This window comes from Thalassophryne amazonica, chromosome 12, assembly GCF_902500255.1.
Source record: "Thalassophryne amazonica chromosome 12, fThaAma1.1, whole genome shotgun sequence".
Classification (NCBI taxonomy): Eukaryota; Metazoa; Chordata; class Actinopteri; order Batrachoidiformes; family Batrachoididae; genus Thalassophryne; species Thalassophryne amazonica.
Window position 1 is genome coordinate 47381870 of NC_047114.1, and position 915140 is coordinate 48297009.

The window sequence follows — 915140 nt, forward strand, 5'->3', positions numbered from 1 at the left end:
GTATTTGGCCAGTGGCACATTTTTAATAATTTTGCCTCTGTACCACACTGGAGATGAAATTAAAGATGTTTGTAGTGTTGATTTTCATCTTTAATTTAAGGGGTTTAATAAAAATATTACATTAACCTTTCTGGAATTAGTCATTTTTATACACAGACCCTTTGATGTAACTGCACAGTATTATGGACAATGTCTCTCAGTCCCTGCACCCCACACTGGAGTCATATCAGAGCACCTGCAACTGACCATCAAGGTCCTTCATAAAGTGTCACAGGAGGGACTACCACAGAAATCTTTTTGCTTCTGTCTCCACCCTTTTGGGTGCATGTGTGCATTGTTGGATTGTTTTTTCTTCTTTGGTATGTTTCGTTGTTCTGGCTTTGTGCATGTGCTGAATAAAAATTCAATAAAAAAAAAAAATTCAATTCAAGCATGTGTCACATTGACACTTTTCAGTACATTATCATCTGCATCCTTTACCGCCCTAATCTGATTAGGGATTAGGGATTAGATAGAACCCCCTGGGAAGACTCCCTCAGAGAAAGTGAGGTTCCAACAGCATTGTAAAGCAGCACACAGGGTAAAAAGCACACAGAGTGAAAGTAAAAAAGGCACCCAGAGTAAAAAAAAAGTAAGTCCCTTCGACTGCTTCCTGTTTTTGCACTTGGGGTCGCCACAGCAAATCCAAGGTTGTTCTGCATGTTGAATTGGCACAGGTTTTACGCCGGATGCCCTTCCTGACACAACTCCACAGTTTATAAATATAAATACACAATATAAATACCAGACATACTGATCAATACTGGCTTACTGGCTACTACTGTTCCTCATTCTGTATTCCTGTTACTCCCCAAACCCCGTGAGTGAGGAGAAGCACAGCCTGATGGCCTGAGGGACAAAGGAGTTTTTCAGTCTGTTAGTCCTGCACTTGGGAGGGAGCAGTCTGTGTCTGAAGAGGCTCCTCTGGTTGCTGATGATGGCATCGTCAGTGTTCTCTTCTCTGCCACCATCACCAGAGAATCCACCTTCATACCAGCCACAGAGCCAACTCGCCTGATCAGTTTGTCCAGTCTGGATGTGTCTTTCTTGGATTTGCACCCCGTCCCCCGACCACCCCAGCACACCATAGTGTAAAAGAGGACACTGGCTACTACAGACTGGTAGAACATCCACAGGAGTTTCCTGCAGATGTTAGCGGACCATAACCTTCTCAGAAAGTACAGCCTGCTCTGTCCCTTCCTATACAGGTGGTTGGTGTGAGTTGTCCAGTCCAGGTGCTGTCCAGCCACAGCTGGAGGTATTTTTAGGAATTCATAGCCTTCACCTCAGCTCACTCTATCAGAACTAGTTGCGGACTTGGTCTGGACTTCCTAAAGTCAAAGTCCAGCTCCTTTGTCTTTGAGGTGTTGAGCTGTAGATGTTTTTTGTGGCTCTAGGCAGCAAAGTCCTTCACTAAGTGGCTGCACTCCTCCTCTCTGTCATCCCTGATGGATCCAACAGCTCAGCGTTGTAGCAGAAGTCAGAGGTGTACAGGGTGAAGAGAAGAGGGGCCAGCACCGTGCCCTGGGGTGCTCCGGTGCTGCTGATCAGTATCAGACGTGGTGTCCCTCAGCCTGACCTACTGCGGCCTGTCACAGTCTCTCTGCTGCACATCTTTTTCAGCTCTGTCCCTTTGTCTGGCCAATCGGTAACTTCATGTACAGCTTGCTTCAGGTCTTTTCCTTCGCTTTTGCCACTTCTCTTTTTGCCAAACGCTGCATCTCCTTGTACTCCTGTCTTACTTTTTCATCTCTCTGACAATCCCAATTCTTTCTTGCCAACCTCTTTCTCCTTATGCTTTCCTGAACATATTTGTTCCACCACCAAGTCTCCTTTTCTTCCTTCCACTGTCCAGATGTTACACTCAGTACCTTCCTTGCTGTCTCCCTCACCACATCTGCAGTACTTTTCCAGTTGTCCGAAATTGCTTCCCTTCCATCCAGTGCCTCTCTCACTTCCTCTCTGAATTTCAAACAGTAGTCTTCCTCCTTCAATTTCCACCATCTGATCCTTTGTTGAGCTCTCACTCTCCTTCTTCTTCTTTACTTCTAAAGTCATCCTACAAACCATCATCCGATGCTGTCTAACTGCACCCCCCTCTGCCACCACCCTACAGTCCCCCAATTTCTTTTAGGTTGCATCTTCTACAAAGAATGCCGTCCACCTGTGTGCACCTTCCTCCACTCATATGTCACAGCCATTTCCATCCTTTTTGCAAAATCTACTGTCATCTGCCCTTCCACATTCCTGTCCTTGATACCATATCTATCTGTTACTTCTTCATCACCTCTGTTCCCTTCAGCCACATGCCCACTGAAATCTACTCCAATCACCACTCTTTCGTGCTTGGCTACATTCTCCACCACCTCATCTAACTCACTCCAGAAATCTTCTGAGGCATATGCACTGATGCCATTGCCCCATTAATTTCTGACTTCACACTCATCACCCTGTCAGACACTCACTTAACCTCCATTGCACTCTTAACATACACTTCCTTTTAAAATGACCCCAACACCAGTTCTCTTCTTATCCACCACATGATACAACAACTTGAACCCAGCACCAATGCTCCTGGCCTTACTTCCCTTCCACTTGGGTTCTTGTATACACATTATGTCTACCTTTCTCCTCTCCATCACATCAGCCAGCTCTCTCCCTTTACAAGTCGTACTGCCAACATTCAAAGTTCTGACTTTCACTTCCCCACTTCTAGTTTTCCTCCTCTCCTTTTATGTCTGGACACATTCTGCTGATGTCCTTCCTGACACAACCCTACTCATTTATCTGGACTTGGGACCAGCACTCAGAAGGCACTGGCTGCACACCCCACATGCGTGAATATTATTTTACATTGTGTAATTTCAATAAATGTTTGCTATTCTATGCATTAGTTTGTGTTGTGGTCGAAACACATTTTTGTTGATTTCAAAAAGGTGAGAATTTGTTTGAATTCATGAATAATCAGACTAAAAAGTAAGCCCCTTCAGCTGCTCCACTGTTTTTCACTTAGGTTTGCCACAGCAGATCAGAGCTGGATCTGCTTGTTGAGTTTGGCACAGGTTTGGCACCGGATGCCCTTCCTGATGCAACTCCACATTACTTGGAGAAATAGTCAGGGGGTAGTGTTTGAACTGGGAACCTTCAGCACTGAAACTAAGTGCAGTAGCCACTTGGCCACCACCCTTCTGTCATGAATAATCAGACTATTGTTTTTTTTATTATAGTACTGTTAAAAAAAATCATGTACACCTTCTTGGCTATTTCTGCCGATGTTGGTGCCAAAGGTTTCTGTGATATTTCAGCTGCATTTTGCAATATTAAATTGAATCCTGAGAATGATTTATCATGCCTGTTGATATAAACCAACCTGCTGTTAGATTGAATTATTACTTCCCTAATATGCCCAACTTCTGCCATTTTCACCCTGGTATTAATTACTTTGGCGCTGGGGCAGTGATACATTTGTGTGTGTGTGTGTGTGTGTGTGTGTGTGTGTGTGTGTGTGTGTGTGTGTGTGTGTGTGTTATTTGACAGAAATTACAACAATTTATCAGGAAACATACACAAGCTCTTCTGCAGTTGCATTAGAAGGAATTGTAAAACTCTGACCAAATTGGTGAAATGTTTTAAAATACTGCTTGGATGAGTTATCAGAAGAGACAAGAGTATAGGAACTGTGAGTGAAATATTAATAGTAGTAATAATTATAATAATTGATCATAATTTGATTTGTATAGCGCTTTTAACAATGCTCAAAGATGCTTTACAGGGTTAAAAGCAAAGCAAAAAATAATACTAATACAAATAAATCGCAAATTAAAAGCAGATCTAAAAAGTTGGGTTTTAACTTGAGTCTTGAAGGTGGACAGATTGGTACAGTCACAAATCTGTTTGAGGAGAGAGTTCCAGAGGAAGGGAGCAGCTATGGAAAAGGCTCTGTACCCCCAGGTCGGGTGCTTGGTCCTGAGTGGTACTGACAGGAGGTTGGCATCAGAGGAGCAGCGGCAACGGGAAGGAGTATGGTAGTGAAACATGCTAGTAAGATAGGAGGGAGCCTGATTGTGGAAGGTTTTATATGTGAGGAGAAGTATTTTGAAATGGATGCTCTGTGGGACAGGAAGCCAATGAAGGTTCCTAAGAATAGGGGTGATGTTTTCATGGGAACGGGTGTAGGTGAGCAAATGAGCAGCTGAGTTTTGAATGTACTGGAGTTTGAGGACTTTTAAAGATGTATCATAAAAGATGCTGTTACAGTAAAGTCGTGGATCAGGGTTTCTGCAGCAGGAAAGGAGAGTGACGGACAGAGATGGACAGTGTTCTTGAGATGAAAAAAAGCAGTTCTAGTGATGTGATTGATGTGGTGTTCAAAAGACAGGTTGGTATCAAAGATGACTCCAAGATTGTGGATGTGAGGAGAGGGACACAGAGTGGAGTTATCATTGTTGAGGCAGAAATTGTGGGTGGTGTGAGTGAATGTTTTGGGACTGATGATGCTTATTTCAGACTTGTCACAGTTGAGTTTGAGAAAGTTAATTTGCATCCAAGACTTGATCTCATTGAGGCAGTACGTGAGAGTGGAGTTTAATTTAATTTAATTAGCTTATAATGCGCCAAATCACAGCAAAAGCCATCTCAAGGCGCCTTACATAAAACAAGTCAACATAAAATTGAATAAATAATTAAAAATGAATAAAAAATTAAAATACATAAATAAAAACAGAAGTAAAAGAATAAAACAAATAAAAATAAAACCTATCCATAAGAAAGAGAATAAAAATAGGTTTTGAGTCTTAACTTAAAAATGTCCACAGACTCAGACTGCCTCACGGCCGCAGGAAGCCTGTTCCACAGGGTGGGTGCACCCTGTGGAAGTTTGACCTGCTGACTTCTTCTTCACCCTGGGAACACAGAGAAGTCCCGCATCCTGCGACCGCAAAGTCAGTTAGGACTTTGCATTAGTTAGGACAGGAGTTAGTTGAAGTGGCGATAGATTTGGTGGAAATGTAGAGTTGGACATCGTCAGCATTACAGTGAAAATGAAGACCATGCTGACGTATGATTTTACCGAGGGGAAGCATGTAAAGGATAAGAAGGAGAGGACCCAACCCCGAGCCCTGGGAAACCCTTGGGACAAAGGGGCGATGGAGGAGGTGCAGTAATTTATCCTGATGAATTGCTGTCTGTTAGTGACATAGGACCATAGCCGGTAGAGGTGGGCGGATCGATCCTAATATTGATAATATCGATACCAACGCTGGTATTGATATTGAACGATCCTCATGTAAAAAGGTCGATACTCAAGCTTTTTTTCTCTCCTGCAAGCACTGACTGCAGCACACGCAGATTCATCAAAGTCTACTCTCTGTTTGTAAGAGCAGCGCTGCGCTGTGTCACACAACACAGAGCAGCACCCCCCCGCCCCCGGTCTTTTGTTGTTGCGTCGTCACGTGGCTCAGCGGCGCCAGCCAACAGACATGCAGGTAGGTGTTTAAAGCCAGAAGTGCACTGAAGGGAGGAAATTCCTTATTCTTTGTATTATTTTCGTATATTGTTTGACTTGAAAAAAAAAGAACAAGTTTGAAACTGTTTACAATATTTGTTGTGGTGTGTTAGTTTTCTCTATTGTGGTTTGTCAGCTCTCTAACCTCAAAAGATTGTTTTAATTTGCTTTAAGTTCTATTTTTTACACTCTTTATTTAAGAAACAATGTAGAGAAGTGCACTGAATGGAAGAAATTCCTTATTTTTTGTATTATTTTATTGTATTGTTTGACCTAAAAAACAGAATAAGTTTGAAACTGTTTACAGTATTTGTTGTGGTATGTTAATTTTGTTGTATTGTGGTTTGTCAGCCCTCTACCTCAGGAGATTTTGTTTTAAGTTGTGTTGAGTGATATTTTTTTAAACAAAAATGTTGATTGTGATAATATTTTGTTGTCACGTACAATGTTTGGCGAAATTCTATCCTAGGATCCTTTGGATCTATGAAGCTTAAATATGAAAAAAATATCGGTATCGGTATCGATATCGGCGATACTGGGCTTGTATTTACTTGGTATTGGATCAGTACCAAAATTCCCGGTATCGCCCACCTCTAGTACCCAGGTAAGAGCTGTATGGGTGATGTTAAGGGTAGTTTCGAGGCAGGAAAGAAGAATAGTATGATTAATAGTGTCGAATGCTGTGGCAAGGTTGAGGAGGACAAGAATGCTGAGTTTACCAGAGTCTGAGGAAAGGAGGAGGTCATTGGAGCCTTTGAGAAGGGCTGTTTCAGTACTGTGTTGGGAGCAAAAACCAGATTGAAAAGGTTCAAACAGATCATTGGAAATGAGGTGGGCTTCATGAATTGTTTAATCCATAAAACATTTTTTCAAAATGTCTAACACAAAGCTACAGATCCCAAAGACACAGTTTCACATTTCTTCTCCAAAATCCAGTCAAAACCAGTTTTTCAGTGCTGTCAGTTTAAACCAGCATTCTATTGGTGTAAAACAGTTTTCTGGTAAAAATTGATTTATAGTAAATATCTAAAAATGCGGTGTGTACAGGTACAGTGTTGGTGCATTGGCATTTCCTTGCACCACCACAAGACATTTGCAGTTGAATTTGGGCTGAACTGTTTTTAACTGTCCTTAAATTGTACTGCAGGCAACATGTCTCAGACGTTACATTCAGTCAGTAATTTGTATGTGGGTCACTCTCGGGGTGGTCACCATTGCTGATTTTTGGCTTTAATTTGCACCCTGATTCCAAAATTGACCTTGGAATCAGGGTGCAAATGCAAACCCAATTTATGAAAATAGCAGAAAAAAAAAAGACATTTCCTATGATTATATGACCATTTACATATTAGTGTAACCTATGAATGATGAGTATTGATGGTCATTGCTTAATACATAAATCATTTGAGTCCCATTACAAGAGTGTTTGTGCCCATGCACTGGTGTGCTTTACAATGGTTATTCTCACATTTTTCCACAAAGCTAAAATGTATTGGTATCTGTATCAGATCTCAAACTGTCTTCTGTTGAAGAAAGCGATATGCTGTTCATGGGATTTACAGTGGGTAAAACAAGTACTGAACATTTCACCATTTTTCTCAGTAAATATATTTCTAAAGGTGGTATTGACATGAAATTTTCACCAGATGTTTTAGGGCTGATGTGCAGTACCATTTATGGTGTTTATTATGGCATCCAAAGAGTTCAATTTTGGTCTCATTTGTCCAGACTGTATTGTCCCAGTATTTCACAAGCTTGTGTAAATGTTGTGCAGCAAACTGTAAATGAGCTTCAAAATGCTTTTGTTTTAGAAATGGAGTCTGTGTGAAGATGGGCAGCATGGTGGCTTGGTGATTAGCACTGTTGCCTCACAGCGAGAAGGTCATGGGATCAATTCCCGCCTGTGGCCTTTCTGTGTGGAGTTTGCATGTTCTCCCCGTGTTTGCGTGGGTTTCCTCCGGGTGCTCCGGTTTCCTCCCACATCCAAAGATATGCGGGTTAGGTGGAATGGAATCTTTGAATTGTCCGTAGGTGTGCGAGTGGGTGTGGTGATGTTTGTTTGTCTGTTTGTGGCCCTGTGACAGACTGGCGTCCTGTCCTGGGTGTACCCTGCCTCACACTCTGACTGCTGGGATAGGCTCCAGCCCCCCGTGACCCTTGATTGGACTAAGCTGTTGAAGATGAGTGTGTGTGAGTGAGTGAGGTTGTGAAGATCTTGAAAGAGCTCTTTGGTTTTACCCATCCTGAGATGTTTCTTGTGTGACACCTTTGTCATGAGACACCTTTTACAGGCCATCAGTTGGGACTAAACCAGCTGATATTAATTTGCAATGACAAGGGGCAGGATTCCTTTCTAATTACTGAGAGATTTCAGATGGTGTCTTGGCTTTCTATGCCTTTTTGCTCCTCCCTTTCTTCAAGTGATCAATACTTTGCTCCTGTGTAATTCCACATTATTGCACATAATTTATGGACGTTTATGGTTTGATTTCTTTGTACGGTGGAGTAAAAAAGTATTTAGTCAGCCCCTGATTGTGCAATTTCTCCTACTTAGAAAGATGAGAGAGGTCTGTAATTGTCAACATAGGTACACTTCAACTATGAGAGACAAAATGAGAAACAAAAATCCAGAAAATCACATTGTAGGATTTTTAAAGAATTTAATTGTAAACCATGGTGGAAAATAAGTATTTGGTCACCCACAAACAAGCAAGATTTCTGGCTCTCACAGACCTGTAACTTCTTCTTTAAGAAGCTCTTCTGTCCTCCACCTGTTACCTGTATTAATGGCACCTGTTGGAACTCCTTATCTGTATAAAAGACACCTGTCCACAGCCTCAAACAGTCAGACTCCAAACTCATGGAAAGACATACAACCCCTGGCAAAAATTATGGAATCACCGGCCTCAGAGGATGTTCATTCAGTTGTTTAATTTTGTAGAAAAAAAGCAGATCACAGACATGACACAAAACTAAAGTCATTTCAAATGGCAACTTTCTGGCTTTAAGAAACACTATATAAGAAATCAAGAAAAAAAGATTGTGGCAGTCAGTAACGGTTACTTTTTTAGACCAAGCAGAGGAAAAAAATATGGAATCACTCAATTCTGAGGAAAAAATTATGGAATCACCCTGTAAATTTTCATCCCCCAAATTAACACCTGCATCAAATCAGATCTGCTCATTGACAAAGACCCTATGCCATGACATTGACCCTATGTGTCTTTTTGCAAGGAATGTTTTTGCAGTTTTTGCTCTATGGCAAGATGCATTATCATCTTGAAAAATGATTTCATCATCCCCAAACATCCTTTCTGTTGTCCAAAATATCAACATAAACTTGTGCATTTATTGATGATGTAATGACAGCCATCTCCCCAGTGCCTTTACCTGACATGCAGCCCCATATCATCAATGACTGTGGAAATTTACATGTTCTCTTCAGGCAGTCATCTTTATAAATCTCATTGGAAAGGCACCAAACAAAAGTTCCAGCATCATCACCTTGCCCAATGCAGATTCGAGATTCATCACTGAATATGACTTTCATCCAGTCATCCACAGTCCACAATTGCTTTTCCTTAGCCCATTGTAACCTTGTTTTTTTCTGTTTAGGTGTTAATGATGCCTTTCGTTTAGCTTTTCTGTATGTAAATCCCATTTCCTTTAGGCGGTTTCTTACAGTTCGGTCACAGACGTTGACTCTAGTTTCCTCCATTCGTTCCTCATTTGTTTTGTTGTACATTTTTCGATTTTTGAGACATATTGCTTTAAGTTTTCTGTCTTGACGCTTTGATGTCTTCCTTGGTCTACCAGTATGTTTGCCTTTAACAACCTTCCCATGTTGTTTGTATTTGGTCCAGAGTTTAGACACAGCTGACTGTAAACAACCAACATCTTTTGCAACATTGCGTGATGATTTACTCTGTTTTAAAAGTTTGATAATCCTCTCCTTTGTTTCAACTGACATCTCTCGTGTTGGAGCCATGATTCATGTCAGTCCACTTGGTGCAACAGCTCTCCAAGGTGTGTTCACTCCTTTTTAGATGCAGACTAACGAGCAGATCTGATATGATGCAGGTGTTAGTTTTGGGGATGAAAATTTACAGGGTGATTCCATAATTTTTTTCCTCAGAATTGAGTGATTCCATATTTTTTTCCTCTGCTTGGTCTAAAAAAGTAACCGTTACTGACTGCCACAATCTTTTTTTCTTGATTTCTTATAGTGTTTCTTAAAGCCAGAAAGTTGCCATTTGAAATGACTTTAGTTTTGTGTCATGTCTGTGATCTGCTTTTTTTCTACAAAATTAAACAACTGAATGAACATCCTCTGAGGCCGGTGATTCCATAATTTTTGCCAGGGGTTGTACAAGACCACTGATAATCTCCCTCGATCTGGGACTCCATGCATGATGTCATCCCGTGGGGTCAAAATGATCATGAGAACGGTGAACAACAATTCCAGAACAGGCGTGTCCCCTGCCCGTCTGAAGTTTGCCAGAGAGCATATGGATGATCCAGAAGAGGATTGGGACAATATCATGTGGTCAGATGAAACCAAAATAGAACTTTTTGTAAAAACTCAACTCGTCATTTTTGGAGGAAGAAGAATGCTGAGTTGCATTCCAAGAACACCATATCTACTGTGAAGCATGGGGGTGGAAAAATCATGCTTTGGGGCTGTTTCTCTGCAAAGGGGACAGGACGACTGCTCTGTGTTAAGGGAAGAATGAACGTGGCCAAGTATTGTGAGATTTTAATCCAAAACCTCCTTCCATCAGTGAGAGCATTGGAGAAGCAACGTGGCTGGGTCTTCCAGCATGACAATGATCCCAAACACATCGCTCGGGCAACGAAGGAGTAGCTCCGTAAAAAGCATTTCAAGGTCCTGGAGTGGTCAAGCCAGTCTCCAGACCTCAAACCCATTGAAAATGTGTTGAGGGAGATGAAAGTCCATGTTGCCCAGCGACAGCCCCAGAAATCACTGCTCTAGAGGAGATTTGCATGGAGGAATGGGCCAAAATACCAGCTACAGTGTGTGCAAACTGGGTGAAGACTTACAGGAAACATTTGACCTCTGTCATTGCCAACAAAGATTATGTTACAAAATATTGAGTTGAACTTTTATTATTGACCAAATAATTATTTTCCACCATAATTTACAAATAAATTCTTTAAAAATCCTACAATGTGATTTCCTGGATTTTTTTCTCATTTTGTTTCTCATAGTTGAAAGTTGAAGTGTACCTATGTTGAAAATTACAGACCTCTCTCATCTTTCTAAGTAGGAGAACTTGCACAATCAGGGACTGACTAAATACTTTTTTGCCCCACTGTTTGTGTGGAGTGGGGAGGTTATTACCACACCAAAATTTCATGTCAATAGCAATTTTAGAATTATATTTACTGAGAAAAATGGTGATGTGTTCACCCTTATTTTACCCCCTGTATGTTGCAGAGGAGAATCAGAGAGGGACTTTTGCTCAGAAAATGGTAGGCCCTGATTACTGCATATTGTACCTGGATGTCCACCCTCCCCTACGTTTGCAAGGTATTACCCCCGTTCTGCACAAATTACATACATTCACTCTTTTGCATAGTAATGTATCGAGATGTCACAATTTTTTTTTAAATGTTCAAAAATTCCCCAATCACTCCCAATATTCTGCAGCACTACTTTTACAGGTCTTTACAGACCTTTACAGGTCTTTACAGGTTTTACAGGTTAAAAATCATACATTGTGATTTTCGGATTTCTTTTTTAGTTTATGTCTCTCACAATGGACATGCACCTAAGATGAAAATTTTAGAGCCCTCCATGATTTCTAAGTGGGAGAACTTGCAAAATCGCAGGGTGTTCAAATACTTATTTTCCTCATTGTAAGTGAACAATAATCACATACGAGGGCTGTCCATAAAGTATAGGTCCTTTTTATTTTTTCAAAAAGTATATGGATTTCATTCATATGTTTTTACATCAGACATGCTTGAATCCTTGTGCACATGCGTGAGTTTTTCCACGCCTGTCGGTGACATCATTCGCCTGTGAGCACTCCTTGTGGGAGGAGTCGTCCAGCCCCTCGTCGGAATTCCTTTGTCTGATTAGTTGCTGAGAGACTGGCGCTTTGTTTGATCAAAATTTTTTCTAAACCTTTGAGACACATCGAAGTGGACACGGTTCGAAAAATTATGTTGTGTGGGCCGCCAGAAGAGGAGGTACTGCTGGCCCACCACCAGAGGGCGCCCTGCCTGAAGTGCGGGCTTCAGGCACGAGAGAGCGCTGCCGCCACAGACACAGCCGGGAGTGACAGCTGTCATTCATTAACTCCTGACAGCTGTCACTCATTCTTCATCATCGCACTCCATAAAACCCAGACGTCATCTCCACCTCATCGCCGAGATATCGTACTTCATTGGAGGTAATATCCTCAGCCTTTGTGGTATTTTCTGAATCTGTCTATTGTGAGTGTTTGCAGGAGTACCGGTCCTTCGTTTGTGGAGGCTGTGCAGGACGGCACTCTTTTTCCTCTGAGGGACCGCTGCAACACATATTGAGTGAGAGGTGGAGGTGGCATTCCCACCGTTGTTGTTACTGGGTGTGCACACACCAACACTTGACTGTCTTTGTTCTCGCCAGCAGTACCAGATCCGACAGTCGGGGACGGTGATCACCTGGGAATTCGGGACTTGGCGGCTCCAGTATTCACCAGGTTCAGTGGCGGCGGAAATCGTGTGGTTCCGGCTCTTCTCAGGACAGACGTCTTCTATCCTCGAGCCTGCCCACACGTCACCTTTATGGATTGACTGTAATTATATTCTGAGATTGTCTGTATTTCGTTGTGCACATTTCACAACATTAAATTGTTACTTTTTGGCTCATCTATTGGCCGTTCATTTGCGCCCCCTGTTGTGGGTCCGTGTCACTACACTTTCACAACAGGATATCTCGGCCAGCGTCATGGACTTTGAGGGGCGTCACCCGGCTGTTGAACGACCAATGGGAGAGCAGGGAGTGCAGGCGTCTGCAGGAGGCGTGATTGGTGAGCTGCAGCACATTCTCACCGCCTTTACGGCTCGGTTGGATCAAATGACCGAGCAAAACATCCTCCTGAACCGCAGGATGGAGGCTCTCTCCGCGCAGGTGGCGGCGAGCGCTCAGGGCGCTGCTGCAGCTCCTCCTCCTGCCGACCCTGTGCAGGATATGAACGTTCCAGTGGTGGTTCAACAACCCCTCCCACCATCCCCTGAAGCATACATAAGCCCTCCTGAGCCGTACGGAGGTTGTGTGGAGACGTGCGTGGACTTTCTCATGCAGTGTTCGCTCGTCTTCGCACAACGTCCCGTCATGTACGCGTCAGATGCTAGTAAAATAGCTTATGTGATTGCTCTGCTTCGGGGTAAGGCACACGCCTGGGCTACGGCGCTCTGGGAACAAAACTCACGGTTGTTATCAGCATACACTGGGTTTGTGGGGGAGTTCAGAACAGTGTTTGATCACCCTAACAGAGGAGAGACCGCTTCAACAATGCTGCTGTCAATGCGACAGGGGCGCCGGTGTGCAGTCGAATATGCAGTCGACTTCCGCATTGCGGCTGCGAGGTCCGGCTGGAATAACGTTGCGCCCCACGCCGCCTTCATAAACGGACTGTAGTTGGTCCTGAAGGAGCATCTGGTAGCTAATGAGGAACCGCGGGATTTAGATGGCCTTATCGATCTCGTTATACGGTTAGACAATCGGTTGGAGGAACGCCGTCGGGAGCGAGGCGAAAGACGTGGCCGGATACGCACCGCCCCTCTCCCTTCCGGGTTCGAAAAGGGGCCGCCCTCCTGTGGGGCAACAGCTCCCCCTGCTGACGTTGTTTGGGAAACGCACAGGGCCAAAATGAGGAGGCTGATCCTGTTTTCTCTGCAGCTCAAAGGAGCACACACAGAAAAACTGCCCCAAACGGCCACAACAACAACCGCCCTCAGAGACTGGGCTAAGGGGGGGTCAAAACATTCACGTGAGACACACACAGATTGCCACACGACTCCCAGTTACAATCCTGAGCGGGGATTTAACCCTTCAAGCCCCAGCACTGGTGGACACGGGGTCAGAAGGGAATCTGCTAGACAGCAGATGGGCAAGGGAGGTAGGGCTCCCTCTGGTGGTGCTTCCTTCGCCATTGCAGGTGCAGGCACTAGATGGCACCCTCCTCCCTTTAATCACACACAAGACACAACCAGTAACTCTGGTGGTGTCTGGAAACCATCGGGAGGAGATTGAGTTTTTTGTAACTCCTTCTACCTCCCGCGTGATTTTGGGCTTCCCATGGATGTTGAAGCACAATCCCCGGATTGACTGGCCGTCTGGGGTGGTGGTTCAGTGGAGCGAAACCTGCCATCGGGTGTGTTTAGGATCCTCGGTTCCTCCCTGTTTACAGGCTAAGGAGGAGGTCAAAGTCCCTCCCAATCTGACGGCAGTGCCGGTTGAGTACCACGATCTTGCTGACGTCTTCAGCAAGGATCTGGCACTCACCCTTCCCCCGCACCGTCCGTACGATTGTGCCATTGATTTGTTTCCAGGCGCTGAGTTCCCGTCCAGCAGGCTGTACAACCTCTCACGACCTGAGCGCGAATCAATGGAGACCTACATCCGGGACTCGTTAGCTGCCAGGCTGATCCGGAACTTCACCTCCCCGATGGGGGCAGGTTTCTTTTTTGTGGGCAAGAAAGATGGCGGACTCCGTCCATGCATTGATTACAAGGGGCTGAATGAGATTACGGTTCGCAACCGATACCCGTTGCCATTGTTGGATTCCGTGTTCACCCCCCTGCATGGAGCCAAAATCTTTACTAAGCTGGATCTTAGAAATGTGTATCACCTGGTTCGGATCCGGAAGGGAGACGAATGGAAGACGGCATTTAACACCCCGTTAGGTCACTTTGAGTACCTGGTCATGCCGTTCGGTGCTACATAAATTTCATTTGAAACCCAAAATATATCATTTTAGGAAATACATTTTTATATACAAATAGTCCTTACTTGGGATTGGATCAGTTGCCATAAGAACCATCCAGGAAGAACCAAGATAACATTAATGCAAACTTTATACTTGCCTGTCGGTTGCGAGTGACGCAACCGACAGGCGTGAAAAAACTCACGCATGCGCACGAAGGTTCAGCTTGGCTGATGCAAGCGCACATGATTCAAATCCATATAGTTTTTGCAAAAAATAAAAAGGGCGGATAGTTTTCTAACAGACCTCGTATTTAGCGGTATTAATATTCGCGTTTACATTATGAATATGTACGTATATGTACGTTATGTATTAAAATAGCAGTATTTAATTTGGCGACCTTGTTTAACTCGCGAAATTCGCATAATAAATCCCACGCGAATATTTGCACCTTTACAGTATTTGCAACAGGAAGGAGAAGCTCCCTTTATTTCTCAGCTTATACATACAAACATGTTTTTACAAACCAAGTGTAATTGTGTGTCTACATGGGTATTTACAAGCCTACTAATCTGTTTGATATCAGAGGAGGATAGGGACCAGGGAGCAAAAATTCTCAACCCCCATGCGAAAAGTTTATCTAGCAGTTTCCCCTTTCATCACTTAAGGGATTACTCTGGCAGAGGAAATTGAAACTTGAGGGTGTGTGATAATAGCTGTGTAACAGTTAGTGCTTGTTGCTTATTATCAATGAAAAGAAAATACATAACGTTGATATCCAGATCAGAAAAAAATCAGCAGAAGAAAATCAACAGAATTCTCGGGGGGGAGTTCAGTTGAACCCCCTGAATCTGTCGTGGTTAGATGCCATATGTCCAGATTTTGCTGCTGTTGTAATTCCGTTACCTTAGAATTGCCCTTCTGCTGCCTGGTCGCCTGACGCTGACTGCCAAACACATGTACAGCAAAGCAGTCTCTCCTCCAGCAATCGTTCGCCCAGGGTAGAGCAAAACGATAAATAAAACACATTAAAAGCTGCACTCACAAAGATGCAGACACATGCACTTTATTAATGTTTGCACTCACTCCATCACAATGCTAATAAAAGAGACAACACAAACAACTGCTCCCTCATCTTTCTTCTTTTTTTTTCTGTTTCTCTCTCACAGGAGAACCACGTCTCTCCCTGATGGATAAATCAGCCTTTTCATGCTGTGTCGTCTGGTCGGTTCTGTTCCCTGCTCTTTCTATAACAGACAAAGAGCAGTCCCTCACTTTACTATTCTAATGGTCACACATACATCTCTCTCTCTCTCTTTCTCTGTTCTTCAAAGGGTGGTGGAGTCACTGTTCAAGTACATTGCAGAGTGAACAGCGGAGACCTACAGCATATGTAATGACTGAGGAGAATGTATCAGTCTAATGAAATGTGTGCACATGAAAATGACGGAGTATGATTTACTTTGAAGTGATAAGGATAGAGGTAATAGATTTTTTAAATGAGACACGAACAACGATGACGCTTTGATTAATACAATTATAACAGTGTTATCACTGGCCTGTAATCAGATGATTGGTTAGTGTTGATAATACTGGCTGATGATGATGATTATGAAGATGACGGAGCCTCTCGTTGAAAACAATCTGTCAAAATATTAATCAAATTGTTCCACAGTACAAACAATAAATCATTCTATCCCCACAAAAATAGGCCCATTGATAGAATCTGGGAGCATGTGCTGCTGCTGCTGCACTTTGTCGCATCCATGACACTATGGAACTGCATTGGGTCCTGGATGGCAACCACCCAGGCAGACAATGATCCATTCCTACATATCTCTAAAACTGCCATCTGTCTTTCGTGACCAGGTGAAGTGTAGCTGTCCCATTTGCCTTCTCCAGCTATTGGGGTTCTCAACACTCATGCACTTACATGCTGGATCACACAGAGAGAAACATGCCACATGAACACAATGTTGAAGTTGATGCACCCTCACAATGTGAGTGATACTTCCCATCTTAGTCTCTCTTAGTAGCTGCATGTTTGTAATAAAGTCATTCCAGTGAAACCCAAAGATCCTTTGAAGAGACCTAGTACCAAAGACACCCAGTCATTGCCTTAGGTCACTGGTTAGCATCTCAGAACTGTATTCATACAGTAAGACAGGTAGCACCAGGACCCGAAAGACTTGGAACTTCATTTGCCTGCAAAAATATCAGCATCACCAAACACCTCTGTCCAGCAACCTCATGACTCCATAAGTTCTTCCCATGTGCTAGATCTCAAAGGCTGAGGACCCAAAGACATGAATATCACTACCAAGATAAATGAATGTCTCCACAAGTTAAACCCTTTCACCAAAACAATAAAAAAAGCTGCTGATGTTGAAGAATGCAGAACTGCCGATGGTGCACCACACACTGAGATAAATTACCATGTTGACCTTTGACCAGAATGAGCTTTACTTATGCCAAAACAAAACCCTTAAAGGAAATTGTGAGGTCAACCTACATGCTCACAGCAAATTTGGTGGAAATTGGCCAAAGCACATGAGTGGAACAAACACACACAAACAATAATCATTTCTCATATTATAGTTTGATGTTGTGTTTATTGTAACAGAAAACATGGCCAGAAGAACCTACTGATGTGTATTTGGTAACCTGAGTTGGTACATATGAAGAACTGTTTCTGTGCCTTTCAAAATAAAATGGTTCTTTTAAAAAAATTAAATTTCCCTTTTCTATTTTCTGTTCTCGTCCTATTAAGAATCTACAGAGGGGTAAACCTGATTAGCCGCAGCACGAAGTTATGCAAATCAGTAGTGGGACATATAGGCTGAGAAGATAGGTGAAGATCTGTGAGCAGCAATATGGTTTAATGCCACCAAAGAACAAGACAGATGCAATGTTTGAGATTCAGGTCAGGTCTGAGAGCATGTGCTGGTGCTGTGCATCACCGTATCCACCACACTACAGAACTGCCAACAGTCCTCATTGGCAACCAGCCAGCCAGACAGCCTTTGAGTCTGTTTATAGAGAAAGAAAGGAGGACTGTTGGTAGGGTGGTGCAGAATATGTATGAGGACAGTGTAGTGGTGGCGAGGTGTGCAACAGGAATGAATTATGGATTTGAGGTGGAGGTGGGATTCCATCAAGGATGGGCTATGAACCCTTTCTTGTTTGCAATGGTGATGGCCGGGGAGATGGACAAGAGCAGACAGATGTCTCTATGGATGTTGATGTTTGTGGATGCTTGCGGTGAGAGTAGGCAGCAAGTCCAGGCTCACCCTGGAGAGGTGGAGGTATGCTGTGGATAGAAAGGTTATGAAAGTCCATCAGAGTAAGATGGAGTATATGTGCACAAATACTATGGTTTTGAGTGGCAGAGGTGGTGAAGGTAGACGAGTTGAAATACTTGGGGTTAACTGTTCAAAGCAGGGGTGCCCAACCTTTTCTGAACAAAGATCTACTTTTAAAGTTAAAAGTGTATTGAGATCTACCAAACTATATCGAAAGCCATAGCGTAGCCACAATTTATTGTGCACCAATGTAATAACACAATTTTCTGGCACAAAGATGAAAGTTTTAACAATAATAATACACTATTGAAGTAAATGTGCATGGTGCAAAGAATAAGCACAAGTAGCCCTAGGACTGGCCCATAACAACACAACAACAAACGGCCCAAATAATACAATGCCTAATTCAAGTTGGAAAAGTTGTTCCTAACCTTAGCTGGACTTCTGGCCCTGAAAGGATGCAGCATGTTCTTCCAGCTGTGCACAGAATGAACTCTTCTGCAGATTCCTGGCCTGAACAGAACACACAATCTTGTTGGCAAGAAGGTCATGGGATTGATTCCTACCTGTGGCCTTTCTGTGTAGAGTTTACATGTTATTCTCGTGTTTATGTGGGTTCCCAGTTTCGTCCCACATCTGAAGACGTGCAGGTTATGTAAATTGGAAACTTAAAAACTGTCCGGGTCTCCCTTGTAAAAGAGATCTCAATATCAATAGGACTAACCTGATTAAATAATGATAATAATAAAAAATAATATAAAAAAAATCACACATTCCATAATTACGGACCAATTCTCTGCTAGCCAATTTTTCAATTCCTGGATTTTTCAGGCTTGCAGAGGTGATTTAGCTGCGAAGTTTTTGGCTCGTCTTGAAATTCTGCCCCAAATTCCCTTTCTTTTGATTTTTTTTTAGCATTAGCTTGCTCATCTTCTATGGTGTTTCTTCTTCTTTGCCATTTAACGGCAGCCGGCATTCTTATTGGTGCATTGCTGCCACCTTCTGCATCAGTCTGTTATAGCAGCACTAAATCCAATTGCTGAGTTCAGATTTTTTTTTTTCATGTGATCGACTGGAACTCAACCCGTGATCGGACTGGGTTGGGCACGCCAGGTTCAAAGTAATGGAGAGTGCTGTAGAGAGGTGATGATGAGAGAACCATCAGGGTGGAGAAGGCTGGCAGGAGTAATCTGTGATAGAAAAGTATCTGAGAGTGTGAAAGAGAAAGTTTATAAGATGGTAATGAGACCTGCTACAGTATGCTGTACGGCTTAAAATGGTGGCACTGGCAAAAACAGACATAAGGAGGAGCTGGAGCTGGCAGAGCTGAACACGCTGAGTTTCCACAGATTTGATGAGAATGGACAGGATTCAGAATGATCTTATGAGACAGGCTGTGCAGGTAGGACAGTTTGGGGGTATATCGGGAAAAGAATGCTGAAGATGGAGCCGCCAGGCAGGAAGAACACAGGAAGGCCAAAGAAGAGGTTTACAGATGTAGTGTGGGAGGACATGCAGGTGGATGTTGTGACAAAGGAAGATGTAGAAACAGAATCTGCGGTGGCAACCCTGAATGACAGCAACAGAGAAGATGATGATGATGATGATGATGATGAAGGAGCAATGTACTTGCTGTATTCCTTTGACGGTTGTTTCATTTGTGAGAAATCCTTTTTTGAAAACTTAATTTAGGATGTTAAGTCATAAGAGCGAACACAGCAGCTGTCCCTGGTGTTAAAATCCATTTCATGCTCAGGAAAGCAATGAATATTAAAAATCAAATTTAAAAAGCCAGCTTGATGTATTTTTTTAGTATAACATTGTGAATCAATCCTGTGCCGTGTTAGAACATCTCTTTGTGCAAAGTGCGCTGTGTAGTTGAACGATGCACAGAGACACTATCTACATGTTGTAAGTCTTTGAAGCAGGTCTGAGGGTTGACTATGACTGTTCTCACCATCCTTCGCTTCAGCTTATCTGATATTTTTCTTGGCCTGTCACTTCAGGCCTTAACTAGTACTGTGCCTGTGGTCTTCCACTTCCTTACTATGTTCCTTAGAGTGGAAAATGACAGCTCAAATTCCTGATATAGCTTTTTGTATCCTTCCCCTAAACCATGATGTTGAACAGTCTTTGTTTTCAGGTCATTTGAGAGTTGTTTAGAGGCTCCCATGTTGCCACTTATTAGAAGAGATGGAAAGAGGAGAAACATGTGCAAATGGCCACCTTAAATACCCTTTTTCATGATCGGATTCACCTGTGTAAGGAGGTCAAGGGTCAGTGATCTTACCAAATCAATTTTGTGTTACAATAATTAGTGTTAAATGTATTCAAATCAATAAAATGACAAGGGTGTCCAAATTTATGCATCTGTCTAATTTTGTTTAAATATTTAATGCACTTCATTTCACTTCTCAAATATCAGTGTGTTAACCTGCTATATGATATATATTTAACTGAAATTTCTAATCCAGCTAACCAGTGGTTGATAAAGGAAAATCATGAAAATTATCAGGGGTGCCCAAACTTTTGCATACAACTGTATTCACATCCTTTACTCAATACTTTGTTGATGCACCTTTGATAGCAATTACAGCCTCAAGACTTGAATATGATGACACAAGCTTGGTGCACCTATCCTTGGGCAGTTTTGACCATTCCTCTTTGCAGCACCTCTCAAGCTCCATCAGGTTGGATGGCGAGCATCAGTGTGCAGCCATTTCCATATCTCTCAAGAGATGTTCAATCAGATTCAGGTCTGGGCTCTGGCTGGACCACTCAAGGACATTCACAGAGTTGTCCTGAAGCCACTTCTTTGGTATCTTGGCTGTGTGCTTAGGGTTATTGTCATACTGAAACATGAACCATCTCCTCAGTCTGAGGTCAAGGGCGCTCCGGAGCAGATTTTCATCCAGGATGTCTCTGTACATTGCTGCATCCCAGCTCCTGCTGCTGAAAAACATCCCCACAGCATGATGCTGCCACCACGCTTCACTGTAGAGATGGTGCCTGGTTTCCTTCAGGTGGTGAGGGGAGGTGATGGTCTAATGGTTAAGCGTTGGGCTTGAGAACAGAGGATCCTTGGTTCAAATCCCAGCCTGACTGGAAAATCACTATGGGCAAGGTCGTTAATCCCCTATTTGCTCCTGTTGTGTAGTGGGCGCCTTGTATGGCAGCACTCTCACATTGGGGTGAATGTGAGGCATTACTTGTAAAGCGCTTTGAGCGTCTGATGCAGATAGAAAAGTGCTATATAAATGCAGTCCAAATACAGTCCAAACATGATGCTGGGCATTAACGCCAAAGAGTTCAATCTTTATTTCATCAGACCAGAGAATTTTGTTTCTGATGGTCTGAGAGTCCTTCAGGTGCCTTGTGGGAAACTCCAGGTGGGCTGCCACATGCCTTTTACTAAGGAGGGGCTTTCGTCTGACCACTCTACCATACAGGCCTGATTGGTGGATTTCTGCAGAGGTTGTCCTTCAAAAAGGTTCTCCTCTCTCCACAGAGGAATGCTAGAGCTCTGAGAGAGTGACCATTGGTTTCTTGGTCACCTGCCTGACTAAGGCCCTTCTCCCCTGATCACTCAGTTTAGACATGCGGCCAGCTCTATGAAGAGTCCTGGTGGATCCGAACGTCTTCCATTGACAAACGATGGAGGTTACTGTGCTCAGTAGAACTTTCAAACCAGCAGAAATGTTTCTATACCCTTCCTCAGATTTGTGTCTCGAGACAATTCTGTCTCAGAGGTCTACAGATAGTTCCTTTAACTTCATGCTTGCTTTGTGTTCTGACATGCACTGTCAACGGTGAGACCTTGTATGTAGACAGGTGTGTGCCTTTACAAATCATGTCCAATCAACTGTATTTACCCCAGGTGGACTCAAATCAAGCTGTAGAAACACCTCAAGGAGGATCAGTGGAAATAGGATGCACCTGAGTTCAATTTTGAGCTTCATGGCAAAGGCTGTGAATACTTGTACATGTGATTTCTTTGTTTTTTTTATTATTATTATTTTTAATACATTGACAAAAATCTCAAACATTTTTCATATTGTCATTATGGGGTATTGTGTGTAGAAATTTGGCGGAAAAAATTAATTTAATCGATTTTGGAATAAAGTTACAAAATAACAAAATGGAAAAAGTGAAGCGCTGTGAATACTTTCCAAATACACCATATGTTGTAAGTATATATGTTTTAATAATTACACAATGCAATTTTAAGGTTTGAAATCTATGGATTGACTTAATTAAGAACTACTCTGTATGTGTGCTATTATACAAATAATGAATGTTCATGAGTACGGTGCTTGAGTTTGCATCATTGAATGGAACATTCAATCTTTCAACAAATTAAATCAGTCTTTTATATATATATATATATATATATATATATATATATATATATATATATATATGAATGACACCTAAATAGATCAATGGGGCAGACATTGCTCTGTGTCCACACGGCAGTTCACTCCACCTGCAGGCGAGCCGATGATACACAGCTGAGCAGAGTGAGTGCTCCTGTATACATGTGCTTTCCTCAATCCAGTGAAAAATCGCGATAGGAACTTGTCCAGTTCTTCCTCCTCCGTAATAATAGTACCCATGCTAGTACCCCTCCTCCACCTTGTTGACATCTGAATTAAAGTGTGATGAATTGCGGAAGTGTATGACTAATGGATATGAACTTTTGATGTCCGTTTGTGTCTGTTTGTGCTCTGGTCAAATCCTTTTCTCTTTCATTGAATGCGTTCCTTGTCAGCTGATGTCTGGTGAGTCCATTGGAAAGTTTTATGCATGATCAAAATTTTGAGCGGACATCAGACGGAGACTTTCCCCGGTGGTTACATGATTGTTTACTGTTTTGTCCTGTACTTGTTTGTTGGCTTACCAGTGGACGTACGGTAGATGTTAATTTTGTCTGTGTGTTAACTGTTTGTCTTCTGTTCACGTCCTGAAGCGCTGCACACCTGCATTTGGTGTTTGTTCGCTCATTCCATCAGAGCCCCCAATCCACCGGAGATGAGGGATTAGGTGATATTTTCCACCTGGCAAATTGTTTCAGTCTGTTAAGGTGTAGTCACACTGTGAAGGACTGACTAAACTGATTAGTTACAGATTGACATAATCTTTCTGGTATCAGAAATCACCTAATCCCCCATCTCCAGTGGATTTGGGGCTCTGATGGAATGAGTAGACAAAGTGCGTAGCACTTCAGGACGTGAACAGAAGAAGAACAGGTAACACACAGATAAAACCAGTGTCTACCAGAGAACCACTGTCAAACTGCGAACAAGTACAGGACAAAACAGCAAGCATCTGTGCAGCCACTGGGTAAATTCTCCATGTGATGTCTGTTGGAAAGTTTTGAGCAGGCGCAAAACATTTCACCGGACATCAGCTGACAAGGAATACATTCAACAAATGAGAAAAAGACTTTCACAGGACAAAAACTGGCACATGCGAATATAAAAATTTCAGGTGCATTATAATTACATTTCTTCCGTCCATCACAGTATAACAGACTTTACTAATCGGGTTACTCAATCCATCACAGTGTGACTACACCTTTAAGTGTAGCCACACTGTGTAGTTTGGGGGAGGTGATGGTCTAGTAGAGGTTAAGGTGTTGGGCTTGAGTCCAGAAGATCATGGGTTCAAATTCCTGCCTGACTGGAAAATCACTAAGGGCCCTTGGGCAAGGTCTTTAATCCCCTATTTCTCCCGGTGTGTAGTGAGCACCTTGTATGGCAGCACCCTGACATCGGGGTGAATATGAGGCATAATTGTAAAGAGCTTTGAGTGTCTGATGCAGATGGAAAAGTGCTATATAAATGCAGTCCATTTATTTCCATTTAAGTGAGGAAGGGTTTGGGAACCACTGATATAAGGTGTTAATCAGTTTTAGGCCACACCCTCCCTCATTATACAAATACATATCACATACAGGTTTATGTAGCTGGGGGTTGGAAAATATTCATAGAAATGAGGTCAGAATATTTGCCTAATAATGGCAGGTTGTGTGTGTTTTGATCCCAAATTTGGTGCTTTTACCTGCTTTGAGTGGTGTCCAAATCTTATCTGGGGGAAGGGGACCACATAAAAATTAATTAATTAATTAATTAATTAATTAAATACCATTACCATGATTTTATCCATCCATGATCATTCGTGGCTTGAAATCAGAAAATATTTATAAAATCTCCTGTACCTCAGGAATGACTAAACTAATATTTATTTTTTATTTTATTTATTTTTTATTTTTTGGAGATGATGATGACGATGGTCGTGATGCTGATGATTATGACTGATTATGGTGTCATTAATCATTTCAGGGCGGGATGATCAAGAATAAAGATGATATAACATGAGAGAGAGAGAGAGAGAGAGAGAATAACTGTGTGTATGTGTGTCCTTCTCAGTTTTGTTGTCGGCACATCGCGCTGAACGAGCGTCAGAAGCAGCAGAAACTTGAGTCCATCTCACGGAGGTCGACACGGAGGTAAAAACTCACCGACACATCAGCTCCTGTCTGTCTGCTTTCCTTTATTTCTTTATTTCTCCGACCATCACTTCGTCCCGCCGCTCAGAATTTGGTGATTTGCTCTGTCTGTGCATGTGTGTGTGAGATCTGCTCTGACATATTTTAAAACCATATTTTAAAGTACCCTGCCAATTTAAAAATAATCATTTAATCATTTTTGTAGTGTTTATTTGTTTGTGTCCGATAAACGCAGGTGGTTTCGTCCTCGCGGTGTTATTTACGTGACTCTGAGGGATTCAACTAGATTTGTTATTATTATTATTATTTAAGTCTTCCTTTGTGCAGCGTCATGTCAAATCACGCATGAATGACACTTACAGTTAAAGGTCACAGATGGCGACAATCGCGCAGCTGGAAACGCTCTGGTGTGTCACTCGGGAGCCCGTCGGTCTGTCCGGTGGCGCACCGTGTGGAGGATTTTAGCGCACGTTTGTTCTCTGTCTTTGCTGCTTATATCTTCTTTACCACACAAGCTGGGCTTGAAGGAGGAGAAAAAGGACTGTCACTTTGCGCGCAAATCGCACGGGCGCACTGTTTTTACGCGTGCGAGCCGATTCTCAGCCAGACGGCGTGTGCGCTCTTGTGTCTGGATGCGCACACGTGTTTGTGTGCGCGCCGATCGGCGGGGCAGTGACTGACAGACCGTCACGTACCGAGCGGCGCGCACTCTCCGGGACAAATTTTCTACTCGTGCGCGTTGGCTGCGCGGGTCAGCGCGTCCTTAATGAGGCCGATCGGCACACAGTGTACCCCCCCCCCCCCCCCATAAACCCCAAAACAGTTTAATTGCGTTCATTTATTACATGAAGCTGTAAAGTCGCAGATCGTTCGGCTGCCTAAACCAGAGGCAGTGGTGTTGCGCTCGTGCACAGGCAAAGGGTGCAAAGATGCTGTTTGTTATTTTTATTGCGTGTGCAAATGGAGCGCTGTGTTTGCACGGGACCTTCAGCATCAACTCTCCTGGGCATGAAAAATACTTGCTGAGATTTCTAACCTCCTTTTCACATTAAATCAATTACTGCTGCCCGTGCGTAAAATGTTTTGTCAATGCAAGAAATATCTATCTATCTATCTATCTGTCTGTCTGTCTGTCCAGTCAGAAATCTCTGATGGGTGTTGTTGGGTATAGAGGCGCAGTGTGGGAGGTGTGACTTTCCAAAGTATTTCACACCTAGTGATGGCAGAAATTAGGCTTTTTTTTAAAACTTCAAAACAAATGAAGCAATTGTTTGAGAAAGTGATTCACTCTTTGGCCCATTCTCACTTTGGCAGATATGGATCCCAGAAAGTCACAGTCTAATGGTGACAAACCAGTGTGTGCAGTGTGACGCTGTATCGCTATGTGGGGAAAACTAACTGTAGTATAACTGTAGATAGAAACCGTAGCATCCCTGTAGTATAACTTTAGAACAAATGTGGCTCTTCACCAGAAATCCCCCCAGTGATGTTATGGCGTTTATTATAATGTCACGTGTTGCATGGCAGTGGTGTATTCAGACTAATTTGACTTGGGTGGCACTAGGGGCACTCATTGGTAACAAGAGATCTCAGCCTGGCAGGAGAACTGGGTCTTTCATCATCACATTACACCTATTGTAGACTGTATTTCTGTATTTCACTCAAGGAAGCAAAATATCAATTTCAGCAATCTGCAATGGCATTTCACATCATGTTCAGCATGACTGAAATAAGGAAAATCTGTGACTTCTGTAGAAATGCCAAAGGAAAAAAAGAACTTGTATTTCACTTGAGGAAGCAAAATACTGATTTCAGCAAAGATATTTCACATTGGGAGTTTTTTTTTTTTTTTTTAATAGGCAGAGCAGCTGTTTTTTTTCCCGCTCAAACTGTGCAATTGACATGGCGTAGGAGCCAAGTTCTCCCCAGGGCTAACTACTCCCTTGGTTCGAGATAGCCCCGGGCCAAGTTCACACCTGGGGCCGAGTTTGCACCAGGCAGTTTTCTTGTATCTCACTCATTTATACAGGCGGGGCAGTGAAGAATGAGCACACACAAACAAATCTGGTTGTGCCTCCAAAGTCCACCCCCTGGACCCACCCATAGAGACTGGAAATACAATGGATTTCCAAAGCATGTCAAAGATTGTGACTATTTTCAGTGTCTTCAAGATTCAACCACAGTTTAAAATGAATGACAGACTATCCTGGTTCACAACAGACACCCTCCTGGAACAATCGACAAGGTTTCAAGCCACGGGTTTCCAGGATGAGTGTCCACGAAAGTGAGAAGGGGGCTTTCGTCAGAGCACTACCAGCTGCTTCACATAACGACTGTCTGTTTCAAAACATTTGAAACAGAAATGAACTAACTGCTTCAGAAAATGATTCATGACTTCAAAATGCGTGAACTCCAAAAAGAATCAACTACGCCAGGAAGGAATTCAGTTTTAAAATAGTCAAAACGCTATGATGGGCACTTCTAGTGGACAGCAGTGGTTATCCCCCCGATATATACAGTTGTGCTCAAAGGTTTACATACCCTGGCAGAATTTTTTTTTTGGCCATTTTTCAGAGAATTTGAATGATAACACACACACAAAAAAAACTTTTGTCTCACTCATGGTTAGTGGTTGGGTGAAGCCATTTATTGTCAAACAATGCAAAGCTTGCACTGTGCACAATTTCTCCAATCACTTCTTCTGGGCTGTCTGGGTGTCTTGGTGGCTTTCCTCACTCTTCTCCTTCTTGCACAGTCACCCAGTTTTTTTGAGAACTGTCTACTCCATGCAGATTTACCAAAGAATGCCATACTGTTTGTATTTCTTCATTGATGTCAATAAAGTCCAATACATATTCAGGGTTGGTTTTACCATCAGAGAGCCTCGTCCACAACCACCACAAAAGACTCCAAGCTATCAATGATGTTAAAGGGGGCAACACACGGTATTAAGAATTGGGGTATGTAAACTTTTCAACAGGGCCATTTGGATCGTTTCTGTTGTCATTATGGTTTAAACACGAGTAAACATTTGTGTAACAATAAGTGGCTTCACCCAACCACTAACCGTGAGTGAAAAAAAGTTTCTTTGTGTTATCATTTATATTCTCTGAAAAATGGCCAGCAAAACCAAAGATTTTGCCAGGGTATGTAAAATATTGAGCACAACTGTATTTCTAGCTACACCCCTGGGGCTTTGGGAGGGCAGCGATCTGCGAATGCTCATCGCGTGCACGAGTGCAGAACAATTACAAAAATAGCTCATTATCATTAGAATATCAAAAATTATTCATTTAATTATTAAGGTTTGCAAATTTCCTTGTGCACAAACTTCCCTGTAGCAGAGCCAACCCAGTGTCACGTTTTTTTTTTGTCGTGCTCCCGTCACGAAATTATTCAAATTTTTGTGACAGGTTTTTTTTTTTTAACTCGCTATTACTAATCCTGCTCCTCCCCCCAACCGTAACCTTAACCACCCGACCTCTCCCTTCACTTTTAAAATCGTGCAGCCGTCATGGAATGTATTAGAATGAATTTTTACTCCTGTTATGAAAATGTGGTGCTTTTCGTGACAGTATCATGAACCAATAGATTAATGTATATTTCGTGCTGCTGAATCACGACATGCCGTGAGATATGGTAGAACACAGCACGATAGTAAAAAAAAAAAAAAAAAAAAATCATACGAAATCTTAGCTGCTTGTAGAGAAAAAAAAAATCACGTATCAGTTATAAGAATTATTTAACGGGGTTCAAGCAGTACCGGACTGCACCAGAACATTGTTGCAGATGTTTTCTAACAAGCCTTTTCAGGCCTAAACTTTGCATGTATACTTGGTAGTTTCTCACTACGTTTACATGCAGCCAATAACCCTTTCATAACCCTTTCATAACCCTTTCATAACCGGAATATTAGCAATAACCTGGTTGCACACTTCCATGTAAACACCCGCAAAAACCTGAATATGCTCATATTCCGGTTTTTAAAAACCCGAATATGATGCCTGGGTTTCTCCTTTTCTAATCCGAATATCAGGTCATATAAACGCGCATCGGGATATCCCCATAGAAAGGAACATTATTTTGTGTTCTGCGCATGTCCTATCCGCAAGGAATCTTGGTCTTTTGAGTACGGCAACTACTTGTATGTGGCGCACGCAACCCACCGGACACCACAGAAGCAGAGGTAAACAAGCATGGGGAAATCCAGACGCGGCAGCACAGCATGACACTTTTGGAGCGAGGAGGAAACCGAGTACTTCATTAGTATCGTGAAAGACATGAATATAATGTCTTTTATTGACGGTAGAAAGTACTGAGATAGAGACATTTACAAGAAGGTGGCTGAAAAGTTCCGCAAAGCAGGATTTGCACGAACGCCAGACCAAATCAAGCACCGGTGGAAGACGTGCAATGACCATGTATAGAGGAGTAACTCTGTCTGCTTAAGCATGTATACAGGTTATTCCTAATGATTCAGAAACCAGAATATTGACCTTATCCTGAATATTAACGGCATGTAAACGTAGCCACTGTATACTCATAGACCTGTGAGACTTTGAGGATGTTTAACAAGATACCTAAACTACATTTCACTGTAAATGCCAGATAAAAATTAGTTTGCACAATATGATCCCTTTAATTTGAGTCCAGACGCCTCTGTAATCCAATAGTGCTTCAGTGGTGGTCTTTGTTTGTTTGATTGGGGCGGGTTGAGGCATTCATCACACACACACACACACACACACACACACACACACACACACACACACACACACACACACACACCCACACACACACACACACACACACACACACACACACACACACACACACACACACACACACGACGGACCTGAAGCGGCTGTAATGGCTGTGATCAGTGTGTGGAAGGCTCATGTATTATACATCAGTGTAATTTTGCAACAGGCTCCACGTTGGCACAGTCAGCTCATATATGTGAACGCTGCGACTGTGTGTTTACCGTGCGGATAGCATGTTTTTTTTTTTACCCTGTTTCGGTTTTATTCACTGCTTGGATCAGCGTCTTTGATTGGATGAGCACTTTCCTGCAATTTTCTCTGGATCGGCCGTATAGAATTGCAAGATTTTTTCATTTTTTAGGTGCAGCAGAAAATGTGATGAAGGAAATTTGTGATTGGACACACATCCTCCTTCCCCCTCTAATGTGGGTAAAGAGATGGAGAGAGTGAGTGCAGCAATCTGCATGTCAGCATTCAGTCAGAAACTGTTTACACCAGATATGTCTTGCTATCTTTGCTCATGCAGATGGGGACCAAAGAGCAATGAGGAGATGTAAGGAGGGCATAGGAGAAAGACGAGGGGAGATTAAGGGAAGGGAGGAAGGTTCGTCAGGTGGAGAAAAGGGAATAAGTGACAGGTGGACAGAGTTAAGGATGGGCAGAAAATAAGATTAGAAGTCTAGAACACAAAAAAAGCATTAAGGACAGGAGGAAAAGTTGGGGGAGGCGTGTCCAACTTGTTCATTCACGGTAAGATAGATATGTTTTCAATGTCTATGTTGATGGTAGGAGGACAGGGAAGGTGTCCTCCACATAGGTCCAGAGATGCACCTTGAAATGGCAATGTACTGGGGGTTGGGGTGCAGCTATTTTATTGAGGTGCTTTTTATGGTTTGACTTTGGGTAAGTTCATGCTGGTCAGCAGCAGTTATATTTCAGATCTTTATGGTCAAAGGTCATCATGTGAAGAGTCAGCGATCTTTTCTTTGTATTATATTTAACTGAAAGAAGCTCTTCTCCATGATGAAGCACAGCTGTCCTGAATTTTTAAATTTTTTACATGTCTATTTTCTAAGCAAGATTCAATCAATCAATCAATCAATCAACCAATCAACCAGTCGATGTGAGTGAGCTTCACACAAGCTAGATCTAACCTTCCCAGCCGCCACCCCCCCCCCCCCCCAACACCCCACACAAGCAAGCACACAGGCGACAGTGGTAACGAAAAACTCCTTCTGACAATAATGAGGAAGAAACCTAAAGCAGACCAGACCCAGAGGGGTGAACCACTGCTTAAGCCATTCTAACAGTTCCGTTTTTACAAAATTTATAAGAATTTCTTAACAGAAGAAACAAACAAACCAACAACAACAACAACAAAAAAGAAGAGCAACAAAAACAGAGTTCTTAATTGAAATTAAAAGGCAGTCTATCTTGGGTCTTTAATCTCCATCCCTTCAAGTCCAAAACAGGTAGATCTTGAACAAGTAGGGCTTCCTGAGATCAGTCTGATGCTCTGGGCTGCAGGGCCAGCATCCATTTAAGGTCTCATCAGTGCCTTGGACAGAGAGGAAAAAGAGCAGTCACCAGTAGTAAAACAACAGGGAAGCAGTGATTACCAATAGTGGGCACAGTTCCGCTAATTGCTAATTAGCAAAGTTAACTTTTTTGTTAGTGGATTAGCTTTTCAGCTAATTCTGAAAACCACCAGCGGACCACTTAGCTTCCGCTAAATTTAGTTCTGCTAACTTTCAGTCTGCTAACTTTTTTTTGCTGGCATAGTGAATAAAACTTAATTGTCAAAATCATACATGTTAGTACCTACCTGTTGCATGTTTTGCAATAGTTAGATGGCTGTGAGCTCAATCCTCCACCAGCAGAAGAGAGTGAAATGGACCACCTGAAGCCTCGGCAGTGCTTAAATTCAAAACTGGCTTATCAGTAGCTGATAGTACTAAAAGTTAGTGGTTAGCTGTAACTTCTGCTAAATTTTTTACTGTTTATTGGTTTAGCATTATAAAAGTGAACTTTTCTATTAGCGGATTAGCGGTTATCAAAGCTAACTTTTTGGTTAGCTGTGCCCACCACTGGAGATTACTAAGATGGTCGCCAGCAGCTAGCCCTGTGCTTCACTAACAGACCCAGATGTAATGAGGCTGAGATCAATCAATCAATCAACCATTCAATCAATCAAAAAACACCCTCGATCAATCAATCAATCAATCAATCAATCAATCAATCAATCAATCAATCAATCAATTTTTTTTTTTTAATATAGTGCCAAATCACTCCAGAATGCTTCATTACTATGTAGTAGAGCCAATCAAGTTATGTTCTGAAAATTCCTGTATTTTTCCACATTTCAGTATATTCTGTAACCGCTCCTGGGCGAGTGTCAGCCCACCCCCTTTTTTGAAGAACACTGGTTAAATGCCCACCTGAAATTAAATTATGTTTTATTAAAGTTATTAAAGGGCATATCACACTCCAATCAACACTATCTTTTAAAAAGTTATATACCAGATTATGAATCATTACTTCCAACTCTTTAACTTGCATGAGTCCTGATGTAGCTGATAAAAATAAAATTGGCCATATAGCATCTGAAAAATGCACACAGAGCTATTTTTAGCCATAAACGTGACATAACCTCAGATGCTGCCTGAAGGTCACTCCACCTGTGTCCACTTGATGACTTACTCCAGTATACACAGTCAATCTGGGCTGTTTTTTGTCTCCAAATTTAATAAGGCTTTAATATGGTTTTAATATGGCTCTAATTTAGTTTTCAAATTAAATCCTTGTATTTTATGATCAACATTAGTGTGTCTCTGCCTCTTTGGAACTCGTGCTGCATTCAGAAAAAACATTGTATTCCTCTCAGTAAAACTGAATAATAACGGTCACATACCTTGAAAGTGGTCTCTGATGTCACTTCTATGGTGTTCACACACAGAGCCACGTAGAACTCCACTGTGTGGTACTGTGTTTTGTCCACAGGAAAACAGCGTTCCTTTACAGCCTTCTTTGAATATCTTTCAGTAATTTCGCTTATCTTAGCCATCAGTTTAGCTCAGCTTATCCAGTAACACAATGTCTGGAAGCTGAGCCACGTCACAGTTCTGCTGTTAACAGCGATCACTCGTATGATTGTCCGACTCGTGATCACAGAAGTGGGTTCTTCAGCGAGACTCCCATATGTAGCATCTTGGCTTGGCTTAGCTTACTGCGATGCCATGGCACAGACCACAAACACAGCCATTCCACGCTTTCGGGAGAGGAAATGCGCTTTGTTAGGGTTCACAAAGGGAACAGGTTGGGGCGGGTTGGAACAGGGAACAAAGGGGATAAAATCAATGATTAGATCCATCTTTGAAGACCATTCTCATGTTGTGGTTGGCTTCACTTCTGCAGTCTGTCCCAGAGGGACTCCTTTAAAAAAAAAAAAAAAAAAAACCTCTCTCCTTCTCAAAATAATAACTTTGGAAAATCTGTTTACCTAATAAGCAACAATTGTTGCGTGACTCCATCCATGCAAAACACACATTTTACAAATTTTGATGTATTCAATGTACATACAAACACTGATTTCACACTGTAAAAAATTATATTTTTCCCCCATTCATTTTAAGGGTGTGACCTGAGATGATGTCACCAAAATTCGTATTCCTGACAGCTGGAGGTTTCTGAGCATTCATCAGTGGCAGGTGAAATCAAGCTAATTTTTATGACTGTTTATGACTTAATTTCTCTGGGCGTATGGCACCAAAAATACAACGAATGCATCAATATTTTTATAATTCTTTATTTAGAATAGCCAGATCATTTGACATTTTATTTACTAGTGATATACACTTTGAGTTATTAAGTTAGAAATTATGTTTTGTTAAAGTTTATTACATGCCCACCATAAAATAAATAAATTTTATGACCCCAACAAAAAGCAAAAAATAATGAGTTTTCACAATGTTTTTCTCACCTGTTTCTGTGACGGCATCATCTGGTAGCGGAATCAAAGTTTATGTTGAAGCGTGCTCTTATTTTGACTTGAGCAAGAAAACAGGAAAAGTTCTGGGACAATGGCTAACTTTGTGAAGGTTAAGATGGAATTCTGCTGTGACAGTTTTTATGCTGCCAACATGAGAAAGCAGCTTATTGTCGACTGGATGTCCACTGGCAGTCTATGACCAAGCACAGGACGAAACAGCCATTGGGAAAGTTCTCTGTCTGATGTCCACTCAAACTTTTCAACATGTACAAAACTTTCCGATGGACTCACCAGACATTAGCTGACAAGGAACACATTTAATAAAAGAGAAAAGGATTTGTACGGACAACACTGGACATAAACTGGTGATTTATTTTTTATTCGTGATGAAGTGGGCAGTACGACAAACATTATTATGGTCCATGCTTATGTGCCCCCCCTTTACAGACGGAATTTTGTGTGGTATGCCCTGGGCACTCAGACACATGAATATGATAGAAGTGGTTAATGTATAAAAACACACAGCACCTGTGCTTGTTCCCAGACCTGACCTGAGTGGACTGCACTGGCTTTGCTGCCAGTGGTGGGACAGCAAGCGCTTGCACTGCCCTGGGTGAGCCAGTTGGCAACAGCCACACTGAACTTGAGATGGTGTTTGCAGATACAAGCAAAGTTGGCAGTGGGTTACATCGAGAAAAGTCACACCTCTGTTCTTTCACACAGCATCACAGTGACTGAGTACTTTGTACTGTGTAGGTGATTGTGCATTTTAGCTAGATATTGCTGCATGGTGTGATGTGAGTGGTGGATGAAACTGTCTGTCCTTCTACTGCTTACTCCTACATCCACATTAGGACCACTAGATCATGATAATCACTGTGGTGACTTTGTCTGGGAGAAAACACACACCGATGCCGCCTAAAGAATAAAAGCTGAAAGAGAGCTGTTACTGTTGTGATAAGAGGAGCACACTGGCTCTCATTAGGGAATTTAACTTTATATTACAGAAGAGAGGTCACGATAGATGGTAGGAGAGTACGTGATCCAGAGAGAAAATAGCGAATAACACCACCAGCCTCAGACAAAAACACCAAGGACAAAAAACAAAACAAAACAAAAAAAACACAAGCTGTATGTATGTGAAGGCAAGAAAGTGAAGGATGCACTTGAGAAAAGCCTATGAATTCAGGTCTTGAATGAAAATTTTCTTAAATTGTTTTTCTTCTTTTATAACCTTGTTGCCACTCCTGTTCAGAGTGCCATGTAATGCTGTGCCAAGAAGAGCGAGTGCTTGCCCATGCTTTTCAAACAACTCCAGTGGCCGTCCGTCTTCTCTAAACCCTCCATCAAACCTTGAGCCCACTGAAGATGTTTGAGACACTCTTAAACATGCTCATCACCCCCCTGATCCTTTGGGGACACATAACAGCTTCAGAGGCACAAAGCCCATCAATAACAAACACACACAGGAAACAAGGTAACTGATCAGTGAGGCTGTGTTTCCTTTTGATTCCCTCATAGTCAGAATGGGAGAAGTCCCAAGACGAGCACCCGTGGGGGATTTTGTCTTCCGATAGAGGCTTCCGACAGTCGACGGATGTGTACCGTTCATTAGCTGACAATTCAGTGAAATGAATCACACAACATGGCCTCCCAGGGAAGCTGCTGGAGAACAAGGAAGTAAATACTTAGTACTCAAGACTTGAATATTCGCTAGGGCCCTTGCACCGGGACATAATGTAATGGCAGAATTCCCTTTCTGATCCTTCCACACAGGAAAGGAAACAAGGGAGTTTCCAGAATTTAACGTCTCCTTAGAGTCTTGTACTCGCTCTCCTTGCTTTCCAAGCACGGGAAGAAAATGGAATGAGCTGCATAAAAGTTTTGGCGGGATATTTTCCCTCTGGTGTTGGTCCTTTTGTAAGGAAAGTTAAAAGCTTGCATCTCTGCAGTGAGTTTGCGATGAATCTTAAACTACATCATCTCCAATTACCTGCTCAAGGCCAGCAACTGACGAGCAATTTTTCATCTGTGCGCGATGCTCCCTTTGACTCCAGATAGATGTTAAGGATGATGTACTGTACCGTCCCCCAGTGCCCTTTCATGTTGACAATACATCAGAGGACTCCGCTGAAGTGACAACATATCACAGCTAGTGCTAACTTTGCAAAAGAGGGAATTTTCCAGCCGAGAGGTCACCAAGATTTCCCAGAGAACATTTCCCAGGAAAGTGTCCGGTTGAGCTTGAGCATCCTTCATGCTTTATCCGCCGTCCCTGATGTAGCGCTGTGTCCCCAACTGAGATTAGTCTAGGACGCACTGACCTCAGCTGGAACGGTGTAACAGAGAGATACGGAGCCATTCCATTCCTGCTGGGAGGGTGGGGTGGGGGGATGGGGGGGGGGGGGATGGTGGTCTTTAAGAGGGAATGGCTATACATCTAGCGGTGCGGCGGTTTCCCCCTGTAGAAGCCTGCAGGATGGTGCTGCAGCCTGTCATGGTCTGATTGTTGTCATCATTATCGCTGTTTACTTTCACGCATGGGGCAAAGTCAGGACGCGCATGCATGTGAGTGCACGGATAGATGTATGTGGGAAAGGATGCATCTCGTCTGCGATGTAGCAATGGAAAGCAGAGTGTAGAAAGTGTGCAGCCTTACATGCGCACCCGCATGTGCGCACATGCACACATGCATTTATGCTATTGAGTTTTCTGGCAATTTTCTTCCTTCAATAAGAATTGAAAGTATGGAGGCATACGCTGTGTCTGCTGCCAGCAGGGGGTCTGTATTACTGCCAGAGGTGACTGAATTTCAGAGAAGGTTGTTAGATTGGTGGAGGCAACTTCGGGCGCAGTGGTGGATGGCTGTATAGCTGGCTAGGATGAAGGCGGGCTCTCGTGAATGAAGTACAGCAGCTCGCTCCACTGGAGACGTTATTATACAGAAAGACGTGAGGCCGCTCCAGGCCGAAAGCATGTGCTTTCTGTGTATTTACATTTATACAGTGTATGCAGACAGAAGTAGTGGTGGTAGAGTGAAGCAGTGACAGAGAGAGCTTTTGAATGTGGGATATATGTGTGTGTGTGTGTGTGTGTGTGCACGCTGCCTATGGACGCTCTGCCACTGGCTGAACAGCAGTCTAAGATGAATCCTTTTTTTTTTTTTACTTATTTCTGATGGTGTGTTGGGTTTGAAGCAGGAATCGAGGGCTCGATAATGATTCTGTGAATTTAAGAGTCCAGCGCTTACACATATCACATACACAATCACACAGCTATGTATCTTAAACATGGAGCAAAGCACTGCATAGTGCAGAGCAAGTATCACTACTAATTTCCAGCTGGTCTTATTTTAAAGTAGGTGTGAGCTATAAATCTGTGTAATAGAGCGCCATGATATAGATATTGCAATGCGGTCAGCACTGAGGGAAACATACCAGCGGCTGTGTTGTGTGTTGATTTTTACTTTGGTTGTCCACTGCCTGCATCTCTGACATGTGTCTCACATCGCGGCCGACACACCACTCTAGAAAACAGAGCTCGTGTAACCTGCCTTCTGCCCCTCACTGGGCTAAAAATCACAGTCACGGCACTACAGGCAGGCAGCCTAACTATGAGCTAACACCCAAGAGCCCTAGTGGGTGTTGCTAGAACATCTTTTGGCATTGGGGAGTGAGGTGAGATTTACACATTGCACCGCACCTTCTGCTGGCCACCGTTACACTTGTACCTATGTTTCATGTGTGATTTTCATGGCGCATGTTTTTGGCTGTCAAATCTTCCACGAATGTCATGCACCACCCTCATTTCGCCTCATGTCGTGGAGGTCACAACTGAGCGTGGTGATCCGTCTTGATTAGTGGTGATCCTTAATAGAGCGTGACAGCGTTCTTCTCTGACGTGCGTACAATTAAACCCTGCTGCACCGCATTCAGTTTCATTTCTGCAGTATGCTGAAGAAGGACAGTGACGCCAAGTCGACTAAAAGACTCGTTTTAATGCTCCTCAGTGTGCTCCTACAGGTGTTCTACCTGCTGTGCCTGATGTTTGGGAAAATGAGCGAGACGAGAGCCGCGTGGAGCCACACATCTGGCTCTCTCTGTCTCCTCCTCCTTTTTGCGCCACTCCATGGCACAGAGCCCAACTAAGCATGCAATCACAAAGTTCTTCTGCTGTGGATTAATCTAGATTCTGAAGAGCAAACTGGAGTGATCTGAATTGTTCAGCAGCTGACGGTAGGATGAATATGGGTGTGTGTGGAGACAAGTCGCCTCATTCACAATGTGACAGAATGTAACGATACGCTGTTTTGCACTATTGCGCGTGACAGCATGTAACATTATTCTTGACCATGCGTAATGGTTCCTGATAATTCTCCAGCAACACGTGCCATTAATCGTAACGCGTGGTAACAGGTTGCAGCAGTTTGTGAGGACACCTGACGCCCCTGTCCCGAATCATCACATTCGTGATCATTGGCCAAGAATGTATACTCCCTCGTAGCATTCGTGACTTGCCGTCGTTATGTGTATCACAGCTTAATGTGGACTTGTGTCAGGAAGGGCATCTGGCATAAAACCTGTGCCAATTCAACATGCAGATCCACCTTGGATTTGCTGTGGCGCCCCCCCCAGTGCAAACAGGGACTTACCTACTTATTTACTTACTTACTTACTAGTATCAGACTGATAATGATACAAAATATTGGATTGGTGCACCCCAAGTACCCTCTGTCACTAGGTACTGCCCAGTTTCAAATTAAACAAGCAAGTCAGTACTGAAATAAAATCTCATTAAAAATTTCTGAACGTCTCAGTTACCCTAAAATAGATTAAATGATGGAAGCTTTTGCTTCAGCATAATTTTGACATCGGGTTTGTTTTAGTATTATGATCAATAAAAACTTATAAAATTAACATTTTCTTCGAAATTGAAGATTTTTCATCTCCCAAAGACGGACTTGAAGAAGGAACAGTGAACCTTTTTCAATGCATATATGCACTCGCTTGTGGGATTGACTTTAAAGAAAAAATGTTAATTTGGTCAGATTATTGCATTTAAATCAAATCTGCTAATTAGCATGCTCGCATGTTCACTTTTAAAAATCCGGAGTCAGGCTGGTGTTGAGATGAAGTACGAGTACATCTGAAGAACTAGATCAAAGTGGGAGGATATCAGCCACACAGCAGATCTCACACACTTACACATAGAGCAGAAATCAGACCAAATTCAGAATGAGGATCAAAGTTGTGCTCAAATGGATGAGGCGACATTTAGTAAGGAGTATCTGTAATTACAGCATTCAATATTATGTTGCATTTTGTCACTGAGGTGCTCATGCTGAAGTCATTAGCTTTGGTGCAAATGTGGAATAGTCATTTTCATTGAATCTCATTGTTTACTCAGTTCTTAAGCACACATGAAACTGAAGGCACAGCTACTTTATTAATTCCATCATGATTGAACATCATTTTGGATGACTTTAATAAGCTTTTCAGCAAAAGGTGCCAGTGAGTGGAACTGCGTTGTGGAATTAAATTTATCGTACTCGTGAAATTAACTATTTTCTGAACAATTGCCTTTGAAGAGAGAAACATAATTTGCTTAGTATCCTTGAAGAGAGTGGTTCATTTTGTGCTATTTATCACTTCTGAGCTTCAGCTCATCTTTATTAAGACTGCCATAAATTTTGGGTGCGCTCGGGGATTGTGTAGGTATTTGCTTCAGCTGGAGGCTTCAGTATATCAGATGCAGGCGAGCTTGTGTGCCTGTACGTTTGTGTACGGGGCCATGACAGGAAGAGACCTACAGTATGAACTGCCACCGCTAACATGGGAATCCCGTAGGAATTTCATTAATCCTTTTGTAAATTTGCCAACTCGATGAAACTAATTGGTTTATTCAAGCGTTACATAGCCCGTCCATCAGGACAATGATTGGGCTTAGTGTGTTCTGTGTAGACTAGGCATGTGGAGATTAATTGTTACGAATTGGTATCTAGATAGAAACGTGCGTGATCCGAGTGCATCGATTCATTCAGTGTGCATTGATTTATTTGATGGGTTGAATCATGTTGCATCACTCGCTGCCTGTTTGCATTGATTTTTTTCTGATGCACATTGAATGCACCACAGACAAAAACCAGAAAGCTTAACGATTTTCCTTATCAGTCCTTCAGTTCGGGACTCCAGGGAAGCCTTTATTTTTGAGGGTGTTTATCAAAAAATGATCATTTCTCTACGTTGATTGCAGACTGCGGCGGGTCTGCTTGAAGCAATGAAGCAGTGCTTCAACCCGCTGTTTGCTGGTTCTCTGCTTCGCTTCTAGCGGCAGGTCCGCAATGTCTTCATTAACCCCTCTCAAAGTCATTTAAAGATGTCAATCGTGAGTCAGCTTTGTGTGGATTAAAGTCACAAACTGGGACTCTTATCCTCTTGTGGGTAGGAAACAGAATCGTCCTACGTTCCACATTGGAGTTTTACGCGATGCTTCTCTGGTGTAGTAGTAATAATAATAATATCCTCTGTTTTGTGGGAGTAAGTGCACAGCTCCAAAGAGCCACACAGATTTCGGTCTGAATTAATAACTTCAGAGAGAATCGCTGTTTTAAATCAAATGACACCTCTTTCCAAACGTTATAATACAAACTACAACCGACCAAAACCGTTTTTTTTCTCTAAATAAGATGTCCTCCGTTTTTTTTTTTTTTTAATGAATTGCATGTTTTTATGAATTACATCCTGACATGCAGCAGTCGGCTGAAGAGCTCAGCTCAGATTCTGTGGAGTTACATTTGTGCCATTAATATCTGAAAAGAATTGCTTTTGACAAAAACTACAGATTTTGTTTATTTCTATTTCTGATTTGGCATATGTTTTATTCCAGATGCAACCGCAGTTCTACATGGAGAAACACACACACACATTCCATAGTGTTCCCAAGTGGTCTTGCAGCCAAGTACTGAACAGGCTCCACTCTGCCTTAATACTGAAATTTGATGGGATCAGGTGCATACAAATTAGAATAGCTGTCTTTTTGTACCAGGCTGGACACATTTTTATTTCTACTGTGAAGTTGGATTGTTTAATATGCAGATCTTTGGGGACTGACTCACTTTTGGCCATTCAGAAACTGCAGTGTGTGGCAGTTCTCGCAGAGGATCACCCCCCACCACCCCATTCCCACTGGAGCTTGCTGCTTCGTTGTAACCTGCATTACTCTGTAACGATGACTACACCAGAACATCTAAACAGGGACTGACATGCAACAAGTCTGAATGCGTGAGTTTGATTCGCACAATGTACCGTATGTGTTGTGTGTTGGGGGGTTTGGCTGGATGTTTTTGTGTTGTTTTCTTTTCTTTGCTCTCCAGGTGGTATGCAAACTGGTTTTTGTCTGTGGAGACGGTGCTGGCAGAAGAGTCCTTCACCCTCATCAGCATTATTAGCTGCACCTGTGGATGATGCTCACGTGTAAACTTAAAGACTTTCAGCTGAAGCAGATAATGAGATGGCGTTCTGCATTTAAGCCATGAGTGGTTCAAGCAGAATTGCCGGGAACTCGACCTTGTGACGTTCGTTTGTGAGACGCTGAGGACCGCGCCTGGGTTTGACACATCGTGCCTGTGAAGGAGGACGGGTGAGGGACACATGCTGTCAGCACACATCAGAGGTGATGATTGTCTGAATAAGTGTTAACAGTAATTTGGTATTTTGTTACGCAGTATATTTGAACATTGATGAGAATTGTGCAGCTCGCTTCTCACTGCCGTGGCGTACGGAATGATGATCCTCCACCTGTTGTGAGAAGCTGCTCATTTACATAAAGCTTAAATTCAGACCTGAATGTGTTGCTGATAGTGTGTACCTTTGAAGGATATTTGTTGTAGCTGTTGACTTACCTCACCTTTTCCATCCTTCATAGAGTCAGTTTGTCGTGTCCACCTGGGGGGTGTTCGGCGGTGAGTCTGGGTCCAGAAGCGTCGGGCTTCGATCCATTTGGGCGCTGGAGAGCGCGCCGTCCTTCACCTCGCCAGACAACCACATATTTATGTTGTACACAATTATTGCACTGAAGGGAAATAAATTTGTTTTGTTTTTGGAACCGCTTTCTGGTTATTTAGCGCTGGGTTCAGTCTGTCGCTGGTCCGCTCCTCAACTCGCGTCTGCACATAACAGTATGTTGCTTTTTGATGTCGGCAAACGACACACGCTTCAAACACCCTCCGTTTCTTGTTTCATTGGTTTGTATGTAAGAGTTATTACAACAGTTCGGGGCTTCCACTGAGCGCGGATGTGGAGAAAGTGCTGCATAGCCTCACCTAAATTATTATCCACACATCAAACACTGTCTGAGTTTGACTCTGCTACTTTGAAGATTCCTTCCTCATCAGTCCATGCGCCTAAAGGAAACACCACAGATTAATGTGTGCGAGTGCACAGGCGTATGCAAAGTAGCTTACATCTGCCTCTTTTTATGCTGGTGTTAACTCATAGATCCTGAGTAACCACTTTAACGGCGGTTGCCTCGCTGTTTCTTGCCTCCTGGGCAACCGGCAGCTCGGCCCCATATGATCCAGTGCTGGTGCTCAAACCAGAAAATGAGAGATTCAGAGATGGATGAATTGTCAAATGTGCAGCTGTTCGTTTCCGCGTGCGCATGTGTGTATATGTGTATAGCTAGAGCACGAGCACACATAACTTTGGAACATGACCGTAAACTGTCTAGTTAGAATGCATCAGGAAATGGATGAAAGAGAGAATTCCCTGCACATGGCGAGAGACTGAGTTCGTCTGCGTGTGTCCTGATGGCTGCTACGTTGAGCAAAGACAACTGCAAGAGAGTGCATACGACGTCTTTTCATTCTGGTCTCTGTGTGAACGCGGTGGACACGCTGTGATGGGAAATGGTTGAAAGCGTCTTTGTACAGGTTGAGTGATAATATTGAACTGATGAAATGGCAGCACCTCGGGGTGTTTTTTTGTAGCTAAAAATACCGGCAGGAAAAAGAGAAGAATGTTTTTTTCAGATTGGCATCTGTGTCAAATTGAATTAAAAAAATACAGTGATTCATAGATTGGAGTGAATTTTGTGTGCATTTGTGTGTGCTCAAATCTTGTCTCTCGAATCACAATAGCTAGAGAGTGCGAGTTTTGTAATTAACGGAGTGTGCTTCAGTTGTCATACATGATATTTCAGCACTGTGATCTACTTGAGATGGCTTTTTGATGAATGGCCAATTAGAAGCATACTCCTCATGCCTGTTGGCTGACTGATCTCTTTTTAATGGCACTCCTGTTTCTTTGATAAAACTCAACAGTGTCACTCAACAGTGACACTGCGGTGGCTTAAATACCTGTCTGACAGTGAAGACGTGTTGACCTTTTAGACACATTCACTCATCTTGTCAGTGACAGTCATATCTCTGGATCCTCAGCCTCTGAGATCGAGAGATGCCTCAGAAGAGCATTTGGAGTCTTAAGGTTACTGGACAGAGGTGTTTAACGATGCTGATACCTTTTCTAGTATAATGAATGTCCAAGTGCTTCTTTTAGGGCCCCTTCACACATAGTACGAATGTGGTCGAATTGTGCATGAACTGCACATGAAGCAGGAATCAAATGTAATATGTGTAAAATCGAAGCTGCCTCCAACGCCTCGCACACCTGTTGCTACAGCTACTTGCACACACCAGCGGCCAAAAGACAGAGTGTGCAATGTGAGAGCCCATCGATCCCTCTCGTGGCATGTGTTGGCCAAATGCCAGGTGACACATACGAACATCTAACTTAGAAAATGTGTGGCCATTTGCGCTGTTAGCACGAAAACAGACTGCAGAGGATCACTTTTGAGCTGGATGTGAAATTTGTCTAAATGGATCCATGACTGTGGAGTTGCCGAGTACACATGTGGCGTACCAGAGTGTCAGCTCCCCCCACAACATGTATGCGTTTCGCACACCCCCCAACATGTGCGTACATGTGGTTCTTGCCCTCCCCCAGCAGGCAAGGTGCCTCTCATCTGATCACAGAACTAGATCTCTTTGGAGGATCCTTTGGTGCTGCTGGAATGACTTTGTGTCAAACAAGTGGTTACTGAGGGAGAGTAAGATGAGGAGTATCACTTGCATTGTGAGAAAGCGTCAGCTATGGCATTTTGGCCATGTGGTCCATGTCTCTGAACATGATCCAGCACTTACGTAGGTGTTAAGGTACCTAGTGGCTGGTGAAGGGCAAATGAACACCCACCCTGGCTGTGTCAGATATAGGGTTAGCATCAAGAAGGTGGGTATGGACCAGTTGTCTGAATGGGTGGTTGTCATACAAGACCCAAGGTGGTGGTGTGGTGAATGTGGTGCTGCATGGCACCAGAGCATGCACACAGACCTGAATTACAGTGAACATGGTCATCTTTGAGAAGAGAAGTTATGTTCTATGTGTGTCCATGTGCATGAACTGAAATGGTTGCTGATATCAAACAGTGGTTATCATCAAACACCTTACACTGAAATGAAGAAAAAAACTCCATGCATTTTGTTTGGGGATTGGGAAAAGTCTGGTTATTGTATAGTGCCCTCTGATTTTAAAGCTACCATCAAGAATCTTGGGCTAACATTTGACAGTGTTTTTAAATTTTTACTGACAAATTGACACAGTAGTCAAATCTATCTTTTTTCATTTTTTTTCTGTTAACAAAGGTCAAACCTTTTCTTGACCGTTCGGACCTTGAAAAAGCTATTCAAACTTTCATCAGCTCAAGACTCCACTACTGTAATGCACTTTATATTGGTGCTTCTCAGTTCGCGATTAATCGCCTGCAGCTGGTGCTAAACGCTGTAGCCCGCCTTTTACCTAACACCCCCAGACGTGAGCACATTACTCCCATCCTCTACTCTCTGCACTGGCTTCCCATCCACTGTCAAATTATTATTAAAATTGGAATATTTGTTTTCAAAGCTCTTAATAGTCCTGCGCCATCGTATTTGAGTGAGTTATTGCTGCTACATGACCAAAGCAGGGTTCTGAGGTCATCCAATGTCCATCTGCTGGAGGTCCCCAGATCAAACTTGAAAGATTGGGGTGACTGGCCTCTCTCGTTTGCTGGGCCCAGACTTTGGAACAAGAGTCTTTTTAATACTAAAGCCTTTTTGGTAACACTTTATATTAACTGCATGCTATAAAGCATTAGTAAAGCGTTTATCAAGTGTAAGTAAATGCTTAAATAACTACTTGTAAAACATTTACAAAGCATTCTTTTCTATTAGCTACTCATTGGTAAGAACATAAATAGATGGCTTAATAATTATTAATAACAAAATATGTAATGTCTTTATAAAACATTTATAAATGATTTTTTTAATTCTCTGTAAACCATTTAAGAACAGTTGATCATTAATAGTTCATCATTTACAAACGTAAAGTCAGACACAAATTTGCATCACAGATAGGTATTAGGGCATGGAAGACTCCACTAAATTTTGGAGTTGATCCAGATCCAAATCCAGATTCTGGATCAAGATTTCCCTATATTTTAGGCTTTTGAAGGATTATTTCAAAACGACTTCATGGTTTCTCACCAAATTTGCATTACAAATAGGTATTAGGGCATGGAAGACTCCACTAAATTTTGGAGTTGATCCAGATCTGAATCCAGATTCTGGATCAAGATTTCCCTATATTTTAGGCTTTTGAAGGATTATTTCAAAACGACTTCATGGTTTCTCACCAAATTTGCATTACAAATAGGTATTAGGGCATGGAAGACTCCACTAAATTTTGGAGTTGATCCAGATCTGAATCCAGATTCTGGATCAAGATTTCCCTTTGTATAGGCTTTGAAGGATTACTTCAAAACTACTTCACGGATTCTCACCAAATTTGCATCACAGATAGATATTAGGCCATGGAAGACTCCACAAATTTTGGAGGTGATCCAGATCTTAATCCAAATTCTAGCTCAAGATTTCCTTTTATATAGGCTTTTGAAGAATTATTTCAAAACGACTTCACAGATTCTCACCAAATTTGCTTCACAGATAGGTTTTAGGGCATGGAAGACTTCACTGAATTTTGGAGGTGATCCCGATCCAGTTCTGGATTCTGGATCAAGATTTCACTTTGTATAGGCTTTGAAGGATTACTTCAAAACTACTTCGCGGATTCTCACCAAATTTGCATCACAGAGGTATTAGGACATGAAAGACTTCACTGAATTTTGGAGGTGAGCCCGATCCAGTTCTGGATTCTGGATCAAGATTTCACTTTGTATGGGCTTTGAAGGATTACTTCAAAACTACTTCACGGATTCTCACCAAATTTGCATCACAGAGGTATTAGGACATGAAAGACTTCACTGAATTTTCGAGGTGATCCTGATCCAGTTCTGGATTCTGGATCAAGATTTCACTTTGTATAGGCTTTGAAGGATTACTTCAAAATAACTTCATGGATTCTCACCAAATCTGCATCACAAATAGATATTAGGGCATGGAGGACTCCACTAAATTTTGGATGTGATCCAGATCTGGATTGGCGGACATCAGAAATCTCTGATTGCTCTTGTTTTATTTTGTTGTTGTATGTTGTCCTTGTGTGGTCTATTTTTAGTTTTACTGGAAAGCACTTCTGTCACCTTTTGGGTGCTGTCGAGGGCTATAGGAATAAAGGTTGATTGATTGATTACTTGATTGAACATAGGTCCGGCTTTTCCCAGATGGGGAGTCCTTTGAGCTCCTACAGGGCTCCAACTTGGAGGAGGGCTGGATTACTGTATGCAATAGACATAACTAGAAACAGAAATATCAATATTTTGGACACCATTTGTTTCAGTCACCTGATCTGTACTTGTAATTTTATTGTGAGGTACCAATTACAAACTAAAATTTCACCTTAATGAGTATATCCGAGTGATTCTACTGATTGTGGTGAATTACAATCAAACAGTAATTTGAATGTGCGACCAGTGCAGCTGGCTACATAATCTGCAGTGACCTCCGCAATGTGCACTTCGCGCACACCGTATAATGCACATAATATGATAAGCAGCTGCATAAATGCTGACATCAACACCAATCAAGTCTCATTGTTACTGATTTTATTTTTTGTTTGATTGCTATTTAAGCGCACTTCAGTTAGCGTGGGCAAGTTTCCCCTCTTAACAAAAAAGAAGAAAAAAAATCAACTCACAAACAAGCAAACAAACCCCCCCACCCGCATTGCTTTGTGTTTGATGCTGTAACCAAAAAGATGTATATTTAATGCTGTAGAAATGAACAGACAGCCTTAAAAAAACGTTCAAAGAAACACAATCTTTTTTGTCATCTTCATTTGACAGTCGCACCGGAGGAGGGGGCATGATGTGTTTGCTGTCTCTCTGAGGGGGTGTGGCGGCGGCGTGGCAGGGAACGGCGCTGTTTGAACTGAAACTGTGAAAACACACAGTTGAACAATTTGAGCAAGCAGCTCGCATTGAACCAAAGGGCACAACGGGAGTTTGTGGACCACCCAACGGGCAGCACAGATCGTTGCTGCGCCTTTTGTTCTGCTGCTGTGTTTTCTTGGGTATCACCAGCTAGAGATTTCTCTGCAATTTCTGCTGTCAAAACTGTCGGCGCATCCCCAACTGATGTCAGAAGACTGGAACAATAATCTAATAATTTAACGCCTGAAACGGGTTGGAATTTTTTCATTTCTTGTCACTGTCTACCTGCAAATGGCACACACGAGCCCTCACATTCTTAGATGAGGCATGCGTCCCCGCGGCCTCTTTCCTCGGCGCTGCTGCACAATATGACAGAACTTCAAGCTGAAATTGCGAATAAGACCTCTCACACTCAGCCACAATAGACTTGTTGGCAGGTAGGCACTTGGGGACATACAAGAGTCTTATTTTGTGGATTTAGACTTTATAGACATCATTATCATCTCCCTGACCTCGTGTTGCTGCACTATTCAGAAGCCTTGAATGGTGATGTATGCCACCTCTTGGCCACAAGATCATTCCAGTCCACAAAAACAGGATTTGTTTTTTATGTTTTCTTTTTCTTTTTTTGCAAGTGTGATGGTGCATCTCGTCTGTGTACGTGCGCTGACTCTGTAATCGTCCTCTTCTCTTGCCTGGATCCGTCAGCATCTTTCTTCCAAATAAAGTTTTTGACTATGCCTCTGCCAGATTTAAACTGTGTAGCACATTAGTGCAACAGCCAGCACACTTGGAATACAGATTTGTTCTTGAGTGCACGCCAAATGGCCTCTATATTTTATGAGCCTTCTCTCTACTAACATACCATCTTGAGACTAATTATCACGGTCGCACTCGAACACAAAGCTCGTTTATTATTGCATTGACATCACATTTGTTTTGGCTTGGCCTACATGGCAGCGACTTCATAGTGCTGCAATGCTGGAATCGTGTTTGGAGCTTGATGGAGCATGCTTTGGAGGGTGAATGTGTCCCTCGGTGGTCTGTACACCGTGTACACCAGAAAGGTTGGTTGTTCTTTACAGTCTTGTCACTTGTACCTCTTGAAGTGGACGGTGCTTTTTTTTTTTTTTTAAGTTTAAGTTTTCCTCTCTTGGTCCTGGCCTAGAAATGCCTTGATACTTTTTTTTATTATCATAATAGTTTTCCCCAGCACATTGTATCTCTGCACTGATTCCAGCTATTTTTGTGTATACTGCAAGACTATTAATAAAAGCATGAGCAATGTTGGTCTAAAAACTGGAAATAGAACATGAAAGAGCCCCCACATTTTCTGGTAATAGATATTTAATTCATATTATTAATTTTGTTGATTGGTTGAAGTGATTGTTGTAATCAGGTCTGTGTGCCTGTGTCTATGTTTACCCAATATCAGAATTAAATTATAATTTTTTGCCATTCTATGAATTTGGAGGATCCTTGGGGGCCGATGGATTGACTTTGTGTCAAAAGAACAGGAATATTACTTGTGATGGAACATCAGCTGCAATATTTTGGTCATTTGGTGCTTTTCTCTGTGTATGTTCCAGCATGTAGGTGTCTCAGTGGTGAGACCCCACCAAGTGGAAAAGTCCACAGGGACGTTCACTTTTCACCTGGGTGCAATGCGACCGATACAGTTGTGGTCAGACGTTTACATACACTCATCCTGGGCATGAATGTCACAGTAATTTTAGGCTTTTAATTATGTCTTTGTACTGTTCTTTTGCCAGGGTGGAATGATTGTACAGCATACATCATGAATGAAATTAAAAAACAAGAATTGGGTGCACAAGTTTGAATTCATTTCGATCTTCTCTAATCCACACAGGGTCAAAATTATACATACAGACTATGTCCTCAAGGGTAGCATTTCACTGGCCTGAAACAGAGTGTGCACGGAATTTGCGATGGAATTGGCAAATTTTCGCAAAATGTGCGTGGGTTTTTGCATTCTCGTCATATGAGTTGCAGGGTATTACTTCCATTTTGGTTGAATTTTGTACAGTTCAAAAAATTCTATGTGACACATTTTCTCTCTAAATAGTCACAGAGTACTCCCGAGTATCTGAAACTCCTCTAAATTTAGTTTCTCTGAGTCAGAAAGTGTGCAACATATGAGATAACTTGTGAGGGATTGACAGCACACACATTTCCTTTTATATGATTGTAGAGGAGCAGTGCTTCTGAAAGAGGCTGAGTGAGTCCAGCAGCAGGCAGTGCCAGTGGGCTGCAGGACACCTGTCCACCTTATCCCCAGGTGGAGGGTAAGGACAAGGACTTTGATCCGGATTTATTCTATTATTTTTATTTTTTGAGGACCACAATGGATATAAGTTTAATGCTGCCACCTGGCTATGACCAGGCAGGGTCAGTGGGCTGCAGGACACCTGTCTGGCAGTGAAGGAGGCATGCAATCCACATTTATTCTTTTATTGCTCTTTTTTTCTTGAGGATCACGATGGAAATAAGTTTAATGCTTTATTGTATTTTCCTTGGCAATTTTCTTTATTATATTGTCGAGATGCAGCGGGCTGTCACTTTGCACAACATTCAGCAGTTCAGTGAGTGTGGTGGTATCTGCATGTTTATTCTTTTTTCCTTCTCTGGACCCAGATGATTCAACCATTTATACATCAGCATGCTCACACAATGATTTAGAAGCTGTTTTAAATTTTGAACTGTACAAGGTAGTTGACTGGGTAACATCAAATAAGCTAGTGTTAAATACAGTAAAGACTAACTGCATAATTATTGGCCCCAGTCGTGTTATTCTGAAAAACCCAGCATTAAACATTAAAATTAATAATATGAGAATAAATCAAATGCATGAGACTAAGCTGCTGGGTGTAATGGTAGAATCAAAATTATCATGGAAAAAACATATAAATAATATTTATGTAAAAATGGGTAGGGGTATATCGATTATGAGAAGACATGCAAGGTTTTTAAGTTGTACAACATTGAATTATGCTATTATAGCATTATTATTAGTATACCTGGACTACTGCCCAGCAGTTTGGACAAATGCCTCCGGAGAAATGATAAATAACTTACAGATTATTCAAAATAGGGCTGCTCGTATAGCACTTAAGTGCAGTTATAGGACTAACGTCATTGCAATGCATAAAAATTTAAACTGGCTGTTAGTTAAAGACAGACTTTTATATTCACTGATTATTTTTACCAGAAAGATTATTGTCACTAAGTTACCTTGTATTTTGTTTAGGAGTTTTTCTTTCAGTTCAGAAAATCATAGATGCATAAGTAGCCATGCTGTGGTGGGAAATGTTACGCTACCTGTAGCCAGGACTAATGCCATAAAAAACAGTGTCATATTCAGGGGTATGAATGAATGGAATTTATTACCGGATAGCAATAAAATCACTTCAAATCAGTGTTTTTTTTAAAGAATGTCTAAGGCTGCATCAGTTGGTATGACAAGCATTCTGGGTTTGACCTTTGATTATGTATAGACATGTTTTTTTGTGTATATAGACTGACCATGTGTGATGATTAATTTAATTTGATTGGATTTTTTTTCCTCTTTTTTTATCTTTTATATATATTTTGGAATGCATTTTGATTTGTGTTTGTAATCTTGTGTGGACCCCAGGAAGAGTAGCTGCAGCTTTGCTACAGCTAATGGGGATCCAAATAAATAAACTAAACTAACTAAACTAAGCCCATTCTAGGCTTTTTAAAAATTATTACTATTTGCCGGGCTCTGCCTTCCACGGCTACAGTTTGGGGTATTTCCACAGCCTCTTTTCACATAGCAACATAATAGCAGCCTACAGCTATCCTGAGCACTTTGTTCGCAAACGTAATCAGTTCAGTCGCACGAGAGTCATGCGTGATTCACACAAAAGTCAGCAAGATGCAGCTGTGAATGCCGGTGCGAGTGGCGATTGACATTCGCAAGAGTGTCATGCAGCATTTGAGTGGCTCTCATGAGATACACATGTGAAATACTTCCCAATCTTGAACCTATTTTCACCGCCAATCTTTGCAGCATTCGGGCGACATGCTAACGTGTTGTAAGTACCAATTCAGTAAAATTCCAATGAAAAGACTGTCGCTAATTTGCATGTTTTGTTGCAGATTTGTGTCTCCAACTCCCCAACAGTTGCAACCCAATGAAATACTACCCTTAGCAAGCTGCACCTCAACCAGATGCTTTTGGTTGCATCAACAAGCTTCTGGCATAATTCTGGCTGGATATTTGGCCACTCTTCTTGGCAGAATTGGTTAGTTTCCTGGCATGGACCCGGTGTCGCAGACCGAATGGTCCCCCTAAAAATCGGTCCCCCCTGATGACGCGGTTCACGGATTGACACCTCGTTTCTGCTTCAAACTGCACTCCAGTCATCATCTATCTCAGCGACAGATATCTGAAGCTTTTGTACAACAATCATTTCCACATAAATTCAGCATTATTTCATCATAAAAGGCGGCAGAAGAGATCAAAGCGCTGCAGCTAAACGAGCTGCTAGCTGATGCGTTCAAAACCCTGGCCCGCTTTCCAGTTGATTGCAGGGTGAGAACATGCAGTCGCAAATACGTTCTGGTAGGCAGGAGGCTTTGATCTGCGGTGCCTTCATGGCTGTGATGGAGGCAGCATTTTTCACACATAAGAGCCAGTGATGTTCACATACAGAAAATAATGCCTGGCATTAACCAGAGAAGAGCTGGTTTCAGAAGAAACCGCTTTATTCTCTGCAGTTAGAGGAGAACTGGTCATAAGATCATTTCTTTTGACACCATACTAACTTAATGGCAATATCACCCAAGTCATTCAGAGGCATACAGTTTTAACTTATGGTTAAAATTTTATCCATCCATCCCATCCATCCATTTTCTTTCGCTTTATCCGGAGTCGGGTCGCGGCGTACCCAAGCCAGCCGAGAGGTGTACAACCCCTGGCAAAAATTATGGAATCACCGGCCTCGGAGGATGTTCATTCAGTTGTTTAATTTTGTAGAAAAAAAGTAGATCACAGACATGACACAAAACTAAAGTCATTTCAAATGGCAACTTTCTGGCTTTAAGAAACACTATAAGAAATCAACAAAAAAAATTGTGGCAGTCAGTAACGGTTACTTTTTTAGACCAAGCAGAGGGAAAAAAATATGGACTCACTCAATTCTGAGGAATAAATTATGGAATCACCCTGTAAATTTTCATCCCCAAAACTAACATCTGCATCAAATCAGATCTGCTCGTTAGTCTGCATCTAAAAAGGAGTGATCACACCTTGGAGAGCTGTTGCACCAAGTGGACAGACATGAATCATGGCTCCAACATGAGAGATGTCAATTGAAACAAAGGAGAGGATTATCAAAACAGGGTAAATCATCACGCAATGTTGCAAAAGATGTTGGTTGTTCACAGTCAGCTGTGTCTAAACTCTGGACCAAATACAAACAACATGGGAAGGTTGTTAAAGGCAAACATACTGGTAGACCAAGGAAGACATCAAAGCATCAAGACAGAAAACTTAAAGCAATGTCTCAAAAATCGAAAATGCACAACAAAACAAATGAGGAACGAATGGGAGGAAACTGGAGTAAGAAACCGCCTAAAGGAAATGGGATTTACATACAGAAAAGCTAAACGAAAGCCATCATTAACACCTAAACAGAAAAAAACAAGGTTACAATGGGCTAAGAAAAAGCAATCGTGGACTGTGGATGACTGGATGAAAGTCATATTCAGTGATGAATCTCGAATCTGCATTGGGCAAGGTGATGATGCTGGAACTTTTGTTTGGTGCCGTTCCAATGAGATTTATAAAGATGACTGCCTGAAGAGAACATGTAAATTTCCACAGTCATTGATGATATGAAGCTGCATGTCAGGTAAAGGCACTGGGGAGGTGGCTGTCATTACATCATCAATAAGTGCACAAGTTTACGTTGATATTTTGGACACACTTCTTATCTCATCAATTGAAAGGATGTTTGGGGATGATGAAATCATTTTTCAAGATGATAATGCATCTTGCCATAGAGCAAAAGCTGTGAAAACATTCCTTGCAAAAAGACACATAGGGTCAATGTCATGGCCTGCAAATAGTCCGGATCTTAATCCAATTGAAAATCTTTGGTGGAAGTTGAAGAAAATGGTCCATGACAAGGCTCCAACCTGCAAAGTTGATCTGGCAACAGCAATCAGAGAAAGTTGGAGCCAGATTGATGAAGAGTACTGTTTGTCACTCATTAAGTCCATGCCTCAGAGACTGCAAGCTGTTATAAAAGCCAGAGGTGAGGCAACAAAATACTAGTGATGTGTTGGAGCGTTCTTTTGTTTTTCATGATTCCATAATTTTTTCCTCAGAATTGAGTGATTCCATATTTTTTTCCCTCTGCTTGGTCTAAAAAAGTAACCATTACTGACTGCCACAATTTTTTCTTATAGTGTTTCTTAAAGCCAGAAAGTTGCCATTTGAAATGACTTTAGTTTTGTGTCAAGTCTGTGATCTGCTTTTTTCTACAAAATTAAACAACTGAATGAACATCCTCCGAGGCCGGTGATTCCATAATTTTTGCCAGGGGTTGTAGTCCCTCCAGCGTGTCCTGGGTCTTCCCTGGGGCCTCCTCCCAATGGGACGTGCCCGGAACACCTCTCCAGCGAGGCGTCCAGGGAGCATCCGGAAAAGATGCCCGAGCCACCTCATCTGACTCCTTTCGATGTGGAGAAGCAGTGGCTCGACTCCAGGCTCCTCCCGAGTGACCGAGCTCCTCACCCTATCTCTAAGGGAGCGCCCAGCCACCCTGCGGAGGAAACTCATCTCGGCCACTTGTACTCACGATCTCGTTCTTTCGGTCATGAGCCAAATCTCATGACCATAGGTGAGGATCGGAATGTAGATCGATCGGTAAATCGAGAGCTTTGCCCCCCTAAAAGTAAGTCCCTTCGGCTGCTCCCTTGTTTGCACTCGGGGTCGCCACAGCAAATCCAAGGTGGATCTGCATGTTGAATTGGCACAGGTTTTACGCCGGATGCCCTTCCTGACGCAACTCCACATTACATGGAGAAATGTGGCAGGGGTGGGATTTGAACCCGGAACCTTCTGAACTGAAACCAAGCGCATTAACCACTTGGCCACCACCCCTGCACTCAGAATTAAATTACTCAAAGTTAAAATTTTAACCAAACTAATTTCGGACATGTTATTTAAATTAACGTCAATTCTGAAGTTTTATAAAGTAAAAATATCAGATGTATGTTTTAGTTTTAAATTAGTTAGTTTAAATTTAGTTTAAATTATTGCACTAATTTTGAAGGTTTTAGTGTGGACATGCCTCAGCAGTGCCAGTGCATTATGGGTAAAAGTTCACGACAGGAGAAATGCATTTGAGATGCTTTGATCAAGCTCCACACAACAACAGCATTAAACTCTTTGTATATTGTGCCTAAAACTCTCATGAATATATTCTCTGGGTTTATAGATGTTATTGTGTTTTATGTAAAAATGCCAGAAGAAGCTCAGGTTGCTTCTCAATTATTTTCAGTTGGAATCACTGTGAGCTGCAATTGCTTCCTCTTTGCTGTTTAATGTCCGCCTTATTGTCCTTTACCCTGTTTGTCATCTTTGTTCCATAGTAATATATATATATGATGTCTGAAATTCGGTTTGCGTTTATTAAATTCCACGCTGATTAAACATAGCAGACATGGATTATTTATTTGGAATATTTGTTTTGGCAAGTTTTCACGGTCTCTACTGCCATCTACTGGCCAGTAGAGTTCATGGCAGTATTCCCCCTATCCCATAATCCTTTGCACGCTAGAGAGTTGTTGCAGCCTCTTTCTGCAGCTGATGAAAAGAAATAAAAATGAACATTTTGGTTGTATAATGTTCATTTACAATTGTCGTTGTGGATTCTCCCTGTACTGTTTAAACTGCAGCAACTCTCTGGCGTGTAAAAAAAAAAAACTCTCTGGCACACAAAGGATTATGGGTTAGGGTCTGAGCATCTGGGCGCCAGTAGATGGCAGTGTTCTATGCATTTTGACCTTGGTTATATGACACGGTTGTCTAATCACAGCTTGACCTTTGGCTTTTGCAAATGGCTTTTTTAACATATGATTAAAATGCCATATTTTACAAAAGCACATTTATATGTAAACATCAACACACATGTCACATCACATTAACATGTTGATTTTTACATAGAATGAATGAGTCAACCAGTCAGTGTTAGCGGACGCTCATTTTACACATAATCCCTTTGGCATCTGTGTGTGTTTGTTACAAAACTTCAGAATTAGTGCATTATGTAAAATTAAAAGATATGTGTTATATTTTAACTTTGTCCAAATGACAGAATTGTCATTAATGGAGTTATTCTACCCGGATTAACTTGATTTCTAAATCAAAACCATAAGTCAAAAATGCTTTATTTTCCAAGACTTCTGTTTCACGGGTGGGGACTGCTGCTGCATCTTGTTAAGAAATAAAGACTTTTTTGTGGTAATCTGGCGGTTAGGCTTCTTTTGCTGCAGTAGAATTGAGCTTAATGCCTCTCAACTGCTTCAATACTGCAACATATATAACAAACAGGACCTTCCCGCAGTGGGCAGGGTGCATGGTGGTGACCCATTGTTTGGGTTTATGATTGTGGTGTTAAAACTCAAAATCGACTTATTAGTAGCTGAGAGTGTAAAGGAGACAATACTGAAAGTTACTGGTTAGCTGTAGCTTCTGATAAGTTTTTGGCTGGTTTATCGGTTTAACTCTATAAATGATAACTTTTCAGTTAGCTGATTAGCTGTTATCTAAGCTAAAGTTTGGGTAGCTGTGCCCACCACTGTCAGACACAGCCTTTCCTAGGGAACTTCAATTTCTTTTTTTTGTGTTTTGACTTACTTCAGCAGCACAACATAACTCTGGACACTGCGATCGTTGGATTATCACATGGGATTTATTTTTGCTGTGGTTGATTCCAGCACACAGCAGCTGGGTGAGAGGTTTTTAACCACAGGTTGCAGTCCCAGCTCCACATCCACACTGCGCTCCTGGACCGCTGTTGGAGGTGAGATTTGAATCATGTTTATTAATGCTGTTATGGCCTGGCACAATTAGTTCCACATCATAGCTCATGCAGAGTTAGAAGGTGATCATATATTGCAGCGGTCAGATCCGTTCATCTCCGAGCCTGACGCGCACAATAACATGTTACTGTGCACCATGGAGAGGTGCAGCTGCCCATGTTATATAAAGATATGATGGAGGAAATTTATTTATGTTGCCCATGGGAAGGAATGGAGAAATATCTGTACTGTATAGTTTATTGTGGATATAACTGTTCAGATTTGCAGCTGCGTGCGCACAGTAGCGCACGGTGCTTTTGGTTTGATAGTTGCTGTTCACATTCACTGTACATGATAATAATTCATTATTATTATCGTGATGAAGCATGCCACATACATTTCAATAGTTCCTTTGTGCTCCGGGGTGTGGACATTATTATACGTGGCATGTGCAGGTCATACTGGCAGGCTTTGCTGTGCCAGATCCATCTCAAGGTTCCCTCGTATGCACTCAAATCGTTTTGGATTCCGTTTTGCCGCCATCAGAATATGTAAATTGCGGTCAGATGGTCCCCAGATTGCACATGGACCACCGTCAGATAAGTGTCCCATCTCAACGCCGCCCGGATGGTTTTGAACATATGCATCACACTCGGGACGGCCAGCCGATTTTGACCAACTTTGTGGACTCTCGCAAATGCCTGTCAGAACTGTTCCTGTTTTGGAACTGAACCCTGACATTTTTTTGGATGTGCACCGATTCGCCATTCTGACTCCATTCTGCGTGATTCTGGCTATGTGTGACGGGGGTATATGGCTTCAGAAAAATATAGGTTCTTAGAGTTATGTGAGTGCATGCACACCCATGCTGGCCCATGGACTATTTTGTGAGCCTTTTCATTTCATGACAGATCTCAGGGGTGATTAGTTGCTGTACCAACTGTGGTAATCAAGTGATTCCCATCTCCTGAGAAAATGAATGAATGTGAGTGAAAACAAACATGATGGCTCTGGTTTTAGCCTGAGGACTGTGGGCGTGGGGACACCACTCGATTGACATTTCCCTGACCCTCCTAATAGTTTTATTGCAGGATGTCCTTCTAAAAGTCTTAATCATTTGGCCACAGGTTATACTTCAGTAAACCTGCAATATATCTCCAGGTGTTTCACATTTCTGTTATTTCTTTATTCCTCACTCGTCAGATTACCTTCAAAATGAGCCTTTATGCCACAACTGACATTACAGTTGTCTTAACTGTGAGAATGTTTTGAGTAGGTGTTCTAATAAATGAAGAAATACTTTATGATTGTTGGAAAACACCAGTACTTTTCTAGAAATCTCAGTGCTTAGATACTGCAGTGGCTTTGAAAAGGCATCAACACAACAGTTTGTCAAATCGCCTGAACAAACTAAAGTAAGAAATGAGTTTGTTCGCATATTAATCCCAATTTACAGTATTTAACTGAAATTGCGGATCCAAACAACCAATGATTTATAAAGGAAAATCATGGAAATCATCAGGGCTGCCCAAACTTTTACATACCGCTGTATTTATTATTTTTGATTTACTGTCTGAATAATTTTGAAGGCAAGGCAAGTGCAAGTCAGTGCACAATGGCGCATAATGGTGCGCACAAGCAATGGTATTTATATCATTGCTAGTTTCTACGCAACAAAGCTGTCTTTTTCACTCTCAGCACCCAGACATATATTCTCATGATGCATATCATATTTCATGCATCTTCCTGTGAATGTCCACACATGTGTACAACACGCATTTAACATTCAGAAATGTGTATTTGTGTTTTGGTTAAGGTTTGGATTATTGTTTGGTGTAGGGTTAGAATAACAACAAGTATAAGATGAGTTGTTGTCATTAACGTCATCCCCACCTCCAGATAGAGAAATACATAACATATGTATGAATATGTGGGAGAAAAAAAACTTATTTGAATATATGTGAATTTTTCTGCATTACTTCTTTGTAGATGTTCTGCTCTGTGTCAGCCTGATCCCGTCAGATCTCAGAAGCTAAGCAGTGCGGGACCTGGTTAGTGCTTGGATGGGAGACCTCTTTGGAACACCAGCGGCTGTGTGTGTTTCTCCAGGTTACACTGGAGTTGCGTCAGGAAGGGCATCCGGTGTAAAACTTGTGCCAAATACCAGTGCGGATCTGGCTGTGTCCGCTGTGGCGACCCCGAGCAAATACGGCTTGTTGTGCGGTGAAACACCCTAACGGATCAGCTAAAATGTCCCTCTTGCAATATTGACTCTGAGTGAAACTCTGGTCTTATTTAATGTTGTATGCTAACGGTATTAGCACTTTTAGCAGCTGTCGGTAGGTCCACTTAATGCATGAATACTGAGGAAATATGAACAGATAACTTTTACTGTCCACACCAAAGTAAACCGCTATGAGAACCATCTTACAGTCCCCAAAAATATGAATTAATAAACACCCAAACCGAGGTTAGCTGTTAGCTTGTGCTTCAGACTCAGGAGGGGGGCGTGTTCAGGCTTTTTCCATCACACATGGAGCCACCCATGCTCCGCCCCTTTATGCATGAATGAGTTCACTGTGAATCAGTGTGGGTGGGGCTCTTAACATGGTGACACCCAGACAAACGGGTCGTTTCAGCTGTTTCGGGCCTCTATAGAAAACCAGTATGTGACCTCACGCAGGCTCTGTCCCGTATCTACACAGTCATATGAGAAAAACACAAAACTTGAATAACTCTAGTTTGTACCATGTTGTTAAACTGTTTTCTTCCTCCTGAGATGGGGCTGGCAGCAAAATGGTGCAGATGTGTAGGGGTGCATTCTGTCTGCACCTGGTGGCATGTAGGAGAAGGTCTAGGTGCTGTACCTCAGGGAGCTGTAAGATAACTGCTGCTCCTGCTTGCTCCCTTTGTGCACAGAAAACTTTCCTTGCCAGAAATCCTCTCACTTCATCATCTACATAGCAGCGTGTTAGTTGCTGGTGCGGCTGTCGTTTAAAGGTAATGACTGGTTTATTATTGGTTTGTTTTATCTTTCACCCAAAACACACTGTTCATCTATCATTTGTTGTGTGATTTAAGTTGGCCAAGTGGTTAATGCGCTTGGTTTCAGTGCAGAAGGTTCTAGGTTCAAATCCCATCGCTGCCACATTTCTCCATGTAATGTGGAGTTGCGTCAGGAAGGGCATCCTGCGTAAAACCTGTGCCAATTCAACATGCAGATCCACCTTGGATTTGCTGTGGCGACCCCAAGTGCAAACAAGGGAGCAGCCGAAGGGACTTACTAGGCTTCAGTTTCTGTGACTGTAGTTGAATGAAGTTATGAAATTCAGAAGTGAATCATAAAATGGCAATCACAGTTTTTTTCCAGTAGAAGTAGCTTATTTGCATTACAGGTAGTTGGCCTGTTTTTTTAAAGATTGAAGTTATGAAAAAAAAATTCTTTGACATCACTGTAATATTATTTATTAGCCTTTAAATAGGGGAGTCATAATACCATATTGCCAATATAATATAACGACCCATACAGTCTATGATAGCGAACATAGCAACATTATAGTTCATGTGGGGGCATCCCCCAACTTGCGAGGGATAGTGGGAGAAGCACATGGTGACAGCCAATCAGAGTAGAGAGGCATGGTAACGTTGGCTGCTCGTCTGAACAAAATAAACCAAAATGTCAGAAAAAACATTGAAACAGCTTATTTCTACATAAATCTAATATAATTGTCATACATTTTGTAAAGGTTAGTGAGAAATAAACACTTCTATATTTAAAAACGCTGTTTTGAAACCAGATAACACCCCTCTGAAGTGATTTGGAAGACATCTTGCAGATGTTAGTGTGCACACCCTAGGAACTCGCATCTCAAAACCTCATGCTTGCACACGCGGGCTTGCTTGCTCCAGCAGATGGTGATAAAAGGAAAATAAAATATTTGTTATGGAATTGCCCCCAGGTAAATATGTTCTCTCCATTAAAATGAATGCAACACGTTTCAAAAATAAACACTTGGATTTCAGTAGAAAGTAAATTTTGTTTTACATTTGTGAAATTTGAAAGGCCGCACAGCATCTGAGTAATATTGCTGAAATGATTGGTCAACAATTAATTATTCAAAAGTCAGTACCCACTATGTCATTCACACGATTAACATACCAATGCACACGCGCTGAAAGGTGAACAATCACTGGTCACCACTTAAAATTGCGCCAGTGCAATGCATTCTGGGTAAAATGTAAATGTCCTTATTCTGCAGATTGTAATGGTTTATGCTACTACTGTGGTGAACACGTTGAAGTTTCTTAGAGCCATGTCCATAGGTGCTTTTGATGTCTAAATTACGAAATTATGATGTCTGAATTAAGTGACTGATTGGGTTGTACTATGTGCTTCAAAATGCTGAGCTTCATGCTGTTGGAGTGCATAGCAATGTTGGAACAATCCCAGAAATTTAGCAATTGGAACTTTTTTCTGGAGTCTGACTTGTTCTGCGTTTCAATCTTTAAACTAACGTATTCATTAGTTCAAATAACTTTAAACTAATTTAAAGTTATTTAAACTAATGTATCACTCCATAAAAGAAATTGAAACTTTTTTATGGAGTGGTATGTTAGTTTATATAATGTATCACTCCATAAAAACACTATGAAAACACAGAGTTATTTAAACTAAGGTATGGAGTGATACGCTAGTTTAAATAAGGTATCACCCCATAAACACACTATGAAAACACAAAGTTATTTAAACTAATGTATGGAGTGATACATTAGTTTAAATAAGGTATCACTCTATAAAACACTATGAAAAGACAGTTATTTAAACTAACGTATTGAGTGATACGCTAGTTTAACCAATGTATCACTCCATAAAAACACTATGAAAACACAAAGTTATTTCAATTAACGTATAGAGTGATAAGCTAGTTTAAATAACGCATCACTCCATAAAACACTATGAAAACACAGTTATTTAAACTAATGTATGGAGTGATGCATTAGTTTAAATAAGGTATCACTCTATAAAACACTATGAAAAAACAGTTATTTAAACTAACGTATTGAGTGATACGCTAGTTTAAATAAGGTATCACTCCATAAAAACACTATGAAAACACAAAGTTATTTAAACTAACGTATGGAGTGATATGCTAGTTTAAATCACGCACCACTCCATAAAACACTATGAAAACACAGTTATTTAAACTAACATATGGAGTGATACGCTAGTTTAAATAAGGTATCACTCCATAAAAACACTATGAAAACACAAAGTTATTTAAACTAATGTATAGAGTGATGCGTTAGTTTAAAAAAGGTATCACTCCATAAAAACACTATGAAAACACAAAGTTATTTCAATTAACGTACAGAGTGATAAGCTAGTTTAAATAACGCATCACTCCATAAAACACTATGAAAACACAAAGTTATTTAAACTAACATATGGAGTGATACACTAGTTTAAATAAGGTATCACTCCATAAAAACACTATGAAAATGCAAAGTTATTTAAACTAACATATGGAGTGATACGTTAGTTTAAATAATGTATCACTCCATAAAAACACTATGAAAACACAGTTATTTAAACTAATGTATGGAGTGATACGTTAGTTTAAATAATGTGTCACTCCATAAAAATACTATGAAAACACAGTTATTTAAACTAACGTATGGAGTTATACGTTAGTTTAAACAATGTATCACTGCATAAAAACACTATGAAAACACAAAGTTATTTCAATTAACGTATAGAGTGATAAGCTAGTTTAAATATCGCATCACTCCATAAAACACTATGAAAATACAAAGTTATTTAAACTAACATATGGAGTGATACGCTAGTTTAAATAAGGTATCACTCCATAAAAACACTATGAAAACACAAAGTTATTTAAACTAACATATGGAGTGATACGTTAGTTTAAATAATGTATCACTCCATAAAAACACTATGAAAACACAGTTATTTAAACTAACGTATGGAGTGATAAGCTAGTTTAAATATCGCATCACTCCATAAAACACTATGAAAATACAAAGTTATTTAAACTAACATATGGAGTGATACGCTAGTTTAAATAAGGTATCACTCCATAAAAACACTATGAAAACACAAAGTTATTTAAACTAACATATGGAGTGATACGTTAGTTTAAATAATGTATCACTCCATAAAAACACTATGAAAACACAGTTATTTAAACTAACGTATGGAGTGATACGTTAGTTTAAACAATGTATCACTGCATAAAAACACTATGAAAACACAAAGTTATTTCAATTAACGTATAGAGTGATAAGCTAGTTTAAATATCGCATCACTCCATAAAACACTATGAAAATACAAAGTTATTTAAACTAACATATGGAGTGATACGCTAGTTTAAATAAGGTATCACTCCATAAAAACACTATGAAAACACAAAGTTATTTAAACTAATGTATGGAGTGATGCATTAGTTTAAATAAGGTATCACTCTATAAAACACTATGAAAAAACAGTTATTTAAACTAACGTATTGAGTGATACGCTAGTTTAAATAAGGTATCACTCCATAAAAACACTATGAAAACACAAAGTTATTTCAATTAACGTATAGAGTGATAAGCTAGTTTAAATATCGCATCACTCCATAAAACACTATGAAAATACAAAGTTATTTAAACTAACATATGGAGTGATACGCTAGTTTAAATAAGGTATCACTCCATAAAAACACTATGAAAACACAAAGTTATTTAAACTAATGTATGGAGTGATGCATTAGTTTAAATAAGGTATCACTCTATAAAACACTATGAAAAAACAGTTATTTAAACTAACGTATTGAGTGATACGCTAGTTTAAATAAGGTATCACTCCATAAAAACACTATGAAAACACAAAGTTATTTAAACTAACGTATGGAGTGATACGCTAGTTTAAATCACGCACCACTCCATAAAACACTATGAAAACACAGTTATTTAAACTAACATATGGAGTGATACGCTAGTTTAAATAAGGTATCACTCCATAAAAACACTATGAAAACACAAAGTTATTTAAACTAATGTATAGAGTGATGCGTTAGTTTAAAAAAGGTATCACTCCATAAAAACACTATGAAAACACAAAGTTATTTCAATTAACGTACAGAGTGATAAGCTAGTTTAAATAACGCATCACTCCATAAAACACTATGAAAACACAAAGTTATTTAAACTAACATATGGAGTGATACACTAGTTTAAATAAGGTATCACTCCATAAAAACACTATGAAAATGCAAAGTTATTTAAACTAACATATGGAGTGATACGTTAGTTTAAATAATGTATCACTCCATAAAAACACTATGAAAACACAGTTATTTAAACTAACGTATGGAGTGATACGTTAGTTTAAATAATGTGTCACTCCATAAAAACACTATGAAAACACAGTTATTTAAACTAACGTATGGAGTGATACGTTAGTTTAAACAATGTATCACTGCATAAAAACACTATGAAAACACAAAGTTATTTCAATTAACGTATAGAGTGATAAGCTAGTTTAAATAACGCATCACTCCATAAAACACTATGAAAACACAAAGTTATTTAAACTAACATATGGAGTGATACACTAGTTTAAATAAGGTATCACTCCATAAAAACACTATGAAAATGCAAAGTTATTTAAACTAACATATGGAGTGATACGTTAGTTTAAATAATGTATCACTCCATAAAAACACTATGAAAACACAGTTATTTAAACTAATGTATGGAGTGATACGTTAGTTTAAATAATGTGTCACTCCATAAAAATACTATGAAAACACAGTTATTTAAACTAACGTATGGAGTTATACGTTAGTTTAAACAATGTATCACTGCATAAAAACACTATGAAAACACAAAGTTATTTCAATTAACGTATAGAGTGATAAGCTAGTTTAAATATCGCATCACTCCATAAAACACTATGAAAATACAAAGTTATTTAAACTAACATATGGAGTGATACGCTAGTTTAAATAAGGTATCACTCCATAAAAACACTATGAAAACACAAAGTTATTTAAACTAACATATGGAGTGATACGTTAGTTTAAATAATGTATCACTCCATAAAAACACTATGAAAAGACAGTTATTTAAACTAACGTATGGAGTGATACGTTAGTTTAAACAATGTTTCACTGCATAAAAACACTATGAAAACACAAAGTTATTTCAATTAACGTATAGAGTGATAAGCTAGTTTAAATATCGCATCACTCCATAAAACACTATGAAAATACAAAGTTATTTAAACTAACATATGGAGTGATACGCTAGTTTAAATAAGGTATCACTCCATAAAAACACTATGAAAACACAAAGTTATTTAAACTAACATATGGAGTGATACGTTAGTTTAAATAATGTATCACTCCATAAAAACACTATGAAAACACAGTTATTTAAACTAACGTATGGAGTGATACGTTAGTTTAAACAATGTATCACTGCATAAAAACACTATGAAAACACAAAGTTATTTCAATTAACGTATAGAGTGATAAGCTAGTTTAAATATCGCATCACTCCATAAAACACTATGAAAATACAAAGTTATTTAAACTAACATATGGAGTGATACGCTAGTTTAAATAAGGTATCACTCCATAAAAACACTATGAAAACACAAAGTTATTTAAACTAACATATGGAGTGATACGTTAGTTTAAATAATGTATCACTCCATAAAAACACTATGAAAACACAGTTATTTAAACTAACGTATGGCGTGATACGTTAGTTTAAACAATGTTTCACTGCATAAAAACACTATGAAAACACAAAGTTATTTCAATTAACGTATAGAGTGATAAGCTAGTTTAAATATCGCATCACTCCATAAAACACTATGAAAATACAAAGTTATTTAAACTAACATATGGAGTGATACGCTAGTTTAAATAAGGTATCACTCCATAAAAACACTATGAAAACACAAAGTTATTTAAACTAATGTATGGAGTGATGCATTAGTTTAAATAAGGTATCACTCTATAAAACACTATGAAAAAACAGTTATTTAAACTAACGTATTGAGTGATACGCTAGTTTAAATAAGGTATCACTCCATAAAAACACTATGAAAACACAAAGTTATTTAAACTAACGTATGGAGTGATACGCTAGTTTAAATCACGCACCACTCCATAAAACACTATGAAAACACAGTTATTTAAACTAACATATGGAGTGATACGCTAGTTTAAATAAGGTATCACTCCATAAAAACACTATGAAAACACAAAGTTATTTAAACTAATGTATAGAGTGATGCGTTAGTTTAAAAAAGGTATCACTCCATAAAAACACTATGAAAACACAAAGTTATTTCAATTAACGTACAGAGTGATAAGCTAGTTTAAATAACGCATCACTCCATAAAACACTATGAAAACACAAAGTTATTTAAACTAACATATGGAGTGATACACTAGTTTAAATAAGGTATCACTCCATAAAAACACTATGAAAATGCAAAGTTATTTAAACTAACATATGGAGTGATACGTTAGTTTAAATAATGTATCACTCCATAAAAACACTATGAAAACACAGTTATTTAAACTAACGTATGGAGTGATACGTTAGTTTAAATAATGTGTCACTCCATAAAAACACTATGAAAACACAGTTATTTAAACTAACGTATGGAGTGATACCTTAGTTTAAACAATGTATCACTGCATAAAAACACTATGAAAACACAAAGTTATTTCAATTAACGTATAGAGTGATAAGCTAGTTTAAATATCGCATCACTCCATAAAACACTATGAAAATACAAAGTTATTTAAACTAACATATGGAGTGATACGCTAGTTTAAATAAGGTATCACTCCATAAAAACACTATGAAAACACAAAGTTATTTAAACTAACGTATGGAGTGATACGTTAGTTTAAATAATGTATCACTCCATAAAAACACTATGAAAACACAGTTATTTAAACTAACGTATGGAGTGATACTTTAGTTTAAATAATGTGTCACTCCATAAAAACACTATGAAAACACAGTTATTTAAACTACCGTATGGAGTGATACTTTAGTTTAAATAATGTGTCACTCCATAAAAACACTATGAAAACACAGTTATTTAAACTAACGTATGGAGTGATACATTAGTTTAAACAATGTGTCACTCCATAAAAACACTATGAAAACACAGTTATTTAAACTAACGTATGGAGTGATACGTTAGTTTAAATAATGTGTCACTCCATAAAAACACTATGAAAACACAAAGTTATTTAAACTAACCTATGTAGTGATACATTAGTCTAAAGATTGAAACACACAACAAGTCAGACTCCAGAAACTTGCTAAATTGTCTGCTGCATGTGAGCAAGCAGGAGAAATTTCTGGAATTGCTACACTCTAGCAGCACGAAGCTTGGCATTTTTAAGCACATAATACAACTCAATCACTCAGTTATGGTGTCATGTTGTTTCATAATTTAGACATCAAAAGCACATATGGTCATAATTTTAACAAGCTCTAAGAAACTTCAACATGTTCACCACAGCAGTAGCTTAAAGCATTACAATCTGCAAAATAAGGCCACATTTATTTCAGTATATTTTACCCAGAATGCATTGTATTGGCGCAACTTGAAGTGGTGGCCAGTGATTGTTCACCTTTTGGGATGTGTACATTGGTATGCTAATCATATGATAATCATGTGAATGATGGAGTGGGTCCTGACTTTCTGATTGGCTAAGAATTTACATACTACCAGAAGTATTCCACGAATAATTTTCTTGCGTTCTGTCCATGGTGTGCCCCACCTCATGCCCTATGACTGCTGGGACAGGCTCTAGCTCCCTGATCCTTAAATGGAGGAAGCAGGTATGGAAAATGGATGGAAAAGATGGACAATTAATAATTTAACAGCAAATGTGCCACATTGTGAACACCTGATCCCTTTAGCTCTCAGAAGTGAAGCAGAGTGGGTCTTGAGTCGTACTTGGGGAGACACGGATTGGGAAGACCAGGGGCTGTGTGTGTTTCTCTATATACAACTGGAATTGTGTCAAGAAAGGCATCCGGTGTAAAACTTGCACCATATCCCAATGTGGATCTGTACTGGTTCTGCTGTGGTGACCCAGAGAAACTGGGAGCAGTTGAAAGAAGTAGAACAACAATTAATCATTTGTCAAAACTATTAATTTGGTGAGAGACCTGCATCACTGAAGCACAACCTTGGAGAACTTTTATGTTATGATGAGAAGTGTGAAGGCATTTCAAGCTCATTATGAAACTGTGGCCAGACAAATTAGACTATGGCAGGAAGCCGCAGTTGAGGTGTTAATGGGAAACACTGGCATACGTATCTCTAAAACCAAAACAATCCTGCCTTACACTGATAAAGTCACTTAAAATTTCCTGCTGCTGTTCTTTATGCAGATGCAATGCATAATTTACATGACTCTAATCCAGGGTACTCCAAATCCACAATTCAAAACAACTGATTCATTAGTTTTTGATTAATGATGTTTGCAATCCAACAATCAAATGTTTTTGCAGTTAGTCAAACACTAACAGCTGATCTAGGTGTGGTATCACCAGCATGACCAAGTGTCAGATATTGCCTGTTTAAAAAAAGGTCTTATTTGCTTCAGATAATTTCTCATTCTGTGGTTTCTTCTGATCTCTTCGACTTTCGGTGGGAGAAACTGAGAGATGGGAAAACGATGCAGGTGTGGGAAACGAGGGTGCAGCTTAGAGGGTTAAGAAGCTTTAGTGCAACTTCAACCTGAGTACTATACACTCTCTGAAATCTGGCTTTCTCACGAGCATGGAGGACCCTCGTTTGATGCAAAAAAAAAAAAAAAAAAAATTGAACAAATCAATCACAGGAGCAGTGGGTGGTGCTTGAGGAATGGTTGATTTGCAGCTGTGGTTTTCAGTCAGGGAACAGAACATGTTCAGTTTAGCCAACCCAACAAAAGAAGAAGTAAGTCCGATATAGGCCCCGAGACCCATCAACGCTGGTGCTTATCCCCAGATTGCATAACTTGAAAAGCTGAGCGATGAGTCAGAGTGTCTGGGTTTTTACGATCTTCCTGGATCAAGACTAAGATCCAGGCTTTCAATGATTTCTGGACTCTCACTGAATACAGTTACAATTCTGATTGCAAAGTGTCAGAATTGTACAATTACTTAATTACTTATCTCAAATCAGGTATTTATGTGTCCTCCCTTTGAGATTCAGAGGCATCTGAGAAGAATTTATGGAGCCATAAGGTCAGAAGTGTTTGTCGATGTTGACACCTTGGCGGGAGAATGAAGGTCTAAGTCTTTAGGGTCTTACTGCATGAATGTAAGCAGCCTTGGATGCTAACCAATATGTTGACTAGATGTATTTGGTACTAGGTCTGTCTGCAGGATTTTTGGTACTACTGGAATAACTGTGTCAAGCGAATAGTTCCTCAGAGACTTAGTTGAGGAGTATCACTTGCACTGTGCGGGAACATCAGCTATGTCATTTTGGCCATGAGAGACATTTCTCTGAGTATGATCCAGCACGTAAATGCAAAAGGCCAAGGGAACAGCGATTTATTAACCTAGGCGCAACAGATAGATGGCTGATTTTCAGAAGTAGGGATGGACCAGGACCCAAATTGGTTCTGTAGTGGTGTAGATAAGCCCGATGCATGGCAGCACCCTGTACTACCAGACCTGACTGGGAATGCAGGTCTTTATAGTAGATATCACCTTTGATAGGTTTTCCTGTATTGTACACGTCATTTACTCTTCAACAAGCCTAACTTCATGTGTAGCACTGTGTTTAACAGAGGACAGCTATGACTGTTTGACATCTCTCCACTGCCTAAAGAAATCATAGGTGTTCTCCACACATAGTAATTACATGTTACTCTGTCAAATGGCAAATGTCATTGTGTGTGAGAAGCTTTCTGTCTCAGGTGTTTCATCAGTGATCACAAGCTGATATCAAAATGGCACCTTCAATGTCCGACTGAAGATATAACATAACAGCATTCCTGCTACAAATAAGTTATTACTTCTCGCGGGTTATTTTATTGGAAACATTTTCTGATTGAAAATGGCTTTCAGTCAGGCACCTGCAGGCCTGAATTTTTCTCTTCTCTCCACGATCGACTGGAAGCACCGTAATATTACAGTCAAAGCATGGCACAGCATATGCAGCCCCATTGCGAGGACAAGCTGGATGGCTATCAGTGTGAACTTTTACACTTCAATCACTCACATTCATAAAATTTGTTATGGGAAGAAGGCTTGAAAATGTGAACTCACTGGATGGAAGGCAATCTTCTCAGCGATTTATAAAATAGAGGAAAATGATGTCACGCGGGTGCAAAGTAACATAAAACATGACTGAGTACGGGATTTATACCATCTTTTTTTCTTTACACCTGCCTGAAATTGTATTTTCTGCCCTATGAGCTGTTCAGTCGATTGCCTTCCATCTAGCGAGTTCACGTTATTAACATTCTTCCCATGACAAATTTCATGAACACTCCTTAGATACCCTGCAATCAACATGCTGCCTGTCCAGGGTGTACCCTGTCTTTTGCCCATTGACTGCTTGTCAATTGCTACAGCTCGAGTCCTCCCCGTCCTCCGTACCCCCACAGTTGGAATAAGCAGGTTCAGAAAATGGATGGATGCCTTCGATAATTACCCGTGTTCCCTTGATGTGCAGTATTGTGGATAATGCAGTACACTATGTTGGGTTTTTAAGCATTAACATTTTCATTTTCTCACTGAGGTTGACAGGGACATGCTCCACACTCCTCCACAACTATTCTTATTCTTGTACTTTGGATTAATACATAAAGAAACTACTCTTCAGCTTCAGACCACGTGAGCTTCTGTTCATTATGGTATAGTGTAGTTCATGGTCCTGACTGTACTCAACAAAAACCAACATGGGTGTTGTTGGTTTTTATGTTACATGAACGTAAATCTAACATGTAGCTTCTACGATATAGAATCAAGTTTTATGGGTGAACACATTCAAATCATGTAGTTTTAACATAACATGCAACAACTTAAAATTGAAATTGCTAAGTGAACATAATAAAATTATGTAAAGTATTTCCTCCCAAGTAAAATGCCTTAACGTAGCCAGAAACAATTTTGCTCAGTGACCTAAATGTAAATTTGTTGGGTCAACATGATGAATTTGCGTTACTGTTACTTAATTACCATGGGCCAGGCCAATTAGAATTGTACTGGTAAACATAACAAAAAAAACAAAAAAAACAAACAAACAACAACAACAACAACAAAAACCAGTAAGTTCCTTTGGCTGCTTGCTTGTTTGCGCTTGGGATCACCACAGCCAATGCAAAGTGGATCTGCATGTTGAATTGGCACAGGTTTTACGCCGGATGCCCTTCCTGATGCAACTCCATGTTACATGGAGAAATTGTTATGTGTCGGACGCAGCTCGGAGAACCGACCAGCGTTTGAAGGACCCAGTATGAAATAATCAGAGCACGGTACAAAGGCTAACTGAATTTAATACATAACAGTGATACAAAAAATAACAAAAGAAAGTGCGGTCTGGCGTGGTGCGCTCCCAGCAGCGCTAACGGTCCGGAGCCAGAAGCTGTTCGGACCCAAGGACCCCGCCGACACCCCCCAGGTGGCCGCAACAAACCGAGTCTGTGAAAGAAGGAACCATTATGTGAGTCCACACTCTACACACAGAGAGAACACTTAAAGGTGTACAAACAGCAAACACTTCCTGGCTTGATTACTGATCAGCTTCCCACCCTGCAGGCATGGAACATCCAGTTCACAAAACTCCACTGCAGTGGAAGCCGGTACATGACTAACATACAGCTCAATATAAAAAGGTGTGAGGGACACCACATTTACTGACTGTATAAATGTTAGTCACAAAATCTAACATACCTCAGGAAGTGTGCTGACGAGCGTGAGACCTCACCCCCTCCTCTTTCACAGACCGTGCATCAAACCCTGGACGTTCTCTGCATCCACTGATGATGAGATGGCTCCCGAGACGACGATCTCACCCGTCTGGTCACAAGGTCGAGTCTCTGGCAAATACACACTGTATACTCCAGTCTTAAATGCCACCATGTTCCAATCCATATAGATGCACCTCAGCTGTGAGTCCTGACGAGCCGCAGGTGATCAGGGTGAGGTCCTGATAACCTCAGCAACACAGCCACTCAGTCCCAAATGCAAGCCACCTGGAAGGAAAAACAAAAGACAGAAACAAAAAGGCAGCCAGGCCCCCCAGCCATACAACAGTACCCCACCCTCACGGGAAGCCTCCCGGCGACCACACAAACCTGGCCCAGGAGAAACACCCCCCTCCAGGGACCATGGCTGGAAACCGCATCTGCATTCGTCTTCCAATAGAATGGTTGATGTTCTCTCCTCTGGCTGCATCCTTGCCTTTGTTTCAGTCAGTCACTTAGCACAGGTGTGGCCAGGAGTTCTTAAACCTGTGCAGTCAGCCTTTATCCAACCATGTGCGGTCATTAGTCATAAAACAAAAAAGACAAACACAAACAACCAAACCACCCCCCCCCCCTCCCCAGGGGACCATCCTATCAAACCCCGGGATGAGGAGAAAAGAAAAACCCCAAACTTAAGCTTACAAATAAAAGCGCTAAAACACCCCCCATCCCCCCCCAAACGACATGTAGGGACCAACACCCCCCAGAGGACTTCCCGCCAGCTCCAGGAGTAATAACCACAGCCGAGGTCCCTCTGGGATCCAACGTCACCCACGGGGACTCCCAGCGCCTCCCAGAGGACCACTCGTCAACCCCAGGAGACGCCCCCCCTCACAACCAACGGACCCAGCCCCGGCCGTCTATGGCTAGATGGACCCACAGCCCTTTCCCCCCCAGAGGACACCACAGTCAAACCCTGAGGGCGGAAACTGGGGGGAAAACACCCCCCCCCCCCGGTGCAGAGGTTACCTGGGAAACGCCCAGCATAACCACACTGCACCACTCCAGCAACGCCGACACTACGGCTCACACGGCTGGAGCCAGAGGAGAAGAGAGGGAACAAAAAGAAAATACCCCAAACCCCCCCCTCCCCTCCCGGGTGCAGAGGTTACCTGGGAAACGCCCAGCACAACCTAACTGCACCACTCCAGCAACGCCGACACTACGGCTCACACGGCTGGAGTCAGAGGAGAAGAGAGGGCATAACAAAAAACAAAACAAAAAAAAAAAGAAAGAAAAAACAACAACCCAAATACCCCCCCCATGACCCCCCAGGGGACCGTCCCATCAAACCCTGGGAGGTGAAACTGAAAAAAAAATAAAATAAAAAGAAAGACTAACAGACTGACATAAGGTTGCTCGGGTCCTTTTTTTTTTTTTTTTTTTTTTTTGGCAGAACTGCAAGGTCACGCCCCCAGACACTAAATAGTGTAAAACAAAAAATAAAACCCCACACAAAAACCAACTCAAAAAACACCCACACAAAATGAACTAACACAAAACAAATAAGTGATTTATACCGTCAAGCTCAAACAAATGGAACACACCTGTTCCAACTTAAGAGCTTGACGGTAATGTGACTCAGTCACCAACAGAGGGAGCCAGAGTGCTAAAAAATAAAAAAAACCCCTTTGGTGACAGAGAAAACAAACGAGCTGCTTTTCTGTGCGCAGCTGTGAGCAACACACAACCAAAAATGTGATTCAACTAAATAACACCGGAGCTGACACAACAGACGCAGTAGCTATCATTACCCGGGGAAACGGGGCTACGACTGTAACACAGGAAGCACCGCGACCCGTGCCACAGAGCTCCGCCGTGCGCGTTCACCCATTACAGACTCACTCCTGCAGCTCCCGTTCAAACCTCTTATCCGGTCGAAGTGTGACGCGAAGCCGTCGCCAGTCACACTCCACCACGACCCACGGATAAGGCACAAACACAGGAACACGGCTGCAAGAGAGCACAAATCAGTATTCAGTAATGGGTCTCAAACACGCACCATCCGGGCGGAGAGCACCCGCAACTGATCCGGATAACTACTGAACGTCTGCTGCCGCCTTCCCGGCGCGTTACCGTCTCTGCTACCGCTGGGTCCGTGATGTTTGGCCAGAGACTACTGTTATGTGTTGGACGCAGCTCGGAGAACCGACCAGCGTTTGAAGGACCCAGTATGAAATAAGCAGAGCACGGTACAAAGGCTAACTGAATTTAATACATAACAGTGATACAAAAAATAACAAAAGAAAGTGCGGTCTGGCGTGGTGCGCTCCCAGCAGCGCTAACGGTCCGGAGCCAGAAGCTGTTCGGACCCAAGGACCCCGCCGACACCCCCCAGGTGGCCGCAACAAACCGAGTCTGTGAAAGAAGGAACCATTATGTGAGTCCACACTCTACACACAGAGAGAACACTTAAAGGTGTACAAACAGCAAACACTTCCTGGCTTGATTACTGATCAGCTTCCCACCCTGCAGGCATGGAACATCCAGTTCACAAAACTCCACTGCAGTGGAAGCCGATACATGACTAACATACAGCTCAATATAAAAAGGTGTGAGGGACACCACATTTACTGACTGTATAAATGTTAGTCACAAAATCTAACGTACCTCAGGAAGTGTGCTGACGAGCGTGAGACCTCACCCCCTCCTCTTTCACAGACCGTGCATCAAACTCTGGACGTTCTCTGCATCCACTGATGATGAGATGGCTCCCGAGACGACGATCTCACCCGTCTGGTCACAAGGTCGAGTCTCTGGCAAATACACACTGTATACTCCAGTCTTAAATGCCACCATGTTCCAATCCATATAGATGCACCTCAGCTGAGTCCTGACGAGCCGCAGGTGATCAGGGTGAGGTCCTGATAACCTCAGCAACACAGCCACTCAGTCCCAAATGCAAGCCACCTGGAAGGAAAAACAAAAGACAGAAACAAAAAGGCAGCCAGGCCCCCCAGCCATACAACAGAAATGTGGCAGGGGTGGGATTTGAACCCGGAGCCTTCTGAACTGAAACCAAGCACATTAACCACTTGGTCACCACCTCTGCAGTTGACATGTAACTGTACTATTTTAAAAGTAGTTGTAACTACTTACAGAGCAGGGGTGGTGGCCAAGTGGTTTAGTGAACTTGGTTTCAGTATGAAAGGTTCCTGGTGCAAACCCCACCCCTGCCACATTTCTCCATGTAATGTGGCGTTGCGTCAGGAAGGGCATCTGGTATAAAACCTGTGCCATTTCAACATGCAGATCCACCTCAGATTTGCTTTGGTGACCCTGAGCGCAAACAAGGGAGCAGCTGAAGGGATTTACTTTTAATTTTTGTTACATTTACCCTTACAAATCTAGTTGGCCTAAACCATGGAAATTGAGTAACAGTAACGCAAATTCATCATGTTGACCGAACAAATTTATATTTAGGTCTACTTTTACCTTTTCAAATCTAGTTGGCCCGAACCATGGTAATTAGGTAAGAGTAACACAAATTCATCATATTGACCCAAAAAATTTACACTTAGGTCTGGCTAAGTTGGCTTTGTGTCAGCGCTATGCCAAGTCTATGAAAAAGTTCAACTTTCCACTCATCTGTTCAGAGCACATTATTCCAAAGGCCCCCCTTAAAATACGAGTCTAGCCTTCTGGGTAAGTGGCTTTCACTCTTTAACTCTTGTCAAGGGTTTTCTGGAGTCCCAGAGCCTTAAGCTGTGTTTGCATTACTGGGGTAAAATGTATTTCATGCATCTACACCATTATTGTGTGTGTGGTGGTTTGCAATGGTTTTGCATGGAGGAATGTAATGCAGAAGTTAATACTAATCCTGTTTGTGTCAGAAGTAACAGACTTGTGCAGCAATTCTGTTTCCTATTGAGATAAAAGTAAAAGGACACACACACACACACACAAATGTACATGGGAATGGCCTGCTAACAATTTTTTTGTTGTACTCTGCAATGACAATAAAGTCATTGTGGTTCTGAAATGTCTACTTGTAAATGTACCTGTCTGGTTTAATGTAAAAATACTTGAAGTTGTAAATAAGTGCAGGTAATGTATTCAAGGTAATGACATGACTCATGTTATCAGTGCAAATGCAAAATAAACATGTAGCGCCATCCATAGTCTTTAGCAGTAAGGACACGCGAGAATTAATGTGGCTTGTAGATCACAAGAAAGTGATGGTGTAAATACATAATTAAAAATATTTTGTAACCACTTCCAGACTGATATTTCACATCCTACTTGTTGAAATCTTTTATGAGAACTCACATTACTGTAAAAGTAATGATGCTGAGAAGATGCAGTTATCAAGTCTGGGTGTGTCTCATCAAACTGAAACTTGCTTATCAATTAAATTAAATTGTTGAGTGAGAATGTAACCCAGGTGGTCTATTGGTTGTATTTCATTGTGACATTAATCAGCATAATGTCAGTGTCACTCCAACGTCAATCTCCCGGTGTTGTTAAAATACGATATTGATAGGACGCCAAAATGGGATTCAGTTCCTGACCTGTATTTTCAACGGTTTTTAAATTCAGTCAGAAATCTGTGGAAAGTGTATCTATTTATTTACGCAAAGCAGAAGTTGTGTTACTTGTTGAGTTTAACATTTATTATATGTTGAATATTATAATTAATTTTTACGATGTTCGAGTTTTCAAATACAACCTATTTTTGATCAACCATGGATCAATGCCACTTGCCTCCTAGGAAGGGCAGTTACTTTTTCCTTAATATATTCCATTTTTCTTTATTATTTGACTTGTCTGCCCAAAAGACAAAAAAGTATAAATAGGCTTTTAATTTTTTTTTAAATTTCTGCTTTGTTATTCTATATTTCTTTATTTATTTATACAACCCCAATGCCATTGAAGTTGGGATGTTGTGTAAAATGTACATAAAACAGAATACAGTGATTTGCAAATCCTCTTCAACCTATATTGAATTGAATACACCACAAAGACAAGATATTTAATGTTCAAACTGATAAACTTTATTGTTTTTGTGCAAATATTTGCTCATTTTGAAATGGATCCCTGCCACACACTTCAAAAAAGCTGGGACAGTGGTATGTTTACCACTGTGTTACATCACCTTTCCTTCTGACAACACTCAATAAGAGTTTGGAAACTGAGGACACTAATTGTGAGTGTCATGATTGGGTATAAAAGGAGCATCCCCAAAAGGCTCAGCCATTCACAAGCAAAGATTGGGTGAGGATCACCACTTTGTGAACAACTACGTGAAAAAAAATCGCCCAGCCCTAGTATCATGCTAGAAATGACTGGCAGAAATTGTTAAAAATGGGATTTACTTCTGAAAATTGTTCACATTCCACACAAAATAACCGACAAATAATGCATGATGGCAGTGCACTCCAATTAAAAAATTTTGGGAAAACATTGTTGAATCTTTGTGTTGATGTGATGTCACACCCCAGTGTCCTCGCCCCTCTGTCTATTCGGAGATATACCCACAATCATTAAAAAAAAAATACAAACAGTAAATTACTTCTTGTTCTGTTGGTGATCACCAAGAAAACTCTTCTCATGAATTGGAAATCAAGAAGTACTATACACAGTCCATCTATGAAAAATCTATTCATTTCAGATTATAGATTGTACATAGATTATATCTTTTATGGAAGAGCTGCCAATGTCTGTCCAGGATGTCACATTGGATTCAGACTCCTCTTAATCATCTTTCATAATCTTCATAGAGTCATGCTTCTTTTGATTATCTTCACTTGAAATAAAGAGGCGTCTCAGGAACTGGCTTGCGCAGTTGCCAAAGTGGTATCCGAGGCCGCTTTTGACAACAATTTACAACTGTTGTTATTGATATTTTTTCCATCCTTCAACCTCTATTATTCTTGATTGCTTTATTTGTTATAAATCTTTAGTATCCACTCCTGCACCTTGATACACATTAAGTGCACTCACACACATGCATAAACAGACAAGAGTCATCAGAATAGATGTCAGTGCCCTTTTTTCTTCTCTATTTGTTTGTATGCATATTTTTTATTTGTGTTTTGATTAATATTCCTTTTTTTGGTAACTAAAGAGAAAAATCTCCAAAAAAGATGAATGACTCAATATTGTGGTTGATGATGGGATTCAAGGCAGGTGTGGCGGTCATGTGACTTAAAAGGTGGGAAGATGAGCATGGCTGTGACAGATTGTCTCTTGAAGAAATCCTTATCAAGAAAGATCACATTCCTTAAATTTTCCAAAATATTTTCCAGAATTTCATGATTAACTTAATACACTAATACAATTTATTACTGTTTTTGTTTGCACACATTGTCCCTTGTTTTCCTTTAAATTTTCTCTGAATATCTGACAGAAGTGTGCGAAATGCACATTTTCATCACACTGTAAATATCTGTCGACTCTCAATTTTCCCAGTCATGTGTTTCTCAAAATCATGCGTATTTCACTTTTCTGCTTTTGTCACCTCATCACACAGAGCCACGCAGACACCATGTGACGCTCACAATGGAGAAAATGTCAACTAAGACAAAAGTGAGCAAATAGGATCTGATCTGTAGGCGTGTGGCTGCTCTGTCACAGTGCGCCCCCCCACTCCCCCCCCCATACATACATTTTTAGGGTGAACAGCTGGAGATAAACCAAATGTGTCGGGCATTTGGGGAAAGCGATGTGAGGGGGGTTCTGACAGACGTGGGTTGAGCGAGAGTCGGTTCACGTTGCGCTTTGTCACGCTGAGGCTTCCTCCACATGCCTGATTTCCTGCTAGCTGTTAGGTAACTAGTGCGGGTGTGCGCGCGCATGCATCGACATTCTCACACCTACAGGGTCCAAATCCTCAGCGTTTGCATGTTGGTGCAATGAAAACATGTGCATGGCATTGTGTTGAATCCCCTGAGAAAAGCACTTCAAAGAGTGATGCTTTATGTGCAAACGATGGTTGAGTGTCATTTCAGTGCTCGCACTCGTGACCATGACGATGGCATTGAACGACTAAGTGCACTTCAACTGTCCTATTCAGGTGTAAATTCAACTCCTTTGTTTTCCTAGCTGTTATGAGCTTCAAGGTTAGCGAATAAGTAATGGCGTGCACATTGGAATCTTTGCTCAGAGGTGATATTTGTGTGGTTTATAATATAAGCATGCACGTGCAGGTGTGCGGGCTCCCTGTGGGGATTGTATTTCAGTTGGTCAAGTCTGACAGATAACAGCTCGCTGTGCTAATCACATCTATTATTGAGGGGACGGGAAATTGATCAGCTCTAACAGTGAACAACCTTCCTCATCTCGTCTTTCTTTTCTTTCTGCCGCTGTGTTATTTGTCCTCCATCCATCCCTTCTCACTAGCGGCCTCCCTGCTGCCTGTATCTTCTGTCATCCGGTTACTTTTACCTTCCGTCCTCTTTTCCATGTCTTCCTTCCCATTTTCGCCTCCTTTCCTGTCCCAGTTGCACCTTCTCATCTCCCTTATTTTCACTTTAGATGTCTCCATCTTTGACAGATTGTAGAGCAGGTAATTAAGGATAAGGAGTTAGGCTAGTACTAATAAGTAGACCCTGGTTTGATTCCTGATCGTGCTACTTGTCTGTGTCCTGGAACAAGATGCCGCCCACCGTGACCCTTAATTGAAGTAAGCAAGTCTAAAAAATGGATGAATGGATGGTCAAACCCTCCATGACATCATCCATCGGTTTTCTGAAGAGCAGGTTTGAAGCTCAAATGGACATTGACTTTGTATGAATCTGCCTAATTCCCAGCCAACCCATAAATGGGGAAAGAGGTAGAGCATGGGCAAGACTGGCATGACCTGGGCAGGATGAATGAAGCCTGTACCTCTCCTCCCCCCATGGCCCCCCTCCGGGTTCTCAAAAAAGCTAAGGCTAACAGGCTAACTTTGGTTTTGGTGTTTTACATATTTTTGTGGACTGGGCATTGACTTGGGGCAGGTATAATGATGATTAGTGTATTGCCTCAGTAGGACTTGTATCATCAGTAGACCTAATGTCATCAAGATGCCTGCTAGTTAGTGCTAACAGTGCTCACAGTGCTAGCATACATATATCAAATTTCTATACCTGTTTACTCCAATTAAGGGCTACATGGGTGGGGTGGAGCCTATCCCAGCAATCATAGGGTGAAATGTAGGGTACACCCTGGACAGGATGCCAGTCTATCACAGGGTTACTCATAGACAGGCACGCACATTCACACCAGCATGCACTCCTGCAGTCAATTAAATTTACCAGTTCACCTAACCTGCATGTCTTTGGATGTGGGAGGAAGCTGGAGCACCCATAGGAAACCCATACAAACACAGGGAGAACATGCAAACTCCATACAACAAGACTGCAGGTGGGAAGCAATCCCACAACCTTCTTGCTGTGAGGCAACAGTGCTAACCACTAAGCCACCGTGCAGCCCTACTAACATACAAATTAAATAAAATTAAAATTTCACTAAATGGAAATACAGACTTTCTAGATGGTCTATAAGTACAATTAACCACACAACAAACCATGTTATTGCAGAAATTTGCTTGGACTCGTCTCACTGCTCTCGTTACCCCATCGCTGTCACTCAAATTGACCACGCCCCTAGTTATAATAAAAAAAAATCACCTCCCCCTACCATCCAGTTGTCATGAACAAGGAAATATTTTTGTGTAACCTGCTGCAAAACATGCTTATTTCTGCTGTAAAGATGAAGATTTTAACATGGGCTTCTATGGGGACTGACTTGCTTTTGGAACCACCCTTCACTGGCCATTCATGGAAGCGCAAGTTTTGGCACTTCCTCATTGGCTTCATTTTCGAATACTAGACGTTGAGGCTGGGAAGTAACCTGTCTCAGACTGATCCAGAGAGAGTCGTGAGCTGTAGTCTGCTTGACGCTATGAAATAAACAGGGTCTGGGGGCTTATACAGCTCTGACAAATTCTACTGGGGCTCCTCTGCCTTTAAGGAACCCCCTCTTCAGTGTTTTTTTTTTTTTTTTTTGTTAATCGAAACGTTTGGGTTTAGAGGACTATGCTATCTAAATTTTTTAAAATGCCTGCATGATTTGACTTGTAGCATCCTGGAAAGCTCATTTTTTGAAGTTGTTGTTCCATGTTGCATCATCCTATCTTTTCCTCCCTCCGGCATCTGTAAGTGAATTAAAAAAAATGTTCTTACTCCCTTCTTATGCCATCACTCCTCCTCCCCCCTCGCTCATGATCGGCTATAAATCGCCGCTCTGATCGCTCTCCTCGGGAACTCTTCACTTTGTCACAGAAGTCAAGTGTTTTATCTTTGTTGCCTGACACTGAATCCAGGGAGGACCACGTGCTGCAGGCCAACACGGCAGTTTGCACAGAATATTGTGGCGGGGACGAGAAGAAAGGCTAATTTGAGCTCCATTCATCACCGCAAAATTGCCCTGCGTTTATTGATAATTGCTTTTTTCCGTTTAAAGGGGCGGCGTAAAAAAAACAAAACAAGTGTTGTAAACATGAGAGATGCAGCTGTTGCCGCAATTCACTTCTCATTTTCCCTAATGAAAGGATTAATCCGCCACCAAATCTCTCGGCTTCCTTTCAAATGTCAAGCCTCCATTCAGCTCGCTGCCAGTGGAAGAAAGGCGGCCCGTGTCGAGCTAAATGGGACTATCTATAACCAGAGCCAAACGTCACATTCATCAGCTCTGCCTGGTGTCCCATCATCAGGGCCCCTGACTGCTGAGGAACAAGAGGGACCCTTAACCAACCGCTGCATGACGGCTTCCGAAGCACGTATGCAAGCGTGTGGTTTCGCCCTCAGCAGGCCCCTGTGAGACGCCACCTCCATCCTTTTTGTTGCTTCTTTTGTTTTTTGATCGAGACCTCAGCCCTAAAAACACACACACACCATCGCCTCTCGCCAAAATCTTTCAAATACAGTCGATGGGGGAGCGCTTCTGCCTTCAGAACACCACTGAAGGGGAGAAAGTGACTAGCTGTCTCCTGCTGGAATAAGACACGTCAGGGCGTCTGATGGTGACTGACAGACCGTTAAGAAGTGTGCAGAGGCTGGTCGAAATCTTTCAGGCTATGAATTGATGGATATCGATCACACAGAGACAGGTGAAGAGGTGAGCACATAGATCAAATCCATGACAAATGCCAGTCATTCTTACTCTTGTGGTCTGACCATCGATCGGAGGAGAGAATCGCGTTTGTGTTTCAGGACAATATTTAGTCTTGTATTATTTTTGGAGCGGCAGTCTAATATTACCTCCCTCACAGTTATGAGCAGTATTTCAATCAATCAATCAATCAGTTTTTTTATATAGCGCCAAATCACAACAAACAGTTGCCCCAAGGCGCTTTATATTGTAAGGCAAGGCCATAGATCAGAAAGATCAGATCAGAGATCAAAGATCAGATGAAGCTGCAAAAACTGTGACAACTAGAAGCCACTCAGAGAAAGTGTACCTCTGCCAGTCCCACACACGTCTGGATCAAAAATAAGATTAGGATCAAAATCAAAATAAAATCCCTCATTTTCTGAGTCATTATCCATCAAATGTCATCAACATCCTCTCACAATGTTTTGAATTAAATATTGCTTTGTGCCAAATATTATCAGTTATCATATACCTATAAATGATACGCCAATATGATTGGATAAAACACTAAAGAATAAATAGCAATACACCCTTTTCGCGGCCGGGTAATATTTTTCATACCACCCGAGTAATCAGCCAATCCGGACAGCGATTAATGATTTCTTACGTGTCCAACCTCGTAGGTTGATCGTTAAAATTAAATTTGTTATTTCAATGTTCAATTTTTTTCTACTATAGTTTGAACTTTGAGTGTTTACACAGGAGAGAAAAGTGAGAAAATGTTAATGCCTGTTTGAGAAAAGTGTATAAAGTGTGTAGTGAGGGGTTTTACAGCCTTAAAACATCTATAATAAGTGTAAAAAATAACACTGACTACTTCACGGATTTCGCCTATCGGGGGTTATTTTTAGAACGTAACTCCTGCGATAAATGAGGGACCACTGTATATGATAAAATCGTTATCAAGTTGTTCACCAATGAATATGGCTTTTTACACCATTCAGAAAACCATACAACATTTATCATTTATAGGTATGTGATAAAATTGTTATCAAGTTGTTTTACCAATGAATATGGCTTTATACACCCTTCAGAAAACCATACATTCATTGGTGAACAACTTGATATCAGTTATCAAGTTGTTCTTCAGAAAACCATACACCCTGAGGCCAAATGGTTTTCTGAAGAACAACTTGATAACTGATATTATCAAGTTGTTCACCAATGAATGTATGGTTTTCTGAAGGGTGTAAAAAGCCATATTCATTGGTGAACAACTTGATAACGATTTTATCATATACATGTACACTAAAGGCAATAGTAATAAATGCTGTGTCAATTGTAATCAGAATTTTATTAAATAGAACATTTCTAAACAGTTGTAATAAGACAATGAAAATATCTACGACAAACACATTCAATTGATAATGTCATTGAATAGAACAGAAACAGGTGTATTAAATTACACATTGACAATATCTAGGATCGCACGTGCCGTGACGTCACAACATATGTATGGATTGGCTGATTACCAAGGCGACATTCATTTTGTGGGTTTTACTCAGGTGGTATGAAAAATATTACCGGTCCACGAAAAATATCACAAGGGTGTATTGCTATTTATTCTTTAGTGTTTTATCCAATCATATTGGTGTATCATTAATAGGTATATGATAATATTCTGTATCTCAGTTCCAGAATATATTCCAGATCATCTCCAAAATCTTAAGTACTTATTTCTCTGAAGATTATGTATCCTCTCACAAAATTTGATTAAAATCCATTCATTATTTATTGAGTTATCTTGCTAAAAGACAAACAAACAGACAAATACCTGGGAAAACATGCTGTTGGTGGAGGTAATAAAATAAAAACATCATGTCATCATGTCAAGAGGTGCTTAATATTCCACCAACACCTTACAGGTGCAGTTAAGTGGCTTGTGTGTGCGCGCATGCCTGTGTTTGGCTTCGATCATGCAAAAACTGGGGAGAGCTGACATTTACCGTTTGGTATGCTTATGTATTTTGGATCAATGATGAATGCTGCAAAAACAGAAAGTTGATAGGACTTATATTTTTGGAGGAATTAGCAACCTAGCTAACCAGTAAATAATAGATACATCGTGCATGCCAAATTGACTTAAGAAGAAAAAAAAATTAATACAAGCAAATATTGGATTCCAGGCTTGTAGCTATAATTGTATTAATGTAACTATCAACCTACATATTTGTGAATATTTTTCAAATGGGTATATAAAATTGAAAATTATAAACACATTTTTTCCTATAAGCTCTCAAGTGTTTTTTTTTCACCTGTCACTTCAAAGTCAGTTTTCATTTATGTGAATATTTAACTCAAGTGAAAATACAAACATCTAACTTCACATTTTTGTTCAAGCTCTCCATGGGTGGACACTTGCAGTGACACCTCTTTCAGTTTAGTAAAATATCGAGTCCGATATGTTTTAAAGATTTTGCTTCTTACTTTTAAGGCCGCTCATGGCCGACCTCCTTTGTATCTTTGAGTGTCTTCTCATCTTCCTGTACTCTCAGACCCTCCTCTGCCATTCTCCTCGCTACACCCCATGCCCACTCAACTGCCATGGGGCTTAGAGCCTTCAGCTGTTCTGCTCCTTGACTCAGGAACTTTCTCCCGTAAGATTTCCATAACATCGACTTTATCTCCCTTCAAATACTCATAACACATTTTTATAAAAGGCTGTAGTCTGATTCTAACTCTAATGGCAATACTTAGTTTTTGCACTGATGATAATTTTATGCATTTATTATACTGACTTCTTGCATATTTCTGTTTGCTTGATTACTGATATTAATATATTGATGATTGATTTTCATTCTATTATTATAGCATAATTACAACTCCATCCTTTAAAAATATTGTGCATTTTTTTTTTTTGAGTTATTTTCAACTTCATCCTCAATAATATGCAGAGTTTAGATGTAAAACACTGTCATTTTTCTCAGTTTGGAAAAATACAATTGAAACTGTGATTTCACAGTAAAAACACTTGAAAATACACAGATTTACATAAATAAAATGAAAATAGAGTGTTCCAATTCTTTAATAATTTACAAACTGATTGTGACCAAAGCAGCCAAATACATGTCGTACTCAATGAAAAACTTGTGGTTGTGCTTTTATAACATTGTTCAGCCATACTCTTCGTATGTGTGGACAGAAACTTGCTGAGAATGTAATCAGCTCACCTACTCTCTCCTCACTTAAGGAGAGGAGGGGTAACAGGAAGACAGAGGACGGGAAGGAGAGGAATCGTAGTAGCAAGTAAACCAGTAGCGATCAGTATGTCTGGTATTTATACTTGCATATTTATATATATTTGTGATTTTTTTTTTTTTTTTAACTTTCAGTTTTAATGCTCTGTGTGCTGCTGTTGGGACCCCAATTTCCCTGAGGGTGTCTTCCCAAGGGATTAATACATTTCTATGTGATCAAATCTACTCCCCGCGGTGTACCTATGTTTTAAATGTGTACTGTATATTGGGCAACATGGTGGCTTAGGGCCAATTCACACTGTGACGTGAAGTGGTTGACGCTGCCTGACGTAGCAGATTCTCAAAAATCTTCTACATAGGTCAATGTAGCTCAGCCGAGGACGACATCGTACTGGAGGAGCTTGACGTTTGATGACTGTCCACTGACTTACTATAGGATGTAGTTCAACCTTAGGAGTGCAGGTGTGTTGGTAGTGCACTCTGTGGGGGAGTGGTGTAGCTTGGTAAAGTTGATTGTCAATTGAACAGTTGTTATGCCAAGTGATGTAGCCTATATAAAAATGTAACTCTGTGATTGCGTCACTTGCTACTGCCTTCAGAACACCACTGAAGGAGAGAAAGTGACTAGCGGAGTCCCAAGCTGTTCAAAAAGACAGCTTTGGGACTCCGGCAAGGACGGTCGCATTCCTCCTTCTCTCTTCTCCTCCTCCCTCCCTCCATCCCTACCCCCTCACCCTGGCTTCCTCCCTGCCACCTCGAAGGCAGCGCGGTTTTTACTGCTGCAACCTTCAACCCCCAACCTGGGCAGCACAGGCCCCTCCTGCTGTGGCCTTCACCCACTTTGCCTCAATTCAGATGACGGCCTGCTTCAAGTTTAGAGCACATAGACAATGTCAAATGTATATGTGTTGTCTTTAATTTTGATGTGTGCCATTATTACTGTAAACAAGTAATAATTGTGGATTAATTGCTGCATTTTGTCTGAGGTAACTGGAGTGTAAACATAATTGCCCTTTTAGGGATCAATAAAGTCTGACATCTGGTGCCTTGTTGAGACAGGGTCTACATATTCTTTCACATTTCTACATATTTCTTCATGCTCATGAGATCCAGTGGAGGTGGGGCACCCAATCAAGCCTCTGACATTGGCCAGGGGACTCCAACAGAGGGAAACAGAGCAGTAGCGTGTACTAGTGGAAGTAACGTAGCATTAGCAGAGCTCAACTCTTACTGCTGTTTTAGCATGAACATTGAAGATTTTAAGCATGTTGACATTTTTCCAGGACCACGACAAACGTCAGCCTCGTCTGATTGATGACGACTTAGCTCCTGCGGAATCTGTCGGATCTCAGCGCTGGTCACCATTACAACATTAATCAAATTTTTGCTCTCTGTCAGCAAATGTCGGGTTAATCATCAGAGTGTGAATGCACCATTAGTGGTTAGGATTGCTGTCTCACAGTGAGAAGGTCCAAGGATCACTTCCAACCTGGTCATTTCTCTGTGGAGGTTGCCTGTTCTCCCCGTGTTCATGTGGGGTCCCCATAGGTGCTTCACCTTCCTCCCACCTTCCAAAAACATGCAGGTTAGGTGAATTGGTGACTCTAAATTGACTGTGAGTGTGAATGGGTTTGTCTGTCTATATATCTTGGCCCTGCGATAGAAGGGTGGCCTGTCCAGAGTGTACTCTGTGTCTCACTCTGTGATCGCTAGGGAAGGCTCCAGCCCCCCATTACCCTTAACGGGAATAAGTGGATTTAGAAAACTGATGGATGGACACACCCTATATTGTTAATCAAGGTACCATAGTCACAGTGAATTTGTTGCCTTTGGGCTACTTATGGTGTAAATATGAAGTGTATATCATGCATTGTGATTGATTATATTCACTTTGTTCTCATTTATTTACAACTTTATGCATGGAATTCCCCCAAATTCTAATCAGCTTACCTACTTTCTAGGGTGCACCTGTGTTGTAAATATGAACTCTGTATCATGTATTGGTATTGGGTTTTCGTGGACACAAGAAAGTATCTGCACACAGAGAATCAGAATAGCCTTTATTCGCCAAGTATACGCAAGAATACAAGGGATTTGACCTCGGTTTGAGCTGCACTCTATCTGTACTGGCATGTAGGAATATACACTAAACACTAAATAATTCACAGTAAAAATGTGCAAATAAGATGTGCAAGTAAAATAAAAATGTGTAATAATAAAAAAAAAAACGTGATAGACAAACAGATTGAAGTGTATGAATTAGTGAGTTTTTTAGCAGGTTAAGTTGTTCATCAGTGTGATGGCCTGTGGAAAGAAACTGTTCCTGTGCTTCTTTGTTCTGACGTACAGAGCTCTGACACGTCGACCAGAGGGGACAAGTTTAAACAGTGTGTGTCCAGGGTGTGAGGGGTCTGCAGAGATGTTACACTACCAGCTCGCTTCCTGGTCCTGGACCGGTATAAGTCCTGGATGGAGGGCAGGCTGTCTCTGATGATTTTTTTCTGCAGACCTGACAGTTTGTTGAAGTCTGTGCCTGCATGTTTGGAGGCAGAGGGAAACCAAACAGAGGTGGAGATGCACAGGACAGACTGGATGATGGATATGTAAAAGATGATGAGCACTTCATGGGGCAAGTTGAAGTTCCTGAGCTGTCTGAGGAAGTACATCCTCTGCTGTGCCTTTTTCCTAATGGAGTCATGTGAGAGGTCCACTTCAAATCCTGGGAGACGGTGAATCCCAGGAATCGGAAAGTGTCCACCGTAGACAGTGTTGTTGAGGATGGAAGGGCGGGGATGATGGGGGTTTCTCCTGAAGTCCACTGTCATCTCCACAGTCTTGAGTGGGTTCAGCTTCAGGTTGTTCTGACCACACCAGAAGACCAACTGTTCCACCTCCTGTCTACATGCAGCCTCATCACCATCCTGGATGAGTCCAATGATGGTAGTGTCGTCCGCAAACTTCATGAGATTAACAGAGGGGTTCCCTGAGGTGCATTCGTTTGTATAGAGGGAAAAGAGCAGTGGGGAGAGCACACACCCGTGAGGAGCACCAGTGCTGATTGTCCGTGTGTTGGCTGTGTTGCTCACCAGCCTCACCTGCTGTGTGCTGTCCGTCAGGAAGTTGGAGATCCACTGACAGGTGGGAGCTGGCACAGAGAGGTTGTAGATTTTTTTGAGGAGAATGTCTGGGATATTGATGTTGAACACCGAACTGAAGTCCATGAACAGCATCCTCATGTACGTCTCTGCAGAGTCCAGGTGCTGCAGGATGTAATGCAGTCCCATATTGACTGCATCCTCAACTGACCTGTTTGTCTGGTAGGCAAAGTGCAGGGGGTCCAGCAGGTGTCCGGTGATGTCTTTCATGTGGCTCAACACCAGCTGTTCAGAAGACCTCATGACTACAGATGTCAGGGCGACGGGCCTGTAGTCATTTAGTCCTGTTATAGAGGGTTTCTTTGGGACTGGGATAATAATGGATCATTTGAAGCAGGAGGGGACCTCGCACAGACCCAGAGATCTGTTGAAGATTTGGGTGAAGATGGGGGCCAGCTGATCAGCACATGTTCTCAGACATGAGGGGGAGACACCATCAGGTCCTGGAGCAGTTTTGATCTTTTGTTTGCGAAATTGCTGGCATACTTCATCTTCACAGATCATTAGCACGGGTGGTGTTGCAGAGGGGAGGGGGAAAGAAGTGTCAAGAGGAGCAGGTAGTCCATTGTTTTTAAGGTGGGTGAGGGCAGCCATTTGGGGGTTCCCCACAGGTAGGGAGGATGGTCTCCTACAGTTGGTGGCATGCTGAAGATTTCCCCACACTGTTGCAGGATCGTTGGCTGAGAAAGAGTGAAGTGCGCATCTCGAGCCACGTGGTGCATTATGGGTAGGCTACATTTTTCGACTACCAATCCACATGCTATGGCAGCGGAAAGCAGCGAGGAGTGCTATGATTTGGATCATTTCAACCGCTGGAAAGTTGACGATTTAAAGCGTTTTTGTCAGCGCCGCGGATTGCCTGTTACAACCAGGACTACGTACGGCAGTGGACAGAAATGGAAAGAAGAGCTGGCTGTGCTTGCGTGTGCTGCATCTGTACAGAAACTACCGTTAGTGCCGATGAAGGAGGAAGCGCGCACTGCTGTCGATAATGACCGGTCCTTGTTGATAATGGAGACAAACAAATTTCTGACCCCTTGAAGGCAACTGACGGATGGCTAGACGAAGTCCAGAGACTGAAACTGTGGCTATTGCAGAATATTTGCTAAGCAGGGATGAGAAATCGCTACTTCACCGGCTTGAAGCAATGAAGGTGGGTCTCACATATAACCTCTTTGGTGTCACACTTGTTTTGATAAGTTGACAGACATACAATGATATGCGCATGCATGCAGTTCGTTTATAGAACATGTCAATTTTACAATATTACGCGCCACGTTATTCATGGCGCGACATTACAGTCATAAGCCGATGCACGAAAACCGCGTCATCAGCCACATTATAATTCGGCACGGTTTCAGGATATTGACAAAATAAACGTGTGCAAGAAACTTACAATTTTAGTCCATCTTTTACGTCCGTCTGGATCTTTCTTTTATGTGGGGAAATTGTATAGAATGAACGGCGGTTTACAACCACATTTCTTCTTCTTTGTCTTTGTGTGGACTCGGTTGAGTCTTGCAATCATGTGTTTTCAGCCAACTTTCAAGTATATAAATTCCGTTCGAGCATTTGAAAACAGCACAATGCGCTCCTGTCATTATAGTATGCGTCGCTTAAGGCTTAAAGCCTTTGAAACAATCCCTGTAAAAGCCTTAACTTTTATAGTCCGTTAGTGCTACTGTATAAGAAATTCAATGGGAGCGGTGTGAGTTTGGTAGTTGGGATTTTTTCCCCTGTTTGACTAACGCATGCGCAGATGCGTTGCGCACTTCGCTTATTTGTTTCTTTAGCCTGTCAGAGTAGCAAAGCAGAGACAGATACACCATCATGTTCTACCACATTTTTATAGTGGCTGTACTTTAACAATTTTACTTTTTCTTTGCAAAACACATCGATGTTAGATATGATTTCAGCAGCCCAGAATGCTCAGTCACCTCTGCCCTTCAAAAAATACACAAGAAAACTCATTTAAGAGAGTTTACTCAACTCTATATCCATCGTTATTAGTCTATCGATTCTTTGTTAGAACTCTGCTGAAAAACATTACTGGTCAGACCTAAGCTGCTCAGAGTTAAGTGGCTGCTCTTTTGTTTAAATAATTGTCTTTGTGGCCATTTAAATTCATTATTCTGTCTTGTTTGTTTTGCTATTTTGGGATCTGTAACCTATTTTCCTCATTGCAATTCAATTTGCATACATCATGAAAATGGTGTGCGTCCTGTGTGCAGTTATACTGAGGTATGATTTATAGCTTACAAGGTACAACTGTGACTGCTGAAGGAAGCAAATGCCTTTTATCAGTGTTTTTATTTATGGTTTTCTCTGATTTATATCCTGTGTGTGTTTTGTTCTGCTGCAGCTAAATGAAGTGATATTTGAAGGAGGATTAAGTAGCAGCCAGTGTACAGAATCATAAACAGTTATCATATTGATCCTCTGTGTCTGAAGCCCTTCGTCATTATTCATGTCTCCATATCACTATCTGTTTTTCGTGCAATCCGTCTCTTATAATCTCACTTTAGCGATGCTCCTCTGACCATAGCAGTAGCCAACTCATCTAAATTGGGATGGTACGGAAAATCCAAAATAAGCAAGCAAAGCAAACAAACACAATGATTTGATATTTAATTTTTGGGTGGTTGACTTCATTCAGTTTGTTAATATACATTTGTTCCTGTCTTTCAGGCCTGCAACACATCCCCCAAAAAAGGTTTATTTATTTATACCAAGTAATGAGGTATAAATGAATAAATAATTTATCATCAAATGTATGAGACAATTATTGAAATGTTTTAAAACAATGTACCAGAAAGAAAGACTGGAAGGAATTTGCGTATTTCTCCCTTTACAGTGCACAATATCATTAAACAATTCAAGGAATCTGGAGGAAATTCAGTGCGTAAAGGGTGAGGGTGCAGGCCAACGATGAACACCTGTGATCTCGCATTGGGGAGGTGATGGTCTAGTGGTTAAGCGTTAGGCTTGAGACCAGAGGATCCTCTATTCAAATCCCAGCCTGATTGGAAAATCACTAAGGGGCCTTGGGCAAGGTCCTTAATCTCCTAGGTGCTCCCGGTGTGTAGTGAACACCTTGCATGGCAGCAGCCTGACATCGGGGTGAATGTGATGCATTATTGTAAAGTGCTTTGAGCATCTGATGCAGATGGAAAAGCGCTATATAAATGCAGTCCATTTACCATTTATCTCCAATCCTTCAGACGGTACTGCTTCAAGAGCTGTTATTCATCAATAGCTGATATAACCACATGGTGTCACGTGTGCATTTGTGCCTGTGATCATGTATTGGTTTTGTTTCTCTGGCCGAATCTGTTTCTGTCCTTTGTTGGCTGTGGAGTCTTCTCCATGTCTGTTTCCGCATTCTTTTGTTTATGTTTCACTTTCCATCATTATCTCTCCCCATGCACCTGTTCCTCCTGTGCTGTCTCTCTCCCCACATGCTCTTTGTGTCCCCATTCTTCTGCCATTAATTGCTTGCTGTTCTTTTTAAGCCACATTCTCACATTCTTCTCCAGATTGTACCTATCTCGCATTCTGTTTCTTCCGTGTATTCTCTCTGTGTGTGGTCTTGCTGCCACTCTTGACCTTGGAGGTTGTCTGCTGGACTGGACATGTTTGCATGGCAGGACTGAACTTTGTTCCTGGCCTGTGCTCGATCACTGGATGAACCTTGCTGTTCCCCTCTGAAAGACTGTCACCTGTTGGAGTGTTTTCCTGTATACTGACCTTAGCTGGCTTCAATGACCCTGATCTGACTAGGTAGAACTGATAACTGAGAACTGCAATTGTGGCAGCCGGACGTTTGTATCTGACTCAACTTATTGTGCAGTAAAGCAGATGTTTGTCTCTCTGTCTTTTGGGGTCCGAGCCTGGTGTCACATATGGGCAAGTGATTATTTTGGGAAACCTTTGTTAAGCATTGACAAATATTACTTAAAAATTTACTGTGCAAAAAAAAAAGAAAAAAAAGAAAGAAAAAAAAACACGGAAAAAAGAAGCCTTGGTAACCTTTTCCAGATGTGACGTCGACTTCTCTGGGCTCAGAGAACATCACACTGTGGAAGTGTGTATTGTCTTCAGATGAGTCTGTATTACAGATATTTTTCAGAAGAAATGGACAGCGTGTGCTCAGTGTGTGTGTGTGTTTTTATATATATATATGTATATATATATATATATATATATATATATATATACACACACATACGTATATACAGTGGTCCCTCGTTTATCGCGGGAGTTACGTTCTAAAAATAACCCGCGATAGGTGAAATCCGCGAAGTAGTCAGCGTTATTTTTTACAATTATTATAGATGTTTTAAGGCTGTAAAACCCCTCACTACACACTTTATACACTTTTCTCAAACAGGCATTAACATTTTCTCACTTTTCTCTCCTGTGTAAACACTCTCAAAGTTCAAATCTTAGTAGAAAAATAAGTCCAGTATTATAGAATGAAACCAAAGATCAAAACCTGTTTTCAGGCCCAAACATTTGTTTGAGAAATAAATATAGAACGTTTTCCTATAAATAATTATGATGGCTTTTAGAACTAATGAATTTAATTTTAACGATCAACCTACGAGGTTGGACACATAAGAAATTATTAATAGTGACTGACCAGTATTTCACAGTTCCTCTGATCGCGCCTCTTCGTCCTGGCGCCGCTCCGCTGTAGCGTCTTTTTCCACTGAGTGACACCTCGGTGCAGGTGTCTTTTTCCGAGTGAAGAACACAGTTATGGGTAGTTGTTGGTGCTCTTTTTTCTTCTGGGTGAGAAGATTATAAACAGGCACACGCAGAACACAATGCGCATGCTCTTTTTTCGCTCACTGCCTGCGGTGTTACCACTGCGAGACAGATGTGGGACCCACAAAGAATCCAAGTCATTCTCAGTGGCCACAGAGCTCTGCGGCTGTGGTTACCGAGACCATGCAGCGCTGCGGATTTTTCCGCAAGAATTCTATCCTTGCGGGCTGCTGGAGCGCTCTGCATCAAAACAGCGAGCGTACTCTCTGGACCTGTTGCCAGATTTTGGCCGCAACTCTGCACAGCAGACAGTGGGGCAGTGTGAGTGGCCTGCTGCGGTGCTTACTGAGCCCGCAGACTCAGTAAGCGCATCGAGGCAGTGAGAGAAATCGTGGTGATTCCGACCGGTGCCGCAACCGGCCCGCCTGATAAGGACGCAGAACACAATGCGCTGTTAAAAAAAAAGAAGACGCATGCAAAATTGCACAAAAAAAAAATCTGCGAAACTGCGAGGCCGCGAAAGGTGAACTGCGTTATAGCGAGGGACCACTGTATATATATATATATATATGTGTGTGTGTGTGTGTGTAGTCTATGTGGCCAGTCCATCTTAAAACCTAGGATTATACAGCTGCCCTTCTCCCAACATCCACTTTTCAACTCTTCCTTTCTTCCATAATCCAACATCCAATTTCTCTCTCAGCTGAGTGTCTCCAAAATATCCACTTAATTCCTTCTCTTCCCGTTTGTCTGCACTTGCATTTCCCTTCTCTTTGTTTACTTTTGTAACTCCCCGCCTCTATGTCTTTTCGTATTTAGGGTTTCAGACCATGTTTATTGGTACGACAAGCGGTGATCAGCAGAAGCCCAAAAAGCCTAATGGGTGAGCGCACGCTTGCGTACGTGCACATCCATTTCAGCATAAAGGCATGCGAGCGGCAAGTGGGCGCACACATACTCTTTCACGGCCGAATGAACATCCTCTGCTCTGTCTGTAAGAGAAGAAAAGTGGCCAATTGGACCTCAGCAGATAGAAACTAATGACTGTCTGATTAAATCATTAGTCTGACACTTTGCTTGGCTGGTGGAATCATAGCTGTTTACTTTTTATTATAGACCTACACTCAACTCTCATGTTGCTGTCTTTCTTCCCTGTCTGTCTTTGTTCTCTTTGTCTTCACTGTGTGAAAAGAACCAGAAATGATGTTTTTTTTTGAGGAAGCCAAATCAAATGCTGAAGCACTGTTTGGTTGGGTCTCCTGAGTTTAGGTTTGTTTTTTGTTTGTTTGTTTGTTTCCCATCTTCTTCCAATTTTTGTTCTTCCTGACAATCTTTGGTCTCAGCTGACCCACTGCTGTGGAGAGTATTTTATTTATTATTATTTTTTGCCTGACTTATTTGTCTGAGGAAAAGCAAAACCTTGCCTCTCCCTCTTGAATTCAGATTGATGAACTTGTTGATTGGTGAATATTTGGCCACTTGATTCTCTCAGGAAATCAGTACAAAGAAATCAAGTTGGCCAATGAATTTCAAACAGCACCACTGGCCAGGTGGGGTTTCCTTCTTGAGATTAGTTGTTGCAGGTTGGTGACCAAATTATCTAGTGCAAATGAAACAAATGAAATGATATAGAGATTTCAATTTAATTTAATTTATAAAGCACCAACTCACGACAGCGTCACCCCGAGGCGCTTAACACGGAACAATTCAAAAACAATTTAAAATGAATTAAAAACAAAAAATTAAAAAGCACAATTAAAAGATACAAAAATAAAAAAAATAAAAAAGATGCTAACACATTATGCTAACCATCGTACTGAGAAAAGAAATGTCTTAAGTCTCGCCTTGAATGTCTCTACAGAATCTGACTGTCTTATCGAAGCTCGAAGATCATTCCATAAGACAGGGGTGCGATAGGAGAAGGCTTTTTGACCCACAGACTTTTTTCACCCTCGGGACACAAAGTAGTCCTGCATCTTGTGAGCGCAAAGCCTGGGCCGGTACGTAGGGTTTAATTAAATCAGCTAGGTAGGTTGGTGCCAGTCCAACAATTTTATAGGCTAATTACAGAACCTTAAAACCTGATCTCACAGAGACAGGTAGCAATGAAGAGATGCTGGAACAGGTGTAATGTGGTCAAACATTCTGCTTCTGAGATGAATAGAATCTAGTTTTATTTCACCTTTCCATCAAAGAACAGATGCTTAAAGTGCTTCACAGTAGAGCACAGTGGTTTCACACAGCAACCTATACACAAGGAAGGAACAGCACTTATCAAGAGTTCTTATCATGGCCAATTCAGCAAACAGACAGGCGAAGTGTCAGAACCAAATAAAAGCATATTGGAACAGCTTTTTAATGATTGGGAAAATTTAAAGCTTTGGATCTGTTTAAGAGCTGTGATAATGGTTAACCCTTTATATTACCTATACACATACACATATATAAGTATATGCATATGTATATGTGTATGTGTATAGGTATATGTATGTGTATGTATATGTATGTATATATATATATATATTATATACAGATTTTATCCCAAAATATCGGTCTCATATTATTTCTAGCAATTGTCATCGTCCCAGTGTGTTATTTCAGACTATAAACTCAGTTGTAAATCCACACACCTCTGTTTTGATGGAGGCTATAACCACAACCTGTGAGGAGTTTCTTCAGTTTTTTTATTGACAAGGTTTCATCAGTCAGACAGAACGCTGATCAGAACTGTAATGTTGAGTTGTCTGCTCCTCGTGCACATTCTGCTGTGCTCGAGCAGTTTGAGCCCATTTCTTTTGCATCTCTTGCTGATGTTGTCAAACACATAAAATCTACAAGTTGTCCTTTAGATGTTGTTCCAGCTAAGGTGCTGAAGGAGGTTTTTAATACTGTTGGGGAGGGTCTCCTAACTTTTATCAATGCTTGTCTTAGATCAGGGTCTGTTCCAGCTGCTTTTAAACATGCTGTGGTTCGACCTCTTCTTAAAAAACCTCACCTGGACTCATCAGTTTTATTCAATTTTAGACCTGTGTCTCATCTGCCATTTCTGTCTAAGGTTTTAGAAAAGGTTGTCTTTTTACAGTTACAATCATTTTTAGAAGACAATCTCATCCTTGAAAAATTCCAATCTGGGTTTAGATCGCGACACAGCACTGAGTCAGCACTTTTAAAAGTTCATAATGACATTACTTTGTCAGTGGATGCAGGGAATCCTGCTGTGCTGGTTCTGTTGGACCTCACAGCAGCCTTGATACTGTGGATCACAGAGTACGTGTTTCCCGGTTAGAACATTTTATTGGCTTTCATGGTACTGCACTTAAGTGGTTTAGATCATATTTGGTTGAAAGGAGCTTTTCTGTCATGATTGGGGACCTCTCCTCATCAACTGCTCATCTGTCTTGTGGTGTGCCGCAGGGTTCTGTCCTTGGGCCGATTCTGTTTTCTTTGTACATTCTGCCATTGGGGTCAATTATAACCCAGCACAACCTGTCCTTTCATTGTTATGCAGATGATCTGCAAATCTATCTGCCTTTGAGGAATAATGGGAGTGATGCTTTGTCATCATTATTTAATTGTATTTGCGATGTAAAGCAGTGGCTGTCCCAAAACTTCCTTTACCTGAATAATGGTAAAACAGAGATCATGGTGTTTGAGTGCTCTGGCATACCAAATGTGGTAACACCAAATTTTGGTGCTTTGGCTAACTATGTAAAACCAGCTGTCAAGTATTTGGGAGTGATATTTGACAGCTGTTTGAGGTTTGATCAACAGATAAACTCTGTTGTCAAAGCTAGTTTTTTCCAACCTTGCCTTTTGGCTAAAATAAAGCACTTTCTCAGTAGACGTGATCTTGAGATAGCCATTCATGCTTTCATCAGCTCCAGACTTGATTATTGTAATGCACTTTATTCGAGCATTAATCAGTCGTCTCTTGCACATCTCCAATTGGTGCAGAATGCTGCTGCTCATCTCTTAACAAACACTTTTAGACGTGAGCATATTACGCCCATCCTGTACTCACTCCACTGGCTTCCAGTTCGTTTTAGAATTGATTTTAAAATTTTAATGTTTGTTTTTAAAGCTATTTATGGCCTTGCACCTCCCTACTTGTCTGAAATTTTAACTTTGCGCACCTACAGTAGGACATTATGGGCGTCTGGCCAGCTTTACTTAGATGTTCCAAGGTCAAGATATAAACGCTGGGGTGATCATGCTTTCACGGTAGCTGGCCCCAGACTGTGGAACGAGCTACCTCTTGAGTTACGTACTATTCCTGACCTAGCACTTTTTAAATCTAAGTTAAAGACTTATTTATTTAAACTGGCTTTTAACACTTTGTGGGGACGTGACATGTTCTGTTTTTTTATGTGCTGTTTTAACATTTTATTCTATATGTGCTTTTTTGTGTGAATTTGTGTTTTTAATGTTAAGCACTTTGGACACCAGTCGGTGCTGTAAAGCGCTTTATAAATAAATGTTTATATATATATATATATATATATATATATATATATATATATATATATATATATATATATATATATATATATATATATATATATATATATATATATATATGCATGTATGTGTGTGTGTGTGTGTATATATATATACATACATATTCTATTTCTATCCCATTTTCTTATGTCTTGTACTGTTACAAGTATTAGTATTATTGGTTATCCTTGCACACGCTGCTTGGTGATCATTTTCCTGTACTTGCACCCATCTTGTGTGTTTTTTAAGAGCTAACGTAACATGTGAATTTCTCCTCTGTGAGATCAATAAAGTTTTATCTTATCTTATCTTATATTAGCCACATACACTCACTGGCCACTGGACCCCCTTTTGCCTTCAGAACTGCCTTAATTATTCATGGCATAGATTCAACAAGGTTTTGGAAACATTCCTCAGAGATGTTGGTCCATATTGACCTGATAACATCACGCAGTCACCCACTCAACTAGTCTGCCCGTTGTCCTCTGACATCTGACATCGATGAGGCATTTTCATCCACACAACTGCCGCTACTGGATATCTTCTCTTTTTTGGCCCATTCTCTGTAAACTTTAGAGATGGTTGTGTGTGAAAATCCCAGTAGATAAGCACTTTTTGAAACACTCAGACCAGCCCCTCTAGCACCACCAAACATGCCATGTTCAAAGTCAATTAAATCCCCTTTTTTCTCCATTCTGATGCATGGTAAGTTGTCTTCACCATGTCTGGATGCCTAAATGTATTGAGTTGCTTCCACGTGATTAGCTGACAAGCTATTTGTGTTAACAAGCAATTGAACAGATGTACCTAATAAAGTGTCTGGTGAGTGTTATGAAGATCATAATCAAAATGAACTAAATCCCAATTTGGCCTTCTATACTCAACAAAAATATAAACGCAACACTTTTGGTTTTGCTCCCATTTTGTATGAGATGAACTCAAAGATCTAAAACTTTTTCCACATATACAATATCACCATTTCTCTCAAATATTGTTCACAAACCAGTCTAAATGTGTGATAGTGAGCACTTCTCCTTTGCTGAGATAACCCATCCCACCTCACAGGTGTGCCATATCAAGATGCTGATTAGACACCATGATTAGTGCACAGGTGTGCCTTAGACTGCCCACAATAAAAGGCCACTCTGAAAGGTGCAGTTTTATCACGCAGCACAATGCCACAGATGTCGCAAGATTTGAGGGAGCGTGCAATTGGCATGCTGACAGCAGGAATGTCAACCAGAGCTGTTGCTCATGTATTGAATGTTCATTTCTCTACCATAAGCCGTCTCCAAAGGCGTTTCAGAGAATTTGGCAGTACATCCAACCAGCCTCACAACCGCAGACCACGTGTAACCACACCAGCCCAGGACCTCCAGATCCAGCATGTTCACCTCCAAGATCGTCTGGAACAATCGGTTTGCATAACCAAAGAACCAAAGAATTTCTGCACAAACTGTCAGAAACTGTCTCAGGGAAGCTCATCTGCATGCTCGTCGTCCTCATCTGGGTCTCGACCTGACTCCAGTTCGTCGTTGTAACCGATTTGAGTGGGCAAATGCTCACATTCGCTGCCGTTTGGCATGTTGGAGAGGTGTTCTCTTCACGGATGATGCGAAGGAGATGTGTTGCACTGCATGAGGCAAATGGTGGTCACACCAGATACTGACTGGTATCCCCCCCCCAGTAAAACAAAACTGCACCTTTCAGAGTGGCCTTTTATTGTGGGCAGTCTAAGGCACACCTGTGCACTAATCATGGTGTCTAATCAGCATCTTGATATGGCACACCTGTGAGGTGGGATGGATTATCTCAGCAAAGGAGAAGTGCTCACTATCACAGATTTAGACTGGTTTGTGAACAATATTTGAGGGAAATGGTGATATTGTGTATGTGGAAAAAGTTTTAGATCTTTGAGTTAATCTCATGCAAAATGGAAGCAAAACCAAAAGTGTTGCGTTTATATTTTTGTTGAGTATTGGTGCAGCGGGGAAATCTCATATTTAGGATCGTAACTAAGCAGCAACCTCCAACGCTGAAAATTCAAACCAATGGCAGACGTGTCAAAAGTTGGAGTTTGTTGAATAACAACTTGAGAGTGGCTATAAAAGCAAGTTACGCATGCTAAAATTCACAACTTTTCAGCAGAAATAAATATTTTCACAGTCTGGATACAAAACAACTCACCAGTTTGTTATTTTAAGCCAAAAACCTATGAATAATTGTGGGCATGGTTGTTTTAAGTGACAGTTGTGTGCCAGAGTTGAGGCCTCGCTAGCAGTGGCTCCTAGCTGCTGGGTACTCAACTTTGTCAACTCAACTGTTAATTTTTCTAATCCTTTTCATACAAATAGCTGAGATAACATGGTTTGCTGTGTGCTTAACTGTACTAATGGAACTATCAAAGAAGTCAATGTTTCAGTATTTCCAGTGAGTGAAATTTTCACATTATTTAACGTATATATGTTAGCAAGTAGCTTGATGACATTAAGTCCACTGATGGTGCAACCGCTAATAAGGCAGTATACTACAAAAATAGTTCCAAAAATACACATTAAGCAAGCTTAACCTGTTAACCTTAACTTTGCTTGTCTGGTAACTGCAAAATGGGAGGCATGTTTGGCCTCCATTTGTCCCACCCAGATCATGCTGGTCTTGCCCATGCACCACCTCTTTACCCATTTATGAGTTGGCCAGGAGTTGGATGGAATAAAGCACAATCCTGTTGGTGATATTTGGAGCATCCCTATAGCCCCTTGTACACCAGGCCAACGTAGAGTAACGTAATGCGGCGTATCGACTACGCTGAGCTTATACAGCTTATAATTGCTTATGTGGCAATTCGCTGAGGGACGCAAAGGGGTCAGCGAAATGGATGCAAAAAATTAAACATGTTTAATTTTTTTCATGGACTTTCGGCGTAGAGGACTGGACGCAGTGCTCTATGCAGGTCTACACAACATTCCGCTACTATATGTAAATCTACGCAACACTGCACTACTGTACACCATGCCTCCGCAACTGTACGCTACCCTACGTCCCCCTGTACTCTGCTTAACATTGTTGGCAGTGAAGCTTCAAAACCACAGAAGAAGAGGCGGGTCAAGCTTCCCCCTGCACACAACATGCACAGCCATTCCTGCATACTAGATACGCAGCACAATGCAACTAACTCTACGCAGGCCCGGTGTGAAAGGGGCTTATGCAATGCACCGCAGTACCACTTTTGAGAAAACCTATGCTGACGTCACACAAGGACTGTCAAGAATAATGTCAAGACAACCATGCAGGTAGATAGTGGTTGGTAGTAGGTATTATATTTAATGCTTACTTCCCCAGCTAAGGGTGGTGGTACCCGTTTACAGGTGGGTGGACTGGGAAAATGTAGGTTAAGTGTTTTGTCCAAGGACACAGACAGATAGCGTGACTGGGAATCAAACCCTGGTCTACATATTGATAAATCAATTCCTTATCCCACTGATCCACCTGTTCTTCTTGTAAAGAGGAAGAGGCATCCCAAATGCCAACAGTAACCTGTGGGGAGTGATAAGAGCTGGCAGATGGATCGAGCAATAAATAGACAGATGGGTAGTTTAGATAGAAGGCAGAGGCTGATTTGCTGAGATGGAGAGGTTGGGAAGATGATGGGCAGATGGAGTAAAGAGATACAGTGGAAGAGTGGTGAACAATTCTGCCTCTGCAAGCACTTTTAGGCTCACTGTTGTCTTTTGCATTTGTTTCACCAGTCAGTCTCTTTCTGTCTCCCATTTGGCCTCCGTCCTCCTCTGTCACTCACTCTCTCTCTCTCTCTCCTCCCAGCGATTCTCGCCGGCTTTGACTCGGCCACTGCTGCACACGCAGGATGTTTTTAATAGAATTAGGCTGCACTTGTTATCAGTGGAGCGGGTAGCCACAGAGTGAGGCGAGATTGAAACAGCGATTTCCAATTTGAGATTGTGTCACACACATCTCCCTGCGCCCAGATAGCATCTACGAATCACCACCGCCATCTCGCACTTTGTCTCTCTTAGCCTCCCTTTCAGACGGGGCTATTTTAGCCTCACTCGCTGCTTCCTTCCTTCCTTCAGCACATGCAGGACTAACATCTAAATGCATACATGCTCTCTTTCTGTGTCGTTCGGGATTGGCTGGCTTCTCTTGACAGTTTGTCTCCTCGGCTCTCGCTCAGCATGCACACAGATCGCTCTTTCTCCTCGCAGCCTTGTCCGTGGAGTTACTTAGTAGCTGCAAAAGCAGCTTGGCGTTCGTTCTTCCTTTTTTATACTTTGCATCCTTATCTTTCCCACTCCTCCTCCCACACTTGTTCCTTCCTCATACTTCCACCGCTTCTCGCCTGTTCACATCTCCCACACCGCCTCACTCCTCCTCCGATTCCTTCACCCGCATTCGCCAATTTCCGCCTCTCCTTCTCTTTTCATCTCATCCGGTGTCACTCTCTCTCTATCCCCATGAATATTTCTACTCCCTTCATCCCATCCTAACCCCTCCTCGTGCTCTCTCTCGGCTGCCTCAAGGCGTTGGATCCCTTTGACTTGTCTTGTCAGGCCCGTGGATTTCTGTCTTACCTCTGGAGAGATTCTGCATGTGTGTAGATGCATCGCCATCCTCCTTGCTTGTGGCTGTGCACTTTGTGTTTCAGAGGCAGGATCCACACTGTGGGTGAGTGTGGGTGTTGGTCTGGTCCTTTTGCTGGTTCTTGTGGCCGGAGGGCCTTTTTCTCTTCACCGCAGTGTCACAACTCCACCTTTTCAAAAACCCTGACAGAAGTGCTGCTTGAACACACAGCCCTGGTTTGATATCCTTTACCAATAACCCTCGCGAGCTGAGCAACCTTGATTCTCCCACTCCATTTTTCCTCTTCGCAATGACAAATCCACATAGTGTGGATGTACCGCCTCAGCTTCTTCACAATGACAAACGTAGAAAAATAAGTGGTAACCACTCCACAAAGAAGATGAAGGTCAGCATTTTGTCATTGACCTCCTTTTCACTCACTTGTAAGCTAAAGCTACAAGAGCTGAACTGTAATTCATAACCTTTTAATTCAGAACCAACCTTATTTTTCTTCATTTTGTAAATGTAACTCCAGAAAAAGGAAGCCTCAGTGAAAAAGCAGAAGGCCAGCTCACTAACCAGGAGTGGAGGACAATCAGAGTAATGCTTTTTACAGAGCCCCTCAAGCCCCCAAAATGTTTTTTTACCCTCTACACACAAGATATTATCTTATGGAAATACGTTATCTTGTGTGAATAATTCAACTCAGTTTATATAGCCCCAAACTACACTGAAAAACGTCCAAATGTGTCCAAATAATATTTTCTTCTGTATCGTATCTCGATTAGATTCGATTTTTGCTTCCTTTTTTACATCATTGCAAAGTACTGTATTCAAGCAATGATTATCTTGCCATCATTATCTTGTGCACCCAATTCAGTTAAGTTTAGTCACAAATTGTCACCTCAAAACATTATTCATGAGTAAGAACTGAACGATGCACAAAATGATTACCTTCATCAAGTTATCTTGTTGGAAAAATATAATTATCTCATGCATTCAGGATAATATCTTGGTCTCATGAGATTGAACACTTGCACACAAGATAATACTTGTTCCTCCAAGATCATTATCTTATGCCCACACCTACACCCAGTAAGCATCTATTGTGCACAATATTATAAGATATTCTCACAAAATATTCATCTCAGTGCCCACAGAATAACAACTCCCTTCCACAAGATCATTATCTTGTGTGCACAATTCAATCTGTATAGTGCCAAGTTATGTCACCTCAAAACACGATACACAACTAAGAACTGAAGGTACATAAGGTACTTATCTTGAACAAGTTATCATGTGGCATATGCATACAGGATAAGAACTTGTTCCCATCTTTCAATTGCAAGATAATTACCTTATGACCACAAGATCATAACTTTCCCATAAAATAATTGTCTTGTGCACAATTCAATATGCATTATGTTCAGTGCAGAATTTATCCCTGCTCAGGTGTCATTGCTAGCTTCCACCCAAGACATCATGATACAACTTGCGTTTGTGTTGGTCTAAAAATGAGGTGTGATCAGGCCACACAGAGGGTGATTTGATATCGTCCGTCACCAGAAAGCTTTGCGCTTAGACTAGCACGCAACACTCAGACATGCCTTACAAAACGTGGTTCAGAGTGCATGTTTGCTGTACTTCCCCATACATATTGTCACCATGCAGCCACCTCCAGTGGTCTGTTAGTATAATGACATATTTTGGTAACTGGAAGTGGGACAAGAACAACAGAGTGGAAGGAGGGAGAAAAAAGAGAGCTGTCTGTCTCTCCGACTATCAGTCATACGCATACAAATCTAGATGTTCAGGTTCCGTATTCAGGTAACATGCTTACATTTACTGAGTTAAATGTGCACATGTATCCCTGTAGAGATCCTCTGTATACTACAAGGCACGTCCAATGACATTATCTCTTATTCAGTGGCAGAAGCGGTTTACTTTGAGGTCTTTAGTTTGCACCATAGGCTGACATTGTACAACCATTTAGCCCTTGATGGTGGTAGCATTAAAACAAATAATTAATTGATTGTCATCGTTTTGTCTTTCGTGAAAAGTAAAAATTGGAGCTCACATTGAAAAATCAGAGTTCGCCTTGAACAGAATCTCTGAAAATACTTGACTCTGAGATATTAATGGTCTGGTTTTTGCTGTGTAGAAAGTCCACTGAGAGAACACATATTGTACCTCTGCCAGGATGTTAATGGACAGCCATGATTACCCCACCAACTGACAGGAGAGGTTTGTTCAATTTTGGGTCCAGGGGTCATTGTGCCATCCTAAGCCAAGCTTGTTCTCTGTAAAGCCTTACCAGGAAATGTGTGAGATAAAAGGTTTTACATCACATCTGGATCTACTTCAGTATGTAATCAATTCTTCCTTGACACAAGGAACATCTTATTACCAAATTATGTCAAAATTTCTCTGCTGCTGTTTGAGGTATTGAGCATCAGAATTATAATTTTCTTGCATCAGCTCATTGCAATTTTACAAAGTAAAATATATTAAAATGAAGAGATAAAACCTGTCTCTCAACATCCAAGAAATTACATAATGGGATCAAAGGAAAAACATGGTGTATCTCCTCTCACTACCAAAATTTAATCAACTCTACCTGAAACCAAAGACCAACTCCCCAAAGGATTTTGTTAAAATCGTACAAATATGAAGCTGTATAACTGGGGATACAAAATGCAAAACATATCTATGTACCATTTCTCCAATCACAGCCACAGAAGCCTGTAACTTTGTCTGGGTTGTCAGGATGTCTTGGTGGCTTTCCTCACCCTTTTCCTTCTTGCGCAGTCACTCAGTTTTTGAGAACTGTCTACTCTACACAGATTTACCAGAGAATACCATAATGTTTGTATTTCTTCATAACCAATGTAAATAAAGTTCAAGACATATTCAGTGACTTGGAAATGTTCATGTATCCATCCCCTGACTTGTTTGAAAAATACTGGTAATAAAACTGATTATTTACATGTATTATACCAAAGGGGCTGATTACTTATGCAACACATCATCTTGGCTTTTAATTTTTGTTTAATTTATATCGAGTTGTAGAGATTTGCTTTGAGTTTAAGGAAGATAATTTTAGAAATTTTTATATTGAGAAGCCTAATTTACTTTTTGTATGTGAAATGGCGTAAACAAGTTAAAATGTGTGAAATATCAAGGGGCTAAATACTTTTGCAAGCCACTGTATGTACTTTATTTTGCATTCTGTAATAAATAATTAAAATGCAAAAAAAAACAAAAAACAAAAAACAAATCTGTTGAAGATGGTAAACATATTGTAATTGATGCATGTTATCGTCACAAAACCTGCTCAGGCTTTTGGCTTATTCAAATTTGGAATGCATATGGGTTCATAGTTCGCTGACACCTGTAGCAGCATCTTGACCAGCTTATATAGTGTAGGCAGAGATGTGCTGCATATTGCACCCACCTGCATGCAAAGATGTACTGTGTAGATGCAAGCGCAGTAAGAAATTGGCTTTCCTTCTTTCTTTTTTGCACTGCATTACACTGCTTTCGCAAAACTGTCTAAAGTGCACAGTCTGAGATCTGTAATAGAAGACTTACCTGATACTAAGAGTTGAAACATCATTTTAAAGTCAGCTGTCAGGTTGCTCAGGAGAATCTGTATTTACGAATACATTCTATATGACTCATGTTTTTAACACAGACGAAACCTCAGATTTTAACACTGAGCTGGTTTACATTTTGAGAACACAAACAGCATTTCAATATCTCTGCACTTTCAGTATGAAGGTGGAGAAACCAAATCAGTAAATGTTGAGGCCACTGGAAACAGCAACCATGTAGTAACATCAGCATTACATCAATGCAACATGAATATTTGGGATCCTGGAGGAAATCTTTGATATTGTAGCCAAAATTGTGCAATTTCATACACTGTAAGAAGAGAATGTGTGTTTCCCACTAATAGTTTCTCCTGAGTTTTCTGTTGTTGGATATATTATAAATACTTTATCTAAAATTAACCCCAACACTATTTCTCCTCCCATTCCACAACAACTTGAACCCACCGCTAATGCTGTTGGTCCTACTTCCCTTCCACTTGGTTTCTTGTACACGCAATATGTCTAGCATTATCCTTTCCATCATATCACCCAATTCTTTCCCTTTATCAGATATACTGCCACCATTCAAAGTTCCAACTCTCACTTCCACCTTGCTAACTTTCCACCTCAGCTGCTGCCTCCGGACACGTTCTCCTTCTCTCCTTTTCTTCTTTGTCCACCAGTAGCCCAATTTTCGCTAGCAGGCTGTTGGCCAACAGCACCAATGGTGGTCAGTGTTAACCTGGACCTCGATCAATCCAGAATGGAAATTTGATTTGTGATCTGCATGGCTACTGTGGCACATTTTTCATCTGATGCCTTTCCTGATGTGTCCCTACTCATTTATCCAGGCTTGCAGCCAACTCTCAGAATGTACTGGCTGCACACCTCATTTGGCTGAGTTGTGAAACCCCTACCATTAAACCATTAAAAAAAAAGAAAAACAAAATCAGAAGCAACCTACACTAAGGTCAGGTCTGGGAGCATGCACTCATGCCACGTGACACTGTATTCACCACACTATGTAACTACCTGGGGTCATTTATTGTAACCACCCAGGCAAACAACCAGTCCATCCCCACCGACAGAAAGTCAGAATCTATCTGTGTAGCCAGGTGAAACGTAGGCATCCCCTGGCCTTTTTTTTTTCTCTAATTGGTGGGGTCCTCAACACTCTTTCTACACGTTTCATGCTTTCACTATGTACAGATACACTTCTGATAGTTGAGTATAAAGATTCCTTCAAAGTCTGGATTTTAGTCTAGATCCTGAATAAGTGCTACATTCATAGATCCAACAAAGATCACAGCATTGTCTATGAAGTCAACATCAGTAAACCTTTCCTTCCTGACAGAGGTACCTCTGTTACTGTTCTCCACAACCCTATCCACGACACAGTGTGCATGTATTGGACCATATAGTTGCGACATTGGGTGACAACTGGGGGGTGTGCTGTGAGGCTCTCGAGTGTCTTCCAGTTACCTGTGGTGCAAGGACTTTGGCATTGAGGGGTGCAGTCGTGCTCAGGGACATTTTCATCTCTTGCCTCAATGGGTGGTCTCACATGAGGCATTGGCCCACTTTGATTGTGGCATTTTTGAGCCTGTCTGTGATTAGGACAGCACGCCTGAGTCCTGTATCTCTTGCTCACACAGCTGGTTTACTTCTTTGCTCACGTGTGTGGGCTGGGTAGGTGCCCCCTCTTATTAGTGGGGGCTCTTCAACCTATTGGTTACTGGTTACTAGGGTACTGGTCCCATTGCTGTGCATGTCCTGTCCTAAGGGGGCAGGAGTGCTCTGCTTGTGGTGCTCGCTGTGGCTGTAGGGTTTTTTATGGCACAGATGCAACGCCTAACAGTCATTCAAATCATCAAATATGTTATTTTATATATCACAGTCTACATTCTGCATATGTACATTCAAGTAGCTCAAATTTCTTTCTTTCTCAATATTCCCTCTTACTCTTACTATCTCTGTTAGTTTGTCGTTACAAAAATGTATTGTGTTGCTTTTATTACTGTGTCTCTTCTTGTTATGGTCTTTTGTGGTTTTTATTGTATCTCCTTAAAAGCAGTAAATCTCTGCTTCAAAATGAATAATTGTGTATATTCTTAATTGTGTAATCCAACTGTTACTCATACTAGAGTTGTATCTACAGACAAAGAGGAAAAAGAAGAATAAGGAATAAAGAAACTCCTTTGTCTCATTTCTCCCTCAAATCTTGGCCAAGATAAAAATGATAACTTACCATGTTGGCCTGAATATAAGACAGTGTGTCCCCCCCGTCATACATCTGAAAAATCTGGAGTTGTCGAGGTCTACACTTTGACATGTCATATACATACACAAGAGTAGGTGGTGACAGAAATAAATAGTAAATGGACTGCATTTATATAGCGCTTTTCCATCTGCATCAGACGCTCAAAGCGCTTTACAATTATGCCTCACATTCACCGCAATGTCAGGGACAAGGCGCTCACTACACACCGGGAGCAATAGGGGATTAAAGGCCTTGCCCAAGGGCCCTTAGTGATTTTCCAGTCAAGTGGAGATTTGAACCCATGATCTTCTGGACTCAAGCCCAACACCTTAACCACTAGACCATCACCTCCCCTTGAAAAGCGTGAGAACAGGCAAAATGTTGCTTCTTTGTATTTTAACATTTCAATCACTTATCTACACAACTTTAACAAGAGCACCACAAAGACAAGCATAAAGTAGTTACAAATATAACAATTAATCACCAGTATTTACCTGCACACCTTTTCCCATGTTAAGCCCCTTTCACATGGGCCACCGTAGAGTTGCATAATGTGGTATACCATCTATGCCAAGCTTATGCAGCCCTACCTCAAGCTTATGTAGCCCTACATGGCAGTACGCTGAAGGACGCAAAGGGGTCCACGAAATAGATGCAAAAAAATTAAACGTTTAATTTTTTTCGCTGACTTTCAGTGTAGACCACTGGATGCAGTGCTCTACGCATGTCTACACAACACTCCGCTACTGTATGTAAGTCTATGCAACACTGCGATACTGTACACCATGCCTCTGAAATTGTACGCAGCCCTACGCCAGTCCAGTGAAAAATCCTTTTAGGTTTTTAACAGTACATACCAGCATTGCTAGATTTTATTAATCCCACTGAACTCTTTTGAACTTTGCTGGCAGTGAAGCTTCCAAACCACAGAAAAAGAAAAGGTGGGCCAAGCTTCCCCCTGCTCGCAACCTACACAGCCATTCCTGTGTACTAGAGATGCAGCACAATGCAACTCTATACAGGCCCATTGTGAAAGGGGCTTTAGAGTGACTTGCTACTCAAACTGCACCACGAGAGATTGGATCTAAGGGCCCTGTCCCACTGGCGTTTAGGAGGATTTGCGGATGAAATGCGCACAAAAGTGGCCCACATCCACCAAACAACCGCAATAACTGTGTAACATTCCTGTATGAGTCGGCCGCCATCCGAACACATCCGTGATCATCCGCAGAGGCATGCATGTCCGCAGCCAGGATTTTTGAGCGGCTCAAAAATCCTGCTGCGGATGAGATCCGCATCACTGCCTGAACACATACTGAAGACATACGCAGGACATACACAACCAACGTGCCGCATATCCCCTGTCATCTAGCTGATATCCGCAACCGACGTGTTGGCGTGGCTTGGCGGCTGACCGGGACAGCGTGCAAAACAGATATGACGCGTGCCCAGCACGGCCACATCACGGTCGCAAATGGTATGTCGCGCATGAAGACAGAGTGGGCACGGATGGAGCGAGTGCATCACGGCCGCTGTGCCCCTCATGGGGGCGCCTCCGCTTCTGTTCCCTGTTATATCCGCTTTTCTTCCTCATGTATGCCCTGATCCACCCCGGGACATTTGTCATTTCCGCCCACCTTTGTTGCGGACGCTCAGCTTTTGTCTCCTCATTTCATGTGCAAATCCTCCTAAACACCAGTGGGACAGGGCCCTTAGTAACGATAGCAGCAGAATCATACCACACAGTAAATTTTGCAGAGTAAAGCCCTGGTCACAACCCACTGTGCGTTTTTTTTACTGTACGTTTTCTGCGGATGCCACGGCCACTACATTTTTGTGAAAACGTACGGAGGCAGTAGCAAGAGGAGGGAGGGAGTATGTTCAACGCATGTCTCTAGGAGTGTAACGATAAAGAGAGTTGACAATAAAGCAGTGTGTGTGTGGGGTCGCTTTTCTTTTTTATGAGTGGGACCAGAGCGGCAGGTGTTTTTCGGCGTCGGTGATGCATGAGCATGTCCAGCCTGCAGCGTTCAGTTGTATGAGTGTTTACTTGCCTCGAAAAGTTACAGCTAGTTATCAGACTGAAGCTGTGGAGTGTGTGTTTGGAAATAAAGTCCAAGTTCAAGTGAGAAGCTGTGTCATGCATGCAAGTCTGTTGGCCTCCATAGTATGTGGTGAGTGCCGTAATCCGTACTGCCTACATATGGATTTGGTTAATTCAATAGTAACTGAATGAAAATGTGCTGCTTTGAATCCGTACTGAGGCAGTACTCACAACATGCGTCATCTGTACTGCTGGTGAATCCGCAGCCTGACCGCAGCGAAAGTTCTGCATGCACTAAAACCTCTACGGTGTGTCTGCGTGCTCCTAAATTCGTACTGAGGCAGTACTTACGACATACAGATCTCCAAATTTAGCCCACGTTTTTGCAAGTAGACTGCACGCACGTGCAAGTACGGCGGGTTGTGACCACGGCTTAAATTATACCTTGCTGGGATAACATTTCATCCCAGTCCAAATAGAGTAAAATACACTCTATTATAGAGTGAAATCAGCTCTACCGTCTTGTCAAATCAAGTTTTTCAACTTTAATAAGTCATTCATGGCATGATAGTGTTGATTTTACACTGTGATAGAGTTGATTTAGCACTGTGATAGAGTATATTCAACTCTATTTGGATTGGGACCAAATGTAGCCCTGGCAGAGTATATTTTACTCTGCAAAATTAACTGTGCACGTCGAACCTTGTATTCGTCCACCTCCTGCCTTTATCGTCCTTACAACTCTGCAGCAGTCCTCATTACTAACATCAACTCATTAAGGTTCTCAGCAGGTGGATATAGTGTAGAAAGTTTTCTGCCTCTGGAGAACAGATTGACTGACATGATCTCAGGAGACAAGGTTGATCTGATTGCATTGTGTATTATCTTACTTCTTTATGCAATCCAGACTGTTATTATTATTAGTTATTAGTTGTTATTATTATTATTAGTATTATTTTCAATCAAAGGCATTTTGTTTTTCAAAAATAAGGTTTTATATTTAAATGTGCCCTAAAAAGGGGTTGTAAGACATATTGTTGGAAAAACGCAATTATAAAAATACCAAATATGACTTTATAATCAGGGTTGTCTTATATTCAAATCAATACTATGAGATTTTAACACTGTGTGTTCGCTAGGAGCTTATTGCTCACCACGTGGCCTCACAGATTGCTTAAATCTTTGAAGCAAATAATGGGAAGGTTATGAAAAACACAAGATAGGACTGTGGTTTGAAAAGAAGTGTCATTCTTTGTTTAAAAAAAGAAAGCAACCCTGAACTACTAAAAAATCTTCTAGAAAAGTTAATTCTAAAGAGATTAAATCCTTATATATTTTCTGTTTGATGTTTGCATAGTTTGGAAGTACAGGCTCGAACAACAAACCTGTGTACACGCTAATATACTCAGGGAGCTATTGAGATTCTGATGTAAGTGATTTGCTCAGTCATTTGTCTCGGGATACCTTAGCGTTCACCTCCCACTGCAACAATCCATTTCTTCCTGAAAGTGACACTTTAAAAGGTTGATAGGTTTTCGGCCAAATCTGAATGCATCAGATCGATGATTGGCAGTGTACACCATCGAGGAATATCACGTGCATCTTCCCACTACAGACACAATTCATGTCACAACACTCCAGGTGAAGATGCTTTTTGATTTGTTGCCACCACATGATCCTCTGGTCCCCATAGAGAGGAAATGGAAAAGCGTGGACATTTTTTAACTTTTTCTGTGAGTGTCCAACCCCAGCTGGGATGTGAGTTTTTGTGTTGGAACAGAGAAAGGTCAGAGTTCAGAGTGTTAAATTGACAGCAACAACAAAGCTCTGTGAAAGCTCAGTTCATGTCATACGTACCCAATGTTGCTGTTCGACGTCACAATACAAAAATGTGCTTTTGTTTAGTTTCTTTGCCAGAATTCTAATTCTGCAATCAAAGTGTCTATTTTGGCTCCTGTAATTAGTCTACCTCTCTGAGCAAAGTTGCAGTAAAAGCTGAGCTTTTTTATTTTAACAATGGCTGCTGAGGTATAAAGCTGATTGCAACAAGCTGGAAATGAGGACGACATGCAGAGACGTCTATCTGTTTCAGCCCTGTGGCGCCCGATGATCTATCCGCACCACCTGGCTGTAGATCACCTCCTGCTGCGCTCCCCAGAGGAGACCCTCCAGCTCTGCTGTTTCTGATCTCGATACATCTTTAGTTTGGCCCAGCGTGGCACCAGCTGGGCATTGGGGGGGTGGGTTGGGGGGGGAGCCAAGAGGTGTGCGGAGCATTGACAGATCGGGGTAAAGCCCACCCAGAGAAGCACCGAGAGGTGCCCCTAGAGGTGTGGAGAAGGAAGTGGAGCCACAGCAGCCAGCCAAGCCAGTTTCCACGCTGACTCTGTCCACCCCAGGGCCCGTCACACATTCACACTGTGGAATCACGGACATAAAATTAGGAAAAAAAAACATAAGTTTACCCCCGCTGCCAACACAATGTCCCCAAATTTGCAACTTTGTTCTCATATTCACGCCACCAGCGTAAAATGGCAGAGCAGAGAAAACAGTGTTACAGTGTGTACAGTATAAATATTCATCAGTCAGTTTGTGGGAGTGTGGAGCAGAAGCAGCAAAGAATCTCACACAAACTGTGATTTTCCTTTTTCAAATTGTCAGCGCTATGAAGCTGGGATTTAGTACGGGACAGTGATTGTTACATTTTCTTCGAATGAGTATAGGTTAAATCTGTGCACATCTTGTCATGAGCAGTAGTTCTCTGAGCCCGTGTGTAGTCCACTGTGCCAACAGTTACAGCTCCTACAGTATAAGCTCTTAGCAGACATGCAAGCTGGAGCACTGCAGATATCATCTTGCAGCTGAACTGAAAACAGTTTGAGTTTCAAAAATATACTCATTTTGGGGAAAAATCCTTCCCAACTCTATTCAAATATGGATGGTTGTATCCAGAATGAGGAATGTTTGCCATCTGGTTGATGCCACTTGCCCAGACGGAATAACATACAATATATGAAACATCTCTCATGGGTATATTCAGCTGCTTATCTTGTCTTCACCATGCACGGAGAACATTGAAGTAGATCTCGAAGATAAAGGCCAGTTTTACTTCAAACTGGCACAGATTTTGCTTTGGCTGTTCATATAGTTGTTGGAGGTTTGATGAATATAGTACTGCAGTTATTTAGAGGATAAATCTGCAAATCTTTTAAGTTACTCACTTATTTTAAATTAGATTTTGAACTGTTTTGTTTGAGGTGCCTTGAGGCAACTTTTGTTGGATTTGGCGCATTATAAATTGATTAAATTATAGCAGCCGATCTGTTCTGATCTGATCCTGTCAGATCTCAGAAGCTAAGCAGTGCAGGGCCTGGTTAGTACTTGGATGGGAGACCTCTTTGGAACACCAGTGGCTGTGTGTGTTTCTCCAGGTTACACTTGAGTTGCGTCAGGAAGGGCATCCGGCTTAAAACTTGTGCCAAATGCCAATGCTGATCTAGCTGTATCCGCTGTGGCGACCCCGAACAAAACGGGAACAGCTGAATGGACAACATGAATTGATTAAATTATATTAAATTAAGGTGTTTCCAATGAACTTGGCTGATAAAGGCAACATAAAAAGTGGTTGTCCTTCCTGGATGCCTTCCAGCACATCCCTCACATGGTTAAAGTCAGCATTTCTCAAATGTTTTCAGACCAAGGACCACTTAATCAATTAAAAAAAAATCTTGCAGACCACCTAACTCCCCAAATATCCCAAAACTATAGGCCTGCTTCCCACTCCAGCCATGTATAACAACAGTATATTGCTATCTATTAGACTTTGGATTCATTTAAACAGTTTGAGAAACACCTTTACATTAGAATACAATAGTAATTTTAAATGTGATATTTTACCAATATACTCACGGACCACTAGGGGTTGCTCACTCTTTGAGAAAGGCTGGTTTTAGTCAAGGGCCAGGCCCCCTTCTGGGGTGAAATAATTGATTATGCCCCGTTTACACTGGACTGAGACCCATATAAGACCTACAAAACCCTGACATGTTGTCAACTCCCACACGTCTTGGCTGGTGTCCAGTTTGTTATTTGTGTTTACATCAAGCATGCATTGTGACTGAATTCTGAGGGTGAAATATATGTTAATATCCGTGATCAGTGATGTATCCCCATGCAGAGTCAATTGAACATCTGTTATGACCAATAGGATCAGGTTGGGAGTGGGTTAGGACCTGTGAGAGCTAATGAGACAGATTATGAGACCCATGTATCTTTTAACTGGACAAGTGTTTTAAATAGTTCAGTACACTTGTGCACCTGGGGTGTGATGGCAACCAGGAGGGATCTTTGCTCCGACCATGGAGACCCCACTGTGATCAGCCTGCAACCCCGGTGAGAGCCAGTGAGAGTGACTGTGAGCAGAGGCCATATTTCAGCTGCACATCTGTCATGGACTCGGGGTGTTAGTGGGCACACGGGCCTTTTTATTTATTTATTTTTTTAACCTGCTAAAATCAGTAAATGCAATAATAGATGTAAGCAGGCACGCTGTATGTAATTTGTACACCTTCTTTGTGGACTGTAATAAACAACTTACTGAGGCAATTACCACTCTGCAAGATGTTCCTTGTCCTCTTTTGTTCAGTGTCCAACTTACAAGTATCTTCTTGGATGGTATAATTCTAAGTTTCACTTAATAACCATGGTTAGTGAATGTTTATTTTTAGAATACAATTGCCTTTAGTCAGTCCATCATTGTGTGCCACACTTCCTCTTGCTTTTTAATTACAGCGGGTGTGTTTCCTTTTTACATATTATATGCTTTGCTTTCTTTTATGCTTCCATTAGTAGTTCATGCTAACTGGGTTTAATGTACGCTGCACTCGTCTTCTTCATTTCAGCATCACTAAATCTGTGGTCAACCACATAATGTATTGTTGAACGTGTTTTTATCTACTTAACTGGACCTGACTCCACCACGTCTTCCTTCCTCAGGCTGGCTTGGCCAATGTGAAATGTATACTGCCAGGATGCACTGACTAGACTATGTCAAGGTTTTTCTGTTATTCTGCATTTCTGAATTCTATCTCTGTGAAATAGCCATTAGTTTTCATTCATGGTGACCGCAAGCTTCATCTCTCTAAAGCCCTCATCACACATAGCAAGAATGTGCAGGAACCAGGCCGAAATGGCAGAAATTGCCATAATAAGCCTTTTCACACTCTGGGAGTGCGCATGCATAACTTGGTTGGTTCAAAGGGTCGAGAGGTGTAAAAACGTGAACAGACACTTGGTCGGTTAGTGAGAGCGTCAGCAAACAACTGTCTAAATCCATAATAAACATAATTTTACAGATACTTATAAGAATGAGTAAAAATGCAATTGTTTTACCAAGACATTACAATATAAATATTATAAATAATTACCTTTGAGATTATCCCAAATGCTTTCTCCACCCCATGAAGCACACAAGAAAAGCTACTGGAGAAAATTCCTCTGTGATCCGGAGTGATTAAAGATGGTTTTATCAGCCAATCTCCGAGAGTAAATTATTAAACCGCTACGAAATAATTATTTTATATAATGCAGAGTCCAGCAGCACACAGCACAGCATCCAGTGGGTCACGTTGGCTAGGCGAATTGCGCGGCAGTGCACGGGTTAAATGCGCAGTAGTACCATCGAGTCATGCTGCTCTTATCGTGCAGCCAGCTGGAGTCGAGTTCGGATATCGGGTCAGCGTCATCTTTTAAAAGGGCAGCGTAATCTGTCACCTTGCTGTGTTGTGATACAAATCAGTATGTTTTATCCCACCTGTGTTCATTATTCATTGATCCAAATCACAGGCACATGTGCCTATAAGCCTAATAAATGACACAGAACATGCAGGGAAATGGACCAGGCAGTTACTTCATGATTATTTACTGCAGACACCATTCAGCTGCCATTCACCAAGCAGATCATAATTAATTTTATTCTTCACAAATTTATTTCAGTCTGGGAAATATAAACGTTGTGCACAAGATTTATAGAGGTCCGCAAAGTGAAACAGTGATCAATTGGTTCTATGTTTACAAATAGTCTGGGTTGGCAGTGGGTCGAGTCGGCAAAACCTGAATTTTCAGTTCGTGTGCAGCATAAGCTTCAGTTTTTCTTCCTTGGATACCAGTACCACGTTTTCACACAAATCTTTCAAGGAATCAACACTCCAACAGGAAAAATAATCAAAGTCTCTGTCATTCTTGCTGCCCACACAGTGAGTCATACCATCCCTGGTTCTCAAGACCAGGCACCTAAGTGGCTCTACTCTACTCTTGTTTTTTTAGATATATACTCAACAAAAATATAAACGCAACACTTTTGGTTTTGCTCCCATTTTGTATGAGATGAACTCAAAGACCTAAAACTTTCTCCACATACACAATATCACCATTTCCCTCAAATATTGTTCACAAACCAGTCTAAATCTGTGATAGTGAGCACTTCTCCTTTGCTGAGATAATCCATCACACCTCACAGGTGTGCCATACCAAGATGCTGATTAGACACCATGATTAGTGCACAGGTGTGCCTTAGACTGCCCACAATAAAAGGCCACTCTGAAAGGTGCAGTTTTATCACACAGCACAATGCCACAGATGTCGCAAGATTTGAGGGAGCGTGCAATTGGCATGCTGACAGCAGGAATGTCAACCAGAGCTGTTGCTCGTGTATTGAATGTTCATTTCTCTACCATAATCCGTCTCCAAAGGTGTTTCAGAGAATTTGGCAGTACATCCAACCAGCCTCACAACCGCAGACCACGTGTAACCACACCAGCCCAGGACCTCCACATCCAGCATGTTCACCTCCAAGATCGTCTGAGACCAGCCACTCAGACAGCTGCTGAAACAATCGGTTTGCATAACCAAAGAATTTCTGAACAAACTGTCAGAAACCGTCTCAGGGAAGCTCATCTGCATGCTCGTCATCCTCATCGGGGTCTCGACCTGACTCCAGTTCGTCGTCGCAACTTCGCACAGCCATTGAAGAGGAGTGGACCAACATTCCACAGGCCACAATTGACAACTTGATCAACTCTATGCGAAGGAGATGTGTTGCACTGCATGAGGCAGATGGTGGTCACACCAGATACTGACTGGTATCCCCCCCAATAAAACAAAACTGCACCTTTCAGCGTGGCCTTTTATTGTGGGCAGTCTAAGGCATACCTGTGCACTAATCATGGTGTCTAATCAGCATCTTGGTATGGCACACCTGTGAGGTGGGATGGATTATCTCAGCAAAGGAGAAGTGCTCACTATCACAGATTTAGACTGGTTTGTGACCAATATTTGAGGGAAATGGTGATATTGTGTATGTGGAAAAAGTTTTAGATCTTTGAGTTCATCTCATACAAAATGGGAGCAAAACCAAAAGTGTTGCGTTTATATTTTTGTTGAGTATATTTTAGTATACACTAGTAGAGTTCTACCTTAGAATTGGAATGTATTATAGAAGACATACCTTACTGAATTTTCATGATGACTCGAGACTGCAGTTTACACTTCTTGCTCTTTGACTTCGCACGCGAGACCCGGAAGAGAGTGAGAATGTGAAACGGCTTATCGGGCGCAGTTGGGAGGGAAAGAGGTGTGGTTAGCCATGTCAGAACGCTTTGTTCCTCCCTTTGCACAGTCCCTGCAGTACTATAAATATATATAGTATAAATGGACTACATTTATGCAGCTGTTATGGACATGCACACAGCTAAGTGACAATTCCTGCCCGTGCCACTGGACACCTTTGCTGAAAGTTGCAGCAGTGTCACACCATGTGTCAGACGCAGACTTTCCAGCGAACTTTCTTTTTTATTTTTTACTCACTTCAGGAGCACAATGCAGGTCTGTACATTGTGATGTCGGTTGGATTATCACATGGGATTTAATTTTTGCGTGGTTATTTGCAGCAGACAGCAGCCGGGTGAGAGGCTTTTCACTACAGGCTGTGATTTGGATCCTGTGCACGCTGCGCTGTCCTGGTTCTGTGCTGGAGGTGAGTTTCATGTTTAATAATCTTGTCAAAGCCTGGCAAGACAGTTCCATGTCATGCCTCCTACCGAGTTTAGATGGTGATCATGTAATAATATGTATATTACAGCAGATCCATTTAGCTCCATGCCTGATGTACGCTATGATGCATTACTGCACATTAGGCCACAGAGAGGCGTAGCGGCGCATGGTACTTTTGGTTTGATTGTGTGCTGTTCACACCCACTGTACATGATGAATGTGTGCCACATGTTGTTGCATATCAACATTTCCTTTGCCCTCCCTGGCCGGGGTCCAGTGGAGGTGGACAAATGTGGCACAACATGCCGGCAGGCTGTGAGGTAACCGATCGATCTCAGAGCTCAATCAACAGTGATCAGATCATTTCAGATGCTGTTTTGATGCCTTCAGAATATGTAGATTGTCATCAGATGACGCAATAATGGCATATAGACCACCGTCAGATGTGTGTCACATCTCGATGGTGCCAAGAGTGCTCTGAACATGTGCAACACACTCAGGACAGCTGAGCAAATGGTACCAAATATGTAGATGTTCACAGACTGCCATCTGTTGGTCTTCAGACTGCACCTCAATATTTCCCGATTGTGGCCGGATGTGTCATTCTGAAGCAATTTGGCCTCAATCAGCGTATGTGTGATGGGGTATAAAGAATCTTCATATCCACTTTGTTCTCCTTCACTTCTTAAGACCAATCCACAATTTAAGTACATTTGCATCATTTGTTGCCATCCATTATGTTTTCAGAGTTGTATATCATAAACCCTATAGGAGCTGCCCCCAAATGTGGCAGCCTTTTCCTGCTGTGTTGGCCCAAATTGCCCCAGCACTCACAAGCACATATGCATGTGTCTGAAGCAAAAACAAGTTTTAAAAAATGTTTCAGTCATTTGGGAATGGGTTACACCACTATATCAATACACAGACCCTCTAAATGTACTATGAACTGGTTTATGGTTTGATTTTAATATATTAAATTTGTTAAGCTTGTTTCCCTCTTACTTCCACATCTTCAAACTCTCATAAAACTTCAGTGGTTGGTGCAAGGTGAGACTGGTCACAGGTATGTTCTATAGCGTGTCCTATAGTGGTTGGCGGTATAACGGATCTGTCCATTTGAACTTTACATTTGGCTCATAGATTCTTGATATTATCACAACCGAAAGTTGTGCTATTCTATTTTTGCTATAGTATGCTAGCCACAGCTGTCTTCCTCTATGCTGCCATTTCTGCTAGTCTAAGTGGTGCTGCCCCCAATGGTGAACAATGACTGTAGTGTAGCAGCAAAATCCTGAAGATATTAGTTGTTTTTTGTTTTTTTTAATGAAATATCTATTTGAAGGTAAGCAATACCACTTTTGGCTTATTTGAATTCATCGTGGAGAATGAATGTCTGCATTACACAAGGAATTGTATCAGATTTCATCTTATCACATCAAATCATATTCTATGAAATTATTTCATATTAAAAATGCATCATTCCTGAAACATATCACAGCCCGTGTATATACATTTTTAAGGGAGAGATACCTGAGTGTTTATGTGGATGTAAATTGTGAAGGACGTTGAAGGTTGCCAGGCCAAGAAAAATTGGACACGTCACCTCGACAGGAAACAAACTTGTGGTCTTTTCCAATATGATACCAGTGAGTCAAATTGGGAACAGATATATGGCACACAGTGTATGTCTGAAAGCGATTTTATAAATCAGGCTTTTGGCTTGGTGAGGCTCCTCTGTGCTCCCTTTCCCCCAGGCCTGCAGAGGTAAAATGCTAGCTTTTAGTCCAATCACCGAGGGCTACAACACTTTGCTTTCTGCCGTTGACCCCCTGCAGGCACTGGATTGCAACCCAGCACTCTGGGCCTTTGAGTCTTTCTTCTCCTTCATATATGCACGCTTGCGTCATATCTCCCATCTCTCAGACTCTTTATCACAAAAACACAGCACTCTACATTTTAATCATGCCCTCTAATAGAAGACACTTTTCCAATTAATGGAACTGGTAGAGTGAGGCACAACGAGTCGACAAAGCTGCAATGTGTAATTGGCCCAATAAGCCTCTGCTGCTTCTTTATGTATGACCATCTCACAGGTTTTGAATACGAGGAAAATTGGTTTGAAATGTAGAAATTGATAGTGGATGAAAGGCTACTGGTAAGGCAGCAAGGCAAGGAAAGTGGCAAAGATGCTGAGTGGCCAACGGTACTGGGCATCAACCAGACAGGAATATATGAACTGTATGAATGTGAAGCAGGATGCCACTGCACAGGAGTGTGCTGGCTCAGCAAAAAGCAAGCCCATATAAATTAGAAAGGGTCCAAACCTGTTGTTATGATTCTCCTGTTTATTACATAAAGTCAGAATCTATTGAGAAGTCAAGCAACAAGTGTTCCTGTTAGCCTTGCCAAGTCTTGTTTATATACTGGACAAACCCTTTTTGACATCACCCATAGTTTTTCTGAACCGTGGCGTTGAAGCCCAAACAGGGCAGCTCTAAATGTCCCCAAGTTGGCAATGCCTGACTCCACCTAACTCCTGGCCAATCTGTAAATGGGTAAATATGTCAGTATTGGCAAGAAAGGCGTAACATACGTGGGTCTAATGAAGGCCAAACAATGGCTAATTTTGATTCAGGTGTTGTGTTAACACACACTTTTATGGACTGGGTGGTGGTGGGTTTTCATAACAGATGTCTTGGGTGTGGGTATAATAAAGTATGACTAGCATATTGCCTCAGTAACAGTTGCACATCAGTGTTCCTAATGTTACCAAGCTGCCTAATTAATGCCAGCAGTGCTAACATAGTGTAACTTGATTAATACTAAAATTTCACTCAACATAAATAATGGAGCATCGGCTTCTTTGTGGTTGCATAGCACTATTCACCGTAGAGCAAGTAACCAAATGCTCAGAAAGGATAGTTGTCTTGACCAACTTGAGTGCAAAGCAACTACCAGCCACCAGCCTATTCTCATGAAAAACTCATAATTAAACATATTAAAGACAAACACAAAAAACATTTCAGCCAAATTCATACATATCCCACATATTCCTCTCCTGGGAGGTAGTGATGACATAACCAAGAACAAAATGGCGGACCATCCATTTAATGTTTGGCATTAAATGTTTAGAAATGCACATTGCGCACGTGCATGGACATTCATGCACCGATTATCACACTTAACTTTGGGCATGATATCATAAGAAACATGTCATGAAAATATATTACAGCCTTTGCTAGCGGAGCCCTGGCTCTGGCAAACACCTTTCACTCACAATGAACATGACCCTAAACATTCACAACTTTATGTCTTAAAATAGCTTAAACTAATGAGCTATTGAAAAAAAAATCACCCCCATAATGTTGTCATGAAGGGAGAAACAAGCTACAGAGAACAAAAGCCTTTTTTTTGTACAAAGCTGTGAATATGATTATTTCTGCTGTAAAGATGGATATTTTAACATGGGGGTCTATGGGGGAGTGACTTGCTTTTGGAACCACCCTCAAGTGGCCATTCAAGTAATAGCCATCTCCTCTAACCTGGTACCTGGTGTATTTATTAGGAGCACTGGGTAAGAATTTATCCTTTTTATACTTTTGCACTATTTATATTTATTTACTCGAGAGCTCTGCACAAGAATTCCTATGTACCCAAACCTTGCATGCAATTACAAATGGCAAGTAAAGTCTCTAATCTAATCTAATCTAATTAACTGTAAGATTTGACCATTCCGAGCTGGCTTCGTTATTCTGGAGCAGGGGTTGGGGCTTGGTATCGGCTTACTTTGAGTGAATTTAAAGAGGATTTTTAGTTCCTGCGCTGGCATCATAAACAGAAGTGGTGTGGAATCTTGCTCGCTTCAGTATTAGTGCTTTATTCCAGGGATATATTTCATAGTGCATATTTATAACTCCAGGTTCATTCCAGCTTCGATGAGGACCTATCAATTTCCCTGCAAACACAACCTGCAAACACACAGCGGATGGGGAGACATTATGTTGTGTGAGCGTGGGTATTTGGGTGAGAAGACACAGTATACGCTCTGACTCATTTGTCCTCGCGCACACTGTTGTAAAGCAAGGAATTCAATGTAATCTGCACGTGCGCGCTCGCTCACAAGAGCAACAGCAAACCGCCTTACACCGCGGCTTTTTATGCAACTCGTGCACTTGACAGCTTCCGTTCTTGTGGCCTCCTCACACATTAACTCGCTCTCCCGGTCCTTCAGTCATTTCGACACCAATCAGCACAAATCCACTGTGCGTAACGTGTTTATGAAAATAAATAATTTTCTATTGCACCACTCTGCTGAGAAATATGTTGAGCATTTTATACCTGCTTCACCGCAAAGACGCGGCCTCTCAAACAGAATTAAGAGGGGAAATCGCTCCTCTGCAGCACTGACAGAGGAGGTTGAATGAGCGTATTAACCACAGGTAATTGATTGTGAAAGTAACAGTGCACAATTTGGGGCAGGGATTAACCCTTGCACCTCTGCTCTCTCACGACAAAGCTCTTGTAAAGAGGCTGCTGAAGTTTGGCTGCAGTATGTGTGTCCCATGAGAAAAGAAGTCGTGATGTCAGAAAATATCGGGAGAGACCACCACAGTTCAGCTCAGTTAAGTGATATTTATCACGAGTGATGACTTCAGAATAAAAAAATAAATTATTTTATTTTAATTTTTTTTTATGACAGGATGCCAACTGCCGGCTTTCAAACTTCTGAAAAAGACTGAAATGACATCAGGCAATTTATCTTTTCAGACTTCTGGGGAGATTTTATCATTCCCTTTGAATCAGAGAGCAGCAGAGATGTGAAATTAATTAAACTGGAATGGCAGTCATTGTGGTGCATACAGACAGGTACATAATTATTTGGAGAGCATCACTATTCCTGTAAATGTGTGTCTGTACACCGTCACAGTGGAGTAGAAACGGTGCATTTTTATACACAGTCGCTCCATTTTACCAGCCCAGTCTCACATTTTTTTTTTCGTGCTCCCGTCATGAAATGAGTAAAATTTTCGTGACGGGGTTTTTTTAAACTCACTATTACTAACTCTGCTCCTACTCCCAACCCTAACCATAACCACCCGACTCCCCCGCTTCACTTTTAATTTCATGCAGCCATCACAGAATGAATTACTATGAATTTGTGCTGCCGTGACGAATATGAGGTGCTTTTCATCACAACATCACAAACCAATAGATTAATGTATATTTCTTGCTGCTGAATCATGACTTGCTGTGAGACCAGGTTGCCGTTTTCAGAGACAAAAGTAATTGAACACTACTAACATAACTAACATGAATGTGAACTTCATTCCTAATACTTGGGTGAAATTCCTTTGCAGGCTGTTTGAAGTCTGGAGCCCGTGAACCATCAAATACTGAGTTTCCAACCTTGTGATGCTTTTCCAGGCTGTAACTGTATCTTCCTTCAGTTTCTGCTTGTTTGATGTTTTTTTTTTTTTGCCTTTGGTTTTGGGTTCAGTTATAGTCCATGGGCCAAGCAGATTTTTGGTACCACTTTTAAAATTTAAAAATACTCCAATCATATTGAGAATATACTTCATTATCTGATCATAACAATTCCAAAAAAAGGTGTAGTTTGGACTATCTTTGACTGATTTCTATGAAGTTATGGGGTAAAAACAGCAAGAAATGGTGACAAAGGTTTCAGTTTGTACAGGGGTCAAAAGTTAAAGTTGCTCCAATTTTGGTAAGATGTGATGCAAATTATTGGTTGAGTTAATAAGTTTTATAAAGAAATAGTTTTCACCATTTGTCATGATTAGTTATTGCGTTACAGGGTAACATATGTTATAACGTCATGGAATCCAATGTAAATCAACCTTATTTGACCTTTATTTTGGAGACTAAGCATTCAACATGGTCAGAACTGTTCCATTTATCCATCCTTTTATTTCAACCAATAATTTTACTGAAATTGGAGTAACTTTAAATTTTGACCCCTTTACAAACAAAAACTGACCTTTCTCACAATTTTTGCTGTTTTTAACCCATAACTCCATAACATTCAGTCATAGAAAGTCCAAACTATACCTTTTTGGAATCGTTATGATCCAAATAATGTGATATATTTTTCAACAGGGTTGGAGCATTTTAAAATTTTGACCTCTGTGTAACCCTTCATTGACTCCTACCTGGCTATAGCTACCACCCTGAGATGGCTATCATACATTTTTGGGTAGGCCATGATATGCCAAGATTAGATTGTAAGTGTCATGTTCTCCCCTTAAATGGTACCAATTAGGTCAAAATTGATGATTGGCTCATGGACTAGTAGTGAAGTGAAATAAGTAAATTGCCCATATGGGCAAGGGACACAACTAAAGTTGATTTTTGGCTGTCAGCCCATCTTAATTTTTTTTTTTGCCAAAAGTTAACTTTTCACATGAATAAACAGCTGAGACCTTGCCGCACATTTGAGCAGCGTTTGTTGCCATCCAGCAGGTGATGTGAGCATTTCAGGGTGTCTGTTACATTTCCTATGTGAAACCCAAAATTCAGTAAAAAAAGAAAAAAAAAGGCTTTTATAAATGTCAGAAAAAGATAGGCAGATTTTTTGTCCTCATATAATTTTTTGTCCATATATAAAAATTTCAATTTTGAGAGTTTTACAGTTAATGAGTTTTAGGACACAATGTTTTGCTGGATGGAAGGACACTAATTTCTCTTGACAAGCTGTCAGGCTTACTGGTACAGCGTGGCTGGACAGAAATGCAGGATTCAGATGTAGATAAAACAGGGCTAAATAAATGTTCAGGCAGGGTTCGGTACAGAGGGAGGCAGGCCAAGATAAACAGGATCTGTTGCAACAGGCAGAGACAAAGTCAAAAACAGGCAGACAGGTAAAAAAAAACCAGCTCAACTAGGGAAAAATGCTCGGAAGAAAAGTGCTCAAATGCGGCTCAAGGCTCAACAATCTCGTAACCAGGTAGAGTGAAAGATGTGTCTTAAATAGAGAGAGGGATTAGCAGAAAATGCAGGACAGGTGTGTGTGTGGAAAGATCTGAAAAGGGGTGTGGCAAGCAGGAGAGAGGACCAAATGGAAATGCCCATCACCAAGCAGAAGACAGCAGACAAGAAAAGTCCCTCCATCAAAACCCCAAGCAAACATAACAGTGACAGAAAATTGGCAGAGACAAAATAAAGAAAACAAAAGACACTCCTTACAGACCCCAATCATGACACAAGCACAACTTGCAGTTGTGAAAAACATGCTGTTTTAGGTTGAGATCAGGTGACTAACTTGGCCATTGGAGAATATTCTATTTCTTTGCCTTGAGAAGTTATTGGGTTTATTTTAGCGGTATATTTTAGGCCATTACACAGTACATCTGCACTGTGAAGCTCCATCCCATCAGTTTGGCATGGTTTACTTGAATCTGAAGAGAGTACAGCCCTGTCCACTTTGAAATTCATTGTGTTACTTCCAACAGTAGTCATATAATTAATAAACATCAGTGACCCAGTTCCACTGGCAGCCATACATGCCCATGCTGGAACACCGCCTCCACCGTATCTGACAGATGACATGGTTTACTTCAGGTCATGAGCCATTCCTTTCCTTCTCCATATTCTTTCCATCATTCTTGAACAAGTTCATTTTGTCCAAAGTATCCAAACTGGACAAGTTTTTTGTTTTGAAGATGTTTTCTAGCAAAGTTTGATCAATCGATACACAATGTATGCTCACCTCTAAAAATGTGTATTTACTGTAAACCCACCTAAAATAGCGAGACATGCACATCTGTCAGAGTAGAAGTGTTGAGTATTGACAGATTTATGATATGCAGCATTCATGCTTTTTGTTCCCTGATTAAGTCTTTAAGGTATTACTTTTTTCCAATCTAAAGCTCTACCTTAAGAAGTCGCTCGGGGAATAGAAGTACCAACACTTCTGTCACAGGTTTTTTTGAGGCATCTCAAAAGGGCAGTTAAAACACAGGAATTGAATTTATCATGAATAGCGGTAACTTAAAAACTGACGGCAACATAGTGAGTTTTTTAAAATTGTGTTTAATTTAGTTGTCTCTGTAGGTCTGCAGAGGTACAGGGAAGAATTTTCTGACAAAGTTCACCTGAAAGAAATTATACATGTTCATATTCTTAAATATAAGCTCATTACCACCACCTTTCAAAACATTTGGACAGAGGAAATACGCCACAAGCTTTTGCTATCATTAGCAAGTTGTCAGGCATGAAAGGTGCCAAAATGAGAACAGTTTAGTTGTTATTTATTTGATGTAACACCTGTTCACACCAGCACTTTTTGTTAATGAATGGCTGTTCTAATTTCTTAAACCAGGCACAGTTAATGAATAATTCATTATTGCTAATTACCTGTTTTACAGCATTTCGTTTTGTGCATAATTCAACTGAAAGATTTGTACAGATTGTTCCTTGTGTTCCCCAAATCTCCTCCACCTTATCTAAACATTCAGTCTACTTTAAAGCTGCAGTGTGTAGGATTTAGGGATGTTTGTTCATGAGCACAAATGGATTACAGCATTCGTAACCATCTGTTCATTAGTGTGCAATTACCTGCAACAACCATTTGATGTGTTTTCATAAGCTTGGAATGACTCCATCATAGCTACATGGGTGTCGGACCCTTTATGGAGGTCGCTATGTTGGACCACCCATGTTGACACAGTAACCAAAACGGACATACTTACTCCATCCTTCATTTTGAGTGTGGCTGGAAGACTGATGAAAAAAGAAAAGGAATCAGCAGATGTCTCTGTCTCTGGGTATTTGCAGGACCCAGAGACATTGACCTGCAAAGACATCTGCATGGCCATATGGTCATGCAGATGTCTTTGCAGGTTAATGAAGGTCCACATTTTTGCGGGTCCTGGTGCTGCCTGTCTGACTATATTGTAGTCAGACATGGATGCTAACCAGTGGCCTAGGGTGGTGAGTGGATGTCTTTGGTATTAGGTGTCTTCAGAGGATTCATGTGTACCATTGGAATGCCTTTGTGTCAAACGAGTGGTTACTGAGGGAAACTGAGATGAGGAGAATCACTTGGATTGTGAGAGAGTGTCAGCTTTGGCATTTTTGGTAATGTGGTGTGTTTTTCTGTGCATGATCCACCGTGCAGGTGCCTGAGTGTTGAGGACCCCAAAGACATCTAAGGGGACACCCATTTTTCATCTGGCTGTGGCAGTTAGATGGTTATTTTTGAAATGTGTGGATAGACACTTTGTCTGCCTGGGTGGTTGCTATTAAGGCCCAGGGCCACTACGTGGTGTTGTGGAGGTGGTGAAGTGCAGTACCAGCTCATTCTCCCAGAGGTAACGTGACTTGATGCCTTCAGTGTTCATTAACATTTAGACTTTACAGGACTGTCTGTGTACAAGTATCACAGTTCCTCCACAAGTCTACACCATATGAACTATTTATCCTTTTCCTATCCATTTTTTTTTTACTTTTCCTGTTTTTCTTTTTTCATCCTTTCTTTCCCTTTTATTTTTTTGAGCCCCCTCAGACCCAACCCAGCTACGGCCCCATGTAAGGTTTTGTAACCATACTTAACTGTAAAAGGCAGGTTAAAAACAAAGCTCTTTTGTACAGTTTGACTACTTTAATGTTGTCTAATACGTGATGATACATCATGCTGACATTTGGCACAGTCCTGACGTGGAGCCTATTTGATTATTATTATTTGCTATATAATTGAATGTGACAGTGAAAGGCTGATATGACCTGTAATGCCGCGTTCACACCGGGCGCGACCGAGCGACAGCGGCGACAGGTTGCCATGTAATACCTATGGAAGGACACGTTGTGGCACCAAGCCACGCAACGTAACGCAATGGACGCGAATGAAGTGACACGAATGAAGCGATTTTGAGTTATTGGCATGTTTGTGGTGCGATATCGCGTCGCGTTGCCCTCCCCCCCCAAGTTGAAAAACTTTTTCGTCTTGTAGTGCTGCAATGACCAATCAGGGACTGGATATGTAGTGAAGTGGAGATATCTGGAGTTTGACTGAGTTGGATGTGAACATGTCCTGTCTCTGGTAGCCAGCCTGTGAGCAGGACTTATGTCCCTTTTGTCCTTTATTTCACAATTATGACAGAGTTTTTGGGAGAAGAGCGAGCAGCAGCCACGCAGCAGTGGACATTTTTTTTTCACTTGCGGCACGAGCGAATCGTCCGTGAAGATTATTTTATTTATTAACTATACAGATGCATAATAAAACAAATGGTGACTGTTTTATAGACACAATTATGACAGAGTTTGGGGGAAGAGCGAGCAGCAGCACAGCAGCAGCGGTGGCTGCAGACAGTTCTTTTTTCATGTGCGCGTGCGAGCGAATCATCCGTGAAGATTATTTTATTTATTAACTACACAGATGTGTAATAAAACAAATGGTGACTGGTTTATAAACACAATTATGACAGAGAGCGAGCAGCAGCACCGCAGGAGCGACAGCGGACAGTTGTTTTAAAAAAATTATTTACATGTGCGCGCGTGAACGGGACAGGAGGTCCTCAAACTGGGTCCTGCAGAGGCAGAAGGACTGCTGAAAGTGGCCGTCATCCAGACGCAGCTCCTGCAGCAAATAATGAAACTCCCCGTGAGGATGTTGTAAACCCAGGGACGGCGCCGCTGGCGACGTTTGTCAGCTTTCCACAACAATTAAGAGCACAGCAACTCGCTCCGTGTGATTAAGGTCCGCCATGCTAACTTGACTGACAACTGGAGCCGGTGAGCGGAATGTAAGCTCCTCCTATTTGATGATGCATTGGGGCGAATTTTTGCAGCGAAAGCAGAGCGACACACCGGGCAATGGTGGCATATCCATTGCCATGCGACGCCACAAATTTGCATCTGTCGCGTGGCGACGGACGCGAATTTGTGGCGTTGCGTCGCGCCCAGTGTGAACGCGGCTTAATAATGCTGAGGTCAGGATCTTTCCAGTTTTCTGCCCGCATTCCTGGATTTCCCTTTGCTTCTTCACTGTCCAAAAGTGTGACCGTTTATGGTGCCATGTGGACCTTCAGACACTCATGCAGGGAGACATGTGACAAACCGTCCTGGTGGAGAAGGCAGAGATGCCCGTACTTTCAGCCAGTTTCTGGAGTATAATAAAAATGAAATTTGAGAATGCGTGAGCCGTGGTTAACTAGCGGAAGGACGAGTGCATGCATACTGGGCCAAGGTCAAGGGAAACGTATGAGAATTTACTTTTACCCACTGCGAAACTACACAAATACTCAACATGATGCAAACAGAAATAGAGAAGAAAGTGGGGAGGGTGGGGGTGAGGCGGAAAAGGAGAGGAGGTAAGGCTGTGAATGAGAACTGGAAGAGAAGTGAAAAGTACTTTAATTGCTCCAACGGGAATTTCTCTTACACATGAGTAGGTACAGCAACGCATAAAGTGAAATCAACAAGACGAAAAAGTGGGAGGAGGAGCGAGTGTAAGGAGCCAGAAAATGATGGGGGGGGGGGGGGGGGGTGATGTGGGTGGATAAAGAGAGGCAAAGTAAGAGAGACAAGCAGAGAGAGAGAGTAAATGAGGACTACTACGCCTCTATTTCCACAGTACCACAATCCGAGCTAGTTCCCACCAATTACATTCATGTCGGTGTGCGTCCTGGATTCCAAATGCAACAACTGCCTCGAGGGTCTTCACTCTCCTGGTACACAGTCATCTCTCTCTGACTGCCACTCCGGCTTTCTCCAACACACAGATCCATTATCCACGTCTGTGGCTACACACATCTTCTCCTCCACCACTCCCCTCCGCTGTCTTCTATTTCCATCTCTTCCAGTGCCTTTTCCTCAGGCTCTCCATCCATCCATCCACCTCCTGCTTGTCTAATTCTGTCAGCGCATGCACCCGTGGCCTCCAAATGTGTGTGGCCCCGTCTCCTCTCAGATGATAGTAATAATGCCGGTGATTGCCGGAGATGGAGAGGAGGGATGGCGCCTATTGATGATCGTGCCTCTTGACAGCCTGGCAGCGAGCTAGACGAAGGGCCGGAATTATTAGCGGTAACAATAATGCAATACTCAAGCCTTAATTGAATTAAAAAAGCTGCTAGCAGCTAGTGCTGTGATCTGGAGGTTGGTGGGAGAGTTGGAAAAATGATGGACGGAGAGTGGGAGCGATGGTGAGCCGGCAAGAAAGAAAGATGATGATAAAGAAGCAGAAGGAGCAGCTGGAAGCACTACAAAAGCTGGAAAGAAGATGAGAGGAAGATCAGGCTGATGCGCACAGAAAGTTGGTGCAGATGTAGAAAGACAGAGACAGGACTCCCCCCAAATCACCAGGTGGAAGGCAAACTAACCCAGATGGGAGAACAATGGAATTTAGCTTTAATTTGTAATGTTATTTGTGAGCAGCTTGAATCCTGAACAAACTGTTGAAGACAAGCTTTGTTTGGAGCTAAATTAAGTGCTGAGTTACAGTCAGGTACATGGTTAATGTGATATTTTTCTTAAACCCCTCAAATTAAAGCTCAAAGTCAATGCTACAAGCACATCTTCATTGTTTTATTCTAACTCCATTGTTGTGGGGTACAGAGGTGAAATTACAAAAGTTGTTACTGTTCAAGTACTTATGCACTTGACCACACAAAGTAACTTGTGGTGGACTACTAGCCCATTTAGCGGGACCTGTATAGTCCCATCTGCTTCATGGCATGATAAGCACCTGCCTGATGGGCCTCAGGGGCTGGATAGGGTTTACAGTGCATCCAGAAAGTATTCACAGTGCTTCACTTTCTCCATATTTTGTTATTTTACAGCCTTATTCCAAAATTGAGTAAATTCATTTTTTTCCGCAAAATTCTGCCCACCACACCCCATAATGACAGCATGAAAATTTTTTTTGGATTTTGGAAATTTTAATTTACTCTGTTGTTATGAATTGTATGTTATGTGAAGCGCCTTGGGGCGACTCTGTCGTGAGATGGCGCTATATAAATTAATAAATTGAAATTGAAAATTGAGAGTCCTTCAGGTGCCTTTTTGCAAACTCCAGGCAGGCTGCCATGTGCCTTTTACTAAGGAGTGGTTTCCGTCTGGCCACTCTACCATACAGGCCTGATCGGTGGATTGCTACACAGGTTGTCCTTCTGGAAAGATCTCCTCTCTTCAAAGAAGAATGCTAGAGCTCTGAGAGAGTGACCATCAGGTTCTTGGTCACCTCCCAGTCTAAGGCCCTTCTCCCCCGATCGGAGATCTACAGACAATTCCTTTGACTTCATGCTTGGTTTGTGCTCTGACATGCACTGTCAACTGTGGGACCTTACTGTATATGTAGACAGGTGTGTGCCTTTACAAATCATGTGCAGTCAACTGAATTTACTCCGGGTGGACTCCAGTTAAACTGTAGAAACATCAAGAATGATCAGTGGAAGCAGGATGCACCTGAGCTCAATTTTGAGTTTCGTGGCAAAGGCTGTGGATACTTGTGATACATGTGATTTCTTAGTATTGTTTTTAATAAATTTGCAAAAATCTAAAAAAAAAACCAAAAAAAAAAAAAAACCTTTTTTTTCCTCATTGTCATTATGAGGTACTGTGTGTACAATTTTGAGGGGTAAAAATCATTTCATCCATTTTGGAATAAGACTGTAACATACAAAAAGGTGGAAAAAGTGCAGTGCTCTGTATACTTTCTGGATGCACTGTACGTCTTTGTAGTTAAAAACCTACTTTTGGACAGTAAGATTATCCAAATTAGGGATTCTGTGCAATTCAATAAGCCAGAATGGCGGCTATTTTTTTTTTTAATTCCACTTGTAAAATTTGAGTGGCCTATGGGCTTTTTCAAGAGTCATATGTAAGGAGTATTCTATAAAACCAGATTTAATGCTTGTACCACATTTTGAAAGCAATTACTTGCTGCTTTATTGTGAATGATGTCTTGCTATTTTGTTTGTGTGCTCACGCTCAAAATAAGCACTGGGCTGTCGCAAACACAAATTTTGTTGCGTGCAAATGTCAAGGCAAAATGTTTAATCTGCATATTTGTGCCACAGCTGTTTGTGGATTTTACAGAATCTCAAACTGAGATGAGGTTGTTAAAGAAAAACAAAGGAACAAAAATCATGCATGGGGTGAAACAAAGTGTGAAAAGCAGCGACCCACAGAGTACTCTGTGATGGAGTGTGCCAGGGCACGAGGGAGCGACACAGACAATTAGAACATTTTTGTTGAGTGGAGAGACGAATAAATAATTGACAACATTCTGTTTGAGTGGGAGAAGTAATAGATATAAAGGAGAGAAGAGCCTGCCAACGAGGAAGACACAAAGGCAGAGTTTCTGTTTTGCTTGAAGAGGATTTTATAAAGAATACAGCAAAATCTATATACTACATCTATATGCATTTTTATGATGAAGAGCTCTTATTATTTGTTACAAGCAAAATCAATAAAACACATTTGTGCACAGTGTGCAGTTATTTAGTGTCTCCACACATGGATTTGCATGTGCAAGGCTGTTTGTTTTTTGTTAAATCACTTAAAGGGTCTTTGTAAAATTGCCTTTTGCTGACTCCTTACAGAAAAATATGAGCAAAGTGTTGCGCAGCGATGCGAAACTCACTCATGGTGCAGTGCGTCTATCCTGGATTGACAGACGAGATCCCATGGAATCTCACGGAAACTCAGTGGGAAGCTCACACTCAAACAGGAAGTGCTGAATCCTCAGTCACAGTGAAACAGGAAATGTCAAATGTTGAACACTTCCTGGCATGGGTGGAGCTAGAGCGGGGGCCGGGGTTTTACTGGACTCCCCTGAAATCTGATTGGACACAGATGATTGACATGTCATGGCACCACACATCTGAAAGAGCTGCATTTTCAAATCAGTGAGTCACATTGACTGCTAGGTTCCTCCTGTCTAGTAGTTGGCGCTGTGTACAACAAAAGTTCTAATCCACCTTAGAAGAAGAAAAATGTTTGCTTCAGATTTGAACTGAACACGTTGTTTGAACTATGGACTTCTAATCACACCAAACTTATATTGGTGAGTAAACGACCGTATTTTATGCCAGGTTGTTAAAAGCAGCATTTCTCCTTTATTTCAGGTTGCCTTATATACATATCTTTAAACTAACAGACAACAGCTTTTTCATTCTCTGTTGGCTTATTAGTGCAGCAGATAACTGAAACAATAATTCAAAAGGTGACACAAGCATCAAATTCAGCACAAATACAGCTGGAGCAAAATTAATGAAGCAACTTTAACTTTTGACCCCTGTACAAACTGAAACTGACCTTTGTCACCATTCTTGCTGCTTTTACCTCATAACTCCATAACATTCAGTCACAGATTGTCCAAACTATACCTTATTGGAATCTTCATGATCAGGTAAATAATGTGGTGTAGTTTTCTATATGATTGGAGCATCTTTTAATTTTAACCCCTGTGTAATTCTTCAATTGACCCCTACCAGGCTGCCTATTGAAAATTCAAGTGGCCAATTAGTTTTTTCAAAAGAGTTCATGTCTATGGATTATTTGTGCCGAATTTGATGCTTGTATCACCATTTGCAGGATTCCGCTCTAAATATTCTCTTATCTGCTGCACTATATATGAGCAGTGGTGGGCACAGATAACCAAAAAATTAACTTCGATAACAGATCATCAGGTAACTGAAAAGTTATCTTTGATAAAGATAAAACAATAAACCACCCAAAAATGTATTGGAAGTTACAGATAACCGATAAATTCCAGTATTGGAACACCATGCAGTATTGGTACACCGTGCGGTTCTGTGGTACAGTTTGAACTGAAACCGAGTACAGTGATTAAAAATATCATACAGTGTCTGCCCAGCTTCAGGACGAATACTGCCATGAACTGCCATGAACAATACTGGCCAGTAGATGGCAGTAGAGACCGTGAAAACTTGCCAAAACAAAATTCCAGATAATCTGTGTCTGCTACATTTAAGATGCATGGAATTTAACAAATGCAAATACAATAACAACGTCTATAAACCCAGAGAATATATTCACAAGAGTTTAGGCACTAGAGTTTAATGCTGTTGTCCGTGGAGCCTGAACAGAGTGTCTGAAATGCATTTGTCCTGTCGTGAACGTACTGAGATTACGCTATCCTACCCATAATGCACTGCTGGGCACAGCATGTGCTCACTAAAACCTTAAAAATTAGCACATTACTTTAAAACTAAAACATATATCTGATATTTTCACTTTATGAAACTCAGACGTGACAGTAATTTTAAAAAACTCGTCCGAAATTAGTTTGGTTAAAATTTGAACCATAAGTTCAAAATGTATGCCTCTGGATGACTTGGGTGATATTGCCAGTGTATTAGTATGGTGTTAAAGGAAATGATTTTTTTTTGTGTGTGTGACCAGTTCTCCTTTGTTTGCAGAGGATTAAGCAGTTTCTCATAGAAGCGGCTCTCTTCTGTTTGCAGAGAATAGAACTATACATCTGTTATGAAATTTTTAACAGGTAGGTGCTCAACTGATTTCAAATTTTAGAAATGTTTGTCGCTGTTCAGCTTTGTTTACTACATTAAAAGTTATCGGACAAAAACGTATCGGAAGATAATTAGTCCGATAATGGTTTTTAAAGTTATCTAAAAAGATAATTTTGTCCGATAACGGTTTTTAAAGTTATCTAAAAAGATAATCCGATAATGAAAACATTATCTTCAATAATTATCTGTTATCGGATTATCGGAACTGTGCCCACCACTGTATTGAGAAGTAAGATGCTGCTCCTCAGTGTTTCTCAATTGCCCTCAAAAGTATTGGAACACTTGATATTGGTGAAAGAAACTTTTGTATTTCTTCATAATTGATGTAAATAAAGTCCAAGACATATTCCGTGACTTGGAAATGTTCATGTTTCCATCCCCTGACTTGTCTTAAGAAAACTGGCAAAAAAACTTATTATTATTTACAGGTTTTATCATGTTTTAGAGATTTGCTTTCAGTTTGAGTTTGAGGAAGATCATTTTAGAAATTTTTGTTTATCTTTTTGCATTTCTTGTATTTAAAGTGGCATAAACAAATTAAAATATGTGAAATTCCAAGTGTTCCAATGCTTTTGGAGGTCACAGTATCCTAACCTTATGATGAGTGCAAAATGAGTGTAGTATTATTACTGTTTTGTTTAAGAATATTTAATTTTCACTTGTTGCTGTACTTTGTGTCAAATCATAGTCATATCATATATCATACTGATATGAAAATTCAGTAATGTATATCTTCTATTATACATTCCAAATCTAAGGTGGAACACTACTAGTGTTTACTAAGGTACACCTAAATATCTTTAAAAAAAGAAAAAAAAAAAAAAAAACATGAGTAGAGCCACTTAGGTGCCTGGTCTTGAGAACCAGGGATGGTAGGTTGAAAAGCTTTTTTATCCCATGGGAACTCTCCCTACCCACCTAAGCAGCTCAAGAATATGGGCAGCATGTATATAAGTGACATTTACATGACAATATTGAGATACGATAATTTGGCCAATTGTACAGCCCTACTGTCAACTAGCTGAAAACTTTGAATATTAATTTACATCTACATTTAAAAAAAATGCTTAAAGTGGCAGGGGGTTAAGAGGGCTGTCATTAGGGGGGGGGGGGGGGGGGGGGGGGTCAGCTGAAAAGCAAAAAAAGCAAAATGCTTAAAACGGTGGGGAGTATGGGGAGCAGAGCTCCTCCAGAAGTTGAAAGGCAAAATAAGGAAAATGCTTAAAAAGGTGGGAGGTCTGGGGGAGCTATGCCCCCCAGAAGCTGAAAGGTTTTAGTCAAGCTCATGCTCCCAAGAACCATTTTACTGAAAAAAGTCTGAAGGACCTAAAGGACATGGTTAGATGACGAGGAGCTTTTCCAGGCATGTGAGAGGCAAATAAAGAAAAATGCTTAAAAAGGTGGAGCTCCCCCCGCCCCCCAGAATGTTTTTGCAATGCTAATGCTCCCCTGAAGCATTTACTCAGAATAACGTCTAAAGGACCTAAATGACATGGTGAGATGCTGATGAGCTTCACTCATTCATGTTCACGATATATGCATATTATAATTGAGGTTTCATATTAAAATAAAACAATCATCAAATTCCCATAATTGTGTGCAAATGTATGTTGGAACAATGGTGCAATATGCCTCAGGTGGGTGGATTGAAACCCAAGCTAACACGTAACATTATTATACAAATAATGAATGTTTATGAGTTCAATGGTACAAATATTTCATGAGGTGAAAGCTGGAACAAACCATTCAATGAAGCGATGCCGAGTTGAACGGTATGTTCCAGCTTTCACCGAATTAAATATTCATTCCATTGAAAGAATGTCAAAACATTCATTATTTTTTTTATATAATGACTAAAATAGATCCTTGTCATTTGATATTTTATTAATTTATAAACAACAGAAAGGGGACTTACATTTTGGTGGTTCACTGCTGCTTAAGTCCAACACGAACTTTAAATAGGAGTCCAAATTGTGATGTGTAGCTCTTCATGTCTCCAGACCGCTTACAGTGGAGTGGACGTTTTTGTGTGAGTGCGTGTGTGTGTGTTAGAAGAAATCTTCGTCTGTCAAGAACACATACTCCGCCATGTTTTTTAAAGGTAAGCGCGTCCTGCTTCTGTGAGCATGCACACTAACTTCCTCTAACAGCTCTACAGCAGCAGTGGATTTGTGTTTTGTGTGTGTGAGTGTGTGTGTGTCCGTGCACGCGCATGTATGTGCACAGAGTGCAATGGTACCAAACCTATGGAACCAAATTTGCATGCTAAATGGAACCAAATTGCACTCTAAATGTAATGCAACACAAATGGGATGCATAATCCACATCACATGACACACTTGTACAATGCATCAATCAAATGACAAGGATCCACTCAGCCGTTATATAAATGTTGGTTATATTTAGGTTATGGTTATCAGAAATGTTTCTAGAATGCTTTCCTAATGGTATTACTTCCTTTTATATGTGGACAAGTGATGTTTATAGTTGACGGAAATTTGACAACTATATTAATTCTAGTCTCACCGTGTTTCTTACTCCAAATTTCTTTCAATGACAAGACTGGGATGCTTTGTAACGTTACCAGAAGGGAACCAAACAGAAATTTTCCTTAAAAATGTTCACACATTCTTAAAACGTTTCTGCTAACCTAACTGCCATGTCTTGGATGACAATATTACATATTATTGGATGTCTTTATCTGTCCTGTGTGTGACACCCCCACACAATCTGTGGGAGAAAACAGAAAGGAGGATGTGGCAAGTATCAACTTCTTTCTATTTAAAGCAACTGGTACAGAAATGTGTTATTTTTAGTGATGTGATATTTTGTTGTTGTTGGGGATTACATTACTCATTTTGGCACCAAATTTAAACAGTATTTTAAAGACATCTTGGGCCCTATATTTCTGTAATAATGGTAATCATAACATGTATTAATAATAACAATAATAGCAAAAAGCCTGAGGGATTTTTTTCTTATCACTGTTGCCAATGCCCTTGCTCATGGGTTGGGAAAGTTTTAAATCCTGGTCACAAGCAGTGCTTTGTGATACCTTGTGTTCTGATTTGATGTTGTAGAAATAAATTGAATGAAAATAATAACTTGATTATTGATAATGTATAGCACACAGTCTTAGGTGGCGATCACAAGTGCATGTGGGACGTGCCCATCTCCACTCTTTTTTTTCAAGCTGCAGATAATCAGAGTGCAAAGGGGTTTATTTAATCACTTAACTACCCATTGTATTTTTTTTTTTTTTTGGCAAAACAGGAATTACAGCGATTGCCAATAGAAATTTGTCATTGCATTTAACAGTAGTCTGCACTTGAATCAGACACTTTGCTATTTACATGGCAGATTTAATAAGTGACAGAAGTGAGAGGTTTTCTGGCCAGGAAATGGATCTGCTTGCAAAGTGTCAAAGTCTGCAAACAGATAATTTACCTATGGGAGCAACAGCGCTTGTCTTACCTGTAGAGGAACTGACATCATGTAGTATTAGTATCAACAGAGTACTTGTAGTAGCAGCTCCCTGAGATGAAGTAGTGGAGCACCTTATACCTGCACCACCTCCTCCTCCCTCCATCTCCATCTGACGATCTCTGGTACATTCCAGTTAGTAAATTTTGTGTTTTTCCATTACATTTTCAAGGAGGTAATGTTTTCTGTGATACGTGTCTGACTTTTAGCAGGCTTATGCAAAAATTACAAAACTGATTTTCTTAATACTTGTTAAAAGTGTGGGGCATGGACTATGAAAGAAATCATTAACTTTTGTAGTGGCTCCAATTAAAGGTTCCATTCACATTTTCTTCACTTCAATATTTTGAAATAAAGCATTTTTCATAACCCCACTCCTGCCACATTTCTCCGTATAGTGTGGAATTGTGTAAGGAAGGGCATCCGGGAATCCGGCATAAAGCTTGTGCTAATTCAACATGCAGGTCCTCACGGATCTGCTGTGGTGACTCTGAGTGAAAACAAGGGAGCAGCTGAAGCACCTGAATATTGGGCACTGTAGTCTTGTTTGAGGGTGGGTGGGTAAAATATGTCGCAGTACTGGGGACAGCCCTCATTTGTCCCCATCAGAAACATGGCACATGAAACATGTCAAGGCAGTTGTGCAGGCACAAGACCGCAGCTACTCTGTCAAGGTGTGTAGGCTAAAACTTACCAACAATGGGAACTGAAAAAAAAAACTGCACTTAACATGACTGCTTGGGTGATTGCAGCCGAAAACAAAACAATACACCATTTCCATTAGAAGTAATGCTGTGTTTGTGCAGGCTGTCCCCAAAAGTGGTGAAGTCCCACAATATCATGCAGGGGTTCAAACAAGACTGCGGTTTCCTATTGCACCCACAGTATATTGGAAAAACTTTGCCCTTGACTTTAGAGCAGGTTTTTGGTGTTCTATGGCACAATATCTTTCTGCTCCCTCACAATTGCAATTATTTTAACACCAGCATGCCCATGGATGCATGGTTAAGCACAAACAATGTGGGCACTCAGTTTGAAACTGAGCCACGATTGGAAGCTAGCAATAATATTTGTGCTGCTTTGCCCCAGGTGTGAAATCCCCCTCGAGGAACCAGTATTAGCTTTCTGATAAGGTGTGTAATATGACCCCTTTAAATTCTTGACAGACCTGAATTAGCACTGTAATGGCACCACATCCAAAGCTGCTAATCATATTGTCACTGCGTGCTACAAACACGCTAACCATGCGACGAGACGGGCCCAGAGATCACGCTAACGATATCATCAGTCATGTTAATAACACAGCGTGGTTCCTGGTGCCTTTTCTTCTTCAGCTGGCATAAAGAAGAAAAAACATGACTGAGGGGGAAAAATACATTTTTTTCATCTGCACCTTGTTTCCGCTCTGTTGTGAGGGAAAGGATACATTAATCAGGGTCAAATCACACTGCGCCTGATGGGAAAAAAGGAAGAAATGGAAATGAAGGCGGAAAGAGTGAGGATAATAGTGCACTGATGAAGCAATGACTTCACACAGTATGAGGGAACTTGGAAATGAGGAGATATTGGTGTCGCAGACCAAACGGTCCGCCCTATAGGAATTGGTCTGCCCTGCCTCCACTGCACACACGTCATTTCAGAGCTGAGCACCTTATCTGAGACAGAGTCTCTTCACCCAACGTGATCAAATGGTTTAATGTGATTATTAACCAACAGATAACAAGGTAAAACCTATTAAATCATTCTAAAGTCAGTTTTAAGCAGAAATGAGGCGATAAACGGTGACGCTTTGAAATGCCAAACGTGCAGTGAACGCATCAGCTAGCAGCTTGTATAGTTGCGGCGCTCTGATCACTTCCTCCGTCTTTTATGATGAAATAATGCTGAATTTATGTGGAAATGATTGTTGTAGAAAAGCTTCAGATATCTTTTGCTGAGACAGATGACTGGAGTGCAGTTTGAAGCAGAAATGAGGCGATTAACGGTGAACCACGGCTAATGACACATGCGCAGTGAAGGCAGGGCGGAACAATTCTTGGGGGGCTATTTGGTCTGCGACACTGGCTGTACAGTGGCGAATATTGATAAGATTGTGAAGCAGTGGATGGCAAAAAAATGAAAAAAAGATGGTGAAAGATGGACAGGTGGAGTCGTGTTGGGCTGCGGCTGAGGTGACCGACTGACAGAGGGAAGCTGTCTGGCGGCAACAGCGGCAACCGCCCTGAATTTTTATCGCAGGCTGCGTGGCGAGACGGCTGAGGGACACTGTGATATGTCTCACCCATGTTCCTCTGAGAGCAGGCTTTCATTAGCCATCCCCAGACCTGAGCTGAGAGTAGCGGAGAGGTGAAGTCAGCAGGAAATAAAAGTCTAAATTGTTTTGAGAAAGGGGGCTAAAAGAAAGTTAATATTGAGGAAGTTGTGAGTGTATTTATGGTCGTCTGAAAAATAAAAGCATGAGCTCTTTGTTTTTGGGAGCTGTTATGATTGATCTTTGGTAATAGAGTTTTGATGGATGAGGTCTGGCCGGTGCAGGGGTCTGAGCGGAGGGTGGGCACAACGGACGCAGCGCAGCACAAATTACAGCATCTGCTCCCTTTTTTCTTTAACGCTCTGCCCAACGCATTTAATTCTCTATCGCTAAATTGTGTAGGTATGCAATATTGAATATCTCATAACCTTTTATAAGTGCTGCAAACCCTCCAAGACAAAACCACAGAGGAGCTGCTGAAATCTACTTTCTCTGTGATCTCACATCAACAAATTCCCCTTTGGCCCCCACTATTTTAAAGACTGCAATTAGGAGAGGTGAAATGATAATGTTTTCGTCTTTAACGTCCCATCGGTAAACATTGCCGTTAGGATCAATTATCCAGCAGCTAATGAGCAAAGTTGGGGCCTGCCTCAATATTGCAGTATTGTTCATTGGTGATTTGCAATGAATGGGTTTTGAAGTAAAAATGGCAAAAGTTTTTAATTGTTTTTCTTTTTTTTGCGAGTGGAGGGAGACCACGATCAGAGTGTTAATTATAAAGTGGGGGCTTTAAAGTGAGGGGGATTTAGACTTTTAATTAAGAATTTGATGCGACCAACACCCTGATTAAGTTGCGCCACAATCCGCTGTAATTCCTGTGTGAGGGTTGATTTACTTCAGCAGACATGCAGCAAAACCTTTACGTGAAACTGATCCAGATTTTATCTGAAGTTCTTCCCAACAGCATGTCTAGCTACCTGTACTTATGAGCGGCGCCTGTTGCTTCCTTTGTTTCCACTTTATCTAGGTTTTCTTTCTATATTTCAGCAAAAACTGAAAGTCTACCATGATGTTAAAACTAGCAGGGTCATTTAGTCCTCAAACACCATGTTGGCAAACTAAGTTTGAGTGTGTCATTGGTCTTGTCATTGTATTTTAAAATCTGTTTTAGTGCAGCAGATAAGTGAAACAATCATGCAAATGGTGATAAAAGCATCACATTCGGCAGAAATACTTCTTAGCCACTCCTCTTCTGAAAAAAACGATTGACCACTTTACTTTTCAATCGGTGGTCAGGTAGGGATCAATTGAAGAATTACACAGAGGTCAAAATTAAAAGATGCTCCAATCATATTAAAAAATATTCCACATTATTTGCCTGATCATAAAGATTCTAAAAAGGTATAGTTTGGATGATCTGTGACTGAATTCTATGGAGTTACGGGATAAAAACAGCAAGAATGGTGACAAAGGTCAGTGTCATTTTGTGCAGGGGTCCAAAGTTAAAGTTGCTCCAATTTTGGTAAAAAGTGATGCAAATTATTGGTTGAGCTAATAGGATTAATAAATGGAATAGTGTTGACAGTGTTGAATGCTTAGTCTCCAAAGTAAAGGTCAAACAAGGTCGACGTCTATTGGATTCTATGACATGTGACATATGTTACCCCATAATGTGATAAGTAAGGATGATACATGGGCCAAACTATTCCTTTTTAAAACCGTGTTAACTCAACTAGTAATTTGCATCACTTTTTTACCAAAATTGGAAATTTTGACCCCTGTACAAAATGAAAGTGACCTTTGTCACCATTGTCACATGCTGTTTTTATCCTGTAACTCCATAGAATTCAGTCACAGATAGTCCAAACTATACCTTTTTGGAATCTTTATGATCGGGCAAATAATGTGGAATATTTTTCAATATGATTGGAGCATCTTTTAATTTTGACCTCTGTGTAATTCTTCAATTGACCCATACCTGACCACCGATTGAAAATTCAAGTGGCCAATCGGTTGTTTCAAAAGAGGATTGTCTGAGGAGTATTTCTGCTGAATTTGATGCTTTTATCACCATTTGCAGGATTCCCCTCTAAATATTCTCTTATTCACTGCACTATTTGTCAAGTCTGGGAGCATGCAATGGTGCCACATATCACCATGCATGAATGCATCCATCACTCCATGGAACTGGCCTGAATCCTGGTTTGAAACTACCCTGGCAGACAACCAGTCCACCCCCCCCCGCAAGATTAACTATCTATCTGACATGGGTGTCCTCTTGGCTGTCTCCAGCCATTGGACCCTCATCATTAAGGCACCTTTGTGCTGGATCCTCTACAGAAAAACATACTTCATGGTCAAAATATTGTAGCTGACATTCCCAAACAATACAAGTGATACTCCTTATCTTAGACTCCCTCAGTAACCACTCAGTTGACACAAATTCATTCCAGCGGTACCCAGTGATCGTCCAAAGTGACTGAGTATTGAAGAAACCCAGTCGTCACTTTCGCTCACTGGAAGTCTTACAATCATATTGATGCCTTTACGGTGTCAAATTTCACACGTAATCACGTTCTCGCTGGGGAGGCCGAGATTTCGTCGTCAGTGTAAACAAGCATTTGCGAGTGATGGAGTGGACAAGCAACTAACATTGCGTCGTTATGGAGGTGAGTTCAACCAAAATATGTATTTAGGTGTTTAACTAAGATAATTGTAAGTCTTTAATGTGAGTTTTATGAAAAAAAAAAAAAAGTGTTTTGCTGTTAGGGTTGCACGTCGGGAACCGGTTCTTTTCAGGTATCTTTAAGAAATGATTCGATCCATCAACATCAATAGCTTTTTTACTTAACAATTCTCTTATCGGTCCTTTAGAGTGGCCGTTTTTAGGGGTGTTTATCAGGAAAATGATAATTTCTCTACATTGATTACCGACCCTGCAGCAGGTCTGTATAATCAACCGTTTCTGCAGCGCGGCCTTGCTTTGAACCTTGAACCAATAAAGCAGTGCTTCGATCTTTGATCTGATGCTTCGTTGGTTCTTTGTTTTATTTTGCTTTATCTTAATTTTCCCCCCCTAAACCTTAAACAGCATATGTCTGTGAGTAATATTTACCTTTTTTATGTTAAACCGACCTTTTATGGTCTTCTGAAACAGTTGATAGATGTATTTTATAACTTAAAAACAGGGCCGATGCTAACGCGAGTAGTAAAATCTATTTGCTAATCTGAGACGAAATGCTACAGCTAGTTTCAATCTGCGCTGGTTGAGAAAAGGTTTTCACAGATGACAAATAGCTGATTCTATGTTGCCCACAGAGAATGATGTTGCACCCCTCCCAAGAATACAATGTAGCATATGTTTCTCCAAAATGTACTCTGTTCTGAAGGCATCTATTGACCCATGTTAGCTTGCTGAAAAGGTGTACAATATCAACCCTTTAACTCTCTCCCCCTCCCTGCCTCTCTCTCTCCCTCTCCAATCCTCCGCTCACATCTCTTCACAGCACATAAGACTGTTTTCATACCAATCATAAATGAGGCTGAAGTGATTAGCGGGCTGTGAAACGTGATTACATACTGTAGCTTTGCTGATTTGTTGAACAGATGCCCTCTACCAGCTCATCGTTGGTAGGTTACAGCAGTAAGCCGAGTCTCCCCCGTAGCTGAAAATCCCAGCAGACGTATACAGGTTAATTGCCTTGATTGTGGATATGGGTCCACCATACCGTCGGGACCTGCAACCCACAGTCCATTTGTTTGTTGTGGTAGCTGTTAGCAATCGCATAACATTCTGGCCTGTGCTCACGAATGCATACAAGCATATTTTCAATCCACATCTTAGCTAAATAAGAGATGGCTGTAAAATAACACCGGTAATGACATTTTATGTTGGTGTTGGCTTTGAAATGTGACATTAAAGTTATTAAAATGACAATAAAAGCGCATTATACGATTGCCAAATTATCTACGTTAACGGGCAAGTGGCGTAACTGCCACGAGCAGCACGTGCGACAAAGCGCTGTCATCTGTTGCCACAGCAGTAGGGGTGGAATAACACGAAAGAATAATAACTGGAGAAATGGCTGACCTCCTGTTGTCTCACCGCTTCCACTTGTGTTGCTGTGATTATGCCAATCACTGTCATTAGCATTTCCCGCGATTAATGTGATTTCTCATGCTTTGTTGCTTGCATGCTAATGAGTAACACTGATCTGCTACCGGTTTTAGCGGTGCAGACGATCGGCGCCACTCATCTGGTGTCGAATTAACCCAGCTCCTCCAGCTGTACAGTATTAATACGCACAGTTCAGGCAGCAAATCCACTTCTGATTAAGCCAACAACCTGACCCGGCGTTCATCCACGCACTTATCAGCGTTATCAATTTTAGCATGGCACGATTCTCATCTCCCATCTGTCTTTTTCCTCCCCTGAACTCATCTCATTTCCTCCTTTTCTCCAATAAAGGGCAGAGAATAAAGCAAAGAGGAGAAGGAAGTGCTTGGATTACCAAATGTCAATCTTTCGCCTCATTCCTCTATCTTTTTAACTTAATTGCTTCTCATCATGTGTGTACTCTCCTTATCTGTTCATCCCTCTTTCGCTAATCTTCATTTTTTTTTTCCACTGGCTACCATCCCTTTCTCTTCGTACTAATGCTTTTTGTTGCTTTTCATTTTGATTTCCCACTGTTGTGTACTTGGCTTTGCTCAAGATTTCTCTTCATTTGAGCGTTAAGTTTGTTCCTTACAGAGCATGCTGAGTACATCGAAACCGAGAGTCGCATTTTGGCAGCCGCTACTTCTGGCAGCATTTGCACGAAGGTCTCTCAGGACAATTTACAGCAAGAACACAATTTGGCATGTTTATCTGAAGCACATGATCACGTGCCATTATTGTGAAGAGATTGGAATATTCTTTCAAAATTAGTACTGCATGTACTGGCTCATCACCGTGGTACTGTAGAACAAACCCTCCCCTGCACGTGTTGCACTTTATGAAAGTGCCCCCGCGCACAGTTCAGCACTGTATGCTCATATATAGGCCCAGTCAGGGTTCAGTTCAGGGCATACGCAAACCTAGAAATTTGAAGTACCCCCACCACCCCATGTCCACTAGGACTTACTTTGTGCTGTGCTAGCAGTCTGCGCTGCTGCCTTTATTTTTTAGATCTTGAAGGCTTACTTGATGCTCCTCAGCATTAATCATGATTATGCTGGCCTGATAATGAGAGGGAGTCAAATTAATATTCATTTGTCACTTTACAACCGCTGGGATTCAGAAATGTAAATTGGCTAATTCTAGTGTGCACTGGATTATGTATATGAGGGAAATCAAACAGTGATTTAAGCAGCTCCAGAAGGCTAGCAGGAGGAGCCGGTGCCACCTGTGAAAACTGATAGGCCATCCTTAAATTTCTCATGGGTTAAGACAAACATGTTTCAAAGAGCTATGCTATGTTTTCAAAGAGATGTGATGGAATATTTTTTCAATTGTGTGCAGCTTGTGCACTGCTGTAGTAGCCAGCCTTAGCCTAGCTTTAGCTAAGTGCTCCCACAATAAGTGAATGGCCATGTATCATCCTTTTTAAAAACAAACAAACAATCAAACAAACGAAAAAAAAACAAAAAAAAACAAATGTCACGACTGTGTACTGATACAACTACGGGAGAAATGTTGCTCTTCAAAGTAAGTTAGTAATTCATTCAAAGTAATTTACAGACCGAATAAGTGTATTTCTTATAGAGGTTTTGGTGAAAGCATATCTTGATTTGTGCATTTATCATTAACATAATTTTGTAAGTCTTTTTTTTTTTTTTTTAGAGTATTGGGCTTCTTTTGAACTTTCTCTGTGCTTTAAATCTGAAAGTAATGCGTTTGAGTACAACCAATGAAGTTGGGACGTTGTGTAAAATGTAAATAAAAACAGAATACAATGATTTGCAAATCATCTTCAACCTATATTGAATTGACTACACCACAAAGACAAGATATTTAATGTTCAAACTGATAAACTGTATTGTTTTTGTGCAAATATTTGCTCATTTTGAAATTGATGCCTGCAACATGTTTCAAAAAAGCTGGGACAGTGGTATGTTTACCACTGTGTTACATCACCTTTCCTTCTAACAACACTCAATAAGTGTTTGGGAACCGATGACACTAATTGTTGAAGTTTTGTAGGAGGAATTCTTTCCCATTCTTGCTTGATGTACAAATTCAACTGTTCAACAGTCCAGGGTCTCTGTTGTCTTATTTTGCGCTTCATAATGCACTACACATTTTCAATGGGTGACAGGTCTGGACTGCAACAGGCCAGTCTAGTACCTGCACTCTTTTACTACAAAGCCATGCTGTTGTAACACGTGCAGAATGTGGCTTGGCATTGTCTTGCTGAAATAAGCAGGGACGTCCCTGAAAAAGACATTGCTTGAATGGCAGCATGTGTTTCTCCAAAACCTGGATGTACCTTTCAGCATTGATGGTGCCATCACAGATGTGTAAGTTGTCCATGCCATGGGCACTAACACACCCAGTGGTGGGCACACTTCCCATAATCCGATAACAGATAATTATCGAAGATAATGTTTTCATTATCGGATTATCTTTTTAGATAAATTTAAAAATCATCATCGGACTAATTATCTTCCGATGAATTACCGTCCGATAACTTTTAGACCGATAACGTACTAAACTAAGCTGAACAGTGAAAAACATTTTTAAAACTGTTAAAGCTGTTGAGACCTACCTGTTAAAAGTTTCCTAATAGGCATGTTGTTCTATCCTCTGCAATCAGAAACCACTCTATCGTCTGTAAGCAAAGGAGAAATGGTGACCAAAAAAAAAGTCATTTCTTTTAACACCATACTAATATAATCGCAATGTCACCAAGTCATCCAGAGGCATACATGTTTAACTTATGGTTCAAATTTTAAGTTATTTAAAATTATTGTCATGTCTGAAGTTTATAAAGTGAAAATATCAGATATATGTTTTCGTTTTAAAGTAATGTGCTAATTTTTAAGGTTTTGTGAGCACATGCTGTGCCAGGCAGCAATGCATTATGGGTAGCATAAAGTAATCTCAGACGTTCACGACAGGACAAATGCATTTCAGACACTCTGTTCAGGGTCCACAGATAACAGCATTAAACTCTAGTGTCTAAAACTCTCGTGAATATATTCTCTGGGTTTATAGACGTTAGTGTATTTGCGTTTGTTAAATTCCACGCATCTTAAATGTACAACCCATGGCAATAATTATGGAATCACTGGCCTCGGAGGATGTTCATTCAGTTGTTTAATTTTTTAGAAAAAAAGCAGATCACAGACATGACACAAAACTAAAGTCATTTCAAATGGCAACTTTCTGGCTTTAAGAAACACTATAAGAAACCAAGAAAAAAAATTGTGGCAGTCAGTAACGGTTACTTTTGTAGACCAAGCAGAGGGAAAAAAATATGGACTCACTCAATTCTGAGGAATAAATTATGGAATCACCCTGTAAATTTTCATCCCCAAAACTAACACCTGCATCAAATCAGATCTGCTCGTTAGTCTGCATCTAAAAAGGAGTGATCACACCTTGGAGAGCTGTTGCACCAAGTGGACTGACATGAATCATGGCTCCAACACGAGAGATGTCAGTTGAAACAAAGGAGAGGATTATCAAACTCTTAAAAGAGGGTAAATCATCATGCAATGTTGCAAAAGATGTTGGTTGTTCACAGTCAGCTGTGTCTAAACTCTGGACTAAATACAAACAACATGGGAAGGTTGTTAAAGGCAAACATACTGGTAGACCAAGGAAGACATCAAAGCGTCAAGACAGAAAACTTAAAGCAATATGTCTCAAAAATCAAAAATGCACAACAAAACAAATGAGGAACGAATGGGAGGAAACTGGAGTCAACGTCTGTGACCGAACTGTAAGAAACCGCCTAAAGGAAATGGGATTTCCATACAGAAAAGCTAAATGAAAGCCATCATTAGCACCTAAACAGAAAAAAACATGGTTACAATGGGCTAAGGAAAAGCAATCGTAGACTGTGGATGACTGGATGAAAGTCATATTCAGTGATGAACCTCGAATCTGCATTGGGCAAGGTGATGATGCTGGAAGTTTTGTTTGGTGCCGTTCCAATGAGATTTATAAAGATGACTGCCTGAAGAGAACATGTAAATTTCCACAGTCATTGATGATATGGGGCTGCATGTCAGGTAAAGGCACTGGGGAGATGGCTGTCATTACATCATCAATAAATGCACAAGTTTACGTTGATATTTTGGACACTTTTCTTATCCCATCAATTGAAAAGATGTTTGGGGATGATGAAATCATTTTTCAAGATGATAATGCATCTTGCCATAGAGCAAAAACTGTGAAAACATTCCCTGAAAAAGACACATAGGGTCAATGTCATGGCCTGCAAATAGTCCGGATCTTAATCCAATTGAAAATCTTTGGTGGAAGTTGAAGAAAATGGTCCATGACAAGGCTCCAACCTGCAAAGCTGATCTGGCAACAGCAATGAGAGAAAGTTGGAGCCAGATTGATGAAGAGTACTGTTTGTCACTCATTAAGTCCATGCCTCAGAGACTGCAAGCTGTTATAAAAGCCAGAGGTGGTGCAACAAAATACTAGTGATGTGTTGGAGCGTTCTTTTGTTTTTCATGATTCCATAATTTTTTCCTCAGAACTGAGTGAGTCCATATTTTTTTCCCTCTGCTTGGTCTACAAAAGTAACCGTTACTGACTGCCACAATTTTTTTTCCTGATTTCTTATAGTGTTTCTTAAAGCCAGAAAGTTGCCATTTGAAATGACTATAGTTTTGTGTCATGTCTGTGATCTGCTTTTTTTCTACAAAATTAAACAACTGAATGAACATCCTCCGAGGCCGGTGATTCCATCATTTTTGCCAGGGGTTGTAGCAGACACGGATTATCTGGAATTTTGTTTGACATTTTTTCAAGGCCGCTACTGCCATCTACTGGCCAGGAGTGTTCATGGCAATATTAAACGTCTGGGTACATGGCTGCTCTCAAAGTGTTGGTATTGTCCATTGTCCAGGCACTTTTTGTGTGCATATATTTGTTAACTTTGTGTTCTAAAACTACGGTTAGAAGTAATTCCGACTCCTTATCGGTCCACACGAACGAGGTTGGCGCCATGTTTTTAGTTTTTGTGGAAGTGATGACAAGAGAATAAGGCTCCTGATTGGATAGAATTTTAATCAGTACCGCCACCCAAAGGTTTGGCAGACTAATTACAACACATTTATACGGTTCGATGTGGATGGATTTTTTTTTTTAAATGACGTAGTGTGGATGAAGTTTTTTCCCCAAACTGAAAGGGTAAGATATTCGGTTTTATAAATACCCGACAACGTGTGTACATAGCCTTATGTCTGTGAAAGGCACTATATAAATAAATTTACTTACTTACTTACTAAGATTGAGTGCACGTCTTACAACATCATAAAAGTTTTAAAACATGCAACTGCGATGACACTTCCAGGGCTCCGTAAAAATGCCTGTTTTTACAAAAAAAAATGGAATATTTTACAAAAGCACATTTATCTTTAAACCAACACACGACACACGTCACATTAACGTGTTGGTTTACATAATGGATTACTGAACCAATCACTGTTTAGCACTTTTACCCAGAATGCTTTGCGGTCTGTGTTTGTTACAAAACCTCAGAATTAGTGCCTTATTCAACATTAAAAGATATATGTTATATTTTAACTTTGTACAAATGACAGAATTGACATTAATGGAGTTATTCTATCAGTATTTTCAAAAAACCATAAGTTAGTATGACTTTATTTTTCAAGACCTCCGCCTGACCGGAGTGTTGAAATTGATAGGGAGATGGAATTATGGCTGCTCTTGGTGTGAGCGTTGTTGCAAACAAGAGCTTCCAGCAGGGGCAGAATGTTGAAAGAAAAATGATTATGATTAGTAAAGAGATGATTACGTGGGTGCTCTCAGGATTTGTCTGTGCTGCTTCCTGTAGGGAGCAGCATGGTCTAACATTCACTGCTTATTCTTCAGGTCTTTTACCGCTTTTGATGCTTTCAAAAGCGGCCATGTTAAAAATCAATTTCAGCTCTTTAGTAACTGCAAATGTCCCATAGACAACACCGGAATTTATCGGTTATCGATTATCTGTAACTTCCGATACATTTTTGGGTGGTTTATCGGTTTATCTTTATCAAAGATAACTTTTCAGTTATCTTATTATCTGTTATCGAAGTTAATTTTTTGGTTATCTGTGCCCACCACTGAACACACCCCCATACCATCACAGATGCTGGCTTTTGAACTTTGTGCTGCTAACAATCTAGATCAGGGGTGGCCAAGTTCGGTCCTCGAGAGCCACCTTCCTGACACTCTTAGTTGTCTCCCTGCTCCCACACACCTGAATCCAGTGAAAGGCTCATTAAAAGTCTGCTAACGAGTCTTTCATTGGATTCAGGTGTGTTGGAGCAGGGAGACAACTAAGAGTGTCAGGAAGGTGGCTCTCGAGGACCGAACTTGGCCACCCCTGATCTAGATTGTCTTTTTCCTATTTTGTCCAGAGGACAAGATGTCCATGATTTCCAAAAACAATTTGAAATGTGGAGTCATCAGACCACAGCACACTTTTCCACTTTATGTCTGTCCATTTCAAATGACCTTGGGCCCAGAGAAGGCGGTGGCATTTCTGGATGTTGTTGATGTATGGCTTCCGTGTTGCATGGTAGAGTTTTAACTTGCACTTGTAGATGTAGCGACAAACTGTGTTAACTGACAATGGTTTTCTGATGTGTTCCTGAGCCCACGTGGTAAGATTCTTTACACAATGATGTCGGTTTTTAATGCAGTGCCGCCTGAGGGATCAAAGGTCACGGGCATTCAATGTTGGTTTTTCGGCCTTGCCGCTTACGTGTAGAAAGTTCTCCAGATTCTCTGAATCTTCTGATTATATTATGGACTGTAGATGATGATGGAATCCCTAAATTCCTTGCAAGTGAATGTTGAGAAACATTGTTCTTAAACTGTTGGACTATTATTTCACGCAATTGTTCACAAAGTGGTGATCCTCGCCCCATCTTTGCTTGTTAACGGCTGAGCCTTTTGGGGATGCTCCTTTTAAACCTAATCATGACACTCACCTGTTTCCAATTAACCTGTTCACCTGTGGAATGTTCCAAACATGTTTTTTGAGCATTCATCAACTTTTCCAGTATTTTGTTGCCCCTGTCCCAGCTTTTTTGAAACGTTTTACAGGCATCCATTTCAAAATAGGAAAATATTTGCACAAAAACAAAAAAGTTTATCAGTTTGAACACTAAATATCTTGTCTTTGTGGTGTATTAAATTGAATATAGGTCAAAGAGGATTTGCAAATCATTCTATTCTGTATTTATTTACATTTCACATAACGTCCCAACTTCATTGGAGTTGGGGTTGTAATTTACAAACTGAATAAAGTGCATTTCTGATACAGGTTTTGGTGAAGACACATCTTGATTTGTGCATTTATCATTAACATAATTTTGTAAGTATTTTTTTTACAGTAATGGGCTTCTCTTGAACTTTCTCTGCAGTTTAAATGTGAAAGTAATGTGAGGTGCAGGAAATGGCGTTTGAGTATAATCAGGCATGGCGGGTGCCACCTATAATATCGAACATCCTTTATTTTGGTGTGCTTCCATGGAGAAAACCTTTTCCATTTCAGTCACTCAGACACCTCAGCATCTTGACGGGACACCTCATGCGCTTCCTATTTTTAGTTTTTCATACATATTTGGACAAGTATTTCCTGCTGTGCTCACTGGGAGGCTATGCATAAAGGCAACTCTGCACATGTTAAATGTGCATAAACATGAACTCACTCCTTGTGGAAGAAAAATGCCTTTGGGGCCTATTCTGGTCCCCTCCTCCAATCGTACATCCATTCAGTTCTGTTATAATTACATAACAGTTGTGGCAGTGACTGATCGTAATAGACTCCTGCCATACAAACTGTTCCAGAGGAGCTGGATTACTGAAACAGAACTCGTAAAATCATACTGTGCACAATGTCAGTGGTCCTTGATGGCTTCAGAATTTGGATCACTTTTGTGCACAGCAGATGCACCAAGTGACTGTTAGTGGTGTCTTTTCTAAGCACAAATATTTTGTCCATGTCTGTATGCATTGTGGGCAGCACGGTGGCTTTGTGATTAGTACTGTTGCCTCACAGCAAGAAGGTTGTGGGTTCGCTTCCCATCTGGGGCCTTTCTGTGTGGGGTTTGCATGCTTTCCCTGTGGGTTCCTTCCGGGTGCTCCGGCTTTCTCTCACTTCCAAAGACATGCATATTAGGTGAATCTGAAACTTTAAATTGACCCTAGGTGTACATCCAGGTGTACATCCAGACATCTTGTCCAGGTGTACCCTGCCACATGCCCTATGACTGCTGGTATAGTCTCCAGCATTGTTGAATTAAATCCTTGTATAATTGTGTGCACAGTGCCCTCACACACAGCCTTAACCCCTTATTACTGCTAGAAAATGTGGACGTGCTAAAGAGGACAGAATCTATTCTTGGCCTTTAATGTGTATTATTACTGGAAAGACTTAGTGTCAAATGAACAGTTAGTGAATGCTAAAGAGTGTCACTTGTACTGTCACAGAATGTCAGCTATGAAATTTTAGCCATATTTCTCTGGTCATGATTTAGGACACAAGTAATGTTGAGGACTCCATCAGCAGGACAAGGCCAAGGTGATGCCCACATTTCACCTGGCTACAGCAGATAAATGATTACTTTTGAGAGGTGGAATGGATCTGTTGTCTGCCTGGATTGTTGTCATCCAAGAGTTAAAGGTAGTTCTCCGGTGTGGTGGACGCAGCAATGAAAGGCACCAGTGTCTGCTCCTTGATATGACCAAATGTCCCTTCTAGTTTGGTGCATATTTTCAGACACCCCCGTGTGTGCCATCACTGTGTATAGAATTTTTTGGGGGGCTTAGACGCATTGTCCAACAATGCACTCTGTACTCTGAAGGATACATTTGTCAAGCAACAAAACCCTGAAACAGTTTAAATATAACACAATGCGAAAATACCCTCGGCCGTATGAGCATTGTGTTCTTTATAATTTGAAGTTTAATTAATTATTAATTATTAACATCCTTGTTGTGTGTTGGGGGGTGTGGCTGGATATTTTGGTGTTCTTTTCTTTTCTTTGCTCTTCAGGTGGCATGGAAACTGATTTGTCTGTGGAGAAGGTGCTGGCTGAAGAGTCCTCACCCTCATCAACATCATGTGTTGCACCTGTGACTGGTGCTCACATGCAACCTTAAAGACTTTCAGCTGAAGCAGATAATTGGATGGCGTTCTGCATTTAAGTCATGTGTGATTCAAGCAGAACTGCCGGGAACTCGACCTTGTGATGTTCGTTTGTGAGACGCTGAGGACCGCGCCTGGGTTTGACACATCGAGCCCGTGAAGCAAGGAAGGGTGAGGACACATGCTGTCAGCACACGTTAAAGGTAATTAAGTGTTTGATTAATTGTTGATAGTAACTTGGTGTTTTGTTACACAGTATACTTGAATTGTGATGAGAATTGTGCAGCTTGCTTCTCACTGCTGTGGCGCGCGGATAAGTGATCCTCCACCTGTTGTGAGAAGCTGCTCATTTGCATAAAGTTAAAAAAGATACAGACCTGAATGTGTTGCTGATAGCGTGTGTCTTTTGAAAGATATTGTTGTATCTGCTGACTTACCTCACCTCTTCTTTGCTTCACAGAGAATCAGTTTGTCGTGTCCACCTCGGGGGTGTTTGTCTGGTGGTAGTGGGTCCAGGAACGCCGGGCTTCTATCCTTTTGGGCGCTTAAGAGCGTGCCAACAGTCACTCCACCAGAAGGACATTGTTTCAGTTTTGTACACATTATTATGCACAGGTGAAAAATAAATTGTTTCTGTTGTTGGAACCGCTTTCTGGTTATTTTTAGCGCTGGGTTCTGTCTGACGCAGGTCCGCTCCTCAACCCGCGTCGACACATAACAGTAGTTCCCGGCCATTCCATAATGGACCCAGCGGCAGAAGCGGTTCCTTTTGCCGAAAAAGTTCAAGAACACTTGGAGAAAATATGGGAGCAATTACAGCATCTCGCAAACCAAATTAAACAAATAGACGCCCGTGTTACGGAGCTTGCAGCGCAAGCCGTTCCGCTTCCTGCTGCTCCAGCTGCGGCATCATCGATACTAGTGCAGATAACTCCGTCACCCAGAGATTCGGCGTCCGAACTGATTGTTTGTCGTCCGGAGCCTTGTGCGGTGATGCAATGTTCTCTGGTTTCTGCTCAGTCAGGTTGGAGTGCCGCAGCTTTACGAGGAATGTTTGTAGATGGGATAAATGAGTCATTAAAAGACGAGCCGGCAGTCCGTGACGAGCCAAACGATTTAGATGAGCTAATATCGTTGGTGATTCGTCTAGATGATCGGATGAAGGAGCGTGGACGCGAGAGAGGACGCCCATCAGAGCGGGTTTTTTCGTCTCGGGGCTTTCCCCGACACAAATCTGGCCCGCCTCTTCTTCGCCCCACTGAGGCTCCTCCGACGGGACCTCTGGCTCCTCCTGTTGACGAGCCCATGCAGCTCGGACGAGCAGAGATTACTGTATTGCCCCGACATGTAAGGGTCAAGAGAAATAATGGTGACGTATCTCCAAGTGTTCTGGAACAGGCAAAATAACACACATAAAAAAAAAAAAAAAAAAAATCTAGCACGAGTAAATGTTTTGTTTTCTTTAAATAGGGGTTATAATTGTATGGGGAGTCAGAGGCGTATCTGGTGGAGTGATTGTTATGCGGTTAGAAGTCCGCCTGGGCTCACTTAATCGTTAATTTTTTATGTGTTTTTAGGTATTTTCTGTTTGGGTTGTTGGGTCGTTTTATTTTGTTGTTTTTTATTTCTCTACATCCCTAACCCCAACCTCACTTGCCCCAAGACCGTTTGTCTTGTGGGTTGTGGGGTGGTGCAGGTTGGTCACGCTGAGCATTCTCAGAAGACCGCTGCACCTAGGGGGGGGGGGGGGGGGGGTGTTAGAGGCGTTTTTCTTGGTTTGGTTAGGGCCCGGTTCCACTCCAGCCTCGGTGAGCCTTTGTACCATTCGTCATTGGTGTTGCCGGGGTGTGGTGCAGCGGAGACTTACCTCGGTCGGAGGGGTGGGCCGATCTGTTGCCGTTCGCCATTTCGGTAGTTCCACCCCTCCCGAGAGGCTGGGGTATGGTCGAGTTGGGGCACCGGACGTATTTCCGGTTCTCTGCTGCGCCTTGGGGTTGGAGCTGGGTTAGTTTTTTCCTGTTCCCTTCTCCGGCTTAATGTTTTGAGCCGTTCGCCAAAGTTGAGCCGACGAGGGGCTCTGGGAGGGACCTGGGGTCTTTCGGGGTGCCGGGGAGGGTAACAGGGTTTACGGTCGTTTTATATCCCCCCGGGGTTGTTTTTGGTAGTCCTCCGGGGGTTGATTTTTGGTTTTGTTCTGTTTCCTTCCGGGTTCCACCTCCAGGGTTGATGGGACGGTCCTCTGGGGGGGAATTGGCTTGGGGCCAACTAGCCAAGTGTGACCGGGTCTGGGGTTCCGGGGTTGTGGGGAGGGTACCTCCTGGGGTTGATGGTACGGTCCCCTGGGGGGCGCCGTTTTGCTCCATGTACACCTGGGGACCTTTGTGGGATTATGGTTCTGGCTGTTCCTCCTGGAACTGGCGATGAAGGCCTTCTGGGGGGGGTTGGGCTCTGCAGGTCATTCTGGGGGGGTTGTTTGTTGTTTTTCTTTTATGCATTTACGTTTGTATTGTGTTTGTGGGGCTGTGTTGGGTTTTTGCGTTTGGGAGTTTTTCTTTTCTTCCCGGGGTTTGATGGGACGGTCCCCTGGGGAGGTTTTGGGTGGGTTTTATGTTTTTTTCTGTGTGTTGAATTGTACTCGGGAATGTTTTGGGGCTTTTGTTGATGCCAGCCGGCCTTCCAGCTGCGGTGCCTGTCCTGCTGTCTGTGGTGGACCTTAGAAGCGTGGTGCTGTCTGCTTCCTGACGTGGACCCCGGAGGGAGGTGCTGTTCTCGGGCCTGGTCTGTTCGGTCGTCAGGAGGCTTCCCGTTGATGGGGGGGGGTACTGTTGTGTGTTGGGGGGTGTGGCTGGATATTTTGGTGTTCTTTTCTTTTCTTTGCTCTTCAGGTGGCATGGAAACTGATTTGTCTGTGGAGAAGGTGCTGGCTGAAGAGTCCTCACCCTCATCAACATCATGTGTTGCACCTGTGACTGGTGCTCACATGCAACCTTAAAGACTTTCAGCTGAAGCAGATAATTGGATGGCGTTCTGCATTTAAGTCATGTGTGATTCAAGCAGAACTGCCGGGAACTCGACCTTGTGATGTTCGTTTGTGAGACGCTGAGGACCGCGCCTGGGTTTGACACATCGAGCCCGTGAAGCAAGGAAGGGTGAGGACACATGCTGTCAGCACACGTTAAAGGTAATTGTTTGATTAATTGTTGATAGTAACTTGGTGTTTTGTTACACAGTATACTTGAATTGTGATGAGAATTGTGCAGCTTGCTTCTCACTGCTGTGGCGCGCAGATAAGTGATCCTCCACCTGTTGTGAGAAGCTGCTCATTTGCATAAAGTTAAAAAAGATACAGACCTGAATGTGTTGCTGATAGCGTGTGTCTTTTGAAAGATATTGTTGTAACTGCTGACTTACCTCACCTCTTCTTTGCTTCACAGAGAGTCAGTTTGTCGTGTCCACCTCGGGGGTGTTTGTCTGGTGGTAGTGGGTCCAGGAACGCCGGGCTTCTATCCTTTTGGGCGCTTAAGAGCGTGCCAACAGTCACTCCACCAGAAGGACATTGTTTCAGTTTTGTACACATTATTATGCACAGGTGAAAAATAAATTGTTTCTGTTGTTGGAACCGCTTTCTGGTTATTTTTAGCGCTGGGTTCTGTCTGACGCAGGTCCGCTCCTCAACCCGCGTCGACACATAACAATCCTGTTGTGTTACATACAATTTTTACATGTTTAAATCAAATCATCATTTGTTCATGTTGTGCAAATCAAGGAATATTTGTAGGTCACCCTCTGTGCATTTGCAGTTATTAATGAGACGAATTTAACTCCATAGCTTTGATTTAGCAACAGTTAGCGTGCAAGCTAATGTAGCACATATGTATGATATATGCAAGCTGTATATGTGTCTATATATATATATATATATATGGGCTAGTGGACCAGAAGATCTATGAACGACTCTGGGAGAGAGTTGACAGAGACTGGAAGTTTAGCTTGGTTGGTACCATATATTTTTCTTTTAAATGCAACGACAACAAACAAGAAGACAAACAGAACATATAACAAACACTTAAATTCGAATGGCCATTCACAAGCACACACGACAGAAATAATTAAATTCTCGGCAGATCTGTAACTGTAATTCAGAAATGGTGGATAACAACAACAACAAAATCCATATAAAGAGATAAAGTTCCAACAGAATAAAATTTCCCACCCACTCCAAGTTCATCAAACCCACTCTGGGGTTGTAGTGAGCAGGGAAAAACATATCCAGAGGAGTTCAGTGCAAAAGTCTGTAGGGCAAATGATGTGAAGTGGAGCAGTGGGCTCGATGCTCATAGAGTGTGTGGAACGAATTTGTGGGCTGCAAGGAGCTCCCTACCGGACTGGCAGGAGTAGCTCTATCTTCACACTTGAAAAGTGCAGTCTTTAGGCTCGTGGCCTGCTTCTTCTTTGGCTCGCCATCAAAAATCGTGGCCTGCTTAAAACAGGACCCATGTCTTAAGCCCCGTTTACACATAGACGGTAAGATCTCCTGGAAGCGTCCTGGAAGAGATTTTGGCCCCTCCGGGCCGTATTAGGGATCAAACGCCGTTGTTAACGCCGGCGCACGGGGGCGTGGTTTGGTTCTGGCTTCACCGGGAATCGTCGAAAAAATTAAAAGTCAAACGTTGTCCAAATTAGTCAAAATCAAATAATACTAGTATTTCTAATGTTCAAGTCTATCCGGTGTACACACAATCAGCAAAATAGCATCATAAATATACTCAAATACAATGCAAATACGAGGTCTGTCCAAAAAGTAACGGACCTTTTAATTTTTTTCAAAAACTATATGGATTTGAATCATGTGCACTTGCATCAGCCAAGCTTGAACCTTCGTGCGCATGTGTGAGTTTTTTCACGCCTGTTGGTTGCGTCATTCGCCTGTGGGCAGGCTTTGAGTGAGCACTGGTCCAGCCCCCTCGTCGGATTTGGGAAATGGCTGTGCGACTGCCACTTTGCTCCATGAAAATTTTTTCAGAAACTGTGACAGACAGCCAGGTGGAAACCATTCGGAAAATTCAGATGGCTTTCGGTGAAGATTCTATCGGCGTCACACAGATTAAGGACCATTACAACCAGATTAAAGACGGCCCACACTGGCGGAGGGCGCGCCGCGCTCCGAGTGGCCATCGACAGGCTGAACCGACCAGATCATTTCCAAAGTGAAGGCTGTGTTGATCCGGCACGTCGTGTGACTACCAGAGAAATCGCAGAAAATGTGGACATCAGCACTTTTGCGGCACATTCCACTGTTACAGGAGATTTTGTAATGAAAGACGTGCAGAGGAATTCGTGCGTCGGGACGGAGCCGCTCATGGCGCACAACAAATACCTCCGTGTTGGAAGTCTCACAGGACATGTTGTGGCATGCCCAGCTGTTACACAATTTCTCGGATACTCACTCGACTGAAAAGCCACCGAAAGCCATCTGAATCTTCCGAATGGTTTCCAACACGGAGGTGTTTGTTGTGTGCCATGAGCAGCTCCGTCCCGACGCGCGAATTCCTCCGCACATCTTTCATTACAAAATCTCCTGTAACAGTGGAATGTGCCGCAAAAGTGCTGATGTCCACATTTTCTGCGATTTCTTTGGTAGTCACACGACGTGCCAGATCAACACAGCCTTCACTTTGGAAATGATCTGGTCGTTTCAGCCTGTCGATGGCCGCTCGGAGTGCAGCGCACCCTCCGCCGGTGTGAGCCGTCTTTAGTCCGGTTGTAATGGTCCTTAATCTGTGTGACGCCGATAGAATCTTCACCGAAAGCCATCTGAATTTTCCGAATGGTTTCCACCTGGCTGTCTGTCACAGTTTCTGAAAAAAGTTTCATGGAGCAAAGCGGCAGTTGCTCAGCCATTTCCCTGACAATGAAAATCCGATGAGGGGGCTGGACCAGTGCTCACTCAAAGCCTGCCCACAGGCGAATGACGCAACCGACAGGTGTGAAAAAACTCATGCATGCGCACGAAGGTTCAAGTTTGGCTGAATCAAGCGCACGTGATTCAAATCCACATAGTTTTTGAAAAAAAATAAAAAGGTCCGTTACTTTTTGGACAGACCTCGTATGACTCATAATTTATCAAATACATTTATACATTTACAATAAATATTAGTTACATAAATTAGCTTAAATGCAGTGAAACTTTTCCTAATAATCAAAAGTCAATTTAATTCAATGACAAAAATCGCATTCAAAGTCAAATATAAAGTGCTTAGTGCCTAAAATAATTTAAACAAGATGTACAAGTAAATACATTTTGGCACAGATGGGTCAATACTTGAATAAATAACACGCAGCCTCCCGACTGCTGGCTACTCATGCTCCATACAAATGAATGGGGTAGCGGCTAGGCTAATGTTAGCAAAACACTCATAGCTGGAGAATAGCACTCACCCCTTTGGCAGTTTATACTTCACGCAGACATTTTGTAAGCCAGCATACGTCGCGGTAGAAGGCTCCTAATGTTACAACATGAGTTCAATGAGTTTCATGATGCAATTTCAAAGATTAGATAATTAAAATAACCGAGACTAACCTGCTGCTCTGCTCCCTCCGGTATCCCCACAGCGTTTCCCCATTCACTCTACCCGCGAGTAAATAAGCACTCTCAATTGGCCACAGCTGCGTACGTGGCCCTGTGATGTTACTGGAACAGTGATCCCTGATTGGTCAGAGAGACATATCTCCAAACCCCATGAGACTGACTACTACTATTATTATTATTATTATTATTATTATAAATAACATGAGATTACCAAATGGAATGGAGAATGTAGACAGAGAGAGGGAGAGAGATAGATAAAGGCAGAGGAGAAATAGACAGGATTTGGAACCTGGGTTACACCCTCCCCCTCTAAATCCCTGCAACTCCGGTGCAGATCAAACTACATGAACGTGAGGACATACATGATTGGATGCAGGCCCGGTGAAAGCTTCACCAAAAGCATTTGCTAACCCGTGGTAAAGAGCTTGCATGGCCGAAATCAAGGGTTTTCCTAAGGTGGCATACTGGAGACGCGAGGGCGGTTGGCGCTGCTGCACAGACCGACAAACAACCTCTTCAGGCCCTATACCAACCTCAGACTCCGGAATGATTATAGGTATCTCAGCAGAATGAAGGGATTAGACAATTGGGTCAGGAGATGTGTCTGCTGGGCCACCTAGCTCAGAATCCTCAGATGGCCTCATCTCAGGAGCAGAGCCCTGTTCCACTTCATCTTCCTGTTCCAGAAGAACTTTTTCCATGGCCATTGATTGATCCACAACTTCAGACGACAGAGACACTTTCCCTTCAACAGGTAAGTGACATGATGATTCAGATTCTTCAACAGGAACAGTGCTGGGTATCGACTGTGCAGGAAGAGTTCCTTCGACGCTAAACTTCACAGTTGGTAGAGCCGGAAGTTGCAAAGGACCCCATGCTGCTTCTTCCTCATCCTGACTCTCTTCCGGGTCCTCAACCAGTTTCTGCAGACCTCTGGTTTGAGGTCTACGTGCAGTTGTAGTGACTGGCAGGTCAGATTCTTTGCTTTCATGGAGAAAGCCACACAGAAGAAGAAAGTCACGATGCAGGGTGCACACTTTCCTAGATGGATCAGTTTCAGGCCTCACAGAGTAAACAGGAAGATCACCAACATGATTAACCACAATGTAGATGTCCCTCTCCCATTTATCTTCCAACTTATGCTTGCCCCTCAGCTTTACATTTTGGACAAGTTTTTGATCTCCTTCTTGCAGACTAGCTGGCTTTACTCTTTGGTCGAACCGAGACTTATTTCTTTCTGCCGACTTTGCTGAATTTCTAACCGCCACCTGGTAACTTTCCTCTAACCGAGAACATAAATTCCGCACATACTGAGAGTGTGAGCAGGATGGTAAATCTCGGACAGGTAAGTGGAAAGCAATGTCAACAAGAAGTCTCAGACAGCAGCCAAACATCAGCTCATATGGAGTGTAGCCCGTAGTCTCATTTCGTGTACAATTATAAGCATGAATGAGCTGCTTAACATACTCCTTCCACCTGGCCTTCTGCTCTGGTTCCAAGGTACCCAGCATCCCAAGGAGCATCCTGTTGAACCTCTCAACAGGGTTGCCACGAGGGTGATATGGCGTAGTGTGGGACTTTTTAATGCCAGAGATGGTGCAATGTTCTTTGATCAGGTGGGACTCGAAGTCAGGCCCTTGATCTGTATGCAGGCGATCAGGGAACCCATAATGTACAATAAAATTCTCCCACAGACATTTCGCAACAGTCTTTGCCTTTTGATTGGCAGTTGGAAAAGCCATGGCATATTTAGTGAAATGGTCTGTGAGGACCAGAATATCTTTGGTATTGCTCTTATCGGGTTCCAGTGATAGATAATCCATGCACAACAGTTCCAGTGGTCGACTCGTCTGGATGTTCACCAGTGGTGCAGCTCGCTCTGGTAGGGCTTTTCTCCGTATGCAGCGATTACAGGTTTTGATCTTTGTTTTGACATCAGCAGACGTGGGGCCAGAAAAACCAAGATCAGACGAGGTCAAGCATTCGCTCTACTCCCATATGGCCCATGTCGTCATGCAAGGTGGAAAGAACCACTGGTCGTAGCGCTTCAGGCAGCACAAGCTGGAACGTCTGCTGTTCGCTATACTGCCTCCTTCTGTACAAAATACTGTCTTGGAGCTCAAGGCGGTTGTATTCACGCAACAGAAGAGGAAGGTCTGGAAGTGTAGTTCTGACTGTGGGAGGAACTTTCTCACCAGTTTCAAGTTGGTGAATAACTTCTCTCAAAACCAGGTCAGATCTTTGCTTCTCCCTGATGTCAGACAAGGACAGTGATGGGACAACTGGCAACCCTTGTGACTCATTGGCATAGGAGTCTGGTATAGCTGTAGCAGACATGCTCATTGTTTCCACCAAAGTAATGCAGTCTGTGGGTGAGCTATCAGGACTTTGAGTTCTCAGCATACTACTGTGGCAAATAGCCGCTACCACATCTGGAGCGAGTTCAATGGTGGCGTTGCCCATCTCATCCACATGCTCTTTAGTAAACTGTTGCACTGTATCCCACCCCTTCTGGGAGTGATTGGGTGACTCAGGATGTAGGCGTCTGGAAAGAGCATCAGCATCTCTATTCTGACTACCAGCCCTGTACTGCAGTTTGAAATTGTAAGTGGACAGTGCAGCAAGCCACCTGTGACTAGCAGCGTCAAGCTTGGCAAAAGTCAATATGTAGGTCAATCAATCAATCAATCAATCAATTTTTTTATATAGCGCCAAATCACAACAAACAGTTGCCCCAAGGCGCTTTATATTGTAAGGCAAGGCCATACAATAATTATGTAAAACCCCAACGGTCAAAACGACCCCCTGTGAGCAAGCACTTGGCTACAGTGGGAAGGAAAAACTTCCTTTTAACAGGAAGAAACCTCCAGCAGAACCAGGCTCAGGGAGGGGCAGTCTTCTGCTGGGACTGGTTGGGGCTGAGGGAGAGAACCAGGAAAAAGACATGCTGTGGAGGGGAGCAGAGATCGATCACTAATGATTAAATGCAGAGTGGTGCATACAGAGCAAAAAGAGAAAGAAACAGTGCATCATGGGAACCCCCCAGCAGTCTACGTCTATAGCAGCATAACTAAGGGATGGTTCAGGGTCACCTGATCCAGCCCTAACTATAAGCTTTAGCAAAAAGGAAAGTTTTAAGCCTAATCTTAAAAGTAGAGAGGGTGTCTGTCTCCCTGATCTGAATTGGGAGCTGGTTCCACAGGAGAGGAGCCTGAAAGCTGAAGGCTCTGCCTCCCATTCTACTCTTACAAACCCTAGGAACTACAAGTAAGCCTGCAGTCTGAGAGCGAAGCGCTCTATTGGGGTGATATGGTACTACGAGGTCCCTAAGATAAGATGGGACCTGATTATTCAAAACCTTATAAGTAAGAAGAAGAATTTTAAATTCTATTCTAGAATTAACAGGAAGCCAATGAAGAGAGGCCAATATGGGTGAGATATGCTCTCTCCTTCTAGTCCCCGTCAGTACTCTAGCTGCAGCATTTTGAATTAACTGAAGGCTTTTTAGGGAACTTTTAGGACAACCTGATAATAATGAATTACAATAGTCCAGCCTAGAGGAAATAAATGCATGAATTAGTTTTTCAGCATCACTCTGAGACAAGACCTTTCTGATTTTAGAGATATTGCGTAAATGCAAAAAAGCAGTCCTACATATTTGTTTAATATGCGCTTTGAATGACATATCCTGATCAAAAATGACTCCAAGATTTCTCACAGTATTACTAGAGGTCAGGGTAATGCCATCCAGAGTAAGGATCTGGTTAGACACCATGTTTCTAAGATTTGTGGGGCCAAGTACAATAACTTCAGTTTTATCTGAGTTTAAAAGCAGGAAATTAGAGGTCATCCATGTCTTTATGTCTGTAAGACAATCCTGCAGTTTAGCTAATTGGTGTGTGTCCTCTGGTTTCATGGATAGATAAAGCTGGGTATCATCTGCGTAACAATGAAAATTTAAGCAATACCGTCTAATAATACTGCCTAAGGGAAGCATGTATAAAGTGAATAAAATTGGTCCTAGCACAGAACCTTGTGGAACTCCATAATTAACTTTAGTCTGTGAAGAAGATTCCCCATTTACATGAACAAATTGTAATCTATTAGACAAATATGATTCAAACCACCGCAGCGCAGTGCCTTTAATACCTATGGCATGCTCTAATCTCTGTAATAAAATTTTATGGTCAACAGTATCAAAAGCAGCACTGAGGTCTAACAGAACAAGCACAGAGATGAGTCCACTGTCCGAGGCCATAAGAAGATCATTTGTAACCTTCACTAATGCTGTTTCTGTACTATGATGAATTCTAAAACCTGACTGAAACTCTTCAAATAGACCATTCCTCTGCAGATGATCAGTTAGCTGTTTTACAACTACCCTTTCAAGAATTTTTGAGAGAAAAGGAAGGTTGGAGTTTGTCCTATAATTAGCTAAGATAGCTGGGTCAAGTGATGGCTTTTTAAGTAATGGTTTAATTACTGCCACCTTAAAAGCCTGTGGTACATAGCCAACTAACAAAGATAGATTGATCATATTTAAGATCGAAGCATTAAATAATGGTAGGGCTTCCTTGAGCAGCCTGGTAGGAATGGGGTCTAATAAACATGTTGATGGTTTGGATGAAGTAACTAATGAAAATAACTCAGACAGAACAATCGGAGAGAAAGAGTCTAACCAAATACCGGCATCACTGAAAGCAGCCAAAGATAACGATATGTCTTTAGGATGGTTATGAGTAATTTTTTCTCTAATAGTTAAAATTTTGTTAGCAAAGAAAGTCATGAAGTCATTACTAGTTAAAGTTAATGGAATACTCAGCTCAATAGAGCTCTGACTCTTTGTCAGCCTGGCTACAGTGCTGAAAAGAAACCTGGGGTTGTTCTTATTTTCTTCAATTAGTGATGAGTAGAAAGATGTCCTAGCTTTACGGAGGGCTTTTTTTTAATAGAGCAACAGACTCTTTTTCCAGGCTAAGTGAAGATCTTCTAAATTAGTGAGACGCCATTTCCCCTCCAACTTACGGGTTATCTGCTTTAAGCTACGAGTTTGTGAGTTATACCACGGAGTCAGACACTTCTGATTTAAAGCTCTCTTTTTCAGAGGAGCTACAGCATCCAAAGTTGTCTTCAATGAGGATGTAAAACTATTGACGAGATACTCTATCTCCCTTACAGAGTTTAGGTAGCTACTCTGCACTGTGTTGGTATATGGCATTAGAGAACATAAAGAAGGAATCATATCCTTAAACCTAGTTACAGCGCTTTCTGAAAGACTTCTAGTGTAATGAAACTTATTCCCCACTGCTGGGTAGTCCATCAGAGTAAATGTAAATGTTATTAAGAAATGATCAGACAGAAGGGAGTTTTCAGGGAATACTGTTAAGTCTTCTATTTCCATACCATAAGTCAGAACAAGATCTAAGATATGATTAAAGTGGTGGGTGGACTCATTTACTTTTTGAGCAAAGCCAATTGAGTCTAATAATAGATTGAATGCAGTGTTGAGGCTGTCATTCTCAGCATCTGTGTGGATGTTAAAATCGCCCACTATAATTATCTTATCTGAGCTAAGCACTAAGTCAGACAAAAGGTCTGAAAATTCACAGAGAAACTCACAGTAACGACCAGGTGGACGATAGATAATAACAAATAAAACTGGTTTTTGGGACTTCCAATTTGGATGGACAAGACTAAGAGACAAGCTTTCAAATGAATTAAAGCTCTGTCTGGGTTTTTGATTAATTAATAAGCTGGAATGGAAGATTGCTGCTAATCCTCCGCCCCGGCCCGTGCTACGAGCATTCTGACAGTTAGTGTGACTCGGGGGTGTTGACTCATTTAAACTAACATATTCATCCTGCTGTAACCAGGTTTCTGTTAGGCAGAATAAATCAATATGTTGATCAATTATTATATAATTTACCAACAGGGACTTAGAAGAGAGAGACCTAATGTTTAATAGACCACATTTAACTGTTTTAGTCTGTGGTGCAGTTGAAGGTGCTATATTATTTTTTCTTCTTGAATTTTTATGCTTAAATAGATTTTTGCTGGTTATTGGTGGTCTGGGAGCAGGCACCGTCTCTACGGGGATGGGGTAATGAGGGGATGGCAGGGGGAGAGAAGCTGCAGAGAGGTGTGTAAGACTACAACTCTGCTTCCTGGTCCCAACCCTGGATAGTCACGGTTTGGAGGATTTAAGAAAATTGGCCAGATTTCTAGAAATGAGAGCTGCTCCATCCAAAGTGGGATGGATGCCGTCTCTCCTAACAAGACCAGGTTTTCCCCAGAAGCTTTGCCAATTATCTATGAAGCCCACCTCATTTTTTGGACACCACTCAGACAGCCAGCAATTCAAGGAGAACATGCGGCTAAACATGTCACTCCCGGTCAAAGGGTTATTGTCCGTGACCACAATGAAACTGGAGCCATACAAATTATCATGGAACTTTTCAGTTACGCTCCATTTCAAAGCCAAAAACTGGAGCTTATGGGCTGGATATCTTGCTTCACTACTGGACAACCCTCTGCTTGCATAAGCAATGACACAGAGTTTCACCTCCTGCTCCTGATAGAGAGCAGCGCCGAGGCCGATAGTACTCACGTCAGTATGCAAGATGTAAGTTTGGCTAGGATTAGCAAAGCCAAGCACCGGTGCTGTTGTTAGTTTGGCAATCAAGGTGTCAAAAGCAGATTGACACTGCTCCGTCCATCTCCCCTTAAAGGGCTGTTTCACCTCCAGTCTTTTTACCGCAGTTTGATTCTTACGGCCACTACGACGAATAGGGGGTAACCCTTTGTCAAATCATTTAAAGGCTTAGCGATAGCAGAATAACCGTTAATGAACCTGCGATAGTAACCCGCAAAGCCAAGAAATGACCACAATTCTTTCAATGTCTGCGGAACAGGCCATGATTTTAGGGTTGAAATCTTCTCTGGATCAGTTTCAACTCCATGTTCGGAGACAACATGGCCGAGGTAGCGCACGGAGGATTGGAAAAACTTGCATTTCTCCGGCGACAACTTCAGGCCATAGTCTCTGAGTCGATGGAGCACCCTCAACAAGCGACTTTTGTGTTCTTCTAGAGTGTTGGAGAAGATGATCAAGTCATCCAGAAATACCAGGACCTCCTTTAGATGTAAATCACCCATGCACTTCTCCATGAGGCGCTGGTAGGTACTAGGGGCATTTGTCACACCTTGGGGCATCCTGTTGAATTCCCAAAAGCCAAGCGGGGTCACAAATGCAGTTTTGGGTTTGTCTGACTCTTCCACTTCAGTCTGATAGTATCCAGACTTCAGATCAAGGACGCTGAACCATCGTGACCCAGTGAGTGCTGAAAATGACTCCTCTAGGTTTGGTAGAGCGTAGGCATCCTTGACTGTTTGAATGTTCAGGTTTCTATAATCAATGCAAAGACGGACCTCACCATTCTTTTTCCGAAATACAACAATCGGAGATGCGAAAGGTGACTCTGATTCCCTTATTACTCCTGCCTCCAGAAGACCTCGGAAGTGTTTGCAGACAGCTTCGATATCATTTGGATGGATGGGACGTGCACGATGTTTAAATGGCGTCTCATCATGAAGACGGATATGATGTTTAACTCTATCGGTGCGGCCAAAGTCTAGATCATGATGAGAAAACACTTGTGATACTTCTATGAGTTTGGTGATGACTCGATCCTTCCACTCAGGAGGAATGGGAGAATTCCCAAATTCAAAGTGGAGTGTGGCTTTGTCTATGGTTTTGAGATTTGTAGGATTGGAAGACATACTGTGGGAGAGTATCTGTGGTGTGGCAGTGACAACAGAAATAACACTGAGTGGAGGGAGTGGTACGTGTTGCTCTGACTCATTAGATACAATGATTGGAAGCTTGTGGGGTGCATGATTTGACAGAGACACAAGACAACTTTGCATGCATAGGCCTCCGGGCAGTGGGTTGGATGGCTGTTCCACTAAAGCCCAATCACCAAAGAGTGACATGCTGGTACCCCAGCATGGACCAAGCCCCTTCAAGGACCAAGGTATGGCCAGCTGGAATGACAGCAGGTGACTTAGAGGCCAATCTCACAATTGCATCACTGGATCCTTGGGTCTGTTGGTGCCTCATTTGGAGCAAATTAAGAACTGCTCGGTAGCCATGCTTGGTGAGGTTAAAACTGGCACAGTCACTTTTTAAATGTTCATCATACAGCGGCTCAAGAGTGTTCATTCCTATAAGCACTTGAGACTGGAATCCACTCTGAACATCCGGAACAACGAGTGCCAGAGTACATACATCAATGTCAGTGCCAAGGAAGTCTTCAGGAAAGGTGATTATCATTTCATTGTAACCCAAATACGGGACAGCTTGACCGGCGGCTCCCTCTACTTGTAGCAGTTCATTCAGTGACTTAACAGGTTGATGAGAAAAGTGTCAATTGTAAAGGAAAATTGGTAATATTGTAACTTGTGATCGTGTGTCTAGAAGACAGGGCATGTCTTGACCAGTTATTTTAACTTGACCCGTACATCTCGAACCAATTAACCCGTGTGGCCATCGGGTACATTTAGCAGAGGATGCATGTGACAAGACAATACATTTCTCTATTGAGTGCGTAGCGGGACTATGTTGGTCCTCTGCAGTTCCTGTTCGACCCTCAACGAGAACCCGATCTAGTTTAACGACTGAGAACCATGAGGGTTTATTCTCTGCCATTTCTTCTGCTTATCATTGAACTGCTTCTTCTTTGCAGCAACAAGCGATGGATTAGGATTATTGTCACAGTTCAATTTTATATGCCCATCTTCGCCACAGTTGTAACAATATCCCGGCCTGGGTCCTGAAGATGGGGTTCGCTGAGAGGGTCGTGATGCAGATCGACTGGGGTCGGAGTGCTGACTGGATTTGCTGGCTTTAACTGGAACAGACTGGGTTTGCCTGGACTGGGAAGCGGTGAGGGCATTCAACTGCTCCTGCATGTCGGCCAGTTGACGTGTGAGCTGTTGAGTAATTGTAGTCAATTTATCACAGCTGCTTTTCTCTTCTGCAGATTCATATGCATACCGAGCATGTGTGCCGGCTCAAGTTTTGCTAGAGCCAAGATGTTGCTTCATTCGCTGGACTTTAGTGGCCTCTCGATCTTCCTCTGTTCTAAGTAACAGCAGTAGCTCTGCAAAGGATGGTGGTTGGGACTTGCACTGTTTAAGTTGGAGATCAGCTATTAGGGCATTATCCCAACAGCCCCGGCAGAATTGATTTACCAGGTGGTTTTCAAAGTCTTTGGTCAAAACACCACCCCTCTTCACAGCCATATTCAGGGCCACTTGCAGACGCTGTAGATAAGTGGACAGCTTTTCCCCAGCATCTTGGAACATTTCAACAAATTTTGCATAAAGTTCATTGCCGTCTTGGACTGTTCCATAGGCAGAGTTGAGAATTTGGAGGTAGTCCGAAGAGAGTACATCTGGTCGGAGATGTTTCACCATGTCAGCAGCTGGGGGCAACAGGCTGTCAAATATTCTCCTGGAGCGCTGGAGATCTAATACAGCAGGATCTTTCATCAGGAGATTGACACCAGAGCACCAGGTTTCATAATCTGTCTCATGTTGGGGTCTAGAGATTCGGCCAGAAAATGTTCTGAGTCTTTGGGAAGATGTATGCATTACAGCATCGTCACTTTTCATAATATGCTCGACCACATGCCATTGCACTTGAGGTGGGTTGATGTCGGGCATGGGTATGACTGGCAGTGAACGTTGTGGTATATTGTGGACAGCAGGATCAGGACAGGCCTGGGGCAGCTCCTCCCCTTTGTCTTGCAGGTCAGTGGTTACTCTATGTTCAATAGGAACGGTAGCGGCAGGTGATGTCACAGCTGCGGTTTCCTCACCAACCTCAATGGAAGGAGTCTTCATTTGTAAGGGTCCTGGCTCGGGCTCACCAACAGACTGGCCCAACAGAGACATCACACTTTTAAGAACGTCCGAAAAATTCTGACCCGTAAGTTTAGCCACGGTTTTCAAATCACTGAGATAACTTTGCGTTTTAGATTCAGTTTCCAAATTCGAACAAACAGTTGACAATTCTTCAATCTCATATATTACCATTCCTGTTTGACAAATATATTCGTATGGTAAAATTTTACACAATTCAACCAACGCACTTCCGGATTGAAATTCAACAACAATGCAATTGTGGAAAACACTATCAGAGTCCTTAACAACTTCAAATTTCATCATAATCACTGCGTCAAAAAAATCAATGACTTCTTTGTCCATATCTGTATTCATTGAGTATTTAACCAAAACACCATTAGGTATTTTAATCCCATCCTTTGCCAAAATTTCCATTTTTAAAATGATAAATTGAAAATCACAATCAAACTACTTCAGCTCTGTTCAAATCTTGCTCCTGGCTGGCTCACCAAGATTTATGTAGCACATATGTATGATATATGCAAGCTGTGTATATATATATATATATATATATATATATATATATATATATATATATATATATATATATATATATATATATATATATATATATATATATATGGGCTAGTGGACCAGAAGATCTATGAACTACTCTGGGAGAGATTTGACAGAGACTGGAAGTTTAGCTTGGTTGGTACCATATATTTTTCTTTTAAATGCAACGACAACAAACAAGAAGACAAACAGAACATATAACAAACACTTAAATTCAAATGGCCATTTACCATTCACCATTCACATTTTTTTCTTTTTTTTTTGCCTCCTTGCTCTCGGCCGAGACGGATGCATTTTTCCTCTCTCCCTCCCTCCCTATCTTTCCTGCTTCTGTGGCGTGTTGTTTGTGAGGCTGCCAGCTTTGCTCTTCTGGAAAATGGCAAAAATGGATCTGTTAAAGTGGTCTCTGGACGCAATTGACACTATTTTTTCTACAAGACACTCGGGGGCAGAGGACCTGACCTGTCCTGCCGGGACGCATGTGATGGGCTACGTGATGGACAGTTGGAGGAAATGGCAGGTCATGTGCCTTTACACGCTGTCTGTGGAGGACATCGAAGATGTGTATATATTTGGCTCGGTGGTGACCGGCTTTCTGCTGTGTGGAGCGGGCATAGCGCTGGTTTACCGGAAAATTAAGAAGGTGGAAGCGGCAATAATTGGCCCGTCCAGGCTGCCCCACATGACTGATTCGATTGGAAGGGCAGTGTCAGCTCAGTCGGCGGGTGTTAACTGCACATTGGAAACCATCTCTGGGAGGATGGCTGCACTGGAAAACCGCTTTGATCGTCAGTAATGACCACATCTCCTCTCCTATATTCAGATGTATTGAAAGCCACTCTGTTTCAGACTGTGGAATCTTTCAGGCGTCTGCTAATCTGGATATTCATTCAGCTTCCCAAAACACAGCTGCACTTCAAGGCCGCTGTGATAAAAACCTCCTGAAGAAGAACAACACTTAAGCCTCACTCCCTGGTCTCCCCCCGCCCTTACCTTCTCCAGCTCTGACATTGACTGTGTACAGTGGACTGTTCAGGGCTGGGCCCCTTTTCCCTCCAGGATGGACAAACAAGGCTGTTGACGGCGCCTAAAGGCTGCCTCCAGAGTGTTCTGTCTGATAACTGGACTTTTCAAATCTCGGTCGTCGTCTCGTCGTCTCTCGTCTGTGTGTGTGATCATTGTTTTTTTGTGCTGATGGTTTTTTTTTCCTTCATTGCTGCTGTGTGGTTTAACACAGCAGCTATGAAGGTTTTTCTCTCCCTAGTTTTACCTTGTGTGTGCTTTTTATATGTGTTCATGTACCAGGCCGGCTTATGTGTGTTGTGTGTTATGTGTGTGTCGTCTGTTGTCATGAGGCCGGTCATGGTTTGCTCAGCCCTGCTGTTGACCTAGGCAGGGATGTACATCTGGAGCTGGTCCCCGGGTGCCTAAAGGCGACCTCTGCTCCTAACTGGCAATTAGCATGGGTTAAATGCAGTAGACACAATTCATTGTGCAGGGAACATGTTCCTATGTGCATATGACAATAAAATTCTTTTGAATCCTTGAATCCTTCAACAAGCGCACAAGACAGAAATAATTAAATTCTCAACAGATCTGTAACTGTAATTCAGAAATGGTGGATAACAACAACAACAAAATCCATATAAAGAGATAAAGTCCCAACAGAATAAAATTTCCCACCCACTCCAAGTTCATCAAACCCACTCTGGGGTTGTAGTGAGCAGGGAATAAAATATCCAGAGGAGTTCAGTGCAAAAGTCTGTAGGGCAAATGATATGAGGTGGAGCAGTGGGCTCGATGCTCATAGAGTGTGTGGAATGAATTTGTGGGCTGCAAGGAGCCCCCTACCGGACTGGCAGGAGTGGCTCTATCTTCACACTTGAAAAGTGCAGTCTTTAGACTCGTGGCCTGCTTCTTCTTTGGCTCGCCATCAAAAATCGTGGCCTGCTTAAAACAGGACCCATGTCTTAGTCAAACGTTCTCTAAATAAGTCAAAATCAAATAATACTAGTATTTCTAATGTTCAAGTCTATCCGGTGTACACACAATCAGCAAAATAGTAGGGATGTCCCGATCAGGTTTTTTTTGGCTGTGATCCGATTCCGAGTCATCTGATTTTGAGTATCTGCCGATACCAAGTCCCGATCCGATACTTTAAAAAACTGAATGAACAATGAACAAATGCTAAATAAATAATAATTTCATTTTAATCACCTTATTTTATTATTCATCAATTAAACAGTGCACTTCTCCTTGAGGTAGCTTCAACAATCAAGTAATAATCTACCAGACTTAAAAAATGTACAAATTTCCAAGTTATTTTGTCTTTAAATGATCTAATCTGAAATAACACGTGGTTTTAATTTATAGATGAAAGGTTTTTAAAGAACCATTTATTGATTTAGCTATTTTAATTAGTGTGTTCTAAACTTTTTTAAACAGTAATCAGAAATTTTGAGGTAACAAACAACAACAAAAAACATTTCCAAGGATTTTTCTTCTGACACGTGGTTTCTGCAGTGATTTGTGGTTCAAATCCCCACCTGACTGGAAAATCACTAAGGGCCCTTGGGCAAGGTCTTTAATCCCCTATTGCTCCCAGTGTGGAGTGAGCGCCTTGTATGGAAGCACCCTGAAATCGGGGTGAATGTGTGTCTGATGCAGATGGAAAAGCGCTATATAAATGGAGTCCATTTACCATTTGTACAGATCAGTGGTTTCTGCCACTAGTCTTCTGTGTTTTGGCCTGACGCGTCATTCCTATTGGACAACACGAAGCTACGTCACAGCTCAGAGCGTCGAAAGTTCAAAAGTCAACTTGAAAAGTAAAAGGAAAAAAAAAACAACTTACATTTGCGTCCTGACAGTCCTCAGTGTACCCCTCTGATGCTTTATCAGTGTTCAACAAGTTCAGAGCAGCGCAGTGAACGTGAATGAAGATGGAAGCTCTTTAAGACGCGCTCCTAAATGTGATGAGTGTGCACGTCGCTCGTGCACACACCATCTTTCGCTCCGTTTTGCAGACAAACGATCACAGGACAATTTGTTTTTTCTTTTTGTTAATCAGATGACAGATCGTCGTCCTGAGGACTTGGTCAGCACCGGGTCCTGCTGCACATGGAAGGATGACTGAGTAAGAGTTTCGGTGGGAAAGTGTCCATCATCCTCTTGTCATTCCATCGAGGTGTCAGGCTGAGCGCGTAAACACACCAACAGCAGTTCTGCGAAAGATACTTTGCGCGCGTAACTCCCCCCACCTCTGTCCGGTTGAACTTATGTTTTTTCTTTTGTTCAATTAAAAAAAAAAAAGATTGGGTTGAACTTTGACTGCATCAGCCTGCCGACAAGCAGCAATGCGCACTCCCGTCAGAAGCGTCACGTCAAAAGCCGAGCTAAAGCGACGCTGATGCCTCTAAAAAGCAACGCGTCTCACGCTTCTGACACATGAAAGGCCCATTAATCTTCAATAATGAGCCTGAAATAGCGCTGATCAAAATAATGAGGATAAAATCTATATCGGATTCCTGATCGGGATGCACCGTCCGATTTCGATCAAGTCTGAAACCACGTGATCGGGCCCAATTTCCGATCACGTGATTGGATCGGGACATCCCTACAAAATAGCAGTATAAATATCACCCCAATAGAGCGCTTCGCTCTCAGACTGCAGGCTTACTTGTAGTTCCTAGGGTTTGTAAGAGTAGAATGGGAGGCAGAGCCTTCAGCTTTCAGGCTCCTCTCCTGTGGAACCAGCTCCCAATTCAGATCAGGGAGACAGACACCCTCTCTACTTTTAAGATTAGGCTTAAAACTTTCCTTTTTGCTAAAGCTTATAGTTAGGGCTGGATCAGGTGACCCTGAACCATCCCTTAGTTATGCTGCTATAGACGTAGACTGCTGGGGGGTTCCCATGATGCACTGTTTCTTTCTCTTTTTGCTCTGTATGCACCACTCTGCATTTAATCATTAGTGATCGATCTCTGCTCCCCTCCACAGCATGTCTTTTTCCTGGTTCTCTCCCTCAGCCCCAACCAGTCCCAGCAGAAGACTGCCCCTCCCTGAGCCTGGTTCTGCTGGAGGTTTCTTCCTGTTAAAAGGGAGTTTTTCCTTCCCACTGTAGCCAAGTGCTTGCTCACAAGGGGTCGTTTTGACCGTTGGGGTTTTACATAATTATTGTATGGCCTTGCCTTACAATATAAAGCGCCTTGGGGCAACTGTTTGTTGTGATTTGGTGCTATATAAAAAAATTGATTGATTGATTAAATATACTCAAATACAATGCAAATATGACCCATAATTTATCAAATACATTTTAAGATCCAATAAATATTAGTTACATATGGTTCTCGACCAGAAAAAGGTGCTTTGCCCTCTTCAGGTCAGTGGAGTGTCCTTGCCTCAAGTGGAGGAGTTTAAGTATCTCGGGGTCTTGTTCACGAGTGAGGGACGGATGGAGCGTGAGATTGATAGACAGATCGGTGCAGCATCTGCAGTGATGCGGTCACTGTATCGGACTGTCGTGGTGAAGAGAGAGCTGAGTAGGGGTGCAAAGCTCTCGATTTACCGATGGATCTACGTTCCGATCCTCACCTATGGTCATGAGATTTGGCTCATGACCAAAAGAACGAGATCACGAGTACAAGGAGCCGAGATGAGTTTCCTCCGCAGGGTGGCTGGGCGCTCCCTTAGAGATAGGGTGAAGAGCTCGGTCACTCAGGAGGAGCTCGGAGTCGAGCCGCTGCTCCTCCACGTCGAAAGGAGTCAGTTGAGGTGGCTCGGGCATCTTTTCCGGATGCCCCCTGGACGCCTCGCTGGAGAGGTGTTCCAGGCACGTCCCATTGGGAGGAGGCCCCGGGGAAGACCCAGGACACGCTGGAGGGACTACATCTCTCGGCTGGCTTGGGAACGCCTTGGGGTTCCCCCGGAGGAGCTGGGGGAGATGTGTGTGGATCGGGAGGTCTGGGTGGCTTTGCTTGAGCTGCTGCCCCCGCGACCCGACTCCGGATAAAGCGGAAGAAAATGGATGGATGGATGGATGGATGGATAGTTACATAAATTAGCTTAAATGCAGTGAAACCTTTCCTAATAAACAAAAGTCAGTTTAATTCAACGACAAAAATCACATTCAAAGTCAAATATAAAGTGCTTAGTGCCTAAAATAATTTAAACAAGACGTACAAGTAAATACATTTTGGCACAGACGGGTCAATACATGAATAAATAACATGCAGCCTCCCAACTGCTGGCTACTCATGCCCCATACAAATGAATGGGGTAGCGGCTAGGCTAACGTTAGCAAAACACTCATAGCTGGAGAATAGCACTCATCCCTTTGGCAGTTTATACTTCTCGCAGACATTTTGTAACCCAGCGTAGGTCGCGGTAGAAGGCTCCTAAAGTTACAACATGAGTTCAGTGAGTTTCACAACGCAATTTCAAAGATTAGATAATTAAAATAACCGACTAACCTGCAGCTCTGCTCCCTCCGGTATCCCCACAGCGTTTCCCCATTCACTCTACCCACGAGTAAATAAGCATTCTCAATTGGCCACAGCTGCGTACGTGGCCCTGTGATGTCACTGGAACAGTGGTCCCCGATTGGTCAGAGAGACATATCTCCAAACCCCATGAGACTGACTACTACTATTATTATTATTATTATAATTAACACAAGATTACCAAATGGAATGGAGAATGTAGACAGAGAGAGGGAGAGAGATAGATAAAGGCAGAGGAGAAATAGACAGGATTTGGAACCTGGGTTACACTAACGTCTGCAAAATTGTAAAGCACTCCAAAGGTGTTATCAGGTTACAAAAAGGGGAGGTAATTGTCTTTAGGGGAGGTGATGGTCTAGTGAGGGGAGGTGATGGTCTAGTGGTTAAGGTGTTGGGCTTGAGTCCAGAAGATCATGGGTTCAAATCCCCACCTGACTGGAAAATCACTAAGGGCCCTTGGGCAAGGCCTTTAATCCCCTATTGCCCCTGGTGTGTAGTGAGTGCCTTGTATGGCAGCACCCTGACATCGGGGTGAATGTGAGGCATAATTGTAAAGTGCTTTGAGTGTCTGATGTAGATGGAAAAGCACTATATAAATGCAGTCCATTTACCATTTACAAAAACAGCATTTTCAGTTTATTTCTTGCTAGCTTGTACATACTATACCAGAAACAAACCTGTTAGCAAGTAGCTACACCAGGAAGTGAAGTCACCATGCTAACTTCGGCGAAATGTTTTAAAAGTGTTTATTTCTTGCTAGCTTTTACATAATATATCAGAAACATGCATATGAGGTCTGTTAGAAAAGTATTGGACCTTTTTATTTTTTATTTGAATCACATGTGCTTGCATGAGCCAACCTTGAATCTTCGTGCGCATGCGTGAACTTTTCACGCCTGTCGATTGCATAATTTTCTGGTAAGCAGTCTTTGTGTGAGGACATATGCAGTGCGATCAGCGGTTTTTGATTTCAAGGAAAAAGACGAAACGACTGGAGCAGCGCAGCATCAAATTTTGCCAGAAACTGGGCGACAGCCAGGTGGAAACCATTCGGAAGATTCAGACGGCTTTCGGTGACTTTTCAGTCGTGTGACTATCCGAGAAATTGTGGAAGAGGTGGGCATGTCACAGCATGTCCTGTGAGACTTCAACACGGAGGCGCTTTTGCTCCGCCGTCAGCAGCAGCAGCATGAATTTCACCACCACTCTTTTCATGGCCAAATCTTCTGTCACAGTGGAATGTGCCGAAAAAGTGCTGATGTCCACCTCTTCCGCAATTTCTCGGATAGTCACACGATGGTCCCGCATCACCACAGCATTCACTTTGGAAATTACCTGGTCATTTCAGCATGTTGATGGCCGACTGGTGCGCGGCTTGCTCTTCACCACTGTGCGGACATCTTTAAACCGGTTGTACCGCTCCTTAATCTGTGTGATGCCCAAAGCATCATCACCGAAAGCCGTCTGAATCATCTGAATGGTTTCCACCTGGCTGTCGCCCAGTTTCTGGCAAAATTTGGTGGTCTAGTGAGGGGAGGTGATGGTCTAGTGGTTAAGGTGTTGGGCCTGAGTCCAGAAGATCATGGGTTCAAATTCCCACCTGACTGGAAAATCACTAAAATTTCCAGTCCAAAATTTACAAAATCGCCGCATCAAATTTCCAAAATTTGATGCGGCACTGCTCCAGTCGTTCCGAAGGTTCAAAGTTGGCTCATGCAAGCACACGTGATTCAAATTCATCAGGTTTTTGCAAAAAATAAAAAGGTCCGATACTTTTGTAACAGACCTCGTATAAACACACAAAACAAAGCAGTTTTGAAGAGACTAGCGACTGACATCACGGTGCAGCTCTATGCTGACTGGCTGTCACCCGCGTCACTCAAAAACGAAACGGATTACATTGAAACATAATGTAACTTTTTAACTGCTTAAAATACATCAAGGTTAGCAATCACTGAACTTGTCCAAGGTCTCTGTCCCAAGAATGTTCCCTGTGAATTTCAAGAGTCTGGCAGTAATCAGACTGGACTTATGCTGAGCACAGACGGACAGACGGACGGACAAAAAGCCTTTGCAATACCCAATGGCCATATATGATGGCCTCTGGCAAAATTGAAAAGATTTTGTTGCTGAACTGAAGAACCTTTGATGAGTCTGACATTTGTACATCTGTTGTTTGTGCTTTCTTGCTTTGTGCAACATCTGCTGTCCAACAAACTCTGTTCTTGCCGAGGACAGTGCACAGGTACGGACTCAGCTCAGTGTTAACAGGCAGAGCCACATGAAGAAGTCAAGAGTGACAATCTAAAGCATTGTTGGAAACAGAATGAGAAGACACAATGGTAAAACAGGAATGACCTCCGCAGTTTGATAGCAGCATGAGGCAGAATCTGAGAAGAGAGCAGAGAGAAAGTGTGCGAGAAGATTGAGACAAACTGAGCAAGAAGGAGGATTAAGAAAGCAGCTGGTAAGAATGAACCAGAGGAGAAAGATCGAGCGAGAGAGACAGTGAGAGAGACAAGGTGCTAGAGAGATGTAGAAGGGGAGGCGAATGAGATTGATGAGGGAGAGTGAAAAACTAATTCTCACTTCACTCTGGGCTGGAAGATTAAGGAAGATTAGAGAGGTAGAGTAAAGGAAGGAAAGCGAGAGAAAGATGGGGTGATAACTTGTACCACATGGCACAGAAAGATCTTTTAATGTCTAATACCCCGAGAGAGAGAGAAACACGAGTGGGGAGACTATGAAAGAGTTGGAGTGACAAGAGGATGGATAGATAAGGACAGAAGAAAATCAGGCTCTGAGGGGTCCTAATATTAGTGATCCGTGAGTGTGTAAATGTCCTTTATATTAGACACTATTTCTACCAGCGTGCAGTAATCCATGCCAAGAGAGCGGATACCAAATCCAGGTCATCTATATACCTCTCCAGCGCTTGCTTTCACCGAGACTTCCATTGGGATTCAATCCCTTGTGCCTTGTGCGTCTGTGTGACGGCTTTTTTTTTTTACATTGTGTTCCTTCCCTGGGAAAAAAAAATGATTTTCCATTCTGCGCCATTGACATGTATTTATTCACTCCTTGACTGTTGGAGAAACATTTCACCAGACGTCGCTATAGGCAGCCGTGCACTTATTTAATGAGAACAAGCAAGCATACGTATGTATGCGTATTATGTGATCGATGACAAATGTGGGTGCGCACACCATGAGCGCACTGGCTGTCGCAGAAGTTTTTATAGGAAATGAACAGGGGAAAAGAAAGTGAGAGAAAAAGAAAAAAGAGAGACCGCTGCGGTGGTAGACTCAATCCGTCATGCAGGATTATAGTGTAAGCTTCTGCACGGCCATGGATGTGGTTTTGATGGGAGAAACACAGGGCTTTTCAAAAACACAGCGGCCCCTACTATCCCCCCACCATATTAGAGAGAAAGACGGAGGACCGACGGTGGTGGATTACTCTCCGTTTGGGGTCTTTACTGTCTGTTACCATCTCCATCTCAGAGGTTTTCCAGAGGACAGGTTAGAGGGCGACCTCGGCTTCCATCTCCCTGGCCGCGTAGTCTGGAGGTGAAATCATTACTTGTTGTGTGTTGGGGGGGCGTGGCTGGCTGTGTTGGTGTTCTTTTCTTTTCTTTGCTCTCCAGGTGGCATGAGGGCTGATTTGTCTGTGGAGAAAGTGCTGGCTGAAGAGTCCTCACCCTTATTAGCGTCATGTGGAACACCTGTGGCAGGGGCTCACGTGCGGCCTTGAAGACTTGCAGCTGAAGCAGATAATTGGATGGCGTTCTGCATATAAGTCGTGTGATTTGAGCAGAACTGCCGGGAACTCGACCTTGTGATGTTCGTTTGTGAGACGCTGAGGACCGCGCCTGGGTTTGACATATCGAGCCCGTGAAGCAGGGAAGGGTGAGGACACATGCTGTCAGCACACGCTAAAGGTAATTAAGTGATTAAGTAAGTGTTGATAGTATCTTGGTGTTTTGTTACACAGTAAACTGAGATTGTGAAGAGAATTGTGCAGCTTGCTTCTCACTGCGGTGGCGTGCAGGATAAGTGATCCTCCACCTGTTGTGAGAGGCTGCTCATTTGCATAAAGTTAAAAAGAAACATTGACCTGAGTGTGTTGCTGATAGCGTGTGTTATGCGAAAGATAGAGTTGTATCTGCTGACTCACCTCACCTTCTCTTTGCTCCACAGAGAATCGGTTCGTCGTGTCCACCTGGGGGGTGTTTGGTGGTGGTAGTGAGTCCAGGAGCGCCGGGCTTTAATCTTTGCGGGCGCTGGTGAACGTGCCACTCCACCAGAGGGACGCTTTTATGTTTTACATTTGTAAGCACAGGTGAAAAATAAATTGTTTCTGTTGGGAACCGCCTTCTGGTTATTTTTACCGCTGGGTTCTGTCAGACGCAGGTCCGCTCCTCAACCCGCGTCGACGCATAACATTACTGTCCAGATGCCAAGGAAGAAGTCACCTTGGAAGGTGACAAGAGGCTCAAAGCCGTGCGTGTTGATTCCTCTTTTATGCTGTGATCGGTGCGAGGCATTTCAATGCCTATCAGAGAGTCTTTAACAGCATTTATAGTCCCAGTGCCGGAGCAGTGCCAGCACATCCCGAGTATTACGCAGCATGAACACACCCCATAGGAGTAAACCCGCCCTGAAAATGCAACCCTGCCAAACTTTGATCTCCTACATTGCCTCGCGGCACACCATCATAACGGGAAAAACACTGCTTTAAATTATTTCCTCAGCATACACCCACGGCTTTTCTGTTTTCAGAAGGTGCAAATGGAAACAATGCTGCCACAAATAATGTTGGAAAGTGGGGGGCGGGGTGGGTTGCATGCAGAGGCTTTCGATTAAGCCGATGCAGCGGTGCTTTGCTGAACGTTGCGCAACGTCGTGCGTCCGTTTTTAATTTTCACATCCTTTATCCAACCCTCACCCAAGGTGGCCCCTGTCGCTATAACCTGCCAGAGATAGCGACTTAAACAGGCCACAATCTGGTGCCTCGCTGAGCTGCTGGAAAGTAAACAACAAAGCAAAAAGGAAATGACCCAAATAGAGAGAGACAAATGCGAAATGAATCTGAGATTGGGGTGCCGGCATTAGAATTACACAAAAATATATACTGTCAGCTACGGTGCAGAAGCAGGCAAAAACCTATGGAGCATGAAAGTCAAACAGAGGAGGGAGATACGTATATGCTAATAAGACTGGGGTTTAGTGACTTCAGTACGGTGGATTAAAAACTGTGACAGTACTGGCTTCTAAACCTACATGTTCTCACAATGTTGAAACAGCACGCAAAGGTGTGAACGCAGCTGACAAAACACTCATAATGAGTCGCTGTTAAAAACGGGGCAAGCCACGACAGTTAGTTGTTTAGTTTTGATTTGGTAGCACAATGCCTCTTCCAAAATAGCCCCCAGGAGTCCCACAGAAAACATCACCAGAGACAGTTTAATCTAATCAGTTTATTCTAATCTGATGTTTGCCACTGTTTTTGATGAAAACAATGTAAACCAGGCATTTCTGCCTTTGTCCTCAAGGTGGCAACATAGAATCACATGTCTGAGTGCCAATAGGGTGGCAAATGTTACTCAATAATGTATCAATATTGTGTGATTGAGAACAATCAGGGACACTGCATTCTAAATAGTAATATTCACCTACATGCAAAGTTATACATTGGGGGGTAAAAAAAAACCCCAAAACAAACAAAAAACAACAACAACCCCAAAAACACTCAAATTTAAAGCAGTGTATATGTCGTCATCAGAACCAAACTTGGCCTTCTGGCTATCTGGATCCAGGGCAAGACATAGTCAAGACACTGGGAAAGACAAGAGGTTGTGACAAAGATGCGCCATCAGGGAGATCCTCTGCCACACCTGGGTCTCGGCATTGATCAGGGATCCACCCCTATCCACTTGATATTGAAAAGGATCTATACCACAGTGGTAGCAGTATTGTATCCTTGACATGGGAGGCTCAAGTGTGATACAGTTTGCCCAAGGGTGCCCCAGTACAGTGGTGACTAGGGAGTCTATCTCTAGGGGGTGTAACACTTGCACCATGGCCTCACCATTGGATGCAACTTAAAGTCTTACCCAGGATGTAGCTGTCTATAAAGCATTGAGTGAGTTGAGTTCAAGAGTTTAATCATTCTGTATGCTTTCACATAAAACAAACAAATAAATCATGAAATAAATGGAATCTATGGATCCCCAAAATTTCCTGTATATTTGTATTGTTAAGTATGTTGGTAGAATGGCCCAAGCACATGGTTACCCCTTTGAGTCTGGTCTGCTTGAGGTTTCTTCCTCAAATCATCAGCGGGAGTTGTTCCTTACCACTGTCACCTGTGTGCTTGCTCTAGGGGTTGGTAAGGTTAGACTTTACTTGTGTGAAGCGCCTTGAAGCAGCTTTGTCATGCTCTGGCATTATATAAATACATTAAAATAAAATGAAACCAACAAACAAAGTGAAGCTAGTTCCGAGCTGTCGCCATATTAGGATTTTCTCACATTTTCTTAGCCACTACATCTTTTGAAGTAGTGTTGGCAAATTTATCGAGCAATCCTCACAGTGACTTCATGACATATTTTTTTTTTTTAGCTTTTGTCAGCACTTGACAAAATTGGCCACGCCTCCATGCAGCCATTGTTTCCCCATCTTCTCCTAGATACAATAAGTTCTTAGATTTATTATTTTATTTTATTTTTTTAATTTGGCGGCTGTGCAAAATGGAAACGACACACAGGAATTGAATTTGCAAATCCTGTTTAGTCAACAACAGTCATAAAAAACAAACAAAAAACAAAATGCCCGATTGTGAGCCAAGCATGAACCCTTATGATGCAAGAATCCTCATGCAGTTGCACTTTCTGCATGGCTCATGCGACGGTCATGATTATGATTCTGTGGTTGCAGATAGTAAAACCGTGGAATATTTGTTCAATCCAAAGACCTTGAACTCCTGAGGAGAAAACATTCACTGAAAGTTTTCAGTGAACTCCAGAAGTGCACCGGTTCTATCAAACGGACATTAAAAGTAAGTCCTGGCTTTTTTCTCTCTCTCTTGCTGTCTGCACGGCTGAAGATAAAGATGAAAATGATGCTTAAATTCAAACTGAAAGTGAGACTGGGCCCGATTAAGGGGAAATATTCAGCCCATTATTCACTCTGTTGCTTGGCCAACAGTCTCCACAAAGCACCATCTCCCCCTGGCAAGGCATCATATATTATCACTCCAGCCTTGGTTGTGTTTATTAATCTCTCAAATGACCCTCCCTCACCTCGCATGTCCTCTTCACCAGCCTCATGTCCAGCCTCTCTAAAGAACACCCTTGAAACGTAAACAGCAGAGGTGGTTGCAATTAAATCCACAGACAAAACAAATTCAAGTGCTGTGCCATGAAGCACTTGCTCCAATAAAGGACTAACTTTATTAAATTGATCTATGATGCTTTATGGTTTTTGGAGATGATAGGTGAGCATATACTGAGCCCATACAAATGAGCTCTTTTAGTGGGTAATTTCTCCCAAACTTTATGCGTCAGAGTGAAAAATTCCTCCTCTTTGTGTTGCATATCTTATGCGTGCTTGTGTATAGTACATGAACATTCTGTGGCACACACAACCTTGGGGAGAGGAAGAGCACGTCTATAATTCCGAGGACTTTTACAGTGAAATGTCAGCTGGTGAGCTGAAAGAATCTGATATGTTTTTGATGCTGTACACGCAGCCAGGTGGAAGAACAGAGACAGTTTTGATGGGCATCAGGTGTAATTTTCGTAACTGCTCTGGCAGCTGATGACTCACCCTTCAGAAAGCACATGACGAACTACCCAGAAAGATACCGACTTCTACCAGATGAGCTGCATGACACAAAAGACATCCTTTGACCTTTGTGCGGGAAGATCAGTAGAGCCTGTCAGCTTAGAAACTGAAGCGCAAGAGCCCAAAGGTGGCAAGGTGGAGAGATGACAGATATTCTGTGTGTGTGTGTGTGTGTGTATATATATATATATATATATATACTGTCCAGGATCTACCACTGGGATGGACTCCAGCCCCCCGTAACTGAACTGGAAGTGTGTTTCAAAAAGATGGTTGGATATATCAGATGATTCATGAAAAGGGCCAAGTGAGGGGGCGTGACTTTAAAGGAGTCGTATTGTACAAATGTAATTTTTCTTTTACCTAATTGTCCGGTTTCATGTTCAACGCCCACAGTGTCCTCTCCAATGTGGCAGCGCTCAGTCCGGCTGCAATGGCAAGGATAAGCAGGGCTGAATGCTATCCAGCTAGAAAGTGATCCAGACTGAATCCAGCTCAAAAGAATAGAATAGAATATATTAGTTTTGTGAATTGTTCTGTAATTTATGTCTGTAGCATGGGCCAAGCAGAGGGTCACCCCTTTGAGTCTGGTCTGCTTGAAGTTTCTTCCTCAGAGGGAGTTTTTCCTTACCACTGTTGCTCTGGTGGTTGGTAAGGTTAGACCTAGGGATGTCCCGATCAGGTTTTTTTGGCCCCGATCGGATTCCGAGTCATCTGATTTTGAATATCTGCCGATACCGAGTCCCGATCCTATACTTTAAAAAAAATGAATGAACAATGAACAAATGCTAAATATATAATAATTTCATTTTAACCACCTTATTTTATTATTTATCACTTAAACAGTGCACTTCTCCTTGAGGTAGCTTGAACAATCTACCAGACTTAAAAAATGTACAAATTTCCATGTTATTTTATTTGTCTAAAAATAAATGTCAAAGGTTCCTTATGTTAAAGAAGAAATTATCTAATCTGAAATAACAGGTGGTTTTAATTTACAGATGAAAGGTTTTTAAAGAACCATTTATTGATTTAGCTATTTTAATTACAAGTGTTCTAAACTTTTTTAAACAGTAATCAGAAATTTTGAGGTAACAAACAACAACAACAAAAAACATTTCCAAGGATTTTTCTTCAGACACGCAATTTCTGCACTGATCTGTGGTTCAAATCCCCGCCTGACTGGAAAATCACTTAGGGCCCTTGGGCAAGGTCTTTAATCCCCTATTGCTCCCGGTGTGTAGTGAGTGCCTTGTATGGCAGCACCCTGACATCAGGGTGAATGTGAGGCATTATTGTAAAGCGCTTTGAGCGTTGGATGCAGATGGAAAAGCGCTATATAAATGCAGTCCATTTACCATTTGTACAGATCAGTGGTTTCTGCCACTTGGTCCGACGCGTCGTTCCTTTTGGACAGCGAAGCTACGTCACAGCTCAGAGCGTCGAAAGTTCAAAAGTCAACTTGAAAAGTAAAAGGAAAAAAAACAACTTACATTTGCATCCTGACAGTCCTCAGTGTACCCCTCTGATGCTTTATCAGTGTTCAACAAGTTCAGAGCAGCGCAGTGAACATGAATGAAGACCGAAGCTCTTTAAGATGCGCTCCTAAATGCGATGAGTGTGCACGTCGTTCGTGCACACACCATCTCTCGCTCCGTTTTGCAGACAAACGATCACAGGACAATTTGTTTTTTTTCTTTTTGTTAATCAGATGACAGATCGTCGTCCTGAGGACTTGGTCAGCACCGGGTCCTGCTGCGCACGGAAAGATGACTGAGCAAGAGTTTCGGTGGGAAAGTGGCCATCATCCTCTTGTCATTCCATCGAGGCGTCAGGCTGAGCGCGTAAACACACAAACAGCAGTTCTGTGAAAGGATCTTTGCGCACGTAACTCCCCCCACCTCTGTCCGGTTGAACTCATGTTTTTTTTCTTTTGTTCAATTAAAAAAAAAAAAAAGGATTGGGTTGAACTTTGACTGCGTCAGCCTGCCGACAAGCTGCAATGCACGCTCCCGTCAGAAGCGTCACGTCAAAAGCCGAGCTAAAGCGACGCTTCTGGCGCCTCCAAAAAGCAACGCGTCTCATGCCTATGACGCTTACAACGCGTGAAAGGCCCATTAATCTGCAATAATGAGCCTGAAATAGCGCTGATCAAAAAATCTATATCAGATTCCTGATCGGGATGCAACGTCTGATTTCGATCAAGTCTGAAACCACGCGATCGGGCCCGATTTCTGATCATGTGATCGGATCGGGACATCCCTAGTTAGACCTTACTTGTGTGAAGCGCCTTGAGGCAACTCTGTTCTGATTTAGTGTTATATAAATGAAAATAAATTGAAATTGAAAATTGAAATAGAAATTGAAATAGAATAGAGCCTTCATTGTCATTGTACATATACATACTGTACATACAATGAAATTTGTCCTCTGCATTTAACCCATCCTACTTACCGTTAGACACAATCCAACCACTAGGAGCAGTGGGCAGCCACAATCCGTGGCCCGAGGGACCAACTCCAGATGTAGAGACGCTCCCTGGGTCAGGGGCAGAGAAAGGAGAAGACCCTAAACAAGCATGTTTTTTCATTGTGGGAGGAAACCGGAGTACCTGGAGGAAACCCACGCAATAATAATAAATGTAATAATGAAATACACAATGTAGCCGGAAACCCTGTGAGACAGCATGTCATTTGCATAGAGTTCACTTTGGCAGTTACAGGTAACAGCTTTGCATGAGCAGAACAAAGGACCAGTGATCGTTCAATGTGTGAATCAGCTGGTCAGGAAATGGCGTTGTCGACTGGCACACAGGCCAAGCCGGATTGTCAACCCCTGTCTGAACAGGGTTTTTGATCCAACAAACAAATGCACAATATAGCCTCCAGTCTAAAATGTTTTTCTCTTACTTCCTGATGATGTCACTTCTGGGAGGGCTTTAAATTTTAAAGTCCTTAACTGCAGTTTGACATTAGACTAGCAGAGGATTTGATTGAATAGTGAGTGTCTGTATCTGCTGATGTTTAGCGATGGCACAGGCATAAAATATTTGTCACCATGGGTTCCTCCATGGGACAAACACCTTTGTAAAATGAGGAAAAGGTAAAACTGATGAAAGAGTAGCCTGTTTATGATTTTTTTTTGTTTATTTGTTTTAGTAATGGTGCCAAATATGAATATTTTTTTGAGTTTCTTCTTAATTCCAATTGCATATTTAGCTGCATTGCATCATTCTGGCTTGAGGAATTCCTGAAATAATATTATTAAAAAAAATCTATAGTGTGAAGCAAAATTCTCTGTTTGCCAAAATATTTTGGTGTTTTTTTCATAACTATGGAGGCTGTTCACAGTTAGCTGTAAAGCTCCAAATGTCAGTGAGACTGCAAAAGGGTCAAAACAGCTGAAGACAGATACGGACAGGTGAAAATGCTGTTCCCCTCTTTTTTTCAAAAGGTTGCTTCCATTTAGGAGACAAATATCATCCCAGCAGATTCAAAGAAAAAAAAATTGCTGTCCCTATCTGGGAAGGAGAGGGTGAATAGAACAATTACATACTGCTCTCTGTGCCAGGCAAGGTACTCATAAGTCATTTTTTTTTACCTGGATACACTGTTACTTGGTGCTCAGTGACTGGAGCAGTCTGACACCATAAAGCAGAAGTCAACAATTGATCACGTCTGAGCTCTGCAAGTGCTCATTGAACACAGGCATTAATTTTGGGAGTGCTTCTTTGCAGCCAATGCTGATTTTCACACTGCATGATTGATTTGGTTTTTTGGACTGCTCTGCGGGGCATCCTGAGAACTTGTAGGATGCCCAATAAGTTGTTGGACATCATAGCTGGCTTACACATAATGCTTTGTGAAACAGAGGCAGAGTCTCTTGACCGTGGCACAGAGGTAGGTGTTTGGTGAAAATACAATTCATTTGTTTTTGAGGCAGATAAGGTGGATCTAGGATAATTTGTAATTCATATTTTTATAATTATTCCTATTGATTTCCATGTTTTTTTGTGCTTTGGTAAAACACTGGCCTCAATTTGCATGCCACCTCTGTTATAGATAAACAGTCTGTGGGCTTGGAAGACTTAGGCACTGATTTGATTTAATTTAATTTATTTCATTTATATAGCACCAAATCACAACAAAGTTGCCTCAAGGCGCTTCACACAAATAAGGTCTAACCTTACCAACCCCCAGAGTAAGCACACAGGTGACAGTGGTAAGGAAAAACTCCCTCTGAGGAAGAAACCTCAAGCAGACCAGATTCAAAGGGGTGACCCTCTGCTTGGGCCATGCTACAGACACAAATTACAAAATAAATTACAAAACAATTCACAAAACGAATATACAGGAGATGTTGCCGGTGCACACTACAGGAGGGTTTCAGAAACAGACATGACACCCATCGCTGGATGGAGCCGCAACTCAAACAGAGAGAAACAAACAGAATCAGGCATCAGAAAGACAACAAATACAGTATAATTTGTCAGAATTAAGCAACAAGAAGAACAAAAGAAATACTAAGGTGATCGCCGGACACTAGCCCTAAGCTTCACTAAAAGACGGCCCATTCCGTTTCCTAATAAAATGAATTTAAAAAGAGTAAAAACTGGCATAGTAACATACTATGCCAGTATGCTAGCCATAAGAAAGAGAAAATAAATGCGTCTTAAGTCTGGACTTAAGTCTGGACTTGAGATCATTCCACAGAACCGGGGCACGATAAGAGAAAGCTGTGACCCACAGACTTTTTAGTCACCCTAGGGACACAAAGTAGTCCTGCACCCTGAGAAAGCAAAGCCCAGGCTGGTTTAATTAGATCAGCTAAGTAGGGAGGTGCCACTTCGTGGACAATTTTATAGGCTAGTAGCGGAACCTTGAAATCTAGGTAATACCTCAGTAATGGCACCCTTATATATCAGCATGCTTATAGTCTAAGATAGCATCACGCCATGCAAGGTGGACTATTTCTAATTTTGAATTACACCATTTCTGTTCTAGACCTCTAGCCTTATGCTTGAGGTTATGCAAGTAATCATTGAACCAAGGTGACGCAATCTTATCGAGTGTAGTTTTGAGCGCTGAGTTTAAACTATCCACAAGAAGGTCTACTGATTGGGCATTTTCCAAACGTGAAGCTAAGATATCGGGCAGCCTAGCCTCGAGTTCAGTTGTAGTTGAGGAATTGATGCATCACCACAATGATAACTAAGGTTGTTGTTACACTAAACATGACAGCGAAACTGTAAACCTAATAAGCGATGCACAAGGCATGATGTCAATATTCGTAACAGCAATACCACGAGTGAGTATCAGGATCTACTGGGAAAGCAGGTTGGACACAATTGCAGGACGCGGATGAACAGCTCTGTACAATTGAGGCGTTTACATGATTCGTAAGCAGGGGTAGGTACACAAAGAGGCAGTCCAAAAAGAGCAACAGTAACACAATCATCAGGCAGGTACGAGGTCCAAAAACACAGGCAAGCAGTCAAAAACACGATGAGGCAGTCAGGCAAGAAACACAAGGAACAGAGCTAGAAAGAGGCACAGGGCACAACAATCAGGCGAGTAATGCAGGCACACAGTGCGGTATATATAGCCTCAGGTGATGAACAGATAATCAGGAACAGGTGTGAGAACCTTCCAGAGACAGGGCATGTCCAGCACAGAGGGAAACGCCCCCCATGTTGAACCAAGAGAAGAAGGGGAGCAAGAGAAAGCAGGACAGGGAAAACACAAGCAGACAAACAGTGCCAAAGAGACAGATACAAAAGCAACAAGCCAACCCACACACAAAGTCCAAATCCTGACAGTGAGAATCAAATCCAGGGTATTTCCACTAATGTGTGTCGAGTCCTGAATGCATTGCTGAAATCCTAATGCATCCACAATTTCCATAAATGATTTGTAGAGGGGATCAGAAGGCTTATTTATATGAATGTTGAAGTCACCAATAATCAGAATGTTATCTGCACTAGTTGACAAGTTAGAGATGATTGCACCAAATTCATCTAAGAATTCAGAGTATGGGCCAGGGGGCCTATATTCTTCTGTCTTTGGCAATACATAGTATCGTGGGCAGAGCAGAGGATCATAAAAGTGATATGTTAGAAAACAAAATATAGAAATTAATTTGTTTTTATAAATAAATTGTTGTGTGGGCCGCTGAAGAGGAGGTACTGCTGGCCCACCACCACCAGAGGGCGCCCTGCCTGGAGTGCGGGCTCCAGGCACCAGAGGGCGCTGCCGCATCATGGGAGTAATCTGGGTGACAGCTGTCACCCATCACCAAACACAGCTGTTTCCACTCAGCACCGAGGTATATCAGGAGGACGGCGTCTCCACCTCAGTGCCGAGATATCACCTAAGACCAAGGTAGTATTCTCTGCAGGTATACTTTGCATTATTACTTAAGACTGTCAAAACTGTTTTTCAGGACTGGTGACTACTAAGAACCTTATTCCTTGGATAAGTACTCACCTTCCTGCTGAACTTTGTCAAGAGGTGGAGGCGGCTTCTCCCCTCTCTGTAACTGGGTGCGTTCATCCACTCCTGTGTGTTGTTGCTCTCTCCTGCCAGCAGTACCGGATCCGACGAGCGGAGGCAGTGGCCACCTGGGAAGTCGGGACTTGGCGGTTCCAGTATTTCCAGGGTTCGGTGGCAGAGGAGATCTGGGTGGTTCCGGTTCGACTGAGACGGACGTCTCCTACCTTCGAGCCTGCCCACACGACACCAGCGGATTCGACCCTAAATTGTGTTTGTTGTATTACTCTTGCTTGTTCAGTAGTAAATCTTGTTATTTACTTTCTCCATTGTCCGTTCATTGCGCCCCCTGTTGTGGGTCCGTGTTCCAACACTTTCACAACATAAATTGTTAAATTATTAATAAAAGACAGATTTTCAGACCCACAGCACCAGTTTTTTAGGCATATACTTGGTGCTGAAATTCAAGTTAACTTTTCTTTCACATTTACAGTATTTTTTTATCACAGTCTATTACTTTATTTCTTTGTCCTAGTTCTCCAAGTTCTTTTTTGTCCTCACCCATAGTCATGAACCTTTGGTAATGACAAGAAAGAACTCGGTCACAAGTGGTGGAAATCAGGTGCCTTCATTGGGTGTCTGTGGTTACAGTCTGTGAGAGGGTGAGAAGCTTGACTATCTGGGAGGGACTTTGAGTAGACGCTGTTTCTTCACATCAACAGGAGCCAACTAGTGACATTATCAGGTTTGGACACAATTGCAGGACTCTACACAGCAGCTCTGGTTAGTAAAAACATTTACTGAAGGATTCAGTGGGGTCTGGTACACAGCAAGGCAGTCAAAGATGAGCAAACATATCCAAAACATCAGGTGTAAGGCGTGGTTGGTACAAACGGGCAGGTGGTTGAAACACAACGTGGTAGCAGTACTTGGAAACATAGAACACAGAGCTGGAAGCGAAGGCACAAGGCACAATGATTTGGCAGAGAACTAATGCAGCCATTGGAACTTAAATACACCCAGGTGATGAGCTACAGATTAGAAACAGGTGTCTTCCAGAACAGGGTGTGGCCCAGACAGCGTGCAACGCCCACTTCCAAGCACCAAGAGAGATGGACAAATGGTAAATGGACTGCATTTATATATATTTATAGACTAGTTTGAGGACTTAGCTAAGGATAGGGAAATGTGGATTGAGCTGCTTGGTCTTCTGCGGCAGAAAATGAATGAATTAATGTTTGTCCCATTTGTACACATTCTATCCTGTCAGGGTATTTAATCTAAGTACTGGTTTCTTCAACAAATGCAGTAGTTGTCATGCTCAAGCTTTTGTCTGGGTCTTTTTGGATTTTACTGCTACATTTGTTTGTAAGCAAGTTCTGGTATGGATCTGTATATGGATTTGAAGATTTATGCCAGATGCCCTTCCTGATGCAACCCGACTTTACATGGAGAATGGTCTTCAACCAGGATCCTTCTGGTTTCGAAGAAAGCCCACTGACCACTTGTCCAAAACACACCCACTGCTGCATTTTTCAGTAAAAATGTGATTTACAGACTGATTATTTTCCTGGTAATCTGATCGAGTTATGGTTGGGATTTAGAAATCAGAGATGTGTGACACAGAGCTGCAGTGGCTATCTCAGCTAATTCACTTTTAATGCGGCAATTTTTTAAGAAAACTGTTTTCATTGTAATGTCAGCTGAGAGTAAAAAAATGGAATATTCACAAAGGTTGGCCAGCAGGTACATACTAACTTCTTGATTCTGGTTGCTGTACTGCAAGTTTGTCATGAGTTATTATACTCACACACGTGTTTCACCCTCACACACAGCAGAAATATTAGAAGATTAAGTGGCATACAGGAACCTTCTGTCTTGCAGAAGGTTGGATTTGGGTTTACTTAACAGCTGTTCATGTTAAACTGCCCAACTTTACACCACAAATAAACATTTTACAGCCTGGTACAAAAAAAAAAAAAACCTGTTGGTTTCTATAGGTAGTTTCCCCTCTTTATGAGAAATGTATGGGTGGTAAATGCATGAAAAACACCTCACCAGTTTAAGTTACTGTAAGACACAAATGTGAGAATATTCAGAGGCATAATCGGCTTGACAGCTGTATGCTCTTGGTCCCGCTAACAGAGGCTGATCAGTGCTGTGGACTTTGCGCAGTGGAGTCGACTTTTTTTTTTCTGAGCATCTATATTATTATAATAGCCAAGTGGCCTGTGTGTGTGTGTGTTTGGCCCTCGATCACACAAAAACTGGGGAGAGCTGACATTTGCTATTTGGCATGTTTATGTATTTTGGGTCAAAGTTGAACGCTGCGAAAACATAAAGTTGATAGGACAAATATTTTTGGAGAAATGAACAATTTTAGCTAACCAATAAACAATGGATGCTGTGCTGTAATGCACCATGGGAGTTTGGGGTTTTGAGTTTTCAATGTTGTTATTGTGGTTTATGTTACTTTAACAGTATTGTTAGTGTTATTGATTTCTTGCGTTTGCTAGCTCAATTGGTTTTATCAGTTTAGATAAGTCTCATGTTGTTATTACCATGAGTGACTTACGTTTCATGTTGGTACCATGAGTGAAATGTTTAGTGGTTTTAATGTGTTCTGCCACTGTCTTTGTTTGCCAAATTAAAACCACTTGCTTACAGCAGCTGTGCATGTGTGCGGCTTCGATCGGGGACAAATGGAGCACAGCTGACATTTGCCATTTGGTATGCTTATGTATTTTGGGTCAAGGATGAATGGCGCCAAAATGGAACACTAATAGGACTAATAGGTTTGGAGAAGCTATGAATATTAGCTCACATTGCTAATTATAATTATTATAATAATATTATGTATATGATGACAACAACTTAATTTCTAAACACATTAAGACAGTTGTAAAAATTGTTGCGATCTAAGGTTCTAAAAACCATTCCAACTCATTGTTTAATTTGTTACCACCCTTGAAAAATGTCAGCTACCTATTTTATAAACATGAGCCATGACCCAATCTAGAGCCTGTGGATCTCCACGGGCAACATAGTAGTTTTATTTAATTTCTAAGATAATATAGCTTGGACTGTGGTTAATTGTACAAGTAGACCATCAAAGAAGTTTGTGCTCCAGTATTTCCAATGAGTGCCATTTTAGTGTTACTTAATTTACATGTTAGCATGGGTAACACCAGGCTGGTACTAATGTGCAGCTGGCTTGAAGAAATTAGGTCCATTGTTGGTGTGATAGTTACTAAAGTAATCAATTAGATTAGATAGAACTTTATTGATCCCTTGGGAAATTGAAATTCCAGCAGCACTGCATAGCAGCACACAGGGTAAGAAGCACACAGAGTATCAAAGTGAAAGTTAAAAAAGAAACAGTTTGCAAATATAAATACACAATATAAGTACCAGACATACTGATCAATACTGGTTTACTAGCTACTACTGTTCCTGTCATTCTCATTCCCGACCTCTGTCTTCTTGTTACTCCTCCTCCCCCCAAGTCCTTTATCAAGATCCTTTATCAATTCCAACGACCAGAAAAAAATGTTAATCAAACACCCATACCAAAATTTACCTGTTCGCCATAGCTTTGCTTGTTTTGGAAATCCTGTTGGGGGTGATTCTGGCTTCAAGCCTCTTTCCCCATTCATGGGGTGACTGGGAGTTAAGCAGATTTAAGCACTAACAAGACAGTGACCTCCAAAGGCATCCATTTGAGCTTCAAAACTGCTCTTAAGAAAACCTGTGGGTGATGTCACAGACGGTTTGTCCAGTAGATACACTGTGTATGAGCATAACTGTGTTTTTATTGTGACATTTTAGCTTGTTCCATACTCTTACATTGTCCTGAGGGAAAAGTTAAATCCAAAACCATCTATAAATAAGCCCCAGGTCGAGAAACTCCAGATTGTTCTTTTAATCACTGCTCCACATCTCTCCTATTTTTGATTTTCTAAGCCACTTGTAAGCTCATTCAATGATAGCATCTAATATCAATAACTTTCTTTGGCTCACAACTGTTACAGTTTCCATGTCTGCGCGCTCTTAGCAAGCACTTGCCTCACGACCAGACAAATCAGAGTGAGAGGTACTTGAGCACCTGCCAAGGCAGTAAAATACAAACCACAAATGTTGTCCCTGTCATGACCTACTGGCACATCTCTTGGCATTGTGATTCTCAGGACTGTCTCCTGTCGAGATTTATTTGATCTTTATGGCACCACTCAGAGTTTATATACTGTAGCGTGAGATAAAGCAGCGGCACAGGCAGCTAACAGGCCCGAACTATCTCATCTTTTGTGGTTGCCATTTTCTGTGGGTATATTTCAGAATGCACTGCTATTCCTGGATGTTTTACAAGCTTCTCCCTATTGCCATTTAATGTAACTCTATTGATCGAACTGAAAGCCAAGCAAATCCAAAGCCCCGTATTGCTGTTGTGTTACACTGAGTCTTTCTAATCTTAATCTCATAAATAGGCAAAAAGCCACCCTTAAGTGGACTGAATTTTACAGCTGTAATGCTGTGCAAAACTCCAAAATCATTTCAAACCCTCTTATTTTACTGTTGCTCGACTGTCACACTGTCATATTATTTACTCTGCTCTTGTCTCATCAGAAACTTACATCTTCTAGGGCATTATCGTGTCTGCAGTTTTGTCCCAGGCAAGGTTGGCATCCAGTGTCAGTTTATCCGTAAGGTTGAGCAAGGATGGGAATGAAGGTGAAGAAGGTATTCAGACATAAAGAGCTGAAAACTCACGCTGCATTTTACCTCCTCACACACTGACAGGTTTGCTTTTATCTATCAAGGTTCAAGGTGAGGCCAGAGTTGCTTTACAGCACTTTACACTTAAAACTACCCCCTCCGTCTCCCAAGGAGGACCTGGCTCCCCTTTTCTTCTGCTCTTTGACACCTCCCACCCTCCTTCTTTCACTCTATAGTTCCACAAAACTTCCTTGCTTTACTCATTTCTTTGTTACTTCATGCATAAATTATTTTGGGTTCTCCTTTTATTCTTGCCTGCTGGTGTGTGGAAAGGCTCGCTTTCTGCTTTACTTGTTTTTTCTTTTGTTTTTTAACTGTACCAAATCCAGAGATGCTTGTCTTCAGAGGTTTCTTTACTTTTCTGACCACCTTAGATACATACATAAGTGGTAAAAAGAAAGGTGCTGCATGCTTTTTTTTATTTTTAGTTTAGTATGCTCGAGGTGTTAGGTTTTGCGAATGTTCATAGGTTTGCATTTAAGAGCGAAGATGAATGTGACTCTGGAAGCCAATGACTCCAGGGCGTGTGTGCAAATAAATAAATAAATAAATGGGTTTCTCAGAGGTCACAAAGTATGCTAGTGTTTGTTCCTTTTACAGAGAAGGCTGCTGTTGCACATCTTTTCCCTGAGTTTGCCTGATCAAGGGCAGGGTTACCAAGAGAAATAAATGAAAACAGACAACATGCAAGGTGGTGAATTATGGCATCTATCCAGAGTGTACCCTGCCTCTTGCCCTGTAAATGCTGGGATAAACTTCAGCTACCCCGTGACCTTTAATTGGAAGAACCATGTATCAAAAATAAATGATTGAATAAAGATTTAGTACTTCAATGGCATCTTGTGCACAGAATGAAGCTGCACTCCCTCTGTGCTCTGAGCCTTGCTGTCCCAACTTTAAATTCTTGGTTTGGTCATACATGCACATTTAGTGAGAGATATTTCTGCAAATCAAGTCAAGTATGGAAGTACCCGCTAGTACCACACATCACTGCATCCACTACACCATAGAACCGTCCTGGCTCCTGGATGGCAACCAAGTAACAAGACAAGTAACTAGACAGACAAGTAATCCATCCCCATGTCTTGAAAGTAACCATCTATCGGCCAGAGACAGGAGAAATGTGGGCATCCTCTTGGCTTTCTCAAGACACTGGTTTCCTCAACTTTGAGGCACTTGCATACTGGATCATGCACAGAGAAATACCACAAAGCCAAAATGTCAAAGCTTGTTGTGTGGGCCGCCAGAAGAGGAGGTACTGCTGGCCCACCACCAGAGGGCGCCCTGTGTGAAGTGCGGGCTTCAGGCACAGGAGGGCGCTGCCACCTTCCAAGAGCGGCCGGGTTCACAGCTGTCACTCATCGGCTATGACAGCTGTCACCAATCATCTGCGCCTCACCCCGCATAAAAGCAGGACAACACCTCCACCACGTCGCCGAGATATCGTTCTTCCAAGGAGGTAATATTCTCTGCTGTATTTAACACTGACAAATAATCTGAGCTCTTTTTGCAGCCGTTTTCCTGTGGTGTTTCCTTATCTGCTGGATTGGCGTTTGGTGTGATTAGCGACGGCTTCGCCTCACACCCCAACCAGATAAGTGGTTAAACAGGAGCTGCACGAGCGTGTGATTAGAGGTGGAGGTGAAATAACCACCATCCTTGTTACGAGGTGCACACACACCCACACCTGACTGTTTGTGCTCTTCGCCAGCAGTACCAGATCCGACACGTGGAGACGGTGGCCACCTGGGGAACTCGGGACCTGGCGGCTCCAGTATCCTCCTGGTTCGGTGGCGGAGGAAATCGTGTGGTTCGGGTTCTTCTCCAGACGGACGTCTCCTATCGTTGAGCCTGCCCACACGACACCTTTATTAATTGACCTTGTATTCATTCTATAATCTGCTGTGTGTAGTTGTGGCATTCACAACAGTAAAGTGTTTAGATTTAACTTCTCCTATTGTCCGTTCATTTGCGCCCCCTGTTGTGGGTCCGTGTCACTACACTTTCACAACAGGATATCTCGGCCAGCGTCATGGACTCCGAGGGGCGTCACCCAGCAGTTGAACGGCCAATGGGAGAGCAGAGTGCACAGGCGTCTGCAGGAGGCGTGATTGGTGAGTTGCAGCACATCCTCACCGCCTTTACTGCTCGGTTGGATCAGATGACCGAGCAAAACATCCTCCTGAACCGCAGGGTGGAGGCTCTCTCCGCCCAGGTGGCAGTGAGCGCTCAGGGCGCTGCTGCAGCTCCTCCTCCTGCCGACCCTGTGCAGGATATAGAAGTTCCACTGGTCGTTCAACGACCCCTCCCACCATCCCCTGAAGCATACATAAGCCCCCCAGAGCCGTATGGAGGTTGTGTGGAGACGTGCGCGGACTTTCTTATGCAGTGTTCGCTCGTCTTTGCACAACGTCCCGTCATGTACGCGTCTGATGCTAGTAAAGTAGCTTATGTGATTCATCTGCTTCGAGGAGGGGCACGCGCTTGGGCTACGGCGCTTTGGGAGCAAAATTCACGGCTCCTTCATACATACACTGGGTTTGTGAGGGAGTTCAAAACCGTGTTTGATCACAGGGGAGAGACCGCTTCAACTGTGCTGCTGTCAATGAGACAGGGACGCCGGAGCGCAGTCGCTTATGCAGTCGACTTCTGCATTGCGGCTGCGACGTCTGGCTGGAATGACGCTGCGCTCCGCTCCGCCTTCGTAAACGGACTGTTGTCGGTCCTGAAGGAGCACCTGGTGGCTAAGGACGAACCGCGGAAATTAGATGGGCTTATCGACCTCGTTATACGGTTAGACAACCGGTTGGAGGAATGCCGTCGGGAGCGAGACGAAGGACGTGGCCAGGTATGCGCCGTCCCTCTCCCATCCGGGTTCGAAAAGGTTCCACAGCCGCAGCGCTCCGTGGGGCAACAGCTCCCCCTGCTGACGTTGCTAGGGAAACGCACAGGGCCAAAATGAGAACAGATGACAGAATGAGGAGGCTGGTCCGCGGGGAGTGTTTTATCTGCAGCTCAAAAGAGCACATACAGAAAAACTGCCCCAAACGGCCACAACGACAACACCCGCCCTTAGAGACTGGGCTAAGGGGGGGTCATAACATTCACGTGGGACACACACATATTGCCACATGACTCCCAGTTACAATCCTGAGCGGGGATTTAACCCTTCAAGCCCCAGCACTGGTGGACACGGGGTCAGAAGGGAATCTGCTAGACAGCAGATGGGCAACGGAGGTAGGGCTCCCTCTGGTGGCGCTTCCTTCGCCATTGCAGGTGCGGGCACTAGATGGCACCCTTCTCCCTTTAATCACGCACAAGACACGACCTGTAACTCTGGTGGTGTCTGGAAATCATCGGGAGGAGATCGAGTTTTTTGTGACTCCTTCTACCTCCCGTGTGATTTTGGGTTTCCCGTGGATGATTAAACACAATCCCCGGCTTGATTGGCCGACTGGGGTAGTGGTTCAGTGGAGCGAAACCTGCCATCGGGTGTGTTTAGGATCCTCGGTTCCTCCCGGTTTACATGCTAAGGAGGAGGTCAAAGTCCCTCTCAATCTGACGGCGGTGCCAGTTGAGTACCACGATCTTGCTGAAGTCTTCAGCAAGGATCTGGCACTCACCCTTCCCCCGCACCGTCCGTACGATTGTGCCATTGATTTGGTTCCAGGCATTGAGTTCCCGTCCAGCAGGCTGTACAACCTCTCACGACCTGAGCGCGAATCAATGGAGACCTACATCCGGGACTCATTAGCTGCCGGGCTGATCCGGAACTCCACCTCCCCGACGGGTGCAGGTTTCTTTTTTGTGGGCAAGAAAGATGGCGGACTCTGTCCATGCATTGATTACAGGGGGCTGAATGAAATCACGGTTCGCAACCGATACCCGTTGCCGTTGTTAGATTCCGTGTTCACCCTCCTGCATGGAGCCAAAATCTTTACTAAGCTGGATCTTAGGAATGCGTATCACCTGGTTCGGATCCGGAAGGGAGACGAATGGATGACGGCATTTAACACCCCGTTAGGTCACTTTGAGTACCTGGTCATGCCGTTCGGCCTCACCAGCGCCCCGCGACGTTCCAAGCCTTGGTTAACGACGTCTTGCGGGACTTCCTGCACCGGTTCGTCTTTGTATATCTGGACGATATTCTCATCTTTTCTCCGGATCCTGAGACCCATGTCCAGCATGTACGTCAGGTCCTGCAGCGGTTGTTAGAGAACCGACTGTTTGTGAAGGGCGAGAAGTGCGAGTTTCACCGCACTTCTTTGTCCTTCCTGGGGTTTATCATCTCCTCCAACTCCGTCGCCCCGGATCCGGCCAAGGTCGCAGCGGTGAGAGACTGGCCCCAACCTACGAGCCGTAGGAAGCTGCAACAGTTCCTCGGCTTTGCAAATTTTTACAGGAGGTTCATTAAGGGCTATAGTCAGGTAGTTAGCCCCCTGACAGCCCTGACCTCACCAAAGGTTCCCTTCACCTGGTCGGATCGGTGCGATGCCGCGTTCAGGGAGTTGAAACAGCGCTTCTCGTCTGCACCAGTTCTGGTGCAGCTCGATCCCAGTCGCCAGTTTGTGGTTGAAGTGGACGCCTCTGACTCAGGGATAGGAGCCGTGCTATCCCAGAGCGGAGAGAACGATAAGGTTCTTCACCCGTGTGCCTATTTTTCCCGCAGGTTGACCCCAGCAGAACGGAACTATGACGTGGGCAATCGAGAACTCCTAGCGGTGAAAGAGGCTCTTGAGGAGTGGAGACATCTGTTGGAGGGAGCATCAGTGCCATTCACGGTTTTTACTGACCACCGGAACCTGGAGTATATCAGGACCGCCAGGCGGCTGAATCCCAGGCAAGCCCGTTGGTCACTGTTCTTCGGCCGTTTTGACTTCCGGTTTACCTACCGCCCCGGGACCAAGAACCAGAGGTCGGATGCCTTGTCCCGGGTGCATGAGAATGAAGTCAAAACCGAGCTGTTGGATCCACCGGAACCCATCGTACCGGAGTCCACTATAGTGGCCACCCTTACCTGGGACGTGGAGAAGACCGTCCGGGAGGCCCTGGCACGGAGCCCGGACCCTGGAACAGGGCCAAAGAACAGACTGTACGTCCCACCAGAGGCCAGGGCTGCTGTCCTGGACTTCTGTCACGGGTCCAAGCTCTCCTGCCACCCAGGGGTGCGTAGGACCGTGGCAGTGGTCCGGCAGCGCTTCTGGTGGGCGTCCCTGGAGGCTGACGTCCGGGCATACATCCAGGCCTGCACCACCTGCGCCAGGGGCAAGGCGGACCACCAAAAGGCACAGGGACTCCTTCAGCCGCTTCCTGTGCCTCATTGCCCCTGGTCCCACATCGGTCTGGATTTCGTCACGGGCCTCCCGCCGTCCCGGGGGCACACCACCATCCTCACGATAGTGGACCGGTTCTCCAAGACGGCCCACTTCGTGGCCCTCCCGAAGCTCCCGTCGGCCCAGGAGACAGCGGATCTCCTGGTCCACCATGTCGTACGTCTGCTTGGGATACCAATAGACATCGTCTCAGATCGTGGTCCCCAGTTTTCCTCGCAGGTTTGGAGAAGTTTCTGCTGGGAGCTGGGGGCCACCATGAGCCTCTCGACTGGGTATCACCCACAGACCAATGGCCAGGCTGAACGGGCTAATCAAGAGCTGGAGCAGGCCCTGCGCTGTACCACATCCACACACCCGACGGCTTGGAGTGAACACCTGGCCTGGATCGAGTATGCGCATAACAGCCAAGTGTCCTCTGCCACCGGCCTCTCCCCGTTCGAGGTGTGTCTGGGGTACCAGCCCCCTTTGTTTCCTGTGGTGGAGGGAGAGGTCGGTGTGCCCTTGGTCCAGGCCCACCTGCGGAGATGCCGTCGGGTGTGGCGCACCGCCTGTTCGGCCTTGTTGAGGGCCCGGACGAGGGCAAAGACCCATGCAGACCGTCGACGGTCCCCGGCCCCCGCATATCGGCCCGGGTAGGAGGTGTGGCTATCTACAAGGGACATCCCCCTCCAGGTCGATTCCCCCAAACTTAAGGACCAGTACATAGGGCCCTACAAGATCCTCAAGGTCCTCAGTCCCACCGCAGTGAGGCTCCAACTCCCGGCCTCACTGCGGATCCATCTGGTATTCCATGTGTTGCGACTGAAACCACATCACACCTCACCCCTCTGTACACCCGGTCCGGCGCCGCCTCCTGCCCGTATCATCGACGGGGAGCCGGCTTGGACAGTGCGCCGGCTCCTGGACGTCCCTCGAATGGGCCGGGGTTTCCAGTATTTGGTGGACTGGGAGGGGTATGGACCTGAAGAACGCTCCTGGGTGAAGAGGAGCTTCATCCTGGACCCAGCCCTCCTGGCCGATTTTTACCGTCGCCACCCGGACAAGCCTGGTCGGGCGCCAGGAGGCGCCCGTTGAGGGGGGGGTCCTGTTGTGTGGGCCGCCAGAAGAGGAGGTACTGCTGGCCCACCACCAGAGGGCGCCCTGTCTGAAGTGCGGGCTTCAGGCACAGGAGGGCGCTGCCACCTTCCAAGAGCGGCCGGGTTCACAGCTGTCACTCATTGGCTATGACAGCTGTCACCAATCATCTGCGCCTCACCCCGCATAAAAGCAGGACAACACCTCCACCACGTCGCCGAGATATCGTTCTTCCAAGGAGGTAATACTCTGCTGTATTTAACACTGACAAATAATATGAGCTCTTTTTGCAGCCGTTTTCCTGTGGTGTTTCCTTATCTGCTGGATTGGCATTTGGTGTGATTAGCGACGGCTTCGCGTCACACCCCAACCAGATAAGTGGTTAAACAGGAGCTGCACGAGCGTGTGATTAGAGGTGGAAGTGGAATAACCACCATCCTTGTTACGGGGTGCACACACACAACACACCCACACCTGACTGTTTGTGCTCTTCGCCAGCAGTACCAGATCCGACACGCGGAGACGGTGGCCACATGGGGAACTCGGGACCTGGCGACTCCAGTATCCTCCTGGTTCGGTGGCGGAGGAAATCGTGTGGTTCCGGTTCTTCTTCAGACGGACGTCTCCTATCGTCGAGCCTGCCCACACGACACCTTTATTAATTGACCTTGTATTCATTCTATAATCTGCTGTGTGTAGTTGTGGCATTCACAACAGTAAAGTGTTTAGATTTAACTTCTCCTATTGTCCGTTCATTTGCGCCCCCTGTTGTGGGTCCGTGTCACTACACTTTCACAACAAAAGCTGATGTTACTTCACAGTGCAAGTGAAACTCTTCATCCGAATCCCTGAACTCTTTGTTTGAAGCATGGTCTTATCAGTGGTACCCAATGATCATCAGAAGAGACGGAGTTTCAAAGACTCCCAGTCGTCATCTTAAGGCCCTTTCCATTATACAGATCTAGCACTACTCTGCTTGGCTCGACTCTACTCAAGTTGGTACCAGGCATATCGTTTTCCATTACAATTAAGAACCTCCTCAATGTGGGTGGGGTCGTCAGATCACGGCTGCACTAAACTGCCATAACTTCAAATTATACGCGGCACAAATGCGTATAAATCAAGGACATCGAGGTGATGGTGTGCTTGCGTCTGTGGGTTTTTAAGAGAAAGCTGCAGACAGTGAAATGAAACACGCTTGAAAAGTACAGGAGAATTTGGGAAAGCTGAAGACGAGAGGATAAAAACTAAGAGACGACGCATGAGGGTAAGGTAATTGTAGCTATCGCTAACTTCCTAGGTAGCTTGTAAACAATAAGTCCAGTGTACAGTGCTGTAATGACTGCAAGCTGTCGCTATGAAGTATTAAATTTGTGGCTGTTAAAATAAAGCGTTAATTTTGATTAATTATTTACAGCACCTGTAACACCTTTAGTCACACTTTGCTCCATTTTTTGATGTCAGTGATTTGGTCTGTAAATAACGACATGTTTTTGAGAGCAGTAAGTGGGTTAGATTTCAATACTTTTCATACTAAAGTAACTTGCTTTGATAACTGTCATTGCTAAATCTGAAATGTGGGAGTTTGTGCGTTTAGCGATGCTCACACAAAAAATGTTGGTTTCGCTTTAACGATCGTTAAGTAACATCGTCACGGAACTCGAACAATCTTAAAACAGATTAATCATGTTTAATTCATGGTGTTTTTCATCTGGATTTTAATGTTCAATGGACAGGCTTAAATATGAAATAGTCTTGGATCCAATAAGATAATTATTAAAGGAGTCAAATTTGCAAAATCACCTTTAACATCTGCAAACTGCCACAATTTTTTTAATTTTCATTTATTTATATAGCGCCAAATCACAATAGAGTTGCCTCAAGGCACTTCACACAAGTAAGGTCTAACCTTACTAACCCCAGAGCAGAAGTGGTAAGGAAAAATTCCCTCTGAGGAAGAAACCCCAAGCAGACCAGACTCAAAGGGGTGACCCTCTGCTTGAGCCATGCTCATAAATTACAGAATTCACAAAACATATATACAGGAAATGCTGTTGGTGCACAAGACAGGAGGGCCTCCAGCACAAATACCACACCCATCTCTGGATGGAGCTGCACCTTAAGCAGAGAGAAAAAACAGAATCAGGCATCAGAAAGACAAGAAAGTATAATTTGTAAAACCACAATTCTATGTGTTTTTACAGACATTCTCCTGATTTAAGATCAATTTATGTCACAGCTCGTTTAATACCTCCTTGACAAATGTAAAAGAAATAACACAGATTATCTGAAAATTTGCGGTGCGGTGTCATAACAACGCATCAATCAGTCGCTCCGTGAGGCGTCATAACATCCGATCGGTTAGTCGCTCCATGCGGGATCAATCAGTCACTCTGTGCGGTGTCATAACATCCGATCGGTTAGCAGCTCCATGCGGTGTCATAACAACGAATCAATCAGTCGCTCCGTGAGGTGTCAAAGCAACGGATCAATCAGTTGCTCCATTAGGCGTCATAACATGGATCTGTTAAATTGCGATTTAGGTGAACATCACTGTGATTTAGCCGGTTGCCAGTAGATGGCAGTGTTCTATGCATTTTGACACTGGTTATATCACATGGTTGTTGACCTGAATCACAATGCAAATTCCTTTTTTTACACAAATGAAAAAAATGACATATTTTACAAAAGCACATCTATTTGTAAACACCAACACACACGTTACATTGATTCACTTGTGTTTGTTTTTACATAAAATGAATTAGTCAACCAATCAGTATGAGCGGAGGCTAAGATTCAAGGGCGCAATTTAGAATTAGAAATTGGGGAGGGGGGAAACGTGCGAGGTCTGCTGGGGGTCTGGGGGCTGCTTTAGGCCCCCAGAAGCCAAAAGTTTATAGATAAGCTCAGATGCATTCTGAGCATCCAGAACAGTAATTTTAATGTTTTAAGAAGACCATAAAGTGGACACCATTTGACTTATACAATTTGAAACTGTGGATATAAGTACTTTATTTTGAGAATAGCCAGCATTGATTTTATTAACATCCTGGTGTAAATAAGGTATCACCACATGTGTAGAACTCATAAAGAATGATAGGTTGAGTTCTCATTAAAAAAAACAACTGCAATGTGGTAAAATGTATTCCTAAATATGAAAGAACAGGCTCTTAATAATTATTAACTATCACATACTGTATTTTTTTTTCTCAAGATTTGTTTTTGCATAACTTTGAAAAAACAACAGATCATAAGTTTAGGATAAATTACTTATCATGAATTTAATTTTTGAAGTGGCACTAATGACAACACTCCATACTGAGTCTGCTTGAAGCTTGAATCCACGAAGCAGTGCTTCGACCCGCTGTTCCCTTGTGCAGCAGGTCCACAATGTCTTCATTAACCCCTCTCATAGCCATTTAAAGATGTCAGTCGTGAGTCAGCTTTGAGTGGATTAAAGTCACGAACTGGGACTCTTGTCCTGTTGCAGGCAAGAAATGTCCTCCGTTCCACACTGGAGTTTTATGTGATGGTTCTCTGCCATGAGCACTTGTCGGTGCATAAACTGAAGTTGTCCATCAGGTAAAGGAAATAATAATAATAATAATGATAATATCCTCTGTTTTGTGGGACTAAGTGCACAGCTCCAAAGAGCCATGCAGATTTCAGTCTGAATTAATTAACTTCAGAGTGAATCGCCATTTTAAATCAAATGACACCTCTTTCCAAACTTTATAATACAAGCTATTAACTACAACCGACCAAAACAGGTTTTTTTCCCCCAAAATGAGACATCCTCTGTTCTTTATGAAACCTTGATCTTGACATGCAGCGCAGCTGGCTGAAGAGCTCACCTCAGATTCTATGGAGTTACATTTGTCATTAATATCTGAAAGGAAATGCTTTTGTCAAAAACTACAGATTGTTTATTTCTATTTCTGTCCAGAGATCAAGGATCCATCATGTACATCAAGGATCCAGTGACCATGTACAGATTTTATTGATTTTATTTATGTACAGAAATCAAGGATCGAGTGACCAATTTCATATTTATTTACTTTAAAATTCAGTAAAATGCTATTGACATAGAAAACCTGTAAAGCCTACTTTTAGTACACAGAAAATACACAAGAGGTATTGATAAGGGAATTGATAAAGAATCAGATCGATAAGCGGAATCGATAATGGCATCGATATTGATAAAAGATTATCAATACCATCATTAATCGTATTGCACCAAATGGCATTGTATTGCATTGTGAGGAATTGAATCGCCATCAAATAAATATCAAATCGCATCGAATCCAGAACAGGGGTGAATCATATTGCATTGTATCAGTATCATCATTTATCGCTATATGTATCGTATCGCTGGTAGTGTATCGAGGTGCGTATCGAATCGTTGTCAGTGATGAGATTCACATGCCTAGTTTGCAGTAATACCCTCGTCACATTAGAGGTAGAATGAGCCCGAATGCCAACTGAATGAGAATTCGACTTCCATTCGGGCAAAGTCAAGGCGCATTCGAAAACCTACAACAGCTATCTGAGTGCACTCCAAACAGTCAGGCCCCTTTGTGCGGCCAGTCCAAATGTGGAGCCCATGCACCCAAATCTCGAGGTGCGTTTGAGGTGGAAAAAGCTCAAAAGAAGGTCAAAGTGCAGTCTGACCGCAATCTGACTGCATTCTAAGCATTCAAAATGGCAACTTGACAGCATTCAGAGCATTCTGATCGCATTCAAAGGAACCTCAAAATGGCCCAGGCACAACAAATCCTGCTGGCATGTTCCACTTGTGCTCCAGATGAGCTTCACCCTGGTTTATCCTGTTCGGGGTGCACAAAGGAAATATAGCAATATGCAAACTCTGTAGAACAGATTGTGTGCACCAGATGTGAACATTGTGCAATCACACTGAAAACACTTGTGTGACACTGCGAGTCAGTGTGTGTTCAGCTGCGTGTGCTCATATCAGCTGATCGCTTTCCTGCACATGCGTGAGGCTGGATTAAGTGATCACTCAGCTGCATGTGTGGGTGCTCTCATAACGGCTCAATGACCCATTGTGCATGTGTGAGGCTGGATCCAATGATCACTCAGCTGCATGTGTGTGATCATATCAGCTGATTGCTTTGCTGCACATGTGTGAGGCTCAATCAAATGATTGCTCAGCTGTGTGTGTGCTCATAATGGCTGAATGATCCACTGCTCGTGTGTGAGGCTGGATCAAATGATCGCTCACCTGTGTCTGTGTGTGCTCATATCAGCTGATTGCTTTGCTGCACGTGTGTGAGCCTGTCTGTCCCGCTGCCCACTGAACAGCTGATTTCCTGGTGGGTAAGAAAGAGAGAAAGGGCCCACATGCAACGGGGTGGGGGTGGTGGCTGCTGTGTGATGTGGTAATGTCAGGACCTGCCTTACCTTTCCTCTGGTTTCCGTATTTTATACAATATATGGACTGGTGTATGTAATACAGGGTCCCCTGATCATGGGTTTACTGCACTGCACCACAGATTGGTGGCTATTACCGGTAATAACGGCTGTGGGTGTGCACGTCAGTGATGTATTGTCTGTAATAATTTGATCACACGCATCACATGCACTACAGTGATGCGGTAGTCAGGGGACCCTGGTTTACATGTAATCATTCCGTGGGATGGATGTCATTCCAAATATGGCAGGTCTTCAAAAGAGCAGACCATAGCGCCCGCTCTGTGATGCCCCTCTCCTTGCTTGCCTTCCACCCTGACCTCGGGTCATGATTGGACTGCACACGTACTGCTGGACCGCTGAAAATGAGTGTGACAAGCTTCAATGCTTCATTCTGTTGCTAAAACATAAAAAACTAAATTTTTGGTGGAATGGTAGAACTAAATGGAATGGACTAATTTAGTTATTTATGGCTCTCCTCTCTTCTTGTGCATCTTGCTGAAGGTGTACAGAACCAAGAAACACGGCAGCACCAGGTGCTCATTTTATAAGACTCTAATTAGGAGTTTTATTGAAAACAACTACTATCTTTATTTATACTGTTCGAAACCGTGGTATTGTATGCACTCTGTGCCACAAGTGAAATCCCCATTCTGCTTCGTGCTGGTTACACAAAGATGAAAACATGTTCGTCATATTGCATTATATAAAACTAATGAGAAAATATGAGCTCCCTTGTGCTTCAAAGCGTAGCTTCCAATTATCTTCACTTACTCGCGTGCAGGCCGATGCACCCGGGCTAATGGCATTACAGTATCTTTCCCTAAAGGTGGCCAGGTAGAAAGTGTCTGTGACACAGATCAATATGCTAGAGAAAGTCCTCGACACACTGAGCTGCGCTCTGAGTGAAACTGGAGTCTTACAACAGTACCAAAAAAAAAAAAAAGGAGCAGAATAAAAAGTAAAGGCAGTTCTATAGCTGTTTTGTGCCACAAAGGAAACTTCAAAGTGGCAGAACATTACAGAAACACTTCATGGTTAGAAATCTGTGGTCATCTGGTAACACTGCCATGTTGATATTCTGCCCTGTGTCTCACCACCTGCCCCGGGCTTGTTAACAAGGTGCCTGTGGCAATGATTGCCTGGCCATCAAACCCCCAGCTGATAAGTTCCTTTGGGAGAGACGGGAGGTCTGTCATTGAATTCACCTCCATCCGCGCCTCACGCTGTATGCTGGAGATAACGCACAGGCTTGCACACGCTGCAGACACTGCTTTCATGTCGGTCTTATTTAAGCATTTTTTTAAAAGTTACTAGACTCACTGTATTTCATTGTTGGATGACTTGATTTATAATGCAGAGTTATCCTGTTGTCACTTGTCGCCAAGATGGTAACCAATGCGACACCTGTCACTTCAAATGCTGTAAGGCCGAGAAAGGAGAGTGGCTGATTGATTGAAGCTTCAGAGTGCAGGGAGGGTGAGGGACACAGTGACAGATCAGTGATTGATGCAGATGAGACAAAGGAAAAGAGGATAGGAGTAAACAGGAGCGAGGGCAGGATACTAAAACAATATCGAGTTAAAGAGGAGGGATAGAAGGAGATTTAAGGAGATATACAGGCATGGAAAGAGACAGGTGGTGAGTGGGAGAGGTGGTAAAAAAGAATGCGTGGGAGGGGTGTTTACTCTTTATTTCTATTTGGTAAAAGGGTTTGCATGGAGACAGAATGAAGCGAGATCATTGAGGACTAGGCGAACAAAGAAAGGTGTGAAAGAATGTTCCAGGAGAAGTGTCCCGACTTCAGTCATGCCCCAGTGAATGTGCTGACAGGGTCTATGGGGCAAGTGTCCTACACCCAGACAAACCACACTGGACAGGACAAGATAAAACTGGTGCTACCTAGATAATAAACCGACCCTTTTATTTTTTTTTTGTAACTATATGGATTTGAATGACATGCGATTACACCAATCATGCTTGAACCCTCGTGCGCATGCGTGAGTTTTTTCACGCGTGTCGGTGACGTCATTTCCCTGTGGGCAGGCCTTGAGTGAGATGTGGTCCCGCCCTCTCGGCTGAATTCCTTTGTTTCACACGCTGCTCGAGACGGCGCGCGTTGCTTTATCAAAATTTTTTCTGGACCTGTGAGGAATATCCGAGTGGACACTATTCGAGAAATTAAGATGGTTTTCTGTGAAAAGTTTAACGGCTGATGAGAGATTATGGGGTGTTTCTGTCGGTGTAAGGACTTCCCACGGAGCGGGACGTCCTGCAGCGCTTCCAGGCGCTGTCGTCGGCCTGTTTCGAGCTTAAAACATCCTAATTTAAGGCTTAATTCACCCAGGACATCGTGAGAGAACAGAGAAGATTCAGAAGAGGCCGGCATGAGGAATTTATGCGGACATTCCACTGTTTAAGGACATTTTTTAATGAAAGACGTACGCGCAAATTCGCCGAGTCGTTTCCGTGACGACTCGGCAAATCTGTGTGCGCCGCGACAGGAAAAACACCTCCGTGTTGAAAACCATTTGTAGAATTCAGGCGGCTTTTAATGGCTTTCAACAAGTGAGTAACTGAGAAATTGTTTAACAGCTTGGGCATGTTCCAACTTGCCCGTTAAGATTTCCAACGGAGGTGTTTTTCCTGCTGCGACCCCCCGCGGTCGGGTCCAGCCCGACATGCGACTCTGCCCGCACGTTCTTTCATTACAAAATGACCGTTAACAATGGAATGTCCGAATAAACTCCTCATGCCGACTTCTTCTGAAAGTTCTCTGTTCTCTGACGACTTACTGCGTCAACAGAGCCTGAAATGTGGAAGTTTTCAACTTGAAACGGTGAGACGCTGCCGCCTCGAAGCGCAGATCGCCGTCAGGCGCCGTGGACCGTCCTTAAAGCGACACTACCAGACCAAAATCTCTCATCAGCCGTTAAAATTTTTACCGAAAACCAGCTGAATTTATTGAATGGTGTCCACTCAGTTGTGCCTTACAGTTTTGAAAAAATTTTTATCAAACAAAGCAACAGTCTCTGAGCCATTCCTAAACAATGAAAAAAATCGACGAGCGGGTGGACGACTCCTCACTCAAAGACTGCCCACAGGCGAATGACGTAACCGACAGGCGTGAAAAAACTCTCGCATGCCCACGAGGGTTCAAGCATGTCTGATGTAATCACACGTGATTCAAATCCATATGGTTTTTGAAAAAATAATAAGGTCGGATACTTTTCTAATAGACCTCGTATGTGTGTGTGTGTGTGTACAGTGAGGAAAATAAGTATTTGAACACCCTGCGATTTTGTAAGTTCTCCCACTTAGAAATCATGGAGGGGTCTGAAATTTTCATCTTAGGTGCATGTCCACTGTGAGAGACATAATCTAAAAAAAAAATCTGGAAATCACTATGCATGATTTTTTAATAATTTATTTGTATATTACTGCTGCAAATAAGTGTTTGAACACCTATGAAAATCAATGTTAATATTTGCTACAGTAGCTGTTGTTTGTAATTACAGAGGTCAAACGATTCCTGTAGTTTTTCACCAGGTTTGCACACACTGCAGCAGGGATTTTGGCCCATTCCTCCACTTAGATCTTCTCCAGATCTTTCAGGTTTGGAGTTTCAGCTCCCTCCAAAGATTTTCTATTGAGTTCAGGTCTGGACACTGGCCAGGCCACTCCAGGACCTTGAAATGCTTCTTACGGAGCCCCTCCTTAGTTGCACTGGCTGTGTGTTTGTTTGGGGTCATTGTCATGCTGGAAGACCCAGCCATGACCCATCTTCAATGCTCTTACTGAGGGAAGGAGGTTGTTTGCCAAAATCACGCCATACACAACCCCATCCATCCTCCCCTTCAATACAGTGCAGTCATCCTCTGCCCTTTGCAGAAGAGCACCCTCAGAGTATGATATTTCTACCCCATGCTTCACGGTTGGGATGGTTTTCTTGGGTTTCTTGGTTTTCTATATTGCGGCGTTTTGGGATTCCCTTTCATTGCTATGCTGATGACACTCAATTGTATATGCCAATAACTGCTGGTAATCTTACTCACATAAAGTCCTTGGAGGATTGTCTTGCATCAGTGAGAAGTTGGATGTCTAGTAACTTCCTACTTTTAAATTCTCATAAGACTGAGGTTATGGTTTTTGGTCCAGCGAGATATCGGCATCAATTTGATCAGCTAGCATTTAGCTTAGGTCCGTGTGTTATACATCATACGGATAAAGTGAGGAACCTTGGAGTAATTTTTGATCCTGCATTGTCCTTTGATCTCCACATTAGAGACATTACAAGGACTGCCTTTTTTCATTTGCGAAATATAGCGAGGATTCGTCCTGTTCTGTCTATGGCTGATGCTGAGACTTTGATTCATGCGTTTGTCTCTTCTAGATTAGACTATTGTAATGCTCTATTCTCTGGCTTACCGCAGTCCAGGATCAGGGGTCTTCAATTGGTTCAGAATGCTGCTGCCAGACTTTTGACACGGAGCAGAAAGTTTGACCACATTACGCCAATCTTGGCGTCCCTGCACTGGCTTCCTGTTTCTGCAAGATCGGATTTTAAAGTATTGATTTTAGTTTATAAAATTGTTCATGGACTTGCACTTCCCTATCTGGCTGACTTGATAAGCCCCTATGTACCAGCTCGGGCCCTGCGTTCTCAGGGTGCAGGACCTCTGTGTGTTCCCAGGGTGAATAAGAAGTCTGCCGGTCACAGAGCTTTCTCCTATCGTGCCCCAGATCTGTGGAACGATCTGCCGGCACACATTCGGCAGTCGGACACTGTGGAGACCTTTAAATCACGTTTAAAGACTCATTTATTTTCCCTGTTTTATCATTAGTGTTATGATGTGTTTTTAATCTTGTACTTTTTACTGCTGTTTTTTTTCTTATGGTTGTTTTTATTGTGTTTTACATTTTTAACTGTTTTTATGTTGTGAAGCGCCTTGAGACGATTTTGTCGTGAATTGGCGCTATATAATTAATAAATTTGAATTTGAAAATTTGGGGTTGTTCTCATCCTCTAAACATGGTAAGTGGAGTTGATTCCAGAAAGCTCTATTCTGGTGTCATCTCACCACATGACCTTCTCCCATGCCTCGTCTGGATCATCCAAATGGTCACTGGTGAACTTCAAATGGGCCTGGACATGTGCTGGCTTGAGCAGGGGGACCTTGCTGCCCTGCAGGATTTTAAACCAATCATGTGTTACTAATGTAATCTTTGTGACTGTGGTCCCAGCTCTCTTCAGGTCATTGACCAGGTCCTCCTGTGTAGTTCTGAGCTTTCTCAGAATCATCCTTACCCCACAAAGTGAGATCTTGCATGGAATCCCAGACCGAGGGAGATTGACAGTCATCTTGTGTTTCTTCCATTTTCTAATAAATACGAGGTCTGTTAGAAAAGTATCGGACATTTTTATTTTTTGCAAAAACCTGATGGATTTGAATCACGTGTGCTTGCATCAGCCAACCTTGAACCTTCGTGCGCATGCGTGAATTTTTTCACGCCTGTCGATTGCGTCATTTGCTGGTAAGCAGCCTTTGTGTGAGGACATGTGTAGTGCGCTTGGTGGGTTTTCATTGCAAGTAAAAAGACGGAACGACTGGAGCAGCGCCACATCAAATTTTGCCAGAAACTGGGCGACAGCCAGGTGGAAACCATTCGGATGATTCAGACGGCTTTCGGTGACTTTTCAGTTGTGTGGCTATCCGAGAAATTGTGTAAGAGGTGGGCATGTCACAGCATGTCCTGTGAGACTTCAACACGAAGGTGCTTTTGCTCCGCCGTTAGCAGCTTCGGCACAAATTTCACCGCCACTCTTTTCGTGGCCAAATCTTCTGTCACAGTGGAATGTGCCGAAAAAGTGCTGATGTCCACCTCTTCCGCAATTTCTCGGATACGCACACGACGGTTCCGCATCACCACAGCGTTCATTTTGGAAATTACCTGGTCATTTCAACATGTTGATGGCCGACCGGAGCGTGGCTCGCTCTCCACCGTTGTGCAGACGTCTTTAAACCGGTTGTACCACTCCTTAATCTGTGTGATGCCCATAGTATCGTCACCGAAAGCCGTCTGAATCTTCCGAATGGTTTCCACCTGGCTGTCGCCCAGTTTCTGGCAAAATTTGTCGTTCCGTCTTTTTCCTTGCAATGAAAATCCGCCGAGTGCACTACACATGTCCTCACACAAAGGCTGCTTACCAGCAAATGACACAATCGACGGGCGTGAAAAAATTCATGCATGCGCAAGGTTCAAGGTTGGCTGATGCAAGCACACGTGATTCAAATCCATCAGGTTTTTGCAAAAAATAAAAAGGTCCGTTGTCTTCTACCAAGCTGCTTGCCTGTTGTCCTGTAGTCCATCCCATCCTTGTGCAGGTCTACAGTTTTGTCCTTGGTGTCCTCAGACAGCTCTTTTGTCTTGGCTATGGTGGACAGGTTGGAGTGTGATTGATTGAGTGTGTGAACAGGTGTCTTTTATACAGGTAACAAGTTCAAACAGGCGCAATTAATACAGGTAAAGAGTGCAGAATAAGAGGGCTTCTTAAAGAAAAATTAAGAGGTCTGTGAGAGCCAGAATTCTTGCTGGTTGGTAGGTGTTCAAATGCTTATTTGCAGCAGTAACAGATTTTTTTTTTTTAGATTATGTCTCTGACAGTGGACATGCACCTAAGATGAAAATTTCAGACCCCTCCATGATTTCTAAGTGGGAGAACTTGCAAAATCGTAGGGTGTTCAAATACTTATTTTCCTCACTGTGTGTGTGTGTGTGTGTATATATATATATATATATATATATATTAAACAGATTAAGGGGTGTTACTGCCCCTTTATGGACGGCACACAACTGCTGAGAGCGCAGCGCGCTCCCAGCGCTGATGGACAGGCTGACACCCCACACAAACAACCAGATCATTTCCAACGTGAAAGCTTTGTTGATCCGGGACCTCGTCTGACTTTCACAAAAAGGCAGAAGATGTGGACATCAGCACTTTTTCAGCACATTCTACCGTTACAGGAGTTTTTTTTTTCATGGAAAAAGAAGCCGAGGGACGCGCCACCGTGCCGCTCTTGACGCGGCACAAAACCACCTCGGTGTTGGTCTCTCAGGACGGCTTTCAGGTGGCTTTCAGACGGATTCCGGTTGCTTTTCTGTCGTGTGAATATCCGAGAAATTGAGCTTGAGCTGGACAAGCCCCAACATGTCCTGTGAGGCTTCATCACGGCGTTTCTTTGCGCCGAGCGGCTGCACCACAACGCGCCGAACTCCTCCGCACGTCTGTCTTAATGTGCCGAAAAAGTGCTGATGTCCACGTCTTTTCACAATTCCTGTGCTAGTCAGAGGACATACCGGATCAAGACAGCGTCCAGTTTAGAAATGAATGGCACATTTCACTGTTACAGGAGTTTTTGTCATGGAAAGAGGCGCTCGGCGCAAAGAAACGCCGTGATGAAGCCTTCCAGGACATGTTGGGGCATGTCCAGCTCATGCACAATCACAATCGGATATTCACACAACTGGAAAGCAAACGGAATCCGTCTGAAATCCACCTGAAAGCTGTCCTGAGAGACCAACACCGAGGTGGTTTTGTGCCGCGCCATGAGCGGCACGGTGGCGCGTCCCTCCGCTTCTTTTTCCATTAAATAAACTCCTGTAACGGTGGAATGTGCCGATAAAGTGCTGATGTCCACATCTTCTGCCTTTTTGTGAAAGACAGATGAGGTTCCGGATCAACAAAGCTTTCACGTTGGAAATGATCTGGTTGTTCCAGCGGGGTGTCAGCCTGTCGATGGGGGCTGGGAGCGCGCCGCGCTCTCAGGAGTTGTGGGCAGTCTTTAAACCGTCTGGATCACTCCTTAATCTGTTTAATCCCCATAAAATCGTCCCTGAAAGCCATATTAATTTTTTGAACGGTGTCCACCTGGAGGTCTCTCACAGTTTCTGGAAAAAAAATTGATGCAGCAAAGCTCCAAATCTTTCAGACATTTATTCGCAATAAAAAAATAGACGAGAGGGGTGGACCACACCTCACTCAAAGCCTGCTCACAGGCGAATAACGCAACCGACAGTCATGAAAAAACTCACGCATGCGCACGAGGGTTCAAGCTTGTCTGACGCAATCACATGTGATTCAAATCCATATGGTTTTTTAAAAAAATAATGTCGGATACTTTTCTAATAGACCTCGTGTATATATATATATATATATATATATATATAAGACTTTATTGATCTCACAGTGGAGAAATTCACGTTACTTCAGCTCTTAAAAAAACCCACACAAGATGGGTGCGAGTGGAGGAAAATGTGCATCAAACAGCGTGTGCAAGGGTAGGCAATAATAATGATACTTGTAATAATACAATATATATATATATATATATAATGTGGGTGTGGGTGTGTGTATAACGTATGTCAGCAAGGTACAGTATCAGTGATCAAGGCCAGGGGTCAAAGTCAAATTTGCGGACCCATACTCGTACGTTGTCATTGAAATCCTTTGTTGGCGAGGAAGATGGTCTCTTAGTCAATTTCTGGATGGGGACTTGGACCTGGAGGTGACTGAACATGCCAAGTCTGTTTCTGACAGGTGCTGAATGTGTTTGCTGTGGGTAATTTTTGCCGGTCAGGATCTTCCTCTTTCTCCTCTTCTCCTTGGTGCTGTTAATTTGCATTTTTCAAAGACTTCCACTCCCATGTGGATAATTGTTTGTTTGCCCATCATGTTGTGGGGCTGTGTGGCCAGTGCAGATACTGGGAATCTTGTTAAAGTTAAGAGTCACATGGATTCCAGTCAATATCAACAGATTCTTGAGAACAATGTTCATGAATCAGTGACAAAGTTGAAGTTGCGCCACAGGGCTGGATCTTTCAACAAGACAACCACTCTAAACACTGCTCAAAATCTACTAAGGCATTCATGCAGAGGAACAAGTACAGCGTTCTGGAATGGCCATCACAGTCCCCAGACCTGAATATTATTGAAAATCTGTGGTGTGATTTTAAGCGGGCTGTCCATGCTTGGAAACCAACAAACCTGAGATTTTTTGTAAATAATGGAATGGTCCAAAATACCTTCAACCAGAATCCAGACTCTCATTCATAGGAAGCGTTTCAAGGCTGTTATTTCTGCAAAAGGAGGATCTACTAAACATTGATGTATTTTTTCTGTTGGGGTGCCCAAATTTATGCAATTTATGCATTTTGTCTGCTATATGATATATTTAAAGGAGACCTGCATTGAAATAAATGTGGTCAGATTTCAGAAAGAAATAGCTGATATGTATTTATAAGACCCTTATGAATGCAGTAAAGTAAATCTGTAAGCCCAAATTTGTAATTCAGCGGAGAAATCTTTGTTTAAAAATGACAAATTTGCAGCTAAAATTTAGCCCTCTGTGAAAGTTTGTACATCCGGATCATTTCCATGATGTCAGGGACGAGACGACGCGCTCCCGCCTTCAGTCCAATCCCGCATTGAAATTGATTTTATCTGTTAGTAATGTTACTGTTATACACATCCTGGTTTCAACATCCAAAAGTAAGCTGCAATGAATGTGAGATACAGCTCTGATACATGATACATGCTCAGATCAGCGGCGACATCGACAGCGGGCGACGTTCTTCCCCCACGCCTCTCTCTCTCTGCCTCCGCTGCGCTTAACGAGTGCATGCGCTCGTTAAATGCCGCCGCGGGCCACTCACACCCCCGTGTCTGCTGTGCAGCCGCAGACACAGCTCTTTCTACTGAATGGTGCAGCCTTGGCACAAGTCCAGAGACTACGCTCGCCGTTTTAATGCGAAGCAGCCGGTGATCGGAGCCGCAGAGCTCCGTGGCCGCTGAGAGAGGTTTATGTAGTTTTAATGACTTGAATTCTTTGCGGGTCTCACAGAGGCCTTGGCAGGTTTAAAACTTTTAAGATCTTTTGTTATTTAAAGCTTTAAAGGTACATGTCATACAGAGTACAGGTATGAAGACAAATACCCAGAACATAAGCATAAGACAGTCTCAGAGTCTGTTCCTGCTCCTTCATCATGCACTGATTAAAGAATATCTCACCTCATCAATCTTATCTGTGCTCTTTTCACACTTCCCTCTTCCATGCCATTGTTGTCCTTTTGTTCTTTGGATGATGACCTAATGCTATCAAGGATAAAAGTGTTATTATAATACAACATTTGACACAAAGCATTTCAATACAGAGTGTTAAATGCTATCACAGCAAACTTAGTAGTACAGCAACAATAAATGGCAACCTATTACTCACAATCAATTAAGACGGGGAGATGGGGGTCTAGTGGTTAAGGCATTGGGCTTGAGACCAGAAGATCCTCGGTTCAAATCCCCGCCTGACTGGAAAATCACTAAGGGCCCTTGGGCAAGGTCTTTAATCCCCTATTGCTCCCGGTGTGTAGTGAGCGCCTTGTATGGCAGCACCCTGACATCAGGGTGAATGTGAGGCATAGTTTGGAAAAGCGCTATATAAATGCAGTCCATTTACCATGACAATTATAATGGTAAATATATGAGAGTATTAACAACATTAACTTTTCACACCACCGCCACCAGATTTGAATTCCAGGTCAATGCAACATACCTATGGGGTGTAGCAATATCTGTTAGCCTTCTGTGCATGTGCGGACACTGCTGTATCGAGGATGAGTAAGTCTCTGAAAACACGTGACCTACAGTCATTTGCAAAAGTTTAATGCCACCCATGCAAACTAGAGTTTTCCCCCACAAAATGGACCAATAGTATACAACAAACAAAATTATTTTGGAAATCATTTTTTATAGAAATTCACGATGACCTGTACAGTTTTCTTTTGTATGGAGTGAAAATGGTCCATTCCTTTAGCATTTAGTGTGTCTGCCTTTGCTTTGGATCATGGCTTGGATGCGGCGAGGCATGCTGTCTATCAGGGAAGCACAATATTCTGGAGTCATTTCCTTCGTCCAAACCTTCTTAATTGCTGTCCTCAATGCTTCAGCATTAGCTGGCTGCTTTTCTGCAACTTTATCTTTCATGCAGGTCCAAAGATTTTCTACAGGATTAAGATCCAGGCTGTTTCCTGGCCATTCCAATGTCTGCACCCCATTTTTTCTGAGGAAGTCTGAAATGATCTTGGATCTGTGGCAAGGTGCACTGTCATGCATGAAAATTTCAGTCTGATGCACTTCTAAATGAAGTTTTAATTTCCCTTTTAGCAGCGCTTTGTACCTGGGTCCATTCATTGTGGTGCCTGGGTCAAGAAAATGAAGTCCAGCTGTTTTTTGCTCATTGCACCCTAAATCATTTGACTTGGAGGGTGTTTCATGGTAGATTTTGTGTACCTTCCACTGAACCTTTGTCCTACTAGTCTTTGCACACGTCGCTTTCAGACAACAAACTGCCGCAGCAGCGATTCATCAGAAAATAGGACTTTAGCCCAATCTTCTACTGTCCAATCTTTGTGTTTCTTTACAAACGTAAGTCTTTTCTTTTTCATGGTCATAAATGAGTTCAACTCCAGAGTGCAAAAAAACAGGTAAATACTCACTACAAAGTGGCAACAGGAATCACACCACCAACCAACTCAATGCAAACATGCACTAATGCAATGGGTCCCCAACTCAAGATGGGCCAAGCCCCTTTAAATACACAAACAAATCAGAGAACGGCTGTAGATATAGCAGGTGGAAATGATAAGACCTAATTACATGTATGGACCACAAATAAACACTAGATGGAGGTAAAAACCAAGACAGGACCCTAACTGGACAGGACCACAACAGATAAGCTGCCGTCACGCATGTCAGCCCTCATACCAAATTTGGGGTGTGATCTGCTTCCCTCGGTGGGCAGAATGGTCATCCATGAAATGCAGTGATGACTCAACAGAAAGTAGGGGAAAAATGCTTGTGAACACCCAAAGTGATGCCATAGAAACGAGTCACTCACTGGTCATGCAACAAAACAGACGGACATGGACAAGCCAATTTCATCGTCCAACCACAAGTATATGTTCCAATCAAAACAGACATTATGTTACGGTCAGGTTCAGAGTTAGGCTGACCCGGGATTTGAACTGGACCCAAACACAAGGAAGCAGATAACGCTGCTTTTAAAGTAGAATACCTTTGTGAAGAGGTCTTTCTACATGTCTGAAATCCAGCAGCTGAGGGACATGTTGAAACTACAGCAAATACCTGCTGATGAAGGAATGATCGCAAACCAGGAAGAAGAAATGTGTCATTTAAAAGAAGAGAACAAAAGAGACATGCAGTCTTTGTTGGTGATTAAAGAGGAAACTCTCCCTGAACACCAGGAATGGAATCTGAGTATTGACCAGGAGGACATTAAAGAAGAAGAGAAGCTGTGGATAAGTCAGCAGGGAGAGCAGCTTCAGCAAATGGAGGAGGCAGATCTCACCAAGTTTGGTTTTACTGTCATCACTGTGAAGAGTGAAAATCAAATCAAATCAAATCAATTTTATTTATATAGCACCAAATCACAACAACAGTTGCCCCAAGGCACTTTATATTGCAAGGCAAAAGCCATACAATAATTACAGAAAAACCCCAATGCTCAAAACGACCCCCTATGAGCAAGCAGTTGGCGACAGTGGGAAGGAAAAACTCCCTTTTAACAGGAAGAAACCTCCAGCAGAATCAGGCTCAGGGAGGGGCAGTCTTCTGCTGGGACTGGTTGGGGCTGAGGGGAGAGAATCAGGAAAAAGACATGCTGTGGAAGACAGCAGAGATCAATCACTAATGATTAAATGCAGAGTGGTGCATACAGAGCAAAAAGAGAAAGAAACACTCAGTGCATCATGGGAACCCCCCAGCAGTCTCAGTCTATAGTAGCATAACTAAGGGATGGTTCAGGGTCACCTGATCCAGCCCAAACTATAACCTTTAGCAAAAAAGAAAGTTTTAAGCCTAATCTTAAAAGTAGAGAGGGTGTCTGTCTCCCTGATCTGAATTGGGAGCTGGTTCCAGAGGAGAGGAGCCTGAAAGCTGAAGGCTCTGCCTCCCATTCTAGGAACTACAAGTAAGCCTAGGAACTAGGAACTACAAGTAAGCCTGCAGTCTGAGAGCGAAGCGCTCCATTGGGGTGATATGGTACTAAGAGGTCCCTAAGATAAGATGGGACCTGATTATTCAAAACCTTATAAGTAAGAAGAATAATTTTAAATTCTATTCTAGAATTAACAGGAAGCCAATGAAGAGAGGCCAATATGGGTGAAATATGCTCTCTCCTTCTAGTCCCCGTCAGTACTCTAGCTGCAGCATTTTGAATTAACTGAAGGCTTTTCAGGGAACTTTTAGGACAACCTGATAATAATGAATTACAATAGTCCAGCCTAGAGGAAATAAATGCATGAATTAGTTTTTCAGCATCACTCTGAGACAAGACCTTTCTAATTTTAGAGACAGCAGACTTTCAACGCAACACCACTCAATCAAACGGGCATATGAAAAAGTCCCCCAAAATAATTTTCAAGCACAAATAAAAGAAATGTCTACTCACCAAGCATACCCCAAGACAATATGAAGTTTAAAAAAAGTAGATCCTTCCACGAAAAAGACATAAGACAAGAAAAAGGTGCAGATGAAACCTGACGTAAATCCACAAATTACAGTTGGCGCGCGCAATGCATGCTGGGAGAGGGTCTTCTCCGTGAAGTCTCGGCAGCGTCCATGATGAGAGGGACAGTTTTGCGGAGGGCTAAATGTTAGCTGTAAATTTGTTATTTTTAAATGAAGATTTCTCCGTTGAATGACAGATCTGGGCTTGCAGATTTACTTTACTACATTTAGAAGGATCTTATGTGTAAATATAAGTCATTTTTTGGTCCAAAGATCTGACTGCATTTATTTCAATGCAGGTCTACTTTAACTGAAATTGCTGATCTAAACAACCAATGATTAATAAAGGAAAATCATGGAAATCATGTACATTTGTTGTTATTTACATTAATTATTATGATCCTATTGTCTTACAATTTGTACATTTTCAATAAAGCCTATCTATCTATCTATCTATCTATCTATCTATCTATCTATCTATCTATCTATCTATCTATCTATCTATCTATCTATCTATCTATCTATCATAAACAATAGTTACGTTTATGAACTTTTCACAAGAGCAGAAGTTAAGGTGCATGCTGACATCGCGAAATGTCATTTAATTCACTCCAGAGATGTTATCAGTTTACATAAACAGAATTTTCAGTTTTAGAAGTGTTTATTTCTCGCTAGCTTTTGCATAATATATGACAAAGAGGTTATATTTACACATAAACAGAATGGGGTTTGCATCTAGCTACCAGCCTATAACGTCACCATGCTAACATCTGCTAAATGTCTTGTAAATGATTTCATAAGTGTTATTAGGTTTCAAAAAGAGCATTTTCAGTTTTAGAAGTGTTTTATTTCTCGCTAGCTTTTACAGAATATATAAGAAACATGTTATATAAACACATAAATTAAGCGATTTAGAAGGACCTACCACTGACATTGTGATGCTGCTCTACTCTGATTGGCTGTCACCTCCACCACTAAAAAAACAAGAAATGGAACAGACTGAAACAGAATGTGACTTTTTAACCTCTTAAATTACAATGTTTAGCCATCTTTGAACTTGTCCAAGGTCTGTGTCTCAAGAATGTTCCCTGTGAATTTGAAGACTCTGGCAGTAATAGGTCTGGACTTATGCTGAGCACGGATGGACAGACACAAAATCTTTGCAATACCTGTTGGAAATATTTCATGGCCTCGGGTAAAAATATATTACAGTTTTTATTGATTGCTTTGACGCAACTGTCAACTCGAAATCCACATTTTCAAAACAGTTAAAACAGCGGCCTAAACAGTGCCCCAATGGTCAAAATGACACATTTTGTTTGCAAAAGGCTCTAACTGTGCCAAAACATTTAAAATAAGGAACAAAAGCAAATTTTGCCTTCAAACAGCACAACTTGCCCACAAGTGTATGAGAACATACAATCAATCACAACACAATGGACAACAAAATATAGCACTCAGTGTGAATCAGTGCACCATTGGTTGACATTGTAGCCCATAACTGTTACATGCCAGTGCCGTTTGCTGCCTTCTTGCAAAAAATGGTTCCAGAATCAGATATGCTTTGATGCAAATGTTATTGATTCCATTACATTTTTTTTCAGGCTTTTTCATGGCTGACAACTGAAATATTCCAACAGATAGTATGTAAATCAAAATACGTAAAATCCATTACTGTAGGCCTATAAGAAATGAGGAAAAAAAAATCAATCTTTTACAGTAAAGAACAAAAATCTTTAGTAGGCCTATACTATAAGAGTATAGAGTACAGTAAGAGCAGGCCCGGATCCAGACCGGTTTGGACCGATGCAGTTGCATCGGTCAAATTTTTTTAGGCATCGTTCGTCATCGGTTAAAAAAAAACAAAAAAAACTTGAATAATCCCGAATAGTGCTGAACGTGCCCCCACGGTGAACAAAGCTTTGGTTTTCATGTCAACCTATAGTCCGGAAATTATACGGAGTTTCAGAGTCATATGGACGTACAAATAAAGTCGGATATTCAGGGTTTGGTCTGCAGCGGCTCTGTAATCAACCATTTCTGCAGCGCAACTCCACTTTGAAGCCGTGAACCATTGAAGTAATGCTTCGCTTCAATGGTTCGTGGCTCTTTGATTCGCTGCTCTTCAGAAGCAGTAAGTCCGCTTCTTAACCCCTCTCAAAGCCATTAAAATATTATGAGTCACTTTTGTGTGTATTAAAGTCACTAACTAGGACTCTTGTCTTGTTGAAGTCAAAAAACAAGAATCGTCCTCCGTTCCATTCACACAGCTCGAAACACTGCGCAGCTCTCTGCCGAGACAGAGTCCGGTCGGAATTAATAACTTCAAAATTAATTGCCGCTTTAAATAAAATGACACCTCTTACAAATGTTGTAATACAGACAAGAAACTACAATCAACTAAAACATTTTTTTCCTCTCAAAATGAAACGTGCTGTATTTCTTCACAAATTACATCCTGAAGTGAAGCACAGGAGCTGCAAGAGCTCAGCTCAGATATATGAAAAGACATTCATGCCAATAATGTCTGAAAGGAAATGCTTTTGAGAAAACTACAGATTTTGTTTATTTCTATTTATGTCCAGAGATCAAGGGTCCACCATGTAGAGTTTATTATGTCCAAAGTTTAAGGATCCAGTGACCAATTTCTTATTTATTTATTTTAAGACTCAATAAAATGTTCAATTTCAATTCATTTTCAATTTAATCAGCTTATAAAGTGCCAAATCACAACAAAATCTAAATATACTAAAGCAAATACATCACAATTGTACACATATCACAACTGTGATATGTGTACAATTGTGATGTATTTGTTTTAGTATATTTAGTCAAGGACATGATGAATATTGTTACCTGCTGAACTGTTTCTAATTTTGATTGGTATCAATGGAAAATGTCTTCTGTGAACTGTTTGTATCTCAATATATTATTATTATATGCATTATATTATATACATTATTATATGCATATTATATATATTAAGAATATATGCAGTCATATTTTTATTGATTTTATCAATTGGAAAAAAACATATATAGATTCAGGTATAACTGAAAGATTTTGGCAATAAATTTGATCCTGTTTACAGTGAATTTTTGTTATAGTGGTAGTATATTTTTAGGACATCATATTTATACAAATAAGTGTCCATGAAGTATAATAAATATATTAAAAGAAGCGTGACAGTGTATGTTGCACACGAATAAAAGAATGAAGATTACTGAATAACAAGACACATATGATTTTTATTTTTATCATTGGGCAAAAATGCATCTGTCAGATTTTCACTCTGGATCCAGCCCTGAAGAGTAGTCTCTTCTCTCAGTCTCTTCTGTCTTGACGAATGGGCCACATGGCCTCATCCACATCGCATTCAATGTTCTCTCTGGCAATGCAGCGATGGAAAAACCTTCTGGCATGCCTGATCCAGCCTTGGCATGCCTCTGCATCAATATCTTGGGCTGCAGCAGTCATTGCATTGAGCAAGGGCATCCGATCATTGGGGCGATGATCATAAACCTTCCATCTCCAAGCACTAAAGAGTTCCTCTATCGGATTCAAAAAAGGGGAATATGGTGGAAGGAATTGCACCATCCGAGGGTGGACTGTAAACCACTCATTTACAATACGAGAGTGGTAGAATGCCACATTGTCCCATATGATGACAAATAGTGGCAAGCCAGGCCTCAACAGCCCTCTCTCCTGAGGCGGGATCAGCATGTCATGAAGAGCATTCAGGAATGCTATGAGGCGCTCGGTGTTGTAGGGGCCAGTGGTGGGGATATGGCACAGGACGCCATCATTGGAGATGGCAGCACACATATGCTGTTATGCTGGCGCCCCTCTGCCCTGGACCTGAAATAGTGGCCCTATGCCCAGTGAGGTTCCTGCCTCGTCTCCTGACTTTACACAGATTGAAGCCGGCCTCATCTACATAAATGAAGATGTGATGTGCCCCCTCGGCTTCAAGCTCCATTATTCTCTAAAGAAAACAAAAGTCAAAATTACAATTACGTACAAGTGGCTCTAGTTGACTCTACAGTAACTGCATGATATGACAGGGCAGACAGTAACAGTATAGTAATGTTTCCTTACCTCCACATATTGGCATCTGGCCTCCTTCACAGCATCAGAGTTCCTTTGAAAAGGAACTCTGTAGAGCTGTTTCATTGCCATATGGTTCCTCCTGAGGATGCAGTCTATGGTGGTCTCGCTCACAGTATTTATATTTCTAAATACTCCCTGATCTGCAATTACTGCAGCCCTGATTTCTCGCAGCCTAATGGCATTATTTGCCACAACCATGTTGACAACGGCTGCCTCCTGCTCAGCATGAAAAATTCTTCTTCTTCCACCAGTGACTGGTAGCCTTTCGATTTTATAAAAATACATGAAATGGGAATGTGGAAGAAATTACATGAAGTACTGTATATTACTGAACTGCAGATATTTCTGTATATATTGTAGGCTTATAACAACATCACCTGTTCTCCTGTTGAAAAAAAAGGTTGGACTCTTTGTCCAGCCTCTCCTAAGTGAAAGGCCATGATTTATAACATGATCAATTATACAACCCCTGGCAAAAATTATGGAATCACCGGCCTCGGAGGATGTCCATTCAGTTGTTTAATTTTGTAGAAAAAAAAGCAGATCACAGACATGACACAAAACTAAAGTCATTTCAAATGGCAACTTTCTGGCTTTAAGAAACACTATAAGAAATCAGGAAAAAAAATTGTGTCAGTCAGTAACGGTTACTTTTTTAGACCAAGCAGAGGGAAAAAAATATGGAATCACTCAATTCTGAGGAAAAAATTATGGAATCATGAAAAACAAAAGAACGCTCCAACACATCACTAGTATTTTGTTGCACCACCTCTGGCTTTTATAACAGTTTACAGTCTCTGAGGCATGGACTTAATGAGTGACAAACAGTACTCTTCATCAATCTGGCTCCACCTTTCTCTGCTTGCTGTTGCCAGATCAGCTTTGCAGGTTGGAGCCTTGTCATGGACCATTTTCTTCAACTTCCACCAAAGATTTTCAATTGGATTAAGATCCGGACTATTTGCAGGCCATGACATTGACCCTATGTGTCTTTTTGCAAGGAATGTTTTCATAGTTTTTGCTCTATGGCAAGATGCATTATCATCTTGAAAAATGATTTCATCATCCCCAAACATCCTTTCAATTGATGGGATAAGAAAAGTGTCCAAAATATCAACTTAAACTTGTGCATTTATTGATGATGTAATGACAGCCATCTCCCCAGTGCCTTTACCTGACATACAGCCCCATATCATCAATGACTGTGGAAATTTACATGTTCTCTGCAGGCAGTCATCTTTATAAATCTCATTGGAACGGCACCAAACAAAAGTTCCAGCATCATCACATTGCCCAATGCAGATTCGAGATTCATCACTGAATATGACTTTCATCCAGTCATCCACAGTCCACGATTGCTTTTCCTTAGCACATTGTAACCTTGTTTTTTTCTGTTTAGGTGTTAATGATGGCTTTCGTTTAGCTTTTCTGTATGTAAATCCCATTTCCTTTAGGCGGTTTCTTACAGTTCGGTCACAGACGTTGACTCCAGTTTCCTCCCATTCCTTCCTCATTTGTTTTGTTGTGCATTTTTGATTTTTGAGACATATTGCTTTAAGTTTTCTGTCCTGACGCTTTGATGTCTTCCTTGGTCTACCAGTATGTTTGCCTTTAACAACCTTCCCATGTTGTTTGTATTTGGTCCAGAGTTTAGATACAGCTGTGAACAACCAACATCTTTTGCAACATTGCGTGATGATTTACCCTCTTTTAAGAGTTTGATAATCCTCTCCTTTGTTTCAATTGACATCTCTCGTGTTGGAGCCATGATTCATGTCAGTCCACTTGGTGCAACAGCTCTCCAAGGTGTGATCACTCCTTCTTAGATGCAGACTAACAAGCAGATCTGATTTGATGCAGGTGTTAGTTTTGGGAATGAAAATTTACAGGGTGATTCCATAATTTATTCCTCAGAATTGAGTGAGTCCATATTTTTTTTCCCTCTGCTTGGTCTAAAAAAGTAACCCTTACTGACTGCCACAATTATTTTTCCTGATTTCTTATAGTGTTTCTTAAAGCCAGAAAGTTGTCATTTGAAATGACTTTAGTTTTGTGTCATGTCTGTGATCTGCTTTTTTTCTACAAAATTAAACAACTGAATGAACATCCTCCGAGGCCGGTGATTCCATAATTATTGCCAGGGGTTGTAGTTGCCCGAATTTCATCAGTAACTTGAGCCCTTCAAACGATACCTCCACCTCGCACACAGACTCCTCTTCCTCGGACTCCTCTACCTCTTACTCTCACTCTCATCTGCCTTAGACCTCCTTGATCCATGCTTGCAAAGAACAACACAGGCAGGGCACCTTTTAAGGCCTACTACAGACTGATTGCAAATTGAAGATTTGTGTGAAGAAGTGTCAAACAGGTGATTCAGTGACTGTATACTTATCAGATAGTTTCTAATAGCTGGGAACATATGGTTTCTGTTAGGATACCGTAGCTAAAACAATGGAGTTTTGACTGCTTGAATGACATCTGTGTTAACTGTTTTGAAAAAAGGGTGAGGGACATGTGTCAATCCAATGAGAATTGGTTAACACATTTGCAAGAGGTGTCTTTTGCTCTGCTGAGATGGTGATGATGAAAGCCGAGAGGTTCCCAGTTTCTTCAAACAGGTCAAAGCAATTAATAAAAACTGTACTTTAAGATGACCTTGCATCTTCATCTAGCTTGAATATATAATTAACTCTTCTCAAGATACATGACTGTAGAAAACTTCAACAAAATCCACTGAAGCCTTTTGGAGTCCATTCATCTGGTTTAAAATGGAATTTAAACAGCATAAGGAGCCACACGAACCCATTGGCTGCACACTTAGTGATCAAAAGATTATTTTCATAGTGTCTTGCAAACACCTTTACAGTTGACGTGACAGATGTGTAGAATGATGTAACGGAAATACTAGCAACTAGTGAAGTGTGTCTGATCTTATCTTAAAGCAACAGCGCCAATTGATATGTGACATTTTGATTTGGCGTAGGATTTCTATTTGAGGCTGGAGAGCATGAGAGGCGTGTTGTGAGTGAGTCGGATGTGTGAGAGCCGAGGAACCTTTTAAATCGCTCAAGGCACCTTGTAAAACAAATCTGCATTGAGAGCTTGAGTTTGTATTGACATTCTAACTGAATGATCAAAGCTCAACAGCAATCCAGCTAATTAATCATGCATGAAAATAAAATGAAGCTAAATATCAGTTTATTTTTATATTTCATTTCCATCGATTCATGCTCAGGGGATTTTTTTTTAATTCCTTTTATCCCGTTGAGGATAATATGCTGATGATATCATCAGCAGATTTGAGAACAAACACCTTTGTAGACATTAATGCGTGTGTGTTCTTGGTATAAAATGCTCCCTGTGTTTATGAAAATGAATGGTCTGGTCTGCCTGCTTGTATGCGAGTTCTTCTACCTGTCTATGTTGCTCCACTTTTAATTAACGCAGCGTAATGATTAAAGTTTTGCCTTAATTATCTTTACCTTTTCTCTCAGGGTGTTCTGCTCTCCGTGGGAAACTGAATGAGGCGCTTCGCAAGAGGAGCAGGAAAAAAAAACTGTCTGATTGGTGAGATAGAGGAAGACAGGCACTGTGAACAAAAAAAAAAAAAACAGAAAGGAGTGACTGACATCTACCCTCTGGCTCAGTGTGAAGGACGCGGAATGAAAGAGTGAGAAATTAAGGAAAACAGATGAGAGAATGAAGACAACCAGAAAACAAGTCCCGTCTCACAGCAAAACCTCCTCAAATTAGGTCAATCTCACCACAAGACATGATGGTTACAAGACATCTGCTCCTATTGGTTTTCCTGATCCATTGGGAGGGGTTTACAGGAGTTTCTGCCATTAGTAAGAATGGGCGAAGGAGAGGAGGGGGCGGATTGCATGTGATGAAGCTCGGGGAGAGTAGAGCGGCAGACCAACAGGATGCGAGTGTAGAAGTAAATTCGATGCCAGTTGTGACTCTTCGAAATGTGATTAATCATGAATATGGAGACAGCGAGTCTTTGTCTTATTCCAAAATGTTGCAGAATCGCGCCGGGCCATCAGTAGTCAATAAGGACAGGCTGGTCTTCAAACCCAAGCATGAGGTTGATTCTGTCAACAAAAAAGACACAATTCCGCACTTATCGGCTAATAATAAAGAGCTAAATCAGGAAATTAAAAAAGTTAAGAACAACACCAAGACAGTTGAGACTTCGGCCAAAATGGGGAGGTCTGAGAAATTATTCCCAGTCCATCATAAGGCTGAGCTACATGCCAATAAAACCAGGCTCAAGTCAAGTTCTAGATCTCATACCAGAGCAGATTTTAATGTTCTTACCACAGGCGTGCCGGGGAAAGGTCCAAGCAATGATTCAAACCGAAAACTCAACCTCACTGGCAGTTATGGGGTTCTGAAACTGCTGTCAAAGGAGAATTTAGTCAGGATTGTCAACTCCCAAATGCAAAGTGTTCCTAGCCTCACTTTTCCAAGCAAGGGTAGTCGGAGCAGGAAGAGAGATTTGATTGACGTTAATCACGGACAGTTAGAGGCTCTGAAAGTGCAGAGGCAAGATTTGGCTGTCACTCAGCCTCACAGTGGATTTGATAATCAGACCGCATTTCCTTATGCAAGCCCAGTTACTACAACAGATCTTAATCAAGATCAGAGTGCAGGAACTCCTATTAATCCACTGAGCGAAGCCAGCCGAGCTTCAAGGCAAGACAACCTGGGGATGCCGGGTTTGGATAGCGCCGATAGCAAAAGCAGACACCTTGTCCGTTTGCTGTCGACACCTTGGAGTGAGGTTAGTCTCAGCCCCGAGAAAAAAGTAATGAGCAGCCAAACTGAGCCTCCATTTACGTGGATGAAACAGCCGCCGCTGTATGGGCCTCCTGAAACAAATGATTCTCCTCCCAACATACTGACAGTGCAACCCCTGGGCGTTAAACCGGGGAGCAGAGCAACAGATTCCCTTAGAGACCCATTAACGGAGACGGTTCACACTACTCAAACAGATCTAAGCACAGCACAGTACGCCACATATGAAGACAACAAACTTGTAAATAGCAGTCACGTCCTCAGGCTCCACCCAGCTCTCAAATGGAGCCACGAAACGAAAGATAACGGGATGCTGGCTGTTGAACCGGAGACAGAGAACGGGAAGGGCCTTGTGTTTGAAGAGACAGAAGAAGAGGTGGAAGAAGAAGTGCAAGAGCGTATGGAAAGGGGAGGTTCACGCTCTCGCAGTAGGAGGAGCTGGATCTGGAACCAGTTCTTTGTGATTGAGGAGTACGCTGGGCCTGAACCAGTGCTCATCGGTCGGGTAAGAGAACTTTTCATTCATCATTTAAATGTGATGTTAGCTGTTTTGTGAATGTTTTTTGAGTATTTAAGGTACAATTACAAGTCTCGTACACAATTTACCCTCCACAAAGAAAATCGTGTGTGTGTGTGTATGCATGTGTGCGGTGGGGGTTGGGGTGGATGGGTGTATAAGAATCATCATTTGGTGGATTTCGATGAAATGGCACACATCGATAGTACACCATATGAAGACATGCATATAACTGCAATCCAACACCTTTAAGCGGAGATGATTGAAATTTTTTGTTTAATTGATGCATCACATGATACTGATCTTGTAAGGGCAACTCCTCCTAAACCACATGGTGGGTTTAAAGGAAACTTCACTTCATCATAACACACGATATTAAGATGTGCAAAAAGATAAATAATTCAAATCTGACATCCAGAAGGAGAGACAATTGGACATTTGTGTTGCATTGCTGTGTCATACTGTCTACAATATTGACCTCTACTACACCACTTCACAGATTTCAATGAAACTTCACACTTCAAACTTCAAAATAATTTGATCTAACACTTTTTTATTTGTTTGTTTAAAATTCATTACGTTCAGTGTTTGGGAGTAACACATTACAAAAGAAATACAATTATAGTAATGTATTAGTTTTTGTTGTCAGGCAGTAATTTAAGGCATTACTAATAAATTTTCAGTAATATTATAATCATTACATATTTCAGGAACATGTGTTACAACACATTTTTAAACCAAAAGCAGCCTTGTGTGTGGCTGTGGAGTGTGGCTTTTCCACACTGACTTCCTCAAAAGCCGCATTGATAAGTCCACTGTGCACCTTGTTGATGAATAGACCAAAACTTTGAATGAATCCAGTAAGAATCAGTCCAATAAAGGCATTGTTTGATTATTTAGTTAAACTTGATTCACTAAAAATGTGTGCTTCCTCTCGCTTTCATCTGTGAGGTGGAGTGAGCAGCGACTGTTTGCTTCAGGGATCAACACACAGCACTGTGTGAAAAATTAGACAAACACACAGTTTTGCTTTAAATACACAATTTGTCTCTTTTTGATCGTAAACAGTAGCCATCTGTCTGTCTAGCGTAGACTTGCGAAGCCCATAACAGTGATTAATAAACAACTAAACACAAACATGTCTTCATGTCTGTTTGTACACAGACCATGCGACCCCCCCCCCCCCCACACACACACAAAATAACCCTTAAAGGTCCACTTTTGAAGACATTTTAAAGATAGTTTTTGAACCTTAAAAACCCAACACATTTAATATATTATTCTTGTTATTTTCAATATTTAAGAAAAATAATGCAATTTGAACCATGTTGACTTTGAAACCAGTATTGGTTTTGATGATTTTGTCTGATTCCACTGAATTGAGAAGTGCACAGCCGAGCTGGCTGAAACCCCACTACTATGGCCTGCAGACTTTGTGCAATATTACTGGCAGAGAGAGAGAGAGAGTCATATAGGCCTAGTAAGGCTTCTCTGTTTTGCCTGTGCTTTATTTCTTGGCAATTGCAGGCTATGTTTAGACAATATATTAATTTTTGTGAAGTTAGACTAAATAGCTGAGCTATATCCCTTGAAGCTGAGGGCTAATCCTCCAACTGCACTTTGTAATCCATGATAAAGCACAAGATGCCCATTATGCCAGTTTTGTGCTGTGAACCTGTTGAATTGAAAGCGAATACAAGAATGGAAATGAAAAGAAAAAAAAAAAATCACATTTCTTGTCATGTCATTGGGATATAGGTTACATTATACTGAGCTCTATAGCTCTATTGTGTTGGACCAGACTTCAAATATTCACACCATTTCTATCATAATTTTACATTGATCCTTTGGAATTTTGGCTATGCTTGTTACTTGTATTACGCTTTGAGCCTTCACTGCACCCATGATATTACAGTAGGGCTGAAACAATTCATCGAGTAATTCAAATAATTTGATTACAAAAAATGTTCGAGGCAAATTCTTTGCCTCGAGGCTTCGTTTAAAGCTGTAGTACATACGCCAGGCATGTATGTGGCGCTGTAGCACTCCCAGAAAGAATACAGAAGACCATAGCGTTAATCAATGTAGCAGGTGATGCTACAAGTTTGCAAAGCCACACTCTGAGTAAAATAAAGCCTCTTAAGAGAAAGGGTCAACGCGGATCGTCTGAAATGGACTTATTGCACATTTAAAGTGAAGCAGTGTGTTTGTTTTTATTCTTAAAAAAAAACAAAACACATTTTGCTCCACTGGCCGTTCTCCACCTTTGCAGATGAAGCGAAAGGACATGCACTTTAAATTAATCATGTTTAATGATTAAAAAAAGCTTTAATTCAGATTTAGTAAGAGTTTTTATCAACAGGCAGCTTTTGTGGAAACGCTGCAATCCACCGCCATTTTTCAAAGGCTGTGTTATTCGCCAAGCATCCACAGAAAACAAAGAATTTGACTTTAGTTTGAGCTACACTCTGTACGGCATGTATAAATGTATACTAAACACTGAATAAATCACAGTAATAAAAAGTGCAAATGAAATATGCAATAAGAAGAAAATAATGCACACTGAAGATTTCACAGACTGCCTGGGCTTATGTTTTGGCAAAGCTCTAAAACTCTTAATATGAAAAAATTAATAACCTGGCAAAACAGAGAGGGAACACCCTAAATCTGCATGATGGCACAGCAACATTGTGCCACTGCTTAGGGAGAGCCCTGCCACTACTGATATTGTTTAAAACACAAAGGTACTTTTTATCCATTACTCGATTAATCGATAAAATAATCAATTTCAGTTTCAATTTATTTTCATTTATATATAGCTAAATCACAACAGAGTTGCCTCAAAGCGCTTCACACAGGTAAGGTCTAACCTTACCAACCCCCAGAGCAACAGTGGTAAGGAAAAACTCCCTCTGAGGAAGAAACCTCAAGCAGACCAGACTCAAAGGGGTTGGCCATGCTACAAACATAAATTACAGAACAATTCACAGAACAATTCACAGACAAATATACAAGAAATGCTATTGGCGCACAGGACAGGAGGATCGCCAACACGAATACAACTCCCATCTCTGGATGGAGCTGCACCTTAAACAGAGAGAAAAAAACAGAATCAGGCATCATAAAGACAAAAAATACTGTATAATTTGCCAGCATTAAACAACAAGAAAAACAGAGAAATACTAAGGTGATCGCCGGCCACTAGCCCTAAACTTCACTAAAAGACCCAGAATTTAGGTGAAGTTGAGGCCGCAGCCCGCTCCAATTACTAATAAATGAATTAAGAGTAAAAAGCGTAAAACAAAACTGTACCAGTATGCTAGCCATATGAAAGGGAAAATAATCAATAGAATATTAGATTCCAAAAATAATCCATAGCTGCAGTCCTATATTATAGTAAAACCTACATATAATGGGTTCATGTCTGGTCCCTGTGCCCAAGAAGAAGAACCCCAACACACTTAATGACTACAGATCTGTGGCCCTAACATCACATGTTATGAAGTCACTTGAGAGGCTCATCCTGAGACACCGCCGCACAGTCGCTGAATCATCGCTGGACTCAGTGGCGGCTCCAGAGATATTTTTCTGCAGGTGCTATGGGGGTCCTTGGCATTTTTATGAGTGTGCTATGGGCTCATGTGTCGTGATGGCTCTCTGCTAAACCTCTGCCACATTCACGGGCATGTGTACAGATAGCCACATTCTCGTCTGCGACAGTCACTAATGACATACAGAATGACCAAAATCACACACACAAACCTAGGCTACTGTTCAATACACATATTCACAGACCTCCACATGTAGCCTGCAGGCTGTAGCCTAAAGGAAAAAAATGCCAACAGCGGGCAGAGAGAAAATCTTTCACCTACCAATGATGTCTTCATAACAGTACAATGTGCCTGTTGTTTTGGTTAAGAGCAAAAGCATCAATGATTTGGTTGCTGTCCAGAGGCCGTGTTCTCTGAGGGGTAATTGCCAGGACTTACACTGGGTCACTGGTTTATCTGTGCCTACTGCTGTTCCTCAGGTAGTTCTTTAGGTCACACAGACTTCACTTCATTTCAGTTCCACTCATGGATATTTGGGCACCATTTCAACAACTTGAAACTACACTCACTGCAGTACAACATCATCATTGATGCTGAAAAACTCGTCCATGCCTTTGTCTCCTCTAGGCTTGACTACTGTAACTCCCTGCTCTTTGGGATCTCTGGAAAAACTTTCAAAGGCTCCAATACATTCAAAACAGTGCAGCTAGAATTCTGATGAGAGTATGTAAACAGGAGCCTCATCGCCTGCCAATGCATCCACGGCAATGCCCCCCGCTCACCTCAAAGACCTCATCACTCCCCATACACCCTCCCGTTACACTAATCACAACACTAATCTTCTCCCTCTCCCCTCCCACCAAACCTCACACCGTTCTGTTCAGCTGCCCCTCATATTTGGAACTCCCTCCCTGACCATGTGAGGGCTCCACAAACTGTGGAAGCTTTTAAAAAAGCCTAAAGACATACCTGTTTAGAGAGGCCTATCACAGGTCTTAATAATTTGAATCTGTTGCATCTTAGTCTTTTTATTCTATTTTATTATTTTATTTTGGTTTTATTACATACTGGTGACTGTTTTATCTTAAGATTTTATGTTTTTATTCACTTATTTATCCTTGGTTTTATTTTTTCCTGTAGCACTTTAAGATTTTTATTAATGAAAGGTGCCTTTATTATTATTATTATGACATTGTTGAACGTGATGCCATTGAACGTCATGTTAGACTCACTTTGTGTAAAACAACCAGTTCTGTTGATGAAAGTTTATTTTCTTTTATGAGTTGAATATTTATCTAATCACATAAATCTGGAAATGTCAGAAGTGTCTTACTGTGGAAAAGTGAAAGGATGATGTCATCGCCCTGCCTCTGTAACATGTTGTTAACAGCGTCATTTAACAGTCTTAATTAACGCATTTCCATACGTCATCTTCCAAAACAAGGGTGTCATGTGCACAACAGTTTTCATCTGTGATGATGAATTCTGGCAACAGGTCAGATTAAAAGACTTAAGTGTTAGCTTTCATTGCTACATTAGCCCCACGTCTTCTTCTCCATTTTTTGTAGAAGCGTTACAGTGCCACATACAGGCCTGGCATATATACTACAGCATTTTCATGCAGTTTCACTGGATCTGCAACAATGGAGATATTTGTTGAAGGGAACATTTTTTGAAAATGACAAAGAAAAATATTGTATAGCAGAAGTTCAGTTTCTGTGTAGACAAGGCCTTAAAAACATGGGATGAAATTAAAATAATAAATGAGAAATTATTTTCTTGGGGCTTGAGTGGAGGATGTCATCATCTTCATGCTGCACAGAGCTTACTCTCACCTGGAGGAGGCAGGCAGCACTATGAAAGCTGTTAACCCCCAAAACGCTGCAAATCATGAGCTGTCTGCAATCCGTTAATTGCAAAATGTGAATACTGAAGAAATATCTCCCAAACGTGAACGCAGGTCTCACAAAATGAGCTCACAGGTCTCTCAAAATGTGAATATCATTCATAACATCCAAGGTCTGTTAGAAAAGTATCCGACCTTTTTATTTTTTGCAAAAACCTGATGGATTTGAATCACGTGTGCTTGCATGAGCCAACCTTGAACCTTCGTGCGCATGCGTGATTTTTTTCACGCCTGTCGGTTGCGTCATTTGCTTGTAAGCAGCCTTTGTGTGAGGACGTGTGTCGTGCTCTTGTCGGATTTTCATTGCAAGGAAAATGGCGGAATGACTGGAGCAGCACTACTACATCAAATTTTGCCAGAAACTGGGCGACAGCCAGGTGGAAACCATTCGGAAGATTCACACGGCTTTCGGTGATGATCCTATGGGCATCACACAGATTAAGGAGTGGTACAACTGGTTTAAAGACCTCCGCACAACGGTGGAAAGCGAGCCACACTCCGGTCAGCCATCAACATGCTGAAATGACCAGATCATTTCCAAAGTGAACTGTGGTGATGCGAGACCATCATTTGACTATCCAAGAAATTGCGGAAAAGGTGGACATCAGCACTTTTTCGGCACATTCCACTGTGACAGAAGATTTGGCCATGAAAAGAGTGACGGCGAAATTCGTGCCAAAGCTGCTAACGGCGGAGCAAAAGCACCTTCGTGTTGAAGTCTCACAGGACATGCTGGACTCCGAAAAATGATGCCCACCTCTTCCACAATTTCTCGGATAGTCACACAACTGAAAAGTCACTGAAAGCCATCTGAATCTTCCGAATGGTTTCCACCTGGCTGCCGCCCAGTTTCTGGCAAAATTTGATGTGGCGCTGCTCTAGTTGTTACGTCTTATTCCTTGCAATGAAAATCCGACAAGAGCACTACACATGACCTCACACAAATGCTGCTTGCCAGCAAATGACGCAATCGACAGGCGTGAAAAAATTCACACATGCGCACGAAGGTTCAAGGTTGGCTCATGCAAGCACATGTGATTCAAAAAATCCATCAGGTTTTGCAAAAAATGAAAAGGTCGGATACTTTTCTAACAGACCTCGTATATATTTTTTTCAGTTTAAGTAGTTTATGGATTTCAGTTTACACATCAATTATCAATTATGAAATCTTGATTGCAAAACCTATCACTGAAAAAATGATTTTTTTGGGGGGGGTGGGGGGCAGGGTTCACTATAGCTGATGAGGTGGGGAGCCAAACCTCGAGCAGCTCTCGCTTCTGGTGACAAGTGTGGAGTTTGACTTGGACGGTACACCTGTCAAACGCTAATGTAGGTGTCAGACTCAGGGAGAACAGAAATTTCCGCTGGAGACTGACGTAAGAAAGATATTCACAGATTCAAAGTACACGGCTCAACAATCTTTAGAGAAACATTGTGGAAAAATAAACAACGCTAGTTTCTAACCTCAGGAAGGTAGACAACAAGCTACAACCTTATTTTTATCCATATGCGCCGTCCTCTGAGCTGGAAAAATAACATTGAGGTGAACGAACAGGCAGCTGAGTAACGGAAGCATAGGGACTGTCTACAAAGTGCACAAATGAAAAGAGACACCAGAAAAATATTCAATAAATTCAGGTATAGTGTCACCAGATTCACTGAACACATCGGTGGTCTCCTGCTGGTTATACTACAGCACTCAGTTTGGAAAACTGTAATTGTGAAAAACTTTGGAGTATTTTTCATTGTTTAAATTTTCAATAACATCAATGTTATATGGTGTATTGACTAATTTTAGTGATTTTTTTTTTATCTTTAAAATAAGTAATAAAATGAGCAATAAAATTCACATATTCACTAAAATTCCATTTTTGCACATTTTCCCAGAGTGCTGTAGTACAACCAACAGGAGACCACTGATGTGTGCAGTAAATTTTGTGTCACTATAACAATGATGTGATTGAAAATTTAAACAATGAAAAATTCCCTTAAATTTTTAAAAATGTATTTTTCCAAACTGAGTACTGTAGTATAACCAGCAGGAGATCATTGATGTGTTCATTGAATTTGGTGACACCACACCTGAGTTTACTGAAAATTGTTATGGTGTCTTTTCATTTTTGCACTTTGTAGACGGTCCCTCCACTTCCATTTCTCAGCCACCTGCTTGTTCAGATCAATTTGTTGTCTACCTTCCTGAGGTTAGAAACTAGTGTTGTTTGTTTGTCTACAATGTTTCTCTTAAGATTGTTGAACCTTGAACTTTGAATCTGTGAATATCTTTCTAACTTGAGTCTCCAGCTGAGGTTTCTGTCCTCCCTGAGTTTGACACATACGTTTGACAAGTGTACCATCAAAGTCAAACTCCACACTTGTCACCGTCTCTGGAGCGGGGCACATCCACCGAGACTGGGCGGGTTACACCAGAAGTGAGAGCTGCTCGGGGTTCAGCTCCCCAATTCACTGGCTGTAATGAACCCCACACCTGCCAGTAAGATGAATGTTATTCACGTTTTGTGAGACCTGCTTTCATGTTTTGGGAGATATTTTTTCAGTATTCATGTTTTGCAATTAACGGTTTGTGGATAATTCAGGATTTGCAGCTGATTTACATTTTGGAGGCTAACAGAGTCATGTTCTTTGACTTCCACCATCCAGCCTGACTTGCTCACCAATAAGCTACATGACATGAAAGTGGAGGCTCCACTGGTGGCCTGGATTACCAACTACCCCACATGCCATCCACAGTATGTGAGGCTTCAGACATTACATCTGACACAATCAGGAGCAGCACGGGGCACCACAGGGGATGGTCCTGTCTGACCTGCTGTTCACACTCTACATCTCAGACTTCATGTTCTGGTCACAGTCCTGCCACCTGCAGAAGTTCTCAGATGACTCTGCCATTGTGGGCTCCATTGGCAGTGACCAGGAGGCTGAGTACAGGAGTGTGGTGCACAGGTTTGTGGAGTGGTGTGGACTCAACCACCTGCAGCTCAATGTATCTAAGATGAAGGAGCTGGTGGTGGGCTTCAGAAGACGGAAGACCTGTCCAAACCCAGTTGCCATCAATGGAACTGAATTGTGGACTACTACAAGTACCTGAGTGTCCACATAGACAACAAACTGGACTGGACTGTGTATACTGTATAAAAGAAAGGTCAGAGCCAACTGTGCTTCTTCAGAGGCTCAGATCTTTCAATGTCTGCAGAAATATGTTGCATATGTTTTATCACTCGGTGGTCTCCAGCATCATCTTTTAATGCTGTAGTGTGCTGGGGCAGCAGGCTGAAGGCAGCTGACACAAACAGACTCAACAAGCTCTTCAGGAGAGCTGGCTCTGTCCTGGGGGTTGAGCTGGAGTCTGTGGTGGAGGTGTCAGAGAGGAGGATGTTGAGGAAACTGCTCAGCATCCTGGACAACCCCTCCCACCCCCTGCATGCAACACTGACGTTCTGTCAGAGCACCTTCAGCCATAGAGTGAGACCTTAAGTTCTTTCCTATCTGTGCCAATCAAACTGTATAATTCCTCCCGCTACAGCAGGATGAATACATAATGAACAGTTATTCAGTTATTCAGAGCTGTGTGCAATTTTTTTCCCCCGAACATCTTGTGCAAATGTCTTCCAGTCATGTTGTATAAATTAGTTGTACTTATTAAAAAAAAAAGTTCACTATTTACTATGACAAAATAATTTCTTTTGGAAAAATAAAGTTGATCTTATCTCATTCAGGCAGACCAGCGAATTTTGTCCATTGTAATCGAAATACATTATGTATCAAATAAACCAAATCAGTTTTTCTAAATCCACTGCAGAGTGGTACCTTTAAATCCTAATGTTATGCTTTTGCAGCTCTGTGGCCATGCAATGATGTTGACATGCATGTGACACTTTAAAGTTCTCCATCACGTCTTTATGCAGTTTGCCGCAGGAACAGCGTCTTTTCCCGATTAATTTGTCCCTCTATGAGCTCCACTTCTTTATGCAATCATCAGCGTCCAAACCAACCACATGGTACATACAATTTGCCTCCATGAATTGCGGGTCATTTGAATGCCTTTTTTGGACTCCTTGTTGTTAAGGTTGTCATGTTTGCGATCTTTTCTGCAAATGTATTTGATCCTTGATCAAAATGTAATAAGTGAACGTGCTGTAAAAACTTTTAAAATATGATGGGAGAGGAAGGAGTGAAAATGTAAAAGTGACCAATCATAGCCCTTGTGCTGTTTAGCAGGTGAGCGTCAGGCTCCGGAGAGGGTTCACAGCCAGGCACAGGGCTGTGATCTAAAACGGTTTGGTTCGTCACGCCCAGGGATATGTGTGAACCTTAACACCATATTACAGTGCAGGCAACAAGTAGCATTTTGTTAATAATCACTGGCCTTGAATTACACCCTGCCTCATTTAAGTGCCATGTTGTATGGTTTAAGTGGAAAACCATACAAAAGCATTGGGACTTTTGCTGTTGTTCAGTGAGTGCGATTATCCAGTTTATGTGATGACGATTTAGGTGAGTTTTGTAATGATATTGTTGTTAGAAGACTTAACGGCCTAGAGTCTTCATACTATACCACATCACTCTCCAGTGGATGTAAAATGAGCTGCAGTAAACTACATTTTACTATTTTAGAACACCAAGTCCTACTTCCACAGTTATTTTGGTGAAAGTACCTCAAAAGTAATGCAGAAGTCATGTAGCACATTAAAATTGTAATATAACGAATTTCTTTGAAATAACAGTAACTATTAGTCTATAATGTCTTACATTTTGGAAGTAACTTTCCCAACACTGATCATCTTGGTGAATTCCATGTAAAAAAAAGAAAAAAAAAGGACCAGTTTGTTAGTTCAGGTGGTTCATCAGTACTGCTGATATAATACTTGCCAACAACTAGTGTGGCGGAGTGGGGGTGGTGGTACGGGGATGGATATCCTTTTTTTTTTAGCTTGCTTGCAGATCTGAAGTTAATTTTCAGTGCTCGGCTTACGTACACGTCTTATACATGTCACTGTCAACAGTTAAATTAACCTCACACTAATCCGCCATCCGTTTTCGTACTTTGTGGTAAAGCGGCAACTGAAATTGATTTATATTTCCCCAGTGCAGTCTTGTACCTTCCAGGTGCCTATAAAACCTCCAATGAATCAATGGTGTACTGAGGCACAACAGAAGCCTAGGTTCCTGTCCGTCCAAGGGGAAAGTCGTGATCACTACCAATCTGCACTGGCCAATAGGCATCAACATACCCAAAAGAATCAATAGCTTTACTTTTTCCTTCCACGATTGATCTTCCTCTCAGGGCACAAAGCAAGAATACTCTGCATGTTCACTGTATTTCTCTCTAGGTCTGTCAGAGCTGTCACCTCTCCCGCCCAGCGGTCAGAGGTCTGCAAGGTCCCACTAACACTCTTTCATTTGTGTTGATTTACACTTGCTGTGACAGGATTTATCAAAGTATTCTCCTCTCAGCGCAACACGCCATTCCTCTCCTCTGTAATTTATTATAATCATCGACCGGGCATGTCGCACCTCACCGCCCGTCTCACTCCCTCCAATTTAAAAGAGTGAGCAGATGAATGTTGAGGAGGTCACGTCGACCGGACAGAAGCCGTCTCGGAGCTGCTCACTGTAAAGAGGCGTCTCTCAGCCCTCAGCGTGTGCCAGCTGACTTGGTACCCAGCTGCTGTAGATGAGCTAATTTATACGCCAGTTTGCTGAGCAAATGAATAGTAATGATCCCCGAGTGACTGCTGTGGGAAGCCACAGACATAGAAGCTGGCATGCACGTATGTATGTGTGTGTATACCCTTAGATTTGCCACTTTAATGTTCCAACTGAGCTGGAGTTGTCACATACTTGAAAGACAAAAGGCCCAAATTGCTTTGTGTTGTTACATATTAATATCCAGACCCACACAGATGGGTTGGATCTTGCAGCCTTTTTTTGCACAGGTTCCCTGAGTGTACTGATGATTAGGCAATATTAAATTTAGCTTTTTTTTGCCTGTGCACTATGACAGATGATGGCCTGAACTGAAAAGCGTAAAGCACTGCATGAAGATGCGCGAGCAAACGGTCCAGCTTACAGATGGCGCTACGTGTAAAACCATTAGTGCCAGTCTGCTGTGTCAAGCAGGTATTTATGCCAGCACATTGTATGCCACTCAATAAGGGCACACAGCCAGACTGTGTGTGCGCGCGCACGCAAGTAAGGGTGGAAATGTGAATGATTAGTACCCTTCTGTATTAGTCAGTGACAGCACACGCATCAGTAATGCTCTTATAGATCTTAATACGCTTATGAATTTTTAATCTCCCATTCTGCTCTGGCATAGGCTGGCGCTATAGGTAAAGACAGAGATCAATGTGGACACGCTGCCTTGATTTTCCCTCTAAGGGACCTGATTGGGTTTTAATGGAGAGAGAGCTGTGACGGAGAGCTTTAAGAAATTGACTGCACAGACCAGAGCAGCTCTACTGGCCAGATCCACACAGTCCAAAAACAGGCTCAAACAGATGGGTACTTATGAGAGTGCATAACTCAACCAAGCCCCAACTCGCCCAAGGTGCTGTCTTAGAAGTGGGACTAAGTCCAGTATAGTCACAGTGCCGCATCCAAAGAAACAGGTAGATGAGAGTCTATGACTTTTTTTTATTATAGGAAGAAACCTCAAGCAGACCAGACTCAGAGGGGTGACCATCTACTTTGTTCACAATGGCAAAAACAAACAAAAAACTAAAAGCACAACACAGGATTGTCAGAACTTTGCAGTGACAGAAATGATGTTAAGAAACCATATACATAAAGAATATGGTGATCACACTGAGAGCTGGCTCAAAAGACATTCAGATAGTCAAATAGGGTAGTTTCGGTCAACGTTATGATTTAAAAACAGTAAACTTATCATTCATATGGCCAAAAAAAATCAAAAATTCTGCCAGGATATGTAAACTTTTGAGAAGAACTGTAATACATCATATCTGAGTTTTCTGCACTGAGACATGTGAAGTCTGTATTGGAACATTCAAAGTCCAAAACATACATGAGGGATGTGGGGACAGCTTGTCAGGGGTTGGAGATACATCAAGGTTGGAGTGAGAGTTGGACAGTGTCCTGTTTGAATGACTGATCTGATGTCAATGCCATCACTGAATGGAATCTGTTTTCCTGGAGTGTTGATCTTCATGGTTTGGCTGTCTTGTCAACTGTCTTTCATTATGAACATTGGACTGTATATGGTGTATTTGCTGCAGTTTGTCTGTCACAGCATGTTCTGATAATTCTTTGTTGTGCATTTGCTCTATTTTGTCAGTGTGGTCATAGCAGACAGTCCGCCCACTGAGTCTGGTCTGCTTGATGTTTCTTCCTGGAATTAAAAAAAAAAAAAAAAACACCTTAGTTTTCCCTTACCATTGGTTGAGCAAGGTTGAAACCTTACTTATATCCAGCACCTGAACTTGACTTATGCTGTCATTTTATGCTGTGTAAATGAATTGAATTGAACTGAGCAGAATTATCCCTCATCCAAAGAATCTTGAGATCATCCATGTCAACTCTGACTTATGGCTGAGTAACAGCACTGATTATAGATTTGTTTTTCAGGGATGTGAAATTTCTATGGAACTTTAGATTTCCACTATTTAAAATCAAAATATATGTTCTCAGAGATCAATGCAGATCCACTGAGATCTTAAACTGACAAATATAGGGGGATTTAGTCACCTCTCTCTGCTGATTTCTGAACCCAAAGCATTCAATCTGAGCCTGTAAGATGGCCACCATTTGACATTTCTGTGCATGCACAGCTCAGGTCTTCTTCCATTTGCTCACTCGATAGGTCTTTCATACACATCAAATTGGTAAAAAAAAAAAAAAAAAAAAAAAAAATCAACTCAGCCACATATACAACATTGTGCCAGCCCCATTCACTTCAGTGCTAAAGCTATGATGATGCAGAAAAGGTGGGAAATAGTACTTTTAGAAAGGACACGAACAGAGGTAAGTATAAGCTGATTGCAGATAAGTATAATTCAAATACTTTTTCTGCGGTGCACAGAACAGGCCTATTGTTGGAGACAGATGTATATCATTCATTATATAATGGCTGAGTGGATCCTTGTCATTTGATTGGTGCTTTGTATGTCACATGACATGGATTATTCATCCCATTTGTGTTGCATTGCATTTAGAGTGCGATTTGGTTCCATTTAGAATGCAAATTTGCTTCCATACATTTGGTACCATTGCACTCTGCACGTGGACACACAAGCATGCGCGCACGCACTCGTGCAGGCACCCACACACACACACACACACACACACACACACACACACACAATGCGTGCGCACACACACAATGCGTGCGCACACACACGCACAAAAGCCGTAAGCCGTCTGGAGGCTGTTAGCAGGAAGTTAGAATGAAAAGCTGGACTAATTTCTCTGATTTTTTTTATTTTATTTTATTTTATTTATTTTTTTGCTGCACTGAGGAAATGCACAGTCCTTTTTTTGGTAGTACACGTGCGCACAAGCGCATCCCTTTTGTGTGAGCACGCGCACACTGCGCACACGCGGGACAAAAACACAAGCAATGACGATTTGATGGAGCTAACTGATGGTGCTAGTTCTTTCAACACACACGCACACAAAAATCCACTTCACTGTAAGCCGTGTTGAAGCATGAAAAGCTGAAAAGCTAATGTGATTTTTGGCTGGACTGAGGAACTACACAGTCTTTTTTTTATGGAAGTCCAAAGTCAGTGCACAGCATCACTGGACTACACATCACAATTTGGACTTTAGCAGCAGTGGAAGACCAAAATGTAAGTCCCTTTAATGGTGTTTATAAATTAATAAAATATCAAATAACAAGGATCTATTTTAGCCGTTATATAAAACAAATAATGAATGTTTTTAAATTATTTCAATGGAACGAATATTTAATTCTTCCCATTGAACTCATAAACATTCATTATTTGTGTACTGGATTATCAGGAGGTAACTTTGTGATTGTTAATAAATACTCTGTACAGTGCTGTATTTTGCAAAATTTTGTCAAATCTTCTTTCTTCACATTAATTTGCTCTAAAATCCAGGACATTACATTTCAGAGCATCAGAGCATTTAGAACCATACAGAAACACATTTGACATCAAGCCAGAGATGTAATTTTTTTCTTGTTTAATATGAAGATTTTTTTTTCTCTGTTATGCAGTTGTGCATGAAATATTGTTATGTTTTGGGCTGGTTAATCTGATGTGCTTTTGGGCTGTGTGAAAGTATAATTAGCATTCTTTTAAAAACTATTTTTGACGTATAAACTGAATGATGTAACCTGTGCACACACAGCAGTGCCGTTTTGTGTTGAATGTATTTTGCCATTAACAATCACTTTTTCTGCTATTTATTTCTTGTGTGGCACCCGGAAACTGAAATCTGTTGGCAATTACCCAAAACACCACATACAAATACAACATCCTAGATGTAACAAGCTTGCAAGATGGGGACTTCAAAGCAGGGTTAGGGTCTATTGATCCAGGACGTCATGAGAGAACAGAGAAGTTTCAGAAGAAGTCGGTTTCAGCATTTTATCCGGATATTCCACGGTTAAAGGAGATTTTTTTAATGAAAGACGGGACACAGCCGACGCGGTGCGGCGGCACAGGAAAAACACCTCCGTGTTGATAACCATTTGTAAAATCCAGGTGGCTTTTGATGGCTTTCAGTGGAGTGAGTATATGAGAAATTGTTTAACAGCTGGACATGTTCCAACTTGTCCTTAAGGCTTCCAACTGAGGTGTTTTTCCTGTGGCGGAGCGTTGCGGCGGCTGTGAGCCGACGCTGCAATCCGTCCGCACGTCTTTCATTAAAAAAATCTCCTTTAACAGTGGAATATCCGGATAAAATGCTGAAACCGACTTCTGAAACTTCTCTGTTCTCTCACGTCCTGGATCAACAGAGCCTGAAATGTGGAGGTTTTCAGCTTGAAACAGGCTGACGACGGCGCCTGAGAGCGCTGCGCGACATCTCGCACCGTGGGAAGTCCTTAAAGCGACAGTTTCACCTCAAAATCTCTCATCAGCCGTTAAAATTTTCACCGAAAACCAGCTTAATTTTTCGAACCGTGTCCACTTCGATGTGTCTCACAGGTTTAGAAAAGATTTTGATCAAACAAAGCGCCAGTCTCTCAGCAACTTCTCAGACAAAGGAATTCCGACGAGGGGCTGGACGACTCCTCCCACAAGGAGTGCTCACAGGCGAATGACGTCACCGACAGGCGTGGAAAAACTCACGCATGCGCACGAGGGTTCAAGCATGTCTGACGTAAAAACATATGAATGAAATCCATATAGTTTTTGAAAAAAATAAAAAGGACCTATACTTTATTGACAGACCTCGTATACTGGTTAAGAACTTTAGGACACAATTTTGGAAATTGTTTCCATAGCAATAATAAACCTGGCCTTTATTTTCACAATCTTACATTCACTTAAATAAAGGACAATTTTTAAAAACTCATTTCATGGGCACAGTGGCATAATATGATTATAGATGAGGCAAGTCACACTAAGGTCAAAATCCATCCACACAGGATTATACTATACACATTATGACATTGAGTAGCATGATGATTTCTCATGGTATTCTGAGAATAATGCTTCCTTTCTTTTGGTGCTTTGGGGATTCCACAAAGTTGCATTGGGATTTGCCACATATTTTACTTTGAATGGCCTTCCTGACACCTCCACCTCTATACAGAAAAGCAACTCTACGATTTATAAAATTTCTAACTATTTCGAGAAAACAATATTGAGTCAGGAGCCAGCTTTTTTCTAAAAAAAAAAAATCATCAAACACGGATTATTGAATTTACATATACTTTATACTTTATTGATCTCACAGTGGAGAAATTATGTTTACATACAAGTATTTAATTTACATTGAGTAGTTTTGAGCCTGACCCAGAAAAAGTAGGACATGGTTCTCCATCTTTACATTCTGAGAAACCACCATTTCTCAACATTGTACCTATTGAGTAGTAACTTCATACATTCTTGAGAAATGTTGGTTTCTCACAATGCAAAAGATGGAGAAACAAAACATTTGCTTGATTTCAAACACGAAGAAGAAAATGCTAACCTGTTTTGTACCTGGACTGCAATGTATGTCCCAGGCCTATTTCCATCTATTCCAATCACTCATTTGGAAACTCAAATATTTTCCTCCAACTTGTCTCTGAAAATACATTTACTTTATCATTTTCCTTGCTGGTAACTGTGTGTACCACATGCTCTATGGATCAGAAGTGACAAAAATTGCTTAAATTACAACTGAAGTCTGACAGACATGCCCTCCCTGGTTGTCAAGTTGAGTTTTCTGAAATATTTTTTAGCTTTCATTGGCTGAGCGGGCATTCCAATGCCAGCACACTGCATTATGAGAAAATACACGCTGCAATGCATTTTAATTGCTTATTTTTCCATATTTTTCCAATTAATGCCAGGAATTCATGGCCCCCAACAAGCAAACATGGATTCAGCATGTCAAAAAATGATATACAGCAATAGTTTTTTTTTTAATTCTCAGAGGTGTACAGTGAAATTAATTTCCTGTGTAAGAAAATTGCAAACATTTCCTCACCTACTTGGTTTAATAAAGAGTGACTGATGTAGATCCCGGATAATTTTATGAATATTTAAAAAATGTCTTTTATTTTTATTCATTTCTATTTTATTTTAATTTTGGCAAAACAAAGATGGGCAGCATGGTGTATTAGTGGTTAGCACTGTTGCCTCACAGAGAGACGGTCAAGGGACTGCTTCCCTCCTGTTCTCTCCAGCTTTGTGTGGGTTCCCTCTGGGTGCTCCACCTGAGTGAGAGTGTGAATGTGTTTATTTGCCCATATGTGTCCCTGTGGTTAAGGATAAGGTCCTTGTGTTAAGGATAAGGGTAGCACATTATGTTAGTGATGTTATTCTGTCTCAAAATCAAGACCCTGAACCGATTCATGGAACAAAAACAAAAAACAGCTTTAGATTTTTTTTTATGTTCCGGAACAGAACTGTTTTTACCTATGTGCCCGCAAAAATGTTAGCGGCCAATAACTGTGGGTTATACTGACCAGCCAACCACTGATGTTGGGAAACTAATGTACCCATAACGTAATGCGGCATGTGAGTCTAAACACTAAAACCTTCAGAATTAGTGCATTACTTTAAAACTAAAACATATAGCTGATAATTTCACTTTGCAAAATGACAGACGTGATGTTAATTTCAATAACTTATCCGGAATTAGTTTCTTTAAAATTATAACCATAAGTCAAAACTGTCTGCCTGTGCAAGACTCCAGTTAAATGACCGGCAGGTCTGTATGGGGTGAAGAGAAATTATCTTTTTTTTCCTCTCTCTCCTTTCTCTCTGCTCACCAGGTCTCTTTTGCTGAGAGAAGGCCGATCTGAGACAGAAGCGCTTACTCGTTGTTGCATCAGTAGCTGCCGTGTACTGAATTCAATACTGAAAGTTATCAATTTAGCTTTTATCTATAACTTCTGCTAATTTTTTTTAGGGATTTATCAGTTTAGCTTTATAAAATTTTACTTTTCATTTAGCAGATTAACAGTTATTGAAGCTAACATTTTGGTTAGCTGTGCCCACGACTGCATTTCCAATGACCTGGACGTTGATGTAAGGACATCAGACTCCATTAATGCTCTACACCCAAACTATTGGTGGTGGTAATGCACCATGTCAGTTTGGAAACTGGCAATAAACTTGACAGAAGAAGAAGACCCAGTGAGGTTAATTTCTGCCTGCCGTTCACTTTGGATGTTGTTTGCAGGACAAAGCACTATCATCCCATGTTTCACTCTGAGAAATGCACCCGGAACAGACAAACATTGAGGGACTTCTTTAAAAACAGTGCATTTTTTTTGGTTATAATTATGCTTTTTTGTCTTGGTGGATCAAATGGTATTTATGTTCTTCATGAGTAGAATGCTGAAGATACGTAAGATGGCTCAACACTGGCAGGAATATAATAACATATTTTTCTTGTTGTTGATGGGAGAAAGCGCTGGAGTTCTCTGGTCCCGGCTGACAACCACATCCGGAGCAGACAAACTTTGAGGGACTTCTTTAAAAAGGCTGAATTTCTTCAGTAATTTCCATGAAAAGGAATTAAAGTATTTTCCAGACATCATCTTCCAAAACTAGAACATCTTCTCATCAGGCTGTGATGATGAATCTGACTTAAACAACATAACAGGTCAGATTAAGACTTCATATTTACTCAGTGTGTGAATGGTTTTAAGAGGTGGCTATTCGTACGTAGCTGTATTAACATTAATAATGACATTCATACATAGCGCAGCTATGGTAGTGTGAGAACTGTAGTTTTTGCTGCTGAGCCAATCAATGGGCAGCAGTGGGTTTGTGTAGGCTTCTCTATAAGGCGGACAGCAACACAGCATTGTGTCTTTTAAATATAAAAATAACACACTGCTTCTCTTTAGATACACAATAAGTCTATTTCAAGTGATCAGCACGAACCCTCTTTCTCTTAAAAATGTTTATTTTACTCAGTGTCCCATTTTGAAAAGTTCTAGCTTCTGCTGCATGGTACAGTACACTATATATTGTCTTCTCCATTTTTCATGAGGGCGTTACAGCGCCACATACAGTTCTGGAATACACAGTGTTTTCAGTGCCCCACAGCTTACATGAAACATTATTAACTGGTTCATATTTTTTTTTTTGTTCTAACCGGTTTAGTAACATCAATTTTGTGGTGCAACCCAAAACAAGAAACTTTAAAATACGGTTTCTGACCAGAATGAAACAGTTCTGACCAAAAATTCCAGTTCAAAATCCTGCTCAAAATTGATTGTTTTACCTTCTTCAAGTTATATAAGCTAAAATTGATCCTGAGCTCCTTGTTTAGCATTCTCACCCTATGCCATCACAAACATGATACTAGATACTAAGATTGCAGTACTTCACAGTGACCCTGAAGGGGCACTGAATTTTTTTTAAATAATGAAACAGACTAATCTATTTGCATGGATTAGAAATAGAAATAGTTACACCAACATAGCTGCTAACACTTTACAATGTTGTTGTCCTTTTGGCTGCTCCCATTAGTGTGGGGTTGCCACAGCGGATACAATCAAATCCACAATGGCATTTGGCACAGGTTTTATGTCTGATGCCCTACCTGACGCAACTCCAGTTTTACCTGGAGAAACACACACAGCCCCTGGTGTTCTGAAGAGGCCTGCCATCCTAGTACTAACCATGATCCACTGATTAGCTTCTGAGATCTGCCATGATCAGGCTTTACAATAAGGTGCATTAATTGACATTAGTTAATGCAGTAGAAAGCAACAGCAAAGAGTGAATTAAGCGTTGTGTGTTTCGTAATCATTTGGTAATGGTGTTCATTATCTTTATAAATTATTGATTAATATATAGATTTCTACTTTAATGAACATGAACCCCATTCATACATGATTGCTAAACACAGTCAAGTCTTAATTCACTGATATACAAATAATGAATGTTTATGAGTTCAGTGGTAGGAATATTTGCTTCACCTCGTTGAATGGTATGTTCCAGCTCACTGAATTAAATATTCATTCCATTGAAAGAATGTAAAACATTCATTATTTGTTTTATATAACGGCTAAAATAGATCCTTGTCATTTGATATTTTATTCATTTGTAAACATCAGAAAAGGGACTTACATTTTGGTGTTCCACTGCTGCTAAAATCCAAATTGTGACATGTAGTCCAGTGATGCTGTGCACTGACTTCGGACTTTCATTAAAAAAAAGAAAAATAAAAAGACTTTGTGTAGTTCCTCAGTCCAGCCAAAAATCACGTCAGCTTTTCATCTGAACAGCTCTTCATGCATCCAGACAGCTTACAGTGGGGTGGACTTTTTGCACATGTGTGTGTGTTACAAAAATTAGTAGCGTCAGTTAGCTCAATCAAATCATGTCTCGGTAGAGTCGTTGTCCCCCCGCGCACGCGCACACGCAACCTGGTCGGCGCTTGTGTGCGCATGTACTACCAAAAAAATTAGTCCAGCTTTTCATTCTTTATTCCTGCTAATAGCCTCTATTTGTTCATATGGATTTGTTTTGTGTGTGCGTGTTGTGTGTATGTGTGTGCGCGCCCGCACATGCGCATGTATGGGCGCGGGTGCATGTGCGAGCATGTGTGCGCGTTGCATGCATGTGTGTGCATCAGAGGTGTCAAGTAACGAAGTACAAATACTTCGTTACTGTACTTAAGTACACTTTTTAGGTATCTATACTTTACTCCATTACTTATTTTTCTACCTACTTCTGACTTCTACTCATTACATTTTCACACAAGTATCTGTACTTTCTATTCCTTACATTTTTAAAACAAACAGCCTCGTTACTCTTGGTTTCAGTTTAATGTTTATATATATATATACATATATATATATATATATATATATATATATATATATATATATATTTCACGTCATGTGCGCCTGTAATCAACTTTTCTGCAGCACGGCTTTGCTTTGAACCGTGAACCAATCGAAGCAGTGATTCGCAGATTGAAGCAATGCTTCGACCTATTGCTTAGTTTATTCTTTCTTTCTTTCGCTTAATTTTCCCCCGCTAAAACCCTAAAGAGCATACTTCTGTGAGTATTATTTACCTTTTCTATGTTAAACCGACCTGTTATGGTCTTCTGAAACAGTTGATAGATGTATTTTATAACTTAAAAACGGGAGCGACGCTAACGCGTTAGCATGTCTAAGGCATTTTCAATGTTAAAACTTAGCATTAAGCAATTGTAGCTGTCAGCACGTTCGGGTAGATTTGTTTTCAAATTGTAATATTTCTTAAATTTATTTTTGTTTATATATTAATAATCTAATTATTATTATATACAATTTTAGAGAAAGAGGCAAAAAGAACCTGAACAGAAACACAACAGAAAATATAAAAGCAACTAACAATGAACATACATAAATACATACATAAATAAATAAGTGTTTCCTGTGAACACCTAGTGACTCTGACACCTCCACTTCATCCCTGTCTTATTTAATGACAGTTTGTTTTGGTCAAACCATATTTTCAGTTTGTTCATTTCTTCAGTGATTTCCTCCAGAACTATCTGCCAAGCTAGAAAACTGCTGCATCCTAGTAAGAACAGAATACTACTGGAATGAATTTGAATAAGGAAAGTTGTGTTTTTTGTTTTTTTTTCTTCACTAAATGGATGCTGCACTCACTGCAGTTTATTGTCTGGAATAGTCCCAGATTGCATTTCAGAGCTTCTAGAATTGAAACATTTTCGTGCAGGTGGTGTTGGGGGGTAAATTTGGGTTATGGGTCTTGGGCCACATGTAGAACAAATCAGTTTTTAAATTAAGCTTTCAATTCATATAGTGGCATCTACCTTTTTTTTTATTTTTTTTAAAGGTTATTTTATACTTTTATACTTTAAGTAGGTTTTGGAGCACATACTTTTTCACTTTTACTTGAGTAAAGAGGTCAAGTTGATACTTCAATTTTTACCAGAGTGTTTTTAAACTGCAGTATCTATACTTCTACTTAAGTAACAAATGTGTGTACTTTTGACACCACTGGTGTGCATGAGCACGTGTGAGCATGTGTAGGTGTGCGTGTGTGCACACGTGTGCAGAGTTCAATGGTGCCAAAAGTATGGAATCAAATTTGCACTCTAAATGGAACCAAACTGCACTCTAAATGCAATGCAACACAAATGGGATGGATTAGTCCATGTCATGTGACATACAAAGCACCAATCAAATGACAAGGATCCACTCAGCCGTTATATAATAATTAATCTATATTACTTTGTTAATTAATGCACTCTTATAAAATGTTACCAAACAACTCAGAAATATGGATTACATTTAACAGTTTGGTGAACAAATTATCACTTGTAAGGAAGAAACTAAACCTATTGTGTTGTCTGACAACTGACTGAAAATTATATCAGTCTATTTTTGAGAACACTTGCGCATGTTGACAAGGCATGAATTTTCCTTCCTGCTGGTTACCCATGGGACAGCTATCCTACAGGAAATGCATGTGTGTGTCTGTGGAGGTATGCAGGGGGTAGTTGGCAAATCAAAAGATTCCAGCAGGTGGTTTTTGGGTAATGAATGCTCGAAACATTTCTAATTTTTGATGATGACAACGGAACTACAATATCACTGCGGATGAAGGATTAATTTGATGAATGTTAAATTTGCCTGTTGTTGCGATAAAAAGACTCAATAGTGCGCAATGATTGAGTGTCTGGTCTGGTTCAGATGCTGTTTTTAAGTGATAAATTGGGTCTCATTATTAAAATCCATCTCTTAAATATTCCTTGGAATCACATTTATTGTGCCCCAAAATGGTGTGGCGCCTGGACTTGGCAAAACTAAAGGTTTACACCAAGATTTGTTATGCTTTGATCATTTGTTATACAGCTACTCAATGTTATTTATTTTTAATATCCTAGCTTGGCACAGTTTTATTCAAAGCAAGAGGCATAATCGCATCCATTCCAGATTTGACCTGACTTTTTCTATAGGTTTTGTGGAAATCACTTATATTTGAACAACTACAGTACCCCATAACTGGATACCTTCTATTATAGGTCACACATCTATCCACCCATTTACACATCCCTCCTGTGTTCTGGGTCTGTCACCAAGTTGGACATGCCTGGAAAATACCCAATCTGATTCTTGCCTTTCAATACAAAAGACTCAGCTGTCAGAGTGCTTTCATCTGTGCCAAAAGGTAAATCCAGCTACCCTATGAAGGAAAGTCGTTTGATTGCTTGTTTGTGAGATTGTAGAGTTCTGGTCATTACCATGACCATTGTGGAAGGTAAGAGTGTAAATTGCAAGCTTTGCTCCATGTATAAGGTCTCAGCATTGCAGGGTCGATGTTCCAGCCTGTTGGTCTCACATTTCATTTTTTACCCTCACTTTGGACGAAATTGCAAGGATTCTTTAAGTCCATCACATGGACAACCATATACCTCTCAACTCAAAAGAAACTCCAAGACTTTCTAACAGAGTATGATCACCTGAGATTTGAAATTACTTAATTTCATATCAACCCTTCCAAATTTGTCTGCAAAATAATCTGTGTGCAAAAGAATCATATTTTGAAAAAGCTAACAGATCTACAACATCTACAAAAAAGCAACAACATCCTGAGGTGGCCACCTCAACACCATCAACTTTGTAACTTCCAAAGAAGAACAAGAACATCTAAGTTATTCATAGGTCCTGGGATCTATTTATGCTTATCTTTAATTACCTCCGCCAAGGAGGTTATGTTTTCGGTTGCGTCCGTTTGTTTGTTGGTTGGTTGGATTGTTAGCAGGAATACTCAAAAAATCATCAACGGATTTCAATGAAATTTTTACCAGGGGTGTATCTTGGCCTAACTTAGAAGTCATTAAATTTTGGTAATGATCCAGAACACGACCTAGATCCATTAATTTTTTAAAGGATTCTTTATCATTGCAGGATAGGGCCAATTTCAACATTTTTGCATGAAACTTCATGAAGACAGGTCACAAAGGCTGAACAAAAATTACGTTATGACACAATAATTTAGCATTTGTTTCTCCTCATTGAATAAACTTATTAGAAAATTAAAAAAAAAACTTTTGTAGTTCATGCAGTTTCTCTTTATAAATACATCTGCTGAAGATTTAAGGGTTTAACCCTCTGGGGCCGACGTCGTCCTATACGACGGCTGAGACCAAGCTTTACTAAATTATAAATAACTTTTTAATATGAGATAGTAACTTACTTTTTTGTTGCTGAAAAGTTAACTCCGCACTTTCAAGCCACCATCCATCATCTTTGTACTCCTCATAATAGCTGTGTGATGATGTGAGCAATGTGAGTGTCCAATCGGAATTGGTTCACCGTCACATGGTTTTCCAAAATCCAATCATAGGGCAGATTCACCTCACATGACACATCAAAGATTGTTTTTAGGAGTGATGTGTTAACAGTTTATTATAGTTTGCTGTGTGTTTTGCATAAATGTGTGTGGAAAATTATTTCCCCTTTACTTTTTACTTTTTTATTTCTGATTGTAAACCTTTATTACACTTATAAAACACAACTATAGTATATATATTTTGAAAGTACCTGTGCAGGTTGTCCTGAAAAAAAAAAGAGACATAAAACTTGACTGTGGGATGCAGGGAGAGCTGTTATCAGCAATAATAAAACATTTATGCCAGGTAAGTGAACTGTCCAAAAAATGCTCTCGGACCCCAGAGGGTTAACCACTGAATCTGAAACATGATGGTAGATGTGTGAAATGATGTGGATTAAGTCTCTCTTTGCCAAAGGGTATTCCATGTGACGTCAGTGACCCTATGGCCTTGGCGGAGGTTGGCGCTCTCCAAGTGCTTCTAGTTACGTAATGTGAAGCGGATAAGAGTCTATGGGCCTGAGTAACCTGACCCTGAACATTTGCCTGCTGGAGTGGACACAGTTTTGCGAGAGATTTTTTAAGACTAAATGCACAATTGATAATAGGTGGTAATGTGATGCAGACAGCAGTCTGTAAATGTGGATTTTTTTCTCTAAGTGCAACATGAGATGAAATCTGCCACTTATGTTACTGGATGCAGGTGCATGGTACCTCATGCAGGTGCATGCACCTACTGTGCACTCTGTGCACACAATAGAAAGCACATGCACCAAAATGTACTCTGGCAGCTGTTACATATGGAGACCTTTATTCTTAAAGAAATAAACACAAAGTAAACCCTTAACATCTTTAAATATCCTCTCAATAAATTAACGTCAAGGTTTCAAACTCCCAAAATACAGAAGCAATCAGCACCCATGGAATTTCCTTTTTGACCTTGATAAATCATGTTGCATGCGCAGACCTCACCTATTTGCTTTCCCCTGCTGGGAATTTTGTGCACTCATGTGGACAAATCTCAAATTGCATATTCATAAAGGCAAATATGCTGAATTGACAACACATGCTTTTTTTTTTTACATTTGACAGATGCTCTCCTAGTTGCATATTGCTAGCAAATCAACATGCACGTGTATTTGCCAGTGCAATTATGTTTTTGCACAATTTTACATGCATAAACCTTCAATTAATCGGGCCCCATGACTCTCCCTGGATGGGAGGTTATTTCCCCACCCAAAAAAGGTACACATTTACAGCTGGGTGGACTAAGACAATGTAGATTTTGTTTTGTCCAAGGACACAGACAGGTAGATGGAAAACCAAACAAGGTCTATAAAATGGGAGTCCATATATACTGAACTACCTGCTCTCGATCTCTTGCAAAAAAGACATGTCAGTGAGATTTCGGAGTTCATGAAAATGCTTGAGGTCAGAAGGTGTCTTTGTCCATCTGAAAACAGCATGGGTGAAGCCTCTTCCCAAGGCCACACAGATGTTTCTGAAAAACAACAACAAAAAAATGACAAATGAAGCTATGATAAATTGTTATATTTCTGCTAACCAGCCAGTTAACAAACAGACAGGCAGAGACATTACTTATTTGACAGCGACAGTCATTCCTACAGCCGTGTTCTCCTTCGCTAGGCTATGATGAATGTCCCGACAGAAGCACACAATTTGCACATTCACACATACATCTGAAAAAGGGATTCATTGAAGTGTGGATTCTCTTTAAAAATGTGCTCCCTGTCAATGATTTATGTTGTTTTTTGTGTGATTTCAAATGGTTCAGTGCAGATAAAAATGTGCTAAAGCTAAAAACAAGGGTCAATACTCTAATGTCAACTGGAGACAATGTCTCTGCTGCTGAGATGATAATGAATTTGAGAACCACTTTACAGGCACATTATGTTTTGAGGATATTTATAAGCGCATACATAAGAAAACATAATAAAAAAATAATGGAATTCTAAAATACCCTCGGCCATATGTGTTATATGTCGACGCGGGTTGAGGAGTGGACCTGCGTCTGACAGAACCCAGCGCTACAAATAACCAGAAAAGCGGTTCCAAAAACAATATATTTATTACACCCGCTGTGCATAAAAAGTGTAAAAACAAAAATAGCGTCCTTCTGGTGGAGTGAAGGCTGGCACGCTCTCCAGCGCCCGCAAGGATCAAAGCCCGGCGCTCCTGGACTCACTACCACCGCCAAACACCCCCCAGGTGGACACGACAAACTGACTCTCTGTGAAGCAAAGAAGAGGTGAGGTAAGTCAGCAGTTACAATATCTTTCAAAAGACACACGCTATCAGCAACACATTCAGGTCTGTATCTTTTTTAACTTTATGCAAATGAGCAGCTTCTCACAACAGGTGGAGGATCACTTATACGCACGCCACAGCAGTGAGAAGCAAGCTGCACAATTCTCATCACAATTCAAGTATACTGTGTAACAAAACACCAAGTTACTATCAACAATTAATCAAACACTTAATTACCTTTAATGTGTGCTGACAGCATGTGTCCTCACCCTTCCCTGCTTCACGGGCTCGATGTGTCAAACCCAGGCGCGGTCCTCAGCGTCTCACAAACGAACATCACAAGGTCGAGTTCCCGGCAGTTCTGCTTGAAACACACATGCCTTAAATGCAGAACGCCATCCAATTATCTGCTTCAGCTGAAAGTCTTTAAGGTTGCATGTGAGCACCAGTCACAGGTGCTTCACATGATGTTGATGAGGGTGAGGACTCTTCAGCCAGCACCTTCTCCACAGACAAATCAGTTTCCATGCCACCTGAAGAGCAAAGAAAAGAAAAGAACACCAAAACATCCAGCCACACCCCCCAACACACAACAATATGAGCATTGTCTTCTTTGTAATTTGCAGTTGTTTAATTGGTATCCCAGTGCAAAGTACACACACACACATATATATATATATATATATATATATATATATATATATATATACACACACATGCATTTATTGTTATTTACATTAATTATTAAAATCCTGTTGTCTTGTTACAATTTATACATGTTCAGTAAAGCCCCCTATCAATCAATCAATCAATGACAAACGACATTTATGTTCATAAGGATCTGGCAAGAGCGCAATTTAGCTTTGAGTTAGCGTCCATGCTGACATCCACAAAATGTCTTGAAAATCACTCCAGAGGTGTTATCCGGTTACAAAATCAGCATTTTCAGTTTTTTGAAGTGTTTATTTCTCACTAGCTTTTACAGAATATATGACAAAGAGACTATATTTACAAACAAGTGAAACGGTTTGCAGCTAGCCTGTGACATCACCATGCTAACATCAGTGAAATGTCTTGTCACTCCTGAGGTGTTATTAGGTTACAAAAGCAGTGTTTTCAGTTTTAGAAGTGTTTATTTCTCGCTAGCTTTTACAGAATATATGACAAAGAGGTTATATTTACACACAAATGAAATGGTTTGCGGCTAACCTGTGAAGTCACCACGCTAACATCAGTGAAATGACATAAATCACTCCTGAGATGTTATTAGGTTCCAAAAACAGTGTTTTCAGTTTTAGAAGTGTTTATTTCTCACTAGCTTTTGCAGAATATATGACAAAGAGCTATATTTAGAAACAAATGAAACGATTTGCGGCTAGCCTGTGACATCACCACGCTAACATCAGTGAAATGTCTTGTAAATCACACCTGAGGTGTTATTAGGTTACAAAAACAGTTTTCAGTTTTAAAAGTGTTTATTTCTCACTAACCTTTGCAGAATATATGAGAAACATGCTATATAAACACATAAATGAAGCAGTTTGACAAAGACTTGCCACTGACGTCACGGTGCCACTCTACTGTGATTGGTTGTCACCTCCACCACTCCAAAAAAAAAAAAAAAAAAAAAAAGGAACATGTGAATGAGACAGAATGTGACTTTTTAACGTTTTAAAAATATATCAAGGTTAGCCATTTTTGAACTTGTCCAAGGTCTGTGTCCCAAGAATGTTCCCTGTGAAGGACTGGACTTATGAACACAGACAGACGGACGGACAGATAGACACAAAGTCTTCACAATACCTCATGGCCTTATTTGATGGCCTCGGGTAATAAAAAATAAAATCAGCACATTTGTCAGGAGTCACCAGCTACCCATGTGCCAGAGCTGGATGACCTCTTGAAACATGTTTATCTCCAAAGATCTGAGTATTTGTTGATCTGGCGTCTTGTTTGGAGAGAATTGTTGAGGATGATGGGCTTGGAATAAAGCAGTAATAAACATTGTGAGGACTGTCTGACTCATTCACTGCGCGCCCACACGTTCAGGCAGTGGTGGGCACAGATAACCTAAAAGTTAACTTCGATAACAGATAATCAGATAACTGAGAAGTTATCTTCGATAAAGATAAACCGATAAACGGATAAAGGGATTATCGGAAGATACAGATAACCGACAACTTGTAGTGTTGACTAGGGGGCGCACGCCGCACGGCCACATTGGATTACACTAACGGCTTAATACTTTTTGAATCTCAGCACTGCAGGCTCTGCTGCTGGGTAAAGGTTAAGTGACAAGCACAAAAGGATGCACAAAAAATAAATAAAACCCCAAACACTGTCACTATCTTCATCAAAAGCAGTAAATCACAGTATTAGAAGTCAGCTTATATTAAACCGTTTGTGGAGCTATGGCTCATATTACGTTCACAAAACAAATGCACAAAAATAGACTTTTGCGCTGCTTAGTTACATACCGTTTTTGTCCACAGTGTAACTTCTTTCAGCTTGTTCTCCACCGAGTGTTGCAACAGCGCTTCTGCTTTGACCTGTGAACTGGAAGCTATCTCTTTTTTTTTTTCCCCTAAGTGTGCACTGACCCCTGCTGGCTTATCGTTGTCACACCAGCCGGCGTTGCTAAGCAGTTGCTATGTAAGACCTCGGCTGTCCGGATTACGTGAACATAGTGAATTTAGCTTAATTTTCTCCCTCTAAAACCCTAAAAAACAGACCTAGAAAGCTGAAATTTTAATATGTTGTACACACGGAGCTTTCCAAAAAGGTGCAGCATACCAAGATCAGATGATGATCAAGATCAACATGCACATAATAACATGAACAAATGAAATTAAGGAGTACAACATACTGTTTATTAAACACAGTTTATTAAACAGATATATCCTCAATTAAGTTCTATGTAACCCAAAATAAATATTAAACAAATTAATCAACTGCAAATAGTGAATTATCCACAAGCCTTTAACTGCAAAATATGAATACTGAAAATATCTCCCTAAACATGAATGTGAGTCTCACAAAATGTGAATATCATTCATAATATATATTTTTTCAGTTTAAGGATTTCAGTTTATGCATCAATTACTGCAACTGCGTTCACATTTAGGGAGATATTCCAGTAATCACACATCTGTTACACATTTTGCTGCTTCTCCATCTCCTCGAGGTGATGCTTGTTGCCGTTCATGAAAACCAACCTCTCAAATTTGGCATCTGAGAGGGTGGCTCTCTTGGCCCTCAAAATGTCCTTGCCTATTGAAAATAGGCGCTCAACCGCAGCACTGGATGGGATGGCTGTGTTATATTTAATGAAGAGGTCCACCAGCACCTTCTCACCCAAGAAGGCAGCATCTGTCAAGACATCCTTTGAGCTGGTCTCCAGCCAGATCTTAACCAGGTTCTGTGCCTTTAACTTCAGTGACCTGTGGTTCGTGCACTCCTGGGGCTGAGTGATGCTGCTGAAGAAGTCATCTGCCCCTTCCTCTTCATTGCTGGTGCTGCTGCTGCCCTCCACCACGGTATCCCTCAGGGATGTCTCCACGGCGGTCTCCATGGCCTTCTTGACCCTGCTGACCTGGCTATGGTCGTGTTTCTCCAGCCAGAACAGACGACACTTGGGGTGGAAGGCAGCTGCCAGCTGGCACTCCTGGTCTTCTAGGAGGGGCCCAAACCTTTTTGTGATGCCTGCCAGTATTGCATCTACCAAAGGACTGCAGTATAGGAGGCCTGTGGACTTGGCCTCCTTCAGCTTCATTATGGTAGCTGCAACAGTTGGCAGAAGGCTCCCAAGATAGGCTTGATCCTCTACCTGAATTTTGTCCAAGGCCCTGGCAACATTGGACATTACCTGGGCATACTCTTTCAGGAAGCTGACCTCGGAATCAGTGAAGCTCTGTAGCTTCAGCTGCGCCATTCCCGGTGGACAGCTCCCCTTTTATGATGCAGCAGGTCATTGAGGACAACAACTGAGTCATAGGTGGAGTTCCATCTGGTACTGGTGGGGACCGTGTCAGCAATGGTGTCTGCTGACACGGTGCTGCAACACTGCTGGTTCCACAGCACCTGTGCCTTAGACATGGCCTTTCTGTAGGTAGACTTAAATTGCGCACAGGCAAGCACCTTGTCAGCATCCACGCTGGCTACCAAGTTGAAGGTGTGGGCTGCACACCTCATGTGGACTGGAAGGTTGTGGCCCAGGCCACTGGACTCCTCAAGGGCAGCCTCAACAGAGATGTACTCCACCTCACCCATGGTTCCAGCCTCAGGATCCCCCTCAATGTCCTCCATGTCCGAATCGGCAGCAGGCTCAGGAATGTCTGGCAAGAGCTCAGGTTCTGTGCCAAACTGAACAAATGCCTTGAAAAAGTTGCTGCCATTGTCTGTCGTGGTCCTGGTCACCTTTTCCTGCAGGTGGAATTTATAGTGGGTGTCCACCATGGCCTCGGCGAGAACATCAAAGGTGTGGTGCCCTTTGAGCCGAGAGCAGGCCAGGACTGCGTGCTGTCTGGTGCGGGTCTTGGGGTCCAGCCAGTGTGCAGTCATCCCCATGTAGGACCTGTTGTGGGCTGACCAACAGTCCGCAGTGGTCGCCACCCAGGGGACATCCTCGAACAATCTGTAATTAAAAATTATAAATCATAAATAAACAAACTGTAAAATTTAAAATGTAATAATGACTATCTGTATCAATTATTTTTAATAATTGAAACAAGAAATTAAGCATTAGACATTACAACGAATTTGCCCTACTGACGTATCCCATAATCCCTTGCATGCCAGAGAGTCGCTGCAGTCAAATATAGAGAATCAACACGATGACAGTTGTAAATAATATTATACTACAAAAATTTATTTTTTTTATGCTTTTGTTTTCATCATGTCTATAATAAGCGACTGCTGCATGCTACCCTAAAAACTTGCTAAAACAATTATAACAAATAATCGGTGTCTGTTACGTTTAATCTGCGTGGAATTTAATAAACACAAACCAAATTTCAGACATATTATATATATTAGTCTGGAACAAAGAGGACAAACAGTGCTGTAAAGAACAATAATCAAGACAAAGAGCAAACTTCACTTTCCCCCAGAACGACATGATCAGGAAGCGATTGTAGCTCACAGCAGCTCCCATTGAAAATAACGGAGAGACAGACTGATTCTCACGTTTACATAAAACAAACAATAACAACGTCTATAAACACAAAGAATATATTCACGAGAGTTTTAGACACAATATAAAAATAGTTTTATATTGCCATGTTAATGGTGTTGTCCATGTGCAGCGGTTAAAGTGGAGCGTGATCAGAGCATGTCAATGCAGTTCTCAATGTTACTGAGATCTCACAGTGCGGTGACCTCTCAGAGGTTTTGCAGGATTTGAAACGTCAATAAGGTGAATAGCAATAATAAAACAATCATACAAAATTATTTTGGGATTATTATTGTAGTACTATGCAAATCAAGTGTGCAAATCAACCTAAGTGTAATGAAATTGCATTTCTAAATGTGGAAAATCTGGATAAAAAGGAAGATTAGGAAAACATGATAATATTAAAAAAATATATAATAAATTAATACACAAAACTGATTTCTCAGTTGAACTAATTAACCGAATGGGCAGCAAAAGCTTATACACACATACTACCCATTTTACCTCAGTAAATTTTACCAGCTATACTAAAATAATAGTACCCAATGGAGCAAAATGGGGGCTGATCACGAAATGGAGCAGACTGACCCAGTGGCTGAAGTTTTATCTCTTGAACACCAGATGGCGCTGCTGCCTCGAATACATTAGACTGACAACCGCCCCAGAATTGGGCCACATACTTGCCCAAAGTGAGGCCCACTAACGCTGACGTCAGCGTCTCAACCACCAACCAATCACAGGCTAGGAGAGAGAGAGAGAGAGAGAGAGAGAGAGAGAGAGAGAGAGAGAGAGAGAGAGACTGACTGACCAGTATCTGGCCCAATTTATAGTGGGCGCAAAACAAAGACCAAACAATTGAATAAAAGTGCTTATTTGGACTCAGTCTGCTCAGTTTCGTTACATTTTATCCCATTTTGTGATTTTCACTTTTCAGTCCCCATTTTGCATTTTACCCCTCACAACAGAAGCAAAAAGAGAACAGAACAAGCAAAACACAAACATTTGAAGATATTAATAAACTTAAATGTCTCATCTTAATAAGTAGTGCACATCTCGCTTTGTACACAATTGCAATGGAATTTCACATTTTGGATTTAACATAATTTGTGTGTTTTCAAAATTAATTTAACATCAATAACTCCCAAGAAATTTAGTATCTTTTACAATTTCAATTTCATCATCAGGTACTGTTAAGCAAGCTTCTACTTGAATTTCAAAATACAATACACTTTGTTTTGCAAAAAATACCTTATAAGATACTCCTCCAGCTGTTTGTGGCTGGTCGAGATCTTCCTCCCCAGGGTGCGGCGGGACATCGACGTTTTGCTGGGGTTCAAGGTCTTGACCAAACTGATGAATGTGGGGGACTCCACAACATGCAGCGGCAGCATGTTGCATACGAAGAGGTCCATGATCTTCGAGTCCACCACAGACTGACGGACGCCAGCGCCAGCAGCCGACTGAGCAAAGGCCCCTCGAATAGTAGGCTGGGACAGCTGACTTTTTCTTGCGGGTGGCTGCCCACCAAATGAAGACTGGCTGCTGCTGCTGCTGCTAGCTGACGAACGCCTGTGTTTCCCACGTGAAGAACCGGCCTTGATCCTTTCTTCAAATTGGATTGCATGGCCTGGGTGGTTCCTCTTCACATGGGACTTTAAATTACAAAGGCTGGTTGTGTGCCCTTTAATTGTTGTCTCCTTTGGGTGACACAGGACACACTGGAAAAAAAGGATGCTAGCGTTCTTCTTGTCCACCGATTGGAAAACAAAGAAATCCTCCAGGTGAGGCCACGGGTTCTGGACCTCGTGGCAGGCCTGGGCCTCAGCTGCTCCAGACACCTCCCCACTCGATCCAGGCTCCTCTTGGACGTCATCCTCAGGCCGTGGAACACAAACAATGTTTTCCTCACTCATTTTCCCCCCAAAAAACCACCGTAAGCTCAGAAAAAAAAAAATAATGCTCGCTCGCTCACTCGCTGCTAGTCATGTTCGAAACGCACAAAGACTAACTACTAAACACAAGGCTGTCGACGTCATCAGCCAGCAACAGCCAGTCAGAGCATGCGCAGAGCGCAGTGAAGTTTTTATTTTGTAATTTTGTTTTTAATCTATCGAGATATATATATATATATATATATGTAACTTAAAGACCATTTCTATAAAAAAAAAACAGTAAATCACAGGAGTCACAGTTTATCTCTGTATAACGTCACCCATGTTGCATTCAATGTGAATGGTAAAATTTATAACACTCAGCCTCTGAGAGTGCTCACGTCTGTTATTATGAATTTATGGGGAAGTGATTGTTGTACAAAAGCTTCAGATAACTGTCACTGAGATAGATGATGACTGGAGCGCTGTTTTAAGCAGAAACAAGGCAATAACCTTGTTGCTGAAGAACTGAAAAGACCCACGTGCAGTGAAGGCACAGTGAGCGTGCCCTCCCCCTTCTGAGCTCCGACAGAGGCCTGAGGAGCCAGGAACGATTTTAGTTGTTTACAAACATTTTTGACTGTTAAACCTTACTCACTTCACCACCAAAAAAAATGTTATCGGACTGAACGTTATCGGAACTTAATGTATCGGAAGATAATTGGTCCGATAATGGTTTTAAAATTTATCTGAAAAGATAATCCGATGATGAAAACGTTATCTTCGATAATTATCTGTTATTGGATTATCGGAACTGTGCCCACCACTGCGTTCACTGCGTTCAGGCACTGACTTTCAAGCATGCTCACATAGGTGTGGTGGCCAAGTGGTTAATGCGCTTGGTTTCAGTTCAGAAGGTTCCGGGTTCAAATCCCACCCCTGCCACATTTCTCCATGTAATGTGGAGTTGCGTCAGGAAGGGCATCCGGCGTAAAACTTGTGCCAATTCAAACATGCAGATTGGATTTGCTTGGCGACCCCAAGTGCAAACAAGGGAGCAGCCGAAGGGACTTACTTACTGGAGTGCATCTATCCCATGATAATTGTGAATTTAATTGATCCTGTCACATGTTCTGGAATTGGCGTTTCGAGTGATTGCAGAGGCTGTGAAAGAAACAGACTTTTCTTGGGGAGAAAAAGCACCTCAGCAGTGCTGGGATTAAGAAAAAAAAAACTTTTCTGATTAGCTTTTTTTCCCCCTTCCCGTCTTGAAATGCAAACTCATGTGGGAAGACAACGTGATGTATTTTAAAGCATTTTATTCCTTTTAATGAAGAAATTTCAACATCTCCAACTTCAACATTGCCCCATTTCACCTTTCTAATAACGTAAGTGGTTGTGCTGCAGCAGGCTCGTGAGCGTGCATGTGAAATTCACCCGTGCAACAGGAAATGGACCGAGGCTATCATCATTAGCATATCATTAAAATCAGCAGGAACACAAATTATTCATCATTCCTGAAATATGCCTTTTTTATACATCGTTTTCAACACACCTGACACCGATGACAAAACAACATAAATATCCATGTATAAATATCCAATTTTCTCATAAAGCCCAGAATTAACCAAGCTATTTAGTTATAAATATAGTATAATTAAATAATATAAGAAAGCCATGGGATTGAAGTTGTTATTCATCTATCTGGCTTAGTTTAAAGGACACGTCAGATGTTTTTTAACATGGCGTTCAACTGCACAACATCAAAATATTTGTAATTGTAAATCTATCCACGTACATGTAGTCCCAATCAGTGGTCACTGTCGTACTTATTGCTAATTAAACCTCTCGCTTGGCAAGTCAGCAGATGCATTTCCAGAAAACATTTTATTTGGTATTTCTTTGCATTTCTCAGTGGGTGATGTCAGTCCGAGCAAATGCAGAAACAGTGCGATATTGAACCGAAAGAGTGAAACAAATGTTGCAACATCAGATCATGAAACTACTGACCACCCATATGAATGCGATGCTCAGCATTCGTTCAGATCAGTCGACCTTCTGCTTGGAAAAAGTTGGGAATACATTCCTTTCATGAGCGTCAGGACTTTCTACCAGCAGGCAGATGTGCATGAGCAATGTGCGCGCCGCTCATTTCATTCATTTAATTTTTGAGAGTCTGTTGGATTTCTGAAGGCCACGTCTGTATTATGGATTTGTTTTACTAAGGTGGAAGTCCATAAGACGCTCTCTGAGTGTCTAAGATCAGAAGACTTTGTTTATATGTTTGCGTGCATGTCCATTGGGAGTCTCCTCCAGATATTTCTGTCAATGTGCTTCAAATGCAATTAAATCTCTCTGCATCGTACATATGATACTTATATAATGGCTGAGTGGATCCTTGTCATTTGATTGGTGTTTTGTATGTCACATGACGTGGATTATTAATTCTTCTGCTTTACTTCTGTTTTATTTAATTTTATTAGATCTTATTTTACCTTTTATTTATTTTACTAGGTCTTATTCTACTTTTTCTTTTATTTCTATGTATTTTATGTATCTTATCTTTGTTTAATAATTTTATATTTTATAAATAAAATTGAATTGATGATGTTTTATTCGTGTGTTTGTATGACTATGTTTGTATTTTAGTGTTGTTTTTTTTGTGCTGGTGAGCCGAAGACAATTTTCCACATCGGTGGACAATAAAGAATTATTCTATTCTATTCTATTCTAACCCATTTGTGTCACATTGCATTTAGAGTGCAGTTTGGTTTCATTTAGAGTGCAAATTTGGTTCCATCCATTTGGTGCCATTGCACTCTGCCCATGTACACCCCTACACATGCGCATATGCAAGCACACATGCACACACAAAACAAATCCACTGTGCTGTCTGGAGGTTGTTAGCAGGAAGAAAGAATGAAAAGCTGGACTAATTTCTGACGCGATTTTTTTTTTTTTTTTTTTTTTTTTTTGCTGCACTGAGGATGTACATAGTTTTTTTTGGTAGTACACATGCGCACAAGCGCCGACCTGGTTGCGTGTGTGTGCGCATGGAGGACAGCAGCACGACGATTTGATTGAGCTAACTGACACTGCTAATTCTTGTAACACACACACACACACACAATCCACTCCGCTGTAAGCCGTCTGGATGCATGAAGAACTGTTCAGCTGAAAAGCTGATGTGATTTTTTGCTGGACTGAGGAACAACACAAAGTCTTTTTTAAAATTTTTTTAATGGAAGTCTGAAGTCAGTGCACAGCATCACTGGACTACATGTCACAATTTGGACTTTAGCAGCAGTGGATCACCAAAATCTACCGTATTTTCCGGACTATAAGTCGCACCGGAGTATAAGTCGCACCAGCCACTTTATCCATTATAAAGAAAAATAAACCATAAATAAGTCGCACCGGAGTATAAGTCGCACCAGCCACTTTATCCATTATAAAGAAAAATAAACCATAAATAAGTTGCACTGGACTATAAGTCCCATGGACATACAGGTATGTTAACATGAAAAGTTCAGATGATAATATTGTGATGGCTACCGTTTTCGGATGCATATTTAACCAGTCTTAACTTGTAATCTGCAGAGTATGATTTTCTTTTTGGTGGCATTTTTTCGGGCCTTCTCCGTTGTCTTGTTAAGTTATCAGTAACGTTGAAATTTTTATTTTTCTATGGTAGTCAGAAGTCGCAGGAACAGTCACACAAGCCTCGAGTGCCCTCTCGTGAGCTGCATTTTACCTACGGATATGTTTGTATTTTGCGGACCACATTGTGAGCCAAACCATGCAGCGCCTACCTGCGCAGCTCATGACCTCCCAGCGGTGTCGATACAGCTCCTTCCAAGTGGAGACGCTAATCCTCCGCCGTCGCTCAGTGCTCCCATGCAGCTCTCAGCGTCAACTCTGCTCACACTGATATCCAAGGGTTGAAGCTGTTTTGTTAGCTGTCCCGGAATAAACACCATGTTCGTCTGCTTCAAACGCTTTTCACAATCATCAACGCCAGCTCCTTCCAAGTGCACACGCTAATCCTCCACCGTCGCTCACCCAATGCTCCCACGCAGCTCTCAGCGTCAACTTAAACACTCTGCTCACAAGCTGTTTTGTTCACCATGCTGGAATAACAGCAAGCACCGTGTTCGTCAGCTTCTCACGCTGTGGGTGAGGTGAGGAATACGCATCCAACGTTCTGTTCTCTGATTGGTTATCGCGACCAGCATAACCTATAGGACGGCCACCATACTACAGTGCCCATGATGCATTGCATTTCCTTTTCTGGTGGCCATTTTAAAACATAGATTGACTCTGTCACGTAAAATTGTTTTGTTACAGTAAATTAATTGAGATCCTACCGGTATATTTTTCATTTATAAGTCGCACCGGAGTATAGGTCGCACCCCAGGCCAAAACATGTAAAAAAGTGCGACTTATAGTCCGGAAAATACGGTAAGTCCCTTTTCTGTTGTTTATAAATTAATAAAATATCAAATGACAAGGATCTATTTTAGCTGCTATATACAAGTAATGAATGTTTTTACATTCTTTCAATGGAACGAATACTTAATTCTGTTCTGAAAGCTGGAACATACCAGCCTTCAGAACTGAAAGCTGGTATGTTCCAGCTTCGCCTCGTTGAATGGTATGTTCCAGGTTTCACCTCATGGAATATTCGTACCATTGAACTCATAAACATTCATTATTTGTATACTGGTGGTCCTTGCTCGTCGGTCTCATTTCTTGCTGACATCATCCAAAAAATTCCACACTGTCTGTACCGGAGGATGACGCTGTTTTAATGGTGTTATAATTGCCGCTGTGCATATGCATGTGGAACTCTCCATGATATTTTTTTTTAATCCCAGCTGTATGTACATGTGTATGTCTGAAACTCCGCCACAATCATGTTTTTGCAGGCTGCCTGAAAATGCAACTATTTCTTACATTGAAAAAAGTTGGGAATATATTATTTTCAGAAGATATGGACTTTCTTTCAGCTCACGGATGTGCACAAGTGCTGCGCTTTGCCGGTTCAGTGCTCCATACAGAGCGGAGACGACACACTACACCCCCAGATTTTAAATTTTTTTTATTGTGACCGCATTCAAATTAACACTGTTATCAATTTACAATTAGTCTTCGTGACACAACGTCACTTATGTAAGCTTTGCAATTACTCTGCGGCTCCGTTCTTAATGTTAGCAGCAGTTTGTCTGCACTCCATTTCACAACATGCTGGGACGTTTGCTCAGAGTGACATAAAGACTGCTGGAAACACTTGAAAAATGAGTACCAACGGGTACTTTGTTTTCATCAGTCTCCGTAGCTGTTTGTTTTGATTGGCGTATGCTTACAGACTGTTCACAGAAGTGCACAAATTAATACAGATATATTCTAATAGCCAAAATCAGAGTTGTTATGAATTCTGTGCAACATGTCCTTTAACAAAATACAACCCCTGGCAAAAATTATGGAATCACCGGCCTCGGAGGATGTTCATTCTGTTGTTTAATTTTGTAGAAAAAAAGCAGATCACAGACATGACACAAAACTAAAGTCATTTCAAATGGCAACTTTCTGGCTTTAAGAAACACTATAAGAAATCAAGAAAAAAAGATTGTGGCAGTCAGTAACGGTTACTTTTTTAGACCAAGCAGAGGAAAAAAATATGGACTCACTCAATTCTGAGGAATAAATTATGGAATCACCCTGTAAATTTCCATCCCCAAAACTAACACCTGTATCAGATCACATCTGCTCGTTGACATTAACCCTATGTCATGAAATTGACCCTATGTGTCTTTTTGCAAGGAATGTTTTCACAGTTTTTGCTCTATGGCAAGATGCATTATCTTCTTGAAAAATGATTTCATCATCCTTAAACATCAGAAAAGTGTCAAAAATATCAACGTAAACTTGTGCATTTATTGATGATGTAATGACAGCCATCTCCCCAGTGCCTTTACATGACATGCAGCCCCATATCATCAATGACTGTGGAAATTTACATGTTGTCTTCAGGCAGTCATCTTTATAAATCTCATTGGAACGGCACCAAACAAAAGTTCCAGCATCATCACCTTGCCCAATGCAGATTCGAGATTCATCACTGAATATGACTTTCATCCAGTCATCCACAGTCCACGATTGCTTTTCTTTAGCCCATTGTAACCTTGTTTTTTTCTGTTTAGGTGTTAATGATGGCTTTCGTTTAGCTTTTCTGTATGTAAATCCCACTTCCTTTAGGCGGTTTCTTACAGTTCGGTCACAGACGTTGACTCCAGTTTCCTCCCATTCGTTCCTCATTTGTTTTTTTGTGCATTTTCGATTTTTGAGACATATTGCTTTAAGTTTTCTGTCTTGACGCTTTGATGTCTTCCTTGGTCTACCAGTATGTTTGCCTTTAACAACCTTCCCATGTTGTTTGTATTTGGTCCAGAGTTTAGACAAAGCTGACTGTGAACAACCAACATCTTTTGCAACATTGTGTGATGATTTACCCTCTTTTAAGAGTTTGATAATCCTCTCCTTTGTTTCAACTGACATCTCTCGTGTTGGAGCCATGATTCATGTCAGTCCACTTGGTGCAACAGCTCTCCAAGGTGTGATCACTCCTTTTTAGATGCAGACTAACAAGCAGATGTGATTTGATGCAGGTGTTAGTTTTGGGGATGAAAATTTACAGGGTGATTCCATAATTTATTCCTCAGAATTGAGTGAGTCCATATTTTTTTCCTCTGCTTGGTCTAAAAAAGTAACTGTTACTGACTGCCACAATCTTTTTTTCTTGATTTCTTATAGTGTTTCTTAAAGCCAGAAAGTTGCCATTTGAAATGACTTTAGTTTTGTGTCATGTCTGTGATCTACTTTTTTTCTACAAAATTAAACAACTGAATGAACATCCTCCGAGGCCGGTGATTCCATAATTTTTGCCAGGGGTTGTATATTAATGGAAATACTTAATTTTAGCCCTAGCCCACACTGCCATGACAATCCACAATGCAATGGGATGAGACGAGACAGTCAGAGAAATTTGCAGTGGGTTGAAGGTCCCACAAATATGATCAAATTATATTTTTTTCTATTGTGTTGTTACACATGTTCAGTTGTAGTTCTACAAAGTTGGTACTTGCTGCATCTTGTGGACAGTCATATGCAGGGTCAGACTGGGAACAAATTTCAGCCCTGGCCCTGGCATTTTTCCTCTGGACCAGCCCACTATTGGCCCCAGTGAACAAATACTATACACCTAAACACCATGAACACACACCTAAACACACACTTTCACTGTCATTTCACCTTGATCATAGTACAAAACGCGGACCCGGCGCCACGAGGGGGCATCCTGATAACATTAAAGGAAATTACATATTTTGACGAAATTACAAGTTTAAATGACTATATATATATATATATATATATATATATATATATATATATATATATATATATATATATATATATATATAAACATCATGAGGTTTATGTCACAGAAATCCTACTTTACAATCACACTGCAGTCATTGTTAAATTATTTCCTTTTGCATTTATAATAAACATTTGTATTTATTTAGTGTATGTTTTTCTGGTTGAAATAATATATAAATAATCTACTAGACTTCAAAAAATATACAAGTTTCCATGTTATTTTATTTGTCTAAAAATAAATGTCTGAGGTTCCTTATGTTAAACAAGAAATTATCTAATCTGAAATAACAGGTGGTTTTAATACAGATGAAAGGTTTCTAAAGAACCATTTATTGATTTATTTACATGTTTTAATAACTAGTGTTCTAAACTTTTTTTTAACAGTAATCAGAAATTTTGAGGTAACAACAAGAAAAAAACATTTCCAATGATTTTTCTTCAGAAAACTGCTCTCTAAATGAGCAGTCCTGTCACACGTTAATGTTTTGTACAGATCAGTGGTTTCTGCACCAATCGGATTGGTCCAATCCATTTTGTAGAGATCAGTGGTTTCTGCCACGAGTCCTCCGTGTCTATACGTTCAAATAATAATTAAGAACAATACTGTCATCACTCTTCACTCTAAGTTAGTCTCTTACAACGATGCAGCGTAAATACACGAGTTTTCCAGGAGCGCACGTCTCCTCCGGTGCACACTATTTTTTTGGGGGGGGGGAGACCCTGTGATTTTTTTTTTTCTGGCGCCGGGTCTGACAAAATGGAAGCAAAAGAACACAAGCGGAAAAAAAGTTTTTGTGTCTCCAAAGTGTGTGTGTGTGTGTGTGTGTGTGTGTGTGAGAGAGAGAGAGAGAGAGAGAGAGAGGTAATGTGTAACCACTGCTAGGATTCACACAGCAGCAAATTAAGGAGCTGAAATCCGTAGCTGTTGCATTTAAAGATTAACAAAAGTAAAGCACAGTTAATTAAGATAAAAGAAACGATTCCAACCTTGTATCAGTAGAAGAGCGGAGAGAAGTCCAGGCGCCGAGGACTCAATCAATTCACAGGGGCGGGAGCGGCCGCCTGCTCTTCCTGCAATCTGATTGGCCACCCTGTATGCTTCTCCATTGTCATTGGCTGTTGGTCATGTCAATCATTGTGCTCGATGTAAGTCTCCGTTGTGTGATCAAACGGAAACAAAACTGAAACCTAGAATAAGACTGCGCCGTGTATGAAACACTACAGAACTTTTATTTTGACACATTCAGGAAGTGGCTCTGCAGCTGCGCCGATTAAATGCTGTAGCTTCACCGATCACAGATTTTCGTGTTGACAGCAGCGTGTGGTTCGAGAACACTGTATATTTCCATAATCTCTATAAATATGGGAGGGCCGGCCCACGCACGTCTAAACGTGCAGCGGCCCACCGGGCAAATGCCCAAAATCACAGATTACCAGTCCGAGCCTGGTCATATGACAGGATTGGCTTGAGGTTATATAGCATATCATAATCATGTGATGATATAATCATGTGACTCTTGGATACAGCACATTTCTTTATTGGAGTTAACTGTTGAGACATTTTATGTGATTTTTCAGTTGTTGATTTCAACTTTCACATTCTGTTCTGTACAAAAATTGCTTCAATTTCAATTTATTTTCATTTATATAGCACCAAATCACAACAAAGTTGCCTCATGGCGTTTTACACAAGTAAGGTCTAACCTTACCAACCCCCAGAGCAAGCACACAGGTGACAGTGGTAAGGAGAAACTCCCTTTGAGGAAGAAACCTCAAGCAGACCAGACTCAAAGGAGTGACCCTCTGCTTGTTGTGTGGGCCGCTGAAGAGGAGGTACTGCTGGCCCACCACCACAAGATGGCGCCCTGCTTGGAGTGCGGGCTCCAAGCACGAGAGGGCGTCGGCTTTGCTGGAGGTGACAGCTGTCATCAATCAACACAAGCTGTCACCCATCATCACCACTACAAAGACCGGACTGCAACTCCACCTCCTCGCCGAGAAATCAACTACCATTCAGGTAATTTCTCTGCTGACTGACACTGTGTGTGTTTAACCTGCACTTCTATTGCAGCCGTTTTCCTGGAGTGTTTCCTTATCTGGAGGATTGGCGTTTGGTGTGACAGCGACGGCTTCGCCTCACACCCCAACTCAGATAAGTGGTTGACCAGGAGCTGCACGAGTGTGTGTGACTGTCTCTGTTTTCTGCCAGCAGTACCGGGTCTGACTGCTAAAGACAGCGGCCACCTGGGGCGCAGGGCTTGGCGGCTCCGGTGTTCTTCAGCTCCGTTGGTGGTGGAAGCTGTGTGGGGATCCAGCTCTTCTCTCTCCAGGCGTCTTCTATCGTTGAGCCTGCCCACACGTCACCTGATGTATGACTGACAGTCCACCATATTGTTATTGTCTGTACGTTGTTGTGCGATTCACAACATTAAATTGTTACTTTTTGGCTTATCCATTGTCCGTTCATTAACGCCCCCTGTTGTGGGTCCGTGTCACGTCACTTTCACAACACTGCTTGCACCATGCTAATGACACAAATTACAAAACAGTTCACAATACAATATCCAGGAAATGTTGCTGGTGCACAGGAAATCAGGTTTTCCAAAGCAGACACCACATCCATCTCTTGATGGAGCTGCACCACAAACAGAGAGAAGAAAAACAGAATCAGGCATCAGAAAGACAAGAAATACAGTATAATTTGTCAACATTAAGTAAACAAGAAAAACAAAATAAATACTAAGGTGATCGCCGACCACTAGCCCTAAGCTTCAGTAAAAGACCAAACTTCACTAAAAGACCCAGAATTTAGATAAAGTTGAGGCCGGAGCACACTCCATTTCCTAATAAAATTAAAAGAAAATCATATTCTACTTGATAGGCTGGAGAATCATTTTGGGATTACTGGGAGTACCCTTGCATGGCTGACGTCATACTTGACCAGTCGTTCTCACTGTGTTTTGTACAGTAACACTACCTCTAACCTTAGTGACATGATATTTGGGGTTCCACAAGGGTCTGTCTTAGGCCCCCTGCTTTTCTCCCTTTATATAGCACCCCTTGGGCACATATTGTGGTGTCAGGTGCCAGTCCGTGAACAGTTTTATAGACTAGTAGCAGAACCTTAAAATATGATCTCACTGGGACAGGAAGCCAGTGAAGGGATGCCCAAATGGGTGTAATGTGGTCAAACGTTCTGCTTCGTGTCAAAAGTCTGGCAGCAGCATTTTGAACCAATTGGAGACCCCTAATGCTGGACTGCGGTAAACCAGAAAATAGAACATTGCAGTAGTCCAATCTAGTAGAGACAAATGCATGAATCAGGGTCTCAGCATCAGCCATATACAGGATGAAGTCTGAAAGCTGGACTGGTGTGGGCTGTCAATGTAAGTTTTTTCAGCTTCTCCCTATTTCATTTGGGGTCGCCACAGCAGATGGCACCTCAGGTGGCAAATTCTCTTTGTACTGATACATCATCAAAAAACAAACTTGGAAGTAGAGAGACAACGAACTTTGCGGACGTGCTCACATTTCCCCCAAACAAAGATGTTGTCTACAAATGACGTCATATGTGACGTCACACCGACTGCGAGAATGAACCTGAGAACCTTTTGCTCTGAATAAATGTATGCTCGTGTCTTTTGTAAATGACAAGCACAATTTCTTCATGACTGCTCCAAAATGTTGTCTTTGTTGCATCTTTAGTAGTCGCGGTGGTGTGAATATATATTTCTCTTGCATGGTACATGTAATTTTTAACTTCTTATGGAGCGGTTTACACAAAACTAAACAATTTTATCCTTGTGTGGGTTTTCTTCCACCTCACAAACTGTCACAGCCTGTGACATGGACGTAGGCAGAGTGGGCGAGAGACAGGAACGGCTCCCCCAACCCCATAGAGTTAAGATCCACTTTTGAAGACATTTAAAGACATATTTGCACAGTTCTACTACTACCGATGATGATGATGATGATAGCGACGATAATAATAATAATAATAATAATAATAATGATGATTCCAACAATTAATATATTTTAACAATCAAAACATTCAGTCAGTGTTACTCTATTTTTACTCCTACAATTCTGCATTAAGTGGAATTGAGAAGCAACATAAAAAGTCTGTTGATTTAACTTTTAATAACCTAAATAAAACATAAAGAGGCAGCTTTAATTGAAGGTGATTTTATTTTTCTTAATGCATGGCACAGCTGTTAAATTGTCAAGCATACACACTGCATCAATTTTAATGTGTTTCGAGTGTGTTCTGTGCAAGTACAGTATCTAGGAAAATGCAAGTATCAGATCAGGACTCTGAATCAGCATAAAGTACAATTGTGGTCAGACGTGCATACATTCACCATGGTCATGAATGTAATTTTTGGCTTTTAATGATTTCTTTGAATGGTTCTTTTGTCATAGTGGAATGATTGCACAACATACATCATTGAGTGTAAAAAACAAGAATTGGGTGCACAAGGCTGAACTTATTTTCAATTCTCTCTTATCCACACTGGGCCAAAATTATACATACAGGCTCAAATATATACATACACCCCCAGTCATCCCTTAGTGGGCTGCACCTTGATCAGACACTTTTGGTAGCCATAAACAAGCTTCTGGCATAATTCTGGCTGGCTATGTGACCACTCTTCTTGGCAAAATTGGTAGAGTTCATTTAAATGGGTTGGTTTCCTGACATAGACAGCTTTTAAGTGTAGTACACCATTTTGGGTTGAGGTTGGGGCTTTGGGAAGGCCATTCCAGAAGCTTAATGTTACCCTGCTTTATCCAACATACAACCATTTTTGAGGTATTTTTGGTATCATTGTTCTGTTGGAACACCCCAAAGTTCAAGCCTAGCTATTGATTTGAGGTGATGAAGAATTTGAAGGTAGTCGTCTTTCTTCATTATTCCATCCACTTTGTTCAATACACCAACACAACTGGCAGCAAAATAGCCCCAGGGCATGATACCACCACCATGCTTAACAGGTGGTACACTGGCTTTATATTGGAAAGCCTCACCTTTAGTCCTCCAAGTATACCTCTTGTCTTTGTTGCCAGATAGCTCAATCTTTGTCTTTCTCCAGAAGGCATTTGGCTTGTCCCTATGGGCAACTGCAAATTTCAGTCTAGCATGAAGGTGACTAGTTTGGAGCAACGGCTATTTCTTGGCCATCACCCTCTCAGTACATGGTGATGTCAGACTTCAGTGTGGTCCGTGACACTGGTATTCCAGCAGTTTAATGTTCATGACAGGCCTGAGCCTGGGTTGTTCCTAAACATCCTAACCAATTTCCTCTCATCTAAAGGTGACAGTTTGGGTCTTCTTCTAGACCTTGGTAAAGAGGTGACACATCGGACTAACATGTACTTGCATACAATTGTTTGAACTGATGTTTAGGGCCCCTTCACACATAGTGCAAATTTGGTCAAACTGCACATGAAGCAGCAGTTGTATGCAATACGTGTAAAATCGTAGCTGCCTCCAACGCCTTGTTCACCTGTTGCTATAACTATTTGCACACACCAGCAGCTGAAAGACAAAGTATGTGCTGTGAGAGCCCATTGAACCCTCGCAGCAGGTGTCGGCCAAATTCCAGGTGACACGCATGAGCATCTAATACCGCTGACATGGCACTTAGAAAATGTCTGGCCATTCACACTGTTAACACAATAACAGTCAGCAGATGATCTCTGTCAAGCTGGATGTGAAATCTGTCTAAGTGCCCCACGAGTGTGACTTTGCAAACAGACACACTGACACGTTGGTGTGTGCGCTGAACTGACAGGGGGTGTGGCCACCGACAAGAGCAGCTGCAGATATCTGTGGTTCTGGATGCCTTGGCTGGGAAACACGGCGTAACTGTCCACTGTGATGCGCGTGTGTCTGCTTGCTGTCATCACGTAGACATACATAAAAACATATATCGGTGTTGCAGTGGGCTGCAGCGAGTGTTTGCAAGGCATGCACATTGACAGGCTACCCCATGTGATCCAGACTGTCTGATGATAGCAAGCAGTGGGCGATCAGTGGGTGTCAGTCCTGCAGCGCGCCGTCCGCAAGACACGGGTGTCGGGCAGGACATGCCGCCAGCATATGTGGACCTGATAAGAGCGCCCTGCTTCATCATTCATGTCATTTCATGACTGTACATCTGTGACCATGGGTCATCTACATAGGTCATCAGGAGTGGGGTCATAAACCCCACTCAGACACATATTGACCCCAGGCATATTTTTTTTGCACAATTTTTCAAATTTTAATCGGAAAAAAGTTTCCTACCAAGAATTTGTCAGTCTATTTGTCTTCCATTTCTTCATAGTATTTTGCAAGGATCGGCAATCTGTATGGCAAGTATAATCCAAATTTGTGCGGGGTCACTTATGACCCCCCCCCCCCCCGGGAAGATCTATGAGATTTTTGACGTTATAGCTTCAGATTATTTTACTGTTTTGCAGAGAAACATGGACAACAGACCTAGAATAGCAAGATTTACAGACGCACAAGCATTGAGACTGATTCTTGATGCCCAGAGTGAAAGATGAAAATTGCTCATGAAGAACAACTGATGGGTTCATTGAGATTTGTATTAAAGTATTGGCATATTTGATAGTCACCAGTTCTTCTCTCTCTCTCTCTCTCTCGCTCTCTCTCTTATATATATATATATATATATATATATATATATATATATATATATATATATATATATATATATATATGTTAAATTTGTTTGAGCTAGAATTTTTAAAGAAAGAGATCAAGGGAAATATTTTGATGCAGATACAGATATCAAAACAATGTCAATGCTTCCTTGACCCCAAGACCATGTTATTGCAAAATTGCTTCTTCATCCATCATTTACTTTTTAAAATAGCTTAAAGTGATTGAAATAAAAGGGTGGTCACATAACCTCAACCCGCTTTGTTGTTTAGCTATCCAGTCCAGTCTCTCAAGAAAAAGAATAAATTGCTTAATTGCGCCTCATACCACAAGGTGCAGTGACAACAGAGCAACTATTTATATAATCAAAAGGCTCATTTATTCACAAGTTCATCATAACTGTAAACTTTAACCAACAGTGTGCCTGTCTTTAAAATACACAATCATCAAATGTCAGAATTGTTTATTACACTCATCCTCATGTGTTTGGAAATGAAGAACAATGTGAAAATTACCTGAATAGTATAAAAAAAATTAAAGACTCAAAGAAAAAATAAGTAAGAATAATACTGAACAAACAGCAGTTAGTAAAAGAAAGGCTGTTCATATTGCAGTTGTAGGTAATGCAGTAATAATAAGCATGAATTTACAGAGAATGAAGCATTAACTGTGTTGAGGAGTCATCTATTGAGTGTGTGTAGTATCTTTAATAATTAATAAAGAATGTAGAAATTCATACCTTAGTGAACATGAACACCCTAAATAAATTATTATTAAACACAGTTAAGTCTTAACTCGCTGTTAGTTGATGCTTTTCATGACGTTAATTAATTATTAAAGTCAAGTCAGGTTTAAGAGTGTGTGGTGGCGTTACACGTCACCACATCCACCACACCACATAACTGCCTCAGGTCCTGGATGGCAGAGAGAAAACCTGTCTAGATTAGATTACATCGAACTTTACTGATCCCTTGGAAAGACTCCCTCAGTGAAACTGAAGTTCCAGCAGCATTGTATAGCAGCACAAAGGGTAAGACGCACACAGAGCATCAAAAGTGAAAGTAAAAAAAAAAAAAAAAAAGCAAATATAAATATAAATACACAAATATAAATACCAGACATACTGATCACTACTGGTTTACTGCCTACTACTGTTCCTCTCCTTCCTGTCCTCTGCCTCTGTCTTCCTGTTACTCCTCCTCCCTCTGAGTGAGGAGTTGTACAGTCTGATGGCCTGATGGACAAAGGAGTTTCTCAGTCTGTTGGTCCTGCACTTGGGAAGGAGCAGTCTGTGGCTGAAGATGCTCCTCTGGTTTCTGATGACGGTGTGCAGAGGGTGACTGACATTGTCCATAATGTCCAACAGTTTGTCCAGTGTTTGTCCAGTGTCTTCTCTGCCACCATCACCAGAGAGTCCATCTTCATACCAATCACGGAGTCAGCCCACCTGATCAGACTGTCCAGCCTGGATGTGTCCTTCTTGGATGTGCTGCCCCACCACATATCTATCCCCACTTCTTGAATGTACACATCAATCTGCCACAGGCAGGTGAAGTATGGGCATCCCCCTGACCTTCTCCAGCTACTGAGATCCTCAATACTGAGGCACAGAAACATGCAACATGATCAACATATCACCGCTGACCTTTCCTTTTAATGCGTGCAATGCTCCTCATCTCAGTCTCTCTTAGTAGTTGTTTGTTTGACAAACAGCATCTTCTGAACAGACTGAACACCACAGACATTTAGTTCTTACCTAAGGTCACTGGTTAGTCTCTCATAACCATAGAATCAGGGAGGAAGCACCAGGATCATTAAGACTTGAACCTGATAACTACATAAATGGATCTCCACCCCCCCCCCCCCCCCAAAAAAAAAAAAACAACAACAATAAAACTGATTTTATACATCTGTCACTCAAGAGGTCTTTATTTGCTGCAAGGGGTGTTTAATAGACCTATTCATAATGTCAAATGTTACAACATCTTTTGGGCCACATGTTGTTCTATTTTCACTAATAAAATAAAACATTTATTGTAATTGGACATTGTTTAGGGGTCCCCCACAAAGCAACAATTTTCCCCAAACAAGCAATGTAGTAATCCAGCAATTCCAGTAATGTTCTCCTCTGGGTGACCAGTCAACCACCACTTTTTGGGATTCTAAGCCATCACATGTACCTGTAAAAGAAAATAATGTCATCAGAGTCTTGCCAGCGGAGGGAGAGGAAAATATGTCAGTCTGGAGGACCTCTAAGTCTTATCTGATTGAGTTCAAATTTGGTCTGCACCTATAAAACCCCAAGTGGAACAAAAACAACATGTGGCCCGAAGTCTCTCACAACTTTAATTTTTTTCACTATATATCGTGAGCAGCCCTACTGTATAATGCTGAGATTTTTTTTTTTTTTTTTTATAAAGCTGTTAGTCAAATTAAAAAGTAATGAAAAGAAAAACAGAAACTAAGTCCATTGGTCTTCATCACAGATAATATTCTATAAAATTTATTTCACTTTGATGTGGACAAACACTAAAGTGAGTCCCACTTATTCTTCGTTATGGGACATAGTCAGGCATAAACGCACCTCTTGAGTGTAATTTGTAAATTTGCTGCATCAGGATTAAAGTTTAAGAGCTCTGAATGTGTTGGGTAGTTTGAGGTACAATAAAATATTAACATGCATTTTACATGAACAGCAATAAAAATGTGACTGGATAAATGATGTGTTCCAGCCGTCTTTTACGTAAACATGCACAGAGCCTGAAGCAGAAAGCCCTGGGTTAACAAATCAAGCTAATAACCACCGTTGTGCATTGAGATAGGTTTAGAGTTAGAATACCAAAAATAATACGAAAAAGACGACTGACCCTGTTTTATTTTCATGCCATTGATTTTCCATCTCATTTACAGTCACATCATCACTGCTTCCCCGTGAAACATATGCAGGATATGTACAATTTCTGGCTTAAACATATGTGTGAGTATGTACAAATTTTTGTGTATTACTTTTTATGTGTTACTGTAATTCTTATGTGTGTGTGTATGTGTGAAAGACGTCTAAATAGTTCTGAACATGAGGATTTGTTAATCCCATTTGTGCAAGGAAAGCCTGGGTATGTTCATTTGGTTTCGTAGTACAGCCTGGCTACTTGTCCTGTTTGTCAGTTGAGATTGCAGCAGTTGCAGTTCCAGTGAAAACACTGTGAAAGTGTCATGAATATAAAATACGTCATAATGAACCAGTGTGCTGTGAATGTGATAATTGCCCACAGTGTCTTCAACCATTTACATATTCCCATTATCGTGACAATGATTAACCAATTGATTAATTGTTTGATTGAAAAAAAAAATCTACTTTGACAAATGATTAACTTCCAGCTTCTTCTACAAATTCTGAATTTGTATTCCCCCTTGTTGTGTTCTAAACTGAAAGTCTTTGGATTGTTTGTGGACTTCTTACTTTCTGAGGAATTGTAATTTGCATTTTCTATTATTTTAAAACATAAAAAAACAAACAAACAAAAAAACCAAAATTAGCTGCAGCCACATTTTTGATTCAAATAAAGTATTTACATCAAAGAGCAACATCAAATCAGAATTTTGGAAACATTCAACTTTGGCTCTATTTTTTAGATGTTTTGGAGGGTCAGCTTCTCACTCAGTGCAATAATTAATTTAATTGGGTCAAACCCTGCGTGACGTCACCCATACGTTTTGTATAGAGACCTGAAAGGCCATTTTGAAGCTCAAAAGTTCACCAATGCACAAGCTGCCACTTAAAATGGCCACACCCATAATTATACAGACCAAAACCATTGTTTTTGTATACCAGACTGTAAACATGTTTATGCTTTAAAGTTGGACATTTTAACATGGGCTTCAGTGGGAACCTACTCCTATCTGGACAACAGATTCACACTCCCAATCAGTCACATTTTTATTGCTTCATTCTGTGACAGATGGGGAGTTGAATTTTTTGACAGCTGCGTCATTTCTCTCTTACAGTGCACTGAGCTATCTGCATTACTGCCACATAATCAGGAAACATTCATCTATGTTTTGTTTATGGTTAAGATTATGGTCAGGGAAAGGGTTGGTGTTTCCTCATGTGGCCCACAGTGACGTAATGTGGGTACTCAACTCATAACGTATTGACTTTCCATAATGCTGCGTTCACACCGCATGTGACGCAACACCACAAATTTGCTTCCTTTGCCTAGCGATGAACGCGCCACCATCGCCCGGTGTGTCGCTCTGCTTGGGCGGAAACTTTCGCTCCGAAACTTCGCCTACATCATCAAATAGGAGGAGCTTCCATTCCGCTCGCCGTCGAGTCAACATGGTGGACCTTGATCACACATAGCGAGTTGCTGTGCTGTATTTGTTGTGGAAAGCCGACAAACGTCGCCAGCGGCACCGTCGCTGGTTTCACAATATCCTCATGAGACGTTCCCAATTCGGGGAGTTTCATCATTTGCTGCAGGAGCTGTCTGGATGACAGCCACTTTCAGCGGTACTTCTGCCTCTCCACGACCCAGTTTGAGGACCTCCTGTCCCGTTCGCGCATGCACATATGAACAAAGAAAAAAAAGTTGGCTGCTGCTGTGGTTCCTTACTCTCTCTCCCCTCAAACTCTGTCATCATTATGTTATAAACCAGTCACCATTTGTTTTATCATACATCTGTGTAGTTAATAAAATGATCTTCACGGATGATTTGTTCACGCGCACGTGAAAAAAAAAAACCGAGCTGCTGCTGCTGCGGTGCTGGTGCTCGCTGTCCCCTCAAACTCTCATCATTGTGTTATAAACCAGTCACCATTTGTTTTATTACATATCTGTGTAGTTAATAAAATGATCTTCATGGACGATTCGTTCATGTGCGCACGTGAAAAAAAAAACTAGCTGCTGGTGTGGTGCTGCTCGCTCTCCTCTCATCAAACTCTGTCATAAGTCCTGCTTACATGTCCACATCAAGTATAAACTCCAGACATCTTCAAGTCACTACATATCCAGTCCCTGATTGGTCATCGCGGCACAACAAGACGAAAAAGTTCAGATTTTTCAGGGGGCGACGCGATGAGATATTGCGCCACAAACGCGCCAATCGCTCAAAATCGCTTCATTCGCGTCCATTGCATCACGTGGCTTGAACTTTTCTGGTGCCACAATGCGTCCTTCCATAAGCCCCTTTCACACTGGCGTATTCATAGAGCATTGCAGCGTTGTGTTTCATTTAAATACGCCCGAAATGCACGCGTACTCAGTCTTTTTCAGTGTTCATTTCATACTTGCAGCTGTGTGTGTTCACGTTTTAATGTGTGCACACAGTTGCGTGTACCATGCCACTATTAAACCAGTTCTGTGCTATTTTCTGCCTCTGTGGAAGTGCGCTCTGTTCTCTACTGCATGGTGTGGTGCGGCTCAGCGGAGTCATTTAACATTATTATTATTGTTATTATTTTATTTTATTTTTTTGTCTTGGTGGATCACTTTCATTGTGTCCAGATGCTGCTGAGTCTGGCTGTGGTAAAGGCTGCCCTGAACAAAATGCTGTGACTCGTTAAACTTTTAAAGCTCCAGTTGCTCCGATCAGGTCCGCTGATTTGATCAGACTGATCGATCAGGTCATCTGATGAGCGCACCGACATGCAGCGAGTGCGTGTTTATTTTAAAGAGTCACAGCTCTTTTCAGCTTTGATCAGACTGATCGATCAGGTCGTCGGATGATCGCACCAACATGCAGCGAGTGCGCGTTTATTTTAAAGAGTCACAGCTCTTTTCAGCTTTGATCAGACTGATCGATCAGGGCGTTTGATGAGCGCACCGACATGCAGCGAGTGCGCGTTTATTTTAAAGAGTCACAGCTCTTTTCAGCTTTGATCAGACTGATCAATCAGGTCGTCTGATGAGCGCACCGACATTCAGCGAGTGCGCGTTTATTTTAAAGAGTCACAGCTCTTTTCAGCTTTGATCAGACTGATCGGCCAGGGCGTTTGATGAGCGCACCAACATGCAGCGAGTGCGCGTTTATTTTAAAGAGTCACAGCTCTTTTCAGCTTTGATCAAACGGATCGATCAGGGCGTTTGATGAGCACACCGACATGCTGCGAGTGTGCGTTTATTTTAAAGAGTCACAGCTCTTTTCAGCTTTGATCAGACTGATCGATCAGGTCGTCTGATGAGCGCACCGACATGCAGCGAGTGCGCGTTTATTTTAAAGAGTCACAGCTCTTTTCAGCTTTGATCAGACTGATCGGCCAGGGCGTTTGATGAGCGCACCAACATGCAGCGAGTGCGCGTTTATTTTAAAGAGTCACAGCTCTTTTCAGCTTTGATCAAACGGATCGATCAGGGCGTTTGATGAGCACACCGACATGCTGCGAGTGTGCGTTTATTTTAAAGAGTCACAGCTCTTTTCAGCTTTGATCAGACTGATCGATCAGGGAATTTGATGATCGCACTGACATGCAGCGAGTGCGCTTTTATTTTAAAGTCACAGGTTCGATCAGACACACAGAGAGAGAGAGAGCGTGAGAGAGAGAGAGAGAGAGGGAGAGACAGAGTGAGAGTGAGGGAGAGTGCTCGCGCTCGCCAAAGAGTGATCAACTGACCTGCTGTTTCTGGATTTTTGAGTTGAGGTTCGATTCCCTGTTCTGAACACACAGGTGCTGTGGGCTGTGTGATCATGTTCTCCAGCTGACATACTCAGTTTTTGGTTGAGTACAGAAGCGCAGTGTTGCACAGACTTGCCTGCAGTAATGCTGTGATGCGCAGACCTGCTTCAAACTGTGTCCAGCGCTCTACGCCAAAGAAAATTAAACATGTTTAATTTCTTCCATCCTACGCGCGTAGCCCTCAACATACTGCTGCGCAGGGAGAAAAACTCAACAGTGAGCTGCTAAAAGTGGGCGTAGAACTGCTCAACTCAGCGTAGACGATACGCTGCAATGAGTAGCTCTACGAATAAGCCACTGTGAAAGGGGCAATAGGGATTACATGGCAACGTGTCACCGCCGTTGCTTGCGTCGCGTGCGGTGTGAACGCGGCTTAAGACTTTTGTGTCGTTCTGGAGTCAGCCTCAAGTGGCCAGTTAAGGAAATACAACTTCTTCTGGTGTACCTCATTTGGGAATATCAAAGCTTACCACTTGGTTTTACAGAACGAGGAGCTTGTAATTCCTCAGTAAACGGCTGCAACAGAGGATGGCTAGGCAAAGGTAAGCGGCAGTGTAACTGGTTGTTTTCAAAGGATTATTTACATTTAGCGAGGTAAACATGCACATTTCACTCCACACTAATGCAGTCTGTGCAGCCTAACACTTCTAATGACATTTTCACATGTTCCTTGGCAAGAGGAAGTGGTTTACTCTGAGGTGTTAGTGCCCTGTCCATTAGCATTAATTAGCAAGTCACTTCTGCTGTGGTGTTTGCATTGCAAACACATAATGTGATGATTAAATTCATTTTTGTGCAAAATGAAAAGGTGACCTCCAACACATTTAGTAATAAAGCCTAGGTTTTAATTTTCTAGAATTCTGTGAGGCTTCCAATTCTCACAGTATCATGTAATTAAGGATCAGTTTTTGATATTATTACATGCATTTTGACTTGTCACAATGAAAAGTGGAGTCATGTCACTGCATTCCAAATGCATAGGCTAACACTTTTGATACTTTATTTGTCTTAATCTATCTGCTTTGTAAATACTGAAATTCATACCATTTTCAACCCAATTGTCTTCTTTGTACCCTTAGTCGTTACTGAGCTCTGAGTTGTGAGTGAAATTTGTTGTTTTTGGGCATTATCACGATAGTACAGAAGCTTGAATCTTGGACTGGACTGGGTTGCTTGACGCGAGGACGTTTCGCTTCAAATCGCAGAAGCTTCCTCAGCTAAAATTCTTGCTCTGGTGGTCTGACTTCTGTCTTGACTCGTGTAGAGAACCACTAGAGCAAGAATTGTGAGAGTGGTTTGTGAGAGAGTGAATTGCAACAAACAGCTTGCAATTCACACAAAGCAACACTGTCATACCTGCAAATGCACAGAGGGCGATTTACGAATATTCCTTGATTTGTACACGTATTTTGTGATCCACAAACACAAAAACATTTGCAAAACTCAAAATTCTGTTTGTGAAGTGTGATTCAGCATTTGTAGATCACTGATTACATGCTTTCATCATGTTGCTCACTGACGCAACATTGAGATATTCTCAGCGCAAAACTGCTAAGAGTTGTAAATCACAAGTTTGTGTAGATCACAAGTTTCATGATGATATTACATTGATTCTTTTGTCAACAATATAATATTAATACAATAACATGCTTTTGGACAGCGGTTTGCATTTTCAGAGGCCCGACTTTCATGCCCAGTTGTCCAAAATGACAGATATTCACCCGAGTTAGATGGACAGTTCTTGGGCTACGTGCTATGACGTCATTTGTTTATGCACAGCAGGCGGGTATAGCCAGGTAGCGTCAACATAAACCTACGATACTGGCCTAGCAATGCCTCGGTAAAGTGATAATAATTACTAATATCACAAAGTCTGATGCAATTTGATTCAATTTATCGGCCTGTGATCAACAATAAAGGATTATTAACTGAACATTAGGTCTGTACGGACATTACGGACCGAGCGTTGGCGAAGTCCGTGTGAAAAACAGAGGTCTAATATTCCTGGATATTTATGGAGTATGTTCATGTCCGACTTGACTTCAGACAACTTTATTGATCCCAAAAAAGGGCAATTACATTTACACTCCAATTACCTCAGACAAGATACAGCAATTAATCCACAATTATTACTTATTTACCGTAATAATGACACACATCAAAATTAAAGACAACACATATACATTTGACATTGTTTATGTACACTAAACTTGAAGCAGTCCATCATCCGAATTGAGGCAAAGTGGGTGAAGGCTGCTGCAACTAGAGTCACGCCCCCGCTAGCTTGGGGGGAAAACAGTCGGGCAATTTGTCCTTCAGGCTTGATAAGCCTGGTGTGTTGTGGTTTGAGCAGTGAAAAACACTTTTTACAGCTTCACTAGAACAACCAAATCCCAATTATGAATTAAAAATTTTCTCCATTGTAAATTAAGACTATTCCCTGGCCTCTGAAATCTTCAACTTCATCTGCAAGGCATTCATCTGCTCCAAGATGTCATCCAATTTGCCTCAAGAGTCATCGCAGTCTGAGAATGCACTACCTTGCCAACCTCGTTAATCATGACAGACAAGCGAGGGGCTGTGGTTCTTGATGCCGCTGTCTTGCCAATTTTCCGGTAGATTAGGGCAGCACATAAGCCAAAGAGTACTAGCCCTGCTACCATAAGACCAAAAATGAATAAATCCTTGACGTCCTCAATGGAGAAAGGCGCCAAGCATGCAACACGCCAGCACCCCCAGGAGTCGAGAACATAGCCCGCAGGATACGTTCCATCTGGGCAGGTAGGATCCCCCAGTCCTGACCTTCTTGTAGAAAAAATGGTGTCAATAGCGTTCAGAGACCAGCCGAATTGAGGCAAGTGGGTGAAGGTCCATGGTAAATCCAATAGTAGTTCAATAGATCCAGTATCTAATATAATTTGAGGAATTCACAGTTTGGTGAAGTAGGGACTTGAAGGTTAAAGCAAAAGCAGAGATAAGGGAGAGTAGAGGAGATGCGACCGCCCTCGTCGGAGTCCCGAGCTGTGTGGTTTTTGGTTTGTCTATTTGGTTTTTCTAATTGTGTTTTTAGTTTTCTCGTTTGTAATGAATATGATACGCGTTCCGCACTGATAGTCATGGTAATGGTCTGGTATGGGAAAATATTAGACTGGAAATCAGCTAATCAGAGTGTGTGTAGAATTGCAGCCATATAATAAGAGGAGTTATTATATGGTATGGGATTTTGCCAACTTTGGATTGGCCCATTCACCACTTTCTGAGCTGTACCACATGCCGAGTTGACCGCTGGTGGAGCCAAGTAGACCACGCGTGCGAAACGAGTACACCTCGCGTACAGCGTAGCGCTAGCTAATTGAGCGTCGCCTTCTATCGATAACGACCAATCAGGTAACACGATACAATGACTACTTTGGCTGTCAGTTTGTTGACAAGATGGCAGAAGACAGGTTTGTGTCTGTTAGCGATGCTGACTTAAAGCAAATTTTACACAAAAAAGACACGAAGAACACCCGTAGAAATACACAGTCAGCAGCCAACCTGTTTTGCAAGTACATCACAGAAAAGGGACATGCGCCCAACTTTGAAACTTATGACTGATGGATGCTTGACGGAGTACTTGGTTGACTTTACGCGGAAGCTAGACAGGTGACTGGTGAACTTTATAAGAAAACAAGCCTGATGACTCTTCGTCACGGACTTAACAGGCATCTCCAGTCGATCAATGGGATGTTAGTTGGTGCAGTATGACAGTAATAATAAAGAGTTGTAACTTGAGATTGATTTTTCAGTTTTAGTATGTTTGACAAACTCCCAGTTTTCTTGTTTACCGTATAATAAAGCAGTTATAGACTTTTGATAATTTATAATATCTTACACCTGTTATCTGCCTAGTAGGTCATAGTCACAGTCATAATTTTTAAGAAAGAGGCATATATTAACAAAAATGTGACATGGGAATTTCAAAATAAAGCATGATGATATGGATCAAGGTTTTCATTTTGCCAAGATTATATTGAATTCTTCATTTTTTAATTGATGCATTGATCCAGATTGATGCTTTGTTAAACCACTTCTATCTATTCACTCACTGCATATTGGACGGTACAGAGCTACGATTTTCCAAACCCAGGGAATATGACACAGCATCCAATGGTGTGTGGATGTACAGACAAATGGGCAGAATGCAGTTTTTGTGCAGTTACATTCTTCACGTTTGAAAGGGTAATTTCTACTAACCAGAATTAAATCAGACATATTTTCAATTTAAAATTTTGATTAGTCAAGCTGTAATTAAAGGTCCAATAATTGGGTCTTATGAGATATTAATTGTGGATATATAGTATTTGAGTCATGTATTTCTAGTAAATAATAAAACAATGAAGGTGAGGCTGTGACAGGAACACATTCTCTGTAGCCGAGCCTGTTCCTCTGTGGTTGGAAGCACATGATTAATTTCCTGACGTGAATGGAGGAGAACATTTTGGTCTATGGCTGATTTTGTGTGCACGCGTTCACTTGTAGATTGTGGGGGAAAAACAAAATCAACACTTTTTTATAATAAAAAATGTGTGGGCATGCAACTAAATGCTTCACTGAAACCACCAACAGCCCGTAAGCTCTGCTTCAAAGTGGCAAACAATAGCTCTCAGATACAAGAGGCCTTCATGAAACAGATAAACTAAAAGAAGGAGGGTGACAGACTTACACAATCAATAAAATAAATAAAAATGGGGTGTGACGGTGCCAGTGCTGCACCAATGGCAAACACGCACACCAACTGGCAGGGGAACCTGTCAATAATAATAATAATAATAAATGTGATGATGCAAACAGCGCTGTGATTTCTTGTGTTTGCTGTCATCCTTCAGAAATCATTTAGCCTGCGAGTCCGAGCACAGCAGGGGTGCCACAGCAATTACAGAGTGACTGCAAAGTGTGTGTGTGTGTGTGTGTGTGTGTGTGTGTCTGTGCGTCGTGGTGGTGGGTGGGGATAACAAGACAGAGCAGAACAAGATTATCACGGACAAAAAAAGAGAGAAAACTGTGGAAAAAAGAGCCGATCTTAAAAAAAGAAGAGGGAATGTACTGTACCGTCAGGGCAGCATTAATGGCATGTGGACACACTGTGCGGGGAAAAAAGTAAAAATGTGAGGAAAGGTTAATAGCTTACAACCAGCAGAGGGGAAGAAAGCATGAGGCAGTTATGAAAAAGAGAGGAGAAGGGAAGAAATGAGAGATCACACGCATTTCTAAGGCTGACCTCACAGCCCGTCAGGCCTGAAGCGAGCCAATGAAAGACGGACCTGAAAGAGGGAGAGGGCCAAAAGGTGATGAAAATAGGCAGCCGAGAAACCAGGGCATCAGTGGATGTGGACGGGCGGGGATTACACAGAGGAAATACAGAAGAGGACTGAGAGAGAGAGAGAGCAGATAAATACCATTTTATTGCAGTCCCCCGTGGACACCACATTCAATTGAATCTGTGTGCTGATTGCAGCGCAGGATCACTTCCAGAAAATAATGTCTGGGAGAACAAAGCTATGAGGGGGAAAAAGAGGAGGAACTATGGAGTTGATTAAAGGCAGAATTCAAAGCCCAACGTTCAATTTTGCTCCTCTCTTTGTGACCCACATTTCATCACAGGATAATACATACAAATCACCAAAATAACCTTCCGAATGTAGGGTATTGTTCCACATGAGTATTGGCTTTAAGAAAAAGAAAGAAACAGCATGTCAACCTGCATAAATGGACACATTGAATTTGAATTGTAATTTCAATTAAAATAATATGTTCCAAAATATTACTAATATTTGACAAATGTCAAAATGTTTCTTTGGGAACTGAAGCACTACATTGCCAAAAAAAAAAAAAAAAAGTTATTACTCTGAGGTCAGCATTTCTGACCTCAGAGATGGAACAATAAAATAAAACCTGCCTTCCAGTCACAATTCCTTGTCTGGAGCTTGGGTAGGTTTTGTAAAGCCACACTACAGGATCTGACACCACAATCAATATGACTGTGTACAGTGAATGTAAGAACTCTTTTAACCTGTAAGTGTATTATCTGCGTGAAAATGTTTGCATAAATCAAATGTTGTTTCAGTGACCTACCTCCTTCTATACCTCCTTCTTGGATCCAGAGTAGCTTTTTGTATTCCAGGGCTGTGTATTCTCCTGTCACCACCTTAAATTGGATTTTGGCTGGTGACCAGGCTGCTGACAGCCAGTCATTGGTACTTGACATGGTGTGAGGCCACGCCAAGGAGATAGTTGCTCCAGGGTCCTCAAAGACATTACATGTTTCTCCATGAAGTCAGCAGCTCACATACAGCCCCTTGTAGTATCCAGGTTAGCTCACAAATGTTTGTCATCCTTGTGATGAACATTTGCAAAGTGGCAACAACAATGAGAGAGGAGGCCACTCCTCTCTCATTGTTGTTGCCACTGTTGGATGATGTGGGGTTTTGGTGCCGGTATGGGGCAGTCACAGGCTATGTGGACTGGTGAAGTGTGGTGAGCTGCTGTGTAGCAACTGTGGTGGAAGTTGTGCCCTTCATGCTTCCTCCTTCTTGTCATTGTCCGTTTTGACATATGGATGGAAGAGGGAAGTCTTTGAACAGGGTGGGTGGAGAGAACACCGCTGTGGGAGGTAGCAAGGTATTGTCCAAAGTCATCTTCCCAGCTGCCAGAGGACAGTCAAAAGTGGCATGCAGCATCTTGGCCATGCTTCTTATCAGGGTTCTAGCTAGGACCATTTTAGTGCCGGGCAAATTATGTGATTGCGGCTCATAGCTTCGAGGGGCCGCATGCCCCTGGATCCTTAACTCCCTAAAGCTATGTGGTTTGTACCCAGTGGTGGGCACAGCTAACCAAACAGTTAGCTTCGATAACCATTAATCCGGTAACCGAAAAGTTATCTTTTATGACAGTAAACAGATAAACTACTAAAAAATTCTTTTTTACAGATAACTGATAACTTTTAGTATTGATTCGGACGGGGCCACAACAGATTACACTGTCGGCTTATGATAAACCAGTTTCACTTTCACTTTTCGCTGCTGGGTAAATTCAAGGATCACAAACACACAAGAACGCATGAAAAAAGAAAGAATAAAAAAATAAAACCAGTTTCACTTTCACTTTTCGCTGCTGGGTAAATTCAAGGATCACAAACACACAAGAACGCATGAAAAAAGAAAGAATAAAAAAATAAAACCCCAAACACTGTCATCATCTTTCAAAAGCAGTAAAACACAGTATTAGAAGTACGAACTAAAAAGCTGCTGCTTTTTTCACATGCTTTGAACCCTGATTGGCAGAGTAAAAGACACATAGTAAATATAAATTCTTACCTGTTAGTTTCAGTGCGATTCATCTGAAGAAATATTCCACATAAAGTGTCCTTTTTTTAATCCAAAACAGTGTCTAAAGGTGAAGAAAAGTCCCTCTGTACACAGCTGTCCTGTGAGAGCTCATCTCCCCCACCGAGTCTTGACGATTAAATTATACCGTCAGCCACAAAGAAATAAAATGTTGTTGTTGGTCATTCGGCTGCTCCCGATTTCGTTCAGGGTCACCACAGCAGATACAGCCAGATCTGCATCGGTAATTGGCACAAGTTTTACGCCGGATGCCCTTCCTGACGCAACTCCAGTTTTACCCGGAGAAACACACACAGCCACTGGTGTTCCAAAGAGGTCTCCCATCCAAGTACTAACCAGATCCTGCTCATTTTGTTTTTGTGTCGAGCGAATAGCACTCACTGTAATATTCAAAGTAACCCTGAAATACACTACCCACAATGCTCCCTGTGTCGACCTGCCAATCACGATTTGCGCTTAATGATGATGTCATCAGCAAGCGACAGACAGCCAGTCTGCCACAAACACACAACAGATGAACTAAAATGTTTGATTTTTGGGTTTACAATCTTTTTTGACCGTTAAACTTTGCTCACTTTACCAGCAAAAAAAAAAAAAAAAAGTTATTGGACTGAAAGTTATCAGAACTAAATTTATCGGAAGATAATTGGTCCAATGATGGTTTTAAAACTTATCTGAAAAGCTAATCTGCTAGCAAAAACATTAGCTTCGATAATTATTTGTTATCGGATTAGCTGAACTGTGCCCACCACTTGTTTTATACCACTAAAACATTCTTGGCAAGCCTTATTTGAACTAATTTTCAGTGGTTTTAGATGCATTGAGTGCAAGAATAATAAACAAAAAAAAATTATATTCATGTTGTAATATATGTAAGATCAAAGTCATTTTTGCATGTTTTTGTCAAAGTCAAAGTTAATAAATTAAATAACATTGAAAATGTTAAAAACACATTAATATTTAATGGACATAGCACTTACTCTCTTCAAAAATGACACACAGTAGTTTTTAATCCAGTGAAGCAGGCAGTTTTTCTGTCATCCTGAACAGTTTTTTTTAAACAATTTGAGTGGGATTGCATTACTTTTTCTTTTTAAACAATATAACACCTAATTGCCTTGTTTGAACAAGACCTGAACCTTGACTCATTTGTCAAACCTACTCTTTTAAATGAAAAACTTATGCATGAATTTCACTTTCCTCTTTCACTGACGCTGTGCCACCCCTCCGCTCCACCCCTCCTCCTCTGCTCTCTCTCTCCCTCCCCTCCACCTTTCTGATCACTCAGGATTCTGCTGTTTTTCAAATTCTGAGCTTTTTGGAAGCACAAAGCCTTTCAGCTGTAAAATAAACCAAATTTCTGAATGTATCTTCAGATACATATACAGAAGTACCTCTGGATTAATGCCGGTTTTTCATGTCGGCTTTTTTTTCTTCAGTTCAGAGTAGAGACACTGTTTCCAGCTGCGGCACTTCACGGCATGCCGCTGTGGCCACAGAATGCGCTGACTCTCTGATCTCTGCTGTTTGTGATTTGATACGAAGAAAATGAGAAATATATTTCTTATTACTTTAATTATTGGTTTAAATGGCAAAACTATGACTCTATAAGCTTGAAATACGATTGAATTGTTACATTTTCAGCAAAAGTTCAGTTCCATTTTTCAGAAATTCTGTGCTGGGCGGCACAGCCAATTTGAACCCAAGAGCCAGGCGGAAATTTGCAGTACTGGGCAACTGGCCCCGCCTGTCGTGGCTAGAACCCGGCTCCTTATAGCCTTGTGGAGGCACTGGGGTAGTGGTGTGGCAGTCTTTTTGGACATTGGGGCCCTGAATCTGTAGTGTGCTTCAGCCATCTGGGTGGTCTGGGAGGTGAAGCTCTCAGTCACCTTGAAGCAATCTGACTTGCTCCAGTGCTACAATTTCTTTTTCCAACTTGTTGAAGAGATGCTGAATCCCACTTCTGACACCAACTTTGTTATGCTCACCACAAGAACAACACATTGATTGTCCATTTACTTCATGGTAAATGGATAATGAACTGCATTTATATAATGCTTTTCCATCTGCGTCAGACACTCAAAGCACTTTACACATCAATGCCTTACATTCACCCTGATGTGAGGCTGCTGCCATGCAAGGTGCCCACTACACACCGGGAGCAACTCGGGGATTAAAGACCTTGCCCAAGGGCCCTTAGTGATTTTCCATTCAGGCTGGGATTTGAACTGAGGATCCTCTGGTCTCAAGCCCAATGCTTTAATCACTAGACCATCACCTCCTCCAGTCTCTTTTCTCATGTCTCATATACCCTGTGACCCTGAGAGAGCCCACTTTTATTCATTGACAGACAACAGGTTATCATCATTCACTCTGTTTACAGTCATGCTGTCAACCTGGCTTGTGGTCTTCAACGCACATACACCCTGTCTATAAAGTCGCCATAACAGAACAACCAATAAACCTTCACAAATAAATGACAAAGATTTACAGCTATTTACAGTTTTCTCAGGGGTCCTTACACTCCAGTTACTATGATGCCGTAACCTCTTCCCCCAAGCAGTACAATATATTGCAATGTAATGCTTTATCCTTATGCAGATAAGTTAAAGTATTCTTATTTAAATGTATCTGCCACCTCATTCAATTATTTTTATGTAGTGCCAAGTTATAACATAAACATGAACTTGTATTGTGGTTCCATTGTATGCCAAAGGATTATCTGATCAATGTATTTAAATTCTCATACCAGTGTATAAACTCCAAAACATGAATTCAATTTATAGTCCAGTAACAATGCCAACAACAACAACAAATAAATAAATGACATGATGAGTGGTGACCAGTGCTACTTTGGATAAAATCACAACCAGGATGTGTAGTAAGAGATGAAAAATTGTTTTATTTTGCGAGAAGCAAAATAAGAAATAGTAATTTTGTGCAATGAGATCAACAGTGTCTGAACTATTTATATATTGCTGTAGTTCAGGCATGACACACTGGTGACAATACACACCATGCACATGGAAAATACACAAAAAACACAATCTCCTATCAGAAATTTCCTCTTATAGCAATGCCTAATTACTGATACTCATTGCTACATAGATCCTGTACATGGTGTTATACGTTATGCTTACAGTTGTATGCAAAGATTTTGGCACCCTTGATAATTTTGATGATTTTCTTTTATAAATCATTGGTTGTCTGGATTAGAAATTTCAGTTAAATATATCATATGGCAGATGAACACACTGATATTTGAGAAGTGAAATGAAGTTTCTAGTATTTACAGAAAGTGTGCAATAATTATTTAAACAAAATTAAGCAGGTGCATAAATTTGGGCACCCTCGTCATTTTATTGATTTGAATACATTTAGCACTAATTATTGGAACACAAAATTGGTTTGGTAAGATCACTGACCCTTGACCTCCTTACACAGGTGAATCCAATCATGAGAAAGGGTATTTAAGGTGGCCATTTGCAAATGTTTCCCCTTTTTGCATCTCTTCTAATGAGTGGCAACATGGGAGCCTCTAAACAACTCTCAAATGACCTGAAAACAAAGATTGTTCAATGTCATCAAAAGGAAGATCTATTAAATATTGATGTATTTTTTTTTTCTGTTGGGGTGCCCAAATTTATGCAAGTCCTATTTCATGAAGCAATGAAGGTGCACCCTCTTGAAAATGAACGTCAACGGCCTTCACTGAGTGACACTGACAAATGATGACAAAAACAATAACAAAAATGCAAACAATAGCTAGTGTTGAAGGGGAAAAAAAAATACTTGTATTTTTCTGCATAGTATGTTACATCGCTGTATAAGTTGCACCTGTCCAAAAAATGTCACTTGAAAAATAAACAAAACGAAACATATGTAAGTCACGCTGGAGTATAAGTCACACCTCTTTCTGTGTTCTCAGCTCTTTAATTTGGGATTTTAAAGCATTGTTGTAGTTGTACTATTTATTATTAGCATTTATTTTTTTCATTATTTGAGTTTATTTTGTTTAGGGCTTTGATTCCTGGGAAAGGCCTATACTTTGTATAATTTATTATTATTAATAATGAAAGCATGATTTTTTGGTGAACAAGTCACACAGGAGTATACGTAAGTGGTAGGACCTCCCAATCTGGTACAAAGACCATATTATGCTCCAGAAAATACTGTAATCAAGGAGTTGCTCAAGATGGTAGCACTGCTAGTACAACAACAACTACTACTACTACTACTATTACTACTACTACTAAGCCTCATGCTACTAAGACATGGATGCTATACATCCCACCAGTCCCCTTCAGGAACCACGGTCCTCAGCAAGTGTGATTGCTTGTTCCAGACTAAGACTGAGCTGGGCACGGTGTTTTTTTGACAATGTTAAGCCATCAGGTCCGCAGTGTCCCACTAGCTTTTCACAGACCTACTTTGCACTGTCAAAAAATGCACTTTTACATGACATTAGGCACAGTTCACCCACCCTGCCCCTGGAGCTCACCTGCACTGCTTGTTTTCCAGCTATCCCTGCTCCATTGACTGCTAATTAATTAAGTCAATCAAAACACCAGACTTTACTGATCAGCAGATACACATGGAAAACAAGCAGGGCAGCACTGACTCCAACCGCGTGTGAAGTAGACAACAATAAGAGAGTTGGACTGTTGTTTTGAGCACAGTCCAAATTTTAGCTGAAACAACATAGCAGATAGTGACTTCAGTGGCTGTGGCCCATGCTTTATAGTAGTGCCCAGTCCACTGTATGGAGATCAGTGGCAGGCATCCAAATTGTATGACTTAATTATCTCAAATGGGTGGAGGTCATAAATGATGTAATTGTGACTGCCATCTACTGTGTTTCAAACAAAATTAAATACAATAATGTACCCTACTGGTGCCAGCAGTCTGATGTTATGCATCAGTTATCCACCATATTTGACACAAACAAAACCTTGTGGAGATTAAATACCAGTACTCATGACTATTATTCACTGATTACACCTAAATATCATGACGTTGTGCTTTAGAATTGTGACTACTGCAACACAGAAGTTTAAGAGAACATGAAATAGTGATTTGATAGTGTGTGCAGTTGTAGATATTTTATTTGAAATTATTTTGCTATTTTATTATGAACGTTCTCAAAACTAACTTCTTATATTATTTGTCTAAAAGAGTCATAAGGTTTATTTCTGTGTTCTGTTAAGCTGCTTTGAGGGCAGATTTGTAAATGAGTTTATTAGTTCCATGTTACCTGTTGTGGGGGGGGCTTTAATTAATGAGACACACAGAGGCATATGCGGCAGAAAGCCGCTCATTCCCGGTAGAGGTGGGCGATACCAGGAATTTTGGTATTGATCCGATACCAAGTAAATACAGGCCCAGTATCGCTGATATCGATACTGATCCCGATACTGATCCCGATACTTTTTCATATTTAAGCTTCATAGATCCAAAGGATCCAAAAGACCTAGGATAGAATTTCGCCAAACATTGTACGTGACAACAAAATACTTTATTATCACAATCAACATTTTTGTTTAAAAAATATCACTCAACACAACTTAAAACAAAATCTCCTGAGGTAGAGGGCTGACAAACCACAAGACAAGGGTACGCTGCTCTGTGTTGTGTGACACAGCGCAGCGCTGCTCTTACAGACAGAGAGTAGACTTTGATGAATCTGCGTGCGCAGCAGTCAGTGCGTGCGGGAGAGAAAAAAAGCTTGAGTATTGATCTTTTTACATGAGGATCGTTCAATATCAATACCAGCATTGGTATCAATATTATCGATATTAGGATCGATCCGCCCACCTCTAATTCCCGGCAAAAGAGGGACAGCTTCTGTGCTGGTAAGATGCGCTTTTCTGCTCTCCTAATTTTTTTGCTAGCAGTTGTAAAAGTGGTTAAAAGGGTCTAAAACTGCATAAAAAAAATGTAGTGTGAGTTTATTGTAAGTCTGCATGTGACTTTTACAGATGGTTTGTTTGCTGAAAGAGATGTTAAACTTTGTCAAAATCATCAGAGATTTTACCTCATTATTGTTTCACTCGCTGCAGGGCAGAGACCGTGTGGTTGTTGGTGTGTGTGTGACGAATACGCACTCTCACTGCATCACAGTTGTGTCTGTGTTATTGATGTATTCATGTTCTCTGCTGTAATTTCAAGTACAATTAATTATTTGTTCTTTGGCATAATTAATTAACAGTATCAAATGCATTCATTCATTCATCTTTTACCGCTTAGTCCAATTAAGGGTCGCGGGGGCGCTGGAGCCCATCCCAGCAGTCATAGGGCGTGAGGAGGGGTACACCCAGGACAGGATGCCAGTCTGTCTCAGGGCCACAAACAAACACAGACACACCCACACGCATACCTACGGACAATTTAAAGAGTCCAATCCACCTAACCCACATGTCTTTGGATGTGGGAGTTAACCGGAGCACCCGGAGGAAACCCACGCAAACACGGGGAGAACATGCAAACTCCACACACTGTTTAATCTGCGCAGTTAGATTGATCTAGTTATCTAGTTAACGATTTGTTTCCCAGTGTAATCTTCACGTGCCTTAACTAAAGCACTCCTGCTGAATCACCTCTAAATTATTTACACATTATTCACTTTGCATGTTTTTAGGAATCCGCTAGCTTAGCGCAGCTACTAGCTCTTAGCCGATTTAGCATGGCGGCTTCTCCTGTCTCTCCCGCACTTTTCTGCTCTGGGTGTGAAATGTTTAGTTATTCCTCGGCCTCTTTAGCAGTAACGATACTTGTAATAAGTGTAGCTTATTCATAGCTTTGGAGGCCAGGCTGGGCGAATTGGAGACTCGGCTCCGCACCGTGGAAAATTCTACAGCTAGCCAGGCCCCTGTAGTCGGTGCAGACCAACGTAGCTTAGCCGCTGTTAGTTCCCTCTGGCAGATCCCGAGCAGCCGGGAAAGCAGGCCGACTGGGTGACTGTGAGGAGGAAGCGTAGCCCTAAACAGAAGCCCCGTGTACACCGCCAACCCGTTCACATTTCTAACCGTTTTTCCCCACTCGACGACACACCCGCCGAGGATCAAACTCTGGTTATTGGCGACTCTGTTTTGAGAAATGTGAAGTTAGCGACACCAGCAACCATAGTCAATTGTCTTCCGGGGGCCAGAGCAGGCGACATTGAAGGAAATTTGAAACTGCTGGCTAAGGCTAAGTGTAAATTTGGTAAGATTGTAATTCACGTCGACAGTAATGACACCCGGTTACGCCAATCGGAGGTCACTAAAATTAACATTGAATCGGTGTGTAACTTTGCAAAAACAATGTCGGACTCTGTAGTTTTCTCTGGGCCCCTCCCCAGTCGGACCGGGAGTGACATGTTTAGCCGCATGTTCTCCTTGAATTGCTGGCTGTCTGAGTGGTGTCCAAAAAATGAGGTGGGCTTCATAGATAATTGGCAAAGCTTCTGGGGAAAACCTGGTCTTGTTAGGAGAGATGGCATCCATCCCACTTTGGATGGAGCAGCTCTCATTTCTAGAAATCTGGCCAATTTTCTTAAATCCTCCAAACCGTGACTATCCAGGGTTGGGATCAGGAAGCAGAGTTGTAGTCTTACACACCTCTCTGCAGCTTCTCCCCCCCTGCCATCCCCTCATTACCCCATCCCCGTAGAGACGGTGTCTGCTCCCAGACCACCAATAACCAGCAAAAATCTATTTAAGCATAAAAATACAAAAAGAAAAAATAATATGGCACCTTCAACTGCACCACAGACTAAAACAGTTAAATGTGGTCTATTAAACATTAGGTCTCTCTCTTCTAAGTCCCTGTTGGTAAATGATATAATAATTGATCAACATATTGATTTATTCTGCCTTACAGAAACCTGGTTACAGCAGGATGAATATGTTAGTTTAAATGAGTCAACACCCCCGAGTCACACTAACTGTCAGAATGCTCGTAGCACGGGCCGAGCCGGAGGATTAGCAGCAATCTTCCATTCCAGTTTATTCATTAATCAAAAACCCAGACAGAGCTTTAATTCATTTGAAAGCTTGGCTCTTAGTCTTGTCCATCCAAATTGGAAGTCCCAAAAACCAGTTTTATTTGTTATTATCTATCGTCCACCTGGTCGTTACTGTGAGTTTCTCTGTGAATTTTCAGACCTTTTGTCTGACTTAGTGCTTAGCTCAGATAAGATAATTATAGTGGGCGATTTTAACATCCACACAGATGCTGAGAATGACAGCCTCAACACTGCATTTAATTTATTATTAGACTCTATTGGCTTTGCTCAAAATGTAAATGAGTCCACCCACCACTTTAATCATATCTTAGATCTTGTTCTGACTTATGGTATGGAAATAGAAGACTTAACAGTATTCCCTGAAAACTCCCTTCTGTCTGATCATTTCTTAATAACATTTACATTTACTCTGATGGACTACCCAGCAGTGGGGAATAAGTTTCATTACACTAGAAGTCTTTCAGAAAGCGCTGTAACTAGGTTTAAGGATATGATTCCTTCTTTATGTTCTCTAATGCCATATACCAACACAGTGCAGAGTAGCTACCTAAACTCTGTAAGTGAGATAGAGTATCTCGTCAATAGTTTTACATCCTCATTGAAGACAACTTTGGATGCTGTAGCTCCTCTGAAAAAGAGAGCTTTAAATCAGAAGTGCCTGACTCCGTGGTATAACTCACAAACTCGTAGCTTAAAGCAGATAACCCGTAAGTTGGAGAGGAAATGGCGTCTCACTAATTTAGAAGATCTTCACTTAGCCTGGAAAAAGAGTCTGTTGCTCTATAAAAAAAGCCCTCCGTAAAGCTAGGACATCTTTCTACTCATCACTAATTGAAGAAAATAAGAACAACCCCAGGTTTCTTTTCAGCACTGTAGCCAGGCTGACAAAGAGTCAGAGCTCTATTGAGCTGAGTATTCCATTAACTTTAACTAGTAATAACTTCATGACTTTCTTTGCTAACAAAATTTTAACTATTAGAGAAAAAATTACTCATAACCATCCCAAAGACGTATCATTATCTTTGGCTGCTTTCAGTGATGCCGGTATTTGGTTAGACTCTTTCTCTCCGATTGTTCTGTCTGAGTTATTTTCATTAGTTACTTCATCCAAACCATCAACATGTCTATTAGACCCCATTCCTACCAGGCTGCTCAAGGAAGCCCTACCATTATTTAATGCTTCGATCTTAAATATGATCAATCTATCTTTGTTAGTTGGCTGTGTACCACAGGCTTTTAAGGTGGCAGTAATTAAACCATTACTTAAAAAGCCATCACTTGACCCAGCTATCTTAGCTAATTATAGGCCAATCTCCAACCTTCCTTTTCTCTCAAAAATTCTTGAAAGGGTAGTTGTAAAACAGCTAACTGATCATCTGCAGAGGAATGGTCTATTTGAAGAGTTTCAGTCAGGTTTTAGAATTCATCATAGTACAGAAACAGCATTAGTGAAGGTTACAAATGATCTTCTTATGGCCTCGGACAGTGGACTCATCTCTGTGCTTGTTCTGTTAGACCTCAGTGCTGCTTTTGATACTGTTGACCATAAAATTTTATTACAGAGATTAGAGCATGCCATAGGTATTAAAGGCACTGCGCTGCGGTGGTTTGAATCATATTTGTCTAATAGATTACAATTTGTTCATGTAAATGGGGAATCTTCTTCACAGACTAAAGTTAATTATGGAGTTCCACAAGGTTCTGTGCTAGGACCAATTTTATCCACTTTATACATGCTTCCCTTAGGCAGTATTATTATATGGTATTGCTTAAATTTTCATTGTTATGCAGATGATACCCAGCTTTATCTATCCATGAAGCTAGAGGACACACAGGATTGTCTTACAGACATAAAGACATGGATGACCTTTAATTTCCTGCTTTTAAACTCAGATAAAACTGAAGTTATTGTACTTGGCCCCACAAATCTTAGAAACATGGTGTCTAACCAGATCCTTACTCTGGATGGCATTACCCTGACCTCTAGTAATACTGTGAGAAATCTTGGAGTCATTTTTGATCAGGATATGTCATTCAAAGTGCATATTAAACAAATATGTAGGACTGCTTTTTTGCATTTACGCAATATCTCTAAAATTAGAAAGGTCTTGTCTCAGAGTGATGCTGAAAAACTAATTCATGCATTTATTTCCTCTAGGCTGGACTATTGTAATTCATTATTATCAGGTTGTCCTAAAAGTTCCCTAAAAAGCCTTCAGTTAATTCAAAATGCTGCAGCTAGAGTACTAACGGGGACTAGAAGGAGAGAGCATATCTCACCCATATTGGCCTCTCTTCATTGGCTTCCTGTTAATTCTAGAATAGAATTTAAAATTCTTCTTCTTACTTATAAGGTTTTGAATAATCAGGTCCCATCTTATCTTAGGGACCTCGTAGTACCATATCACCCCAATAGAGTGCTTCGCTCTCAGACTGCAGGCTTACTTGTAGTTCCTAGGGTTTGTAAGAGTAGAATGGGAGGCAGAGCCTTCAGCTTTCAGGCTCCTCTCCTGTGGAACCAGCTCCCAATTCAGATCAGGGACACAGACACCCTCTCTACTTTTAAGATTAGGCTTAAAACTTTCCTTTTTGCTAAAGCTTATAGTTAGGGCTGGATCAGGTGACCCTGAACCATCCCTTAGTTATGCTGCTATAGACGTAGACTGCTGGGGGGTTCCCATGATGCACTGTTTCTTTCTCTTTTTGCTCTGTATGCATCACTCTGCATTTAATCATTAGTGATCGATCTCTGCTCCCCTCCACAGCATGTCTTTTTCCTGGTTCTCTCCCTCAGCCCCAACCAGTCCCAGCAGAAGACTGCCCCTCCCTGAGCCTGGTTCTGCTGGAGGTTTCTTCCTGTTAAAAGGGAGTTTTTCCTTCCCACTGTAGCCAAGTGCTTGCTCACAGGGGGTCTTTTTGACCGTTGGGGTTTTACATAATTATTATATGGCCTTGCCTTACAATATAAAGCGCCTTGGGGCGACTGTTTGTTGTGATTTGGCGCTCTATATAAAAAAAAAAATTGATTGATTGATTGATTAGTATACTCCATGAATGGTGGAAGGTCAATTACTCCTACAGTCCACTGGTTCTAACCTCTTTATATTCTTTGATGGTGCATATTACAACCCCAAACTGACTTTAAAGTGGATATGACACCTAAAAAATTATGTAAAACTGATATAAATATCAAACTATACATACAGTATAGTAAGTTGAAAGTGGTTTTAATCATTATTACTGAGAAATAAAGTTTATACATCTTCTCAAAAGTGTGTTTCTTGGAAAGCGTGTTCCATCAGCGGTCACGTGATGCAGTGACGTCACAGCGTGTAGAGTCCCGTCTTTGTCTGTTTGAGTAACAACAGGAACAGATGGACCTCAGCATGGACAGTGACGAGATCAAGAACTTTTCTGACTCTTCAAGTGTGGATTATTTCTGTAAGGAAATCGAGACTGACTCGGATCCTGAGGATGTCGCGGCAGTGATTAGATCCTACAGGTTGGAGCCGTATCTTTCGAACGAACATTCAAACCAGGAGCATTCTGGAAAATAATGCCGACGGTGTTTATGGCGGAGCCGAAGCAGAGGCAAGAGACATGCCACTTCCGATGGATTTTGAAATGCTGCAGAATACGGAATGGTAAGGGAGGCTTTGATTTTTGTTGCTGCTGTTTATAACACTCTAATTATAGCATTTTTGATTCTAGCGTCTGTTTACTGCCTTTGTTATTGTTCCGGAGCCGCAACAGTGTAGTTATTACTTGCAGACCACCATCATTACCTGCAGGTTTTTGCCATTTTTGAGTGCCCGGCATTGCATTTATCCCTGTTTAGTTACGTTATTTTCATGAAAGAATAGGAAATAAACTCCGAAAGTTTCGAAAAAGATCGCCGAAAACAACAGTGAACATGCCGCCGCTGTGTTTACTCCGTGTTGCAAATGCAAATGCGTGTGTGCGAGCGGAGTGAGCGGCAGCCGGACATTTCGTGCATCACACAACACCGCAGCTTTCGATCAATCTGCCTGGACTTGAAAAGGCTAAAACCTTTTGCCCTTGTGTTTGTGCAATATGCTGCGACACACTGGTCAGGCATATCGACAAACAAGTCCCTGAGAGCTGTGTTTAATCAAAGTTTCTGCCGCTAAAAAAAGTGTAAACAACAGCCGCCAGGCGCGCAAGCCGATACGGTCTACACGTAGTGACGTATTTCAGGCTTGGTGCTCAGCGGGAAGCTGGTCACGGGGCGTGCACATTTTTCAGTGGCGGGACGTTCAGTGTTGTATATAACGGGAGAACCGCGTCCATCTTCCCAAAATGCTTAGGTTGACCGAATTATATAACCTTTGTTACATGTAATAAGATTGTGTTGTTTTTAAGTGTCATATCCACTTTAAAGTTCACAGATAAATGTAATACTTTCAGATAGCTAACAAACCATATCCAGTTTTGTTCAATTTATAAAAATTGAACATGATTCTGTTGACATACACCAATAATCACCTCTAATTGTACTGTTGTCTATAAATCTGCTGAATATAAAATCATCAAAAAATGGTAATTCACCATAATTAAATTTTTTTTAACTGTCACTCTTGTGTAACATTATTTAGGGCCCCATCACACATAGTATGAATAAGTACAAATCCGGGCAAATTATGGCGGAACATCTCGTATGAGCAAACCACGAAAACACCGAGCCAATGGGCACGTGTAAATGATCTGCGACTTTCGTGCATGCGATGGTGTCGTACATGAAACCGTCACAGCAGGAACATAGTGTGAGCAGTTGGAGCATGTGCGACCACATCGCACAGCTGCTGTGTAAAAAAAAAACATGCCAAAGCTCTGATTGACAGCCAGAAACTTTCCACTACGCTACCATTGCTGGCCTGTTAAAGGTGTAGAAAAATGCCTGAAATCAAGAAGGAGATGGCTGTAATAAAAAAAAAAAAAATAATAAAACCACACGCCATAAAAACAACACTGCATTTTTTTGAATACCTCTTATCAAGCAGACAATACAAGTATGATCCCTCTGTTCCTCTGTAGATGACCCATGGTCATAGACGTACAGTCATGAAATGACATGAATGGAGCAGTGCGCTGTTATCATGTCCACATCTGCTGAATCCGGCGTGTCCAGCCTGACACGTGTCTTGTGGATGGTGCGCTGCAGGACAGATGCCGCGTCATATGGAACAGAGCTCACATGGGTGACATGACATTCAGATCGCACGCTGTTTTATGATCTGACGGTCCGTATCACCTGGGGCAGCCTGTCAATGTATGCGCTATGCTCTCCCTCAATGCAGCCCTTCGCAACCGTGATATATGTTAAGCAGACACATGCGTGTCACAGTGGATAGTTCATGACCGTCCAAACACAGCACGTGTTCTCCAGCTGGGACGTCCAGAACCAGAGATCTTAACAGCAGCTGCTGTTGGCGGACATACCCCCTGTCCATCTATCACACACACCAATATGTCACTGTGTTTCTGTGTTATGTGAGCTGTCAATGAGTCTCTGGTCAGCAGCTGACAGGCACCTCGCTGTGCTGTGTGTGCTCAGACCTGCCTGTCCGGCCCCCATGTGATCATGTCTGGGCAGCATACATTTCAGCATTTTATGCAAGTGTGCCCCGATGCACGAACGACATGTACACCACATGTGTTTCGCGCGGGGGGGGGGGGGGCACACGACACACACGCACACGTACGATACACATGCAGGCCACGTGTGTTGCTTTTTGTAAAGCCACACTCGTAACAAATTTCACATCTAGCTCAAAAGTGATTGTCTGCTGACTGTTCGTGCTAACAGCTCAAATGGCCACACATTTTCTAAGTACCAAGCAAGCGGTGTTAGATGTTCATGTGTGTCACCTGGAATTTGGCCAACACCTGCTGTGAGAGGGATTGAATGGGCTCTCACAGGGTACACTATGTCTTTCAGCTGCTGGTGTGCACAGATACTTGTAGCAACAGGTGTACGAGGCACTGGAGGCAGTAGCGAAACAGGTATGAGGCATTGGAGGCAGCTCCGATTTTTCACAATTGGCATGCAATTCCTCCATCGTGCGCTGCTCGATTTAAATCGTGTTATGTGTGAAGGGGCCCTTAACCTACTTTAGTGCAACATATAGCCTACCAAAATGTAAAAAAGTGCTGATGTTATCTGTTATTCGGTTTAGAGTTGATTCTTGCAAAAAGGTTTGTCTTAGTTCTGCAATGTTGCTGGACAGGGAGGCTCTGTTTGAGAGCCATGTAAGTTAGAATCTATATTTAATTGGAGATAGATGTTAAGGGCTCCCCAGATGGCGAAGTTCACCTGCCAGTGAAGCTAAGATGGTGCTTCACCTGCTTTGTGGTTAGTTAAAAGAATAAACACAAAGCTGGCATCCCTTTGTGTTGCCCACTGGTCTGTAGTCCCTTTTACTGATTGCAAACCAGTTTTTTTTTTTTTATACCCTTGCCAGCCTTATTGTTATCCCTACTGGCTTACGAGTGTCCTCTACCCATGTTTACATGCTGAAACACAGTATGTTAGTGTTCAGGGATTTTATTACCCAGAAATTGGAGTTGCCAGCCAATGATGAATGTTTATCTGGGCCCAAGACATCTGAGATAGGGTCTTTTCATCTACTAACGTCATACAACTGACTCAGGTACTTGACACCAGTTATAGCAACATTGTTATCCAGGTCGGTATCAGTGATGTGTGGATGAGACAGTCTGAGGTCACAATGATGGACATATTGAGGACTTACATCCCTAAATAGGTGGCTGGCAAAGTTCTGTAGAGATCAGGGGTTTTGTTTTGGGGATAGATGGCCCCTTTTCTGGGATTTCCATGCCTTGCTGATACTGGATGGCCTTCTCCCTACTGGGGAAGGTGCTGTCACCTTATTTGAGAACATAGATTGAGTTTTACAGGTGATATTGGGAAATTACAGCAAGCATTGGAGCAGGCGATTAGAGAGCCTGACAGACCTACCCTTAATTTGGGTGTGGAATCTAGTAGTTTGGTGGAGAAATTAAGGCAGGAATACCGCTATGCTGATAGTGTAGAATATATGAAAGGGAGAGACATTTTAAATTGAGACTTTGTCCTGTACCCAACAGCATACTCATCAAGCATCCACAGGTTTGTGTTATAAAAAAACCTTGGCAAGAAAACCTCACAACATATCAAAAATCTCAATGATATCTCTCCAAGCCTGTGTATCATTGCTTAGACTTCTGTAAACCTAAAATGAGACACCTGATTCGCATTAAGTCAAAACCTCTTCCAAGATCAAACATATCATATGCAAAATCCAATAAGTGCTTTAGTCTAGGGTTTTTTAATATTAGATCACTGTCCTGTAAATCATTGTTGACAAATTATTTAATTCTGGAACATTGTTTAGATATGATTGGTTTATGTGAAACATAGTCTAAACCAAATGCAGGCCTGCCTTTAAATGAAGCTTGTCCACCCGCATACATGTTTACTTAATTCAAGTTTACTTATAAGGGGCAATTGAAAAGTTTTGAGCCTGAACCAAAAAAGTTAGGCTCAAAACTTCTCAATCGCCCCTTGTAATTGTCTGCCCTTCTCAGGCTACTATAAAGAGTTATGATCGGACCGATGGATTTCAGTCATTATTGTGTCATTGTAGTTATATGTATATATACCTTGGCTTATTCTAACTTACTGCATGAATTCAATGATTTTATTTGTGATTTGGTGACTCATGCTGATAAGATAGATAAGAGCTTTTTTTTTTTTTGGATGTTTTGCAAATGTTTGGATTTTGTCCATTTGTCCACGGATTAACTCACTGCAGTAGTAATACTTTGCATTTGGTCTTGTTCTTCCTCTGGTGTCACCAGTTCAGATATTGGCTATGTGTACATGCCATTAATATTCAGGATAAGGTCAATATTCCAGTTTCTGAATCATTAGGAATAACCTCTTTACATGCTTAAGCAGACAGAGTTACTCCTGTATACATGGTCATTGGTATCATTTGGAATATCCCCATCTAAACAGCGACACACGTCTTCCACGGTGCTTGATTTGGTCTGGCGTTGGTGCAAATCCTGCTTCACATAACTTTTCGGCCACCTTCTTGTAAATGTCGCTATCTCGGTACTTTCTACCGTCAATAAAAGACATTATATTCATGTCTTTCATGATACTAATGAAGTACTCGGTTTCCTCCTCGCTCCAAAAGTGTGGTGCTGTGCTGCCGCGTCTGGATTTCCCCATGCTTGTTTACCTCTGCTTCTGTGGTGTCCAGTGGGTTGCGCGCGCCGCATACAAGTAGTTGCCGTACTCAAAAGACCAAGATTCCATGCTGCTGAGTCATGATTCAGCAGCATGAAATATACATTAATCTATTGGTTTGTGATATTGTGGTGAAAAGTGCCACATTTTCGTCACGGCAGCACGAATTCATTCTAATACATTCCGTGATGGCTGCACGAAATTAAAAGTGAAGCGTGGGGGGGGGGGGTTATGGTTAGTGTTGCGGGAAGGAGTAGGGTTAGTAATAGTGAGTTAACAAAAAAAAAACCAAACTGCCACGAAAATTTGGCTCAGTTCGTGACAGGAGCACGAAAAAAAACGTGAGACTGGGCTGGATAAACCATATCGCGGATAACGAAGGGTGAGTGGAAAAAACAAATGACACTAACCAAATAAATACATCATGGAAGAGAACTAAAAACAAAAAAAATAAATAATTAAGAGGTGAGTGCAGCAGAATACAAACAAATCAGACCCACGAAGAAAGCAAGAACAAAGATCAAACATAAATGACAATCAGTACATAATGCTGGGATCACCCATCATATATCAGAAGGAGCCGTGAATTTTGCTCCCAAAGCGCTGTAGCCCAAGCGCGTGCCTTGCCGCGAAGCAGATTAATGACATAAGCTATCTTACTAGCATCAGTCGCGTACATGACGGGACGTTGTGCGAAGACGAGCGAACACTGCATAAGAAAGTCCGCGCATGTCTCCACACAACCTCCGTACGGCTCTGGAGGGCTTATGTATGCTTCCGGGGAAGGTGGGAGGGGTCGTTGAACGACCTGTGGAACGTCACTGTTACGCACAGGGTCGACAGGAGGGAGAGCCGCAGCAGCGCCCTGAGGGCGCGCTTCCACCTGCGCGGCGAGAGCCTCCACCCTGCGGTTAAGGAGGACGTTCTGCTCGGTCATTAAATCCAACCGAGCCGTGAAAGCGGTGAGGATCCGCTGCAACTCACCGATCATTCCTCCTGCGGACGCCTGTGCGCCCTGTTCTTCCATTGGCCGTTCAACAGCCGGTTGACGCCCCTCGGGATCCATGACGCTGGCCGAGATATCCTGTTGGGAAAGTGTCGGTACACGGACCCACAACAGGGGGCGCAAAGGAACGGACAATGGAGTAGGTCAAATAACAACACTTTACTGTTGTGAATGTGCACAACAAATACAACAGATTACAACAATAGATCAGAATCAATTCACAAAGGTCTCGTGTGGGCAGGCTCGAAGATAGGAGACACCTGTCCAAAGCAGAACCGGAACCACATGATTTCCTCCGCCACCAGACCCCGGGAATACTGGAGCCGCCAAGTCCCGAACTCCCAGGTGGCCACTGCCTCCGCGTGTCGGACCTGGTACTGCTGGCGAGGAACAAAAACACAATTAAAGGTGGGCGCGTTTGCACCCAGTAATCCGCACGGCAGGAAAGCTACCTCCACCTCTCGTTGGAAAAAAGGTCTGTTATCACTCACAAAAATCACAAAAGGTTACTGTCAAGCAGTCAGCTGAGAATATTACCTTCCAGGTAGAACGTTATCTCGGCAAAGAGGTGGAGACGTTGTCCTGCTGATGTACCCCTGCTGATTGGTAACAGCTGTTGCAGGTGATGCGTGACAGCTGTCACCCTAGCTGCTCCTGTGAGGCGGCTGCGCCCTCTGGTGCCTGGAGCCCGCACTCCAGGCAGGGCGCCCTCTGGTGGTGGGCCAGCAGTACCTCCTCTTCTGGCGGCCCACACAACAAAATCAAGTGTTTCTACTCCAACAAGAGTTTATTTTACACCGTGATAGAGTTGATGTAGCACTAGGGATGGTTATTGATAAGATTTTATTGATATCGATGCCATTGTCGATTCCTTCGCAAGGGGGCGTGAATGAACGGCCGATAGGAAGTCCGAATAAATAACAATTTTTTCTGCAAATGTGCACAAACAACCAAATATGCTTTTAGTCTGTCAATCAAGATAACCAGATGACACGTGGGTAGGCCCGAGGGTAGGAGACGCCTAACCAGAGAAGAGCCGGGACCCACGATGTTCCACCGCCAACGGAGACCCGCAATACGCCGGAGCCACCAAGTCCTGAGTCCCCAGGTGGCCACCGCTTCCAGCTGTCAGATCCGGTACTGCTGGCAGGAACAGACACAGGTTAAGGTGGGTGTGTGTATACCCAGCAAACAGTCAGCAAAAAAATCACAGTTCCTTCCTGAGGGAAAAATCCACCACTCCCAGAAAACAGGAACACTGAAAACGTGCAGTACCAACAGTAATATTTTCAGATAAGGAAAGTGAGGAGTGGAAACGCCAGCTCCTCCAAACTTCCACAAACCCAGCTCCAAGCTGCAAGTATACCAAAGGTTACGACTGCAAAAATCAGTAGCAATAAATGTGCAAACAGCACAAAGCGGCTGAGTAGGTTTACCTGAAGGGTAAGCTGATAACTCGGCAGAGTTCTGATGTCTCTCCCAGGCTTTTATGGAATAGTGGTGATGAGGGATGATGTGTGACAGCTGTCAGCAACTGCGCCCTCTGGTGCCTGAAACCCGACAACAGGCAGGGCGCCTTCTGGTGGTGAGCCAGCAGTACCTCCTCTTCGGGCGGCCCACACAACAACCTCTTGTAAATTTTCTGCTTTACAGGTTTTCTATGTCAACATTTTAAATTGGTCACTGGATCCTTGATCTCTGGACATAAATAAATAATAAATAAAATCTGTAGTTTTTGTCAAAAGCATTTCCTTTCAGACATTTTGGCATGAATGTCTCTCCATACCTCTGAGCTGAGCTCAGCTGGCTGCTGCACGTCAGCGCAGGACGTCTCTTTTTATTATAGCATTTGGAAAGAGCTGCCATTTGATTTAAATGGCGTTTTGCTTTGAATTTATTAATTCAGACTGGACTCTGTCATTCTAACTTGACTCGGCAGAGAGCCGTGCAGCGTTTGGAGCTGTGTGAACAGAACGGAGGACGATTCTCGTTTCTTTCTCACAACAAGACAGGAGTCCCGGTTAGTGACTTTAATCCACACAAAAGTGAGTCACGATTAACATATTCAGGGATGAAAGTGGTAAAAAAGAAAAAAGCTGAAACCCAAAATTACCCCCCAACACCACCCGCACAAAATTTTTTGAATTCTAGAAGTTCTGAACTGCAATCTGGGGCTATTCCAGACAATAAACTGCAGTGAGTGCAGCATCCATTTAGGTGAGAAAAAAAAACAACTTTACTTATTCAAATTCACTCCAGTAATATTCTGCTCTTACTAGGATGCAGCAGTTTTCTAACTTGGCAGATAGTTCTGGAGGAAATCACTGAAGAAATTAACAAATTGAAAATATGGTTTGACCAAAACAAATTGTCATTAAACTTAAATAAAACAGGGATGAAGTGGAGGTGTAAGAGTCACTAGGTGTTCATAGGAAACATTTATTTATTTATTTCTATATTTATTCATTTATTTGCATTGTTAGTTAGTTTTATCTTTTCTGTTGTGTTTTGTTTAATCAGGCTCTTTTTGTCTCTTTCTCTTAAAGTGTATTGTAGCATTATTAGTTAATATGAGTTATTATTACTATTATTGTTGTTGCTGCTATTATTATTAATATGTGATTAAGTACAATTAGACTCTTTTACGACAATGAATGCTGAGCCATTATTATACAGAAAACAAATGCACACAACCTGCTGAGATGTGAAATGCTTAATGCTAACTTTAACATTGAAAAAGCCGTAGACATGCTAACGTGTTAGCATCAGTCCCGTTTTTAAGTTATAAAATACATCTATCAACTGTTTCAGAAGACCATAAGAGGTTGGTTTAACATAAAAAAGGTAAATATTACTCACAGACATATGCTCTTTAGGGTTTTAGCAGGGAAAATTAAGATAAAGCGAAATAAAACAATGAATCAACAAAGCACCAGCTCGAAGCACTGCTTTGATCTGGTGCTTCGATCTGCGAATCACTGCTTCGATTGGTTCAAGGTTCAAAGCAAAGCCGCATTGGTTACAGACCCGCACATCCACAAGCCAGTGAGGAGGAATGTAGACCTATACATACACACACCCAGGAAGCTGGGAGTCAAATGGCACCACACACACACACTCACATCTACAACACCCCAAAGAGGAAACCACACACACGCAGGTACACACCATGGCCAAGGGGAGACACACCCACACACAGGAAACGAGGACCAGGGCACACATGACATACACAAGGAGACACACCCACACAGAAGAACAGAAAACAACACAACACAGAAACCCAAAATTAACCAAGAACTCAAAATCATGGCCAAATGGGCTGATTGGTGGAACCGCCACACCTAAGTACTTAAACTCATTTACTTTCAACACTTCTACTCCTTCTCTCTATTTTCCACTGTGTCACCCCCCCCCCACCCCCCATTCACACATGTATTCCATCTTGCTCCAACTGACTTTCATTCCCCTTCTACCCAGAGTGTATCTCCTCCTCTCCAGGCTTATTGCACCATCTTAGCTTCACTGGCAGGTGACACCTTGAATTACGGTGATACCAGGTGATACCTCTGCAGTTGGACATTCTAGTTTAACAAATTGTATATTTTTATCAGTTACTCTTCACTGGAGACTGTGATCTGTACTTCTCTGCTCTCAGTACAGATCACAGTGTCATCTGCAAACATCATAGGCCATGCAGACTCCTGTTAACCTGTCCATCCTTACTGCAAACAAGAAAGGGCTCAAAGCTGATCCTTGATGAAATTCCACCTCCACCTTGAATGCATCCATCATTCCTACTGACTATCTCACCACCACTGTCTTTGCACATATCTTGCACCAATGTCACATACTTCTCTGCTGCTCCTCCTCATACAATTTCACAACTCTTCTTATGACACTTTGTCATAAGCGTTCTCTGAATCCACAAACACACAATGCAACTCCTGGTCTTCTCCGTACCGTAATAATGTATACTGTATTAATGTATGCGGCACAGTTTCTGAGTTTTATCATTTTAAATGAACCTTTCATGCTTTAACAGTGTTAATTCCGAGCACTTGTATGTGTGTGTGTATGTGTGTGCCTGTGTACATATCTGTGTGTGGGTTTGTGAGTGGTAATATGATGTAGTGAGCAAGTGTATTTCAGAGAGTGAGCAGTAAATTGTTGAATGATTATGCATAACCCAGAGTGAACCCTGTGTCCATGACCGTGAGCTAATATTTCTGCAGTTGCCTGAACCGTTCACTGCGTTTCCGTTAGTGGCCCTGTGCGAGCCCCAGGGTCAGGGAGTTGAGGGCACAATGAGAGAAAAGGGCAGAAGAGAAAGGAGGTAATGGACGAAGAGAGGTCATAAGACCCACAGAAGGTCATGTAATTTGCCCTCTGCAGTTGGACATTCTAGTTTAACAAATTGTATATTTTTATCAGTTACTCCTCATCACTGTTACACACATCAGATTTGCACATGAGCAAATAAATGGGGTACTGTTATCCACTGGATCAGTTGGATATGTTGACATATTTACAGTTTTTATAAAAATCAGTTTATGGAAACAACATCTATCCATTTCCCCACCATGTACACATTATACATTTTTTAAACACCAAACATTCTGAACAATTCTACAAATGCACCTCACAGTGCAGCATCGTCATTTACAAATCGGGCGCGTTGGTCCCCCTCCACAGACTCCCAGCTTTCCCTCCCACAGCCCTGCTGACCCCTCAGGGACACCCCCGGCTGGGCACATGTCAGTCTGGGGGCCTGTGCCCCTCCCTGGAGGAATTTCATTCCTCCAGGAACACCTTAGTGGAAAATCCACACTTTGTGTATGATCACAGTTCACTGTTGTTGCTTACAAATTGACCGATGTGTAACTCCCTTTATATTTCCAGCTTTCCCTCCAACAGCCCTGCCAACCACCAGGATCGGATGATAATGATGATGATAATAACATAAATAATGACAATTATATAGGTGTAAAGATAATATTGTGTGTGATTTTGTTTTTTCCACAACATATATTAGCTGTACATGTAACAATCCATAGGCCTTTTGACTGTACCTCATAATAATGTTCAATTAAAAACCAAATGGGCAAGTTATATTATTTAAATACAAAATCATGTCAATGACTTGAGGCATTATACAGGTGAGTCAGCTTTACTTTACTTTCTCCAAAAATATTAGTCTTATAAACTTTCAGTTTTTAGTTGTCATCCTTGACCCAAAATACATAAGCATACCAAACGGCAAATGTCAGCTCTACCCAGGTTGTCCATGGTCAAAATTGCACACACGCACGCTTGCACGCTTTTATTTCATACTCATACTTCGTACTCCCACAAACAGAGATGGTGGCGGAAAACATCAAACACTACACCTTTCACTCATGGTCGACAACATGACCCTAAACTAAACTGATTAAACCAATTGAAGTCCAAAACACAATAAATCAATAACATTAGCAACACTGTTAAACTAGCATGAACCACAATAACAACATTTAAAACTCCGTTTAAAACCCCATTTAAAACCCATTTAAAACCCATTTAAAACCCCAAAACCTTGAACTCCAATGGTGCATTGCAGCACGATGTCCTTTGTTCACTGTTGCTAGTTAATATCGCAAATTTCCCCCCAAAATATTAGTCCTATTAACTTTCTGTTTTTGCAGCATTCATCGTTGATCCAAAATACATAAGCATATCAAACAGCAAATGTCTGCTCTCCCCAGTTTCTCCATGATTGAAGCCGCACGCATGCACGCACGCATGCACAGGCCACTTGACTCATAATATAGATGCACCTGAGTTGTAGAGAAGCTTGAATCTTCGACTGGACTGGGTTGCTTGACGCGAGGACGTTTCGCTTCAAATCGCAGAAGCTTCCTCAGCTAAAATTCTTGCTCTGGTGGTCTGACTTCTGTCTTGACTCTTATAGAGAAGACTCTCTACAAGAGTAAAGACAGAAGTCAGAAGATACAGAAGATACAGCGTCGCTGTATCATCCCTCACGTGTGCTTCAAGTTCACAAATGTTTGTCCTGCTAAACCCAAATGGTAATTACAAGGGAAATATTGTTGCACAAGCTGAGATTAGGTGTCGGTGTGATGTTTTCTGCAGTTTTAAGACTGACAGCTCATCAGTAGTCCAACAAAATCTGTGGAATAAGACAATGCATGTTCCAGTTGCAATTAATCTGACACAACTATAAAGTGCATTATTCCACAAGAGCAACCCGTGTGCATGTGTGCATACATCTCACTGAGGGTGTACATTAATGTTTTCCACTGGATAATACCACGAAAATTATCTGTCCAAACAGCAAGATAATTTTACTTCACAAGAAATCTTAAAATATGTTGCTTCCAGTGCAGAAATGAGTAGGCACTGGTCAGTGTTTGAAATCAGAAGAAAATGTTTTATACACTGACAAATGGAATAACATGGTGACATACTGAAGATCACTTTGTGTATCTTCTACAATTTTTCATAACCGCTAAACCTCTTGTTCACATTAGACAGACTTACGGGGTGGAATGAACCACCGGTTCCACTGCGCTCTGATTCCTGCTCTGAGAAGAAATACCTGTGCAATTTTAAGTAAAATGTCAAATGGCACCCATCAATTTCAGAGTCATGTAAAACAAATGTTTTTCCATTTGTGCAATGGAAGTAATATTTGCACATGTTGGAAAATGGAGCACAACATTCGACTCAACTGGTGCCTCAGTGAATGGTATATTCCATCTTTCAACACATGCAATTATTCTTAGAACTGCACTCATAAACTTTCATTATTTGTATAATATTACATTACAATTACATGAGTACAGAATGGTGTTATCCAGGATTGTATTACAGTTACCTCACACTGCTACTGCTCTGTTTCTACAATAGCTTGCTCTTTGGTAGGTCAGACTTTTTATCAAATCAGTTTTGTCATAAATATGATAGCTGTTGCCATATTGCATGGTTTTTTCACTCACTGAAAGTCAACACCATTTCTGTTCTTGCTTGTCAAGCTGCATCACCTATAGGCAAGAACTTTATTAGTATCAAAAATTAAATTCCATAAAGGTAGTTGAAGCTGAGTCCAGGGGATATAATACTGATATAAGAAACATAAAAAGGCAGGACCTGTTGTTGTTGTGTGCAATGGAGAGAGCAAATCAGGGGACCTTTGTCGTCAGCTTTGTGTCCCTTCGGGCACAGGTGGCATTTTATGTCACGCTTAACAACAGTGTTATTGCTTTTCTCTGCATGTGGCTCTTTAAACATTTTGCCACAAAACAACAAATAATACAGTTATTTTTTCCTTTTATGGTCAGTAAATCTGAAAAAGTAGGGACGTTATGGGAAATGACTTACATTTACTTTGTCTTTTGTTTCATTGCAGACAGTATGAATACAAGATATTTCATGTTTTGTGTAATCAACTTCATTTTATTTGTTAATTTATGTCCAATCCTGCATTTCAGTTCTGCAACACATTCCAAAAAAAGTTGGGATGGGGGCAGTGAGGGCTGGTGGTATTGATTTTAAAGGGGGTGCACCTTCACTTCTTCATGAAGGGCTGCATTACTTTTCTCTTGGTGTACTTAATAAACTGGCAGTTTAGGGTATATTTATTTGTACCCAAAGATGGCAGCCTCGTTAACTCTCTCTTGTGCTCTCTCACTCTTTGTCTTTCTCGCGCGCGCACACACACACACACACACACACACACACACACACACACACACACACACACACACACACACACACACACCACCTGTCCTGTCATTGGATGACACCAGAGTTGCTTTGAAAAGCTACTTTATTAGTTACTTTTTAGTTATTTTATACAGTTACATCATTAGCAGCTTTATACAGTTACTTTATACAGTTACATCATTAGCAGCTTTATATTTTACTTTATTCAGTTACGTCATTAGCAGCTTTATACAGCTACTTTATACAGTTACGTCATTAGCAGCATTATACAGTTACTTTATTCAGTTACATCATTAGCAGCTTTATACAGTTACTTTATACAGTTACATCATTAGCAGCATTATACAGTTACTTTATTCAGTTACGTCATTAGCAGCATTATACAGTTACTTTATTCAGTTACATCATTAGCAGCTTTATACAGTTACTTTATACAGTTACATCATTAGCAGCTTTATATTTTACTTTATTCAGTTACGTCATTAGCAGCTTTATACAGCTACTTTATACAGTTACGTCATTAGCAGCATTATACAGTTACTTTATTCAGTTACATCATTAGCAGCTTTATACAGTTACTTTATACAGTTACATCATTAGCAGCATTATACAGTTACTTTATTCAGTTACATCATTAGCAGCTTTATACAGTTACTTTATACAGTTACATCATTAGCAGCATTATACAGTTACTTTATACAGTTACATCATTAGCAGCTTTATACAGTTACTTTATACAGTTACATCATTAGCAGCATTATACAGTTACTTTATTCAGTTACATCATTAGCAGCTTTATACAGTTACTTTATTCAGTTACATCATTAGCAGCATTATACAGTTACTTTATACAGTTGCATCATTAGCAGCTTTATACAGTTACTTTATTCAGTTACATCATTAGCAGCTTTATACAGTTACTTTATACAGTTGCATCATTAGCAGCTTTATACAGTTACTTTATACAGTTACATCATTAGCAGCTTTATACAGTTACTTTATACAGTTGCATCATTAGCAGCTTTATACAGTTACTTTATTCAGTTACATCATTAGCAGCTTTATACAGTTACTTTATACAGTTGCATCATTAGCAGCTTTATACAGTTACTTTATACAGTTGCATCATTAGCAGCTTTATACAGTTACTTTATTCAGTTACATCATTAGCAGCTTTATACAGTTACTTTATTCAGTTACATCATTAGCAGCATTATACAGTTACTTTATACAGTTGCATCATTAGCAGCTTTATACAGTTACTTTATTCAGTTACATCATTAGCAGCTTTATACAGTTACTTTATACAGTTGCATCATTAGCAGCTTTATACAGTTACTTTATTCAGTTACATCATTAGCAGCTTTATACAGTTACTTTATACAGTTGCATCATTAGCAGCTTTATACAGTTACTTTATTCAGTTACATCATTAGCAGCTTTATACAGTTACTTTATACAGTTGCATCATTAGCAGCTTTATACAGTTACTTTATTCAGTTACATCATTAGCAGCTTTATACAGTTACTTTATACAGTTGCATCATTAGCAGCTTTATACAGTTACTTTATTCAGTTACATCATTAGCAGCTTTATACAGTTACTTTATTCAGTTACATCATTAGCAGCTTTATACAGTTACTTTATTCAGTTACGTCATTAGCAGCTTTATACAGTTACTTTATACAGTTACATCATTAGCAGCTTTATACAGTTACTTTATTCAGTTACATCATTAGCAGCTTTATACAGTTACTTTATACAGTTGCATCATTAGCAGCTTTATACAGTTACTTTATTCAGTTACATCATTAGCAGCTTTATACAGTTACTTTATTCAGTTACATCATTAGCAGCTTTATACAGTTACTTTATTCAGTTACGTCATTAGCAGCTTTATACAGTTACTTTATACAGTTACATCATTAGCAGCTTTATACAGTTACTTTATTCAGTTACGTCATTAGCAGCTTTATGCTGTTGCTTCATTAGGAGCTACCAACAACTTGTAACTAAAACGTAATGTAACTAGTAATCTAACTTGGTTACTCTTAAGATTGAGTAACCAGCAAACTAACTAATCAGCAAAGTAACTAGTAGTTACTTTTCTGAGTACTCACTTTAAAAAATAACCAAGTTAGATTACTGATTACTTTATTAGTTGCATTCAGCAGCTGTCGACAAGTTGTCCACAGTTGCTAATGAAGTAATTGTATAATGTAAATGTATAAAGTAACTAAAAAAGGAACTAATAAAGTAACTTTTCAAAGTTACTGTAGCATCACTGGATGACATCAATATTCAGTCAATATATTTAGCAATCAGACCATATAAACTGCTATAAGTTGTTGAGACTGCCCTTCAGAGTGTTTTGTTATTTCTGAAATAGGCTATAGACGAGAATGTGTAATGTATTTGAACAATGGAAATGTATTAAAACACCATTTGTTGAAGCTGTTGAAGTTTGAAGAAGTTGTTTAACTACATGCTGTGAACCACCAGCTTCTTATTTTGAATTCAGCCTGCAAGACTACCTTTGATTCAAAGCGTCAAATATTAGGGATGCACCGATGCTGATACCAGTATCAGGTATCGGCCCCATCCCATATTCATTTACTCATACTTGTAATCATAAAACATCTCCGATACTTCATGACCTGGTACCACTTTACAGCAGCGTGATGTCAACCCCTCAGTGTGGGATTTTCACGCTCACACTCCTATATTTCCGGACTATAAACTGCTGCTTTTTTCATACGTTTTGAGCACTGCGGCTTTAACGATGATGCGGCTAATTTATGGATTTTTATAGGCTTTCATGTAATTTACTCATAAGTCAAATACGTCCATCAATGCTGTCCATTAATTGGCTGAAAGCCCCTGTCCATCATGTGGAGTAAATTCACACACAGTAAATAAAAGTCTTACGTGTTTGTTTCAGTGGAATTCATCATCTTACGATCTTCAAGAAAAATAATCCACACAAAGACTCCTGAGTTTGGAAAACATCTGAAAATACTTTAATTCCTCATGTGGCTAAAAAAAAAGTTCCTCTTTGAGTTCGGCACTGCGAACTCACCATCGCCAGTTCCTCCTTCAGAACTCAGATCAGGGTTTCAGCGGTGGAGATTGTCCTTCAGGTTGGTGAGTTTCAGTCCTTGGTGTGGCTGTCCAGGCTGATGGCAGACTGGCTCGGTCCACAACAGGTGTGTAATCCATTTGCAGAATGTGCCTGGGGTGTTAAGAACCTCCACTCACTCTGCAAGCTGCAGTTTGGGCAAGAAGTTAAAAGAGTCGCTGCTCCTCATTAATGGCTCAGTTTCCATAGACAACGGGCGATTCTGTCAGAATGCGAGGGAAATTATCCCATGATCCACAAAGAAAAAATAAAATGTTAAAATTAGTCACGGAGATGCTGCACAACAGTGCGTGTGTGCGCGCGCATGCAGCGCTCATCAGTATTACATGTTCCACCTTTGGAAAAAAAAACATTTACGGCTTGTATTTGTGTATGCTACCGGTACGTATTTAATTAAAAGTTTAAAAAATAGGGTGGAGAGTGAAAAACTGTTTAGCTCTGTCTCACATTGTAGATAAAAAAAGAGCTGACAACACAGAGAAGCTTCTTTTCATCAAAATGAATCTGCCCCTAACATTTTCGAAAAAAGGCTTTTAGTCCTCACAGACTTAAGTAAAGTTATTGATGGACAGTTTCAGTTCAGTATTTGGTGTTGTATATTTTGTAGTGCTGAAGTCCACAGGTTCCATTTCAGTGGGATGTCTGGCAGTCATGTTTGTTAAGAAACACACGGTTAATGTTAAAGGACGATTTGTTGTAGTCAAAAAGTGAAATTACATGATTTAAGTGAAATGTTTGAAAATAAAAACAAAGCTAATGATATTGGTAGCAGTTACATTCAAAAAGTAAGGAACAACTGATGAATAAAACATGATTTCAAAGTCATCATAAAACTGTAATGGTATCATTAAGTATTCGTATCGTACTCGGTATCGACGAGTTCCAAAATGTATGTATTCATATTTGTACTCGGTCTGGAAAAAAAGTGGTATCAGTGCATCCCTATCAAAAATTCCAGAGTGCTTCTGCTGCAGCCTTTGCTTTGAATTATGTGATGTTATGTGACTTTGCCTTGTTATCTAAGCCAGTGAAAGATTTTGATTAAAAGCTTTGTAAGATTCTAAAGATGTCAGGTCACTCAGACCAGGTTAAGAAACACTTATTTAATGATACCGTGGCTTCATCAGCACTGATTCTGGTGTGAAAAAGAGTGACTTTTAATAGAGTGGAGTGCAGTGCACACACGATGGAGGTGAAGGCTTCTTTTTATGCTATCTTTTATGTTGACTGACCTACAAAAAAAATATTTACTTGAGAAAATCTTTAGATGTCTGATTCTGACACCTGATACCTTCTATTGAAAGCTCTGACAGCATTAATGCAGGCTGCAGCAGGAGCTTTTAAAGTCATGCTTCAGGCAGTTGACCACCGGGAAAATTCAATAATAATTTGATGATTAGTGTGTTGTCAAATCACTACAAAAATAACATTATATCACAGATGACTGTTAGTGTGAGAGAATACCAGAATCAAAGGGCTCTGGATGTGCTGAAATGATTATTGACATCCAGATTAGTGGATATTTGGCTGTATTTTTCATTGACGTTATTAGCCTGGTGACCTGCCAGGCTTATAATACTGCAGGGGAAATTCTGGGGTGTGCCTCATCTTAGACTGTCGAAGCTTTACGGAAGATTTGATGAAGATGACGCTGTACTGTTGCACACCTTAATGGCCCCTTCACACATAACACAAAGTTGGGTGAATGAAGCCGAAACAGGCCAAAAAAAGTACTGCACACACAAACACAGTGCGAACACATCAGAGATGTGATATCACATCGTGCTGAAACAGTAGCAGAAGCAATTAAATCTTGTAAAAATGTACATAAATTGAAGAAAATGTTTAAGGGCAACATTATGAGAGAGCACAGAACATTATAAGAACAATAAATGTACTGTTTAAATGCAGTGGTGGGCACAGTTCCGATAATCCGATAACAGATAATTATCGAAGATAATGTTTTAATTATCGGATTATCTTTTTAGATAACTTTAAAAACCATTATCGGACTAATTATCTTCCGATACATTTTTGTCCGATAACTTTTAGACCGATAACATAGTAAACAAAGATGAACAGTGACACTTTTAAAATTTAAAATCAGTTGAGACCTACCTGTTAAAAGTTTTCTAACAGATGCATAGTTCTATCCTCTGCAAACAGAAGAGAGCTGCTTCCACAAGAAACCACTCTATTCTCTGCAGGCAAAAGAGAAGTGGTCTCACAAAATAAAAATAAATAAATAATAATAATAATTTTTTAACCAAGCTAATTTTGGACAAGTTATTTAAAATTACTGTCATGTGTGACGTTTTATAAAGTGGAAATATCAGATATATGTTTTAGTTTTAAAGTAATGTGCTAATTTTAAGGTTTTAGTGAGCACATGCTGTGTCCAGCAGTGCATTATGGGTAGGAAAGTCTAATCTCAGTATTTTCACGACAGGACAAATGCATTTCAGACACTCTGTTCAGGCTCCACGGGCAGCAGCATTAAACTCTAGTGCCTAAAACTCTCGTGAATATATTCTCTGGGTTTATAGACGTTATTGTATTTGCGTTTGTTAAATTCCACGCTTCTTAAATGTAGCAGACACAGATTATCTGGGATTTTGTTTTGGTAAGTTTTTCCAGGCCTCTACTGCCATCTAATGGCCAGTAGTGTTCATGGCAGTATTCGCCCTAAGTACTAAGTGTCTGGGCACCAGTAGATGGCGGGGTTCTACTTATTTTGACCCCGGTTATATCAGATGGTTGTCAAATCAATTTTTTGGCTTTGCAAATGGCTTTTTTTTTTTTTTACAAATTAAGTTTCAAAACAAAACAAAACAACAACAAAAAAATAACATTACAAGACAGCTCTATGGTGTTTGCACATGCACAGTGCGAGCGGTTGGACGTTTGTAGCCCCTCAGCAGCAGGATAACCTCACGACGGCCGACCAGAATAATATCAAACAGGTTTGATTTTCATTCGACCATACAATCGCGATCTGGAGGTAGTCGTGAGATGTCAAACGCAGCTTGTTACTCCATGTACACTACACGATGCAGGACGCGCGATTAACCTGAAACTCGGTCCAAAAAATTCTCGCACAAATGAAAAATCATCTGAAAAAGAGTCAAAACTTGCACAGTGTAAAGCCAACATTCATGTGTTAAGACAATACTGAGTGCACGTTTTACAACATCATCAAACGTGCGCACGGCACTAATAAAATGAGCGCACATTCTCTCCACATGCAAAACATTTTGTGATGACACTTCCAGGGCTCCATAAAAATGCCTGTTTTTACAAATAAAAATGGAATATTTTACAAAAGCACATTTATCTGTAAACACCAACACATGTCACATTAATGTGTTGGTTTACATAATGAATGACTGAACCAATCAGTGTTTAGCAGAGGCACTTTTACCCAGAAGCCTTTGCGATCTGTCTGTGTTTGTTACAAAACCTCAGAATTAGTGCATTATTCAACATTAAAAGATATATGTTATATTGTTATATTTTAACTTTGTACAAATGACAGAATTGACATTAATGGAGTTATTGTATCGGTGTTAATGTTATTTATAAATCAAAACCATAAGTCAGCATGACTTTATTTTCCAAGACCTCTGCCTGACCGGAGCATTGTGAGTGTTAAAGAGCTGGGCTTTATGGCTGGTCTCAGGGTGCCTTTGTGCTGAAAGCTGTGTAGTAAACAAGAACTTCTAGTAGGGGAAGGCTGTTCAAAGACAAAAGTGTGGCCTCATTGTTTGGGTCTGTTGTCACTTTTAATATTACTAGAAGCTATTGTAGCAGTAAAACTCAAATTCAGTTTATTAGTAGATGCAAATGTACCAGAGACAATATTGGAATTTATCGGTTGTACATTTTTGGGTGGTTTATCGTTTTATCTTTATCAAAGATAACTTTTCAGTTATCTGATTATCTGTTATCCAAGTTAATTTTTTGGTTATCTGTGCCCACCACTGTTTAAATGTAAGACAGTCATGTTACTGGTGATGTTAAATTGATGCTTGATGACTTGACAGGCTGTGTTGAAACTGAGGAAACAAATGGATGTCTGTTAAAATATTTAATTCCTGTTATAAAGAGCAGAGAATACAAGAATTATTGTCCTTCTGTTCCTTTTTGTTCATGAACCATGCCTATGGAAGTAAACAAGGAATTGATGAACTGACGTGAATGAATTAATGCGTCCATATCATGAACACATCAGCCAGCCACACAGAGGTGCCACATGTCCAGCTGTCTGTGAGCATTCGGCATGTGGCACGCTGAAGGACACCGTGTCATGTGGACTATAACTCAGGTGGTGGACCTGCCATTTGCATCGACAGCTGGCTGTTCACATGATGAGATGGATATTTTCACATGATGGATACTTTCAGCCTGGCTGATGGTGTCTGCAGTGCTCACTGAGGCACAGCTGACTGTGTTACAAAGGTGATATGCATTTTATTTTTCATGCCATAAGAGCATGCCTACACATGCGCATCTCAGTGGTCTGTTGAGAGATGATGTTCTTTATGACACGATATCTGTTCTCCAGCTGTGAGTAGTGATACCATAGCGGTCAGGTGCAACTGTCACTGCATGGGCATCGCCGTGCACGCTGAGATGTGGCAGAGGGCGATCCAAAGTTGATCTTGTTTGTTTTTATTTTTCCCTATGTCATCATCGTTTGCAGACACATATGCACCACTGTGCCTTGTACATGGGTGATTGGGGTGCATGTGACAATATGTGCTCCCCAGCTTTGCATTGTGCTAATGCACTGGCTGCGATGTGGAGCAGTGCAAGCTGCAGGAATGCAGTCATTGGCCGTGGGCCATGGTCAATTCCCTCCCTGCTTGATTTGAAATGACATCCAACCCATGACGTGGTTGCTTGTCAACCACAGTCTCCTGACTAATGCATAACTGTAGTGGATGTGAGCGCGTGTGATCATGTCAATATAGACATCGCGTCACCGACCAGCGACATGCTCCCCCACCACCACCCCTATCCTATCACATGAATAGGCTAAGGGCTCCAGTATGTGGGGAAAATGTGCTGCCCACACTGTCTGTCAGTCAGGCTGTCATATGATTGACCGTGTGGATGTTGCAATCTGGTGTCACGTGACGTACCTGTCTGGTCAGATGCCGCGCTGGTGCTGTGACACACAGCCGGAGCAGCTAGGTTTGTATTTTTATCTCTGTTGTGGTGGTGTGGGCACACTTTCTGCTGGTGATTCCACCTCCAGCGGGACATGCTGGATATGCCATGATAGGTGTTTCACAGCTATCAGCTGTTCGTCATAGACATGACAGCTGTCCAGATGTGCGTGCTGCACTGGACAGCGATCACACTGCACTCCAGCCAACGTTGGAGCCTTTGCCACCTCAGCTGTTGCAAATTGGGAAATTCTTTTTGTTGTTTTTTTTTAAAATATCTGTGGTTCATATTGTCTGCAATGAAATAGAAGTCAAAATGGATGTAAGAATCACTGCTATTTAGTTGTTTTTTTTTTTGCATTTTCCATGCTATCCAAACTTTTTCTGATTTGGGGTTGTAAATGGAATGGCAGAAATAGTGAAACTTCTTGCATTCGTTACTTCACAGCCTTTCTGTTTCATGTATACTCACAAACTTGATGTTCCCACAGAGAAGGCCATTCCTCTTGGCAGTGTCTTGCAGTGGCATATATGTGGGTGATTTGCCCTTTACATGTACAACAGTGAATTAAGCCTCCACTGGCCTTTTCGAAGCTTGTCTTTCTCAGCTAAAAATATGATGTGAAGTAGACGCCACCATAGTGGAGCTCCGAACCAATAAAACACAAACAATCATTTGACAGTGACTGGCCAACACATGCACTCCTTCTCATACATCAGCTGATTATGAGAATCAAAAGTGGTATTTGCATATTCCCAGGGCTAAAAGCGTAGTTTTGATCTGAATAATGCATTGTGAAAGAGAGCTGTGGTGAGAAGCACTGAACAGCTTATGGGGCTAAAGGAAGAGTGTAATCATGATGAATATTGAGTGTTCTATTTGGATTTATGTGAGTGGTGATGACAAGTGTGTCTGTGTGTGCAGAGGGCCTCAAGAGACACACTCAAATCAAGCCAAGACATGGCACCATGTACACAGCACCACTGAATTAAACACACAATTGACACAAACCAAATTTCAATGCCAAGCCAAGCATCGATCAATACTAAAGATTAACTGAAGCTCATTGTGAGCTAATTTCAATTTCAATTTTTTATTTATTTATTTTTTTTCATTTATATAGTGCCAAATCACAACAGAGTTGCCTCAAGGTGCTTCACACAAGTACGGTCTAACCTTACTAACCCCCAGAGCAACAGTGGTAAGGAAAAACTCCCTCTGAGGAAGAAACCTCAAGCAGACCAGACTCAAAGGGGTGACCCTCTGCTTGGGCCATGCTACAGACATAAATTACAGAACAATTCACAAAACGAATATACAGGAAATGCTGTTGGTGCACAGGACAGGAGGGTCTCCAGCACAATTACCACATCCATCTCTGGATGGAGCTGCACCTTAAACAGAGACAAAACAGAATCAGGCATCAGAAAGACAAGAAACACAGTATAATTTGCCAGCATTAAACAACAAGAAAAACAGGAAATACTAAGGTGTTCACCGGCCACTAGCCCTAAGTTTCACTAAAGGTTGAGGCCGCAGCACGCTCCATTTCCTAATAAAATAAATTTAAAAGAAAATCATAGTAACATACTATGCCAGTATGCTCACCATACGAAAGGGAAAATAAGTGCGTCTTAAGTCTGGACTTGAAAGTCTCCACAGAATCTGACTGTTTTATTGATGCAGGGAGACCATTCCAGAGAACAGGGGCATGATAAGAAAAAGCTCTATGACACGCAGACTTCTTATTCACCCTAGGGACACAAAGTAATCCTGCACCCTGAGAACGCAAAGCCTGGGTTGGTATGTAAGTTTTAATTAGGTCAGCTAGGTAGGGAGGTGCCAGTCCGTGAACAGTTTTATAGATTAGTAGCAGAACCTTAAAATCTGATCTCACTGGGACAGGAAGCCAGTGAAGAGATGCCAAAATGGGTGTAATGTGGTCGAACTTTCTGCTTTGTGTCAAAAGTCTGGCTGCAGCATTTTGAACCAATTGGAGAGCCCTAATGCTGGACTGCAGTAAACCAGAAAATAGAACATTTCAGTAGTCCAATCTAGAAGAGATAAATGCATGGATCAGGGTCTCAGCATCAGCCATAGGGAGGATAGGACAAATTTTCGCTAGATTTCGCACGTGGAAGAAAGCAGTCCTCATAGTATTTCTAATGTGGAGGTCAAAGGACAATGTAGGATCAAAAATGACCCCAAGGTTCCTCACTTTGTCAGTGTGATGTATGACACACGAGCCTAGACAATGCGTTAACTGGTCAAATTGATGCTGATGTCTCACTCGACCAAGAACCATCATTTCAGTCTTATCAGAGTTTAAAAGTAGGAAGTTTCTAGACATCCAACTTCTCACTGATGCAAGGCAATCTTCTAAGGATTTTATGTGAACGAGATTACCAGCAGTTATCGGCATGTATAACTGAGTATCATCAGCATAGCAGTGAAAGGTAATCCCAAAATGCTGCAATATGTGCCCAAGGGGTGCTATATAAAGGGAGAAAAGCAGGGGGCCTAAGATGGACCCCTGTGGAACCCCAAATTTTATGTCACTAAGGTTAGAGGTAGTGTTACTGTACAAAACACAGTGAGAACGACTGGTCAAGTATGACATCAACCATGTAAGGGCACTCCCAGTAATCCCAAAATGATTTTCCAGCCTATCAAGTAGAATATGATGATCCATGGTATCAAATGCAGCTCTGAACTCTAACAGCAGCAGAACTGTAGTAGTGTCCGAATCCATTGTAAGCAGAAGATCTTTCACCACTTTAGTGAGAGTCGTCTCTGTGGAATGATATTTTCTAAAAGCAGACTGAAATAACTGAGCGAACCATGCAAACATTGAGCCGACAGGCAGGTGTGCACAATCCTGATGCGACGGTTTGTGCACGCCACGGTGTCTTTCTAGCAGGAACACAGTGCGAGCAGCTGCACCACATCATGCTGCTGATGTGGACAACAATAAAATAAAAACCAGCTGTATAATTAGTGAACATCAATGGGTTGATATAAATAATACACAAAAGGGGACACAATACAGAACCCCGCGGTTAAATAACCCCCTATAAAAAAATGTCACTGTTGAGATTCAAACCTGTAAGCTATGATTACCAGACGGAAACTTTACCACTGCGCTACCATCGCTTGCCTGTATTCAGTGCAGAAAAATGCCTGAAATCAAGAAAGACATGGACGAGGTGTGCTGTGTGCAGCTGCTGTAGCCTGGCACAAAGGCAAAACATGTTTTAGGACAGCAGGCAGAGACACGCGGCTCACGGAGGAATGTTGTAAGTTCATGTCCTTCTAAACACGGAACATGTTCTCGAGCTGGGACATCCAGGAGCAGAGATCTTTACAGCCGTGGCTGTAAGCCCCCTGTCTGTTCAGCGCACAGACAAACGTGTCACTCTGTGTTATGTGGTCATTCATTTTCATTATTTGTTATGTAATTGCGTATGTAGGTATTGTTGTAATTATTTGTATAACTGTCCTGCTGGTGGTTTCTGTGTTTGTAATATGTCCAGATGTCAGTGTGCTGCGATCAGCTGACAGACCCCTCCCCATGCTGTGTGCAATCAGACCTCGCTGTCCAGCCCCCATGTGATCAGATCTGTACATACACGCGCACACGTGCGAGACACATGCACCACGTGTGTGGCTTTTTGCAACTCCACACTCGTGGGGCACTTAGACAAATTTCACATCGAGCTCAACAGTGACTGTCTGCTGACTGTTTTCGTGATGATAGTACGAATGGCCACACATTTTCTAAGTGCTAAGTGAGCGGTGTCCAGGGTTGGACTGGGAAGAAATTTCGGCCCTGGCATTTTTCCTCTGGACCAGCCCACTATTGGCCCGACGAATCCACCCCCAAACACGCACACCCACCTGTCCATACCGAACCCTCAATGAACAAATACTATACACCTAAACACCATGAACACACACCTAAACACACACTTTCACTGTCATTTCACCTTGATCATAGTACAAAACGGAAGCAAAAGCACACAAGCAGAAAAAAGCTTTTGTGTCTCCAAATTGTGTGTGTGAGAGAGAGAGAGAGAGAGAGATAAAGGTAATGTGTGTGTGTGTGTGTGTGAGAGAGAGAGTGAGAGAGAGAGAGTTCTATAATGATTATGCTATATAATGCTAACGAGAAGCTAACCACTGCTAGGATTCACACAGCAGCAAATTAAGGAGCTGAAGTCCGAAGCTGTTGCATTTAAAGACTAACAAAAGTAAAGCACAGTTAATTAAGATAAAAGAAACGATTCCAACCTTGTAGTCAGTACAGGGGCGGATCTAGAGATAAATTCATGGGGTGGCAAGCAGGGACAAGCACTATTACGTGGGGTGGCAATGTAATATTTATGTATTATGCTATTATAGGTCAGGAATCTGGATTATAGTGTCACGAGTCCAAGTTTCATATAGCCAAGAGCAGCGGCCCGCAAGCTTTTTGCACCACGGACCAATTTTCATGTAACATTAAAACAACATTTTTGCAGACCAATATAGAAAAAAACTATAAACAATGTGTGTAAAAAATGCGTGAGTGGAATGGTAATTTCAAGTGCTCCAATGGGCGTCATAGATCTGTAAATTGTGTTTTCATGATCACAAAATGAACATTGCTGTAGTAGTGCAGCAGATAACCAAAACAATTGTTCAGTTTGTGATAAAAGCATGACATGTGGCACACATATTCTAAATTAACTAATGTTTATTTTCAGATATGGAGACATCCTGGAGGTGACCTCTAATGAACTACAGGGGTCAATAAAGAATTACACAGGGGTCAAAATATAAAAATTCTCCAATCATGTTGAAAACTATACCACACTATTTCTGTGATCATAAGGATTCCAAAAATGTATAGTTTGGGCTATCCATGACTGCATGTTATGGAGTTATGGGGTAAAAACAGCAAAAATGGTGACAAAGGTCAGTTTCAGTTTGTACAATGGTGAAAAGTTAAAGTTACTTCAGTTTTGGTAAAAAGTGATGCAAATTATTGGTTGAGTGAATAGGATTAATAAATGGAATAGTTTTGACTATGTCAAATGCTTGGTCTCCAAAGTAAAGGTCAAACAAGGTTGACGTCCATTGGATTCTATGACATGTGACATATGTTACCTCGTAACATGATAACTTAGCATGACAGATGGGGCAAACTATTCCTTTTTAAAATACTAGTAACTAAACCAAGAATTTGCATAATTTTTATAAATAAATTGCATAAAATTGGAGCAAGTTTAACGTTTGACCTCTGTACAAACTGAAACTGACCTTTGTCACCATATTTGCTGTTTTTACCCCATAACTCCAGAACATTCAGTCATAGATTGTCCAAACTATACCTTTTTGGAAGCTGTGTAATCAGATAAATAATGTGGTATACTTCTCAATATGATTGGAGCATTGTTAAAGTTTGACCCCTGTGTAATTCTTTATTGACCCCTGTAGCTCATTAGAGGTCAGCTCCAGGATGCCTCCATATCTGAAAATAAATATTAGTTAATTTAGAATATTTGTGCCAAATTTCATGCTTTTATCACAAACTGAATGATTGTTATGGAAATTTTAGGGCAATTCTGCAGTAACGGAATTACAATCTGACCTAATCTGTAGTTGTTAGATGCAGTATGTCCAGATTTTGCTGCTGTTGTAATTCCGTTACCAACGAATTGCCCTTTAGCTAAGCTGCACCACTATAGTAGAAAACAACATATTTAATCAAATGACAGCAGAGAAGCTGTATGAGTCTTACCTCAGCTGAAGACTCACAGAAACACACCTCAAGGGTGTGTGTATCAGCGCTTGTCCTCTGCTCATCCTTCTGTACTCTGTCCTCTGTCCATCCCTCTGTCCTCTGTCCATCCTTCTGTCCTCTGTCCATCCCTCTGTCCTCTGGCTTCTGTCCATCCTTCTGTCCTCTGCTCATCCCTCTGTCCTCTGTCCATCCCTCTGTCCTCTGTCCATCCTTCTGTCCTCTCCTCACACCCTCTTCTCTTGTTTCCAATGTTCCTCTAAATCCACAACAAAGTGTTTTCTCCCCTCAGCAATAAAAAAGTGCTCCACTGTCGTGTTATGAAATGAAAGTGAAACCTAAAAAGCGTACATTGTCGCACGCGTGCGCGGACTTTTGTTAACATAACACGACTTTAAGGTTGGACGAAACATCCCTAATATCTACGAGAGACATGAGTAAAGCTGAAGTCTAGCTACAAAGAAAGTTTTGCCGGCTGATGTGACCAGTGTTGACGTCCGTCCTTGTTTTCAGTTCACCTGAAACGACGATGGAAACAAGAGGTTCCACCCTAATAAAAATACCACTGAAAACTTATTCCTCATTGTTTATTAATTTATACTTGGTGAATGTATCAATTTTATATTTCTTTCTCCGCAAAGTTTTCCTGGCAGCCGTGTGTGCTGGTGTGTCGTCGTGTCTTTTAGGGAAAGTTCGGCGTCACAACAGGTGGTGGTGGGGGGGGGTGATAGCGCGAAGCGCAGCTTGTGCTGCATTCAAGGCCGCTCTTAGAGCACAGTTTTCGCCGGTTAAAGTCATTCGCGAGGTCCCTTTTTTGAAAAAAATGTCACCCACTTCTGATTGGGGTGGCAACTGGGGTGGCAAGAGCTATTTTTAGGGTGGCAGTTGCCACCCCATGCCACCCCAGTAGATCCGCCCCTGAGTCAGTCGAAGAGCGGAGAGGAGTCCAGGCGTCGAGGACTCAATCCATTCACAGGGGCGGGAGCAGCCGCCTGCTCTTCCTGCAATCTGATTGGCCACCCTGTATGCTTCTCCAATTGTCATTGGCTGTTGGTCATGTCAATCATTGAGCTCGATGTAAGTCAACATTGTGTAATCAAACGGAAACAAAACTGAAACCTAGAATAAGACTGTGCTGTGTATGAAACACTACAGAACTTTTATTTTGACACAAATTCAGGAAGTGGTTCTGCAGCTGCGCCGATTAAATGCTGTAGCTTCACCGATCACGGACTTTCCTCGTGTTGACAGCTGCGCGCCGTTCGAGAACACTGTATTTCCATAATCTCTATAAATATGGGCGGGCCGGCTCATGCACGTCTAAACGTGCAGCGGCCCACCGGGCAAATGCCCAAAATCACAGATTACCAGTCCGAGCCTGGCGGTGTTAGATGTTCGAGTGTGTCATCTGGAATCTGGCCAACACCTGTCCTGAGAGGGTTTGATGGGCTCTCACAGCGCACACTCTGTCTTTCAGCCGCTGGTGTGCACAAATACTTGTAGCAACAGGTGTACGAGGCGTTGTAAGCAATTACGATTTTACATGTTTTGCATACAATTCCTGCTTCATACGCAATTCATGTGCAATTCCACCACATTCGCACCATGTGTGAAGGGGCCCTAAACCGTGTCTCGCTGGAAGACAAACTGAGATGACAATCGTAGACCCCGCTCTCGGAGCCAGCTGGCATTTTCCTGTGAGCGTGCCGAACAACATCCACAGTGAGAATGTGTTTGATTGAACTTTCGGACTAAATTTAAAACTTGCCACAGTAAAAAGGTCTGCCATCTGAAGTCAGCACTGTTCTCACAGTCTGGCTGGTCGTGCTTCCATTTCTGTGTGTGTTTTGTGTTTAACTGTCTGCATAATTGGAAAGGTGTTTTTATGTGCATCTGCGTGATTAAAGAAGACAGGAGAGAATCTGACACATGCATTTACCACACCTGTGTGAAACACCATTTGCATGCTTTTTATGGTTGTTGAGTTTTATGCGGTTGTTAAAGGATTGTGTTCACCTGTGTAAGCTGTGTTTTCAAAGAGGACATTTATTCTCAGAAAATAGAAAATGTGGTGACCGTGTAGTCATTTAGTATGATTGGTTGCTTGGATAATAAACTCACAGTTGCATGGAGGCAGTAAACACTACCTTTTAATTTGATAGAAAAAAAATCAAATGTATTATGTTTTGCAGGAATAACATGATTTGGTCCACTAGATGCTTAATGACAACCTGGTGAAAAATTGAAAGCATAGAGTTGTGATGTCTGAACAAAATGTAAACAAACGGCACCAAATTTTCTTGGTAAACAGGTGATTATCAGCTGACTGATTGACAGGAAGTCACATCTCTCTGTATCTGCACGGAAACTCAGCAAGAAGACTGGTTATTTGTAACTCTGTAGGATTTTGGTATTGATTTTGCATTTTGAATTCAATTTAATGAATTACCATCTGTGAATCCATGTGTTCTTTACAGGATAATATACGCAATGCAATATTTATAATGTAATGAATTTAAACCGTATTGTTCTGCTGTGTTGAAAAGAAAAGGTAGAAAAGTCTGGCTATGTACTTTGTGCTGTTTTTGAAGCTGTGTAGATCATGGACTGCATTTATATAGCGCTTTTCCATCTGCATCAGCTGCTTAAAGCGCTTTACAAATAATGCCTCACATTCACCCCGATGTGAGGGTGCTGCCATACAAGGTACTCACTAGACACCAGGAGCAATAGGGGATTAAAGACCTTGCCCAAGGGCCCTTAGTGGTTTTCCAGTCAGGCTAGGATTTGAACTGAGGATCTTCTGGTTTCAAGCCCTACGCCTTAACCACTAGACCATCACCTTCCCCAGCTCAGATTATTTGTGTACTGTTGGGTCAGTTGAACAAACTCGGTTGTTCCCACTTTTTGCACTATTTTACTCACTGAAGTTAATCAAATGATGCGTTTCAGGTAGCCATAATTGATATATCAACTTATCGTTCAGTATACAAATAATGAATGTTTATGAGTGCAATGGTGTGTATATTTCATGAGGTGAAAGATGGAATGTTGCATTCAACTCGGCTTCGGCTCGTTGAATGGAACATTCCATCTTTCATCAAATGAAAAATTCGCAGCAAATGAAAAAACATTCATTATTTGTTTTATATCACACTTAAAAGTTTGATATTTTATAAATTTATGAAGAAAATTAATTTAGCCACACCAGCAACACCCTCATTAAGTATGCGGATGACACCACAGTGGTAGGCTGTGTCACTGGAGGAGATGAGTCTGGCTACCGGGATGAGGTGGAACAGCTCACGGGAGCTAATCATAGACTTCAGCAGAAACAAAACAGACATTCAGCCCATTATCATTGGGGGGACCTGTGTGGAAAGGGTCAGGGACTTCCCTTTCCTGGCAGTCCACACAGATGAGAAACTGGGACAGGAACACCACACACTTGGTAAAGAAGGCATTGCAAATACTTCCTTTTCTGAGAATCCTCTGGAAAAACAACATAAACCAGAGATGTAACAGTAACAGAACCATGGTGGTGTCCGAGTGCATCACAAGCAGGAGAACAGTTTCCACTATAGTATGAGCTGTGTCCAAAAAATGGTGTATTCTAAATGCAGACTGCAGACGATCAAAGAAGTTATTCTCAGTAAGGTGGTCTATGAGCTACTGTGAAAGCACTTTTCCAAGAATATTAGAACAAAATGATAGGTTCAGTATGATATGGGGCAGTACAGATGAATTGTTTTGTCCAAGGGAAGAGACAGGCAGAACATGATTTAAAGGGTACATTGGTTGCTCATGATCAGAATGTGTCTAATTAAAATAATATTCTTATGTTAACATGAGACATAATATTTTGTGTTACTTTTCTTGAGTGTATAATATGAGTTGGGCTATCATTATATAGGCTTGGGTTTGATTCCGAGTCATGCTCACTGTGAGTGTAGAACTCAGATATGCATGCATACCCACAGGCAAACACAAAGATACAGTACCTCAGTGGTAGGTAAACAGGATAAAAGGCACAGTTTTATTTCAGACAGGTTCACTGAACTCATAATGGCCTTGTCACAAAAGAATTTGCTGCCATATTTTGTCATCGGCCTGCTTCTTCAGATGCCACTGTGAATTGGTGGGCCTGTTCCAATTCAGTTGGCTGACCTCATCCACCCTGCCCTGCTTGAATCTCCCTGACTGATATGAAAGTGTTGGCTTAGTCCCAGCCCCTGGTGTTACCTGTGCTTAGCTTTGTAGTGGCTTAGTGGCTGCTGGTTTACTGTTCTTAGGCTACTTTGAAGCCACCCCATAGAAGATGAATAGTTTACCCCAATGTCGACCATGGGCATGCTGAGAAGACTGAGGGTTATTCCCACCCCTGCCTGTATGACCTTGCAAGCTCTCATCAATGCACTTTGGGAATTTTGAACCTTACTGCCAGTCATAAGACTCTGTGGGTCCCTTCACTGCCACTCTACGCCTGTTGGATTCATGAGCTGCCAACAGATTTTTCACACTTTCTGCACATTAATTTTTCATGCTACTGTAACCGCACCTCCACTAAAGCCTCACACAAACACATCAACCACACACACGCACACCAAATTTGTGAAGAAAACCATCCACATTCATTAGGCTAATGTACAGCTGTGGAAAAACATTTTCCTGGTGTTTTTATGATTTATTGTATGGCAGAAATGTAAAATTGTGTATGTGGGGTATTAGCTCTTTAAATGATTTAGTGCTTGGCAGAAAGTACTTTTCTTCTTTTCTTCCTGATTTATGGTTATTGGAAAAATGTGAAATTGAGTATATGAGTATATGCATATTACCTTATGATAATATAAGTAATTGAAGAGATTTAGGAGCCTAGGGAGGCTGGGCGTTGCATACACAACACTCACCCGGGAAAATGGAAAGAGAGCAGCTTATCAGACTGAAATCACTCTCAATGCAAAGGTGACACTACGGTAAATTTGTCTTTTGTGGCCTCATATTATTTGGCTGTTGATATATTTGATGTTATATCAGGGGATATGAAATGCAAGAGTTATGAAATGTCATATTGTTCATGTTAAGCGGATGTGAAATATGGAGATGGCTGGTTTTGTTATAACCTCGATCATATCATTGCCACCCTGTAAAGTGTATAAAAGAGGTTATGAAGCATTGCCACCTTTGCCGCCATAATGTAACAATAGCCATTATTATCTTAAGAAGTCTGTTTCATTATTATACTTTCAATTAATCTTTGAGGAACAGATCAGGGTGAGAGGTCAGCCTTAAATGGATTTGGTTTCCTTAGGCTGGCTCTTTTGCTCCAGAATATCTTCAACGTGCTTTCAATCAGTGCTGCCACCACTCACTGTGGTAATGATGGTTGGAGCTTCATTAAGAAGCTCGTTAAGTCCCCTCGTTAAGCTACAGGGCCGTTAAGACTTTGATTGTTAATGGCTCTTCGTTAAGGAGAGTGAGCATCTCGGCTCCCGTGGTGGTCTTGACCATTCGGGTGTTTTACTCTATTGCTCCCATTTGGCTACCACGTGAGATAGAGAATGTGCGTACGACAAAAATCAAGATGTTGTAGGTCAAAATATGTCGTCAAACACATTTAAGTGATTTTGTTTGACATTGGCTACAGCACCATATCAAGAACATGCTGTGAGTTTGAGCCTTATTAGATTCAGTTTGCCACCTGAAAGAGACTAAATTCCATTCAAGCTGTGCATCGTATGATGTTGCCATCAGCATAGTTAAAGCAGGTGATTGTACTTTTGATCAATATGTAACAAAGGGAATTGAGAGAAACTGATCTGAAGTCCCATTGAACATCCCGAGTAAGGTTTATCTGCATTCCATGTGTATTCGTTTCTTTCCACTTTCAAAATTGATTCAAGAAACATAAATTTTGAATTACAGAAAAGTGATGGGATTTGCCAAATGAAGCAGGCAGAAACTGCAGACCTGCTTCCCCACTGATCAGTTCACACGTGTTGTTGAATATGTTGAAAATGGCTGTCTTAATTGTGAAGAACCCTCATCTGCAGTCCTTTGTCCATAACCAGATCCAACTTATGCTACAGTATAATCGACCTGTGCATGCACTCAGTAGCACTCTATGGTATATTGACCTACAGTAGTGTTCAGAATAATAATAATAGTAGTGTTATGTGACTAAAAAGATTAATCCACGTTTTGAGTATATTTCTTATTGTTACATGGGAAACAAGGTACCAGTAGATTCTTACAAATCCAACAAGACCAAGCATTCATGATATGCACACTCTTAAGTCTATGAAATTGGGCTATTAGTAAAAAAAAAAGTAGAAAAGAGGGTGTTTACAATAACAGTAGTGTGGCATTCAGTCAGTGAGTTTGTCAATTTTGTGGAACAAACAGGTGTGAATCAGGTGTCTCCTATGTAAGGATGAAGCTAGCACCTGTTGAACATGCTTTTTTCTTTGAAAGCCTGAGGAAAATGGGAAGTCCAAGACACTGTTCAGATGAACGGCGTAGTTTTATTAAAAAGTTGATTGGAGAGGAGAAAACGTATATGCAGGTGCAAAAAATTATAGGCTGTTCATCTACAATGATCTCCAATAGTTTAAAATGGACAAAAAACCAGAGACGTGTGGAAGGAAATGGAAAACAACCATCAAAATGGATAGAAGAATAACCAGAATGGCAAAGGCTCACCCATTGATCAGCTCCACGATGATCAAAGACAGTCTGGAGTTACCTGTAAGTGCTGTGACAGTTAGAAGATGCCCGTGTTAAGCTAATTTATTTGCAAGAATCCCCTGCAAAGTCCCTCTGTTAAATAAAAGACATGTGCAGAAGAGGTTACAATTTGCCAAATAACACATCAACTGGCCTAAAGAGAAATGGAGGAATATTTTGTGGACTGATGAGAGTAAAATTGTTCTTTTGGGTCCAAGGGCTGCAGACAGTTTGTGAGACAACCCCCAGACTCTGAATTCAAGCCACAGTTCACAGTGAAGACAGTGAAGCATCATGATATGGGCATGTTTCTCCTACTATGGTGTTGGGCCTATTTATCGCATACCAGGTATCATGGATCAGTTTGGATATGTCACAATACTTGAAGAGGTCATGTTGCCTTATGCTGAAGAGGACATGCCCTTGAAATGGGTGTTTCAACAAGACAATGACCCCAAGCACACTAGTAACCGGGCAAAATCATGGTTCCAAACCAACAAAATTAATGCCTCGCAGATGTGAAGAAATCATGAAAAACTGTGGTTATACAACTAAATACTAGTTTAGTGATTCACAAGATTGCTAAAAAAAAGCAGTTTTAACATAATAGTTTTCAGGTTGTAGCGTCAACAGCAGATGCTACTATTATTGTGAACACCCCCTTTTCTACTTTTTTTTTTTTACTAATAGCCCAATTTCATAACCTTAAGAGTGTGCATATCATGAATGCTTGGTCTTGTTGGATTTGTAAGAATCTACTGGTACCTTGTTTCCCATGTAACAATAAGAAATATACTCAAAACCTGGATTAATCTTTTAGTCACATAGCACTGCTATTATTCTGAACACTACTGTACATGGGTAGAGTTGAGGATAGGGCTGCCACAACTAGTCGACTAGTCACGACAACGTCGACTAATGAAATCAGAAAAGGTTGGGACTATAAGTAAAATGAGGACAAAAATAAAAATCTTGCTCTATTCCCAGTTTCTCCACTCACAGAAGTCAAAAGTTCTTCCAGAGTTGTGTCTTGGTGGCTTCCCTCACTTTTCTCCTTCCAGCATGGACATTCAGTTTTTGAGAACTGCCTACCTGACACAGATTTACTATAAAGTACCACACTGTATTTCTGAATGATTGCTGTAAATGAAGTCTAAGAAATAGTCACTGATTTGGAAATGTTCATGTTTTCATCCCGACGTTTCTCGAAAAATGCTGCAGGCCTTAATTTAGGAAATTATGTATGATCCGACTAGTCGAATAATTGCAAAAATAATTGTTGACTAGTCGACTATCAAAATAGTCGTTTGTGGCAGCCCTAGTTGAGGGCCTGTCATGGCAGGCTTTGGACACCTTCATCCATGTCTCCAACCTACAGAGTACACCCCATGTCTACTCAAGAGGAGAGAGTTGAGTTTGTCAATAGGCCTCACTCCCCTGGCAGCCAAAGCATACTCTGGCCACTCAAGCTAGAGCCCTGGTTTTAGCTGACTGGTCAGTGTCCCCCTCCCATGCCAGGGATGGTGAGTTAGCATGCCGAGTGGAGCAAGTGGGAAGAGCTGATCACAATGCATATAGGCAGAGAGAGTACAAGCTGCTACACAAGCATCCTGAGACACTCATAGTCAGTGGACACCTGTAGGTGGTGCAAACTGATGGAATAAAGACACCCACCCCGCTCCCCCCCACACACATCCATGCACACCAGAACATTTAGAGAGCACACATCTATCAGCCCTATTCCACAGGGTGCCTTTCTATTACGATCCTCCACGATCACGAAAAAGTGCAAAAACGGGATGAAACTGCTTACTCCATCATGCCTTCTTTCACGCTGGCTTATAAAGTGCAGACCTGGCAAGTGGCTTGAAAACAAAAGTAAAGCTGTGCTCTCAGCCAGAACCTCAACAAACACTGATTTTGCTTCAAATTATTACAACAATGGAACACAACCAAACAGTTTTCAATCTCTGCTCACTAGTACTACCACATTTAAAGATGTTTGAATGTGACGGAAGCTGGTAAGACTAAGAATGCCCGGAAGTGATGCCAATTTAGTGAACTGGGATGAAATTTTTGAACAGTTAGAAAAATTTAATCCCGATTTCAAAACTGGTGCCAATGATGGCTGTAACTACATGTATACCAAGTTCAACATTGACAAAAGACGGATCAAGAAGTTACTGTGATGCTTCAAACACACCCTGATTTGCTATTCAGAATGAAACGAGAAGGAATAGCTTTGCGGAATAGGGGTATAACCATACATTCCCATCTGGCCTTCAAGTCCTCCACTAAGCCACCATCATCAGGGGTGAGACAGATGACGGATAAGACAGATGAAGAGGTGGGCCTGGTACTACAGTTGTGCATTTGTGTGGCTTGCATTGTAGCACACTCACTTTGGTGTGTGAGAATGTGTGTGTGTCTGAATGAATGAAACTGAGACATCAAATGCTTTCAGCGTCTACAGTGGATAGAAAAGCGCTATAGAAATCCAGTCTATTTATCATGCACGTGTGTGAATGTGCACTGGTGTGCCCATGAAAAGGCTACATAATGCAATTAATGTGTTTATAGGAAAGCACATTGCATTAGACAATAACCATTTTCAGGTTAAAGAGGTTTATGAATGCTTTCCAATTTTCCTTGGAGAGCATTACATCACCTTTTCCCCCCAAGCTGTGAGTTTTTCAGTGGTTATGTAGACAGGAATCAAGGTTATCCAGTAATTTAGTTTAAGTGTGTTTTTTACACTTATACTTTTGAAGTATTGCTTTCTTGGGATTAGTGAGTTATGTGAACAGACTGCTTTTTGTCTGACTGAGATATTGATCTGTGTGAGATCTCCAATTTTTCAATTTCAATTTATTTTCCTTTATATAGCACCAAATCACAACAGTTGCCTCAAGGCACTTCACACAGGTAAGGTCTAACCTTACCAACCCCCAGAGCAACAGTGGTAAGGAAAAACTCCCTCTAAGGAAGAAACCTCAAGCAGACCAGACTCAAAGGGGTGACCCTCTGCTTGGGCCATGCTACAAACATAAATTACAGAAATAATTCACAGAACAATTCACGGATAAATATACAAGAATTGCTGTTGGTGCACAGGACAGGAGGGTCGCCAACACAAACACAACTCCCATCTCTGGATGGAGCTGCACCTTAAACAGAGAAAAAAACAGAATCAGGCATCAGAAAGACAAAAAATACTGTATAATTTGCCAGCATTAATCAACAAGAAAAACAGAAGAAATACTAAGGTGATCGCCGGCTGCTAGCCCTAAGCTTCACTAAAAGACCCAGAATTTGGGTGAAATTGAGGCAGCGGCCCGCTCCAATTACTAATAACATGAATTAAAAGAGTAAAAAGCATAAAACAAAACTGTACCAGTACGCTAGCCATGTGAAAGGGAAAATAAGTGCGTCTTATACTCAACAAAAATATAAACGCAACACTTTTGGTTTTGCTCCCATTTTGTATGAGATGAACTCAAAGATCTAAAACTTTTTCCACATACACAATATCACCATTTCCCGCAAATATTGTTCACAAACCAGTCGAAATCTGTGATAATGAGCACTTCTCCTTTGCTGAGATAATCCATCCCACCTCACAGGTGTGCCATATCAGGATGCTGATTAGACACCATGATTAGTGCACAGGTGTGCCTTAGACTGCCCACAATAAAAGGCCACTCTGAAAGGTGCAGTTTTGTTTTATTGGGGGGGGGGATACCAGTCAGTATCTGGTGTGACCACCATTTGCCTCATGCAGTGCAACACATCTCCTTCGCATCATCCGTGAAGAGAACACCTCTCCAACGTGCCGAACGCCAGTGAATGTGAGCATTTGCCCACTCAAGTCGGTTATGACGACGAACTGGAGTCAGGTCGAGACCCCGATGAGGATGATGAGCATGCAGATGAGCTTCCCTGAGACGGTTTCTGACAGTTTGTGCAAAAATTCTTTGGTTATGCAAAGCGATTGTTCCAGCAGCTGTCCGAGTGGCTGGTCTCAGACGATCTTGGAGGTGAACATGCTGGATGTGGAGGTCCTGGGCTGGTGTGGTTACACGTGGTCTGCAATTGTGAGGCTGGTTGGATGTACTGCCAAATTCTCTGAAACGCCTTTGGAGACGGCTTATGGTAGAGAAATGAACATTCAATACACGAGCAACAGCTCTGGTTGACATTCCTGCTGTCAGCATGCCAATTGCACGCTCCCTCAAATCTTGCGACATCTGTGGCATTGTGCTGTGTGATAAAACTGCACCTTTCAGAGTGGCCTTTTATTGTGGGCAGTCTAAGGCACACCTGTGCACTAATCATGGTGTCTAATCAGCATCTTGATATGGCACACCTGTGAGGTGGGATGGATTATCTCAGCAAAGGAGAAGTGCTCACTATCACAGATTTAGACTGGTTTGTGAACAATAATTGAGAGAAGTGGTGATATTGTGTATGTGGAAAAAGTTTTAGATCTTTGAGTTCATCTCATACAAAATGGGAGCAAAACCAAAAGTGTTGCGTTTATATTTTTGTTGAGTATAAGTCTGGACTTGAAAGTCTCCACAGAATCTGATTGTTTTATTGATGCAGGGAGACCATTCCACAGAACAGGGGCACGATAAGAGAAAGCTCTATGACCTGCAGACTTCTTATTCACCTTAGGGACACAAAGTAGTCCTGCACCCTGAGAACGTAAAGCCCGGGCCGGTACGTAAGGTTTAATTAGGTCAGCTAGGTAGGGAGGTGCCAGTCCATGAATAATTTTATAGGTTAGTAGCAGAACCTTAAAATCTGATCTCACTGGGACAGGAAGCCAGTAAAGAGATGCCAAAATGGGTGTAATGTGGTCAAACTTTCTGCTTTGTGTCAAAAGTCTGGCTGCAGCATTCTGAACCAATTGGAGAGCCCTAATGCTAGACTGCGGTAAACCAGAAAATAGAACATTGCAGTAGTCCAATCTAGAAGAGATGAACGCATGGATCAGGGTCTCAGCATCATCCATAGACAGGATGGGACGAATCTTCACTATATTTTGCAGGTGGAAGAAAGCAGTCCTAGTAATATTTCTAATATGGAGGATCAACTAAGGATAAAAAATTACCCCAAGGTTCCTCACTTTGTCAGTGTGATGTATGACACACGAGCCTAGGCTGAGTGTTAACTGGTAAAATTGATGCCGATGTCTTACTGGACCAAGAACCATCATTTCAGTCTTATCAGAGTTTAAAAGTAGGAAGTTTCTAGACATCCAACTTCTCACTGCTGCAAGGCAATCTTCTAAGGATTTTATGTGAACGAGATTACCAGCAGTTATCAGCATATATAACTGAGTATCATCTGCATAGCAGTGAAAGGTAATCCCAAAATGCTGAAATATGTGCCCAAGGGGTGCTATATAAAGGGAGAAAAGCAGGGGGCCTAAAATGGACCCCTGTGGAACCCCAAATTTTATGTCACTAAGGTTAGAGGTAGTGTTACTGTACAAAACACAGTGAGAACGACTGGTCAAGTATGACGTCAGCCATGCAAGGGCACTCCCAGTAATCCCAAAATGATTTTCCAGCCTATCAAGTAGAATATGATGATCCACTGTATCAAATGCAGCACTGAGATCTAACAGCAGCAGAACCGTAGTGGTGTCCAAATCCATTGTAAGCAGAAGATCATTCACCACTTTAGTGAGAGCCGTCTCTGTGGAATGATATTTTCTAAAAGCAGACTGCAGTGGCTCAAAGAGATTATTCTCAGTAAAATAGTCTATGAGCTGCCGTGACATTACTTTTTCCAGAATTTTAGAGCAAAATGATAGATTTGATATCGGCCGATAGTTTTTCAATACACTAGGGTCAAGATTAGGTTTCTTAAGTAATGGTTTAATCACTGCAGATTTGAAATGTTTAGGAACAGATCCAGAAGTTAAAGAAAGATTAATAATTTCCAGCACAATTGGCCCAAGAGTGGGCCACAGGTCCTGAAACAGTTTTGTTGGTATAGGATCAAATAAACAGGTTGTGCTTTTTGTTGACATTACGAGTTTCATCAGCATGTCTAGAGAGATACTATCAAATTCTGTAAATCTAGGTAATACCTCAGTAGTGGCGCCCACCTCAATAGCAGTGTGTAGTGGCTGGGTTAAGGCATGCTGGGATATGTTCAACCTAATGTCACCTATTTTCTTCTCAAAGTAACCTAGGAAATCTTGTGCTGTAAAAGGAGAGCAAGCTACAGGTGGTTGTCCTTGAATAAGTGTTGCCACCGTGTCAAACAAGAACTTTGAGTTATGCTTGTTTTTGTTGATCAAATCAGAGTAATAGGTCTGCTTTGTAGCCAATAATGCATGCTTACAGTCTAAGATAGCATCACACCACGCAAGGTGGAATACTAATTTTGAACGACGCCATTTCCGTTCTAGACCTCTTGCTTTATGCTTGAGGTCAGGCAGGTAATCATTGAACCAAGGTGACTGCGATTTGGGGGAGCGCAGTTTCAACACAGGTGGTGCAATGTTTTGAGCACTGAGTTTAAACTATCCACAAGTCTGTCTACTGACTGGGTATTTGTCAAAAGTGAGGCTAAGACATCAGGCAGTCTAGCTTCTAGTTCAGTGTTAGTTGAGGAGTTGATGCATCGCTGCAGTGATAAATAAGGTTGTTGTTCCACTAAACACAGCAGTGAAACTGTAAACTTAATAAGTGAGCGATCGGAGACCACTGATGTAAGAGGCATGATGTCAATATTCGTGACAGCAATACCACGTGCGAGAACCATAAATGATTTGCAGAGGGGATCAGAAGGCTTATTTATATGAATGTTAAAGTCACCAATGATCAGAATGTTATCTGCTGTAGTTGACAAGTTAGAGATGAACGCACCAAATTCATCTAAGAATTCAGAATATGGGCCAGGAGGCCTATATACAGTGACAAAGTAATACAGCTGATTTTTATTCTTCTGACCTTGGCAATGTGTAATATCCTGAGCGGAGCAGAGAATCAGATGCTCAAAGGAGTTATATTTCTGACCCCCAACAGCTAATAAGCTAAACCTAAATTTATAAATAAGAGCAACACCTCCCCTTGCTTTGCATCATGAGGGATGTGACTAAATGTATATGCTGGTGGACAGGCTTCATTTAAGGGGAGGATAGCTGTAGATTTAAGCCAGGTTTCACATAACCCAATCATATCTAAGTGATGGTCAATAATTAAATAATTAATCAACAATGATTTTGAGGACAGTCATCTTATGTTAATGAGACCCAGTGTAAGGACCTCATTTGGGTTGACAGTTGAACTGTTTGGGTTTAGGGGTGGTTCCAGAGTGGCATATATAAGATGCCTAGAAGTAGGTTTAGGTTTGAGACATTCCACGCGTGTTGTAGGTAGCAGACATGAAATCTTTGCTATTACTGGAACAACCACTGGGACATCCTCAATTTCAACATGATCCAATATAGTAATGGGTATTAAGTTTGCAAAGCATATCCCTGTATGATTTTTATGGACATGTCTACGGGAGCAGGCCACAGTCTCAACTTATTGAATTTCCCTCCCTGGCAGATAAACTGCACTATCACCATAGTGGATTTTCTGCACTAATTTCCCCACTAAGCTAATGGATTCCACACCCACATTTGTCATAAGCCTTGCAGGGTCTCTAATCACCTGCTCCATGGCCTGCTGTAGATTCCTAATGTTACCCTCCCTGTAGAGCTCTATCTATGTTCGCAGACAAGATGGCGGCGCCTTCATCAGTAGGGTGGAGGCCGTCCAGCATCAGCAGGCCACGGCGGCCCCGGAATGAAGGCCAGTTATCAATAAAGCTAAAGCCTTGCTGTTGACAAAACTGCGCCAGCCACCTATTTAATGATGTCAGCCTGCTAAACACCTCATCAGTACTCCGGGAGGGGAGGGGACCAGAGACTATTAATCGATGCCGACACATCTTTCTGGCAAGGTCACAAGTCCTCTCTATGTCCATTTTTGTTACCTCTGAGTGCTTCATCCTGATATCATTGGTGCCGACGTGAATAACTATGTGACTATATCTCATGTCATGTTCCTTCGTCTGTCTTCCCTTCTGCAGTGTCAGCACCCTAAGATGGGATGCAATGTCGGGAGCTCTGGCCCCAGGAATACATTTAACGTCAGCCGGCGTCTGTAACCTGACTTTGCAGGTGATAGAATCCCCTATCACTAAAGTCCGGTGTTTCGGGCTGGAGATAGGAGTGGAAGTCACTTGTGGGCTCGGAGAATTCACATCAGGTAAATCCAAGGGGGAGAACGGAGTCAGAGTTCGCAGTGGCGAGTGTGAACGGGGTGCCACAACCGGGCACCAAGCCCTACGGGGCTTCCTCCGCCTTGCCACAGTCTGAAAACCATCCTCCACAGCCAGCATTTCTAGGCTAATACTAATGGGCTCACTAGCCGGCCCAGCACTAACCTCATCTGGAGTGCCCGTAACATCTAACTCCACTGCGCTAAGAAGCTGCTCTAACTTACAAACACGGCTCTCTAAGAGAGCCACCCTATCTTTCAACATCACGTAGGATTTATGGAGGGTGTAAAGTTGGTAAAGTAGTGTACTTTGTGCACTAGGAAATTCAAGAATATAGCCAAGCAAGCACAAGCTAACCAATAATGGATAAGCTAACCACTCCTAAGGCTCACACAGATGCAAATAAATGAATTAAAGTTCACAGCAGTTACACTGAAAGAGTAGCAGAAGTATTAGAAATGTAGGAACAGTAAATATATATATACCACTCGTAAGATTAAAACAAGAGTAAAGTACTAAGCTAAAGTTTACAAAAGTCACACTAACAGTTAACTAACAGAAGTATAATAAAAGAAAATGAAATGAAAAAATGAAAACAAGGGTCCGAAGTCGCTAACGCAAGCTAACAGCTAGCGGAAATGCTAGCCGCTCCTAAGATTTACACAGGAGTCAAGAAGTAAGAAAAGTGTTGGGAAAAGGTGGGGTTCTGCCCTTCAGGGTCAATACAAGTTTTTTTTTTTTTTTTTTTTTTTTTGCTGATTGCTGCTGGAAAATAGAAAAATGCTTTGCATGCTCAAGTGGAAGGAAATATTTGTCTGGGAGTCATGAGCATGTGCAAGTCTTTGCAAATCCTATTTCACTTTTTTATATTGCTCATACATGTCCTGTGAATAATTTGGATCAGCTGTTTCTGTTTGTTGACACTGCAAATACGTTTTCAAAACTTTGCATCCAAAACTCAAAGCCTACTGAGGGAAAAGACCTAGTGGGGCAGTGGTGGCTGAAGAGATTAAAGCACTTAACTGGTTGTTATTATTGATATTACAACAATATGCTAAAATTTCTTAAAAATTTCTCTTCAAAAGAATGCTTTCACCCATGGGATTGGGGGTTTGGGAGAGGTGTCCAATCTATAGGCCTGTGCAGGGCTGGCTGTCAGTTGCAAAATAGTAATGAGACAGAATCACGAGAAAAGCCACTAGCAATAGTCTTGATATATATTTGAAGTGAAGCAGAGCATAAATATGATTGACAACATGTGTCATGATGCTGCTATTGAGCTATGAGAAAGCACTGTCAACGACAGCTGCATCTGACCAGACCTAATATAAATGGACCACAGACTGGTCAGTGCACTGTAAACCCAAACTAGTTAACAGAACTCAAACAAATTAAGTTAACTGACTAACTAAATTAAAGGGTGATTCTTAGACTACGGGCACTTATTATGTCCTTTGATCATATTGTATGAAAAACAGAAAAAATGGGAAATTTCACACTTTTATAGTTATCTTTACAATGAAAGTGTTTTAAGAAATTTGTTCTAGTAGTCTATGATGACTTTTTCACCTTTTTTCAGCATCGTTATATGCAAATATTGCCGTTTTGTGCTTGTCCCACACCCAGACTTTTGATCTTCAGTGATAAAAATGAATGGTAAAAAAAAAACACTTTTTCTAATGTTTTAAAATATCTCTGAATAAAATATCAGTAAACAAATTGAAATAAACATAATTGGGGTATTCAATGTCATACAACTGTATTTTTTTTTAAACAAAATGTAGTTGTCCCACACTATTGCCGTAATTTCCACCACAACACTGTAATGTCCCTTTAAACAGTTTGTATGAAAGATTGTTTGGGTAGTTTCTATGGAGATAAACAGTGACATCAGAGCACATGTATATAGCGCCAAATCACAACAAACAGTTGCCCCAAGGCGCTTTATATTGTAAGGCAATGGTGTGGTGGAAATTACATTTACAAGGCCAATAGTGCCCGTAGTTAAAGAATCACCCTAAAATTTTACCTTAAAGTTAAGTTTTTCAAATCTTAAATATATGGAGTACATGCCCCATGTAGCTTTTAATTCTAGTAAAATGAATATTCTCAATATGTAAATCAACTTTTCAATCACTTCTACTATGGGATTAAGTTAACAGAATTTAAAATTAACAACTCCATCAACACACACTTTTATGTTTCTCAGCTCAGCATCTGGAAAATATTCACAGGAATTCACTTTTTCTATGTTTGTTATGTTACAGCCTTATTCCAAAAATTCTACTCACAACACCCCATAAAGACAACATGAATTTTTTTTTTTTTTTTTTTTTGCAAATTTATTAAAAAAATAAAGAAATCACATGTACATAAGTATTTACACCCTTTACTCAATATTTTGTTGATGCACCTTTGGCAGCAATTCAAGCCTAAAGTCTTTTTACAAATAAAAAACTAAGAAATCACATGTACCTAAGTATTCACATCTTTTGCTCAATACTTTCTTGATGCACCTTTGGCAGCAATTACAGCCTCAAGTTTTCTTGAACATGATGCCACAAGCTTAGTGCACCTATCTTTGGGCAGTTTTGCCCATTTCTCTTTGCAGCATGTGTTGAGCTCCATCGGGTTGGATGGGGAGCGTCGGTGCACAGCCATTTTCAGATCTCTCCAGAGATGTTCAGTTAGATTCAGGTCTGGGCTCTGGCTGGGACACAAAAGGACTCAAGGAGTTGTCCTGAAGCCACTCCTTTGATAGCTTGGCTGTGTGCTTAGGGTCATTGTCCTGCTGAAAGATGAACTGTTGCCCCAGTCTGAGGTCAAGAGCACTCTGGAGCACTCCAGGATGTCTCTGTACATTTCTGGATTCATCTTTCCCTCAATCCTGACTAGTGTTCCAGTTTCTGCTGCTGAAAAATATCCCCACAGTATGATGCTGCCACCACCATGCTTCAATGTAAGGATTGTGCATGGTTTCCTCCAAGCATGATGCCTGGCATTTATGCCAAAGAGATCAGTCTTTGCTGCTTTGAAACCAAGATGCCCTATTAGATTCATTTGTAGTCTTTCACTTTTGAAAATCAAAAACACTTAGAAAATCTGTGGCAGTTCATTGCCCCATTTACACTGAGTACAGCTAACTTAAAAAAACTTGAGTAAAATGTCTTCATTACATTAGGTTCATTACCTCCACCTTCTGCTTTGAAGTGTAAATCAAGGAATAAATCCTATCCATTTATCATGTCTGTCAATTAAACACAAACAAATCTCTGCTGCTCATACCACTTGGTAGGTTCATTTATTGAAAAGCTCCTGAACTCCAGTCTTAGTAAATTATTTCTTCATATATAGTCTTTTTTGATGATACTTAGTGTAATATGCAATTGCAAGTGTAATAGCTGGATGCTTTTCTATTCGGCCTATCCCTCACCACACACACTATTGGTGTTACTGATTTTAGATGCACCAATTTACACAATAGAAATAAGTAATGTGAAATTATACTTTTAATTGGTGCTTATTAAATCCATCAAAATATTCAGGTGGAAGTTAAATAAACTTGAAGTTAAATAAACTCAAAAGAGTATAAAAGTCACAGAAACTTATTCAAATATTTAAGTTAGTTGAATTTGTTTTTCAAATTTAAGTTTACTCTATTTAATATAATTATTATGAATGTTTGTATTTACAGTGTGTGAGACTCATGTTTTCTAAAACTGATTCTGATCAATCAAAAATTGATTGGCTGCAACTGTTTTGGGACTTTCCAAATTTCTGGTACTCCAGTTTGGAACTTTGGGTTGCCACTGACAAAGGGTCAAGTTGCAGTTTCCATTCCATTTTTGGGTGATTCTTAGACTACGGGCACTTATTATGTCCTTTGATCATATTGTATGAAAAACAGAAAAAGGGGAAATTTCACACTTTTATAGTTATCTTTACAATGAAAGTGTGTTAAGAAATTTGTTCTAGTAGTCTATGATGACTTTTTCAGCTTTTTTCAGCATCATTATATGCAAATATTGCCGTTTTGTGCTTTTCCCACACCCAGACTTTTGATCTTCAGTGATAAAAATTAATGGTAAAGAAACGTTTTTTCTAATGTTTTAAAATATCTCTGAATAAAATATCAGTAAAATAATCAAAACATAATTGGGGTATTCAATGTCATACAACTGTTGTGATTTTTTTAAACAAAATGTAGTTGTCCCACACTATTGCCGTGATTTCCACCACAACACTGTAATGTCCCTTTAAACAGTTTGTATGAAAGACTGTTTGGGTAGTTTCTATGGAGAAAAACAGTGACATCAGAGCACATGTATATAGCGCCAAATCACAACAAACAGTTGCCCCAAGGCGCTTTATATTGTAAGGCAATGGTGTGGTGGAAATTACATTTACAAGGCCAATAGTGCCCGTAGTTAAAGAATCACCCTTTTATTTTCTGGTTTCTGCTCAACATGTACTATTAACCAGAGCTAATTCCAATTCCAGAGGTATTTCTGTGTTAAAAAAAAAAGAAGATAAAACACTATGCACAAGTCTGTCGTCAACATCTGAATCAAGTGTGGTGGAAGGAAATGGCTGGACACAACTGCACAACTCGAAAACACAGCTCTGTAGGGTAAAACAGTTTAATTAAGAACTTAGCTGGTACACAGTAAGGCAATTCAGGAGAAGTAACAGTATAAAAAAATCATCAGGCAAGGGTGTGGTCAAACAAACAGGCAGGTGATCTGAAAACACGATGAGACTGGCAGGACGAGAAACACAAGAACAGAGCTGGAGAGAAGGCACAAGGTGCATCAATCTGGCGAGAGACAAGTGCAACCAGTGGAGTTTATATACACCCAGGTGATGAGCTACAGATTAAGAACAGGTGTGTGGAAAGCACCAGAACAAGGGTGTGGCCAGACAGAGTGGCATGCCCACCACCAAGTGCCAAGACACAGACAAGATAGATAGGAACAGAGAAAGCCCAAGCAGGAAATAGACCAACTAGAGAATAAACACCCACAGAACACATACACATAAAATAACTAAAATCAAACACAAGCATATACCAAATCCTGACATTGTGTGGTGTGATGCTTGCGGAAAACTAAACATGAACCAAAACTGAAATGTGAGGAATCAGATGATTGATGGCTACCCTGTCCCCACATATAATAAATGCATTATGGACAACAACGATATAATTTTGGAATGTCCTGAAGTCATTTATACCCAGTAATGACAAATTATTAGCTGATCAATATAAACTTGGTGTTGTGAAAGTGTAGGAACACGGACCCACAACAGGGGGCGCAAATGAACGGACAATGGAGGAAGTCAAATAACAACACTTTACTGTTGTGAATAAGCACAACAAACACGGCAAATTACAATAGTAGACAAGAAGTCAATTCACAAAATGTGTCACGTGGGCAGGCTCGAAGATAAGAGACGTCTGTCCAAAGCAGAACCGGAACCACACGATTTCCTCCGCCACCAAACCCCGGGAATACTGGAGCCGCCAAGTCCCGAACTCCCAGGTGGCCACTGCCTCCGCTTGTCGGATCTGGTACTGCTGGCGAGGAACAAAAACAGTTAGATGTGGGTGCGTTTGCACCCAGCAACACGTATGGTGGGAAAACCACCTCCACCTCTCATCGGAAAAAAACAAATATCTGCTATCCAACACACAAAGCAACAAAGTATTCCTGTCAGGAAGACAACACAGTCGGCTGAGCACTTTACCTCCTCGGTAGAGCGATATCTCGGCAAAGAGGTGGAGATGTCGTCTTGCTGATATACCACTGAAGATCAGATGATTGGTGACAGCTGTTGTAGGTGATAAGTGACAGCTGTCACCCCGGCTGCTCCTGTGAGGCGGCAGCGCCCTCTGATGCCTGGAGCCCGCACTCCAGGCAGGGTGCCCTCTGGTGGTGGTGGGCCAGCAGTACCTCCTCTTCAGCGGCCCACACAACAGGACCCCCCCTCAACGGGCGCCTCCTGGCGCCCGACCAGGCTTGTCCGGGTGGCGGCGGTAGAAATCGGCCAGGAGGGCCGGGTCCAGGATGAAGCTCCTCTTCACCCAGGAGCGTTCTTCGGGTCCGTATCCCTCCCAGTCCACCAAATACTGGAAGCCCCGGCCCATCCTACGGACATCCAAGAGCCGGCGCACAGTCCAAGCCGGCTCGCCATCGATGATCCGGGCAGGAGGCGGTGCCGGACCCGGAGTACAGAGGGGTGAGGTGTGATGCGGCTTTATCCGCGACACATGGAAAACAGGATGGATCCGCAGTGAGGCCGGAAGCTGAAGCCTCACTGCGGCTGGACTGATGACCTTGAGGATCTTGAAGGGACCGATGTAACGATCCTGCACTTTAGGGGAGTCCACTTTGAGGGGAATGTCCTTTGTCGACAACCACACCTCCTGCCCTGGCCGATACGCAGGGGCTGGGGTCCGCCGACGGTCTGCATGGGCTTTTGCCCTCATCCGGGCCTTTAGCAAAGCAGAACGGGTGGCGCGCCACACCCGACGGCACTTCCGCAGGTGGGCCTGGACCGAGGGCACACCGACCTCTCCCTCAACCACCGGAAACAACGGGGGCTGGTACCCCAGACACACCTCAAAAGGGGAGAGGCCGGTGGCTGAAGACACCTGGCTGTTATGGGCATACTCGATCCAGGCCAAATGGGTACTCCAGGCCGCCGGGTGCGCGGCCGTCACGCAGCGCAGGGCCTGTTCCACCTCCTGATTGGCCCGTTCTGCTTGCCCGTTGGTCTGCGGATGATACCCGGACGAGAGACTCACCGTGGCCCCCAGTTCCCGGCAGAAGCTCCTCCAGACTTGCAAGGAGAACTGGGGACCGCGATCGGAGACGATGTCTGTTGGAATCCCATGCAGCCGGACGACGTGGTGGACCAGGAGGTCCGCTGTCTCCTGGGCAGTCGGGAGCTTCGGGAGGGCCACGAAGTGGGCCGCCTTGGAGAATCGGTCCACTATCGTGAGGATGGTGGTGTTGCCCTGGGACGGCAGGAGGCCCGTGACAAAATCCAGGCCGATGTGGGACCAGGGGCGATGAGGCACAGGCAGCGGCTGGAGCAGTCCCGATGCCCTGCGGTGGTCAGCCTTGCCCCTGGCGCAGGTGGTGCAGGCCTGGATATAATCCCGGACGTCGGCCTCCAGGGACGCCCACCAGAAGCGCTGCCGGACAACTGCCACGGTTCTTCGCAGGCGAACTTGGAGCCGTGACAGAAGTCCAGGACTGCAGCCCTGGCCTCTGGCGGGACGTAAAGTTTGTTCTTCGGCCCAGTTCCAGGGTCCGGGCTCCGTGCCAGGGCCTCCCGCACGGTTTTCTCTACGTCCCAGGTGAGGGTGGCCACGATAGCGGACTCCGGGATGATGGGTTCCGGTGGATCCGACAACTCCGTTTTGACTTCGTCTTCATGCACCCGGGACAAGGCATCCGATCTCTGGTTTTTGGTCCCGGGGCGGTAGGTGATCCAGAAGTCAAAACGGCCGAAGAACAGTGACCAGCGGGCTTGCCTGGGGTTCAGCCGCCTGGCGGTCCTGATATACTCCAGGTTCCGGTGGTCAGTGAAAACCGTGAATGGCACGGACGTTCCCTCCAACAGATGTCTCCACTCTTCAAGAGCCTCTTTCACCGCAAGGAGCTCTCGATTGCCGACGTCATAGTTCCGTTCGGCCGGGGTCAACCTGAGGGAAAAATAGGCACACGGGTGAAGGACCTTATCGGTCTCTCCGCTCTGGGAAAGCACAGCTCCTATCCCTGAGTCCGAGGCGTCCACTTCAACCACAAACTGGCGACTAGGATCGGGCTGCACCAGAACGGGTGCAGACGAGAAGCGCCGTTTCAACTCCTTGAACGCGGCATCGCACCGATCCGACCAGGTGAAGGGGACTTTTGGCGAGGTCAGGGCTGTCAGGGGGCTAACTACCTGACTGTAGCCCTTAATGAACCTCCTGTAGAAATTTGCAAAGCCGAGGAACTGTTGCAGCTTCCTACGGCTGGTAGGTTGGGGCCAGTCTCTCACCGCCGCAACCTTGGCCAGATCAGGAGCGACGAAGTTGGGGGAAATGATAAACCCCAGGAATGACAAAGAAGTGCGGTGAAACTCACACTTCTCGCCCTTCACAAACAGCCGGTTCTCCAACAACCGCTGCAGGACCTGACGTACATGCCGGACATGGGTCTCAGGATCCGGAGAAAAGATGAGTATATCGTCCAGATATACGAATACGAATCGGTGCAGGAAATCCCGCAAGACATCATTAACTAATGCTTGGAACGTCGCGGGGCGTTTGTAAGGCCGAACGGCATGACCAGGTACTCAAAGTGACCTAAGGGGGTGTTAAATGCCGTCTTCCACTCGTCTCCCTTCCGGATCCGAACCAGGTGATACGCATTTCTAAGATCTAGCTTAGTGAATATTTGGGCTCCATGCAGGGGCGTGAACACTGAATCCAACAAGGGCAACGGGTATCGGTTACGAACCGTGATTTCGTTCAGCCCCCTGTAATCAATGCATGGATGAAGTCCGCCATCTTTTTTTCCCACAAAAAAGAAACCTGCACCCATCGGGGAGGTGGAATTCCGGATCAACCCGGCAGCTAACGAGTCCCGGATGTAGGTCTCCATTGATTCGCGCTCAGGTCGTGAGAGGTTGTACAGCCTGCTGGACGGGAACTCAACGCCTGGAACCAAATCAATGGCACAATCGTACGGACGGTGCGGGGGAAGGGTGAGCGCCAGGTCCTTACTGAACACATCCACAAGGTCATGGTACTCCACCGGCACCGTCCCAAGATTGGGCGGGACTCTGACCTCCTCCCTAGCCTGGGAACCGGGAGGAACCGAGAAACCTAAACATACCCGATGGCAGGTCTCGCTCCACTGAACCACTACCCCGGACGGCCAATCGATCCGGGGATTGTGTTTTAACATCCAGGGGAACCCGAGAATCACACGGGAGGTGGCAGGAGTCACAAAAAACTCGATCTCCTTCCGGTGGTTCCCTGACACCACCAGAGTTACTGGTGGTGTCTTATGTGTGATTAGAGGGAGTAGGGAGCCATCTAGTGCCCGCACCTGCACAGGTGAAGTAAGCGCCACCAGAGGGAGCCCTGCCTCCCTGGCCCATCTGCTGTCTAGCAGATTCCCTTCAGAGCCCGTGTCCACCAGTGCTGGGGCCTGAAGGGTTACATCCTCATAAAGGATTGTAACTGGGAGTCGTGTGGCAATATGGGTATGTCCCACGTGAATGTCTTGGCCCACCCCTGGCCCAGTTTCTAGGGGCGGGCGTTGGTGTTTAACCGCTCGGGGCAGTCCCTCACTTGATGCTCTATTGAGCCACAAACAAAGCATGCTCTGCGGACCAGCCTCCTCTGTCTATCTGGTGGCCTAAATGTGGCCCTGCTCATGTCTATAGCTTCATCAGCAGGGGGAGCTGTAACCACACGGAGCGTAGAGGCCGTGGAGCGTGGGGAGGGCGGAACTCGGTCGGAACCGGAAGGGAGAGGGACGGTGCGTGCCCGGCCACGCCCTTGTCTCGTTCCCGACGGCGTTCTTCTAACCGATTGTCTAATCGTATAGCGAGATCAATAAGCCCGTCTAAATCCCGCGGTTCGTCCTTAGCCACCAGGTGCTCCTTCAGGACCAACGACAGTCCGTTTACGAAGGCGGCACGGAGGGCAGTGCTATTCCAGCCGGACCGCGCAACCGCGATGCGGAAGTCGACTGCATAAGCAGCTGCGCTCCGGCGCCCCTGTCTCATTGACAGCAGCACGGCTGAAGCGGTCTCTCCTCTATTTGGGTGATCGAACACTGTTCTGAATTCCTTCACAAACCCATCATATGTCTGAAGGAGCCGTGAATTTTGCTCCCAGAGCGCTGTAGCCCAAGCACGTGCCTCACCGCGAAGCAGATTAATCACATAAGCTATCTTACTAGCATCAGTCGCGTACATGACGGGACGCTGTGCGAAGACGAGCGAACACTGCATAAGAAAGTCCGCGCACGTCTCCACACAACCCCTGTACGGCTCTGGAGGGCTTATGTATGCTTCAGGGGAAGGTGGGAGGGGTCGTTGAACGACCTGTGGAACATCACTGTTGCGCACAGGATCGACAGGAGGGGGAGCCGCAGCAGCGCCCTGAGGGCGCGCTTCCACCTGCGCGGCGAGAGCCTCCACCCTGCGGTTAAGGAGGACGTTCTGCTCGGTCATTAGATCCAACCGAGCCGTAAAAGCGGTGAGGATTCGCTGCAACTCACCAATCATACCTCCTGCAGACGCCTGTGCGCCCTGCTCTTCCATTGGCCGTTCAACAGCCGGTTGACGCCCCTCGGGGTCCATGACGTTGGCCGAGATATGCTGTTGTGAAAGTGTAGGAACACGGACCCACAACAGGGGGCGCAAATGAACGGACAATGGAGGAAGTCAAATAACAACACTTTACTGTTGTGAATAAGCACAACAAGCACGGCAAATTACAATAGTAGACAAGAAGTCAATTCACAAAATGTGTCACGTGGGCAGGCTCGAAGATAAGAGACGTCTGTCCAAAGCAGAACCGGAACCACACGATTTCCTCCGCCACCGAACCCCGGGAATACTGGAGCCGCCAAGTCCCGAACTCCCAGGTGGCCACTGCCTCCGCTTGTCGGATCTGGTACTGCTGGCGAGGAACAAAAACAGTTAGATGTGGGTGCGTTTGCACCCAGCAACACGTATGGTGGGAAAACCACCTCCACCTCTCGTCGGAAAAAAACAAATATCTGCTATCCAACACACAAAGCAACAAAGTATTCCTGTCAGGAAGACAACACAGTCGGCTGAGCACTTTACCTCCTCGGTAGAGCGATATCTTGGCAAAGAGGTGGAGATGTCGTCTTGCTGATATACCACTGAAGATCAGATGATTGGTGACAGCTGTCGTAGGTGATAAGTGACAGCTGTCACCCCGGCTGCTCCTGTGAGGCGGCAGCGCCCTCTGATGCCTGGAGCCCGCACTCCAGGCAGGGTGCCCTCTGGTGGTGGTGGGCCAGCAGTACCTCCTCTTCAGCGGCCCACACAACACTTGGGATCACATCCCTCTTGGGTGTGGAGATATTATGGACAATGTATTTTCCAGGCAATTACCACATCATTTCATGACATCGTTGACATTTTATCATAATGTTGCTCATACCATTTGATTTCAAATCATTTACTGATTGACAGAAGAATCACACTGCAGTGTGTAACACTATTGGCTGCAGAGATATCTTGGAAAATGTGGGTTTTTGACTATATTTCATACAACCTTGACCTCTGACTGATGTGCTCCAAAAATTAATCACCTGTAGACACTCATCCAATGAAGATTTCTACCAACTTTAGTGAAAATGCACTCATCTGTTTCCAGGTTAAAGCGGTTTAACCAGAAGAAAATGGATGGATGGATGGATGTTTCCAGGTTATTTTGTACACAGACAGACAAACACACACAGAACCAAGTACGACATCCTGCAGTAGTGCTGGTGTGCATAGCAATAACTGCCAACACTATTTACACTTAAGGTTTCTTGTTCAATTTCCTCTCGTAGTGGAAGAGTGCCCTTATAGTGCCAGCCTGAGGCTCTTCAGTGAGTCAACCCAAATGTGACGACGGTCCGTGGCCTTCCCACAAAACAGATTTCCACAATCGGTCTCACTGAACAGGATGCATATTTCAGACAAGGGATGAATTGGTCATCAGAAGAATTTTTAATAATTGCGTAATTAATATTCAGACGAGCATCACCTTGAAAGAACCAACTGGCAATGCCCCATCAGTGTGTCTTCTCTTAAGTCTTAATTTGTGCTTGGTGTTGCAACCTGATGTGTGTCATGAGTATTCTGCCTTCAGCGTTCATCCTTGACTCATGAATTAAAATATGCACAGTCGTGTGCACACGCACAGGTGATTCCACCTTGTTTTGCTCGACTAAAGCGGTGAGGACGATGTGGCCGTGTCCTCGCAATGCTCATTGACGTCCCCGTGTTACCCGTTAGAGTATAGGTACAACAAATTGTCATGCTTTTTAGCTAATGGACTGCGGTGCATAAGCTGATTTCAACATGAATAGAGAACAAATCAGGTGGAACAACTGAAAACCCCTGTGCTGGTTTTGGGCTTTTAATCCTTCTAACAACCTTCTTGTAACAACCATCCTTCTGACAACAGCTTCTAAACAAATCTCTTTCAGTTAGTTGACTGGTATTATTCTGACACCAAAAACATTATAATGCACATCAAAACACATTATTACACCATATAGTATGAACACCCCCCCCCCCAACAACAAAACAAAACATTAATTTTACTAAGTTGCAAGCATATTACTTTTGTCGTTAGACTATGTAATCACAACTGTCTGTTGTTTATTAGCAAGATCACTCAAAGGTTTTAGCTGATCTCCACAAAATTTGGTAATATGATTTCTGAGTGTGTTGTAGTTTTCCTTAGAGTGACATTCACAGTAAGTGAACTAATTAGGTATAGATGTAGGTATTATCATACACTAGCAAGGTTACACAGAATGAAACTGCTGACAAATCAATTATATTGGAAACAGCAGTCTGTAATGGAAACTTTTCTAAAATTGTACTATATTTTAAAAAATGCCCTTGTATTTAACCATTCTGGATTAAAATATTTGATATTCTGAGTGGATGGCATGGCTCTAAAATCCCACTGACTCTTAACCTTGACAAATTTTACATAATCTGCTTTTTCAATTATTGTGATTAGTATAATCATAATTCATGAATTCATCCTTAGTAAGTCGAAAGCAACCAAGTTTCCAGAAAGAATGGTTAGATGAATTTGCAGAAACAGTTTCACTGGAGTATATGGTCAACAGACTGAAAAGATACATTTGATGGATTTATTATGGAATAGGATTTGGCTCATATGCATACAATTTCAATGTAGTTCATTAAGCTATGTGTGTTTTTAGATTTTAAAAAATTGTGTTGGAGAAAGAAGTTTTTGTTTTTCTTTGCTGGATTTTGTACATTTTCTACAACATGCAGATCAACAAAATAATGGCACACACTAAATACAAAGTTAGCGAGACTTCTAATCTATGAGTCGGGCAGGGGTGGTGGCCAAGTGGTTAGTTCACTTGGTTTCAGTGTGGAAAGTTCCCAGTTCAAACCCCACCCCTGCCACATTTCTCCATGTAATGTTGAGTTGCATCGAGAAGGACGTAAATCCTACGCCGGATGCTTTCAATGTGAAATTGACTAGGATTTACTAAAGATTTTTTGGCAATATAACTCATCATTTGCCATGCTATTATTCAAGCCAACACATTTCAACTGTTGCTTTTATTAACATGTACTTAATTTTTTTTGTTTAGTTTAGTTAATGTATTCAATACTTTTTAATCAAAATAGCAGAACTTCAAATTTATTCAGTTATAATATGTGTCACTTTGTTGCCACAATTTTTTTTAAGTAACCATTGGTCAAAATTTTACAGTGTAGATGAAATTGCAGAAACTGTCACTGGAGTGTATGATCAACACACTGAAAAGATACAATTGATGGATTTATTATGGGATAGGATTTGGGCTGATATGAGTACAATTTTAATTTAGTTCATTAAGCAATGTGTGTGATTTTGGATTTTAAAAAACTGTGTTAGAGAAATAAGTTTTTGTTTTTCTATTCTGGATTTGGACATTATTTACAAAATGCAGATCAACAAAATAATGGCATACAGTAAATACAAAGTTAGTGGGACATGTTTGTTTGTTTGTTTGTTTGTTTCTTTCTTTCTTTCTTGTTTGACAAGAATGCATGAGGTCTGTTTATTGAGTAGCCATACCATCTGTGCCATTTTATTGAGATTTTGTATTCTGTCAGAGCCAGTCAGCTATGTAACACAACTATTCCACAGGGCACCATTCTATTACACTCGCCCACAATCCCAAAAAATTGGAAAAATGGGATGAAACAGTTTACTCCGCCTTGCTTCCTAACAGACTGTCTTATAAAGTGTAGACCTGGCAGACTGCCCAAAACAAAAGTGAGGACCTGCGCCCTCGGCCAGAACTGCAACAAATGCTGTTTCTGTTTCAAATTTTTACTCTGATGGAGCACGATCAAACAAGTTTCAAGCTGTACTTACTAGGAGTGCCCCCTTTAAAAACATTCAAACATGATTGAAGCTGTTAAGATTACGAACATGTGGAAGTTACCACACACTAGCAACAGTTTGGCTAATCTGGATAAAGTTTTTGAAACGCTTGAAGGTTTCACCCTGATTTCAAAACTGGTGCCAATGATGGCCATAACTGCTACTTATACCAAGGTTGTTCAAGAAGGGCAACGATGGATCAAGAAGTTCCTGTGATGCTTTTAAACGCATACCGATTTGTTGTTTGGGATGAAATGGGAGGGAATGTCCCTCTGTGCAATAGCCCCATAAATATTACAGACATACTGTAGTAAGATTACATTTTCCCACCTTCTAGCATAAAACTAATCCCATCTAATTAGGGCTTTTGTAACACAATAAGTACTTTTAAGTATTAAAATCTATTCAAAATGACTACCTTCTCCACAAAGGAGCATTTCATGTTCCACAGCCACCTTCTAATCTGCAGGTATGGGATGAATGTTGCAGGTTGGGATTCAAACCTGCAATTTACAAAAGCTCTGATTAACAGAAGGACACTTTACAACTGCGTTACCATTGCTGTCCTATAACAGGAGCATAAAATGCTTGAAATCAACAAGGAGATAAATCTATATAAAAAAGACAAATTAGATGAAGAGGAAGTCTTTTTCACTGTAATAACTGAAAAAACTGCATTTGTTACGATGTATTTTTGGTGATACGTGACTGAAAGTGGTGTATTTTTCCCAGTGTTGGCTTGTAGTCCTGCGGCGCACTGGTTGTGGTCTCTGTGTTTTTAATGTTACATGTTGTGTGCACTGAGCAGTCATTTCCAGTTGTGAGTCTCTGGCCAGCAATCACCTCCAAAGTGGAGTCTTCCATGGCCTATTATGTGTCTGTGGTGAAAATTTGATGAGAATCCGTGAAGGAGTTTTGATGTAATCCTTCAAAGCCTATATAAAGTGAAAATTGATTCAGAATCTGGATCCGGATCACTTCCAAAATTTAATGGAGTCTTCCATTACTTAATATCTATTTTTGAAAATTTCGTCAAAATCCATGCAGTAGTTTTGATGTAATCCTGCTCACGGTAATCCTTCAGAGTCTATATAAATTGAATCCTGATCCAGAATCTTGATCCGGATCTCTGTCACCTTCAAAATGTAATGGATTCTTCCTTGGTCTAATATCTATCTGTGGTGAAAAGTTCGTCAAAATCCATGCAGTAGTTTTGACATAATTTTGCTACCAGACAGACAGACAAATAAATAAACGTCCACCAAGGACGTAATAATGTCTTTGAGAATTTTCTTCAATCATAAATTTTTCATAAAATTACCAAGTAAAAAATAAAACAAATAAAAACAGTATCTATCTATCTATCTATCTATCTATCTATCTATCTATCTATCTATCTATCTATCTATCTATATTAAGCAGTGTTACTTGTTTTTGGCAAAGCCACGCATCAAATTCTGAAGACAGTTTTCTTCAAAACCTCTAAATAACTGAATTTCAAATGTGTATGTGTACACATACATACAAATTATGTCACTGTAATTTGTAAATAAAGATTTCCTTGATTATACCATGATTAGTGTAATTTATAGTGCAGGTTATAAAATGATTGTCATGGCAATCAGGGAAACATTACACAAAAAATGTTCAGAAATACGCTTTTTCAATATACGAGGTCTATTAGAAAAGTATCCGACCTTATTATTTTTTCAAAAACCATATGGATTTGAATCACGTGTGATTACATCAGACATGCTTGAACCCTCGTGGGCATGCGAGAGTTTTTTCACGCCTGTCGGTTACGTCATTCGCCTGTGGGCAGTCTTTGAGTGAGGAGTCGTCCACCCGCTCGTCGATTTTTTTCATTGTTTAGGAATGGCTCAGAGACTGTTGCTTTGTTTGATAAAAAATTTTTTCAAAACTGTAAGGCACAACTGAGTGGACACCATTCAATAAATTCAGCTGGTTTTCGGTAAAAATTTTAACGGCTGATGAGAGATTTTGGTCTGGTAATGTCGCTTTAAGGACGGTCCACGGCGCCTGACGGCGATCTGCGCTTCGAGGTGGCAGCGTCTCACCGTTTCAAGTTGAAAACTTCCACATTTCAGGCTCTGTTGACGCAGTAAGTCGTCAGAAAACAGAGAACTTTCAGAAGAAGTCGGCATGAGGAGTTTATTCGGACATTCCATTGTTAACGGTCATTTTGTAATGAAAGAACGTGCGGGCAGAGTCGCATGTCGGGCTGGACCCGACCGCGGGGGGTCGCGGCAGGAAAAACACCTCCGTTGGAAATCTTAACGGGCAAGTTGGAACATGCCCAAGCTGTTAAACAATTTCTCAGTTATTCACTTGTTGAAAGCCATTAAAAGCCGCCTGAATTCTACAAATGGTTTTCAACACGGAGGTGTTTTTCCTGTCGCGGCGCACACAGATTTGCCGAGTCGTCACGGAAACGACTCGGCGAATTTGCGCGTACGTCTTTCATTTAAAAAATGTCCTTAAACAGTGGAATGTCCGCATAAATTCCTCATGCCGGCCTCTTCTGAATCTTCTCTGTTCTCTCACGATGTCCTGGGTGAATTAAGCCTTAAATTAGGATGTTTTAAGCTCGAAACAGGCCGACGACAGCGCCTGGAAGCGCTGCAGGACATCCCGCTCCGTGGGAAGTCCTTACACCGACAGAAACACCCCATAATCTCTCATCAGCCGTTAAACTTTTCACAGAAAACCATCTTAATTTCTCGAATAGTGTCCACTTGGATATTCCTCACAGGTCCAGAAAAAATTTTGATAAAGCAATGCGCGCCGTCTCGAGCAGCGTGTGAAACAAAGGAATTCAGCCGAGAGGGCGGGACCACATCTCACTCAAGGCCTGCCCACAGGGAAATGACGTCACCGACACGCGTGAAAAAACTCACGCATGCGCACGAGGGTTCAAGCATGATTGGTGTAATCGCATGTCATTCAAATCCATATAGTTAAAAAAAAAAATAAAAGGGTCGGTTTATTATCTAAGAGACCTCGTATAGTCAGTTCAATAAATGCATCAATTTAGGACAAACAATTGATTTACGTAAGAGGACATAATTGTTTAGTATTGTTTCTTGCCATATAAAAGTAAAGTTTATTAAATCTGAGTGTATACTCACCACGCCATGGTCTGTCAAAAACTGTCAGCGGTGATGGACAATATAAATTTACATTGAATAACCATTTTTGGAAAAATTATGCATCCTGTGATAGATGTACACCACCACTTCTGCACACCTTGTACCCTGCACAGCCCAGACCAACTAATTTAAAATATGCTGCATATTTTGTGGTTCATATGAAAGAGCTACAAGAAAATTTTTATTTACTTTTTAATGTAAGAAATGGATGTGCATCCTCTGGATCACTGGGAACGGTTGGCTCCAGCACCTCACGACTCTGAACTGGAACACGTGGGTTTAGAAAATGGTTGGAAGACATCTTCTACCCTGCAGTCTTCAGTACATTGAGGGTTTTTAATTTTCTCTTTGGCGGACCCTGCAGATGTTCAGTTCTTTGGATGTCCAGCAATTGTCAGAGAATCATCTCCTGGGGAAATACGTAAATACGCGTAAAGACATTTTGCCAGCTTCTGCACATACTGCAGACAAATCACAACATCCAAAAGCCAAAGTTGACTTGGTGTAGATCAGATAAACACACATGCAATCAAACTTTCATGCTGTCCTCCAAACAATATTACTACCTTATATATTTGTAAGCAAATATTGAGATCTATAGAGACTGAATGTTGCACATAATGCCTTTATATGAACAAACCTCTCAAGTGCTTTATACCATAAACCTAACATGAAAGCTTGAGATTTTTCAAAATAACTGTAGGTGCTGTAATTATAGTTTAACATACAAATTAAGTACAAACATTTGTAAAGAAAGTACATTTGGATGTATTTATTTGGCAATATTACATGCACATAACACAATTTGACAAAAGATAACAAAAGCAAATTACTTTTTCCCACCTTGATTCTCAGAAACGGGACAAAATACAGCAGGTAAAAAGGCAAAAAACACTAAAATACAGCACATTTAACAGGGTTGCCAACTCTCACGCATCTGGCGTGAGACTCGTGCTTTCAGCACCAATCTCACGCTCAAGTAAGAAATGTCACGCCAAAATAAAAATATCTCATGTTTATTTTTGTTGATGACTAGATTAGACCAGACCAGACCACAGCGCATTGTTTCATAACGAAAAGAGAGGAGTGTAAGACGTGCACCCGAAACAGCTGTTAACACTGTCTGCTGACAACACTGTCACTGCAGTATTCTGTGATCACTGATTTGCTGAAAACCTGTCAACTGATACTTCAGCTGCGCATGAAGAGAGTTCAAGCAAAGCTTCGGAGCTTATAGCTGATTGAGTCAGCCACTGATGCGGCATAAAAAGTTTTAGATAACAAGGTAAGCCCATCAAAAGCCTAACTTTGGGCCCCTTGCCACTACAGACAGAGCCTCATCAGACTAATTGTGTGTTGAGACAGTTGGCTACAGACTTCAACTAGTTGCAAACGAGGTCATTTAAAGGGCATATCGTATGTTATTTAATGTCCTAGTTAGCAAGTATTAATGATTGTAAGTCTATTTGTGCACATGCTCTGAAAACGTGTGGTTGCTGATGCATTTTATTGATTTGAAACACTGAATAAAGATGAAGCAATTGTGTTAAAATGGTTCAGTGGTTGAAGCAATTAAATATGGCGACATTTGCTGGCCAATAGTAGAGAAGCTTGAATCTTCGACTGGACTGGGTTGCTTGACGTGAGGACATTTCGCTTCAAATCACAGAAGCTTTCTCAGCTAAAATTCTTGCTCTGGTAGTCTGACTTCTGTCTTGACTCAGCCTTAACCGGGGGGCGGGTCTCAGACATGCTTTGTCCCCTGTTTACAATGGCGTACTCAGGTCAAAGCAGTTTCAGTCTTTTGTTCATGGTAATGAGTCATTCACGTCATCAGGAGAGTCGTCAAGGGAGCCATCAGCTTCCATCCCATCATTAGGAGAGTGCTAACTAGAGCACAATAGGTGCTAATTAGAGCTATTGTTTAGTCACTAGCCTATAGCAGTCAGCCTCTCGGTAGGAGGGGTCTGGTTAGGTTAAAAACTCCAGCTTTTGTTGGCTTCTGGTTTATTCTTCTCTACAAGAGTCAAGACAGAAGTCAGACTACCAGAGCAAGAATTTTAGCTGCGGAAGCTTCTGTGATTTGAAGCGAAACGTCCTCACGTCAAGCAACCCAGTCCAGTCGAAGATTCAAGCTTCTCTACTATGGAAACCACCTGGACAACTGAGAGCCTACACAGAAACATTGCTGGCCAATCTTTAACATAGCACTTGCATGGGACAACTCAATCAATCAATCAATCAATCAATTTTTTTTATATAGCGCCAAATCACAACAAACAGTTGCCCCAAGGCGCTTTATATTGTAACGCAAGGCCATACAATAATTATGTAAAACCCCAACGGTCAAAACGACCCCCTGTGAGCAAGCACTTGGCTACAGTGGGAAGGAAAAACTCCCTTTTAACAGGAAGAAACCTCCAGCAGAACCAGGCTCAGGGAGGGGCAGTCTTCTGCTGGGACTGGTTGGGGCTGAGGGAGAGAACCAGGAAAAAGACATGCTGTGGAGGGGAGCAGAGATCGATCACTAATGATTAAATGCAGAGTGGTGCATACAGAGCCAAAAAGAGAAAGAAACACTGCATCATGGGAACCCCCCAGCAGTCTACGTCTATAGCAGCATAACTAAGGGATGGTTCAGGGTCACCCGATCCAGCCCTAACTATAAGCTTTAGTAAAAAGGAAAGTTTTAAGCCTAATCTTAAAAGTAGAGAGGGTGTCTGTCTCCCTGATCTGAATTGGGAGCTGGTTCCACAGGAGAGGAGCCTGAAAGCTGAAGGCTCTGCCTCCCAATCTACTCTTACAAACCCTAGGAACTACAAGATTTTAATTTGTATAAAATGTGAACATGCAAAAATTATACAAAAATGTATTAACCAAACACATAAATACATAAAACACAGGGTAACAAAAAAAGCAAAAAAAAAAAAAAAAAAGCTTGTTTCCATTGTGGCCCAACAAAATACTCACAGGCAAACATACATACATTCATATATACATAAAGCCCATAACAGTAATAAAAATATATAGTTTTTTTTTTTTTATAAATTCATTGTTGTCTTGTTGAGCCACTTCTTGGAATAAAAACTGACCCTGTTTTTAAAAAGAGCCTTTGATTCACAAACTGTAATTTGACGAGACGGACCATTAAATAGTTTAGCTCCAGTGGACCTGAAGGACGAAGCCCCACGGGTCTTCACCTGAGGAATGACCGGTGACAAGGTACTCAAACGAGTATTAATATTGTGCTGCGCAGCTGTAAATTTAAAAGAAGTGATCAAGTAATTTGGGGCTTGCTTATTCACTCTAATAAACATATGATTCAATTTTAATGATTGAACTCTGAGTAGAGGAGCTTGAATCTTCGAGTGGACTGGGTTGCTCAGAGCAAGAAGCTTCTGTGATTAGAAGCGAAACGTCCTCGCGTCAAGCAACCCAGTCCAGTCGAAAGTTTCTCTACTATTGCAACCACCTGGACAACTGAGAGCCTTCACAGAAATGTTGAACTCTGAGCTCTAAATTTGGCCAGGCCTGTGTGAGTCCGGGGTTGTGCAGAGAGGAGAGAGCCAATGATCTTGTTCTGCATTATCTGCAACCTCCCTTGATTACACTCAGTCAGGCCAGAATACCAGGCTACACTGGCAGAGTTCATGTGACATTGTATCAAGGCTGATGGAAGAAGTTTTCTCATGCAAAGCCAAATCTTTGGCCCATCTGTATAAGAATTTTATTTAATTTTGCATTTTACTTGCTGATCACTTTGTCAGCTATAAGATCACCAGATAAGGTCTGATCAAAGTCAAGACCAATATATTTTACACAGGATTTACTCATAATTTCATTTTACCAGCACGTTACATTGTGTTATATGTTATATGTGTTATGTTGCTATAACACAATATACTTGTGTTATAGTATGATTGTGCCATCATAAAATACTGTATGTAGAGTTATAAATTGTGAAATGTTTGCTCAACTATGGACTGTTATGACCAAAATGAAGGGGATTTGGGGGCTTCAAAGGTTTTTATTTAAAAACAAGATCATTTCAGCAGTGTTTGTTCCTCTTCTCTCCGGTTGTGGACAACACTCACACGGGAACAGAAGCTAATGGCATATGAAGATAGATTTTTCCAGCTTGTAAAAAGTTAGATAAACTTCTGCCTCCATCCTCCCTAACTCTCCTTGCAAATTCACTGCAGAAAATGGTTCTGGGGAGCATTAGCATGGCTAAAACCCTTCAGCTTCAGACCCCCCAACCAGGGCCCTCTTTACCCCCAGCCATTTTAAGTATTTTTTTATTATTATTTGCCTCTTACATGTCTGTACATGAGCTTATTGAAATATTTTGGAATCATGGATGTGGAGAGGAGAAGAATCAAACACAGTTTCCCTTATAATATTATCTTTATTAGTAAAGGAGGACAGTTTTTTTTAATTAGAGTTAGGGTTACAAAAAATTATGGCGTGCACTGCCAAAATCCCGAAGTTGGCAACCCTGCATTTAATCATCGTTTTCTGCATTGTGATGATGTTAGCACATCAGTTAGCTTCCAGTAGTGTATTTGTGGTGTGAAATGGGCAGGAAAATGAAACAAACAAACAAACAAAAAAAAAAAAATCAGGCTGCACAAAATTATTAATTGTTATGAAGCAATGACCAAACATTACACAAAAACATGTGGTTAAAATAGTTTGGGGGAATTTTTGATGAAGCTCAGTCAGCATTAGCATGCTAGCTTTAGCTTAGGCCTAAAGACTCCCTCACACTGTGAATGACATAAACTTTTCTGTTTTTTTTTTTTTGTTTGTTTTGTGTGTGAGAGACAGCAGTGGAAGTACCGAGTGTGACATTATCATAAATGCGTTGAAAAGATGTTTTTTGTAAACCACATTTCACTGACCAGTGAAAAATGAATTTGGAGAAATTTCACCACAATAATCTGTATTACTGCTGTTTAAAACTTCATCTGAATGAATCACTCATTTAATGAAATAAATTCATGTTTGTGACATGTTGATAATGTTGGTGCATTTTTGCTGGTTTAAAAGTGGGTGTAAAGACATTTAGATGGATATCACCCAGTTCAACCAAAAATCAACATTGAAATTACATCTTGTGCTCACTTGGAAGAGGAACATGATATGCTGAAGCTATTTTATCTCACTGCTGATTAAAGATGAGGCCAAGCCATTCAGTTGCACTTCAGAGTACATGGTTACAGAAAAAAGCCTTCAGACCAGCAGTGAGTCTATTTCTAATTTGCTTGGTACATTCTGCTTCTTAACGTCTCCCTCTCTGTCAACGAGAGTGCTTTCACATTTTCACTGTCATGAAAATAAATGGATCTTTCAAAGGCAAAGTATTGCGTCACGTCGGATTGTTCACACAGTTTCAGCTTTCAACTTTTGCACAGTTTGGACTTGTGTTTACTTTCACAGTGATAATTAAACAACCTTGTCGTTCAGAATCTGTAGATATCGTTTACTCCCCAGGGAGGCTGCAGTAACCTCGCTGCTTTCCCACCTCTTGAAAAATGGCGATCCTCAAAGTAAATGAACATTTCGATTCACAATATCCAATCTCATTTCATTTGGCAAATGTACTTAGCTGTTGCCACGCAACAATGCTTTCCTGAGCTAACCGCCCCCAACCCGCTTCCCCAGGCGGGATTGTGCTCTACTCTCTGACTCAAGTCGCAGTGTCACACTTTCATGGGGGTGGGGGTTGAATTAGCTTTTTTTTTTTTTTTTCTGTCACAGTTGCTATTCAGTGCACGTTGGTGTCGGGTAATGAGATTGAATCTTGATGTGCTGTGCACATTCTGCTCTGTCTCTCTTGTCTTGGATAGAGGACAGTGTGGAAGCTTCCCTGATATTACTTTGCCCCGCATGAGAGGATGTCAGTGTCTTCACAGTTCAGCTGCCCCGTTGGGCGCTGATCCAATACAGCACAGTACAGGGCTGTCATCGATACGCTGTGTCCCAGTCCCACATACCTTTCCGAGCTCTCTCATGCACGCCTATTAGTTTGCCAATAATTGATCGGCCTAATGTTCGTTATTCCTTTTAGATGTTTTCAGTAAGTACACAGGGCATTGTGTGTGTATTGATGATCAAACGTGAGCCATCTCCAGCTGCTGGGGGGTCAATGAAGGGTTTAAGATGAAGCAGCCGAGCATGTGTTTTTTAATATCATTGAGTTTAGGAGATTCTCTTTCACAACTGTAATGTTGCACAGTCGAGTGTGTGAATGAGGTGAGAATTTCTTTCATCTGTCTCTGTTTGGATTCTTTATATCCAGGAGGCACGCAGTAGATAATCAGCTTGTTTTGTCTGCTCTGTCTCGAGAAAAACAAATGAAATTTTTAACTGATGTTTACTGTTGTCTTTTCTTCCCTCCCTTTATGTTTTTGTTTGTCCTTTTCCTCTCACTCCTTCTTGCTTCCTTTTGTCTGATGTTCTTTTTTCACCTAGCTTCACACTGACATGGACAGGAATGATGGACGCACTAAGTACATTCTGCGAGGCGAAGGGGCAGGCTCAGTTTTTGTGATAGATGAGAAAACGGGTAACATCCATGTCACCAAGCCACTGGACCGTGAGGAGAAGGACGAGTACCGTCTCATTGCCACGGCCACTGACAGGCAGACGGACCGCGCCCTGGAGCCATCTTCACAGTTCATAATTCGGGTGCAAGACATCAATGACAACCCGCCGGTCTTCGATGATGGTCCCTACAGCGCCATTGTGCCCGAGATGGCAAATATAGGTACTGTAACCGGGGAGGCTAGAGGGAGTTTGGGATCATAATTCATTTTGAGCTAAAGATGTATAGAGAAAAAAATGTGTAGCTTGTTTTATAGTTTGAGGCTATCTTCTATCCCTTTGTTTTTAATATGTCAAGAAATAGAAACCCTGTCCATCAACTGTTTATAACCAGAAGGAAAAATATTCCCATAATACAATCACTAAATCTGTAATCCTTCTTAATCAGCTGTTCACAAAAACCCAATTTACTGCATCTTTCCCCAAATTAGAGTGTGGATAAATTACTTTCAAAACTCCATCTGCCATCCACCCACTGACGAATAATGAAATCTTTCACAGCGAATCGGATACTTTGACCAAATGACCTCTGAAAATTAGATAACACCCTCATTTACAATCCTGTCAGTGGTTTACATGGAAAAAAAAAATGTCTCTGATATCTTGTGGTTAAATGTATTCTCCAAAGATCAGGGTAAGAACTTTCTTGGGTTGGCTGTTGACTGAACTTACAGAAAAGATTTGGTTTTAAATTTAATCAAAAAGAAGTAAAAAATTACCACTGCAGAGGTTATTATCTTTTCCTCTGCTGCTGCTGGCTTGATATTAAGATTTACTTCAAAATTAAAGCACTGTAGCCACAAAGTTACACGTTATACACAACTGTACCTCTGGAATCCCTTTCAACAAAACTTGCTGAACCTACACTCAACAAAAATATAAACGCAACACTTTTGGTTTTGCTCCCATTTTGTATGAGATGAACTCAAAGATCTAAAACTTTTTCCACATACACAATATCACCATTTCCCTCAAATATTGTTCACAAACCAGTCTAAATCTGTGATAGTGAGCACTTCTCCTTTGCTGAGATAATCCATCCCACCTCACAGGTGTGTCATATCAAGATGCTGATTAGACACCATGATTAGTGCACAGGTGTGCCTTAGACTGCCCACAATAAAAGGCCACTCTGAAAGGTGCAGTTTTGTTTTATTGGGGGGGGGATACCAGTCAGTATCTGGTGTGACCACCATTTGCCTCATGCAGTGCAATACATCTCCTTCGCATAGAGTTGATCAGGTTGTCAATTGTGACCTATGGAATGTTGGTCCACTCCTCTTCAATGGCTGTGCGAAGTTGCTGGATATTGGCAGGAACTGGTACACGCTGTCGTATACGCCGGTCCAGAGCATCCCAAACATGCTCAATGGGTGACATGTCCGGTGAGTATGCCAGCCATGCAAGAACTGGGACATTTTCAGCTTCCAAGAATTGTGTACAGATCCTTGCAACATGGGGCCGTGCGTTATCCTACTGCAACAGGATCTCGTCACGGTATCTCTGTGCATTCAAAATGCCATCAATAAAATGCACCTGTGTTCTTCGTCCATAACAGACGCCTGTCCATACCACAACCCCACCGCCACCATGGGCCACTCGATCCACAACATTGACATCAGAAAACCGCTCACCCACACGACGCCACACACACTGTCTGCCATCTGCCCTGAACAGTGTGAACCGGGATTCATCCGTGAAGAGAACACCTCTCCAACGTGCCAAACACCAGCGAATGTGAGCATTTGCCCACTCAAGTCGGTTACGATGACGAGCTGGAGTCAGGTCGAGACCCCGATGAGGACGACGAGCATGCAGATGAGCTTCCCTGAGATGGTTTCTGACAGTTTGTGCAGAAATTCTTTGGTTATGCAAACCTATTGTTTCAGCAGCTGTCCGAGTGGCTGGTCTCAGACGATCTTGGAGGTGAACATGCTGGATGTGGAGGTCCTGGGCTGGTGTGGTTACACGTGGTCTGCGGTTGTGAGGCTGTTTGGATGTACTGCCAAATTCTCTGAAACGCCTTTGGAGACGGCTTATGGTAGAGAAATGAACATTCCATACACGAGCAACAGCTCTGGTTGACATTCCCGCTGTGAGCATGCCAATTGCACACTCCCTCAAATCTTGCGACATCTGTGGCATTGTGCTGTGTGATAAAACTGCACCTTTCAGAGTGGCAAACATGTCACCCATTGAGCATGTTTGGGATGCTCTCGACCGGCGTATACGACAGCGTGTACCAGTTCCTGCCAATATCCAGCAACTTCGCACAGCCACTGAAGAGGAGTGGACCAAAATTCCACAGGCCAAAATTGACAACCTGATCAACTCTATGCAAAGGAGATGTGTTGCACTGCATGAGGCAAATGGTGGTCACACCAGATACTGACTGGTATCCCCCCCCAATAAAACAAAACTGCACCTTTCAGAGTGGCCTTTTATTGTGGACAGTCTAAGGCACACCTGTGCACTAATCATGGTGTCTAATCAGCATCTTGATATGGTACACCTGTGAGGTGGGATGGATTATCTCAGCAAAGGAGAAGTGCTCACTATCACAGATTTAGACTGGTTTGTGAACAATATTTGAGGGAAATGGTGATATTGTGTATGTGGAAAAAGTTTTAGATCTTTGAGTTCATCTCATACAAAATGGGAGCAAAACCAAAAGTGTTGTGTTTATATTTTTGTTGAGTGTATATTTGTGTGGAACTGGACAGCAGCAGCAAATACCTTATTTAAATAGAAATACATTCAACATTGTCCTCTTTGCTATAGTATTGACTATAATTTGTCATATTCTATTTAGCTGATGTTTGTTGTTTATTACATTTGCCAAGGACGTTATAAAGTCATTGGTGTTTATTTATTTATTTGTCTGTCTGTTAGCAAAATTACGTCAAAACTACTGCACAGATTATGACAGAATTTTCAACAGACAGATATTATACTAAGGAAGACTCCATTAAATTTTGGAGGTGATCTGGATTCGGATTCTAGCTCAAGTTTCAATTTATATAGGCTTTGAGGGATTGCTGTTGGTAGGATTACATCAAAACTACTGCACAAATTCTCACAAAATTTGCACTATAGATACATATTAGGCCATGGAAGACTTCATTCAGTTTTGGAGGTGATCTGGATCCAGATCTGGATTCTGGATCAAGTTTCACTTTATGGCAGGTCCAGCTGGCAGCGGCTCAGTGCACATGATGTATTAAATTAAAAACAGGACAATTAAAGGAACAGAGAATGACACTTTTGTCTTTGAGCTGAGTTTGTTTGGTAAAGTGGCCGTGTCTGTGCCAGCCGCTGTTGTTGAGATCTCTGGACCTGTGAGTCATAGCTGGACAACACACCGTGTTACGACGGACATCACCTTAGAAGACTACGCCGTGAGTTGGTATGCTATCCTCACGTGAAAAAACATAAAACATATATATATTGCTTTTGTGACAGACTGGAGAGCATGCACAGTGCGCACATTGACAGGCTGTCCCACCTGAAATGGACCATCAGTTCATGTGGACACGCAGTAGGTGATCTGAATGTCAAGTCTGTCTGACAGGACACGTGGGCCCCACCCAAAACGCGTGTCCTGTTAGCGGCACACCGCAGGTGACAAACCAACAGAGTGACAAATATTGCACTTTCAGTCATGTATCACCAAAAATATGCTTTAACAAATGCTGTTTTGTCAGTTATTACAATGCTTTTTTCACTGTAATTAAAGATGATGAAAACATCCTCTTCTATACATCTCAAATTTCTCCTTGTTGATTTTAGGCATTTTATGCTTCTGTTATAAGACAGAGATTGTAGCACAGTGGTAATGTTTCCGTCTGTTAATCAGAACTTTTGTAAATTGCAGGTTTGAATCCCGTGAGTGGCATTAATTTTTTATTTAACCAGGGTTATTTAACTTTTATTTATTATTTATATCAACCCAATGATTTTCACTAATTATACACCAATATCTGCTCTATCAGTGTTCAGTGATTGTAGCAGTTATTTATATACCCGGCTGGATGGCTGGTCATAATAAGACTTAATGAGAGAGCACTGCTTCATTCATGTCATTACATGACTGTATGTCTGTGACCATGAGTCATCTACAGAGGAACAGGCGGTTCATACTTGGGTTGTCTGCTTGACAAGAGGGATTCAGTAAATTGCTGTATTTTTTATGGTGTGTGTGTTTTTTTTTCCTTCACAGCAGCAGCGCGATGTGGTGCAACACATTCCAGCTGCTCACACTGTGTTCGTGCATGTGCACGATCATGCACGAACCGTCGGTGTATCGTGCACATGTGGTCCCCCATTTCATTCTTGGTTCGCAGAGTTTCTGTGTCTTTCATGTTATGTGTGACGGGGCCCTTAGATAGTATTGACACGTATATAGAACAAACATTTTTATCAGTGTCAGAAAATTCAAATGTCTATGAAATAAACTGGAATGTAAACAGTTTTAGGAAAAGTGTTTCTAGTCAGCCACAATGAAGTGTGTAATATAGTGTGAGCATGTAAATGTAGCCTTGGATAATATGGGGCAGTCACGTCTGCAGCTATTAGCTATGATCATCAAATTCTGCTGCCATAACATTCCTGCCTCCTCAGATATTATTCACAGTATATCACACATTTACAGTACATTCAGTCTTTTTAGCTATCATCATAAAGAATTTTAAAATATGTTTTGTATGGTTACAAAACCTGCTGCAGTTGAAACTCACTCAGTGTGGCACAGGGAGATGGCTTTTTAATAGCAATACTGAATTTTGATTAAGCCTTCAAAGATGCTGCTTTCACTTCCATGTGGTCAGTGTATGTTTTATGCTGTGCACATTTGTAAGGTGTCACTATTCAGTGTGTTCTCATGAATTATGTATGCACAACAAGCATTTTGTGTATGACATCCAGAAAGGGGTGTTTGTGTTTTGATACGTTAGGGTTAGAATTAAAAATAATGATCACATGAATTTCCACTTTTTTTGGATGGGAAAATTCTCCAGTTTTATGACATCACCAGCCCCAGCTCATAAATGTATGGCATATGTACAGATTCTTGTGCATTACCTTTTGTACAATTTATTACAAATTTTTATGAGAATAAACTGCACTATTCCAGATGTTGGTTTTCTTAAAATTCATGCCTATTTAATGTGGACAGGTAGAAACAACAGTCTTACTTTAGAATATGTAACTTACAGTAAGCCTAAAAGCATTATATAGCAATTAATTAAGCTTTACCCATTTTAATCAACAGTAAATAGCAACACGTAATTATACAGCTCTTTCAAGCTGTACACATCTGAAAATTCATACCATGTTCAAGGCTTTAACAATGGTTCTTTTTAATGGTGTCTCCACATAGGCAACCCTCAGGGTCCTCAGTTCATCTGTGTGAACACCAACCAATAAACGTGTGCATGGATATTGTAGTGCATGTTGTATGCCTTTATGATGTCACAAGGAATGAAAGTTAGAGAAGAAGCAATAGCAAAACCTTTAGTGCAATGTTTAAAAAAATAGAATAACATTTAATAAACTTTTCCCTGGCTTAAGGACTATTTCAGTGTTGTTGTTTGGATGCGCTTCTTAACGCATCCATCTATCTCCCATCTCCCATCTAAGTACTAGCTCAGTACAAATTTTCATTTTAATTCTTGAAGCATCTTGGTCTGCTTGGGGCTGGTTCTTTGCCTGGTGTTTGCCATTCGTGGTCCAAGTTGGTTCTGTGTTGTGGTTTATCTGACATATGGCACCGATGCATGTTCCCAAACATGACTTGGCCCCTTTGTCAGTTGGATATATTTAGTTGACATTGTCACATCATCTTGTGACCAATACAGCCTTTTGGAACAGGCCTTCACCCTCTCAGGGCTTAAAGGGTTAACTGATTTCTACAGAAAACAGTTGGGAATACTGACTTGACTGTTAAGCTGTCAAGTTATACTGTGAACTGAGAAGCAGCCAGTTATTACTTGAAGGCTTTTGTCTTGAGTTATACCCCCATCACACATAGCCAGAATCACGCAAAATGGCGTCAGAATGACGAATCAGTGCACATCTGAAAAGTGTCGGGTTTCAGTTCCAAAATGTTCTGACAGCTATCTGCGAGAATCCACACAGTTGGTCCAAATCGGCTGGCGGCCCCGAGTGTGATGCACATGTGCTCCGGGCGGCGTCGGGATGGGACACCTATCCGACGGCAGTACATGTGCAATCTGAGGACCATCTGACCACAACTTACATATTCTCATGGCAGCAAAACAGGATCCGAAATGATTTGAGCGCATAAGAGGGAACCTCGACATGGATCTGGCATGGCAAAGATTGCCAGTATGACCTGCAAGTGCCACGTATAATAATGTCCACCCCCCCGGACAGCAAAGGAACTGTTGAAATATATGTGGCACGCTTCATCATGACAATAATTCATAATTATTGTCATGCACAGTGAATGTGAACAGTGGCAATCAAACCAAAAGCACCATGTGCTACTGAGCGCACGCCACCGCAAGTCTGAACAGGCTGTTCTATCCACAGTAAACCTTACAGTACAGATGTTTGTCCATTCCTTCCCTTGGGCGATGTAAATAATGTGAACTATTGTTTCCATCATAACACGGGCAGCTGCACCTGTATGTGCTGTGCAGTAATGTGTCATTGCACACGTCAGGCTCGGAGCTGAACGGATCTCACCACTGCAATATATGATCACCTTCTAACTCTGTAGGTGATAAGACATGGAACTCTTGTGCCAGGCCGTAACAGCATGAATAAACATGACTCTCACCTCCAACAGTGGTCCAAGAGTGTTTCACAGCGCAGAGGTGGACGTGAAGCTGGGACCACAGCCTGTGATTAAAATCCTCTCACCCGACTGCTGTGTGCTGGAATGAACCACGCAAAAATAAATCCCATATGATAATTCAACCATCGCGGTGTCCAGAGTTCTGTTGTGCTGCTGAAGTGAGCAGAAAATAAAAAAATAAATTGAAGTTCACTGAAAAGGCTCCATCTGATGCATGGGACTGTTTGGCCCACTGCTAGAAAACCTTAAGCAAATCTGTCCAGTGGCACGTGCAGTGGCTCATGTAACATTATGCATGCACATGCACATACACAGACAGAACATGGCTGAGTGATAATTTCAGCCCCATGTGTGTGCGCAGGGCGCACATGTGCCAGGCACGCCGCAAACTCATGCGACGCACACTCACGCATATGCGCGTGAGGAACACAGCGCTGCCTCCCACTCTGGTTCCGTGTTTTCCATCCAGATGTTTGGACATCGGGCAGTCTTCAGCGCCTTTTATGGTCATCTGACAGCAGTCTGCGTCTGTGCTTTGGATGCCATTGTGCAGGTGTGGACGAGGTAATCTGGATGCGTTCTGACACTGCTGACCACGCCTCTTTTCCTCTCGACCGCATTGGATTATGGCAATATTTGCTGTGTCAGGCTGGTTCCTGCACATTATTACTATGCGTGACGGTGGCTTTACCCTAACATTTAAATAACATTGTTTCTAAAGCTCACAAGGTGATTAAATTTATTTCCAAATTCATTTTTAGTTTACTTTATGTTCTGACACTTGCAACACAGTGGTGCAAGCAGTTAGTACATTTGCGACCCAACAAAAATATACCCAGTTCAAGGCAACCCATGCTTGAATCCGTTTCTACATCTGGAGTTGCTTGTGTAAAACCTGTGCTGAATTGACATGCAGCTCCATACCAAATCTGATGTGGCAACCTTGAGCAAAATGGGAGAAACCAAAATAAATGTCTTTCCAACAAAACTATCAGGGATTTCACTTGGGGATACAAAATAATTGCAATGTTCCCTTGCAATTGCAAGAGAACTTCATTTTCTAAAAATTAAATATTGCCATAGGCTCTCGTCTAATATTCAATAAAAATACATGGGAAATACAGTCTGTTGAATATGGTTTATGTAAATGTAAATACACCAACAAATTGCACTGTTATGCTGGCGGTAAGATGTACATTTTCATTTGAGCATCATACTGGCAAAAAATCTTGTAGTTAAAAGTATGGGTAATAAGTGTGTGCACCTGTAAGCAAATACTCATTTAAAATGAATGAATGAATTAATAAATAAATAATGAATTAAATACTGAAAAGAATAGTGTGGTTTAAACTCAAGGCTGAGTTAAGTATCCAAAGTAAGAATGAATCTGTGAAACTGAATTGCCCAACCTGTGCGACTGCACAGGACGTACTATATTCAATACAATTCAGTTTGTGGTTCAGCATGTGACAGCTTCATTTTACAGTATTTATCCTCATGATGATATTGTATTCAAAGGAAGCAGGCCCATCCCAGGCCTTAAGATATTTACACATAACACTCAACACAGATTAACCTGCTCAAGGTTTTTTTTGATGAACACATTTATTAAGTAAGGTAAAATGAGACATTAATAAAAAGCTTATTTGAGCTGTGCCTCCCTACAGGCTTATAGATTTTTCAATTTTTCAAAGTCAAATAGAAGCCCTTCTATTAACGGGAATGTGAATGACCTGCTCATATTCACTCTGCAAACATGGCCTAATAGAAATCCAGCCACCTGGTTGGTAAGTACCAGAGGAAGGAAAGTGAAGTATTCCCTCTGCACCACCCGAACGGAGCATTGTGTCCATGTAGCACAACTTATAGAACAAGGATCCTGGGATTCCAGTGTGCCCTTTTCAGATGGGAACATATGTGCTTTTAATAAAGGCTGAAGATTATGTAGAGGTAGAGTGAAGGACATTTGTTCAATTCCTATATGCCAGCCACATTCTTGCTCTCCATTCAACAACACGGAGTATCAGTCTGCAGTCTGATATATGCCAGCAAAACCTGTTAGAATTATTTCATGTTATTAGACTTTCACACATTTAGTGGGGCAGATGAACAAAAATGAAACTTGTGACTAAAGCCGGTCTTCTATTGTAGTTTTCTGATTCCCAATTGTCTACTTTTTTTTATGCAAAACCAATTAGATAAGTAACTGCGGAGAGAAAATGTGTGTACTCTCTGGTAAAAGTAACATTGTAGAATGTTGTGACCAGTTGGGAAGCTTTGAACGTGATTAAAAAAGTTTGTGATGTTTGGACACATCATGACCACACAAAAGTGAATAATCTTGAAATTAATCATTGCTTCTTGAATGTTGATTGGAACTTCAGTTGTTAAGGCTAAAATTAAAATACAATGCAGATTTTAGCAAGTGGTGAGTGATATCTTTGCCTGGAGTGGGTAGCAGTTGTGTTCAATGGTGTGCTGTGACTGTACACAGGGCAGATGGGGAGATTAGCACAGCTCCATGAGGCACATAGCAGCTCTTCTTGAGGACCACAGCTCTGCTCATTGCATTGCCACAAATATATAATGTTGGATATGTGGATAAAACATGCACCGACTGACCATTCTCTGAGCAAATGCCTCCTTATGATTCTCTTCTGCAACAACAGTCCCACGCCCATATTCAGGCACATACCAACTATCATCTGTATATAACAGTACAGCAAATGAATTTGGACTGCTACTATAATCGGTCAGGCCCAATTTCCTCCTTTCCTTTTTGGAATTAGGACATCAATCAAGGCATGAAGTCAGCAATAGGAGATCATGAAACATTCATGATTGTTTTTGTATCTTATGAAGATTATTTTCAGAGGTGGAAGCACTTTGAGGTCAGCTAGAGGTCATTGATCTTTGCCAGATTAATAAAATCTGATACTTGTATTTTTCTCAATATTACTCTGCACAGAGCAGAATTAAAGCACATCAATCCATTTTCTAAACTTGTCATTTAACAGCTCTGTCATGCATTATGGAAAAAACCTTCAATCCAAACTGCTTCTTAATGTTTGTATTACTTTATTCATTTTTTTAAAAACTGAATCTCATCAATTCAAATTCAGAATTGCAGTAGTAAAACTATGACACTTAGAGTAATATTGACAAAATGACATTTTATTTTTTAAAAATACATCAGTATTTTCAGTATCAGTATTGTTATTAATTGTAAAACATGTCTTTAAAATGTCTTCAAAAGTGGACCTTTACTCTATCAACGGGACCCTTTCATCTCTTGCCTCTGGCTTGACATGTGTGCTGTCTCTGTAAGTCTAGTATCTCATTGACGTGTGACTGGTGGAGAGGAGGCGGAGACACAAAATTGCGTGAAAACACATGAAAAGGTGGTAAATTTTTAATGTGGAATCTCATTGAATTGGTCCTCCCAAAATGTGTGCACATGAAGGTTGAGTGGCACTGGCACGATCATTGCAGGCGCAAGGATTTGCATGCAAATGCTGAGCAGCATTCTCATGGATGTTTAGCATCACTGGCGCGGATGAAATGACAGCACGTTTGTGCACGCAGTGCTCAGACTGGATGTGGACTATTACATGGTTATTATCTGAAACAGTCTGTGAAAATTTCCCTGATGTTAGGCAGAAAAAAATAATAAATAAATAATAATCATAAAAAACAAGAAGAAAAGTTGTGAACAACCACTCACGGACTTACAGAATGATGTCCAGGAGCTGCATCTTTCAGCTTCTATTGACATCCGCGCTGACAATAAAAATAAAAACAATGAATTTGAATCACCTCGTCCACATTCTCTACACAGGTGAAGTCCACTGTCTTTGTGTGCACGAGGGTTGTCACGGGCTGGCAGCATTAGAATGTAGACCTTAGAAAAAACACAGCAAATCCTGTTCGCGCGGCCGCTCTGCTGGACAGGATGCTTCCAGCATGCGTGCACAGCTGGATTGTGTATTCGCAGGCGGGCCACACATAAAACTTAGTTACATTAGCTGGCATGACTCCTCTATTGCCAAGCAGAATGCGACCAGCCCACTCACATACGTGCACACCAAGTGTACTCCAACCAGGAGCATTAAACTTCATTTCCATTTCTTTCCTCAGAAAAATAAATAAACAGATGTAAACACAATGGTTTGTGCAACTTGTGTGTCCAGCCCATTCACGCACGTGCATGGGAGATGGGTGCTAGCCGTCTGCAGAGCTGGGTGGCTAGAAGCTGCCCTATTCATTCGGCCACTTCCAGAAGTGCTGTTCCTCCTCAGTCATACAGTAGTGTTCAGAATAATAGTAGTGCTATTTGACTAAAAAGATTAATCCAGGTTTTGAGTATATTTCTTATTGTTACATGGGAAACAAGGTACCAGTAGATTCAGTAGCTTCTCACAAATCCAACAAGACCAAGCATTCATGATATGCACACTCTTAAGGCTATGAAATTGGGCTATTAGTAAAAACAAAAGTAGAAAAGGGGGTGTTCACAATAATAGTAGTGTGGCATTCAGTCAGTGAGTTCGTCAATTTTGTGGAACAAACAGGTGTGAATCAGGTGTCCCCTATATAAGGATGAAGCCAGCACCTGTTGAACATGCTTTTCTCTTTGAAAGTCTGAGGAAAATGGGACGTTCAAGACATTGTTCAGAAGAACAGCATAGTTTGATTAAAAAGTTGATTGGAGAGGGGAAAACTTATACGCAGGTACAAAAAATTATATGCTGTTCATCTACAATAATCTCCAATGCTTTAAAATGGACAAAAAAAAAAAAAAAACAAACGCGTGGAAGAAAACGGAAAACAACCATCAAAATGGATAGAAGAATAACCAGAATGGCAAAGGCTCACCCACTGATCAGCTCCAGGATGATCAAAGACAGTGTGGAGTTACCTGTAAGTGCTGTGACAGTTAGAAGAAGCCTGTGTGAAGCTAATTTATTTGCAAGAATCCCCCCGCACAAGTCCCTCTGTTAAATAAAAGACGTGCAGAAGAGGTTACAATTTGCCAAATAACACATCAACTGGCCTAAAGAGAAATGGTGGAATATTTTGTGGACTGATGAGAGTAAAATTGTTCTTTTTGGGTCCAAGGGCCACATGCAACCTGGTCGGCGCTTGTGCATGCATGTACTACCAAAAAAAGACTGTGTACATCCTCAGTGCAGCGAAAAAAAATAAAAAATCATGTCAGAAATTAGTCCAGCTTTTCATTCCAACTTCCTGCCAACAGCCTCCAGACAGCACAGTGGATTTGTTTTCTGTGTGCGCGCACGTGCCCATGTGTGGCGCGCATGCATGCACCGACCCATTTTGGCTTTTAAGCATGAGGTGTCAGAAAAGCTACCATAGACGGGGAACCCTGTTGGTACAGGGACCCCTCCGTTGGGGGGGCTCCCTGTGCCAATGGGAAAAAAGTATTTTGGTCTCATACTAGGAAGTTCAAAACCAAAGCCAGGGGTACTAAGATAAGTCCTTCCTTCTTAGAAAATGTGTACAACCCCAGAGTGCAAAAACAACACAATACTTACAACCAGTGGAAGCAGGAGGCAAGAAGCTGTCAACAAACAAAATGCAATGGACCTGCAACCTTAAGACAGACAACCAGTGACTGAAATACCCAAAGTAATCAGGAGGCAGGTGCAGAATCCAACATGTGGAATGAGTCAACACTAACAACGTGTAGGGACCAAAACAAACACCAGAGGGAAGCAAACATTCAGACACACATGAAACTGAGGATAATGAAAGGAACACCAGGTGGCAGCAGATAAAGAATCTTGCTTGAAACTGAAGATAACAGCATCTCAGAGAATAATGAAAAACCAGAGAAAAGGTAAAATGCTAAGAAGTGATAACAAGCTGGGAGATGTAGGGAATGATAGATCAGAAAACAGGTGATGCAAGATAAGAGGCTGGGAATAATACTATGAGAACATAAAGAGATGGGAGCTGAGGACAGATGTGAGAAACCAACACTAAATCAACTAAAACACTGACAAAACCACAACACCATGCCCTAATATCTATTCGTGGTGCAAATTTGGTGACAATCTGTGAAGTAGTTTTGTAATCCTTCAAAGCCTTTATAAAGTGAAATCTTGATCCAGAATCCGGATCCAGATCACCTCTAAAATTCAATGGACTCTTCCGTGACCTAATATTTATCTGTGGTGAAAATTTTGTCAAAACTTGCGTAGTAGTTTTGATGTGATCCTGCTAGCAGACAGACATAAATAAATGGCAGTGATTTAGTTACATCCTTGGTGAACGTAATAAGGCACCTTGTGAAAGCTGTAACAGGTATGAGCTCATCCATATAAGAACCACACTGGAAATTGCAAAATACTTTTCTTGTTTAACAATATGTATGCAAACACACATACCCTAGGCACCCAAATACATTAGTTTTCACGTTTTTCTTAGGCGCTGCTGTTCAATCTTAATATTCTTTTTGGCTTGCAATTGGCCTTGAGTTTGCTGCTGCCCAGATCAGACACACCAATTTTCTTGGTTTTAGTTGGTGGCAATGCACACACAGACCTTTTCAAATTCAAAATGCAATTTAAATGCAATGTAGGCAGGGTCTACAAAGGGTGAGCATATTGGGTGATGTTGAATAACACTGCCACAACAGCTACTTGTGAGACATATATGATTTTTGCCTTCAACAGACATAGAATAGCAAACCTGATGCAGTATGGGACTAAAGTCTGCAGTCTGTTATTTGAAAGGAGTGCAAAGTGTAATCATGAACTGCTCAAACAATGTGTTGAAACAGCTGGAGCTGTTGTTTTTGCAGTATTGCCTTTTATTACATACATTTAAATGCACAGAAATATGACAATATTAGATTTCTACAGCATACAACTTTGTCAATGACAATGGTTAGAATACCAACAACAGTTTGTCTTCTTTTGGTATATCCTTCACTGATATACTGTATTTACCCCCAACATTGCAGTTTTAAAGTTTACTATGCTGGCTGAAGGGAATAGGGCAGGAATTAAGGGTGTAGAGACTGTTTAAGAATGTTTTTTGCAAGACTGGTCAAATCTCTTCTTTGTAAAACAGTTGAAACCCAGCCTTAACCGCGGAGCGGGTCTCAGACACGCTTTGTCCCCTGTTTACAATGTGGTACTCAGGTCAAAGCAGTTTCAGTCTTTTGTTCATGGTAATGAGTCATTCACGTCATCAGGAGAGAGTCGTCAAGGGAGCCATCAGGGGAGGCTTCCATCCTGTCATTAGGAGAGTGCTAACTAGAGCACAATAGGTGCTAATTAGAGCTATTGTTTAGTCACTAGCCTATAGCAGTCAGCCTCTCGGTAGGTGGGGTCTGGTCTCCAGCTTTTGTTGGCTTCTGGTTTATTCTTCTCTACAAGAGTCAAGACAGAAGTCAGACTACCAGAGCAAGAATTTTAGCTGAGGAAGCTTCTGTGATTTGAAGCGAAACGTCCTCATGTCAAGCAACCCAGTCCAGTCGAAGCTTCTCTACTATGGAAACCACCTGGACAACTGAGAGCCTACACAGAAATATTGCGATCCTTATAATTATATGCACCCTGAAGGTATTGTTGGGTCTGCATAGCCATATGTATGGAAATTAACTTAGCAAGTTTATAGAAGTGGGCACCACAATGGCTCAGTGGTTAGCATAAAGTGAGAAGGTCCCTGCTTCACATGTTTGCATATTGTCCCCATGTTTGCATGTGTTCCCTCCAGGTGCTCCACCTTCCTCCCACCTCCAAAGGCATGTAGGTTCTCACTCACTCACTCATCTTCAACTGCTTTTCTGGGATCGGGTTGTGAGGGCAACAGCTCCAGCAGGGGACCCCAGACTTCCCCAGACTGGGGATCCCGAGGTGTTCCCAGGCCAGTGTGGAGATATAATCTCTTTACCTAGTCCTGGGTCTTCCCCAGGGTCTCCTCCCAGATGAATGTGCCTGGAACACCTCCCTAGGGAGGCACCCAAGAGGCAACTTTACCAGATGCCCGAACCACCTCAGCTGGCTCCTTTCAACGCGAAGGAGCAGTGACTCTACACGAGCGTCCCATGGATCATTCAACATCTCACCCTGTCTCTAAGGGAGACACCAGCCATCCTCCTGAGGAAGCCCATTTCGGCCGCTTGTACCCGCGATCTAGTTCTTTTGGTCATAACCACAACCCTCATGACCATAGGTGAGAGTTGGAACAAAGATTAATCAGTAGATCAAGAGCTTTGCCTTTTGGCTCAGCTCCCTTTTTGTCACAACAGTACGGTAGAGTGAATGCAACACCTTCCCTGCTGCGCCAATTGGAAACTTTAAATTGACCATCAGTGTCAGTGAGTGAATGTGTTTGTCTATATATTTTGGCCCTGCGATGGTGGCCTCTTCAGAGTGTACCTCACCTTTCACCCAGTGACCACTGGGATAGGCTCCAGCCCCCAGTGACCCTTAATTGGAATAAGCAGGTTTAAGAAATAGATAGAAGTTTACAGAAATCCATGTCAGCATTTTGTGAATGCAACTAAAATTTCTGCTGGGTTGCAGTTGTGGAGACGAGTAGCTTATATGCCTTTGACAGTGAGAAATGCTGTGATGATCTTTGAAGAACTAACAGATGCCATGATTGCAGTACTTAAGAAGCTGAATGAGGAGTATAAATGTCTGGGTTTCTAGTTGTTCTGGACCATGATTACGATCCAGACTTTCAATAACTTCATGGACTCAATAATTAGTAGTTTAATTATACACCTTGAAAGTGACAGATTTGCTTATCTCTGCAGTAACATTAGTGTATTTCAGTCCTTAGGGTTTGATATCGATTGATGAATGAGAAAAGCTTATGGGCTTTGGGCTCACTGAGGTGTATTGCAATGCTGATACCTTTGCAAAAGAATGATGGTGCAGGTCTTTAGGGTTCTTTCTGTCTTACTCTGTGTTTGTGAGACTTGGACCCTTACCTGTGACTAAGGCAACAACTGCATGCCTTAGGTATTAGGACTGTTCAGAAGATCCTTGATGGGAAATGATAAATGGACTGTATTTATATAGCGCTTTTTCCATCTGCATCAGAAGCTCAAAGCGCTTTACAATTATGCCTCACATTTTCCCATTCATACAGACACATGTGTCAGGGTGCTGCCATGCAAGGTGCTCACTACACGCCGGGAGCAACGACAGGATTAAGGACCTTGTCCAAGAGCCCTTCATTATTTTCTGGTCTGGCTGGATTTTGAACCGAGGATCATCTGGTCTGAAGCCCAACTCTTAACCACTAGATCATCACTCCTCGCATATCCTTGGGGAAAGCTTGAATGACTTTGTGTCACGCAAACAGTACCTTTTTAGACTAAGATGAGACATACTATTTGTGTTGCACCACTGTACACCTGGGCAATCAATACACAAGATTGGTTCAAGCTGGAGTGGGACAGTTACAGTTTTTGCCAGTGCAACCCTCACATTGCCATCAAAATAATGACTTTAGGTCATTTCTGACAATCCAGAAATGGATGCGAGGGGCTCTGTAATGGACTCTCTGCATCCCTGGGCATTCATAGTTCATTTCTGACAAACCCCACAAAGACTGCACTTCAGCTCACAGTGGCACTTTAGTACAAATGTGAAACTCACCCAGAAATGGAGGAAAACAGACTCCAGTGTTTATTCCATTCTTTCTCATGTCTCTCATCAAAGTTACTTGTCATTTTTTGTGGTTTTTCTGTCATAACTCAGTCAAACTTTGCCTTTACAGGAGGACCTAGACCCAGTTTCATAAAGCAGTCTAATCTTTTAGTCTACTATGCTCACTTAGTCGACTGAGGTTAGTTGCCCAACATTATCTGTCTAATCTCCATTTCACATTGACAGCTAAACTTGTAGATTAGTTGTCTTACGTTAGTTCACATTGTTCCCGTTGCCAAGAAATGCCTGCAATGTGTGACAGTATACAAATAATGAAAGTTTATGAGTTCAATGGTACGAATATTTTATGAGGTGAAAGCAGGAACATACCATTCAATGAGGCCAAGAATGTAAAAACATTCATTATTTGTTTTATATAACGGCTAAAATAAATCCTTGTCATTTATAGTATATTGATTTGCAAACAACAGAAAAGGGACTTACATTTTGGTACCTCCTCAGTGCAGCGAAAAAAAAAATAGCATTAGAAAATAATCCAGCTTTGGTGCGTCACTGCTGCTTTGACATCAGCATCCGTCAGCAAAACAAACTCCACCATGTTTGTTTTAAAGCTAAGCGCCGCCCGGCTTGTGTGAGCGTGTGCGCGGTGCGTGCTCACACAAGCGGGAAGGCACTTGTGCGCTCATGTACTACATAAAAATGACTGTGTATTTCCTCAGTGCAGCAAAAAAAAAAAAAAAAATCACATCAGATGGCTTAAAGCGCAGTGGAATTGTTTTGTGTGTGTGTGCACATGCGTTGTGTATGTGTGCGTGTGTGTGTGTGTTCAGAGTGCAATGGTACGAAATGTATGGAACCAAATCTGCACTTTAAATGGAACCAAATTTGCACTCTAAATGGAACCAAATTTGCAGTCTAAATGCAATCCAACAGAAATGGGATGAATAATCCATGTCACGTGACATACAAAGCACCAATCAAATGACAAGGATCCACTCAGCCGTTATATAATTTTGTTTATTTCCGAGTTGTTCCATCTGCTTTAAACATGGTTGAGTCTGCCGCAGCAGAGGAGAAGGGCTCCGTAAACATCTCCAATGGATTATTCTGGTCCCAGAACATCTGCGTCCACCACAAGTCTCTCCTTCCTTCCTCCTTCATCAAGTGGTGGTAGATGATGGCTGCCTTTTTTGACGTAAGACACTGAAGTTTTGTCAACTAAAATAAGATTAGCCTCCTCTGTACCAGGCTAAAACCTTTAGTCTGGTAACGCAAAATAGCCGACTAAGTGCTTCCTGCAATGACTAATGTCACAAGATGAGTCAACTAAGTGAGTTTCGTCCAGGAAACAAGATTAGACTGTTTTATGAAAGCAGGTCCTGGGCTACTAAAATATAGACCTGGGTTTGATTCATAAATTGTATATACCTAATTGTAATATAGACCTAATATTCCACCCAGCTGTAAATGGGCACTAATCTTTGGTTGGGGAAGTAACGTGTGAGACTGGCATCCCGTGAGACTGGCATTGTGGTTCCTCCAACTGAGAAAGTGTTATATTGGCTCTTAGAAGAACCTGGACTCTTTGTCAGCTCATTGGGAAGCTGTGTGCTGCATTTAAAGAGGATGAGAAGCACAGACAGGACTGTCATTACTGAAACCTGCCCTAACTCCAATTTGCACACATCCATCCATCCATCCATTTTCTTCCGCTTTATCCGGAGTCGGGTCGCAGGGGCAGCAGCTCAAGCAAAGCCGCCCAGACCTCCCGATCCACACACACACCTCCCCCAGCTCCTCCGGGGGAACCCCAAGGCATTCCCAAGCCAGCCGAGAGACGTAGTCAATCCAGCGTGTCCTGGGTCTTCCCCGGGGCCTCCTCCCGATAGGACATGCCCGGAACACCTCTCCAGTGAGGCGTCCAGGGGGCATCTGGAAAAGATGCCCGAGCCACCTCAACTGCCTCCTTTCGATGTGGAAGAGCAGCGGCTCGACTTCGAGCTCCTCCCGAGTGACCGAGCTCCTCACCCTATCTCTAAGGGAGCACCCAGCCACCCTGCGGAGGAAACTCATCTCGGCCGCTTGTACTTGCGACCTCGTTCTTTCGGTCATGAGCCACATCTCATGACCATAGGTGAGGATTTCATCCAGCTCCAGCCATGGTGTGTTTGTGCCTTTAGTCATCACAATTATGAAAACTGGGTTTGTCACACCCACCTGTGAATGCAACCCAGATTTGATGTTAAATTTGTACTCACACCAAGCTTCACAAAGTACAGGCTTCAGTGCTGTTTGTGATGCAGTACACTGTGAAATGACTTTAATGCAGCTGAAATTGAGGATTCTTGAAAATGAATAAATTCAAACACAATGGTACAGCTGTGGCGTGTTGGAGAATGAAGAGTTTGTCTTAAAGTCCATCAAAAGTCAATGTTTTCTCTTTAAGTGGATGCACGTCAGGTCTTAAATCAAATGGGACTCCGTTTATAGTGTGTGAATAGTCTTTGTTTTGCAGTAACATGAGCCACTGTCATATGATGATGCATGTGTGTTTGTTTACAACCACCATGCACTTCAGGGTTGGCTGGATCCGAAGCCAGCAGTCACAGGGTATGAGGTGGGGTACACCCTGAACAGGACGTTAGTCTGTCACAGGACCACATATAGACAGACAAACACATTCACTTTCCAATTCACCTAACCTGCATGTCTTTGGATGTGGGAGGAAGCCAGAGCACCCAGGAATAACATACAAACTCCATACAAAAACTGTGGGAAGCTATCCCAAAACCTTCTTACTGTGAGGTATCAGTGCAAACCAGTAAGCCACCATGCCGCCAAATAAGTTCCTTCAAACTGCACTCGAAGATGCCAGCATGTTGATTTGGCACAATTTTTTTTTTTTTATGCCAGATGCTCTTCCTGACAACTCCACATTCTATGGAGAATGGGCAGGGGTAAGTCTAGTAATATTAGATCATATTAGAATGTATATTTTAAGATAATTTATGTTGTTTTACTATATATACCAGTTCCATGGGGCCAAAGAAATACATTGTAACTGGTGTTCTGAAAGTGATAAATGTCTAATATTATAATTATTAAGGGTGTAACAATACATGTATTTGTATTGAACCATTTCAGTATGGGACGTTCAGTTCGGTACAGTGCTGTTCTCGGGTGAGTTCACGTTGCATGTGTTTACATTCATTGTTGCCAACTTGGCGACTCTCTCACTAAATCTGGTGACTTTCCAAACCCTCTTGGCGACTTATTTTCTCAAAAGCGACTTGCAACAAATTTAGCTACTTTTCCTGGCGTTACCGGAGGCTTTTCTGATGTTTGGTGACTGAAAGTGAAAGTCTCTGTTGTCACCCAGCGGCAGCGGGTCTCCCCCTCCTCTGCTGCCTGCAGCAGCCTGTAAAGCGCTGAGTGGAGGGATATCTCCGGTCACAAACCTTGTTTGACCTCATTTGCTGTGCTGTGATTAAATAGTCCTGAGACTTTGAGAAGCCCTGGCCTTGAGAAGTTATTTCATTTTAATACAGTAGTGTTCAGAATAATAGTAGTGCTATGTGACTAAAAAGATGAATCCAGGTTTTGAGTATATTTCTTATTGTTACATGGGAAACAAGGTACCAGTAGATTCTCACAAATCCAACAAGACCAAGCATTCATGATATGCACACTCTTAAGGCTATGAAATTGGGCTATTAGTAAAAAAAAGTAGTAAAGGGGGTGTTCACAATAATAGTAGTGTGGCATTCAGTCAGTGAGTTCGTCAATTTTGTGGAACAAACAGGTGTGAATCAGGTGTCACCTATTTAAGGATGAAGCCAGGACCTGTTGAACATGCATTTCTCTTTGAAAGCCTGAGAAAAATGGGACGTTCAAGACATTGTTCAGAAGAACAGCGTAGTTTGATTAAAACGTTGATTGGAGAGGGGAAAACTTATACGCAGGTGCAAAAAAATGATATGCTGTTCATCTACAATGATCTCCAGTGCTTTAAAATGGACAACAAAACCAGAGATGCGTGGAAGAAAATGGAAAACAAACATCAAAATGGATAGAAGAATAACCAGAATGGCAAAGGCTCACCCACTGATCAGCTCCAGGATGATCAAAGACAGTCTGGAGTTACCTGTAAGTGCTGTGACAGTTAGAAGACACCTGTGTGAAGCTAATTTATTTGCAAGAATCCCCCGCAAATAAAAGACGTGCAGAAGAGGTTAAAATTTGCCAAAGAACACATCAACTGGCCTAAAGGGAAATGGAGGAATATTTTGTGGACTGATGAGAGTAAAATTGTTCTTTTTGGGTCCAAGGACCACAGACAGTTTGTGAGATGACCCCCAAACTCTGAATTTAAGCCACAGTTCACAGTGAAGACAGTGAAGCATGGTGGTGCAAGCATCATGATATGGGCATGTTTCTCCTACTATGGTGTTGGGCCTATATATCACATACCAGGTATCATGGATCAGTTTGAATATGTCAAAATACTTGAAGAGGTCATGTTGCCTTAATCTGAAGAGGACATGCCCTTGAAATGGGTGTTTCAACAAGAGAATGACCCCAAGCACACTAGTAAACAAGCAAAATCTAGGTTCCAAACCAACAAAATTAATGCCTTGCAGATGTGAAGAAATCATGAAAAACTGTGGTTATGCAACTAAATACTAGTTTAGTGATTCACAGGACTGCTAAAAAAGCAGTTTCAACATAATAGTTTTGAGTTTGTAGTGTCAACAGCAGATGCTACTATTATTGTGAACACCCCCTTTTCTACTTTTTTTTACTGATAGCCCAATTTCATAACCTTAAGAGTGTGCATATCATGAATGCTTGGTCTTGTTGGATTTGTGAGAATCTACTGAATCTACTGGTATCTTGTTTCCCATGTAACAATAAGAAATATACTCAAAACCTGGATTGATCCTTTTAGTCACATAGCACTACTATTATTCTGAACACTACTGTAGGTGATGGCCAATTTTAATGGAAAAATAAAAAACAAACCAAGAATCAAGTTTATTTGTGGTTAAGGTGGTTTTACTCACGTTTTTGCCTCTCCCACAATGTTCTTGTTTTCAAAACTTTATTTAAAAAGACTTATTAACACATTAAACAAACAGTTAAGGCCACAATAACATTCATAGTATTATTATAAATAGAAAGAGATGAAAATAAAATCAATTGTACAAAAGTAAAGGGATTCTTTAAGATTAATTCTTTTAAAAAATTCCTTATAGAGTGTGACAGTTTTGGACAAGTTCATTTTTCTGGCAAAAAAATACTCCCCTAATAATCATTGTATTTGCTGTTAATATTGGTTTTGCACCAAGCAAACATGAAAAAATGGAATTCCAATACACATAATTACATTTAAAGATTATTGACTTCACTTTGCTAAGTGGGTACGTTGCGACAAAAGTCAAAACTGAGAATACAACTAGTTGATAATGGCTTGAATTGCTATGGATAATGCATTTTTTATGATGTATCATCAATTTTTGGAAAACAAAGTCTTTTTTATGATGAGTACTTCCATATGAAGGCTATTGTACATTAAATTAATTAATCAGTCAACTTGAAGGAGTTTCAGTTCAATTTAATGTATTTCATTTATATAGCGCCAAATCACAACAAAGTTGCCTCAGTGTGCTTCACACAAGTACGGTCTACCCTTACCAACCCCCAGAACAAGCAGACAGGTGACAGTGGTAAGGAAAAACTCCCTCTGAAGAAAAAACCTCAAGCAGATCAGACTCAAAGGGGTGACCCTCTGCTTGGGCCATGCTACCAACACAAATTATAAAACAATTCACAAAATGAATATACAGGAGATATTGCCAGTGCACAGGACAGGAGAACCTCAGAAAACAGACACCACACCCATCCTTGGATGGAGCCGTACCTCAAACAGAGAGAAAAAAAAAACAGAAATAGGCATCAGAAAGACAATAAATATAATGTAATTTGTCAGCATTAAGCAACAAGAAGAACAAAAGAAATACTAAGGTGATTGCCGACCACTAGCCCTAAGCTTCACTAAAAGACACAGTATGTAGATAAAGTTGAGGTTACGGCTAGCTCTGTTTCCTAATAAAATGAATTTAAAAGAGTAAAAAGTATAGTAACATACTGTGCCACTATGCTAGCCATATGAAAGGAAAAATAAGTGTGTCTTAAGTCTGGGTTTGAAAGTCTCTATAGAATCTGACTGTTATTGATGCAGGGAGATCATTCCACAGAACAGGGGCACGATAAGAGAAAGCTCTGTGACCCGCAGACTTCTTATTCACCCTAGGGACACAAAGTAGTCCTGCACCCTGAGAATGCAAAGGTACGTAGGGTTTAATTAGGTCAGCTAAGTAGGGAGATGACAGTCTGTGAACAATTTTATAGGCTAGTAGCAGAACCTTAAAATCTGATCTCACTGGGACAGGAAGCCAGTGAAGGGATGCCAAAATGGGTGTAATCTGGTCAAACTTTCTGCTTCGTGTCAAAGTCTGGCATCAGCATTTTGAACCAATTGAAGAGCCCTAATGCTGGACTGCGGTAAACCAGAAAATAGAACATTGCAGTAGTCCAATCTAGAAGAAACAAACACATGAATCAGTGTCTCAGCATCAGCCATAGACAGGATGGGACAAATCTTCACTATATTTCACAGGTGGAAGAAAGCAGTCCTTGTAATATCTCTAATGTGGAGGTCAAAGGACAATGTCAATTTCAATTTTTCAATTCAGTTTCACTTTGTCAGTGTGATGTATGACACACAAGCCTAGACTAAGCATGAGCTGGTCAAATTAATGCCGATGTCTCACTGGACCAAGAACCATCATTTCTGTTTTATCAGAGTTTAAAAGTCGGACGTTGGTAGACATCCAGCTTCTCACTGATGCAAGGCAATTTTCTAAGGATTTTATGTAGATGAGATTACCAGCAGTTATGGGCATGTATAACTGAGTATCATCAGCATAGCAGTGAAAGGTAATCCCAAAACACCGCAATATGTGCTCACGGAGTGCTATATAAGGGAGAAAACCCAAATTTCATGTCACTAAGGTTAGAGGTAGTGTTATTGTACAAAACACAGTGAGAATGACTGGTCACGTATGATGTCAACCATGCAAGGGCACTCCCAGTAATCCCAGAATGATTCTCCAGCTTATCAAGTAGAATATGATGATCCACGTTATCAAATGCAGCACTGAGATCTAACAACACCAGAACTGTAGTGGTGTCAGAATCCATTGCAAGCAGAAGATCATTCACCACTTTAGTGAGAGCCGTCTCTGTGGAATGATATTTTCTAAAAGCAGACTGCAGTGGATCAAAAAGATTATTCTCAGTACGGTGGTCCACGAGCTGCCATGACACCACTTTTTCCAGAATTTTAGAGCAAAATGATAGATTTGATATCAGTCTATAGTTTTTCAATACACTAGGGTCAGGATTAGATTTCTTAAGTAATGGTTTAATCACTGGAGATTTGAAACATTTAGGAGCAGATCCAGTAGTTAATAAGAGATTAATAAGTTCCAGCACAGTCGGTCCAAGAGTGGACCACAGGTCCTTAAACAGTTTTGTTGGTATAGGATCAAATAAGCAGGTTGTGCTTTTACGGGTTTCGACAGCACGCCAAGTGAGATACGATCAAATTCTGCAAATCTAGGTAAAACCTCAGTGATGGCACCCACCTCAATACCAGGGTGTAGTGGTGAGTTAAGGCATGCTGGGATATGTTTAACCTAAAATCATCTAAATTTCAAGGAAATATTCACCTATCAAGCAAATTAAGTCAAATGTTTAATTGTAGTCCTATGTTTCATGTTCAACACTAGTGTGACTTTTGATTATTTTTGCATTTTATTTTTCACAGTGCATGTGTATTTTCATTTATGTTAGCCATAGTAGATTTTTTTCTGTGGAAAATGTGTTGCATTGTTTTTATGCATTATTTTAATAACTGCATCTTATGCAGTTATTACAATAATGTATAACTGCAATGAATTTTTTTTTTACCAGATGTCAATGCTATGACCTGATCATGTCAAGCAGAAGTCCTTAAAATGAAATAAGAGTTGTCGACTGAAACAGGAGTGATTTTTATACTCATTGCAGAAAGATGATGCAGTGACAATACTGCGTCTCTCACATCAAAAATTCAGAGCATGACTGTGAAGTGCCCGTAGGAAACAGTCTGTATTATATGAAAGTACTCTAATCTCCATTTAAACGTCTCTCTGCCTCACAAAATAGGTTTACTTTGAGATACAGTAAAAGCAAGGCAAAATGCTTGGAGAAAATTTTTTACATTTACCAGGAAAGTAGTGATTATTTTAAATATTTCACCTTTCAACTAGTGAGATCGGAAAAGTTCAGCATAGATATCCTCACCTGCTTATTTTTCTACAGCATCAAGGTTCTTTGCACACTTTATTTTAGGTTAAATTAATGCCCCTACCGCAGTCTGTGGGGGAGGGGGTAAAGAGAACATAGAGATGAGTATTGTTAGTAATCCTATAAATGGTCGTTTCACCAGTACCCTGTGTTGGTACCATTGTAGAGCTTTTACAGTCAAAATGTCGACGAGTCCGTGGGTTAGTGTGTTTGTCTGAGCCTACATTGTCAAAGCAATAACTCAAATTAATATATGTGAACATCTTGTGACTCAACAAATTAAAAGAGCACAAAGTAACAATGAAACTTTAACTAACTTTACTTTGATGCACCACATCAATCACAAAAAGCAAGTTAATTTTGGCTATATAATATCCCATAGGAGTGGCTGCCACCTGCTGGAGTGTTAGCAAATGTTGGATGGATTATGAAAATTGTGAACATCTGTGGTTGAACTTCTATGTGGTGTGTCTGCTACTTGCCAAACACTGTGCTTGTCAGTACAGGTTTTCATCCAGGATGTCTGTATGTTTCTGCATTCATCTTTCCCTCAATCCTGACTAGTCTCTCAGTTCCTGCTGCTGAAAAACATCCCCACAGCATGATGCTGCCACCACCATGCTTCACTGTAGGGATGGTGCCTGGTTTCCTCCAAACATGACACCTGGCATTCACACCAAAGAGTTCCATCTTTGTCTCATCAGACCAGAGTATTTTGTTTCTCACTGACTGAGAGTCCTTCAGGTGCCTTTTGGGAGACACCTGTTGGGCTGTTATGTGCCTTTTACTAAGGAGTGGCTTCCGTCTGGCCACTCTATCATACAGGTCAGATTGGTGTCTTGCTGCAGAGATGGTTGTCCTTCTGAAAGTTTCTCCTCTCTCTACAGAGAAATGCTGGAGCTCTGACAGAATGACCATCCGGTTCTTGGTCACCTCCCTGACTAAGGCCCTTCTCACCCAATCACTCAGTTTAGACAGGCAACCAGCTCTAGGAAAAGTCCTGGTGGATCTGAACTTCTTCCATTTATGGATGATGGAGCCCACTGTGCTCATTGGGACCTTCAAAGCAGCAGAAATATTTCTGTACCCTTCCCCAGATTTGTGCCTCGAGACAATCCTGTCTCGGAGGTCCACAGAAAATTCCTTTGATTTCCTGCTTGGTTTGTGCTCTGACATGCACTGTCAACTGTGGGACCTTGTTATGGTTTGTGGTAAATGTTGAACCCAAAAGTGCAGACAGGAAAACCTCCAGGGGTGTGTCAAAAACTCTGATTGTCAAAACTGTGATTTATTGGCTGAGCCAACTAAGACCAGTACAACAGTTTGTGAGGTCACAGGTGAACAAAATTGTATCCAAAAAAAAACAAACAGCTGAGGCAAAAGACAGAAAAACAACTGGGAGAACTAACTGACAAAAACCAGGGATAACGAGAAGAGCATAGGTAAAATCCAGGGACCACAAGAATACTCACATACGTAGCACTGAGCTGACAATGGGAAAGGCAACGAACTTGAGACCGACAACTGGAAAGGTGTGAGTTCCAATACCAAAAAGTTCTTTACTTTACAAAAAGTAAAGAACTGGAACATAAACCACACATGGAAATAAACAGAACAAAAAGTGACAAAGAACTAATCCAACAATAACTTGTGATAAAAAACACAAACTGACAACAAAGGGTGAGTATGAAATGAATAATCACACCAACCAAACATAACCTCAGTGAGGAGAGATCATATTATAGACCAAATGTAAAACCTGGAAGCCAACAAAAAGTAATGATGTAACATCTAATACGAAAATTAAGAATGAAATCTCAAGGTGATCAGGACACAACGACAAACAGAACTAACACCAAGACAAAACCGTAAATCCAGAACTATAACAGAAATATGAGATGGAACTCCAAATAATAAGTGCACAGACAAAATGAAGGAAAAGACACCGTGAAACAGACCAGGGACTGAACAGAAACAGAATAATAAACAATACGCAAGGGACTTGACACAACACATACACACATACACAAGACACAGAGAAGACACAGAAGAGGTGTACATGACACACACACCCATACACGAGAGGCGAAAATGAGGCGCACACGACAGATGCAGACACACACACACACACACACACACACACACACACACACACACACACACACACACACACACACACACACACACACACACACACACACACACACACAAACATGCAACAGAGTCAAGGAGATGAAAACACACACAACAAATGGGAAACACACCAACACAGGAAGCAAGGAGACACCAACAGGTCATAACACAAAACCATACAGAAACTGAAAACCATAACAAACACAGACTGAGGGGCATAACTGCCACAGACCTTATGTATAGACAGGCATGTGCCTTTCCAAATCAATTTCAGTTTATTAATTTAAATCAAAAAGGGCACAATAAAAAGGTAAAACACAGTAAAATAAAAAGAATTTTCAAGGCAAACATAAAAACGGAATAAATTAATGATAAGACAGTCTAAAAAAGTGGGTCTTCAGTCTTGATTTAAAAGTCTCCACCCGCGTCACACTGCCTTATAACTGCAGGTAGATCGTTCCAGAAGTAGGCCCACGGTAGGAGAAGGCTCTATACCCCACAGACTTTTTATTCACCTTTGGAACACTTAGAAGCCCTGCACCCTGTGAATGCAAGGGCCGCCCCGGTACGTAGGGCTTAACCAAGTCTGGCAGGTAGGAAGGAGTCGGTCCATGAACAGTTTTATAGAGCAGTACATCATGTCCAATCAACTGAATTTACTCCAGGTGGACTCCAATTAAGCTGTAGAAACATCTCAAGGATGATCAGTGGAAACAGGATGGACCCGAGATCAGTTTTGAGCTTCATGGCAAAGGCTATGATATTTATCTACGGGTACTTTCTTAGTCTCCCTAGGAGGATCTTCCAGGCACATCCAACTGAGAGGAGGCCCCTGGGAAGACCTAGCTCATACTGAAGGGATTATATTTCCCAGCTTGGAAATGCCTCGGGATCCCCCGGGAAGAGTTACAGGACTTGGCCGATGATATGGAAGTGTGGGTTGAGCTGCTTGCTTTTGTTGACACCAGATATGTGGTTGAAAATGAATGAATGAATGAATGAAAGCATCCACTAATTGGTACATTGTTCTGTGTTGCCCATATCATGATGCTTCTGTTGTTCTGGGTTGCGCATGCTATGATGTCATCACTTTATGCACAGCGGGCGGGTATTGGGTATGGACAGGTAGCGTAAATGTAAATGTATGCCCAGCAACGCCTCAGTAAGTGAAAATAATGATACAATAACATGCTTTTGGAGGGCGGTATGCATTTTCAGAGGCCCGACGTTCATGCCCAGTCACCCAAAATAACAGGTATTCACCCGCGTCAGACGAGGGCGAATATCTGTCATTTTGGGCAACTGGGCATGAACGGAGGGACTCAGAAAATGCATGCCGCACGACAACAGCATGTTATTTGCATTATTATCACTTTTTACTGAGATACACAACATGTAACGCGTACATAAAAACTTGGTTCACTTAACTTTTGTCGTGTCGGCTGGCACGCGCTGCTCTCCAATTTAGCCGCTGCGTCCTCATCAAGCTGGCTGCTTTAGCTGCTGTTCATTGTCGTACTATCCATGAGAAAATCATCCGGAATATCCATATTGGGACCAAAACACACTTCTCGCCTTTTCATCTTTTCCTCTGCGGACAGTTCTTGGGTTGCGTGCCCTATGACGTCATTTATTTACGCACAGCGGGCGGGTATAGCCAGGTAGCATCGACGTAAATCTACGATACCGGCCCAGCAACGCCCCGGTAAAGTGATAATAATGATCAATACTGGTTTACTGGCTACTACTGTTCCTCTCATTCCTGACCACTGTCTTCCTGTTACTCCTCTTCCCTCTGGGTGAGGAGTTGTAAAGTTGTACGGTTGTACATAATGTGTTTGTCCAATATCCAACTCTATGGCATTCACCAAGGTAGTATGCAATGTGCATGAGTGAAGCTATGGGGAGGTAAGTTTGGGGACTCGTAATATGAGAAATTATGGGGATGTGGGGTGACAGGAAGTGCCATCCGCTGCAGCTGCAAGCTGATGCAACATGCAATCAAAGTGAGCCGTTCCTCTGCTTTCAAACGTGTTTCTGCAGTGTTTTGTGTTTGTCTTCACTTGGACTGCATGCAAACATTTTGCATCTCTGGGAGAGCGAGTCACATTTCAGATTTAACCTTGACTATAAATATTAAAATATCTCACTGTAGTTACACTCGTATGTGGTTTTTATCCATTTTCTAACCAGAGGTTGATGTCCAGTAGTAAGAACTTGCATTCCACATGGATGCATGGCGGTGCAAGCTTTCTGATCTTGACAAGTGTGACTGGGGTGCCTGGCAAACTGCATACCAATAGCTTTGCCTCAGCTTTACACTTGTTGCATCAACTTCATGCTCAAACTGTTTGATCCCAAAGCCTGATTAGTTTTATTGCCGTTCAAAAGGCACATTTCTCTTTCCGTCTTTCGACACTTACAGTAGTGTTCAGAATAATAGTAGTGCTATGTGACTAAAAAGATTAATCCAGGTTTTGAGTATATTTCTTATTGTTACATGTGAAACAAGGTACCAGTAGATTCAGTAGATTCTCACAAATCCAACAAGACCAAGCATTCATGATATGCACACTCTTAAGGCTATGAAACTGGGCTATTAGTAAAAAAAAAGTAGAAAAGGGGGTGTTCACAATAATAGTAGTGTGGCATTCAGTCAGTGAGTTCGTCAATTTTGTGGAACAAACAGGTGTGAATCAGGTGTCACCTATTTAAGGATGAAGCCAGCACCTGTTGAACATGCTTTTCTCTTTGAAAGCCTGAGGAAAATGGGACGTTCAAGACACTGTTCAGAAGAACAGCGTAGTTTGATTAAAAAGTTGATTGGAGAGAGGAAAACTTATACGCAGGTGCAAAAAATTATATTCTGTTCATCTACAATGATCTCCAATGCTTTAAAATGGACAAAAAATAAAAAATAAAAAAAACATAGACGCGTGGAAGAAATGGAAAACAACCATCAAAATGGATAAAGAATAACCAGAATGGCAAAGGCTCACCCATTGATCAGCTCCAGGATGATCAAAGACAGTCTGGAGTTACCTGTAAGTGCTGTGACAGTTAGAAGATGCCTGTGTGAAGCTAATTTATTTGCAAGAATCCCCCGCAAAGTCCCCCTGTTAAATAAAAGACGTGCAGAAGAGGTTACAATTTGCCAAAGAAAACATCAACTGGCCTAAAGAGAAATGGAGGAATATTTTGTGGACTGATGAGAGTAAAATTGTTCTTTTTGGGTCCAAGGGCCACAGACAGCTTGTGAGACGACCCCCAAACTCTGAATTCAAGATCCTGTTAAGTGAAGACAGTGAAGTATGATGGTGCAAGCATCATGATATGGGCATGTTTCTCCTACTATGGTGTTGGGTCTATATATCACATACCAGGTATCATGGATCAGTTTGGATATGTCAAAATACTTGAAGAGGTCATGTTGCCTTATGCTGAAGAGAACATGCCCTTGAAATGGGTGTTTCAACAAGACAATGACCCCAAGCACACTAGTAAACGGGCAAAATCATGGTTCCAAACCAACAAAATTAATGCCTCGCAGATGTGAAGAAATCATGAAAAACTGTGGTTATACAACTAAATACTAGTTTAGTGATTCACAGGATTGCTAAAAAAGCAGTTTGAACATAATAGTTTTGAGTTTGTAGCATCAACAGCAGATGCTACTATTATTGTGAACACACACTTTTTTTTTTTACTAATAGCCCAATTTCATAGCCTTAAGAGTGTGCATATCATGAATGCTTGGTCTTGTTGGATTTGTGAGAATCTACTGAATCTACTGGTACCTTGTTTCCCATGTAACAATAAGAAATATACTCAAAACCTGGATTAATCTTTTTAGCCACATAGCACTACTATTATTCTGAACACTATGGTGATGGTCTAGTGGTTAAGGTGTTGGGCTTGAGTCCAGAAGATCATGGGTTCAAATCCCCGCCTGACTGGAAAATCACTAAGGGCCCTTGGGCCTTTAATCCCCTATTGCTCCCAGTGTGTAGTGAGCGCCTTGTATGGCAGCACCCTGACATCAGGGTGAATGTGAGCAGTGGTGGGCACAGATAACCAAAAATTAACTTCGATAACAGATAATCAGATAACTGAAAAGTTATCTTCGATAAAGATAAAACAATAAACCACCCAAAAATGTATCGGAAGTTACAGATAACCGATAAATTCCAATATTACGTCTGACACATCTACAACTAGTAGTAGAACAATTTAATAGCTTATAATAATATCAAAAATAAAAACAGACCCCAACAATGAGACCACACTTTTCTTTCTACATTCTGCTCCTGCTGGAAACTGTTATTTACTACAGAGCTCCCAGCACAGAGACACTCCAAGAGCAGCAATAAAGCCAACTCTCTATCAATTATGATGCTCCGGTCAGGCGCAGGTCTTGAAAAATAAAGTCATGCTGACTTATGGTTTTGATTATAAATAACTAATACCGATAGAATAACTCCATTAATGTCAATTATGTCATTTGTACAAAGTTAAAATATAACATATATCTTTTAATGTTGAGTAATGCACTAATTCTGAGGTTTTGTAACAAACAGACAGATCGCAAAGTATTCTGGGTAAAAGTGCCTCTTTTTGGAGTGAGGCGGAGGGGAAGGCGAAGGGCTACAAATCCCTCTGTTTGGAGGGGTAGGAGGAGCTTACTGCTGTCTCTGAAAAAACAAACATGGCGCCGAAAGAGCCGCACAAATGAAGCGGCTTTCATTACAAATTACACTGTTTAGAAAGTTATAACTTGCCAAAAAACTTTACAGGCAGTTGTCTATGACAGCAGCGTGTCTGCTGCTGGATGCATGTTGCGTATGTTGTCGTTCTGAAGAATATCGTAACGTCGCTCGTGTGCTGCGTTATAATGCAGATACACACGAACGCTACGATAAGACACTTTTATATCTCACAACGGAGAAAATCATGATAAAGTGTAAGCACGTTAATTTGTATGTTCATAAATCTTTGGATAATATCAATCCCTGCTGTTGGATTTCAAGGTCTGTAACACGTGTGTATTTTGTAAACAAACGGAGCCCTGAACACACTCATCTAATAAGCTTTCAGGCAGAAAATGAAAAGTTTCATCAATGGGAATAAGTTGGAAAATATATACACACACATGTATATGTGTAATACATAACCTGACGTCCTAATAGACTGATATTATTTGTCAAGGAAATTTTTAAAGGAAATAAGGCTGGATGCAAAAAATGGGAGAATTTGAAAAAGAAATAAGGTTGTAATTCCATTAAAAAAGTGAAACTTGTATAATGTATACATTCATTGCACACAAAAAAAGCCATCTGCAAAGCCAAAAAGTTGATTTGACAATCATCTGACATAACCAGGGTCAAAATAAATAGAACACTGCTATCTACTGGTTCCCACACGCTTAGTGAACACTACTGACCAGTAGATGGCAGTAGAGGCCTTGAAAACAAAATTCCAGCTACAGTAATCCCTGTCTGCTACATTTAAAATGCGTGGAATTTAACAAACACAAATAAAACCAACATCTATAAACGCAGAGAATATATTCAAGAGAGTTTTAGGCACTAGACTTTAATGCTGTTGTCTGTGGAGCCTGAACAGACTGTCTGAAATGCATTTGTCCTGTCGTGATGTACTGAGATTACATCATCCTACCCAAAATGCATTGCGGGTCACAGGATGTGCTCACAAAACCTTAAAAAGTAGCACATTACTTTAAAACTAAAACATAAAAGTTATGGCTGTGTCTGTTACAAAACGTTTAACAGGTGAGTGCTAAACTAATTTTAAAAATGCTTGTCGCTGTTCAGCTTTGTTTATCGGTTTAAAAGTTATCGGACAAAGATTAATCGGAAGATAATTGGTCTGATAATGGTTTTTAAAGTTATCTAAAAAGATAATCTGATAAAGAAAACATTATCTTTGATAATTATCTGTTATCGGATTATCGCAAGTGTGCCCACCACTGAATGTGAGGCATAATTGTTAAGCGCTTTGAGCGTCTGATGCAGATGGAAAAGCGCTATATAAATGCAGTCCATTTAACACTACTGTATCTGCAACATCTGTGGTAATAAAAAAATGTATGTCCAATATTTGATAGATTCACTTCCTTTTTGTGAGCTAGTCTGGTGAAACAGTGCTTTGAAATAACACCAGAAAGTGTTGATAAAGTTTTTTTTTTCTTGCAGGCCAGTAAATGTAGTAAATAAAGTTGGGGTGGGACTGGGCAAGGTTCAGAAGATACTGGCCAAACAACTGAAAGCAGAGCAAAGATAAATGAAGAAAACCGCTCTCTACTCTCATTCTACGCTCTCTGTCTCGCTTGCAAATACACACACATTCTCTCGCTCTTCTTTTATGTCTCTCTGCTGCAATCTATAACGCTGTCTGCCATCTGTCAATAGCTCCTCTGATTCCTAACTGCGTGTAATGAATCAACAACCAGATGATCCCGCTCTGGCTCCCCCACCGCCGCCTTTACCCGTTCCCTCGCACACCCGCCCAGCCTATCTCTCCCACAGCGATACTGTCGCGGCTTTGATTAGAAATAAAGTCGCAGCTGCTCCCACAAACTCCCTCTTCACTCTCAGCTTGTCCTACTGGCAATACAGGTCTATCTGCACTGTGTATGAATATGCATACAGAATCAAACCTCTTTATTGCATTTCATATATTTTCATTTTGCGCAAACAATTTGTTTTTTTTTTTTTTGTGGCAGTCCGCAAACTGTGAAAAAGAGGTTAATGTGAGTGAGAGGGGTGGGGTGGGAGCCACTGAGGAGACAGACAGACAGATCGGGAGAAGGAGCAAGAGGGAATTGGAGATGGAGATGAAGAGAAATGAAGTGAGACAGACGGAATCAGGAGAGAAGCAGGTGAGTGGCAGGATAGAGGAAGGAGAAGGTGCTTTTGGTGCAGGTGGATAAAGTATTTGTCACACTGCTGTCGAAAATAAATTGAAAAAGAAGTATTGGGAGAGAATAGTGCAGACTGTCTTGCAATAAAGCTTTCTTATGCACTTGAAGTGTGTCTGCTGCCAGTCCACTTAGCCTGTATTGTCCTGCATTGACTCTTGATGCTAAGCCCCTTGTAGTCATCTACCTGAACAAAGCAAGACTACATGGATGTGGAATAATCCTTGACCATCTCATTTATAGCCAAGTGCAAGACAGTAGCCATGACAACTGATCTCAAATCAGACTCCTGGTGGGGTAGATCATGTGATACCCTCTCCTTTTGCCATTGTTCCACTTTTTTTTTTTCCCATTGCTTTGTTTGAGAGAGAATTGAAATCATTACCTCCAACAAAGAGGTGATGTTTTCAGTCCTGTTTGACTGGTAGCAGGATTATGCAAGGGGTGGGGTATAGGCATCGACTATATATAGTAGAAAAACCCTCAGTGGCATCACCCATAGGTTTTCCGAAGAGTGGTTTTGAAGGCCAAATAGTGCTGCTGTAGATGTTGCCATATTGGCAGTGCTTGGTCTGCTTAAGTCCTGGCAGTCCCATGAATGGGTGTAGACGTGGGGGTGGGTATATCTGCACATGACCTGGGCAGGATGAATGAAGCCCAAGCACGCCCCCTCTCAGAGTTACTGAGCAAGCTAAAATTACCAGGCCCAGCTTGGTTCAAGTGTTTTATTAATGGTATTTTTGTGGGCTGGGTGGTGGTTTTCATGATGGGTGGCTTGGGTACAACTATTAAAAATAAATAACCATCTTATTGCCTCAGTAACCACGGAGTAACAGTGTACCTAATGTCACAAAGCTCCCGATACCTGCTAAAAGTGCTAATGGTGCTAGCCAAGTCAAGTCAAATCTGGGAGCATGCTGCTGGATGTAAAGAGAGTAAAACTGTTTTTGTTCCAGACTTTAAACATTTATTTCTCCTCTAAAGTTAACCATTTTAACATGGGCCTCTGTAGAAAGTGATTCCCTTTGGAGACACCCTCAAGAAGTCACTGCAAGATTTTCCATTTCTGCATGCTCCCCATTAACACCCCCACCCCCTTGAACTTCCCACTAGTCCTAGGGTCCACTTGTTCTAGTCCTAACATTAAGGACAGTAAGTTGAAATTGTTTTTTTCATTATGATAGACTATATGTTGCACTTAAAGTAGGATAAGTAATGTTACAAAAGTGTGACAATTAAAAAAACATTTTATTATGGTGAATCACCATTATTTGTCGATTTACAATTTAACAAATTTATAGACAACAGTGCAGTTAAAGGTGTACTGGGTCAAGGATGAAAGCTGTGAAAGCAGCAAGTTGACGAGATTTTTTGGAGAAACTACGGATATTAGCTAACAACACTGAACAATGGACGTTGACATTGTTGACTCACATGCTAATCCAACACAGGGCGGTTGCTCAAAAGTTTACTTACCCTGGCAGAATTTTTGGCCATTTTTCAGAGAATATGATTGATAACACAAAAACTTTTTTCACTCATGGTTTGTGTTTGTGTGAAGCCATTTATTGTCAAACAACTGTGTTTACACTTTTTAAATCATAATGACAACAGAAACTACCCAAATGACTCTGATCAAAAGTTTACATACCTCTGTTATTAATACTGTGTATTTCCCCCTTTAACATCAGTGACAGCTTGGAGTAAATTTTGTGTCATCACACCGTATAACATTGACACTATTGAAAAATTAAACAATGAAAAATTCTCCAAAGTTTTTCACAATTACATTTTTCCAAACTGAGTGCTGTTGTATAACCAGCAGGAGGCCACTGATGTGTACTATGGAGTTTATGTCACTACATCTAATGACAGTGACACTATTGAAAATTTAAACAATGAAAAATTCAATTTTTCAAAAAAGGCATTTTTCCCCAACTGAGTGCTGTATTATAACCAACAAGAGACCATTGGTCTGTTCAGTCAATTTGGTGAGACCACACCTTATACCAATGAATTTATTGAATATTTTTATGGTGTCTCTTTGTAGACGGTCCCTACGTTTCCGATTTGTTTTTTGTTTGTTTTTCTACAACGTTTCTCTTAAGAGTGATTGAGCCATGAATTTCGAATCTGTTCAAAACTTTACCGGAGTCTCCAGGGGAGGTTTCTGTCCCCCCCGAGTTTGACACCTACATTACATTGATAACGGGTCTATCATCCTAGCCAGACACCACACCTGCCACTGTTCCTGGAGCGGGTCATACCCAGCAGGGTCAGGAAATTGACTCCAGAGCTCGGGGCTCCCCTCCCCACCTCACCGGCTGTCGTGACACCAACCCCCCAAAAAAACACATTATTGCGGAGATAGTGTTTGCGATCAAGATTTCCTGAAATAACTGATCCATAAACTGAAATCCGAAAACTACTTAAACTGATAAAAATATACATATCATGAATTATATTCACGCTTTGCAAGAACTGTGTTCACATTTCGGGAGATATTTTTTCAGTATTCATGTTTTGCAATTAACGGTTTGTGGATATTTCACAATTTACTCCTGATTCATGTTTTGGGGTTTAACAACCCTCCCCTGACCCCTATTTTTTTTTAACATTGTGACATTGGATGAGTTAGCTGATTTCTGTCAATTTCTTGGAAATAATAGAGTATCATGAAAAAAAATTAGGTGTTCAAATTTTGAGTCATTTCAACAATATTTTTTTTTATTGGCAATGACAGAGGTCAAACATTTCCTGTAAGTCTTCACCAAGTTTGCACACACTGTAGCTGGTATTTTGGCCCATTCCTCCATGCATATCTCCTCTAGAGCAATGATGTTTTGAGGCTGTTGCTGGGCAACATGGACTTTCAACTCCCTCTACAAATTTGTTTGGGGGGTTGAGGTCTGGAGACTGGCTTGGCCACTCCAGGACCTTGAAATGCTTTTTACAGAGCCACTCCTTCTTTGCCTGAGCGGTGTGTTTGGGATCATTGTCATGCTGGAAGACCCAGCCACGTTGCATCTTTGATGCTCTCACCGATGGAAGGAGGTTTTGGCTTAAAATCTCATGATACATGGCCACGTTCATTCTTCCCTTAACACAGATCAGTCATCCTGTCCTCTTTTCAGAAAAACAGCCCCAAAACATGTTGTTTCCACCCCCATGCTTCACAGTAGGTATGGTGTTCTTGGGATGCAACTCAGCATTCTTCTTCCTCCAAACACGACGAGTTGAGTTTTTACCAAAATGTTCTATTTGGTTTCATCTGACCACATGATATTCTCCCAGTCCTCTTCTGGATCATCCATATGCTCTCTGGCAAACTTCAGATGGGCCTGGACACATACTGGCTTAAGCAGGGGGACAGGCCTGGCACTGCAGGATTTGAGTCCCTCTCTGCGTAGTGTGTAGCCTGTTACTTTGGTCCCAGCTCTCTGCAGGTCATTCATCAGGTCCCTTTGTGTAGTTCTAAGAGTTTTGTTCACCATTCTCATGATCATTTTGACCCCACGGGATGAGATCTTGCGTGGAGCCCCAGATCGAGGGAGATTATCAATACACGTAGTAAATTTTAATTCTTACCTGTTAGTTTCAGTGGAATTCATCTGAATAAATAATCCACATAAAGCCACCTTTTTTAAAAATCCAAACAGTGTCTAAACAGTGAAGAAAAGTCCCTCTGTACACACAGCTGCGCCGTGAGAGCTCCTCTCCCCCACCGACTCTTGGCGATTAAATTACAGCCACAAAGAAATAAAATGAAATAGTGTTACAATTAGCCCCTTTTGTTTTTGTGTTAAGTGGACTCACTCAAAGTGAACCTGAACTATACTACCCACAATGCTCCTTGCATTGACCGGTCAATCACGTTTTGCGCTTAATGATGGTGTCATCAGCAAGCAACAGACAGCCAGTCTGCTATAAATACACAACAGACAGACTAAAATGTTTGATTTTAGGGTTTACAAACATATTTGACCATTAAACTTTGCTCACTTTACCAGCAAAAAAAAAAAAATGTTATCAGACCGAAAGTTATGAGAACTAAATTTATCGGAAGATAATTGATCTGATGATGTTTTTAAAACTTATCTGAAAAGCTAATCCACTAGCAAAAACATTAGCTTCAATAATTATCTGTTATCGGATTAGCTGAACTGTGCCCACCACTGCCTCGTTGAATGGAACATTCCATCTTTCACCGAATGAAATCTTCTTTCCATTGCAGGAATGCAAACAATATTCTTAAAATAGATCCTTCTCCTTTGATATTTTATTAATTTAAACACAAGAGAAAAAGGACATACGCCCTTCCCTGTCCCACAGTGTCCGCCAAAGCTCAATAGCAAGTCGAGATGCCCCATCGCACCCCAGTGTCATCAGACGGTGCCTGCTGTGGCCCAGTGGTTCCCCGGAAGCCCCAAGGTGCAGCAGTGCCAACCTGGCCTGTGGCGGGGCCAACCCAGCCTGCGTGGCTTTGCCTGCGACAAGCACTGCTTCCCCCTCCCCCCAACTCGCTCTCAAGCCCCCTCGGTGCATCTAGCTTTCCCGCCCATTACCCAGTGAGTCTGGGCACTGTGTCGGGCCTAGGGTTGCGGATTGAGAACCGGTTCTTTTCGGGTATCGTTAAGAATTGATTCGATCCACTGACATCAATAGCCTTTTTGCTTAATGATTCCCTTATCGGTCCTTCAGAGCAGCCGTTGTTTTTGAGGGTGTTTGTCGGGAAAATGTTCATTTCTCTGCGTTGATTACAGACCCTGCAGCAGCTCTTTAATCAACCACGTCTGCAGCGCGATTCCACTTTGAAGCATGAACCAATGAAGCAGTGCTTCGATCTGCTGGTTCGTTGGTTTTTTGATTCGGTGCTCTTCAGAAGCGGCAGCTCCACTTCTTAACTCCTCTCAAAGCCATTAAAATACGTCAATCGTCAGTCGCTTTTGTGTGGATTAAAGTCACTAACTGAGACTCTTGTCTCAAAAGAAACGAGAATCGTCCTCCGTTCCATTGGCACACCTCCAAATGCTGCGCCGCTCTCTGCCGAGACAGAGTCCGGTTGGAATTAATAAATTCAAAACGAATTGCCACTTTAAATGAAATGACACCTCTTTGCAAATGCTGCAATACAGACAATAAACTACAATCCACTAAAATGTTTTGTTCTCCCACAATGAGACATCCGGAATTCTTTATGAATTACATCTTGACGTGCAGCACAGCCAGCTGCAAGAGCTCAGCTCAGAGGTATGGAGTGACATTCATGCCAATAATGACTGAAAGGAAATGCTTTTGACAAAAACTATAGATTTTGTTTATTTCTATTTATGTCCAGAGATCAAGGATCCACCATAGAGTTTATTATGTCCAGAGTTTTAAGGATCCAGTGAACCAATTTCATATCTATTTACTTTAAGACTCAATAAAATGTTGTTGACATAAAAACATGTAAAGCCTACTTTTAGTACACAGAAAATTCACAAGAGGTATCGATAAGGGATTTGACAAAGAATCAGATTGATAAGCAGAATCGATAATGTTATCGACATCAATAAAATCTTATCAATACCCATCCCTAGTCGGGCAGCTGTTTGTTTTTAAGTTAGTGCTGTTGCTGCTAGTGTGAGCATGCGGTGTTCATGGCATGCAATACCACAAAACTTGTAATGCTAAATAAACGCTAAGTAGAACCAAAATTACACGGTAAATGGAAAACAATGGCAAATGGTATGAATGATTCATATCATGTCACATACAAACAACAGATCATATGACAAAGATCTATTTAGGCATTATATCCATCCATCCATCTTCTAGGGTCACCCAGGGGCTGGAGCCTAACCCAGCAGGCATAGGGTGTTAGGTGTTATATATATATATATATTATGTTTGTATGCTCACAGAATATGTGAAAAGTAGAGTTGCAGGCCTGTAGCTCAATTTAACTTAATTCACTTAATATATAAGCCAGGAGGAACGCCATGAGTACATTCCAATATTTTTGGTCCCTCAGATTTCTATTTATGGAACCTGTGGTTAAAATATGGACTTAATTGTTGGCAGAGGCACTCTTGGAGCACTTCTTGCTTCAGTATAAGTTGCGGCAAACCGCAAATTTATGGAGACACACCATATGTGGTGAGTCTCAGCATTCAGGGCCGGCCCAAGCCTTTATGGGGCCTTAAGCAGAATTTCATTTGGGGGCCCCCCCACCATCACCTCAGCACCAGATGCCTCATTATTCCATAGGCTACACTGTTATGTGTGTAATGTACCCACAATCATTAGCATTATTTGTAATTATCTTACATCATACAGGTGTCATTCTTGTTTTTAACCTTAAAGGGGTAGCAAACTCATAAATATGTTTTAATTAACTTCTACATACAGAGTGATGTATAGTATGGCTCATGAATTTAACTATTTGAAAGTAATATCAGCAGGCAGGAGACTGCATTTATAGTAAACACGTTAAATAGTTTAATTTCTTTCAGATGTGCAATGGTGTGCAAAATGTTCAATATCCAAATACAAAATAGAATAATCTAATAGAATAATAGAAATTAAATAATTTCCAAAATGAACATAGAAATCCACAACAGTACAGTACAGAACAGTACAGAACATCCTAGCTCTCTGCTGGACAATGTCAAACACCACATCAGTCTCAGAGAAGATTTGTTCATATGTGTACAACATGAACACAAACTCAAAATCGTCGTTTCATCAGAAGGCCTTTGGCACAGTCTAATGTGTCATCATCCATGGACTTATCTGCAATGATCATCTCAAAAGTTAGCAGGAGGGCATCATAATTGTTTGCCCCAGTGCTCACTATCCGTGATGTGAAATTCATCGAATAGGCGAGCATTTCTGGGCAACCTTGAGCAGCCTGCAGACTCAAGAAAAGACATCCTCTTTGTGGAGTTTGAGAAAAATGTGGCAAACCCAGAGAGTGATGCAAAAAATATTCTGCACTCAGATAAGCATTTAGCCCCCTGAGACAGAACCAGATTCAGTCTGTGAGCATAGCAATGCACAAACATTGCACTGTGGGCTATTGCTTTAACTTTGGCCTGCAAACCATTGAGAGCTGAGCTACTTTTTCCCCACCTTTTGCACCAAATTAATCTGAGGAGTTGATCTGCCTGCTGTTTAACTCTGAGTTTTCTTCGTAAGGAAGACTATCAAATGGCTTCGCCAAAATCCGTCCACAACATTCAAATTGTCTGCCATTATGTGCAGCTGCTACCTAGCTAGCTCACTAGCTGGGACTGGCGCGAGGCTAGTGTGAAGCTTGTCCGCCTGTGAGTGCTTTGTGACGGTGGAGAAGCTCAGCAGCACCCGCTGCTCGGTAGAGAAACTGCGATAGAAGTCAGAAAGAGTGATAGAAGTCAGTCTCCAAACACAAGCAGCTACAAAAAACAAAACAAAAAACCACCAGAAATAGAAGGCTTGATTTGTCGCTAGTCGTTTTAAACAAAGAAAATGCCGCTAAGAGGATTAGGAAAGTCTCCGGTTCAACTCAGAACAGAATGAAAATTAAAAAAATGCTCCCACGGATGTTTACACCAAAAGATCGCTGATTCGCTCATTTAGCTGTCAATCAAAAAGGGATTCAGCCTCAGACAGATCATCCAATCATCATGCAGAGCTGAGCGTCCGGGCCGGCCGAGGCCAGCCCACCTGCCCATAGACCCCCAGACACGCTGAGCGTCTGATGGCGGGACAAAGCCCAGCATTTATCCAATGACTCGTCTCGTTTCGCTGCACTCTTTGTGACACTGTTTAAAGCACTGTGAAGCTGCGGGTTTGAGTGATAAGCGTCGTTACCAGTGATAAGAAGCTGATTCTGAACAAACGTTGAGCGCGTTGTAGCGCATATTTAGTCAATGACATGTACACACAACAGTGTATATTTGATCACTTATTTTTTGACATTTTAGGGGAAGCTGAGCTTCACTTGCAGTCTTAGAGCAATCGCCTCTGACTTTAAGACACCTAAAACACTTTACACTAAACGAACGGAGCATTTCGCAAATAATGACAACAAAAATTGTAATATTGGACATGCAAACCTACCTTTGTCTTGTTGTTTTTTCTTGTCTTCCAACTTCTTTTTTCTTTTCTCCGCTCCAGAGGGATAATTTCTTTTCTGAGACCTGACTTACACTCACTTCATTCCTCATGATTAGTCATCGACCACCTGACCCAAGCGGTGCATCTAAATTTGCCCAACGGTGGCAACAGCCAACAGGAGGCATCAATTAACCTAGTATTGGTATTTTGTCATAATTAATTTATTTTTTTCGGGTGTAATACCATTTCGTTTAAATTGTTCAATATTATTTTAATTTCATGTATATATTTACTTTTTTATCACAACGTCTCGGTGCTCTCGGGGCCCCCTGGTGGCGTGGAGGCCCTAAGCGACCGCGTAGTTGGCGTATGCCTTGGGCCGGCTCTGTCAGCGTTAATGGGAGTTAACCTCAGCTGCAAGGCACAGCTTAGAAGTTAAAGACAAGAATATTTGACACTTCACAGGACAGAATTTGTGGCATACATGATGCACAGCTCCAACAGTGGCTTCTCTGTGTTGCATTCACTGTGAGTGCAGAACAAATGGCAACCTCCAGTGCTGAAAAATGAATAGAAATGACTTTAAAAACAAATGAGTCCCGTAGACACCCATGTTAAAATGTCTAAATTTGATATCAGAAATCAATATGTTTACAGTCTGGTGCTACAAAGCACGTTTAGTCTCTCCAGCTAGGTTTCCCATTCATGACAACTGTATGGTGTAAGATTTTTTTAAATAAAATTCACCAGTTTGAGGTATTTTAAGCCTTAAAGTTATGAATAATGAGGGGCGTGCTTGCTTTGAATGAGAGCTAGTGTCCTGGGTATGGTCCATATGACATGACAGCCATCCATTAGGTAATCATTTTTTACACTCGCAACCCAGACACCACTGGACAGTCTGTAGAAATGTGCTTTCATCAACCATGGTAAGGTGTCTTAGCATGTTAACCCTAATTAGCTTATTACCTCAGCCAACAAAGTTAGGCGGCGATAATATATTTCGATTATTTTTTTTAACCCCTGTTTGTTTGTTTGTTTGTGAACAGCTTGGAGCCCACAATTTTTCATTTGTTGTTCTGAAATTTTTACTGACGATTCATTTCCTGGTAGACAAGAACGGATTAAATAAATAAAGGTCAAAGTCAGGAAAAATGTTGGAAAATTGGAAAAATCCTTATTTTTAACACTGAACTAATTTTTAAAGTTTTTTTCATATTTGAGAACGTTGTGTAGGATGGTATCCTTTATCGACTGGGTATCAGTTATAGAAAATGAATGAACTGAACAGTGTGATCTGCAGCAGCAGACCAGTTGTCTGCCTGGGTGGTTGTCATCCAGGACCCAGGTCTTTCCTTAGCATGGTGGATACCGTGGCACAAGCACATTTTCCCTGCCCTGACCTGTGACCTTGACTTTTAACCTGTTTCTCTCTAATTCAAGTCACTTTGTCCTTGGCTGACCCTCAGTTATTCCACCAAGATTGGTCCATAGTGGATTAAAACTCTGGAGGTTGTTTGATTCACACACAGAACTGAAAACCACAACCGGACCTCACGCTGCGTTTGATGTCGTCATAAAACATGATTTAATCTGTTAGGTCATGTTGTATTTTCGTGATGTATCATGAAATTTGGGGTGACGCGGTGGTGGGGGGTATGGTTAGGGTTAGGGTTAAAAATAGTTAGCTAAACTTGACTGCATCATGAACATGTGATGCATTTCCTGAAGGTATCACAAAAACAAAACCATGAGACTGGGCTGGAAATATTCCTGCATGCTTTACAGTGCAGTTCATACATGCATTCTCATCTGTGGTAGGCACATCTGCTAATCTGCTAACCGCTAATTAGCAAAGCTAACATTTTTGGTAGCGGATTATCTTTTCAGATAACTTCAAAAACAATCAGCAGACCAATTTGCTTAATCTGGATGGAATAACTACATTAATGTCAGCGCTGACATTAATGTAGTTATTCTATCCAGATTAATTTGATTTATAAATCAAAACCATAAGTCAAACATGCTTTCCTTTTCAGGATGTCTGTCTCACAGCTGGACCGCTGTATGCTGTGAATGGAAATGACTCTTTCTTAATCAGTTAACAGGGTGCACAAAGACGGAAGCACTGACTCATTGGTTGTGTTGGGTTTGTGATTGTCTTTGATTCTAATCGGAAGCGTTGGTGGTGCTTTAACTCAAAACCGGCTTGTCAGTAGCTGATAGGGTTGCCAACCGTCCCTTGAAAAACGGAATCATCCCTTATTTGTAAATAAAAGTGTGCGTTCCGTATTGACCTGAAACGGGACGCAGTATGTCCCGTATTTCTGTGAGAATCAAAAAGTCTGTAAAATGTCAATGGAATTGACTGGCGCTTTATATGGAAACTTACGGTAAATTTGATCCCAGCCTCTCTCCTGCTTTTCACCAATGAGCTGACAGACACGAGTTGACGATACAGAATCACTCTTATCTCATTGGTCAAGGGACATCTGCTCGCAAGAAGATACCGACGTCATGAGCCGACGACGGTCGCTGGACGACAATAACAAAGCAGCATGGCTGATATCGATGCAGACACCGACACTGGCACTGCAGATATGCCTACAGACAGCAATGTCTGTAACGTCGTTACTACTCCTCCTAAAAAAAAAAAAACAAACAAAAAAGAATGCAAAATACAGGGGAGAATGAGAAAAGGAAAATGGCTGGGTGGAAAAGGTGCGCAACAACAGCTATAAGTATTGTAAGTATTGTTTACTTTTCAGACTTTATTTTTTGCACTTTTTATTACACTAAATGTGTAAATGTGCACTGTTACATTGTTTTGCACTATTACATTGTTTTGGATGATGCAAATTTTCAGTTGTTTTTTTGTTAATTTATACAATTTTAAGTTAAGCAATAGCACACAGAGAGATTTATTTTTAAATAATTTTTTTATTTTATGCTTTGAAGCAGGACAGACTGCTCATATTGAAATTGTGAGTGAAAATTTATTTTGCACTAAAAATAAATTGCTAAATAATAATTTGTTTTCCACGTGTTCATATCAGAACAAATGCATGTATGCATCTACTTAAATTCAGGGTCAAGTCAACAGTCAAATGGTTAAAAATTATTTCACACAGACGCTGGGAAGGGTGAAGGCAATGGTCAGTCGGCTGGTTGGCCCTGGCGGTGAGGTGTCCCTTATTTATTTTTCAGAGAGTTGGCAACCCTAGTAGCTGAGAGTGTACCGGAGACAATACTGAAAGTTAGCAGTTAGTGATTAGCTGTAGCTAAATAATTTTTTTTTGTAGCAAAATTTTTTTGTGGTTTATCAGTTTAGCGTTATCAAAGCTAACTTTTGAGTTAGCTGATTAGCGGTTATCAAAGCTAACTTTTTGGTTAGCTGTGCCCACCACTGATTCTGATATACCATTCTCCCAATCAGCAGCACAAACACCTCCTGGTTAGAGTGCACGAGGGACACAGACTACAGTCTTTCTTTCTTTCTTGTCCATATTTTACAGTTTATTGCCTTCTCCTTTCCCCACTTGTCTCATGTCTTTTGCTGTTTTGCTACTTCTCATCCTTTCTTCCTTGTCTCTCCCTGTCGTTCCCTGCAGGAACATCTATAATACAAGTGACAGCAACAGATGCTGATGACCCAACATATGGGAATAGCGCCAAGCTCGTGTACACACTGGTGCAGGGCCAACAGTACTTTTCAGTCGATCCCCAGACAGGTGAGACTGATATGTGTGCTTCTGTCTGACTGCTGTTTATCTTGTAGTAAACACACATGGACATTGAAATATAAGATATGTGGATATAGAAAACAAATACACTTGCAGCAAATATACTCAAGGTGTTGAAAGGGAAATAAACACTCAAGTGAATTCACACCTGAGAGTGTGAATGACTCACATATACACAACATCTGAATGTGAAGGAACGGCACACATGCAAATGTGTTTGTATTTTTTTGTGCACAAACTGTACACAACACAAATACAAGTGTAGCTAAATATACAAGACCGTGTGGCGCTGTTGTCACAATTACAGAAACGTGATTTTCATGAACCCAGGCATCAATATACCTTCTGCATTTTGATTCAGTGACCTACGTCTGGGATGGGGTGAAAAGGTCAGCAAATAAATCCTGTAGTACCACAAACAACATACTTGTTTTCAGAAGCTTAAATGTTGCACATAAGTGAAAACTGCAAGCTGAAAATGCCATCATGCCTCAAGTTCATGTTTTATCAGAACACATTCACACATTTCTTTTTAATATTTATTGTTTTAAGATTCTAAATAAAACAATAGGTTGTGAAAAATAATATGCAGTTGTACAATGTGATGGACTCAGGTTTTTTTTTTATATATTCTTTAAAGCTTTATGCCCATTCATATTTCACAAAAAGGACAAAATTACTTTCTACACCAAAATCAAACATTATAATCTAGGTTTATTTTGGAAATATGAAAATTTCATCTAATTTTAATGAAAAGATATATTTACCTCTGGGAAATTCCATAGGGAATATTCATTCATTCATTCATCTTCTACCGTTTAGCCCAATTAAGGGTCGCGGGGGGCTGGAGCCTATCCCAGCAGTCATAGGGCGCAAGGCGGGGTACACCCAGGACAGGATGCCAGTCTGTCACAGGGCCACAAACAGACACACAAACACAGACACACCCAAACACACACACCTACAGACAATTTCAAAGATTCCAATCCACCTAACCTGCATGTCTTTGGATGTGGGAGAAAACCGGAGCACCCGGAGGAAACCCATGCAAACACGGAGAGAAATGCAAACTCCACACAGAAAGGCCACAGGAATTAAACGCACGACCTTCTTTCTGTGAGGCAACAGTGCTAACCACTAAGCCACCATGCTGCCCATTCCATTGGGAATATTTTCTTTTGAAATTATTTGTGACCTGACCCCCTTGTGTGATGCGTGTTCCTGAGGCATGGGTGATTTAGCCAGTGTATGCCGGCATATTAAAAAATATGCAGAATACACTGGCATATGTCTAATAAGTTATGGATAGGTTTTGTATAAGTTCAGAGCACATTGAAGCATGCTGGCATATGTCATAGAACAGCGAGGACCTCGAAAAATTTTGTGCATGCACAATATTTTTGAGGCATGCCAGCGTATGGCTCATACGTTCCGCGTACACGGGCCATGATTTGTAGGTAAGTTATGCGATTGTTGACACACATTTCTTGTAAGTTAATCATAAGTTGAAATATGGTGAGATAATGTCTCATGAACCCAAAACTTATGAGTAACTTGCTTTGAACCTATGTATAATTTATATCAAACTTATCTCCAATGGTACCAAAACAACTGACCCGTACTGTACCATTTTTTCAGCTGGGGTCCTACAATTATGGACTAGGTTACAAAAGGGAGGTGCTAATCTGCTGGTGTGCAGTGGCTCAACACCTTAAGGGAAAAGATGTTGTCCTCATTCAAACAGTTCAGACTGTTTCAAATATAAAACCATTCACACACTCTGAGTAAATATAAAGTCTTAGGTCGGATTCATCATCACATCCTTATGAAAACTTATCCATATAAGGAATCTTTATTTTGGAAAACGACATATGGAAATACTTTAATTCCTTATCATGGCTGAAGAAACATAGCGCTTTAAAAGAAACCCCTCTGTGTTTGTCTGTTCCTGGTGCATTTCTCAGCCGGAATGAGAGAACGCCAGCGCTTTGTCCCACAACAAGGAAATTAACTTATTTTAAATGTTGTCACAGCACCTCATTCATTCACATCAATGTTTAACACATGCATGCGTCAACTTATCAGCATTCTGCACACAGTGAAAAGAAATCCTATGATTCACCAAGGCAAAAAACATTTTTTTTTAACTTTGACTGTTTGGCCTCCATGTGGAGGCGAGAGGCCGCGCGAAAGTGTACGTGCGTTTGATGACTTACATGTCAACATCTACATGCTCCGCCTACCAAACAAAAGGGTTCTGCTGGTGGTGGACATGCAGGCCTAGCCAGACATAACCGGTCTGGCCCGTACCATACCGATCCGGGCCACTCAGTGGAAACAGGTTTGTCCATCAAGTGAGCAGCCAGCTGATGTCACACTGCCTTTCTCAATATCCTTCTTAACATGCCTCTGCATACTGGGGGAAGCCCCCATGTGATCTATTATGTCACTACCAAATATAGGACATGGCGTTTGATAACTTGAAATTCTACCGTTCAGTGGGAGAAATTCTAAATAGTTTCCAGACAGTGCCAATTTTGATCATTTTGGCAATATCATATTATGAATCCCTTATTTCAATGGAAAGGAACAAAATTATAGTGGCACCAAGGAAAGTTCTTTTTAATGACTTAAATCATAAAAAAAAAAAAAAAAAAACAGAGGCAGTACAGCTCTAAAATATCATATTGTGAAACTTTTCAAGCAGTTTTAATGTGCATTCTTAGTCATTTAATTCTAGTTAAAACAGCCACTTACTTGTTTAAAAGCAGTGGCAGGTAGAGTGCTGAGGGTGTGCTGTTAAGTAAAAATACGTCCACAAAGAAACACTCAAGTTAAATGTTCCCTTTCAACAAACCTACTCAAGTAAAAGTAAAAAAAAAAAAAAAACCCCAAAAAACTAATTAATAAATTACTGAAAATACAACTTACTTTATTCAAATCTTGTGCTGGGTTGTCTTCTTGTGTATATTATATTGCTATAGTTTTTTTTTTCTTTAATCTCATAACATTAAAACAAAGCAGGTAGCATAAAGTGTCATATCATAGACCATAAACAGTGCACAGTGTCAGTGCCAGTTTCCAACTAGTGTACTCTAGTTGTCATTTTCATGCACATTGCACATGTTGTTTAAATAGCAAATCTTTGCAGTGTTTGCAGTGTGGAAGGCTCCTGATTCAAGGTCACCCCTTTCCCATTCTCCATGCAATGTGAAATTGCCTCAGGAAGGGCAACCTGCATTTAAAAAAACAAACAAACAAAAAAACAAATCAACATGCAGATCCACCTAGGATCTGTTGTGACAGCCCCGAGTGAAACAAGGGAGAAGCTGAAGGGACTTACGTTTTACTTGTGGTCATTCGTACACCCATGGGCATGTTGGTTATGTTTCCAGATGACATGCTATTGTGAGGTAGCAAAAAATCAATTGACCATAGTCAAAGGCATGGTGTAAAACTGAAAGCAGATTTTTGTTTTCTGTATATCTAAATATCTAAAAAGGAAGAGTAAAGAGTAAAGTAGAGCCACTTAGGTGCCTGGTCTTGAGAACCAGGGATGGTAGGTTGAAAAGCTTTTTTATCCCATGGGAACTCTCCCTACCCACCCAAGTGGATCAAGAAAATGGACATATCATAATATTATATCATAAGACATATAATAAGTAAATAGAATATGTGATATGTTGATATGGTATATGGTGACGAAAAGCGCCTCATTTTCGTCACGGCAGCACAAATTCATTCTAATTCATTCCGTGATGGCTGGGGTGGTTATGGTTAGGGTGGGGGGAAGGAGTAGGATTAGGTTATGGTTAAGGTTAGGGTTGGGGTAAGAGTGGAATTAGTAATAGTGAGTTAAAAATAACCCTGTCACAAAATGTGACTCATTTTGTGACGGTAGCACAAAAAAAAAAAAAGTGAGACGGGCTGTGTTTTATTCCCAAAAATTGGCTAAATAAAAGCCCGTTTGCCTTCAGCACCATTAACAGTACATGGGACATGCTGAATTCTGTTCATTTATCCTCAAAGACCATACAAAAACACCCACCAGTGCATGTAGGGCAGAGTCAGGCTGCTACCATTCGGCTTCAGCTATTTAAAAACAAACTGTAAAATTCTGGTTGCGTTTGAAATCTAGTCCCAAAAAACACATTCCAATTTGAGGCATTAAAACCCAGGAACTGAACCCAGAAACGGGTCCTCTGAGCCAGCTGGTACTGAAGATCACAAACGTACGAACATTAACTAATGCCCACTACACTCAAATCAGCACTGCTTCCAAAACACCATGTAGTGTCATGAAAAAAAAAAAAATCCAACAGGCAAAGTAAAACTATTTGGAACGTTGGAGAAAACAAACTAGCTGTCAAGATGTGACACAAACCGGGTGGACACAAATACAAACCACAGCAGTGCAGTTTAGATTTAGGTTTATCTCATTGACGTTGACTGGTGGAGAGGAGGCGGAGACACAAAAATTGCGTGAAAACACATGAAAAGGTGGTAAATTTTTAATGTGGAATCTCATTGAATTGGTCCTCCCAAAATGTGTGCACATGAAGGTTGAGTGGCACTGGCACGATCATTGCAGGCGCAAGGATTTGCATGCAAATGCTGAGCAGCATTCTCATGGATGTTTAGCATCACTGGCGCGGATGAAATGACAGCACGTTGTGCACGCAGTGCTCAGACTGGATGTGGACTATTACATGGTTATTATCTGAAACAGTCTGTGAAAATTTCCCTGATGTTAGGCAGAAAAAAATAATAAATAAATAATCATAAAAAACAAGAAAAGTTGTGAACAACCACTCACGGACTTACAGAATGATGTCCAGGAGCTGCATCTTTCAGCTTCTATTGACATCCGCGCTGACAATAAAAATAAAACAATGAATTTGAATCACCTCGTCCACATTCTCTACACAGGTGAAGTCCACTGTCTTTGTGTGCACGAGGGTTGTCACGGGCTGGCAGCATTAGAATGTAGACCTTAGAAAAAACACAGCAAATCCTGTTCGCGCGGCCGCTCTGCTGGACAGGATGCTTCCAGCATGCGTGCACAGCTGGATTGTGTATTCGCAGGCGGGCCACACATAAAACTTAGTTACATTAGCTGGCATGACTCCTCTATTGCCAAGCAGAATGCGACCAGCCCACTCACATACGTGCACACCAAGTGTACTCCAACCAGGAGCATTAAACTTCATTTCCATTTCTTTCCTCAGAAAAATAAATAAACAGATGTAAACACAATGGTTTGTGCAACTTGTGTGTCCAGCCCATTCACGCACGTGCATGGGAGATGGGTGCTAGCCGTCTGCAGAGCTGGGTGGCTAGAAGCTGCCCTATTCATTCGGCCACTTCCAGAAGTGCTGTTCCTCCTCAGTCATACAGTAGTGTTCAGAATAATAGTAGTGCTATTTGACTAAAAAGATTAATCCAGGTTTTGAGTATATTTCTTATTGTTACATGGGAAACAAGGTACCAGTAGATTCAGTAGCTTCTCACAAATCCAACAAGACCAAGCATTCATGATATGCACACTCTTAAGGCTATGAAATTGGGCTATTAGTAAAAACAAAAGTAGAAAAGGGGGTGTTCACAATAATAGTAGTGTGGCATTCAGTCAGTGAGTTCGTCAATTTTGTGGAACAAACAGGTGTGAATCAGGTGTCCCCTATATAAGGATGAAGCCAGCACCTGTTGAACATGCTTTTCTCTTTGAAAGTCTGAGGAAAATGGGACGTTCAAGACATTGTTCAGAAGAACAGCATAGTTTGATTAAAAAGTTGATTGGAGAGGGGAAAACTTATACGCAGGTACAAAAAATATATGCTGTTCATCTACAATAATCTCCAATGCTTTAAAATGGACAAAAAAAAAAAAAACAAACGCGTGGAAGAAAACGGAAAACAACCATCAAAATGGATAGAAGAATAACCAGAATGGCAAAGGCTCACCCACTGATCAGCTCCAGGAGGATCAAAGACAGTGTGGAGTTACCTGTAAGTGCTGTGACAGTTAGAAGAAGCCTGTGTGAAGCTAATTTATTTGCAAGAATCCCCCGCACAAGTCCCTCTGTTAAATAAAAGACGTGCAGAAGAGGTTACAATTTGCCAAATAACACATCAACTGGCCTAAAGAGAAATGGTGGAATATTTTGTGGACTGATGAGAGTAAAATTGTTCTTTTTGGGTCCAAGGGCCACATGCAACCTGGTCGGCGCTTGTGCATGCATGTACTACCAAAAAAAGACTGTGTACATCCTCAGTGCAGCGAAAAAAAAAAAAAAAATCATGTCAGAAATTAGTCCAGCTTTTCATTCCAACTTCCTGCCAACAGCCTCCAGACAGCACAGTGGATTTGTTTTCTGTGTGCGCGCACGTGCCCATGTGTGGGCGCGCATGCATGCACCGACCCATTTTGGCTTTTAAGCATGAGGTGTCAGAAAAGCTACCATAGACGGGGAACCCTGTTGGTACAGGGACCCCTCCGTTGGGGGGGCTCCCTGTGCCAATGGGAAAAAAGTATTTTGGTCTCATACTAGGAAGTTCAAAACCAAAGCCAGGGGTACTAAGATAAGTCCTTCCTTCTTAGAAAATGTGTACAACCCCAGAGTGCAAAACAACACAATACTTACAACCAGTGGAAGCAGGAGGCAAGAAGCTGTCAACAAACAAAATGCAATGGACCTGCAACCTTAAGACAGACAACCAGTGACTGAAATACCCAAAGTAATCAGGAGGCAGGTGCAGAATCCAACATGTGGAATGAGTCAACACGAACAACGTGTAGGGACCAAAACAAACACCAGAGGGAAGCAAACATTCAGACACACATGAAACTGAGGATAATGAAAGGAACACCAGGTGGCAGCAGATAAAGAATCTTGCTTGAAACTGAAGATAACAGCATCTCAGAGAATAATGAAAAACCAGAGAAAAGGTAAAATGCTAAGAAGTGATAACAAGCTGGGAGATGTAGGGAATGATAGATCAGAAAACAGGTGATGCAAGATAAGAGGCTGGGAATAATACTATGAAACATAAAGAGATGGGAGCTGAGGACAGATGTGAGAAACCAACACTAAATCAACTAAAACACTGACAAAACCACAACACCATGCCCTAATATCTATTCGTGGTGCAAATTTGGTGACAATCTGTGAAGTAGTTTTGTAATCCTTCAAAGCCTTTATAAAGTGAAATCTTGATCCAGAATCCGGATCCAGATCACCTCTAAAATTCAATGGACTCTTCCGTGACCTAATATTTATCTGTGGTGAAAATTTTGTCAAAACTTGCGTAGTAGTTTTGATGTGATCCTGCTAGCAGACAGACATAAATAAATGGCAGTGATTTAGTTACATCCTTGGTGAACGTAATAAGGCACCTTGTGAAAGCTGTAACAGGTATGAGCTCATCCATATAAGAACCACACTGGAAATTGCAAAATACTTTTCTTGTTTAACAATATGTATGCAAACACATACCCTAGGCACCCAAATACATTAGTTTTCACGTTTTTCTTAGGCGCTGCTGTTCAATCTTAATATTCTTTTTGGCTTGCAATTGGCCTTGAGTTTGCTGCTGCCCAGATCAGACACACCAATTTTCTTGGTTTTAGTTGGTGGCAATGCACACACAGACCTTTTCAAATTCAAAATGCAATTTAAATGCAATGTAGGCAGGGTCTACAAAGGGTGAGCATATTGGGTGATGTTGAATAACACTGCCACAACAGCTACTTGTGAGACATATATGATTTTTGCCTTCAACAGACATAGAATAGCAAACCTGATGCAGTATGGGACTAAAGTCTGCAGTCTGTTATTTGAAAGGAGTGCAAAGTGTAATCATGAACTGCTCAAACAATGTGTTGAAACAGCTGGAGCTGTTGTTTTTGCAGTATTGCCTTTTATTACATACATTTAAATGCACAGAAATATGACAATATTAGATTTCTACAGCATACAACTTTGTCAATGACAATGGTTAGAATACCAACAACAGTTTGTCTTCTTTTGGTATATCCTTCACTGATATACTGTATTTACCCCCAACATTGCAGTTTTAAAGTTTACTATGCTGGCTGAAGGGAATAGGGCAGGAATTAAGGGTGTAGAGACTGTTTAAGAATGTTTTTTGCAAGTGGTCAAATCTCTTCTTTGTAAAACAGTTGAAACCCAGCCTTAACCGCGGAGCGGGTCTCAGACACGCTTTGTCCCCTGTTTACAATGTGGTACTCAGGTCAAAGCAGTTTCAGTCTTTTGTTCATGGTAATGAGTCATTCACGTCATCAGGAGAGAGTCGTCAAGGGAGCCATCAGGGGAGGCTTCCATCCTGTCATTAGGAGAGTGCTAACTAGAGCACAATAGGTGCTAATTAGAGCTATTGTTTAGTCACTAGCCTATAGCAGTCAGCCTCTCGGTAGGTGGGGTCTGGTCTCCAGCTTTTGTTGGCTTCTGGTTTATTCTTCTCTACAAGAGTCAAGACAGAAGTCAGACTACCAGAGCAAGAATTTTAGCTGAGGAAGCTTCTGTGATTTGAAGCGAAACGTCCTCATGTCAAGCAACCCAGTCCAGTCGAAGCTTCTCTACTATGGAAACCACCTGGACAACTGAGAGCCTACACAGAAATATTGCGATCCTTATAATTATATGCACCCTGAAGGTATTGTTGGGTCTGCATAGCCATATGTATGGAAATTAACTTAGCAAGTTTAGAAGTGGGCACCACAATGGCTCAGTGGTTAGCATAAAGTGAGAAGGTCCCTGCTTCACATGTTTGCATATTGTCCCCATGTTTGCATGTGTTCCCTCCAGGTGCTCCACCTTCCTCCCACCTCCAAAGGCATGTAGGTTCTCACTCACTCACTCATCTTCAACTGCTTTTCTGGGATCGGGTTGTGAGGGCAACAGCTCCAGCAGGGGACCCCAGACTTCCCCAGACTGGGGATCCCGAGGTGTTCCCAGGCCAGTGTGGAGATATAATCTCTTTACCTAGTCCTGGGTCTTCCCCAGGGTCTCCTCCCAGATGAATGTGCCTGGAACACCTCCCTAGGGAGGCACCCAAGGCAACTTTACCAGATGCCCGAACCACCTCAGCTGGCTCCTTTCAACGCGAAGGAGCAGTGACTCTACACGAGCGTCCCATGGATCATTCAACATCTCACCCTGTCTCTAAGGGAGACACCAGCCATCCTCCTGAGAAAGCCCATTTCGGCCGCTTGTACCCGCGATCTAGTTCTTTTGGTCATAACCACAACCCTCATGACCATAGGTGAGAGTTGGAACAAGATTAATCAGTAGATCAAGAGCTTTGCCTTTTGGCTCAGCTCCCTTTTTGTCACAACAGTACGGTAGAGTGAATGCAACACCTTCCCTGCTGCGCCAATTGGAAACTTTAAATTGACCATCAGTGTCAGTGAGTGAATGTGTTTGTCTATATATTTTGGCCCTGCGATGGTGGCCTCTTCAGAGTGTACCTCACCTTTCACCCAGTGACCACTGGGATAGGCTCCAGCCCCCAGTGACCCTTAATTGGAATAAGCAGGTTTAAGAAATAGATAGAAGTTTACAGAAATCCATGTCAGCATTTTGTGAATGCAACTAAAATTTCTGCTGGGTTGCAGTTGTGGAGACGAGTAGCTTATATGCCTTTGACAGTGAGAAATGCTGTGATGATCTTTGAAGAACTAACAGATGCCATGATTGCAGTACTTAAGAAGCTGAATGAGGAGTATAAATGTCTGGGTTTCTAGTTGTTCTGGACCATGATTACGATCCAGACTTTCAATAACTTCATGGACTCAATAATTAGTAGTTTAATTATACACCTTGAAAGTGACAGATTTGCTTATCTCTGCAGTAACATTAGTGTATTTCAGTCCTTAGGGTTTGATATCGATTGATGAATGAGAAAAGCTTATGGGCTTTGGGCTCACTGAGGTGTATTGCAATGCTGATACCTTTGCAAAAGAATGATGGTGCAGGTCTTTAGGGTTCTTTCTGTCTTACTCTGTGTTTGTGAGACTTGGACCCTTACCTGTGACTAAGGCAACAACTGCATGCCTTAGGTATTAGGACTGTTCAGAAGATCCTTGATGGGAAATGATAAATGGACTGTATTTATATAGCGCTTTTTCCATCTGCATCAGAAGCTCAAAGCGCTTTACAATTATGCCTCACATTTTCCCATTCATACAGACACATGTGTCAGGGTGCTGCCATGCAAGGTGCTCACTACACGCCGGGAGCAACGACAGGATTAAGGACCTTGTCCAAGAGCCCTTCATTATTTTCTGGTCTGGCTGGATTTTGAACCGAGGATCATCTGGTCTGAAGCCCAACTCTTAACCACTAGATCATCACTCCTCGCATATCCTTGGGGAAAGCTTGAATGACTTTGTGTCACGCAAACAGTACCTTTTTAGACTAAGATGAGACATACTATTTGTGTTGCACCACTGTACACCTGGGCAATCAATACACAAGATTGGTTCAAGCTGGAGTGGGACAGTTACAGTTTTTGCCAGTGCAACCCTCACATTGCCATCAAAATAATGACTTTAGGTCATTTCTGACAATCCAGAAATGGATGCGAGGGGCTCTGTAATGGACTCTCTGCATCCCTGGGCATTCATAGTTCATTTCTGACAAACCCACACAAAGACTGCACTTCAGCTCACAGTGGCACTTTAGTACAAATGTGAAACTCACCCAGAAATGGAGGAAAACAGACTCCAGTGTTTATTCCATTCTTTCTCATGTCTCTCATCAAAGTTACTTGTCATTTTTTGTGGTTTTTCTGTCATAACTCAGTCAAACTTTGCCTTTACAGGAGGACCTAGACCCAGTTTCATAAAGCAGTCTAATCTTTTAGTCTACTATGCTCACTTAGTCGACTGAGGTTAGTTGCCCAACATTATCTGTCTAATCTCCATTTCACATTGACAGCTAAACTTGTAGATTAGTTGTCTTACGTTAGTTCACATTGTTCCCGTTGCCAAGAAATGCCTGCAATGTGTGACAGTATACAAATAATGAAAGTTTATGAGTTCAATGGTACGAATATTTATGAGGTGAAAGCAGGAACATACCATTCAATGAGGCCAAGAATGTAAAAACATTCATATTTGTTTTATATAACGGCTAAAATAAATCCTTGTCATTTATAGTATATTGATTTGCAAACAACAGAAAAGGGACTTACATTTTGGTACCTCCTCAGTGCAGCGAAAAAAAAAATAGCATTAGAAAATAATCCAGCTTTGGTGCGTCACTGCTGCTTTGACATCAGCATCCGTCAGCAAAACAAACTCCACCATGTTTGTTTTAAAGCTAAGCGCCGCCCGGCTTGTGTGAGCGTGTGCGCGGTGCGTGCTCACACAAGCGGGAAGGCACTTGTGCGCTCATGTACTACATAAAAATGACTGTGTATTTCCTCAGTGCAGCAAAAAAAAAAAAAAAATCATCAGATGGCTTAAAGCGCAGTGGAATTGTTTGTGTGTGTGTGCACATGCGTTGTGTATGTGTGCGTGTGTGTGTGTTCAGAGTGCAATGGTACGAAATGTATGGAACCAAATCTGCACTTTAAATGGAACCAAATTTGCACTCTAAATGGAACCAAATTTGCAGTCTAAATGCAATCCAACAGAAATGGGATGAATAATCCATGTCACGTGACATACAAAGCACCAATCAAATGACAAGGATCCACTCAGCCGTTATATAATTTGTTTATTTCCGAGTTGTTCCATCTGCTTTAAACATGGTTGAGTCTGCCGCAGCAGAGGAGAAGGGCTCCGTAAACATCTCCAATGGATTATTCTGGTCCCAGAACATCTGCGTCCACCACAAGTCTCTCCTTCCTTCCTCCTTCATCAAGTGGTGGTAGATGATGGCTGCCTTTTTTGACGTAAGACACTGAAGTTTTGTCAACTAAAATAAGATTAGCCTCCTCTGTACCAGGCTAAAACCTTTAGTCTGGTAACGCAAAATAGCCGACTAAGTGCTTCCTGCAATGACTAATGTCACAAGATGAGTCAACTAAGTGAGTTTCGTCCAGGAAACAAGATTAGACTGTTTTATGAAAGCAGGTCCTGGGCTACTAAAATATAGACCTGGGTTTGATTCATAAATTGTATATACCTAATTGTAATATAGACCTAATATTCCACCCAGCTGTAAATGGGCACTAATCTTTGGTTGGGGAAGTAACGTGTGAGACTGGCATCCCGTGAGACTGGCATTGTGGTTCCTCCAACTGAGAAAGTGTTATATTGGCTCTTAGAAGAACCTGGACTCTTTGTCAGCTCATTGGGAAGCTGTGTGCTGCATTTAAAGAGGATGAGAAGCACAGACAGGACTGTCATTACTGAAACCTGCCCTAACTCCAATTTGCACACATCCATCCATCCATCCATTTTCTTCCGCTTTATCCGGAGTCGGGTCGCAGGGGCAGCAGCTCAAGCAAAGCCGCCCAGACCTCCCGATCCACACACCACCTCCCCCAGCTCCTCCGGGGGAACCCCAAGGCATTCCCAAGCCAGCCGAGAGACGTAGTCAATCCAGCGTGTCCTGGGTCTTCCCCGGGGCCTCCTCCCGATAGGACATGCCCGGAACACCTCTCCAGTGAGGCGTCCAGGGGCATCTGGAAAAGATGCCCGAGCCACCTCAACTGCCTCCTTTCGATGTGGAAGAGCAGCGGCTCGACTTCGAGCTCCTCCCGAGTGACCGAGCTCCTCACCCTATCTCTAAGGGAGCACCCAGCCACCCTGCGGAGGAAACTCATCTCGGCCGCTTGTACTTGCGACCTCGTTCTTTCGGTCATGAGCCACATCTCATGACCATAGGTGAGGATTTCATCCAGCTCCAGCCATGGTGTGTTTGTGCCTTTAGTCATCACAATTATGAAAACTGGGTTTGTCACACCCACCTGTGAATGCAACCCAGATTTGATGTTAAATTTGTACTCACACCAAGCTTCACAAAGTACAGGCTTCAGTGCTGTTTGTGATGCAGTACACTGTGAAATGACTTTAATGCAGCTGAAATTGAGGATTCTTGAAAATGAATAAATTCAAACACAATGGTACAGCTGTGGCGTGTTGGAGAATGAAGAGTTTGTCTTAAAGTCCATCAAAAGTCAATGTTTTCTCTTTAAGTGGATGCACGTCAGGTCTTAAATCAAATGGGACTCCGTTTATAGTGTGTGAATAGTCTTTGTTTTGCAGTAACATGAGCCACTGTCATATGATATGCATGTGTGTTTGTTTACAACCACCATGCACTTCAGGGTTGGCTGGATCCGAAGCCAGCAGTCACAGGGTATGAGGTGGGGTACACCCTGAACAGGACGTTAGTCTGTCACAGGACCACATATAGACAGACAAACACATTCACTTTCCAATTCACCTAACCTGCATGTCTTTGGATGTGGGAGGAAGCCAGAGCACCCAGGAATAACATACAAACTCCATACAAAAACTGTGGGAAGCTATCCCAAAACCTTCTTACTGTGAGGTATCAGTGCAAACCAGTAAGCCACCATGCCGCCAAATAAGTTCCTTCAAACTGCACTCGAAGATGCCAGCATGTTGATTTGGCACAATTTTTTTTTTTTATGCCAGATGCTCTTCCTGACAACTCCACATTCTATGGAGAATGGGCAGGGGTAAGTCTAGTAATATTAGATCATATTAGAATGTATATTTTAAGATAATTTATGTTGTTTTACTATATACCAGTTCCATGGGGCCAAAGAAATACATTGTAACTGGTGTTCTGAAAGTGATAAATGTCTAATATTATAATTATTAAGGGTGTAACAATACATGTATTTGTATTGAACCATTTCAGTATGGGACGTTCAGTTCGGTACAGTGCTGTTCTCGGGTGAGTTCACGTTGCATGTGTTTACATTCATTGTTGCCAACTTGGCGACTCTCTCACTAAATCTGGTGACTTTCCAAACCCTCTTGGCGACTTATTTTCTCAAAAGCGACTTGCAACAAATTTAGCTACTTTTCCTGGCGTTACCGGAGGCTTTTCTGATGTTTGGTGACTGAAAGTGAAAGTCTCTGTTGTCACCCAGCGGCAGCGGGTCTCCCCCTCCTCTGCTGCCTGCAGCAGCCTGTAAAGCGCTGAGTGGAGGGATATCTCCGGTCACAAACCTTGTTTGACCTCATTTGCTGTGCTGTGATTAAATAGTCCTGAGACTTTGAGAAGCCCTGGCCTTGAGAAGTTATTTCATTTTAATACAGTAGTGTTCAGAATAATAGTAGTGCTATGTGACTAAAAAGATGAATCCAGGTTTTGAGTATATTTCTTATTGTTACATGGGAAACAAGGTACCAGTAGATTCTCACAAATCCAACAAGACCAAGCATTCATGATATGCACACTCTTAAGGCTATGAAATTGGGCTATTAGTAAAAAAAAGTAGTAAAGGGGGTGTTCACAATAATAGTAGTGTGGCATTCAGTCAGTGAGTTCGTCAATTTTGTGGAACAAACAGGTGTGAATCAGGTGTCACCTATTTAAGGATGAAGCCAGGACCTGTTGAACATGCATTTCTCTTTGAAAGCCTGAGAAAAATGGGACGTTCAAGACATTGTTCAGAAGAACAGCGTAGTTTGATTAAAACGTTGATTGGAGAGGGGAAAACTTATACGCAGGTGCAAAAAAATGATATGCTGTTCATCTACAATGATCTCCAGTGCTTTAAAATGGACAACAAAACCAGAGATGCGTGGAAGAAAATGGAAAACAACATCAAAATGGATAGAATAACCAGAATGGCAAAGGCTCACCCACTGATCAGCTCCAGGATGATCAAAGACAGTCTGGAGTTACCTGTAAGTGCTGTGACAGTTAGAAGACACCTGTGTGAAGCTAATTTATTTGCAAGAATCCCCCGCAAATAAAAGACGTGCAGAAGAGGTTAAAATTTGCCAAAGAACACATCAACTGGCCTAAAGGGAAATGGAGGAATATTTTGTGGACTGATGAGAGTAAAATTGTTCTTTTTGGGTCCAAGGACCACAGACAGTTTGTGAGATGACCCCCAAACTCTGAATTTAAGCCACAGTTCACAGTGAAGACAGTGAAGCATGGTGGTGCAAGCATCATGATATGGGCATGTTTCTCCTACTATGGTGTTGGGCCTATATATCACATACCAGGTATCATGGATCAGTTTGAATATGTCAAAATACTTGAAGAGGTCATGTTGCCTTAATCTGAAGAGGACATGCCCTTGAAATGGGTGTTTCAACAAGAGAATGACCCCAAGCACACTAGTAAACAAGCAAAATCTAGGTTCCAAACCAACAAAATTAATGCCTTGCAGATGTGAAGAAATCATGAAAAACTGTGGTTATGCAACTAAATACTAGTTTAGTGATTCACAGGACTGCTAAAAAAGCAGTTTCAACATAATAGTTTTGAGTTTGTAGTGTCAACAGCAGATGCTACTATTATTGTGAACACCCCCTTTTCTACTTTTTTTACTGATAGCCCAATTTCATAACCTTAAGAGTGTGCATATCATGAATGCTTGGTCTTGTTGGATTTGTGAGAATCTACTGAATCTACTGGTATCTTGTTTCCCATGTAACAATAAGAAATATACTCAAAACCTGGATTGATCCTTTTAGTCACATAGCACTACTATTATTCTGAACACTACTGTAGGTGATGGCCAATTTTAATGGAAAAATAAAAAACAAACCAAGAATCAAGTTTATTTGTGGTTAAGGTGGTTTTACTCACGTTTTTGCCTCTCCCACAATGTTCTTGTTTTCAAAACTTTATTTAAAAAGACTTATTAACACATTAAACAAACAGTTAAGGCCACAATAACATTCATAGTATTATTATAAATAGAAAGAGATGAAAATAAAATCAATTGTACAAAAGTAAAGGGATTCTTTAAGATTATTCTTTTAAAAAATTCCTTATAGAGTGTGACAGTTTTGGACAAGTTCATTTTTCTGGCAAAAAAATACTCCCCTAATAATCATTGTATTTGCTGTTAATATTGGTTTTGCACCAAGCAAACATGAAAAAATGGAATTCCAATACACATAATTACATTTAAAGATTATTGACTTCACTTTGCTAAGTGGGTACGTTGCGACAAAAGTCAAAACTGAGAATACAACTAGTTGATAATGGCTTGAATTGCTATGGATAATGCATTTTTTATGATGTATCATCATTTTTGGAAAACAAAGTCTTTTTTATGATGAGTACTTCCATATGAAGGCTATTGTACATTAAATTAATTAATCAGTCAACTTGAAGGAGTTTCAGTTCAATTTAATGTATTTCATTTATATAGCGCCAAATCACAACAAAGTTGCCTCAGTGTGCTTCACACAAGTACGGTCTACCCTTACCAACCCCCAGAACAAGCAGACAGGTGACAGTGGTAAGGAAAAACTCCCTCTGAAGAAAAAACCTCAAGCAGATCAGACTCAAAGGGGTGACCCTCTGCTTGGGCCATGCTACCAACACAAATTATAAAACAATTCACAAAATGAATATACAGGAGATATTGCCAGTGCACAGGACAGGAGAACCTCAGAAAACAGACACCACACCCATCCTTGGATGGAGCCGTACCTCAAACAGAGAGAAAAAAAAAACAGAAATAGGCATCAGAAAGACAATAAATATAATGTAATTTGTCAGCATTAAGCAACAAGAAGAACAAAAGAATACTAAGGTGATTGCCGACCACTAGCCCTAAGCTTCACTAAAAGACACAGTATGTAGATAAAGTTGAGGTTACGGCTAGCTCTGTTTCCTAATAAAATGAATTTAAAGAGTAAAAAGTATAGTAACATACTGTGCCACTATGCTAGCCATATGAAAGGAAAAATAAGTGTGTCTTAAGTCTGGGTTTGAAAGTCTCTATAGAATCTGACTGTTATTGATGCAGGGAGATCATCCACAGAACAGGGGCACGATAAGAGAAAGCTCTGTGACCCGCAGACTTCTTATTCACCCTAGGGACACAAAGTAGTCCTGCACCCTGAGAATGCAAAGGTACGTAGGGTTTAATTAGGTCAGCTAAGTAGGGAGATGACAGTCTGTGAACAATTTTATAGGCTAGTAGCAGAACCTTAAAATCTGATCTCACTGGGACAGGAAGCCAGTGAAGGGATGCCAAAATGGGTGTAATCTGGTCAAACTTTCTGCTTCGTGTCAAAGTCTGGCATCAGCCTTTTGAACCCATTGAAGAGCCCTAATGCTGGACTGCGGGTAACCAGAAAATAGAACATTGCAGTAGTCCAATCTAGAAGAAACAAACACATGAATCAGTGTCTCAGCATCAGCCATAGACAGGATGGGACAAATCTTCACTATATTTCACAGGTGGAAGAAAGCAGTCCTTGTAATATCTCTAATGTGGAGGTCAAAGGACAATGTCAATTTCAATTTTTTTCAGTTTCACTTTGTCAGTGTGATGTATGACACACAAGCCTAGACTAAGCATGAGCTGGTCAAATTAATGCCGATGTCTCACTGGACCAAGAACCATCATTTCTGTTTTATCAGAGTTTAAAAGTCGGACGTTGGTAGACATCCAGCTTCTCACTGATGCAAGGCAATTTTCTAAGGATTTTATGTAGATGAGATTACCAGCAGTTATGGGCATGTATAACTGAGTATCATCAGCATAGCAGTGAAAGGTAATCCCAAAACACCGCAATATGTGCTCACGGAGTGCTATATAAGGGAGAAAACCCAAATTTCATGTCACTAAGGTTAGAGGTAGTGTTATTGTACAAAACACAGTGAGAATGACTGGTCACGTATGATGTCAACCATGCAAGGGCACTCCCAGTAATCCCAGAATGATTCTCCAGCTTATCAAGTAGAATATGATCCACGTTATCAAATGCAGCACTGAGATCTAACAACACCAGAACTGTAGTGGTGTCAGAATCCATTGCAAGCAGAAGATCATTCACCACTTTAGTGAGAGCCGTCTCTGTGGAATGATATTTTCTAAAAGCAGACTGCAGTGGATCAAAAAGATTATCTCAGTACGGTGGTCCACGAGCTGCCATGACACCACTTTTTCCAGAATTTTAGAGCAAAATGATAGATTTGATATCAGTCTATAGTTTTTCAATACACTAGGGTCAGGATTAGATTTCTTAAGTAATGGTTTAATCACTGGAGATTTGAAACATTTAGGAGCAGATCCAGTAGTTAATAAGAGATTAATAAGTTCCAGCACAGTCGGTCCAAGAGTGGACCACAGGTCCTTAAACAGTTTTGTTGGTATAGGATCAAATAAGCAGGTTGTGCTTTTTACGGGTTTCGACAGCACGCCAAGTGAGATACGATCAAATTCTGCAAATCTAGGTAAAACCTCAGTGATGGCACCCACCTCAATACCAGGGTGTAGTGGTGAGTTAAGGCATGCTGGGATATGTTTAACCTAAAATCATCTAAATTTCAAGGAAATATTCACCTATCAAGCAAATTAAGTCAAATGTTTAATTGTAGTCCTATGTTTCATGTTCAACACTAGTGTGACTTTTGATTATTTTTGCATTTTATTTTTCACAGTGCATGTGTATTTTCATTTATGTTAGCCATAGTAGATTTTTTTCTGTGGAAAATGTGTTGCATTGTTTTTATGCATTATTTTAATAACTGCATCTTATGCAGTTATTACAATAATGTATAACTGCAATGAATTTTTTTTTTACCAGATGTCAATGCTATGACCTGATCATGTCAAGCAGAAGTCCTTAAAATGAAATAAGAGTTGTCGACTGAAACAGGAGTGATTTTTATACTCATTGCAGAAAGATGATGCAGTGACAATACTGCGTCTCTCACATCAAAAATTCAGAGCATGACTGTGAAGTGCCCGTAGGAAACAGTCTGTATTATATGAAAAGTACTCTAATCTCCATTTAAACGTCTCTCTGCCTCACAAAAATAGGTTTTACTTTGAGATACAGTAAAAGCAAGGCAAAATGCTTGGAGAAAATTTTTTACATTTACCAGGAAAGTAGTGATTATTTTAAATATTTCACCTTTCAACTAGTGAGATCGGAAAAGTTCAGCATAGATATCCTCACCTGCTTATTTTTCTACAGCATCAAGGTTCTTTGCACACTTTATTTTAGGTTAAATTAATGCCCCTACCAGCAGTCTGTGGGGGAGGGGGTAAAGAGAAACATAGAGATGAGTATTGTTAGTAATCCTATAAATGGTCGTTTCACCAGTACCCTGTGTTGGTACCATTGTAGAGCTTTTACAGTCAAAATGTCGACGAGTCCGTGGGTTAGTGTGTTTGTCTGAGCCTACATTGTCAAAGCAATAACTCAAATTAATATATGTGAACATCTTGTGACTCAACAAATTAAAAGAGCACAAAGTAACAATGAAACTTTAACTAACTTTAACTTTGATGCACCACATCAATCACAAAAAGCAAGTTAATTTTGGCTATATAATATCCCATAGGAGTGGCTGCCACCTGCTGGAGTGTTAGCAAATGTTGGATGGATTATGAAAATTGTGAACATCTGTGGTTGAACTTCTATGTGTGTCTGCTACTTGCCAAACACTGTGCTTGTCAGTACAGGTTTTCATCCAGGATGTCTGTATGTTTCTGCATTCATCTTTCCCTCAATCCTGACTAGTCTCTCAGTTCCTGCTGCTGAAAAACATCCCCACAGCATGATGCTGCCACCACCATGCTTCACTGTAGGGATGGTGCCTGGTTTCCTCCAAACATGACACCTGGCATTCACACCAAAGAGTTCCATCTTTGTCTCATCAGACCAGAGTATTTTGTTTCTCACTGACTGAGAGTCCTTCAGGTGCCTTTTGGGAGACACCTGTTGGGCTGTTATGTGCCTTTTACTAAGGAGTGGCTTCCGTCTGGCCACTCTATCATACAGGTCAGATTGGTGTCTTGCTGCAGAGATGGTTGTCCTTCTGAAAGTTTCTCCTCTCTCTACAGAGAAATGCTGGAGCTCTGACAGAATGACCATCCGGTTCTTGGTCACCTCCCTGACTAAGGCCCTTCTCACCCAATCACTCAGTTTAGACAGGCAACCAGCTCTAGGAAAAGTCCTGGTGGATCTGAACTTCTTCCATTTATGGATGATGGAGCCCACTGTGCTCATTGGGACCTTCAAAGCAGCAGAAATATTTCTGTACCCTTCCCCAGATTTGTGCCTCGAGACAATCCTGTCTCGGAGGTCCACAGAAAATTCCTTTGATTTCCTGCTTGGTTTGTGCTCTGACATGCACTGTCAACTGTGGGACCTTGTTATGGTTTGTGGTAAATGTTGAACCCAAAAGTGCAGACAGGAAAACCTCCAGGGTGTGTCAAAAACTCTGATTGTCAAAACTGTGATTTATTGGCTGAGCCAACTAAGACCAGTACAACAGTTTGTGAGGTCACAGGTGAACAAAATTGTATCCAAAAAAAAAACAAACAGCTGAGGCAAAAGACAGAAAAACAACTGGGAGAACTAACTGACAAAAACCAGGGATAACGAGAAGAGCATAGGTAAAATCCAGGGACCACAAGAATACTCACATACGTAGCACTGAGCTGACAATGGGAAAGGCAACGAACTTGAGACCGACAACTGGAAAGGTGTGAGTTCCAATACCAAAAAGTTCTTTACTTTACAAAAAGTAAAGAACTGGAACATAAACCACACATGGAAATAAACAGAACAAAAAGTGACAAAGAACTAATCCAACAATAACTTGTGATAAAAAACAAACTGACAACAAAGGGTGAGTATGAAATGAATAATCACACCAACCAAACATAACCTCAGTGAGGAGAGATCATATTATAGACCAAATGTAAAACCTGGAAGCCAACAAAAAGTAATGATGTAACATCTAATACGAAAATTAAGAATGAAATCTCAAGGTGATCAGGACACAAACGACAAACAGAACTAACACCAAGACAAAACCGTAAATCCAGAACTATAACAGAAATATGAGATGGAACTCCAAATAATAAGTGCACAGACAAAATGAAGGAAAAGACACCGTGAAACAGACCAGGGACTGAACAGAAACAGAATAATAAACAATACGCAAGGGACTTGACACAACACATACACACATACACAAGACACAGAGAAGACACAGAAGAGGTGTACATGACACACACACCCACACACGAGAGGCGAAAATGAGGCGCACACGACAGATGCAGACACACACACACACACACACACACACACACACACACACACACACACACACACACACACACACACACACACACACACACACAAACATGCAACAGAGTCAAGGAGATGAAACACACACAACAAATGGGAAACACACCAACACAGGAAGCAAGGAGACACCAACAGGTCATAACACAAAACCATACAGAACTGAAAACCATAACAAACACAGACTGAGGGGCATAACTGCCACAGACCTTATGTATAGACAGGCATGTGCCTTTCCAAATCAATTTCAGTTTATTAATTTAAATCAAAAAGGGCACAATAAAAAGGTAAAACACAGTAAAATAAAAAGAATTTTCAAGGCAAACATAAAAACGGAATAAATTAATGATAAGACAGTCTAAAAAAGTGGGTCTTCAGTCTTGATTTAAAAGTCTCCACCGCGTCACACTGCCTTATAACTGCAGGTAGATCGTTCCAGAAGTAGGCCCACGGTAGGAGAAGGCTCTATACCCCACAGACTTTTTATTCACCTTTGGAACACTTAGAAGCCCTGCACCCTGTGAATGCAAGGGCCGCCCCGGTACGTAGGGCTTAACCAAGTCTGGCAGGTAGGAAGGAGTCGGTCCATGAACAGTTTTATAGAGCAGTACATCATGTCCAATCAACTGAATTTACTCCAGGTGGACTCCAATTAAGCTGTAGAAACATCTCAAGGATGATCAGTGGAAACAGGATGGACCCGAGATCAGTTTTGAGCTTCATGGCAAAGGCTATGAATATTTATCTACGGGTACTTTCTTAGTCTCCCTAGGAGGATCTTCCAGGCACATCCAACTGAGAGGAGGCCCCTGGGAAGACCTAGCTCATACTGAAGGGATTATATTTCCCAGCTTGGAAATGCCTCGGGATCCCCCGGGAAGAGTTACAGGACTTGGCCGATGATATGGAAGTGTGGGTTGAGCTGCTTGCTTTGTTGACACCAGATGTGGTTGAAAATGAATGAATGAATGAATGAAAGCATCCACTAATTGGTACATTGTTCTGTGTTGCCCATATCATGATGCTTCTGTTGTTCTGGGTTGCGCATGCTATGATGTCATCACTTTATGCACAGCGGGCGGGTATTGGGTATGGACAGGTAGCGTAAATGTAAATGTATGCCCAGCAACGCCTCAGTAAGTGAAAATAATGATACAATAACATGCTTTTGGAGGGCGGTATGCATTTTCAGAGGCCCGACGTTCATGCCCAGTCACCCAAAATAACAGGTATTCACCCGCGTCAGACGAGGGCGAATATCTGTCATTTTGGGCAACTGGGCATGAACGGAGGGACTCAGAAAATGCATGCCGCACGACAACAGCATGTTATTTGCATTATTATCACTTTTTACTGAGATACACAACATGTAACGCGTACATAAAAACTTGGTTCACTTAACTTTTGTCGTGTCGGCTGGCACGCGCTGCTCTCCAATTTAGCCGCTGCGTCCTCATCAAGCTGGCTGCTTTAGCTGCTGTTCATTGTCGTACTATCCATGAGAAAATCATCCGGTATCCATATTGGGACCAAAACACACTTCTCGCCTTTTCATCTTTTCCTCTGCGGACAGTTCTTGGGTTGCGTGCCCTATGACGTCATTTATTTACGCACAGCGGGCGGGTATAGCCAGGTAGCATCGACGTAAATCTACGATACCGGCCCAGCAACGCCCCGGTAAAGTGATAATAATGATCAATACTGGTTTACTGGCTACTACTGTTCCTCTCATTCCTGACCACTGTCTTCCTGTTACTCCTCTTCCCTCTGGGTGAGGAGTTGTAAAGTTGTACGGTTGTACATAATGTGTTTGTCCAATATCCAACTCTATGGCATTCACCAAGGTAGTATGCAATGTGCATGAGTGAAGCTATGGGGAGGTAAGTTTGGGGACTCGTAATATGAGAAATTTATGGGGATGTGGGGTGACAGGAAGTGCCATCCGCTGCAGCTGCAAGCTGATGCAACATGCAATCAAAGTGAGCCAGTTCCTCTGCTTCAAACGTGTTTCTGCAGTGTTTTGTGTTGTCTTCACTTTGACTGCATGCAAACATTTTGCATCTCTGGGAGAGCGAGTCACATTTCAGATTTAACCTTGACTATAAATATTAAAATATCTCACTGTAGTTACACTCGTATGTGGTTTTTATCCATTTCTAACCAGAGGTTGATGTCCAGTAGTAAGAACTTGCATTCCACATGGATGCATGGCGGTGCAAGCTTTCTGATCTTTGACAAGTGTGACTGGGGTGCCTGGCAAACTGCATACCAATAGCTTTGCCTCAGCTTTACACTTGTTGCATCAACTTCATGCTCAAACTGTTTGATCCCAAAGCCTGATTAGTTTTATTGCCGTTCAAAGGCACATTTCTCTTTCCGTCTTTCGACACTTACAGTAGTGTTCAGAATAATAGTAGTGCTATGTGACTAAAAAGATTAATCCAGGTTTTGAGTATATTTCTTATTGTTACATGTGAAACAAGGTACCAGTAGATTCAGTAGATTCTCACAAATCCAACAAGACCAAGCATTCATGATATGCACACTCTTAAGGCTATGAAACTGGGCTATTAGTAAAAAAAAAGTAGAAAAGGGGGTGTTCACAATAATAGTAGTGTGGCATTCAGTCAGTGAGTTCGTCAATTTTGTGGAACAAACAGGTGTGAATCAGGTGTCACCTATTTAAGGATGAAGCCAGCACCTGTTGAACATGCTTTTCTCTTTGAAAGCCTGAGGAAAATGGGACGTTCAAGACACTGTTCAGAAAGCGTAGTTTGATTAAAAGTTGATTGGAGAGAGGAAAACTTATACGCAGTGCAAAAAATTATATTCTGTTCATCTACAATGATCTCCAATGCTTTAAAATGGACAAAAATAAAAAATAAAAAAAAACATAGACGCGTGGAAGAAATGGAAAACAACCATCAAAATGGATAAAAGAATAACCAGAATGGCAAAGGCTCACCCATTGATCAGCTCCAGGATGATCAAAGACAGTCTGGAGTTACCTGTAAGTGCTGTGACAGTTAGAAGATGCCTGTGTGAAGCTAATTTATTTGCAAGAATCCCCCGCAAAGTCCCCCTGTTAAATAAAAGACGTGCAGAAGAGGTTACAATTTGCCAAAGAAAACATCAACTGGCCTAAAGAGAAATGGAGGAATATTTTGTGGACTGATGAGAGTAAAATTGTTCTTTTTGGGTCCAAGGGCCACAGACAGCTTGTGAGACGACCCCCAAACTCTGAATTCAAGATCCTGTTAAGTGAAGACAGTGAAGTATGATGGTGCAAGCATCATGATATGGGCATGTTTCTCCTACTATGGTGTTGGGTCTATATATCACATACCAGGTATCATGGATCAGTTTGGATATGTCAAAATACTTGAAGAGGTCATGTTGCCTTATGCTGAAGAGAACATGCCCTTGAAATGGGTGTTTCAACAAGACAATGACCCCAAGCACACTAGTAAACGGGCAAAATCATGGTTCCAAACCAACAAAATTAATGCCTCGCAGATGTGAAGAAATCATGAAAAACTGTGGTTATACAACTAAATACTAGTTTAGTGATTCACAGGATTGCTAAAAAAGCAGTTTGAACATAATAGTTTTGAGTTTGTAGCATCAACAGCAGATGCTACTATTATTGTGAACACACACTTTTTTTTTTACTAATAGCCCAATTTCATAGCCTTAAGAGTGTGCATATCATGAATGCTTGGTCTTGTTGGATTTGTGAGAATCTACTGAATCTACTGGTACCTTGTTTCCCATGTAACAATAAGAAATATACTCAAAACCTGGATTAATCTTTTTAGCCACATAGCACTACTATTATTCTGAACACTATGGTGATGGTCTAGTGGTTAAGGTGTTGGGCTTGAGTCCAGAAGATCATGGGTTCAAATCCCCGCCTGACTGGAAAATCACTAAGGGCCCTTGGGCCTTTAATCCCCTATTGCTCCCAGTGTGTAGTGAGCGCCTTGTATGGCAGCACCCTGACATCAGGGTGAATGTGAGCAGTGGTGGGCACAGATAACCAAAAAATTAACTTCGATAACAGATAATCAGATAACTGAAAAGTTATCTTCGATAAAGATAAAACAATAAACCACCCAAAAATGTATCGGAAGTTACAGATAACCGATAAATTCCAATATTACGTCTGACACATCTACAACTAGTAGTAGAACAAATTTAATAGCTTATAATAATATCAAAAATAAAAACAGACCCCAACAATGAGACCACACTTTTCTTTCTACATTCTGCTCCTGCTGGAAACTGTTATTTACTACAGAGCTCCCAGCACAGAGACACTCCAAGAGCAGCAATAAAGCCAACTCTCTATCAATTATGATGCTCCGGTCAGGCGCAGGTCTTGAAAAATAAGTCATGCTGACTTATGGTTTTGATTATAAATAACTAATACCGATAGAATAACTCCATTAATGTCAATTATGTCATTTGTACAAAGTTAAAATATAACATATATCTTTTAATGTTGAGTAATGCACTAATTCTGAGGTTTTGTAACAAACAGACAGATCGCAAAGTATTCTGGGTAAAAGTGCCTCTTTTTGGAGTGAGGCGGAGGGGAAGGCGAAGGGCTACAAATCCCTCTGTTTGGAGGGGTAGGAGGAGCTTACTGCTGTCTCTGAAAAAACAAACATGGCGCCGAAAGAGCCGCACAAATGAAGCGGCTTTCATTACAAATTACACTGTTTAGAAAGTTATAACTTGCCAAAAAACTTTACAGGCAGTTGTCTATGACAGCAGCGTGTCTGCTGCTGGATGCATGTTGCGTATGTTGTCGTTCTGAAGAATATCGTAACGTCGCTCGTGTGCTGCGTTATAATGCAGATACACACGAACGCTACGATAAGACACTTTTATATCTCACAACGGAGAAAATCATGATAAAGTGTAAGCACGTTAATTTGTATGTTCATAAATCTTTGGATAATATCAATCCCTGCTGTTGGATTTCAAGGTCTGTAACACGTGTGTATTTTGTAAACAAACGGAGCCCTGAACACACTCATCTAATAAGCTTTCAGGCAGAAAATGAAAAGTTTCATCAATGGGAATAAGTTGGAAAATATATACAACACATGTATATGTGTAATACATAACCTGACGTCCTAATAGACTGATATTATTTGTCAAGGAAATTTTTAAAGGAAATAAGGCTGGATGCAAAAATGGGAGAATTTGAAAAAGAAATAAGGTTGTAATTCCATTAAAAAAGTGAAACTTGTATAATGTATACATTCATTGCACACAAAAAAAGCCATCTGCAAAGCCAAAAAGTTGATTTGACAATCATGACATAACCAGGGTCAAAATAAATAGAACACTGCTATCTACTGTTCCCACACGCTTAGTGAACACTACTGACCAGTAGATGGCAGTAGAGGCCTTGAAAACAAAATTCCAGCTACAGTAATCCCTGTCTGCTACATTTAAAATGCGTGGAATTTAACAAACACAAATAAAACCAACATCTATAAACGCAGAGAATAATTCAAGAGAGTTTTAGGCACTAGACTTTAATGCTGTTGTCTGTGGAGCCTGAACAGACTGTCTGAAATGCATTTGTCCTGTCGTGATGTACTGAGATTACATCATCCTACCCAAAATGCATTGCGGGTCACAGGATGTCTCACAAAACCTTAAAAAGTAGCACATTACTTTAAAACTAAAACATAAAAGTTATGGCTGTGTCTGTTACAAAACGTTTAACAGGTGAGTGCTAAACTAATTTTAAAAATGCTTGTCGCTGTTCAGCTTTGTTTATCGGTTTAAAAGTTATCGGACAAAGATTAATCGGAAGATAATTGGTCTGATAATGGTTTTTAAAGTTATCTAAAAAGATAATCTGATAAAGAAAACATTATCTTTGATAATTATCTGTTATCGGATTATCGCAAGTGTGCCCACCACTGAATGTGAGGCATAATTGTTAAGCGCTTTGAGCGTCTGATGCAGATGGAAAAGCGCTATATAAATGCAGTCCATTTAACACTACTGTATCTGCAACATCTGTGGTAATAAAAAAATGTATGTCCAATATTTGATAGATTCACTTCCTTTTTGTGAAGCTAGTCTGGTGAAACAGTGCTTTGAAATAACACCAGAAAGTGTTGATAAAGTTTTTTTTTTCTTGCAGGCCAGTAAATGTAGTAAATAAAGTTGGGGTGGGACTGGGCAAGGTTCAGAAGATACTGGCCAAACAACTGAAAGCAGAGCAAAGATAAATGAAGAAAACCGCTCTCTACTCTCATTCTACGCTCTCTGTCTCGCTTGCAAATACACACACATTCTCTCGCTCTTCTTTATGTCTCTCTGCTGCAATCTATAACGCTGTCTGCCATCTGTCAATAGCTCCTCTGATTCCTAACTGCGTGTAATGAATCAACAACCAGATGATCCCGCTCTGGCTCCCCCACCGCCGCCTTTACCCGTTCCCTCGCACACCCGCCCAGCCTATCTCTCCCACAGCGATACTGTCGCGGCTTTGATTAGAAATAAAGTCGCAGCTGCTCCCACAAACTCCCTCTTCACTCTCAGCTTGTCCTACTGGCAATACAGGTCTATCTGCACTGTGTATGAATATGCATACAGAATCAAACCTCTTTATTGCATTTCATATATTTCATTTTGCGCAAACAATTTGTTTTTTTTTTTTGTGGCAGTCCGCAAACTGTGAAAAAGAGGTTAATGTGAGTGAGAGGGGTGGGGTGGGAGCCACTGAGGAGACAGACAGACAGATCGGGAGAAGGAGCAAGAGGGAATTGGAGATGGAGATGAAGAGAAATGAAGTGAGACAGACGGAATCAGGAGAGAAGCAGGTGAGTGGCAGGATAGAGGAAGGAGAAGGTGCTTTTGGTGCAGGTGGATAAAGTATTTGTCACACTGCTGTCGAAAATAAATTGAAAAAGAAGTATTGGGAGAGAATAGTGCAGACTGTCTTGCAATAAAGCTTTCTTATGCACTTGAAGTGTGTCTGCTGCCAGTCCACTTAGCCTGTATTGTCCTGCATTGACTCTTGATGCTAAGCCCCTTGTAGTCATACCTGAACAAAGCAAGACTACATGGATGTGGAATAATCCTTGACCATCTCATTTATAGCCAAGTGCAAGACAGTAGCCATGACAACTGATCTCAAATCAGACTCCTGGGGGGTAGATCATGTGATACCCTCTCCTTTTGCCATTGTTCCACTTTTTTTTTTTCCCATTGCTTTGTTTGAGAGAGAATTGAAATCATTACCTCCAACAAAGAGGTGATGTTTTCAGTCCTGTTTGACTGGTAGCAGGATTATGCAAGGGGTGGGGTTAGGCATCGACTATATATAGTAGAAAACCCTCAGTGGCATCACCCATAGGTTTTCCGAAGAGGTTTTGAAGGCCAAATAGTGCTGCTGTAGATGTTGCCATATTGGCAGTGCTTGGTCTGCTTAAGTCCTGGCAGTCCCATGAATGGGTGTAGACGTGGGGGTGGGTATATCTGCACATGACCTGGGCAGGATGAATGAAGCCCAAGCACGCCCCCTCTCAGAGTTACTGAGCAAGCTAAAATTACCAGGCCCAGCTTGGTTCAAGTGTTTTATTAATGGTATTTTTGTGGGCTGGGTGGTGGTTTTCATGATGGGTGGCTTGGGTACAACTATTAAAAATAAATAACCATCTTATTGCCTCAGTAACCACGGAGTAACAGTGTACCTAATGTCACAAAGCTCCCGATACCTGCTAAAAGTGCTAATGGTGCTAGCCAAGTCAAGTCAAATCTGGGAGCATGCTGCTGGATGTAAAGAGAGTAAAACTGTTTTTGTTCCAGACTTTAAACATTTATTTCTCCTCTAAAGTTAACCATTTTAACATGGGCCTCTGTAGAAAGTGATTCCCTTTTGGAGACACCCTCAAGAAGTCACTGCAAGATTTTCCATTTCTGCATGCTCCCCCATTAACACCCCCACCCCCTTGAACTTCCCACTAGTCCTAGGGTCCACTTGTTCTAGTCCTAACATTAAGGACAGTAAGTTGAAATTGTTTTTTTCATTATGATAGACTATATGTTGCACTTAAAGTAGGATAAGTAATGTTACAAAAGTGTGACAATTAAAAAAACATTTTATTATGGTGAATCACCATTATTTGTCGATTTACAATTTAACAAATTTAGACAACAGTGCAGTTAAAGGTGTACTGGGTCAAGGATGAAAGCTGTGAAAGCAGCAAGTTGACGAGATTTTTTGGAGAAACTACGGATATTAGCTAACAACACTGAACAATGGACGTTGACATTGTTGACTCACATGCTAATCCAACACAGGGCGGTTGCTCAAAAGTTTACTTACCCTGGCAGAATTTTGGCCATTTTTCAGAGAATATGATTTAACACAAAAACTTTTTTCACTCATGGTTTGTGTTTGTGTGAAGCCATTTATTGTCAAACAACTGTGTTTACACTTTTTAAATCATAATGACAACAGAAACTACCCAAATGACTCTGATCAAAAGTTTACATACCTCTGTTTAATACTGTGTATTTCCCCCTTTAACATCAGTGACAGCTTGGAGTAAATTTTGTGTCATCACACCGTATAACATTGACACTATTGAAAAATTAAACAATGAAAAATTCTCCAAGTTTTTCACAATTACATTTTTTCCAAACTGAGTGCTGTGTATAACAGCAGGAGGCCACTGATGTGTACTATGGAGTTTAGTTATGTCACTACATCTAATGACAGTGACACTATTGAAAATTAAACCATGAAAAATTCAATTTTTCAAAAAAGGCATTTTTTCCCCAACTGAGTGCTGTATTATAACCAACAAGAGACCATTGGTCTGTTTCAGTCAATTTGGTGAGACCACACCTTATACCAATGAATTATTGAATATTTTTATGGTGTCTCTTTGTAGACGGTCCCTACGTTTCGATTTGTTTTTTGTTTGTTTTTCTACAACGTTTCTCTTAAGAGTGATTGAGCCATGAATTTCGAATCTGTTCAAAACTTTACCGGAGTCTCCAGGGGAGGTTTCTGTCCCCCCCGAGTTTGACACCTACATTACATTGATAACGGGTCTATCATCCTAGCCAGACACCACACCTGCCACTGTTCCTGGAGGAGGGTCATACCCAGCAGGGTCAGGAAATTGACTCCAGAGCTCGGGGCTCCCCTCCCCACCTCACCGGCTGTCGTGACACCAACCCCCCAAAAAAACACATTATTGCGGAGATAGTGTTTGCGATCAAGATTTCCTGAAATAACTGATCCATAAACTGAAATCCGAAAACTACTTAAACTGATAAAAATATACATATCATGAATTATATTCACGCTTTGCAAGAACTGTGTTCACATTTCGGGAGATATTTTTTCAGTATTCATGTTTTGCAATTAACGGTTTGTGGATATTTCACAATTTACTCCTGATTCATGTTTTGGGGTTTAACAACCCTCCCCTGACCCCTATTTTTTTTTAACATTGTGACATTGGATGAGTTAGCTGATTTCTGTCAATTTCTTGGAAAATAATAGAGTATCATGAAAAAAAATTAGGTGTTCAAATTTTGAGTCATTTCAACAATATTTTTTTTTATTGGCAATGACAGAGGTCAAACATTTCCTGTAAGTCTTCACCAAGTTTGCACACACTGTAGCTGGTATTTTGGCCCATTCCTCCATGCATATCTCCTCTAGAGCAATGATGTTTTGAGGCTGTTGCTGGGCAACATGGACTTTCAACTCCCTCTACAAATTTGTTTGGGGGGTTGAGGTCTGGAGACTGGCTTGGCCACTCCAGGACCTTGAAATGCTTTTTACAGAGCCACTCCTTCTTTGCCTGAGCGGTGTGTTTGGGATCATTGTCATGCTGGAAGACCCAGCCACGTTGCATCTTTGATGCTCTCACCGATGGAAGGAGGTTTTGGCTTAAAATCTCATGATACATGGCCACGTTCATTCTTCCCTTAACACAGATCAGTCATCCTGTCCTCTTTTCAGAAAAACAGCCCCAAAACATGTTGTTTCCACCCCCATGCTTCACAGTAGGTATGGTGTTCTTGGGATGCAACTCAGCATTCTTCTTCCTCCAAACACGACGAGTTGAGTTTTTACCAAAATGTTCTATTTTGGTTTCATCTGACCACATGATATTCTCCCAGTCCTCTTCTGGATCATCCATATGCTCTCTGGCAAACTTCAGATGGGCCTGGACACATACTGGCTTAAGCAGGGGGACAGGCCCTGGCACTGCAGGATTTGAGTCCCTCTCTGCGTAGTGTGTAGCCTGTTACTTTGGTCCCAGCTCTCTGCAGGGTCATTCATCAGGTCCCTTTGTGTAGTTCTAAGAGTTTTGTTCACCATTCTCATGATCATTTTGACCCCACGGGAATGAGATCTTGCGTGGAGCCCCAGATCGAGGGAGATTATCAATACACGTAGTAAATTTTAATTCTTACCTGTTAGTTTCAGTGGAATTCATCTGATAAAATAATCCACATAAGCCACCTTTTTTAAAAAATCCAAACAGTGTCTAAACAGTGAAGAAAAGTCCCTCTGTACACACAGCTGCGCCGTGAGAGCTCCTCTCCCCCACCGACTCTTGGCGATTAAATTACAGCCACAAGAAATAAAATGAAATAGTGTTACAATTAGCCCCTTTTGTTTTTGTGTTAAGTGGACTCACTCAAAGTGAACCTGAACTATACTACCACAATGCTCCTTGCATTGACCGGTCAATCACGTTTTGCGCTTAATGATGGTGTCATCAGCAAGCAACAGACAGCCAGTCTGCTATAAATACACAACAGACAGACTAAAATGTTTGATTTTAGGGTTTACAAACATATTTGACCATTAAACTTTGCTCACTTTACCAGCAAAAAAAAAAATGTTATCAGACCGAAAGTTATGAGAACTAAATTTATCGGAAGATAATTGATCTGATGATGTTTTTAAAACTTATCTGAAAAGCTAATCCACTAGCAAAAACATTAGCTTCAATAATTATCTGTTATCGGATTAGCTGAACTGTGCCCACCACTGCCTCGTTGAATGGAACATTCCATCTTTCACCGATATGAAATCTCTTTCCATTGCAGGAATGCAAACAATATTCTTAAAATAGATCCTTCTCCTTTGATATTTTATTATTTAAACACAAGAGGAAAAAGGACATACGCCCTTCCCTGTCCCACAGTGTCCGCCAAAGCTCAATAGCAAGTCGAGATGCCCCATCGCACCCCAGTGTCATCAGACGGTGCCTGCTGTGGCCCAGTGGTTCCCCCGAAGCCCCAAGGTGCAGCAGTGCCAACCTGGCCTGTGGCGGGGCCAACCAGCCTGCGTGGCTTTGCCTGCGACAAGCACTGCTTCCCCCTCCCCCCAACTCGCTCTCCAAGCCCCCTCGGTGCATCTAGCTTTCCCGCCCATTACCCAGTGAGTCTGGGCACTGTGTCGGGCCTAGGGTTGCGGATTGAGAACCGGTTCTTTTCGGGTATAGTTAAGAATTGATTCGATCCACTGACATCAATAGCCTTTTTGCTTAATGATTCCCTTATCGTTCCTTCAGAGCAGCCGTTGTTTTGGAGGTGTTTGTCGGGGAAAATGTTCATTTCTCTGCGTTGATTACAGACACCTGCAGCAGCTCTTTAATCACCACGTCTGCAGCGCGATTCCACTTTGAAGCATGAACCAATGAAGCAGTGCTTCGATCTGCTGGTTCGTTGGTTTTTTTGATTCGGTGCTCTTCAGAAGCGGCAGCTCCACTTTAACTCCTCTCAAAGCCATTAAAATACGTCAATCGTCAGTCGCTTTTGTGTGGATTAAAGTCACTAACTGAGACTCTTGTCTCAAAAGAAACGAGAATCGTCCTCCGTTCCATTGGCACACCTCCAAATGCTGCGCCGCTCTCTGCCGAGACAGAGTCCGGTTGGAATTAATAAATTCAAAACGAATTGCCACTTTAAATGAAATGACACCTCTTTGCAAATGCTGCAATACAGACAATAAACTACAATCCACTAAAATGTTTTGTTCTCCCACAATGAGACATCCGGAATTCTTTATGAATTACATCTTGACGTGCAGCACAGCCAGCTGCAAGAGCTCAGCTCAGAGGTATGGAGTGACATTCATGCCAATAATGACTGAAAGGAAATGCTTTTGACAAAAACTATAGATTTTGTTTATTTCTATTTATGTCCAGAGATCAAGGATCCACCATAGAGTTTATTATGTCCAGAGTTTAAGGATCCAGTGACCAATTTCATATCTATTTACTTTAAGACTCAATAAAATGTTGTTGACATAAAAACATGTAAAGCCTACTTTTAGTACACAGAAAATTCACAAGAGGTATCGATAAGGGATTTGACAAAGAATCAGATTGATAAGCAGAATCGATAATGTTATCGACATCAATAAAATCTTATCAATACCCATCCCTAGTCGGGCAGCTGTTTGTTTTTAAGTTAAGTGCTGTTGCTGCTAGTGTGAGCATGCGGTGTTCATGGCATGCAATACCACAAAACTTGTAATGCTAAATAAACGCTAAGTAGAACCAAAATTACACGGTAAATGGAAAACAATGGCAAATGGTATGAATGATTCATATCATGTCACATACAAACAACAGATCATATGACAAAGATCTATTTAGGCATTATATCCATCCATCCATCTTCTAGGGTCACCCAGGGGCTGGAGCCTAACCCAGCAGGCATAGGGTGTTAGGTGTTATATATATATATATATTATGTTTGTATGCTCACAGAATATGTGAAAAGTAGAGTTGCAGGCCTGTAGCTCAATTTAACTTAATTCACTTAATATATAAGCCAGGAGGAACGCCATGAGTACATTCCAATATTTTTGGTCCCTCAGATTTCTATTTATGGAACCTGTGGTTAAAATATGGACTTAATTGTTGGCAGAGGCACTCTTGGAGCACTTCTTGCTTCAGTATAAGTTGCGGCAAACCGCAAATTTATGGAGACACACCATATGTGGTGAGTCTCAGCATTCAGGGCCGGCCCAAGCCTTTATGGGGCCTTAAGCAGAATTTCATTTGGGGGCCCCCCCCACCATCACCTCAGCACCAGATGCCTCATTATTCCATAGGCTACACTGTTATGTGTGTAATGTACCCACAATCATTAGCATTATTTGTAATTATCTTACATCATACAGGTGTCATTCTTGTTTTTAACCTTAAAGGGGTAGCAAACTCATAAATATGTTTTAATTAACTTCTACATACAGAGTGATGTATAAGTATGGCTCATGAATTTAACTATTTGAAAGTAATATCAGCAGGCAGGAGACTGCATTTATAGTAAACACGTTAAATAGTTTAATTTCTTTCAGATGTGCAATGGTGTGCAAAATGTTCAATATCCAAATACAAAATAGAATAATCTAATAGAATAATAGAAATTAAATAATTTCCAAAATGAACATAGAAATCCACAACAGTACAGTACAGAACAGTACAGAACATCCATAGCTCTCTGCTGGACAATGTCAAACACCACATCAGTCTCAGAGAAGATTTGTTCATATGTGTACAACATGAACACAAACTCAAAATCGTCGTTTCATCAGAAGGCCTTTGGCACAGTCTAATGTGTCATCATCCATGGACTTATCTGCAATGATCATCTCAAAAGTTAGCAGGAGGGCATCATAATTGTTTGCCCCAGTGCTCACTATCCGTGATGTGAAATTCCATCGAATAGGAGCATTTCTGGGCAACCTTGAGCAGCCTGCAGACTCAAGAAAAGACATCCTCTTTGTGGAGTTTGAGAAAAATGTGGCAAACCCAGAGAGTGATGCAAAAAATATTCTGCACTCAGATAAGCATTTAGCCCCCTGAGACAGAACCAGATTCAGTCTGTGAGCATAGCAATGCACAAACATTGCACTGTGGGCTATTGCTTTAACTTTGGCCTGCAAACCATTGAGAGCTGAGCTACTTTTCCCCACCTTTTGCACCAAATTAATCTGAGGAGTTGATCTGCCCTGCTGTTTAACTCTGAGTTTTTCTTCGTAAGGAAGACTATCAAATGGCTTCGCCAAAATCCGGTCCACAACATTCAAATTGTCTGCCATTATGTGCAGCTTGCTACCTAGCTAGCTCACTAGCTGGGACTGGCGCGAGGCTAGTGTGAAGCTTGTCCGCCTGTGAGTGCTTTGTGACGGTGGAGAAGCTCAGCAGCACCCGCTGCTCGGTAGAGAAACTGCGATAGAAGTCAGAAAGAGTGATAGAAGTCAGTCTCCAAACACAAGCAGCTACAAAAAACAAAACAAAAAACCACCAGAAATAGAAGCTTGATTTGTCGCTAGTCGTTTTTAAACAAAGAAAATGCCGCTAAGAGGATTAGGAAAGTCTCCGGTTCAACTCAGAACAGAATGAAAATTAAAAAAATGCTCCCACGGATGTTTACACAAAAGATCGCTGATTCGCTCATTTAGCTGTCAATCAAAAAGGGATTCAGCCTCAGACAGATCATCCAATCATCATGCAGAGCTGAGCGTCCGGGCCGGCCGAGGCCAGCCCACTGCCCCATAGACCCCCAGACACGCTGAGCGTCTGATGGGCGGGACAAAGCCCAGCATTTATCCAATGACTCGTCTCGTGTTCGCTGCACTCTTTGTGACACTGTTTAAAGCACTGTGAAGCTGCGGGTTTGAGTGATAAGCGTCGTTACCAGTGATAAGAAGCTGATTCTGAACAAACGTTGAGCGCGTTGTAGCGCATATTTAGTCAATGACATGTACACACAACAGTGTATATTTGATCACTTATTTTTTGACATTTTAGGGGAAGCTGAGCTTCACTTGCAGTCTTAGAGCAATCGCCGCTGACTTTAAGACACCTAAAACACTTTACACTAAACGAACGGAGCATTTCGCAATATGACAACAAAATTGTAATATTGGACATGCAAACCTACCTTTGTCTTGTTGTTTTTCTTGTCTTCCAACTTCTTTTTTCTTTTCTCCGCTCCAGAGGGATAATTTCTTTTCTGAGACCTGACTTACACTCACTTCATTCTCATGATTAGTCATCGACCACCGACCCAAGCGGTGCATCTAAATTTGCCCAACGGTGGGCAACAGCCAACAGGAGGCATCAATTAACCTAGTTTGGTATTTTGTCATAATTAATTTATTTTTTCGGGTGTAATACCATTTCGTTTAAAGTTGTTCAATATTATTTTTAATTTCATGTATATATTTACTTTTTTATCACAACGTCTCGGTGCTCTCGGGGCCCCCTGGTGGCGTGGAGGCCCTAAGCGACCGCAGTAGTTGGCGTATGCCTGGGCCTGCTCTGGTCAGCGTTAATGGGAGTTAACCTCAGCTGCAAGGCACAGCTTAGAAGTTAAAGACAAGAATATTGACACTTCACAGGACAGAATTTGTGGCATACATGATGCACAGCTCCAACAGTGGCTTCTCTGTGTTGCATTCACTGTGAGTGCAGAACAAATGGCAACCTCCAGTGCTGAAAATGATAGAAATGACTTTAAAAACAAATGAGTCCCGTAGACACCCATGTTAAAATGTCTAAATTTGATATCAGAAATCAATATGTTTACAGTCTGGTGCTACAAAGCACGTTAGTCTCTCCAGCTAGGTTTCCCATTCATGACAACTGTATGGTGTAAGATTTTTTTAAATAAAATTCACCAGTTTGAGGTATTTTAAGCCTTAAAGTTATTAATAATGAGGGGCGTGCTTGCTTTGAATGAGAGCTAGTGTCTGGGTATGGTCCATATGACATGACAGCCATCCATTAGGTAATCATTTTTTACACTCGCAAACCCAGACACCACTGGACAGTCTGTAGAAATGTGCTTTCATCAACCATGGTAAGGTGTCTTAGCATGTAACCCTAATTAGCTTATTACCTCAGCCAACAAAGTTAGGCGGCGATATATATTTCGATTATTTTTTTAACCCCTGTTTGTTTGTTTGTTTGTGAACAGCTTGGAGCCCACAATTTTTCATTTGTTGTTCTGAAATTTTACTGACGATTCATTTCCTGGTAGAACAAGAACGGATTAAATAAATAAAGGTCAAAGTCAGGAAAAATGTTGGAAAATTGGAAAAATCCTTATTTTTAACACTGAACTAATTTTTAAAGTTTTTTTCATATTTGAGAACGTTGTGTAGGATGGTATCCTTTATCGACTGGGTATCAGTTATAGAAAATGAATGAACTGAACAGTGTGATCTGCAGCAGCAGACCAGTTGTCTGCCTGGGTGGTTGTCATCCAGGACCCAGGTCTTTCCTTAGCATGGTGGATACCGTGGCACAAGCACATTTTCCCTGCCCTGACCTGTGACCTTGACTTTAACCTTTTCTCTCTAATTCAGTCACTTTGTCCTTGGCTGACCTCAGTTTATTCCACCAAGATTGGTCCATAGTGGATTAAAACTCTGGAGGTTGTTTGATTCACACACAGAACTGAAAACCACAACCGGACCTCACGCTGCGTTTGATGTCGTCATAAAACATGATTTAATCTGTTAGGTTCATGTGGATTTTCGTGATGTATCATGAAATTTGGGTGACGCGGTGGGGGGGGGGTATGGTTAGGGTTAGGGTTAAAAATAGTTACTAAACTTGACTGCATCATGAACATGTGATGCATTTCCTGAAGGTATCACACAAAACAAAACCATGAGACTGGGCTGGAAATATTCCTGCATGCTTTACAGTGCAGTTCATACAGGCATTCTCATCTGTGGTAGGCACATCTGCTAATCTGCTAACCGCTAATTAGCAAAGCTAACATTTTTGGTAGCGGATTATCTTTTCAGATAACTTCCAAAAACATCAGCAGACCATTGCTTAATCTGGATGAATAACTACATTAATGTCAGCGCTGACATTAATGTAGTTATTCTATCCAGATTAATTTGAGTTATAAATCAAAAACCATAAGTCAAAACATGCTTTCCTTTCAGATGTCTGTCTCACAGCTGGACCGCTGTATGCTGTGAATGGAAATGACTCTTTCTTAATCAGTTAACAGGGTGCACAAAGACGAAGCACTGACGGCGACTTGGGTTGTGTTGGGTTTGTGCTATGTCTTTGATTCTAATCGGAAGCGTTGGGTGTGCTTAACTCAAAAACCGGCCTTGGTCAGTAGCTGATAGGGTTGCCAACCGTCCCTTGAAAAACGGAATCATCCCTTATTTGTAAATAAAAGTGTTGCGTTCCGTATTGACCTGAAACGGGACGCAGTATGTCCGTATTTCTGTGAGAATCAAAAAGTCTGTAAAATGTCAATGGAATTGACTGTGGCGCTTTATATTGAAAACTTACGGTAAAGTTTGATCCAGCCTCTCTCCTGCTTTTCACCAATGAGCTGACAGACACGAGTTGACGATACAGAATCACTCTTATCTCATTGGTCAAGGGACATCTGCTCGCAAGAAGATACCGACGTCATGAGCCGACGACGGTCGCTGGACGACAATAACAAAGCAGCATGGCTGATATCGATGCAGACACCGACACTGGCACTGCAGATATGCCTACAGACAGCAATGTCTGTAACGTCGTTACTACTCCTCCTAAAAAAAAAAAAAACAAACAAAAAAGAATGCAAAAATACAGGGGAGAATGAGAAAAGGAAAATGGCTGGGTGGAAAAGGTGCGCAACAACAGCTATAATTATTGTAAGTATGTGTTACTTTTCAGGACTTTATTTTGCACTTTTTATTACACTAAATGTGTAAATGTGCACTGTTACATTGTTTTGCACTATTACATTGTTTTGGATGATGCAAATTTTCAGTTGTTTTTTTGTTAATTTATACAATTTTAAGTTAAGCAATAGCACTACAGAGAGATTTATTTTTAAATAATTTTTTATTTTATGCTTTGAAGCAGGACAGACTGCTCATATTGAAATTGTGAGTGAAAATTTATTTGCACTAAAAATAAATTGCTAAATATAATTTGTTTTCCACGTGTTCATATCAGACAAATGCATGTATGCATCTACTTAAAATTCAGGGTCAAGTCAACAGTCAAATGGTTAAAAATTATTTCACACAGACGCTGGGAAGGGTGAAGGCAATGGTCAGTCGGCTGGTTGGCCCTGGCGGTGAGTGTCCCTTATTTATTTTCAGAGAGTTGGCAACCCTAGTAGCTGAGAGTGTACCGGAGACAATACTGTAGAAGTTAGCATTTAGTGATTAGCTGTAGCTAATAATTTTTTTTGTAGCAAAATTTTTTTGTGGTTTAAATCAGTTTAGCGTTATCAAAGCTAACTTTTGAGTTAGCTGATTAGCGGTTATCAAAGCTAACTTTTTGGTTAGCTGTGCCCACCACTGATTCTGATATACCATTCTCCTCCCAATCAGCAGCACAAACACCTCCTGGTTAGAGTGCACGAGGGACACAGACTACAGTCTTTCTTTCTTTCTTGTCCATATGTTTACAGTTTATTGCCTTCTCCTTTCCTTCCCACTTGTCTCATGTCTTTTGCTGTTTTGCTACTTCTCATCCTTTCTTCCTTGGCTCTCCCTGTCGTTCCCTGCAGGAACATCTATAATACAAGTGACAGCAACAGATGCTGATGACCCAACATATGGGAATAGCGCCAAGCTCGTGTAACACACTGGTGCAGGGGCCAACAGTACTTTTCAGTCGATCCCCAGACAGGTGAGACTGTTATGTGTGCTTCTGTCTGACTGCTGTTTATCTTGTAGTAAACACACATGGACATTGAAATATAAGATATGTGGATATAGAAAACAAATACACTTGCAGCAAATATACTCAAGGTGTTGAAAGGGAAATAAACACTCAAGTGAATTCACCCTGTAGAGTGTGAATGACTCACATATACACAACATCTGAATGTGAAGGAACGGCACACATGCAAATGTGTTTGTATTTTTTTGTGCACAAACTGTACACAACACAAATACAAGTGTAGCTAAATATACAAGACCGTGTGGCGCTGTTGTCACAATTACAGAAACGTGATTTTCATGAACCCAGGCATCAATATACCTTCTGCATTTTGATTCAGTGACCTACGTCTGGGATGGGGTGAAAAGGTCAGCAAATAAATCCTGTAGTACCACAAACAACATACTTGTTTTCAGAAGCTTAAATGTTGCACATAAGTGAAAACTGCAAGCTGAAAATGCCATCATGCCTCAAGTTCATGTTTTATCAGAACACATTCACACATTTCTTTTTAATATTTATTGTTTTAAAGATTCTAAATAAAACAATAGGTTGTGAAAAATAATATGCAGTTGTACAATGTGATGGACTCAGGTTTTTTTTTTATATATTCTTTAAAGCTTTATGCCCATTCATATTTCACAAAAAGGACAAAATATACTTTCTACCAAAATCAAAACATTATAATCTAGGTTTATTTTGGAAATATGAAAAATTTCATCTAATTTTAATGAAAAGAATATATTTACCTCTGGGAAATTCCATAGGGAATATTCATTCATTCATTCATCTTCTACCGTTTAGCCCAATTAAGGGTCGCGGGGGGCTGGAGCCTATCCCAGCAGTCATAGGGCGCAAGGCGGGGTACACCCAGGACAGGATGCCAGTCTGTCACAGGGCCACAAACAGACACACAAACACAGACACACCCAAACACACACACCTACAGACAATTTCAAAGATTCCAATCCACCTAACCTGCATGTCTTTGGATGTGGGAGAAAACCGGAGCACCCGGAGGAAACCCATGCAAACACGGAGAGAACATGCAAACTCCACACAGAAAGGCCACAGGAATTAAACGCACGACCTTCTTTCTGTGAGGCAACAGTGCTAACCACTAAGCCACCATGCTGCCCATTCCATTGGGAATATTTTCTTTTGAAATTATTTGTGACCTGACCCCCTTGTGTGATGCGTGTTCCTGAGGCATGGGTGATTTAGCCAGTGTATGCCGGCATATTAAAAAATATGCAGAATACACTGGCATATGTCTAATAAGTTATGGATAGGTTTTGTATAAGTTCAGAGCACATTGAAGCATGCTGGCATATGTCATAGAACAGCGAGGACCTCGAAAAATTTTGTGCATGCACAATATTTTTGAGGCATGCCAGCGTATGGCTCATACGTTCCGCGTACACGGGCCATGATTTGTAGGTAAGTTATGCGATTGTTGACACACATTTCTTGTAAGTTAATCATAAGTTGAAATATGGTGAGATAATGTCTCATGAACCCAAAACTTATGAGTAACTTGCTTTGAACCTATGTATAATTTATATCAAACTTATCTCCAATGGTACCAAAACAACTGACCCGTACTGTACCATTTTTTCAGCTGGGGTCCTACAATTATGGACTAGGTTACAAAAGGGAGGTGCTAATCTGCTGGTGTGCAGTGGCTCAACACCTTAAGGGAAAAGATGTTGTCCTCATTCAAACAGTTCAGACTGTTTCAAATATTAAAACCATTCACACACTCTGAGTAAATATAAAGTCTTAGGTCGGATTCATCATCACATCCTTATGAAAACTTATCCATATAAGGAATCTTTATTTTGGAAAACGACATATGGAAATACTTTAATTCCTTATCATGGCTGAAGAAACATAGCGCTTTAAAAGAAACCCCTCTGTGTTTGTCTGTTCCTGGTGCATTTCTCAGCCGGAATGAGAGAACGCCAGCGCTTTGTCCCACAACAAGGAAATTAACTTATTTTAAATGTTGTCACAGCACCTCATTCATTCACATCAATGTTTAACACATGCATGCGTCAACTTATCAGCATTCTGCACACAGTGAAAAGAAATCCTATGATTCACCAAGGCAAAAATACATTTTTTTTTAACTTAGTCTGTTTGGCCTCCATGTGGAGGGGGAGAGGCCGCGCAACAGTGTACGTGCGTTTGATGACGTACATGTCAACATCTACATGCTCCGCCTACCAAACAAAAGGGTTCTGCTGGTGGTGGACATGCAGGCCTAGCCAGACATAACCGGTCTGGCCCGTACCATACCGATCCGGGCCACTCAGTGGAAACAGGTTTGTCCATCAAGTGAGCAGCCAGCTGATGTCACACTGCCTTTCTCAATATCCTTCTTAACATGCCTCTGCATACTGGGGGAAGCCCCCATGTGATCTATTATGTCACTACCAAATATAGGACATGGCGTTTGATAACTTGAAATTCTACCGTTCAGTGGGAGAAATTCTAAATAGTTTCCAGACAGTGCCAATTTTGATCATTTTGGCAATATCATATTATGAATCCCTTATTTCAATGGAAAGGAACAAAATTATAGTGGCACCAAGGAAAGTTCTTTTTAATGACTTAAATCATAAAAAAAAAAAAAAAAAAAACAGAGGCAGTACAGCTCTAAAATATCATATTGTGAAACTTTTCAAGCAGTTTTAATGTGCATTCTTAGTCATTTAATTCTAGTTAAAACAGCCACTTACTTGTTTAAAAGCAGTGGCAGGTAGAGTGCTGAGGGTGTGCTGTTAAGTAAAAATACGTCCACTGAAAGAACACTCAAGTTAAATGTTCCCTTTCAACAAACCTACTCAAGTAAAAGTAAAAAAAAAAAACCAAAAAACCCCAAAAAACTAATTAATAAATTACTGAAAATACAACTTACTTTATTCAAATCTTGTGCTGGGTTGTCTTCTTGTGTATATTATATTGCTATAGTTTTTTTTTTCTTTAATCTCATAACATTAAAACAAAGCAGGTAGCATAAAGTGTCATATCATAGACCATAAACAGTGCACAGTGTCAGTGCCAGTTTCCAACTAGTGTACTCTAGTTGTCATTTTCATGCACATTGCACATGTTGTTTAAATAGCAAATCTTTGCAGTGTTTGCAGTGTGGAAGGCTCCTGATTCAAGGTCACCCACCCTTTCCCATTCTCCATGCAATGTGAAATTGCCTCAGGAAGGGCAACCTGCATTTAAAAAAACAAACAACAAAAACAAATCAACATGCAGATCCACCTAGGATCTGTTGTGACAGCCCCGAGTGAAACAAGGGAGAAGCTGAAGGGACTTACGTTTTACTTGTGGTCATTCGTACACCCATGGGCATGTTGGTTATGTTTCCAGATGACATGCTATTGTGAGGTAGCAAAAAATCAATTGACCATAGTCAAAGGCATGGTGTAAAACTGAAAGCAGATTTTTGTTTTCTGTATATCTAAATATCTAAAAAAGGAAGAGTAGAATAGAGTAAAGTAGAGCCACTTAGGTGCCTGGTCTTGAGAACCAGGGATGGTAGGTTGAAAAGCTTTTTTATCCCATGGGAACTCTCCCTACCCACCCAAGTGGATCAAGAAAATGGACATATCATAATATTATATCATAAGACATATAATAAGTAAATAGAATATGTGATATGTTGATATGGTATATGGTGACGAAAAGCGCCTCATTTTCGTCACGGCAGCACAAATTCATTCTAATTCATTCCGTGATGGCTGGGGTGGTTATGGTTAGGGTGGGGGGAAGGAGTAGGATTAGGTTATGGTTAAGGTTAGGGTTGGGGTAAGAGTGGAATTAGTAATAGTGAGTTAAAAATAACCCTGTCACGAAAATGTGACTCATTTTGTGACGGTAGCACAAAAAAAAAAAAAAGTGAGACGGGCTGTGTTTTATTCCCAAAAATTGGCTAAATAAAAGCCCGTTTGCCTTCAGCACCATTAACAGTACATGGGACATGCTGAATTCTGTTCATTTATCCTCAAAGACCATACAAAAACACCCACCAGTGCATGTAGGGCAGAGTCAGGCTGCTACCATTCGGCTTCAGCTATTTAAAAACAAACTGTAAAATTCTGGTTGCGTTTGAAATCTAGTCCCAAAAAACACATTCCAATTTGAGGCATTAAAACCCAGGAACTGAACCCAGAAACGGGTCCTCTGAGCCAGCTGGTACTGAAGATCACAAACGTACGAACATTAACTAATGCCCACTACACTCAAATCAGCACTGCTTCCAAAACACCATGTAGTGTCATGAAAAAAAAAAAAATCCAACAGGCAAAGTAAAACTATTTGGAACGTTGGAGAAAACAAACTAGCTGTCAAGATGTGACACAAACCGGGTGGACACAAATACAAACTCACAGCAGGTGCAGTTAGATTTAGGTTTAATCGTTGTAACAGGCAGGGATTTGGTACACAGGTGGTCCAGCAATGAAGCAAAGGTACAGACAGGCGTAAGGCTGAGGCTTGGTTGAACAAACAGGCTGAGGTCAAAATACACGGCGTGGTGGCAATCAAAGGCAGAGACAAAAAAGTGGTCGAGGACAAAACAGCGTCTAATACCGGCATGCTGAATACAAGACAAAACGAGGCAAAGTGTAAGGGCTGGAAAGTGAAATACATTCAACAATCTGGCAGTGAGCTGTGAGACTGTGAGGGCTTAAATAACTGGTGGTGTAATTAGTGGAACAACACACAGGTGTCAGTGAAGGTTCTGGAAGGGTGCGTGACCAGGGAAGACAGAGGTAAGTGCAAGAGAGTGAAGGCAGGAAAACACAGAGTGGAGTGATGAAAGAAACAAAGACACGTGAGCAGGTGCAAGAGCGGGAGTGAATGAAAATACAAAGCAGACAGAATCAAAGTGTGAGACAAAGACACGATGGCTGGTGCAGTGATATGGAGTGGGAACATACTCGGACGGGCGTGAGGGAAACAGTGAAGTATGAGCAAAGCTAAAACAGAATAATATATTAACAAGACCTGACAGAACTAAGTAAATGGCATAAAACAAGGAGATCAATGATCATAATCAAAACTAGAACCGGAGTGAGACGGATTAAAATATAAAAGTGAATGCAATAATCAATAGTGAGGTGACAGCATAAACTAAGCCTATATAACGAACAGAATGCCAAAAACCAGAGACTACAAAATAGTGCAATAAATAAAAGGAATTAACTGATAAGCAATGAATGCAATAAATAACAAACGGAGCATAATCAGATGAGAAAACTCTTGAAGGCAAAATTAATCAAAACCTGTGACTAAAGCGTAATGCAAACATGTGATAAAGAGAACTAAGCTAAGACTACAAGATGCTCAAAAGAAAACCGAACCGGTGACCAAAGCATAATACAAGAAATGAAATAAACAGAATAAAAAAAAAGACTGATGTGACTAAGTGACCATGAATGAACAAATACAAAGATGATGAATGGAAACAAAATCAATGATAACCTGAGCATGAGAAGACAGAAGAGTCAGAGCATGAACGTGGATACGAGACCATAATTATGACAGACGGCCCTAAAGAGCTGAACCATGACACTAGCAATCAAAGCAGAATGACCGTCTTTCTGAGCCTGAAAAGAGAGTATACATTGGCAGAGTATGTCATCTCAGAGGCAAATCCTGACCAAGTACAGGCTCAGTGACCACAACCTGGCAGTGGAATCATGTAGGCAGAGAAAAACCCGGCTGCCCAGACAACAAAGAATATGCTGTCACTATCATGCAGAGGAGGTTGTGACACAGAGCAACATTTTGGAAAGTGGACTACATTTCTGAAGTGCTTTTCAATCTGAGTCCCAAGATCAAAGCATTTTACAATGATGCCTCACTTTCACCCATTCACACACTGATGTCAGGGTGCTGCCATGCAAGGCACTCAACTGTGCATCAGGAGCAACTGGGGGATTAAGGACCTTACCCAAGGGCTCTTACTGATTTTACGGTCTGGTGGACATTTGAACCGAGGATCCTCTGGTAATAAGTCCAATGTTTAACTACTAGACAATCACCTCCTCCATTTTCTTTGATACTGTGAAAAATCTAAAAACTTGAGACAGACCTTAATCCAAAAATTCAAAAACATCTCCCAAATTTTAACCATCTTGAGAAAACTTACAACATGGCCATACTTTTTTGGTGAAAGACCATCAGCTAATTTTCAGCACGTTGTCTTTTAACGTGTAAGAACCTGAGGGACACTACTCACTAATATTAAATAACACACACACACACACACAATTTTCTTCTTTCTATATTTGCTACCACTGTTACTGTAATAAGGTTTGTTGTCTTACAGGTTACTGTAATATTTTCCCCTCTGTATCTTTACTTGATGTTCTTTAATAAGACCTTTGGCAATACTGCATCCAAACAGTGCTAATAAAGCCACTTGAAATTGAAATAAAATTTGAAAGAGAGAGAGAGAGAGAGAGAGAGAGAGAGAGATAATCAACCACAGACTCCTACACTTCCTTACTGAAAACAATGCCCTGAGCAAATCCCAAATAATTTTTTTTCCGTCCAACAGAACATATTTTCACCCTCAGCACCTTGACTGACCACCAAATAAACAAAAACAAAGGCAAACTATTCTGCTGTTTTGTAGATTCCAAAAAAACATTTGAATCAATTTGGCACACGGTTCTGCTGTACAAACTGTTGGAAAGTGGGGTTGGAGGAAATCGTATCTTATTATAAAGTCAATTTACACAAACAACAAGTGTGCCGTTAAGGGCCCCTTCCCACATAGTACGAATAAGTACAAATCATGGCAAATCATGGCGAAACAGCTTGTATGAGTGAACCACGAAAACATCGAGCCGATGGGCAGGCGTGAACGAACCCGCTGTGATGCGAGCAGGAACACAGTGTGAACAGCTGGGACGTGTTGCACCACATTGCACTGCTGATGTGGAGAACAATAAAATAAAAACCAGCTATGTAATTAGTGAATATCACTGGGTTGATATACATACTAAATACAGAACCCCGCGGTTAAGTAACCCTTGTTGATTAAAAAATAAATGCCACTCATGGGATTTGAACCTGCAATTTACAGATCTCTGATTGCCAGCCAGAAACTTTGCCACTGTGCTACCATCACTGGCCTGTAAATGATGCAGAAAAATGCCTGAAATCAACAAGGACATGGACGAGGTGCGCTGCGTGCAGCCGCTGCAGCCCAGAGCAAAGGCAATAGATGTTTTATATATTTCCACATGAGGACAGCAGAAAGGGACACGCATCTCACAGAGGAATGTTGTAAGTTCATGTCCTTCAAAACACTGTACATGTTCTCCAGCTGGGACGTCCAGGAGCAGAGATCTCTAGACCAGCAGCTGTGGGTGGACATGCCCACCCTGTCTGTTCAGCACCCAGACCAACGTGTCACTCTCTATCTTATGCGGTCATTCATTTTCGCTATTTATGTAAATGTGTATGTAGGTATTGTCGTAATTATTTATGTAACTGTCCTGGCAGTGGTGTTTGTAATGTGTGCACTGAGCTGTCATCCAGCTGTCAGTGTGCTGTGATCAGCTGACAGGCCCCTCCCAGTGCTATGTGCGCTCAGACCTCGCTGTCCATCCCCCATGTGATCATATCTGTACATACGAGGTCTGTGAGAAAAGTATCTGACCTTTTTATTTTATGCAAAAAATATACGGATTTGATTCATATGTTTTTGCGTCAGCCAAGCTTGAACCTTCGTGCGCATGCGTGAGTTTTTTCACGCCTGTCGGTTGCGTCATTCGCCAGTGGGCAGGCTTTGAGTGAGCACTGGTCCACCCCTCTCGTCCTTTTTTCATTGCGAGGAAATGGCAGAATGATTTGGGCTTTGTTCCATCAGAATTTTTTCAGAAACTGTTAGAGACAGGCAGCTGGAAACCATTCGGAAAATTCACATGGCTTTCGGTGAAAATTTTATGGGCTTCACAGAGATTAAGGAATGTTACTACCGCTTTAAGGATGGCCCACAATGGCGCACGGCGCGCCGTGCTCCAAGCCGCGATCGACAGGCTGAAATGACCATTTCATTTCTAAATGGATGGCTGTATGGATCCGGGACCATCGTGTGCAATTTCTCTGGTTATCACAAGAGCTGGACATCAGCCATTTTCCAGCAGATTTCACTTTTAACAAGAGATTTTGTCATGGAAAGCCGCGCGGAGGCTTCGCGCGTCATGACGGAGCCGCTGATGGAGCGAGACAAAGAACACCTCCGTTTTGGAGTGTCAGAGGACAAGTTTGGACATGCCTATCTCTGCTTTCAGTGGCTTACCAGTCGAGTGAGTATAAGAGAAACTGTGGAGAGAACAGTGCTCCATGGCAGAATACCTGAGCACTGTGACCAACCCAAAGCTCAGGAAATCCTTGACCATGTACAGACTCGGTGAGCACAGCCTCGCCATGGAGAAAGGCCACCACAGACAGACCTGGCTCCCCAGAGAAGACAGACTGTGCAACCACTGCTCACAGCACAAGGTGGAGACCGAGCTGGACTTCCTAACCACCTGCCCCCTGTACAAAGGTACCATAGACACGTATTCCCACAAATCACAAACACTCAAAAAGATTTTGAGAGCATGACCAACATTGACAAACTTCCGTGTCTGTTGGGTGAAGTACAACAATGTGCAAACACAGCACCAAGTTTGTGAGCCACTGAGACAAGAATAGAAAGAGCAACGGACATAAGTAAACCACTGTAAACCCAAAACAGGAGATTAAACTATGTCCCCTTATGTATGTACGAGGTCTGTGAGAAAAGTATCCGACCTTTTTATTTTTTTCAAAAACTATATGGATTTGAATCATGTGCGCTTGCATCAGACAAGCTTGAACCTTTGTGCGCATGCGTGAGTTTTTTCACGCCTGTTGGTTGCATCATTTGCCTGTGGGCAAGCTTTGAGTGAGCACTGGTCCACCTCCCTCGTCGGATTTTTATTGTTTAGGAATGGCGGAGCGACTGCCGCTTTGTTCCATGAAAATTTTTTCAGAATCTCTGCCAGACAGCCAGATGGAAACCATTTGGAAAATTCAGATGGCTTTCGGTGAAGATTCTATCGGTATCACACGGATTAAGGACCATTAAAACTGGATTAAAAATGGCCCATGGCGGCGGAGGATGCACCGCGCCCCAAGTGGCCATCGACAGGCTGGAACGAGCAGATCACTTCCAAATTTAAGACTCTGTTGATGCAGGACGTCTTGTGACTAGCAGAGAAGTTTCAGAAGAGGTCGGGATCAGCACTTTATCGGCACATTCCACTGTTAAAGGAGATTTTGTAATGAAAGATGTGCGGACGGATTCGCGCGACGCAGCCGCTCATGGCGCGGGACAAACAACACCTCCGTGTTGGAAGTCTCACAGGACAAGTTGGAACATGCCCAGCTGTTAAACAATTTCTCGGATACTCACTCGACTGAAAAGCCACAGAAAGCCGTCTGAATCTTATGAATGGTTTCCAACACGGAGGTGTTTTTTTGTTGAGCGCATCGGCTCCATGCCGACATGCGAAATCCTCTGCACGTCTTTCATTACAAAATCTCCTGTAACAGTGGAATGTGCCGCAAAAGTGCTATGTCCAGCTCTCTTGCCATTTCTGTGGTAGTCACACGATGTCCCGGATCAACACAGCGTTCAGTTTAGAAATGATCTGGTTGTTCCAGCCTTTCGATGGCCACTCGGTGCGCCGCGGGCCCTCCGCCGCTGTGGGCCGTCTTTAAAAAGGTTTTAACACTCCTTAATCCGTGTCATGCTGACAGAATCTCCACTGAAATCCATCTGAATCTTTCGAATGGTTTCCAACTGGCTGTCTCTAACATTTTCTGAAAAAAATTTCATGGAGCAAAGCGGCAGCCTCTCAGCCATTTCCCTGACAATAAAAATCCGACGAGGGAGGTGGACCAGTGCTCATTCAAAGCCTGCCCACAGGCGAATGACACAACCGACAGGCGTGGAAAAACTCACGCATGCACACGAAGGTTCAAGCTTAGCTGATGCAAGCGCACATGATTCAAATCCATATAGTTTTTGAAAAAAATAAAAAGGTTGGATAGTTTTCTCACAGACCTCGTATAATATAATGCATTTTATAGGATAGTATATTTTTACATAGAAAACACAATTTCTTTATGATTATTTCAATCCCATATCTCCTGTTTACACATTTGTTTACTGTACAATATTGTTAACTGCATGTACATCTTCTTAATTTTTATATTTTGCTCTATGTAACACTTGCCTTAATAATGTAAACGTATGTTTTCCATGCAAATAAAGCTCCATTGAAATGAAAATGAGAGATGAGAGAGCGAGAGAGAGAGAGAGAAACACTCTTGTAACATGAGTTCTTTTTCCTCACTCGGCCTGCTTAAAAATGAAATTCATGATTCAGGGTGCAGATCCATAAGCACTGAGGTGAAACAGCTTTCTAAGGATTCAGTGCCTATTGCTTTAAATACGAAAGAGACAAGAACATCAGCTTTGGAGCTGACCAGTCTGTCTGTCAAACCACAGGCCATGTAGGCATGTTTCATCAAGAAGCTTCCATCACAGGAGTCCAAACCAAGCCATTCTGGGCCTACATTCTGCTTGCAGCAGATGGTTGAGACTAGTTATGTTGTGTCGATTAGTGTCAGTGGCACTGATGAAAAGACAGAAGCTGGAGCTGGTAGAACTGAAGATTTTGCAGTGTTCAAGTTAGGGAAACACGTGTGAGGGACATCGCAGGTTGGACAGTTTTATTACAAAAAGACAGAGATGGGACTGAGATGATTTGGGCATGTGCAGAAAAAGGATGTGGGCTATATCAGGAGAAGGATGCTGAGGATGTTGTTACCAGGCAGGAGGAAAAGAGCGAGGCCAAAGGCTTATTAATGTGCTGAGGGAGGACATGCAGGTGGCTGGGGAGACAGAAGATGCAGAGGACAGCTTGAGGGGGAGTAATGTGTTGTGCTGTGATGCCCCCTAATGGGAGCAGCTGAAAGAGGACTTTTACTCACAGCAGGGATTGTTTGTATATGCACTCTCACAGAATTGTAGTACTTTGTGGATGGAATCCTAATCAGATTTAGGCCCACGTCACACCAGGGGTTACGATCACCCTGCTGCAGGTTCACGAGAACATGAACCTGCTGTGTGTGGCACATACACTCGAAAGTTGCAGAAAAATAAGTTTTGATGTGTCGTGGGGTGAGAATCAGATTCTTGCGATTCTGGAATTCGGCTACTAGTTAAGAAGCATGCCACAGTGGAACCACTGCAGCCCACAGAGGTGTGTATGTTGGAAACTGTGACAACAGGCATTGACATTAAGCTTTTTAGTGTACTTGTCCATCGGACAAGTAACCCTGGCAGTTTTCCTATAGGAAAAGCTGGTTGTCCAGACAACCCGTAAGTGAGATTCAAATTAAATATTTATCACATATACTTTGTCATACTTCTTTTGTTTGTAAGTACTTTAACTTTTATATTCCAACATAAGAATTGCAGCTGCAATAGAAAAATCATTACATTTCAACATTTTCTGGGACTGAGATTCAGATTAAAAATTTATCACATCTACTTTGCTGTGACATATCACGTCATGAAAAAGTTAATACTGTTACTCTCCTATGTGGGTGGTAAAATTTTGCAGGTTTATTTCAAATGTGGCAACAGAAACGGTTCATCTGTGGTAAAACAGGGAGGCACTTATTGCCTTAATCCATATTTAAAAAAAAAAAAACTTCAGTAAAAGACACAAAACATAAATAATGCATGGCCTGTGGTCTTTTACTAGTTTTTCAAAATGTGGTGGTGGACACGTAGTGATCCTGACATTTACTTTATCTTCTATTTCTGTAACCGCAGACTGTATGAAACCAACATATTCCATGTTTTGTGAGATCAGCTTTATTTTTATTTATTTTTTGTTAATATATATCCATTCCTACATTTGAGGCCTGCAGCATTTTCCAAGAAAAAAGGTTAGGACAGGGCAGTTTATTGTTAATGGAAGAATTAGTTAATCATATTTACAGCCAGTTTTCTTGGGAAATGTCAGAGGATGAATACATGAACATTTCTTAGACTTTATTTACATCAATCATTCCTCTCTCTCCTCGCAGCCAGCCGACTCACACACACACAGACACACAGACGGCTGCAGAGATCGAACCCAGTTGTTATGTGTCGGACGCAGCCCGGAGAACCGACCAGCGTTTGAAGGACCCAGTATGAAATAAGCAGAGCACAGTACAAATTTAATTACATAACAGTGATGTGAAAAAGTACAAACAAATAAGTGCGCGGTCTGGCGTGGTGGATTTGCGGTGCGCTCCTAGCAGCACAAACGGTCCGGAGCCAGAACCAGTTCGGACCCAAGGACACCGCCGACACCCCCCAGGTGGCCGCGACAAACCGAGTTTGTGAAAGGAGAAACCATCATGTGAGTCCACACTCCACACACAGAGAGACCACTCAAAGGTGTACACAAACAGCAAACACTTCCTGGCTTAATCACTAATCAGCTTCCCACCCTGCAGGCATGGAACACCCAGTTCACATTCAACTGCAGTGGAAGCTGATTAAACGACTAACATAACAGCTCAATATAATAAGGTGTGAGGGACACCACATTTACTGACTGTAATAATGTTAGTCACAAAACCTAACGTACCTCAGGAAGTGTGCTGATGAGCGTGAGACCTCACCCCCTCCTCTTTCACAGACCATGCATCAAACCTGGACGTTCTCTGCATCCACTGATGATGAGATGGCTCTCGAGACGACGATCTCACCCGTCTGGTCACAAGGTCGAGTTTCTGGCAAATACACACTGTGTACTCCAGACTTAAATGCCACCATATTCCAATCCATGTAGATGCACCACAGCTGTGAGTCCTGACGAGCCGCACCTGATCAGCCTCAGGTGATCAGGATGAGGTCCTGGTAACTCAGCCACACAGCCACTCAGTCCCAAATGCGCACCACCTGGAAGGAAAACCAAAAGACAGAAACAAAAGACAAACAAAAGCCAGCCAGGCACGCCAGCCACAACAGCACCCCACCCTCACGGGAAGCCTCCCGGCGACCACACAAACCTGGCCCAGGAGAAACACCCCCCTCCAGGGACCATGGCTGGAAACCATATCTGCATTCATCTTCCAACAGAATCTTCATTTAACAGAACGGTTGATGTCTTCTCCTCTGGCTGCATCTTTGCCTTTGTTTCTGTCAGTCAATTAGCACAGGTGTGGCCAGGAGTTCTTGAACCTGTGCGGTCAGCCTTTGTCCAACCATGTTCACAGTCTGATTAGTCATAAAACAAAAAAGACAAACACAAACAACAAAACCACCCCCCCCCCTCCCCAGAGGACCGTCCCATCAAACCCTGGGAAGAGGAGAAAAGAAAAACAACCCAAACTTAAGCTTGCAAATAAAAACGCTAACACCCCCCCCCCCCCAGACGACATGTAGGGACCAACACCCCCCAGAGGACATCCCGCCAGCTCCAGGAGTAATAACCACAGCCGAGGTCCCTCTGGGATCCAAGGTCACCCACGGGGACTCCCAGCGCCTCCCAGAGGACCGTTCCATCAACCCCAGGAGACGCCTCCCCTCATGACCAACGGACCCAGCCCCGGCCGTCTATGGCTAGATGGACCCACAGCCCTTTCCCCCACAGAGGACACCACAGTCAGACCCTGAGGGCGGAAACCGGGGGGAAAAACAAAAGGAAAGAAAAAAAAACATACAAACAAAACAACCCCAACCCCACCCCCTTGGCGCAGTGAAAACTGGAAGCACGTCCAGCGTCACCAACCGTGACTATACCCCAGAAGCCAACCGGGAGGAGTGGAACAGCGGTTATGGCAGACGGCACAAAACGGCGCCACTCCTCTGACTTCCAAACCAGCCACCAGCTGCGGGTATATTCCATTGCCCCAAACCTCAGCCACGCCAATGGCAGATGGCTCATAGGCGCGCTGAAGCCGGAGGTGGAACAGGGAATCAACAAACAAAAAAAACAACAACACCCCGAACCCCCCCCCCCCCTCCCAGGTGCAGAGGTTACCTGGGAAACGCCCAGCATAACCAAACTGCACCACTCCAGCAATGCCGACACGTACGGCTCACCCGGCTGGAGTCAGAGGAGAAGAGAGGGCATAACAAAAAACAAAAAAAAAGAAAAAAGAAAAAACAACCCAATTACCCCCCCATCACCCCCCAGGGGACCGTCCCATCAAACCCTGGGGAGGTGAAACTAAAAGAAATAAAAAGAAAGACTAACAGACTAACATAAAGTTGCTTGGGTCCTTTTTTTGCTCCAAACAGACTGCAGGGTCACGACCCCAGAACACTAAATAGTGTAAAAAAAAAAAATCCCACACAAAAACCAACTCAAAAAACACCCACACAAAATGAACTAACACAAAACTAATAAGTGTTTTATACCGTCAAGCTCAAACAAATGGAACACACCTGTTCCAACTTAAGAGCTTAACGGTAATGTGACTCAGTCACCAACAGAGGGAGCCAGAGTGCTAAAAATGAAAAACCCCCTTTGGTAACTGAGAAAACATGCGCAGCTGTGTGTAACACACAACCAAAAATGTGCTTCAACTAATTTACGCCGGAGTAGACACAACAGACGCAGTAGTTATCTTCACCTGAGGAAACGGGGCTACAACTGTAATAACAGGAAGCTCAGCGACCCGTGCCACAGAGCTCCGCCGTGCGCGTTCACCCATTACAGACACACTCTTGCAGCTCCCGTTTAAACCTCTTATCCGGTCGGAGCGTGACGCGAAGCCGTCGCCAGTCACACTCCACCACGACCCACGGATAAGGCACAAACACAGGAACACAGCTGCAAGAGAGCTCAAATCAGTATTCAGTAATGGGTTCTCAAACACGCACCATCCGGGCAGAGAGCACCCGCAACTGATCCGGAGAACTTCTGAACGTCTGCTGCTGCCTTCCCGGCGCGTTACCGTCTCTGCTACCTCTGGGTCCGTGATGTTTGGCCAGAGACAGAAACCCGGAGAACCGACCAGCGTTTGAAGAACCCACTATGAAATAAGCAGAGCATGGTACAAAGGATAACTAAATTTAATTACATAACAGTGATGTGAAAAAGTACAAACAAATAAGTGCGCGGTCTGGCGTGGTGGATTTGCGGTGCGCTCCTAGCAGCACAAACGGTCCGGAGCCAGAACCAGTTCGGACCCAAGGACACCGCCGACGCCCCCCAGGTGGCAGCGACAAACCGAGTCTGTGAAAGGAGAAACCATCATGTGAGTCCACACTCCACACACAGAGAGACCACTCAAAGGTGTACACAAACAGCAAACACTTCCTGGCTTAATCACTAATCAGCTTCCCACCCTGCAGGCATGGAACACCCAGTTCACATTCAACTGCAGTGGAAGCTGATTAAACGACAAACATAACAGCTCAATATAATAAGGTGTGAGGGCCACCACATTTACTGACTGTAATAATGTTAGTCACAAAACCTAACGTACCTCAGGAAGTGTGCTGACGAGTGTGAGACCTCACCCCCTCCTCTTTCACAGACCATGCATCAAACCTGGACGTTCTCTGCATCCACTGATGAGATGGCTCTCGAGACGACGATCTCACCCGTCTGGTCACAAGGTCGAGTCTCTGGCAAATACACACTGTGTACTCCAGACTTAAATGCCACCATGTTCCAATCTGTGTAGATGCACCACAGCTGTGAGTCCTGACGAGCCGCACCTGATCAGCCTCAGTTGATCAGGGTGAGGTCCTGGTAACTCAGCCACACAGCCACTCAGTCCCAAATGCGCACCACCTGGAAGGAAAACCAAAAGACAGAAACAAAAGACAAACAAAAGCCAGCCAGGCACACCAGCCACAACACCAGTCTTAATTTTAGACGGCTTTAAGCAAAGCCGCCCACTATTTTTTTTGGCGTCTTTTTCGAAAATTGACTATTCACATGACAGCAAGACCTAAAATCTTGGTTCCCGCTCCCGTCTGCTCCCGTGAATTTTTAATCCCGTACCATCCCAATCACGTGATAAATAGCAAAGTTGACTCTCATCCCGTGGGATTCCCGAAAAAATGTCAGCCTCTACTACAAACACACACTCCATACAGTGGTCTCACGCACACATTGTTATCATGTTTTCCGATTGTCCGCTGCGTGGAGAGTGGCGGGAAAAACCGAAGACGCTCTCTCGTGAGGTGCGAGACAAGACGTAATGTAAAACAAAAAGGCAGAGGTCAGGTATTTTGGTTCCGAGCGAATAAAGAATTTGAACATTTTAAACCAAAAAAAAAAAATGACACTTGTCCAGTGGGACAAGGATTAGACCATATTGCTTGTCCGATCACATTTTACACTTGTCCCGGACAATCGGACAAGCGTTAATGTCGATGCCTGGACAATGATTTTGGAGTCAAAAACAGGTTAACAACATATGCAGAACATTTGCACCACATGTGCATGACTATGGTATGGATGTTTTGTAATGTTGCATTGAGGTGAGAGCAGTTCTGTTTGTGAGGAGGTGGAGGAGAAGGAGGAGGTGGAGTTGTCAGAGGTTCTGATCTATGCAGCCTTTATATATATATATATATATATATATATATAGAGAGAGAGAGAGAGAGAGAGAGAGAGAGAGAGAGAGAGAGAGAGAGAGAGAGAGAGAGAGAGAGAGAGAGAATAAAGTAAGTATTGTACACATCACTATTTTTCTCAGGTGCTACTAACATGAAATTTCATCAGATGTGAGTAACAACCCAAGTAGTTCATACAAGCAAAGAAACCAAAACAAATAAGTGCATAAATTAAGTTATGTGTAATAAAATAGAATGACATTGGGAGAAAATATTGAACATGCTTAATGAAATTTAATTAATACTTTGTACAAAAGCCTTAGTATTGACAGCTTCAAGATGCCTCCTTTATGGAGAAACTAGTCACATGCATTGCACTGCACCCCAAAACCGTCATACCAACAGTGAAGTTTGGAAGTGGGAATATCATGGTGTGGGGCTGTTTTTCTGCATCCGACACAGGCAAACTTCATATAATTGAAGGAATGATGCATGGAAAGAAACACTAAGACATTCTTAATAAAAACTAGGATGATGAAAATGAAAACACAGAGCCAAGGAAACTCTCAGTTGGTTTCAGAGAATGACATTAAAGTTGCTAGAATGGCCCAGCCAATCACCTAAAATCTATGGAAAGAACTAAAGATCAGAGTTCACAGAAGAGGTCCACAGAACCTTCAAGATTTGAAAATTGTTTGTGTGGAAGAATGGGCCAAAATCACACCCGAGCAATTCATGCGACTAGTTTCATCATTGATGCTGTCATTAGAAACAATGGCATTTGTATGAGGTATTAAATAAATTTCAGTAAGGGTGTTCAGCATTTTTTCCCCGTGTCATTCTTTTTTATTACACATAACTTAATTTCTGGAATTATTTGTTTTGGTTTCTTTGCCTCTATGGATAACTTGGGTTGTTACTGACATCTGGTAACACTTCATGTCAATAGCACCTTTAGAAAAATATTTACTGAGAAAAATTGTTCAACAATTGTTTTACCCACTGTGTGTGTATGTGTGTGTGTGTGTGTGTGTGTGTGTGTGTGTGTGTGTGTGTGTGTGTGTGTGTGTGTGTGTGTGTGTGTGTGTGTGTATAAGGACACAGAAGACATGCCAGAAGCCATAGAAAGACTAAATACATTTTAAAGGAGAAAGGCAAGAAACACAGTTCCAGTGTTGAGCACAGTTCTGCTAATCTGCTAACCGCTAATTAGCAAACTTTTTGTTAGCAGATGGGCTTTTCAGCTAACTTTGAAAACCATCAGCGGACCAATTAGCTTCATTAGCTAACTTTTTTGCTGGCATAGTGAGTAAAGCCAAACAGTCAAAAACGTTTATAAACCCTAAAATCATACATGATGGTTCCTGTCTGTTACATGTTTTGCAGCAGTCAGACAGATATGGAGAGCTGAGCTCAACCCTACCTCAGCAGAAGGGGCAAGGCTGCTAGAAAAAAAGTCATTGACATTCAACATACAGTGCCTCAGACTGTGGCATAAGACATCACAAGCAAAGCAATTTTGACTTATTGTTTTGATTTATAAACCAAATCAATTCTGGATAGTTTATCAAAATTAATGTAAACTCTGTCATTTTTACAAAGTGAAAATATCATACATATCTTTTAGTTTTAAAGTAATGCATTAATTCTGAAGATTTGAGCATTAACAGAAACAGATGCCAAAGGACATTATGGGAAAATGAGTCCTCTCATCACTGGTAGGATGGTTCATTTATTTGTAAAAACCAACACACAAGTTACTGTAACGTGTGTGTTGGTTTTTACAAACAAATAGCGACTGTGTGTTTGTCAGTATTATTCACACTGCCATCCAGTATACGGCAGTGTTCTATGCATTTTATTTGTTGCACTGAATTACACTTAACAAACAGAATTTTCAAAAACACATTTATTTGTAATGTGTATTACAAATAACTTATTGTGTATTACAGAACTTATTTTACTCTGCATGTGATTTCTTAGTTTTTTATTTTTCTTAATTTTGCAACCTTTTTCTCACACTGTCATAGCCATAATAAGGCTGTAACAAAAATGTGGAAAAGTGCAGTACTGTGAATTTCTCGATGCACTCTATGTTGTGCATCAGTGCGTTTGCCACCATTGCAAAACACTCATATATGTGACTGCAACATTTTATTTGCCAAAAAAAATCAGCGATATGCTGATTATATTGGTATGCGGAAGCCCCGCAAGAAATAATCAGCAGTGTTCTTGAGGGGGCTGTGAAGAAGACTATTGGTAACTCTCCCAAATCACAGACTCGTATTTCAGTGTAACTGGGGCTTTAACTGTAAAAGGTAGCTGAACACTAATTTTGCACTGCATGACCACTTCAATGAAGTCAGATTTTAGTCGAAAATATGAAGCATAACGTACCATCATTCTCCTTATGCAATGCTGTTGTCAACAAAAACTGAAAAAGACGTGTTAGGCCCCAAACCCCAAACATTTTGAGTACTGGCCTTTTTCATTTGGTCAATGATGTGATTTCCCACAAAATGGCGATGTCCAGGTGTATGTCTCCACAACGTGATGAATACACATGCGGTTGATCCCAGCATGGGTTGGCAGGGTGTAATCATGCTGCTGGGGGCTTGTGCGTACAAAACAAACCTCAGTAGACACCTAATGTTCAGGTTTGTGGGAGAGGTGGAATCATAAAAGACACAAATTCAAAGCGCGATGTCAGTAAAGGTTTGTGATCTATAACACAGAAGCAATTACAGAGAGCTCAAAGGATCCTGGCTGATGTGTGTGTAATCTGATGTGTGGCTCTGTGTTACATGCAACCTGGGGAGAAGAAGGGTTTTTTTTTCGTTCAGTTAGTTGCTTTATATTTTATTTTAGAACTGTGAAGGCAAACCACAGGTATTCTGACTGTGAAAAGACGTCCCGGCTGTCTGATGTTTTTCTCATTTGATTGACATCCTATAAAATCTTGCATTTAACTGACTTTAGAGTATGCAGTTCATGGTTTTGTTTCTTTTTTTTTTTTTAGTTTACATCTGGGAGCAGATGCCTTTATGTGCCTGCGTGCCTTTGCATACATGAGTGCGTAATGCGTGGTTTATGTTGCGCGTACGGGTCGCAGGTGATGATGGTCATGCTTTCTGGCTGAATGTCAATGGATTGTAATTGATTACATTGACACTCGAGGACCTCTGCAACCACTAAAGAGGCCTGCTGCAGTTTTTCAAATGCTAATCAGGGAATATAAACCTAATTCCACCCAGTGGCGCTCTGCTCTTACACCAGATTTGACATTCTGAACATGTCTGCTCTTTGTCTGTCTCTTTTTCAATCTCTCCATTTCTGGCTGGCTTCATCACCAAACGTCTTATTCAAAATGTGCACTCCGAAGTGACTGCGTTTGCTCATGTATTCAGTTTGTTTACGCAGAAAGTCTGCTTGGAATGCTTGACGTATTCCTCCTTGTTCATTAGCATTCATACCAGGCCTTGTTGAAAGGCATTCACCTTGAGCTGCCAAGTCATCCACGCAAGTGTTTTGGCTGATGTTTGGCGAAAAGTGCCACCGCTTGATGTGCAACATCCAATCATACGTAGCAGAATGAGGTCATTTACACAGTGCAGGTGATCGATGCTGAATGTTTCTAAGAGACGCTTCTCTGAGCGTGGGAGACGGAAGAAAAGATCCTTCACTCTGTCAGCACGGCTGCCTGTTGGCAATCGGTGATTTATCTCTTCCATATGAGCTTCTTAAGTGTCTCAAAAATGTCAAAAATGCTGTCAAAGTTGTCGCTTCAGCACAATGACAATGTATTTTTGACATTATCCAGGAGGTTTTGCAAAGGTTTCGCAAGCTCAAGAGGTTACAGCGTAACAGCCACCTCTTCAATTTGTGTAGTGATTCTGGGGAAAGAAAACAGAAGAAAGGTGTCACACAGCAACAGTTTTATTACTTTTGAAAATCTTTGATATTCATCACAGGTTATGGAATAAAACTGCTTTATTCTTGACTAACACACAATTCCACCATGCTTAACCCATACTAGCTCTAAACTGCTTGAGTAAACCAGTTAAGTTTACTAAGGTCAAAGGTCATATGACCAATAGAAAGGTACTTTATGAATTATTAGTTCTATTAGTAACCATTGGTATATCTGTAAACAGTTCCCTGAAATAGTCCCCTATATACAAGGTCTGTTAGAAAAGTATCCGACCTTATTTTTTTTTTTTTTTTGCAAAAACCTGATGGATTTGAATCACGTGTGCTTGCATGAGCCAACCTTGAACCTTCGTGCACGTGTGAATTTTTTCACGCCTGTCGATTGCGTCAGTTGCTGGCAAGCAGCATTTGTGTGAGGTCGTGTGTAGTCTCTTGGCGGATTTTCATTGCAAGGAAAATGACGGAACGACTGGAGCAGCGCTACTGAATCAAATTTTACCAGAAACTGGGCGACAGCCAGGTGGAAACCATTTCGAAGATTCAGATGGCTTTCGGTGGCTTTTCAGTCGTGTGACTATCCGAGAAATTGTGGAAGAGGTGGGCATCATTTTTCGGAGTCCAGCATGTCCTGTGAGACTTCAACACTAAGGTGCTTTTGCTCCACCGTCAGCAGCTTCAGCACGAATTTCGCCTTCACTCTTTTCATGGCCAAATCTTCTGTCACGGTGGAATGTGCCAAAAAAGTGCTGATGTCCACCTCTTCTGCAATTTCTCGGATAGTCACATGACAGTCTCGCATCACCACAGCATTCACTTTGGAAATGATCTTGTCATTTCGGCATGTTGTTGGCCGACCAGAGTGTGGCTCGCTCTCCACCGTTGTGCAGACGTCTTTAAACCGGTTGTACTGCTCCTTAATCTGTGTGATGCCCATAGCATCGTCACCGAAAGCCATCTGAATCTTCTGAATGGTTTCCACTTGGCTGTCGCCCAGTTTGTTATGTGTCGACGCGGGTTGAGGAGCGGACCTGCGTCTGACTGAACCCAGCGCTAAAATAACCAGAAACCGGTTCCAATAACAAAACAATTTATTTTCCCCCTTTTCTGCAATACTCGGTGTACAAACATAAAGCGCGTCTGTCTGGCGGAGTGAAGGACGGCGCGCTCTCCAGCGCCCAAAGGGATCGAAGCCCGGCGCTTCTGGACTCACATTCACCACCAAACACCCCCCAGGTGGACACGACAAACCGACTCTGTGAAAGGTAGAAAAGGTGAGGTAAGTCAGCAGCTACAACTAATATCCTTCAAAGGCACACACTATCAGCAACACATTCAGGTCTGAATTTAAGCTTTATGTAAATGAGCAGCTTCTCACAACAGGTGGAGGATCATCTGTCCGCACGCCACGGCCGTGAGAAGCAAGCTGCACAACTCTCATCAGTATTCACATATACTGCGTAACAAAATACCAAATTACTGGTAACAATTATTCAGACAATCAAATCACCTCTGATGTGTACTGACAGCATGTGTCCCTCACCTGTCCTCCTTCACAGGCACGATGTGTCAAACCCAGGCGCGGTCCTCAGCGTCTCACAAACGAACATCACAAGGTCGAGTTCCCGGCAATTCTGCTCGAATCACACATGGCTTAAATGCAGAACGCCAACTCATTATCTGCTTCAGCTGAAAGTCTTTAAGGTTGCACGTGAGCATCATCCACAGGTGCTGCATATCACGTTGATGAGGGTGAAGGACTCTTCTGCCAGCACCTTCTCCACAGACAATAAATAAGTTTGCATACCACCTGGAGAGCAAAGAAAAGAAAAGAACACCAAAATGTCCAGCCAAACCCCCCCAACACACAACAGTATCCCCCCTTTAACGGGAAGCCTCCCGGCGACCGAACAGACCAGGTCCAAGAACAGCACCTCCCTCCGGGGTCCTCGTCAGGAAGCAGACAGCGTAATGCTCCCAAGGTCCACCGCAGACAGCAGGACAGGGCACCGCAGCTGGAAGGCCGGCTGGCATCAACAAAAACCCCAAAAGAGTCCCAAGTACAACCTAACATACAAGAAAAACACAAAACCCACCCAAAACCTTCCCAGGGGACCGTCCAATCCAACCCCGGGAAGAAAAGAAAAACTCCCAAATGCAAAAACCCAACACAGCCCCACAAACACAATACAAACATAAATGCACAAAGAAAAATAACAAACAACCCCCCAGAACGACTTGCAGAGCCCAACACCCCCCAGAAGGCCTTTACCACCAGTTCCAGGAGAAATAGCCAAAGCCAGAATCCCACAGAGGTCCCCAGGTACACATGGAGCAACGGTGCCCCCCAGAGGACCGTACCATCAAACCCCAGGAGGCACCCTCCCCACAACCCAGGAACCCCAGACCCGGCCACACTTGGCTAGTCGGCCCCACAAGCCAATTCCCCCCCAGAGGACCGTCCCATCAACCCTGGAGGTGGAACCTGGAAGGAAACAGAAGAAACACAAAATTCCAACCCCCGGTGGATTACATTAAACAACCCCGGGGGCAAATAAAACAACCGATAAACCTGTTACCTTCCCCAGCACCCCGAAAGACCCCAGATCACTCCCAGAGCCCTCCGTCGGCTCAATTTTGGCGAACGGCAACAAAATTACCAAGCCGGGGAAGGGAACAGGAAAAACTAACCTGGCCCCAACCCCAAGGCGCAGCGGAAAACCGGAAATACGTCCGGTGCCCCAACCCAACCATACTCCAGCCTATCGGGAGGGGTGGAACTACCGAAATGGCGAACGGCAACAGATCGGCCCACCCCTCCGACAGAGGTATGTTCCCGCTGCACCACACCCCGGCAACACCAATGACGAACGGTACAAAGGCCCACCGAGGCTGGAGTGGAACCGGGCCCTAACCAAACCAAAAAAAACACCCCTGACAACCCCCCCCCCAGGTGCAGAGGTCTTCTGAGAACGCTCAGCGTGACCAACCTGCACCACCCCACAACCCACAAGACGAACGATCTTGGGGCGAGTGAGGTTGGGGTTAGGGAAGCAGGGAAATAAAAAATAACAAAACAAAACGACCCCAGACCCAAACAGAAAATACCTAAGTACAAATAATAAAAACCAACGATCAACTGAGTCCAGCTGAGCTCCGAACCGTCTGTCGTTCACTCCACCAGAAACGCCTCTGAATCCCCAAACAATTTATAACCCCTTTCAAAAAAAAAAAAACGAAACAGCCCAAATAATTTTTTTTTTTTTTTTTTTTTGTGTATTATTTTGCCTGTCCCAGAACTCCTGGAGATACGTCACCACTATTTTTCTTGACGCTTATATGACGGGGCAATATAGCGGCTTCAGCTCGTCCGAGCTGCATGGGCTCATCTGCAAGAGGAGCCAGAGGTCCCGTCGGAGGAGTCTCAGTGGGGCAAAGAAGAGGCAGCCCAGATCTGTGTCGGGGAAAGCCCCGAGACGAAAAAACCCATTCTGATGGCCGCCCTCTCTTGCGTCCATGCTCCTTTATCCGATCATCTAGACGAATCACCAAAGATATTAGCTCATCTAAATCGTTTGGTTCGTCACGGACTGGTAGCTCGTCTTTTAATGAATCATTTAAACCATCCACAAACACTCCTCGTAAAGCTGTGGCATTCCAACCGGACTGAGCAGAAAAAATTCGGAAATCCACGGAATACTCCGCCGCACTCTGCCTCCCCTGCCTGAGATTCAGCAACCGTTGGGCAACGGTATTTGTTTTCACCGGATGGTCAAAAACCAATCGGAACTCCCGGGAGAAATCCTTAAAGGATCCTAACAATGGTGAGTTATTACTCCACAATGCAGTGACCCAAGCTAAGGCGTCACCTCGGAGCAAATTTGTCACATATGAGACACGGCTGCCATCAGAAGAGAAGGAAGCCGGTCGTTGAGCAAAAACCAGAGAACATTGCATCAGAAACGGAGCACAGGCTTCAACGTCTCCCGCATAAGGCTCCGGATGACAAATAATCGGTTCGGACGCTGAATCTCTGGGTGACGGAGTTATCTGCACCGGTATCGATGGTGCCGCAGCTGGAGCAGCAGGAAGCGAAACGGCTTGCGCTGCAAGCTCCGTAACACGGGCATCTGTTTGTTTAATTTGGTTTGCAAGATGCTGTAATTGCTCCCATATTTTCTCCAAGTGTTCTTGAACTCTTTCGGCAAATGGAACCGCCTCTGCCGCTGGGTCCATTTTAGAATGGCCGGGAACTACTGTTATGTGTCGACGTGGGTTGAGGAGCAGACCTGCGTCTGACTGAACCCAGCGCTAAAATAACCAGAAAGCGGTTCCAATAACAAAACAATTTATTTTCCCCCTTTTGTGCAATACTCGGTGTACAAACATAAAGCGCATCTGTCTGGCGGAGTGAAGGACGGTGCGCTCTCCAGCGCCCAAAGGGATCGAAGCCCAGTGCTTCTGGACTCACGTTCACCGCCAAACACCCCCCAGGTGGACACGACAAACCGACTCTGTGAAAGGTAGAAAAGGTGAGGTAAGTCAGCAGCTACAACTAATATCCTTCAAAGGCACACACTATCAGCAACACATTCAGGTCTGAATTTAAGCTTTATGTAAATGAGCAGCTTCTCACAACAGGTGGAGGATCATCTGTCCGCACGCCACGGCCGTGAGAAGCAAGCTGCACAACTCTCATCAATATTCACATATACTGCGTAACAAAAAATACCAAATTACTGTTAACAATTATTCAGACAATCAAATCACCTCTGATGTGTGCTGACAGCATGTGTCCCTCACCCGTCCTCCTTCACAGGCACGATGTGTCAAACCCAGGCGCGGTCCTCAGCGTCTCACAAACGAACATCACAAGGTTGAGTACCCGGCAATTCTGCTCGAATCACACATGGCTTAAATGCAGAACACCATCTCATTATCTGCTTCAGCTGAAAGTCTTTAAGGTTGCACGTGAGCATCATCCACAGGTGCTGCATATCACGTTGATGAGGGTGAAGGACTCTTCTGCCAGCACCTTCTCCACAGACAATAAATCAGTTTGCATACCACCTGGAGAGCAAAGAAAAGAAAAGAACACCAAAATATCCAGCCAAACCCCCCCAACACACAACACAGTTTCTGGCAAAATTTGATGCAGTAGCGCTGCTCCAGTCATTCCGCCCTTTTCCTTGTAATGAAAAACTGCCGAGAGCACTTCACATGACCTCACACAAAGGCTGCTTGCCAGCAAATGATGCAGTCGACAGGCGTGAAAAAAAATTCACGCATGCGCACGAAGGTTCAAGGTTGGTTGATGCAAGCACACGTGATTCAAATCCATCAGGTTTTTGCAAAAAATAAAAAGGTCCGATACTTTTCTAACAGACCTCGTATATAAGAAATGGGCCCATATTTTGACCTTGACCTGTGACCTTTCACCTGGCTAATGCCCATTCAGAGTTTGGGAGTTTCAGCGCCGAAACCATTCAGAGTATGGGGGTTTAGGCATCACAGAAAATCGGGTTACCTAACCCTAATTCTAACCCCTAATCCTAATCCAACTGGTGATACTTAAATGACATACAGTGGCTTGGAAAAGTATTCAGCCCCTTGGTATTTCACATATTTTAATTTGTTTATGGCATTTCAAATACAAAAAGTAAACCAGGCTTCTCAGTATAAAAAAAAATTAAAATTATCTTCCTTAAACTCAAACTGGAAGTAAATCTCTACAACCTGATATAAATTTATTAAAAATATAAAAGCCAAGATGATGGGTTGCATAAGTAATGGGCCCCTTTGGTATAATACCTGTAAATAATCAGTCTTATTGACAGTTTTCTTCAGACGAGTCAGGGGATGGATACATGAAAGTGGAGCAGAAGAGGATTTTTTTAAAAAGAAGATCTGAAAGTTCACCTACAATTTGCCAGAAGGTACATCTGAGATGCAAGCCTAGATTTGATGTTTTAGTGAAAGAAGACCCTCGTCTGTACCACTTCATCATGAAGCTGTATAACTGGAGATACAAAATGCAGAAATTGCACTGTGCACAATTTCTTCAATCACAGCCGCAGAAGCCTAAAACTTTTTTCTGGGTTGTCTGCGTGTCTTGGTGGCTTTCCTCACTGTTCTCCTTCTTGCACAGTCACTCAGTTTTTGAGAACTGTCTACTCCACACAGATTTACCATAGAGTGCCATATTGTTTGTATTTCTTTTTAACTGATGTAAATAAAGTTCAAGACATATTCATTTGGAAATGTTCATGTATCCATCTCCTGACTTGTCTGAAGAAAACTGGCAATTAAACTGATTAATTTACAGGTATTATACCAAAGGGGCTGATTACTTCTGCAACCCATCATCTTGGCTTTTATATTTTTAATTAATTTATATCAAGTTGAAGAGATTTGTTTTCAGTTTGAGTCTAAGGAAGATATTTTTAGAATTTTTTTATATTGAGAAGCCTGATTTACTTTTTGTATTTGAAACGCCATAAACAAATTAAAATGTGTGAAATACCAAGAGGCTGAATACTTTTGCAAGACACTGTAACTTGCTTAAAATGGATTCCACTAAAACCCCCACACTCTGAATGGTTCCGCTGTAACCCCCACACTCTGAATGGTTTCCGCTGTAACCCCCACACTCTGAATGGTTTCCGCTGAAACCCCCACACTCTGAATGGTTTCCGCTGTAACCCCCACACTCTGAATGATTCCGCTGTAACCCCCACACTCTGAATGGTTTCCGCTGGAACCCTCACACTCTGAATGGTTTCTGCTGAATCCCCCATACTCCAAGTGGTTTCCGCTGGAACCCTTGCACTCTGAATGGTTTCTGCTGAATCCCCCATACTCCAAGTGGTTTCTGCTGGAACCCTTGCACTCCAAATGGTTTCCGCTGGAACCCTGCACTCTGAATGGTTTCCCCTGGAACCCCCGCACTCCGAATGGTTTCCGCTGAAACCTCCGCACTCCGAATGGTTTCCGCTGGAACCCCCGCACTCCGAATGGTTTCCCCTGGAACCCCCGCACTCCGAATGCTTTCCGCTGAAACCTCTGCACTCCGAATGGTTCCGCTGAAACCCCCACACTCTAAATGGTTTCCGCTGGAACCCCCGCACTCTGAATGTTCTCTGCTGAAACCCTCACACTCAGAATGGTTTCTGCTGAATCCGCTGCAACCCCCGCACTCTGAATGGTTTCTGCTGAATCCCCCATACTCCAAGTGGTTTCCGCTGGAACCCTTTCACTCCAAATGGTTTCCGCTGGAACCCTGCACTCTGAATGGTTTCCCCTGGAACCCCCGCACTCCGAATGGTTTCCGCTGAAACCTCCGCACTCCGAATGGTTTCCGCTGGAACCCCCGCACTCCGAATGGTTTCCCCTGGAACCCCCGCACTCCGAATGCTTTCCGCTGAAACCTCCGCACTCCGAATGCTTTCCGCTGAAACCTCCGCACTCCGAATGGTTCCGCTGAAACCCCCACACTCTAAATGGTTTCCGCTGGAACCCCCGCACTCTGAATGTTCTCCGCTGAAACCCTCACACTCAGAATGGTTTCTGCTGAATCCGCTGCAACCCCCACACTCTGAATGGTTTCCGCTGGAACCCCCACACTCTGAATGTTCTCCGCTGAAACCCTCACACTCTGAATAGTTTCCGCTGAAACCCCCACACTCCGAATGGTTTCTGCTGAATCCCCCATACTCCAAGTGGTTTCCGCTGGAACCCTGCACTCTGAATGGTTTCCGCTGGAACCCCCTCACTCCGAATGGTTTCCCCTGGAACCCCCGCACTCCGAATGGTTTCCCCTGGAACCCCCGCACTCCGAATGGTTTCCGCTGAAACCTCCGCACTCCGAATGGTTTCCGCTGAAACCTCCGCACTCCGAATGGTTTCCCCTGGAACCCCATCACTCTGAATGGTTTCCCCTGGAACCTCCGCACTCTGAATGGTTTCCGCTGGAACCCCCGCACTCCGAAAGGTTTCCGCTGGAACCCCTCACTCCTAATGGTTTCCGCTGGAACCCCATACTGCTAATGGTTTCCGCTGGAACCCCCGCACTCCAAATGGTTTCCGCTAAAACCTCCGCACTCTGAAAGGTTTCCGCTGGAACCCCCGCACTCCAAATGGTTTCCGCTGAAACCTCCGCACTCCAAATGGTTTCCTCTGAAACCCCCGCAATCCGAATGGCTTCCCCTGGAACCCCATCACTCTGAATGGTTTCCCCTGGAACCTCCGCACTCTGAATGGTTTCCGCTGGAACCCCCGCACTCCGAAAGGTTTCCGCTGGAACCTCTCACTCCTAATGGTTTCCGCTGGAACCCCATACTGCTAATGGTTTCCGCTGGAACCCCCGCACTCCAAATGGTTTCCGCTAAAACCTCCGCACTCTGAAAGGTTTCCGCTGGAACCCCCGCACTCCAAATGGTTTCCGCTGAAACCTCCGCACTCCAAATGGTTTCCTCTGAAACCCCCGCACTCCGAATGGTTTCCACTGAAACCCCCATACTTAGTCCATGCATTATATATTCCAGGGTGGTTGCCATCAAGGACCAAATGAAACTATGGTTTGTTACAACCAGCCCAACCATAGCGTGGTGGATGTGGTAATAGACAGTTCCCAGACCTGACCTAACCTGTGACCTTACCTTTGAACTGATTTTTCATAAAATCAAATGACTTTGTCTTTGGCCGCCTCTCAAACATTCCACCAAGTTTGATCCGTATCACATCAAAACTCTTCAAGTAATTTTGTTCATACTCAGATGGGGAGATGAGATAAATAGATGGGATTGAAAACTGTACCTCCACATGTGCTGCCGCTACATGCAGGTGTAAAACAAAAAGGCTTCTTCTCCAACAAATATTTAATAAAATCACACTTGATGGATTATTAGGAAGTCAGAAAGCTTTAAGGATTTTTAATGACTTATTTTTATAACACTGCAACCTCGACAATGCCTTTAATCAAATATCCGCAGTTTTTGATATTATAATAACCAATTAAATCTACAGAGTGGTGTTTGTTATTCATTCATTCATTCATTTATTTTCTACATCTTCTTACGCCAATTAAGGGTCACAAGGGGCTGGAGCTGATCCCAGCAGTCACAGGGTGCGAGGCGGGGTACAGCCTGGACAGGACAGCAGTCTGTCACAGGACTACACATAGACAGACAAAAACTAAACTCTCTCAATCACACCTATTATCAATTTAGAGTCACCATTTCACCTAACCTGCACGTCTTTGAACATGTGAGGAAGCTGGAGCACCTGGAGGGAACCCATGTGAACACAAGGAGGACATGCAAACTCAACACAGAAAGGCCCTTGCGGGATGCAAACCCAGGTTCTTCTCACTGTTAAGCAACGGTGCTAACCAGTACGCCATTGTGCTGCATGTTATTAATAAACCTTTGAAAAAATGTTCTGCAGAGGCTTAATGTCTGGTTATGTAAAACTAGTAAAAAATAAACAAGGTCTGAATGACCTGCAGCACTTCTCAACAAGGTAAGGGGTGAGTCTCCAACCAAATAAAATAAAACCTTTTCAAAAGAAAACAGATGAAGAGAATATTACTACTGCTACTACTACTACCTTGAATAATAATAATACAAGCAAAGCGTTGTACAGCGGCGCAAAGCTCTCTCATGGTACAGGGCGTCCTAAACAGGAAGTGCCAAATTTGAAATCTACAGTGAAACAGGAAATGTTCAAATGTCAAAGACTTCCTGGATTGACAGAAGATATCCCATGGAATCTTGCGGGAACTCAGTGGCAAGCTCACACTCAAACAGGAAGTGCCAAATTTTCAGTCACAGTGAAACAGGAAATGTCAAATGTTGAACACTTCCTGGCATGGGTGGAGCTAGAGCGGAGGCCGGGGTTTTACTGGAATCCCCTGAAATCTGAATGGACACAGATGATTGACATGTCACGGCACCACACGTCTGGTTGAAAGACCTGCATTTTGAAATTACTGTCACATCTAGGTTCCTCCTGTCCAGTAGTTTGTGCTCTGTACCACAAAAAGTTATAATCCACCTTAATAGAAGAAGAAAAATGTTTGCTTCAGATTTGAACTGAACACGTCATTTGAACTATGGACTTATAATCACACCAAACTTATACTGGTGAGTAAACGACCGTATTTTATGCCAGAAATGAGGTCCAGGTTGTTAAAAGCAGCATTTCTCCTTTAATTCTGGTTGCCTTATATACACATGTTTAAGCAAATAGACAGCAGCTGGTTCTTGTTCTGTGGGCTTATTATTGCAGCAGATAACTGAAACAATAATTCAAATGGTGATACAAGTATCAAATTCAGCACAAATACAGCTGGAGCAAAATTAATGGAGCAACTTTAAACCCCTGTACAAACTGAAACTGACCTTTGTCACCATTCTTGCTGCTTTTACCTCATAACTCCATAACATTCAGTCACAGATTGTCCAAACTATACCTTTTTGGAATCATTATGATCAGGCAAACAATGTGGTGTAGTTTTCTATATGATTGGAGCATCTTTTAATTTTGACCCATGTGTAATTCTTCAATTGACCCCTACCAGGCTGCCTGTTGAAAATTCAAGTGGCCAATCATTTTTTTCAAAAGAGTTAATGGCTATGGATTTGTGCCAAATGTGATGCGTGTATCACCATTTGCAGGATTCCACTCTAAATATTCTCTTATCTGCTGCGCTATATATGAGATGTAAGATGCTGCTATTCAGTGTTTCTCAATTGCCCTCAAAAGTATTGGAACACTTGGTATTTTACACATTTTAATTTGTTTATTCCATTTCAAATATTTTTTTTTCTAAAATGATCTTCCTTAATTCAAACTGAAAGCAAATCTTGATATAAATGAATGAAAAATCTAAAATCCAGCTTCCTGATGAAGTGGTGTAGAGGAGGATTTTCTTAAAAAGAAGACCTGATAGTTCAGCTACAATTTGACAGAAAGTGCATGTGAGATGAAAGCCTAGATTTGATGTTTTGGTGAAAGAAACTTTTTGTATTTCTTGGAAATGTTCATGTTTCCATTCTCTGACTTGTCTAAAGAAAACTGGCAATAAAACTGATTATTATTTACAGGTTTTATCAAGTTTTACAGATTTGCTTTCAGTTTGAGTTTGAGGATGATAATTTTAGAAAATTTTAGTCTTTATTTTTTGTATTTCTGGTATTTAAAATGGCATAAACAAATTAAAATATGTGAAATTCCAAGTGTTCCAATACTTTTGGAGGGCACAGTATCCTAACCTTATGATAAGTTCAAAATGAGTGTGTTATTATTACTGTTTTATTTAAGATGTTTATTTTTCACTATTGCTGCACTTTGTGTCAAGTCATAGTCATATCGTATATCATATTGATATGAAAATTCAGTAAGGTATATCTTATGTTATACATTCTAAATCTAAGGTGGAAATCTACTAGTCTTTTCTAAGGTACATCTAAATATCTTTAAAAAAAAGAGAGAGAGAGAGTCGAGCCACTTAGGTGCCTTGTCTTGAGATCCAGGGATGGTAGGTTGAAAAGCTTTTATATCCCATGCGAACTCTCCCTACCCACCTAAGCGGCTCAAGAATATGGACAGCATGTATATAAGTGACATTTACATGACAATTTATATGACAATATTGAGATACGATAATTTGGCCATATTCTACAGCCATACTGTCAACTAACTGAAAACTTTGAATATTAATTTACATCTACATAAAAAAAAATGCTTAACCCTCTGGGGTCCGAGGGCATTTTTTGGACAGTTAACTCGCCTGGCATAAATGTTTTATTATTGCTGTTAACAGCTCTCCCTGCATCCCACAATCAGGTTTTAAGTCTCTTTTTTCAGGACAACCTGTGCTTTCTGAATATATATGCTTTTGTTGTGTTTTATAAGTGTAATAAAGGTTTACAATCAAAAATAAGAAAGAAAAAAGTAAAGCGGAAAATAATTTTCCACACTCATTTATTTAAAACACACAGCAAAATATAATAAACTGTTTTGACACTTTACAAAGGTAATTTGAGGTCTTGTGTGAAAGATTGTACAACAAAAAGGTTCAAGCAATAAACACAAATGCACATTTTGAACAATATATACAAAATGGTCTATGCGTTTTGTTGTTCATTGATATGGTAAACAGTGCTTTACTCCGAGAAAGCAACAGAGTTATCCATTAACATTCATGTGCAAACTAGTGGAGCAATCCTGATAGTTACACACTTTTTGTTTGAGCACGTGAGATTGTCATCAGAGGCTCTCCTTCTGCTCTGTCTTCTTTCACTGATCGCTGTGTGAAATGGCGCAGGGCGCACTGGATGTACTCATTGGAGCACCCAGGGGCTATTCAGATGGGCCAACTAGTAACATATCACTCCTGAAAATGATCTTTGGCTTTTCACATGAGGTAAATCTGCCCTGCAATTGGATTTTGGAAAACCATGTGACAGTGAACCAATTCTGATTGGACACTCACATTGCGCATGTCATCACACAGCTTCTATGAGGAGTACAAAGATGGCCGATGGCTGGCTCGAAAGTAAAAAATGATTTTATCTCATATCATTAAAAAATTATTTAGAATTTAGTAAAGCTTGGTCTTAGCCGTCGTATACAACAGCGTCGGCCCCAGAGGGTTAAAATGGCAGCAGGCTAAGAGGGCTGTAATTAGGGGGGTCAGCTGAAAAGCAAACAAAGCAAAATGCTTAAAAAGGCGGGGGTCCCCTCAGAAGCTGAAAGGTTTTTGCCATGCTAATGCTCCCCTGAAGCATTTACTCAAAATAAAGTCTGAAGGACCTAAATGACATGGTGAGATGCTAACGAGCTTTGCTCGTTCATGTCATGTCATCTCATGTCATGTGATTTGCTTTCAATGCCTGTGAAATGAATGCAGCTTACATTGATTTCAAGCTGTCAGCTTCACTACGCACTTGAATTCCAATGATCCTGAATATAATATTACTAATCCAAATGGACTAAATGTCACAAACCCTAAAAATGCTCCCAGTGCACTTTTTAAAAAATTATTTAAAAAGACAAAAGAGCTGAGTTGATGAGGCTGTAGGTACAGGAGCCAGAGAGACTTGTCAAACTTTCCCTCTGCCTGTTCTGGATTATGGGACTTTTGCAAGACTGCAAAACCCACAAACCAAATTTTGCAGAGTAAAATTCACTCCACAGGGACTACATTTGGTCCCACTCCAGATACAGTTAAATAAACTCTATTATAGTGTGAAATGTCTTGTCAAATGAAGTTTTTCATCTGCAATAAGAGTGATTCACAGCATGATAGAGTTGATTTAACAATGTGAGAAAGTTGATTTAACTCTGTTTGGAGTGGGACCAAATGTCGCCCCAGCAGAGCTTATTTTACTCTGCAAAATTTACTGTGCATGAGGGTACAAATTGCAGAGGAGGAGAGTAATCTGTCCATAATAACAGCTGTAGATGGACAAGAATGCTTCATGTTTGTTAGGACATTCTAATTTCTTTTGTCAGCTCTGGGGGCATGTGCTCGTGCTGCGTGTTGCCGCATCCACCACACCACATAACCAGCATAACCAGGCTGGGTCCTGGATGGCAACCTCAATTTCAATTCATTTAGTTTATATAGCACCAAATCACAACAAAGCTGCCTCGTGCTTCACACAAGTAAGGTCTAACCTTACCAACCCCTAGAGCAAGCCCACAGGCGACAGTGGTAAGGGAAAACTTCCTCTGATTTGAGGAAGAAACCTCAAGCAGACCAGACTCAAAGGGGTGACCCGCCGGTTAGGCCATTCTACCAAAAACGTATACAATATAGAACAGAACACAACAACAATTCAGTACTTTAACATTTCCCATACTCCCCCTGTGCTTCCCAGAATGCACCGTGGAGCCAGCAGAGTTCCGGTGTCTTGCAGCGCATGTAAACAGTGGCAGAGCGAGGATGTGGATAGCGCTGATTCAGCGAATTCATGAGCGATTATGATGATTACATGTTATCTCAAGTTGAGAGGGTTATCTAGAAGAGGTGTAGCACCTGTGATGAACTTCTGTTATGGCCCAATGTTGTCTTGTTGTCCATACTTCACAAGATGTGCTTACATTGTGCACTAAACTGAAACTCTGCTGAAACTGACTGCGAGACTGTGTGAGATTCACAACTGCGAAACAGCAAATTGACAACAGTCCATGCAAGTGTCCAATCCACTGTCAGGAGGGGAGGGGGTTGGGGAGGGCGGTTATCCAGCCACTCATTGGATCTTGGCCACTTGGAGTCCACAACACGTCCACCACAGAAATCATCCAATCCAGTATGTGGGTCCAGCCGCAAGCCCTAGTGTGAGCACAGGCGACAGTGGTAAGGAAAAACTCCCTCTGATGATATTGAGGAAGAAACCTCAAGCAGACCAGACTCAGAGGGGTGACCCACTGCTTTGGCCATTCTAACAGTTACAAGATTTTGCAAAGTTTTCAAAAACAGAACTTAAACAACCCAAGGTGAATTTGATGAGAAGTCCATGCACGCATCCATTCCACAGGCAGAGGTCATCCATCATTCCATTCAGTAGGCCTGTTCCCGCAGCATAGTCCGTTCCACGTTTGACATCTGTTTCATAAATTATGCTGTCCTTGAACCCAGCATGTGAAATTGTGAAGTCATCCACACCTCGGACAGAGAGAAAAAAGCAGAATCAGTTGGCCAGGAAACTGCACCTAAGGTAAAATTCATCAGCATTAAGCAACAGGAAAGCAGAGAAAATTCTACAGTGATTGCCGGCTACTAGCCCTTAGCTTCACTAACAGACCCAGAATTTAGATAAAGTTGAGGTTTACTAAGAAATTATTTTTAAAGGATAGGAAGCATAGTACCATGCTATGCCAGGATGCTAGTCATACGAGAGGGAATCAGTTAGACCAGGGGTGGCCAAGTTCGGTCCTCGAGAGCCACCTTCCTGACACTCTTAGTTGTCTCCCTGCTCCAACACACCTGAATCCAGTGAAAGGCACATTAAAAGTCTGCTAACGAGTCTTTCATTGGATTCAGGTGTCTGACACTCTTAGTTGTCTCCCTGCTCCAACACACCTGAATCCAGTGAAAGGCACATTAAAAGTCTGCTAACGAGTCTTTCATTGGATTCAGGTGTGTTGGAGCAGGGAGACAACTAAGAGTGTCAGGAAGGTGGCTCTCGAGGACCAAACTTGGCCACGTCTGAGTTAGACCATCAGTCCATCCCTGCCTGTTGCAAGTAACCATTTGTCTTCCAACAGGCAGGTGAAATGAGAGCATCCCCCCCTTGGTCTTCTCCAGCTGCTGAGGTCTTTCACTGGATCATGCATAGAGAAAAGCACCACATGGCCACAATATCTTAGCTGATGTGCCTTAACAATACAAGTGATCCTCCTCATCTTTGTCTTCTAAAGTAAAGCCTTGTTTGACACAAAGTCATTCCAGCGGTACCAAGGATGCTCCGAAGAGGCCTAATAGCAAAGACATCCACTTGTCACCTTCAGTCACTGGTTAGTGTCCAAATCTCGCAACCATACAGTAAGATGGGAAGCACTAGGACACTTAAGAGCTGGATCTTCATTCTGCTACAAGGATATTGAAATTGCCAAACACCTCTATCCAGTGACCTCATAGCTTCATAAGCTCTTCCCAGGCATCTCTCAATCTCAACGGCCATGAACGCGGAAATAAGTGATTGTCGCTATAGGTTCAACACTTTCACCCCATACACTTCTGATAGCTATGTAGAGTGTCAGCATCATATATTAAAATATACACTATCATGTCATTTGATCATTTGATGTTATGTATTGAAATTTTCTTGTTGATGGTGTCCCCCACCCCACCCTGCTTCACTGCATATTCGGTCGGGGTGTCATATTTATGCCGTGACTCTCTTCATCAAGCTCTAAAGTTCTTCTGTCACTATGAAATGCTGTCTGTCAGATTTATACGCTTGTTTGTTGATTATTCATACAACTTCTGTTGAAATATCTTTCTGAGAAGCAAATTGTATCTGGTCGTGAAAGCAGAAGATTGGACGCAAGCAATGTACCTGCAAGCCGACAGTGAATTAAAATTACAACCTTAAACAGTAAAAATGAATTACAGGGCTTACCTAACTCTCAAAGCACCTTATTCTACAAAAGGATACACAAGTGATGGCTGGGGAAAACATTTCTAAGAAAGGCTAGGCAATATTCTATGAATTATAGTAATCATGTCACTATAAATCAATGCAAATTGTGAGAATGCAAAATACAAATCATTAAAACCATACAACTTATGTCATTTTGTTGAATGCATTTATTATATAGTTATTTGCTAATGTAAGTAGATATAAAGTTCATACAGCAAAATAATATTCATTTTTTTGACAGTAACATATGAAGCAGGTGCAATCAGATCATCTCTGAGACCAAGCACCAACTCTTTTGAGTTTTATTTGCTTGGAGTATTTTTGACACAATCAAATACAAGACTAATATCACTTTTCTTTGTGCTTTCACAACCCCAGGTGCATTGAATTTCTCCATCATGTCTCAATTAAACGTTATTAAAAAAAATCATGAAGGATACCTCACACAATAGCAAGTGCACATACTACAATACGAGGGCTGTCCATAAAGTATAGGTCCTTTTTATTTTTTTCAAAAACTATATGGATTTCATTCATATGTTTTTACGTCAGACATGCATGAACCCTCGTGCACATGCGTGAGTTTTTCCACGCCTGTCGGTGACGTCATTCGCCTGTGAGCACTCCTTGTGGGAGGAGTCGTCCAGCCCCTTGTCGGAATTCCTTTGTCTGAGAAGTTGCTGAGAGACTGGCGCTTTGTTTGATCAAAATTTTTTCTAAACCTGTGAGACACATCGAAGTGGACATGGTTCGAAAAATTAAGCTGGTTTTCAGTGAAAATTTTAACGGCTGATGAGAGATTTTGAGGTGACTGTCGCTTTAAGGACTTCCCACGGTGCGAGACGTCGCGCTGCGCTCTCAGGCGGCGTCATCAGCCTGTTTGAAGCTGAAAACCTCCACATTTCAGGCTCTATTGATCCAGGACGTCGTGAGAGAACAGAGAAGTTTCAGAAGAAGTCGGTTTCAGCATTTTATCCGGATATTCCACTGTTAAAGGAGATTTTTTTAATGAAAGACGTGCGGACGGGTCCGCGCGTCGGGACGCAGCCGGCGCGGAGCGGCGGCACAGGAAAAACACCTCCGTGTTGATAACCATTTGTAAAATCCAGGCGGCTTTTGATGGCTTTCAGTGGAGTGAGTATATGAGAAATTGTTTAACAGCTGGACATGTTCCAACTTGTCCTTAAGGCTTCCAACAGAGGTGTTTTTCCTGTGGCGGAGCGTCGCGGCGGCTGCGAGCCGACGCGCGGACCCGTCCGCACGTCTTTCATTAAAAAAATCTCCTTTAACAGTGGAATATCCGGATAAAATGCTGAAACCGACTTCTTCTGAAACTTCTCTGTTCTCTCACGACGTCCTGGATCAATAGAGCCTGAAATGTGGAGGTTTTCAGCTTGAAACAGGCTGATGACGCCGCCTGAGAGCGCTGTGCGACGTCTCGCACTGTGGGAAGTCCTTAAAGCGACAGTGTCACCTCAAAATCTCTCATCAGCCGTTAAAATTTTCACTGAAAACCAGCTTAATTTTTCGAACCATGTCCACTTCGATGTGTCTCACAGGTTTAGAAAAAATTTTGATCAAACAAAGCGCCAGTCTCTCAGCAACTTCTCAGACAAAGGAATTCCGACAAGGGGCTGGACGACTCCTCCCACAAGGAGTGCTCACAGGCGAATGACGTCACCGACAGGCGTGGAAAAACTCACGCATGCGCACAGCAAATCCAAGGTGGATCTGCATGTTTAATTGGCACAGGTTTTACGCCGGATGCCCTTCCTGACGCAACTCCACATTACATGGAGAAATGTGGCAGTGGTGGGATTTGAACCTGGAGCCTTCTGAACTGAAACCAAGCGCATTAACCACTTGGCCACCACCCCTGCACATGTAGTATTTAATAGCTCCAGTGTCAACAAATGTCCATATTGTACCTGTCACTGCGACTATAAACGTAAAATAAAGAATGCAAAATAATATGTGCTACTTGCCAGGGGGCACATTTTTTTTGTATCTGTTTGCTATCTCTACATTGCTAGAATTTTATTATTCTCAGCATATTATTATTATTATTAGTATTATTATTATTATTATTATTATTATTATTATTATTATTATCTATACCATAATCGCCAAGTGACCTCTGTGTGTGTGTGTGCACATGCGTGTGTGTGTATGGCTTTGATCACACAAAAACTGAGGAGAGCTGACATTTGCCGTTTGGCATGCTTATATATTTTGGGTCAACGCTGCAAAAACAAAAGTTGATAGGATAAATATTTTCAGAGAAATTAGCAATTTTAGCTAACCAGAAAACAATGAGCATTGTGCTGCAATGCACCATGGGAGTTCAGGGTTTTGAGGTTTGAAATGTTGTTATTGTGGTTCATGTTACTTTAACAGTGTTGTTAGTGTTATCGATATATTGTGTTTTTGAAGCTCAATTGGCTTAGTCAGTTTAATTAAGTCTGATGTTGCTATTACCATGAGTGACATAAGTTTCATGTTGGTGCCATGAGTGAAATGTGTAGTGTTTTTAAATATCTTCTGCCACTGCCTTTGTTTGTCAAATTAAAAGCACCTGCTACAGTAGCTGTTCATGTGTGCGTGCATACAACTTCAATCACAGAGAAACTGTGGACAGCTGACATTTGCCCTTTGGTATGCTTATGTGTTTTGGGTCAAGGATGAAGTTGTAACAATGTATGTTGCTAACTACGTTCTGGACTCACACACCATTCCAGCAGGGGGCAGTAAGTCATCTTTATATTAAATGAGTGAGTGTGGTGAGTGATTTTCAGTTCAATGTAAGTAACTAATATATTGTAAATATGTTAAAAATACATTGATGACACAAGAAAGTGAACACTTATTCTGTTGAGGTCCTTTTAAAAATAAAATGACAGAATAGAAGTAGAAATAAAAAACAATACTATTTCTACTACAATTGCTATTACTAATAATAATAGTGTGTATATGATAACAAGAACTGAACCAATTTATAAATACATTAAGACACTAAAAATTACATAATTAATAGGAAATAAAAGGGTTGAGTTCTTCTTCTAAAAATTGTGGTGAGCTAAGGTTCTAAAAACATTCTGCACTCACACACCATTCCAACTCTTTATGCAAACTTTGCTTAATTTATTACCACATTACGTCAGCTACCTATTTTATAAACACTACCCAATGTAGAGCCCGTGGATCCCCACAGGCAACATGCTAGTTATTATTATTACTATTGTCTGGTTAATGTGTCTCTGCGTTACACTCTAGTGCTTTTACTTTGAGGTCCCTTTCACATTCCCTCCATGTAGCATCACTTCCTGTTTCTGACCTCCTGGGTTCATGAGTCTCCTCACTTCAGCATGTTATTTTTGTTACCTTTATAAGGGCTATTAGAGTATTCCCTCATCACCAGATTTTCTAAGTTCCTACCTGCTTTCTCACAGTCTTATTCCTAGTCCTTTGTTCCAGTTTTTTTTTTGGGGGGGGGGGGGGGTTGCCTCTCTGTTACAGACTTGTGCTGTGAACACTGCGGAGTCTGGAAATGGCTTCTTTATATCATGGAAGCAGTTTTACAAAAAGCTAATAGAAGTGTTCAATAGCACAAAATGTAATGGGACAAAAAAACAGCATGATAAATCTCACAAAAATGCACGGTACATGACGTCACCCATACAGTGAGACAAATAATAAATGTTACATGACATACAATCTATGAATTAAATGGCAAGGGGCTATTTAGATGTCATACAAAGTGCATCTGGAAAGTATTCACAGCACTTCACTTTGTTCAGATTTTGTTATGCTACAGCCATATTCCAAAATGTAGTAAATTCATTTTTCCCCTCAAAATGCTACTTATAACACTGCATAATGACAACATGAAAAAAAAAATTGAAATTTTTGCTAATTTATGACAAATAAAAACTAAGAAATCACATGTACATAAGTATACACATCCTTTTCCCAATACTTTTGTAATGCACCTTTGGCGGCAATTACAGCCTCAAGTCTACTTGAATATAATGCCACAAGCTTGGTGCACCGATCATTGGGCAGTTGTGCCCATTCCTCTTTGCACCACCTCTCAAGCTCCATCAGGTTGGATGGGGAGTGTCGGTGCACAGCCATTTTCAGATCTTTCCAGAGATGTTTAATCAGATTAAGGTCTGGGCTCTGACTGGCCACTCAAGGACATTCACACAGGTGTCCTGAAAGCCACTGCTTTGGCAGGTCATTGTCCTGTTGAAAGATGAACCATAACCCCAATCTGAGATCAAGAGTGCTCTGGAGCAGGTTTTCATCCCGGATGTCTCTGTACATTGCTGCATTCATCTTTCCCTCAATCCTGACTAGTCTCCCAGTTCCTGCTGCTGAAAAACATCCCCACATCATGATGCTGCCACCACCATGCTTCACTGTAGGGATGGTGCCTGGTTTCCTCCAAACATGATGTCTGGCATTCATGCCAAAGAGTTCAATCTTTGTCTCATCAGACCAGAAAATTTTGTGTCTCATGGTCTGAGAGTCCTTCAGATGCCTTTTGGCCCTTTGGCCTTTTGAAGCAACTCAAAACCCTCTCAAAGAGCTCCTAACTTAGCCTAAAATTTCCTGAAAATTTTAGGACCCTATGAGTAAGCCATCAGGTGTCTGAGAGCAGGTCTGGGCAAAGAGGGGACAGAAACTCCTGTCTTTGTAAGGAGGCGGGGTTGACCCCGTTGGTAGGTATGACACAGTCCTCTAAGAGCTGTGATTGGTTGTCCCAGAAATGGGAAAATAAAAATAATAAAAAACGAGTGTGCTCCGCCCTTCTAGTTATGAATGGACCATGAAATGACCCAGTCATATAACCTGAACTGCTAAGATGTGTAATCGTGAGGATAACTTTATGATGATGAAACCCAGCAAAATGAAATTAATTGTTAATCAGCTTGAAAATGTTTGAACTTACCTCATTCACACTCTTCACTTTCTGGATGCACTGTAAATATGTCCATTCCCTCTAAAATTTTAACACCATAATGACACTCAAGGCTTGGATTCCACCAGACGTCTGAAGGTGTGCTGTGGTGTCTAGCACCAATGTGTTAGCAGCAGATCCTTTAAATCATGTAAGTTGGGCAGCATGGTGGTTTAGTGGTAGAAGGTCATGGGCTCAATTCCCACCTGTGGCTGTTCTGTGTGGAGTTTCTGTGTTCTCCCCGTGTTTGCGTGGGTTTCCTCCGGATGCTCTGGTTTCCCACATTTAAAGACATGCAGGTTAGATGGATTGGAAACTTTATAATTGCTCAGGTCTCCTTTGTTAAAGAGATCTTGATCTCAGTGGGGCTAACCTGGTTAAATTAAATTAAGTTGTGTGATGGGGCCTTCACAGATTGAACATGTTTGTCCAGCACATTCCAACTCTTGGTAAGTACTGACCAGTCAACCTGGTCTCACTGCAAGTTATGGTTCAGCAGCATGAAATATACATTAATCTATTGGTTCGCGATATTGTGACGAAAAGCGCCTCATTTTCGTCACAGCAGCACGAATGGATTCTAATTTATTCCATGATGGCTGCACAAAACTAAAAGTGAAGCGGGGGGGTTGGGGGTGGTTATGGTTAGGGTGTGGGGAAGGAGTAAGATTAGGTTATGGTTAAGGTTAGGGTTGAGGGTAGGAGTAAGGTTAGTAACAGTGAGTTAAAAAAAAAAAAAAAACAACATCATGAAAATTTTACTCATTTCGTGACAGGAGGACGAAAAAAAAATGTGAGACTGGGCTGGACCAGTACAGACTGAGAACATCCCATAAGAGCTATAGATTTGTAGATGTTCTGACTCAGTCAACTAGCTATCACAGTTTGGCCCTTGACAAAGTCACTCAAATGTGTCCACATTTTTCCTGCTTGCAATACATCAACCTCGAGGACAAAATAACCTGCTGCCAAATATGTACCTCCCACTGACAGGTGCCACTGTAACAAGATAATCAATGCTATATGCTGCACCTGTCAGTGGTCACAATGCTATGGCTGTATACTCAGGTTCTGTAGCGTGACGCGTATGACAGCCAACAGACTTCTCCTGGGTGGGATGCCAGGCCATCACTGGTTAATTCCCAAACCATTTCTAGTTCCCACTTAAAGCAGTGACGATGGCGTGACTTGTCCAAGAACACAGACAAGTATCGTGACTGGGAACTGAACCCAGGTCTCCAACTCTTCATTCCACTGAACTACCTGCTCTACTGTCAGAAACTGATGCCTAGAAAAAGAGTGAAATGAGAGCGAGTGAAGGCTATTATGATGAAAAATATGATGTGACGTTACTTTTCTATTTTTAAAGCAACTGAATATGTGACTAAGGCTGAGTGAGATCCAAAACAGGCAGAAAACCTTTTGTTCGAAACAAAACTCAGCCTTGTCAAACGGAGTAATTACTGACTCATAAATATGGATCAAAAAGTCTGTTAGACCCACATGTGTATATTTTGTCATTGTTTCTCAGTTAAAACAATAATTTTATGAAACTTTAAATGCTTTATGGGTGCCCTGTGTTTCATCCCCAGGTATTCTGCGCACGGCTGTACCCGACATGGACAGGGAGACCCAGGACCAGTACCTGGTGGTACTTCAGGCCAAAGACATGGGCGGCCACCTGGGAGGTTTATCAGGAACAACCACTGTTACTGTCAGGCTTTCAGACGTCAACGACAACCCACCACGCTTCACTCAGAGTGAGTAATCCACAGCTCAGCCAGCCATCCGCACAAAACGACTACCAGAAATAGACCACGGCAACAACAAAACAACAGAAAATGACTGTGTCACGTCGACATGCTGCACATTCTGTAGGCACACATATGGACAGGAATTAACACCACCAGGCACACCACTCCAACTACACTGTAAACCCGAATGTTCAAATTAATTAAAAAGATTAAGTAGTGTAAACTCAAAGTTGTAATAAAACATTTTGCTTACTTAAATATTTCAAGTTTGTATAACATGGTCTTGCTTTTGGGGTAAATTTAACTCAGAATTTTTGATTGACTTGAACTAATTGTATATTAAGTAGGCAAAACTTTAAGTTTTCATAATATAAGCACAGCTTAAAAAAATTAAGTAATTATATATGAAAATATATGAGTTGACTTAATGAACAGTTTAGCAGGGGTGGTGGCCAAGTGGTTAGTGCACTTGGTTTCAGTGCAGAAGGCTCCTGGTTCAAACCCCACCCTTGCCACACCTCTCCATGTAATGTGGGGTTGTGTGGGGAAGAATATCTGGTCTGAAACTTCTGGCAGATCCACCTCAGATATGCTGTGGTAACCCTGAATGAAAACAAGGGAGCAGCCAAAGAGACTTACTTTTACTTAATCCTCTTCAGCCCAGGCAAAATTATAGTCTTTTTTTTTTACACATTTTACAAACTTCATGCCTTGACAGTAGCAAGGCTCCCATTTTGACTTAAATGGGAATTGGTCGGTAATTCATGCAGATCCAGTTTGTCCACAGTAGGTTCTGTGATGAATGATATCTGCACAACTTAATATCGGTCTTATCAGACGGTTTCACCGTACAGCAAAGTACAGAAGAGTTGGGAGCGAGAGGATTAATGTTATTGTCATCATGAGGTACAAGCAGTGGTGGGCACAGCTAACCAAAAAGTTAGCTTCGATAACCATTAATCCGATAACTGAAAAGTTATTTTTATGACGCTAAACCGATAAACTGCTAAAAAATTTATCTTTATTACAGATAATCGATTACTTTTAGTATTGATTCGGATGCGGCCACATCAGAATACACTGTCGGCTTCTGATAAACCAGTTTCACTTTAAGCGCCACAGGGGCTGGTGGGTAAATTCAAGGATCACAAACACAAAAAGAATACACGAAAAATTAATGAATAAAAAAATAAAACCCTAAACACTGTCATCATCTTTCAAAAGCAGTAAAACACAGTATTAGAAGTCACAGTTTATCTCGGTATTAGATACACCGTCATTTACAAACTAAAAGCTGCTGCTTTTTTCACATACTTTGAACCCTACAGCTTAAACAACCGAAATACGTCCATTAATTCATTGGCAGAGTAAAAGACACATACTAAGTATAAATTCGTACTGTTAGTTTCAGTGGGGTTCATTAAATTCTGAAGAAATAAGCCACATAAAGCATCCTGATTATCCAAAATGGTGTCTAAGAAAAGTCCCTCTGTAACACAGCTGTGCTGTGAGATCTCCTCTCTCCCACCGAGTCTTGGCGATTACATTATGCCGTCAGCCACAAAGAAATAAAATAAAAAAATGTTAAAATTAGTCAGTTTGGTTTCTGCGTCGAGCGGACAGTAACACTCACTGCAACATCCAAAGTGAACCTGAACTACACTACCCACAATGCTACCCACGCTTAATGATGATGTCATCAGCAAGCAACAGCCACAAACACACAACAGACGGACTAAAATGTTTGATTTTAGGGTTTACAAATGTTTTTGACCGTTAAACTTTGCTCACTTTACCAGCAAAAAAAAGGTTAGCGGACTGGAACAAAATTTATCAGAAGATAATTGGTCCGCTGATGGTTTTAAAAGTTATCTGAAAAGCCAATCCGCTAGCAAAAACATTAGCTTTGTTAACTATCAGTTATCAGATTACCTGAACTGTGCCCACCACTGGGTACAACTAGCTTGTAATTGAAATGTTTAAGTTCTGGGAACTATTGACTTCTAAGTTAATGAACTCAAAAATTTTATGGCAATTGATTGCTTCAATATTTCTGAGTCCTGCTAACTTGTTTGGGTTTACAGTGTACACTGCAAGCACTTACCAGTCGTACTGTTGGAACATACTTTTTTTGTTGGAACATACTTTTTTATAGAGTTTGTTTTAGACCACCACACTTTTACCAGCCCAGTGCAGATTTACCTCAGTAACATATCACATTATCAACCTGAGCGTTACTCTGGAAAAGTACACAAGCAAGTTTTAATTGCTTCACTGGTTGCAATAACTTTCTTACGTTAGTGAGTCATATAAGACACAAACACTAAGGCTGCATTAAAGCAGAAACTCTGTGCTTGTTTTGCACCTGCAGAAAAAAAGTTCTCTGACCTTTTTGACCTGAGGGTCATGCCAGTATTTTCTCAGCAGCAGTGAGGCAGATGAGGCTCCTGCAGGGCTACAAAGCACCTCATCAAGCACACTGTTGTGCTTTTCACACGTTTCAATGAGTGGCGGCTGACCGGCTACTGTTTCCAGCTGCCCCACGCGCTTTCAAATGATAGCAAGTAATGTGAACAAAAAACAACAAAAAGAGGAAAACCTTTCAGTGAGAACCAATTTGCTTTCATGTAATTTTTCCTTGTTAGCACCCATAACGCTGGTGTGTCATGAAAGATAGACTAAAAAATATCTCCCTCTTGCACAGTAAATTTTGCTGAGTAAAATTTACTTTGCCAGGGAAAAGTAGATTTTGGTCCCATTCCAAATATACTGGAAAAAGTGAATTGTTGGACAAACTGAAAATAAGGACTTTAATTGGTAACACACAAATTAATTATGTTCTGCCAAATTAACCTTTCACAACATATTTTCACAAATTTGTTAATTTAATTTGGGCAGAATTAATTAGGGTGCTACCAATTGATTTTTTTTGTCTACACCATTTATCCGTGTGAAGTTATGCTGTGTTTGTATTGCACAATGGGAGGCTGTCCCCACAAGTGGCCAAATCCTGTAATATCGCGCAGGGGTTCAAACGAGACTGTGCTGCCCTATTTGATCAGGTCATCAGCCACGGTCTTCTTCTTCTTTGGATCTTAATGGCACTTGGCAAGCCAACTGACAGGTGCATTACGACTGGAGTGTGAACAGGAGAGTCGTAGAGAGAAGATAAAACAAAAAACAAAACTATATTCTCCTGATCAATCCTGTAATTCACAGGTATTCCAATAAAATATTGCACATGTCCTGTGTTTAATTTAAATTTTTTTCAATTTATTTTCATTTATATAGTGCCAAATCACAACACAAGTAAGGTCTAACCTTACTAACCTCCCTCTGAGGAAGAAACCCCAAGCAGACCAGACTCAAAGGGGTGACCCTCTGCTTGGGCCCTGCTCCCAACATAAATTACAAAACAATTCACGAAACGAATATACAGGAAATGTTGCCGATGTACAGGACAGGAGGGTCTCCAGCATAGATACCACACCCATCTCTGGATGGAGCTGCACCTTAAACAGAGAGAAAAAAACAGAATCAGGCATTAGAAAGGCAAGAAATACAGTATAATTTGTCAGTGTTAAGTAACAAGAAAAACAAGATATACTTTAGGTGATCTCCGATCACTAGCTCTAAGCTTCATTAAAAGACCCAGACTTTAGATAAAGTTGAGGCCACAGCACACTCTGTTTCCTAATAAAATGAATTAAAAGAGTAAAAAGCATAGAACTATACTATGCCAGTATGCTAGCCATATGAAAGGGAACATAAGTGCGTCTTAAATCTGGACTTGAAAGTCTCTACAGAATCTGACTGTTTTATTGAGATCATTCCACAGAACAGGGGCACGATAAGAGAAAGCTCTATGACCCGCAGTCTTTTTATTCACCCTAGGGACACAAAGTAGTCCTACACCCTGAGAAGGCAAAGCCTGGGCCGGTACATAGGGTTTAAGTAGGTCAGCTAGGTAGGGAGGTATCCATGAACAATTTTATAGGTTAGTAGCAGAACCTTAAAATCTGATCTCACAGGGACAGGAAGCCAGTGAAGGGATACCACAATGGGTGTAATGCGGTCAAACGTTCTGCTTCATGTCAAAAGTCTGGCTGCAGCATTTTGAACCAATTGGAGAGCCCTAATGCTGGACTGCGGTAAACCAGAAAATAGAACATTGCAGTAGTCCAATCTACTGTAGAAGAGACAAACGCATGAATCAGCATGTCAGCATCAGTCATAGACAGGATGGGTGAATCTTCGCTATATTTCGCAGGTAGAATAAAGCAGTCCTCGTAATACTTCTAATGTGGAGGTCAAAGAACAATGATGTAGGATCATATTCAAAAGAAAGTTTCTAAAAGTATTGCAATATTGAATAAGGCAAAGTATATTCTAGATGGTAAATCACTACATACTTTGTATTGTGCATTGATTGCACCTTATTTGACATACTGTGCGGAAGTTTGGGGTAATAACTATAAAACTACATTAAGCATTAAGAATAATTCATAACTCGGGGTTTCGGGATCATACCAATCCATTGTTTATTAAATCAAAGATATTAAAACTTTATGATATGATTTAATTTAAGACTGTTCAGCTGATGCATAAAGCAAGAAATAAACAATTACCTCTCAGAATTCAAGAATATTTTACGCTGAGATAAGGAATGTATAATTTAAGGGGTACGTTTTATTTTAAAATTGCGGGTGCTAGGATGACTAGGAGGTGCTTTTGTGTTTCCATTTGTGGCCCAAAAAAATGGAATAATTTACCAGAGAAACTTAAGCAATGTCCAGATATTAACCGGTTCAAACATTTATACAAACAAATGGTATTTTCTAGATATGTATTAGATTAATAGGGTTGAGTTGTGTTATATGCAGAGGCTGTTGTACTGGAACCTTCATTTTTTTTTTTTTTTTTTTTTGTGAGTTGTCTGGAGAAATATTTGACTTCTTTTATCTGTAACTATGTGCTGCTGTGTTCAGATTGTGTTGGATATAAATGTCTATGAACAGGCATATATGCCTGATTGATTTTATATGGGAGGGTAGGCATGGATAAGCGTTGCATCTGCAACCTTTAGGCACCATGTATTTGGTTTATTTTCTTATATTTCTTTCCATCTTTAACTTTTCTGTTATGAGTTTGGTCATACGAGTGAATTTCTGTTATGCATGGGTTTCTAATAAATTATTATTATTAAAAAAAAAAAAATAATTACCCCAAGGTTCCTCACTGTGTCAGTGTGATGTATGACACATGAGCCTAGGCTAAACGTTAGCTGATCAAATTGATGCTGATGTCTCACTGGACCAAGAACCATCATTTCAGTCCTATCAGAGTTTAAAAGTACAAAGTTTCTAGACATCCAGCTTCTCACTGATGCAAGGCAATCTTGTAAGGATTTTATGTGAACAACATTACCAGAAGTTATCGGCATGTATAACTGAGTATCATCAGCATAGCAGTGAAATGGAATCCCAAAATGCCACTGTGCTCACATCCCTAACAAAGTCCCAAGTGTAAAATTTTGATTGTAATCCTTAAACCAAACCACTAATTTTCTTTTTCTTCCTTGTACTTTTTGCAATGAATCAGTGCATGCGCAAGAGTTTGTGGTGCATTTCAATAAAGATAGTGACCTGTTGGGTGCTTGCCTATCCTATAGTGTATGGTTTAATCCTGTATGTCTTATTTGCAGCCGAGTAATTCAGCCACATTCTGAAAATAAACTTAAGACTTTACACAAAAATAAGACCTGTGTGTTTGTCGGCAGATCGCAAAGTAGCTTCAGAGGTTCATACTGCCACCTGCTGTATAGGAGTGTTCATGCTATTATGGAATTACTTATTCAAAGTCAATACAATACAGAACGTGAAACAATAAAATGAAAAAAATAAAATAGAATAAAACACTTTTAGGAAACACCACGTTTGATTGTTTTAGCACAATCATACACTTTTTAAAGACAGAATAAGAGCACTCTGTTCGTGCTCTAGTTTATTTATAACCTAAAACCACAGTGTTGATGTTGCTGCAGATTCCAACAATGTGCTTACATTTTTTTATCTAAAAATGCGGGTATCTCTGCTAGTTTTTTAGCTTTAATAAGACTCATTTTTACTACGACAGACTTGATAGAATTAACTCTAACAATGATGCTAAGATGACGTGAAAAATTATGCATCTGAAGTTCTGAACTATGTGTCATGCAACATGAAGCATGTACCACGGACCATACGCTCACAGCCTCGCACCATATATCAGTGCTTTCATGGCCTCTCGCAGCAGAACTTGAACTTTTCAGCCCACCCTCGTAATAATTTCCTGTGATCTCAGCTTTGCCAGTTGAGTTATACTCCTGTCGATCTTGTGTTTTGGACCGAGCTGCTTTGGGAACTGCGGGGTTTCTTGGAAGATTTCTGGCTCATTTGGATACGTCTGCATGATGAGGAGCCTTGTGGTGCCAACACCTGCTCGGATGCTCAGAAAACTCAGTCTCCCAAGCTTCCTGTCTGCTGCTCCTGCTGATGACTCCCTGATGCACCTTCACAGTTTGGATGTGTACATGCACATGAGCTTTGGCGAGCGCAATAATGGTGCGTGTGTGTGTTCCTACTCTCATCTGTGCATATCCCGAATACAGTGCTTGTTTTTTTCCTTCAGTTTCCTTGCTGCAGTGTATACACACTCGCGTGCTGTTGTGCTTCCGTGAACACCATGAAAGGCAGCCACCCTGCCGCTCAAGTCAATTACACACCCAGGCTTTTAAGAAGATACCCTCAAATCCGGCCCCAGTGTCTCCCAAGGTCAGCAGTGCTTATTCCTCATGGCTTTTAGAGACGAAGAGGATTACACTAGAGCATACACACCAGGTATCGGCTGTACGCTAAGGCCTTAACAGGAAGAAAAAGCACGTCCCGCTTTGTGGACTTGTCTTTTAATGCTGCCCTGAATTTTCCTCTATCCAGAAACATAATTCCAGGAACTAAGTGGGTCTGTTGTGTGGACAGTTTTGAATGCTGTCAGGGGATTTCTTTTGCCTGGAGGAGGCTGTATAGCAGAGGGAAGGCATGCAGGCTACTGTAGATTGTGGAAGCTTTTGTGGTTAATATAATAAGTGGGATATTTTCAAATGCTTCATTGGCAAACATATTACACAGACCACATTCCTTTGGGCTCCATTACTACAGTGATTTTCATACAAGGCACTGTGAATGTGCTTGGAGAGCAACGTTTTAAAGTTTTGACGTTGCTTTTCTTTTCAATTTTGATTTTGGACAACTGCAAGAAAATACAATGTAATATAATATTAAATCATCCTTTTAAATGCAGCATAACTTCTTAAACGTTTTAGGATAACAACTATTGTTACAATAGATTGTACGTTGTGCTTTGCACAGTCATTGACTGGATGAATTAGTCCAGATGGCAAGATCCCTTGAATGGAATGTTGATTTCTTCTGCCCACACTGCCGCACTTGCTACATCTTAGACATTATGTTGTAACATAGCGTCATTGTGTCATCATGCCATTTTACAGCCTCCCAGGGGTATAGAGCTCCAGAATGTGAGATAGATAGATAGATAGATAGATAGATAGATAGATAGATAGATAGATAGATAGATAGATAGATAGATAGATAGATAGATAGATAGATAGATAGATAGATAGATAGATAGATAGATAGATAGATAGATAGATAATGAAGTTTTTATCTTTGACTTATCATTCGATTTTTTGTAATTCTCATGCTTTACTGTATTCTCTTCTATACTCAACAGTTTACACATTCCAGAATGAATCTTTTGTTTCATGTTGTTAGATATATTTGTGTTCAATTATGGTTTTCTTTATTTGTTTTCTGTACTTGTTTTGGTATTAACATAGTTATTTTATTTAGGGTTATACTTTTTGTTTCATTCTCACTTTCCTTTGTTCTCTCTTGGTATGTGCATGTTAAACTGGATTTAACCAGTTTGTACCACTTAAGCCCCTTTCATACCGGGGGTGCTCCCGGTTGCTCCCAGTTGCGCCGTGCGTCATTATGACGACGCCACATGGAAGCATCTCAGTGCCAAGACGATGCAGCTCGGCGCCACAACAGCGCGAAGAGCACAAAGGAGGAAGCAAGTCGGGCACTGAAAAATTAAACCTGTTTAATTTTTTTGGCGTCCTGTGCTTGGCGCAGAAAGGAAGTGGTTCCAGCGCTAGTCGGGGCAAAGAGGCGTAACTCAGGGCAAAGAGGCGTTACCCGACGTGACTCAAAGCCAATTTATGATTCCTGCTGTGTTCATTGTTCCCGCAGTATAAATCACACAGGATTGTTTTTATACCGTGTACTTAATGCAGTAAAAACTACACGCTGAATAAAAAAGACCACAGAAAAAAAATGCAGACTGATTGCCAGAAATATCCAGTAAAAAGTCCGGACATCTGTTGTCCACTCATGGACGTTCGTTCACGCGCGCACATGCGAACAATTAAAAGAAAAAAAAAAGTCTGGCTGCAGGCATTAGTTCCTTGTTGTCTGCTCAAACTCTCACATCACAGTTAAAAAAAGGACAAAAAAGGACATAAGTCCTGAGACAGGACATGTCAACATCAAGTAGAACTCCAGACATCTCCACATTCGCTTGACGGTCCGTTCGCGCGCGCATCTCGCGGTCAAAGGAGGAAAGAAAAGAAAAAAATGATCTGCAGGCAGTTAGTTCCTTTCTCTCCTCAGACTCTCTCATCACAGGCTACGTTTACATGCCGTTAATATTCGGGTTAAGGTCAATATTCTGGTTTCTGAATGATAAGGAATAACCCGTTTACATGCTTAAGCAGACAGAGTTACTCCTGTGTACATGGTCATTGGTATCATTTGGAATATCCCCATCTAAACAGCGAAGCACGTCGTCCACCGGTGCTTGATTTGATCTGGCGTTCGTGCAAATCCTGCTTCGTGTAAAACTCTACACTACACTACACAACACACTTTTCTCAAACAGGCATTAACATTTTCTCATTTTTCTCTCCAATTTAGGATTGTGTAGGATACAACTGAATTCTCTCTAGGATAAACTGAAGTAGTAGTTAGAAGTGGACCAAAAAAGCAGAATGACCAGCTCATATAATTCAAAGTACATCTGTTTTTAAGCTGCATCTAATCACTGGTAGGCTAAATTAAATGGGATTGGTTAAAACATGCCCATTGATGACAGTCTTCTGTCTCCCGTGCATCATCCAGCAGTCTTCTTCTGTCCTTAAACTTGGATCCTCAACACTTAAATAAGTCATCTGCTGTATTAAGCCAAACATGTTCCTCTAACTGTTTAAAGAAATAATGACTTCAAATCAATTAATTATAGTTAACTCAAAAGTAACATTTTTAATTAAAGATCTTTCAATGTCTGCAGAAACATGCTGCAGATGATTTATCACTTGGCAGTCTCCAGCATCATCTTTTACACTATAGTGTGCTGGGCAGCAGGCTGAAGGCAGCTGACATGAACAGACTCAATGAGCTCATCAGGAGAGCTGGCTTTGTCCTGGAGGTTGAGCCTGGAGTCTGTTTTGGAGGTGTTGGAGAGGAAGATGCTGAGGAACCTGCTCAGTATCCTGGACAACACCTCTCACCCCCCTGCATGCCACACTGACATCCTGTCAGAGCACCTTCAGTCATAGACTGAGACCACCGAGGTGTACCACCGAATGCCACAGGAAGTCTTTCCTACCTGTGGCAATCAAAGTGTATGATTCTTCCCCCTTCTACAGGAGGCATATATAATGAAGAGTTATGTGCAACATTATCAAACATCTTGTGCACTATATCTTCCAGTCATTTAGCTTAAATTTTGTTTTACTTACTGTATTTTATTTATTTTAGGCACTATTCCACACTTGCTTTTTGTACTTGTATTCTAGTTGACTTTTTTATTTCTATTTAACTACTAACACTTTCTGTAATTGTGTATATTTAACTAACTGTTGTTAACTGTTTATGTACTCTGGTAAAATAATTTCCTTCTGGATAAATAACGCTGACCTTTATCTTTAATTAAGAAAAGTGTACTCAGAATTACCATTTACAGTTAAGTAAAGTTTACTCAAAAGTAACATTTTTAATTAACTAAAGTTTACTCAAAAGTAACACTTTCAATGAAGTAATGCTTACTCAGATAGATAGATCGATTGATAGCCAGACAATAGATAGATTGATTTTCTTCATCTTTTTTCTACTGCTTCCATTAGGGGGCACCACAGCAGCTCATCTCTCTCATCAGCACCAGCTGCCTCTTTACCCTCTCTCTCGTAATCCTCAGCATCCTTCTCCTGATATACCCTGCATCCCATCTCTCCTCATATGTCCAAACCATCTCAGTTTTCCTTCTCTGTCTCCAAACCATTTTACACGTCCCTCTGATGTGATCATTCCCAATCCCGGCCATCCTAATTACCCCCATGAAAAATTACATGTAATGCTAATTAACCATGCTTATTTTACTTTATCAACAAGTTTTGTTGGTTCAATCATTTCAGTTATTTCTCAGGTTTTCCAGTGTACAAAAAGTGATCTGAAATGCACACACAAAACAAACTGAGGACATTGATCCTCTGCTGTGCTGACTAAAGTGTTAAAGGACATGTTTAAATAAATGCAACTCCAATCAAGACAAGTGAGACACATGTGTTGAAAGGTACTTTTATGCGGTTGCCAAACAATCTTGGCTTGCCAGCGGTGCTTGATAAAAATGTTGATGGAACCATCACTCTGCCAGTAGTGTGATGGATGGAATGATGGGTTGGCTGATGGATGACTACATAGGTATTGCCGATAAGATCAGTGTCATTTTATGCGCCCGAGAGATGAGTCACAGTAATAGAAAGACAGAGGGACAAGCTGGAAGAAGAAGCCTTCATCCTAAATATTAGTAATTCATTTTGCTGGAAGGTGAGGATGTTTCAGAGAGAGAGAATGAATAAGAAGAGATATTGAGGGAGTCAGTGCATATGACTGGAACTACGCTTTCCAGCAACTGTGTATTCTCTGTTGAAAGACAAAGACGGAAATGTGGAGTTGTTAAGAAAAGTGATAAAGTTGTCAGAGGACTGAGACAAAGGAAAACGCAAAGAGGGAGTGGGTGAGTAGAGGCTCAAAGAACAGAGAGGAAGCCAAAGAGAGACGGGGGAGACAAACGTACAAGAAAGGGAGCGGGGGAGTGAATAAAATAGAGGGAGTCAGGGTGGATAATCGGGGTATTATGTCCTTTAGTGAAAATGAGAGGCAAAAAAGGCAAAGGGGAATACAGACATGGGTTGAGTGGGTGTGCTAAAAAGAGTACTCACAGGTTGGCACGACAGCTTTGGATGTTTTCTTCATTTATGCTACGAATGTCTTCTGCCTCTGCTGGATTCCTCTTTACTACTTCACAGGATTTTTCTTTGTTGTCTGCACTGAAGTATTTAATACACATGCTGAAGCATTGTCAAGCATTGCACAAGCACGTGTGTGTGTGCATGTGTGCACGTGCACAAGGACATGTGCCTACGGGCGTGTGTGTGTGTGCGCACATGCAGAGTGCAATAGTACCAAACATATGGAACCAAATTTACACTCTAAATAGAACCTGCACTCTAAATGCAATGCAACACAAATGGGATGAATTAATCCATGTCATGTGACATACAAAGCACCAAGGATCCACTCAGCCATTTATATATATATATATATATATATATATATATATATATATATATATATATATATATATATATATATATATATATATATATGCTTGTGGTCAGGAGAGACAACAGATTTGTTTGATCAAACTATGACAAGAAAAAGATGCCATGTAGGCTAATGTCAGGTAGCTGCACTAGTCACTGATCTCATGTATAATTTAGCATCAGTTGGCTTTCAATACCCAGGTCTACATCTTCTTCTTTGTGTTTTGGCTGTTCCCGTTAGGGGTCGCCACAGCAGATCAATCGTTTCCATCTCACCCTGTCCTCTGTATCTTCCTCTGTCTCACCAACCACCCGCATGTCCTCCCTCAGCACATCCATAAACCTCCTCTTTGGCCTCCCTCTTCTCCTCCTGCCTGGTGGCTCCATCCTCAGCATCCTTCTCCCTATATACCCTGGGTCCCTCCTCTGCACATGTCCAAACCACTCAATCTTGCCTCTCTGACTTTGTCTCCAAACCGTCCCACCTGAGCTGTCCCTCTGATATGTTCATTCCTAATCTTGTCCATTCTTGTCACTCCCAAAGAGAATCTCAACATCTTCAGCTCTGCCACCTCCAGCTCTGCCTACTGTCTTTTTGTTAGTGCCACCGTCTCTAAGCCGTACAACATAGCTGGTCTCACTACTGTCTTGTAAACTTTCCCCTTCACTCTTGCTGATATTCTTCGGTCACAAGTCACTCCTGCCACCTTTCTCCACCCACTCCACCCTGCCTGCACTCTCTTCTTCACCTCTTTACCACACTCTCCATTACTTTGAAAAGTTGACCCCAAATATTTAAACTCATCTACTTTCACCACTTCTACTCCTTGTAACTGCACTGTTCCACTGGGCTCCCTCTCATTCACACACATGTACTCAGTCTTGCTTCTACTGACTTTCATTCCCCTTCTCTCCAAAGCATATCTCCACCTCTCCAGACTAGACTCATCTTGCTCTCTACTCTCACTACAAATCACAATGTCATCTGCAAACATCATAGTCACTGGGGACTCCTGTCTGATCTCATCCGTCAACCTGTCCATCACCACTGCAAACAAGAAAGGACTCAGAGCTGATCCTTGGTGTAATCCCACCTCCACCTTGAATGAGTTGATTCCGATTGCGCATCTCACCGCTGTCACACTATTCTTGTACATGTCCTGCACTACCCTAACATACTTCTCTGCCACTCCAGACTTCCTCATACAATACCACAGCTCTTCTCTTGGCACCCTATCATAAGCTTAAGCATAAGCATAAGCTAAGTCCACAAACACACAATATAACTCTTTTCTGGCCTTCTCTGTACTTCTCCAACAGCATTCTCAGAGCAAACATTGCATCTGTAGTGCTCTTTCTCGGCATGAAACTATATTGCTGCTCACAGATCTTCACCTGTTTTCTAAGCCTAGCTTCTACTACTCTTTCCCATAACTTCATGCTGTAGCTGATCAACTTTATGCCTCTGTAGTTACTGCAGCTCTGCACATCACCCTTGTTCTTGAAAATAGGAACCAGCACACTTCGTCTCCACTCCTCAGGCATCCTCTCACTTTCCAAGATTTTATTAAACAATCTGGTTAGAAACTCTACTGCCATCTCTCCTAGACATTTCCATGCCTCCACTGGAATGTCATCTGGACCAACTGACTTTCCACTCTTCATCCTCTTCATAGCAGCCCTCACTTCTTCCTTACTAATCTCTTGTACTTCCTGATATTCCCTCCACCTTCTCAGCACACACTCCTCACTTGTCAGCACATTACCATGCACATATTTTACCACCCTAAGCTGCTGCATATCCTTTCCAACTCTGTCCCTTTGTCTGGCCAACTGGTACAAGTCCTTTTCCCCTTCCTTACTATTCAACTTCTTGTACAACTCACAATATGCCTTTTCCTTTGCTTTTGCCACTTCTCTTTTCACTTTACACCGCATCTCCTTGTACTCCTGTCTACTTTCTTCATCTCTTCGACTATCCCAAAACTTTTTCGCCAACCTCTTTCTCCTTATGCTTTCCTGGACCTCTTCATTCCACTACCAAGTCTCCTTGTCTTCCTTCCACTGTCCAGATGTCATACCCAGTACTGTCTTAGCTGTCTCCCTCACCATATCTGCAGTACATTTCCAGTTGTCCAAAATTGCTTCCCCTCCAACCAGTGCTTCTCTCACCTGCTCGCTAAATTTCACACAACAGTCTTCCTCCTTCAGCTTCCACCATCTGATCCTTTGTTGAGCTCTCATGCTCTTCTTCTTCTTTACCTCTAAAGTCATCCTACAAACAATCATCCTATGCTGTCTTACGACACTCTCTCCTGCCACCACCTTACAGTCTCTGATTTCCTTTAGCTTGCATCTCCTATAGAGAATGTAATCCACCTGTGTGCACCTTCCTCCACTCTTATATGTTACCCTGTGCTCCTCCCTTTTCTTAAAGTAGTTATTCACCACAGCCATTTCCATTCTTTTTGCAAAAGCAACTACCATCTGTCCTTCCCCATTCCTATCCTTGATACCATATCTACCCATTACTTCCTCATCACCTCTGTTCCCTTCACCAACATGCCCATTGAAGTCCACACCTATCACCACTCTTTCAAGCTTGGGCACACTCTCCACCACCTTATCTAACACACTCCAGAAATCTTCTTTCTCCTTCATCTCACAACCTACCTGTGGGGCATATGCACTGATGATATTCATCATACCCAGGTCTACATACTTCTGTAAAATCATATTTATGGAAAAGTGTTTGTTGTCCCACAATGGGACTAAGTAAAAAGCACCATCATTCACTTAATTCCTACAGTGGTTGATGTTATAAAAAAGAAAATGTATATCTTTTAACATAGAGCCTTGTCTGTTAGATCTCCTGTGCAACAAATCCAGCCCAGATTCTTTTCACATTATATTTTAAACAGTGAGATCATTAAGAACAGACTACTGGACAAACTGATGTCGCAGGGCAATAAACCATTGGATTACTTCACTTATAATTTCGTGCAGCCATCACGGAATGAATGAGAATGAATTTGTGCTTCCGTGACGAAAATGAGGCGCTTTTCGTCACAATAACACAAACCAATAGATTAATGTACATTTCGTGCTGCTGAATCCAATACATGATGATGTTATCAGCAGTACAAGATGGAGGCAGCACTTGACAGCGCCGCCAGAGGCTGTTGGGCACCGCAGTCTCGTTTGAGGGCAGACGCTAAAGGGGTCAAATATGATGTAATTTCTCTACTTCCGGGGAAAAAAACGCCATTTTCTCTGCGTTTTGAGGCAAATTACATGCAAACAAAGTGAAAATGCAAAGAAAAAGTGACGATGCGGTGAAAAAGTGACATATGTTGTGGTTTGTTTATGACCCGGAGCACAAACATGTCGAGGCGGTTTTTGCAGGTGAGCGAACGTAGCTACTCTTGTTAGCTGTGTAGGCTAACACTTACAGACACGACATCTCCCACTCTCTTCGTCTTTCCTTCTCCACTGGGAACCGTGAAATATTGATGAAGCACTGCTTCACCTATAGGCTTTGAGAGTAGTCCTCTGGTGCGGGATGGATCAATACTCCTCTTGACGCATTTATTGGTTCAAAAGATTGATTGATTAGCTAAGCTTGACTTGAATACAGTAACCACAACAAGAGACACAGTACTGTGCATCTCAAACCTGAGTACTGTATGCGATGATGTGTCAGTCTTAATGTCATAAATAATTTTAAGTTTTGTCTAGGCTAAAACTCACACTTAATGTGTCCCCTGTGAGCCAGTGAACATTTACTGAGGAATAGACTAGTCTTTGGTGAAACTATATTCGAAATGTGCCTGTTTTTCACAGGAACACGTAAATTTTAATGTATTCATAACCCCATTCACCATTACCATCATCATTCTCGTGTCAATGTTTTCATCATAAAACAATACTTCAGTATAGTACTGTACATCCATTTGAAATTGTTTACATGTAACTTAAAAACGTCCAGGATTTCTTTTCTTAGTTACCATCTTCATGCCATGTGCAGTGCCAAGGGTCTGATCTGCAGCAGTATCGAAGCTGGAGTCCTGGGTTTTAACTGCAGCAAGGTCTGCAAGTGCTTCTGCATTTCCTGGATGCTGCTACGTTGTTGCAATGGGCAATTTTGTGCTTTGCCTTGATGCACCATTTGCAAGAACCTGTAGTGCCAGTGACCCATAGAACCAGTGACCTGTAAGATCACCGACCCGTAGGACCAACGACCCATAGGACCAGCTCCCCATAGGACCAATGAGCTGTAGGACTACATACCTGCAATCCTCTGGTGTGTACTCGGGTCTTACAAAGAAACTAATTGTTTTTAATAAATACTTGGTACTTTTTGAGGATGAGTTTCAACTGTAATTTAGAAGTGAGGAGACAGACAGTTACTGTTGACAAAATTTGCCATCTCCTGTCATGGCCAGACACTCGCGCATACCATACATCATCACGTATATGTAGTTTGACTCTCAGCTCTGACACTTTGGACTATTCACACCCCCGTGTCCCTCCTCACACTCTGTCCCATCTGTTCCTGTTTTAAGACACCCTCAGCGGAAGATCATTTTTAGCCAGTGTGGCAGAAACCATGCACTGAGAAATCCCACTTGTCAAAGCTTCCACTTTCACACTTTCATCATAAACTGCTGAAGCCATTGTTAATGAAAGCTAGTGTTTTACGCCAGGCCATCATTTCCATTTCTGTATTTAATTTTGGCTGTTGAAGCTTCTTCAAATCCTACTCTTTAATTATGAATATGTTATACAAAATTAATGTTTAAAAATGTTAATGGAGCATGAACAAAGTAGTGTAAATTGGCTTTTTTAGTTCTGTATAACTTTTCTTCAAAAAGACAAGACAGAGTTGAAAGACGATTACCTGTGTAGATCCAAAAGGAACCACTGCTGGCATCAGCATACATCATTTTCTCTTATAATCTATTTAGCAGGCGAATCACATTCAGTCAAATCTAATGCATATCAAAAATAGCTCATGTTCTATTCAATAGTGCGTCGATAATGAATTTAGTTAAATGGCATGGCTAATGTGAATTTGTGGACTGGTAATGGGCTCATCGGAGTTACGGGGCACACACGAAGGGAAATCCAGTGTAATACGCCCTCCTCTTCTTGTCGTGTCGTCCAATGATCACCACCTACATGTCAATGTCTCCAGTTGTTGGGACTGGCACAATAAAGACAAGAAGCTGCCACTCTTTAGAATACATTACAGCAATTCCTGGGGGCAAGTTCACCAAGCGTGAAGGAGGGAGGACAGAGACAAAAGGATGGAGGGATGACAGAGAAAAACTGAATGGGGAAGAAAGCTAATGGCTTTATAGCGACAGTGATAATCGTGCCTGCTGGAAATCATTTCATCTCACACAGAGCCCAGACATTACTGTGAAATTGAATGTAGCAGATTTAGCAACCGTGGTAGGGAAAATTTGTCTGTGTATTTATATTTTTTATTCACTGGACATGTGTGCAAGGACTGTATGATGTACATTGCACCTGGCCAGGCACCATGACAATGCCAATGAGGATCTGTCACTTTTATCGGGGGTTAAACAATGTGTTACTGAAATCATATCTACAATCAAAAGGCCCTAACCAACTACAATGGCCAACCCCCTCCAACATCCTCCAGCAAGAGCAGCACACTGACAGAGGCTCTAAACAGCTTTTTTGCCTTGTTCGACACCACCACCACCACACATCTGCAGGCACTGTCTCCCCCTGGTTCCAGCACCGCACCTCTCTCTCTCCAGGACCATGAGGTGAGGAAAATACTAAGAGCAGTGAACCCCAGGAAAGCTGCTGGCTCTGATGGTATTCCGGGGCAGGTGATTTCTCTGCTTCCTTAGAATGCAGAACCCAGGCTTGTATGTAGGGTTTGATTAGGTTAGCTAAGTAGGGAGGTGCTAGTCCGTGAATAATTTTATAGGTTAATGGCAGAACCTTCAAATCCAACCTCACAGAGACAGGAAACCGGTGAAGAGACTCCAGAATAAGTGTAATGTGACTGAACTTTCTGTTTACTGTCAAGAGTCTGGCAGCAGCATTTTGAACCAATTGGAGACCCCTAATGCTGGACTGTGGTAAGCCAGAAAATAGAACATTGCAGTAGCCCCTTCTAGAAGAAACAAATGCATGAATCAGGGTCTCAGCATCAGCCATAGACAGGACTGGATGAATCTTCACTATACTATGCAGGTGGAAGAAAGCAGTCCTCATAATATCTCTAATTTGTAGGTCAAAGGACAATGTGGAATCAAAAATTATCTCATGGTTCCTCACTTTGTCAGTGTGATGTATGACACATGAGCCTTGGGTCGACATTTGCTGGTCAAACTGATACTGATGTCTCACTGGACCAAGAACCATCATTTCAGTCTTGTCCAAGTTTAAAAGTAAGAAATTGCTGGACACCCAGCTTTTCACTGATGCAAGGCAATCCTCTAAAGATTTTATGTGTATGAGATTACCAGCAGTGTACAACTAGTATCATCAGCATAGCAATGAAAGGTAATCCCAAAATGCTGCAATATGTGCCCAAGGGGTGCTATATAATGGGAGAAAAGCAGGGGACCTAAGGCGGACCCCCCCATATGTCATGTCATCAAAGTTAGAGGTAGTGTTGTTGTACAAGACACAGTGAGAACAACTGTTTAGGTATGATGTCAACCATGCAAGGACACTCCCAGTAATCCCAAAATGATTCTTCAGGCCATCAAGTAAAATACAGTGATACACTGTAAACCACACATTCAAGATGAGGTGTAGACTGTGATTGTGCCATGAAGGGCTAAGGCAGTGCGGATTTTCCTATCTATCAATCACTTCAGTGCATGGTTTTACTGAGGGGAGGAACTCATCAGTCAAACCATTTGATGAAGTAATCGGTTGCCCCAACATTCTCCCTACTCTCACTATAGATCACAATGCCATCTGCAGTCATCATCCATTTACATGTCCACCACCATTGGAAACAAGGAAGAATTCATATCAGATACTTGATGTTTTCCCTCCTCAATGTTAAACTCATGTATTGTTCCGATCATAAACTTCACTACTGTCATACTGGCCTCATACATATCCTTTAACATCTTCACATTGTATTTTCTGGAGTTTAAGCCACACCTGTCAAACAATGCCTCTTGAAGAAAGCGATAGAGACCAAGAAAGAGAAAAAAAACATATATAAACCACATGTAATATGCCACTCCGAACTGTAAGTCACACATTTTTTCTATAAATGGAACTTGGTTTTTAACACTGTTTCCACTGGGGTGAGTATAACAAAAGACAAGAACTCAGTGGCACGTGTGCACACCCCAGCATGTGCTGTTACTTAACATAAGGATTTTTAAATTTCATCAAGCAATTTGGACAAATAAACATGTATTGGCGAATATATTGGATGTTATTTGAAGCAGCTTGGACAAAAGGATTCATCAGATGGACAAAGATGGAGACGTGAACAGGGGATTTATGTAGGAGCCCTCAGCCTGTGGTGTGTATAATAAGGACTTTTAAATTCCAAAAATAAGCAAAATGGACAAATTAATGTACAACGGACAACGTATTGCATGTTATTTGATGTAGTTTGGGTGAAAGGAATCCTCAGAAGCATTTTACATTCACCCTTTCACACTCTCTCACACACACACACACACACACACACACACACACACACACACACACACTGATGTCAAAATGCTGACATGCAAGGTGCTAACTACACACCGGGAGCAAATTGGGAATTAAAGACAGGGGTTTGAACCGAGGATCTTCTGGTCTCAAGCCCACTGCTTAACCATTAGACCATCACCTCCCCAGTTGTCCAACATCTCTGCACCTCCACCCAGTTCTTGTCTGACCTCCTCCTGCAATACAGTCTGCATCCATCCACTTCCACTTCCTGATCCTTGGTTAAGCCCTCACTGTCTTTTCTTCACTTCCAAAGCCATCCTGCAAACCACCATCTGATGCTGTCTAGATATGCTCTCTCCCTTGACACCACCTTAAAGTCTCCAATCTCTTTGAGACTGCATCTAATGTGCAGGACATGCTCTACCTGTGTGCCTTTTATACATCACCCTGTGCGTGCATGTCTTTCTTCTTAAAATACTCACTCCCCACAGCCATTTCCATCCATTTGGCAAAATCCACTCCATCTGCTGTTACACATTCCTCTCCTTGACAGAGAACTATTTCTTAACTTATCTTTACAAAATTACACCCATAGATTGTTTTTTGGGAATTCTTCACAATGACTTATTGACTTTTGTATTACTTTCAAGCATACCTCATGGAGCAGCGCACTGTTACTACCACCGGATCCACATTTAAGTAAAAATAGACCAGGCCAGCTGCATTGTGAGGGGTCTATATTTATATGTAAAGGTTTCCTCTGAGAATTCGCTTGCCAACATAGCAAAGTGTGTCTCATACAGTGTACTGTGTATGCAAAATCTGTATATGCAGCAAGCTCAGGGGTGCAGGACTGCACTGATGCATAAAAAGTTATTCCTGAAATGGTTCCCTCATATCACAACGCACAATTAGGCCTGCCAATGCAGTGCCTTTGCCCTGGAGTCAATGTTGGCATGGCAGGGAGCTCTGCTTGGATTGGTTCTTGTAGGATTATCTGCATTCTGCGCATGCACATGTCTGCACATGTCTGCACACTTCCAGCAAATGAGGGAAGAAGGGTGAGACGGTCGGTCTAGTTTGTTGATTTTTCTCTACATTAGCATGTGCAATTGTGCACATAGTGACTTTACTCTGACATCAAATTGATGAGTCCTGTGAGAAATCCGCAGACAGCACTTCCTCTGATGAGCTGTTCGACCGTCCATCCAGTGGAGCCAGAAGAGCCTGCGAGGGGAGATTCATCGTGCTGTAATTGCCTTTAAGCTTAGCCGCTAGCTTAGCGCAGCTACTAGCTCTTAGCCAATTTAGCATGGCGGCTTCTCCTGTCTCTCCTGCACTTTTCTGCTCTGGGTGTGAAATGTTTAGTTATTCCTCAGCCTCCTTTAGCAGTAATGGTACTTGTAATAAGTGTAGCTTATTCGTAGTTTTGGAGGCCAGGCTGGGCGAATTGGAGACTCGGCTCCGCACCGTGGAAAATTCTACAGCTAGCCAGGCCCCTGTAGTCGGTGCGGACCAAGGTAGCTTAGCCGCCGTTAGTTTCCCTCTGGCAGATCCCGAGCCGGGAAAGCAGGCCGACTGGGTGACTGTGAGGAGGAAGCGTAGCCCTAAACAGAAGCCCCGTGTACACCGCCAACCCGTTCACATTTCTAACCGTTTTTCCCCACTCGACGACACACCGGCTGAGGATCAAACTCTGGTTATTGGCGACTCTGTTTTGAGAAATGTGAAGTTAGCGACACCAGCAACCATAGTCAATTGTCTTCCGGGGGCCAGAGCAGGTGACATTGAAGGAAATTTGAAACTGCTGGCTAAGGCTAAGCGTAAATTTGGTAAGATTGTAATTCACGTCGGCAGTAATGACACCCGGTTACGCCAATCGGAGGTCACTAAAATTAACATTGAATCGGTGTGTAACTTTGCAAAAACAATGTCGGACTCTGTAGTTTTCTCTGGGCCCCTCCCCAATCGGACCGGGAGTGACATGTCTAGCCGCATGTTCTCCTTGAATTGCTGGCTGTCTGAGTGGTGTCCAAAAAATGAGGTGGGCTTCACAGATAATTGGCAAAGCTTCTGGGGAAAACCTGGTCTTGGTAGGAGAGACGGCATCCATCCCACTTTGGATGGAGCAGCTCTCATTTCTAGAAATTTGGCCAATTTTCTTAAATCCTCCAAACCATGACTATCCAGGGTTGGGACCAGGAAGCAGAGTTGTAGTCTTACACACCTCTCTGCAGCTTCTCTCCAACTGCCATCCCCTCATTACCCCATCCCCGTAGAGACGGTGCCTGCTCTCAGACCACCAATAACCAGCAAAAATCTATTTAAGCATAAAAATTCAAAAAGAAAAAATAATATAGCACCTTCAACTGCACCACAGACTAAAACAGTTAAATGTGGTCTATTAAACATTAGGTCTCTCTCTTCTAAGTCCCTGTTAGTAAATTATATAATAATGGATCAACATATTGATTTATTCTGCCTTACAGAAACCTGGTTACAGCAGGATGAATATGTTAGTTTAAATGAGTCAACACCCCCGAGTCACACTAACTGCCAGAACGCTCGTAGCACGGGCCGAGGCGGAGGATTAGCAGCAATCTTCCATTCCAGCTTATTAATTAATCAAAAACCCAGACAGAGCTTTAATTCATTTGAAAGCTTGACTCTTAGTCTTGTCCATCCAAATTGGAAGTCCCAAAAACCAGTTTTATTTGTTATTATCTATCGTCCACCTGGTCGTTACTGTGAGTTTCTCTGTGAATTTTCAGACCGTTTGTCTGACTTAGTGCTTAGCTCAGATAAGATAATTATAGTGGGCGATTTTAACATCCACACAGATGCTGAGAATGACAGCCTCAACACTGCATTTAATCTATTATTAGACTCAATTGGCTTTGCTCAAAATGTAAATGAGTCCACCCACCACTTTAATCATATCTTAGATCTTGTTCTGACTTATGGTATGGAAATTGAAGACTTAACAGTATTCTCTGAAAACTCCCTTCTGTCTGATCATTTCTTAATAACATTTACATTTACTCTGATGGACTACCCAGCAGTGGGGAATAAGTTTCATTACACTAGAAGTCTTTCAGAAAGCGCTGTAACTAGGTTTAAGGATATGATTCCTTCTTTATGTTCTCTAATGCCATATACCAACACAGTGCAGAGTAGCTACCTAAACTCTGTAAGTGAGATAGAGTATCTCGTCAATAGTTTTACATCCTCATTGAAGACAACTTTGGATGCTGTAGCTCCTCTGAAAAAGAGAGCTTTAAATCAGAAGTGCCTGACTCCGTGGTATAACTCACAAACTCGCAGCTTAAAGCAGATAACCCGTAAGTTGGAGAGGAAATGGCGTCTCACTAATTTAGAAGATCTTCACTTAGCCTGGAAAAAGAGTCTGTTGCTCTATAAAAAAAGCCCTCCGTAAAGCTAGGACATCTTACTACTCATCACTAATTGAAGAAAATAAGAACAACCCCAGGTTTCTTTTCAACACTGTAGCCAGGCTGACAAAGAGTCAGAGCTCTATTGAGCCGAGTATTCCTTTAACTTTAACTAGTAATGACTTCATGACTTTCTTTGCTAATAAAATTTTAACTATTAGAGAAAAAATTACTCATAACCATCCGAAAGACGTATCGTTATCTTTGGCTGCTTTCAGTGATGCCGGTATTTGGTTAGACTCTTTCTCTCCGATTGTTCTGTCTGAGTTATTTTCATTAGTTACTTCCTCCAAACCATCAACATGTCTATTAAACCCCATTCCTACCAGGCTGCTCAAGGAAGCCCTACCATTATTTAATGCTTCGATCTTAAATATGATCAATCTATCTTTATTAGTTGGCTGTGTACCACAGGCTTTTAAGGTGGCAGTAATTAAACCATTACTTAAAAAGCCGTCACCTGACCCAGCTATCTTAGCTAATTATAGGCCAATCTCCAACCTTCCTTTTCTCTCAAAAATTCTTGAAAGGGTAGTTGTAAAACAGCTAACTGATCGTCTGCAGAGGAATGGTCTATTTGAAGAGTTTCAGTCAGGTTTTAGAATTCATCATAGTACAGAAACAGCATTAGTGAAGGTTACAAATGATCTTCTTATGGCCTCAGACAGTGGACTCAACTCTGTGCTTGTTCTGTTAGACCTCAGTGCTGCTTTTGATACTGTTGACCATAAAAGTTTATTACAGAGATTAGAGCATGCCATAGGTATTAAAGGCACTGCGCTGCGGTGGTTTGAATCATATTTATCTAATAGATTACAATTTGTTCATGTAAACGGGGAATCTTCTTCACAGACTAAGGTTAATTATGGAGTTCCACAAGGTTCTGTGCTAGGACCAATTTTATTCACTTTATACATGCTTCCCTTAGGCAGTATTATTAGACGGCATTGCTTAAATTTTCATTGTTACGCAGATGATACCCAGCTTTATCTATCCATGAAGCCAGAGGACACACACCAATTAGCTAAACTGCAGGATTGTCTTACAGACATAAAGACATGGATGACCTCTAATTTCCTGCTTTTAAACTCAGATAAAACTGAAGTTATTGTACTTGGCCCCACAAATCTTAGAAACATGGTGTCTAACCAGATCCTTACTCTGGATGGCATTACCCTGATGTCTAGTAATACTGTGAGAAATCTTGGAGTCATTTTTGATCAGGATATGTCATTCAATGCGCATATTAAACAAATATGTAGGACTGCTTTTTTGCATTTACGCAATATCTCTAAAATTAGAAAGGTCTTGTCTCATAGTGATGCTGAAAAACTAATTCATGCATTTATTTCCTCTAGGCTGGACTATTGTAATTCATTATTATCAGGCTGTCCTAAAAGTTCCCTGAAAAGCCTTCAGTTAATTCAAAATGCTGCAGCTAGAGTACTAACAAGGACTAGAAGGAGAGAGCATATCTCACCCATATTGGCCTCTCTTCATTGGCTTCCTGTTAATTCTAGAATAGAATTTACTTATTACTTATTTACTTATAAGGTTTTGAATAATCAGGTCCCATCTTATCTTAGGGACCTCATAGTACCATATCACCCCAATAGAGCGCTTCGCTCTCAGACTGCAGGCTTACTTGTAGTTCCTAGGGTTTGTTAGTAGAATGGGAGGCAGAGCCTTCAGCTTTCAGGCTCCTCTCCTGTGGAACCAGCTCCCAGTTCAGATCAGGGAGACAGACACCCTCTCTACTTTTAAGATTAGGCTTAAAACTTTCCTTTTTGCTAAAGCTTATAGTTAGGGGTGGATCAGGTGACCCTGAACCATCCCTTAGTTATGCTGCTATAGACTTAGACTGCTGGGGGGTTCCCATGATGCACTGAGTGTTTCTTTCTCTTTTTGCTGTGTATGCACCACTCTGCATTTAATCATTAGTGATTGATCTCTGCTCCCCTCCACAGCATGTCTTTTTCCTGGTTCTCTCCCTCAGCCCCAACCAGTCCCAGCAGAGGACTGCCCCTCCTTGAGCCTGGTTCTGCTGGAGGTTTCTTCCTGTTAAAAGGGAGTTTTTCCTTCCCACTGTCGCCAAGTGCTTGCTCACAGGGGGTCGTTTTGACCGTTGGGGTTTTTACGTAATTATTGTATGGCCTTGCCTTACAATATAAAGCGCCTTGGGGCAACTGTTTGTTGTGATTTGGCGCTATATAAATAAAATTGATTTGATTTGATTTAACAATAAGGTTTCCAAGAGACCTTAAATGTAGCATCTTTAGTGATATGGAAGCCCAAGAGGCTCCTAAACGCTCCTTAGGCAGAGGATTTCCATTTTCACAAGTTTCCCTGCTGTCCCAGAGGAAAAACAGGGGAATTTAAAACTTCATTAAACTCTGAAACAGGACAGGCTTTGCTGCTGTTTGTTTTTCTGGGCATTTGGTGGGAAATTACATGAATCCATCACACCTTGCTGGCAATGCCTGGGTCCATCGCTTTTAGAGAACACAGGAGACGGAGAGCGACAGGCTGCAAAGACACCATCTTGACAATTTTTTATTTTCCGCCGTTGCTTTTTCACCTGACCTGGCAGTGTGCCTCCTCACGCAAAATAATAGGAGCTGAAGTCATTCTCTTTTTGCCGAGCCATCAGCGAGTCACGCAGGAGCAGAGAAGAGAAGAAGTGATTTCCATGTTAATGGGAACCTCCCAGACAGTAGCTAAACCTTTCACTGCTCTCCTATCACTCTTTCCTGTTTTGTGCCTGCCTTCCTTTTGCTCGTCTGTTGTCCTCAAGCGCTCAAGCCTTTGACTGTTGTCTTTGAATGTTACCTTTCACCTCTTAGTCTCTGTTTACCTCTTTTCTGCCTCCCCTTTTCTTCTCCTTTTCTCATTCCGTCGACTGAGATAAATGTAGTCGCTGGACTGTGAGCGGCCCATCCTCAATGGGGTGTGGTGGCCCATTGCTAGCTGTCTCACTTCAGTGTGCATTTGGGGTGTTTTCTGCTTTCTTTTGTTTTTTTTTGGGGGGGGGGGGGTGCTCTTTCTTTTATGGTGAAACACAAATGCAAATCAAACTCCAGCTCATCAAAATGGATCTGTTAAAAAAAAAAATGCAGGCAGGTTTGAGAAAAAGCAGGTGAACAGAGAAAAACACTTTCTGAGATACTCTTTAAAACACAGTATTTCCAGCCACTGAGAAAGTACAATAATGTCCACTTGGCTGGACCTGTACAGTTCCTACCTCGCCCTCTGTGGATGTGGGAGCAGCCAACTGAACAAGCTCCCTGAGGCTTTGCCATTCCCCTGTGCACTGGCCCGTTTTCACCACTGGAAAATGGCCAGCATGGCATCCGATCCAAGATATGCTAAGTAGCTCCATCCGCTATCAGGTCTCTGTCAGACGAACAGTGGTGGGTAAACTGCCATGCTGCAGGGATGCAGGATAGATCGCCTCACCCCTGCACTCTCATCTTTTATACATAATGTCAGCCAAACTGACTGTTGCTCCAAACTTTATGCCTTCTTATACATCATAAATACACCCCAACATATTGACTAAAGAAATGATTCAAATGTGCATCCGAACAGTTATAGGGTTCCATCTCAGTGCTGAGTGCATAACAAGTGGCACAAATGCTTTTAGGGTGTAGTCAAGCTCTGCCGTTGAGAGGGTGAATAAGCTGAATGTAAAGCCATCTTGACACTTGCACAAATTTAATCCCCACACTGCTGCAGTGCAACCGGCTTTCTCCACCGCGTTATATAAAATAATTATTTTGTAGTGGATGATAGAGGTGGGCGTTACCGCGAATTTTGATTTTGATCCGATACCAAGTAAATACAGGCCCAGTATCGCTGATATCGATACCAATACCGATACTTTTTCATATTTAAGCTTCATAGATCTAAAGCATCCAAAAGACCTAGGATAGAATTTCAACAAACATTGTACGTGACAACAAAATACTTTATTATCACAATCAACATTTAAAAAAAAAATATCACTCAACACGACTTAAAATCTCCTGAGGTAGAGGGCTGACAAACCACAATACAAGGTTGCGCTGCTCCGTGTTGTGTGACACAGCACAACACTGCTCTTACAGACAGAGAGTAGACTTTGATGAATCTGCGTGCGCAGCAGTCAGTGCGTGCGGGAGAGAAAAAAAGCTTGAGTATCGATCTTTTTACACGAGGATCATTCAATATCAATACCAGCATTGGTATCGATATTATCAATATTAGGATCGATCCGCCCACCTCTAGTGGATGACATGTTTGCTCTCGGAACTTGGCTGATGAAACCATCTCTCATGGCTTCCGGAATCACAGAGGAATTATCTATACTTGTAGCTTTTCTCGTGTGTTTTGTGAGGTGGCGAACACATTTGAAATCATCTCATAGGTAATTAGTTATATTTATACTGTAATGGCTTGGTAAAAGAATTAAAAGATTTAAAAGAAAGTAAAATTATGTTTATTGTGGCTGTAACATCTCATCATAATCCTTCAGATGTGTTGCTCTGCATCAAGGAGATGCATTGACTTGCAGTGACAGACGGTGTTTTCAAATAGGTTGAGCAATGTTCATGTCTCGTTCACAAAATTTATGCCTGCCAGAGATTTTGAGCATTTAAAAATTTTCCTTGCACAGCCACAAACAGCTTATGCACAGTTTACAATTAGTTTACTCCCTGACATGCCAGATTGCATGCCAGTGCAGGGATCAAATTTGTGCAAGTGTCAAGGTACCTTAAGACAGAGTGTTAGGTGCAAAGGCACTTGAGCAAGTAATTTAATTAATCATTGGCTTGTTGTGAGACTGCTATGAAATCAACCAATCACAGTGATGGTGGGAAATGGTTGGGTATCTTTAAAAGTACTTCCACCATGCACACATTATCTCTTGCTGTCAGTTCATTATGGCTTAATTAAAGATTTCCCAGTGAAACAACCCCAGCTTATATCTCAGTGGTAAGAATATTCAACCTGGTCTCACCGCAAGTTGTGATTCAGCAGCACAAAATATACATTAATCTATTAGTTTGTGATATTGTGACAAAAAGCGCCTCATTTTCATCACAGCAGCACAAATTCATTCTAATTCATTCAGTGATGGCTGCACAAAATTAAAAGTGAAGCGGGAGTCGGGTGGTTATGGTTAGGATTGGGGAAGGAGTAGGATTAGGTTATGGTTAAGGTTAGGGTTGGGGGTAGGAGTAGGGTTAGTAATAGTGAGTTAAAAAAAACCCCTGTCACAGAAATTTAACACATTTCGTGACGGGCACATGAAAAAAAATGTGAGACTGGGCTGGAATATTTGCATGTGTTGAATGATGGTACATTCCATCTTTCAGTGAATGAAAATATTCTTTCCATTGCATGAATAGAAAATTCATTATTTGTTTTATATGCCACCTAAATAAATCACTGTCATCTTATTTATTTTTAATGATATTTTTCTTAAAATTGAAAAGGTGTCTCATATTGGAGCAGGAATTGGAAGGTCACTCCATTTGACAGGCAGCTGCTGACTCAGCACTGAGCAGAGCGAGAACATGTTTAGTGGAGAGTGTAGAAACTGATGTGTTTTTTAAATTTAGTGAAAAATCACAACAAGAAATTGTCCAATTTTTCATCTCACAGGGCTTCAACAGCTGCTAAAGATGTGCCCGTGAACACTGAGGCTGCTGGATTTTGCTTCCTTGTATCAAGGAAGCATTTTTACAAGAAGTTCATGAAGCCGTGCAGTAGTGTGAAACTGATGGGAGAAAAATGCACGGATAGTACCAAAAATGCATGCTCGTGACATCACCCGTGCAGTGAGACAATAGTGGATGTCACGTGATGTAGAATCCATGTCACATGACAAGGATCTATTTGGGTGTCATATTATTGTGTCTTATTATGACAGTTGGAATGACAACTGTTACCTCCACCGCTATGTGTGAAAATTGTTCACTGACCAGCAATCTTTAATGAAATGTGTGGAAGGATTTGTAAGTCCACACAGAGATATGCTACAAGTTAAACTTGTTCCCTTTACACTATGGTGTGCTCTGTACTCTTGTGTGCATTGATGGAATGTATGAATTGTGCTTGATCTGTTAAGGTTGGAATGTTTGGAATATGTGATTATTGCTTGTAAAGTGTTTTTGTATCAAAGCACAGGTTAGTACATTAAAAATACATTATTAGCAGTCTGTCTTCATGTCGAACCATGTTTAAAGTCCAGACAAACTAATTGTCAAACTGACAAAGTACAAATTGTTTTCCCTGGACCCTTCAGTGTGCTCTGATGATGCACTGTGCGAATAACAAAGTAGATTTTGACAAACTCCTTAACCCTCTGGGGTCCGAGGGCATTTTTTGGACAGTTCACTCGCCTGGCATAAATGTTTTATTATGGCTGTTAACAGCTCTCCCTGCATCCCACAGTCAAGTTTTATGTCTCTTTTTTTTCAGGACAACCTGTTTTTTCATAATATATATGCTTTTGTTGTGTTTTATAAGTGTAATAAAGGTTTACAATCAAAAATAAGAAAGTAAAAAGTAAATCAAAAAATAATTTTCCACACACATTTATTCAAAACACACACCAAACTATAATAAACAACTGTTTTGAGACTTTAGAAAGGTAATTTGAGGTCTTGTGTGAAAGACTGTACAACAAAAAAGTTCAAACACAAATGCACATTTTGAACAATATATACAAAATGGTCTATGCGTTTATGCTCCAGTCTGAGGAGTGGCCCCTGTCCCTTACCTCATTGATATGGTAATCAGTGCTTTATGCCAGAGGGAGAGAGCCACAGAGTAATCCAGTAACATTCAAATGCAAACTAGTGGAGCAATCCTGATAGTTACACGCTCTTTGTTTGAGCATGTGAGATTGTCATGCGAGGCTCTCCGTCTGCTTTCACTTTCACTGTGCGTAATGGGGCAGTGCGCATTGGAGGAGTTAGGGGGCTATTCAAATGGGCCAGCTAGTAAGATATCACTCCTAAAAATGATCTTTGGTTTATCACGTGAGGTAGATCTGCCCTACGATTGGATTTTGGAAAACCATGTGATGGTGAACCAATTCTGATTGGACACTCACATTGCACACATCATCACACAGCTTCTATAAGGAGAACAAAGATGGCCAACGGTGGATTGAAAGTCCGCGGAGTTAACGTTTGCAGCAAAAAAAAAAAAAGTAAGTTTCTATCTCATATTCAAAAGTTATTTCTAATTTAGAAAAGCTTGGTCCCAGCCATTGTATACGATGGTGTCGGCCCCAGAAGGTTAAGCACTTAAGCTATGCCCTTTTGCTCGTCCCGTTGCAGAAAATCAAGATAGGGCCCCACATATTGTACAGTTTTTCATCAAGAAAACACGTTCTGATCAGAAGAGCCCAACCCAGGGATCAGGTAGAATGATGAGAACAAACTTCTCATCATTCAAGTTAACAACGGTGTCTGTGAGGGTTCAAACAGAAATGGTTCAAAGATGCAGGCCAGAGGACAAAGTTCAGGTGATCAGTCAAGTGTGGCAACAGTAATCAAAGGAGCTAGGGAGAGGCAGTTTTCAAAGACAGCAATGAGTTCACTCACGATTCAGTCAGTCTAGTTACTAAATCCAAGGGAGATGGGCATAAGAAAGAAGTCAAACAGGAAAAACCACGATTGGTAATGAGAAATTATGAAGTGATAAACAATGCTGATAGTTACAGTAAAACCTATGATGTATTGGCACAAGAAAGCATGAGTTTAAGTAGACAGTTTAAGTCGACAAGGAAGGAATTAATGCAATAACAAACTAGAGCTTTGTGCTCGTAGAGTGCAAAAACCTCTGCCAACACTAGTCTACAATTCCACAAAATATGACCTTGGAAAGAATTTTCAAGTCCTGGTAGAAGTGGCTTTTCATAATATAAATTAAATGTGATCAAATGTCAGGAGTGTGTGTTATTTCATGCACTTCAATCAAAGATTTTTGTTGTGTTGTCAGGGTTTTTTTCAACTTTTTTGGTTTTTGAATTCTTTTTCAGATAATTTTCACAGACCATTGGTTATCTCTGCTATGCACAATTTGTCATTGCTTTTTGGCACTCTGTTTCCGCCTGATAACTGGAAGATAGACAAACAGGCATCAAATTGGAACCTCCATCCAATTTTGGTCTTGTAGGTAAATCCATAACAGAAAAATGAGAGTGATTGAGACACTTTTTGCTTGAAATATAAAGCAAAATGTCCATTCTCTTCCTTCAGAGAGAAGACTCCCAAATACTTTTCTCTACCTAAAAAAAAAAAGATAATTCAATAACATAATTCAGGCGTCCTGTTGCCTTTCCAGTGATGACATACAGTATAGTCCCGATTCACTTGTTACAATCAAAAGTGCATTTACAGTAATTCAGAAGAAGAACTTAATTGAGGGTTTCTGCCACTTTGCATTTTGTGTTCCTCTAAACTGACAAAGATAGAGGACATGAGCAGTTTTGTGGAAGAAAATCAGGAAATTATATTTTTTATTCATGCAAGCTATGATTAAACTAAACCAATTGCCGAGAAAGAGTAATGCATTTTCTAAACCATAAATAATGTAATTCTACCTTGACTTGATGTATCATTAAGTGAACATTGCATGACAGCAACGTTTTGTCACTGTCAAACATAATTTTGTTTAAAAATGTCATAGCCCTGTCTTATTATCCTGTGATTTCAGACACAGGCGTTGTGTTTTTTTTTAAACCTTCCTGTGATAATTGAATGTTGTGAATAAATAACATGATGGGGCACATGACCAACCCTGTCTGAGTTATGAGGACTGATTCTCTGCACTTGTGCTGAATTTGCCTTGTGAAAAAAGTGCATGTTTTCGACAAAACACCCAACACCTTAGGCCAGTGGTGTCCAAAGTATTCCAGAAAGGGTGCAGGTTTTCTTTGCAGCCACTGACTCCAGCAGATGATTTCACTGATTAACATCACTTTAAGCAGATGGGACGAGTTCATTTTGGAGACCACTGTCTTAGGCTGAGAGAAGACGCTCAGGGACACTCTCTGGAGTGTGAAAGATCACAGGCATGCCAACACCTATGATGGTGCACACAACAGGTAGTGAAAGATTTGAATTAGACGTATCCAAACTGGCTGGCAAGAGAATAACCCACTCAAGAAGAAGGCGGGCTGAGTTGAGTTGGAGGACTAGGGATTCTACCTAGAATGACTCAGTTGTAGAGAAGAACCAGACAATCAGAGAAGGCTGCACTGCGGAGAAACCATTGGAAGTAAAGTCTTAGTACATAAATGAAGAATATGAATATTGGTAGTATTGATGATACTCGGATAAACCACTGAAGCTCATGCAGTAGATGTTAAAAACACTAAAATTGTTAAAACATAGACGTTATATATACTGGACAAAGCCTACGTGGCGCCACTCATATATTCTCTAAAGAGTTTCAGAACAGACAATATGAAGCCCATATCTGGGCGTTGCCATGCTGGCAGTACTGGCAGCCCTGACTTTTGAGCATCGGTGGCTCCGCTGTCTGATGAAAGAAGCCTGAACACCGCGCTGTCTTCAAGTCCGAACCAGCTAAGCTAACAAGCTAAACTTGGTTGGGGTGTTTATTAAATCATATTTTTGAGGACTGAGTGGTGGTTCTCATAACGATTTGCTTTGGTGTGTGCCTTAAAAGTTATGAGCCACTTATTTTCTCAGTAATCATTCATTAAACGGACCTCATAGATGAAGCCACATATAGCTGCTAAAAGTGCAGCCACCATTAGCATACAACATTATATCAGATGAGAATTTCACTCAGAGTGAATACTGCAGCAGAGACAATTTTCGATGATCCATTCTGGCGTTTCATGACCCAAGTCATATTATTTCAGGTGTTTGTAATAAAATGCATAAAACGACAGACACAGCCTCCACCACAGATAGCAGCCACTGCCAATGGACACTGGGTTATAGATGTTATGAGAGTTGAAGACCCCAGGTTCTGGACTGTCACTCAAAGTGACAACACACCTAATCATGGATAGCTTTATGGCTTAAAACATCTTAAACTAAGAAGTAAAAAAATAAATAAATTCACCCTCCGGTACAGTTGTCATGGAGGGGACACAATCTATAGAGACCAAAACAGTTTTTCTTTTCTTTTTTTTTTTTGGACCAGGCTGTAACCATGTTTATTTCTGCTCTAAAGTTGGACATTTTGTCCATAGGTGTGCGTGCGGGTGTGGATGTGTTTGTTTGTCTATATGTGGCTGTGCGAGTGACTGGCATCCTGTCCAGGGTGTACCCCGCCTCAAGTCCTTTGACTAGTGAAGCTTACCACTTGGTTGAAACAAGTAAACTATGTGTTGAAGCAAAGAAACTATATTTTGAAACTAAATAAATAAATTTGTGCATGTTAAAATGAGTAAAACAAGTGAACTATATGGTGAAAAAGTGCTTTGCCACATTTATGTCACCACGGAACCACCTTGGGGCCTCAATGGCAACCACCAATACAGACAACTGGTCTATTCCCACACCTCTGAAATAACCATCTATTTGCTCCAGCCAGGTGAAACATGGGTGTCCCCTTGGCCTTTTCCAGCTGCTGGAGTCATGAACACTCAGACACCACATGGCCAAAATGCTGAAGCTGTCGCTCCCTCACAATGCAAGTGACACTCCTCATCTAAGGCTCTCTTAGTAGTCGTTAGACACAAGGTCATTCCAGTGGTACCCAAAGAGCTCTAGAATCAAAGACATCCAGTCCTCACCTTAGGTCAATAATTAGCATGCAAGTTTCACAATGACATAGGAATACAGGCAGCACCAGGACCCTAAGACTAGGACCTTCATTCTCCTGCAAAGATATTGCCATCACCAAACACATAATGGTATGTGATACATGTCACAAGTGGGAAAATACATGTTGATACGGCTAAAAGAACTGTTAAAACTGGTGAACTACATGTTGAAACATAGAATATATGTTGAAATTAATGAAGTGTATGTTGAAAAAAGTAACGTGCCCAAAACAAGAAAACTACACATTGCAACTTGTAAAATACAAACAGAATGCATGCTGAAGCAAATAAAGTACATGTGTTGGATGGAATGTTCCATGACACTTGTCCTAAGACCACTTAATGACCCAGAGTGGATGTGACCTGAATGTTTTGCATACATATCTGAAAAATATCATCATTTGCATACAGTCTAAACTAATACAACTTTGTATCTCTGTCTGGGACAACAGGCACCATGAAATATTCTGTTCTTTCCTTATCACGCTGGCAAAAACAGCACAAACTTTTGATATAACACATACTGTTCAGATATAACAACACAAGCACGCTCACCCACCTACAAGGTCAAACACAACACTTTCCAACCAATCACATAGCTCTACTGATCCACGCACAGGGCAAGGCCCGCCCACCTGGGGGTGGGCTGAAAGCAGGCTTAAAAAAGGCAGGCTAACCTAATGTCGGGGCTCTTGTTTGCAAAGTTGTATTGGACACTTGCGTCAAGACCCCAGCATTGCTGCAGTGACTGTTCCATGAAGGCAGAATATTCCCTACACATGCATACACAACACTGCCAGTAGGGTTGGTCATGGCCATGGTGGCTTCAATTACAAAAAAGATTTGCAATAATAACTTGTTGTCCCCATGAAAAAACTCCACCCTTTGGTGTTTGTATTGCTCATGAATTAGGAACACACATCATCTTTGGAAAGCCAAAAGCGGATTTTGGTGACACTGAAGCATCATGGGATATGAAAATCCACGTACTACTTCATCATATGCCTTCAGATGGGGCCATGTTTTTGTCTGCTTTTGACGGACCATATGGGTGTGTGGGCATGATACAACGCAAGCAGGATTCCAAATGGAAACTTTGTGACATGTGTCACAGAAGTGTAATAAGAGCTGTTTCAGGATTCAGTTGTGCATAATAAGGTGTAGTTTCTACATTCACATATATAACATCACAAGACGCTAATGCTATTTAACATAAAACCTCAACCATATGTACATTTCAAAGGTGGACAAACTCAAACTTTGCACAATATGCTTCTTTAAAAACCTGCTCTACTGCAATGAGGAGGAGTAAAGGGAACAGATGTGCAGAGAAAAAGGGCGGCAGAGACAAAGAGAAGGGTAGAAATTCTTTCAGGAAAGATGGATGGAAAACAAAGCACCTGTCCTCAACATAACCTCAGACTCGCTTGAAGCGGTAAACAAACTATTATCGGAGCACCAAACCATTCATTGCTTTACTGACTGGAAGCAGAGAGGAAACAACCATACTGTGGGTTTCCAATAAAAACATCTCTCTATATTTTATTTTTATTTCATGTTTTTTCTGAAAGTGGTGTTTCACTCTGTTAACATGTCCGAAGCTTTGCACCTGCACAGCCGTTGTTTTCCAGAGCTGTCAGGAGGCTCCAGTGTAATTTTAGCACATTGTAACGTGGTGCACTCATACTTCCATTCTCAGCAGGCTCATTTTGCAACAGTGTCTGAATACAGAGTGGACCGCTTTGCATAAAACATTTCACGGAAAGGGTGTGGAAAACTTGTATTTAAAAGTACTATGTTACAAGTTATCTGCTTAAATTGTAATTTAGATTCATGCAAATTAGGAAAATAGATACATTTCCTTATCTATAATTTAGCATTTCTATCAGAATCTGCCATCACTAACAACTGCTTTCCCAGCTACCATCAAACAGCAATTTGATTTAATTCGACAAACATCATCCCAAAGTATGTTACACTTTCTCATCTGGCTGCTGTCACGGCACTCGCGTTGCCAGTGATCCGGGCCCGAAAAGCAACTTAAGGCTAAGATTAAGCTGTTCTGTTCACCAGTTTGGTTTCTTTTGGCTTTTTAATCACACTGTGCATTTAGACTTCTGTCAACGTATTGCATTCTTTCTGTAGCAAATAAAATATGTATTATTTTTGAATTCAAAACAATCAGGAATGACAATTTACAATGTATGTGTAAATTTATGAAAATTTAGTTTAAGTCAGTAAGTATTGTGGGCAAAAGACACACCACATTTAGACAACACAAGCATTAAAAAAACAAACACCTGCATCAAATTCTACATCACATAGATGCATTAAAAATGTCTTGCAAATTGAGAAAAGACTTGCAGAAATGGAGAACACAAACATATAACCTACAGCACCTGCAACAATTTAATTTGATAACACTGCAAGGAAAAAAAAACACATAATTAGCCACAACTTAATGGAAGCACTCACAACACAATAAGAGGTGTCTGGATGGACTTTTACTGTCTTCTACTATTCAGCGCATTGCAGCTAAAAGAATAAAATGTAAAAATATATTTAGCTTTAAGCCAGGGCTGGACTGGGGAAATTTTTCAGGCCGGGCATTTTTAACCAAGACCAGCCACCACCAGGTATCAAAGGGGAAAAAGATTAAGGCTGCTGTGACAGCGTGTTTTTTTTTTTTTTTGGTCCCTTAACCGATCAATGTGCACCAGGAGACACATACATTTTAACACTATAAGAAGCATTATGAAAAGTTCTCCCGAAATACAGTTATCATAGGCTTATCAAAAGTACGATCTACTGACAGTAGGTCACATTACTTTTTAGACATAATAAACCGTCATTTCATTCAGCCTTGTTACTTAAATTTAGAAATAGAAATTCTATAAAAACATTTGTTATATAAATACTGTAGGCTATACTATAAATAATATATCATTACTTGTGTGATACAATTCATCATATAAAGCAAGAAATGACTGGATGACTGGACCAATGACTGGATACAAAGGTTGAACTTTTGAAACTGCAATACACAAAAAGTAACAAGTAACATCAAGGATTTCTTTTATTACCAATTTGTGTTGCTAATCAACTTAGAGAATGACTCTCAATTTAAAGTAAAATGTTAGGTATGTGAAATTATGCCAGGACTTGGAAAGAATAGGATTTGTTTCATCCATTTAATTTAGAGTATAAAATAAAAAGGGATGATTCACATAATAATAGCAGTTCAACAGTTAGACAGCACTTTACTTTGGACCAGAAGATCAGAATGTCTCTCTCACACACAGATGTCTGATTTAGTTAGGTTGCTGTTCATCAGTTAATAGCTGAAGTTAACCTTCACTTACCGTCATGGTCATAGCGGTCCCCCATCTCGTCTACCTGTTGAACTTCTTCTCCGCCACTTGCTGAGGCTGCCGCAGATGTGGATGCTCCGCGTCCACGCAAAGCAAACATGACTATTGTAAGACATTTTGCAGCACCTGCCTGAAGCGCTACTCTCTTCTGATCCCTGGCTCTTTCAGCGCCACCTTTCCTCTTCTTGCTACCATCCATATCGCTCGTTATCACTCTGTCTGGCACTGGCGCACTGTGTAGCCCAACCGAGGCCCGAGATGGAGGGGTAATTGGCCTGCCCCTCACCTCATTGGTCCAGGCCACAATCAATCATGACTAAAGGGCCGATCTACCAGTTTATGCACCAATAGGAGGGTTTATATACCAGTATCCACCTATAGCGTTATGTTTTAAATTATTATTATATTATATATTATACTTCGTTAAAAAAAAAAAAATTCTGCAGCCCAGTAGGCCATCAGGCCAGCGGGCAAATGCCCGGTGTGCAATGCTATTAGTCCAGCGGTGCTTTAAGTGCGTGTGTAGGACTTAAGTCATCTCGTGGTGAGGTTGCAGGTTGTATGATGCTGTCACCAGTGATGATCTTGTTTCCTCTCATCTTTTTACTCCTTTAATGATGAGGGATTCATGCTCCCTTGGCCTCCCTTGGGATTCTCCTGTGATAATCATTATATATTTCACAAAAAATTGAGTTGCTCTTACTTGTTAGCCTCCACAAGCAATCAGCAGACAGTGTACGGCAAAGCAACTATTGATTTTGCCTCTTTGTTCTTGACTCTTCTGGCAATGCAACAAAATGCGGAAGGTACAATGCACTGTTAAACCAAACACTCCATTTCAATAAAATAAGTAAGTTAACGTAACTCAAACTTTGAAATAAGTTGTAGTCACTCATTTCCATTCATTAAACTAACTCAAAAAATAATTGTTCTCATAAAAACTCAGTTCCTTTAAGTGCATTTCAAGTTTTGGGACATTTAAGTGTTGGTGATGTATTTCTAGTGCATTCCATTCACTCATTTTAAATTAGTATATGTAACAGAGGCCAGCAGGTGTCACTGTGCATATGTAATTAGTAAACCTCACTCCCAACAGCTCAAAGGAATTCTCTGGTCACAAGGCCAGAGCTCTGGGTTTTAGCCTTCTGGTTAGAGAGTCCGACTTCCATGCCGTAGATTGTGAGTTCGCGTCCCGAGGGGAGTGAATGGGCAGAATTATAACAACACTACGCAGAATCAACAAGTAAACCAAATAATTCAACAAAAAATCTAATCCAAAATGTAATTCACATTTTTTAGGCAGAAATTTATGTCACTTTTTTATTGAAAACATAAACTAGATTTACATACAGAAAGTTTAATTAACTATAAATTGTTAAGTTACTAAAACTTTAACAATTAAACTTTTGAAAAATTATTTTATTTAAGTTGGCAAACTCAAATGGTTTAAGGCAATCAGTTTCCTCAAATGGTTTGAGTTCAACTAACTCATTGAGTTTTACAGTGTGGTAAATGGATTATCAATCAATCAATTTTTTTTATATAGCGCCAAATCACAACAAACAGTTGCCCCAAGGTGCCTTATATTGTAAGGCAAGGCCATACAATAATTATGTAAAACCCCAACGGTCAAAACGACCCCCTGTGAGCAAGCGCTTGGCTACAGTGGGAAGGAAAAACTCCCTTTTAACAGGAAGAAACCTCCAGCAGAACCAGGCTCAGGGAGGGGCAGTCTTCTGCTGGGACTGGTTGGGGCTGAGGGAGAGAACCAGGAAAAAGACATGCTGTGGAGGGGAGCAGAGATCGATCACTAATGATTAAATGCAGAGTGGTGCATACAGAGCAAAAAGAGAAAGAAACAGTGCATCATGGGAACCCCCCAGCAGTCTAAGTCATCATCTGCGTAACAATGAAAATTTAAGCAATACCGTCTAATAATACTGCCTAAGGGAAGCATGTATAAAGTGAATAAAATTGGTCCTAGCACAGAACCTTGTGGAACTCCATAATTAACTTTAGTCTGTGAAGAAGATTCCCCATTTACATGAACAAATTGTAATCTATTAGACAAATATGATTCAAACCACCGCAGCGCAGTGCCTTTAATACCTACGGCATGCTCTAATCTCTGTAATAAAATTTTATGGTCAACAGTATCAAAAGCAGCACTGAGGTCTAACAGAACAAGCATAGAGATGAGTCCACTGTCCGAGGCCATAAGAAGATCATTTGTAACCTTCACTAATGCTGTTTCTGTACTATGATGAATTCTAAAACCTGACTGAAACTCTTCAAATAGACCATTCCTCTGCAGATGATCAGTTAGCTGTTTTACAACTACCCTTTCAAGAATTTTTGAGAGAAAAGGAAGGTTGGAGATTGGCCTATAATTAGCTAAGATAGCTGGGTCAAGTGATGGCTTTTTAAGTAATGGTTTAATTACTGCCACCTTAAAAGCCTGTGGTACATAGCCAACTAACAAAGATAGACTGATCATATTTAAGATCGAAGCATTAAATAATGGTAGGGCTTCCTTGAGCAGCCTGGTAGGAATGGGGTCTAATAAACATGTTGATGGTTTGGATGAAGTAACTAATGAAAATAACTCAGACAGAACAATCGGAGAGAAAGAGTCTAACCAAATACCGGCATCACTGAAAGCAGCCAAAGATAACGATACGTCTTTGGGATGGTTATGAGTCATTTTTTCTCTAATAGTTAAAATTTTGTTAGCAAAGAAAGTCATGAAGTCATTACTAGTTAAAGTTAATGGAATACTCAGCTCAATAGAGCTCTGACTCTTTGTCAGCCTGGCTACAGTGCTGAAAAGAAACCTGGGGTTGTTCTTATTTTCTTCAATTAGTGATGAGTAGAAAGATGTCCTAGCTTTACGGAGGGCTTTTTTATAGAGCAACAGACTCTTTTTCCAGGCTAAGTGAAGATCTTCTAAATTAGTGAGACGCCATTTCCTCTCCAACTTACGGGTTATCTGCTTTAAGCTACGAGTTTGTGAGTTATACCACGGAGTCAGGCACTTCTGATTTAAAGCTCTCTTTTTCAGAGGAGCTACAGCATCCAAAGTTGTCTTCAATGAGGATGTAAAACTATTGACGAGATACTCTATCTCCCTTACAGAGTTTAGGTAGCTACTCTGCACTGTGTTGGTATATGGCATTAGAGAACATAAAGAAGGAATCATATCCTTAAACCTAGTTACAGCGCTTTCTGAAAGACTTCTAGTGTAATGAAACTTATTCCCCACTGCTGGGTAGTCCATCAGAGTAAATGTAAATGTTATTAAGAAATGATCAGACAGAAGGGAGTTTTCAGAGAATACTGTTAAGTCTTCAATTTCCATACCATAAGTCAGAACAAGATCTAAGATATGATTAAAGTGGTGGGTGGACTCATTTACATTTTGAGCAAAGCCAATTGAGTCTAATAATAGATTAAATGCAGTGTTGAGGCTGTCATTCTCAGCATCTATGTGGATGTTAAAATCGCCCACTATAATTATCTTATCTGAGCTAAGCACTAAGTCAGACAAACGGTCTGAAAATTCACAGAGAAACTCACAGTAACGACCAGGTGGACGATAGATAATAACAAATAAAACTGGTTTTTGGGACTTCCAATTTGGATGGACAAGACTAAGAGTCAAGCTTTCAAATGAATTAAAGCTCTGTCTGGGTTTTTGATTAATTAATAAGCTGGAATGGAAGATTGCTGCTAATCCTCCGCCCCGGCCCGTGCTACGAGCATTCTGACAGTTAGTGTGACTCGGGGGTGTTGACTCATTTAAACTAACATATTCATCCTGCTGTAACCAGGTTTCTGTAAGGCAGAATAAATCAATATGTTGATCAATTACATTTATATAGTGCTTTTCCATCTGCATCAGACACTCAAAGTGCTTTACAATAATGCCTCACATTCACCCCGATTGAGGGTGCTCCCTTACAAGGTACTCACTACACACCGGGAGCAACTAGGGGATTAAGGACCTTAGTGATTTTTCCGGTTAGGCTGGGATTTGAACTGAGGAACCTCTGGTCTAAAGTTTTCAATTTCAATTTTTCAATTTATTTTCCTTTATATAGCGCCAAATCACAACAGAGTTGCCTCAAGGCACTTCACACAGGTAAGGCCTAACCTTACCAACCCCCAGAGCAACAGTGGTAAGGAAAACTCCCTCTGAGGAAGAAACCTCAGAGGAAGCCCAACTCTTTAACCACTAGACCATCACCTCCCCCAAAGTAGAGAAAGTATGACCCTTTTGGGCTCCTGTATCAACTTGGTGGTACAACAAAGCAGCATCCATTATGGGATCAGCTCCCTGAATGAACAGATGGTTATGAAGACTATATTCTGTTTCTCCAAATTAACATGCATAAATCCTACACACTGTACTTTTAAGAGTAAAAGAATTGCTAAAGTAAATAAATAAATTTAGACAGCTCTGCTGACCAGGAATGTGCTATAGCTCAAAGATAATCGTGCTCATTGATGCACTAAATGGCCCAGTGGTAAAAGTCACTGAGGAAGGAACCTCTTTTTGTGTTGCAAGTACTTCAATTGTATTGTATCAAATTAAACTGTTAAATGTGTTGCAGGGTATGTTTGTTTATGTTCTTTGTGTTTTCCCCATTTGAAAGATGTTTTTGATGCAACTCTTGAGTTGATATAGGTGTTTTTTTTGTATTTGCAAGGGGTGATGGCTAAGCGGATAAGTGTGCTTCATTCCAGTGCGGAAGGTCCCCAGTTCAAGGCCTCCTTGAACTAGACTTACTTGTGCTGTCTTTATTTGGAAGTGCTGTGGCTTCTCTCTACCACTGTGAAATGCACACAGTGTACGTTCTGACTGCATATGAGACTTGGGACAGTGTCCCTGTCAAGTCACTATTAAGACGTATAATCTTGGGACTTGCAGTGTCAAGAATTGAGAGTGACGTCACAGTGACTTTCTTCCACCTTGCTGCAGATAAATTTGATTTCTGTGGGGAATTATGTACCTGTTGAAGCAAATCATAGATTTGTAGGGTCGTTTACAACCTATATGTTATGTTTTTAAGAAAGACTACACAACACAGCTGACAGTCATTTACATGCTCCACACTGCATAAATACATATTCCAAGTCTTATCAGCACAATGGACAGCTCCCAAGACACTTTTAACAAGTTGTTAAGATTGATTTTTTGTACAGATTTTTTTGCACTCTAAAAGCAACTGGCCCATTCAAAATGAAAGGATTATTTGGTGATGTAATGATGTCCTGTTGAGAACAGCACATAATATCTTCTTTTTAATGTGGAATTCCGAACAGTGGTCCAAAACAGAAGAATTGCACTGATTTTTAAATGTTTTGGAACACCTTTTTGCGTTTGCCTTCATCCCCAGCCACACATTCTATCCATTCTATAAATGAAGTTTTACTTACATGTTTTGTCCCATATTTGCTGAGATACTGGGCAACATGTTTTTCTGTGGGTTTTCTAACTTGGTGAAATGTACAGATCACATGGCAAGCACAACCTTCAGCAGCTAGTGGTCAAAGTACATGTGAGTCCAACTACAGCTGTTCCTAACTTTCCATAATTCATACAACATACACTAACCAACCAGCAGGTGGTAGGCATGTCTTTGGGATATTATATAGGCACAGTAAAGTTGCTTTTTCATGTGATCTAATATGCTTATTAACCACCATCTCATCAGTTCATGATTATCATTATGTTTTCTTATAATTTGAGTTGCCAGATGATAGGATTTGTTGTTTTGTCTTATTGGGTACACAAGCTGACTGGGATACACTCAACCAGCCACTCATCTATGTTTTTGCTGTAACAAGCCCTATATAGTTACCTGCACAGGGAATAAGTAAGTAAGTAAATAAATAAATTCAAAATACGTAAATAAATAAATACTTTTTTATGTCACGCCACAAAGTAATGTGAGTGCAATCCATGTCACATTTACAATATTGGTTGCATGCTGTCTGTAAATCAGGGGCAATAGTTTTTGGCTTTACAATGTCATAGTACCTTGGGCATGAACACAGTAAGGGCTATGAAAATCTGACAGTTCACCTGACTGACCTTAACCTTCACCCAAATAATTGACTTCTGCCTGACTTTGGTGGTAATTTTGGAATCCACCAAAGTGTGTGCCACATTTGGTCCACTGTCAAACTGTCAAATTATTTGACAGTTTCACACCAAACCGTTTTACCATATCAAGTTTGGCAGAGAGCAGCAAAAGGTCCTGGGATCAATCAGGTGGACATGGACTTGAGTCCATTGATTGACCTTTGGTAAATTTGATATTACCTGGACAATTTCAGAACCCAACTACATATGTGTGCCAAGTTTGGTGGACATCAGAGTAAAAATCTTTTTTTTTTTTTTTTTTACCTGTGACCTCAACAATTATTTATTCATTTTCTTCTCCCAGTCAAGGGTCATGGGGTGGGGATGGTGGGGGTCAGCCTATCCCAGCGGTCATAGGCCGTGAGGCAGGGTACACTGTGGACAGGATGCTAGTCTATCACAGGGCCATACAGAGACAAACAAACACATTCACACCTAAAATCAAATTGAAGCTTCCAGTTCACCAAACCTGCATGTGTTGAGAAGGAAGCTGGAGCACCCAGAGGGAACACACGCAAACACGGAGAGATCATGCAAACTCCATGCAGAAAGGACCAGATGAGAAGTTATCCCACGGCCTTCTTGTTGCAAGACAACAGTGCCAATCACTAGACCACCGTACCCAATGACTCACCTTTTAAAAAGTAAATATCCCCTGGACAAATTCAGAACCCACCTGCAAATTTTGGGGGACATCAGAGTGAAGACCATTAAGTTGATCTATGGCCCCAATGACCTTGACCTTTGCCAAAAGGACAATTCTGGGGTTGATTGCCATCTAAATATCAAATTTCATGGACATTTGGCAAAGGACCTCAGAGGCGGAGTAGGAGAACAAACAGACATATGAACCAAAATTTTGACCTTTACCAAAACAAACTCCTTCATGGCAATTCTGGGATCAACCTACATGCAGATAACATGTTTGGTTGAAACTTGCTAAAACACCTCAGACACGAATGGAACAAATTAACAAACATGTCTCAAATTACTGGATAATGTTCCAGCTCACTCTGTTGGAACATATTAACATAGTTTTAATGTCAGTTTAGAAACCAAACATCCAGTTATTGGCCTCCTCCTCTGCACTTGTACGTCCTGGGAAATCGTGTATTTGACTAAAACTAAACTAAACTAAAAAGGTTCAGCTCATTTTTATCATCTAATATTCATCCGTAGCTTCAAAGAGTCACACTGATGATAGCGATAACCTGAACAATTAGGTATTAGGCAATAACTTCTAATAATTGTTATTTTCTAATTAAGCTTTGCATCTCCAGAGTGTCAAGCTTGAGAAAATGAAAGGAAAGGGGAAACTAATTAAAATGGTGACGGCTAATACCGGAGTGCTTTTTATCCTTTTATTTTCTCAATCCCTCTGTTTCTCTCCCTCTGTTAATATATCATCTAAAGTTCAGCGCTTTCCACTTCGGTAGACAGTAAAATCACTGCTGGAAACATTGCTCACAGTCACGTCCCTGTCTTTCTGTCTTTTTCTCCCACCGCGCTTCCCTTCTTCTCTCTCAGCGCCGATATTGTATTTCTCTCATTTCTCATCCCTTGAAGTCTTGCCGTACGTTTCTTTCTTTCTTTCTTTCTTGCTTTTGACTATTTCAGGGGTAGAGGTGAATGTCAGCAGTGTGTCTAACTGGTTCGAGCCACTCACTAACTGTGCTGTGCTTCTTTTAGTCACATCCGTCAGCCAGCCAAACCGCATGGCCACTTTGTCCGTTTATCCTTTTGTCTGTGCTCAAAAATCAGTCAGCGTTAAGCTGTTTAGCCGCTTGCATTCTCTCGATAACATTGGGTTTAAAAGGAAAACTTTCAAATTTGCAGCCAAAGTGACAAAAGTGTCTTTGTTTTGTTTCGGAGGGTCGGTGACTCGTATCCTTCACACCCATTTTCTCCATCTGTTCTGCTCGCTGTTGTCTCCCGTGATGTTTGTGTTCCTCTCCACATCATCTGTGAGAGCAAGTGAGATCCCAGAACATACATATTCATAACTTCTTCTTTTGGCTGCTCCTCTTAGTGGTCGCCACAGCAGATTAATCATTTCCATCTCACCCTGTCCTCTGTATCTTCCTCTGTCACACCAACCACCTGCATGTCCTCCTTCACCATATCCATAAACCTCCTCTTTGGCCTCCCTCTTCAATTCCTGCCTGGTGGCTCCATCCTCAGCATCCTTCTCCCTATATACCCTGGGTCCCTCCTCTGCAAATGTCCAAACCATTTCAATCTCACCTCTCTGACTTTGTCTCCAAAACGTCCCCCCTGAGCTGTCCCTCTGATATGTTCATTCTGAATCCTGTCCATTCTCATCACTCCCAAAGAGAATTGCAACATCTTCAGCTCTGCCTCCTGTCTTTTTGTTAGTACCACCATCTCTAAGCACTACAACATTGCTGGTCTCACTACTCTTTGTTCACAATTCACTCTCACCACCTTTCTCCACCCACTCCACCCTGCCTGCACTCTCTTCTTCACCACTCTACCACACTCTACATTACTTTGGACAGTTGACCCCAAGAATTTAAACTCACGTACTTTCACAACTTCTACTCCTTGCAACCACACTATTCCACTGGGCTCCCTCTCATTCACACACATGTATTCAGTCTTGCTCCTACTGACTTTCATTCCCCTGCTCTCCAGAGCATATACATGTTCATAACCCAACTCAGTATATGCCGGATGCATATATCAATGTTCTAAAGTTTTCGTCAGCATGCAACAGCCATCAAAGATCAGGAAACAAACATTGACTTAGCAATAAACACATTTTTGCAAACACAACAAAGTCTATGATCTGAACCTCTTAAAGACTGTTAACAATAAAGAGACAGCAGAAATAAACTAGACATCTCTGATCAAATTTGCAAAATGATTCCTTCTGTGCTGTAATACTGGTTGCTTTATGTATTATTTGTCCAGGGTATGAAATACCCAAATTAACAAATTGGTCAATATCTCTATATGTAAATGGAAAACACGATGCATTAAAAACGACTGAGCTTGAGTTATCTTCCCTTGAAGATATCAGATACAATCTACTTCCCTTGAAGCTCATCTGTAGGATCTAGTGTCATCTAGTGGTGAGGTTGTAAATTGCATTATACTGTTGCAGATCCTATTTTTGTTTGCCTGTATGTTCTTGCTTTGATGAGGATTCATGCTCCCTTGTCTTCTCTTGTGACAAGTACTTGTTACAACCCTGTTAGCCTATACTACTGACCAGTAGACAGTGTATTGTGACTGATTACTTATCTTTTTTCTCTCTCTAAAAAATACAAAAAGCTGAATAAATATATCCCTTTCAGGTTCTTGTATCCTCATTGCGGTGCAACATGGTAGCCCCCATATAGATGTGAAGGGCACATTCTAAGCTTATGAAAACACATTGGTTCTTTGTGTTTTGTGTCCCAAGGGAGAATGAAAAGTCTACGGGTCACAGAGCTTTCTTTTATCGTGCCCCTGTTCTGTGGAATGATCTCCCAGCATCAGTAAAACAATCAGATTTCGTAGAGACTTTTAAGTCCAGATTTAAGACACACTTATTTTCCCTTTCATATGGCTAGCATACTGGCATAGTATGTTTCCATGCTTTTTACTCTTTTAGTTAATTTTATTAGGAAACAGAGCGTGCCACGGCCTCAACTTTATCTAAATTCTGGGTCTTTTAGTGAAGCTTAGGGCTAGTGGCCAGCGATCACTTTAGTATTTCTTCTGTTTTTCTTGTTGCTTAATGCTGATAAATTATGCTGTATTTGTTGTCTTTCTGATGCTTGATCCTGCTTTTTTCTTTTCTGTCTGAGGTGCGGCTCCATCCAGAGATGGGTGTGGTGTCTGTTCCAGAAACTGCCCTGTGCACCGGCAACATTTCCTGTATGTTTGTTTTGTGAATTGTTTTGTAATTTGTGTCTGTAGCATGGCCCAAGCAGAGGGTCACCCCTTTGAGTCTGGTCTGCTTGAGGTTTCTTCCTCAGAGGGAGTATTTCCTTACCACTGTTGCTCTGGGGGTTGGTAAGGTTAGACCGTAGTTGTTCTGATTTGGTGCAATATAAATGAAAATTATTGAATTGAAATTATTGCAGGCAATTAATTATACACTCATGAACAGTTGCTAACACTGTATTGAATTTCTGCAAATAAATACCCCGAAATCCTACATACTTCAGCATTAATTTACATCTTCATATGGCGAGGTACTGTTGTGTGAAGTCGAGGAATTATACTAATGAAATTCCAATCATCTTCCTCCTGTGACTCATCTGGCGATTGTCAAAATTGAGATTGACCACTGCATATGTGTACAGTTGCTTAGCTCCTTCATTGCTGTCTTTGCATATGAGATAGTTCTTTGTTATACTTGTTTTGTTTATTATGGTTTGTATGACCAAAGCAGATGGTCGCCCCACTGAGTCTGTTCTGCTTGAGGTTTCTTCTTAGAATAATAATAAAAGAATACTTTTCGAGTTTTTCGTTTACCAGTGTTGTCATTGTGCTAGGTCAGGTTGGGGGGTAAAGTTAGGTCTTGTTCGTGTTAAGCACCTTATGTTATGTTATGATTTGGTGCTGTATAAATAAATTGAATTGAAATAAATTGAATCTTTCCTTGAAGATGCCAGACTAGATTTCTCTCCCTTTATGCACATCTTAATATGGTGTGCTACTGTTGTGTGAACTTGCATTGAAACCTATCAATGGTTTAAGGAGGAGATGTGTTTACAAGACTCATGGATGGACACACAAACATGGTGATTTTTTTATATGTGTATCCCCTCAAATTTTTGTTTGTAAGAGGTATAATTATTGTGCAGTTATTGGACTGTTAAAAATTATTTACCTTCACAAAAGCAAGATTGCCAGCTTTCATCACTTTGCTATTCTTCACTTTCCATGTTTGCCATTCTAAAAAGGAACTGCCAATATTAAAATAATTCTAACACAAATCAGGATTTACGGGGCTTTCAAGCCTTTGTTGTTATTGTTGTTGTCAGCCTGAGGCAGAAGATAAAGCTGACATGGTCATCAGAAAGATTTTCTCTGTGGTTGCATGAAAAGCTGCACATGGTAATATTACCTACAGGAGATACACATGCGAACATGTGTTACAGCCATTCAGATCAGAGTTGAATGTGAATCAAACCTTTTTTGTCACCATGAATATAATATTCAGTTCTTTCTATGGAAGTGTGTTTCTACATTGTGCTGTTTAAACAGAACACTTTTTGATATTTATTCTGGGGCAAATCATACTGTATCTATAGGGGTGGAATTGAGATTGGAAAACCTGACAGAAATATGACAAACGTAGTAAGAAAACTCAGGCTTTTTCCAAGTTTGACCCAAGTGGAATTGACAATGTAATGCTTCAGAAATTATCCACTGTTTGATAAGGCTTGCAGCCCTAAATTAAAAAATTATTTCAGGAAATGACCAGTCAGTGAGGCAAGAGACTTCTCACAACTAACCCCAACAAAGTTGTACCTCCAACGTCTTCTCCAAGATGCCTCATCATCCAGGAGTATGAGTTCTCAAGCTCAAATGTTTCACTGTAGACTGAATGCATATTGGATGTTTCCAACCAATCATATAGTACATTAAATTGCTTAACTTTAATCTATTGAATGCTCAGTCACTCCCCAGAAGTTGAAGCTTGCTCTTAAAAGTTGATAATTCATCTAATGCAGAATCCATCCATCTTGGTGGTCCATCCAACATCAAAGAACCAACACATGAAATAAATTTAAACTCTAAATGTACTGCTAACAATTTGAGTTCTTTTGTTTCCAACTGGACAGACACCAATATGTAGACCTGGGTTAGACTCCCAGTCATGCTACATGCTCACGTCCTTGGACAGGCCACTTCATCTGCAATGTCCCTGTCCACCCAGTCCCAGTCATCAGTCAAATAACTTGCAGTGGGCTGGCATTTAGTCCAGGTGGAATCTCAGACTTCATGCTATGGAATCTGGTGATAAGCAAAGGCACCAGTCGACCTTAGTGGGCCTAGATAAGACTTGATTGGCAATTGAACCAGGTCTAAATTTTGGTAGTACAACTTGATATCCCACTATACCACCTAGACATAAAAGTAAAACCAAAAATAAAATCACAGGTTCATCTTAAATGGACCATCTCTAAGACTGCTGAGCAGTTGCTGTGGATCAATGAGATACGTGTGTTAAGACACAGATTGACACACCTAGGGCTAACCGAGGTCAAAAGGAAACTTATTAATGCAGGTCACCTGCCCGGTGTTGATGTTCTCAGGATGACCTTCATAACTGGTATGAATTAAGGTCCAACAGATCATCTTTTCTGTAGGTGCATGCGGCCATTTCATGAGCGCGCGCGCACACACACACACACACACACACACACACACACACACACACACACACACACACACACACACACACACACACACACACACACACACACACACACACAAAAACATTTGCTCAAGAAGTAGGTGATTATTAAACAGTATTTCTTTAATTAAAAAGCTTGACTTCTAAGAACCAAAAAGCAAAATGTTGCAGAAAGCCACATTAGTATCAACTACATTCCCAATTTACTTTACTCTCCACTGAAAAGAAATCAGTATTACAGGATTGATGCAGGGTAGGTGAGTTGATGTGGTTTAGCACTGTTTGCACTTATGCACCCACGCCAGAATGCAAGCACAGGAACTCATGCACTAATGGACTAATGGGCTCACACACACAAACAGACCTGCGCTGCCTTTACCTCCTACTCTATACGGCATTAGAACACACTCCTCTAATGGATAATGGCCTACTTCGCCGTACAAGGCGGGTTCAACAGCTACATGCGGTGTTTTATATCATTTACGGTGGAGCCTGTAAAGAAAAAGATCCATGCTGTTTCATTATTAACCCTATTAGCACGGACCAAAATCATGTCATTTTTAAGCAAAGTTAACACAAAGACAGTAGAATTTCCCACAGACTGGAAACCCATCTTCTTTTCACCCACGCCTCTACTACCACCCTGTCTCCCTTGCTCTTTTGTGATAATCCGAAAATTACTCAAAGCCTTCCATCTCACTCTCTCTGGCCTTTTCCCCTAAGCCCTCTTGAGGACAAGTGCTTTGCGTGTGACGGACTCCCTAAACAGATGCAGATTTTATTCAGGCTATTTTCAAAATCAGTGCATTGCACTTTAGCCAGCTCAACACTTTTTTTAATGACTCCCCTTACACCACGCCTTCCAGTGCAGCTGCACGAAGTCGTTCACTTCTACTTTTGATAAGACTCGGCAGAGTCAGGTGCTCTTATGTTTTATTCCCATTCAACCCACCCCTTTCTCTGAGAGCGATTTCACTGCTCCTTCCAACACTCGTCTTCAAATAGTGGTTCCCCACCAGTCTAGACCTTCTTGTGTTGAATCTTTCATTTTATATTTTTCTGTCCCTTTGCAGACGTGCGTTTCTTGCTTTAGATCATTTTCCAGTCTCCTATGTTCCTTCTGCGTTAGCATCATTAAATAATTTAAGCTCTTTTCTGGCCCTTATAAACCTTTATTAAACTACTGGCTTCCTAATTAACACTCACCACCTGTCATTGCACCACATTTGCTACTAATCCCCTGCCAGCGCTGCTGGCATGGCCTTATTCATCCAGTCACTGCGCAAAATTGGCAGTCCCTGCATTACTGATTGTAAAGTGCAGGTTGATGACAGTCAGGGGGAATCAGAACAGGTTCACACTGACACACGAGAAGAGATGGGAGGAGAGAGAGAGACATTGCCTTTTGTGGGAAGAGATGCCCTAAAAGAGGAGAATGCACTTTCAGGGAACACCTGTATCAGTGAGACATGAAGCGTTGAACCACAGCACCTGTGGTGTTTCTTCACAGCCTACTCTAATGGCTTCTCCTACTTACAAAGGCAAAAGACAGATCCCAGGCACACCCTCATTTAAATGGATGTGTGATTTTAGTATTGAGTGTCGGGTGTTTTTAGGACTGCACTCTTTGGGACACAGACCTCTGATGTTGTGCCTGGAATGTGTTGGAGCCACTCTTCCTATTTGGGGGTTACAGCTCGTAGTGCTCCTATTACCACTGGGGCCATTTTGTACTTTACCTTCCACATCTGCTTCAGTTGCTCCTTCAGCCCTTGTTCCTTCTTGATTTTCTTGTACTCCTTATTTCTGATGTTGCTGTTGGCTCAGATTGCCACATTGATCCCAACTGTGGTCTTCTTTCCCTTGTCAACCACTGCTATGTCTGGTTGGTTGGCCACCAACTGCTTGACTGTCTGTAGTACCACAGTACCACAGGATCTTAGCTCTGTCATTCGAAACCACCTTTGGTGGCGTCTCTCATCGGGACTTGGGGACTTCTAATCCGTATGCAGTACAGATGTCCGTATACATGATTCATAACACTTGTTTGCGCCATTCAGTGTACACTGTCCCAGCTTGCATCTTGCATCCTGCAACTGTGTGCTGGACTGTCTCTGGGGCACATTTGCATAGATTGCAGCTTGGGTCCTGTCAGCTGTGGTAGACATCTGTCTCTACAAATCTAGTATTCAGGGCTTTGTTCTTGTGCTGCCATTATCAGCGCATCTTTGCTGTCCTTTAGGCTGGCCTTTTCTAGCCACTGATAGGTCTTCTTGATGTCACACACTTCCTCTATCCGTTGGTGGTACATCCCATGGTGGGGCTTGGTCTTCCATGAAATCTCCTCCTCATGTTCCTTAGCACTGTATGTCTTCAGCTGACTGAGGCATTCTTGTAGCAGCTGATCTCAGGTTGGGGGGGTGGTACACTTTCTGATGTATTCATTGATACTCCTTGAGTCATCCTGGATTGTGACTCTGACATTCACTAATACTTGCCCTCCCTCTTTCCATTGCTCATAGTGCCTCAGGGTGTTGGACTTTGGGTGAAGCCTCCATTCACTGTGAGGCATTTTTTCTGTTGACATCAGTGGCATCTGTCTTCTCCTGTGGACACCTTATTATCCCAGCAGGGTATCTGATGACTGGTGAATGTATGTATTGATGGTTTGGATCTTGTTTCTACCATTGAGCTGGTTTCTCAGCATCTGTCTTACCTTCTGGAGGTATTTGGCTGTGGCTGACTCTCTTGCATCTTCATCATGGTTCCCACTGGGTTGTGGGATTCCCAGGTATTTGTAGCTGTTTTGTATGCCCGCTATCTTGCCTTCTGGCACCTTTGCCCCCTCAGTCTGGACCAGCTACTCTCTCTTTGCCACTATTTGGTCACAATCATCCGGTCCAAATGACATCCCAATATCCTCACTGTAGATCCTGGTATGGTGGATCAGTGAGTCAATGTCTTGCTCACTCTTGTCTGGGGAGGTGATGGTCTAGTGGTTCAGTGTTGGGCTTCAGACCAGAGGATCCTCATTTCAAACCCCACCCTGACCGGAAAATCAGTAAGGGTCCTTGGGCAAGGTCCTTAATCCCCAAGTTGCTCCTGGTGTGTTGTGGGCACCTTGCATGTGTCTGTGTGAATGGTTGAATTTGAGGCATAATTGTAAAGCACTTTGACCGTCTGATGCAGATGGAAAAGCGCTATATAAATGCAGTCCATTTACAATTTAGTCTTGGCATACAGCTTGATGTCATCCATATACCGGAGGTGGCTGATGGCAGATGCACAAACGCACGCGCACACTTGTCAAACCCTCTTTGACATCACCCACAGGTTTTCCGAAGACTGATTTTGAAAGTCAAGTCAGCTCTGCATTTTGTGATCTTAGCTGTGCTTAACTCTACTGTATTCCCAGCCAACACATATGTATTTTATTAAAAAGGTAGAGCACAGGCAAAGCCAGCATGACCTGGGTGGGATGAATGAAGCATGAACACAATTGAGTTCCCTTTAAAGATAGACTAATAGGCTCCTTGCACTGGCTCCCTGTCTCTGTGAGAGCAGATTTTAAGGTTTTGTTATTGACTTATAGGGTTGTTCATGGACTGGCGCCTTCTTATCTGGCTGATCTGGTGGAACTCTACGTGCCGGCCCAGGCTTTGCGGTCGCAGGATGCGGGACTTCTCTGTGTTCCCAGGGTGAAGAAGTCAGCAGGTCAAAGAGCCTATTCGTATCGTGCACCCATCCTGTGGAACAGTCTTCCTGCGACCGTGAGGCAGTCTGAGTCCGTGGACATTTTTAAGTCAAGACCCAAAACCTATTTTTATTCTCTTTCTTATGAATAGTTTTTATTTTTATTTGTTTTATTCTTTTACTTCTGTTTTTATTTATGTATTTGAATTTTTTTTATTCATTTATAATTATTTATCCAATTTTATGTTGACTTATTTTATGAAAGGCGCCTTGAGAGGCTTTTGCTGTGATTTGGCGCATTATAAGCTAATTAAACTTAAACTTAATAGGCTAACTTTGGCTTGGGTGTTTGATTAATGAATACATTTGACAACTGGGCACTGGTTTTCATAATGGGTGGCATGAGGCATGTAGAACTAATGCTATCAAGCTTCTATCAGTGGTAATGGTGCTAACATACAAATTAAATAATACTAAAATGTCACTGAACAGAAATTCTGAAGCAAATGTCTTAGATGGGCCACAGTACAATTAACTTCACAGCAAGCCATATCTCAGATATTTGTAATAAAATTCTCAGAAAGGACAGACACGGTCAGACCACTAGCAGCCACTGTCAGTGGGGCTCAGCACATAGCTCACTGGCACACTAGATGTCACTCAAATTGACCATGCCCATAATTATTCACAACCTGTACAAACAATTCTACTCCGTCACTACATCACTTTTTAGTAATGATGATAGTAAAAAGTAATGTGGCCACAATGTAATTCTCTAGACTCCCAGCAATGTTGCTCCAACATTGTTGGATTGCTAAGTGGTTTTGGTTGGTTTTACTCAAATAATATTTCCATATGCTGAAAGCCATGTTTATTCTCACTGAAAGACATGGGAAGCTTTTTGTGGCTCCACCCAGCATGGAACTGGGGATCTCTGTTGTGAAAGTGTAGTGACACGGACCCACAACAGGGGGCGCAAATGAACGGCCAATAGATGAGCCAAAAAGTAACAATTTAATGTTGTGAAATGTGCACAACGAACATACAGACAATCTCAGAATATAATTACAGTCAATCCACAAAAGGTGACGTGTGGGCAGGCTCGAGGATAGAAGACGTCTGTCCTGAGAAGAGCCGGAACCACACGATTTCCGCCGCCACAGAACCTGGTGAATACTGGAGCCGCCAAGTCCCGAATTCCCAGGTGATCACCGTCCCCGACTGTCGGATCTGGTACTGCTGGCGAAAACAAAGACAGTCAAGTGTGGGTGTGTGTACACCCAGTAACAACAATGGTGGGAATGCCACCTCCACCTCTCACTCAATACGTTGCAGCAATCCCTCAGAGGAAAAAGCGTGCCGTCTTGCACAGCCTCCACAAACTAAGGACCTGCAAACACTCACAATAAACAGATTCAGAAAATACCACAAAAAGGCTGAGGATATTACCTCTAATGAAGTACGATATCTCGGCGATGAGGTGGAGATGACGTCTGGGTTTTATGGAGTGCGATGATGTAGAATGTGTGACAGCTGTCAGGAATTAATGAGTGACAGCTGTCACTCCCGGCTGTGTCCGTGGCGGCAGCGCCCTCTCATGCCTGAAGCCCGCACTTCAGGCAGGGCGCCCTTTGGTGGTGGGCCAGCAGTACCTCCTCTTCTGGCGGCCCACACAACAGGACCCCCCCCCTCAACGGGCGCCTCCTGGCACCCGACCAGGCTTGTCCGGGTGTCTGCGGTAGAAATCGGCCAGGAGGGCCGGGTCCAGGATGAAGCTCCTCTTCACCCAGGAGCATTCTTTGGGTCCATACCCCTCCCAGTCCACCAAATACTGGAACCCCCGGCCCATTCGACGGACGTCCAGGAGCCGGTGCACTGTCCAAGCCGGCTCCCCGTCAATGATCCGGGCAGGAGGCAGCGCCGGACTGGGAGCACAGAGGGGTGAGGTGTGGTGAGGCTTGAGTCTGGACACATGAAAAACCGGGTGGATCCGCAGTGAAGCTGGGAGTTGGAGCTTCACTGCAGCAGGACTGAGGATTTTGAGGATCTTGAAAGGTCCAATGTAACGGTCCTTCAACTTGAGGGAGTCCACTTGGAGGGAGATGTCCTTTGTGGACAGCCACACCTCCTGCCCGGGCTGGTAAGCAGGGGCCGGGGATCGCCGGCGGTCCGCATGGGTCTTCGCCCTCGTCCGGGCCTTCAACAAGGCAGAACGGGCGGAGCGCCACACCCGACGGCACTTCCGCAGGTGGGCCTGGACCGAGGGCACACCGACCTCTCCCTCCACCACGGGAAACAATGGGGGCTGATACCCCAAACACACCTCAAACGGGGAGAGGCCGGTGGCAGAGGACACCTGGCTGTTATGCGCATACTCGATCCAGGCCAGATGTTCACTCCAGGCCGTCGGGTGTGCAGATGTTACGCAGCGCAGGGCTTGCTCCAACTCCTGATTGGCCCGTTCTGCCTGTCCATTGGTCTGCGGGTGATACCCGGATGAGAGGCTCACAGTGGCCCCCAGTTCCTGGCAGAAACTCCTCCAGACGTGTGAGGAGAACTGGGGACCACGATCAGAGACGATGTTGGTGGGTATCCCATGCAGACGGACGACGTGGTGGACCAGGAGGTCTGCTGTCTCCTGGGCTGTTGGAAGCTTCGGGAGGGCCACGAAGTGGGCCGCCTTGGAGAATCGGTCCACTATCGTGAAGATGGTGGTGTTGCCCTGGGACGGCGGGAGGCCCGTGACGAAATCCAGGCCGATATGGGACCAGGGGCGATGAGGCACAGGAAGTGGCTGGAGAAGCCCTTGGGACCTCTTGTGGTCAGCCTTGCCCCTGGCACAGGTGGTGCAGGCCTGGATGTACTCCCGGACGTCGGCCTCCATAGACGCCCACCAGAAGCGCTGCCGGACAACTGCCACGGTCCTTCGCACCCCTGGATGACAGGAGAGCTTGGAACCGTGACAGAAGTCCAAGACTGCAGCTCTGGCCTCTGGTGGGACATATAGACGGTTCTTCGGCCCTGTTCCGGGGTCCGGGCTCCGTGCCAGGGCCTCCCGGACGGTCTTCTCCACGTCCCAGGTGAGGGTGGCCACGATAGTGGACTCCGGGATGATGGGCACCGGTGGATCCGACAGCACCGTTTTGACTTCGTCTTCGTGTACCCGGGACAAGGCATCCGATCTCTGGTTCTTGGTCCCGGGGCAACAGGTGATCCGGAAGTCAAAACGTCTGAAGAACAGTGACCAGCGGGCTTGCCTGGGGTTCAGCCGCTTGGCGGTCCTGATATACTCCAGGTTCCGATGGTCAGTGAAAACCGTGAATGGCACAGATGCTCCCTCCAACAGGTGTCTCCACTCCTCAAGAGCCTCTTTCACTGCAAGGAGTTCTTGATTGCCGACGTCATAGTTCCGTTCAGCTGGGGTCAACCTGCGAGAAAAGTAGGCACACGGGTGAAGAACCTTATCGGTCTCTCCGCTCTGGGATAGCACGGCTCCTATCCCTGAGTCAGAGGCGTCCACTTCAACCACGAACTGGTGGCTAGGGTCGGGCTGCACCAAAACTGGCGCAGTAGAGAACCGTCGTTTCAACTCCTTGAACGCGGCTTCGCACCGATCCGACCAGGTGAAGGGAACTTTTGGAGAGGTCAGGGCTGTCAGGGGGCTAACTACCTGACTGTAGCCCTTAATGAACCTCCTATAGAAATTAGCGAAGCCGAGGAACTGTTGCAGCTTCCTACGGCTTGTTGGTTGGGGCCAATCTCTCACCGCCGCAACCTTGGCCGGATCAGGAGCGACGGAGTTAGAGGAGATGATAAACCCCAGGAAGGACAAAGACGTGCGGTGAAACTCGCACTTCTCGCCCTTCACAAACAGTCGGTTCTCTAATAACCGCTGCAGGACCTGATGTACATGCTGGACATGGGTCTCAGGATCCGGAGAAAAGATGAGAATATCGTCCAGATATACGAAGACGAATCGGTGCAGGAAGTCCCGCAAGACGTCGTTAACCAAGGCTTGGAACGTCGCGGGGGCGTTGGTGAGGCCGAACGGCATGACCAGGTACTCAAAGTGACCTAACGGGGTGTTAAATACCGTCTTCCATTCGTCTCCCTTCCAGATCCGAACCAGGTGATACGCATTTCTAAGATCCAGCTTAGTAAAGATTTTGGCTCCATGCAGGGGGGTGAACACGGAATCCAACAATGGCAACGGGTATCGGTTGTGAACCGTAATCTCATTCAGCCCCCTGAAATCAATGCATGGACGGAGTCCGCCATCTTTCTTGCCCACAAAAAAGAAACCTGCACCCATCGGGGAGGTGGAGTTCCGGATCAGCCCGGCAGCTAATGAGTCCCGGATGTAGGTCTCCATTGATTCGCGCTCAGGTCGTGAGAGGTTGTACAGCCTGCTGGACGGGAACTCAGCGCCTGGAACCAAATCAATGGCACAATCGTACGGATGGTGCGGGGGAAGGGTGAGTGCCAGATCCTTGCTGAAGACGTCAGCAAGATCGTGGTACTCAACCGGCACTGCCGTCAGATTGGGAGGGACTTGACCTCCTCCTTAGCCTGTAAACCGGGAGGAACCGAGGATCCTAAACACACCCGATGGCAGGTTTCGCTCCACTGAACCACCACCCCAGACGGCCAATCAATCCGGGGATTGTGCTTCAACATCCATGGGAAGCCCAAAATCACGCGGGAGGTAGAAGGAGTTACAAAAAACTCAATCTCCTCCCGATGGTTTCCAGACACCACCAGAGTTACTGGTTGTGTCTTGTGTGTGATTAAAGGGAGGAGGGTGCCATCTAGTGCCCGCACCTGCACTGGCAAAGGAAGCGCCACCAGAGGGAGCCCTACCTCCCTTGCCCATCTGCTGTCTAGCAGATTCCCTTCTGACCCCGTGTCCACCAGTGCTGGGGCTTGAAGGGTTAAATCCCCGCTCAGGATTGTAACTGGGAGTCGTGTGGCAATCTGTGTGTGTCTCACGTGAATGTTTTGACCCCCCCTTAGCCCAGTCTCTGAGGGCGGTTGATGTTGTGGCCATTTGGGGCAGTTTTTCTGTGTGTGCTCCTTTGAGCTGCAGAGAAAACACTCCCCGCGGATCAGCCTCCTCATTTTGGCCCTGTGCGTTTCCCTAACAACGTCAGCAGGGGGAGCTGTTGCCCCACAGAGCGCTGCGGCTGTGGAGCGTGGGGAGGGCGGCCCCTTTTCGAACCCGGAAGGGAGAGGGGCGGCGTGTATCCGGTCACGTCCTTCGCCTCGCTCCCGATGGCGTTCCTCCAGCCGATTGTCTAACCGTATAACGAGATCGATAAGCCCATCTAAATCCCGCGGTTCCTCCTTAGCTACCAGCTGCTCCTTCAGGACCAACGACAGTCCATTTATGAAGGCGGCGCGGAGCGCAACGTTATTCCAGCCGGACCTCACAGCCGCGATGCGGAAGTTGACTGCATAAGCGGCTGCGCTTTCGCGTCCCTGTCTCATTGACAGCAGCACGGTTGAAGCGGTCTCTCCTCTGTTAGGGTGATCAAACACTGTTCTGAACTCCCCTACAAACCCAGTGTATGCTGATAACAACCGTGAGTTCTGTTCCCAGAGCGCCGTAGCCCAGGCGCGTGCTTTACCCCGAAGCAGAGCAATCACATAAGCTATTTTACTAGCATCTGATGCGTACATGACGGGACGTTGTGCGAAGACGAGCGAACACTGCATGAGAAAGTCCGCGCACGTCTCCACACAACCTCCGTACGGCTCAGGAGGGCTTATGTATGCTTCAGGGGATGGTGGGAGGGGTTGTTGAACCACCACTGGAACGTTCATATCCTGCACAGGGTCGACAGGAGGAGGAGCTGCAGCAGCGCCCTGAGCGCTCGCCGCCATCTGTGCGGAGAGAGCCTCCACCCTGCGGTTCAGGAGGATGTTTTGCTCGGTCATTTGATCCAACCGAGCTGTGAAGGCGGCGAGAATGTGCTGCAGCTCACCAATCACGCCTCCTGCAGACGTCTGCGCTCCCTGCTCTCCCATTGGTCGTTCAACAGCCGGGTGACGCCCCTCGGAGTCCATGACGCTGGCCGAGATATCCTGTTGGGAAAGTGTAGTGACACGGACCCACAACAGGGGGCGCAAATGAACGGCCAATAGATGAGCCAAAAAGTAACAATTTAATGTTGTGAAATGTGCACAACGAAATACAGACAATCTCAGAATATAATTACAGTCAATCCACAAAAGGTGACGTGTGGGCAGGCTCGAGGATAGAAGACGTCTGTCCTGAGAAGAGCCGGAACCACACGATTTCCGCCGCCACAGAACCTGGTGAATACTGGAGCCGCCAAGTCCCGAATTCCCAGGTGATCACCGTCCCCGACTGTCGGATCTGTTACTGCTGGCGAGAACAAAAACAGTCAAGTGTGGGTGTGTGTAGACCCAGTAACAACAATGGTGGGAATGCCACCTCCACCTCTCACTCAATACGTTGCAGCGATCCCTCAGAGGAAAAAGAGTGCCGTCTTGCACAGCCTCCCCAAACTAAGGACCTGCAAACACTCACAATAAACAGATTCAGAAAATACCACAAAAAGGCTGAGGATATTACCTCTAATGAAGTACGATATCTCGGCGATGAGGTGGAGATGACATCTGGGTTTTATGGAGTGCGATGATGTAGAATGTGTGACAGCTGTCAGGAATTAATGAGTGACAGCTGTCACTCCCGGCTGTGTCCGTGGCGGCAGCACCCTCTCGTGCCTGAAGCCCGCACTTCAGGCAGGGCGCCCTTTGGTGGTGGGCCAGCAGTACCTCCTCTTCTGGCGGCCCACACAACAATCTCTTGCACATACATTTGGTGATATTCAACATAGTAGCAACATTCCTGGGATGCTGCAGAGTGATGTTGTGGGAATGTTAAACCTCAACCAAAAATAAATAAAAATAAACATATAATGTGGCATTTACCTGCTGTGTTTACTGGGCTTTCAACAACAGACCCCTGCAATCAGATTTCCCTTTTTTTCTCCACAGAAATGATGCACTGTAGACTACAGTTCCCCATACCCTACCCTTTGATTTGCTGAAAAAATACATACAATACATACAAATACAAGACAACCAAACAATCTTGCAACATTTTCATGGCATCAGCTGGAGGTCATGTGTGGATGTCATAGCATGATCTACAAAATGACACCCAAATGACCTCATTATCATAATGTCATTAAGATGTAATTTCTGACATTTAGACGATGCCATTAGATAACATTAAACATTGGTTCTCAAGACCAGGCACCTAAGTGCCTCTACTCTACTCTTTTCTACTCTCCTATTTTACTCTTCCTTTTTAGATATTTAGATATACCTTTGTATACTGGCATAGTTCCACATTAGAATTGGAATATAATATATAAGATATACCTTACTGAATTTTCATGACTACATCCTGACGTCATTTGGCCCTCATGTACATATTTACTGGGTTGTAATATATGAGGAAACTAGCTATTGCAGACATTTTGGGTACAAAGCTGTAAACATGTTCATGCTCTAATCGGTTGCAAAGCTGTGACGTAACGCGTCACGTGAAAATCTCTTTGCGGACCCAAACAGACTATGCACTTTGGTTTCTCTACAGCGATGGCTGAGCCGTTCACTTTGCTTTCGTTGACAAACCTCTTTTCTTGCACACCAGAATGAGTTAAAAAGGCCTTGAAAAAGGCCTTCATTTGATTCTGGTGAGGTGATATATATAAATGTTGCAAATGGTACGTATAGTTTGCCGGCTGCCATTAAACGCCACAGAAGAAGAGAGGGTGCGTTAGGTTTATGAGGTTTATTATAGGTTTATGTCACAGAAGCGCATTTTGAGGTCGGAGCACATTTGTGCCTTCACAAAATGCCTCAAGAAACCACACAAAAGTGCATAAAAGTACTTACTTTACTCATAATTGTTGTCAGTTTGGCTAAATCATTGGACTCTGACCCACTGATTAGGCAGCTAATCTCATTTTCCACAGTGGTGCGTGCGCGAGGGTGCATTGTTTAATAACACAGGACCGCGCATTTTGTACATTGACAAAAATGCCTCTAAAAGTGCATAAAAGTACTTACTTTTGTCATATTTGTTGACAGTCTGGGTAAATAGTTGGAATAATCTAATTTCCTCAGCGGAGCATTCGCGAGACAAAAACAAATGTGTTTTCGTCATGGTAAGTGGTCAGAGCTGTTATCTCAACCACCAGCTAGCTCCGGCACAATGTAAACTGAATAACAAATAATTTATAGATTCTTAACCATATCCGTCCCACTTGCAATCACTGATCTAAATTAAATACTTTTGCGAAGGTAACATTAACATTATCTGTTGGGTCCATTTGGCAGTAATATGTCTAATATAGTCGTGTTTATTTACCTTAACAGCTGTAGCCATCTACTTTTTTCTTTGCCATTAGTTGGAAACCAATAGAAAGACAAATGTGGTGAAGTTTCAGGTCAGTTGGTGCACATGGGCACACAACATTGTGGCATTCTTTCACTGTTTACACTGCACCACCAGAAACAACGAGAGCAGAGAAAAACACATATTTTCTTTGTTTGGGTCCAGAAGGAGATTTATCACGTGACGTGTTTTGTCAGACTTTGCAACCGAAAAGTTGAGGATTTTAATGATGAGGAGTGGCTCACTTTTGGGGCCTACTCCAAGTAGCTGCAAGTTTTGTCCCTTCATTTTTCAGCACTGGAGATTGGGGCTTGGATTTTATGGCTTTTATATGCAGGCCGAGCTGACATTTCTCTTGCTACTTACCTTTTCACTATTGTCTCTAAGTCTCAGTAGATTTCTGTTATTTTTTTCCTTCCTCCAGTCCATCACAGGTGAAAATGAAAATGATGTATGATTCATCATTCTAACTGCTCTCCTGTGCTCGCCAAAAAGCCGATAATGACAAGCTCGAGCCTACTTTACCAAAATCACACTTCCTTCAGTTCCTTTGGCACTCCTGTTGGGAGCATTCCATGTGAGTGTTTTTGTGAAGAGTGACTAAACCGTGACTGTTCTGTTGATGTAGGTGGGCAAATACCGCGGTCACTGACTTGTAAATAACGTCCTTAATTTGCTGTCTCATTAGCAATAGGCCTGTTTATGTTCGAGTAGCCTTCATGTGAGCCGTCTGGTGCTGTGTCAGTCCCAGATGGTGGGCATGGTAGTCACGCCACATAAACTAGTATTTAACATTGATTCACTGGCACATGCTGTCCTTTGCAGTGGGCAGAGACCCCTGCAGGGCCACATGGGCATTAGCATCTTTGAATTAGCAGGCAAATATATTTACTTCAAACAAGTTCACATTCTGTTGTGTGAAACAGTTTATTTTTCCTGTTTTATTATGTTTGAATGCTGCAGTGGCCGTAATAGTATTGCAGCCATCTCAACTGCAGTCAGCTTATTTTTCAAACGTTTTTTGCTTGTTTTCCCATTAATGTACATATTTTTTCCTCTAATGTTTAAGTTTCAAGACCAGAAGGAAAATTTAACTCTAAAGTGCCCAAATTCTTTCCTTTGAAGGGCCATGTATCCATCCTGGTGTAGGGCAACAAGCCAACAAGAGTGCCACTGGCAAATGTCTCTTGCCATTCAGAGATGCAGAAGATGTTCAGAGCAAGACAGGAAGTGAAGCCAGCACCTGTTTTTGCAGGCAGAAATTATTTCAGTTTGTAATAAAAGGAAAGCAGCAACACTAAAAAAAAAAAAAATATATATATATATATATATATATATATATATACATATATATATATATATATATATATATATATATATATATATTAATTGGTTACTGTTATTTCAAACAAATATTGGTGTTCAGAACATTTCTAGTTTTGCTTTTGTTCCTAGTGACATATCAAGTCCAACCATCCAATTTCTACACCTGGTTCCTCCAATTAAGGGTCATGGGGTGGTGGGGGGGGGGGGGGGGGGTGAGTGAAGTCTATATCCCAGTAGTCATAGGGTGAGAGGCAGGGTACACTCTGGACAGTCTATCGTAGGACCACGTGTAGACAAACACATTCACACCTACGGTCAATTTTAAAGTTTGCAATACACCTAACCTGCATGAAAATTCAGTAAGGAATATCTTATATATTATATTCCAACTCTAAGGTGGAACTATGCCAGTATACAAAGGTATATCTAAAAAGGAAGAGTAAAATAGGAGAGTAGAAAAGAGTAGAGTAGAGCCACTTAGGTGCCTGGTCTTGAGAACCAGGGTTGGTAGGCATGTCTTTGGAAGTGGAAGGAAGCCACAGCATGTGGAGGGAACCCAGACAAACACAGGGAGGACATACAAGCTCCACATAAGCGATCCCAGGACCTTCTTACTGTGAGGCAACAGTATTAACCACTACACTACTATGGCATCCTGATATATCAGTTGTTTCTGGGTTTTGTTCCTTCAGCTGGTTCAAACCATTTATTACAATTACATGTATTACTATGATGCAGTGGTAGTTCTCTTGCCTCACAGTAAGAAGATCTGGGGTTCAAAGGTCGCACATGCCCTTTTCTCATTGTGGATCTAGAATTGGGTCAGGAAGTACATCTGGTATAATACTTGTGCCAAATCAACATGCGGAACCATGTTGTGAAAGTGTAGTGAACACGGACCCACAACAGGGGGCGCAAATGAACGGCCAATAGATGAGCCAAAAGGTAACAATTTAATGTTGTGAAATGTGCACAACGAACATACAGACAATCTCAGAATATAATTACAGTCAATACACAAAGGTGACGTGTGGGCAGGCTCGAGGATAGAAGACGTCCGTCCTGAGAAGAGCCGGAACCACACGATTTCCGCCGCCACAGAACCCGGTGAATACTGGAGCCGCCAAGTCCCGAATTCCTAGGTGATCACCGTCCCCGACTGTCGGATCTGGTACTGCTGGCGAGAACAAAGACAGTCAAGTGTGGGTGTGTGTACACCCAGTAACAACAGCGGTGGGAATGCCACCTCCACCTCACACTCAAACACTGCTGAGTACTGTAGATTCCTCAGGGGAAAAGAGTGCCTTCAGCGCTCTCACAGCTTTCACCAACGGAGGAACTGGTACTCCTGCAAACACTCACAATATACAAATATTGCAATTACAGAATGGCTGAGGATATTACCTCCAATGAAGTATGATATCTCGGCAACGAGGTGGAGATGACGTCTGGTCTTTATGGAGTGAGAGGACGTTGAGTAGATGGGTGACAGCTGTCAAGAGGTAATGAGTGACAGCTGTCACCCCCGGCTGTGTCCATGGCGGCAGCGCCCTCTCGTGCCTGAAGCCCGCACTTCAGGCAGGGCGCCCTCTGATGGTGGGCCAGCAGTACCTCCTCTTCTGGCGGCCCACACACAACAGAACCATATCAGATGAACTGCAGTGTCCCTAATTATAATGGAATGAAATGAAAGAATCAAATGCAAGTATTACATTTTATAGGAAGTCCTTGATGGAAGATCAGGTGATGACTTGTAACCCAATGACTGTGCAGATGGTGGCTGCAGCAGGTCTTCAGACCCTTATCGTCTGGGATTTCCCGGCCATCGAACCAGGCTAAGGATCTGTCAAGGACTGTGTGTTTACCAGTGCACAACTACATTCCCATATCAAACAAACCCGTGCACAGACGTCTCTAGATCGACTGGAAGTAGATTTACTATCCAGTACGGGAATCAATCAAGTGACAATCTTCCTCACCACAGATGGATTGTCACGACGACTTATTTTAGTCTATGGGCTAAAAAGTTGTAACCATCCAAAACAGACTCACTAAGAACTATGTTTTTTGAAGTGTTTTAATTGTAGTGTCACTGAGAACAACACAACATTCCAGAGTGGATGGGTCTCTAATTGGTGGACATTGCTGTTACTAGGTAAATATTTTTTTAACCCCGCGAGCTGCATGGTAACCAGTTTTGGTACCAGTGCCCTCGGTTAATATGAGCTGGGAACTACTGCTGAAGTCAGTGGCTCAACTTACAGCGCTCTGTGTGTGAGGGAATGTTTATGATGTACTGAGTTCAAATTCAGCTCGACAAGAGTTTGCCGAATTTTTTTTCTTTCTTGTTATTTTTGACATCTTTGGCGTGGGTAGCTGTAATTTACTGCTCAGTAAATGTTCATATTCACCACAGGAGATGTGGTATGAGACTTGGCAGCAACTGTATAGATAACTTGGCTATATTTTACTATACACACATAACATAAGGTGCAAAATATATACAAAAATATTATATACTATTATGAAAATATAAACACTAAAATAATGAAAAGGAATAGTCATACACTGTGGATTCTGGGATTTGCAATGCATAAGTACTCATGCTTAACCGTAGTTTTGTACATTGTGTTATACCTTTGCCCTTTTTTCTTTTTCTTTTATTATTTGATTGAAATGAAATCGCTTGATGGTCATGAGTCAGCTCTTTGCTGACTGGATTGGTTCCAGGCTTAAAACACTTTATATAAGGATTGTCTGAAACGTCAACAGGGAAAATTAATGGGTTTTTTTTAAGGTGGTGCGCTCCAGCTGAAGAGAACTGTATCTGCTGTGCTCCGGCTTACTTTCACCTCTGTAAACAGGCATTGCCCAATCAAATTTCTTCTACTTTTATATTGTAGTAACGAGTAACATAGATGTTTAAGGGAAATGTATTGGAATAAAAGTATACATCTTTTTGAGGAAATGCAATGGAGTAAAAGTGAAAGTTGCCACAAATGTAAATAATGAAGTACAGATATGTCAAAATTCTACTTAAGTACATGAACAAAGTATTTCTACTTCATTACATTACAACACTGCTTATGTCATAGATACTTCCATAACCCAGTATGGTGACTGTTATTGTGTGAAGTGCAGTTGCTGCCGTAGTGAGTGCATAATGTGTACTAGCCATAATATATTTACAATTAATTGAAGGGAGTGTATTTGTACTATTCAGTATATGTTTTTGGATTAGTCTACACCATATTGCACATTGTTTATAGCTTCTGTCAGGGTGAGGCTGTCTTGTTAACCTGCCATACCAACGTATAGTAACAGGCTGTAATAAGAAAGAATATAAGACCCTGAAGGGAGGTGAAACCAACCGCAGGGGCAAGTGATCTAATGCTGAAATAGAAACACGGACAGAGACGCCCACAGGGAAACACACATGGAATGAGCATTATCGACATTTGTGGTTGTGGCCCAGTGGTCAGCCCACATTTTTTTCTTTTCAAAAGGAGCTATTAGTTGATAAGTTATGGTAAGTGCATAGAAGCTAGGCATTGTATGCTGTACATTATACATTTAAGCAGTGCGGGGAACATGGCTCAATAGCATCTACTATACTACCCTTGTGTAAATTGCAGTGGAGAACTGGGAGAGAGGATGCGGCCAAAAACCAGCCTGGAGAGTAGCATATGGTAAAGGGGCCAATTCATGTCCCTTTAGAGCTATAAGGCCAGCAGTGAGCTTAATGTAACTGTGACAGTTACTACTTGTAATGTGCATAGAGAAAAAGGTGTAGTGCAAGCCAGCAGCTAACCACTATAGCATATTTAAGTATGAAAACAAATCTCACTTGAATGGCAAATGTTGTCAATTGTTCTGGAATACAGTGTCCACCGAGCTGGAAAATGTCTAACAACCACAACAATATGAGTTACCCAATGACAGAGCAGGCTATTTCTTGTTTAGAAAAATCGAAAACCTACAGAACATAAATGAAGATCATTAAAAAAAACAACAACAACATAAAATGTAATAATTCAGGTTAATTTATTCCACGCATCAAAACCCACATGAACAAATCTTTAACACCAAAGCAATTCAAATATATCTATACATATACACATACATACATACGTACCTACATATAAACATATTTACATATACACATACTCATGTACCTTCTCATATATGCACATACACATATTTTTAAGCATATACATATAACCCATTTCAAGTGATTTTTTTCCCTTTTCTTTTTCCTTTTTATGAATAGACATTTACAAATAAGATAAAGGTAATCAATAGTAAATTCAACAAATATTTTCCCAATGTTTATACCCTATCTATACACCCATAATATGCACATATAATATACCTACACACACATATGAATACACATACGCCCATTTTAACATGTCTGAAAAGGGGTAGGAAGAAGTATAACTTATTTAATCCTACCCCTTCTCCAGTGTTCATTAATTACCATCGATAATCATCCTGGTTCCTGTAAGTCATGTAAAGTTATGTTACAGACAGATGATTTTTGCAGTTTTCATTTTATTTGGAAATTTACCTGTTTGAAATAATAAAATGTAGGCTATTAAAGTGTGAAAATATTTCAGTAAATTATTAGCCCTATTTTACTTCATTCTACTTTTGCCTTTTTGTTTGTTCACTCTGGGCCGAATCTTGTTGATCTATGACATGGGGAATCTGAGCACAAGCTTTGGTGCAGGATTCAAGGGGGCTTTGTTAAATCTCCACATTATTCAGGGGTGTGTTGTGGACATACAATGCAGTCAACAACCAGTCACTGATTGTCTCTCGGTATTAAAAGGGTGCACTGAGAAGTAAGTGGTTTTATGGTGAGTGAACTATTTTGAACATGTAACAGACTGATGTCTGATGTGATGTCTGATTACTGATGTGACACTTGGAATGACACATTAGTAGCAAAGCAAGTACACTCCAAAAACAAAACGACTTTGGCTGCAAGTTAATAAAATGGTCAGTATAAAGTGAAGAACTCCATGCACACAGATGACGGCTTACAGCCAAAACACGTTTGTGCAGTGGACATGGTCCAATAAAGTTTAACTAAAATATGAGAATAAGCTTGAGAGTGCGGTTTTTCACGTTACACTTGAGATAACACTCACTGGCGCCATTGCCATGCATCACTGTTCACTGATGGCCATGTGTATTAATGGAAATAATGGAAGGATTAGGAAGAACAAGTTGGCAGCAAGACACATTGTTTGCAGTCCGTTAATAGTAAGGTATCAGGAAGAAAGTTGTACTTTCTTCCCTTTTTTCTGTTAAGGTTTGACTATGTGATTACTTTTGTATCAAAGCGTGGGTTATTATGCATATTAATGATGGATTATCAGCAGTGTATGTTTTCATGCACCACCAGCTCTATGTACCTCCCCCAACCCACCCACCCATCACCACTGCGCCTGGACACTGTAGCCAGCCCCATCTTTGTGCTTGCCACCTGATACCTAGGGAGGAGGAAAACCTATTTAAAAATATGGTACAAATCAGAGTTATTATGTTACAACATTATTTTTTTCCTGTTAGTTTTGTAGTACAATGTGCTAATGTGCACCCTTGTGCATACAAGCAGAGTGTATGTGCACTGAGAACTCACCTATGTAAGGCTTATCTGAGTACTGTGCCACGCTAATACCAAGTTTTTGTTGTTCAATGCTGCAGGTTCTTTTTCCTGCCTCACAACAGCAACACTTCAGCCTCTCTTTCTTACCAGACTACAACAACACCACAGCGTACGGATGAGCTCAAGCATGTGTTCTATTTAAAGAACTTGGGAACTATGCATGTAAATTGCAACTGCATCAGCTGGAAACTAGCAATGATATTTGCACTGTACAGTACATTGCTATGCACTGGGTGGAATATTGGGCACTTTACCCTCAATGTCTCGGGTTATTTCTTGGTCCTTCTCATTTTTCATTGGAAAGCTTTAATTAGGGTCTGATTTAAAGCAGTCAATCATTAGGAAGTGATTATAGCTTAGTCTTGTAGTCATCAACCATACTGCTTTTCACTTGTGTGCTCATACCCAATAATGTAAGTGTGATGTCTGAAAACTATGTTGCAATTTAAATTCAGTTCATGTCAATTTATTTACAGCACTAAATCATAACATAAGTCACCCCAAAGCACCACACACAATGAACATGCACGTTGTGCTGCATTCAAACGCATTGTGCGGCAGCCTGTCTCCATGACATGTTGACCTGCACTGTGGCCCTGTGGCTGGTGTATAACAGCCATGTTAACATGATAATTCAGATGAATCCTCTGACACATGAGGTGGACTGTCAATTGATGTGTGATTACATGCGCAGTCTGGACGTTCTGCTGTGATCACAGGCGTTATGTGTCAGTGCGTCCCCGTGACATGTTGATGTGCACTGCGGCAGTGTGGCCAGTGTCAAACCGCCATATTAACTTCATAATTCAGATGATAATTCACACTGAATTGCGCAAATCATTCCTGCTGGCTCAGTACCAAATTCTGGGTATTTGTACACGGCTGAATGTCTGTCCCATAAGACTGCAGCATGAATTGTTTTTTTTCCCCCCCACTTTGTGTGATTCATACAAGATTCATGACATGGCCCTATGGTCTAACCTCATGATAATCCTTTTCAGAATTTTTGTTCAGGATTAGTAAAATAAATAAATATATATATATATATATATATATATATATATATATATATATATATATATATATATATATATATATATATACTCAACAAAAATATAAACGCAACACTTTTGGTTTTGCTCCCATTTTGTATGAGATGAACTCAAAGATCTAAAACTTTTTCCACATACACAATATCACCATTTCCCTCAAATATTGTTCACAAATCAGTCTAAATCTGTGATAGTGAGCACTTCTCCTTTGCTGAGATAATCCATCCCACCTCACAGGTGTGCCATATCAAGATGCTGATTAGACACCATGATTAGTGCACAGGTGTGCCTTAGACTGCCCACAATAAAAGGCCACTCTGAAAGGTGCAGTTTTATCACACAGCACAATGCCACAGATATCGCAAGATTTGAGGGAGCGTGCAGTTGGCATGCTGACAGCAGGAATGTCAACCAGAGCTGTTGCTCGTGTATTGAATGTTCATTTCTCTACCATAAGCCGTCTCCAAAGGCGTTTCAGAGAATTTGGCAGTACATCCAACCAGCCTCACAACCGCTGACCACGTGTAACCACACCAGCCCAGGACCTCCACATCCAGCATATTCACCTCCATGATCGTCTGAGACCAGCCACTCGGACAGCTGCTGAAACAATCGGTTTGCATAACCAAAGAATTTCTGCACAAACTGTCAGAAACCGTCTCAGGGAAGCTCATCTGCATGCTCGTCGTCCTCATCGGGGTCTCGACCTGACTCCAGTTTGTCGTCGTAACCGACTTGAGTGGGCAAATGCTCACATTCGCAGGCGTTTGGCACGTTGGAGAGGTGTTCTCTTCACGGATGAATCCCGGTTCACACTGTCCAGGGCAGATGGCAGACAGCGTGTGTGGCATCGTGTGGGTGAGCGGTTTTCTGATGTCAATGTTGTGGATCGAATGGCCCATGGTGGCGGTGGGGTTATGGTATGGGCAGGCGTCTGTTATGGACGAAGAACACAGGTGCATTTTATTGATAGCATTTTGAATGCACAGAGATACCGTGACGAGATCCTGAGGCCCACTGTTGTGCCATACATCGAAGAACATCACCTCATGTTGCAGCAGGATAATGCACGGCCCCATGTTGCAAGGATCTGTACACAATTCTTGGAAGCTGAAAATGTCCCAGTTCTTGCATGGCCGGCATACTCAACGGACATGTCACCCATTGAGCATGTTTGGTATGCTCTGGACCGGCGTATACGACAGCGTGTACCAGTTCCTGCCAATATCCAGCAACTTCGCACAGCCATTGAAGAGGAGTGGACCAACATTCCACAGGCCACAATTGACAACCTGATCAACTCTAAGCGAAGGAGATGTGTTGCACTGCATGAGGCAAATGGTGGTTACACCAGATACTGACTGGTATCCCCCCCAATAAAACAAAACTGCACCTTTCAGAGTGGCCTTTTATTGTGGACAGTCTAAGGCACACCTGTGCACTAATCATGGTGTCTAATCAGCATCTTGGTATGGCACACCTGTGAGGTGGGATGGATTATCTCAGCAAAGGAGAAGTGATCACTATCACTGATTTAGACTGGTTTGTGAACAATATTTGAGGGAAATGGTGATATTGTGTATGTAGAAAAAGTTTTAGATTTTGTGTTCATCTCATACAAAATGGGAGCAAAACCAAAAGTGTTGCGTTTATATTTTGTTGAGTGCATATATAATATTTTTTGCTGAGTTTCACAAAACCTCGAGAAGGGACCTAATGGGTATAAAAGACAGAGTCTGTGTTGGTTGTCAGAGTAATATTGGTTGGCTGTCATTGTTTTGGCTTGCTCCAAGTACCTTGTAATATTAAACTTTTTGCACAGAGGGAAATTGTCTTGACATGCGATGTCTGTCTGTAATGGCGCTTTGCCATCTGTTGTACAGGGAATAGACTTGATGAGTTTGAATTCGAATTTGCTAGTTTATGATACTTGATAAACACTATATGTTAAGTACTGCCCCCAAAAAAAAAAAAAAAAAACTGTCAAAGGTTTTGGCAGAGTTTACATCTTTGGGAAAAAAAATGCTGTAATATCTGCTGACAGGAACTCTTTGGTGGATATGAACATCTTTACAATGCAAAGTAGGTACAAAAATTCATCCAACATCAAATCAAGAGAACTGACACAAACAATACATGGTACAACCACAGATGTCAAAGGGATGGGTCACATCACCACCAACATGATTACTTATGGCCTCGAAAAGTGGAGGCACTGTTTCAAAATGGGTGTCATTTTAAATGATAAATTTGGTTAATCCCCTTGAAAGATATGTGAAAGACACAACAAGAACATTTTTATTATTTTATTTCAACTCCATTGTGTTGGTGTATAGAGACAAAATTACACTGTTGAAATACTTATGAACCTGACTGTATCTGAACACACTATTTCTTCATAGTAAACAGAACATCTATCAAATAGCAATGTTCAAAAGACTGAACAGTGTTTGGCATAATGAACAGTAATAGTACTGTGAGTAATGTCATGGTTGGAATTTTTATATAGAGTTTATGTAAAGCCTGAGTGGATTATTCGTCCCATTTGTGCTGCGTTGCATTTAGCATGCAAATATGGTTCCATTTGCCATGCAAATTTGGTTCCATATGTTTTGGAACATTGCACGCTGCAAACCCCACCCACACACACACACTTGTGGGGCCAGCATTTAGCTAAACATGGCAGAGTTTATTTTTTCTGATGGACGATGATTTGAATGAGCTACGTAATTGACAGTGCTAATTCTTCTAGCGCGCGCGCACACACACACACACACACACACACACACACACCATAAGCTGTCTAGAGATATGAAGAGCTGGACAAATGTCTGAAATGATTTTTCACTGAATTGAGGAAGTATCATGTATCAAGTATTTTGGAAGTGTCATGGGCTATCTAACTGTTTTTCCAAGTTGACTGAGAACAATTTTGGACTCATTTAAAGTTTGTGTTGGACTGTTGATGACAAAACCTGTGAAACCTGGCTTAAGCTGTCCTCCCCTTAAATGAGGTCTGCCCACTGACATACACATTTAGTCACATCCCTCATGATACGAAGCAAGGCGGGGGTGTTGCTCTTATTTATAAATCTAGGCTTAGTTTATTAGCTGTTGGGGGTCACAAATACAACTCGTTTGATCATCTGATTGTCAGCTTTGTCCATGATGCTACATATTGCCAAAGTCAGAAGAATAAAAATGAGCCCTATTACTTTTTCACAGTATATAGGCCCCCTGGCCCAAACTTTTAGATGAATTTGGTGAGTTCATCTCTAACTTGTCAACTAGTGCAGATTACATTCTGATTATTGGTGACTTCAACATTCATATAAATAAGGCTTCTGATCCCCTCTGCAAATCATTTATGGAAATTGTGGATGCATTAGGATTTCAACAATGCATTCAGGATTTGATGAACATTAGTGGAAATACCCTGGATTTGGTTCTCACACATGGTATTGTTGTCACAAATATTGACATATATTGATCATGCCTTTTGCGTCGGTGGTCTCTGGTCACTCACTTATTAGGTTTACAGTTTTGCTGCCGTGTTTAGTGGATCAACAACCTTATTTATCACTGCAGAAACGCATCACCTCCTCAACTCCAACTGATCTCGAAGCTAGACTGCCTGATATCTTAGCTTCGGAAAATGCCCAATCAGTACACAGTCTTGTGGAAAGTTTAAACTCAGCACTCAAAACTACACTCAATATGATTGCACCACCTATATTAAAACCATACCCCCCCAAAACACAGTCACCTTGGTTCAATGATTACTTGTGTGACCTCAAGCATAAGGCTAGAGGTCTAGAACAGAAATGGCGTAGTTAAAAATTAGGTGTTCCACCTCATGTGGCGTGATGGTATCTTAGACTATAAGCATGCACTACTGGCTACAAAGTGGGCCTATTACTCTGATTTGATCAGCAAAAACAAGCATAACTCAAAGTTCTTGTTCGACACAGTGGCAACACTTATTCATGGACAACCACCTGTAAGTCACTCTCCTTTTACAGCACATGTTTTCTTGGATTACTTCGAGAACAAAATAGACAACATTCAGTTAAACATATCCCAGCATGCTTTAACCCAGCCACGGCACCCTGCTATTGAGGTGGGTTCCATCACTGAGGTTTTACCTAGATTTACAGAATTTGATAATATCTCACTAGGCGTGCTGACGAAACTTGTAACGTTTACAAAAAAAAAATCCTTTACCAACAAAACTGTTTAAGGACCTGTGGCCCATTCTTGGATCGACTGTGCTGGAAATTATTAATCTGTCATTAACCTCTGGATCTGTTCCTAAATATTTCAAATCTGCAGTGATTAAACCATTAGTTAAGAAATCTAATCTTGACCCTAGTGTTTTGAAAAACTATAGGCTGATATCAAATATATCATTTTGCTCTAAAATTCTGGAAAAGGTGTTTTCATGGCAGCTCGTGGACAGGTTAACTGAGAATAATCTTTTGGAGCCACTGCAGTCTCCTTTTAGAAAATGTCATTCCACATTCCACACAGACAGCTCTCACTAAAGTGATGAATGATCTTCTGCTTGCAATGGATTCGGACAAAACTACGGTTCTGGTGCTTTTAGATCTTAGTGCTGCATTTGATACCATGGAGCAACATATTCTACTTGATAGGCTGGACAGTCATTTTGGGATTATTGGGAATGCCCTTGCATGGTTGACATCATATTTGACCAGTCGTTCTCATTGTGTTTTGTACAATAACACTACCTCTAACCTCAGTGACATGAAATTCGAGGTTCCACAGGGTCAGGGGTTTGAGCACTCATCAACTTTTCCAGTCTTTTGTTGCCCTGTCCCAACTTTTTTGAAATGTGTTGCAGGCATCCATTTCAAAATGAGCAAATATTTCCCCAAAACAACAAAGTCTATCAGTTTTAACATTAAATATCTTGTCTATGTGGTGTATTCAGTTGAATATAGGTTGAAGAGGATTTTCAAATCATTGTATTCTGTTTTTATTTACATTTCACACAGTGTCCCAAATTCATAGGAATTGGGGTTGTAGACTACTGCAATGTTCTATTCTCTGGTTTACCGCAGTCCAGCATTAGGTGTCTTCAATTGGTTCAAAATGCTGCTGCCAGACTTTTGAGAGGGAGTTTGACCACATTACACCCATTTTGGCATCTCTTCACTGGCTTCCTGTCCCTGTGAGATCAGATTTTAAGGTTCTGCTACTAACCTATAAAATTGTTCACAGACTGGCACCTCCCTACTTAGCTGACCTAATTAAACCCTATGTACCGGCCCGGGCTCTGTGGTCTGATGGTGCAGGACTAATTTTTGTCCCTGGGGTGAATAAAAAGTCTGCGGGTCACAGAGCTTTCTCTTATCGTGCCCCTGTTCTGTGGAATGATCTCCTTGCATCAAAATAACAGTCAGATTCTGTAGAGACTTTCAAGTCCAGACTTAAGATGCACTGTGTCTGTGTTGCCTGTGTGCTTGCTCTGGGGGTTGGTAATATTAGACCTTACTTGTGTGAAGCACCTTGAGGCAACTTTGTTGTGATTTGACACTATATAAATGAAAATAAATTTAAAAAAATTAAATTGGCAAGCATCTTTTTTGGTCGTTATATAAAACAAATATTGAATGTTTTTCCATTCTTTCAGTGGAACCAATATGTAATTTGGTGAAAGCTGGAATGTACCATTCAACTCGGTTTCACCTCTTTGAATGGAACATTCCATTTTTCTCCTCATGAAATATTCATTCCATTGAACTCATAAACATTCATTATTTGTATAACAGTAACTGTTATTAGTGTTCATCAAAATTTATCTATACTGCATTTTATATCTAGATTGCTGTATGAGCAAAGGTGAAGAAAAATGCAAGTGTGTCTGTCATAGGTAGGAGAACACAATGTAGCTCAGCCTTTGACCTTCGTGAACTAGGATGAGGGGACGTGTTGGTCATTTTTGGTGATGGTATGTGTTAGAAATCCTTCTCTGTTCCACTCCACCATGAAGCTGTGACACGTGGTGCTACAGGCAAAATTTATGAGAAGAAACTACAATTAAAGTGGTAAATTTATGGATAAAAAAAACAGATATTCCCTGAAATGTTCCCTGAATGTGGTAAACTAGTCGGGGGGAGGGCAAGGACACAATGAAGAAGAAGAATTGGAAGAGGCTGTCCATGTGATGATGGATGTATGAGGTCAGAGAGCGGTCAGTACTTGAAGTGCTCTCTGACTTAGTGCTGTGCTCTGCTCCGGTTCCCTGTCTGATTATTTTTACCCTGCTGCAAAGAAATTGCCCACCACTCGCTTCACAAATAACACAATCTGAGTTTTTACTTTACTTTTAGTTCATATTGTAGCCTGACATCAAAATACTAACTGAGCTGCTCTATCCACATTCAAGTGGACATTATTTATTTCAAGAGACACTGACAAAATAACAATACCATCTGAAATAATGACAAAAGCCATCCGTAAAAATAAAATAGATGCATGGTGTGTGCGGTCTGGTGTTGCAGACCAAACGGTTCGCCCCTAAAAAATCAATCCACCATTTGCATCTGCGCATGTGTCATTTCGGACCCCAGCAGCACGTCTGAGACAGAGTCTCTTTGCCTAAAGCAATCAAATGGATTAATGGGATTATTAACCATCAGATGATAAAGGTAAAACCTCTTAAATCATTCTAAAGTCAGTTTTAAGCAGAAACTAGGCCATTTTAAGCAGAAATGAGGTGAAATTACGTGAGGCTTTGAAATGTCCGGCGCGCAGTGAACGCATCAGCTACCAGCTAGTGGCGCGCTGATCGCTTCCGCCACCTTTTATGATGAAATAATGCTGAATTTATGTGGAAGTGATTGTTGTTGTTGTACAAAAGGTTCAGATATCTGTCGCTGAGATAGATGATGACTGGAGTGCAGTTTTAGGCAGAAACGTGTTAATCCGTGAACCGCGCCATCGAGGGGACCATTTTTTAGGGGGACCGTTTGGTCTGCGACACCGGTACTTGACAAATACTCAATACAGGCAATATACAATCCTCCACAGTGTTTTGCCAGCCCAATGAGTGGGGCTGCTGTGCATTTTACGGACCCGGCTTGCTAATCTCTCCGCAGTCCCCCGCGCACAGCTGTGCACAATCACTGCCTGCTCAGGCCGATGAAATTGCTCTGTACAAAAACAGAATCTGAATTTTTTTAATTTTAGTCTTTAATTGTAATTGTCTTAAAAGTGACTGAGTAGCCAAATCCACTGTCAGGCAGAAATTATTTATTCCAAGATGTAGTTATGAAATAAAAACAAAACAAAGCTGTGCGTAAAATTAAAGACACCTATTACTTCCTATGTGCCCAGATTACATCAGATTATTCACTTTTGTGAATCAGGATCACAAAGTCATTAATTTTTTGAGCATATTCAAAATTTTCCCATTTAGTCACACACACACACACACACTCATCTTCAACTGCTTAATCCAATTAAGGGTCACGGTGGGGTTGGAGCCAATCCCAGCAGTCATAGAGCGTGAGACGGGGTACACCCCAGACAGGACACCAGTCTGTCCCATTTAGTCACTATATTTTAAAATGCCATTATTATCTCCATTGGCACATTTTCATGCCTTGATTGGGTATGTAATTGTTTTTGGACCCACAGAAGTGAACAATTGGGTGCCAGAAATCAGGAAAGGAATACTTGCTTTCAGTCCTCCAGAGGAACGTCCTTAATGTAGTTGAACACTTTGCATGGGATTTGTAGATTCATATGGCGCATCATTGTAAAGCCTTTTCAGTGTCTGTATCTGGATTTTAAAAAGCACTACAGAAATTTGCCATTGCTTACACATGGCATGACCTAGTCGCACCTCCGCAGCCTGGCTTGGCTAATGGGTAATGTTTTATCTAGAGTAGGTCAAGCCTCCCTTTTTCTGTGCCTTTGTGACATTCCCTCGCTAGGATGAAAAGATCAAATAGATTTAGTAAACAACACACAATAACATTTGTTCATAATACCACTCTGATATCTGACCTGTAATCCTGATCTACAAAGTGAAATAACATTACATTTAGTCTAGCTCTGATGTTGCCAGATTTGTGGAAATCACTGGAGTGTTTTCTGGCCTTGATACCATCCTATTGCTGAAGTGCTGGCTATCTTTTTTTTTTTTTTTTTTTTTCTGTCAGCCCAATGTGTTTGTAAGAAGTTGTTCCCACTCGCACTAACAGGTCTATCAGATTCCCTCGGCTTTGGCACCAAGCAGATAACAGTCTCTTTGAATGAAATTGTCTGTTGGGTGCACACATGCCAAATAGTTGCTATCTTACCTTATCCTGTGCCCACATTCTCTCCTTCTTCATGCATTTATTCTTGTCATCACAGTCAGTTAAGTTGTTCAGATGCATATATTTGTACATATGGTACTGCATTTAGAGTATGTCAGATGTATATCATCAGCAGAGCGTGTGATCCTCAATAATTTGATCAGATTGGTGCATCACATGAATCTCAAGTAAAATTTAATGTGTGCTCCTGTGGAAAAAAAATGCAAACTCAGCAAAAACACTCATAATGTGCCACTGCAGTAAAAGTAAAACCTGCACATTTAAATATGTTGGCAGCTCCCATGAAAGAGTCTCTTATCATTATTATTATTAATTTTTTTTTTACATTAGCTAGGAACAGGAGATTCAAAGAGGGAAAAAACAGAATGGAAATTTCTGATGAGTGGTTAGCAGAGAGCTTCAAATGACTTCACTGTAATTGTTGCTTTTCTTTATCTCGTCTATTTCTCTTATTGTAGCTTCTTTTAATTTACTTTTTTGCAGTGGCTTTTCCTGGTTATACCGCACCTTGCTTTTAATAATATCTCATGCGGTGGACTGAAAAGTCAGCTCTGCTCTTTTATCCTCCATCCTCCAATTCTGCTAAATTAAACAGGACCTTATCTTCACGGAGGACGCATTATTGTAAATATTGGCTCAGCTGAAGGGCCTCACGGTAATTTGAAAACAGCTCAAAAGACAAGTTAAATGTTCCTCTGACAAATGAAGTGTGTTCGCCCTGAAGAAACGATAGGGGCCGTTTGCCTATTATCTCTCATCATGTCTCCTCTTCAGGTGTGTGGTCATTTTCCGTCTCCGAGCTTGCCATCCCGGGCGCCGAGATAGGACGCATCTCAGCAACCGACGCCGACCTTGGAGAGAACGCCAAGCTGGAATATACCATCCTGGAGGGAGAAACGGGCGACACGTTTAACATCACGGGAGTGAATCAAGAGGCGGTCATCACTCTCAACAAGGTGAGGTAGGGGGGCATGAAAGAGGATGGGGGGCGAGGCAGATTGGAAATGAGATGGAGAGGTAGGGTAGCTGCTGAGAATGAGATTGTGTACAGAATGGTAAAGAGAGGAAGGGCAAGAGAGGAGAAGAGGAGCAGATGATGAGGGGGAGAAGAGATGACACAGGTACCATGGACTGTTTCTTTTCATGACAGATTTGCCACTGAGGCAAAGCATAACTAACATCATGTACGGGTGCTTACTAAGCCCATTAGTCTATGCTCACGCTGAATAACCCTGAAATAAACCAAGACACTTTATGGGTCTTTAAGATTTGGAATACTTTATCTGCTTTCAGAGAAGAGTTTTTTAAACAGGTGGTCTGTATTCATCTAAAGGTTTCTTCCTCTTTGAGTTGCATATTGATGGATTTTTGACAAATTAATTTCTTGCTGATTCACTCACCGTGAATGTGTATCTGTTTTTTTTTTTAAATCAATGTTTCAATCTGTTTACAGTAAATACAAGGAAACATGAACACAATTTATGATGCGTTCAAATGCAATTTGCAATCCTCAGATGAATGGAAATTGAAAAAAAAAAACCTTTTAATCGATTTTAAGGTGTTTTGTTTGATGAGTTTGAACAGAAGTTTCTATGACGAACATTTGCGTGAGGTTCTGTCATTCTGAACAGTTCCTTTCATACTGTAAGGTCTCATAACTTAGTTGAACTCAAACACTTGAGAACTTAAGTTTGGTTAACTGTACATTAACTCATAGTTTTGTTTTTCTTTACTATTTATTCTGAATGCATTAAATATTTTAAACGAGTTGCAGAAGGGGTTTGTTTGAATATTTTTTTGTATGCTTTGAATGGATGACTGGGTTTACCATTGTCCAGTATCAAGATTAATGCTGCATTTACACATAACGACAACAAGTCATGAATGCCACGAAGTACACATTCTTGTCTGCTGATCACGAATGTGATGATTTGAGGCAGAGGCGTCAGGTGTCCTCAGGAACTGCTGCAACCTGTTACCACGCATTACAGTTATTGGCACATGTTGCTGGCGAATTATCAGGAACCATTACGCATGGTCAAGAATAAAGTTCTGTGAGGTTGCGTGCTATTGTAACAGTGCATCATTACGTTCTGTCACGTTGTGAATGAGGCAAATTGTCTACACACACACACACACACACACACACACACACACACACACACACACACACACACACACACACACACACACACACACACACACACATACACACATTTTCATCCTACCATCAGCTGCTGAACAATTCAGATCGCTCTAGTTTGCTCCTCAAAATCTAGATTCATCCACAGCAGAAGAACTTTGTGACTGCATGCTTAGTTGGGCTCTGTGCCATGGAGTGGCGCAGAGAGGAGGAGGAGAAATGAGTGGCTCCACGCGGCTCTAGTCTCACTTGTTTTCCCAAACATCAGCAGGTGGAACACCTGTAGGAGCGCACTGATGAGCACTGGAACGAGACTTGTAGCTGACTTGGCTTCTCTGTCCTTCTTCAGCATACTGCAGCAATGAAACTGAATGCGGTGCAGCAGGGTTTAATTGTGCGCACTTCAGAGAAGAACGCTGTCACGCTCTCGTAAGGATCACCACTAATCAAGACAGATCAACACACTCAGTTGTGACTTCCATGATATGAGGTGAAACGAGAGTGGTGCGTGACATTCGTGGAAGATTTTCTTGACAGCCACAAACATGCGCCACAAAAATCACGAATGTCATGCACCAACACGCACTATTAAGAAACCTATTCAGATGCGTTAAGTCATGTTAAGAATGTCAGGAATGTGGTAAGAATGACGCAAATATGACATTCGTAATGCATCCTGCCTATGTGTAAATGCAGCATAAGAGGCTTTTTATAACTTCATGAACTCAGTCCTCAGTGTTTAAGTGTACACGTGCGTAGGTGCATCTCTATGAAATGAAGATATTGAAAGTGTTAAAATTTGAGACACATTCACTTATCTCTCAAGTGACATTCATGTGTCTGGGCTGTTGGACTTTGAGATCCAGAGACTCCTACAAAGAAACTATGGGGTCATGAATTCCCTGGATGGAAGAGTTTGATGTTGCCATTGCCTTTGTAGGAAAATGAACGTCTAAGTCTTAAGGGCCCTGGTGCTTCCTGTCTTACTGTATGGTTGTGTGGCTTTGACACTAGCCAATGAGCAAAAGCAATGACAAAATCTTTGGTACTAGAACTTTTCAGAGAATCCTTGGAACTGCTAGAATGGCTTTGTGTCAGATAGTTTGACACAGTTACTCCAGAAGACTCGGATTAGTCACACTACTTGCATTGTGAAAAAACATCAGCTCTGACATTTATGTCATGCGGCACCTTTCTTTGTGCATGAAGACCAGAGATAGATAGATAGATAGATAGATAGATAGATTCATTAATTCCTCTGTACCATGTTTTCCAAAGTATAAGTCATACTTTTTTCTGTATTATCAGCTCCTGAATTTAGGATTTTTATACATCTTTGTAGTGTACCTTATATTATTCATAGTTAGTCTTTTATTTATTTTGTTTAGTGCATTGATTCATAGGTAAGTCCTATATAAATTGTTATTATAATTATTATGCTTAATAACAAATTTGTGATTTTTCGCTGAGTGGCAGTTCAAGTATACGTCACAGGACCTCCCAAACTAATAATAAAAATAATAATAATAAAGAAACAGTTTATACTAGAATATGGTCCACAAAATCATTTTGTTTGTCTTAATTGATGTTCCAAATCAGAATCAGAATCAAATTTATTGCCAAGTAAGTTCGCACATAGAAGGAATTTGATCTGGTGGTGCTGGTGCCTAACCAAATAGACAAAACTATATTCACTATTAAATAAATAAAACATAATGGAACGGGACAGTGCAAAAACAGGTGACTGGAGTACAGATGTAAAGTACTTTGTAGTGCAGGGATGACCAGTATGTGCTTTATGGTAGTGGGGGAAGGAGGCAGAGTAAGTGGGCATCTCTGGTATTGTTTATGAGTCCAGCTACGGATGGAACAAAGTTGTTTTGTGTCTTGAGGTTTTGGTCCTGATGGACCTCAGCTTCCTGCCAGAGGGGAGGGTGTCCTAGGTGGGAGGGATCAGTCACAATTTTCCTTGCTTGCCTCAGGATGGCAGACTGCAGTCGATCACCTTCTCTGCTGCGTGGATGATACGGTGCACCTGTCCTTAGCAGTGGAAGCAGTGTATCAGACAGTGATGGAACAGGAGATGATGGACTCAGTGATGGCAGTGTAGAAGGTCAACATCATTGTTTGTAGCAGATTGAACTCTCTTGATGAGAGAGCTGATGTTCAGCTCCCACTTGAGGTCCTGGGTAATATGATCCCCATGTAGCAGAAGGACTCCACAATGGCAACTGGGGAGTCACACAGGGTGATGGGGGCGGCCAGGAATGGGTTCTTTCTGAAGTCAACAACCATCTCCACTGTCTTGGGGGCGTTAAGTTTCAGATTGTTCTGTCTGCACCAGGACACCAGGTGATGGATCTTCCATCTGTAGACCCACTCATCCCCATCAGCGATGAGTCCAATGATGGTTGTATCATCCGCAAACGTCAGGGGCTTCACAGACTGGTGACTGGAGGTGCAGCTGTTGGTGTACAGGAAGAAGAGTAGAGTAGAAAGAATGCACCCTTGGGAGGATCTGGTGCTGATGGACCATGTGTTGGAGACGTGCCTTCCTAGCTTCACATGCTGCCTCCTGTTAGACAGGAAGTCAGTGATCCACCTACAGGTTGAGTCAAGAATGCCAAGCTGAGACAGCTTGTCCTGCAGTAGGGCAGGAATGATCTATTGAAAGCAGATCTGAAGTCCACAAACAGAATCCTGGCATAGGTTCCTGGAGAGTCCAGATGCTTTAGGATGAAGTGGAGGGCCATGTTGAGAGCATCGTCTGCAACCCTGTTGGCTCTGTAGGTGAACTGCAGGGGATCCAGGAGTGAGTTAGAGATGGCCTTGAGGGGTGTGAGGACAAGGCGCTCAAAGGTCTTCATCACCACAGAGGTCAGGGCGACGGGTCTGTAGTCATTAAGTCCTGTAGTTTTTTTGGGATGGTGGAGGTTTTGAAGCATGCTGGCACCTGGCATGTCTCCAGTGAGGTGTTGAAGATGTCTGTGAACACCAGAGACAGTTGGTCTGCACAGGTCTTCAGTATGGATGGGGAGACAGTCAGGTCTGGCTGCTTTGCTTTTGGGTCCTGTGTCTTGAAGAGCCGGGTGACATCCGTCTCATGAATGGAGAGAGGTGTGGTGGGGGAAAAGGTGGGGTCCTTGCTGTGAGCAGTTGTGTGTGTGTGTGTGGGGGGGGGAAGTAGACCTCAGTTGGGGTGGGGGAGGAGGTGCTGATGGGTTGGAGCTGGTGATCAATGGGGATGGTATTAGTACTGTCCCAAAGTCTTTCAAATCTGTAGTAGAACCCGTTCAGCTGGTTGGCCAGACGAGGGTCATTCAAAGAGTCGGAAAGGTTAAGGTACCTTGACACTTGCACAAATTTGATCCCCGGACTGGCATGCAGTCTGGCATGCCAGACAGTAAACCTGTTGTAAACTCATTATAAACTGTACGCGGATGCATGCAAGCGCGAAAAGAAAATTTTGAAATGTTCAAAATGTCTGCCATGCATTAATTTTGTGAACTACACGTGAACATTGCACATGAGTGATGGACAGGTGGTTAATGCACCTGGTTTCAGTGCGGAAGGTTCCTTGTTCAAATCCCGCCCCTGCCATATTACTCCATGTAATGTGGAGTTGCATCAGGAAGGCCATCCGGCATAAAACCTGTGCCAATTCAACATGCAGATGCACCTTGGATTTGCTGTGGCGACCCTGAGTGCAAACAAGGGAGAAGCCGAAGGGACTTAATTACTTACACGTGAACATTGCGCAACCTACTCAAAAACACTGTGGGTCACTGTGAGTCAATGTATCACAGTGCAGCTCATCGAAACGATGATGACGAGATGTTAAATCTATAATAAATATAATTTTACAGATACTCATGAGAAGGAATGAAAATGCAACTGTTTTACCAAGCCATTACAATATACATATTATAGATAATTATCTTTGAGACCATTCCAAATGCGTTCTCCATGTCATGAAGTCCACAAGAAAAGCTGCAGCTGTAGAAAATTCCTCTGTGATTTAGAGATGGTTTCATCAGCCAAGTTCTGAGACCAAATGACGAATCCAATTATTTTATATAATGCAGTGTCCAGCGGCACAAAGCGCAGCATCCAGCAGAACAACATGGGTTGCATTGGCATGACGAATTGCACGGCAGTGTGGGGGTTGAATGTATCCAACTGTCAAGGTGCCTTTAGGTTTGTCATTTGTGATCAGTCTGAGCTCCTTCCAGACAGAAGTAGAGTCATTGGCTGAGAACTGATGTTGAAGTTTCTCAGTGTACATCCGTTTAGCTTTCCTAACTGCCCTAACCTCATCTGTCTGAGTTTAGGACTAAACCAGGGTTTATCACTGTTATACTGCGTGATGGTATGCAGCAGTCCTCACTGATGTATGAGGTCACAGCCTCTGTGTACTCATCCACACTGTTGGTGGCAGTCTTGAACAGATCCAAACATGCCTGAAGATCCTCCACAGCCTCAGTTCTCCACTGTTTAGATGTCCTAGCGCTTTAATTTCTGCCTGTTTGTAGGAATCAGGTGGACAATGGCATGGTCAGTGTGACCCAGTGCAGCATGGGGGACGGCCTGATAGGCATTGTTCATAGTTATGTAATTATGCATTATTTGTCTGTTTCAAATCTGAAATCATTAAAAGTGTTGTCAGCCATTCAAGATATCTGTTGTTTATCCAGTAATGTTGTTTAAACTTCAGAAGTCCTTTTCGCTCAGCTTCCATTTGAAAATATGGTGAAAGTGCAAACTGTCGGCTCCTGAGCGTTGAGTGCTGTCACTTCATTGCTGACTAATGTGGCTTGTTGTTATGGGGCTTGAAGCGAGTGATTTTAGTGCTTTTAAAACTATATGCTTTTTTAATGTTGCACATTTTCTGCAGAATGAGCAGTCTCAGAGATGTCGGTGGCTGAAGGCAATCTGGAGATACTCGTAAACGCCAGTGAATATTTGGGTTTAGTCAGGTTTATTCTGTCCCCCACACAATCAAACATGAGAAACCTTTTTGAGAAAAGACATGTTTCAATGACACAATCCTGCCACTATCCTTCTGCAACCACTCTGTATTTCTACTAGTGGAATGTTGGCAACCATACACACATTTAGCCAGAATGAAGGCATCAGCGGTGGTCATGTGTGGCCACATCCAGGAAAGGCTGCACAGAAAGCTCGCCGAGCCAGCAAAAGACAGACAGAGCTGCTGCCGACTGCAGAGATAGCTCACTGCAGCTGGGTGACATCGGTCTGTTTCCAACCCTGCGTAATCTCATAGCACCACACTGTGACAAGGCTGTTTGTTTGTTTCTTATTTATAGGGATAAAATAAGTTTTGGTGTTCTATCTCATGTCTCGCTCCCATCCTCACAGCTTCTCACTGAGACTGTTAATTAGTTTGCTTACAACCCACCCCCGAAGTAAACACAAATCTGTCTTTGCTTCAAAATATTTGTATGAGTTTGCTGAGTCTTTACTGGGTCATGTACATCATGCTCATTGACTACACATATGATATTGTAGCATGTATCAGTTACGAGTGAACACCATATACAAATTTCATTGGCTTTAATCCCCATTCTCACTTTTCATGGACATGCATCAAGGTCAGGGTCTATGGCTGTGAGAAACCAGTGTGCAAAGTTCAGGATTGCCTCCAAATGTGGTCAACCATTGATGATGTAATGTGTTGGGCTTATCCCATCTGACATGTGCACAAACAAACCAAAGGGTAATTATTGTGCAACTTTGGCACAATCTCATCACTAATAGTCATGTCATGACATGTGCAACAATGTTATTCATTCATTCATCCATCCAACCAGTCATTGTTGATAGCCACTTACACCAGTTAAGGGCCATTGGGAACTGGAGCCTATCCATGGGGTAAGAGGCGGGGTACACCCTGGACAGGCCACCTGTCTATGGCAGGGTGATATATACCCACTCATCACTCATCTTTAACTACTTATCTAGGATCGGTTGCAGGGGGCAACAGCTCTAGCAGGGGACCCCAGACTTCCCTCTCCCATATCACATTGACCACCTCTAACTGGTGGATCCTGTAGAAGAATTTTTAGGTCCTTATTTGAACTATGATGAACTATCAAGTGTCCTGATCTGAACTGTATGTCCTCTGGCTGAACTAGCAGGTGTTCAACCCAAAAAAAGGGCTCTATTAGTCATTCAGTCTGTCAGTGGCTTTCCAAGGCCTCTTAGGTGCTTTCCCGCAGGCCACGTGCAGGGGCCTCAGGCCAGCTGCACCTGTGGCTGAGGCCACGTGCGGGGGGCCTCAGGCCAGCTGCACCTGTGGCTGAAGGTCTTTTAAAAAAATCAGTTGTAAATCCTTCACGTTTTAATGGGAGCGTTTGTCACATTGAAATAATGGCCTAACACCTGCTTAGGGTTCACTAGAGGACGCTTCCAATAGAAAACCATGTCTTGGGAATGAAATAAATAAAAAAGTCGAAGGAGGAGCGATGCCCGCGGGTCTCCAATAAATAGATGAGCGCGGTTGTCACATATTTAGTCTCTCTAGAGGACTCAGTTTGTCTAAGCTCTGTGTCGAAGGCTTAAATAAACTTAAAAACTCTGTGCATTTTATCTTGCTTAAGGCTGAATTATTCTAAAGTGTTGTGTCCTTTTCTAGCATATCACTTGCAATTAGTTTGTGTTATCTAAAAGACGACATCCTGAGAAGACTAAAGACGAACCACGACAATCCCAAAGTGGTCCCAGGCCAGTGTGGAGATATAATCTCTCCACCTAGTCCTAGGTCTTCCCTGGGGTCTCCTCCCAGATGGACGTGCCTGGAACACCTCCCTAGGGAGGTGCCCAGGGGGCATCTTTACCAGATGCCCAAACCACCTCAGCTGGCTCCTTTCATCGTGAAGGAGCAGCAGCTCTACTCTGGGCTCCCCATGGATGACATATAGACAAACACATTTACATTCCCACACACATCTATGGTCAGATTAGCATTCCCAACACCTAACCTGCATGTCTTTGGAAGTGGGAGGAAGCCAGAGCATCCTGAAGGATGGGAAGAATATGCAAACTCTACACAGAATGTACCAGACGGGAAGTGAAGCCAGTACCTTCTTACTGGGAGGCAACAGTGCTAACCACAAAGCCACTGTTCTGCCCTCATAATGTTATTGGCTCCAAGGAAATGCAAAGTATTACCACAGTATGTAACAGTTCATGACTGCAAAAAGACTAAATATGTAGTAAATCTTACCATGATTAAAGCAACACAATGGCATAGACAGAATATCATGGTACATCACAGACGCTCTCCTGGGACCTTTCAGGTTTCCCAATGTGAACAAGGTTTAAACTGTGACCTTTTGAGATACATATCCAAGGTTCAATATTAACTGCTCTCTAATTGTGTACAACAAGTAGAAAATCTGTTTGGAAAACAGGGGAACCTTTGAACTTTCCATCAGTGTACATCTTTCATTTTCAAAATGACATATTTCTTTGTGTAACAAATGTCATGTTTTCATCCATTTATCTGTTGTTATGTGGATAATTATAGTTTGTCCACATGTACACAGACAAGCATAGACAATGCTGTAGTTATAAATGTCAGGAATTGATTGTTTGACTTTGGGCTAGATGCTCTGCAGCGATTTTCATAAAGCTGAACACTTGAACTCTCTATTGGAGTGGGTCACACTGAGGAATCAAGGAGCTAAAAGTAGCTGAAAAGATGAGGTGAGACATGATGGATGATGGAAGTACACACAAACAAAAATGTACTTTTACAGCACCCACAGTCATTATGCTAAAAAGCATACTCTTGTAAACTATAGAAATAAGAGTAATTCTTCTAGTTTCACAAGGGTCTGGGCTTCTAATGACACCAGGTCTGCAGTTGTAAATGTCAAGAAGCTGATTATTTAATTTGGCCCAGATGCTGGAATACCTAGACTAGTGTGGCACAGTGTCTTACTGGTTAGCACTGTTACCTCAGCAAGAACATTGCGGGATTGCTTTCTATCTGGTCCTTTCTGTGTGGAGTTTGCATGTTCTGTCCGTGTTTGCGTGAGTTCCCTCTGGGTGCTCCCGTCTCATCCTACTTCCAGTGACATGCAGGTTAATTGGATTGGTTTTTCTAAACTGACCATAGTTGTGCGTGCGAATGTGTTTGTCTGTCTATATGTGGCCCCATGACAGATTGGTGTCCAGGGTATATCTTGCCTCACGCCATATGACTACAGGGCTCTACCCCCCCCATCCCCCCATGACCCTTGATTGGAATAAGGGTATAAAAATGAATGAATACATTTGTGGAATACTCTGATTATGTACATACCTTGAGAATTATTTAATACAAACACTGAATTCATATAATTATGTATATGATGGCCTCTACTTTTGTCTGACATGAATGATCCCGAGTGTCTTTTACGTGAATTAATGTATGTACTTTAGTTCCATTTTTGCAAATCTTTGAGTATCACTTATTAGGTCTAGATTTCTGTGTTAAGTAGTTCCTTATATTGTCAACAACCTGGAAGCACTAAATACCACACTTTGATTACAGGTAACATATACAACCCCTGGCAAAAATTATGGAATCACCGGCTTGGAGGATGTTCATTCAGTTGTTTAATTTTGTAGAAAAAAAGCAGATCACAGACATGACACAAAACTAAAGTCATTTCAAATGGCAACTTTCTGGCTTTAAGAAACACTATAAGAAATCAAGAAAAAATGATTGTGGCAGTCAGTAACGGTTACTTTTTTAGACCAAGCAGAGGAAAAAAATATGGAATCACTCAATTCTGAGGAAAAAATATGGAATCACCCTGTAAATTTTCATCCCCAAAACTAACACCTGCATCATATCAGATCTGCTCGTTAGTCTGCATCTAAAAAGGAGTGAACACACCTTGGAGAGCTGTTGCACCAAGTGGACTGACATGAATCATGGCTCCAACATGAGAGATGTCAATTGAAACAAAGGAGAGGATTATCAAACTCTTAAAAGAGAGTAAATCATCACGCAATGTTGCAAAAGATGTTGGTTGTTCACAGTCAGCTGTGTCTAAACTCTGGACCAAATACAAACAACATGGGAAGGTTGTTAAAGGCAAACATACTGGTAGACCAAGGAAGACAAAGCGTCAAGACAGAAAACTTAAAGCAATATCTCTCAAAAATCGAAAAATGTACAACAAAACAAATGAGGAACGAATGGGAGGAAACTGGAGTTGTCTGTGACCGAACTGTAAGAAACCGCCTAAAGGAAATGGGATTTACATACAGAAAAGCTAAACGAAAGGCATCATTAACACCTAAACAGAAAAAAACAAGGTTACAATGGGCTAAGGAAAAGCAATTGAGGACTGTGGATGACTGGATGAAAGTCATATTCAGTGATGAATCTCGAATCTGCATTGGGCAAGGTGATGATGCTGGAACTTTTGTTTGGTGCCTTTCCAATGAGATTTATAAAGATGACTGCCTGAAGAGAACATGTAAATTTCCACAGTCATTGATGATATGGGGCTGCATGTCAGGTAAAGGCACTGGGGAGATGGCTGTCATTACATCATCAATAAATGCACAAGTTTATGTTGATATTTTGGACAATTGAAAGGATGTTTGGGGATGATGAAATCATTTTTCAAGAAGATAATGCATCTTGCCATAGAGCAAAAACTGCAAAAACATTCCTTGCAAAAAGACACATATGGTCAATGTCATGGCATAGGGTCAATGTCAGTGAGCAGATCTGATTTGATGTAGGTGTTAATTTGGGGGATGAAAATTTACAGGGTGATTCCATAATTTTTTTCCTCAGAATTGAGTGATTCCATATTTTTTTCCTCTGCTTGGTCTAAAAAAGTAACCATTACTGACTGCCACAATCTTTTTTTCTTGATTTCATATAGTGCTTCTTAAAGCCAGAAAGTTGCCATTTGAAATTACTTTAGTTTTGTGTCATGTCTGTGATCTGCTTTATTTCTACAAAATTAAACAACTGAATGAACATCCTCTGAGGCCGGTGATTCCATAATTTTTGCCAGGGGTTGTAAATGACCTTAACTTCGCACTTAAGAAAATATTTTTACAATTTGGAATATGTAGGATACCCAGACAGTGAACTTTGATGGCCTCAGATGAGGCCTTCCAGAAAGAAGAAGAGTTGCAGTTCTTTGACTGGCCACTTGAGGCCGGCTCCAAAACAGGGCACATTCCCATAGGAGCCTGTGTTAAAATGTTCAACTTTAGAGCAGAAATAAACATGTTTATGGTACAAAACAGTGGTTCTGGTCTTTATAGATAGTTTCCCTCTTCATTGTGAGTTTTTGTAAACATTTTAAGCCATAAAATTCTGTAAAATTCAAGGTGCCTTTGCTTTGAGTGACAGAGTGACTGAGCTGATTGCCTCTAGCTGTCATAATGTCTTTAGCACAGAGGTCACTCAATATGGTGGCTCCCTCTTGGGGAGGGCTGTGGCTGTCATTTGGAGTATTTTATTCCAAATAGTAAGTCCCTTTGGCTGCTCCCTTGTTTTTGCACGCGTGGTCGCCACACCAAATCCAAGGTGGATCTGGCATATTGAATTGGCACAGGTTTTACACCGGATGCCCTTCCTGACGCAACTCCACATCACATGGAGAAATGTGGCAGATTTGAACCCAGAGCCTTCTGAACTGAAACCAAGCGCATTAACCACTTGGCCACCACCCCTGCACGAGTATTTTATTCCAAATACCTGGAATAATGTGGCTTATGTGGTGAAACATTTTAACGGAGATTCTAAGACATTCTTGCTGAAATATTTACTCTGAATGAAACTCTCATATTTAATGTTGCATGCTAACAGTGTTACCACTTTTAGTAGCTGTACATAGCCTAAACCATTAAGAGTTGTGAAGGCATGATTACTGAGAAAATCAGTGGCTCATAACTTTTAATGTCCACACCAAAGGAAATCACGAAGAGAACCGCTGTGCAGTCCCCAAAATTATGATGAACTTTTGTCATACAGGTTGGTTTGCCAACATTATAGTTACAGAACAGCATTCTCTAACACCTGTACTGTTGCTCCAATACTAATGTTCTTTACACAAATGCAGACACCAATGCTAGTCTCTTTGTGCTGAGTGAATTGTGTATACGTAGCATCTGAGTCTAAATGAGCCATCTGTGTTTGTGGCTTAGAAGGTCGTGCATGTTCTTCATAAACTGAAAGTTATGTGAATCTCACATGAATGTTTGTGTGTGACATAGTGTAAAATGGTTTTCCCTGTGATTGCCAGGGAATGTACAGAAATTTTGGATTTTGATAGACACAGGTGTGGTCCTCCTTTTTATTTATTTATTTATTTTTACAATGCTTGGAATTGTTTATCATAATAATATGAAGTGGTCCTTTCACATATTCATATGAATTGGAATGTTCATATAAATTGTCAATTTATGAAGACTTGCTGTTAATCGCATGGTCCTGATGGCCAGCAAGGCGACTATTGCTTGTAACATTTTAGGACATTACTAATAGTGTGCCTTAATTGAGAGAGTGGCATCAACTCAGAACATGGCACCACTGTGGGTCCAACTGCGCTACTATTGAACTATTGAACTACTGAATGAACCTTTAATGTTTTCAACATTTTTAAAATAATTTAACCACATACAACAACACATGCAGATACAGGTGCTATCAAAATAAATATATAAATAGTTAATCTATCAAATTTACATAAATTTACAATTTATGATGATTTATTTAGTTAATTTAAAGCCTGATTTATGCAGCTGCAGCTCTGTAACTCTGTGTCATGCAATGACGTGTGTGGCAGTTTTAAAGTTCTCCATCTCTGGATTATGCTTTATTCTGGACTAATTTGACCCTCAACAAGCTTTTCTTTCTACAGTCATCACCTCCAAATCAAAGGTAAGCTGTACATTTTCCTCTTTTACCAACTTCGCGCTGTAAATGTTGCACTTTTCGGATACATTTGTAATCAGCGTGCACACTGCAAAAACTATTATAATATGATGGCAGATGAAGGAGCAAAAGCAGAAAAGTGTCAAATCACAGCCTTTTGTGTCTGATTTAACAGGTGCACGTCAGACTTCAGGTCCGAGTCCGAACATGGTTTGAAAAAAAAAAAACGGTCGGGCTTTTAATTAGGGAAATTACTTCAGTCCCACTTTCCTCAAATCGGCGAGTGTCAGAGCTGAACTTTAATTTGTACCTCTGTTACTGTGCACATCCAGACTGCTCGGGGTTTTTAATGGAAATACATTGCGATCAGATGGGACATTTTATCCGATGTGAGTGAAAATCCCTTATACTAAATTTGTTATATACGGTGCTTATTACATGGAAAACAATACAAAAACATTGGGACTTTTTTGTCCAGTGACTGTGAATATCTGGTTTATACGATGACGGTTTAGGTGAGTTTTACTGTACATGGGACTGAAAAATAAATTTACCTCGCAAAACTTTGACGATGAAGTTGCTTCCATCCCACACAGCTGACTTTATTTTCCAAACTTTTTCTTCTGTTCTGATCTGAAGGGAATCTATACATCTTGAAACCCTTGTTGTTTCTGTTTGTGCATCCAAATGCACAGCAACCCAGCATTTTCAGCAAATACATAAATAAAATGGCTGGATTCACATGGCTTGACAGTGAACGCTGTTTTGCACCCAAGATGGCTCCATGAGCCATGTGACCTTTTTTTTTTTTGGCTCGTCATGTCACCACTCTCTCAAGTAAGGCACACTCGGCATTAACCCCCCCCCCTCCCCCCCACACACACACAGATAGATGTGTGTGTTGCACATAAAATTAAATGACGTTTTGTTGATCCCCCAATTATTTTAAAGTTGAGTATCCTATCCACCAGTACACAGCTCAATTTGATTATTTAAAAATCTAATTCATATATGTTTTCAAATATTACTGTTAGATAGCACCTGGGCAATCATTAAAATCACTGTAATATATATCCAACAACTTAAATTCTTATGAGAAAATATTCAGCTCTGCTGTGATTTTATGACTTTATGTCTCTTTACATTATTACTGTCTTGTGTTACAGCCAGCAGGCCACTCTGTTCGCCAACAGCAATCTCCATCTCACTCACAACATCTAATACAAGATATCATTTCCAGCAAAACAAGAAGTTGAACTGCAGCAGTGCTTCTGTTGACTGAAGCTGCTGCAGTAGCTCAGTGTCAGTCACTGTCAGCAGTGTGTTGAGTGATGCTTCAACAACATGCAACAAGCTGTTTCTGGCTGCTGGATTAATGAGTAAACAAATGATAAAATAGAATGAATTTATCAAGACAGTGTCAGTCGTTTTCTAACTTCCCTATCAACAGCAATACTGACCCTTATAAGCAATACTTCAGATTCATGAAATTGCTTGTGTGTCTCAACTGGAACCCACAAATTATTTGTTAGAATTCTAGCACTAACCTAATCCTACTCCTTCCCCCAACCCTAACCAAAAACCACCCGGCGCCCCCCCCCCCCCCCCCTTCACTTTTAATTTCGTGCAACCATCACAGAATGAATTACACTCAACAAAAATATAAACACAACACTTTTAGTTTTGCTCCCATTTTGTATGAGATGAACTCAAAGATCTAAAACTTTTTCCACATACACAATATCACCATTTCCCTCAAATACTGTTCACAAACCAGTCTAAATCTGTGATAGTGAGCACTTCTCCTTTGCTGAGATAATCCATCCCACCTCACAGGTGTGCCATATCAAGATGCTGATTAGACACCATGATTAGTGCACAGGTGTGCCTTAGACTGCCCACAATAAAAGGCCACTCTGAAAGGTGCAGTTTTGTTTTATTGGGGGGGATACCAGTCAGTATCTGGTGTGACCACCATTTGCCTCATGCAGTGCAACACATCTTCTTCGCATAGAGTTGATCAGGTTGTCAGTTGTGGCCTGTGGAATGTTGGTCCACTCCTCTTCAATGGCTGTGCGAAGTTGCTGGATATTGGCAGGAACTGGTACACGCTGTCGTATACGCCGGTCCAGAGCATCCCAAACATGCTCAATGGGTGACATGTCCGGTGAGTATGCCGGCCATGCAAGAACTGGGACATTTTCAGCTTCCAAGAATTGTGTACAGATCCTTGCAACATGGGGCCGTGCATTATCCTGCTGCAACATGAGGTGATGTTCTTGGATGTATGGCACAACAATGGGCCTCAGGATCTCCTCACAGTATCTCTGTGCATTCAAAATGCCATCAATAAAATGCACCTGTGTTCTTCGTCCATAACAGACGCCTGCCCATACCATAACCCCACCGCCACCATGGGCCACTCGATCCACAACATTGACATCAGAAAACCACTCACCCACACGACGCCACACACGCTGACTGCCATCTGCCCTGAACAGTGTGAACCGGGATTCATCTGTCAAGAGAACACCTCTCCAACGTGCCAAATGCCAGCGAATGTGAGCATTTGCCCACTCAAGTCGGTCACGAGGACGAACTGGAGTCAGGTCGAGACCCCAATGAGGACGACGACAATGAGGACCATGCAGATGAGCTTCCCTGAGACGGTTTCTGACAGTTTGTGCAGAAATTCTTTGGTTATGCAAACTGATTGTTTCAGCAGCTGTCCGAGTGGCTGGTCTCAGTCGATCTTGGAGGTGAACATGCTGGATGTGGAGGTCCTGGGCTGGTGTGGTTACACGTGGTCTGCGGTTGTGAGGCTGGTTGGATGTACTGCCAAATTCTCTGAAACGCCTTTGGAGACGGCTTATGGTAGAGAAATGAACATTCAATACACGAGCAACAGCTCTGGTTGACATTCCTGCTGTCAGCATGCCAATTGCACGCTCCCTCAAATCTTGCGACATCTGTGGCATTGTGCTGTGTGATAAAACTGCACCTTTCAGAGTGGCCTTTTATTGTGGGCAGTCTAAGGCACATCTGTGCACTAATCATGGTGTCTAATCAGCATCTTGATATGGCACACCTGTGAGGTGGGATGGATTATCTCAGCAAAGGAGAAGTGCTCACTATCACAGATTTAGACTGGTTTGTGAACAATATTTGAGGGAAATGGTGATATTGTGTATGTGGAGAAAGTTTTAGATCTCTGAGTTCATCTCATACAAAATGGGAGCAAAACCAAAAGTGTTGCGTTTATATTTTTGTTGAGTGTAGAATGAATTTGTGCTGCCGTGACGAAAATGAGGTGCTTTCGTCACAATAGCACAAACCAGTAGATTAATGTACGTATATTTCGTGCTGCTGCATCACGACTTGCCGTGAGACTGGGTTGCAATACCATGGCACTGGACACACATGGGTTGGAGAAAGTCACTCCATTCTTCATTAGTGTGTTGGGGAAATAAGACTGAGATAAGTGTCGTGGGCTATCAGGCAGGTCGGTATCCATGGATACTTTTGCATGACATTTACAGCTGGGTGGACTGAGACAATGTAGATGAAGACTGTTCATTTTTTGTGTTTATTGTTTTATGTTTAATAATCCAGCACATTTTCTAAACTGAATACATAGAGTACTCTGAAAAGGTTTTAGGCATCCCAGAGTTATAATAAAAGCCCCCCTCTTCCCTTTTTATTGGCATGTCAACTCAAAATCACTTCAGACAAAACTGAATATGTGAACAACAACCCCAATTCCATTGAAGTTGGGACAATGTGAAAAATGTAAATAAAAGCAGAATACAATGATTTACAATTCCTCTTCAACCTATATTCAATTGAATACACCACAAAGATAAGATATTTAATGTTCAAACTGATAAACTTTATTGTTTTTGTGCAAATATTTGCATATTTTGAAATGGATGCCTGCAACACGTTTCAAAAAACCTGGGACAGTGGTATGTTTACCACTGTGTTACATCACCTTTCCTTCTAACATCTCTCAGTAATTTTTGTGAAGGCTCTCAGTTGTCCAGATGGTTTCCATAGTAGAAAAGCTTGAATCTTCGACTGCACTGGGTTGCTTGACGCGAGGACGTTTCGCTTCTAATCGCAGAAGCGTCCCAAATTTCTTGGTCTGGTAGTCTGACTTCTGTATTGACTCTTGTAGCGAAGAACAAACAGAAGCCAGCAAAAGCTGGCGTTTTAAACCTAACAAGACCCCTCCTACTGAGAGGCAGACTGCTATTGGCAGTGACTAACAATTGCTGTGTATGTAGTGTATGTAGAGTAAATAAGGAGGAGTGTCTCTCCCTTATTTAGCAGCAGTAGGGGAAAAACTACAGAGGATCTTCAGACAGCACAAAATCCCAGTTTACTTTAAACCTGTTAACACATTGAGACAGAAATAAGTTCACCCTAAGGACAGGATCCCTAGTTACAAACAGAGCAATGTAGTGTATTCTATCAGCTGTCAGGAAAACTGTAACGAACACTACATAGGTGAGACAAAGCAGCCGTTGCACAAAAGGCTATATCAGTACCGCAGAGAGGGCGCCGGCTGACCTCAGTCTGCAGTTCATCTCCACCTTAAAGACACTAATCACACATTTGAGGACAAGGAAGTTAAAATCTTAGCCAGAGAAAAGAAATGGTTTGAGAGAGGAGTGAAGGAAGCTTTGTATGTGAAACAGTTGAAACCCAGCCTTAAACGGGGAGGGGGTCTGAGACACGCTTTGTCCCTTATTTACAATGGGGTACTCAGGTCAAAGCAGTTTCACGCTTTTGTTCATGGTAATAAGTCAGGAGAGGCATCAGGAGAGGTGTCAGTCTCATCGTTAGGAGGGTCAGCTGCCCTGTCATTAGGAGGATGCTAACTAGAGTACAATAGGGGCTAATCAGAGCAATTGTTAGTCACTGCCAATAGCAGTCTGCCTCTCAGTCTGCTTTTGCTGGCTTCTGTTTGTTCTTCTCTACAAGAGTAAAGACAGAAGTCAGACTACCAGAGCAAGAAAATTAGCTGAGGAAGCTTCTGCAATTAGAAGCGAAACATCCTCGCGTCAAGCAACCCAGTCCAGTCGAAGATTCAAGCTTCACAATGCTCAATAAGGACTGAGGACATTAATCATTGAAGCGTTGTAGATGGAATTCTTTCCCATTCTTGCTTGATGTACAACTTCAGTTGTTCAACAGTCCGGGGTCTCTGTTGTCGCATTTTGCACTTCATAATGTGAAACACATTTTCAGTGAGCGACAGGTCAGAACTGCAGGCAGGCCAGTCTAGTACCCGCACTCTTTTACTAAGAAGCCACGCTGTTGTAACACATGCAGAATGTGGGTTGGCATTGTCTTGCTGAAATAAACAGGGACATGCCTGAAAAACACATTACTTGGATGGCAGCATGTGTTGCTCCAAAACTTGGATGTACCTTTCAGCATTGATGGTGCCATCACAGATGTGTAAGTTGCCCATGCCATGGGCACTAACACCCCCACCCCCCATACCATCACAGATGCTGGCTTTTGAACTTTGCGCTGGTAACAATCTGGATGGTCTTTTTCCTCTTTTGTCCGGAGGACACGACGTCCATGATTTCCCAAAACAATTTGAAATGTGGATTCATCAGGCCTCAGCACACTTTTCAACTTTGTGTCTATCCATTTCAAATGAGCTTGGGCCCAGAGAAGGTGGCGGATTTCTGGTTGTTGGTGATGTATGGCTTTCACTTTGCATGGTAGAGTTTTAACTTGCACTTGTAGATTTAGCGACGAACTGTGTTAACTGACAATAGTTTTCTGAAGTGTTCCTGAGCCCACGTGGTAAGAACCTTTACACAATGATGTCAGTTTTTAATACAGTGCCGCCTGAGGGATCGAAGTTAACGGGCATTCATTGTTGGTCTTCTGATTATATTATGGACTGTACATGTTGGAATCCCTAAATTCCTTGCAATTGAACATTGACAAACATTGTTGGACTATTTTTTAACATAGTTGTTCACAAAGTGGTGATCCTCGTCCCATCTTTATTTGTGAAGAGCTGAGACTTTTGGGGATGCTCCTCTTATACCCAATCATGACACTCACTTGTTTCCAAACAGGTGTTCTTTGAGCATTCATCAACTTTCCCAGTCTTTTGTTGCCCCGTCCCAACTTTTTTGAAACGTGTTGCAGGCACTCTTTTCAAACATTTCAAAATTAGCAAATATTTGCACAATAACAAAAAAGTCTATCAGTTTGAACATTAAATATCTTGTCTTTGAAGTGTATTCAGTTGAATATAGGTTGAAGAGGATTTGCAGATCATTATATTCTGTTTTTATTTACATTTTACACAACATCCCAACTTCATTGGAATTGGGGTTGTATATTTTTTATTCAATAATAATAATAATAATAATAATAATAATAATAATAATTGTTATTATTATTATTAAGCTCTTGAAGTTATGAGGTCACTGGACTGAGGTATTTGGTGATAGTGCTATCTAAGCCCAGTCTCATGTTTTTTTTTTCGTCCTCCCATCACATTATTCAAATTTTCATGATGGGTTTTTTTTAACTCACTATTACTAACCCTACTCCTACCCCATATCCTAACCTTAACCATAACCTAACCCTACTCCTTCCCATAACCCTAACCATAGCCACCCCCCGCTGCACATTTATTTACATGCACGCATCATGGAATGAATCAGAACAAATTTGTGTTGCCATGATGAAAACTTTGCACTTTTTGTGACAATATGACGAACCAATAGATTAATGTATATTTTCGTGCTGCTGACAATCCGTGAGACTGGGTTGGATATCTTTGTAGGTGAATGAAGGTCCAAGTCTTTAGGGTTCTGGTGATGCCTGTCTTGTTTTGTGGCTGTGAGACTTTGTTGCTACACAGTGACTTAAGGCGATGACTGGATGTCTTTAATAATAATAATAATAATAATAATAATACATTTTATTTGTATTGCACCTTACATTTCAAAGAAATCTCAAAGTGCTACAGCAAGGATTTAAAAACAGAATTAAAACAGATTTCAAAAACCATTTCAAACAATAAGATATCTAAAAGGCCTTTTGAAATAACAATGTCTTTAGGCCTTTTTTAAAGGCCTCCACACTTTGTGGGGCCCTCAGGGTCTCTGGGAGGGAGTTCCAGGGGCCTGGAAGGCCCTGTCTCCCATGGTGGAGAGTCTGGTCCTGGGTTGGTGAAGGCAGTGTGAGGAGGTGGTGGAGCGGAGAGATCTTGAGGTGGTGTGTGGGGTGAGGAGTTCACTGAGGTAGGCAGGGGCGGTTCTGTGCATGCACTGATAAGTCAGGAGGCAGAATTTGTACTCTATTCTGTATTTGATGGGCAGCCAGTGGAGGGATCTGAGGACAGGGGTGATGTGGTCAAACTTGCGCCTCCTCGTCAGGACCCGGGCAGCACAGTTCTGGATGTGCTGCAGCTTTTGCAGGTTTTTACCAGGGGTCCCGACGAGGAGGGCATTGCAATAGTCCAACCTGGAGGAGACAAAAGCATGGACCAACCTCTCAGCATCTGGTTGGGAAAGGGAGGGGCGGAGCTTGGCTATGTTTTTGAGGTGATGGAAGGAGACTTTGCATAGGTGGCGGATGTGGGTGTCAAAGGTGAGATGTGTGTCAAATCTGACTCCAAGGTTGGTGATGGAGGTGGACAGGGGAATGTTGTGGCAGAGAATGGGAATACTGGTGAGGGAGGAGGACTGGGTTTGATGTGGGGTACCGATGAGGATGGCTTGAGTTTTGTCAGTGTTTAGTTTAAGAAAGTTATCAGTCATCCATGCTTCCATCTCCTCCAGGCAAGCCTGAAAGGCAGACGGCAGAGCTGAGGGGAGTGTGGAGTCCATTTTGATGTATAACTGTGTGTCGTCTGCATAGCAATGAAATGAAATCTTGTGTTTACGGATGATTTGACCAAGAGGGAGCATGTAGATGGTAAAAAGGGTTGGACAAAGGACGGACCCTTGTGGCACTCCACAGCTGACAGTATGGGTTTTGGATTTGGATTGTCCGAGTGTAACACATTCTGTCCTGTTTGTGAGATATGAGCGAAACCAGTTGAGAGTTGTGCCAGTGAGTCCTATTTCAGTGTTGAGGCGGTGGAGCAGGATGGTGTGGTCAATGGTGTCAAAAGCGGCTGATAGATCCAGTAGGAGGAGGAGAGATGGTGAGCCCTGGTCCGCTGTCATGAGAAGGTCGTTCATGATGCGGACCAGGGCTGTTTCTGTGCTATGTGCTGAGCGGAAACCAGACTGAAATATTTCATATAGGTTATGGGTGTGGAGGTGATCATGGAGTTGGACTGATACAACTTTTTCCAGGACTTTGGAAAGGAATGGCAGGTTTGAGACAGGGCGGTAATGAGCCAGGATTTTCGGGTCGAGTGAGGGTTTGTTGAGATGAGGGCGAATAATGGCTGATTTGAGAGCTGGAGGAACCTGACCGGATTTCAGTGACTGGTTAATAATTTCTTTGATTAGAGGACTAATAGCTGTAATGTTTGACTTTAGTAGTGGTGTAGGGAGAGGATCCAATGAACAAGTAGATGTTTTCATGCATTTTATGATCCTCTCTACCTCTGTCAGATTGGTGTCCATGAAATCTGAAAAAGTGTGGAGTGGATTGGAGATACTGAGTTTGAAGTGAGATGGTGTTGTAGCAGGGAGATGAGACCGAATTGTGGCTACCTTTGTTGTGAAAAAGTCCAAAAACCTGTTACACTGATCTGTGCTGGTATCAGTGTCGGAGTGTGTGGGAGGTTTGAGGAGAGAGTTGATTGATGAAAATAACTGTTTTGTACCCGTACAGTTTGAAATTTTATGAGAGAAGTATTGGGACCTGGCTGTGGCGAGTGCTCTAGAGTATTGTTTCTGGTGTTCACGGTAAGCCTGTTTGTGTACGTGTAAGCCACTGGAGACGTATCTGTGCTCCAGGGCGCGACCAGCAGTTTTCATTTTTCGGAGCTCTGTTGTGTACCAAGGAGCTGACCTGGAAAAAGTTACTATTCTTGTTTTGATTGCTGCATGTAACTCGAGGATGTTGTGAAGACTAGAGTTGTAGTGCTGAACGGATTCATTAACTGATGTCAACTGTGTTTTTTTTTTCTGTATGTCCTGGTTGAAGAGAATGGTGTCAATTACTTTTAAGTTTCTGAACCGGATTTGACGTTTTGTTTGGAGGTATGTTTCTTTCTTTAGTGTCTTCGAAGGATCCTTGGTTACCACTGGAATGACTTTGTATCAAACAAGCAATTACTGATAGAGACTAAGATGAGGAGTGTATCTTGTATTGTGAAGGAGCGTCAGCTATGATAATTTAGCCATGTGGCACGTTTCTCTGTGCATGATCCAGCATGCAGGTGCCTGAGTGTTGACGATTCCATTGGCTTGGCTGCAGCAGATAGATGGTTCTATTAAAGATGTGGAACTAGTTGTCTGCCTGGGGGTTGCAACCCAGGACCTGGGGTGTTTCTGTGGTGCTGTGGATGTGGCAAAACACAGCACCATTGCAGTAAACCTTTCCTCATGGGCAAATGCACCAAAGTCGCCGGTCTCCACAACCTGACCCAACACATGGTTCAAGTAAGCATTTTGCAGTGGAGGAGTCAGAACATATTCACAACAAATGCCAGAATTCACTGGGAAGAACTCAAGACTTTCTGCCTCCACTCTGCATAAAACTCATAGTACCTCTGTATAGTCTGGCTATGATGTCCAGATCTCACAAATTTTCTGGCTGTCCCAGAGACCAACTTGGACAACATAGTCCATCCAACAATTCATTTTCTATACCCTGCTTACTCTAATTAAGGGTTGCGGGGGTGCTGGAGCCTATCCCAGACAATGTTTTGCAAAAATCAACATAGGCTACAAAAAGCATTGCCAATATTCCCACTTATGTTAAATGTGTACTTGCAAAGTTTGGATGCAATCAATGGTTGATGTTTTGGGTGTGAAGTGAGACCACTCTTGCTGATGAGTGATAAGTAACTGCGGCTGAATTCTGTTGAAAGTAATCCTTGCAAACAGCTTTTCTGGCACAAACAGTAGTGTAATGTCCCTGTGGTTGTTGCAGTCCACACAATCACCCTTTCAATTCATGAGTGGGACAAGTCTGTTCTTCCAGTCCAAAGAGATGATACCTGTCTCCTAGACTGAAACAAATATTGTTTGTAATGCCAGAAGAACAGTATCTACAGTCCATCTGGAAAGTATTCACTGCACTTCACTTTTTCCACATTTAGTTACAGTATGTTATAGCATTATTACAAAATTGAGCAAATTAGTTTATTTCTCCAAACCTCTACTCACAACACCACAAAATGACAACATAAAAATGTTTTTTTTTTTTTTTTTGGGGGGGGAATTTTTAATAATAATAATGATAATAAAAATAAATCACATTTACAAAGTATTCACACCCTTTGCTCAATACTTTGTTGATTACAGCCTCAAGTCTTTTTGAATATGATGCCATGAATTTGGCACACCTATCTTTGGGCAGTTTTGCCCATTCCTCTTTGCAGCACCTCTCAAGCTTGGTCAGGTTGGATGGGGAGAATTGCTGCAAGGCTATTTTCAGATCTCTCCGTTGATGTTCAGTCAGATTCAGGTCTGGGCTCTGGCTGGGCCACTCAGCAGCATTCCGAGTTGTCCTGAAGCCACTTCTTTGATATCTTGGCTGTGTGCTTGGGGACATTGTCCTGCTGAAAGATGAACCATCACCCCAGTGTGAGGTCTAGAGCACTCTGGAACAGGTTTTCATCCAGGATGTCTCTGTACATTGCTGCTTTCATCTTTCCCTCATCCTGACTAGTCTCCCAGTTCCTCCCACTGAAAAACATGATTCTGCCATCACCGTGCTTCACTGTAGGGATGGTACCTGGTTTCCTCCAAATGTGACGCCTGGCATTCACGCCAAAGTGTTCAATCTTTGCCTCATCAGATCCCCAGATTTGTGCCTCGAGAGAGTCTTGTCTCGGAGGTCTAAAATTTCTTTGAGTTCATGCTTGGTTTGTGCTCTGACATGCACTGTCAACTGTTGGACCTTATATGTGAACAGGTGTCTGCATTTCCAAATCATGTCCAATGAACTGTATTTATCCCAGGTGGACTCTAGTTAAGCTGTAGAAATGTGTCAAGGATGATCAGTGGAAACAGGATGACCCTGAGCTCAATTTTGAGCTTCATGGCAAAGGCTGTATGTTGTGTGGGCCGCCAGAAGAGGAGGTACTGCTGGCCCACCACCAGAGGGCGCCCTGCCTGAAGTGCGGGCTTCAGGCACGAGAGGGCGCTGCCGCCACGGACACAGCCGAGGGTGACAGCTGTCACTCATTATCTCCTGACAGCTGTCACTCATTCATGCTTCATCACCTCACTCCATAAAACCTGGACGTCATCTCCACCTCATTGCCGAGATATCGTCGAACCGTTCAGGTAGTATTCTCAGCCTTAAAAGTAAACTGTGTCAGTCTGAACTCTTTTTTGCAGCCGTTTTCCTGTGGTGTTCCTTGTCTGTGAGACCGGCGTTCGGTGTGACCAGCGACGGAGTCGCTTCACACCTCTACCAGATAAGTGGGTAGACAGGAGCTGCGCGAGTGTGTGTTAGAGGTGGAGGTGGAATTCCCACCGTTGTTGCTACTGGGTGTGCACACACCCATATCTTATTGTCTCTGCTCCCTGCCAGCAGTACCAGATCCGACCTTCGAAGACGGTGGCCACCTGGGGACTCGGGACTTGGCGGCTCCAGTATTCTCCGGGTTTGGTGGCGGAGGAAATCGTGTGGTTCCGGCTCATCTCAGGACAGACGTCTTCTATCCTCGAGCCTGCCCACACGTCACCCTTGTGATTGACTGTCTGTAAATTTCACATTCCTCTGTGTTGTGCTCATTCACAACAGTAAAGTGTTCATATTTGACTCTTTCATTGTCCGTTCATTTACGCCCCCTGTTGTGGGTCTGTGTCACTACACTTTCACAACACTGTAAATATAGTATGTACATGTGATTTCTTAGTTTTTGTAATGTTTTAATAAATTTGCAAAAATTTAAAAACAAAACAAAAACAAAAACATTTTCCCATTGTCATGCTGGGGTATTGTGTGTAGAATTTTGAGGAAAAAAAGAATTTCATCAATTTTGGAATAAGGTTGTAACATAACAAAATGTAGAAAAAAGTGCAACGCTGTGAATACTTTCTGAATGCACCGTACACATGCCTGCAGAAATTCTGCTTCAATATCCCACTTTTTATGTAGTCATTTCTGAATTAATTGAACAACATTCCAGTTCCTTTATGTCTGATACACATATACAAGATGAATATGAGACAGTAAAGTTTATTTCTTTGTATTTACCATTAGATGCCTTTAATAACAGACTCTATAAGACTTTTTTTATATGAGTGCTACATTAATCCTTGTCATTTGATTGGTGAATTCTACATCACATGACATTCATTATTCGTACATTATTTCATGCATTTTTTAGCTTCAAGTAAAAATGCTTCAATGATATGAGGAAGCAAAATCCTGCAGCCACAGTGTTCACTGGGACATCTTTAGTGGCTGTTGAAATCCTGTCAGATGTAGAATTGGATAAGTTCTTGTAATATATATATATATATATATATATATTTTTTTTTTTTTTTTTTTCCTGGATTTAACAAAGCACTGGAAAGCAGACATATTTCCACTAGGATTTCCACAAGCAGAGTGAACCTCTGGGTTCCTGCTGCCCTCTGACACCTGCTCTGAGAAGAAACACAACTCAAATTTTAAGTAAAATACCAATAAATAACATGATATGGATCTATTTCAGCATCATATAAAACATATGTTCAATTTTTCGACTCATGCAAATATGCTTACCATTGCTCTCATAAACATTCATTATTTGGATATCGTATCAGGCCTCCTTCTATTTTGGCGAGCACCACATTCAGAAGAGATAAGATCAAAGCAAATGGCTATTCACTTTTGGGTCCATATCCTGTATTGCTTGCAATAACTGTATGAAGATGTCAAAACACTGACATCACCAAATTATTAGTTTCTACATTTTTTTTTTTTCTGTTTCCAGATGTACAGCAGCCTCTTTTATTTATTTGCTTCAGGGGGATTCTCTCTTCTTCAGGATGTGAAATAGAGTTCAATTGGGTTAAAGTCAGGTGGTGACTTGATTCTTCTTTTTCCCCTGTTGAAGTTCTTTGTTGAATTGGCAATGTGCTTTGTTTCATTGTGTAGCTATACAAGGAATAATTTGGATACATTTCCCTGCAGACAAAATGTTCCTGTTCTGAGTTAATTCTGCTGCTGCCGCCATGAGTTATATCAGGACTAAAGCTATTTGAGCATGTTCCAAAAGCAGCTATGCAAGCCCAAGCCATCACACTTCCTCCACCATGTTTCACTAATGAGCCTGCTTGTTTTGGATCATGACTAGATTGTTCCTTCCTTCATGCTTTGGCCTTTTCATTACTTTAGTAGAAGTTAATGTTGGTCTCATCAGATCATAAATGTTTGCTTGGGAACCACTGTGGTTTATCGCCACACTTTAGTTTTTTATTTATAATTTTCAGTCTGATTTTCCAAAATTTACTGTTGATGAATGGTTTGGATATGTTATGGTGTGTAGAGTTTTGTTTTGGTAGCAGTCTTGTTTGAGCAGTGGCTTGTGTTAGCTTCATCCCTGCTTTATGGTGGTCATTGATGATGTCCCAGATTGTTCTTTTTGTTGGTTTTCTTCACATCTCTCACCATGTTTTAGTCATCAGTTCACTGTAAAACTCAGTGAGTTAGTTGAACTCAAACCATTTGAGGAAACCAATTGCCTTAAACCATTTGAGTTTACCAACTTAAATAAATAATTTTCAAAAATGTAATTGTTAAAGTTTTAATAACTTAATTTATAGTTAATTAAACTTATGTAAATGTAGTTTGTTTTTCAATAAAAAAGTGACAAATAAATTTCTGGCTAAAAAATTTGCATTACATTTTGGATTAGATTTTTTGATGCATTCCTTGGTTTACTTGTTGACTCTGCGTTGTCTTGTTATGACTCCGCCCATTCGCTCCCCTCGGGATGCGAACTCACGATCTCCGGCATGGAAGTCGGACTCTCTAACCAGAAGGCTAAAACCCAGAGCTCTGACCTTTTGACCAGAGAATTCTTTTTAGCTGTTCAGAGTGAGGTTTACTAACTACATATGCACAGCGCCACCTGCTGGCCTCCGTTCCATAAACTCAATTAAAATGAGTGAATGGAATGCACTAGAAATACATCACCAACACTGAAATGCCCCAAAACTTTAAATGCACTTAAAGGAACTGAGTTGTTATGACAACAATTCATTTTTTAGTTAGTTTAATTAATGGAAATGAGTGACTACAACTTTTTTCAAAGTTTGAGTTACATTAACTTAATTATTGTATTAAAATAGAGTGTTTGGTTTAACAGTGTTGTTGTTAGCTCCCTTGGTCAATCCATTTGAAGTTGATTACACCAGCTTTTTTGTTTGTTTGTTTGTTTTGGTCTTTTTCCAGAGTATTCCAAATTGTTGTATTGGCTATGGTCAGTGTTTGTGCAATGCCTTGAGTTTCTGTATTTCTCAGCTTCACAATGGGTTGCTTTTCTTTCATAGATCCCTCGCTGCTCTTCAGTGTTTTCTTACACTGTTTAACATCTTCTTTTCACATCTTTAATGTCTGAAAACTCAGTGTGACAACACTCAGTATCACTTTATCACCAGAAGCACTGACTAGTCATATGCTGCATAATGAACTGCTCACCCAGAAATTCTGTTCTGATACAAAAGGTGCATTGTTGTATGTTGTTCAATAAATTGAGCTGTTAGGTTCTTTTATCACAGTGAGTGATTCCCAAAAAGAACTGGACAGGAAACGGACTTCGAAGTTTAGATGCTGTATTATAAAAGTTCTTACAGAGAATCATCTCAGCTCTGGGATTTTGACCAGGTCATATGCAAACACCTGGAACAAAGAACCTCGACTTTCTTTGTCCTCTAACTTTTATTCCTGTGCCAAACCCGGCCCCATGTGGGTGGGTGGTCCTTAGCCTGTCGTGTATCAGTGGCTATGTGATTGGCTGCAAAAGTGAAGTAAGCGGGCGTCTGTTCATGTTGCATTTAAGGTTGTTAAGTAAAAATCTTATAGTGTGTGTTTATGTCTGTAACATAGTGTGGTGTCACGCAATAAAAACAGTGTTCCATCATGCTGATTGGTTTTATAAACTAAACATCTAAAAAAAGATCAGATGGTTTTATCAATTAGACAGTTGTAAAAAGATCAGATAGTTTTACCAAATACAAAGACATTTTGTGCGTCAGCCATTTTGAAAAGCAGTTAGGTTAAGATCAGATAGTTACAAGGATATTTTGGATGTGCGTCAGCCATTTTGTGTTATCCATCATGGAACACTTACAGAGCTACAAAATACCAAGACAAGCAACATTAGCATTTGTCATCACCACAACTCTGCAATTTGCAACACGGTTTTTGCCTGAACAAGGCCAGACATGTTCCACTGTGCCAACATTCTTATTTAAACTAATATATATTTTCAGCTTGGGACTCCGATGAGGGCAGTTGCATCTCCTCCACTCTCCCTTATCTCTGTTCTCTGCCTTTAACCTTCAAGTGTTATGTGTCGGACGCAGCTCGGAGAACCGACCAGCGTTTGAAGGACCCAGTATGAAATAAGCAGAGCACGGTACAAAGGCTAACTGAATTTAATATATAACAGTGATAACATAATAACAAAAGGTGCGGCCTGGCGTGGTGCGCTCCCAGAAGCTGTTTCGGACCCAAGGACCCCGCCGACACCCCCCAGGTGGCCGCAACAACCGAGTCTGTGAAAGAAGGAATCATTATGTGAGTCCACACTCTACACACAGAACACTTAAAGGTGTACAAACAGCAAACACTTCCTGGCTTGATTACTGATCAGCTTCCCAACCTGCAGGCATGGAACATCCAGTTCACAAAACTCCACTGCAGTGGAAGCTGATACATGACTAACAAACAGCTCAATATAATAAGGTGTGAGGGACACCACATTTACTGACTGTATAACTGTTAGTCACAAAATCTAACGTACCTCAGGAAGTGTGCTGACGAGCGTGAGACCTCACCCCCTCCTCTTTCACAGACTGTGCATCAAACCTGGACGTTCTCAGCATCCGCTGCTGATGAGATGGCTCCCGAGACGACGATCTCAACCGTCTGGTCACAAGGTCGAGTCTCTGGCAAATACACACTGTGCACTCCAGTCTTAAATGCCAACATGTTCCAATCCATCCAGATGCACCACAGCTGTGAGTCCTGACGAGTCGCAGGTGCTCAGGGTGAGGTCCTGACAGCCTCAGCAACACAGCCACTCAGTCCCAAACGCAAGCCACCTGGGAGGAAAACCAAAAAACAGAAACAAACCGGCAGCCAGGCCCCCCCCAGCCATATAACATCAAGTCCCTATTTCACCAGACTGTGAATTCCTCAAATCATATTAGATTCTGGATCTATTGGACTACTATTGGATTAACCATGGAATTGATCAGCTGGTCTCTGAACGCTATTGACACCATTTTTTCTACAAGAAGGTCAGAACTGGGGGATCCTACCTGCCCAGATGGAACGTATCCTGCGGGCTATGTCCTCAACTCCTGGGGTCTTGGCGTGTTGCATGCTTGGCGCCTTTCTCCGTTGAGGACGTCGAGGATTTATTCATTTTTGGTCTCATGGTAGCAGGGCTGGTACTTTTTGGCTTATGTGCTGCCCTGATCTACCGGAAAATTGGCAAGATGGCAGCATCAAGAACCATAGCCCCTCACTTGTCCATCATGATTAAGGAGGTTGGCAAGGCAGTGCATTCTCAGACTGCGATGACTCTTGAACTCAGACGCAAATTGGATCACATCTTGGAGCAGATGCGTACCTTGCAGTTGAAGCTGAAGATTTCAGAGGCCGGTGAATATTCTTAATTTATAATTGGGAATATTCTTAATTCATAATTGGGATTTGGTTGTGCAAGTGGAACTGTTAAAAAGTGATTTCACTGCTGCAACAATAACATTACAGGCTTATCAAGCTGAAGGTAAAATTGCCTGACTGTCTCCTCCTGAGGGATTTGTTTTGGCCTGGGGAACATTGGCTGTTTCTTATCTCATCTCACAAAGACAATAAACTGCTTTTCACAGGACTGAAGCATGTTCCATTCCCTCCCCCCCCCACCCCCTCCTTCCCCCATCAACACCCACTGTTTCCCTTCGGCGGGGGCGGTGCAGTTTTAGCTGCAAGCCCATGTGCCCCCCAAGCTGATGTTGGCGGCGCAACTCAGGTTGCTGCGTGGCCTTCACCCACTTGCCTCAATTCGGATAACGGACTTGTTCAAACTTAGTGCACATAAACAATGTCAAATGTGTGTGTGTCGCCTTTAATTCTGATGTGTGCCATTATTATGGTAAACAAGTAATAATTGTGGACTAATTGCTGTCTGAGGTAACTGGAGTGTAAATGTAATTTCTCCATTGTGAGATCAATAAAGTATATATATCGATTTAAAAGGACCCCTGCAGATTATTATGTTATGCCAATATGACCCAAAAAAGACGGTTCACTGTTCATCACCTGTTTCTATCTTAATTGAAAATTTAAAAGTTGAATATGTAGTATTTTTATAAAGTCCCAGACAGCATGTTTTTGGACCCTCTCCCTCATGGGCTTGGTCTCAATTCAGGGGCAGCATCCTTTGAAGTCTCTGTTCTATGAAGATCTGTCCTTTTGAGACCACAGAGGCTGAATCAACCAATCTGAAATGAGATGGTCTAGCCCATGGACAATTTTGTGATTGTGTCATTACCTTATCCACTGTCAACAAGCAAGTGTATTGGTTAGTAATCATTTTTGAATACTTATTTATACTTTAATTCTAAACATTTATTTATATCGGTATGTCAGGGGTGGTGGCCAAGTGGTTAACGTGCTTAGTTTCAGTGTGGAAGGTTCTGGGTTCAAAAACCTCACCCATGCCACATTTCTCCTTGTAATGGGGAGTTGCGTCAGGAAGGGGATCCAGCGTAAAACGTGTGCCACTTCAACATGCAGGTCTTCTTCGGATCTGCTGTGGTGACCCCAAGTGAAAACAATGGAGGACCTGAAGAAGCTTATTTACTTGTTTAAAACTGTACATATAGAGCCCAAAATTGTCCTTTTTATTTTTTTTATTTCACAACCATTTTGTCCTAAAATACATCTAATTGTTTAAAAAACACACATTTCTTAAATGGACAGAGAGCTGTATACATACTACACTGTGTAAACAGTAAGTACCTTCAGAGGTAGTGGAACAGTAGAGGTAGTAGAAGGTAGTTTTCTACTGTACACTCAAAACATTTGAGTTTGGGATCAAAAGATAAATATGAAAGGCTAATTGGACAAAGCTTTATTTTCCCTGCCTGTTGTGAAAGTGTAGGAACACGGACCCACAACAGGGGGCGCAAATGAACGGACAATGGAGGAGTCAAATAACACTGTTTTTACTGTTGTGAAACAGGCACAACAAATACAACCGATTACAATATTGAGACTGAGTTTAATTACAACGGTGTCGTGTGGGCAGGCTCGACGATAGGAGACGTCTGTCCAAGTCGAACCAACCCGATTTCCTCTGCCACCGAACCCCGGGAATACTGGAGCCGCCATGTCCCGAATTCCCAGGTGGCCACTGCCTCCGCTCGTCGGATCCGGTACTGCTGGCAAGAAACAGAAACAGTCAGGTGTGGATGCGGCTGCACCCAGCAACACGGAGGGTGGAGAGTCCACCTCCACCTCTCGTCAACAACAATCAAGAAGTGTAGGAAGGTGAGTACTTATCCAAATGCTGTCTGGTAGTCAGCTGTCCTACAGATAATCAACAAGAATACAATTAAAGTCACACGTATGTGTAGGCTGAGATTGTTACCTCTTTGGTAAGGCGATATCTCGGCAAATGAGGTGGAGATGCCATCCTGCTGATATACCTCCTTGTTGATTGGGATCAGCTGTCTCCAGTGATGGGTGACAGCTGTCATCCTGGCTGCTCCTGTAAGGCGGCAGCGCCCTCCGGTGCCTGGAGCCCGCACTCCAGGCAGGGCGCCCTCTAGTGGTGGTGGGCCAGCAGTACCTCCTCTTCAGCGGCCCACACAACACTGCAGTTAGCACTGCAATCATAGGCATAATGGAGCCAGTCAGTCAGCCACTCTCCGTGCCTCAATTCAGGGGCAGCATCCTTTGAAGACTGCATTAGTTGATCCCATGCATCATAGTGGCACGACTAGGCTGTCTCATTTTGAGGGCTCCTTGGAATGCAGCCAATAAATGCGGCCTTCTTCCCCCTGAAAAGGGGGAATGGCTCAACATATGTATCTTTTACAGATCAAATAATCCCAACAGTCATTGAGACGGAACTTAAATATTTCTGACCAGTCAATGTTTTGGAGTTGGTTGCACCACCTTGGAGGGAGCTTGACATTTTCCACAGCCACTACTGAAATCAGTTCATGATTTTGCTTTTTCTTCTGGCCTACAAAACCAACATTAGTGTACCCCTTGTGTATTTTTTGTGTATTCCCTGATGAACACCTGAATGGGCATGTAATTGCATGCGTGTTCTTGCAGCTTCACGACTGAGCACACATGTAATCATGCCTTTGGTGAATGTCTCACTGAGTCATTTCTCACCCCTGGGTGTGCAGGTTTCGTTAAAAACAATCCACTGCTCACAGCGGTGTATGGAGTACGATTTCCAAGCCCGGCGTGAGTTCCTTTGAAGAGAAGTTGGGAGGCAGGGAGAGGACTGGCTATGGTACGAGATGCAAGGAGGATGAAAAATTTGAAGGCAAGGACCTAGAAATAAAAGAAAGAGTCTGGATGAAAAAAGAATGAGAACGTGGGATTATTGAGGGGGGAGTGTTAAAATAAGGTCCTGGGGAGGCAGTGACAGGAGAGAGTTCGGCATAACAAGGGAGTTAGAGTAAGAAGCAACCAGAGAGACATGCAAAGAGAGCGGGAAGGAGATGCAGAGACGGCAAGAGCTGCAAAATCAGTGACAGCCAGGGAGAAAGGTGGAGAGGGAAATTAGCTCAGCAGGCACGGATCCACACAGGTGGAGAGACAGAGTTGCACTGTAAGGTAGAAATACCTGAGCAGGAAGACAAGCAGGTGAAAATAAAGAAATACATAATAAGATCGCTGAATTGAGCTTACAGAGTGAGGGAGGTGAAATGGCAGCGAGAAGGAAGTGAGAAGACAGAGAGAGGAAAAAGGAGAAAAATGAGCTCTATGCTGTGAGGAAAAAGTACAGAATTGATCACTTCAACATGTGCAAAGCGACAAGTAAACAAGTTAGAAAATTGCATGTAAATAGAGTTAAAGCCTCCCACCCACAGCATTCCTACCCACTGAATTTAGCCACAATGTTCCCACAGATGCAAACAAAATGTACAATTAATGCTTTAGAATGGCCGCCTTCTTGCTGCTTTGTGTTGTTTTAATCCCCGACAAAGGCAATGAGAGACACAGAAGGAAATAGATTAGAAAAGAATGACTTCTTTGTGTGAAATATTAAAAAAGACTGAATATTCACAGGTTGTATGTGGATTAGTTTGGAATGCATTCGGGGAAAGTAGACCATGTACTGAATCTTTCCAGGTTGTTCCATGGGCGTTTTTACCGCAGCAGTGATTCCAGCAATTTGGGATTTGGTACAGATTGAAATGAATGCTCTTCAGACGACGCTCCCCAGCATCCATCATTTTGGGTATACAATACTGGGTTCGCATTTGAAAACAGTCACTTTTGACCTCAGGATGTTCCATCCTCCTGGCAACAAATGCAAGCTATAATAATCGAAGAACAAGTATTATCACTGTGACATTGTCCATGGAAGTTCATTTTCTGATTTATGCCAGCACTAGCTGTTTTGTCTGTCTGATCTTTGCGGAATCATAGGATGCCCTCAGTTTAGCACTGGGGGAGCTCAGTGAGGAGTTGGAGTGTCTGGATTTACAACTGCCCTAGATTAAGACCGTGATCCAGGCCATCAGTATCTGATTATGTCCAGCACTGTCAGAGACTCACTGACTTGTATTTGTTTTGTTTTTTTTGTGTGTGTGTATGTGTGTGTGTGTGTGATTGATCTGTGCCTTTACACGTGACACTGAATGTTGTGTGATTGTGGACAGGGTAAGGTCCAAATGAATTACCCTACTTGGGCTCAATGAAATTGTTTGAATTTGAATCTGAATCACTACCTCACCAGCGTTGAGATCGAGAGATGCCTGGGAAGAGCTTATGGAGATATGCTGTTAGTGGACAGAATTATTTGGAGATGGTAATACCTTTGCAAGTGAAGGAAGGTCCAAGTATTTACGGTCCTAGTGCTTTCTGTCTTACTGTATGATTGTGACATAAGGTGACAACTGGATCTCTTTGGTAATGGTCACTTTGGAGGATCCTTGGGTACTATTGAAATTACTTTGTCTGAAATGATTACTTCTCTGAGTGTATTCACACAAGGCACTTTGGACCATGTTGAAGCACTTTACACCCCAAAGTCCAGTTCCTTTGATGAGAGTAAGTGATCTGTGCCATGGTCTAGGCTGGCCCACTGGTGCATGTTTAGCCCAACTTGCAGAGGTGATCAGTGGCATAGTCAAGGTGGAATTGGTCATGGCCACATGCAACGCTGGAGCGTGGAACATAGACGTCATATCACTGACACGTTTAACAATTACCTCCAATATTATTAATACTTGGATAAGACAGTCTTCAATTCATTCAACAGCACTTGGGTTAAAAACAAGTCTGGTTTGTTTTTAAGCATTGCGGTTAGCAATCAAAGCCGCAAAACATTTCCTCATCATCTGCTCCATCCATAAAAATCTTGTCATGTGTGCAACACAGTTAACTTGATGAATCCCTTATTGCATAACTTATTCAGACAGGACAGGCTGTATATGGGGAGGTGGGGTAAAGTAATTATTACCAGAGAGCCTCAGTTTTTGGTCACATCCGAATACACCATTTCACTCTGTTATATGCAACCCAATCTCATGACATTTTGTGATAACATCACAAAAAGTACATTAATCTATTGATTCCTAATACCGTCATGAAAAGTGCCACATTTTCGTGACAGGAGCACAAATTCGTTTTGTGATGGAAGCATGAAATTCGGGGTGATGTGGGTGGAGTGTGGGGGTTTTGGTTAGGGTTATGGTGAGAAATAGTAAGATAATACAATGCGAAAATACCCTTGGTCGTATGAGCATTGTGTTCTTTATAATTTCAGTTGTTTAATTATTAAGATCCTATTGTCTTACGTACAATTTGTACATGTTCAATAAAGCCCCTCTATCAGTCAATCAGTCAAAAACAATATTTACATTTTTACGGCATCTGCAGTCGGCCTTGGGTGTGCACATATGAGCTTTTGATAAGAGTGGAAGTTGTACAATTCAAGGGATGTTTGTAGATCACCCTCTGTGCATTTGCAAGAATTAATGAGACACATTTTAATGATTGTGAAGCATGGAGGAGTATGGTCTAGTAGTTAGCTTTGAGTTAGCCGGACTCAACATGCACACTAATGTCTGCTAAATGTTTTGTAAATCCTTCCAGAGGTGTTATCAGTTTACAAACACAGCATTTTTAGTTTTAGAAGTGTTTATTTCTCACTAGCTTTTACATAATATATGAGAAAGGTGTTATTTGTAGCCAAAAAATGAAGCAACGTTACCAGCTTGCGACACCAGGAAGTGACATCACCATGCTAATGTCCGTGAGATTGTGCCATAAATTTAGGTACAGAATGTGACATTTTAACCACTCAAAATACTTCTTAAAATATGTCAAGGTTAGCCATCTTCAAACTTGTCCATGGTCTGCATCCCAAGAATGTTCCCTGTGAATTTGAAGATTATGGCAGTAATAGAACTGGACTTATGCTGTACACAGCCAGACAGACGAACACCAGGTCTTGGCAATACCTGATGGTCATATGTTGGCCTTCGGTAACAATGGTGAAATGGCTGGTTTCATGGACTGCATGCATCCTTCAGCTCCTTTTACCTTACGTAAAACAATCCATAGAAATAACCTCAGATTAAATTATTGTTGTGTGAGGGAAAGGAGCTTTCTGCTCTTTATCTCAAGCATGGAGGTGCATAAAGACACATTTGGAAAACACACTTGTCTTTGGATCACCTGCTTTGTTGTGCACAAAATGAAGACCACAACTCTATATGCAGAAAGAAGATAAAATCCAAAGCCAGTGCAACTGGACACGTTTGTTTTCTGCCTGTATGAGAGGAGGTCAGACCATCTGCTCTTCTTTGGGCAGAAGGAACCCACACCACTGCACACCTCTGCAGAGTGTATACAGCCAAAATCTAAATAAATAAATAAATAAATAAAGTAAAAATAGCCAACAGATATCTTGAAGTCTGATGATAAACAGTCTGTAGTTATGAATCCATTCTTTCAGAGTTGAGAACAAAGAAAAATGCACAGAAGCCTGGTCATTTTTTCTGTCTTTTTCTTTCTTTCTTCGAAGCATGATGGCTGTGCATCTGTACTATTTATTGATTAGCCACTCTCATCTCTGTCATTCATATTGAGCTTTCATATCCCGTGCTGTTTGGTCTTAATAGATATTACATTACTGTACCTCCCCATATAGAGGTAATTTCATGTAAATATGGCTAAACTCAGTAATCTTACAGTAATATACTCTATTATTGTAGGGTGTGGGAGAGCAAAAGTCATGCTGTGTTGATGTGTTGTGCTCGGCCCTGAGCATGGAGTGCAGAGTGAGTGCAGGCCAGTGCAGAAGTGGGGATGGAGGAAAGTCATAATCGGGCACCTTCCAAGTCACCTGGGCCATGTGTAAGTACACCTTCAGATGAGGGGTATCAGTTGCACTGTGAATGAATATCACTTCCAACATTCAACCCAATCTCAACCCAAACTCTGGAACAGGTTCAGTCTTTATCTCATCACACCACAGTATTTTGTTTCTCATGGCCTAAGAGTCCTTAAGGTGCCTTTTGACAAACTCTAGGTGGGCTGCAATGTGCCTTTTATTAAGGAGCAGCTTCTGTCCGGCCATTCGACCATACAGCCCTGATTGGTGGGTTGCTACAGAGATAGTTGTCCTTCTGGAAGGTTCTCCTGTCTCCACAGAGGAATGCTGTAGCTCTGACAGAATGACCATCAGGTTCTTTGTCATCTCCCTGACTAAGGTCCTTCTCCCCTGAATGCTCAGTTTAGATGGGCGTCCAACTCTAGGAAGAGTCCTGGTGGATCTGAACTTCTTCCATTTACGGATGATGGAGGCCACTGTGCTCATTGGGACCTTCAAAGCAGCAGGAATGTTTCTGTACCCTTCCCAGATTTGTGCCTCGAGACAATCCTGTCTCTGAGGTCTACAGACAATTCCTTTGACTTCATGCTTGGTTTGTGCTCTGATAGGCACTGTCAACTGTGGGACCTTATATGTAGACAGGTGTGTGTCTTTCCAAATCATGTCCAATGAACTGAATTTTCCCCAGGTGGACTCTAATTAAGCTGTAGAAACATCTCAAGGATGATCAGTGGAAACAGGATGCACCTGAACTCAATTTTGAGGTTCATGGCAAAGGCTGTGAATACTTACATACATGTGATTTCTTAGTTTTTGTAATTTTTAATAAATTAGCAAAAATCTACAAAACAAACAAACTTTTCACATTGTCATTATGAGGTATTGTGTGTAAAAGTTTGAGGGGAAAAAAAAGAATTTCACCCATTTTGGAATAAGGCTGTTACATAAACTGTGAAAAGAGTGAAATGCTGTGAATACGTATGCACTGTATATACAGCATGTACTCTTCCAAGGTGTCTCACTGTAGACAAAATCACGTCTGTATACTGGCAGTCCAACTCCTATCCCACAAAGAGCCACCTACTCTGTCCCGACAATAGAACAGCGAATTACAAGATTTAAAGTAGAAAGTTTTTTTTTTGTTTGTTTGTTTTTTTTACTTTTTTGTGCCGTTTTCATTGAAAGCTCTGTTGAGTCTTGAGGTGGTGTGTAACACTGTTTACAAAAATATGACTTAAAAACAAGAAAAGGAACATTCCATATAAAAAGTATAAAATATTGCATAAAATGTCATGAAATCTCAACCATAAACAACCTTACGTGGGTGGCGCTGTATGTATGTGTGTCCACATTGAAGGAAACACTCTATATAGGGGCAAAGTGCCACCACACTAAATGGAGAGTGGACCACACGCTTCTTAGCTGATCCATTAGGCCAATTAACTGTACAACAAACCAAGTTATTGCAGATGTTTGTCTTAAAATCCTCACAAAGGAGCCATTTGATCTAACTTCAGCTGTTAACATCGTGCTTTGTGGTGCTTGCGATGACTAAAACATGAAGTTGCTTTCAAGGTATGTGACTGATTAAATCAGTCATGAATCACTGCTTTACGGTGCTTCTCTTCATCAGGTCATCAGCCACAGTCTGAAAATAACACATAAACAAAGAAAATTCAAGCATTTTCTTCTTTTTTGTGTTTATCCATGCATCACAAACCAGCTTTAAGAATAACATTAAGCATAAGATGAACTTGATTATCCCAAAGGAAATTATTTTGCCAAAGTACTGAACAGTACACAGTGAACATTGCTTTTTTAATAGGTACAACCAATTTATGCAAAATGACTGAAGACATATTCACAAGATGTTCGCCAATATTGCACCTAACTGAATAACTGAATAAATCATTTGTTATGCATTCATCCTGCAGAAAGGAAGGAATTATAGAGGTTGACCTCCTGTGGCATTCTGTGGTGCACCTCTGTGGTCTCAGTCTATGCCTGACTGTGCTCTGACAGGACATCAGTGTGGCATGCAGGAGGCAGGAGGTGTTGACACGGATTGCTGCGCAGTTTCCTCAACATCCTCCTCTGACACCTCCACCACCAACTCCAGCTCTCCTGATGAGCTTGTTGAGCTTGTTCATGTCAGCTGCCTTTCATCTGCTGCCTCAGCACACTACATCATAGAAGATGACGCTGGAGACCACTGTAGTGATAGAACATCTGCAACATATTTTTTGCAGACACTGGAAGATCTGAGCCTCCTGGTCAGCTCAGGACCTGACAGTCAGCTCTGACCTTTATTATACACAGCATCTGCGTTTTCAGTCCAGTCCAGTTTGTTGTCTATGTGGACACCCAGGTACTTACCGTAGTCTAAAATGTCCACCTCAGTTCCATTGATGGTAAACTTGGTCAGACGGTGTTCAGACCGGGTTTCGGATATGTTTAGAGGTGTATACCACCATCTACTGCAGGGGTGGCCAAGTTCTGTCCTCGAGAGCCACCTTCCTGACACTCTTAGTTGTCTCCCTGCTCCAACACACCTGAATCCAATGAAAGGCTCATTAAAAGTCTGCTAACGCGTCTTTCATTGGATTCAGGTGTGTTGGAGCAGGGAGGACAACTAAGACTGTCAGGAAGTGGCCTCTCGAGGACCGAACTTGGCCACCCTGATCTACTGTATCTGAGTATGTTGAATCACAGCATTAATTATGCCAAGCCGATACAATACAGAACATGAAACATAAAATAGAAAGTTAAATAAGTTTGATAGTTTTAGCACCATCACACATCACTCAAACTGCTGATTTTGTTGAACGAAAATACAGAAAACATGGTAACTATTCTGCACCTGGGTAAAGCTTGGTACTGCTTTCTAGTTATGATAAAATAAGCAAATTGTAAAATGAGTGCTAAGCTTCCCATCAATTTCCATTTGGAAACAATGAAGATCTTTTTGTGCGTGTGAATGTTTAAGTTGTAGCAGGCCATATGCCGGTGTCCATGTTCTGGAGTCCAAAGGCTTCCAATCAGGATCAAAATAAACAGCGATGAGATGATCTCTGTTCTCTGGAGAAGGCCGGGCTTATCAAGTGTAACAATTTTCGTTGCCACAGAGACAACCTTGACCCCGCTGGTCTTCCCAGTGCTGCGGGCTGAATCTCTTGAACTGCTGATCCAAAATGCACACGAAGGCGTGCACACACAGGGAGCAGTGATGTACACCTACACAACCACAAATAACCCAGAATGAAACATGCAGAGGCACACGTCAATACAGCACACTTGAGTGCTCAGCTCCCCTGCGTTTAATCTACGGGGAATGAAAGAGGAAAAGGGCTGCAAAGAGGCTGCGGCTGCTTGTCTGAGACCAGGAACAGTGGCGCACACTGCTTGTCTATAACGCCGCATCTCCAAGTGATGTGTCAGATGGGAGGTGGGTGGAAAGATGGGGAGGGAGTTTTAACAGCATATTAGGGAGAAATAGAATCAGATGGGGAGTTAGCAAGTGGGTGAGTTAGTTAAAATGAGACAGAGAATGTGTGATGACAAACTGGAGCTATGGGGAGAAGCTCAGGAGAAGGAGAGGAGCAGAGGACCGAGGAAACGAGAGTCAAGACAAAAATAAGACTGGCAGACGTGCTTGTGGGCAGCACAGGGAAGAATGTATAGTAAAGCTGTGGTTGGCACGAATGGGATATGAAGGTGAGGACGCGAGCATTAGACAGGGACACCCGTCAGAAGCTGGGTCATTAACAGCCTTGGTGCCTGCTGCTTAACGCTGCTTATTTACTGCTTGCATTCCCACAGAGACCCCCAGCAATAAAAAAGATTCCTCTCTCTCCTTTCGTTTATCCACCTCCCTGCTCTTCATCTCCCAACGCATGTCCAGATATTCAGAGATGCACACAATCTGAAATGTGAGTGGGTGCATACAAGTGCGCACGTGAGTTGACCCTTCTCATTCATCCTCCTACGATTTCCCTGCAATGCCTGCTGTTGGATCTGGAGGTCTTGTCAGATGTGTCATTTGTCTGTACCTTTGACTCAGCCTAGGTCAGCCTCACTCAGACTCATAGTGCATTATTGTTCATCTGCGTAAGTGACGACTTTCTGTCAGGAAGGTCCAACAGATCTCACTCCAACTGGCAACAGGTTTTATGCTTGTTGACTGCATTGGTGAAATAATTTTTCCCCTCCCCAATATCTACCCTAGCTCCTGGGGTGGAACTATGCAAAATTAGTTTTTAATCTGCTTTTTACACATTGTTTACAGTTTCAAGTTGAACAACATCAAAGTTCCACAATTTTCTATGTAACCTAGGTTTGTGTGTTTGGTTAATGTTAGCTGGGAGGCAGCTCTTAATACAGGTAGCTTGAGTTTGGGTATTAAAAACTATGTCCAGTACATTGCCTCAGTTAAAATGACCTCGCTTCTGCTTAAAACTGACTTTAGAATGATTGAGGAGGTTGTACGTTGTCATCACATTATTCCCTTTGTTCGCTTTGGGTGCAGAGAGTCAGACTCAGAGAGTCCTTCTGACTGATATCAACATTTGTTGATATCAGTTTTTTTTTTTTTTTCCAATTCCAATATACATGGGAGATCTTTCCATTGGGCAGCACATGCATGTAGTTTGGCCCATCTCACCATTGTCAGTGGCATCAAGGGCTTTGTGTCCTATTCTTTGATGTGTATAATATCCATCCATCCATTTTCTTCCGCTTTATCCGGAGTCGGGTCGGGGGGCAGCAGCTCAAGCAAAGCTGCCCAGACCTCCCGATCCACACACACCTCCCCCAGCTCCTCCGGGGGAACCCCAAGGCATTCCCACGCCAGCCGAGAGACGTATTCCCTCCACCGTGTCCTGGTTCTTCCCTGGGGCCTCCTCCCGATGGGATGTGCCTGGAACACCTCTCCAGCGAGGCGTCCAGGGGGCATCCGGAAAAGATGCCCGAGCCACCTCAACTGGCTCCTTTCGACTCCGGATTGTTTTTTACACCCTGGCTGGTTGTATAAAACAATCCAGAGTCAATTCCAATCCATAGGTTCATGCTTGGAGCATTGATTATGACAGAGCTTGAATTTTGTTTACATCTTGTACCATTTTTAAAGTTTCCTTTGATGTATAACACCAAAACAGAAATTGTGTATTTAACAATGGGTGCGTATTGATATTGATGAGTGACTGTCCAACAGGTGTAGTACGCGGGAACTTTTTGATTTGTCTTAGTTTTATCATCATATATGGACATTCTATTGGCAGTTGGATCATTCCATTAATGTGGGACTGGGAAGTTGGAATTCTGAGCTGGGATACCGACCTACATTGGGTTCAGTGGGAATTGACTCACCTTGAGCCAGCTTCAAGTGGGCATTCAAGGAGCTGTAGTTTTGACACTTTCATGTTGGCTTAATTTTTCAGTCTTGGAAGTTATCATTTGACATGACCGCTTTTACATAGAAGAGGCATTATGAAAATACAAGGAAGATGCACTTTAGCATCATGGCTATCAGCTGTTTTCATTGTGTGTCAGAATTGCACAGTCATAAAATGACAGATTTTATCCTGAAAAATAGGTGCTTTCTCTGCATATACATACATTGCTATTTTGTTGAGAGAAGGTAATTACAGCATGACACTTCATAAATCCTATTTCTAGAATTATAATAATGATCCCTCTCAGTGTTGAACACGGACATGATCTCTATCACAATTTGTCACATAACAGCACACCTTCTCTGACAACAGACTCATGACAGCCACATTAAGGTTTTTCAGATTTTGTGACATCGTTATGCCGTAACTGTAAGGGCCCCTTCACACGTAACATGATTGAAGCTGACTAGCACATGAAGGAGGAATTGTTTGCCATTCATGTAAAATCGGAGTTGCTTCCAATGCTGCTGTCGCTACAATTATTCACGTACACCAGCAGCAAAGGACAGAGTGTGCTGATGCTGTTATGGTTCGGCGAGGATAGAGGACGAACCCAAGAGCAGGGAGGAGAGAAGGTAGGTTAGAAAAAAGATTTATTTACAATGAGTTCAAATACTGATGATAAATGAGTCAAGTGCACGGCTATCTAGCCACGTGGAGACCGGCCCGCTCAGCGGTGCCCAGATGTCTTCAGTTCAGGTGGAATGGACCCGGAGCCAGGTGGCCACCTGCAAGCTGTCGACGTGACTGGGGAGGAGAGACAGATGAGTGAGTGCTGAGGTCACTTCCAGAAGTGATTCTCACAGTCAATCAGTGACAAACTATCACAGCTGGTCCAGATATGCCGTAGTTAGACAGAGTGATTCAGTTCAGTTTCTTCTAAGTGTTTGTTATCAGGAAAAGTTCTCAGTTCAGTTTGTACAATATTCCAGTCAGAGTTCAGAGTGAAGCGGCTCGTGTGAGCAAAAGGTGACAAACACTTAGCTGGTAGCAGAGTGTGAGAGCTCCGCACACAGGCTGCAGAGTATGAGAGCTCCGCGCACAGACTGCAGGCAAAGCTGGTCTTGGTGCAGCAGCAACGAGGAAGAAGTCAGCTCTGAGCTGAGGCTCGGACAGGAGGTGTGTGGAAACACAAAAAGTCAGAGAATATTCTATCTGAGGAAGAATAGAGAGGCCAAGCTTACAGTGGAAGATTAGCTGAGTTTCTGGCGAAGATGGAATGAGGAGCCGGGGTTCATATGCAGTTGCTGATTGAATGAAGATCAGGTGTGTCGATCAGCTTGAGGCGTACATCTGTGCAGAGGGAAAAAAGGAGCAGCAGCAGGAGGAACAGAGCAGGCAGCCCACAACAGTACTCTCCCTCAATGGGAGCCCCCAGGTGACCTACCAGGACGACCAGGGTGATCAGGATGGTCCCGGTAGAAGTTACTGATGAGGGAAGGGTACAGGATGAGCCCCCGCCTGACCCAGGAGCGTTCTTCAGGGCCCTAGCCCTCCCAGTCCACCAGGTACTGGAAGCCCTCCCCGACAGCGTACGTCTAAGATCTTCCAGACGGTCCAGGCTGGATGACCATCCACCATCCGGGCAGGGGGTGGCGGAGGAGCAGGAGGACACAGAGGACTAGAGTGGACAGGCTTCAATCTGGAAACATGGTAGACCAGGTGGATCCGCAAGGAGCGAGGAAGACGGAGCCAAATGGCCACAAATTGACCACCCGGTCTACAACAAAAGGTCCAATGAAGCGGGGAGTCAGCTTCTGGGAGTCCGTTGCCAGGGGGATGTCCGCAATGAGAGCCACACCTCCTGCCTGAGTTGATCAACGGGGACGGGAGCCCGGTGCCGGTCTGCATGGCCCTGCATCCGGGCCGGGTTCAGCAGAGCAGAGCGGACTGTCTTCCACATCCGACAGCATCTCTGAGGTGGAGCTGCACCGAGGGAACGGAGATCTCAGATTCCTGGGAAGGAAACAGTGGAGGCTGATAGCCCAAGGAGGCCTCAAAAGGAGAGAGTCCAGTGGCAGAAGAGACCTGGGAGTTGTGTGCATACTCCACCCAGGGCAGGTGTTGACTCCAGTCAGTCAAGTGGGTGGTGGAAACGCACCATAGGGTGGTCTCCAGGTCTTGGTTGCCCGCTCTGCCTGCCCGTTGGTCTGAGGATGAAACCCAGATGACAGGCTGACCGAGGCCCCGAGAGCAGTACAGAAACTTTGCCAGACTTGCGAAGTGAACTGAGGCCCCCGGTCAGATATGATGTCCAGATGTATGCCATGCAGCCGGACGACGTGGAGACTAGAAGGTCAGTGGTCTCCTGGGCAGTTGGTAGCTTCGGCAGGGGCACAAAGTGGGCAGCCTTGGAGAACCAATTCATGATTGTGAGGATGACTGTGTTCCCTGGGATGGAGGTAGTCCGGTGACGAAGTCCATTCCAAGGTGTGACCACGGGCGTCCAGGGACCGGGAGAGGTTGCAGGAGACCAGCGGGAGGTTGGTGTGAAGTCTTTCTACGAGCACAGACCGAGCAGGCTTGAACAAATTCTCTCACATCGGCCTGTGCCGAGGGCCACCAGAAGTGGCGGCAGAGGATGTCCAGGGTACGGTGGACCCCGGGATGGGAAGACAGCTTTGAGGAATGACAGAATTGGAGGACTTGAGACCGGACCTCAGGTGGAACAAAAGCCGACCGGGCAGCCCACCCCCCAGGTCTGGATGGCGGGTGAGGGCTTCCTGGATGGCTTGCTCAACATCCCATGTGAGTGCCCCCACAATCATGGATCAAGAAAGGATGGTCTCTGGAGTCTGGAGTGGTTCTTTGGATGGAGAAAATTGCAGAGAGAGTGCATCTGGCTTGGTGTTTTTACTGCTGGGATGGTAGGAAATGGAAAAGTTAAACCTCCCAAATAATAATGACCACCTGGCTTGCTGGGAGTTCAAACGTTTGGCAAACTGGATGTACTCAAGATTGCCTGTGTCTGTCCAAATGATGAACGGAACTGCGGCCCCCTCCAGCCAATGTCTCCACTCGGCTAGTGCCTCCTTAACGGCCAAGAGTTCCCGGTTACCCATTTTCTCTCAGCGGGGGTCAGACGTCGTGAGAAATAAGCGCACGGATGTACCCGATTGTCTTTCTCCGATCTCTGGGATAACACAGCTCCTAACAAAGTGTCTGAGGCGTCAACCTCAACAATGAGCTGGCGATCCGGGTCCGGCTGTGTGAGGATCGGTGCGGTGGCGAATCGTCCTTTTAACAAAGAAAAGGCGGCGTCAGCCTGAGGTGTCCACTGAAAAACGATTTTTGAAGATGTTAGTGCAGAGAGAGGGGCTGCGATCTGACTGAAACCACAAATGAAGCGTCGGTAGAAATTTGCGAATCCCAGGAATTGCTGTAATTGCTTTACACAGGACGGAATGGGCCAGTCCACAACTGCTTTGACCTTGGCCGGGTCAGGTTTGACCTGATTGTGAGAAATGATGAAGCCCAAAAAAGACACCGTGTCGAGGTTAAACTTGAATTTTTCTGCCTTGACGAATGACCTGTTCTCTAACAGTCGCTGGAGTACCAGGCGAACATGTTTGGTGTGGGCTTGAAGGTTCGGTGAGAAAATCAGGATGTCGTCCAGGTAAACAAAAACAAACTGATTTAGAAAATCACGCAGCACATCGTTGACGAGTGCTTGGAAGGTGGCAGGTGCATTGGTGAGACCGAATGGCATGACCAGATACTCAAAATGTCCTAAAGCTGTATTAAAGGCAGTTTTCCACTCATCCCCCTCCTTGACACGTACCAGGTGGTAAGCATTGTGGAGGTCCAATTTGGTAAATATGGTCGCCCCATGCAAGGAGCCAAACGGCGAATCAAGAAGTGGTAGTGTGTACCGGTTGCGGACCGTGATGGCGTTTAGCCCCTGGCAATCAATGCAGGGCGAAGGGAACTGTCCTTCTTACCAGCAAAGAAGAAGCCTGTCACACCCCCTGTGACAGGCTTCTCTCCATCGAGTGATAACCCCGGACTGCCAGTCAATTCCGGGATTGTGTTTGAAAAGCCAAGGGTGGCCTAGAACCAAGGGGGATGAAGACGGGATAACATAAAACTGTATAATCTCTCTGTGATTACCTGACACCACTTTAGTGGTGTCACAACTGCAAAGTGGTGTCACAACTGCACCTTTCAGAGTGGCCTTTATTGTGGATAGTCTAAGGCACACCTGTGCACTAATCATGGTGTCTAATCAGCATCTTGATATGGCACACCTGTGAGGTGGGATGGATTATCTCAGCAAAGGAGAAGTGCTCACTATCACAGATTTAGACTGGTTTGTGAACAATATTGAGGGAAATGGTGATTGTGTATGTAAAGTTTTAGATCTTTGAGTTCATCTCATACAAAATGAGAGCAAAACCAAAAGTGTTGCGTTTATATTTTTGTTGAGTGTAGCTTGGCTCACTAGCAGCCCGGATCCTACAGGTGAGCGTTGGCTTTTGGCCAACGGGGCATGTGCAAGAGAGACAGTCCCCAGCAGCCAGTCTCTGTTGTCGTTCTTCAGGGGGCAATTTAGCCCTGCCGAGCTGCATAGGCTCACCAGCAGGGGGAGCTGTCGTGTCAGGGGAGGATTCAATGCAGCATGGTACAGGTGGTCCTGGTGTATGCCGAGGGGAGGGGTGAGTGGAAGAGTCCCAGTCAGCCCGATGGCCCTTATCCTGGCGACTCTCCCTCATGTGGTTATCCAGCCTAATTATTAATACAGTAAGTGAGTCCAGATTACTCGGTTCGTCCCGGACCGCCAACTCATCTTTTAATGAGTCATTGAGGCCGTTTATAAATACACTCCATAGAGCCGCATTATTCCAATCGGCCTCTGCTGCCAATATGTGGAAGTCCACCGCGAATTCTGCAGCACTATGCGAGCCCTGCTTGAGAGTGAGCCGCTGTTGAGAAACAGAATCTCTCCAAGTTGGATGGTCAAAAACCAAACGGAATTCCTTAGTGAAAGCAGCAAAAGAATGGAGGAGTTGGGAGTCGTTGCTCCAGAGCGCGGTTGCCCAGGATCGCGCGTCTCCTCTGAGCAGATTAATGACGTAAGCAACCGTACTTTTGTCAGAGCTATACTGAGATGGACATTGATCAAAAACAGAGCATTGCATCAGAAAAGCAGCACATGTATCTACACAACCCGCGAATGGTTTTGGGTGTCATATGAATGGTTCTGGCGGAACTGTGGAGACAGCGGCGGAGAACGAAGAAGTGATTATTTGAGCTGGAGCAGCAGGAGACGGTGTCGGAGTGTGTCTGACTGAAAACTGAGACAGCTATGATGAGAGATCTGAGAGGTGGGTGTCTGAGTGTTTGACATGGTCTGTGAGTGTGCTCACGTGATCCGCCATGGAATCAACAGCTTGCTGGAGCTTTCCGAGGTACTCTCCCTGGATGTTAAGCGCTTGCTGAAAATGGTCTGCCCCCAATGGGTCCATGACATGGTCAGAAACTTCTGTTATGCTTCGGCGAGGATAGAGGACGAACCCAAGAGCAGGGAGCAGAGAAGGTAGGTTAGAAAAGAGATTTATTTACAATGAGTTCAAATGCTGAGGATAAATGAGTCAAGTGCACGGCTATCTAGCCGCGTGGAGACCGGCCCGCTCAGCGGTGCCCAGATGTCTTCAGTTCAGGTGGAATGGACCCGGAGAGAGGTGGCCGCCTGCAAGCTGTTGATATGACTAGGGAGGAGAGATAGATGAGTGAGTGCTGAGCCGGTCACTTCCAGAAGTGATTCTCACAGTCAATCAGTGACAAACTATCACAGCTGGTCCAGATATGCAGTAGTTAGACAGAGTGATTCAGTTCAGTTTCTTCTTAGTGTTTGTTATCAGGAAAAGTTCACAGTTCAGTTTGTACAATATTCCAATCAGAGTTCAGAGTGAAGCGGCTCGTCTGAGGAAAAGGTGACAAACACTTAGCTGGTAGATGCAGAGTGTGAGAGTTCCGTGCACAGGCTGCAGAGTATGAGCGCTACACACACAGGCTGCAGGTAAAGCTGGTCTTGGTACAGCAGCAATGAGGAAGAAGTCAGCTCTGAGCTGAGGCTCAGACAGGAGGTATGTGGAAACACCCAAAAAGTCAGAGAATATTCTATCTGAGGAAGAATAGAGAGGCCAAGCTTACTGTGGAAGATTAGCTGAGTTCTGGCAAAGATGGAATGAGGAGCCGGGGTTCATATGCAGGTGCTGATTGAATGAAGATCAGGTGTGTCGATCAGCTTGAGGCATACCACCTGTGCAGAGGGAAAAAAGGAGCAGCAGCAGGAGGAACAGAGCAGGTAGCCCACAACAGATGCCTCTCGATCCCTCTCGTGGCAGGTGTCGGCCAAATTCCAGGTGACACACACGAACATCCAGCACCGCTCGCTGGACACTTAGAAAATGTGTGGTCATTTGCGCTGTTAACATGAAAACAGTGAGCAGACGATCAAAATTTGTAGACAAAATTTGTCTAAGTGCCCCCTCGAGTCAAGGTGCGATGCATGTGTATTGCACGTGTACATGTGTGTCACGCCCCCATAAAACACATTTGATGTATTCGTGTCTGCCCCCCACTCCCCCAACACATGTGGCGTGCTGGGGGGCACACTTGCATAAAATGCTGATATGTACATACAGACATGATCACATGGGGGCCGGACAGCCATGTCAGAGCGCACACAGCACAGCGAGCCGCCTCCCAGCTGCTGACCAGAGACTCACTGACTTCTACAAATGACGGCTCAGTGCACATGACTTGTCACATTATAAACACAGAGACCACTGCCAGGACAGGTATATTACTAAGTACTACACTACCTACATACACAATTACATAACAAATAACTAAAAAAATGAAATGATCACATAACAGAAATAGAGTGACACATTAGTGTGTGTGCTGGACAGACAGGGGCATGGTCACCAACAACAGCAGCTGTTGAGATTTCTGGTTCTGGACGTCACGGCTGGGGAACATGTACCGTGTTTTGAAGGACATGACCTAAAAACTGACCACTGTGACATGCATGTGTCTGCTTGCTGTCCTCACGTGGACATAGATAAAAACATATATCGCTGTTGCGACGGGCTGCAGCAAGCGAGCACACATCGTGCACATTGGCTGCCCCACGTGAAACGGACCATCAGATCATAACACGCAGCAGGTGATCTGAATGTCACATCACCCACATGAGCTCTGTTCCACATGATGCAGTGTCTGTCACTGGACACACTTCGGGTCAGACACTTGCGCAGGGCCGGCTGGACATGCCGGACCACCAGATGTGGACATGATAAGAGCACACTGCTTCATTCATGTCATTTCATGACTGTACGTCTATGACCATGGGTCATCTACAGAGGAACAGACGGTTCATACTTGTATTCTACCCTCGATAAGAGGGATTCAATAAAATGCGGTGGGGGTTTTTTTATAGTATGTGGTCTTATTTTGTTTTCTCCACAACAGAGGCATGATGTGGTGCTGTTTTTTTGTTTCATCCACAACAGGGGCAATTACGGTGCTTTTTTGCCGTCTACATCTTCTAATTTCTCTCTTTTATTAAATACATTTATCTCCTTGTTGATTTTAGGCATTTTACGCTCCTGTTATAGGACAGTGATGGTAGTGCAGTGGTAAAGTTTCTGTCTTTTAATCATAGCTTTTGTAAATTGCAAGTTCGAATCCGCGAGTGGCATGTATTTTTATTTTAATTTTGTTTCACAGCAGCTCCGTGATATGGTTACACGTTCCAGCTGCTTGCACTGTGTTCCCGCTGTGACGGTTTTGTGCACACTCATGCGCATACACGAGACTGTTGCAGTGGGATCATTCATGTCTGCCTGACTGTGTCCCCCTCCCAATGTCGACTCGATGTTTTTGTGGTTCGCTTATTTGGGCTGTTTCACTGTGATTTACCCTGATTCCTACTTATTTGTGCAATGAGTGAAGGGGCCCTAAAGAATGAGAAACAAAGGAAAACCTACAATGAGAATACTAAAGAGATAATATCATTTTTCTGAAAGTTATTTCTTGGACATATAAACCAGGAATCCCCCCCAACCCCGTTTTGATTGCTGCATGTAACTCGAGGATGTTGTGAAGACTAGAGTTGTAGTGCTGAACGGATTCATTAACTGATGTCAACTGTGTTTTTTTTTTCTGTATGTCCTGGTTGAAGAGAATGGTGTCAATTACTTTTAAGTTTCTGAACCGGATTTGACGTTTTGTTTGGAGGTATGTTTCTTTCTTTAGTGTCTTCGAAGGATCCTTGGTTACCACTGGAATGACTTTGTATCAAACAAGCAATTACTGATAGAGACTAAGATGAGGAGTGTATCTTGTATTGTGAAGGAGCGTCAGCTATGATAATTTAGCCATGTGGCACGTTTCTCTGTGCATGATCCAGCATGCAGGTGCCTGAGTGTTGACGATTCCATTGGCTTGGCTGCAGCAGATAGATGGTTCTATTAAAGATGTGGAACTAGTTGTCTGCCTGGGGGTTGCAACCCAGGACCTGGGGTGTTTCTGTGGTGCTGTGGATGTGGCAAAACACAGCACCATTGCAGTAAACCTTTCCTCATGGGCAAATGCACCAAAGTCGCCGGTCTCCACAACCTGACCCAACACATGGTTCAAGTAAGCATTTTGCAGTGGAGGAGTCAGAACATATTCACAACAAATGCCAGAATTCACTGGGAAGAACTCAAGACTTTCTGCCTCCACTCTGCATAAAACTCATAGTACCTCTGTATAGTCTGGCTATGATGTCCAGATCTCACAAATTTTCTGGCTGTCCCAGAGACCAACTTGGACAACATAGTCCATCCAACAATTCATTTTCTATACCCTGCTTACTCTAATTAAGGGTTGCGGGGGTGCTGGAGCCTATCCCAGACAATGTTTTGCAAAAATCAACATAGGCTACAAAAAGCATTGCCAATATTCCCACTTATGTTAAATGTGTACTTGCAAAGTTTGGATGCAATCAATGGTTGATGTTTTGGGTGTGAAGTGAGACCACTCTTGCTGATGAGTGATAAGTAACTGCGGCTGAATTCTGTTGAAAGTAATCCTTGCAAACAGCTTTTCTGGCACAAACAGTAGTGTAATGTCCCTGTGGTTGTTGCAGTCCACACAATCACCCTTTCAATTCATGAGTGGGACAAGTCTGTTCTTCCAGTCCAAAGAGATGATACCTGTCTCCTAGACTGAAACAAATATTGTTTGTAATGCCAGAAGAACAGTATCTACAGTCCATCTGGAAAGTATTCACTGCACTTCACTTTTTCCACATTTAGTTACAGTATGTTATAGCATTATTACAAAATTGAGCAAATTAGTTTTTTCTCCAAACCTCTACTCACAACACAAAATGACAACATAAAATGTTTTTTTTTTTTTTTGGGGGGGAATTTTTAATAATAATAATGATAATAAAATAAATCACATTTACAAAGTATTCACACCCTTTGCTCAATACTTTGTTGATTACAGCCTCAAGTCTTTTTGAATATGATGCCATGAATTTGGCACACCTATCTTTGGGCAGTTTTGCCCATTCCTCTTTGCAGCACCTCTCAAGCTTGGTCAGGTTGGATGGGGAGAATTGCTGCAAGGCTATTTTCAGATCTCTCCGTTGATGTTCAGTCAGATTCAGGTCTGGGCTCTGGCTGGGCCACTCAGCAGCATTCCGAGTTGTCCTGAAGCCACTTCTTTGATATCTTGGCTGTGTGCTTGGGGACATTGTCCTGCTGAAAGATGAACCATCACCCCAGTGTGAGGTCTAGAGCACTCTGGAACAGGTTTTCATCCAGGATGTCTCTGTACATTGCTGCTTTCATCTTTCCCTCATCCTGACTAGTCTCCCAGTTCCTCCCACTGAAAAACATGATTCTGCCATCACCGTGCTTCACTGTAGGGATGGTACCTGGTTTCCTCCAAATGTGACGCCTGGCATTCACGCCAAAGTGTTCAATCTTTGCCTCATCAGATCCCCAGATTTGTGCCTCGAGAGAGTCTTGTCTCGGAGGTCTAAAATTTCTTTGAGTTCATGCTTGGTTTGTGCTCTGACATGCACTGTCAACTGTTGGACCTTATATGTGAACAGGTGTCTGCATTTCCAAATCATGTCCAATGAACTGTATTTATCCCAGGTGGACTCTAGTTAAGCTGTAGAAATGTGTCAAGGATGATCAGTGGAAACAGGATGACCCTGAGCTCAATTTTGAGCTTCATGGCAAAGGCTGTATGTTGTGTGGGCCGCCAGAAGAGGAGGTACTGCTGGCCCACCACCAGAGGGCGCCCTGCCTGAAGTGCGGGCTTCAGGCACGAGAGGGCGCTGCCGCCACGGACACAGCCGAGGGTGACAGCTGTCACTCATTATCTCCTGACAGCTGTCACTCATTCATGCTTCATCACCTCACTCCATAAAACCTGGACGTCATCTCCACCTCATTGCCGAGATATCGTCGAACCGTTCAGGTAGTATTCTCAGCCTTAAAAGTAAACTGTGTCAGTCTGAACTCTTTTTGCAGCCGTTTTCCTGTGGTGTTCCTTGTCTGTGAGACCGGCGTTCGGTGTGACCAGCGACGGAGTCGCTTCACACCTCTACAGATAAGTGGGTAGACAGGAGCTGCGCGAGTGTGTGTTAGAGGTGGAGGTGGAATTCCCACCGTTGTTGCTACTGGGTGTGCAACACACCCATATCTTATTGTCTCTGCTCCCTGCCGCAGTACCAGATCCGACCTTCGAAGACGGTGGCCACCTGGGGACTCGGGACTTGGCGGCTCCAGTATTCTCGGGTTTTTGGTGGCGGAGGAAATCGTGTGGTTCCGGCTAATCTCAGGACAGACGTCTTCTATCCTCGAGCCTGCCCACAGTCACCCTTGTGATTGACTGTCTGTAAATTTCACATTCCTCTGTGTTGTGCTCATTCACAACAGTAAGTGTTCATATTTGACTCTTTCATTGTCCAGTTCATTTCGCCCCCTGTTGTGGGTCTGTGTCACTACACTTTCACAACACTGTAATATAGTATGTACATGTGATTTCTTAGTTTTTGTAATGTTTTAATAAATTTGCAAAAATTTAACAACAAAACAAAAACAAAAACATTTCCCATTGTCATGCTGGGGTATTGTGTGTAGAATTTTGAGTGGAAAAAAAGGAATTTCATCAATTTTGGAATAAGGTTGTAACATAACAAATGTAGAAAAAAGTGCAACGCTGTGAATACTTTCTGAATGCACCGTACACATGCCTGCAGAAATTCTGCTTCAATATCCCACTTTTTATGTAGTCATTTCTGAATTAATTGAACAACATTCCAGTTCCTTTATGTCTGATACACATATACAAGATGAATATGAGACAGTAAAGTTTATTTCTTGTATTTACCATTAGAGCCTTTAATAACAGACTCTATAAGACTTTTTTTATATGAGTGCTACATTAATCCTTGTCATTTGATTGGTGAATTCTACATCACATGACATTCATTATTCGTACATTATTTCATGCATTTTTTAGCTTCAAGTAAAAATGCTTCAATGATATGAGGAAGCAAAATCCTGCAGCCACAGTGTTCACTGGGACATCTTTAGTGGCTGTTGAAATCCTGTCAGATGTAGAATTGGATAAGTTCTTGTAATATATATATATATATATATATATATATATATATATTTTTTTTTTTTTTTTTTTTTTTTTTCCTGGATTTAACAAAGCACTGGAAAGCAGACATATTTCCACTAGGATTTCCACAAGCAGAGTGAACCTCTGGGTTCCTGCTGCCCTCTGACACCTGCTCTGAGAAGAAACACAACTCAAATTTTAAGTAAAATACCAATAAATAACATGATATGGATCTATTTCAGCATCATATAAAACATATGTTCAATTTTTCGACTCATGCAAATATGCTTACCATTGCTCTCATAAACATTCATTATTTGGATATCGTATCAGGCCTCCTTCTATTTTGGCGAGCACCACATTCAGAAGAGATAAGATCAAAGCAAATGGCTATTCACTTTTGGGTCCATATCCTGTATTGCTTGCAATAACTGTATGAAGATGTCAAAACACTGACATCACCAAATTATTAGTTTTCTACATTTTTTTTTTTTCTGTTTCCAGATGTACAGCAGCCTCTTTTATTTATTTGCTTCAGGGGGATTCTCTCTTCTTCAGGATGTGAAATAGAGTTCAATTGGGTTAAAGTCAGGTGGTGACTGATTCTTCTTTTTCCCCTGTTGAAGTTCTTTGTTGAATTGGCAATGTGCTTTGTTTCATTGTGTAGCTATACAAGGAATAATTTGGATACATTTCCCTGCAGACAAATGTTCCTGTTCTGAGTTAATTCTGCTGCTGCCGCCATGCGTTATATCAGGACTAAAGCTATTTGAGCTGTTCCAAAAGCAAGCTATGCAAGCCCAAGCCATCACACTTCCTCCACCATGTTTCACTAATGAGCCTGCTTGTTTTGGATCATGACTAGATTGTTCCTTCCTTCATGCTTGGCCTTTTCATTATCTTTAGTAGAAGTTAATGTTGGTCTCATCAGATCATAAATGTTTGCTTGGGAACCACTGTGGTTTATCGCCACACTTTAGTTTTTTTATTTATAATTTTCAGTCTGATTTTCCAAAATTTACTGTTGATGATGGTTTGGATATGTTATGGTGTGTAGAGTTTTGTTTTGGTAGCAGTCTGTTTGAGCAGTGGCTTGTGTTAGCTTCATCCCTGCTTTATGGTGGTCATTGATGATGTCCCAGATTGTTCTTTTTGTTGGTTTCTTCACATCTCTCACCATGTTTAGTCATCAGTTCACTGTAAAACTCAGTGAGTTAGTTGAACTCAAACCATTTGAGGAAACCAATTGCCTTAAACCATTTGAGTTTACCAACTTAAATAAAATAATTTTCAAAAATGTAATTGTTAAAGTTTTAATAACTTAATTATAGTTAATTAAACTTATGTAAATGTAGTTTTGTTTTTCATAAAAAGTGACAAATAAATTTCTGGCTAAAAAATTGCATTACATTTTGGATTAGATTTTTTGATGCATTCCTTGGTTACTTGTTGACTCTGCGTTGTCTTGTTATGACTCCGCCCATTCGCTCCCCTCGGGATGCGAACTCACGATCTCCGGCATGGAAGTCGGACTCTCTAACCAGAAGGCTAAAACCCAGAGCTCTGACCTTTTGACCAGAGAATTCTTTTTAGCTGTTCAGAGTGAGGTTTACTACTACATATGCACAGCGCCACCTGCTGGCCTCCGTTCCATAAACTCAATTAAAATGAGTGAATGGAATGCACTAGAAATACATCACCAACACTGAAATGCCCCAAAACTTTAAATGCACTTAAAGGAACTGAGTTGTTATGACAACAATTCATTTTTTAGTTAGTTTAATTAATGGAAATGAGTGACTACAACTTTTTTCAAAGTTTGAGTTACATTAACTTAATTATTGTATTAAAATAGAGTGTTTGGTTTAACAGTGTTGTTGTTAGCTCCCTTGGTCAATCCATTTGAAGTTGATTACACCAGCTTTTTTGTTTGTTTGTTTGTTTTGGTCTTTTTCCAGAGTATTCCAAATTGTTGTATTGGCTATGGTCAGTGTTTGTGCAATGCCTTGAGTTTCTGTATTTCTCAGCTTCACAATGGGTTGCTTTTCTTTCATAGATCCCTCGCTGCTCTTCAGTGTTTTCTTACACTGTTTAACATCTTCTTTTCACATCTTTAATGTCTGAAAACTCAGTGTGACAACACTCAGTATCACTTTATCACCAGAAGCACTGACTAGTCATATGCTGCATAATGAACTGCTCACCAGAAATTCTGTTCTGATACAAAAGGTGCATTGTTGTATGTTGTTCAATAAATTGAGCTGTTAGGTTCTTTTATCACAGTGAGTAATTCCCAAAAGAACTGGACAGGAAACGGACTTCGAAGTTTAGATGCTGTATATAAAAGTTCTTACAGAGAATCATCTCAGCTCTGGGATTTTGACCAGGTCATATGCAAACACCTGGAACAAAGAACCTCGACTTTCTTTGTCCTCTAACTTTTATTCCTGTGCCAAACCCGGCCCCATGTGGGTGGGTGGTCCTTAGCCTGTCGTGTATCAGTGGCTATGTGATTGGCTGCAAAAGTGAAGTAAGCGGCGTCTGTTCATGTTGCATTTAAGGTTGTTAAGTACAAATCTTATAGTTGTGTTTATGTCTGTAACATAGTGTGTGTCAACGCAATAAAAACAGAGTGTTCCATCAGATGATTGGTTTTATAAACTAAACATCTAAAAAAGATCAGATGGTTTTATCAATTAGACAGTTGTAAAAAGATCAGATAGTTTTACCAAATCCAAAGACATTTTGTGCGTCAGCCATTTGAAAAGCAGTTAGTTAGATCAGATAGTTACAAGGATATTTTGGATGTGCGTCAGCCATTTTGTGTTATCCATCATGGAAACACTTACAGAGCTACAAATACCAAGACAAGCAACATTAGCATTTGTCATCAACCACAACTCTGCAATTTGCAACACGGTTTTTGCCTGAACAGGCCAGACATGTTCCACTGTGCCAACATTCTTATTTAAACTAATATATATTTTCAGCTTGGGACTCCGATGAGGGCAGTTGCATCTCCTCCACTCTCCCTTATCTCTGTTCTCTGCCTTTAACCTTCAAGTGTTATGTGTCGGACGCAGCTCGGAGAACCGACCAGCGTTGAAGGACCCAGTATGAAATAAGCAGAGCACGGTACAAAGGCTAACTGAATTTAATATATAACAGTGATAACATAATAACAAAAGGTGCGGCCTGGCGTGGTGCGCTCCCAGAAGCTGTTTCGGACCCAAGGACCCCGCCGACACCCCCCAGGTGGCCGCAACAACGAGTCTGTGAAAGAAGGAATCATTATGTGAGTCCACACTCTACACACAGAACACTTAAAGGTGTACAAACAGCAAACACTTCCTGGCTTGATTACTGATCAGCTTCCCAACCTGCAGGCATGGAACATCCAGTTCACAAAACTCCACTGCAGTGGAAGCTGATACATGACTAACAACAGCTCAATATAATAAGGTGTGAGGGACACCACATTTACTGACTGTATAACTGTTAGTCACAAAATCTACCGTACCTCAGGAAGTGTGCTGACGAGCGTGAGACCTCACCCCTCCTCTTTCACAGACTGTGCATCAAACCTGGACGTTCTCAGCATCTGCTGATGAGATGGCTCCCGAGACGACGATCTCAACCGTCTGGTCACAAGGTCGAGTCTCTGGCAAATACACACTGTGCACTCCAGTCTTAAATGCCAACATGTTCCAATCCATCCAGATGCACCACAGCTGTGAGTCCTGACGAGTCGCAGGTGCTCAGGGTGAGGTCCTGACAGCCTCAGCAACACAGCCACTCAGTCCCAAACGCAAGCCACCTGGGAGGAAAACCAAAAAACAGAAACAAACCGGCAGCCAGGCCCCCCCCAGCCATATAACATCAAGTCCCTATTTCACCAGACTGTGAATTCCTCAAATCATATTAGATTCTGGATCTATTGGACTACTATTGGATTAACCATGGAATTGATCAGCTGGTCTCTGAACGCTATTGACACCATTTTTTCTACAAGAAGGTCAGAACTGGGGGATCCTACCTGCCCAGATGGAACGTATCCTGCGGGCTATGTCCTCAACTCCTGGGGTCTTGGCGTGTTGCATGCTTGGCGCCTTTCTCCGTTGAGGACGTCGAGGATTTATCATTTTTGGTCTCATGGTAGCAGGGCTGGTACTTTTTGGCTTATGTGCTGCCCTGATCTACCGGAAAATTGGCAAGATGGCAGCATCAAGAACCATAGCCCCTCACTTGTCCATCATGATTAAGGAGGTTGGCAAGGCAGTGCATTCTCAGACTGCGATGACTCTTGAACTCAGACGCAAATTGGATCACATCTTGGAGCAGATGCGTACCTTGCAGTTGAAGCTGAAGATTTCAGAGGCCGGTGAATATTCTTAATTTATAATTGGGAATATTCTTAATTCATAATTGGGATTTGGTTGTGCAAGTGGAACTGTTAAAAAGTGATTTCACTGCTGCAACAATAACATTACAGGCTTATCAAGCTGAAGGTAAAATTGCCTGACTGTCTCCTCCTGAGGGATTTGTTTTGGCCTGGGGAACATTGGCTGTTTCTTATCTCATCTCACAAAGACAATAAACTGCTTTTCACAGGACTGAAGCATGTTCCATTCCCTCCCCCCCCACCCCCTCCTTCCCCCATCAACACCCACTGTTTCCCTTCGGCGGGGGCGGTGCAGTTTTAGCTGCAAGCCCATGTGCCCCCCCGCTGATGTTGGCGGCGCAACTCAGGTTGCTGCGTGGCCTTCACCCACTTGCCTCAATTCGGATAACGGACTTGTTCAAACTTAGTGCACATAAACAATGTCAAATGTGTGTGTGTCGCCTTTAATTCTGATGTGTGCCATTATTATGGTAAACAAGTAATAATTGTGGACTAATTGCTGTCTGAGGTAACTGGAGTGTAAATGTAATTTCTCCATTGTGAGATCAATAAAGTATATATCGATTTAAAAGGACCCCTGCAGATTATTATGTTATGCCAATATGACCCAAAAAAGACGGTTCACTGTTCATCACCTGTTTCTATCTTAATTGAAAATTTAAAAGTTGAATATGTAGTATTTTTATAAAGTCCCAGACAGCATGTTTTTGGACCCTCTCCCTCATGGGCTTGGTCTCAATTCAGGGGCAGCATCCTTTGAAGTCTCTGTTCTATGAAGATCTGTCCTTTTGAGACCACAGAGGCTGAATCAACCAATCTGAAATGAGATGGTCTAGCCCATGGACAATTTTGTGATTGTGTCATTACCTTATCCACTGTCAACAAGCAAGTGTATTGGTTAGTAATCATTTTTGAATACTTATTTATACTTTAATTCTAAACATTTATTTATATCGGTATGTCAGGGGTGGTGGCCAAGTGGTTAACGTGCTTAGTTTCAGTGTGGAAGGTTCTGGGTTCAAAAACCTCACCCATGCCACATTTCTCCTTGTAATGGGGAGTTGCGTCAGGAAGGGGATCCAGCGTAAAACGTGTGCCACTTCAACATGCAGGTCTTCTTCGGATCTGCTGTGGTGACCCCAAGTGAAAACAATGGAGGACCTGAAGAAGCTTATTTACTTGTTTAAAAATGTACATATAGAGCCCAAAATTGTCCTTTTTATTTTTTTTATTTCACAACCATTTTGTCCTAAAATACATCTAATTGTTTAAAAAACACACATTTCTTAAATGGACAGAGAGCTGTATACATACACTGTGTAAACAGTAAGTACCTTCAGAGGTAGTGGAACAGTAGAGGTAGTAGAAGGTAGTTTTCTACTGTACACTCAAAACATTTGAGTTTGGGATCAAAAGATAAATATGAAAGGCTAATTGGACAAAGCTTTTTTTCCCTGCCTGTTGTGAAAGTGTAGGAACACGGACCCACAACAGGGGGCGCAAATGAACGGACAATGGAGGAGTCAAATAACACTGTTTTTACTGTTGTGAAACAGGCACAACAAATACAACCGATTACAATATTGAGACTGAGTTTAATTACAACGGTGTCGTGTGGGCAGGCTCGACGATAGGAGACGTCTGTCCAAGTCGAACCAACCCGATTTCCTCTGCCACCGAACCCCGGGAATACTGGAGCCGCCATGTCCCGAATTCCCAGGTGGCCACTGCCTCCGCTCGTCGGATCCGGTACTGCTGGCAAGAAACAGAAACAGTCAGGTGTGGATGCGGCTGCACCCAGCAACACGGAGGGGGAGAGTCCACCTCCACCTCTCGTCAACAACAATCAAGAAGTGTAGGAAGGTGAGTACTTATCCAAATGCTGTCTGGTAGTCAGCTGTCCTACAGATAATCAACAAGAATACAATTAAAGTCACACGTATGTGTAGGCTGAGATTGTTACCTCTTTGGTAAGGCGATATCTCGGCAAATGAGGTGGAGATGCCATCCTGCTGATACCTCCTTGTTGATTGGGATCAGCTGTCTCCAGTGATGGGTGACAGCTGTCATCCTGGCTGCTCCTGTAAGGCGGCAGCGCCCTCCGGTGCCTGGAGCCCGCACCAGGCAGGGCGCCCTCTAGTGGTGGTGGGCCAGCAGTACCTCCTCTTCAGCGGCCCACACAACACTGCAGTTAGCACTGCAATCATAGGCATAATGGAGCCAGTCAGTCAGCCACTCTCCGTGCCTCAATTCAGGGGCAGCATCCTTTGAAGACTGCATTAGTTGATCCCATGCATCATAGTGGCACGACTAGGCTGTCTCATTTTGAGGGCTCCTTGGAATGCAGCCAATAAATGCGGCCTTCTTCCCCCTGAAAAGGGGGAATGGCTCAACATATGTATCTTTTACAGATCAAATAATCCCAACAGTCATTGAGACGGAACTTAAATATTTCTGACCAGTCAATGTTTGGAGTTGGTTGCACCACCTTGGGGGAGCTTGACATTTTCCACAGCCACTACTGAAATCAGTTCATGATTTTGCTTTTTCTTCTGGCCTACAAAACCAACATTAGTGTACCCCTTGTGTATTTTTGTGTATTCCCTGATGAACACCTGAATGGGCATGTAATTGCATGCGTGTTCTTGCAGCTTCACGACTGAGCACACATGTAATCATGCCTTTGGTGAATGTCTCACTGAGTCATTTCTCACCCCTGGGTGTGCAGGTTTCGTTAAAAACAATCCACTGCTCACAGCGGTGTATGGAGTACGATTTCCAAGCCCGGCGTGAGTTCCTTTGAAGAGAAGGAGGGAGGCAGGGAGAGGACTGGCTATGGTACGAGATGCACGGAGGATTGAAAATTTGAAGGCAGGACCTAGAAATAAAAGAAAGAGTCTGGATGAAAAAAGAATTGGACCGTGGGTTATTGAGGGGGGAGTGTTTAAAATAGTCCTGGGGAGGCAGTGACAGGAGAGAGTTCGGCATAACAAGGGATGTAGAGTAAGAAGCAACCAGAGAGACATGCAAAGAGAGCGGGAAGGAGATGCAGAGACGGCAAGAGCTGCAAATCAGTGCCAGCCAGGGAGAAAGGTGGAGAGGGAAATTAGCTCAGCAGGCCGGATCCACACAGGTGGAGAGACAGAGTTGCACTGTAAGGTAGAAATACCTGAGCAGGAAGACAAGCAGGTGAAAATCAAGAAATACATAATAAGATCGCTGAATTGAGCTTCAGAGTGAGGGAGGTGAAATGCAGCGAGAAGGAAGTGAGAAGACAGAGAGAGGAAAAGGAGAAAAAATGAGCTCTATGCTGTGAGGAAAAAGTACAGAATTGATCACTTCAACATGTGCAAAGCGACAAGTAAACAAGTTTAGAAAATTGCATGTAAATAGAGTAAAGCCTCCCACCCACAGCATTCCTACCCACTGAATTTAGCACAATGTTCCCACAGATGCAAACAAAATGTACAATTAATGCTTTAGAATGGCCGCCTTCTTGCTGCTTTGTGTTGTTTTAATCCCCGACAAAGGCAATGAGAGACACAGAAGGAAATAGATTTAGAAAGAATGACTGCTTTGTGTGAAATATTAAAACAGAATGAATATTCACAGGTTGTATGTGGATTAGTTGGAATGCATTCGGGGGAAAGTAGACCATGTACCTGAATCTTTCCAGGTTGTTCCAGGGCGTTTTTACTCGCAGCAGTGATCCAGCAATTTGGGATTTGGTACAGATGAAATGAATGCTCTTCAGACGACGCTCCCCAGCATCCATCATTTTGGGTATACAATACTGGGTTCGCATTTGAAAACAGTCACTTTTGACCTCAGGCTGTTCAATCCTCCTGGCAACAAATGCAAGCTATAATAATCGAAGAACAGTATTTCACTGTGACATTGTCCATGGAAGTTCATTTTTGATTTATGCCAGCACTAGCTGTTTTGTCTGTTTCTGATCTTGCGGACTCATAGGATGCCCTCAGTTTAGCACTGGGGGAGCTCAGTGAGGAGTTGGAGTGTCTGGATTTACAACTGCCCTAGATTAAGACCGTGATCCAGGCCATCAGTATCTGATTATGTCCAGCACTGTCAGAGACTCACTGACTTGTATTTGTTTTTTGTTTTTTTTGTGTGTGTGTATGTGTGTGTGTTGTGTGATTGATCTGTGCCTTTACACGTGACACTGAATGTTGTGTGATTGTGGACAGGGTAAGGTCCAAATGAATTACCCTACTTGGGCTCAAGTGAAATTGTTTGAATTGAATCTGAATCACTACCTCACCAGCGTTGAGATCGAGAGATGCCTGGGAAGAGCTTATGGAGATATGCTGTTAGTGGACAGAATATTTGGAGATGGTAATACCTTTGCAAGTGAAGGAAGGTCCAAGTATTTACGGTCCTAGTGCTTTCTGTCTTACTGTATGATTGTGACATAAGGTGACAACTGGATCTCTTTGGTAATGGTCACTTTGGAGGATCCTTGGGTACTATTGAAATTACTTTGTCTGAAATGATTACTTCTCTGAGTGTATTCACACAAGGCACTTTGGACCATGTTGAAGCACTTTACCACCCCAAGTCCAGTTCCTTTGATGAGAGTAAGTGATCTGTGCCATGGTCTAGGCTGGCCCACTGGTGCATGTTTAGCCCAACTTGCAGAGGTGATCAGTGGCATAGTCAAGGTGGAATTGGTCATGGCCACATGCAACGCTGGAGCGTGGAACATAGACGTCATATCACTGACACGTTTAACAATTACCTCCAATATTATTAATACTTGGATAAGACAGTCTTCAATTCATTCAACAGCACTTGGGTTAAAACAAGTCTGGTTTGTTTTTAAGCATTGCGGTTAGCAATCAAAGCCGCAAAACATTTCCTCATCATCTGCTCCATCCATAAAAATCTTGTCGTGTGCAACACAGTTAACTTGATGAATCCCTTATTGCATAACTTATTCAGACAGGACAGGCTGTATGGGGAGGGGGGTGGGTAAAGTAATTATTACCAGAGAGCCTCAGTTTTGGTCACATCCGAATACACCATTTCACTCTGTTATATGCAACCCAATCTCATGACATTTTGTGATAACATCACAAAAAGTACATTAATCTATTGATTCCTAATACCGTCATGAAAAGTGCCACATTTTCGTGACAGGAGACACAAATTCGTTTGTGATGGAAGCATGAATTCGGGGTGATGTGGGTGGAGTGTGGGGGTTTTGGTTAGGGTTATGGTGAGAAATAGTAAGATAATACAATGCGAAAATACCCTTGGTCGTATGAGCATTGTGTTCTTTATAATTTCAGTTGTTTAATTATTAAGATCCTATGTCTTACGTACAATTTGTACATGTTCCATAAAGCCCCTCTATCAGTCAACTCAGTCAAAAACAATATTTACATTTTTACGGCATCTGCAGTCGGCCTTGGGTGTGCACATATGAGCTTTTGATAAGAGTGGAAGTTGTACAATTCAAGGGATGTTTGTAGATCCCCCTCTGTGCATTTGCAAGAATTAATGAAGACACATTTTAATGATTGTGAAAGCATGGAGGAGTATGGTCTAGTAGTTAGCTTTGAGTTAGCCGGGACTCACCATGCACACTAATGTCTGCTAAATGTTTTGTAAATCCTTCCAGAGGTGTTATCAGTTTACAACACAGCATTTTTAGTTTTAGAAGTGTTTATTTCTCACTAGCTTTTACATAATATATGAGGAAAGGTGTTATTTGTAGCCAAAAAATGAACAGCAACGTTACCAGCTTGCGACACCAGGAAGTGACATCACCATGCTAATGTCCGTGAGATTGTGCCATAAATTTAGGTACAGAATGTGACATTTTAACCACTCAAAATACTTCTTAAAATATGTCAAGGTTAGCCATCTTCAAACTTGTCCATGGTCTGCATCCCAAGAATGTTCCCTGTGAATTTGAAGATTATATGCAGTAATAGAACTGGACTTATGCTGTACACAGCCAGACAGACGAACACCAGGTCTTGGCATACCTGATGGTTCATATGTTGGCCTTCGGTAACAATGGTGAAAAATGGCTGGTTTCATGGACTGCATGCATCCTTCAGCTCCTTTTACCTTACGTAAACAATCCATAGAAATAACCTCAGATTAAATTATTGTTGTGTGAGGGAAAGGAGCTTTCTGCTCTTTATCTCAAGCATGGAGGTGCATAAAGACACATTTGGAAAACACACTTGTCTTTGGATCACCTGCTTTGTTGTGCACAAAATGAAGACCACAACTCATATGCAGAAAGAAGATAAAATCCAAAGCCAGTGCAACTGGACACGTTTGTTTTCTGCCTGTATGAGAGGAGGTCAGACCATCTGCTCTTCTTTGGGCAGAAGGAACCCACACCACTGCACACCCTCTGCAGAGTGTATACAGCCAAATCTAATAAATAAATAAATAAATAAAGTAAAAATAGCCAACAGATATCTTGAAGTCTGATGATAAACAGTCTGTAGTTATGAATCCATTCTTTCAGAGTTGAGAACAAAGAAAATGCACAGAAGCCTGGTCATTTTTTTCTGTCTTTTTCTTTCTTTCTTCGAAGCATGATGGCTGTGCATCTGTACTATTTATTGATTAGCCACTCTCATCTCTGTCATTCATATTGAGCTTTCATATCCCGTGCTGTTTGGTCTTAATAGATATACATTACTGTACCTCCCCATATAGAGGTAATTTCATGTAATATGGCTAAACTCAGTAATCTTACAGTAATATACTCTATTATTGTAGGGTGTGGGAGAGCAAAAGTCATGCTGTGTTGATGTGTTGTGCTCGGCCCTGAGCATGGAGTGCAGAGTGAGTGCAGGCCAGTGCAGAAGTGGGGATGGAGGAAAGTCATAATCGGGCACCTTCCAAGTCACCTGGGCCATGTGTAAGTACACCTTCAGATGAGGGGTATCAGTTGCACTGTGAATGAATATCACTTCCAACATTCAACCCAATCTCAACCCAAACTCTGGAACAGGTTCAGTCTTTATCTCATCACACCACAGTATTTTGTTTCTCATGGCCTAAGAGTCCTTAAGGTGCCTTTTGACAAACTCTAGGTGGGCTGCAATGTGCCTTTTATTAAGGAGCAGCTTCTGTCCGGCCATTCGACCATACAGCCCTGATTGGTGGGTTGCTACAGAGATAGTTGTCCTTCTGGAAGGTTCTCCTGTCTCCACAGAGGAATGCTGTAGCTCTGACAGAATGACCATCAGGTTCTTGTCATCTCCCTGACTAAGGTCCTTCTCCCCTGAATGCTCAGTTTAGATGGGCGTCCCAACTCTAGGAAGAGTCCTGGTGGATCTGAACTTCTTCCATTTACGGATGATGGAGGCCACTGTGCTCATTGGGACCTTCAAAGCAGCAGGAATGTTTCTGTACCCTTCCCAGATTTGTGCCTCGAGACAATCCTGTCTCTGAGGTCTACAGACAATTCCTTTGACTTCATGCTTGGTTTGTGCTCTGATAGGCACTGTCAACTGTGGGACCTTATATGTAGACAGGTGTGTGTCTTTCCAAATCATGTCCAATGAACTGAATTTTCCCCAGGTGGACTCTAATTAAGCTGTAGAAACATCTCAAGGATGATCAGTGGAAACAGGATGCACCTGAACTCAATTTTGAGGTTCATGGCAAAGGCTGTGAATACTTACATACATGTGATTTCTTAGTTTTTGTAATTTTTAATAAATTAGCAAAAATCTACAAACAAACAAACTTTTCACATTGTCATTATGAGGTATTGTGTGTAAAAGTTTGAGGGGAAAAAAAGAATTTCACCCATTTTTGGAATAAGGCTGTTACATAAACTGTGAAAGAGTGAAATGCTGTGAATACGTATGCACTGTATATACAGCATGTACTCTTCCAAGGTGTCTCACTGTAGACAAAATCACGTCTGTATACTGGCAGTCCAACTCCTATCCCACAAAGAGCCACCTACTCTGTCCGACAATAGAACAGCGAATTACAGATTTAAAGTAGAAAGTTTTTTTTTTTTGTTTGTTTGTTTTTTTTTACTTTTTTGTGCCGTTTTCATTGAAAGCTCTGTTGAGTCTTGAGGTGGTGTGTAACACTGTTTACAAAAATATGACTTAAAACAAGAAAAGGAACATTCCATATAAAAGTATAAAATATTGCATAAAATGTCATGAAATCTCAACCATAAACAACCTTACGTGGGTGGCGCTGTATGTATGTGTGTCCACATTGAAGGAAACACTCTCTATAGGGGCAAAGTGCCACCACACTAAATGGAGAGTGGACCACACGCTTCTTAGCTGATCCATTAGGCCAATTAACTGTACAACAAACCAAGTTATTGCAGATGTTTGTCTTAAAATCCTCACAAAGGAGCCATTTGATCTAACTTCAGCTGTTAACATCGTGCTTTGTGGTGCTTGCGATGACTAAAACATGAAGTTGCTTTCAAGGTATGTGACTGATTAAATCAGTCATGAATCACTGCTTTACGGTGCTTCTCTTCATCAGGTCATCAGCCCACAGTCTGAAAATAACACATAAACAAAGAAAATTCAAGCATTTCTTCTTTTTTGTGTTATCCATGCATCACAAACCAGCTTTAAGAATAACATTAAGCATAAGATGAACTTGATTATCCCAAAGGAAATTATTTTGCCAAAGTACTGAACAGTACACAGTGAACATTGCTTTTTTAATAGGTACAACCAATTTATGCAAAATGACTGAAGACATATTCACAAGATGTTCGCCAATATTGCACCTAACTGAATAACTGAATAAATCATTTGTTATGCATTCATCCTGCAGAAAGGGAAGGAATTATAGAGGTTGACCTCCTGTGGCATTCTGTGGTGCACCTCTGTGGTCTCAGTCTATGCCTGACTGTGCTCTGACAGGACATCAGTGTGGCATGCAGGAGGCAGGAGGTGTTGACACGGATGCTGCGCAGTTTCCTCAACATCCTCCTCTGACACCTCCACCACCAACTCCAGCTCTCCTGATGAGCTTGTTGAGCTTGTTCATGTCAGCTGCCTTCATCCTGCTGCCTCAGCACACTACATCATAGAAGATGACGCTGGAGACCACTGAGTGATAGAACATCTGCAACATATTTTTGCAGACACTGGAAGATCTGAGCCTCCTGAGTCAGCTCAGGACCTGACAGTCAGCTCTGACCTTTATTATACACAGCATCTGCGTTTTCAGTCCAGTCCAGTTTGTTGTCTATGTGGACACCCAGGTACTTACCGTAGTCTAAAATGTCCACCTCAGTTCCATTGATGGTAACTTGGTTCAGACGGGTTCAGACCGGGTTCGGATATGTTTAGAGGTGTATACCACCATCTACTGCAGGGGTGGCCAAGTTCTGTCCTCGAGAGCCACCTTCCTGACACTCTTAGTTGTCTCCCTGCTCCAACACACCTGAATCCAATGAAAGGCTCATTAAAAGTCTGCTAACGAGTCTTTCATTGGATTCAGGTGTGTTGGAGCAGGGAGACAACTAAGCCTGTCAGGAAGGTGGCTCTCGAGGACCGAACTGGCCACCCCCTGATCTACTGTATCTGAGTATGTTGAATCACAGCATTAATTATGCCAAGCCGATACAATACAGAACATGAAACATAAAATAGAAAGTTAAATAGTTTGATAGTTTTAGCACCATCACACATCACTCAAACTGCTGATTTTGTTGAACGAAATATACAGAAAACATGGTAACTATTCTGCACCTGGGTAAAGATTGGTACTGCTTCTAGTTATGATAAAATAAGCAAATTGTAAAATGAGTGCTAAGCTTCCCATCAATTTCCATTTGGAAACAATGAAGATCTTTTTGTGCGTGTGAATGTTTAAGTTGTAGCAGCCATATGCCGGTGTCCATGTTCTGGAGTCCAAAGGCTTCCAAATCAGGATCAAAATAAACAGCGAATGAGATGATCTCTGTTCTTCTGGAGAAGGCCGGGCTTATCAAGTGTAACAATTTCTGTTGCCACAGAGACAACCTTGACCCCGCTGGTCTTCCCAGTGCTGCGGGCTGAATCTCTTGAACTGCTGATCCAAAATGCACACGAAGGCGTGCACACACAGGGAGCAGTGATGTACACCTACACAACCACAAATAACCCAGAATGAAACATGCAGAGGCACACGTCAATACAGCACACTTGAGTGCTCAGCTCCCCTGCGTTTAATCTACGGGGAATGAAAGAGGAAAAGGGCTGCAAAGAGGCTGCGGCTGCTTGTCTGAGACCAGGAACAGTGGCGCACACTGCTTGTCTATAACGCCGCATCTCCAAGTGATGTGTCAGATGGGAGGTGGGTGGAAAGATGGGGAGGGAGTTTTAACAGCATATTAGGGAGAAATAGAATCAGATGGGGAGTTAGCAAGTGGGTGAGTTAGTTAAAATGAGACAGAGAATGTGTGATGACAAACTGGAGCTATGGGGAGAAGCTCAGGAGAAGGAGAGGAGCAGAGGACCGAGGAAACGAGAGTCAAGACAAAATAAGACTGGCAGACGTGCTTGTGGGCAGCACAGGGAAGAATGTATAGTAAAGCTGTGGTTGGCACGAATGGGATATGAAGGTGAGGACGCGAGCATTAGACAGGGACACCCGTCAGAAGCTGGGTCATTAACAGCCTTGGTGCCTGCTGCTTAACGCTGCTTATTTACTGCTTGCATTCCCACAGAGACCCCCAGCAATAAAAAAGATTCCTCTCTCTCCTTTCGTTTATCCACCTCCCTGCTCTTCATCTCCCAACGCATGTCCAGATATTCAGAGATGCACACAATCTGAAATGTGAGTGGGTGCATACAAGTGCGCACGTGAGTTGACCCTTCTCATTCATCCTCCTACGATTTCCCTGCAATGCCTGCTGTTGGATCTGGAGGTCTTGTCAGATGTGTCATTTGTCTGTACCTTTGACTCAGCCTAGGTCAGCCTCACTCAGACTCATATGTGCATTATTGTTCATCTGCGTAAGTGACGACTTTCTGTCAGGAAGGTCCAACAGATCTCACTCCAACTGGCAACAGGTTTTATGCTTGTTGACTGCATTGGTGAAATAATTTTTCCCCTCCCCAATATCTACCCTAGCTCCTGGGGTGGAACTATGCAAAATTAGTTTTTAATCTGCTTTTTACACATTTGTTTACAGTTTCAAGTTGAACAACATCAAAGTTCCACAATTTTCTATGTAACCTAGGTTTGTGTGTTTGGTTAATGTTAGCTGGGAGGCAGCTCTTAATACAGGTTAGCTTGAGTTTGGGTATTAAAAACTATGTCCAGTACATTGCCTCAGTTAAAATGACCTCGCTTCTGCTTAAAACTGACTTTAGAATGATTGAGGAGGTTGTACGTTGTCATCACATTATTCCCTTTGTTCGCTTTGGGTGCAGAGAGTCAGACTCAGAGAGTCCTTCTGACTGATATCAACATTTGTTGATATCAGTTTTTTTTTTTTTTTTCCAATTCCAATATACATGGGAGATCTTTCCATTGGGCAGCACATGCATGTAGTTTGGCCCATCTCACCATTGTCAGTGGCATCAAGGGCTTTGTGTCCTATTCTTTGATGTGTATAAATATCCATCCATCCATTTTCTTCCGCTTTATCCGGAGTCGGGTCGCGGGGGCAGCAGCTCAAGCAAAGCTGCCCAGACCTCCCGATCCACACACACCTCCCCCAGCTCCTCCGGGGGAACCCCAAGGCATTCCCACGCCAGCCGAGAGACGTATTCCCTCCACCGTGTCCTGGTTCTTCCCTGGGGCCTCCTCCCGATGGGATGTGCCTGGAACACCTCTCCAGCGAGGCGTCCAGGGGGCATCCGGAAAAGATGCCCGAGCCACCTCAACTGGCTCCTTTCGACTCCGGATTGTTTTTTACACCCTGGCTGGTTGTATAAAACAATCCAGAGTCAATTCCAATCCATAGGTTCATGCTTGGAGCATTGATTATGACAGAGCTTGAATTTTGTTTACATCTTGTACCATTTTTAAAGTTTCCTTTGATGTATAACACCAAAACAGAAATTGTGTATTTAACAATGGGTGCGTATTGATATTGATGAGTGACTGTCCAACAGGTGTAGTACGCGGGAACTTTTTTGATTTGTCTTAGTTTTATCATCATATATGGACATTCTATTGGCAGTTGGATCATTCCATTAATGTGGGACTGGGAAGTTGGAATTCTGAGCTGGGATACCGACCTACATTGGGTTCAGTGGGAATTGACTCACCTTGAGCCAGCTTCAAGTGGGCATTCAAGGAGCTGTAGATTTTGACACTTTCATGTTGGCTTAATTTTTCAGTCTTGGAAGTTATCATTTGACATGACCGCTTTTACATAGAAGAGGCATTATGAAAATACAAGGAAGATGCACTTTAGCATCATGGCTATCAGCTGTTTTCATTGTGTGTCAGAATTGCACAGTCATAAAATGACAGATTTTATCCTGAAAAATAGGTGCTTTCTCTGCATATACATACATTGCTATTTTGTTGAGAGAAGGTAATTACAGCATGACACTTCATAAATCCTATTTCTAGAATTATAATAATGATCCCTCTCAGTGTTGAACACGGACATGATCTCTATCACAATTTGTCACATAACAGCACACCTTCTCTGACAACAGACTCATGACAGCCACATTAAGGTTTTTCAGATTTTGTGACATCGTTATGCCGTAACTGTAAGGGCCCCTTCACACGTAACATGATTGAAGCTGACTAGCACATGAAGGAGGAATTGTTTGCCATTCATGTAAAATCGGAGTTGCTTCCAATGCTGCTGTCGCTACAATTATTCACGTACACCAGCAGCAAAGGACAGAGTGTGCTGATGCTGTTATGGTTCGGCGAGGATAGAGGACGAACCCAAGAGCAGGGAGGAGAGAAGGTAGGTTAGAAAAAGATTTATTTACAATGAGTTCAAATACTGATGATAAATGAGTCAAGTGCACGGCTATCTAGCCACGTGGAGACCGGCCCGCTCAGCGGTGCCCAGATGTCTTCAGTTCAGGTGGAATGGACCCGGAGCCAGGTGGCCACCTGCAAGCTGTCGACGTGACTGGGGAGGAGAGACAGATGAGTGAGTGCTGAGCCGGTCACTTCCAGAAGTGATTCTCACAGTCAATCAGTGACAAACTATCACAGCTGGTCCAGATATGCCGTAGTTAGACAGAGTGATTCAGTTCAGTTTCTTCTAAGTGTTTGTTATCAGGAAAAGTTCTCAGTTCAGTTTGTACAATATTCCAGTCAGAGTTCAGAGTGAAGCGGCTCGTGTGAGCAAAAGGTGACAAACACTTAGCTGGTAGATGCAGAGTGTGAGAGCTCCGCACACAGGCTGCAGAGTATGAGAGCTCCGCGCACAGACTGCAGGCAAAGCTGGTCTTGGTGCAGCAGCAACGAGGAAGAAGTCAGCTCTGAGCTGAGGCTCGGACAGGAGGTGTGTGGAAACACCCAAAAAGTCAGAGAATATTCTATCTGAGGAAGAATAGAGAGGCCAAGCTTACAGTGGAAGATTAGCTGAGTTTCTGGCGAAGATGGAATGAGGAGCCGGGGTTCATATGCAGTTGCTGATTGAATGAAGATCAGGTGTGTCGATCAGCTTGAGGCGTACCATCTGTGCAGAGGGAAAAAAGGAGCAGCAGCAGGAGGAACAGAGCAGGCAGCCCACAACAGTACTCTCCCTCAATGGGAGCCCCCAGGTGACCTACCAGGACGACCAGGGTGATCAGGATGGTCCCGGTAGAAGTTACTGATGAGGGAAGGGTACAGGATGAGCCCCCGCCTGACCCAGGAGCGTTCTTCAGGGCCCTAGCCCTCCCAGTCCACCAGGTACTGGAAGCCCCTCCCCGACAGCGTACGTCTAAGATCTTCCAGACGGTCCAGGCTGGATGACCATCCACCATCCGGGCAGGGGGTGGCGGAGGAGCAGGAGGACACAGAGGACTAGAGTGGACAGGCTTCAATCTGGAAACATGGTAGACCAGGTGGATCCGCAAGGAGCGAGGAAGACGGAGCCAAATGGCCACAAAATTGACCACCCGGTCTACAACAAAAGGTCCAATGAAGCGGGGAGTCAGCTTCTGGGAGTCCGTTGCCAGGGGGATGTCCCGCAATGAGAGCCACACCTCCTGCCTGAGTTGATCAACGGGGACGGGAGCCCGGTGCCGGTCTGCATGGCCCTGCATCCGGGCCGGGTCTTCAGCAGAGCAGAGCGGACTGTCTTCCACATCCGACAGCATCTCCTGAGGTGGAGCTGCACCGAGGGAACGGAGATCTCAGATTCCTGGGAAGGAAACAGTGGAGGCTGATAGCCCAAGGAGGCCTCAAAAGGAGAGAGTCCAGTGGCAGAAGAGACCTGGGAGTTGTGTGCATACTCCACCCAGGGCAGGTGTTGACTCCAGTCAGTCAAGTGGGTGGTGGAAACGCACCATAGGGTGGTCTCCAGGTCTTGGTTGCCCGCTCTGCCTGCCCGTTGGTCTGAGGATGAAACCCAGATGACAGGCTGACCGAGGCCCCGAGAGCAGTACAGAAACTTTGCCAGACTTGCGAAGTGAACTGAGGCCCCCCGGTCAGATATGATGTCCAGATGTATGCCATGCAGCCGGACGACGTGGAGACTAGAAGGTCAGTGGTCTCCTGGGCAGTTGGTAGCTTCGGCAGGGGCACAAAGTGGGCAGCCTTGGAGAACCAATTCATGATTGTGAGGATGACTGTGTTTCCCTGGGATGGAGGTAGTCCGGTGACGAAGTCCATTCCAAGGTGTGACCACGGGGCGTCCAGGGACCGGGGAGAGGTTGCAGGAGACCAGCGGGAGGGTGGTGTGAAGTCTTTCTACGAGCACAGACCGAGCAGGCTTGAACAAATTTCTCTCACATCGGCCTGTGCCGAGGGCCACCAGAAGTGGCGGCAGAGGATGTCCAGGGTACGGTGGACCCCGGGATGGGAAGACAGCTTTGAGGAATGACAGAATTGGAGGACTTGAGACCGGACCTCAGGTGGAACAAAAGCCGACCGGGCAGCCCACCCCCCAGGTCTGGATGGCGGGTGAGGGCTTCCTGGATGGCTTGCTCAACATCCCATGTGAGTGCCCCCACAATCATGGATCAAGAAAGGATGGTCTCTGGAGTCTGGAGTGGTTCTTTGGATGGAGGAAAATTGCAGAGAGAGTGCATCTGGCTTGGTGTTTTTACTGCTGGGATGGTAGGAAATGGAAAAGTTAAACCTCCCAAATAATAATGACCACCTGGCTTGCTGGGAGTTCAAACGTTTGGCAAACTGGATGTACTCAAGATTGCCTGTGTCTGTCCAAATGATGAACGGAACTGCGGCCCCCTCCAGCCAATGTCTCCACTCGGCTAGTGCCTCCTTAACGGCCAAGAGTTCCCGGTTACCCATTTTCTCTCAGCGGGGGTCAGACGTCGTGAGAAATAAGCGCACGGATGTACCCGATTGTCTTTCTCCGATCTCGGGGATAACACAGCTCCTAACAAAGTGTCTGAGGCGTCAACCTCAACAATGAGCTGGCGATCCGGGTCCGGCTGTGTGAGGATCGGTGCGGTGGCGAATCGTCCTTTTAACAAAGAAAAGGCGGCGTCAGCCTGAGGTGTCCACTGAAAACGATTTTTTGAAGATGTTAGTGCAGAGAGAGGGGCTGCGATCTGACTGAAACCACAAATGAAGCGTCGGTTAGAAATTTGCGAATCCCAGGAATTGCTGTAATTGCTTTACACAGGACGGAATGGGCCAGTCCACAACTGCTTTGACCTTGGCCGGGTCAGGTTTGACCTGATTGTGAGAAATGATGAAGCCCAAAAAGACACCGTGTCGAGGTTTAAACTTGAATTTTTCTGCCTTGACGAATGACCTGTTCTCTAACAGTCGTGGAGTACCAGGCGAACATGTTTGGTGTGGGCTTGAAGGTTCGGTGAGAAAATCAGGATGTCGTCCAGGTAAACAAAAACAAACTGATTTAGAAAATCACGCAGCACATCGTTGACGAGTGCCTTGGAAGGTGGCAGGTGCATTGGTGAGGACCGAATGGCATGACCAGATACTCAAAATGTCCTAAAGCTGTATTAAAGGCAGTTTTCCACTCATCCCCCTCCTTGACACGTACCAGGTGGTAAGCATTGTGGAGGTCCAATTTGGTAAATATGGTCGCCCCATGCAAGGAGCCAAACGGCGAATCAAGAAGTGGTAGTGTGTACCGGTTGCGGACCGTGATGGCGTTTAGCCCCTGGCAATCAATGCAGGGCGAAGGGAAACTGTCCTTCTTACCAGCAAAGAAGAAGCCTGTCACACCCCCTGTGACAGGCTTCTCTCCATCGAGTGATAACCCCGGACTGCCAGTCAATTCCGGGATTGTGTTTGAAAAGCCAAGGGTGGCCTAGAACCAAGGGGGATGAAGACGGGATAACATAAAACTGTATAATCTCTCTGTGATTACCTGACACCACTAAAGTGGTGTCACAACTGCAAAGTGGTGTCACAACTGCACCTTTCAGAGTGGCCTTTTATTGTGGATAGTCTAAGGCACACCTGTGCACTAATCATGGTGTCTAATCAGCATCTTGATATGGCACACCTGTGAGGTGGGATGGATTATCTCAGCAAAGGAGAAGTGCTCACTATCACAGATTTAGACTGGTTTGTGAACAATATTTGAGGGAAATGGTGATATTGTGTATGTGGAAAAGTTTTAGATCTTTGAGTCATCTCATACAAAATGAGAGCAAACCAAAAGTGTTGCGTTTATATTTTTGTTGAGTGTAGCTTGGCTCACTAGCAGCCCGGATCCTACAGGTGAGCGTTGGCTTTTGGCCAACGGGGCATGTGCAAGAGAGACAGTCCCCAGCAGCCAGTCTCTGTTGTCGTTCTTCAGGGGGCAATTAGCCCTGCCGAGCTGCATAGGCTCACCAGCAGGGGAGCTGTCGTGTCAGGGGAGGATTCAATGCAGCATGGTACAGGTGGTCCTGGTGTATGCCGAGGGGAGGGGTGAGTGGAAGAGTCCCAGTCAGCCCGATGGCCCTTATCCTGGCGACTCTCCCTCATGTGGTTATCCAGCCTAATTATTAATACAGTAAGTGAGTCCAGATTACTCGGTTCGTCCCGGACCGCCAACTCATCTTTTAATGAGTCATTGAGGCCGTTTATAAATACACCTCCATAGAGCCGCATTATTCCAATCGGCCTCTGCTGCCAATATGTGGAAGTCCACCGCGAATTCTGCAGCACTATGCGAGCCCTGCTTGAGAGTGAGCCGCTGTTGAGAACAGAATCTCTCCAAGTTGGATGGTCAAAAACCAAACGGAATTCCTTAGTGAAAGCAGCAAAGAATGGAGGAGTTGGGAGTCGTTGCTCCAGAGCGCGGTTGCCAGGATCGCGCGTCTCCTCTGAGCAGATTAATGACGTAAGCAACCGTACTTTTGTCAGAGCTATACTGAGATGGACATTGATCAAAAACAGAGCATTGCCTCAGAAAGCAGCACATGTATCTACACAACCCGCGAATGGTTTTGGGTGTCATATGAATGGTTCTGGCGGAACTGTGGAGACAGCGGCGGAGAACGAAGAAGTGATTATTTGAGCTGGAGCAGCAGGAGACGGTGTCGGAGTGTGTCTGACTGAAAACTGAGACAGCTATGATGAGAGATCTGAGAGGTGGGTGTCTGAGTGTTTGACATGGTCTGTGAGTGTGCTCACGTGATCCGCCATGGAATCAACAGCTTGCTGGAGCTTTCCGAGGTACTCTCCCTGGATGTTAAGCGCTTGCTGAAAATGGTCTGCCCCCAATGGGTCCATGACATGGTCAGAAACTTCTGTTATGCTTCGGCGAGGATAGAGGACGAACCCAGAGCAGGGAGCAGAGAAGGTAGGTTAGAAAAGAGATTTATTTTACAATGAGTTCAAATGCTGAGGATAAATGAGTCAAGTGCACGGCTATCTAGCCGCGTGGAGACCGGCCCGCTCAGCGGTGCCCAGATGTCTTCAGTTCAGGTGGAATGGACCGGAGAGAGGTGGCCGCCTGCAAGCTGTTGATATGACTAGGGAGGAGAGATAGATGAGTGAGTGCTGAGCCGGTCACTTCCAGAAGTGATTCTCACAGTCAATCAGTGACAAACTATCACAGCTGGTCCAGATATGCAGTAGTTAGACAGAGTGATTCAGTTCAGTTTCTTCTTAGTGTTTGTTATCAGGAAAAGTTCACAGTTCAGTTTGTACAATATTCCAATCAGAGTTCAGAGTGAAGCGGCTCGTCTGAGGAAAAGGTGACAAACACTTAGCTGGTAGATGCAGAGTGTGAGAGTTCCGTGCACAGGCTGCAGAGTATGAGCGCTACACACACAGGCTGCAGGTAAAGCTGGTCTTGGTACAGCAGCAATGAGGAAGAAGTCAGCTCTGAGCTGAGGCTCAGACAGGAGGTATGTGGAAACACCCAAAAAGTCAGAGAATATTCTATCTGAGGAAGAATAGAGAGGCCAAGCTTACTGTGGAAGATTAGCTGAGTGTCTGGCAAAGATGGAATGAGGAGCCGGGGTTCATATGCAGGTGCTGATTGAATGAAGATCAGGTGTGTCGATCAGCTTGAGGCATACCACCTGTGCAGAGGGAAAAAAGGAGCAGCAGCAGGAGGAACAGAGCAGGTAGCCCACAACAGATGCCTCTCGATCCCTCTCGTGGCAGGTGTCGGCCAAATTCCAGGTGACACACACGAACATCCAGCACCGCTCGCTGGACACTTAGAAAATGTGTGGTCATTTGCGCTGTTAACATGAAAACAGTGAGCAGACGATCAAAATTTGTAGACAAAATTTGTCTAAGTGCCCCCTCGAGTCAAGGTGCGATGCATGTGTATTGCACGTGTACATGTGTGTCACGCCCCCATAAAACACATTTGATGTATTCGTGTCTGCCCCCCACTCCCCCAACACATGTGGCGTGCTGGGGGGCACACTTGCATAAAATGCTGATATGTACATACGACATGATCACATGGGGGCCGGTACAGCCATGTCAGAGCGCACACAGCACAGCGAGCCGCCTCCCAGCTGCTGACCAGAGACTCACTGACTTCTACAAATGACGGCTCAGTGCACATGACTTGTCACATTATAAACACAGAGACCACTGCCAGGACAGGTATATTACTAAGTACTACACTACCTACATACACAATTACATAACAAATAACTAAAAAAATGAAATGATCACATAACAGAAATAGAGTGACACATTAGTGTGTGTGCTGGACAGACAGGGGCATGGTCACCAACAACAGCAGCTGTTGAGATTTCTGGTTCTGGACGTCACGGCTGGGGAACATGTACCGTGTTTTGAAGGACATGGACCCTAAAAACTGACCACTGTGACATGCATGTGTCTGCTTGCTGTCCTCACGTGGACATAGATAAAAACATATATCGCTGTTGCGACGGGCTGCAGCAAGCGAGCACACATCGTGCACATTGGCTGCCCCACGTGAAACGGACCATCAGATCATAACACGCAGCAGGTGATCTGAATGTCACATCACCCACATGAGCTCTGTTCCACATGATGCAGTGTCTGTCACTGGACACACTTCGGGTCAGACACTTGCGCAGGGCCGGCTGGGACATGCCGGACCACCAGATGTGGACATGATAAGAGCACACTGCTTCATTCATGTCATTTCATGACTGTACGTCTATGACCATGGGTCATCTACAGAGGAACAGACGGTTCATACTTGTATTCTACCCTCGATAAGAGGGATTCAATAAATGCGGTGGGGGTTTTTTTTATAGTATGTGGTCTTATTTTGTTTTCTCCACAACAGAGGCATGATGTGGTGCTGTTTTTTTGTTTCATCCACAACAGGGGCAATTACGGTGCTTTTTTGCCGTCTACATCTTCTAATTTCTCTCTTTTATTAAATACATTTATCTCCTTGTTGATTTTAGGCATTTTACGCTCCTGTTATAGGACAGTGATGGTAGTGCAGTGGTAAAGTTTCTGTCTTTTAATCATAGCTTTTGTAAATTGCAAGTTCGAATCCCGCGAGTGGCATGTATTTTTTATTTTAATTTTGTTTCACAGCAGCTCCGTGATATGGTTACACGTTCCAGCTGCTTGCACTGTGTTCCCGCTCTGTGACGGTTTTGTGCACACTCATGCGCATACACGAGACTGTTGCAGTGGGATCATTCATGTCTGCCCTGACTGTGTCCCCCTCCCAATGTCGACTCGATGTTTTTGTGGTTTCGCTTATTTGGGCTGTTCACTGTGATTTACCCTGATTCCTACTTATTTGTGCAATGAGTGAAGGGCCCTAAAGAATGAGAAACAAAGGAAAACCTACAATGAGAATACTAAAGAGATAATATCATTTTTCTGAAAGTTATTTCTTGGACAATAAACCAGGAATCCCCCCAACCCCTGTATCCCTTAATCTGTTGGAACAGTTCAACATACCACGTCAAGACCAGAGAGTAATATGGAACAACTTTTCCTATCAGTGACTCCATCTTTTAATTCCTTTGCCAGAAAGTGACTTTACAAGAGGATATATAGCTTATAGTGCACACGGGAACGGAGCTGTCCTGACAAACAGCAGTATATTTCAATCATGTACACAAGGCCAGAACTTCAAAAATGTTAATTTCAGTGACTTTTACCTTCAAACGTTTGAAAGCTTTTGGCAAAAATGAGGTCTGCCAAAATATGATTACTGTGTGGGGAAGGGAAAAAAAAAAAAAGTTTTCACATCAAAGGTTAAAACTCAAATGGTCCTCACAAAGCTCTAGCCACAAAGAACATATACAGCAGGATGCACCAAAATGCATCAACATAGAGTAATTACTTACCTTTTTTTCTTTTCATTTATTTTTTCTTTTGCGATTGTGTTATTTTTTTATTTTGCTTCTCGAATGGTCACGTTGCTGTACTCCGCTGTCATCATTGACAAATATCCATCTTAATGAATGCACATATTGCTCTTAATAGAATTTTGCCTGTGAGAAGGCCACAGTGTAAGTAGCAGGTAATTGAAGAATTAGCATATCACTCTCCAGTGCAGTGGCTCCTTCCTCTGCAGCAGTGCCCCCTAATGGTCAGCAGGGACAGCGTGTTCATATGATTACTTGAGGTTTCCTTGAAATCATCAAACCTGTTTGAAAGCCTGACTGACTATCAAACAGGTTTTATCGAATAGTTTGGTTGCAAGAGGTTTCATCAGGCTACATTTGTAACCAGTAATGCAGAAACATAGAATATAACAGCGTGCATACCAAGTAGGTAATATTTATTTATATAGCCCTGTCAAGAATAAATGTCACAAAGTGCTTCACAAATTAAAAGAAAAAATAGAGGCATTAATATAGGACTTAAAACACAATAGAAATACAGTGGCAAGAAAAAATAAGCAAACCCTTGAACTGTTACAAGTCTGAATGTTGGAATGATGTTAAATTTAGGAAAAGAAAATTCTAGCTTCTGTATTTAAAAAACATCACAGTGAAAACTAATATCTACAACATGATAAAAATTAAATAAAATGATAAAAATGAAATTAAAAATTTAAAGGCAAAATAATGGGTGGTAAGGAAGTACAGAGGAACCTGGGTGTTAGAATTTAATTGGTTCCTTTATGTTCTTCGTAAACCAAAACCAAGTTTCCCATAAGACACAATGTAAAATGAATTATTCTGTTCCTGGCCCCAAAAGAACACTGTGTCTTTACCTTTTTAATAACATTTCAGGCATAAAAGGCAGACAAAATACAAAGAATATGCATAGTATCATACAAAATACTGTACAGTAATTATAATAAAATTTAATTTCACCTTACCTGTTCAGAAGAGACCATAAGAATATCAACTGATCTTCTGGGCTTCTGTTGAAGTACTCCGTTAGGACGTTTTACAGCGCAACAAGCTAGATTACTCTAGGTGTTTGTCATAAAATACTCTAAATTAGAATACATGTCCTAACCAATCACATGCCTCTGTTGTAGTGGAACTATGGCCGGATTTAATGTTGTATGCTACCAGCATCAGCACTTTTAGTAGCTGTTGGTAGCTTCACCTGTTAGCCCCACTTAATTTATGATTACTGGAAAAACATGGCTCATAACTTTTAATGTCCACAACAAAGTAAACCATTAGGAGAACCACCACACAGTCCCCAAAAATATGATTTAATAAAGAGTTGAAGACAGACTTTCTTGCTTCTTCTTCTTCTTTCGAGTTTATTGGCTGATTACAACCCAACATAATGCATTACCGCCACCTACTACAGTGGAGGTGTTCGTGAACCAAACAAATATGTTCGTGAATCGATTTGTTTGTAAAGAGAGCCGCTTGAAAAGCAAGTTTTCACTGTAATTGCACATTTTATTGTAACACAAGTAAATCAATACTTTTACTGCCAGTTTTCTTCAGAAAAGGTAGGAGATGGACACATGTACATTTCCAAGTCCCTGACTATGTTTTGCACTTAATTTACACCAATTATTAAGAAATGCATACAGTATGGTACTGTATGGTAAATCTGTTTGGAGGCACCAGTTCTCAAAAACTGAGTGCACAAGAGGGAGACCACCATGACACACTGAATGGTCCTTGAGTTAATGGACCCATTTACGTGTACACTAAAAACCAGATCATTATGTGATTACTGGAGTTATCTGATTATTCAAGTGGTCATATAAATGGTACATGTATACCATTAATCTGACTCTTAACAATCCTTCTTCACATCATAAAGTTCCATGAATGCTCTCTAGACATTCTGAAGTTCTCCCTCCATTCTGAGTGTTCTCTCTCTGTGTTCTGTGAATTTCTTGAGCACCACTCACTCCCACTAGTCCTTACTCCGAATGTGTATCCAGCTGGGTGCCCGTTGTGCATCCAAAAAATTTGCCAGGATGCAACAAACACCTTTCTGTATTAATCCTTGTTCCTTGTGCATTGTTTCAGCATTCTAAAGAGCTAATTTATTGGCGATCTATGTGGTTTATAGGCATATACAGCCCAGTCTCACATTTTTTTTTCATGCTCCCGTGACGAAATGAGTCAAATTTTCGTGACTTTTTTTTTAAACTCACTATTCCTAACCCTACTCCTACCCCCACCCTAACCTTAACCATAACCTAATCTTACTCTCCCCCCCCCACCCTAACCCTAACCACCCTGATGCCCCCGCTTCACTTTTAATTTCGTGCAGCCATCACGGAATGAATTAGAATGAATTTGTGCTGCCGTGACGAAAATGAGACGCTTTTCGTCACAATATTCTTTAAAATTCCATAAAGGAATTCTAAATGTTGCGAGTTACACTCCAAGTTGCATGGTTTACAGTGAAACAGGTTCAAATTAATTAATAGGTGTGGTTAGGCAAGAATAGTTGCCTTTTGGAGTAGGATGATGACAGGCAAACAGTCCAAATTGTCTGTGATTTTGTATAAGTTACTGAAATGTAATGCATACAGACCCTGAGACCCCATTTACATCAAAATGGGTTGGGATGGTAGAAACCACACTTAATAATGCAGGATTTAGCAACATATGGATTAATGAACTGAATAATTTTAATAGTAAGCATTTTAAAGAAGCTCTTAAACTTAGATTGAATGACATGTCAAAACAAGAGGGGCAAGCTAAGATTTTTGACAACAGCCAATGCACTAACTATAGCATTTTTAAAGATGAGCTTAATATGGAAGATTACTTAATTAAATTGGATAATGTAGATAGGATAAATTTAAGTAGAGTTCGTTATAGGTATCACTATCTACCTGTAAGTAAGGCTCAGTTTTATGGGGGGAACAGGGGAGAGATTATGTGTCCAATGTGTGACTTGGATGAGTTTGGTGATGAATTTCGCTATTTATTTAGGTGTGAGCATTTTAATGTAGAGAGGGAAAAGTATTTGGGGAAAAAACATATGGGAAACGCAAATATTTACACCATGAACTCATTATTCAATTGTAAGAGAATCTCTAAATTAAAAAAAAAAAAAACTAGCAAAATTTGTGAATGCTGTGATGTATCATTTCTGTAACTTATATAATGTTGTGCAACCAGAGCTATCTCAAACAAGTACTTTTACTACTACAAATTGTGGCAGACCAGTTATTCGTCCGATTCGGTTAAACTTGTAATATTTATTTTTAGTGTTCTTGAATGGATCATAGTAGGGCTTACTAGTAGTTAACAGTTGTTTTGCTTTGTTTTATTTTACTTATTTTATTTAAGGGTGCAGAGGTGGAACTCTGCATTACGTGTTGCTGTGTGTACTGTTTGTGAGCTATATATGTTTATTGTACAGTTATTGTTTTATATATTTATTGTATTCTGTACTCTCATACCCCATGTGGGGGTCGTTAGAGTGATCAGTAAACTTCAAACTTCAATCACGAACTAATAGATTAATGTATATTTCGTGCTGCTGAATCATGACTTGCCGTGAGACTGGGTTGACATACCTGTATATGCTGGATTTGAGCGGAGTTTGTGTGGTCTGAAGGCATGATGTCTTATTTCCTCATGCTCCAGGATAGAGAGAGAGAGAGGGAGAGAAAGAGAGAGAGATAGAGAGAGAGATATGTCTATTTGTCGATGTTCTGGCTCCGTCAACCCTTTCTCCATGTTGGGAAAGTGTAGGAACACGGACCCACAACAGGGGGCGCAAATGAACGGACAGTGGAGGAAGTCAAATAACACTTTTACTGTTGTGAAATAAGCACAACAAACACAACCGATTACAATAACAGACAATAAAGCCGAATCACAAAGGTGTCATGTGGGCAGGCTCGAAGATAGGAGACATCTGTCCAAAGCAGAACCGGAACCACACGATTTCCTCCGCCACCGAACCCCGGGAATACTGGAGCCGCCAAGTCTCGAACTCCCAGGTGGCCACTGCCTCCGCTTGTCGGATCTGGTACTGCTGGCGAGGAACAGAAACAGTCAGATGTGGGTGCGCCTGCACCCAGCAACACGTATGGTGGAAAAACCACCTCCACCTCTCGTCAGGAAAACACTGTAGTGCAGGAATGTGAGTACTTATCCAAAATACAGTCTCCTGCTGTTCTTTTCTCTTTCTGTGTAAAGGCAAAAAGTATTTTATGGTCAAAAGATAATCTGTTTGGCTGGATACGTTACCTCCTTGGTAGAGCGATATCTCGGCAGAGAAGTGGAGATGACGTCTTGCAGATATACCGCTGCGGATCAGATGATTGGTAACAGCTGTCGTAGGTGACAGCTGTCACCCCGGCTGCTCCTGTGAGATGGCAGCGCCCTCTGGTGCCTGGAGCCCGCACTCCAGGCAGGGTGCCCTCTGGTGGTGGTGGGCCAGCAGTACCTCCTCTTCAGCGGCCCACACAACACTCCACTTCAGAAGAGATCCAGCGAATGGGCTAAAATCATCTGAACAAGGTTTTTCTGATGATCGCATGACTAAAGTCCATCTAAATGTGTCCGATTAGATTATTACGTTATCTGATTACTTCTAGTTATCGGATTATTATGACCACGTGAACCTGTTCAATGTCATTCGTGCAGAAATTTATTTTTGTGTTCGTAGTACTGTTGTGTGTGCAGCTTTGCAAAGTGTGTTTTACATACAATGTGTGAATTGCAGCAGACGTATCAAATGAAATTGTTTCTTCTGCTGCAGGTTATATTTATATTCTCTCTCTCTGTTTTGTTTTGCTTTTTTTTAAATTTGCAACATATTTTTTGACAATTTCCTGTTGTTGGAGTTATGCAAGTATATTTTAAATGTATGAGTTTGGCCTTTCCGAGTGTTTTCTTAGTTTGGCCTCTATCGGCCACTGTTCATATCCAATGGGAGTCCATTCCATGCTTTGGGAAAAGCACAGTCTTCTTTGATTTTTCACCGAGACCAAGAAACCACCAAACAGGCTTTGAGGACCTCAGGTACTGCCACTAATTATGACGACATACAACACTCGATGTGTCACGACATCATTAATATGAGGCCAACTGTGTGTTCAGGAGGTTCCCCTTTTTTGGGGTGGAGGCTCACATTTCTGGGCTCTCTTCTTCTTACTGAGGGACGAACTAGCTCATGAATGTGTCGGTTTGCGCTTATTCTTTCCATATGCTCTCACTTAAATGTCTTGCTAATCCTCGGTCACAACGCCAAGCAGCGTGCCCAGGATATCTGTGTTTGTTTCTCAAGCCGAGAGATTGTGCTAATCTTCTCAGAGAGAGAGAGAGAGAGAGACAGAAAGAGAGCGAGGGTAGGGAGAGGAGGGTTGCTCTGTTTCCTCAGTGTAAAACATAAAAAAGACAGAAGACATCTGAGAATCTGAGAATGAAATAAGACAGAGACTGAAGACAAGAGACAAGTGACAGAGGAAAGGCAGAGCAGGGAGGAAGAACAGTCAAAGAGAGATTTAGAGGCGCCTTTGTTCTCTGCACTGTGTTGTCATGCGTGTGGCAGAATGCTCAAAACTGTTTGTCATCAGACAAATGTGATTTTGATTTAGAATTCACAAAATCAAGAAAGATCCAACAACAGCCAGTCGCCGAGCACCCAGGTGTGCGCATCGTCTACTGTGTGAATTTTACATCGTGCAGCCTGTGGTACAAACAAGCACAATGTTCTTGTTTACCTGTTGTCGGTACAAACAGAAGGATCCACTGCCGCGGCGTACGGTAATTCACATAATTGTATGCCTGTGGGTCCGCTTGTCGAGGCGAAGATGTATGATCCATTTCTACTTTTCTGTCCAGGTAAGATAATTAATTCCTGCTTACTGTGAAACATTTTTAAAGGGGCGAAGTTCAAACAAAGCCGCTAGAAATGTAGCACAGCAGGACAGCATGAGATTATACTTGTAGAAAGTATTAGGTGTAGGATAAGAGCACTCAACAAAGATATTAATATGCAAGCAGTAAGTACATGGGAATCCATGTATTATTGTACATTTCTTTGAAGTAGTGAGATTAATATATACACTCAACAAAAATATAAACGCAACACTTTTGGTTTTGCTCCCATTTTGTATGAGATGAACTCAAAGATCTAAAACTTTTTCCACATACACAATATCACCATTTCCCTCAAATATTGTTCACAAACCAGTCTAAATCTGTGATAGTGAGCACTTCTCCTTTGCTGAGATAATCATCCCACCTCACAGGTGTGCCATATCAAGATGCTGATTAGACACCATGATTAGTACACAGGTGTGCCTTAGACTGCCCACAATAAAAGGCCACTCTGAAAGGTGTAGTTTTGTTTTATTGGGGGGGGGGGGGGATACCAGTCAGTATCTGATGTGACCACCATTTGCCTCATGCAGTGCAACACATCTCCTTCGCATAGAGTTGATCAGGTTGTCAATTGTGGCCTGTGGAATGTTGGTCCACTCCACTTCAATGGTTGTGCGAAGTTGCGACGACGAACTGGAGTCAGGTCGAGACCCTGATGAGGATGACGAGCATGCAGATGAGCTTCCCTGAGACGGTTTCTGACAGTTTTGTGCAGAAATTCTTTTGGTTATGCAAACCGATGTTTCAGCAGCTGTCCGAGTGGCTGGTCTCAGACGATCTTGGAGGTGAACATGCTGGATGTGGAGGTCCTGGGCTGGTGTGGTTACACATGGTCTGTGGTTGTGAGGCTGGTTGGATGTACTGCCAAATTCTCTGAAACACCTTTGGAGACGGCTTATGGTAGAGAAATGAACATTCAATACACGAGCAACAGCTCTGGTTGACATTCCTGCTGTCAGCATGCCAATTGCACGCTCCCTCAAATCTTGTGACATCTGTGGCATTGTGCTGTGTGATAAAACTGCACCTTTCAGAGTGGCCTTTTATTGTGGGCAGTCTAAGGCACACCTGTGCACTAATCATGGTGTCTAATCAGCATCTTGATATGGCACACCTGTGAGGTGGGATGGATTATCTCAGCAAAGGAGAAGTGCTCACTATCACAGATTTAGACTGGTTTGTGAACAATATCTGAGGGAAATGGTGATATTGTGTATGTGGAGAAAGTTTTAGGTCTTTGAGTTCATCTCATACAAAATGGGAGCAAAACCAAAAGTGTTGTGTTTATATTTTTGTTGAGTATAATAAGGCAGCAGAATGCTCATGCAAGTGCGTTTGTATGAGCTTTGTCTGGCCAGGTCGGAATTGCCTATACAACAGCCTGCTCTTAGCAAAAGCATCTTACAACATAACACGAGAAAATGGCAGGCAGGTTTGGTGATTTTCTCTTCATTGTGATACATATTTCATTGGTTTTGTTGTTGTGGATGTTTGTCGAAATTAAGAAGTTCCAGGTTTTGTTGGATGCTTCTATTTTCTTTTTTGATTTTCCCTTTGGGCTTTTTTTGTTAGTTGAACCAGGGCATTAATGTGGCATCATACTTCATCAGGAAGCAGTAATGTGATATTTGTAAGACCAGTTTCATAAGACATGTTTATTTACATATGGTTTTAATGGCCCACACCCAGGTGAGGAACAAAACTGCTTGTTTTCATGGAAAATATACTGCCAGCACTTTTCTCATCATTATGATCCACTTTTCATTGTTATTGTTGTTGTCAAATTTGTGAAGTGACAGGTTTTGTTGATGGTTTCACCATTGTTTTTTGATTTACCATTTGAACATGTTGACTCAGTTGATAGAGCATTAAGGAAGTATCACACTGTATCAGGAACTGGCCACAGGACCCTTGTTCAACCAGATCGATAAGCCACAACACCATTACAGCCCAATTTAGTTATATTCACCTCTTCTCTTTGATTCAAAGAATTATGAATTTTCAACTAAACTGTAAAAGTTTTAGAAATGTAACCTTGGAGTAATTCATTGTGTTGACTATTTGAGACTTATCACATCTGTACTTGACTGTACTTGACTTTCTAAATTATCAGATAAAAAATGAAAGAAAAAAGGAGGAAAAAAAATGCCCTGGGTTAAGAGTTTGAGAAAATGTTCTTTAATACATTGTTGAATCAAAGAAATAACAAATTATTTATTCAATACAGATAGGTCATATATACTGAAATTGCAAATAAACTGGTAAACAAAAAGGAATATTAAAATTAAAATTTCTCAGTTGAAACAAAGGTTTCATTCAAGCTGAATTAACTTGCAGTTTCAATGCAATTAAACCACTGTATCTTCAAATGTTTTGCAATGTACACATGCTTTTAATGGCCCACATCCGCGTGTAGACGAAAACAACTCGTCATCACCTAAAGAGTCAAATTTCACAAAGATACCAACAACATTTTTCTCATCATTGTGATCCCTTTTTTACTGTTGACATTGTCTGATATGCTTCGATGGGAAAAATATTGCAATTAAAGTTTAACAATGGTATTGCCATCAATACACACCTGACTAATCAACGCACTATCAATCAACGCAGTTAAAGCACTGGAGTCAGGAAGTTATAAATTTTGTTGGTTGTTCCTCCTTCCTCTCTTTTAATTGTTTCAATTTAATATATTTTCATTTATATAGCGCCAAGTCACAACAGAGTTGCCTCAAGGCGCTTCACACAGGTAAGGTCTAACCTTACCAACCCCAGAGCAACAGTGGTAAGGAAAAACTCCCTCTGAGGAAGAAACCTCAAGCAGACCAGATTCAAAGGGGTGACCCTCTGCTTGGGCCATGCTACAAACATAAATTACAGAACAATTCACGGACGAATATACAAGAAATGCTGTTGGTGCACAGGACAGGAGGGTCACCAACACAAATACAACTCCCATCTCTGGATGCATCTGCTTCTTAAACAGAGAGAAAAAAACAGAATCAGGCATCAGAAAGACAAAAAATACTGTATAATTTGCCAGCATTAAACAACAAGAAAAACAGAAGAAATACTAAGGTGATCGCCAGAATCATCAAAATAAAGGGCTTTACTCTTTGTCCTTACAGTCATGTCTGAATGATGAAGTACACCACACTTTTTAACCTTTGTTGTATCTAATAAAGAGGATGTGTTTAGCAGGTGTGTGCAAATCCATGATCTCTAACAGGACTGAGAATCCCACAGAGCTTTAACAGAGACACCCAAATCAAAAAGCACCAAATGGAAAACCATTCCCTACTGTATATAACTATGCTGCTGCTTGTTTTTTTGCTGGCTTTGTTTATTGGCCTGTAACTCGTGGTACTATACTATGTCTCTGCACTCCTATGAAAATCGATCCAGGTTTAAGGCTCTACTTTGACAGTCTGCTGAGCGTCCAAATACTTGTCAAACCTTTGCGAATGTCAGTAAAAGGCGACTAAATCTAAATTCTAGTCAGCACGCCAAACCCTCACCGTCTTTGAAATGTGAGATGGAATACCTACACTGGAATAAAACTGGAACCTGCCTGAATCTGCACTTTTGTCTGTGACTATTCTATCTCATTTTCTACCTGTACCAGCTAATGTCATATCTTTTCTGCAGAACAAGATATATGACCATTTCAAATTTTGTCAGGTTTGTGAAGAATGTTTTTCAGAAACTCTACACATTTCTTCCCTCGTTAATATACAGGCTATGGTTAGAATTTTCCTTTTCTTTTCCATTTCTGAGAGACTAATGTTTTAATTACTGCATCTCATTATTCTCATTGTTTTAACATTTTACTCCTCCTATCTCCATAAGTAGATGTCGAGAATGAATAGTGCAGTTTAGTGTGATGTTACTTCCACAGTGATGCCCCGAGCATCATCATCAGCAACATCTGGTGCTGAACAAATAAATCAGCCATTATGAATTCTGCCGACTACATGTAGGAAAAAGCACACAGGGACACCCAGAGGTCACAAGTTAAATGCGAAAATATTGTTCAGTTTTAGTGCCACTATCTGCATGTTTTAGATATTTATTACTCGCAGATGTTATCTAAGATGCAGTAGTTTGTTTGTTTTTAAATCAACACGAATGGCGTTGTATTCTTATGCGTAGCCTGTAGAGGCAACATGTCGGCATAATTTTGAAGAACATATCGATTCAATAGATGAAGTGACATAGCCTACAGAACACTAATAAAGCTAGGCCTTACCTCAACACTGAAGACTTTATCTTTAATGCTAGCTCAGACTTCGTCATTGGTGGATCCATTCTTTTCATCTTTTTTATTTTGTTTTTCCTCACACAAGTGTTTAGCGATGGCTGCCACACTTCTTGTCACCATGTTGATTGTAAAGATAATGAGTGATAGCAGAGTTCATGTCATGCTAATGTGACCGTAGAACAGTTGTGGCCGGGACAGCGGTGGGATCGAACCCCGAATGTCACAGGTGCATTTAAGCATATTCTGTGACTACCCACATACTGCCGACAACGCCAAGTGTGACGTAGGACCTTTGTGGCCAGGACAGCGGTGGTATCAAACCTCCGATGGCTTGCACTAAAGACCATTCCTCTACCAGGTCAGCCAAAGGGGAATTCCACGTTAGCCAAGCTAGCAGAAACGTCTTTTCAATCAGGAACCAGGACCTTCACCCTGCTACATATCTCCCCACCGTTTTTGACTTTGTCCCGAAGTCACAGGTGCATTTAAGCATGTTCTGTGACTACCCACATCCTGCCGACAACACCAATTGTGACCGTAGGACCTTTGTGGCTGGACGGCGGTGGGATCGAACCCCGGATGGCTCGCACTAAAGACCATTCCTCTACCTACCTCTACCTTCCTCTAAAATGTATGTAGCAAGATGATGCTAGCTTGACTAACGGGGAATTCCCCTTTGGCTGACCTGGTAGAGGAATGGTCTTTAGTGCAAGCCATTGGGGGTTTGATACCACCGCTGTCCCGGCCACAAAGGTCCTACGTCACACTTGGCGTTGTCGGCAGTATGTGGGTAGTCACAGAATATGCTTAAATGCACCTGTGACTTCGGGACGAAGTCAAAAATGGTGGGGAGATATGTAGCAGGATGAAGGTCCTGGGTCCTGATTGAAAAGACATTCCCGCTAGCTTGGCTAATGGGGACCCTTTGGCTGACCTGGTAGAGGAATGATCTATAGTGCGAGCCATCCGGGGTTCTATATCACTGCTGTCCCAGCCACAAAGATCCTACGGTCACATTAACTTTATGGCTGTACAGGCTGACTTCCTCAAACATGGTAGTGGTATTTAATATGGCCTGATGATGGCAGTAATGTAGCAATAAGCAGATTTTCTACATGCTATTATTTACAAAGAAGAAGGGAGAGGGTGACACAAGTGGTTAGTATGTTTGTCTTTACCAAGACAAGTTCCCCAGTTTTGAAACCACCTGTGCCCCATTTTCCATGCACATGTGGAGTCAGGAGGTGGATCTACACTGCTGCAGTGGCATTTATATCAGTGATGCCAACTTGGCGACTTTCTCGCCAAATCTGGCAACTTTCCAAACCCTCGTGACAACTTATTTTCTTAAAAGCAACTAGTGACAAATGTAGCTACTTTTCTTGGCGTCACTGGAGACTTTTTGGTGTTTGGATCTTGTCTCTGATCTTGTCTCTGTTCTCACTGAGCGCCAGCGGGTCTCCCCACCTCCGCTGCTGCTGCAAAGCCACAGAGCCCGATTGCAAAGCACTGAGCAGAGGGATATCTACAGTCCTCCACGTTCAAACACACATGTGAGATGCCTCCGCGGCTGTTCCTGCATTGAATGGCAAAACTGACTCGGACTCAGTCAGCTTTTACGTCGTTTGTTGCCCTGTGACTAATTAGTCTCCAGACTGTGAGGATCCCTGGCTTAGAGAAGTTATGTTATTTTGAGAAGTGATAGCCAGTTTTAATGGCAGAATAAACAAACAAACCAACAATCAAGTTTATTTGTAGTTCAATATTATTAAGGTGTTTTTACTCTCTTTTCTCTGTCATATTTTTTTTTTCCAACAAACACATTAACAGTAAAACGAACAGCAAATGAACAAATGACGAGGCCACAAAGAGATACAAAAAAAAAAAAAAAATAGTACAATAACAAAACTAAAGGCATTCTTTAACATTAATTCTCTTCAAAAAAAATTCCTTATAGAGGGTGGCAGTATTATGACATTTTGGAGAGACTATAAGCTTAATACTGCTTATATATTGTTCAAATTCAGCCAGAAGTCTGTGTAAATTCCTTTTCAATACTCTATATTTCTGAATATGGAATTTACCAAATAATATTAAAACATTGATAATGTATTCAGTGATCTCTCCCACGTTTTTTTTTTTTGTTTGTTTGTTTGTTTTCCTACAGCATCTGTGATGACATCATATGATGCAAATAATATTCAAATTAGATGATGACATTTAGCGACTTCTGGCAACTTTTAGGACAACCAATAACTACTTTTCTTACTGAGGAGTTGGCAACACTGGTTAATATAGACAGCATTCACATATTTGATCAGAATAAAGAGGTACCTTGCGCCGGCATCCCGTGGCTGGTTTCACTTACAGTATTAAGCGCTTATCAATCAATCAACTTTTTTCTTGTATAGCGCCAAATCACAACAAACAGTTGCCCCAAGGCGCTCCACATTGCAAGGCAAGGCCATACAATAATTATGAAACACAGTCTACGTCTAAAGCAACATAACCAAGGGATGGTCCAGGGTCACCCGATCCAGCCCTAACTATAAGCCTTAGCGAAAAGGAAAGTTTTAAGCCTAATCTTAAAAGTAGAGAGGGTATCTGTCTCCCTGATCTGAATTGGGAGCTGGTTCCACAGGAGAGGAGCCTGAAAGCTGAAGGCTCTGCCTCCCATTCTACTCTTACAAACCTTAGGAACTACAAGTAAGCCTGCAGTCTGAGAGCGAAGCGCTCTAATGGGGTAATATGGTACTACGAGGTCCCTAAGATAAGATGGGACCTGATTATTCAAAACCTTATAAGTAAGAAGAAGAATTTTAAATTCTATTCTAGCATTAACAGGAAGCCAATGAAGGGAGGCCAACACGGGTGAGATATGCTCTCTCCTGCTAGTCCCCGTCAGTACTCTAGCTGCAGCATTCTGAACCAACTGAAGGCTTTTTAGGGAACTTTTAGGACAACCTGATAATAATGAATTACAATAGTCCAGCCTAGAGGAAACAAATGCATGAATTAGTTTTTCAGCATCACTCTGAGACAAGACCTTTCTGATTTTAGAGATATTGCGTAAATGCAAAAAGGCAGTCCTACATATTTGTTTAATATGCGCTTTGAATGACATATCCTGATCAAAAATAACTCCAAGATTTCTCACAGTATTACTAGAGATCAGGGAAATGCCATCCAGAGTAACGATCTGGTTAGACACCATGCTTCTAAGATTTGTGGGGCCAAGTACAATAACTTCAGTTTTATCTGAGTTTAAAAGCAGGAAATTAGAGGTCATCCATGTCTTTATGTCTGTAAGACAATCCTGCAGTTTAGCTAATTGGTGCGTATCCTCTGGCTTCATGGATAGATAAAGCTGGGTATCATCTGCGTAACAATGAAAATTTAAGCAATACCGTCTAATAATACTGCCCAAGGGAAGCATGTATAAAGTGAATAAAATTGGTCCTAGCACAGAACCTTGTGGAACTCCATAATTAACTTTAGTCTGTGAAGAAGATTCCCCATTTACATGAACAAACTGTAATCTATTAGACAAATATGATTCAAACCACCGCAGTGCAATGCCTTTAATACCTATGACATGGCCATTGGCTTATGGCCATTAATATACACAGACTCCTGTTTTACATAGGGTTGTCTAAGTGATATTACTGCGGGCTATCAATTGCGCATTTATGTTTACTAAATCACACAGTGGGTGGCACAGTGGCTCAGTGATTGGCTGTGTTGCTGCAAAGCAAGAAGGTCATGGGATCACTTCCCATTTAATCCTTTCTGTGTGGAGTTTGCATGTTCCCGCTTGCTTGCGGGGGTTCCCTCTGGATGCTCCAGCTTCCTCCCACTTTCAAAGACATGCATGGTAGGTGAAATGGAAACTTTAAATTGGCCCTAGGTGTGGGTGAGGATCCGGGTTGGCTTGTTTTTTCTATATTTGGCCTTGCAACAGACTGGTGTCCCGTCCAGGGTGAACCCCGCCTCACGTCCTGTGACTGTGACTACTGGAACAGCCTCTAGCCCCCCTTGACCTTTGATTGAAGTAAGTGGGTATAGAAAATGAATGGATGAATAAATCACCCGCAAACATGTGTCCACCCCAATGCGCAAAAGTCTGGATAAGCCAATCAATTGAGGACTAGTTATCCAGGATCTTAGTAAATCAGATCCTTGGTGTTTATTTGTTGTATAACTGAAAATGTTTGTGGTTATTTGCATTTGAAACCTGCCATAGACATTTATGAACAGAGAGGACTACCTGCCCAAATCCTGGACATGTGGCCACTATAAGATCCAGCAATGCGCTTGTATCCATGAGTATGCACAGAGACAATTTATGTAGTCCATAAAAGAGACATATGGGTGTAACAAAGGGAAGGAACAACAGAAAAGCAGCTGGTTGCTTGTAAGTGCTGCTTGTAAGAGCGAGCGAGAGAGAAGGATGAGTACGGGTGGCATGGTTTGTCACAGCCTCCGTTTCCGTCGGACGCACGCACGAGGTAACGAGGATGTCTGGGTGATGTAGTGAGAGAGGGAGCGTGGGACAGGGCGCGGCACAGTGGAGTGATGAAGCACTGGGTGGAGGGAGAGTGTGGGGTGATGAAGGTGTGCTCACAGCATTAGTGACACGACTCCGCCTCAGACAGATTGTGTCTCTCCTCACGTAATAAGGATCCCGTTAGAGAACCTTTTACCTACATCTACCCCCCGCATGCACTCTTTACAATCACACAGCTTCTCTGACAGACTCTGCTTGCTTTTTTAAAACATTTTCATCAGGTATTCCACACATTGCCTAGATTTTGATGTCTTTCAATTCACCCTTCCTCCGAACAGTTTTTTTTGTCTTTTTTACACACACACACACACACATATATATATATATATATATATATATATATATATATATATATATATATATATAATTGCTGAATTTTCCATGCAGGACATTGCAGTGCAATTCTGAAAGAGACCAGAAAGGAGTAGCAGGGAGAAAGAGGAGATATCAATATTCTCACTGCCGCTCTGATCTTCAGAATAATTTTTCCCCTCTTTTTAGTCTGACAACAGAATATTCTGCATTACCAGGGAGCCTATTTATCCTCAGTTCAAAATTATTCCGTGTGCCAGTCACACTGAGACGATACATATGAACACCCACTTTAAGGACACACTCATTGCCGTCTGTGTTGGCAAAGCGTCTGAGGATCTATGCTCTTAACAGAAGCGTTTTTACACTGTGTGGAGGACACGCAAACCTCAAACCGGTATTTTGAACTGCACCCAAATATGCGGCTTTCTCCAAATTTAATCAACGCAAGTTGTATGTCAGCGTGTGCTCAGATGTGTCATTACCTGAGTGTGCCTCTGCCCTCGCTAACAATCATCTCGGCAAACTCAATCAGAGGTCTAGTCATTGCTTCTGAGCTGGTGGGAGTGCGGCATGCAATCAAACAAGCGCCTCAGACAAATTGGCTTCATAACATCTCTGCAGCGAACAATTGCTGGGGCCTGAGTTCTAGTCCCAAATGAAATCTTGTCTACCTGAGTAGATGGAAGAATAGAAGTATGAGAGCATTTTTTACTTTCCTCATAGGCAGGTGCAAACTATTCTCCATAGCGATAGCAGGGTCTCCATGGTGATTGAAATGATGTTCTCACCAAGGTAATTGTTTCCAAAAATATATAAAATGACAGGAAGGTTTGCTTTTCACTTACTCAGTGTTGTGAATAACTTATTTTTAGGAATGCCATTGACAGAGCACAGCATGTGAACTTAGGTTTGTGATATTTTAATCCCAGAGTCAATAATGGGGTCTGAAGGCACCTATTATGCCAAGAAAACTCACTAGACTGCTGACCTACACATTCTCTTTGCTTATGTCTACATAGCAGATGTGATGTCTGCAGCAAACATCTCAAACTCAGCCAAACAGCAGCCATATATACACTCAACAAAAATATAAACGCAACACTTTTGGTTTTGCTCCCATTTTGTATGAGATGAACTCAAAGATCTAAAACTTTTTCCACATACACAATATCACCATTTCCCTCAAATATTGTTCACAAACCAGTCTAAATCTGTGATAGTGAGCACTTCTCCTTTGCTGAGATAATCCATCCCACCTCACAGGTGTGCCATACCAAGATGCTGATTAGACACCATGATTAGTGCACAGGTGTGCCTTAGACTGTCCACAATAAAAGGCCACTCTGAAAGTTGCAGTTTTATCACACAGCACAATGCCACAGATGTTGCAAGATTTGAGGGAGCGTGCAATTGGCATGCTGACAGCAGGAATGTCAACCAGAGCTGTTGCTCGTGTATTGAATGTTCATTTCTCTACCATAAGCCATCTCCAAAGGTGTTTCAGAGAATTTGGCAGTACATCCAACCAGCCTCACAACTGCAGACCACGTGTAACCACACCAGCCCAGGACCTCGACATCCAGCATGTTCACCTCCAAGATCGTCTGAGACCAGCCACTCGGACAGCTGCTGAAACAATCGGTTTGCATAACCAAAGAATTTCTGCACAAACTGTCAGAAACCGTCTCAGGGAAGCTCATCTGCATGCTCGTCGTCCTCATCGGGGTTTCGACCTGACGCCAGTTCGTCGTCGTAACCGACTTGAGTGGGCAAATGCTCACATTCGCTGGCATTTGACACGTTGGAGAGGTGTTCTCTTCACGGATGATGCGAAGGAGATGTGTTGCACTGCATGAGGCAAATGGTGGTCACACCAGATACTGACTGGTATCCCCCCAATAAAACAAAACTGCACCTTTCAGAGTGGCCTTTTATTGTGGGCAGTCTAAGGCACACCTGTGCACTAATCATGGTGTCTAATCAGCATCTTGGTATGGCACACCTGTGAGGTGGGTTGGATTATCTCAGCAAAGGAGAAGTGCTCACTATCACAGATTTAGACTGGTTTGTGAACAATATTTGAGGGAAATGGTGATATTGTGTATGTGGAAAAAGTTTTAGATCTTTGAGTTCATCTCATACAAAATGGGAGCAAAACCAAAAGTGTTGCGTTTATATTTTTGTTGAGTATATATATATATATATATATATATATTTCCACATTTCTCCATGTAATGTGGAGTTGCGTCAGGAAGGGCATCCGGCGTAAAACCTGTGCCAATTCAACATGCAGATCCACCTTGGATTTGCTGTGGCAAGTGCAAACAAGGGAGCAGCCGAAGGGACTTACTTACTATATATATATATATATGAGCAAGCTGACTCAGTCAATCTCACATTACCATCTGTTAATCCTTGAGCATGTAGCCAATTTTGACCAAATCAGACTCACCTAAGGTGACTAAACAGGGTTTATAATCCAGCCTCTGTATATAGAAGCCTACGCAAAAATGTATAACATTCACAGAGTGGTAGCTCATAATTTTGTCTAAAGCAGGCTTGCAAACTCAGGTTCCCCAAATTTCTGCTTGAATCAGAGTAATCTGCATTACCAATGCGTCAAATAAGTTTGTGGCTGAATGAGACCAGATGGATGAGTCTATGGCTGGATCATTAATGGACACAGAGCACCAACTCAGAGTCACACACCAGGTGGAGGAGGGGTATTGCTGTTATTAAGGATGAGCTAGGTGGACCTTCTACATCATTCCAGAATGCTGTACTTTTTATGCAAATCAATGCTCCATCACTTGCATCCAAGTATTCCACTGCTTGAGTATCCAGCAAAGGACTCAAAATGAAAATAAATTGAATTGAAAGATGACAGAATTGTTATATGGCTGGGGGGGCCTGGCTGCCGGTTTGTTTCTGTTTTTTGGTTTTCCTCCCAGGTGGCTTGCGTTTGGGACTGAGTGGCTGTGTTGCTGAGGCTGTCAGGACCTCACCCTGATCACCTGCGACTCGTCAGGACTCACAGCTGTGGTGCATCTGGATGGATTGGAACATGTTGGCATTTAAGACTGGAGTGCACAGTGTGTATTTGCCAGAGACTCGACCTTGTGACCAGACGGGTGAGATCGTCGTCTCGGGAGCCATCTCATCAGCAGCGGATGCTGAGAACGTCCAGGTTTGATGCACAGTCTGTGAAAGAGGAGGGGGTGAGGTCTCACGCTCGTCAGCACACTTCCTGAGGTACGTTAGATTTTGTGACTAACAGTTATACAGTCAGTAAATGTGGTGTCCCTCACACCTTATTATATTGAGCTGTTTGTTAGTCATGTATCAGCTTCCACTGCAGTGGAGTTTTGTGAACTGGATGTTCCATGCCTGCAGGTTGGGAAGCTGATCAGTAATCAAGCCAGGAAGTGTTTGCTGTTTGTACACCTTTAAGTGTTCTGTGTGTAGAGTGTGGACTCACATAATGGTTCCTTCTTTCACAGACTCGGTTGTTGCGGCCACCTGGGGGGTGTCGGCGGGGTCCTTGGGTCCGAAACAGCTTCTGGCTCCGGACCGTTAGCGCTGCTGGGAGCGCACCACGCCAGGCCGCACCTTTTTGTTATTATGTTATCACTGTTATGTATTAAATTCAGTTAGCCTTTGTACCGTGCTCTGCTTATTTCATACTGGGTCCTTCAAACGCTGGTCGGTTCTCCGAGCTGCGTCCGACACATAACAAGAATAATGACATGGCACCTTCCTTACCCAACTTAAACCCTATTGACAATATGTAGGCCCTTCTTAAACATGAGATTTACAGTGAGGGAAAACAATACACCTCTTTGAACAGCATTTGGGAGGCTGAGTTTGTTGAGTTTGTCTGCATGAAAAGTTGTTCATGCAAATCAAAACTGGCAGATCAAGAAACTGACAGCCCCCAGGGATGTTAGACTCATGGTAGTTATTGAAAAGAAGGGTGGCCATATTGGTCATTGAATATTTTTGGTTTATTTGTTAATTTTGTGCTGTTTATTTATTATACTTACTGTAATAAATGGCAATAAAGAAGTGAGATGGGAATATTTTAGCTTTCCATTTACTCAGCATCATTTTGACCAGCTGGCGCTTAGCTTGGGTTCGTGTGTTATACATCATATGAGCAAAGTGAGGAATCCTGGCGTAATTTTTGATCCTACGTTGTCTTTTGACCTCTATATTAGAGACATTACGAGGACTGCTTTCTTCCATTTGCGAAATGTAGCGAAGATTCGTCCCATCCTGTCTATGGCTGATGCTGAGACTTTGATACATGCATTTGTTTTTTCAGGATTGGACTATTGTAATGCTCTATTTTCTGGTTTACCGCAGTACAACATTAGGGGCCTTCAACTGGGTCAAAATACTGCTGCAAGACTTTTGACTCGAGGCAGAAAGTTTGACCATATTACAGCCATTTTGGCATCCCTTCACTGGCTTCCTGTCACTGCAAGATCGGATTTTAAGGTTCTGTTATTGGCCTTTAAAATTGTTCATGGACTTGCACCTCCCTATCTGGCTGACCTGGTCAAGCCCTATGTACTGGCTCGGATCCTGTGCTTGCAGGGTGCAGGACTTTTATGTGTTCCCAGAGTGAATAAAAAGTCTGCCGGTCACAGAGCTTTCTCCTACTGTGCCCCAGCTCTGTGGAATGATCTCCCGGCACATATACAGCAATCGGATAATGTGGAGACTTTTAAATCGATACTAAAAACCCATTTGTTTTTCTTGTTTTATAATTAGTTTTATTGTGTTATTATGTGTTTTTATTATTGTGCTCTTTTATGGTTTTGTCTTTTTATTGTGTTTTTAATTTTTTTTATTAAAATTTTTCTCTGTTTTCAGTATTGTGTTGTGTAAAGCGCCTTGAGGAATCTCATCGTGAGTTGGTGCTATAGAAATTAATAAATTTGAAATTTGATTTACATGCATAATAATTCTGTACACTTTTAAGTCCTGTATAGGCCCTGAGCCTATTGGGTTGGCTGGGACCACTGTATCTGTTCAGCGATAAAATGAATCCTCAGGAATAGAGCTCGCCTTATAATTGTGCATACATTGTATAACTATAGGGGTCAAAACAGAAAAATGCTCCAGTCATATTAAAAAGTATAATGTATTATTTGTCATTATGGGGTAAAAAAACCACAATGGTGACCAGTGATGCCGGTAACGCGTTACTCTAATCTGACCACTTTTTTTTAGTAACGAGTAATCTAACGCGTTAATCTTTCCAAATCAGTAATCAGATTAAAGTTACTTCTCCATGTCACTGTGCGTTACTATTATTTTTCATTGTGGGTCAACAGCAGCATTAAACTTGGTCTGTGGGCAGGAGGTCGGGGTTCGACTGAACTACACACTTTCAGTGAGCTGTGAGCTTTTCATCCACGGTTTTTTGCAGCTGCTCGACTCATCCTCACCTCTTAAAGCGCGGTGATCAGCACACCTGTACTGAGCTTTACAAAGACATTTTTATACTTTTTCCCCTCCTTTATTTAGAATTCTGAGCTGAGCCGCTCCGTATCGTCTCGTTAAAAACAGCTGATCCTCCGCGACGCATCAACAACTAACACTATTTTCCACTCAAATGCACCTAAACTCTTTCTGAGGACCACATGATGTGAAAATGCAATAAAACTTTCTTACCTATAAATCTGGTCCTGTTTTCTGCAGAAATAAATGTTATCCATTCTTTGTGCTGGAATGGGGGCGTGGGGCAAGGATGTGCCCCCCACAACACCCCTAGATTAAAGGTCCAGTTTTGAAGCCGTTTTTTACTACAACTACTAATATTTCTTAAAATAATAATAATTTCGACAAGTAAAATGTTTAGAGAGAATTTAAATGTTAGAAAAATGTTAGAATTTAATAGTTACATTTATAAACAATGTAGGTTTGAAATTGCAAGTTTTACTGTTACAGTGCTGTCAACAGTTAAATATGAGGTCAAGAAAGAGGTCTTTATTTTACTTTTTATAAAACAAGTATTTATTTTCATTGAAGTCAAGAAAGGGTGACTATAAAGTGAGTTTTGGCAAAACAGGTATCATTGTCATGTTGACGTGGGTTGTTGTCGGCAGCTGGGGAAAGTAACTAAAAAAGTAACTAGTAATCTAACTTAGTTACTTTTACAATTGAGTAATCAGTAAAGTAACTAAGTTACTTTTTCAAGGAGTAATCAGTAATTGGATTACTTTTGCGAAGTAACTGTGGCAACACTGATGGTGACACATGCTGATTTCAGTTGGTACAGGATTCAAAAAACAAATTTGCTTCAGTTTTGGTAAATGTTGATGCAAATTATTGGTTGGGGTATTAGGATTAAAAAAACAAAAACAAAATAGCTTTCCCTGTTTTGAATGCTTGGTCTACAAGATAATGGACAAACAACATCAATGGTATGACGTCCAATGGTATGTCATAATGTCGTAGGCAAAATGATGGTGCACACTATTCCTTTTGAAATTTTCATTTGCTCAACCTATAATTAACATCACTTTTTAACAAAAATGGCGCAGTTTTATTTTTTGAATCCTGTACAAATGAAAATCAACTTTTGGCACCATTATTGGTGTTTTTACCCCATAATTGTCAGTCATGGATCTTTGTGATCAAATAATGCAATTAACTTTACAATATGATTGTAGCATTTTCAATTTGACCCCTTTATTGACACCAACCTGGCTATAGCTCTTACTCTGGGAAGGTTATCACAATTTTTATGAAGGTATACTGCAAGTGTTCTTTCAGTTCTTTTGGTAGTAAAAACTTGCTTGGCCTCAGGGCTACCTACTTTGATTACCCATCAATCTACTGTATTTTTGTTGAATGTTACAAAAAAAATTAAGATGTGAGACAGCAAAGTTTTATTAATTACTGTTAGTGCTGCACAGCAGAAAGTTTTAGCGCATTAGAAATTTGATAAATTGTATGGTGCATGTTTTTTTCTTCCCTCTGATCAGTATGTCAACAGAAAATCTAGCCTAAATTCAAACATTAAATAAAATAGACATTGTAAGTGACACACAAATTGTTTGATAAAACTAAATCTTTGCTGTAGGAGAAAATTAAGTTTGGAAGTTTTGAAACCAGTGTGTCTTTAAACTTATGTATGTGACTGCAAATATGTGCAAGTACAAAAAGCACCACATTTTTGCATTGATTTGTGCTCCAAGGAGATAGCAGCACTAATCTTACATAACTCCCGCAAGTATGCAGCACCTGCAATCAGCCTCCCAACAGTGAACCCTAAAGCTGTATACTGCCCATTTTTAACATTATGTCAAAAATATCCCACTCAGCAATGTCAAGCCGGCATGCAAACATCCATTTATTTCAGTGTTGCAACTCACAAGAATCTCTTCAGTCCTTTGAACCAAAGACATTTCATTGGCAGTCCTATAACATCAACATCTCTTGGATACCTGTTCCTACTTCACACTTAGATCAACATTCACGGGTTCATCTACAACAACCTTAAAAGAGCAATTCTAAACCTTCACATGTCACAATATGTAAGGTAACCAGACTCTTATTTTCTCTCAATAATGCATAATTCTGGACTGTTTTCAGTGTGAGCCTTTCCAGTCTCTGCACACTGTTATCTGTAGGAATAATTCATTATTTGTCTTCCCTTCTGCCTGTGGTAGTCATCTGTGGAAAATTTTCTGTTCAGTCTGGACCAACACAAAATAGATCCTTGAATCTGATCTCTGCAAAATAGATATTTGTATAATTTCTTGCCATTAAAAATTTTCATTATTAATAATTTCACAATAATATAAAACAGAGAACATACAACACAAAGGAAAAACAATAAATACACAATAGAATGCTTTTTAAAAAGAAATTATGTTTTCTAAATCACTTCATATACATATATTTGGAAAGAGACAATTTTGTTAATTTTACCTCTGTACTCTACCACATCATAATTCAATTTACATAATCCTGCTGTGCTTGAAGTGTCAGAGCCATGTCAACTTTAATTCACATGTTTTAATAAAGATTCTGCACTAGCCATTAAAGAATAACAACCATTTTTATACACAAGCCCTCCAATTTCAGAGGCAAGATGTAATTAGAGACTGTAACATAATTATAAGGATTATTGATTTGACAATTTGATGCATTCGGTGACTAAAGTGTGGATATCGCTGAATACTGAATATTGAAGCTGTATAACTGGGGATACAAAATGCAAAACATGCACTATGCACAATTTCTCCAATCACAGCCACAGAAGCCTGTAACTTCTTTTGGGTTGTCTGAGTGTCTTGGTGGCTTTTTTCACTCGTCTCCTTCTTGCACAGTGGCTCAGTTTTTGAGAACTGTCTACTCCACACAGATTTACCATAGAATGCCATACTGTTTGTATTTCTTCATAACTGATGTAAATAAAGTTCAAGACATATTCAGTAATTTGGAAATGTTCATGTATCCATCCCCTGACGTGTCTGAAGAAAACTGGCAATTTAACTGATTATTTACAGGTATTATACCAAAGGAGCTGATTACTTATGTAACCATCATCTTGGCTTTATTATTTTAATAAATTCATATCAAGTTGTAGAGATTTACTTTCAGTTTAAGTTGAAGGAAAATAATTTAGAAATTTTATATTGAGAAGCCTGATTTACTTTTTGTATTTGAAATGCCATGAACAAATTAGAATGTGTGAAAAACCAAGGGTTATGAATAGTTTTGCAAGCCACTGTACCTCAAAATGGCAACAAGTAAGGATTAAACAACGAGAAGCCATGCATTATACGGTTTGAATGCACGACACGGAGTCTAAAACACATCGTTACTCCGCGTCATGCTGTTACTCCGCGTCGTGCATTCAAACCGTATAATGCACAGCTTCGAGTTGTTTAATCCGCTTATACCATGATCCAACACAGTGAGCTAACACACAAAGATTTATTTAACAGAACTTGATAAAAATGCGTAAGTATTTGGGACTATTTTATGCCAGTCTCAAGGCATTTTGCCGCCAATGCGCTTACCGTGTCTGTGGGCTCGATAAGCGCCGCAGCAGGCCACTCACACCGCCCCCCCTCTTTGCTTTGTGGAGCTGCAGCCAACTCTGGCAACAGGTCCAGAAACTACGCTCGCTGTTTTGATGCGGAGCGCGCTGGCAGCCCGCAAGGATAGAACCGTTCTCTTGTTCTTTCCCGTCTTCAATCTTGTCCAGTTTGTCCGATGTTAAATCTTTATGCCGTTGCTTTTGCTGTTCTTCTCGTTTGCTCTCCTCCTCTTCCCATTCCTCAAACGTTTTATTTTGGCCAAAATATTCACTTGGAAATCCATGTTTTATCATGTTTCTATCATTCACCTGTCAAAACACAGCTGATCTGCCTCAACTGATTTGCGCGTTGCTATGGTGACGACCAGAGCGGAGTGATTATAACAGTGAGTTAACTCGCGAACTACGTGTGCGTATATGCGAAAATAATGCACGCCAGTTAGACATGGAATTCTCACTGACCATGGGATAATCTGTACGAGGTCTGTCCATAAAGTATAGGTCCTTTTTATTTTTTTCAAAAACTCTATGGATTTCATTCATATGTTTTTACGTCAGACATGCTTGAACCCTCGTGCGCATGCATGAGTTTTTCCACGCCTGTCGGTGACGTCATTCGCCTGTGAGCACTCCTTGTGTGAGGAGTCGTCCAGCCCCTCGTCGGAATTCCTTTGTCTGAGAAGTTGCTGAGAGACTGGCGCTTTGTTTGATCAAAATTTTTTCTAAACCTGTGAGACACATCGAAGTGGACACGGTTCGAAAAATTAAGCTGGTTTTCGGTAAAAATTTTAACAGCTGATGAGAGATTTTGAGGTGATACTGTCGCTTTAAGGACTTCCCACAGTGCGAGACGTTGTGCAGCGCTCTCAGGCGCCGTCGTCAGCCTGTTTCAAGCTTAAAACCTCCACATTTCAGGCTCTATTGATCCAGGATGTCGTGAGAGAACAGAGAAGTTTCAGAAGAAGTCGGTTTCAGCATTTTATCCGGATATTCCACTGTTAAAGGAGATTTTTTTAATGAAAGACGTGCGGACGGGTCCGCGCGTCGGGACGCAGCCGGCGCGGTGCGGCGGCACAGGAAAAACACCTTCGTGTTGATAACCATTTGTAAAATCCAGGCGGCTTTTGATGGCTTTCAGTGGAATGAGTATATGAGAAATTGTTTAACAGCTGGACATGTTCCAACTTGTCCTTAAGGCTTCCAACAGAGGTATTTTTCCTGTGGCGGAGCGTCGCGGCGGCTGCGAGCCGACGCTGCAATCCGTCCGCACGTCTTTCATTAAAAAAAAATCTCCTTTAACAGTGGAATATCCGGATAAAATGCTGAAACCGACTTCTTCTGAAACTTCTCTGTTCTCTCACGACGTCCTGGATCAATAGAGCCTGAAATGTGGAGGTTTTCAGCTTGAAACAGGCTGACGACGGCGCCTGAGACCGTTGCGCGACGTCTCGCACCGTGGGAAGTCCTTAAAGCGACAGTATCACCTCAAAATCTCTCATCAGCTGTTAAAATTTTTACCGAAAACCAGCTTAATTTTTCGAACCATGTCCACTTCGATGTGTCTCACAGGTTTAGAAAAATTTTTGATCAAACAAAGCGCCAGTCTCTCAGGTGAATGACGTCACCGACAGGCGTGGAAAAACTCACGCATGCGCACGAGGGTTCAAGCATGTCTGACGTAAAAACATATGAATGAAATCCATATAGTTTTTGAAAAAAATAAAAAGGACCTATACTTTATGGACAGCCCTCGTATTAATGTCCTACAATCTACTGTTAATACCACAGGCAACCACACAGGGCACATCAGTGTAGACCAGGGGTGGGCAACTTGTTCCAGAAAGGGCCAAGAGGGTGCAGGTTTTCTTTGCAGCCACCAGGTGATTTCAGTCAGTGGCTGCAAAGAAAACCTGCACCCTCTTGACCCTTTCTGGAACAAGTTGCCCACCCTGGTGTAGACCGTCTTAGACCCCATTAAAAAACAAAACAAAAATGCCCCATTTATTTATATACCCCATTCATTTATCATCCCTGTCTGCATGCAGGAATTGGCCCACATCAATTTTTTTTTGTTTTTTTATTTTGCCGAGTTTCATTAACAGAATTACAGCTGTTGCAAGAACCAGAACGTACGCTAGGTGGCGAGTATGCTTTGGCCAAAGATGGCTGAAGTTTACCGAGCCAGGCCTGGAACTTGCGGCTTGTTGTCATTGACAGCCACACAATCAGTTGCTCCATCTCACTCACACAGAGTATGCATGTTTACAGTGGTGGACACAGCTAACCAAAAAGTTAGCTTCCATAACCATTAAGCCATAAACTGAAATGTTAACTTTTATAAAGCTAAACCAATAAACCCCTAAAAAATTTATCGCACGTTACAGCTAAATGCTAAGCCCATAACTTTTAGTACTGACTCTAGTACTGGTGACCAGAGAGAAAGGAAGAGGAGCAAAAAAAAAAAGATAATTTATTTTCACAGCCATACAGACTTGCAGACGTGTCACAGGAATCATGCACAACAAGACAGTTTTGACTTATGGTTAAAATTTTAAACAAGCTAATCCCGGACAAGTTATTGAAATTAACGTCACCTGTGTCATTTTACAAAGTAAAAATATCAGCTATATGTTTTAGTTTTAAAGTAATGCACTAATTTTGAAGGTTTTGACATTTTACAGACACACATGCCAAAAGTATTATGGAAAAATTAGTTTCCTGTCATCAGTGGTTGGTCAGTATATGTGGGAAAAAAAAAACATACACACATTTTGGTCGGTGTCACCGACTGAACGGCTCCCCTAAAAATCGGTCCATACGGTACGTAGTTTCACATAACCAATCATATCTACTGTAAGTGGTGATCCGCAATTAGATCATTATTCAGCAGAGATTTTGAGGACAGTGATGTGATGTTAATAAGTCCCAAACTAAGGACCTCAGTGGAGTTAACAACTGGACTGTTTTGGTTTGGAGGTGGTTCCAGCGTAACATTTATAAGGTGCCTGGAAGTAGGTTTAGCTTTGAGACATTCCATGTGGATTGTTGGTAGGAGACATGAAATATTTAAGATTGCTGGAACAGCCAGCGGGCCATCCTCAATTTCAATGTCATCCAGTATAGTAATGGGTATTAGATTTGCAAAACATATCCCTCTATGATTTTTAAGGACATGTCTGCAGAAGCAGGCCACAGTCTAAACCCGATAAATTCCCCTCCATGAAAAACCACTATCACCACAATGGGTTGTTGGCGCTAAATTCCCCGCTAAGGTAGTGGATTCTATAACCACATTTGTCATAAGCCCATCAGGGTCTCTAATCCTCTGCTCCGTTACCTGCTGTAAACCCCTAATGTTACCCTCCCTGAAGAGCTCTATCTATGTTCGCGGACATGATGGCGGAGCCTTCCCGAGTAGGGTGAAGGTCGTCCGGCATCAGCAAGGCAAGGCGGCCCCAGAACGAAGGCCAGTTATCAATCATTTAAAGCCGCGCTGTGTTCAAAACTGTGCCAGCCACCTATTTAATGAAATCAGCCTGCTAAAAGTCTCATCATTACCCCAAGAGGGGAAGGGACCAGAGACTACTAATCAATGCCAACACATCTTTCTGACAAGTTCACAAGTCCTCCCTATATCCATTTTTGTGACTTCTGAGTGCTTCATCTTGACACCATCGACACCGACCTGAATAACTATGTGACTGTATCTCATGTCATGTTTCTTAGTCTGTTTACCCTTCTGCAGCATCAATACCCTGAGGTGGGAGGCAATGTCAGAAGCTCTAGCCCCAGGAATACATTTAGCATCAGCCGGCATCTGCAACCCAACTTTGCGGGTGATAGAATCCCCTATCACTAAAACATTTCGGCCTGGAGATAGGAGTGGAAGTCACCTGTGGGCCCAAAAAACTGACAACAGGCGCATCCAGAGGAGAAAATTGGTTTGTAGTTCGCAGAAGCGAATGTAATTTGGGTGCTACAACCGGGTGACAAGCCCCACGTGACTTCCGCCGAGCCCCACGTGACTTCCTCCGCCTAACTACAGTCTGAAAACAGCCTCCACAGCCGGCAGTTCTGGGCTGATGCCAGTAGGCACACCAGCTGGCCCAACATCAACCTTGCCCGTAACATCAATCTCGACTAAGCTAATAACATGTTGTATCTTACGAACACGGCTCTCTAAGAGAGCTACCCTTTCTGCCAGCAATCTATGTTTACTCATTATATTTTAAATATAAATGTCTATTTTTTTCACCAATTTGAACATTTACTAAATAATTTTCTTCCTCTGTTCTGTCCAGGCTGTTGACTATGAGAGCCGGAGCTCTTATTCTTTCTCCGTGGAGGTCCTCAACCCCATAGTGGACCCTCGGTTCCTGCGTCGAGGCCCTTTTAAGGATCGGGCATCCATCAGAGTGGCTGTACTGGATGCAGATGAACCACCAAGATTCTCCAGGTCCCGTTACCACATGGACGTATCTGAGAACTGCCCACCAGCCTGCACTGTGGGTCGGGTCAGTGCTGTAGACCCTGATACTGGTCTGACAAATAATATCAGGTATAGTATAAAGGTTCCTTGGCCCAGTCTTCCACCTAAAGCAGCACTTAACACAATAAAAGTATCACAGGTAGTTTCCAGTTGTAGTTTCCATTTGACATCATTCTGATTTTTATGCCTAGCACACATGTTCTTTATATAGCAAAGCACTGACATTCATGTGTGCATCCATGTAGGTTATTGGACAATGAACCATTTTTTTTTTATGTCTGTCAACATGCCATAGGAAATGAAATAGTCAAGGTATGCTTGAATTGCAGACTTTCAACTTTTACTCAAAGTGATAAAATATAGCATTAACACAAATTTTAGGAATTACAGTAATTTGTGTATTAGGCCATAAGTAATTGAACAGCCTACGTGTAAGTATAATTGTTCATACAAACCATCACTTCCATAGCCAGTGCTTTTCTTGTTTTATATATATATATATACGAGGGCTGTCAATAAAGTTACGGTCCTTTTTATTTTTTTCAAAAACTATATGGATTTCATTCATATGTTTTTACGTCAGACATGCTTGAACCCTCGTGCGCATGCGTGAGTTTTTCCACGCCTGTCGGTGACGTCATTCGCCTGTGAGCACTCCTTGTGGGAGGAGTCGTCCAGCCCCTCGTCGGAATTCCTTTGTCTGAGAAGTTGCTGAGAGACTGGCGCGTTGTTTGATCAAAATTTTTTCTAAACCTGTGAGACACATCGAAGTGGACACGGTTCGAAAAATTAAGCTGGTTTTCAGTGAAAATTTTAACGGCTGATGAGAGATTTTGAGGTGATTCTGTCGCTTTAAGGACTTTTCACGGTGCGAGACGTCGCGCTGCGCTCTCAGGCGGCGTCGTCAGCCTGTTCAAGCTGAAAACCTCCACATTCAGGCTCTATTGATCCAGGACGTCGTGAGAGAACAGAGAAGTTTCAGAAGAAGTCGGTTTCAGCATTTTATCCGGATATTCCACTGTTAAAGGAGATTTTTTTAATGAAGACGTGCGGACGGGTCCGCGCGTCGGGACGCAGCCGCCGCAACGCTCCGCCACAGGAAAAACACCTCTGTTGAAAGCCTTAAGGACAAGTTGGAACATGTCCTGCCTGTTAAACAATTTCTCATATACTCACTCCACTGAAAGCCATCAAAAGCCGCCTGGATTTTACAAATGGTTATCAACACGGAGGTGTTTTTCCTGTGCCGCCGCACCGCGTCGGCTGCGTCCCGACGCGCGGACCCGTCCGCACGTCTTTCATTAAAAAAATCTCCTTTAACAGTGGAATATCCGGATAAAATGCTGAAACCGACTTCTTCTGAAACTTCTCTGTTCTCTCACGACGTCCTGGATCAATAGAGCCTGAAATGTGGAGGTTTTCAGCTTGAACAGGCTGATGACGGCGCCTGAGAGCGCTGCGCGACGTCTCGCACCGTGGGAAGTCCTTAAAGCGACAGAATCACCTCAAAATCTCTCATCAGCTGTTAAAATTTTCACTGAAAACCAGCTTAATTTTTCGAACCGTGTCCACTTCGATGTGTCTCACAGGTTTAGAAAAAATTCTGATCAAACAACGCGCCAGTCTCTCAGCAACTTCTCAGACAAAGGAATTCCGACGAGGGGCTGGACGACTCCTCCCACAAGGAGTGCTCACAGGCGAATGACGTCACCGACAGGCGTGGAAAAACTCACGCATGCGCACGAGGGTTCAAGCATGTCTGACGTAAAACATATGAATGAAATCCATATAGTTTTTGAAAAAATAAAAAGGACCGTAACTTTATTGACAGCCCTCGTATATATATATATATGTGTGTGTGTGTGTGTGTGTATGTGTATATACACCGTGCAACCAGAAAGTAGTCACAGCGCTTCACTTTTTCCACAGTTTTGTTATGTAACAGCCTTATTCTAAAATGGAGGAAAAAAATGTTTTTCCTCAGAATTTTATCTATAAATACCCCATAATGATGATGTGAAAAACTTAAGATTTCTGCAGATTTATTAAAAATAAAAAACCTGAGCAATTGCATGTACGTAAGTATTCACAGCCTTTGCCATGAAGCTCAAAATTAAGCTCAGACGAAGCCTGTCTCCACTGATCATCCTTGAGATGTTTCTACAGCATAATTGGAGTCCACCTGGAGTAAATTCAGTTGGTTGGACATGATTTGGAAAGGAACACACCTGTCTACATATAAGGTCCCACATTTGACAGTGAATGTCAGAGCACAAACCAAGCATAAAGTCAAAGGAATTGTAGACCTCTGAGACAGGATTGCCTCATGGCACAAATCCTGTGATCGCGGACGTTCTACTGCAATCCCAGGTGCTGTGCATCGCTGCGTGTCTGTGAAACCCACTGCGGCCTTGTGGACGGGGTCTAACAGCCATGATGACATGATAATTCAGAAGACTCTTCTGATGCATGAGGTGGACTGTCAAGGGATGTGTGATTACATGCTCAGTCCAGACGTGCTACCATGATCACTGGCACTGCATCAGTGTCATGCCTCTGAGACGCTCAGATTCGCCTGACTGTTTTTGTTTTTATATATCCTTATTCTTTGTTTTCTAGAAAACTAAAAAGTACAGAGAAAATAGGCCGGTCAGGTGGGCATGTCTGTACATTGTGCAGGCAACCGGCAAACCCCCGTGAACAGCTGATTTCCAGAGGGAGACAGAGAGTGAGAGAGAGTGGGAAAAGGAGGGTGCGCACGCACAGGTGGTGTTGGGGGGAGATGAATCAAACCCAGGAACTGTCTATTCACAGCGCTTGACCTTCTCCCCCTCTCACTTCTCACTTGCGAGATTGTTGAGCCTTGTGCCACTTTCAAGTGTTTGTCCTTAGTTACCTACTCCTGTTTTTTGATTAACCGTGTATCGACCTGTCTGTTTTTCTGGATTTGGTCTCTGCCTCATGCTTTGGCTACTGTTGCTTATTTTGGACTGCATTATTGTGTACTGACCCACGCCTGCATTAAACCTTATAAAGCTGACTCCTGAATCCAGCATTTGTGTCCAACCTTCTGGTGATGCCAGTCCTGTCAGAACAATCTTGCCAACTATGGATGCAACGGATTCAGATCCCACTCAGGTCACGTTGTGCGCTCCACCAGCCCAACAACTTGGGCAGCATGAGGACAAACTTTCTAGTCTCTGTACCAGTCTCAGTGAACTGTCCAGGTGACAAGACCAGCTTCTCACTGCACTAAATATGCAGATGAGCCAGCTCATGAACCATATGGACGCACCGCTTCCGCAGCCGAACAGAGCTGAAGCTACCGCTAACATGCGTCCGGGTTCCTCCACAGAGACACCGTCACCCAGTTTTAACCCTGATAAGTGCAACCACCTCTCTCCACCCGAATGCTTCTCCAGGGAGTCAGATGACATACAGCCGTTTATTACACAGTGCGAACTACAGTTTGAATTGATGTCATCTACTTTCGCATCTGATAGGACGAAGATACTGTAGCATATATGATATCCCACCTGACTGGAAGAGCGGCATTCTGGGCCACTGCTGAATAGAGTTGCCAATCAGAAACGTGTCAAATGCTCCAAAGCTTCACCTACGCTTTGAAGCAAGTGTTTCAACACACTTCACCTGATCGTGAAGCAGCTTGTTCTGTCATGCGTTTCCGGCAAGGCAGACAGCGGGTGACAGACTACGTCATTGACTTCTGCATCTTAGCTGCCAAGAGTCAGTGGAACACCGCGGCATTAGTCAATGATTTTATCCAGGGACTCCCGGAGAAGTGAAAGATCAGCTGGTCACCACTGATTTCCCAGAGGACCTCGAAGCTCTCATCGCTCTGGCCATTACGATCAGTTGACCGGCGCCATAATCGGGCACGCCACAATGACCCGTACTCTTAATTCCATGGCCGCTGAACTGAGGCTTCCTTCCCAGCGCAATCAGGTAATATGCGCTCCACCGGATCGAGGAATGACGTGGAGGAACCTGTGCAGCTGGGCCACACCCGGCTCTCAGCAGTAGAGTCTCTGCTTCTACTGCGGTCAGCATGGACTCCCAGATCGTGTGTTGCCAGGTCAGGGGTGCCCCTATGCAAATCAAGTCTACAGTCTGGGTGAGTCAAAACCAAAGTTTTTCTCTATCTAAAAACTCAGTCCAAGCAGAGCTTCCTTCTGATGCTCTTTTGTGCTGCCTTTATTGACTCCGGTTCAGAGGCTAATTTAATCCATTCCTCTCTCGTCAGGGCACTGAACCTTAGAATGCACCATCTCTGGTTCCCTCTGAAGGCCCAAGTGGTGGATGGCAGCATCTTGGGGAAAATCACTCATAGAACTCTGTCAGTGCAGTTAACATTTTCTAAAGAGCACTCCTAAACCATCAGTTTTCATGTTTTCAGTAATATGACTCACCAGGTGATTCTGGGGCACCCCTGGCTCACATAGCACAGTCCAACCTTCGACTGGGCCAATGGCCATATTGCTTCCTGGGGACCATGCTGTAGGAGTTCCTGTTTAACCCACCAAGAGATCCAGTCAGCCACCACTGATCCTGATCTGACTGGAGTGCCGACTTTTTACCATAATTTAACTAGTGTGTTTAGCAAAGCTAAGGCTAAGACTCTACCACCACATAGCAGTTACAACTGCCCTGTTGATTTGTTACCCAGTTCTAGTCCCCCGCACGGTAAACTACTTTGGTTATCAGGTCCTGAATGCCTGGCCATGGAAGAGTATATCCAGGAATCCCTCACTGTGGGTCTTATCTGTCCTTCATCTTCACCAGCCAGTGCTGGTTTTACCTTTCTTCGTTGAGAAGAAAGGTAAAACGCTTTGTCCATGTTTTGATTACCAAGGTCTTAATGACATCACCATTAAGAACTAATATCCCCTTCCGCTGCTAACCTCAGCATTTGAATTATTGGAAGAGGCCAAGTTATTTACCAAGCTTGACCTCTGCAACACCTACCACTTAGTCCAGATCCGGGAAGGTGATGAATGGAACATGGCCTTTAATACACCTACCGGCCACTACAGATATTTGGTAATGCCCACGCAGTATTCACTAATGCCCCCGCAGTATTCCAAGGGCTAGTTAATGATGTCCTGAGGGACTTTTTGAATAAATTCGTCTTTGTCTATTTTGGTGACATTCTGATCTTCTCCCCTGATGAAGACATGATATCAACAATGTCCGGACCGTATTGCAGCGTTTGTTAGAGAACCAGTTATACTTAAGGATGAAAGTAAAAATTCCACAAACCCCAGTGTCCTTCCTGGGGTTATGATATCTGAGGGGGAGGATCCAGATAGATCCTTCAAAGTTGAAGCTGTAGCAGAGTGACCCACTCCTCATAAACTGCAAGAAGGTGCACGGTTACTAGCTTTGCAAATTTTTACAGGAAATTCATTTGTAATTTTAGCACCATGGCTGCTCCTTTGCACGATCTTACCTCCACTCACCGACTTCATCTGGTCCATGAGTGTGAGGAGGCATTTGCAAGCTAAAGAAATGATTTATATCCGTCCCTGTACTGTTCCTCCTGACCACAGGATGACAGTTTGTGGTGTGAGGTGGATGCCCTGATGTTGGGCTGGGGGCAGCACTTTCGTTAGTTAGTGCCTCTGACAACAGGTAGCTTCCCTGTGCATATTTGTCAAGGAAGTTAACGCTTGCCGAACGGAACTATGACATCGGTGACTGTGAGCTATTGGCCGTTATCGTGACCTTGAGGAGTGGCATCACTGGCTTGAGGGGGCCCAGTTACCTTTTCTCGTAGTAACTGATCATAAAAATCTTGAATATCTATGGACAGCGAAGAGGATAAATGTGAGGCAAGCACGCTGGTCACTGTTTTTCAGTCGATTTAACGTCACCCTTTCTTATTGACCCGGCTCTGAGAATGGCAAGCCAGACTCCCTGTCTCGCAAATTTGAACCTGATGATCATTGCCCAACCCCTAAACTATTCTGCACTCAGCCTGTTTCATGTCTGCCCTGACCTGGGGCATAGAGCATAAAGTTAAGGCAGCAGCTGCAGATAAGTTCTTTCTTCGGGACTGTCCGACCGATTTGCTTTTTGTGTTCATGATAGCCAATTTGCCTGCCACCCCAGCATCAGAAAGACAAAATGGATGGTTCTCCAACAGTTTTTGTGGCCTAGTATGGGTCGCGACATAACTGAATATGTCAATGCTTGTCAGGTTTGCGCGGCTCAAAAAAACAAAAAAAAAATCACCTAATCAGAAACCTACAGGGAAGTTGTTACCCCTGTCAATTCCCAGCATTTGTGTCAAACCTTCTGGTTAGGTCAGTCCTGTTACATTCGTGCCCAGTGTGCCCAGTTTGCCAAAAGGCACCTGAAGGACTCTCAGACAATGAGAAACAAAATTCTCTGGTCTGATGAGACAAAGATTGAACTCTTAGGTGTGAATGCCAGGCATCATGCTTGGAGGAAACCAGGCACCATCCCTACATTGAAGCATGGTGGTGGCAGCATCATGCTCTGGGGATGTTTTTCAGTGGCAGCATCTGGAAGGCTAGTCAGGATTGTGAGAAAGATGAATGCAGCAATGTACAGAGACATCCTGGATGAATACCTGCTCCAGAGTGCTCTTGACCTCAGACTGGGGCAACGGTTCATCTTTCAGCAGGACAGTGACCCTAAGCACACAGCCAAGATATCAAAGGAGTGGCTTCAGGACAACTCTGTGAATGTCCTTGAGTGGCCCACTCAGAGCCCAGACCTGAATCCGATTGAACATATTTGGAGTGATCTGAAAATTGGTGTGCACTGACACTCCCCATTAAAACCTGATGGAGCTTAAGAGCTACTACAAAGAGAAATGGGCAAAACTGCCCAAAGATAGGTGCACCAAGCTTGTGGAATCCTATTCAAGATGACTTGAGGCTGTAATTGCTGCCAAAGCTGACTGGAGGAATGTCCACCAGAGCTGTTGCCCATGAATTGAATATTCATTTTTCTACCATATGCCATCTCCAAAGGCATATCAGAGGATTTGGAAGTTCATCCAACCAGCCTCACAACTGCAAAAAATGTCTAACCACACCAGCCCAGGACATCCACATCCAGCATGTTCACCAAGATCTTCTGAGACCAGCCGTCCGGACAGCTGCTGGAACAATCAGTTTGCAGAATGAAAGTATTTCCGCAGAAACTGTCAGAAACCATCTCAGGGAAGCTCATCTGCATTTGTGTCATTCTCATCAGGGTCTCGACCTGACTGCAGTTCGTTGTAATAACCAATTGAGTGGGCAAATGCTTACATTCAATGACATCTCGCACATTGGAGAGGTGTTCTATTCATGGATGAATCCCAGTTTTCACTGTTCAGGGCAGATGGCAGATAGTGTGTGTGTGGCATCATGTCCAACCCCAATTCCAATGAAATTGGGATGTTGTGTGAAATGTAAATAAAAACAGAATACAGTGATTTGCAAATCCTCTTCAACCTATATTCATTTGAATACACCACAAAGACAAGATGTTTAATGTTCAAACTGATAAACTTTCATGTTTTTTGTGCAAATATTTGCTGATTTTGAAATGGATGCCTGCAACACTTTTCAAAAAACCTGGGACAGTGGTATGTTTCCCACTGTGTTACATCACCTTTCCTTCTAACAACACTCAATAAGCGAACTCAGGACACTAATTATGAGTGGCATGATTGGGCATAAAAGGAGCATCCCCAAAAGGCTCAGCCATTCACAAGAAAAGCTGGGGCAAGGATCACCAATTTGTGAACAACTGCGTGAAAAAAATACTCCAACAGGTTAAGAACAATGTTTCTCAACGTTCAGTTGCAAGGAATTTAGGGATTCCATCATCTACAGTCCATAATATAATCAAAAGATTCAGAGCTTCTGGAGAACAATGTTGGCCGAAAAACAACTTGAATGCCCGTGACCTTCGATTCCTCAGGCGGCACTGCATTAAAAACCGACATCATTGTGTAAAGGATCTTACTACGTGGGCTCAGGGACACATCAGAAAACCATTGTCAATTTAACACAGTTCGTTGCTACATCTACAAGTGCAAGTTAAAACTCTACCATGCAAAGCGAAAGCCATACATCAACAACATCCAGAAATGCCACCGCCTTCTCTGGGCCTGAGCTCATTTGAAATGGACAGATGCAAAGTTGAAAAGTGTGCTGATGCCTGATGAGTCCACATTTCAAATTGTTTTGGGAAATCATGGACGTTGTGTCCTCCGGACAAAAGAGGAAAAAGACCATCCAGACTGTTACCAGCACAAAGTTCAAAAGCCAGCATCTGTGATGGTATGGGGGGGAGGGGGGGTGTTAGTGCCCATGGCATGGGCAACTTACACATCTGTGATGGCACCATCAATACTGAAAGATACATCCAGGTTTTGGATCAACACATGCTGCCATCCAAACAATGTCTTTTTCAGGGACGTCCCTGCTTATTTCAGCAAGACATTGCCAAGCCACATTCTGCATGCGTTACAACAGCGTGGCTTCGTAGTAAAAGAGTTTGAAGAGATTGAAAATGTGTGGCACATTATGAAGTGCAAAATACAACAATGGAGACCCCGAACTGTTGAACAACTGAAGTCATACATCAAGCAAGAATGGGAAAGAGTTCCACCTACAAAGCTTCAAGAATTAGTGTCCTCAGTTCTCAAACACTTATTGAGTGTTGTTAGAAGGAAAGGTGATGTAACACAGTGCGCAATAATCATGCTGTCTAATCAGCATCTTGATATGCCACAACTGTGAAGTAGGATGGATTATCTCAGTAAAGGAGAAGTGCTCACTAACACAGATTTAGACAGATTTGTGAACAATATTTGAGAGAAATAGGTCTTTTGTGTATACATACGAGGTCTGTCCATAAAGTAACGGTTCTTTTTATTTTTTCAAAGACTATATGGATTTGATTCATATGTTTTTACATCAGCCAAGCTTGAACATTCGTGCGCATGCGTGAGTTTTTCCATGCCTGTCGGTTGCATCATTCACCTGTGAGCACGCCTTGTGGGAGGAGTGGTCCAGCTCCCTCGTCGGATTTCCATTGTCAGGAAATGGCAGAATGATTTGGGCTTTTTTTCCATCAGAATTTTTTCACAAACTGTTAGAGACATGCAGCTGGAAACCATTGGAAAAATTTATCTGGCTTTCGGTGAAAATTTTACGGGCTTCACAGAGAATAAGGAGTGTTACTACAGCTTTAAGGACGGCCCACAATGGCGCTCGGCGCGCCGCGCTCCGAGCTGCAATGATGAGGCAGAAACCACCAGATCATTTCTAAACGGATGGCTCTGTGGAGCCGGGACCGTCGTGTGCAATTTCTCTGGTTATCACAAGAGCTGGACATCAGCCATTTTCCGGCAGATTTCACTTTTAACAAGAGATTTTGCACGTCATGACGGAGCCGCTGATGGAGCGAGACAAAGGAACACCTCCGTTTCAGAGTGCCAGACAACAAGTTGGGACATGCCTATCTTGGCTTTCAGTGCTTACCAGTTGAGTGAGTATAATGCCGCGTTCACACCGGGCGCGATCAGACGCTACAAATTCACGTGGGTCGCCAGGCGACGGACGCGCCTCCTTCGCCCGGTGTGTCACTCTGCTTGGGTGGACTTTCGCTGCGAAAATTCACCCCGGTGCGTCATCAAATAGGAGGAGCTTCCATTCCGCTCGCTGGCTCCGGTTGTCAGTCAAGCTAACATGATGGACCTTGATCACACGGAGCGAGTTGTTGTGAAAAGCTCCCAATACAGAGAGTATCATTATTTGCTGCAGGAGCTGTGTCTGGGTGACGGCTGCTTTCAGCGGTCCTTCCACCTCTGCGGAACCCAGTTTGAGGATCAACTGTCCCGTTTGCGCACGCACATGTAAACAATTAAAAAAAAAAAAACTCCGCTGCTTGCTGCAGCTGGCTCTTCCCCCAAAAAACTCTGTCATAATTGTGTTTAGAAACCAGTCACATCTGTGTAGTTAATAAAATATTCTCTACAGATGATTCGCTCGCGCGCGCACGTAAAGAAAAAGAAAAGGAAAAAGCTCCGCTCCCCGCTGCTGCAAGTAGGGCTGCTGCTCGCTCCAAAAACTCTGTCATAATTGTGTTTAGAAACCAGTCACCATTTGCTTTATTATACAGCTGTGTAGTTAATAAGTAAAATAATCTCCAGGACGATTCGCGCACGTAAAATAAAAATAAAAAGAAACTCCGCTCCCCACTGCTGTGGTGCTGCTGTTCGCTCCAACCACTCTGTCATGATTGTGAAATAAAGGACAAAAGAGACATAAGTCCTGCTCACAGGCTGCTACCAGATACAGGACATGTTCACATCTTCAGTCAAACTCCAGACATCTCCACGTCACTACATATTCAGTCCCTGATTGGTCATCGCAGCGCGACGAGACAAAAAAGTTCAGATTTTTGAACTTGGGGAGGAGGGCAGCGCGACGTGAGGCGACGCAATATCGCGCCACAAACGCGCAAAACGCTCAAAATCGCTTCACTCGCGTCGCTTCACTCGCCTCCATCGCGTCGCGCTGTGCAGTTTGGTGCCAAAACGCGTCCTTACATACGGATTACATGGCAACCTGTGGCTGCAGTCGCTCGCGTCGCGGCCAGTGTGAACGCGGCATAAGAGAAATTGTGGAGAGCTGGACATGTCCCAACTGTCATCTGGCACTCCAAAATGGAGGTGTTCCTTTGTCTCGCTCCATCAGCGGCTCCGTCGTGATGCGCGAAGCCTCCGCGCGGGCTTTCCATGACAAATCTCTTGTTAAAAGTGAAATCTGCCGAAAAATAGCTGATGTCCAGCTCTTGTGATAACCAGAGAAATTGCACATGACGGTCCCGACTCCACAGAGCCATCCGTTTAGAAATGATCTGGTGGTTTCTGTCTCGTCATCGCAGCTTGGAGCGCGCGAAGCGAGCGCCATTGTGGGCCATCCTTAAGCTGTAGGTAACACTCCTTATTCTCTGTGAAGCCCGTAAAATTTTCACCGCAGCCAGATAAATGTTTCGAATGGTTTTCCAGCTGCCTGTCTAACAGTTTCTGAAAAATTCTGATGGAAAAAAAGCCCAAATCATTCCGCCATTTCCTGACAATGGAAATCCGACGAGGGAGCTGGACCACTCCTCCCACAAGGCATGCTTACAGGCGAATGACGCAACTGACAGGCGTGGAAAAACACACATGCGCACGAAGGTTCAAGCTTGCTGATTGTAAAAACATATGAATCAAATCTATATAGTTTTTGAAAAAAGGACCGTTACTTTTATGGACAGACCTCATAATATGTTTTAGATCTTTGAGTTCAGCTCATGAATAATGAGAGCAATATACGTATATATATATATATATATATATATATATATATATATATTTGTGTGTGTGTGTGTGTGTGTTTAGTACGGCACCAAATGGGCCTGCATACGTTTGTGACCCTGTGGAAACAAAAGCATATAGACTTAAATCCAGTTCTTGCACTATGTTGGGCCTTAGAAGGGTTCTTTTCTGTGATAAGTACAAGTTTTGCTATGAGTTGTTCAAGGTTTTGCACAGACATTATACTAATCACATTTCTCCCAGCACCTCAATAGAAAGTAAATTAATGGATTTTCATTTCAGAAGTACACATCAACAATGGCACTGTGGACCTTTTCAACAGTGTGGACCTCAATGTCAACAGCTTTCAATGGAGCTACCCACTTCTGAAGAACTATTTGCTGAAAACTGTTCAGCATGAGGTCAGGGATCATTTTGAGCTTGGGAGAGATTCACAAGAGGCACTGTAAAATATTTTACATGCAGTTTTCAGCACTGTGTCCTGAGATGTGTCGTTTCTGTTTATACACAAATGAAAGATAGCATAATCAAATACCTTTAGGTCAGATGTCGTACACTTTAACGTACAAAATCTTCCATGAGGCTTATCCAAATCTTTAATCACATTTTTGTTGACACAAGAGACAAGTTTTCTATACTCGCTTAGTCCAACTGAGGGTAATGGTGGGTAGAGCCTATCCCAGCAGTTATAAGGCGAGAGATGGGTACACCCTGGACAGGACGCCAGACTATCACAGGCCATTTTCCCATCTCACTTGTTTAGTTTTATTTTTTGAATGCATAAACAACTCAAAATTAACAAATAAACACTTCTGACATTCAGAAATAGTTAGCGACCTTCAGCCAACAGATGTAGACCATATCACGTGCTGGCGGTGTCTCACTCTTGTAAGCAAGGTTTATGTATTATTGTAAGTTTTGAATGATAAGTTAAAGCACAAATGTCCAATTACTGGTTATTGTCAAATAGAGCTGGAGTGACCAAACAAGGAAACCTTATATTAATAATTTATTACCAATTTTACAACGTAAAAAAAGAGAAATCTTAAAATACAATTCTTAAAAGAGAAAAAAATATAAAAAAAAAAACAACTTCCAGCAGAGCCAACCAATCCGGACCCAACCAAACATCCACCAATCCGCGGACGTTTTCCCACTGTCAGCTTAGGGGCGTGTCCTTCTGTCCTCCGACGTGGCACGACGCACTCTCTCAGCCGAGGGAAGGCTCCTCCCCGGCTGTGGCACGTAACGCCCCTCGTCGCTCATCTCTCCTCCTGGCGTCTCTCTCCGTCACCTCGCCTTCCGTGCACCTACACACACACACCCAGGCCAGCGAGCACACAACTCCATCCCCGCGGGAAACTCCAACTTTCTACTTAAAAAGCACCACCTCACAAACACATGAGAGCGTACTCAGACACGGCAGGGTTCTCCCCTGCCGCTGCGGATAATCCACGTTTATGGCGTTTCTTCGGCGCGAGCGTTCAGCTGGAACCAGTAACATCAACGTCAACACGACTCCCGTTATCCAGTCGCTCTCCTCACCAGCTGCTCTTCATGCCTTCCGCCACCAAATCCTTTCCTCTCCGTGAAGTGAAGTGGAATGAAGTGAAGTCCTCCCCTTTTTGTATCCACCACTTCACACTCCAGGTGAGCTGATTGCAAAGATCCAAAAGAAATCAGGTGCGCCCACAGTTACCATAGCAACCATCAAGGAGCGGCACTCCAAAATCCAACCAGCAAATAAACTTCCCCAAAGGCTGGATTACACTCTTCATGTTTGACACTCGTTGGATGTTTGTGATGTTGATTGGTTCATGTTCTGGGAGGTCACTGTGGCATGCCCTTAGGTCCACTAGCCACTTGTTGTTGATCTTGAGAGGTTGCCAGTGATGCCTCTTCCTCCCAGATGTTTTTCCAGCATTAATCAATCTAAGCTCTGGGTGGGTCTGTCCTTCTGTTGTTTTTCCTTGCAGCTGGGAGTACACCCTGGATGGGTCATTGGGGAACACGCATCTATTCTCTTGGTCTTTATGTCTTTCCCCTCTTCGCCAGAGCTGTGACCCTTTATTTGGCTGTTCCTTGGGCTTCAGTTATGGAGAGCTTGTTGTACTTCTTGACATCCAGGACCTGTCTGTCATCATGCCCCTCTGTATTTTTATTGGCCGACTCACATCATTCCAGGCTTCCCTGATTTGAACTTCCAATCTTCTGCTCAGTGGGGTTTGTCTTTCTACATGCATTCTTGATCTTATACTCACATGTTTCTTGGATTACTATGGCAGTGACCCTTTGGGTTCCATGATGCTGGTAGTGTGGATGGGGAGTTGCACTGTGCTAATGTCTGCAAGCATCGCTTCTGATGGTATTTTGTCAGTGAGCCATTCTTGGTTGTGTGTCTTTCTAGAATTTGGCCAGAGTCTTCATCCTCATCTCAGTAGATGCAACTGTTATAGCAGGCATTTGGGCATCATCTAGTTCCTTTACACTGCTGCCTTCTAGCAGGGTCACATCATTACGTCCATACTGCTCACTATGGCTTAGATGGTAGTTTCCTTCTATTGATGTTAGAGCAGTGAGCTACCAGGTGCTTGTTGGTCCGTGTGGATGTTGATGTTCTGCTCATCCATACTTTCCACATGTACTGCATATAACCTCTCTCATTGGTTCTGCTGCCATAGTAGCATTCCATCAGTTTAATATTGTCCGTCCTTGTATGTCTTGTTCCAGTAGCCCACATTGAAACACAGCTGTCGGTTTAAAACAAAATGCTCCAATAAACTAGCTGAAGTCAACCTTTAAAATGTTGATTTTTTTTTTTTTTTAGTGAAATAAAAGGAAACAAGAATTCCATCATCAAACAGATGGCACTAAATAAAATCTAACAACTAAAAGCCCACTCAGTGTTCCCTTGAGCAAGTAACAGTAACTACACCAGCTTGTGGATTTGTCCTTTCACTCCTCTCACTCAGTGCTCTGAATTTACAGGATGAACAGTTCAGGCAGTGAGGCAGAGTTTTTGGCTGTTAAAACCCACAAAATACCGTGTCCCAATTACCACCAGCAAAATGCTCCGAGTGAGTGTGTGGGGAGGAATGATAGCTGCATATTCAGATATTTAGATTATCTGTGGCCCTTCAAAAGAGTCTAATATCAACTGTGATAATCTCTTTTTATTAATTCCTTGGCCATTTGAATACTGTCTTATCACACTCGCACACATTCTCCCTGTCTACTTCTGCCTCTGTTCCTGGCCGACAGCTCAGTTTGTTTTGTCTCCACTCCACTTCTCTCTTGTGATCACAGCTCAACTACATTCTCCTCCTCCTTTCTCACCTTTTCTTTTTCCACACATCACATGTATGCTGTGTACATTTTAACACAAAGCAGTTTCAAGGCCCTACATCTGATTTGGGCATCTGTTTGCTGTTTTTTATTTTCATCACTGTTTGTCTGTCTGTCCGTCTGTCTGTTACCAAGATTACGTCAAAACTAATACACAGATTTTGACAAAATTGTCACCACAAATAGATATTAGACCATGGAAGACTCCATAAAATTTTGGAGGTGATCCGGTGTTGCTGGCCGAACGGTCCCCCCTAAAAATCCGTCCGCCCTGCCTTCAAAGTGCATGTGTCATTTCGGAGCTCAGCAGCGTCATTTCTGAGCGTCACCTTGTTTCTGCTAAAAACTGCACTCCAATCATCATCTGTCTCAGCGACAGATACCTGAAGCTTTTGTACAACAATTATTACCACATAAATTCAGCATTATTTCATCATAAAAGATGGGGGAAGTGATCAGAGCGGAGCAGCATGTCAGAGTTCTGACTGCCTACATCATTTCAGAACATCAGTAACGACTCGCCAATTATCCCCTCCTTTTCTGCTTTAAACTGACTTTACAGTGATTTAAGAAGTTTTACTTTGTCATCTGATGGTTAATAATCACATTATTCCTTTGATCGCTTTGGGTGTACAGAGTCAGACTCAGACGTGCTGCTGTGGTCCCAAATGACACATGCATGTGAAGGCTGGGTGGATCAATTTTTAGAGTGGGGCGTTCACTCTGCGACACCCGATATGGATTCTGGATCAAGTTTCACTTTATATAGGCTTTGAAGGATTACGTCAAAACTACGTCATGGATTCTCACCAAATTTTCACCACAGACACATATTGGGCCAAGGAAGACTCCATTCAATTTTGGAGGTGATCTGGATTTGGATCCAGATTCTGGATAAAGATTTCACGTAGAAGACTCCACTGCATTTTGGAGGTGATCTGGATTCTGGATCAAGATTCCACTTTATATACACTTTGAAGGATTACATCAAACATAACTCATGGATTCTCACCAAATTTGCACCACAGATAGATATGAGGCCATGGAAGACTCCACTGAATTTTGGAGGTGATCTGAATTCTGGATCAAGATTTCACTTTATATAGGCTTTGAAAGATTACGTCAAAACTATTTCATGGCTTCTCACCAAATTTACACCACAGATAGATTTTAGGGCATGGAAGACTCCACTGCATTTTGGAGGTGATCCTGATCCGGATTGGCGGACCTCAGAAATCTCTGCTTGCTCTTGTAATTGTTATTATCAGTATTATTATTGTTACTATCACACAATTATTTAGGAAACAGTTCAGGGCCACGCATGCCCCATTCTACTTGACTTGAGTGGGTGGTGAAGAAAATGTCCTTCTTGTGGTAGTCAAGAAGGACATTTTCAAAACTTTTGCTGAATCAGCATACAGATCCATAATGGATTCACTGTGTCTATCTTGAGCAACAACAGCAAGACCAGCCACTCCACCATGACACTGTAACTAGTGTTGCAACATACAAACATTGCACTGTGCACAATTTCTCCAGTCACACCTACAATAGCCTATAACACTTTCAGAGGTGTCTTGGTGGCTTCCCTCACCAGTCTCTTTCTTGCATGGTCACGCAGTTTTTGAGAAGTGCCTATATGAACAGGAGCAGGAGTCGCTGTGCAGTTGACGTCAGTAAACCTCAGTCCCCAATGGCAACAGACCCTCTAGTGATAGATGCTAGAGCCCATGGATTTTAGACTCTTGGTTACAATGCCTGCCTCCTGTATGGGATACCATGTGTTCACTTCCCCAGGGGGCAACACAATGCAGTGGTTAAGCCTACTCCAGACAGATTTACCTTTGAGTGCAACACTTTTTATGTTTCTTGATGATTGATGTAAATGAAGTCAAAGCCATATTCGTGACCTGGCAGTGTTCATGCATTCATCCCTTGACTTGCTGAAAGAAAACTGGCTATAAAAGTGATCATTTGCATTAAAAATAATTCTTAGTCACTTTGTCCAATTACTTATGGCTTCAAAAAACTGTCAGCTTGTGTATAAAAATGATTGTAATTCTGAAATGGTTAATGTGATATTTTCATTAACCCCACTGGATTAAAGCTTTAAGTCAACAATACACAGTAAAATCACCAAAAGACAATGTACATATGGTCCTACTCTGGTCAGAGTGGGACCATATGTACACTGACATAAAAGCAAGTGGCCTCTGTGTAGGTGTATGCATGTGTGTGTATATATGGCTTTGATCATGGAGAAATTGGCGAGCGCTGACATCTGCTGTTTGGTATGCTTATGTATTTTGGGTCAATCGCACACCCAGGCTATGTGTCGATGCAAAATTATAAAAATGATTTCACTGTCCAGATAGTTATGGATATGACTGTAGCTCAAAAATTAATGCACAGAGAAACTGACTTTGATGTTCACCTTTGATCTTGACCTTATATGTTAGACAACATAGGATCATTAAATTGCTGCATATTGAAAATCAAGCTCAGAGGTCATTTAGTTAAAGAGTTGGAGCATGCACAGTTGGACGACAGCAGTTGCACTATTGTGCACTCCTGTAATGGTACATCAACGGGCTGCATAACAGTTTTATATCACTTTGGTTCCAAAATACAATTACCAACATTTGCACAAACATACTGATCATTGAGGTTTGAGGAGCAAACAAAACTAAAACTAAAAACTAAAATCCACTGTCTGTCTCTGGTTGAATTTGTGATCATGCAGATAAAGATGTTATTGTCCAAAGACCAGAAAAAGAGAGAGGCTTTATTTGATTAAATATTTTTTTGGCATATTTCCCTGTAATAGGCAGAGCTGTTGCATAGGTATGGAGCAGTTCCTGCAATTAAACAAAACACCAGTGTTTACCGTAATCACATGAACCAAAGTAGCTGATCAGCTATGCACATATGGCCTGAGTTTGTTATCAATGAAATGTGAAAAAAAACAACAACTCTTACAATACTGTCTCTCCTACAGGTTCTCAATTGATCCTCAGTCAGACCCAGAAGCTTTGTTTCGTATCACCCCAGACAGCGGCCTCATCACTACAGCCGTGGAACTAGACCGTGAACGCGAGCATTGGCACAACATTACTGTCATCGCCACTCAGAGAGGTTAGAGGTCACTCTATCCACACCACCTCATACTCATGTCAATAAGCATCAGAGAAGCTTTTTCACTGGATTTTTCTTTTTCTTTTTTTTTATTTGAAGCTAAATCTCCTCAGTAAATCCAATATTTTGCCACTGCTGACACACTGATGGGAAAAAAAAGAGGTTTAAGTGAGTGTAAACTCTATATTGTATGGTATCTAAGAAGCAGAGTATCTACTGTGTTTTACGGTTAGCTCAGGAGCGATTGAGCCGTATGGGAAATGCCGTTTGGCATCACAGATACTTTGTTACACTGCTTCCTGTTAATCAATTGATCTGCATTGTGTGATTTATCTCTTGCCTTGACAGATCCATTCCCATAAGCGCTCTGCTGAAAACAAAGAATTAAAGTAGGAAATCAAAGACAAACCTCAACATTAAGATGCACTGTGATAGTGCAGAATAATCAACACAGATAGTCTTGTGGTTTCCATCTACGGCTGCACAACAAAAAAAAATGGATTATTCACATCTTTCATAGTTGATTTGAGTGTTATTTAGCATTTAATTCTCAGGGCCTGAATTAGTAAAGGTTTGCATGTGTTAAAACATGCACAACACCATGACACAAAGAATGTGCAGGCTGATTTACTGACAGAGCGTACTTATAAGAGTGTCTTTCAAATGGGGGAGAAAAGCCCTAATAAGTTTGCTTTCAGATGTGTCCACTTGAGTGAGCAAAATTGTGGAAGTGAACATGCAAATAGGTGATGTTTGCACACACAACGCAAGTGATCAAAGTCAAAAGGAAATTTAGCAGATGCTGATACCATCTGTATTTTGAACATTTGAAACCTTGATTTTGTCATGACCAGGTGTGACATGGCACAGAAAGTGGTAGGGCACACAATGCAGACTCGCGGGCTGAAGCGTGGAGGTAAAAATAGGCTTTATCAAAAAACAGGCAATCGGGGCGACAGTACAGACAAGCAAGAGGCAGATTCGTAGTTGAGTACACAAGCAGGGGTCAGGTTCATGACGTGGCGGAGATCGAGTCAAACAAGCAAGGTCAAAAAACAAGGCAAACAGACTGTGACAAACTAGCAGGGAAGTGAGGGACTGTGAGAGCTTAAATACCAGGGGTGTAATCAGGGCGTGATGTAAAACAGGTGCAGGGAACAAGGCGTGGCTACATGAGACAGTGGAGTGACAGGTGGGCGTGTCAGAGCAAAGGCAGCAACAAGAGGAATGTGACAGTGACAGAACGAATGTTAAACAATTAGGAAATAATGATACCTAAAAAACAAATGTGAGGGAAACAGAATAAACAAATGAAAAAGCAGAAACAGAGCAGAAAATTAAAGGCTGGATCTAAACTAGATGAGAACTCAATATGTGGCCAGAGAGTACAGAAAAAGCTGAGGGACGAATGTGCTCAAGACAGAGTGACTGAATCAAAAGCAGAGACTAAGCGAGAACAGAACTTAACGTGGCAGAAGCATCACAGATAATAAAACCAAGACTAACCAATGACAAAAGAATACAAATGAAGAACACCACAGCATAATTGATAATCAGAGAAAGCAATGAATAACTAAAGGAACATAACTAGAAGAAAACACTGAAGACAAATACTAACTAAAACCAGTGACTAAAGTATAAAGCAATAAATGTAATAAACAACAACAACAAAAAAACTAAACTGGGACTAACATAACTAAAGGGACCATGAGTAAAAGAATACAAATGCATTACCATGAGAAGAACAAACTACAGTTCAGACAGAAACAAAAGACAAAACTAAATACATGGTAACCACTAATCATAAACAGAGCATAACAAGATGATAAAACACAAGACAAAGAGATAAACAGAAACCACAGACAGAATAATCAAAACCAGAAGTGTGGTAAAATGATGAAACCATGACCAGGGTGCTGAATGGGCCGAATCCTGACAGATTTTAACTTCTTGCACTTGACAGACTGCTGGTTCAGCAGCATCCTCTTACCCAGACAAAAAAAAACAACAATTCAAATGTTGGACACATAGAAAGAGTTAACAAGTTACTTTGTGCTTATTTTTTTTTATTTTTTATTTATAAGACTGGTTGTTTCCATGCACAACTAGGGATGGGTATCGATAAGATTTTATCGATATTGATACCATTATCGATTCTGCTTATCAATCCGATTCCTTATCGATTCCCTTATCGATACCTCTTGTGAATTTTTTGTGTACTAAATGTAGGCTTTACAGGTTTTCTATGTCAGCGGGTCAAAGAGCTTTTTCTTATTGTACACCCACTCTGTGAAACGGTCTTCCTGTGACCGTGAGGCACTCGGAGTCCGTGGACATTTTTAAGTCAAGACTTAAAGCCTATTTTTATTCTCTTTCCTATGAATAGTTTTTATTTTTCATCTGTTTTATTGTTTTACTTCTGTTTTAATTATGTATTTGAATTTCTTTACATTTTTATTTATTTATTTTAATTTTTTATTTTGAACTGTTCTATGTGAGACGCCTTGAGATGGCTTTTGTTGTGATTTGGCGCTTTATAAGCTGATTAAATTAAACTGAAATTGAGCAACATTTTATTGAGTTGTAAAGTAAATAAATATGAAATTGGTCACTGGATCCTTAAACTTTGGACATAATAAACTCTACATGGTGGATCCATGATCTCTGGACATAAACAGAAATAAACAAAATCTGTAGTTATTGTCAAAAGCATGTCCTTTCAGACATTATTGGCATGAATGTCTTTCCATACATCTAAGCTGAGCTCAGCTGGCTGTGCTGCACGTCAGGATGTAACTTATAAAGAATGCAGGATGTCTCATTTTGGGAGGAAAACAAAATTTTAGTCTATTGTAGTTTCGCAGCATTTGGAGCTATGCCAACGGAACGGAGGACGATTCTAATTTCTTGACTGCAACAAGACAAGAGTTCCATTTAGTGACTTTAATCCACACAAAAGTGACTCACGGTATTTTAATGGCGTTGAGAGGGGTTAAGAAACGGATTGCCCTCTCTGAAGAGCAGCGAATCAAAGAACCAACAAGCTTGTGGATCGAAGCATTGCTTCATTGGTTCACGCTTCAAGGTGGTGTTGCACTGCAGAAATGGATGATTACAGAGCCACTGCAGGGTCTGTAATCAGCGTAGAGGAATTATCATTTTCCTGACAAACACCCTCAAAAACAACGGCTGCTCTGAAGGACCGATAAGGACCTTCAGAGCAGCCCAGCATAGGGTTGGAAAAGAACCCAACCCTATGCACAACAAATGGATCATAGTACATTTTGGTGCAACTGATGAACATTACTGTCATTGATGTGTCCCAATGTGTCACACTATTAAGCACGCACACTATTCTTGGAGGATGCATGGGACAATGCACAGCTGTCTTGCATGCTGTGTGCATGGCTGTGTATCCGCACTGCATGCATAGTTGTCTTGTACATGTTCTGAGCACATTGATTTCTGTCTGTGCTCTGTGCCCACAGTTGTGTCTGTGCATTCCACTGCTAGAACATACTTTTACGTATTGCTGTCTGCATCATGTTACCACCCATCAGCAATTGTGCAATTAGTCTTAGTAAAGTAATAAAACTGCATAAACCCTAATGCTCAAACTTTGGCTTGGCCAAGCAATTTAGCACTCATTATCTGTTGCCCCCTCGACCCAGAAAAGCCATTGAAGATGAGTGAGTGAGTATCTGGGATCTTTGTAAATTAGGCCCTTAGTGTTCAACCTTTCAGGGTGTTTTGAGTCATTTGTTAGAGTTGATTGTATCAGTGTTGATTCAACTCTCTCCCAGTTTAATTTAATTGTCAGAAGGTGTAGTTTTAACTGTCTACCCAATATGAATTTTGCTAGTGGTGCTTTTATAGTGCTCTTTGCTTATAACCAGAAGGGTGTGGATTCAAACCTGCCATGAGAACTTTGTGTGTGATGCTCAACGACACTTATAAATCCAAACAGGGTACATTCTGCCATATCTATATTATAATAGCCAAATGGCTTCTGTTTGCGTGTGTGTGTATTGCTTTGATCACACAGAGACCAGGGAGAGCTGGCATATATATATATATATATATATATATATATATATATATATATATGTGTGTGTGTGTGTGTGTTTATTTGAAATTTGACAGTGCATAGTAATGAACGTAGTTACATGTAAATACGATGGATTATAGCAAGATGCTAATTTACATCCATAGTCCAAGTAACATAGAAACATCATGACAGAAAAACAAAACAGAATACATATACAAATATTTACAATTCAAAGTAACAATAATTGATAGATAACAAGTAGCTGACAGGTGGAAGAACCAAAAGAGTTTCATGATGGTGTTGAGGTGCAAAAGTACTGTATTAAAGTGACAAGTACAAAGTGCTTCAGTGCCTGGTTGTAATTAAACATTACAGTACTAGGTTGTATTGCACGATGCAGGGTGACATGTGCAAAAATGTAAATGTAAATGTAAATTTGATAGGACAAATATTTTTGGAGAAATGAGCAATGTTAGCTAACCAGTAAACAATGGACATTGTGCTGCAATGCACCATGGGAGTTTGAGGTTTGATGTTTTAAATGTTGTTATTGTGGTTCATGTTAGTTTAAAAGTGTTGTTAGTGTTACTGATTTATTGTTTTTGTAGTTCAGTTGGTTTAGTCAGTTTAGTTAAGTGTTATGTTGCTCTTACCATGAGTGAGCTAGGTCTCATGTTGGTACCATGAGTGAAATGTGTAGTGGTTTTAATGTCTTCCGCCACCCTATTTTTTTTATCAAATTAAAAGTGCCTGCTTACAGTAGCTGTGTGTGTGTGCGTGGAGCTTTGATCACAGACAAACTGTGGACAGCTGACTTTTGCCATGTGGTATCTATATTGTAAAGTGGTCTGTGTGTGTGTGTATCTTTCGCCACCATCTTTTTTTGTTTAATCGAAAAGGTTCCAATGAGCACAGTTGCTCATTGGGACCTTCAAAGCAGCAGAAATGTTTCTGTACCCTTCTCCAAATTTGTTCCTCAAGACAGTCCTGTCTTGCAGGTCTACAGACAATTCCTTTGACTTCATGCTTCGTTTGTGCTCTGATATGTACTGTCAACTGTGGGACCCAGGTTTGTGCCTTTCCAAATCATGTCCAATCAAATGAATTTACCTCAGGTGGACTCCAATTTAGCTGTAGAAATATCACAAGGATGTTCAGTGGAAACAAGATGCACCCGAGCTCAATTTCAAGCAAAGACTGGCAAAGACTGTGAATACTGATGTACATGTGAATTCTTAGGTGTTTTTTTTTTTTTTTTTTTTTATAAATTTGCAAAAATCTAAAAAAAAAACAAAACAAAAAAAACCCCCAGCCTTTTTCACATTGTCATTATGGGGTATTTTGTGTATAATTTTGATGTAAAAAGTGAATTTCATACATTTTGGAATAAGGCTGTAGCATAACAAAATGTGGAAAAAGTGAAATCCTGTGAATACTTCCTGGATGACTGGCACCCTGTCCACGATATATCCCATCTATTGCCCAATGGCAACTGAGATAGGCAGTGTACCCTTCTTTGGAATAAGTGGGTAAAGATAATAGATGAATGAAGAAAAAAACACACACAAAAAAAAAACGTGAAAAAAGTTATCACAAAATTAGAGATAATTTTATTACTGATAAAATATTTATTTGGGCGGAGACTCCGTGAGATTTTTCAGATGATATGAAGGAGAACATGCATATAAAACATTTATGCTGCATTTGATGTAAACTGGGAATTCAGACTTTCTGACTTACATTTTGGAATAATAAATCTCCAATATGTCTCCACACAGTTCATTTAGTCAAACCAAATAGAACTGTAACAATATCTAACACAATATCTGAAAAAGGAGACCTGTGTGAGTGTTGTCTGACCTGTCCAGCAAATATCCAGTGAAACTTTAATATGAGATACTTTTGATGTTTTATCCACAGTTCTTTCTAATGGGAGATCTGTTGGTTTGCTTGCTTTGTTTTTCCATCAGTTTTTCTAGATAATTTGGTGTGTTCAGTCACAATTGAAGGTCTACCATATTTCTTTGTCTTTAATGCTGAAACTAGCATATGTAGTGATGAAAGGAATTCTACATTTAACTTGACATAAGCGAGAATTATTTAAAAATTGCATTGAATTAAAGGAGAATTTCATTGTGTACAGTAAAGACATAATTTGGATGTGTGATGGTGCATGTGACCTTAGAAGACTGGCAACTTCATGCATATGTATGTTTTTCTATAACAGAAATGGTTTTACCAAAGTCACTTTTGACTTGGTTTATGCAAATACCCATGGCAGCATAAGCAATTAATTAAGTCCTGTATAGGCCTTGAGGTTCATTGTTGCTGGTTCCTGTCCCTGTATTCCATTTCGTGAAGCCAGTGAGAGTCTATGATTCCCTCTGGATGAGACCCCAGTCCAACGCAGGTTACTTCCCTAGCCAAGGCTGGTAGCCATTTACAGTTGGGGGACTCTGACAATGCTGATGATGTGTCTTATCCAAGGACACAGACAGGTAGCGTGACTGGGAAGCAAGCCCAGGTATACACATATTGGTAGGCCAACTCCTCATCCCAACAAAGTACCTGCTTTACACCACAGTGAGCCATCAAAAGCATTTATGCAGTTACTTTGCCAATGTCCTTGCTTAGGGGGATGAGAAAGGTTTAACTTTACTCATTTGTAAAGCATTGGGACAACTTATGTTGTGATTTGGGGCTTTAGATAGAAAGTGAAAAATTTGAATTTTGAATACAGAAATGCTTCAGTATATATTTGAAATATTCTGATTGATAACAATCAACATGGTGGCTTAGCAATTAGCACTGTTGCCTCACAGAGAATGGGTCCCAGATTCACTTCCAAAATGACCCTTTTTTTATGGAGTTTGCATGTTCTCCCCGTGTTTGCATGGGCTCCTTCTGGATGCTCCGGCTTTCAACCCACTTCCAACAGGATTCGGTGAATAGGTGGCGAGTGAGAGCGTGAATGTGTTCCAGGGTGGACCCCACCTCTGTCCCAATGAACGCTGGTATAGGCTTCAACCCTCTGTGACACTTAGTTGGAATAAGCCGGTTCAGAAAATGTCTGGATAGATGATAATAATAGTATATTTCAAGAATGGATACAAGATAGAAGTCAAGTCAAGTATGGGAGCATGCGCTTTGCTTCATCCACGACACTATGGAACCGTCTTAGGTCCTGGATACCAATGACACAGGTAGACAACCGCTCCATTCCCACTTTTGTCTGCCACAGATAGATAATGCCTAGAGAAGCACGTCACATGGCCAAATTGTTGTCGCTCGTGTTTCATCACAATGCAAGTCATACTGCTCATCTCCCTAAGTAACTGTTCGTTGGATACAAAGCCAGTCAATCAGTGCCGAAGGATCCTCCGAAGGGACCCAGTATCCAACATATATCATCATTGCCTTAGATCAATGGTTTGCATCCAAGTTTCGCAACCGTACAGTAAAACTGGAGGGACCAGGACCCTGCACAGTCAAATATAATTTAAGATTGTCCTCCTGATTAATCTGGACAAGTTGCCAATTCCCTGAACAACTTTGGCAGGAGCCAAGCTATTGTTATGATGTTTTTTTTTTCAGCCCTTAAAAAGTAAAAAAAATGGCACTATGGAAGTCTTTGTGTCATAGTGATAACTGTAGGAATGGAAAGGATATTTTGAACTGACCACGACATCCACTTCACAAAGTTATTCTTGATTTATGCACTCCGGCTTCCTGTGGCAGCAGTGCTGTTCGACCGGCGGTGGGAGCCCAGTCGGTGCCTGTTTTGAATAATGAGTTCTAGCTAATAAACAGAAGAAGTTTATTTTGACATAAAAACACAGCTGGATTCTTGCCATGACCTCAAAGCGGGCTGGCTTACCCAGTGGCTTGTTTTCTGCTTTTCAGGAACAGGAAGCAGTTGCTGTCACCCATGACACAGTGTTACTGTGCTGTGTGTGACAACACGGTGTGGGAGTGTTTGTGAGGGTCTATGTGACTGTCACAACAAGTATGGACCATTAAATTAAAAAATATAGTGAAGATACACATTAGTGTAGGCTGTACAAAACAAACTAAAATGTTCTGAATCGTGTCCGACACAGAGGGTAACCCTACCATATCTGGTTGTATTAACCTCATGTTGCTCTGCACTGAAAAATGTGAAACACAGTGCACTTCATTCAAAGTACTTATTTACATTGGTCTAATGGAAAATTGTGGTTTCCAGTTTAAATCTGCTGGATTCACTTTACAAAATCATAAATATACATTGTGAGAAACTAAAAAATTAGCTGTAAAAAATTACATCAATTTTTTTATGTTGATCAAAAGTATAATTTTTTTCAGTGTTGAATGCCTTGTGGGAGACCCTCTCTCAGTCTGTTTAAAGTTTGTCTTTGTGTAACTTCATGCCGACTCAATGCTCTCTGCAGTATTTCTGTGCTCGTGCTGTATTTTATAGCAACCCACAAAGACATGCATGCACATAATACGAGGGCTGTGATAAAAGTATCTGACCTTATTATTTTTTTCAAAAACCATATGGATTTGAATCATGTGTGATTACATCAGACATGCTTGAACCCTCGTTGGCATGTGAGAGTTTTTTCACGCCTGTCGGTTATGTCATTCGCCTGTGGGCAGTCTTTGAGTGAGGAGTGGCCCACCCTCTCGTCGATTTTTTTCATTGTTTCGGAATGTCTCAGAGACTGCTGCTTTGTTTGATAAAAATTTTTTCAAAAACTGTAAGGCACAACTGAGTGGACACCATTCGATAAATTCAGCTGGTTTTCAGTGAAAATTTTAACGGCTGATGAGAGATTTTGGTGTGTAAGTGTCGCTTTAAGGACGGCCCACGGCGCCTGACGGTGATCTGCGCTCCAAGGCGGCATCATCTCGCTGTTTCAAGCTGAAAACCTCCACATTTCAGGCTCTGTTTACCCAGTAAGTCGTCAGAGAACAGAGAACTTTCAAAAGAGCTCGGGATCAGCAGTTTATTCGGACATTCCACTGTTAAAGGAGATTTTGTTATGAAAGAACGTGCGGGCAGAGTCGCATGTCGGGCCGGACCCGACCGCGGGGGGTCGCGACAGGAAAAACCCCTCTTTGGAAACCTTAACGGACAAGTTGGAACATGCCCAGCTGTTAAACAATTTCTCAGATACTCACTTGCTGAAAGCCATCAAAAGCCGCCTGAATTTTACAAATGGTTTTCAACACGGAGGTGTTTTTCATGTCGCAGCGCAGACGGATTTGCCACGTCGTCACGGATCCGACTTGGCAAATTCGTCCGAACGTTCTTTCATTACAAAATCTCCTTTAACAGTGGAATGTCCGGGTAAACTCCTGATGCCAGCTTCTTCTGAAACTTCTCTGTTCTCTGACGACGACCTGGGTGAACAGAGCCTTAAATTAGGATGTTTTCAGCTCGAAACAGCCAGACGGACGCCGATCCGCTTTGTGGGCTGTCCTTAAAGCGAAAGAAACTCCACAATCTCTCATCAGCCGTTAAACTTTTCACTGAAAACCAGCTGAATTTCTCGAATAGTGTCCACTTGGATATCCCTCACAGTTCCTGAAAAAATTTTGATAAAGCAACGCGCGCCGTCTCCAGCGGCTTCTCAGACAAAGAGATTCCGACGGGCGGGGTGGAGCACTCCTCACTCAAGGCCTGCCCACAGGCGAATATATATATATATATGTGTATACTCAACAAAAATATAAACGCAACACTTTTGGTTTTGCTCCCATTTTGTATGAGATGAACTCAAAGATCTAAAACTTTTTCCACATACACAATATCACCGTTTCCCTCAAATATTGTTCACAAACCAGTCGAAATCTGTGATAGTGAGCACTTCTCCTTTGCTGAGATAATCCATCCCACCTCACAGGTGTGCCATATCAAGATGCTGATTAGACACCATGATTAGTGCACAGGTGTGCCTTAGACTGCCCACAATAAAAGGCCACTCTGAAAGGTGCAGTTTTGTTTTATTGGGGGGGGGATACCAGTCAGTATCTGGTGGGACCACCATTTGCCTCATGCAGTGCAACACATCTCCTTTGCATCATCCGTGAAGAGAACACCTCTCCAACGTGCCAAACACCAGCGAATGTGAGCATTTGCTCACTCAAGTCGGTTACGACGACGAACTGGAGTCAGGTCGAGACCCCGATGAGGACGACGAGCATGCAGATGAGCTTCCCTGAGACGGTTTCTGACAGTTTGTGCAGAAATTCTTTGGTTATGCAAACCGATTGTTTCAGCAGCTGTCCGAGTGGCTGGTCTCAGATGATCTTGGAGGTGAACATGCTGGATGTGGAGGTCCTGGGCTGGTGTGGTTACACGTGGTCTGCGGTTGTGAGGCTGGTTGGATGTACTGCCAAATTCTCTGAAACGCCTTTGGAGACAGCTTATGGTAGAGAAATGAACATTCAATACACGAGCAACAGCTCTGGTTGACATTCCTGCTGTCAGCATGCCAATTGCACGCTCCCTCAAATCTTGCAACATCTGTGGCATTGTGCTGTGTGATAAAACTGCACCTTTCAGAGTGGCCTTTTATTGTGGGCAGTCTAAGGCACACCTGTGCACTAATCATGGTGTCTAATCAGCATCTTGATATGGCACACCTGTGAGGTGGGATGGATTATCTCAGCAAAGGAGAAGTGCTCACTATCACAGATTTCGACTGGTTTGTGAACAATATTTGAGGGAAACGGTGATATTGTGTATGTGGAAAAAGTTTTAGATCTTTGAGTTCATCTCATACAAAATGGGAGCAAAACCAAAAGTGTTGCGTTTATATTTTTGTTGAGTGTATATATATATATAAAATGCAATGCTACATGCTTTCAACCCTGCGGCTTAAAAACCAAAATACGAGGGCTGTCAATAAAGTAACGGTCCTTTTTATTTTTTTCAAAAACTATATGGATTGCATTCATATGTTTTTACGTCAGACATGCTTGAACCCTCGTGCGCATGCGTGAGTTTTTCCACGCCTGTCGGTGACGTCATTCGCCTGTGAGCACTCCTTGTGGGAGGAGTCGTCCAGCCCCTCGTCGGAATTCCTTTGTCTGAGAAGTTGCTGAGAGACTGGCGCTTTGTTTGATCAAAATTTTTTCTAAACCTGTGAGACACATCGAAGTGGACACGGTTCGAAAAATTAAGCTGGTTTTCAGTGAAAATTTTAACGGCTGATGAGAGATTTTGAGGTGATTCTGTCGCTTTAAGGACTTCCCACAGTGCGAGACGTCGCGCAGCGCTCTCAGCTGCCGTCGTCAGCCTGTTCAAGCTGAAAACCTCCACATTTCAGGTTCTATTGATCCAGGACGTCGTGAGAGAACAGAGAAGTTTCAGAAGAAGTCGGTTTCAGCATTTTATCCGGATATTCCACTGTTAAAGGAGATTTTTTTAATGAAAGACGTGCGGACGGGTCCGCGCGTCGGGACGCAGCCGCCGCGACGCTCCGCCACAGGAAAAACACCTCTGTTGAAAGCCTTAAGGACAAGTTGGAACATGTCCTGCCTGTTAAACAATTTCTCATATACTCACTCCACTGAAAGCCATCAAAAGCCGCCTGGATTTTACAAATGGTTATCAACACGGAGGTGTTTTTCCTGTGCCGCCGCACCGCGTCGGCTGCGTCCTGACGCGCGGATCCGTCCGCACGTCTTTCATTAAAAAATCTCCTTTAACAGTGGAATATCCGGATAAAATGCTGAAACCGACTTCTTCTGAAACTTCTCTGTTCTCTCACGACGTCCTGGATCAATAGAGCCTGAAATGTGGAGGTTTTCAGCTTGAACAGGCTGACGACGGCGGCTGAGAGCGCTGAGCGACGTCTCGCACTGTGGGAAGTCCTTAAAGCGACAGAATCACCTCAAAATCTCTCATCAGCCGTTAAAATTTTCACTGAAAACCAGCTTAATTTTTCGAACCGTGTCCACTTCGATGTGTCTCACAGGTTTAGAAAAAAGTTTGATCAAACAACGCGCCAGTCTCTCAGCAACTTCTCAGACAAAGGAATTCCGACGAGGGGCTGGACGACTCCTCCCACAAGGAGTGCTCACAGGCGAATGACGTGACCGACAGGCGTGGAAAAACTCACGCATGCGCACGAGGGTTCAAGCATGTCTGACGTAAAAACATATGAATGAAATCCATATAGTTTTTGAAAAAAATAAAAAGGACCGTTAATTTATTGACAGCCCTCGTACATCCATTAATGCATTGATTGGCAGTAAATATAGTAAATATAAATTCTTACCTGATAGTTCCAGTGTGATTCATGTGAAAAAAATCATCATCCTGAGATTATCCAAAATGGTCTAAACCTGTTGTGTGGGCCGCCAGAAGAGGAGGTACTGCTGGCCCACCACCAGAGGGCGCCCTGCCTGAAGTGCGGGCTTCAGGCACGAGAGGGCGCTGCCGCCACGGACACAGCCGGGGGTGACAGCTGTCACTCATTATCTCATGACAGCTGTCACCCATCTACACTTCATCATACTACTCCATAAAACCCGGACGTCATCTCCACCTCGTTGCCGAGATATCATCGACCTGTGAAGGTAATATTCTCAGCCTTTAAACTAACTGTGTCTTAGACTGAACTCGTTTTACAGCTGTTTTCCTGCGGAGTGCCTTATCTTGGCGTAATCAGTGACGGCTTCGCTTCACACCCCAGCCAGATAAGTGTTTGAGACAGCAGCTGCACGAGTGTGTGTGAGAGGTGGAGGTTGAATCTCCACCATTGTTGTTACTGGGTGTGCACACACCCACATCTTATTGTTTCTGCTCCTCGCCAGCAGTACCAGATCCGACATTCGGAGATGGTGGCCACCTGGGGACTCGGGACTTGGCGGCTCCAGTATTCTCCGGGTTCGGTGGCGGAGGAAATCATGTGGTTCCGGTTCTTCTCAGGACAGACATCTTCTATCCTCGAGCCTGCCCACACATCACCTTTGTGGATTGACTGTTTGCAAAATTCTGTATTCCTCTGTATTGTGGTTGTGCTCATTCACAACAGTAAAGTGTTCATATTCGACTCTTTCATTGTCCGTTCATTTACGCCCCCTGTTGTGAGTCCGTGTCACTACACTTTCCCAACAGGATATCTCGGCCAGCGTCATGGATCCCGAGGGGCGTCACCCATCTGTTGAACAGCCAGTGGAAGAGCAGGGTGCACGGGCGTCTGCAGGAGGCGTGATTGGTGAGTTGCAGCAAATCCTCACCGCCTTTACCGCTTGGTTGGATCTGATGACCGAGCAAAACGTCATCCTTAATCGCAGGATGGAGGCTCTCACTGCACAGGTGGAAGCGCGCGCTCAGGGCGCTGCTGCAGCTCCTCCTCCTGCTGACCCGATGCAGAATATAGACGTTCCACTGGTCATTCAACGACCCCCCCCCACCATCCCCTGAAGCATACATAAGTCCCCCAGAGCCGTACGGAGGTTGTGTGGAGACGTGCGCGGACTTTCTTATGCAGTGTTCGCTCGTCTTTGCACAACGTCCCGTAATGTACGCGTCTGACGCCAGTAAGGTGGCTTATGTAATTAACTTGCTTTGTGGTGAGGCACGCGTTTGGGCTACGGCGCTTTGGGAGCAAAATTCACGGCTCCTTTAACACTTATACTGGGTTTGTGAGGGAGTTCAAAACGATTTTTGATCACCCTAATAGAGGAGAGACTGCTTCAACTGTGCTGCTGTCTATGAGACAGGGGCGCCGGAGCACAGTCGAATATGCAGTCGACTTCCGCATCGCGGCTGCGAGGTCCGGCTGGAATAACGTTGCGCTCAGCGCCGCCTTCATAAACGGACTGTCGTCGGGCCTGAAGGAGCACCTGGTAGCTAAGGAAGAACCGCTGGATTTAGATGGGCTTATTGATCTCGTTATATGGTTAGACAATTGGTTGGAGGAACGCCGTCGGGAGCGAGACGAAGGACGTGGCCGGGCACGTGCCGTCCCTCTCCCTTCCGGGTCCACAGCCTCAGCGCTCCGTGTGGCTACAGCTCCCCCTGCTGACGAAGCTATGGGCACGAGCAGGGCCACATTTAGACCACCTAACAGACAGAGGAGGCTGGCCCGCGGGGAGTGCTTTGTCTGCAGCTCGAGTGAGCATCAGTTAAGAGACTGCCCCAATCAGTTAAACACCAACGCCCGCCCTTAGAAACTGGGCTTAGGGTGGGCCAAGACATTCACGTGGGACACACACATATTTCCACACGACTCCCAGTTACAATCCTGAGCGGGGATTTAACCCTTCAAGCCCCAGCACTGGTGGACACGGGGTCAGAAGGGAATCTGCTAGACAGCAGATGGGCTAGGGAGGTAGGGCTCCCTCTGGTGGTGCTCCCTTCGCCATTGCAGGTGCGGGCACTAGATGGCACCCTTCTCCCTTTAATCATGCACAAGACACAACCTGTAACTCTGGTGGTGTCTGGAAATCATCGGGAGGAGATCGAGTTTTTTGTGACTCCTTCTACCTCCCGAGTGATTTTGGGCTTCCCGTGGATGTTGAAACACAATCCCCGGATTGATTGGCCGTCTGGGGTGGTGGTTCAGTGGAGCAAAACCTGCCATCGGATGTGTTTAGGTTCCTCGGTTCCTCCTGGTTTACAGGCTAAAGAGGAGGTCAAAGTCCCTCCCAATCTGACGGCGGTGCCGGTTGAGTACCACGATCTTGCTGACGTCTTCAGCAAGGATCTGGCACTCACCCTTCCCCCGCACCGTCCATACGATTGTGCCATTGATTTGATTCCAGGCGTGGAGTTCCCATCCAGCAGGCTGTACAACCTCTCACGACCTGAGTACGAATCAATGGAGACCTACATCCAGGACTCATTAGCTGCCGGGCTGATCCGGAATTCCACCTCCCCGATGGGTGCAGGTTTCTTTTTTGTGGGCAAGAAAGATGGCGGACTCCATCCATGCATTGATTACAGGGGGCTGAATGAGATTACGGTTCGCAATCGATACCCGTTGCCCTTGTTAGATTCCGTGTTCACCCCCCTGCATGGAGCCAAAATCTTGACCAAGTTGGATCTTAGAAATGCATACCACCTGGTTCGGATCCGGAAGGGAGACGAGTGGAAGACGGCATTTAACACAACATTAGGTCATTTTGAGTACCTGGTCATGCCGTGGGGCCTCACTAACGCCCCCGTGACGTTCCAAGCTTTGGTTAATGACGTCTTGCGGGACCTCCTGCACCGATTCGTCTTCGTATATCTGGACGATATACTCATCTTTTCTCCGGACCCTGAGACTCATGTCCAACATGTACGTCAGGTCCTGCAGCAGTTGTTGGAGAACCGGCTGTTTGTGAAGGGCGAGAAGTGCGAGTTCCACTGTACTTCTTTGTCCTTCCTGGGGTTTATCATCTCCTCCAACTCCGTCGCCCCTGATCTGGCCAAGGTTGCAGCGGTGAGAGATTGGCCCCAACCAACAAGCCGTAGGAAGCTGCAACAGTTCCTCGGCTTTGCAAATTTCTACAGGAGGTTCATTAAGGGCTACAGTCAAGTAGTTAGCCCCCTGACAGCCCTGACCTCTCCAAAAGTCCCCTTCACCTGGTCGGATCGGTGCGAAGCCACGTTCAAGGAGCTGAAACGACGGTTCTCGACTGCACCAGTTCTGGTGCAGCCCGACCCTAGCCGCCAGTTTGTGGTTGAAGTGGACGCCTCTGACTCAGGGATAGGAGCCGTGCTATCCCAGAGTGGAGAGACCGATAAGGTTTTTCACCCGTGTGCCTACTTTTCTCGCAGGTTGACCCCGGCTGAACGGAACTATGATGTCGGCAACCGAGAACTCCTAGCGGTGAAAGAGGCTCTTGAGGAGTGGAGACACCTGTTGGAGGGAGCGTCTGTGCCGTTCACGGTTTTCACTGACCATCGGAACCTGGAGTATATCACGACCGCCAAGCGGCTGAACCCCAGGCAAGCCCGCTGGTCACTGTTCTTCGGACGTTTTGACTTCCGGATCACCTATCGCCCCGGGAACAAGAACCAGAGATCGGATGCCTTGTCCCGGGTACACGAAGACGAAGTCAAAACTGAGCTGTCAGATCCACCGGAGCCCATCATTCTGGAGTCCACTATCGTGGCCACCCTCACCTGGGACATGGAGAAGACCATCCGGGAGGCCCTGGCACGGAGCCCGGATCCCGGAACTGGGCCGAGGAACCGACTTTACGTTCCACCAGAGGCCAGAGCTGCAGTATTGGATTTCTGTCACGGTTCGAAGCTCTCCTGTCATCCGGGGGTGCGAAGGACCGTGGCAGTTGTCCGGCAGCGCTTCTGGTGGGCGTCTATGGAGGCCGACGTCCGGGAGTATATCCAGGCCTGCACCACCTGTGCCAGGGGCAAGGCAGACCACAAAAGGTCCCAAGGACTTCTCCAGCCGCTTCCTGTGCCTCATCGCCCCTGGTCCCATATCAGCCTGGATTTCGTCACGGGCCTCCCGCCGTCCCAGGGCAACACCACCATCCTCACGATAGTGGACCGATTCTCCAAGGCGGACCACTTCGTGGCCCTCTCGAAGCTCCCAACGGCCCAGGAGACAGCCGACCTCCTGGTCCACCACGTCGTCCGTCTGCATGGGATACCAACTGACGTAGTCTCGGATCGTGGTCCCCAGTTTTCCTCTCAAGTCTGGAGGAGTTTCTGCAGAGAACTGGGGGCCACCGTGAGCCTCTCGTCCGGGTACCACCCACAGACGAACGGACAGGCAGAACGGGCCAACCAAGAGTTGGAACAAACCCTCCGCTGTGTGACATCCGCGCACCCGACGGCCTGGAGTAACCATCTGGCCTGGATCGAGTATGCACATAACAGCCAGGTGTCTTCTGCCACCAGCCTCTCCCCATTTGAGGTGTGTCTAGGGTACCAGCCCCCATTGTTTCCCGTGGTGGAGGGAGAGGTCGGTGTGCCCTCGGTCCAGGCCCACCTGCGGAGGTGCCGTCGGGTGTGGCGCACCGCCCGTTCTGCCTTGTTGAAGGCCCGGACGAGGGCTAAGACCCATGCAGACCGCCGGCGGTCCCCGGCCCCTGCATACCAGCCCGGGCAGGAGGTGTGGTTATCAACGAAGGACATCCCCCTCCAAGTGGACTCCCCTAAGTTGAAGGACAGGTACATCAGACCATTCAAAATCCTCAAGATCCTCAGCCCTGCCGCAGTGAAGCTCCAACTCCCAGCTTCACTGTGGATCCATCCTGTTTTCCATGTGTCCAGACTGAAACCACACCACACCTCAACCCTCTGTGCTCCCGGTCCGGCGCCGCCTCCTGCCCGGATCATTGACGGGGAGCCGGCTTGGACAGTGCGCCGGCTCCTGGACGTCCGTCGTATGGGCCGGGGGTTCCAGTATTTGGTGGACTGGGAGGGGTATGGACCCGAAGAACGCTCCTGGGTGAAGAGGAGCTTCATCCTGGACCCGGCCCTCCTGGCCGATTTCTACCGCCGTCACCCGGATAAACCTGGTCGGGCTCCAGGAGGCGCCCGTTGAGGGGGGGTCCTGTTGTGTGGGCCGCCAGAAGAGGAGGTACTGCTGGCCCACCACCAGAGGGCGCCCTGCCTGAAGTGCGAGCTTCAGGCACGAGAGGGCGTTGCCGCCACGGACACAGCCGGGGGTGACAGCTGTCACTCATTATCTCATGACAGCTGTCACCCATCTACACTTCATCATAATACTCCATAAAACCCGGACGTCATCTCCACCTCATTGCCGAGATATCATCGACCTGTGAAGGTAATATTCTCAGCCTTTAAACTAACTGTGTCTTAGACTGATCTCGTTTTACAGCTGTTTTCCTGTGGAGTGCCTTATCTGGGAGATTGGCGTAATCAGCGACGGCTTCGCTTCACACCCCAGCCAGATAAGTGTTTGAGACAGGAGCTGCACGAGTGTGTGTGAGAGGTGGAGGTGGAATCTCCACCATTGTTGTTACTGGGTGTGCACACACCCACTTCTTATTGTTTGTGCTCCTCGCCAGCAGTACCAGATCCGACATTCAGAGACGGTGGCCACCTGGGGACTCGGGACTTGGCGACTCCAGTATTCTCCGGGTTCTGTGTCGCAGGAAATCGTGTGGTTCCGGTTCTTCTCAGGACAGACGTCTTCTATCCTCGAGCCTGCCCACACGTCACCTTTGTGGATTGACTGTTTGCAAAATTCTGTATTCCTCTGTATTGTGGTTATGCTCATTCACAACAGTAAAGTGTTCATATTCGACTCTTTCATTGTCCGTTCATTTACGCCCCCTGTTGTGGGTCCGTGTCACTACACTTTCCCAACAAAATCGTGAATATACTGTCAACCACAAAGAAATAAAATAAAAATAATGTTAAAATGAGTCTGTTTTGTTTATGTGTCGAGCAGACGTCTTCTTCTTCTTCTTCTTTCGGATCCATTGGCCGACACCACCAGCTTAAGGTGCATTTACCGCCACCTACCGGGCTGGTGACTGATCGCTGCGATTTTACAAAACCTTAACTCCTGGCAGCCATAGTCATTTGTTTAGATGCGATGAAGTAATCCATTGTCCTTTAGATATTTAAATAATTCTTTTTGCACGATGTGTAATGGGTTTTGCAGCAGATTTCCAAGGGACATTGGACAGAAACACTGTAACGTCCAAAGTGAACCTTAACTACACTACCCACAATGCTCCCTGCATTGACCAGCCAGTCACGTTTTGTGCTTAATCATGATGTCATCAGCAAGCGACAGCCACACTGCCATAAATACACACAACAGACAGAGTAAAATGTTTGATTTTAGGGTTTACAAATGTATTTGACCGTTAAACTTTGTTCACTTTACCAACAAATAAAATGTTATCGGACTGAAAGTTATCTGAACTAAATTTATCAGAAGATCATTGGTCCAATGATGGTTTTAAAACTTATCTGAAAAGCTAATCAGCTAGCAAAAAGATTAGCTTTGATAATTATCTGCTATTGGATTAGCTGAACTGTGCCCACCACTGGCTATTGGACGTTAACATGCACGCTGACATCTGTGAAATGTCCTGTAAGTTACTCCAGAGGTGCTATCAGGTTACAACAACAGCGTTTTCAGTTTTAGAAGTGTTTCTCGCTAGCTTTTACATAAAATATGACAAAGGTTATATGTACACATAAACAAAATGTGCAGCTAGCTACCAGCCTGTGATATCACCACGCTCACGTCCGCAAAATGTCTTGTAAATCACTTCAGAGGTGATTTACAAGAATCACTGCCATTTTTTACTGGAGGCCATCAAATATGGTCTTGTAAATCACTGCAGAGGTGATTTACAAGACCATATTTGATGGCCTCCGGTAAAAAATGGCAGTGATTCCTAAATTTTGTTTGAGGCTTGATGTTTTACAGTTTAAAACTTAGCTTTATTATAAATAACTATTAATTTAACCAACAACCAATTAAAGTACAGCACATTGTCTTCACCCATATTGGCAGTCTTCATGTCGCATCACTCAACATCTGCGTGAAATCTACTTCTCATATTTTGGCCCCGTCTATCTGGCAGTGTAGCAATCATTTGTCTGTTCTCACTGTAAAATGCTCAATTAAAGAAAGACTCCAGAAGGCAAAGACAAGTCGACATAGTAATGACCAGTGTTGTATAGTAACAAAGTAAAAATACTTCACTACTGTACTTAAGTATGTTTTGGGAGACTTTGTACTTTACTTGAGTTTTTTAATTCAGCTTACTTTCACTTTTACTTCACTACATTTCCGACCTTAATTGCATACTTCTACTCCGATACATTTTCTATGCGCCATGCCGTAACTGAATGGAAAGCAAGGGTAAACATACTGCAAGGTAATGAGCGAATGAATTTTTATTTTTTTATTTAACCAGGAATAATCCCATTGCGATTCAGAATCTCTATTGCAAGGGGATCATGGCCAAGAGAGCAGCACAGGATTTCAACATAAAGATTCACATAAACATACAAACAGCTAAAACAGTTTGGCAAATCACCAAACTGACACCATGAATGACACCTAGGACGGTGCATAAATCAGTGACTTGTGAGAGTGAGACAGGAACACCATGCACAGAACATAGATACATACATGACATGCAAGTTGACAAACAGGGAAGCAGAGCAGAAATAGAATCAAATACAGCGTCTGTCCCAGGGCCATAACTGCCCTGAACTCAAACATGTACTGATCACACACTACATCCCTTGTGCAATAATGACTGAACAGCGCAATATATTTATATACTTAACACCTAAATACATCCTTGTCATTTGATTGGTGGTTTGTATGTCACATGATATGGATCATTCGTGCAATTTATCATTGTGTTCCATTTACTGTGCAATTTTGGTTCTATTTAGTGCGCAATTTTGGTACTGTACGTTTTGTGCTATTGCACGCCACGCTCACACTAGCAGCGATGGCGCTTAGCTTAAAAACAAACATGGCGGTGTTTGTTCTGGTGACAGGCAACAATTAAACAACCTTGTTGATGGCCCAGTACGCTGTAAACTGTCTGGAGGCATTTGCAGTATTTGGTGGGACATCTCTAACTGAAATAGAAACACTGTCGGATGAAGAGCTCGACAAATTTCTGTTGCTTTTTTGTTTGTTTTTTTGCTGGACTGCAGAAAGCAAACGGCAGTCTGTATACAAAGAAGTCAATGCGCGGCATCAGCTGCGGACTACATTGTCAGTCTTGTTTTTGAACAACCTGACTGTTTTTGCAAGTTGACTGAGAATAATTTTGGATTGGATTGCTATTTTTAAAGTTCGTGTTGGACTGTTTGGAACCTCTTGACTTCAAAGGATCAGAGATGCACAAAAAAATGTAAGTGCCTTTTCTCTTGTTTATAAATTAATACATTATCAAATAAGCAAGGTTGGGTAGGATTACTTTGAAAGAATACATGTGGATTACATGTATGTATGTACATACATTTGGATTACTTGTAATTTGATTACTTTTGGATTACATTTCAAAGTAATCCTACCCAACCTTGCAAATAAGTATGTATATTAGGTATTATATAAAATAAATAATGAATATTTTTAATTTGTGCAATGTAAAAGAATATTTCATTCAATGAAAGATTGAATGTTCCATTCAACTCGGCTGTGCTTTGTTGAATAGAACATTTCATCTGTCACCTCATGAAATATTCTTATCATTGCACTCACAAACATTCATTATGTGTATAAAGGCTGAGTAGATTGATGGTTTGTATGTCACATAGCATTTGCCATTGTGTTTCATTGACCATGTGCTAGTGCTTTTTATCCTGCAATTTTGGCTCTATATGGAATGTGCTATTGCACAGCCCGACCACCGCAGGCACTCACACTACCAAGAATGGCGTTTAGCTAAACATGGCAGAGATTGTTTTGCTGATGGATGACGATTTGAACAAGCTAATTGACAGTGCTAATTCTTCTAACAAAATAAAAAAACAAAAAAAAAACAAACAACAAACAAACAAAAAAACAAACAAATCCACTACACCATAAGGCTGTAGGCATGAAAAGCTGTTAGGATGATGAGCTGGACAAATTTCTAACATTATTTTTTGCTGCACTGAAGAATGCAGACAGCAGTCTGTCCACTGTTTTTTTCAAGTTGACTGAGAACAATTTTGGACTCCTATTTAAAGTTCATGGTAGACTGTTTGGAACGTGTTGACATCAAAGGACCAGTGACGTACACCAAAATGTAAGTCCTTTTTCCGTCATTTATAAATTTCATTGTGCATTGTCTGTATAATAAAAAAAGTAAATTCTCTCAAATGAAATAGCACCCAGAAAAAAGGATATCGCAGCATAGCCAGAACCATGGCATCTGTGTACTGGATCATGTTCAAGGAAGTGTGTCACATGATGGAATTTCCCTCAAAAAATAAGTAGTATGCCTTATCTCAGTCTCTCTTGAAGTACACCCTCATTTGACACAAAGTAACTTGCACAGTGTCCAAAGATTCTTAACAGAGACCAAGAACCAAAGCCATTCAGCTTTCACCTTAATTCACTGGTTATCATCAAGGTCGCAGAACGGTACAGTATGACTGGAAGAACTGGGACTCTGAACACTTGGACTGTCATCCTACTGTAAAATATCTGCACTATCATGTACTTTTTTCCAGTCACCTTATGACTCCATAAGTGTTGTGTGGGCCGCTGAAGAGGAGGTACTGCTGGCCCACCACCACCAGAGGGCACCCTGCCTGGAGTGCGGGCTCCAGGCACCAGAGGGCGCTGCCACCTCACAGGAGCAGCCGGGGTGACAGCTGTCACCTACGACAGCTGTCACCAATCATCTGATCCGCATCGGTATATCAGCAAGACGTCATCTCCACCTCTTTGCCGAGATATCGCTCTACCGAGGAGGTAACATACTCAGTCAATTGTCTTCTTGACCATAATACTTTGTTGCTTTTGCGCAGATAGTGAGTAGAACAGCAGGAGACTGTATTGGACCTTTTGGATAAGTACTCACATTCCTGCACTAACCAGTGTTTTCCTGACGAGAGGTGGAGGTGGTTTTTCCACCATACGTGTTGCTGGGTGCAGGCGCACCCACATCTGACTGTTTTTGTTCCTCGCCAGCAGTACCAGATCTGACAAGCGGAGGCAGTGGCCACCTGGGAGTTCGGGACTTGGCGGCTCCAGTATTCCCGGGGTTCGGTGGCGGAGGAAATCGTGTGGTTCCGGTTCTGCTTTGGACAGACGTCTTCTATCTTCGAGCCTGCCCACATGACACCTTTTGTGATTTGACTTTATTGTCTATTATTGTAATCTGTCGTGTTTGTTGTGCTTATTTCACAACAGTAAAAGTGCTATTTGACTTCCTCCATTGTCCGTTCATTTGCGCCCCCTGTTGTGGGTCCGTGTTCCTACACTTTCACAACAGGATATCTCGGCCAACGTCATGGATCCCGAGGGGCGTCAACCGGCTGTTGAACGGCCAATGGAAGAACAGGGCGCACAGGCGTCCGCAGGAGGAATGATCGGTGAGTTGCAGCGAATCCTCACCGCCTTCACGGCTCGGTTGGATCTAATGACCGAGCAGAACGTCCTCCTTAACCGCAGGGTGGAGGCTCTCGCCGCGCACGTGGAATAGCACTGCCCTCCACGCCGCCTTCGTAAACGGACTGTCGTTGGTCCTGAAGGAGCACCTGGTGGCTAAGGACGAACCGCGGGATTTAGATGGGCTTATTGATCTCGTTATACGATTAGACAATCGGTTAGAAGAACGCCGTCGGGAACGAGACGAAGGGCGTGGCCGGGCACGCGCCGTCCCTCTCCCTTCCAGCTCCGACCGAGCTCCGCCCTCCCCACGCTCCACGGCCTCTACGCTCCGTGTGGTTACAGCTCCCCCTGCTAATGAAGCTATGGACACGAGCAGGGCCACATTTAGACCACCGGATAGACAGAGGAGGCTGGTCCGCGGAGCGTGCTTTGTTTGTGGCTCGATAGAGCATCAGGTGAGGGACTGCCCCGAGCGGTTAAACACCAACGCCCGCCCCTAGAAACTGGGCTAGGGGTGGGCCAAGACATTCACGTGGGACACACCCATATTGCCACACGACTCCCAGTTACAATCCTTTATGAGGATTTAACCCTTCAGGCCCCAGCACTGGTGGACACGGGCTCTGAAGGGAATTTGCTAGACAGCAAATGGGCCAGGGAGGCAGGGCTCCCTCTGGTGGCACTTACTTCACCTGTGCAAGTACGGGCACTAGATGGCTCCCTACTCCCTTTAATCAAAAAAAGACACCTCCAGTAACTCTGGTGGTGTCAGGGAACCACCGGGAGGAGGTCGAGTTTTTTGTGACTCCTGCCACCTCCCGTGTGATTCTCGGGTTCCCCTGGATGTTAAAACACAATCCCCGGATCGATTGGCCGTCCGGGGTAGTGGTTCAGTGGAGCAAGACCTGCCATCGGGTATGTTTAGGTTCCTCGGTTCCTCCCGGTTCCCAGGCTAAGGAGGAGGTCAGAGTCCCGCCCAATCTCGGGACAGTGCCAGTGGAGTACCATGACCTTGTGGACATGTTCAGTAACGATCTGGTGCTCACCCTTCCCCCGCACCGCCCGTACGATTGTGCCATTGATTTGGTTTCAGGCGTTGAGTTTCCGTCCAGCAGGCTGTACAACCTCTCACGACCTGAGCGCGAATCAATGGAGACCTACATCCGGGACTCTTTAGCTGCCGGGTTGATCCGGAATTCCACCTCCCCGATGGGTGCAGGTTTCTTTTTTGTGGGGAAAAAAGATGGCGGACTACGTCCATGCATTGATTACAGAGGGCTGAACGAAATCACGGTTCGTAACCGATACCCATTGCCCTTGTTGGATTCAGTGTTCACGCCCATGCATGGAGCCCAAATGTTCACTAAGCTAGATCTTAGAAATGCGTATCACCTGGTTTGGATCCGGAAGGGAGACGAGTGGAAGACGGCATTTAACACCCCCTTAGGTCACTTTGAGTACCTGGTCATGCCGTTCGGTCTTACAAACGCCCCCGTGACGTTCCAAGCATTGGTTAATGATGTCTTGCGGGATTTCCTGCACCGATTCGTCTTCGTATATCTGGACGATATACTCATCTTTTCTCCGGATCCTGAGACCCATGTCCGGCATGTACGTCAGGTCCTGCAGCGGTTGTTAGAGAACCGGCTGTTTGTGAAGGGCGAGAAGTGCGAGTTCCACCGCACTTCTTTGTCCTTCCTGGGGTTTATCATCTCCCCTAACTCCGTCGCTCCTGATCCGGCCAAGGTCGCGGCGGTGAGAGACTGGCCCCAACCTACCAGCCGTAGGAAACTGCAACAGTTCCTCGGCTTTGCAAATTTCTACAGGAGGTTCATTAAGGGCTACAGTCAGGTAGTTAGCCCCCTGACAGCCCTGACCTCTCCAAAAGTCCCCTTCACCTGGTCGGATCGTTGCGATGCCGCGTTCAAGGAGTTGAAACGGCGCTTCTCGTCTGCACCCGTTCTGGTGCAGCCCGATCCTAGTCGCCAGTTTGTGGTTGAAGTGGACGCCTCGGACTCAGGGATAGGAGCTGTGCTTTCCCAGAGCGGAGAGACCGATAAGGTCCTTCACCCGTGTGCCTATTTTTCCCGCAGGTTGACCCCGGCCGAACGGAACTATGACGTCGGCAATCGAGAACTCCTTGCGGTGAAAGAGGCTCTTGAAGAGTGGAGACATCTGTTGGAGGGAACGTCCGTGCCATTCACGGTTTTCACTGACCACCAGAACCTGGAGTATATCAGGACTGCCAAGCGGCTGAACCCCAGGCAAGCCCGCTGGTCACTGTTCTTCGGCCATTTTGACTTCCGGATCACCTACCGTCCCGGGACCAAAAACCAGAGATCGGATGCCTTGTCCCGGGTACATGAAGATGAAGTTAAAACGGAGTTGTCGGATCCACCGGAACCCATCATCCCGGAGTCCACTATCGTGGCCACCCTCACCTGGGACGTAGAGAGAACCGTCCGGGAGGCCCTGGCACGAAGCCCGGACCCCGGAACTGGGCCGAAGAACAGACTTTACGTCCCACCAGAGGCTAGGGCTGCAGTCCTGGACTTCTGTCACGGCTCCAAGTTCTCCTGTCATCCGGGGGTGCGAAGAACCGTGGCAGTTGTCCGGCAGCGCTTCTGGTGGGCGTCCCTAGAGGCCGATGTCCGGGATTATATCCAGGCCTGCACCACCTGCGCCAGGGGCAAGGCTGATCACCGCAGGGCATCGGGACTGCTCCAGCCGTTGCCCGTGCCTCATCGCCCCTGGTCCCACATCGGCCTGGATTTTGTCACGGGCCTCCCGCCGTCCCAGGGCAACACTACCATCCTCACGATAGTGGACCGATTCTCCAAGGCGGCCCACTTCGTGGCACTCCCGAAGCTCCCGACTGCCCAGGAGACAGCGGACCTCCTGGTCCACCACGTCATCCGGCTGCATGGGATTCCAACAGACATCGTCTCCGATCGCAGTCCCCAGTTCTCCTTGCAAGTCTGGAAGAGCTTCTGCCGGGAACTGGGGGCCACGGTGAGTCTCTCTTCCGGGTATCATCCCCAGACCAACGGGCAAGCAGAACGGGCCAATCAGGAGGTGGAACAGGCCCTGCGTTGCGTGACGGCCGCGCACCCGGCGGCCTGGAGTACCCATTTGACCTGGATCGAGTATGCCCATAACAGCCAGGTGTCGTCAGCCACCGGCCTCTCCCCTTTTGAGGTGTGTCTGGGGTACCAGCCTCCTTTGTTTCCGGTGGTTGAGGGAGAGGTCTGTGTGCCCTCGGTCCAGGCCCACCTGCGGAAGTGCCGTCGGGTGTGGCGTGCCGCCCGTTCTGCTTTGCTGAGGGCCCGGATGAGGACGAAAGCCCATGCAGACCGTCGGCGGACCCCGGCCCCTACGTATCGGCCAGGGCAGGAAGTGTGGTTGTCAACAAAGGACATTCCCCTCAAAGTGGACTCACCTAAACTGCAGGATCGGTACATCGGTCCATTCAAGGTCCTCAAGGTCATCAGTCCAGCCGCAGTGAGGCTTCAGCTTCCGGCCTCGCTGCGGATCCATCCCGTTTTCCATGTGTCCCGGATTAAGCCGCATCACACCTCACCCCTCTGTACTCCGGGTCCGGCACCACCTCCTGCCCGGATCATCGATGGCGAGCCGGCTTGGACTGTGCGCCGGCTCTTGGATGTCCGTAGGATGGGCCGGGGCTTCCAGTATTTGGTGGACTGGGAGGGGTACGGACTCGAAGAACACTCCTGGGTGAAGAGGAGCTTCATCCTGGACCCGGCCCTCCTGGCCGATTTCTACCGCCACCACCCGGACAAGCCTGGTCGGGCGCCTCGTTCCAGCAGCGAATCCATCATGTCATGCGAAGCCTCCGCTCGGCTTTCCATGACAAAATCTCTTGTTAAAAGTGAAATCTGCCGGAAAATGGTTGATGTCCAGCTCTTGTGATAACCAGAGAAATGGCACACGATGGTCACGGATCCAGACAGCCATCCGTTTAGAAATGAAATGGTCGTTCAGCCTGTAGATGGTGGCTTCGGAGCGCGGCGCGCCCCACAGCCGCTGGGGGCCGTCCTTAAAGTGACAGTAACACTCCTTATTCTCTACCAAGCCCGTAACATTTTCACCGAAAGCCAGATAAATTTTTCTAATGGTTTCCAGCTGCCAGTCTCTAACAGTTTCTGAAAAAATTCTGATGGAAAAAAAGCCCAAATCATTCCGCCATTTCCTGGCAATGAAACAACGACGAAGGGGCTGGACCACTCCTCAGTCAAAGCCTGCTCACAGGCGAATGACGCAACCGACAGGCGTGGAAAAACTCACGCATGCGCACGAGGGTTCAAGCTTGTCTGACGCAATCACACGTGATTCAAATCCATATGGTTTTTGAAAAAAATAATAAGGTCGGATACTTTTCTAATAGACCTCGTAAAAATTTCTAAATTATCTTTCTTAAACTCAGACTGAAAGTAAATGTCTACAACCTGATATAAAGTAATTAAAATATAAAAGCCAAGATGATAGGTTGCACAAGTAATGGGCCCCTTTGGCATAATACCTGTAAATAATCAGTTTTATTGCCAGTTTTCTTCAGAAAAGTCAGGGGATGGATACATGAACATTTCAACGTCACTGAATATGTCTTGGACTTTATTTACATCAATTATGAAGAAATACAAACAGTATGGCACTCTATGGTAAATCTGTGTGGAGTAGACAGTTCTCAAAAACTGAGTGACTGTGCAAGAAGGAGAAGAGTGAGGAAAGCCAACAAGTCACCTAGACAACCCAGAAGAAATTACTGCCTTCTGTGGCTGTGATTGGAGAAATTGTGCACAGTGCAAGTTTTGGATTTTATATCCCCAGTTATACAGCTTCATGATGAAGTGTAGCAGAGGAGGGTTTTCTTAAAAAGAAGACCTGAAAGTTCAGCTACAATTTGTCAGAAGGTACATCTGAGATGCAAGTTGAAATTTGATGTTTTAGTGAAAGAAGACCCTCCTCTATACCACTTCATCATGAAGCTGTAGATATAACTGGAGATACAAAATACAGAATTTGCACTGTGCACAATTTCTTCAATCACAGCCGCAGAAGCCTAAAACTTTTTCTGGGTTGTCTGCGTGTCTTGGTGGCTTTCCTCACTCTTCTCCTCCTTGCACAGTCACTCAGTTTTTGAGAGCTGTCTACTCCACACAGATTTACCATAGAGTGCCATATTGTTTGTATTTCTTCATAACTGATGTAAATAAAGTTCAGGACATATTCAGTGACTTGGAAATTTTCATGTATCCATCTCCTGACTTGTCTGAAGAAAACTGGCAATTTCACTGATTATTTACAGGTATTATACCAAAGGGGGGCTGATTACTTATGCAACCTATCATCTTGGGTTTTATATTTTTAATTAATTTATATCAAGTTGTAGAGATTTGTTTTCAGTTTGAGTCTAAGGAAGATCATTTTAGAAATTTTTATATTGAGAAGCCTGATTTACTTTTTCTATTTGAAATCCCATAAATAAATTAAAATTTGTGAAATACCAAGGGGCTGAATACTTTTGCAAGCCACTGTAATAGCAGTGGTGGGCACAGTAACTGCTAATTATCAAAGCTAACGTTTTCATTCGCGGATTAGCTTTCCAGATAACTTTGAAAACCATCTGCGGACCAATTAGCTTCCAATAAATTTAGTTCCGATAACTTTTACACTGATAACATATTTTTGCACGCATAGTGAATAAAGCTTAACAGTTAAAAACATTTGTAAAGTCTGAAATCAAAGATTTTTGTGCCTGTGTGTTACATGTTTTGTAGCGGACAGACAGTCATGAATGGTAGAGCTCTATCCTCTGCAGGCAGAGGAGAGCTGACTACCAGACAGAAAGGAAGAGGGAGGGAAGAAAAAAGATAATTTCTCTTCACACCATACAGACATGCCGGCCATTTCACTGGAGTCTTGCACAGGCAGACAGTTTTGACTTATGGCTATAATTTTAAACAAACTAATTGCAGACAAGTTATTGAAATTAACATCATGTCTGTCGTTTTACAAAGTGAAAATATCAGCTTTATGTTTTAGCTTTAAAGTAAAGCAGTAATTTTGAAACTTTAAGTGTTTAGACCAGTGGTGTCCAAACTATTCCAGAAAGGGCCGAGAGGGTGCAGGTTTTCTTTGCAGCCACTGACTCCAGCAGGTGATGTCACTGATGAACTCATCCCACCTGCTCAAAGGGAAGTTAATAAAAACCTGGACCTCATAGCTTGCCTCTACTGGTGGTTGGCTCTCACTGCGGTATTGTATCACTTCCTGTTCCGGAGCACAGCGGTGTTTTGCTGTATCTGTTAGCTGTTTAATCTGTGCAGTTAGATTGATCTAGTTAACTAGATAACGATTTGTTTCACAGTGTAATCTTCACATGCCTTAACTAAAGCACTTTACACATTATTCACTTTGTGTGTTTTTAGGAATCCGCTAGCTTAGCACAGCTACTAGCTCTTAGCCGATTTAGCATGGCGGCTTCTCCTGTCTCTCCCGCACTTTTCTCCTCTGGGTGTGAAATATTTAGTTATTCCTCGGCCTCCTTTAGCAGTAATGGTACTTGTAATAAGTGTAGCTTATTCGTAGCTTTGGAGGCCAGGCTGGGCGAATTGGAGACTCGGCTCTGCACCGTGGAAAATTCTACAGCTAGCCAGGCCCCTGTTGTCGGTGCAGACCAAGGTAGCTTAGCCGCCGTTAGTTTCCCTTTGGCAGATCCCGAGCAGCCGGGAAAGCAGGCCGACTGGGTGACTGTGAGGAGGAAGCGTAGTCCTAAACAGAAGCCCCGTGTACACCGCCAACCCGTTCACATTTCTAACCGTTTTTCCCCACTCGACGACACACCCGCCGAGGATCAAACTGTGGTTATTGGCGACTCTGTTTTGAGAAATGTGAAGTTAGCGACACCAGCAACCATAGTCAATTGTCTTCCAGGGGCCAGAGCAGGCGACATTGAAGGAAATTTGAAACTGCTGGCTATGGCTAAGTGTAAATTTGGTAAGATTGTAATTCACATCGGCAGTAATGACACCCGGTTACGCCAATCGGAGGTCACTAAAATTAACATTGAATCGGTGTGTAACTTTGCAAAAACAATGTCGGACTCTGTAGTTTTCTCTGGGCCCCTCCCCAATCGGACCGGGAGTGACATGTTTAGCCGCATGTTCTTCTTGAATTGCTGGCTGTCTGAGTGGTGTCCAAAAAATGAGTGGGCTTCATAGATAATTGGCAAAGCTTCTGGGGAAAACATGGTCTTGTTAGGAGAGACGGCATCCATCCCACTTTGGATGGAGCAGCTCTCATTTCTAGAAATCTGGCCAATTTTCTTAAATCCTCCAAACCGTGACTATCCAGGGCTGGGACCAGGAAGCAGAGTTGTAGTCTTACACACCTCTCTGCAGCTTCTCTCCCCCTACCATCCCCTCATTACCCCATCCCCGTAGAGACGGTGCCTGCTCCCAGACCACCAATAACCAGCAAAAATCTATTTAAGCATAAAAATTCAAAAAGAAAAAATAATATAGCACCTTCAACTGCACCACAGACTTAAACAGTTAAATGTGGTCTATTAAACATTAGGTCTCTCTCTTCTAAGTCCCTGTTAGTAAATGATATAATAATTGATCAACATACTGATTTATTCTGCCTTACAGAAACCTGGTTACAGCAGGATGAATATGTTAGTTTAAATGAGTGAACACCCCCGAGTCACACTAACTGCCAGAATGCTCGTAGCATGGGCCGAGGCGGAGGATTAGCAGCAATCTTCCATTCCAGCTTATTAATTAATCAAAAACCCAGACAGAGCTTTAATTCATTTGAAAGCTTGACTCTTAGTCTTGTCCATCCAAATTGGAAGTCCCAAAAACCAGTTTTATTTGTTATTATCTATCGTTCACCTGGTCATTACTGTGAGTTTCTCTGTGAATTGTCAGACCTTTTGTCTGACTTAGTGCTTAGCTCAGATAAGATAATTATAGTGGGCGATTTTAACATCCACACAGATGCTGAGAATGACAGCCTCAACACTGCATTTAATCTATTATTAGACTCAAATGGCTTTGCTCAAAATGTAAATGAGTCCACCCACCACTTTAATCATATCTTAGATCTTGTTCTGACTTATGGTATGGAATTTGAAGACTTAACAGTATTCCCTGAAAACTCCCTTCTGTCTGATCATTTCTTAATAACATTTACATTTACTCTGATGGACTACCCAGCAGTGGGGAATAAGTTTCATTACACTAGAAGTCTTTCAGAAAGCACTGTAGCTAGGTTTAAGGATATGATTCCTTCTTTATGTTCTCTAATGCCATATACCAACACAGTGCAGAGTAGCTACCTAAACTCTGTAAGTGAGATAGAGTATCTCGTCAATAGTTTTACATCCTCATTGAAGACAACTTTGGATGCTGTAGCTCCTCTGAAAAAGAGAGCTTTAAATCAGAAGTGCCTGACTCTGTGGTATAACTCACAAACTCGCAGCTTAAAGCAGATAACCCGTAAGTTGGAGAGGAAATGGCATCTCACTAATTTAGAAGATCTTCACTTAGCCTGGAAAAAGAGTCTGTTGCTCTATAAAAAGCCCTCTGTAAAGCTAGGACATCTTACTACTCATCACTAATTGAAGAAAATAAGAACAACCCCAGGTTTCTTTTCAGCACTGTAGCCAGGCTGACAAAGAGTCAGAGCTCTATTGAGCCGAGTATTCCTTTAACTTTAACTAGTAATGACTTCATGACTTTCTTTGCTAATAAAATTTAACTATTAGAGAAAAAATTACTCATAACCATCCCAAAGACGTATTGTTATCTTTGGCTGCTTTCAGTGATGCCGGTATTTGGTTAGACTCTTTCTCTCCGATTGCTCTGTCTGAGTTATTTTCATTAGTTACTTCATCCAAACCATCAACATGTCTATTAGACCCCATTCCTACCAGGCTGCTCAAGGAAGCCCTACCATTATTTAATGCTTCGATCTTAAATATGATCAATCTATCTTTATTAGTTGGCTATGTACCACAGGCTTTTAAGGTGGCAGTAATTAAACCATTACTTAAAAAGCCATCACTTGACCCAGCTATCTTAGCTAATTATAGGCCAATCTCCAACCTTCCTTTTCTCTCAAAAATTCTTGAAAGGGTAGTTGTAAAACAGCTAACTGATCATCTGCAGAGGAATGGTCTATTTGAAGAGTTTCAGTCAGGTTTTAGAATTCATCATAGTACAGAAACAGCATTAGTGAAGGTTACAAATGATCTTCTTATGGCCTCAGACAGTTGGCTCATCTCTGTGCTTGTTCTGTTAGACCTCAGTGCTGCTTTTGATACTGTTGAGCATAAAATTTTATTACAGAGATTAGAGCATGCCATAGGTATTACAGGCACTGCGCTGCGGTGGTTTGATTCATATTTATCTAATAGATTACAATTTGTTCATGTAAATGGGGAATCTTCTTCATAGACTAAGGTTAATTATGGAGTTCCACAAGGTTCTGTGCTAGGACCAATTTTATTCACTTTATACATGCTTCCCTTAGGCAGTATTATTAGACGGCATTGCTTAAATTTTTATTGTTACGCAGATGATACCCAGCTTTATCTATCCATGAAGCCAGAGGACACACACCAATTAGCTAAACTGCAGGATTGTCTTACAGACATAAAGACATGGATGACCTCTAATTTTCTGCTTTTAAACTCAGATAAAACTGAAGTTATTGTACTTGGCCCCACAAATCTTAGAAACATGGTGTCTAACCAGATCCTTACTCTGGATGGCATTACCCTGACCTCTAGTAATACTGTGAGAAATCTTGGAGTCATTTTTGATCAGGATATGTCATTCAATGCGCATATTAAACAAATATGTAGGACTGCTTTTTTGCAATTACGCAATATCTCTAAAATTAGAAAGGTCTTGTCTCAGAGTGATGCTGAAAAACTAATTCATGCATTTATTTCCTCTAGGCTGGACTATTGTAATTCATTATTACCAGGTTGTCCTAAAGTTCCCTGAAAAGCCTTCAGTTAATTCAAATGCTGCAGCTAGAGTACTAACGGGGACTAGAAGGAGAGAGCATATCTCACCCATATTGGCCTCTCTTCATTGGCTTCCTGTTAATTCTAGAATAGAATTTAAAATTCTTCTTCTTACTTATAAGGTTTTGAATAATCAGGTCCATCTTATCTTAGGGACCTCATAGTACCATATCACCCCAATAGAGCGCTTCGCTCTCAGACTGCACGCTTACTTGTAGTTCCTAGGGTTTGTAAGAGTAGAATGGGAGGCAGAGCCTTCAGTTTTAACGCTCCTCTCCTGTGGAACAAGCTCCCAATTCAGATCAGGGAGACAGACACCCTCTCTACTTTTAAGATTAGGCTTAAAACTTTCCTTTTTGCTAAAGCTTATAGTTAGGGCTGGATCAGGTGACCCTGAACCATCCCTTAGTCATGCTGCTATAGACTTAGACTGCTGCGGGGTTCCCATGAGGCACTGAGTGTTTCTTTCTCCTTTTGCTCTTTATGCACCACTCTGCATTTAATCATTAGTGATTGATCTCTGCTCCCCTCCACAGCATGTCTTTTTCCTGGTTCTCTCCCTCAGCCCCAACCAGTCCCAGCAGAAGACTGCCCTCCCTGAGCCTGGTTCTGCTGGAGGTTTCTTCCTGTTAAAAGGGAGTTTTCCTTCCCACTGTCGCCAAGTGCTTGCTCACAGGGGGTCGTTTTGACCGTTGGGGTTTTTACGTAATTATTGTATGGCCTTGCCTTACAATATAAAGCGCCTTGGGGCAACTGTTTGTTGTGATTTGGCGCTATATAAATAAAATTGATTGATTGAATTGATTGACCCTATCGGCCCTTTCTGGAATAATTTGGACACCACTGGTTTAGACACATGCGCCTGTTCTGTGGAACAATCTGTCTGCACACATAAAACAGTCTCATTCTCTAGAGTTAGTCAAGTCTAGATTAAAGACTCATCTGCTTTCCCTTTCATATTGCATATGTGCATTGTATCCTACCATTTGTCCTTTCCTTTTAAACTGTGTCATTGTCATTAGAGCAAGGCTCAGCCTCACTATATTCTATATTCTCGGTCCATACTGAAGCAGATGCTAGTTGCCAGCGATCACATTAGTAAACTCTGTGCTTCTCTGTTGGTTCCCAGACAGCAAATAGATCCGGGCCGGATGTAGTCCAACATCTGGTACCAATCCTGAAAACAGATCCGGTCCAGACAGTTTTTGCACCCTGGCCCAGATCCGGCACAGCTCCGCTTTACAGTTCTGGAAACAGATCCGGACTAGATCTGAACTGGATCCGCAAAAGACCAACCGTTTACAGACCATATCTGGCACGGATCTGGGGTAGATGTGGACCACATCACAGCACCGTGGCAGGAACAAGTTTTACAGGGTTAGTTCTGTGGATCCGAGGAAACTGATTTGTATCTATAACACACAGATCAGTGTCCCTGGACTTATAAAACTTGATTGTCGGTAAAGAAACAAACCGCTTTGCAATAAGCATTAAAAAAGCCTTAGTGGACAATCACGATTACAGAGTTCAGAGTTTACAACCACTAATGGATAGTTTCTACCGAGTGCAGATAAATTGCTTATCGTTATGCCCCATGTTCCTGCCACGGTGCTGTGATGTGGACCACATCTGTCCCAGATCCGTGCCAGATATGGTCTGTAAACGGTTGGTGGTTTTGCGGATCCAGTTCAGATCTGGTCGGATCTGTTCCAGAACTGTTAAAGCGGAGCGTGCCAGATCTGGGCCAGGGTGCAAAACTGTCTGGATCGGATCTGTTTTCAGGATTGGTACCAGATGTTGGACTACTCCGGCCCGGATCTATTTGCTGTCTGTGTTTACTGTTAGGAGTTAGTGTTTTAGGTGCTGTAGTTCTGGCCAACTGATTCTGCTGTCTTTTTCTGTGTCTGAGGTGTGTTGCCACAACTGTGACCTATAGTTTGGTGGTGTCTGTGGATCCCTAGACAATGGCACACCTATACTTACAGCACCCGTGACAAACTGCCAAATGGATGCTGATTTACACATTTAAGAACGTGCTATAATTGGAACTTTTTTCGAATCAGACTCTGTTCTGGACTTTGGTTTGCATGCTGATTACTTTTTTGTCTGTGGATTGTTAATTACATCTCTGTTGCTGTTAGAATGGCCTAAAGCCATGGTTCTCACTGAATAATGAAGGATGAAAAATGAACCATGTACCATGTTTTTTTTTCGTACGAGTCTAGTTATTCAACAACTGTGGGAGAATAGTGGCTCTGAGAGGCTCTTAGAGGCAGAATATTCGGCTAACGAGGCTCATCTCTGAGCGTGGCGCTAATTTCAAGATGTCCAAAATTTAGCAACAACAGTGTGGGGCAGTTTGTGTACGCGGGTACTGTGAGGACAAACACAGATTTTAGACGCATGTTTGTGGTGACGACGCGGCTGTTTAAAAGCCTGTTAGAGAGTTTGACTCCCATGCTGGAGATCGTGAGTTGCGTCCCAAGGGGAGCGATGGGCAGGGTCATAACAACACAACGCACAGTGCAGCCACTACATTGGCCCTGAGGCCCATTGGTGCCAATGCATTTCTCTGGATTCTGTATTCTGAAGTGGGTGGGAGTCTATAACTTGGGCTGGGCTGGACACCAGTCCAATGCAGGTACTTCCCCCAGCCATGGTTGGTGCCCATTTACATCTGGGTAGACTGAAACCACACAGGTTAAGTGTCATATCCAAGGATTCAGACAGGTAGCGTGAGCAGGATTGGAACCCAGGTCAACATATTATCAGAACAGCTCCTTATCCACTGAGCTATCTGCACTAGACCAGAGCAAACCTTTTATCACATTAGTGATATAAGCTAGTTAATTATTTAATTGAGTACTGCAAACCAAAATTATAATGTAACAAAGAAACATTCTTTATAACTTAAATTGTAAAAAACTTCACAGCCTTTACAGGCTTTAAATTATTCTCAGTTCTTGGTTTCAACTTGCTCATAAAATGTGGCAATACCTACCCATTGTTGTGTTGAATGGCTTTTTTCCCACACAATAGAAATAAGCTGTTTAATTAAGTCAGGTAGCGGGGAGCACATACACGGTGATGCATCAGCAATTCTAACAAGGTTTATTCCTCAAAACAAAGTTATAAACTAAACCACAGTATGTACTATCAGAAGAACACTAAAAATATTGGAATATCAGGATAAACTTCACAATACAGAAACTTCACAATACAGAAGCACACCTTCAAATATAACAACTACAAAACACAAGACAAACAAAACAACAGCATAATATCTACAGTACTATCAGGTCTCAAACTGTGAAAACTCAAAGTCAAAATGTAGATTAGTGACACACAGATAAAGGCTCACATCAAAACTACTGAGCTCAAAGTTTTCTTTTAATTAAAAGCTTGGCAGGAGTCCAGAACAGGTTGCAGGGTCCATCATATTCAGGTTCAAGAAGTCCTTTGTAATGTGCCAACTGGGAATGGAGGGATTGCCAATGAGTCACATGTGGAAACCGGCTGGATGAGTAGACTATGGTCCTGATCAAGTTAGGAATATGGGCTTGAACAGAATAATGGACAGCTGAGTTTGGAAAAAGCATTTCCTAACTAAACTGTCCTTTAAAAGATGCTGTATTTTTTGTACTCATGATGAAAAACAGAAGAGACCATGAAGTATACAAGCTTGCTCATGGCACTGTAAAGATGAGCACTTGTATCTTGTACCCATTGAAACCTTTTGTCCCAATTTGGTTCTTTCAGACAATCTGGCCAGGTGTCAAGGGTTTTGGTTGCAATAGAGACGCTGGACCTGAATGACAATGCGCCCGAGCTGGACAGGCAATACACAACTGCAATGTGTGACTCATCCTCCATTGGACAGGTACGTGTCTCACTGCTGTTTTACATAAATGTGTGCATGCTGACTGAATGCGTTGTGGAGCTTTCCTATCCAGTCAAAATGTACTTTAGCCAATTTAGACTTGGAGGAGGTCTGAGTGATTCTGAAGAGGGCACTCAGGGTGTCTTGTGAGATGAAAGACTAGGTTGTGTTGGAGTTGTATGTGCTATGTAGAGGTGCACTGAAAGCTATATCATGGAACAGCCTTGGGTCCAAGCAGAAAACCAGTCAATTTCCAGTTCCTGACCCTAACCCTGATCCTGACTCATGCCAGTTTTTGTTCTAACCCTTATTGATTGCTAATAACTGTAGGTAGTGAGTGAAGAGTGCAGGATTTTGTTGCTTACCACTTACAGGAGATCTCACTTCCACAGACAGCTTCACATACATACACATGTGGACAAAAGTATTGACACCCTTCCATTAAATGAAAGAAAAATTCACAATGGTTACTGAATAACTTGAAACTGACAAAAGTAATAAATAAAAATGTACTGCAACTTAACTAATGAAAGTTAATTTAAACTAATCAGACATTGTTTTTGAATTGTGGCTTGATGGAATCATTTTAAAAAACAAACTGATGAAACTTGCCTCAGCAAAACTGATGGTGCTTTTTAGTTAATATTTTGCAGCACAACCTTTTGAGGTAATCACTGCAGTCAGGTGATTTCTGTAACCCTCAATGAGACATCTGCGCCTATCGACAGGTATTTTGGCCTACTCGTCTTGAGCAAAGTGAGCCATCTGTCTCAGGTTTGAAGGATGCCTTCTCCAGACTGCATGTTTCAGCTCCTTCCACAAATGTTCTATAGGATTTAGGATCAGGGCTCATAGAAGGCCACTCCAGAATAGTCTTAGCCATTCTTGGGTGTTTTTAGCTGTTTGCTTTGGATCATTATCCTGTTGGAGAACTCATGGCCTGTGACTCAGACCAAGCTTTCTGACACTGGGGAACACATTTTGCTCCAGAATGCCTTTGATAGTCTTGAGATTTCATTGTACCCTGCACAGATTCGGAGACACCTGTGCGAGATGCAGCAAAGGGGTGTCATGAACTGAGGTGCCGTGGCACAGAAGGTGGTTGAACACATATGCAGACTCAAAACTCAAAGGTAGGAGTAAAAGGCTTTATCTCCAAAAAAAATCAAGCTGGGGTACAGTACACAGGAAGGCTGTCAGTGAGGTGACAATACAGGCAGCAGTCAAGCAGAGGCATGGTCAAAAAACAAGCACAGTTCCAAAACACCAGAAGACAAAATACAGGGGCTGGGGCAGGGAGCGAGGTCAAAAACGAAACATGGTCCAAACACGGCAAGGCAAAACAAAGCAAAAAAGCAAAAAAATCACAACAACTGGGAGGGAAGTGGTGTGAACTCAAAGGCTTAAAATGGGACACAGGGAAGGCATTGGATATGGTGGGTCTACCTGTTTTAAAAAAACAAACAATCCATGAGGGGATCTGATGAGTGTCTATAACACGGGGCTTTGGTTTTAGCCTTAAAATTGGTGGTGGTTTTCAGCTGCTCCAGATGTTCAAGGTTGCCACAGCAGATCCAGGTTGGTGATTTTGGCAACATTTATGCTGGATGCCCTTCCTGAAACAACTGCAGGTTTACTCAGAAACACACACACACAGTCTCCCTTCCAGGTACTAACCAGGACCTACTCTGCTTGGCTTCTGAGCTCTGACAGGATCAGGGTTACACAGAGTAGACTGGCAGCATGGGCAATTAAAAATTATGACCTGCTTATTTCCTTCAGAATTGTGGATTAACCAGACCTGTGTCATCAAGTGACCAATAGCTGTTAATGTGTTAATGTATTTAGCATACAAGATTATTAAACAAGAGGAAAATTTCACAAGACAAAAATACTGGAGAGGAATTAAACACACAGCAACCCATATTGTTACCAGATATTCATTATTCATTCATTTTCTTCCACTTATCCAGGTCTGGGTCACGGTGGCACTAGGCCAACTAGCTCACCCACGCTTCCCTATCCTCAGCCAAGTCCTGTTACTCTTCCCGGGGGATCCTGAAGGCCTTTCCAAGACACCTAGAAAACCTCTCGTCCTGTGCACAAGGCAAAATTTCCTGTGTATTCGTTTTGTAAATGGGTTTTGTAAATTGTGTCGGTAGCATAGCCCAAGCAGAAGGTCACCCGTTTGAGTCTAGTCTGCTTGAGGTTTCTTCCTCAATACATCAGAGGCAGTGTTCCTTACCACTGTCACACAGGTGACCTGGTTGGTAAGGTTAGCCCCTTACTTGTGTGGAAGCACCTTGAGGTAACTTTGTTGTGATTTGACGCTATATAAATGAAATAAAATAATTGAATAGGAAATATAATCCCTCCAATGTGTTTTCGGTCTTTGCGGGTCCTCCATAGCAGCACAAAGGTAAACTAGAGACCAAAACCATGTTTGGCTTTTTGTCCCAGGCTGTAAACATTGTTATTTCTGCTCTAAGTTGGAGATTTTAATATGGGCTTCTATGGAGCCAGCTCTTTTTTTGAGTCAGCCTCAAGCAGCCACTGCTTTATGCTGTGCCTCTTTTTGGACCATCAAAGCTTACCCCTTGGAACACTCTAACAACAACACCTGTCCATTCCATGTTTGTACTTTTCAGACAACGACGGGGATGCAGATTCCTGCCTTTAATCAGGCTGTGCAAAACTGGCATTATTCTCATTGTTAATGTTTAAGACTTATTCAGAGTCCTGTAGAGAAGAATTTGTAAAACATGAGAAGCACAGGTTTCATGCTCAAAATCACATTAATACAGCTCTTCACAGGAACAGTGGCTAAGATCTCTCCACAGAGATGAGAAAGCACTTGTCAAATTATAGGAAGTGTTTAGATGCATTATTGTTGCCAAGGGCAGACCAAACAAATATAAGTACATAAGGATGCATTCTGTTTTCTCTGGGGTGATATATGTGTGTGTGTGAACTACATTCACCAACAGAAGCAAAAGTATTAAGCTCAAGTCATCAAGTCCTCACACTGTGTGCTCATGGTGGATTGTTTGGCAGGGGAAGGGTGGTTCCACTTGGGGCACAGCTCGTACATATAGCTGTTAGAAGTGTGGTCAGTGTTGCAGGGATTAAAGGACAGTCAAAAATACTTTTAATGGATTAGTGTTAGTTATTAAAGGACAGTTTAGTTAGTTTTAGGCATGTTTGGAAGTGGTTAGGTTTAGTGTACAAGCAACAGGCAGAGGGTACCAAGTAGTCAGCTTCTGATGTCACATGAATTAGAAGACTGGGAAATCCAATGTGACATACTAAGCTGACTAAACTAAGCTGACTTTGTATGTTGCATTGGTGCCTAAAGGCCTTCATGCTAGCGAAATGGTCAAGCTAGAGCTTGTAAATAGAAACCTCCACCAACACTAGTTTACCAATTCCACAAATTTTACCTTGCAAAAAATGTTCAAGGTCAATGTCCTATTAGAAGTGGCTTTTCATAGCTAAATTAGATGTGATCAAAAGTCAGGAGTATGTATTTAGTTCATTTCAGTATCTTTTAAACTGACACATCAACAGTTCTCAACTTGTGAGTTCCTTGGGAGGCAAAGTGTGCATTTAGTGACGTAACTGCTATAGATTTTTGGAAAAACAGCTATGGACCTATCTGGACAGGGATTGCTGTTTGCTGCCTCTTTTTCTGTCTTCCATCGATACATTTGTGTCATAGTTCAAACACAGGTGGTGTTTCGTTTCACTGCCTGTGGATGTGGTGAGCACTTTCTCAAGTAAAAAGTAGATTACGGGTTCTAAAAGAGTACTCGAGTAAGAGAGAAAATACAATTTTTCAGAAGGAATGTGGAAACTGCTTGTTCTTTATATGTCTGCCAGGACGTAATAAAATCATTGGCGTTATGTCAAAGCTACAAACCTCAATTCCAAATAAGTTGGGACGTTGTGTAAATGCAGTGTTGCCAAGTTACTTTGAAAAAGTAATCCAATTACTGATTACTGATTCCTCCTTGAAAAAGTAACTTAGTTACTTACTGATACTCAGTTGGAAAAGTAACTAAGTTAGATTACTAGTTACTTTTTAGAAGTAACTTTAATCTGATTACTGATTTGGAAAGATTAACGTGTTAGATTACTCGTTACTAAAAAAAGTGGTCAGATTAGAGTAACGCATTACCGGCATCGCTGGTAAAATGTAAATAAAAACAGAATACAATGATTTGCAAATCCTCTTCAACCTGTATTCAATTAAATACACCACAAAGACAAGATATTTAATGTTCAAACTCATAACTTTATTGTTTTTGTGCAAATATTTGCTCATTTTGAAATGGATGCCTGCAACACGTTTCAAAAAAGCTGGGACAGTGGTATGTTTACCACTGTGTTACATCACCTTTCCTTCTAACAACACTCAATAAGCGTTTAGGAACTGAGGACACTAATTGTTGAAGCTTTGTAGGTGGAATTCTTTCCCATTCTTGCTTGATGTACGAATTCAGTTGTTCAACAGTCCAGGGTCGCCGTTGTCGTATTTTGCGCTTCATAATGCACCACACATTTTCAATGGGTGACAGGTCTCGACTACAGGCAGGCCAGTCTAGTACCTGCACACTTTTACTATGAAGCCATGCTGTTGTAACATGTGCAGAATGTGGCTTGGCATTATCTTGCTGAAATAAGCAGGGACGTCCCTGAAAAAGATGTTGCTTGGATGGCAGCATGTGTTGCTCCAAAACCTGGATGTACCTTTCAGCATTGATGGTGCCATCACAGATGTGTAAGTTGTCCATGCCATGGGCACTAACACAACCCCATACCATCGCAGATGCTGGCTTCTGAACTTTGCGCTGGTAACAATCTGGATGGTCTTTTTTCCTCTTTTGTCCAGAGGACACGACGTCCGTGATTTCCAAAAACAATTTGAAATGTGGACTCATCAGACCACAGCACACTTTTCCACTTTGCGTCTCTCTATTTCAATGAGCTCGGGCCCAGAGAAGGCGGGGTGGCGTTTCTGGATGTTCTGATGTATGGGTTTCACTTTGCATGATAGAGTTTTAACTTGCACTTGTAGATGTAGAGACGAAATGTGTTAACTGACAATGGTTTTCTGAAGTATTCCTGAGTCCACGTGGTAGATCCTTTACACAATGATGTCGGTATTTAATGCAGCGCCGCCTGAGGGATCGAAGGTCACGGGCATTCAATGTTGGTTTTCGGCCTTGCCGCTTGCACGTAGAAAGTTCTCCAGATTCTCTGAATTTCTGATTATATTATGGACTGTAGATGATGGAATCCCTAAATTCCTTGCAATTGAATATTGAGAAACTTGTTGTTAAACTGTTGGACTATTTTTTCAAGAGGTGATCCTCACCCCATCTTTGCTTGTGAATGGCTGAGACTTTTGGGGATGCTCCTTTTTACCCAACCATGAGTGTCCTCAGTTCCCAAACACTTACTGAGTGTTGTTAGAAGGAAAGGTGATGTAACACAGTGGTAAACATATCCTGTCCCAGCTTTTTGAAACGTGTTGCAGGCATCCATTTCAAAATGACCAAATATTTGCACAAAAAGAATAAAGTTTATCAGTTTGAACATAAATATCTTGTCTTTGTGGTGTATCAATTGAATATAGGTTGAAGAGGATTTGCAAATCATGTATTCTGTTTTTATTTACATTTTACACATCGTCCCATCTTCATTGGAATTGGGGTTGTACTTTGACGAATGATTTCGATGGAATTTTACCCACAGATTGATATTAGGCCATGGAAGACTCCATTAAATTTTGCAGGTGATCCAGAATCTGGATCAAGATTTCACTTTATATAAGATTTTAAGGATTACATCAAAACTACTTAATGGATTTTCACCACATTTTCACCACACATACACGCAACAAAATATAAACGCAACACTTTTGGTTTTGCTCCCATTTTGTATGAGATGAACTCAAAGATCTAAAACTTTTTCCACATACACAATATCACCATTTCCCTCAATATTGTTCACAAACCAGTCTAAATCTGTGATAGTGAGCACTTCTCTTTTGCTGAGATAATCCATCCCACCTCACAGGTGTGCCATATCAAGATGCTGATTAGACACCATGATTAGTGCACAGGTGTGCCCTTAGACTCTCCACAATAAAAGGCCACTCTGAAAGGTTGCAGTTTTGTTTTATTGGGGGGGGGGATACCAGTCAGTATCTGGTGTGACCACCATTTGCCTCATGCAGTGCAACACATCTCCTTCGCATAGAGTTGATCAGGTTGTCAATTGTGGCCTGTGGAATGTTGGTCCACTCCTCTTCAATGGCTGTGCGAAGTTGCTGGATATTGGCAGGAACTGGTACACTGTCGTATACACCGGTCCAGAGCATCCCAAACATGCTCAATGGGTGACATGTCCGGTGAGTATGCCAGCCATGCAAGAACTGGGACATTTCAGCTTCCAAGAATTGTGTACAGATCTTTGCAACATGGGGCCGTGCATTATCCTGCTGCAACATGAGGTGATGTTCTTGGATGTATGGCACAACAGTGGGCCTCAGGATCTTGTTACGGTATCTCTGTGCATTCAAAATGCCATCAATAAATGAACCTGTGTTCTTCGTCCATAACAGACGCCTGCCCATACCATAACCCCACCGCCACCATGGGCCACTCGATCCACAACATTGACATCAGAAAACCGCTCACCCACACGATGCCACACACGCTGTCTGCCATTCGCCCTGGACAGTGTGAACCGGGATTCATCCGTGAAGAGAACACCTCTCCAACGTGCCAAACGCCAGCGAATGTGAGCATTTGCCCACTCAAGTCGGTTACGACGACGAACTGGAGTCAGGTCGAGACCCAGATGAGGACAACGAGCCTGCAGATGAGCTTCCCTGAGACGGTTTTGACAGTTTGTGCAGAAATTCTTTGGTTATGCAAACCGATTGTTTCAGCAGCTGTCCGAGTGGTGGTCTCAGATGATCTTGGAGGTGAACATGCTGGATGTGGAGGTCCTGGGCTGGTGTGGTTACACGGTGGTCTTCGGTTGTGAGGCTGGTTGGATGTACTGCCAAATTCTCTGAAACGCCTTTGGAGATGGCTTATGGTAGAGACATGAACATTCAATACACGAGCAATAGCTCTGGTTGACATTCCTGCTGTCAGCATGCCAATTGCACGCTCCCTCAAATCTTGCGGACATCTGTGGCATTGTGCTGTGTGATAAAACTGCACCTTACAGAGTGGCCTTTTATTGTGGGCAGTCTAAGGCACACCTGTGCCACTAATCATGGTGTCTAATCGGCATCTTGATATGGCACACCTGTGAGGTGGGATGGATTATCTCAGCAAAGGAGAAGTGCTCACTATCACAGATTTAGACTGGTTTGTGAACAATATTTGAGGGGAAATGGTGATATTGTGTATGTGGAAAAAGTTTTAGATCTTTGAGTTCATCTCATACAAAATGGGAGCAAAACCTAAAGTGTGGCGTTTATATTTTTTGTTGAGTGTAGATGTTAGACCTTGGAAGACTCCATTACATTTTGGAGATGATCTGGATTACGCCAAAACTACTTCACAGATATGACATCACGATATAAAATAGATCAGGAAGTCACTATTTTGTTTCAGCTTTTTTGAATTAAATATCAGATTGAAACATCTTGATCGGTCAGACCATTCTGGATCCGTATGCACTTATTGCATTGCGTTGTGGAATCCAGGTAAAGCCCGGTTCACGATGTGAAGCACATATCTTTTATTTGAATCCTCGTCAACCCTTGCCGGACGTCAGAAATCTCGGCTTGCCCTTGTTTTTTTTTTTTTTGCGCTACTTGTAAGACATTTCTGCATTTAGCTACTTTCAGTGGAAACCAAATGACATTGCTGGTGGGGCATCCTTCGTGAGTCTCTGAAGCCATCACTTCTGACATTCCCACCACAGTCACGCGCCCTTGTTTTCTTGCTTGGCACATTCAGATGTAATCCAGCCTTTGGGGAAGTTTATTTGCTGGTTGGATTTTGGAGTGCCGCTCCTTGATGGTTGCTATGGTAACTGTGGGCACACTGATTTCTTTTGGATCTTTGCAATCAGCTCACCCTGGAGTGTGAAGTGGTGGATACAAAAAGGGGTTTTGTAGCGTGAGGGAGGGACTTCACTCCATTCCACTTCACTTCACGGAGAGGAAAGGATTTGGTGGCGGAAGGCATGAAGAGCAGCTGGTGAGGAGAGCGACTGGATAACGGGAGTCGTGTTGACGTTGATGTTACTGGTTCCAGCTGAATGCTCGCGCCGGAGAAATGCCATAAACGTGGATTATCCGCAGCGGCAGGGGAGAACCCTGCCGTGTCTGTGAGTACGCTCTCATGTGTTTTGTGAGGTGGTGCTTTTAAGCAGAAAGTTGGAGTTTCCCTCGGGGACGGAGTTGTGTGCTCGCGGCCTGGGTGTGTGTGTGTAGGTGCACGGAAGGCGAGGTGATGGAGAGAGACGCCAGGAGGAGAGACGAGCGACGAGGGGTGTTACGTGCCACAGCCGGGGAGGAGCCTTCCCTCCTGGCTGAGAGAGTGCGTCGTGCCACGTCGGAGGATGAGAAGGACACGCCCCTAAGCTGACAGTAGGAAAACGTCCGCGGATTGGTGGATGTTTGGTTGGGTCCGGATTGGTGTCTCTGCTCGTTGACTGTTCGGCTCTGCTGGAAGTTGTTTTTTTAATATTTTTTTCTTTTAAGAATTGTATTTTAAGATTTCTCTTTTTTACTTGTAAATTGGTAATAAATTATTAATATAAGGTTTGCCTTGTTTGGTCACTCCAGCTCTATTTGACAATAACCGTAAATTGGACATTTCGTGCTTTTAACTCATTATTCAAAACTTACAATAATACATAAACCTTGCTCTACATATTTTGGCAGTCACGAACAGGATTCACTTTTGGGAGCTGGTGTTTCTAAACAAGAGCAAATATGATGATGTCAGTGTATCCAGGTGCACCTTGGCTCCCTAAATTTAGGGGGCCAGGTGATGAATTAAGGTATTGTGATTGGAAGGAACAGATAAGGGGTTTTTGGGGTTTCAGGATTTGACAGAGGCAAGGAAAGTAAGTATTGTCTTAGGAGCACTGACTGGGGAGGCTAAACGTCAAATTGTAGTTTTAGATGAGGATTGAAAAGGTATAACTCACAAAAATTTTTGCTCATTTAGATTCATTATATGATGACTGGGTTCCCGCCCCTATTTTGAGGTCTAGTTTTTTCAGTTGTACACAGAGACTAGATGAGCCTATACAATCATTTATGTTGAGGTTGTGTGAATTGTACCGTAAGTTGCAACATCTAGATTTTGATAACGCCCCCTCTGAAAGCATTTTGCGAGATCAGTTGTTGTTGGGACTCCGTGAAGGGCCTTGAAGGTCTAGCTGTCGGAACCCCGAGTTGGGTTTTGCTGAGTTGCAGCAGGAGGCCCTCCAGCTTGATTTAGAATATGGGGGTGTCCAGTCGGATGTAACCTGTGCTTCGGTAGGTAAATTGCATGGTTCAGGTGGACCCCATCAGGGTTCTGATTGGAGGGAGAAGTTAAAGGGTGAAATTTTGGCAGAGGTTAAGGAACAGGTCAGGGGGTTGGCGCAGGATGTTGTGGCGGAATTTAAACCATGAAGACAGTCAGTTTCACCTCAACCTAGGTTTGCTAACTCAATGCGGAATCAGCGGTATTCATCTAGGCGATTCCATGATCGGGATGAGTGGAGGAGGCCCATTTGCTATTGTTGTGGAAGGTGGGACTATTGCGCGGTATTGTGTAGTTACAGCCTGAACCAGCTTTAAACTGGTAGACCCGGCTGCTGAGGTCCGAGCTGCCGGGTTTGCTGCACACCACCATTGACCAGGACCTCTGATGCTTTTGTTGGCCAATGTCCCTACTATAGAATTGACTATTGAGGGAATTCGGTTGGTGGTCTTTTGGACACAGGGTCACAAGTTACATTAATGGCAGAGAGCCTGTTTAATAAGCATTTTGGACAAATTAAGCTTGGGCAGGCTCCTACGTGGTTTCGATTGAGCGCTGTTAATGGGTTAGAGATACCTTGTGTTGGTTATGCTGTACTAGACTTAGAGGTTGACGGGATCATGGTCCCGAGTCGGGGAGTGGTGGTTGTTAAAGATGAGAAGTGTACGAACCCCTTAGTTGTTGGAATGAATGTCATTGGAGCCTGTTGGGATGCCTTGTTTAAATGTCCTGGGGAATCTGCCTGCCCACCGGCCCTTTAAGAGACAGAAGGTCTGGAGGGATGCGTTTGCTGTGTGCCGGGGTGTTAGGGTTTCCTCAGCGGAGGATGGCTTGGTGGGGTACGTGAGGTTGGCCTCTAAATATGGCATTTCTGTTCCACCAAAGAGTGAGTTGATGGTGTGGGGTCGTACTAAGATGGGACCAAGCGGGGTGGATTATGGTGCCTTGATGGAGGCTATGCCTGGTTCTGGGGTTGTGGGTGTGGCAAGGGCCCTGGTGGAAGTAAGAAGGGGAGGGTCCAGGTTCGTGTGTGTAACCCACATCGTATAGCGTTTCGATCGGCCGTTTCCACAAACTAGGGTCGGCTTTATTATATTGAGGATTCTGATGTGTGTGGTCCTGATGATGTGGCCCTGTCGATTGTGGAGGATGGTGTTGTCCAGGTCTCGTTGGTGAGTGCTGCGGTCACTGAGGCTGGTCCGGAATTGCCTGTGGCAGTTGGTGTGGGTGAGAGGTTGCCCGGATTTGTCTGAACAAACGCAAGGAGAATTGCAGGCTTTGCTGCGAAAACTGGGGGAAGGTGTTTGTCCGTCATGAGGAAGATTTTGGGCGGACAAATTTGGTGCAGCATAGGATCCCTACAGGAGACGCTGCCCCTATTCGAGAGAGATACCGTCTGATCCCACCTATGTTGTATAAAGAGTGAAGACTCTTCTTTCAAGTATGCTTGAGAGGGGAGTGATAAGGGAGAGTAGCAGTCCTTGGGCGGCTCCTATAGTTCTTGTGCGGAAAAAAAGGATGGTAGTTGGTGTTTCTGCGTAGATTATAGGAAGTTGAATGCAGTTACGCACAAGGATGCATTTCCCTTGCCTCGCATTGAAGAAACACTGACTGGCCTTAGCCAGTCAGAATGGTTCTCGACTTTGGACCTTGCCAGTGGTTACTGGCAGGTTGAAATGCATCCTGATGACCGGGAAAAGACGGCTTTTTGCTACCCCGCTGGGCTTGTATGAGTTTGAGCGAATGCCTTTTGGACTTTGTAATGTGCCTGCAACCTTCCAACGGTTGATGCAGCAGTGCCTAAATGGACCAGATGGCGGAATCATTACTGGTGTATTTGGATGACATCATTATATATTCCGCTAATTTTTCTCCCACCTTCAGCATCTTGACGGGTGTTGAGCGGTTGTGGCGGCATGGTCTGAAATTGCGTCCAGATAAGTGCAGGTTGTTGCAGCGGGAGGTAGCATTCCTGGACATGTGGTGGACGACAGGGTTGTGAGACCTGATCCAGAAAAAGTCCGTGCTGTTCTTGGATTGGCCTGTCCCGAGTACTATTAAGCAGGTCAGGGCATTTTGGGGTTAGCTGGGTATTATAGGCGATTTGTTGCGGGATTTGCTAAATTAGCTCGGCCCCTGAATAGGCTTTTGACAGGCATTCAGGTGGATAAGAAGTCACAGTCCAAGAAGGTGAATTGGACTACGGCATGTCAAGTCTCGTTTGATGCCCTCAAGAAGGCTTTAATGCAGGCTCTGGTTCTGGCATACGCTCATTATGATAAGCCTTTTATTTTGTACACTGACGCTAGTAACCAGGGACTTGGGGCTGTGTTGTCTCAGGTCCAGGATGGTCAGGAGCGTGTTGTAGCTTATGCTAGTCGGAGCCTGCATCCAAGTGAACAGAATGATGCGAATTATAGCTCATTCAAACTTGAGTTGTTGGCCTTGAAATGGGCTGTGACGGAAAAGTTTAAAGATTTTTTGACAGGAGCAGAATTTACAGTCTATACAGATAATAACCCCTTTGGCTCATTTGCAGCGGCACATCTTGGGGCAGGTGAGCCAGCGCTGGGTGGCACAGTTGGCTTCTTTTAATTACACAGTGAGATACCGTTCAGGTAAACTAACGTCAATGCTGATGTCAAGGTTTCCGGTTCCATCAAAGGGGGTTAAAGTGTCAGTAAAGGAGCATGACCAGGGGTAATGGTTAGTGCGGGTGTCGGGGTAATACCTGAGGATGGATGGGCGGAGGCTCAAAGCCTGGATTTGGATATCCAGGCTGTTAAGGGGTATGTTGTTTTGAGGGGAGCGTTCCAACTCGCTCCCAACATCTGGTGCTCACGAGCCGAGCCCAAAAATTGCTCCGGCAATGGAGAAAGCTGACAGTGGTAGAGGGTGTGTTATGCTGGACCTTTGTTGATGGACAGAGTCATGAGGAATATCGTCAGATCGTGTGTCCAGGTTGTCGTTGTGAGGAGGTGTGGCAGAAGATTCATGAGGCTGGGGGCTCACTTTGGTGTGGGGTAGTACTCTTGCTCAGCTTCGTCGAAGGTTTATTGGCCTGATATGGAGAGGGAGGTACGGGTGTTTCAGGAGAAGTGTGCTATGTGCAGTCTCCAAAGGAGCCGTGTTGAGCCTAGGGCTCCGCTTGGTTCGATTGGTGCTACTTATCTATTGGAGGTTATTGGGTTGGATTTTTTAACCCTTGGCCGACCAATGGATACGTATCAGAACATTTTGGTTGCAACTGATCAGTTCACTCGTTTTGCATGGGCAATTCCCACTTTAGATCAGTCTGCGCAAACGACGGTTAAAATGCTGTGGAAGCATATAATACAGCAGTTTGGGTGCCCCGCACGGTTCCATTCTGATCGTGGCCCGAATTTTGAGTCTGCTTTAATGCAGCAACTCTGTGAATTGTATGGGATAGGCAAAAGTAGGACAACGTCGTATCATCCGGCGGGTAATGGTGGTGTGGAGCGTTTTAACCAAACGTTGCTGAATATGCTCCGTTCATTGGGAGAGGAGAGGCAGCGGAGTTGGCCAAACTACATTTCTGAGTTGGTTCATGCTTATAACAATACAGTTCATAGTGCGACGGGTTATGCTCCTTCGTTTTTGATGTTCGGTAGCATTTACGGCTCCCTGTGGATGTGGGTCTTGGGGTGAGTTCTGAGCAATTATCGTTTGGGTTGACGGGGTGGGTAAAGATCATCATTGCAAACTGTTGTCGGCCTATAACATTGCATGTCAGAGGGCAGCTAGTGAGGCCTCCCAGTGTAAATGTCAGTTTGATAAAAGTGCTAAAGCCTTGCCTCTGGTACCTGGGGAACGGGTGTGGATGCGGAATAGATGTCGCGAGGGGAAGGGGAAGTTAAGTACTTGGTGGGACCCTGAACCCTATGTAATCTTGGATTGTGTAGGGAGTACTGGGGTTGTATATAGGGTGCGTCCAGAGAAAGGGGGGGCGTGAGCAGACTGTGCACAGGAACGCTTTAAAGGTGTGCACCGCACCTCAGGCTGAGTCTGGATTATCAACTAAAGGATGGACCCCTCAGGGGATGGGATGTGGAACCCCTGTGTGGTATGGGTTTTACCCAGCTGTGTCTGAGCAGCGACCGTTGGATGCCCCCCAGGATGTGCTTCGCCGCTCTACTCGTGTAAACTTTGGCTGACCACCGGCCCGTTATCCTGATTAGTTTTGTGTGCGTTGCAGGGACTGGCAACGATAAGGTGGGGGGGATGTAATCCAGCCTTTGGGGAAGTTTATTTGCTGGTTGGATTTGGAGTGCCGCTCCTTGATGGTTGCTATGGTAACTGTGGGCGCACCTGATTTCTTTTGGATCTTTGCAATCAGCTCACCTGGAGTGTGAAGTGGTGGATACAAAAAGGGGTTTTGTAGCGTGAGGGGAGGACTTCACTCCATTCCACTTCACTTCACGGAGAGGAAAGGATTTGGTGGCGGAAGGCATGAAGAGCAGCTGGTGAGGAGAGCGACTGGATAACGGGAGTCGTGTTGACGTTGATGTTACTGGTTCCAGCTGAATGCTCGCGCCGGAGAAACGCCATAAACGTGGATTATCCGCAGCGGCAGGGGAGAACCCTGCCGTGTCTGTGAGTACGCTCTCATGTGTTTGTGAGGTGGTGCTTTTAAGCAGAAAGTTGGAGTTTCCCTCGGAGACGGAATTGTGTGCTCGCTGGCCTGGGTGTGTGTGTGTGTAGGTGCACGGAAGGCGAGGTGACGGAGAGAGACGCCAGGAGGAGAGACGAGGGGCGTTACGTGCCACAGCCGGGGAGGAGCCTCCCTCGGCTGAGAGAGTGCGTCGTGCCACGTCGGAGGAGAGAAGGACACGCCCCTAAGCTGACAGTGGGAAAACCTCCGCGGATTGTGGATGTTTGGTTGGGTCCGGATTGGTTGCTCGTTGACTGTTCGGCTCTGCTGAAGTTGTTTTTTAATATTTTTTTCTTTTAAGAATTGTATTTTAAGATTTCTCTTTTTACTTTGTAAAATTGGTAATAAATTATTAATATAAGGTTTGCCTTGTTTGGTCACTCCAGCTCTATTTGACAATAACCAGTAAATTGGACATTTCGTGCTTTAACTCATTATTCAAAACTTACAATAATACATAAACCTTGCTTACACATACATGGAAGATTACATTTGGTATCATTTTGATGACAAGGTAACCTGACAAAACTTTGCAATGTGGTGAGAAGGAGATAGAAATCTCTAGCTTGTCATGACTAGAAGCTCTGCAGTGCCACATGAGTAAGAAATCTGCCATTTGTCCACATCCCGTTTAGCACAACAGTCAGGCTGTAATTACTCTTCAGTCTCCTCTTCCACTTGTTTTGTGTTCATGACTACTTTTCCATATCCTGGTGTTCTCACTTGATCCAGTCTCAATAGAAGTCATGTCTATGCTCCTCAGTGTGCCCCTAGAAACCATCTCCATCTTCTTTATTCCATATCGTCTTTGTCGCTGTAATTGACATCTTCTCGTGAGCTCTGGCCCCTGTCGGTGCTCTGCTTCCGTCTTTGTTGTGTTTCGCCATTAAATATACGATTCTATGGCAACAACATGGGTTTGTTTTTTTTACGTGGTGTTCTGTTTGTGTCTCCTGTTATGTAAGAGGATCCGGGAGGGAGCGCGTGAAAGAGTCGAAGAGGGATTATGACATCCGTTTGCACGTTCGGCTGCACGTGCACGTCCTCCGCGCAACAAGTCATTAGCTGAAATGTGTTTGTGTACCGAGCAACACCATGTGATAACATAATGGACTGTGCATGGCAAATCAGCTCAAGGTCTGAGGCACGAAGAGCGAAAGCGTGAAGCAGCATTCAGCCTTGTAACCGGCGCTGAAAAGCATTTCTCAAAGGACGCTTGTGTAACGACAGCTTGAGTTTCTCAATAAGGAGAAATTACTCATCAGATGAGGCTGCCGGAGGTTTTTGTTGTATAAATATATTTGTGGATTCATTTGGTTAAGGCGCTGCACAGTTTTCCAGATGCTGTTATGAAATTGAAAGCTAAATTGCGTTTGTGAAAGGCAGCTGAAAGTCAGACAGTTATTGTCTTTGCGAGCATCAACATGTACTTTGGTGTGTCTCAGTGCTAATTGTTTGGCTTGTTTTGATTCCCGCTGACGTCGGCTAATGGTTTGCCGGGTAAAATGCTCTTTGTGGGTTTTTTTCTTCCCTCTTACCTTCTTTCTCTCTACCCACTCTCCTCCCCTCCGCCCGCTCTGTTCTCACTATCTCTGTATTTCAGGTGGTGCAGGTGTTGCGGGCGATTGATAGAGATGAAGGAGGGAATGACAGCGCGGTGTATTTCAGCATCCCCCCGGAGTCCAGCACTGCCCTCAACTTCAGTGTCAGGGACAGCGGTGGTAGGCACTCAATCTATCCCTCCCTTGATATATTTCTCTTAATTCCATTTTTTCTTCCCTTGGCAGATAAACTGTTTTTCCCTTATTCTTTTTTTTTTCTTGAAGCACTTCATCCCAAATTTTCTTTTTGTCTTTCCCTTTCTGTCTGGCCAGCCTCTGTTTCTTTCTGTCCTCTTCTCAGACACTCTATCTCTTCTCCTCCTCCTCTTCCCTTTTTCCCGTCTCGGTGTCTGTCTCCTATCATCCATCTCCCAACTCTGGTGGCCTCATTGTTTTCCTTTGTTGTCTCTTCTCTTTTCTTTGTCCCTCTTGTTTGCCTCCTGCAATTCTCTCCATCCATCTTTTCCTCTCCAATACCACATATTGTATATATGCACTCTTTCGCGTGCAAAGCGTTGCACCACATAACAACTGGTTCTTCAGTCCACTTCAACTGCAGTAGATTTGAGTATTTGAGTGTCACTTTTTTGACAGTTTTTATTCACATTTGCATGTGTACACACAGCATGCTGTCATGCACTTGACTTGTTTTGTGTTTTTTTTGTGAAAATATTGTACGATTTAAAATGTTGTGACTTACACTATTATGTTTGAAAATTTTAAAATGAAGAATGAAATTAATGTTGTGAGAAAGACCTATAATTATATATGGTAAATGGACTGCATTTATATGGCGCTTTTCCATCTGCATCAGACTCTCAAAGTTTTCAATGATGGCTTACATTCACCTCGATGTCAGGGTGCTGCCATACAAGGTGCTCACTACACACCGGTAGCAACTAGGGGATTAAAGACCTTGCCCAAGGGCCCTAAGTGATTTTCTGGTCAGGCTGGGATTTGAACCAAGGATCCTCTGGTCTCAAGCTCAACAGCTTAACCACTAGGCCATCACCTCCCCTATATTATGTTCAGAAATGTGTTGTATCTTAGATGAAAACTATTCTTTTTTATTATTCTTTTTTTTATTTTTATACCTGCTACAAGCTGTCATTTTTCACAAACCATTGGTTGAGTTATCATAAAGTATGTGGCTAAAAATGTGTCCCATGAATTGCACCACATGCACTTCTAAAACATTTTTATTGTTCATTTGAGAAAAATTCAGTTTTCAAAAGGTTGCATTCATAAGCAAACAGAATCAAGGATTGCAGACTGTCCTCTGTTCAGCTGGTTGGGATTTGAACACAGCACCTTCTCATGTTTTCGTGGTTGAAACATAGCCCCCCCAACAGAATAAAAAAAAAAAGAAAAAACACCATTGAGAATTTTTTAATACCTACTCCTCTCCAGAAGCCAGATGAAGCTTTACATATTGTCTTCTGATTACTATGTAATCAAATGTATGTATTGTGTTGCAAAGATGTACAGAAATGCATGAAACAATCAAAATTGGCACTTGCTATTCAATATTAAAATAAATATAATCCCATCCATGATAATCTTTTAACATAGAGGGACAACACAAGGGTTATCTAACCAGGAAATCGGAATTCCAAGATAGCAGATAAATGTCTTTATCTCTCACATCAAGAAAACAAGGTCATTCATGGAGTGTTACAAGCTCTGGAAATACAAGCAAGAAAGCAGGGCAGAACCATGATGATCTGGCAGCTAACACATAGAAGAGTGCATTAATTTAATCATGCCAGCCAATTAACGGCAGAGACACGGAGTCACGACAGCATGGACGAATTAACCCGTAGGTACCGGTGCACTGGGACAACAGTATGACCACTATTTAATAATTAAACAATGGAAATGTGGGAACATGAGGAATACTAATAGTAAATAGAGAATGTGGTGATGACAGGAAGAAAAACATAAAGATGCAGAGGAGAACATAGGAAACATGGGAGAATACAAAACCAAGACCTGGGTGAAGGAAACCTGCACAGTGCAATGTAGGTAACATAACGGGGGGAAAACAAAACACACATACTGCACAATGCATGTGCACAATCATGCCCTGTGATAGTACAAACAATAATAGAAAAGCTCAATCTTGGAGAAATTGTTGTGTGGGCCGCTGAAGAGGAGGTACTGCTGGCCCACCACCACCAGATGGCGCCCTGCTTGGAGTGCAGGCTTCAAGCACGAGAGGGCGCCGGAACCAGTGGAGTGACAGCTGTCACATCATCACCACCAGCTGTCACTCATCTACGTCAACCTCCATAAAAGCCGGACTGCAACTCCACCTCCCCGCCGAGAAATCAGCTACCATACAGGTAATTCTCTGCTGAATCTAAATCGAAGATTAGTCCGATCTCTTTTGTAGCCGTTTTCCTGGTACGGATTCCTTGTCTGCTGTGTTGGCGTTTGGTGTGGACTGCGACGGCTTCGCCTCCCACCCCACCCAGATAAGTGGTTGTCTCAGGAGCTGTCCCGAGTGTGTTATCGGAGGTGGAGGTTCTCCCTCCTAATTGAACACAGACTGTGGGATTACTGAGTGTGCGAACTCACACTCATCAAAAACTGTTTCTGTTCTCTGCCAGCAGTACCGGGTCTGACTGCTGAAGACAGTGGCCACCTGGGGCGCAGGGCTTGGCGGTTCCGGTGTTCTTCAGATCCGTTGGTGGTGGAAGCTGTGTGGGATCCAGCTCTTCTCGTACCAGACGTCTTCTATCTTCGAGCCTGCCACACGTCACCTGGTGTATAATTGACATTCTGCAATATTTGTATCGTCTGTACTTCGTTGTGCGCTTCACAACATTAAATTGTTACTTTTTGGCTATTCCATTGTCCGTTCATTAACGCCCCCTGTTGTGGGTCCGTGTCACGACACTTCCCCAACAGATATAATCAAAAAATAAAAAAGAACATACAGAAAGAGAGAAGGCACAGACAGAGGCCGCAAATAGACTTAATATGAAGTGAGACAGGACAAGTGCACAAGGAGCACATCGAGGATGCTCTTGGGAGAAACTAACCCACTGCCCCACAAAGAAACCGGTAATCCTATCAAAACGAAACCAGTGTGCTGTTCATGAGGGCAACATCCAAAGCAGAACTACACTTAGGGAACTCAATGAAACATGAAAACCAAAACCCAGAACAGAAACAAAAACCAGGACCCAGACATGATCCAGATGAGCCATGTGACAAATTCACTGAATAGAGAAATTAAAACAGGGCAAACAGGTCCACAGAGGATGTTATCATCACAGCTCTAATGCACCTTGTCAACAAAGGGACAAGTGTGATAATGCTTTTTATAGATTACAGCTCTGCATTCAACACTATTGTAACCAATAGGTTAGTTATAAAGCTCCTAAACCTGGGCCTCAGTAATACTCTATGCACATGGGTTAAGGACTTCTTGTCTGACCGCCCACAGGCAGTCAGACTGGGCCCACATCTATCTTCCAGTTTTTCTCTCACCGGTGCACCACATGGCTGTGTACTAAGCCAGTTGCTTTACTCTGTTTATACATATGACTGCATCTCCACCCACCCCTCAAATACAATCATAAAATTTGCTGATGACACCACTGTGGTGGAACAGATCTTCAATGGCAATGAGAGATGAAGTTGACAGGCTACAGAGATGAAGTTGACAGGCTGGTTGAATGGTGCAAAGAAAACAGTTTGACCCTGAATGTCAAGAAAACCAAAGAGATCGTAGTTGACTTCAGGAAGCACAAGGATGAGCCCTCCTCCTTACCCATTAGGGCCCCTTCACACATAACATGATTGAAGCCGACTGGCGTATGAAGGAGGAATCGAATGCTACTCGTGAAAGATTGGAGCCGCCTCAAAAGCCTCGCACAGCTGTCACCACAATCATTTGCGCACACCAGTGGCTGAAAGACAGCGAGTGCCCTGCGAGTACCCATTCGACCCCCTCTTGGCAGGTGTCGCCCAAATTCCAGGTGCCACACACAAACATCCAACACCACTCCCTGGGCACTTAGAAAAGGCAGGGCTATTTGTGCTCCTGGCATGATAGTGGAGTGCCAATGGCCTCATTCAAGCTGTCTGTGAAAACTGTCTAAGTGTCACACGAATGTGCCGTCACCAAGCAACACATTTGTCAAGCAAGTGTGCTCCCCCAACTCATGTGGCATGCAAGTGTGTTGCTCCCCCCTCAACACATGTGGCATGCATGTGTGTCGCAGCCCCCTGCTCCCTCAACACATGTGGTGTGCTGGGGGGGAGCACACTTGCATGACATGCTGAAAACTGTGTACAGACAAGATAACATGGGGACAGCAAGGCGCCTCTCAGCTGATTGCTGGCCAGCCACTCACTGACAGATGGAAAGTATGGCTCAGTGCATACAACATGTTAAATTGAAAACACAAAAACAGCAAATTATGCAGGCAGGCTACTTACCTTAGTCTTCTTCCCATCTGGCAATAACACTCTTTAATAAGTCTATACAATTTGATAACTGACTGAGTGACAATTGACTGAGGACTCATTACTCGTTCCTGCTGTAAGCAGAAAACTGACTTCCTCATCGACAGTTGACTTGTATGGACTTGGTGGAGATTAGCGTCGCCAAACAGGATGAAGGCTAAGGTAAATCGCTACCTGTATAACCAGTTCTTTACAAAGTTTATTTACAGGTACTGAGGTAAACATGCACATGTATATCTCCATAGGGAATCTCTCCACACTACCAGACAATTCTAATGACTTTTTACTTATCCAATGGCAACAAAAAGCTATTTACTGTGAGTTTGTTAGTGTACCCTGTAGGCTTACATTGTATTGCTGCTTAAGGCCCCTTCACACATAGTACAAATTCTGTTCGATGTTTGGACAAATACGGCGAAACAGCATGAAAACACTTTGAATTTGCGCACCATGAACATTGCACCGACGGGCAGGCGTGCACGATGCCGGTGCAACGGTTTGTGCATGTGACGGTGTCTATTGAGCAGGAACAGCAGCTCGCGCTGCTGAAGCTGCTCACATTGTGTTCCATGGCACAAGCTGCACCACATCGCACTGCTGATTTGGAGTAAAATGAAATAAAAACCAGCTGTATATTTAGTGAATATCACTGGGTTGATATAAATAATACATAAAGGGGGATGCAATACAGAACAACCCTGGTAAAAAAAAATAAATAATAAAAAAACACAACTCACAATATTTGAACCCACACCACCTGATTACCAGACAGCAACTCTACCACTGCACCACAATCACTGTCTCATAACAGGAGCGTGAAATGGCTCTAATTAACTAACAGATAAACATATTTTCTAAAATCAGAAGAAAAGCGCTGTGATAACTGACCAAACAGCGTTTGCTGCGGTGTATTTCTGCTTATATGTGACTGAAAGTGGCGTATTTGTCGTACTGTTGGACTGTCATATGGTCCTGCGGTGCACAGCTCACTGTCCCTGTCAGACAGACATGTCGTTCAGGTCGCCTCCTGCGTGTTCACATAAGCTGACGCTCCAGTCCAGCTGGACCTGTCAGTGTGTGTGTCCAGCCCGTTGCAAGTGATATATGTTTTTATGTTTTCGATGTGAGTACAGCAAGCGTACACGCGCTTGTCCGTCAAAACATCGTGCGTGTTCTGCAGCTCTGATGTCTAGGAGCTATGTCAACAACTGCCACGCCCCCGTCTGTTCAGAGCACAGACCAAAGTGTCACTCTCTGATCAGATGAGATGGGCGTCGCCTGCAGGGGGTGCGCGAATCACACACATGCACGTGTGGGGGGGGGGGAGCAGGGAGCGCACAACACACACACGTTGTGGGGGAGCCGACAGCATGCTACATCTCAGCAACTCTACAGTCGAGTACGATAGTACACAGTCTGCAGTCTGCCCATTTTGTAAGTGCCATGCAAGCTTTGTTAGATGTTCATGCATGTCACCTGTAATTTGGCCGGCACCTGCCGTGAGAGGGTATGATGGGTTTGCACAGGGCACACTCTGTCATTCAGCCGCTGGTGTGCGCAAATAGTTGTAGCAGTAGGTGTACGAGGCATTTCAGGTAGTGACAATTTCACATGGTTTACACATGATTCCTGCATCATGCACACTAAGTTTGCACTTCGTTCAAACTTCGCACTATGTGTGAACTGTGACAGTGTTAGCATTCTAACTCAGTACTGGACTGATGATAATCACTGTTATTGAGTGTAAATCTGAACACAAAAATATATGGAAATTGCTCTCTGTTTTAAAAATCACAAAGTTTTCCTTAAACACTGCACCTTTGTTGCACTAACATAGATATAACAGGTATGTACATACTGAGTTGGTGAGCAGTGCTTCCCTAAATCTTCAAATACCCTCCGCTCCCACTCCACGTCCAAATACAGCATCATTACCTTGTAATTTTGATGAACAGCACAGTGAAACACCATATCATGGACATCACCTATGCAACAGTGTCCACACTAGTGGCAAAAAATGGTATAAAGCATTTAGGTCATACCTTTATCTCTCAATCCTAAAGAGTCTTTGTTTTCGATCCAGATGATCCACAAATTCTACTTAGTTGTTCTCAGTTTGAAATGCACCAGGTGACTGACATTGAAACTTTTCCATCAACATGAAAAGAAAACATGATCTGACCTGTGCCAAAGAAGGGGAGGATGACACGTGGAGTCACTGAAAGCCTTTTTCAAAAGACATCATTTGCTTTGTTCAGCGTGATTTGATCTGTGATTTGGATCAAAGAAAAATGCTGCACAAAATTGATAACTGAGATGTGTTTTCTTGAATTTGCAGTGCCTTTCATGCTGATGAAATATTTCTTACAGTATTGCAGTAGACCCTCGTTGTCACATCTGTTGTAGTTTTTTCTTTGTGGTATTGTGTAGTGAGCCTTAATGGCATCTAAAAATGCCTCTTAATAAGATGCTTTAGAGATCATTGTCCAACCACTACAGGAGTCAAACAACTAGAGGCCATTATTTCCTATGATGTCATTTTTTTATTTTAAATTGTGGCTTTGGGAGAATTTCTTTATTGATTTATATCTCCATCATGGAAAGATATTTCTATCTATGAACTAGAGGTGGGTTGACAGATTTTCACACATGAAAGCACAATCCAGTCACAATCATAAACCTTTCAGCATGTATCAGCAAGTCAGAAATGAATTCAATAAACTCAACCAACAATCTCACATTTGGCTGTATAGCACAATAAGCCACAAGGAAATATATTCATCCATCTCGAGATTGACTGTTGAACTACATTGAAAAAGTAACAGTAAAATCTCAAATGAATTAAATAATCTGAATTATGAAGTAGCCAATATCCTGTAAGGGGTTTGGTAAGGTTAGACTCTATTCATGTGAAGTGCCTTGAGGCAGCTTTGTTGTAATTTTGCGCTGTATTAATGAAATAAATTGAAAATGAATTCTGTTTGAGTTCTCTGCAGTAAGTCTTACTTGTTTGGGGTGGGGGTTGGCCTCCACCAGGGCTGCGCCTTGTCACCAATCCTGTTTGTGATATTCATGGTCAGGATATCGAGGTGTAGTGAGGGGGGAGAGTCTTCTGTTTGGTGGACACGTCTAAATCTGAGGCCACGTTCTGAGTAGGAAACTGATTGATTGCTTACTCCGGGTAGGGAATGAGGTCTTGGCCCAAGAGATAAGGTGAGAAGCTTGGTCATCTGTGAGGAGCTCAGAGCAGAGCCACTGTTCCTTTGCATTGAAAGTATGCAGCGGAGGTGGTTCAGGCATCTGGTAAGGATGCCCTCTGGACGCCTCCCTAGGGAGATGTTCCAGGCACGTCCATTTGGGAGGAGACCCCAGGGAAGACCCAGGACTAGGTAGAGAGATATATCTCCACACTGGCTTGGGAATACCTTGGTATCCCCCAGTCGGAGGTGGTTAATCTGGCCCTGGTCATCTGTTGGAGCTGTTGCCCCAACAAACTGATCCCAGATAAGAGGTTGAAGATGATGAGTGAAAATAAATTCACTGTAAATCAGATATAGATATTAGCTATATTTCCTCCACCTGGGCTTGCTTTGTTCAACAACTTGCAGTTTTTTTTAAAGTCAGGTAGAGATGCCTCATTTAATAGCAAGTGCACACTTGGCTTCTGACATATTCACACAAGCCTATCATAGCAAAGACATCTTCAATCAACCAGCAATGACTTTAAGGACAATGATCTCATACTCATCACAGTCACAGTATGAGGTTTAAACCTTGTTTGTGTGTAGTGCTTTGGGGCAACGTGTGTTGTGGTTTGGTGCTCCACAAATAAATTGAACTGAATTTATGCTGGGCAACGACTCAGTCCTGACAGATGCATATGCTGTACTGTCCCATTGGGCTGGCTACTTTGACCAGTTATATGAGGGCCGATGCTCCTGCCAGGATGCTGGTGCCTCTTTTTACACCAGATGTTAGTAATATCACAAAGCCAGTGAGGACAGGTGAGAGTGGGTACAGCTCCAGGTTTCTGCAGTATTTGAGCTGTCCTCCTTTAGGCAAGTAGAGATGCTATTCTCCTGGCATTGCAAACAATCTTTGTATCAGTCTTCCTTTCCTTTCCATTTTGGAAAGGAATGGAAAGGAAAGGAAAGGAAAGGAAAGGGAAGGGTAGGAAAGGAAAGGGTGATTGCCTGGTCTGCACCAACCACAAGGGCATTCATTATTCTGCTCTCTGTGTTGGGGAAGGTGATTGCAAGGATTAGTATTCACAGAATTCTAGCTTTTGATTTGGTTGACCAACCTGAAACGTCTTAGTGCTCTATGGGGATTGGGCAGAGTCTTTGACTTCTTCCTAGTGAATTCTTGTGCTTGTCAGAGATGTGTTCTGGTTCCTACTGTATTCACTGGTTGCATGGACTGGGTGTTGGGTAGGGTTAAGGAGAATGGTGGCTTAGGTGACTTTCAGGGGCAATGTTGGCAGCTTTATGGAATCAATGGATATCCTGATTGCAGCACCATAGAAGCTGAGACTGTGAGTGTCTGGGTTTGTGATCAAGACTGGCTATTAGAATTCTGTATACAGTATCCTGGAAAATGTGCGATATTTTCTGATAAAATGTGGGATATTTTTGATAATTTCATAATGTCTTTCTGATGTTATCATCCATCACTCATACCATTGAATTAAAAGTAATTTACTAATTCATATAAGCTTCACATCATATCTCCAGACATATTAGCTACCCAGATATCCAGGAAAAACATTTTTTCTGACTACATTTTTGATTATCTTGACCTTTGGTCAATCTGCTCCAAAATCTGGAGACACACCCTCAAGAAATACTCCTACAATGTTTGAGTTATTTTGTACACAGATGCACAAACACAGACACATGAGTGATTACAATAAGATCTACTACCACTGGCACTCCAGGTAATAAATGCAATACCAATTTATTCTTGAAATAATTCTTGAGATTTCAGCTTTAACTGTATGTTGCTGTATGTACCAGGCTTTAGTTTTTGAAAATATTATTGGGAGTCATAAATCACAAAGTGTCACTGTAATAGAGAGAGGCTCCCATCTGGCCTATTTGTGACTCCACTGGATCCTATTTGTTCAAATTATTGCCCTTGTTATTCTGGTGTAGTGTGGAACATCTTCAAAGGTGGGAAAGGACAAGAGGCATAAAATCAAATATTAATAAAGCTTGAGGAAGTTAAACTGCCTGCCTCATCCCTTTGTTGTATAAATGACTCTGTAATTGCTTAAAATCACAGGTTTGCACACATGAGCGTCTAGAATTTTTATGCCTCAACTTCAAAAGTAGGCCCCTTCTTTCAGCTCAAAAAAACATGAGGAGCAGCATGCAGCTTTAATAATAGTGATGTAATATCTCTCTGTGTGTCTGTATAGGTCCCACAGCCAGCCTGGTGTTGCTGTCCCAGATCCAGCCGTTGTCTCGCTCTACAACCTCCACCCTCACTCTATACGTGCCGTTAGTCCTGAGAGACGGGACGTCCGGTCTCACCAGCACTGGGACGGTCACTGTGTCCGTCTGCCCCTGCCTGAGAGGAGGTGCACGTGCTGGGGAAAAGGAGAAGGACAAACAGACTGAGGGCGATTGGGACTGGGACAGAGAAACAGTGTGTGTCCCACAACAGTCCACACTGCCTTCTCCGGGACTCAGCACAGCCGCCCTTCTCGCCATCCTGGCTTGTGTTGCTACGCTGCTGGGTAAAGATTTAATGATAACTGATTAGAAATATTTGTTCATAGATCCGTAATCACAGCTAAGCTAATGTTGACCATTCGAGAAGTTCATTATTAAACTAGTCCTTACACTTTGTCATTTATCTGATGTTATTGACATGGCTTTATGGTGATGACCAGCCTTCCTGGTACTGTTGACCTTTAGAGGTTGGCAGATATAAACAAATGGGAGCAGCTATCACTTTATTCAGCCATGTTTTTATCGATCTATCCACTGTGATGTCACATTGATAGGTAACCCATAGGAACCGTCTTACCGAGTAGATATACCCCAAATGCACCCAATGCCACAGCAATCTGAAAGCTGTATTTTGGCTTTCAGTGATTCATTTTTGAGTATCCAATTGTCTAGATTGATTAATTGGAAACAAAGAAAATTGTAATTTGAGTATCAGGAAGCCCCTCCTGCTGATACATGATGCAGATGTGGTGGGAAAACTGCTGTGGTTAAGTGTGCTTGACTGTAAAATTTCAGTGCAAGCATGCATATATCAACATGCTGGGTGAGTGTTGACAATGTTCATATTGTATATTTGTTCCACACACACACACATATATATATATATATATATATATATATATATATATATATATATATATATATATATATATACCCCAGAAACATAATGTCATTATGCTTAAATTATCAGATCTTCATTTAATGTGTGTTTCTACTGACAGTGGCTTGAAAACTTATTTGGCCCCTTGGTATTCACACATTTTTATTTGTTTATGCCATTTCAAATGCAAAAAGTAATTCAGACTTCTCAATATTAAAATTTCTAAAATTATCCTCTTTCAACTCAAACTCAAAGCAAATGTCTACAGTTGCAGGCCTACAATTGCCACATTTCTTAAGTTAGGGGATGGATACATGGACACTTTCAAGTCACTGAATATGTCTTGGACTTTATTTACATCGATTATGAGGAAATACAAGCAGTATAGTACTCTATGGTAAATCTTCATGGTGTAGACAGTTCTCAAAAACTGGGTGTCCATGAAAGAAAGAGATGAGGAAAGCCACCAAGACACCCAGAAGAAGTTCTAGGCTTCTGTGGCTGTGACTGGAGAAATTGTGCACAGTGCATGTTTTGCATTTTGTATCACCAGTTATACAGCTTCGTGATGAAGTGGTATAGAGGAGGGTTTTATTAAAAAGAAGACTTGAAAACTCAGTTAAAATTTACCAGAAGGTACATTTGAGATGCAAGCCTAGATTTGGTGTTTTGGTGAAAGAAAATCCTTCTCTGCTCCACTTCAGTATGAAGCTTTTCTATTTTTATTTAATTTATATTAAGTTGTAGAGATTTACTTTATGTTTGAGTTTAAGGAGGATAATTTTAGACAAGGCTGAAGAAGACAACAGAGGTTCCTCTGCCCAGATGCTGTTGTCTTCTTTGTTTCAGCAGACCACCATGTCTGAGGAAGGCCGTCAATCAAATCTCGCTCTTCAGAAATGACCAATTACAGCTAAGCAAGTACCAACCGTAGTTCCCTCCCACATTGTGCCAAACATTTCAAGTGAAAGAGCAGAAATCCACTTTGCATAAGCAGAAATCAACTTTGAGAGACCGGGGTGATTTTTGAGTGGACCTATTGCCAGATCTTGCAAATGTACAACCAGTGCCTGTCCTCTGGTACATGTTTTTGTTTTTCCGTCTTTTTTTTTTTCCATGTCTGTTTAGGTGCTCCATAGATTTGTTATTTACATTAATCCAAAATTTTGGTCCAATTAGTTCCACTGGAATGGTCGGGGCTACGGGGCTATGCGTGTAACAGCGCATCGTTACGTTCTGTCATGTTGTGAATGAGGCAAATTGTCTCCACACACACACCCATATTCATCCTACCATCAGCTGCTGAACAATTCAGATCGCTCCAGTTTGCTCCTCAAAATCTAGATTAATCCACAGCAGAAGAACTTTGTGATTGCGTGCTTAGTTGGGCTCTGTGCAAAGGAGTGGCTTACAGAGGAGGAGGAGATGGAGAGAGCCAGATGTGTGGCTCCATGCGGGTCTCGTCTCGCTCATTTTCCCAAACATCAGGCACAGCAGCAGCAGCAGGTGGAACACCTGCAGGAATGTACTGATGAGCATTGGAACAGGACTTTTAGCTGACTTGGCGTCAATGTCCTTCTTCAGCATACTGCAGCAATGAAACTGAATGCGGTGCAGCAGAGTTTAATTGTGCGCATATCAGAGAAGAACACTGTCACGCTCTATTAAGGATCATCACGAATCAAGACAGCTCAACACGCTCATTTGCGACCTCCACGACATGAGGCAAAATGAGGGTGATGCGTGACATTCGTGGGAGATTTTTTGACAGCTAAAAACACGCTCCACAAAAATCACGACTATCACGCACCAACACGCCACTATTAAGAAACCTATTCAGATGCGTTAAGTCACGTTAAGAATGTCATGAATGTGCCAAGAATGATCCAAATTCATAACGCATCCTGCCTATGTCTAAATGCAGCATTACTGATGTGTTTTTATGGCAGCAACATAAAATAAGACTAACACCTTTGACAAGTGCTTGTGTTGTGTGTGTGTGTGTGTGTGTGTGTGTGTGTGTGTGTGTGTGTGTGTGTGTGGTGTGTGTGTGTGTGTGTGTGTGGTGTGGTGTGTGTGTGTGTTGTGTGTGTGTGTGTGTTGAGAAGGTCTTGGCACATGGCCAGCGTCATTGCCACTCCAATTCAGTTTGTTGAATCACCACTCATGCCTTGTTAATGGGGACATCATCATTCTGAAAGAGACTGGTTCAATCAAATAAGAAAGAAATGCAGCATGCCATGAAGGTGATCGTGCAGAATCACTATTGGTGGAGTTTAAATTTAGTTCTCCAAGTGACAAGGATACAAGCTATAACAAGAACTGCACACAACCTGGTTTTAATCAAAAGTTTTGTTCTTTCCCATTCATATTTGCCTTTGTAGCACAAAAGAGATAAATGCCAGGGTTGTTCATATCAGTATCACTGAGTCTCAGCAGCAGTTCAGGCAGGATCCCACCTGATTTCGGGAGATGGTTTATTATGAAGTGGATATGAAGGGATGTGGTAGCTATCCTCATGAGTAGAGGCATCACACTCTCATCAAGAGAGAATAAATGAGAATAAATCATAGTATTAATGTGACTCTCCAGATTGTTAAGAAAGATTAGATCTATGCCCTGTGCATTCTGGGATCATTTGATTAGTTGCATGGAAATCAAATAATGCAAGCTGATAAAATATTAAAACTCTAGATTTACTTATTGTAGCAGTTTAACCATCATAACTGATTTTAAATAATGTATGAACATAAAATCATTACAGGCTATAAAGATGGGGGGGGGGAAAACAGTCACATGTAAAGCAATTAAACATGCAGTGCATCCAGAAAGTATTCACATCACTTCACCTTTTCCACAATTTTGTCATGCTACAGCCTTATTCCAAACGTCTCTCCACACGTCTGTTCTCAATGTGCCGAAAAAGTGCTGATGTCCACGGTCTTCCGCAATTCCTGTGCTAGTCAGACGACGTCCCGGATAAAACACAGCGTCCAGTTTGGAAATGAACAGCACATTCCACTGTTACAGGAGTTTTTGTCATGGAAAGAGGAGCGGAGGAATTCCGCACGTCGCGGCGGTGCCGCATGGCGCAAAGCAACGCCGTGATGAAGCCTCACAGGACATGTTCTGGCATGTCCAGGCACATCCACGACTGGATGAGGTTTTTCAGTCACACGACTGAAAAACCACCAAAAGCCATCTGAAAGCCATCTCAAAGCCGTCCTGTGAGACCAACACGGAGGTGGTTTTGTGCTGCGCCATGAGTGGCACGGTGGCGCATCCCTCCGCTTCTCTTTCCATGAAAAAAACTCCTGTAACAGTGGAATGTGCCGAAAAAGTGCTGATGTCCACGTCTCCTGCCATTTTTGGTGTAAGTCAGACGACGTCCCGGATCAACAAAGCCTTCACGTTGGAAATGATCTGGTTGATTCAGCCTGTCGCTCGGCGCTCGGAGCGCAGCGCGCTCTCAGCAGCTGTGGGCGGTCCTTTAAACTGGCTGGAGCACTCCTTATCTGTGTGATCCCCATAAAATCGTCCCTGAAAGCCATCTGAATTTTCCGAATGGTGTCCACCCTGGAGGTCTCTCACAGTTTCTGGAAAAAATTGATGCAGCAAAGCTCCAAATCGTTCAGACATTTATTTGCAATAAAAATCCGACGAGAGGGTTGGACCACTACTCACACAAAGCCTGCTCACAGGCGAATGACGCAACCGACAGGTGTGAAAAACTCACTGCATGCGCACTAAGGTTCAAGCTTGGCTGATGCAACTCACACGTGATTCAAATCATATGGTTTTTGAAAAAAAAATAAAATGGCGATACTTTCTAACAGACCTCGTATATAATCCCAATCTTGTTGGCTGGGGGGGTTATATCACACTCTGTGGTTCATCAGAAACAGACTTGGTGTGTATCTGTTTTAAAAAAAATGCCTTGAACAGGCATTTCTTCTCAAAGAGGTTTCTTTCTGCTGACATCCACACTGTTACTGCTGTATCGCTTCCTGATTTCCTAAACTATGGGGCAGGCCGAGGGTCACAGGATGGGCACACTTTAATTGCACATCAAAAATTAAAGTAATGTGCTTTAACAGATTTATTATATATATGTGTGGTGTGTGTATGTGTGTGTATGTTCCTTGGAAACAACATCAGGAAATGAATGTTGATAAATGTTTATTAATGTCAATTTGACAATGTAAATGTGCTTTAATATGGGTGTAATACAACCTTTAAATGCTATTACTATCAGTGCCAAAAACGGTTTAGGTCAATTGTATCACAGGTTGCCATGCTGAAAGCTTGGTTTCTGCCCAGAGCCTGGGGTCAAATGTCACAGTCTCCTTTGGGAATTGGAAAAAGACACACAGGAGAGGTAAATATCCATTTGCCTAGCTGGAGCTCAAACTCAATTACAGAGTAGAGGAGTGCATTCTGCTGATATGATATACCAGCCCTCTAACCTGAGGCCTCTTCTGTATTCATTTTATGTCCATGTCTGTTTTTGTCTGATTTTTTCTTCTCTGTTCCTTCCCTTGCTTGCACTTTCTACCTCCTCTTACTCCTTCCCTTTATTTCCCCTGTGACTTCTGCCCCTGCCCCCTGTTCATTATTCTTTTTCCATTTTCTCTCCGGACACCTCACTATCCTTGACTCCTGCCACCGTTCGTCTATAGCGGTGACTGCCCTGTCATTGTCACTGCGCCGTCAGAAGCGTGACTCCCTGTCGCCACTGGAGGAGGACGACGTACGGGAGAACATCATAACGTATGATGATGAGGGCGGTGGGTGAGGCTGACACGGCTGCCTTTGACATCGGCCGCACTCCAGAGCGCTCCCCACAACACACGTTCACGTGGCTATCGCACCCTGGACAGCAGGAATATGTAAGCAAACAAACAGAAAGCTTTTATCTCTCTACAGCTCTTAATTGATCCACTTAAATAACTAGTGGAACTGTAACTCCGAGGTCAAAATCAGGCAGAGTGATCAAAATGCTGAGGCAGATGACTATCAAGGTTGGCCGTCCCCAGAGACCACTTTGGTTTGCTCATTTTATAACGCTTATTTTTGTTCTGCTACATCAATGAGCTGTTTGCAACCCACTTTGAGTTTTCTGAGAAACATTGTTATTGCTGTAGACTAATAATTATCTAGCTTGAATTCAGCATGCCATATGGGGATGCCATATACAAGTACAGACTGCTTTCAGTTATTGAAAATGCTTCGAAGAATTTGAGGTGAATGTGGGAATAATAATAACAAAAAAACTTCCCGAGTCTAATGCATCCAGTGCAGTACCACTGTAATTAAGTCCCTTTGCAAAGTGTTTCATGTTTCACCTTTGTTGCATCTTGATGACATGACAGTGGTAACAGTTTGGAGTGTAGCTTGTACTCCTTGATGAAACCTCCTCTGTACATCATCCTTTCTGCCCATCTCCATCTCCAAAAAGAGATGAACCAAGCTCAGTAAATAGTGCTACACTTTTCAGAACTGTTGGGCTACATTCCGAATCCATGAAACTTCAAAGTTATACAATTGTTTTGGTCCTACTTTTCAAAAGTGGGTTTTAGAGAAGAGTTCATGCTTAAAATTTTAAAAGAAAGCCAAGCAGCCTTTTCAAATGGCTCCTGTTAAAGGTTTCTGTTATTATTCCCTCCAGTGATTATTGTTTGTTATATGACAGCCTTTCTCGAACATTAAAATCCAACTCTACATACTGTCACCTTCCTAAAATAATGACCTGAGTCAACTTTTTCAAAAGTGAATTTTTTTTTTTTTTTTGCCTAATAATCTCTCTATGAATTCCACCCCAGTTGTATAATGGACTATCTCAAGAGTGTGACTTAGGCCATTTATTTTGCCTAAGGTCAAAAGAGTATGTGACTTAGGCAATTTTAGAAGCTTTTTCAAAATGGCGACTGTTTCAGGAAAATTAAACTGCCCAGCCACTGAAGCTCTTGTGTTTTCCTTTGTGTTTTCTCAAAAACATGAAAACATTAGCCATTATTTTAAGAAGGGTGACGATATGTTGCTACAGCAGTGACAGTTTATCATTTTCTCTGTGAAAGTATCCATATTTAAAATAATATCAATATATTTCATGTTTGAATGCAAATGTGAGATGTATTCTCATAATCATATAAGTATAGTTAGTCAGCTATAACAAACATTTAAAGCAGACATAGGAACACTACTTGAGCGGCGGATGGAAAAATGAGTGATACTGTGGGCACAAATCCGCCTGGGGCATTTCAGAATGCATATTGCTATTTAAGCAGTGGGACAATGAGCTGCCTGATATAATAATCAGCCAATGAATGGCACCTGTCTGTCCCTTTTAAATTGGAGTGCATTAGATGCATAATGGCATGGTATTGAGAAAGCGGATGTAAGTTAAAGGGTCCTCTGGCACGTCAATGGATTAGTGTCAACCTTTCAGAGCACACAGAAGCCACCAAGGGTCCCTGAGGTGAAGCAGTGCAGCAGCAAAGTGAGGTTTTAGTGTATTTCCAAGTCCTATATAGACCCTAAGGCACCAATGGGCCTCACTCTGGATTCTATCACACTCCCCTATGATCGGATGCCAGTTCATGACAGGTTACTTTTTCAAACAAATGCTGGTACTCGTTTATAGCCAGGTGCACTGAGACAATGTAGACAAAGTGTCTTATCCAAGAACACAGATGGGGTAGGATGATTGGAAATCAAACCCAGGTCTCCATATTGATAGCTTTACTGGTGGTGATATGTGCTGTTATATTTTGTACTAATGAACCCAAGAATGCAGACAAGGAGACCACACAGTGATGTGAAAGAAAAATACTTTATTTTACCAGTTAAAGGAGTGCAGTCTAGGGATGAAGTCCAAACAGTTAAATACAGACATAGACGAGGAGGAAAAGGTGGTGTGATTGGAATGTGAAACACCATGTGAGGGAGCCAGGTGATGAGGACACGCATGCAAACACACAGACAAGACAACAAAGTGCTGACCGCGGACCCACAACTAAATGAGAGTGAATGTCTGAAGACAAACAGTAACTACAACATAAAACTGTGAAGTGGAAACTAACGGAGAACAACAAAATTGATTAAGTATGTAAGAACCCACAGTGAAACCTGGCTGAATGTCTAGTGACATCTAAACTAGCTACTACAAAAACTGTGAAAGTGTAAACTAAGGAGCACCAAAACATGAATAAAGTATAATGTGACCAACAACATTCAACAAACATGATGCCAGACAGGAGCATAGTGTTGGGAAAGTGTAGGTACATGGACCCACAACAGGGGGCGCAAATGAACGGACAATGGAGGAGGTCAAATAACAACACTTTACTGTTGTGAATGGGCACAACAAATACAACAGATTACAACAATAGACAAAAAGCCGAATCACAAAAGGTGTCGTGTGGGCAGGCTCGAAGATAGGAGACGTCTGTCCAAAGCAGAACCGGAACCACACGATTTCCTTCCGCCGCCAAGTCCCGAACTCCAGGTGGCCACTGCCTCCGCGTGTCGGACCTGGTACTGCTGGCGAGGAACAAAAAACAATTAAATGGGGCGCGTTTGCACCCAGCAATCCGCACGGCAGGAAAACTACCTCCACCTCTCGTTGGAAAAGGAGTCTGCTAAACAACGCACAAAAGTCAGTACGTTACCTTTCAGGTAGAACGATATCTCGGCAAAGAGGTGGAGACGTCGTCCTGCTGATGTACCCCTGCTGATCGGATGATTGGTAACAGCTGTTGCAGGTGATGCGTGACAGCTGTCACCCTGGCTGCTCCTGTGAGGCGGCTGCGCCTCTGGTGCCTGGAGCCCGCACTCCAGACAGGGCGCCCTCTGGTGGTGGGCCAGCAGTACCTCCTCTTCTGGCGGCCCACACAACACATAGGGTGGAACACAAAATGTGCAGGCAAGCAGAGTGTACAGAGCTAGACAGTGCTGGACTTTAGACCTGGTTTTTGTTGGTACAGGAGGCACAGATGATATTGACACACCAGCTCTGCCACCACACCTCATTTTTAGCCAAAGCAGTTTTTTCATTATGTCCACCAAAGATTATATAAAATCATTGGTGTTTAGAAATATATATATTTTTTTATTTATTTGTCTGTCTGTCTGTCTGTTAGCAAGATTACATCAAAACTACTGGATTTTCACGAAAGATGAAGGGAGATTCCATTAAACTTTGGAGGTGATCCGGATCTGGATTCTGGATCAAGCTTCACTTTAGATAGGCTTTGAAGGATTACTTTTAGAAGGATTACATCAAAACTACTGTACGGATTCTCACAAAATTTGCATCACAGATACATATTAGGCCATGGAAGACTCCATTAAATTTTGGAGGTGATCCAGATCTGGATTCTGGATCAAGATTTCCCTTTATATAGGCTCTGAAGGATTACTTCAGAACTATGTCATGGAGTTGTACTACACATGGACATTAGGGCATGGAAGACTATTGAATTTTGGAAGTGATCTGGATTCTGGATGAAGATCTCCCATATCAACTTTGAAGGATTGCTTCAAACTACTTCAAGGATTCTCACCACATTTTCACCACAGATAGACATTAGGGCATGGAAGGCTCAACTGAATTTTGGAGGTGATCCGGATCCAGATTGGTGGACATCGGAAATCTCTGATTGCTGTTGTTTAGAAAATGTGGGTACTGTGTACAAAAATTTGCTTCAGGTGGAAACTAACAATGACACTCGTGCTGGGCATTTCCCTGGTTTGCACCAAGATGAAGATAAGGCCTATAATCTTTACAATATGCTTAATGGGTTTTAATTTTACTCTATAAACCAATAGGTATCTCTATTGCGCACACCTGATTCTATCAGCTCTCAGAAGTGAAGCAGGGTAGGTCCTCATTAGCACTTGGCTGGAAATGCTTGGGAAGACCAGGGGCTGTTTGTCTTTCTCCTTGTAGAATAGTAGGAAGGGAATGGCATCCAGTGTCAAACTTGTACCAAATTCCAATGCAGATCTGTACTTTCCGAGCACCCAGGAGCAGCCAAAACACAAACTCCAACAAACCAATAATTATCACTGACTGAAGCACTGCATACATCACATCTGCTTTTTATTTCCAAAAAGGCTTCAAGGTGCTCTGCACTCTATTGTTTCTGTCAGCAAAACACCTTATGTTTCTGCTCGTGTCTGTTGGCTGGCGTGCTGGCTTGATAGCCCAATGACACAAGCGTTCATGAACCCAAAAGTTCATGAACCGAATCTTTCAACACGTGAAAAGATTGAATCTGACCTTGAATAGGAGCCCCCCCCCCCCACCATTTTGTGTGAAAAGATGTTGGGGCAGGAATCAGAACTTTTTTGCAAGATAGTTGTGTTAATAGAACTGATTTTTGAGAATATTCATTAAAAATGTGGGACTTATTATGTATTAAAATTTATTACACTTTGAGGTATATTTCAAAAGTGGTATACACAGCAACAAGGGGTTGGGGTTGATACTAAAATATATGGTTCCAAGTGACTTTGTCATTATATACAACCCCTGGCAAAAATTATGGAATCACCGGCCTCGGAGGATGTTCATTCAGTTGTTTAATTTTGTAGAAAAAAAGCAGATCACAGACATGACACAAAACTAAAGTCATTTCAAATGGCAACTTTCTGGCTTAAGAAACACTATAAGAAATCAAAAAAAAATTGTGGCAGGTAGTAACGGTTACTTTTTTTAGACCAAGCAGAGGGAAAAAAAATGTGGAATCACTCAATTCTGAGGAAAAAATTATGGAATCATGAAAAACAAAAGAACGCTCCAACACATCACTAGTATTTTGTTGCACCACCTCTGGCTTTTATAACAGCTTGCAGTCTCTGAGGTATGGACTTAATGAGTGACAAACAGTACTCTTCATCAATCTGGCTCCAACTTTCTCTGATTGCTGTTGCAGATCAGCTTTGCAGGTTGGAGCCTTGTCATGGACCATTTTCTTCAACTTCCACCAAAGATTTTTAATTGGATTAAGATCCGCACTATTGCAGGCCATGACATTGACCCTATGTGTCTTTTTGCAAGGAATGTTTTCACAGTTTTTGCTCTATGGCAAGATGCATTATCATCTTGAGAAATGATTTCATCATCCCCAAACATCCTTTCAATTGATGGGATAAAAAAAGTGTCCAAATATCAACGTAAACTTGTGCATTTATTGATGATGTAATGACAGCCATCTCCCCAGTGCCTTTACCTGACATGCAGCCCCATATCATCAATGACTGTGGAAATTTACATGTTCTCTTCAGGCAGTCATCTTTATAAATCTCATTGGAACGGCACCAAACAAAAGTTCCAGCATCATCACCTTGCCCAATGCAGATTCGAGATTCATCACTGAATATGACTTTCATCCAGTCATCCACAGTCCACGATTGCTTTTCCTTAGCCCACTGTAACCTTGTTTTTTTTCTGTTTAGGTGTTAATGATGGCTTTCATTTAGCTTTTCTGTATGTAAATCCCATTTCCTTTAGGCGGTTTCTTACAGTTTGGTCACAGACGTTGACTCCAGTTTCCTCCCATTCGTTCCTCATTTGTTTTGTTGTGCATTTTCAATTTTTGAGACATACTGCTTTAAGTTTTCTGTCTTGATTCTTTGATGTCTTCCTTGGTCTACCAGTATGTTTGCCTTTAACAACCTTCCCATGTTGTTTGTATTTGGTCCAGAGTTTAGACACAGCTGACTGTGAACAACCAACATCTTTTGCAATATTGCGTGATGATTTACCTTCTTTTAAGAGTTTGATAATCCTCTCCCTTGTTTCAATTGACATCTCTCGTGTTGGAGCCATGATTCATGTCAGTCCACTTGGTTGCAACAGCTCTCCAAGGTGTGATCACTTCCTTTTAGATGCAGGACTAACGAGCAGATCTGATTTGATGCAGGTGTTAGTTTTGGGGATGAAAATTTACAGGGTGATTCCATAATTTATTCCTCAGAATTGAGTGATTCCATATTTTTTTCCCTCTGCTTGATCTAAAAAAGTAACCGTTACTGACTGCCACAATTATTTTTCTTGATTTCTTATAGTGTTTCTTAAAGCCAGAAAGTTGCCATTTGAAATGACTTTAGTTTGTGTCATGTCTGTGATCTTTTTTTTCTACAAATTAAACACTGAATGAACATCCTCCGAGGCCAGTGATTCCATAATTATTGCCAGGGGTTGTAATTCTGTCCATAACTTGCCACTTTATTCTTTAGTCCATGAGCCACAAGACATTTTTAACCTAATTTCTACCACTTAAGGGGACTAAAAACCTTTACAATCTAGCCTCAGTATACTGTGGCCTATGCAAAAAATGTATGATGGCCATCCCAGGGTGGCAGCTATAGCCAGGTAGGAGACAATGGAGGATTAAACAGAGTTTAACATTTAAAAATGCTCCAATCACATTGAGAAGCACACATCATTATTTGTCTTATCATTTGTCTTATCACCAATTCAGATGAGGGAGACAGACACCCTCTCTACTTTTAAGATTAGCCTTAAAACCTTCCTTTTTGCTAAAGCTTATAGTTAGGACGGATCAGGTGACCCTGAACCATCCCTTAGTTCTGCTGCTATAGACTAGACTGCTGGGGGGTCCCATGATGCACGAGTGTTTCTTCTCTTTTGCTCTGTATGCACCACTCTGCATTTAATCATTAGTGATTGATCTCTGCTCCCCTCCACAGCATGTCTTTTTCCTGGTTCTCTCCCTCAGCCCCAACCAGTCCTAGCAGAAGACTGCCCCTCCCTGAGCCTGGTTCTGCTGGAGGTTTCTTCCTGTTAAAAGGGAGTTTTTCCTTCCCGCTGTCGCCAAGTGCTTGCTCACAGGGGGTTGTTTTGACCGTTGAGGTTTTTACGTAATTATTGTATGGCCTTGCCTTACAATATAAAGCGCCTTGGGCCAACTGTTTGTTGTGATTTGGCGCTATATAAATAAAATTGAAATTGAAATTGAATAGGGATTCCAAAAAGTACAGTTTGGATTACCTATGACTGAATGTTATGAATGTAATGCTACTGAATACAGTTTACCAAAGTTTGACCAACTTTAACTTTTGACCCCTGTACAAACTGAAATTAACCTTTCACACCATTTTTGCTGTTTTTACTCAATAATTCCGTTTTGGAATCTTTATGATCAGACAAATAATGTAGTATAGTGTTCAATATGATTGGAGCATTTTTTAAAATTTTGACCCTGTGTAATTCTTCATTGACCCCTATCTGGTGACCAGATAGGGGTCAATGAAAATTCAAGTGGATAATCTGCTTTTTCAAAAGAGTAATGTTTAATGAGCATTTGTGCAGAATTTGTTGCTTGTATCACTATTTGAAAGATTCCTCTTTAAATATTCTGTTATTCGCTGCACTGTATGGTCATGGTTGTTGTTGGTTCATCTCCCCTCTAATTGCAGTATGCTGAGTATAAACTACTGCTTTTAATTTCAGATAACCTGATTCGATTTCAAAGATCAGTATCAGGAATGACTTGAATCGGATATATTGAACGTGAGTCTCAGTAAACTGGTTTATTCAGTACTTTCATGGTCACTAGCAATGTGTTTACACATTTCAAGAACATTTTAATGTTCTGCTTCACTTCAAATGCAAAACCAGTGTCTTTTTAAATAATGCTGTCACTCGTAGTTTTCATCTTACGTTTTGTTTATTCGGCTGCCTTCTTATACTGCCTTCTTTTTTTTTAAGGGCCTTTCACACTGAATACATTGGAAGAGTCAAATGCGTCAAAAATTGGGTCTAAAAAGCATTATTTTTAATGAGACGCATTGCTTTTTAGATGCATCAGAAGCGTCGCGTCAAAAGCCGAGCTAAACCGGCAGGCTGACGCGGTCAAAGTTCAATCCAATCCAACTTTTGATGCGCTGAGCCGTGATGTAGCTTTGCGTTGTCCAATAGGAACGACGTGTCTTGCCAAAACACGGACGACTAGTGGCAGAAACCACTGATCTCTACAAAACGGATTGGTGCAGAAACCACTGATCTATACAAAACGGATTGGTGCAGAAACCACTGATCTGTACAAAAACAGAAACGTGTCACGGGACTGTTCATTTGTAGAGCAGTTTTCTGAAGTAAAATCCTTGGAAATGTTTTTTGTTGTTGTTGTTTGTTACCTCAGAATTTCTGATTACTGTTAAAAAATAGTTTAGAACACTTGCAATTAAAATAGCTAAATAAATCAATAAATGGTTCTTTAGAAACCTTTCATCTGTAAATTAAAACCACCTGTTATTTCAGATTAGATAATTTCTTGTTTAACATAAGGAACCTTGGACATTTATTTTTAGACAAATAAAATAACATGGAAACTTGTACATTTTTTGAGCGCAATAAGTGGAGAGCTTCTACCTGTGCATATGTCTTTGGACTTTGATTCGTGGACATTTTTAATGATCCATTCATTTATTGTTAAAATATAAAATGAAACAGCTTTTTAAAAAAATAATAAAATAGTTACTGTTGAATGAGCCTTTTATTTAGAAGTAGGTCATGTTCTGCTGGATTCTCGGGACCAGATGAAGGTCTCTTCTGCAGCTTTGAACTCTGGTGGTGTTGCTAAGACACTTTTGTCCTATTTTGAAGAGCAGAGATGTTTCTTTCAACTGGACTCATGGTGTTCAGCTTATCATGGACGTTTGGTTGTGGGCACAGCAAATGTTCCTGATTGGGACAAATAAAAATATTTCTTTAAATATAAAGAAACACTAAACAGTTTATATATAAAAACAAAGAAAAAAAAGGAAAAACGATGAAAGAAATGCCAGAAAAAAAAGTTATTTAAAGTTGAAATTTGTGGTCTCTGAAAAAAGCTGTAGCTTTATTTGGTAAAAATAAGATAGACTGAACCATCTACAAATTAAAGCGTTCACTCAGATCAACTGTGCTAAAAGCTAAGCTAACATTAGCCGATCAATAAACCTTCACAGCACTGCAGAAACGTCATGTTTTACTTAAAGTAGACCTGCATTGAATAATGCAGTCAGATCTTTGGGACAAAAAATGACTGATATTTACACATAAGATCCTTCTGAATGTAGTAAATCTGCAAGCCCAGATCTGTCATTCCATGGAGAAATTCTTCATTTAAAAATGACAATTTTACAGCTAAATTTAGCCCTCCGCAAAACTGTCATCACATCCGGGACGCTGCCTGAGACGTTCAGGGAAAAGACCCTATCCCAGCATGCATTGAGCTCGCCAACGGTAAGTTGTGGATTTACGTCAGTTTACCATCTGCACCTTTTTCTTGTCTTATACGAAAGGATCTACTTTTTTAAAACTTCATATTGTCTTGCGGCACGTTTGGTGAGTACACATTTCTTTTATTTGTGCTTGAAAATTATTTTGGGGGACTTTTTCATACGTCCGTTTGATTGAGTGGTGTTGCATTGAAAATCTACTGTCTTTCGCCTCCGGTGTTACCGTTGCGGGGTACGGAGGCGGGACCCGCAAAGAATCCAAGTCATTAAAAAGATATAAACCTCTCTCAGCAGCCACGGAGCTCTGCGGCTCTGATTACCGAGACGTGCGGCGCTGCGGAAAGTCTGTCCTTGCAGCAACAGGTGTCACCGGCTGCTCCGCATCAAAACAGCAAGCATAGTCTCTGGACTTTTGCCAAGTTGGCTGCACCTCCATTCAGTAGACAGGGACATGGTGCCGGCTGCACAGCAGACACGGGGGCGATGTGAGTGGCCCGCTTCGGCGTTTATCGAGCACGCAGACTCAGTAAGTGCAGCGGAGGCAGAGAGCGAGGCGTCGGGGAAGAACGTCGCCCGCTGTCGATGTCGCCGCTGATCTGAGCATGCAGAGCTGTATCTCACATTCATTGCAGCTTACTTTTGGATGCTGAAACCAGGATGTGTATAACAGTAACATTACTAACAGATAAAATCAATTTCAATGCGGGATCGGACTGAAGGCAGGAGCGCTCCGTCTTCTGCCGGACGCCACTGCAATGACCCGGATGTACAAAAGTTTTCGCCGAGGGCCAAATTTTAGCTGCAAATTTGTCATTTTTAACTGAAGATTTCTCCGCTGAATTACAAATTTGGGCTTGCAGATTTACTTTACTGCATTCGTAAGGGTCTTATAAATACATATCAGCTATTTTTTTCTGAGATCTGACCACATTTATTTCAATGCAGGTCTACTTTAATTTTATTCTCACCTCGATAAAGCTGCAGAACTAAACTCCGTTGGGCAAACTGGGACATTGCATATATCCAAAAAGTGGGCGATTTCGGACTGAGTGGGTTTGCTTCATCACCCCAGCTGCCTGCGTCGGTCTGCCCAGGAATGATGCCTGAAGGTCGGCTTCTCCATGCGGGTCGGCCCACTGTCGCGGTTCGATCAATATCCCACCAAGTCGTCAGTCCTCCCTCGGTCGGCGTGACTCCAAAAAGTAGCTGAAAAAAGCTTCTCCCAGCAGGGTGATGGGGAGAATCATTCTACTGCTGTTTTTTAAAGCTTTTTTGTGGTTCAGGCAACGCAAATTCAAGATGGCGATCACTGAACTTTTTTCAGGTTGTGGAAACAGCCAGAGTGTGATGTAGCAATCTCCACCCCCTTGCCGCTTCCGAAGCGACGCGTCTGACGTCACGCATCGGAAGCATCAGACGCGTTGGAAACGCATCCGATGGATTGGGAAGCATTGACGGATTGGCCTGACGTATTCAATGTGAAAGGCCCATCAGAGTTTATTGGCTGTTGGTCACCTGTCAGTACATTACTGCCACCACCTGGACAAGCATGTGTACTACTACCTTCTGTTCAGTCTTCCTTTGCATTTAGCCATAATTACTGACAACTAGTGGCCAAAATTTAAATGACATAATCACCATAACCTTTTTAAGTGAATACTACAACACTGCTGCACAATGTGAAATTGTTAAGACCCATATAAAAATAAATAAATACGAGGTCTATTAGAAAAGTATCCGACCTTATTATTTTTTTCAAAAACCATATGGATTTGAATCACGTGTGATTGCGTCAGACAAGCTTGAACCCTCGTGCACATGCGTGAGTTTTTCCACGCCTGTCGGTTGCGTCATTCGCCTGTGAGCAGGCTTTGAGTGAGGAGTGGTCCACCCCCTCGGCGGATTTTCATTGTCAGGAAATGGCGGAATGATTTGGGCTTTTTTTCCATCAGAATTTTTTCAGAAACTGTTAGAGACTGGCAGCTGGAAACCATTAGAAAAATTTATCTGGCTTTCGGTGAAAATTTTAGTGGGCTTCACAGAGAATAAGGACTGTTACTACAGCTTTAAGGATGGCTTTAAGGACATGCCAGAACATGTCCCGTGAGGCTTCATTACGGCGTTGCTGTGCGCCATGTGGCACCGCCGCGTCGCGCAAAGCCTCTGCTCCTCTTTCCATGACAAAAACTCCTGTAACAGTGGAATGTGCCGTTCATTTCCAAACTGGACGCTGTGTTTTATCGGGACGTCGTCTGACTAGCACAGGAATTGTGAAAAGACGTGGACATCTGCACTTTTTCGGCACATTGAGACAGACGTGCGGAGGAATTCCGCGCGTTGCGGCGGTGCCGCATGGTGCAAAGCAACGCCGTGATGAAGCCTCACGGGACATGTTCTGGCATGTCCAGGCACATCCACAATTTCTCGGATAATCACTCGATGGAAAAACCGCCAACAGCTGTCTGAACGCCATCTCAAAGCCGTCCCGTGAGACCAAAACGGAGGTGTTCCTTTGTCTCGCTCCATCAGCAAATCGGTCATGACGCGCAAAACCTCCGCTCGGCTTTCCATGACAAAATCTCTTGTTAAAAGTGAAATCTGCCGGAAAATGGCTGATGTCCAGCTCTTGTGATAACCAGAGAAAGTGCACACGACGGTCTCGGATCCACAGAGCCATCCGTTTAGAAATGATCCGGTGGTTTGTGGCTCTTGATGGCGGCACGGAGCGCGGCGCGCCGAGCGTCCTTAAATCCATCCTTAAAGCTGTAGTAACAGTCCTTATTCTCTGTGAAGCCCGTAAAATTTTCACCGAAAGCCAGATAAATTTTTCGAATGGTTTCCAGCTGCCAGTCTCTAACAGTTTCTGAAAAAATTCTGATGGAAAAAAAGCCCAAATCATTCCGCCATTTCCTGACAATGAAAATCCACCGAGGGGGCTGGACCACTCCTCACTCAAAGCCTGCTCACAAGCGAATGACGCAACCGACAGGCGTGGAAAAACTCACGCATGCGCATGAGGGTTCAAGCTTGTCTGACGCAATCACACATGATTCAAATCCATATGGTTTTTGAAAAAAAAATAAGGTCAGATACTTTTCTAATAAACCTCGTAAATACATTTTTAGGCCCTTTAATGCTTATCTCCAGATTCCATAGTGTCAATCAGATGAGCGTCTATGATTTTTCTAGACTGGATACCGGTTATTTCCCCAGCAAAGCTGGTGCCCATTTATAGCTGGGTAGACTGAGACAATGTATATATATTCAGTGTCTTGTTCATTGACACAGACATTATGCCCAAGCTGGATTCAAACACACGTCTATATTGGAAAGCAAGCTCCTTATCCACTCAGCTAACTGCTCTACAAATTCTTAAAAAAATTTCAAAAAGCAACTTGGCTTGCAGGTACTTTATTGTTAATGCATTGCAGCACTCTTCATTTGTCAAGCATGTACATTGGATTGATTTTATTGCACTTGGAGTGTGTCGTGCAAGTGTATTATCAAGGAAAATACAAGTATTGGTCAGGACTCATGCCAGTAGATACTCAATATTAAATGACTCAGCTCGGACTCAGGCAGAAAACCTGATGAGGACTTCATGACTATTGATCATCTGGAATAACTGGATTTGTGCTCAGCTATGTTGCTTGTTTTCTCCTCCACCATATCACCCAAAGTTCAAGTTTTTTTTCTCAGTAACTTGTTTTGTTTAACCTCTTTACACAGGGTTTTGTTAGCATTTTGACCAGGTGCTGTGAGAAAACAGGGTCTCAACCACTGCTAATTTAAATTGGGCTTAATGTTTGAGTGCTTTGCTAATTAACCTCTTGTTTATCTGATACTTTTTCTCTTTGAAGAACACTGAGTACTTGTAAACCTGGCAGTAGTTTTGGGAAATTGTTGGCAGTTGCACACTTGGTATTTTGTGGGCTTTTGTTTGACAGAGCCTTAGTTTTTCCCAGCAAATTAATTCACTTCAGTTGTTAATTGTAGCTTTGAAATTAAAAGAGAGTAACTGCAGTGAAGAAGATGTTTAGCCTTTTACTCAGAGGGGTGCATTCTCATTTGGGGCTCCACCTTTTGAGTATGTAATTGAGGCGTGAACACAGGGACAGAGCAGTTATCTTGTTTCAGTGTTTGTCTCTGATACTGAGATCCCACCCCCCACCTTTCCTTCCTACACTGGATGTAACTGATGTTTAATTCACTATTTTTGTATATTGGTCTACACCTGAGGATTCCTTTTTACTCAGGCAGAATTTGGTGTGGGCACTGTGGTTGAGATTGATATAAAATCATTATAGGTGGAGCTGGTTAATGGATTCATGTGTAGAGAAAAAAGTTGGATTTTGAATGATTTACCAAAAGGAAATCTAAATGGAAATAATGGACAAGGCTGAGCAACCAATAATTAAGATGGAAAAATATTAGATGAATTTGATTAATGGAGTAATTTGTTTAATGAGTCATGCCGAGAGATTGGGCATATGCATAGTTCAGCTGTTGCCCAACCACAGTTTGACGTTATCAGCAATTTTGCTCTCCTGCCTCAACTCAGTAACAAAAACCCAGATACGTTCATTTCAGTTGTATATGTTTGTTGTGCTTTAGTGTGGTTTTCCTGTGGTAAGTACAAGAAGAATGTTCATCTCTTAGTCAAATGAAACAAAACAGAGGACAAAATAAATCTGACCATTTTGAAGCCTGAACATTATTTTAAGTCCTATATAGACCCAGACACCATTGAAAGTTCATGATTCTCCCTGGACACTATGTCAGTCTGTTATAGTTTACTTCCCCAGCCATGTCGTATGTTCTTACAATATCTCCCTTTTTGCTTGGCGTCACCACTGTAGAACTGATATGGATTTGAATGTTGACGTCCATGTGCCTTCCTGATGCAACTCCAAATGACATGGAGAATGGGTACAGGTGGTCTTGAAGTTGGAACCTTCTGTTTTTGAAGAAAGTACACTTTCCACGTGACCACCACCCTACCTTCTGAGCAAAGACTACTATCACCACCCTACTTCCCCAGCCAAGACCAGTACCTATTTACAGCTGGGTGGAGTGTGACAATGAAGATGAAGCATCTTGCCCAATGATACTGACAAGTTGTACTGTACTTGGACATGGACTGAAACCCAGGTCTACATATTGGCAGCCTAACTCCTTATCCCACTGACCTACTTGCACTACACCTCTTATTTTAAGATAAATCCTTGATTCATGAGAGAACTTTAATTTAATTTCACTTGCTGGAGTCCTCCTTTGCATCCTCATGCATTAGGGAAACTTTGTCATTTTGTGGTACTGGAGCATTTGAACAGATTTTCACTTCAATATCTGTTGAACAAGTTGATGTCTTATGTAAAAGATACGTTATATTTTGGGCCTGCTCTGAATAAGGAACTTGAGCTGAAACAATATATTTGAGCTGGAGCCAGTAAAGTTTCAGTTATTATTAATATTAGTATTTTAAAACAACAAGTTGGTTCATGATAGTACAACCAATTTTAATGAATATGTAAATTGATGGACCTGTCCTGGAACAGATACCCTTTCATTAATTTTATCCCGTTAACCAGGTCTGGATTCACATTGACAGTAGAGCAAGCAGTTCAACCCACAATTCCCTTTCCTCTGCTAAGTCCTCCAAATCCTCCTGGGGGATACCAAAATGTTCCCAAGGCAGCTGGGAAATATAATCCCTCCAGTATGTCCTGGGTCTTCCTCCGGGCCTCCTTTCATTTGGATGTGCCTGGAAGACCTCCCTAGGGAGACTATTGCAGGGCATCCTCATCAAATGCCTGAACCACCTCAGCTAGCGCCTACCAGTGCAAAGAAACAGCAATACCTTTGGATGCCTTTTCAATTTAATTTCAAATTGAAGTTCTTGGCAGAATGCATTCTTTTGCTTGGTGTTACAATGTTCAGATGGAAATATTTTTGTGAAGCCCACATGGTCTTTGTGCCACGCTAGACACATTATATATGGTATGAGATATATATATGGTAACAGCAACAGATCGGTTCATTCATTCATTTTTGAATATGCTTATTCCATGTAAGGGCCATGGGGGGCTGGAGTGGTCATCGGGTGAGAGGTGAAGTATATCCTTCACAGGCCACAAGTCCATTGCAGGGCAGACACATATTGACAGATGAACTCATTCACACAGTCACTCACACATATAGTCAATCTAGAGTCAACATTTCACCTAACCTGCATGTCTTTGGCAGTGGAAGGAAGCCTGAGCAACCAGTTTGAACCAATGCAAACATGGGGAGAACATACAAACGACACACAGAAAGGAGAAGTGAACCTGTGACCTTCTCAGTGTGAGGCAACAGTGCTAACCACTAAGCCACCATACTGCCCCAAATTAGATTAATGTTGTTTTCAGCAATAATTTGATGCATAAAGCTGTCATAACATGGTACTTACTGCCTTGAAATGAGCTCTGTTATTGTCCATTGTATAATGACAGATGGAACCAAATGTCTCATTTTACAGACGTTACACCCATCGTGGTCAAGACAAGGCTCACACCTACAGTTGGGCTCAGAATCCAGCAGTGGATCACACCTACTCAGCATCGGGTGGTAACATCTACGGTCGCCTCTGCTACAGCAGTCACACGTTACCTGTTCTCCGACGCATGCCAGGTGGAACACTTGAACCAGGCTTGGCTGAGCTGGGATATCGCTTTCCTGGTGGCCAGCCAGACCACTCCCTGGTCATCCAGAACCAAGGTGCCATGGTTGGAACAATGGAATCTGGAGCAATGTACATAGCTCCAACAGACCTCAGCAATGGAAGCCGAACGGGCAGTCGGACGGGAAGCCGTGATGGGACTGCACCCCAAAGTGGAGTAAGCACTTCGGATGGAGGTACACCAAGGACCAATGACAGCCAGGAGAGAGGAGGAGGTACAGGAACGGGTAGCAACTGCACAGAGGGAAGCAGCGAGGACAAAGCGAACCACAGTCAAGATATGGACTGGGTAAGGAATCCCTTGACAATGAAGTCTGCACTACAGTTCAGTGATGGATGGATGGATGGATGGATGGATGGATGGATGGATGGATGGATGGATGGATGGATGGATGGACGGACGGACGGACGGACGGACGAATGGGTCAATAAATGTTGCAGAGCAGAATGAAGTAAAGTGATGAATGATTGCATTGACTACTGGATTACAGTTGAATCAGTCACTTGATTAATGATAGATGCTGCTCTGAAGACTGCATTAAAACTGAATGGACGTCTTAATCCATCAATTAAATCAGCAAAAGTGCGTGAAGGAAATTAATTACATGAATGTAAAAAATGATTTTGTGTTCAACCCGCTTCAGTGTCATAGTTATTGCAGCAATTTCAACATTATATTACACTTTTAATGTCCTCAGCGAAGCTGGAATGTCCACATTGGTGCTGAGGGAAAATGATGTCACACCTGTCACTACTTTCTCCTCCCAGTGTTCTTGATATGTTATTTGTTTTGTTTTATTTATTAGGGTTTAGCAAGTATACCCAGCCCATCCTTTATTTAATTTTCAAACGCTGTACCTCTTGATCACTTCCCTCACCATCAACCTCTCACAGTTCAGTGTTAGCTCGTTCTAGTGCTGAGTTAATATCTGTGGCTTCTTACCATTCTGCTTTTCTTCTCTAATTCCACACTTCATTATTTATAATCATCATCATGTTTTTCTTTTTGGCTATATGTCTCCACCTGTTTTTCTGCTCTTTTTCTGTGCTTTTTATCAAATGATTCTTCCTGTGTGATAATTTTTTTCGTAACAGTGCCACACCGTGCTCCAGCCCCACACTGAAACCGTTCGTCCTCCCCTACATTCTCTGCAGGTGCAGTCTGAGACTTTACCCAGAGAGCATAATCTCGTCATGACGCGATCTGGATCCATGATTGGCCAGGGTCACGGTGCAGGAGGGTGGGTGTGTGACTCGGCTACCCTCCCTATGGCTGGGCGCAGGGCGTCCCGTACTGCTGTGTCTCCAAAACGCACGGGCTCAAACCAAGCTGAATCTGATTCCAGCGCTGGAGGAGCAAGAAATGGAAGTGGGGGCACCTCCACAGATGGACAACAGCAGCCTGTCAGTGGACGCAACTATGGAGAAGTGTCCGGACAGAGGGAATACCCAGGAACTCTGGGGAGAGGAGGACTGGAGATGGGTAGCAACTTTGTAGTAGGGAGGCCTGACAGGGAGGGCAGTGGGATTCAAATGACTGGGACTCCTCCTGTCTACCCAGAAGCAGCCGGCTTTATTGGTGACTGGCGCGAGCGGATGGGTCTGGGGGGATATGTGATGGGCAGGAGGGATATGACTCCTCAGCCGAGAGCAGCATTTGCTGGAGTGATGGGCTTTGGATCCGGCTGGGTACCAGGAATGGAGGCTGTAAGAGGGGCACCAGGGTCTGTGGGTCCCTCTTTGGCACTGAGGGTAGGTGAGTTCCTACGTCTGCGCTTGGCACAGGTCACTTTTGACCCCTCACAGCCACCATACGACTCTGTGCAGGTGTATGGCCTGGAGGGCACCGGGTCCTGGGCTGGATCCCTCAGCTCCTTGGAAAGTGAAGGCGACAAGGAGACAGATAAGGAGGAGTGGGGTGCCGGGCTGGAGGAGTGGGGCCCACAGTTCCAGAAATTAGCCCAACTTTTCAAAGAAAGGGAGAAAGAGAAGGAAGAGAAGGAACAAGTGGAAGAAGGTGCCAAAGGGGAGTCAGAGAAAACAGAGGGAGGAGACAAGTCTAGGGATGAGGGGAAGGACTGAATAAAAAAGATTAAAAATGAAATTAAATGGGGGCAAAGGGGGCAAGAGAGGAAAGGGAGGGAATAGAGGGATGATGAAAAGGGAACCAGAGCTAGAATAATGTGAAGAGAAGTTAAAGGAGAAAAAGATGAAGAAGCAAAGTAATAAAAAGAGACAGAGAAAAATGAGCCTTGGGAGGATGGAGAATGTGAAGGCGGGGGGAGAGGGGGGAGTGATTGATGTAATTTAAAGCAATAATTGTTGAAACACTGATCTGGTTGAGCACAGACACTGAGACAATGCAGAGGCTGCTTCTCGGGGCAGCGACAATTTGTTAAATTTTTTTGGACAAAGAAAAACAACCCAAACAGCTAAGAGTCGATTTAATTCAGCTCTCACTTTCCCAATGAGAAGCGGCGAGGGAAGATGTTTTACTGTTGTTATTTTTTTTTTTTTCTGGTGTGTTCCAGTGTCGAGTGGTGAGTGTGAAGGTGTGTATGGATAATTTTGCGCGTGAACGTGTGTTTGTATGCGTGCATATTTCATAAAGAGGGAAGAGAACGTGAGAAACAGATACCCAATTAAGAGAAGGGATGAATGGCTAAACATACGACATTAGTGTTTAATGAAGATCAGATGATGGATTTTAAAGGGGGGCGGGGGGGGGGTTGGTGGTGGCAGGGGATGAATGTATAGAAGTGTCGAGAAACTGTTTTATTCCATCTGCAGTGGCGGGAAAAGTGAATTATTCAGCTCGCTACTTCATTCCAAATGAAAATGATGAATCATTTAAATCCTGCAAAAAGATTCTCCCTCCTCTCTCAGCCCACAAGGAAAAGAAACATTGTGAAAAATTCAAATGATTTTGGGATGCGATCCCCCTTCTCTCCCTCCCGCAGCTTTTTGTCATGGTGTGTTGGTGTGTTTACAAAGACACACACGTGGTGGCACAAAAGGACTGATCTGATTAACAACTGCCAGGCTTTGATTGTACGGCAGTAAATTATGAAAGCAGCACCATCCACTCACATCGACATCTCTGATTAATGACGGCTCTGCTATTGATCTCTTAAATTCTTTTTTTTAATTTTTTTATGGAGAGGCTCTTGCTATTTTAGTCCCCCTGTAGACTCTCTTGAGATGACAGTAAAGTTTGCATGAAGACCCCGATGTGGCAGTCAGATGTCACTCCCAACACTCCCACTGCCCAACTTCCACAGGGAGTTGTATTGAATATGGGGGGGCCTCCACTGTCAGGTTGTTCTGTTCTGGTTAAAGGTCATGATGTGAATGATCCGGAATGCACTTTTTAACTATGTGAAGTTCAATAATAGATGATAAATAATATCACAGATATAAGATGCTTTTTTTTTAAGATGTCAATGAAAACAAAACCTATGATGTTCAACTGTATGTAAAAACATTTCAAATGTATATATCACTGAATATTATTGACAAATGAGAGTATATACGTTAAAAAAGGAATTAAATAAAAGTCTAACACAAACTTTATATATCCAGATGGAGAGCTGTTGGGATTATCTGTTCGTACTGTAGGTTTAGCAGTGGATTAACTTGAGTTTGACTTCACAGTCGCCTGGACTGAAAACATCATGTATTCTACATCTGTGTGCGAATTGAAAAGTTTGGCTTTGTTTTGTGGTAGTTTTTGTGTGAGATGGACACACAGAGGATTCATTTCCACCTGTTGTTTCCAGCATAAGTCTACAAAATACACACTGAGCAAACCATTGAACACAACAATCATGACATGTGCACATTATGTTTTCATGGTTTCACTCTGAATTGGTACAGTTGACTGGAATACCAAAGCTTATGAGTAGAAACATGAATGTTGCAGTTAGTTTTCACATTTACACACTCAGAGTCCTATCTTCAACTTGGCACCAATGTTATGTGTCGGACGCAGCTCGGAGAACCGACCAGCGTTTGAAGGACCCAGTATGAAATAAGCAGAGCACGGTACAAAGGCTAACTGAATTTAATACATAACAGTGATGTGATACAAAACAACAAAAGAATGTGCGGTCTGGCGTGGTGGTGATACGGTGCGCTCCCAGCAGCGCTAACGGTCCGGAGCCAGAAGCCGTTCGGACCCAAGGACCCCGCCGACACCCCCCAGGTGGCCACAACAAACCGAGTCTGTGAAAGAAGGAACCATTATGTGAGTCCACACTCTACACACAGAGAGACCACTCAAAGGTGTACATAAACAGCAAACACTTCCTGGCTTAATTACTAATCAGCTTCCCAACCTGCAGGCATGGAACATCCAGTTCACAAAACTCCACTGCAGTGGAAGCCGATACATGACTAACGTACAGCTCAATATAATAAGGTGTGAGGGACACCACATTTACTGACTGTATAAACGTTAGTCACAAAATCTAACGTACCTCAGGAAGTGTGCTGACGAGCATGAGACCTCACCCCCTCCTCTTTCACAGACCGTGCATCAAACCCTGGACGTTCTCTGCATCCACTGATGATGAGATGGCTCCCGAGACGACGATCTCACCCGTCTGGTCACAAGGTCGAGTCTCTGGCAAATACACACTGTATACTCCAGTCTTAAATGCCACCATGTTCCAATCCATATAGATGCACCTCAGCTGTGAGTCCTGACGAGCCGCAGGTGATCAGGGTGAGGTCCTGATAACCTCAGCAACACAGCCACTCAGTCCCAAATGCAAGCCACCTGGAAGGAAAAACAAAAGACAGAAACAAAAAGGCAGCCAGGCCCCCCAGCCATACAACAGTACCCCACCCTCACGGGAAGCCTCCCGGCGACCACACAAACCTGGCCCAGGAGAAACACCCCCCTCCAGGGACCATGGCTGGAAACCGCATCTGCATTCGTCTTCCAACAGAATGGTTGATGTCCTCTCCTCTGGCTGCATCCTTGCCTTTGTTTCAGTCAGTCACTTAGCACAGGTGTGGCCAGGAGTTCTTAAACCTGTGCGGTCAGCCTTTATCCAACCATGTTCGGTCTTTAGTCATAAAACAAAAAAGACAAACACAAACAACCAAAACACCCCCCCTCCCCAGGGGACCGTCCCATCAAACCCCGGAAGAGGAGAAAAGAAAAACCCCAAACTTAAGCTTACAAATAAAAGTGCTAAAACACCCCCCCCCCCCAAACGACATGTAGGGACCAACACCCCCCAGAGGACTTCCCGCCAGCTCCAGGAGTAATAACCACAGCCGAGGTCCCTCTGGGATCCAACGTCACCCACGGGGACTCCCAGCGCCTCCCAGAGGACCACTCGTCAACCCCAGGAGACGCCTCCCCTCATGACCAATGGACCCAGCCCCGGCCGTCTATGGCTAGATGGACCCACAGCCCTTTCCCCCCCAGAGGACACCACAGTCAAACCCTGAGGGCGGAAACTGGGGGGAAAAAACAAGAAGAGAGAAAAAAAAAACATACAAACAAAACAACCCCAACCCCACCCCTTGGCGCAGTGGAAACTGGAAGCACGTCCAGTGTCACCAACCATGACTATACCCCAGAAGCCAACCGGGAGGAGTGGAACAGCGGTTATGGCAAACGGCACAAAACGGCGCCACTCCTCCGACTTCTACACCAGCCACTAGCTGCGGGTATATCCCACTGCCCCAAACCTCAGCCACGCCGATGGCAGACGGCCAAAGGCGTGCTGAAGCCAGAGGTGGAACAGGGAATCAAAAAACACCCCCCCCCCCCCCCCCCAGGTGCAGAGGTTACCCAGGAAACGCCCAGTATAACCAAACTGCACCACTCCAGCAACGCCGACACTACGGCTCACCCGGCTGGAGCCAGAGGAGAAGAGAGGGAAGAAAAAGAAAATACCCCAAACCCCCCCCCCTCCCGGGTGCAGAGGCTACCTGGGAAATGCCCAGCACAACCAAACTGCACCCCTCCAGCAACGCCGACACTACGGCTCACCCGGCTGGAGTCAGAGGAGAAGAGAGGGCATAACAAAAACAAACAAAAAAAAGAAAAAAAACCCAAGTACCACCCCATCACCAGCCAGGGGACCGTCCCATCAAACCCTGGGGAGGTGAGACAAAAAGAAATAAAAGAAAGACTAACAGACCAACATACAGTTGTTTGGGTCCTTTTTTTTTTTTCTTCTTAGACAGGACTGCAGGGTCACGACCCAGACACTAAATAGTGTAAAACAAAAAATAAAATCCCACACAAAAACCAACTCAAAAAACACCCACACGAAATGAACTAACACAAAACAAATCAGTGACGTATACCGTTAAGCTCAAACAAGTCGAACACACCTGTTCTAACTTAAGAGCTTAACGGTAATGTGACTAAGTCACCAAAAGAGGGAGCCAAAGTGCTAAAAATGAAAAAAACCCCTTTGGTGACAGAAAACAAACAAGCTGCATCTCCGTGCACAGCTGTGTGCAACACACAACCAAAATGTGCTCAACTAAATAACGCCGGAGCTGATACAACAGACGCAGTAGTTATCTTTATCCGGGGAAACGGGGCTACAACTGTAACACAGGAAGCTCAGCGACCCGTGCCACAGAACTCCGCCGTACGCGTGCACCCATTACAGACACACTCTTGCAGCTCCCGTTTAAACCTCTTATCCGGTCGGAGCGTGACACGAAGCCGTCGCCAGTCACACTCCACCACGACCCACGGATAAGGCACAAACACAGGAACACGGCTGCAAGAGAGCACAAATCAGTATTCAGCAATGGGTCTCAAACACGCACCATCCGGGCGGAGAGCACCCGCAACTGATCCGGATAACTACTGAACGTCTGCTGCCGCCTTCCCGGCACGTTACCGTCTCTGCTACCGCTGGGTCCGTGATGTTTGGCCAGAGACTACTGTTATGTGTCGGACGCAGCTCGGAGAACCGACCAGCGTTTGAAGGACCCAGTATGAAATAAGCAGAGCACGGTACAAAGGCTAACTGAATTTAATACATAACAGTGATGTGATACAAAACAACAAAAGAATGTGCGGTCTGGCGTGGTGGTGATACGGTGCGCTCCCAGCAGCCCTAACGGTCCGGAGCCAGAAGCCGTTCGGACCCAAGGACCCCGCCGACACCCCCCAGGTGGCCGCAACAAACCGAGTCTGTGAAAGAAGGAACCATTATGTGAGTCCACACTCTACACACAGAGAGACCACTCAAAGGTGTACATAAACAGCAAACACTTCCTGGCTTAATTACTAATCAGCTTCCCAACCTGCAGGCATGGAACATCCAGTTCACAAAACTCCACTGCAGTGGAAGCCGATACATGACTAACGTACAGCTCAATATAATAAGGTGTGAGGGACACCACATTTACTGACTGTATAAACGTTAGTCACAAAATCTAACGTACCTCAGGAAGTGTGCTGACGAGCGTGAGACCTCACCCCCTCCTCTTTCACAGACCGTGCATCAAACCCTGGACGTTCTCTGCATCCACTGATGATGAGATGGCTCCCGAGACGACGATCTCACCCGTCTGGTCACAAGGTCGAGTCTCTGGCAAATACACACTGTATACTCCAGTCTTAAATGCCACCATGTTCCAATCCATATAGATGCACCTCAGCTGTGAGTCCTGACGAGCCACAGGTGATCAGGGTGAGGTCCTGATAACCTCAGCAACACAGCCACTCAGTCCCAAATGCAAGCCACCTGGAAGGAAAAACAAAAGACAGAAACAAAAAGGCAGCCAGGCCCCCCAGCCATACAACAACCAAGCAGTGCACAGCACAGTGCAAGTGTCAATGCTAGTTTACATCTGACCCTGTTGCCATTTTCAAGCCCAACACCCGTGTTCTTAAATAGGATATGTGTATATGGGCATGTTCTTGATCTGAGGTCATCAAAAACTTTTCATCAAAGACATTTTCTTATGTTGATTTTCACAGTAACATGAATATTCAGAGATGGGGTGGTCGGATGAGGAGAAGCACTCAAATGCTTCACCTCATGGAGGTGTTGTAGATGACTGCAGAAAGCTTTCCTTGCCAGAAAACCTCTCAAAGCTAAGTTTACCACCTAAATAGCAGTGACCCTGCTACTGGTACACCTGTCTCTTAAAGAAAATGTCAGATAATAATGTAATTGGTTTACTTCATCTCATGCCCAAAACATGCACATGACTAACTATCAGAACTTTGTGTCCTCTGTCCTACTTTGCAGTCAGATTACATTTAGACTACAGGCTACAGGTCATCAAGATAGGGTCTGAACAAATCAGTTTCACAAATTAGATTTTTGTAAATGTGATTTGGTCATTGTCCTCTGATTGGTGCAGTCACACTATCACAACCTGCTGTTGTGACATTTCCATTTGGATGTAACATACTACAGCTAGTATTTGCATAAAGGTGTTTTAAATGTGTATTTAATATGGAACCTACCCTGGACCATCCATCAAATTTTAAAGGGATTAGACAGCAATAATTGCAAAAATGTGGAAAAAACCCACCAAATTGTACACACTGCAAAATGTAAACATAAAGAAAAGCTCTCAAGAGTTCTCAACAAACATCAAAGGAATCACAACCTAAAATCAATGTGTGTCTTATCCAACGTATTGATGTATTTTCACTGCTGTGGTGGAAGATTTTCTCAGTACAAATGAAGACAGTTTCAGTGAAGAACCAAATTCAATTCCACCAAATTGAACAGAACTCCACAAAATTCTATCTTTTCCCAAGAGAAAAAAGGGTGATAATTAAGCAAAACTACAACACTACTTTTAAACCAAAATATGATTTGAATGGAGTCCAAATCCCAACTCACATTAATGTTGCATTGTCTGAGAGACATTTACCAAAACTTTAAGGATTATTTCTCTGATATTCTAATTTCTTAAAACTAATGGTGACGTTAACCTGTCAGTTTTGTAATACGTATCATCCGACTGACCATCAACAAAAGCAGGTTTGGTAGCTCGATCTATTTACACATTTTGGAAGTATTTACCGCTGGAGATATTTCTACATTCTTATTCAAATGTAGAATCCTCAAATTATTTGAGTAGAGAGATGTCTACTTGATATTGTAATTTACTGATAAGCACAATATAACCAAATAAACACCTGTCTCATTTGGTGGATTAATACCCTGTCGAACTGATTTCTTTGAGTTCACAGTGGATATTGAATTCTTTGTGTGAGCCATCTCAGAAATGTCGCTGGTTCACTGTAAAGCCACCATCATAAGTCAAGCTTTGCTAGTGTGTGCCCAGTTTGCTTCACCATGATCTTGTGAAAGTCAAGAAGTTTAGATCAGGACCATATTGAAACCCATCCCCACCATTGTACCCTCGATCTGAGCCACAGACTTGTATACATGCAGTGCCATTTTGTAGACTGGATGGCAATAGGACCAATGGACAAATACTGCACAATAACTGGAAAAGATTGTGGGGGGCGCGTGGGGCGGGGTGCAGGCCTATAAGAAGTAATGAAAAAAATTTGTCTGCTCAACATTATGTTACAAGGACTATGTATTAATGGATGTTGCAGGCATGTCTCATTTTGACAAAGGTTTGTGTCAAGCGTCAACTAATTCAGAATGGACATAAAGTGGATTTGGTGTCTCAACTGAACTTTTTCATTGAGAAAATGATAATGCTGTGAAGAACAGTTATGTGCTGCTTTGCCAGTGTGTCATCAGGTCTGTGTTTTCACTTGAATGTGCCAACTCTCTGCTGTCTCAACACAAAAAAGGACCCTCATTTCTTAAGAGCTTAGCCAAACTTCTACAGAGCAGTCATTACAAGGTGTTTAGCAAAGTGTTCCAATAGGTGACCTTGCTTTCCTAATTATATGGTTTTATCCACAGTCTTGATTGGCTCCAGGTGTCGCATCTCTGCTGATTGGTCTAATTCAACATTCTGCTTCAGCAGATTGGTCAGAATCAAAGTGATGATTGTTCTGATTTGTCTTATTTCCAGAGTTGTGAAGTGGCGCACTGACTAAACCCACTTAACGGAGATGATTATCCCACCTCCTAAGCCTGGGAAAATTGGTCCAATCAAAGGCTTGATTAGTTGAATCAGTTGTTTTTTTAAATAGAATCGAAGTCTGCAGTCGCTGCAGCACTCATGTTCCCTCTTTCAGGTGATGTACATGCACCAGTGAAAAGCTGCAGTGCTCAAATCGGGCCACACTCTCAAGGAACAGAGCGTCAATTTATAGAAATGCCAGTAATGACTGTTCTCTTAGCTTAAAGGGGTCATATTGTGCAAAATCAATTTTTAACCTACTGTTTAGGCTTGCATGTGGTTTGTGTTTTGTGTTCAAGTCCCACAATTCTGTTATGTGCAAGTAGAAATTATCCTGCTGTAAGTAAATTTTAGGTATGAAAAAGCTAGTTTTAAACTTCCACAGTGTAAATCACAGAGGTATAAGGGCTATCATTCCTGATACAGATCGAGAGCTGAGAGAAACTATCCTGTAGCTTTGTAAAGTATTCACAGCGCTGGACTTCTTAACATTTTTTAATGTTACAGCCTTATTCCAAAATGGATGAATTTTCTTTTTTTTTTTTTTCAAAATTCTACATGCAAACCTCATAATGACAATGTGAAAAAAGGTAAGCATGGTGTTTCCACCCCCATGCTTGACAGTAGATATGGTGTTCTTGGGATGCAACTCGGCATTCTTCTTCCTCCAAACATGACGAGTTGAGTTTTTACCAAAATGTTCTATTTTGGTTTCATCTGACCACATGATATTCTCCCAGTCCTCTTCTGGATCATCCACATGCTCTCTGGCAAACTTCAGATGGGCCTGGACACGTACTGTCTTAAGCAGGGGGACACGCCTGGCACTGCAGGATTTGAGTCCCTCTCTGCATTGTGTGTAGCCTTTGTTACTTTGGTCCCAGCTCTCTGCAGGTCATTCATCAGGTCCCTCCGTGTAGTTCTGGGATTTTTCTTCACCATTCTCATGATCATTTTGACCCCACGGGATGACATCTTGGGTGGAGCCCCAGATCGAGGGAGATTATCAGTGGTCTTGTATGTCTTCTATTTTCTTACCATTGCGCCCACAGTTGATTTATTCACACCAACCTGCTTGACTGTTGTAGATTCACTCTTCCCAGCTTGGTGCACATCTACAATTTTCTACCTGGTATCCTTCGATAGCTCTTTGGTCTTGGCCATGGTTGAGTTTGGAGTCTGACTGTTTGAGGCCGTGGATAGGTGTCTTTTATACAGATAACGAGTTCCAACAGGTGCCATTATTACAGGTAACAGGTGGAGGACAGAAGCGCTTCTTAAAGAAGAAGTTACAGGTCTGTGAGAGCCAGAAATCTTGCTTGTTTGTGGGTGACCAAATACTTATTTTCCACCATAATTTACAAATAAATTCTTTAAAAATCCTACAATGTAATTTCCTGGATTTTTTTTTTTTCATTTTGTCTCTCATAGTTGAAGTGTACCTATGAAAATTACAGACCTCTCTCATCATTCTAAGTAGGAGAACTTGCACAATCAGTTTCTGACTAAATACTTTTATGCTCCACTGTACCATTCAACCTTTCACCTCATGAAATATCCATATCATTGAACACATAAACATTCATTATTTTTATAATATATATGAAGTTACATATACGAGGTCTGTTAGAAAAGTACGTTTTTATTTTTTGCAAAAACCATATGGATTTGAATCACATGTGATTGCATCAGCCAAGCTTGAACCTTCGTGCGCATGCGTGAGTTTTTTCACGCCTGTTGGTTGTGTCATTCGCCTGTGAGCAGGCTTTGTGTGAGCAGTGGTCCACCCCTCTCGTCGGATTTTTATTGCGAATAAATGTCTGAATGATTTGGAGCTTTGCTGCATCAAATTTTTCCAGAAACTGTGAGAGACCTCCAGGTGGACACCATTTGGAAAATTCAGATGGCTTTCAGCGACGATTTTATGGGGATTACAGCGATTAAGGAGTGCTCCAGCCGGTTTAAAGACCGCCCACAGCATCTGAGAGCGCGGCGCACTCCGAGCGCCGATCGACAGGCTGAAACCCCGCTGAAATAACCAGATCATTTCCAACGTGAAGGCTTTGTTGATCCGGGACATCGTCTGACTTCCACAAAAAAAGGCAGAAGGCATGGACATCAGCACTTTTTCGGCACATTCCACTGTTACAGGAGTTTTTTTCATGGAAAGAGGAGTGGAGGGATGCGCCACCGTGCCGCTCATGGCGCTGCACAAAACCACCTCCGTGTTGGTCTCACAGGACGGCTTTTAGATGGATCAGACGGCTTTCGGTGGCTTTTCAGTCGTGTGACTATCCGAGAAATTGTGCACGAGCTGGACATGCCCCAACATGTCCTGTGAGGCTTCATCACGGCGTTGCTTTGCACCATGCGGAAACGTCCCGACGCACGGAATTCCTCCGCAAGTCTGTCTCAATGTTCCAAAAAAGTGCTGATGTCCACGTCTTCTGCAATTTCTGTGCTAGACAGATGACGTCCCAGATCAACACAGCGTCCAGTTTAGAAATGAACAGCACATTCCACTGTTACAGGAGTTTTTGTCATGGAAAGAGGAGTGGAGGAATTCGTGATGAAGCCTTACAGGACATGTTGGGGCATGTCCAGCTCACACAACTGAAAAGCCACTGAAAGCCGTCTGAGCCATCTGAAAGCCGTCCTGTGAGACCAACACGGAGGTGGTTTTGTGCCGGGCCATGGGCGGCATGGTGGCGCATCTCTCCGCTTCTCTTCCCATGAAAAAAAAACTCCTGTAACAGTGGAATGTGCCGAAAAAGTGCTGATGTCCATGCCTTCTGCCTTTTTTTGTGGAAGTCAGACGATGTCAACAAAGCCTTCACGTTGGAAATGATCTGGTTGTTTCAGCGGGGTTTCAGACTGTCGATTGGCGCTCAGAGTGCGCCGTGCTCTCAGACGCTGTGGGCGGTCTTTAAACCGGCTGGAGCACTCCTTAATCTCTGTAATCCCCATAAAATCGTCGCTGAAAGCCATCTGAATTTTCCGAATGGTGTCCACCTGGAGGTCTCTCACAGTTTCTGGAAAAATTTGTTGTAGCAAAGCTCCAAATCGTTCAGACATTTATTCGCAATAAAAATCCGATGAGAGGGGTGGACCACTGCTCACACAAAGCCTGCTCACAGGTGAATGACGCAACCGACAGGCGTGAAAAATCTCACACATGCGCACGAACGTTCAAGCTTGGCTGATGCAATCACACGTGATTCAAATCCATATGGTTTTCGCAAAAAATAAAAAGGTCCAATACTTTTCTAACAGACCTCGTAAATCCTCCACAAGAGACATAATTTTTATGAAATTAAAACTCTCTATGCGGCATATAGATGTCAAGAACACCCCCTCAGATTATGAGGAGTGTTGATGAAGGTTTTGATGTATAATGATCGATATGTAGACCTACATTATACCAATTCCTAGTCTTGGTCTTTGTTCTTGGACAAGGCACTTCATCTGCATTGTCCTAGCATTCACCCAGCTGTAAATGTGTACCAGGGAAATTACCTGTGATAGGCTGGAATCTTGACCAGGGGGAGTCACAGACTTGCATCCACTTTATGCGACAGTACCCGGGAATAACCATCAATACCAGTGAGCCTTTAGTTCAGATGCTGTTAATTCTGGGACACGGGTCAAATGGCACTGACTAAGTTTTAGCATAGCAATGATCATGTTTGCCATGAATAACTGCTCCTGATAGGTGTTCAAATTGCTCAAACAGAAAGGTCATTTCATTCCATCACTTTCCAGTGGTTTAGAAGAAATTAAAAGCCTCAATTTCAGCTGTGAAGAATGACATTATCTGATCACTGAAAGATTTGTAATGTATAATTTACGTTAGATCTTAATTTTAAGTAGGCCGGGGAGATGAACACATTTATGATCATGTTAATGCAGTTATTTTTGCCACCATTAATACAGCACAAACAATAGAGAACAATATAGCCCATCTGCTGTTTCGAAGAGCTCTAAATATCATTCAAATGTGTTCATCCTTATCTGCAAATTTTCCATGTATGCAATAGTTATGTTCTAACAGTGAAATCAACAACAGTCTCCATAAGAGTTTTTGAAATTTTATTACACCATGCTGCAACCCCAATTCCAATGAAGTTGTGAATTAAAAACATAATACAATGTTTTGCAAATCTTCTTCAACCTATATTCAATTGAATACACCACAAAGACAAGATACTTAATGTTCAAACTGATAAACGTTATTGTTTTTGTGCAAATATTTGCTCATTTTGAAATGGATACCTGCAACATGTTTCAAAAAAGCTGGGACAGTGGTATGTTTACCACTGTGTTACATCACCTGTCCTTCTAACAACACTCAATCAGCGTTTGGGACAAGGTTTCGCAACATTCAATTGCAAGAAATTTAGGGATTCCATCATCTACAGTCCATAATATAATCAGAATATTCAGAGAATCTGGAGAACTTTCTACATGTATGTGGCAAGGCCGAAAACCAACAATGAATGCCCGTGACCTTTGATCCCTCAGGCGGCACTGCATTAAAAACCGACATCATTGTGTAAAGGATCTTACCGCGTGGGCTCAGGAACACTTCAGAAAACCATTGTCAGTTAACACAGTTCGTCGCGACATCTACAAGTGCAAGTTAAAACTCTCCCATGCCAAAGCCATACATCAACAACATCCAGAAATACCGCCACCTTCTCTGGGCCCGAGCTCATTTGAAATGGACAGATGCAAAGTGGAAAAGTGTGCTGTGGTCTGATGAGTCCGCATTTCAAATTGTTTTTGAAAATCATGAACGTTGTGTCCTCTGGACAAAAGAGGAAAAAGACCATCCAGATTGTTACCAGTGCAAGTTCAAAGCTGGCATCTGTGATGGTGTAGGGGTGTGTTAGTGCCCATGGCATGGGCAACTTACATATTTGCGATGGTACCATCAATGCTGAAAGGTATATCCAGGTTTTGGAGCAACACATTGCTGCCATCCAAGCAACGCCTTTATCAAGGATGTCAATGCTTATTTCAGCGAGACAATGCCAAGTCGCATTCTGCACGTTACAACAGCGTGGCTTCGTAGTAAAAGAGTGCAGGTACTAGACTGGCCTGCCTGCAGTCCAGACCTGTCACCCATTGAAAATGTGGGGCGCATTATGAAGCACAAAATACGACAACGGAGACCACGGACTGTTGGAAAACTGAAGTCATACATCAAACAAGAATCGGAAAGAATTCCACCTACAAAGCTTCAACAATTAGTTTCCTCAGTTCCCAAATGCTTATTCAGTGTTGTTAGAAGGAAAGGTGATATAACACAGTGGTAAACATACCACTGTCCCAACTTTTTTGAAACGTGTTGCAGGCAGCCTTTTCAAAATGGGCAAATATTTGTACAAAAACAATAAAGTTTTATCAGTTTGATCAATAATATCTTGTCTTTGTGGAATATTCAATTGAATATAGGTTGACGAGGATTTGCAATCACTGTATTCTGTTTTTTATTTCCATTTTACGCAATATCCCAACTTCTATTGGAATTGGGTTTGTATCAAGCAAATAGAAAAATATTAACAATAATTGTAGCTTTACCTGACCATGTTTAAAACAATTCAGTTTATTTTATACAGTGCCAAATCACAATATAAATCATAACATCATCAGACTTACCAATAATAATAATAATAATAATTTTATTTAGCCTTTATTTAACCAGGTCCCATTCAGATTACACATCTCTTTTGCATCTTTGGCCAAGAGGGCAGCAGCATAATTACAACTTCACCACATCTCAGCATTAAAACAATTTCACATAAAACATTTACATACAGACAAAGTAGACTGCAGTGATTTCACTCGAGCTTTAAACTTATTTAGTGTCACAAGAGCTTGAAGGTGAAGTTCAGACTGTAATTTGTTCCAGGTATTAGGTGCTGAAAACCTAAAACCTTTCTTGCCCAGTTCAGTTCTTAATTTTGGGACAACAAATTGTAGAACACCCACTGAACAAAAATTATAGCTTTCATGCTTTCTTATTAAAAGACTGGAGAAATATGACAGGATACTGCCCAGAATGGCTTTGTAAATAAAAACATATCAATGAGTGAGGCATCAGATGGATAAAGAAGTCCAGTTAACTTTAGCATCAAGAATGCAATGGTGAGGAAATGAGTGACAGTTGGTAATGAATCTTAGTGCCCCATGATACACACTATCAAGCCTTGAAAGACAGTGAGCAGAAACATTCATGTACAACACATCTCCATAATCAGAAAGAAAGTTGTTTCCACCAATCTTCTTTTTACACTAAAAGAAAAACAGCATTTATTTCTATAATAAAATCCTAATAAAAGTTTTAGTTTTTTGGCGAGAAACAAAATATGATCCTTAAAGACAATTGATCAGCAATTAAAAATCCTAAATATTTAAAATTTGACACCAACTCAATTTTTTCACCTTGTTAAAATTTTTTCAGACAGTGCAGATCTCATGTTTTTTGAGGTAGCAAAAAACACAGATTTTGTTTTATCTGCATTTAGTACAAGTTGCAGATGGCACAGCTGCTCCTGCACTTTATCAAATGTGTTCTGTAAATACTGAAAGCCTTTAGCAGGAGTGGGTCCTGTACAGTATATGACACTGTCATCAGCATAAAAATGAAAAGCTGAATTTGGAATATTTTGTCCTAGATTATTTATATAAAGGGTGAATAGTAGGGGGCCTAATATAGATCCTCAGGCACACCCTTTTTCACATGTAATACTTCTGGTGATAAATTCTCAACTTGAACAGCCTTGGTTCTGTATGTAAGATATTTGCAAACCATCCAACTGCTTGCTGGGAAAAACCAATAGCTGAAAGAGGACTGATTAAAATATTATGGTCGACAATGTCAAAGGCTTTTGAAATATCAATAAACAAGGCCATACAGCATTGTTTCTTGTCAAGTGCTTCAGTTATATCATTTATTACCTTCATGGCAGCAGTTGTAGTGCTGTGATTTTTGCTGAAACCTGACTGATATTGTGACAGAATTGAACTGGTAGCCAAAAATTATTTAACCTGATCACTGATTAGTGATTGGTCTATAATTATTTAAAATACAAGGGTCCCCTTTTTTAAAAAGTGGGATAACAAAGGCAGATTTCCAGTCCAGGGGTACAACGGATTAGTTATAATTTCCAATGCCAATTTAAAAAACAAAAAATGGTTCTACATGATCTGGGCCAGCTGGTTTTCTAGTATTAAGCCTTTTTAGAGCTCAAAACCTCTGTTGTGGTAAAAGGCATAACATTAAAGGACTGGATATTGCTTAAGTTTCTTCAAGAGCCGATGACACATCAGAATTATCAGAGTTATACAGAAAACCAGAGGAGATAAAATGATTATTGAAATAATTTACTATTTCACCTCTATCACTTACTCTGAGACCATCAACGAGTATATTAGGTGGAAAATTAACTGAGTTAGAGCAAGCAGATAATGATTTGACAGCTTTCCAGAACTTTTCTGGGTTTTTCAGACTTTCTGTTGTTGAACAAAAATAAAATTCAGACTTTGCTTTTTGCATGAGAAGGTAAATTTATTTATTTATTTATAATTATATAATAATTATATAATTTATAATAATGGCCATGCGACAGGCTGTCTAACATATACCCCGCCTCATGGCCTATGAATGCATGAATGAATACTACTACTAATAATATTTTTTTTGTAATTTTGCCTCAACACTACTGCAATGCAAGTGAAATGACACAATCAAGATGGGTTTGAATGTGTGCAATATGACCCCCTATAAAGCTGTTAGGATCTAGGTCATGACCTCTGGCTTTGAAGTCAACTTAACAACAAGCAATAAGCCCTGGTAGGACCTGTACCCCCCCGACTCCAACCAGTAAACTTCATTGCTCCTGCCACGATGTTGCTACTGTTCCACAATTACGTGCTGAACCAAAGTGTATTAATTTCGTTACTTTTCTTTTTGTAAATTGAATAAAAAATAACCCAACCATTTCAAGGATGAGTCAGAGTTTCTCTGTGGTGCTCGTCTGAAGTCTCTGGAATTTCTCGATTAAACAGACCTCTGCTGCTCGCCTTCTGGTCGTGTGTTTGTGAGAGAGAGAAAGAGAGAGAGAAGTTGACAGACGCAGTGTGCTGTGCATACAGATCTGTCTGCACCTTGGGAGTAGGTGGGTGCACCATGCCAAATTAGCTCCCTTGAATTCCGAAACTACAGACCGTGTGCGCTCCGACTTGAGGATGAAAGAACACCTTGTCTGGTCTGATCTGATCACGTGAGGTCAGCGACAGAGAGCAGACAGGGAGTTCTGGTGAACAATCACACTCTCAGGAACACTTTGAACTCCAGAGAAGCAGCAAAATAGAGCAGACCTGACAACTGTGACCAAATAATACCAGGCCTCTCACCATTCCTTGTAGAACTCCTCTACTGTGCCGGGTTCATCCCTGCTGAGTGACACACTGGCATGTTGGGAGTACCACAAGCTGTGCTGCTAAATAACAGGTTAAAAAGATTTATTAAAATAATCATATATGAAGGAGGGGATTATTTTTACATGATTGTTTAGAGAATGATTGCATTAGATGCGCTGCCACTTGATTACAACAATAACACCCACTTTGAATCACGAGAGAGAGAGAGACAAGGTGATATTACTTGTGTTGCTTTACATAAGAATGTATTTGTGTTAGAGGTAATTTTGGAGAGAATTCATGTATCTGACTGGTTGCCGTCCTAAGTAATGTAGGCGGTGTGCAATCCGCCGGGGATCCAGACAGCATCGACTTGATTTGATGCCCCCCCTCCTTCCCACCCCCTCCAAAACTGAAATAATGAAATGAACTAATGTCAGTTTGCAACAAGCACAACATCCTTATCGATTTATGACTCCTTCATATACATTTATCTATTTGCCTCAAGTGTCAACACCGCAATGCAGCATTCTCATCCAGATTTGCTGTCATGGCACTGTCAATAATTGCAGCATGCATAATTGATCATATTATAATGGCAGAGCTGGTGATAAAATGGGCTCTGTTAAAGTCATACACCTGGGAATGACTAAGTAACCCCGCGTTCCGTGTGCTGAAGGATTACGTCATGTGATTCTGTGTTTTTGTGTGTGTGTGTGTGTGTGTGTGTGTACATTACTCATTCTGTTTGAACCTTCCTGACACAGAATCCCTCTGGCTATTCAGCACAGTATGAGTGCTTTGTGTGAAGTGTGCATCTAGACTACTTGTGCCTGTGCAACTTTGCATTTCAAGCACATATAGCCGGTAAAAGCAGCCTTTCAAAACAAGTCTTAGGCAATGAGGTGAATTTCAATGAGTGTGCAACTTGGGCAAGTGTAACTTGGTTGTGACATCCCTTACATGTCTAACAACCCTCTAAGTAGCTTTTAACTCCCAGTCCCAGCAGGTTTGCACTCACCCATCTCTCTTCCTTGCCCGCTCCTGCCGTTCTCTCTCAGTCATGCGTTTCACGAGGGGGCTGCTCTTCAAGTGCACTGGCTCATGCGAAGTGGAAAATTAAATCTTCATTAACAATCTTAATTGGAGTTCGATCTTCCCATAGCAAGATGACGGGGAAATCCATAGTGCAACACAGAAAGATCTGGTGCAGGAGCTGGTTTTAGTAAGCTGGGGGAGGATTAGAGGGTAATTAGTAAATAGCAACTTCAAGGTAAAATGCACAAGATGTATTTAAACTTTAGAGGCAGGCAGAATGAAAGAAAGAGGGTGGATAATTAAAGTGTCCAACATCAACTGCTGGTTGGAGGACACAGAAATAATCTGGTTCAGATACATGCAGGGGGTATGTAATTCTGTCTTTATTCTTATTTCTGCACTTCTGCCACCAACATCAAAGTCCAGAAAGGGAAAAGTGTTTGTATTATAGTCAGTAATCTCCACTAGACTTTAGACTGAAATCGATTTTTTATAACATGGTGTTACTGGAGGTGTTATAATCGCTTACACTGTTAAACCGAACACTCCATTTTAATACAGTAATTAAGTTAATGTAACTCAAATTTTGAAAAACGTTATAGTCATTCATTTCCATTAATTAAACTAACTCAAAAATGAATTGTCATAATAACTCAGTTCCTTTAAGTGCATTTAAAGTTTTGGGGCATTTAAGTGTTGTGATGTATTTCCAGTGCATTCCATTCACTCATTTTAATTGAGTTTATGGAACAGAGGCCAGCAGGTGTCGCTGTGCATATGTAGTTAGTAAATCTCACTCCCAACACCTCAAAAGAATTATCTGATCACAAGGGCAGAGCCGTAGGTTTTAGCCTTCTGGTTAGAGAGTCCGACTTCCATGCCGGAGATCGTAAGTTCACATCCCGAGGGGAGCGAATGGGCAGAGTCATAACAACACAACGCAGAGTCAACAAGTAAACCAAGGAATCAAAAAATCTAGGCAGAAATTTGTCACTTTTTTTATTGAAAACCATAAATTAGATTTACATAAGTTTAATTAACTATAAATTGTTAAGTTACTTAAATTTAACAGTTAAATTTTTTATTTAAGTTGGCAAACTCAAATGGTTTAAGGAAATTGGTTTCCTCAAGTGGTTTGAGTTCAACTAACTCACTGAGTTTTACAGTGTATCATAGTTCTGTAAACAGAGACCTTTGCCTAATACCATACTTTAATCATTCACAGCATCCTTGGGTACCACTGGAATGACTTTGTTTCAATTGAGTGGTTACTTAGGAAGACTCAGGCGAGGAGTATTATTATTATGTCATCTACCACCTTTTGGCCATGTCGCATAGATCTCAGGACCTGACCCAGCCTCAGTCCCTCAGCGTTGAGGACCCCAACAAGAAAGCCAAGGGGACACCGACATTTCACCTGCGCATCTACAGGAACCATCTACCTACAATATCCCAAAGTACTTTTAAACTATAGCTTTGGGTTAATTTACACTGAAAAACGTTGAAGTACAGTAAAGCTACCCTCAGGAATAGCGATGCACAGGTGTCGACCTGTAACATGTAGCCACCTGCTAGTTGACCTGTAGGTCATATGGGTGTGGTCAACCTTGGTCAGAAAATATTGATGCTCAAAAGGTGACAAAGCAGATTTCCCACTGAGTCAAATACGCCCTCCGAGCACCACTTTAAGAACCTTCAAAGGACAGATGAAAGCTTGGTTACTGGCAAATCAGACATGCAACCATCTGTAGCCTAACTGTGGAGGCACCACTCGAGTTTTTTTCTCTCACTTTTTTTTCAGTTATATATGTACACAATGCCCCTGTGTACTTTATGTTAATAAATTATTTAGTAGTCTTTACACAATAAACAGTTATATATGTACACAATGCCCCTGTGTACTTTATGTTAATAAATGGTTTAGTAGTCTTTACACAATAAACAGTTATATATGTACACAATGCCCCTGTGTACTTTATGTTAATAAATGGTTTAGTAGTCTTTACACAATAAACTTGTGTAGGACAGCCTGTGCAATATTTACATTTGTGCATGTGCAATTGAGTGTATTGGGCAACGTGCAGTACAACCCAGTACTGTAATACGCAATTCAACCAGGCACTGAAGCACTTTGCACGTAGCACTTGTCACTTTTATGCAGTACTTTTGCACCTCAATCACCCATCTTCATAAAACTCTTTTGGTTCCTCCACCTGTCGGCTGCTTATTTTGTAAATATTTGTATGTATATTCGGTTTTAATTGTTTTCTGTCATGATTGATTTGTTTTGGTATGTTGTGTGTTCTTAGTCTGTTTCAATGTTACTGGGACTACGGATGGAAATTAGCATCCTGCTACAATCCGGCATATTTACATTTAACTATGTTCATTAATATGCATTGTCCCATTTCAAATAAATGTGACTCTCTCATTCAAAATTTACAGACAGGCTCTCTAAACAGCATACCCTAGGCTAAAATGTGCTTACTTCCATCTTCCCCTCTTACACAATGTATGTCCCCAACAGTGGACGCTGCACTGTTTGATGTTGTCTGCAGTTATACATGTCATATCAGTCATCATAGCAGAATTCCTGTCATCTGTAGCATCAGACTGTAGGCGACGGAGTGAGGTGGGGTCATTTTTCTGTGGTAATAAGGTTTTACTTCATTGGAAATATTTGTCTGTAGTTCTCTTTTAGTTACATTGTATGATATAATGCTAAGAACATTATGGGAATGTTCCCAGAGCATTCCTTGATAGCTTTTTTTCCAAAACATTTTAATAACCAAGGAAAAACTCCACACAATTACATTACTGTAATGTTATCAACTAATGTTTTATCAAGCATTCCCATATCATTATTGAAATGGTTAATTGTTAGCTGGGTTGTAACAGGAAGCCCTGGCTGTGATGGATCTTAAAAAAGTTGACTTTTTGTGAGGTTATTGATTAATTCCTCTATGTAATACCATATGAATTATTCACCTTTACCTGATTAAAACTGGGTTACTCTGTGCACTTACATAATCCATGCCTTGTTGTCTGCTGTCCTGTTGTTGCTGTCTATACATCTATAAATTTTGGTAGTTCCTACTTTAGCCACCAAGGGTGTGGCAGCCATTGTGAGGCACTAACAAGTGCTCAACAGTGCATCCGCAAAGTATTCTCAGGGCTTCACTTGTTCCACATTTTGTTACAGCCTTATTCCAAAATGGAGTAAATTCATTCTTTCCCTCAACATTTTACTCACAGAACCCCATAATGACAACATGAAAAAGTTTATTTTTTAAAATTTTTGCACATTTATTAAAAATAAAAAAAATTAAAAACCTAAGAAATCACATATACGTAAGTATTCACACCTTTTGCTCAATACTTTGTTAATGCACTTTGACAGCAATCATAGCCTCGAGTCTTCTTGAATATGAAGTTTGGTGTATTTATCTTTGGGAAGTTTTGCCCATTCCTTTTTGCAGCAATTTTCAAGCTCTATCAAGTTGGATGGAGAACATCAGTGCACAGCCAGGGTCATTGTCCTGCTGAAAGATGAACCATTGCCCCAGTCTGAGGTCCAGAGCGCCCTGGAGCAGGTTTTCATCCAGGATATTTAGGCAGGTGGCCAGCTCTAGGAAGAGCCCTTGTGAATCTGAATTTCTTCTGTTCACGGATGATGGAGGCTAATGTTCTCAGTGGGCCCTTCAAAGCAGCAAAAATGCATCTGTACCCTTACTCAGATTTGTGCCTCAAGACAATCTTGTCTCTGAGGTCTGCAGACAATTCCTTTGACCTCATGCATGGTTTGTGCTCTGACATGCACTGACAACTGTGGGACCTTATATGTAGACAGGTGTGTGCCTTTACAAATCATGTACAATCAACTGAATTTACCCCAGGTGGACTCCAATTAAACTACAGAAACATCTCAAAGATGATTAGTGGAAGCAGGATGTATCTGAGCTCAACTGTGAGCTTCATGGCAAAGGCTGTGAATACTTATGTACATGTGATTTCTTAGTTTATTTATTTTTTTAATAAATTTGCAAAAAAAACAAACATTTTTCACATGGTCATTATGGGGTGTTGTATGTAGATTTTTGAGGAAAAAAGAATTTCATTCATTTTGGAATAAGGCTGTAACATAGCAAAATCTGGAAAAAGTGAAACATTGTGAATATTTTCCGAATGCACTGTACCAGCAATACGTTGGACTCCAACTGCAAGACAGGATGAGATATGACCAGAATCTTATATTTAAAACCTAGACAAATAAAAATACCAGCCATAAACTGTACCTCCATCTGAGCATCTTTTCCATTTCATAGCATGTCCATTTTACAAATGCTGACTCTCTGCATATTGTTTATTATGTGCCTCAAAATGGCACAACACCCTATCGTCTCTGGTTAATAATTTAGGATACTGCATGGAACGTCAACAATGGCATCAGGGTAGACAACCCGATTAAAGATAAAACAACACCTCGTTCATCATCTACCACTTACAATCAACATGTGAATGCAGCATAACGTTGAATATAACCTACACTCAGGGTGCAAACCCATGATGTTTGTACCAGTGTTTATCCTTTTTGAAAACATACTGTACCTAAATGGAATGGATCTATTGCAATATAGACCCTTTTTTTCTCTCTCTGAGGGTCAGGTTAGATTTGATTCATTAATCAGGACATTTTTGCAAGTCGGGCAGTGCGGACTGGCTCTCGTTGAGTGGGTGTGGGTGTTAAAAACCCTTTTCACCCAAGCATCACAAAGAGGGAGAAATCTGTTTTGTATAACTGAAGTTACTTAGGAAACACACTGTACTGAGTAGAAAATGATCAGATTATATATCAGATTGACTATATATATATATATATATGAAAAACATAAAAGTCACTTGCCAGCCAAAAATGTCACTTAAAAGAGTTTATTGTAAAAACTGTCTTAACAAATGAAAGTCTTTATAAATAGCTTGAACACTGATCAATCAATGGTCGTTTGGTTTTCTATTCAGAGCTGAATATCTGGTTCACATGCCACACTGCAGCTGTTAAAGTTCCTATCCAACAGACGACTCCATTTGGCGCTGAGAATATCCTTGACAACACTGAAAAGCTGTGACATGCTGCACTGGCTGGTACACCAGTGTTGGAATATATGAAGGGTTTTTTTTTTTTTTTTTTTTTGCATTTTAGGCAGAGATGGGATCATAGGGACATATCTGTGGAATTCAGGAAGACTTCAGCATCATTGCATAAAAATTGCATACAATTGCATAAAAATTGTTTTGTGGCCCCATATTGTTTGTAGTTTCAGAAGTTAATGATGCATAAAATGGTGAAAAAGTAATTACTGACTTGAATAGGCATACACATAAAATGTAGCTGAAGGACCTACAAGCCCTGTAAAATGCAATTAAACAACTAGTTAATTAGTTCATTATTCTTTTTTATTTTTGTGAATTTGTGGTTTTAATGTTAAGTACTTTGGACACCAGTCGGTGCTGTAAAGCACTCTATAAATAAAATGTTGACTGATTGATTGATTGATTGATTGATTGATTGATTGATTGATTGATTGAACACTGTCCTGACCTTAACCTATTCTTAACCCAAACATTACCCTTGCCATAGCACTACATGGTAATAAATAAATAAATTAAAATAAATAAAAAGAAGCTTGATTTTACTTTAAAAAAACATGGCAGCTGTAGCTGCCGGAATAATTCTGTAAAAATGCAGTAAAAATATTGAAATATTTTTACTTTTTTTATTACTATTACTATTACTATTACTATTTTTTACAGAACAACCTGCAAATGACACTGTATAAAGCTGTTGTAATTTACAACAATAATAATAATTCCATTTTAAGACAGTAAATTAAGCTTCCCCAATCAATCACATTTAGTTGTACTGCTCCTGTTGTGTTGCCTTGGGGTTTTTGCTCTGTTCTCCTTCCCCTCCCTTTTTGTTTAATGCAGGCACTGCATCACAGAGCTGATTAACACACCTGTCATCAATCAACCACTTGCGTATAAACTCTGGTTCAGTCACTCCGCATTTGCCAGAAACTCAGTGTTGATTCTGTGGTACTTGGCCTCCCTATCAGTTGTGAAAGTCTTTCACATGCTGCTCTTGAGTCCATACACAAGAGCATACACTCCATACACTCTTCTGACTCATCTCTGTGTTTGTGTTTTCCTCACAGTTCCTGTATCCAGTCAGCTCCGTGTGCGGCCACCTGGTCCCGGTTCCCTGCCACTTCAGTCATTCTTGCCCAGTCGGTTTCTCCTGCCTCCGGTGTCTCATTGCACATTTCCAAACCCTGTAATCTTTCTTGTACAATAAATTATCTTGCTTTCCACCACAGCTCACAGCCTTTTGGGTCCTCATTCGGTTCAACTGGCTTGATAACAGTGGTTTCTGGCCACATCATGGACCCAGAGGGAGCAGATCAACTCCACAAAGCCCTCAGCTCCCAGGGGACTTTTCTTGGTCATCAGCAACAACAAATCCAAACTCTCACTAACCAACAATCCCTATTCATGAAGGTATCACAATTGTGCACCCAACTCTCCACACTCACAAACCAGCTGTCCCAGATCACCTCTACCTCTGCACCAACTCCACCAACACCTGCAGTCTTGCTACAAGTTACTCACAAACCACTCATTTGTCATCCAGAACCTGGAACCGCAGACACCTGTGCCTCATTTTTGCTCCAGTGTTCATTAGTTTTCTCACAACGTTCATCTCATTACACCACTGATCATAACAAGATAGCCTACATCGTCAGTTTGCTCTGGGGGAATGCGTTAGCGTGGGTAACGACCCTCTGGGGCCTTGACTCATCAGTTTTAGACACCTACTCCACATTCATCCAGCAGTTCCAGATGGTCTTTGATCATCCGATGCGTGGGCAAACGACCTCCAAGCAGCTTTTGTCTCTCCGGCAGGAAAATCACAGTGTCACGGAATATTCAGTCGAGTTCCTTCCCTCAGATCCTTCCGTGACTCAGTCCGGCTCCTCTTCCCTTGGACTCCACAGGTAGTACACTCCCCAGGACAAGTACATCACCTGCTGACAAACCTATGCAACTCGGCAGGGCCAGATTATCCCCAGAGGAACAATAGCACAGGATCAGGGCCGGGGAGCATATTTATTGTAGTGCCAGGGGTCACATTCACATAGACACTCAGACTTGCCCACCTGACTGTTTTTATTTTGATATATTCTTTTTATTTGTTTTCCAGAAGAAAAAAAAAGAGGAAAAGAGAAACCAGGCCAGTCAGGTGGGTGTGTCTACGCATCACAGACCCGTGCAAGGTGCAACACACCTGTGGGCCACCGACACTTTGTACAGGCAACTGGCAAACTCATGGACTCCTGCTCCTTTCAGTCCGACCGGGACAACAGCTGATCACAGGGGTGCGCGTGGGTGTGCCTGCTGCATCCACACAACTAATAGTCCAACAGTTTAAGAACAATGTTTCTCAGCTTTCAGTTGCAAGGAATTTAGGGATTCCATCATCTACAGCCCATAATATAATCAGAAGATTCAGAGAATCTGGAGAACTTTCTACACATAAGCGGCAAGGCTGAAAGCCAACACTGAATGCCCGTGACCTTCGATCCTTCAGGCGGCACTACATTAAAAACCAACATCATTGTGTAAAGGATCTTACCACGTTGGCTCAGGAACGCTTCAGAAAACCATTGTCAGTTAACACAGTTTGTCGCTACATCAAGTGCAAGTTAAAACTCTACCAAGCAAAGCGAAAGCCATACATTAACAACATCCAGAAATGCCGCAGCCTTCTCTGGGCCTGAGCTCATTTGAAATGGACAGATGCAAAGTGGAAAAGTGTGCTGTGGTCTGATGAGTCCACATTTCAAATTGTTTTTAGAAATCATGGACATCATGTCTACCAGACAAAAGAGGAAAAAGACCATCCAGATTGTTACCAGCGCAAGGTTCAAAAGCCAGCATCTGTGATGGTATGGGGGTGTGTTCGTGCCCATGGCATGGACAACTTACACATCTGTGATGGCACCATCAATGCTGAAAGGTACATCCAAGTTTTGGAGCAACACATGCACTGCACAACACTGCACGTGTTACAACACAGTGACTTCATGGTAAAAGTGTGCGAGTACTAGACTGGCCTGCCTGCAGTCCAGAACTGTCGCCCACTGAAAATGTGTGGCACATTATGAAGCGCAAAATACGACAACGGAGACCCCCGACTGTTGAACAACTGAAGTCGTAAATCAAGTAAGAATGGGAAAGAATTCCACCTACAAAGCTTCAACACTTCATGTCCTCAGTTCCCAAATGCTTATTGAGTGTTGTTAGAAGGAAAGGTGATATAACACAGTGGTAAACATACCACTGTCCCAGCTTTTTTGAAACGTGTTGCAGGCATCCATTTTAAAATGAGCAAATATTTGCACAAAACAATAAACATTATCAGTTTGAACATTAAATATCTTGTCTTTGTGGTGTATTCAATTAAATATAGGTTGAAGAGGATTTGTAAATCATTATATTCTGTTTTTATTTACATTTTACACAATGCCCCAATTTCATTGGAATTGGGGTTGTATGTCTGGGTGCATCCGTTCCTACCAGTTGGCTTTACAATTGGTCACGTCCAGAGCAGTACATCAAGGCGGTCAAATTTCACCAGCGGGGCTTTACTGGATCATATTTGAATGCGCACATGCACAAATGTGCCCACACACTTGTTTTCATTTGGGCCACTTACCTGAATAAAGCAGCCACCCATTTTCCCTGAATACTCACTCACATTGGACTGCACCATTTGCAAGGTCCTCTAACAACGCTAACACAGCCACTGTTAATGCCATTGTATACATCACTTTGTGCCAGTGGTGGGCACACTTCCGATAATCCGATAACATAATTATCGAAGATAATGTTTTCATTATCGGATTATCTTTTTAGATAACTTTAAAAACCATTATCGGACTAATTATCTTCCGATGAATTGTCACCGATAACTTTTAGACCGATAATGTAGTAAATCAAGCTAGACAGCAGCAAACATTTTTAAAATTTAAAATCAGTTAAGACCTACCTGCTGAAAGTTTCCTAAGAGATGTATAGTTGTACCCTCTACAAACACAAGCAAGTTAGTTTCAGAAGAAACCACTCTATCCTCTGCAGGCAAAGAAGAACTGGTCACAAAAAAAAAAAAAATCATCTCCTTTAACACCATACTGATACGCTGGCAATATCACCCAAGTCATCCAGAGGCATACTTTTTAAACTTATGGTTCAAATTTTAACCAAACTAATTTTGGGCAAGTTATTTATAAATACTGTCATGCCTGAAGTTTTATAAAGTGAAAACATCAGATATATGTTTTAATTTTAAAGTAATGTGCTAATTTTTAAGGTTTTGTGAGCACATACTGTGCCCAGCAGTGCATTATGGGTAATCTCAGTACGTTCACGACAGGACAAATGCGTTTCAGACACTCTGTTCAGACTCCACGGACAGCAGCATTAAACCCTAGTGCCTAAAACTCTCATGAATATATTCTCTGGGTTTATAGATGTTATTGTATTTGCGTTTGTTAAATTCCACGCATCTTAAATCAATGTAGCAGACATGGATTAGCTGGAATTTTGTTTTGGCAGGTTTTCAAGGCCTCTAATGCCATCTACTGGCCAGTAGTGTTCATGGCAGTATTCGCCCTAAGTGCTAAGCGTCCGGGCACCAGTAGATGGCAGTGTTCTGTTTATTTGGACCCTGGTTATATCAGATGGTTGTGAAATCACCTTTTTGGCTTTGCAAATGGCTTTTTTTTTTTTTTTTTTTTTACAAATTTAGTTTAAAAACAAAACAACAACAACAGCAAAAAACATCACAAGACAGCTCTGCAGTGTTTACACATGCACAGTGTGAGCAGTTGGATGCTTGTAGCTCTTCAGGAGCAGGATACAGAATAATATCAAACAGGTTTGATTTTCATTCGACCATACGATCGGCGATCAGGAGGTGGTTGTGAGATGTTAAACGCAGCTTGTTACTCCTTGTACACTACACGATGCAGGACGCGCGATTAACCTGAAACTTGGTCCAAAAATTTCTCACACGAATTAAAAATCATCTGAAAAGGGGCCAAAACTAGCACAGTGTAAAGCCAATATTTATGTGTCAACACAATATTGAGTGCACGTTTTACAACATCATAAAACATGCGCACGGCACTAATAAAACGTGTGCACATTCTCTCCACATGCAAAACATTTTGCGATGACACTTCCAGGGCTCCATAAAAATGCCTGTTTTTACAAATAAAAAATGGAATATTTTACAAAAGCACATTTATCTGTAAACACCAACACACGACACACGTCACATTAACGTGTTGGTTTACATAATGAATAACTGAACCAATCAGTGTTTAGCAGAGGCACTTTTACCCAGAATCCTTTGGGATCTGTCTGTGTTTGTTACAAAACCTCAGAATTAGTGCATTATTCAACATTAAAAGATATATGTTATATTTTAACTTTGTACAAATGACAGAATTTACATTAATGGAGTTATTCTATCAGTATTCACACAAAACCATAAGTCAGGATGCCTTTATTTTTCAAGACCTCCGCCTGACCGGAGCATTGCGACTAGTAGAGGGCTGGCTTTGTGGTTGCGTTCAGGGTGTTGCAGTGCTGTAGCTTTGGAGCTTCCAGAAGGGGGCATTATGTTCAAACATAGCAGTGCTGACTCATTGTTTGCGTCTCTCGTCGCTTTTTATGCTTCCAAAAGCGATTGTGGTGTTAAAACTCAAATTCAGCTTGTTAGCAGTTGCAAATGTACCAGAGACAATACCGTGATTTATCGGTTATCTGTAACTTCCAATACATTTTTGGGTGGTTTATCTTTATCAAAGATAACTTTTCAGTTATCTGATTAGCTGTTATCGAAGTTAATTTTTGGTTATCTGTGCCCATAACTGCTTTGTGCATGCTAATTTTGTCTAAAGAATTATTGCACACTTTCTGTAAATCCTATAAACTTAATTTTGCTTCTCAAATATCACTGTGTTTGTCTGCTATATTATATATTTAACTGAAATTTCTGATCCAGACAACGAATGATTTATAAAGGAAAATCATGAAAATTATCAGGGGTGCTCAAACTTTTACATACAACTGTATATCTGTCCATATAATTGCAAACGTGGGTGTGTTAAATGTTCAGAAGTGTGTCTCTGATGTCCACATCACTCTGATGACTTCATGTTTTCACACTATTAACTCTTCCCAGCATCATCTCTATGGTCATCAGAGGAACAGTAGCTGTAGAAACATGCGTACGCCAGCCAGGATTTTTGTGTGATGCACCGCGCACATCCACAGTCATTTCACTTTTGATACATCTGAATGTTAGCGTGGAGATGGCCATACACCACGGTTCTGCGTGTATGCACGCTTTGTACATGAGGCCCCTGGTGGCTGAAACTGCTTGTTTTTCTTGCTTGTAATTTTGCTAGTTTAATTTGATTAAATAGATTCGTCAAATCAGGAAATGTGGTTGCTACACTTTTGGCTGGAGGCTGTCATGTAATTTTGTTGGATTTTAATTGAGATCGTGGTATCAAAAACTGTTGTTCCAGGGTTCATTTGTTCTGAAGAAGGCAAACTTTACATTGAAATCACTGCATATCTCACCATTTTGTTGAAAAAAATAAAGTGGACAGCTCCAGTTTTATAGGGTTAAAATGGAAACATCACAGATTTAAATCTAAAAGCAGTGATTTTTCTGAAAAATGTTTAACACTTCTTTTGCAACATTTTCCCTCACATTTCTATCTTTTTTCACACACACACACACACACACACACACACACACACACACACACACACACACACACACACACACACACACACACACACACATATATATATATATTTGCCAAACTTTAGTTACTTTCTGCTTGGCGGGGCCACAGTCCTTTCACACTGCAGTGGTGTTGCAGACAAGATATCAGAATCCATCAGAATCCTTCTGCAGTCAGATGGAGGCGATGAGCTGTGGAGATGATAGTTTGGCCTCAGAGTAACCAAGTAAGTCCAACTAAACAAAACTCAATCCCAGACAAGAAGCTTGTGAGAAAGCACACAAACCAGGTGTAAGTAAGACAGACTTTGACCAAACAGTGCCAACTGTTTGTTTTAGCGTTCCAGCTTTCTTTACTCGTGCAATATTTCTAAATGCAGGAGACAGTGCGCGGACCTTCGCTTTATTTATCTGCTCTGTACGGTTTCCTGGGAGCCGAGCTGGCCGGCTGCTCCGAGCAGGGTGATCGTATCTGGCTTAATGTCTCTTTGGCGGGTGAAGAATCATGAGGAATGTCTGTCTGTGTGGATTCGGGCGGCATTGCAGCAAGATTATGGACTCGTCTTCTATTTAAAAAGCTGATCGACGAAAAGAAAACAGGATATCCAATTACGCGTACAAACACAGAGACACAGGGAGGTTTAAGTGCGTTCATTAGCTGTTTGTGTCACATCGGTTAATTGTTCAATGAAGTGAGCAAGCTAATAAGTTGAGGGAGATGTGTCTTTGGTAAAACGTGTGTGGGGATTTATTCTCATCATCTGTGCCTCTTATTGTCCTCCCTTAATCATGCAGAAATACTAACAGCTGAGGGCTGTAGAGAAGTGTTTGATCTGCTTTAATTTGGGCTCGCATTCACTGATTCCCAGCAGGCAGCGCTCGCGATCGAGATAATCTTCAGCAAAATAAACACCAACAAATTTTATCTCAGCATATGAACTTGTCCTTCATCCCTGCCAGGTGCCCTAGTTCAAGTTTGCGTCAATATGCATCCCTCATTTGCATACCGGGCTGAGATTGGCCTAATTAAATTTATGATCCAACAAATCCAGCTGATCATGAAAACTATGATTTATTTAATGAGGAAAGAAACCTGCAACCTTCAGGAGAGACTGCAAAAAAATAAAGTACTGTAGTGACAAACTGTGAGTGTGGTAAAGAGGTGAACAAGAGTAGAGAGAGGACCAGAGTATAATAGGCTGAAGCAGCAGGAATACATGCCTCTGTCACTGCAGGGGGAGGGAGATCATCCTCAGCCTTTTATTCTCCTTCCTTTACCCTCCTCAATGTGTTGCTCCATCTCCACCACAGGGCTATCCTCTGCTTCTGAACCAGAACTCTTGATAAGTCCTTGCGGCTGCCAATTTTCTTTTAGGAGGCATACTGGAGCTTCTCTGCAAAAATATCTGGAGCTGGCCACGAGTGAGAGGCCTGCATGCAGCGCGCTAGCGTTTTTATATTGACCGCCGCCTATCCGCCGTTTGGAACGCCGTTGACCAGGAGGTGGCGTTTAGAATCCCTTACCAAAAAGTAGTACATGCAAGTATGTTTCAAGTATACTTCCAGTTTACTTTTTATATACTTATCAGTACTATTTTTTGGTAAGGGATGGCGTACTGTCTGCTAGCGCCGCCATTTTGTCTGCCTCTGTCGCAGGTTAAAACGCCCTTGAGGACGCCGATGTGGGCTCTATCGCCGTTTTACACGCCGTTGATTAGGGATACAACGCCGGCCGCCAATTACGGCGGTGTAAACTGCGGCACTACAGGAAGGGGCAGGATGAAATGGCGATTAAAAAGTATCAAACACTGTTGTTCGCGTTGTCTCCGTCGTCACGCGAATTCCTCCGGGAGCGCTCCCGGAATTATTCGACACGTTGAATAATTTTTTCCGACGATTCCCGGTAAAGCCGGAACTAAGCCACGCCCCCTAGTGCCGGCGTTAACAACAGCGTGTGATCCTTAAGACGGCCAAAAACTCTTCTGGGATGCTTCCGGGAGCTCTTACCATCTATGTGTAATTGGGCTTTAGATTATGGTTAAGGTTAGAGTTGGGGGTAGGAATAGTGAGTTACAAAAAAAAAAGTCACGAAAATTTGAATAATTTTGTGACGGGAGGACAAAAAAAAAAAAAAAAACGTGAGATCGGGCTGCATATTTCTGCCTGATCCTGACCCATATCCGACACCGTAGTGACCAAATATGACCCGAACCTGACAGGCATTTGAATGTTTCTATCCAAACCCAACGCTGTTCGATATGAGGCCCGAACCTCACCGTTGTTCAATGACTGTTATTTCTATGCCAATGATTGTCATGATACTCTGACAATTGACACAAAACACATTTGTAGAGGAATAACCTGCCTCACCTTGAAGTCTCACAGGACATGTTGTAACATGCCCAGCTCGTCAACCATTCGGAAGATTCAGACGGCTTTCAGTGGCTTTTCAGTCGTGTGACTATCCAAGAAATTGTGGACAAGCTGGACATGTCAGGGCATGTCCTGTGAGACTTCAACATGGAGGCGCTGTTGCTGCGCCATCAGCTTCGTGCCAATGAATTTCGCCGCCACTCTTTTCATGGCAAAATCTTCTTTCACAGTGGAATGTGCCGAAAAAGTGCTGATGTCCACCTCTTCCGCAATTTCTCGGATAATCACATAACGGTCCCCACATCACCACAGCGTTCACTTTGGAAATGATCCGGTCGTTTCTTCGTGTTGATGCCGATCGGAGCACGGCTCGCTCTCCACCATTGTGCGGCTGTCTTTAAACCGGTTGTACCGCTCCTTAATCTGTGTGATGCCCAGAGGATTGTCACCGAAAGCCATGTGAATAATCCGAATGGTTTCCACCTGGCTGTCGCCCAGTTTGTGGCAAAATTTGATGCAGTCGCGCTGCTCCAGTCATTCCGCCATTTCCTTGCAAAGAAAAAATGACGAGCGACTCCACCCATCCTCACACAAAGGCTGCTTACAAGCAAATGACGCAACCGACAGACGTGAAAAAAATCACGCATGCGCACAAAGGTTCAAGGTTGGCTCATGCAAACACATGTGATTCAAATCCATCAGGTTTTTGAAAAAATATAAAGGTCGGATACTTTTCAAACAGACCTCGTATTTACATAATCCAAACACTGAAGTTTAATTGGAGTTCTTGCGAAGAAAGGGCAGCATCAACAGTGGATGTCTTCAGTGCTGTCCTTCTTGGCTCAAAGGTTCTTCCAGCAGCACTGAAGTTATGTTCACTGCTACTGGCTGGAATGGCAAGGATGCCGCGGGCAAGTACCCCTATTTCGGCTTTGGTCACATCAGAGGAAATATATTAAAAAAAAATTAAATTATCGCTGCATTGTTACAACAGCTATAAAAGCACTACAAGGTATTACAGCTGCTCCTTGTGGCCATACCACTGTGAAAATATCCGGTCTTGTCACATTTTGGAAGTTATGCAAAGCTGAGCCTGGTGAGTACTTGGATGGGAGACCGCCTGACCACACCAACTGCTATAAGCCTTTTTGTCCAGCAGATAGTGCAAGTCTGGGGCATTTGGGAAGTCCTTGGATTGAGCAACCAAAATGTTCATCTTTAGACACAATAAAAATTTCACAGGTCCTGTGACATTCCCTCACTGTCGCTGTAATGCCATGAAATACAGTGAAGAAAATAATTATGTGATCCACTGTTGATTTTACATGTTTTCCCACCTACAACAAATGGAGAGGTCTGTAATTATTATTGTAGGTACATTTCAACTGTGAGACTGAATCTTAAATAAATCAATCAATAATTAATTAGCATTTTATTGCATGAAATACGTATTTGATGCAATAGAAAAACATACCTTAATATTTGGTACAAAAACCTTTGTTTGCAGTTACAGAGGTCAGATGTTTCCTGTAGTTCTTGACCAAGTTTGCACACTGCAGCAGGGATTTTGGTCCATGCCTCCATACAGATCGTCTCCAGATCTTTCAGGTTTCAACTTTCAGCTCCCTCCAAAGATCCAAAGAGTTTCTTTTGAGTTCAGGTCTGGAGACTGGCTAGGCCACTCCAGGACCTTGAAATGCTTCTTATGGAGCCACTCCTTATTTGCCCTGGCTGTGTGTTTTTATTTTTTATGATTCTGTTTAAAAAAAAAAAAAAAAATCACACAGTGATTTTCAGAATTTTTTTTTTTGATTCTGCCTCTCACAGTCGAAGTGTACCTACAGTAAAAATGACAGCCCTCTCCATTCTTTGTAGGTGGGAAAACTTGCAAAATCAACAGTGGATTAAATACTTATTTGCCTCACTGTATTATTAAGAGATGTGGAGTGTATTAATCACTTGTGTCACTGTGCTCTTGTTCTGTGGTCTGAACTAGGTTTCTGAAGAGGTCACACTCAAGAAGAGGTCTTACCACAACTGTTTTAAAGCAAGCAGATTCCCAGTAATGACCTGAGTGCCTTAACAAGATAACTTAGCAATGGATCAATAAACAAATAGTACACGTTGCACCTCTCACCACTTTATGACAAATTCTCCAGAGAAAAACTGTCAAATTCAAACAAAGATGGTCTTAAGTTAACAGGATTTTCTAATATGCTTTAGCAAAGGAACACTGGAATGCTTCTTCTTCTTCTTCTTCTTCTTCTTCTTAGTAGTAGTAGTAGTAGTTGTAGTAGTAATAGTAGCAAGAATTATAATAATAACTACTAAATTTGTTTGTAGAGTGCTTTCATATGGCACATACAGAGGACTTTGCAATATAAGATAAAACAAGAACAGAGATTTCTGATGTCTGCCAATTCAGATCCAGACCACCTCCAAAATTCAGTGGAGTCTTCCATGCCCTAATATCTATCTGTGGTGCAAATTTGGTGAGAATCTGAGAAGTATTTTTGAAGTAATCCTTCAAAGCCAATATAAAGTGAAATCTTGATCCAGAATTGGGATCTGGATCGCCTCTAAAATGCAGTGTAGTCTTCCATGCCCTAATATCTATCTGTGGTGCAAATTTGGTGAGAATCCATGTAGGAGTTTTGATGTAATCCTTCAAAGTTTATATAAAGTGAAACTTTATCCAGAATCAGGATCGGGATCCAGATCACCTTAAAAATTTAACAGCATCTTCCATGGCCTAATATGTATCTGTGGTGAAAATTTAGTCAAAATCCATGCAGTAGTTTTGATGTAATCCTGCTAACAGTAATCCTTTAAACCCTATATAAAATGAAATATGATCCAGAATCTGGATTCAGATCCAGATAACCTCCAAAATTTAATGGATTCTTCCATGGCCTAATATGTATCTGTGGTGAAAATTTTATTAAAAGCCGTACAGTAGTAATCCTTCTTATAGACAGACAGAGAAATAAACACTGATGATTTTATTATGTCCCTGGCGGATGTAATAGTAAGTCCCTTTGGCTGCTCCCTTGTTTTTCCACTCTGGGTCACCACAGCAGATCCAAGGTGGCTCTCCATGTTATGTTAAATTGGCACAAATTTTTAGGCCAGATGCCCTTCCTGACGTAGCTCCACATTACATGGAGAAATGTAGCAGGGGTGGGATTTGAATCGGGAACCTTCTGCACTGGAACCAAGTGCACTAACCACTTGGCCACCAGCCCTGCACCTTGGCGGATGTAATAAAAGATGAAAAAATGCCAAGAAAATACGCTGTAATAAAAAAATTAATGCATTAATATAAGACTGAATGTACTGTATGCTGCCTACAGCAAGATAAGAAAAAAATAGTTGATAATGACATCTCAGTAAAAGTGAATGAATAAATGAATTAATAAATTTAAAAATACAAACTCATTATTTTTAAAATTGCAAGAGACTACCTAAAGGATCGGTTTCATCATTGTGTTTGTCAAGGCGAAAGCACCTTTTTACTTATTTACTGAAATATAGAACATTATAAATAAATTAATTGTGCTTACAAATTTTCCACATGACTGTATTTCTCAGCATTGTACTGTTGCTTCACAGTAAGAAGGTCATTAGATCGACAGACCGGCGTCTTGTCCAGGGTGTACCCCATCCCATGCCCTATGACTGCTAGGATAGGCTCCAGCCCCCCAGTGACTCTTAATTGGAGTAAGGTTGGAGGTCAGTGAGTGTATTTCTCAGCAAACAGAAATAAGCAGATGGATGCACTTTAATTCAGGTTTGTGTTTGCTGCCACCTGCTGGAACTGTATGCTCTGACAGCACAGTGGCCACAGCCTAGCCAGGAGGATAGACTTTTCTCACAATGCTGATATTTTAGCATATTTGCATTCATGTCTGCAGTAACTTTAAAGGGATTATACTATGTACATTTTCAGCACACTAATATGAGTCAGTAGTACTCTGAAATAGATGTTTTTTGTGAAAAAATTGCATAGAAAAAAGAGGAAAAGTATCCCAATTAATCCCCATTTAAAGGTTAATATAAACAATTTGTTTTTTTTTTTCTGTTGTTTTAAATGGAGAGGAACATCTATACTCCATGCCCAGAGTCCTTATGTAAAAAGGTAATCACTAGGACTGGGTCGATACACATGACTCTTGACAAATTTGCAGCACATTCCACTGTTACAGGAGATTTTGTAATGAAAGACGTGCAGAGGATTTCGCGCGTCGGCATGGAGCCGCTCATGGCGCGCAACAAAAAAAAAAAACACCTCCGTGTTGGAAGTCTCACAGGACATGTTGTGGCATGTCCAGCTGTTACACAATTTCTCGGATACTCACTCAACTGAAAAGCCATCGAAAGCTGTCTGAATCTTCCGAATGGTTTCCAACACGGACGTGTGTTTTTTGTTGCGAGCCATGAGCGGCTCCATGCCGACGCGCGAAATCCTCCGCACGTCTTTCATTACAAAATCTCCTGTAACAGTGGAATGTGCCGCAAAAGTGCTATGTCCAGCTCTCTTGCCATTTCTGTGGTAGTCACACGATGTCCCGGATCAACACAGCGTTCAGTTTGGAAATGATCTGGTCGTTCCAGCCTGTCGATGGCCGCTCGGTGCGCCGCGCGCCCTCTGCCGCTGTGGGCCGTCTTTAAAAAGGTTTTAACACTCCTTAATCCGTGTGACACCGACAGAATCTTCACCGAAAGCCATCTGAATCTTTCGAATGGTTTCCACCTGGCTGTCTCTAACAGTTTCTGAAAAAAATTTCATGGAGCAAAGCGACCGTCGCTCTGCCATTTCCCTGACAATGAAAATCCGACGAGGGGGTTGGACCAGTGCTCACTCAAAGCCTGCCCACAGGCGAATGACACAACCGACAGGCGTGAAAAAACTCACGCATGCGCACGAAGGTTCAAGCTTGGCTGATGCAAGCGCACATGATTCAAATCCATATAGTTTTTGAAAAAAATAAAAAAGTCCATTACTTTTCGGACAGACCTCGTATAATATATATATATATATATATATATATATATGTGTGTGTGTGTGTGTGTGTGTGCGTGTGTGTTTTCATTTTTTTATGATTCTGTTTTAACAAGTGTATTTTTTTAAAGATTTTATTCATTCCACACTGGGGATCAACAAAATGTCTTATCTTGAGAACTACACCTCTACCAGAGGACTCGACAGGTAAAAGAAAACAATTTATTACAGAAGCAATTACAATTTATTATTGGATGAGCCAATACCTGCCGATGGAGGAGGCAAGAGGTGGAGCCCATCCCCTGTGGCAGACAAGGACCAACTGGTGGCAGTGGGGCAGTGAAATGAGCATCAGCGGGGAACTGAAAAAAGAGTGAGAGGTGAGTGAGACGCTGAAATTTTTAAAAGACCTGCCTGTGTCCTATTAGTTTGTGGTGATAATGGGGCAGTGCAGTCTCATTTGAACCCCTGCGTGATATCGTGGGTTTGGACCACTTCTGGGGACAGCCTGCCATTGCACAGCAAAAGCATAGCATCACTTCACACGGAAAGATGGTGTACTGTTTTGTTTTCAGCTGCAATCACAGAAGCAGTCGTGAAAAGTGCAGTTTTTTTCGGTTCCCAGTGGAGAAGGGAAGACGAGGCAAATGGAAGAGGTTGTGTCGGTAAGTTTTAGCCTACACACCTTGACAGAGTAGCTGTATTCTCTTGCCTGCACAACCACCTTGACATGTTTGTGCTCCGGGTCATAAACAAACCCCAACAAATGTCCACTTCCACCACATCATCACTTTTTCTTTGCATTTTCATTTTGTTTGCCTTGTAATTTGCCCAAAAAGTCAGAGAAAGTGTCATGTTTCTGATGGAGATATACGAGGGCTGATGGTGGATTATTGCATAATATGTGTCATATTTTACCCTTTAGCTCCCACCCTCAAATGAGACTGTGCTGCCCTATTAATGGTGACATATGTTTCGGATTATCTGCGTAGCTGGAGACAGTTAGGTGATTGTGAGAGACAATGACTCACGAATCTTCTATAAACCAGATATTTGCACTCAACGGACAAATATATTGTTTGTTTTATACATATAACAGATTTTGTCCATTTTATACATAAAACAGATTTTGATTGGAATGGACAAAATTTACTGGTCCACCTGAATCCATTATATGCAAGTTTTATTGTATATCATGATGTGTGCCACATCTCGTCAATTTAGATACATATTTCCCATGTTTCTGTGTAGGCTCTCAGTTGTCCAGGTGGTTTCCATAGTAGAGAAGCTTGAATCTTCAACTGGACTGGGTCAGACAGAAGTCAGACTACCAGAGCAAGAATTTTAGCTGAGGAAGCTTCTGTGATTTGAAGCGAAACGTCCTCACGTCAAGCAACCCAGTCCAGTCGAAGATTCAAGCTTCTCTACTATATTTCCCATGTTCAAAGTACAAATCGCACACCGTTGTGTGCTTCTGTTCAGTAGCAGTCAGATCACAAAGCACCGGCCTTGAACACTGCTGCCGAGTGTAAGGCCCAGAGACATGCCTTCACAGGTGATCTGACTCCCGTCTTGAACATTTATTTGGCTATGGTCCACACAGCTCAATGTTTTTAACACACAAGTAAAGACTTGGTCCCATTCTTAATTTCTTCGCTCTCTGTCTGACACTTTTTTAAAGCAAATAATCAAATGTGCTCAGCTTGATGTTTGGAGAAATCTTCCATGATCCACCACTATCTCATCTCATCACTCATCACTCACTTGCTCAAATGAGATGATGGGATGAGTGAAACGGATGTGAAGTCAAGTAACACTCTACAATATATTGAGCCCTCTGCTGGAGAAAAGTGGGACTACATGTCCACGTCTTTCAATCAGCAACTGATTGTATGGATTTTTTTTTTTTTACTTTTTAAATCAAATTCATATCATAAAATTAAACATCACAACATTGTGAGTACTGACCCCCCCAACCCGGATATGTGTGCCTGGGATAGACTTCCGTGACGTCTGTCGCTGTCTCAGGTTTACATTTTCCTTATAATTTTCAATTTCAATTTATTTTCATTTATATAGCACCAAATCACAACAGAGTTGCTTCAAAGCGCTTCACACAGGTAAGGTCTAACCTTACCAACCCCCAGAGCAACAGTGGTAAGGAAAAACTCCCTCTGAGGAAGAAACCTCAAGCAGACCAGACTCAAAGGGGTGACCCTCTGCTTGGGCCATGCTACAGACATAAATTACAGAACAATTCACAGAACAATTCATGTACGAATATACAAGAAATTCTATTGGCACACAGGACAGGAGGATCGCCAACACGAATACAACTCCCATCTCTGGATGGAGCTGCACATTAAACAAAGAGAAAAAACAGAATCAGGCATCAGAAAGACAAAAATACTGTATAATTTGCCAGCATTAAACAACAAGAAAAACAAAGAAATACTAAGGTGATCGTGGCCACTAGCCCTAAACTTCACTAAAATAACCAGAATTTAAGTAAAGTTGAGGCCGCAGCCCGCTCCAATTACTAATAAATGAATTAAAAGAGTAAAAACCGTAAAACAAAACTGTACCAGTATGCTAGCCATATGAAAGGGAAAATAAGTGCGTCTTACGTCTGGACTTGAAAATCTCCACAGAATCTGACTGTTTTATTGATGCAGGGAGATCATTCCACAGAACAGGGGCACGATAAGAGAAGCTCTGTGACCCGCAGACTTCTTATTCACCTTAGGGACACAAAGTAGTCCTGCACCCTGAGAACATAAAGCCCGGGCCGGTACGTAAGGTTTAATTAGGTGAGTTAGGTAGGGAGGTGCCAGTCCATGAATAATTTTATAGGTTAGTAGCAGAACCTTAAAATCTGATCTCACTGGGACAGGAAGCCAGTGAAGGGATGCCAAAATGGGTGTAATGTGGTTGAACTTTCTGCTTCGTGTCAAAAGTCTGGCTGCAGCATTTTGAACCAATTGGAGACCCCTAATGCTAGACTGCGGTAAACCAGAAAATAGAACATTGCAGTAGTCCAATCTAGAAGAGATGAACGCATGGATCAGGGTCTCAGCATCATCCGTAGACAGGATGGGATGAATCTTCACTATATTTTGCAGGTGGAAGAAAGCAGTCCTAGTAATATTTCTAATATGGAGGATCAACGAAGGATCAAAAATTACCCCAAGGCTCCTCACTTTGTCAGTGTGATGTATGACACACGAGCCGAGGCTGAGCGTTAACTGGTCAAATTGATGCTGATGTCTCACTGGACCAAGATCCATCATTTCAGTCTTATCAGAGTTTAAAAGTAGGAAGTTTCTAGACATCCAACTTCTCACTGCTGCAAGGCAATCTTCTAAGGATTTTATGTGAACAAGATTACCAGCAGTTATTGGCATGTATAACTGAGTATCATCTGCATAGCAGTGAAAGGTAATCCCAAAACGTCGCAATATGTGCCCAAGGGGTGCTATATAAAGGGAGAAAAGCAGGGGGCCTGGAACCCCAAATTTCATGTCACTAAGGTTAGAGGTAGTGTTACTGTACAAAACACAGTGAGAACGACTGGTCAAGTATGACGTCAGCCATGCAAGGGCACTCCCAGTAATCCCAAAATGATTTTCCAGCCTATCAAGTAGAATATGATGATCCACTGTATCAAATGCAGCACTGAGATCTAACAGCAACAGAACTGTAGTGGTGTCCAAATCCATTGTAAGCAGAAGATCATTCACCACTTTAGTGAGAGCCGTCTCTGTGGAATGATATTTTTTAAAAGTAGACTGCAGTGGCTCAGCGAGATTATTCTCAGTAAGATAGTCTACGAGCTGCCGTGACACCACTTTTTCCAGAATTTTAGAGAAAAATTATAGATTTGATATCGGCCGATAGTTTGTCAATACACTAGGGTCAAGATTAGGTTTCTTAAGTAATGGTTTAATCACTGCAGATTTGAAACATTTAGGAACGGATCCAGAAGTTAAAGAAAGATTAATAATTTCCAGCACAGTCGGCCCAAGAGTGGGCCACAGTTTTGTTGGTATAGGATCAAATAAACAGGTTGTGCTTTTTGTTGACATTACGAGTTTTCTCAGCATGCCTAGTGAGCTACTATCAAATTCTGTAAATCTAGGTAATACCTCAGTAGTGGTGCCCACCTCAATAACAGGGTGTAGTGGCTGGGTTAAGGCATGTTGGGATATGTTTAACCTGATGTCTTCTATTTTCTTCCCAAAGTAATGCAGGAAATCGTGTGCTGTAAAAGGAGAGCGAACTACAGGTGGTTGTCCATGCATAAGTGTTGCCACCGAACAAGAACTTTGAGTTATGCTTGTTTTTGTTGATCAAATCAGAGTAGTAAGTCCGCTTTGTAGCCAATAACGCATGCTTATAGTCTAAGATAGCATCACGCTACTCAAGGTGAAATACTTCTAATTTTGAACGACGCCATTTCCGTTCTAGACCTCTTGCTTTATGAGGTCACCTTATAGCTGGATCATTTCCATATGCACAGTCCTTGAACTGTGACAATTTTTCATATTTGGCAGGAAAATGAAGCTATATTTAGCCATTAAAAGTTGTTAAGAATGATTATGCCTCCTTTAAATTCTCATTGCAATGTGACACCAAAAGGAGGGAAAAAAACTTCACATAGAAAAAGCTTGGACTAGATATCAAACCTTGCAAATTATCGCAACAGGCTTTCAGCCTCCAGAACACCTTCACTAATAGATGTTCGAATTTCACTTTTGCTGAATAGCTTGTTGTAAAGATTTGCTTCATTAATCAAATCAGAAATGAAGGAAGGTTTATATCTGCATGATGGTGTGTGGAATGAGCGTGTTAGCTGGATCTCCAACTTGATTACAGTAATAATATCATTTTTGAGTCAGAGAGATAAAGCGCGAGAACAAGATTAGCAGTTAATTGTGTCTTCAGTCTGGAAACTAGGAAAAAAAAATCATTATCATGTCAGAGCCTGTGTAAAATTCATCTTCTTTTGGCAATGTGGAAGTAATTTATTTTTGTGCGTGACAGCTTTGATAAGATTATTCAGGTTTTTATTGGCTCACTGTGAAGCGTCTGATTAGAACCCTGTCAGCATGAACAGGCTAATGTCATCTTTTGAAAATCATTAAACATATCACAATTTTGATTATTTTTGTGACCAGTGTGATTCCCAGTCTTCTCATTTCTTTCAGAATAGTACTTTTGTGTAAAGCGCTAATCAATGTAGCTAATCAATGAGAAGTTTACAAAGCAGCACACATAGTAAATATGAAGTCTTTTAATCTGACCTGTTGTGTTCTTTCAACCAGAATCATTATCACAGCCTGAGGAAAAAGTGTTGTCAACATAAGATGCCCTTATTTAGGAACATGTTATCTTATAATGCATTAATTCCTTATCATGGAAATTACGTGTGTATCAATGCAGCATTTTGTAAAAAGTCCCACGGTGTTTGTCTGCTCCGGTTGTGTTTCTCACCCCTTTTCAGCGCCACCAGCAAGAAGAAAAAATAACTAATTTTAAAAGCTGAAAGTCCTTTATGCAATTATTGTATTAGTCAACATGGTCCCAGTGGTCACCACAGCTATCCTTTGTCTCTTCAGCATTCTGCTACCACTGAAAATAAATCCCATTAAGGAGTCACCAAGACAAAAAAAAAAAGCATTAAGTGCTTGAAAATTTCCTGGTAGAAGGCTGAGTTGACTTTGGACTTGACCAAACATTGGGCCAATGCCAGCAGATAACATGGCACCCCAAATCACTGGATGTGGAAACTTCACACATTTCCACTGAATGTGGAAACGGCACACTGGTGAAGTTTCCACGTTCAGTGTGCCTCTCCGCTATTTCTCCTGATTCCGGGACTTTGATTCCCAAATAAAATGCAAAATTTACTATGTGAAAGAGGACTTTGGAACAAGTTTCCAGTTCACATAACGTGTTTATCTTTAGAAGTGGGAGGAAGCCAGACCACCTGGAGGCAACCTATGCAAACACAGGGAGAACATGCAAACTCTGCCTATACAGAAAGAACCTGGATGAAAGTGAAACTGGGTCCCTTTTGCTGAGCAGCAAGAAGGCTATCTGCTAAGCCACTGTGCAACTGATCTTGAGTCACCATTGACTCATTTCCAGTTGACAATAAGGTTTAGAACTTGAATATCACATCAACATCTCACTGGTAAGCTTCACACCTTCAGTCATTTTTTTTCTCCTGGATCTCAAACATGGTGTAAAAAAGTTATGTTTTAAATTCTGATTAGCTAAACATTACTTCAGGAGCACCTCAGGGATCCATCCAAAGACCACCTCTGTTTATGATTTTTACCTGTACTTAGGTGGTTATGTTTTAATTTCCATTTTTCTGTCTGTTTAACAGTCAGTGGGTTATCTCAAAAGAACATGAAATAATTTTGATGAAAGTTCATGGAGGAGGATGTGGATCAAGGGAGAGTTGACTTTAATATTGGTGTAAATCTTTGATATTGATTCCTTTGCTCCTGTGCCTGCCATTATTCTTTGATCCTGTAATCAGAATTGCTGATTTTTTCTGCAAAGGATCAAATGAACACATCTACCTCTTGATCTCGATGCCTTTGATCCTGATTAAATTATTAAACCCTCCAGATACATAAACATCAGGAATAAAAAAATCATCCTTCACAAATCCATGATCAGCTATTATTATTAAAGATCAGTGATCAGGATCAAAGACCAAGTTCAAAGGTCAGCAATTAGGTTCAAAGTTTGGTGAGCAGGATTCAAGGTCAGCAATCAAAATGAGTGATGTGGAACAAATGTGAGTGATCAGATTCAAAGACTGGGATCAAATAATGTCAGAAAAGAGATCAATGAATACATCTCTCACAGTCAAATGGAAACAGGGACATAAACAGAGGACTGTTGGACCTTGGTGGATGCATTCTCTCTGAATGCACTTTTAGTTGTTAATGAACAAGTTGGACTTAAAAGGACTGAGAAGTATTTATTCATAAGAGATAGTACAAACTTTAAAATAATTGCCAACACTAAGGATGTAGAAAATCTCCAGGAGGATGTGTATACTACATGTAAGGGATGTTTAGCTTCCAAGAATGCAAACGATTAAAAGCCACCAGGAGACACACAAACATAAAAAGTATGTATTGGAAACAGAAAATAGTGAACATAATGTTTGGGAAGCATAGACGAACCTTACAGCTTAGAGACCAGAAAACATGGTTGTTACACAAAAGATTTCTCAGGTCTAAAATCAAACGTAAACTGCCCATGAGGCCAAAGGACACAACTGTAAGCCTAAAGGTAACTTTTCAAACAAAAAAACAGTTGAGACCTTGGCGCACATTTAAGCAGCTTTTATGACCATCTAGCAGCTGATGTGAGCATTTCAGTGCTTCTGTACATTTCCTACTTGAAACCCAAACTGAACAGAAAAGATATTTATAAATGTCAAAAATGGATGATATTTTGGCAGGCAGAGCTTTGACCTCCTAGTATTACTGTATAAAACAATCAAGTCTGGGAGCATATGCTGGCACTATGCTTCACGGCATCCATAATACCACAGAACCATCTTGGGTCCTGGATGGCAACCACTCAGGCAGACAACAGTCCATATGGCCTAATCTAATCAATGTAGTCTATATATAACCAACATTACCAAAGTGTGAAGTCTTCTCAAAACCAAGGCTTTAAAATGGTTTGAATGAAAATGAAAACCAGAAACAATTTATATATCATTAGGAGCAAAGACAAAACTAGAGAATTTATACATCTGTTTTTAATGTTCTGCAACATAAATATTTGAGTTATTTTTCATTCCTGTATTACAAATTAAAATATTTTCTGCTTCCAATAACTTGGTGCTGAGTTTATTTCCTGTCTTCCTCTAAACATCATTATAGCAAAATGTGGTGCGGCATCCATTTTTTTCCAAAAAGGATTCAAATATTGTGAAATATGCCACATAAATGTTAGTCTTAAACTTCAACGTCATTCATATTTGATTGACAGCCAAAAGTAAAAAAAAAAAAATATGCTGGAAAAGTTCGTTACTTCCCGTTAGGCTAAACCACGGGTGGACAATCATGTACCATGAAGGGCCAAGACACTGCAGGTTTCCCTTTCTACCGATCACTTCAGCAGTTGATTTCATTGAAGATCAGAGCCCGTATGCACAAAGCAGCCTAAGGCTAAAAATAGCTCCTAGTAATGTTATTCTAAGAAAAATCTTAGGGCCCCTCCACACATAGTGCGAGGTTTGGTCAAATACGGCAAAACAGCACAAAACAGTTCGAATTAGCACACCACGAAACGTCTCGCTGTCAGGCAGGCGTGCACAATCCCGGTGCGAGAGTTCGTGCACGCAATGGTGTCTTTTGAGCAAGAACACAGTGCGAGGTGCACCATATCGCTCTGCTTATGTGGAATAAATAAAAAATAAAAACTAGCTGGTACCTGTGGGACCACATTGCATTGCTTAGATGGAAAAAAAACAAAACAAAACAAAAACATACAACCCACAGGGCTCGAACCCGCTCCTTCCAAAAGCTCTGATTGCCAGTCAGAAACTTTACCAGTGAGCTACAGAGCTGTTCTTTGAAAGGTGCGAGAACCTGCCTCATATCAGGAAGGACATGGAAGTATTACAAAAAAAAATTTAAATCACACATTCGAACATGCACGTTCCAAAAGCTCTGACTGCCAGTCAGAAACTTTGTCACTGGGCTACCATCACTGTCCTGTGAAAGGTGCGGGAAAATGCCCGATATCAAGAAGGACATGGACGTATTTAAGAAAAAATAAAACCACACACCATATAAAAACACTGCATCTTATTGAATCCCTTTTATCAAGCGGCCAATACAAGTACAATCTGTCTGTTCCTCTGGTGTTGACCCATGGTCACAGACAAACAGTCATGAAATGACATAAATGAGAAGCAGTGTGCTCTGATCATGTCCACATCTACTGATCCGGTGTGTCCAGTTGCCCCGCGTGCATGTTCTGCCCGACACGTGTGTCTTGTGGACAGCATGCCACAGCACAGACACCGCGTCATGTGGAACAGAGCTCGTGTGGGTGACGTGACAGTCAGATCGCCTGCTGCATGCTCTGATCTGATGGTCCATTTCAACCTGGGGGGCAGCCTATGAATGGGCTGCAGCGTGTGCGTGCTCGCTCGCTGCAGCCCTTCGCCACGGCAATACATGTTTTTAATTTATGTGTCAGGCATGGTGTCGGTATGGTTCATAACAGGTGGACACAAATGCAAGTTCTCACCAGGGATGGAGTAAGTAAAATGTTTAATCATCGAAGCAAGCAGGGAATCGATACCCAGGTGATCCAGCAGCGAGGCAACAGTAAAAGACAGGCGCTAGGCTGAGGCGTGGTTCAACAGACAGGCACAGGTCAAAATACACAGCGAGGAGGCAATCAGAGAAAGACAAACTCAAGGTCAAGGACAAAGGAAGGTCAAAAATCCGGCAGGCAAAAAACAGGGCAAAGGTGAACTTCGAACTAAGGATGGAGAGTGACATGAAATCAACAATCTGGCAAGGGACTGTGAGGGCTTAAATACCAGTGGAATGATCAGGGTGAGAAATGAGGAGCAGGTGTGCAGAAGATGCTGGAAGGGGGTGTGACCGGGGAAGACAAGGGTAAGTGCAAGAGAGTGCAGTGAGGCAAAAGCAAAGTGATCTGGGGCAAGATAACTAAGTGGCTGAAAAACCAATGGTGCAAAGGAAGTAAAGTAAGTGACAAAAACTAAACGTGAATAACATGATGTGTTCCAGACAAGCAATAATGTGTGAGCAAAACAAAAGAGGAAACAAAACTAGGAAATAACGTGACTAATCAAAATAGTGGGAAACAAGATCCATGTTTATAATTGAAACTAGAACAGGGACTGGTACAGATTAAAGTATAAAAAGTAAATGCAATAACTGATAAAGAGATGGCAAATCAGATTATAAACTGAGCAGAAAATAACTGACATGAAACAAAACCAGTAACCAGAGAATACAACACAAAATAGATGAAAACAGAGAATAAACAAACCCAGTGACTACAGAATAATGCAATAAATAAAACATGATACCTGATAAACAGAAAATGCAATATATAACAAATGGAACATGATATGTTCCATTTGATATGTTCCACTCCCCCTCGAACTGACACCTTATCATGGTGGGGCAGTTTGCATACCCGGATGAGCCTAAGAGCTATGTTGACGTGGGCTTTGTGGCCCTGGTAGGGTCTCCTAAGGCAAACAGGTCCTAGGTGACGGGTCAGACTAAGGGCAGTTCAGAAGCTCCCGTGACCAGTACAAAATCAAGGACCGAGACGTCGGCCGGTATGGCGGAGCCGGGGCTCCACCCTGGAGCCAGCCCTGGGGTTGGGGCTCACACGCGAGCACCTGGTGGTCGTGCCTTAGCCCACGGGGCCCGGCCGGGCTCAGCATGAAAGCGCGATGTGGGCCCGCCCTCCTGTGGGTTCACCACCTGCAGAGGGGGTCATGGGGGTCGGGTGCAGGGAGGATTTGGTGGCAGTCAAGGGCGGGTGGCCCGGCGGCCTGGTCCGTGCTCACAGCCCCTGGCTGTTGGGACATGGAACGTCACCTCGCTGGGGGGGGGGGGGAGAAGGAGCCTGAGCTTGTGCAGGAGATTGAGAGATACCGACTAGAGATAGTCGGACTCAACTCCATGCACAGCTTGGGCTCTGGTACCCAACTCCTGGAGAGGGGCTGGACACTTCACTTTTCTGGCGTTGCCCATGGGGAGAGGTGGAGAGCTGGGGTAGCATTGCTTATTGCTCCCCAGCTCAGTCGCCATGTGTTGGAGTTCACCCCGGTGAACAAGGTTGCGTCCCTACGCCTTCGGGTCGGGGACAAGTGTCTCACTGTTGTCTCAGCCTACGGGCTGAGCAGCAGTGCAGAGTACCCGACCTTCTTGCAGTCCCTGGGAGGGGTAGTAGATAGTGCTCCGACTGTGGACTCCATTGTTCTCCTGGGGGATTTCAACGGCCATGTGGGCGGTGACAGTGAGACCTGGAGGGGGGTGATCGGGAAGCACAGCCTCCCCGATCTGAACCTGAGTGGTGTTCAGTTGTTGGACTTCTGTGCTAGTCACAGTTTGTCCATCACTAACACCATATTCGAGCACAAGCGTGTCCATAAGTGCACGTGACGCCAGGACACCCTGAGCCGGAGGTCGATGATTGATTTTTAGTTGTAGCATCTGATCTTCGGCCACGTGTCTCAGACACTCGGGTGAAGAGAGGGGCTGAGCTGTCGACCGATCACTACCTGGTGGTGAGTTGGATCCGCTGGGAGGGAGGAAGCCGGTCAGACCTATCAGGCCCAAACATATCATGAGGGTCTGCCTTCACTTTTCAGATAAAACAACACAGACAGTGAAGGGGTGGCATCACACGTGATAAACTTTTCACTTATGGTGACAACAGTGGTGACACTTAAGTCACTAAACCAGTTGAACTACAAAAACGCAATAAATCAATAACACTAACACTGTTAAACTAACATGAACCACAATAACAACATTTAAAACCCCAAAACCAAGAAATCCCATAATGCATTGCAGCACAAGAATTTGGCCCAGCGATCATTCCAAATTAATTATGCTGAGTATCATCATCATGACATTAAATTTTCATGATTACGCATTTCTTAATGCAGTTATATGATTGGTTGATTTTACTGTTCATTCATATGTAGGAGCGCAGAGTGCATTTATTGTTTTATTTCCCCTTCCCTTTCTGTGACAACCAATCACAGCTCTTACAGGACCACGTCATATCTAGCAATGGGGCCAACCCTGCCTCCTCAATAAGATAGGAGTTTCAGTCTCCTTCTTACTCAGAGTTGCTCTCAGACACCTCTTGGATCTCTCTTCGGTTGGGAGTCCTTACCAGGATATGTTAGGCTAAGTTAGGAGCTCTTTGAGAGGACTTTGAGATGCACAGAGCATACGGGCCCAGGTGTTTTATGTTCAGGGGAGAATCTCATCAGCAAACACACCTCCTGAGGTGATTGGTTGCAAGGAAAGCCTGTACTTGTACTGTACTTGACCTGTACTGTCTTGGACCTCGTTGCCCACCCCTGGGCTAAACAGCATAGCCTAGCTATGACATTAGCGATAGACTAGAGTAAAATATGGGTTATATCAATAGATATTTTTACCGGAGGCCATCAAATATGGCCATCGGGTACTGCAAAGGCTCTTTGTCCATCCATCTGTCTGTGCTCAGCATAAGTCCAGTCCTGTTACTGCCAGGGTCTTCAAATTGACAGGCAACATTCTTGGGACATAGACCTTGAACAAGATCAAAGATGGCTGACCTTGACCTATTTTAAGAGGTATTTTAAGAGGTGAAAAAGTCACATTCTGTACCTGTACCTAATTTTATGGTATTATGTCGCGGACATTATCGTCGTCACTTCCTGGTGTCGCTATCTGCTAACTTCGCTTTGTTTTTGGCTAGAAACATCACCTTTCCCATATATTATGTCAAAGCTAGCGAGAAATAAACACTTCTAAAACTGAAAACGCTGTTTTTGTAAACTGATAACACCTCTGGAAGGATTTACAAAACATTCAGTGGATATTAGCCTGGTGACGTCACTTCCTGGTTTCACTAGCTGCTAACTTTGTTTTTGGTGAGAAATAACACCTTTCTCATATATTATGTAAAAGCTAGCGAGAAATAAACACTTTTAAAACTGAAAATGCTGTTTATGGAACCTTCTGTGAACTCAAAGCTAACTTCCTATGGGAGTTAAATTTGTCTCATTAATACTTACAAATGAATAGAGGGTGATCTACAAATATTCCTTGATTTGCACAACTTCCGCGCTTGTCAAAACCTCATATGTGCACACACAAGGCCTCCTTTAGACACCGTTAAAATGCAAATATTGTTTTTGATTGATTGATTGATAGAGGGGCTTTCTTGAACATGCACAAATTGTACGTAAGACAATAGGATCTTAATAATTAATTAAACAACTGCAAATTATAAAGAAGACAATGCTCATACGGCTGAGGGTATTTTAGCATTGTGTTATATTTATAATGTCTGAAATATACATATTTTTGGTTCTGACCAATTCAGGATGGCTAATCTTAAGGTGGAACCCAGAACTGGAAACATGCTTGGCTCAAATTGGAAAATTCTGGTTTGCAGCCCTGCTCACAACACAAATGACATAAAGGTGTGTTCTCTCTCAGAGATCCCAAACACAAGAGCCAGAAGAAACTTGGGTTTGCTGGAGAAAGGCCATCCTCACAGATCCTGTTTAACTAGGTTGCTGACAGGATAATCAAGCTCCTCCAAGTAATGGCTTCAGCAAAGTGATGTGACATTTGTTTCACAGTAGGCTTTTTTCCAGCTTTTTGGCTGGTTTCTTTCCTCTGAAGCCTCACTGCTCTTTTTGTTTCACTCCACGTCCATCAATCCAAGCCTCCCTCTGTTTCCTGCTTTTTTTTCACCCCCGGCTTTTGCCATCTTCACAAACAAACCGATTGCTACTCATTGCCAAATAACATAAACTGTGGCATGCTGCGAGGCTGCCGTGTGAGGTTTCCTCAAGCATTTTGCAAGCATAAAAGCATGGGGGTAGGGTGGTGGTGGTGGGGTGGGTGGACATCTTGTTCTTTTGTCGCATTTCAATTTATCAGGCTTTCCTGCTGGAAATGAAACTGAAATATTGAAATTTTGTATGGCACATACAACGGTCAGAGGAAATTGAAGGCAGTGCCTTTTTAAATAAGCCCCACAAAAATGGTTCATGCTGCACGCTTATCTCCGCGCCACAATAAGAGCAGTTTTTCTATTTTCCATATTAAGCTCCACTTCCTATTTAACAGCAGCTATAAGAGGTCAAGAGAAAGTCCTGTGAGAGACCTCAGAACAAAAGGACTGTGATTAAGACCGGAACACAATACGACATTTTGTGTCAAGATAACAGCTCAATATCTGTCACAGATTTATAAGCTCAGGAGGTTTTATGAGTCATCTGAATCGTTCCCTCTGATCAATGACATCAGGCTCCTGCTGAGGCACTGCTGGAAAAGATGAAGCTTTTTGTTGGCTGCTGTGAAGGATGTGCAAGTTCTAGTGCAAAATGAAAGCCAAAGAAGGAGCTATTATCATATTTAAATGCAGACATGGTGCAAATGACTAAAAGTACTGCAGTGTGTGATGCTGGCAGTCTGTAATTAGGACCTCAGTCAGACTTTTGGTTCATGATAAAAGTGTATGATTTCTTGGGGCAGTATGTCCTTACCACTGTCGCCTGTGTGCTGGCTCTAGGGCAGGGGTGGACAATTAATTTTTACAAGGGGCCACATAGGGAACCTGAATTATATCCAAGGGCCACACCATCAATAACTCAGCTGTCTCCCATTACAAATTTTGCAAAAAATGACATATTTAATAGCTTTTATAGGTCATTTTTATTACTGTAATAATATGTAAATATTTAAATATACCTAAATAAACCTCTCTAATGATTTGCAACACACAAGCTTGACATTTTTAATATATGTAATAATAATCACAGACCTCATGAGGGCCGGACAGAGACATGCAAAGGGTCGCATGTGGCCCCCGGGCCGCAGTTTGCCCAGGTCTGCTCTAGGGGTTGGTAAGGTTAGACCTTAGTTGTGTGAAGCGCCTTGAGGCAACTTTGCTATGATTTGATGCTATATAAATGAAAATAAATTGAAATTGAAAATGTGTCTCATGGCCAATTTGCTAATTTGCTAACTTTATTTAATAATAACTATCTCCTTGTACAAATAATAATAATAACTTCATATCTCCTCTGGAATGCCATGATGCATACTGTTCTTCTGCTTACCACGCTACATGGACAAAACACAATTTTACTTTTACACATACCATTTAATCCAACGTGAGCAGTCACCGCAGATAAAGGTCAAAATGCAACATCTTTCCACCAATCACAGAACTTTACTGTTCCATGCTGAGGGGAACAGACCACCCATCTGTGTGTGGGGTGCTGGAGTGCAGGCGGAAATGCAGGCAGAGTGCTGTGTGATCAGTTTGCAACCTAATGTGGTAACTCCCTCTTTAGTGAAGGCATTTATATAAGGGCTGAGTGGATCCTTGTCATTTGATTGGTGCTTTGTATGTCACATGACATGGATTAATTCATCCCATTTGTGTTGCATTGCATTTAGAGTGTGGCTTGGTTCCATTTAGAGTGCAAATTTGGTTCCATACGTTTGGTACTATTGTACTCTGCATGCACACGCACACACGTCCTCGTGCACATGCACACATCCATGTGCACGTGCACACACATGATCGCGTACGCACACGTGATCGTGCATGTGCACGCACACGTGATCTCGTATCCGTGAAGTACGGTAGTTTTGATGTAATCCTTAAAAGTCTACAAAGTGAAATCCTGATCTAGAATCCGGATCCAGAACCAGATCCAGATCACCTCCAAAATCAGATCATTCTTTATTATTGGACAAATTACAGAAGTATGGCATTAGAGGATTAGCACTTGATTGGTTAGCCAGTTATTTATCAAACAGATATCAGTGTGTTCATTTTGGAGGGACAAATTCAAAATTGTTGAGGATCACATGTGGGGTGCCCCAAGGGTCAGTCCTTGGGCTGCTGTTGTTTTTGTTGTATGTTAACGATATAGGTTTGGTGTCAAAGTCTGTGCAATGTATTTTGTTTGCTGATGATACGACTGTGTTCGGTAGTGGGGACAATTTGAAACAGCTTTTGGAAAGGATGGAGAGGGAATTATTAAATTTTAAATATTGGTTTGATTCTAATAAATTGTCACTTAATTTTGGTAAGACTAAGTGTATTATATTTGGAAATAAGCCTAGGAATTTAAATAGAAACTTATCATTAAACAATGTTGAAATTTAAAGTGTATCTGAAACTAAATTTCTTGGCATTTTTATTGATGATAAATTAAGTTGTAAAACCCACATTTATGTCAAATCTAAAATTTCAAAAGTTATTTCAATTTTGTACAAATCACATTATTTTCTCCCCCAACATTCGTTGGTCATGCTTATCATTCATTACTTGTCCCATATATGACCTATTGTATTGAAGTTTGGGGAAACAAAACCACATTACGAACCAACAACCAATTGTTTGCTTGTCTGGGTATTTTGAAATTTCAAGATTTGGTTGATTATTTTACAATACAGATCATGTACAAAGTTAAAAATAATCTTTTGCCTCTACATGTTCAGGAGTTGTTTAAAATGAGGGAGTCCAGTTATCATTTGCGAGGAACATTGAGATTTGAAAGAAGAAAGATTCGAACTACTGTTAAAAGTCATTGTATTTCTGTAAAAGGTGTTAGAATATGGAATAATTGTGCTGATAGTATTAAATCATGTGGTTCATGGGTCGGTGTTAAAAGGCTCTTTAAAAACAATGCAATTTCTCACTATAGTATGTTATTTTAGGCTCATTGTTTTTGTGGTTCTCTTTACTTTTTTGTTTACTTGCACATCATATATTTGATTGTTCTGTTCAGTTATGTTATTTTCTGATTGTTATCTCGTTTTGAGTGTATTTAACTGTGTATAGTAACTGGTGTACGGGGTGGGCATTTATAAGCTTTTGCTTCAGCCCATGCCCTTTTGGCTGCACCCAATTTGGGAAATCATTTGAGTTATTGTTGTATTTTCTTTTGTTTTTTGATTTGTTATGTTAGTAAGAGTTTTTTTTATGTTGGTATTTTGTTCATGTGCGTGCCAAATAAATTTATTCATTCATTCAAAATTTAATGGTCTTCCAAGGCCTAACACACAAGGCTGTGGTGAAACTTTGATGAAAATCCATTAAGTAGTTTTGATGTAATTGTTGTGTGGGCCGCCAGAAGAGGAGGTACTGCTGGCCCACCACCAGAGGGCGCCCTGCCTGAAGTGCGGGCTTCAGGCACGAGAGGGCGCTGCCGCCTCAGGAACAAGCCGTGGTGACAGCTGTCACCCATCATCCATGACAGCTGTCACTGATCATCTCATCCACATCTGGAATAAAAGCAGGAAGACACCTCCACCACATTGCCGAGATATCATCTTCTACAAGAGGTAATATCCTCAGCCGTTCTGTAATTGCAATATTTGTATATTGTGAGTGTTTGCAGGAGTACCAGTTCCTCCGTTGGTGAAAGCTGTGAGAGCGCTGAAGGCACTCTTTTCCCCTGAGGAATCTACAGTACTCAGCAGTGTTTGAGTGAGAGGTGGAGGTGGAATTCCCACCAGGATTGTTACTGGGTGTTCACACACCCACCCTTGACTGTCTTTGCTTTCTGCCAGCAGTACCAGATCCGACACGCCGTGACGGTGGCCACCTGGGGACTTCGGGACTTGGCGGCTCCAGTATTCCTCGGGTTCGGTGGCAGTGGAAATCGTGTGGTTCCGGTTCGTTTCCAGATGGGCGTCTCCTATCGTCGAGCCTGCCCACACGACACCTTTATTGATTGACTTGTGCACATTCTGTAATCTGCTGTGTTTGGTTGTGTCATTCACAACAGTAAAGTGTTATAATTTGACTCCTTCCATTGTCTGTTCATTTACGCCCCCTGTTGTGGTTCCGTGTCACTACACTTTCCCAACAGTAATCTGACAATGTGAAGAGAATAAATTGAAATATCGATCCAGAATCCAGATCTGGATCACCTCCAAAATTCAGTGGCGTCTTCCATGGCCTAATATCTATCTGTGGTGTGAATTTGGTGAGCATCCATGAAGTAGTTTTGACGTAATCCTTAAAAACCTTATATAAAGTGAAATCTTGATCCATAATCCAGATCTGAATCGCCTCCAAAATTTAATGGAGTCTTCCATTGCCTAATATCTATCTGTCGTGAAAATTTTGTCAAAATCTATGCAGTAGTTTGATGTAATCTTGCTAACAGACAGACAGATAAATAAATAAACACCATTTTATTGCATTCTTGGCAGATTGTAAAAACGCACAGACATGACAATTTTGTCTCTGTTAGTGGGTACTGGACTGAATCACCAATCACACAGTGAAAACGAGTGTTAGAATTGGATTCTTTCTGACAGTTCATGTCATCACTTGTTCACAGCTGGTGATCCTCATGTCTGTTAGACAAACATTTGCCAACCTCAATTCCTTTCACCACTTCTTTGATTTCTTAGTATCTATAGTTTTTATGGGAGTCTCTACAGCTTTAACACCTGCCACAGCAAGGGTATCTTTAGCTACAGACTTTCTGTATAGGTGACCCGTCCTCTGGGTTACTGTAAACTGCATTGGAATCACTTGCCTTTGAAACACTGTTAAATTTTCAGTGGGTCAACAATGTACCTACACCAATATTAAAGCCACTACAGCATGGGAGGTTTCAGAAAATCCCAGAAACTGATGGAATTACTTCTAAGAGCCTGTGGGTGGCTAATTAGCATAATTGTGTGTTATTTGTGGAACATTTAGCTGTGTTGAAGGGCCTACCTGTAAAACCAGTGCCAATACTGCCCAGTTTTGAATCTCCACAAGTGAGGTTCTTCCAAAGAAGACATCTTGAAAAGATTCAGGGTACCACCAGGTACAATGTATGTTAAATATTTAGAGCTTGGAGCTATAAAGACTTTGCTCCATTGAGGAAGAAGGCCCAAATGAATGTTGATGAATTAACTGTTCTTTCAGAGGCCCACCAGAACCTCTGGATCACAACCTGATGAAGGAGTTGGAAATGTCAGGTAGACACGTGACATACAAGATTGCCATGGGATGGTGATCAATGCAGCCACAAGCACATAATAAAATGTTTGCTGGTTTCTGCTCATGTGTAATTTTGCTAGAGGGCGGTCATCTCTTCACTGGGCGACCTTACGGTGTATATACGAGGGTAGGCTGAACAGTTCTAAGGCTCACTATGATACAGTTAATGCATTAACTGCATTATAGTGAGCCTTAGAACTGTTCAGCCTACCCTCGTAGGACTTATTTTGTGAGAGTATCCTCATTGTAAAAGGTTATGTCTACAACGTGTGCCCAAAAAGTTTGGATAAAAGCATTTGAATACTCTAATATTTGAACATGTTTGTCCAATAGCTGCCTGAAATTAAACAGAGATAATCCAATGGTATATTTAGTCATTTATTTATCCACTGAGTGTATCGAGCATGTGTTTTGTACTGTCTTCAGTTTTATTGCACGTCAAAATGAATTTACAAATTTGTTCTGCCTTTATTTATATTTCACATATTGTCCCAACTGTTCTGTAATTGCAGTCTGCAGTGAAACCTGCTGGGGACATTCATGCTCCAACTGGGATAAATCCATTTTGATAACAAGCCCATGGTCTCTCCTACAACACAAAGCCTTTCTATCTGACAACACGAAATGATATATCACAGATGTATTATTTATGTTGTTTATCCCATCCAACATGTTGGAAATGACAGTGCATCCTGTAGTGGTTTACACAAAAAATGTTAAGATTGGAATATTCTCATTTGCTTTAATTTTCTGGAATTAGGAGGCATGACATGCATTCTGCTTGACTTGGCAAACACCTGTTCCTTGGTGATAAATTAAGCTCACTTAAAACACACACACACACACACACACACACACACACACACACACACACACACACACACACACACACACACACACACACACACACACACACACACACACACATAAACAAAACAAGTGCATAGTCTGCACTGACCTCGGGCCAAATGCTGATAAGCTTACCAGAGACAACCTCAGCATATAAGGTAATTAGAAAATATGTTATTGCACTCATAATATCTTTACAAAATGTGCTTCAGTGACCTTGACCTTTTGATCACACAGATAATAGGTTTCTTGGGATAAGTGTACCTAACATGCATGCCTAACATGCAGTTACACAGTGTTATTATGATCATGACATTCTTCCAAGGTACTTTTCAGTGTGACCTTTGACCTTTTGACCTGAAAGACAATAAGCTCGGTGGGGTCAATATGTACCAAACACACATACTACATTTGGTGACAACTGAGCAGTTAAACCCAGTGTCATTACGATTGCATTTTCACAAAGTAGTTTCCGGTGACCTTGACGTTTTGACCTGAAAGACAATAAACTCCATGGGGTCAATGTACCAAACACACATACTACATCTGGCAGTGGTGGGCACAGCTAACCAAAACATTAGCTTTGATAACCGGTAATCAGCTAACTGAAAAGTTATCTTTTTAACGCAAAACCGATAAACTGTCTAAAAACTTATCAGAAGCTACAGATAACTGAAAACTTGTAATTTTGCCTCTCATATGCTCTCAGCTATGAAGAAGCTGATTTTGAGTTTAAACACCGCCAAAGCTTTGAATACAACCAACGGCAACCACAAACCCAAACAGCCAATGAGTCAGCATTTATGTCTTTGGGCACTCTGCCCCCTGCTGTACGAAAGCATCATTTACCCTGACAGGATACAGTGATCCAGCGATGAGGCAGAGGTCTTGAAATGGAAAGCAGGTTTGAATTATAGTTTTGCTTTATAAATAAAATTATTCCAGATAGAATAACCACATTAATGTAAACTCTTAAAATGTACAAAGTGATATATAACACATATCTGCTAATTTTAAAATAATGCACTAACTCTGAAGATTTGATCATTAACACACAGATGCCCAAAGGGGATTGTGGGTAAACTAACCCTCCGCTCATACAGATTGGTTGATTCATTCATTCTATGTAAAATCCAACACAAGTGAATCAATGTAACGTGTTGGTGTTTACAAATAAATGTGCTTTTATATTATATGTAATTTTTCTCATCTATATAAAAAAAAGAAAGAAATTTTCAAGATCCCGCTAGACAGCGCCGAAGCACATGCGTGATGACATCACAACTCTATCCGGTTAGGGAGACAAGGTTTCTTTCAATAACAAGAACTGTCAAAAAACTTTCTCGTGTGTGGTTGGAGTTGTGTGGCGATAGGCATCACCTTTTGAATGCTTGAATAACGATGTCAGTCGCACAAAGAAATCAAATAATAGTGAAAACATGTTCGGTGCGGTGTTATAACAGATCAATCAGTTGCTCCGTGAGGCGTCATAACATCTGATCGGTTAGCGGCTCGGTGCGGTGTTATAACAGATCAAACAGTCACTCCGTGAGGCGTCATAACATCAAGCCTGGTTCACATGGCAAGATAATTAAGCCGATATTGGACCCGATCTTCCCCTTTCGACAATCTTAATGACGCCCCGACAATTGTGTTAACGCTAAATATAATATTATCACTATTCCTGCCGTGTGTGGTGTGTTAAGAAGGATGTGAGGAGCTAAATGTGACATGCAGCCAATCAGAAAGCGAGGTGTTTTACCTGGGAATGTTCGTGTGTGAAATCTGTTTGTGTGTGTTGTTTTTACTGTGTGGTTGACACCACACACTGTACAACTAAACCTGTCAGATCTATGATTTTTTTTATCTCCATGGGTCTGTCAGGTTTTGGAAACCTAGAGATAATTTTAAAATCCTGCGGTTGACAACACTGTGAAATAACCGGTCACCAGTAGATAGCAGAGTTCTATGCATTTTGATGCCAGTTATATCACACGGCCTGAATCACAATTTAACAGACTTTTTGGCTTTTGGAGAAGCAATCTGGGCTTCCTCTGGTATTTTTACATAAAACAAACACAATAACATCTATAAACCCAGATAATATATTCACAAGAGTTTCAGCCACAATATACATAGAGTTTAATGTTGTTGTCCTTGTGGAGCCTGATCAGAACATCTCAAATGCACTTCTTCTGTCGTGAATACCAATAATGCACCTGGACACAGCATGTCCACACTAAAACCTTCACAATTAGTGCATTACTTTAAAACTAGAACATATATCTGATATTTTCACTTTATAAAACGTAAGACGTGACGTTAATTTAAATAACTTAATTTAAATAAGCAAAATTAGTTTGGTTAAAGTTTCACCATAAGTTAAAACTGTATGCCTCTGGATGACTTGGGTGCTATTGCCAGTGTATTAGTATGGGGTCAAAAGAAATGAGGTTTTTTTTTTCTTTTCTATGACCAGTTCTCCTTTGCCTGCACAGGATCGCGTGTTGTTTTTTAGAACCAACTCTGCTCTGTTTGTACAGGATAGAACTGCACATCTACTATGAAAAGCTATGTCTGCAAAAATGTTATCGGTCTAAAAATTATCAGGCCAAAACGTATTGGAAAATTATTTGTCCGATGATGGTTTTCAAACTTATCTGAAAAGCTAATCCTATAATGAAAACATTATCTTCAATGGTTAGCGGATTAGCGGGACTGTGCCCACCACTGACATCTGGTGACAATTGGGCAGTTAAACCCAATGTCATTACGATTACATTTTCCCGAAGTACTTTCCAGTGACCTTGACCTTTGATATTTTGACCTGAAAGACGATCAGCTCCATGAGGTCAATGTACCAAACACACATACTACGTTTGGTGACAACTGGGCAGTTAAACCCAATGCCATTACGATTACATTTTCCCAAAGTAGTCCAGTGACCTTGACCTTTGACCTTTTGACCTGAAAGATGATCAGCTCCATGGGGTCAATGTACCAAACACACATACTATGTTTGGTGACAATTGGGAAGTTAAACCCAATGTCATTACCATTACATTTTCCCAAAGTACTTTCCAGTGACCTTAACCTTTGACCTTTAACCCCACAGACAGTAGGCTTCTGGGGGGGGGGGGGGGGGAGTCACTATGCACAATGCATATACAAATTTTTATGACAATCGGGCCAGTACAACTGAAGTTATCTCACCCGCTGGGGAGGGGGGTGGGTGTATTTCTTGCTGTATTTTTTTTATATGAGTGTACTTTTTACATAGACTATTTATTCCACGTGTTTTGATTTCTTTCTTTTTTTTTTCTTTCAATAAAAATCTGTTAGAAGTGTTCTGAAAGCAGTTGCAGGATGAGTATCACTGCAAGAGGTGAGTCCTTGATAAATGTCAACTCTGAGTAAAGCTGGTTGAAAAGCTGCAGGATTAGTTTTTTGTTGTAGCGTGAAGACACATCAATAAATCACGCTGTCCTCCAACTCTGCTAAAGTCAGAGACTTCAAATAACAGGAACTGATTTGCTGTTACCTGAAACTAATGGAATATTTGTTTGATGCCTGCAGTTTATTATAAAGTAGTGTGGCTTCACGTTGCCTTTGGATGGCGCCGTTACAGTCCCTGTGATTCTGTAGTGAAATTTCAAAATCTGTAGCCTTTTCAAATGAGGCCTCTGTGTGCTTGTACATGAAAAAAAGTTGAAGTGATAATAACAACAGTCGAACTATGATTCCTTGATGCTCAGATAATTGGCTGTTCTTCAGATAAATCTCTGTGAAACACAGAATGACCCTGTGGGATTTATGTCAACAGACAGAATCCTCTTGGCTGAGTTAAGAATCACTTCATTTTGCAGAACTTCACTTTGGAAATGATGCTGTCAATCTCAAAGTTTCAGAAGTACTGTAAGTATGGAGTTATTGAGCCTGCATTATTTCAGCAACTATTGCAGACAGACAGAAATAGATATGGGCATTTCTATTTCAATAAATTGTTCACAAGATCCGCTTATGATTTTCACCTACTGCATTCTGGGACAGGCTCCAGCCCTGCAAGGGATTAGATTTAATGAAGACATTTGAAGATTGATGACTGGTTCTTCAGCACTATTTAGATACTAGCTTTACCCATGTGATGCACAGGACAAAGCTTAGAGTCATATTTTATGAAACAGATGTCTAAAATAATGGATGAATGAAACAAATGCATGCTTTAATGATTTTAAATAAATAAATGTGTACACATGTATGTCCCTTTGGCTGCTCCCTTGTTTTTGCACTTGGGGTCGCCACAGCAAATCCAAGGTGGATCTGCATGTTGAATTGGCACAGGTTTTACGCCGGATGCCCTTTCTGACGCAACTCCACATTACATGGAGAAATGTGGCAGGGGTGGGATTTGAACCCGGAACCTTCTGAATTGAAACCAAGCGCATGTGTACACATATACACGTACAACATTAAATATTGAATTGATTTATAGATTAGTGTAAAATAAAAATGATGGCAATTTGTGAGCCTCTTATAACTGTACATTTCAAAAGGTACTGAGGAAAGTGGCTGCATTGATATTGTGCTATTCCAGATGCTCAGAGTGCTTTGAAATGACTCACATTCAACCATGCACACACACACACACACACGCACGCACGCAGGCACGCACGCACGCACGCACGCACGCACGCACGCACGCACACACACACACACACACACACACACACACACACACACACACACACACACACACACACACACACACACACAAGCCACTTATCAGGAAAACCACCCAAGCCAGGTCTTTGCCCATGTATGTTATAGGTTGGCCGGGGCTTAGGTGACTCAAGAACTGGCAACACGGTGACATGCAGAGCCACACTTTTTGAGCTTCAAAACCACTCGTCAGGAAACCTCTTGTTGAAGTCATGGAGGCTTTGCCCAGTAAACACACAGTTTACGCACAAATGTTGCTGCCATGTAGCGCACTGCCTCTCGCCCTGTGACTGCTGGGGTAGGCTTATAGGCTCCAGCCCCCCTTAATTGGAGTAAGCAGGTATAGAAAATGGATGGATGGATGTAGTTCACTGTGTTAATGTGGTTTTCAACTTGTAGTTATATAGCTGATTTTTAAAAATCAATGCCAGTTAAGAGTCGGTAACACTTTCCTTGAAGGTATTGTCACAACTGTAACATGACACAGTCAAAAAAGTGTCATAAACATTATGTCAATGTCATAAACGTTTATGACTGCTGTCATTAACTGTCATTCGGTTTTTGTAATGACAAGTTGTCATTTTTTTGGCAATCTTGATTATAACAACTTAACATTAATCAAAGTGACATTACCAGAAAATGTCAACTTGCCATAAACACAAAATATGCGTCTATTTTTGTGTTTACAGCAAGTTGACATAATGATTATAATGCATAATGATTATTATAATTGGATACACTTCTAGCTCTTGGTCATAGATGTTTGACAGGATAGGGACAGGATACCCAAAACTGACTGTTATGACACCATTATGGTAGTGTAAAGAAGATATTTGAATTGGTCATTCTGTTGGGAAAGTGTAAGTACACGGACCCACAACAGGGGGCGCAAATGAACGGGCAATGAAGAAAGTCAAATAACAAAGCTTTACTGTTGTGAACACGCACAACAAACACAACAAATTACAATTTCGGTCACAAGTTGAATTCCAACGGTGTCGTGTGGGCAGGCTCGATGATAGGAGACGTCTGTCCAAGTCAAACCGGAACCACCCGATTTCCTCTGCCACCGAACCCCGGGAATACTGGAGCCGCCAAGTCCCGAACTCCCAGGTGGTCACTGCCTCCGCTCGTCGGATCCGGTACTGCTGGCGAGGAACAGAAACAGTCAGATGGGGGTGCGGCTGCACCCAACAACACGTGGGGTGGAAAACACCACCTCCACCTCTAATACAAGAACGTGCAGAGTAAAGCAGTTATCTCTCAGGGGGAAAAGGAGTGCAGTCCTAGCTCCCAATCTCCAGCTCCTGCTGTCCTGAGATTAAACAGGTACTCCTGCAAAACACGTACAGAACAATACTTATGTATAAGCATACGAACAGCTGAGAGTCGTTACCTCCTTGGTAGAGCGATATCTCGGCAATGAGGTGGAGATGCCGTCCAGCTGATATACCCCTCCGCTGATGGATGTCAGCTGTCTCAGTTGATAGGTGACGGCTGTCACCTTGGCTGCTCCTGTGAAGGCGGCAGCGCCCTCTGGTGCCTGGAGCCCGCACTCCAGGCAGGGCGCCCTCTGGTGGTGGTGGGCCAGCAGTACCTCCTCTTCAGCGGCCCACACAACACATTCTTTCTGTTTCATTAGTTGTCCAAAACCTATGTTAAATATAATTTTTGATATACGAGGGCTGTCAATAAATTATTGGTCCTTTTTATTTTTTTCAAAAACTATATGGATTTCATTCATATGTTTTTACATCAGACATGCTTGAACCCTCGTGCGCATGCGTGAGTTTTTCCACGCCTGTCGGTGACGTCATTCGCCTGTGAGCACTCCTTGTGGGAGGAGTCATCCAGCCCCTTGTCGGAATTCCTTTGTCTGAGAAGTTGCTGAGAGACTGGCGCTTTGTTTGATCAAAATTTTTTCTAAACCTGTGAGACACATCGAAGTGGACACGGTTCGAAAAAGTAAGCTGGTTTTCGATGAAAATTTTAACGGCTGATGAGAGATTTTGAGGTGATACTGTTGCTTTAAGGACTTCCCACGGTGCGAGACGTTGTGCAGCGCTCTCAGGCGCCGTCGTCAGCCTGTTTCAAGCTGAAAACCTCCACATTTCAGGCTCTATTGATCCAGGATGTCGTGAGAGAACAGAGAAGTTTCTGAAGAAGTCGGTTTCAGAATTTTATCCGGATATTCCACTGTTAAAGAAGATTTTTGTGTTGATAACCATTTGTAAAATCCAGGCTGCTTTTGATGGCTTTCAGTGGAGTGAGTATATGAGAAATTGTTTAACAGCTGGACATGTTCCAACTTGTCCTTAAGGCTTCCAACAGAGGTGTTTTTCCTGTGGCGGAGCGTCGCAGCGGCTGCGAGCCGACGCTGCATTCCGTCCGCACGTCTTTCATTAAAAAAATCTCCTTTAACAGTGGAATATCCGGATAAAATGCTGAAACCGACTTCTTCTGAAACTTCTCTGTTCTCTCACGACGTCCTGGATCAATAGAGCCTGAAATGTGGAGGTTTTCAGCTTGAAACAGGCTGACAACGGCGCCTGAGAGCGCTGCGCGACGTCTCGCACCGTGGGAAGTCCTTAAAGCGACAGTATCACCTCAAAATCTCTCATCAGCCGTTAAAATTTTCACTGAAAACCAGCTTAATTTTTCGAACCGTGTCCACTTCGATGTGTCTCACAGGTTTAGAAAAAATTTTGATCAAACAAAGTGCCAGTCTCTCAGCAACTTCTCAGACAAAGGAATTCCGACGACGGGCTGGACGACTCCTCCCACAAGGAGTGCTCACAGGCGAATGACGTCACCGACAGGCGTGGAAAAACTCACGCATGCGCACGAGGGTTCAAGCATGTCTGACGTAAAAACATATGAATGAAATCCATATAGTTTTTGAAAAAAATAAAAAGGACCTATACTTTATTGACAGACCTCGTATTATACTGTTTTTCTCAGGAGGCCCAGTACTGATTGCTCATTTGGTGCTTGGTTTTCATAAATTGTTACTGTATTTATTGTCTGCCAGATGTGTGTCCTAATATGACTGCGCACAACATGATGATGGAATATAGTTAAAGGTGCATTCAGGAGCAGTGGGCCACATCGCCAGCATGTCCTCTTATCAGTTGACTCCCATTAGATAACCAGGGGCACACGTGCACCTCTGTTTGTTCAGCTTTTCTCATCCCACCCTTCACCCTCTCTCATCCATCTCCTAATTCCCAAGCTTCCATTTCAACAATTACGGTGTCATCTGGACACCGTAATTGTGCAGGCAGCCGACACTGAGCCTCATATCTGCCTGAAGACCATCACCTGCCCATATGGTGGCAAACTAATTCTGTGCACCTTCCAATTATTCAAACAATTTTGCATTACCTAACTTGGGGACATGATTCTTGTAAAAAATGAATATCATATTTGAAGTGGTTGTTTTAAATGAAGGTAAACACAGAAGTTCCCCTCATGGAGATTTGTTCCGTCATTTGTAAGGGAGCACACAAACCAAAAACATTTCATATGGAAATCTTTCCACATAGGATTACAGTTTCCTCTCGTATACGTTCATCAGTACATCAGCATTTCCATTAAAGTACACAATAAAAACAAATGTAACACAATACTAAAATACCCTCCACTGTATTAGCATTTTGTTCCTCATAACGTGTAGTTGTTTAATTAATTATTAAGATCCTATTGTCCTACATACAATTTGTATGAGTTCCATAAAGCCCCTCTATCAATCAATCAATCAATCAATCAATCAATCAAAAACAGTATTTACGTTTTAACGGCATCAACAGGAGGCCTTATGTGTACATATACATGAGCTTTTGACAAGAGTAGAAGTTGTGAAAGGCATATTTATAGATCACCCTCTATGCATTTGCTGGTATTGATGAGACAAATTTAACTTCATAGAAAGTTAGTTTTGAGTTACCGGAAGTTAGCGTGCATGCTAATGCTCAGAATGTCTTGTAAATGACTCCAGAGGTGTTATCAGGTTACAAAAAAAGCATTGTCAGTTTTAAAAGTGTTTATTTCTCACTAGCTTTTACATAATATACTGTATGAGAAAGAGGATATATTTACACATAAACAAAATGGAGTTTTGCAGCTAGCTACCAGCCTGTGACGTCACCATGCTAATGTCCACAAATTGTCATGTAAATAAGTTCAGAGGTGTTATTCGGATTCAAAAACGGCGCTTTCAGTTTCAGAAGTTTTTAGTTCTCGATAGCTTTTACATAATATATGAGAGACATGTATATATACACACAAAACAAAGTGGTATTGGAGAGGCCAGCTACTGACATCACAGTGCAGCTCTGTTCTGATTGACTGTCACCCGCTTGTGCATGAACACAGTGTGAGCACCTGAAACATGTGGCACCACATTGCACTGCTGCTCTGGGGGGCACACACCAATTTCTAATATTTAAGCTCCCTTGTCAAATGGACAATATAAGTATGATCCTTCTGTTCTTCTGTATATGACCCATGGTCACAGACATCAAGTCATGAAATGACATGGATCAAACAGTGCACTCTTATCATGTCCACATCTGCTGGCCCTGTGTGTCCAGCTGGCCCCGCATGTCCAGCGAGCAGCGCACTGAAGGACACCGTGTCATGTGGACAAGGTTGGGTAGGATTACTTTGAAAGAATACATGTGGATTTCATGTATGTATGTACATACATTTGGATTACTTGTAATCTGGTTACTTTTGGATTACATTTCAAAGTAATCCTACCCAACCCTGCATGTGGACCATAGCTGACTTGGGTGACGTGACATTCAGATCGCCAGCTGAGTGTACACATGATCAGATGGTCCTTTTCACTTGTCACAGCTTGCCGATGAGTGCACTGTGCAGTCGCTCCTGTCCGTTGCAAAGGCGATATATGTTTTTATGTGTTTCCACGTGAGGACAGCATGCACATGCACGACATAACATGATACGTGTTCTCCAGCTCTGACTTGCAGGTTCACGGATTCCAATGGCTGCTGCTGTTTGCGAACATGCCCACCTTTTCGACCAGCACACAGAAAGTGTTACTCTCTGTTTGTTTGTTCTGTGATTATTTATTTGATGTATTTGTTATGTCATTATGTATGTAGTTGTTGTAGTATTTATTTATATACTTGTCCTGGCTGTGTTGTCTGTGTTTTTTTAATTTAACACGTGCACTGAGCCATCATTTCCAGTTGTCAATGAGTGGCTGGCCGGCGATCAGCTGAGAGCGGCCTTTTCATGCACGCTCAGACGTGCTCCCCCCCCCCCGTACCACATGTGTTGTTTGTGTGTGTGTGTGTGTGGGGGCGGGGGGGTGCACAACACAGATGCATGCCACGTGCTGGAGGAGCACACTTGCATGACATATGTATTGCTTGGTAATGGCACACTCATGGGGCACTTAGACATTTGCACAAAACAGCTCGAATATCATTACCTGCACTCTACTGTCGTGCCAGCTGTGTGAATAGCCCTGTCTTTTTTAAGTGCCCCGCAAGTGGTGTTGGTTGTTTGTGGGTGGCAGCTGGACTCCGGCTGACACCTGCCAAGATGTTTTAAACTAAGATTTATTCACTTTACCTACAAAAACATGTTAGCGATCTAAAAGTTATCGGACCAAAATTTATCGGTCCGATGATGGTTTCCAAAGTTATCTGAAAAGCTAATTCGATAATGAAAACATTAGCTTAGACAATTAGCGGAACTGTGCCCACCACTGCCTAAAGGTTAAAAGCTACTCATGAGTGCTGTACATGGGCCGAATTTTTGCACTTTTTCACCTTCTATACCTATATATATAATATCAACCATATCCATCTATATATTTCTAAAAAGCCCATTTTCTCTACTTTAATATGATACTCATCTCATTTCTGCAGGATACAATGGCACTTCTCTATATGGCTTACAGTACAACCATGTACACAACCCTTACCTGGACCAAAAAATGTCCAAAGGTTTTATGAAAAGTTTTTTAATAAAAACTGAAGTATCTGGGCCTAGATTAAGCACTAATATTACAACTACAAATCATTAGCTTTCATTTGAGACCAAAACTATGGTGAAACGCGGAGACCGTCATCTGCCAGCACCCATCCATGACCCTGAGCTGGAGATGGAACAGTGGGATTTGCAGTGTCTGCACTCTTCCACACAGCCACCTGATAGTTAGTTCTTTGTATGTGCTGTGTTAGGGTCTTACAACAAGGAGGCAGAGCAGACATATCTATATTGCCAGGGACTGACTTTCCCTGCTTGATGCACAACTGGTTGATGCGGTTAAGCCTGAGGTCATTGAGTTTTTCAGCTATCGTGTCACCATACATAACACAAGTGAATGCTTCCAAGTCTTTTATGAGGTCTTCTGAGACATTCCAGCTATCACCAAGTTCAGAAAGCATGGTTACAAAACTGTGGCATTTTCTGCAGTAGTACAAGTTTGCCTATTCCACGGAAAGCACTTGAAGTGTCACTTCCAGTGAAGCCATGGAGACCTAGGAGAGCATTACACTTTTCGTGGCCCAGATTTGCTGCAATTTCTGTGACATTGATCAGTCTCCTAGGAGAGCATTACACTTTTCGTGGCCCAGATTTGCTGCAATTTCTGTGACATTGATCAGTCTGGACCTTGTAGATGATCCATGGTGTATGTTGAGACGTTAAACCCGGAGAAAAACTCCACAGAATTCTGAAAATATTTTTAATATTGACATGGCACATGGTGTGGCACCCCAGATGTAAACAAACAAAAACACAGCGAAAATACACCAAAAATATGGGAAACATTTCAAATTAACCATCAAGAAACAATCACTAAAAATTAGTTAGGTATGATTCCTACACTACAAGGACAGATGGAAGCGTATGTTTGAGGTAGAAATGGAAAACAACACATACCTGTCTTTGCTCCACAGTGAAGAAAGATGCAGATCACAGGCTATTATCCTTGATGACCCCTGATTAGCAGATTAGTGCATCCTCAGCAGCAGCAGCAATGCATCCTGTTGGCCCCGTGTGATAAAAATACACACTGCTAGTATAATCTTGCACTACAGAGACAGCTACTAATAGTTTACATTTGATACTGACATGGAATTATGTGACTTGTAAATAATTGTGTAAACAATAGATGTGTTGTTGTTAGTAAGTCAAATGTAAAAACAATAAAATTCAAATTTTAATTCAAAATGAACTGTAACCGTTGTTGTTAAAACAAAACATAACTTACCAAGAAGCTTAAAAAGGTAACAATGAGTTAGTAGAAACAAATTGTATTTTGCATGTGCCACTCGAGGAATTAATAGCATCTGAAAAGTTGTTAAATCTTCCGGTTCCACCCATAATGGATCCTCATGCTTCACTGAAAAGGCTTTGGAACATTCTTATTTTGGCCGTAACATGGCCTAAATTAACAAGAAAAAAGCAACAAGAACAACAAACGCATTAGAAGTGAGAAAAAAAAAAAATCAAGATGGCCGCCAGTTGTCAATATGACATATGACATCATTCTAGAATTGTCTATGAGTAAAACATTGCAAAACTTTATAGCTTTGGACATATCACAGAGAAGGTAAATGCATTTTCTTAGTAAATTTCACTGTATATGATATGTGCTGTGAACGTGTTCAACACGAAGCAAATAGCATCCAAGTCAGTAGTTTGTCATTCAGTCAATACTTTGCCTTTCACCATAGTTTTGGTCTCAAATGAAAGCTAATGATTTGTAGTTGTAATATTAGTGCTTAATCTAGGCTCTGATACTTCAGTTTTTGTTACAAAAAACTTTTCCTAAACGTTTTGGACATTTTTTGGTCCAGGTAAGTGTTGTGTATATGGTTGTACTGTATGCCATATAGAAGTGCCATTTTATGCTACAGAAATGAGATGGATATCATATTACAGTAGAGAAAATGGCTTTTTAGAAACATATAGATGGAAATGGTTGATATTATATGTATACTGTAGGTGTTTAAAGAAGGTGAAAAAGTGCAAAAATTCAGCCCAAGCACAGCACTCACGAGTACCTTTTAACCTTTAGGTGAATACTGCGCCAAAATGTACATTGGGAATGAGTTTTTTTTCCTGTTACCACTCAAATTTCCACTAAGAACATTAAAGAGGTTGAAAAAAAATCAAGTGGCATTTTGTTGGGGGGGGTGCATGGTAGGCTATCTCAGCTCCTGGTCTATATGGTTGAGATTTTGTATCAGTTCTATCTCTACATGTGTAGAAAGTAAATTCAAATATGTAGAAATAAATTCAAGAAAAATTAGAAATTTGAGTTGAAAACAGACCAAGCCACAATAATGTCTACATTGTGGAAAAGTTTTCAGGCCGAACAAATTGTTTTCAAGTTATGTCGGTCCAAAGGTTAGAGAAGCAGGTTAGTGACCACAAGTCATGGGCTCCAATTCTTGATCAGGCACTCACTAATCAGTAAGGTGCCCTTGTGCAAAGTCAATACCTTTTACTCCAGTTATTGTGTGTGTGTGTGTGTGTGTGTGTGTGTGTGTGTGTGTGTGTGTGTGTGTGTGTGTGTGTGTGTGTGTGTGTGTGTGTGTGTGTGTGTGTGTGTGTGTGTGTGTAATTCATCTTTATAAAGTACTCTGAGCGTCTGCATCAGACAGAGTAGGGCTGTATGATTCCAGTCCATTTACCATTTTGTCTCCGTGCGGATCAGGGTAAAGACATTTATCTCGCATCATTTCTGGGTGGTGTTATCCAAGATGTCAGGGCTCTTCAGTGACAAAAAGTAAGAGAATCACAAACACATCCAGAAGAGAAAGAGGCCAATAAGGCTGATTACTGCCCCCTGTTGGCTGCTGCTTTCATGCTTATGATACAAACTGAGGAAAAATATGGCCTGATGTGGAGTGTGAGTTTGAATGAAAAAACAAAACAAAACAATGAAATCAATGAAAAATGTCACCACTGAGGTTGTAACAGTCACAGACCTCTTACACCCCATAAGATGGACCCCACTCACAGTGCAGCACCAATGCACAGATTCCAAACTGACACAAAAACACAGCTCATATTAATGAGGCTCAAAAAGTCAAATTAGATGTGGATAGAAAACAAAACATAACAACATCAAATTTTTCTTATAACAGAATGGAGTTCTTATGGCACAAAGTTGTTTGGAGAAAGCAGTCACATAATTGTGAAGAAGAAAACAGATCACATCTGGGTTTAAGTCTGAGATTTGCCTTCTTTTCCTTTTTTCTTAAGAAAACCCCTCTCTATAACTACAACATTCACTCATTCATTTTCTATACCCGGTTGTTCCAGTTCAGGGTCACTCCAACATGAATCTGGTGGTGCAACAGGCAAATGTTACACTGAACAATTTCTCTAATCGCAGTCACAGAAGCCTGTAACTCTTTCAGAGTTGTGACGGGTGAATTGGTGGCTTCCCTTACAAGTATGCTTCTCTCACAGTCACTCAGTTTTGGAGAATAGCCTATGCCAGCCAAGTATTACCATACAGTGTTACACTGTTTGCATTTCTTAATGATTGATGACATGAATTCCAAGACATATTCAGTGACTTGGAAATTAAAATATAATCCATTTTTTAAAAAGGTAACTGGCTGAAAAAGTGACATGCATGAAAATTGAAAGGCATCAGAGGGCTGGCTCATACCCCGCGTGCTCTATACACCATGATGTAAAGGTACAAATAAATATACAAATGTCTGTTTGACTTCATCCACGGGGCAGCCAGGGATTTTGGCCCCTAGGAAAGACATCTTACCCCCCCCCCCCCCCCCTTCCCCACATAGCCAGCTACCAGGCCGGTGGAAAATTTTGGCATTGTTTTACATAAAACTATGCATTGTAATGATATTTTTGACTATTATTCCCATATTTGTGAAAAGAAACAGTTCTGCTAATCTGCTAACTGTTAATTAGCAAAGCTAACTTTTTTGTTACCTGATTAGCTTTTCAGCTAACTTTGAAAACCATCAGCGGACCAATTAATTTCTGCAAAATTTTGTTCCGATAACTTTTAAACTGCTAACATCTTTTTGTGGGCATAGAGACTAAAGCTTAACAGTTAAAAACATTTGTAAAGCCTGGAATAATACATGTAGTTCCTGTCTGTTACATGTTTTGTAGCCACCAGACAGCTACGAAAGGTAGAGCTCAGTCCTCTGCCAGCAGAGGAGACCTGGCTACCAGACAGAAAGGAAGAAAAGGAAAAAAGAGCATTTATTTTCACAGCCATGCAGTCTTGCAGACATGTCGCAGGAGACATGCACAGCAAGGCAGTTTTGACTTATGGTTAAAATTTTAAACAAACTAATTTGCGGGCAAATTGTCGAAATTAATGTCACTTCTGTCATTTTTACAAATTGAAAATATCAACTATATGTTTTAGTTTTAAAGTAATGCTCTCATTTTGAAGGTTTGAGCGTCCTGCCATCAGTGGTTGGTTAGTTTATATATATGTAAAAACCAACACACAACTTACTGTAATGTGTGTGTTGGTTTTTACAAATAAATCTGTATTTGTATATATGTTATATGTCTTTTCATTATTAAAAAGGGCAATATGAAAACTGAAAATTCTGTTTGTTAAGTGATTCAGCACTTAGCTAATGTGTGGAAACTGGTATTCACACTGCCACGAATAGTGTTATCTACTTTATGGCACTGTTCATGGCATTGAATATACATATAATATAAATATAAATATAATATATTTTAACTCAGTTTAATCAGCGTATTATCGATTAGCATACAAACACTGTCACAGGCTAACCGGCTAATTAATGTAATGAGACAGGGAAATCAGGAACACTCAGAGGTTTAAACCCCTCGGTTTTACAGAACATTGCCCTCCTCGACCAAGCAGTAAACTTCCATAGTGAAGGTTGACACCTTCCCAGAAGTGAAGTAAATTGCAGTTCCTTGACTGGCCACTTAAGGCTGGCTCAAAACAGAACACATTCCCATAGAGCTCTGTTTTAAAATATCCAACTTTAGAACAGAAATAAACATGTTTACAGCCTGGTCGAGAAAAGGGTTTTGGTCTCTATAGATAGCCTTCATCTCCATGACAACTGTATGGGTGGTGAATTTGTTTCTAATTTCAAAGTTTAAGATGTTTTAAGCCATAAATTTCCATGAATTTGGGTGCATGGTCACTATGAGTCAAAGTGGCTGAACTGAGTGTCTTCGCCTCTCATAGTGTCTTTAGCTCAGAGGTTGCAATATTCATGCAGAGAGAAATTCTCATCAGATTTCATGTTGTATGCTAACGGTGTTAACACTTTTAACAGCTGTTAGTAGCTTCATGTGTTAGGTCTCGTTATTGCATTACTGAAAAAATAAGCAGCTCATAACTTTTAATAGTAAATCACTAGGAGAACCACCACACAGCCCCCAAAAATATGACTTATTAATAAACATCCGAACAGAGGTTAATCTTAACTTAAGGCCCGGTCACACGGCACTTAACAAAGGGCAATGAAGCCCAAACAAAACAAGAACTCTGGACTTTCGTTGACTTTCATTGGCATCGTTTTACCTTCGCATAGCTTCATTCCTGCAGCTGGCACTTCGTCAGGATTTTTAAACTGTTGAAAAATTTGAACAAATGCCACTGAAAACCTCCATTCATCCATATTTTGTTTTTCTATAGTTCTTGACGTTTTTTGTCATTTGCTTAGTTTTTGTAATGTTAGCGTTTCGCTTGACTGGAGTGCGAGCAGCCACATTTGTTTCAATGTAGCTACTTCGTGTCATCTGCTGTGATCTCACAGCGAACTGCGCCTCTGTTTGTGCAAACCAGGCGGCAGTTTACAGTACGAGGCAGTCCTTTTGTGCATGCGTGTACGTGCGCATGCGCTACAACACATCCAAACACTGAATGCATTCATCCAGAGTGAATCAACTGGAGAGAAGATGAAGTGCGTGTGTGTGTGTCTGATCCACGTCCACAGTGCCTGTGCATGCGTGATCAGAACTGGTAATCAAACCTGCACACGTGCATGTGACTGTGTGATCACACAGCCGCAGCCCGGTGATCAGACACACAAGGGTTTTGAAAAAAAAACTGCAGAGAGAGACAGCACTATTTCTCTCCCTCCTCTATCCCCTCACTCTCTCTCTCTCTCTCTCTCTCTCTCTCTCTGTCTCGCTCTCACTGGTGAAACAAGAGTTTGCTTGTGAGTTTAAAAGGCAATATTTTCTACTCTTTTTTTTTGGGGGGGGGGGGGGGGGGCAGAGAAGGACTCTGAACTTTGCAATTTGATGTTCCCAGTCCTGATAAGGAAGCAGTGTTTCCTGCTGTACATTTTCAAACCTAAGTGCCATTTGCTTTACCATTTTGAGAACAGAGTGCATTTCTTCTTCTTCTTTGTCTTTCGGCTGTTCCCGTTAGGGGTTGCCACAGCAGATCAATCGTTTCCATCTCACCCTGTCCTCTGTAATTTCCTCTGTCACACCAACCACCTGCATGTCTTCTCTCAGCACATCCATGAACCTCCTCTTTGGCCTCCCTCTTCTCCTCCTGCCTGGTGGATCCTTCCTCAGCATCCTTCTCCCTATATACCCTGGGTCCCTCCTCTGCACATGTCCAAACCATCTCAATCTCGCCTCTCTGACTTTGTCTCCAAACTGTCCCACCTGAGCTGTCCCTCTGATATGTTCATTCCTAATCTTGTCCATTCTTGTCACTCCCAAAGAGAATCTCAACATCTTCAGCTCTGCCACCTCCAGCTCTGCCTCTTGTCTTTTTGTTAGTGCCACCTTCTCTAAACCATACAACATAGCTGGTCTCACTACTGTTTTGTAAACTTTCCCCTTCACTCTTGCTGATATTCTTCGGTCACAAATCACTCCTGCCACCTTTCTCCACCCACTCCACCCTGCCTGCACTCTCTTCTTCACCTCTCTACCACACTCTCCATTACTTTGAACAGTTGACCCCAAATTTTGAAACTAATCTACTTTCATCACTTCTACTCCTTGTAACTGCACTATTCCACTGGGCTCCCTCTCATTCACACAGATGTACTCAGTCTTGCTTCTACTGACTTTCATTCCCCTTCTCTCCAAAGCATATCTCCTCTTCTCCAGACTAGACTCAACTTGCTCTCTACTCTCACTACAGATCACAATGTCATCTGCAAACACCATAGTCCATGGGGACTCCTGTCTGATCTCATCCGTCAACCTGTCCATCACCACTGCAAGCAAGAAAGGACTCAAAGCTGATCCTTGGTGTAATCCCACCTCCACCTTAAATGAGTCTGTCATTCTGACTGCGCATCTCACCACTGTCATACTATTCTTGTACATGTCCTGCACTACCCTAACATAAAAAAAAACGTTTTCGCCAACCTCTTTCTCCTTATGCTTTCCTGGACCTCTTCATTCCACCACCAAGTCTCCTTGTCTTCCTTCCACTGTCCAGATGTCATACCCAGTACTGCCCTAGCTGTCTCCCTCACCACATTTTTGCAGTACTTTTCCAGTTGTCCAAAATTGCTTCCCCTCCAACCAGTGCTTCTCTCACCTGCTCGCTAAATTTCACACAACAGTCTTCCTCCTTTATCTTCCACCATCTGATCCTTTGTTGAGTTCTCACTCTCTTCTTCTTCTTTACCTCTAAAGTCATCCTACAAACAACCATCCTATGCTGTCTAGTGACACTCTCTCCTGCTACCACCTTACAGTCTGTGATTTATTTTAGCTTGCATCTCCTCTAAAGAATGTAGTCCACCTGTGTGCACCTTCCTCCACTCTTATATGTTACCCTGTACTCCTCCCCTTTCTTAAAGTAGGTATTCACCACAGCCATTTCCATCCTTTTTGCAAAATCAACTACCATCTGTCCTTCCCCATTCCTATCCTTGATACCATATCTACCCATTACTTCCTCATCACCTCTGTTCCCTTCACCAACATGCCCATTGAAGTCTGCTCCTATCACCGCTCTTTCATGCTTGGGCATACTCTCCACCACCTCATCTAACACACTCCAGAAATCTTCTTTCTCCTTCATCTCGCAACCTACCGGTGGGGCATATGCACTGATGATATTCATCATCACCCCTTCAATTTCCAACTTCACACTCATCACCCTGTCAGACAGTCGCTTAACCTCCAACACATTTTTAACATACTCTTCCTTTAAAATGACCCCAACACCATTTCTCTTCCTGTCCTCACCATGGTACAACAACTTGTACCCACCGCCGATGCTCCTGCTCTTACTTCCCTTCCACTTGGTCTCTTGCACACACAATATGTCTACCTTTCTCCTCTCCATCATATCAGCCAGCTCTCTCCCTTTACCAGTCATACTACCAACATTCAAAGTCCCCACTCTCATTTCCACCCTTCTAGTTTTCTTCTTCTCCCGCTGTTTGTGGCAACGTTTTCCTCCTCTTCTTTGTCGTCTTCGCCCAGCAGTAGCCCAATTTCCACCGGCACCCTGTTGGGCAATAGCACCAGTGGCGGACGTTGTTAACCCGGGCCGCGACCGATCCGGTATGGGAATTTGATTATGAGTCTGCATAGTTGGGTTGGCTTGTTTTACACCGGATGCCCTTCCTGACGCAACCCTCCTCATTTATCCAGGCTTGGGACTGGCACTCAGAATGTACTGGCTGCACACCCCATGTGGCTGAGTTAACAGAGTGCATTTCTACAATGCAAAAAAAAAAAAAAAATGAAGGCAGAAGTGTGGCAAGGGCTACACACTGCAGAATGCATACATTAAAAGCAAACATACACAGCTGCAAGCAAATCTACAAACTCTACTACACGCAAAATGCTGAGTACATGTGCATTTCGGGTGTACAGACAGTGATTGGAGTTTTGGTATTTGACAGATTTGAGAAATATTTGGCGTGGAGCATTTCACATGTGTGGTTAGTGTGGTGTTTTTTTTTTTGTAAAAATGAGGTGTCTTATGAATGTTTAGTGCTTCAGTTTTTTTTTTTTTTTTTAATTGGAGCAAGATGGAGCATGCAGTGTGTTGTCAGAGCATGAACCAGACAGTGAGGATTCTGATGAAGGAGATGATCCCTCTTTTGTTCTGGACGAGTAACCAGAGCAGGTGGATCCACCAATGTGCGCACAGATCTCCACAGTGGGTCGGATCACACTCTTCTGTTTGAAGTTTCTCCAAAACTCAGGCGCTATGAGCTCCATCCCACTGCTGAGTCCTGGAATGCAGAGATATAGACACACACTGCTCCAGCAGTGGCTCCAGGCGCATTTTGTTTAAAGCGTGGAGATCAACGTTAGCTTCGGTTTCATTTTGTTCCTTTTTCGTTCCTTTTGCGCTCTTGATTCACAGGCTATTTGGTGATAAAGCTCATTCATCCACTTTTTCTCAATGATTTGTGACTTTTTACTTTTTCCCGTAATTCAGGAATCGTCGTATGTCGTGTGACTGGGCCATTAGGTGATTCGGAGGTTCAGACTCAAAGAGAAGGGTGTATTCAGGCTTGTTTCATCACATGATCCACCACTTCATGGATTAATGAGTTCATCGTACTGCTGTTGTTAACATGGCAACATCCAAACTTTGGGCCAGACACAGGCTTAATATCGGTTATTCCGGGTCTCTATAGAACCTGTGGGTGATATCACACAGGCTCGGTCCAGTTTATATACAGTCTGTCTTTGACAGACAACAGTGTACTGGTTAGCCACAGCAGGCAACAGTGCCAACAGGCTAACTGGCCTTCTTAAAAAAATGTTGAATGTTTAGTGTGATAAATGTTGTGTGGTCCGCCCGAAGAGGAGGTACTGCTGGCCAACGCCAGAGGGCGCCATGCCTGTAGTTGGGTTTCAGGCACCAGAGGGCGCAGTTACCACCCAGGAGCCAGGACTGACAGCTGTCAGCAATCATCATCGCTGCACCATAAAAACCTGGAGGAGACACCACATCTCTACCAAGACATCAGCTTACCTTACAGGTAAACTCTCAGCCATTTGACTGTGCCGTACGCACATGTTCTCTTTCTCTGAGTTTTTGCAGGAGTTCCTGTTGACTGCTGTCAGCTGGGAGCTGGGTTTGTGGTTAGTGGAGGAGTGACGTCTTCACCCTTCACTCCAAACCGGATAAGCAGTACTTTCAGGCTCTTCCCGAACTGTGTTCCTGTGTAAATGGTGGTGGTGTTTTTCCCACCCTATTACAGTGAGAACGTGTTTTGCTGACTGCTTACTGGGTGTTCACACACCCACCCTTAACCTGTTTTTGTTCCTGCCAGCAGTACCGGATCTGACAGCTGGAAGCAGAGGCCACCTGGGGACTCGAGACTTGGCGGCTTCGGTATACTGCAGGTCTTCGTTGGCGGCGGAACCTTGTGGGCCCCGGCTCTTCTCTGGATAGGCGTCTCCTACCCTCAGGCCTGCCCACACGTCACTTATTGTATCTTGTGATTGACTGTCTAAAAGCAGTATTCGACCTGTTGTGCACATTTGCTGCAATAAATTATATTTATTGGATTATCTATTGACCGTTCATTTACGCCCCCTGTTGTGGGTCCGTGCATTACACTTTCCCCAACAGGATATCTCGGCCACGTCATGGACCCCGAGGGGCACAACCCACCCGTTGAACAGTCAATGGAGACACAAGGTACACAGGCTTCTGCAGGAGGGATAATGGGTGAGTTGCAGCAATTCTTAGCCACCTTCACTGCTCGGTTGGATTTGGTAACCGAGCAGAATGTACTACTCAATCGTAGGATGGAGGCTTTCACCGCACAGGTGGAAGCGCGTGCACAGAGCGCGGCTGCTGCTCCTCCTCCTGCCGACCTGTCACAGAACAGGGACCCTCCAGTGGTCATTCAACGGACCCCCCCCCCCCCCATCCCCTGAAGCATACATAAGTCCCCCTGAGCCGTACGGAGGCTGTGTAGAGATGTGCGCGGACTTTTTGATGCAGTGCTCGCTCGTCTTTGCACAGCGTCCAGTAATGTACGCATCAGACTCCAGCAAGGTGGCTTACGTTGTCAATTTGCTTTGAGGTGAGGCACGCGCCTGGGCTACGGTGCTTTGGGAGCAGAATTCACGGCTCCTGATGACATACACTGGGTTCGTAAGGGAGTTCAGACAGGTGTTTGATCACCCTAATCGAGGCGAATCTGCTTCCACTTTGCTGCTGTCCATTCGACAGGGGCGTCGGAGCACTGAAGAGTATGCAGTCGACTTCCGCATTGTGGCTGCGAGGGCCGGCTGGAATGCGGTAGCGCTCCGCGCCGCCTTCGTAAACGGACTGTCTTCGGTCCTGAAGGAGCACCTGGTGGGTAGAGACAAACCGCGGGATTTGGACGGGTTTATTGATTTAGTCATACGTTTAGACAACCGAGTGGAAGAATGTCGACGGGAGCGAGACGAAGGACGTGGCTGGGCACGCGCCGCCCCTCTTCCTTCCCAGTCCGAAGCAGCCCCGCCTTCACAACGCTCCAGAGCCAGAGTGCTCCGTGTGACGACAGCTCCCCCTGCTGACGAAGCTATGGACACGAGCAGGGCCAAAATAAGATCAGAAAACAGACAGAGGAGGCTGGCCCGCGGAGAGTGCTTTTTCTGCGACTCTAATGAGCATTTGCAGAAACAATGCCCCAAGTGGTTAAACACCAACGCTCGCCCTTAGAGACTGGGCTAAGGGTGGGCCATAACACACACACGGGTAATGCACGAAAATCCGCACGAATCCCAGTCGTGATCCTCTGTGGGGATTTAACCCTTCAAGCCCCAGCACTTGTTAAGGATTTTATATATATATATATGTTATCACTGTTAAACATTTGTACCTTTTGTCTTCTTTCTGATGAGAACGGTGTTGTGCTGTTTGCACTTAAACCCGAGAATGTACGTGTTATTCAACCTTGTTGGAGCTGGATGTACTTATTATTATTATTACACAACTTGTTTTCGTAGCCGCTAACGACTGGGAGTAAAAGAACTGAAGGTTGAATTTTGACTGATTGTGATGTGATGCTTAGTGTTCCAGGCAGATGCAGAACAGCTGATAACTGCAACAGACGAACGAGATGTGCTGACCTCCGACGATAAGAGTAAAGAAAGAAACTTTTTCCTTACAGCTGCGCTTATTGACGTATGTGTTTATGTTACGGGAAGAAACTTGTCTCGCGTTGTCCCCCCCCCCCCCCTTAGGACAAGTTTTATGATGTGATGAGGGATTCACTAATAAAAAGAGCGAAGCGCAGGCCAGACTTGAGTGTAGCTTTGGTGTACAGCCTGGCCGCACTCCGCGCGTAAAATTTGACTTTCTGTCTCACTGGTGTTTCTTGACTCTGTTTGTCTTATCAAAGGTTTTAAGAATGTTTGGAGGAGAAAATACCCAACATTGACTGGGGGCTACGTCCGGGATCTCAACAATACCGGAGGTGTCCGGCGGAGGTCGTCAAGTCCAGACGTAAATCCTTGGCCAAGGTCCGATCGATTGATCGTGTCTGCAATTGTCGACCACCGTTGGCATCGTCTGGTTGACGAGATTTTCCCGAAGAAGACAGACAGGAAGTCGAGTCAGTGAGTAAAATTTCTTTGTAAACAGTACTGAGTGAGTGGTGATCAGATCACATAAACAGTTAAATTCCGCAAGCGATGATACAGAATCGTCTGTTAATGCAAAGCAGTTAAACTCTGTAAGGAGGGTGCGGACTCCTCTGTTTATATACGCGTACCGGTAGGGGATAAAAGTGATCACATAAAACAGTTAAACTCCGTAAGCGATGATACAGAATCGTCTGTTAATGAAACACAGTTAAACTCTGTAAGGAGGGCGGACTCCTCTACGGTTGCGAGGGACGCACGTAGTTAAATTCCGGAAGGAGGATACGGACTCCTCTGTTTTAATACGTAAAGGAAATCCCGGGTAGAAATACGTGCACTGTAAAAAAGCAGTTAAATTTGGCAGGGACGGCGGAGTCCCCTAATGCAGGACATTAGTTAAATTTCACGGGAGGGCGAGCTCCCCTGGCATAAGAATACGCGTACGATTATTAAAAGTGTTTCTATGTGTAAATAGTGTTTTGTGTAAGTGTAAATAACTGTGTGAAAGTGTAATACTTTGGACAACGTTAGTGACAACCGTGTGTGGATGCGAAGGCAAGTGATTCCGCTTCCTACGGGGAGGTGAAAGGAATCAACCACACGACGGCAAATTAATTGTCACGTCCAAAGAAAGTGTGAAAACTTCAGATTTAGAACACCCTAGGTGTGCCCCCGTCTGAAGTCCAAATTATAACAAGGGATAATAAAAATGGGGGGTAAGACGTCTAAAAATAAGGAAAATTTATCAACTGACGACTGGAAATTTATGGAAGCAAAAAATCCAAAAACAACAAAAAATTGGAGACCTGGATTAATAAACATGACTTTGACGGACGACTGAACCTGATCAGTATACAGAAGCTGAAGAAGGAGTTAGAACAGAAACATAAAGGTGATGAGAAAAAGATGCAGAAAGTAGGGGCAGATTTAGTGGCATTTTGGGAGGAGGAAGCAGAGAACAGACAGAAGGGAGCAGAGAAGCGACGATTAGAGAAAGCAAGGAAAAAGAAAGCTGTAGGTAAGGCAGAAGAAGATGTGATAATTCAGCACAGAGAACCAGAACAGCCTCAACAACCACCGCCGGCTGGATCGTCGGTGACAACAACACCTTTATATCCTCCTCTACCAGAGGATGACGATGTACCGCCACCACAGTGTGATTTAGCAGTAAAACCTAAGGTAAAAAGTGAAAAACCAGAAAAACCAGAAAAACCACAAACACGCAGTCAAGCGAAAGTGCCTACAGCCCCTCCCATGGTGGAACACAGTGACCAGGGAGGTGCCTATCCTATGATAGAAGTACCAAATCCTCGTGCAGGAACAGCAGGACAGCGATCAACCATGCTCGTATATCGAACATGGAATGCTGATAATATCAAAGCAGCAGTCGACATGATACCATCGCCACATGTCGATATTGAGGGATTTATGCAGGATATAGAAAACATTAGAAGTTCTTACCACCTTAGTGGACCTGAAGTCCAACAGGTGTGGATGAAAGCATGTGGCCCTAAATGGAGTCAAGTATGCGGAGACTGGAATCCTGCAGACCAACAAGGCGTACCACGGACACATGATGATCTAGTCTTAGAAACAAGAGTGGAAGCTATGATTACACGGGCAAAAGGTGTGTTAGGACCAAAGATAAATTATACTGAAATTACCAGGACAACACAGAAAGAAGGAGAACCATGGATAGAGTTTAGATGCAGATTTGAGAGTGTATTTAGAGTCCATAGTGGCATATTGCCAGGAACACCAGTGTATGAAAACAAATTGAAAAATATTTCACCTGTGAAGCTGACAATGACCGATTTGATTCATGACGGCAACTCAACAGCTGTCATAACAGTAACAGGTGCCACTGAAGATGTTTTAAAATTGAGATTCACAGGTATGCCATTACATGTGTCACTTTGTAAACCATATTTGACAGAATGGCAAGAATTGGGACTGACAGTCATAACAACTTTGTCAGCCACTGATTGGAGCAGAGTTGGACCACGAACGGAGTTCAGTCCATCAACTAAATTGTATAAAGTGCCAGTTAATGTCTCATTGGTGCTGACAGCTGGAACACACATTGATGTGTCCACTTCACAATCCTGAGTGTTTCAGTTGAGTCCTGAAGAGGATGATCTCTCTCTTCTGTACCATCAGGATTGTGGACAACAGGTCCTTCAGACGTAGGACTGATAAAAAATGCACAACCTGTAGTTATAAGACCAAAAACAGAATACAGACCATGTGTAAGACAGTATCCATTGAAACCTGATGCAATTGAAGGAATCAGGCCAGTAATAGAGAATTTATTAACAGCAGGAGTAATAGTGCCATGTCCAGATTCACCATGTAACACACCCATATTTCCTGTAAAAAAAAAAAAAAGGCTCCGCCCTCAGTGGGGTGGAGAATGATTCAAGATCTGCAGGCAGTAAATGCTGCTGTGATTAAAAGAGCACCATGTGTCCCAGATCCGCACACACTGTTAAGCTCATTGAGATTAAATTCTAGTTGTTTTTCTGTAATAGATATCAGTAATGCATTTTTTTTTTTTTTTTCTCTGTGCCAGTACACCCAGATAGTCAATTCTGGTTTGCTTTTACCTTTAAAGGACAACGATATACATTTACCAGATTACCGCAGGGTTACGCAGAGAGTCCAACTATTTATTCTCAAGTCATGTCAGCATGTTTAGCCAATTTCGTTCCACCGGCAGATAGCCAACTGTTAGTGTATGTTGATGACATTCTGATTGCCTCTGACACACGAGAAAACTGCATAACTGACACAGTAGCATTATTATGTTTCTTATTTAATAATGGCCACAAAGTGAGTAAAAACAAAGTTCAGTTGTGTATGGATAAAGTAAAATATTTAGGACATGAATTATCAGCCACAGGGCGTACTATCCTGTCTGACAGAAAGGAAGCAATTTTGCACGCTCCAAAACCACAAACCAAAAAGCAGATGATGTCATTTCTTGGACTGACTAATTACTGCAGGGCATGGATTCCCTGCTATGCAGAATTGACTAGTCCACTTTCTGATTTGATGTACAAGGATGATATTTCAATGTCAACCGTGTTGGAATGGAACAAAGATGCTGAGGAAGCCTTTGTAAAAGTAAAACAAACATTAGTGTCATCCACAGTTTTGGCACTACCAGATTATAGTAAACCATTCATTCAAACAGTTGATTGTAAGAATAAGTTCATGACTAGTGTTTTGGTTTAAGTGTATGGCTCAAAATTGAGGCCAGTTGCCTACTACTCATCTAAATTGGATGCAGTAGCAAGTGCTTTACCACCATGTGTACAGGCTGTTGTTGCAGCCTCTATGGCTGTTCAAAGTAGCAGTAATGTTGTTCTATTCCATCAGTTGACACTGAAAGTTCCACATACAGTCTCTGCACTTCTGTTGCAGACAAACATGAGCCTTTTGTCCCCAGCAAGACATCTTTCGTGTATGTCCTTGCTATTATCACAACCACATCTTACGGTAGAGCGCTGTACAACATTGAATCCATCCACATTGATACCCTTACCTGAGGATGGTGAGCCGCACAATTGTCTTGATGTAGACGAAAGCACGCCCAGACCTCCAGGACACACCCATTCCAAACAGTACAATTGCGTATGTGGATGGTTCTTCCACTAAAAACGCTTATGGACAAACACAATCTGGATATGCTGTTGTCACAAATTCAGAAGTATTGGATTCTGCTTCATTGCCATCCTCATTTTCAGCACAAGCAGCTGAATTAGTTGCTTTAACTGCAGCTTGCTATCTGTTTAAAGGTACGGCTGTAACAATTTATACAGACAGCCAGTACGCTTTTAGCACAGTGCATGTGTTTGCAAAACTGTGGGAAGAGCGTGGAATGGTGACATCATCTGGAAAGCCAGTGACTCATGCCACTCTCCTAACTGCACTAATGAAAGCTGTGAAATTGCCTAACCAAATTGCTATATGCAAATGTGCGGCTCACACCAAAGGCTCTGACAGTGTTTCAAAAGGAAATGACGTTGCTGACAAAACCGCAAAGGCGGCAACAGCTCTTTCTATTTTTCTCCTATATGACACCCCTCCGGATATGACCACAAAAGAAACCCATATTGCCAAAAAATATGTTTAAATGGGCAGCTATTATGAGCCATGGCGTGACGCATGTCTCATCAGGGGGTATGATATCGCAATTGCAATCTATTTTTTGTCTTTATGGGTTCGATGCATATGCAAAACAGCATTGTAGAGCATGCATGATATGTGCAAAACACAACTCACAAGGCAATTTGAGACCCCAAAGAGGCAAATTTCCAACACCACAATATCCCTTTCAAGTGATTCATATGGATTATATACAGCTGAGTAAACATGAAGGGAAGGAATTTTGTTTAGTCATAATTGATGCCTTCTCAAAATGGGTAGAATTGTTCCCTACAAAACATGCAGGTGCACTTACAGTGGCTAAGGCATTGTGCAAAGACATCATTCCATGATTTGGAATACCAGAAACAGTCTATTCAGATAATGGAGCGCATTTTGTTAATACAATAGTGCAATACGTAGGAGAAGCGCTACAGGTCAATCTCAAAAATCATTGTGCTTATCATCCACACAGTGCCGGATTAGTGGAAAGGACAAAGGGCACAATAAAAATAAGATTAAGGAAATGTATAGAAGAGACAAAACGAACCTGGATTGAATGTTGGACCTAGTAAAATTGTATATGAGAATAACACCAACACCATCAGGGTTAACACCATTTGAGATACTTTATGGACGACCATATCGTCTACCAATTTTTGACATGGATACTAAAACAGCAGATGAGGAACAAACATTAGCAAATTTTATGAAAAAGACATTAACACAGAAAGAGATAACTTAAACACATTTACTGCCGAATAATTTTGATCTTCCACAGGACGGCCTTCCAGTAGTCTAGCCAGGAGACTGGGTGTTCATCAGAGTCCAGTCCTCGTTGGGAAGGTCTATACCAAGTGCTGTTAACAACACCAACTGCAGTAAAGATAGCGGAGAGATCAACGTGGATACATCACTGTAAGATACAGCGTGTGTTGGTGGCCTCCACAGTGGAAGGGGAAGTCTGGCTACAAAGGGAGTCTATTTAATTAGCAATAGATTGTCTCAATGCCAGTGAAGCAGGGAGATCCTTGCACTATTAGGTGAGGTGGTTAACAACACTGTGTCCTAGCAATCATGACTGAACTACAGCAGACCCCGGAGCGGCGTGCTCAGCGCCGCCGCTGCCGGACTGTTGGTAGGGCAGCCGGTTGCGTTGTGATCTTAGTGTGTTTCGTGCTCCTCGGATTCCTGGCCTGGTGGTTGACCCAAGAATTGCAGCTCACTGTGGACCGAGCCAGAGAACAACGCAAGCAACGTCAGAAGAGGTTTATTCATAATGTGAATGAGACAGATGGACACCCTCATATATACCATACTAATATGTGGTACAGATATGTTCATTTATTGGCTATGGAATTACGTTACTAATTGTTATGTTTGTTCGCAAATACCTATATCCTCAACACACCCAGCTCTGACGGCTAAACCGTACCCTGCTAGGGTGACAGAATGTCTTATCATACGGATGCATAATCAAACTGTATTTCGGGGGCAGCAGTTCTCAGCAAATCTGATAAGATGTAACACCACTTGCCTCAGTGCAACCACTTATATGATAGGGATTTCAACAGAGGACGTACAAGCGTGCCCAAGTGCTGCTCCATTGACTAGACTGAAGGGAAACGCAAAAATATCATCACGTTAAATTGTCATCACAACGGCCATTCCCAATTTGCTTTTACGGGACAGGGAATAAAAATGTAGGTAAAATTAAGAAACGTCTGTGTACCCAAACGTATGTTTTATCAAATAATTTAAGCCTAACCAAAACATAATATGTGGATGGTACTTATCTTCATCACATTGGACGGGGATGTAATTATACAGGCTCCTGTCCATGGGGAACGGATGAATCATGTGCTTATGTTAGTAAGTTTTTGCTACCACCTATAAATGGTACTCCGGTGTATGATGACATCTATTGGCTTTATGGTTCCAGACTGTACATGAGTCTCCCACCAAATTGGGGTGGTGTGTGTGCACCTACCCAGGTGACTGACCATACATATGTGGTAGGACCTCCACAGAGAAGAATGGCAGCACCAGACGGAGGAGATTGATATACCCAGATGTGTTACCACATAATCACATGTGGGGCTCGGATGTACTAAAGGACCAAAAAATTGTGGTCTGTAGGAGATAAAATAGCACATTCATTGTTCCCCTGGATAGGAGTGGGAAAAAATTCATTAATGATTGAAACTCTGAATTATCGATTGGGTCTGTTCATGAATGTAACTAAAAAAAAAATAGTAGCAGCTCAAAACACTGAAATAGATGCTTTACGTACCATGGTGATGCAAAATTGCATGGTTTTAGACTTGCTTACTGGTTCACAGGGAGGAGTTTGTGTTCTGCTGAACACAACATGCTGTACTTTCATCCCAGACTCCATTCATTCAGTGGATATGCAGGACGCATTGGAAGAGCTGAATAAACTTCGTGATGCAATGCATAAAGACACCCTAGCCGTGAACCGGTGGAATCCCTGGTCCTGGTTGACTTCAGGACCATGTTGGCAGTTACTATTGAAAATGGTGACACCAGTTATTATAGTCCTAATTCTGATTGGACTTTGCATGTGTTGTGTGATCCCTTATATCAAAACAATGGTTGGCAAAATGGTGTCAAATACATTTGTACAGTGTAATCTGGCCTTCCAACAAACTATGCCAAAATATCAAGCATTGAAACAGTCAGACCTTAGTGGAGAAAACTGTAATGACTGTACTGAGAATTATGATGATATTGAAAAGCTCACAACTCCAGTTCAAGCTTGAACTGTTGACGTGATGAGTTAACACACTCTTAGCCTATGAAGCTTTAGCTGAAAAAGTAATAAGACAAGTGGTGTAGTCGAATAATACAGAAAAACGGTTCATTTATACCAGTCGGTAGGAGTGATGTATGGTGGTGGTGTGGTGATAACAGAATCTTTGACAGACTGCCACAAAATGTGTCAGGTTATTGTGCATTAATATCATTATTGTTACCCATGACCCCTGAAGACGTTACGACATATGCAGCCTCTCTTATTCCTGAGGATTGGCAGAAAGGCATAGCCAGACATAGAGTAAAAAGAGATTGGAAAGGAGTAGGAAATCCAACATATATTGACGCAATAGGAGTCCCCAGAGGAGTGCCTGACGAGTATAAACTGGTTGATCAAATCTTCCATCTGTTGGTGGTGTTCAATTAATAAAAACGTGGACAGAATAGATTAAGTTAATAAACTAACTAACTAAGCTGGGTGATGCCTACTGTATGTTTAACAGGTGATAAACAGGTGGGAAATGTTAAGGATTTTATATATATATATATGTTATCACTGTTAAACATTTGTACCTTTTGTCTTCTTTCTGATGAGAACGGTGTTGTGCTGTTTGCACTTAAACCCGAGAATGTACGTGTTATTCAACCTTGTTGGAGCTGGATGTACTTATTATTATTATTACACAACTTGTTTTCGTAGCCGCTAACGACTGGGAGTAAAAGAACTGAAGGTTGAATTTTGACTGATTGTGATGTGATGCTTAGTGTTCCAGGCAGATGCAGAACAGCTGATAACTGCAACAGACGAACGAGATGTGCTGACCTCCGACGATAAGAGTAAAGAAAGAAACTTTTTCCTTACAGCTGCGCTTATTGACGTATGTGTTTATGTTACGGGAAGAAACTTGTCTCGCGTTGTCCCCCCCCCCCCCTTAGGACAAGTTTTATGATGTGATGAGGGATTCACTAATAAAAAGAGCGAAGCGCAGGCCAGACTTGAGTGTAGCTTTGGTGTACAGCCTGGCCGCACTCCGCGCGTAAAATTTGACTTTCTGTCTCACTGGTGTTTCTTGACTCTGTTTGTCTTATCAAAGGTTTTAAGAATGTTTGGAGGAGAAAATACCCAACAGCACTAACTGACACGGGGTCAGAAGGGAATCTGTTAGATAGCAGATGGGCTAAGGAGGTAGGGCTCCCTCTAGTGGCCCTTCCTTCCCCAGTGAGGGTCCGGGCACTAGATGGCACCCTTCTACTACTAATAACACACCAGACACCGCCCTTAACATTGGTGGTGTCTGGAAACCACAGGGAGGAGATCGTGTTCTTTGTAACACCTTCTACCTCCAGAGTTATTTTGGGCTATCCATGGATTAGTAAGCACAATCCCCAGATCGATTGGCCATCTGGGGTTGTGGCTCAATGGAGCAAAACCTGCCACCGGGAGTGCTTAAGATCCTCTGTTCCACCCGGTGTGACTGCTAAGGAGGAGGTTCGAGTCCCTCCCGCTCTCACGGCGGTGCCAGCTGAGTACCACGATCTGGCTGATGTTTTCAGCAAAGATCTGGCATTCACGCTTTCCCCGCATCGACCGTATGATTGTGCCCTTGATTTGATCCCGGGCGCTGAGTATCCGTCCAACAAACTGTACAACCTCTCACGCCCCGAGCGCGAATCAGTGGAGACCTACATCCGGGACTCTTTAGCTGCCGGGTTGATCTGGAACTCTTCCTCCCCATTAGATGTTGGTTTCTTTTTTGTGGGCAAGAAGGACGGCAGACTCCGTCCATGCATTGATTATAGAGGGCTGAACAAGATCACGGTTCGCAACCGATACCCGTTGCCCCTATTGGATTCTGTGTTCACGCCCCTGCATGGAGCCAAAATATTTTCGAAATTGGATCTTAGGAATGCGTATCACCTGGTTCGGATCCGGAAGGGAGACGAATGGAAGACGGCATTTAACACCCCGTTAGGTCACTCTGAGTACCTGGTCATGCCATTCGGCCTCACTAACACCCCCGCGACGTTACAAGCATTGGTAAACGACGTCTTGCGGGATTTCCTGCATTGGTTCGTCTTCATATACCTAGACGATATCCTCATCTTCTCCCCAGATCCTGAGATTCATGTGCAGCATGTACGTCAGGTCCTGCAGCAGTTGTTGGAGAACCGGTTGTTTGTGAAGTGCGAGAAGTGCGAGTTCCACTGTACTTCTTTGTCCTTCCTGGGATTCATCATCTCCTCCAACTCCGTCGCCCCCGATCCGGCCAAGGTTGTGGCGGTGAGAGATTGGCCCCAACCGGCAAGCCATAGGAAGCTGCAACAATTGCTCGGCTTCGCTAATTTCTATCGGAGGTTTATCAAGGGCTATAGTCAGGTTGTTGGTCCCCTTACAGCCCTGACCTCCCCAAAAGTTCCCTTCACCTGGTCGGATTGGTGCGAAGCCGCGTTTAGGTAGTTGAAACGCCGGTTCTCTACTGCGCCAGTTCTGGTGCAGCCCGATCCTAGCCGCCAGTTTGTGGTGGAAGTAGATGCCTCTGACTCAGGGATAGGAGCCATGCTGTCCCAGAGCGGGGAGTCCGATAAGGTTCTCCACCCCTGTGCCCATTTCTCCCGCAGGTTGACCCCGGCAGAGCGGAATTATGATGTCGGGAATCGGGAGCTCCTGGTGGTGAAGGAGGCCCTGGAGAAGTGGAGACACTTGTTGGAAGGAGCCGTCATTCTATTCACGGTTTTCACTGACCATCGGAACCTGGAGTATATTCGGACCGCTAAGCGTCTGAACCCCAGGCAAGCCCGTTGGTCTCTATTTTTTGGACGTTTTGACTTCAGGATCACCTATCGCCCCAGGACCAAGAACCAGCGGTCAGATGCACTGTCCCGGGTGCATGAAGATGAAGTCAAAACGGAGCTGTCAGATCCACCAGAAAACATCATCCTGGAGTCCACTATCATCGCCACACTGACATGGGACGTGGAGAACATCGTCAGGGAGGCCCTGACGCATCACCCGGACCCCGGCGGTGGACCATCTAACCGTTTGTACATCCCACCAGACGCTAGGACTGCAGTTTTGGACTTCTGTCACGGTTCTAAGCTCACCTGCCATCCAGGGGTGCGAAGGACCGTGGCAGTTGTTTGGCAGTGGTTCTGCTGGGCGTCTCTGGAAGCCGATGTCCGGGAGTATGTCCGGGCCTGTACCACCTGTGCCAGGGGCAGGGCTGTCCACCAACCAGAAAAGGGACTCCTCCAGCCGCTGCCAGTGCCTCGTCGCCCCTGGTCCCACATCGGCCTGGACTTCGTCATGGGTCTCCCTGCGTCCCAGGGAATGACAACCATCCTGACGATAGTGGACAGGTTCTCCAAGGCGGCCCACTTCGTGGCCCTCCCGAAGCTCCCGATGGCCCAGGAGACTGCAGACCTCCTGGTCCACCACGTTGTATGTCTGCATGGTATCCCTACGAACATCATCTCGGATTGTGGTCCCCAGTTCTCCTCGCAAGTCTCGAGGAGTTTCTGTAGGGAACAGGGGGCCACCGTGAGCCTTTCATCCGGGTACCACCCACAGACCAACGGCCAAACAGAGCGGGCGAATCAGGAGCTGGAACAGGCCCTTCGTTGTATGACCTCCGCGCACCCGATGGCCTGGAGTCAACATCTGGCCTGGATCGAGTACGCTCATAATAGTCAAGTTTCGTCTGCTACCGGCCTCTCCCCATTTGAGGCGTGTTTGGGGTACCAGCCCCCTTTGTTTCCAGCCGTGGAGGGAGAGGTCAGGGTTCCCTCGGTCCAGGCCCACCTCAGGAGGTGCCGTCGGGTGTGGCGAACAGCCCGCTCTGCCCTGCTGAAAGCCCGGACGAGGGCGAAGAACCATGCAGACCGCCGACGCGCCCCGGCCCCAGAATATCAGCCCGGGCAGGAGGTCTGGCTGTCAACGAAGAACATTTCGCTCAACACGGAGTCACATAAACTAATGGACAGATATATCGGACCGTTCAAGATCACCAAAATCATCAGTCCAGCCGCAGTGAAGCTGAAACTCCCAGCTTCACTGCGGATCCATCCAGTTTTCCATGTTTCCAAAATCAGACCATACCACACCTCGGACCTTTGCACCGCCGGACCAGCGCCGCCTCCTGCCCGTATCATCAACGGCGAGCCTGCGTGGACAGTCCGCAGGCTCCTGGATGTTCGCCGGAGGGGTCGGGGTCTCCAGTATCTGGTGGACTGGGAGGGTTACGGACCTGAAGAACACTCCTGGGTGAAGAGGAGCTTCATCCTGGATCCGGCCCTCCTGGCCGAGTTCTACCAACGACACCCCGACAAGCCTGGTCGGGTGCCAGGAGGCGCCCGTTGAGGGGGGAGTCCTGTTTATTGGGCCGCCCGAAGAGGAGGTACTGCTGGCCAATGCCAGAGGGCGCCCTGCCTGTAGTTTCAGGCACCAGAGGGCGCAGTTACCACCCAGGAGCCAGCAATCATCATCACTGCACCATAAAAACCTGGAGGAGACACCACATCTCTGCCGAGATATCAGCTTACCTTACAGGTAAACTCTCAGCCGTTTGACTGTGCCATACGCATGTGTTCTCTTTCTCTGAGTTTTTGCAGGAGTTCCTGTTGACTGCTGTCAGCTGGGAGCTGGGTTTGTGGTTAGTGGAGGAGTGATGTCTTCACCCCTCACTCCAAACCAGATAAGCAGTACTTTCAGGCTCTTCCCGAACTGTGTTCCTGTGTAGATGGTGGTGGTGTTTTTCCCACCCTATTACAGTGAGAACGTGTTTTGTTGACTGCTTACTGGGTGTTCACACACCCACCCTTAACCTGTTTTTGTTCCTGCCAGCAGTACCGGATCTGACAGCTGGAAGCAGAGGCCACCTGGGGACTCGAGACTTGGCGGCTTCGGTATACTGCAGGTCTTCGTTGGCGGGGGAACCTTGTGGGCCCCGGCTCTTCTCTGGATAGGCGTCTCCTACCGTCAGGCCTGCCCACACGTCAATTATTGTATCTTGTGATTGACTGTCTAAAAGCAGTATTCGACCTGTTGTGCACATTTGCCGCAATAAATTATATTTATTGGATTATCTATTGACCGTTCATTTACGCCCCCTGTTGTGGGTCCGTGCATTACACTTTCCCCAACAATAAACATCCCCACATTTACCTCCACAGGGATACGCTGGACACTTACTGGACACTTTGAAAAATATTTTTGCCTGCTCAGTGGCGACAAGATGCTGTTTGCGCAGTAAACACAGTGGCTCTGCCTTGTGCTGTTATATTAATTAGCCAGTAGCCTGTGACATTGTTTGCATTCTAAATAAATAATGCTCTGATAGCAACTGTTTTGGTCCAGAGCAAAAAGATCCATCCAAAAATAGACCTTAGATCATAAAATATCAGACTTCCTCTTTAAATAAGTGAAACGGAAGGTGTTAATGACGTAGCTCACATATTAGTATTGTAAACACTACATAGTCCATGAGCCAAGCAGGTTTTCGGTACCACTTAAGGGGAATAAACAACACTTTGAGTCCAGCCTCAGTGTATCATGGCCTACAGAAAAATGTATGATAGCCATCCCATGGTGGCAGATGTAGCCAGGTAGGGGTCAGTAAAGATTTACACAGAGGTCAAACTTTAAAAATGCTGCAATCATGTTGAAAACTATATCACATTATTTGTCTGGTCATAACGATTCCAAAAAGGTATAGTTTGGACTATCTGTGATGGAATGTTTTGGAGTTATGGGGTAAAAACAGCAAAAATGGTGACAAAGGTCAGTTTCAGTTTGTACAGGGGTCAAAAGTTAAAGTTACTCCAATTTCAGTACAAAATGATGCAAATTATTGGTTGAAATAAAAGGATTAATAAATGGAATACAACCCCTGGCAATAATTATGGAATCACCAGCCTTGGAGGATGTTCATTCAGTTGTTTAATTTTGTAGAAAAAAAGCAGACCACAGACATGACACAAAACTAAAGTCATTTCAAATGGCAACTTTCTGGCTTTAAGAAACACTATAAGAAATCAGGAAAAATAATTGTGGCAGTCAGTAACGGTTACTTTTTTAGACCAAGCAGAGGGAAAAAAATATGGACTCACTCAATTCTGAGGAATAAATTATGGAATCACCCTGTAAATTTTCATCCCCAAAACTAACACCTGCATCAAATCAGATCTGCTCATTAGTCTGCATCTAAAAAGGAGTGATCACACCTTGCAGAGCTGTTGCACCATGTGGACTGACATGAATCATGGTTCCAACACGAGAGATGTCATTTGAAACAAAGGAGACGATTATCAAACTCTTAAAAGAGGGTAAATCATCACGTAATGTTGCAAAAGATGTTGGTTGTTCACAGTCAGCTGTGTCTAAACTCTGGACCAAATACAAACAACATGGGAAGGTTGTTAAAGGCAAACATACTGGTAGACCAAGGAAGACATCAAAGCGTCAAGACAGAAAACTGAAAGCAATATGTCTCAAAAATCGAAAATGCACAACAAATGAGGAATGAATGGGAGGAAACTGGAGTCATCGTCTGTGACCGAACTGTAAGAAACCGCCTAAAGGAAATGGGATTTACATACAGAAAAGCTAAACGAAAGGCATCATTAACACCTAAACAGAAAAAAACAAGGTTACAATGGGCTAAGGAAAAGCAATCGTGGACTGTGGATGACTGGATGAAAGTCAAATTCAGTGATGAATCTCGAATCTGCATTGGGTAAGGTGATGATGCTGGAACTTTTGTTTGGTGCCGTTCCAATGAGATTTATAAAGATGACTGCCTGAAGAGAACATGTAAATTTCCACAGTCATTGATGATATGGGGCTGCATGTCAGGTAAAGGCACTGGGGAGATGGCTGTCATTACATCATCAATAAATGCACAAGTTTACGTTGATATTTTGGACACTTTTCTTATCCCATCAATTGAAAGGATGTTTGGGGATGATGAAATCATTTTTCAAGATGATAATGCATCTTGCCATAGAGCAAAAACTGTGAAAACATTCCTTGCAAAAAGACACACAGGGTCAATGTCATGGCCTGCAAATAGTCCGGATCTTAATCCAATTGAAAATCTTTGGTGGAAGTTGAAGAAAATGGTCCATGACAAGGCTCCAACCTGCAAAGCTGATCTGGCAACAGCAATTAGAGAAAGTTGGAGCCAGATTGATGAAGAGTACTGTTTGTCACTCATTAAGTCCATGCCTCAGAGACTGCAAGCTGTTATAAAAGCCAGAGGTGGTGCAACAAAATACTAGTGATGTGTTGGAGCGTTCTTTTGTTTTTCATGATTCCATAATTTTTTCCTCAGAATTGAGTGATTCCATATTTTTTTCCCTCTGCTTGGTCTAAAAAAGTAAACGTTACTGACTGCCACAATTTTTTTTTCCTGATTTCTTATAGTTTCTTAAAGCCAGAAAGTTGCCATTTGAAATGACTTTAGTTTTGTGTCATGTCTGTGATCTGCTTTTTTTCTACAAAATTAAACAACTGAATGAACATCCTCCGAGGCCGGTGATTCCATACTTTTTGCCAGGGGTTGTAGTTTTGACTGTGTTGAATGTTTGGTCTCCAAAGTAAAGGTCAAACAAGTTTAACAGCTATTGGATTCTATGACGTGACATACACTCAACAAAAATATAAACGCAACACTTTTGGTTTTGGTCCCATTTTGTATGACATGAACTCAAAGATCTAAAACTTTTTCCACATACACAATATCACCATTTCCCTCAAATATTGTTCACAAACCATTCTAAATCTGTGATAGTGAGCACTTCTCCTTTGCTGAGATAATCCATCCCACCTCACAGGTGTGCCATATCAAGATGCTGATTAGACACCATGATTAGTGCACAGGTGTGCCTTAGACTGCCCACAATAAAAGGCCACTTTGAAAGGTGCAGTTTTATCACACAGCACAATGCCACAGATGTTGCAAGATTTGAGGGAGCGTGCAATTGGCATGCTGACAGCAGGAATGTCAACCAGAGCTGTTGCTCATGTATTGAATGTTCATTTCTCTACCATAAGCCGTCTCCAAAGGCGTTTCAGAGATTTTGGCAGTACATCCAACCAGCCTCACAACCGCAGACCACGTGTAACCACACCAGCCCAGGAACTCCACATCCAGCATGTTCACCTCCAAGATCGTCTGAGACCAGCCACTCGGACAGCTGCTGAAACAATCGGTTTGCATAACCAAAGAATTTCTGCACAAACTGTCAGAAACCGTCTCAGGGAAGCTCATCTGCATGCTCGTCGTCCTCATCAGGGTCTCGACCTGACTCCAGTTCGTCGTCGTAACCGACTTGAGTGGGCAAATGCTCACATTTGCTGGCGTTTACCACACTGGAGAGGTGTTCTCTTCACGGATGAATCCCGGTTCACACTGTCCAGGGCAGATGGCAGACAGTGTGTGTGGCGTCGTGTGGGTAAGTGGTTTTCTGATGTCAATGTTGTGGATCGAGTGACCCATGGTGGCAGTGGGGTTATGGTATGGGCAGGCGTCTGTTATGGACGAAGAACACAGGTGCATTTTATTGATGGCATTTTGAAAGCACAGAGATACCGTGACGAGATCCTGAGGCTCATTGTTGTGCCATACATCCAAGAACATCACCTCATGTTGCAGCAGGATAATGCACGGCCCCATGTTGCAAGGATCTGTACACAATTCTTGGAAGCTGAAAATGTCCCAGTTCTTGCATGGCCGGCATACTCACCGGACATGTCACCCATTGAGCATGTTTGGGATGCTCTGGACCGGCGTATACGACAGCATGTATCAGTTCCTGCCAATATCCAGCAACTTCGCACAGCCATTGAAGAGGAGTGGACCAACATTCCACAGGCCACAATTGACAGCCTGATCAACTCTATGCGAAGGAGATGTGTTGCACTGCATGAGGCAAATGGTGGTCACACCAGATACTGACTGGTATCCCCCCCAATAAAACAAAACTGCACCTTTCAGAGTGGCCTTTTATTGTGGGCAGTCTAAGGCACACCTGTGCACTAATCATGGTGTCTAATCAGCATCTTGATATGGTACACCTGTGAGGTGGGATGGATTATCTCAGCAAAGGAGAAGTGCTCACTATCACAGATTTAGACTGGTTTGTGAACAATATTTGAGGGAAATGGTGATATTGTGTATGTGGAAAAAGTTTTAGATCTTTGAGTTCATCTCATACAAAATGGGAGCAAAACCAAAAGTGTTGCATTTATATTTTTGTTGAGTGTATTGCCCTGTAATATGATAACTAAGCATGACAGATGGTGCAAACTATTCCTTATTAGAACCCTATTAACCCAAACAATAATTTGCATATTTTTAAATGAATTTTAGCAACTTTAACTTTTGACCCCTATACAAATTGAAATTGACCTTTGTCACCATTTTTGCTGTTTTTACCCCATAACTCCAGAACATTCTATCACAGATAGTCCAAACTATACCTTTTTGGAATCGTTATGATCAGACAAGTAATGTGATATAGTTTTCAGCATGATTGGAGCATTTTTAAAGTTTGACCTCTGTGTAATTATTTATTGACCCCTACCTGGCTAGAGCTACCACCCTGGGATAGCTATCATGCATTTTTGTGTAGGCCATGATACACTGAGGCTGGATTCAAAGTGTTGTTTATTCCCCTTAAATGGTACCGATTTGGTCAAAAATTGATGAGTGGCTCATGGACTAACAGACAAATGAGCTTTGTAACAGCAGGAACCTTCCAAAGATGACCGTGTGGCCTCTGGTTTAGGACATCAAGCTGTCTGCATTTAACCGGCTGTTTCTTTTTCTCTTAATCTCTTTGCATTGGTGCTCATTTAGTGACTGCTACAGTCGTTTCTGTTTTCTCAGGCGCAGTCATTTCTGTGAAGGTCAGATCACATTTGTATCCCCGGGATGTCCTGAGAACACATGTAGAGGCAAAGCATGAAGTGCATTTATCAAAATGTTAGCAGGAATGTAAAGGAGTGACCTTTTGTAACTGGCAACAGCATCACACCTGAGGCACACAGTGAGTTTCAGGCTTCAGTCAGCTGTAAAAAAAAAAAAAAAAAATCAAAATTGCAAGGGCGGTAATTGCTCCTTTCCACCAGATGGGGGCAGTGGGTCATTGCTCTGCAGCACTGTAATTTGTCTGAATTCTGTGATAGTTTTTTCCCAAAATGTAAAGACCAAACGTTGTAACTGACTGATAATAACAATGATAATAATAATCATTAAAATAAAATATTAACAAATACATACATACACATATATACATACATACATACACTGAATTTTATTGAAATAACATGAATCAATTCATGCAAGTTCATGTTGGCAACTGAAAATTTCAGTTTTACATTCTCCTCATATTTTTTTCCACACAAATATCACAACTTTACTACTGCTTTCACAGTTAAAACTTAATATATTTATTTCTTCAGTTTTGGCAAAAGTTGTATAAACTGTAACATGTCAAAAAATTCTTTATTAAAATCAGTGACCAAGCTGTATTTTTCAATCTATTTTGTTAAAAACAATCTAAAATTATGAACTTGTGTCACCAATAATTATGTCATTAATTCAATTCAATTCAATTTTTTTTTATATAGCGCCAAATCACAACAAACAGTTGCCCCAAGGCGCTTTATATTGTAAGGCAAGGCCATACAATAATGATGTAAAACCCCAACGGTCAAAACGACCCCCTGTGAGCAAGCACTTGGCTACAGTGGGAAGGAAAAACTCCCTTTTAACAGGAAGAAACCTCCAGCAGAACCAGGCTCAGGGAGGGGCAGTCTTCTGCTGGGACTGGTTGGGGCTGAGGGAGAGAACCAGGAAAAGAGTACTGATCATTAGTACTGATATTAAACAGAAGAAGAAGAAGAAGAAAAAATAAGCATTAATAATTTCCACATATATATATATATATATATATATATATATATATATGTGTGTGTGTGTGTGTGTGTGTGTGTGTGTGTGTGTGTGTGTGTAAAAGCTAGTAAGAAATAAACACTTCTAAAACTGAAAATGCTGTATTTGGGAACCTAATAACACCTCTGAAGTTATTTACAAGCCATTTGGAGGACATTAGCATGGTGACATCACGGGCTGGTAGCTAGCTGCAAAACTGTATTTTTTGTTTGTGTGTAAATATAACCTCTTTGTCATATATTATGTAAAACCTATAGTGAGCAATAAGTATTTCTTAAACTGAAAGCGCTGCTTTTGTAACCTGATAACACCTCCGGAGTCATTTACAAGGCATTTTGCAGATGTTGCCATGCGTGCTAACTTCCACTAACTCACAGCTAACTTTCTATGGAATTACATTTGTCTCATTAATACCTGCAAATGCACAGAGGGTGATCTACAAATATTTCTTGATTTCCACATTTCCGCTCTTAAAATGTAGATTGATTGATTAGAGGGGCTTCAGTATATACAAATTGTACGTAAGACAAAAGGATCTTAATAATTAATTAAACAACTGCAAATTATAAAGAACACAATGCTCATACGGCAGAGGGAATTTTAGCATTGCATTATATTTAAAAATGTTAAATGAATAAGAACATGCAATGCTGTAGCTAAGCAACTACTGTTCACAACAACAAAAGCTTGAAAAGACAACCTTGCGGTGAAGATTAGAGTCCCAGGAAAACTGACCGCAGATACTGAGTCAGAGTCTGTACTGCTGCCAGATCACTCAATGAAAATATTCACCAGTTCACACTGCAGCTGTGATGCATCTCTAACCTCACAACAAGATGCGTACATATCCCACAAGCAACTTCGGGAGTTCTCAACAAGACTACATACATCTTAGTCCAGCATAATTCCTATCAGACATGATGCAGCACAGGTTCATCTCACACTTGCTCACATTTGCTCATTCCTTCTGTGGCGATGTCCCACAGGTCGCCCACTGTGGCTACAAGTCAGTCTGTTGCCCTTAAAGCCTGAACACAGCAGTAGATCAGCTGGTGAAGTCCACAGCACAGTTCACCATCCCTCCTGAGCTTCTCAGTGCAAGAAAGTCAAATGACTCAAAGACTCTGTTTTGCTGTCTGGTTGTTTAACTATGGTTTTATACTCTTTACTGTCATGGGTCATATTTTATTATTCTTCCCCACATTAGATTAGTTGCGGTGGTTTTACTTTGACATCTCTTTCATATTGGCTTGCTGTTATCACAGCTGGTAAAGTGTTTCCTCATGGCCAGATTTGTACCTGCTCTCTTGTGTTCCAGTGTCACACCGATTTTCTAGTGTTTGCCTCTGTTGTAGACCAATGCTGTCATTCTGAGTTTTGCCTCCTGTTTCTGGATTTGATCACCTGTTATGATAGATTTTTGTTGTGTTTCGGGTCATCCTGCTGTTCCATTTGAAAGACTCTTCCCGTTTGGACTGATCACCCATGTGCCTAACCTCAGCCTGTGTTAGTGACCATGGCTTCTGTCTGCCACTGTGAGATTGCATCATCAGCCGTACATTTACCTGTGGACAACAAACCAATTTTTCCTACCTTTGTTGTGGTTCTCTGCATTGGGGTCATCTTCTTAGCCATTACCATTACCAATTAGAAATTCCTTGCTTATATGTATATATTCAACCCAGGTATTTGTTACAGTACATCCAGAAAGTATTCAGTGTACTTCACTTTTTCCGCATTTTGTTATGTTATAGCCTTATTCCAAAATGGATGAAATTCATTTTTCCTCAAAATTCTACACACAATACCTCATAATGACAATGTGAAAAAAAGGTTTTTTTTTTTGCCAGATTTGTGGCCAAATTTATGTAGACATATAAAAAATAATAAATCACATGTACATAAGTATTCACAGCCATGTCATATCATGAAGCTCAAAATTGAGCTCACACCTGTTTACATATAAGGTCCCACTGTTGACAGTGCAGGTCAGAGCACAAACCAAGCATGAAGTCAAAGGAATTGTCTATAGAGCTCCGAGACAGGATTGTCTTGAGGCACAAATCTGGGAAAGACTACAAAAACATTTCTGCGGCTTTAAAGGTGCCAGTGAGCACAGTGGCTTCCATCGTCCATAAATGGAAGAAGTTCAGATCCACCAGGACTCTTCCTAGAGCTGGCCACCCGTCTAAACTGAGAGATCGGAGAAGAAGGACCTTAGTCATGGAGGTGACCAAGAACCTGACGGTCACTATGTCAGCACTCCAGCATCCTCTATGGAGAGAGGAGAGCCTTCTAGAAGGATAGCTATCTCTGCAGCAATCCACCAATCAGGCCCGTATTGGCCAGACAGAACCACTCCTTAGTAAAAGGCACTTGAAGGACTCTCAGACGATGAGAAACTAAATTCTCTGGTCTGATGAGACAAAGATTGAACTCTTTGGTATGAATGCCAGGCCTCGTGTTTGGAGGAAACCAAGCACCATCCCTCCAGTGAAACATGGTGGTGCCTGCATCATGTTGTGGGGATGTTTTTCAGCGGCAGCAACTGGGAGACTAGTCAGGATTGAGGGAACGATGAATGCAGCAGTGTACAGAGACATCTTGGATGAAAACCTGCTCCAAAGTGCTCTTGGCCTCAGCCTGGGGTGACAGTTCATCTTTCAGCAGGACAATGACCCTAAGCACACAGCCAAAATATCAAAGGAGTGGCTTCAGGACAACTCTGTGAATGTCCTTGAGTGACCCAGCCAGAGCCCAGACCTGAATCTGATTGAACATCTCTGGAGACATCTGAAAATGTCTGTGCACTGACACTCCCAATCCGACCTGATGGAGTTTAAGAGGTGCTGCAAAGTGGAAAGGGCAAAGCTGCCCAAAAGAGGTGTGACAAGCTTGTGGCATCATATTCAAGAAGACCTAAGGCTGCCAAAGGTGCATCAACAAAGTATTGAGCAAAGGGTGTGAATACTTATGTACTACACGTGATATACACGTAATCTTCATTTTTTATTACCTCTGCCAAGGAGGTTATGTTTTCGGTCGCGTCCGTTTGTTTGTTGGTTGGTTGGTTGGTTTGTTAGCAGGATTACTCAAAAAATTCTTAACAGATTTCAATTAAATTTTTACCAGGGGTGTATCTTGGCCTAACTTAGAAGTCAATAAATTTTGGTAATGATCTGGAACATGATCCGGATCCAGTAATTTTTTGAAGGATTCTTTATCATTGCAGGATAGGGCCAATTTCAACATTTTTGCATCGAACTTCATGAAGACGGGTCACAAAGGCTGAACAAAAATTAAGTTACGACACAACAATAATTTAGCATTTGTTTCTCCTCATTGAATAAACTTGTTATTAGAAAAAAACTTGTGTAGTTCATGCAGTTTCTCTTTATAAATACATTTGCTGAAGATCTAAGGGTTTAACCACTGAATCTAAAACATGACGGTAGATGCGTGAGACGACGTGGAATAAGTCTCTTTGCCAAAGGGTATTCCATGCGATGTCAGTGACCCTATGGCCTTGGCGGAGGTTTGCGCTCTCCGAGTGCAAATGTTTTTCATGTTGTCATTATGGGGTGTTGTGAGTAGAATTTTGATGGAAAAAAATTATTTACTCCATTTGGTAATAAGGCTGTAACATATCAAAATGTGGAAAAAGTGAAGCGCTGTGAATACTTTCCAGATGTACTGTACAAATAACACAGTATCTTAAAAATCTTATGGTGAAACAAAAAAGCTTACTTTGTTTCAGAAATGACTGTAAACAATATGCTATCAAGACTTTCACTTGACAAGCTTTTTAAGTTGTATTATTTAAAAACAAGATCTTATACTGAAATTTTACTTTCTTGATTTTGTTTATTAAGTGTAATTAGATGCACTTAATGAGACTTAATGACCTGACTATAAATTACATAAATATACTTATGATTTTGTGTTTTGCAGTGTAGTCTCCTCAAATCATCAGGAGATCCAGTTGCTGCCTGTTCAGGCAGTCTATTGGATGTTGTCTGCCCTGTCTCTTTCCCAGCCTTGGCCTTGGATATTCAACAGGGCGATTCTTGGACAGAAAGAAAAATGGAAAAACACAAATTAACAGATAACATGCTCACCAGCAGGAGAGTCCTCGGCTCCTCTAACACTCCCTAGGTTTGGATGAGAATAAGGGCCTCATGCATAAATCTCATTCAAAGTCATTCCCCGTGAGCTGTTTGGGTAACTTTTTTATTACCACTCAGTAATCAGTGGTGGGCACACTTCCGATAATCCGATAACAGATAATTATCGAAGATAATGTTTTCATTATCGGATTATCTTTTTAGATCAATTTAAAAACCATCATCAGACTAATTATCTTCTGATGAATTACAGTCCAATAACTTTTAGACCGATAACATACTAAACTAAGATGAACAGTGAAAAACATTTTTAAAACTGTTAAAGCTGTTGAAACCTACCAGTTAAAAGTTTTCTAATAAACATGTTCTACTCTCTGCAATCAGAAACCACTCTACCATCTGTAAGCAAAGAACTAGTGACCCAAAAAAAAAGCCTTTTCCTTTACCACCATACTAATATAATCGCAATGTCACCAAGTCATGCAGAGGCATACATGTTTAACTTATGGTTCATATTTTAACCACTTATTTTAGACAAGTTATTTAAAATTATTGTCATGTCTGAAGTTTATAAAGTGAAAATATCAGATATATGTTTTCGTTTTATAGTAATGTGCTAATTTTTAAGGTTTTGTGAGTACATGCTGTGCCAGGCAGCAATGCATTATGGGTAGCATAAGGTAATCTCAGACGTTCACGACAGGACAAATGCATTTCAGACACTCTGTTCAGGGTCCACAGATAACAGCATTAAACTCTAGTGCCTAAAACTCTCGTGAATATATTCTCTGGGTTTATAGACGTTAGTGTATTTGCGTTTGTTAAATTCCACGCATCTTAAATGTAGCAGACACGGATTATCTGGAATTTTGTTTGACCTTTTTTCAAGGCCGCTACTGCCATCTACTGGCCAGGAGTGTTCATGGCAGTATTAAACGTCTGGGTACATGGGTGCTCTCAAAGTGTTGGTATTGTCCATTGTCCAGGCGCTTTTTGTGTGCATATATGTTAACTTTGTATTCTAAAACTACGGTTAGATGTAATTCCGACTCCTTATCAGTCCACACGAACGAGGTTGGCGCCATGTTTTTAGTTTTTGTGGAAGTGACGACAAGAGAATAAGGCTCCTGATTGGATAGAATTTTAATCAGTACCACCACCCAAAGGTTTGGCAGACTAATTACAACACATTTATACGGTTCGATGTGGATGGATTTTTTTTTTTTAAATGACGTAGTGTGGATGAAGTTTTTTTCCCCAAACTGAAAGGGTAAGATATTCGGTTTTACAAATACCCGACAACGTGTGTACATGGCCTTATGTCTGTGAAAGGCACTATATAAATAAATTTACTTACTTACTAATATTGAGTGCACGTTTTACAACATCATAAAAGTTTTAAAACATGCAATTGCGATGACACTTCCAGGGCTCCGTAAAAATGCCTGTTTTTACAAATAAAAATGGAATATTTTACAAAAGCACATTTATCTTTAAACCAACACACGACACACGTCACATTAACGTGTTGGTTTACATAATGGATTACTGAACCAAGCACTTTTACCCAGAATGCTTTGCGGTCTGTGTTTGTTACAAAACCTCAGAATTAGTGCCTTATTCAACATTAAAAGATATATGTTATATTTTAACTTTGTACAAATGACAGAATTGACATTAATGGAGTTATTCTATCAGTATTTTCAAAAAAACATAAGTTAGTATGACTTTATTTTTCAAGATCTCCGCCTGACCGGAGTATTGAAATATATAGTAAGCTGGTCTTATGGCTGCTTGGTGTGTCTCGGTGGTAGGACCGTGGTTGTAAACAAGAGTTTCTAGCAGGGTCAGAATGTTGAAAGAAAAATGATTATGATTAGTAAAGAGTTGTTTTTGTGGGTGCTCTCAGGATTTTTCTGTGCTGCTTCCTGTAGGGGGCAGCATGGTCAAACATTCTTGCTTATTCTTTAGGTCTTTTACCGCTTTAAATGCTTTCAAAAGTGAACGTGTTAAAAATCAATTTCAGCTCTTTAGTAACTGCAAATGTCCCATAGACAACGCCAGAATTTATCGGTTATCGATTATCTGTAACTTCCGATACATTTTTGGGTGGTTTATTGCTTTATCTTTATCAAAGATAACTTTTCAGTTATCTTATTATCTGTTATCGAAGTTAATTTTTTGGTTATCTGTGCCCACCACTGTCAGTAATGTCCTTGAACACAAAAAAACGTGATTCAAAATTTTTTAACAAAACAAAACATCCATTGCCTAAATAACATGTAATGTGGCATTTTTACTGTCTTTTTATGTAATAGAAACAGAAATTGAAAATCTTTAGCATGTCTGTCCAACGCAGTGACTATGTGCAACACTGCACAAGAGTTGGCAGTGGTCAGCACAACAGTTTATGGTGAGGACCATGGACAGCTTCACTGACAGTACGAACAGCCACCTACAGTTGTGGCCAAAAGTTTACATATGCTCATTGTGGGCATGAATGTCGTGGTAATTTTGGGCTTTTAATGTTGTCTTTGAACTGTTCTTTTGCCAGGGTGGAATGATTGTACAGTATACATCATTAATGACTTTAAAAAGCAAGAATTGCATGCACACATTTGAATTCATTTTGGATCTCGTCTAATCTACATCAACAAGCTTCTGACACAATTCTGGCTGGATAATTGACCACTCTTCTTGGCATAATTGGTAGAGTTCGTTTAAATTGGTTAGACTGTCTTAGCTGGTAGACTATTCCACCTGCTAAGTTCCTGACGTTTATAACACACAGTAATCCTGCACTCTGAGAACATAGCCATGGGCCAGTACATAAGATTTAATCAGATCTATCAGATTGGAAGGCACTATTCTCTGTAGGATTTTATATGGTAAGAACAGAACCTCAAAACCTGAGACAAAATGAAGTGAGTGTAAAACCTGAGTAATATGGACAATTTTACTTCTCCTCATTACCACTCCAGTGACAGCATTCTGAACCTATGAAAACTTCTGATATTACTGTGTGGCAATCTGTACAGTCAAACCAAGACATATACATCCAGTTTTCATTAAACAATCAGGGGATGGATACATGAACATTTTCAAGTCACTGAATATCCCTTGGACTTCAATTACATTAATCATTCAGAAATACAAACAGCATGGCACTGTATCGTAAATTTGAATGGAGTCTGTAGTTTTCAACACCTGAGTAGCAGGAGGTGGTAAAATCACAAGTCAGAATTTCAATACATCCACTTGAGAAATGATTCACAATATTAATACCAGCATTTTGGCATCAAAATTAATCCTATATCTTGAAAATAATCCCCCACCCCTTGAATGTAACAAAGTATGGTCTATTTTCAATTATCTGGCTATTCCGCTATGTGTAAAGTTTGTCCATGCTCTTCAGAAAACTTTATAAACACAATTCTTTCACAAAGGTTTTATTTCAGTCACACTGTGTGAATAACAGAACGTAGGAGGAGGCCATGATCTTCAAAAACTTTAAAAACATAAACCAATGTCAAAGGTTTTATTTCAGTCACACTGTGTGAATAACAGAACGTAGGAGGAGGCCATGATCTTCAAAAACTTTAAAAACATAAACCAATGTCAAAGGTTTTATTTCAGTCACACTGTGTGAATAACAGAACTTAGGAGGAGGCCATGCTCTTCAAAAACTTTAAAAACATAAACCATTGTCAAAGGTTTTATCAAATTCTTTAGCCTGAGATCTTGTTTTTGGCTTGGCCATGACACTTGATTTACTACAACTAGCCATGCTGTGTCTTGAAATTACATGTGTAATTGCATGATCACTGTAATAACATCAGTACTTATGTAGCTTTTGTGACTTCTCTAAAACAAGTACTACCAAGTCAGGAGCATTATACGAGGTCTCTTAGATAATAAACCGACCCTTTTATTATTTTTTTTAACTATATGGATTTGAATGACATGCGATTACTCCAATCATGCTTGAACCCTCGTGCGCATGCGTGAGTTTTTTCACGCGTGTCAGTGACGTAATTTCCCTGTGGGCAGGCCTTGAGTGAGATGTGGTCCCGCCCTCTCGGCTGAATTCCTTTGTTTCACACGCTGCTCGAGACGGCGCGCGTTGCTTTATCAAAATTTTTTCTGGACCTGTGAGGAATATCCGAGTGGACACTATTCGAGAAATTAAGCTGGTTTTCTGTGAAAAGTTTAACGGCTGATGAGAGATTATGGGGTGTTTCTGTCGGTGTAAGGACTTCCCACGGAGCGGGACGTCCTGCAGCGCTTCCAGGCGCTGTCGTCGGCCTGTTTCGAGCTGAAAACATCCTAATTTAAGGCTTAATTCACCCAGGACATCGTGAGAGAACAGAGAAGATTCAGAAGAGGCCGGCATGAGGAATTTATGCGGACATTCCACTGTTTAAGGACATTTTTTTAATGAAAGACATACGCGCAAATTCGCCGAGTCGTTTCCGTGACGACTCAGCAAATCTGTGTGCGCCGCGACAGGAAAAACACCTCCGTGTTGAAAACCATTTGTAGAATTCAGGCGGCTTTTAATGGCTTTCAACAAGTGAGTAACTGAGAAATTGTTTAACAGCTTGGGCATGTTCCAACTTGCCCGTTAAGATTTCCAACGGAGGTGTTTTTCCTGCCGCGACCCCCCGCGGTCGGGTCCAGCCCGACATGCGACTCTGCCCGCACGTTCTTTCATTACAAAATGACCGTTAACAATGGAATGTCCGAATAAACTCCTCATGCCGACTTCTTCTGAAAGTTCTCTGTTCTCTGACGACTTACTGCGTCAACAGAGCCTGAAATGTGGAAGTTTTCAACTTGAAACGGCGAGACGCTGCCGCCTCGAAGCGTAGATCGCCGTCAGGCGCCGTGGACCGTCCTTAAAGCGACACTACCAGACCAAAATCTCTCATCAGCCGTTTAATTTTTACCGAAAACCAGCTGAATTTATTGAATGGTATCCACTCAGTTGTGCCTTACAGTTTTGAAAAAATTTTTATCAAACAAAGCAACAGTCTCTGAGCCATTCCTAAACAATGAAAAAAATCGACGAGCGGGTGGACGACTCCTCACTCAAAGACTGCCCACAGGCGAATGACGTAACCGACAGGCGTGAAAAAACTCTCGCATGCCCACGAGGGTTCAAGCATGTCTGATGTAATCACACGTGATTCAAATCCATATGGTTTTTGAAAAAAATAATAAGGTCGGATACTTTTCTAATAGACCTCGTATATCATAAACTTGAATGTTGTGTTCAATGCAGGGTTCATCAAAACTAATCATGAAGTCAAAACAATTACATTCTAATATTTCTAAAGATGTTAAAATTACAGTATATATTGCAGTTTTCTTTTTTGCATGGGGTGGGGGGGTTTGTCATGGTAGACACCCACTTCCTATATGAAATATCTCCCAAATTACGCAATGCACAATCTCTGTGTGGATGTAAGCATATTTGAATATATATATATATATATATATATATATATATATATATATATATATATTTTTTTTTTTTTTTTTTTTTTTTTTCTACCATTACCACTTCCTGCTAACCTGAGTGACTATGCAAGAAGGAAACTAGTTAGGAACACCACCAAGACATCCATGATAACCCTGAACAACTCTGAAGGAGTTATAAGCTTCAATGACTGAGGAAACTGTGCATAGTACAACTTTTATCTGTTGTATTTGTTTCATGATGGAGGGGCGCAGAAAAAGATTTTCTAAAAAAATTTTCAGCTAGTTCACCAGAAGGCATGTGGGACACTCAAACCTACACTGGATATGAATTCTTGTATGAAAGTTATTTTCTCTGTGATCCCCTTGAAAAGGGGCCCCCCTTCTTTGATATCATGCGATTATGATCATGACTCTACCTCACTGCAATCTGTACTGTGCATCTGCTGGAGCATGGTGCAGATTAATTAATAGACACTGTCTCAGAATGCCCTTTCTCCGATGTCACCAAGCCAAAGATGCACAGGACGCAGAACGCAAACAGCAATAAATAAAATAAAATGAATGTTACTGTCAGATCAAGCTCATTTATGAAGCTGACTGCTTAATTAAGAAGTCAGCGGGTTGCGCTGTAGCTTGTTGAGGGAGTGTGTAGATTTCTGAAAACAAGGTATTTCTTTAAAACACAATGTCATCTAAATTATTCATCTTCTGTACTCAATCCATTTCAGGACATTCTGTATTTGTTACTAAGTTGGGAAAAGATATTCAAATTTAGGTATCTGTCGCGACATCCTTTTCTCATACAAAATACCACAATAGAACATAAACAGAACTCCCAATACTGTAGTTTTAGAGTGCTGTTGTTTATTTAGCATGAGCCATATTTTAGTTGCACATTACCCCACAAACATTACAAATTTGCAAGGGCGTGCAGAAGGTATTAGAAGGACCCCGTCCTTCTGTCTGTCCGTCTGTTGCAGTCTAGAGTTTCATTTAGATCGTTGTAAGACAGTGCTCATGGGTGTTACAGGTTATGATGATGTTTATTGCTGATTCTGCACAGAATTATTATAATCTAGCAAGGTGAACTCCAGACTGAAGTACTGTGCATGTGGAAAGTATTCACAGCGCTTCACTTTTTCCACATTTTGTTCTGTTATGGAATTACTTCAAAATGGATGAAACTCATTATTTCCCTCAAAATACTTACAATACCCAAAAATGACAAGATGAAAAAGGTTTTTTGAAATTTTTGCAAATTCATTAAAAATAAAAAACTAAAAAGTCGCATGCACATAAGTATTCACACCTTTTGCTCAGTACTTTGTTGATGCACCTTTGGCAGTAATTCCAGCCTCAAGTCTTCTTGAGGGCCCCTTCACACACAGTGCAAAAAGACAGAGTATGTGCTGTGAGAGCCCATCAAATCCTCTTGCAGCAGGTGTTGGCCAAATTCCAGGTGACACGCACGAATATCTAACACAGCTCATTTGGCACTTAGAAAATGTTTGGCCATTCGCGCTATTAGTACAAAAACAGTCAGCAGACGATCACTTTCGAGATGGATGTGAAATATGTCTAAGTGTCCCCATGAGTGTGGCGTTGCAAAAGCAACACACATGTGGTGCATGTGTCTCACATGTGTGCACATGTGCTCCCCCCTTGCATAAAATGCTTATATGTATGTACAGATCTGATTACACGGAGGCCGGACAGCAAGGTCTGACTGCACACAGCACGGGGAGGGGCATGTCAGCTGATCGCAGCACACTGACAGCTGGATGACAGCTCTGTGCACACATTAAAAACACAGAAACCACTGCCAGGACAGGTATATAAATAATTACGACAATACCTACATGTGCAATTGCATAACAAATAACAAAAATGAATGACCACATAAAACAGAGTGACACGTTGCTCTGGGCGCTGAACGGACAGGGGGGCATGTCTGCCCACAGCCGCTACTGTTGTGATCTCTGCTCCTGAATGTCCCAGCTGGAGAACACGTACTGTGTTTTGAAGGACATGAACTTACAACATTCCTCTGTGAGGCACGTGTCTCTGCCTGCTGTCCTCACGTGGAAATACATTAAAAACCTTTGTAAAAATATCTGTGGCTTTTTGCAACTTCACACTTGTGGGAGCACTTCGACAAATTTCCTTCCACCTTGACAGTGATCGTCTGTTGACTGCTATTGTGTTAACAGTGCAAATGGCCACACATTTTCTCAGTGCCATGCGAGTGGTGTTAGATGTTCGTGTGTGTCACCTGGAATTTGGCCGACACCTGCCATGAGAGGGTTCTATGGGCTCACAGCGCACACTCTGTCTTTCAGCCTGCCAGAGTTGAGCCTGTGAAAGAGAACAACTAAAATAACACAGAGAATGATCAGGCAGGAAACAATGAGTTTCTTTCCCGATCAGGAGAGAGCAAACAGACATGACCCTCCTCACTAACCATCCCGTCAGCTCTGGAGGGTCTGCCCACTCTGCTCCTGTATTTACTGAAACAAAGTTACATACAGACATATGGAGCAGACAACATACAAACATAGCGGCGCCTTTCCCACATTGATATGAAAAGTATTATGACTCTCCACCTCCAGTCTCATGAAACAAAACAGCGCCAACCCTGAGCTAGTGTGCAGGTCACATCGCTCTCGGCCCAAGACCGCTTTGTTAGTTAAAATGTCCATCTGCGCTTAGTGAAATACAAGGCTACTGCTCTCACACTTTCCATGTGAGCAAACGTTCATCTTCCCGTGTGAGCAGTTTAATGATTACTTTAGCAATTCAGTGATTAACTAAGAGTAATATTAAGTGAGATAACACACACACACACACATATATATATATATATATATATAAGACAGGATCAAAGACAGGATCAAACACATTAATAATTGATAAGTACCTTGAAAATTCCACATCATTTCCCCCCTGTTTATCAAAAATGAATGTCTACATTCTCAACATCATCTTTGTAGAAACATCAAAATCTTACACTCAGAGGAAACAATGTATTTAACCATCAGTTTTCCCCATCTAAATGGGGTGACATGAATCAGCATCAGCTTGCAGTAAAGCAATGTAATCATGGCCAAGCAGCAAACCGTCAACTGTGGTGGAAATCATCCGTTGAACCAGTGATCGAACGAGAGGAATTATACAACAAATCATAACACTCAGTAAGCCCAGCAGAACAATAATTGGGGTAAGCAGTTTTAACAGAATGTGATACCATGATCCAGAAAAGAGCCATGAGGTCCAGCCATTACCTGTAATAAAATCCTTACTCATAGTGCTTCTTAACAATGTCAAATTCTGGATGGCCAGACTTATGGATTCACCATCGTAGTCACTGTCAGGGACAAATGTACAACAGCTCTCTCCTACCATGGCACACACCCCTCCCGAGGCCACAGTTAATTGATCCAAAACCATTCAATCTTGCATTTCCATGATCCTCAGAGCTGACAACTCTGCCCTTATGCTCCTAAGAGCCTCAACAGTGGAGTTCACAAAGTAGCTAAATCGGTAATTTTGAGTCTCCATGCATAGCATGACCTTGCCCATGCCCAACCAGGGGAAGAGTGACAGCAGGACCTTCTGGTCTGTACACCACAGCTTTGCATCCTGGGGCACATCCGTTCCCCATATAGGGTCATGGGGAGCCAAGTCACGCTTAAAGCGATGACTGGTTGAGAGGTGAGAGGCTACAACATAGGAGTACTGAGCCGTGGCAATTGGGGCACATCTGCCCTATGAAGGCATTGTGGCCACACAGCCAATACATGTTCACCTGAGCTTAAGTTCCCATCGAGTCCGGTGCCTGGAAGTAATGTATACATTTACCCCCATAGGGAGCTTGGGTATGATTAAAGCTTCCATCCGACAGGCGAGTGCACGGCCCCAAAATGACTTCACACAATGGCTCAGCTACCTTACCCAAATTGGTGATTGGACCAGAGAACAAAGGCTGGTTGTTTGCATAACAGGTGAGTCGAGTTCCGGGATCAAGGAAAAGATTAGTGTGCACAGGTGTTTCGAGTGACCCTTCTGCAGGTAAGACATTTTTGAATGATATTTTTTTTGGTGTCTTGGTAGTTATATAAGACCCTGAATGTCAGTGAACTGATTGATTGAGTACCATGGGATCAATTACCGATGCTACCACATGTGGAAACAAAAGGCTGACATTCAGGAGCGGCAGTGGTTTTATACGCGGGTGTGCAGCAGAGACAGGCAACAAAAAACACACATAACAGTTGTTCACATTCACCTCATTAGCCAAAAACTTAGCATATCTGTACCACATGTTCATCTGATATGGGTTGTGTGGCGTACCAAACATCCACTCAAAACTTCATGGTTTCACTTGCTTCTGGTATGAATTGTAACGCGGTTCATATATTTTGTCATACCACCACACAGTAAATGCCACAATTACAGCAATAATCATCAGAATCATCAGCAGAGTGCGTAGTTTGCACCTTGCTCTAGCAGCAAATCTTTCCATAGCTAAAACAGTCTTTGAGCAACCTGTTAATATGTCTCTCTCTCTTTTTTTTTTCTTTTTTGTGAGAGAGAGACAACAGTTCTGGTCTCGGGGATATCTTTTTTCTTTGGTGACAGTTCAGGATTTCAATTCCACAGTTCTGGGCTTAGGGACTGAAAGCGACAGGTCAAAGTCTCAGTTCAACAATTCAGGGTTTTGGGGACTGAGGGAGTCAGGAACTCTTTTTATGTTGTTTCCCTTCAGATGTAATGCATAAATCTGTACTATCATCAGTATGTGTAAGGCATGCTGCAATTGGAAGTCAAATAAGCTGCTGGTGTGTGCAGATAGTGGTAGCAACAGGTGTACGAAGCGTTGGAAGCAGCTACGATTTTACAGGTTTTGCATACAATTCCTGCTTCATGTGCACTTCATGTGCAATTTGACCACATTTGCACTATGTGTGAACATCACAAAATATTTACTACCACCGCTATATAATTCATGCAAGATACTAGTATGACATAGGACTTGGGATTTTGTGAGTTTGATCACAGACCTATAATTTTTTTAGCCTCAGTTATTACTGCCTCCCATTCCTGCTTGCTGCAGCACACTCTGCAGGCTGAAAAAAGAACAAAGGTGAAAAATGGGAGTGGATCAAAAGCTGCCTTTGAAGCATCATCTTGAGTTATTACTGATGTCAGACAGAACAGTGAGAGGGCGTGTGATAATACTTTTATATTCGCTGCCTGTTTTAGAGTGGATGTGGCTGCCAGTGAATTATCCAGCGTTAACCCTCTTTCTCTCTCCCTCGCTGCCTCTTGAGGAGTTTATGAGATTTGTGGTTGCACTCTTACACATTTTCTTGTGGCTGTGAACTGACTGCAGCATGCGCTAAACACATGAGCGTTTCTTTGCATAAATGCATGTGCATGAGAATATCTGCAAGAACATTTCACAGATTCGGTGCCTTAGTAAAAACCTTCCAGTTTTTTTTTTAATGTATATTCATGCACACACCGTACCTAGCCAGATGAGTAATTGAGGGCATATTGAGCATCTCGACTTCCATGAGATGCTGCATTGATGAATAAATAATGGATCATCCTTTCAAGTGCATCTTTGAAGAGTGCTCAAATTTTTAACCCCATGAAACCAAGACACCACAATCACACGGAGCAGCGAGAGTCCTGCAGACTATAAACCTCTTATTGTCTCTGTCGTGGCCCTTCACACACCGCCTTTGTCCCTCAACACCCCCCATCCATCCGCTCTCCAGCAAAATGCCCCCCACTGGGTTTTCTTTCATTGGCCTGAAGCATCAGCGTGGTACACACACAAAAGGTCCCTCACATGCAAGGCATGCACATCAGACACTGCACTTTTATTATATAGCTTTAGAGCCCTCAAGGGCCAATATTTGTGGGAGGAGCATAATTTCCGTGCACACAACCCAATGAATCTGCAAGAGCACATTTGTCATAATAGGCAATGCACAAGCCTGAATGTTTTCAATATTCAGATCTAATTTTGGTCACGTCTTTGAAAAACAACAGAATTATGTTGCACGAAAGATGACATTGACAAGTGGCAGCCATTCAGACAAGTGGGCGAGTCATACATCATTGTTACTTACTGCATGAGCTTCAACCTGGCCTCCCACTTCTCCGTCCCAAATCCTATCAGAGTCAGAGGAGAAAGGCACTGAATGAAAGTGTTTGATATATGGCTCCGTTCCTTCCGTGTCGTCACGTCATTACAGCGATATTGGCACGAAAACACATTTTTCAATCTCGACAAATCAACTTGCGAGTCTGACATAACAGAGTGGATATTTCGGGGAGTAATGAGAGATTAAACATTCGCAAAATGTGTGTGTGGAGGGGTGGGGGTGGTGAGGCTGGCGTGAAACATGAATTCAAGTTGAATACAATAGCAGGTTTCCATGAAACCTCTGCTAATGATGCAATCCTTGAGCTTTTCAGCAGTGATGATAACGAGGCAAATATTTTGTCTCCACATTGTAACACTCGCCAACGCTAAGTAAAATGTTGCAGCGTGTAAAGGTGGTCACATTTTCATACAAGTACACAGCCATTATATTTGATTAATTAGTAGTTAACACTGTTGCCTCACAGTAAGAGAATTGAAGAATTACACAGGGGTTAAAATATAAAAATGTTCCAGTCATATTGAAAACTATACCACATTATTTGTCTGATCATCAAGATTCCAAAAAGGTAGTTTGGACTATCTATGACTGAATGTTATGGAGTTTATGGGGTAAAAACCTTAAGAATGGTGACAAAGGTCAATTTCAGTTCGTACAGGGGTCAAAAGTTAAAGTTGCTCTAATTTTAGTAAAAAAATGGTGCAAATTGTTGATTGAGCTACTTGGATTAATAAATTATCTGCTGCACTATATGTGGACTTTGCATGTCCCTCCCATATTTGCAAGGGTTCCCTCCAGGTGCTCTGACTTCCTCCCACTTTCACAGACATGCAGGTTCGATGAAATGAAAATTTACATTGACGGTGAATGTGTTTGACCACCTATATGTGGCCCTGCGATAGACCGGCGGCCTGTCCAGCGTGTCCCTCGCCTCTCATCTTATGACCACTGGGACAGTCTCCAGCTACCCCAGGACCGTTACCTGGAAAAGCAGGTGTAGAAAATAAATTAATTTCTATTTTGAAACCTTTCAATGCATTTGTTTCTGGAGTATATTTGTAGGGATTGTTTATACATTCTATATACTATATCAATCAATCAATCAATCAACTTTTTTCTTGTATAGCGCCAAATCACAACAAACAGTTGCCCCAAGGCGCTTATTTTTTTTTTTATCATTTTTATAGTTTATAAAATATTTTGCAATTTTCCTTGAATTCCTGTCAGCTGAATTCCTCACATGTCAACCTGACAGCCCAAGTGCCCAGATCTACTGTTACGCTATTTCTGAACTGGTGCCCCTATCAGCTCCAACCAGCACCTGGTTGAAAAATCATATTATGGATATATTGAATGTGGGTTGTTTGTTTTATTATGTTGGATGTACCAGACCTGTGCAATGATATATTCAACATAAAATACACAAAATAATAAATCTATTTTATCAGCATGTTCCATTAAATTGTATTATCTTACTTAAAGGTAAACATTAAATTCATGTAACAACTGAACTTCTGTTACTGTTAAAAAAATATTTTAATTCAACAAAGAAATGTATTTCAACCAAGCTGGAAAAAAGAGGTAAAGTGCACAACCCAACTCATTCACTTATTTGCACATACTGAGAAAAAAAAAAAAAAAAAATCAGATGATTTATATTCAGTTGTTCTCAGAGGTCTCATCCTGAGCATGAATGTCATGGTAATTTTGGACTTTTAATGATGTCTCTGAACAGTTGTTTTGCCAGAGTGGAATGATTGGTACAGCCACATAGGATCAAAATGATATATACAGGCTCAGATATACTCTGACCAAAAATATAAATGCTACACTTTTGTTTTTGCTCCTGTTTTTCATAAGCAGAACTCAAAAATCTAAAACATGTTTTACAAAAGACTTATTTCTCTCAAATATTGTTCACAAATCTGTCTAAATCTGTGTTAGTGAGCACTTCTGCTTTGTGGAGATAATCCATCCCACGTCACAGGTGTGGCATATCAAGATGCTAATTAGACAGCATGATTATTGCACAGGTGTGCCTTAGGCTGGCCACAATAAAAGGCCTCTCTGAAATGTGCAGTTTTATCACACAGCACAATGCCACAGATGTCACAAGTTTTGAGGGAGTGTGCATTTGGCATGCTGACTGCAGGAATGCCTACCAGAGCTCTTGCCCGTGAACTGAATGTTCATTTCTCTACCATATGCCATCTCCAAAGGCGTTTCAGAGAATTTGGCAGTGCATCCAACCAGCCTCACAACTGCAGACCACGTGTAACCACACCAGCTCAGGACCTCCACATCCAGCATGTTCACCTCCAAGATCGTCTGAGACCAGCTACCTGGACAGTTGCTGCAACAATCAGTTCACAGAACTAAAGAATTTCTGCAGAAACTGTCAGAAACCATCTCAGGGAAGCTCATCTGCATGTTCATCATCCTCATCTGGGTCTCGACTCGACTGCAGTTTGTCGTCGTAACCGACTTAAGTGGGCAAATGCTCACATCTGATGCCGTCTGGCTGCTGATCAACTCTATACAAAGGAGATGTGCTGCACTGCATGAGGCAAATGGTGGTCACACCAGATACTGACTGGTTTTCTGCCCCCCCCCCCCCCCCCATAAAGCAAAACTGCACATTTCAGAGTGGCCTTTAACTGTGGCCAGCCTAAGGCACACCTGTGCAATAATCATGCTGTCTAATCAGCATCTTGATATGCCACACCTGTGAGGTGGGATGGATTATTTCGGCAAATAAGTGCGCACAAACATAGATTTAGACAGATCTCTGAACAATATTTGAGAGAAATACATCTTTTGTGTTTACAGAAAATGTTTTAGATCTTTGAGTTCAGATCATGAAAAGTGGGATCAAAAACAAAAGTGTTGCATTTATATTTTTGTTCAGTGTATATTCATACATTGACTTAAATCTTTTAATAAGTGGTACTGAAGATTCCACAGTGTCTTAATGTCACAAGGCCAAGGCCTATTAACTCCTTATTAGTGATCATGACAAACTACACCTGGTAGTTTCTCTGTGTGAGCATAAAAAGGCTGTTTGATAGGACTCATTGGACTGACCAATACTTCGAACAACTAGAACATCCAAGGAACTCAATGAAGAGCGGTTCAAAGACATCATTAAAAGCCCAAAATTACCATGACGTTCATGCCTATGATGGCTCTTTGTGAACTTTCAACTGCAACTGTATATCTTCAGCAAGCACATGGAGTATGTATGTAGAATCATGAAGTCTCAATCTTATAGAGAAAATATTGCATAGGCTTTTTAAACAGTGTCACTTTCATTGTGAGGAAATGTCCAGTGCACAGGTGCCTGAGTGCCATCTCCAGCCAGTAGTAGTAGATGGCCAAGAGGACATCCACATTTCACCTGGATGCACCAGGTGGATGGCTATTTTGAGAGATGTGGGAATGGGTCAGTTGTCTGCTTGCATGGTTGTCATTCAGGGCCCAAGGCTGTTCCGTGATTTCATGTATGTGGCAAAACACTGCACCAGAGCATACTTTCAGAGTTGACTTAAGTACAGGCTGACAGTAATTCTTCAAGCTCGCCATCGAACTCACTCATTCATGTGCAACAAAGTAAATAGCTGGTTTTGATTTAGAAAACTATGTTGTGATGTGCTGTTCATGATGAACCAATCTGGAAGAATTCATTTTTTAAATTAACAAAACAATGAGTCATGTCTAACTGCCCTCACACAGACAGTGTGATTGTGGCATTTGTGGCGTTGTAGCACTCACCACCAAAACTTGCCACTATAGGCCACAAACATGTCAGACAATGTGGCACTGTTGTCGGGACTTGCCAGGGTGTGGTGAGTCACGCTCAAAACACTTGCCACTTAAACTTACTTGTTGAGTGGTCGCCCATTGCACAACGCTAACACACCATCTGTTTGAGAGACTGGAAAGCACCAGGTTGTTCAAAAGCTACAAATTCATTAAGAAACAAGAAAAAAAAATTGGAGAAAAATGTTTATAAAATGCTATACAGGAAGCAGCAGATGACACACTTTGTTAAACACTACGCAACCGTCACACAAGGCGCACAAGCTGGCAGTCGCTGGTAATAGTATTGAGTGATGGCAAGTACAGTGAGGAAAATACGTATTTGACCCCCTGTCTGTTTTGCAGGTTTTCCCACCTACAAAGAATGGAGAGGTCTGTAATTTTTATCGTAGGTACACTTCAACTGTGAGAGACAGAATCTAAAAAAAATCCAGAAAATCACATTGTATGATTTTTAAATAATTAATTTGCATTTTACTGCATGAAATAAGTATTTGACCCCCTACCAACCAGGAAGAATTCTGGCTCTCACAGACCTGTTAATTTTTCTTTAAGAAGCCCGCTTATTCTGCACTCTTTACCTGTATTAATTGCACCTGTTTGAACTTGTTACCTGTATAAAAGACACCTGTTTGCACACTCAATCAATCACACTCCAACCTGTCCACCATAGCAAGACCAAAGAGCTGTCTAAGGACACAGGGACAAAACTGTAGACCTGCACAAGGCTGGGATGGACTACAGGACAAGCAGCTTGGTAGAAGACAACAACTGTTATGATTATTTATTAGAAAGTGGAAGAAACACAAGATGACTGTCAATCTCCCTCGGTCTGGGATTCCATGCAAGATCTCATTTTGTGGGGTAAGGATCATTCTGAGAAAGCTCAGAACTACACAGGAGGACCTGGTTAATGACCAGAAGCATTTCAAGGTGCTGGAGTAGCCTGGCCAGTCTCCAGACTTGAACTCAATAGAAAATCTTTGGAGGGAGCTGAAACTCCAAATTTGAAAGTTTTGGAGAACATCTGTATGGAGGAATGGACCAAAATCCCTGTTGCAGTATGTGAAAACTTGGTCAAGAACTACAGGAAACGTCTGACCTCTGTAATGGCAGACAAATGTTTCTGTACCAGTTGTTAAGCTCTGTTTTTCTAGGGGGTCAAATACTTATTTTATGCAATAAAATGCAAATTAATTATTTAAAAATCATACAATGTGATTTTCTGGATTATTTTTTTTTTTAGATTCTGTCTCTCACAGTTGAAGTGTACCTATGATAAAAATTACAGACCTCTCCATTCTTTGTAGCTGGGAAAACCTGCAAAACTGACAGGGGGTCAAATACTTATTTTCCCCACTGTATAGCACACTTGTGGTTGCCACAAACACATGCTTGATTATGCCATAATCAGGCCATCAGCACCTTCATTGAAAGGAAACTTCAGTCTACCATTTTATTCATCAAATTATCAAGCTGTTGCACATTGTTACGGGAATAGATGAGAATGATGACTTTATCCAGTAAGAAGAGGTCCCAAACAACTACAACTACAAACCAAATTGGTGATGAAAGTAAACCAAATAAGCTTAAATTCACCTAATTCCTTCAGGAAGTAGCAGTGAATTTACAATTTTTTTAATCCAGTAACATTCATTCATTCATTTTCTATACAAGCTTATTCCAATTAGGTATCATGGAGGGAGCTGAAGAATATCCCAGTGGTCTCTCGGTGAGAGGCTGGGTATACCCTGGACAGGCCCCCGGACTATCACAGGGTCACATATAGACAGACACATTCACACTCATTCATGGTCAATTTCAAGTTTTCAGTTCACCTAACTTGTACATCTTTGGAAAGGAGAGGAAGCCAGAACACCTGGAGGAAACCCAAGCAAAAACAGGGAGAACACGCAAACTCCCCAGAGAAAGGGCTAGGCCAGAAGTACACCTGGGGTCTTCTCACACTGAGGCAACTGTGCTAACCACTAATCCACTGTGCCACCAATCTGGCAACAAAGTATATAAACATTAAACAAATAATAAAATGTAAATAAATGAGATGAGTAAACAAATCTTTAAAGTCAACATTTTTCTAGTACTACTCTGTAAAACTGATTAAAACTCCTGCCTCAGAACATCAGATACTCAAGAATGAATTTGTAAAACTGATTAAAACTCCTGCCTCAGAACATCAGATACTCAAGAATGAATTCATACATTGACCACGCAACAGAAGGACACCATGTTTTACCTACCATTCTGTTTGCTTGTCGCTGAGCTCATGACTAGCAGACATTATACATGCCTTTGCATCTAAAACAGTTACTGCTGCCAAGGTTATATTTTCACCTCTCATAAGCTTGTTGTTTAGTTTTCTGCAGTTGGTGAAAATGCTGATACCTGAACTGGAATCAAACCCATTACATTTCTGAGGTGATCCCCAACATGGTCCCTTTCAGTGGTGTTCAACTGATTTTAAATAGGTGGCTTAGTGGTTAGCACTGCTGCCTCACAGCAAAAAGGTCATGGGATCAATTCCCACCTGTGGCCTTTTTGTGTGGAGATTGCTTGTGTTTCCTCCGGGTGCTCCCACATTTAAAGACATGCAGGTTAGGTGAGTTGGAATCTTTATAATTGCTCAGGTCTCCCTTGCAAAAGAGATCTCGATCTCAGTGGGACTAACCTGGTTAAATAAAGATCAAATAGACGTTAAAATGTTTCGGTTGAGACAAGAGATTTGGAAAATCATTTCTTTCAAAAGTGAGACACCCCCCCAGCCAAACACACGCACGCACACACGCATACACACACAAAGCATTTACTAAAAACAGGGGGACTGTCCTGGAATAGAAACCATTCATGAAGTTGGCCCCACCTCCTACAATGCACTGCATGCCATAGCAACCAATGTGAAGGGTAAAATAAAGTTTTGTTCAGTATTATGTCTCTGGAGTCATGTTCATTCTGTCATTTAATCATGCCCCAAGTGGGTAAGGGTGAAACCTTGCATCTTGTGTGACTTGTGTTGTGATTTGGCGCTGTATATATTAATTAATTGGATTGAAATTGAACTCAAAACTCTTGCATCTTTGGTTGTACCAACAACAGGACTAAAATGGGAGAGACCATATTGTACATTATCCTGACTTGGGCTAGAAAGATGACAGAAATGACTCCATGCACTTGGGAAACATTCTACTCCAGTTATCACTATGGCGGCCCAAATCAGATTATCATTACTTCTGGTCCTCATACTGTATTTCACAGAAGTTACTGTAACTAAAAAATGGCTGGATGCATTTTTATCAATTTTGGTGGGAATATTTCTTGGGCACATAGCTTGAGATAAATACGTTTTGGAGATGATCAAGAATACATAATGTTTGAAAAGGATCAACAAAAACATTTTGTGCTACACAGTAAAATGACCAGTGTAAAACTAACACTCACAGTGTTAAATTAACAGTCAGTGTATATATGGTCCTAGAGTGAGACATATGTTCATTGTCAGTGTTAATTTAACACTGGTGATTTTACTGTGTAGATCGATCTATCTATCTATCTATCTATCTATCTATCTATCTATCTATCTATCTATCTATCTATCTATCTATCTATCTATCTATCTATCTATCTATCTATCTATCTATCTATCTATCTATCTATCTATCTATCTATCTATCTATCTATCTATCGTTCGATGTATATCTCTCTAAAACATGTTCTGCTATATCTCCACAATGAATAGAGCTAGAGAGATGATTTGAAGTTTTTATTGATCAGCAAAATATTTGTAGTTACTTGTTACAAGAGGTGTCATGATAAAGTAACAAGGAAGTCATAAAAGATAGTCTTATTTGTTCAATAAATTTTTTTCATCAATCCAGTAAAATTCCTCTTTACATAGATCTCAGTGTAAGATCGAAGTGATTTGCAATCATTCTCTTTGAGGTTACCATGTTAGCTGCTTATAAATGAGTTTGGTTTGGCAGTGACATACAAGTTGCAAAACCTTTCACCAAAACGTTGAAGAAACAAATTATCACCACAGGTTTTTCTAATGAAACCTCTGTGCACACTCAAAAGCTTGCATGTGCTACTAACATGAACAATCAGACATGGTTATATCCCAGTGTGCAGAGTGCACAGAGTTTACATCAGCCCCCTGATGGCTTTCTTGCATCTTATTCACCCACAGCAAGCGGTTATTTACAGGTCTGATTGGACGTTTACACACACTCATCATGGACATAAATGTGATGGTAATTTTAGAGTTTTATTGATGTCCTTGAACTGTTCTTTTGTCAGGGTGGAATCATTGTACAGCATATACAGTTGTATGTAAAAGTTTGGGCACCCCTGATGATTTCCATGATTTTCCTTTATAAATCATTTGTTATGTGTCGGACGCAGCTCGGAGAACCGACCAGCGTTTGAAGGACCCAGTATGAAATAAGCAGAGCACGGTACAAAGGCTAACTGAATTTAATACATAACAGTGATAATATAATAACAAAAAGGTGCGGCCTGGCGTGGTGCGCTCCCAGCAGCGCTAACGGTCCGGAGCCAGAAGCTGTTTCGGACCCAAGGACCCCGCCGACACCCCCCAGGTGGCCGCAACAACCGAGTCTGTGAAAGAAGGAACCATTATGTGAGTCCACACTCTACACACAGAACACTTAAAGGTGTACAAACAGCAAACACTTCCTGGCTTGATTACTGATCAGCTTCCCAACCTGCAGGCATGGAACATCCAGTTCACAAAACTCCACTGCAGTGGAAGCTGATACATGACTAACAAACAGCTCAATACAATAAGGTGTGAGGGACACCACATTTACTGACTGTATAACTGTTAGTCACAAAATCTAACGTACCTCAGGAAGTGTGCTGACGAGCGTGAAACCTCACCCCCTCCTCTTTCACAGACTGTGCATCAAACCTGGACGTTCTCAGCATCCGCTGCTGATGAGATGGCTCCCGAGACGACGATCTCACCCGTCTGGTCACAAGGTCGAGTCTCCGGCAAATACACACTGTGCACTCCAGTCTTAAATGCCAACATGTTCCAATCCATCCAGATGCACCACAGCTGTGAGTCCTGACGAGTCGCAGGTGATCAGGGTGAGGTCCTGACAACCTCAGCAACACAGCCACTCAGTCCCAAACGCACGCCACCTGGGAGGAAAACTAAAAGACAGAAACAAACCGGCAGCCAGGCCCCCCCAGCCATATAACATCATTTGTTGTTTGGATCAGCAATTTCAGTTAAATATATCATATAGCAGACAAACACAGTGATATTTAAGAAGTGAAATGAAGGTTATAGGATTTACATAAAGTGTGCAATGATTCTTTAAACAAAATTAGGCAGGTGCATAAATTTGGGCACCCAACAGAAAAAAATACATCAATATTTAGTAGATCCACCCTTTGCAGAAATAACAGCCTCTAAACACTTCCTATAGCTTCCAATGAGAGTCTGGATTCCAGTTGAAGGTACAACCCCAGTTCCAATGAAGTTGGGACATTGTGTTAAATGTAAATAAAAACAGAATACAATGATTTGCAAATCCTCTTCAACCTATATTCAATTGAATACACCACAAAGACAAGATATTTAATGTTCAAACTGATAAACTTTATTGTTTTTGCGCAAATATTTGATCATTTTGAAATGGATGCCTGCAACATGTTTCAAAAAGCTGGGACAGTGGAATGTTTACCACTGTGTTACCACACCTTTCCTTCTAACAACACACTGGGAACTGATGACACTAATTGTTGAAGCTTTGTAGGTGGAATTGTTTCCCATTCTTGCTTGATGCACAACTTCAGTTGTTTAACAGTCCGGGGTCTCTGTTGTCATATTTTGTGCGTCATAATACGCCACACATTTTCAATGGGCGACAAGTCTAAACTGCAGGCAGACCAGTCTAGTACCTGCACACTTTTACTATGAAGCCACGCTGTTGTAACACGTGCAGAATGTGACTTGGCATTGTCTTGCTGAAATAAGCAGGGACGTCCCTGAAAAAGACGTTGCTTGGATGGCAGCATGTGTTGCTCCAAAACCTGGATGTACCTTTCAGCATTGATGGTGCCATCACAGATGTGTAAGTTGTCCATGCCATGGGCACTAACACCCCCCCATACCATCACAGATGCTGGCTTTTAAACTTAGCACTGGTAACAATCTGGATGGCCTTTTTCCTCTTTTGTCCAGAGGACACGACGTCCATGATTTCCAAAAACAATTTGAAATGTGGACTCATCAAACCACAGCAGACTTTTCCACTTTGCGTCTGTCCATTTCAAATGAGCTCGGGCCCAGAGAAGGCGGAGGATGTTGTTGATGTATGGTTTTCGCTTTGCATGGTAGAGTTTTAACTTGCACTTGTAGATGTAGCGATGAACTGTGTTAACTGACAATGGTTTTCTGAAGTGTTCCTGAGCCCACGCGGTAAGATCCTTTACACAATGATGTTGGTTTTTATTGCAGTGCCGCCTGAGGGATTGAAGGTCACGAGCATTTAATGTTGATTTTCGGCCTTGTAGAAAGTTCTTCAGATTCTCTGAATTTTCTGATTATATTATGGACTGTAAATGATGGAATCCCTAAATTCCTTGCAATTGAACATTGAGAAACATTGTTCTTTAACTGTTGGACTATTTTTTCATGCAGTTGTTCACAAAGTGATGATCCTCACCACGTTTGCTTGTGAAAGGCTGAGACTTTTTGGGATGCTCCGTTTATATCCAATCATGAGTGTCCTCAGTTCCCAAACACTTATTGAGTGTTGTTAGAAGGAAAGGTGATGTAACACAGAAATGAAATGGATGCCTGCAACACATTTCAAAATGAGCAAAGATTTTCACAAAAAGTTTCTGTGTAGGCTCTCAGTTGTCCAGGTGGTTTCCATAGTAGAGAAGCTTGAATCTTCTACTGGACTGGGTTGCTTGACGTGAGGACGTTTCGCTTCAAATCACAGAAGCTTCCTCAGCTAAAATTCTTGCTCTGGTAGTCTGACTTCTGTGTTGACTCTTGTAGAGAAGAATAAACCAGAAGCCAACAAAAGCTGGAGTTTTTTAACCTAACCAGACCCACCTACCGAGAGGCTGACTGCTATAGGCTAGTGACTACACAATAGCTCTAATTAACACCTATTGTGCTCTAGTTAGCACTCTCCTAATGACAGAATGGAAGCCTCCCCTGATGGCTCCCTTGACGACTCTCTCCTGATGACGTGAATGGCTCATTACCATGAACAAAAGACTGAAACTGCTTTGACCTGAGTACCACATTGTAAACAGGGGACAAAGCGTGTCTGAGACCCGCTCCGCGGTTAAGGCTGGGTTTCAACTGTTTTACAAAGAATGCTTCCTTGACACCTCTCTCAAACCATTTCTTCTCTCTGGCAAAGATTTTAACTTCCTTGTCCTCAAACATTTGGTTAGTGTCTTTCAAGTGGAGATGAACTGCAGACTGAGGTCCACTGGCGACCTTTCTGTGGTGCTGGTATAGCCTTGTGTGTAAAAGTTGCTTTGTCTCACCTATGTAGTGTTCATTACACTTTTGCTGACATCTGATATGATACACTACATTGCTATGTTTGTAACTAGGGATCCTGTCTTTAGGGTGAACTAATTTCTGTCTCAAGGTGTTGACTGGTTTAAAGTAAACTGGGATTTTGTGCTGTCTGAAGATCCTCTGTAGTTTTTCCCCTACTCCTGCTAAATAAGGGAGAGACACTCCTCTTCTTCTTGCCTCCGTCTCCTGTCTATCTGGTCTCTTTGTTTTCTGGGACTTCTGCACTTTGTCCAGGGACCAACGTGGGTACCCACATACTGTGAGGGCTTTCCGTACAAGTTGTTGCTCTTTAGCCCTTCCCTCTGCAGTTGTGGGTACTTGTAGAGCTCTGTGTTGAAAAGTCCTGGTCACCCCGAGCTTGTGTTCAAGGGGGTGGTTTGAGCCAAAGAGCAGATATTGGTCAGTGTGAGTGGGTTTTCTGTAAACCTCTGTCAGGAGCTGCCTGTTCTCTCCAATTGTAACATCACAGTCCAAGAAGGCTAAATGGTTGTTTCTGGCATCCTCACGTGTGAACTTGATATTGGAGTCCATCGAATTGATGTGTTCTGTAAAGTCCTCGACCTCCTGTTGCTTGATTTTAACCCATGTGTCATTGACATATCTGAACCAGTGACTGGGAGAGATGCCCGTGAACGACGTCAAGGCTGTCT

The 915140-nt window shown here is 42.1% G+C and overlaps 1 protein-coding gene and 4 long non-coding RNA genes across 5 annotated transcripts; 2 read left to right on the forward strand and 3 right to left on the reverse strand.

Moving 5' to 3' along the window:
* The first annotated feature begins 166390 nt into the window (after positions 1–166390).
* Positions 166391–171425, forward strand: LOC117521952. Its single transcript, XR_004564096.1, has 3 exons — positions 166391–166402; positions 166837–166842; positions 171296–171425. It is a non-coding gene; the product is annotated as an uncharacterized LOC117521952 (long non-coding RNA).
* Positions 171426–227133: 55708 nt separating this feature from the next.
* LOC117521240 lies at positions 227134–796209 on the forward strand. Its single transcript, XM_034182574.1, has 15 exons — positions 227134–228929; positions 368808–369102; positions 414591–414710; positions 498002–498169; positions 577021–577202; positions 685067–685323; positions 702972–703108; positions 703208–703220; positions 739998–740118; positions 755903–756020; positions 765799–766119; positions 771395–771506; positions 787489–787978; positions 788845–791662; positions 795489–796209. Exons 1-14 carry the CDS (start codon positions 227394–227396, stop codon positions 789769–789771), a joined length of 4797 nt encoding a protein of 1598 aa, XP_034038465.1. The 5' UTR covers positions 227134–227393; the 3' UTR covers positions 789772–791662; positions 795489–796209.
* Positions 511912–526851, reverse strand: LOC117521955. The gene is made up of 4 exons (XR_004564100.1): positions 526632–526851; positions 514303–514314; positions 512496–512498; positions 511912–511922 (listed from the first exon to the last, which is right to left on the reverse strand). It is a non-coding gene; the product is annotated as an uncharacterized LOC117521955 (long non-coding RNA).
* Positions 565550–571787, reverse strand: LOC117521954. Its single transcript, XR_004564099.1, has 3 exons — positions 571776–571787; positions 570285–570289; positions 565550–565626 (listed from the first exon to the last, which is right to left on the reverse strand). It is a non-coding gene; the product is annotated as an uncharacterized LOC117521954 (long non-coding RNA).
* Positions 597902–605776, reverse strand: LOC117521953. The gene is made up of 3 exons (XR_004564098.1): positions 605661–605776; positions 598295–598299; positions 597902–597912 (listed from the first exon to the last, which is right to left on the reverse strand). It is a non-coding gene; the product is annotated as an uncharacterized LOC117521953 (long non-coding RNA).
* Positions 796210–915140: the final 118931 nt, after the last annotated feature.

Excerpts from the sequence above, each read along its gene's own strand:
- LOC117521240 (XM_034182574.1), top strand. The coding sequence starts at position 227,394 with ATGATGGTTACAAGACATCTGCTCCTATTGGTTTTCCTGATCCATTGG. Across the intron at positions 228,930-368,807 it reads AACCAGTGCTCATCGGTCGG|CTTCACACTGACATGGACAG; the intron begins GTAAGAGAACTT and ends TTTTTCACCTAG. Across the intron at positions 498,170-577,020 it reads CCCACCACGCTTCACTCAGA|GTGTGTGGTCATTTTCCGTC; the intron begins GTGAGTAATCCA and ends TCTCCTCTTCAG.